Source organism: Ambystoma mexicanum, chromosome 11 (assembly GCF_040938575.1).
Source record: "Ambystoma mexicanum isolate Mex_15411 chromosome 11, UKY_AmexF1_1, whole genome shotgun sequence".
Lineage (NCBI taxonomy): Eukaryota > Metazoa > Chordata > Amphibia > Caudata > Ambystomatidae > Ambystoma > Ambystoma mexicanum.
This window is the reverse complement of record NC_090934.1, coordinates 354,352,534-355,396,418: the sequence shown is the minus strand read 5'-3', so window position 1 is coordinate 355,396,418 and position 1,043,885 is coordinate 354,352,534. Positions and strand designations below refer to the sequence as shown.

Here is a 1,043,885-nt window from a genome sequence, read left to right as displayed (position 1 = left end):
ACTGCAGATGGCCCCAGAGGGTGCGAATGTGAGGCGGGTGCGCAGCTCCCCCCATTGCCATCCTCCAGCAGGTACAGCTACCTGGTTGATCCTGCCTGTAGCATATGCTTGTTTCAAAGATTAAGCCATGCACGTGTAAGCACACAGTACAGTGAAACTGCGAATGGCTCATTAAATCAGTTATGGTTCCTTTGATCGCTCCATCTGTTACTTGGATAACTGTGGTAATTTTAGAGCTAATACATGTCGAGGAGCGCGGACCTCTCGGGATGCGTGCATTTATCAGACCAAGACCAATCTGGGCTCGCCGGGCTGCTTTGGTGACTCTAGATAACCTCAGGCCAATCGCACGTTCCCGTGACGGCGACAATGCATTCGGATCTCTGCCCTATCAACTTTCGATGGTACTTTCTGTGCCTACCATGGTGACCACAGGTAATGGGGAATCGAGGTTCGATTCCGGAGAGGGACCCTGACAAACGGCTACCACATCCAAGGAAGTCATCAAGAGCGCAAATTACCAACTCCGGTAGGTAATGACACCTCCAATACAGGACTCTTTCTAGGCACTGTAATTAGAATGAGTACACTTTAAATCCTTTCACGAGTACCCATTGGCGGGCAAGTCTGGTGCCAGAAGCCTCGGTAATTCCAGCTACAATACTGTATATTAAAGTTGCTGCAGTTAAAAAGCTTGTAGTTTGATCTTGGGATCGAGCTGGTGGTCCACTGCGAGGCGAGCTACCGCCTGTCCAAGTCCCTGCCTTTCGGCACCCCCTTGATGCTCTTGGCTGAGTGTCCTGGGGGTCTGCGTTTACTCTGAAAAAATGAGTGTTCAAAGCAGGCCTGAATACTTCAACTAGGAATAATGGAATAGGACTCTGGTTCTATTTATTTGGTTTTCGGAACTGGGGCCATGATTAAGGGGGACGGCCGGGGGCCTTCGTATTGTGCCGCTAGAGGTGAAATTGTTGGACCGGCGCAAGACGAACCAAAGTGAAAGCATTAGCCAAGAATATTTTCATTAATCAAGAACGAAAGTCTGAGGTTCGAAGATGATCTAATACTGTCGTAGTTCTGACCATACACGATGCCGACTAGCGATCTGGCAGTGTTATTCCCATGACCCGCCGAGCAGCTTCCTGGAAACCACAGTCTTTGGGTTCTGGGTGGGAGTATGGTTGGAAAGCTGAAACTTAAAGGAATTGACGGAAGGCCACCACCAGGAATGGAGCCTACAACTTAATTTGACTGAACACAGGAATCCTCTCCCGGACGCAGAAAGGATTGACAGATTGATAGCTCTTTCTCGATTCTGTGGGTGGTGGTGCATTACCGTTCTTAGTTGGTGGGGCGATTTGTCTGGTTAATTCCAATAACGAGCGAGACTCCTCCACAGGGGAGTTGCTAGGTCTGGAAAAGACCCGGGGCTAAGCTGATGTCAGAACTGTTGGGACTGGGGGCTAGCTAGTCTTTTGGCTGTAGCTCCTGAGATTCTATCCGGGGCTACAACCAAAAGATATGGGGCTATAGCCCCCTTAGCCCCCCCCTAGCAACGCCCCTGCTCCTCCATGCTAACTAGTTACGCGACCCACCAGCGGTCGGCATTCAACTTCTTAGAGGGACAAGTGGCGTTCAGCCACACGAGATCGAACAATAACAGGTCTGTGATGTCTTTAGATGTCCAGGGCTGCATGTGCGCTACACTGAACGGATCAGGGTCTGTCAACCCTTTCGCCGACGGGTACGGGTAACCCGCGGAACCTCGTTTGTGATAGGGATTGGGGATTGTAATTATTTCCCATGAACGAGGAGGTCCCAGTAAGTGTGGGTTATATGCTTGCATTGATTAAGTCCCTGCCCTTTGTACACACCGCCCGTTGCAACTACCGATTGGATGGTTTGGTGAGGTCCTCGGATCAGCCCCTACAGAGCGGCGAGAAGACAATCACACTTGACTAGGGGAAGTAAGTTGTATGGGTTGGGTTAACCTGCCGGAGATGTCCCCCCAGCGGAGAGAGGGAGCCCCGAGCGGCCCCCATCCTCTCCTCACAGAGCTGGACCCTGAGCCTCCGCGCCAGGCGGGAGCGCGCTCCTCCACCCTGACCCCCCAGCATGCGGGCGTTGGTGAGCGCACCTCAGTCGGTAGGAAGTCCTGAGTGGGATCAGCCGGGAGCCGAGGGAAGCCCAACAGTTCTCGAGGGAACCCTTGCCCAGGCAGACAGGGGTCTGGCACGCCGGGCGAGTCCTGAGCCATGGTGCAGGCGGGCGTTAAGGACCCAGCCGTCCCACGTCCGTGTACGAGCGGTGGCCAGGCCCGCTGGCGCAGCGGGTGACCTTCCCTCTTGCCAACATACCTGGAGTTCAGCCCGTGCGGCCGGGCTGGGGTTTGAAGACTCTAGCGATCCCACCCGAGACCCCCCCAAATCCTCCTGCCTGTGCTGTTACTGGCCCGCCTCTCCGTCCAGCCCCCAAAAGGGGAGCTGTGGAGGGGGGCGGCGAAGGATGAGTGGGATCGGGCCGGGTGGGCTGGCGGTGGAGCGGCCTGCCTCCATTGCCGTGGGCAGCCCTGCCGCCGTGCTGCTACAGGTGGCAGGCAGGCTTCCCGGCATGAGCACCTGGATTTTTTTTGTTTTGTTTTAAAACCCTGATGGTCTCCGCTGACTCCCAAGTGGGGAAGCTAGATGGGGCGCTGGGCTATCTCAACGCAGCGGGCGGGATAGGCGGTGCTGCCTCCCCGCTGGCCTCTCCTGCACCAGCAGGTTCAGGCTGAGGTCTTTAGACTCTCTTGCCCTACATAAATTTCGTCCCATTTTGCGTCTTCAATTTCTTATGAAGCTTTTTCTTTTTTTAACGTTGTTTTTACTGCCATTTTAAAATTTTGAACATTAACAATCCCCTCCCCTGACAAACCCCCCCATCTCCCCTGGATCACTGTGCTGCATATCCTCTGAGGCAAATGTACAGCGTATTACGGGTCGTTGTCTATAGTAGATTCAATAGTCTTAGTCTCTGAGGACATCATTATTCACGGTAGTCTTTGTGCAGGAAGTTCAGGATGGCGTCCCACTCGTTCTTGAATTTAGTGTAATCCCCCAGGATAGTTTATGTTACACATACCAATAAAGTGTAATGCCACATTTTTGCTATCCATTCATGTTCGCTGGAGATCGTGGTTTGTTTCCACTTTTGCGCAATTAGGGAGATGGCTGCCGCACTTAGGACCATATATGCTTTCCTCTGTGGTTTAGTCAGGAGGGTGTCCAGCACGTCATTCAGGCACAGCATCACTTCTCCATATTCTCTCCATATTTGGGGACCAAAGATGCCTTTCATTTCTTTTTTGACCACTTCCCAGAACGGTTTATGAATGGGGCAGGACCACCAGACATGGAGCCATGTGCCTAGTTCTTTGCAGCCCCGCCAACACATCTGTGATACAGAGGGGTTTATTTTATGTAGCCCTCCGGTGTTAGGTGCCACTGCACCAGTATCCTGGTCCACATTTCCCCGATCTGCATTCCTTTCATCAATTTGGGGATTCACTGTCACACTTCCCACCACTGTTCTTCGGAGGTCGGGGGGGCAGTGTGTCTGCCCGTTGTTTCATATAGGGCCACTGGACCTGTGCCTCTGGCATGGTGAATAATTTGTACATTTTACTAATCATTTGTCTATCACCGGAATTTGTTAGCAAGTACCTTTCTAGTGGAGTGAATTCTCTGGTGGTGGATTGTTTCATATCTCGAGAAGAGAGCCAGTGCCGCAGATGAGCATAGCGGTACCTATCCTCCTCCCGCAAACCCATGGTTTGTTTGCAGAGCTGGAATGACTTAAGTCCTGTCCCTCCATCATGTCCCTTGCGCGAATCCTGCCCGCCTCTTCCCACCTGACATATGCTCCTTTCTCCAGCCCGGGGTAAACGGTGGGTTGCAGAATAGGGGAGTGAATGGAGATGGGTAGGGCGTGATCTTTGCTTTTTTAACCATAGCATCCTATGTATCCCCCATCAGGGCTGTAATTCAGCTTCTGTACGTGTTGGGGGGCCTATCCACTCTTGGGCACCAGAGGACCTCATTCAGGGGCCTTCCCACCACTGCCCTATCCATCCTTTGCCAGATGTTGTCGGGATTCCCATTGAACCAGTCTCAGATGACCCTCAATTGAGCTGCTCGGTAGTACATTTGAAAGTTCGGAACTCCCATTTTGTCATGATGCCTACCCCCGGGCATCTGGACCAAGTCCATCAGCCCCGGGAGCAGGCATCCAAGTGCTTACTAAAAGCCCAGCAGCCCCGGCTAGGGGCCGTCTGGGTACAGTCCTGGCGCCACTGGCGGCAGGCTCATAGAGGAAATCAGTCCTGGCGCCATAGGCGCCAGGCTCATGTACATTACTTACCTCATGCAGACCATGCTGCAATGATGTCAAGCCAACGTAAGGCCTGAATGGGACTACTTTGCTTCAGGGACTATTTTTACTCGGGCGTGGTTCTGAGGGAACGTCTTACCTGGGACTACTTTGAAGGCTATTTAACCCACGCCCGAACAGCAGCACATTCTTCGCGTTATTCTGCATCCAGCAGCGTAACGCTCACCGTGCCTGCAGTCAGCATCCAGCCTTCAGCCACGCCAGTCTCGAATCCAGAGCTCCTAGCAAAAAAGGAAAGGTTAGAACACAGACATTATTTCAATCCTTACCTGATTCCGGATCCATCACGTCTTCAAACTTGAAAAGGACATTATTTCTGCACGCGTCGCATCGCCAGCTGCAGCGCTGCGCCATACTCACCAGTCCTCACAGCATTTTTTGATCCAGCGCTGCCTCCATCATTTTATTCGCCGAACTCCTGCATCCAGGGGACAAAAGAAGCATAAGGTGAGCCGAGAGAGCCAACAAATACAGTCTCTTATTACCACCATAAATGATTGTGAGAGCCCCCCTCCATTGTAGCTGGACGAAGAGGAATCTACCTTTCTTGTCAGCTTTTGTGCTTATTATTGGGATGTCAGATAGGTGTCTAAACGCTATGAGGATCTCTCAAGCCTATCTCTTGTTGTTGGCCTCCAGAACCTGGGGCTACCCTCTCAACTTCATTCTGTGTTTGTCTTGCTTATGGATATAGGTCTCCTGGAGCGTCACAATGTCGGGCTTGGTATCTTGGAGGAGGTTCTCCAGTGTCCGTCTCTTAGCCAGTAGTCTTCTAACATTGAGTGTTAGTATTTGGATCCCTTTTCTGCTACCCATACCCCGTTACACCCTGAGAGTAACCATGTCGCAGCAATTTCCCTGTCCCCCTCAAATTTATTTATTTACTTTTCCCTTCGCTATCGCCCCCTCCGGCTGGACTCGGCTCAACTTCCCCAGGCTGTAACGTCATCCTAGGTTGCTGGGTCTCGTTCCCATCCTGGAAAATAACTGCGGGGAGAGCCATTCCTCTACTCTTCCCCCCGTTTCCAAGATCCGTCACCATCCACCCCTGCATCTCCCCGAGCCGACCCGACCCTTAGGCCGACATTCCCCTTGTAACCCCACCGGGTCTTAACCCTTGTCTTGTGCTCCCCGCCACTGCTGTTAAGTGCATGGCCTATGGGGGGCGCTGTTGCGCACACAGTGAGATGGCTGCTCCTGTGTGAGCTCCTGCAACGTTCTGGGCTGAGACATCCATAATCCCTCTGAACCAAACCTGTTCTGCTTGAAAACTGGTGGACACACGTGTATAAGGCTGCAGATCATGCTGAGAAAGTTTGAACTTAAACCGCAGTATCAAACTGAAGTTATGCCGTGCTTAATATAGGTGCATGGGAAGCGAGCAACGGCCGCCCAATCACGCTGGTGTGCAGGAGGAGGAGCCCAGCCACAGAAGGACCCGACAACGAGGCGTGTGGAACACAGAGGGCCTGGGCCCCACCATCCGGGACAGTCGCGGGCGCTCCGGTCCCCGTTGAGCTCCTGCAGACTCAACCCGATCATCAGCTGTGAGGAGACACAATCCGTGCCTGTCTGGAGAGCGGCGCGATCAAGGCGGCGGTAAGGAGAGTGGGCGGGTGACAGATAATATTAAGCCTGGGCACTGGGTGCTCCCGTGCATCGCGGTGGACCACTGCCCGCCCACCCCCGCACCCTCTGCCTTCCAAGTGTGGACAGCGGGCATACATGTATTTAGCCCGAGGCATTAAAGGAGCCCCTATGAATGGTGAATAGTGGGGACACACCGCAATAATAAGCTATGTGCTTCGAGAGACACGGACCAGGCACTATAATTCTACCAATGTGTTCGGACTGGCAACACAGCTGTTAAGTGCTTGGGTTAAGCAAATAATGCTGCATCCCAAAAAACAACTTATCACAGACGTGACCCGTGTGCCGTACACTCTCACTGCTCCTCGGAACAACGGTTAAGGATTAACTCTGATCCACGTGATCCAGAAACAGCAGCTTCTTGGCAGTATTACTACGAAATCCTAACCTGCACCAGTAACTGCCATCCCCCAGTGAACCACAAGACCGCAGGAGGGTGCATATGGCCACAAAAGACAGCGATTCCCTGACCGGCTGCAACCCAGGACCTGACCTGCGCATTGAAATACATAAATCTGCTCTACCCAGTTTCAATACAGTAACTACAAGCGCTTGACAAGTAATCCTACTTTAGTAGGGCAAGGAAACAGGGGTACCTCCCCCCCTTTTTTTTCTCCCTCCTCTTCTCGACAACTTTTAGTTACACCTTTAGGGGAGATCACAGGCGGGAGAGCACCGGATACCACCAATGCGCAATTAATCACAAGCTCATGCTATTATATCCCGACATACCCACGCTATAACCAAGGCTAACAGCGGACAACCCTTACCATTGGGAGAGGGGGAATCTATGTGCGATAATCGTAGCATCTAAAGTTGTGGTCATAGCGCACACTCTTTTGCACAAGTCGCCAACGCAACAGAGGGTGGACGCAGCTGATAAGACAGAGAGCACAATCTAAGTGCAATTTGAGGAACAATAACGAAACAAGCACCCTGCAAGGAAGAGGCAAAGATGATTCTTTGATTCCAATACTTCATCCCACCTAATTAAACTCAGGGTACGAGGCAGCCAACAAGATCCCGGCACTGCACATCAAACCACAGCGTGGAGTAATAGGCACAATAACTGGCCCAGTGCTACCAGAGGACGATGCCCAAAACAACTACCATGGACCCGCAGGCAGTCTTTGCGGCCATGCAACAAGGTTTCTCATCTCTCGACGAGAAATTGGATGGGATAACGGCGAATGTGGCCTCCATCAAGACTCAGCTGGACAAGACCACAAGTCGCATCACTGAAGCATAGACGTGAATCAGTACTAAGGAGGATACACTGGAAGCGCTACAGAACACTGTGAAAACAATGGCGAAAGAACTGGGAACGGTTAAAATTAAGATTTGGAAGCCAGATCCCGAAGCAATAACGTACGCATAATTGGTGTACCAGAGGAAGCCTTGAAGGGTTCCATGGAACTAGCTGTGGAAAAAATACTATGAGACCTCCTGGGAGATCCCGGTTTGGTTGCCTATGTTCATCTTTGAACGAACACACTGATCGCTTGCGCCACGACTGTTAGGCAGAATCCTGTGCAGTTTCCTTAGGGAGCACTACACAAGATTAGGACTACAGGTGAGGGCAATAAATTCCCTTTGGTATCAGTCTGTACCACAAAGATTTAGTTGGTAGCTGTGGCTGAACAGTCAGACTTATCTCAAGAGGGAGATGAGCAGTATTGAGGGTTTACACAATAGGCCTACAAGACCATGGCACAAGGAAACACTGACCAAAGCTTTGTATTAAAAAGTAGTTATATATTTATTTTATGCACCTCTAATAAAACACATGTATCACAGTCATCAAGCAAGTTAAATTAAGTCAAAGGAAAAATATACACACTCCCAAGTTAAATTGTAGACCTCGTGAACCAGAGTGAAAACTGAGCAAAACGGCACAGTGACAACTACACACAAGGGATCCTCTAACAATTCCTCACAAGGGAGGGAAAGCACAAGTTATATAGAAATAGTCTCTTACACACCCTAGCAATACTTCCCCTAAGTTTGTGAACCAGTTTAAGCAAGACAGTGCATCAGTATAAACAATACTTAAATGAAACTGAGCAAAATGGCATTTCTCAAGGTTTAGAAAAGGGAAGGAAAGGGTAGTTGTAAGAAATGGGTGCACCACACAGTTCTAGATGAGAATCAATCTAAAGAAGGCAAGTCTAACAAATGTAGCCAGAGTCAGTAGGCCTGTGCCAGAGTTAGTGGTACAGGCCAAGGGCCCAGGAGCAAAATGTTCTTGTAGCTGCAGTCAAGTCTTTGGTTAACGATGTTAAAAAGGTGGATGCAGAAAGCGAATAGACAATGTTAAGAGAGAGGGGCGGCCAACCCAACAGGTAGGTAAAGGATTTAAAACACCTTTAGTGCTACAGCGAAGAAAGGGCAGCCTGGCGGAACAATGTACCTTTAAAATGAAGAAGTGGCTCCTGTGGTGGCGGTTGTTCCTGGTAGTACCTGCAGTTCGGGGGATCCAGCAGAGGAAGAGAGGCTCTCATCGTGGAGTAAGGTTCGAGTTACTGCACTACCCAGGGATGAAACCAGCCGCGGTGCTATCCGACGAATTAAAAGTATGCTCCTTTAAATCGAGGTCTGTGTGTTCTGGTGCCTGGTTATCCGGCCTCCGAGTACAAGGTATGGGAGATTCGACCAAGGCAGATCCGGGAAGGCGATTGGCAAACTGGTTGGCCCCACCAGCTCAAGGGAAGAAGGCTCTTGCAGATGAAGATCTTCTCTCGTCATGTAGAGAAAAGTGATGAGACGCTGCAGCAGGGCTTCACCAGTGGTTCAGTCATTGCAGATGTGTTTGGCTTCTCTCTTCTTCGGCTTCTTAGTTCCAGTGGTGACGTCTTGCTCTTCCAGTCCTCGGGACCCTGCTTGTTTCCAAAAAAGATCCCCATTCATACAGCCTAGCTGTCACTCACACAGTGGAGTGGTCATCTTGGCGGGAGACCCTCCAGCCTATCGGGATACAGTGCGACATGGGTTGCTGAGGCAACCCTGTCCAGGTGTCCTACTCCCCCTCCCACACAATGGACCCACCCCAGACTCAGCGGCGCCGAAAGGAGGGCTTCTTGGAAGAAGCCTGCCAAAAGGACAAACAAAGTATCCCCGACCTGGGTTAGGAGTTTAGAGTAAGACACGAGAAAGAAGTTATATTAAAGTTCTGGCAAATAAAACCTACCGGAGCAAAGTTAATATTAAAATGCATCAGCGGTATGTTGCCTAAGAGTGGGAAAAAGAGTCTCACTCTTAGCAGGAAAAAAGAAACAAACCCTTCAAAATCCAGCAAAGCCTCTGGGGGACTCTATAGGTAAGGGACATTAGCCATAGAATGAGAATTCTCCCTAAAAACGACCCAGGCCAGGAGCCTACCCGAGACCCATTATAGCGCGTATGATGAACTATAGAGACAGAGACTTGGTATTGAAAGCGGCAAGAGAGAAACAAGAATTGAGATGGGAGGCTAGCACTATCTGTATATTCCCTGACTATACGCTGGCAGTGCAGCAAGAATGACACTCATTCACGGGGTCAAGAAAATGTTGCATGATCGCCATATCCCCTATGCAGTGTTATACCCTGCCAGGTTGAGATTACAATACCAAAACAAGACCCATTTCTTCACATTTCCTGAGGAGGCGACAAACTTCATCGAGGCCAGAATCCCACTACCATCACAACCGCCAGCGAATGAAGACGATACCTGAAATGTTACGCGCTCACCAGTATCACTCGGGATGTGAGAACATTGGGAAGGGGCAGAGGAACCCCTACATGGGCGTTCATATAGTTGTTATAACTGAGAGTTGATTTAACAGTAAAAGTTATGTGTGTACTCCCAAACATTCAATATGGGTTTGAGCAACATATAAGCAGAACTGGCCAGAAGGAAAATAAAAAACCAAGCACTCAGACCTGGAATGTCGCAGCAGACCCCCCTGCTACGGGTGCACATCAAAGGACATGGGAGGGAAAGGGGATGGGCAGGGGGACATAGTTGAAATTTGGGGAACTATGATATGATATGATATGATAGTTTATTTATATAGCGCCTATACACAGTGTGTTTCAAAGCGCTTCAAGGAGGGAGGGGACATAGGGAAATACAGTTATATTCAGCAAAAGTCCTTGAGACAATACAGAATGTGAAAAAAAACTATCATAATAGGCCTGTAAACATTTCTGATAGTGCAAGTGCATAGAACAAGTAAGGCAAGAGGTAATGGATAGGAAGGAGAACAAAGCAAGCAGTAACATTACTATGTCTGACGACAATTTACGCAGTGCAGGTGGTAACAAGAGGTGGGGTGGGAGGGGGCCAATGGGACGGGGGGGCAAGGGGACGGAGGGGGAAGGAGAACAAGGCACGCTACTGAGCAAAAATGTCAGTGACAAATTTGAAGAGGAGGGGGGAGGGAGAGAACAAGGGGAGCGGAGGGGAGACAGACAAGCTGCTATCAAGAGTCACGGAACAGATGATAGGAGTAAGTGCTAGGAGGGGGAAGTCTGAGAGGAGGGAGAATATAGAAGGGGGGAGTAGGAAGGTAGTGGAAGAGGATGGAAGTGAGGAGGGGGGAAGGGAAGGAGGCAGGAAGGGGGGTGAAACGCAGAGCAAAAGGGGGGGAGCAAGCAGGGTGAGGGCGCAGAGACAATCACGGAGGGGCATGGGGCACCAGGACACTCACGGAGCGGAATGGGGGCACACGGACACTCACGGAGGGGCATGGGGGCACACAGACACTCACGGAGGGGCAAGGGGGCACACAGACACTCACGGAGGGGCATGGGGGCACACAGGCACTCACGGGGAGGCAGGGGGGCACACAGACACTCACAGAGGGGCGGGGGGCACACAGACACTCACGGGGAGGCAGGGGGGCACACAGACACTCACGGAGGGGCAGGTGGGCACACAGGCACTCATCGGGAGGCAGGGGGGCACACAGACACTCACGGAGGGGCAGGGGGGCACACAGACACTCACGGGGAGATAGGGGGGCACACAGACACTCATGGGGAGGCAGGGGGGCAAACAGACACTCACAGGGAGGCAGGGGGGCACACAGACACTCACGGAGGGGCAGGAGGGCACAAAGACACTCACAGGGAGGCAGGGGGGGCACACAGACACTCATCGGGAGGCAGGGGGGCACACAGACACTCACGGGGAGGCAGGGGGGCACACAGACACTCACGGAGGGGCAGGGGGGCACACAGACACTCACGGGGAGGCAAGGGGGCACACCGACACTCACGGGGAGGCAGGGGGGCACACACACTCACGGAGGGGCAGGGGGACACAAAGACACTCACGGGGAGGCAGGAGGGCACACAGACACTCACGGAGGGGCCGGCGATCTGGTGTACCGCGGTAGACAGGGCCTTTGTTGGGGCCTTAGGTGGATGGCCGGCTCCCGCTTCCCGGTTGCTCTCATTGGCTTAACAAGCCAAAGTGCAGCCAATGGGAGGGGAGCTGGGCCAGACCACAAGGCTACAGTGCAGGCCACAAGAAAGAGTGCAGCCATGTTGGAAAGGCAAAGGCACAATGAGGCAGGGATGCAGGATGAGACACAAGGGTTCAACAAATACATTAAACATTGATGCGCTCCTCCCAAAAGTCAATCCACGACGTGCGCATATTAAAAGTCAAATTTAGATGCATTTTTGTTCAGAAATGTGCCGCGCCACGTGCGCTCTGCCAAAATCCTAGGCTTACCCCAGCTGTTCAAGGGGTGCTGTAGAAAGCCCACCAGAGGCAGATGGAAGCCTCGACATCATGGAGATCATCAGGAGCAGTGAACTATGAGGGAGGTGGAGGGAGTAGGCAAGGGTCTGTTGGGGAACCATTGGAGTAGATGTAGTTACAGTTAAAAACACACAGGTACTGAGAATAGCTACAGATTCATTCATAGCAAGACATAAACATGCTACACATCACAAAAGAAACTACGGGATCAAGGCTAAGATGAATAAAGAGAATATCACAATGTTAAATTGGAATGTCCAAGGGCTGGGATCCCAGATAAAAAGAAGAAAAATGATGGCATACATTAATAGGCTATGCCTTAAGATAGTTTTCCTTCAGGAAACTCTTTTATTGCACCACCAGGTGGAAAAGCTTGCCCCCAACTGGGGACCACATCATTATTACACATCGTATTCAAGCCACGCCAGGGGAGTAGTAACACTAATACATAAATCTACTCCATTTGCATGCCTCAATAGAGAGTGCGACCCAGAGGTCCAGTAGGTTTTGATGCATGGCACCCTCCAAGACAGAGGTGCTATTGCTAAATATATACAGGCCTAATATAAACAATCCTGTTTTTTATTCCACATTGTTCGGGAAATTAGCCAAATATCCCACGGCTCTGTTGTGTGGCGGCAATATTAATACTATTCTGGACACACAACTAGACCGCACTTCAGATCAACCAAGGGCGCTGACCAAAGCAGCCCAAATGATATTGACACACATGGCGGATCTGGGCCTCCGGGATGTATGGCGCTCTCTAAATGGCACAGAACGGGCATATACGTTCTACTCCTCGGTGCACGATATGCATTCATGAAGCACTAGGTTGGATCACCAACACTCATATATACCCTAGGACATACTCAGACCACTCACCCATCCAGATTTCTCTGCTAATCCCAGAGACTAAAATAAATAGACCACCCTGCAGGTTTAAATCTGCGGCATTACAAGACCAGGTTTATTAGACATCGCTAGCCCAACATATTCAGTAATACTTGAAATTAATGAAGGCTCAGTGACTAGTCAGGCTGTGTTATGGCAGGCATAAGTGTGCATAAGAGGCACTGCGATGTCGACCGAATTTGGTGTGTTGAAAGATATCCACAGGGATCTAGCGCAACCGGAAAAAGACATTGCCAGTAAACAGAACCAGTATGCACAAGCACCGTCTGCACAGAAGCTGTTATCACTCTGCTACTTAAGCCAGGGAAACCCCCCGAAGACTGTGGCTCGTATAGGCCACTATCATTAATAAACACTGATGCTAAGATTTTTGCAAAGATCCTGGCCACACGACTAACGCCGCTAATGCCTTAAATGGTCCACGAGGACCAAGCGGGATTCATAACAGGTAGATCCACGGCAACAAATATTAGGCACTGCCACAAGATGCTAACGGCGGTACCCGATGAACTACAAGGGGTGGCAGTCTCATTGGATATGCAAAAGGCCTTTGACACGGTCTACTGGCCGTTTCTGTTTAGGGTCCTACAGAACTACGAGTTTGGCCCTAACTTTATTAAGTTCATCAAGGTGTTATATACACGCCCCTATGCTAGGATAAGTATTAACGGTACATTATCAGAGGTACTGGAGCTACTTGTCAGGGTTGTCCATTGTCCCCTCTCTTATTCGCATTAGTGATAGAACCGCTGGCGGATCTACGTAGTGCTCGATACAGCAAATTTGGAGTGCTTTCGGAGGGTAAGCTAGAGATTATCACGCTTTATGCCAACGATATTTTGCTATATTTGAAGAACACTGGGCACACACTGGGTAATGTCCTATCAGTGGTCAAAACGTTTGGCGATTACTCAGGCCTGAAGCTGCCAAATCAGACGTTTTCCCACTCACGGAGGCAACTGTCAGACCACCCGAACTCCACGGACTTCTTTGGAGTCCAGTACATATCAAATATTTGGGGATCAATGTGGCCAGAACAGCGCAGCTATCTCGTGCACTGAATTACGATGCCCTGGCTGACGCCCTCTATGTCAAGATGGCACGATGGAGCGCCCTTCCAATATCGATGTTGGGATGATAATTCTCCCTAAACCTTTCTATTTATTTAGCAGTGGCTGCTGCTTATTCAGGGCGTGGGGGCGCCGCCCTCTCTCCCACAGCTCCCAGGGCAGTACAGAGAAAAGAAAATAGTGTTCCCTTTAATCTCTCTCTGTAATCCCTTTTGTTAAACTGGGCAGTGCTGTGTTTCAGTAACTAAATGCATAAATCAATCGGCATGTCAAGCTGGGCCTTGTCAGTGTAATCACCCAGACACCCAGGGGCGAGTCCCATTTTACACACTTTTTCTCTATCATTATTGTGCAGAGCTCGTAGGCTCTGCGCAGTTTACGTAAGTCATTTCCATGTGAGGCACTTAGGAGGCTGGTGGGGCGCTCAAGCTGTGGCCCTGCCAGTATAATTTCTGCGCAAACATCGCAGAACTCCGATAGAAACATAATTTATAGACTTGTCATTGGCTGTTTGCCAGCCAATTACAATCCCGTAGGTGTGGGTTGATGATGTGTGCCCCATCCCCCTTTCTCACTTGCAATATGCAGAGCTCCCAGCGAGCGCGTGTCTGTTTCTGGGACGCACGTAACAGAGCAGGGCCTCCCTCACTCTACCGTGTGCTGTGGCCCTGCTGTAACTCATGGAGCAACCTTGGTGTCCGAATTCAACTGAATGGTGGTAAGGAATAAGTGTACGTTATATGATCCTACCAGTGGGATAACGTTTTACAACCACATGTGCCACGTTTGCCCCCGTGGGTGTTGTTTAATTTGTGAATAACAGGGAGATGTCTATCTTTCGAATTCCTTTTGATGTGTAGCGGACTGGGCGGCGTTAGACCAGTTTGTGTAACGTTTTCTGCAGTGGCCATTAAAGAAATGAGCAAGACATGTTTTAGATAAACATGTGGGTGGGAGACAAAATGAGGCTGAAAAAAATCCAGTAGTATCACTGAAGTCAGCGAGTGCTTATGGGTTAAAGATATTTCAGATGGCAAACCCCCCAGAAAAAAAAGACACCAGTGATCTGTTGCCATGCTTTTCTGTCTATTTTACATTTTTTAAAAAAGAGTTATCTCCCATAAAATATTACATCTTCTTAACTTCGCCAGCCTGTCAGAAGCGTTTGTACAATGCCCACTGAGGACACTGCTTAGAACTGAAAAGGCCATGGAACCAGCAATGACTAATTGAGCCAAAAGTAACTCACCCTTCAATCAGAGTAAAAAAGAAACCGTTAATGTAGCAAAATGAAGTCTGATGTTCTGTGGGGATAAGACAGTTGAGGTAGCGACTACAAACGATTGCTGAAGCTCACTTTTCCTGTTAATTGTATAACAAAACATTAGAGGTAAAAAGACAAAATAAGTTGTGCTTCCGCCCATAAAGTAAAAATGAAGCGCTGTCCCAGTGACTTCCGAAAACGACCTTACTAGCAAAGCTGGACACACGTTGAGAAATGCGACCTGATGTACATTTTCGTGGTTCATGAAGGCCAGAATAATTTAATCGTGTTGTTATGTATGATACATTGATTGCATTCTTCCGAGTCGGAAGATGAAGGCGATTCAGCATCACAATTTTGCAATAACCATTGGGTAGATTGGGCTTTAGCCCCCCCCCCTCTGAAGTTTTGGATTAGGTTTACTTGACCTGACTCATTTACAGAGCCGTGGCAGGACAGGGCACAGACAATACGCAGGGTCCTGTGGCTTCACAGGTAGCCCAGGGGCCCAGCAATTCCTAATATAAAACAATTAATTGTTAGCACCTGCATTGTATGCATACATTATTTGACAATTGAAATCTTGATGGGGGTGTTAACACTTGCATTTCAGGGGAATGATTGGGAGGTTAAGGGGGACAACAGACAGCTCATTCTCACAGCAATTCTTAAGTGTGTGGTTTCAGACGTGAAGCAGACGTGCTTGTAACATTGAAGCTGAACTTGAATAGTCTCATTAGAATGTGCAAAGAAATTAGATACCCCCACACAAGTACATTTTCCCCTCCCCTACAGTCCCTGCAGTTAGGCCCTCTGCCAACATTCCAATTGCTAATCTCCCCCCCCACCCAAAATGTTGGTCTCGGTACACCTCAAAATGATTATTTTTCCAGCATTACTGGATATTTACATAATGAATTTCATTATGCATGCAACATAGTACCAACTATTCTCAATACAAGCTGCTGTAAAATGCATCATCATACTTGCACTCATAAGAATAATGTACCATCATTAGTACCCAAAACCTAATGCTTTTTAGGCCATGTTTGCGTGGATTTGGGCAATAAACTGCACATTTTGGAAGCTCTTTTTCCAAGGTTTTCGTGCCTCCCTTGAAGTGAGTCGGGCTCGCTCACAAATTCGCACTGCTAAACCTGCGTCCCACCACCTTTCAAAGTCACCAGCCGCCACTGTTATTTAGCACTTTGCCGGTTTGGCCAGGCAGGGCATTGTTTGCAATAATAGGGGGGGCATGCACTGCAGTGATATGGGGCGGATACTCTAGATTGAAATGAAGGGTTCTTACCGATCAATACACACAGGGAGGCCTGACGGCTCCAGACTTTGAAATCTATTACTTGGCATCTCAAGCACATTATGCAGCACAATGGGCGGCAGATTTCCTCGATCCCAAAGGAGCTATGAACGAAACCCCAATACCGAAATCGGCACACTTCTTCATAGCCTGGTGACGTTACATCCCAAACGCTACAATACTATTAACCTTACACTGGTCACAACCACAGCCTGGGCTAAAATAGCTGACACATGTGGAACAGACACATTGTATCACCCAAGCATGCCAATCTGGGGAGCTCATTATATACCTCATACTTTGGACCCCGAGGTAGCGACACACTGGGGCGTAAAAGCTATTATGCAACTGGGGCAATTGTTTCAAGATGAGCGATTTGTGCCATGGGAAAAGCTCAAAGACACAGTAGGAGACATGCCAAAACATAAATTGCATTACATGCGGATGAGATCTGCCATTGCAAAGGTATGGAGTGAATTTCCATCAGAACCAACGATAAACATAGGTCTGGGATATATGTTCACAGCTGGGAAAGGGAAAATATCTGCATCCACACTGTATAAAACCATCATCCAAACCCGCCCACCGGTGACACATTGTGCCAGAGAGAAGTGGAATCAGGACCTAGGACACTCGATCAGTGACAGCCTATGGGTACAAATATGCGGCCTAACAAAACACATATCATGCAATACTAGATATAAATTGATTCACTATAAGATTGTACACAGGATACACTATACTCCAGCTAAACTGAAACGCATATACCCCACAGCAGAAGGCATATGTGCCAGATGAGGATGTGAGGAGACCGACACTTTCCACATGTTCTGGTTATGCATACACCTGAAAGACTATCAGGCAGAGGTTTGTAAGGTACTGGATGACATGGCAGAACAACCTACTGAATGGTCGCTGATGATATGCTTATTGGAGGCTACAGGGAAGTTTAATCCAACGTGGCGAAAACTATTGAATGTAGGTTTATTACTGGCCAAGAGGGCAGTATTATTGAAATGGAAAAGCAAATGCCCTCCCACTAAAAGTGACTGGGACAGAGATATGATCTGGACAAACGACAATGGGGAAATGTATATTGATTCATTGCAAGTTGCCACGAGACCTAGGAACATTTGGGCTAGATATAAAAAATACTTCACTGATAAGGCTGAAGAGGAGGACATACAATGATGTGATACCAGCATTAGATGTACTAGGCTTTTTTTTTAAATTGATGTACAAGTTGTGTAGTCATAATGTATTGGATGTTTGGGGTACTTGTCTGAAATAAAATAAAGTTAAAAAAAAAGAAAAGTGGACGGCCTATTCAGCCTGGGGACTTCGGTTGCTGCCCCCTGGTACCCGCAATTGTTTGCATCTTGTCTTTGACCCCTCTACTCTTCTCCACTCCCATGGCTTCTCTCCTATTATGTCCTTCCCCTGCATCCCCTTCTTCAATATTCAGGATGAGTCCCTCATTAAACGTGGTGATGCAGTGTTGGCGCCCTTCCCACTTGAAGACTGTTCCAAAGGTGAATGTCCACCTGTATCTTATCTGGGCTTTGGTAAGGGCTTTGGTCACAGGGCCCATTTGCCTCTTGTTTGATAGTGTAGATTTCGCCAGGTCTTGGAAAAGTTCTATGTTGGTGCCGTTCACTTTTATCAGGCTTGCTTTTCTCGCCGCTTGGAGGATGGATTATTTTTGGTCGTATTGCTGGAAAGCCATCACCACTTCTCTTGGCCTGGTCCCGGGTTCTTCTCACTGCGGTCCCACACAGTGAATTCTATCAATGAGAATTTCTCCCCCAGCCTCTATGTCCAGAAAATCTTTGAACACATGCTGCATTGTTTCCCTGAGGTCAGCATCGCTCACACTTTCTGGAAGCCCCTTCACCCTGCTGTTGGAACTTCTCGAGCGGTTCTCCAAGTCCTCTGCTTGGAGCTCTAGGTTGTGTGTTGCTAGCGCCAGCTGCTCCGCTAATACATCTATCTTCTGGGTGTCTTCAGTGAGTTCTTGAATTGCTTTTTCATTTGTATCAACTCTGTCACCCATCACTATGTCGCCTTTGAATTCCTGCAGGGATTGTGCAAGTTCTGTGCGTATTAGGCTTAATTGTGTCTGAAGGGTAGCTGTCATTTGGTCACTGAATGCCTTTAAGCGCTGTTGCAGCTCCTTGCTCATGACCTCTTGCCCCTGTGGCAGCGTTGGGGGTTCCTCCAACCTCTGCCTCTCTGTCACCGCTGGGTCCTCTTCCTCCAGGGCTTCTCCTTCCTTTCTCCATGGCTGTTGGTGGGGCCCTTCCTGTTTTTTTAGATCTTGGCCTCTGGGGGCCTTCTTTGGCCTCCTTGGGCTTGTTGCACGACATTACCGGGTGATGGCGAGTGCCTGCCGGCACCTGACTGTGGGGAGCTTCTCTCCAGGCCTCCGAGGTTCCTCTTGACCCCGGGGTATTGCCCAGTTGTTCTGTATGAAGGGGATGCTCCTCTCTCCCTCCTGTGCACCACGGGGGTCTAGCTTCCCTTTAGAGCCTGGGTTGGTTGCCCCCTCTGGGCCGTGGGGCTAGTACTCTCAAAGGTGACCTTGAAGTGGTCAAGGTCGCAGTGCCACACTGGCCCGAAGCTTCTTGAATTTCTTCCCAGGGTGCCACCCGTGCTCCCACCGCTCCTGGGCCTCCAAGTATGCTCTTGTCCCCATACAGGCACCGCTGCTGGCGGGCTCAGGTCCGCTCACTCTGCCTCTCTCTGCCTTCAAACGCTCTGGTTTGTGTTTTCTTGGGGACTACTCAGTTTTCGGCTCGTTCCCATGGCTTTTGCTGCCATAGGGTCTTGTTCTTAGCGCTGCTTATTGCTCCTTTTTCAGGTCGCCGGGGAGGAGGGCGCTCCTCAAGGTGGAGTGGTCAAGCCGGCAGTCTTGGAATCTTCTTATGAAGCTGTTTGAATCCTTTGTCTGCCCTTTCTTCCTTCTTCCACACTTCCCAATCTGGATTTCGTCCAGGACATGGCACAGAGAGGGTTGTGGTCCCAAACGTTGACGATGTGGTTTGGCTGCATAACACGGTGCTTTATTGTTACTTGACTTATCTGCCGCCTTTGATACCATTGAGCATGTCATCTTGCTCAGCCGGCCCGGCTTTCTGGTGCCGTTCTTTCCTGGTTTTCTTCCTTTCTCTCTGACCAAACAGTCAATTTCCCTCCCCCCTTTTCACTCTGTGCCCACTGCCTTGACATGTGGAGTCCCTCAGGTTTCCTCCATCTTCCAGGTTTTGTTTAACATGTGCATGCAACCCCTTACCAAGCTTATCTGCTCTCACGGCTTCCAAGGTCATTCTTAACAGATGACACAGATCCTGGTCCGTTTATATCTCTCTCTTGTCGAGACAGTGCCCAGTTTTAGGGCTGCTTCGAAGCTGTGGGTGCATGGATGTGTAATAGCTGGCTCAAGTTGAACGGGGAAAAAATGGAGGTGTTGGTGGTGGTCCCTCCTTCCTCTACTACCTTTTGGACCCCCTCTTTTTGGCCATCTTTAGGGGTAAATATATTAGCTTTGCTTTCTGCGGAATCTCAGATAAGTCCAGTATGTCAAAGGTGCTATCTTCAACTGAAAATCCTTAGTACGGTTCTTTGTTTACTCCTTTCTCAGTTACGTGCCCCTGTGCTGTCCTCACTTGTTATGTCTTACATGGACCACTGCAACACCCTATTTCTGGCACATCTTGTCTACCTCTTATGGCACCTTCAGGTCCTGCAGAACTTTGCAACCAGAGTAGCCACTTAGTTGTGCTTACATTACTCCAGTTGTGCACCATCTTCATTGTCTACCCATGGCCAAGCCCATTCAGGTCAAGGCCTAATGTCTAGTTCATCATGCCTTTTATGGAACTGGGGCAGAATATCTACAGGCCACATTCTGTCTGTACATTCCTGCTCGGCCACTCCGCTTAGCAAATGCCTGATGTTAAATACTGACAAACCTGCCTTGTACAGACAAATCCATTATACATCCATAAAAAAGTGCTGAGTGAAAAAGGTGTCAAAGTCAACGCAGAACCATATTACTTCACCAAGGCAAGGCAAATCAGAAAAGTGTCAAGTGTTTCTGAGTTCCTTCCACTCTAATCACATTTTTAATTTTAGGCAGTGTGAGTTGCTTTTCATGTTATTTTAACTCACTGTCCTATAAATCCATATTTCGAGTGACATTTCTAACTTGGAAATGTTCTTTCTGAGATCTTTAGTTGTCTATAGTTTACCCGTACTTGTTCACACTACAGCACCATTATGCAAAGCAAATAATGTATAGATCGATAATTGCGTCACAAACCTCTGGCACTGTGTATCAGCGTGCCCCTGCTGAAGGTGTGAAGTCGTGATAACTGTTGAACCCTTACAGGACATATTGTGACGAAAGATTGTGAACATTTGCAATAATAAAGTTTACTTTTTCTGTTATCAAATTCTTGCAGCTTTTCATGTGCAGTTATGGGAACTGTTTTTCCACAAATTTTTCACTATTCGGCTTCTTTTTTTTCCAATCCCCCAGGTAAAGCAGGCTCACTCCATATGGCTGCACCAATTCGATCTTTGGTTTCAAAAGGCAATTGCCAAATATACTGTGTAATGTATAGTATGTATCCAGGCTACACATTTATATGTACCATTTGTTGCTTTACAGTGTAAGCACTTGTCATAACACTTCCATTACCCAATTGTCTATTTCTTTAAGCTAATGTGTTAATAGTTTTTAACCCCTTAACTGCCTGTTGTCCGCTCCCCCTGTCCTCTCCACCTCCTGCCCACACCCCTGTGCCAAGCCCTTTTATGGTGTTTTCGGTATGTTGCCATTCAATCCCTTGTAACTTTTTTGTTACATGTGATATCTCGGCCAAATTTGGCCCCTTTCTTCCCACATGTAGGCGGGCATAACGCCTCCAAGGAATCCTAGTTTGCTGTATGGGGGTTAGAGAAAATAACCAAAAAGGGAGCACATTTTGTGTTTTTTCAGAAAATGACAATAAAATGATGTACAAAGCCTGCAGTTTTTTTCCTTGTAAGAGCTAGGAACAAATGGTTTGCTGTGTTGAATTTGCAATTTTCCAGGCTTTCAAGAACAGGTTGAGTGGAAACCAAAAACAAACATTTTTATAAGGTTACCATCCATTTTGTGAGAGGTAGGTGATTTTACCCTTTTTTCCCCCCAATAGTCCATGTGTGGACGGAATGGAAGAGGAGGGTAGGAAAGCTGAATGGGAAGACAGAGAGGCATACATTTTCTGAAACATAGACAAAATTCCAAGTTTAGGAAAGGGTGATTTGCGCAGGTCAGGCAACATCTATGATGGGAAAATGCCCATAGTTTGGGAAAAAATTGGAAAAATTACAGATAAAAAAGGTATGTCCTGGACATCGTTGGACCTGTAACGTAATGGCTTCTGTGAATATTGAGAAAAGCAATGCCCTTCTACCAGTTAGGAAATCACAAATGTTTTTGTATTGTTTCACAAAACAAGCAATACTACAAGCCAAAAACAGAGCCAGGGTACACCAGATTTTTAGATGACGGCCTAAACAGATTTACTGAGCATGTGTAACTAAGGAAAATAAATGTGAGTAATGGCAAGCATACAAAGTTTGAAAGAGCATAGGCAGACCTTTAGAATGGTAGGTGACCTGTGCAGGTTACAAAAGCGTACAGTGCCTAAATCAGCAACTAAATGCAGGTTACATTTGGGAAATAAAAGGGTTGTGTAACAAAGTGCAGTAGCAAATGTATGAAAATGTTATGAAAACCAACAGAAAACAAATGTCCTACCTTCGGGGTGCACCAACCTGGGCGCAAAGGTAAAAAGCTAAACCACTGGTAACCCCAAGTGTTTCGGCAGAGAAGATTTTGTGGGAATTTCCTCTTGTGGACAACCTACAGATTTGGGCCTGAGGTGTCGCAGCCACTAAGGAAAACGTGGTACCCAATGCATTTTCTGAAAAAGGCACCCGTGGGAATCCACAGAGGTCTGACGTGTGCAAATCGCCCCAAAAGGTATTACCCACAAGGCCTGGCAAAGTCCAACATTTCCCACCTCCAATCCACCAAAACAAACTGCCAACAACAAATGTACCTTCCCGGGTTCCCGTCGAAAACTGTACCTTACATGTCGGTGCACCTGCCTGGGCGCAAAGGGAAAAGGCTAAACCACTGGTAACCCAGGTGTTTCGAGAGAGCAGACTCGCGTCAGAACACAGAGAGGTCTGACTTGCACAAATCGCCCTAGAATTTATTACCCAAAACCTCTGCAGGTGTCCGTATGAAAACAGTACCTCATGTGTGGTTGCACCTACCTGGGTGAAAAAGACATTGTCGACCATCCCCAAGTCCAAAGGCAGTCCCAAGGAGCCCCGGCAGGGTCCCCATCCATTCCCCGAGGGAAATTCTGCAATGCTGCCTAGCCAGAGCTCCAGGATGGTCGGGGGTGATGTCCACAGCCTTGAATGACTCTACCATGTGTGTCCACCACCCCAAGTGCAGCGGCTGTCCAGTGAGCCCCGGCAGTGTCCCCTTCCCTGAGCGGGTGGGACCCTGCCAGGGCTTCCTAGAACCGCTGTGGGCTGCGGGTCGGTCAGCCCACATGGGAGACAGCCACCCAAGGCCAGGGATATAACCCCCGACCATCCTGGTGCTCTGGCTGGGCTGCGTTACAGCTTTTCCCTCCGAGTAAGAATGGGGACCCTGCCGGGCTCACCGGAACTGCAGCTGGACTTGGGGACAGTCAAGTCACATGGGAGACAGGTGCCCAATGCCAAGGACATCACCCTCGACCATCCTGGAGTGTCGGCTGGCGGTGTTACAGAATTTCTCTCGGAGAAGGGATGGGACCCTCCCGGGTCAAGGCTGTGCTTGGGGTTGGTCGACCCACATGGGAGACAGCCGCCCAAGGCCAGGGTCATCACCTCTGACCATCTTGGAGCTCTGGCTGGCCTCTGTTACAGCTTTTCCCCACCAGAGAGCCCTGGCAGCGGCAGTGTGCCAATACCTCCACAGAGGGAAAAGCTGTAACGCAGCCCAGCCAAAACTCCAGGACAGCTGGAGGTGATGTCCCCGGCCTTTGGCATCTGTCTACCATTTGAGTCCACCATCCCCAAGTAGAGCGGCAGCCGCAGGGGGCCTGGTAGGTTCTCCTTCACAGAGCAAAATTGTATAATGCTGGCTAGCCCAGAGCTCCAGGATGGTCACGGGTGTTGTCCCTGGCCTTGGGTAGCTGTCCCTCATGTGGTTTGACCATCCACAAATCCAGAAGTGGTTCCAGGGAGCCTGGACAGGGTCCGCGTCCTTCCCAGAGGGGGACGCTGTAACGCAACCCAGTCAGAGCTCCAGCACGGTTGAGGGTGCTGTCCCTGGCCTTGGGTGGCTGTCTCCCATGTTGGTTGACCATCCCCAAGTCCAGCAGCAGTTCCGGGGAGCCCCGGCAGGGTCTACATTCCTCACCGGAGGCGAAATCTGTAACGCACCACAGCCAGAGGTGCAGTCTGGTCTTGCGGACAGTCAGCCCATATGGGAGACAGCCGCTCTCAGGGAAACACCAATGTTTTGCTGCCATGGGGGGCAATTTGTGGCCTAACCTTTCATTTGTGTCCCAGCCCACCAAAATACCTCCCTAGGCTGCCCAATCCCTTAGAATAAAAACAGGACAATCTAAAACCCAGGCGCATATTAGTGGGAAATTTTACTGGCCTGGCATCCACTCTGATATAAAGACCTTCATCCAGACATGCCAAAAATGTCAAAAGACCAGCAAGCACATCCCATTGCCTGCACCTCTGAACCCATTGCTGATCATAGAAGTCCCCTTTTCAAGAATTGGCATGGACATAATTGGACCTCTAGAAACATCAAGACTAGGCAATAAATATGTCCTTGTAATTGTAGATCATGTGATCCGATTTCCCGACCACACAGCAAATCCTTAAACATCTTTTACCGTATTTCTCCAGGGTCGATTTTCCCAAGGAAATACTAACAGACCAAGGTTAGAATTTTATGAGTACGTTTATGGTCGCAGTCAAAGAGCTACTCCACATTACCTCCTTGCATACTTCTGTGTACCATCCCCAAAACAATGGCTTGGTAGAAAGATTTAATAAAACCCTGAAGCTAATTTTACAAGAATTGGTAGATAAAGACGGGAAAAGACTGGGTCCAAATGATCCCGTGGGCACTATTTGCCGTAAGGAAAACCCCTCATGCTTCCACAGGTTTCTCACCTTTTCAACTACTCTATGGTAGAGAGCCCAGAGATGTCCTGTACATGCTCTGGGAAAAATGGGAAGAACAAGAGGAGGCCCCATTTCCATCTCGCAGACCGCCACCAGAATGCGAGAACATATAAAATTGGTTTGAGACTTAGTTTGTACTCATATGGAAAAGGCCCAGATCCAACAAAATCCACTTATGACAGGAAAGTAACCTTAAGATCATTCGCCATAGGACAAAAAGTACTGGTCCTCTTACCCACCTCAGAAAACAGACTTGTCTCCAAGTGGCATGGACCTTATGAGATAGTAGAACCAACGGGAACCTGTACTTATAAAGTACCCCAACGGGACAGGAAACAGAAGGTCGATTCTTATCACGTAAATCTCTTGAAAGAGTGGAAGGAGATCCCGTTAGCCGCCATGCCAAAGTACTAGCCTGTCTGGTATCGGAAGAGATAGATAACTTTTACTTAATTCCTCCCAAGCTATCTATCCAACAACAAGAAGATCTAAAAGATGTAGTTTACTCATTTCCCGTTGTATTCTCAGAAAGAACAGGAAGAATAAAAGGCACGTACCACTATATTAGAACACCTAAAGGTAAAGTGGTTCATTTAAAACTCAATAGACTTCCAGAAGCCCGTAAACAGATAGTGTTTGAGGAAGTCAACAAAATGTTGAAAGCCAATATTATTGAGCCTTCTTCAAGTCCATCGTCCTCTCCTATCGTGTTGGTCACTAAACCTGACCGTTCCTGGAGATTCTGCATAGACTTCCGTCAAGTTCATGCCATTTCAGACTTCAATGCCTATCCCATGCCACGCATTGATGACCTAATTGATAAACCCAGAGCAGTCACCTTTCTATCTAGCCTAGATTTAACCAAAGGGTATTGGCAGGTTCCCGTGTATGTGCCAGATTAGAAAAAGACTGCATTTTCAATGCCTTTATGACTGTTCCAATTCAAAGTCCTTCCTTCTGGCTTAAACGGCATGCCAGCCACTTTCCAATGCCTCATGGATCAAAACCTACAACCCTATTTCGATTTCTGTGGAGCTTATATTGACAATATTGTCATTTATAGTAAGAATTGGGAGGATCATCTCTTCTAACTTTATACCATCATGAAAGTTCTCAGAAACCCTGGCCTAACTGCTAATCCAGCTAAGTGCAGATTGGCCCAGTCAGCTGTAAAATACAAAGGCTTCTTTGTAGTGAATGGGACCTTACAGCCCCAACATGAGAAGGTAAAAGCTGTCTTAGATAGTCAACCCCCAAGACCAAAAGAGATCTTAGTGCTTTTCTCAGGTTAATAGACTATTCCCGTCGATTTATGTTCAACTTTTCAGACAAAACCTCCGGCTAACAGATCACCTTAAAAACGCGGAACCCCAGAAACTTCATTGGAATGACAACGATGAGATATGTTATAACACCTTGAGACAGATTCTGTGCCAGAACCCACTCCGGAAGGTAGTCGACTTCTCTAAAGAGTTTGTATTATAGGCGGATGTCTCCCTTACAGGGTTAGGAGCTGCCCTGTCCCAGGTTTGCGATGGGTTAGAACACCCCATATTATTCACTAGTCGCAAGCTGTTCCCACATGAAAAAAATGACTCTGTGTTGGAACTAGAAGCTCTGGCCATCCAGTTGGCCATCATCCATCTTAGATACTACCTATTAGGATGAAAGTTTACACTCATTACAGATCACTCACCCCAAGTTTGGATTAGCCAGTGCAAAGTCTCCAACCCTCGGGTCATGCAATGGTTTCTAGACCTACAAATCTATTGTTTCAGCGTGGAACAACGAAAAGGAAAAGACCAGGGAAATGTAGATTTGCTTTCCCGGTTCCCCTGTGAAACAAATGTGGCTACATCGCATGGAGAAAGGGTGTGTGAGAAACATGAAAGTGTCTCCCTGACTAGTCCCAGATATTTGTCATGCAGGTGGCCGGACACAGTCATCGCAATTGGATCCATTTCCTGGGGGTGGACCAGTGAGGGATGATCACCTGGATGGGGGGTCCTCAACAGTGGAAGTGGGACACAGATGGGTGAGACGCTGTATCCCCTTTCTTATAACACCTTTTCCCCAGCCTACCACGTAGGATAGTCACTCACTCTACCCCCTCTTTTCCGACACAAATACTTTCTTACACCAGGAAAGACAACGGATTAGCACTAGAGCCGTTTACCTGACATGTCCCAACACAAGGGTCCGGCAATTGACCAGAACCACTCATACCTGATGGCCCTTTCCCCTTCCCCAAAAGGATAAAAGGTGGAGCACAAGAGCACATGACAAGCAAGGCAGACCACACAATGAGAGAGCTATCCCAGGGCGGCAGTTCAAGAGGAGGAGAAAGGCGGCGGGACCCGAAGGGGTAACAAGGAGAGAAGTGTCCTTGCCCTTTCCAACCCAGACCTGCAAACCCTCTGCGGAAGGAATCATAAGACCGTGAACAATAGCCAATGTATGTTGCAGCAGATGTCAACGGTACACGGAGCACGCCAACGCTGATAAGTGGGACAGAAAGAGGCACATGCTACCATGGTACAGTCCTTGTCTCCAGATACCAAGAAAGCCAAGCGGTTCATCACAGCCGGTGAGTCGAGGGGAGAACCGATGAGAAACTGAAATGTGTTGAGCAAAAGTTGCAAAATCCAATTTAAGGAAAGGTCAAAGAACTGTTAACGTCTTAGGTGAAAACCAGGTGCAGAAAGGTCCAGCACCATGTGGGTGTTCATTTGAGAGACTCTGGCTGACTCCCTGTTTTGTTGAAACCACCGTTACCAGAAGGCCCTATGAAAGCCGCAAGAAAGGAGGTCAAAGTGGTCATACAGGGGTCTAGCAACATAATGTGTAAAGTCAAAAGTCTTTGCCTGGCACATAATTGGAAAGCTAAGGGAAATAAATTCTGCATAGTAAGAAAAGAGAAAGAACATTGTGTTGACAAAGAGCGTGTTAGGGAGAATTCTCCAGAATGACTAATTTCCCATACCTACTGAGTCCCTCAGCAGCTTTGCTGGATTTCTAGGATTGCTTTCTTTCACCTGGTAAGAGTGTGAGCCTTTTCTCCCACTCTTACATGTGTTTTGCTGTGTGTTCTACATTTTTTGTGTTCATAGACTATGGAGTCACACCTACTCCATTGACATCATCGTTTTACTGTGTGTCACACAGCACCTTTAGTGCAGTGACACAGGGTTGTCTTTTTCAGATTCCCACTCTAAACTCCATTTTCTGGGGCTGACTACTGTCTCCCAAAACATGTACAAGTTGCCATTGACTTTACTGGTCTTTTTAAATGTACAGACCAGGTACAAACTATCTTCCATAGAGTACTGGAAGGGTTAATAGTTGTCCCTTTTTGTCTGTTTCTCATGGACCATTATTTCGTTCCCCTTTCTCTAAGATTTGGCTGGTGGCAGTGGTATCTACCATTTATTCCCTACCACGGTTTATGAAAATAGCCTTGGTACTGTTTTAGGCTAAGTTAGTAGCCTCGAACTTTAATCTGCTGGACCCCTTTTATTTTATTTCGGTTCCGGCTGGGTTTATTCACCATTTCTTTTTGTAAAGATCTTTCTCGTGTTTTACTCTGCACGCCAAACCAGGTTTGGTTCCTTTGTTCGCCGTCCTTTGGCGGGCTACTGCACAGAAGCCCTCCTTATGCGCATGAATGTCTGAGGGGGACAGGATGTGAGGGCGGGGTTTGAGACTCCCTGCATAGGGTCTCCTTGGAGACCCATATCGCACACTGTATGATTGGCTGTGGTGACTGTCCCGCCAGGACAGCCAACCTGCTGTGTGATTGACAGCCAGGCTGTGTGAATGGGGGAAAACTGCATTAAAAACAAATCTCTGGGACTTGGAAGGCAGAGTCGCCACTGGATTGAGAGAACCAAAGAGAAACTGAAAGAAGAGGACCACTACCACGACTGAACCTCCCGGTGAAGCCCTGCTGCGGGTCCGAATCTCCAAACTTCAACGACAGGGAAGATCTGCGAGGAATCTTCTTCCCTTCAGCTGGTTGGACCAAACAGTTCGCCAAACTCCAAGCCAGGCCTCCCTCCTCTGGTCGAATTTGCACAGCTACAGTGAACCCGATAGCCAGGAGGACCGGACCCTGCTTGGGTTTTAAGGAGCGCACCTTTTATTTGTCGTTTTGCTCCGCTGCTGGTTTCTTCCCTGGGCAGTGCAAGACCCTCCAGTCTTCCTCCTTCATTTCAGTCCGACAGTCGCTTCAGGAACCGTGAGCCTGCAGAATCTGCCAGGAACATCTGCCTCAGCTACAGCATTCTTCTGCTCTGAAGGTACTGTGCAAACCCGGTTGTTCGTTCCGTCCGACCGCTGTTAAAGTGTTTGAAATCTTTCGCCAATCCGAGGGCTTGTCCTTCTCTACTCTTTAAAGTAACTTTTCTTCTGACCAACTTCGCTTCGAACTCTTGACAAAGACTTAACCGCAAACTACTCTGAACTGTGTGATCCTCTGCAAAGACTCTGAACCATAGACATTGGGCCAGGCCTATTGAACTGAATCCTCATTGTAGCAAGCCTTTTCTAGATTGCCCTGCCTACTGACTTGTTGGTGCTGCCTAATTGTGAATAACCTTGTCTTTCCCTCCCTTTTAACAACCATTGGTTGTTGTGTAGTATATTAAGAGTGTGATTTTCTGCTGCTTTACTTCAGTGCTCTGTTTTACAAATGATGTGTAAATAAATGTATATTCTTTTACTCAGAAACCTTGAGTCAGTGTTTTCTTGAACCATAATAATAATTGCTGTCCTTTGTGTAACTTCTGATATTGCTCACTTTACTCTTGATATAAGTCTGGCTGCTCAGCCATCGCTACCACTTTACTGTGTAGTACAGGCTTGTAGCAAAGGTGAATTTGTACTGTCACTTGTAGTCTTAATTGGGTGTGGTGTTCCCAAAGGGTACTGCATATGATTCTGCCTAACAGAGTGAACCCGACTGAGGGATGTCCTTAGTGAACGGTTTATAAAGACATTAAGGCTTGTGAATGCCACAGGTGAAATAATTTGGAGAAAAAGCTGTATTGAACCCGACGGAGCGAGGTTGATATTCGAGAGGGGTCTGAGCCCGGAAAAGGGTGGCCCAGAGGTGAAAAGTAATCACCTAACATACATTTGTGTGTGGAACTTATTGTTTGTTATTTTGAACAGATCAGGTCCTCCGGGGCAAGAGCCTTTTTGTAGAAAAGAGACTTAGCCACCGATGGTCCTGATAGCTGAAAACGGAACTGGTATCACTTGCTGGGAAAGCTCAATAGTGTACTGTGCTCAGGAGTCCCACCTTGTCCCGTGCTGAAAACATGGGGAAGGAAGACTTCCTGACTTTTAATTTGTGAACAATTTTCTTTCTTGTGACCCTTATCCCACACTCTTTTTGTATTTAGTTGTAAGGTTTGCAAATCGTTTTTTTTTTAGTATAAGCCCTTTTATTTGACAAGGCAGAACTAGGACTGCCTTATTATTATTTGATGGTCGTAGCTTGCTCTCATTTTAGATTTAGGTTTAGATTAGGTGTTTTTCCAGCCTGCACATACAGTTTAATAAACACCATTGAACTGTGATCACTTGTGTCTGTCTTTAATGTTGCCAACATGAGTTCCTTACAACTTGCTCTATGAACTTAGACATATTAAAGGTTTACCCAAAATATTAGCATGGAATATGTATAGATGTGTCTGTCTCTTTGTTTCATGTTCTGAATATTTGTAAAGAGAAAGGCAACTCAAAACCTAAATGGTGAAAATAATCAAAAAGGCCAAATAAACACTGCACCTCTTTGCAAGGGAAAACACGGTTTATTACATGCATAAAGGTATCAGACGGTCTGGTAGAACCAAAGTGACATGAAGCTCGTCACCTCCCAAGAAGTTACAGGTTTTATAGCGGTAAACCGGAAAATCTGAATGCATAGGTTACAATGTTATCCCACCACCCTAATTGGCTATAACCCATAGACCATGCTAATACCCCCCCTATAGTCCTAGGACTGATTAGCCACATCTTGTCTAAACCCATTCCCCTAGACACGTGGTGCACTATATCACCTCTATTGAATCCAAGTACAGGATTGATTATTCAAATATATTGATACTTTAATCAATCGTGACTGTCACGTGATGTCCACCATTCTGGGGTACTGCGCGATCACTGAATTGACTCCAAACTTGGGCAAGTATCTTTCCCATGTGTCAATATACCTGATTAATGCTTCTATTACAATACAATTCGATATTAAAATTCACAAGATTATAATAACCCTAAAAATGTACGCACGTAATGTTATCGCTAACATAAAATACTCTTATCATCGTGCTTCCAGAGGGTAGAGCTACTGGATACAATCACAAAAAAATGGGACGGTAATAGGTAAGGGGGGAGTAGGGGAATACAGGGAAAGGGGGGAGAATCAATGGGACTAGCCACACACAGAGCCAATCATCAAAACGGACCAATGGTCAACAGAAGTGTCAGCGAGGAGTCATAACTCTCAATTCTCAAAGCTTTCTTCTCTGGCGTGATGATATCCATTCGCTACCACAGTCATAGCATAAGTTTCGACATGCCACTTACAAAAGAATAATCTGGGTTCCCTCTGGATCTCTGAAAGCGAGATATAAGGAGAGAATAGTCCTTCTCAATCAACCAGCAGAGTTAACGCATGACAACATACATGGTGTAAAGTGATTTGTATGGAGGTAGTATTTGTGTTTAAGCAGTAACCCCAGATGGAATCAGAGAGGATCGCCTCATAACTGTGGACAAAACTCCCCGGGATGCACATATATAACACAGAGTGTGAGCACGTGTCTGGCAGTTCAGACTTATCTACAACACCACAAATGCGGCAGTATCTATTTTCAGCCAAAAAGCTTAGACGTGGTCCTGTTATCGATCGTACCGGAAGTTGGTTGATACGAAGTTTCAAGATGAAAGTCCTTATGGCCGGATCCGGCATAGAAGTAAATAGGGCTGTGTTTTCCTGTACCCATGGACCACATGAGATACTGCTTCGTAATCCTTTAATTTAGCCAAATGATTATAATTTTTACACTAATTCCACTTGTTATACTTTTTTTTCGAAAGCTTTCTTTAAGTGGATGAAGGGAGTGCCTCTGTTGAGATCAGGAGTCCAATTAATCTCTTTGAACATCTGCTCATTAAAGTTGGAGACTTCATGTACTTTCTCTGCTTCATGGTTACTGCCTACTACTGCCAATAGCTCGCAAACCGAGTTGGATTGTGTCGTTAGATAGAAACAACCTCTTGCCCGGCACGTCATACCGGCCAGGGATGTAAGGCCTAGCTCGAGACGCATATACTCCATCGAGCAAGAAGGGCCCAATCCCAGTAAGGCATGACAAAAGAGTCCCTCCAATATGTTCAGCTAGGAGAAATCCTGCATGGCAAGTGCCTCAAGTCCATACAGCAACGATGGTACGAAGCATTGCTTGTAGAGCAGAATAACTCCTGCTAAGGAGAAGCCTGCATAACCTCCAGCCAACCTCCTCGCCTGTGGCATTAGCTGCTTCGCTCTTCTGGTTTTATTGGCGATTATCAACTCATAATCAGCACGTGCACTGATCTCCAAGCCCAGGTACGGATTGCACACCACATAGTCTATGGTGCCAATCGAAGTGTTCATCCTGCACCTGTTCACTGTGTTCCTAGTGACCAGCATAACACTGGTCTTTTTGAGGTTGATAGTTAGGCCTAGTTCCCGAGTATAGTTCAAGAGCTCATTGAACAATATCTTCATGCCCTTGAAGGTACGGTCAAACAGGACCAGGTCGTCTGCGTATAGCATTCCTACAACAGGGAGATCTCTAATCCTAGGTGGACAGGATGCAACCCCCAACAAAACGAGGGAGGAGATGAGCTATATATAGATTATATAATATTTACTGCGCCAATACCCCACACCAGTATAGGCAAAAGCACTGCCCCTCTCTCATCACCACTCCAACCTGCCTCGGCACTATCACACACTAAGTCTCTCAGTACCGCACACCACAACAAGTACACATCATCTCACCCTAGTATAAATAAAAAACTCAAAAGCACACAATACTCACCTCTCAAATGTGCACTACTGAACGTACGTTCCCTACCTGCACATGCCTTAGAGATAAATGATCTACTATCCACCCGTAATCCTGATCTACTAAGCATCACCGAAACTTGGCTCAATGATGCTTCCTGCCCAGCTATCGCACTAGCCCTACCCCGAGGCTATGCCATCTTGAGGCAAGATAGACCTGATAGGCTTGGAGGGGGAGTCACCCTTATCCACACATATTCACTGTCCATTAGGCTAGCAGACCCTAGTACATGGGGTGGAAATGCGGATATCCTCTCAGCCAAGTTTACGCTCTCTCCCAACAATTTAATCAATATCCACATCCTGTATAGACCTTCCGGACTCCCAGCAGACTTCCAAGAGCACCTCTCCCACTGTCTCAGTAACATTAAAAAATCCTCCAAAATCCTTCTACTAGGAGACCTAAATTTAGGATATAATGACACTAAAGATAAATCCGCCACAACCTTAGCAAAAGAACTAGCAGACTTAGGATTCTCCCAAGCAGTACTCACTCCCACTCACTCTAAAGGCTGCACCCTTGACTGTGTCATGGATCACAACTGTGCGTCCAACATTATCTCAAACACCGCCTATCCATGGACAGACCACACGTGCACTGAATTCCTTATCCCCACCAACCCTATACCCAAAGCTCTCACCCACGCGCAACCTGCAATAACAAGAAGTTCAAAAAACTTAACACGAACAACCTGCGACCCTACCTCAAAAACCCCTGCCTAGCACCACCTTTCTCTCAGGATCTAAATATACTATCAGCCATCTTTAATGATACTCTTACCAATGCATTAACTCAATAGTTCCACTTGAAAGTAAGAAAGAAAAAAAATCATTTAATTGTAACTCATGGCTCTCGGACAAACTCCAAACGCTCCGAGCACAAAAGCATCAGTCACAAAAAAATTGGCAAGCGGATCCTAGTGACCTAAATAAGAGCCTCTTCAAACAGATAGCCCTCTAATATAAAAAAAGCTATCATAGCAGCAAATTCAAACTCTTTCAATGAGAGGATTTCAAAGGCCAACTCACAAGCTAAAGAGATATTCACAATCTTTAACAAACTAGTCACACCCCCGGCTACCTCAGATGAGATAATTAAAGACAAGGCCTGGTGCGCCAGCATCCAGTCCGCCATGCTCAACAAAATAAAGCTCCTCCAAAATCAAATTCACAACCATTGCAAAGCCCTCCCAAACCAAAAAGATAACCATCCAACACAAGCGAAGAGTAGTAACCTCAAACACGCCCAATTTGTCTTCAGAGACATTACCGAATCCGAGGACCTTGAACTCATCAAAAAACTCAAACCATCTCTCTCAAAGCAGGCATTTGCCCCCCCCCCCCCAAAAAAAATTATCAAGGAATATGCTAACGACTTAGCACCCCTGATTACTGCTTTCATTAACGCTTCATTCAAAACAGGGTCTGTAGCAAACAGTCTCAAAGAAGCTTGGGTGCGTCCCCTTCTAAAAAAGGTCACACTTGACCCAGTGCAACCCAACAACTACAGACCGATAACGACAGTTCCATTCCTTCTGAAAATCCTGGATAAGGCAGCTCATAACCAGATCCACTCATACATAGCAGCTAATTCCATATTGGGCAAAAGGCAATCTGGTTTCCGTGCTTGGCATGGAACAGAATCTGCCCTACTAGACCTAAAAAATCAAATCTCACAGATCATGGACAAAGGTAAACCTGCCCTGCTCCTCCTTCTCAACCTATCAGCAGCCTTTGATCTGGTAGATCACAAAACACTTACTACCCATCTTATTCAGGCAGCCCATTTCTCTAAACAAGCAGCATCTTGGATCACATCCTTCCTCGAAGGAAGAGCCATGAAGGTCTTCTCCAACATAGCTAACGCCGATCCTACCACCATTAATTGCTGTGTCCCCCAAGGATCATGTACAGCTCCCACCCTCTATAACCTCTTCACAAAACCCCTCTCGACCTACTTCACTCCATGGGTGTTGCTTATACAAATTATGCAGACGACACTCAAGTACTTATACCACTATCTGGACTCTATCACCAAGACGCCACGGCCCTATACAACATCTATGCAACAATCCAAGCATGGATGGCAATCATTGGCCTTTGTCTTAATGGGGAAAAGACTGAAATGTTTATCCTTGGTCAGAAAAACACAATAACAAAGCTAAACCCCCAATATGCCAACTTTAGCATAGACAACTCTACCATCAATGTATCGTCTTCCGTCAAGACTCTAGGTGTCCACATTGATGCAAATCTATCGATGAACAAACAAGTTAGCGCCATAGCCTCTGCATCAGCCTTCAGCACCAAACTTATCAAGGCCATTAAACACTACCTATCCGCTCCCAACTGTCTGGCTATAGCCAGAGCAACTATAGGCGCTAAACTCGATTATTGCTGTCATAAAACACTTCACTCTCGTCCAAATCTGAGCCCCCCTCCTTCTCCTCACCTGATGTACTGGAATCCGTACTGTATCCGAAGATCTCACGATACTGTTGTGGAGACTGGAACCTGCCTCGATATGAAGCCACAGTTGCCACCGGTGAGCTGTAGCCACCTGTGGCCCCACTACCGTAGAAGGTAAAATTCTGGGGGAAAAGCCTTTGGCGACAAAAACCCCAATGTAGATTGGGGCAGGTCTTGAAAGCTCTGGTGACCGGTTGCAGAATGATGTCAGCAAACTGATGGAGTAGCCTCTCCTGTGAAGACAGAGGCGGGAGGCCGGTGCCAAATGAAGGTCAGAGGAAAGAGAAGGGAGAACTCCTGGGCCACTCTTCAGAATAGGAAGTGGAAGAATGGCAGTTAGCAGCCTACGGCTGAAGGGGAGAGAGTGACCGGATGGCGGCAGGCAGCAAGCTCTGAGAAAGGGAGCCCCCGGCAGGTAGGGAAGAGAGACTGCCCTGGAGAAAACCAGCGGAACGACAAAAAAAGGGGACGGCACTAAGGCTGCCGTCCAGTGCCATGAGAGAAAAATTTAAAGAAGAAAAATAGCGAGACAGCTCAAAAACGAGCGGGGCGATGAAACCAAGCAAAGCACTCGAGTAGAGAAACTCCGACGTTGCAACGCCGGAAGTGGGAACAGTAAATGCTGTCTGGCCTTCCGCACGTTGAACGGAGCGGAAAAAAGACTAGACCGTTACCCCGAGAAACAAGAAAAAACATGACAGGAAGCTAATGGCTGCTCAACCTATACCTATGCCATAGTTTCCACGGGCCGGCACCCATGACAATTGCAACACTCTCCTAGCTGGCACCTCCTCCAAAAACATTCACAGACTACAAACCACACAAAACAATGCCCCAAGAGCCGCTATGAGCGTCCCTAGAAGGGACCATATATCCCATGCCAGACATGCAGCACGGTGGCTACAGGTCAACGATAGCATTACTCTTAAAATCCTCACTATCACACACAGCTGCATCAACAACACTGCTCCCACATATCTATCTGAAGCTATATCAAGAACCGCCTCCACACGCCCTACCAGAACTCCGTACACTAACCAGCTACACATAGCACGCATTCAGAGAGCTACAGCTGGAGGTCTAGGCTTTTCTTATATTGCGCCGAAACTATGGAATTCACTCCCTGCAACCCTCAGAGCTGAAACTTCCATCTCTGTCTTCCGCAATAACCTCAAGACCACTCTCCTCAAGTGACATTGCGACCACGTCCTCTGTTCCTAACCTGTGTATTGTAATATAAACACAAATGTAATATAATTAGATTGTAATATTTCTATATATATTGTATCCCTGCTCTACTCGCACTACAAATGTAAAACCACTGTACTCAAACTGCTCACTATGTAACAAATGTCTGCTTCATTCTTCTGTAACTAAGCCTTGTCCTGTAACAAGTGCCACAATGCCCACGGGCTGTTGTGCGCTACATAAATACAAATAAAACAAACAAACAATAATAAGGGGGCCACCACGCTGTCAAGGGTTTGAACCCATGTTGAATTATTAGACTGGGTAGATGTGGGGATGAGCTGTCGCCGCCCATCTTTCTATCCCAGAACAAAACTAAATCAATAGACTGGGTAGATGTGGGGATGAGCTGTCACCGCCCATCATTCTATCTCAGAACCAGGAGAACCGCGCAGTTTTGCGCACACCAAAATGGTCGCCTGACCTGCCACCCACCAGTGCGAGCGTGATAGGCCAGGAGTGCCATGAGTGAAATGTATGCCAAAGGAAAAACAGCAGTACCGGTGGCTAAAAAAAAAAAAGCGCTTTGAAATCACCTTTGTTTCTCTGAAATGCAAGCTAAAAATGCCTATTTTAAACATTGCAAGATATTCAAAAATCTCAATGAACACCAGCAGACATTTGGCAGAAGGTAGACTTGTGTGCATACAAAATCTGGAAAGAGAAAGAGCCCAAAACAATGTTTATAACAAAACTGGCTGAGCTGTGGATGTCAGCAGCTGAAGTGAAATTGGACTGAAAGACACTAAAATCTAAATGTTTAAAATAAATGAGTGACCTACTGTTGAGTGGCACATAGTTTGCAACTGTTAAATGCCATAGTTTTGAACTTAGAATCAGCGTTCTAGCTACATGTGTAAAAATTGCAAGTTTGGTTTGAATGTAGAAAACTGGGAACTAAAGCGACATTTAGCTGAAGCCTGGCTTGAAGAGAGTGATGAATTCTGCCCGGCAACTACCCCCGACAGGAGTGAAACTTACTCAGCCACTCTTCCCAGGCCTGGCTGCATTCTGCTGCCCCCACCAAAAGGAGATGACACCTCCCTGATTGAATCAGGGGAGGAGCACCTGGGGACTGCAGGAAACTAAACAAAGCACTGTCCTTGGCCCAGGCAAATGTTAAATTAGGGGGGTCGTAAATGGCTTCCTCTTGGAAGGAAACGGGGAGGGGCACTGCATGTGAGCAAGCTGAGCTTGGGGGAAGTGGATAAACCAGAAATTCCACCATGTGCTTTGGAAAACCACACCCCTTTGGGGCCAGAGCATAATTTTAAAAAGATGGATAATTCATAGTGCGGACTTGTAAAAATTATATAAATAACATCATCATTCTTGTGATTTTTCTGTGCACATTTTAAGAAGTGTTAGGACTCTGGGGTATGTTCTTGGGGATAGTAGCGGAAAAAAGGTTGTTACTCCAAATTTATGCATGTTAAAAATCTGACACTTTATCATCTGTAACCCATATCCCTGGTGCACATTTGTGTAAAATCTGGAAAGGTTTAGAGGTCGTTATCTGGGAGAATTCTGTCATAAGTGGACACGACATCTTACAAAGACAGGGATCGGATGGTTTGGTGCTACAGAAAATATGTTAACTGGACATATACTATTAGAAAAATGGTACATAGATAAATATGTATTTGGATCAGAAATAGATTTGTGTGCATTTTGACAAGGGGAGGATCCTCTGACCTAAACCTACCTCATCACTCTGACTCACAACCCAGTTCCCCAATCAAGGGAGAGAGGAGGAACTGGCCAATGATAAGTTGAGAGGGTTGGGCATAGAAGATGAGCCGACCCTCCCACTTTCTAAACACATAAAAGGAGACTGTGCAGGACAGGTAGGGACATTCACTTCCCACTTCAAGCTGATTTCTTGCGGAGCATTTTGCCAGAAGACACCAGAAGGCACTTAGACTTCAAATCCAGACAGAGACCAGAACTTTGAATTCATACTTCAGAATTTGTCAGCAGGCCTCAAAATATTTTGCAGAATTCCAAGGGGCACATCAGAGTAAAACAGCCCGGCAGAGCTGTTTGATTCTGGCCTAGAACCCTGTGCCAGAAACACCCAGAAAGCAGAGCTGCACCCGAATCAGAGACCAGACCTTTGTGAAGCGCCGAGTGCCAGACCAGCAGAGCAGACCCAGACCGCTGCAACCAGAGAACCGGTACTAAAGACCATCCGTGGCGAGAGAACCACAGTCAACCTGACCAGATCTGTGACGAGGCCCATTCCTTCCAAAATATAGTGTGAGTACCCAGCCAGAACTGTACAAAACCAATCTCTTAGTTTAAAATAATCTAATTCAAACTATTTTAACCTATTGAGAACTGCATCATAGAAATCGTGTCCAGTCTTTTGATTCAAAGCTGCAAAACTGTCATCTGTCATTCTGAAACTTTAAAATTTCATTTCTGAAAATCTACCTCCACAAAATCGTCCGTATCTCTTGAACCGTTTGTGATAAACGCGAGATTCAACTTCTATTCTGAAGCCGCGATTCTAAGCTTTCCAACAAGCTCTAAACCGGCTTGCTACTCTTTATACTTCCTCCGTAATCATGCTCGACGCACGCGACTAAATTGCCGCAATTTGACATTTTGCTTCATTTCAGCCATGTGTAAAAATATTTGTCCTTGCTTTCCTTTGCTGAAATTCGTTTGCAACCTGACAATCATTCATAGAGCATTGCTAAAGTGAAGTGTTCCTGAACTAATTTAAAGTAGCTATCACTCACCCTGAACCTCTAGAGGGAATTAAAATAATTTTTAGCATTTTTTCCCTTCTTTGAATACCACCTTTAAAGTTCTTTGCCTGTGTTAAAAATCATCCCTGTTTCTCTAAGATTGCTAGGGGGGAACTGAATTCGTATTGTACTGTGATTGTATTCCTGAAGACTGTCTGTGTTACTTCCATCTCCTTACATTGCATAGACGGGGGTGAATTGCCAAAAGGGGAAAAGTGATTAAATTATGTTTTGCTGAAATCATATCAAGTTTATTCCTATGTTGTTTTTTTTCCACCTTGCATTTCCTTGTACCATATAAAGCATTCTCAGCTACCTTATCCTCTATACTACTCCTAAGTAATTAAACCAGCGTGCTAGTATCACATCATCCATTGTTGATCACTCACTGTCATATGTCTAAGCGTGATATCAATTTTTAATTTATTATAAAAGTGCGATATATATATATATTGTTTAAGTTTCAAATAAACCTTTTAAATTTGCAAAACAAAATTACTTCTTGGCTCAGTGGGGTCAGGGGGATTCTAAGAGAGGGGTGTTATATAAGGGTGGTCATCCAGAGTACATGAACTGGACATAAAAAATATATAAATAAGGGCTTCCCTTGAGCAATCCCAGACAAGGCACTGACTTAGTGGGACTGCTTAATTGGAGTCTTTAACAAAGTGGGGGCGCGTAGCCGGTGATTCTGGATTAGATCTATCACTTGTGCAGATTAATACAGTGTGCCATTCCTGAAGACTGTGTGTGTTACTTCCATCTCCTTACATTGCATAGAGGGGGGGTGAATTGCCAAAAGGGGAAAAGTGATTAAATTATGTTTTGCTGAAATCATATCAAGTTTATTCCTGTGTTGTTTTTTTTTCCACCTTGCAATTCCTTGTACCATATAAAGCATTATCAGCTACCTTATCCTCTATACTACTCCTAAGTAATTAAACCAGCGTGCTAGTATCACATCATCCATTGTTGATCACTCACTGTCATATGTCTAAGCGTGATATCAATTATTAATTTATTATAAAAGTGCGATATATATATATATATATTGTTTAAGTTTCAAATAAACCTTTTAAATTTGCAAAACAAAATGACTTCTTGGCTCAGTGGGGTCAGGGGGATTCTAAGAGAGGGGTGTTATATAAGGGTGGTCATCCAGAGTACATGAACTGGACATAAAAAATATATAAATAAGGGCTTCTCTTGAGCAATCCCAGACAAGGCACTGACTTAGTGGGACTGCTTAATTGGAGTCTTTAACAAAGTGGGGGCTTGTAGCCGGTGATTCTGGATTAGATCTATCACTTGTGCAGATTAATACAGTGTGCCAGCTGACAGGATACATATCCAGTTAGATCACCACGCTGTGTTACGCTGTAAAGCACTCCTCAAAGGAACGCTCTAAGGAAACGGTCTGTTTTGCAAAATAAAATACAAACATCTGTAAGTCAGGAAGGAAATCAAGTTCCAGAATGACGACATTGGTAGATATCAAAATAGCCAGAGAACACCTCTTACATAAGCTATTTGTGAGAGGTGAATGGGCTCCACAGGACCAGGTGGTCTGGTTGCAGGCAATCGCACCCCAGATCACTAAAACAGGGTCAGATATATGGAGAGATCAGGGTCCCTTACATGTGGCCCTGAGTGAACTATATATGGCCCCTAAGGCCAAGGATGAGCACAACAAGATTGCCAGGGTAGCGGCATATTTATATTTACATATGGGAGCCATACAGGACAAATGTGCTGAAGGCCAAGATCTGGCAAATAGGCAACTGATGTCATTAGAGAAGGCCCAATCTGATCTGGACTCTTCTGAGCAGAGGCTGCACAGGAGCCAGGAGTCAGAAAATGAGAGTAGACAGTATCTCATTAAAATCAAAGAGGACATGTGTATCCTGCAACAGGAAAAGTCTGACCAGGATACCAGATTTCTGGCCTTGCAGAAGGAGTACCAAGAAGGTTTGGACTCCCTACTGCAGAGCCCTACTGGACTTCAATAGGGCATGCGCAGAGCAGGTAGTGACCCTGCAAAGCCACCTAGATAGGGAGAAAGAGGAAAGCAATAAATTGATTTTGAAAGACCTGGATACCCACCAGAAAGCTGGTGCCTTTCAAAGGCAGAGGGACGACCTGGCGGCACAGATGCAGGCTCTTAGTCAGGAAAGGCACACCTTAGGCCAGGAAGTCTGCCAATTAAAAGAAAAAATTGAAGGAAATCACCTGGCCCTCCAGGGACTGGGTGACCTCCAAAAAGAGCATCACGACTTGCTAGAGCACACCAGGAGGGTGGAAGATGCTCTGGCAAGAAAGGAGCAGGTCAGTAGGGATGGGACTCAGGAGGTAGCCCTCCTGCAGCAAAGACTGGCCCAGTATTCCAGGACCAATCAGGAGGCACAGATAGAGAATGAGGCTCTCTGTCAGCACAATGATAGGCTCCAGTAACAGGTAGCCATGCAGGAGAGACTGATAGAGTCTAGTAAGGCCTTGGTTGAGGAACTGAAAGCGCAGGCTCTTGCTTTGCAACAAGGAGCAGGGGCTGATAGAGATGAAGTTCGCTGGGAAAGGGAAACACCTGAGCATAACCTCAGGAGCCCTAGTACCAGAGGCCTCCACCTCTCCCAGTCCCTGGACTCTGCCACCCCCATGTCCCCTGGCGCACATGAGCACAGGGCCACAGGGATGGCAGATTACTATCCAGCCAAAAGGATGGGGCTCATAGGCCAGTACCACCCAGGAATGGATGGGTGGGCATCCAGGTATGGGCAGCCAAGCACAGTGCAATTTAGTGGGGAACCCCAGGAGAGTAGGCCCACTAAGGGCATCCTGAAACCCTCTGCCCAGTTAGGTCAGTGGGGGGGGGGGGGTACCCAGCAAATCCTGGTAGCAAGAAGGGATGTGAAGACTCCTCTGAGCATCACAGGACACAGGAGACCAGGTCCCCACATTCTGCCAGCCATTCCCAGGCTCGCAGAATCCGGGAAAACCTGGAAGATCAGAAGGGCACCTCGGGGAGCAGTGTTTCTGAATCAGAGGATGAATGGACCAGGGTTACCCGAACCAAAAAGGCCAATAAGGCAAAAAGGGCCTTGCTTAAGGACCCCTTAAAACAGATTAAGGCAATCAGGAGTTTCATCACGCCTTATCACAAGAACTCCAAGTATTCTGTGTGGGAACACTTGGAGCTCTTTGAGCAAATGATGGAGACCTTCCATTTGAAGGACAGCAGTAGCTGCATCCAGTACGTCAAATGGACATTCTCCCCAGAATACTCCAGTTTCTTTGCGGGGCTGGAGGACCAAAACCATTCAAGATGGTCCACATACAGGGCGGCCATCTTGAAACATTTTTCTGTTCATAGAAATCCCCAAGAGGCTTGCAAGGCAGCCTACAATTTGCAATGTGGGGAGGATCAGGCCCCACAAGAATTCATGCAAGAATTGAAGCGTGCCTTTGCGCAGACCACCAGAAGGGTGCGCACGGACAGCGGAGAATTCATCAACAAATTTTTCCATGCACTCCCCAAATACATAATGACCCAGCTCGTGAGAGATTTTCACGAGAAAAGATCTTTAGACTGGGTCATTGAGCAAGCCACCCGCATCTATGAGGTGCAGAAACCGGTGGAAAACAAGAATCAGCCCAAAACCCCCCAAAACTAACAGCACCCCTGCTGCTGCAAAGGTGGCAGAGGTAAAGGTTGCCCCCATTTTAGATTTGGAGATGGGGGGACCTAAAAACCTGCCTGCACCAAATAATTCACAGCGCAGAAGGTCCTCGGGCCAGTCACAGACAGGGAGTCAAGGAGGTAGTCCCACAAATGGGATCCCCCGCTCCCCTGACTATGTAAGTCCCCGCTATAAGGGAAACAGACCAATCCTGGGTTATGTGTGGACTCCTCCGGCCCAAGGGGGGGATCCAACCAAGCACCTGACCCAGGGAACTTCCCTCCTAACTTCCCACAGGAGGGCATAAATTCCCCAAACACTGGGCAGAACTTTTTTCCCAGGTATCCACCCAATTTCCAACCCCAAAACCATCCATCCTTCTTTCCCCAAATCCCTGAGCCCAGACAACCTAATCCGGGAGAGGGGAGGCCAAGGGTGCAGGGGTACCCAAATCTTCCCAACCCAGGGTATTACCAGAGAAGGGATAGCTACCCTTCCCGGGATCAGCCCAGGGGAGAAAACCGGACCCCGTATAAGTCTGAGCGGGTTTCCCAGTTAGAGCACCAGGTTCAGAACATGGCACAGGATTTGGGCCACATGCTGAGGGCCCAACAGAACCCTCAGATGGGCATTCCGGCACAGAATGCCCAAAACTCTGGACCTAGTGCTCCAGAACAATGACGGGGGCAGCACCCCGATAACCCACCAGTTCCCAGGGAGGAGGCACAAGGGGAAGGGGGGTGTAAAGCCTTGGAGGAAGCTTCCTTCCCAACTTGTAAACAGCCCCGGGAAAACCAGGAACCGGAAACAAAATCTCCTACCCCTGAAATTCTGCCACCCAAGGAACAGAGGGGAGGTAGGAGAAACAAAGTACCTGTAACGCTCACCTGATTCCCACGGAGGCGCGGCTCTGAAGATGGACTGGAAGGGCCCCTCTATTCTGGCTTCTCTGGCTCGCAAGAATACCGTCCTGTACGTGGAAAGGGAGTATTACCAACTGGCGGAAATAATGTTCAAGCCTCCCACTCCCATCCAACCCTCCACGAAACCTCTTCCACGGTTCCCCGTGAAGCCTCACCTTAGGGTTTGGAATGGTGAGCTCTCCGTCCTGCTTCAGATGCAGGGGCGCGTTGAAACCCAGTTACTTCACTGGATTGAGGGTTGATGGAGTTCAGGTAAGCTTGACTGTTCAGGTAAGGCGCTGTGATAGTTCTGTTCAAAAGTTCAAGCTCTTTAATTATGTCCGTTGTCTTATTGCAGCAAGCGCTAATGCTCATGTCCTTTTCCCCTTAGGGGCCGGGGTTCGGATGCCGGAGAAATGGCGCCAACCCGAAGTGAAGCGTGCCGCTTCAGTAAATGGCAGGTAAGTTCCGGATGAGCGCTCAGGTAATGTCTTTACAAACGCTCAACAATGACTGTCTTTTTTCCCCATAGGGGCCGGGGTCCGGAGATGCCAGGAAGCGGCAGGACCCGAAATGCAGAGGGAAATATCCAACAGGTAAGTCTTAAAAGGAAATTGAGATTTCCTTATTCCTTTTCTCCCTCTCTCCTTTGTTCTTGTCTTTTTTCCTCTAGGCACCGGAACGTAGCTGAATCCGAAAGATCGCTGCTGAAGATGGAAGCGCCTTGGCAAAGTGAGTGAAATGCAGCGCTGCAGCGATCGAAACGAAATGCTTTAAAAAAGATGTCTTCCTTTTCAGGATCGTCGGTGAAGTGACTCCGGAATGCAGATTTAGCAGGTAAGGGCTTTTCTTCACCTAATCTCTCCGTTCTCCCCTTTCTCCCCTTGCAGGTGTTCCAGGGTGCTGGCAGGCGTGGCTGAAGTCAGGATGCAGGAGCAGACACGGTGAGCGTCCAGCTGCTAGGTGCAGAACAACGCGAAGCACGTGTGGCTGATCGGGTGTGGTTTAAATAGCCTTGGAAGAAGTTCCTGGTATATATCCTTCCACCAATCAGGTATGTATCCTTCCCCGACCACACCCAGGTGGTGAAGTAGTCCCACAGGTAAAGTAGTCCCATTCAGGCCTCAAGAGGGCCTGGATGAACCAGCATGGTCTGCATCAGGTAAGTGTGCACCCAAGCACTTAAACACATATCCTCTCTTATGAGCCTGGCGCCTAAAGCGCCAGGACTGGGGGCCCCTATGAGCCTGGCGCCTAAGGCGCCAGGACTGAGTCCAAAAGGCCCCGACTTGGGCCCGCTGGGACTTCCCAGGGGAAAATGATGTCTGCCTCTGGGGTTGCTGGGCCCGGCCTGGCTCCTTAGAGGCAGGCATCATGACAGTACCCCCCTCAAGGCCCCTCCCAAGGTCTTTTCCTCCGGGGGTTTTGGTTTGTGCGGGAATCTCCGATGGAATCTTTGTACCAGTCGTGGTGCATGAATAAAGTCAATGGGTTCCCAAGATCTTTCCTGGGGTCCATATCCTTTCCAGTCAACAAGATAGAAAAGTTTCGACTTAACTATCTTGGAATCTAAAATGTCTTTCACTTCGAATTCGAATTCTCCATCAATTTGGACAGGATCCGGAGGCTTAGACAGTCTGGTTCCAGGTTGCACTGGTTTCAGAAGAGATGCGTGAAAAACGGGATGAATCCGCATGTTAGATGGTAAATCGAGTTTAAAGGCCACTGGGTTGACTATAGCCCTGATGGGGTAAGGTCCAATGAATCTGGGATTAAAAGTTTGCGGGCCCCTGAGGGGTAAATGTTTAGTTGCTAGCCATACCTGATCTCCTACTTGGTAAGGAGGAGTCTTACTTCGGTGCACATCAGCGTTTTCTTTATACCTTTTCTTGGCTTGTTGTAAGTGCGTAGTAGCATCTTTGAAGGCTCGGGTGATAGTGGAATGTAGGTGATTTACCGCGGGCATTTCCAGGGTCAGAGGTGGATCAAGGTCAGAAGTCCGATGATGGTGACCATACAAAGTATAAAAAGGAGTCTGTCCGGTTCCAGAATGCACTGAATTATTGTATGCATATTCTGCAATCCAAAGGATGTCTTTCCAATTTAACTCGGATTGGTGTAACATACACCGAAGATATTGTTCGAGAGTCTGATTGGTTCTCTCGGTTTGTCCGTCGGTCTGGGGGTGGTGGCTGGTGGATAACCGCACATCTATTTGTGCCAGTTGGCAACATTTCTTCCAAAAATGGGAGATGAATTGACTTCCACGATCTGAGACTAGGATAGAGGGGAAACCATGTATGCGCACTATACTCTCCAAAAATTCCTTGGCCAAGGTGGAAGCTGACGGCAATCCTTTTAGAGGGATGAAATGGGCCATCTTGGAGAACAGATCCACTATGACGAGAATAGTGTTGTAACCTCCACAAGGAGGCAGGTCAGTTATAAAGTCCATTGACAAGGTGTGCCAAGGTGCTGGTGGAATGTCCAAAGGTTGAAGTAAACCGGCAGGCCTTTTCTTTTGACTCTTATTTTGGGCGCAAATTCCGCAAGACAACACAAAAGACTTTATGTCTTTTCTCCAAGAAGGCCACCAGAAGTGGCGTTTGATCTTTTCTTCTGTTTTCGCGATACCAGGGTGTCATTCCATTAATGATTCGTGATGACGCGGGATGACAAGTTCCTGTAATTCTTTACTTGGCAGAAACATCCGCTCCTGGAAATAGGGTAAATCATCCTTAACGGTGTAGTGAGGACCCTTTTGACTCCATTCCTGTAAGGCTGAAGAGTCTAAAAGTTGTTTTACTTGAGTTTGGATGTCCTCAATAGTTTGCAATGAAGTTAAGCCCAAAATTCTTTGTTCAGGTATGATTGGCACAGGTTCTATACTCGAATTGGGTTCCTCCATGCCAATCTGGGATAAGGCGTCTGCTTTACCATTCTTGCAGCCAGGGCGATAGGTAATTACAAAATCAAATTCCGCAAAGAATAAAGCCCATCAGAGTTGTCGTGAAGATTGAGCTTTGGCCGTCTTTAGATACTGCAAATTTCTGTGGTCCGTAATTACAGTGATAGTATGTCTAGCCCCAAGAAGATAGTGACGCCAAGCCTTGAAAGCCGATTTAATAGCCAGTAGTTCTTTGTCGGTAATTGCGTAATTGATTTCAGGTGGAGAGAATTTTCTCGACCAAAAGGCTACAGGGTGTAATTGGTTAGTTTCTGGGTCTCTTTGCGACAGGACAGCTCCCATGGCCGAACTGGATGCATCGGTTTCCACAATGTAAGGGAGATCTGGGTGCGGGTGCTTCAATACAGGTGCAGAGGTGAATTTGGTTTTCAGGTCCTGAAAGGCTTTTTCGGCCTCATGAGTCCATTCGAAGCGTTTATTTTTCTTTAAGAGAGTTGTGATGGGTTGAACTGTTCGAGAAAATTCCGGGATGAACCTTCGATAGAAATTGGCAAAGCCAAGCATGCTTTGCACTCCCTTCACTGAGCTAGGAGATGGCCATTTGAGAATAGCGTCCACCTTCCGCGAGTCCATTCGGATTCCTTGAGGCGTCAGGATGAATCCGAGAAACTCCACTTCTGTGGTATGAAAAACGCATTTTTCAAGCTTGGCAAATAACTTGTGCTGGCGCAATTTCTCAAGAACTGCCCTAACATGTTTTCTGTGATCAGATTCTGAGGAAGAGTACACCAGGATGTCGTCAATATAAACGATGACACAAACATCAATAAGTTCCCGAAGAACATCATTCATGAAGTACTGAAAGGCGGCAGGTGCGTTGCACAAACCGAAGGGAATTACTTGATACTCGAAGAGCCCAAATTTGGTTCGGAATGCAGTCTTCCACTCGTCGCCCTCTTTTACACGCACCAGGTGGTAAGCTCCTCGGAGATCTAGCTTGGTGTACACACGAGCATCTTTTACTTGGTCGATGAGTTCAGGTATCAGGGGCAAAGGGTACCGATTCTTAATCGTTATCTGATTCAGGGCGCGGTAGTCAATACAGGTCCTGAGGTCTCCTTCCTTCTTAGGTACGAAGAGCAAAGCGGAAGAGACTGGAGACTTTGACGGGCGAATGAAGCCATTGGCCAGGTATTGATCCAAGTACTGACGCAAATGCAGGTTCTCAGGTTCAGTAAGAGCATAAATCCTGCTGCAAGGTAGTGGCGCATCGGGTACCAAGTCGATTTGGCAATCGTAAGATCGATGGGGAGGCAAAGTGTTAGCCTGCTCTTTCTGAAAAACGTCTTGGAATTCTTGGTATTCGGATGGTAGCTGTACAGGGGTGGCAGTTGCAGAGGCTAGACCCATAACTGGATTCCTTGGATAACAGGTTGGTTCACAATCAGGAAAAGTTATCTTCTTTGCTCGCCAGTCTATTCTTGGATTATGTGTTTCTAACCAAGGGATTCCAAGAAGTACTTGAAATTGTGGGGCCTTGATCACATCAAACACGATTGCTTCCCGGTGTCCATCTTGACCCACCAGTGTGATTTCAACAATGGAATTCGTTACAGGCCCTGAGGCTATTTCGGTTCCATCAACTGTGGTAATTACATCTTGGGTTACCTTTGGACGGAGAGGAAGCTTAATCCTGGAAGCCAATTCATGGTCTATGTAATTTCCAATAGCTCCACTGTCTATGTATGCTTTTATGGCATGCAACTGCTGAGGCTGTTTTGGATTCACTAGCACCATTGGCATGACAAAATGCGAGGTCAAAGAGTTTGTTTTCAAGCTCGGCAAGCGGACCCCTACGCTTGTCGGGCTAGGTCATTTCCCGAACCAGGTGTCAGTAACTCGTTATCAGTGGCTCCAACCACCTTCTTGGGTGGTTTTACTGGACAACTTTGGAGAAAGTGACCGGAAGTCCCACAATACAGACAAAGTTGCATTTGTCGCCTTCTCTCTCGTTCTTTCTGCGTTAATGGTCCTCTAACACTGCCTATTTGCATCAGTTCGGAAATGTCAGTACTCTTGGAGTTAACGTGGGTCTTGATGGGTACTCTGGTTTCGTACTTGAGCCGATCTGCTTTTCTATTTTGAAGTCTGTGATCAAGTTGAACCACTAAGTCTATGTAGTCTGTGCAGGCCTGGGGTGGATCTACTATCTGAGCTATAACATCTTTAAGCTCTCCGCGCAGGCCTCGATGAAACAAGGTGATCCTTTTATTTTCAGGCCATCCGGTTTCCACAATCAGTCTATTAAAGGTGGCGATATAGGACAAAAGATCCTGATTACCTTGCCGTAAGGATAACAGTTCGTTGTCAAGGGCCTGTCCCTGCGAGTGTCGAGCGAACAATCTTTCCATGCTGGCCTGGAAGCCCTGGAAATCCCGGAGAATGGGATCATCCTGATTTACCAATGGAATAGACCAATCGGCAGCACAGCCACTGAGGTAAGATAGTACAAAGGCTACTTTGGTCTGGTCGTTGGGGAAGGCCCCGGGCCTGCATAAAAAGTGTAAACGGCATTGGTTCATAAAAACGGCATATTTCTTGGGATCCCCCGCAAAACGTTCAGGCGGGGCCAAAGGCATGTGTCCAGGTAGATTGATTTGTGCCGGGTTAGTCGAACCCATTGATGTAGAAGTACCCCCGGAATCGGGTAAAGGAGTGTGCCCTGCCTGGCCCTGCAACAACCTTTTGGCCAGATCATCAGTTCTTTCCTTGGATAGGATTAATTCTCTTCTAAGAGCGTTAGTCTCCTGGCGGGCTGAGTGCACTTCTGCCCGTACTTCCCCTAAAAGCTGGGCCAGCGGATCTGTCTCGGAAGTCTCCATAGCGCCCGGGTGGGAAATTGTGGTAAGGCTTTGCGTTCTGTAACGCTCACCTGATTCCCACGGAGGCGTGGCTCTGAAGATGGACTGGAAGGGCCCCTCTATTCTGGCTTCTCTGGCTCGCAAGAATACCGTCCTGTACGTGGAAAGGGAGTATTACCAACTGGCGGAAATAATGTTCAAGCCTCCCACTCCCATCCAACCCTCTCACGAAACCTCTTCCACGGTTCCCCGTGAAGCCTCACCTTAGGGTTTGGAATGGTGAGCTCTCCGTCCTGCTTCAGATGCAGGGGCGCGTTGAAACCCAGTTACTTCACTGGATTCAGGGTTGATGGAGTTCAGGTAAGCTTGACTGTTCAGGTAAGGCGCTGTAATAGTTCTGTTCAAAAGTTCAAGCTCTTTAATTATGTCCGTTGTCTTATTGCAGCAAGCGCTAATGCTCATGTCCTTTTCCCCTTAGGGGCCGGGGTTCGGATGCCGGAGAAATGGCGCCGACCCGAAGTGAAGCGTGCCGCTTCAGTAAATGGCAGGTAAGTTCCGGATGAGCGCTCAGGTAATGTCTTTACAAACGCTCAACAATGACTGTCTTTTTTCCCCATAGGGGCAGGGTCCGGAGATGCCAGGAAGCGGCAGGACCCGAAATGCAGAGGGAAATATCCAACAGGTAAGTCTTAAAAGGAAACTGAGCTTTCCTTATTCCTTTTCTTCCTCTCACCTTTGTTCTTGTCTTTTTTCCTCTAGGCACCGGAACGTAGCTGAATCCGGAAGATCGCTGCTGAAGATGGAAGCGCCTTGCCAAGGTGAGTGAAATGCAGCGCTGCAGCGATCGAAACAAAATGCTTTAAAAAAGATGTCTTCCTTTTCAGGATCGTCGGTGAAGTGACTCCGGAATGCAGATTTAGCAGGTAAGGGCTTTTCTTCACCTAATCTCTCCTTTCTCCCCTTTCTCCCCTTGCAGGTGTTCCAGGGTGCTGGCAGGCGTGGCTGAAGTCAGGATGCAGGAGCAGACACGGTGAGCGTCCAGCTGCTAGGTGCAGAACAACGCGAAGCACGTGTGGCTGATCGGGTGTGGTTTAAATAGCCTTGGAAGAAGTTCCTGGTATGTATCCTTCCACCAATCAGGTATGTATCCTTCCCCGACCACACCCAGGTGGTGAAGTAGTCCCACAGGTAAAGTAGTCCCATTCAGGCCTCAAGAGGGCCTGGATGAAGCAGCATGGTCTGCATCAGGTAAGTGTGCACCCAAGCACTTAAACACATATCCTCTCTTATGAGCCTGGCGCCTAAGGCGCCAGGACTGGGGGCCCCTATGAGCCTGGCGCCTAAGGCGCCAGGACTGAGTCCAAAGGGCCCCGACTTGGGCCCGCTGGGACTTCCCAGGGGAAAATGATGTCTGCCTCTGGGGTTGCTGGGCCCGGCCTGGCTCCTTAGAGGCAGGCATCATCACAGTACCCAAACAGACCCATTTTGTGGAGGAGGTACAGGTCTTTCAATTTGAGGGAGAGGGATCCTCAGAGGATCCTGGGGAAAGTATTTTCTCCTTCAGAGATGGGGGAACTCCTCCCAAGGAAAAATGGGTCCCAAGGGATTCCAACCCAGACTGGGTAGATGTGGGGATTGAGCTGTCGCCGCCCATCATTCTATCCCAGAACCAACAAGACAGAAAACCCCTGGTTCAAACCCATCCAGGTGACTGCCTCCAAAAAGGGGGGGGGGGCAGAAATGGAACCAGGGGAACCAAAAACCGCATCAATATCCAGTTGCAAACTTTTTCTTTCAGATTCCCATGACTCTCCACAGAATTCTGCCCAAATCTCTTCTCTCGCCATGTCCAAAACCAGAAAGTTAGCCCACCAGTTGTCCAAAAATGTGCATTATCTGTGCCCCCTTGAGGAGACGGATGGAAGATACTATGCCCCGGTACAAGTACAGGGGCAGGGTACAATTTTGGCGCTTGTGGACACTGGATCTCAAGCTATCCTTCTGTCCAGAAGGGCCTTTGATGAACTGAATTCAGGTAGGGGGGAGAAGTACCAAATTCCCCTCACCTCTCTTCCTGGACAACTGCAGAACTTTGACGGGAAGGAAATTCCTGTCGAGGGGACTGCAGATTTGGACATCAAAATTGGGCGACACAAGGTGAAACACCCGGTCATAGTAGTGATTCCAGAGGGCACCCCTTGTTTACTGGGGAATGACCTCCTGAGAAGGTTGTCACCCCTAATAGATTGCGTAAACAAGGTCCTCTGGACCCAGACTAGCCGACCAATAAAATTAAAGCAGAGTGTCAACCATGTTAGTTTAAACAGCTCAGAGCCTGGCTGATATTCAGCAAATTGGAGAGCAGTTGTTCATCCCTGTTCAGTTAAATGATGGGAAGGACTCTGTTCTCGCTCGAGTGTGTGTGAACAACGGTAAGAGCTTCATTAGCGAAGCCATGTTCCGCCAACTCCCAAAAGATCCAGCCATTCACACATTCAAACTGATAGACAAATGGGAAATGGACCTGGAAGCACCCAGTTCCAAACATCTCCTGCCAAGTAGGTGTATGCTCAAAATCTCCATTGGCACCAAAAGCATAGTCCATAATTGTTGGGTCGTGCGAGACGTCACTGCCGCCTTTTACTTAGGCAGTGACATTCTCAATCGCTTTGCCATTAGTTTGGACCTAATAAACTTCAAAGCTTGGTCCTGATTAGCGGATAATCCCATGGGCTTTGATGATCCAGAAAAAGCATTTAGGTCAGCTCAATTGCTACCTTATGCAGTTGAAATTCAGATTCAAGAGGAAGTCACCATCCCAGAAAGGACCCGACAATTCTCCCTGGAAGTGAAAGAGGACAAAAATTGAAAAACCCTGATGCTTATATTCATCTAAATGCTTTCCTTCAACAGCAAGAGTTAGGGGTAAACCCAACACCATTAATCAACATAGAACATGACACCATTCCAATAGAGGTGGATAACAACGACTTAAAGAGTATTACTCTAGCCGCAGGCACCATTATTGGAATGGCGGTTGATGACCGACATTTCTCCATTGATTTAGGAAATGAACTGTTAGGACCAATCCCGAAGGACTGTTTTGACAGTGACAGTGATGACAATGCAACACCAGACAGGATCTTTACCTGGCATGGGGGGGAACTTCCTAGTGTATACTTCTTGCCCTTATGGTAAGGAAGACGTGACTTGTGACTTCAGAAGGGTTGAGGTGATTTTCCAGGTCGATGAGGGCTGCCTTTCCCACATGAAGCCTCCAGTCGAAATCAGCACTCTGACCAGGGACTTCTCCACCCAGCTGGAGGAGGCCGCTGAGATAGCAAAACCAGAAGTCTTTCCAGGCTTCAGGCAGATGGTGGAAGAGAGAGTCAACCTAGCTGATGCCTGCGTGACTCTGGAACAGAATCAAAAGTTGAAACAAGTTTTCTTGGATTTCCAAGATCTCTTTGCGGTAGACTCATATGACTGTGGTCGCACCGACATCCACACAACAACAATTCCCACGGACCCTGGAATGACTCCAGTGTTTGTGAAGCAATATCGTTTGCCTCTCGCATCCATGGAGTCCCTTACTGAAATAATTAAGAACCTTGAGCCCCGGGGAATAATCCGTCCAGTACACAGCACCTTCAATAATCCGGTGCTGGGAATATTGAAGCCAAACGGCCAGTGGAGACTCTGTGCCGACCTTAGGGAGCTCAACAAACGGGTCCATACTTCCCGATGGCCTCTGCCCTACATTGACCAAGGGCTGGCCCAGATTAAGGGGTCACAGGTATTCACTGCAATAGACCTGACCAATGGATACTGGACCATGCCTTTCAGTGGGGAGGACCAATACAAACTGGCTTTCACCTTTGGGGGCCAGCAGTACACATGGACCCGAACTCCCTTCGGATACCTCAACTCCGGCATTTAATTCAACATTTTCCTACATAAGGCCATGCCCGACCTGGGTGCGAGGGGTAACCTGGCTTATTCAGATGATGTCCTCATCAAAAGTTCATCTGTGGAAGAACACATAGCGGAGATCCGTTATGTTCTGACACAGTTGTGGGCCACCGGAGCAAAACCTTCCTTTCAGAAAGCACAGTGGTGTAGAACCTGTGTTAATTTCTTGGGGCATGAGATTACTCCTCAGGGTCTCTGTCCCCAAGAAAAGAAAGTGGAAGCACTTCAGAAACGGAAGGATCCCACAACTCTGCGGGAACTAAGGAGCCTCCTTGGACTGACTAATTACAGCAGAAAGTTCATTGAGGGCTACGCAGAGATCACCAGACTCCTGATTCATCTTTTGAAGGGGGGGGTCAAGTGGGAATGGGGTCCAGAACAATCCGAGGCAGTAAGACAACTCAAAAGAAGCCTCTCACAAGCGCCTTGCCTAGCTTACCCTGTCAGAAACAAGGAGTTCTTCCTGGAGACAGGGTTCTCTAATACGTGCTTGACGGCAGTATTATACCAAAAGCATGACAAGGTCAATAAAGTAATCTCCTATGCGAGCAAAACTTTATCCGCTGTGGAGGCAAAATTCAGCGATTGTGAGAAGGCACTCCTGGCAACGGTGTGGGCATTGAAGAATTATCTCGCGTTCATCCAGGGGGAACACATCATAGTGGAGACTCCACACCAGCCTCTGCAATATCTCCAAAGTGACAGAATCCAGGCCGGAAATGTGAGTAATTCCCGAATTACTTCCTGGATTCTGTCAATGCAAGGCTTTCCTGTGGAGGTCATATATGGCCAAAACAAGAAGAGTTCCCTCGCGCAAGGTCTGGCTGACTTGCATGATTGTGCCAGAGAAAACTGTCTTGAGGACGAAAGTCTAAAAATCAAGGACAACATGGAGGCATACCTTAATTCCCCCCACAAAGTCTTTGAAGAAGACAAGTGTGAGGGAATGCCCACTGTCTATGTGGATGGATGCTCTTACCATGTTGACAACAACGGGGAAAAAGAACTGGTGGCCGGTGTAGGGAATGTATGGGTGAATGAGTCCCCAGAACCCTCCGTTTGGTACAAAATTGGTCCCCGAAGTAGTCAGGTAGCAGAGTTGATGGCTGTGCATCAAGCCATCCTCACTGCTGTCCAACATCAACTCCACAAACTGGTCATAATCACAGATTCGGATTATGTACGGAACGGGTTCGTGGAGCACCTGGTTAATTGGAAAACCAGAGGCATGTTATGTGCTAATAACAAACCCTTGAAACATGGGAAGTTAATCCAAAACATTGATGACCTGGTCACCTCGAATGGGATGACCATCTACTGGAAAAAGATCAAGGGTCATTCCAAAGTAGAGGGACCAGAAAAAACTGGAAATTACTTAGCTGATCAGCTGGCCAAAACCGGGGCCATCCAAGGGGATCTAATAGAAATAGAGTCCCTGTTGGGGGAAATCCAGGTCACTGCTATCACTACGTCCCAGAAAAATGCTCACAATGATCTTTCAACTGCACAATGGAGTAAGGAGACCCCTGATGCTGATTTAATTACGGCTCAAAAAAGGGATCCAATAATTGGTAAGTTTTACCAACACATTGAGGACCCCGAGAACTTTCCCCTGACGGATACCGATTACATTGGGAAGGAGGACCTTAGAGTGTTGATGAAATGTCCAAAGATGTTCCGAATCCAAGACGGTTTGTTGGTAAGGAAATCCCGAGCTGGCCATGATCAGTAGGTGGTCCCTACCTCATTCCGAAGCCTGATGTTAAGTCACGCCCATGATGCGGCCACCGCCGGTCATAGGGGGTTTCACACAACACTGGAAATCTTAAGAGAGGTTGCATACTGGCCACACATGGGGTAGGACCTCGACCAATACTTGAAGGGGTGTCTTGTGTGTGCACAATTTCAGCCAACATCCCTCACACACCGGGCGCCTCTCCAAAAGAGGGGGATGCCACTGCCATGGTCAGATTTGCAAATCAACTTTGTAGGCCCTGTGATTCGCTTGTCTAGAGGAAAGTACATGTTGACGGTTACATGCTTGTTTACCAAGTGGGTGGAATGTCTCCCGGCCCCAAACTGCAAGGCAGAAACAGCAGCTGCCCTGATGATGAACCACATCTTTTCCCGTTTTGGTCTACCTCAAAGGATTGAGTCAGACAGAGGTAGCCATTTCACCAGCGAGGTAATGACAAAGATGTGGGAGATACTGGGGGTCAAAAGGAAGTTACATATTGCTTACCGGCCAGCTTCTTCTGGGGCAGTAGAACGCTACAACCGGACCATTGTGAGCACCTTAAAAAAGTTTATGGCAGATTCTGGGCCAAGTTGGCATATCCGATTACCTCTGGTCCTAATGGCCATCAGATCTACCTCGTCATCTGCAAGTAAAATGTCACCATTTGAGCTGGTGACTGGACGCAAGATGGTGCTTCCCCAGCATTTGCTCTACAGGACCCAAGAGCAGACGTTGATAAATGCCTCCACAACTCATGAGTATGTGGAGAATTTAAGGAAACACCTCCAACATGCTTTTGCCTATGCTCAGCGGAGTCTAGAAAGATCAGCTGATAGCATGAAGACCCACTACGACCTGAAGACCACCAGGAAGGAATATAATGTGGGAGACCGGGTTTATCAATACACGGAAACCAGGCCAAACAGCGAAATATTTTGCCTACATGGAAGGGACTGCTTGAAATTATAGACAAGGTCTCCCCAGTAGCGTATAAGTTCCGCATCCCCAAAGGTAGTCTGGCGGAAGGGGAAGACAAGTGGGTCCATATTAATCAACTAAAGTGTTGCCATCCCAGGCACACTCTGCAGCAACTGGAGGAGTCCTCTGCAATCCCAGAGGTGACCGCTCCGGATTAATTCAGTTCCACCCTAAAATATTCCACATATAGCCTATAAAATTCTATGATTCTTGAATATGTTGTTGCCTCCAGATTTAAAAAAATGTATATGTTTATGTTTTTGACTATAAAATGTATATGGCGCCCCACTATATCAATAGTGGGGGAGAAATGTCTAGGAATGTGTATTGCCGCTTTTGCTTTATCATCCTAGGAGAGATGAAACCATGGAAACTGACCAAGGAGAACAACCCAGGGACCGGGAGCAAAGATCTGAGGGGCTCAGGGTACCACCCAATATTCCCATCAGGACCGGCAAGGAGAACCGATCGATCCAACTGGAGGGAGGAAAAGATGCTGCACTGTGCCATCCATGGAATTGGGAGAAGATGATGCGGACATACCAGCACGTGGATCAAAACATCCTTTGCACCCGACTCCCCCTCGACTCGAAATCAAAGCGCAGTCGGGCAGGGGGAGCTTGTCAAGTGTTTTGACCCATGTTGAATTATTAGACTGGGTAGATGTGGGGATGAGCTGTCGCCGCCCATCATTCTATCCCAGAACAAAACTAAATCAATAGACTGGGTAGATGTGGGGATGAGCTGTCACCGCCCATCATTCTATCCCAGAACCAGGAGAACCGTGCAGTTTTGCGCACACCAAAATGGTCGCCTGACCTGCCACCCACCAGTGCGAGCGTGATAGGCCAGGAGTGCCATGAGTGAAATGTGTGCCAAAGGAAAAACAGCAGTACCGGTGGCTAAAAAAAAAAAAGCGCTTTGAAATCACCTTTGTTTCTCTGAAATGCAAGCTAAAATGCCTATTTTAAACAATGCAAGTTTTTCAAAAATCTCAATGAACACCAGCAGACATTTGGCAGAAGGTAGACTTGTGTGCATACAAAATCTGGAAAGAGAAAGAGCCTAAAACAATGTTTATAACAAAACTGGCTGAGCTGTGGATGTCAGCAGCTGAAGTGAAATTGGACTGAAAGACACTAAAATCTAAATGTTTAAAATAAATGAGTGACCTACTGTTGAGTGGCACATAGTTTGCAACTGTTAAATGCCATAGTTTTGAACTTAGAAACAGCGTTCTAGCTGCATGTGTACAAATTGCAAGTTTGGGTTGTAGAAAACTGGGAACTAAAGTGACATTTAGCTGGAGCCTGACTTGAAGAGAGTGAATTCTGCCCGGCAACTACCCCCAACAGGAGTGAAACTTGCTCAGCCACTCTTCCCAGGCCTGGCTGCATTCTGCTGCCCCCACCAAAAGGAGATGACACCTCCCTGATTGAATCAGGGGAGGAGCTCCTGGGGACTGCAGGAAACTAAACAAAGCACTGTCCTTGGCCCAGGCAAATGCTAAATTAGGGGGGTCGTAAATGGCTTCCTCTTGGAAGGAAACAGGGAGGGGCACTGCATGTGAGCAAGCTGAGCTTGGGGGAAGTGGATAAACCAGAAATTCCACCATGTGCTTTGGAAAACCACACCCTTTTGGGGCCAGAGCATAATTTTAAAAAGATGGATAATTCATAGTGTGGACTTGTAAAAATTATATAAATAACATCATCATTCTTGTGATTTTTCTGTGCACATTTAAGAGGTGTTAGGACTCTGGGGTATGTTCTTGGGGATAGTAGCGGAAAAAAGGTTGTTACTCCAAATGTATGCATGTTAAACATCTGACACTTTATCATCTGAAACCCATATCCCTGGTGCACATTTGTGGAAAATCTGGAAAGGTTTAGAGGTCGTTATCTGGATGAAAAGGGGAGAATTCTGTCATAAGTGGATACAACATCTTACAAAGACAGGGATCGGATGGTTTGGTGCTACAGAAAATATGTTAACTGGACATATAATATTAGAAAAATGGTACATAGATAAATATGTATTTGGATCAGAAATAGATTTGTGTGCAATTTGACAAGGGGAGGATCCTCTGACCATAAACCTACCTCATCACTCTGACTCACAACCCAGTTCCCCCAATCAAGGGAGAGAGGAGGAACTGGCCAATGATAAGTTGAGAGGGTTGGGCATAGAAGATGAGCCGACCCTCTCACTTTCTAAACACATAAAAGGAGACTGTGCAGGACAGGTAGGGACATTCACTTCCCACTTCAAGCTGATTTCTTGCGGAGCGTTTTGCCAGAAGACACCAGATCCAGCACTTAGACTTCAAATCCAGACAGAGACCAGAACTTTGAATTCAGACTCCAGAATTTGTCAGCAGACCTCAAAATCTTTTGCAAACTGATTTACCCCAGACTTCCAAGGGGCACATGAGAGTAAAACAGCCGGGCTGAGCTGTTTGATTCTGGCCTAGAACCCTGTGCCAGAAACACCCAGAAAGCAGAGCTGTACCCAGAACCAGAGACCAGACCTTTGTGAAGCGCCGAGTGCCAGACCAGACCAGCAGAGCAGAGCTGACCCAGACCGCTGTAACCAGAGAACTGGTACTAAAGACTGTCCGTGGCGAGAGAACCGCAGTCAACCTGACCAGATCTGTGACGAGGCCCATTCCTTCCAAAATATAGTGTGAGTACCCAGCCAGAACTGTAAAAAACCAATCTCTTAGTTTAAAATAATCTAATTCAAACTATTTTAACCTATTGAGAACTGCATCATAGAAATCGTGTCCGTCTTTTGATTCTAAGCTGCAAAACTGTCATCTGTCATTCTGAAACTTTAAAATTTCATTTCTGAAAATCTACCTCCACAAAATCGTCCGTATCTCTTGAACCGTTTGTGATAAAAGCGAGATTTAACTTTTATTTTGAAGCTGAAATTCTAAGCTTTCTACTCCTTCTACTTCCTCCATAATTGCGCTCGACGCACACGACTAAATTGCCGCGATTTGACATTTTGCTTCATTTCAGCCACGTGTAAAAATATTTGTCCTTGCTTTCCTTTGCTGAAATTCGTTTGCAACCTGACAATCATTCATAGAGCATGGCTAAAGTGATCCTGAACTAATTTAAAGTAGCTATCACTCACCCATAACCTCTAGAGGGAATTAAAATCATTTTTAGCATATTTTTCCCTTCTTTGCATACCACCTTTAAAGTACTTTGCCTGTGTTTAAAATCATCCCTGTTTCTCTAAGCTTGCTAGGGGGGACCTGAATTCGTATTGTACTGTGATTGTATTCCTGAAGACTGTGTGTGTTACTTCCATCTCCTTACATTGTATAGAGGGGGGGGGAATTGCCAAAAGGGGAAAAGTGATTATATTATGTTTTGCTGAAATCATATCAAGTTTATTCCTGTGTTGTTTTTTTTTCCACCTTGCATTTCCTTGTACCATATAAAGCATTCTCAGCTGCCTTATCCTCTATACTACTCCTAAGTAATTAAACCAGCGGGCTAGTATCACATCATCCATTGTTGATCACTCACTGTCATATGTCTAAGTGTGATATCAATTATTAATTTATTATAAAAGTGCAATATATATATATATATTGTTTAAGTCTCAAATAAACCTTTTAAATTTGCAAAACAAACTTACTTCTTGGCTCAGTGGGGTCAGGGGGATTTCTAAGAGAGGGGTGTTATATAAGGGTGGTCATCCAGAGTACACAAACTGGACATAAAAATATATAAATAAGGGCTTCCCTTGAGCAAACCCAGCAATCCCAGACAAGGCACTGACTTAGTGGGACTGCTTGATTGGAGTCTTTAACAACGCACCCCTGTTTTACTCTGATGTTTATAGGAATGGAGTCTGTGACCCCCCCATGGTCCAACCATACTCGAGCAGTGTTGTTGCTGTGCAGAAGGACCATGACGTGTATGATCCAACCAGGGCATTTTAAGGCCCGAAGCTTAGCCCACAAGATGTCTCGATTGACCTCGTCGAACGCACTTCTAAAGTCCACATACGTGACGTATAAAGTTACGTCTCTACGCTCCGAGTTGTCTGGGTAAGATAATCCAGGACTTTAATGTCTGAAGTGCCCGATCCTGGCCGGAAGCCAGTCTGTGCTAAGTTAAGGACTTTCTTATTTATAGCCCATGCTTGTAGCTCCTTCAGCACCAGGGAAGCAAAAATCTTCCCTGTCACATCCAACATGGACAGCAGCCGGTAGTTGGTAATTTTAGTCCGGTCCCCATTTTTATAGACTGGAATTAATACTGACTGCAGCCATGAGGATGGTATGGCTCGAGCTCTACAGACACGAGAAAACAAAATCAAAAGAATCTGGGCCCAGTTTTCAGGGTCTCGTTTCACTACTATACCTGCAAGGCCATTCGGACCGGGGGCTCTGGAGGACTTGAGTTTAGCAATTGTGTCTGTAAGGGTCCGGTGACTCAGGGATAAAGGCCAGGGACCGGATGAATCAGCTGTTGTGGCAGCAGTCTTAGTAGTGGAACATATTCCAGTGATATATGTCACCCATGCGGCACCGGCTATAGGGTTTATGGTCTTATCCAATTTATCACCCTTTACTGTGGCCAGAAGCTTCCAAATATCTTGGCAATCCCTAGTGGCTATGGCCTGCACAAAGCGCTGCCAAGCAGTCCTCCTTTCAGACAGACTATATTGTGTGAGCCATGCTCGGAAATTCACCCTGGCTGCCTTGATGGTGGGCTGTGCCTGGGACACAGAGCCCTGGCACCGGCCTTGATCAATGTAAGCTCTAATGTCACGACGCATCCTACGTTTAGCGTTACGTATGTTTATGTCAAAGGACTTATGTGGCTTAACATTGCTGGAGTTATCACAGGTAGGCCTATGGAATGGGCCAAGTCATGGATCCAAAACTCAATGGCCATCGGATCCTTGCCTCTCAGAGTGTTGCGATTTGCCTTACCAGAAGGGAAGGCAGCTGCACACATCTTGGTGATCTTTTTTTGGCTCCAGCTGATCTGGTTTACTGCGTGGTTAACCTGAGCCCCCTGCACATTAGAGCCTTTTTGGGATCCGCCAGCGATTTAATACTGAGCCGGAGGATCGTGTGATCACTATGCTCATTTGGTGTCACTTTTAACAAGGTCACTCGATCCATTAGTCCAGTATTCCCAGCCATGTAATCCAGAGTGGCCTCTCTAGCTCCCATACACCAGGTCGCCCTTCCAGGCTGGTCTCCCGCAGTACGTTGTTATACTTGATCTAAAATGGCGCTGGTGCGCAATGCATTCTGGGAGCGCTCGGAGCCATGATGGATATTTACTTCATGCCGCAGTGAAAAGCTGCACACATTTTGCTGAGTGTTAGATTCACAGTGCTGAGAAAAACATGCTTTCCAAACCTGGTATGCGGTCAAGGACATTTCTGCTGGGAAACCTAACTTTGTTATGGCTTGCTACTGTTCTCCGTGGAGCGTGTTTTTAGAGAAGGGAGGCACTGCGCTTCTTGGGGGGAGCTCTCGATTGACCCAGCTGGCAACCGACGGCTGTTCCTCAACTGCGCAAGTGCAATTTCCAGAAGGTTCGAGAATTAACTCCCCTTTGTGGAGTGTGTATATATGCGGAAGCCCAGAGGTGGTCAGGTGAGACTTCAGCCGGAGAAGGACGCTTACGTCTGGCCCTCCTGTGAGCTGTGGTGCTCTCGGCCTGGCTGTTCTGGGGTCTTCCAGCCACTTCTGGACGAGATGAGGAATCCCGTTACGCTCACGGTGATGAATTCCTTTTGACTTCTTTATTTCTTCTGTGATCTATGTCCATATTATTTTTGTGAGTTATTTCTATGTACTTCTAAGATTTGAATAAATAGCCGTATAAGAGCTGATTATCTTCTAAGAGTGCGTGGCTGAGAGTTATTGTGTCTGTCTATGTTCAAAGTATTTGTCTATAATTGCATTGATGATTTATGGTTGTTCCGTGCACTTTTGGGGAGAGCAATACATTTTTGGCGTCACAAACAGGATACTTGTGATGAGTCGTTCCGAGTATTCAAGAATCTGTTGAAATGTAGCTAGTATTTGGTTGTCTTGTAAGTGAAGTTTTTGAATAGTGAAGTTTTTTTTTTCCTCTTTTGTAAGTGTGTGAGTGCCTGTGGGAGTGATTGCAGTGTGGAGAAGAAAATATATAGATTTTTATTTGCGATAATGAGTAGTTTGTTCAGGAAGAAGAACGTAACCGCTGGCGGTGACTGTTCTGATGTTGTTATTCCAGGCTGGACTAAGGGTCCATATGATAAGTTGGCTCAGGCGTGGGCATGTGGTGCCGGTTTAAGTGAAACATGGGATCAAGGATTGGGAGATGCCGATCCGGCTGATGTAATGGCATGCTTGAAGCAAGTTCCAGTAGAACGTGGCAAAGAATGTGGGGCATTAGGTAGGCGCGGTTGGGTTCTTTCGCATGCTTATAGGAAGATACATCAAATGAAGGTGGAAATGAAAAATTAGGTCTTGCGATTAGAAAGAGAGCTAGCTGCAGAACGGCAGACTGCGTTAATGCAGCAGATTCAAATGAAACTGTTTAAAGATAAGGCCCACACATATCAGGCAGTGGCCGAAAGGGCAGCAGTCAGAGTAGCCCAGTATAAGTATAGGAAAAGACGGGAGGGGTCAACAAAAGAAAGGTGGCAACTGTAATCGCTACCGCTGGCGTAGACTGGGATCTGGATAAGTGGGATGGTGATATTTTTAATTAGACCAGTCTAGAAAGTAGTTCCGCAGATGAGTCTGACCCCAAAACAGAGGTGAAACAGAAAACGGTGGTGGCTAAGCCCGTTAGAAGACAGCGAGCCGGACCCCACCTGCAGAATCCTGCTGGCGGAATGGTGGATTTAACCACGCTGGAGGATTACACACAACAGGAGGTTGGGGGAAATTATTACCCGTTTGAGGCAAAAATCAGGGGAAGCTTTATTGTTAAGCTGCGCGTCTCTGGAGCGCTGCGTACCTGAAGTTTCAGTTGCTGGTCTCGCCGGTGACGCCAGACTGGTAGACCTTCAAATAGAATGCAGAAATTGTAACGCTAGGAAGCGATCCCGACCCAACCCTAATGGAACAGGGATGGATTGGAATCACCTCCCGACGACACTGGCTCACCTCCCTGCGGATTAAAGTGACGCCGGGACAGTGCAAGCACTGACAGGGAGGTGATGAGGTGTTGAGCTGGTATGGTCCGGTAGAGGTTCACAAGCTGGAGGATTGAGAAGGTCTTCAAAGATGTCCAGGCACGATCCTCCAAGGCAGTTGATAATCAGGAGGGCTGGCACCCAGAGCCAAACAGGCAAGGAAGATCCAGGCAAACAAGGAGATCAGGAAGAGAGTGGAACCCAGGGAACAGAAAGGCCCAAGGAGAGGGGAGAAAGCCAGGAGGGGGGACCCACAACCTCCTAAGGGCCACAGAGCCAAGGGAAACTAATCCCAACAGAAATGAACCCAGGAGGAGAGGGGAAAACTGGAAGGCAGGAACCACAAGGAAGGGACCCAACAGGAGCTAAGGCAGCCCGAGAGGCCAGAGAACTGGACAAGGAAGCAGGAGCCAAGGAGCGGGAACCTGATACAAGGGCACTAAGCGACGGTAAGTGGGGAACAAACCACGTTAAGACGCGATCTGTAGGGGGCCGGACGTTATTTACAGCGTCCGGCACGAAAGCGAGGCTCAGAACGCTAGCGGGGCTGCGCATGCGTAGCGGCCGAGCGGGCACCAGAACGAGGCTTGGAACACAAGCTTGTCTGCCCGTTCCTGGTTACCCGCGAGGTTCGCGCATGCAAGCGAAGGTGTCGAGCGCCGGCCCGCTACCTGCAGCCACGCTTCCCAAACCGGTAATATGGGTACAACTGCCACGTCCGGGGACGGACGCGACGAGAAGGCCAGGTAAGTGTCCTAACACCATACCCCCCTTCGGAAAGACCGGAAGAACCCGGCTTCCAAGGAAAACGGGCATAAAATTCCCTAACCAAACGGGGGGCATGAACGTTCTCAACAGGTTCCCAAGTGCGATCACAGGCAGGATAGCCCTTCCAGTCAATCAAATACTGCAATTTACCCCTAAAGAGACGGGAATCACATATTTCCTGCACCTCAAATTCAGGGAAACCTTCAACGTCAATGGCAGCGGGTCGGGGGCAGGCACGATGGAAGGGATCTGAATGATAAGCCTTTAAAAGAGATACATGAAAAACAGGGTGGACCCTCCAGGATTCTGGCAACCTAAGTTCAAAAGCTACTGAAGATACCCTCTTGACAATCGGAAAGGGGCCTAAAAACTTGGGAGCTAATTTCAAGGGTACGTTCCGTGCAGGCAAATATCTGGAAGATAACCACACAAGATCTCCCACCCGGAATGGTGGCTCAGGGCTCTGATGTTTATCGGCCTGTCTCTTCATGGTCTCACGTGCCTTGGCCAGGGTACCAGCCGCTCAACGCTGCAGATTCTGGATATCGGTGACAAGGCGATCCGCCGAAGGAACATTACTTGATTGTACTGGCGTAAAAGGCAGCAATCTGGGATGAAGGCCAAAGGTACAGAAAAAGGGACTTAGTCCGGTTGCAGAATGAACTGAATTGTTATACGCAACTTCGGCCAAATCAAGATCCGACATCCAATTTGTTTGGGAGGCATTGGCAAAACAACGGAGGTACTGTTCTAACGTTTGGTTTGTCCTTTCTGTCTGTCCGTTGGTTTGTGGATGATAGCCAGAACTGAGTGCCCTCTGGATGCCTAAATGCTAGCACAATTGACCCCAAAAGGAAGAGATGAACTGAGAACCACGGTCAGATATTATCTTGACAGGTAATCCATGCAGACGAAATACATTGTGCAAAAAGGCACGTGCTACTAGAGCAGCCGTGGGAATTCCTGGGAAGGGAATGAAGTGGGCCATCTTGGTGAAACAGTCGACGATAACCATGATACAGGTATGACCTTCGGAGGGCGGAAGGTCGACAATGAAATCAGTGGCGATTGTATGCCAAGGAAAAGGCAGTGTTTCCATGGGATGTAAAAGACCTACAGACTTCATGCGTGGAACCTTGACCTGGGCACAGATGGGACAGCATTCCACATAACGTCTGACTTGCAAAGTCCATTTAGGCCACCAAAAATGTCGAGAAATGAGTTCTTGCGTAGACCGAATACCACAGTGACCCCCTATCTTGGAGTCGTGAAAGCTTTGTAGGATTGTCTTGCGAAGCTCATCCGTGGGTAGGTATAACCTATTCTGGAAAAAAAGCAATCCGTCCTTCTCCCTCAACTGGTGACGTCTCATCAACGTATCCCGAGAAGAATCAGACAAGGTAGCTTGTACCACCCTATGCAAGAACGATGGCAAAGCCAGTAGAAAATGCTTGGGAGCAATCACAGGCTGGTCTCGTCCTTCATGTTGCACATCATCAGCTAAAGAACGGGAAAGAGCATCCGCCTTCACATTACTGCTACTGGGTACATAGGTGATATGGAAATCATACTGTGAAAAAAGAAGGCCCATTGAGCTTGGAGGGAGGTCCGACACTGCAGAGAGCGTAGAAAGTGCAAGTTTCGATGGTCACTGCGTACCTCAACTGGAAAGCGTCCTCCGAGAAGATGATGGCGCCATTCTTCAAAGGCGGTCTTGATGGCCAGTAGTTCCTTTTCGATAATGGGATAGTTCCGTTCACTAGCCGTAAGTTTTCTGGAGTAGTAGGCTACAGGGAACTCCATTCCAATGCTCGGATCCATCTGAAGTAGAACGGCTCCCACAGCAAAATCCGAAGAGTCGGCTTCCACGATAAACGGCTGGTCGTCTTGGGGATGATGTAAAATAGGCGCGGAAGTAATGGCCTTCTTTAATTGCTCAAAAGAGGCGGCAGCATCATGCCCCCAAACAAAGATTCTCTTACTGCTGGTCAAACAGGTTAAGGGTGCAGATAATAGCGAAAAAGATGGAATGAATCTCCGGTAGAATTTAATGAATCCAAGAAAACGTTGAAGAGAATTTCTGTCGCTGGGAACTTTCCATTCTAGGATTGCACGAACCTTGGCTGGATCCATGTGTATACCCGATGCACTGATTACATACCCAAGAAATTCAATGTGGTCTTGGTGAAAAAGACATTTTTCAAGCTTAGCGTAAAGGTTATTCACATGTAGCCGCCGAAGTACCTCTTTTACATGTACTATGTGCTCTTCGAGATTTCTTGAAAACACCAATATGTCATCCAAATAAACCCAGACTGAGGTCCCGATTAAATCAGAAAATATATGATCCATTAGACGCTGAAAGACAGCTGGGGCATTACATAGCCCAAAAGGCATAACTCTGTATTCATAGTGCCCGCTTGGAGTCTTGAAGGCCGTATTCCATTCATCTCCGGCCTTTATCCGTACCAAATGGTAGGCCCCACGGAGATCAAACTTGGAAAATATTCTTGACTCACGTAAAGATTCCAAAATGGATCGAATCAAGGGAAGTGGGTATCTATCCTTTCTAGTGATGTCGTTTAGTTGGCGATAATCAACACACGGGCGCAGGGTACCCTCCTTCTTCTTTACAAAAAACAGTGGGAATCCTGCCGGTGAATTAGAAGGAGCAACATACCCTTTCTGAAGACATTCTTCAAGATACTCCTGCAAAACCTCCTTTTCTTGAGCGGTCAGGGAGTACACCTTGCCATGTGGAATCACAGCGTTGGGCAACAGGTCGATGGCACAATCAAAAGATCTGTGAGGAGGTAAGGGAATGTCCTTAGGTTCAGAGAAAACCTCATGAAATTCAGCATATTCAGAGGGAACTGAAGAAACAGAGAGTAAGCGTGGCACACTGTTAAGTCAGGAGAATTTCCTAGACCAAGTAACCAGAATCCTGACTTCAAGATTTTGAACTCGTCGTGTAGAAGACGAATTCTTTTTGTCAATGTACCAAACAGAGAGGAATAAAAAACTCTCTGACCAGTCAATTAACCAAAAGATGGTTTTGAGATGAGAGGACGTCACAGGAACCAGTCAACCTGCAAAGGAACAATGCATTAGTGACACAAGACAAATACAATAGCTATGCTCAACCAACCAACCAGACTGCAAGTACCTGAGAATAGATTTAGTTGACTGACTGGCAATTCACAATGGGAATATGACGTCAGAATTCTGAGGAGAACAAAGAAATAATCCGTAACTAACCAGGAACTTCACAAGGAGCAAAAGCAGGATAGAAGAATTAAAGGAACAGTCTTACCGGATGATAGTTTCCAAGGAAGTCCAGAATGGAAGAGTTCAATGAAGAGTAGGAAGTCCGCAAGCAATGAGTGATCCACCTACCCACCGACGGCACGCGGACGCCTAGTTACTTTTCCAGTTCCCAGTGAAAACAAGGAGGTCCGTAGAAAAGTTCCAGTAGCAGTAGAACGAAGGACGTAGATGAGAAGAAAAATCCAAGAGCAGTTCCAATAGTCAAAAACCAAGCGGGTCAAATCCGAGCAGACGTCCGTAATCCGTAACAGTTCCAATAAGCAGTTCCGAGGGTCGAGGCACTGACAAGAGGGACAAAACAACAGGAATCCAGTAGGCAGTCCGGGTCACAATACACTAAACTCAGCAGAAGCAAGGTTAGAAACTTAGCGGCAAGAGAAATGACAATTTCAGAAGCAGCGAGTATCGGGGAAGGTGGGACATAAGACGAAAACCAAAAGTCACGTGATATTCTAACCATGCGTGAAGACACGTGACTTCAAGTACGCAGAGTGAGAGCGTTTCCATGGCAAAGACCAATGCTTCCTAAAGCACACGGAACGAAGTGGCTGAGCAAACTTCCGTGTTCTGAAATAACGTCTTTGTGACAAAAGTGAAGGAACCACACGTGAAGAAACCAAGCGAGTCGGGAAAGAAAGATCGTGCATTTGCCTCCTTGACTTACGGATTCTGACACACACCAACCCCTTCAGTCTGGGTGGCAATCGATGATTGCGTTGAAGAAGAACCGATATGGCAACAGTCCTGCACACAACGATCAGAGCTGAAAACCAAGGTCCGAGTCTGCCAGTTGATGTTGGGGTTATGGTGTAACAACCAAGGCAATCCCAAAATGATCGGATAAGAGGGAGTCTTGATGACATCCAGAGAGATCTGTTCGTGATGTTCTTCAATCCACAAACTCAGTGTCTCGGAATGTTGATGGACCGGACCCGAAGACAACGGGGTACCGTCAATAAATTCCACCACTGAAGCACAATTCTTTTCAATCAAGGCAATACCATTCCTGATGGCAAAATCAGCGTCCATATAATTTCCAGAGGCTCCACAATCCAATAATCCCAGTACCTTAATGGGTTCTTTTCCTGACCAAGAGACCTTGAGTGTTAAGACCATAAGCACGACTGGTTGCATGGGTTGTCGGAACTGTGCTGAATCGGGAAGGACTGTAGAAGAAGAGAGGCCCATCGTCGCCTTTCCCCTAAACGATAGGCCATTCAGTTTTCCGACTTCCGAAGTGGTCTTAATGGACAAGTACTGAGATAATGGCCGAAGGCCCCGCAATACAGGCACAACCGTAGGTCACGTCTATGTTTCTTCTCGGCATGAGATAGGGGACCTCTGACTGCTCCCAGATGCATAGGTTCAGGAGTTGGTTCAGACGAGGTAGATGCTTTGGCTGGCACTGGAATGAATCTTGGAATTGACCTTTCCAAACGGCGCCTCTCACCCCTTCTCTCAGACAACCTGTGATCGATCCACATCACTTGTTCTTGCAATGCTTGCAGGGTTTCAGGTTCTGGAATATGGAGAAGTTCATCCTTATATTCCTCTCACAACCCCCTACGAAAAAGGGTTTTCTGAGTAATCTCAGGCCATTGTGAATCGGTGGCCAGCTGACGAAAACGGCTGATGTAGGTGATTATATCACTGGATCCTTGCTTCAGGTCCATGAGCTGATTTTGCGCAGCAGCGGCGAGGTTGGGAGACTGGAACACCTCCAGAAAAGCCTTCTCAAAGGCCACAAAATCCTCCAGAACTGGACTCTTGGCAGCTACAAAAGGAGTGGCCCAGGCCAATGCGTTTCCGGTTAGATTTCCCAAAATGTACCCAATCTTGGCCTTATCCTGGTTGAAATGCGTAGGGCGGCACAAAAAATGTATTCTACAATGATTGCAAAATTCTGCCACCCGTCTAGGATCTCCGTCAAATTTTATTGGGCTGGTCTGAGCCATGACAGACTCTGCAGAGGTACTGGGGGTAGCCCCTTGAGCTACCAGCTGACGTAAGGCCAAATTCTCCTGATGCAATACTGCCATCTCGGCGCGTAGGGCCCTGATCTCATTCCTCAATTCCTCAGAATCCTCCATTTCAGAATCGGACTGGTTGTTAGGCGTCTTAATCTGTTAAGCTGCGCGTCTCTGGAGCGCTGCGTACCTGAAGTTTCAGTTGCTGGTCTCGCCGGTGACGCCAGACTGGTAGACCTTCAAATAGAATGCAGAAATTGTAACGCTAGGAAGCGACCCCGACCCAACCCTAATGGAACAGGGATGGATTGGAATCACCTCCCGACGCCACTGGCTCACCTCCCTGCGGATTAAAGTGACGCCGGGACAGTGCAAGCAGTGACAGGGAGGTGATGAGGTGTTGAGCTGGTATGGTCCGGTAGAGGTTCACAAGCTGGAGGATTGAGAAGGTCTTCAAAGATGTCCAGGCACGATCCTCCAAGGCAGTTGATAATCAGGAGGGCTGGCACCCAGAGCCAAACAGGCAAGGAAGATCCAGGCAAACAAGGAGATCAGGAAGAGAGTGGAACCCAGGGAACAGGAAGGCCCAAGGAGAGGGGAGAAAGCCAGGAGGGGGGACCCACAACCTCCTAAGGGCCACAGAGCCAAGGGAAACTAATCCCAACAGAAATGAACCCAGGAGGAGAGGGGAAAACTGGAAGGCAGGAACCACAAGGAAGGGACCCAACAGGAGCTAAGGCAGCCCGAGAGGCCAGAGAACCGGACAAGGAAGCAGGAGCCAAGGAGCAGGAACCTGATGCAAGGGCACCAAGCGACGGTAAGTGGGGAACAAACCGCGTTAAGACGCGATCTGTAGAGGGCCGTAGCTATTTACAGCGTCCGGCACGAAAGCGAGGCTCGGAACGCTAGCGGGGCTGCGCATGCGTAGCGGCCAAGCGGGCACCAGAACGAGGCTTGGAACACAAGCTTGTCTGCCCGTTCCTGGTTACCCGCGAGGTTCGCGCATGCAAGCGAAGGTGTCGAGCGCCGGCCCACTGCCTACAGCCACGCTTCCCAAGCCGGTAATATGGGTACAACTGCCACGTCTGGGGACGGACGCGACGAGAAGGCCAGGTAAGTGTCCTAACATTTATTGACATGGATGTTGAGATTACTAGACGGGGGTGCTGCAGGATTGTTGGTAGATTCTACTGATTCACTGGGTTTTTTACCCCTGTCAATTGACACCAATGTACAGGAGGTCTTAAGAGCAGGACCGCCCCCTGATGCAAATGGTCAAGATACACAGGTGTCTTTGTTGCACCTGGTAGCCCAAGCATGTAACCGTAAATACCCTATTACCACAGATTGGCCTATTGAAGAAACAAAATGGTATACGTTGAGAGAAGCAATTCAAAAAGTCAGAGAGCATGCAATGAAAGAGGCGATTCACATAGATGCTCCTGATCACATGGGAGCCGTGCCGCTCTCAGTTTGAACTCGAAACATGGTGATTAGAGCTGTGCCACCCACATACAAAAGTGTCATTATGACTTTGCTCATAGGTATGACGGGCAAGGCTACTGATGAGGTAGCAGATGCCATTCGGCAACTTGCAGACTTGGGAGAGTGGAATAAGAGAGATAACAAGCCACGGGAGCGAGAGGGGCGTAGTGAGAGAAGAACCGAAGGCAGGCGGCAAGATAGCAGAGACTCCCGAGTGTCCCGAAAAGACATGTTTTTGGCTTTGTTAAAAGACGGCATGCCACACAAGGAAATTGATGCTATTGAAACCAGAGTAATGTATGAATTATACAAAAAATGAGGACTTGCAGCCAAAGAGTGCTATAAACAGGTTAAGAAACAAGTAGTCACCACGCCACAGGGGGACACCTCACCCTCTCCTCTCCCTGCGGAAGAACAAGACGAAGGGTCTATGGGGACACCTTCCCCGTACCAGCCAACATATGCTGATTTGAGAAAGGTGGTGAGTGCGATGCTAGAGGCGGAGTCGAGTCACACTCATTCGAAGTTTGACTAGGGCTTCGGCCAAGCTCCGGCAGCATCTGCCCGCATAAAAGTGGATAGGCGGCCTCATGTTGATGTCAAGATTTTTTGGGGGCCAGGAAATACACAAGGGGTGCGAGCATTGATAGACACTGGGGCGGAGGCCTCTTTGATTCATGGTAATCCAACACGATTTAAAGGCAACCAGTTTACTATTACAGGTTTAGGGGGAAAGGAGACTCCCGCAGTACAAACGAAAGTGGAGATGAAAATAGGCAATTTGAAGAGGGAGAAATATCAGTGTTGATTGTCCCGATACCTGAATATATAATTGGCTTTGACATTTTGGAAGGGTTAACCTTGGGACTTGGCGGTAAAACCTACCAGTTTGGGGTGAGTGCATTAATCTGTACACCCATTACCGTAGGCAAATTGAAGATGCCCCCAGTGCAAGTGCCAGTGGCAACCAAGCGGGTAGCAATGAAACAATACCGCATTCCTGGGGGGCACAAGGAAATTTCAGACACCATTAAAGAGTACGTGGAGGCGGGTGTATTACGCCCTATTACCACCTCATGGAATAATCCTCTCTGGCCTATTAAAAAGGGAGATGGGTCGTGGAGGATGACGGTGGATTACAGGGAGTTGAATAAACATACTCCTCCCTTAGTGCCCGCAGTTCCAAACGCTATTACCTTGATTGAAAATGTCCAAAAGTTGGAGGGGACTTGGTATGCAGTGATCGATTTAGCTAATGCATTTTTCTCCGTGCCAATTGCTGACGAGTGTCAAGAACAGTTTGCATTTTTGTGGAGTGGACGGCAGTACACTTCCACGAGGCTATCTATGGGGTACATGCACAGCCCAACTATCTGTCACCGGCTGGTGGCAGAGCACTTAGACAAGATACCGTGTAAACCTGACATACAAATCGCTCATTACATTGATGATATTTTGATCTAGGGCAAGGGCGAGCACAGTGTGCAAAGTCAGTTAGATGCCCTTATGGAAGGATTGAAAAAGGAAGGGTGGGAGATTAATCCGAGTAAAATTCAAGGTCCAGCTGAAACAGTGATATTCCTAGGGATTCAGTGGCATCATGGGCATCGAGAAATGGTGCCAAACGCTCGACAGAAAATACTTGAATTCACCACTCCAATGAACAAAAAGCAAGCTCAGCAGTTTATAGGACTGTTTGGGTTTTGGAGACAGCACATTCCTCATTTAGGGCAGATATTGGCCCCCTCTACAAGGTGACACAAAAGAAATATGAGTTTCAGTGGGGGGAAGAGCAGCAGAAAGCCTTTGAGATGGCGAAAGACACTGTGCAGCAGGTGCTTGATTTATGGCCCTTGAAGGAAGGCGAAGTGGAATTAAATGTGTCTGTACAAGACAATTATGCTAACTAGAGTGTGTGGCAGAAACAAGACAGAAAACGTGTACCATTAGGGTTTTGGAGTCGTAAGTTGCCCGACGCTGGTAACTCATACACTCCGTTTGAGAAGCAATTGCTGGCATGTTATTGGGCTCTTGTCGATACCGAGCAGATGACGGTGGGCCATGATGTATTCATGAGACCAGAAATACCAATCATGCAGTGGGTACTGAGCTCTCCTAAAATGCATCGAATAGGACATGCTCAAGAAGCCAGCATAATTAAGTGGAAATGGTATATTCAAGACTGAGCCATATCAGGAAAGGGTGGAGTGGCAAAATTACATGAGCAAGTAGCCAACATACCGCCCTCAGATTACATACCACCGGAAGTGCCTGAAAAACGTGAGTCTCCCGTGAAATGGGGAGTACCTTACAGCGATTTGACCGTGGAGCAAACAGAGCATGCTTGGTTCACGGATGGTTCGGCTCGATATGTGGGAACTGAGCGGTACTGGAAAGCAGTGTTGTACAATCCCAAAACAAAAAAGATGTTGACGACGACAGGGAAAGGGAAGAGCAGTCAGTTTGCAGAACTTTACGCAGTTTACCAAGCATTGAAACAAGAGACCCCTGGTCAGTGTTATGTGTACACAGATTCGTGGTCAGTGGCGAATGGATTGGCAGTCTGGTTGCCAACTGGGCAAAAGAATGGATGGAAGATTCATTCAAAAGAGTTGTGGGGAAAGGAACTGTGGCAAGATATTGCAGAAATGTTGTTACAAAGTGAAGTCACTGTATATCATGTGGACGCGCATTGTGCCACAGACTCATTATAACGTTGGTTTAATTCTGTTGCAGACGAACACACCAAGATTTCATCAGTGGATGCAGAGGCTCAGGAAGACAATTTGGAGGGTTTGGCCAAATGGGCACATCAGAAATGTGGGCACCTTGGAGAAAAGGCTACTATCAGGTGGGCACAAGCTCGAGGAATCAGTCTTCCTTTAGAAGTAGTGAAAACAATCATTTTGCAATGTCCCGTGTGCCAACACCAATTACATAGAGCCATACCTCAAATTGTTCGAGGCACATTGAGAAGGGGAAAATTACCAGGTCAAATTTGGCAGATTGATTATATCGGTCCCATGCCAATCAGCAGAGGTTGTCAGTATGCATGCACTATTGTGGATACATACTCGGGATATTTGATGGTTTTGCCGTGCAAACATGCAACCCAATTGAACACCATCAGGTTGTTAGATCAGATCATATTACATTATAGAGTGCCTTTGCAGAATCAAAGTGACAATGGGTCACATTTCAAAGGCAAACTGATCCAACAGTTTTGTCAGGAAAAGAGCATTGAGTGGCTGTATCACGTTCCCTACCATTCAGCTGCTGCAGGGTTAATTGAACGAGTGAATGGGTTATTAAAAGAACAGTTGCGCAAATCTGGAGACGGCAGTTTGGCAGGCTGGCATGATCGTGTGTTTGATGCGGTGCAAGTATTAAACAATAGGCCTGTGTATGAACATGAAACTCCTTTGATGCGATTAATGACTCCTACTTTACATGTTCAACCCAATTCAGTCAGAGAAACACTATTGTACTGGGAAATTACTCCAGGTTCTTTAGCTCCCTATCGAGCAACTCCAGAGTCAGCAGGGGTAGACTTGCATTCCCATGAAGAAATCAGATTAGATCCAAGAGGAATAGTTGTAATTGAAACAGGGATTGGAGTACAGATTCCCCTAGAGCATATGGGATGGATTGCCCCTAGATCTGGCCTAGCAATGAAGGGAGTTCAAGTGTTGGGAGGGGTAATTGATGCTGATTACCAAGGCGAGATTAAAGTCATCCTAATGAATAGTGGGGATCACTTGTTGTCAATCCACAAGGGTGATCGAGTAGCCCAATTGATAGTCATTCCCATTAAGTTGTCCATGATTAAGAAGGGGGAGCCTCCTACAGTGTTAACTACCCGTGGGGATCGCGGTTTTGGCTCTTCAGACAGTATGGTACCGGGTGCAAAGGTGTGGGTGGAAAAGCCAAGTGGCCCACCAGTGCCCGCAGATGTCATTGCATCAGGCAAAGATCAAGTAGTTTTAGTTATGGAGCCTGGTAGAAAGAAATGGCAATATGTACCCGCAGACAAATATTACCTGAGAGAGTGATGTGCAACACTGATATCTCTTTTCTGGGTTTGCTTTGTAGATCCTGTGTCTGGTTGGTGTAACTGTGGCACTAAATGGACTCCATTTGGGAGAGTTAAACAGTCTGCTACTACCAACAAAAAATGTCACATCTGTGCCAGTGATCAAGGGGATACTGATAGTGATGAATAATGTTGTCCCCAAGCAGCCTTAAGCCAGTGCCGAAAAGCCAGCCAGACCGAAGACATGGATTACTGAAATGTGACAAACACATCAGGAGCCAGTGAAAACAACCTTGATGTCAGTGGTGCAAGATACGTTCGTAGGAAGGCGGAAACACTCTCCTATGATTACGCAAGAGGAAAATATGTGGATATATGTGGCACAGCAAGTACTGAACATATCACACTTTTGTCTTACTGATGTGCCCAATGCTGAGGCTTTATTGACTACGTGTTTAGTAGCGGTACCGATGCCTGTTCCGGTTTTAAAGCATATCTTCGGCGTCACACACATTGATTCTTTAGTTCAAGACTCAGACATTAGACAATCTTTTTCAGTTTATGAATGCTGCCGGTTCTGCCAAGAGACTGACCGTAAATGGAGAAATTTAACACGTGTTATTACCTACAATATAACCCAATGTGATGTATGTTACGTTATGACCTGCAATGCACAAGAAATTGGCAAATGCCGACAAATAGAGTTGACCAATCAGCGCAATCATACGATGTTCGAGAGGCGACTGTGCTCGCGAGTATCACGCAAATGCACCAGTGTAAATAACACTATGTTTTGCAATCATACAGTGATAACTGCTAGTCATTTGAATCATGTGCAACTTCCAACGGGATGGCTCTTTTCATGTGATAACATTAAATATACTTATATTCCAGCTAACATTTCTGGAGGTCCATGTGCTTTAACTCGATTAGGACTCATGATGTTTCCTTTACACCCAGCGATAACTCGAGGTGAAAGGTCAACTTTTGAATCTGTAGGTCTATCTCCTGACTGTGATTCACATGTACATTTGTTATCAGAAGCTGAAGTTCTAGCATTAACCCTTTCACTAGTGGGAGTTTGGGGTTTAGCTGCCGGAGGTTACAAATCCTTGATAGTCAAGTTATTAGAAAAGCAACTTTGCAGAACAGAGCTGCTGTTGATTATCTATTGCTAAAACATAATTTAGGGTGTAATGCATTTGAAGGTATGTGTTGTTTCAATTTAAGTGACCATTCACAATCTATTGAAAGTCATATTCGAGGTTTGAGGGATCTAATTTCTCAAGTGTCTCAAAATCGTAATAGAAATTGGTGGGATTGGTTATTTTCATGGATACCTGATATTGGGGGTACACTACGTTACGTTTTTGCTTGCATTTTTATTATATTGTCTATTATAATTGCTTGTTGTTGTTGCATTCAATGTATTCCCAATTTAGTCTTAACATTTCGTAGGTTTCAGAGACCGGTTCCTGTGCCACCGGGCTATGGAAGGTAAATATCCAAGGGTGGAATTGTTATGCTTGATCTAAAATGGCGCTGGTTCGCAATGCATTCTGGGAGCGCTCGGAGCCATTATGGATATTTACTTCATGCCGCAGTGAAAAGCTGCACACATTTTGCTGAGTGTTAGATTCACAGTGCTGAGAAAAACATGCTTTCCAAACCTGGTATGCGGTCAAGGACATTTCTGCTGGGAAAGCTAACTTTGTTATGGCTTGCTACTGTTCTCCGTGGAGCGTGTTTTTAGAGAAGGGAGGCACTGCACTTCTTGGGGGGAGCTCTCGATTGACCCAGCTGGCAACCGACGGCTGTTCCTCAACTGCGCAAGTGCATTTTCCAGAAGGTTCGAGAATTGACTCCCCTTTGTGGAGTGTGTACATATGCGGAAGCCCGCAGGTGGTCAGGTGAGACTTCAGCCGGAGAAGGACGCTTATGTTCGGCCCTCCTGTGAGCTGTGGGGCTCTCGGCTTGGCTGTTCCCGGCGTCTTCCAGCCGCTTCTGGACGAGATGAGGAATCCTGTTACGCTCACGGGGATGTATTTCCTTTTGACTTCTTTATTTCTTCTGTGATCAATGTCCATATTATTTTTGTGAGTTATTTCTATGTACTTCTAAGATTTGAATAAATAGCCGTATAAGAGCTGATTATCTTCTAAGAGTGCGTGGCTGTGAGTTATTATGTCTGTCTACGTTAAAAGTATTTGCTCTATAATTGCATTGATGATTTATGGTTGTTCCGTGCACTTTTGGGGAGAGCAATACATACGTCCATTTAGCAACGCGAGATCCCAATCATCCAGGAAGGCTAGCCACTGCCTGCCCTAGGTATTGAATCTTCTGTGTTTCATAATGGAATGTTCAAACACGTTTTCAAATATGCCACCCCCCTCTCGATCAACACATCTGGTGTTCCAATCGCTGCACATTAATATGACGTTTTCAGCAAAATTAGTACACCAGGCCGACATAACAGAATCTAGTTCCTCAAACAAACCCTCAGCTACATCCAGACCTAGGACGTCATAGATATTTATGACCAACAGGGAATGCCATTGTATTCCTTCAGTAGGTACCCTTATTTCTACCGGTAATATTCTGCCATCGGGGTTCCTAGAACTATTGGTCTAGGATTAAGACCATTTTTGGCTTCAATCAAGAGCCCACCAGATGGGCGTCCACGATCACCCTTTAGAGTGGGTGTTTGGAATATTACATAGCCATCAAGTGCTACATCAAACGTAACCCAGGTCTCCTGTAGCGCAAAGATGTCACACGTTGTCAGATATTCCCGGGTTCTACCAGATTGGTGCCAATGACTAAAACCCTTAGCGTTCCAACTGAGTACAACAACGTTTCACTGGGGGGGGGGGCATTTTTGGGCTATCATATGCTACAGCCATTTCCAGCCTTGGGCATCCTCAAGGTTCCCAGTCGCTATACTACTTTTATGTTTATTAGATGGTTTAGGGTCCCCACAAGTACATTCAGTGCACTCCCGAGGGGCAAACTCATCCTGCAGAGTTACATCCAATATATAGCCCAATTGCATTGATGATGACTGATGGTATTGTATAAGCAAGGCTGTCTCCGGTAAACAGAAATATACCTTAGTTACCTTCGGTTGCTGATGCCGTAGTGGTTCCACAAAATCGAAGTCTCCCGAGTTCAGAATTCTTAGTGATGGTATTTTATTAAACAGCACCATTAGAGTCGACCGGCTAAGTGGCTGTGTGTTCTTGGTGTTGCTTCCATAAGTAATTGTGAACTTCTTTGGGTCAATATCAGCCAGGGGCACCTCACCAGGGGTCTGCTGCTGCTCAGGAAGTTGTACGGGTGTCCCTCGGGGGCAGGGGGGCTCCCTTCTTAATGGTACCAGTCTCAGTTGGTATATTACTGGTGCTGGAGGTGTTGGGGAGAGGTGGGTCCTGGGGAATTTCAGGAACATCCACCACAAGCCAACTTGTTAACATGCCAACAGACTGAGCTGACCTCTGTTTTGTTCTGCCCACTCTTTTTCGCTGTTTCTTGGATAGCATGTTTTTTTCCAAGCGCAATGTAGAATTGAGTGTCTGCGCGTCCAGGGGTATATTCTGGCCCACTGACGCAACAGCCTTCTGTTTTGATTTGTTACTTCGAGCTTGCAATCTTTTGGCCAACCATAGCTTTTTCCTTGCCACCCCCCCACCCCCGTCAACACACAAAGGACCACTTTCTCCAATCACAGCTTCATCAGAGATTAAGATTGGGGACCGAGGAGGCAGAGGATTACTAACCGGGAACCCATTTCCACTTACTAGTGGCTCCATGGTGGCTCCATGGTTTCTAAGGGCTGCTGCTCCCCCGGGTCTAGACGGTCAACAAGCAGATTGTGCAGCGCCACTATAGACAAGCCGTTTTTCACGTCTTCGTGCATTGCCCCACAAAGTTTTAAGAGGATTTTGACAGCAAAGTGTAGAATATCAGTGCTTTGTGGGGAACCAAACGACGTATCATGCGTACTGTAGTTGGCTGGGTCAGCGTCCAAGTTGTCCTTGGACTCATAAAGCAAATTAGGAATAGCCGATAGTCTCTGCGTACATTCAGGACCCAAAGGCAACTATGAGATGGGGGGATATGGGGCAGTGGTTATGGGAGGAAAGGAGGTGGTGGCCAAAGGAGAATGCGAGGGGAATGCTGATGAGCACCGTCCTCCCATCCCTAGATCTGTATCTCCCACATCTACGGCAGGGACTATGTTTGCCTCCAGCAGACTCCCAGCCAAGACCTCTGAGGCGCAGTTGTCTCCATGTTCACCATTTGCCGCCCTTTGCAAAACACTATTTTGTATTGCATAGCATAATTGCAACAGGTAGTCATTGTCTATAGGTCCAACGGCGTGGAGCTCATGTCCTGTGCCAGCAAAACCTTGTTTTCGGGCAGAGATTGTACATTGAAGGCAGTAGATATTTTTGCCGGGAAATGTGCATCAAGAGGGCTCTTCCGAGTCCCCTGCGCCTCAGCGTCCAGAATCGGCGTCCCTATAACTTCAACAGATGATGTGTTCACCCCCATGTTTTTGCGAGATCGTAGGCCACACCCCCATGTTTTTGCGAGATCGTAGTCCATAGGGTTTCTTACTACGGCATGCCATCGCCTTGGACTGGTTTTGAGCTTTACCCGGCATCAGTGAATAATCTCCACAGACGGAGGCCACAGACACCGAGAAGAAAATTCCAGCGATAGCCCACAAGACGTATGCCCCAGTTGCTTGCCCCCACATAGACTGGCCTTTTTTCTTTTTTTTCTCAAGCCCCCAGTTACGCTAGGCTATAGGGCCCTCAGTGGAAGTGCTGCATAGAACCAGAAAATCAACAGTCTTTGTGCAGAATAGGAGTATAAATTAGGGAATTAAGAGAACGCTAGCGTGAAACTGACTGCACAATCTCATACAGCGCAACTGATTCACAATCACCACCTCACCTCATTCAATTGTCACAGTGGGGTGTGGTCTGCGCCGGGTGAGCCGATTTATGAATTTCCGGGGGGGGGGGCAAATACAGGAAGTGACATCACTGGCAGTTATAGGACCACAAATTTGCATGTAGCCGCCAACTTGGTGCAACGGCGTGCGGGGGGCGGAGGCGTGCGCAGCGCAGAACAGTTGAAACATTGGCTATATATTGTACTGCATATACTAAAGTCAAGTAAGAAGGAGATTTAAGCCTTCGAGTTGCATTCCAGTAGGCCATCACTGCCCCTACTCCACCCCTCTATAATCATCCAGGTTGTAGTAGCCCTCAAAAGGCAGAGCAACACAACTAGGATGGGAGAACGAAATGCCGTCCCATCCTGTGAGTGTGTCAAACGTCAGAGCAAAGACTGTGCAGGTGCCTTCTACCTTGGAGCACAATCTCACTAATTTGGTGCAAATCTTGCAAGTGGGAGCATGGGAATCCCCTGCATGTGTGTGGGCTGCAGATCCCGGATCACATGCTCACTTCTTTAGTGTGAAACTCTGGCCAAGGCTCTTTGGGTAAGCATTCAGGATAGGTCTCACACCTATAAACAGTGTGATATACTGAGTGGGCACCTCACTCCTTGGAGCATAGTATCAACCGTTGCTGGTAATCTCACAACTGAATGTACAGTTTCACTCTTGGTCATCTCAGTGACCCCATGTATATTAATGGAGTCAGTCTCCCATCTGGGAAGACAATTATATTTCTGTTAAAACACTCTGATTTGTCACTCCAGTTTTCTCGATCTATAGATCCATACCATATTCATTCAATGTGTGTGCAGGGGTGATAACTTGTGTCTGAGAGAGCTCATTCTTTCATTCAGGAGAGATAAAGTGGTAACAACCCCCTGTATGTGGGATCAGGCTCATTTTGCCCCATGGCCCCTCCAGAAGGAGTGAGCAGGTTTTAAGACCCTGCTGAATCTGCTATCCGACAGGCTCGAGCCTTCTATCCCTTGCCCCATCACGGCTCCCAACATCCTGAGCGGCATTATATGGACAGCAGGCAGCTCCGGACATGCCTGTTGCCAATTGAATGTAGAAAGATCTACTATTTAGACCATGAATCCACATTGGTGGTGAAGAAGCACTCAATATACAGAACACAATGGTATAGTGTTGCAGTCCTGCTGAGAAATGACAATTCTGAGCATGTGAGCAGTAGGCTGGATCAGTGCTGCCCATAAAAGGTGTAGAAGCCTCTGTGAGAAGTGGCAGTACTGTCCCAATGGTGAGAAGTGCAGTATTTTCACATTAACTATGCTTAAGAACTTTGGGTTATTGAATAGTGATGCTACATTCTGAGTAATTCCATCCCTTTAAATATATGAGCTCTTGTATAACCACGACAGTGTTGAGTTATTCTGATGATGACAGACTTGCTCAATAGCTCTGGTTCTGTATCATTAAATGTACTTCAGATCTCTAGAGTATCGGAATGATAGCTCAGGGGCAACATGCTCGCCTTGGAAGCAAGACGACACAGAGCAACACAGGTTCGATCCCTCGGTCCGCGCAACACATGTTCACTCCCTCGGGCCGCGCAACACAGGTTCGCTCCCTCAGTCCGCGCTTAGAAACCTCTGGGTAGTACACGCATTATAAATAACCAATTAAAATAAAAAGAAATACATCTGTTGAGAAGTACTGGGGCCTTGTCAATAAGAGTGTAGCAGCTCAACTGAGAGGTGCTGATGTTGTCCCATCAAAAGTATAGCAGCCCCACTAAGATGAACTAGCATTACCTCAACAAAAGCATAGTATTATCGCTGAGAAGATTCAACAATTATAGAAGCCCTGTTACAACCCTACTATTCCATCAAGAGCATAGCGAGCTAACTGAGGAGTACCAGCATTGCCCCATTTCAAATATGGCAGCTCTACTAGAAAGTGCTGGCTCATATGCCTCCGCTCCCTGCCCATAGCATTCACCCTCACCACGTGCACGCTCAGAGACTTGCAAACAGTCTCATTTGCCCTCTCCCTGCCCCTGCTCCCCTCCCTCCCTCGCTTTGCATCTGTACCTCCATTTCTAAAAATCGTTTTGGGTTGGATGTACCTCTACATCTGTGCACCCCTCTTGCCAACAGGGTTGCTCAGATGTACAAATACACCCAACCCAAAACGATTTTTAGAAATTGAGGGACAGACTTGCTTTGCATCTGTGCGTCCAAATACACCCAACTCAAAATGATTTTTAGAAATTGAGGGACAGAATTGTTTTGCATCTGTGCCTCCATTTCTAAAAATCGTTTTGGGTTGGGTGTACCTCTACATCTGTGTTGAAGTATACCCAACTCAGCCCCGACTTCATTCTGTGGGGGTCTGGGGGTACTCGGCGCACCTGGTCTGCGCAATCTTCATGCGCCACGGCCGTATGAGTAAACGGCGGGACAGGGAACAGGAACAGTGCAAACGAGAGGGGACAAGGGGGACGAAGGCGAAAGGAGAGAAAGAAGAGTGGGAACAAACACGAGTGTGTAATATCACTCTTAAGTCGTTAAACACTTACAGTTTATGTAACAATGCTAAGGCAAAGTGACGTATAGAGCAGCGATGCACAGCACAAGTCTCAGCTGTTCACAGTTCGCTGGGTTGAATGTGCCGCATACTCTCAACTATTCCCAATTAGCAGGTTACAATGTGCTGCATACTCACCATCAAGGCATAAGCAGTAGTTAGACGCCAATACAATACCTCTATTAGCGCAGCCGACAAATTATATTTGAATGGCAAGTAGACACAGATGGTAAAGCACACAAAAGAGGTTATGCCCTATTTCTCAAGCACAGGGATCAGAAGGAAACAGTGTTCCAAGTGTAAGAAAAGAAGTAGTGGAACTATGTTCCCTGCTAGCCTGCCCACTCCTCACAAACACCATTGCCCTGCCCCCTCCCACCAGAGACGTTTTTATGGGAGGGCAAAAGGGGCACTTGCCCAGGGCCCCCACCTTCGAGGGGGGCCCCAAAAGGCTGCCGATCTAAAGATGTAATATTCCATTGTTCACCAGACTTAAATAGCAGGTGTCAAGATATTTTATGGCATGCTGCTGAGGTTCTAAGACCATTGCCTTTCTGTTTTGACAAGTACATTCTGCCATGATCAATTCATCATGTAATGCCTTCTGTGTTCACTATGGTATACATAGTTTGTGTGTTCCAAACAGCCCAACTCTGTGGCATTCTTTCCTTCCTGTGGGAATTAGTTTATCATGTGCAATAGCTAAAGTTGAAATGCAATAGCTCAGTGTGTCAAGCACTCATTGCAGAGATATGTCTACATGTGCAAGATTAGAATAGCACATTCCAGCAAAGCTGGTTCAGCCTTTCCTATGTCTGAAGTTTATAAACCTGCCTGCATATGTACCTGGTTTTATAGCACAACAGGTGCTTTTATCAGCAATGTACCTGCACCAGATAGGGGTTGCTAAAAAACTAACATATCATCTGTATGGTGAAGGTCTAGAAATTGGTTTGTTCAGATGGGGTGTTGTAGAACCTATGCAATCACCTCCAATGATGAGCATAAACTTTTAGTCCAAGAGGTGAATAAGTATCCAAATTCAAGACTGTGGAACAAAAGTGTTCATGCTTGTGTACTGGCTTTGTCAACAGACGAAACAGTGATCCTCGTCAAATCATCTAATATCTTTTACATTACTGTGCTGTCTTATGTGAGGTTTGCCTGCTTGCTTGCAGTGGCATTGTTTAGTCCATTACTTGATCTTTCTTCTTATGTAGGACATTTGACTGGAAGGGGTGATACACAGAAGAGAGCAGACCAGATGTTGCAGGCCTCGGGCAAGCATATTTTAAGGTCTGTGGTTTGATTTTTTGTAAATGTCAAAGGTCTCTATGCACCTTTACAAATGACAATGTCACAAGTCATTGTTTTGGAAGTATTTAAAGTTTTAAAATGCATAAGAAAACCCCATATTAAACGTGCTAAATCACATCGATTGGTATGCTGGTACTTATATCACTCCCTTGATGATGGAGAGAATGAAGCTAGAATCATTCCCATTTTGTGCAACACCCTTCTATAATATGTTTTTTTTTAAATAAATGGTCATGTTTGTTTATGTGATATGGGTACTTTCCAAGTCATTTTTATAAAATGAGATTGTTTTAGTTCAAGATAATAACTGGAAAAGAAAGTGTTCAAATGCAGAAATGTCAGAGTTGGAGAGTTGGCACAAATCCCAGCTTCACCCCTTAAGCAATGTGGGATCCTGGCCATCTCATTTAATCTTGTATTGCCTTACCTCTCACAATTGCCAGTCCCTAAACCTTTCAAAATTGTCAGCCCTTCAGAGTGATTTCCTTCTCAGGGTATGATCTTCATAAAAGCCTCACTCATAGGTTCACTGGCTATAGTGTTGCTTCCACTATAGTAGTGAGCATTAATATATTGCACACCACAGCGCTTGTTCCTTTGATCTCTAATGGCAACACTTTTTTAAAACCATATCCCACTTCTTATCTCAATCTGTCTGGATACAGACACCTTCCTGGTAGCTTCTAATCTGCATCCACTATCCATTCTATGGTATGTGTAGATTTCTCCTTCCTTCCAATTAGTCTCCTCTATCCATGCTTGAGCACTTTTGCATTCTCTGCGGCAGCTAATGTGAGTTCTCTGCCTATTCAGGCTTACATGTACCTTTTACATACGGCCCTGCATCAATACTATAAGCTGCATACCTTCCTGGATGATATTGATAAAAAGTCTCCCGTATCTATACTAAAACAGAAGTAACCTCTTCATAGACTGCTAATGTTGGCCATCTAATGCTACTTGTTTATCATTCTGGTTAGAGCAAGAATGAAGAGGGTAAGGGGACTTAAAGGGAGTAAACATGCTTACTTTTGCATGCTGTGAGGCAGCATATCAACCTATAGGTTGTGATGAGGATAAGGGGGTGGGGGTGCGACCAGATAATCTTCATCACCTAATTCCTTTGGTTTGGTGGAGAGGCGGCCCAAAGATGTCCGTGCCCAGGTCCCCAAAAGTGGTTAAGATGACACTGCCTCCCACACACAATAAAAACACCCAAACACATGTGCCTGCTGTTTAAGGGAATATTCAGTGCAGTGCACTGAAAGTGCAAGTTTCAACTTCTTTCTACACTGTTATTTTAAAACAAAACCGTTCTGGAACGGTTTCTTTTTAAAATAAAAGTATAGGAACTGTAAAACTTAATTAAAAAAAGTAGAGGAGCACCACTCCTAACCACTCCCGCTCACTCCGACCACTGGAAGGAAAGTAATAGTACAAGCATGTAGGAGCACGCTATGGGTCCAAACACAATAAGGCTTTTCCTACCCCGCTATGTTGGGTCTGCTGGTCTTGTAGCAGACAGGGGGACCCACAGCCCACACCCCGAACAGCGAACAGACACTTCTAGGCACTTCCACAGAGCGCGCGCAGACCTAGTTAAGTAGGATGTTGTTAATTAGGGAGCAGGCCTGATTCACTAAAAAAGAAATGTAAAAAATAAAGCAAATTAGGTGTTTTTAAACACAAACAGAAGACAATATGTTATTCAGGGGCTAGTAATGTTGTCTAGAGTCCATATAAAGCAAACCACAGCAACAGTAATGCAGAATTTTTGAACAGCAGTCCAACGCTTGAAAATTCACATAGGTGTTCAGGCAATGTCTCCCACAGCTCACAGACACTTCTAGGCACTTCCGCAGTGCGCACGCGCACGACTAGTTAAGTAGGATGATGTTAATTCGGGGGCGGACCTGATTCACACGGCAACTGTAATGCAGTAGTTTCGAACAGCAGTCCAACGTTCGAAAATTCACTGAGGTGTTTAGGCAAGGTCTTCCACAGCTCACAGACACTTCTAGGCACTTCAGCAGTGCACCCAATTTTTGCAGGGACCCCCGTTACTCAGTGGTCCCAACGCTCGGTCTCTCTGTCCTCAAAAGGCGATGGATCATCCTCAAAAGGGTCCCACATCCCGGTCACCAATTTGTAAGACCTACAATGAAAGTTGGGGATTGCCGCACTCCTTTTTGATCACTCATCAGTTCCAGATATTCCTCTGTCAGGGCAACATAATGTTTCTGTAGGTGTTCGCTGGCACACCTGTATTAAGTCCAGTCCCTCAACCGGTACCTGTTTCTCTGGTACCATTTACAGATGCATTTTCCTTTCCTATTGACAACTAACTGTGGTGAAAATTTGTTAGGATTGAATTTATTGATAAGATTATATGCTGTTATTTACTGCTCACCCAAAAGTGTATATTTAACTTTTTTACCCCAACAACTTTCTACATCTCAATTGTTGGCACTCCCACTACCCAGTGAATTGCAAAACATAGCCACTCATTTATGGGCCCTTAGCGGTAATGACATAGGGATGCTCAATGTTGAACCAGTACACATCCAGTTAAAGCGAAATGTCACATTACCTTGAATACCCCAATGCAAGGTTTGAGTGAATGGAGAAGCCGCACTGAGTGTAATCATTTCAGATCTTGTACATCTGGGTGCCATTGAACAGATTTCAGGTAGCACTCGTGACAGTCCCATACTTCCTGTATACAAGAAGGGTGACAATGGGGGGCGCTGTGGTACGCCGTGGAAGATGCCCGCCTGACCTGAGAGCTCCGTAGCAGTTACATCCTGATTGCCTATATCCTGCGTAATGGTGTAGCTGACGAAGTAAATAGAGTGGGCAACGGGCTACGGAAACTCTCAGGAAGCTATACATCTGGTCCCTGTGCACAAACGGTGCCTCATTGCCAGCGTTTGGAATCCGTTCTGCCGAGGCCTCTGCTAACTGTGGGCCGCTTCGCTCCCTGAGTGGCCGGGAGGTGGGGCCGCTGCAGTGGGCGGCCGGGAATGTTCTGAGCCGCCTCGCACCCGGCGGGGGCTGGACGGCGGGAGCCGCAGGGGCCTCAATCCTGATAGAGGCGGTGGGGGGTTGCGGCTGTGGGACCCATCCCCCCTCCCCCGCAGTGGGCGCACAGTGACTGTTTGGGATCCGGGCTGCCCTGGAGGATCGAGCGGGCCGGCGCTGCGGCTCCGAAGGGCAGTTGGCTGTTCTGGGTGGAAGCAGAGGCTTGTGGAGCGCGGCGGACGCGCTTGGGCTGCCTCGCTCCCCGGCAACGGAGTGCGGCAGTGATGCAGGCGGCTGCGGTTTGGACCGGCTCGCCCAATATAATTGAGGTATGTGGGGGGGGCACTCGGAGCCCTTGTGGGGGCTGTGACCGCGCCATCCCTCCTGCTATCCCTGCATCTCACCTGCTCCTGCACGGCCCCGCTGCAAATCATCCACGGGGCTCCTTCGAAAGGCAGGCATGCACTGACTTCCCCACAGGAGGCCACGGTCTGTGTCACCGGGGCATACGGACCAGAGCACACCATTGGCTCCTCATCTAGACATTGTGAACATGCGATGGGGTGGGCTGAGCCCGCATTATTAAACTTTCTCTCACTGTCATCTTATTTGGGCACAAGGCTCACAAACATGCAGGTGCTATGGTTGTAAACAGCCCTAAGGGAGAACTCCCATTGTCTCTTCGTGAGGCTGTAATCATCCCACTCCTGAAACCAGGCAAGCCGGCCGCGGAGCGCGGGTCCTACAGACCGTTGTCCATGCTCAACCAGGACAGCAAAATACTCACGGCGGTGCTGGCTAATAGACTGAAGAGGGTGATTAAGAAACTGATACACCCAGATCAGACAGGATATGTTCCGGGTAGGAACATCACCGATAACCACCAGAGGCTACACCATGTCATAGACCAAACTGAGGAGGACATGGCGAGCTGGCTATAGTGTCGCTAGACGCGGTCAAGGCCTTCGACTCGGTACGATGGCCCTGGCTGAAAGCAGTCCTGAAGGGGTACGGAGTGGGACTCGGATACCTCAGATGGGTACAGATAGGTACAGTTGTTTTACAGCACCCTGAGAGAAGATTCTTGGCAGCTGGGCAGGGGGACCAGACAGGGATGTCCCTGGTCACCTATGCTATATATACTGGCATTGGAGCCGCTGGCAATATGCCTGCGTCAACAATATGGGGAGGTGGGCATAAACACGGCCAGTGGAGAGCATCTGATATCATTATATGCGGATGATATGCTCCTTTATTTGCGCTACCCAGAAGAAAACCTACGGTACGCCATCCTCTCCGGTATATCGGTGAACCCTGGAAAGTCCAGCCTGTTCCCTTTGGGTAGATATAGGAATGTCCCGGTGCAGAGACTGCCTGTTTTGCCAATACCATGGCAGCCCGTAACGTTTAGGTATTTGGGAATAAACGTTTATCACTAGATCGAGACAGAACACAAGCACAACACGGAAAAAGCGATAGAGGGGATTATTAACAGTATGGTATTCTGGTCCAGATTGCCCATGACCATGATGGGGAGGGCGGCCTTGCTCAAGATGGTGGTCCTGCCTAGACTCTTGCACTTCTTTATAAACGTCCCGTCTCTGATACCCAGGAGCCTATTCGCGAAACTTCACAGCGTATGTAGGGGTTTTGTGTGGGGCAGCTCTAGGAATAGGGTGGCTCTGTGGAAGCTCCAGAACCCGTGTGACAGGGGGGATAGGTCTGCCCAACTTCGAACTCTATTATCTGGTGGGGCAGCTGCAGTACGTGGCCAGGTGGCTCTCGAGTGTAGATTCGGCGGAAGCCAGGCTCCTGCGCGAAGATACAGCCCCATACTTTCTCATGGAAGTGGTGTGGTTGAGCAGAGATAAACTGGTGGGCAAGGGGCGGCTACTGAGGTTGGGCTGGGAGATCTGGCACAGGACATGGAAGATTGGGGGGGACTCGGAACCATACTCCCAGCAGGCCCCTTTGGCGGCTCTGTGTGGGAGCGACTCTCAACTACTTGAATCGGTCCGCAGATACTGGGAACAGGTATGGCAGGAAGGGGAGGCGGTGGACTTTCAGCGGCTGCAGGAAGAGACGGGAGTACATGGAGGCCAATATATAACCTACACTAGGCTGGTGAAAAAGACTAGAGAAAGATGGCCGGAGACAGTGCTCGCGGGGGATCCACATGCCTCCCTGGAAACCATGTATGATGTATCGGAGGACGGGCACAAAATATCGAGGATATATGAGATCCTGCGAGCAAGGGCAGGGAAGGAGTTGCTCCAATTGAGACAAGATTGGGAGGAGGAGGTGGGGGGACCCATGACGAATGGGCAGTGGGAACGGGCCCAGAGGTACCATAAAAAGTTGTCCCGTAACGCAAGATTCCAACAGCTTCAATTGTATGTTACCCACAGGGCTTATTTAACCCCCTGGAAGATTGCAAAGTTTGGGGGATCAGCAATGCCCCAGGTGTGGGGAGGTGAACGCAGGACTGCTACACATGTTTTGGGCTTGCCCGGAGGTGCATAGATTTTGGAACGAGGTCAAGACGAGACTGGCTGGCGGGGGGGTTGTGCTGGATGTGGAATCGGCTTGGTCATGCATGCTCGTACTATTCTCTAGACCCCGGCATTTGAAACACATAAGCAAGATGAAGGACCTCGCCTATGTCTTGGCCAAACGTAGGATCGCCATGGGCTGGAAGGCGGCCCACAGACCTAGGGTGGAGTTATGGTGGACAGACCTCTTGAGGTGGGTGGAAGCTGAATCTGTAGTCTGGTTTGAAGCGGTCACCAGGGGGGGCGAAGAAGAAGCAGGGCCCTTGCTGGCCTGGCGGCAATTGGTGGCCTCGTTAGCAAACCCTCGCCAGGGTGACAACGAAACAGAGGACCCGATTGATGGCTGTCTAGGTAGTGTGCCGCCCAATGATGTTCCCGCAAACAATATGTGAGAACCGGCTCTAGTTTAAAGAGGGTGGGGGGAGTTGGGGAGTTTGAAAATGTGTTGGAATATGATGCTCTCTATGTTTTGAAACAGTTGTAGTGTGTTTGTTTGACCTTAAAAATAAAAAAATAAATTAAAAAAAAAAATGGTTGTAAACAGCCCTTCAGTGAATCGTCCCAGCACTGGTTTGGGGTGCTATTATGGGCAATGCTGCAGTGCCTCACAAAGCGAGACAGGGTAACTGCTGTTACCATCAGCAGGCCTGGAGAGGGGCAGCACGTCCTCTCCCCCTCTCTGCTCCTCTCCTCCCCCTCCTAGTCATAGAGACACACAGTCTGTCCTGCACAAAGCTGAGGAAGGGTGAGGTGTGAGCAATCACCTCACCCTTCCTTCATGCAACTAGGTGATAAGCACTGAAGGACACCAACAGGCAGGCAGGGATCAGGTTCAAAGACCTGCCCCCCTGGGAGGCCAGATAGTCGGCAACCCGCCTGGGGGCTGACACTTAACAGCCCCCACTAGTATACACATCAAAGACCCAGGGCTCCCCTGGGTCTTATAAATATAGAGCGGCATGCTCTGAGAAAACACAATCAGTTTGTGGACCCTGAATGGGGACCCAAACACACAGGAGATGCACTGTTCACTCAGTGCCTTCCAAACCTTTGCTTCTTTAAGCTTCTTCTGAAGTTCATGGCACTCGCCGCGTCTTTTTTCCTTTAATTGAACATTGCCCTGTTCAAACCCGACGGAGAGCGTGCAGCGAAATTGACAAAGAAAACAGTCTCCCGGGAAGAATCGCGGAAAGCAGCAAGATCAATTACCTGAGGTGAATTCCTGCAGTACGGCCCGGCGAGGCGGCGATATCTACAAGCATACGTCTTCACAGGTTAAGCGTGCGCGCCCGGCTCCGTCAGAGCAGATTGATACTTTGTTTTTCCTACGCGAGAGAAGCCAAAAGCAAACATCGGCGCCAGCCGCTCCCCCGACAAGTTGCGGGACACAAGCTGGATGGAGATTCTTACGTGAAATAAACACATGAGCGTAAGAGGGAGAGCCTGGCCCGGGAAATCAAAATTTTTTAATGGATAGCTTTCCCAATGACACTTTTGAAGGAATGTCAAGAGTTTCATAAGTGAAAGTGGGGGGGCATTTTTTTCGCCAAACCTCCAGCGCCAGTATCGTGAAGGGGTGGCCAAGAATTGACTGCCTTATAAATTACTAGACCCTTTCCCAACACGGGAGACAACAAAATTGGGACAGTGCAACAGGAAAAGGGTGGCAATTTGCACAGCAAGAGCACATTTTTCCTGGTCCTTTTCAGAAACCGCCCAAAGCATTTGTAAATCTCGCCAGGTCAATAAAATAGACACCACCACCAGACTGCTTAAATAATAAGCAGCGCTCACAATACCTGAAATTTCACAGCGCTACATAAAGGCCAAACTAGTTTAAAGATAGTTACCAGACAGCCAAGAACAGAAAACTCAATATTTGGGCAACAGCGCACAGTTTTGCAGTCACAGCAAAACTCATTTTTCTTATCTTTCCAAACTAAACAGGTAAAAAGGAAGACATGGGTCCCAAAAGAAAAACCCGGGATGCCAGCACCCCAACACAATAACCCAAATCCCCACACCTGCGGGCAGCCATAGAAGCAGCAGAACATTACGGTTGGCCTTGGGTGAGGGAAAATATTTACGGCCTGTCAAGGGATGGGATAACCATGCCACTCAACCAAGATTACGTCACTACACCGTCAAAAAGACAGAAATTGACGGATGCCCACAAGAAAGGTAACAAAAAACTAGCAAAACCATGTGAGAATAGTTCTGAAATGCAGCAGTTGTTACGGGAAATGAGGGAGAAACAATTACCCCAAACTGAAGAGCATGGAGCACCAAACACCAACATAGCTTTAGTACCTAGCATAGTGGCTACCCCTCCCCCCCCCCCGCAACAGCAACAAGCCAAGCTATCCCAACTCCAGCCATAGCACAGCCACAAGTGCCAGCTGCAACAACAACTACATTGGCAGTAGGCCAAACGGGAGAGGGCAACGGCAATCCAACAGACATAGCAACGATATGCAATGCCCAATTAGATTTAAAAATGAAATCCTTTCAGAATGAAATACTGAACAAATTTAAAAGATGCCTGGCATGGAATATCGATACCACAATCAAAGAAGCCATACGGGCCAAAGAATTCATAGAAATCTTTTCATTAATAGAAGCCCAACACAAAGGAAAATATGCTTTTAGAGACCCCAAAAAGATAGAAGAGAAAGCCATAGCCAGAAACTCGCAGGTAGAACAGAACTGGGACAACTGCCTCCAAGCATTTGCCATTTTGGCAACAATCTACGAAGAAAAATGTCCCCTTGACGGGAGAAAAATATGGGCCCACATGGACAAAATAAGAGAGGTGAAAGTTGCACAAAAAGGGAAGACCTGGTTAGCATACGACATCAGATTTAGAAGGAGCATGTCAGAGAGGCCAGCCATAGAATGGGACGAGGTCCAAAACGATCTGTACATGTTAAATGGTGAACCCCCAGCGGAGGAGGAGGCCTCCGCGAACCCCTCCAAAAATACCAAAAACACAGGTCCCAGAAATAACGATCATGAAAAACACAAAAAGGGAGAACAGCCTTTTCGAAAAAACCAGCCATGGGTGGCTAAATCCAATACCCAAAGGCAAAACAAGAATCATAGTTCAAATCCAACACTCCATGCAGGAACTTCTGAAAAAAAACAATGCTCTTGGGGCAAGACTGCTGGTACAAACACACTTGCACAAACTGCAACGGAGACCACGCAGCCAGCAACTGCACCAGCCTACCAACAAAAAACCCAAAAGACTAGTGCCAACCTCCCTGGGTCAACCACTTTTTTGACCCCAGGCAAGACACTAATCAACCCAAACAATTTTAGAGATGCAATACTGAACTACCCAGACAGGGAAATCAGCAAAAACTTTTGGCGGGGTTTCTCTGAAGGATTTTTCATACCATTTCAGGGCTCAGGGTCGCAGAACATCCCACTTAACCTAAAATCAGCCAGGGACAAACCCTTACATAGTGGAAAGCAAAATCAAGAACGAACTACTTTTGGGCAGGATCGCTGGACATTGGGACCACATGCCTCTCAAAGAGTACATAATATCACCGCTAGGACTGGTCCCAAAAAAGAGCCAGGGAAAATGAGACTAATCCACCACCTATCCCACCCCAAAGGCCTATCCCTAAACGACGGCATTCCACACACTGAATCCGCAGTTTCCTACACACACTTCCTAGAGGCAGTAAGACTCATCCAGGAATGTGGCAGAAACGCTCTGATGGCCAAATTAGACATTGAATCAGCTTTCAGATTATTGCCTGTCCACCCAGACTCCCAACAATAGTTGGGTTTCACCTTCAACAACAAATTCTATGTAGACAGATGCCTGCCGATGGGGTGTGCAGTATCCTGTGCCCTATTCGAGCAATTCAGCTCCTTTTTTCAATGGGCTTTTCAAAAACAAAGACCAGGGACCAAAGTAGTCCACTATTTAGACGACTTTATGGTCATGGGCCCAGCGAATTCAACAGAATGCAACAGGACCCTCGCACAATTAGAGGAAATGGCTGCCCTCTGGGGCATACCCCTAGCAAAAGAGAAAACGACCAAACCAGCCACCAACATAATCTTCCTAGGCATTGAAATAGACTCTGCACAAGGGCTATGCAGAATCCCCACAACAAAAATCGCAGAACTCTTGGAGAAGACACAAGCCTTGATAACTAAAGACAAGGGCACAGTCAAAGAAATAGAATCCTTAACAGGCAGTCTCAATTTCGCTGCCAGAATCATCCCGCAAGGGAGGATATTTTCCAGAAGCCTGGAACTGAAAATCAAATCATTTACCAAACCCCACCTACACATCCGACTAGGCGCAGAGGGGAAACAAGACCTGGAAATTTGGAGGAATTTCTTAATAAAGTTCAACGGGACCGCACTTTGGCGAACACCTTTGAACACATGGACAAAAAGAGTCCTTTTTACCAATGCAGCCGGGAGCAAGGGGTTTGGAGCCATACTAGACACAGAGTGGGTGGCAGGACACTGGCCCGACTCATGGCAGCAGGCAGGGTGGATTAAAAACATCACCCTCCTAGAAATTGTTCCCATTTGGCTACCATTACACATTTGGGGCAGGCAGCTGGCTAACACGGAACTCTTGGTGTGGTGTGACAACATGGCAGTCGTAGGCTCCATAAACAGAAGGTCTACCAAATTCCTTTTAGTACTAAAAGTCCTACGAACCATCACAGCAGTCACATTGCAAGAAAACATTGTGATCAAAGCTAAGCACATTGCTGGGGCAGACATTGCAGATGCCTTATCTCGCTTTCAGTGGCCAAGATTCCGGGAGCTAGCGCCTCACGCCCAGGAACAGATGACGCCAATACCGGCGGCATGCTGGGAAATAATGGGAAATCAAAAATAACAGCATCAACGCCAGCGCCAGAGAGCTCAGGCCGGGATGCACAACTGGAATCAGGCACCTCAAATACGGGCGCCAATAATATAATGGCATCAACGCCAGTGCCAGACAGCCATGGCCGGGATGTCCAGCAAGAACCAGGCACCTCATACAAGGGTGCCAATAATATAACGGCATCAACGCCAGGGTCAGAGAGCCTTAGCCGGGATGTCCAACAAGAACCAGGCACCTCAAAATCAGGTGCCAACACCTCTCCAGGTTTCCTCATGGAAATGGCAGGGAAAGCACTGGCAAGCACCACCGCAGCGCAGTACAGTAAGTGCTTACAGACAGTTTTTAAAGCCACAGGCATAAAACACGCAGAGTTAATAACGATTAAAGACATAGAAACATTTTTAAAGTGGGCACATGAACAAGGCTTTAAGAGAGACTGGGCTAAAAGACATTTAGTCGCAATCTCTTACTTTTCTAAATTACGGGGTGATTCAGACCCCACACAAAGTCCCCTCAATACTTATGCATTAAAAGGGTGGGGGCAGAATAGAGGGCCCACAGGTAGACACCCGCCGCCCACTTGATTTCTGCAAACTGGTTCAAATTGCAAACCAGCTGGAGGCCATATGTTGGGATCCATATGAGATCTTACTGTTCAGAACAGTCTTTTTCTTGGCATACTTTGGGGCTTTTTGAGTGGGTAAACTCATTGCTTCTAGCACCAAGGCAAGCAACGGCCTGGGCGTCAGGGAAGTCAGGGTCAGACAGGAGAGCATCAGCATAGAAGTACAACAATCTAAAACTGGGGCAAAAAGATCCATCAATATTTGTTGTATCGATGAAGCAGTAAACTGCCCGGTATGTATCACCAATCTTTACTATGCGCAAAGACCCAAGGTTGGGGGGAGGATTTTGATCCACAAGGATGCCTCGGCACTAAGCTGCTACCAATTTAAAGGGGTGCTGATGAAAGCAATCAACAATGCCGGATGGGACCCCAAGGGTTTCGGCACCCATTCCTCCCCCCAACAGCTGAAAAACATAGGGGGTTGGAAATCAGATTGCTACAAAAGATTCATCAGACCGCAATTAATATAGGCAGCCACCCTCACCCTTTCATTCTCCCTCCCTTCATACAGAAACACCAGGCAAAGGGAGGACCGGGTTTCAATCAGCATGGGTAGTCGGCCACTCTTTTATCTTCAGGACGGGCCGATGGGCAGAGGAGACCAAAGAAAGGCCACCATTCACGAACACCATTTCACCATGGTGGGGCTACAAAGGCCTGCGAGGGGCAGAAATCCATGAAACATTAGCAGAACTGGTCGCATACAGGGACCCGCCAGAATGTCTGATCATCCACTTAGGTTGCAATGACCTTCTATCAGTGGGAAGGAGACAGTTACTCGAGGACATGTGCGACTCCCTTGCAGGCATTGCACACAATTGGAAAGGAACGGAAATATATTTCTCAGCCATCCTGCCTAGAAAGAAATGGCAAGGGGCCAATTGCTACAAATCTGTAGACATTTCCAGATGAAAAATCAACAGGGGGCTAGAAAAATTCTGCACAGCAAGAGGACTGGGCTTTATAAAGCACCCAGCCATTACACTGGGTGATCCGGACCTTTTTCACAAAGACGGCACTCACTTATCTATCAAAGGCATGGAACATTTCTTTCGAGAAATTACAGCAACTCTAGCCTCCAGGGGTTGTAAATAAGAGATACTTTTGGGTTGAACGCGGTCATCAACCTGCCCACGTGTGTCGGCACGGGCCAGAGGGGGTAACCCCAAGACCCAGTGCCCAAAAGTATTGTTTATTTTTTTTTTAATTTGTTTTTTATTGACAATATACAAGCCAGGGTGGGCCAAGTGGCACATCACCTCAACAATAAATGCACAAGAAATCACATTGTCAGGAACATTTTCTGAATAACTCCCTACCCCTATTCCCCCCTCCCGGTCCCTCCCCCCGAACAATTGTCACGCCAGCTTTGGGGAAGATACAACTACATTAAGCATAGGGAAGAACATTCGTATAGCACTCAACAAATAAAAGTGATCCTTGAGACAGTGGGGTAAGACCATGAAGCGATTGGGCCAGGGCAAGACCAACCCTCTGAGGAGTGTGGGGACGCGCGCCTTGCAGCCAACAGTTTACACACTTGTTCAATCGCCCCTCTACAATCGCATAGTAATACAGTCATCGTGCAGAAGCACTGCTGTCCATTCTTGGACAAAGTCAGACATGGTATCGTTTGCTATTGCCGAGAGTTTTTCATAGCTGAAAATCACCCTGAGCTTGCAGAGCCATTCCTCTTTGGAGGGGGCCAGGACACTCTTCCATTTTTGCGCAAGCGCCAATCTCCCTGCCCGCAGCATGGCGCCGATGACCTTGGGGAAGGCATTCACCTCTGACTCAGGCATGGGGGAGCCCAGTAGGATTTCAAGCGGGTGCAGCGATGGACCATAGCCCTCAATGTCCTTGATCCAGCTAAGAAGCTCCGTCCAGTATACCTGTATGGACGGGCAGCTCCACCACATATGAAACCAGGTTCCCCGTTGGTGACATCCTCTGGGGCAGAGGGGGGAAACATCTCAGTACATTCTAGACAATAGAGCCGGGGGGCGGTGCCATGAATGAAGGATCTTAAAGCTATGTTCCATAGCTGCTGTGTATAGGGAGCCCGTGAAGATGCACTTGAAAACCGCCCTCCAGGTGTGATCATCTATTGACATTCCCATCCTCTCTTCCCATATGCGCTTAAAGGGTTGTCTGCCTTCTAGGTCCGCTGTAATCAGCACACTATAGAGCTTAGATAGCGAACCTTTGCAGGATCTACTTTTGGCCAGAATAAGTTCGAATGGGGTGAGGGGACGACTAAGCTGCTTGGACCACCTTGGTTGGGTGAGTATCCCTTTCAACCGCAGGAATTCGAAAATCGTGGGGGGCCTATCCACCAGAGCCTCTGTCAAACTGTCGTATTCAATAAAGCCCTCCTCTTGTGTAAGCTGGGAGACTCTTTCCAGTCCCATGTCAGACCATGCCTGCGTGTCCCGGAAACCTCTCATGTCCAGATCGATGGGCGGGCCCCAGAGAGATGACAGGGGAGAAGGCCATGTAGATAACAAATTGTTGGCTTTGCTGGGTTTCCATAGGGTCCAGAGGACTGCTAGGGTAGGATGTGTCTTGAGTTGTGGGGGGATTGACCTGGGGGAGGCCCAGAGATAGTCCCTAACCTCCCTCGGATGTGCATGGGTGTCTTCGACATACGTCCAAAATGTACGCATATCGTCCCGCATGTGCTCCAACATCACCCTGAGCTGAGCTGCTTTATAATAAAGCCGGAAATCGGGGAGTCCAAAGCCACCATGGGATTTTGGGAGGGTCAGAGTGGAAGTTTTAACCCTGGGCCTTTTGCCATTCCAAATGAAGTGGAGGACACGGGACTGGAGCGCCTCGAAGAAGGCCTCAGGTATCACAACGGGGAGAGCTGAAAAGAGATAGAGAAGGCGTGGTAGAACGTTCATCTTAACCGAAACCATGCGTCCAAGCCAGGAAAGCGTGAGGGGGCCCATCTTTTGAGATCGCTACTGACCCGGGCAAGGATTCCAGGGAAATTCCATTGATATAGTTGTGACAGGTCTCTGGGGATGATGGTGCCCAGATATCTTGTGGATTCTCGCTCGATTCTAACCCCCTGAATGTCGGTTTTATTCTCAATATCTTGTTCCCCTGGGCCCATTGGCATGATGCTTGATTTGGATGTGTTTACTCTCAACCCCGAAAAGGAACCAAATAAGTGTATGAGATCAAACAGCCTCGGTAGGGATTTTGGAATGCTGGTCAGGTATCCTAGTATATCATCTGCGAATAGGGAGAGCTTAAACTCGCACTCACCACATTGTATACCCATAATTTCCGGGTCGTTCCTAACCGCTATAGCCAGGGGCTCCATGGCCAGGGCATATAGGAGAGGTGACAGGGGACAGCCTTGCCGGGTACCTCGGGAAAGGGAAAAAGACTCAGATGTACCCCCATTAACTAATACTCTCGCCGAGGGCGAGTTGTATAGTGCTGCGACCCACCTGCAGAAGTTAACTCCCGGTCCCATTTTCCTAAGAACCTTGATCATGTAAGGCCATTCGACCCGGTCGAAGGCTTTCTCTGAGTCGAGTGAAAGGAGGTACCCCTCCACTCCCTGCTTGGTTGCCTCATGCATCAGGTCGAGGGTTTTTCTGATGTTATCTGACCCCTGGCGCCCCGGGATAAAGCCCACTTGATCTCCATGAACCAGGGTAGGGAGGAAATTTGCCAATCTGTTCGCCAGAAGTTTAGCTAGAATTTTGACGTCGGTGTTTAGAAGCGATATGGGGCGGTATGACTAGCATAAGGTTGGGTCCTTGCCCACCTTAGGTAGGACCACTATTAGGGCTGACATCATTGTGGGTGGGAGGGACCCTTGGCTAAGCGCACTGTTGAACAGCTTGGCCAGAAAGGGGGCGAGTGTGGATCTATAGGTCTTATAGAATTTGACTGAGAAGCCGTCGTCCCCCGGGGCCGTACCACTTTTTAAGGAGGAGATAGTGTCGATTACTTCTTCCGGGGAAATGGGGATTTCCAGAGTGTCGGCTTTGTCCGGTAGTAGGCCCGGGATAGGGAGGGAATCCAGGAATCTATCAACGTCTATCCCATCCCCCTTGTATTCTGAGCATTATAATTTTTCATAATATAGCCTGAATTGTTCCGCTATCTTGGAGTCCCTTGCAGTCGAGTTACCGTCCGCAGAGCGGATAGAATTCACTCTTCCTAAGTTCGCGAAGTCTCCAGGCCAGTATCTTGTCGGCCTTTTCCCCTTTTTCCATATATTTTTGTTTCAGAAAAGAGAGCTTCCTTTCCATTTGCCCTACTTGAAGGTGAGCCAGTCTAGTACGTAGCTTCTGCAATTCCTCCCACTGCCCGGGGAACATCTGTGTTTTCAGCTTACCACCCGGTTGTATGGCCCCTATCTTGGATTTCAGGTCTTTCTCTTCCCGGTCCCTCTCCCTTTTTTTCCCTGCCCCTATGCCAATCAAGGTACCTCTAATGGTTGCCTTAAACGCCTCCCATACTCCCATAGTGCCTACCTCCCCATTGTCGTTCAGGGCGAAATAATCTTCTATGGCTGTCAGAAGAGTTTGGCGCGTCTCCTTGTCATGCAGAAGGAGGTCGTTACAACTCCAGCGGGAGCTGGTTGCAGGGGTAGGGGGGAGGCCAATCCTAATCTTAACCATGTCATGGTCCGTCCAGGGGACGGTTTCCACCCCCGCGCTGGAGACCTCTCCTTGCATAGTTGAGTCTATCAGAATGTAGTCTATGCGCGAGAAGACATCATGAGGCTTAGAGTAAAAAGTGTAGTCGGGGTTTACGCCTTTCCTGGGTGTACTCGTGTCACACAATCCCAATTCCCCATTCACTTCCTGGAAGGTTGAAGCCATTTTTTTGTGGAGGCGGATGTTGGGGCAAGGGTTCACAGCTTTTCTATCCCTCTCGGGACACAGCACCATATTAAAGTCCCCTCCCACCAGGAGGGTACCCTCCGTGAATGCCATTATCGTCCCCTTCATGCCTTCCCAGAAGACGTCCTGCGATTCATTTGGGGCGTAAATGCAGAGCAAGGTGAACAAACGACCCCGCACATCCCCTTTTACCATGAGATAACGACCCTCTGGGTCAGTCCGGGCCACCTTGAACCCAAAATGAGCCCCGGGGGACACCAGCAGAGCTACTCCCCTCTTCTTGGACTGGGTAGAGGCTGAGAATACCTGATCTATGTTCTTAGCCTTGAGCTTGGGCTCCTTCCCCCGAACCCAGTGGGTCTCTTGCACAAAGAGGAACTGTAGTTTCATCCTCGTGAATTCCCGCATGAGCAGCGACCTCTTGGTGGGTGAGTTGAGCCCCCGAACATTTAGAGACCCCACTGACAAGGATTGGAGTGTGTCATCCATTAGGACGCGTTTTAAAGCACATAACTCCAATTTCAAGGATGCAAGTGCCGTTTCTCCCTAGTTGTTTCAATACTTCGCAGGGGGCTAGTAACGACCCCCAGGGTGTGATCAAATCCCCAAACTTAGGCGTGACATAACAAATCCCCCAACATCCCAACTTCCCCTCTTCTCTCCCCCCACCCCCCTCCCCCCAGATCGCCTGGTTGTGTTGAGGCATCGTCCCGAGGACACACAACCGGCCAACCATGTCTCCCCCTCCGGGCTCGTTACCTCATTATACAAACCCAATCGAGCCCCCCCCCCTCTGCGGAATGAATGCAAGGAAGTAAAATCTAGCAACATCCCCCCTTTGCATAGTCAAGTGGATAACATTTTCATCGGTTTCCAGTAGTTTGATTCAGCCGTTCTGAGGGTCCGGCGACGCTGGTGCCACTCTCCTGAATTTCCTTTGGCCTCGTACTCTGCGCCTCTCCTTTGGAGCGTTGCTCTTTTTTGGGCCCTTCGGGGCGCGCTCCGGGTCTCGGTCTCCCGGTTCCAGACCCGAACTATCCAGGAGTTCGCCCGTCACTCTTTGGATGTCATCTTCGGTGATCAGGGTATACTTATATCCTTCGAGTTCGAATGAAAGAGAAAAAGGATACCCCCACCTGTATCGGACTCCCTTGGCTTGGAGCATTTTCGTCAGAGGGGAACACAGGCGGCGTCTTGCCAGAGTGAAGGCCGACAGATCCTGGTACACCGAGATCTGGGTCCCCTCCCATTCCACCGGGCCCTTCCTGCGAGCCAGTTCGAGGATCCTGCTTTTCTCTGAGAAGTAATGGAAGCGGACTAGGACGGATCTGGGGCCTCTGGAGGCTGCCCCTGCTCTATGGGCCCTGTCAATAGTGGGTTCGTTAGTGTTAGCCCCGTCGAAAAGGACTCTCACCACCGCGTTGACTGCCTTGACAATGTCTGCCTGAGTTTCACCATCTTGTTCCGGGAAGCCTAGGAAACGTAGGTTGCAACGCCTTTCCCTGTTTTCCAAATCGTCCATTTTTAATGAGCATTTCTCTTCTCTTCTCTCAAGCTCCGACAGGCGCATGTCAAATTGTGTCTCGAAGATGTCACTCGAGGTTGTAGTGTTCTCCAATGCCTGCACCCTGTCTTCTATATTGTCCACTTTTTTGTCTAGGGTGTCCAGCCTAAGGGTGATATCTGCACGGAATCCTCTAATTTCGTCCAGCAGGGCCGCCATACCCCTGGAGACTGAATTGGCATCTGTCGCTTCTTGTTGCGTTTGGGCGGCCATTTCAGGGGCTGTAGGGGGCTCAAAGGAAAGTATTGTTTATTATCTTTTTTTTTTTACCAACTTTATTTTCTTCTCATGGAGTCTTACTTACAAGCATTCAGGCAAGGAACAGTATACTTAAACCTTAATATTGCACTTGTCCCTCTTTTCCCCCAGTCCGTTTTCAAATCTGTAGTACGTCCATGAGTTTTAACATTTATAACTCCCCCTCCCTTCTTCTTTCAAACTTCAGTATGTTTCCCCTTTCAGCACCCCCCCAGAAGAAAAACAAAAACAAACAAAGCTGGGATGGTTCCGCGTCCGTCCACCGTTAGGCAGTTTTGTTACAGTCTGGGCCTTGACTGCCTGTGTTGACTGGAGGCATGGGCCCCTTTATGTTTCCTCCTTGTCAAGGGCCTTAGTTCAAAATCGATCTCAGCAGGTTAGGTCTATGAAAGTAAGCTTCCCTGTCTGTGACATAGTCTATGAATGAGTCCCACACCGCCCTGAATTTCAGGTATTTGTTGTCCTTTAGGGCCCCTACTTTCTCCATCACCAGAATGTGCCATATCTTGACCCACCAACACGCGACTATTGGGCCTTCGGGGTTCTTCCATCCCTGGGCCAGAGTTATTCTTGCCACGTTTAGTAGTTGAGTAATCAGGGTAGCGTTGTTGCCTGTCTCTGCATAGACGCCTTCCACTGCGGTCCCCAGGAATATTACCTTTGGGTCGTGTGGGAGTTGTTTCCCTGTGATTTCCCTTATGTGTCCCAGTATCTCTTTCCAATATATTTCAGCCTTGGGGCAGGTCCACCACATGTGGTATAGATCCCCTCGGTTGCCGCATTGTCTCCAACAGCTAGGAGGGTAGGCTGGATTAATTTTGTTTAACCTATGTGGGTTAGGTACCATCTTGTGAATAGTTTATATGATGTCTCTTTGATCGTGGTGCATTTGGATGATTTCTGGGCCCTTTTCCAAATCTGGCCCCATTCCTCCTCCGTAATAGGGGTCCCCAGGTCCCTCTCCCAGTTGTCCCTGTAAGACATTCGGTCCTCCATTCGCGCCTTGTCTAGGAGCTTATATATCCTTGTTATTGCTTTATAGGTCTGGCCTTCCTGCAGAGTGAGCTCGAGACCTATGGGAGTCCTAGTGGCCGCCTTCTTCACCCCTCCCTGGGAGATCCAATGTCTGATTTGTATATACTTAAATCTCTCTCTTTCTCCTATGCCGAATTTCTGTTTGCATTCTTCAAATTGTAATGTGGACCCTTCGTGGTAGAGATCTTTGAGGAAGGTCGGGTGTGTCTGCCCCCAGCTTGCCCAGAAACTGTCTCGTTTACCCGGGGTGAAGTCTTGGTTGTGTGCCACCGGTGTGAAGGGCCCCAACCCAGGGGCTATGTGATGTTTTCTGAGTGCTGTGTCCCATGCTTTTAGTGAGGTAGATTCCAGTAGGTGGCCCTCTGCTCCTCTGGTCCCTGACCGTAGGGCGTGTAGGGTCCCAATCGGGATATTAGTTTCTCCCTGTTCTATTCCCACCCATCCCTTGTGAGGGGTGCTTCCCATCTATTTCAGCATGGGGGCTATCCGGGATGCCAGTGCATATCTTTCGATGTTGGGGAGTCCCAGCCCTCCCAGTAGGGGTGGTCTAGTCAGGATTTTTTTCTGTATTCTTGGCTTCTTCCTGTTCCATACGAAGGTCACCATGTCCTTTTGTAAATTTCTACACGTTTTGAGGGGGATCTCTATCGGGAGAGAGCTAATTACATATAAGAGGCGAGGCAGGAGGGTCATCTTGAGTGCGGTTATACGCGCGAACCATGAGAGTTCTTGGGCGTCCCATCTCAAAAGGTCCTCCTTTAGTTGTTTCCACAGGGGGACTATATTCTCCCCATATAAGTGTTTATATTCACGTGTTAGTTGGACTCCTAAATAGTCTATTGCCTTGGACTCCCAGGTCAGTGGGTGCTGGGCTGACATTCTTTGGGGTATTGTTTTTTCTTCAGTTATGTTGAGGGCTTTGGATTTAGTAAAGTTAATAGTGAACCCTGACGCTTTAGCAAATTCCTGGAGTCTTCCCAGGGCCTTGGGTAGTGACTTGGCGGTGTCACATAGGAACAGTAGGATATCATCCACGTCAGGGCTACTTTATGTTCTACCCCTCCTGCTAGTACCCCTTTTATTTCCCGGTCCTGTCTTATAGTTTGTGGCACTGGCTCCATAGCCATTGCGTATATGAGGGGGGCTAGGGGCCATCCTTGCCGTTTACCTCTACGGATTTGTATGTTTGTGGTGGATCTGCCATTGATTATAAATGTGGTGGAGTGGAGTTTATAATTTGCAAGGACCATCTTTGCAAAGGTGGGGTCACAGCCATATTTCCTTAAGGTTAGCTCCAGGTATGCCCAGTCTATGCTGTCGAATGCCCTGCGTGCGTCCAAGGCCGCTATGGAGAATTTCTGTTTTGTTTTGTTCCCTACTTCTATAATGTCCATTGCCCGTCTAATGTTGTCCTGTGTGTGTCTCCCTATGATGAATCCCGCTTGGTCTTCGTGGATTATATGGGGTAGAACCTTCGCTAGCATGTTTGCTAGGATCTTTGCGTATAGCTTGGCATCGCTATTGAGTAGTGATATTGGCCTGTAACCTGTGCAATCTGTGGGGTCTTTTCCCGGCTTCAAGATGAAGACTGTAGTTGATTTACCCATGTCTGGCGAGATTATCCCGGTTTCCCTGATGTAGTTGAAAAGGTTCGTTAGCGGCCCCAGTAATTGGTTCCTGAAGGTTTTGTAATACCCATTCCCGAATCCGTCCGGCCCAGGTGTTTTATTATGTGGGAGGTGTGTTATGGCATCGCTTATTTCTTCGGGTGTTATGGGGGCCTGGAGATTTAAATTGTCTTCTACCATTATCTGGGGGAGGGTTATTTTGGCCATGTAGTCTAGTTGGAACTGCGGGGCAGGTCCTCTTTTCCGAGGAGTTCTCAGTGGAACTCTTCCATGATATTTAGCTTTGCCTCTTCCGATGTACTTATCCCCCCTTTAGGATTCTTGAGGCTGACTATATAGTTTCGTGTTTTTTGTTTATTGAGTTTAGCTGCTAGGAATTTATTGGCCTTGCCGCTGTGTGTGTAATAGGATTGTTTAGTGCGTAAAATGGATTGTGCGGTTTGGTCTGCCATGTGGGTTTCTAGTTGGGCTCTCACTTTCCGAAGTTTCCTCACTGTTTTGGGTGTTTGTTTGGCCTTGTTTTGTGTTCCCGCCTCCTTCAGTTCTAGTTCCAGTTTCTGTTTGAGTAGCTTCCTTTCCCGTGAGTATGCTGTGGTTTGTGATATGAATTCCCCCCTCATGACTGCTTTACCTGCGTCCCATATTACCCCCCAGTTTGTTTCCCCGTTAGCGTTGTCTCGAAAATAGTTATCCAGCGCTGTTTCCATATGGGCTCTAAGGGCTATGTCTCTGAGTATGATTTCGTTCAATTTCCAGGTTCTATGGGGGCGGGGTGTCTCTTTCATTGGGGCCATCTTTAGGATAACTGGGGCATGGTCTGTGAGGTACTGTAACCCTATTTGCACCTCTTCTACTTGTGGGATGAGGGTGGGCGAGATCAGGATCATGTCAATCCTCGAATAGCCCCTGTGTACTGGTGAGTAGTGGGTGTATTCCCTTTCTGTGCTATGAAAAAATCTCCACGTCTCTATTACCTCTAGGTCTCTGAACAGTTTACCTAGTGCTTGTATGTTCCTGCCATCTGCCGTCGTGGGGGGGAGTCTTGTCAAGGGTGGGGTCCATTATGCAGTTAAAATCTCCCCCCACAATGATTTGTCCCTCGCATCGGCTACTCAGGTTTTGCAGAATTTCACCCACGCAGGTGTCTGGTCTGTCATTTGGGCCATATAATGCTATCAGGGTGTATGTCTGTTCGTGCAGGATCCCATTGAGTAGGAGAAATCTGCCCTCTGTATCCCTATATACAGACTTTTTCTTGAATGGTAAATTGGCGTTAAGTAGAATTGCAACTCCTCTGGTTTCACTCCCCCTCCTCCCTGGAGGCAAAGTATTGTTTGGGAAAGGTTTTGTGGGCCATCCGTTTCTCGTCTGGGCAGAGAAGGTGTGTTTCTTGGAGGAAAACGATTGCAGCCTGACGTCCCGATAAGCGTGATAGTATGCTTCGTCGTTTCACTTGCGAGTTTAGGCCCTGTACATTCAGGGATATGATCGTTAATTCCACCATGGATCAAGCGTGCGGTCTATTTCGTCATCTGTGTGCCCTCTTTTGGCGTTGTGGATTGTACTGTGTATGGTCGCGGCCCAAACTTGAAGCCCATCCCAGCTCAACGTTTCCCAACAAAAAGAAAACATTGTGAACTCGTAAACTTGTGAACTTGTTTCTGTCCTCATGATGGCGGGACCAAGGAGTCTTCGCGCCTTCTCTGGGTTCCCCCAGGAGCGTTGGGTCCCTTGATACCCCCGGCATCCCAATTGCCAGGGTATTCCTGGGCTTGTTAAGAATTCCAAGATTCCCCCTCCCCCTTCTCTCTCCGCCCAGACATGTTCAGTCTTTTCTCTTATTTTACATTTCGTTGTGATCCTTCTGCTGTCATCAGCCTCTCTTTCGTTGCGGGCTCGGGTTCTCTAGAACTTCATGTTTTTCATTCGTTAGTATGCTGGGCCCGTTCCCTTGGGGTTTTCGGTAGTGTGGGGCCCTCTAGTGTAGATTCCTTTGCTTGACGTCGCCTAGCGTTGGGGGACCGTTCCCATCTTCTGGGTCCCCCCTCTTTCCTTGGGTATTGTGTTTCCATGTTTCCCTGGGGTTAGTTTTCTTCTATTTGTAGCAGCGCCATCCCTTCTTCGCATGTGGAGATTCGCTGTGGTCTACCTTCCCATGTGAATTGCAGTCCAAAGGGGTATGCCCACCTCTATATGATGTTTTGGGCTTTCAGGGCTCTCGTGACTGGTTGCATCAGTCTCCTTTTGTGCAGGGTAGACAAAGCTAGGTCCTGGAAGAGTTGATGGTGATAGTCTGCTTCTTTCGGGCTGCTCGTAGAATGTCCTCCTTAATTAAGTATGAAGTCATTGCCATGATCACATCTCTTGGCCTGGCTCCCGGGTCACTTGGTTTGGGTCCCACTCTGTGTATTCTGTCGATGGCTATGCTTTCTGGTGGGATGTCATTGAGCATACTGCTGAAGCATAGTTGAAACGTGTCTTTGAGGTCTTTGTCTCCAATCGTTTCGGCCAGGCCCTTGACCCGTATGTTGGACCTTCGCGAGCGGTTCTCAAGGTCCTCCGCCTGTAGCTCTAAATTATGTGTGGTGCTGGCGATCTGTTCTAGGAGGATGCTATTCTGTTTCATTTCTTCTATTGTGTCTGAGAGGCCTCTTTCCGCTGTGTCAACTCTGTCTCCCAGTTCCACCATGTCCTTCTTTACCTCCTGGAGGGAGGATTTCAGTTCGTCCCGGATCGTGCCTAGCTGGGTCTGGAGGGATTCCATCATTCTGTTTTTCATGTTTCTCAAATCGTCTTGCAGGTCCTCCTTGCTTAGTGCCATCGTGCTGTTGGCTGCTGTGGCTGTTCCCAGTTCAGTACTTGAGTCCTCCATGTCCTCATGTTGGTTTTCGTCCTGGAGGTGCCCCCAGTATTGTTCCAGCTGTTTACCTCGTGTTTTCGCCGTGGCTCTGACTCCTGCAGGGGTATTCCTTTGTCTAGCGCCTGGCATCTGTTTCTTGGGGAGGCGGGGCTGACCCGGCACGAGCCTGGAGGAGATGAAGAGAGCTCCGGGGCCAGTTCTTGTTTTGCGTTCAGGTCCTGCGAGGTCGGGTCCGTGTGGGTCCTCGGATGTTTTCCTCCCTTCCCGCAGTGGGCTTCACTGTATAATGGCCAGCAGCGTATATTGCAGCTCAAGTTTAGGGCGGGGGGGGAATTCCTGACCTGGCCCGGGGGCTTCGTTGGCTGGTATGGCACCTGCTCGTGGTGTCCTACGGGGTCTGGGTCTGCTGTCTGGGCTTTTTCCCCTTAGGGCCAGCGTTGGTCTGTGGTATGTACCCCATGCTGATGTCAGAAGTTCCCCAGGATTAGGTCCATTAAGTTATGACTCTCGGGGGGGGGATCGCGAAAGTTCAGGGGTCTGCCGGACTTCTATTGATGATTTTTGCAGACTGGCAGTATCCGTGTGCCCGTGAGCAGGCTGGGGTGGGTTGCAGGTAGTGGGCGGCCTGGAACGCATCACCAAGCGGCTCCTCCAATGCCGCGCCGCGTGGGTGGGGAGGGAGCTTTCTCCCCCGGGCCGTGCAGCGCCTAGGGGTGGTCGGACCGGGCACGCCTTACCGCTCTGCTGGATCCGGACCACCTCTGCCAGGCCCCGTTGTTACGTCCGTGCTCCAGGAACCCCCAGGGTGGCTGTGGAGGGGTATCCGATTCTTCTAAATGTCCCGCGACGGTGCTGTAGCTGTCTCCGGGATCCTTCGCCGGGCCGCCGCGGTGCAGCGCAGTGACACCGCACGGATCCGGGCTGGGGGTGACGCCCACAGGCCCCAGTGCCACGCCGCTCCCTGCCCCGGCTCGCGGGGGCCGCCGGTCTATTCCGTAGGGGGGGCACCACTGTGATTCCCAGAGCCTCCCCCAGGATGTCTCTGATGCGGTTGTGCTGCACTTGCGCCCCTAGGTCCGGAAGCGGGGAAGATGGCCTCGGTCCTCCGGCTCTCCGGCACTCTATTGCTCCCAGGCTCGGCCTTCGGGTCGTTGTGGTGATTTCGGAGCAGGCTGATCCCGCGAGGATGTCAGCACCTCCCCGCTAGTCCGTTGGGGCCCGTTTCTTCGGGAGTGTCTTGCTTCCCAGTTCCAATCTCCTTTGCAGGAACCGTTGGGTCCTTTGGTGGGCTTAAAACTGCTTTTTTGTCACCTTTAGTTTGCTGCCCGGGCGGAAAGCGGGGATCGTGCGACTTCAGGGGACGGCGGCCATCTTGGAATCCAACCTTGTTTATTATTTTATGATATGTGATTATTGTTATTGGCATAACCATATCTGTACAATAAAAACCTACTGCCTTTTATTGCCAACACTTGACAAACAATGCGTGAGCCAAATTATTTCTGGGTAAGGGTATGGTTTCGTCAAGGTATAATGATTCATGCATATGGGTTCAGCAGTTATGGGCAATGCTGCAGTGCCTCACAAAGCGAGGCAGGGTAACTGCTGTTACCATCAGCAGGCCTGGAGAGGGGCAGCACGTCCTCTCCCCCTCTCTGCTCCTCTCCTCCCCCTCCTAGTCATAGAGACACGCAGTCTGTCCTGCACAAAGCTGAGGAAGGTTGAGGTGTGAGCAATCACCTCACCCTTCCTTCATGCAACTAGGTGCTAAGCACCGAAGGACACCAACAGGCAGGCAGGGATCAGGTTCAAAGACCTGCCCCCCCCTGGGGGCCAGATAGTTGGCTATCCGGCCGGGGGCTGACACTTAACAGCCCCCACTACTATACACATCAAAGACCCAGGGCTCCCCTGGCTCTTATAAATACAGAGCGGCATGCTCTGAGAAAACACAATCAGTTTGTGGACCCTGAACGGGGACCCAAACATACAGGAGGTGCACTGTTCACTCAGTGCCTTCCAAACCTTTGCTTCTTTTACCACAAAACCCTCCCACCCTACAAATAGGGAAGAAGAACAGAGGAAAAGAAGTACAGGACATTGTATGGTGCCCACAACAAGTCGTGGGACATAAGAAGGCGAGCACGGGCCAGAGGGGGTAACCCCAAGACCCGGTGCCCAAAAGTATTGTTAATTCTCTTATGATATGTGATTATTGTTATTGGCATAACCATATCTGTACAATAAAAACCTACAGTCTTTTATTGCCAACACTTGACAAACAATGAGTGAGCCAAATTATTTCTGGGTAAGGGTATGGTTTCGGCAAAGTATAATGATGCATGCATATGGGTTCAGCAGTTATGGTGTGGGGCGGCAAAAATAAAGACAAGAGAAAAGGCCCTATGGACGTTTTCGCTAATACCACTGCACATGATCATGACACTGATCCACAAGTCCCATCCAGGTCTCCCACCCCAGACCAAAGTATGACCCCGTATATGGCCGCAATGGAGAGAGGATTTGCAGCCATAAATACTAAGCTGGACGATATAGGGGACAACATAGCCTTTATCCGTGCGGACATCAGGAAGGTTAATTCTAGGGTCTCAGAGGCTGAGAACAAGGTATCTGCTCTGGAGGACACAATTACCTCGCAGAATACAGCCATAGTAAAACTTCAAAAAGATGTTAAGCTTCTTCAAAATAAATGTGAGGACTTTGAATCCCGCTCAAGACGGAACAATATAAGGTGGTCGGGGTGGAGGAACGTAAAACTGATACCCCCATGGAGCAATTCCTTGAGGCACTACTCTGATCACTGTTTCTGGATGCGCAGTTCTCTAAGCAGTTTCAGGTCGGGAAGGTACACAGGGCGACAGCCCCCGCGCCTAAGCCTGGCGCACCGCCACGCACAATTATAGCACGAATGCTCAACTATAGGGACCGTGACCACATCCTGCGTTTGGCGCGTGAACAATTCCCCTGCTCTACAATTCCAACCGCATCCATATATACCCCGATTTCACAACGGGGGTCCAAGCTGCGCGCCGTTCATTTGAGCATGTAAAAAAGAAACTGCAGGAAAGAAAGATAGTGTATGCAATGCTGTTCCCCTCCAGGTTGCGGATTCAACATGAGGGCAAAACACAATTTTTTGTAACCCCTGAGGAAACTTTGACGTATATTGAACAGTATATCCCGGCTGTATCTAGTGAGACATGACCTTGCCAGCTTAGGCAGCGAATCCTAGAGAAAGTTCAATTATCTACAAACAGCTCCCAAATGCAATACAGCACACCATTTGTAATCTACTGTTGAAGCTACGACTCTGGAGAGGGTGATGGGCCGTCCTGCCCCATTATTGCGAAGTTGCAGCAAGTTTATTGGGATACACTGCCCGATTGGGGGGATGGTGGGGATGGTGAGGGTGGGGGGTGGGAAGGGTTACTGATAACCTGCCTTCATGGAATTTAGTCTATTTTGGTCAGAGTGTTCATATGTCTCTATCCGGTCCATGAGGTAAGGTGGGAGAGTTGTTTTTTTCTCAAAGTTCAATGTTATGTTCAATTTTTTAAAAGTCTGGCATTGTCGCATTGGGTATGGAAACTAAAATATCATCAGGGGGTAGACCTTTACTAATGTTCACTTTACATGGCATCATCAATAGTGACTAGGAGCACCAGATTTCTTTTGTGGAACGTGAGGGGTTTGGTCAATCCTATTAAAGCTCGAAAAGTGTTGGCCTATGCTAATAGACATAAAATTGATATCCTACTGCTACAGCAAACGCACACCACAAAGCGGGTAACAAACTTGTTTGCTCGCACTTGGGGATCACAACTCTTGGCCGCAGACTATTCCTCGCAATCAAGGGGAGTGATGACAATTATTCATCATAGACTTGGATTAACTGTCTCTAAGTCCAAAGTGGACCCGGTGGGTCGATACGTAATAATATTGGGAAAGTTGCAAGGGCAAGACGTAATTATTGTTAATACACATGGCCCCAATATAGACTCTCCGCAATTCTATCTGCAAATATTTACATTCATAATGCCAGCAGATGAAGCATGGGTGACATGGGGAGGCGATCTTAATACCATCCTTGATCCAGCACACGACAGGACCTCCACAGGACAGCGTTCAGACTCCAAATCTGCTCTAACTATCAAACAGGCTATATCCATGCTGCCGCTCTCAGATGTATGGAGAGAACTGCATCCCCGTGAAAGAGACTACACATTCCACTCTCAAGTACACGGTTCATGCTCCCTTATCGATTACTGGCTCTGCTCCACGGTCTGCATCCTGGAAACGAAGGAATGCACAATCCTTCCCCGGACATTGTCTGACCACTCCCCGATTGTTCTGGAGATTCAGGTTGGAGCGCCCGCAATGTCTCAGCGTACCTGGAAAATGCCTCCAGATATCCTGCGAGATGACAATTTACTGGAGCAACTGTGGATTGATGTGACAGACTTCTTTGAGCGCAATCAAGATTCAGTCAGCTCACGTTCCACAGTCTGGGATGCCTTCAAAGTATGGTTAAGGGGGTACTTGATCTCCACCGCTCACGGCACACTGAAGGAAATTCGTCTACAGCTATCCAGCACCGAGGAACACATTAAGACAACAGAGAGAGCATACAAGGACTCACCAGGCCCAAGTACTCTTGCCCCACTACATGACGCCTTAGCGGAATTTGCGGCCCTCGCGGAACATGAGGTCTGGTATATGATACAACCCACCAAGGCCAGGTTTCACTTGGGGGGGGCATTTTTGGGCTATCATATGCTGTAGCCATTTCCAGCCTTGGGCATCCTCAAGGTTCCCAGTCGCTATACTACTTTTATGTTTATTAGATGGTTTAGGGTCCCCACGAGTACATTCAGTGCACTCCCGAGGGGCAAACTCTTCCTGCAGAGTTACATTCAATATATAGCCCAATTGCATTGATGATGACTGATGGTATTGTATAAGCAAGCCTGTCTCTGGTAAACAGCAATATATCTTAGTTACCTTCGGTTGCTGATGCCGTAGTGGTTCCACAAAATCGAAGTCTCCCGAGTACAGAATTCTTAGTGATGGTATTTTATTAAACAGCACCATTAGAGTCGACCGGCTAAGTGGCTGTGTGTTCTTGGTGTTGCTTCCATGAGTAATTGTGAACTTTGGGTCAATATCAGCCAGGGGCACCTAACCAGGGGTCTGCTGCTGCTCAGGAAGTTGTATGGGTGTACCTCGGGGGGGGGGGGGGGGGGGCTCCCTTCTCAATGTTACCAGTCTCAGTTGGTATATTACTGGTGCTGGAGGTGTTGGGGAGAGGTGGGTCCTGGGGAATTTCAGGAATATTCCACCACAAGCCAACTTGTTAACATGCCAACAGACTGAGCTGACCTCCGTTTTCTTCTGCCCACTCTTTTGCGCTGTTTCTTGGATAGCATGTTTTTTTCCAAGCGCAATGTAGAATTGAGTGGCTGCGCGTCCAGGGGTATATTCTGGCCCACTGACGCAACAGCCTTCTGTTTTTTTTTGTTACTTCGAGCTTGCAATCTTTTGGCCAAGCGTAGCTTTTTCCTTGACGGGAAAAGGATTGCAGGGCTTGCCACCTCCCCCCGTCAACACACAAAGGACCACTTTCTCCAATCACGGCTTCATCAGAGATTAAGATTGGGGACCGAGGAGGCAGAGGATTACTAACCGGGAACCCATTTCCACTTACTAGTGGCTCCATGGTTTCTAAGGGCTGCTGCTCCCCCGGGTCTAGACAGTCACCAAGCAGATTGTGCAGCGCCACTATTGACAAGCCGTTTTTCACGTCTTCGTGCATTGCCCCACAAAGTTTTAAGAGGATTTTGACAGCAAAGTGTAGAATATCAGTGCTTTGTGGGGAACCAAACGTATCATGCGTACTGTAGTTGGCTGGGTCAGCGTCCAAGTTGTCCTTGGACTCATAAAGCAAATTAGGGCTAGCCGATAGTCTGTGTACATGCGGACCCAAAGGCAACAATGAGATGGGGGGATATGGGGCAGTGGTTATGGGAGGAAAGGAGGTGGAGGTCAAAGGAGAATGCGAGGGGAATGCTGATAAGCTCCGTCCTCCCATCCCTAGATCTGTAGCTCCCACATCTACGGCAGGGACTATGTTTGCCTCCAGCAGACTCCCAGCCAAGACCTCTGAGGCGCAGTTTTCTCCATCTTCACCATTTGTCGCCCTTTGCAAAACTTTTTTTTAATTTTTTTTATTGTTTATTGAATATAGCTGAAAAATCAACTTTTTCAATATTTAACAAATTCATAAACATTTTCCAAATTACAAACATGACACATAATAAACAAACAGTAAGATTACTTTAACATAAAATATCTTATTGTAACAATAAAAGGAAAGAAGCTCTGAGAAAACACTATTTTGTATTGCATGGCATAATTGCAACAGGTAGTCATTGTCTAGGTCCAACGGCGTGGAGCTCATGTCCTGTGCCGGAAAAACCTTGTTTTCGGGCAGAGATTGTACACTGAAGGCAGTAGATATTTTTGCGTGGAAATGTGCATCAAGAGGGCTCTTCCGAGTCCCCTGCGCCTCAGCGTCCAGAATTGGCGTCCCTATAACTTCAACAGACGATGTGTTCACCCCCATGTTTTTGCGAGATCGTAGGCCATAGGGTTTCTTACTACGGCATGCCAACACCTTGGACTGGTTTTGAGCTTTACCCGGCATCAGTGAAAAATCTCCACAGACGGAGGCCACAGACACTGAGTAGAAAATTCCAGGGATAGCCCACAAGACGTATGCCCCAGTTGCTTGCCCCCACTTAGACTGGCCTTTTTTCTTTTTTTTCTCAAGCCCCCAGTTACGCTAGGATATAGGGCCCTCAGTGGGAGTGCTGCAGAGAACCAGAAAATCAACAGACTTCGTGCAGAATACGAGTATAAATTAGGGAATTAAGAGACCGCCAGCGTGAAACTGACTGCACAATCTCATACACAGCAACTGATTCACAATCACCACCTCACCTCATTCAATTGTCACAGTGGGGTGTGGTCTGCGCCAGGGGAGCCGACTTATGAATTTCGGGGGTGGGGCCAAATCCAGGAAGTGACATCACTGGCAGTTATAGGACCACAAATTTGCATGTAGTCGCCAACTTGGTGCAACGGCGTGCGGGGGGCAGGGGGGAAGCGCACGCAGCGCTGAACAGTGGAAACATTGGCTATATATTGTACTGCATATACTAAAGTCAAGTAAGACGGAGATTTAAGCCTTCAAGTTGCATTCCAGTAGGCCATCACTGCCGCTACTCCACCCCTCTATAATCATCCAGGTTGTAGTAGCCCTCAAAAGGCAGAGCAACACAACTACGATGGGAGAATGAAATGCCGTCCCATCCTGTGAGTGTGTCAAACGTCAGAGCAAAGACTGTGCAGGTGCCTTCTTCCTTGGAGCACAATCTCACTAATTTGGTGCAAATCTCGCAAGTGGGAGCATGGGAATCCCCTGCGTGTGTGTGGGCTGCAGACCCCGGATCATATGTTCTCTTCTTCAGTGTGAAACTCTGGCCAAGGCTCTTTGGGCAAGCATTCAGGATGGGTCTCACACCTATAAACAGTGTGATATATTGAGTGGGCACCTCACTCCTTGGAGTATAGTATCAACCGCTGATGGTAATCTCATAACTGAATGCACAGTTTCACTCTTGGTCATCTCAGGGATCTCATGTATATTAATGGAGTCAGTCTCCCATGTGGGAAGACAATTATATTTCTGTTAAAACACTCTGAATTGTCACTCCAGTTTTCTCGATCTATAGATCCATACCATATTTATTCAATGTGTGTGCAGGGGTGATAACTTGTGTCTGAGAGAGCTAATTCTTTCATTCAGGAGAGATAAAGTGGTAACAACCCCCTGTATGTGGGATCAGGCTCATTTTGCCCCCTGGCCCCTCCAGAAGTAGTGAGGAGGTTTTAAGACCCTGCTGATTCTGCTATCCGACAGGCTCGAGCCTTCTATCCCTTGCCCCATCACGGCTCCCAACATCCTGAGCGGCAGTTTATGGACAGCAGGCAGCTCTGGACATGCCTGTTGCCAATTGAATGTAGACAGATCTACTATTTAGACCATGAATCCACATTGGTGGTGAAGAAGCACTCAATATACAGAACACAATGGTATAGTGTTGCAGTCCTGATGAGAAATGACAATTCTGAGCATGTGAGCAGTAGGCGGGATCAGTGCCGCCCCATAAAAGGTGTAGAAGCCTCTGTGAGAAGTGGCAGTACTGTCCCAACGTTGAGAATTGTAGTATTTTCACATTAACTATGCTTAAGAACTTTGGGTTATTGAATAGTGCTGCTACATTCCGAGTAATTCCATCCCTTTAAATATATGAGCTCTTGTATAACCACAACAGTGTTGAGTTATTCTGCTGATGACAGACTTGCTCAATAGTTCTGGTTCTGTATCCTTAAATGAACTTCAGATCTTTAGAGTATCGGAAGGATAGCCTTGGAAGCAAGACGACACAGAGCAACACAGGTTCGATCCCTCGGTCCGCGCAACACAGGTTCATTCCCTCGGGCCGCGCAACACAGTTTCGCTCCCTCAGTCCGCGCTTAGAAACCTCTGGGTAGTACACGCATTATAAATAACCAATTAAAATAAAAAGAAATACATCTGTTGAGAAGTGCTGGGGCCTTGTCAATAAGAGTGTAGCAGCTCAACTGAGAGGTGCTGATGTTGTCCCATCAAAAGTATAGCAGCCCCACTACTAAGATGAACTAGCATTACCTCAACAAAAGCATTGTATTATCGCTGAGAAGATTCAACAATTATAGAAGCCCTGTTACAGCAGTACTATCCCATCAAGAGTATAGGTAGCTAACTGAGGAGTACCAGCATTGCCCCATTTCAAATATGGCAGCTCTACTAGAAAGTGCTGGCTCATACGCCTCCGCTCCCCGCCCATAGCATTCACCCTCACCACGTGCACGCTCAGAGACATGCAAACAGTCTCATTTTCCCTCTCCCTTCCCCTGCTCCCCTCCCTCCCTCGCTTTGCATCTGTATCTCCATTTCTAAAAATCGTTTTGGGTTGGATGTACCGCTACATCTGTGCACCCCTCTTGCCAACAGGGGTGCACAGATGTACAAATACACCCAACCCAAAACGATTTTTAGAAATTGAGGGACAGACTTGCTTTGCATCTGTGCGTTCATTTCTAAAAATCCTTCTGGGTTGGGTGTACCTCTACATCTTTTCACCCCTCTTGCCAAGAGGGGTGCACAGATGTACAAATACACCCAACCCAAAACGATTTTTAGAAATTGAGGGACATAATTGTTTTGCATCTGTGCCTCCATTTCTAAAAATCGTTTTGGGTTGGGTGTACCTCTACATCTGTGCACCCCAATGCACAGATGTTGAAGTATACCCAACCCAAAACGATTTTTAGAAATTGAGGGACAGATGCAAAGCAATAGCCTCTTGCTTTGCATCTGTCTCCCAATTTCTAAACATCGTTTTTACCCGGGCCGCCAGAGAGAGACACAGTATGGATGGAACAAAGGGCCATCCATACTGCGTCTCTACTCTCCGGCCGGGAGGGCTCAGCCCCGACCTCTTTCTGGGGGGTGGGGGGCGAGCCCCGCAGCCCCCCCCCCCCCCTACTCGACGCCCCTGGTCTGCGCAATCTTCATGCGCCACGGCCGTATGAGTAAACGGTGGGGCAAGGAACAGGAACAGTGCAAACGAGAGGGGGTAAGGGGGGCGAAGGCGAAAGGAGAGAAAGAAGAGTGGGAACAAACACGAGTGTATAATATCACTCTTAGGTCGTTAAACACTTACAGTTTATGTAACAATGCTAAGGCAAAGTGACGTATAGAGCAGCGATGCCCAGCACAAGTCTCAGATGTTCACAGTTCTCAGGGTTCAATGTGCCGCATACTCTCAACTATTCCCAATTAGCGGGTTACAATGTGCTCCGTACTCGCCATCAAGGCAAAAGCAGTAGTTAGACGCCAATACAATACCTCTATTAGCGCAGCCGGCAAATTATATTTGAATGGCAAGTAGACACAGATGCTAAAGCACACAAAAGAGGTTATGCCCTATTTCTCAAGCACAGGGATCAGAAGGAAACAGTGGTCGAAGTGTAAGAAAAGAAGTAGTGGAACTATGTTCACTGCTAGCCTGCCTCGCTCCTCACAAACACCATTGCCCTGCCCCTCCCACCAGGGACGTTTTTATGGGAGGGCAAAAGGGGCACTTGCCCAGCGCCCCCACCTTCGAGGGGGCCCCACAAGGCTGCCAATCTAAAGATGTAATATTCCATTGTTCACCAGACTTAAATAGCACGTGTCAAGATATTTGATGACATGCTGCTGAGGTTCTAAGCCCATTGCCTTTCTGTTTTGACAAGTACATTCTGCCATGATCAATTCATCATGTAATGCCTTCTGTGTTCACTATGGTATACATAGTTTGTGTGTTCCAAACGACACAACTCTGTGGCATTCTTTCCTTCCAGTGGGAATTATGCTTATCATGTACAATAGCTAAAGTTGAAATGCAATAGCTCAGTGTGTCAAGCACTCATTGCAGAGATATGTCTACATATGCAAGATTAGAATAGCACATTCCAGCAAAGCTGGCTGAGCCTTTCCTATGTCTGAAGTTTATAAACCTGCCTGCATAAGTACCTGGTTTTATAGCACAACAGGTGCTTTTATCAGCAATGTACCTGCACCAGATAGGGGTTGCTAAAAAACTAACATATCATTTGTATGGTGAAGGTCTAGAAATTGGTTTGTTCAGATGGCGTGTTGGAGAACCTATGCAATCACCTCCAATGATGAGCATAAACTTTTAGTCCAAGAGGTGAATAAGTATCCAAATTCAAGACTGTGGAACAAAAGTGTTCATGCTTGTATACTGGCTTTGTCAACAGACGAAACAGTGATCCTCGTCAAATCATCTAATATCTTTTACATTACTGTGCTGTCTTATGTGAGGTTTGCCTGCTTGCATGCAGTGGCATTGTTTAGTCCATTACTTGATCTTTCTTCTTATGTAGGACATTTGACTGGAAGGGGTGGTACACAGAAGAGAGCAGACCAGATGTTGCAGGCCTCGGGCAAGCATATTTTAAGGTCTGCGGTTTGATTTTTTGTAAATGTCAAATGTTTTTATGCACCTTTACAAATGACAATGTCACAAGTCATTGTTTTGGAAGTGTTTAAAGCTTTAAAATACATAAGAAAACCCCACATTAAACGTGTTAAATCACATCGATTGGTATGCTGGTACTTATATTCTTCCCTTGATGATGGAGGGAATGAAGCTCGAATAATTCCCATTTTGTGTAACACCCTTCTATAATATGTTGTTTTTAAAAATAAATGGTCATGTTTGTTTATGTGATTTGTGTACTTTCCAAGTCATTTTTATAAAATGAGATTGTTTTAGTTCAAGAGAAGAACTTGAAAAGTGTTCAAATGCAGACATTTCAGAGTTGGAGAGTTGGCACACATCCCAGCTTCACCCCTTAAGCAATGTGGGATCCTGGCCATCTAATTTAATATTGTATTGCCTAACCTCTCAAAATTGCCAGTCCCTAAACCTTTCAAAATTGTCAGGCCTTCAGAGTGATTTCCTTCTCAGGGTATGATCTTCATAAAAGCCTCACTCATAGGTTCACTGGCTATAGTGTTGCTTCCACTATAGTAGTGAGCATTAATATATTGCACACCACAGTGCTTGTTCCTTTGATCTCTAATGGAAACACTTTTTAAAAACCATATCCCTCTTCTTATCTCAATCTGTCTGGATACAGACACCTTCCTGGTAGATTCTAATCTGCATCCACTATCCATTCTATGGTATGTGTAGATTTCTCCTTCCTTGCAATTAGTCTCCTCTATCCATGCTTGAGCACTTTTGCATTCTCCGCGGCAGCTAATGTGAGTTCTCGTTGTGATCAGTATAAAGGGATGGGGATGCGACCAGATATTCTTCATCACCTAATTCCTTTGGTTTGGTGGAGGGGGGGCCCAAAGATGTCCGTGCCCAGGTCCCCAAAAGTGGTTAAGAAAACACTGCCCATGTATGGTCGTATCTCCCTGCTCAAGATGATGGTTGTGCCGGAGCTCTTATACCTGTTCAGTGGAATACCAATATGGCCAGGAGCGAAATTCTTTTGATAATCTACTAAGCAAGGTGTCTAGCTTCGTCTGGGGCGGGGGTCACCCCCAATGAGTTGGTCAAAGCAATGCGAGAGTCATGACACTGGAGGGCTGGCAGCTCCGGATTTTCTACTATACTATTACTCCGCACAGGCCTACTTTGCCAAATTCTGGTACAAAAACACAGAACAGTTTGCGCACATCCTGGCTGAAGAGTTTGCTGCTTCCCCCTTTAATCTGAAGAGCATGATATTCGCCAGGATTGCAGAGGAGAAAGTGCTGGCAGACCCATTATCCTCAACGGTGCGTGCATGGAAATGGATACTTAAGAGAGTGGGATGTGATACCTGCCGTTGTGGAACTACCGCGCACTTGAACCCACCATGGACAGTACCATTGAAAGAAGATGGGACCCGATTATGGAGGCAAAAATAGGTGACCTTTTTCCTGAAGGGAGATTCCTTGCGGCTGCAGAAATCCAAACCAGAACGGGCCCCGGCCTATTCACAATTCTACAATATCAACAAATGAAAGCGGCTTGCAGGTAAAAATGGCCATTCTTCCCGAACTCACTGCCAATACATACATTCTTATCAGACATACTAACCCAGGAAGGCTTCACCAGTAATGTCTCCACTTTGTATAGAGCAATACAACGCAATGCCCCATCCAAAAATGTCATGAGATACAAATGGGAAAGGGACCTAAACATGTCAATCACCGAACAACAATGGGTGAACTACTGCAGGTACACTAAATCCATATCGATGTGTGCTAACTGTAGGTTGATACAGTTCAAAATCTTAAACCACCTGCATATTACTCCATACAAGGCAGCCAAATTCAACACAAATAAACAAGCTACATGCCCCAAGTGCGGCGCAGCAACTGCCAATACGATACACATGTTCTGGGAGTGCCCTCCAATAAAGTGATTCTGGGTGGAGATAGCAGCCACCATGAGTGAAACATTGAACATACATATTCCAGCAATGCCATTAAAATATCTCTTGGGGGACATAGGCAAGGTCTCCACTAAGACTCGTAGACTATTTGCAATAGGAGGAGCAGTGGCAAAGCGAAATATCCTGAAGAAATGGAAATCCAATACCTCTCCTACGCAGAGACAATGGCTCAGAGACCTCATAAATGTTCAAGTCAGCGAAGAAGCATACATCCGGGGTATAAATACTATCTCTAGACTGAAGGACATCTGGGCCTCTCTCACGGAATACCTACAAAATGTAGAAGATGTACGTGATGGTTAAACTGTTTAGAACTGTAGCCGAGGAATTATATTCCATCACCTTTTTATCTTTCCCCCTCCTCTTGTGATATGGTCTTGGTTGTTTTTTTTTGATGATGTACAGGCAAGTTTGATTGGAAATATTCATGTTACAAATATCCAATGCTGAATGTAAGATGCTTTTTTATCCATGTCCCACTTGTATAATGCCAGTTTAAAAACTCTCGTTGTCTTCCCACAAATCACGCTTGATGTCCCCTCCTTAGTCTCACCTGATGGTTTGGAAGGATGAGCTCTCCATCCTGCGTCGACCGCAGGGGCACGTTGATGACCAGTTACTTCACTGGCGTAGAGGAATTGGTGAGTTCCAGTATTGACTCTAAAGTCCAATTGTTCATAAGAGTTCAAATGTCTGCTTTTCACTCTGTCCGATTCCTTGCAAGTTGCCGATTAATCCACTCGAAGATTTCCAAATGGCACTCGGTAAAATTCAGGTAAGTCTATTGTGTTTTTCCCCTTGGGGGCCGGGGTACGGCGATGAAGCAGAGTAGACTGTGCCGACCCGAGATGAGGTGAGACCCCCGTGGTAAATCAGGTAAGTTTTGTGGGGGGTAACTGGTATCGTCCTTGCTTTCTCCCCTTAGGGGCCGGGGTACGGCGATGAAGCAGAGTTGACTGCGCCGACCCGAAATGAGGTGAGTACCTCCCGTGGTAAATCAGGTAAGTCCTTGGGGGTAGCTTGTATGGCCTTAGAGAGTCCCCTTGCTCACCTTGCTGTCTTTGTCTCCTTAGGTGTCGGAGGGCGGCCGCGAGATGGAGAGAGCGTGATGGAATGCTGAAGTACCGCCAAGCAGGTGAGTTCAGCGCGGCGCCGTAGGAATGCGAAGCGATGCTTCAAAGACTTCTGTCTTTCAGTTCTGTGGCGAAATGGGTCAGGATCCAGGTAAGGATTAAAGTTAAAACTCCTAACCTTTATCCTTTTTGTCTTCTTGTTTCCGGAGTCCCAGGACTGAAGTGGGCGTGGCTGAAGACTGGAGCTGCTGGAAACACAGTGAGCGTTACGCTGCAGCAAGCAGAATAACGCAAAGCACATGTGGCTGTCCGGGCGTGGTTTAAATAGCCTTGGAAGAAGATCCAGGTAAGTATTCTTCCACAGCCCCACCCAAGTAACAAAATAGTCCCTTCAGTAAAATAGTCCCTCCTAAGCCTCATTTGGCTTGAGTCTTCATACAGCATGGTCTGCCTCAGGTAAGTTATCCATAATGAGCCTGGCGCCCATGGCGCCAGGACTGACTTTATCTTTATAAGCCTGGCGCCATAGGCGCCAGGACTGTACCCAAACAGCCCCTAACTGGGGCTTTTGGGCATGCTCCAAGTGGCATGATGCCTGCTTCCGGGGCTGCTGGGCCTGGTCTGGTCTTCCGGGGGCAGGCATCATGACAAAGGGTGCCTTGCCTTACCATTTTGTAATTGATTTACGGGATATCAATAACATTGTTTGCCCCCAATTTCCCATTGTGCCAGACATGATGACTATTTTAACTATGATTCCAGCCCATGCCACTCATTTTTCTGTTGTTGTTTTAAAGAAAACGTCCTTCAGCAAACCAATACTTGATGACAGTAGGTACTTGTTCACCTTTACTCTTGGGGGATTGTCATTTACCTTCACTGGAATACCACTATCATACACTATAAGCCCTAGCATTTATAGTAGGGCCCTCAAGGAAAAACTGGATAATCTAGAATTACCTTAACCTTGCACATTGATACGATACATTGACAACCTACATATTACTGCGGATTCTGATGAATCTTGCAATGAGGGCACTGTTTTGTTAATGCATTCAGCAAACAATGGTCACATGGCTTCATTAAAGAAATTCCAATATTGTCAACAGGATGCCCAAGGAGGGTAAGCATTTCACACCAGAAGGAATACAGGCTATCTCTGACATGGCGGTCCCAAACACACAAACTGAACTCCAAACTTTTATCGGTATGACAGCCTATTGCAGGCAATGGATTCCAAATGTTTCCCTTTTTATTACGACTTTGTTAGCACTAACGAAAAAAGATGCAGTATTACCCCTACCTTGGCATGTAGCTTATCAAGATGCTTTTGATATGCTCAAAACTGCTTTGTGTTCTGCTCCAGTATTGGGCACACCAAATTATACTAAGGAATTTGTGCTATTTGTGCATAAAAAGATGGTTGTGCTTTGGAAGTATTAACACTGGAACATGGGGGAAAAATAGACCGTGCAGCTATTTTTGCTCCATGTTGGACCCTGTTGCATGCGCTTTGACGAAATGTCTTAAAGCAGTGGCTGCTGCCGCTGCCTCAGTAAAACATAGCAAAGGCATGGTTTTGACTCATTCCTCAACCGTCACGGTCACTCACTCAGTAGATGTACTATTTAACAGAACGCAAACCCAGCATCTCACATCTGCTTGCCTCACTAGATATAAGATGATTTTGTTTGCACCCCACATCAAAATTAAGCAATGTATTACCTTAAACCCAGCTGAACTATTACCGCCACTAGAGGAGAGTAGCCTTCCTGATACCAATCATCATTGCATCTTTATCACTGAATAAGAAACAAAAGGAAGAATTTATCTAATTGACACACCTCTGCCATCCCCAGATGGAGAAATATATTGTGACGGTTCTTGCTTTAAACTCCCAGACAGCACTTATACTGCTGCCTTTGCAATCATCACACTAGATATGGTGGTTGAAACGAGAAGAATTCCTTATATCTCCACCCATGCAGCAGAAATAATTGCCCTAACCCGAGCTTGTGAGATGTCCCAAGGGCTGACAGTAAATATTTATACGGACAGTCAGTACACCTTTGTTCTAGCTCACAACTTTGGGAAACTATGGGCCGAAAGAGGTTTTTTAACATTCCAATGGCACCAAGATTCAACATGGCTGCTTGATAGTACAGCTGTTATTGGCACTTACCTTGCCTAAACAGCTGGCGATAATGAAATTGTCATGACCCATAGAACTTGGCCCTTCTGGACTTCCTGGTCCTTATCGCGACGGGGCTTGTATTCCGTGTTCCTCCCAACATGGCTGTGCCAAGTGACTTGCCTCGCACCAGCCTTCACGTCGCACACAGCACATTCTATAAATTGGCCACGGCCCCGCGCGTCTCAACGCTATCATTAGGTAGTGACTTGACGTGTGTGTGCTGTTTGGCGAAACCACTATTCCTAGTTTCCTGGTTCCTTCTTCCTTCCCTTCACCCCTTCCCTCTAATTCTGCTCCCGGAATCCTCATCCCTAGACACTGCTACTTTTTTCCTGGACATCCTGGAACTGCGACCTTTCCAGAACTCTGAACGCGCTCTGCAGCGGACGAGACTCGAGCGAGCCTATACAAGACCTGATCCATCCACAAGAGGAATCCTCCCGTGGAACAGAGCAAGAAGCGATCCCAGGTGAGACGGGGGGAGATTTACGACAGTTTGAGACGCCAAACGACCGACACTGATACTGCTATGGAGAAAGCAGTCCAGGACCTTATGCGTGGCATGCAAGAACTCACAACTGAAGTACAGAACTTAAAAGCTGAGAATGCTGCGTTAAAACAGCTTGTTTTGTCTCGCGACCCCGCTAACAAGGACAGTGTGTTACTGGTGGAGTGGTAGACAAATATGATGGCTCGGCAAAATCCTTACGTGGATTCCTGGATTCCTGCTTGGTGCATTTTACTTTTAAGCCCTATTATTTTTCAACTTCCAGGGCGAAAGTGGGCTTCATAATCTCGCACTTCACAGGGAACGCGTTGACCTGGGCCACTCCCTTAGTCAACTCAGGAGATGCCCTCCATGATGATTATGATGGTTTTATTCAGGCACCCAAGACTATGTTCGACCGCCCAGAACAGGTTTTTAGTGCTCAGGAACGGTTATTTGATTTCCGACAGGGATCTCAGGATATGCTAACGTACGTTGCTAGATTCAAACAACTTGCCAAGGAAGCGGATTGGTCCTCAGAAGCAAGTTTCACTCTATTTTGCAGGGGTCTAAACGAGGATATAAAGGACAAATTAGCCAGGGTGGCTCGTCTTAGCTCATTCCAGGCTCTTATGGATCTAGCCATGCAAATAGACTTCTGAATCCAGGAAAGAAAGGCTGAAAGAAGAAAGACCAAGATACCCTTTCAAAAGAATTCCCTTGAGACTTCTGTAAAAACCGATCCTGCCCCAACCCCTGACATAGATCCGGAACCCATGCAAATAGGAGCCTTCCGTGGGCCTATTTCCCCACAAGAAAGGATGAGAAGGATCCACACAGGCTTGTGCATGTATTGTGCCTCGGATGAACACCTTGTTAGAGAATGCCCTCTAGCCCCTCCACGGTGTTCGGGAAACGCCAGCTCCCGATCCTAGATGGAGCGAGGTGTCGGGAGAGAGATGTTTGCTCCACATCAATTCCATCCTTGAACTCTCCTGGACAAAACAATTTGGTGATACTACAGGCCTTCCTGTCGCCCTCCAAGAACAAGACCTATCCCATTCTGGCCTTGGTGGACTGCGGAGCTATGGGAATTTTCATTGATCAAGACTGGGTTGTTAGTCATCATATTCCGTACGAGACACGAAACACCATGCAGCCGGTGGAAGCAATTGACGGAAGATCCCTCTCTTCAGGACCGATAAGCCTGCAGACTAAAGAGATCCAACTTTCCATAAACCATCATCACGAGCGGATTATATTCGACATCATTAAGTCAGCCCATAACCCCATGGTTTTGGGTATGCCCTGGTTACAAAAGCACAATCCGTATATCAATTGGACAGCAGGATCATTATTCCTGGGCTCAGAGTTCTGTATGTCCCATTGTCTATCCCTGGATCCCTCCTCGACACCTCCTAAAGAACCACCAAGAGACCAAGAAACACCACTCATGGTTTCCAATATCATACAAGTTCCAGAGGCCTATCAGGGATATGCTGATGTATTTTCTACTGCCATAGCCCAAGCCTCACAGGCCCGAAGACTGTGCCATAGATACAGATCCCTCAGCAGTAATTCCCTTCGGCAGAATGTTCATTCTTTCCGAACCTGAGAAAAAGGAATACCTAGACACCAATCAAGAAAACAGCACCATAAGACCCTCGAAATCTCCAGATTGGTGCTTCGTTGTTCTTCATTCCCAAGAACGATACCAAGGAACTCAGACCTTGCCTCGACTATCGAGGCTTAAATCAATGCACCCTCAAAGATCGGTACCCACTGCCCCTGATCTCGGATATCCTGGAAGCTGTGAGAGGCGCTGTAATATTCACAAAGTTGGATCTCCGGGGTGCCTACCACTTAATCCGTGTCCGGGAAGGAGACGAATGGAAAACAGCCTTTAGAACACCCTTTGGTCACTATGAATATCTAGTCATGCCCTTTGGTAAAGGGCATGACTACAACGACTTCGTGAACACAAACTTTTAGCCAAACCCGAAAAATGCTTGTTTCACGTTACTTCTGTTCACTACCTAGGTTTCATCCTTAGCCCAGAAGGAATTGGTATGGACCCTTCAAAGGTAAAGGCCATACTGGCTTGGCCCGCTCCCACATCTGTGAAACAAGTACAATCCTTCCTGGGGCTCGCCAACTTTTACCGGAAGTTTATTTCTACCTTTTCCGAGATCGTACAGCCGATCGTTGCTCTCTTGAAGAAAGATACCCCCTTTATCTGGTCTACACCGCAAGATAAAGCATTCCAACGATTGAAGACAGAGTTCACGCAAGCCCCCATCCTGCCCCAACCCGACATAAATCGCCCATTCCTAGTGGAAACGGATGCCTCTAACTACGACATAGGAGCAGTCTTGAAACAGGAACTTGAGGATAAACTGGAACACCCCATTGCATACCTTTCACGAACCCTGACTCCCAGCGAGACACACTATTCCGTCCTGGAGAAGGAACTTGTCATGATCTCTGCTTCCAAAAGATCAGGACTTGCCCGACTCCCTTGGAAGCAGACCCATAACCCTGGTTCCGAGTGCCAGCCAGTCCCAATTGGGACCTTTTGGACCCTGTCCTGGCGCCAGTGGCACCAGGCTCATAAAGATGCCCAGTCCCAGCGCTGGAAGTGCCGGGCTCATAATGCTTGGGTGGACTTACCTGCAGCAGACCATGCTGCTTACTTACCTGCCAGTTGAACCCCTGATCCTCTTCTGTTTGGGACTACTTTTCCTGTTGGGTGGGGCAGGAGCCACTCCCTAGGTTCTGAACACTGGAACTCTTTTGGAAAGCAGGAACTCTTTTCTTATCTAGGCGTGGCTGTGGAAGGAGACACCTAAGCACTACAGGAGGCTATTTAAACCACACCCGATGGATGAATCTTGCTTTGCGTTATTCTGCATTCTCTGCAGCAGAACGCTCATCGTGTCTTCTGCTTCTGATCCTGGGCCACAGGGAACAAAGGCTTACCATCCTGGAATCCAGTCTTCAGCAGCACCTGTAAAGACAAAGAAAGAACAGGTTAGCACTACGGTCTTCAGTGGCAGCGCATCTCTTACCTGGTCCATCGGCTGTCACCAACGCCTCGCGCTGCATTCCGGCATCTGAAAGACAAAGGCTTACCTACTCTTCGCATGCTCCGGAGGTCTTCGCACTGCATTCCGGCATCTGAAAGACAAAAGCTTACCAGCTCTTTGCACGCTCCGGAGGCCTTCGGCGCTGCATCCCGCATCTGAAAGACAAAAGAAGGTGCGTTTAAAGACATTGGGCAACTTTATTACTCACGTGCCATTACTCCTTCCCACGCCGAATCCAGTGGGTATTCCAGCACCCTTCAGCTTCTCTGAAGCTCCGAAGTTGTACCTGCAAGATAAAAGGGACAGTTAGTGCGCATTGTGAAGCAGGCTACAAGCGCTTACTTACGTGCTTCCAGGCGCTTCTATTCCTCACGCGGGTTCGATCCTCAACTCTCATCAGCCCGCCATCCGCCTTCGCCGGAACCCTGCAAAACAAGAGATATCATTACAAAAGACTTTTAAGACATTTGAAGTGCCCAGAACTTACCGTTCGTGCAGTTAACGACGGACAGCAGTCCTCTGAGGTCAAGAGGCCTGCACCCTTATCCAGTGAAGAAACTGGTTACGGCACCCTGCCCCGAGGCAGATGGAGAGCTCGGCGTTCACTTACCTAAGGTGAGGGTGTTAACCTTTGGGGTTCTACAGGACAAGAGAAAGGGAAGAGGAGAGAGGCACCCAATAACCCCAGTTCATTAATCCCATATTTTCTATCTGCAGACATCTTACTCTTCGAGTCAGACATACAGTGCACAGAGGTCCAGCCCAAAGAGCCAACCGTGTGTTACACATCACCTTTGAAGATACGGCATTCACCCAGTCAAGACCGGCGCCTCTGCGGGAATCAGTTACAGAACTGTTGGCCATCCGCCAAGCCTTCGCTCAATGGCGACACCTACTTCTGGGTGCTAGATATCCAGTTCAGGTCCGCACAGGCCATCGGAATCTCCAAATTCTACAGTCGTTGGAGTGCAGGAACAGTCGTCAGGCGCATTGGGCCTACTTTTTTGCCCAGTACCAATACCAAATCACTCATGTTCCCGGATCACAAAACATGATTGCTGACGCCTTGTCTCGACGTCCAGACTACGTAGCCACTGAAGACAAGGCCTATCCTAAGATGTTTCCCCACACTATCTTTGTAGCTCAAGCAGTCAACTTCCTGGAAGAAATCCGAGTGCAAACCCAGTCCTCTGACCTCTGGAAGGATATTTCAAGGAAGAATCCATGGAATCTAAGAGTTAAGGAAGGATATTTATTCAAGGACAATGCACTGGTCATTCCTACGCAGAAATTACAACAAAGGATAATAAACCTCTGCCATGATACCCTTCACTCCGGTCATCGTGCTATAGCTAACACCCTCTGTCTTATACAGAGACAGTTTTGGGGAAGAAGAATGAAGACCGACGTACATCAGTACATCAAGGCTTGTGCTATCTGTGGTCAAAACAAACATGATAACAAGAGACCGGCGGGTCTTCTACTGCAACCATCGCTGCCAACAAGACCATGGGAATTTATTGCTACAGACTTCATTGCGGAATTACCACCTTCCGAGGATACACGACCATCATGGTGACCATAGACTTGTTCACTCATATGGCTCATTTTACACCTTTGTATAAACTACCATCCTCCTCAGAACTTGCTGGAATCTTCCTGGAACACATTTTCCGTCTTCATGGACTTCCTTCCAAGATCATATCGGACCGAGGACCTCAATACATCTCACAATTCTGGAAACATCTGTGTCGTATTCTAGGGATCCAACGTGCTCTCTCACCAGGTTATCACCCACAAACCAACGGAGCCACTGAACGTGTAAATCAAACCCTGGAGCAATATCTTCGTTGTTTTGCCACCAAGGTTCAGGATGACTGGTCTCTCCTCAATACCCCTGGCTGAGTTTGCCTACAACAATTCCGATCACTCAGCACTCAAGGTCAGCCCTTTCTATTGCAGTCAAGGTTTTCACCCGTCCGTTTTACCTTCTGTTCTTCCACATCCCCCTCCAGTACCTACTCTCGACTCATGGATTCAGACTCTCATCAACATACACAAGGAAGCCAAGGAACAATTGAAAGAGGCCCAGACACGCACTAAGCGTTATGCAGACTACAAAAGAAGACCAGCGCCTTTTTATTCTGTTGGTGATCAAGTCTGGTTGTCCTTGAAACTATTACCACGACATCTACGGCCAAACAAATTAGCCCCTCGGTACTATGGACCATTTTCCATAAAGGAAATCATAAATCCTGTCTCACTCCGACTCAAGCTACCTGACTCCTGGAAGAAAATACATCCAGTCTTTCACACTTCCCTATTGAAACCCTACATCCAATCCACCCAAAAATCCTGCAGACCCAGTCCTGTTGTGGTGGACGATCAGCTGGAATATGAAGTGTCCAGAATATGTGATTCCAGGTATAAACGGGGTCGACTTCAATACCTGGTTGAATGGAAGGGATATCCTCCTAGCGAGAGAACCTGGGAACCAGTTTCTAACTTAAATACCCCTCGATTGCTTAGAAGATTCCATCTCATACACCCGGGCAAACCTGGTGGAACAGGCCTTCGGAGGAGGCATGCTGTCATGACCCACAGAACTTGCCCCTTCTGGACTTCCTGGTCCTTATCGCGACGGGGCGTGTATTCCTTGTTACTCCCAACATGGCCGTGCCAAGTGACTTGCCTCGCACCAGCCATCACGTCATACACGGCACGTTCTATAAATTGGCCACGCCCACGTGGCCCCGCACGTCTCAACGCTATCATTAGGTAGTGACTTGACGTGTGTGTGCTGTTCGGCGAAACCACTATTCCTAGTTTCCTGGTTCCTTCTTCCTTCCCTTCACCCTTTCCCTCTAATTCTGCTCCCGGAATCCTCATCCCTAGTGACCGCTACTTTTTTCCTGGACATCCTGGAACTGCGACCTTTCCGGAACTCTGAACGCGCTCTGCAGCTGGATGAGACTCGAGCGAGCCTATACAAGACCCGATCCGTCCACAAGAGGAATTCACCCGCGGAACATAGCAAGAAGCGATCCCAGGTGAGACGGGGGGAGATTTACGACAGAAATGTGCAGCCCACCAGAGAAACACTGACAATATTGGGAAAGGCAATGCATTTGCAGACCGAATTAACAAACGAACAGTCACAGACTTACAGTCAGGAATCTACCTATTGGGTCCTGCTAGATGGGTCGCTGAGACTTGGATGATGGACGAGGGCATTAGCAGTATGAAAGAGATTCAAGCTGAGGCCACAGCTGAAGAGATCAAAGACTGGGGATTAGGACCAACCGGACTAGATGAGGAAGGATGTTGGGCTGACCATGACAAACAGAGATGGATGTTACCTAATGCATATGTACAAGCTGTAGTAACCATGGCCCAGCCCACATAAGCGCCAAAGGCATCTGTAAACACCTAGACCCTGTATGGAGGTACTCTATCATACCCAAAATAGCTGAACGTCTGGTTCAAAACTGCATAGTTTGTTTACAACATACCATTGGGAAAGGGACCTCAGTACCTAGGGGCAGCGTGCGTCCACCTTTTATGCCCTTGAAGGTAATACACTTTGATTCCATTGAGATGGACAGATGTCAGAATATTAAATATGTCCTGGTGGTAGTTTGTGCATTTAGCAAATGGGTTGAAGCTTTCTCTTTTTAAGACAACACTGCAATGTCCACTGCAAAAGTGATGCTGAAAGAGTACTTTCCCCGTTTTGGCTTACCAATGGTGATCTGGTCAGACAATGGTCCCCATTTCATACCGTCGGTCATTCAACACTTATGTGAAGGGTTACAAATAAAAAAGAAATGTCACTTTGCGAATCACCCTCAATTCGCCAGATTAATTGAGAGACACAACTGTACTTTAAAAAACAAGTTGGAAAAAATATGGGCACACAGCAAGCTAAATTGGCCCGAGGCCCTACCATTGGCCTTAATGTCTATGAGAATAACAGCCCAAGTGAAAACAGGTCTGTCCCTGTATGAGATTGAGATGGGGAGACCTGCCAATGTGTGAAATGTACCCTGGTCAAAGAAATTGTCAGAGATTGAGTACCCATTATTGGTTGATTATTGTAAACAGTTGACTCAAAACCTGTGTTTAATTCACCAACAGGTGCGAGAAGCATTGACTGATCGATACATGGGTCGTGGCCACACTATTCACCCTGGAGACTTCGTACTTGTTAAATAATTCCAACGGAAATCCAGCCTTGAACCTTGAAGGAAAGAACCCCTCCAAGTTTTTCTGGCCCCCCAAACTGCTGTGCATGTGGAAAGAAGCATTGGATACACGCAGCACATTTGAAACGAGTACTCTTGCCTTTGTCCTATGACAAATTCTGAACACGAATACGTCCCTAAGTATGTACCCTTGAGTGACGGCAAATGCACTGATCCTGATTTTGAGGAGCCAGACCTCTCACCTCCTCCAGATACCGATACACTGTTCGAGGATCACTCCATGCCCGGGGTATCTATATACAATCTTCTACCACGGAAATAGGTTGGGAAGGACTTCTTGAAGGTAGGAAAGTATGGTACTTAGTGCTGCACCAACAAGAAACCAACAATATTTCATCCATACCCCCCAAGGACATCTGGAGGTAGAGCAGGGCAGGAAAAAGAAGACTCTAATCAAGGTAGTCTGCGTGGTCAAGTGCTACCCATGGATGAACTTATAGAGCCTGTATTAGTGAGGCTGTTTAACAGACACTGAGAGACTCTGCCCATGTTGGAGTACATAGAATTGAAGAAATGGAAGGGTTTACTCCTGGAATGGCTGGGTCCAGACGACTGGTCGACTCGAGAAAAATATGTATTAATTGGCCTTAGTCATGATCATATTGATGATTGTTTTATGGTTTCTCAAGAGCTCACACCCACACAGATTACTGTTACCCACGGCCGGCTAAACTACCATGTCTCCTTTCTATGTACACGCACGCACCTTTCGTCCCCTTGATCTTGATCACCTAGAGGGGTATCTCAATAACACATTCTTAAGAATAATGAATGATATTCATGTGATACTGAACAAAAGCAATTGGTGGGTGTGTTCCTACTTCCCACAACACTGGCAGAAGGGGTTAGGATGGTTTATAAATCCCCTGCCCTTATGTATTGCTTGGTATGCATCTTTTAGGGCCATGTGTTTTGGTAAATGGAATGACAGTGCCACAGCCACCTTTGATGGGACAAATAGTACTGATTTTGATCAACAGGTGCTACTATCTTTGGGATGCACAGTGTTAGCTAACAAAAGCACTGCAAACACTGCCTCTCCAAAATGTACAGAAAGGAATTCTAGGCCATACCAATCAATGATATCTTTCTGCATGGCCCCAGTGGGTAATAGGGAGTCGATTCCTCCAGCATACACAAAAAAACAATAATCCTGCCAAGGCACCCTTTTGTCTGAGTAAGGGAGGATCTAGGTACATGGGTACATATGACAAATGCATGATTACCACAGCTTTAGTGAATGAAACAAGGCCCTTGCATATCAGGGCCCATTTATTTTGTCTGTGGGAAGCAAGCATACCCATGTGTACCCAAAGATTGGAAGGGAACATGTTACTTAGGAATACTGTTACCAGGGCTTTATTTAGCAACCACCTCAGAAATCTTAAAATGCCGCCCTAGGAGGGATTTGGAGGATGATACCGCTTGCCAAATGTTAGGGGATGTGTCAAAAGCAATATCTTTTTTGGGGCCCAGCAATTAACTCTGAGACATTAGGAGGTTGGCGCAAGTGTTGGAGAGAACTATTAATGAGATGACCGATATACTATCCAATATGACATTAGAACAGAGAGCAATTCGGTTAGTTGCACTTCAGAATAGGCTGGCACTAGACAAAAAGCAAGCTGAAAGAGGAGGAGTTTGCAAATGGTGGGGTCATCTTGCTGCGTTTACTTTCCTGACTCCACCCCACAGTGTTTCAAGCCATTAAAAGATTGGACACCTTGGGGGCTGAAATTCATACTGATGAATGAGGCTGGGACATTGGGACTTGAGCTTGGAATTTGCTTACCACTTGGGGTTGGAAAATACTCTGTTCTTGCCATGATTGCTGGTGACATTCTCTGCTGCTGCATACAGTGCTTACCTACTTTAGGATTGATGCTATGCAGTGATGTTCCATGGCTCTGGAACACCAACAACCTGAACGCTTGCCCCCTGTGAATTTGACTAATGCCCTCATTATGCAGGATATGGAGATACAGACATTTATGATAATTGATGTACAAAACTATGATGCCATATGAACGAAAATGTATTAGCTGAGGCTAAAAGGAGGGTTTGTGAAATTGTATCTATTCAAGTTAGCCCTAAGCTACTCCATTTTGTCCAGAAACAGACTCAATTTTTTATCTTTTATTCATAGCTCCAGGAAATGTGTTTATGGCATAAAAATGCTGAGCTTTACCGAAAGACATGTTGTAGCAAAGAATGGTTAGCTCAGTGTTTGTTCAGCCTTGGGCCTTGAACAGCCGAGACCAAATAAGATAAGATGTAATGGATGCTTTCCCATTTGTAGATGCTAATTGTTTGGGTCTCAGAATGTATGAGCTAATGACTGATGACACAGTAGACGTTCTGTACATACCAGGAAAGGATTATCCTAAATAGACTGCAAATGCATAGTAACCTTCGGTCGTGCAAACAAAGAGAAGGGTAGTGGAATGTCTCCTCGCTTTGGGAACAGTATGGTATTTTGCAAGGTTAGAGTGTGTAAGCATGGAACCAGGGACAAATATATGTTTTCTCAGAACATCTGTACGTAGCAGGAAGCCATAAACTGTCTGGGAAATGACAAACTCTGCAAGCCAATATGTATAAAAGACATGGGGTCTCATTCTGAGCCTGCCAGTCCGGAAACAACGGTGCCGGTAAGCTTACTGGCACTGTTGTTTCCAGAACGGCATATTACAGTTCTGATATGATCATTTTGATATGATAATTTATTTGTATTGCGCTCGTACACAAGTGTTTCAGAGCGCGACACGGCAAGGGAGGGGAAACCAGGGAGAACAAAACAACGATCTTACTAGGCCCAGTGACATTGAGAACGTGCAAGTGCATGGGAATGGGAAAGGGGGAAAAGTGCATGGAAGGGGGTGTTACGCTCACCTGGTGTCCACGGGGGCGATGATCTGGACCGGCCTGATGTTACTTCTTCCAGTGATACACGGAGCGCCGAGAAGAGGGAGTGGACCGGGCCTCCCAGCTTGGTCTGTGTGACTCGTATGAATACTCTTCTGTAATGCAGAAAGGGGGAATTAACCACCTGTGAGGTTTAAGCTTCAGCCCTCCTTCTCCCCAAGAATTACTTTGGGCCTCCTTTAGATTCTCTCCTGATAATCTGGAAAGATGAACTCTCCATCCTGCTTCAAGTGCAGGGGCGTGTAGATGACCAGTTGCCTCACTGGTGTGGGAAGTTGGCGAGTTGCAGACGGAGCTGACTCCGTAGAGGTAATAGTTATAAAGAGTTCAAAACGTCTGGAATTCACTCTGTCCAATTCCCCCTAGGTTGCCCTTATGGATCTGGAAAGAGTACACTTGGCAACCAGAGATGCGCAGGTAAGTGTTTATAAAAGCTGTTTCGGAATAAAGAAGGAAGCTTGCTCTAACCTGTGGTCTTTTTCTTTTCAGGCATCCATTCGGAGGAAGATCCGTGGATTGAAGCGTTTTCCGCAACCGGGTAAGTCTGTAGCGGAATGTTTCCCCTTAGGGGCCGGGGTGCAGCGGAGATGCGGAAGAGGTCGCGCCGACCCGAGATTAGGTGAGTATCCCCGGAGATCTCAAGTAAGTCTTAATATTTGCCTTTGTTGTCTTAGATAACTCTCTGTTGCTCACCTTATTGTTATTATGTCCATAGGTGATGAAGAGCGGCCGTGAACTGAAGATGCGTGTGATGGAATGCTGAAAATGGCAACAGGTGAGTTCAGCGCGGCGTTGCAGGAGGCGCGGCAAGAGCGTCTAAAGGATTCTTTCTTCCAGGTCCAAGTCGGGAAGATGCAGGATTCAGGTGAGTATGAATAAAACTCTTGCTCTAACCTTTCCTTCTGCTTTCCTTGCAGGGTTCAGGAGCTCCGGAGTGTAGACGGGCGTGGCTGAAGACTGGAAACTGCTGCAGGCATGGTGAGCGTTACGCTACTACTGCAGAATAACGCGAAGCACGTGTGGCTGCCCGGGCGTGGCTTAAATAGCTTTGGAAGAAGTCCCAGGTAAGTATTCTTCCACTGCCCCACCCAGGTAAGAAAATAGTCCCTGCATTAAAATAGTCCCTTCTAAGCCTCATTTGGCTTAGGTCTTCATGCAGCATGGTCTGCATCAGGTGAGTAAGCAGCATGGTCTGCTTTAGGTAAGTTATCATAAATGAGCCTGGCGCCTATGGCGCCAGGACTGACTTTGTCCTTATGAGCCTGGCGCCAAAGGCGCCAGGACTGCACCCAAACAGCCCCTAACTGGGGCTTTTGGGCATGCTCCAAATGGCGTGATGCCTGCTTCAGGGGCTGCTGGGCCCGGTCTGGTTTCCCAGGGGCAGGCATCATGACAGGGGGAGAATGGAAAGTGCAGAGCAGAGGAGAACAGATAAATAATAATAAATAAAAATAAATAATAGAGGCAATAAACAGTGGTAGTGCAGTCAGCAAGTGGCGAGTGCTGTGTTTACGGCAGCAGACTGGGTAAGTCTGATAAGTGTAGAAAAGAAGAAAATGGAGAGGGATAGCGGACTGTATGGGTACAGATACAGTCCCCAGTGCAAGGGGTGGCCAGGAGGCAGTGCAGGGTGGCAGGATGAGCAGGTACTGGGCCCAGGGGACAGAGGGTGGCCAGGTGCACAGTGCCAAGAGAGAGCAGATCAGCAGGGGAGTCTGTTCCAGAGGGAGGCCCCAGCCGAAGACAGAGATCTACCCCAGCTCGTTTCTTCAAAAAACTACTGACCCTGAGGGAGTTAGAGGTAGAGGAACGAAGAACTCCAGAGGGGTGGTATTTGCAGAGGGATAGCTGAAGGTAATTTGGACCCAGGCCCCAGAAAGCATTGTGGACAATGCAGAGGGTTTTGAATATAATCCTTGCATCCACTGGAAGCCAATGGAGAGATTTAAGAGCTGGAGAGATAAAATCCCAGGGCTTGAGGCCAAGGAAAAGTCTTGCAGTCCTGTTCTGGATTAGTTGCAGAGGGCGGAGATTAGAGGCAGGTAGATTTAGAAAGAGGCTGTTACAGTAGTCCAACCTAGAGAGAACTGAATGCCAGAGCTGCTGTGCTGACAGGTAGGATCCTGCAGGGCACAGCGGACATGGTATGCAGACCGTCACGGAAGCACCGGCACTGTTAACAACTGTGCCAGTGCTTCAGTGTTCCCCATTCCCATAGAGTCCTGCAGGACTCTATGGGAATGGGAAATTACAATGTACCGGCGCCTGACTTTCCGGACCCCTCGCTGGGGTTGTAATCCCCTGGTGTTACCGGGAAGTCAGGTGCCATTAAATATTTACGGTCTGGCGGCAACCCGCCGGTAGTATCAGCACAGTTACCGCCAGACCCGTAATGAGGCCCATGGTTTACTTTCTGTAAATTGCTCACTTCGATATGACTATGGTTGTAGTTGAACCTGGTTCCGCTTAAACAATAAACGTGTTTGTATTTTACTCTGTGTCTGATGGTCTTATTTTATTTACAGTTACCAGCTTTGGTCTTAGGAGAGGAGAGAGTGGAACAAAAAGATGTTTTGCCTCACGGGAAGGTGAAGGACGAGCGCCCAAGGAGGGTGGCCAGAGTGAGAAAGGGAAAGCAGGTGCAGAGATCGTTGGAGGCGCACCAACCCTGAATCGCAGCAAGACAGTCAGGAATGTGCGAGACGGGAGAGAAGGCTGAGCGGAGCCTGAAAGAGAGCTGAGTGTCATCCAAATAACACTGGAAGTTAAACGAGAAGGTAGAGATCAGGTGGGCCAAAGGGGCCAAGTAGACATTGAAGAGCTAGGGTGAGAGGACAGAGCCCTGAAGAGCATCACATGTGGAGAGAGACAGGTGGTGGAGAAAAATTACCCAAGTTGAACCTGGGAGGGTCGGTCCAGGAGGAAGGAGGTCAGCCACTCCAGGGCCTGATCAGTGATACCCAGGTTCTCGCAGAGTCGATTGATCAGGATGGCGTGATTGACCATGTCAAAAGCAGAGGAAAGGTCAAGGAGGATGAGGACAGAAGGAAGGCTAGAATCAAGATTACAGAGCAGATCTTAATGGGTGTTCTGGAGAGAAGTTTCCGTGCCTCTGGCTGCTCTGAAGCCAGACTGATGGTCATAGAGATAACTAACAGATTCAGTGTGGAGAGTAAGCTGGGAGATGGCCAACTTTTCCAGGAGTTTGCCCAGGAAAGGAGTGATGGAGATCGGGCAATAGTTTGCCGGACAGTCAGGGTAGGCAGAAGGCTTTTTAAGGACGGGGGTGCACAAGGGAGTGCTTGAGGAGAGAGTGGAAGTAACCAGTGACAAAAGAGTGATTGCAGAAATTGGCCAAGGCAGTAGCGAGGGTGTCAATGTGGTCCTTGATGGTTCTGGAGGAGCAGGGGAGCACCTGTTTGAATGACACTTTCATAGATCGGACGTGTCTAGAGAACCTCATTAGGTGTTGTTAGAGAGAAAGAGGAGAAAGGAGGAGGAGAGAGAGACGCGGCCACAGGGGGCCCGAGAGAAACAGAGGGAGAGGAAGAAGAGAGGGAGGAAAGGAGGTCCTGGGTTTTAGTGGTGAACTGAGAAGCCAGGGCCGCACAGAGGGCTTGAGAGGGAACAGGAGAGGTAGAAACTGCAGAAGCATTGGCCAGCCCCTTGCAGATTTTAAAGAGTTTGGCTGTGTTAGAGGCCGCAGAGATGCGTGCTTGGATGTGGACTCTCTTCTTGGACAGGACAGAGAGACTGTATTGCCTTTGGAGTGGGCGGCAGGCCAGTTTGTCAGAGGATGCGCCCAAAGCCCTCCACTTCCTCTCAGCCATCCTGCACTTGTGTTTCAGGGTGGCGAGGTCAGAGTCATACCAAGAGTTGTGCTTGCAGATAGGCCTCAGACGATTCTCATGACAGGGACAAGGATGTGCAGAGTGTTGGAGATTGTAAGATGCAGGTTCGAGAGGGCTGTGTTAGAAGGTGAGTCTGCTGCAGGAGTAGGAAGAGCAGAGAAAGCCTAGGCAACAGGGGTGGACTGGCCTATAGGGAACTCTGGAGATTTCCCGGTGGGCCTATGCACCCTGGGCCTAATTTCTGTGGTATTTTCAAATTTTCTCATAGGAAAAGCATTGGGCTTGCTGAAAATGTGTCATATGGGGCCACTTTGAACTTTATTTCCAGGGCCTCATTTGGTCCCCAGTACTTATTTCCAGGGCCTTTTTTAGTTCCCAGTCCAGCCTTGCTAGGCAAAGGCATCCACTGACACACGCTTCGTGGGCTGAATGACTGAGAAGGTCGGTGGCAGTGCTAGGGCAGGATATGCCTGAGGGAGAGAGAGTTTCAGGTGAGAGGAAAGCAGTACGTGGTCAGTCCAAGAGAGAGGAGTGGTGAGAGGGTTAGAGACGGGGATGTCTGAGGTGATGAGAACATTCAAGGTGTGTCCAGCAGAGTGTGTCGCACTAGAGGGTAGAATGAAGAGAGAGCGAGCGTGTTGCAGAGGTTGCAGAAGAGCCCAATGGAGGGATTAGAAGCACCTAGGTAGATGTTGGGGTCTCTGAGAAGTTGAGAGGTAGAGGCAAGGAGAGAGTTGAGGTCAGCCCGCTGAGGGATTAAGAGGAAACCTGGGCAGGAGGCCTATAGATGGTGAACACAGTCAGAAAGAGGCCAGGAGAGATAGAGAGCCTAAATACCAGGCATTCAAAGGAGGAGTAAGCTTGTGTAGGAATGACAGGCCCCGCACCTCGACGCTGCTTTTTCGTTCCTGCCCATCTATTTGCCGGATCACTCGATCACACCCCCACCCAGGAATCCGTGTCCCACGCAGCCCTGCACTCACCCTGCACCGCAAGAGCATACTTTGTGCTTGACAACTGCTTGTAGGTACACACGGTACACACGGTACCCCCTTCCAAGATGGCCGCCCTTTGATGCCTTAGCCATCTGTACCTCTCCAGGAAGCCAGCAGCAGCCCCGAGCCATCTGATTGTCTACAGGAGCTACTACTCCCTCCATTGGGCGCCGGCAGGCAAAGCCGGCCCTCGATCGTCAAGGCCCTCGAGGACAAGGCTGGTGCCTGTTCTCTGCCTGTTGACTGCCTAGTCTGCCGTCTGCCAGACCCCCTGGACCTACAATGAATTATACCAAGGTAACTTTCCATGCCCATGCTGTTACTGTTCGATTGAGCCTATTAAGGTTCAGCTAACGTCCAGCGTACATACAGAGCCTCCCTACCACCACCTCCAGGGGCTAACTTGACTCTGAGCACAGCGCCGCTTTGCTACTACTTACCACTACACGGCCTCTGCCATTTGCTCTCATGTATGCCCCTTGAAACTATGTCTATTGCGTGAGCTACATAGTAACTTATTGCATCCTGAAGAACTGCTACCCACGGAACGCGCCTCCATTGACTTTTGCCCATGTAATACACTTGTAATGCTCTCCTATACCTTGCAACTGCATCTAGCACACCTGTGTTTAACATTGATTAGCCCAAATTTGCCTTGCGCACAAAACTTCACTTAATATATCTGTGACTAGTACTGACTACCTCTGCACCTTGCTAGTGACCCATGTCTCTGTGTCCCGACTACTAAAATCATATCTAGATGATCCTCCGCCTGTACACCCTACTAAGTGACCTATGTTTTTGTGCCTTGATTGCTAAAAGTTGAATTTAGGTGACCCATTGCCTATGCACCCTACTAGTGTAACCCACGCTCTTGTGTCCTAACTGTTCAAATTGAATCTTGATGATCCTCTGCCTTGCACCTTACTAAGTGACCTATGCCTTTGTGCCGTGACTGCTAAAAGTGGAATTTAGGTGACCCATTGCCTATGCACCCTACTAGTGTAACCCACGCTCTTGTGTCCTAACTGTTCAAATTGAATCTTGATGATCCTCTGCCTTGCACCTTACTAAGTGACCTATGCCTTTGTGCCTTGATTGCTAAAAATTGAATTCAGGTGCCTATGCACCCTGCTAGTGATTTATGCTTTGTGCCTTGATTGCTAAAATTGAATCTAGAGGACCCTCTGCCTATGAACCCTGCTAGTGTGACCCACACTTTTGTGTCCCGATTGTTAAAATCAAATCTAGATGATCCTCTGCCTTGCACCTTACCAAGTGACCTATGCTTTTGTGCCTTGATTGCTAAAAATTTAACCTAAGTGACCCATTGCCTTTGCACTATGTTAGTGACCTTGCTCTCGTGCCTTGATTGCTCAAATCGACTTTAGGTGCCCCACTAGACTAGACACACGCTATCAGACAATAACTACATTGCACCAGTCTATTTTGCCCAACATCACAATGTATCTCCATGCACTTTATACAGTATTACTGAGATTAATACTGCACATCTTGAACAGCCAATACCTAATCATGCTACCCAACTCACCAGCACTTGAGCCCGCACATAACCCACACATATTAACTGAAATGAACTCCACACCCTGCCCTGTTCTCACGAGAAACCTTAGTTTACGTGCCAGACTCACAAGACTCTATGACCCCCTATCTAAACTAGCCCACAACAAGGTGACCAGGAATCCATCCCTACACCTTCTTCAACTGAACAGTAGACTCCACCGGGAGCCCATCCGTGACCAGAAAAGTACTCACGAATCTGCGCCACCACCCCTAAACCCAGCAGATCTAGGGACCAAGGGTGCACTAATAAATGCCCGCTCTATGGTAGCCCATGCATCAGACATTGCTGACCTGTTACATAATGAAGACCTGGACTTCTTAGCAGTTACCGAATCTTGGCTTCACCCCACAGCAGGCCCTGCAATTATGCTAGCAGTTCCAGATGACTACACGCTATTAAGACTTGATCGCACCACTTCTAGAGGTGGAGGTCTTGCCATCATAGCCAAAACTAAATTTACTATCACAATTGAATCACCCACCAATGTTAGTTCCTGTGAATCTCTAACAGCCAAGTTAACACTATCTAGTACTCAATCCATCTCCATCCACCTTATCTACCGACCACCGTGCCCCCTAGAATCATTCGAAGAAGACCTCACAGACATCCTATCAAATAATCTTAAAAACTCTTCACAACGCATCCTACTAGGAGACTTTAACCTTGGCTTTAGCAACCCTGCAGACGCCAATGCCAGTACAATCAATAACACCCTAGAGGAACTGGGCTTCACCCAGAAGATTACCGAGCCTACCCATATCAAAGGGAGAACTCTGGACTGGCTAGCTGTGCACAACTGCCCAGTCCTGGTCTCTGCCATACTCCCGCAGCCCTGGACAGACCACTATTTGATCTCGTTCACCCTAAAGGCAACCCCAGCATAAGCCAACAGCATAGCTCCAGCTGTCCAATCCCGAAATAAAAAGAACATCACCCCTGAAAACCTGATCCCGCTCATCACACCAACTCTGAATGCCATCCCGGATCACACTGATCCTTTCACGATGGTGGACATCTACAATAAAATTATGCTCTCATCCTTCAACGCTATAGCCCCTTTGAAGCTAAAAAAGAGCAAGCCCCGGAAACACATTAATTACTGGTTTTCGCCTCATCTCAAAGCCCTCAGACAGGAAAAGCGACGTTGTGAAAAAATCTGGCGAGCTTCCCCCTCAGAAAAAAAAAAAAACCTGAGTAGTCTTGCCTCCCAATATAAAAAATAAATCATACTGGCTAAGCAATCATCATTTAGCATGCGAATCTCACAAGCTAAATCTAACAATAGAGAGCTTTTCACAATTCTTAAAGAGGTTGAATCCCCGATCCAAGTACCAGATTCGTGTATCAAAGATAAACACTGGTGCACGGGCATTCAAAATGCCCTAGCGAACAAAATCTCATCCCTTAAGACTAAGATAAGTACTAAAAAAGAATCTCTGCTCTCCTCCACCAAGCAGAGTACCGTCCCCCACAAAAAGGTTCACCTGATTCCATCCTCCCCCCAGCGTACAACCCCTCCTTTAACTTCCACAAAGTATCCACCAAAGAGGATGAAAATACCATTCTCACCCTCAAACCCTCAAACTGCCACGGAGACTTATGCCCCACTCAACTGATTAAGGATGCTGCCCGTGATCTCGCACCATTTATTACCAAACTAATAAATGCGTCTTTCACATCAGGCACCATACCTAACAATTTAAAACAGTCCTGGGTCCTCCCTCTGCTTAAAAAGCCGAACTTAGACCCTTCCACCCCAACTAACTACCACCCTATTACCACAGTACCATTCCTTCTTAAAATCATCGACAAAATAGCATACCAACAGATCCAACACTACCTTGAACACTTCCAGCTCCTAGGCGTCTGACAATCGGGCTTCAGGCCACAACACGGAACAGAAACCGCACTCATAGATCTCAAGACACAGATAGACGAGTTGAGAGACCAGGGGAAGAGAGCATTATTGCTTCTCCTTGATCTCTCTGCGGCCTTTGATCTGGTCGACCATGAGATCTTGTGCAACCACCTACAAATAGCCGCCCACTTCTCTCAAGAAGCAACCAACTGGATCCAATCCTTCCTTAATAACCGCACAATGAGAGTCTTCTCATTATCAGCAGCAGCCGACCCCATCCCTATCACATGCGGCGTGCCGCAAGGATCTTGCGTCTCCCCTACACTTTATAACATTTTCACGAAGCCCCTTTTTGATGATCTAGATGATCTGGTTATCACCTACACTAATTACGCCGATGATACCCAGATCCTCTTACCGTTGTCGGGGGATTATGACAAGGATTTGGCCTTCGTTAATAAAGTGTACCTCATCATCCAGGCATGGATGGCCTCACACGGTCTATGCCTGAATGATGACAAGACGGAACTTCTCATTCTAGGCTCTACACACTACCTCAACAAACTGGGCCACAAATACTCATTCATAATTGACGATAACAAAATCATGGTAGCTAAGGAGGTTAAAACCCTCGGATTCTATCTAGATTCCACCCTTACCTTTAACAAACAAGTGAGCGCAATGGAATCCGCCACTTCCTACACTTGCAAACTCATCAGGGCAGCCAAACCCTTTCTCTCCCCCACCAACTGCACCACCTTGGCCAGGGCGCTGAACCTGTCCAAGTTGGACTATTGCAATGCCTTATATGTAGGCTGCAACAAATATATCTCTAACAAAATCCAAATCCTCCAAAATAATGCCCTCAGAGTGGCCCTCAGTATCCCGAGGAAAGCCCATATTTCAGATTCCAGAAGATCTGTCAATTGGCTATCCACCAAGGACAAGATATTCCTTAAATCGGTGTCTCTGATTCACAAATGCCTCCACCAAGCAGCCCCCCCAATACCTCATCTCCAGATTTACTAGACCTACCCTTTCCCGCCCCTCAAGAACGGCCAATTCCAACCTTCTTCTGGTGCCCAGGTTCAAACGTACTACATCTGGAGGCAATAGCTTTCCAGTAAAAGCAGCACAATTTTGGAACTCCCTCCCTCCTACTTGCAGGGAGGACCTACCCTACCACCAGTTCAGAGCGCAGCACAATTTTGGAACTCCCTCCCTCCTACTTGCAGGGAGGACCTACCCTACCACCAGTTCAGAGCCAGGACCGTCCACTGGCTCAAATCTCTCGATTCATAGTGACTCTTAGAGACCCGGATTCGCCATTACCATGTAAATATGAATGTAAATATGTTTATAGTATTGCCCTTAATATACATGCTCTACCCCTACTCATTGAATGTGAATATGTTTATAGCACTGCCTTTAATGTACATGCTCTACCGTTCCTATTTGGTGTGATACGTCCGGCAATGTAACCCCAGCTGGACCTCACCATACTGTGTGTAACGACGCTTTCAACCCTCTTGCTGCCTTTGCGCCTGGCTACCCTTGGGTTTGGTGCGCATTACAAGTAAATAAATACAAATACAAATGCAGAAGCAGGGATCCACTCCGGAAAGATCAGTGCTATTCCACCTCTGGGTCGGTTGGTTCTGGGTACTGAGAGGATCTTGTAGCCATCAGGGAGGAGAGTGTCAAAACTCATGACAGAGCTGGCTGTGAACCATGTTTCGGTGAGAGCGAGGACATCCAGGTCAAGTTCTTTGAGGAGGTAGCAGATGTCAGACACGTGTTTGACAGCAGAGCGAGAGTTGACAGTAGCGATGTGGAGCAGGTTGCCACATTTGAGAGTCTTCTAGGGTGGGGTACATGCTTGAGGTAAACCCAGCAGAAGTGGTAGAGGGGCCCAAGAGTGGGCAGAGGCTGTAGCAGGAGGTGGGATAGTAGCCAGAGAGGAGGAGGGAGGTGCCAGAGAGGTGGCAGAGGAAAGCAGTGGCAGAGGAGCCAGAGAGGTGGTAGGAGTAGCAGGAGAAGGAAGGAAGTTGCTAAGACATGGGAGGCACATATAGAAAAGGAGGAGATTCGGCTGAGGGCCCTGGACCAAGACAGTGCCATTCAGATAGACATTAATGATAGTCTTGGAGGAGTGGAAGGAAGCCAAGCGGACATCCCACTGAGTGCCACCATTAATGGGAGAGGAGAGATAGGAGAGAAAACCGAGACCATATGAGGTGTCCACAGGTCTGTTGAGGGAACGACAAAGAGGATGTTGGTGAGAGTCTGTCTTAAGGATGCACTGATGTAAGTATCAGTGATAGGGAGGCCTGAGTTGGAGACCAGGTTGTCCCTCTTGAACCTTTTCCTTTCAGTCTTAGTGAGAGGGATAGGATAGGAGATAGAGTAGCAATTAGAGAAGATGGGAGAGACGGCAAGCACCATAGAGGGTGCGAGGAGGAAAGTAAGAGGAGGAGGGAGCGAAAGAGAGAAGGAATGACACAGCCCAGCGCAGCACAGTGCAGGAAGCGCAGATGGGGGCAGAGGCCTCACAGTAGGGGGCAGACAGGAGACACACAGCAGAACACCGGTACCCCCAGTGGGGTGGGGACCTAGAGAGTGAGAGAGAGCCTAATGGGACACAGTTCATAGTACAACAGTAACCACAATGCCCAAACCATCCAGGTTCGATTTTCCTAGAAAGAGGGTAAAGGCTAGTTATAACACCGCAGCAATGCACAAACCACCCAGATTTGACTTTCCTAAAAAGCCCACTTTTCCTCTTCTGCATAGCCAAGTCAAAGCTGGATGTTTGTATTATTATTAATAGTATTATTACAGGTAGCCTCCTTCCTTTCTGAGTGGGTGGATCTCTCCTCCTCCCTTCTCGCCTCTACCACTCAACTTCTCTACGGTGACCTTAACATCCACTTGCATGCTTCTTGTCCTTCTGCAGGACTCTTTCGTAACCTCTGCGACTCCCCCTCTCTCTTTATTTTAACCTCTGGCCCAACTCATTCTGCAGGGCGCACCCTGGATGTTCTAATCTCATCAGACCTCACCCTCTCCAACCCTCTCACCACTGCTCTCTCTTGGAGTGATCATTTTCTCCTTTCTCCTATCTTTCTCTACCCCTCAGGCCAAGCCGTCTCCAGCACTGCCACCTACCTTCTCGGTCATTCAACCCATGAAGCGTGTGTCAGTGGAGGCTTTTGCTGCTACTTTCTCTCCTGCTTCTGCACCTTTGGCTGACTCTCACCCTGATACAGCCCTTTCCAAACTTCACTTTTCTATCTTTGACACTCTTAATGTCCTTGCCCCTGTCATGAGGATCCGCTTGGTGCCCAAATCCAATTGGAACTCCTGGTATGACTCCTATCTTGTCACCCATAAACTGAGTGCAGGGTGGCGGAGAGGAAGTGGAGGACATCAGGTGCACCCTCTGACAAACTGGCCTGCTACCTGCTCCAAAGGCAGTACACACGCTATGTCCTCGCCAAGATGAGAGCTCACATTGAAGCCTGCATCTCTGTGGCATCTAACAACTCAGATGAACTCTTCAAAATCTGCAAGGAGATGGCCAATCCTGCTGCAGTCTCTACCTCTCCTGTTCCCTCTGAGGCCCTCTGTACGGCCTTGGCTTCTCATTTCATCACTAAGACTCAGGACATCCTGTCCACCTTCTCTTCCTCTTCTTCCTCCTATTCCTCCACTCCTGGCCTTCTTGTGGCCGCCTCTCCTCCTCCCTTTTCTTCCTTTCCCCTCTTCTCCCCTGATGACATTTCTAGACAAGTTCAATCTATGAAAGTCTTGTCAAAACAGGTTCTTCCCTGTTCCTCCAGAACCATCAAGGACCACATTGACACCCTTGCTCCAGCCTTGGCCAATTTCTGCAATGACTCCTTTGCCACTGGAACCTTCCCCTCCCCCCTGAAGCATTCCCGTGTGCCCCCCTGTTAGGGGTAATTGTCAGAAATGTGCCAATTCCCTTCTACCTTAGAGACCCCCAGCTCTTGTTGCTGGACTTTAGGACTTTTCATTTCTAACCTGGAGAGGGTGAGACCTTTTTCCCACTCTCTCATGTATTTTTCTGCGATTTGGACTATGTGTTTCTTTTGACTTTGGAGTCTGAAAAACTCAATAGGCATCATCTTTACATTGTGACACAAAGCACCTTCACTGCAGTGGCACAGGGAAGTCTCTTAGATTCCCCAAAGGTTTAAATACCTTCTCTTGGTGGAACTACTATTTCCAAGAGCAGTGAAGTGAAATTGACTTTGCTTACATTTTGTAACTTTCTAGACCCAGCACACACTATGTTACAATAGGGTGCAGGAGGGGTTACTTAGTATCCCCTTTGTCTAGTTTCTCATGTAACATTTTTATGTTACCCTTTCTACAATTAATGGCTGGTGGCAGTGGTTCACCCTTTTCTACCCTGTGTGTTTCTACCATGGGCTGCAATTGCAGCTGCAGTAAAGCATTCATCGGTGCCCATTTTGTCAAAATTGCCCTGGTCTTCTTTTTTCACCATTTCTTGTTGGAAAGGTCCTTCTTGTGGTCTACTCTGCACGCCAAACCAGGTTTGGTCCCTTTGTTCATTTTGTCTTTGGTGGGATTCACTGATGAAGCCTGCCTCTGGCTCCAGCGTGTCTGTCAGGGCAGGAAGCGAGGGAGGTGCCCAAAACACCCTGTGCTTAATCCCTTTGTTACAGGAATGCACCCAAAGGTGATTGTCCGGCTGGTTGTCCTTGGAGGACAAGCCACCCTGCTGTGTGATTGACAGCTAGGCTACGAATGAATGGGAGAAACCTGAATAAAAGGCAAGGCTTTTTGCTTGGAAGGCAGAGTCGACTAATGGACAAAGGAATCCGAAGAAGAACTTGGAAGAGATGCCTGCTGCAAATCCTGGACCATTGGTTTGCCCAGTGAAGCCCTGCTGCGGTGCTGAAGCTCCGAATTCACTTCGACTAGAGAAGCCCTGAAAAGGATGACTTCTTCCCTTGGTTTGGTGGGACCAATCGACCCCAAGACGAGCTCATCTGGAAATCCCCTGGGAGCTTGCTGTACTTCTATTGCTGCTGCAGGAACCGATTGCCAGGGAGAAGAACACCAGAATCGAGTGAGGGTCTTTAAGTCCGACCTGAGCTCCAGGAAGATTCTCCAGACTCCCAGGAAGCAGGACTGACAAAGCCTGAGCCACCTCAACAGATTGCTGGACTGCAGATGCGAGGAAAGTCCATAAAGGTATCCGAGAGCCGCGAGAAGCTGAAACCACTAAGTGCCGCTGATCTGAAGTTTGTCCATTGGTGCCGCAGACCTTCAATTCATAGTGCACAAGTTCCCAGACGTCCTCCCTCTTGTCCCCACGACTGTGCCCAGGAACAACAGGACCTGCAGACCTACACAGGAACAGAAGCCAGCTGGAACCAATTTCTTCAAACGAAAGGTACTGTAAAACTAAGGGGACTTACCTCTAGTTGCGTAGCCTTGCTAGTTCTCAGTTGAGACTTGTCCTGTTTAAGCCTCTCAGCTTGTGACCCTATAGTGATTTCATTTTATACAAAAACTTCTAAAACATTGTGCAAGACTTTTTACCTACCTACAAGAAGTGCTTCAGCTCATCTAGACTTTTGCTCAACTAACATTGGCTGTCCTGGATCCCTGAAAGACCCTTCTTACCTCTGAATCTGTGCTTTGCCTTTCCCCCACGAAAGGGTTAATTTACCTTGCATTGGAAGGTTTAAAAAGTACTTACCTGCTTAAGATCATTTGTTAACTATCGTTTTATTCCCACATCATTTCCTTTTGACACTAACCTCAGTATTGCTCTAAATGTGCCAGTGATATATCAATGGCCACAGTGTCCTAGTTAATTAAGTCACCTCAGGGTGTAGGAACTGTCTGTGTGCCATCCAAATGGGTATCTACTGATTTACAGAAACTGAGAGTGTGTATTTTGAAGAATATTTTTGTGTTACATATATTTGCTCCCTTCTAAAGAAGGCTTTTCAACTGACTGTTAAATTAATAATCATTGTTTAATCAGGAAACCTTGTGTGTAAGAGTTTATTTGGATACTTGTCTCTGTGAATCTCTGCGTAATAACCCTACAGCTCACATTGACCCCTCCTGAGATAAGCCTGGCTAGTCAGTCACTCTACCAACTTGTGTAGTACATGCTTATACCAAAGGTTGGGTTAACTATTGCCAGGAGGACAAGGCTGATGCAGTCTCCCACAGAGTACTGCATACAATCTTGCCTAACAACCCCCTCTTAAAGAAACCCTCTGCCGATCCTTCCTTTCCGGCTAACTATCACCCAATCTCTATTACCCCTTTCCTGGGTTAACTCTTGGAAAAACTGGCCATCTCCCACCTTAACCTTCACACTGAATCTGTTCGTTGTCTCCATCAGTCTGGCTTCGGAAACGGCTCGCCTGAACATCCGTGACGACCTGCTCTTCAACCTTCACTCTAACCATCCTTCTGTCCTCATTCTCCTCTGTCATTCCTCTGCTTTCGACACAGTTAACCAGGCCATCCTGCTCAAGCACATCAGTGATAACCTGGGTATCACTGATCAGGCCCTGGGCTGGTTGGCTTCTTTTCTCACTGACTGACCCTCTCAGGTCCAACTGGGGTCCTTCCTCTCTACTATCGCTCTCTCTAACTGTGGTGTTCCCAAGGGGTCTGACGTTTCTCCCTGGCTGTTCAACCAATACCTGGCACCTCTTGCCCACCACATCGCTGCTCTCTGCTCCAACTTTCAGTGTTATGTGGATGACACCCAGCTCTCTTACACCCTCTGCCGCCTCTACTCCTTCTCTTATTCCTGACTGTCTGTCTGCAATTCAGGAGTGGTGTGGCGCAAATGATCTCTGCCCAAATACCAGTAAGACAGAGATCCTCCTCATCGGAACACCAGCTCCCTCCTTTCCACTCTCTCTCTGGCCGCCCACTCTGGGTCCTCTTCCTGCTCCTACCTGTGAGGTTAAGAACCTTGGGGACATCTTCGACTCCACCCTCTCCTTCTCGCCTCACATCTCTAATATCTCTAAGAAGTCAAACTCAGCTGCACCTCCTCAGAGGTATTGTTCCTTTCCTCACTTTCCCCCAGAAGTTCACAGTCTCCAGAGTTCTGGTCCTCTCTAGGCTGGACTACTGCAACAGCCTCTTACTAAATCTTCCTGCCTCTACTCTCCGTCCTCTACAACCTATCCAGAACAGGACTGCAAGACTTGTCTTTGGCCTCAAGCCTGTATGTCTCGAGCTCTGAAATCTCTTCATTGGCTCCCAGTGGCAGCAAGGGTCAAGTTCAAGACCCTCTGCATTGTCCACAAGGCTTTCTGGGGCCTGGGTCTTTGCTACCTCCAACTCTCTCTTCCCAAGTATCTCTCTTCTCAAGCTTTCAGCCCATCCACCTCCAACTCTCTGAGGGTCAGTCGCATTTCCAAGCAGAGACTTGGGGGCAGATCTCTTTCTTCGGCTTGGACCTTCCTCTGGAACAGCTTCCCTTTCTCTTTCACACTTGAGCAGAACCATCTATGGTTCCGGAAGCAACTCAAGACCTTCCTCTTCACTTTCTCTCTTCTTCTCCCCTGCTGATGACCTGTCTGTTCCATGCACTGGTTCACCTGGCCACCCTATGAACCTGGGCACAGGTCCCTGCCGGTCCAGTTGCACCTCAAACTGCCTACTAGCTCCCCCAGCACTTGTGGTCTGTATCTGTAACCCTACAGTCCACTCCCCCTCCACTTTCCCTGCACTTACTAGCCACCTGTTGTTTGCACTTTCTGATTACCTGCACTTCTCCATTCCCCCACCTCCCTTTGCACTTCTCCCCTTCCCTGTGCTTGCGCGGTCTGAATGACACAAGGGGGGTCATTACGAGGTAGGAGGTAACCATGACGCTTTTAGGGGCATGGCTACACCCTCACTGGGTACCAGGTCCAGGTTCCTTGAATGAGGAATTACCTGGCCATTCCGACCTCATTCAAGGAACCCATTCCCATTTGGGCCCCCATAGGGCTCAATGGGAATGGGGAGGGTGCTTACAACGGGCCTGTTAATAACGGCACGTTGTTAGCACCCTGGTCTGCTTGCGGGACCCGCTAAGGACGCCTGGTTGTTATTTGGGTATTAATTGAGCATGGACCTAGCTTTGGAAAACCACATTACACTTTGCAAAGTAATAGAGCAAACTACAGAAAGGGGGAGAGTTAGTAACAAGTGGCATAGCATAAGAGGCAGGACTGAGCAATGAAGGGGAGAGGTGTCAGTTGGCCTGGGCCAGGTAAAAAGTACAAGCAAATGAGAAGCTAACATAGAAGTGGGTACAGTGGTGGCAGGTGGAAGTGGCAGAGGAGCCCAGCATGGTGCTATACAGGAGTGGGTGAATGTTTGCCATGCCCTCAGGGATTGGCGAGGGCTTGAAATGTGAGGAAGTGGGTACAGAACGTCCCAGTGGACGGTGATTTGTTGCAATTTGCTATGCACATATACAATTTCTCCCTTTCTCATCCACTGAGAACTCTGTATTTCAGTTTATACAATAATCTATCTCTACAGTTTAGCCAAGTACAGTAGAATCTACTTAAGAACCTCAGTGCTAACTTCTTGTGAAACATTCATCATCCACACTTCCTTACTAGGTCTTGTAGCAAATGGCTTCATTTGTGCACATGCTCTACAAACTTAGACATATTAAAGGTTTACCCCAATTATTAGCATGAAATATGTACAGATGTCTCTGTCTCCGTTTCATTTTCTAAATATTTGTAAAAAGAAAGGCAACCCAAAACCTGAATGGTCAAAATAATCCAAAAGGCCAAATCAGCACTGCACCTCTTTGCAAGGGAAGACACAGTTTATTAAATGCAAAATGGTATCAGATGGTTCTGTAGAACCGAACTGACACAAAGCTTGTCACTTCCCAAGAAGTTACAGGTTTTATAGCGGTAAACTGCAAAATCTGAATGCATAGGTTGCAGTGTTATCCCACCACCCTCATTGGCTACAACCCACAGACCATATAAATACCCCCTCCTATAGCCCCTGGACCGATTAGCCGCATCTTGTCTAAAACCATTCCCTTAGACACATCATCTCTATTGAATCCAGGTACAGGATTGGTTGTTTGAATATAGTGATACATTAATAAATTGTGATCATCACGTGATGTGCACCCCTCCTGCGGGGTACCGCGGTATCAGTGAATTGACTCCAAACCTATTATCTTTCCCATGTGTCCTAACAATTATTTTCGTTCCTGTGGACAACAGGCGCTCATGGAGCAGGAGACCGCCAATTCAGTCCCTTTAAGTATGTAGTCTTTTGCTATTGATTCTAAAACCTCTTTCTCTCTCTTTGTCAGTGCACGACAAAGCCCCGTCCCCTGATTACTGAGGGAGCGTACATATTGTAGTATAGGAGTATTAGAAGCAGCAGGGGAGTTCAGTGTCGTTGGTTTAGGTGATTATGTTGTGAAGGGTGCGTCAAGCAAAGAGTCAGTGTTGGGGACAGGTGTCACCAGTTGGGGTGGTGGTGGCAGTAAATAGGGAGGAGTTGCTGTTGGTTGTTCCCGTCTTTCACTCAATAGTGCATCCATTAATTTATCAGATTTATGCAAGGCTTGGGATGGGTATATTTTACATATGTCCAACTGAAAGGTTCTGTCTACTGCCCTTATACATTCTTCCTGTTTCTTTTGGTTATGTACTAAAGCCTTTTCTGATTGGGTCATATGTCTGCAGGCTTGCTTTTCCCTACTTTTAATGCATTGGTTGGCCTCTTTGCACCAATCCCGAACCACATAAAAAGCGGTGGGCCTAGCCATTTTCTGTAATAAAACGGACTTCAAATGCTGTATTCTTGATAGTTCAAATGAACCATTTTCGGGCCACTGTAAATCAGGTACATGTCTGGTCTGGCGGTGCCAAAGGCTATTAAAAACAATTGCTCCTAACCCATATTTAATATACATATAAGCGGTGGAACCATCAGGTGGGGCAGGCTGACCATATTCTAACCCAGTGGTTTGTTTTCTACTGCAACAAAGTACTGCCCAACAAGTGCGCATTTTACTAAAGCCAGGCATTTTTTTTACCCTAAAATGGTATCTCAGTCAGGAAAATATTTTGCCAAATATTCTTGGTACAACCAGCTCGAAACAGACTCACCCGATTCCCACAAAATCAAATATCCTCCATCAAACGAAATCCGTGTCCGGTTGTCTTTAAAAGAGTAAAACACAGTCGCTGCTACGGTTTGGGACCCTCGTCGGGATGATCACTGGGCAAAGAGGCCGACGCGGAATATGAGTAGCAGCTGTGAGAAACTTTGTCTCAATTTGTGCAGGGATCCCCGGTACTTAGTGGTCCCAACGCTCAGTCACTCTGTCCTCAAAATGAGATGGATCATCCTCAAAAGGGCCCCACGTCCCGGGCGCCAATTTGTATGACCTACAGGGCCCTATGTAACAATGAAAGTTGGGGATAGGCAGCACACATTTTTAGTTGATACTGGTGCACAAAAATGCTCCATTGATCACTCATTGGTTCCAGATATTGCACTGTCGGGGCAACAGAATTTTCTGTAGGGTTCGCTGTCACACTTGTGCAGTCACGGGTGAAATATTAACAACAGTTTATTTGCTTCACGCAGACCCAGGTTCATCTACAACCAAGTACAGTCATGGAGAAGCAAGTAATTTGTTACAAGATCGCTTCGGCTTTTATACATTTAGATAGATCTGTCGAGGTTGTCATGTGCCAGACAGTTTATGGTTTCCTGCAACATATAGAATTTTCTGCGAAGACATTTATAAACCTACATTACTCATCAGTATTTGTAATTACATTTTCTAACGTTCTCAGAGTTCAGGCCATTCCCAGCGCTAACACAGGTTCTTACTTATCTAATCTATGTTTGTCCGACCAAAGGTCACTGTGCATCTGTAGTTTATTTAGGATACACTTTCCTGGTATGCACAGAATGTCTCCTGCATCGTTAATCATTGGCACATAAACTTTGGGACCCACACAATTAGCGCAGGCAGACGAAGAAGGCATACATTATCTCCTATCTCACTGGGACCCTATGTTCAAGGTCCAAGGCTGAACAAACACTGAGTCCAGCATTTTGTGTGCATCACAGCATTTGCATGCCACAAACCTATTTAGTTTTAAGGAGACAGAAACTGGGAGACGCAAAAAGGAGTCTATTTGTGAACAAAATGGAGGGCTTAGGCTAAGCAAAATGGATGCAGTTTCACAAACCACACTTTTAGCCTAAGCTAACACATTTTGTTCAAACATTATCGTAATCATGTATTACTGGCCATACATTTTTGGATCTCCATTTCTGTTACGCTCACCTGTTCTCTGCGGGTGTGTTGGGGCACGGTTGGAGCCCTCCCTGGACTTGGCTCCCCTTGATCAGCCTCGTTCCCCAGCTGCTGTAATGTGGGCTGCTTTAGGTGCTGGCACTGCCCCTGAGAGAAGACGAGAGGCAGTGAGAATGCTGCGGATGGATGGTGATTCCCCTCGAACCCTTAGTTCCAGAATGAGGTGAGCATGCGTTTACCCATACAGTCTCACCTGTTTTCTTGTGAGGATGAGCTCTCCGTCCCGCTTCTCTTCAGCAGGGGCGCCATTGATGGACCTAGTTGCTTCACTGGTCCGTGTGTGTGGCGGCCCAGACTGGCTGTGACCGAACCACCTTGAAGGTAAGTGTTCGTAACAATGATTATTGTCTGTATCCTTTTGCAATGTCTTTGCTCAATGATTATTGTCCGTAACCCTTTTGCAATGTCTTTGCTCAATGATTATTGTCCGTAACCCTTTTGCAATGTCTTTTCTTTCCCCAATATGTGTGAAGATGGCCACGCAGAGTCACGCTCCGACTCTGATGACAAGGGAATCAGGTAAGATGCGATGCACTGCTGGCAATGGTATTGCAGAGACAGGTAAGGCGCACGTCTGGCAATGGAGTTGCTGGAGTCAGGTAAGCTGCGCGTCGAGCGATGGTATTGCTGGAGGCATATGCGCAATGAAGATGCAGTGTTGGAATCAGGTAAACTGCGCTTCAAGCGATGGTGTGGCTGGAGTCAGGTAGATGCGCGCTGAAGAAGAAGTTGAGGAACTTGATGAGTTGCGTGCTGAGATGATGAGCTGGAAGCAGTTAATGGATACACAATCTCAGAGAATCTCTGCGGCCTAGGTACATTACACAAATTAGCAGGTGTCCCCATCACAATATCATATGGGGACAGACCTGTTTTTGCTAGGGCTGTTGTTTTCATTGACATTAATGGTAAGGGTAGGGCATCAGGCCTTTTCAGCTGGCTATGTGAGAAAAACCTTGGCCAGTTTGGTTTTCAGAGTGCTGTTATTTCTCTCAATTAACCCCACCAATTGGGGATGGTTCGTGGAATGACATTTCTTAATTATCTGTAGTCCCTCACATACAGGCTTGATTGCTGATGCTATAAAGTGTGGACCATTATCGGACCATATTACCCATGGTAGACCAAAACGGGCAAAGTACTCTTTTAGCATTACTTTTGCTGTTGATATATCAGTGTTATCTTTCAGAGGGAAAGCTTTGACCCGTTTCTGAATGCACAAACTACCACTAGAATGTATTTAAAATTCTGACATCTTTCCATCTCAATGAAATCAAAATATATCACATTGAAGGGCATGGAAGGGGAGCCAAAACTGCCCTTAGGTGCTGGTGTCCCTTTCCCAATGTTGTGTTGTGAACAGATCATGCAGCATTTGACCTGTTGGTCTGCTATTTTGGGTATGTTGGAGTTCCTCCATACCAGGCCAAGGTGTATACAAATGCCTTTCGCGCTTATGTGGGCTGGGCCATGGGCCATGGTCACTATGGCCTGGACATAGGCATTAGGTAGCATCCATCTTTGCTTATCATGGCCAACCTAACAACCTTCCTCATCCACACAGGCTGGTCCCGATCCCCACTCTTTGATTTCTTCAGCTGTCGCCTCAGCCTGAATCTCTCTTAGACTGCTCATGCCCTCCATCATCCCACTCTCAGCGACCCCCCTGGCAGGTCCTAATATGCACATTCCTGATTGCAGATATGTGGCAGTTTGTTTGGCTATTCTTTCTGCAAATGCATTCCCTTCCCAATATCGTTAGTAATTCACTGGTGTGTTGCCATTATGGTCAGTTGTTTAGGAAAAGCCAAAGTTGACAATAGTTGCACAATCAAAGGACCATGTTGAATCTTAGTGCCATGGGATGTTAAAAATCTCCTCTCGGTCCATAGTCTTCCAAAGTTGTGAGCTACCCTAAAGGTGTACTGACTGTCAGTTTAAATATTCATTTTGAGCCCCTGGGATATCTCACAAGCTCGAGTTAAAGCGATTATTTCTGCTGCCTGTGTAGAATAGGAAGGGTTCCCAATTAGGGAACTCCCACCCACTGCACACTGTCAAAAGTCTGAATAGCTTAGGCCAATCTATTGTGTGTGGTATGTCATAGCTAAACAAGGAAAAGACACACCTTATTTATACATTTAAATACTCCAGCAAGAGCTTTCAAATCAAGCACATCATCCGCAAAAATTGGGATTTGATCAGATCAGACCCAAACCTCAACAAATTGTTCCCGGAGCCTCCCATGCTGGCGTACAAAAGAGGGAACAAAGCGGAGAAACCCAAAAAACAGTCCCAAAGGTGCCTCAGTAAACAGAAATTTGGAACCAACGCTTGCTTGAACTGTCAACACTGCTCAAGTGTTATTAATGGTGACCACACACTCCACCCTAATACTGGAAAGAAAATACCACTCAAAAACTAGGCTACTTGTGAAACTAAGAACGTGATATATGCATTACGATGCCCATGCAGTAAATACTAAGTGGGCAAAACATCGAGGAGAGCAAAAGACAGATGGACTGAGCACAAGTAGCATATCAGGATAGGAAACATCAAATTACCTGTGTTCAGACATTTTAGAGACAATCACCATACCATCTCACAAATGAGGGTAGCAATATTAGAGGTGGTACACCCACTCCCGAGGGGAGGAGATCTACCAAAAATTCAATCTCAAAGAGAATTGTTTTGGATCCATAGATTGGATGCCATGACATGACACCCCTGGGCATTAACGAGGAATACTACTTAGGTCCCTTCATATAACTTTCTGATGTCCAAGGCACAAATAAGACCAGCTAATATATAAAATGTGTACAACTTTTTCTAAAAAACATCAAGAAATAAACCCATATAGGGAGAGCTGCATAGGGGAATGCTATGCATTTCCACCCCTTCCAATGAAACATCATGAGGTTTTTGACAAATTGTTTATTACGTGTTAAGATACGGTTTTACCTTCTGTCTGAAAATGTGGAAACCATTTGAAGACAAGTAATATTTTATGGTGGAAATTGTACCAAAAAATAATTCTTATTGTGTCTCAAATGCAGCCAATACCAACAAATACCAATGACCTACGGGTAAAACTATGTAACCTTTTCTGTTCCTAAATAATGACAGTTTGTGATCCCTTAATGGGACAGCTATAATGATTAACATACTTGCTTATGTATATATTACAACATGCTAATGTAAGAGTTTGTAGATTACCACCAATATGTTGTAATTACCAAGCAGATTATTGTTTAGGACTGAGACATCCTTGACTAAAAGTTATTACATATTAACATAAATTCCAATCTAACATAAACTTCCTTGGCTACAGTTGAAGCACTTTCTTACAGAAGAATCGTTCTTCCAAGTATTTATTTATTCACGTGCCTTACAGTTATAGCACCTTCCTACAGTAGGACCGTCCTTTTAACTATGGACTAATTCCCGCATTGTGATTATACCCACTCATAACATTTGTGTCGCAATAAGTACTGCTTTAGAAGATCTACACAGATGTTGTACATTTTCTATTTTCCCATGTGTAAGATTAGACTATTGTCACTTGCGCTAAATATACAACCTGTGACTCCAACAGGAGAAGAGGATATTCTTTAAATATAAAACAAATTGCAACAGGGGTCTGCCTGAACATGCTCTTATTATTAAAGGACCTAGACCCCCCCTTCTTCATTTCCAAAGACTATGTCACAATTATATTGGGATTCTTGGTGCATGCGTCACATGACGTCACTTATTATTGATGCACCCAATCTATTTAGGGGCGCACATTACAGGCTTAGAGATCATGGATCTGCCACTAGTAATGGGGCAATAGGACAATGTGTCTACAACCACTCTTCCTTATTTCCAAGGAATATCCATAAAAATAGTGTCACCTATGGCGCATGCGCTAAATTACATCACGTTATATCGTCATTCTATATTATCAAACTAGCACTTGAATATGTGGACAACCCCGGTTCCTTGACCGGAAGACCTGTCCCCAACAACAGTTGATTATGGACCTTAGTTCCGAACAACCCTTTTCATTTTTTTGACACTAATTAAGCCGAGTGCATGACGTCACGAATGCTTGCACGTAATGACGTCAGCACGGTCATATACATTTAAAGATGGGTGTTGCACCAGTAACTGCAGCAGTCGTCCCGCTGATTTCCCTGATCCACGGAAGACTGTACAGTTATGCGATGCTTCAGTCATTACAAGTAAGTTCCCCACAAACTCTATAGTGTAATTATCTCGTTTCTCTTACATACTAGATAGTATCCTTACGGTACTTTCTTTTTCTTTTCTTTTTTGAACGTACATAAGTTAAGAGAATACTGGAATACTTTCCTGATCAACATTTGAGTTATAAGCCAAAGTCACAGCAATTGTTGTCACATCAAATTCTTATTTACTGCAAGCAATACCAAGAAACTAGTCGGTAAGAAACACCTTAGTCTTGGTTACTTGATTAGGAAACACCAGGTTAAATTAAGAGATTGTTTGCCACTTTCTATGCAAATCTGTACATTTCCTAGATACCGACACAGTCGTATATTATGAGATATTCCTCAGGATGATGAGAATCCTTCTGGGCACAACACTCAACCTCTCCAAACAAACCTGGAAAGCTATCACAAGGTTAGCATTTTCCAATAAATAGACACATTAGATATGTCTTGTTCCTCAAATATGTAATGTCCCCTCGATAATGGTTAAATTCCATCAAAAGGGTAATAAGTTGAATTGATTGTATAATCAAACGAGCAAATGAATTGAGAATATCTATGAATCCAATGGTCATTGGAATAGCAGTTGAGAGATATTGTTTGTGCTTTGTTTAGCTTATGTTTGAAATGTTAACAGCTGAGATACAAATAGTATGCTGACATTTTCTTTTCCTTTCATGTTAAGATGTATATGTAACATATATATCTAGTAATTCGTACACAATGGGGTGAACATTAGTACCAAATATGAGTTTAATTTCTTGAAAATGTCTTTTTTATAGATAAACTACCTTGCCCCTGATGAAGAGTCTAATCTCGAAACGTGTTTGGCCTCTCTCACAGTGAACATCAAGATCTTGTGATAACATGAAGAATTGTCATTGTTGAATTTCTTATGTAATATTTTTGTGTTTATCAAAACAGATTCAAAGTCATTGAAAGTTTATGAAAAAAAGTGGTCACATGCTAGGACAGTTACCCTTGCCATAGGAAAACACCCATAGGCATGACATACCACACACAATAGATTGGTCTAAGCTATTGAGACTTTTGACAGAGTGCAGGGGATGGGAGTTCCCTAACTGTGAACCCTTCCTATTCTTTATAGTACTTTTCAACCTAGATGCCAAGGTTGACTTTTTCTCCCCTGCACCTTAAATTATCTCTAAATCAACCACATTAGCACTAGTTACGATATTTTCCCAGCAAATATTAAGATTTGACGAGGTGTGCTTAGTGTTTATATTTTTTGTTTATTTCTGCTGGCTGGGTAGAATTGTGGGGAATTCTCCTACTCGACAATTGTGTCCAACGTGGTGATTGCATATGCAGCAGTAGAAGTGCCGTCCGGAAGTTTCAAACAAGAGCCGTCACAAAATATTTCCCCATCCAAGGGTGTATCAACCAAATCAATTCTTCCTTTTGTGTCTTGCTTCATGACGTAGTTGCAATCATGATTGGTGGCATTAGTACTGTCCTCGTCTAGAGGAGGTAAAAGGTCGGCTGAATTCAAATAATTGCATTTCTTTATTTTGATGTGGGGGGCAAATAGAATGAGCCCGTATCTAGTGGGCTGGGCATATGTGAGATGCTGAGTTTGCATTTTATTCAGTGGTAAATCTGCCGAGTGAGGCACCATCATGGTTAAGGAGTGACCCAAAAGCATGCTTTCACATTGTTTTACTGAGGTGGCGGCAGCAGCTGCTGCCTTGAGACATTTCGGCAAAGCACATAAAACAGGGTCCAACATGGAGGAAAAATAGCCGCACGGCCTCTTCTTTCCCCCATATTCCTGCGTTAAAACAGCTAAAGCGCAACCATCTCTTACATGCACAAATAACACACACTCCTTAGTGTAATTTGGTGTGCCCAATACCGGCACGGAACCCACAGCAAATTTGAGCATATCAAAAGCATCTTGACAAACTCTATCCCAAGGTAGAGGTAGAGCTACATCTTTCTTCGTTAGTGCTAACAATGGCTTAATGAAAATAGAGAAATTCCGAATCCATTGCCTGCAATAGGAAGCCATCCCAATAAAAGCCCTAACCTCTTTTCAGAGTGTTTGGTACTATCATAACAGATAGTTTGTACCCTTTCAGGTGCAAGGCACCTACTCTGCTTCGACAGGTGGTAACCTAAGTAGGCAACCTCCTGTTGACAATACTGGAACTTTTTCAAAGGTGCCTCATGTCTGTTATCAGCTAAATGTTTTAACAACAATATAGTACCCTCCTGACAAGCGTTCTCTGAATCTGCAGCAATAAGCAAGTCATCTATGTATTGTATTAGCATTCAAGAGGAGGGTCATTCTTGTGCATCTCGTTGTTCCTTGAGAGCCCTACTGTAAATGCTAGGGCTTTCTGTGTACCCCTGCAGTATTCAGGTGAAAGTAAATTAACGTTCCACAAGAGTAAAGGCAAACAAATACCTGCTATCTGAGTGTATGGGTATGCTAAAAAATGCATTTTTCAAATTGATCACCGAAAAATGAGTAGCCTGTGCAGGGATCATTGTTAGAATGGTAGTGATGTCAGGAAAATGGGAAACTGGGGCGAAACAACCTTATTAATAGCTCTCAAGTCAATAACAAAACGGTAAGGTAATGCATTGTCTCCTTTCTTGTAAATAGGCATAATCGGGCTATTACATGTGCTACCAGAAATTTCCTCTATGACACCTTGATGTACAAGGTCAGACACAATAGTGCTTGCTCTCCTTCAACCAAAACCTTATATTGGGCAATACAAGGCATTGTGGGACCAGTCTTTATAATTATGCATACTGGTTCAAAATCTAAAATTCTCACATCATTGTAATTGATTGCCCACAGATGTGTAGGTACTTAGTGTAGCTCACTGGGTAAAGGCAGAGCCATGAATTGAGAGGTGGAATTCCACTGGGGATAAATTGTCAAGTAAACTCCACCTGGAGAGCAGTACATTACTGCATGTAATTTTTTAAATAAGTTCAGCCCCAGCAGATTTTCACTGCAGTTGGTTGTTAACAAAAAGGGACACGTGTCAGTAAAAGGTCCTAGAGAAATGGGGACTGGTTGAGAGGCAGGGCTTACCACTGGAGTGCCAGAAAACCCTACTGATACATTTTGTTGCCCTGACAGGGGGATACCTGGAACTGTTAAGTGATCAATGGAGCATTGCGGGCTGTCCTAGTGAAACAATATATCGTTGTATGAATAATCTTCAGAAAGTAAGTGTGGGAAGTGTTGTTGAAAATGTTCGCGCCCCGATCAGTTTGTTGCCCTTCTTGATTTCCTGTATTATTGTTGTACTGCTGGTTCTGGGAGAACCAACTTCTGTTTGGCCTCTGCATGCCATTGCTACGTGCTCTCCGCCTTCTTCCTGACATTCCATTTGCCTTCTGCTGGAGGATTGGACACTGTGCCCTCCAATGGCCTTCTTGTTTACAATGGACACGCTGGTTCACAGTTCCCATGTGTGGGGTAAACTGTCCTCTGGGTTTGGCATACCCTCCTCCCAATCCCCTTACAGTTTGCTGTAAAAGTTCCCTAGTCTTTAAATCCACTTTTTCTTTTCAATCTTTTCCTTCTCACTATTCACTCATAATACTGGGTCATATGTAGGATTTTGGATTGTGTATTAGTTTGCCAGGCACTTTCAGAGGCACTAATTTGAGACTGAATGTCGGGCAGTAGTCCACATACAAATTAATCAACAAACTTTCTTTTCCTGGTTGAGTACTCAAATCCTGGCTGCTGTAATCCGAAACAACTTGCTCAAATCTATTTAAGTCTTCTGTGGACCCCTCTGTTTTCCCTTGCATGCAGGTGGTTAATTTATCCCAAATAATCCTTTTCTCTGGCACAAATGACTTAAGTTTGTTTACAATATGGTTAGGTAATGCCAGTAGGCATTGTGGAGGTTTCTTCGGCTGCCTGTCTTCCCACGTCGGCCTGCACAAGGTCAACCCATGAGTAGCCAAAGGCAGTTGCATCGTCTACGGTTCTGATCCGTTTCCATAAATCGGACGGTTATATGACAGGATATAACAAGTCTATCTTGCCCAAAATGAAAACGGAGGAATTTAAAACTGACTCAATTTCTTTATGTGGGGGTCTTTCTGATGTCAGCGATGGACTGTTTAAGGGTGTTAACTTCTTGCATTGAGAAGGGGACATGTACAAATTGTGAGATATGATGCACAGCAATAGTCCTCGCAGGTCTCTCACCATCGGCCGGTTCCTTTTTCTGTGGTACAAGAGTAGTGGGCACCTTCTCTCATTGGTAATTGTGCAGTGGGATTCTCGAAGCAAAGCTAGGTCAAGAGATAGTGAAATTGGCGAGTTGTCATTAACAAATGTGCTTTTATATATCTTCATTATATTGGCTGCACAACACAATTTCTTCTTAAGACATCTGCACTACACTACGAGTCACAGCTCTTCCGGTTACTGAAGGAGTGGAGGTATTTAAGTAGAGGAGTGTTGGACATGGCAGGGGACGTTGGTTGTGGGGGTTTAGGTGATTCAGGTAGGGGAAAGGGTGCGGGCCAAGATTCAGAGATTATGTCCGGAGCTGGTAGCTGTGGCTGGACTGCCGGAAGCTGTGGCAGAACATAGGGAGGGAGTGGTGATGCTAAAGGAGGTGCTTGTCCCCCACTTAGCAGTTTGTCCATCAATTCATCAGACCTGCGCAAGTCTTTTGACGGGTATATGTTTTGTACATCTAACTGGAAGTTCCTGTCCATGGCCCTAATAGCCTCATCCTGCTTCTGCTGGTCATGTGCTAAAGCTTTTTCTGCTTGGGTAGTATGTCTGTGAATGTACTTCTCTCTACTTTTGAGTCACTGGGTGGCTTCTTTGCACCAATCCCGAACAACATGAAAAGTAGCAGGCCTAGCTTTTTTAAATTTAATTACACTGACTCCAAATGCTGTATTCTTGTGAGTTCCAACTAACCATTTTCTGGCAACTGCAAATCTGGTACATGTCTGGTCAGGCGGCGCCAAAAACTGTTGAAAATGATTGCTCCTAACCCAAATTTAATGTACATCTCATAGACTGGGGAACCCTCAGGTGGGGCAGGCTACCAATATTCTAACCCATTTGGCTGTTTTGTATTGCAGCAAAGTGCTGCCCAACATGTGCGCACTGGGCATTTCTTAACTCAAAATCGTTTCAAACCTGGCAAATATTTTGCAAAATGTTTTCATACAAAGCCAGTTTGAAACAAACTCACCTAATTCCAATTAAGGGCAAATCCACATTAAATGAACTCTGTGGCTGGTGTTCTTCAAAAGGGCGAAAACACAGTCGCAGCTATGGTTCGGGACCCTCACCGCGATTACCTCTTGCTGAAAAGACGGACGCGGATCACAAATAGCAGCTGTGAGAAGCTAAGTCTCAGATTAGGAGGGATCCCTGGTAATCACTGGTCCCAGCGTCCATTCACTCCGTCCTCAAAGTGATGGGTCATCCTCGGAAGCACCCCACGTCCCGGGCGCCAGTTTGTAAACCAAAATCTGGTAACTGCAAACAAGATAAGAGAATACCAACAGTCACGGGTGAAATATTAACAACAGTTTATTCGCTTCAAGCGGACCCAGGTTTATCTACAAACAAGTACAATCATAGAGAAGTGAGCAATTTGTTACAAGATCCCTTCGACTTTTATACATTTAGATCTGTCATTGTTATCATTTCCCAGACAGTTTATGGTGTCCTGCAACATATAGAATTTTCTGCTAAGACATGTATAAACATACATTACTTATCAGTATTTGTAATTACATTTTCTCACCTTCTCAGAGTTCAGGCCGTTCCCAGCACCAAGACACGTTCTTACTTATCTAATCTATGTTTGTCCGACCAAAGGTTACTGTCCATCTGTCGGTTTTTTAGGATACCGTTTCCTGGTATGCACAGAACGTCTGAGACTAATTGCTTTGCAATAAACCCTAGAATTTGGGAATTGAACCTTGTGTCTTGCGTGTCAGTTCGTGTGTGGTAATTGTGTCTTGTTTCCATGCAGAAGGGTCCCCCAAGGGCCCGTAAAAAATGGTGCCCAAATAGGGACCCTCCCCCATTTGCCCCATCTTGTACATTGACATTTAAAGAAGGTGGAAAAAATTAATCGAGGACGAGGCCATCGAGCCGGGATCGAGAGGTGTTCGGGGTGCCCCTGTGAAAGTGATGAGAGACTCCTTTGCAGATCTGTACACAACCGGTCCCTAATCGACGCGTCCGGCCAGAGAGCAAGAAGGCGAAGGTCCCGAAATGAGGCAGATTGAGCCAGATATGCAGACACGACGATCCTTGGTTTGCGTCTGTATACGGACAAATTGCGTCTTGAGAGACAAACTGATTGAACAGGTGAGTCGTGCTCCGATTCTTAATAGCCCTGATATTGGTTGAGAGTTGCTCTTGCAAGATCAAATGCCCAGTGTTAGGTACGAATAAGATCAAACATGCCTGGGAAATTGTCTTCCTGTCTAGTGGTATTTTTCCACTGCGGTAGACAATCTTTGTAAACTGGCCAGGCTGCGCCACCCGTAGGGTCACCAGTGTTCGATGTGAAGTATGGAATAGGGGCAATAATGTTTTCTGAAATTTGGCATAGGCAGACCGGACATGTAGAAGATTTGCAATGGCTGAATAATTGGAGTTTTGAGATGGCGCGAATAGAGCATTTGGAATCAGTATTGCTGCACAAGAAAGCACGCCCTGCGACATTTGACGTCACTAGAGACTGGAGGAAGGAAGCTAACCTCCGCTTAAGAAGCAGAGAGAAACATGCGTGTAGGCACAAATCTAATGCAGATAGAGCGCTAGAACCGGAAGAAAAAGAGTTGGATGAGGAAATTAGAAAGGCAGACAGGAGCCTTCAATTAGGCATAGACAAAATATAACCTCAACAAGAGTTGCATGCATCAGATGAGCTAATCAATACGATTTTATACGAGAAAAGGCAAGAACGCCCTAATAGTAAGATTGACATAATTGCACCAGTGCCCATTGCTCAGCTCCAGCCCCAGTCCACCCCCGCTTCTCAGCCTCAGTTACAGCCTCAGTTACCACTCCCCCTTCCAGTTGTTCCATCTGCACCGGCCCCTCCTGCACACGTGATCCCACTCCCCCCTCCACCTACCGAGCTTGAATCCGCGGCTATCAGTGAAGGCAGCATTGGAGAAGTGGGGCCTGCACAAAGCGTGTATGCTAGAATGACCCGTAGTGCGATCAGCAAGAAGAGAAGGAGGGAGTTGAAAGAACAGGCAGAAATATATATCGAAGGAAATGATGAGGCATCGACGCTGGGGTTGATGTATGATTATAGGAAGCTCAGTGAAAAACAGGTATTGTTGGTATGCATGGGGGAAATTTTATGGAAAGATGGAAGCAATTAACTGGTATGTTGCCGCCGCAGAAGTTGCGGGATTTGAATGCATTTTCACATATGAGGGAAAGTGATTCAGAGATGAAGGAACATGTGGACAGGCTTTTTGAGTTTAACGATGAACTTGATGAATTATATTCAAAGATGTTTTCTGCTCCTGGGTTTCGGCACAAAGAGGTAAATAGAGGGAGAAAGGAGACGGCACCATATGTGCAACTGCGATTTTTTCTGCCATCAACACAGGTTAGTGCAGAAATGAAAATATGTACGTGAGAGGCGCTTAGATGGATTACAGATGCTAGCATTCCTGCAATGGAGGTGCATGATACATTCGATCAGTATACAATAGAGATGCAAAGAAAGGTATTGCAGGTAATGGTTGAATATTTGCAAGATAGATGTGAAGAGAAAAAGCAGTGCTGCCCACCTGAAATAATGGCAGTGTACAAAAGAGCGTTTTCACAGGATACTGGAGAGACTGTGTTATCCCTTGATCTATCTATAGTGCTTCATAAGAGAGGGGAAGAAGGAAGAGCGAGTGTGATATTTCCCATGAGGGAGGTCCCACCCACTTTTGTGCCGAAAGTAGAAATTCCTGCCTCAGATGGGCAACCAGCGCAGGTGACAGAAGCGCATTATATAGCACAATATGTACATGTCCCTTTCTCTAGACAAGAGGTGAATAATATAAAACAAACGATCCCTGATTTGAGAAAAAATCTGGCGGGATTCTATAAAGAATTGAGTCCTATTTAAAATCGTCCATTTTTACAATGAGCGACATTGACCTATTATTCCCTGTAATTCTCCCAGCAGATCTATGGAAGCAAATTAGGAATGTAGATGATCATGATAGTTTGGGTGCTACTTGGGAACACTTAGTGAAAGAAGATGCAGACAGAAAAGCTGTCGAAAAACCATCGTCAAATATGTCAGCATTACCAGCACGGATAGTAAAGAAATTGAAGGTTATAGTACCTGAAAGAAGAATTATATGGGACAAATTAACTGCATGCGTGCAAGGCAAAGATGAGTTGGCTACTGACTATTTCAATAGATTTGAAGAAGTGTTTACAGATTTTAGTGGTCAAGATTGAAGCACTGAACCTGGAAAAAGACTATTTGTTGACAAATATGTGAGAGGGTTGATAAGTCAAATCCAAAATTTGATAATGACATCTGAAAGTGCATGGCAAGCAAAACCACAGAGTGAGGTATTATACATGGCTCAGTATTATGAAAATAGAGTAAATACAGAAAAAGACAAAGAGGTAAAAGATAGAGTGAATCTAAAAACAAGGGTGTTACTACAGCAGGTAGCAAATAATAATAGGGGCCGAGGGAATGCACAAGGAAGAGGAAATTATTCCAACATGCATGGAGGTCCACTTGGACTAAATCAGTGTGCATTCTGTAAGGAAGAGGGCCATTGGCGAGCACAGTGCCCACATTTGCAGAATAGAAATGGGAATGGCCCGAGAAGACAGAACAGAGGTACACTACAAAATCAGAATAATTGTCAAGTCTAATGAGGGATGAAAGGGTCTCAACCCCCCTCTCCCGAAACCACAGAAGCCGAATAGATACACCCTCCCACCGTGGTTCTCACGGGAGTCTAAATGTAAATACACAGATAACCACGTGGCAGCCAATGGGGGGAAGACGGAGTTAGGGAAAGGGTGTGGAATGACAAAGGTAAGGTAGGGAAGAGAAAACATGCATATCTAACACAGAACTTAATACTGAGACTTCACAATCCTGCCCTCCCTGCTTGATACTGCCTATCCTATCCGACTCCTGTGTAAACATAGATAACACCTAGGGTTCTTCATCATACTATACCATACCCATGACCACGTATGTGTGTGTATAACACATAGCAAACATGAAGCAACACAAACTGTATGGCACAAACAAGGGAATATTCCCTACATGAATTCAACATAACACATTGCCCAGTGGGCGGACATTTAACATGAGCAAACATAAGCGAAAACATAGATCATGATTTGTCAGTAGTAGAATGCCTTCAAGACTTGGCCCCTTCCAGTTAGTAAAGATTCCTCTCTTTACGGTGAGTATTGCCTCATACTTTGGGTATAAATAATGTTACCAACAACCTGCGGATCCAACACTCATAACTCATGAAATCCTCTCAGAATTTAGCACTTAAACATATGCTTGAGTTATTAACTTAAATCTTGAATGCATTTATCTTAGGGTCCGGGTGACTCGAGACTACACCCGGACATCAGGACATGCCGCCTTTGAAACGCCGTAGCCCAATGGAGCCACTGCCACACATAGTCTGGAGACACAGCTCAAAGCAGCAGTATGGAATGTTCACCGCTGAGGCCCTCGGTAAGCTGCCGAGTGACCGCGTTGCCTCCCAGAGTCACTGCCGCAGAGCGCCGCCCTGAATGCTGCCATGATTGCCTGCTCACCCAGATCACCATCAGTTCGTCCAGAGCCCCCTACATGCTGTCGTGGCCGCACGTGCTGCACAACATCAATTATCAGCACCTCTGCACGGGCTGTATGTGCCTTATAAATCATTTGTAATCACGTTTCATATGAACCCAGTAGGGAACAAAGATGCAGTGCCCCCCTCGTATACAATAAATTACAGTCCTCGCACTGTTCCATTTTGCTTACGGAAGAAAGGCTCCTATTCAGTAGGGACATTTAATAGATGCATGAATATTGCAGTACTCGAGAGAAAGAGGAAAAACCAGTATATGTAGGTGACCCCGTCTATTTCATATGTGGGGAAAAAGCTTATCCCTGGTTGCCTAGATATTGGGGAGGTACTTGTTACTTAGGGATCCTTTTCCCAGGGGTATTCCTTTCAAAAACGTCAGACATAGCGAAACTATCCAGATCAAGGCCGCGGCGGGATGAAGAAGCAGGATTTATTGCAGGAGACATAGCAAAATCATCTATACCATTTTGGGGCCAAGCAATAAACTCTTAAAATATAAGGCAATTGTCCATAATTTTGGAGAAAACGATACATGGAACAACGGATATATTGTATAATATGACCCTGGAAGAGAAGGCAATTAGATTAATGACATTGCAGAATAGGATGGCTCTTGATATAGTTTTGGCTGATCGCGGAGGAGTTTGCAAAATCGTGGGGTCAGCGTGCTGCGTATTTGTAAGTGACTCCTCCCCTACGATTTTTTGAAGCAATAAAAAAATTACATGTTCTGAGTTCTGACCTTCATCTCCCAACAGGTGGTTGGGAGCTGAATATAAGTTCCTGGTTTTGGGGATTAATACACTCATGGGGATGGAAGCTAATTGCACTATTTGTAATGATACTTGGGATCATTATGACATGTTGTTGTTGCATACGATGCTTGCCAGACATTTGCTGTGAAATAACTGAGGAATGTGTACACATGATAACAAAGAAGCAAACTCCCAATGTGAATAAGAATATGGATCACGAAATGCAAACTATGAAAGAGTTCATGTCCATTAATATTGATGATGACGATGATGATTACAGTAGCATGCATATCTCAGAATCAGATACATGGTCAGAGGAAGATGCGATGTATGGTTGATGCGTTTGGCTTATGGCCAAGAGGAGGGTTTGTTAGTCTAGAAAGTACCCTACCATAGCATAGACGGTATATTATGTTGGCCGAAAACCAACCGCATCATATGCCCATGCATTGCCAGTACAGAATCATCAGCATGACCATAGAGCATCCATTTTGTGCTAACAAGAATTCTCCATTTTGTCATTTTCTGCTTTCTCTTGCTTTTCTGTTCAAACGCTTTGCTAAAATGAATTCTATTTCGTTCCGCTCTTGCAAAGAGCGAGGACACAAGTTGCATGTTCAGAGACTAGCCCAGACAAAAATACACTGTTTTCCTCTTTCACAAGTCCTTGAAAGTAAGCAGAAAGGCATTTAATCACCAAGCAGGTGCCAACTGGTCTCGCTGAAATGGCAGAAACTGTAGAAATAGACAGCTAAAGGCGTGAATTATACTCTCATTCACGGCCCCCGTTTAGATCGAGCAGACCTCTAACTCACAAATAGAAACTAGGAGATAGCAGGCCTTGGAATGTGTCTCTCCTATGAACACAGCTTGCTCACATAACCAGAGCATTATGTTCTCTGTAACAAAGAATAGTGTCTGCGCCTTCTCAGCTTGAAACTGTTGCTGAATAAATGTCTTAGAAGGTGTCATATTTGTCATAATTGTCAATCACCGAACCCTTGTTAAAGAAGATACATTAGGGGCGGTTTTTGATGCGTCACTAACTGATAATATGATGGTCTTTTTGTATATGTGTTACTGTTGAAGAATGTTCTCTCTCTTGCGTCGCACGAGGTCTGGGTAACCCACGTGAGATCCGGTCGGCCGACTGAGACTAATTGCTTTGCAATAAACCCTAGATTTTGGGAATTGAACCTCGTTTCTGGCGTATCAGTTCGTGTGTGGTGATTGTGCCTTGTTTCCATGCACAAGGGTCCCCCAGGGGTCTGCCAAAAAATGGACATACATACACTCTTGTGGGATTGTCATTTACCTTCACTAGAATACCACAAGGACACACTGAAAGCCATAGCATTTATAGTAGTGGCCTCAAGGAACAACTGGATACTCTATAATTACCTTCAACTTGCACATTGATGCAGTACATTGACAACCTACTTATTACTGCGGATTCTGAAGAGTCTTGCAAGGAGGGCACTGTGTTGTTGTTAACGCATTTAGCAAACAATGGTCACAAGGCTTTGTTAAAAAAATGTCCAATATTGTCAACAGGAGGTTGCCTACTTAGGATACCTACTGTCGAAGGCGCCTCGCACCCGCAAGAATACAGGCTATTTTACATGGCGGTCCCAAACACACAAACTGAAGTCAGAACATGTATCGGTATGATATCCCATTGCAGGCAATGTATTCCAAATGTTTCCCTTTGTATTAAGCCTTTGTTAGGACTAACAAAAGAAGATGTAGTTTCACCTCTACCTTGGAATGCAGTTTGTCAAGATGCTTTTGATATGGTCACAAATGCTTTGTTTTCCACTCCAGTGTTGGGCACAGCAAATTATACTAAGGTATTTGTGCATGAAAAAGATGATTATGCTTTGGCAGTATTAACACAGGAAGATGGAAGAAAGAATAGACAGTGCAGCTATTTTTCCTCCACGTTGGACCCCGTTGCATGCGCTTTGCTGAAATGTCTTAAAGCAGTGGCTACTGCCGCAGCCTCAGTAAATCAGAGCAAAGGCATGGTTTTGGGTCATTCCTTAACCGTCATGGTGCCTCACTAAGTAGATGTACCATTGAACAGAACGCAAACCCAACATTTCACATCTGCTCGCCTCACTAAATAAGAGCTCATTTTGTTTGCACCCCACATCAACATTAAGCAATGTAACACCTTAAATCGAGCTGAACTATTACCTCCTATAGAGGAGAGTAGCCTTCCTGATACCAATCTTTGTCACCGAACAAGAAACAAAAGGAAGAAACGTTTTAATTAACACAACTCTGCCCTTCCCAGATGGAGAAATATATTGTGATGGTTCTTGCTTTAAACTCCCAGACAGCACTTGTACTGCTGCCTATGCAATCACCACACTAGATACAGTTGTTGAAACTAGAAGAATTCCTTACAACTCCACCCAAGCAGCAGAAATAATTCCCTTAACCCGAGCTTGTGAGATTTCCTAGGGGCTGAAAGTAAATATTTATACAGACAGTGAGTATGCCTTTGGTGTAGCTCACAACTTTGTGAAACTATGTACCGAAAGGGGATTTTTAACATCCCATTGCACCACGATTCAGAATGGGCCCTTGATAGTACAGCTGTTATCGGCACTGGCCTTGTCTAAACAGCTGGCGATAATGAAATGTGCGGCCCACCAGAGAATCTCTGACAATATTGGGAAAGGCAATGCATTTGCAGACGGAATTGCCAAACAAACAGCCACAGATTTACAGTCTGGAATGTTCCTATTGGGTCCTGCTAGATGGGTCGCTGAGACTGGGATAATGCAAGAGGGCATTACTAGTGTAAGAGAGATTCAAGCCGAGGCCAGAGCTCAAGAGATCAAAAACTGGGGATCGGAACCAGCCCGACTAGATGAGGAAGGATGTTGGTTTGACCATGACAAACAGAGATGGATGTTACCTAATGCATATGTACAAGCTGTAGTAACCATGGCCCAGTCCACACAAGCGCCAAAGACATCTGTAAATACCTAGACCATGTATGGAGGAACTCCAACATACCGTAAATAACTGAACGTCTGGTTTAAAACTGCATGGTTTGTTTACAACATAACATTTGGAAAGCAACCCCAGTGCGTAGGGGCAGCTTCTGTCCACCTTCCTTGCCCTTTGAGGTAATACACTTTGATTTCATTGAGATGGAAAGATGTCAGAAAGTTAAATATATCCTAGTGGTAGTTTGTGCATTTAGCAAATGGGTTGAAGCTTTCCCTCTGAAAGATAACACTGCAATATCCACTTCAAAAATGATGCTGAAAGAGTTCTTTCCCCGTTTTGGCTTACCAATGGTGATCTGGTCAGACAATGGTCCCCATTTCACAGCGTGTGTGTGAAGGGTTTCAAATAAAAAAGAAATGTCACTCTGTAAATCACCCTCCATCGGCCACATTAGTTGAGACAACTGTACTTTAAAAAACAAGTTGGCAAAAATATGTGCACACAGTAAGCTAAATTGTCTACCATTGGCCTTAATGTCTATGAGAATAACAGCTCAAGTGAAAACAGGTCTGTCCCGGTATGAGATTGTGATGGGGGAGACCTGCCAATGTGTGAAATGTACCTTGACTAAAGAAATAGTCAGAGATAGAGTACCCATTATTGGTCGATTATTGTAAACAGTTGACTCATAACCTGCGTTAATTCATCAACAGGTGCGAGAAGCATTGCCTGATCGATACATGGGTCCTGGCCACAATATTCGACTTGGAGACTTCGTATTTGTTAAAGACTTCCAGCGAAAATCCAGCATTGAACCTCGATGTAAAGGACCCCTCAAATTTTTACTGGACACCCAAATTCCTGTGTGTGTGGAAGGAAAGAAGCTTTTGATACACGCAACAAATCAGAACCAAGTACCCTTGCCTATGCACTATGACAAATGGGCAGAGGAGGGGATAGGTGATTCTGAACACGAATACGTCCCCAAGTACGTACCCTTCAGTGACGGCAAAAACACTGATTCTGATTTTGAGCAGCCAGACCTTTCACCTCCTCCAGATACCGACACACTGTTCAAGGATCACTGCGTGCCTGGGGTATCCAGATACAATCTTCGACCACGGAAATAGGTAGCAAATGACTTCTTGAAGGTAAAAAGTATGGTATTTAGTACTGAACCCACAAGAAACCAACAATATTCCATCTATTCCCCACAAAAACGCCTGGTGGTAGAGGGGGGCAGGGAAAAGAAGACTCTAATGACGGTAGGCCATGTGGTTTGGTGCCAGCCGCAGATGACTTTATAGAGCCTCTATCATTGAGGCTTTTTAATGGACACTGAGGGACTATACCCCTGTTTGGGGTACTCGGAAGTGCGGAAATTAAAGGGTTTACTACTGGAATGGCTGGGCCTAGACGATGGTGGTTGACTCAAAAAAGAATATGTATTAATTGGTGTTCTGACATGTGTTGTGATCATATTGATAACTGTTTTATGGTTTCTCGAGAGGTCACACCCACTCAGATCACTGTTGCCCATGGCCAGCTCAAATACTCTGTCTCCTTTTCATGTACAAACGCCCTTCATCCCCTTGATCTTGAACACCGAGAGGGGTATCTCAGTAACACGTTCATAAGAATAATTAATTATACTATGCGTGACTGAACAAAAGCAATTGTTGGGTGTGTTCCCGCCTTCCACAACTCAGTGAGAAGGGGTTAGGATGATATATATATATATATATATATATATCCCCTCCCCTTGTCTACTACTTGGTATGCATCCTTTAGGGCCATGTTCTTGGTAAATGGAATGACAGTGCCACAGGTAACTTTGATGGGACAAATATTACCTATTTTGATGAACATTTGCTACTACATTTGGGATGCTCAGTGTTTGCTAACAAAAGCACTACAAACACTGCCTCTACAAAACGTACAGAAAGGAATTCTAGGCCATACCAATCAATTATATTTTTTCGAATGGCCCCAATAGGTAATAGGCAGGCATTTCCTCCAGCATACACAATTAACAATAATCCTGCCACAGCACCCTTTTGTCTGAGTAAGGAAGGATCTAGGTATATGAGTACATATGACAAATGCATAAATACCATGGTTTTAGTGAATGAAACAAGGCCCTTGCATATCGGGGAGCCCATTTATTTTGTCTGTCGGAAGCAAGCATTCCCATGGTTAACCAAAGATTGGAGGGGAACATTTTACTGAGGAATACTGTTACCAGGGGTTTATTTGGCAACTACCTCAGAAATCTTAAAACACCACCCTAGGCGGGATTTGGAGGGAGACATTGCTGATCAAGTGTTGGGGGATGTGACAAAGGCGAGCATACCCTTTTGGGGCCCAGAAATATACTCCAAAGGAATTAGGAGGTTGGTTTGAGTGTTGGAGGGAATTATTTATGAGACGACCAATATACTATCCAATATGACATTAAAACAGAGAGCAATTCAATTAGTTGCACTTCAAAATAGGATGGTACTAGACACAAAGTGAGCTGAAAAAGGAGGAGTTTGCAAAATGGTGGGTTCATCTTGCTGCGTTTACTCACCTGGCTCCTCCCCCACAGAGTTTCAAGACATTAAAATATTGCACACCTTAGGTGCTGAAATTCAAACTGATAAAGGTAGCTGGGACATTGGGACTTGGACTTAGAATTTGCTTACCACTTGGGGTTGGAAAATACTCTCTGTTCTTGCCACGATTCCTGAAGTCATTCTCTGCTGCTGTTGCTGCATACAGTGCTTACCTACTTTAGGATCGATGCTATGCAGTGTTGTTCCAGGGCTCTGCAACGCCTACAACCTGAATGCTTGCCCACCTAGGAATTTGACTAATGCCCTGATTATGCAGGATATGGAGTTACAGACATTTATGGAAATTAATGTACAAAATTATGATGACATATGAACGAAAATGTATTAGCTTAGGCTAAAAGGAGGGTTTGTGCTATTGTATCTATTCAAGTTAGTCTTAAGCTACTCCATTTTTTCCGGAAACAGACTCCGTTTTGTGATCTCCTATTTAGAGCTCTAAGAAATGTGTTTGCGCCATAAAAATGGTGAGTTTTACAGAAAGACATGTTGTTGCAAAGAACGGTTAGCTCAATGTTTGTTCAGCCTTGGGCCTTGAACAGCAGGGCACCAAATAATATAAGATGTAATGGATGCTTTCCTGTCTGTAGATGCTAATTACGATGGTCTCAGAATGTATGTGCTAATGATTGATGACACACAGGAGACGTTCTGTACATTCCAGGAAAGGGTTATCCTAAATAAACTGCAGATGCAGAGTAACTTTCAGTCGTGCAAACAAAGATAAGGGGAGTGGGAACATCTCCTCGCTTTGGGAACAGTCCGTTATCTTGCAAGGTTAGAGCGTTTAAGCACGGAACCACTGACAAAGGTATTGAATGACTGAAGGCTTCGAGTGACTGCATTTTCTTCCGGCAGTGCTGAGGGAATCCTTCGGGCTTAGACGACCCACCAGTCCTCTTTCTTTGCCCTGGGCTCTGCCTCCGCCTCCCGCCTCGTTTTCATCCCGCTCCAGGCACTTATGTGCTGGATCGGACGCCCGCGCAGCGGGCGGGCGCAGCGGGCGCGCCGCCAGCGCGCCGAAGGCGCGCTTAAGGCAAGCCCGTCTGTGCCCGTCCGTGCGGGGACGTGCCGGAAGGGCTACTTAGATAGAAATTTTCTAATTTCTCTGGCCCACCCCAACACCAGGTGGCCTATTGGCTGGAACCACAACACAGTCCCACCCACCCCCTCCCCTACCAGAAGTACTCATAGCAGTGAGCCCACGCTGGATACCCCTACTCTGTGCCTGCTTAACACAAGGTCCCTCCCTGCTCACTCGGGTGAAATCTGGGACCTGTTAACAAATAGGCAACCAGCTTTTTTATGCCTAACTGAAACTTGGCTGACACCGAGCTCGGCACCCACGGTAGTGCAAGCCCTCCCCCCCAACTACCGCATCACTCACTATAATCGCCCGCCCCCCAAGCGCGGTGGAGGCATTGCAGTTATTTTCAGAGACAAGTACATGGTTAGCCAGATACCTTGTCCGCATACACTTAATATGGAAGCCCTCCTTTGTCGATGTGAGTTATCGACATCATGTGCCACCCACCTCCTGCTTATTTACCGCCCCCCAGGCTCTATGGGAACTTTTGGGAAGGACTTAGCTGACCTTATTGCCGCCCTAAACCTGCAGTATACCAATCTTGTGGTATTAGGTGATTTTAATTTGCATTTTAATCCTCCGAGATCAGATGAATTAAACTTGTTTTTGGATAGCCTCTCTGATCTTCATTTCTGTCCACTGATCCAAGCACCCACCCATCTGCATGGAAATACTCTAGATATGGTATTTGCCAATGATGCTTTACTTGGCCCTGGCCTTATTGAGCCAGTGACTTGGTCTGATCATCATTTGATTTCATGCCCGTTTATTCTAGCCACCCCTGTCTGTAAAGCTCTCCCTCCCAAGACGTTACTCCGCTCTTGGCGATCAGCTGACCCTAAGGCACTTGGTGCCTGTATCGTTGCTGAGTGCGCCTCCTTGGGACCGGTATCTTTATCCACGCTCTCAACATCGCTGCTATTCGCCGCAAATGTTTTCGCCCCATCTAAACTTACCCAGAGTCGGAGATTACTCTCCCAGCCCTGGTTTACTGATCAGCTAAAAAGCGCCCGCCTGCTACTCAGACAAGCCGAACGCAAATGGCGGGCTAGATATGACCCTCTGCTTAAAGACTTGTACAAGCTCAGTCTTTCCACCTACCTAGCCAATGTCAAGCTGGCTAAAGCCACTTATTTCGCTCAACAAATTGAAAGTGCTCTATGTAAACCCAAAACACTATTTTCTATTGTTCAATCACTCTCCTCTTCTGAACCCCTCACCTCGATGGTTAAACCATCGCAAAAGCTATGCAATGACCTGGCATCGTTTTTTATTACGAAAATCGATGTGATACGATCTAACATTGCCAAATCTCTCGCTATGCAACCTTCCGGCACTACTAGCTTTGTGCCACTCACCCTCACTGACCCCCCTGCCAGCTGGTCCACCTTTCCTCTATTCACTGAGGCAGAGGTTCTAGCAGCGATTCTTAAAATTAAGTCCTCTTCTCCAGAGGATGCCATTCCAGCAAGTATGATGAAGTCTATTGCCCCAGACATTCTGTTTGACGTCACAGTGGCTATAAATCACTCATGCCAGTCTGGCCTGGTTCCGCCGGAACTCAAATCTGCTAGGGTCATTCCCCTGCTTAAGAAGCCGTCCCTTGACCCTACTATCCCCTCTAATTTTCGCCCCATATGCCTGCTCCCGTTCTTGTCTAAACTCTTGGAATCTCTGGTCACGCCCCTTCTCTCCTCCTTTCTGGAATCCTCTAAGATCTTTAATCCTGCCCAGGCAGGTTTCAGGCCAGGAAGGGGAACGGAGAGTGTGCTTGTCTCAGTGCAAGATGACATGTCTAGACTTGCGGACGCAGGTGGAGTTGGAGCCTTGATTCTGTTGGATCTGTCCGCTGCATTTGATACAGTGGACCATCCTATTCTTCTCTCACGTCTAGCACAAATCGGGATCTCTGGATCAGTCCTGGCCTGGTTCACCTCTTTTCTTGCAGACCGCACTCAGACCCTTGCTATGCCCCCTTTCCTTTCTGCCCCTTGTGCCCTCACCTGCGGTGTTCCCCAGGGATCCTCTCTTTCCCCTATTCTATTTAATATTTACATATGGGCGCTGGTCTGCCTTATCCGCTCGTATGGACTTAACTGTTATTCCTACGCGGATGATACTCAAATCCTGATCCGTTTGGATCAGGATCATATCAAGGTCTCAGCTTCTCTTCATGACTGTTTGACATCAGTTGGTGTCTGGATGGACCAAAACTGGCTCAAGCTTAATGGCGATAAAACTGAAGTGATGTTGGTGGGTTGTCCTCCCTGCCCGTCACTATGGACCCCTGCTTTTTGGCCTACTTCACTGGGCCCTCTGCCTTGTCCAGTGGGCAAAGTAAAGAATTTAGGAGTCATTCTTTCTACCTCCCTGTCCATGACTAATCAGGTCTCTACGGTCTGTCAATCCGCCCATCACCAGATTAGGGTACTTAAGAAGGTCCTCCCTATGATCCCAGAGGCTATGCGTCCTCCTGTGGTAGCTGCATTAGTCCTCTCACGGTTGGACTATTGCAATTCCTTATACCTCGCTCAGCCGACGGGCCTTCTCCAACGCCTCCAACGTATACAGAACCTGGCAGCTAGACTGGCCACAGGTTCCCCCTATGGAGCTCATATCTCGCCAGTGCTTCGCCAACTCCACTGGCTCCCAGTGGCCCAGCGAGTTAAGTTCAAGTCACTGTGTATTGTCCATCGAGCTATCCAGGGCCTTGGTGCTGAGTTTCTTCAAACCAAATTTGTTCGGTATATCCCAGAACGCAACCTTCGTTCCCTGAACACCAATCTTTTGGTGGTTCCTAAGTATAACCGGGAAAGACTCGGTGGCAGAGCCTTTTCCATTGCTGCGGCAAGGCTGTGGAACACCCTCCCACTGCCACTCAAGTCTATCTCCAACCATTTGGCTTTCAGGAAAGCCCTCAAAACTACTCTATTCTAACTCTCTGACTATTACTGTTCCTCTTGTCTGATAGCTTCCTCACCAGCGCCATGATGCCCCCGGGCGACCGTGCGCTCTACAAGTTCAGGTAATAATAATAATAATAATAATAACAAATGTATGTTTTCTGAGAAAATCTATATGTAGCAGGAAGCCATGAACTGTCTGGGAAATGACAACCTCAGCAAACCAATATGTTTAAAGACAAGGTTTCCTGTCTGTAAGTTGCTCACTTCATTATGACTATGGTTGTGGTTGAACCTGGTTCCGCTTAAGCGAATAAACCTGTTGTTTGCATTTTACTCTGTGTCTGATGGTCTTATTTTATTTGCAGTTACCAGTTTAGGTTTTAGGAGAGGAGAGAGTGAAATTGAAGATGACAAAAAGGATTTTTGCCTCATAGGAAGGTGAAGGAAGAAGGCCCAAGGAGGGCAGCCGGAGTAAGAGAGGGAAAGCAGGAGCGTGGGTTTAGAAAGAGGCTGTTACAGTAGTCCAACCTAGAGTGAACTGCATGCCGGAGCCGCTGTGCCCGACAGTTAGGACCCTGCAGGGCACAGCGGACATGGTATGCAGACCGTCATGGAAGCACCGGCACTGTTAACAACAGTGCCGATGCTTCTGTGTTCCCCATTCCCATAGAGTCCTATCGGACTCTATGGGAAGGGAGAATTACTATTGACCGGCACCTGACTTTCCGGACCGCTCGCTGGGGTTGTAATCCCCCGGTGTTACCGGGAAGTCAGGCGCTGTTAAATATTTATGGTCCGGCGGCAACCCGCCTGTAGTACCGGCACAGTTACCACCACACCCGTAATGAGGCCCATGATTTCCTTTCTGTAAATTGCTCACTTCATTATGATTGTGGTTGAACCTGGTTCCGCTTAAGCGAATAAACCTGTTGTTTGCATTTTACTCCGTGTCTAATGGTCTTATTTTATTTGCAGTTACCAGTTTTGGTCTTAGGAGAGGAGAGAGTGGAATCGAAGATGACAAAGAGGATTTTTGCCTCACAGGCAAGGCGAAGAAAGAAGGCCCAAGGAGGGCGGCCAGAGTGAGAGAGGGAAAGCAGGAGCGGGGTCCCAATGAGAAGGATCTACGTCTTACTGGCATTAAGACAGAGATTGCTGGAGGTGCACCAATCCTGAATCACAGCTAGATAGTCAGGAATGAGCGAGAGAGGAGAGAAGGCTGAGGGGAGCCTGAAAGAAAGCCGAGTTTCATGCATATAACACTGAAAGTTAGAGGAGAAGGCAGAGATAAGGTGGGGCAAAGGGGCCAAGTAGACACTGAAGAGCCAGGGTGTGAGGATAGAGTCCTGGGGAACACCACATGTGGAGAGAGAGAGGTGGTGGAGAGAAAGGACCTAAGTTGGACATGGGAGGGTCGGTCCAGGAGGATGGAGGTCAGCCACTTTAGGGCCTGATCAGTGATACCCAGGTTCTCGCTTAGTGGATTGATCAGGATGGCGTGATTGATCGTGTCAAAATCAGAGGAAAGGTGAAGGAGGATAAGGATAGAAGGAAGGCTAGAATCAAGATTAGACAGAAGATCTTCACGTGTGTTCAGGAGAGCAGTTTCCGGGCCTCTGGCTGCTCTGAAGCTAGACTGATGGTCATCGAGACAACCAACAGATTCAGTGTGGAGAGTAAGCTGGGAGATGCCCAGCTTTTCCAGGAGTTTGCCCAGGAAAGGAGTGATAGAGATCAGTCAATAGTTGGCCGGACAGGAATGGTCGGCAGAAGGCCTTTTAAGGAGGGGAGTGCACAAGGGAGTGCTTATGAGAGAGGGGAAGGAATCAGTGGCGAAAGAGTGATTGCATATATTGGCCAAAGCTGGAGTAAGGCTGTCAATGTGGTCATTGAGGGTTCTGGAGGAGCAGGGGAGCACCCGTTTGGATGACACTTTCATAGATCAGACTTGTCTAGAAACATCAGCAGGTGTTGTTAAAGAGAAAGAGAAGAAAAGAGGAGGGGAGGGAGACCCGGCGAGAGGAGGGATGAGAGAGGTAGAGGGAGGGGAAGAGAAGAGCGAGGATGGGATGTCCTGGTTTTTAGTGGTGAAATGAGAAACTAGGGAGCACAGAGGGCTTGTGAGGGAACAGGAGAGGTAGAGACTGCAGAAGGATTGGCCAGCTCATTCCAGATTTTAAAGAGTTCAGCCATGTTGTTAGAGATGCGTGCTTGGATGTGGACTCTCTTCTTGGACAGGACAGAGAGTCTGTATTGCCTTTGGCATAGGCGGCAGGCCAACTTTTCAGAGGATGCACACGAGGCCCTCCCCTTCCTCTTAGCCATCCTGCACTTGCATTTCAGGGCGGCAAGGTCTTGAGTCATACCAAGAGTTGCACTTGGAGGTAGGCTTCTGACAATTCTCATTACAGGGAAAAGGATGTGCAGAGCATTGGAGATAGAAAGATGCAGGTTAGAGAGGGATGTGTCAGAAGGTGAGTCAGCTGCAGGAGTAGGAGGAGCAGAGAAAGCAGAGGCAAAGACATCCACTGCTACACCCTTCGTGGGCAGAATGATCGAGAAGGTTGGTGGCCGTGCTAGGGCACCTTATGCCTGGGGGAGAGAGAGTTTCAGGTGAGAGGAAAGCAGTAAGTGGTCAGTCCAAGAGAGAGGAGTGGTGAGAGGGTTAGAGAAGGGGATGTCTGAGGAGATGAGAACATCCATGGATGTTGAGGTCTCTGAGGAGAAGTTGAGAGGTAGAGGCAATGAGAGAGGAGGAGAGGTCAGCCCACTCAAAGAGGAAGAGGGCAACCTGGACAGGAGGCCTGTAGATGGTGGCCACAGTCAGAGAGAGGCCAGGAGATATAGAGAGCCTACTGACCAGGCATTCAAAGGAGGAGTAAGCCTGTGTAGGAATGACAGAACCATGGGTCCACTCCGGAAAGATCAGTGCTATTCCACCTCCAGGTCGGTTGGTTTTGGGCTCAGAAAGGATCTTGTAGCCATCATGGAGGAGAGTGTCAAAATTTGTGACGGAGCTGGCCACGAACCATATCACAGTGGGAGCAAGGACATTGAGGTCAAGTTCTTCGAGGAGGTGGCAGATGTCATAGGAGTGTTTGACAGCAGAGCGAGAGTTAAGAGTAGCGATGTGGAGCAGGTTGCCACATTTGAGAGTCTTCCTTGGTGGGGTACAGGCTTGAGGTACACCCAGTAGAAGTGTTACAGGGGCCAGAGAATGGGCAGAGACTAGCAGGGGGTGGTATAGTAACCAGAGAGGTAGCAGAGGCAAGCGGTGGTAGAGGAACCAGAGAGGTGCTAGTAGGAGTAGCAGCAGAACGATGGAAGTTGATTTTTATTACACATCTTTTTTGTCAGCATTGTACACCAATTATACTACTTAAACATAAAAAAAACAATGAAACAACATTAATTAACTGCAGTGGTCTCCGGTGCGAGGTGTGCGATCCATCTAGGAGAATGCTGTGGGTGTTTGGTGGGTGCCAGTGAGATGTCAAGGGGGAGGGGGGAATGAAGGAAGTTGATAAGATGTGGGAGATACCTATCAAAAAGAAAAATATTGGGCTGAGGACCCTGGACAAAGAAGGTGGCCAAGAGGACATCCCACTGAGTGCCACCATTAATGGGAGAAGAAGACATAGGAGAGAGAACCAAGACCATATAAGGGTTCCATAGGTCTGTTGAGGGAACAAGAGGATGTCGGTGAGAGTCTGTCTGGAGGAAGCACTGATGTATGTATCAGCGATCGGGAGGCCTGGGTTGGAGACCAGGATGTCCCTCTTGAACTTTTTCCTTCCAGTCTTGGTGAGAGGGATAGTATAGGAGATAGAGTAGCGGTTAGAGAAGATGGGAGAGACGGAAAGCACCATAGAGGGTGCGAGGAGGAGAGGAGGAGGGAGCGAAAAAGAGAAGGAGAGACACAGCCCAGCGCCACACAACGCAGGAGGCGCGGAGGGGGCAGGGATCACACAGTAGGAGACACACAGAAGGGGCAGACCAGAGACACACAGCAGTACACCGGTACCCTGAGCGGGGTGGGATCCTAGACAGTGGGAGAGAGCCTAATGGGACACAGTTCACAGTACTACAGTAACCACAATGCACAAACGACCCAGTTTCGATTTTCCTAGAAAGAGGGAAAAGGTTAGTTATAACACTGCAGCAATGCACAAACCACCCAGATTTGACTTTCCTAAAAAGTCCACGTTTCCTCTTCTGCAGAGCCAAGTCAAAGCTGGCTATTTGTATTACTATTATTAGTATTACTTTTATTGTTATTTGGGTATTAATTGAGCATGAACCTAGCTTTGGATAGCCACAGAACACTTACAAAGTAATAGAGCAAATACAGAAAGGGGGGCGTTAGTAACAAGTGGCATAGCATAGGAGGTAGGACCGAGCAATAAAGGGGAGAGGTAACAGTTCATGAGACATTTTCCAGGAAACAGTGGGCCTGTGTCAGGTAAAGGTACATGCAAATGGGAAGCTAACATAGAAGTCGGTACATTGGTGGCAGGTGGAAGAAGCAGGGGAGCCCAGCATGGTGCTATACAGAAGTGGGTGAACATTTGCCATGGCCTCAGGGATTGGCGAGGGCTTGAAAAGTGAGGAAGTGGGTACAGAGTGACCTAGTGGTCTGGTATGTAAGGCGAGCAGGGATGAAGTTCTAGAAGCTGAGGCGGATGTTACACACCAATTACTGGCAGACAAGACTTTCATATCATTCGTTGCAATCTGCTATGTACATATACAATTTCTCCCTTTATCTTCCACTGAGAACTCTGTATTTCAGTTTATATAATAATGTGTCTCCTCAGTTTAGCCAAGTACAGAAGCATCTACTTAAGATCCTTGGTGCTAACTTCTTGTGAAACATTCACCATCCACACTTCCTCACTAGGGCTTGTAGCTTATGGCTTCATGTGTGCACTAGCTCTATGAACTTAGACAAATTAAAGGTTTACCCCAAATATTAGCATGGAATATGTATAGATGTCTCTGTCTCTTTGTTTCATTATCTAAATATTTGTTTAGAGAAAGGCAACCCAAAACCGGAATGGTCAAAATAATCAAAACGGACAAATAAACACTGCACCTCTTTGCAATGGAAAACACAGTTTATTACATGCAAAAATGTGTCAGACGGTCCCGTAGAACCGAACTGACACAGAGCTCGTCACTTCCCCAGAAGTTACAGGTTTTATAGCGGTCAACTGCAAAATCTGAATGCATAGGTTACAATGTTATCCCGCCACCCTCACTGGCTACAACCCATAGGCCATGTTAATACCCCCCCACTATAGCCCCTGAATCGATTATCTACATCTTGTCTAAACCCATTCCCCTACACACATGGCCCACTATATCATCTCTATTGAATACAGGTATGGGATTGGTTATTCGAATATATTGATACATTAATAAATTGTGTGATGTGCACCCATCCGTTCCAGACATGATGAAACTAAACTGGCAGGTCCAACTCTGCTTACATAAGACAGTGGGGATCATTACGGGTGTGCTGGTACGGTAAAAATGCAGGAAAAAATGATGGTAATACCAGCTCCAGCATTTTTACCAGACCAGCACACTCTGAGTTTGCCGGTCGAGGCAGTGAACTACCAGCAGTCCTGATATGCTGGGAGCTCAGGCCCCTACCGGCAAATTGTTTGCTTAGTAATACCAGAGGGAATGGGAGTCACACTAGGAGCCCACCGTTCCAGCTCCCAGGGCCCAACGAACCCTCCCCCAGTGCACAGATGGAGGACTCAGCCAAGGACAAGTTAGAACGGTTGTTTATTATACAAACAGACAGGGATCATACAAGGCATTGAAAATCTCCTGGACTCATGACTCCCAAGCCTGTGTCGGGCCATTTTGTTCACTAACTGCGTCACAACACGGGGCTTTTCCCCAACAACCTATGAGGAGACATGATTTGATAGTTGGGGTGGTAGTACCTATACACAGCACCTATAGATGTCACTCAATTGGCTCTCACACACCTGCCCCTGCCCTCTGCCATCCACCCGTGGATTTCTGTTCTCTCATTGACTGGAGTTGATCTCCCCAGGCCTGGGACCCAGCTCTGTTCTCAGCACTCAGTGCACCTTTTCAAAATGATGAGAAAAACTATGTGTTCCCAATGGTACCATCAGTGATACCACTTTTGCCTATGAGAGTGCCCTCAGTCTTACAACATTGTTAAAGAATCCATGTTTCACTTTAAGGCTGTGAACTGCTTGTCTTCCCACTGCGGGTGAATGACCATTGGCTGGCTCGGCCACAATGTGTGCTTGAGGACTGCAAAAACAAGCTTTCTCGTCTCCAATTTGTGAGGATTTATGCTAGTGTTCTGCAGATTGCTCATCGCTGACCTTGGCTGCGAGCCCTGGTCGGCTGCAAGCCCTGATCTCCTGCTCTGTGCAGCCTAATTCTGCTTTTTCTTCACCTCTCGTCCTGGGGCTCGTGGCCTCATGTAACCTCACTACAGTTATACTGTGATTTCTATATATCTTTATCATGCTATGTTTCCTATAGGTTAGTAGTATTTGGTTCTTTCAGGCTCCTTATATGATCCTGTACTTCCATAGTGTTAATTGCAATAAGTGTCTGCAAGTTTGCTCTGCATATCTTCTTTTGCCTTGAGTTCAGCGTTTCTGCAATTGGCTAATGAGAAAAATAATAAAAGCTTTCGACAGTATGTATATGTATCTGTCCTCTCTCTATGAAACTGTGTAAGCATGTTCTTCATGTGTGCACGTGTGTGTCCGTGTAACTTCATGCATGGGTGCAAGTTTGCTTCATGACTGGTGTTGCTATATCATGGCGTGGTGTCACTAATGACTTCAGCACAACGGATTTCCTTTATCAGTCAATCTGATCCATTCAGGCTTTCGGATCCATGATCAGAATAGTGGCACCTATATCCATAAAGAAATTTGGGCCTCATTACAAGGTTGGAGCTATCCTTGCTGGTAAGAGTGACAAGACTACCTCGATACCGGCACCAGCGAATGTGCAATTACCGGGGTATTCCGACCCCGCCGGACCAGGTAATTGCCCTTTCACCGGTGCTGGTAGATTCCCATTCAGCCCTTCATAACGGTGCCGGTGCTACAGGCATGCTGTGCTCGCGGGTTCCTTTCATTCCACCAGAGCAGACCTGGCGGAAATAAAAGGAACCCGCGGCACAACTCAGAGTTTGACGTTCCGGTAGCAACGGTACCAGCAAGCATACCGGTACCGTTGTTACCGGACCGGCAACCTTGTAATAAGGCCCATTGACTGGATAAGGTTTGAAATGGTTGTCTGAAAGAATATTCACAGAGTTGGATGTCACTGGCCCTCCGGCGGGCTGTAGAAACAGTGCGTTGTATCTTGTGTTCTTGCCTCTTCGGGCTGTCATGTTCATGGGGGTGAGGAGGGGCATTTCAGGGACCCTCTGTTCAAAATATTTGCTGCAATCACTGGCACCGGTACTAACAGTGCTGGTGATTGCAGCAAACCGATTCCATGTGGTCCTATCAAACTTCATTGAATGGAAACTTACTGCCGTTACCGGCACCCGTAATATCCCAGTAACACAAGAATATCGGGTGCCGGTAATGGCAAGGCGGTTTGCTGGTAACCCGCGGATAGTATAGGGGGTTACCGGCAAACCCAAAATGATCCCCACAATGCCTTCTCATTATACAAGATGCTGTGGCACACACAAGCTGCACCCCTGATCTTGTGCTACATTTATTGGCATCACCTCTGTTCCTCCTATCCCAAATCACGGAACATTCTAGACGCGGCACCCCCTTATCTCCTGCAAACCCCAGATGCTCAGTAATAATGTGCCCAGGACACCGCTCTTAAGTCAGAATTTCAGGGATGTGTTTGCTTTAGTTGTATGTCTACTTGTAACTCATATGGGATGTCTGTTCTTGGGTGAGGAAAGTACTGCTCTAAATCTTCTCCCTACTGATTAGTATCCAAAACCTTATGCCCAATACTTACGAATTTGTCCTTTAAGGGTCACATCCCTACCATCTCTTCCTGCAGCTAACATTCAGTTTCTACCACGTTCAGGCCCTGCAGCTGGAACCAATTAGCGGGTATCGGTGCACCGCGGGTGCCTCTGACCACAGCTTTACTTCTGGGGAATGGAAAAGGGGATTTATTTTTGGGACTGAACTAAAGAGAGCTGCAGCTCAACATCAGGGCCTGCGTTCTCTTCTGTTCATCGTGTACTAGGCCTGAACATCCAATATGGCGACACTTCTGTCATGTTAACCTGCTGACCTCACTTCTATCACAGTACCTTTCTGGCTCCATCTTCCACCTGTTTCAACTCTTTCTGCACACCTCACTAAAAAACATAACTTTTGATACAACAACTAAGCACAGGGCCTATAAGACTCCCCTATCTATAACCTCTGCAACCACAATATGTATATGTTTGTTGCATCTTCTGTGCTGCTATATGTGGGTATCTAATATGTGTCAAAACTATCTACAAATGATGCATGCGCCTTCTGTCTTGCAAACTCGCTCAGCTCCCACGAGAGTGCCAGCTAATAGGGTTTCCTTAGCCTGAAACATTTTGCCTGGCTGGGATGCTGTACATGCATCCCAACATTCCCCCCTTCAGTTAACACTCCATTAACTAACCCTGCTGCCTCCTTACTTCTATAATATGAACATTGCTCTCTGGAACGCCAGATCCATCTGCAACAAGACCGCATCAGTTCTAGACATGTTCTTTCGTATCAACCTTCATTTCCTATGTTTAACTGAAACCTGGATACCCCCCACAATACCTCTGTACCCGCTTTTCTAACCACCTCCTCATCCTCCTTCTCTCACATCTCTTGCGCTACTGGCCGTGGTGGAGGTATTGGCCTCCTCTACCACCCTAAATACCTTTCCTCTACCTCCTCACTACCTCTTCCTTCTTTCCCTTCCTTCAAATTTCTCTACAAATCTTTCTCCTCTCCTCCCCCCATCTCCTTTCTAATCATCTATCGACCCCCTGGCCCTCTTTCTTCCTTCTATGAAGACCTCGACCAACTCCTTTTGCTTATCCCTCCCTCCCCCTCTCCTCTAACTGTACTCGGTGACTTTAACCTTCACTTATCTTCTCCCCCTCATTCCTCATCCCTCTTCTCCATCCTTGACTCTTACCTCCTTTCTCCTCTTCCTTCTTCTCCTACTCACTCCTCTGGTTCCACTCTAGACCTCATCTTCAATTCTTCCTACCCTTCTTCCCCTGTCTCTACTCTTCCTATCTACCTCTCCGATCATGCCTTACTCTCCTTCTCCCTTACTCCCCTTCCACATCCATTCACCAATAGGCCCTCTACTCCCATCTTCTCATGCTCTATCCACTCTCTCCTCTTCTATTTCTTCTTCCCTTGATCAACTTTACCCCCTTTCTTTCTTCTGTCCAACACGGAAACCCTCTCAACCATGCCTCACTCCTCAACTTCTCTCTATGCAGCGTCCCCTCAGACGTCTTGAGAGACTCTGGCTCAAATCTCCCTCGCTTTCCAACCAAACCTCATATTTCTCTTACCACTCTCTTTTTGAATCTTGTCTTGCCGCGGCTAAACGGTCCTACTACTCTAACCTTCTCCACTCCCAAGCCCCCCACCCTCGCCGCATCTTCCAAACTCTCTCACAACTTCTCTCCCCTCCTACCCCTGATCCCTCTACCTCCTCTACCCTTTCTCCTTCTGACTTTGCTAACTTCTTCACCTCTAAGAGTCTTGCCCTTCGGCATAAAATCAGCTGCTCCTCGTTTCCCCCTCTTGTCCTCCCCTTCTACCTGTATGTCCGTCTTCTCACCTGTCTCCCCCTCTGACATCTCCACACTCCTTTCTAAAGCCCACCCCTCATCCGCCCCTACTGACCCTCTCCCATCCCTTCTTAACCCCAAGATCTACCCTCTTCTCATTCCCTACCTTACTTCCTTCTTCAACACCTGCCTTTCATCGGCCACCTTCCCCACTGCTTTCAAGCACACCACCGTCATCCCTATTTTGAAGAAACCTTTGGCAGATCCCCTTCTCACCTCTAACTTCCGCCCTATTTCTCCTCTTCCATTCCTCTCTAAGCTGCTTGAGCGCCTCGCCTACTCCCAGCTCTCAACCTTTGTCACCAATCTCTCCCTCCTACCCCCCTCCCAATCTGGCTTCCATCCTAAACACTCTCCTGAAACTGCTCTTACCTACATCCTTAACTTTCTCCTCTCTGCTCGACACTCTAAGCAATCCTCAGTCCACATTCTTCTTGACCTCTCTGCTGCTTTCGACACTGTTGATCACCCCCTTCTTCTTAACACTCTTTCTTCCTTTGGATTCACAGGCTCTGTTCTTAACTGGCTATCCTCGTACCTCTCCTCCCGCTCTTTCACTGTTTTCTGGGGTGGCCGGTCCTCTCCACCCCAACCTCTTGAGTACGGTGTACCTCAAGGATCAGTGCGTGGACCTTTCCTTTTCGCACTCTACACCTCCCTCCTTGCCCCTGTTATCTCCTTGTTTGGCATTTCCCACCATTTCTATGCCGACGACACTCAACTCTTCCTTTCCTTCTCTTCCTTCTCATCTGTCCTCCACCTGAAACTCTCTTCCTGCCTTACTGCTATAAAGAACTGGATGTCTTCCCGCTTTCTCTCCCTTAACATTGACAAGGCTGAAGTCTTCTTTTTGCCCTCCAACTCTCTCCCCCTCCCTTCCCTCCTCCTTTCATTCACTTCCCTCCCACTAATCTCCCTATCTCTCTCCACGCTTGTAACTTAGGCATTCACTTTGCCTCCTCTCTCTCTTTCTCCCACCATATCTCTCTCACTTCTCGTGCCGGTCGTTACCACCTCTTCAATATTCGCAAAATCCGCCCCTCTCTCACCTTTCATGCTACTAAACTTCTAATCTCCTCTCTTATCTTCTCTCACCTCTTCTACTGCTCCTCCTTACTCTTTGGTCTACCTACTTCTCATCTCGCCCCCCCTCAAGTCTGTCTACCACTCTGCTATCCATAACCTCTGTCTCCTTACCTCCTGCAACTCCATCTCGGCTTCCCTCTCCTCCCTTGGCTGGCTTCCATTTCACTCTCAACTTAAATTTAACTTTCTCTGCCTTGTCTTCAAATCTCTCCATGGACTTGCCCCCCCTACCTCTCCTCCCTCCTCTCTTTCTACACTCCCTACCGCTCCCTTCGTTCAGCTGACCACTTCCTTCTCACTGTACCTTCGTCCCCTTGTACGCCCTCCTGTTTCCGCTCCTTCCAGCTCCTAGCTCCCCTGCACTGGAACTCCCTACCTCTCCCAATCCGTTCTATTCCTACTTTCTCCTCATTTTGCACCTCCCTTAAATCTCTCCTTATCCACCCCCGCCTTGCAACTCCCTCCCCTTCTTGCTCCCACTCCTTTCTTTCTGCTTCCCTTGATTTCCTCCCCCCACTCCCTAACCACCCACTCTCACCCTTTCCCCTCTCTCCTCCTTCTCCTCCCCACCTCCCCTTCTCCCTCACATTCCCACTGCTCTACTCTCCCTATTCCCCTCAGTTTAATTGCTCCTCTTACTGGTTTGTTGATTGATTCATAACTGTAATTTGCTTCTACCGTTATATTGTTTTATGTACCAAGTTGTTCAATTGTGCAGCGCTTTGGTCTAAAGCGCTATATAAACTAATAAATACAAATAATCATCATTGTTTGGTACCCATGCCCTACACACATGACCTGTGCTCCCCATGCTCTCTCAGGAATATTCTTTCAGGGTACCCAACATAAAACAACACCCTCCATCTCCTGCTAAATCAACCCAGTGCTCTATGTAGCTCTCCGGGTCTGGTGGGACGGTGGTCAAGGTACCCGGGGGTCCAAAGGCCTGCTCTATTTACACCATCCTTGGTCTTACTACCCTCTCCCATCCATCCGTCTGGGTTTACTTGTGTTTTGTGGGAAGAGGAGCTCTACCCACTATTATTGACACCATCATCATTGCACTCTTCGGCAGGGTCTTCGAACAACATTTCAAGATCATCTGACATGAACAAAAAAGTATGAGCAGAAAAACCACGATGGGGACCAACATTTTTACTGATATTTCTAACCACAAAGGGGCCCACAATAACATTGAATCAAACCAGCCATCAGCAGTTATTCCTATCTTCTTTTTCCAATCCATGGCATTCACCAAATTATGACAGGCCCCTATCGCATGGGTCAACGACCGATTATCTGCTTCATTTGGGAGGTTGTATGAGATTCTGACGATTGATTTGATGTCTTTTAGAGCGTATTGACACAGGAACAAGAGTTCGAACACGGAGGAAACGGTTCGTCTTGACTTCCCGCTTGTAGAATATACATGAAGTGAGTCTAACAAGACCTGATCGATTTGCATTAGGTGAGAGCTTTTTGTAGCTTCTGCACATTTAGAGTCCTGATTCAGATGGAAAGGACTGATAGATTGATACATGGATTTTGTCCGTTTTTTCTCCATCATAGAGGCAGATTGCTTACTTTTGACGAAACGGAGCCAGTTCGGTCACACCGTTTGACTTTAAGCGATTTATAACGCATATTTTCCTTGGAGCCTTAATTTAATCTAGCATCTATGGCACAATTGAGAGGCGTTTATAGCTAAAATCCAATGTCGGCTCGATCGGATCGCTTCACTTTAAGGTATTCGGTGGTGGCTATTACAATTTCTGTGTTAGATTAGGTTTATAACATAGACTAGGACTGAATTGTTTGTGTTTTTGTTCTTGATTTCCAGGGATTGCCTATTTGTAGTATCCCTGAGGCACATTTGAGACTACTGAAGTCACTATTTAACCCAGCATTTCAGGCACAGATTAGAGACTTCTAAAACTAAAAACCACACGACTAATTGTAGTGTGGTTTTCAGGTATGATTTTATTTCAAATTTAAAAATTCAATTGGAGACATGTAGGAGACAGGGTGTGGGATTAGGAAAATGTATTGGCACGAATTGATAGTGTTTAAACATTGGGAAATGATGTTTCTTTCCTTTTCTCATTTTCTAACCCCATTTTGAGCTACATCGTATATGTGGCTCATGGGATCTATGCCGCATTTAGGCAGTTTTGTAAAAAATTAATTGGAATAAGTCCCCTTCATTCAGTCAAACCTTCTTTGGGTATAGAGATAGACCACACAGGCCTCTCCCCGGGTTTGGACTTTTGTTTTTTGGATGAGAGTAACTGAGTGAATAAAGACAGTATGGTATACTTTTAACAATATTTTAATTGAAATTATTTTTTTGCTGTTTGATTTTAGAATTGTTGTAAGGTTCATCCAAATGCTGATGAAGACATATATAACCAACCAAGTCGAAACTATTTATCAAGAAGCCTGTTTAATAAAGAAGATTCATATGTATGGGCACTAATAGTCGATTTTTTGTCTGGAATGAACAACTATTATCAAAATAATGGAATTGAATTTACATTTTCTTAAATTTTGTAAAATATTTTGAACTAAATGTTTTAGGACCTTTATTAGCTGCATGAATGTTTGATATTTAGGATGTGTTTTTTATTGTAAAAAACGAATTAAACGTGTTCATGAATAATAATTTTTATTCAAATTTAAATAAAATAAAATTATGAATGGACTCATTACCTTGCTTTGCCTCAAGGTGTCAGAGATTTTGTGAGGTTCCCACCATTTTGTTGATTTCTTTGTATGTGCAACAAGACAGTCCAATTGTTTTGCACATGCACCCTTTAATAGCAGTGAGAAAATACAGAACATATCTGTTCTGGCGGGTCATGCACCTGATTGCCCGTAACTCATTATCTATGGAATTAAGACCCTGCTCCGTTTGGTTTGTCAACTGAAGCATCTCTGGCCTGGTGATCTGCAGCCACTTATCAGTCTGGATACCTGGCACCAGGACGGAGGTGAAAAAGAATTTGGTTTTAGTGAACAATTTATACAGGTCTGAGATTGCCTTCATTTTAATCAGATGAGTCTTTAGACAAATAGTTGGATATTGTCTGACGACAAAGCCGTAGGGAGCAACGGACACACTAATCGGGTGGAGGCCTAGTTGTTTCTGGGGATGGCACATTGATAACAGTTAGATGGATGTCAGGAACTACCAGAACCGTTGAGTACAAAATGGTTAGTGAACATACGCCCCTCCATGATGGCGGGAGGTGTAGGTAGGCGTATTGTCCACCTACTCAGTCGACATCCATTAACGCTGCCATGCCCTCTGTCAAATTTGGGATAAAAAGGGGGTCTTGTTAATATTCGTTCCTACAGGTATAGTGCCAGTTCCCCGAAAGCAAAAGGAATATTCCACTGGCCCCTGTACTTTTGCTGGCTTCTTGCTTAGCTCCATCCACATCAATTTTAACACATCATTTCCCCATGCCCAGCCACAGTTCTGGTTCTCACATGCCACTACATCCTCTGAGTACCCCAGTAAACCCTGCACTGCATAGCTCACTACTCATATCACCATCTATTGTAGGCAAACAACGCTCCTTCCATCTTCAGCAACTGTCTTATTTTACAACAATCTGGTTCTTTCTTCTTGGCACAGTCTTCATCATCTCTGTCCATTATTAATGCTTGGACCATGTGCCCTGCAAAAGACTTCTGAGAGGCAGCATTTCTTGAGATATAAACAGCTTGGCAGCACCCGTCGAATGAGGTATCAAAGAGCATACATAGCAGCTCTCGTTTGACCTCCCCGTCCCCACCTCGCGTATGTGATTATACCACATGTTATTCAACACGAGGTGGTGCACATCTGCCACAGTATCTAGTATCGCACCCTTATACTGATTATAGTCCATCTCTGCCTCAGTTTTCCTCCTAGTTCGTGTTATCCCCAAGGACACAACTTTTTCATTCCCATACCACCATTTATATGCCCCAACCATATAAAATAACTACACAGAAACAATATGGATATTCCAAAAAGAAATCAACATATACAACATAACATATATATTACACAACGCTTGTAGTGTGAACCTGCAGAGGGACAAAAGAGACAGAAACACATGGAAAAAAAAATCAAAACTTTTTGTACTAGTATAGCAATTGACCAATTGTAGCATCATACAGTGCTGCAAAGTATACTTTAATATTACTCAGTAACGTATTCGTTCTCGCGAGACAGTGAAATGGTGCCGGGTGCTTTCTGAACATCGGTTAAGTGGCCCCAATACTGCAATTCCTTCACCTGAACTGAAAATGAGGTAGCAAAACTTTGGTTGTTCCAGCGCTGGTCGAAATTCATGACATACACCTGATCCCTGGGGTATAGTTGTGGCACTGATAAGTTCAATTCACCGGTCGACAACGCTTTAGCTGTTTCTTCTCTTTTCGAAGTGATTTGTGAAGTCAAAATTTGTATACTGTTCGTTAACTACTCAAGTACCCCTGAAACCCCTCCCCCAAACCTCCTGCTGCTCTGTGAGCATCTGATGCAGTGCATGTAGGAGTGAGAGGTGTGTGCATTCTTCTCCCAATCACTATCTGGTGCAGTGACAAGTGGTGGTCTTTATTGGGCTGCGTTGATGATAGATTGAGTACTGTTTATGCCGTATCCCCAACAGGGATGCAATTTCTTTAAACAATTTGTTAAAAAAGTGAATTCCATTATCAAATTTTAGGACCTCACACACCCCGCAGTAAGGAAATACCTTGTGCACCAGGAATTTGGCAGCTGATTTGGTATCTGGTTATGCACAAGGGCCACCCTGAATCCAACGGGAACATTGACATAATACAACAATAAGGTAACAGTAATTACTACCCCTGTTAAGCATGTCCACATAATCAATGTGCAGTTCCTTGAAGGGTCCAGTCAGACCGGGCAATGTTTAGTTTATTATTTATAGAGCGCGCCAGACCCTGGGGCATCAGGGCGCACTCGACAAGAATATGCTCAGCTTAGTTACAGGTACATGGTAAGTAGGACAGTACATGGTCATTAGGCAGATATATACAAGGCAGGATCTATGTCCACATTATATTAGCAATTTACATTAGGCAGATATATACAAGGCAGGATCTAGGTCCAGAACAACGTTTTGCATGTGCAGGTATTCTTGAGAGGAATATAAAATAATATATACAGTAATAATATACAGGCACCCTGAACATTCCAGTGCATGAAGAAAGTCGGATACAAATATCCTGGTGAGGGGGTGCAACTTGAACTTCAGGTAAGATTGTCAGCGGATACAAGCAAGTCAGGGTAGTTAGGTGTCGTTAGCTCTCAACCAATTGGTCAAGTTCTGTCTGAATTTCACAAAAGACTGGGGTTCTCTAATGCCATGGGGTAGGGAGTTCCACAGCTGCGCAGCCTTGACTGGGAAGCTGTGCCCTCCTATGGTAGCGAGATTAAATCACGGGACTTGTAGGCAGTTTGCGTTTGCTGTTCTTGTGGGTCGGTTTGAGGTTCTCATATGTAGCCTATCCTTGAGGTAGGGTGGTGCTTTGTTGTTGAGGCACTTGTGGGTAAGGAAGGCAATTTTGAGTTGAATTTTATCAGAAGTGGATAGCCATTTGTATTCTCTTCTTACCGAGGATATATGCTAATTTCTGTTAATCTTGAGAGCTGCTCTCAAGGCATTATTCTGGAGGACCTGGATTTTATGTATGGTCTGTTTGTTAGCCCCAATGTATAGTCCATTACAATAATCCAATTTGGAAAGTACAAGGGCTCTGGCGAGCGTGATGCAGCTGTCTGTAGAGAGGAATTGTTTGCTGGCTCTGATAAGTTTGCATGTGTATGCAGTAGTTGAGGCTAGAGAGTTAACTTGTTTAGCAAAGTTCAAGGTGGCATCTAGGTAAAAGCCTAGGGTCTTCAATTCGTTTGCTACTTTTATGTTATTCCTATCGATAATGAAATTGGCATAATCCGGGCTGAGTTTGGATATGTATGTTGGGGTGCCTAGGATAATCTCAATTTTGTCATCGTTCAGGCATAAGCCGTGTGTGGCCATACATGCCTGAACGATGCTGTAGATTTTATTCACTAGGGCTAGATCCTCGACGTAGTCTCCTGAAAGCAGAAGGAGGATCTGGGTATCGTCTGCGTAGCTGGTGTAGGCGATACCCAGATGATCCATTTCGTCGAAGAGTGGCTTTGTGAATACATTGTAAAGGGTAGGTGACACACAAGATCCTTGAGGTACACCACAGGTTATGGGAATCGGGTCTGCCGAGGCTGATGGAGAGCAGACTCTCATAGTTCGGTTACTCAAGAAGGATTTGATCCATATTATGGCCTCTTTAGAGAAGTGGGCGGCAGAGTCTAGGTGGCTGCATAGGACTGTATGGTCAACTAAATCAAATGCAGCTGAGAGGTCTAGCAGGAGGAGTAGGGCTGCTTGGCCGTTGTCTCTGCATTGGTCTATTTGGGCCTTAAGATCGATTAGGGCTGTCTCAGTCCCGTGTTGTGGACGGAATCCGGATTGGCGGGTTCCAAGTAGGTGGTTGGTTTCAAGGAAGTTTTGTATTTGCATGTATGCAACTTTGTCGAGAATTTTTAAGAGAAAGGGCACGGTTGTGATGGGCCTGAAGTTAGTGGGAATGGCCGGGTCAAGGGTTTGCTTCTTTAAATGTGGCAGTACCCAGGACTCTTTTATGTTATTCGGTACAGTGCCTGTGGTAAAGGATGAATTGATGAGTTTCGTTATGAATGGCGATAATTCTCTCGCAGCATCCTTAATCAGTTGGGCAGGGCATTGGTCCCCTTTACAGTTGGACGGTTTAAGTCCCAGAATAACCTTTTCTACCTCAATGGTCGATACCTTGGAGAAGCAGAAACGCGGTTCTTGTTTGGGATTTGGTGGAGGTGCTATAATCTGTGGGATATGAGGCGTTAGGGATGCTTTTTTGATGGCAATTTTGGTTTGTAGGTTGGCTACTTTGTTGGTTAGGGCACACTGTATGCTAGAGCACTATATTTTATCTTTGGTGCAGTTTTCTTGGGGAGCAACAGGTGTTTCCAATTCTTTCAGGATGCTGAATAGTTCTCTGACACTAGATTTAGATTGAGATATTCTAATATTATACGTTTCCTGTTTGGCTAGTAGAATGTCTTTCTTGTATTGGGATGATGCCTTGGCGAGGTTAAGTTTGTTTTCGGCTGAGGGAGAGAGTCTCCAAATAGTTTCAAGTTTTCTTTTAATTAGCCTTAGATTTTTTAGATGAGGAGTGAACCATGAGTTAAGATGTTTTCTAGGTTTACTATTCCGTAGTTTAAGTGGTGCTATGTGGTCAAGGGCTGTATTCATAGTTTCATTAAATTGTTCAACTAGCCCATTGGGATCCATATTGGCTGGGAGCGAGTTAAGTTGTGGCAGTATAATGGGCAACAGTTTATCCGCTGTCATAAGTTTTTTGTTCCTCGTGGGCATAGGAGGGGCAAGTGGGGACTGGGCCGTGGCACAGTTTGTTGCTACTGTAAATAGTAGTAGATGGGGTGCAGTGTCTGTGATGGTTACTTCATAATTATATTCTGCTATCCAGTCAAGGATTCGACCTTTGTTATGCGTAGGAAGGTTGACTTTCTGGGAGAATCCCAGTTCTTTTAGGATCGAGGCAGTAGCTGTAGACTGGATATCCTTGGTGTCATTGTAGCCTAGGTTAAAGTCGCCTAGCACTATTGTTTGGGAGGTGTTTTTTAAGTTATTGGACAGGGTTGTAGAGAGATCCTCAGCAAACGTTCCAATAGGGCCTGGAGGTCTATAGATAAGGAAGAGGTTTAATGTTTGGGAGCTAGCAGTGGCAATTTGACCGTGAGGCATTCACAGGATTTCATAGTAGGGGTTGTGGTAGTTCTCATGTCTAGACTGATTTTAGCTATGATTGCTAGACCCCCACCTCGCGAGGTGTGTCTGTCTGCTCGTAGGATGACATAATTGTCGGGGACTGCTAATGATAGGGCAGGGCCTGCTGCGTCATGAAGCCAGGATTCTGAGATAGCCAGGAAATCGAGGTTATCTGCGAGAATGATGTCTGAGATCTCTGTTGCATGTGCGACTAGAGATCTAACGTTTATAAGCGCGCCTTTGAGATGATGTTTATGGCTGTCTAGGTTGGGGTGCGCCTGTGTGTCTCTGGCCAGTCTCCTGATCAATCATCGATGATCCATCAATGAAGAGAACCTCTCCTTGCTTGAGTGCATCCTCTCTTGCTCATATTAAATCATCTTCGGGACCTTCATATGTGACACAATCATGCACTTCCTCACCTTCTTTGTAAGGTATTGCAATAAACGTGGCAGGGTTGTCTACATACTGAATTATTGTGCTCTTTATTTATTTATTTGCATTTTTGAAGCGCACAGCTGCCCAAGAGCATTGTGGCGCTGTTACAAGAAGGTTTACTCAACAACGGTGAGTATCATGAAAGGCAGTGGACATGGTTACAGACATGGTTGAAGGTACGACGTTACATGGGACAGTGAATTTTAGCACAGCGGTATACAGAGATTATTTGCATTGCAGTATAGTTATGAGAGGGATTCATTTAAACAAGGTGGTTTTCAGTGCTTTCCTGAAGACACAGGCTCTGTACGTGTTTGTTACCCAAATCCATTTGGAATACTGTGTTGAAAATATTGGGGGACTCACAGTACCGCTGAGGAAGTCTTGTGTGTTGAAACCTTTACACCAACAGGTAAATGCGGTGAGGTAATGAGAAATAGGGTGTATTAAAATGAGGAAGAACGCATTTTTTAAAATCGATGACAGTGAAATTGATAGCCTCAGTAGGTATATTGCAAATAATTATGGTGGAATTAGATACTTCTGGGAACTCAGCTTCTACAATATTATTCGATGGGCATAAGTCCTGTATCATCCTCCAACTTATTTATTTATTTATTTGCATTTATAAAGCGCACAGAGCTGCCCTGAGGCATTGTGGCGCTGTTACCGTAGGTTTGAGCTTAACATAGGTAGGATGTAACAGTCGGTAGCAGTAGTACAATGACAGGTGGTAAGTGACCGAGAGGGTCCAAACGGTTATGCTTTGCTATGGTTACAGTGCAAGCATAACTGTACATCTTAGTTAAAAAAACATTAGCGGAATAGAAAGGTTTTTAGGTTTTTGCGAAAGGTGGTGTATGATTTTTCATTCCTTAGTGAGGTTGGCAGGGCATTCCAGTTTTTGGGTGCGAGGTGTTGGAAGCTAGACCCTCCAGCTCTAGTTCTTTTGAACGTGGCAACATAGATCTGGTTGGCGCAGTGTGCTCTGGTGGGTCTATTGGAGGTGTTAAGGGTGATTCTTTCCGAGATATAGGGTGGGGCATCTGATGTAAGGCATATATGTGTGATGGCCATGGCTTTAAAAAGAGTATGCATTCCTTTACCGGTAGCCAGTGGGTGTCTTTCCTAGCTTGAGAGAGGTGTTCCCTTTTGGGAATGATCAGCGCTGCCCGGAGCGCGTTATTTTGCGTGATTTGGAGTTTTTTTAGGTTGTTGACAGAGGTGCCCAGAAAAAGGGCATTACAGTAGTCCAATTTGGTACCTATTGTGGCTCTGGCGATGGATAGGCAGTTTTTGGTAGAGAGAAAGGGCTGTACTGCGTTGATCACCTTAGTGGTGAGCGTTGAGGAGGAGGCTATGGCGTTGACTTGGCGGGACATGGATAGTGAGGCATCTAGGTGAACACCTAGGGTTTTGACAGTCTTGGAGACTGTGATGATGGAGTTATCGATGTTAAAGGATTTGTATTGTGGGGGGAGTTTGTTGAGAGTTTCGCTGGTCCCTACTATGAGGATCTCAGTTTTATTCCCGTTTAAGTAGAGACGTTGGCAGCCATCCAGGTTTGGGTGGCTGTGTAGATTTTGGTTAGGGCTGTCACATCTTCATAGGTCCCGGTTAGTGGGAGTAGTACCTGCGTGTCATCCGCGTAGTTGGTGTATGCTATGTTGCGACTGTGGAGATCATTGAAGAGTGGAAGGGTAAATACGTTGTAGAGTGTAGGGGCGGTGCAGGAGCCCTGAGGGACGCTGCAGTGGATGATGGTAGGGGTTGCCGAGGCAGTGTCTGAAAAGACCTTCATGAGTCTACCATTTAAAAATGAGACCACCCAGGCGATCACTTCTGGGGAGAAGTGCGCTTCATTTTTTAGGTGCATGCCTAGGATATCGTGGTTGACAAGGTCAAAAGCAGCGGACAGATCCAGTAGGAGAATGCGTTGACCCCTTTGCTTTTTTGACAGGATATATCAATGTGCTACATGGGGACTCTGATGTTACAATGATGCCTTGCTGCCATAGTGCCACAATTGCGTCATGAATTCCCTTATTTACTTCTCTCCGCAATGGACACTGTCTCACTCTAGGCAACACTGCTCCCTGCTTCAACTTGATACATACTTGGGTCCTTCCTCTCCTCTATCTCTACCTGTGGTGTTCCCCAGGGGTCTAACCTCTCTCCCTGGATGTTCAACCAATACCTGGCACTCTCTGCCCCAACTTTCAGTGCAATGCGGATGACACAACTAATTTTCAGGCTCCCTTCCACCACTTCTTCACCATCTCTCATCTCTGACTGCCTGTTTGCTATTCAGGAGTGGTGTTCTGCCAATGATCTCTGCCTTAATGCCAGTAAGACTGAGATTCTCCTCATCGGCACACCTGCTCCCTCCTTTCCTGTCACTCTCTGGCCGGCCTCTCTTGGCCCTCTGTTCCTGCTGCCACCTGTGAGGCTAAAAACCTTGGGGTCATCTTTGACTCCACACTCTCCTTCTCTCCTCACATCTCTGAGAAGTCACACGTCCAGCTGCACCCCCTGAAAGGTATCCTTCCTTTCCTCTCCTTCCCCCAGAAGCCCACTGTCTCCAGAGCTCTGGTTCTCTCTAGGCTGAACTACTGCAACAGCCTCTTCCTAAATCTGCCTGCTTCTACTCTCCGCCCTCTGCAACTCATCCAGAACAGGACTGCGAGACTAGTCCTTGGCCTCAGGCCCAGGGATTGTATCTCTCCAGGACTGAAATCTCTGCACTGGCTTCCGGTGGCTGCAAGGATTAAGTGCAAAACCCTCGGCATTGTCCACAAGGCCTTCTGGGGCCTGGGGCCTCAATACCTTGAACTCTCTCTCCCTAAATATGTTCCTTCATGAGCTCTTCGTTCATCCGCTTCCAACTCCCTCAGGGCCAGTCGCTTCACCAAGCAACTTGGTCACCACCAAGGAACTGCCTCCCTGAAACTTGAGGAGAACCATCTCCAGTTACGCAAGCACCTCATAACCTTCCTCTTTGATTTTGCTTTCTCCCCTGCTGAACTCTTGGCTGAAACTGCAATGGTCACCTGGCCACCCTCTGATCTCGGGCCCAGGTTCCCTCCCCCGCCAGTTGCACACCAGCACTGCCTCCCTGGCAATCCCCACATTTGGGGACTGTTTTCTGTATCCCTACAGTCCCCTACCAGCACTTGACACCTGATGTCTGTACTTACCTGTGTACTTGCCACCAGCTGGCCGCACTTACTTATTGCTTTTATTTATCATATTTATTTTTTACTGTCAATCCCATGTACTGCACTGCCCTCTTCCCCCGACCTTTCACCTTCCCTTGCACTTGCGCAATCTCAATGTCACCTGGCCTATTAAGATCGTTCTCTCTGTCTTCCCTCTCTTGCCTCGTCACGTCTTGAAACACTTGTGTATAGGCACATTATAAATGCCATATCATACTGCTTCTATGCTCTTTAAGAGCCCTACATCTTGGGGGTTGTCTGTCCATGAAGTGCTGGGGACCCTTATCAAATCCTTCTGTAAATACGCGGGCATGGACTTGGCAATGAGTATGTTACAAGGTATATTCCTATGCTGAATCATTATTTGAAATGGGATACAAACCTCCAGTATCATTTCACCATCATTATCAGCATCTTCAAACAGCTGCCAATCTGACACCCTATTCAGTGTTTGAGCCAGGTCAATACACAAAACTGTATGCCACTCATCTCCCTCTTCGTCAGTCCCTATCAACAGTATCTTGTATTGAGCAATCAGCACCCCCTCCAGATCCAGCGTGATAATGGTAGCCGGAGCATGATCTTGGGGGCAGTGCTGGCCTAAACAAAAATCCTGAGGGCGCTATCCATGGTTTGTTTCTGATGGCACACAACTCAACAACACGGTTGCTCCATACATAAACAAATCTGGGTGAAAAGGTATTCCTCTAGTGGCACTTGACACAAAAGGACCAAGGAAAAGGGTCTCAAGCCTGAGTGTACCCTTATACATTCACACAATAGAGAACTCAGGTTGATTAATTCTGTGGGGATATTTTCACAAAATATTTTAATTTTTGTTTTTAGTTCGCCCTCTAGAAAGGTACTTGGGATTACTTCAAAAAAGGCTGCTTCATAGTTGAAAAAAATAGTAATTTTATTTGATTTCTCTATCCACAGGGTATAAAAAGGAGGTGCAGATCAACATATTTCTATTGAATCTCCCATATTCCTCTTCTGTTCTGATCTTTCTCATGATTAGTTTTCAGAATGCAGGTTAGAGGTTATTAAATGATTCCCATCTTTTTGATGGGGAGTCCTGAATCAGGAGGCCCAGGTGGGTTTTGAATTCATTGTTTTACTCCTCTGGGACTCTTCCTGATATTTGCAGCCTACCGGTTTCAGTGGCACAAGGGCCACATTCATCAGGGCTGGACAGACACTTAAGGGTTAATGTGTCGATGTCTAGGTAACTGGTTGTATCGTGCCAGGGTATCCCACCAAGTTATAGGGGTCCCCACGAATATGTGTTTGTCTATGCGTAGCCACGAACATATCCGCGCACGGACTGGCATCTTCCGCGGTGAGCCGTCCCTCCCCGACTTGATATTTTCAAAGCCGCGAAGATTCCTGAGCATGACAATAGCTTCTTGCTTTTCGTGGGAAGTATAAATTCTCTCCTTCCAACCACACGGATATTCGTTGGGACCCCTATAACTAGGTCTCAATTCCCCAGCTGTATCCCTAACCTCAAATAAGGACTTCTGTTGATGGTAGTGTCTCACCAGCCAAGCCACGGTACTGCTGGGCCTATCGGACTCCATAATTGGCGGCAGCTATTGGGTTACCCAGGAATCTTTCCTCCGTGCAAGCCACCAAAGCATATTCCTCCCGCTTCTCCTGCAACAGCCGCCTGTCAGCTTTGGCTGATGGTAAGACTTGTACTTCCCAAATACCCTCCTCCTCACCTGTTTGGGTATCCTCTGGACTCTCTGGACTCAACGACCTTATGGCTCTGTGGTCCTTCTCTTTCCGGATTCGTGATTTGCTCCTCTCTTGAATGGAAGCCAGAGTCAAGGCTATAGCAGAGAGCCCTCACAATGCCACCCTCCCGAGAAGGGAAAAGTTGGGGAAAACGCCAAACTTGGCTGCAAAAAAACCCAAAACAGGACCAGCGGTTTCCTCCTGGAATGTGGGCTCCGTGATGACAAACAATGTGGGCCAGAAAGCAGGATCCTGGTGGAGGACAACGTGTCCGGAGGATAACTAGGAACAGGTCAATCAGAAATCCAAAAAGAAAAAGAAAACGAGGCAAAACAGAAGAAAGGGAGGAAAACTGGAGAGCAGAGGATAGAAATGAAAACAGGAACGAAGATAATTGAAAACGAAAGTAAGGCAGTCCGGGCGGCGAACATGCAAACAAAGAGAGAGAGAGAGAGGGGGGGGGGGAGCAGAGCAGAGCAAGACCGTACAGGAGGCAGTGCAAAAGAAGTAAAGAAATAACAATAATCACAGCAGAAAGGGAGCATCTGGCAACAGAGAGAACAGCTAAGCGTCAGGGCAAGCTGATGAAGTGGTTGCAATGTGACGCGAGTCGGGAAGGGGCGTGGCTATAAGGAGCTTGTTCCATTGTGTGCAAAAAGACTAGACCGTTAAGAAGGAAGACGTGAGAGGCTAACGTCTACCCAGGCGGAAGCGCGGCCAGACGCGCCATAAACCGTGTTGCATGACAGTATGGCCCCTCCCAGATGCGCACCCCTGGGCTTACCCGGGTGGGCGCGGTGAAAACGTCGAAGGAGGACAGGAGCTCAAATATGCGACAATGGTTCCCAAGAATCCTCTGAACTAGGATATCCCTTCCAATGCACAAGGTATTCCAATCTACCCTGTCGGTAACAGGAGTCTCGCAATAGGGAGACTTTGTATTCCTCCTCTACAGGAGCGGGGATAGGAACTGTTGTTGGTCTCGTGGAACGTGACAATGTGGCATCCTTCAACATTGAGGAGTGGAAAACAGGGTGAACCCGACTTAAACTGGGAGGCAGCCCAAGACAGAAAGCCACCAGATTAATCTTGGCAGTAATGGGAAAAGGCCCTATGAACCGTGGGGATAGCTTGGATGGATGCACCCATCGGGGCAAGAATTTTGTTGACAGCCATACCTTGGAGCCCACATTCCAGTCCGGAACCCCCCGGCAAGGTTTGTCTGCATGAACTTTAGTGAAGCGTAGGCTGTCAGCGAGACTGAGTTTGGCCGCTTTATGTGCTTCTTGGATCCTAGTCAGACCGTCCTCCACTGCTGGTAAAGATGTCTCAATAGAGGAAATGGGTAGTATCGAACGGGGTTGAAAGCCGTAAGTACAAAAGAACAGAGACATACCAGTAGCAGAATGGATGGCGTTATTATACGCAAACTCAGCTGTAGGCAATAAGGACACCTAATTGTCCTGTTACTTGTTGATATAACAGCGGAGGTATTGCTCAAGGGTACTATTCAGTATCTCCATTTGTCCATTCGTCTGTGGATGGTAACCTGATGATAAAGCACGTTCGATACCCAAGTTCTGACATAGGGATCTCCGTAATCTGGAAATATATTAACTCCCTCTATCCGAAGTTATCTTGTCCTGAAGTCCATTGAGTCTGAAGATATCTTTGGCAAAGGTTTCTGCCATCTCCCTTGCAGTAGGCAAACCCGGAAGAGGTGAAAAATGAGCCATCTTGGAAAAAGTATAAATGGTTACCATTATACAAGTACACCCTTCCGAAGGAGGTAAGTCCACTATAAAATCTGTGGAGATCTGCCTCCAGGGAGAGTCTGGAATTACCTCCTGTTGCAATAATCCTTTTGGTTTGGCAGTGCTGAATTTGCTTTGAGGACAGGTGTTGCAGGTTCTCACATAGTCTCGAACGTCTGCTGATATACCAGGCCAATAGAAGATTCGTTGTACCAGGTCTAGTGTCGCCTTTTGACCTCTATGACCAGCGGTCTTGTGATCATGACACCAGAATAAAGCTTTGTTGCGGAGTGCCTTAGAAGGAAGAAACAAACGTCCTTTATGAAACAATAGTCCGTCCTTTTTGACATAGTCTGCATAATTGGTGTGGACCTTGAGAGAGACTATCTCCTCCTTTACCTGCTGCAAAAAAGAGTTGACATTGTTGACTATTACGTTTCTGTGAAACATTCTTTCTTGCGGGATAGACCTGGGTTTCATCTCACTGGTCTTCCTCGAAAGATCATCAGCAATGGTGTTTTGGCTTCCAGGAATATACACTATATGAAAATCAAACTGGGCAAAATAATGTGCCCAACGTGCTTGACGTGAGTTTATACACTCCATCTGCTGTAACACCTGTAGATTCTTATGATCTGTCCGAATGGTAAAAGGATGCACGCCTCCTTGTAATAAATGCCTCCATTCGGTACATGCCATCTTCATGGCAAGGAGTTCAGGTTCAATCACAGAGTAATTCCGTTGGCTATCATTAAGAGTCTTAGATAGGTAAGCAACAGGATGTTCTCTTCCGTTGTGCACTTGTAGGAGAACAGCCCCGATAGCTGCAGCAGAAGCATCTGTCACCATGATAAAAGGTTTTGTTTGATCAGGATGCTGCAGGACTGGAGCACTGCAGAAGAGATGCTTTAAACCTTTAAAACTTACTTCTGCTTCTTGAGTCCACTGAAATGGTCCAGAGGATTTCTTCAACAATCGGGTAATGGGTAGGACAGTTTCAGAAAAAACGACAACAAACCGCCGATAAAAATTTGCTAAACCCAAAAACCTTTGTACCTCCTTCACAGAGGTTGGAGCTGGCCATTGGACAATTGCCTCGATTTTCCTTTCATCCATCTGTACCCCTTGTGGAGACAAGATGAAGCCCAAATAAGGGACAGATGAGGCACAAAAGACATTTCTCTTTCTTAGCCAGGAGTCTGTTATTCTTAAAACGTTCCAAAACTTGAGAGAGATGTTCCAGATGTTCTTGCTTGGTACGCGAAAATACCAATATATCATCAAGATATATCACTACAGATACAAACAGGAGGTCGGAGAAAATGCAATCCATAAACCGTTGGAATATGGCTGGTGCATTGACCAGTCTGAACGGCATTACATGGTATTCATACAGACCAAAAGGGGTCCTGAATGCCGTCTTCCACTCGTCCCCTGATCATACTCTGAGTAAATGGTACGCACTGCGTAGATCTAGTTTAGTAAACACAGTGGCACCTTGCACAGCCTCCTGAATATCTGGAATGAGGGGCATGGGTTAACGATCCCGAATGGTGACCTTGTTGAGGCAACGGAAGTCAATGCAAGGTCGAAGATCCGTGGAATCTTTCTTTTTGACAAAAAACAAAGGAGCCCCTGCTGGAGATTAGGAGGGTCTAATTAATCCGTTCTGGAGATTATCTTCAAGATACTTCTTAAGTACCTAATTTTCCTTATGAGATAAGGGAAACATTCTTCCGAATGGTACCAGGGCATCGGGCACCAAATCAATGTTGCAGTCTTCCGGTCTATGAGGAGGTAATGCCAACGGGAGTGGATTCCTCAAATACCTCCTTGTATGTCTCCAATAGTCCTGAGATGGAAAGGATGCTCTTAGAGGTATTACTAGGTAACATAGTAGCTTCCTGATACTGAACAGTCTGCAGGCAATGTTCTTGACAGTAGGATGATTAGAACCCTAATTTGTTAGTAGCCCAGTCAATGATAGGGTTGTGTTGGCTCAACCATGTAATACCCAGTATCACCGGAACGTGGGCTGCGCAAATGATGTCAAATCGAATCTGTTCGGTGTGTTGTTTGATGGTGATTTGAAGCAACTCAGTGGTCTGAGTTATGGGGCCTGAACTTAAAGGTTTCCCATCAACCCCTTCCACCTTCCGATCTGCTACTCGATCGACTCGACGTAAGCCCATCTTGTCAACTCACAGAGTATCGATGAAGTTCTCTGCGGCACCGCAGTCCAATAAGGCTAGAGTTTCCACTGGCCGGTCCTCAATCGTGATAGTAACTGCTAATACCATCAGTTGGGAATCTTCTACGATATTAGTGGAGCCAATAGCCATGGAAATATAGGGACTAGTATCGACCCCTCGGTTTCCCGCCCCTTCTAGGACCGAGGGTTGTTGTTTTCCGAGGGTCTGGAAGGTAGTTCCGGACAGTTTTGAAGACGGTGCTGATCCGATCCGCAATAGGCACAGAGGCCTTGTTCTCTTCTTCTCCTTCTTTCTTCTGAAGTAAGGGATCTACAAGCCGTACCAATCTGCATTGGTTCATCAGTACGTTTAGGTACAGGCATGGGAGGAGGAGGTGGTAGAGTTCCAGAGTATATAGGACGATTCCTACATTTCTCTTGTCTTCGCTCCTGCATCCGGAATTCAATTTGGATGGAAGTCGACATTGTCTCTGCCAGTGTGGTGGGACGAGGGGCTCGCCCTAATTCGTCTTTCAGCTCTTCTCGCAATCCACGTCTGAACAAAACAAATTGGGTCTGTTCTGACCACCCAGTCTCAGTGGCCAGTCTTTTGAATGAAGAAATATAAGACAGCACGTCCGCTTGACCCTGAAGTACGTCCAGCAGATCTTCACATGCCGCTTGAGTAATCTCAGGCGTTTCAGTAAGTCAATAAGCGCCCCAAAATCCTGAAGAACTGGATATTCTCCTATCACTAGGGAGGTAACCCAGGCTAGTGCATTTCCCGCCATATTGGAGATTAGGAAAACCACCTTCGAGTGGTCTGTGGAATAAGTGCGCTTCCAAAAAGTGAAATACACTCTGCATGCATCTAGAAACTCTTTCAGCTTCTTAGGGGATCCCTCAAACTTCCGCGAGGATAGTGCCATGGGGGGTAGATCCGTGTTTGGAGGTTCTCTGGTGGCTACCATCTGCCAGAGGAGGTTGTTTTCAGCCTTTACTTTCTGCATCTCAACTGAAAGATTCTGTACCGCTGCCACAAGTTCCTGCAGTTGTTCAGCGGTCGCTATATTCGCTGGTGAAACTCTGTCGTTGCAAACTGTCAGCTTTGGCTGATGATAAGACTTGTACTTCCCAAATACCCTCCTCCTCCTCACCTGTTTGGGTATCCTCTGGACTCAACGACCTTCTGGCTCTGTAGTCCTCTTTCCGGATTCGTGGTTTGCTCCTCTCTCGAATGGAAGCCAGAGTGAGGGCTATAGCAGAGAGCCCTCACAATGCCCCCCTCCCGAGAAGGGAAAAGTTGGGGAAAAAGCCAAACTTGGCTGCAAAAAAACCCAAAACAGGACCAGCGGTTTCCTCCTGGAATGTGGGCTCCGTGATGACAAACAACGCGGGCCAGAAAGCAGGAACCTGGCGGAGGACAACGGGTCCAGAGGATAACTAGGAACAGGTCAATCAGAAATCCAAAAAGAAAAAGAAAACTAGGCAGAACAGAAGAAAGGGAGGAAAACTGAAATGAAAACAGGAGCGGGATCGTACAGGAGGCAGTGAAAAAGAAGAAAAAATAAGAATAATTACAGCAGAAAGGGAGCGTCTGGCAACAGAGAGAACAGCTAAGCGTCATGGCAAGCAGACTAAGCGGTTGCGACGTGAGTTGACAAGGGGCATGGCTATAAGGCCCTTGTTCCGTCATGTGCAAAAAGACTAGACCGCTAAGAAGGAAGACGTGAGGGGCTAATGTCTTCCCAGGCGGAAGCGTGGCCAGACGCGCCTGAAACCAACACGTCGCATGACACCGCCCAATATCAGGATCATCAGCCCCCACCTATCACTGTTCCAGGTCCTTCATTTCACCTTCCAACACCGTCATGGTTCTACACAGCGATTTCGGGACCCCATCCTCTTTAGAGATACAACAGCCCCTGATGTTGACTTTAAAAACCTCCCAAACTGTTCTCGTGCCGGGTACTGTAAGGAAGGCATGGTATCAACAGTAAGACAGATACAAGCGACCACAGTTCGAGGGTGTTTATTGAACTTCATAATAACGACTTTCTAATCCTAAATCTACAGATGCAAGTAAGCTACAACCATCAAATAATAATAATGCAGTCCTAGTGGTGTCTTGTCAAAAATAAACAGTTCAATTACATCAGGGCCTTTTGTGCCCAAGTCTCTTTACTTATCAAAGTCTCTTGATTCAGAGGGCCTGAAGTGTAAAAAAATGCAAAGTTATTTTTGTCTAACAAGGACTCAATTCGGATGATTCACTCTTCACCATGGATACCCCTCAGCGGGCTCAGATCCCTTTTATACAATGATCATTACTTTGGATCCCCCTCTTCTGGGCTTAGATCCCTCTTTTCAATGTTCAGAGAATATTCCTTCTTGGGTGACTCCCGGTTCACTCCGGGTCCCCTTCAGCCAGGCTCAAATCCTTCCCCTTACACAATTTTTCTCCCTCAGCCGGGCTCGGACAAATTTCAGTTTGTATGAACTATCGAAGACTTTCGAATGCGCACAGGGTTTTGCTTGACCTGTTGCAGGACCACTTCGATCTCAGAATTAATTTTTCACTTTTGCCAACCAGTTGAATACCAGAGACCTTCGAATGAACATGCACGTGGCGCCGGACAACTCTGTTTAAGGTATCTTTCTAGGCTTCAAAAGTTCAGTCACTCCTCTGTTATTCAATTATATTTGTGTTGCTCGTCACATACAATTCACACACTGTTCTCTTTCGATTTCTCCTTACAATGTTGCCGCTTGTAACCTTGGTTCTAACACAGGCCGGTCTTTTATCAGTCTCTCCGACTCACTGGCTGTGCTGACTTTACTGGTGCTGCTTTGTTGTAGGAGTTAAGGACAATACCACAGCAGCAAACGTTCCTCCTGCCTTGGTTATCAATGCGGGAGAGCCCCAGGTACCTCCAACACACAATGCAGGTTTCTTCAGCTTTAATTACAGGTCTTAGGTTTCTTATTTTCAAAGGTTCCCGAAGGTAACGGTCTGAAAAGGTCAAGGGCACTACCCTCCTTGCAACCCTCTCTGGTCTTGCCGTCTTTCTCCTCATAATTAAACTGCCATCTTGGAACTGCTGCTTCCTCGTGTGCTTTGCCTTGCTCAGAGGATGCTTTCATGCTCTGACTTTTATCCGTATGGGGAAGTGTGATGGAAGTCAGGTGTGTGTAATGATCAGTAATTGTCTGACCTTGCCTGACCATTGTATTGGGACACGTCAGTTATACGTCTCTGGTGTTAATCTGTTTCCACTCACTTTGAGTTGTCCGTGAGAATGTGTAGGTGTCATGAAGGGGGGGGGGGTTGAGTTCCTAAGTCTCCTACTTGGTAGGATGGGAAAAGGTGCTACAAGGAAGGGGATACTGCATCTCGCCATCTAGTGTCTCACTTCCACTCCCCGAACCCCCCTCATCCAGGTGATCCTCCTGCAATGGTCCACCCCCAGGAACTGGATCTAAAAGCGATGGCAGTATCCTGGCCACCTGGATGACAGATCACCAGGGACTAGCGGGTGAGACACCTTCAGGTGTCTCACAGTACAGAGCCCACGTTCGCCTGAAAAAAGTTGGCAATATCTGGCTCAATCTCACCCCTGAAGACATCGTCCTCAAGGGCGCGCCTCCTAAAGCACCACCAGAGCCCTGAGGGGACTGGCGCTGGCCTAGTAAAGGAAATCGCCACCGGCGAATAGTCAGATAGTGTCTGGGGCAGGATTTCAGCTGAAGTCAAAGCTCTTGCGATGTCCGCAGGTACCATAACATAATCTATCCTAGAAGCACTGTTATGTGCACCAGAATAGAACGTGCATTCCCTAGCCTCAGGGAGACAGAGCCGCCAGGCATCCGATAAGAAATGGTATTCTGTCAAGTTCGCCAACGTCCTGGCTGCCCTTGGGGTCAATTGCTGTGTTGTGGAGGACTGATCCATTGCTAGCGTTAGAACAAGATTGAAATCTCCCCCCAAACAATCTGATAAGAGGGAAACCTATGTATATGATTTGCACACTTTAAAAAAAATGCAGAGGCATTCAACCGGCAAAAAAAGAAACCGCTGAAATATCTTCTCACACCACTTTTGTAGTAGGATTAATAACCAACCGGTTACATCATAAACCGCTTCATAACTGATGCTTTCCTGTGCATCATTTCTACAACCAATATATTCTAACATTCTATTATCCTGGCTTCCCAGTAAATTCTACATTCCATACCTATAACCCATCTGTACATATGAATAACAATGTAAAACAGAACACCATTGAATTACTAATGGCTTACACAATAAAATACTACACACCTCCCTTCTTTACAGAGACTCACACCAATAAATTTAACATATGTACAGCAAAATATACACTTGATGGTGAAGTATTCAGATTACTTACCAAATTGAAAGTAACTTGGATATACAATGCAGTACCTGACGGAGATGTACAGAATAACATGAGATACAATTTCAACATACATAATCTTTCAGATACAATGGTCTTGTACATATATGTCTATTGAAATCATTCTTACAAACTTGAATGTCTCTGTTTTGTTCCACTTCCTTTCTAACCTTAACTTGACTTTTCCCATCATTCTCTTGTTTTGTGCATTTACATACTCTATTGAGATTTCACCCTCTCCCATCTGATACCTTTATGGAATCATGAAATCTTTTAACTGTTTGAATGGAATCAGACCATTTGATCAAACCTCTGGCATTGACCCCTGGGAGTTTTATTCTCACCCAATCACCAACTTTAATTTGGGACTCCCTAACTGCATTTCTCACATCATACCGTTCTTTATTATTTTCCTGCCTCTGCAACACCTTTCTGCTCACTTCTTCACAATCAACATTCTTAACACATGCTCTGCCCAACCATGCTGGACACAACCTGATATTGGGTTTCCTACCCCTTAATATCTCAAATGGTGAAATCCCTGTAGTGGAATGTGGTGTACATCTATGAGCAACTATGGTATCTTCTACTGCCTTTTTCCAATCGGTATTGTCACTTAATGCACACCTAATACTGTTCTTAATAACCTTATTGAATCTTTCTACGATTCCATTAGTCTGGGGATGATAGATAGAGCTTGTCCTGTGTTCCATTCTCCTTAAGAAACAAACTCATCTCTTCTGACACCAATTGTACACCGTTGTCAGTGATATTCATGGTTGGATATCCCTCATGTTTGAACATTTTATCCAAAAATGCTATCACATCTTTCGAGCAAATGTTTTGCACCCACTCCATTTCTCCCCAGCAGGATAACATGTCTATGAGTACCATGAGATTTGCCCTGATTTCTTACAGGACCTATAATATCTAACCCAACACGATCCCACGGCATAGTGGAAATTGAGGTTATAGTCATCGGGATTTGCCTGGTTACATAGCCCTTAGCTGAGTCTTCACAGGTAAAACAATCACAAATGAGTCTTTCCACTTCCAAATCAACAGCAGGCCACCAAAAATCCCGTCTAATTCTCTGCTTAGTTTTGGTCATCCCTTGATGTCCCTCATGAGCTATTTGTAATATCTTCTTCCTCACTCCTTCAGGAGGAAATCATTTTCCATTCCTTAACACCAAATCATCATGTAAATGTAAATAATCAAATACATGTCTCACTGCATCCGGCAATACACCTTTCCTGATCTCACTACCCTTCATACCACTTTTTAGTAATTCCCTCACTTTTTAGTAATTCCCTCACTTTAGTGAGAGTTGCATCTAGATTCATTGCTGTCAGCCATTCCTCCTCAGATACAATATCTTGGCATATACTCAAAATGTGTTCCTTATCATTACTCTGCTGCTCATCATCCACACTTTCAACCACATTGGTTAATCTCGACAGACAATCAGCTGATTTGCTTTTTACTCCTTGCACGAATTCAACATTAAAATTGCATTCTTGTAGACTTGCTATCCATTTCCTAATTCTGGATGACAACTTGTCAAGTCCCTTAGTAGTGAGAATGTCCTTAAGGGGTTTGTGGTCAGACCTAACCACAAACTTAGATGCCCATATAAATGATCTACAATTTTCAACAGCCCATCTTACAGCTAACAACTCCTTTTCAATTGTGGAATAATTTGTCTCAGCTTGTTTTAGCATTCTTGACACAAACTGAAGGGGAAGCTCACTTCTACCATCTATTTTCGACAAAACAGCACCAAGACCGTGATTACTGGCATCAGTTGTAATAATATTAGTATTGTTTGAATTGAAAGCTTTAAGAATGGGTGCAGCATTCAAATCTAACTTGATATTGTTGAACTCATTTTCACATAACTCATTCCAATCAAATCTCACTTTTTTTTTACTAACTTTGAAATGTCTTACTAGCTAGTTCAGGAATAAACTTTGCGGCGTAATACTCATTCATCCCTAAAAATGAAATAAGTTTCTCTTTGTTTTCTGGACTAGGAAAATTCAGGATGTTATTAACTAAATCCTCTTTAGGTCTAATTCCTTTTTCTGATATTTCATGACCCAAATAAGATACGGTAGATCTTTTGAACTTATTTTTATCTTTACTCAAGGCAAGACCAGCATCTTTAAATATATCTAATACCTTGTATAATCTATCATCATGTTCCATTTGATCTTTACCATAAATCAGGACATCATCCTGAAAACACAAAATTCATTGCATTTGATTAAAAAAGACAACACATCACACGTTAGAACACAATGCCGCAGATACAAGACCTAAAGGCCTCCTTTTGCACTGAAACAAACCTTCACTGGTAATGAATGCCGTAATATCTCTTGACATAGGATGTAACATTATTTGGTGGTGAGCTGACCTTAGATCTAACGTACTCACAATCTAAGCATTTCCAATGGTACTGTCAAAGTCTTATACACACTAATGGGGTTGAGAAGTGTCGACACTCTCTTCCGAACCACAGAAGCCGAATGAAGTCGACCCTCCACCCGTGGTTGGCACATGTACCTGATATATACAAACAGGATACTGGATAGACGGTTAGGGAAATACCTAATGTGGATAGGATCGGGAAAGTAACAGGAAAAAACCCTACACGGTCTAAAATCTTGACACAGTAACATATATCATAGTCCTACTTCCAGCACAACCAGAATCCACTTAGTACAGACATGGAAGCACTGGAATAATTCTAGTACCCCTTGATACAGGCACTCATGAACAGACCATGGACTGAACTACATAGAAGCAAGCGAGATGAAACATACATAAGGGATATGCTCCCTAACATGAGAAAAATTGCACATGGCTCAATGGGCAAGCGTTTGCACACATGTCATAGAAACAAGTTTAAAGTTATAGCACAGGCACGGAACATGTAACATGAACTAAGTTTAACCCTAGCCCCTTTGGACTGTCATTAATTGCCTCACTCTGCCATCCACAGTTACTTCACTGTGTTTTGCGTAGGACAATGCGCCCCACCAGAGCGCCTCCTGCAGACGCCCCTACACTCCAGGCGTTTTGTTCGTAACAGTACTTTTCCGCTAACTAAGCAACATGCGCCTCATGAAATACAGCGTGCGCCAGAACTGCCATATCCTCTGGTGACATCAGCGTAACCACAAAATAGCACTAGCATTGCAGTCGAGGAGTTCAAACAGCATAGAAGGAAAAACACTTAACTTGTGTCTGGGAAGCTCACAAGCCTTCCCGGATGTAATCTTTCATCGCACGTAGCTGCAGCTCGTGTATTCCCTTGTCAGCTGCACCAAGACTCTTACAGGACCCAGCCCCGACCTCTGTATGTTTTGTCCGTCGCTGCAGTCCTCCAAGCCGACGCTCTCCTAACGCTCCGGCATGGCTTCGCCCCGTAAACAAAATAAGCCACACCTGCCGTGCGCCGTTGGCCCCTGATAAGCTGTCCTAATTACTAACAGCTGGCCACACGTGCGCACGCCCAGAACTACAAAAAGTTCCCAGGGCTGCTGGGTAAGGTAGTTCTATTGTCTCATAGGCCGTTTCCTGAGCCCTTGCACTTTCTTCCACCTCCTCCAACCCTGATTCCTAACAGGTACCTAACATTTCAGCTATATTCGGTAACGGGTGCCTATCAGGAATCAAACATTTATTGACACATCTAAGGTCTATGCACAATCTCAATTTTCCATTTGGTTTGCACACTATCACCAGAGGTGACACCCATTCTGAAGATTCTATTCTCTCAATCACACCATCACTAAGCAATCTTTCAAGTTACAGCTGGCTTTACATTCAATGGAACTGGTCTCAATTTCTGTACTACAGGTATTGCATCATGCTTCAATCTAATTTTGTGAGAAAAATCTTTTAACACACCCAGTTGTTCTCTAAATACTATATGATCATCAAAAGTCTATAAATGTGCTGCTACTAGTGCCTGATCCACTGCATAAACAGATTCCTCCGCACCCAACTTAATCTTCAATCTAGCCTGGTGAGAGCAGCTTAGTAGTGGTTGCATTCCTTTCACTGTAACATATACTTTTCCTTTTGCTGACCTGTCCTTAAATATAATTTATGCCCAAAACCACCCAATAAGATCAATTCGCTTTCCTCCATACGCCACTGGGTTAATGTCAATCACATTTAGGTTTACACTGTTTCCAAATATTTTCTCAAACATATAGTTGGGCAATAGGCTATATTTTGCACCAGAATCAATTACCATTTCCAGTTTCTTAATATCCAATTCTTTTTTTTTTTTAAACTTCTTTTTATTATTCAGCGTGGCAGCAAAACACAGGCGAACAGCGTCAGGCAAATACAATATGAATACAATGTACACAGTGTAGGTGCGCAGAGGTTGCTTCACATAATAACACAATCAATAGGCACAATAACAGCATGGGGATGGTAACAAAAAACTATGATAGGGGTGAGGACCCGAGCTGGTGGGGGGAAGTAGGTGGGGGAGAGGCATCCGGTGTCGTGTTGAGGTCGGACATGTAAGAACGGAACCTGAGCCAGATGTTCCTAGGCCTGGAGTGGGTGGGTTGCATATGAGACCAGGCTTCCTCAGAGTCCGAGGCCCACGTGACCGCTCTTAGCCATTGGGCGTGTGTGGGAGGTGAGGGGCGAAGCCAGCAGAGCAGGATGGATCACACCACGAGAAGCAGGCAGAGGCCAGCTAGTTTTTTGGAGTTCCGGGAGAGGCCTGGGAGGTCATGAAAGAGGCATAACACCGGGGAAGGAAGAATGGGGTGGTCGAGCACAGCAGATACCGTCGAGCAAACTGCCTCCCAAAACTGTGAGAGGCGGGGGCAGGACCAAATCATGTGAATGTAGTCGGCATCATCCTGACCGCATCTAGGGCAGCTAGAAGGGTGATCACTGGACATGCGATGTAATCTGATCGGGGTGTAATGGAACCTATCTAATACTTTGAACTGAATAAGTTTAAACCGGGAGTTGAAGGACACTCTATGTGTGCACTCGCATAGGTGTGCCCAGCGCTCATCTGACATTTCGACACCAAGGTCTACTTCCCACGCACGCTTCAGTTTAGCAAACTCTGGGACAGATCTGGATTACAACATAGTGTATAACCTGGAAACTTTGCCCCTCGTGGGCCAGGGGGAGGTGAGCTCCTCGATGGCAGGGTTGTCCGGTGGTAATGCGGGGAACATTTGGTAATTACGCTTGAGGGTCCTGCAGAGGGATGAATATTGGAGCCATACACTCTGGCCGCTCCTCAAGGGCAAAGGGAGATCGGGCCATTCAACAAATATACCCTGGTCAAACACATCATGCAGCAACTCGTAGCCCGCGTCAGCCCAGCGACGAACCGTGCCTGGTGGAACCCGTGGGACCCCCGGGAGGAAATTCCAAAGAGGGAGGTTGCCATGGAAGGCGTAAGCAGTTCCGGTCAGCCTCCATGTTTTCGCCAATGCGAGGGATGTGCAGGCGACCGGATTCTGTGAGTCCAGTGCCAGGGGAGCGGGTTGCATCACTAAGGAGCGGATGTCGCGGTCACAGACCGCAAGTTTCTCAAGTCGGACATACAGGGGAGGGTCCGTTGTATTAAACCAGTAGGAAGTATATTGGATTTGGGATACCAGCCAGTATTTAAGAAAGTCAGGGGCACCGAAGCCCCCGTTAGTCATGGGGGTAGACAAGGTATCGATTTTAAGGCGGACCGCACCCGAGTGCCAAAGAAAGGAATTAACTGTACGGGTCAAATCACGGAAGAAGCACCCCCCTGGCCACAAGGGTACATTAGTGAACCTGTAAAGCAACTGGGGAACACCACCATCTTCAACAGCCCTATTCTGCCTGCAAGGGAAATCAGGAGTTTGTCCCAGACCCGGACTTTAGCCGTCAGGTGTGTAAGTTATTTCTGATAGTTCTCCTTGAAGGTCAGCACCTGCTGGCGTGTTACCTCTATCCCCAAGTAGGTAAATGTGGATTGAGCCCATGTGAAACACAGTGTAACGCTCACCTGGCTCCCACGGAGGCGCTGGTCTGGGTTGCTGTGGCCTCTTCAAGCGTGATGCGCAGAATTCGGACCACCGATTGAACAGGACCCCCAAATCTTGCTTGTCTGGCCCGTAGGAATATCCTTCTGCAGATGAGAAAGGGGATTAACTGTCTGCTGAATAGTGTGCTTGCTCCTCCCTTGCCCCCTTCGTTCTTCTGACTTCCTCCAAAACCCCCGGTTTAAGCTCACCTTATGGTTTGGAGTTTGTGTTTAATAAACAGCAAAGTCACCTTGCTTCTTGTGTGTGTCTCATACTCTATCTCTTTTGGGATATACGGGAGGAGTTGGGGCCTCCCTGCCCGGAGGTCTGCGGACGGCCCGGCCGACCCCGGCAGAATTTCCCCCCGACAAGTTGGAGGCACTGCTGAGATCTGTTTAAGATCGGCATTTTTTATTTTTTTTTACTTCTTCCAAGCACTCCAGTTGCGAGGAGGCCCGGTGGCGCGGCCCCCTCTGCCGTCGCCCCCTTCTGCGGACTACAGGACCGTCGCGGAACTGCGAGAAGACCGGACAGCGCAATCCGGATATTGGCCCTCGGGAGCCGGTTGAGAAGTATCCCGCCCGCGGTTGGCGAGTGTCCAGACGTGGTCCAGACGAGGGGAGGTGGCGAGCCGCTTGGAGGGGTGCACGCAGTCGAGCGGCCCCGCATCAAGAGAACTTGGTGAGCATGCCACGCACAACAAACAATGTCAAATTGTGAGGGAGGGGGGAGGAATTAAATATGGGAGGCGGGAGGTGTTGCACAGGTGAACGGCGAAGGTTTGACAGTTTAGTGTTAGAAATAGAATGAATGATAGTCGAACAAGCGCGAGAGCAGTTGGCTACGTAACACGAGAGAAGGGGGAGGAGCGCGAAAACATCACGTGCAGCCGCTCGTAGACACTGATTGGCCTAGGCCGCGACTACGTGTAAGGGTGTGTGTGTGTGTGTGGTTTCCTACGATTTGGCATTTATTGATCAATGAGTAGATGAGGATCCCTATTGTTCAGGCAAGACAATCGATAGGTAGATGACATTTCCCTGTAGGCGGTAGCTAATTAGTTGCCCAATACGGAAGATAATTGGCTGGTTAAGCCCTCCTGTCGAGGGGCGTATCACACGCGAGGCAATGCAGCGTGCGCAGTCCGATTATATTGTTGATTTGATTACCTTGTTCCAGGAGTGACAGGTGTGGGGTTAACGGGGGTAGATTGCAGGTGTATTTCGGATTTAAAGAGTATATGAAGAACTTACCAGTAGCTCTACGTGATCGGTGACATCACCAATAGGGTTTTCATAGGATATCGCAAACACGAGGCATCCTCGTTTTGAGAGTGTTGAGGAAGAGAACTGCGGTAAGGGAGTGGAAACGGAGATAAACGGTAAACGAGTTGATCGAGGAAAGGCGAAACGGGGAACGTGGCTGCGCACGGAGAACGGCGGCCACTGCAAGTGTAGAAGGGGGAGGAGCACGTGAAAACAGGACGACTGTATAAGAATGTAATAAGGGGTACGCAGCCGCAGGGGGCTACGTACGCCTCGGCCGCAGGGGGCCGTAAGGGTGTTGTATAAAGGAAGAAAGGCAGAGGAAAATCTACAAATGTAACATACTATATTTTTATAATTTTCCTTAAGCAGACTATCGTAAATCCCCAAACTTACGCGGCCAGGTAACGATATAAGGCTGTATATTGTAACCTACTAGTGGGATAAACTGATACCAGATTAGGGAAGGGTAGCGAGTGGAGCGCTACTATGTCATACGGAACAGGATCGGGAGGGTGGGGGAACACCCTCACCACGCCACTACAATACATATGCACAACACTGCCACCCCATAGGGAGAAACTGATTAAGTATAGCATAGAATGGACCCAGGGGACGGATAACAAAATGCTAACACCGTGAACGCCTAACGGTAGCTTCGATCCATATGCCCAACATTCACTATTAAATCATCTGCACAATACATATAAAGGGAAGAAGTTGGCAAACCACGTGGAGGTGTTTAACTTATGGAGGATGTTCCAGGGGTCCCGACCAGGACCAAATGGAATATTCACTATGGGGGAAATACCAGAAGAAACAGAGATTAAGGAGGAAGGAGAGGATGGGAAACAGGGGTATGAGGACCCAAAGACCACGGGAAACAGAGGTGAGGGAGGAGAAAAGAATAATAAAGCAGATGAAATAAAAAAGGAACCGAGCAATGATATACCCCTAGTAACGGGAGTAAAAACAGAGGGAGGGGGGTTGTACCCTTTAAGAGAATTGGGAGAAATAGAAAGAGGACAGTTAAGGGCAGCTGAGGGATACTCGAACCCGGCATACAGCCCTCCACCATATGTGGCTCATAGGAAAATGCCAGCAGGGGAGGGGAGGACTGGAGAAGACCAGACTGTGGAAATAGGAAATGATGAATGGGTAGCTGCACAGATATTATTAAAATTACGAGGTTCATTAACAGGAGAAGAGAAGGAGCTAGTAAAGAAAACAGACGAGGATAATGCCAGGGAGAGTGAATTGAGGGGGGAAGAGCTGTTAAGACAAAAAGAAGAGATTTTGGAGGAACGATTAGCAAAATTAAGGGATGAACAGAATGAATTGATCAAGCAGCTTGAGAAGGAGGAGAGAGAGAGAGCGAGGAAAAGGAAAGAAGGTAAGAACGAATTGGAAAAAATAAGGGAACGAACTGAGGAGCAAAGGAGAGAAGCTGACAGGGTAAAAGCAGCAGCAGAAAGGGTATCAAGAGTAATACTGCGGGAAAAGAAATGGGAAGAAGAAGAAAAAGAAAAAGAAATGGCAATATGGAGGAGGAGGTTACTATCAGAATCAACTAAGAAATACGAAGAAGGGAGGGTGATGGAGAGAATAGTAGAAAAAGAAAGGGCGAAATGGGAAAGGAAGAAAGAGGATGAAAGAATATTAGAACAGATGAGAAGTGAAGTGATGGAGGAATTGAAAAGGAAAAGGGAGGAAAATAGTAAGGAGATGGAGGAAAGGTTTGAAGGAGAAAGAGGGGATAGGGGAAGGGAGAGTGGAATATGGGGGGATGTATATGATGACACAGAAGTAGCAACAACATCAGCACAAAGGGGAGCGGTTGATAAAGGAGAAAGAGGAGAACTGGACCTAATAGATTTACAAACAGTAACGATCAAGGGGAAAAAGACCGAGTGGGGGGTGCCGTTTATGAATAGCTTTTGTAGTGAGGAAGAGGGAGTGGAAAATGAAGGGAGAAACAGTGAAAGGGAAAGCTTAGATAAACTATGCATCACCCGGACCAACATAGACTCACCATGGATCAGTAGGAGAAAGGATGAGATGGAGAGAAGTGAGGAGGGAAAGAAAGGAATAGAGAAAAGACAGGCATATGAGGACGCAACATCCCCATCCCCATCATCCCCATCACGCCCTCCCCTATCGCACCCTACATGCTCAACCACCTCACGTTCGTTACACAAAATAAAACTAGCGCCCTTCACCGACGAACAGACACCCTATACATGGCAGCTTAGAGACCACCCTAGTCGCAGGCAGGAAAGAGGTATACACATGCCCACATTAAATACAGAGAAAGATGGAAGAAGGGGAAAAGATGGAGAAGAAAGAGGTATGAGCAGGGGAAATACAAACGAAAGTGAAAATGTGGAACAAAGGGAAGAGGAGGAAGGGTGTGAGGACTCAATATTATGGAACACAAAGGGTGAAACAAGACATAATTTAATGCCACTTTTGGAGAGAGGTGGGGTTAGACCACAGTATGTTCCTTGGAAACATACCGATAAGGAAAATATAAAATGTAGGCTCCCATCATTAAGTGGAGGTGCGGGTAAATGGATATATGAAATGGAAAAACACACCGAAGGACAGAAGCTAGCAGTAGGAGATGTAAAGGGCCTTTTAATATCAATATTAGGGGATAGAGCGGATGACATATGGAAAAGAGCGGGATTTCATGGGGTAACAATAACAAATACATCGCACGATGGGGCACCGTTCGCAAACTGCAGACATGCACTATGGCAGGCATTGAGGGTACAGTACCCAGACACATCAGATATAGGAGCAATTACATCCCGCAAGATGCATGAGAACGAAGATCCTGTTGATTATATCCAGGAAATCCAAGAGAAGTGGCGCATGGAAACTAGAGAACAATGGGATAAAACACCAGCAATATTTTACCATATACTGGTACAAGGGCTCCCAGAAGGAGTTCAGAAACAACTAAAGAAAGTAGTGGGAATGGAAGCAAAACCATGGCCCGAAATACAACTGACTATAGTGCATCATTGTAGGACATGGCAAGGAAAAATGAAACAAAAGGAAGAGGACAAGAAAACGGAAGAGGCTAAATTAGTACAGAAAAAGCTTACTAAATACACAATGGAAGGGGCACTAATAACTACACCTACAACAATGACCCAAAGCCCCACACAAGTAGTGGCTGCACAAGATTCCTCCCAACTACCACCTTCACAGACTACAACACAACAGGTGCCGCCACTCCAACCATACACGCCCAACATGGGAGGAGGATACCCAATGCAAGGAGCTGGATATTACAATTATAACAGGGGGAGAGGAGGAATTATGAGATGGAGAGGGTACTTGTATGGTACCCAACCGCAGGTGGGAGGATTTAGAAATTCCTACCCCACAGGGCAACCAGTATACCAGGACAACACAGGGAGCTTTCCATGGCAGAATAGGGAACCACCGGTGTGTTGGAGCTGTGGACTATTGGGGCACATGTCACGCACGTGTAGAGTTAGACCAGGAACACCATCATGGAGTGATCAGGGACAACCACGGCCCGCACAGGTACAGCAGGGCATACCACAACAGCAAATGTTGCCACAAGGAAATGAACAACAACAACAATTAACACAACAACAGCCCCAAACACTGCCACAACAACAGGTAGCGATGACACAACAACCCCAAATACCACAAACACAACTGGGTAGGGTGACGGTTTTGGGACACAACCCTTATACCGGAAATGGCCAGTCGTTGTACCCCCAATAGGACAGCCCACAGACGGCCTTGGTGTGTCCCATCCTGTCAGTACCACCTAATAGTGCGGAGGAACCACGCATAGAGGTAACGATAGGTGACAAAAAATTATCATTCCTGTTTGACACCGGGGCGACCCGGTCTTGCATAAGGGAAGGTAAATTTAAGATGTCAGGCGAGACCATGAACACCCAAGGATTCTCTGGGGCTAGAGGGTTGGTTCCCTTTACTGCTAACATTCCCTTATCTATTGGAGATTACGATCTGTCAGTTCCACTTTTATATTATAGTGCCTCACCAGTAAATATACTGGGGAGAGATATAATGAACAGGTTGAATATGACGATCTCCTTTACTGAGGACGGCATAATTTGCTCTACTCCGGGGATTAACATGCTCACAGCACGACAAATTATGCAGACATACTGTGGACAGACAGCGATTAGGGCGGAGCCAGTAGATGGTGAACTCTTCCAGTATGGAACGGACATGGCAATTGCATGGATGCCAGGGATAGAAGGGAAAATATGGAGAAGGCCAGCAGCCTATCTGTTCAGACCAGAAACACCTGTTAATGAACCAGAAGGGAAGGTGGTTTCAATGGATATTGAGAGCATTATTGCAACAGCTGGTTATATTGCTGTACATGCCCAAGACAGAGAAGGAAGAGCATGGAGGGCAGTGATAGCATTAGCAGAGGGATGTAGGCTCACCCAGGTGTCAGATGAGGAGCTGTTTTCAGATAAAAAGGAGGAAGGTGAAATGGTGTTTATGATGAGTGTGGAAATATGGCTAAGAGTGGCCTACAAACAAGTAGCACAGAAAATTGCAATGGCACTTGAGGCACCCGCATGCACCCTGGTCCCTTTCTTTAAGGACGATATGTCAAAGGTACCCAAATCATTGTGGACTACTGGCCCCTATGACGTGGGCTGCATAAAAAGTATAGGGGGAGTAAAAATAAAATTGAAAAAAGGTGCAATACTCCCCAGAGTAAAACAGTACCCACTATCAAAAGAGGCAGATGAGGGCATATATGAAACCATAACGGCCCTTATAAATAATGGTATATGGGTCCCCACAGAATCACCATGTAATACGGCTGTGTACCCAGTGCGCAAGGCTAAAGGGGGGTCTTGGCGCTTTATACAGGATCTCAGGCCCTTGAACAACATAGTAGAAGCAGAATATCCCGTAGCTGCAAACCCGGCCACAATATTGTGTGGCATTCCAGCAGAAGCATCACGATTTACAGTGATCGACCTTAAAAATGCTTTTTTCTCAATACCATTACACCCAGACTCACAAGATCTGACGAGCTTCACTTACAGAAACGCTAAGTGGAAGCACACCAGATTAACACAAGGGTATTGTGAATCACCTTCAATTTTCAACAGAGTGATACAGATGGATTTGGGTAACATTGAAGTAGAAAGCACAGTGTTGCATTATGTGGATGACATAAAAATGTGCAGTAAAAACGAAAAAACATGCAGAGAGGACTCCTTAAAAATGTTGACAATATTGGCTGACAAAGGTTACAAGGTAGACATGGAAAAGATACAGTACTGTCAAGAACAGGTACTTTACATTGGTCAGTTTATATCCCAACATGGAAGAAAGATCGCACCACAAAGAGCACAAGCTATTTTGACCACTCCAATGCCACAAACTGTAAGGGAACTGCAGCAGTTCCTGGGGCTCTGCAACTACTGTAGAGCTTGGGTATTTGATTACAGTTCATACATAGGACCCCCGCTTGAGGCGTTACGGGAAGCTAATAAAGGGGAGAAAAAACTGGGGTGGACGATGGAAATGAAAGAAGCTTTTGATGAATTAAAAGATGCGATATCAACTGCTCCGGTACTGGCATCCCCAGACTATGAGCGGCAATTTTTTATATTTTCACATTGCGACTCAGCAGTAATGAAAGCAGTGTTGGCTCAAAAAACAAGCATGGGCTACAAACCCGTAGCATTTTATAGTGGCCACTTAGATCCTGTAATGTTAGGCCACTTCCCTCGCGAACAAGGTCTCGCCGCAGCTGCTTTTGCAGTGGAAAAAGCATCAGCAATCACCATGGGGTGCCCGACTACACTATTTGTGGAACATGCACTTTTTGCGATATTAAATAAACCTAAATCCACCCTAACTACGCAAAGAGCATCAGGTTATGAGATCATTCTATCCAGAGCCGAACTATCAATTGTTAGATGTAGCACGGTCAACCCTGCAAGGTTCCTAGCAGAAGTAATTGAGGAGGGAGATTATGCCCATGACTGTACACAAATAACTGAAATGTACTCGTGTACTAGAAAAGTTGAGGAAAACGCACTAGAGGGGGTGAGCTCTTATTTATTGATGGGTCATCAACTATCGATCAGAGGGATGGTGTGAGGAGAACTGGGGCTGCAGTGGTGAAAATGTTGGAGGTACCGGTGTGTGTGGCAGTGCAATTACCACAGCATTACTCCGCTCAAGCAGCTGAACTGGTTGCACTGATCTTGGCGTTGAAGGAAAGCTTTGACAAATGGGTGACCATATATTCCGACAGCGCATATGTTACATCCACTGTCCACTCAGGGTTGTCGAAATGGAGAAGAAGAGGGTTTAGGAGAGCTGATGGCACTCCAGTGCAACATGCCCTCTTATTGGCTGAACTAATTGAAGTAATTAATGACCCCCAAGAATTAGCTTTAGTGAAATGCACCGCACACACCAATGGTGAGGGCCACGTCTCGAAGGGAAACGCAGCAGCAGACGCACATGCGAAGTATGCTGCATACTTTGGTGAGATATGGAACCCCCCAGAGTCACAGAGAGGGAGAGGGAGGGGAATAGCGAGGGAAATGTTAATAAGAGAAGGGTACACCCATCTCCCAGCCACACAGATTATGGAGTTACAAGCGGCTGCACCAATGGCCGAAAAAGAAATCTGGTTAAAAAGAGGGTGTACAATGTCACCAACCGACGCACTATGGCGCCAGGGTGGCACTGGAAAGGTTGTAATACCATTGGCACTTTTGAACACCGCCCTGAACCAACTACATTATCCAGCCCACACAGGCAAGGAAGTAATTGCAGCACGAATTAGGGAAGACTGGTTCTGCCCCGAGTTAAATTCGCATGTGTCGAATTTTATCAGTAATTGTCTCACATGTCAACAGTTTACGGCCGGCCACACTCTAAAGGTGATAAGAGGTACTATACCCCGGCCAGAGGGACCTTTCCGGCATCTCCATATTGACTATGTTGATATGATCAATATATGTCAAGGAAATAGGTATATGATTGTAGTAGTATGCCCATTCTCTAGGTGGATTGAGGCAGGGCCCTGTTCACACCCAGATGCATTTAGAGCAGCCAAGTTCCTAGTGAGGGAGGTCTTCCCCAGGTGGGGAGTGTGCGAGGTGTTAAGGTCAGACAATGGCCCACATTTCGCAAACGAAATGTTTCAGCACATTACATCACTGCTGAACATTCAACATAAATTTGCATGTGCATACCACCCACAGGCCAACGGTGTATGTGAACGCCTGAATGGCCTATTAAAGGAGGCAATTGCAAAGATACAGCAAACAACAAAGAGGAGTTGGTTATATTGTCTTCCATTAGCCTTATTTGAGCTAAGGAATAGGCCAGGGTCCGACCACCACCTCACTCCCCATGAGGTGGTTACCGGATGTCAAATGCGCCTTCCCCTAACGCCAACGTCAAGAGCATTTACCGACCACGAAAGCACTGCAAGTGTTCTGGGTGATGAAATGTACCAATATGTGTCTTCTTTGATTACTAGTGTAGTGTTTGTGTCTCAACAGCTCGAGCGCACACGGGGCGGGTCTAATAGAAGCCAACAAGAAGACGCGGATAAAGAACTGGAAAAGGAAGGACTGTGTAAGGTTGCTAAAGGTGACCACGTACTACTTCGCAACTTCAATAGGAAATGGAATAACCCATGCTTTACTGGTCCCCATCTGGTAGAGGAGGTATCAACAAGAGCAGTAAAGTTACAGGACAAGCGTGCCTGGAATCACCTACACGACGTAAAGATCTACAGACAAAAGACCCGCCCCAGCGCCATCGACAGGTCCATTGAGAGAACAGCAACAACATCGACAACGGAAGAAGAAAGTTCTACCACAGCCAGCGGCCCAAGTATTCCCATACCTTGTCACTCCCCAGACTCCCCAGAGACAATAACTGAAGAAGAAAGGGGTGATCCCCATACAGCCCACCCCATGATCACACGCTCAAGAGTAAAAGCCACGCCCACCAGTTGAACCCAAAAACCCCCTGCCCACCATCCACTGACCCCTGTCCCCATTACAGTAGTAACTGAACTGAAGGACATTGTCTTGCACAAATACACATGTAAACACGTGAATGCTCTCTTTTCTTTTCTCTCGCACATGCAGGAACCGCGTATTATTGTATTGCTAAGAAAGTAGATAACTAACAAATTCACTGCCCAGGAGTAGATGGTACCCTCAGACGATAATTACCCAGAAGAATTGTCACACCAATTTGTATATGAAATAAAAAGGCCAACGTACCTGAAAAGGAAAAGGGTACGTGTCTACTACACAGCGTTCCTTTTGGCCATAGAATATTCGATGCCCCACCTCCACCCATACTTGCCTGCCCTAAGAGATAGATCGCTTAGAGTAGCGTGGGAACAACTCTTCGCCTGGGCACTGAATGACTATTTGATAGGGAGAGCTTAAAAAACAACAACTAACATTTAATAACCAGCATATTGAGAATTTTCAGGCGGGCAACTATAACGTCGCAAGAATACGCTGCCGGACTGCAGCAAGGTAAGAGCAAAATGCTGGTGAAATTAGCATATGTAATAAAAGTAATAGGGGTTTTGGTAATCACCGGGTTCGTAGCTGCCTCTGTATGGCAGTACAGCTGTGCTATCAATATTGTTGCTGTACCCAAACCTAACACACCCCCATCCCCAGCTGCAACAGGTGTTACGTCAGGTGATATTAGTAAAATTGCGCACAAGCAAAATAGAGTCCAACGCAGCACATACTCAGATAATAAAGGTATTGACAATTATATACAAGATTCAGCACACGTCTCAAACAACATATGGTATCAACACATGACCCGCATTGGTAAGCAGACAACAGAAGACAGCTGCTACGTTTGCTCATTAATACCATACGCCATGAGCGCTTCTCGAACATTTGTTGCCACAGAAATAGAAGAAAAAACAGCACGATGCATAATATACTTGGTACTGTTCCAAACGAAAGGAAGATTTCAAGGGACAGTGGTGCATATGACGTGGAAAACACGAGACTCATACCCATACGAAAACAACTTCCTCAAGACTTATTTGAGTTACCACAAGAGCAGTTTACATGCTGAAGCATTCAGATACATAACAAGTGGTCCTGCAAAAGGAGAAACGAAGAAAGTAACACTGCAGTATTTATCATGTGATTGGTACGCCACTGAAGTTCCTGGTAAACTAGGATGCTGGGAGAGGCAACTGGTGACGATAACGGGGAAAGTATACCTCGACAACAAATGGGAGATAGGAGTGGTTGGCAGCAACATGGTAACAAAAGAAACTATTTCAACTATCGATGCACACAATCACAGATGTTGGACGACTTGGATCAAATACGTGCCTATGCTCACATGGATAGAAACGGATGAAGACCCGATAACAATACTGCTGCTGACTGCGCCTAAAGTATGCTACCAACATAAAGGAGAGGTGGACGTAGGATACAACACCAATTGTGGAAGCGTGATGGAGTTACCCGAGGGGGAAGCAGGAACAGCAGTGATAATGGACCATTACTGGGCCTGTGGAGAAAAGGCATATCACACACTGCCCCCTCTGTGGAATGGTGTATGTACGATGGTGCATGTCAATGTACCATCACTAGTGGTACCCCAGAAGCATGTGAATGTGGCGAACTTTCCCAAGATGGATGAAGGGGACAAGAGAAATAAGAGATCTGCACCACCTCAGGAGGAGCCAGGGAACAGGACCAGCGGCAATGATACTGTCCTAAATAGACGGAAAAGACAAGGAGAACCTCTGACAGGAAATTACCTATGGGGAAGGTCGGAAACGGCACTGACTTCAATCCCGCCAGAACACAGACTATTCAGCAGAGCAGCAATGTTCTTCTCCTCAATAATCCATCCGGGACTACAGGCTTACGCAAACGCAAAATGGCTAAAGATAACTAGATGGGAACTTATGATGACCATCAATTCTACAGTAAATGGATTCAACGCGATAAAAGAGGAGCTGCGAGCAATAAGGATGGTAGCACTGCAGAACAGATATGTATTGGACCTCCTCACTGCCATGGAAGGAGGAGTTTGCGCAAAGATAGGACAATCATGCTGCACATTCATTCCTGCCAACGATGCTGACAACGGTACACTGACAGAAGCCGTTTCACAATTGGCCCAGTTGCACTCCAAAATGGTGGATGAAAGTAAAGGTGTGAAAAAGGATGAGAGCTGGTTTTCACTATTATGGTCATGGATGCCATCTTGGCTGTCAGACGGACTGAAAATTATAGTTGGTTGTATTATTTTGGCTGGAGCTACACTGATCATAATAAGATTTTGGAAAGCCCGGAAGGCACGCACCACTGACGAGTTGCTTGAAATGGTCGGTATGCACCCACTGATGCCAGCAGACGACGGCCAACACACAGGCATAATAATAAAAGAGAGAGAAATTGCGCAACCAGATCATCACCAACCACCTGGACCCACCATCGGTGAAGGTCGAGAACCCAAGAAACCCCAGGAGTTACATAGGGAAATGGGTATACTGTACTCCTGGAGGAACCTGTGAATATATGTATTGGTCATTTGAAGATCATGTTAACCATTATGGACATTTAGGAGGAATAACTAAAAGTGTGGAGAGTAAGAGGAGATAACGAAAAGGATATGTTTGTGGTCGACAAGTCGACCAGAGGGGGGACTGAAGTGGGAAAATGGAAAAACAGGCTCCCATCTTCCCCCTCTCGCGCCTGGCCTAAAGGTTCACGGCCCAAGCACCCGCCACGAGAAGAGTTTGCCCATCTACCAGACGACCAGATACCCTGGTACAGGAACATAAGGATGTGTCCATCTGCCTGCCCAGCAGCCCGCCCTGCCCATGCCGATGCCTGCGACATGGATCAACTGGACTAAAACTATACGTCGTTAGAGATGCCATGACGACCTAGCCAACGGATAGCACACCTGTGCCAACATACACACTGGACACTCCCGCACCAATCTACACGAAGAATATACTCAGTGCTATGACGTAGGCGACAGACACACTCACGGACGTGCATCTTTATTATTTTCCACATAGGCTCTCAAAATGCAGAAATGCAAGACGCATCATGAACTCATCTAAAGAGCTTGCTTACGCTTCCTCTAAACCTAGGTGCCATAATGAGAATTATAACGAAGACACGATACTGGTCATAAGACAGTATGAGACTATAACCTAAAGCGCCTGTGCACCAAACGGTTCCACCTATACACCAGGCCTAAGTAGGCCGCAAGCAAGAGCTCCCGTGGACGTTAACAGAACAACAGTCAGGTTGCTGATCCTGCAGAATGAGCCTGGCGAAAGTAGACAGCCAAGGTCGTAATGTTGCAAACCCACATTCCAAAAGCAGACCATCAAGGGCACGATGTTGCAACCTCGCACGCCGTGCACCAACATCAAAGTTGCACCTGCAATTAAATCAGGCACACAGTGGAAAAACAATATTAATTGTGCAGAATTCTGCCTCAAACACGGTCCCACCTCACGTGACCAAGCCGAACCTGACGAGATGCCAAGCCCAGGAGGAAAGAGGTGTCTGGATCCCTCGTTACGAGACACAGGCAGATACACTTGAAAGGGTCAATGGACATCTGCGACGGTGGGAGTATTCGGCCATCCAGCTCATGAATAAGTCTTCACATTGTTTGCATGTACCCATAGTGAAACATTGTTGCAAATTGCAGGTACACCGAGAGCTGGGAACAGCGATGGTCCCAGGCTGGGAAGCTCTCGGGCGCACCAATCAGAACATGGGGCTCTTATCACTGACGACAGTAACATTAACCAATCATTAGGAGTCTTCATGTAACAATTCTCATGTATCTAATTGTAGGGACAACCCAGATATATCACCTGACTAACCCTCGTCCACTCATATTATTCTCTATACGTATGCTATACTAACCCTACCACTCGAGCAACCAATTAAGAGTGGCGATAGGGTTTTTGTTAACTTTCTAAAGTGACGCAAGTAGCGCGTCATACTACAGTAAAAAGGGCCTGCGAGCCCTACGATTGTGTGTGTGTCAGGTCAGACGCGTATGATCCTTGACCCATCCCTGCCGTTTGTGTTTAATAAACAGCAGAGTCACCTTGCTTCTTGTGTGTGTCTCATACTCTCTCTCTTTTGGGATATACGGGAGGAGTTGGGGCCTCCCTGCCCGGAGGTCTGCGGACGGCCCGGCCGACCCCGGCAGAATTTCCCCCCGACAGGGAGCTAACCGGAGCGCCAGAGCCTTGGAGTATATTTTGTCATCACAGTTTATAAGTGAGAGCAAGCAATATGAACCACATTGCGAGGGGGATTTACCAGATTTAAGTAATACTGTTATTGTGGCCTCACGGAGTGAAGGGGGAAATACACCAGCCTCCACAGACTCCTCCCAAAGAGCCAGCAAGTGAGGGAGCAGCTGTGACTTATAATGCTTGTAAAATTCGACTGAGATACCGTCGGAGCCAGGGGCTCTCCCCGAGGATAAGGAGTCAATAGCGTCTGACAGCTCCTCCAGTGTGAGTGGGGAGTCAAGGGAGCCGACAGTCTCTGGAGATAGCGTCGACAAAGGAAGGGCATCGAGAAAGGAGTCGATCTCCGCCACTGACACCTCATCTGAGTTCGAATATAGGGTTTCATAGAATGTGAAAAATTCCGTGTTGATGTCCTGCGAGGAGACAGCCATGGAGCCATCAGGCCTCTCAATTCCAAGTATGTGTGGGGACCCCATCTCGTGACGGATCATTCTCGCCAGAAATCGACCAGGGCATTCACCCTCCCCGTATCGCCTCGCCATGCCAGGACTATCCAAAAACCTTTGTTCACGCTCCGCAAGGGATCGGAACGTATCCAACTCCATCCCGATGTCCGCCAGGTTACACGGGGTAGAGTGAAGTGAGCATGTAGCTTCCAGGGTCGAAAGTCTGGATTCGCTCACGGCAAGATCTCTCCGGATCGTCTTAAGGACCCCATTCTCATTGAACAACGCAATCCCTCTAATATAAACCTTAAAGGACTCCCATAGAGTGGCCTGAGATGTTACCAAGACCGTATTTGTCTCAAAGAACTCCTCAATCGACACCTCGAGCTCGGAACAGAACTCTGGGTCCAGTAGGGAGAGGGGTTTCAACCTCCAGCTATGAGTCCGGCCGGGATCTGGACCCCAACCGATGGTAACAGTAACTGGAGAATGGTCAGACAGGGTTCTGGGAAGGATCATTAACTGTACAACGTTCTTAACCAATTCGTTGGAGATCACCCATCTGTCAATGCGGGAATAGGAATCGTGGACTGAGGAGTAGAAAGAGTAAATGCGGGAATCCGGGTAAAAGAACCTCCATGCATCTACCATGGCAAGACGGGGTAGGGATGATAGTGCAGTGTGAGCTGCCCTGGAGAGATGACGGGGCTTGGAGCCAGATCTATCGAGGGCTACATCAAAGATTGTGTTGAACTCACCCCCCCAGAGGATGGGGACAAGGGGAAAGCCATCAAGGAGGGACGTGACCTGCACATAAAAATCCGGGTCATCTAGGTTAGGGCCGTAAATGTTCAGCAGAACCACTTCCTTGTGTTGGAGCGTGGCATGAAGCAGTACATACCTGCCTTGGGGGTCAATTTGTAAGGAAATGAGGGTGAACTTGAGACTCTTATGAATGAGGGTCATGACCCCACGGCTTTGGGTAGAGAAATCGGTGAAAAATCTATGGGGGCCCCAGGTTTTGGCGAAGCGCATTCCCTGTTCCGTGCAAGCATGTGTCTTGTAAAAAAAGAATCGTGGACCCGTGGCGCTCGGCCTGCAACTGGAGCTGCCTCATCTTTTTATAATTACCAAACCCCCGTACGTTCCAGCTCATAAAGGTCAAGTCACTCTCGATCACAGATGCAGTGGCGTTTGAAACAGAGAAAATGTCAATAACCAGTGGGTCAGATTCGCAGCCCTGCGGCAACAGTTCCTGACTGCCACACCACAGTCCGCCTTCACTGCCAGCACCAACTTTTTAATAACATAACCCCAAACATGTCCCACCCCCACCCACATCCCCCCCCAGAGGGATGACAATCCCAACCCCCTCAACCAAAACCAAACCAAAGGCATCAGCGCCTGGGGGCCTGTAGGCCAGACTGTCCGCGTCACTCCGGGCTACGGCAGATCCAGTAGAACAAAAGGTGCCCACAGTAGGAATTGGGCAAAGTACTTGTACATGGTGATATGGCCCGTATTTGTAAGATGAGCAGAACAAGCAGATTACGGGATAGAGAATCAGTGTGGCCCCGAAGTAGGAATGCGGCTGGGCCTGGCCTCTCCCCGTCGGGCACCAAGGGTAGCTGTAGAACCGTGGTCAGAGGAGGGGGATTAGCCAGGGAAATGTTTGTCCATAAACTTGGAGGCCTCCTCTGGGATCGTAAAGAAGAACACCTGGTTAGCGTGTTCTATGCGAAGTTTGGCGGGATAGAGCATAGCGTATTTGATTGAGTGGTCTTGCAGCCTTCGTTTCACCGCTTGGAAAGTCTTGTGTTCCCGTTGGACGGCTGTTGAAAAATCCGGTGAATCCTTGCGCCGCCCAGTAGTAGCTCACCCTTGAGCCTTGCGGCCCGGAGGAGGGCGTCACGGTCACAGTAGTTCAGCATGCGAGCTATGATGGGCCGAGGTGGAGCACCGGGCTTAGGTTTAGCCGTCAGGGCGCGATGTGCCCGCTAAATAGCGAAGTGCGGAGAAAGCTCGGGTGAGACAAGGAGCGACAGCAATGTGTGCTCAACAAAATCTTCCATTGCCTCGTGGACTTCATTCTCGGGAACCCCGATAATGCGGAGGTTGTTGCGCCTTGAGCGGGATTCCAAGTCCTCGTTCTTCTTTTCCACCTCGAGGACTCGGCTGGAGAGAGCGACAACCTTTGAGTGCAGGGCGCCCAGCGCATCCTCAGCGGAGCCGACCCGTGTCTCGACCTCCGACACTCGGCTATCAGTCCTCTCGATGTGGGCCTTAATGGAGGATATAGTGCCGTTCATGTCATCTAATTTTGAGTGAAGTGCGGTGAAGCCCTCCCGGATAAAGTCCATCATATTTTGGGATTCCGGAGCTGCGTCAGATGAGGCAGCAGGGGCCTGCTCAGAAGCCTCCTCCGGCGATCACGCCGCCGCCTTCGCAAACATGTTGGTGGAGCTCTGTTTCCTTGCGCCCCCCTTGGTCATTCTGGCGATATTGGAGGTCAAGGAGAAGGCGGGGGGAGCTCGGACCCTGTACCTCGTAACACAGTGTGCAAAGTATGGTATGGAAGAGGAGGTAGTACGAAGAAACCAGAGGCTGTGGATCAATGTGTTACACGAATCTTCACAAGATCGTGAGTTACCTCTGCTTCCTGTAGACCGTGGAGTTGAGGTTGCCAGTATGTCTATGTATGATGGCCGATGAATGGGTAACGCGAGAAATTAGCCCAATCCCCTCCTGGCGATATAACACAGGACGGCACTGAACCAACTCCCAACGCCACGGGTGGCACTTCTCAGAATTTGCGTGACGTCGAGACAGTGTTTCCACTGGCTGAGAAGGCTTGATGAAATCATCGATGATAACAGGACTGAACTCAGGAACTTCCAAAAGGCAGTAAGGCACAGGTACTGGCAGGGCCCCGAGCCGCCCCGCACCGCAGGCCCTCTCCAGAGCAGCCAGAAGACCCTGGAGCGCAGGAAGGCAGGCGCGTCTCCCCCAGCCAGGCCAGGTATTGGCGCGAAGCCGCGCTGATGATGGGGGAAGGGCGAAGGGGCCCCCGGATCTCGGGATCCCCAGCTCCGATTCAAACAGGAGTAAGACCAAGTGGTGCCAGGTCACCTCAGAGAATAAGTAGTGCCCTCCAGGGCAGGGTACCCGATCGGGAAGGTGCCCAAAAAAGGATCGTGGGATCTGCAAACCACGGAGAGATACGCTCAGGCGGCCATCTTGTTCGGCGCTCAAAAGCGCTCCCTTACTATTCAATTCTATCATAGCCATGGGCCTTTCCTTATCAGCATCATCATCATTCTTGTTCTCACAATGAACAACCTCTTCCACGGAAAAAGTACATTCTTCAGAACTTTCACATAGTTCTTCCAAACAATTTATGTTTTCCTTTTTAGTTTTACCAAACTTAGTGAGATGCCCTCTCCTATTACATCTCTTGTATAACTCCTTTATGGCTGGGCATTTATCACTTGAAGCTAAATGAAACAGGCTATTAAACCTGTAACATTGATGTGTGTCATGTTCTTCTCCTTTGTCTTTAGTCTTTATATATTTCTTCTTCACGTTCATTATTTCTTTCTTGATAAAACCTTTTTTTTTGTATAGTCATTTTTGTATAGTCATTTCCCTCTATAGGCAATACTGCTGGAATCTGTGCCATTTTCTCTTTCTTATTATCATCACCATTTCTCCTTTCAAGTTCTTTCACACACTTATTGGTATGCTCCGCCTCTTTTGCAAATCTAATTACTTCTTCTAAAGGAGGACTTCCTTTTGCCCAAAGAGCTTCTCTTATTTTGCTAACTTTGCATTCTAACATGAACAGATCACGAAGTCTTTCATTAAATGTAATCCCAAAATCACAGGATGTGGTCAAACCTCGCAAAGCAGCGATATATTGCTCAACAGTGTCATTCTCTTTTTGCTTTCTCTTGCCAAAATGATATCTTTCTAGAATGATGCTGACTGTTTTGTCATAATGGCGATCTAATATTTTGATACATTTTTCATATTCAGTAAGTCCAACGGCATCTTCTTCAGAAAGTGCTGGTAAATTCTCAAATTGTTCTTGCCCATAATTACCCAAACAATGTATCAACAGAATTTTTTTCTTTCATTAGAAAAGTTCAATCCATGGGCAGCAAGAACCTAATGATCAAATCTTTTTTTCCATCACTTCCATGGAATGTTTGGTTCACCCTTCGTATTCATGAAATAATTGGGAGGTGGTATACCTTGCATAGTGACTAGTTATGTTTCTTTACTTGGAAGAATTATTTTTCAGTACATATATATTGATGTTTGTTATTTATGGCTTAGTTCATATAGGTTTTATGTATATTATGTCCAATTGTTTCAGCAGTTCTGATTGTAAATTGTTCACTTTATTATTGTGATTGTTGTTTCCTTATCACCTTTATTTCTTGTAGAAGGTGTTAATCTGCATATGCTCCTTTTATTCTTGCATTGTATTTATATGGGATACAGCCAATTTCAAAAAACATTTTTCATTTGCAGCATGCTTTTCAATCTATACACTTTTTGCGAGTTCTATTGGTTGCTAATGAATTGTATAGCTGTTCGATGTATCACTTATTTAGGAAGCTCTTTGAATAATGCACATTGTGTGTTTCAAATAATGCAACTTCAGCTACATAGCCTGCGATGGTGCCGTATGTGGTTTTTGTTCACAATTAAAACATTTTTAATATTGGCACATATGCAGTATTACAAGTTTTCCTCCACTGGCACACATGTATTTTCTTCTGAAAACTTAAAAGGGTTGTGTGGTACTTTCGTATTTACTCCAGTTAAGTAACAGTAAACTCACATAAGAGATCCCTTAAGATTGAAAACGTGCAACTCCAGTAGAGATATTAAATACAGTCACGGCTCAGTGTCATGCCTAGTCTATGTTTAAAACACACACACTCTGGATATCTTAATCCAATGGGGATACTTGTTCACTGCAAAGTGCCTGACTTACTTGTTCTCAGTGAAGCTTCTCTTGCTCCAGATTGCCAAGTTCAAATTCCTCCATAAACAAATGAAGCAGTGTAGTTACAGAAAAGTCTTTCCACGTTTCCAAGACACTTCTTTCTTCCTTAAAATGCTTAATGTTCCTGATAATGTTTCATAAGCAACGGCTACTTGGTGGGTTGCCGTTATTGAAGTATCCCATCCTCGTCGCCACTGAAATATCTTCTCACACCACTTTTTTAGTTGTATATGTTTATTTAAGTATATGATTAATAACCCACCGGTCACTTCATAAACAGCTTCATAACTGATGCTTTCCTGTGCATCATTCCTACAACCAATACATTCTAACATTCTAGTATCCTGGCTTCCTAGTACATTCTACATTACATACCTATATCCCATCTGTACATATAAATAACAATGTAAAACAGAACACCATTGAATTACTAATGACTTACACAATAAAATACTACAACCTCCCTTCCCCATCCGAGATTTAATCATGAAAGCGGAAGCCCTGTGATTTACGTATATACGGCAGAGTGGTATCCCTGCCCAGATGGGTCTCTTGTAAGCAGAGAACATTCACCTGATTCACTATCGGATGAAATTTTGTACTATTGGTTAACCCGGATGTTCCAGGTCATCAGCATGAGGCGCTCACCCATCCCTGCGTCTCCCATCCCACCAGGATTTATGTTGGTGCTGCCTTCCTTCTGCATGACCCCAAGAAGCTCCCCATAGGACGTTCCACGCCACAAAACTATCCATGGCATTTAGAGAGATTGTGCCCAGATTACGGTATTGAGGCAATACAGGCCTGGGCTGTGCTGAAGTGCTGTCATACCACCTACCCACCAACAGCCGCACCAACCCCAGAAACACAAACATACCAGCAAGCCCCTAAACCTCACCCCCCCAATTTAACCACAACAAACACTCCCACTTGCAGTTACTGTAAACAGGGGAACCATTGGCAGCTGAGTAGCTCCAAGCGACTGGCAACCACATGAGTAAATCAAATTTCTCATAGTGGTCAAGCAGTGTAGGAGTGGCCTGGTATCCTACTGGCATTTTTTTAATTAAGGATCAGGGAGACCTGGGTCCAGGATACACCTGCTCAATATCAGAGCACCAGTCAACAGGGCTTGCTTCGCGGGAAGACCCCTGGGTCTGGCAACCCAACCGCAAGCCAATCAGCCGCCTCCGGGTATGTAAAGTAAAGAAAAGAGTCTTGTCATTGTGGATCACACGCAGCTTTGCCTCAAAAAGCATTGCATATCGCTCCTCTTTCTTCTGCAGGATGTTTTTTACCGCCTGGAATGTCTTGTGCTACTCCTGGACTTGAGCACTAAAATAAGGGCAAATCCTAATTGTCTTAAGGATCACATCCCAGTGTCTATAATTACAGATCCTGGTAATAATAGCCCGCTCTGTTAGGACTACCACAAACACCTGGTCCGTATGGCACAAGTGGAGGAAAAGGCATCCTTATGGCATCTTAGGATATTCAAGATGGCGCCGTGTTGGTCCTCTGTGTGTTTCCACAAATAACTCTCTAGTTAATTCCAAGAGGGCGCCCGCAAGGCAGAAGACTCCCTTGCATTCTATATTACTGAGATGAACAGTCAGGTAAGCGCGTTGCTTCTTGCTTCGTAGAGCTAACGCCGATTTCGATTAATTCCTTGTTGCTGTGTCTACTCTTGCTTCTTGTTGTTCTATTGTGCCCCTGCACACGTCTCCTCAATGCACTTGCACTCTCCCCTTCTCTCCCTTTTCATTCAATCTTAATTCCTGCTGCCTCTGTGCTCCAGGGCGTTACTCCTCCTCCCCCTAGCACTTACCACTATTCTGTGCTCCCGGTTTTGGAATTGTGTTATTACCTGCGGCTGCCCTCTGCGGCTGCCTCTCCTGGTTACCAGCATTGTTTGGACTCTTTGCTCCCATGGCTGCTCTCTGCCACCTGCGGCGGACGCACGTTAACATCAGCATAAAAGGATTTCATATTCCGCGGCTGCCTTCTGCCACCCGCGGCTATCTTACCTTCGATCTTGCATTGTTTGTCTTCATTGCTAAACGGCTGTACATGATCACTCGCAGACACTGTGTGTTCCTCGTATTGTACACTAAGGATCTTCACTCCAACTGTGGCCATGATAAGAACAAGCATCAGAGATTACAGATTGTATCGGACCTTGCTGGAAACAACTTTCTTAGAGAAGATCTACTATCAAATAGGGGAAAACCCCAGTAAAGGGGAAAAACCCCTATCTGGGGCTTGGCCCTTTTTGTTCACTTTGTCGCCCTTGTTTCTACAGGGCTCATAGGAGTCAGAGAGGGACAGACCTTCTCACAGTATCTCTGCTACCAATGGACCTGACTACACAAGTCTACAGGTCAGTCTTCTTTACTATACCTGACAAGAGTATAGTTGTAATACGCTCAGGAGCACCTGGCGGAGATCTGAAAGCCAGGGCGCAGTGTGCTAACTCCACCAGGAACATGTTGGTAATCGGGGGACTATCCAAAACATTCAGGAGCAATTGTTTGACAAACTTCTCCATGTTATCAATAGCAGTTGACTATCGGACCCCCAGATTGTGCAGAGTATTCATTTGTGACCGGCCCTCAAGGTTATCGTTCTTGGCCACAACTCTTTCCACTGTCTGCTGTTAGGAGGGCCACTTCATTCTGCAACCCTGCGATCTTGTCTTCCCCATCTCCAATTCTCTGTTCTGCGACAGCCACGCGGCCACATAACTTCTCTATCTGAACTGCCGTTTCATCAACCGTAGTAAGAGCATCAATGGTAACACGAGTGGACTGAAACAAGCGGTCATTGAGCTTTCCGCAACTGCGAGGCATTTTGAGAACTGTATCTGGCATCGTCCTACTCTAAATGTGGAGTTCTTATTGCTGCAACCTAAGCCTCTGATGAAAAGCTGTACACAGCTTGAAACACGTGTCAGGCTTCTCTTCGCACAAACAATAAAGGCTTTTCTTTGCACAAACAACTAATTATAATTTCTTGGTGCAGTGAGACTGGGAACATCTTTTTCTTCAACTATTCCTGTGGATGTGAATTGGCAGTACACCCACACCGCCCAGATACCCGCAGCCTTGATGTTTATTTTCTTAATCACTGTATAAGCGCTGTGGACTCGTGACTTTTTCTGCCATAACTTTGTTCTTGTCATCTATTTTAGTACCCAATTTGTTGGTGCTATCTTTCAAGGGCAGCAAAGTCAGATCTATGTGGGAGGGTCTCGGGACCACAGCAGCCATCAGGCCGGACTGATTCGCTGTCGCAAATTGATACATTTTAGATTGTTTCTTTGGGTGGACCATAATGGATTCAGGTGCAAGACAGTGGTCTGAGCCAGAGCACCCCAGAGCACCCTCCAGACCCCCACTCACTGAACAGTACAGAGCCCCAAGAGTAGGGCACAGACCACCAGCCCACTGGCAGCCCCACACCAGGCAGCCCACACTACCACTTGGGTCGTCCGGTCTCAGCAAGTCTCTCCCATTCCACACCTTCCTCCATGCCACCCCCCCTACAGAGGCAAGACTGTCGGTCTCCCTCCCCTAGGGGGAGATCCACTGTGCACCACTCACAATGTCACTCCAAGGCAGTAATAGTAAGGGGGTTCAGTTCCTCCACCGCCCGGACAAGGGGAGTCAAGTATGTGCAGAAGTCTATGTAGAAGAAAGGGGCCACCCACCGCCCCACTGGACCATATATGTGATGGGGGTGCAGGTAAAGCAGTAGCTGGGGTAGCAGGGCCAAGCCACACCAGCAGCCGAGGTCAGCACTCCATGTATGCACCCTTCTCCAGCACCCACATCCCAGCATCCAGACCAGTCAGGGTATGCAGGATAACAACAGTGAACCAGAGAGCCCCCTCACAGAGCCTGCAGCATGAGGGTTGTCCAGGTAGAACATTGGGAGGTCCCAAGTGGGAGCCACAGTTAAACAGATGTCACCAGCTGGCTCCCCACCCACCTCCAAGTGGGTCGCAGCAGCAAGGAGGCAAAAAGCCAGCACCCTGCTATTGCAGGCCAGGGGTCCACAACTCTGCAGGCATACCGAAGAGCAGGTACAACGCCGAGGAACGAGCCACTCACGGCTCGGAGGACACCCCGGGCACTGCCAGGCACCACAGGAGATCCACCGGCTGCTGCAGATGCTGGTGTACAAGCGCCACATAGAGCCATTGCAGGCACCCCATCCAATCTTTGCTCTTGTCTTCCTGTGTCGGCCCAGCATTAGGACAAGCCCGCCACCTACATCAGGCCACACACTATATATCTCAGCTCAGCTGGAGTCCTGGAGGAAGTGACCGCTCGCAACAGGTGCTGCTTCAGTCCTGATTCAAGGAGTAGTACTCCTGCATGGCCACAGACCTAAGGAAGCAGGATGATACTGAAGGATATAAATATCACCCGGCAGAGACCTTTCAAGCAGCGACCATCTTCCAGCCGTGCAACAGTGCTCTTATAAGTCCTTTCTTTAGCATATGATAGAATTTTGCTATAGTCTTATCCTACGGTTCCCCTATCTCAGCCCTCCACATGTCCTGTATGTATTGTACAAGGTCTTCTTTCATACTACATGCCATAATTGAATGTATATCCGGTGTATTGGAATATGCTGCTCTTAGGGCAGCCCACACTTTAGCCCGACAATCGTTAAAATGCACACCATCATGATTGTCACTACCCATTCGGAACTATGGGTTACCCGCTTTTTTCCAAATATTATCTGCTTGATCTCCTAATCATGCAGCAAATGAAGATTTCACGCCTCCTACCACTATTGTAATGTGAAATTTCAAGTGCATATATCCATATGCCTGCTTCTGCTGTGAGCAGTGACAGTGCCTTCATCATGTTGTGTCTATCCATGTGTGGCCAGGGCACATACTGTGCCCTCCTGGGACCTTTCTGTAACAATGGAAACAGTGTTTCTACCTGCTTAGCCGGTAACTTTTTCCATACTTGCTTCCCCTTCTTCACTGCCATCCGGCCTGGTCGTGCTCTCAATCTTGAACTCTCTACTTTTGGTGTCACCCTGGGTGGCATCTCATCTCCCTGTTCATCATCTGTTCCCCATTCCTACTACTCCTGCAACGCAGTCTGATCTGATTGTCTCATATTCTAAACTGTCCGCCTGTGGTAGTGCTTCCTTATACCTCCCATCATTGCGGCCATCATCCTCTGTTTCAACATATATGTCCCTGAACTACGAGAGCTCATAGGGCCTCCTTACGAGTCTGGGGGTAACCCTGCCTGTGCTACCAGTGAGTTGCCACCAGACTCGTGACATTTTACCAACACCTAGCTTGCTGGTGCCACTGGGACATAACAAGTCCAGTCGGACCAGCAAGCTAGGTGCTGGAAAATGTTGCTCTCCATTCCTGTGGAGTCCCATAGGACTCCAAGGGAATGGGTTCACGGAAACACCGGCACTCTGCCTACCATGGCTGCTTCGCCCGGCAGGGTCAGACCGGTCAGATGCAGTTGCTCCAGCAGACAAACTCGGAATGTGGCGATCGGGAAACAAGGATGCCGGCATGCTTACCGGCACCCTTGTTTCCGGACCACCACTATTGTAATGAGGCCCATAGTTATGCCTAATCCTGCACCCATAATAATCTTTTGTTTCCTAAACACTGATCCAGTGGTGCTGATCTACTCCGCCCTCACAACACAGCCCGCACTGTTCTCTTCTGCCCACACACCACACACTGATTACACCACATGTCAAACACCACCACTCGACACTATAATAACTCCAAAAACACCTTAAATCACAAATCAGTAATAACACAATGGTTTAGACCCTTCCTCAGTCTCCTCTGCCAGGTGAAGGGATCCCAGGTACACCTTATAATGGATCTTCACAACAAAAACCCAATTATATACTGTGAGAAACCTGAAGGTGTCTCCCTGACTGGTGCCTGTGGATCTGTCATCCAGGTGGCCAGGACATAGTCATCGCTATTGGATCCAGTTCCTGTGGGTAGACCAGTGCGGGAGGATCACCTGGATGTGGGGGAGTAGAGGTGCAATACTGACGGGTGAGATGCGGTATCCCTCTTCTTCTGACACATTTTCCCCATCCTACCACGTAGGATACTTAGACACTCTACCCCCCGACCACTTTTCCAACACAAAAACGTTCTTACACCATGAAAGACAATGGACTACAACTAGAACTGTTAACCTTATATGTCCCAACACAAGAGGCAGGCAATTGACCAGAACCACACACACCCAATGGCCCTTTCCATTCCCCACCGGGATAAAAGGGAGAGCAGACTACAAGTAAGGCAAACCGCACAACGAGACAGTTATACCAGGATGGCAGTTCAAGAGGAGAAAAGCGTCGAGACCCGAAGGGTGCGACACGGAGAGAAGTGACCTTGCCCTTTTTGACCCATACCCACAAAGCCTCCATAAAAGGAATCATAAAACATCGAACAATAGCCAGCGTGTGTTGCAGCAGATGTCAACGATACACAGAGCCCTTCTACACTGATAATCGGGTCTGGGAGATACTTGCTACCGTGGTACCGTCCTTGATTCCAGAGACAAGCTAAGCCAAGTGGTTCATCACAGCCAGTGAGTCGAAGGGAGGACTGATAAGAAACTGAACTGTGTTGAACGAAATTTGTGAATGGCAAATTACACGTGGGTGCTCACTCGATAAGACTCTGGGTGATTCCCCTAATGCTGAAACTATCGATACCAGAAGGCCCTAGGAGAGCTGCAAGGAAAAGGTCAAAGTGGTCATACAGGGGTCTAGCAAAATCCACCCCAGTACGGTTGAAAGTCTTTGACCGGCACGTAATTGGAAAGCTAAGGGAGACGAATCCTGCATATTGACAAAGGGGAAGGAACTGTGTGTTTGGCAAGAGTGAACCCGATGAAGGGATGCCCCAACGAACATTGTGTTGACAAGAGAGAACCCAACAGAGGGATGTCCACAGTGGATTGTTTAAAAAGACATTAAGATTTGGGAATGTCAAAAGGAGAAATCTTGTGAATAAAAGCCGTACTGTTTTATTTGACAAGACGCCACTAGGACTGCCTTATTATTATTTGATGGTTGTAGCTTGCCCCCATCTTGGATTTAGGTTTAGATTAGATGTTTTTCCAACCTACCCATACAGTTTAATAAACAACCTTGAACTGTGATCACTTGTGTCTGTCCTTACTGTTGCCACCATGAGTTTCTTACAATACAAATTGGTTTAGACACTTCCTCAGTCTCTTCTTCGAGGCAAGGGAATGTACCTCCTTATGACCCTTTTGCTGAGTGGAGGGATCCCAAATCCTCCAAATACTGGACCTCCCCGCTATTTTACTTGCAGTGCTGCCTTTCCTCTACAATTGAGAAGATACAGTTTCCTCTATCTTCTCCTTTTCTCACAATATATACTGTGGTGTCACCTTTCCTTTAGGCAGAAGAGATCCCTCTGGCCACTGCTATATATTAAATAAATCACTATATATATTGCCACATGGGTCTTTTACCCTCCACATTCTCAAAATCAACTCACCACACACACACACTTTGTTGTTCTCTCCCGCAAAGGTGCACTTACATCTATGCATTTACCCAAGTGCCTCTGATACGGAGTCCCATCAACGGCCTGCACAATCTGGGAGCAGCACCCCACTCCAAGGAGCAGGCAGGCCTTCTGGCAACAACATCTGAGAACCTCTTCAGATCGTGCATGGGGGACTGGTCACTGCAGATGGGCGCCGCACCCCATGATGCGCAGCTGGGCACCCACGACTTCACAGAGAGTCTGGGATCACGTTAGGCTTACCAATTTGTATTGAGGAAGGCAACCCAAAACCCGAACAGAAAAAATAATTCAATCAGGGCAGATAAACATTGCACCTCTTTTCAAGGGAAAATAAGGTTTGTTACATGCAAAAAGGTCTCAAACGGTCCTGTAGAACCGAACTGACAAGGAGCTCATCACTTCATGAGAAGTTACAGGTTATAGTGGTAAACCGCAAAATCTGAATACATAGGTTACAATGTTATCCCACCACCCTCATTGGCTACCATCTATAGAACATGCTAATACATGTGTGGCCTATAGTCCCTGGACCAATTGGCCACAACTTATCCATTACCATTACCCTAGACACATGACCCACTACATCATCATTATTGAATCCAGGCACTGGATTTGTTGTTCGAACATATTATCACATTAATAAGTCATGACCGTTACATAATGTGCACCCCTCCGATCCAGACTCGATCAAAATATACTGGTGATGCCAACTCTGCTTTGATAAGACAATAGGGCTTCTCATTATACCCAATGCCACAGCACACAAAATCTGCACCCCGACCGTGTACAAAATGTATTGGCATCACCTCTGCTCCTCCTATCCCAAATCATGGAACTTTCCAGACATGGCTCCCTGCTCATCTCCTTCAAACCACAGGTGCCCAGTAATGTCATGACTGGGATACCACTCTGGGGTCTGAATTTCAGGGATTGATTTGCTTTAGTTGTGTGTCTACTTGTAATTCATATGGGATGACCGCTCTTGGGTAAGAAAAGTAGTGCTCTAAATCTTCACCCTGCCAATTGGCCTCACAAAACCTTATGCCCTATTCTCAGAAATGTGTCCTGCAATGGGCGCATCCCTACCAGCTCTTCCAGCAGCTAACAATTTGTCCCCACTACGTTCAGGCCCTGCAGATGTTTACAATTAGCAGTTATCTATGAACCATTGTCATGGCCACTGGACAAGGGTCCAGTCCTTCCTCACCCCCAGGGTCCAAATGGACCCAGTCATGGTGCCTCTGGCGCCAGGCTCATGAAAAAGTGTGCCTTGCACACTCTGTGCCTAAGGCACATGCATCAGGGCCGGGCGTGGCCATAGAACATAATTGGAAGGCACGTGCAGGAGTTCTTGGGAGGGGCAAGGTGGAGCCACTAGGTGGGGCTAAAGAGAGGGGCCAGGGCCAGCCTATATAAGGCCGACCCATCCACATGCCTCTGCTTCACGTTATTTTGTTCTCTGCAGCGTAACACTTACAGCTGTCCTTACCTGAGCATCCACTGGATTCCAGCTGCTCCATCCCTGAAGACATTTTACCTGATTCTAGCTACTTCATCGTTGAAGACGCCTCTTACCTGAATCCAGCTACTCCACTGCTGAAGGTGCCTCTTACCTGAATCCAGCTACTCCACCGCCGAAGGCGCACCTTACCTACTTCCAGCCGCTCCATCGCTGTGTGCGTCTCTTACGTGCATCCCATCACTATCGGAGTCGGAGCCGCCTTCTTACCTGATCCGAGCGTCGAGCTACTCAGAGCTCCACTTTTTTTCTTCTCCATCGCGGTACCTTCCTCCTGCAACCGTGTAGCTGCGCCAAGCATCCAGACTTCGCTCTACGCCGCCGGCCTTCTCCTACAAGGGAAATAGAACACAACAGGTTATAAATCATATAGATCACGAACGTTTGGCCGAGCCATACCTGAGACTAGAGTTCCATTATAAAGGCCAACTTACCAGCTAAATTGGGAGCTCCGTCATCCTCAGGGGAATCCACGGATTCGCTACACGACTCCGATCTGCATATTCACACCTATTGGGAAGAGATAAGACATTGCAAGAATTACTATTAATGATCAAGACCAAAGACATAACAAACCAACTACATTCATAACCAAAATACTTACCTTCTAAGTGGATTGGTCCCAGCCGGTCTGGATCAACACTTCCACGAACCAGTGAAGCAACTAGGTCCACTCTACGCGCCCCTGCATAAGAAGCAGGATGGATAGCTCAACATTACAACACAACAGGTGAGCTTGCATGGGAAAACGCTTGCACACTTCATTTTGGCATGAGAGGGTCGAGGGAAGTCACGACACCACCACGCCATTCTCATTGCCTACCATCTTCTCTCAGGGGCAACACCAGCATCCAGAACAGCAGGCCCTGCAGCAACTGGGAGAGGGAGACGATCCAGGGCAGTCCAGTCGAGGGAGGGCTCCAACCATGCCCCAACGCCCCCAGAGAGACCAGGAGAACGTCACAACCATGGGTGCCATCAACCTCGGCTTTTCTCCTGTTTTGGGGACTGAACTAAACAGAGCCGCAACTCCACATCAAGACCTGTGTTCTCTTCTATTCATCATGCACTAGGAATTAACATCCAATATGGTGACACTTCTGCCATGTCAACACGCTCACTTCACATCTATCACAGTACCTTTTTGACTCCATCTTCCACCTGTTTCACTCTTTCAACTCTTTCGCACAGCACACACAAAAAATCACTTCAGATACGCAGGGCCTATAATACTGCCCTATCTATAAGCTCTGCAATCACAACATGTATATGTTTGTTGCTCCTTCTGTGTTGCTATAGGAGGGTATCTAATATGTGTCAAAACTATTGTGGGATTCTGGGGACAGAGAAGATGGACACAGGATGAATGCTTCACCATTTCTTTATTTTTACACAATGAGGGTTTGGAAAAATGCCTAACTTACCCTGTCTCTAAATGGAAGTAGTCTCAACCATTAACCAAAATAATAATTCACTCTCTGTCAGAATGTCAAAACAATATAGTGTTCATAGTCCTATGTCAAAACATCTACTCTGACCCTCACACTTAATACACCACAAAACGAGTATTTGGGAAAAGAAATAATAATTTGCTGTCTTCCCATAGCCGTTTGACTCTTGTGTTTTTAGTTCTTGAAGTAGATATTATTTGCCAGGGGACCCTCCCCTTCCCTGGTCTTTTCTAACTTAACATTAACATATGCCATATAAGTGGCTAATGGGATGGGAGAAGTCGAATTCTTCTAACCTTGTCCGGTTTTTGTTAGGAAAGTAGCGTTGTCTTGGGGAAACAGAGACGTAACCCCTGGGTTCATCACACTCTCTACAAATGATACATGACCCTTCTGTCATGCAAACTAACCCTGCTCCTACACCTACATGCTAATAGGTTTTCCACAGTCTGAACCATTTTGGCTGGCTGGGACGCTGTACGGGCATCCCAACATATGTAGTAGGTATATTTATTTACAACAATGCAGAGCTAATTTTGTGGAAAAACAAGAACTACTTGTCAAGAGACCATCAAAGCTACATAAAAGATAACCTTGAGACAGCTCTTGCTTTTCAGCCAATAACTATTTCCAGAGCTTTTAGTTTGGTTGTCCTCATTAGAAGTAATTTGCGTCTACAATGGGTTAAAGCATCCAACACAGATATGTGTGCACCTAAACATAATAACTTTGATTGTATCTGGTGCATGCAAGAGGAGAATACAGTGACATGTATTTACTTAGATGATAGTGCTAGTGAAATTACTCCCGGGTTAATATAATCAACATTTGTTTGTGTAGGGTGGCTCAAATGGGTCTGTGCACCGGGCCCCAGAGGTTGCATAAATTGTCTGGGAGGGGGGTTGGGTGTGTGGGGGGCGGGGAGGCAGTAGTTTGGTGTTTGTGTGTGTGCGTGTGTGTTCCTGTGTCTCTCTATGGAACCCATTTGCTCATTATCTGTCATTTGATACATGCCTGTCTCTCAATTTGACGTGGAAATACTATCATCTGGGTGATATTTTTTGCATTAGGCTTGTACCTTTGCCATTCATTATTTCACTGTGTTTCCTCTCATTGTTCTTCATCATCACCACTCTGTCACTGTGAGTTTGTTGCCATTTAATCTGTGTAGCTCATGTACTCCTAACGTGTGTGTAGTGCATAATGGTACTTGAAGAACAACTGTTTTTTTTATGTTAATTCAAGAGATTGGCTGGATGAAATATAATGGTTGTGATGTAGTTCAACCTCCCTGCAAGGGAATGTCTCATTCAGTAGCTCTCCCTTTCCGTTTAAGTCTCCAGCTGGCTTCTTCGGTTTCTTGTATCCTTAATAGACGGTATACAGATTTCACAAGCCATACATGTGTCTTACGCACTGAGCAACCAGGACTTACCATATGCTCCAGCTTCCAGTCACTCCTGTACACTTGCAGTTTAAATATGTACGAGTCCTTGGCATATGTATGCTTGCATTTGTGAATATGCAATCACTGTTACAAATGTATCATGCATTTACAGCCTGTACCACTTGGTGAAGAAATCCAGGAACAGATGGGTGTGAAACCCTGGTGCACTGGCGAGAAGTGGACCTGTGTTTACAAACCAGGGAAAGCCATATAGAGCTAGAAACCTATGAGAAATCATGCCAATTGAATGTGATCTTAGAAAACACATAAAGAGATGCATATCCATAGGTGAGCTTAAGTCTATTGGTTTGGCACGTTTTGCTTGCAAACACAGGTAACTAACAGGCTCAAATCATTATGAAACCTTTTCAATTGCATTATGCGCTTGACACCTGGCAGTGCTGACTCAGCCAGTTTACCTCTTTTACGTTTAAACTAAAAGCATTTCTATGTAGAACACCTGTGGATCTAAAAGAGGCTTCATTTATATTCACGCATTCATTCATATATATTCTTACCTTTCTCATTACCCTTCACATTGTGAAAACATTGCTCTGTGTTTAATGCTAAAATGAGTGCATGCTGAACAGCCAATATCTGCTTTTATCATTTTATCGTAAAAACTAAACATTCATGAATTCAAAAACATACCAACGCAATTTTGTTAAATACATCAAATCATTGGACAATGGGCCTCATCATGGGTTGGTCAGAGCGGTACAAATGTGGCAGTAGCACTATTACTGCTGCATTACCGCTCTGCCCAATCCCGAGTTTGGATGAAACTCGGGGCATTAACCTCCAGCTTAGAGCTGGAGGTTGATGCACAGAGTTTCCCTGCATTTTCAGCGCAATTACTACCGCAGTAATTGCACCAAAATGGCCCATTGAGTCCCATGGACTAAATAAAAATGGGGACATAGCCTGCTACCACAGCTTGGGATCCTGCGCTAATAGCGCTGGACCAAGTTGCAGTAATGCTAATAACACTGGGCGGTATACCAGCGGACACCACCCAACTTGTAATGACCCCCAATTTGACTTAAGAATACAATTTTTACATTCTCAGGCAGAATACAACCTTGAGAATAGACATTTAGTTGAACAATTTCCATTTTATTAGATCAAAGTTACCCTTTATCTTGAGAATCTGCCATTATGATAATCCTACAGCAGGGAAGAAAAACGTGCTCATTCAAAAGTGTCAGTTTTACGAAGCAGATAGAGAATGGTGGTGATTGCATTGAGTGGGCTTTATGAGCTGTGTGGAATCTGATGGTGTCATCACTTCTATCCTAGCAGTGACCTCTCCCCAAGTGGCCCGCGGACGGCAGACTCTACCTGATTCTGATCCTGGGGCAGCTATATGAGGGAGGATCACATGGGGGGGGTAAGACAACCTCCGGGAGAATATCATGGCACCATTAGATAAGGCATGGTATCCCCTTCTTCTTTTGAGGATACTCCATCCCTGCCTAATGCCTTAATTCCATACTGTAACATCTCCCCCTCATCCATCTAGGAAAGATGTCTAAGACCTTTTAATGAGAACTGTAAGTAAGTCATCGCAATCATACTTACCCTCTATAATTAATGAAAACCCCTTCTCAGCCCCTACCTACAAGTCATCTATAACAGACTTATCTTTAAAGAACAATTACCCAGACTTTACCTATAGAAATTCAAGAATGGACTTCCATTCCCATAACTACCAGAGAACTGCAACGAGGAAGATGAACGGAGGAATGCAGCTCAAGGAAGGCCATCCTAGTCATTGCGAGCGCATACCTGTGCCCGTGAGATTTAAACCAGTGGAGTAGCTGACTGGAGAGAGCTGCTGGGAAGAGAGCTGTTTGTTTCGCAACAAGCCGAGAGACCCTGAGGCTGGAGAGAGGGCCATGGAGCTGACCGGCTCTAGAACTGAAAAGCTGACCGAGAGAAGAAATACACTGCAGGAATGCCAGAAGACAACAGAGGGCTTTGCAACATTCGCAACTGTTTGGAGGCAGTCTTCGCCATACCGGAGCCTGAAAACACGAAGCAGAAGAGCCCATCAGGGACCATGGGATGTAGAGAAGCCAAGAAGCGGATACAGCAACCGAAGGGGAAACGCGAGACAACCGCTGCCAGCTTACTGCGGAAAAAGGAGAATACGCCAGTCAAAGCCAGCGAGTACACCAAGGGGTATCGGGGACACCAGGACATATTGGTAGCCAGGCCAAAACCTAGTAAAATGTACTGAAGCATATGAGAGAGAAAGAGCAAAAGAGTTTCTCTGAAAGAGGAAGCGGAAGGAAAACGCAGCACCTTCACGTTTGCGAGTGTATGCGATACACATGTAAAGGAAGCCCTGGCAGGATAAAATACCAGGCAGATAGTCTCTCCTGTCTGCCTTTTCTGGTGTTCTTTCAATTGTGGAGAGGTGCTCAGAGCCCACGTGAGAAAAGCCCTGGCAGGGAAGTATACTAGGCAAATTGAAAGTGTAAAAGGATATATAAGAAATCCCTAGCAGGTTATTAAAACAGGAAGTTGCAAGTGAGTGCATCTAAGAAAGCCCTGGTAGGAGAGTATACCAGGCAGTCACAAGTCTGTGCATATAAGACAGTCCACGCAAGAGAGTATACCAGGCAGTTTCAAGTGTGTGTACAAAAGGAAACCCTGGTAAGGAAGTACACCAGGCAAGGACAGGTTGAGCATTGTTTAGGGAATAAATGCATTAAAGAAATCCAGAGAAAAGCAAATCTGGATTAGCAAAAAGGCTGTGCCGATCACAAGATGAGTGGAAACCTGGCAGGAGAGTACACCAGGTATTCTAACAAGACGAAGACAGAGAGCCAAGTTTATTTGCACACTGTGTCATTACTCAAGAGAAAACCCAAGGAACTGATATTGTTCAATAAGCAACCAAGGGAGGAGAAGTCCAGGGGAAGGGATTCACCCTCTGGAATAAGGAACTCTATCCTGTTGAAACATTTATGTTGGAGTTATGCATTTTCCTTTTTGAACATTTGTGAACTACTTAAGGCCAAAGACATAAACCTTTTCACTTTAGGATTTAGTTTGGTAGACTGTGAAGGTCAGAATAGTACTTTGGACACGGGACACTTTTGCTTTGGACATTCCGACACTGACAGACCCTTAGTTTTGGTTTTAGGTAGCAAAACACCTCTTAGAGCAGGGACAGAGAGGCATTTGCCCTCCCCCTTTAATTTTAATAAAAGTCTTTGACCAAAACCATGACTTTCTTGTGTCCGAGACTCATTTCTGGCTCCTCACAGAGCCCTTAGCTGTAATGTACACATTTTTGCAAAATCAATAATATTCAATGGGACAGACCTTCACACTAAGCACAGCTTTTTGTGGGGAGTTGATAAGAGAAGGCACAGTTCATCGGAGGCTTTATCAAGATGTATGACGTTTGAAATGTAAACTATATCGAAGAGACCCATATTATCCTTTGAGAGACAGACCTGAAGGGCAGTTGATCAAAACTGTCGATTAAATGAATAACGCCCTCTAGTCAGCATAGATTGGCAAGGATAAGAGAACATTAGCCAGAGGTCAGAATGACTAAGAAATAAAGATGGTCCAGATAGGCCTGATGGGTGCGCCTATACACTACAAAGTTAGCAGCACAGCAGAGACATAAGGACCACAGAGGCAGATAGTGGCTATGTTCCTGAAGAAGCCAGAGCAGACCAGGAGGGTTTAGCTGATTCACAATGGTTTACTGGTGTCTGGGTAAGAGAAAGCACGCAGCTAATTTAATGATAATGGTGTGTTATTTATATAGCGCCATAATCCAAAGTGCTTTACAGAGCACATATTTACATACAACATCATCCAACCGAAATTGGTACTCATTCATCGACCTCGGAAGGATGAAAGGCTGAGTTGGCCTTGCCAGGGCTCGAACGTGCGACCTGCAGATCATGCTCAGATCGCAGCAGCGAGCGCCGAACCCGCTGAGCTATCTTACCGGCTTTAATGAATGGGCCACGACAATAGATCCGTTTATGGGCCTAGTAGTGGCAGTTTGCAAATGTTTCTAAAAGTACATGTTTTGACTGTTTCAATATTTTGGGGCGGAATAAGCCACTTTTGCCCACTTTCGTGCAATATATCTTTCTTTTTCATGATTACACCATTATGAGACACCAAGATGTATTTTTGTCAGGAATGTTTTTTACCTATCCCTGTGTTGGTGATAAACTGAATTTGTCAGGATGCTAAGTTTCAGCACAGCACATTATACCAGCCTGTGCCGCTCCTTGTATTTCTTTGGCCAGGATAAGTGGATTCATCAAGGCACAGATGACAAAAGAAAGGAATCCTTGCAGGAGGATTTAAACTGCTTTACCTGTATTTTTTATGAATGACTTTAAAATGGTTTTAGTTTTTTAGGTAACTGTACCTAGAAGCCATGGACGTTTCACGGAGTGTTTTTAAACCCTTTCCATTTAATCAGTTTTACAGGGGGCAGTATGTAGGTGAATATAACATCAACTCTCCCTGGCTCGCCAATCATGACAGTACTACTGTGATTAGAGTTTTAAATTCTACTATTCCATAATGGCTACAGACACATTGCTGATTTGTTGTAGGTTTCATTTTTACATTTTAGAAGTGAATATAAGAAGAGTGGACTGCTAGGGCTCAACTACTGTATTGCTAATATTGAGAACAGCAGTGCCTGTAGTTTGAATACTCATATGTTATCTCTACAAGAGTACATAAACTAAATGCCAAAGATAAGAGTAAGAACATTCCTAATGTGTTTCTATTTGTGACTATAAAGACACTATGTTTCAAGTGTGAATACTTTTTGGTTTAGGGATAAAACTGTGTAGGGAATAGATTGATATTATCCAATGTTTATCTTACACACAAGTGTTTTACGAATTGTTTCTTAGATTCTCTAGACGTTAGGCCCACAACGATATTGCTGTCCAATTGGTACACATGCCAGATGCTCAGGGGTAGTGGCTGCTCTTGCAATAATAGCACACAGCGCACTCTCGCCAGGGCTTTGAATTGGGCACATCACTATTCTCTGCGGAAAAACCTGTCGCAGCCTAGGTGGGCATTTGGACCACCTTTGTGGTGTAAGCTAGGCTCTGGTATGATGAACGTTTTTTTTGTGAGCTTTATTATGCAGGGTGTTGCCGGCTTTCCCCTTTTGATGTCAACTGCTATGTCACAAAACATAGCTAGGTTTATCCCTTGGAGTACATGACACAGATCTGCTCTCTGCCCACCCCAAATACAATGAAACTCACACTGGGTTTTCTGATCCGACAGACTCCCCTTGCGTCCCATATCCTGGGTCTGCAAATAAGGAAGCGTTTATCTGACCTCCTCTGGCAGCATGGACTCGCACTCAAATTCCCTCTGTAACTGGCAGCAGGTGTTAGTGTTGTCACAGGTTTGTCTGAATTTTGATGGTAATTACCACACGTTTCTGGGGTTAATTTTCCTATAATTGCAATCAACTTCGATATTCCATTTTCAGCCAGCAGTTTGCACTTTACCGCTGACTGGGTGGCCAGCAGAAGAGCATTTTGAGGTGGTTGTTCCTCCTTTTAGCAATGATATTGTTAATCTACGGTAATTGACATGCCTATGGTAGACTTACACTTCGTCTGCGGTAACGTAATTTCATATTATGTATGCTATGATAGGTTATTTATAACGTGCTTAATACCCAGAGCTTTTTAAGTGCTGACCCAGGGATCGAACCTGTGTTGCTCCGTGTCGTCTTGCTTCCAAGGCGAGCACGTTGCCCCCGAGCTATCCTGGCAAGGCCATGAAACGTAAAGTAGTCACATTGTAACAAAGGTTGGATGGGTGGTGGTTAGTGGGATAGAGGTAAAGGGAGATATAAAATGTGTGATGTTGATGGAAACAGATCAGAAGTACCCAATTCCGAATGCCACTCTGGTTCTATGTTTTTGGCTGTGACACTATGGAATATGTTTATCCAGAGAAGGGAGTCCAATATCTGTTAAATTACAGCGGTCTCTATTTCGGCTAGCCACTTTAAAAACATGTTTTTATTAATAAATGTATTTTATTTAAATAAGCAACAACAACAAAAGACTGGTACAATTGTGACATTGCAAAGACAGGTTCAGTTGTATTATTACCGTTCTGTAGGCATATGTCAAACACAGAATTAGGAAGCATGGTTTTACTTCATGACCCGGTTTCCCTCCTCCCTTCCAGTTTGGCTGCTCTTTAATTCCCTCAGCCCTCACACGTGTGACCAAATGTCTCCTGCCCAAGGGTGTTGCCCCACTAAACTTATCTCGCTGTGTTCCTCCCCGTTAGGTAAGCCCTCATCCGGGACAGACATGCCTTGTATCAATACGTTCCAAGCCTCCACCCCTGCATTGCTCTCATGCTTTCCTCTCCCGAGGGCTCTGCGCCATACTGCAGTTTTCGCAAGTGACCATCTTTGCAGGCCCACCCACCAGGCCTCACCCCTTAAACCCTGTGCTGTTTTCCAGGCCGTTGCTATCCTGCGTATCGCAAGTATGCAGATAAAGTCTTTCATTTTGGCGGTATGCGTCTTGTGCCCCCTGCCTCTTGGAAACAATCCCAGCAAGCAGTATTCAGGGGGCCACAAGTGCATATGGATGCCACCCTTCTCTCTCTCCATCACTGCCCTCCAACATTTCTGGATCTGCGGGCACGTCCAGAACATGTGCATCATGTCCACCCCCTCTCGTGTGCATCTCAGGCAGACCTTGGCTCCTTCCCCCGTTATGTATGATAGCCTATGTGGGGCCATATACACCTGGTGTGTTACATACAATTGGGTCATTTTAAATCTGGAGTTCCTAGAGACTTGTTTGGTGTATGTGAGGACCCTTTCCCATTCTGTGAACAACTTTCCCGTATCTGTTCCCCATTTACCTCACACTTTCAGCCCAGTCGTGCCGAAACTTCCCAGGAGCACTTCATACAGTCTAGAGACCATGTGCCCTCCCTCCGATGCATCGTACATGGTGTCTAATGTTTCATTTGTCATACTCTTTGCTTGCAGGTTCTCCCATTTCCTTCTGATACCTTGAGTAATTTCCAAGTTCATCAGGAACTTGCCTTCGTGGATGCTGTGTTGGCTAACCAGGGTGTGTAAGTCATAATTCCGTCATCTCACATTAAGTCACCCACTGTTGGCACCCCTTTGCTTTCCCACTTTTTCCTGTACTGTCCCACCGCTCACTGCCCCCCTCAGATGACTCCTTTCAGGGGGGCATGCACTGAGCAGGGGTCCAATGGTCCTAGAAATGTCCATGTCCATGGTCAGATGTGTCCTCTACCCATAGGATTTCTTTCAGGAAATGTTGCTTCAGCATTGCTTCAGCATTAGTTGCAGCAATGCAGTGTCCTGTGAGGCCTCGTCTCCCAGCCAGGTTACCACAGGTTGCAGCCGACCTGCCAGGTGATAGCCTTCAAAGTGGGGCACACTTATCCTGCCCTCCTTGTGGTCCCTCTGCAGGGTGCTCAAGGCAATCCTGTCCTCCTTCCCGCCTCCCCCCACACAGGAATGTTCTGGTTATCGTGTCCACTTGGAAGAATGCTTTGGGTTTATTGTAAGGAAAATTGGTAAAGTGATATAAGAGGCAGGGCAGTACCACCATCTTCAGAAGTGCGGCCCTGCCCGGCATCCCCAGTGGTAGGCTTTCCCAGAACCTCATGGAGTTCTGCAACCACTCCAGGGCCCTCATTGTATTTTACTTGTGTGTGTCTTCGGGGGCAATGCCACACATTGATGCCCAGATATCTAAAGGTGTTGATCTCCCACTGTAGGCCTAGTCATGGTAATTGGGCCCCACAGAGTCCCTGGAGGTCCGCTAGAGGGGAGCAAGCAAGACTTCCTGCAATGTATCTTTATCCCAGAGAGTGTAGCAAAGTGGTCCATAATGTCTAAAAGGTGCAGCAGGTTCTCCTCAGGTCGTCTTACATATAGTAGCATGTCGTCTGGGTACAGTCAAATCAGGTGCACTGCCCCCTCTATCACTATCCCAGCCTCTTTGTACTCTTCCCAGAGAAACACAGCCAATGGCTACAGCGCTAAAATGAACAGCATCAGCGACAGTGAGCAGCCCTACTTGGTGCCCTTATAAACCTCCCAGTTCTCCGAGACCTGTCTGCCTGTTTTAATGCTCGTCATGGGTTGCGAGTAAATCAGTTTTACCCATCTCAGGTAGGCACCCCCGACCCACAAGCATTCCATGGTCGTCAGTAGCCAGTCACAGTGAACAGAATCGAAGGCCTTCACCGCGTCCAGCGAGGCAATCGCATAGTCTCCCTTCCTCTGGTTTGTTCTGTCTATGACATGTCACGAGGTAATGCCCCCAAGGACATACCCAGTCTGGTCCACATGGATCAGACCTCCTATAACTTTCTTGAGCCTATTTGCCAGCACTGCCATTAGGATTTTGAAATCCTGATTCACCATTGACAGTGGTCTGTATGATCTGCAACTCAGAGGTTTTTTTTCTGGCTTTAGGATTGGTACTATAATTGATTCTTTCAGACTATGGGGCAGCACCCCCCAGTCATCTGCTTCCGTGTAGACTTCCAGCAATCTGGGGCTAGTGTTTCGATGTACGCTTTGTCAAATTTCCCTGGGAGTCCGTCTAGTCCAGGGGTCTTAGCCATCGGGAGTTCCCTAATTACTTCCTGGATTTCTTCTGCCATCATTGGGGCGTCCAATTCAGCAGCCTGTGCCATTGTTAGTTTTGGCAGATGCAGTTGGGCTAGTGCGTTAACCACGTTTCAGTCTGCTTCGGTCATGTCCACTGAGTATAGGGATTTGTAACCTCATTGATCCCATCTTGTGTCCTGACTATGTCCCCGCTTTCGTCCGTTATGGTGCTTATCATGTCCCTTGGTTCTTCCTGTTTACATAACCATGCCAGCAGTCTCCCTGGTTTGTCCCCCTCTGCCTGTAGTCTCCCTGTGCATTTCAGAAAGTCCAGTCTGCCCAGTCTTTCCCATTCACCAATGCACGTTTGCCTCAGTCTTATCAGCTCCGCTGACTCTTCTCCTGCGACTTCTCTGCTACTTTCCCTCAGAGCTAGGTCATGCTCAGTAGCTTCCAAGCTGTTTAATATTTCTTTCCTAAGGCCAGCCGTCTTCCCTATCGTCGCCCCCATATGACTAACTTAAATGTGTCTCATAAGGTGCTTGCCTTTGCCACACTGCCCGTGTCAGAGGCGAAGTACTCTGCAACCTGTTCGCCCAAGTAATCAATGAAGGTGTCATACAGTAGTGCCCCTGCCCACAGCCGCCAGGTGGGTATTTTAGGTCTCTGCTGTGTGCTGCCATGTCACTATTAGGGGTGCATGATCAGAGAGCACCCTGGCCATATACTCAGTTTGTGCGAACTCTCCAAAGTGCTCTCTCCCTGTGAAGATGTAATCAATTAGTGTGTGTACCCTGTGTGGAGCCGAAAAGAGAGTATCCCCGTGTTTCCCCATGTGTTTCTCCCCAGACATCTATGAGTCGGATGACTCGCAGGAGGGCGTTAAGGGGTTTAGCTGATGGTGCTGGCTTCTTGTGTTTCCTATTGGACCCATCCTGGGTAGGGTTGAAAGTACAGTTGAAATCTCCACCCCAGACCCACGTGGATTCCTTGTACACAGGAAGCTTGGTATATAGGGACTTAAAGAATGCCACTGCATTGTGGTTCGGGTGTAGGTGTTAAAAAAGATGAGGGGAGACTGGTTTTAGTACATGGGCTACTGGAAAACAGGCATGTCTGCTTCATTGTGTTCTAGTGGCTGAAAGGGAACGGTAGGTGCCACTCAAACAAGGACTCCCCTAGCGTACGCAGAGTAGGGCGAGCGTACATTTTGCCTCCCCATTTCTTAGCCAATACAGCTTGTCTGTCTGTGGTGAGGTGTGTTTCCTGCAGCATTGCCAATTGGTCAGGTACGTGTGCACCCTCAGTCTCTTGACACAGTTGTTAAGGCCCCTTCAGGACTGTGCATTTGTAATGGATGGGATCACACCAGAATAATTCTCAGTCCAAATAATGGAACCAACTCAGGAAGTTGGCAAAGTACTGTTTTACTAGCAATTTTCTAAAACAGGGAGGTTACAACGAACATCAACTGATGTACGCTCAGTCTCGCAATAATCTCCTCAAAAAACATACCTCATATAGCAATAATGCATCAGAGTGACATCATACTACGTAGAAATAGTAAAAAACCTATCAAGGGTCGGGATTGGTTAAGGGAGACATCCAAGTCTACTTTTCTATAGGAGCTAGGATTGTTATTGTTTGTTCATTATCAGGCAAACAACTTAGGCCTACCTCTAAAAACATGTCATTTCGGAAACATTAGATACAAAGTTTCTCATTGGTCTTCAAACTATAAGGTCCTGCGGTATATGGACTAATAAAATTAGTTGGCATGCATGTGCCATGTCTGGAACATTCAGTTCCTTTAGCAGCATGTAAGCCCAGACCCAGGTGCAAGGAGATAGGACATTATACTACCTCACCACCCAATTAGCCCCACATCGCTCATCGCCCATGCCTTCTGCCGTGAAATTGTCTTTGTACTTGGCCTTGCAGTGTATCCTCATCTTTGGGAATGCACAGGAGTGAGGGTACTCGCTATCCTGTCTGGGACGTCAAGTTAAAACTATTTCTATCCTTGGCTCACGTGACAGGAGACCACGATTTGGTCCATATTGCAGCTTTTAAATGAACTAAAGTTTGGCATCCTATGTGTTCTTTTTTGTACCTTAACAAGAGACGGTTCATCTCCTACATACTTGTTCTTCTCTAGAATAGATAGCTGACCTTGGTTGTTTCAATCTTCACTTTAGTTCGGGCAGCCTTGCCATGCAGCTCCACAAACCTTCCATTCTTGCTGCGACACAGCGTTCCATTCCTGCTTCATGGTTTCTGGCTTACTAAATTTATGATACCAATGTCCAGTTTCTGTACAATGGTGGCTTCACCTGCATTCTATTCACTACTCATAGCTAGGTTCTATGGTATTGTCTTGCGGTGGCACTTTGTGCACATGTAATTGTCATTTATTACATTGGAAAGCTCACTCGATTCTTCACTTTGTCATTATGTTCTTCAGGATCTATACATCCTCTCCAGCCGGTATCTCGGGATGTCGTGCCCACTTCTTTATGACGTCATTAATGCGTTGGTTGGTTTCCTTTCATACTCCTTCAGGATTTTCCTCCTGTAGGTTATCATCACGTTGAGGGTATATTCGCTAAGGTTGTCTCAATGGGTATCTTCTTTCAAACACTTGCTACAGTATTGGTACTATGGCTGGTTTTAGGCACAGTACGATCTCATGTCCCCAATACACGGGAGGTAAGGGGGCAGGATCTCCTGCAGATGCACACAGCTGCTCCTCTACATTCCCCCCTCTGGTCGAGTCCTCGACCACCTCCCCAATTTTCTCGATATCCTTGTATTGTCTCTTGAAGAAGTGTTTCTTGGGTGTCCATATTTTCATCACCCTCCTCAAGGTGCCTGCTGATGTGTTTATCTACACTCCAGGTCTTGGAATTACATTGTCCATTCAGAGCACAATAGACCCAGGTTCCTACATACGTTTTATGATCCTTTGGGTACCAGAACTTTGTTCCTTCAGGTGCTACAATGCTAGCCTTTATGTATTCTCTGACAGTGTCATCAGTCAGCTTCTTGGCTTCTGGTTTGTCCTTGCCATCAATCATGATCTTCATTCCTAATGCTTTCTTTGCTGTTTTCGGATATTGTGCAATTATTGTCCGGATGGCACAGAATCCAAACATGATCAGCACCAGTATTGCTACAAGAATCTTGAATACATTTGCCAACCAATGAGGAATCCATGACAATAAGAATGCGAAACAACTGTCATCTTCAATGCATTCTGTCTCTTCCTCCATCTTAGTATGAAGGTCTGACAACATTGATATGGCCTCCGTCAAGGTCCCATTCCCACTGTCGTGAGAAGGTATAAATGTGCAACATGATGGACGATCTTGGCGCAAACTCCTCCTTCCATTGCTGTAATCATGTCAAGGACATACCTATTCTGGAGGGTATTCAGTCATATGGCCCTCAGCTCTTCTTTTATTGCATTGAATCATTTTATAGTAGCATTGATTTTCTGCAGAAGCTCCCACCTGGTGATTTGCAACTATTTTGCATCCACCGCTGTTTGAAGTCCAGACATAAATATAGATGTCATTATCATAGCAGTTTTACTGAACAATTTGTGTTAATCAGGAATGGCTTCATAAGCTTTTATTGATTTGGATGAGAACTAACTCTCTCTTTTCATCCGTCGGAGTTCAAGTAATCTTTTTCTCAAATGGTCATCTACCATTGGGAATTCATCAATGTTTAAATCGATCAGAGGGATCACCAATGCTGTAACATGGACGAACACCAAGGAACACACTCCTCCCCAATTACCGGGCAATTTTACATATGGTCTAGATCCGCAGGCCCAATATCTATCCATTAGGACAGCTGTCCTTTTTCTCTTTCCGGGAACGTAATTGTAGTTTTACACCCTTTATTCTGTCCAACGTAATTGTTTCCAGGACCGCAGAAACACATTGTTGCATCGACTAATGGAACTACGGCCACTGGGCCCGATTCATCTTCCACCCATGTCAGTAGTTTGGAGTATTTTGCCCATGATTTTAGACAGTCCTTATTCACCTTCAGTATTCCTTGTGCTTCTTCCTTCCTCAGCAGATAAGCTGAACGGCACAACATTCCATCTTACCATCCTTTACTCGTGCTCATTTGTCTATAGATTAGCAGCTGAGATTGTTTCCAGCATCCAGGCATTCAAGCTTTTTCGGTCATATCAGAGCAGTTAATTCTCTTCCTTTCTTCAACGATCACTTTGTCTTGTCCTACGGCAGGATACACAAGCATCTTGTCCGTCCATCCAGGCTCCGTTTCCATTTGAGTAGTTTTGATATAATCATCCTGGTATGGGAAATACCATTTCTCCATCGCAAGGTTGCCCAATTCCCTTGGAACGGTCATCGAGTAGTACATGCTGCAAGATGGCTGAGGCACTTTGTATCGTGTGCTGATACTTCTTTTGAGACACAGCAATTCTCATCAGATGTTCTTTCCCCCATCTTTTTCATGTGCTGATACCACATATTATTCCCAAGGTTAGCTGAATTATCTAGCTAGGTAGGTATTTATCCCCTGGTTATTTTCCTCTGCATCCCTTTTGTGTCGCCTAACATAACCATAGAGGTAAAAGAAATGATCATCGTTTGTACTCATAGTAGGGAAAATCATAGGAGCTCTTTCTTTAACAGGACCATTAGGATAATAGAGGCTGTGAAATTAAAAGGTACAGAAAATTAAAGAGAATAATCATGCAAATGCATATTACGCATAGAAGTCTGGAGAACCATTTGTTGTGCCATCCTAACACTTGCTGAGTTAATGCTCTCTCTGTAAGCACATTACCCTCGTCATGAATAATTTGGAATACAAATAGCCAATTCCTACACATTTGTAACTGTACAATCTGTTAAATTATAGCACAAAGGAATCTTCTGTAAAAAAGTATGGATATTAACGTCCCTTCTGACAAGAACAGGGTAAAACCGAAGTATAAACACAAAAATAGCAACCACAATCTGGTACGTGTCTGTAAAGACTGGAGGGGGGGTATCTGTACTCCTGCGCTCTATATGGCAAAGTCGAAGCACAGAGCACCCCAGCCAAGATTCTCTAATTAATAAAATGTGGCGAGCAATCAAGGCTTCGCTCTCAGGAGGTGATGCAGGCTGGTACTTAAGTACAGTGTAGTCCCCAAGTACCCACAAAGGAATGTCCACACACTATGTTAGTGAAAACACAGTCTTTATATAAATAAGGTTCAAAGTTATATACACAATCACAATAACACTTTGTACTATAATGGCAAATATATACAGGTCCACGTGTTACCACTCAACTATCGATTCCTTTGAAATGCGCCCATGGCTAACAGCCACAGATAGCATATGAACCAGATTATAAGATGAATCAACGATGACCACAGAAAGAAAACAAGTTAAATCAAGCAATGGCAGAACAGTCTATCCCACTACTATGAGACAGTTCTGTGCGAGGATCTCCCCACCTGGGCAACCTGTAAATAAAGCGTATTTGACAAGCCCAGCCCAATTATGCTCAATATAGTCTCGTTTCCTTCTAAAGGTTCCAGGACCCCAAAGTACCTGGTTTTGAAGATTTCTTCGAGGAGTCGTTGACGGGCCCTTCTTGAGAGCACGCCCTTTAAAGCAGGAGCCACAGGTCGTCAAGATTTGGTGAAGAAACAGGTGAACACTGTCGTTGAGGCAGCAGCTTCGGTTCTTGCGGTGCTCGTTGACGATCGGTCAAAACCATCCTGCAAGCGAGGCGTGCGGTGCAGCTCAACGATGATAGTTCGTTGGCGCAGAGAGTTAATGAAGAACTTTGGCCCAGCAAGGGCGTCGGGTCGTTGACGTCTGTGGTCTTCGGGTGGCGGGAAAACCCCCCGGCGTATTCTCCTTGGTCATCGGCAGCCTTGACTTTCTCTGGCAGGACGAAATCAGTCGACAGTGACGAGTAAGAGTCCTTGTTTCTAATGTTCTTAGGCAATGGAGCATTGTGGCTCTGGTCGACGAGGATCGTCGTTGATTGTGATGGACTTCAATGTCCGGGTGCTTCGCTTCATGATTCCGAGGAAGTCCTATTCTACGGTCGGTAGCCTTTCGAGGGTCTGATGTCCAAGGAGCTTTGGCAAAGGTTAGCTGGTGCACGATGATCCCGCCTAGCTCGGGAAGAGGTCTCCTAGCCAGGTCCTCTCTTGGATCAGTTCCTTGACAGTCATGCAGCTTTCAGATTAGCGAAGCAATTTTTCTTCCAGCGGGCTTCAAGGTTAAGCATCAAGTATCAACTTCAGCTCCTGAACGAATTCTAGCAGTTAGAGGCTCCCAGATATACTGTTCTGTCTCTCATTCATTCTGCTGGGTCACACTCAGGCAACCAATCACTCAGAAGCACATTCATGCAGGAAGGAAGCCAATCAGGCTCACAGTGCATTCAGGTCATTCTCCTCCCGCCAGACACTCACAATAAGAAATGTGCATTGGGACAAGTACCCACCCATTCAGCACGCCACACTGCATTCATACCAGTTTCGGGCAGGGCTGTCTCCGTCTTGTTGTGTCACATACCAGAAACCAGACACCCATTACAAGAAGTGCATATTGGTCACACACTCCATTCACCCAGGTCCCACCCCAAGAGTGTACCCACAACATACATTCACTGGGAAGGCTGCAGCCAGTCTGGCCTGGACTGCCCCACAATACCATATATGGAACTTCCACCCAACAGTCAGTCAGGGGGAAGGGACAGAGTCAGGGCTTCCCAGGACTTTGGATAAAACAAGGTAACAAGCAATAGAAAGCAAGAGGCCACAGGGGCCATCTTGTCCCCTATCAGAAATCAACTTATTCCAATGGCAGGGTCTGGGTATCCCAAAATGGTGGATACTCGGATCACCTGTCAAATTCAGCATGAAGCTGCCACCAGCCCATGCCCTGCTCTGTGGGCCACCCACAGGTGCCCAAAAGCATACACCAGGGGTACAGTGTTGTACCCCACCTATGGGTGCCATAAGGGTATCCCAAGGGTCTGTACACCAAACCAGACAGAGGAAGAGCTGCACTGCCAGGAGTCCCACATGGACTCCTGGGCAGAAAGCAATACAGAACATACATGAAAACGGGCTGTCCCTCCAATGCATTTCCAGCATCACAGTGTCACTGTCGACAGGTATCATGTATTTGATCAATTTAGAACAAATATGGTCCACAAATGAATTTGGATACCGATTCCTTTTCCAATTTCTAATCAAGAACTGACATTTAGGCATAATACTGATGTATCATTTGTTTCTTCAATACTTTTCTAAAAGTTTGTTTCAGCCTCTAGAATTCATCTGCAAGTCTCCATTGAATTCCAGTCCAATAAAGATATGTGCAAATCACTTGCTGCTTTATCGTCTTTCTTCTTGGTCATCGATCAACTCTGCACCTGCGGAAATTCTTTTTCTTATCTTGCCTCTGGCTTGGCAACTGTTGGACGGGGTCTTGGCTTTATAAACCTTCACGTCGCTCAAATGTAGCCAAGCTCGTCTTCCTGTTACCTTCACTGCAGAAGAGGAGACTTCCTCAATGCAGAATGGTCCATTAAATCTAGGTTCGTGCCACATTCTTGTAAAGTTTTTTTTAATCAATATTAGGTCACCAACATATAACTTTGGTGGTGGCAATAGTTCACTTGGATTGGTTGCTGGATCATCCTCCTCCGTGTTCTTAGACCTCTCCCCTCGATGCTTGACTTTATCTGAGATGAAAGAAATACTGGTTGTCACACATGCCAAATAATTATGCATTTCATCACCTAGAACCTTCACTACACTATGGGCATCACTCCTGACCCTAGATGGAGGCGTTCTCATACGACGCCCTGTCCGTGAAGGGTGAGTTAGTAGCCAGAACCTGGCTGATTCCAAAGGACATATAAAGCTAGGGCAAGGCAATATAGCCATCCCTTTTTTAAAGTCAATTTAATCTTGCCAATCCTTTCATTGAGGAAGTCGCTGAGTCTCTCACATATTCTATTTGCTTGCGGGGGTAAGCAGAAGAAAACATGTGTTTTATGCTTAATAGAAGCCCTATCTGTTCAAATAACTCATTGACAAAATGTAGCCCATTATCAGATCTTAGAACTTTGCACACACCCCACCTCGGGAAAACATTGTGCACTAAAAGCTTTGCTGCAGAAGTAGCATCAGGGTGTACACATGGACCAGCTTCGATCCACCCATAGAAAGGACATATCACCACTAATAGATATCTGTAAGCATTACATTTCTGCAGCATATCAACATAGTCAATATGTAGATGCTGAAATAGACCTTTCAGTCGAGGTATTACTCAATTGTTCTTAGTGTATGCCCAGCAGTAACCTTTTGACACACAATGCAATTCACCATGAACTGTGCAATGTGCTCCTACATATTGGGTACAAACCAGTCTTCTGCAATAGTGGCAGCAAGACTTTCTGTAGTTATATGCGTGGGGTAATGCAACTGTTCAAGTGAGACTTTCAATAATTCTGTCGGCTGCTTCCACAACTCTTGCTCCTCCTTTGGCACTCTTCCCTGAATCTCTATTAATTGGGTAGTTGACAGCATATTAAACCTGTCTTGTACTAACATGGTTCTAGTTAAACCTTCCTTAATATCTTCAGTATCAAAACTTGAAATACCTTGGGAATATGCAGCTCTTTTGGCTTCTATGTCCGTGGCTTCATTTCTGCGAGAATTAAAGTCTGTTTGTTTAGTATGGGGTGCACATTTTACGACTGCTATGGCCACTGGGAGTTGTAGTGCCTTGATGAGTCTGTCCAATAAGAACGCATGTTGTACTGGAGAGCCGTCTGCCTGGACATAGCCCCTCCTTTTCCAACGTGACAGCCCTGCATGTACAGTTGATGTCACATAGACGGAGTCACTGTACACCGTCACTTCCAGTCCTTCATGTTTCTCGAGTACGACAATAAGTGCTAATTTTGCTGCTTGCATTGAAAAGACGGTAGTCTTGCACTTGCCACTACCCCAAATTCACCATTTAATCTGTGTTTTACCACTGCGGAACCTGAATGACTTTCCCCACTAGTCTGATCAATTTTTGAAGAACCGTCAATAAAATGAATCTCTCCTCCCGCCAAAGCATTCTCTTTCACACAGGTTATATCCTCACAGAATTCAATATAATTTGCACAGTCATGCACATGATCACCTTCTTTTACTGTCTCAGCTACAAACGTGGCTGGGTTCACTATTCTTACAATTTTAATCATTGGATTGGAAATCCTTACCTCATAAACTGAAGCCCTTGGGTTTCTCTAGAATGGCAAATAAAGCATGCTCCACGTAAAGGGTCATAGAACAGCTCATGATAATACTTGTGGATTGCTCTATTGCAAATGCAGCAGCCGCCAAAGATTGTTTGCAAGGGAAGTGTCCTCTCATAATATGCCAAAGGTTTGTACACCAATGTGGTCCTTTGTGTAAGCACTGCTATCATGACTGCCCCATTTGTGTGTGAAAATAAATAAAATTCCTTGCCATAGTTGGGAATTGTCATGATGCCCGCTCCCGGGGAGCCGGTTCAAGCCCTGCGTCCCTGAAAGCGGACATACAGTCCCCAAGGAAGGACCCAACAACCCCATATAGGGGCCCTTTGGACAGTGTCCTGGCGCCTATGGCGCCAGGCTCATAAGAGACATCAGTCCTGGCGCCATAGGCGTCAGGCTCATTATGGGAGTGCTTGGGTGCACTTACCTGATGCAGACCATGCTGCAGGATCCCGGCCTCCTTGAGGCCTGAAAGGAACTACTTTACCTGTGGGACTCATTTACCATCTGGGCGTGGTCAGGGAAGGATACATAACTGATTGGAGGAAGGATACATACCTGGAACTTCTTCCAAGGCTATTTAAACCCCACCCGAACAGCCGCATGTGCTTCGCGTTGTTCTGCATCTAGCAGCTGGACGCTCACCGTGTCTGCTCCTGCATCCTGACTTCTGCCACGCCTGCCAGCATGCTGGATCACCTGCAAAGGAAGAGAAGAAGAGAACAGAAGAAGGAAAGGTCCTTACCCGCTAAATCCACATCCCGGAGACATCTCGCCGACAATCCTGAAAAGGAAGACTTATTTAAAAGCTCATCGCGTCGATCGCTGCAGCGCCGCATTCCACTCACCTTTTCAGGGCGCCTCCATGTTCAGCAGCGATCATCCGGATTCGCAGTCACGCCCCAGCACCTAGGGAGAAAAAGACCAGAACAAAAGGTGAGAGAGAGAAGGGAAAAAGGAAAGCTAAATCTCCATGTTAAGACTTACCAGTTGATTAATTCCCTCTTCATTTCGGGTCCGCGCCGCATCCTGGCATTTCCGGACCCCGGCCCCTAAGGGGAAAAAAAGACATCAGCGTTAATGAGCGAATAAAAGGACATTACCAAAAAACGCTCATTACAGACTTACCTGATTTCTACAAGGATTTCACCTCTCATCTCAGGTCGGTGCCTGTTCCCCGGCATTCCGTACCCCGGCCCCCATGGGGAAAAAAAGACACTAGCATTAGTACATTAATGCATGGACACAAGGGGAACCTCTTATCAAAAAAACTTACCTGGAAGCCAAGCAAGTTTGGTTCTCACCAATCCGAAAATCCAGTGAAGTAACTGGATACCAACGCGCCCCTGCATCAGAAGCAGGATGGAGAGCTCGTCCTTCCAGACCCTAAGGTGAGACGCCACGAGGAATCACAGAAGGGTTTCGAGGAGGGTGAGAGGGGAAAGTGGGAGGCCGATTGCATTACCCCGCAGACAGTTAATCCCCTATTTTCGTCTACAGAAGGATACTTCTGCGAGCCAGACAAGCCAGATTTGGGGGCCCGGTCCAGTCCGTCTTCCGAACCCTGCGCATCACCTTAGAAGAGTCACAGCAGCGCGAACCAGGCCAGCGCCTCCGGGGGAGTCAGGTGAGCGTTACAGAACGCGAAGCCTTCCTACAAATTCCCACCCAGGCGCTATGGAAAGTTCTGAGACTGATCAGTTGGCCCAATTACTGGGGGAATTACGGGCCGAGGTACATGCCGCTTGTCAAGAGACTAATGCCCTCAGGAGGGAATTAATAATATCAAAGGAAAGAACTGATGACCTGGCCAGACAGCTTTTGCAAGGTCAAGCTGGGCAAACTCCTCTACTCGGTTCCGAAGGGAACCCCGCTCCTGTGGTTTCCAGTAACCCTGTGCAGATTAATCTACCTGGAAACATGCCGCTGGCCCCACCCGAACGCTTTGCAGGGGACCCCAAACGATTCGCCGTATTCATGAATCAGTGTCGTTTGCACTTCCTATGCAGACCTGGGGCCTTCCCTAATGATCAGACCAAGGTAGCCTTTTTGTATGGTCATATCTCAGGGGCTGCGCTGCTGATTGGTCAGTTCCACTGGTTACTCAAGATGACCCGATTCTCCGTGATTTTCAAAGGTTTCAAGCAAGCATGGAAAGATTATTTGCTTGACACTCTCAGGGGCAGGCTCTGGATGACGAACTTCTATCCCTGCGACAGGACAATCAGGACCTCCTATCCTATATTGCAACCTTTAATAGACTAATTGTGGAAACGGGATGGCCAGAGGATAAAAGAGTCACGTTGTTTTATCGAGGCCTACGCAGAGAACTTAAAGATGTCTTGGCCCAAGTTGTAAATCCGCCCCAAGAATGCACAGAGTATATAGACTTAGTGGTCCAATTGGATCACAGACTTCAAAACAGAAAAGCAGATCGGTCCAGGTTTGAGACCCGGGTGTTGGTCAAGACCCATGCTAATCCCAAGGGAGTTGATGTCTCTGAGCCTATGCAAATTGGAGGGGTTAAAGGACCCTAACTCAAAAGGAACGTGAAAGGAGACGGCAGTTAAAATTATGTCTTTATTGTGGGAATTCTGGACACTTTCTATGAGATTGCCCGGCAAAACCGCCCCGAAAGGCGGTAGGAGCCGCTGATAAAAACCATGAAGACTCTGTTTCGGGAAACGACTCCGCCCGACAAGTGTAGGTGTCAGCTTGCCGAGCTTGAAAACTAACTCTCAGACCTCGCATTTCATTGTGCCAATGGTTCTCGTAGATCCAGAACAGCCTAAGCGGTTGCATGCAATAAAGGCATACATCGATAGTGGGGCTATTGGAAACTATGTGGATCGTGAATTGGTCTCTAGGATTAACCTCCCTCTCCGTCCTAAAACCAGCAAAGATGTCATCAACGCAGTCAATGGAACTGAAATTGCCTCTGGACCGGTAACACATTCCACTACTGAGGCGACTCTTATTGGTCCCAACGGCCATCGGGAGGGTGTTGTGTTTGATGTAATCAAGGCTCCAGTTTCAGGTTATTCTTGGAATCCCTTGGTTAGAGACACATAATCCTCGAATTGATTGGCGAGCTAAGAGAATAACCTTCCCGGATTGTACACAAACCTGCTACCCAGAAAACCTGAAGATTAATCTAGCATCTGTAACCTCTGCCTCCATGCAACTACCTCTGGAATACCAAGACTTTCAAGACGTCTTCCAAAAGGAACAGGCCAACACGTTACCTCCTCACAGATCGTACGATTGCCAAACCGATCTGGTGCCCGGAGCACAACGCCCTTGTAGCAAGATTTATGCCCTTACCGAACCTGAGAATCTGCATTTGAGACAATATTTGGATCAATACCTAGCTAATGGTTTTATTCGCCCGTCAAAGTCCCCGGCATCCTCGGCTTTGTTCTTCGTGCCCAAAAAAGAAGGCGACCTTAGAACTTGTATCGATTACCGCGCATTGAACCAGATAACGGTTAAAAACCGTTACCCTCTGCCTCTGATCCCTGAACTCCTTGACCAGGTGAAGGACGCTTGCATATACACCAAGTTAGATCTCCGGGGGGCTTATCATCTGGTACGAGTTACAGAAGGCGACGAATGGAAAACTGCCTTCCGTACTAAATACGGATTATTCGAGTACCAGGTGATGCCTTTCGGATTGTGTAACACGCCGGCTGCCTTCCAATACTTCCTGAATGATGTCCTTCGGGAACTCATCGATGTTTGTGTTGTCGTATATATCGATGACATTCTGGTGTACTCCTCTTCGGAATCTGATCACAGAAAACACGTCAGGGCAGTACTTGAAAAACTGCGCCAACACAAACTATTTGCTAAATTGGAGAAATGTGTTTTCCATACCACAGAAGTCGAGTTTCTAGGTTTCATCCTGACACCCAAACGAGTCCGAATGGACTCAAGAAAAGTGGATGCCATCCTCAAATAGCCATCACCTAGCTCTGTAAAAGTGGTTCAAAGCATGCTCGGCTTTGCCAATTTCTATCGCAGGTTTATCCCGGAATTTTCACGCGTGGTACAACCCATTACTGCACTCTTGAGGAAAAATAAACGTTTTGAATGGTCTGAAGAAGCCGAGCAGGCCTTTCAGGATTTAAAAGCTAAGTTTACCTCCGCACCTATATTGAAACACCCGCGTCCAGATCTCCCTTATGTCGTCGAGACTGACGCATCCAGCCTAGTCATGGGAGCTGTCCTGTCCCAAAGAGATCCCGAAACCAACCAACTGCATCCCGTAGCATTTTGGTCCAGAAAATTCTCGACACCCGAGGTTAATTATGCAATCACGGACAAAGAACTGTTAGCCATTAAGTCCGCTTTTAAAGCCTGGCGGCATTATCTGCTTGGAGCTCGACATACCATCACAGTGATCACTGATCACCGGAATTTACAGTATTTGAAAACCGCCAAGGCTCAGTCATCACGGCAGCTCCGATGGGCTTTGTTTTCTGCTGAATTTGATTTCGTGATTACCTATCGACCTGGCTGCAAGAATGGCAAAGCAGACGCCTTATCCCGAATTGGAATGGGAGAATCTGATACAAACTCAGAACCAGTACCGATAATTCCCGAACAGAGGATTCTAGGTATGACTTTGTTACAGACGCTTGAAGACATTGAAGCCAGAGTGAAACAACTCCTGGGCCCTACAACCTTACAGGATTGGATACAAAAGGGATCAGACTTTACCATAGATAATGGTTTACCTTATTTCCAAGGACGCTTATTCCTGCCACATAAGGAATTACACGAACTGGTTATTTCCAATTATCATGATACATTAATAGAGGGACACCCCGGTATTGCCAAGATAGAGGAAAAGGTGAAACGACAATTTTGGTGGCCCTCTTGGCGAAAAGATGTTAAATCTTTTGTGATGTCCTGTGGTGTTTGGCCCAAAATAAAAGTCAAAAGAAAAGACCAGCCGGTCTCCTTCAACCTCTAGACATACCGCCAGCACCCTGGCACACCCTATCAATGGATTTTATTACGGACCTGCCTCCTTGTTCGGGGTACAATACTATTCTGGTAATTGTGGATTTGTTTTCCAAAATGGCCCACTTTATTCCTTTGAAAGGTTTACCTTCAGCTTCTGTCCTAGCCAGAGAATTCCTCGAAAATATTGTTCGGCTACATGGATTCCCATCTATACTAATCTCTGACCGAGGAAGCCAATTCATTTCCCACTTCTGGCGCAAATGTTGTCAAATGGCGCATATCGACCAGTCACCACCCTCAGACCGATGGTCAGACCGAGAGGACAAATCAGATCCTTAAGCAGTACTTACGGTGTATGTTACAGCAATCTGAAAGCAACTGGAAAGACATTCTTTGGATAGCCGAATACGCATATAATAATTCGGTACACTCTGGAACTGGCCACAGTCCTTTTTATACTTTGTTTGGGCATCACCCTCGAACCTCAAACCTTGACTCACCTCAGAACCTCGGAATGCCTGCAGTAGAACATCTGCATTCTACAATTACCCAAGCCTTCAAAGAGGCAACTACGCATTTACAACAAGCCAAGAGAAAATACAAGGAGAATGCTGATCTACATCGGAGTGAAGCAACTCCGTATCAGATTGGGGGATCAAGTGTGGTTAGCTACCAGACATTTACCACTCAAAGGGCCTCGAACTTTTAACCCAAAATATCTGGGACCTTATTCTATTACGGCAATAATTAACCCAGTGGCTGGTAAACTTGATTTACCAGCTAGTATGCAAATTCACCCTGTTTTTCATGTGTCACTTCTGAAACCAGTGGTACCCGGAACCAGACTACTCAAACCTCCAGAACCTATTCTAATAGATGAGGAGCCCGAATTCGAAGTGAAGAACATTTTAGACTCAATAATGTTTAGGTCAAAACTGTTCTGCCTAATTGATTGGAAGGGGTATGGACCTCAGGAGAGGTCGTGGGAACCCAGCGACCATGTGCATGCACCTCGATTAGTCAGAAGATTCCACCGACTCTTCCCAGACAAACCAAAACCCCCGGAGGGAACAACCTTGGGAGGGGCCTTGGTGGGGGGAGTGCTGTCATGATGCCCGCTCCCGGGGAGCCGGTTCAAGCCCTGCGTCCCCGAAAGCGGACATCCAGTCCCCAAGGAAGGACCCTATATAGGGGCCCTTTGGACAGTGTCCTGGCGCCAAAAGACATCAGTCCTGGCGCCATAGGCGCCAGGCTCATTATGGGAGTGCTTGGGTGCACTTACCTGATGCAGACCATGCTGCAGGATCCCGGCCTCCTTGAGGCCTGAAAGGAACTACTTTACCTGTGGGACTGATTTCCCACCCGAGCGTGGTCGGGGAAGGATACATACCTGATTGGAGGAAGGATACATACCTGGAACTTCTCCCAAGGCTATTTAAACCCCACCCGAACAGCCACACGTGCTTCGCGTTGTTCTGCATCTAGCAGCTGGACGCTCACCATGTCTGCTCCTGCATCCTGACTTCTGCCACGCCTGCCAGCATCCTGGATCACCTGCAAAGGAAGAGAAGAAGAGAACAGAAGAAGGAAAAGTCCTTACCCGCTAAATCCACATCCCGGAGACATCTCGCCGACAATCCTGAAAAGGAAGACTTATTTAAAAGCTCATTGCGTCGATCGCTGCAGCGCCGCATTCCACTCACCTTTTCAGGGCGCCTCCATGTTCAGCAGCGATCATCCGGATTCGCAGTCACGCCCCAGCGCCTAGGGAGAAAAAGGCCAGAACAAAAGGTGAGAGAGAGAAGGGAATAAGGAAAGCTAAATCTCCATGTTAAGACTTACCAGTTGATTCATTCCCTCTTCATTTCGGGTCCGCGCCGCATCCTGGCATTTCCAGACCCCGGCCCCTTAGGGGAAATAAAAACATCAGCGTTAATGAGCGAATGAAAAGACATTACCAAAAAACGCTCATTAAAGACTTACCTGATTTCTACAAGGATTTCACCTCTCATCTCGGGTCGGTGCCTGTTCCCCGGCATTCCGTACCCTGACCCCTATGGGGAAAAAGATACTAGCATTAGTACATTAATGCATGGACACAAGGGGAACCTCTTATCAAAAAAACTTACCTGGAAGCCTGGCAAGTTTGGTTCTCACCAATCCGAAAATCCAGTGAAGTAACTGGATACCAACGCGCCCCTGCATCAGAAGCAGGATGGAGAGCTCGTTCTTCCAGACCCTAAGGTGAGACGCTACGAGGAATCACAGAAGGGTTTCGAGGAGGGTGAGAGGGGAAAGTGGGAGGCTGATTGCATTACCCCGCAGACAGTTAATCCCCTATTTTCGCCTACAGAAGGATACTTCTGCGAGCCAGACAAGCCAGATTTGGGGGCCCGGTCCAGTCCGTCTTCCGAACCCTGCGCATCACCTTAGAAGAGGTCACAGCAGCGCGAACCAGGCCAGCGCCTCTGTGGGAGTCAGGTGAGCGTTACAGGAATCCCTAAAACTGGCGCTGTACACGTTTTTTTTCAATTCCTCAAATCCTTCCTCAATTTCTTCAGTCCATTCCATCTTTTCTTTGCAAACTTGTGCTTTCTTTAGTGCTTGCACAAGTGGCTTGGTAGATGTGCCGTAATCAAACACCCAGGCACTGCAAGAATTGCACAAGCCCAAGAACTGTTGCATTTGTCCCACTGTGTTCAGTTTTGGTGTTTTCATAATTGCCTCAACGCTTTTGGGTGGCACTTTCTTTCCCTCATGTGAGATCAACTGACCCATGTACAGTACCTATTTCTGGCAATACTGTAATTTATCCTTGTCCACCTTATATCCTTTGCCTGCTAAAATAGTCATTAGTTGGACAGAGTCCTGCCTACACTCATCCTCTGTGGTGCTGAAAATCAATATGTCATCTACGTACTGTATCACTGCACTCCTAAGATCGATATTGACTAGATCCTTCTGTAGGACCCTGTTAAATATCGATGGGGACCCACAGTACCGTTGAGGCAAACAAACATATTTTAGTCTTTTTTGTCTAAACGTAAAGGAAGTCGGGTCTTGTGAGTCCTTGTGCAGCGGGATCGAGAAACACTGATTTTTCAAATCAATCACCATGAAATATTGAGCCTCAACTGGGATGCTACACAATATTGTCACAGGATTAGGAACTAAAGGAAATTCTGCCTCTATAATCTCATTAAGAGGTTGCAAATCCTGGATAAATCTACAGGACTTCCTTTAGATTTTGTAATCGGATACACCGCAGCGTGACACCACAGTATTACACAATGATTCTGATGGCACCAGGATCCCCTCATTCATCAGGGCTGAAATAGTCTGAAATATACCTCATCAGCTTCTTAGGACATGGGGTACTGTTTCGCTTGTGGTAAAATTGCTCCTGGCTTAAGCTTTAATTTGACCTCCCCTATTTCCTTTAACAAACCTGCGTTGTAGGGGCCTGTGGTCCACAGGACACTTGCCACCTTTTCAAGGCCTCCTTGAAAAATGCTGGTCATTGCCGCAGTATCGCCAATCACTGTGGGACTTCTCCCTTCTTGATCCTTATCCAGTATGTAATGCTTATGAAGAACACTACTTCGCATCGATACGTTCTTCTCTGGCCATATCATCACCTGTTATGTCAGTCAATCTGTACCCCAGCCTCAAGAGCCATCACTGTTCTCCATGATGTACCTTGGTCATCTATCCATTCAAGCATAGCTATCTCTCCCCGGACTATAGCTGCTTCCAACTCTATAGGAATAATCTGTCCATCTTCCTTAACCATAGGTATTCGTGGTCTAAATAAACACTCATCAGGTATCCTCACAATCTTCCCTACCAGACCAGGTGGCCATATTAACAAAATGCTTACTCCAGAATGCCTTGCAGAGCCACTTGCCCTGTGAATGCCGGTATGAACTCTCCCACGTTTAAATAGTGTATTCCTGGAGTGGAGCACACTATTCCTTGATCAGTAAATGAAATTTTCATGTTAAGGTTGGTTATTAAATCTCTTCCTAAAATGTTAACTGGTGTCTGCCGTGAATGTAACAATGAAACAGCCATGTCACATTCCCCTAAGGAGACCGCTAATTTATCAGTAAAGGGAACTAAATTCATAGCTCCAGAGAACCCTTGAGCATTCATGGCAATACCTGACATTGGGTATTTTCCCTCCCATATACACGAACGAGTTGCCCCAGTGTCTACAAGAAAAGAAAAGGATTTGCCCCCTATCGTCACTTGGTTCCTCTTGGGGGTCTGGTGCCACAAATAGTACTGAACACATCAAGTCACCCTGTGAGCTGTCCTATTGAGGGTACAAGTTCATCTCCTGTCCTTGTGAAAGGGTTTCCTCCTACCACAGTGACACCTCCTATTCTAGGCGTCAGTACTTGTCCTGACATATTGCTGTGTCTGCATAGGTGCTTGTTGCGATTGCCCATGCAGCGAGTGCATTTGTACTCGTCCCTGCTGTTGCGCTTGCTGTATTTGTGGCACCTGTGCCTGATAGGATGTGTGATCCTGGGCAAAGCCCTCTCTTGTTTTTGTGCTATATGGCGATGGATAAACTGTCCCCCACAACCCCCATGGAAAACTGACCATTTTGTACATTCCCATGGCTCCTACATATGTGCGCAATATGTCCTGTCATTCTGCAAGTCCAACACACTGGGGGTTGTCCTCTGGCAAACCCTCCTTGATTGTATCCTCCATGAGCACCCTGGTTCTCACTGTGTGCTTTGGAATCCACCTTGGTTGTTCTGAAATCTGCCTCCTCTTCCCCTAAAACCCATACCACTGACTTGTGGCGCAAACCCATACCCACCTTGAGCCATTGGGCATGAATTATTCACCTGTGATGTACCCATTGCTTCCTGCATTCCTATTCCTTCTCCGCTTGTCAATACTACCCCTTCTATGTCAAATATTGACAATTTCTTCTGTACTAATTTGGCTTCCTCAATTTTTCTATTTTCATCCTTCTTTTTATTCTTCTCTTTTAATACCCAACAATGATGTACTATAGTCAACTGTATCACGGCACATGGAACCCATATCTGATGTGCCAGGATACTGTACCCTCAGAGCCCTCCAAACATCTGCCCTACAATTATTAAATGGCGCTCCCATCAGGCGCTGTATTTTGTGCAGTCACATTTGAATACCCCACTCTTCTCCATTTGTTATCAGTCCTCTCCCCAAGAATAGCTGCCAAGAGACCTTTTAGGTCTCCTATGGCCAGCGTGTTTCCTCCTGTCATTTTCTCTAATTCGTACATCCACTTCCCAGCCCCCGAAGTCAAACTAGGGAGCTTGCATTTTAAATTATACTTATGCATCTGTGGCCATGGAATATATTGCGGTCTTGCATCCCCCTTCTCTAGCAAGGGGAACCGTGTGAATCCCATCCCATAGTCGGATCCCACTGTTAGTGTATCTATAGCAGGGGTAATTGTTCCTATCCGTCTCCTTGCTGATAAGGACCTTAGCCTGCTTACATATGGTGGAGACTCTCCCTTCTCACTATATGATCGCCCTCTGGGAAGCTCAGAATATGATATGGGGTCTGGCGTTCTGTCTTTAGGTTGTTCCAGATCTGACCATCTCACTTCTTTATCCCTTTGCTGATGTCCCAAGGGGGCGAACGCACCCTCTCCTTCTGCGTCCCAACCTGCCTCCCCAATTAGTATGACTATCACCCCAATCACCTTTATCTAGGTTTAATCTGCTTAAAGACAGTGCTCAGTGTTCATCACAAAACATGTTTTTCTCCCCAATTTGTGGTTGAGGTACCAGGGATCAATTATCGTTCCCTCGAGTTCCATACTTACTATCTCGTCTTAATTGCTGGTAGACCTTATTGATCCTTTTTCAGATGCCTTCCACATCATATCTTTCTTTTTCTAGTGCTACTCTAGGTGCTTCTGGCATTCTCTCATCAGGGGAATCTCTCTCACATCGTATTTCTGCACTCAGCCTAGTTTGTTCCTCGCGGATGAGACTGGAATCCAGACCTTGCTGCCTCCTATGCTGTTCTATTTCTTCATCTACTTCCCTTCTCTTTCTCACATCTCTTCTAGCCTTTTCTTGCACCTGCTTTCATTCTTCCCTTGTTACGCTCACCTGGTATCCATGGGCACGCCACCCAGCCCTGGTTGGATTATTTGCACCCTCGAACCCTCGCCCAGTCCCTTGGTAAGGCCTCTGGTTAAAGATGGGTCTGCAATATATGAGAGCTGGATTCAATACCAGATTGTCTTTATGTTTTCCCACCTTCCTTGGCCTCAACTCCTTCCTCCCCCTTGGGCCTTCTCCTCACCTTAATATTGTAAGAGGGGGATTCTACACCCTGCTCCTCGTTGCAGGGGAGCGTAGATGTGGGGGGCAAGCAGCAACCAAGTTATTTCACTGGTGCAAGCCCCTTGTGGGAATCCAGGCCTGCTGCGACTCCGTAGGTTTGCTGCTTTACAGTCTTTATATGCAGTTCTTATGTTCCTTTTAGTTCAAATAATAATGTCTTGCTTCTTTCCTTTTAGGTATGGAAAGGTATTTTGGTGTTGTCATGCAGTTTAAAGATGAGCATGGGCTGGTAGGCGAAAGCGCGGCGTGCGCGATGCTGTCCGGTGAGTAATGTGCGATGCGCAGCGCAGTTTCACCTTTTATATTGCCAACCTGTGTTTTTTCCTCTCCTTGCAGGTTGCGATGTTCCTCGCCGAGCGCCGTAATGTTCCAGCAATGATACTGACCAGGAGATGACTACCCAGGTAATAATTGTGTGGCTTTCTTCATTCGGGAGGAAACGTGAGTAAACGCTTACTAATGCTGTCTTTCTTTCTCCTCTTTCCAGCTTATGGTATTCCAGGATGCATGTGGTGCCGGATGATGGAGTTCATACCTTCAGGCAAGAGGAACTGAAGTCATCCGTGGATTGAAGACAGGATACTGTTCCAGGTAAGTTTCGTAGTGTTCTTTCTCTCTCTGCAGGTCCTTGGTTTCAGGTAAGCTGGCATCAAAGAACTGGACACGGTGAGCGTTACGCTGCCCACAGCAGAATAATGCAAAACATGTTCTGCTGTTTGAGCGTGGTTTAAATAGTCTCAGGTAAAGTAGTCCAGGTAAAATAGCCCCAGGCCTGCCACACCCAAAGTAGTCCAGGTAAAGTAGTCCCAGCCCTGCCACACCCAAAAGACTAGACCGCATAGCTCAGTTCCTTGTAACTGAGCACTTTGTGCGCCTCCATGTTGGCCGAACCCACCTCCCACAAGTTAAATAGTCCCAAGTAAATAGTCCCATTCTAATGTTGGTCTTCATGATGGTTATGAGTGAGCCTGGCGCCAAAGGTGCCAGGACTGACTCCAAGAGAGTCTTGGATGAGGTTTTAAGGCCTTTGACCTGGCTCTAACTGGAAGGCTGACTTGCCAGTGAGGGCCAGGGGCAAGGGTCATGACATCCCTCCTTACTCCTCTTCTTTCCTCTTCTTCTCTCCTTCGTTCCTTAGTCTCTCCACCTCTGTAACCTTTTGTCCTTTAATCTTTGTGCTTCTTCCTCCCTTTCTTTCATTCGTTCCTGTCCCCTTCTTCTACTGCCCGTTGTCTGTTATACTTCCTTTGATCCTCTGCCAGTTTTTCATCCTGCTCTTGTTCTTCCCTATATATCTGATCCTGTCGATCCCTACTCTTCCTTCCTTGTTCCTTCTCCCTCAGTCTCTTCTCTCGTTCCCTGTTCTTTTCTTGCTTGTCCCTCTCTTCTTTTTGCCCAACTTACTCAATGCTATTCCCATCTAACTTAAGTATTATCTGTCCTCCCATTCTGTACGAGCATTACGTCAGCAATGTCCTTTTCTCCCTTCCATTGCTTAATTTCTCGATCTATGTCGATAAATTTGTTTTATTGGGTAACAGTCACTGTTGCCTTTTTTCCCTTGGGCGATTCATTATTTGGTTTGTAAAACTGTTTCCACTGTGTTCTGCACTATTGGCTCTTTTATTGTGACTGTAGCAATAAGTGAACGTAGTGTTTGTACTGGTTTGGTACCTCTTGTGCACTCACAGTTCTTTATTCGCGTATTGTTCAGAACGAACCACTTATAGGCCGGATTGTTAATTTCAAAGCAAATTTATTTCAAGTGTCTAAAGATTATTTGTATTGTTTATAATACATAATCTTTTCTTTCAAAGAAACTTTTTGTGCCCCACATTGGTTATGAGCATATTACAATTTCATCCCTAGACACGTATTTCCCCATAGACAGGACTATGGTTCATTAGGAGAGAAAACGGTAAGTAAAAGAAATATTGACAAACATTTTGAAAAAGAAAATAGGAAAGAGACGATTCAAAGAGTGGAAGAGGACAACAAACGGTTGTGAATCAAAAAAAAAAGGGAAAAGAAGTTAGCTAGTGTACACTACCTTGTTTTGGTATAGGAGTGTCCTCCCTTATGTACTATTGGTCTTATTATGTTATGGAGGATTTTCTTCATTAAACTTGAGTCATAAAGTCCTGTTGATGGTCCTGTATCCAGGTATTTGCCTGTGTGGGTGAATATAATTCTTAGGTACAAGTGTGGCGTCAAGCCTATACTCATTGACCTTGGTCTGGGTTGCTATCTGGATATTGATTAACAGTTATGTTTTTAAAGAATATGGCCTCTTGGTATGGCTGATTTAGAGGCAGACTCAATATTCAGAGTTTAAGCTGGAGTTATACAGGATACATATTGATTAGTATAAAATACTAATGACTATCCAAGTTTAGTATCCTAAATCTTACCAGATTTGTCTTTCTCTTATCCTTAAGGTGAAGAGAGAAGGTCCGATTGCCTCCAGTACAACGCCAGGATCAGCGTTGTGTAATTTCACTGATTTACTTCCGGTTTTATAGCCGGAAGTATGACATGATTGTAATCACGTGATGGGCGATGACGTTTTTGCGTCTAAGTGCGTGCTGCAGCCATTTTGAATATCGCATTTGCCGCAAATTTGATTTTGGTTCAATTTTTTCATGTTTGTTAAAAAGTAGCGCTCTGTTTATGGGAGATAATGCAGGATCTCTATTGTAAAGAAATCCGGCGGCCATCCTAAACTGGGATTTGTCTTATGTTGAGCAATTTAAATAGTGTGGCTTTTGCCTAGATTCCTTATTAGGTCACAATGGTTTGATGGTGATTTGGATAAGATAACTTTGTGAATATATTTTAATTTAAAAAAATTGGGAGATTGTGTGAATGTTGTGTGATAAGGTTAGAGGGTACAATCTTTATAAATGTTCTTGACAGTACCTCAATTACCTATGGAGATATGCAAATCCACTTTTTTGGTACTAGCATGACAATATAATGGGTACATATATTTAACAGGTTCTCATTAATACATAACATATTTAGAGAAAGATTTAGCTAAACATCTAACATATGATTAAAAAAGAAATATTCTGGTGGTTGCCTCATGTTAGTTGCAAGGCATTGCATTTAGTGTCAAAGCCAGTGGGACATCTCATGTTAGGAGTTCAGTCCCGAAAAGGCATGTATCCATAATACAAATCCATTTAGCTTCACTCCTTCAGAGAAGCAATTCTCTATTTCCTCCTCATTCTGGTGGTTGGATTTTCTCTAGGCCCAAGAATTTGAGGTCTTTGATTTGGTTTAGTTGGTATTCTGTACAGAAGTGTGTGGCCAGAGGATATCTTAAGTCACCATTTTTGATCGCTCTTAAGTGTTTCATGAGTCTTTTCTTAAGAGCCCTGATGGTACTCCCTATGTACATTTTACTGCACACACACAGGTGATGCCATAAATGACGAATTTGCTATTACAATTTATGTTTGATGATTCGAGTTTTCCCATTGGGTAGAATCTGTTCCTTCACTCCATTTTGGATTTGTAGGCAGATTTTGCAATGTCCACATTTGTGGGTTCCCGTTGGTGCTGGCACATTCATGAACATACTTAGTTTATTTGCAGGTTCTTCTTTAAGGTGACTTGGGCTTACTCATCGTTTTAGAGTAGGTGCTTTCCGGAATATTGAGGGATTTGCCTCTATATGTTTATTTATTGTCTCGTCAGTTTTCAGGATATTCCAATGTTTTCCCCAAGATTCTTTTTAGGATAAATGCATCACTGCTGTAGGTCATGATAAAGTTAGTTTTAGTCTGTTTGTTTTTGTCTGTCTGCTTGTTGATAAGTAGGGTGTTCCTAGGGATTTGTTCTGCTCTTTGTATTGCTCAGTCCAAAACTTCCTGTTGGTATCCTTGTTGTCTGAATTTTACTGTGAGTTCTTGAACATGTGATTGGTATTTCTCTTCAGTGCTACAATTTCTTTTGACTCTTAAAAGTTCCCCAAAGGGGATGTGTTTGATTATATGTTGAGCATGATTGCTTTGTGCGTGTAGTACACTGTTGACCGCTGTTGGTTTTTTGTACAGATCTGCTAGGATCTTATGTCCATCAGTATTTAGTTTCATATCTAAACATTCTATTTCTTCTGGACTGTTTTTTTCCCATCAGTTTGATGTTGTAGTTGTTGATGTTCATGTACTTTATGTATTCCATTATGTCTTTGTCACCATTCCAGATCACGAGCACATCGTCTATGTACCGCCCCAATAAATGATGTTATTCTTGATGTTGAAGGCGTCATGTTGCCAGGCGTGATTAAGCTTGTAGTGGCCCATAAATAAATGTGCATAAGTTGGTGCAAATTCTGCACCTTTGCGGTGCCTTGTTGTTTATAGATAATGTTATTGAATAAAGATATTGTTGCCGAGCACAAAATTCAACATTTCAAGAAGCATGTTGTTTTGATTTAGGAATGAAATGGATCTGGTTTTGAGGAAATATTCTGTGGTTTCCAATCCTTTTATATGTTTAATTCTGGTGCACAAGACCACCACGTCCAATTTAACAAATAAGTACTCTTTTTCCCACAGTATTTGTTCCAACTGCTGGACAACGTGTTTTGTGTCCCTCAGGTAAGAGGCCAGTCCTGTGATGAGCGGTTGCAAATGCAGATCTATATATTGCGAGATCCTCTCTGTAAGTGAGCCTATCCCATTAATGATGGGACGGCATGATGGAAAACCGTCACTTTTTTTCAATTTTAGGTAGAAAATAAATTATGGACATCACTGGTTGCGAATTGTCCATATAAGAATATTCTTCATCCGTTATAAATCCCATTTCATACCAGTTCTTGCTCATTTGGTGATATTGGTTTTGTAATTGTACTAGTGGGTTGTTCTGAAGAAACCGGTAGCAGCTTTAATCATAAAGTTGTTTTTGTCCTTCTGTGATGTAGTATAATCTTCTCATGAGCACTATATTGCCCTTTTGTCTGCCATCTTTGTGACACTTTGCTGATTATTAGGTAACTCTTCAATGGCTCATGTTTCTTTGAGGGAAAGATTGTGGTGTATTTTGATTTTTTTGTTCTCAAGATAATTCTGCCTTAAATCCTTGCTGATAGCTTTTTGAAAGATATCTATAACATTATTCTCTGTTAGAATTGGAGTAAATTTGGATTGTGGTTTTAGATTTGTTTCTTCAGTTGGGAAAGGGTTGATGTTTTGTTCCTCCATACATTTTTCTGTTGTGTAAGTTTCTCCTTCTTCTGATATGTTCAACAAATTGACAGTACTTCCACTAGTTCTACTGTAGGAGACAAGATTTCTGTTGTGTTAGTGTCAACTGGTTTGGGGGGGGTTTCATCAAAGAACTTTCTCAGTTTGAGTCTCCTGCAGACTACTGTAAGCGGGTGGATTCATATCTCTAGTTACTATACATCGCAGCCGCTTTCAACTCCTTTAAAGGATAGACTCCTATGTCTTCTATATTCACACTTAAGTTCAGGCAAGGTAAGAGGAGCTGAGGGCTCAATTCCCTCTCCCTTATGCCGATTAAGCATCCACTCCTCCGGTGGCAGGTCCTCCTTTTCCTCTTGGCACATCTTCCAAAGTTCTAAAATTGCTAGTCTTTTCTCTAATATCTTTCCTGTGTACACAGCATATACGTATCTGGTCATGTGTTGCAATACTGCTTTTGACAATGATCCCCCTTGTGGCCATGTCATGAACATTTTATCCACTGTGCCCTTTACCCATTCTGCACTATACGGTTTGAGCTTAGGCACATGTTTTGGCAGTGTCTCACAAAGGTGCATGAGAGGAGCGTCCTCCATAATGACAAGTCTCAATCGAATGTCGATACCAGATTGTTAAATAAACATTTTCTTTCAACTCAAATTGCCACCTTTAGTGTTTTAAAACAACAAATATGAGTATGCACCATCAATCGCTGCTCAATCCTCCTTTGTTTCACTAACCTATCTATCTTTTGATTGGTGACAATCACTGACCGCACCTGAACTCCAAACACTGTTACTTCCAACTTTTCACGGCTCTGTCATTTTCTTAATACTTCACACAACAAACAAGACTTAAAATACTCATACATACACATTAATAACCCCTGTGATCACCTTCCCTCATTATTAATCATTTATAATAAGGGGTATGCTTCTTCCGCCTCTACTTACTTTACCCTGTACAGGGTTTAAGACATCACCCACGGTCTTCACAGCGCATATCCTCTATTTGATCCCTGCTCCCGCTGCAGTTTGAAATGTCTTCTTCCCATTCCCTTGAAATAGGATTTCCCGGCGCTATATTTGTCTACTCAACATTTCCCATTACTCAAAATATCACAATCCTGCCCCTTTATATTTCCATTTCCCTTAGTCTACTTATATTCATTAATCGACTTGAGGCCTTTGGTATCGTCGACTCCTTCCATCCGACCACTTTCCCTTCCATCCACAGAGCGCCTGTGGAAACCGAGCAGGAATTTCTTCAAAGGGGGACCTGCCCACCATCGCGATTTCTCTTGCAAGTTTATTTCTAATCAGCCGCTTTGCACAGGAAACTCTGCGATCTTCCAGCTAATGGCAGGGGATGCCCGATCGTCCAAAATTATGGGTCAAAACTAGTTTGGATCTTTAAACCACCCACACCGCTACCACATGAGCTTAGGGCCCTTTAGGAATATGCATTTGTAGTGGATGGGATCACACCAGAATAATTCTGAGTCCAAATAACGGAATCAACCCAGGAAGAGGGCAAAGCTCAGTTTTATTATCAATTATCTAAAACAGGGAGGTTACAACAAACATCAATGGACGTACGCTCAGTCTCTCAATGTTCTCCACAAAAAACATACCTCTTATAGCAATTATGCATCAGAGTGGCGTCATACTACGTGGTAATAGTCAAAAACCTATCAAGGGTCGTGATTGGTTAAGGGAGACCTCCAAGTATACTTTTCTATAGGAGCTAGGATTGTTATTGGTTGTTCATTATCAGGCGAACAACTTATGCCTACCTCTAAAAGCATGTAATTTCAGAAACATTGATACATAATTTCTCACTGGTCTTCAAACTATAAAGTCCTTCGTTATATGGACTAACACAATTGGTTGGCACGCTTGTGCCATGTCTGGAACATTCGGTTCATTTAGCAGCACGTAAGCCCAGACTGAGGGAGATAGGACATGATACTACCTCACAACCCAATTAGCCCTGCATCTCTCATCGCCCATGCCTTCTGCCATGAAATTGTCCTTGTACTTGGCCCTGCAGAGTATCCTCATCTTTGGGAATGCACGGGAGTGAGGGCACTCGCTATTGTGTCTGGGACTTCAAGTTCGAACTCCAATTCTTTCCTAGGCTCACGTGCCATGAGACCATGATTTGGTCCATTTTGCAGCTTCTAAATGCTTTAAACGAACTCACGTTTTGCATCCTTTGTGTTCTTTCTTGCACCTTAATGTGAGAAGGTTCATCCCCGGCATACTCATTCTTTTCCAGAATAGATAGCCAACCTTGGTTGTTTCAGTCTTGACTTTAGGCCAGGCAGCCTTACCATGCAGCTCCATGAACCTAATATTCTTGCTGCAACAGAGTTTTCCATTACCACTTCATGGGTTCTAGCTTACTAAATTATGATACCAATGTCCAGTTTCTGTACAATGGCAGCTTTGCCTGCATTCTATTCACTAGTCATATTCACTTCTAGCTTCTATGTGACTTAATCTACCTTGCGTTTCAGCGTCTGTGCATGTGTTAAATGGTTGTCTTGCTGTTGCACTTTGTGCATGTGTAATTGTCATGTTTTACATCGGAAAGCTCACTCAATTCTTCACTTCGTCATTAGTTTCTTCTCTCCAGCTGGTATCTCGGGACGTCATGCACACTTCTTTATGACATCATTTAATTGTTGGTTGGCTTCCTTTCATACTCCTTCAGGATTTTCCTCCTGTAGGTTATCATCATGTCGAGGGTACATTCGGTAAGGTTGTCTCAATGGGTATCTTCTTGCAAACACACGCTGCAGTATTGGTACTATGGCTGGTGTTAGGCACGGTACTATCTCATGTCTCCAATACACAGGAGGAAGGGGGGCGGGATCCCCTACAGATGCACACAGCTGCTCCTCTACTATACCAGATCTCAAGACCAGGGCCACCCGTTTCCCACCGCCCTACCGCCACACTATGAGGGGAGTCAGACCCTCTAACCTTGCCCACAACTGCGTATTGTCTGTCCCGTCCGTGATCATCGCATTGCAACCTGCCACCTAACTTTGTTCCTTTGTGCCCTTCCCTCTGCGTCCTCTGCTCAGTGTTCCAGGATTTTCACTCGTGCGAGCACATTTGCCATTTGGGTGGAAGTGATGTTGGCAGTGTTGTACTGCACTCTTATTTCTGCTGTGCCCAGACGATCTGCCAGTGTACGCATATCCTGGCACAGCAGGCCGACACCAATCTTGACCCAATCAATGTGTTCCAGTGTCATCTGCAGAGCTGCTATTGCTGCCAAGATAGGCCCCTTTTCCTGCCACGCCACTAGGGGCGTAGCGGCCATATCCCTGGGCGTGCAGGCTGTCTACCGTCGTCTCCTTCCTTGCTCGCATAGACTTCCATCACAGTTTGCCTGGCCTTCCCTTTACGGCCCTTGTCAGGCCTCTGGGGTCTATGTTGTGCCTGGTTGACATTGTTACCATTGTTGGCCAGTGCGGTTTTGCCCCTGATCTCAGGTGTTGAATAGGGTGCCCCCGTTTTTGCCTGGCAGTGTAGGTGTCTTCTGCATTAGGTGGGGTGTCTTTCCAGGGCTCACTGAGGTGGTGCGTGCAGGCCTCACTTCTCAGTGCACCACCTGCGGTTTTGCCATCACTACCCTCCCCATCGGTTCGCGGCACCCCTTTCAGGGTGTGACCTCAGCTCAGGTGGTGCCAGATGTATGCTGCCCATCGGGCTCTCATGCAGCTGCTCCCCCAGGGATGTCAGTGCACCTAGGATTTCCCTGTGGCTTCCAGGCAGGGCACGCTCATGCGATTCAGTAGCCCACAACCCCAGCTCCTCACCTTCATGCGCTGCTCCTTTTTGGGGTGTTCAGCAGGGTCATTCAGGTTTCCTCCACCGGTAGCTCCTTGTGCTGCTCCCTCCAAAGTGGTGCAGGACCGCAGGACACTGGCGCCTAGTATTCCTTTATCCCCCCCCTCTGCAGGGTCAGAGTACCAGCCTGCATGGGTTGATGATAGCCATACAGCCCAGTCACAAGTGCTCCCTGCCAGCGCCCTTTGGTCCCACAGGGGTTTGGGTGTGCTCGAGCAATTGCTCCCAGCAGGGCCTCCTGCACCGCCGCAACTGGCAGTCCAGCCCAATGCAGGGTGGTGTTATGCCCACTCTTCTGGCATCCTCATCTTGCTTTAGTTGGCACTCCAGGCAGCGCTGTTCTATTCCGCACTTTGGGTTCAGCACGCTCTGGCTCTGATCGGATGTCACGGGATCATCCGTCAGTGTGCCGGCTCTTCTCCCTGCTCTCGCTGAGCCTTAGTCTCATGTGCCGCTCAAAAGCTCACCGGGTCTCCGCAGCCACCATGTTGGCTCTCGCTGTTAGCTTCTTTTGAGGCACCGTTCTCCCTCAGCTCCTAGGATCGCAATGTGGCATGTGCACAGTTTAGGTCTGTGCAGTTTCCGATGCCGGATTCTAATTGTTTGGCAGTAGAACAGGACATTTATACCTACGTCCCCTTACTTCCCCGGCTGTTTTTGCCGTTATTGATCAGGGTTCCACTCTCATATCCACGGGGAGCGGTGTCCAGTACTCAGTGTCTAAGTGGCCCTCCTCAGGATCAGTCTGCCAATGTCCTTGTCAGAATCCGGCATTTCCCATGGTAAGCCAATCTCCACCTTGTCATTGATCCCACGGGTTATACTGCCAGCCATGTCTAATGCGGTATTTCCCTAGCTTGTCTCCTCCTGTCAGACTAATCTTAAGCAGGGGCTCTCTTACCGCATTATGCTTGGAAGTCTCACCGGCTGCTTCAGAGTGCTGCAGGTCCTTGTGCTGTTTCCAGGTCTCAGAGCCGTATTGGGCTCTCTACCGGCCGTGAGCAAGTCTGCGGCATGGATCACTCCTCGGCCATCGGCTCCTCCACTCCCAATCCTTGCATCCCTCTGCCATGTATCCTGCCGTCTCCCAGGCTCTCCTGTAATCTCGCACCTCAAAGTCGGGGATTGCCGGCTACAGCGGCTGTGCTCTCTCCGTTCCCACGTCATCCAGACTAGTCCTGCCGGCTGCAAATCGATGCCCTTTCTGCTCAGGCCACTAAGGAGTCGTCCTCGCCCGTGTCTGCCGGTAGGGGAGAGGTGCTAGGAGTTCACCAGGGGCCCGGCCGCCATCTTGGGAGCCGCAGCTGCACTTTTCAGACCGCTCGTTCTTGGCTCGCTTCGGCAGCTGCTGTATTTCTTCCTCGTATATTGTTTTCGGGTTGTTTTGCTGTAGTATCCTTCGATTTCAGTCAAATTTGGGCTTTTTGTAAAGGATCCACCTCAGGATCATGTGGGAGCTCCGTGGAAGTGCTGCCTATCTACATGGCTGCTAGCCACGCCCCCCATGTGTGACACAGTTAAGCTTAATTTGTGTGTGGTAATTAATAGTTCTGAGATAGCTGTGTGGGGGAATAATGTGTTTAATGGAAGATAGTAGATTATAGAGGGTGTTAGGGCAGGAAGGGACAAAAAGGGGTAGAAAAACGAGAGGTACATGTAGTGGGAGGAAAAGTATTGGGCACACCCTGGAGAAATGCAGTTGATAAAGCCAGTCTGTTAACTGTGCAATACGATTTGTTCAATTCATTTTTGGTTGTGTAATGTCTGACCCGAATGAGTCTATTTTGCAAATAACCTTTGTTTGACAGTTGCGTTAATGGGCACCTTCTGGTCAAATTTGATGAGTGTAATTGCAGAGTTGGTTGAGGCTGTCCTGCTAGTCTTGTGATTGTGTTAGTTGTACAGCTTGGATTTTCTCTTTTCTGAAGATAGGGCCTTCATCTGTGTGAAACCTTGAGAGGAACAAGAAGGAAGATCCTGCTTCCCGTTTCTGTCTGAAGCAGGCACTGTTACTAAAGCATTGTTGCTGAATGATAGTTCTTGGTAGTTGGTAGTGGGTTAATTTTCTTGCGATGGGTTCAAGGTCCCCTGCCGTGGAAGGCACGGTTGGTGATGCATAACGTTTTGAAGTGAATCCTCTGTTTGATCTGGGGCCAATGGAGTGCACAAAGGGCCGAAATGATGTGTTTGTATTTTCCAGTCTGAAGACAAGTATGGATATGGTATTTTGTTTTTCTTTGCAGTCTGTTGACTGTGTAGTCTGGAAGTCTAAGGTTTGGACTCTTGGCCTAATCTAGTCTTGAGAGGACAAGTGTGATGATTGCCATGTACATGTGTCCAAAGGTTAGGTAGGGCATGATGCTTTGGATAGTATGAAGCTGGAAGAAAATGCTTCTTATGATGTATTTGACGTATGGTTCCTGTATGGGATCACTTCCGGTCATGATTTCTGATTGTTGGTGTGGGCAGAGGACCGGCCAGATACCAATTGCATCTAGCCGGGGGATTGTAGTCATGTTTGGTGGTGTTGTGCCACAGATCAGAAGCATTGTTTTGACTGGTGTTGGGGCAGAATTCCATGTTTGGTATTCTCATAGACCCACTTTGTTGGGCCCCTAAACCTTTTGCTGGATTATCCGACTTCTTGACTTTGTTTGTGCACCGAGGGTCTTCTATTGTAGTCCACCTGTCACTGCAGAAATTCTTTTTAAGCACCCTATTTTGTTGCAATGCTTATTCTAGCATTCATTTGTAAGCTATTAAATAATTAGCATGTCATTGGCGCAGTTGAAGCATGGTAGGCCCGATGTGTTACTATGTTCCAGTAGAAGGTTCATGTAGAGACTGCCTTTTTAATGGGGCATTAGATTTGAAACTCATTTGGCCAAGAATATATTTGGCATTAGAGCTGAATGAGGTATATATTCTGTTTATAAAAGAATCTTTCTGAAATAAAGAAGTTGAAATCTGCTTATTGTGACACAGTTAGGGTACTAATCCTGTCAAGCAGGCATGGGGACCTTCTCAACCTGTGGCCGGGAGACCTACCAGGGTATTTACCAGAGCCAGCTCTAACCCACAGGCAGGGTGTGGGAGTTGGCAGGGCCCCAGTCTCTGTCCCTTCTTCTTGTGCCTGGCTGATGGAACCTTTTTTTGCCCCATCTTGTCCCATAGGACTACATTACCCAGAAGGCAGGAGGTGGAGGAAAGAGCAAGCAACCCAACTGGGAAAGAGTTGGCAAGGAACTGTAGCAACATGGTACAATACAGACATCAAAATGGCAGTCCACATGCTCTGGGTGACACAGACATGAACCAGTAAGTTGGGTGTGCCTTTGTCATAACCGTGGAGCAGTCTCCATGCCAATCCGGCAATCCGGACACTATGTAGTCCTGATACACACCCTGGAATTGTCTACACCTTTAACAAGCTAACATCCACAAACATTGATGGACATACCAACTTTGAATTTGACTGTACTTTGAGTCAATCTCCATTACTAAACTCTGGCGGACTAATGTACAAAAAGGGTAAAAGGCTTAAATCCAGTTGTGTCTTTTGGCAATTGTAACCCAACCCTTGGGGTAAAGGAAGCCATCGGTTGGGACAGGGAACCAGCTGACAGAAGGAGGACAAAGGCATGGGCAGGGGATCAGAGTAGTGTGGTTTTCTTGGGCGAGGCCAATGGAGAAGGAGGAGGACCAAGTGACCAGCATAGGGCAAAGTGACCCTAGGTAGTTGTAAGGCACTAAATTAAGTGTTAAAGAGCATTTTGATTTGAGAGAAGGGACCACTGGATAGGATTCACCTAGGAATTCCGAGAGGGTGTTCGCTAGAGAAAGTATTTGACTTCAGGCCATCACATCCAGCTGGGCAGAAATGTAGATAGTAGGGTTACCAATCTCTAGTGACAATCTTGGGGTTTGGGGATGCCCGGGCAGAGGATAGAGGGAGGGATTTACCATAGTGGGCCCCTTCTCAACCATTTCGATAAAAACCCTTGAACTGGCTTTGAGAATTGGTGTGTTCTTGAGGCTGTGACATTAAAAATAACATTATGCTTGAAAAGGTAAAAAGAATTTTAAAAACAGATAAACTTATATCAGTTCAGTTAAAACAGACCAGGTCTTCAGCTGGAGAACTAGTGAGGAAGATGTTCACTTTATACACCCCTGAAAATCCATCACAGCAAACAAATGGTGGCAGATTTAGCGGAAGCTCCGGCTGACCTTATGGCAGTGGATTCTATTATCAGTTACATCTAGCAATTGTTTACGGCGCATCAGAAGGAGATTAGTATGTGGCAGAAACATCCGGGTCGCAGCCTAGAATACACATAAATAGGGGTGTCCTTTGACTAGTTTTAGTCTATGCCCTGTAAAAGCTATTGTCCACGGTGCTTCGGAAGACTTTCTTCTTTTTTTCTGGCCCAAAGCCTAGGTCATCTAACAGAACCTAGCAGTGGAAGTGCTGCAGGGGTCTCCTGCAATTGGTGTCTCCCCATGGAACAATGCAGTCTGGCGTGTAATGAGGTTGCAGGTGTTTTTCTTCCTGCACAGTGGCACACCAAGCAATCCATTTCACATAGCTGGATGCTCCTCTGCTTATTGATACTGAGTCCACTGTACATGTAAACAGAAACCAAAAGTCATAGCATTAATGGGACCCTTTAAATTCTTGAATACTCTCTAGGTGAGGCTGCAGACTAGCATTCATTGGGGAAACAGCTGTCCCCACCCACGGTGGCACAGCAGGATGAGCCTCTCCAACGTTCCTATTCTCTAGCTTTCGTACAGCGAATTGATTGACTCCTTCCCAGGGGTGTTGCTAGGTCTGGAAAAGGTCAGGGGCTAAGCTAATGTTGGGACTGGCAGGATTCGGGGCTAGCTATAGCCTTTTGGTTCTAGTCCCCGAGCCTCTATTAGGGTGTACAACCAAAAGATCCGGGGCTATAGCCCTCTCAGCCTACACCTAGCAACGCCTCTGCTCCTTCCACATATTCTCTGTTGGGGAGTTCGTACTTAAGATAATTTAACTTCTAGTTTCATTGGATGCAGTTACCAATATTCTTATTAGGTATTTGTTATATGTGCCTAACTTTGGCTTTACAAATGAACCAAATGGAAAGGGGCAATTTTAGCTATTCCTTTTTAAAATGTTGTCTATTGCCTCTCAATCATTATTGAAAAGTATCTTCCAATATTCTTTGGAGACTCTGCAAATCACTTCCCTCTTTCCCTCTCCTCTTGAACCATGTTTGTTACATTAAGCTTGGTATCCTCCTGACTGATTTGTAATGGTTAGACACTAATGTTTTGGTTGTTACATGCATTGGTGCATTGCCCGCTAGCATTATCTAAAGGTTATGCAGAAATTCGACAGAATGATCCAGGAAGATAGCTCAGGAGTAATGACTTGTCTTGGAAACAGGACAATGCAACCAGCAAGGGTGTGATATGCAGTCACACACTTAGAGGGTGTACTCTGACATGAAGTGCAATATAAAAAGGCACACGTTTTCTTTTTTTAAATTACACTTTTGTTTTCGATGGACATCAAGTAGTGGTTGCTTGTAGATTAAATTCTATATGCATGTATGTCCTGTGACAAAGTCACTGTGGGGGCATGAAGAGGGAATGGGGGATTGTGGTAAGCAGGGAAAACTACCCACTGTGTGATGCAAATATACCCTTGTTATATCTGGGATAACCCTTTCTTTCTAGGATGCAAAGAGGTAATTAGACGGGTGTTAACTGTAATATTCGGCTTTGCAAACTCAGAACACTTGAGTACTGTCGCACTGCTAGAAAGCCCATCCTTTGCTTACTGTGTGCCTTTTTTATGATCCATCTTCAACTTTGATTTCAAACCCAAATAAAGTGGTTTTACCTCCCCTTATTCCTGTGTTGAATATTCAGTTCCTCCTCCAACATGACATTCCTTAAGTTGTGAGAAGGGTATGAGACCCTTACATTTGGTAAATCGCACTCTAGAAACTTGCCACAAAGTCCAGGCTGCCCTTTGTGTGAGAGATGCATTTTGTCTTGCCCTCTGTGCACATCTTATTATAGTTCCCGGCATCCCTGAAGGTTCCTGTCCGTTAGGTCCTGTTACCTAGTTGATGCTCCCCAGTCATATCCAGAGGGATAAAACATTCTAAGGTACTACATAATAATATAGTTTATCATTTTGCCCCAGGCGTTGACTGTATCCTTTTGGAGCAATAAACACAACGCCTTGTAGCGGATTCTTAGATTTGGGAGCCTACCATCATATTTAATTATGCCCAGTGTTTTTGCTTTTGATCTTGGATATGCTATATGTATTGTTACAGATAACTTTAATCATTGGTTTTTCCAGATTTTGAAGTCCCGATCCTTCTAGGGCATTGCAAGACATGGGAACAAGTCACGATCTCTTAGTAGGCCGATCATATCAACTTTCAAAATCCCTCCTTTCCGTGTGAACCAGAGGACTGACTCTCCGGAATCTCAGACTTACCCACTTATCCTGGGTTTCCAAGGTCATGATGCTCCACAGAGGCACCATTTGGGTTACTTCTGCTTGAGTCCACAGCACGAGCCAGTACACCGCCACCAATTATCTAGACTAGTATCCTGATTCGTGACAGCTATAAAAAACAGACTAACTACATAACCTCTCTCTCATATATGCCCTTGGCCTTGCAACATCATTTTTTCTGCATTTCATGACCTCGGCTACTCCTCATTCTTGGACTTTCTGTGTCCTGTTCTCTGAGACTTTGCTTTCCAAATGCTGATCTCCAAAACTCTGTACTGCCATGACTTCCTGGTCCTCTATCACCCATCTGCATCCAGTGGCATCACCTTCCAGATCATCAAACTTCGGAAGATATGGCACTGGAGGGGCTCACAGTATCAGCGTGGTGAGAGGGCTCTGATTAACTCCAGGTCATAATCTGTCCTCTTGCCTCCTCAGTTGGCCTGGAGGAGCGATCCCACATAAATCTCAAAAAACCCTTATTTCTAGTGATTTCGTCAGGTTGAACCTCAGACAAACCTTTTGAAAAGTTAACCTGAATTCTGAACACATAGCTTAAAAGGGGGACACATGGATGTAGCTGCTTTTCAGTCTCAGGCAGCTTTCAGAGTAGCTATAGGCAGGGTTAGAAGATTTAGGGAGGCTTAGTAAACTGGAGTGCATTTAGTGTAGTTGAGTAGGAAGAAGGGTAGGGAAACTTAGTATGCAACCAAGGATCCTGTTAGAGAATTACATTAAGGGCCAGTTTTGGATACAATGTGCTATGTTGCATTCAATGATTTGAAGTGGGAAAACAACAAAAGTGGCATCACCACAGATTCTATGAGGCGGGTGAACCAACAGTCAGAGCCCATCTCTTGAAGCGATTAGACGAGACATGTGCTAATGGGTGACAACTTGGAGGAGGAGATGGAGGAGACAGAAATCTGAGAGCAGCTTGTGGTAGAGGCATGCGTGCCTGATGTTGCTGGGATGGAGAATCTGACGATTTGGTGCAGGGGTGACACACTAGACAGTGTCAGCTCTTGAAGCAAATAGATGAGACACGGGATCAGGTGAATCTTTGTAAAAGAGTGGGAAGAGCTGGGAATCCATGAGGGAAGCTTATGGGAGGGACATGCTCACCAGATTTTGCTTGGGGGAGCACCCGAGATTGGGATTGCCTGGGACACACCAGTAAGTGTCCATCTCTGAAAGTGAGCAGACTAGACTCATGCCATTAGATGATACATGGAGGAGGAGGAAATGGGCAAAAACACGGGGCACACCTATAATTTAACAAAAGAGTATCAGGGTATTTTAGAATAACCTTTATAGAATTAGAGATAGCTTGAGGTGCGGGGGAGAAAAGACTCAACCTTGGCAACTAGGTTGGAAAAATGGAGGACAAAAAGTGGTTGTTCCTAAACGATTTAGGAACTCCCGTCCCCTGCACACTGTCTGATATCTGCAAAGCAGATCAACAATTTTCGTGTTTTTTTGTTTTACTGAATTTCATAACACACAGTTCAATAGACAATTAAATAGGTGGAGCAGTCACAATGAATAACAAGCTCACAAAATGTATATAGACAACAAACATAATATTTATTGTACAATATCTTTGGGCCCGATGCGTTTCGAGTATAGACTCTTCTACAGGGGCAAAAACATATTTCACAATTCATAATTCAATTTCTAAAAAAAAGTAGAGAAGGCTACAAATTAGTATTTTGCATATAATTCATACAAACTTTCAAAACATTAAATCATAGATGTAATTTGAAACATTGTCAAGAGATCTCTGGGATAGTACCTAATAACTCAGTTTAGTATAAGTTCAGTCAGATAAGTAGTATCTCTAACCAACACGAGAAGGTTAAATGATTAGTGGGCAACTGAAAAACTACTCTATTTTCAAAAAATCTAAAAAATATATATTATTATCTACAATTATGGCATAATCCATGCATATCGGTAGTGTGCCACTTACCAACTATGGAGTAGGCATAGTTGCAAAAACATCTACGTGTCCATGGATGGCGGGTGCTTTAGGGAGGTAGTTTGTGTATCCACAATTAGTTTCCCACAAGGATTCCGGCTAGCAGTACGTGGACTGAGTCAGAAAGGGGTAAGCAGTTCGCGCTAGTACATAGATCTGTATATAAGAGAGAAAGAAAAAAGAAAAAGAATAGTAGGAGATAAATAATAGTAAATAAGTTCCAGGTCTCAAGAGTGTCAATGGACCCATAGGTCACTTACTAGATACAATGTGAATCCTTCAGCGAGCGAATCGTGGCGAACATCATTCCGAACAAGGAGGATGTTGTTCGTTCATGATTCTGCTCATTATGTACTGAAAGTACTGCTGACGTATGAGTGAGCATGCGTGGTAGCAGAGCGATCGCTACGCATGCGTTAGCAAGAAGTTGCAGGTAATTGGTGCGCGTCATGTGTCTGACGACACGGAGAAACCGGCGTCAGAACAACTTGAAAACAAAGAAAAGCGCGCATGCGCATGACTAGTGCGTGGCAAAAACCGCCTGAAAGTTACTGTTTATTTTGTAGTAGGCAAGTAAGTAGCCAATGATCCATGAAAAGTAATGACAATTTAGAATGAAGAACGCGGTACAGACAAAGTGGTTTTTTGAAGGACAAGATGGTTAAGTCAGACCGTCCTCTGCTAGTCAGTACCTCATTCAGTACATTGATATAATTCAACACAAATGATATTATCGGCATTGATATAATGTACATATAGATCCATATTTTGCAGAATTTACCATCAGAATGATGACATACATTGGGTAAAAATATGGCATAGTTTTTCAAAAGGTGACTTTACAATCTTTTGAGTACCCCCAAAAACTTAAAAAAGGAGGATGTTGTGGTGTCAAACCAATCCTTAATAGTATATATATTTCTTTTGAAAAATTACATTTCAACCATATGTGCACATGTAAACACAATGAAACCACCTTGATGAAAAATTCATAGGTCACAAAGTGAAAATGTGGTTTATAACCAAGAAATGGTCAGTGTGGTCTTCATAAATAGGGGCCGAGGTAGTAGTCTTCGTTCATGCCAAGAGGGGAAAGTGAATCAAGACAGTGTATCCAATAGAGTTCTAAAGTTCTCTCTGGGATAGTTTTTGTAAGTCCCCACCTCTGGAAAGTGGATGTATTACTTCGAGTATTACCATTCTCATTTGTGCCACTGTGTGTTGATGATCTCTGAAATGTCTATACACTGGGGATTTGTTATTTTTGGTGCGGATATTTGACTTATGTTCAGTCCAACGTTCCTTGGCTTTCCTGATAGATTTCCCTACGTAGTATTTTCCACAGGGACAACGCAGAGCATAAATCAGGTTTTTAGAATCACAAGTAGCAAATTGTTCTAGTGAAATTTTCTTCCCTGTGTTTCCATGTCGAATGTGGTCTCCTTTTATCACATTTGAACAGTGTTGGCAATTTAAGCACGGTTAAGTTCCTTTTTCAGGTTTGGACAAAAAGGTTTGGTTGTCTGTTTTTCGTTTTTCTGCTCTGATCAGACTGTCACGAAAGTTTTTGCCCCTCTTGTACGCAAGCATCGGGGGTTCCGGAAAAAGTCGGTTCAGTTGTGGCTCTGTTTTGATTATATCCCAATTCTTGTGGATGATTCGTTTTGACCTGAAAACTTTGGCTAGAGTATTTTAATGAATGAATAAGATTCCGGTTTTCATTTTTGATCTTAGGATCCAGTAGGTCTTCACAACTTTGTGCTTCTGTTCTGAGTATTGCTTTGTTGATCAAATGTTCTGGAAAGTTTCTGTCTTTGAACCTTGACTTCATAGTGGAATATTTATCCTGTAGTCTGTCAACCTCTAAAGTTATTCGCTTGATCCTGAGGAGTTGGCTGTATGGTAAATTTTCTTTCAGGTGTTTAGGATGAAAGCTTTGAAAGTGTAAGGTACTGTTACATCAGTGGGTTTCCTGTATAACTGTGTTCTGAGTCCTGTCTTAGTTATTTCAATAGTGACATCCAAGAAATTTACATTGGGTTTACCAATGTCCATTGTGAACTGGATTCTCTCATTGCATTTGTTAAGGTATTCCCAAAAGGTGTCATCTATCCTTGTGGGAAACTAATTGTGGATACACAAACTACCTCCCTAAAGCACCCGCCATCCATGGACACAGTAGATGTTTTTGCAACTATGCCTACTCCATAGTTGGTAAGTGGCACACTACCGATATTCATGGATTATGCCATAATTGTAGATAATATATATTTTTTAGATTTTTTTAATCTTTAAAAATTGATTTTTAAAATAAAATAGAGTAGTTTTTCAGTTGTCCACTAATCAATTAACCTACTCGTGTTGGTTAGAGATACTACTCATCTGACTGGATTTATACTAAACTGAGTTATTAGGTACTATCCTAGAGATCTCTTGACAATGTTTCAAATCACATTTATGATTTAATGTTTTAAAAGTGTGTATGAATTATATGCAAAATACTAAGTTGTTCCCTTCTCTAATTTTTTCTTGAAATTGAATTATGAAATATGTTTTTGGCCCTGAAGAAGAGTCTATACTCGAAACGCGTCGGGCCCAAAGATATTGTACAATAAATATTATGTTTGTTGTCTATATAAATTTTGTGAGCTTGTTATTCATTCCGACTGCTCCACCTATTTAATTTTCTATTGAACTGTGTGTTATGAAATTCAGTAAAACAAAAAAAGCACGAAAATTATTGATCTGCTTTGCAGATATCAGACAGTGTGCAAGGGATGGGAGTTCCAAAATAGTTTAGGAACCACCACATGGAGGAGGAGGAGCCAGGATGTCTAAGGACAGCTAGTGGGAGAGTCACACTCAACTCATTTCTCAGAGAGTAGCAGAAGAGATTCATGGAGGATGGTGAGTCACAAATCAGTGAGTGCAAAATATATACTCAAACAAGCCAAAGGCACTGTGAAACATGTTGCTTGTGGTCTTTCACTCCTGCAACAGCACTTGTGACCACAGCAAAACAAAAGAGGTAATGGCTGGAAGGTTTAGAATTAATCTTAACCTCTGGCATTGCTCTGGGCAACCCTCAAGACCATTGTACTTCGCCTGCCAAGCCGTTACAAAAGTGGAAAGACCACATGCACATCAGGCTTGGTCCCACGCCAAAGGAGGAGGTCCAGCCGAATCTGCTTGGTCCCATCCCTTCTGCATGAGACCACAAGCATCCACAAACATGTTTCTGCCTCATTGGGCCTCATCAGTGAGGAGTAACCTAGGTCTCTAGACCCAGCAGGCACAGGACCCATGTCTGAGCATACCCGTTCCACTTTGGGTGACTGCAGCAAAACAAAGGCGGGGATGGCTGGAAGGTTTAGAATGAATCTTAAGCTCTGGCATTGCTTTGGGAAACCCTCCAAACCATTGTTCTTCATCTGCCAAGCCATTACAAAAGGAGAAAGATCACATGGAAATCAGGCTTTGTCCCACCGCAAAAGGGGAGGTCCAGCTCACACTGCCTGGTCACAACCTTCTGCATGAGACAAGCATCCCCAAACATGTTTAGGCTCATTGGGCCTCATCAGTGAGAAGTAGCTTAGATCTCTAGGTCCAGCAGACATGGGAACCACACCTGGGTATACCCGTCCCACTGGGTATACAGCAAACAAAAGAGGTAATGGCTGGAAGCCTGATTTGCATATGGTCTTTACCCCTTTTCCCCAAACCCTCCTGGAAATCCAGTCAATACTTAGTGCCCAAGTTGTTTCTTATTTGGTCCAATTCCATCCAGCGGTTTTTTCCCCTGTGCAGAAATGTGGACTTTTTCTCTATGGGAAAATGGGGAGTAGGCCAAAAACAGCATTTATTTTCCCTTTCTTAACAGCGTTTTCATTTTTGAACGAATCTTTCCCAAAATCTCCAAACCTTTTGTTTTCAAAATATCATCCAAACCTGTGCTGCAAGTCAAAAGTTAGTAGCAATTCAGTTTTCGTGTTTCATATGGAACTAGCTACACACTAACTGTAGTGCGGCAACCACCACACTATAATATATATATATTTGTGAAAGTGCGTTTGTATGTTCGGGGTTGGCTCCAGCCCCATAACAGTTTGTGGGCTGACATATTTTGAGCCAAGTTTGGCATACCAGTCTATGGTGTACTGGTGATAGTGACATTTGACCACCCCCACCCATTCGCCCTGCACAGGGCGGGGTCTGGCCCTTTGCTATCAGTATAGGTGATTGTCAATTTTGTGAGTGTTGGCTCCATGCGCACAACAGTGGGTGGGCTGAAATTGTGGCCCGGGGTCGGCATACCAATCTGGGGTATACTGGCGATGGTGATATCTGACTAACCCCACCCATTCGCTCTGCACAGGGCGGGGTCCAGTCCTGTGCTATCAATATAGGCCATTTCGGGAGATTGCCGATTGTGATTTTTTTTATTATAGAAGTTATGACACAATAAAACATACAGAAGGCTATAGCAGACCCACACGTGCACGTCAGCTAAAGACCCGTTGTTAAGCGGACCACAATCATTTGGAGTCTTTTTGTGGTAATTTACATCCTCAGTGAAGCAATAAAAAGCAGATATACGATTTGCCAGCGATGTTAGATGACTCAGCAAAGTAAGCATTAAAAAAAGAGCATTGTTTTGTCCCACGTCTGCTGCCCATCAACAAGAAAGAAAATGAGCTAATGTTCGATAAGAGGCAATAAACCCCTGCCAAGCAGTTGCTTTCTCATCTACTGATAAAATCAACAATTAATTGAAGGTATACGAAATGAAAATACTTTGTGCCGACTTCTGCTTGACACAAACAATATAAGGAATGTGGGCATGATGAATACAATGCCATCTTCTACCTTCCACTCCCCATACCATTAGCTTTGGCACACTATCTAGCACTGAAGTGCTAAAAGCTTGACCTACAATTCTACAAATATATGCATCTACACAAAGATCAGTAGTTTATATACATGCTTGATATTTATTTTTAAAAGCACATTTATAAAAGGATAACAGAAATGTGTACCTCTGTTTATCCCTCATTGTAAGACGCATACTATGATTCATTTTCATTTGAACTGTAGTCAACACAGTTAAGATGATCTGGTTATGGTGACTCTCCCTTTTTTAACAGATTTTGCCAATGCTTCACATTGTTATGATAGATTGGCCTATTACCATGCCATACGGCACTTTCTCCTGCAAGCGTAATACAAGAAGGTAACGGATTAAAAGGGAAAATTGCAATACCAGAGGATACTATCTACCCATTTGACATCTTGGTTCACTTCTGGGGTTTCTAAAGTATCAGGTCTGGGCAAGATTAGATTTGACGAGCTGTTGCACAGATGTACATGGATAATTCACAAATTAAAGTACCGAACCTCAGACCAAAGTAGATTTCATTAACTTTCCATCAGTTGGAATGGTAGAATTCCTTAATTGTTTAAGTGTATGATATAGCAACCCATCATCAATATGTTCTGCTTCCCCTCTTTCTTTCATCATTCAATCCTCATAAATGTGTACTTCCCACGGATGACCACAGTTAATAAAAGGCACTGCCCAGTCCACTAAGCAGGCTTTAACAAGACATGAGTCTACCCTCTCTCCTATTTAAACAAAAGTGTGTTTTCCTGTTTAACATTTGATTCGTGAGTTCCAGAGATCAGATCTCCATACTTGTTCAAAATGGCAATGTCTTGTGTTCTGTTGCTATGTGTCGCCACACCACCTTCAGGCCCCAACGTGCATTCGTCCTTTAAAATCTTGATTTGTTTCAACATCAGTGCTTGGAATTTCTGCAAATGTCTAGCGCTATGAGCAAACAAGTGCGCTAAGAAAATTGCTAAATCACCCAAATACCATTGCTATGTGACCAAAGATAAGGAGGAGAGAATATTTCTACAGTTCTTCCAAATTAATTTACATTGTTAATCATTTGTATCAACATTTTATAAGTATATAACACGTGTTGTGAAGGAAAGCTTTTTCTAGGTAACTTGTTATAATGGAGTTACATTTCATAATCTTAAACCCTGTACATCCAGTAGAAATATTGATCTCAATTCAATACTAAATTGCTTAACTTCCTAAGACAGTTCCCAATAATGGTTTTGTGTGAAAATCACATTTGTTTTCCAAGAAAATCTAATCTGGACTTGCCGTTTTGGTTCCTAAAGTTTCCCAATAGCTTAGGTCTTCCCAATTCGTGTTTGCTTAGACTTTTTAGATTTGTATGTCCGAAGTAGAAAACAGGGTCTGTCAACTCAGTTATAACAAGTCATCCAGAAAACGCTTTCCTTCACAACACACAAATGTTCTATTCTTATAAAATGTCGATGCAAACGATTAGCATTGTAAATTCGTCTGGAAGAACTGTAGCAATAGCATTTGGTGGCTTCAACCTTGACAAAACCCCTTTAGGAGGGGAAACTCACACACGTGCACCAATTGGTTGGTGTTGGCTTATGGGAACTAGGTTATAATAAATTGCAACTACAAACGTTTCTTATTTGAGCTTATACCCATTTTGTGATATAGACCCAGCGCACCACACCTAATTGATTATTCTCATATAATTTTGTGTTGCGTTCTATTAGGTGAATGACAACTTCCCGTAGGCAGCTGCAGCAGGGTCAGATTGTTCTTTAAATAACGAAAACATTATTTATGATAGAGCATCGAATATTACGGGTAGGCACATGGCTGTTTGATTCACCTACCTTCCCAAGTATTAATAATTGAGTAGAACACTGCCTACTAAACAATAAAAATGCATATGAACTATGGAGGCTTGCATCTGCACAATCCTGAATGAGACATTTCAAAATACATAGAAGCAGAAGAACATACACATTTACAACAAACTGGGCACCCTACCATGTTCCAATGGAGAATGCTAAGCCAGACCTTCAAGCTGTGCAATCCGCCTGCACGGGCATGATTTCACAACAGCACAATTTGCACATCACTAGCCTTTTGTGCCGCTAACTGCTCTGTAGAACAGTGGAATGCAATACAAAGTGTACTCCGTACCTGGTTTTTACCCTAAGTGTAATTTTCTTTCAGATTCTGTATTTATTGTGCTGTAGGACCAGCCTTCCCCATGAATGATGGCTGTTTCATTTCTACTAGAGGGACAAATGTGGTAAACCTAAAAGATGGGTTAGCTTAAAACCCAGATCTTGTCTAGAGGATCACATTTGATGTATTTTACTTTTTAAGAAAATCAACTGCACTACTCATCTATTTTAACATATTGGCTTGGAAATGCAATCATTTCTCAATGGAAGTGCTGGGTACATTCCCTTTCACTGTGCCTGCAATGTGCCTATCCATGTATATTTCCAGTGTACAGCATCAGTCCCAGGCTGCAATTCAATACAAGAAGGCATAGAAACACAGAGCTTTACCAATTGGCTTTACTTTTCTTTGGAATTCACTGCACACGGTTGGAGTGGCACCATTCCTTCCAAGCAGGTTTCGGTGGTTTGCTTAGAACACTTTCGACTACCTGTCATACTCCGGATATGTTCTGACAGATGACGTCTGAAGTTTTTAGTTAGGAAGCAATATATGACAGGGTCGAGGACACAGTTTGTGCCCATGAGACACAGTGTGACCTGGTGGGCATCATTGAGCACCTGACGGAAGGCGCAATCCTCCACCCTCCACAACTGCAAGGTGGTCAATGTCCAGGGTCCATGGACAATGTGATGTGGAAGAAAGCATACAACAAAGACAGCCAGAACCGCACACACCATCTTGAGGGCTCTCTGCTTCACATTGTTGCTCTGTCTCATTTGGGAAGGCTGTGATAAAAGTGTCTTAATGATAATTATATTGCACACCATTACAATCAGGAACACAAAACAGAAGAACGCGACCAGTATAAAGTGGATTATTACCACAGGCTTGCTGTTTTTGGAATCATACCCTTCAAAACATCGAGTGACGTTATGTCCCTCAAAACTTTCAACATTAGTACCTGTGACAAAGAAAAAGTATAAGGCACTAATCACAATCAGGCTCCAGACCACTACCGATATAACGATGCCCCTCTTCCAGGCAGTGGACTGAGCAGTTTCCACAGGCCGAGTAACCGCTCTGAATCGGTTGTAGCTTATAACCCCCAGGAATGCCACGGAGCAGTAAGTGTTAATGAAGAAGAAGCAGCCAGCAATGTTGCACAAGAAGCCCGGCATGATCCAGTCGCCATTGTGGTGGTAATACATGATCCAGAGTGGTAGGGTCACCAGGAAGAGGAGGTCTGCCACGGTGAGGTTCATCATAAAGATTTTGATCTCACTCAGTCTCCTCACAGGGTAAATGCGGGTAAAAATCAACAGAACATAGATATTAGCAATGGAGCCAATGATGAAGATGATGCTGTATGAAACAGTAAAGAGCATATATCGGAAATCTGAATCCACTCGGCAAGAGTCATTGGGGGCTAGTGCTTGGGTAGAAATAGTGTCATTCATGGTCATTCCTTCGTAGTTTCGGTTATTTTAAGATTAGCGAATGCACTTTTACCACCTACAAGGAAAATAACACATAAAATAAAGTTAAACATCTTATATAGTGAGATTATCAATTAAACCAAAGACGGTGTAGATTCACTTATGCATATAAAGATATGACTTAAGACCCCACCAGACCACTGAGTACGGCGAATTGCTGTAACTGTCACAGTACCTGAACAAACTGTATAGCTTTGATTTTTCCCTAACTCATAAACGTAGTGGTCTCTGGTGAGCCTGGTGCACAGGATAGGCATACTAAGATGTAATCATACTAGTTTTCCCAAAGAGTGCATTCCTATAGGGTGGATGGATCTTGTGGCTTGCCTAAACACCCTACTGTGCAGTCTCTGTTTAGATATGTGATATGTCACAGAGCTGATCGCTTGGGATGTGGGTGAATTTGTTAGCAGCTGTAGATTTGTAAACTCCAGGTTATCTCAGATGGATTGACATACAGATGTGCAGGATGTTACTGAAAACCCAGGTTTGTGTTGTTAAGTCCGATTTATGGAACAGTAGTGTTCCATTTGTTCAAGTCTGTTTTATGGATTGTCAGTGTGCCACGTATTTAAGGGTGTATGGTGGTTTCTCGCCGAGTTCTAATGTTTTTTGATAGCAAATGCTTGTTTGACGTTGAGGATTGTATGGTCTGTATGAGGGGCAACTAAAAATAAACTATTTGTAGGCTTTGTATTCCTGGTGAAAATATAGAACATCCACGCCACCTAGGAACACCCAATCATCTGGGAACACCCATCCACCTGGGAACACCCATCTACCTGGGACCGCACTCCCCTTCGTTTGAACTCTTTGCAATGCTTTTCTTTGTCTGAGATATTGAAGAGGCAGTGTTGAGCGTCATGGTGAAGTGTAGAGAAACAAGGAGAAAGGAGCCCTTAGACTCGATTAACATTAATAGAGAGAAGATTCCCTTTGCCAACTGCCTTGACATGTCTGCCTCAGCTGCACTTATCAAGAGTTCCCAAGCCAGTCCTACTTTGGTATTTGCTTTCACTGGGATCACAGTACATTTTAGCTCCATACACATGGTGCATATATAACAACCTGCGCACTCACCTTGCTGCCACCCTTATCGCTTTCATTCTTGCATCCTCAGTAGAGTGACTTGGTGGGGTGGATGGAGTATGAGGTGGAACTTTTCTTTTCGGCAGTCTGGCCCATCCTGCTCTACTTACCCTGTTTTTCTAAGTCCACGTTTTCCCCTCACACAGTCTATTCTCGACTTAGCCACTCTTCACCACTAGGCTTGGCGGCCTCAGAATGGCTATTCTGGAGTTTGTTTTTTGGGAGAAACTACTGCTGGGCAATTATATTGTCTCGGTTCAAGGACCTGCCTTGCACTACTTTCAGCAATCATTATTTACCTCTCTGAAATTGCCCTCATGTATTTATTCCCTTCGTCGTCCGATATCTCAGAATGTATCCTAATTTCTGGCTACCTGAACTATGGCCAACTTTGTCTGGATCCACATGCATCGACGTTATCGCAAAACGCTATCCTTCCTTCACCATCACCCCTTATTGCCCCACCACCTGTTTATTTTATCTGTACTCTCTTTCCCGCACCACTTAACACTTTCCCATTTCTTTTCTCTGCAGTTAATATTCTGGACACCCTGGATGGGGCCACAAGACCACACCTTCCAAACAATTGATGGCACCTTGAAACCACTATTATTTTGATTTGGTGCAATATAAGATTTCCAACATAACATACCAAGAGCAGCCATTGTTATTCCAGTAGTGGAACGCAGCATTTACAACTTCTTCAAATGCAATCCATTGTATTTCTTCCCTTATTTGTAAAGCAACATCTTTTCGTCAGTTAAATTAGAAGATAGATGCACACCGACTTAACGTATTGAGAGGGGGGGTGGGATTTCCTTTGCTTGGAGCTCTTACACCTCAGGTCACAACTTCACCAAATAACCCATTAACCACAAAAAGTGCATAAAACATTTAGTGTTATACCTTTGCCTTCCGCTGTACCTTCAACGTGTAATATGAAGAGTTTATTCTTGGAGAGAACAGGGAACACATCACCCCATCTGTAAACAGAGCAGCATGCAACGACACGGGGGGCTAGTTGACTGCAGAGCTCCAGATACACACAGTTCGACAAGACCGTTGCACAACCTCCTCTACTCCAAAATATGAGAGAAGTTAGCAAACTGATATCTATGCTTTTTAGAGCTCGTGATTTCGAACAAAATGGGGTCAGAAGTGGTAACAGTGAACATTACTTAACAATCACGATCGTGTGTCTTCAGTATTTTCTTGAACTGCTTGAATGCTTCAAACCATTCAAAACTAAGAGGCTTGGAAGTTCAACATGTTGACTCCTTAGTTCCTGACCCCCTGACAAACTATGTTCCCTTCATAAAGGTTTTGAGCTCTATTTCCTTATCTACAGTCATCGTTGCATGAAATCACTACACGTGACTCCTGCACATTCACATCTATCATACTTTCCAGAGCGGCACCGCAGTCATTGATCTTATCTGTTTGAGGACTCTGCTTGGTTTGTAGGGTAATCCATGGGCACTGCTGCATGTTTGGAGCTTCACACTTAGAAAATAAACATGCCTTTAAGAGTTTCAGCAAACTTTTTTCTATTCTTTGCAATGTTTTCACCACCAGGGGGCGCATGAGTATGGCTGCCTGAGTCCGCGTCTCCTTAAATCATGCTGAATCATTCGTAAATTAAGGCAGTTTAAACTGCAATTTCTGCCAATATCCTCTTCGGTTCCTGTTGCTTACCTGCTTAGGCTCCACTGTCTGCTTTTTCAGTGAAAATCGGACCCGCCTGCAGTGGCTTCAGGATCGAGCCTCGGAGCGGCTTTCCTCCCTCTCTGTCTTCGGACCGACCTGCGGGGTCCTTCCCGCCTTCAGACATCCAGGGCGGCGGTTTCCAGGGTCGGACTCATCTGGAGCGTCTCCGGGATCGAACCTAGGAGCGGCATTCCTCCTTCGACATCCAGGGCGGTGGTTGCCAAGATCGGACCCGCATGGAGTGGCTCTGGGATCGAGCCTCGGAGCAGCCTTCCTCCCGCTTCGTCACCGGGTCAGCCTGCGGGGTCCCCCCACCTTCCAGTCATCGAGGGCGGCAGTTGCCTCCTCCTTCCTTACCGCTACCTGCTGAGCCAGCCGGCCTGCGGGGTCCTCTCGCCTTCCAGTCGTCCAGGGAGGCGGTGGCTTCTTCCTTCCTTGCCGCTGCCTGCTGAGCCAGCCGGCCTGCGGGGTCCTCCCGCTTTCCAGTCACCCAGGGCGGCGGTTGCCTCCTCCTTCCTTGCTGCTGTCGACGCCAGCGGATCATGCACAGGTAAGGTGCCGGAGCCCCTTGTCGGTTGCCGGAGCCCATTATCCTTGATTGGGGCACAACAACAGGTACGGCTACCGCTGTCTGCTGAGCCAGCTCTGGCCCTTTTTTGGAATCATCTGACCTCTGAACTGCTTTGCTGCGGCCTCCTCCACATGGCTGCCTCTGCACTGCTCTCCGAGCCCTCTCGTCATTCCACACAGCTTGGAGCCTCTTCCTCCTGTGTGCATTCTTGGAGGACTCACTTCGCTGAATCCTGCGGCTCCCTCCACACAGCTGCCTCCAATCAGCTCTCCGAGCCCCTTCTTCCCACAGGGCTTGAGTCCCCTCCTCCTGCGCATGATCCCTATGGATTTGCTTCACTGCTTCATGGGGCCTCTGTACTTCACTCAACCCCGGAACACCGTCTGCGCTACGCTGGTTCCCGGTTGATCCATATAACTGCATTCTGGGGCCTCTGCGCTACACTTGTCCCACTTGTATACTTGTTGCTCCACTGACTTTGCTCCAACTCTACTCCCACAGTTCCTGGCTTACCTGGCTCGGACTTTGATTTGTAAGCTTCTTCTCCCCCCTCTTCATTGATTGTTCCTACGCCTTCTCAGCTCTACCCTGTCACCACCTTCGGCGGTGCGGAGATAACTTTGGATACCTACTGTGTCAAACATCAAGCACCACTTGACCCCTCCATCTACACTATCGAGTTCCTGCACCATCTGACTTTTGTGGATCCTTCTGGCTCCCTCTGTGGTGATAACTTGGTGTAACTACATTGTCCTGTCTCGAGCACCTCTGAACTCCTCCATCCACAGTCTCGAGTTCCTGAACACTCTGACTCTTGACTCCCTCTGGCTCCCTCCCACCTCCAACTTGAATTCCACCATCAACCCCATCCTCACCTTGTCTCCTCCTATTGTTTTTCCTCCCAATTTTCCTCACTCCTGATTCCACATTGCCCTCTACTCTCCCCCCTTTATTTAAAGAACACGCTGGTCTCTACATTCCCGTTCCTACTATTCTGCTCCTACCCACCTGTCTGTACCCAAGTCCTTGGTATGCGATCCTCCTTATCACCTCACTCCCCCCTCTGCTCCCCCTACCATCTCCTCCTCTCCCTCCTATTCTACTCGCTCCTCCTGATGCCTAATCCTCTCCACTATTTCCCCCCCACTCTCCTACCCATCCCCCTTCCTTTTCTCATCACTCTAACCTTCTCTACCCCCCCTACTGCCAACCAGTCTTCCCTCAAACACTGCTCTCTGGAAAGCCAGATCCATCTGTAACAAAACCACAGCTACCCTTGATCTTTTCTTTCCCCTCAATCTTCATTTCCTCTGCCTAACTGAGACATGGATTCCACCTCACAACACCTCTGTCACTGCTCCCTTAAAGACCTTGTCTTCCTCTTTCATCCATACCCCTCATACCTCTGGTCGAGGTGGCGGCGTTGGTCTTCTATTCCACCCTAAATTCATTTCCTCCTCTTCGTCTCCAACTCTCCCCCCTTTCTCTACTTTTGAATTCCTCTACAAGTCCTTCTCTTCTCCCTACCCTATTTCCTTCCTGGTCGTCTATCGACCCCCTGGTCCTCTCTCCTCCTTCCTTGATGATCTGGATCACCTCCTCTAACTTATTTCTCCACCTGCCTCTCCTTTAGTGGTACTTGGCGACTTTAATATCCATCTGCCTTCTCCCCCACAATCTTCTCCTCTCCTCTCCATCCTTGATTCCCATCTCCTCTCCCTCCTTTCTTCACCCTCTACTCACTCCTCTGGTTCCACTCTTGACCTCATCTTTTACTCCTCCCACCCCTCCTCCCCTGTCTCTTCTCTCCCTGTTTATCTCTCTGACAATGCCCTACTATCTTTCTCCATTTCCCCTCTCTCTACACCTACTATTACTAATCCCTCTCCCCAATCTACTCACGTTGTGAACTCCGGGACTTTGACGCTACCCTCTTCTTCAACACCTGCTCTTCTTCTCTCCCATCTCACCATGACTTTGCATTACTCTCTGCTGATGATGCTCTCTCTTCCCTTGCATCCTCTATCTCCACTGCCCTTGACCAACTTTACCCCCTTTCTCTCTTTCGCCCTACTCGAAAACCTTCTCAACCTTGGCTTAGCTCCCATCTTCGCTCTACGCGACACCTTCTCAGGCGATTAGAGAGACTCTGGCTCAAAACTCCCTCGCTTTCTAATCAAACCTCTTACTTCTCTTACCACGCTCTTTACAACTCTCGTCTTGCAACCACCAAGTCCTCTTACTACTCTAACCTTTTCCAGTCTCAAGCATCTCATCCTCGTCGAATTTTTCAAACTCTTAACCGTCTTCTCTCTTGTCCTACTCCCGATCCCTCATCCAACTCCACGCTTTCTCCCTCTGACTTTCCTAACATCTTTTCCTCCAAAATCATCTCACTCCGCCAAAAACTTAACTCCCCCTCTAGCTCCCTCTCTTCTCCTCCCCCCTCTCCTCCCTCTTCCACTATGTCTGTCTTCTCATCTGTTTCTGCTTCGGATGTCTCCTCCCTTCTTACCAAAGCCCACCCCACATCCGCTCCCTCTAACCCTCTCCCCTCCGTTCTCAACCCCAAAATCTACCCTCTTCTTATCCCATACCTTACCACTTTCTCTAACTCCTGCCTCTCCTCTTCTACCTTTCACTCAGCCTTCAAACATGCAACAATTATTCCTATACTTAAGAAACCCTCTGCTGATCCACTCCTCACATCTAACTACAGCCCTATCTCCCTTCTACCTTTCCTTTCTAAACTCCTTGAGCGTCTCGCTTATTCTCAACTCTCTTCTTTCGTCTCTTCCTCCTCTCTCCTTCCTCCTTTCCAATCTGGCTTCCGACCCAAACACTCCACTGAAATCGCTCTCACTTCTATCCTCAATTCTCTCCTCTCTGATCGGCATGCCAAGCAATCTTCCATCCTTATGCTCCTTGATCTCTCTGCAGCTTTTAACACTGTTGATGACCGACTCCTCCTACACACACTCCTCCTTCTGATTCAAAGGCCCTGTTCTGAAATGGCTATCTTCCTACCTCTCTTCTCGTTCCTTTACTGTCTCATGGGGGGGGGGGGGGGCAGACCTCTTCTTCCTTCCCTCTCACATACGGTGTTCCGCAAGGCTCTGTACTTGGTCCTTTCCTCTTCTCTCTTTACACCTCACTCATCGCCCCCGTTATCTCCTCCTATGATATCTCCCATCACTTCTACGCTGATGATACTCAACTCTTTCTCTCTTTCTCCTCCTTCACACCTGACCTCCATCTCAAACTCTCCTCCTGTCTCACAGCCATCAAGAACTGGATGTCCTCCGGCTTCCTCTCTCATAATACTGATAAAACCGAAGTCCTTTTCTTCCCTTCTAACTCACTTCCGCCTCCCTCTCCTCCCCCTTTCATCCACTTTCCTCCCTCCAACCTCCCTATCTCCTCCCATGCTCGTAAGCTAGGCATTATATTTGACTCCTCTCACCTTTTCACAACACATTTCACTTACCTCTCACTCCTGCCGTTACCACCTATACAACATTCTCAAAATCCGTCCCTCCCTCACATTCCATGCGACCAAACTCATCATCTCTTCTCTCATCTTTTCCCGACTATTCTACTGCTCCCCCTTATTCTTTGGACTTCCTTCATCCCAGCTTGCCCCCCTTAAATCCATTTACCACTCCGCTGTTCGTACTCTTTGTCTCCATACCTCCGTGATTCCATCTCCTCCTCGTTCTCTCACCTTCGCTGGCTACCTTTCCACTTACAGTTAAAATTCTGCTTTCTCTGCCTTGTTTTCAAATCCCTAGATGGTCTTGCTCCTCCCCATCTCTCCTCCATTCTCACCTTTTACTCCCCCTCTCGCTCACTTCATTCTGCTGACCATTTCCTCCTCACTGTACCTCCTTCCCCCTGTGCTTCCTCCCGGTTCCGCTCCTTCCAACTCCTTGCTCCTCTTGACTAGAACTCACTCCCCCTCTCAATTCGTTCTTCCACGACCCTTCCCCCATTTCGCACTTCCCTTAAATCTCTTCTCCTCCACTCTCCTCCTTGAAGGCCTCCCCTGTTCCCTCTTCCTCCCCCTCTTTCCCTCTTCTAACTCCTCTCGCCCCGATCCCATTTCATTCTCCCTGCCTTCTATTCTTCACTCGTTCTATCCTTCTCTGTTCCCCCTCACCAATCTTACTCCCTCTCCACTTCCCCTCCCCCTCAGTTAATTGCTTTTTGCACTGTTTTCTTGTTGGATTCATTATGTAATTTTGCTCCCAATGTTTATTGTTTTTCACTGTATGAGTTGTTCCATTGTACAGTGCCTTGGTGTAAGGCGCTCTATAAATAAACAAATCAATCATTTCGCAGCATATATACAATACAAAGGTGAATAGGCCATTCATAGTGGTCAACATCTATCCCTGCAGACAAAACGTGTGATCCATGAGACCTTTTGAGTATTATACACCTTGCACTTGATCAACGAACGAGACAAAGGCCATGTAAGGTTCTTGCATGCATACAATTCTAGAGAACGATTTAATATTTCCATTAAAGATAGGTTTACGGTGGACCAGTCTGTAGGCTACTCTCTCCCAGGTGGACATCTTTATCATCAAGGATTCTATTTGAAGGGCATTTAAAGGCAATTTGAAAGATGTAATTGACCAATCTTATCAATAAATGGGACAGCTAAACCCTGTGATAAAGTCATATTTTGGATTATTGGCATGGCTGGAAGACAATGATATGTTATCCGACTTCCATCTCGGTTTTAGGAAGGATATAGGAAGTGACTTGTCCAGAATCTCCATTTGATATATGCCAAGAATGTATGGTGTTCAGGAATGCCAGTAAATCTATCATACGTGGCCTGCCATCAGTCTTTGATAACATAGACAGATATTTTTGAGAAATGCTGTATGACATCAGGATCCTGAAGGATCTGTTAGCAACTGTCATTGCTTTCCCTGTTGGAACTCCTGCAAGGATAAGATATGTTATGGGTGCTGAGCTTCCTGAGAGTATGAAGGTGTCAAAGGGTATGTGTACTGGCACCACTCCTTTTTAATATGTGTACACAAACTCCCTTAGTAGGAAACTAATAGCCTTCACTGCTGATGTGCCCCGAATTGCGAACAGGTGACTACCAGTATTCAATGTTTGCAGATGACACCATGTTCACCGCACAGACCCCAACATCTTTACTTAAATTGATAACCAACTATCCAGATAACATAAGCAGTCGGGATTTGGAGTCAAACATTATGGTTGTCACTTGGAATTGACTTAATGCAAAGGGATGTTTTAAATGGAATACAACTGGAAGCCTGCAAGCAGTATGATTATTTGGATCTGATCTCCCAATGTGTTTTTAATCATCTCTGCTGGCACTCCTTCTGTTTATCATATTCTGTACTGCCCTCCTCCTTACCCACTCTGTCCATCTGATGCACACTTCTCCCCTCCCCAGTTTCTATTCAACCTCTTCTTCCTCTCTCTGGGTCCCTTTTTTTTTAACCTGAGCATGGAATCTGTGCATGCATGTCTCTTTGTGTGGTACATTTGCAATTGTGTATTGTGAAGGTGTGAGGACCCACACTAGCACCATGACTGTCAGAGCCTGCACAGACATCTCTACCCATGAATGTGTTTTACAGACAAGCACTTGCATACATTGTGGTCAGCATCATGGAAGAGTTTATAGTGGTAATGTTGACATATGTTAAACATACAAAAATCATGAAACCGATTTACAGTGACAATGCAGGCCTTGCTTGTGGGCACTGGCATTATTAACATGTGTGTTACAGTAGCAGTGCTGGCATATATTACAAGCACCTGCAAAAACGTTTTACAGTGGCAGTACTGGCATATGATTGGACAGTGGCAGCATGCAAGTATTTTACAGAGTTAACGTGGAAAGAGCCACAAACATCATGAAAATGCACTTGCAGTATTGACATGTATTCCGGGCAACATCATGAAAGACTTTTACACTGGCAGTACAAGTGTAGATTTGCACACAGGTATCATGGAAGCAAAGAAAGAAACGTATGTTGCCGGGTGGACAATGCTGCATTCTCATTGGAAAACAAAACGGGGTGTCAATACGATGTATGATCCCAGTCACCGGCCTGAGGCGGCAGAATGTGTTAACGGTTCATTAATCAGCCCTCATGTGAGCGGCACGAGGCTGGCGCTGTAATGTGGCGCCAATAAGCACAACGTTTGCTGGGATGGGCAATATGGGTATAAAAAGAAAAGGACAGATGTGTCTCAGCAGGGACCAGGCCTTGCTTGCGCTTCCCCACCGCAGCACCTCAGGACATGTCTTTCCTTCCCAGAGCCTCAATCACAAGCATGGACTGCGCGCATGCACGTAGGATGCTGAGGACCTGCCTTGCTGGTGTTGTGAAGGGACATGGTACCCTATGCGCGTCCTCTGCCTGCGGGTGTTGTAGCCCATGGGTGTTGTAGCCCATGCTGGCTTCCCTTTGCTGTTTGGCTGTTTCAAGTGCTGCATTCTGTTCAGGGCTCCTGCAGTGGGGACCAATGTGGCACCGGGTATGGTGACAAGCTTTCCACAAGCCAAGGGCCACCCCCAACCTGCTGTCCTCTGCCAACCCTGCTCTGTCCTTCACCATCGCCAGCCCTGCCAGCTCTTCCCATCCCCTCCCTCGCTCGCTTCAGCCAGGCTCTTCTCCTGAGCTAATATTTTCCTCACTTCCTTCAGCTGAGCAGGTATCCTCTTGTCCCTTCTATGCCTCTGATCACTTTTTATTTTCCTTTTCTCTTTCCGCTTAACATTACTACTACTCATCCTTCACGTACTTTTACTCGTCATAATCTTCCTTTGACTATGTAACTTTCCTCTCTACACTCTTTCTTTCCATCTATTCCTACTTTCTCCTCTTTGTCTCCTGATGTAGCTGCTAGTAACCTCCATTCTACTTTGCTGTCTGTACTTGATTGTCTCTCCTCGTTGCTCTTTTACTCCCACTTGTAAAACTCCTCAGCCTTGGCTTACTTCTGATCTCATTCCCATCCGCTGTCATCTGTATAAAGCTAAGTGTAACTGGAAAGAATCTAGATCACCGTCTTATCTTGCTGCACTTTCTTGTTTACACTGTTTTTTTTTACTCTGCCTTACTTGCAGCAAACAAATTGTACTTTTTGGATCTTACCGTTTCCCTTTCTTTCCTCCCTCGGCGTCTTTTCCAACTTCTTCACAACATCCTGTCTCCTAAATCTCTTGACCCGCCCCTCCTTTCATCTTTCTTCCTCTGACTTTGCAGTTACTTCACATCTAAAGTTGCTCATCTTTGTTCTGCTTTTGCTTCTTCTCCCTCTCCTGCTCCTTCCTCTTTTTACAGTTTACCTTCAACTCTTTGTCCTCATTCTCTCCTTTTACTGATACTTCTGCCCTGCTTACATGTGCTCATCCAATGGCATCTCCTTCTGATCCTCTTCCCTCATTACACGTCTATCCCCATCTTCTTCCTCATCTTACTTCACTCATTCATTCTTCTCTTTATAACTCATGTTTCCCTGCTACCTTTAAGTATGTCCTTATTCGCCAGATTCTAAAGAAATTACTCTTGCTCCTTCCACTCCTGAAAATTTTTGCCCGATTTCACTTCTTCCCTTTCTCTCTAAAATTCGCTAGCAGGCTGCATGTGCCGAGGTTGCTATTTTCCTCAATCTTAATTCTCTTCTACCACCTCTCCAATCTGAATCCATTCTTTCTCATTCTACTGAGACTGCTCTTTAGCACGTCTAACTCCACTCTCTGCTTGTCATTCTAAGCTCTCCTCTATGCTTATTCTTCTTGATCTAGTTGTGGCATTCAATACTGTTGATCACACACTTCTTATTTACTCCCTTTCTTCCTTGGGTATTACTGGGTTTGTGCTTCATTGGTTCCGCTCCCATCTTTCTCAGCGGTCCTATTCTGTTACTTGGGCTAGACACACCTCTTCCTCACTTCCTCTTTTCTACGGTGTCCCCCAAGGTTCTGCACTTGGTCCTCTCCCTTTCTCTCTCTACACTGCCCCATTCTTTGCTCTTATTTCTTCATTTCCTTTCATCAGTAGGCATATAATACACAAATCTTTCTCTTTTTCCTCCTTTGGCCATTCTGCACTCCACTGTATCAACTTGCCTTTCTGCTGTCCAAAACTGGAGGTCTTCATCATTTTCTACACTTTAATCCTTCAAAGACAGTTTTTGTTTTTTTGCGGATTCAACTATTCCATCTACTCTTCTTCCTCGGTCTCTCTTTTTTACTGTTCTGCATGCAATTTGGAGGTTATCTTTGATCCCTCACTTTCCTTAAAAATGCACATCTCTTCTATTGCTCGCTCCTGTCACAAAGCTCTTTTTAACATCCGGCTTGCTCAACCCCCATCTCTCTTTTCATGCTACTAAGCTTCTGTTCTGCCTGGTCTTTTCTCGTATCAACTACTGCTCTTCTCTTCTTCTTGGCCTTCCCGCCTCACATCTTCCTCTCTGAACCAATTATAATTCTTCGGTTCACCCTCTCTTCACCTTTTTGCTACTCTATCACATATTCTTTACTGTCTATTTCACTGCTTCCCTTTGAATCACGTCTACTCTACCATTTTCTTTCTATTGTTTTTATATTTACTCGCGGCTTGACTCCTCCTCTTTCTTCACTAGTCTCATTCTATTCTCCCTCTCGAACTCTCCACTCACAGAATCTGCTTCTTCTCACTGTCTCTAAACCCCTCTTTGCATCTTCCCATTTTCGATCTTTTGCCTTATTAGCATCAAACTACTGGAATTCTCTCCCTCTCAATATCCACTCTTCTTCATCTCTTCATATTTATCAATCTAAACTGAAAGCTCATCCCCTCTCCCTTCTTTCTATTTAGTGGCTTTCTGTTTCGCTCCCCTTCTTCTGTTCTTAGTTGTTTTTTGTATGATCATGTATATTGTACCGTTTTCTAATATTTTGAAATGGCGCTTTTGGTGACGGGCGCTTTATTCATTCAAAAATAATGAAATGATTAAAAATGAGTATTTAGAAGTCTAATATATATATTTTTTTTTAGAGTATTCTATACATAGAATGAATATTGAAGAGAATGCTAGCACAGCTAGCAGTAGTGAGATTCAAGTAGGCAGGGAACAATTGTATATCGGGTGACTCTTTGCCCAGAATCCATTTGCTTTATCAGTATCATGCTGCTAATTATTGAAGGCATATTTTGCTAAAATGAGGATACCGCATATTTTGACCATGGGTTGCTTTTGTTTTTTGCCCACGTAAATCTATACCCACCAAAATGGCTCATACCTTAATGCAATTCTTAAAAATACCTCAAGGATGGAACGTAAGTGTATTTTTCGGCCAAAAAGCCATGTACGGTCACTTTTGCAGCATGACCTTTTGTGCCTCCAAACACGAGGCAGCTCATTTTGGAAGTCCCTGAGTCGTATATGGAGTCGCTAAAGACGGACAAAACACAGGCCTGTCTTAACACCAACATTCACGCTACAGGGCATATTCATTGTTTTTGAAGGCAGTGGATGAGGGCGCAAGGAATTACGTTTTCGCCTGCCGTTTGCCCTCTGCCTTCAAAAACAACTTGGTTTCACGCCAGCATGAGGTTTTCATGCTGGCATGAAACCATTGATTTCCTATGGAAACAGACCGCTTTTTGCACTGGCAAAAAACAGCCTCTTTCCATAGGAAATCATTGTAAACGCTGCCTGTCATGCTCACATGGCAGTCAGCATTTTCAATTACAAATAAACATTGTCCGACATGCTGGCATGCCATGATATCAAGCAGCGTTCAATTGGAATTGTGAGGGCCACTTGCCATGTGAGCATGGCAAACCACGCTCACAATTAAAAGTAAATGCTGCCTGGCACGCCAGATAGCATTTAATTCATTTGTACACAGTGCTAATGTAAAGGGCAAAAGGCTGCATACACGCTTGTATATCGCCTTTTGCCCTTTACATTTGCACCCTGGAGTACAAATGATGAACATTTGGCGGCAGGGACCTGGCTACGCCTGAGTGCAAACGTACAAGGTCCCCACCGTCAAATTCCTTCTAGGAGCAATGCTTACTTTCAGAAGTATCTTTCTCTGTGATGCAGGATGGGTTTTGATTGACACATTGCATTAAGTTCCACTACCTCCCATTCATTCTTCTGAGGTCCTCTCATGTCCTGACAGATGCATAGCCTGCCCCGTCTTCCCAGATAAGTGCTCCTCTCTAGTGTTCCATTCCCACTTAGTACTCCCTTCTGCTCAACCACTCCATCCCAGTGTGCATGTGCTCCCTTTCCCTGTGCGTGCCTCGACTTCTCCCTGATTTTTGGCTGCTCTTTTAAAATGAAAATGCTGTTATATATTATGTGTTGGGCTCACACCAACCAAAAATTTAAAGTACATAACAGCCCGTCGGAAGCCGCCTCTGTTTCGTAGTCTGGGGTGCAGCTTGACGTAGGCCCGACCGCAGGTCCTTTCCTCAGAATGCAGAGCCAAGACACCCTGAGCCTTGTGTGCCGTAGAACTGTGGAGCAGATCTGAGCAGAGCTGGGCCGGGCCGAGGTGAATTAAGGAGCCAAGCCAAGGGGAGGTCAGCACCTCATGGGTATTGCAAGTACTGGGATCCCGCGATCAGCCCGTGATCCTCCGTCACCTGTGGAGCTTGATTGGGGCTAACTGCATAGCTCAGTGAAGCGCCACAGTGAATTGCCAGCGCGTAGCTGCCACTGGGTGACACAAGGGGCAGCCTGATCTCAATTTTGTCAGTACCTGAAGTGAGTGGGATTATTTATTGAGGTTTGTTTTTGCCTCACAAGGGCCCTTAATTAAAAAACCAAGAACCAACAAACGCAGTGGGTTTGTTGCTCTGTTGAAAACCGCCCCACTATCAGTTGGGGCTTGATTTATAATCAAACTACTATGTGCCTGGGGACTGCGGGGCACTACCGCCTGGCTTCTCCCTTTGACCCAGGACCTAATTCAGGCCCTAGCCTCAGTGTGGTCTTTCCTGTTGCCTTGTACAACTTCCCTTAAAGCCATCTACCTCACCTTGCCTGACTAACCGAGTTGGTCACACCAGTCGATATGCGATCTGGGCTGCACAGTGGGGGCGGTCTGGACTCTTCACCATCAGAACTGGGGCTGGACCATGTGCCAATCAGGGATATTGATACCCATGCTGAAGTATTAGGGGAACCTGACTTGAGTACTTGTGTAAATGGAGATTTATCAAAAGTACTGATTTCTTCAAGTAATTCTCTACTGCCCACTGAATCCATTGATTTTGCAGTGCCACGGCTACAGGGTGAGAGGGGAAGAGCCATCTCAGTGGTGACATCTGGCAGACTTACAATTGGCAACAGCTAAAGACGATAATTCTAAGCTTGCCGTCCGCCCCGCAAAATTTGTCTATCCAAGCTGATGATCACCATACTGATATATATGCGGGCCAGTGTGTCTTTACATATCCCAGCTGTCTTGCACAAGACCCCAAAATCCACCCCAGAGTCCAGACTCATTTCTGGGCAACGCATTATAAACCAGCTACCACCAGTACGGAACTCAAAACCTTTCCTGCCATGAAAGGCAAAGGAATGCTAGACCATTCGGTCATGACCTCACTACCCAACTGTCATGGCCTTAGGATATTAGCATTATTGAAATCGCAGACCAAGCGGAAGAACTGGAGGCAATTCAGCATAAATTTGCTGAAAGCGTCACTCAGCAATCTTGCAATCCATCCATCATGGACTCACCTACTCCTCTTGTCGAATAAGAGCTCCCCCGGACATAATCAGGCGTGTCATCTGCAATCCCCACTTTTAGGTGGGTCTCAGGGTCAGGGGGACTCATCTGCAATGCACCATACGCTGTGGGATATTGATGAGCGTATCCGATTGACTCACCCTACAGTGTCTGCACTCAATATTGTTTTGAGCTCTTTTGTATCACTATGATAACATCTAGGCGGAATTCAAATCTACAAATGTCACTTTGGCAGACGTTACGATGAAATTAGAGGAGATTGGAGCAGATGACCTCCATCTCCCTAGGTCACCATGATGATCAAACAGGATGTCTTGGGGAGACAGCCTGTACCCCCTTCAGTAGTGGGGGACACTGTGAACATAATTGAAATCTCAGACAATTTACTTGGATCTGAAGCTTGCCCAGAACCACTTTCAGACATGAGACCCAATGTGAGCAATATTCCAATCTGTCACCCCTTGGGTTGCACTGGGGGCCCTGTTCCCCCAGTAATTGATCTCACTAATGTGGCACCTGAGGGAGGGGGCGGGTATGTGGAATCTGGACTTAGCAAATGTTCCAGGGGCTGCTGCACCTGCCCCCAAAGTGGCTAATGCCACAAAAGGGGAAGTGATGAGACGCAAACCAGGGGCCAGAAGGAATCGCATTCTCCCTATGAGAGTGGCTCACAGAGCTCTTTCGCTGCGGACTATCTCCAGTGATTGAACATGATACCCTGCACACTGAACTTATGCCAATAAATCAGGGTGGTGGATTCTATGGTCCAAACTGACCCCAATCCACTAGGTCGGGTTGGGGGAGTGGAACTTGAGAAAGTTCAGGTAGACCCTGTTTATGTTCCCACAGTTACTTGTAACTGGGGTAATAAGGAGGTACCTGTGGAGGGCACTGTTCGTAAGGTTGGGGGACTGGCACCGGACATGAGAGAAGTGCCTGTAGCCCGTGCGGAAGTGCCCGTGTTGCCTCTGCTTTTGAGACCTAGAGGTGGGGGACCTGAGGAGGGAATATCCATCTTGAGTAATTCTAAATCGAATTGAGTCCATCTGAGGCCCATGTGATGAGGGAGTCTACTTCAGCACCAGTATTACAAAAGCATGGGGCAGGCAAGTGTCTACCCTATGGGGATAAAGAGGGGCAGAACCATTCTCCCTGATCTCTATTAGGGAAAAACCAGTAGATCTGCTAAGCAAACATGTCCTACCCAAGGAACTGGGGACATCCATGAGAAACCTCTGCCTATTTTAAATTCCAGTGCAGGCCTGACTAATGTCGGGGCTGGATGTGGAAATGGTAAATCAAGGTATTTGTAGGATATGGTGTATACACCTCCTGTCCACAATTACCCCCGAGTCTCTTTAGGGAGCAAGTATTTGCTGCCGCGATTACAATACTCCACTAGATATGTTCCGAGGGATGGGCCTAAGGTACTACCATCCAACAGTGCTGGGTCTCTAAAATCCCCAGTTAATAGCTATGGAACTGGTCAAAATGTTTGTACTATTGAAAGATCATTGGACGAGCGGCGGTTGGCTAGAGGTGACAACTGGGCTCAACAAATTAAATTCAGCAGTATTCTGGACCCAGATTGTCAGATCTACCTTAACCAACCTAATATCTCATCCATCTTCTCAGCGATTCCCTCCCTGGCCTTGGTAACCTCAGCAGATATTGGGAGAGTCTCTTTCCCGGAGAGGGATTCTGTGGGCACGAGTGTCATTCATCTGGCCTCGCCTTTGGTAAAGGAGCTTATTCTTACACAAAGGGAAGTCCTCCTTAATTTGGGCTTTGAAGCTCAATTGTTGTAAGGGCAAAAGGGGGTCATTACACCTAATCGTGAGTAGCAAAACTTTGTGCCAAAACGGTCTGATACTACAAAAATGGTTCAGAGTAATGCCAAAGGTGATGTGAAGGACATGGACTGGGCCACCATAATCTCTGCTCTATGACAAAAACGGCTCCCGTGAAAAGGGTATTGGTGTGGGGACCATAAGGAAGGGGGTGTTGCTTAGTCTAAAATTCTGGAACACTCGTGGAAATTTCCATCTTTTCTCTAATCAGACCTGCATGAATAACCTGATATTTGCAAACTGTGTATGCCTACAAGACACCTGGCTAACCTCCACACTTATTTTGGATGGTTATTGTGTCTTCTACCAGTTAGCCAAAGAGAGCGGTGGGCGTAGGCCCTCAGGGGTTATGATTGCTATTGAAAATTCCCTTGGTTTAAGTGGGTCGAAAATCGAATATCTGCCATTTGGTGCCCTGGGGGTGGATCCTTGCTCAGCTGATGGAATGACTAGCTTCCTGATTATTAACATCTACTGGCACAAGGGCATCGCCCAAGTGTATGCCTTTGTGGAAAAGATGCGCTATGCCATTGAGGAGTGGTCCTGGAGATTCCTGAATGGGAGAATTTTTGTGGTGGGAGATCTGAACGCAGAATGTGATGTACAATGTTCCCCATGGAATCTTGATGGCCAATTTACTGGCCATTCAGGGAAGCGTCAGTTTGGTAAGAAATGTCATACCGGCCCAGGTGGACGGGGGCTCCAACCATTAGTTCGTAGGAAGGTTAATGGCCACTCTGATGACTGGTATACGTGGCACAGAGGTGGTAGTTACTACCTGCTTGATTACTTTTATGTCGACCTGTTTTTAATGAATCTTTGCCTGTCATTTGATGTCTTGAGAACTGACTGGAGCGATCATTCCATCTTAACCGCTTCTTTTGATTGGCTTCTGTGCTCCAGACAATTTTTGCTACTGCCTCAAGTCACTACCAACATGGCGGGCAACGCAGTGAGATGGACGGATATCAATATTGGGCATTTGAACTCGAAAGTAAAAGAAGCACTCAACTCATAGACCCTTGAATTGAAGCTCAATAACTTTAATTCAAATGAATTTCAGTCATTCGTCGGCCTACTGGTCTCCAGCTGCGATACAGGGACTAGTAACAGGGAGGTGATACACACAAGACATACTCACTGCGATAATGCGGAGTTGGCAGAAGCAAAAAAATCTTTGAGGTGAGAGGTGAGACTTATTCAATGCACTAACTCAGACCAAGTCATCTGCATGGAGTTGATTTGAAAGGCTAAGCAGTCCTATAAGAACTTCGGTAAACTTCGGAACCATAATCTGCTACAACGGGATGCAAAAACTATGTTGGGGATTTTGATCAATGCGAAGGTCAGTGCTTTCTGGTACTTAGTGAATGGTCAAGATCCTAACTAGGTTATCTCCAAGCTTAATTTAATTCCGGAGCAGGATGGGTCCAGTTCTACGAAGATAGGTTTGGGTTGCCGCAGACTGTCAGCCCGATGGCCTCTGATCTGATCCGCGCTGGAGCCTGGGATCTCCAACTAGATATCCAAACCATCCATTGCTGATCAGCAAATGTAAGCGATCTCAAGCTCCCGGGTCTAATGGCTTTACGAACAACACCTTTAAAGATGAACAAAATATATGGGCAAATCTTTTGCATCTAGAATTCAAGCATATCATATCTACAGGTATTACACCCATCTACTGGAATACGGCCCACGTGGTCCTCATCTTCAAATGTGCAAGCAGGACGGACCCAACTAACTATAGTCCTATTTCACTCATTGACGCAGATTGTAAGATGTTTTCTGCGTTCCTGCTCTCACATTTGGAGGATTGGGCTAGTACCACTCACCCGCTGGACCAATTTCAGACTGGATTCAGGAGCGGCCATTCTACTAACATCAATGGCCACGCTGTAAAATGTATACAAGAGGAGGCCTGGCTGTCAACTAGGGGATGTACCTAAATGGCCTTGATAGACCTAACCGCCGCATTTGACTGTCGACCGGGACAGATTATGGACTAAACTGGCAAAGTGGAGGTTGCCAGGGGGGCTTTTGAGATTGATTAGTGGGGTCTATGAAGACTGTGGGATCCAAGTTCACCCCAGCCAAAAAGGCGATATCTCAAGGAGAATTCAAACCCATAGGGGGGGGTCAAACAAGGTTGTTTTCTGGCCCCCTGGCTCTTTAATCAATATTTGTCAGATGTTGCGATTGCATTTGGGCAAGAAGGGATGGTTGCCCCTAAGGTAGGAAAGGAAAAAAAATCTGGCTTGCCTATGCTGACGACCTTTTGATATTTGATCTTACTAAGGTCAGTCTGCAAAGGTCTATAAACAACTTTGAGAGCTATGCCAAAGAGAATGGGCTGGTCATAAACCCTAAAAAAAATAAGATCCTCTCCTTTAGAAAAGCTAAAGTAAAGACTACCGGGCCTGTCTTCCTAGAAGGTATGCCCCTGAAGCTTTCAGAGTACATTAGATATCTGGGTTTCAACTTCTCTGCATATAAAGGGTTAAAAATAGTTAAAGAGTCCTTGTTACATAAGGCGAAACGCCTAGAAGCACAGATCGTTAAGATAGATCGGAAGTTCGAAAGGCTTTCCCTTAAACCGGCAATTATGTTTTTTTAAGGCAAAATAGTTACGAAATTGATCTATGGCCTGGAACTATATGGTGATAAGCTGAGTAACACCCTCAATGGAATAGAGGGCAGCATTTGGAGGAGGGTCCTAGGAATCCCCACCGAACTACCTCTCCCAGCTATACGCTTTGAACTGGGGATAGTCTCCCTTTGGGTGCGGGTACAATGGGCTTTCCTGTCTATATTCGAAAATCAGAGCTCCTATTCCTAATACCTTGTACCATCTAATGGGAAGAAACTGGATTCACTCTCGGGTATTAACCTCTCTTGAGGCAAGACCGGAGCAAGTCCTTAAGGAGATTGGGGTGACCTTTGAGACCCTGACTTTGAATCAGTTAAAGGCTAAGCATGCCCTATTTGTTCCGATTGGACGCAGACCACTAACGCTTTCCACTCCTATCCTTCATTGAGTCATTAACACATGAGCCAAGATGCAGAGGATCTTTAATGAAGAACCTGCTCCTATTCCCAAATAGTTTCCATAGAGGTATCTTATTAAGAGTACGGTGGAATTTGTTACCCACCAGGGAAATTCAATTAATGAGATCTTTGATCTTGGTGGAGGCAGCCTGTTTTAGGTTCTGTACGAAATTGGAGACCCTAAATCACTTGGTCCTCGAGTGTGTACTTCTTCAGGGCCTAAGGGCAAAGTACTTGATGCCCCTGGATGTGAATTCAATCATCTATGATGAAGATTTGGTATGGAAACGTTGCCCATCTATGCATAAAATTCATGAGGGGTTGGCCCTCTTGGGCTTTATTAAAAACCTGTACTTGTAAATGTATACAATATGAGATGTTTGGTCATTGAGTAAGAAATATGTGATGTGAATACAATTTTATTTTCCTTCTTTTAAGAGGCAGAATTTAGTTTTTAAATGTATGAAATGATTTTATCAGCTGTTGATTCTTTTTTCCTGCAATGTTTTGATTGCATTTGTTCTAGTGAAGTAGGTTTCTTGTTTCCTATGAATTTGTAAAGGTTTAATTTAAACCAAATGCAATAAAAGAACATTTTAAAAAGTATATAATTTCATAAAGAACTTTGTTCTTTGGTGGTTTTCCAAAACATCCTTTTTGCATTCTAATGTGAATACTGCATGTATATACTGGCCACAGCGTTTGCTTAAAGTCAAGAAGATGAAACGAGAAAGTGGATATTGAAATCAATTGACTAAAAAATAAAATGCTTGGATGAACTGGCTGCAAAATAACTTTACAGTTTAAATTGGTACCAACATTGCAAAAGAAAGGAAATGTAAAACTATCAAAATGTTGATGATGCTAGTGTGCCTTTTCAGTTACACCACACATTATCAAAGAGAGGAAAGTATACCATTCCAAGATGGCAACTGCCAGTCATTTATCATTGAGTAGATAGAAACATTGTTGTTGATTTTCTATTTGCCTTTGAAAATAGTGAGCAAAGTCCTACTGAACAACTTGCATTCCTGAGGAGTTTTGGGCTGCACTTAAGCAAAGTAAACACATTAGCACAACGGAATTTGATTTTTCTTCTGTATGGTTAAAGCCTTTATCACTTGAATTGAATGGAAGGTGCAGAGAAATAATGCCACTTTTCATTAAATAAGCAGCAGGAACCAGTGAGATTACAGAGCTTTCAATTATACATGTGTCAAACATGTATAATCAAATATTTTTCTTTGCATTCTGGAACTTTTGGAACCGATTTGACACCACCTCATGTATCTTATGAAATTGGCAAATCAATTGGTAAAAGAAGAGCTGAAAAATAACATAATCTGATACTGATACTGCACTGGTTACCTGGCAACCCATCTGATCTCGGGCCCAAGTCCTGGCAGTTGCACGCCTGCACTACCTCCCCGGCAATCCCTGCACCTGGGAACTGTTTTCTGTATCCCTACAGTCCCCCCACCAACACGTATGTCTGCACTCAACCTGCACTTGCCACCAACTGGCCGCTCTTATTTATCCTGTTATGTTATTGTCCCATGTACTGCATTTTCCCCTACCCCTCCCCCGCACGTTCTTTTTCCCCCCTTCCCTTGCACAATCTGTATGACACCTGGCCTAGTAAGATCGTTGTCTGTCTTCCCTCTGTTCCCCCCTCCCTTGCCTCGTCGCGCCTTGAAACACTTGTGTATCGGCGCGTTATAAATGCCATATCATATAATGGGGAACCGGCAATATAAGAAGACATCAATATGAAGATATTACTTTGCTGGACAGGAAGTAGGAGGATGCAAGAATACTATCAGTGATAGAAAAGATGATCCGGTATGAAACATTAAGAAATCGCTACCCGATCTGCAAAGTTCTGAAGGCGCTGTAATTGATGGATCAGCCCCTTGGGCTGTGCAAGATACAAAGAATTACAGCAATCCAAATGATTGGCAACCAGTGGCGACACAACCGGTGGCCACAAGGCAGGTGGTATAAAATGTAAGATTTGTCGAAGGATTTTTAAATTGAAGAACCCCAGTCTGGCAGACTGATGATATCTGGGCTTCCATCGAGAGAGTAGCTGTCATAATAACTCCCAAATTCTTTACCTTTGCTGCCGGCATAGGAAGAGAGCCCAATGAAGAGGGCCAGAAAATTGAGATTCGAAGAGAAGGGTCCGGGTGGTGGGGGTGGGGCGATAGGTGTGGGACCACCACCAAAACCTCCGTTTTGTCCCCATTCAACTTTAGCCAGTTAAGGCCCATCCATCCCCCCACGGCCGTCAGGCACCTATGAAGGCACGACGACACCTCAGTCCGATCAAGATCTAACCGGATCAGGATCTGCATGTCGTCGGCATAAGAATAGCACCTGACGCCGAGGGAGTGGATGAGGCACACTAAGGCCCAGGTGTGTACATTAAAGAGAATGGGTGACAGAGCAGAACCCAGAGGGACACCACAGGTGAGACTTGAGGATTTAGAAAGATAGGGAGACAGATCTATCCTTAAGAAAGGAAGAAAACCAGTCAAGTACTTGATCTGATATACCGACTTGGGCCAGGTGGGATATTAGGGTAGGATGGTTGACTGTGTCGAAGGCCGCTGAAAGATCTAATAATATCAGGGCTCACACCTTCCGAATCTACCAACCTGGCCATGTCATCCTGTACAGAGACCAGGACGCTCTCGGTACCTCTGCCTGGCCAAAAACCAGACTGAGCTGGGTCAAGGCAGTTAGATGATTCAAGGGAAGAGAACAGAAGATGAGACATCAGTGCTTCCAGGAGTTTCATAAAAGCTGGTAGAAGGGATATGGGCTGGAAATTAGCCGGTAAAGCGGGATCCAGCGAGGACTTTAAGAGTGGAAGGACTGTTGCGACCTTTAACTCCGGAGGGATGAACCCTGTTTGACTGGAGATGTTAACCGCTTCTGTAATCACCCAAATAAGGTCAGGTGTGATCTCCTTCAGAACTCTTAGCGGCACCACATCCGAAGGCGCACTCGATTTACTCCCATCTCCATTTAATTACGGATTATAAGATTGGTAGTTATAGTGCATGGCCCCATAGAGACTGGTATACACCAACCAGTCGATGAGAACGTAGGTCAGTAGTGTAGGTTCTGTGAGCCTTTGCGCCTGGTTTGTTGTTTTTATTATCTATTAAAATCAGTATATGTATTTCAGACAGATTATCCTCAATTTATTCACAATTCTAAAAATGTTTTCATATAAACATTTCAGTAGTTATATATGTTAATGCAGTGGTGGCAACAAACTCCGCTAGGAGGCACGTGCATACATTTTGCCTTTGCTCAGGCTTTTTAAAAAGGCACAAATGTTTCAGTTCATTCAACAATGAAAAAAAGGTATCCTAAAGGTTTCTAAAGTTTGCCCGTTATGTCTAAACAGAATTCATTTTATATATACATTCTTTCCATGTTTGAACAGTTTATGATGCTGAGTGGACTGGTTCGTTGTGGTTCTGTAAGGGGTAAGAGGAGATTGAAAATAAGGGAAATTGAGTTTATTAAATATGGTCACATAGGTAGGTCTATTAGTTAAATATATTTGTCTATTATGACGATGCTAACCTTTCGGTGCAAGGTAAGATCCTATTCGTAGGATGTCATTGTTCTGGCATTATCCTTATGCCTTTTGTGTACCTTGATATGTGGAACCCTCCGTGATTAGGCTTGGCAAACACCCACAACCCAAGACAGCCATGGGTGTACTCAAGAACAATGGCAATGACCATCTCGAAGGCCTCCCGTCGTCCTCCCTTGTGCCCCTGAGAAGTATCCTACGTGCAGCTGCATGCCTCATGAATCGTTTAGGCAGATACAACCACATCACCCCTGCCCTCATCAACCTTCACTAGCCAGTCATTTGGGTTGCCAGTCATTTGATTGAAAACAATTGGTCGACTGGACAACTGGTCGAATCAATTTGGTCGAAAACCAAATGGTCAAATTTATTTTTTTTTTATTTTTACCCCCTTTTTTTTTGGGGGGTCCCCCCCCCCCCCCCAACCCCCTTTTTTTCTACACGAAAACCCACAAAACACATATATAAATAAAAAAAAAATAATTCGACCATTTGGTTTTCGACCAAATGACGTCGACCAAATTGCAGTCGACCAGTTTGTAGTCGACCAAATGACTGGACACCCTCCCACTGTATGCACAAATCACCTTCAAGTCTTGCTGCATCATTTATAAGGCAGTCACCCTCACGTCACCCAGCTACCTTACAGCGGAAACTCAGCATCTCCAGCAGACAGTGCACCACCAGAAGCCAGGCCACGTGCAGACTTGAAATCCGATGCTGCAAAAAGGAAAGGACCAGAAAACAAGCCTTCTCTACCTACTCCACAAGACTATGGAACATCCTCCCCTTCAGCATCAGACTCGCCCCCACAATTCACAAAATAACTCAAGACCCACCTCTTCAAGTAGTCTCTCTGCCTCGACACCTAGGCCATCACATCGCCCCCACGCCTCCTGACTCACTAGATGCTGACTGCCCCTCTCCTCCCTGTACAGCTGTACCCCTCCTGTGTGCCCCTCGGTATCCTACCCCCCGCTGTATATCTGTTCTGTTAACTCTGAAAAGCAGCCATTTATGCATCTGTACCTTTGTATACCTTTGTAAAGCGCTCCATTGTGTAAAGTGTTCTGTTGCTTCTCGAAGCTAGGTCCTTGCTCAAGAAATAGAATAATAATAGGAGGGGCAGGAGTTAAGGGTAAGAAGGCGGTTATACCATAACAAGTAGCTGTTAGTAAGGAGGTGGCCACATCAAAAGGAAGTGGTAGCATGGAGGAGGATGAGTTAATTCCAGAAGGAGAGAGGAAAGAGGACCAGAATAGGTGGTTATCTGGAGAGGAGGTCGTCATCCCACCAGGAAAGTCAAGAATGGTAGGGGGGGAGGGTAACATCAGGGCAGAGTGACAGAATGAATGAAGAGGAGAAAGGAAGAACTGGGGCAGAGTCGGGCAGAGATGAGGAAGTGACCAGGTGGCCACAGGCAGTGAGAGAAAAACAGGCTAGTTAGGAGAAGGAAAAGTGGCCGTGGGAATATAAAGGACAAGGCACTCAGGGAGAAGGACAGGCGCCAGAGAGTAAACCTAGGAACAAAGCAGTCAACAGCAGCCCCACAGCTAGCCAACATAGGAAGACTCTGGTGGGCCAGGTCAAGCCCAGGCAGAACAAGACAGGGGAAGGAGGTACGAGAAAGATCCAAGGAAAGTGCTCACTGTTCAGAGTGGAGCAAGGGAAGAAGCCAAATGGGCCCACATTAGAGTGGGCCTGCTGCAATCCTGCCCTACCTTTCCCTGAGGGCCCAAGGTCAACTACTCACACTGACCTGGTTGCTGACCACAACACATACCATTACTAGGCCTGGAGTCTGAGCCCCAAGAAATCCTCCAATTAGTGAGAGATCAGACAAAGGGCACAAATTGAGAAAAGGGAGGAGTGTTTCCCCTTTTGGACTTTGACGAACGACATTGTAAGGTTGGACAGAAGTCGGAAAGGTTGAAAGAACCCCAGATGGACTGGGTAGGGCATTGTGGGACCTCTCAGTGGTAGGGAAGCCCAATAGAGATTTGACGAGACCCATCCTGATCCATTTTATTTTTTAGAAGGTCCACTTGTGGATTTCAGTTGACCCAATCTGCATATATATCCTTAATTAAAGTTTTAAAACCTACATTTCGGTTACTTTTTTAAACTATCAGAAAATAATTCTATTGTAAGAATAAGGTCCTCAGAGTTTGCCGGCATTCGGGAACATTATGGTAAAATAGTGGTAACTGGATTACAGCCAATTTCCTGCACTGTTCAACTCAAGGTTTGGAGGTGAAGGAGGATATACTTCCAACTTAATGCCTCCACTTCACCTCAAACAATGTGTGAATTTACTACAGTGGAATTATCCCAGACACTAAATCTACAAAATACCCATGGAGTCCTATGGGGATTAACACTGCCTTCCCACCATTTGTAATCTGTCAGCAAATTCACCAGACTGAGGGACAGTTACGGTAAATGAGTTTATCCGTAATTCTGTAAATATCACATAATTACCGCAAAACATGTGACGGGGCCCAATGATTCCAAAAACTCTATTTGTTTCCCCTCACACACATTCTTTATATAGGTTTTCTTTAAAATTATTATTTTAACGGTTGCTCTTCTTTCTATATAAATACGAGCAAGAGCATACCTGTCAACACGCCATCATTTGCAGGGTGCTACCCACATTGGACTCATTTCACCTTCTTTACAATCTGGATGCTGCCAGCTGACTTGCTTTTACTTTTCTTCCATTGAGTTTATAGGTTCGCCATTCGAAAACCTTTGGTCTATCCCTACTTGGCAACTCAGCAGCTTCCGAGTGATGTATAAAGTGACACAACAGCAGAAAAATTGACACACAAACACACACGGCAACGACATTCATTCAATCCCCATCAACACATCTCAGCACTGCTACACTCACACACAAACACGCAAACGAACCAATTGAAAAGCCAGACCTCTTAAACTAGTTTTGATTTTCTACCAGGAACCTCTGATCTAACTTAGTAGAATTTAATTGTTTTTATCAGAATAGATTTTTTAAACCCCATTTTTTAAACAGCATAACACATTTCCATCACATCTCTGCACCTATAGATTTCACCTTGGAAGCCCCCCAATTCATGAAGGGGATTTACGAGGTGCAGGAGAGACTAGCCGTGGATGTATCAGATTGCCACCAGGCCATCAATGCGCATTGAAGTGTTGGGCATGTTAATAAAAGTTCAATATGCATTGGCTCACTTGCCGTAAATGGATGGTTGACTAGGGTCAGTGATTGCACCTGCAGGGGTGGCCTTAATGGGTGCATCTTTGCAAATGAGGTTCTCAAGCTCGGGCATTTCTATTTTGGGTAGATCAGCGCTGCCCAGGCACTATGCGTTTCCCCCCTGTCTGGCCTGCAAAAGGGGAGACCAGGTGCAAGGAAAAGTGCACATCAACAGCAGATCGAAGCACACCCTTTTGCGAATCAGGATGAACTCTGATCTGGTCGATATCTCACATGGTAAGTGCTCACCTCTGACCTGGGTCTAGTCTGGAGGTCGGAAGTACGAATCCTAGCATGGATGACATGGCCTTGATCCTTACGAGGTCCATCATTTGAGAACGATAATATTTGATAATGATAGTGCTTAGAAGTGGAAGGAATCCAGCTTGAAGCACTACAGATAAAAGCTGATGTTCATATTATCGGCCTGAATTCCGTGCTAGGTCCGATTCACAAAAGTTTATCTGCCTTGCAAAAAGCATTTTTGGCAGACAGATTCTCTTTTGTGAATCAGGCCAAGTGCAGAATATGAGAGTTGTCGACACTTGTATGCGCCCTGCCCATGAATTAAGATCCAGTTCTTATTTTGGGCATCTTTGATTTTCCCTTCATATTGGCCCAGTCGTGTGCATTCTTGGCATCATTTTAGTTCTTGAAGTAAAACATTTGTACGGCTTTCCACAGTACTGTTATCAATCGCTGCAAATCCAAAAAAGGGGGTTTGATTGCATACGGCAGTTGTGCTTGTGCTCACAAATATAATGGTGAAGGAAAGTTATTTTTTTATGATTGATAACATGAGTGCCGTTAAGAATTACAGAAACGTTCTTAGATAGATTTTCACATTTTAGAATATCTATTTTGACAACATATGTCACCAAGTGCATCAGCTAATTTTGGATGGTTTTCACTTTTGAAAGTACTCATCGCAGATGTTCTTCGGTTAAACATCAAACCTTGGAAATCATTGTGCAATCCTTCAAAGGTTCCCACTCCCCTTATGTACAAAAGATCACATGATCCTCTGAAGGCCACATTATTCTCAGAAAGGAAATGCACTATAACAAGGAGACAGTCCAAAACATTGGCCAGTGCTTTGCCTTTTGAAAGATGGCGCAGCGATTCTCTTCCTCTATGGTTTTGTTTGTCTTTAGTTTCGCTTCTACTTAGTAGCTCACTTCTTGTCTGAAACTAAAAGTGTGGGAGAATACTGTTAGCAAAGACTCTGCTTTAACTCCGCATATCCTTCCACTTTTAGTTTTCTCTGTACATATGTGTGACTAAGCAACGCGCAATACAATAAACAGTCTCGCCTCTGCTGTCCGAGTGGCCCTGAAAGGTGTACGCGTGCCTTGCTCTCTTTTTGCAATGAACAATTGCAAAATGGTGATCTAAAACGTCTTTTGGAAAATGCAACTAGCTATGTTTGGCTGGGCCTGTGGCAACAATGTGCCCTCGAATACAAGACTGCAGGCAATTGTGCTGGGACTAAAATGCAACTTTGACTACTTAATGTAATTTGTTTCAGCTGAGAAGGGTCTTTGCCATTTTCTAGTGCATCACTGATGCACAGGAGAAGAGCTTAATTTAGCAGCAAACCAGGTAATTACATTGGCATTGCATGTTTTTCGGAAACATTTTCTCATTCTATCCTTTAATCTATGAACCTTATGACCATGCACTGCTTTGCCTTTCAGACTTTGACTACCAGCTATATAACTTAGATTTTGAAGCCATTTTCCTGTTGACTAATTGGAAAACTCCTCTTTCAGCCATTTCTTTTTCTCCCACTTTAATATTGTCATTGTACAAACCGTGAGTTGGGTTTACAGACAAGGCAAGGTAAAACAATGATGTGACACAGGTAACAATCGGGTTAGATAAGTGGGGAGAAAAACAGGTCCACGAAAGCACAGCATATCCATTGGATTACCTCAAGCAATGCGGCTGTGTGGGCCTCAGGACGCGGCTGAAGCGTCGTCCCATCCCACCCCCTAAGCTTTCGAGCCCTTTCTACCTCTCTTTTTTAACTTGTCTTGCGTGGGGGGTTACTCCCGAATTCCTCTCTTGCACATGCAGTACCCGTCTGCTGTTTTTCTTGAGTGGCTTTCAACTACTATTCCTAAACAGTTAAAGGAAAAGGTAGATTCAGTTTTCATGTAATCTGAAATAGGACCTCCAGACTTGCTACAATTGTAAATTGGCGCAGCTTTACAAAATAACTATGGGAAAAGGAGCGACACGTTTCTGCTCATCGTTGGCAGTGCTGATTCTTTGCTCATGCAGAATGCAAGTGGCTGCCATCATCTGCTACACCCTTGCAGACATTGAGGTCATCGCATGTATTTGGGCACTTGTTTTGAGACACTCGCATCTACATTCCCCATTTGTCAAATGTATGGTAACATTTTGTCTTGGGTCTTTTGTGTAGTCAATCTCTTTCATGGTCGTTAACACTTACGACAGCATGCCCCTTAAACGACCCCCAAAGTATGGGCAGCCATTTAGCAGTGCTCCATAACCTACATTCAGGAATCTCAAATAAACACCACGTTTTCACTTCAAGAACAGCATGATGGGAGCGAGTTACTTTCCTGCAGAAATATTTCTGTGGTAGAGGATTTTGTATCCAGATTAAAACAAAAGCGGTCCTGCAAGGGTTTCCCCGTGCAATGAGGGTTTAGGGGTGACACGCGATCACTCCTGAACAGTAAAGTGGGAGGGGAGAATGGGAGCAGAAAAAAGGAGTCGTGGAATTATGACCCGCGAAATAGTGACCCAATTCCAGCAAAACAGCTTGGAAATGCATCCATAACTTCATCGGCCATTCACTGTGTGCTTTAAGTGGTCTGTTTCATTCAATAGGTTTCCCCACAAAGCCCATCGAATGTAAATTACTTGTTACCAGATGCCTAATTCAAGAGCCAAATCACTGCATTTGCCAGGATGTGTAGTGCAGCCACAATATGTGAAAATGCATGTATGCAAGTTCCCGAATTCACAAGGGGGGGCTTGCATATTTTCTGGAGAACAGCTCCCAGGCACAACATTCCACATCCTCTTTGGGCTATCCTTAAGATCAGTGCGTAGTTTTAACCAAAGGGGTGAATCACAAACCACAAAATGTGCACGAGTACCTTTTATCTATTTTGCTTGTAAGTTTGTTAATAGACCTTCAAATCACATTAGCATGGAGTTAGTGTGTGTATATACTCCAGGGTTCCTCTGGCAGCCACCCCTTGGGCCCCTTCTAAAACCAAACCCCAGACACTCATTTTTGTCTGGTCCTCTGTGTGAGATGGTAAGATTTTCCATGCCTTTCTCTGCACTTAATGTGATTTTGAGTTTGTATGGAAGAATGAATGGACTGTGGCGATAGGCATACGCAACAGAGATCAACATATTAATATGCTGTAAAAAATTGGCTAATTTATTTGAATGTTTAAAGTATGGAATTGCATGTGGTGTTATATATATTAGATAGCCACGGCAGTGGCTGTGTAGTTATGGTTAAATTGCTAATCCCATAGTAAGAGCACTTTTTGGGCGTTTTATAACTTCGCTCCCCCTGGACGAATCCTCACCAAACTTTGCAAAAAAAGTATATGGCCCAATCAGTTTTTTTTTTTGCAAAGTTTGGTGAGGTTTGGTCTGGGGGGGGGGGGGGGCAAAGTTATAGGGTGGGGTCCAAAAATGTCTGTTTTTCCCATAGACATAATGGGAAAAAAAACTTTGCTCATGCCTACAGCCCAAATCGCTGGACGGATTTTCACCAAATGTGCAGCAGGAACAGCGGCTTGGTCCCGAAAGCGTGCTTTTGTTAATTTGGTGTAAATCCGTCCAGTAGTTTTTTTTTAAATGACCAAAACGTAAGGCAAAAAAATTAGTGATATCTATGTCCGCTCCGTGGACACACTTCCCTGTACGCTCTGCGGACAGGACACGGCTTGGCCAAGCGGCTTGCGTCATGTTCCCGGACATGTGACGTCATCTCTGATTGGCTGGGGTGAAGTGTAAAGTGAGTCAGATTTTTGGAGACACCCGCCATCTTGAATTCGCGTCCGGTGTCCGCGGCCATCGCGGCAAAACATAAAAAAAACACAACATTGCACTTGTCAAACTTATCAAATAAGCTTTGGTGAGGGGTGATGAGGATGGGATGGAATATGGATGCAAGAAGCAAAAAAACGGGTCAAATAAAAAACATCCAAACACGAAGAAAGCACGTAGCGGTGTAGACCACGCTCACGCATAGAAGAGTTCACGTGGTAAAGTGCACGCACACAGCTACTTCACCCGCTCTTGACATACCGCGCCAGTCAAAACACGCAGACACTCTTTTTCAAACTCGCATGCCTCTTCCGAACACGCATTGAAGAAAACATGCAGAAATGACCGCGCACAGGAGTTAACTGAAAACACGTAGCAGTGAAAACTGCGCACATGCGCTGTGGAAAATACGTAGCTGCAAAGACAGCGCTCAGAAATCAGGTATCTGTGAAGACCGCGCGCACACGCTGTGGAAAACACCTAGCTGTGAAGACCGCGCACACGTGCTGTAGATAACACGCAGTTGCTAAGACCACGGACACGCGTTGAAGGGAGCACGTAGCAGTGCATCTTTTTCAAACCTGCACCCGTGCTCTTAACAGATGAATCCAAGTTCACACGCGCCTTATCCGAACACGCACAAGCGTTGAAGAAAAACACAGAAATTAGATGAATCCGAGCTCACACGCGCCTCATCCGAACACGCGCTGTAGAAAACCCATAGCTGCGAAGACCACTCACATGCACTGTAGTTAACACGTAGCTGCAAAGAGCATGCACACGTGTTGTGGAAAACGCATAGCTGCGAAGACCACACACACATGCTGTTGATAACACGTAGCTGAGAAGACCGCGCACACGCGTTTTGGTCGAAGCACATATCTGTGCATCTTTTTCAAACTCTTACGCATGCTCTTAACAGAAAAATCCGAGCTCACATGCGCCTCATCCGAACACGCGTTGAAGAAAAACACACAGAAATGATGACCGCGCAGAGGAGTTAACGGAAAACACGTAGCAGTGAAAACTGCGCACATGCGCTGTGGAATATACGTGGCTGCAAAGACGGCGCACATGCGCTGTAGAAATCAGGTATCTGAAGACCGCGCGCACACGCTGTGGAAAACACCTAGCTGTGAAGACCGCACACACGTGCTGTAGATAACACGCAGTTGCGAAGACCACGCACACGCGTTGTGGAAAACACGCAGCTGCAAAGACCGCGCACACGTGTTGAAGGAAGCACGTAGCGGTGTAGACCACGCTCACGCATAGAAGAGTTCACGTTGCAAAAAGCACGCGCATAGGAGATTTCACGCAGCAGAGAAGTCTGTGCACATGCATTGGAAGAAACACGCATCAGTGAAGACCGCAGCAGAGTTAGTGACACGAGCAAACGAAAACCACGCACGCTTGCAACTACTTCACCCGCTCTTGGCAAAGTTTGGTGGGATGCTGTCAGGAGGGGCAAAACTAGAGGGGGGTCCCAAAATTATGTAAAAGCTTATTAATGTGCTGCCATTTGACAAATCTACACAAAGGTTTGCAAAAAGATTATAGATCTAGATATAAATGTTTTCGTAAAGTCTGAATGGATTTTGTCAAGTGGGGGCTAGGTTATATGACGATTGTTTGTGCATAAATGACACTTTTGAAAAAATAAGACATGGGTGGATTTCCAGCAAACTTGTGTAAGGAGCATTGAGAAGGACCTGAAAGCATGGTTTTGCAAATGTGCCATGTTTTATTTTTTGACCAGTGTCATAATGTAGGTACAAAACATAGTGATATACCTTTGATGACTGAGGTATAACCTGTGGCCATGGGCAGTGGCAACATTGTCCGGGTCATATAATAAAGGTAATGATCTGGACAATTTGGCTACTGGCCATGACCATGAGGGACAAAACATGGGGTTAAAGTGGCCATGTTCTCCTGGGACTGGCTTTGTGGTAAAGTTATTCGAATTTGGTATAGATTTCAAAAGGAAGAAAAATGTGCTTGTGGTAATATGGTCATAGAGTTCTCTTTTTGCCTTCTGTAGGCTGCCATGGAAAGTAAAGAGGGGCCCTTTATGGAACCCCGCCTTCCCTTTCCATGGTGGCCATCTTGGTAAAAGACTTTCCTTCCTACACCGGGAAGAAAAATCTTTTTGTAGCACCCCGGGTTCCCGCTGTTACATCCCTCTCTGTTAATACTTCAGTCTCTTCAGATCCCGCTAATCAGTGCTCGCGGAACACCACCAAAATGGAGGGAACCCGATCTGCCATCAGCAGTCTAGTGTTTCTGTCCACACAGATCGAGCAGGAAGCCACGCCCCTGGCTTCCCAGATTGCATTTCCAGATACGCGGACCTCGTCTTGTCGCGTTGCGTTGCTACTCTATTCAGGTTTCCTCTATGCTCTGTAAGTAGGCTACCTAGTTTGTACTTTCAAAACCTCTTTAGACTTTGTTCCTTGTATTACGCTGCAAGTTACCTCTCAGAGAATTACCTTCTTAATCACTTTCTGTCTTCTATCCCCGCTTTGTTAGAAACGCCATCCTTCACCCTTGGTCAGCGTTACGCGTTGGAACATCTTTCGCCTGATAGCCTGTCAACAAGACTCACTTGGTGGGTAAAATAACGCGGCTGCGTAACCTTCTATTCGGTGCGCCTGTTAATCCTTATTATACTACTCCTCATTAGGCATTGCCCGCAAGCTTGCCTTAGGATCTTTTCTCCACCCGAACTTCTCCTCTCAAGGGCTGCAGAATCACGGATTGTTCGGTAGGGTTACACTTACCTTATTGATCTTTGGGTTATTTCCTTATCGTATTATTGCAAACCTTCCTTCATATTAACCACCTTTCTGTTAGTTTATCCAGACCCAAACTCTACACTATTGCGTGGGTATTCGAACCTGGCAGGCTGAAACTGGGAGTACCTTCTTATGCCTAGGGTAAGCCTTATCCGTCAACTATTTAAATTGCAACACTGTCTCTATTCTACTTTCAACTTACATTCATTCTGTCATTATTCGCACTCGTCTTCAGAAGACAAGCGCATGGTCTAAGACCCTGCCCTACATAAAGAAACCCCATCGGCTGCCAACAGGAGCCCACGCACCCTAGCAGCACACCAAAGGGTTTTTTCCCCCTTCAGGGGTTTTTCCCTGGAGACTCCACCACATTCTAGCTTATTAGGCTGGATTGTGGAAGCGTTTCTAGGTGAGCCTCATTATCCTCTGACTAAAACTCACTGGGTCCCAACTGAAGACCTGTATGAAAGGTGAGTGCTATTTACGAAATGCCTAATAATCGTTTGTATAAATCATACTACATTACAATTATAACACCCGCTTTGGGAACCTAGGGTGCTAATGGCCTTTATCCATTTAAAAGGGACGTTATGGTTAAGTTGAGCTACTAAAAACCTATGAAATTCAGTAAAAACACTTTGTTAAAAGGGACGTTATGGTTCCAAGTAAAACCGAAAAACACCTGAAAATTGCCAGTTATGGTAAGCTAAGCAACCATATCTCATGCCACCACTGTGCACTGCTAAGACTAGCACCCTAGGCATCAAAGATGACATCACAAATGTCATTGATAACATAACTGTTGTAACTAAAACGTCCCTTTAACAACAAATATATATATATATATATATATATATATATATATTATACGGCCTGCGGTAGTGGCCGTGTAGTTCTGGTTAAGTTGCTCAACTCATAGGAAGAACACTTTTTGGGAGGCTTATAACTTTGCTCTCCCTGAACGAATCCTTAACAAACTTTGCAAAAAAAAGTATATGGGCTGCTCTGAAATTTCTTTGGCAAGTTTGGTAAGGTTTCGTCAAGAGGGGGGTTCCAATTAGTTTTTTCCAATAGACGCAATGGGAAACAACTTTGCTCATGCCTACAGCCCAAACCGCGGGACGGATTTTCACCAAATTTGCAGCAGGAGCGGTGGCTTCGTCCCAAAAGCGTGCTTTTGTAAATTTGGTGTTAATCCGTCAAGTCGTCTTTTTTTTAAACATCCCAAAAGTAGGTAAACTAAATTAGTGATATCTGGGTTCGGTCGGCGGACAGACATCCGATTGGCTTAGAGGGACATTGGACTCTCCCACTGAATCGATGGTGAAAAGCGTGAAGTGCGTCAGCTTTCTGGAAACGCCCGCCATGTTGGATTCGCGGACAGCGGCCGGTGTCCGCGAACATCACAGTAAAAACATTAAAAAAAACACAACATTGCACTTGTCAAACTTATCAAACAAACTCTGGGGAGTTGAGAGGTGATGAGGATAGGATGGCATTTGGTCATAAGAAGCCACAAAACGGGTGTTTTTCATCGCGAACAGTTTGGATGTTCAGGGACGGTCCAGTGATGTTCGCAAACACTTCAGATATTCAGGGAAATCTGTGCCTATTTCTGCATTACAGGGTTGGTGAAAAGCAGCTCGAGGATGGCTTATAACTTTGGTGCCACTTAATGAAACTGCATGAAATCTTAGAATTTTATTCTAGACTTGATTCCAAATGGTTTTGGAAAGTGTGGAGCTGTTTTGTCAAGAGGGAACACATTTAGAGGGGGGGGTCCCAAAATATTGTAAAGGTTTATAAACGTGGTGCCATTTGACGAATCTACACACACGTTTGCAAAACGATTTAAAATCTAGATATACATGTCTTTGTAAAGTTTGCTGGGATTTACTCAAGAGGGGGCTAAATTAGAGGGCAGGGGTTCTCAACATTTTTATATGGCTTAGAACTTTGTTGCTGTTTGACAAATGTTTTCAGAAAGATTATAGACCAAACCTTGAATGTTTGTGTAAAGTCTGAATGGATTTTGTGAAGTGGGGGCTGAGTTATATGACTGTTGTATGTACATACATTTTGACACTTTTGAAAAAATAAATACATGGGTGGATTTCAAGCAAACATGTGTAAGGAGCATTGGCAATGACCTTAAAGCATGGTTTTGCAAATGTGCCTGTGTTTTATTTTTTGACAAGTGTCGTAATGTAGGTACAAATAAATAGTGATATACCTTTGGTGACTGAGGTATAGCTTATAGGCATGGGTAGTGGTCAGATTGTCCGGGTCATGGTATAAGGTCATGACCCGGACAATCTGGCTACTGGCCATGACTGCGAGGGACAACAAATGGGGTTAAAGTGGCCATGTGGCATAGGTTTGGTAGGGAAAAAAACGTGCTCTGGTCATAGGGTTCTGTTTTAGCCTTCTGCAGGCTGCCATGGAAAGGGAAGAGGGGCTCTGTACAGAGCCTTGCCTTCCCTTTCCATGGTGGCGTCCTGCTGTAGGAAGTAAAATCCATTGTTTAGCACCCCGGGTTCCCGCTTCGGGAACCAGGGATGCTAATGGCCTTTATCTCAAATAGCAGGGCCTGGAATGAAGGATAGCGGTCCGGAGCCCTCGTTATTTATTTATTTATAACGCACCGAAGCCCGCATGCATCAGGGCCCACACAGACACGCTTGGGCCGATAACTTGGGCTGCTGGGCCATTATCCCCCGTTCCAGTGCCTGGATGAACACCACATTATTGCCATGAGCGTAGCACAAAATGCTAATGGAAATGTTGGAAAAACGTATTACGTCTATGTACTTTACTGAGAAATGTAAAGTAGGTGGGCGTCTAAGATATTTTTTTAGATCTATTTTTTTTACTGTGAAAGGTGGTTCCTAAAAGAACCTTTCTTTTGTTGTTTAAAAAAAAAATGCAGGAGAGGTTAGAACGTAAGGTGGGGAGGGAAATGAGGGAAGAGGCACCAAACACTAATATGGAGGGGCAGGTAGTTAATGTTCATGTTAAAGGACATTTGTACTGCACACTATCACCACCGTAGTGGTCCCTTGGCACTCTGGCGGCTCTGAAAAAGGGGAGAAGGGGTGGGTTAGTGGGAATAAGCTGGAAAAGTGCAAGAGAGCAGTGATGTGCTGTTGGCAGCCTCAGCCCGGTGGATCCGTTGGCTGGGCTTGGGGTGTTTTACGGTCCATAGTCGTCGTGTGCTGTTGTGCAAGTCTATGTGTGGTATGTTTTGTTGTTGCATTGTTGTGAAGTGTGTGCGGATTGCTACGTTTTAGGCTTGTGGTTGTGTTTGGTTAGAGTTTGAGAGGTGTATGCAGAGGGATGGAATTGTTAGTTGGTTGGTTAGTTGGCATTGCTGTCCATTGCAATTATGGGATTCCATTTAGGTGCGGTACATGCTGACATATACATTTCTATCGAAATGAAACGCAAGCTAAAGTTTTAAAATTCTAAGTGTGGTGAATGTTAAGGATAACATTTCTATCTAGATGCGACGCGGGCTAAAGTTAAGAATCCTGAGTGTGGCACATGCTAACAGTCACAATTCTATCTAGATGCGACGCAAGCTAAAGTTTTGTTCCCTACATATGTGGCACTAGCATATGCATCACAAGGCAACATTTACAATCCATTTACAGTGGTCACAAGTCTTCCTAGATATGTATTATTAAAGTCTATGGCGGTCTATGCTATGGAAGGCAAGGTAGAGTGACAGGGGCTGTCGATGTCGATAGGGGAAGATGTTGCATGCATGTTATTTCTAAGGTAGTGGGCAGTGTTTCTCATGCTCCTTGATTACAGCTTCAAAAGCACTTCGAAATTGCTTCCCCCTGCAGAGTGGTGTGTTGTAGTATATACAGAGTACCGTTGTCTTCAAAAAGATATGGATCAACAGCCTCTTTTATTGCTTGCAAGGTAGCTGGTGGGATTTTGTGTCCCACATAAGTAGGCTGTGTGGTTACAGTATTGGTTCAGGAAGATGATGTGGAGAAATACAGCCTACTACTTGCTAAGAAAGGAACAATCTTTCTGAGAGCATTGCAGTGGTTGGATTTGGTGTGGCGGCACATGGAAGTGGTCCTGTAAACGTAATGTCTCGGTAGTCCGCTACTCAGTGCGTTTCACTTTTGTAGCTTTAGCCTTTGGTACATTCCCAACAGTGGTAAAGAACTTCCATACCCACAATTCTTTCTTGGTGCTAGAGGTCGGCACTTCCTCTACCTCATCTTCTAGGTTCTCTTCATGGTCTTTGGAAATACCGCACTTTTCTTGTTGTGTGGGTCCTCAAGCTGGTGGAAGGTGGCTCTTGGGGAGGAGGGATGGCAATAGCTGATGCCATTTTTAAGATAAATAGCAGTTCTGCTACTAGATTGTTAATGGATAATGAGTAAGACTAGGTGTAGGAGCTGTAAAGGGTAACATTTTGAAAGTTCCTACATCAGCAGGAAACGCAGTTGCGAACTGTTCGCGAAGCTAGGACCTGTTCGCGAAGTGTGGACGCGTTCACGGACACGTCATCATGCCATGAAGTGAACGCATGGTCACGTGACACTGTCCGGAAAATCTGCGATGACAGAGGTTCACGGTTCACGACGAACACAAAACTGGAAAAAGTTGCAAAAAGTGTATAGAAGTGTTAAAAATTATGCTAGAAGGTGGGGAAATTTTGCTATATTGGTGTAAGTATGATATTAGTAAATTGTAGGAAATTAAGGGTGCACTGGTAAAAACCTATTAAATGCACAGAAAAAACTGTTAAAGGGAGGTAATGGTTACAAGTAAAACCGAAAAACCTCAGAAACACCCAGGACAAAGATGACATCACAAATGCCATTGATGACATCACATATTACATTAATTTTAATAAACAGTCCCTACAAGGGGTTGAGTTTATAATGTGGGAAACAAGATGTTAGGGATGATTGGGAGAACTATCATGAACTACTTAATGTATTAAAGAATGTACTCATGTAAACAAATCATTATATTCTAGTGTTGTTAGTAGAGGAATCTAAACATACATACATACAGGCAATGGTTGCAGCATGCACCAGAGAAGTACAATATTTTTAATACAGAAATTTCCGATTGTAAAATAATAAATACTACCTTATGAGAGTTTTGAGTAATGTTAAACATGGAATAAATAGGTAACAATTGAACACTTACCACACACTTGCGTTAGTTGAAAGAAATCATGTAAAAATGCACAATGCATACACTTTAGAGGTACATACTTTTTCTGAAGAGGCCATTTAATGGATATCATCCTTCTTTAAGGATAGGCAAATCAGAGTTGCCAGTGAATTGGCAGAAGCAGACCCTATGATTTTATTGTATGGAGTCCCTCAGGGAGCATGCGTGGCTCCGTGTTTTTATAACATCTTCATGATTTCCTTCTTCCAGATGCCGGAAGAGGAAGGGATTGTGTTTGTCAATTACGCGGATGACACGCAATGCATCCTACCTATCACAGGAATATATCAAAAAGATGAATCTTTCATTAATGTAATTAACGAAGATTCAAAACTGGATGGTGTCCAATGGTTTGGGCCGGAACAGTGCTAAAACTGAGCTCCTCCTCCTCGTAGGCTCTCCAAGCAAATTGGATCAATTAGGAGCGGATTATTAGAATGTCAACCTGGACAACTGTGTTAATATTTTGTCAAAGGTTAAGACCTTGGGCGTATGTCTGGATAGACATTTACATATGTAGGTGCAGGTGAATAGCCTCGTCTCATCAGCCTCCTATTTTCTTAAAGTTTTCCGCCATCTTTGCACGTTTATTTCTGAAATAAATTCAGAAACTCTGGCTAGAGCCATTATTGGCTCAAAACTAGATTATGGATGTAGCCTCTTGGTGGGCATCCCCCAGATGGAGATCCATCACCTTCAGATAATCCAAAATGGGACAGTAAGAGTAGTGAAGGGCCTGAGAAAAAGAGATCATGTCTCTAAGGCCAGAAGGAGCCTTCACTGGTTACCGGTTGGAGAAAGAATTTGGTTTAGGGTCCTTCTGATCACTCAAAAATGTATTGTAGGTAAAATGCCATCATACCTGAAGGAAGCCATAATCGTGAAAGATAAGGGAAGGTCACTGAGATCGGATAATTCAAACATACTCATTATACCTCGGCATAAGACCGACAAACAAGGCAAGGGTCTTTTGAAGTAGCGGCCCCTACTGCCTGGAATGCCCTTCCAGCTTCAATAAGAACGTTGGTCTCAACAGAACCTTTTTTAAAAAAGCTGAAAACATTACTTTTTGTTTAGAGCCGTTCCAGGTGTAACCACGGACAGCCTATAGTTCTGCTACATGTCTAGTTTTTGTTTCGTGTTTGTTAGTCTGCGCCCATCAGCCTTCGGGTATTAGGTGCGCATTACAAATCCTTTAACATAACATAATATAACATGCAGGGAAACTAAAGTAAGGAAGAAAAACGACAGCACCAAAAAATGGCAATAACATTATAGTTAATCATCATGTACACAAATTAATTGCGTGTTTGAGGCGTCCTTATTGCCCCATGTATGTGCACTATGAACTTAGAATAAACTCTAAGGAAAGTACTTTTAGAACATATAAAAAAGGTTAATGTGTAGATGTATAGCACCTTTTAAATTTTGGAAATTCTCATCGTCAGTAAAAACAAAAAACTAGCCTAATCATGTCAGTAAACAAAAACAAGGGGTCCAGATATGTGATGTCATAACATTTGTGATGTCATCTTTCATTTCCTGGGTTTTAGTCTTAGCAGTACATGGTGGGGACGCAAGATCTGGTTGTTTTGATTACCGTAACTTGCGTATTTGAGGTTTTTCGGTTTTGCTTATAACCATAACATCCCTTTAACAATGTTATTTCAGTTAATTTCGCAGGTTTTTATTAGTGCAAATTAACGATAACGTCACTTTAAGCACGTTTTTTCAGTGAATAAATATATATATATTCAGTGAAAAAACTGTTATACGGAGGTTATGGTTAAGTTGCGCTAATAAAAACCTATCAAATTCAGTGAAAAAAAGGTATGTTAAAAGGATATTATGGTTATACGTAAAATCAAACCCCCCCAGAAATTTGCCAGTTATGGTAAGCCAAGACTAACATGCATGGCATCAAAGATAGACAGAACAAATGACATTGATGACATCACTGGTGACATCACATGTCTGGCACCTTGTTTTTTGTTCAATGACATCTAGGCCGGGTGGTTTTGTTCACCGACAGTCAAACTGAAAATTCAAAAGGTACTATATTTGTAGCCGTTACCCTTCTCATATATTCTTACAGTTCTTTCCTTAGGGTTCAGTCGCATCTTGTGATGCATATACATAGGGGAAGAAGCAAGCCTGAAACACAGCAATAATTTCTGTACAAGATAAGCATTTAGGTTATGAAGAGTTTCTGCTTACTTTACTTTCCCTGTATATGCCTCAGATGTGTATGCATTGAGGTCTCTTTTTGTTTTGTTTGTAGTACAAGTATGTGGTAAGTGATGCATTATTAGCCAGTTATTATATGTTTCACAGTACGCAAAAGTGTGATACGGAAGCATTCATTATTTTACTATCCAACATTGCAAGATTATAAATACTGCACCTCTATGGGGCATGCTGCAGCAAAGGCCTATGTTTCTGTATGAGTAGGTTCCTGTACTAGAAAGAACACTGCAATGGAATGTTGTTTAGAGCAGTGCATTGTTTAATGAAGTACGTAGTTCACGATCAGTCTCCCAATGACCCAAGACAGTTTTTTGACAACATTATAATCACGACCCCTTGTAGGGATTTTTCATGAAAAGTAAATGCACATGTGATATCAGTGATGTCATCAATGACATTTGTGAGGTCATCTTTGATGTCATGGGTGTTAGTCTTAGCAGTGCACAGTGGTGGCGTGAGCTATGGTTGCTTAGCTTACCATAACTGGTGAATTTCTGGGGGGTTTCGATTTTACTTGTAACCATAATATCCTTTTAACATACTTTTTTCACTGGTTTTGCTATGGTTACATTGCACTAATAAAAACCTAATGTCCCTCTTAAAGGTTTATCACTGAATTTCATAGGTTTTTACCAGGATAACCTTAATTTGTGTAGATGTACCATACAACATACTGAACCCCCTGGCCCAATGCTGATAACCACAGGGTCCGCTGACTATGCGACGGTCCGCGGACGTCGGGTAGCATCCACACTGCCCAAAAGCTCAGGGGCTATTTTACATTATGGTATAAAACAGCTAAGAAATTGAAGATGTTTAAAGAGCAACACAAGTGTATTATAAGGAAAAATGAAGTAGGTCTACAAACTCTGTACTTCTAAAAGCTGCAGTGCAATTGCATAGGGTGTGCAACATAATGGAAGGCACCAAGCAGAAACATAACCTGCGCTTCTAACAGTATTACCTCAGTGCTGCTTCACATACAAACTGAGAAGCAACTGTCTGTGGGAGAAGCGCAAAGTAGTGACAGCAGAACCGTACTAGAAAGTGGTAAGTACACCATATTTTTTCCTATAACTGTGCGGTTTGTTCTATGTTAATGACTAGTAAAAAGTATTTCTTTTTTTTTTCTTTTATATACAGAAATGGCAAGCACCCTGGAGTGGCTCGAGGAGAATTTCCCTCTCAATGAAGAGAATAACTCCAATGGTACACAGTGCAATTTCAAAAGTAGGAAAATCAATACACATTGCTTCACATGTAACTGAAACATGCTTGTAACAGTACATAATGGAAATGAAGGGAATGGCCCAGATGCACCAGCTACTACACAAGTTCATGAGCACATACAAACCCAAACTGACAATGTGGGCAATGAACCAATGAGCCTGGGTCAAAAATGGACCAATTGAGTAACAGTTTTGCAGAGTTAAAATTACTTGTTCAAGGCATAATAGAAAATATAAAGTACCACTGCCCCACTTCCACCTATACTCCTTACCCCTGTCCCAGCCAACCATTCCCACAAATTGGCTGTAACTAAAGCTCTTATGATGAGACCTTAATCCCTTCCTCCCCTGATGACCTCTGCAAAACCCCAATTCCCCTGTATAAGTTTCTATTTCCGCGACCCCCTCCCTTTACTAATTGTGTGTATTTTTGTGTGTAAATAAAGTTATATGTGTATACTATTGCTGTGCGTTTTCTTTTTTAAAAGCCCTGTTAAGAGTCTGCGAAGCACGCAACTCTCCGGCATGTCTGCAATCAAAATGGTGGTGTCCTACAGACAATGCGCCTGTCTGGGCTATCCGCAATCAAAATGGAGGTGTCCGTAGGACACAGTGCCTGGCTGGACATTTCCGCAAAGTTGTGACGTACCTCTAATTGTTTCGGGTAGCCTAACCCTGTCCTGTGGACACCTGGGCGCACGAGCCTCACATTCCCTGTGTCCTACGGACAACACGCCTGTCCGGCATGTCCGCAAAGCAGTGACTTACTTTAATTAGTTCGGGAGCCCACCCATGTTCGGCGGACGCCTGGGCACATGTGCATCACACCTCCTCGGTCCTACGAACACCGTGCAGTTCAGAACGGTCCGCCGCACATGTGTCGCTCTTTTAATTAGTTTGGGGAGCCCAACCCTGTACGTAGGACACCTAGGCGCATGCGCACAACGAATCCTGCGCAATAGGTGTTCGGACAGCCATCCCATTCGCTAACGTTTGGGATGTCACCATGTGACCGCACCCACGCTGATCGTCGGTCCTTGTTCGCAAACATGGTCTGGGCCCCCGAACAGCAAAAAAGTGCTTTTTTGAGCAATCCAAGGTGTTTCTGTGAAACTTCACCCTCGAGGTCCCAGACCATGCCCCTGGCGAACTGGAGACTTTGAGCCCAGCTTAGGGATCAAAGTATTTGCGGAGCGCACGACTGTTTGTGGAGCGCTTCCAAGCACCACCGAGAACAGAGCACTGTGCCAGATTGCTGCTTCCTGGTTTCCTGTTTGGTGAACTCTAATTTTCTGAGAAGCAAAATAGTCTCCTCATCATCATCCCAGGAACCACCACCATCTTCTGGGGGGCTTGGGGAGGGGGAACAGGCGTGATGATGTAGAGGGGGGGAAGAGGAAGTGCATGGGGTAGTAGAAGTCCCCACTACCAGCTGCCGACGTGAGTCTTGGGTGTGGAGGCTTTTTACCACCGTTTGGGGGGTAACCAAGGCTTGTGCATCCAAGATTCGCTGCAATGAGTGCCACTCAGTCGCAGCACACCTGGGCTGTACACTTATGGCACCACCTCCATATGGCGACATCCGAGGGTGAGCCACAAGGCAGCAGTTCTGAGGGTCGTCCCCTCTGTGGGGCAGCGGATCCCTGAGCCAGCTTCGCAGACCATATGCAGCGCAGTAGACCCTTACCTTTCAATGGTCACTGTATTGTGCCTGTATTACGACGTGGTACTCTGCAAGGGTGAGCACTTGGAATGCCTTCGTGGCTGCAGTCCGGGAGCACAACGGAAAGTTCCCCCTACCTCAAGGAGACTCACCCAGCATCTTCATCTCTCCATCTGCCTCTTCATCCTTGTGGTTGGTGCCCCTTCCCTTCCTTGTGTGTCTTGTTAAAAAATACCCAAAAAAATATAAAACAAGCAAACACAAAAAACAGCTCTTTTCAGAGCCACCTTTCAGGGTTTAAAAATAGAAGTGCCAATGAAATGGGCAATGTGCAAAAAAATTACTTGAGAGTTTGGAAACATGTCCATGACTTTCCCAAGTGCCTCCTTCATTGCAAACTGCAGAGAGATTCCAGTAACATGGCCTAAACGGTTCCCTCCACAATGAACAATAATGGCTGGATGATCCTGCGTCACCAATAGGCACAAAGGGGTCACGCACTTCATACCAGTGCACATCCACATGAGGGAATACAAGATGTGCAGCCACTCCACAGTGCCCCGCATAGACCTGCAACCAATGTAACCAAGAGTCCCCCAAAATCCAGACACTGCCTCCTAAAACACACAGCCATAGCCATCTGCACTCCACTCAGCAAACAGACTCTGTCACACTCAGGAAACCTTATTGGTTAATCCCCTGGCCTCCACATTTCCGTCAGAACAAAAATTATTAGAACCCAGGCTACCTCTCCTCTAGGCGTATGGGAGGGGGACCTATTCATAAACTAGTGATTGCTTTAGACTAGTTATAGAGAATCACACTTTGGGTTTATCTGTATAAAACAGTTTAATTACGCCGTCTGGGGTAAAATAGTGCACACTAAGGAGTCAATGTTGTCAGAGAAAAAAAAGACACCTCAGCATGTCACAAAACTATACCCATACCTCTATTAACGAGGTGCCTTCCAACATTTTGCTGGGGATTAAAGACATTGGGGTTGTTCCATTGTACTCTAGGTCGTATTTCAGAAGAAAAAAAACCTTTGCAGTAGGGAAAAGCAGCATCAGTTCTTCCACCAACACCTTTAGTACAGGAACTAGACTTTGAGCACCGATGTAGCCCAAATGCTCTCCTCCATGGTGCACCACCAAAACATCAGGACTACCAAAAGTAGCATGTTTCTACAAAGAGTAAGCAGTGTCTGCAAATTGCGACCAGGCACACTGTACCACAAAGCCTGCAGGCCTGGAAACCCAAGATCATGAGAAACACCTCCTGACTGGGCATACCTCTCCAGATCATACACAAATGAATCTCCTACTATCCATACAATAGGTCTCTGCCTCTCTCCAATACCAGCCATCTTCACTACACACCAACAAAGAAATGTAAAAAAGTATTACTCTCCCTTCCTGTAAAGCACAACCTAAACACCCGATTGGCTGATCCTCACAGTCCCATTTGCATGCCAGGCATGCTCAGAAGCCCCGGATGTGGCAGGCCATATCCGTGAACAACTGCAGTATCCGCGGACCCAGTAACACAGGGGCAGCCCTTCTTCCCTTTCCACTTCACTCTTTGCAGCACTCCCTCATTGCCTACTATTAAAGCAGTCACACAACCATCCACCAATCACAGGCAAAAACTATACATCAAACTCTGTCATCACAGTTCAACACTTTAGATGTAATGTTTAACACTCAGGGTACAGATCTCCTGTAATTGAAAAGCACCTCCATCAAAAACGACTGCAAAACTCTCCAAGAGTTCTGCTACCAGATTGATCTACCTCTGTATCTAGCAACACAAAGTACATGTATGCATATATTTTGTAAAAAATGTCCAACTCTTTTACAAATGCATTTAAACAGGGTTGCTGCCACTTACCTTGCATAACCTACTCAATAATTGTACTCTCATTTGTCCCATCTTCTGACATAGTGGCAGTTATTTACAATGCTATGTGCTTCAAATCTTTTCTTTTAATGCCCAATTGCAGAACAACTGCAAACCACATATTTCAATTTTATGAGCACTTTTTGTGTTGTAAAACAAAATAAGAAAGACACAAACATTTTCACCGCAAATTCAAGTGGCAGAGCCTATATTAAATGCCCAGAATGCACACAGAAACGGGAAACTGCATGTATGTTAGCAACGCATGGCAAGTACGTACATTGCAAAATTACAATGCAACATTGCAAGGAAACCAAAGAAATGCATGTGCACATTTTTAACAGTGCCATTTGTAAATTTGAATAAATAATTCAAGAACAGGAAATGATTTCTGCACTCATGTAGCAAGCATCTATGTGTGGGAAACTTAATATTCCACACACTAACATTCTCCGTTCCAATCTGTACATCTTTCTGCCCTTTTGCTCACCCCACTAGGACTTGCACTGATCCATTTCCAAAGCAAATAGTGCAACAAAATCTCACACACTTCCAAAAGTACAGCCCCTTAGGGCACAGTTATCACTGCAGCACTGGCCCCCACACAACAATGCGGATGCTCCCGAGTTCCCACTCCTATGCAGTGCTGTACAATTGGACATGCACACTAACTCTTCCTGCCAACAAATCCTCCTGCAATCTAAATTGATGTGTTCTCCTAGTGCTATTACTGTGCCATTAACACACATGCCCACTAACTTCATTCTTTTGCAATTGCAGTGAATAACCACCTCCTAAAAGCCTGCGACGTCTCTGCTGGAAGATAAAACCCAGAAGAAACCTACTATTCACATCCAACAAATTAAGTGCAGTAATGTAGTAGTGTTCTGCCTGTTGCTCAGACAGTGCAGTGTTGTGTTATTTTGTGGAATTGTAGCCTAGACAATTCTATCCAACACAGCACTTGCTTCACTTTTATTCATTGCACCTTAGCAGGTGCACTCTTTGTATTGTCATCAGAACACCAGTATGGTAATACCCACTAGTTTTTTGAACACATCGTAATGTCCTTTCTTCAAGCACAGTACACTGTCATATACACTGAAGCAAACCTTTCACCCAGGAACACACACATACCAGTACAACCTTCCCAACCAAAAGTAATGGCCCTTTCCACAATCACACACCCCTCTATGTATGCCTACCCTCATATTCAGACACTTGTGCACAGTGCACACAAATATATTGCACAACTTCCAAACCCACCCTTTCCTTTTTTCTCCAACAGACACAAGAGAATGCCTACCAAAAAGCAACTCTGTAGACATTAACACGGAAATAGAGCAGATAAAACTCAAAGAATGCAAAATAGCCATCCACCTCTAGCAGACTTTGTACGAAAAGTTCAAATGAAACAGCTAATACAGACACCGAGCGAAATGGAACCAGGTAGCAGGAAAAAAAGTGTGACTTCTCTTCCAAAATGTAAAACTAAAAGTAAATGTATTAAGAGGAATACAACTACCAGTGTTGCTAACACTGCATCTACCAATGTTAACGTAGCCACAGGTAAGCATTCCAAAAAATTCATTTTACAACAAATGTTCCACCATAGAGTCCAAACAGAATGAAACCACTAACAAAATTAATTGGTAAACTACAAAAAAGCACTTAGAAACATACGCAATATCAACATAAATATCTTTGCAAACTTCTGTGCAGGTGAGTGGATTCACACAACCACCACTGAGCCATATTTCAATGAAGAGGCATACAAACAAGAGCAAACAAACCCAATTGCCATACATAGCAGTGGCGAGGGTATGAAAAGGTAAACAGTACCGTTATGGCAGAAGAAACGCTGATTGAAAGAATATCCCCAACAAACTTACAATGAACTCTCCATTCCACCAAACCAATCCGTCCTGCCTACAAATGGTTGTGCATCTCAATGTGTAACGTACGAAAACAATCCTTCAAATCTTTACGCCAATTCCTCAATCAGTATGTGAAAGACAAAGACTAATTAAAAATTAAAATATTACAAACCCTGGTCTCCTGTCCAGTGCGCAAATACACAGGACTGCGAGGACATTCATTAGCCTGCATTTCCGTGCCTGCTTGCAAAAGCACCTTCCACCACATCAAAATGTTAGCAACGCACCATTCTACTATACAAAATCTCGTTCAGAGACTGTACTATGCAAAAAGTCCTGCTTAAGCACTCGAACATTGAAATCACATTCTCCTACATGGCACAGCCAAAGAACTCTTGGAAGAAATAGACCACATCCAAAGCAAATATTTTGGAAGTGAAGAGCCCTTACAAAATCTAGTAACTTTAGAACAGAGTAACGACAACCTTGCAGATGCCAATCTTCTATTACACACGCACAAAAAAGAAATTGCGAAGTTTAGAAGCACATCTGCTGAAGCTTGATAATAACCAAATGCCTTCACAAGCTATCACTAATAACTTGGACATGTTCCGACTTCCAAAACCACTGCAACAGACTAATTTGTATGAGAGCATACAGTACACCCATTTCAAGCTATAAAACACCTTCCACCGAAAACAGCCAAGTTGCCTCCTTCTCAATTACTGAAAGGCATTTGTGGCAAAGTAGTTTATTTGCGATTAGATCTTAAAGAAAATGTGCAACGGCCAATAGATCAATCTTTGATTATCCTAGTGAATGGTGTACCTACAAAAGACAAAAAAACATTTGGCAGCAACTAGTAGACTTAAAGTTAAAGTTAGAGAAGCCCTGCAATATCTGAATGCTACGAAGAAATAAACATTGAAGCAAACCTGAGAGAAACCACTGAAATAATTCAGGATTCCTCATCAACTGGCGAATTTGAACTTTTAGATTCAAGTACAGCATCCAATATTTTAACCAGTAAACAATTCACCATCTGCACTCCAAAAACAGCAGAGACGATGCACTAGAAACATATCAAATGCGGCAAGCCAAAGGATCTCCAATCAGCCTATGGGAAAAAAGTGTAGAAGCATGAGCCTTTGCCTACTTGACATGAGCCTTTTTCCTACTGGAAAAGGTGGATAGTATGGAGAGTCACACAAGTAACAGCATCGGAATACAGCTCTTTACGAATGTATTCTGAAGACCCCAGATTCAGACAAAATGTTGAATACAAATTCCACCTCCTGTTTGAAAGTGAACTAGCAACTCTATGTTCCGGAGTTGCACACACATTGAAAACAGGTTCCAATGTTTTAAACATACTTCAAAAGGTGCAAGAGAAAGATGAAGTTTTAGAGTCAAGTATTACAAATCTCTTGGCAAACATGCGTGGTAGGAAAGAATACTGGTTCTGACATCACGCAGATGTACGGTGTATGCTACGCAACCGTGGCCCACCCACATGGTTTGTCACTTTAAGCTGTGCAGAGTATGCATGGGAAGACTTGCACAATTTCCTACATGTAGCAAACGAAAACAAAGCAGGGATAGACATAAAAACACCAGTGAGAACTCTGCTCTCTTGACCCTGTACTTGCATCACCGCTTTATTGCCATGCTGCACTTCATCTGTAATACAATTCCTCCCCTCGGAGAAGTGCAACACTTCTTTTGGAGAAAAGAATAACAATCCAGAGGAGCACCACACATCCACATGCTTATGTGGATTAAAGATGCTCCTAAATTTGGTCAGGACAGGGATGCCAAATAGGTCACTTGCAAAATCCCTTCAGAAAGCGCACATAATGAGTTACATGCACACATTTTGCGGTTTCAAAGACAAATGTGGCAAATATTGCTGACAAAGAAATAAAAACAAAGCTAAATACTACACAAAATGCTGCTTTTGTTTCCCTAGACCAGTTTCAGCAAAAGAACAAGGAAACATCTTCATGTCTTCCGTTAGCCACAGTGTGAAAAGCAAAACGCCTAAGAACACATACTGCATTAAAAGAAGCAAAGTACATCAATGATTACAATGCAATCATTGCCCTCCTGTGGAATGCAAACATACATGTGTAGTACATTGCAGATAACTCCACTGCAGTTGCCCAATATGTCGCAGCCTACTTAACCAAAGATGAGAAAACAAGGCGGAAAAACCTCTGGGATGACATATCTGACGAAACACTGTCACAAAAAGTATACACCTTTGGCATAAAAATGATCTCCCATGGAGAATGTGCTTGCTACAAAGCTGCAGACAGTTCAACCAGCACAGCCTTATATGGGAAACCTGAAAATAGTCTGGCTAAGCCTTGGTCTTGCTGCATCCATTCTCAAATGTTACCTGGACATAGAAACAATAGCCAAAAATTATCCCAACAGCCAGGACATTTAGAAAAACAATTTATTGGACACATACTACCCAAACAGGAGCAATGCTTTGGAAACTATGTCTATACCACATAGTTCAAAACCTCTCGTACAACAATAATATTAAACCAGATGAGCAGAAAAGGTAAATACATAGTCAAATGGTGTGAGGGCGGCCTGGTTAAACTTACCAAACGCAGGGTGATTAATCATATGAAGCCACCATTTAAAACTCCTCAACAGAGAACTTTACTACCTATCCCTACTGCAACTTTTTAAACCATGGAGAAAAGAAGATTTATTGGACACCCATGCCACCTATTAAGATGCTTTCAATGCGAGCGAAAGCACTACAACAGATATAAACTTCAAACAGTACAAAAACATGTTGGACAGTGAGCGCCAACAAGAGGAAGAACTTCAATCACAAGTAAATGTTGACATTCCTGAGAGCAGTCAACCTTCTCTTACAGGAAGCCAAGAACCACTTGAAGAGCCACTCATAGTAAATGAGGCAGAATTAGCCATGACTGAAGTAGAAAACACCATGTGTCAGTATGAGGAATCTGAAGAAAGTTTTGCTCTACTGAAATCACAACTGAATAATGAACAGCGTAACATTTCTCTGGAAGTAACTAAAGAAATTGAACATGGTGTGCAGCATGAAACTAAAATGTGTACCTGTCAAAACTATAAACCTATATTCCTGTATGTAAGTGGTGAAGGGGGTTCAGGCAAAACATTCTTAATAAAAATCATCAGCAAGTTCCTCCAACAATTGACAAACGAGCTTTCAGCTGTTGTAACTGCCCCCACAGATGTAGCTGCCTACAACATAGGTTGTGTTACTTTACACAGATTGCTACTCCTTCCAGTAGACCACCAAAAAAAATTAGACTACTACAGAGTTTCAGCAAAAGCTGCTATGGAGCTACGCAGAATTTTGAAACAAATGAAAATGCTCCCAATAGATGTGAGCTTGGTCTCCAACCTAATGGTGGCTTGGATTCACCCCAGATTGTAAAAGGTCCTTAAAACAAACTACAAAGAACTCTATGGAGGAAAACAAGTTATTGTTTTCAGAGATCTTTAATTAACACCAGTGAAAGGTGAACCTATTTTTAAAACCTCAGGACACAAACTGTGCCGTAACACACTTGGCAGCATAGGAAATGTAAATCTCCGGCAACATTTCCAAAACAGAGAACTAACGGAAAACATGCGTCAATCTGCAGACCTCACCTATGCTAACATTTTGAAAAGCATTCGGATTGGTGTTATTTCTAAGGAAGCAGTCTATCGAAAAAAGCAGACTCACCCATGAGCTATACGGGCATAACACATCTGCCACTGATGTCATGGAACAATTAGCACACAACAATGTAACATGTATGTCTTAATGCCAACCCTAGCAAGCTGTGCACAATTCAATGAAACAATGTTGAAAAAAGAAATGCATCCAATAGTGCAAATTTACTCCACAGACAAACTGGACGTGCACAGTATGTCAACAAGCCACAGCCCAACTAAATAGCTTACAAAACTATCTCCAACACAGCTGGTTTGGAGAAAATGTTAATATTGTGTTTAAACGGTAGAGTAATGCTAAAGCGTAACCTTGACGTGTAGCAAAGTTTAGTTAATGGAGCACTAGGTACAGTTGTTGGCTTCCAGACATGCCCATGTGACAACAACATTCAGTTTGTCAACATCCACTTTGAAAAACTTTCAGAAGTTAAAAGGATAGAATGCTCAACAGGTCGATTCCTTCTTTTCAAAGAAACGTATGTATGCAGAGAACCGTTTTCTCCGTTTCTTGCATATGCAGTCACTATTTATAAATAGCAAGGTCTAACCCTGAATCAAGCATTGACTGACATTGGAAGCACAGTCTTTAAAGAAGGCATGGGATACGCAGCACTATCACGCCTACATATACTTGAAGGACTATTTCTAGTCAATTTTGATGCAAGCAAAGTCAAGGCTGACATTCCTTGCATCGCATAGTACAACAGACTACGTGTACTCCCGATGTGAAAATGTACCCTGTTCCTCAAAAAGGAAAACTTTGTAAAATTAAACTAGTGCAAATACAACTTATAAGTGACCTGTCAACAGTACCACCAAAGAAATTGAAAGCAGCTGCTACTCCATCAATTAACACAACCACAGAAGGATGTAGTGAAAAGGCAAATGCATATCCAACTGCACAATCAGAGAGAAGTACCTCTTCAAAAAAAAAACAAGCAGACTTCTATCAAATGACTCAGACAGTCCTGTCTGGTCCATTCAAATTTTCCAACACAAGTGGTGTAACTTGCTATGCAAATGTAGTAATCAATGTTCTATTCCAATTGCCAAAAAACACAATAGGGTGCCTCTAGTTATGCATTGTTCATCCTGGCAACAGTATTAACACAATAAAGGACAATACCCCAAGTTACATTGATAATTGCAACAATAATTGCGTTATTCCAGAGTGGCCCTCGTGAGAGAAACAGTACTGAATACAACAGGGGGTGCCCCAACTTTCAGATCGCATACAAAGAGGACAGAAGGATAGGATGAGGTTCCAACTACGTAAAATCCCTCTAATGCTAGGTTGCGCTGCTTATCTAACAGACAGGAAATGGAATGGAGCTTTACCACAATTCTAGTACGCAACTGATGGCAAGTATTTTCAAGCTGGGGCAATCTCCTGTTGGGAAGAGGCGTCAACCACACTGCGTAGGGAGCGCAATGTGGGATGTGACAAGCAGTGTTAAAAACACACACACACACACACACACACACACACACACACACACACACACACACACACAATGGTAACAATACAATTGTAATGGCCTGCAGACCCAATCTAATGTGTATTAATGTTCTAAAAGTTAATCTAAGTTATTGATTTAATCAGAAAGGTTTGTGATAACCAAGGGTGTTTTTATGAACATTCAAATTTTTCACACTGACGTTTGTCATGAAACTGTTGAAGCCAAAAAAATGGCTAACTCACACTTCAGGGGACGCCTCAGAGAAGAGGTGCCCACTCAGTGTAGAAGCAAGAACACGCGATTCTTATCAGTTCTTAGTCTACCGGTTTCAGTGATATTTAAATAAATGTACCCACAATTTATTTCAGGACAGTCTTCATATCAATACATATGCGTAAAGGATATTAAGGATGATCTTGTGATACTTCAACCCTCCTTCTCCTTGTCATTACTGCCGTAAGACATGTGAACAGGTAGGTGACCCTGTAATGAATAAAACAATGCCAGGGTCACTTATGTCGCAAGACTAAATTTATTATAATTTAAAACTATGCTAGTAATAGCATGTTTTACAATACATTATATTTTATGTATATCGCGCTCGTACACAAGTGTTTCGACACACCATCTCAATAGCACATCATACTTTCACACTGGCTCAAACAATGTTGTACCAGTTTTATGATCAATGTCTGTCAACTTGTTCATTCTTTAGGGTCAAACTCGAATGTAAGATCCCATAGAAATCAATGTGCTAATCATCTATAACTCATTATGGGACTGCCTCCATCCATGACATTGTAATGCACCATTCATGTTGAGCAGACGACATGCGTATGCACTCTTCAATCATTCACCTAGAGATGTTTTCAGGTGAATTATGCTGGTTACATGTGAAAAAAGGATAAGGCTAAATTGTGATAATTACATTAAATGAAGAACGGATCCATACGTGATTCACAAATCCATGCGGGTTAATTTGCCTATCCGTTTGTGTTGGATACGCGTATGTTCCAAAATGAATGCGGCAGCATGGATTCTTGTCGACTCACTGCCTTATTTATCAGCCATTCATCTAGGCGAATCCTGTTCTCTGCTCGCAAGCGTGGGGAAAGCAACACTAAATGGGGGAGATGTGGCGCCCGTTAGAGTGGGGGGAATCCATGACTTGCCAATAGTACAAGAGAAAGTAGGTGAAAATAGCTGTACTAGATGCGCCGAGCAAATGCTCATTGACCGCGGACGCACAAAACTGATCGAGGTTCTACAGCGTGGGCGGCTTTGACTGGAAGTTAAAGACGTGATCCTCATTGGCAAACCACGTGACCTCACGCGCCTGCTTTTCGTGATGTCCAATACATACGTATGGTCAGGCAAGCCAGGCAACACTACTTTTCCAATTTTGCAGCAATGCCTGCTGGATTGTCGGATTATTGCATCTTTTGTTGCTTAGATGGACAACTATAGTATTCATCTAAGAGTCAGAACAAGTTAATACTCGGAACATACGACAATCACAGACACTTTGTCAACACAGCCCCTCGACATGAACCACGGCTCGTTGTTAACATTCAGATGTATTGATTAGGTAGAACATATGATCCAAGGCTGGGACGCACATATTCAAGGAAGAATGATTAAGACTCGATCTGTTTTTTGTCATGTCATAAATAACCATTAAGAGTGATAGTGATGACTGACACTATAATCACTCAGCCTTAAGAGTAGACCTGCCCTGGGGTATTTATAGGCAGCGTCACGTAGGCAGGTACATGCACACACAAATAAGGCGGTGATTGCACCTCACCATAAGTAATGTTGGAAGTTCCGTGAGTATTCCATATTACCTCCTATGGTACTCCCGTGGACAGACTGGACTACGATGCATAGTCCTAATTATGCTAGCATGGCCAAGTTGTGCCAAACTATTGATTCTTTCAGGCCCTGCTTATCGGTTTTTAGGTGGAAAATCCAATTTTGTTCTCGTTTGAGTAGTAGTGCTTGCATGTCCCCCGCCCTCTCTGTGGGCACATGACCTTCTCAATTATGGACCATTTTAGGTCTGTAGGGGAATGATTGAATTCACAGAAATGTGCCACCATCTGTTGTCTAATGCACGACATGTGTTCTTGGATACGTTTTTTTATCGGTCTGGTAGTCATGCCGATATATTTTAGTCTGCATGGGCCCACAATCAGATATACTACATTGAAAAGATAGGACATTTATGACGCGCCTATACACAGGTGTTTGAAGGCACGACGAGGCAAGGGAGGGGGAACAGAGGGAAGACAGACAATGATCTTACTAGGCCAGGTGTCATTCAGATTGCAAGGGAAGGGAGAAAGAAAAGTGAGGGGGGGAGAGGGCAAAGTGCAGTACATGGAATACTACAATAATAACAAAATAAAGAACAGCCAGCCGGTGATAAGTGCAGGGTGAGAACAGACATAGGTGCTAGAATGGGGACTGTAGGGCTACAGAAAACAGCCCCCAGGTGCAGGGGTTGCCAGGAAGGCAGCGCAAGCGTGCAACTGGCAGGGCATGGGCCCGAGATCAGATGAGTGGACAAGTAACCCGTGCAGTCTCAGCATCAGCCAGGACTTCGGCAGGGGAGAGAAAGCAGAAGCTGGGAGGTGTTGTACTTCGGTTTCCATGGTGTTTGTAGACCCAGATGCAATTCTTTTGTCCGAGTTGTCAGATTGCAGACATTGCATTGGCCACATGGAGCATGGCCTACCGGAGGTGCAGAGTCCCAAATTAACCCTTGATGCTGGGGCACCCCCTGTTGTATTCCGTACTGGTTCTCTCACGAGGGCCACTCTGGAATAGCGTGATTATTGTTGCAATTATCAATGTAACTTGGGGTATTGTTCCTATTCCAATTGTCGAAAACATTTACTTGAACGGCGCAGACCAGTTGTGTTTGAAAATGCTACTCTTTTATAGAAATGCAACAAACAATCCTGACAACACTTAGTGTCTCAGGAATAAGGCAGGAATTGGACTACTGTGCGGGAATGGTAACATTCACTATAAGCACACAAGAAGATCCACAAGAATTTCTAATGTACTTACTGCAAGTGCTGGAAATCAAAAACATACCTATAAATGAAATCTTCCAGATTTCATACATCACGAAACATACATGCACTCTCTGCAGCCATGTGGCGCAGGAACACGTCCCTAATGAGCGCTTTGTGTATGTATCTATACCTTACTGAACCCATTCCATTTCAGCAGCTGGTATAAAATGCAAATCATGGCATATTATGTACTACTTGCAATTCAGACAATCATTCCACCTTGCAGATAAACTTGCATAGCCAATACGTAATAGTAATGCTTTTACGATACAATGCAGATGGTACAAAAAACAAATGCAAGTTTACTAGCTTCACACACGGTAAAGTATCACTTGGCAAGAAAACCTTCACAGCAGTTGGCATAATCTACCACACGAGTGCCACAACCACTGCAGGTCACTATACTGCATACATTAAAAAGAAAAGTGGGTGGTTGGTATGCAATGATACTTCCATTACTCTGAAGCAGAGATTACCAGCAAATCTTGCAAAGGACTACTTGATATTCCTGAAACCAAAATGTACTCACTGATCTACAAAAGTAGCATACCCTACTGCCCAATATCCACAAACAGATATGTAACTGCAAATGAAAAATAACCTTCTGCCCTGTGAAACTCGAACAACTTAGCATACACCAACTGGCCCACGAGTACCTCAGTCGCGCTGCTATAAAGTTCCCCCTACCCCCCAATGATTATACAACTGTGGAAAACACACACACTAATATTTTTTCACCCATTGTTCTTAAAACGAAAAGTACTGAGTATGAGGGTCTACAAACTGTCCTCTATGACCTTTAAAATGACCAACTGTTAGAATAAGGCAACTGCTGTCAAACTATGCCCATATCACTGCAATAAATACGCAACTGCATGTAACTGCACCAATAATACTGCAATGGCACTTGGCAATAGTGGAACATGGAAATCCACCAAAAACAATGGAGGTGCTTGAAGACATACCCTGCAGAAATGTGAAACTGTAAACAGTTAGAATACACCAAATGGTATCTTACTGCAACCATAATACTGAAATATTACTTCCCATTACTACACAATTAAAAATCCACCAGCAAAAATGAAAGTTCTTCTGAGGAAGCCCTTCAAGACTTAAATATCAACAACCAGAATACACCAACTAGTATCTTAGTACACCCACAGTACTACAATGTTACTTCCAGCGGTCAAACTGCTAAAATCGACATTCCGCAATCAAACTGTCACAATGCCTGCCCCCAGACATCTGGAACAGATCCATCCATCCAGGGAACAGGCATCCATGAAGACCCAGGAATTCCCAAAACCCCGTCTAGGGGCTATATGGGTTCAGTCCTGGCACCATAGGCGCCAAGCTCATATTGCCATCTTTAAATTGTGCAGGTCATCCTGCAAAGAACTGACATACAGGCCATCATGAGGCCATGAAGGGACTACTTTTCTTTAGGAACTATTTTACTACTTGGGTGTGGTACTGGAACTCTTTACCTGGGAACTACTTTTTTGATGCTATTTAAACCACACCCGAAGAGCAGCACACGCTTTGCGTTATTCTTCATCTCAGCAGCGTAACACTCACCGCGTCTGCAGTCCAGTATTCAGTCTACAGCTACACCCGTTTGTGTCCGGAGCCGATCCTAGAGAAAAGGAAAGAAGAAGAGAAGGTTAGAACAGGAAGATCCCATTTGGTCATCTTCTCCTGGAGCAGCCACACCTGTGACAGAGGGAAAAAACATTTAAAACAACCGCGTCGCATTGCCAGCTGCAGCACCGCGCCATACTGAACTATCAGAGCATCTTCATGACCCAGTGCGGTGCCCGCTGAATCGCTGCTCGCAACATCAGCATCTGAAAAAACAAGAACAAACAAAAGGTGAGAGGGGTTCCGCCAAAGGCATTCACTTACTTACCGCAAGATACTTACTTGGCATATTACCGCTCGAGGCAGCGCTGGTCACAATTCTATGCTCGACATTTTCGCAAAGGCGCCGCACCTGCAACGACGATAGAGAACTATTGGTTAATCGCACTTGGAACAATATTACTTGCTAAACAGTGCTTGGTGCAAACTGACTTATCAAGGCGCTACCTTCATCCATCGAGGCGAACTCGCTCCTCGGACCACGCTGCATGGGGGAAAGGTATGAAAGGAGCATGAGTGAATAAACAGACATTTGAACTCTAAAAGATCTATACATTTGGTTTACACGCAACTTACCTCAGAGTCATTATTTGTCTGGAACTCTGCCAAATACATTTGGATCAGTGAAGTAACTGAAGTTCTACGCGCCCCTGCACTTCAAACGCAGGATGGAGAGTTCATCCTTCTTAACTATAAGGTGAGACTTTACGAAGGGGAATACTAAAAGTTTTCGGGAAGATAGTGTTAGTGTTAACCCCTCTACCATGGGTGGCTAATTCCCTTTACTGCTTCTAGGAAAATCCTCTTGCGGGCCAGGCATACGAAACTGAGTGGGCAAGTGCAGTCGATCATCACTTCGCTATGAGTCACACTGGTGGAGACCGCAGCAGTCCAGCTTCGTTCGGCACCCCCGTGGAATCCAGGTGAGCGTGACAAAATGCTTCAAAACATACCCTCAACAACTTTCAAACTACCAACAGTTAGAACACGCCAACTGGTATCTAACTGCAAGCATAGCACAACCACTTCCAAAAAGCAAAACACATACACCATTTCAATTCCTCCTACTGCAACAGTGCTTATAACAGCAAGCCCACATAGATGTGCACCTTAAACATGCCTGTAAGTACTTCACACGTCAATGAAACAGTGTGCCACATAACATCAAATGAATGTAGACTATTTTAAATCCTGCATGGATTTCTTTCCCCACAGACCCAATGATTATGCAAACGAACACAGGAACTGAGCACATTGCACAGTACTTATTTGAAGCATAGTACTTGTGATGTACTAATTATGAGGTCCACAAAGTACATAAATGTCTGAAATTGTGTACAATACAATATTATGAAGTATCTACCCTAACATGTTATGTTTATTTTTATCACAGACAAAAAAACAGATTTCTCCTGTATTTCCACATGCAACAAAAGGAAACATGTGCCCACAGTGCAGCAATATTCAAATGTGATATTGCCACTTCAATGGTATTCTGTCACTGAGTTCCAAAAAGGTATACAGTGCGTCAACAATATGTACAGTGAGTATACGCATATTGGTGTCATGCTTCTTTGTAATGAGCAAATACAATTACTCTTCTTGCAACCCGTGGGCATCACAGCATAATACAGCCATGCAGCCAAGACTCTAGTGGCAGGCCACAACCATCGCAACATAATGCACCCAAAAATCTCGGCACTGCTCACAACCCACACACACACAATACAGGCGCCCAAGACCCTGTCCACGTCTGTCCACATACTATTACAGTACTTGCACCCAATGTGCAGACTCCACAGCACCCAACAGTCTAGGGGCAGGCCACAACCACCACAGCATAATACAGCCATAAACCCAAGAATCTGGCCAGTGGCCACAAATCACTGACATAAGGCAAGCAGCCAAGAGCCTGTCCACTTCTGTACACATACCGTTACAATTCTTGCACCCAGTGGGCAGACTCTCATACACCCAAGAATCTCTTGTCAGTCCAATAAGGCAGTTGCCGTATGCGCTGGCCACTTCTGTACACATAGTATTGCAGTACTTGCAACCAGTAGGCAGACTCTTGGCTGCACCCAAGACTAGTAGCTGGCCACAACCACCACAGCATAATACAGCCATGCACCCAACAATCTGCCAAGTGGCCACAACCCACACACATAAGCCAGCCACCTGAGGCCCTGTCCACTTCAGTTCACTTACTATTACTCTACTTGCACCCAGTGCACAGACTCTCATACACCCAAGAATCTCAGGCAGTCCAATAAGGCAGCTGCCACACGCCCTGTACACATACTATTCCAGAACTTGCAACCAGTGGGCAGACTCTTGGGTGCATTGCCTTCAGCCATGCACCCAAGAGTCTAGGGGCTTGCCACAAGCACCAAAGAATAATGCAGCCTATACAAACATCCTCATATCATCTACATTCCACTCCCCTACCCTAATGAAGCCTCCCTACAGTCACCAGATTAGCTGCTCGTCTGCAGACCTAATGCATTGCAGATGATGTAAAGACAGTGAGAATGGGTGACATTGCTACATGGAAGGATATTTTACCATCACAGTTTTGCAATATGGACCTTCCACCTAGACAAATGCATCATATGAACCATCTTTCACTCCACCCATTCCAGCCCCTCTTCCCAACACCAGATGCCCAAAAACATGTTTTCCAGCCCTGTTCGCCGCGGCTCTTCGCAAATATCCATGGATACAACATGGTGGGCATTTCGGGAAAATGTGACGCACATCACGCTTCCGTCCAACCAATTAGCGGGCGCGTTGGATGTCCGCAGACATCACGCGGACTGCCAAATCAATCAGAGTCCTGTTCGCAGACCCAGATATACCTAATTTTTTGGCACCTAAATTTTGCCAGTTTTAAAAAATACTGGACGGATTTACACACAGAAGCACGCTTTCGGGACCAAGCCGCCGCTCCTGCTGCACATTTTGTGAGAATCCGTCCAGCGGTTTGGGCTGTAGGCATGAGCAAAATTTTTTTCCATTGCATCTATGGAAAAAATAATTTTTTGGGACCCTCCCCTTTGATGAAACCTCACCAAACTTACCAAAACAATTCAGAGTGGGCCATATAAGGATTCCTCGAGAGGGAACAAAGTTATAAGCTGCCCAAAAAGTGCTCTTCCTATGAGTTGACCAACTCAAGTTTGGTGAGGTTTCGTGCTGGGTGGGAAATGTATAGGGAGGTCCCAACATTTTTTTCCCCTTAGACTGAATGGGCAAACACTTTGCACATTGCTACAGCCTGAACGGCTGGACGGATTTTCACCAAATTTGCGGCAGGAGCGGCGGCTCGGTTCCCAAAGCATGCATTTGTGTGTTTGGTGGAAATCCAACCAGTACTTTTGTTGTAAAGAACTGAAATGTATGTCTCAGAAAATGTGTGATATCTGGCTCAGCTGCGCGCATCCATTTCCCTGTTCGCTCCGCGCACTAACATCTCATTGGCTTGGAGTACGCTGTGATGTCGGCGAACATTGGACGCGGCCGGTGGTTGGCTGGAGGGAAACGTGCTGTGCGTCAATGTTTTTTGGAAAACGCTGCCATGGTGTATCGGAGGACAGTGCAGCGCCAAAAAGGACTGACAAACAATGTATGGCATGTGGTGGTGGAAAGAAGGGATGGAAATGGTGGGGGGGGGGAAGAGAAGCAGAAAATATGATATATTTGTTCAGGTCAAAGAAGACTGGTGTGCGAGTGGTGTATGCGAGCACTGCAGCAATTTTGCAGTGCCGGAAGGGGTTGCAAAACATGGTTTGCAGGATCGGGTGGGTGAAGGAGGGGACGAAAAGGTTGGGGAAGGGAAAAGTGGAAGATATGATACATTTGTTCAGGTCGAAGAAGACTGGAGTGCGAGAGGTGTACACAAGCAATGCAGCAATTTGCGGGTAGGTACTCGGGCGTCAACCTTCTGTGGCGACTGCATGGACGCTCCATTGGGAATGCGGACTGCATTGCATATGAAGCGAAGAAATTGACAATGTGTTGTGATGTTGCCTAGGGGTGCCGGTGCTTATGTTGACTTTGTGAGTTTTAATTGTGTTATGGCAGTGGGCTGGGCTGTCGGTGGCAGTGGTACGTTCGTGAAGTATGGTACGTGGCCAAATTTTCCCATGCATGCCTGCATTGCCCTGTAGTGGTTGTGGGCAAGGACTAGGCTTTTGGGTGCATGGGCGGAGGCCTAGGGCTTGGGCACCACCCCCACAATGCAATGCCTCCATGCATGGGAAAGCAGTGAGGCAATTTGCGGTTAGCCCAACAGGCGACAACCTTCTATGCCGACTGCGTGGATACTCCCTTGGGAATGGGGACTGCATTGCAGATGATGTAAAGACAGTGAGAATGGGTGACATTGCCACATGGAAGGATGTTTTACCATCACAGTTTTGCAATATGGACCATTCATGCAGCTACTCACATATCCTTCATTGGCAGGTAGCTGCACAGGCGACTATCATTCTTTGGTGGGTGCAGTCAAACTCCATTGAGGATGGGGAGTGCATTGGAGACAATATAAGTACTATGTTGTGTTGTGCCTGCAAAGACCCTACTGCCTGGTGTGCATGGCAAGGGCCCTTGGAGCAAACGGTCTGGCCACTGGTTGGAAGTAGGTTTGAGAATGTTGCCTTGTTTGGGTCCGTTACTATACCCATAATACGTACCTGTAGTCAGGAAAGCTACGTGGCCACATGTTCCCATGCATGGCTCTAGTGCCTTCTAGTGAGTGTGTGCAAGGACTAGCCTCTTGGTTGCATGGGCGGAGGTCGTGGGGTGTTGTGGGTTCCTATTGTGTTGTGGCGGTGGGTAGGGTTGTCGGTGGCAGTGGTACGTTTGTCAAGTATTCTATGTGGCACCATGTTCCCATGCATGCCTCCATTGCTTTGTAGTGGTTGTGGACAAGGCCTAGGCTTTTGGGTGTATGGGCAGAGGCCACAGGCTAGGGCCTCTCCACAGCCTTGCTTCAGGGAGGGAGGCAGTGCATCTTTCATCATATCTTCCACATTTTCCTTATTTTTGGGTATGGTGAGCTATCCGTCCTGCGTTCTTGTGCAGGGGCGCTTAGCAGTTGCTGGCGCTCCGACTAAGTTGCTTCACTGATGCAGTGCGCCTTCCTTCAGGTCCAGGCCTGCTGTAGACAGGTAGGTTTGATGTTTTATCAGTCTTTGTCTGCTCTTATATGGTGGTTTGCAGAAGTTTCATTAATGTTTTTATTTCCTTCTTTACAGGTGTGAAAGTCTTTTGGTGCTGGCGTGCCGGGTGGTGATGCACGCTCCAGGTAAGAGAAAGCGCAAAGCACAGCGTTCTTTTATTGTCTATTTAAAGCTAACCTGTGTTCTCTTCTCCTCACAGGCCACTGTGGTGCTACGAGTGGACAAGAGAATGATGAAACCTGGGCCCAGGAATCTGTTATGGTAAGTAATGCAGAGAGTGCAGCACGTTTGTTAAATGTTGAAAGCGAACCTGATCATTTCTCCCTTTCCCTTGCAGGATGCTGCTGTGGTGTTCTGGATGGAAGCGCAGCGTAGCGCGACGGAATCCAGGTAAGAATAATGAAGTTCGATGTTCTGAAACCGCACGCATTTTAATATTATTCCCTTTCTTGTGATTTCAGGTCGCGATGTTCGAGCTGAGGCTGCAACAGCAGATTGCAGGAATTCCTCAAGCTCGTACTCGCAGGTGAGTGATGTTGATGCTTTTCTTCTCTCTTTATTTCCACAGGTTGTGGTCTTCCAGCGAGGGATGGTTGAGATGCTGAATGCTTGATTGTGTACTCACAGGTAAGGCAGAGTAATCCTGTTCTTGCAGGACTGCTGGGAGCTGCTGAAGACCAGGAGCTGAACACAGTGAGCATCACGCTGCTAGATGCAGAATAACGCGAAGCGTGTTCTGCTGTTTGGGTGTGGTTCAAATAGCCCAGGTAAAGTAGTTCCAGGCAAAGTAGTTCCAGGCCCAGAAACACCCAAAGCACTAGACCGCATGGCTTGGTTCTTAAGAACTGAGCTATGCGGTGGCCTCCATGTTGGATTTAAAGTTCCCATATTTATAACTGAAAGCAAACCTGCTATGTGTCTTCCTTACAGCATATGAAACAGGACTGGCTCCAGGAGCCCTTTTTGTGGAAGTTTTAAGGCCCTTAGGGCTATTGTGGGTGCTTGCTTGTGGCATAACTTGTGGCCTTTAATAGTGGTCATGACATTGGATGTAGACTTTGAAACTGGCCAGTTGTTGAGGAGTCTTGAATTATTTCGGTCGTTTCTCTCAGGTGTTCTTCAACATTTATTTCTTTGTAGTATTCAGTGTGGTTTTTAAAAGGTATTGCAAGGCTTCCCTAACTTTGTTTAAGTCCACTGGTTGCTGGCAAATATTTTTATCTTTTGTAGATACATCATTTACTAGGATAATCAAAGATTCTTCTATTGATCTTTGTACTCGTAGAGGGTCTACATTTTCTTTCAGATCTAATGGCAAATAAACTACTTTCCCACTAATGCCTTTCAGTAAATCGATGGGAGGCAATTTTGCTGTTTTCGGTTGACGTCGTATTATTGTTTCAAATGGGTGCACTGTGGATTATAATGCTCTCATACAAATGAAGCTGCTCCAGTGCATTTGGCAGTGGAAATACTTCCAAATTATTACTGATTGGCCGTGAAGGCGTTTGGTTACTGTCAAGTTTTGCAGTGCAGTATGTGCACAGCATGGAGGTGTTCATAGTTTCATATTTGTTTTCAGCTATAAGGTACAGAGCTAATGGAAACCATTGGGATTCCTAATTGTCTTCTATTTTCTGCATTATATCTATAGTTTTGGTGCTCTTTCTATAGAAAGTTTTACAACAACATACAGACATAGTTGGTTTGGCATTTCAGCAGATGTGCTTTTGAACTTTTGTATTTTTTTTCTGTATGTGTGATATAAAAAGTTGATAGCTGCAATGTTGTCAGTACTGTTGTCTGAAAATGTTGGAGTTTGTAAGTGCTCTTCAGTTCCACAATATTTCCTTTGGATGTGCTCTATTTCTTTGAGCACTTGTTTGGCTGTACCGTGTATGAGATTATCAGTTAAATGTTGCAGTGCTAAAGCTGGGCTTTTTGCATAATACAGTTTATAAACTAGATTTCTGACTGTTGAATGGTGGGTTGCTAACATTTTGATACGGTGGAAGGTGCTTTTGCAAGCAGTTCCAGAAATAAAGGCTAAGAAATGTCCTCATAGTCCTGTGTAGTTGCGCACTCTACACGAGTCCATAGTTTTAGTTTTCTTTTCTCGTTGGCTTTAGGACATAGTGATTGATGAACTGCTGCAAAGATTTGATTAAGCACTGGCGAACGTTACACATTGATGTGCAAAACCATTTGTAGGTGAGGTGTGTTGGTTTGGTGGAATAGAGAGTGACATCTAAGTTTGAAGGGGGTATTTCTGAAAGCAGTGTTTCTTTTTCCATTATAGTATGGTGCATCTTTTCTTACCCTCGTCCACTCAGCTGTACGGCAATTTGGTTGGTTTGTTCTTGTTTGTATGATTCTTCATTGAAGTATGGCTCCGTGTTGGTGGTGTGACTCCACTCAGCTGTACAGATGTGGCCAGATGCCGACATTCCATTTGTTTCGAAGTAGTGCTTGCAATTTATCAATTAATCTTGTTAGTGTATTCATTCTGTTCAAAATTACTATAAACAATTTCCGTTTCATGCTCATTGCACTGTCTACAAGAGCTTCCAGGATGACTTTTCTGCAGTAGGTTTAAGGGTTGAACGTGAATTCTGCACTCTATTTATATAAGGTTCTGAAGGACTCTGTGGAGGAACATTTTTTGTTACCATTTGTACGTGCTCTGTTAGCAGTAGAGTGCCTTGCACTGTTTTTAGTGCTTTTGTTTTCATTCTCACATTTTGCCAGATGAACTACACTGCCTTTACTGGTAGATGCATCAGATTTCCTTAATGACTAGATTAGCTCTTCTCTTTCAACTTTCTGTAGAAATTCTGCTTGCAGGGTGCGCTGCAAGATGGCTGCCTAGCTTTGGAGCTCCGTGACCCACGGTCTACAATCCACAGACAACGGCGGAATCCTGCTATATACGCCCCAACTAAAGCCATCCTAGGCATCCCGGCACTGCTGCGCACACACAGAGACAAAAACCGCCGAGATCCGACCAGCCGGGGCGAAGATACGTTTGACTACGCCGCGGGGCCTGCCTCCCTGGCTGACGGTGGGCGGCGTGACCTGGGCCGTGCTGGCCTGCTGAGGGAAGGCGTGCGTTGCTGACGAGCCCCCTGGAGGTCCGGGGTGCCGCGGAGCAGCCGTGGACATACCGGGGGCTGGGCTGCTGACTGGTGCCCCTTGGTGCGGAGGCTGCCCTTCCGCCGCGGACCCTGGCCGACGGCGGGCGGTGACGGTAGGTGCCCCTGGTGGGGGCGGCTGTTTTTTTTGGTGCCGCCGCTTGTTCGGCGAGACGCCCGCGGCCTGGCTCCCTCCCCTATCCGTGTTCCTCACTGCCCGCTCACAGTGAAGATCTCGCTCCTGGAAGGGAAGGGCACGTCCCCAGAGCTTCACCAGCCCGGCCCTGGGGCGGTGGACCGGACGCCCGCGCCTTGCAGCGGGGGACCCATCCTTCCAACACCCCGAACACCCAGGCCTGGGGCAGCGCATGGTTAAACTGCTGGGACCCTCCATTACAACAAGTGCGCCAGGACCAGGGGGACACCGCCCTGCTTTGCCAGTTTATCACCCAGCGCACCTACGCAGAAGTCAAAGGAGTGTCACTTTTCGCATAAAGGCCCACTTGACGCCTACTTGGGGTGCCTGCGGCCGCCCCGGGGCGTTTGTTGGGTACTGCCGCATCACCGCCACCCTGCCGCGTGCCCTCTGTCTCCCCTCCATCCGGAGCTAATACCTGCACGTCCAAGCTTAAGTCACCTGTATACTGACACCAGTGGCACGCTGCTCATCCCGTTGCGGCACTCCTGTCCCACGACGACCAGCAAAACCACCAAGTGCAGTGCTGCCGCCCACCACCGCAATGTCCAACAGATCGAGGGGGGCAAACAAGGTTGGGGCCATGGACAAATTTGCTAAGGCAGCGCCCAGGGTCGATCAAGCGTCCTCTATGGGACAGGAGGATGTGGACATACTGCCGGACCCCCACAACCCGATCTAACCACGCTGATGGAGTCCATGGCCAAAAACTTTGCAGCCTTCCACGAAAAACATCAACGCTAATGTCGCCTCTCTAAGAACGAAACTAGACCAACACGGGGCCAGGACACTGAAGCAGAGCAAAGAATTAGCACTAATGAGGACAATGTGCATGCCCTACAGAACACAGTCACAGAACAGGTGCGCGACATGAAGCAGGTCAAAGCTAAGTGCGACGACCTAGAATCTAGGTCGCGAAGGAATAACATTCGCATAGTGGGGGTTCCCGAGTCGGTGCTAAAGCGTCGAATGGAGCTTGCGGTTGAGCAATTACTCAAAGACCTCCTTGGTAATCCTGAGTTGTCACCATTTTTCACCGTTGTGCGAGCCCACCGCTCACTAGCGCCCCGGCCCAAACCAGGAGACTTTCCCAGGCCAATAATTGCAAAACTGTAGAGCTACAAGGATAGAGACCACATTCTTCGCCTGGCCAGCGAAAAGGGGGAACTAAGGCTAGAATCACAAACCATCAGGATCTTCCCTGACCTTTCAGTGAGCGTACAGATGGAACGACGGCAATTTGGAGGCGTAAAGAAAATGCTACGCGATAGAAAAATTGAGTATGCGATACTTTTCCCCGCTCGCCTAAAATTCACTCATCGCAATAAACCATTTCTTCACGGTCCCGGACGAGGCAGTCAAGTTCATCGAGGCACAAATCCCTCTAACAGAACACCCAGATGAACTAATGGTCAACGATTAAGCCAAATGGGTGCTACTGCTGTGGCCATTCTGTAATTGATCCCCCGGGAGTTCTCCGGCGGACAAACCAGTGTCGATGACTGTGGTAAAGGCTCTCATGGTACTTCGGGAGCCCCACCAGGTGTCCCACACCTTAACTCTGCCCCCCCCCCCCCCAGGGTGTATCTGCCCCCCCTCCTCTACTTCTGCTCAGGCCTGACACAGCCCTCACGTTTAGATACTTGTGCGTCCTCCTTGGTGGGGGTACACCCTTTGGCATCCCAACCAGAATGGCACGCACTGGGCCCATGCCTTGATACTCGAGCTATACAGCCTGTCACTGGACTGGGCCGATGTTTGTTCAGTTTTATTACCCAAGAACATACTTGCTATCTTGTAATTACCTCATTTGTTAGCCTTTTCAGGATTAATGATGTATTTCATGATATGTGTCCCCAATGTGGGTCAACGGCAGCGGTAGCCCCCACTGCAGCTGCAATGTCGTTAAAGGCGGAGTGTTTATGGTTAAGCCCCTGTTGGGCTATTGGTCAAGCGTCGCCCAGTTGGGGATGGCACGCAGTTGGGCACTCCAAGGGTGGGTACTTATGCACTGCTATTTTGGTTCGGGCGGTGAGGGTGGGGGGCTTTAATTTGGGGACTGTTATTAGAAAATCGGCAGGAAAGGAAGGACTGGTTCTGTTGAGAGGCGCACTTACGCCACTGCAATACATACCGAGTCAGACAGACAAATCCTTTGGTTGGGATGTCCCGTAACTGTCAATATGGCTATTAAAATAATGACATGGAATGTCCGGGGATTGACAAATTTCACAAAGTCACGCAGAATTGCGGCATATGCGCAGAGGCACGGGATCAAGGTGCTTATGCTGCAGGAGACCCACGCTTTGAAACACGTATCATCCAACCTTGCACAATCCTGGGGCTCGAACAGATTCTACACCCAGTTCTCTACTCAGTCCAGAGGGGTCTTGACCCTCATCCACAAATCGGTAAAATGTGCACTTCACACACCCCACATTGATACAGAGGGCATATATGTTATTCTCCACTGCACTTTGGATAATGAAGAATGTTTGCTTGGAACTCCTACGGCCCCAATACTGACTCACCTGAATTCATTTATGCCCTGTCCACCATCCTTATGAGGTATGTGGAGGTTCCCATTATATGGGGGGGGAGACATGAATCTCATATTCGACAATGTCCTGGATAGGACGTCAGCGACCCGCAGGGTCACGACTCAAGCAGCCAAAAGACTCCTCGCATACATGGACTCCCTCCATCTACATGACGTGTGGAGGACGCTCCACCCCCAGGTTAGAGACTACACCTTTTACTCTACAGTACATGACAGCTCCTCGAGAATAGATGTGTTCCTTCTCTCTGGGTGCCTGGTGGGCAGGGTGAAGTAAGTTGAGATTCTCCAACGCATGCTCTCTGATCACTCTCCCGTGCTACTACAGATTCAACTTGGGAACACTCTGCCCCCCCGGCCCGCCTGGCGGTTTAAATCTGAGGCCTTATCCGACATTGTCTTTAAAGCGGACATCCTCTCGGATATACACACTTTCTTCGAGAACAACAAAGCGCAGGACACACCTGAGGGGATCCGGTGGGAGGCATTCAAGGTATACATCAGGGGGATGTGCATCTCAAGGGAGGCCGGGGTTCTCAAGTCCATAAGGCAGGCCCTAACTAATTCCGAAAAGAAACTTAAAACCCTAGAACAAGAAAACGCTGCAGCGCCTGCTCCAGCAACCCTAGCGAAAATTAGGACAGAAGTGGAACTCTTCGAATCCCATGCCCTGAGCGAGGTACGGTACTTTGCCCGCCCCGTGGCATCCCGAAGATATGGGGAGGGGGAAAGACCCGGTAGAACCCTGGCCAAAATAGTGCGCGCGGAAGGGGGTAGATCCCGGATAGACAGCATTCTGGATGAGCAGGGCCAGCGACACTGGTCAGACCAAGCCATTACTGACACCTTTGCTAGTTTTTATACCAGCCTATACGGCCCCCAGCTGGAACACAACGCCCACGACCTGGATGACTTGTTAGAACGCATTCCTATGACTCTCATCTCCCAATGCACTATGGAGCAATTGGATACCCTGTTCGCCATCGGGGAGATAGTCCAGGTAATTTCGGACCTCTCGAAGAATAAAGCCCCGGGCCCTGATGGCCTCACGTCCGAGTTCTATAGGGAACATGTTGCTATCCTTGCTCCCATACTGCACGGGGTCTGGACCGAATCGCTCCGGCTAGCCACCCCCCCCTCCCTGCGGGAAGCCCTAATCACAGTCCTTCCCAAACCGGGGAAACCTTTAGACGAATGTGGTTCCTATCAGCCCCTGTCTCTCATCAACACAGACACGAAAATATTCGTTAAAATAATTGTGAACAGGTTCCTTCCACTCATGCCCCGCCTGGTCCACGAGGACCAGAGTGGCTTTGTTCTTGGCCGTTCTACAGCACTTAATATTCGCCGATTGTTCAATGTAATGTCCAGAATCGACCCTAGAGCGGATGCAGTAGCGGTCACGCTAGATGCCCAAAAGGCATTTGATATGGTCTTGTGGCAGTATTTATGGGCTGTGTTGGGGAAAATGGGAGTGGGACCAAACATGATGATCTATATAAAACTGCTGTACAAGGCCCAATGGCCAGGGTGCTCGCCAACTCTATAGTCTCCTCTCCCTGTCAGTTGCACAGGGGTACCAGCCAGGGTTGTCCGTTTTCCCCATTCTTTTTGCGCTCGCCATTGAGCCCATGGCTGACCACGTCAGGGATCGTCACACTCACAAGGGTATCCGCTTACAAGACACCGGAAATCATCTCACTGTACGCCGACAATGTACTCCTTTATGTAAGAAACCCCTACACGCACCTGGACCCGATCATCCGAGCCATAACTAAAATAGGCACATACTCCGGCTTTACGATCAACTACTCCAAATCTGAAATATTCCCCCTGACCGCGTCAAGCGAATGCCCCCTACGCTGGTCCCCAGGGGGCATCAAATACTTGGGGGTGCAGGTATCGCTTTCAAGAGCCTCTCTACTGGCCGAGAACTACAAATCGACAGCGCGGCTCATTGAAGCCAAGATGCTTAATTGGCGCAACCTCCCACTGTCCCTGGCGGGCATACTGTCCCTAGTTAAGATGATTGCGGTCCCCAAGCTGCTCTACATTTTTGCCAACGTGCCGGTGTGGCCGGGGAAGCAATATTTCAAAAAGCTCCACCTAGCGTGTGCTCAGTTCCTCTGGCATTCCGGGGCCGTTCACAAGAAGTGGCAACATATGACCCCTCTCTACGAAAAAGGAGGCTTCGCGCCCCCTGATTTGACCCTCTACTGGATAGCGGCGCAGGCCCAACATGCTACGCACTGGTACGCACATATGAACCCGCCTCCACATGTCAAACTGGAGAAAATGGCAGGGGATGGGACCAATATCATGACCCTGGTGTTACATCATACATATGAGTCAGATGCCCAGGCAGACCCTGTGGCCACCACAATCATGGCATGGAACAAGATCTTGAACACCACACAGGACCATCATCCATATTATAAATGGCTTCCCATATGGCAGTTGCCTGGACTCTCCCCCACGCACGACCAGCACTTTGTACGACACTGGGAGGCTCTGGGATATCGAGCGCTAACTGACCTGTTCCCAAACAGTAAATTTATCACTCCCCAAACATGGCGGCCCGAACACTCCAGCTCTGCCCTTGAGCTACTGCAATACTTCAGGCTGAGAGCGGTGGTCCGTTCAATGTGGCCCTCCTACCCAGACGAGCCCCCAGACGCACCCGAACTCCAATTTATAGCAAACTCTACAGGTGGCAGGGGCATAATATCCTCCTTATACAAAACGCAACTGGAAAAACGAGGGAATACTCCCTCAAACCACATGAAGCCTGGGCCAGGGAACTAGAAATAGAAATTACTGAAGAAATGTGGGACAAAATGCGTGCATACACGCAAAAAGTCTCCCTTAACGCTAGATTACGGTGCATACAATATACTTTTCTTAACAGGCTTTACTACACGCCACATAGAGTGACGAAGTTCACACGCAACCCTTACCACACCTGCCCGAGATGTAACTTTGGCGAGGCTGATCACGTGCATATGTTCTGGTCCTGTACTGCACTGGGTATGTTCTGGCTGAAGGTGACAGGGGCTCTCTCGGAGATAATTGGGTCTCCAGTAGACCCAGACCCGCTGGCTTTGCTGTTTCGAATATGGTCCGGGGAAAATGCAAAAAAAATCGTCATTTTTTAATATAAGTGCAATTGTTGCCAAAAGATGCATATTGCAGAATTGGAAGCGCCGCTCTCCCCCTACCTTCGAGATGTGCTGAAAGCCCTTACCTGGGTACAAATGTGCGAGGAGGATTATATTGTACTCTTGCCTGCATCATCTCGCCCAAAAAATGTGTGGACAGAGTTCTGCAGCTATTTGAACAACAAAGACGAGGTGGACGGAAGCCTCACCCCACTGTTGGAGCCGGCCCACCCGGCACCAGATGACCTGGGCACCTAGCCCCTCTGGACTGTTAAGCCCCCCCCATGTTTCAAACTGTTGTGAGATCTGTGCATGATGTAATGCCCGAACGTGACTATGTGATTTCTGTTCCTCTCTGTGTATGATGTACTGTACCTGTCTTCACTTTCTGCCAATAAACAAAAGTTTTTTTAAAAAAAAGAAATTCTGCTTGCAGTGGATGGCTACTTTATGTTTTTAGGTCGGTGGCTCTATTTCTGCGTTGCTTTCTACAGAATTGCACTTTGGTAGGCATTGTGTAGTAACTTTTGCCGAAGAAAGGGAAGTGAGGGTGTGCAGATTTTCAAAAGTATATATGTGCAATGTGCATGAGTGGGTCAATACGAGGGTAGGCATATAAATGGAAGTGTGTCCCTGTGTAATGGCCTCTAACTTGCAGTTGGCCACAGTACCTTACTATGTGGGGATTAGTTTAATGGTGGCGACAAACACTGAGCACCTGTAGAGGTGCCATGAGAACAATGAAGTACATACTGCTGGATTGCTGCAAATCTATATGCTACCATACAATAGTGCACTCTTCCAGTACGACGTAGAACACTATGATGATATTGTACTTACTTCGTTGCATGGTGATAGTAGCTTTATTGCAGGTTGTACTTTCAAGTGCACACGCCAGTGGCTTTCCGGAGAGAGGTGGGTACTGCACCTGTATAAGAAGATGGTAAGAAAATATATTTGTACAATACATTCTTTAAAAACTATAGGGGGATGTCTTGGGAGGAAGAGAAAGTGTGTATAAATGGCTGGATTACATTATTAATGGGGACTTGGGAGCATAAGCATGTGTGTTAAGGGGGTAGGTGGGCTATTTTGGAGTGTATTGTATGACGTCTTATTGAACATGTGTGTGCATTAGTGTAGGACTAGTTACTTTCAAAATGGAGTACTTCGCATTGTGGAAGGATGACAAAAAGGTGTGGATAGATGTACAACGTGCAAAGCACAATGTTTGTGTGTGTGCATTTGCATGCACTTCTCTGAATATATATGCTTGCTACATGAGTGGCACCATTGTTTCCAGACTTTAATTTCCTTATGCACATTTATGAAGGTTACTGTCGTCAATGCACACATACATTTTTTTTTAAGTAAAGTTGTAATCTATGAAGTATGAAAGGTAAGTAGCAGGAAACTGTTGTAATGCATGCAATGTATGAACTTGGCTTAGTTTGGTGGGATACGCTGACTGATCCTTTTGAGTGCGATTTTTACAAATTTGATAGGAAGTACGTTAATGGGGGAAAGCAATTGACGGAACAAAAGAACAGAGTAACCGTTTGCATATAACAATGGCTGCTATGGGCAAATGGGAACTTTGCCAGCACCTACCACTGTAGGAGCCATAACAGTATGAATTTTGAGTACTTTATGGAGATTCAGTGGCAGGTACCCTGGTGCAACAAACTTATAACACAGTTGCAAATGTACTGTACAAAAAGTAGTGATACCTACGAGGCATGGTGATCGGTAGTAATGCAGATGTATGTGGTTGCAGAATACATAGATTGTTTAAAAGTACTTTCTAGTGCAGGTGCTTTTCATTTACAGGACACTTGACCTCCGCATGTTTAACGGTTGGAATGGACTGTTCAACAGAGGTGATAGCGTTGTATGGAGAATTCTAGGATGTAATTGGTGGATGCGTATGTGACCGTTTAACAGTAGCCAATGAGGTAGTGCTGGGAAATGACTACTGGAAGGGGAAGGACTGGCCCTGCTTTACTGGGGGGCGGCGCTCGCGATAGTTGGGGAAAGCGCACATGCTACATGCTGTCTTTCTTAATATGCTTAGCATGGAAATGGGACTACGGATTATCGATTCAGATCTGCTTTTCTGCTCCATGCTAGGATGTTCTTCTGTGCTCATGAGAACCTTAGTGCTTCTAGTGTGACGTTTGTCAGTGGAGCCGATATTTCTTTTCCACTATTGAAATTAGTCTTCTGTTCCACAATGTAAAATGTAGTTTGCAGAAACTCATGTAATAATGTAAGGAGGAAAAGCAGAGAGCAATCCCCAACAACTACCACACAAAAAGGTGTTTCTTTACACGTCGCTTTATAAAAATAAAAAAATAAAAATCACTTTTCAGAACTACCGACAAAGCGGCCATTCTCGATCATGCTACAAATGTGTTTGCGCAGCCCCCCACAAAGGACAATATGTTCGCGAAGGCAGCAGCATTTGGAGGTGCGCACATGCTACATCCAGGTCTTTTCAAGGTGGCTGCAGAGGAAATGGGACTGTGCAAGAGTTGGGATTGGTCAATACGATTTCCTGGGTGTGGTGTTCAGCTACAGATTATGCGTTTGTAAATAGGAGTGGAGATGGCTACGTCGATGTGCACTGGTGCAGAATACGTGGGATGAAGTGGCTCCATGTGGGTCCTCTTGGCCAGTTTGGCGACACTCGCTCATCCAGACATTATTGCTCATTATGGACGGAACAATTTAGGACATGTTAGCGGCATGTCACTGCAGTTTGCGATGGAGACCTTTCGGCAACTCATGGAAATGTTTCCAAAGTCGCACATCAGTTTCTCTCGCATTGCCCAGAGACCGATGTGGCTGCTTTCTTCCTCGTGTGGGCCACAAATGGAGAAAGCGCGGTGCAATGTTAACAAGGCTGTTGCGCCTTTTTGCGAGACATTGGCATGTTCTCCTTCCACAATGAAAACATTACGTTTTGTAGTGGCAACATTGTTCATTCAGATGGAGTTCATCTGACTGATGCTGGCAATGAGCTGTTTCTGCGTAATACCCAAAATGCAATGGAGCGCTTCCTGCAAGTTTAGCACGCATTTTCCCTGTGGGTGTTCACCACTTCGAATGTTGCAAACACAAACAGCACAAAAGGCTCTTTTTTAGAGCCACCACTTCATTTTGTGAATGCGTACAATGCTTTTGACGGAGTCCCGCCACCCATTGACGACAACCGTGTACGCGGCACACATCGGCTGCGTCACCGCCTGCATGCTTTCATTCCAATTCTATTTTTTAACAGTGCAAGGTGGCTCTGAAAAGAGCCTTTTTGTCCACCTCCGCCACCCCCAAACACCCCCTTCTGCCTGTGTTGCATTTTTTCTGTTATAAAACATGCCACAGAAGGACAGGAATGGAAGGGAGTTTTGGCAAAGGGTACTAATAACAGGGATAAGAAATGCACGTGGAGAGCTCAAGATGTTGCGTGCACTTTACTTGGGTAGGGGGTACTCTCTCATGCTCCTGGACCGAAGCCTCAAAAGCACTTTAAAATTGTTCCCCCCTGCACAGAACTGCGTCATAGTACATGCACTAGACAGTGACCTTTGAAAGGTACTGGTCTGCTGTGATGCGTATGGCCTGCAAGGCTGGTTGCGGGATGTGCTGGCCCACTGGAGTGTCTGTACTGGTGGCAGGAGCAGATGAGGAGGATGCTGTAGAGGAAAGCAGCTGCCTTGAGGTTCGATTTCAGGTGCCACTGCATGGAGGTGGTGCTGTAGCTGTACAAGCCAGGTTTTCCGTGATTGAGTCCAATTTTTTTTTTACTTGGTTTGCATGAGATTTGGGCACATCTCCAATGGTCGTAAACAGTTTCCACACCCACGACTCACGCTGGCTGCAGGCAATGGAGATTGCCTGTACTTCATCCTCATTTTATTTTTGATGTCCATCCACATTATCACACCTGTTCCCTTGCTCAGACCCTTCAGAAGAAGGTGGTGGTGGGTGAGGGTGTGGGTGATCCCGAGTCTGAGGTAGTAGCAGACGCCCTGGTGGCCATTACTTTGAGAGGTACTTTCCAGGCACATAATTGGTCAGAAAGCAATTTCTGCACGAAGCAATGTGCACCGCTGCTTTTCTCTAGAAAGACAAACACGGATTGCAGAGCAGTTGTGGAGTGTGCCCTTTTATAGGACTGTTGTGAAGCACGTGCAACTGGAAAGTGGCCCTAAAACTTTCCCTACAATAACTACATGCAGAAGGGTGCGTTTAGGACCTCTGTAAGTGGGTGCTCTCACTGTAACACCATACATCACAGAATAGTCCTTTTTCGAATGTGCATGGGTTCGGATTGTGTCCGCCAAATAAGGGCCCACGAGCAGCGTGGTTCCATTTCCATGGTGATGTCACCATTGTTCTCCATTTGGACGGCTGTCCACGGGATGCATATTGGTTGGAATACTTTGTGGCCATGTGCATAGGTCTCCTACGGATACCCCTGGCATCCCCGGACTACTTAAATGTACGGCACACGTGCACTGAACATTTTCAAATAAGCTTGGTATGTGCACGGTACACTAGTGGAATGGTCATGTGCAAAGGTACTTGCAGGACGTGGGCGAGCGCTTCCATCTTCTAAAACTACATCACACGTTTCTACGCATATCTTGGCCAGGGGCGGTGTTACCAGGGGTCACAGGAAGAGATACGCATGTGCAAATTTGTGCGAATGACAAACGTTCGGTCCTACGTACAGGCAGTTCTGTGCATGCAAACATGCTGCCCGTAGTTGCGTCCTACGGATGCTCCATTGTGATTGCGCATAGGGCAGTCAGGTGCAGCGGTTGTACGTCTGCTCCAATTCCCTCACATGCGATTATCCCCACCAGTGTTGTGCCCTTCACAGTTACAATGGGCTTCTTAAAACTAAGGAAAAGGAGCATATACATTCAGTAACAATTTACAAATCAACCTTTATTAGCACACATTCATAGCCACTATTCGGAAAGGGGAGGAGGACCAGAAACTGAAACATATACCAGGGGTTTCAGCAAGTTGGTGGTGAGGGGGAAGAAGGGATTGAGGTCTCATAGAAGCATCTCTCATGAGAAACAATCTGCGGGGATGGGGGGCTGGGAAATGGGCAGGTGGGGCAGTGGTATCTTATTACCTCCATAATATGTTCTTGTACAACATTTTTCAAGGTGGCAAAATTGTTCATCAATTCATCCATTTTCGCGTCCAGGTGGTCTAGTTTTATATTTACAGCATTTCCTTCAGTTTCTGTGGCTGTATGCTGCTGTGGAAAAGGTGCTGCTTCTGGTGTACTCCTTTGTATTCCCGTATGTTCTGTTAAAGACAAACAAATGTGTTTAGTATACATAAAGCAATATATTGTAATTGTGTTACTTTTCACACTGCGTTCCCTATCTATGGGGTTACTATGGTCACTCAATTTGTCATGCAGGAAATTCTTTTCCAGCCATTCTAGGGTGCTTGCCCTTACAGTAACTCTTTTCCTTTTCACACTGCACCGGGTAGCAATGGGGTTATCGTCCTCACTCATTTCTTCATGCAGAAAATTCTCTTACAGCCATTCTAGGGTTCTTGGCATTGCTGCGCACAAACAGACGACATCATGCGTTCCTACTATGGTGCGCTACAGGACCTGTGCAATTATAACAAACTTTATTGTACTTACCACGTTGTAGTAACGTTCTGCTCTCAGTAGTTGGCGTCCCAAACTCTGCTTCTTTATCCTTTGTTGGAATGTGAAGCAGGTGTGCAGTAAGAGTGTTGAAGGCAAACGTTGCTTCTCTTGTTGGTGCATTCCATTATGCTGCATACTCTATGTCTTTGCGCTGTTTGTACAGACTTTGTGCAGCTACTGCATTTTCCCTTCCCATTCACACACTTGCTGCTGTTTGTCTTGTCTTTGCTGCATGGTACCACTTTGTACGACCACACCTCCCTTTCTCGGCAGGCTGGACTCCACCCGATGGCCGCAAACAGACGCACTGCTCGCAACCACTGTGGCAATTAGTAGAGAGCCACCGGCTCATTATGCTGTACAGTACATTTAAACAAACTAAGAGTATCCTGTTAAAAACATATGGAATTAGTGGAATAAAAACATTAAAGAGACGTTATGGTTAAGTTGCGCTACTAAAACCCTATCACCTTTACTGAAAAAACTATGCTAAAGGAACATTATGGTTAAAGTGCCCTACTAAAAACCTATGAAATTCACTGAAACAAAACATTGTTAAAGGGAAGTTATGGTTAAGTTGCCATAAGAAAAGCCTCTCAAACTCAGTACAACAACTATTTTAAAGGGACATTATAGTTACTTTGCACCAATAACAACCTATCCATATTATGGTTACAAGCACAACATAAAACCCCCAGAAATTTGCCAGTTATGGTAAGCTAAGTAACCATAACTTGCGCCACCACTGTGCACTGCTAAGACAAACACCCATGCCATCAAAATGACAATGAAATGAGTGAAGAGAGTGATAATGGTAGATACAGGATTTCTCTATATAAGCCAATTAATAACCATTACTTTGTGTACTCAACACTTTTTTTAACAGACCAGACAACCAATAAATATAATATACCAAAAGATATATTAGAAGGTCCTCTGAAACGAATGGAACTAAAAATGGATTTGTTAATGCAACACTTCAATCAACTAAAAGAGTGTGTTGTGAACAACATTAAAGAAAACATTAAAATACCACTGTCCAATATGTACCTGTTCCCCCTCTCCATGTCCCAGCCAACTATCCCCAAATCCTCCCCACCAAGAAAAACGTTACGATGAGACTTCCATCCCTTCCTCCCCTCCCATACATCATGTCCAAACCCCTAATTCCTCTGTATTTGTTTCAGTTTCTGCTTCAGCCTCTTTCCTAATTTTTATACTGTTAAACAATAATACAATTCTAAGTGTGTTCTTAGTATATGCTTGTGTCTTATTATTATTTTTTTTTTTTAAAAGGCAGTTAGGGTGTCCGTGGACTGCACAGCTGTCCTCAGTTAACCAAAATGGGGGTGTCTTAAGGACACCCTACCTGCCCGTACTGTCCGTAATTAAAATGGCAATGTCCTCAGAACACACAAGATGTCCGCCTGTCCGTAATTAACCCAAATGGGGGTGTCCTAAGTACAATATACCTGTTCATAATTAAAATGGAGGTTTCCTTAGAACACCCCTGCTGTTTGTAATGTCCGCACCCAGAATGAATATATCCATAGAACACATATCCTGTCTGCAAAGTTTTTGACACACATTTATTTTATTCAGGGACTTGGGTCCTACGAACATTGCGCCTCTCCGCAACTGTCCGCTGCACGTGTGTCGCACTTTTAATTAGTTCGGGGACCTGAAGACTGTCTGTAGAATATCGGCGCGCATGCGCACATCCGTCCCTGCACATGTGGTGTCCTGCGGACAGCCTTCTCATTTGCGAACGTGCCTGCGACGTGACCGCACCCATGCTGAGCATGTGTCCTTATTTGCCGACACTGTCCAGGCCCCCGAACATTTAAAAAGTGCTTTTGTGAGCAATCCAAGTTATTTTACAGTAAAAGCTCACCATTGCACATGTCCCAGACAATGTCCCTGCCGATCTACATACTTTATGGAACTTTGTGAGCCCTTTCTTGGTGTTCGAAGTGTTCGTATAGCTTTGCTACTACATCAGTGAAGCGACACCTAAATTAATTCCACGGTGGGACTATTCGTAAGGTTGTATCGTGCAATAAACATAGTAGGTTGAGTTCCTCTGCAGCATCCTCCGTTTCCGCTTCTGTCACCACAAAAGACACTCATGTGGGACAGTGCATCCCTCCAGCTGCCTCACAGGCCATTCATGATGCTGTTGACCCTTTCACAGTTTAAAAATAGAAGTGACAAATAGTGCAGGGCCCTGTGCATTTTTAGAGGTCCACGGACATTTATTTTGGGGGGGCGCTTCCCTATCAGAACCATTGCACTTTTCTATAGGAGGAAGTGGCGGCTCTGAGAAAGAGCCTTTTTGTGGTGTTTTTTGTGTTTCAAAAACTTGAAATGATCAACACCTACTGCAAAATGGATTGCTGTAATTCAAAAAAGGTCGCAATGCATTTTGTATATTTCGCAGAAAAATCTGATTGCCAGCATAAGTAAGATGTACTCAATCTCTGCAAAAAAATGTGCATTACAGAACGATGTTTTCATTCTGAAAAGAGGACATACCAACATCTCTCAAAAAGGCACAAACAGCCTTGTTAACATTGCGCCTTGCTTTCTCCATTTGTGGACACAATGAAAAAGAACGCAACCACATTTGTCTCTGCGCAATAAGGGAATAAATTATTCTGGAGTTTGGATACATGTCCATGACTTTTCCAAGTCCTTCTTTCATTGCAAATTGCAAAGAGATTCCAGACATGTCGTAAACTGTTCCCTCCACAATGAACAATAATAATGTCTGGATGACGCTGTGTCACCAAAGAAGCACAGAGGTACCAAATCCACCCACTACATTCCACGCACTCCATGCCAGTGCACTTCCACATGAGAGAATCCAAGATGTGCAGCCACTCCACAGCAATCTGCATGCACCTCCAACCAATTTATCCATGAATCTCCCAAAATCCAAACAAACTGCTTTCTGAAACACACAGCCATAGCTATCTGCTCTTCTCTCAGGAAAAAGACCTACTGACAAACTCTCTCCTTACACAACACACCCGGTAAACCTTATTGACCAATCCCTTGCTCTGCTCAGTCTCATTTGCATGCCTCTCAACCCCAAAATCCCTGCATGTAATACACGCTGTCCGCGGACAAATCGAAAAATCTGAGTGCGGGTAATGAACATTTAAACAGTGTCCCCCATTTCTCCTTTGAAGTTGGCACTTAAAAGAACCTTTTTTTTGCAGAGGCTTCATAAACACCTTTTATTTTGTGTTTTATTTGGTTTTTTTTCTTATTTTCCTCCAAAAATCTTCACATTAGCTTCTCCAAAGCAACCCTTATGTTCCAAAACAGCATGGCATTTCCCATAAAAGATAAAGAAATGCCACCTTCTTTAAAATAAACAACATTACCAGAATCAATGTCCTCATTATTACAAAAGAACATACCAGCTCTAAGCATGAAAGCAAACATGCCTTGGAAGCAAGATGACTCGAAGCAACAGGTTCGATCCCCGTGTCCGCACTTAGAAACCTCTGGGTGTTTAAGCGCGTTATAAATATGCAACCAAGACAAAATAATTACGCAACTAAAAAAACAAACAATTCCTGTAATAGCGCCTCGATGCCCACAGGCTCTGTAAATCCTTTAAAAATGTAAAATAAAATAAATAAAAATATGAACAGAGTAACTGCCACTTACCCTGCATAAACTGTAAAATTAACTTACTGTCATTTCTCTTATCTGCTACGATGTAGTGTCAATTGCAAACCTTTCAGCTCTCCAAATTTTTGTTACACACACACACACACACACACACACACCCATCTAAAAAAATATTGTTTCATATTATAAGAGGGGAGAAATAACAGTATAATTATGAAAAAGACTGTCCAGTGTGTTGTAAAATTACACGCAGCCAGGATGAATACATGCATCTTCATTCAAGCACACACAGACAATATCATTAGAGAGGCTCCCAGATCAAACCACACCACTGCCTCTATATGAAATTCTTCTGCTTTATTTCTCACACATTCACAAAGGCATACATTGCATGCTTTTCTGTACAATCTCTGCCATTTACCCTGTAAAAATAGCAAAAAAATGCATATGATTACTTCTTCTATCTCTTAACATCCATTAACATAACATTAAAAAAACAAGTGTGCTCTATATGTTTACTATTATACTCATTTGTAAATCATATTCAACTAACAGATTCTAAATACAATATACAAGATGCACATAGGCAAAGGAAAGTGCATGTGCATACTATGCTCAGTTGTAAGAAAACACTACTACAAAAAAACAATGTCTACATTAACAAAAGTGCTATAAAACACATTCACCAACTTCTTTCTTTTACAATTGCAGTGAAGACCACTCTTCTGAAAAGCAGCAGCGTCTGAAGTACGAACAAGGACTTAGAAGAAACCTACTCTTTCGATACAAAAAAGTAAGTACAAAACTAACATAATGTTCTGTTACTCAAACACACTAGCATTTTAGTATTGTAGAAGAAACAAGTATATTAACCCTTTACCATTAGATGTAGGATTAGTTCTTCACCTTACCAGTTGCATACTTTATATTGTCATCTGAAGCCCACTATAGTAACACACAAATACAAGAATAGCCTTCCCAACTTGATGTAGCTGCCCATTGACCAATCACACACCTCCACAATCATACTTATCATACTCAGACACTCATGCACAAATCACCCATTCACTGCACAACAGCCCAACGCACACTTTCTTTTTTTCACCAACAGACCCCAAAGAATGCCTACCAAAAAGCAACTCTGTACAAAGCAATGCAGAAGTAGAGCAAATCAAAATAAGTGTCCAAAATAAGAATCCATCTCTAGCAGATAGTACAAAAAGTTCAAACAAAATAGCTAATACAGTCATTAAGCAAAACAAGCTTCCAGTACAGAAATGTTCCCTCCTCTATCAAAATGTAAAACGAAACAGAAAGTGATTAACAAGACTTCAGCTACAACTTCTGCTAACACTGCACCTATAAATCGTGATGTAGTGGCAAGTAAGCATACCCAAATAATATTTTACTAAAAATATTCTGCCACAGAGTCCTTCAGAACCTTTTAAAAACAAGAGAGAAATCATGCACAAACCTTAAAACCTACAGTGGAAAATTAATCCTAGAAGCTTTAATAGACAGCACAATCCTTCTCAAAAGGAAGTTATTTTTTTAGTTTTAAACACGATGAAACCACTAACAAAACTAACTACTAAAGTACAAAAGAGACTTCTCAATATATGGAATATCAGCAAAAATAGCTTCTTAATCATCTGTGGAGATGAATGGAATCACAACACGACCACAGAACCATATTTTAATGAAGAAGCATATAAACAAAAGTAAACAAACCCGATTGCTATACATAGCAGTGGACGAGGGTATGAAAAACGTAATAACACCATTATGGAACAAGAAACTCTGCTCACAAAAATATCCCCAGAAAACTCAGTATCACCTCCCCATTCTACTGAACCAAAGCGTCCAGTCTACACATGGCCGTGCACATCAATGTGTAACATTGCCAAAAAATCTTTCAAATCTTTACGCCAGTTCCTCAATCAGTATGTAAAAAGCAAAGACAAAATCAAAATGAAACCACTACAAAATATGGATGCCTGTCCAGTGCACAAATACACAGGACTACAAGGACATTCATTAGCCTGCATTTCAGGACCTGCATCATATCAAAATGATATCAACACATCATTCAACAATAAGAAATCTGGTCCAAAAACTCTACTACGCTAAATGTCCTGCTTCAGCACTCGCCAATTTAAATAACTATATTCTAGATGGTACAGCCAAACAACTACTCGAAGAAATAGAGCATATCCAGAGAAAATATTTTGGAATTGAAAGCAACTTACAAAATGCAATAGATGTACAACAAACTAGCAACTACTGTACAAATAGCAACCTTCTATTAAACACATACAAAAAAGAATAAAGTTTAAAAGTACCTCTGCTGAAGTACCAAACCATGTGTGTGTGTGTTGCCGCAGGACTTCTTATAAAAGTACCACAAAAACTGTAGACATAACGTACAAAATAGTAGACCATGAAGATTCCAAAGGGTTCCAATTAGCTCTCTACCTTATAGCAGAAAACAAATACGACATTACTGACCCCTTAATACTTTGCAATTACTGCACTGCAAACCTCGACAACCAAACACCTTCACGTGCCATCACAAATAATTTGGAATTATTCTCACAACCAAAACCCCTGCAACAACTAAATTTATATGAGAGCATCATAATTCAAACAGTGCACCCATTTCTCCAACCAAAAACAGCAAAATTACCTCCCTCTGAATTAGTGAAAGGCATTTGTGGCAAAGTAGTTTATTTACCATTAGATCTCAAAGAAAATGCACACACTCTAGGAGTGCAAAGGCCAATACATTAATCTGTAATGGTCTTAGTAAATGGCGTACCTACAAAAGACAAAAAAATGTGGCAACAACCCATGGACTTACAGAACGTTAGACAAGCTCTGCAATATCTAAAAAACAATGAATACTACAAAGAAATTAATATTGAAGAAAACCTGAGAGAAACCGTTGAAATAATTCAAGAGTCACCAGAAACGAGTCAATTTCAACTTCTAAATCCTGCTACAGAATCCAATATTTTAGACCATTATACAATTCATCCTTTACACTCTAAAGACACTATAGGCGATGCACTACTAACGTACCAAATGCGACGAGCCAAAGGATCTCCAATCAGCATATGGGAAAAAAGTATAGAAGCACAGGCCTTTCCTCTACTCTTTCCTACTGGAAAAGGAGGAAGGTACAATGAAAGACCCACACAGATAACAGCATCAGAATATCGATCTCTACGAATGTATTCGGACGACCCCAGATTCAGACAAAACGTGGAATACATATTCCACCTTCTCTTTGAAAGTGAACTAGCAACTCTATGCTACGGAGTTGTACACACATTAAAATCAGGTACCCATTTTCAAAATATGTCAGCTACGCAATTATTACAGAAAGTGCAAGAAAAAGATGAGGTTTTACAGTCAAGCATTACAAATCTTTAGCAAACATGCGTGGTACAAAAGAATACTGGTTGCGATGTCACAGATGTATGCTGTATGATAAGAAACCTTGGGCCACCCACATGGTTTGTTACATTAAGTTGTGCAGAATACGCATGGGAAGAGTTACACTATTTCCTACGCATAGCAAACAAATAGAAAACAAACAAATATAAAAACACCAGGAGAACTCTGCTCTCTAGATCCTGTAAATGTATCAAGATATTTCCATCATCGTTTCATTGCTATGCTATACTTTATTTGTAATAAGGCTGTTCCTCCCCTCGGAGAAGTTCGAAACTTCTTTTGGAGAAAAGAATACCAAGCCAGAGGAGCACCACACATCCACATGCTATTATGGATTAAAGATGCTCCTAAATTTGGTCAGGACAGTGATGCCACTGTTTTGCAGTTCATCCAGAAATATGTCACTTGTGAAATCCCTTCACAAACAACGCATACTGACCTTCATGCACAAAGTTTACAATTTCAAAGACACAAATGTGGGAAATATTGTCCTCGCAAATATTTTTAAAAAAGGGAAATACTACACCAAATGCCGCTTTGGTTTCCATAGACCAGTTCAGCAACAGGTCAAGTAAACAACTTCATGTCTTGAGTCAGACAGTGTCAAAGGTAAATCACCCAACAACACATATTACATAAAAAGAACAGAAGAATCAAAATACATCAATGATTACAATGCAATCATTGCCCTCCTATGGAATGCAAACATAGATGTGCAGTACATTGCAGACAGATCCACTGCAGTTGTACAATATGTCACAGCCTACTTAACCAAAGCAGAGAAAACAGCACCTCTGGGATGACATATCATCTGACAAAACATTATCACAGAAATTGTGCAGTTTAGGCATAAAAATGCTCTCAGAGGATGTGGCTGCTATGAAGCTGCAGACCGTTTAACCGGTACTGCCTTGTATGGAAAATCTGACAATATAGTATGCTAAGTCTTGGTCCTGCTAAATCTAGAAATAGAGTTCTCAAATCATATGATACCATAGAAACAATAGCCAAAAATGATCCCAACAGCCAAGACATTTTGAAAAACGATTTAGTAGACACATACTACCCAAACAGGAGTAACAATTTGGAAACCATGGCCCTCATTCCGAGTAGGGCGCAAAGGGATACCGGGCACCGTTAAGGATATCGGTGCCGGTAATCCCTTTGCGCCCTATTCCGAGGTCCCTTGGCGGGTCCTTCCTTTAACGCCTGGTTTTACCAGGCATTGTGGATGGGACCCGTTAAGGGACTTCGGAGCTAATAACTATACCGCAATTTGCGGTACCGTTATTAACTACTTCCCCATTCCCATTGAGCCCTATGGGGGCTCAAATGGGAATGGCTTTTTCAATGGGGACTTACCGGTCCCGCAAAGGTCGGACTAGACTGGTAAGTCCCCATTGAACCAGGGCGGACTCGGAACCGGTATGGAAGGTAGTCATAGCGCAAATAGCGCCATGATTACCTCCATACTCGGAATGAGGCCCCATGTGTCTCTACCACGTAGCCCAAAACTACACATACAAAAATAATGTTAAACCAGATGAAAAGAAACCTTACAGAGTTGTAAATTGTGAAGGCAGCTTAGTGAAACTTACCAAACACAGCTTAATTAATCATATCAAATTGTCATTAAAAACTCCTCAACATAAAGAACTGTATTACATGTCCCTGCTACAACTTTTTAAACCATGGAGAAAAGAAGAAGAGTTACTGGATACATATGACTCCTATGGAGATGCTTTCAAAGAAGAAGAACTCCAGGCCCAACTACAAGTGGACACTCCCGACAGTAGTCAACCTTCTGTAATAGAAGTCAAGAAGTCAAGAACCACTTGGACAGCCACTAATAGAAAATGAGGCAAAATTAGCCATGATAGAAGTAAAAAACACCATGTGTCACTATGAACAAGCTACAGAAGACTTCGCTGTACTGAAATCACAAGTGAACAATGAGCAGCGTAGAATTTTCCAAGAAATAACAAAACATATTGAACATGGTGTGGAACATGAAAATAAAAACTGTACCTGCTAAGACTACAAACCTATACTGCTATACGCGAGTGGTAAAGCTGGTTCAGGCAAAACATTTTTAATCAAAATAATCAGCAAGTTCCTTCAACAATTGACAAACTGTCAGCTGTTGTAACTGCCCCCACAGGTTTAGCTGCCTAGAACATAGGCGGTGTCACTTTACACTGATTACTACTCCTTCGAATAGAACACCAAAACAAATTAGACTATTACAAACTTTCCACAGAAGCTGCAATGGAACTACGCAGAGTTTTCAAACAAATGAAAATGCTGCTAATAGATGAGGTAAGCATGGTGGTCTCCAACCTAATGTTGTCTTTGATTCACCTCAGATTTCAAGAGGTCCTCAAAACAGACTACGAACATCTCTTTGGAGGAAAACACATTGTTATCGGAGATCTTTAATTGACACCAGTGAAAGCTGAACCTATTTTTAAAACCTAAGGGCACAAACTGTGCCGTAAAACTCTTGGCAGCATAGGGAATGTCAACCTTTCCAATACAGAGAATTAACAGAAAGCATGCGCCAATCTGCAGACCTCACATATGCCAACATATTAAAAAGTATTAGAGTTGGTGTATTATCTCAAGAAGCACAAGCAATATTAAAAACCAGGCACATCTATGCACTCTATGGCCATAACTCATGTGCTACTGATGTCTTGGCACAATTAGCAAATCAAAATGTCAATTGTATGTCCTTGATGCCAACTCTTGCAAGCTGTTCAAAATTCAATCAAACAATGTTGAAAAAAGAAATGCAACCAATAATTGAAATTTGCTCCACAGATACACTGGACATACATGGTATGACACTAGCCATGTGTCACCAAGCCACAACAAGACTAAATACCCTAGAAAACTATCTCCAACACAGCTGGTTTGGAGAAAATATTATAATTATCTTTAAACTGGAGAGTAATGCTTAAACGTAACCTTGTTGTGGAGCAAGGACTAGTTAATGGAGCACTTGGTACAGTTGTTGGCTTTCAAACATACCTACGTGACGACAAACTTCAATTTGTCAATATTCTCTTTGACAAACTATCAGAAGTTAAGGATAGGATGCTCAACAGCCCGCTTCCTTCTTTTCAAAGACATGTATGCACACAAAGAACAATTTTCACTAATCTAGTATACGCAGTTACCATTCACAAATCACAAGCTCTTACCCTAGATAAAGCATTAACAGATATTGGTAGCATAGTCTTTAAAGAAGGCATGAGCTATGTAGACCTATCATACTTACATACACTTGACGGGCTAGTTCTAATCAACTTTGATGCAAGTAAAGTAAATGCAGATATTCCTTGCATTCTAGAATACAAAAGGCTGCGTTCACTTCACACCCCCATCTAAAAACCTATCCTGTTCCACAAAAAGCTAACCGTTGTAAAAGAAAACTACTTCAAACTGAAACGATACAGGATATCACTGCAATTCCTCCAAACAAAAAAAAATAAACTAATACTTCATCAAGTACCACAACCAAGGAAGAATCTACTGGTCAAAGTAACTTCTTCAAAGAAGCAACACACACTCCCAACAAATGACTTGGACACAGAACTGTCAGGTCCATTAAAATTTTATATAACTTCTGTAAATTGCTACGCAAATGTAGAAATAAATATTCTATTCAAATTGCCACCAATTATTGAGAACATTTACTTACACAGTACAGACTAATTGTGTTTGCAAATGTTAGTCCTTCACAGAAATGTAACCAACAATCCTGACACCACTTGGTGATCATGGAATAAGACAAGAATTGGACTACTGTGCTGGAATGGTCAAATTCACTATAAACTCACAAGAAGATCCACAAGAATTTGTAATGTACTTACTACAAGTACTGGAAAACAAAAACATACCTATAAATGAAATCTTCCAGATTTCATACATGTGGAAACATACATGCACACTCTGCAACCATGTGGCACAGGAACACTCTGTGAATCCATTCCATTTCAGCAACTTGTACAAAATGCAAACCATGGCAGATTATATACTATCTGCAATTCAGATAATCGCTCCACCTTACAAATACAGACACATAGTAAATACGTAATAGTAATGCTTTTATGTTACAATGCAGATGGTACCAAAAACAACTGTAAGCTGACTGGATTCACACATGGTCAAGTATCACTTGGTAAGAAAACCTTCACAACAATAGGTATAATCTACCACGCAGGAACCACAACCAATGCAGGTCACTGCACTGCATATATAAAAAAGTATTGTGGATGGTTCGAATGTAATGATAGTACCATTACTCTAAAGCAGAGATTGCCAGCAAACGCTTACTTAATATTCTTAAAACTAAAATTTTATAATTATCTGTGTATGAACATAAGCAAAACTTCAAAACTGTGCACAGTTAGAGTACACCAACAGGTATCTAACTGCCCCAAAAAATATGTAACAACCCAACAGATAGATGAATAGCATAAAAGTAGAAATAAACTATTACAATACGGCAACAGGTATCTAATTGCCCCAGAAATCTGAAACAAGCCAACAGATAGATTAGCAAGAAACAAGAAATAAACACTAAAACAATGAAAAATATATTGTACCACAACATAGAAAGGTTTTTTTTTTAATCCAGCATGGATTTTTCTTTCCACAGAACCAATGATTTAGAAAACAAACACAGAAACTGAACAAATTGCGCAGTACACTGGTTTGAACTATAGTACTTGTAAAGTACTAAATATGAGGGTCAGAAAATACAGAAATGTCTATTATGTAATGCAATAACTCATTATGAACTACCTACTCGAACATGTGATCTTTTCTTTTATCGCAGGGATCGAAAAAGTATGTCTGGTCCAGTTACCCATGTCATGAAAAAACTGCATACAACCACAACAAACTCAACCATTAAGTATAAAATAAATAGACTCACAAACACTGCAGTCCTTGTTACAAACCCTACAATCTTAACTGCATAGCCTAGCCAAAATGTCACATACAAACTCTACAAATGAAACAGTACACAATCTTTTGTGTTGTGGATATTTGATGGGTGTTTGATTCTATGGGTGTGTTATGCTGGGGTGGTTGTGGCCAGGGCCTAGAGTCTTGTCACCTAAACAAATACAGTATTTGACCCATCCCTTACTGCCCAACCCTCCCCAAGCACTTCTGTACACAACACTCCCCAAAATTGCATTTTGCCTCTGTTCGCCGCCTTGCTGTCGGCGGATCCAAGATGGCGAGCGCATCGAAACAAGGTGACGCACCTCACGCCAGCAAATCGAGGGACACGTCGCGTGTCTGTGGACATGACGCAATCCGATTAGCCAATTGGTGTCCTGTCCGCGGAGCGAACAGGGAAGTGTGTCCGCGGAGCGGACATGGATATCACTAATTTGTTTGTCTTATGTTTTGGCAATTTAAAAAAGAACTACTGGACGGATCTACACCAAATTAACAAAAGCACGCTTTCGGGACTAAGCCGCCGCTCCTGCCGCAAATTTGGTGAAAATCCGACCAGCGGTTTGAGCTGTAGGCATGCGCAAACTTTTTTCCCCATTATGTCTATGGGAAAAAAAAGCAATTTTGGGCCCCCCCCCCCTAAAACTTTGTACCCTCCTCCCCCAGACCAAACCTCGCCAAAATTTGCAAAAGAAATTCTGAGTGGCCCATATACTTTTTTTGCAAAGTTTGGTGAGGATTCGTCCAGGGGGAGCGAAGTTATCAACTGCCCAAAAAGTGCTCTTCCTATGGGATTACCAACTTAACCATAACTACACAGCCACTACCGTGGGCTGTTTTATGTGATATATATATGAGAAAACATCATTTTTTTGAGAAAATGTGTGATAGTTTTTTGAAGAAAGTGTGAATGTGAACGAGTGAAAATGTTTTATTGAAACTGTGTTTAATAATCATTTTAGATTTGTTCTTGAATAAAATAAAAATCTTGGCAAAATAAACCAAGTTACAAAACTCTTTGTGTGTCCCACCATCCCTTTCTTTGTCTACTAGTCCAGCCCCGTTTCTTGATTCAATGACCTGTAGTACTAGGGACGTCAATACAGGTAGCCCTCTTTTTTTGCACCTTGCTACTAACATATGCTAATTTTGTTCGAAAATCTCCCCCAATCTACAGTTCATATTCTGAGATACAGCTTTTTAACTGTGCTCTCTGGCCAGACTCCTGACACATACCCTCTACAATCTTCCCAGGTTCTTCTCCCACCTCCAAACACCACCTCCATGCTGGCTTCTACAGATTTGATGTGTACCCTCCGATCTTGCCAACACTACATTCTGCTAATCTCCTTCACAAAGTGCCTCAGTTTACTCTGTAACCCCGGCTTCCACTGAACACCATGCTCCTCCACTCGCATCCGATCCTTCCCTCTTCTTGCCGCCCTTCAATGGAACTCCCTTTCATTCCAAGTTAGATATATAGAAACACTTCTATCGACTTGTTAAAATACTCATTAAAGCACAGCCTCCTCAATCAACCTACTCCACATTGTCACATGCCCAAACCATCCTAAACTTTATGCCACAGTACAGGGTGGCCTCTATAAAGCCTGTCCCTTCTGACTAATATCTGCAATGTCAGTACTGTCCCTAGTTTATATCACACATATTCCTCATGGTATGAAGTGAAAATAATGAATAGAAAATAACAAGAACTTTTTAAAAGAAAATAAAATAAAGAAATGTTTTTTTTAAATAAAATTATATATAGGGGTGGGGTAAGGGATTAAAATGGGTGGGGAGGAGGTTGGGGTAATAAACCAAGGGAAATAGGTGGTTTGGGGGGGCAAATTGAAAAACAGACATGTTTCGTTATTTTTAATTTGTTAAGAAAATATTAGTTATTTGTTTATTTGTTAAAAACACATGGAGCCATTCCTCATCATCCCCCGGTCAGTTGCTCATGAACCCCCTGCTGTTGTATGGTACCTGACTAAAGATTGCCCTTCTGACTGCGATTGCTTTCTAAGTGTTTATAACTACAAATGTCAGGAATCTGTGCATCAGTAATTTGGGTATTCATTTGGGAACATTTAAAAGTGGTTTAAGGCCCAAAAAGGGTGGTAACAAAAGGCTCCAAGGATCCAATTTCATGAGCAAGCTCATGGGTGAAGTCAAGGAGCTGCTCCATATCACCACCATAAGAACTTCAGTTTACCATCCTCAAACAGATGGATTGGTAGAAAGATTCAATAAAACACTCAAAATGATCCTAAGAAAGTTGGCAAGTAAAGACGGGAAGTATTGGGACACCGTATGATCCCCATGGCACTATTTGCAGTAAGAAAAACCCCTCTGGCATCCATTGGATTCCCTCCTTTTGAACTACTTTATGGTAGAGAACATATAGATGTCCTGGACATGCTCCAGGATACCTGGGAATAAAGAAGAGGCACCCATTCCTATTTCGCAAACCGCTACCAGATTGCGAGAGCATATAAAACTTGTTCGAAATGTAGTCTATACTCGTATGGAAAAAACCCAAGCACAACAGAAATCCACTTATGACAAAAAGGTAAACCTAAAATCGTTTTCTGTAGGACAAAAATTATTGGTCCTCTTGCCTACCTCGCAAAACAAACTTGTCTCTAAGTGGCATGGGTGATAAGAAATATTGGAACAAACAGGAACCTGCACTTATAAAGTAGCACAACCCGACAGGAAGTAAAAGACCCATCTATACCACGTAAACCTCTTAAGAGTGGAAGGAAAATCCTTCTGCTGCCAATGCCACAATACTAACCTGTTTGGTACCAGAAGAAATAAATAACTTTGGATTAATTCCTCAAATCAACAACAAGAAGATTTAAAGGATTTAGTTATAACATTTCCCAATGTATTCTTGGAGAAACCAGGAAGCGTGAAAGGCACTTATAACTATATTAGAACATCCAAAGGGAAAGTGATCTATCTGAAACCATATAGACTCCTGGAAACCTGTAAACAGATAGTGGTTGAAGAAGTAAATAAAATGCTGAGAGCACATGTTATCAAACCCTTTTCAAGCCCATGGTGGTCCCCTATAGTATTGGTCACAAAACCTGACCATTCCTGCAGGTTTTGCAAAGACTTCCGCCAAGTTAATGCCATATCCGACTTCGATGCCTATCCCATATCACGCATCGACGAATTGAGAAACTCGGAAATGCTAAATTTCTATCAACCCGAGACTTAACCAAGGGGTACTGGCAGGTCCCAGTGCATGGACCCAATAAGGAAAAGACTGTTTTCTCAATGCCCCTGGGACAATTCTAGTTCAAAGTCCACCGTTTTGGGTTACACAGGGCCCCTGTCGCTTTCCAACGACTCATGGACAGAATATTACAGCCCTACTCTGATTTCTGTGGAGCTTATAATGACAATATAGTCATTTATAATAAAACCTGATAAGAATATCTTTTTCATCTCTTTACTATTATGACAGCCCTCAAAGAAGCCGGCCTAGCTGCTAATCCATCAAAATGCAAGCTGGTCCAATCAGCCGTGAAATACCTCAGCTTCTTTGTAGGGAATGTTAGTGTCCAACTTCAATGCGAGAAAGTGAAGGCCATCCTAGATAACCCTACACCTAAAACTAAAAGAGATCTCACAGCATTCTTAGGCTTAATCGGTTATTATCATAGGTTTATCCCTAACTTTTCAGACAGGACATCTAGGCTGACAGACAAATTAAAGAACGCTGAACCCCAGAAAATTAATTGGACTGACGAGGACGATGTATGTTACAACCACCTAAAACAAACCCTCTGTCAGAACCTGATCCTAAAGGTAGTACATTTCTTGAAGGAGTGTGTGTTACAGACGCCTCCCTTACAGGGCTAGGAGCAGTCTTGTCACAAATTTGCAATGGATTGGAACATCCTATTTTATTTACGAGTCGCAAACTCTTCCCACATGAATAAAATTACTCTGTGCTGGAATTAGAGGCCCTTGCCATAAAGTGTGCCATTACCCACCTTAGATACTACCTCCAAGGAAGAAGTTCACTTTCGTAAAGGATCATTCTCCACTAGTTTGGATTAGCCAGTGGAAAGATTCTAACCCTCGAGTCATGCAATGGTTCTTAGACCCACAACCCTACTGTTTCACTGTGGATCACCGAAAAGGTAACAACCAAGGAAACATAGATCTCCTTTCTTGGTTTCCTTGTGAAACAGATGCGGCTACATCGCATAGGGCAAGGGGACGTGAGAAACCTGAAGGTGTCTCACCCGCTAGTCCCCGGGGATCTGTCATCCAGGTGGCCAGGACACAGCCATCGCTTTTGGATCCAGTCCCTGGGGATGGAGCACTGCGGGAGGATAACCTGGGTGAGGGATCTAAGGGGAGTGGAAGTGGGACAGAAGATGGTGAGATGCAGTATCCCCTTCTCTAACACCTTTACCTCATCCTTCCAGGTGGGATACTTAGGAATTCAACCCCACCCCCTTTCCCAACACAAACCTCCTCATGGACCGCTCACTACGAGAAAAAAAAACGGACTAACACCCGAATCGTATACATGACATGTCCCAATACCATGATCAGGCAGGGTCAGGCAATTACTGACCATTACACACATCTGTCTTTATACTTCCCCGCAGGGATAAAAGGCAGACCACGAGAGCACACTCTGAGCAAGGGAAAGCACACGAGGAAGCAGCAATTCCAAGATGGCAGTTTAATACAAGGAGAAAGTCTGCAAAACCGAAGAGCATTGCAAGGAGGGAGTGCCTTGACCTTTTCGATGAGACTTACTTTCATGAACCTTTGAGAATAGGAAACGCAAGACCAGGAATCAAGGCTGAAGAATCCTGCATTGTGTGTACTGTCCGTGGCTCCTACAACAAAGCTGAGCTGCCCTTCTATGCTTTTGCTTTCTATATATGTGGTCAGCCTCTAGGGTCTTATTCTGCTTTTTCTCCTCAATTGTCTTTCTTGTGATTCTCCTGTGAGCACCCTGAGGACTTTGGGTTAGTGGCACAATAGAAAAGATTAGATAGATAGATAGATAGATAGATAGATAGATAGATAGATAGATAGATAGATAGATAGATAGATAGATAGATAGATAGACAGACAGACAGACAGACAGACAGACAGACAGACAGATAGGTAGGGCCAGTGAAGTCAGCACAGCTGGTGAGTTGGGGAGACTGATACCAGAACGGTCTGTGTTGAAGCCAAGTTTGCAAGCGGCAACATTGTATAGTGAAAGCTGAAGAGAACAGTGTGTGAAGTGTATGTGGCAACCAACGCAAACAAAATTAAACAAATGACTTTGAAGCCAAGATACGATACCTTAGACAGAGTGGTCCTGCACCACGTGGGTGCTCATTCAAAAGTCTGTTAGGTATCCAGTTGAAAGGTGGCAATTGTAAAGAGTGATAAAGAATAGTGAAATAGAAGTGGTTCTGAAAGGGGTCAAGCATAACCCATTGCACATTCATTTGATAGGAATAACAAAGAAAGTTGATGACAAAGTAGATGAAGTTGGTCAGAGCCAGGCGGAGGGAGATCAACTAAAAGCATTTGGTTTAAGTAAGATTGTTTTAAAAGTTAAATTGGAATTAGTCTGAGCCCGGCAGAGAGAGACTAATTGAACATTGTGTTAAAAGGATCCAAGCTCGGCTGACGGGGATCCAGGATCTAAGCCCGGATTAGGGGTATCCTGGGTGAACCGTGAGTCACCGGAGAAAGAATATCCTATGAGAAATTGGATGCATAAATAATCTACGAACATTGTGTAGAGAGGATCTGATCCCGGTGAGGGGGATCCAAGGAGAATAGTGAATCGCCTGAGAAATTGAGTACTTGTGAAAATCTGAAAGAGGAAAATAACTTCTTGTTTGTCGCATCAGTCCCTTTGAATGAAGAGACTTTGAAAGGCAAAGAGACTTGGGCACAGAAGGCCCTGATGCTAATGATTGTACTGTATCCTCGTGCTAGAGAAGCCAGAGACTGTGCTAAATTTGAGTGCACCACCTTGTCCCGTGCTGAAAATGTGGGTAAGGGAGGCCATCGGCCTGAACATCCCGACATATCATTATGTTAACACTTCATTCTTTTCCATAAAACTGTTTCCCATGCCATTTGTATTTTGAAGTAAGGATTGGCAATAGCTTTATTAGTATAGGCCCTTTTATTTTGACAAGGCACCACTAGGACTGCATTATTATTTGATGGTCGTAGCTTGCTCGCATCTGTAGATTTAGGATTAGATAGGCGTTTTTTAAACCCTTTTTGAAGTTCAATAAACACCCTTGAACTGTGGTCACTTGTGTGCCTTAATGTTGAAACCATGCCCTCCTTACACAGCACAGCAACCGGTTCATGGTGTGTGAAAAGGGTGGGGTGTAGAGGGTGGTTCTAGGGGGAAGCTAAGTTGGGTGGGTTTGGTGTGATGTATAGGGTGTATTTTTAGGGTTGTGATGAAGGTGCTCCTTGAAGACACATGGATGCAAGTCTGATGATGATGGGTACTGTAAAATCTCTACATTTAAAATGCTTAGGAATGTTTCTGTACTCAGCTGATGCAATGCATCAGTGTTAGGTTGCCCTCTGTTGTCCAAATGGCAAAGTGCACCTCTGTGTGCCCTTCCAATTCAACAACAGCTATCATTTTAACAAACAGACTGAGCACTGTTCTTACCGGTCACCTTCCACTATCGCAAACATTCTGAATAATTTCAAGTTACTTCTTTTCACCCCCAACTTTTCTTCACACAGGGCACGATGTTTCCAGTGTCAATGAACAGTGAATTACCAGCTCAACGTTTCAGTCTCTAAAGAGCAAAACGCAGTAGGACGTTAAGACGTATTGCTTAGATTTTTTACTACACCTTCACAAAGCCCGGTCACGGGAGAAACATTAGCATGTGCTGCCATTTGGATGATGTCGTCTTAGGAAGGTTTATGTACCCAAGGACAGACGTTTTTTAGTAATAAATCTTTACTGTCTGTATAAGCTTGAATTGAGTATAATTAACACTGGCGCGGAATCCTACCCAAATACTCTGCATTCATAAAATGAGAAAAAAACTTGCTCATCTTCAATTGACTCATTCACTACTTCAACGGAGATATTAGCAAATTCAAACATGTTTTGTAGGTGGAAGTGCATGAGAGATTAACAGTTGGTTTCCTTTAGGCAATGGAGGATGTTCAGCAACACAACAAACATGTTGTAATTTCCACCAAATCTGTCTGAGTCTGAGGGAATGGAAAGGGAAGAGCGGTTAGTGATGTCATAGTGAGAAGGAAAGGAATTCTCTTTTGGTATCTGAAGCGCCTGAGCATGGTAGGGTGTTATTCAATGTTAAAATTTTATGTAATATGCAGTAATTAAAACAGGTACGCAGAACCCTATCTGCAGCCCTAAAGATGAGGGGAATATCAGCCAATTCCACTCCCTGTAAATGTACAAACACTCTCAAAAAATAAAAACAGGGAGTAAAAATACTCCCAACAAAAAATGGGAAAAACATGTAGAATCTTGCGCCCCTGCCTTCACCCTCACAGTTCCATGGTTATGTTTGGACCAGTAGGTACATGTAGTACCACAGGAAGAAACTACTATTTTAACTGCATGATTTTAATAAGTAAACATGTAGCTTTTAATGTGCATGAATAACTAGGTTCCAAAAATTAAAAATTACTAAAACATTTGTTTTTCTGTTAAAACATTTTTATTTGCATAAAAAATACTCTCATTGGGAATTGGATTTACATTTTTACTCCCTAAAAAACTATTTTACTGCCAACTTTAAAAAATAGGGAGTAAAATACTCCCACTTCCAAATCATATCTGGAGCACTGCCCATCTCCATTTAAGCTGCATTGGACAAACACTTTCCATAAAACATCTTTTGGATTACTAACAGTGCTGTACTTTAAAGAAAATACATCGGTGACAATTATTTCACAATGCACAAATTAGTAATTCAAAACAACCCATGATGAATATCCATTTTGATGAATTGCTTGGGCTAAATATAAGCAGCAGTGAACCACATGAATTTCAACTAGAAGGAGAGCAAGCATTCAAGGGATTAAGAATGCAAGGGTTCGACCGTAAGGCCTTGCAGAACTCTCACCATAAAATACCTATTATATATAACCTGCTCAGTCGATCAAAGGGGCGTCACAAGGCAGGTTTTGGATCATAGTCATCAAGTGATTCATATATATTGAAAATAAGAAGGGGCAAGTACACATCCTTGCCTCAGTCCTCTGTTGGTCGGAAATGGGCTCAGTGGTCTTGCAGTTTTGCCCAAATCTAATAATGGCGTTTGTTTTGTGATAAAGTGACTAAAATGCTGTTACTCGTGGAGTTGGCAAACTTAAAACCATCGCAATTTCCCATAATTCTGTTCTGTTGACAGTATTACAAGCGGTTTTAAAATCAACAAATGGTTAAAAAGTGGTTCCTTTCTTACATATTTAAATTAGAAAATTAAGGTTATTAGTAAAATATTTTCCTCAACTGTACCCTTCCCCTTCCTAAAACCCTCTTGAAGATCGGAAATACCTAATTCAACCGCCCATTATTCCAGATGTGCCGATAGTATTTTCCCATACATTTTTGCACTTGAGTCGAGTAAAGACATGGGGCGATAGTAAGGGAGGGAGGAGGAATCACATTTCTTAAAAAAGGGTATTATTGTTGCACTTTTTCTCGAACTGGGCACTGTGCAATTTAGATAAATAACAAAAAAATTAAGTGAAAAAGGGGTCCCATATTCCCGGTTCAGTTCTATACATTTCGACTTGGGCCTTACCCTGCTTCAAGGATAGTGTTGCTTTCTCAACCCTAGGTAGATTACCGATGTATCATTACCAGAGATGTTATTCATTGGTACTTTTCTTGTTGATTCCATACTATCTTCGACAGTGTTCTCGAAGTAAAGGTTGGACAAATATTCAGTCCATGTCTCACCAGTGATAGTTGGTGAGATGTGTGGAGTTTTTACAGCATTGTTTAGTTGGGACACTTTTCTACGGAATTGTTTTGGGTCTTTATCATGCACTGCTTTAGTTTGATCTTCCCAACCTTTCTTGGATAGGGCACCTTTCTTTTGGTAAATTAGGGACTTCAGTTCTGAGGACTTTTCTTGAGTCATTACTAATAGAATTTGGTTTTCTTAATTCTGTATGTAATATCCAATTGGTTACAATGAGCATACACATAGTCATGTATCTATATTCCACAACACCAAGACAGTAGTATTCCAAGAGTATGTTCCTCCATTTCTGCTGTATGCATGCTTTATAATAGTGTATTTTAATAATTAAAACTTTTTTGTGTAAATACCCGACACCTGCTAGATTACTACATACAGTTTAATACAATATTTTATTATATACTTTTGTCATGTGTCAAGTCACATATCTTGTATACTACACTTATATTTTCATCATTCTGCACGCTATATAGAGGATGTTCTTCCATTTATTTTATTTGTACATTTTGTAAAGCGCCAATTTATGGTATACCACTACAACATGCAGAAAGAGGGAATATAGTACAAACAAAAGAACAAGTTAACCACGTTGGTTTGAATTAGATTACAGATCCGAGAAATGATTTGGCAAATACAAGGTGACAGATTGTACATTGATCCCTGCCGACTGTAACAAACAGTGGATTATTGGCAGATAGTTGTGGTTAGTTACCAATCCTGAGCAGATCTTTGCACTTCAAAGGTTACACTGTGGAGGAGTTTGTGTGATGGATAGTCTATGATAGCACTAAGAAAGCAAGGTAAGGAAAAGGAAGATTTTAAGAGCAAAGGTACATAACTGGCCATTGGGGCAGGTACAACAACAATTAACAAGCAAGGGAGAAACCCTTTTGCAAAGCCACAGTGGCAGATTCAAAATTAACAGAAGGAAGTAAGAGCTATGAAATGGATAGAAGTGCTGAGCCGCAGACGAAGACTTATGTTTTTGAAAGAAAGTGTGCTAGGGTAAAACAGTGAAAGGCAACTTGACTGTGGGCCATTGCAGGCATCCAAAGTCAGGAAAATAAGAGGATGCCGTCAGTTGGGCACAGGAGGGTTACCAGAAATGAAGTCCTCTGTTCAGGGAGTCAGATTTCAAGGAATCTTTTAAAGCCCTTGTCCCCCAAGCGAATGTCAACCCAAAGAATGAGGAACAAAAGATGTAACTCGCTGTTTGGCCAATCACCAGGCACGCCAGTAAATCCCACATATGCAAAGAGATGTTCTCTCAAACAACCTTTTAAACCGTATCCGATTGACTGCTTCAAGGAGACTGGTGCCTCATCGAGGGATCAAATTGACAGATGACAAATCTCAGCCGTAATGACTACACTAGTGACAACACGACACAGCATCGTTAGTCACGAAGCAACTTTGTATCCCTGCACGAAGATACGCAGACACACACACACACACGAACATGCTTGCACCTTCTATTGATAGGACAGATACATGCAAATACTATCAAGATATCTTTTCTTTAGCCAAATGCAGAAACGCAAGAAAGCCAAACATACGTGGACCGAGCGTGCAACTGCTTTATCGCAACTAATCATAAAGAGCTACGGGGACACATAAGGAACCGATAGGTCTCGATCATGACTAACCTCTAAGAAGATAATAGAAAGACTGTAGTGAGTATACGTGAAATCACAGGTCTCAATTTCATGGAGGGAAATGTGCAGTCGCAGCTAAGGACAAGGATGGATGGAGAATTCCCGATTCCCAAGTTGGTGAGCCACCTGCGAAATACAGAATAGAATTCTCATAATTGTAAACATAGAGGCTCAAGCAGATCCGAACAATGGCTATTTACTCGTGGTGAGAAGAGGAGTTGTTCCCAACGAAGCAGACAAGATTGATACACCCAATGTCCACTAAAAATCTGCAACTTGCAGGCACTCTCAGGCTAGGTGATCATACCAGTGGCAACAATGGGCATGCAGTCTTTCCCATTACCTTGAAAAGGTACACCCCAAGCTCTGTGAATGAAACTAGGTCCCAAGCCTCGGGGACCCATTCCAGCCAATCTAGACACTCAGATCAGGGGGTGGTGTAGAATGTTACATGGGCCAATGGTCTTCGTGCGACTCTGCAACACAGTAATAGATAGTTTTGGGGGAAGTCTCAGGCGAAGTCACCTGACAAGGGAAGACCAGTGATAATCCAGATGTATTTGGGTTCCATAGATAGTAAGCCAAAGATACCCAATAGGGGGGGTCCTGTAGGTCTTTGGGGATGGTCTTGGTGTTTGCAACATCACCACGATACAAAACTGGGTTTACATTTTGTGAATCAAGGTTCAGAAGGCTTGCAAGTCACCCACTTAGAAAATGGGTGAAAGGGTCTTTTAAATCAGCCAAAGTTCTTACATATACATTGAATAATTATGATAAAATGATGGCCCTCTTTGGGCACCCCACATAAAATGAGAGGAATGGGTGATTAGAAACCCCAATCTTTAAACGTGACAAATAGCCTTTCAGGTATTTACAGAGCCATTCATGTGCAATTCCAACAACACCCATTTGAGTTTTAAGTCTTTTCAGAAGAGTTGGGTGGTTAACAGTGTTATAGAAGGGGAGTTGAGGATAATAAAGAGGTTTCAGAATTTCCTCTTTCGTGAAGAAAATACTGGTATCAGTGCTCCTTTTAGGTCAGAACGGGCTGGCATGCTGAGAAGAGCTATAGAACATGGTGAAAGAGTTGGAAAGTTTGACTATATGTTCCTTGTTGAGGGGAGCTAGGAAAGGGTCACATTGTTCGGCGGGCACTTTTAATTCCCAGGTTAAGTTGATCAGTTCTTCTGTTGGAATTTCATAAAATTGTAAAGGGGCTGGCCTTTGGGGTGATCTTGCACTCGAGTTATCCTAGATTTTCCCTGGAGTTACTCGATTTTTCCTGAAGTTTAAAATTACGTTGGGTTTTGGTGATTTCAGCCTGGACTGCCCCTGCTAAGGAAATAACTTGTTTCCTAGCGGGGTTAGGACAAGAACAAGGTTGGTAAGGGTCTATGAGCTCATTGCAGATTTTGAGTACCTCTTGTTTTGCAGCATAAAAGAACAATGTATGTTTTTGATGTTCAATGGTCAGGTGATAGCATTTGCTGTAAATTGTGCAAGTTATTCGTCACTTCCTCAATTTGTGTTCAAGTTTTGAAAGAATCAAGTTTGTCACGGAAACTTTTTTTTTGTAGTTTCTTTTTGGTGTAAATTATTTTCTTTAATGTGATTGCGTAGGAGGATCGCTAAGCAGGGGGAGGTCATTCCCCTGCAGGGTCGGAAGTTCCTCACACTTGTGTAGGTTAATTTTACTTATGTGCCTGTGCAGGATGAGCTGGGTTTGAGTGGAGTAGAGATTGATTTGTTTATTTGGTGAGGGTTCAGGTAGTTCTTATAAAACAAGCACTATTATTATTACTACCACTATTTTTGCTTCTTGTGCGTACCACTGGTTTATGTTATGTAGTGTCCCCTTTTCCATTTGTCCATGTAATCCCATACAGATCCTATTTGTACCATGTGTATATCCTATTTTGTAAAGCTCTGTAAACCTTAAGCTTAAAGTATACTTGTAGCCCTTTGCGCCCAGATACCTTTGGGTTCGGTGCACCATACAAATGGCACAAACAACAAGCAGAAACATAAGAGACCTACTTGTCTGTACAGATCATGATAAATGTAAAAAATTGGAACAAACAAGAAGAGGGACATACCCGCGTTTACATTGCAGTAATTGTAATAATGGCACTAAGGGCTATGTAGTTTTCCACCCAACCACGGGTGGGAAAATGCACTTAATGTGATCTATTGTATTGGCTGCCTTTGTGGTGTCTATTACGTAGGCCAATCTTCTAAAAAGGTTCAAATGAAATGGAACGCATACAGATATAATATCAGAACAAACAACTCTAAATGTTCTGTGGCTAGACATTTCCAGGAAAATCAAACTGATTATAAAATTATGTTTCTAGGTTCTAGAAATAATCTATGCCAAAGCATTTACTGTAAACATCCATAAGAGGTTAGACCAAAGAGAAGCTTACTGGATAGACAAATGGTATAAAGTCATCCTGGGGGCGGGTGAATGAGGAATTATATCTATTTTGTTACCTTTAAACATGAGGATAGGGGTTATATGACAACGTGTGCAGACAAACTACAAGCTCATCTATTCCTTAATGTTATTTTGTATAACTCATCAGATATTATTCTACAATTTGAGTACTTAAATATTTGGCTGCACAGTAGGTTACATCACAGACAATGAAGTCAAACTCTGTTCCTTATTATTGTAACTGGAATTTGTCATTCAATAAAATATAGACTATCCCTTGGCATGTTCCATCCTCGTGTATTTTTAAATATATTCTTGGGCATTTTTGATTGTTTATAAATAAGAATATTCCTTTTGGCAATTCATACATATTTGTGGATTCTAGATGCAACACATTTACTATGATGGAAATGAAAGTCAGGTTCTGTAAAATGTAATGCTTGCAAAGGAAAGTGTGCATAGTGCAATCTTTGTTCATAGCGGTTTGGATTCGTTATACTAATATCTCCAAAATTGTTTGAGGGACAAATTAGAGGCATGAGAAGTAAAATACATTTTCAAAATAATATTTTATTAGAAATTGCCACAAAACGAATCCATAAATATTACATCATCCAAGCCTAATTAATATTACACTGTTGAGATAGCTATTGACAATACCAAGCCAAAGTAAAATATATATGGCATAAGCACGTGAATTACAAAAGCCTAACCTTCACAACTTTTAAATCTCCTATTAAGAAGAAATCATTCAATCAATGGAGAGGAGAAGGAATATCAATAAATATATTTGCAGCAATCTTACACAGAGCCCAGTCATATAAACTCCCAAAGAAGAGATCAAGCATACAAGTTGATGGGCCTCATTACGAGTACCGGGATGCTGTGAAAAGCAGTGGTAACGTGGCAGTAATTCCTTTACTTCTGCATTATCAGATCGCTGTACTACAGGCATGGCGGTGAGGTGGAGAGAAAATCTACCCCTTCCTGCCAAAAATCTGAAATCGTCAGAATTGTCATCGGTGGAATTACAGCCACTGGTAATTCTGCCAAAATCCCCATGGTGTCCTGTGGACTCTGAAAATGGGAGCTTACACTGCCTACCCCTACTTTTAATCCCACTGTAAATCTATGGGGCCAAGTAGCGGTAACAGTCATTCCATTTGGCAGTATACCAGCGGATTTACCACCAAACTCGTAATGAGGCCCAATGTAGTCCTTCCATAGCTCAAAAAGTCTCCCTTTCTTATCCCACATTCTGTATCTCACCCTTTCCAGATGGGACTTCTCGGTCCTCAACCCTCAATGTATTACTACTTTGAGAATTATTCTTTGCAGTCAGACTGTTTAAAGTCACCACTGTCTTTAGCGTGAACACTACCATGTTATAGCAACCCAAGTCATATGGAGATGAACCATTAATGGATCTGTAGGAGTCGGTCTTTCGTCACCGTAACCCAAAGCAGGCACACCCTTAAAGAATTGCATGCTTGTCTGTAAAGCAAGTTTATTGTACATAGGCAGGGAGCGGATAGATGACATCAAAGAGTCAAACTAACCTGTCTCTCAACCACACAATTTGCAACAGTTAAAACACTGAGGTTTTGTTACAAAATCAACCCCCCCACACACGATTGGTTAAACCTATACAATCTAACCATATACCCTTCAGTTGCCACACTTCTTATTGGATACATTCATCTAAGCACCATCATCTTTAACCTGTAATTACATGTTTCATATTTACACTACACCCCTCTCCAGGGCCCTTTCATATTTGGTCATATCCCCATCTCCTAGTTACACAGTTTACACAACTTACAAACAAATTAAATTATCAAAGGTTCCATCTGGTCAGAAGCCTCTACCCCTACTTGTGACGCACACAGCTTATTCTATGGAAATTCCATTGTTATGAAGAGGAGGGGAACAAACACTTTTCTTTTTGATCTATTGTTGGCTGGTTTTATCCCCACACGTGGTGTTCACATTTCATTCTAAACTATGCGACTTACCATTCCAGCCCACATTGTCCCAACCCACAACTTGAAAACTCAATTGAAAATCCATGATCTATAGGTTCACCATTTCCCAGCAAGCAACCCTTGTGTCAGGCTTAATTGTCCGTCCCTAAAATCCAGCCCCATCAGGTGGCCGAAATCCTTCTCTCATTCAATAACAGACTGCCATATACTTATATAGATTGCATTTCCCCTTCACAATGCATCAGGCCATAAAGAGGCCTGCCCGAAACTGACCATCTGATATGGATAGCAACTGCTTCCGTCTTTCCCCTACCTTGTAAAACTCGTTTCTCATTCACACAGTTCAATTACCCAACCCACATTTTCAGCCAGCACAATTCCTAACCAGAGAACTGTGGCAAAACAGACTTGTATATTCATACTGCCCAAAACCTATTTCCCTAGAGACCCTCATATATGTGTGTCTATACACGTATGTTCAGGACAACCGCATTCTCGCACACTGATTTTCCCATTGCAAATCTCCTACCTTGCATGCACATGTGGAGCTCCTCGCTGCCCGATTGTTAGGCGTTCTGTGGCAAGACACACCAATATTGCATTTATATTGTATCAGCAGTTTTGACATTTATCTTGCTGCGGATATGCAATTCGAAAATGTTTCAACTAAAACACAAACCACTCATTCCCATCGATTCATGCTAAATTGCAACATCATGTGAACATAGCCGTCACCCCAGCCACCAATATGGCACACGCAATTCAAACTTCTCTTTACCCGTGGGACCCTTATCAACTACCCCAACAGTTCTCACGAAAGTGGAAGATGAGTTTATGGCCAACTTTATATGATGGAAAGTGTGGCACTATGATAGAATGGAGGCATAGTAAGCATTCAAATTGATTTTAAACACTGACATTATGCCACATGGTATTCTAAAGATAATATTAACAAAAGAAAGTGAATCCAGTCGTACAAAAAGTGTGTTGGTGTCAAATAAAATCGAGCTATAATTGTCCAAAGATGGTGTAGTGAGTCTATCAAGTCCAGTGAATAGTTGTCCCAATTGAGGGTACACAAAGATCAGGCAGAAGGATTTCCGCGTGTATCAGTTTAAGAGATTGGAGTGGTGCAATATGGACTTATAGGCATCCTCTACCAAATACCACAGACATTCTTACCACATGAAAGGTGAAGTGGTTTACCACATTGGGTTTGTCAACAGCATATCAACAAATAGAGCTACATCTGCATTCCTGTCTACTGAATTAATTTGTGACCCTAATGGGGGACTACAGATTTAAATGCATTACGTTTGGTCTGACATCAGCCTCTACGGTGTTGCATCATGCCTACCAAATTCAATTTGGTGATATTGCTGGCTTATTGTTACACTCACCTGGACCCCACAGTGGTGTCGATCGGACCCGGACAGCTGTGGTCTCCTTCAACGTGATGCGTAGTGCAGAGATGACTGTCTGGACTGGCCCGCCTAGTCTTGTCTGCTGGACCCAAAGTAGTATTTTCCTGCAAGTGGAGACGGGGATTAACCACCTGTGGGTTTTAGTGATGGCCTCCCAATGGTTATCGCTCTCCCCCACTAAACTCCTCCGATATCCTCACCTTATGTTCGTAAAAGATGAGCTCTTCATCCTGCGTGTCTTGCAGGGGCGCGTAGATACCAGTTACTTCACTGGTTTGAAGGCGTTGGGAGAGTTCCGGTAAGTATTGACTCTGAAGTCCCTGGTGGGATTGGTAAGTATCAAGTTCAAAGAGTTCAATGTGCCCGATGTTCACTCTTGTCCCCTTCGTTCCTTAAGTTGCAACTGAGTTTGTGAGAAGAAGGTCTCGTAGCTGCTGCTGGCGTTCTGGTAAGAGTCTGTTACCCAACGCTGTCCGGTAACTATTGCATGCGTTAACGTGTTTTTCTCCCTCTTTACAGATGCAGCATATGAAAATGTGGAGAGTTATGGAATAATACCGCCGGTGGTAAATCTATGGTAGTAAGAGGTTGTATTTGTTGATTCCCTTGGCTCACCTTGTTTTTTCTTGTGTCCCCTAGGTGCCGGATTACGGCGAAGAAATGATGGAGACAGTGCCGGATCGAAAGATGCTGCGAGAACTGGTGAGTATGGCGCTGTGCTGGAGCTGACGAAGCATACAGGACTGATGTACTTTCCAGGTCTGGAGATGAAATCGTTCCGGATTTAGGTGAGGAATTTGAAATAAGTTTGTTTTCTAACCTTGTTCTTTTCTTTATTCTAGGAGCTCCGGATTCGAGGCGGGCGTGGCAGAAGACTGGATGCTGGCTGCAGACAGTGAGCGTCACGCTGCTGGATGCAGAATAACGCGAAGCATGTGCTGCTGTTCGGGTGTGGTTTAAATAGCCTCCAAAGTAGTTCCAGGTAAGAAGTTCCCTAGAGCCACTCCCGAGTAAAAAAATAGTCCCTGTAACAAAATAGTCCCATCCAGGCCTCATGTAGGCTTGGACTCTTTTGCAGCATGGTCTGCATCAGGTAAGTAAAGTCTATGAGCCTGGCGCCTATGCCGCCAGGACTGAAACCAGACAGCCCCTAGCCGGGGCTTCTGAGGTTTAAAAAAATGTCTGGATGCCTGCTCCCGGAGCGGAGGGCCTTGGTCCTGATGCCAGGGGGTAGGCAACATGACACTTATTATCCATTTAAGATGAAGTCTTGGTGTGTGCTGTAGAGGTAAAAGTAGTCAAGGAAGACAATGCACATATCAGAACCTAGCACAAATTGAAAATAATTACAGGGTGCAGTTCTGATAGCACAGTGGGCAAAATGTCATAAAAGAAAAGTGTATTTTTGATGTGAGCAGGCCAAGGCCAACCATCTGAACCAACTGAAATTGCTTTTAGGGAGCACAATGACGCTCTATATTTTGGAATGTTCAAAAAAGGTTGCCGTTTTTGTGGCCTGACAAGTGTCAAGAATTATTTGGCCAACTGAAAAGTGGTGTCAAAAGCACCTACCATGTGCTGCAGTCTAAATGTAAAGGCAGGAAAGTGGATTACAGTTGATGGTAGCAATGCAAATGACGGGCACAAGAACTTCCATGAATCACACACTGGCCCATTCCTGGCAGTGTCCTTCTGCTATGGACTGTGTACAGTACCCGTCAGTGTGGCAGTAGTGTTGGGTACAGTGGTGTGTTCTCTAGCACGGTGACCCCCCCCATCCCAATAGTTTTGTTGGGGAGGTTGTGTGGTCTGTAGTTAGTGGGTAGAAAAGCTGGAACTCTTGGGACCACCAGGGGGGTGTGCAAAAGATATCACATGGCACAATAAAAGTGGTGGCCTTTGCTGACCTACAATGTCCGTGCATAGGTGCTTATTAGGGACCTCTGAACCCTGATGTATGAATAGCTTGCTCTCATTTTGAGCCTACATTATTTGCCAGTGCGTTTTCCGTGCCACCAGTGGTCCAGAGTCCCTTGTTGGAGAGGGTCGCCTTCTGGATTTTCACTGCAAAGGATCCAGGGATACACATTTCAAAATCCAAAGGACACAGAATATGTTTCATTTGTTCAAATAAAAAGAAATCTTTTCACTTCCTTTAGTGTGTGCAGCTCCTTCCTCTGGATATTGACAATGGTGCAAGAATGTCAACATGAAGCCTTGTTCTTCACATGCTGCTTGCACTCAATGGGCCAAAGCTTATTTTGGCTCTTTCAACTCATCTGTTTTCATCATGTTCTGCAGTGATGCCAAAGACTTCTATCTCCTGGACTGTAATATATTGTGGCACCATTGCTCACATGTTGACTCTATTCTAAGAGCAAACTGTACATGAAATAAGCAGAGTTTAACATGTTTTGCATAAGAAAGATGTTGTACAGTGGGCCACCCTCGAGGGGTGGTTGCCCAACAAATTCCCCTAGATGCTTGACTTATTATTGCTAGAAGGAGGATGTGGATGTAGCTATGGATAAAGGTACCACCATAGCCCTTCTCGTACATCCCTAGATTAATGGCCAAGTGAAGAAGTCCTTGCTGGGATAAACCTGAATATTCCCTGACAAAATGGAGGATGCATTCCTTGATGCTATGCAGGATGCAATGCCAATTCCTATTGACAAAGGAAATTATTTGTAAACGTTATTGAATGAAAAGATCTGTGCCCAAGTAATTGAAAGATACAAAGTTGTGGCTTTCGCTGGTCCGCCACCAGGAAATGTCCTGAAGATTTAGTCTTCAGAGCCACCAGGAGCTCAACTAAACTCCCAAATGACTGCTATGGTTGCAGGTGCCTCATCTGCGAGACCCTTCTCATTTGTGTGCAAACATGATTCCTTGCCACGCATGCCCGACAGTTACACCATTAGGCCACCTAGGCCAAACTCATTCACCAAGTCACCTACATTGGACTGTCTAGCAAACCGGAACAAGACCCAAGCCTTATCAAAACAAATGAATCTGTATTGGTCTCACAGGCACATAACCACTATAAGTCTCATGTCAGGTGAAAGGCTTTTCTATCTCAGCACCCATGGATGAACCAATACAGGAGGTTCAAAATGAAAACATAAGTGACACAGACTTGAAGACATCCTCTGTATCCAAAAGCCATACATCATATTCCAGAGAACTACAGGAGATTGAGCTCAGGAGATCACAAAGAGACAAGACCAGCCAGACTGATGAATTCCCTAGGAGTACAAAAAAGGTGCAAACTGAAATGGTCAACAAACCACTTGTCACCAGCATGGAGTGATGCAAGGCAGTTCTCTAGCCTTCAAAGGTGCCAAACAAAAGCCTGGAATTTGCTTAACCCAAGCATCCACCATTTAAAGCTATTTCAAAACAGAGAAAAGTGAAACAAGATCCTTGCTTCAAAAACCCTATCAAGTGGCATATGAAGAAGCAGAGACCTCCCCAATTACACAAGAGAAGAGGTAATGATATCCATTGTTTCCCCAAGAAGAGTGCACAAGGCTGGCAGAAAACATCACGGAGGATGTGGCGGCGGCTATGGCAATTAGGTCAGTGAAAAGGCCCTAATGGGCTTACTGTGCTTTCTACATAAATATACATGAATATAAGAAGGAAGTGCCTGCCTTTTTGTAATATTATACCTCTTATCGGCATTCGATACTGTGGACCATTCTGTTTTACTTAAAATTTGTCACATGGGGATAAGAGGAACGATTTTAAATTTGTTCCATTCATTCTTCTCAAAAAGACAGCAAATTATCAAAATCGTGAACAAGGATTTCTCCTCTCTCCCTATGCCATGTAGAGTTCCTCAAGGATCAATTCTTCCTCCCATTATCTTCAATCTGTATATGGGACCGCTGGGAAATGTAGTGTTTAGACACAGCATCTCCCCACCCATCAGATGCAGATGACACCCAATTACGTCTTCTAGTCTCATTTGAAAAATATATTTTCAGACTGATTCAATGTTTGTTAGATATTAAAGCATGAATAAAATCAGTACGCTATGTTTATTTTTTTATTAAAATGCTTTTGTTTATATCTTAAACCTTACATTTATGAACATATCAAGGTCAACTTCTCGGCAAAGTGTACATATATACAAGACTTGAATACATTTTTCTTCTTCAAGGTGTCAGGCTGAATCCATCAGCAGAGATGGTAATCCAAAAATGGACGATGGCAGTTACCATTCTTCTGTTGTTACCCGTTAGTATTTGGGACCAACGTTCGGACGCTTCAAGTTCATTCGGGACGCTAGAATATTTTCGGCTGAAAGTCAGGCGTTGATGATTGAGGGCTTGACATTCCGTAATAATATGATATATGGTTTCGATTGACGCTTCATTTTTACAAAATCTGCATGGACTGATTTCCTTGTTTTGACTCCTTTTCGCTAAGATCTCTTGAGTGGGTAGTAGATTCAGTCTCAGTTTTAGGTATTTATCATGGATTTGACGGGCCGGGAACAGATTAAGATAATGCAGTAGTTGGTTCAAGGCTCTTGCTTCGTCTTCGCACTTTAGATTTAGCTTGTATTGGTTTTTGCGGGCTTGGGTCTCTATCCAATCGAGCCTTGCAAGGTGATTTTTTGAATTCTGGGGTCTATTTATTAGCATCTCCATGGAGATATCTTTGTCACAAGATATCTTAATGGCGGATTCTTTCCATTTTAACAGCACAGCGTCGTTGGCCTTTAGATCTGTAGTTCTCAATATGTCTAATGTCGGTATATGGTCTTAATTATTCAGTTTTCGAAAGAGATCAAGGGTTTTTCACATGACAACTGAATGCAGTGATTGCAGACCAAGTTCGTATCTTCTCCGAGGCATCGGAGTGGATTGTGGAAGGGCAAGGACTTTCCTCCAATAGATAGCCTCTGTTTGTTCCCAGATTGCCTGATCTATGTTTATCATGGTTTCTCCACCATAGGCTAGTAAAGCAGTTACTTTCTGCCTATAAAAGGCTATGGGCGGTTTGGTAGAGAATTTGCCATAGTTTTTATCTATGATCAAACCCTGGCTCGCTAAGGACTTCGCTTTAGATTTCAAATTTAGTGTCCAATTTTGTTCGATTACAGATTGATTAATGCATATGCCCAAATACTTGTATGTTCGAACTTGTTCAAGTTTTTGCTTTTGTAGATAGAAAGCATGCCGTTTCTGCTTTCTTTTTAATTGCTGAGTTAATGTCATGATTTTTGTCTTTGTGACATTAATTGCCAGTTCGTTCCTGTCCATGTATTCTTGCATTTTCTTTAACGCAATCTGCAAGCCACGTCGAGTTGTCGCCAGAAGGATGATGTTGTCGGCGTACATTAGAAAGGGAATGGCAGTCGCATTGAGTTTTGGGGGGTTAATATGAGGAGTATAGATGTTTACTTCGAGGTCAGAAGTAAAAAGATTATATAGGGCTGCAGCCAGGGGGCACCCTTGCTTTAATCTGTGCCATGTTTGTATCAATTTTGTGACAAGCCCATCAGAGGTCATTCTGACTTGGATTTTTGTATTTGAGTAGAGTAACTTTATGGGCTCCAGAATGTCACTTGGGCAGCCCCATTGCTCGAGTTTCATCCACAGTATATCCCGATTAATCGTGTCAAATGCGAGATGTAAATCCACATAGGCAGCGTATCTTTGCATTTTGTCCTTCACTGCTTCGTGTTTGAGTATGTTCATAATCAATACATTGACACTGGATCCTACATGTTGAACAAAACCGGTTTGCCTGACCGCCTGGCGCTGCGCTTGTTTAGACCAGATGTTAAGTTTTGTCAGCAATAAGTTAGTGAAGATTTTTCCTAAGCGGTCTAATAGGGCCAGAGGGCGGTAATTCGTTGGTTCTTTGGTCGAGCCATGTTTGTAAATCGGTATTATGGTAGCCAATTGCATGACTCAGGAATGGCATTGGTTTTATTAATTAATGTGAAGATCTCTGTGCAAAAGGCAGCCCATATTTCCGGATTCTTTTTAATTACAGCATTCGAGAGACCATCAGGTCCAGGAGCTCTCGAGACATTAAGTTTCTGGATTATGTTTAGGATTTCCTTTGGCACTATGTTTAATAATGCAAAAACTGAATTAATTTGGTTAAGTGCAGAAAGAAACATTTTTAAAAGCAGTTTCCTCTTACTTCCAACTTTTATTCCCAGGTAACAATCAATTGGAGTCTAATTCAGCTGTGAAATCCCTAGGAATTATTTTGCATCCAAATCTTTCTTTAAAGGTTCACATAAACAAGAAGGTCCAATTAATCGATTATTGTCATTGCTTCATAAAATCAAGCAGTTCTCCTCTCTTAGTTGTTTTTGTTCCCCTCTTCAGTCTTTAATCTTGTCACACATTGATAGAGGGAGCACGTTACTGATTGGGGTTCGCCATTGCTAAATTGATTGTAGGTGCTAAGAAATTTGATCCAGTGACATCTTTAAGTCCTTTCACTGACTTCTTTTGCATTCTCGGATTCTTCTGAGATTCTTTTCAATTGGGTTGCCTAGCATTTAAGGCACTTGATTTAGTCCACCCTTCTTATTTATCACAGCAACTTTTCACTTTAGGTAGAAACAAAAATTCCAGAAATAGAGGCAAACTGGTGCCACATATCCCAAAAGTAGAGAAAGCCCAAACCAAAAAACAGGCACTTTCCATTGCCGCTCCGACCTTTTGGAATTCTTTGCTATAATATGATATGTCAGTTATAAGGCGACTGTAGACAAGTGTTTCTAGGCGTGACAAGACAGGGAAGAAGAGAAAAAGGGAGGAGAGGAGCAGCAATCTTAGTAGGCCTTGTGTCATTCAGATTGTGCAAGTACAGGCGGAAGGCAGGGAAGAAGTGCCAAAGGAAGGGAGCTCAAGTAAGTGCAGCTGGGGTCCCCATCTCAAAGTAAGCGCAAGGCACAACAGACCGTAGGGTTTCAGATACAGTCCCGAAGTGCGCGGTAGACCCTGAGGCAGAGCATGGGGCTGCTGGCCGTCAAGGAGCCTGGTGCCCATTAAGGTTCAGAGGGTGGCCAGGTAACCAGTTAGCGCAGCAGATAAGTAAATCAGCAGAGGAGAGAGAGGGAAAGCAGAAACAAAAAAGGAGGGTCTGAAGTTGCTTATGGAACCTTAGATGGTCCTGCTCAAGTTTGAGAGAGGCAGATAGGCTGTTCCAGAGGGAGGACCCAGCCGAGAAGAGGGAGATCTACCCCTACTCTCTGCCTGGAGAAGCATCTGACCCTCGGAGTTGGAGGCAGATGAGCAGAGTGCTTGCTTGATGAGGAAAGTGCTTAGGAAGAGAGAGTTGGATGTAGTGTGGTTCCCGCCCCCAGAAAGCCTTGTAGACAATGCAGAGGGTCTTGAACTTGATCCTTGCACCCACCAGGAGCCAGTAGCAAGATATCACGGCTGGAGAGATACGATCCCTGGGATTGAGGCCAAGGACATGTTTTGGATTAGGTGAAAAGGGCAAAGAGTAGAGGCAGGCAGATTTAGAAAGAGGCTGTTGCAGTAGTCCAGCCTAGAGAGAACCAGGACTCTGGAGACAGTGAGCTTCTGGGGAAGTGAGAAAGGGCAGAATACCTCTGAGGAGGTGCAGCTGGTAGTGGGACCTTAGAGATGTCTGTGATGTGAGGATAGAAGGAGACGGCGAAGTCGAAGAGGACACCAAGGTTTTTTGCCTCGCAGGAAGGCATGGGTAGAGGGCCCAAGGAGGGCGGCCAGAGTGAAAGAGGGAAAGCGGGAGCAGGTGTCTCAATGAGAAGGATCTCAGTCTTACTGGCATTAAGGCAGAGATCGTTGGAAGAACACCATTCCTGAATCGCGGATAGACGGTCAGGAATGGGCGAAAGAGGAGAGGAGGCTGAGGGGAGCCTGAAGGAGAGCTGAGTGTCATCCGCATACCACTGAAAGTTAGGAGAGAAGGTAGAAATGAGGTGGGCTAGAGGTGCCATGTAATGGATGAAGAGCCAGGGGGAGAGGTTCAAGCCCTGAGAACAGCACATGTGGAGAGAGGTGGTGGAAAGAGAAGACCCAGTTGGACCTGGGAGGGTTGATCGGAGAGGAAGGAGGTCAACCAGGCTAGGGCCTGATCAGTGATGCCCAGGTTGTCACGGAGATGATAGATCAGCATGGCGTGGTGGACCGTGTCGGAAGCAGAGGAAAGATCACAGAGGATGGCTTCTGGCCGCTCTAAAGCTGGACTGATGGTCATGGAGACAACAGCTTCGGTATGGAGAGTCGGCTGGGAGATGGCAAGCTTTTCCATTAGTTTGCCCAGGAAAGGAGTGATAGTGATCGGGCGCTAATTTGCTGGAGAGGAAGGATCGGCAGAAGGCTTCTTCAGGAGGGGCTGCAGAAGGGAGTGCTTAAGGGAGCTGGGGAAGGTTCCAGTGGCAAAAGAGTGATTGCAGAAATCAGCCAAGGCTGGAGTGAGGGTGTCAATGTGGTCCTTGATGGAAGTAGCACAGCAGCATCTCTACTATCGGAAACTATTAATTGAATTTGTTGGTATGTATCTTAATCATGTGTGATCTTATTCTCATTTGAAAGTTTCTATGTTAGGTTTCCTTTAAACATTGTACATCGCTCCATATGTCATTTTTTATAATAAGGTTTGCACTATATAAACAAAATGAATAACAAAATATATTGACTTTCCAGGTATACTGGTGATAGTTCGGACATACTGATTCAATTTATCAGTGTGACATACAACAATTCATCACTTTAATATAACCATTCCACATATATTAAAAATCTTTATAATAGAAAGGCATTGTGCATATTATTACATAGATCTTGCCTGCATTCATAGCAGTCAAAGTGTTGATCCATCACCACTCCCCAAGTGAAATCCAATGAAATAATTACAATTTTTGCATACAAATACACTGTACTGCTTATGACATTAACACTGGTACCAAATCAGAGATAACACAGCCAGAGAGGGCCCAGGAAAGTTGTAAAGTTTCGGTTGCAAATGCCACTAAGACAATAAAAAATTATTTTATATGCATTACAAAAGAGTATTTTTCCAATTGTGGGCCACTTGTTAGCAGTGTCTACGAATTTTTAAAGGTGTCTTTTCCATTGAACTTTAGGAGTTGGTATTACAGGGTTCTTAGCTTATGATATGTCTGTATACTGTGAAAGGAACAAGTTACTTACCTGTAACTGTTGTTCTCCAGCATGGGTCTGGCATGGATTCACATGCTTATGAATATTCCCCGTCAGGCTGGGAATCCTCGGTAAAGGAAAAATCAGTTTCAGTTTCGTTTCTGAACTGTCTTTCTCCTAATAACCCATCACTGGTCTCTGGGTCATACTGTCCCTAGCCAATGACTGCCTCTAACTAAGCCCCTCCTCTGGCAGCCATCTTCAGATTTGGTAGCACGTAAAGTGGCAGTATGACCAAGAGAAGAGCCGCAGCGGGGTAGAAGGGAGGGTTCGCATGTGAATCCATGCCAGACCCATGCTGGAGAACAGTTACAGCTAAGTAACTTGTTCCTTCTCCAGCATGAGGTTCTTGCAAAACGCACAGTCCTTCTCCACGTGCGTTTTGTCTTTGTGAAGGCAGTAGAGGCATCGAGAATGCTCATCCTCCTTGAAAACATTCTGTAATCCGCATCCAGGGCAGCTCCTGAACAGCATGGATCCGGGCATCGTGTTTCCTTTGTCCTGGGCCATGTCCATGCGGGGTAGGCCTCAAAGATCTTCCGGAATCCTCCAAGAAGCGCAACTCGATGAAAACATCGCCCTTGAGGGGCGTAGAAAATTCCGAAATTGGTCCCCGTTGATCGGAAGTAGAAACGGTGGAGCTTGAGGCTCGATTGACCGAACAAATGAGGTTAAACTCTTTGAAAAATCGCATAACGCAGTAAAAGCTCAGGAGCTACAGCACGAGGACTCCGAACACTTGAACGTGTGGTAAAAGTCTGAAGATGGCTGCCAGAGGAGGGGCTTTTGTAGAGGGCAGTCATTGGCTGGGGGCAGTATGACTCAGAGACCAGTGATCGGTTATTAGGAGAAAGACAGTTCAGAAACGAAACAAACTGATTTTTTCTTTACCGAGGATTCCCAGCCTGACGATGGGGAATATTCATTAGCATGAGAATCGATGCCAGACCCCATGCTGGAGAAATTAAGGAATTAAGAGATTTTAAATTAAAAAGGGAAGTATAAAATCCATGGGTTACAAGAACTTATGTTATATTAGCAACCAGGGATGGTGCTGCAGCCAATCAGCTTATTCAGATCGCTGGTTGAATCCCACGGCCGAAGCTCATATTTTGAGCATGCAGAAGGCTACTCACACCCACCCCTACATCTTCCCCCCACCTCCCCTTCCCATCGATAGCTGGCACCACCTCCCCACTTTCTCTTCTTCACTGCAACTTACTTGTTCCTCGTTGTGACAGGTACTACCGCCGATATCTGCTCCTCCATGGAAATGGAAGAGTGGCTCTGCCTTCCATTACCATGGTGGCCATCTTCTGTGAGTATTTGGTTCAAACAGATGTGTTGCTACCAGCACCCCGGGACATTAGCTCTGGGTGCTACTGGCAATAATAGCTGGGTGCCTGGGCTGTACAGGATGGTAATGTCCAGGGCACCCTCGTTAAAGGCCCTGATTCAGCCCGGGGAATCCGCTATTAATGCTTAAACAGCTTTGGACAGGGGCTGTACTGTCTGATAACAGTCAGGGATGGCTAAGCTATTCTTAAGACCATATCTTGGTACTGTCTCTGCCATTACACTTATAGCATATGTGTGTGTACGTGTACACACACACACACACACACACACACACACACACACACACACACTTTTGATGTTGGATTTAATCACCAGGTCCACTAGCACTGTCCCTAGATAGAAGCACACCCTGTCCCTGTCAAGAGAGGTAACTGTCCCTATGAACACAACCCAATCTATTTTGTGGGGTATACAATTTAAAACCATGTACAGCTGTCATGACCCTGACCCTCACTGGCAAGTCAGCCTTCCAGTTAGAGCCAGGTCAAAGGCCTTAAAACCTCATCCAAGACTCTCCTTTGGCGCCAGGCTCATAACCATCATGAAGACCATCATTAGAATGGGACTATTTAACGGGGGGGTTTGGGGGAGGTTCAGCAAACATGGAGGCACACACATAGCTTAGTTACAAGAAACTGAGCCATGTGGTCTAGTGTTTTGGGTGTGGCAGGCCTGGGACTATTTTACCTGGACTACTTTACCGGAGTATTTAAACCGCACCCAAACAGCAGAACATGCTTTGCGTTATTCTGCTGTGGGCAGCGTAACGCTCACCGTGTCCAGTTCTTTGATGCCAGCTTACCTGAAACCAAGGACCTGCAGAGACAGAAAGAACACTAGGAAACTTACCTGAAACAGTATCCTGTCTTCAATCCATCGCGGACTTCAGTTCCACTCACCTGAAGCTACGTACTCCATCATCCGGCACGGCATGCATCCTGGAATACCATAACCTGGAAAGAGCTGAAAGAAAGACAGCATTATTAAGCGTTTACTCACGTTTCCTGCTGAGTGAAGAAAGCCACACAATTCTTACCTGGGTAGTCATCTCCTGGTCAGTATCATTGCTGGAACATTACAGCGCTCGGCGAGGAACATCGCAACCTGCAAGGAGAGAAAAGACACAGGTTAGCAATATAAAAGGCGAAACAGTGCCGCGCATCACGCATTACTCACCGGACAGCATCGCGCACACCGCGCTTTCATCTACCGGCCCATGCTCATCTTCAAACTGCATGACAACACCAAAATACCTTTCCATACCTAATAGGAAAGAAGCAAGACATTATTATTCGAACTAAGAGGAACATAAGAACTGCATATAAAGACTGTAAAGCAGCAAACCTACAGAGTCGCAGCAGGCCTGGATTCCCACAGGGGGGCTTGCACCAGTGAAGTAACTTGGTCGCTGCTCGCCCCCCACATCTACGCGCCCCTGCCACAAGGAGCAGGACGGAGAATCCACCTTTTACAATATTAAGGTAAGGAGAAGGCCCAAGGGGGAGGACGGAGTTGAGGCCAAGGGAGATGGGAAAACAAAGACAATCTGGTATTGAATCCAGCTCTCCTATATTGCAGACCCCTCTTTAACCAGAGGCCTTACCAAGGGACAGGGAGAGGGTCTGAGAGTGCAAATCATCCAACCAGGGCTGGGTGGCATCCCCGTGGATACCAGGTGAGCGTAACAATAGCCCACATCAAGAGGACATTGAATTTGATTATCTCATCTCGTCACACTCTGGACATTCCACAGGGGAATTTTAGTTCAGCGCAACGTCCTTTTTTTTCTAACCCAAGCTGCAATATGTACAGTATAAATGTGTGATGGGAGCTATCTGTTAACTAAAAGACTGTTAGCAGTCGCAACTGAGAAGCGGTGTGTGAAAGGTTCAATATACCAGCCCCTCGGCCAGTATCAATTTACTAATAAAACATTGTATCCCAACTGCTTGAGTCATCGAAACCAGTCGATCCTCTCCCGTTTAGATATCAGAAAATAGATATGGCTACGTTTTTATATTAGCAAATCGATATTGGCTGATGGGCCGGTATAGCGAAAATCTAAATAGATTAGGTTGTGTTCATAGGGACAGTTGCCTCCCTCTTTCCTTTTAGATAGGCGGCACATCACAGTCACCCTAGGGACAGCAACCCCTGACGGGGACAGGGTGTGCTTCTATCTAGGGACAGTGCTAGTGGCTGTGTGTTAAAAGACCACAGTCCCAAGATAATGGCCTGAGTGAAGCGCGCAACACCAACACACGCTTATGGTTATAATAAGTGTGCAAGAGCCCTTAGGTTGGCCTCAACTTTGTTGCTCATTCATTTACGTTTTCGCTTTAGTTTTATTGGCAGATTTTGTACTTCACTAATAGGCGTTTACTTTGTGAACAACTTATTTGTGTGGTATTGGTTTGTGGGGAAGGCACCAGGAAGAGGCAACTAAATTGCAGATTGCGCAACAGTTTTGTGTAATCAAGTTCATCTTTAATCACTTTACCTTTTTTCTGCTTTGATGTATGTCTTTTTCCATGTGAATCATGTTTGTTGTTCATTTTATCATTTCTTCATTGTGATCTATTTTTCTATGACATATGACACTTATTTGTGTTTGTTTTCAACATGTGAACTGATATCTTATGTAGAATGGACACAGTTCATGTCAACAGCCCTGATGGAAACATTCAGTCGTTGAAACACGTGTTGGCTGTCCTGTTGTGTACAACATGACTTTCCTGTGAATACACAGTTCTTGGAGAAAAATTCTGTTTGATCAGTTTGTGTTTCTTGATCACTTCATAGATTTTAGTAAAGTGAAATATAACTAATCCCTTTGTGTTGTTTCATGGGAGCGCCCTGAGGTCCAGATACATTTTTGCGCATAACCAGTATGCATCAATGTATATGCTTAAAGTCTTAAACTTAGATGTAAGACAGTTCCTCTGCTGTTATCTCTGCTGGTGTTTAATAATGTAAATTACTTTGCATTTGGAGTAGTACCTGTCTTTTCTCTCGATTCTAAATCTACATACGTAGAGTGGTTTTGTTGTTAAAAACCATCTAATGAAAAGACTAAAATGGCCGAAAAATGTTTTTAAAAAGCAAACCGTTTGCATGCTGCTGGGGTAGCGAAGTGCTGGTGTTATGCACGCAAGGAAGATGTGAGATAGCATGCCCATGTTTTGAGCCATCAGATTGCCGTACCTTTGGTGCTAATGCATATTACACACCTAGGAAATCGCGATGTAGACCCCCAGGAAGCCAGTTGTTTCATCTGTGCTAGATATGTGTCCTTTTTAGTGCTAACAACTTCAAAATTCACAATTGTTTTCAACCATGAAATCGGATGTCTCAAAGTAACTGAGGGAAGTGCAATTACTACTGCTGACATTGTGCCACTGTAGCCACTACAACATAATGAATGAGTGTGACATCATACTGTACTCAAGCCTCAACAAGGGAATCGCAATAGTACTAAACCTTCCTTACATACGATGTTGACAGGAAATGTAAAGACAAAATGGCGACCTTTTGCGAAACTGACTTACTTCCTCCTAGTTCGGAATTGAAATTCGAGCACATTTTGACACAAATAATAGCCACCATAACTCAGGGATGGAACGCTGCCCGTGGCCATGTAGTCGTCTGGGGTCTTTAGAATCTGCTGGAAAGCTAAATGCAAACAGCCACCAAAAATTACAAATTGTTTCTTTGATCAAAGGAAGTTGCAGCTTTTTTGTTCAAAGGAAGTTGCATCACACGTGGTTTGCTGCTGTGGAAAAAAAGACAAGTCTCAGCCAAAAGAAGAGAAAGAAAAAAAAAGACCCTCGGGAAGAAATCTGCATTTAACAAGAGCTAGACAAAGCTGCTAAAAAGGAGATAAAAAAGCCAAGACAATCTAATATTTTTTGACAGAAAATGAAGAAATCAAAATTGGGGCCAGCCTATTCTGCCTCACAAGACACGAACAAGCATTGGCAATGCCAACCGTTTGGGCTTTTGTGTAGGCATGAGAAAGGCACTTGCCAGGCACAGCCGTAGTGGTATAAACTGGCCATTGATGGTAGTGGGTGCAAAATGGTGCGAGTACCTGGGCATCTAATCGCAGTGCCTGGCAAATGCCTAATACTTATACACAAGCCAAAATGGTTGGCTTTTCCACTGCTTATTCTTAACAGGACTTCAATGAAGCAGACACACAGTGTGTATAAATAGAATGACTGAATGCAGACATAGTAAGAGAATTCTATTACACCAGTAGTGGGTGTAAGCCTCCAATTATGTCATGGGGCCATTACAAGTATGCCAGTGCGGAATTCATGTGCAGGTAATTACGTTTACATGCACGTTTCTGCACCGGAATTCTACGAGTTTAGTAGTGGGGTGGCTGGATTTAGCTGCAGCTCTGAGCTGCTGGTAATTCCAGCACCCCACCACCAAAAAATGCTAGCATTAAAGGCACTGGTACCGGTAATACCGGATATTCCCTCCATGGAATCCTATGGTACTCCATGGAATGGGGAATACCCACCCTTTCCCACCATTTGTAATCTGCTGGCAATTTCGGCAGACCAAGTGGCGGGAACAGTATTACCATTTGGTGGATACCACCAAACCTGTAATGAGGCCCATTAACCCTCAGAAGACCGCTTTGAAAATACACTGGCACGCACTTCGAGTGCACAGTTTGATGGTAAGGCTTGAATAAAGCGAGCTTAAAGAGTTCCCATGAGGAGGTGTTTTGGGTGGGGTAATTGCTGGGTGGGAATGACCACAGGGATTTGCATGCCATGGGCAGTCAATGGGTGGGCGCATAGCCAAGCAACACCTACAGGCTGTGTGTCCCTCCTCTTATGCCATTGCTTCCTATCTGTACTCGAATGCAATAGTTTCGGTTTATGGGTGTTGCAACACCTAATAGCCCAAACTAAAAGGAAGCACGGTACCGGGGTTAATCAAAAGCTTGGCTGAATCGAAACAGAAGTTCAGGATCTACAATCTGGAAAAGCATGCTGCCAATTAAGGGAAACCAAAACAAAGTACCGACAAGTTTCTGACAATGGGGATCATTTCCAACTTGTAAATTTCGCTGTAGGGGACGATGTCTGTTTGTACTTAAAAGGAGCTCTTTGTCCAGTTTTGATTATTTCCAAGATATAGATGAAATGCAAACATTAAAACACAGGCGAAATCACCTTTACTCCTCCCCCCTTTTCCAAACAGTTTGGGAAAAAGTGTAAATCAGGCGGCGTTTACAATTTGCTTTTACTATGTGGCACAGTCTGCGTTATACATAGGAAACCACTGGTTTTCTGCCAGCATGAAAAATACATGTTGGAGGAAAAGCACGGTGCTATTTGAAGGCGGTGAAGTGATGCACAACGTAAATGAATTTCACATATGCCCCCACTGCGCCTCCAAACAGTTAAAATTCCTCGGAGCATAAAAGCAAGGCATAAAGATTGTACGCCTTTATTTTAAACATTACTTTTATGCTCTGGTGGTTTAGAAAAATAACCCCCACTGTGTTCGGTGGACGGGAGCTCAGCCACATCACGCAGACTGGCAAATACATTGAAGATTGCTAATTTACGAGGCATGCCACAAAGCACCAAGCAGCAGAGCCTCACCAATACAGGACCAACACTGGGCACCTCCGGCTCAGCCCCCTCCTTTTAATTGACAAAAAAAACCAATCCTTTTCGTGGACTAATGTATTCCAATAGAGATGAAACCTGTAATTTAATGGTTTCGCGTTTCCAAATTCAATGACTACTAATATATAGGTTTTAACCTAGATTTCATGATCTTTGGAAGATTGCCAGACAATGAAGACTGAAGTGATGAGGCCCGTCTCTCCCTACAGACTCCTCCTACACTACCACCGCCGGAATCAGAGCAGCACTTAACAGTCTGGCACGCTGTTTTACTGCCTCCATCATCAACAGGAAGCCACAGAAGTGATCAGATGCAAATAGACTATTACGCGACAGGAAAAGGAATGCTTTAACTTATCGCCAAGGAACTGTTCGGAAATTGTGCAAATGGATGCAAAATGTAATGTGCAAACATACTCTGCATGAATGCTGCTGCATGCACATGGATGGATGAGCACGTGTGTTGCTGTGAGTACCTGAATTAGTGTTATGTTTTTCAGTCGGTGTGAGTGCTGTATGATTATGGATGGTCTAGTGGGGTTTAACCAAATCCATTGTATGTACATGTCACCGGAATTGGCTCTAAACTGATAAACGTGTGTTAGATGAGACTAAAGAGTCCAGCATGTTTATTCAAGTCTGCAGCTGCCATTACTACATAATGCAACTAGTAACAGAAGTGGAACTCAGTTCCGCTTTGTTCCCACTCACTTGGTCCTTTGGCTTCCATTAACCTCATCTGCCTCCCCCTACCATCTCGGCATAATATTTTCAGTTAGTTAATAAAAGGTATACAAACTTGGATATTGTTTGACTCCCTTCCCCACACACTCGATAGAAACACACTCTAAGCACATAAATCCACTGACAGAAAGGCAATAACAACCTTTTGCTAGGCGAAAGGCAAGTAAAATTACCAGTACAAAGACTCCAAAAGCCACATTACAAATCACAAATTTTCCCAGTTGAAGCTCAACTGTGAACACCACATATACTATAGTGGAAAGTCTGAAACGACTATCAAACTCATTAGATCTCAAAGTACACAGATGTTCTTTTTATTAAGTGCTCCTAATGGTTAATTGCTAAGTTATTTGCATACAGTAGAGCGTGAGCACATGAGAACCCGAAATTAGTATGTGTAACTTGATTTCATGTTCCAGCAAGCAACAAGAGGCATACTATGGCGTTTAGGCAGATAGACCGGATTTTAGGGTACAGCAGACCTCTCGGTAATCATACTAGAATCAAATGTGTTTATGTATCATGTTCCAAAGAGTAGGCCCCAAAGCTGGAAATGACTTAACTCTTACTCCCTCCCCTGTAGGAGCCTGATTGAAATAGGGAATTGTGAGAAGGCTCCCTTTCTAGAATAGCAGAATGTATATTGAGGCCAATAAGGTTTCATCTTATCAGACAAAAAGGCTGGACAGGCGCCACGCAGTAAGCATAGATCCTTCAAGGACACTCCACGCTCCACTGGGAAGATCTGCAGGCCAGACTGACATGCTCAATTTCCAGTTTTATCAGGATTTGCATGACTAAATCATGCATTCTCTGTAAACTCTTTAATTCTGCCTTGAGTAAACCAATGTGAAAGGATATATGATAGGTTACTTATAACATGCTTAATACCCAGAGGTTTCTAAGCGCGCACCCGGAGAGTGAACCTGTGTGGCTCTGTGCCGTCTTGCTTCCAAGGCGAGCACGTTACCCCTGAGCTATCCCCCCGAGAAGCAGATGTTTTTAAGTCACCCTTGATGAAAACCACAAAATGTTAGTGCCTGTACAATGAGGTTTAAAAGAAAGATTTGGATCTAGAAAGACACCTAGATTCCAGTTTGAGAGTGAGGGCAGGAAAAATTCCTGCATGTCTGGGCAGAAAATAGTGTTTAAACTTCCTTAGAAAATCTGATGCCAGTCATTAGGCTAATTCTGCAATCCCAAACAGTTACAAATTGAAAAATATACACAAATAGGAAAATCAAAAAGTCAAACACTTGTACTAAATCAGAACAGAGAGGCTTAGCCCCCACCAGAGAGATCTTCCAATCGTAGGTGCGCCATTGGGGACCCTGCTTGAGACAATGAGTGTGAGGTTAAAATTGATGTTTCTACACTTAGATAAGATCTCGGGAACCTTTCCAATAGGGTAGGACAATCATAGGGAAAAATAACAGATCGACCACATGATTAAGAATTTGACATAGATGGTGACTCCACTGAAAAGCCACACAGAACATCTGGAAAATAGGGGCAGATGTCGAACCTACCACAAGGACATCCGTGTGTTTGGCCTACCTGAAAACCCAAAAAGGTACAGATCCAACAAACTATAATGAAACTATGTTATTGTAGTAAAGTGGTCCCAAAAAGCTCTCTCACAGGCTTTTCAGTGGAAAGGGTGCATAGGAATCTTGTTAGGAAACCTCCATGGGTGTCTCTCAGAGAGCAATCACAGCTAAAATACTTCTCTATAAAGAAATATTCCTACATTTCTCGAGACATGCGGGAGAATGAGGAGATGAAAAGCCACTCTAGCCATATTCTCCATTACACATCTCAAGTCCAATAACAAAGAAGGACCTACAGATCAACACAAATAGATTGCGTCCATTGCAAATTAAATACATGTTGATGTTTCCCTCCAAAATCACTATATTTTATGATGGAACACCACACCCCCGAAGAGATGGAAAGTAGGATAGATATGCAACCATTGGCTTGATCAGTAGAAACTAATAATCAAAACACAATTTACAGAAACACCAGCAAAAGTAATTATAATGAGATCCAAGAGATTAACAAGTCTGAACAAAGCCAACCCGCACCTTCAGACTTGTAGGAAGAAGAACAAACATCTGAATGACAACTAGTGGATTAAGAATGCTTGAACATGTAAGGCAGATGGTCAGGATATGTACATTAGTATTGTTTCAAACGTATAACAGCGATCAAAATAGTATACATCTAATTCCATTATATTTATATAAAATGATCTTTTTTTGATATGGATAGCTGACTAAATGGAGAACAGTCAGAGGAAAGTATGGGATACATGCTTTTTTATTGCAACAGGATTATTATGAACCCAGGAATAGATGCTATTCAATGCACAGGTTCACTTCCCCCCCGCCCCCCAGTAGGGGAATGCATTACAAATTGTGTCCAATATGGTATCACCTGCGAGTAGAGTAGTTAAACTTATGGGGGCCCTTGCCCGAATTTGTAAGCCCATAACTTCACAGGACGCAAAGCGTGGATTGTTTTATGCTATTGAACAAGTTGTATAAATGTTTTTTGTAAGTCGGAATGACAATATGGAGACCTAAATTACATACCAAGGAGACCTGAAATGTTTTACTTCTATACACTGTACAGCTGCTCTAAAAATAACTTAGCCAATTATACCCTGCAAGGTTACTAGATTCTTAAATTTGAACATGCGACCAGCCATTCATATATTTACTTGGAACATAAAAGGTCTGGGGGATATTCTTAAGAGATGGAGGATAGGAACTCTGCTTATAAGGAAGACGATTGGGACTGCAGTGCTCCAAAAAACACCTCACTCAAGACAGCCAGAGCAAACTGATTAAATGATGGTGAGGAAGTGGGTATGGGTCGGTGTATCCCCTATTACTTTAGGGGGTTGTTAATATGGCCCTCAAAAGACTACATAAAGGATAAAAAGCACCATGATAATGAAGAACAGATACTAATAGTGGTGCGAAGACTAGATGTGCACACCCTGTGCTTGATCAACACATGCGCCACAAATGTACACAGCCCATCTTATTCCCAAAATAGAATTAACCTGTGCCCTATAGCATCATCATCTGGAAATGGGGAATAGACTTCACTTGTACACTGTACTCAGTATAGGACAGATCTCTACCTACACACGCACAACAATCACAGGATGTGGCAAATTAAATTCTGCCCTACGGGAGTACAAAGAGGAGTAGAGCCTAACCCATCTACTCAGCTCTCACACTTCTACAAACCAAGAGTGAACCCAATCATAAAGGTAAAACGGGGTGGAGGGGTGGCCAGCAGCCATCTAATAAAGACATGCTGGAGCCGAGCTCCCAAACGATCCTGGCTCATCGTGTGGCAAATGGAGTAAATATTAGATTATTTTATTCCTAATCACTGCTAACATAATGTGTAGGGAGATGCTCTCTGACTGGTGGAGTTTGGCAGAGCCCAGAGTAACAGAGGCAGCGAAAATGGGGAGGAGAAGCACAGCCAACGAACCAAGATGGTGGGCGGAGTGTCGGTGTCTGGAAGATTGGGACGCAGGTGAGGCTGCGGCTGCTGGCACAAGCACACATGGAGAACACTTACGACCAGCTGTGTGTAGAGGAGCAATACAGCAGAGGCACTGGGATGCCTGAGGCGGGGCCTATGCACGGAGCGAGCAGCCTTGGAATACCAGCAGAGCACAGGGAGGAGGAGGTCGGGCGACCGCAAGATCAGTGCCAGGGAGATAGAGAGAGAGGCAGAGAAAGAAGATGCCTGCGCAGAATAGGCTGCGACAGACAAAGCAGGGAACTGAAAGATGGCAAGTGGGTAGGGGCAGCCTCCTCTCTGATAGAGCCATGATGGTAGACAGCGTGCTTGTTGAGTAAGGACCATGGAAGGCTGGTGACAAAGGCAGGAGACTCTGAGCTTGCGGGGACGGTCTGCACTTGGGAAGCCACTGGGAGAGCAGAAGCAATCTTATCTGCACATGGTGTGTGAGGCTGGACATCATGGGGCTCAAAAAGGGATACTGCACTGACAAGTGGATAAGCCAGGGAAACCGTCGGTGCAAAGAGGACTATGTGGCAGACTGATTGTAGAAACTTAGACCATATGCGACCTGCCCCTCTGGGTTGGACGCAAGCCCCCGCTCACTCTGCAGTGCTGGAACATCACTGCAGAGCACAATCCTATCCTGTGGTAGCGTGCCTGAGACAATGGCCCTCATAAATTTCCCAGTATCACGCTGGCAATTCTGGCAGGATACAAAGAAACTGGCCTACTGTTACCGCCACCTGATTCCCGGTATTGCCAGGATATTCCAGGTGCCAGCAACTGCAATAACTCCCCATTCCATTGAGTTTCATAGGGCACCGGTAATACTGCTGCCAGAAATACCAGCTGTTTTTTGCCAGTGGGGGCCTGATTTACCTCCAGCTCTTGGCTGGAGGTTAATCGGGTACCTCCAATGGCAAACTTGTAGTTTTGCAGTGCGGGAAAAGTGGCGTCACTGATTTACCACCATTTTTACCAACACTTTTCCTGCAACGCAAAACTTGTGAGGGCCAATAACTCGGGGTAACAGGCGATGGTATTGGGCCAGAGAACCTTCCAGGAAGTGGCATGATAGGCCCCTGAAGGCTTGGCAAACCAGAGACACAGGCCTACACCGAGGTATGGAGAGTGGCCTAGCGAGTGACACAGACAGGAGTCTGTCCCAACCAGAGACACATGCCGGGGGAAAAAAAAAGAAAAAAAAAACATTTGTTGACCCATGGGGAGCCCTATAATCTGGGAAGACCCAAGGGGCATATAAGACTAAGGAACCAAGGGGAATGGTCTTCCCAGGTACAATGTTAACACACTTATGGTTTCAGTGTGAATTGTTTTCAATGAAGAGTGGCTGTACCCAAATTAGCCTGGAGAATGAATGAGCCCGGTCTCAGCCTTGAAAATTCAAATCAATTGACAGGGTGGTGCCACATTAAGTTTCACTCACTTATGACACATAAGGACCATTCCAAATATGTTAGGACAGATCAACGGTTGACTTAGTGGCCGCTATTTATTTATTGTATTTTCAGATATTCTCTGACAAACAAAATCTTCAACAGACATTGATGAAGCATATAATCGGAGAAATACACAAATTGCGTTATTGAGTGCACTCTCGGAAAATCAACAAACAAATATACATATAGTATAGAGCAACTTCTGTGTTACATATACATGGTATACAAGAGAATGCAAAACCAGACAGTATCTTACACAAACTTGTAACAAAATGAGCAACCCACAGAATTAGAGCCTAATGCGGTCAGACCAAGGATGTGTGTATTTCTGACTATCATGAGTTGTATTATTGACCCTCAACCAGTCAAAGGAAATTGTTCTGGATACAGGAATGCCCACCGCATAGTCACAGTGGGTGAGTAAAGACCAATCCGAAGGGATGCCGAAACAGACCACGCTGGATGCCTTCGCCAAGAGAAAAGAGGCGGGTAGTGGCACCTTGGCAGTAGGAGAGGAGTCCAGTGAGGAGGAGTGGCATGGGCAAGTGAAAGAAGTTAAGTGATAGAAGGTATAGACAATAAGATACTTTAAGCCATAGCGGCACTGAGGACCTCTGTGGAGACAAGAATTGATGAGGTAAAGAGCGATGTCTGGCTGTTATGGCAAGATGTACAGAATCTGGCATCCAGGGTCAGTGCAACAGGGACCAAAGTGGAAGAGGTGACGAACACCAAGAACCAACATACGTCCACAGTGCAAACACTACTGTTAAAAGTGCGCACGCTTGAGGAGAGAGCAAGGACACGGAAGGAAGAGCGTGGAGAAGTAACATCCGAATCCTGGTTTGGCTGAGGGGGAAGAAGGTAGAGACCTAAACACCTATGTTGAAAACCTATTACTGCAAGAAGTGGGCCCAGGCACGCTTACACAAGCATTCATGGTGGAAAGAGCTTGCACATGTTCGTCTAAGAAGACACCCCTGGTAGCGCCACCGAGACCGGTTATCGCCAAAATCCTGAACTTTACGGATAAAAGAATCTTGGCCTTCTCTAGGAAAGGGGGAAATTAAAAGGGCATCTGCAACTCTTGATATTTATCCAGATTACACCATGCAGGTGCAGAGGTGTAGGAGTCAGTTTGTTCCAACAAAAGAAAGACTATGCCATCAGGGTCTAAAAACTACGTCAGCATTATCTAAAGCGTACAACGTCCTTTCATCGCCGGATTTTTCAAAGCCTTCCACTTCAACGTGCACTAATATATAAAAATGTTTAGGGGAGGGAGTCTGGGAAAGGGCAGATAAGGGTTTGGGTGGTTAGTGGATAGGTAAAATAGGTGGCGAGTGGGGGGGGCGAGTCATATCCCCAGTCCCCCACAAATCATTTTTTTTGTTAAAGTCGATGAACATTTCCACGTTGAAATGCCAGGCTTTGACAGTTCCGGCGATTAAATTGACATGGAACCATCTAAAGTACATGTACAAGTACATATGCTTCTATATCCGGCCAAGCTAAAAGGTCCTATGTAATGGAAAAGCTCTTTCCTTTGACAATCCATAAGAAGTTAATCAGTGGATGGGCGCCCATGAACGAAAAAGGATGCTTTGAGAATACTTAAGACATTGATCATTCATAAAGAACTGAGATGAGCAATTAGTAGGGAGCTCGTACAGATTGCAAACGCTCAGAAGAACTAGGTCTTCAGTTTGATGGAACGCTGGCTATCAGGGCTGTCCAGGTCATGTTAGTATAGGGATCCTGGTTTATTTAGGTAGCCAATTGTCAAGTGATGTCCGGTGGGAGCGGGATGAATGACAGATAGGCCAAAACGGCATGGTACTGTGAGGCTGAGCAGTAACCGTTTGCTTGTTTTGTTGTTTGATGTTTGAGTTACAAAGCGCCTTGCTAACATGTCGGGAACTTGAGTGGAAGGCATGCAGAGAGTTTAACGTTCCAGGGAAAGTGGACGGGTGGATAGCATATGGTCTGCCCTGACAAGTGGAACAAGTAGGGGGGGAAGACCGAAACTGAGTCGGCTAGGTTACCATTATCCTGAAGATTCAACTGGAGAAAAAGGCGTGCGAGGGGGAGGCAGGAGGTTCTAGGACGATTGGATGGCTGAAATGCTTAGGGTAGCTACCTGGAATGTTAGAGCGCTGAATAGCTATATAAAGCGTACTAGAGTGCTAACTTTTCCTGCATTTTTAAATGGTGGGGCGGAATAGGTTATGGGTCAACCTACTCCACTTATGCCAGAAGGGTATTAATATGGGTCGCACCCACGGTAATGAAATTAAATGAAATTTTATTCATATCGCGCTCGTACACAAGTGTTTCAGAGCGCGACCAGGCAAAAAGGGAGGGGAACAAGGGAGAGAAAAAACAGAAAAAAATCCGATTTTACTAGGCCCAGTGACATTTAAGAAAGCGCAAGTGCATGGGAAAGGAACATTTGGGAAAAGTGCGTGGAAAGTGCAAAGCAGAGGAGAGAAAACAAATAAATATTAAATAGAATAAATAATAAATAAGGGCTTTAAACCATGGTAGTGCAGCCAGCAAGTGGCAGGTGAAAATTGTCAGAAAGGTATATCTGATAAGTGCATATGAAACGTGGGAGGGGGGACTGTGTGGGTACAGATACAGAACCCTAGTGCAGATGGTGGCCTGGAGGCAGTGCAGGAGGGTGGCAGGGTGAGCAGATACCTGGGCCCGAAAGAACAGAGGAGCCCAGGTATCCTTTATGGTAAAGAAAGTGCTGTGGGATAATGAGGGACAGTTGCTTTTGATACATTGGTACGTGGAAAATAGAGACCTACACGTAATTAACACATACGCCCCCAATCGGATGTTTTAAGCTTTTTTCTGTATGCCAGGCTGTCCCCTTCAGGGGTGCCATGTGGACTTGGGGGAGGAGATTTTAATTGCACTCTAGACCCCTGAACAGACTGATCAGACGGAAAACACACTAAGCCAGCGCCACCGGCTAAGGTGCTTGGAGGGTTGTTGAAGCACCTGGAATCGGTAGAGGTTTGGAGGTGGCTCAATGGGGATGCCAAGGAGCACTCATATTATTCAGGACCGGACAGGATCTACACACGCATAGATTACATCTTCACGGGACAGAACAGGTTAGGAGAATTTGCAAGTGCCATTTATGAGGGCAGAACACTGTCAGACCACGTGCCCCTATTTGTGAGTTGGATAGTGGGTGTGAACCTTCCACTGGTCCCAACATGGAGGCTGAGGGCAGAAGCACTGCAGGATGAACCCTTCCGTGATCACATGGGTGACACGATAGATGAGTATTTTAGGAATAATAATGATAGTGTGGGCTACTGCAGCACCCTGTGTGAAGCGTTTAAGGTGGTGGTTAGGATCGAGGCTTAGGCAGGAGGCGCTAAGCGGGAGCTGTTGGGGAGTCTGTCCAATTCGGAAGCAATAATTGAACACTTGGAGAGTATGAGAATGAAAAGCAGAAAAGACGAAGCAGAACTTCACGTACTTCGGGAGAAATGCATAGAGGATTGGGAAAAACTGGTCAGAAATAACTATGCGAAGTACACTGAGGGACTGCATGATGGTGGAGATAAACCTGGTAGATTACTGGCCTGGCTGTGCCTTTAGGATGCAAAGCACACGAGGATTATCAAAATGATAGGGGAAGTGTGGTGAACTGTGGCGATCTAAATATAAGATCAACAGCATATTCCAGAGGTATGCATTATATATTCAGGAGAAGCAGAAGACTTATGGGACACAGAAGACACTCCATCACAGATTACGTTGCTCAGACTGCGGGATGAACAGAGGGAAGCATTGGGGGTGCCAACAACAGAGGAAGAATTACGTGCAGTGATTAGAGCTTTACCAGCGGGGAAGACGCCGGGAGGACGGTCTGCCTGCATATTTTTCAAATAATTCATTGGCATAGCGATGCCTAGGTTGCTGGAGACCTTCGAAAAAGCATTTGAATGTGGGAAACTATCAAATAGTATGTGTGAATCCATAATTGTCCCCATACCAAAGCCAGGTAAACCTACACAGAAGAGTGAATCATATAGACCACTGTCAATGGTGAACCAGGTGTGCAAAATCCTTACAGCCCTCCTAGTGGAGAACCTAAAAAAAATGGTAATTGGATAGTTAATACACACAGACCAGACAGGATAGGTCCCGGGGAGAACCCCCTATGCGAACTTGCGAAGACTGCATATGGTAAGTGACAGAACAAGACTATGGAATGACAGATGTGTAGTGATTTTGCTACATGCCATCAAGGCATTTGATTTGGTTAGATGGAGTTGGCTCTGTACTGCTCTGGAACATTTCTGGGTGGGCAAGGGGTTTCTTAGAAGGGTCAAGTAAATGTATGCAGAGCCAACGGCTAGAGTCAGGATGGGTAAACATGTGTCGGAGCAATGGGATTTGGAGCACTGGGGCACTATGCAGGGATGCCCTTTGTCCCCTATGCTATTTATATTGGCACTTGAGCCCCTTTTCTTTTCTGTGTTCCTTAGAACAGAATTCAGAGGCAAGATTGAAGGTAGATGGGGTAGATCATGTGGTGTCGCTGCATGCGGACGACATGCTATTGTCCAAAATCCAGAAGCCAACCTATCGTATGTCTTTGAGGTGTTGGAAAATGTTGCAGTGCTGTCAGGGATCACAGAGATAAGTCCTGCATATTCCTGTTGGCGGGTCGGACAAGCATGGGGATGCACAATTGCTGGATCTAGGGCTGCAATGAGTGACCAAAACATTCCGATATCTGGGAGTGAACACATGCCATCAGGCTGAATTGTTGCATGAGCTCAACACGGTTAAGGTATGCATGGCAGTATAGCAATCTGTCGTCCTTTTGGGGGAAACTTCCTTTGTCAGTAATAGGGAGGATAGCACTCATTAAGATGGTGATCCATCCACGACTTCTGCATCACTTTAAAAAAGGACCTTGGTATGTAATATGGGACATTTATGAAGAGTTAAGCGCAGTATTGGGCCTGTTCATCTGGGGTTCAGGGAGGCACAGAATAGACCTCTGGGTGTTACATAGCGACTACCTGGATCCCGGTGTGAGGCTTCCACACCTACAATTATACCATTTAGTGGGACAATTACAAAATGTTGCATTGTGGCTCGGAGATGAGGAGACGCAGGAAACAAGGCTCTTACAGGCTACCATAAAACCGTATTTGCTGAAAAAGGTGCTTGGGTTAAATGAGAAAATAATTCCTGACCCCCTGTGCAAGCTGCAGCTTGGTAGGAAAATCTGGCGAAGAACCGTCAAATTGCTGAATTAGGGTAACCTTTATTCCCAGAACATACCCTAGGCTGCAACCTGTGGAATGGACAGAGCAGACCTTCTACACATGTGGTCCCAATGGGAGAACTAAGGGGTAGCAGTTTGGGGGAACCCATTTCATGATAAGGAATTGCTTCAGTTTGAGAGCATAGCGTCAGGACCCAATCTTGGCACTCCATGGCTCGCTTGACAGGAGCGTGGGAGTTGCCATGGAGATGGTGGCAAAGGAAACCAAGCATCAGTACGCGTTGTTCCAATAGGCTCCCTGAACAATGCGGAAGTCATGTGTAAACCGTGATGTCATTTGGTCTTTCCCTCGTTTTGGCGTTCAGGACTTGCGCTATCGATTACCTTGATTTTGGTGCTTTGGAACTTCTCTCTGCCTTGGATCTCCCTTGTGTGCTGGTGTTTTGGAGTGTCTCTACAGTAGTAGATTAGTGACTGGGCTTTTCCCTGGCCCTGGATTAGATTTCCCTTAGCAGCGTCTTCGTGCCAATCGGGTAGCTCCCTCCCTGCGTGTCTGTCTGTTTCGTCAGACTGTTTCTTTCTGGATTCTGGAATGCAGGCAGTTCTGCCCTCGTTCCGCCTGGGGTAGTTTGATTTTTAATTTGAATTTATTGAACATTTGTATGGCGCCTATATAGCAGAAAGTGTTTCTGGGCACCACAAGACTAACGGGGAAGGGGAACAGAGGAAGATAAACAACAATAAACGGTCCTATTAGGCACTGCTTTAACATTCAGATCATGTAAGTGCCGCACACAGGAAGTGCAGGGGGGGCAGGTCAGGGTGCAGGTAATGGGAGTGTGATACAGCAAGGAAGGGGGCCCAGGGGCTGAGTAAGTGCTAGGGGGAGCCTGGAGTGCAAGTGCGTGGGGGGCAGAATAAGGGTAAATCGTGTGAGGAGGGGGAGTGACTGGACTCTAATCTAGTCAGGGAAGGGTGCCCGAGGGCAAGTGTGGGTGGGGGGCACACTGGCCGAGGGAGGACCTGGCCCCTGTATGACTCAGAAGGGACAAGGCATCCAGTCGCAGAGCAGGGGGTATTAGCAAGGAAGGGGGAGAGGGAAGGAGGAGGAGACCGGTCTTGAGAAGCTTCCGTAACTTAAGGAGGTCCAGCACAAGTCAGAGGGGTAGGGAGGCCGTTCCAGAGGGAGACTCCTGCCGTAGTTAGTTCCTCCTTCTTTGTGTTGCGGTGGTCGGTTTTCCTGGTTAATGGACTTCCTACCTTAGGTCTAGTGGGAGTGGGAATTGGGGGAGTCCTTGCTCTGGGGGTGTCCAGTCATTTGCTGGTTGTTTTTTCTTCCTTACAGCAACCCCAGGGGCTCCCTGGTTCACCTATCCTTTTTGCTTGAATCCTCAACAACCAAGTATTTTGACTTTTAGTTGTGGTGGTTTTGAGGGGGAAAGTTCCCTGCAGATGGGTCTTCACGACTGACTACGTACAGCCCACCAGGAAACCCTAACATATAGTGGATACGACGCGGAGGGGGGCAAGGGGCAGTTTTTAATATATAATAGGCTAATACATGAAGCAAGGCGTAGATGGCAGGGATTCCCAGAAAATCTCGGGGACGATGGCACTCTCAGGCTATTATATGACTTATCGGAGAGTGGTCATGCGACTCAAGGATGTACCAGGGTTTTGTGTTGGGACTATACAAGGATGTATTGGGGGTGAAATCTAAATGTGAAATGGATCAATGTGGAGAACTAATGGAGAAGGAAAGGGCAGATGCATTACTCTATATGAATAAGGTCTCAAAAAATGCTAGGTTCAAACGTACTCAGTTCTGTGTATTGCATAGGGCCTATCTGACACCAAACATCATATCGAAATTCCAAGGCTCATCAGATACTGGATGTCGTAGATGCATGATGGGGGGAGCGGACATGATGCACATGTTTTGGGAGTGCAAGGTTATTAAGAGTTTTTGGGGTGCAGTGGAGGTTAAGATACAGATGGGGGAATTACAACATTCAGCCGGACACCAAGGGTGTGCTTGCTGGGACTGTTCCCCAAGCCAAAGAATGCTAGACCAGACACTAGAATAATCGATCTGGCATGTGCATTGGTGAAAAAGAGGATCGCAATGACATGGAAATGCTGTCAGGGCTCACAGGAGCTACGATTCCTACCACAGGTCAACACTTGGAACACTGATCCATTGCGAAGTCGGGGCATGGTACAGGGCTATGCAGAAGGGAATGAAAGGATGTGATAATGTGGCAGCCTCAAGCGCGTTGGTCCAAAGGATATTTCTCTCGCCAGATGACAGACCACCGTGAGATACACTATCGAATTCATAGAAGGGAGAGGGAAGTAGCATGGAGGAAGGTAAGGAGGCGGAAGGGATGGTGGGCTTCGTTCAGATGGGACACAGCCACAGATATTGAGGGAAGAGGGCATCAGTGCCCAACTCCAGGGAGGGAGTTTTTTGGGGTTTGTTGTGAGTATGTTACTGAGGTCATGGATATAATGGAAATGCAAATGTAGACAGGTTTCTCTGAAAATATAAGTAAATAAAGGAAAACAGGCACAGTTAAGAGACATACCTCTTAACTTGTGTGATAACGTGGGCAGGGGAAAGACTTTATTCTCAAGGGGGGTGTGCATGTGAAACAGTAGCAACCCAAAAAGGAAAATAAGGGAATGTTCATTAAAAGGTTCAATAAAAAAATATGTATACTTTAATTCAACACACCATATGCAATAATAACTAAATAGAAAACACTGGAAAACCCTTCCCTGTAGAAAGAACACGGAGCGTGCAAGATAAGATGCAGCACTCTGGCTAATGAGACGAGATATGTTATTGAGAGAGGAGTATGGTTCTAGTTTCGGAACTCTCCTGTGCTAAGCTTCGTTTATTCATTTTTGTGGTCCTGATTTTTTATGCAAGGTCACAGGTTGATATGGGTGAACCCACACCTCTGGACAGGTTTAAGAGAAACTGTCCTGGTTACCTCGCAGTTTCAGTTTTGAGAAACCTATGAATACATTGATTTCAGCTGACCCCCATAAGACCATGTGTCTACATTACAAATAAAATGTCCCTATGAAACACAGCCACTAGCGTGGAAATCAAATGTATTCATAGGTTTCTCAAAACTGGAACTGTGAGGTAACCAGGACTGTTTCTCTTAAGGATATGTTATTGAGTTGCAAAAAGGGATTGATGTGACCCAAGCAGACGCTAGCGCCCAAAATGGAACAAGGGGGCAGTTACCACTCAATTCATTTGCAGTTCTTGGAGGTTCGACAACAGCAAACTAGGCTTCTTGGTGCTGTTCGGTGGTTCGAATTTGGGTTTCAATACGGAAGTTGTGGTGGTCCAGCGGGGAATGCAAGCAGATGTCGAGTCGGGGTAGAACAGAAAGCTGCTGTGTTTGAAAGAGTTACTTGAGTGATGCAGATTGTGGAGATCACCATGTTCGGTTTGACGGTCGATGGTGGACAAGCTGATGTCAGGATGCTCAAGCCGAGCAGGTTCGATGCAGGGTTTCCAACACCGACACCAATGCCGCAGGTGCATTGTTCGAGCTGAGGCAATGACAAGCATTCGGATGGCGTGATGCAGTGCCAAACTGGTTCAAATGAGCAAAGCAGCGGTTTGAATATCATGGATTACCAAAGGCAGCTCCTAGAGGGTCCTGATGGTTTGAACTGCATTGAACGCACTCGATCACAGCGCTTCAACAGCAAAATGGCAGTAATCATAGCTGTCTTGCCTCTAAGATGCTGTGAGTCCCACTCCATGGTCTCAGGGACAAAAGTTGTCTTTTTCTCAGGCTCCTAAACACAGTAAGGCTGGCACACACCTGCAGGGGTCCTTCAGCACTGTAAGTTCATGGGTATCAGTGTGGCTGGCAGGAAGGCAGGTCCTGCTCCAGCAGCAGGCCACCCCCTATGTGCACCGGTGATGGTTCGGGGACAGAGCTTGCCTCTGTCTTGTACTGCCTGTCTTAACCTAACAACTGGAGGACTTTGGAAAGGACAGCTCTCCCAATAGGGTCCAAATTAAATGTTCTTGAAGGTTTGAAGTCCAGAAATGATTTAAAGGAGTGGAAGACCCCTTCTTTTAAAGGCAAATGCCCACAGGCGTTTGGAATAAAGCTAACTTGCTTTAGGGGTCTAATCCATGTTCTGGGAATGCACGGAGAAAGTTTGGTATTTCGGTGTTAAAACCGCTGAAATGCTGCCAAATGGAATTACTATTAACGCCACTTTGTCCTGCATATTTATCATGGGATTACACATGGTGGTACGTAGTGTAAGTCCCCATTTTCTGGAGTCAATAGGACTCCCTGGGGATTTCAGTGGAATTACCACCAGCGGTAATTCTGCCAATTTTACCACCGTTTTGTGCCACATCACCGTACTTGTAATGAGGCCAAGTGACTTTTCCTTCTGATATCACACCCAAAGTGCTTTGTGTTAAAGGAAGTGGAGGGACCGGGAGGGAGTGTGATGAATCTAATTATGTCATTACTCCTTTCCCAGAGGTAGACTCTCCTCATGTGACCAGGGGGCGGCAGGCGCTACCTGATCCTGACCCGGGGGGGGGGGGTGACTATGCGAGGGAGGATCACATGAGGAGAGGCAACCCTAAAGGGGTGGGGGGGAGTGAGACATTGGACCTCATTACGAAGTTGGCAGTAACGCGCCGGTGCTACCGGCGGGTTGCCGCCAACCCATAACACTGATTCCGCCGCCTGATATCCCTCTGCCACCGGGATATCACAAGTGACAGCTGCAAGGTAAATCCCCATTCCCATGGACTCCCATAGCACTCCATGGGAATGGGGACACTGAAGTACCGGCACTGGACATCTTGATGCACATCAAGCCCTTCGTTTCTACTTGAGGTAGGGAAATACATCCTAGATTAGGTACAGTGAGGCATTTTCAAACCCATTTATTATTTAATAAAGGTTTATGCCAACTGCTATCAGTTGTAAGGCAGGCATGGTATCAACAATAAGCCAGACACAAGTGACCATAGTTCAAGGGTGTTTATTGAACGATGGGAGCAAGCTACGACCATCAAAATAATAATAATACAATCTTAGTGGAGTTTTGTCACAATAAAAGGGCCTATACTGAAAAAAACGGTTGCCAATCCTTACCACTAATTTACAAATATTGTGGGGCAATGTTCATGAAAAAGAAAGAAGTGTTCACAAAATAATATGCCAGCATGCTCGGGCCGTTGGCCTCCCTTTCCCACGCTCTCAGCTCAGTGCAAGGTGGGTCATTCGAGCAAAGCACACACTCTGGCTTCTGTGGCACGAGGATACAGTTGCATTTTCCCAGTTCAGGACCTTCTGTATCTTGACTTCTTGCAAGTCTCTTGATGCAGAGGGCCCGCTGTACCAAAAACAACATACAAACATTCTTTTCCTTTTCCCAGTATTCAATTTGGGTGTTCACCCCGCATTCCCCCTCTGCCAGGTTCAGATCCCTTTCTTTTGATCAAATAATTTCCCTCAGCCGGGCTCGGACCAATTGTGACAAACTATCAAAGACTTTCGAATGTGCACAGTGTTTAGCTTGACCCATTGCATGACCACTTTGATCTCAATATTTCTTTCTCTCACAGTCAGCATAAGTTGGATACCTAACAGACGTTCGAATGAACACCCACGTGGTGCCGGACTACTGTGTATGGTATCTTTTCTGGTCCTCCCAAAGTTCAATTATAAAGTCCAACTGCTTCCTTTAGCTTCCAATTGTATTTGCGTTGCTCATCCCAAACACCTCACACACTGTTCTCTTTACACAATGTTGTTGCTTGCAACCTTGATTCAAAACACTAGCTGGTTTGGTATCAGTCTCTCCGACTCACAGGCTGTGCTGTCTTTTCTGCTGCTGCTTTTTTTTGTAGGAGCCAAGGACAGTAACATGGCGGGAATCGCTCCTCCCCAACTTGGTTATCGACGCAGGTACCTCCAACACACTGTGCAGGTTTGATCAGCCTAGCTCCTGGGCTTCGGTTTCTTACTTTTCAAGGCTCACAAAAGTAGCGGTCTTTATAGGTCAAATATATTTCCCTCCTTGCAAACCTCTCCGGTCTCACTGTCTTTCTCCGCATATTAAACTGCCATCTTGGAACTGGTGTTTCCTCGTGCGTTTTGCCTCACTCAGTGTGCTTTCGTGCTCCGCCTTTTATCTGTGTGGAGAAGTGTGAAAGAAGTCAGGTGTGTGTAATGATCTGTAATTGCCGGACCATAGTGTTGGGACATGTCAGGTATATGGTTTTGGTGTTAGTCGCTCACAGTGAGCTGTCTGTGAGAAAGTGTTTGTGTTGGGAAAGGGAGGGGGGGGGTTGACTTCCTAGGTACTCCCCGAAAACCCCTCATCCAGGTGATCCTCCCATACTAGTCCACCCCCAGGAACTGGATCCAAAAGCGATGGCCGTGTCCTGGCCACCTGGACGACAGCCCCCCCCAGGGACTAGTGGTTGAGACACCTCCAGGTTTCTCACACAGTTCTCTGTATCCGTGTCCCATTCCTCACAAGAGATACAGAAAACAAGATGTTGCAACCTTCCTCCATCTGGTCAGAGCTCCCTCAGTCAACACTAACCCGCACCCCTAAGCTTGTCAATAGCAGCGAAGGGCATTTTGGCATGCAAAACCCTGGTGTGAGGTTAGTCCTTTTGTGAAGGGTGTGTCCTTAGATTCCGGTTTACAGGACAGCTTCCTGTGGAGTGACTGTCTCAAAGGAGAGGAAGCTGCCCGCGCCCACAAAGGATCAAAGAGCATCAACCTCCAGTGCTACAGACATGCGAGGAGGAGCAGAGACAGCCTGGCTGGGGGAATACACAACCCTTTCACAGCTGGGCTAGGCTCACAGGTGTAACACGGGTGACATAAAATTCATGAGGCTTGGGTAATTATGAGAAATGCTGGCCACCACACCTCATTCTGATAGCTATGTTGTTTTTAGAAGTGGGGTGCATATCTTAAACGCACCCCTGCAATGAAGTGACTTGGCTGCCAAGAGGGCACCTTGACCCCTAAACCTGTTCTGTGCCACTGGGAAACAGGCACTGCAGATCAGGGTACTGATCTAGCAGGGCTAGGCGTACACTATGCTTTTGGCATGAAGCTTATGAAAGGGGGGGTCTGATCAGCAGATTGACCTTTCTGAGATGGAATTACCTGCATCATTTTATTAATTAATACATCAATACATACAGCCAGGACTGTAACACCTTTGCCTGATGGCAATTCCTCACCATAATGGCTTATCAGATCCAACTACCTGAAACAATACAATATTACTTTGAAATAAATCAACAGAAAAGACTACCATGTCCTCTGGGAAACCAGTGTGGTGCGTGTATGTGGCCTCCACACATGTACATGCCACATTTAAGCAGCAACTGGTTGAACTAGAACAGAATTTAGCGGAGATTGAGGGGCTAGAATGTGATATTTTGGGTAGAAAACCTGCATTAACGATTTGGAGAACAGTATGAACAGAAACATGGTATAGATGGGGCAAACATGAATAAGCTACCTACATTGGTAGGCTCCATAAAGACGGGGATAAAGTAGGTAAAACACTAGCGTGGCTGCTAAAACGTGAACAGCCTCATACAAAACACTGCAGAATTGAGAAAGGAAACAGGCAATACTGTCTACAATCAGAAATTAATGAAACATTTAACCAATATAATAAAACACTTTATAATTAGTGCCCTACACAATCTGCCCGAGACACAAAAGTTACAATAGCATGGATAATCCAACCACAATTTACTGTGTAACAATCTTTGTAGTTAGAGGAACTCATTAGAATGCAGGAGATAATAGCTGTAATATTGAAACTGCCACATTTTAAACCCCAGGCAGAAGGCCTTCATGCAGATTTGTATACTGTATGTAAAGATATGCTAGTGGACAACTGACTGAAAGTGTATACAGATTTATTTGAAAAGGGTTAGCTACAGTTAAGTATTTTTGTTGTACATAGCTTCGGAATAGAAACCATAAAAGCAACATATTCACAGAACATAAAACAATCAACCACAATAGCTATTAATAAAAATTCATACCAATAGTACACATTAAAATACAATTAAAATCCCTAAGCATCCCATACAATTAGATCAAAGACATTTAGCCCTATACAACCATGCCCTGTGTATATACTTTGCAATAAAATAAATCGGGTTCACATCTATAGTAGAGTATGATAACTCCAGGACTCAGCGCCATTACGTAAGTATAAGGTTGATTTAATGTTCAATCAAATACAAAGAAAATGCCCTCTTGGTGCAGCCGACACGTGTGACTGAGCAGAAAGGTTATTGAATCTGGGGATTTGTCCCAGCTATTACTCACCTGACAGTCATATGGATTTTTTCATGTTATTTGCAGCCCTGATTTGATAAAGGCTCAGGCAAGCCGAAACACCAAGAAGAGGGCATTTTCTTTGTATTTGATTGAACATTAAATCAACCTTATACTTACGTAATGGCGCTGAGTCCTGGAGTTCTCATTCTCTACTAGTTCATTGAGGACGGTCAGGGCTTTTTTACCGTCCAAATCCAGTGACCTGCGACACCTTGGAAGCTTATGTAATCAAACTACAATTCTTTGGCCAACATTATTAAACTTTGTATAATAAATCAGCAGGGATTGTAAGGAGTCGCCTGGCAAGCAACTTGCAATTAAAGCCCAATTTGAATACAGTCAAATCTATAGTACTTTTACAAATAGCAACGGCCAATTCTGTCGTCCTGATCTCCTTTAAATCGAAATATTGGCAATATGTCCTCAGCCTATCGTACCCTGGGCAAAACGGAAGAAAATGCTTTAACGTTTCCTCTGGTTTGCCACAAACCCTACAGTGCTTTTCCCGTGCTGCAGCCCAGCTTGATGTAAACTCTTCTACCTGCAAAATGTTGGTGCGCAGCTGGACAAACAGCATTCGGGCATATGCTGGCGTTACACAATCCAGATATGGTTCAAATCCTGCAACTGGTTTTAGCACTATATAGGGTTCAGTTTTCAACACAGTACAGGCCCTTTTCATTTTACCCAGAATTACCTCCTGACAGATGGATTTGATGCTGGCTTTAGCTCTCGGCATTATACCTTCTGCGGTTACCCACTGGTCCAACAGGCCCAATTCTTTAAAACCCTTTTTAACAAATTTGGGCAAGACTAACGACCTAGCCCCAGAGATCAATAACAGTGACTCCCTATACTTTGCCAATTCAGAACACTCCTGAGCCTAATCCAATACAGCAGGGGAGTAGTGGCAATTACTTCGTTTATCGGCTTGAGGTCGCCCTACCTTATTCTAGATACAATTTGATAGCTGGGGAGATGACACCCCTTCCCAGTCTATTAAAAAAGCATTGAATTCCCCCGCTGTATTTCTCTAGAGTTGTTGTAGCTTAACAAGATGGGATGCCCATGAGAGATCCTCAGAGAATCTTATACCCAAGTAGTCATAATAGGCCACTTGTTCTAACTCGTAATTGTCAACCATAACCTTCAACTTGATCTTTCTGCCAAATACCATCACCTTTGTCTTTTCAAAATGTAATGACATTGCGAGATCGTGACATTTTTCTTTAAACGTTTTCACACTATGTTTTAGTCCCATCCCTGTGGTAGATGGCAATACAGCGTCATCGGCATATAGGAGTGTTGGGAACCTGTCCGGCCCCAACTTTGAAGCAGGAGTACTGGCAGCCATTAACTCCTATATAATTGCATTTATATACAAGCAAAACAAAAGGGGGGCTAGCACGCACCCCTGCTACATCCCACTTTCTACTGCAAAGTACTCTGTGGTCTCCCCATCAAACCTCCACATCACAGAAGCACTATTGTTAGAGTGTAAGGATTGAATATTAAACAGAAGTAATTCTGGAATGCCGTTGTCTCTCAATATTGCCCAGAGTTTATCACAGGAAACACTGTCAAAGGATGTACGAAGATCCACAAAGACCACATAAATCCTAGAGTGCTGGATTGTGATGCATTTAGGCAACATTGTATTTAATCTGAGGCATTGGTCCACAGTGCTAATACCTGGGCCGAACCCTGCCTGGAGATGGTTCAGAACATACTTCTGAATAGCCCATTCTTGTAAACATGCGTTTAACATTGTTGCAAAAAAAATAAAAAGAATAATAATCCGGGAGCATCCAACAAGAGGGCTCTATAGTTACACGGCTTTCTAAAGTCCCCCGTTAAACTGGCGCAGTCACACTACGCCAAGAGATTGGAACACCCCATTCCGTTTTTGCCATATAATCAATCACACATTTTAACAGAGGGGCCCAGACAGTTATTATCTTGGAATAAATCAATTGGTAGGCCATCTGGGCCCGGCGCCTTCCCCATGTCCAGTCCGGAAATTGCATCAGTCACCTTGTTGAATGAGAAAATGTCAGGCATGCTTCTATCTACTGTCATTTCATCACTTTCCCTCAGCGCTTCATGGACACCATATACCATATACTTTACCATACAGTGTACTAAAACAGCTGAACCACTCACATGGGGGGATATGGCTCGTCAACTGAATACCCATTTTCCCTTCATCCTCAGTCGATGACTTTCAAAAGTTCACCTGATCTCCCTTCTTGCAATAATTCAGCAGATCTTCCGATTTTTTCTCATTAAATTCTGCCTTTTTTCTGGCAACCAATTTCTTATAGGATTCCCTTAACTTCTTCAAATATAGTTTGTTTAACAGTAGTTTTCTTAAGGTATGTTAATAAAAGTTGCTTTGCCTCTTCACAATTACTAGCAAACCATCCCTTATTAGCTAATGCCTGTTTCCTACTTTTCCCTGTTTGGTAAAGAAGTGGGACAATATAATTGTCAGATCATTATATAAATCTCCAACATTTGTGGCCGTCCCATCACTTAGTTAAAACAAGTATCTATGTGAGTATTGTAGGACTATGTGTCTAAGTGCAGGTCTAGTGTGGACCATAACCGCTTTTTTAGAATGCCCTGCTCCCACATTGGAGTTGCCATCCCTCTGGCCCCCTAGGTTAATAAGTCTCTGATGCCAAAGGGTCATTGAGCAACTTGGGGGATAGTGATCACTGTCACTATGTTTGCCCACTTCCATACTGCTAATCCTATCTCAGTCAGCCATACTTACTGTTACATAATCGATCCGAGATCTTCCCTGATGGCCTACATAGGTATAACTTGCGGGCTTATCAGAAGAGACTCTCCCATTGCATGTAACCAATCCCAACTCGCGCATCAACCTTACTACTTCCACTGCAGCAGGGTGTGTTCGAAATGGTTTCACTGACTCTAGCGGGGATATCCCAAATGCAGCATCTTGGGCATTCCAAAGGCCGTCAAGAAGAGCCAGTGGTTCATATTGAATGTTAACGTCCACCATTGCCATAATTATTGGGGTAAAATTGGCATGTGCCTGGTGCTTTTTAATTAGCTGACTCATACACTTCAACCTAACCAAACTGTTCAATCAGCCCCCTCTATTATAGATATTAAATAGCAGCAAATCATTTCCATCCCCGTTAATCAACTCGGGGCACAGGAGGTCTGCTGTCCCAGTTGGGATCAGTTTGGCTACCATATCTAGGGCCGGATTGGTAAGTGTTACCAGCCCACCACTAGGCCTACCTCTTGGGTTTTTAGTTGCATTTGCACTAAACAAACTAAACCCTATAAGCTCCGGGGAGTCAGATGCCCATGTCTCTTGGAGGCAAATTACATCATAAGAATGGATAAAGTGTACCCACTCAGAATCTGACAGTCTATGAATCCCTGCCACATTCCATGAAATAGCTTTTACGTTTAGCTTCTCATCGGACCCTCCCTTTGATTGCTGATCTGTTTGGGCCGATACAGGTGGAACCCCCCCAGCTGTATTTAGCAGTCAATTCACCCTTCCCAACCCATCTTCCCCTTATCTATCTGGAACAGCTGGTGGGTAGCTCTTTCTGCATAATCAGTAGGTAGGGTAGCTCTGGGGCAAATGATTACTGAAGTATTTACAGGGGGATAGGAGCGAAGTGCGATTGCTAAGACCCAGTCTGCCAGATATTGATTTTTTTTTTTAGAGTGATTTGAATAAAATCTTCAACTCCCCTGGCATGCTTCCTTACACACAGTAAAGAATATATTCCCTAATTAAGTATTTCCAGCCTCTCGTTTTCCAAATCCAGTGAATGCATTTATTTACCAGGGCTGGTTGTGCTTCATAGCTTGCCCGCTCCAGACCTGGTACATCATATAAATATACATCCCCACCATTACTCCCAGGGCGCTCCTGCGTTTAATTTCGATTGATTACCATAGCTCAGTTTTTCACCAGAGCCATGGTAAGGACCACTCACTTCCTTGTTTCTATATCAAATCTGGTGGGCTAGCGCGCACAGGTTCCATGGCTCCACCAGGTCTACTATTTACTGGTCTGTCCAATCCACCAATCCCTATGTTGGCCACAGCTCTAGCCTCGCAGGCATTCTTTTTAGTGTGAGGATTTATATTTTCTACCCCAGGCTTCGATACAGACACTAGGGTTACAGATCCAGAGTTTACAGATTTCACACCAGGGCCAATCTTCCCGGCCTCCACATTAGAGTCTAGTCTTGCTACTAGGTTTTTCAAATCATTAATTTCTTTAGTAATGCTACCAAGCACCACCCGAATTCCATCATAACACTTGCAGTTAGATTTTGCAGTCTTGCCAGGCAATACTGTATTTGTTAAACTTGGTCCAGTCACGACTTCCCCCTCCCCTTATTGGAACTGTGCAGTTGGGTCACCATAGGTTGGGAGTTTTCCCCCTGCCCTTATTCCCCCCCTCCCTTTTTAGTCCCACCATTGACCCAACCCTGGTTGTCTTTTTCCTGTTTAGCCTCCTCACACAGGCTAATAAACAGATTTGAGAGAGGGATATTACTGTCTTGTGGTGCGTCCTCCGGGGCAGGATCTGCAGCACCAAATTCTCCTTGCTTGGGGCCTTGGCTAGGGCACCAATTCCACCCAACGGGAGAATTGGTGACTGTAGCATACAAACAAGATCTTCTGATAAGGTTTCAATATTAGCCAAAGCCGCCCCACATTGGCAAATTCCACCCCCTCTCCCTCTGTCGCCACACTAAGCGCTTCCTCTCTCCTATTTTAGAGCTTACAGGTGAGGAGGGAATCGGGTGACATTCTACAGGGTACCTTCCAGGCCGCAACTCCCCACACAGAATTTGAATTTCATAGTTGTGACATTCTAATTGAGAGGGCGGATTGATCATCTTAAACGCATCTAGGGGATTTACTTTTCTATTCCCCCGCTTAAAAGCCCGCTTATCTATAGTGCTTTTATGTGCCACTAAGGGTGGGACACCTCTGCAACCAGTCACCAGTGGGTCAGGCTGTATTGTTAATTCTGACATTACAATTGGTCGCCACAAAGGGTTTTTCAGGTCTTCCCCTACTAGTTACACTCTTGCTTAAGGTTGCAACACCAGCACCAGCTGCCCCATTATCATCCGATAGGGCCTTAATCGCTGTTGTCATAACATTTGCATCTTTTATCGGGTGGAAATGTTTGGGTAGTTTATTCTGGCCGTATGTTGGTGAGCTGGAGTGAATTGCCTTCCTTTTCCCCATTTCCTAGGCAAGAGATGTTGTACGGGGGAGAGGGGTGCTCAGACAGAGCTCTTTGGTAACACTCAATATAAGTAGCTCTGCCTCTATAATTACAAATACCAATGCAAATATGCCACAGCCTCTTAGTCCATATGATACAGTAGGCCCTTCAATTTGACCCCTTTACCCCCCCTCTGGTCACACCACTTACATGCACTAGATCACTATAGTCTGTTATGAATAGACGCCTGCGCCAACAAGCAGGTGCAAAGAAGCAGAGTTTGTGCAAAGAATATATAGGTATATAAAATAATATATTAAAAAAATATAAAAGTCAATTTATCATTTAGATCTATTAGGTGCATATGCCTTAAAATTTCAGGATCCAGCTGCACATCAAATAAATCTGTGGGTTATTCATCAATTGGTGTAAGTCAGAGAACATTTTCCAGATGACCACCTGCAGATGTTTAGGAAACCAAGAGTGCAATTTAGAGCACAATCCAGAAAGAGCTTTTTTATAAAACCCAGTGAAATTCTTTTTTTTGTTGAAAAGAGTCCTTTTAGAAGTCCTACTAAGAGTTAATTTAGGAGTTCAGGAGTTAAAAGAGAAACTAAAAACTTAATTAACAATAAAAAGCAATGTATCAACTAGTAAATGTCCCACTAGATCACACATCTGAAGTCCACACTGCTCCATTAGCTCCGCCGACCGCTTTCACCATCTGAACCGCTTCATCAGCATGCCAGCATAAGGGTTAAGAGGCTTCGCCACATGTGTAACCCCAAATGAATTTGCCCTTTCAGTGTACACAGCTGGCAGGCAAGCGAGCAGGTAACCAAGAAAGCTATTAGGCTGCTGATTCCAGTATCACATTCGGTCTGGCAGCCCGGATAGCACAGACAGTAGCGCCCCTGAAACCAGCAGCTTTGTCAAACTATGCCAGGAGACGTCTCATGCCGGCAAGCCGGGGGGGGGGGGGGGGGACGACTAGGGACCCTGGAAGAGCAGATCATCAGTAAATTAATCAGAGGGGGAAAGGTATAAAGGAAATATTCCCCCACCTGACAGACCTTCACAACCAGGGAACAGTTTGCTGGACAGCAGCAGAACAGCAACAATGCCTCTCACCACATACTACAGTACAGAGATCAATTTCACCGACCCCAAGGGAGGATAACGAAGGCGCACAGTTCAAAGGGGCTCACCAGAAATACGCCTGCAGTCACTGTGCACAGCCTCCAGGGATGGGGCCCAGTACAAGACATGGGCAGTTGAGTATTAGAGAAGTGCTGATTATCGAGATTCCAAAACCTGGGAAAGACTAGTCAGATTGTGGATAGCATACGCAGCTTTCAAGGGTATTAACAAAGTTGTCAACATTCTCAGTACTATAAGTGCCAATAGACTAGATACAGCAGTGACGACAACTAGTTCACTCAGATCAAGCAGGCTCTATCCCAGGGAGAAATATCTCACAGTACCCTCATAGGTTACATCAGGTGTTTGCTGAAATGAATGACACTGAGTGGCGATTCGTCCTTGGGCACAATTCATGTATTTGATTCGATTAGTTGGGATTGGTTCTTTGTTACCCTAGCTAAATATAATATCGGGAAGGGGCTATTCAAATAGATGTGTTTGCTATATACATCCCTGATAATGAGGTAAAAACAGGAGGAGTAATATCAGAGTCATGGGAAATTGCACTTAGAGAAATATTGTTTGCTCTGGCGAGTGAACCACTAGCATGCCTCTTTATAGAAGACTTGTATGATGCACTTATACGAGTAGAGGGAAACCCACTTAATAGTATTACAAGAACCCTGAAATAAATTGTAGTCATATTCTTGAAGTCTTTGAGAGTTTACTAAGCTTATGTGGATTGCATATTACTTGGGATGAATCTACTGAATTCTTACTAGCTGCGAGGGACAAATTAGATGTGAAAAGCCTACTCAAAGCTCCCAATAAAATAGTCTAGCGTACTGTTTATATATCTGGGCATTCAAGCACAGTATGATTGTAGTTTGTTGCACCAAATTAATACAATCTTCACCTTGAACATTTTTGAAAAAAACAGCGCTTTAGGTCATCTTTCCTCTAGTCTTAACGGGCAGAGTGGCATGGTCCAAAATGGTGGTATTACCTAGATTTGTATTTTATTGGAATTTATATAGCGCTTTCACCAAAGCTCAGCGCATCTGAAGAGAACATTAAGAATAATATGGTAGAATCATTTAGAAGAATGGAAAGTGTCAGTTAGACATAGTGGAAAAATGGTAAATTCCCAATTTGTTCACAACCATTGCACCGACAGGCCTGTTTCACCGAATGGTAACCTTTTGGAAAAACTCATGTGCTTACAGTGCAACAACGGAAGTAGGGCAGAATTGTTAAACAAAACTGAGAAAGAAAGTCATGTTGTATGCTGTTAGACCTGAATATACTCACAGCTTCACTATAAGGAGAACTGAAATGGGAGGAATTCATATTGGTTGCTGGCAGCTGTGGTTCTAAATGCCAGCGTAAGCATAAAGAGAACTGAAACAGAAGAAAGCAATTCATGTTGCATGCTGGTAGATGTGGTTCAAATAACCATTACAAAGCTAAAAAGAAGTGAAGATGGTAATGTATGTGGTATGCTTGTAGATATGGTTCGTAGTGCTAGCTCGAGATAAATTAGAGGAGAGAAAGTAATGTTTCTGCACGCTGTTAAACGAGGTTCAATTTGCCTGACTTTCACAAGTACAAAGAGAACTGAAGAAAGACTTAACTTGTTGCATGCTGGTAGACTTGGATGAAATTGTCAGCGAATGTCCAAATGGAACTGAAGAAAGTCACTGATATTGCATGCTTGTATTTCTGGTTGAGCATTCAGTTTTAGTATTAAGTCCAAAGAGATTTGAAAGTGAAGAAAGACATTAAATGATTGCTTGTGTGTATACCAGTTCAAATCCAAAGAGAAGAAAGTAATGTATGGTCCATACTACCAGCTTTGGCTCGAATTGCCAGTTAAGAACTAAAATGAGAATTGCCAATATTAAAAAGTCCATTTTGGATTGTGTAAATAAAACATTCATTTTTTAATGACAACCATTGAGTATGAATTTGCATTGGGGGGGCGTGGCTACGAGGCCATGTGAGAGGACGCGTCTGCTGAGGGGCTCCCGTCGATCCGAAATGATCCTTGCTTAAACAGTTCACAAATGGAGTGTTGAGACCCAGAAACGACAGGCCTAAGGCATGAAATGCGGGCGCACGCACAGGAACGATCTGAGGGCTGGAGATGCTGGGGAAACTATGTTGCGAGCGAACGTATTCGAAGTATCCAGGCCGAGTAGAAAGCCAAAATGGCCGGCGGCACAGAACAAAGGGACTGGTGCAACTGACGAGGACGAGAGCTCTTGAAGCGCGGCTGGGAGGGCGCGGGCACCTGATCGACATGGAGAGGTTTGCATGAGGCGGCGCTGTGTGGCAGAGCTCCGAAGTGGTGCCGCGGTGGACACGTTGTATCCAGGTAGTGCGGCAATCGCGAACAAGACGGGCGGTGGACCGAGGCTGGTAAGTGTGCCTGTGCCCCCAGGAGGGGGAGGGAGAAGAGCACACGGAGCTGGCAGACGCGCAGTGGACCGGCGGAGCCCTTGCTGGGAAGCTGCATATCTTGTGGCATGAGCGTCGGTGTGTGAGTCTGACCCTGCGACGCTGTACAGAGGAGCGGGGAGAAGCAGAGGGACACCGGTTCCACGGACATGGGACCCGTGGCCCTCGAGCCTGAGACTGAGTTCGGGAGCAGGACACCGCTAGGAGAGATCGCGCTGGGTCCCACAGCATGCCCATACGGAGCGAGGCGAAGCCTGCAACGGGATACGAACGCCGCCAAGGTTGAAAGAGGGATGTGTATGGAACGGGACGGTGGGTCCCACAAATAGCGCCGGCACACAAGACTGCCTAGCTGTTCAGTTAATGAGAACCTTGTGGCCTGTAACACGCAATTGGGAGAGCTTGTGGATGGGCACCTTGGTGGACATACACTAGGAAGAGTCGGGCAGATACAAGACAAGCGCCAGTACCCTCCTGTGTGGACATAGAACAGGAAGCAACCCAGGGCCCTTTATCCACGTGTTGAGGGAAGTTGGGGACAACCATTGCAGCGTCGCACCTTCAGGTGCAATCACAAGCACGCCCAGTGATACGGATGTGCTGGCCGTTGTGCGTGCCTAGGGGTGCCCAAGCAGCAGAGGAATAGGGATGTAACGGTATTACAGTATACCGTTAAAGATACCGTGAACCACTTAATTGAACAATAATAACCGTCACATTGTTTATACCGGTATACCGTTCATACCGTTAAGTGTGCTTTTCAATCTGATTTGGAAAGGCTGCAGTAAGCAAGTTCTGCGCAGTCTTGGTCTTGCACTGTTGGATGTGCCGTCTGCCAAGTAGTTTCAGTTTGAGCAGTTTTTAATGCCATTCCATAAACCACCTGTGCCTGACATAAAATCAACATGTTAGCAATAGGAAGAATAAATACAGTGCCAAGAAGGAAAGGGGTTTACTTATTTTTATTTACATTTTTTTTTTAAAGCGCTCACACAGCCCCAGGGCATCGAGGCGCTGTTAAAGAAATTGGTTTTGTTTATTTTGTTGCGTAATTGTTTTTGTCTTAGTTGCGTATTTATAACATGCTTAAACACCCAGAGGTTTCTAATCGTGGACCCAGGGATCGAACCTGTGTTGCTTTGTGTCGTCTTGCTTCCAAGGCACGCACGTTGACGCTGAGCTATCCTCCCGGGACTTTGGGTTGGCGGCTTTGGGGTTTATATATTTATAATGGATAATGTTTTCTAAACATATGACAATGGCGGATTTCCCTGGTTCTATCATTGAATTTACATATAATAAGTCACACTGCGAAATGTAATCATCTCTGTGGGTATTCCCTGCTGCCATACCAAAGGGTAACATGTCCGTGATTACTGAACACCTTTTGGCCCAGAAGTAAACTAAAGGCTGTAACGTAAAGAGAGTGCGTGTGTGTATGCGCACAAGCGTATACTACCATCAGACTCCATTGATCTGTGGCATGCAGATTATCAATTTGGCAACATGTTCATCTTCACCAGTAGCCAGTGGGGGAGCTAAAAGCCTAAATGACCACTTAAAAAAAGCTATTCAGTTTGCTTTGCCAGTCGCAGCAGGGCCTCACCTCCCCCTTCCTCTCCACACGTGCGTTTGTGTTTGGTGCAAGCAAGGGGTGGCATTTCAGTGGAAAGTATGTTGAAAAGCCCAATTCTGGCCCAGGGTGCAGGGTTTTGTTTGTGATGATAAATCTGACAATTTATGACCTTTTAGAAAATATTTGTTAGGATTAGTTAACTCCACCTGCTATACCGCGATAACCATGATATACCGTCATTTGGCAAGAAGGTTATTGTACCGTCATAAAACTAATACCGTGACACCCCTACAGTGGAATGACAATAATGGCCAGTCTGACATGGCCTGAGGAAACCCTCCTGGGGGTGCACAACTGCACGCACTGAATGACGGCGAACTGGTCGCTCCGCGCTGAACCTTGATGATATTCTGCCCAGCATATGTGCCCCGGCACAGCCTAGACGATAGGACAGGAGGGAGTGAATGGACTTGCTGGTCACTGCTGACCGGCTGAGCCTGCCACGGAAGAGGCTGGCAAGCTTTCAGGGTCCAGAGGCCCCCACGCTTGGGTGAGGCCTTGGACGTTGGAACGGGGTGTGTGCCTCCCTCCCCCTACTTGTGGAGTATTAAGGGTGGGTGGACCCACTACATAAGGTTTCTACAGTATGGCTAGCAAACCTCCAAGACAAAAAGTGAAACAACCTACGCTAGACGAATTTGCCAGAACACCGCCGGGCCCGGACAGTGCCAGGAGCAAAGACAAGCCCCCTGCAGGTGGCATGGCCGCCGCGGGCTCAAATCATGAGGTTCTGGCCGCAATTGCGGAGTTGAAGGCAGACTTGAAAGCGGCCTGGGAGGTCAAGCTCGAAATTGTTGTGGCTGAATTGAAAACAGTGTTGGACCTTAAGGTCGGCGAAGTGCAGGAGGAGGTGAACCTACTCCGACAGGATGTAAGGTCCTTGTCGGAGCGCACTGATAGACTGGAAAAAGATGGGAGTTTGAACACAGCGGACTGCGCCTCACACAAGTCAGAACTGCATGCCCTGGTACAGAGAGTGGGCAACCTGGAGAGTAGAGCGGAGGAAGCGGAAGGACGCGCCCGAAGGAATAACATACGGATTGTGGGCATACCGGAGGGAACAGAGGGTCACAACCCCACGGAGTTTGTAGAGAACATGCTGCTGCAGGAGATAACCGGAGGGGTTCTGTCGCAAGGATTTGCAGTGGAACGAGCACACAGGGCCCTGACGAGGAGGCCGCCGCCAGGCAATCCGCCTAGGCCAGTTATCGCCAAGATCCTGAACTATCGGGATCGGGAGAGAATTCTGGAACACTTTTGCAAAAGGTGGAACAATCAGGCGTGGGGAGGCAAACATAACGGGCTACCCGGACTATACCCGGACGGTGCAGCAGAGCCGAATGAACTTCGGGGCTGTTAAAAGGAGACTGAGGGAGGCGGGCCAGAAATACATGCTACTGTATCCGGCGAAGCTTCAGGTTTTCCATAGAAATAGAACTTTATTTTTTGATACGCCGTAGGACGCCATGGGTTGGCTCGATACGCAGGGTTGCCCCCAGGAGCCTAACATCCAGACGGAAGACGATGGCGGACGAGATAAGTAAGGAGTGATGTGGGCACAAGAAGATGATGCGGCCTAAGACAATGGGACTTGATTATAGTCATTGAGGCGGCCTGTGCTTAGGCAGGACCAGAGAAGGATTGATAAGGTATCATGTTGCATTGTGACTGTTGCTTTATTAAGGAGCCTGGCATGGCTAATCCTCACACCCCTATTTAGGTTGATAGTTAAGTGGCCATTAGGGCAACTTCACCCTACTGAGCCCTGTGCGTACCACCCAGGGCTAGATGTGGGGGTGTCCGAGATCCAGGGATGGAGCTGGGCAACAGTTGGGAGGGGGATTGTTGGGGAAGGGTTGGAGGGGAGGGAGGTGGGGAGTCTTGTGTATATAGTTTTGGGAACGGGGGTGGAAGGCGGGATGAGGGGAAGGTAGGGGTGTTTGGGCTGTGTGCAGTTAAGGGAAGTTTGAACTGGGATACGAGCCTACACAGACGAGAACGGGTACGAATAGCCGGTTGCGCGGTTGGGGGGGGGTATAAAATGTGACAAGCCATGGGGGACCTTAAAATAATCACGTGGAACGTTAGGGGACTAAACAGCTATTTGAAGAGAAACAAGGTTATGTTATACTTGCGAAGACATAAAATAGACATTGTGCTATTACAAGAGACCCATCTGACAAAAGAGAGACTGGGAATGATCAAGAAGAAATGGAGAGGAGTGGTGGTGGGCTCAACGTACTCGGCTTATGCTAGAGGGGTCCTTATTTGGGTGGCCCCGCATGTCCCCTTTCATGGGTTACAGGAAACTGCCTAAACAGACGGGAGGATAGTTATACTCAGGGGCCTGGTAGAGAACAGAGAAATAAGTATAATCAATACATATGCCCCAAATCAGAATACTGCGATGTATTTTAGAACCCTGAGTTCTCACCTTGGCATGTGCATGGGAAGTGCGGTAATTTGGGGTGGGGATTTCAACTGTGTGCTAGATCCAAGGGTGGATAGATCGGACCAGAAGTTGGTAACACCAGCCCCGGCGGCACAGGTTTTGCGAGCGCTACTCAATGATTTTGATCTGACTGATGTATGGGGAGAGAAGCACCCCCATGAGAGACAGTACTCATTACTCTGCCCCACAACAGCTGTCCACCAGACTAGACTATGTCTTTGCTACGTCAGGCATAATAATGGAAATGGGGCGGGCGGAATATAGAGCGAGAGTTCTGTCGGACCACTCGCCCTTGATCGTTAGCTGGCAGCACTGTCCTCCAAGAGCAAGGATCCCGACATGGTGTCTCCGAGCAGAGGCGCTTAAGGATCCCGTGTTCAAAGAAGAGGTGAGGGAGGAGATCATAAATTACTTTGAGGAGAATACGGGTAGCGTAGATTCAGCGTGCACGTTGTGGGAGGCCTTCAAAGTAGTGTTGAGAGGCATGGCCATAGCGAAATCCAAAAGTCTGCAGGGCGGTATCCTGGCTGATCTGCAAGGGGCTGAGGAGGATTTGGAGCAGGCACAAAGAGAGGATGGTGATACTGGGTCGAATGCGGAGCGGATACTTCACCTGCAACAGAAGTGTGGAGAGCATTGGGATAGGTTGTGTAAGTTGAATTATAAGAAATACATAGAGAGGCAGCACGCGGGTGGTGACAAGACAGGACGGCTTCTGGCGTGGTTATACAAAAGCGAAACCCCCAGACCCACCATCAGAGCGATAACAAGGGATGATGGTAGTGTAGCGGACACCCAGGAGGAAGTTAATCAGGAATTTGCCACGTATTATAGAGAACTGTATGGGGACGTTGAGGAGGATAACCTAGGGAGGATAAAAGAAACACTCGAAAGATATTGGTCTGCCCAAGATAAGTGCTGAAGAGAGGGAAGAGCTGGATGCACCAATCACTTTAGAAGAGTTGGAAGCGGTGGTGAGACAATTGCCTACTAGTAAAACCCCGGGGGCGGATGGGTTTCCGAGCAAGTTTTATAAAGCATACATGGCAGAGGTGCTCCCTCCGATGCTGAATATGCTGAATGAAGCCTTTGAGACGGGACAGCTGCCGGAGTCGCTAAGGGAAGCAATTATAATTCCGCTCCCTAAACCGAATAAGCCTGGGCACAGTTGTGGCTCCTACAGGCCACTATCGATGCTGAATCAGGACAGCAAGATCTTAACAGCTGTTTTGGCGAGCAGACTGCGAAGAGTCATAGATAAACTCATACACCCGGATCAGACGGGTTATGTTCCAAACAGGAACATAACTCATAATCACAGGCGACTCCACCGAGTCATTGAATGGGCGGGGGGAATGAGGGTGACATGGCAATAGTGTCCTTGGATGCGGTAAAGGCTTTTGATTCTGTTCGGTGGCCATGGTTGCTGTCGACTCTGGCGGAATATGGATGGGGCCCGGATATATACGATGGGCAAAGATGTTATACAGTGCACCGCTCGCTAGAGTTAGGATGGGAGCTGTTATTTCAGAGAGATGGCGGTTAGGCAGAGGTACTAGACAAGGATGCCCGTGATCCCCCTATGTTCTACATATTGGCATTGGAGCCTTTGGCTATATACCTCAGACAGCAGTATGACACAATAGGCATCGAAGTGGGTGGGGAGCGACACTTGATCTCTTTATATGCAGACGACATGTTACTGTATCTCCAGTATATCTTGGAGGTTATGGATATGTATGCGGGGCTGTCTGGAATAGCTGTGAATCCCCAGAAGTCTGTGATTTTCCCGTTGAGTAACTATAGGGGACTCCCCGTAGAACAGCTGCCGGTATTGCAAGTCCCTTGGGCGATTGATACCTTTCGGTACCTTGGGGTAGACGTTTATCCTACGGTTGAGCAAGAACATAAACATAACACGGAGGTAACCTTGGGGAAGATAGAGAAAAGTATGCAATTTTGGGGGAAGCTGCCGCTAGCTATGATGGGGCGTAGTGCAATGCTTAAGATGGTAGTTCTGCCCAGACTCTTGCATTATTTCGGGAACATTCCATACCTCATACCTGGGAAGTTTTTTGCCAAGCTTAATAGTATATGCAGGGACTTTTTTGTGGCAGGGAACGAGATGCAGGATGGCATTGTGGAAACTGCAAAACTCTTACGACAAACGGGGGATACGGCTCCCCAACTATGAGGCCTACTATGTAGCGGGCCAACTGCAATACGTCGCTAAATGGCTCTCGGATGAAAGTACCCCCGAATCCAGATTGTTTAGTGCAGACTGTGCCCCAATTTACCTAAAAGAAATGATCTGGTTATTCGAAACAGAAATACAGGGGCGCCCTAAATTGATGCTGCTTGGGTGGAGGATCTGGCGCCGCGCGTGTAGGTTAATGGAAATCCCGGCTCTGTGCTCTCCGCAAATACCACTGGTGGCACTGGCTAAAGGAGATGTGCAACTGCTGAGAAGGATTAGAAACCACTGGGAAACGGTGGGGTTGGCAACGGTGGGAGATGTGTGGCGGGAGGGAGCCATCATAAGTTCTGAAGAGTTGGGAGAGGAAACAGGTCTACACGTAGGTCAATATATTACATATAGATTGGCGTGAGAAATTAAGAAGGCTTGGCCCGAAACTATTCTCGAGGCAGAGCCGGATGGTATTGTAGACACTATATATGACATTACAGAGGGTGGACATGAAATATCGAGATTGTAGGACATGCTGATGCTTAGGATTGGTAAAGAACCAACGCAACTTCAATTAGATTGGGAAGCGGAGGTGGGAGCCCCAACGGAAGATGGGATGTGGGAGCGGGCCTTGAGGTATCATCAGAAGGTGTCGAGAAACGCTAGGTTGAAACAAATACAATTATATATTACGCACAGGCCGTACATGACACCCCCGAGGATATCAAGGTTTAAAAACGCAGGCAGACAAGCCTGTCCCAAGTGCGATGAGGAACAGGCTGACATGACACATGTTTTGGTCCTGCCCTGTGGTTGGGCGCTTCTGGAGCGAGATAGCAGCGAAACAGGTGGATAAAGGAGTCACAATGGTTGTAGAGTCAGCCTGGGCCTGCCTATTGGGGGGGTTCCCTAGATCGCAGAAGCTGAAGCATGTTAACAAATTGAGGGATTTGGCATATGTGCTGGCTAAGAGGAGGAATGCCATGGCGTGGAAAGCTTGTCATAAACCGCAGTTGGAGGTATGGTGGAAGGAATTGCAGAAGTGGGCGGAAGCAGAGACTATGATGTGGCAGGAGTCCAGTATGATGGGAGGGAAGGAAGAGGTGGGAACCCTGTTGGCTTGGAAATTATTGATAGCGGAATTGTTCGGAACGATGCCGGATTTGGCGGATTCCGATGGAGAACAGACCCCACCGCGTGGTGTGAACACAGAGTGAATATACTGGATGGGCTCGTAGGGGGGGGTGGGGTTTTTGGGAGCAGAGATCAAATTGTATGATGTATACATTCGAAACTGTATTATGGTATCTTGTACTGTATATTTGGTCTGTATTGTTTTTGTTAGTTGGAAATTAAAACAAATTAAAAAAAAAATAAAATAAAAAAAAACATTTGCATTGGTTAATTGTGCCAAACACTGGATCTTATGGACACGTCTAGGGATTGAACCCAAGGTCTTTCTAAAGTATGTATGAAACGGGCCAGTGACAAGGATCATAGATTAGCCTCGGGTGTGATGCAGGGTAGGGATGAAGCCAAGCCTTTTCAGATTGTACGTAAATTAAACTAATGGTTTCCTTTTCAAACTGCTACTGTAAGATCCTCAAATTGGAGACTACCCTCTAAATGACATTCTGGAAATTCAGGAAAGTTTTGCCTGATCCTTTCACAACAGAGGATGTCAATAGTGCAACAAAATCTAGACTATGAATATAGACGAGGTTCCAAACTCTCTCAGACATAGAAGAGAGATGGAAGATTGCCACATAACATTGTTAAGAAAAGAGTCGATTGGAACCAGCAACTTAATAAAAAATAAACACATCAAAAGTACTGAACAAATGAAAAAGGAACCGTGTTTCTGTAGGCAATATTCGCGGATATGAGTATGCTCTCCCAAGAACAATTCCTTGTATACCTGCTCTATTTAAAACTACAGTGAGTGCTGTGAGGGGTCACAAATCTGCGACGGACACAAAAGTATAGTTTTCTCACAAGTTAACTGTTTATTCAATAAAAAGGGGTGAGACAAACGCCTATCTTTCCCAAACATAACAACGGCTGTCCTTACCTAATAAATTAAGGCTAAAGAAACATGACCTAGTGTCCAAAAAGTTTCTGACCCTCACACTAATGCACACAACAAAATTATACATGGTTTGTTTGGCGGTCTTAAATTCCACAAAATACCATATCAATTCAAACTCAAAAGCTTTAAGCAATAATCCTTGTGTCGAGGGTTGGATTCCTTTCCCATCGATCAATTCATGAATACATTAAGCAAAGTTCAGTTTTTCAAGAATGTCATGTGCAATACAAAGTTCCATTAAGTGTAGCATACAAAGTCTTTTCAATTTATCCTTCCACTTGGCAAAGTGCATATCACTCTTCCAAATTCTTGTTCATATATCAAAGTGAATGTTAATGATTCCACAATCTCCTGCTTGGCAAAACAAAAGTATTTTCCTCCAAAACACAAATTCATAAATCGATGCAAATGTTCTTTTCTCAAAGGCTAAGCACTTGTTAGCACATCATACTACTTCAACAGAAACACTTTAGTCAGGATGGTTTAATATTCCCTCTCTGAAATGCATTAGTTCATCAAGACAAGGTGATGTAATTAACACATCTTTCCCACCACACCTTATTTCCACAACCACAGCACTTTAAATCATCTTCCTGGTATACTTGCCTGCCAGGACTAACTACAATTGGTCCCTTTCCTGGTTTACTCACCTGCCAGAATAAAAAAACACCTATTACTACAATTGGACCCCGTTCCATGAACCAACAACTGCTTCTCTTTATGGTCTCTTAATAGAGTGGGTTACAATGTTTCCCAAATTGGTATTCCATAAAAGAATATTTGTAATCTCGCTTGCCTTTTGGCTGTAGGCAATGCAGGTTACAGTTCTCTACCCCCTTGGTCTCTTATACAAGGAGGGCTTTGCTCCTGCTGCCTTTGTTTTCTGGCTATGCAACCCCTTGGCTACTGCCAATGCGGGTTACAATTATCTTCCAATTGGCATCCGTTTTTAGGAGAATTGTTACATGTTCTGCTGATTTGGCAAGGCGGGTTACAATTGTCCCACAAATGGTATCCCTGGTTAGGAGAGTTGTGCCCAGTTTGCCTTATTATCAATAGTTTCTGGCTTTGGCAATGCGGGTAACAATGGTCCCCTAATTGGAATCCCTTAATAGGAGAGTTGTGCCCAGTTTGCATCAGTTCATTTGGTTGATATTCCAAAACAATTATTTTCATCTAGCGTTCTCCTTCGGAGTGCCCCGGTGTCACCTGCGTCAGGCCAACTCACTGGTATGCCTCAGCATCTCCTGACTCGCTGGTGTTGCTGCAGATCTCTTTCGGGGCCTCTGCTGATTTTGCCAGCTCCTGTTTGACTGCCACTGCACTGGCAGTCCCTCAGTGGAGCTCTGTCAGTTCTGTGTGATCTCCGGTGCAACTTCAGTACTGGAGCAGTTCATGGCACGTCGGGAGCTCCTCTCCCCCATGGCGTCGCTTGCTTTAAAACTGCTTTTTTCTGCACAAATTCTGCATTGCTACATGCCCCAGCCTCTACTGCAAAGCGTCCTGCTGCCACCACAACTACGCCATCAGCTTCCTCACAGGGCTCTGCTGCCACCACAACTACACCATCAGCTTCCTCACAGCATCCAGCTGATGCTACACCAACACCATCAGTTTAGGTCCTACTCAGCTGCTTTCTATTCCAAAAACTAGACCGCCCATACTACAACTCTGAGTCGCTCTTCCTTGTCCCAGTACTATAAGCATTATGGGAACTTAATCTGATTTGTTAACTGAGAGTGTTCAAACTTATGGGAACTTATGGTTTACCCTTGGGGTTTGGATCTTGATATAAGGTAGAATCATAACTTGAAGTTGTGATATTAACTTCCTGAACCCCTAATGTTTTATGCTGGTTAAAAGAGTTAACATGTTCTGTACTTTGGGTAATTCTGGAAAGGGAACCGTAAATTGACAGCATACCATTAGATATTTAGGTATTATGAGAATCTCATCCTCAGAAGATGGTGAATACCGAGTCTCTCCTAACAGTCACCACTTCCCCCTGACAGCCATCTCCTCTCATGTGATCCTCCCTCAGGTCATCACCCCCATAGGATCATGTAGCGGCTGCCTTCCCCCATGCCACATGAGAGGAGACTTGAGGCTGGAGTTTAGTGATGACACTGCAGGATTCATCACAGTGCCCCCTGCATTGTAAAGGCCAAGAAAGGGAATGCGCAAGGGGATAAAATATGTTTAATTTGTAACATACCGGTACACAAGGGGATTTACGTTTCCTCACAGCGCCAAAACTAGGACCAGGGAACCAGGCTTCGGTGAAAATGGTTTGCAGGGAATCATCATAGAACCGGAAAAGAATATGGCTTTTGAGACAATGAGGAAAGACGGCAAGGGATGGAGAGGACCTAATGGAAAGGGGTAGTAGGTTCCAATGTTTGAGGGCAAGGTGAAACAATGTACCGAAGCACGATTGAGCACATGGGGGTTTGGGAACTGAAAAACATGTTGGGATAGAGAGCAAAGCAGGCACAACGGTTGATACAAAGATGCCAGAGAGGAGATATATAGTGGTGAGACCATAAATGCTTTTATAGACTTTGCAAAGAAAGTTGAAATGGAGACAAGAATTTAATGTTAGCAAAAAGATTAAAAAAAGAGAGATGGCAATGATAGACATATGGGGAAAAGGGAAAAAGAAGTCAGATAGAGTTGAAGACCGAATGAAGAAGAACAAGGGTGAGGCCAACAGTTTAAGTCGAAGAGTGGAACACGAGTTGAGACAAGAGAAGAGATGAGGACCTTCATGGCACAGAAGGATAGAAATGACCAAGTCTTGTGAATATTATAGAGATGGTATTGACAAATGTGGATAGTATTAGAGTTGTGAAAGTAAAAGGGAAAGAGAAGGCAAAAAGGGGAGAAGCGGAGGGATGGATGTAGAGGGAAAAAAATAGTACTTCAGTTTTGGCCAGATTGAGGTGAAGAAAATGGGAACTCTTTCAAGGCTGGGCTGCAAGCAGACAGAGCATGGCATGAAGGATGTTTGAGAAAGAGATAAGGCAGAGGAAGATCCGAGAGTCATTGGTGTAGACATGACAGGAAAAATTGTAAATAGCAATAATGGCAGAAATGGTGTAAAGAGAGAAAAGAAGAGTTGCAAAGAAAAGAGCCCTTTGGGATGCGGAATTGTAGAAGAAAGGAGGAGGAGAACTTGCCAGCTCATGAGAGAGAGTAGCTCCAGGCCTTTAAGTAGGAGCAGGACTACAGAATTCCAGAACTAGGGAGCCCAAGTAAGAGGAGTGTGAAGAGTAGGGCAGGATAATCAACAGTATGAAAAGCAGCAGAAAGATCTAAAAGTACAGGAATAGAGGACTGGAATAGAAGTACAGGAATTGTGAACTGAGCTGAGAGGACATAGTTAGTGACATGAAGACCTGTTGCGGTAGAGTCGTGAGGATGAAAACCAGATTTGTAAAAAGGAAGAAGAGGTTTGGTCCAAATATTAGAGCATATACCATGAGCTGAAAAGATTTAGAGAGGAAGAGAAATAGGACGGGGAATGAGCAGCAAGAGCAAGGTCAAGAGAGGGCATTTTTAGGATAGGGTGAATAACAGTGGGTTTGAAGAAAAAGGGCAAGATAGCAGTGGAAAGGGAGAGATTGAAAAGGGCTGTTGAGAAAGGAAGAGGGAGGGAATATACAGGAACATTATTTTTTTTGGAGGTACGAGATAGATTATTATATTTCACTAATATTCTGTACACTATTCCCAAAAGATTTTTTAAGAGACTTAGTAACAAAAAAAATATTGTGGTCCAGACAACGTCAGAACATTTCTTTCTCCAATAATTGACATTAGCAGAGCGAGCGCGATACACACAATACGACAATGATATGAAGGATGTAGACACTATCACTGAATGTGAGAACTCAATAGGCATTATGTTAAATATAGCTCGATGGAATACTTAAAATTGATTATCATGGAATGAGAAGGTGGCTGTGTCTATGTAAATAAAGGCAGTTTTGCTAGAGACCAGAAGTGAGAAGTATTCGTATTCATAGGCTGAGAGGATAGCGCAGGGGCAACGCGTTTGTCTTGGAAGCAAGACAACGCATTGCAACACAGGTTCGAAACCCGGTCTTGCGCTTAGAAAACATTATAAAAGAACAATTATAATAATTAAAATGATACAGAGGTGAAGGGGGTTTCATGGGAAATGGAGGGTTACTTATAAGAAATATGTATATTGTATACATGTTTTGTTATTAGTTTGCAATATCGCAAACTTAATTGTTGCTGTTCTGTCAAATCTGAAAATCGATAAAGAAATGGAACAAATAAATAAAATGGATGCCAACAGTGTTGTCCACAATAAGCTTGTGAGCATCTAAATATTTATTCACAGATGAGGTAACATTGCATATACTCTGGTATAGCTCATCATGTTAAGCACCTGACTCAGACATCTATGTTCAGCTTGCAGGACATAGGTTTTATCCTCAGCAGGGCCAGCTCAGCCCTTAATTCCTCATAGGTTTATAAATGTATTGTGCTTTGAAAAATTGGATACAAATAACACCTACAACGCTTAGAACTGGTAGGAATCCCGCAATAACATTAGGCATACCTTCACTTTCACAAACCCTTGTGTATCAGATGCTATTGAGAGGCGGCCATTCTTTATTATGGTTAGTACGCAGTTGGATCATGTCAAATATATATTTGTTAGCTTTTACCTTGGCCACCTTATCAGGTAGATATAAGTGAGTAGAGTGGGAATCCCTTTGAATGGCTGCACACAATTTAGCCGAGGTTGTAGACTATGTATGCCGGAAGACAACAGAAACAGTTCTTCACCTCCAATGTATTTTTCGTTAGGGCTCCAGTAAGAACCACAAGTGAGGAAGGGGAATCCCAGACAATGGTGCTGGAGGCTTGGTCGGACGGATGAAGGAGATGGCGGAGGACTGGCGCGGTGGGCTCACCAGCCGCGCTGCAAGGAGGACACGTGGCAGACTGCCGGCTTGTAGTGGCGGAGGATTGGCACGGTGGGATCACCGGCCGCACAGGAATGCAGACGCACGGCAGACTGCCGGCAAGGACGACTCCGGTGTGCGAGGAGAGGTCCTTGTCAGTGTTGACCTGTGCTACGCCAGGTATGTATGAAAAAGGACGCACAACCGGAGGGGTTGGATGTAACCTTCATTCTCTACAAACTTGTAACTGGCGCCAACCGCGGCTATTCTGAACGTCGTCCCCACCACCCCCAACTCCTGTCACTCGCACCGCCCCTTTGTGGGCAGGCCTAACATTTAAAGACATGGCGGGCGGGAACACACTTACTAAAATAATTCAGAGTGCAACGTGTATACCTAGGCATGGGTATCGATTTAACTGTGCCTAGAGACACAAGATCGATCTCACTGAATATGCCTAGTGAAGCATGCTTGGGATTGCTTGCAATCTTGTGTAGAGGGGACGTGATCTAGCAGCTTCGGCTGCAGTGCCACTTTTGGGGAGGGGCCAAACCCAATTTGCATATGGTTTTCCCCTTCTGTAATTGCATGGCATAATGGACACTAGCCTTTAAGTGGGGGTGAAGTAGGCACTGAAAGACCTTAAAGAAGGTAGAAAGTTACGTTTTTCTAATTAAAAAATGGTTATAGTAAAGGAATGTAACCAGATGTGCCAAATTAGTTTTAAGTGATAAGGTTTCGAAACAAAAATCCATTGCTATCAAAGAGGATGGCATATTCCCTGGGAACAACGGTTTATAATAATGGAAAACCAGCAAGATAGAATAGAGTCTGGAATGCCTTTCAAGAGAGTGATCCAACTAACAATATCGCAATGAACAGTCCATTTCATAGAAACTGAAATTGAGAACATTGTTAATGGAATGGTGTTATAAATCAGACCGGGAAGGAGGAACTTGCAAGTTATTGTAAACTATGGAAAGTTACTATTGACAGCCGGTCAAGTGGCACAGCGAGTAGAGCGCTCGCTTTGACATCCGTGCAGAGCCTGCTAACGCAGGTTCGAATCCCGGCGGGGCCAATCTCAGCCTTTCATCCTTCCGAGGTCGATAAATGAGCACCACACACCGTGGGTAATAATAAGCAGCGCTCAGATACCTGAGGGTTTGTAGCGCTATATAAAAGCCTAATTATTATTATTATTATTATTATTATTATGCTTCTTAATGTTTGGGGAAAATAAAAAATTGAATTATGAGGCTTTAAGGGAAAACAGTTCAAAACAAAAACTCATTGCCATCAAAGATGATGGGTAAAACCTTTTTTTTTATTGTGTTACAGCTGATTTAAGCTAACTTTTCAACATTTACATATAAAAAAACAGTTTTTCCAACTTTTTCTTGATTATTCTAATGTAATACAATTTGTAATCTACTGAATTACATAAAAATTAAAACATTTGAAGTTTGAGCTATATACTCCACTTCAACAATCGAAATACTAATAATGAAGCCGCAATTTTAAATAAAATTAAAAAACAGACATGTGACATCAACATTTATACAGGGGCTAAAGAATACATTGGTCCTTCATTTACATATTCCCAACAGTGGCAAGTTGATTTAAAGTTGGAGGAAGGTGGTACGTATATCCCATTAATAGATTAACTGAAAGAGCTCATAAAGGAATTGGAATTTGACAGAATTCTAATTGTAGTACCTTCGGAAATACAATCTCACCTATCCTATAGGAGGTAACTTGCCCCCTGAAGATAAGTTGCCAAAGTAGCTCTGATGACATAACCCCAAATTCGTTAAAAGCAGGTTTTAGCCGTCGTGATCTTAACATTGTTAATTTATCACATGCCACTAGTAGATGTTTTAGGGATTCAGTCTCATTCTCGCATCCACAGAATCTGCATTTGCTATCTTCCTTGGTTATAATTTTCCATTTCACCATCACTTCTCTACTATAGCAAAGATTAAATCTAACTCTCAAAATTCAATCTATGTTCTCGAGAGGGAGATTTAATTAAATATAATTCAGGCTCGCTATAACTTTTATAGCCAAATGGTTGTATTGCAAAATCGTTATATTGCCTACATTTCTCACCTGAATCGATCCAGTCACGCTGGAACAGCTTAGTTTTAGCTTTTGTTGGATTCTGGATTAGCAAATCAGTAGACATGTCAGCATGTTGTATAGCTTCAAGAACTTGCCGCTTCTATTTTCTCCTAAAAGCATCATCAAGCTGCTGCATATGTCTTGCCACCCTTCCTATTATGGCACTATCTGATATGGCTAATGTACATTTTCGATTATAAGGCTAGCATGTTCCATATATACCATGTATCTCTAGTGTTCAATGAGATCAGCCCCAGTTCCCCCCCTTATCCAGACTGCTGGCACACATTGAGGCAAGTGCAGCAGCCGTCTCCAAAATTTCGCCTCTAATCTATTCCAGACTAGAGCAGGTATAACATTTTTGCTTTCTGCACCATAGATTAATATTGGAGTTATCTTTTGCAGATAGAATTTTAGAACAGGACTAATGGAAAACTTGCCATATTTGTTTTGGATCAAATATGGATCAGGATAGCCTGAGACATTAAGGTGTCTAGTTTGGATTCCAAAAATTGGACATATGCTTTTTCATCATCTCTATCTGCAATAGGCACCCACAAATATGTGTAGCTAGCTATCTGTTCTAGTGCCTGACCTTGCAAATGCCACTTAAACCTTTTAGAGCCGGCTACTCTTTTAGCATAGCAAACCATTATTTTGGTCTTCTCCAGATTGATGGACAAAAGGTTAGATTGGACATATGAATCCAGGGCTTGTAATAGTCGCTGCATCCCCATTGGTGTTTTTGCCATCAGTACTAGATCGTCCGCATAGAATAGAGCCGGCACTGCTTTGGTGTCTAACTTAGGCGCATCCAATGTTTCCATTGCGAAAGCTGCTTGCATATATGCAATAAAAAAAGTTGAACATCCTTGTCTTAGACCTCCGAGTTTGAATTGTAGGAGTTAAATTTCCCTCCAAATCAAGTCTCATTTGCATCATCGTATTCGTATGGAGGGCTCAAATGAGATTAAGTAGATACCCAGGGTACTTGGCTTTCAATAATTTGTTATACAAAAGATCTCTCCAGATGGAGTCAAAGGCCGCCTTAAGTTCAACGAAGGTTATGTAAATTGTCAGTTTCTTTGCCAAATTTCGTGATTATGGCTTTGTTAGTAGATTTATTGCTGTGCCGTGGCCCAGGACAAACCCAGTTTGACAGGGGTCTCTCTGTGCATGCTCTATAGCCCATGCATTGAGATCCCTAAGAATAAATCATGCAAAGATTTTTCCCGGGGCATCAAGAAGGGGGATCAGTCTATAATTAGATGGACTGGATCGATCGCCCTTCTTGAAAATCGGAATTACTACAGCATTTCGCCATGATTTCGGAATGATGTTTGATCTTAAGATCTGATTAAAGATTTTATGGAGTATCCTGGCTGCTAGTTCTGGATGTTCTTTGAGTGTATAATTACTCAGCCCATCAGGGCCCGGGGCACGCAATTTACTCGCTCTCATTATGTAATATAAGAGGTAATCTTCTCAGACCGCAATTTTATCGAAATCAGAGTATTTACCCACAACATTCGCATCGCTTTTCTTGGGAGCTTTAAATAATTGCACAAAATGTGAAATCCAAACATGCTGCGGCACCCCATTGATTTGCATTGGTACTTGTCTTGCATGAGCCATAATATTCATCAGGGCCCATATATCCACACTGTTTTTCTTCTGTATTTCTTTCAGCATGAGTTCATCTGTTTGGTACAGTGTGGCTCTGTATGAGCGGATCCAATTATTATATCTTCATTTACATTTTTTGATTGTAGTAAGTTCTGTGATTGGCAACAATCTTGCTATTGACTTATCTTTACGAATTTGTGTTTTGCGTGCCTGAATTTGTGCATCGGACACATGTTTGTCCTTTTGGTAGTTGTATTGGGTTGTACCTGAGGTAATCTGATATAACTTTAGAAATGATGTATACTCTTCTCCAATCCATGGTAGAAGTGAATCTTCAGTGCTCAATCTGTTGTTCAGGGATTCTAATGTCATTGGGTTCCAGCGATATCGTATTTTCGCACTATTGATGGAACCCAGAAACAAATGTTTTCTTCCCATCGTTGGTCCTAGGGTATAATTATATGACCATTGAGTTGTTAAAAGGTCATGATCGCTGTGGGCTTGTTGTCTAACCTCAAAGTTAGAGGTGGTGGCAAAAGTTGATCTAACAACATAAATATAGTCTACAATAGACTCGCTTCGGCCGCGAAGCCATGTACTCTTTGGTGGAAGATCAGTTGGAAAAGCTCCATTTAACATACAGAACTGTCGAGCATTTACAAACTGCAACCACCTCTTGCAAGCGGGATCTTTCCGAGTATGTATAGGCAGAAAACATTTCAAATTTAAGTCTCCTGCTATTATGTTCGTAATTTCAGATTCCTGCAACACAAGATCTAGAAGATAACTCAGATTGTTAAAAAATGTATCATTAGCTATTGCTAGGGGGATGCGATACATGTTTATGATTGCCATGTGTCCTTCTTTGTACTTTACCTTGACTAGGTGTGAGTAATTATTAGGGGGAAGCCCACAGGAATATTTTGAATCCTTCTTTTGATTCAACAGCTACCAACAAACCAGACGTCGGACGGCACTTGGCACCTGCCTTTGCCAGAATGAGCACAATTTCGTGCCCATTTCATACTGGCCGAGTAGTCAGCCAAGTTTCGTGTGATGCTATTATATTAAATTGTGCAATGGTCGTAGCACTGGCTCAAAAATATGTGCCAGGCCGCCTGTGTTCCAACGGTTCCATGTGTTAATATCTGCGCAAAAATATTGCCATATTTTTGCGCCAATATTAGGGCATGGAACCTGCGGCGGACACCCCCGCATTATTTTTAAAGGAGCGGGGGACACCCCGCAACCCCGCTCCCAAAAACCCAAAATTATCCCCCCCAGAAATATCGCCTATGGCCGTTCCAACCACGACGACCATATATATACGGCGATATTTTTGGTGGGTATAATATTACCTGATACCGTTCCAACTAGCAAAAGGTAACTACACCTTTATTTAGAGCAGAAACTAGTTATGCTCTCACATTATTTTGGTTACTTCCCTGATGGACATTCCCACTAATGAGGGTTGGTTTATAGATTGTCAGTACTGGCACAGTATTTTGCACCTTATTGCTATTAACTGACTGTGTGGATCTAGATGTGACTGCAGGATCCTCGGCCAAGATGAAGCCTAAAGCAAATAAATCCATCTTGGCTTTCCAAAGCAGATTCCTCACAATATTCGAGGGTATCCACAACCTGATAGTTGATAGCACATCGTCATTTAGAAATTCTACTTGTTTTATATCATAAGTGGTGATGTCTTGTAGGCTAGCTACATCTTTAAATATTGCTAGTATCGATGTTCGGTTCAGTTCGTGCACAGGGAATTGAGCCTCTCTCCACTTTAGTATAAAACACAGATTTTAGTCCCGCACTTCAAATTCAGGCTTGTTAACACTTTCTGTAGCAGATTGTCTGTGTTTTGTGGCTCAATTCTGATTTTTGGACTAAGTGGTGATTGAGCCAATTCCTATTTGGTAATGTGTTAGTTTGTGATATCATCCCCAGTGTGTTTATGGATCGTTGCAATTTTTTTTTGTTGTTGTACAAAATTCTCCAATGAGGCTTTTATCGTTGTCTGGATATGGGGTAAGAGATCTTTTATTGATCCTAACTCGGAAGCAGTTGTTCACTCGACATTGGAGGCTCTCAATTCTGGTATAGATCAGGTCTGCTCATTTTTTTTCATTTAGGGCTATACATTTCTGCTGTTTTAAAATCTCGTCCAATGAAGTCTTAATCATTGTGTGAATTTGGGGCCCCATTGCCTCCCTGGGCCCCATTGCCTCCATGGGCCGCATATCAGGTAGATTTGGAGGCTCGTTTGCCAAAACTACTGGTTTAGGCACCTCAGATACACCTAACTTTTGAGTCTCAGTAATGGGTGTTCTTACAGCACGATTTATGGATGAAGTGGGCGGTATATGTCCCTCCGAGGGAATTTGTGATTAAACACTTGTGGCGAGGATTGAAGAGCTGCTCTTGGCTCCTAAAGCTGTTATAGCAGCAACCAGATTGTCTAGCGGCGCATTTCATGCTGTTTTAGCATTCTTTTAAAATCTTTAATGTTTTTCGCTGACTAATAGTCAATTTGCCTTTATTTGCTGTTTGTTTATTTCTTTAAAAAATATGACTGATGGCTGGGGTCGCGAGTGGTGGATTAGTTTATCAGTTAAGATTCTAATCTTGTTATTGGATATGGACTGTCGCGAATCACCCAAGGGTCGAATGTTAGATTTGGCTGAGAAATCAAAAGTAACTGTAGATTTACTTACACACCTACTTGTGATCTCTAAAGTACTGGGAGCCCCTTTGTTGGTCATACTCATTGCTGGCAATGTTTTATTTACAGTGTCATCCACGACTATTATTGGAGTTGTGGAAGGGCTCTGAAATATATTGAAGATCTCCTCATCTTTAAGAGAAGTCAAACCATCTTTCTCGTTTCCTGTCTGAGTTTGCACAGCTTGGATAGAGTTAGCAGGGCCTTCACGCACACTCACAATCACACAATCAGTCTAAGTGGAAGACGTTAAATGACTGCTATTTGACTCTTTTTGTACACATTCTACAATTGGAGGCAATACTGGGTTGGATTTACTCCCCTGGATCCTCTCTTTCCGACCAATGCTTCTACAATCCAGTGTATTCATCCACACGATTATCTTTTCTATTTGCTGAGCTTGAATATTGATTTTAGTATCTAAGGAGTCAAAGAGTTTGGTTAATGAGAGCATGGTAGTATTGATGGCATTGAGGGTAATCTCTAATAGGGGTAGATGTTCTTGATTTAGTGACCTTGGGGGTATCTCACTTCGCTCCCACTGAGGTATAGCCTGAGGTCTTCGCGGAGTAGGATGATTAAATGAAAGTGATTGGTTACTGACCACATCTATATCTTGGTTGAACATGCTATGAGAATCATTGCAAGAGATCCGGGGGCTAGGCAATACATTAGCAATGGGTGAGAAGCAGGCTGGCATCCCAACTCTACCATTTTCTTCTTGAGTGGTGTAAACCCTACTAGCCTCAGATACCTCCTGATTGGATAAAAAACTAGATGGGTCTGCATTGATCGATACCCCATCAGCTTCTACACAGTCGCTGATTTCTAAAATGACTTTAAGAAATGCAGGCAAAACAAACCCCACACATACAGCGCTCTCTCTCACCGGAGTTGCTTCTAGAGTGATTTTTGGGCATTTTGGACATGCGTCATTCATTACACTTGATAATATCTGAGTGTCCGTTACAGACTAATTCCTAGCATCTCTGTCATTGCACATTACTCCATTCTTGAGAGACGTGCTCTCCGAGATTGAGTTAGTAGCAGCCAGAATATCCGCGGGTTTTCCTCTCGTTATCGAGCAATACCCGTGGATATCTTCCATAATGCTCCTACGATTGGGTATGAATGATGTTAAACCCGTACGTTTTTTCCTTTTTGCAATGTTTGGCGATGGTTTACTGGGGGTTGATTTTAACGTAACAGACGCGCAAGAAATTACTACATGTTCGGGAATGTCAGTTTTAAGCGTGTATACGCAGCTCTTCATACATAATATATCAAGGGTTTACACAAGGGAGAACAATCACTGAATGTACAAAATTATGCAGATAATACAGAGCGGGCACTCACCCAACTCAGCCCAAACAGCCACAACAGCCCTTAACCAAGGCCCTTTCACAGATACGCACGTGCCGGTGTCATTTGGGCTGCTGGGAGTTCCTGGGTGGAACAAGGGGCGGGCACAAAGTCAGTGAAATTTCACGTAAACAAATGACGAGCTAAATGATGTGCAAAGTCCACATAATGTTCACTGAGCCTGCAGAGAGAAGAAGTAAAATAGGTTCAATGTGTATTCTTGCAGATAATATCAGTTCCAATGGCAATTTTTCACAAGTTCCATACCAGCTCGTAAAACGCTGCGTTTTCTCCAGAGAGATCCAGCCATAACAGCCCTTTCCCAAATGCGCACACACAAATGCGCAGGCGCCGGTGTAATATGGGCTGCTGGGAGTTCCTGGGAGGAACAATGGGCGGGCACAAAGTCAGTGAAATTTCACCTAGTTGAACAAATAACGAGCTAAATGATGTGCAAAGTCCACATACAGTTCACTGAGCCAGCTCGTAAAACGCTTGTAAAACGCAGTGTTTTGTCCAGGGAGATCGAGCCACAACAGCCCTTAACCAAGGCCCTTTCCCAGATGATGGGTATATTCCCTGAGTAAAATGGAAGAACAGCAAGATAATAGTGTCTGGAATGTCGTTTATGAGAGCTGATCCAACTAATATCACAATGAACTCTATGTTTCATTGAAACACCCGTTATCAAGATTGATCTGTAACCAGACCAGGAATGAGCATACAAATCATTGGAATTATGGAAAGAAATTTAAAAGAAATTTGAGATTTATTTTTTTTTAAATGATTTTATTGGCATTTTGCAAACAATAAACAGCAAGACAAGTAAAACTAGGACAACACCTACAAAAGAGATTAAGCATCACGGGTAAGCACAATCTTTGTAGTTGTCCAATTGTGTTAATTTGAGACCAACTGGGCCCTGTGCTAGTGTCTGTCCTGTTTCTCTTGCTGGGCGAACCACTCTTGACATGTAGCTAATTTGCCTCCTTTTTGAAGTTGCATGAGTGTGTTTGGCTATTAAGTTGGGCTACAGACATAAATGGTGATTGTCTACACACAGTGAAGACTAGTTTCATGCTCATTGTGTGGAGTTACCCCTCCCTATGACTCTTGATTGTCTTCCTTTCCTTGACTCAGTAGGTAGATTATGTATGGTTCCCATATGTCAGATGAGCTTAACTTGACTCCATATCATTGCACTTCACCACATCGGAGTGCCAGCCTTCCATTTTGGGGTATGCTGGACCCTTCCAGTGCATTGCCACCCTTCTTTTTGCTAACAATAGGAGTAGCCCTGCGAGTCACCTTCTGCCCTTGGGGATAGTTCTAGTGTATCCCAGGAATGTTGTCATGGGATTTAGATCTAGTTCTACGCCAATAATATCTCCCACGACGATGCATGCTGCTTCCCAAAAGGTATGTACAGTGGGGCATTCCCATGGCATATGTATAAAATCCCCCCTTTGTTCATTGCATCTAACACAACCGGTGGGTGCCTCTGGGAAGTAGTTGTGGATCTGGATGGGGGTGTAATAAAATGGATGCAAGTATTTCCAGTGGATTAGTTTGTATCTGCCGTTTATTGCTGCTTTCCACATTCCCTCACAGCAATATCTCCACTCATCCCCGGATATCGCATGTCCCAGAGATAGTTCCCATTTTTCCCCTTGGGGAAGCTGCGGCCTACCGCCCAGACTCATAGCATACATGACCAAAACCACCCTTCTGTGTTGCCCCCCCTGAAATTATTCAGTCGCTGGGGAGTAGAGTACCTGTGTCCTTGACCTCTGCTCTATGCGTGTCCATGCTGTACACGTAAGTTCAACCATGTTCCTCGCTCTGTTCCCTCTTTCAGGGGCGGTGACAATACTGGACCGCAGTAAGAATGGAGCCGCTAGTACCCCCTCTACATCCACGTGCCTCCTCTCTTTTTGGTCTCCAAACCAATAAAGGGCAAACCCAGCCTGCGCCATATTGTAGTAAGTCTCCAGGTCCGGTACCGCCATCCCCCCCGCCCCCCGTATTGGTGCTATTAATTTATCCCACAATACTCTTGGCTGTTTACCGACCCAGATAAACTGAGTGATCATTGATTTCACTTCCCTAAAATAATCTGCGGGGACTGCTACAGGTACATACGTTGAGGAACACAGAGGAATCGGGGAAGCAACACCATTTTGATCAGGGAGACCTTACCGTAGAGGTTTAGTGGCAAGCATTTCCACCCGATGACTGCCTCTCTTGCATGGTCTAGTGCTTTTTGGAAGTTATTTTCTAATATTATGTCAGCGTCTGGGGCTATGGTCACCCCCCCAGATATCGAGTTTGTGCAATGTGCCATTGGAACCCCCATTTATCAGCATATTGTGTCACACTTTGTCAACAGGAAAAGGACTGATTTTGTCACATTGATCACGTGACCCGAGAAAAGCCCAAACTCGCCCACATCCCCTCAGGGTCCTTAATTAACACCAGATCATCCGCATGTAATGAGATGACTACCTTATGCTTGAAGAGTTGTATACCCCTGTGTATGTGGGCCTCCCTGCCCTTTTCAGCCAGTGGCTCAAACACCAGGGCAAATGGAAGCAGCGAGAGGGGGGGTATCCTTGTCTCATACCCCTGCTCAGGTTTATCCCGGGGTGAGTTGGCCATTCACCTGCACCCTTGCGATAGGGGACTCATTAAGTAGCTCCACCAGGCCAATGTATTGTTCTTGTAGACCCATTCTACGCAGAACTGTGAATAAAAAGGGCCATTCCACTGAGTCAAACGCCTTGGTGGCATCTAGCAGTGCTGCAACTACGTGGTCAGTCTGACTGGCTGCTAAGATCAATCCGAACATTCTCCTTATCCCAAAAGATGTGGAGTGTCCCGGGATATATCCAACCTGATCGGATCTCACCTTGTGCATCAGAGGTGCCAAATCTGGAGGCTAGTATTTTAGCTAGGATTTTATCCAGATTAATGAGGGAAATCGGTCTGTATGGTGCACAATCGTTTGGTGATTTGCCAGGTTTGGGCAAGACTGACCAGGGCCTCCCTCAGGGATTCTTGGAGTCTCCCTTCCAAGGCACTCTGGGGATACATCTGTAAAAGATAGGGACCTATCTTGGCCGCATAGTATTTGTAGAACTCTGCCCGAACCCATTGGGTCCGGGGGCTATCCCAGAAGGCAACGGCCTAATAGCTGTCAGTACCTCTTCTAAAGGTATTCGGCAATTCAACCCCACTCTGTCTTCCTCATTGCACCAATACAATGCCATCTGGTCTAAGTACCCCTATAATTCTGCCTGAGAGGCTTTGGTATGGGACGAGTATAGATCTGTGTAAAAACGGCAAAACTCCTGCGTTATCCCAGCATCATCGAACCTCTCCACTCCTTGTTCATCCATTATAGATGTGACCCTTCTCTTATGAGTGTCAAACTTTGTGGCCGTTTCCAGCAGTCTACCTGGTTTCTGCCCTTCTCCGTATTGCCTCACGGCTGCTCCCCACCCCAGTATTTTCGCCTCTCTCTGTGCTAATTCCTTAAACTGCTCCATGAGTTTAGTTTCCGCCTGTTGTCTGGGGGTCCCCAGGCCTCCCACCGCCTGTAGCATGCTTAAGCATGACTCTATAGTACCCAGTTCCCATATAATCGGTTTGAGCATCCCCACCTCCTTGGCAATACACTCCCCTCGTATCACACACTTCAAAACTCTCACCGATTCTACCGAGCCCTCAGTCTCCAAAAAGATTATAGACTTCGAAACACCTTTACGGAACTGTGTATCCGCCAGAGCCTCACCTTTAGATTTCCATGGTCTCCTCTCTCTCCTCCTGCCCGATAGTTCCATGTGTAATAGTACCGGTGCATGGTCTTAAAGTGTGTGGGCTAAGATGGTGACCTCCCTTGTGACCCCCATTAATGGCTGAGAGATCAGGAAGTAGTCCAGGCGCGATGCTGTGCCATGGACCGAAGAATTAGAGGTGTACTGCCGTTCATCCCGATTCTTAAGTCTCCACACATTTTCTAATTCCAATGTCTGAGCCATTCCTCTTAGTTCACTGTGATCCTTAGACGGGGGTCGGGTTGGGCCCAGTGCTGGACCGCACAACGGATCCATTATCACATTAAAATTGCCCGCCCAGATTATGTCCCCCTGGTGAAGCCTCCCACAAGTGTTGTTTATGCCATTCCAGAGTTGTGACCGTGTCCCGATTGGGCCCATAATAATTAACTAGACTATACAGGCAGCCCTGTATTGTGCCTCCCACTATCAGCCCCCTCCCCTCAGTGTCCTCGATTATGGATATTAAGTTGAACCCCTCCGTACAGCGAATGAGTGCACACCCCTCTCACATAGGATGAGTAAGAGGAACAATATTGGTGGCATCTCCAGGCTCTTCTGAAGATCGATCCAACTGCTGGTGTAAGATGTGTCTCCTGCAGAAACGCTACACCCACCTGGTGTCGCTGTAAGTAGAGCAGGACCTTTCGATATTTCAACGGGCAGTTCAGCCCTCGTACATTCCATGTGAGGCATCTAATCGACCCAGCCATAACTCAGGTTATCGCACTCCTGTTTCCAAGCCCATTTGTCGGATCCGGGAGTACCCCAGGCCGTGGTCCTGGGATCTCCTGGTCATGCAACCCATGGTTTCCAGTGTGTTGTAATGCTTCCTCTCTGCATGTGCCTCCCCAGTTACCCTACCCCACCGACAACCCCAACCCGCCAGTTCTACACACTGGCCCCCTCCTCCCCCCCTTCTAGACTGGTTTCCCCAACCTACCAGCTTGCATTACTGTTAACTTGCTTCCACGTTGGCGGCAGCCAGTGATCCGACCATGCCTCTACACGTTCTGCAATCAGGTCCCCTGGCCCCTAGTATCTTCCTTTGAAATCCGACGGCTCCTGGCTCATGAAATTTGTATTCACTCCGGTGCAGTCTCCGTCATTTTTCCCCTGGGTCTTGGATTCCGGGGTAGGCGGTCAAGGAATTAGTTGGCCACTGTTGGGGTGGTGAAGAACAGTGTACGCTCTTTGTGCTCCACCCACAGTTTGGCCGGGCACATCATGGTATAATGGATACCCCTCTCCCACATCCTCTTTTTCACATCTATGTAAGTTCTTTGTGACGCCTGGACTTTATCGGAGAAGTCTGGAAAGATCTTTATCGTGTCACCTTTGTTTGCGAGGGTCCCTTTCTCTCTCGCCTTCCACAGTGCCGAGTCACAATCCCGATAGTTTAGCATTTGTGCGATTATTGGTCGCGGCTGGGCTCCTGGAATTGTTTCCTGCCACGAGGTATTCTGCGAGCTCTTTCTACAACGAAGATTTTTGAAAAGCCGCCCAGGCCCAGTGCTTCCCGCAGGATCTCTTCAACCAAGGGTTCCATGCTTTGTTGGTTTGCTGCTTCCGAAACACCATTTATTCGCAGATTATTCCTCCTGGATCTCGACTCTAGGTCATCTTTTTTTTCAGTGAGCTCTTTCAGTATTCTTTTAATTTGTTGCAGGTCCCTAGACATCGAGGCCACCTCATCCCTAACCATCTATATCCTTCCCTCCGCTTCATCCAGTCTCTCTCTGTGCTTGTCCAGGGGGACTTGCATGTGGTACACCTTACATGTCAACATGTCCATCTTTCCATCGAGGGATTGGATAAATCCCTCGATGGAAAGATGGCTGAACATCTCTTATGTCGTGGAATGAAAATGCGGTCAAGGTGTCGTGGGCAAAGTGCGGGCTGCATCCCTCGGATGGATCAACAGTCTCAGACTGCTTAGGTTGTGTAGCCGCCTCAAACTGGAGTTTGGTTTTCTGTTTCCCACTTATTTGCCTTGGCCATCTTCCGGGCTGTAGCTGTCCACCAGTGTCTCTCTTTCCCCGATCAGTTCACTGTGGGTTGCGCCCCTTTGTCTGATGGATGTGGGCACTGTCCTCAGGGTATTGTGGTCCAAGGCTGTCAAGTGCTCCAGAAGGTCCAGTTTCTGTGGTGGTGCCCCCTAGACCACCTCACGCTGGTCCTGTTGTGGTCCGTGTGTCGTCCTGTCTTTGTTTGTGGTCATCCACTGTAGTACTGGAGGGTGGTGTGGTGACGTGTCCCGTCCTCACTTGGCAGAAGCGGTTTGACCTGGTCACTCCCAATCTGCGTGCTCCCAGAGTGCCTTTTGTTGTTGCCCTTAATGGAGTCCAGTAGCTAGAACCCGGGATGTGCGGCCTGCTCGGGCGGCTTTCTGCTCTATTGTTCAAATGCAGGTTGCGCAGGATGGGTAACGGTCCTCCGTTGTCTTATCCCCGCAAAGGTGATGGCACGTTACTGATGGTCGTGAAGGCCTTAGCGGTTTGGGCTTGAAGGCCTGTCGTCCGTCCTGGTGATGTCTTCAGTTCTAGGCCCCCCTTGTCCAACAGAGGGATGGTTTTATTGGCCAGGCATGCCGCGCAATCCCAGCCTCGTGCCCAGTAGCGCCAGAGGGGTTCGCCCTGCAATGTCCAAGGTATCTGTCTTTCGCACCTCACCCCTACCTCACCATGATTTCTCTCGACTGCACACTGATTGGTTTTAAGAGCTGGCTAGTCGCCGGGGAAAGGATTGGCTCGTTTTCTCCCTTTGTAGTTCCTTCCTGCCATGTACTATCGTAATTTAATCCTTAATCACCATGCAATTTTTCCCGTCAGGTGAAGTCTGACGTTATTGAGCCCTTCTTAATGTGCATTTCATTGTCGGGTTAATATGCGTAACATTCCTGCCATATGCTGCTCAGAAGGGGAACCGTCGATAGTTAACAAAAAGGCCTTCATTTTTGCTGATGCCTCCGCTTCCGAAGTTATCAGATAGTGGTGTGCACGAGTAATGGTAGTCATGCAGGTGTGTGGGCTTTGTGGGTGCCAAAGTCTTCGCTGCCATGTGCCTTCTCCGCAGTGGGGCGGTTATGAGCGCGCTTTGCTTTACTGCATTGTACTGCGTCCAGCAATCAAGTGTTTAATTGTGTCCTCCTCGTGATTATCAGCCCGTGCCTGGACTCCGGGCTGCGGCCACGGTAGCGGTGGCGCTGGGAGAGGTCAGCTGCCCTTCCCGGGGAGGCGCGCTCAGTTGTGTGCTAAAGCGCCAGACAGCGGGAGACCAAAGCCTCCTCGGCCCGCTCCTTATTGGGGTACTCTGATCCCTTCTGCCTGGATGGGATAGATTCTGGCACGCCTCAGTGCCGGTCCGACTATCTCGCCATTTCTGAAAAGGACTGGAGGGTAGAGGTTTTCGTCCGGGCTGCTCACTGTCTGATTTGCCCTTGACGTCTTCTCTGCCTTGTTGGTATCTACGCCGCGCAGTTGCCCAGCGCAGGCAGCTCACTCTCTCCAGCACTCCTCGCTGTCTCTCCCATCCAGTCACTGGTCTTATTAGAGCCTGGCGGGGTGTTCTCACAGAGCCCTATGCTTCTCTTCTGCGCTCCGGCCTGTCGGCTCACGTGCTGGCTGGAGGCTGGGATGTACTCCCGAAGTGATTTCGAGCGCGAGGCCTGCAGCGCCACCTTTTCCACTGCGTTTCTCGTCCCACTGATGCCTCGCAGTTCAACTTCTTTCACTTGTTTCTCTGCAGTGCAGGGCCCTGGAGGCACCAGAGTTCTGCAGGGTATGCCAGGAGCCTTTACTTAACACCTCTCATGCATATTTTCTGAATCAGGGTCAGTTAAACAGGAGGATTTTGACCGGAAATTTTCCTCAGTGCAGAGGGCTCACAGCCTTCTTGGTCGGGCTCTCTAGCACCCCTCTTCATAATGTTTCTTAATCTTCTGAGAATAGATTAATCAAAGAAGCTTCTACCCACCCGAAAATCTTTTAGCAATGTCAATGTTACTGATATAGGTTTGTGGATTGCAAAATCCAAGAATCAGATGGTTATGGCTCAGGTTAGGGTAAGTGAAATACAATGATACAAATTTGTTGTGACTCAGTGAAACACTTATCAAAGGATACAGATAGGTAGCCAAAAGGATACAATCGTAGCTGTTCCTGAAGTGACGGATAACCTGAAGTAGAACGAAGTCCTGTCAAGAATGACCTTCCAACTAATGTCACTCTCCGACTGTTAATAAATCCACAGTCAAAGAGCGCAATCATGGGAAAGGGCGTGAGTGGAACAAGAAACACCAGGCTGTTGGTAGAAAAGAACTAAATGAGAACAGGGCCACAAGAGATATAACAACAGGGGTCTATCTTGATTACACTGACCTGTTACTCAGCACAGCCACAGGGAGGTCCAAGAGAGTCAGATGTAATTCGAAGGAAACAACGGCAGGGAAGGGAGTTAGCAGAGGAATCTAACCCGGGCGTAACGATGGCCGCACTAGAGTCAGGTAGGTGCACGCAGGATAGCGTCCTAGTCCAGTGCACTAGAGAGCAAGGAGAAAGAATGGAGAGTCTTGTTCCAGGTATGTATGCCCTTTGTAGTATTTGGTCCAAGATTGGAATCCCTAAGAACTGAAGGAATTAATTTTACCTCACACTGCAACCAAAGGACTCCTTATGTAGAGAGGTGTTAATAACAGGAGTTGAGTACTGCTAACATACGAGCAGGTGACTGTAGGTGTAGGTAAGTAAAATAGCCAAAATGAGGAAATTGTTCCAAACAGAATTGGAACTGAGGAGGTAGGAGTATTGGGATAAGTGAGTGAATAGTCTGAGAGCAGCAGGGTAGAATATCAGGAAGGAATGCCCACCGTAGTATATAGCAGGCGGCTCCGAGTAAAACAGAGCAGAGGTTGCAGGAATGCCGTGAAGGAGCGCGGAGGACAACCGCTCTGAGCTGGACTGGAGCAAAAGCGTAGTAGCAGGAAAGTTGGCAAAGTAATAGTAGTCGCGGAGTCTGCTAGGAGAAAGCTAGGACTCCGAGCTCCGGAACGCCGTGAAACAAACGAACAACGATCAGAAGCACTGCTGGCTTGCACTTGCTGGTTTAAATATGTGTGGCATGACATACACGTTACTCATGTTACCAATGAATGGAGGAGAACGGAACACGTCCAGTTCTCAGTATGATCACGTGAATCAGGATCATGAATGAACACACCGTTGCAGACAAGGCGAAAGCATCGGTAGAATGAACGAGACACGGTCAGCAAGCGTAATGTACTTGTTGTGTGCTTTTAATAGCGGCGCTTACCAGACAGCCTCCAACGCGTGTAAAATGGTCGGGGAGACCTGAAAGCTGAATGTACAGGTAACACGGAGCGTTTAGAAGTCAGAGGCGAGCTGGATGTGCATGTGGCTGCGGGCATGACACAGATGGACTAGGCTTATTCTAAGGTTTATGAGGTTAAGCCAAATAGAGGATCTGAGGACATTTCAGGTTCTGGGGTTGTATCTAGATAAAACTTGGTGCTCGATGTGAAAATCTTGCTAGCTGAAATGATTGAAATGGAAGCATGCCATTCGCAAAATCTGCTGCTTTAATCAAGTAATTTCATGAAAACATTGGGCTTCCTGTATTATGGTTTACACCAACAGCTTCCATGAAACGTACACTATGGACCAAAAACAGAATTGTTTTAGAGGCAAACATCTGAGTCAGCACTACTGCCACAGTATTTCAGTGGCTATGAAACTTGAAATTGAAAAATGTAGGGAACAAAATAAAGTCCTATACTGCTTACAGGATCTGAGATCCTTTCTAATAAACATCACCAAGGGGTGGTCCCCATGACTGCCTTGCCAGGGCAGGATTCTCCAAAGTCTATTGAGCTCTAATTGTGGTACTAATTCAATGTAGACAACTGCTTACATCCTGTTCTTTAGGTCCTGTCGGTAATGAACTTTGTTCAAATACACTAAAGTGTTAAAGATCTTTATTAGCCTGTGGACCTTAATATTAAGCATTATAGAACAATATTGGGCTCGCAATTCATCTGGAAGAAATTAAACATTTTCAGATACTTAGTCAAGAATTAAATTGTGTTTGTTGATAATGTTTGGATTAGTTCTTATAACTGCATACAGAGGTATCTGTGTGCTTTTATCTATTTGTGTGACTTTGCAAATTATCATTTGGTGTTGGTTTTAAACTGTTTGCATATCTGATCATTAACTGCATATTTCATGGGTTTTAATTTCAAAGCATTACATTATTAATGGGTATTGTTGCAATGTCTGTGTTATGCGATAAAGCTACATTGATGAAAAATGTGCTGTAACTAGAAAGGGAATTTGTAGCGCTACTACTGTCAGCGTTTGATAATGTTATGTGGCAAGGCACCACCATTGGAACACATACAAAAGAAAAAGGAGAATTTCTTTTTTTAGTATCAATCGTATCTGACCGACCCATAAAGCTGCTGGAGTTCAAAAGGAGAGAGATTTCCATAGAGAGTGGAAACGGGGCAACCTGGAAATTCTGATACCTCTTGAATTGAAGCAGACTGAAGGTGCACTGTGTGTGCCCAAACAGATATTGAAGCATACTGGAGAGATGAAGCAGAAGAGGAAGAGTAACGCTGTGTAGGCCTGGAGAAGTGTACATAGCGTGTTGAATTGCAGACAAAATAAGGTCTGCCATGCAAGCCTGGCTGGAGCCACCTGCAAGTTGCTGAATCTCTTTGGAACATCAGACCGAGACCTATGCCAGTGTGGAGGGTGTGGATGCAGATGATGCCGACTTTGAGACATAACTAAAAGGTCTAGAATTGATGAGGAGGAACGTGGAAATGTCAGACCACTGACTGATGTTTTAACAGTGGTACAAGGGAAACACCAAGGAGGTTGAATGTCCAAATACCAGCAAAGTACTCTGCAGGGAACTTCAGATACAGTGTCGAGAAGGGTGGATGAGGAAAACAGCAAACAGAGGAGAAGACATACAGATCAAGCAGAACAACAGGTAAGGAGAGGAAGGGGAACCCGGAGGCTAAAGGGGGTTGAAGCGGTGAGTCACAAGAGGTTTAAACCAAGACGGTGACTAAACATAAGTTCAAGGAGGAAGGGAGTGAGGAGGTATTTGGAATACATGCTGGTAATGTGGATCCAATTGCAGCTGAGATGTTAATCAAAAATGAGAAAAAAAGTAATGTTGCATGCTGCTAGACTAGATTCTAATCACAGCTTCACTTTAAGGAAAACAAATGAAAGGAAGTCATTCATGTTGGACGTTGGCAGCTGCTGTGGTTCTAAATGCCACCTTAAGCATAAGAGAACCGAATATGAAGAAAGCAATTCATGTTGCATGCTGGCAGTTGCGGTTCAAAATATATGTGGTATGGTTGTAGATAGGGTGGTGAGTGCAAGCTCAAGATAAAAGGAGAAGAAAGAAAGTCGTGTTTTTGCATGCGGGTAGAGGTGGTTCAATTTGCCAAACTTTCCAAAGTCTAAAGAGAAATTAATAAAGGCATTTCTATTAATGTGTTGGATGCTGGTAGACTTGGATGAAATTGTCAACTAAAGTCCAAAGAGCACTTAAGAAAGTCATTAATGTTGCATATTGGTATTTCTGGTAAATAGTACAATCCAAAGAGATGTGAAAGTGAAGAACGACATTAGATTGCTGGTGCGTGTTCACCAGTTAACATCCAAACAGAACTGAAAGAGAAGTAATGTACGGTCCATACTAGCAGCTATGGCTCGAATTGCCAGTCAAGAACGAAAATGAAAATTGCCATTATTAAAAAGTCCATTTTGTATCGGGAAAACATTTGTACGGAATTTTCCTATGACGACTATTTCATGGAGTATGAATTTGCCATGGTTAAATGTGCCAAACACTGGGCGTTATGGACTGGTCTGTGAATTGATCCCAACGCTAAAAGTATGGATGAAACAGGCCAGTGACAAGGATTTTAAATTAGCCTCGGGTGTGATGCAGTGTACTGATGTAGCCCACGCCTTTTCAGCTTGGACGTAAATGAAACGAATGATCTCTTAATCAAACTGCTACTGTAAGTTCCTCAAATTGAAGGAGACTTCCCTTTAAATATGACTTTCTGAAAAGCTCGGGAAAGTTTTGCCCGATTCTTTCACAACAGAGGTTTTCAGTAGTGCAACACAATCTATAATGTGATCACAGGCGAGGTTCCAAACTATCTCAGAGACATAGAAAGAGGAGTGGAACACTGGCATATGACAATATTGTCAAGAAAAGAGTGGACTGGAAACTACTCAATAAAAAGCAAACACAATAAAAGTACTGAAAAAATGAAACACTAACCCTGTCTCCATAGGCAACGCTCGCGGATATGACTATGCTCTGCCAAGACCAATTCCTTACATACCTGATGCTGTCCATTCCCACCAAAAGCCTACTTACTTTACCTAAGCCGAGGCTGTGGCTGTTTTCCATGCCAAGGTCAGTACTTTTGCACACAAAATATCTACCCAATATTTCTGAGTGAAAAAGCCACTTGCAAGGCCACTTTGGTGGATAGGCGCAAAGGGAGGTGATATAAGGCTTTATGGAGAACTCAACAAACTCAGTGTGGTACAATTAATTCTGCTCTAAATAAACACTACACTGAGAGTATGTGCTCAGTTCTGGTTGCAAGAGCTCCAGAACAGTACACCCAAGCTTGAGGAGATATAAGGAGCCCAGGGGATCTGTACGATCTTTCTTGCATTATGGCATATATACTGCTAAGCCACTGGCTTGGGGTGCTCATCTCACTCAGAGTAAAGTATCAGGTACCTGAAAAGGGTATATATTACAAGTTGGGGGCGGCTGGGGATACTATACACTGGTTTTAACCTCACTTGATGTTTTAAATGTTTCTACCATTTGTTGTGATGTATATGTTTACATTGCAGTGATCTAGGGAAGCAGAGACAAACGTCAGTCTTGTGGAGACTAGGGAAGCAAACCGCACACCATCATTGTGTAGGGTCATATGATTTCCAGAATTGTATGTTTATTTGATCATTTCTGTTTGCGTTTTGATACCTTTTAAGACATGGAATCGATAACCCGTTAAATGCACGTCCCAAAAGACCATGCCATCCCAACCAACCGCACATACCGGCCTTCAAAAGGGCCAAATCTGGGGGGGGGGCTAGGAGGGGAGGAGTGGTTTAGCTTCAGTCACATGGCACCCTACCTCTGGAATGCCCTTCCCAACCTCTCTCCCAGCGTTCTACCAAGTGCTAAAAATCCCACTATTCAACTAACCCAGCCACCCTCTCCCCTCCACCTCCCCCCTCTCACCCTCTCTCATCACCCACTCTTCTTGTAACTAAGTATGTACTATCCATTCTTCTTGTAATTAAGTTGTATATTGCAATTAAGAACGTTGTCTGTAACAGCGCCACAATGCCCTCAGCACGTTGCGCGCTTTAATAGGTTAGTAAATAAAGGGGCAAGGTGTGCCTCAATTAGAACATAAAAGTGAAGAAAATAAAAACAAACAAATACATCCCAAAAAGCAATAAACCGAGTACGCGCAGTTACATTTTAAGCAGAAAACTGCTGCTAGAGCTCGAGCTGAAGTGAGCGGCGAGAGATGCAAGAGCAACCTTAACAACAAACAGCTATGGAAAGTGTAGACAAAAACAGTGCACAAGTTCTAAATGCTCAGGGGAGACAAAACTAGCAAGTTGGAGACCCACCTAGTTGTATGAATAATATACAATAATTAGGCAGCTGCTTCAAGCTCATGGTTAATTCGACAACGATGAGTGCACCACAGGATCCTCAAGGGCTGTGCGCATCACTATGACCCTGGAAGCTCTAACAGAATGTGCCAGTGGATGTCCAGGCCTGACTTTGGATGTGGCCCATGGCTCCTACTATGCTGCCTGTAGTAGCACCACCACAGAGTGTGAGGGTGAAGAGTTACCAAAGTGCCCTAGGTAACTTTTACAGGTCTGCTGGCTATGGGGGTGCTAAAATATCTGACCCAAGACTGCGCCTTTTGGGGTGGGACCAAGCCTGATTTGCAGGTGGGCTTTCTCCTTCTGTAACATTATAGCAGGCTGAAATACGATGGTCTGGAGGGATTCCCAGGGCAATTGTAAGTGGTTAAATGAATGTATAACTTTCCAGCTATACTTTTGACAACCTGGGTGGAGTGGTATGCTCAGAGGTGGATCCAGGGCCTCCTGTGCACATAGACCCAAGCTACACCTCACTGATTATGTTCAATGAGGCCAAAGCTTGTCTGCGATTGTTGGTGGTCTCATGCAGCAGGGATGTGATCTAGCAATTCAAGCTGGATGCTCCTTCTGGCGTCGGACCAAGCCTGATTTGCATATGGTCTTTCCTCTTCTGTAATGTCTTGGCAGACTAAAAAATAATGGCCTGGAGCATTGCCCAGAGCAACTGCCAGTGGTAAAGATCATTTCATATCCTTCCAGCCATCAGCCTTCAGTTTTGCATTTGTCACCCTGAGTGGGACAGGTATTCTTATACGTGGGCCAATTTCCTGCTGTGCCTAGGCACCCAAGCAACAATTCACCAATGAGGCAACATGTCTGGGGGAGTGTAGGGTTTCGTGCAGATTGGATGTGTCCTAGCCGTATGGGTTGGATTATGCCTTTTTGTGGTAGCACCAAGCCTGATCCCCTTCTGCAATAACATGGCAGTCTGAAACCCAATGGTCTGGAGGGTTGCGCAAGACAATTGCCAGTAGTTGAGATTAATGCATAAAGTTCTAGCCATCTTTCTTCAGTTTTGAATTGGTGAGACCTGAGCCATGCCAAATGCCTTGCACAAGACAGTGGCCATTACCCATGGCCAGTTTCTTTTGACCTGCAGTGGGGTATTGTGACCACTGGGCCTGGCTACAGGCCAGGACCAGTACCCACTTTGTATGGGTTGATGTAGCAAGGGGCATGGTGTGGCCACATTAGACTGGATTGTGTTTTTATTTATTAAACATTATGTTGGAATATTGTTCTGTCGAATGTACTGTGTCTAATCCATAACACATGCCCATGGATCTTTAACAAGTGTCTGCTTTGGTGGGGGGTGTAGGTCTTTCCCCCATCATGCTAGCCATGCAAAGTGGCCATTGGCCATGACTGCAGGCCACGAACCTGCAATGGGGTAAACTGGACACTGAGCTTGGCCGCAGCCCAAGACCAGTGGTCACGTTGGTTAGCTCAGTGGGGGCTGGAGCATGGACAAAAACCATGACCCACGGAAAGTGGTCCCTGAGGGAATAGCATGGCCAGTGGCCCATTTTACTGCACTTGGTGTGAAATGTACAATGGGCCTGGCCCAATGGCCACTTTGGGTGGCTTTGTGGAGCTTCGGACATGGCCAAACACTAGGACCCAGGTGAAGTAGTAACTGGTCACAAGCTCACTGGTTCACAGATCCCTATTGGATGTAAATTGGACACTGCGGCCACTGGGACCCAGTGGCCACTAGAAGTGGCTTTGTGGGGACTTTGGCCATGCCCTGTATTGTATTTGGGATTTAATAAGTGCAAAAACTACTGCCAGAAGGCATCTAGACACTGGGGAATAACAGCAGAGAGTCGATACGGCTTTTTCGGAGGAAGCCAATGAAGTTGTTGTAGCAAGGAAGAGGAACGGGCGTGTTGGTGCACCCAGGGCTAGGTGCGCAGCAGAATTCTGTAAGATATGCAGACACAGTATAAAAAACTCGGGCTGGCCTGTATAGATACCATTGCAGTAGTTAAGAGAGCCCATAATTGAGGACGTAGTTTGAAGCTCAACTGGAATGAAAAGGGAGAATCTTTTTTTTTTAAAGTTTCAGTTTAAGGAGGTCAGTAGAACACACTGATGACATCTGGGCTTCCATAGAGCCTGAGGGTAATGGTTTGATCCCAAGGCTCTTAACCGATGCACAGGGAGCAGGGCAAGGGCCCCATGAGTCATGCCAGTACTGCACATTCCAAGACTCATTCGGATTAGGTGAACCAAAAAGCAAAATCTCTGTCTTGTCCCCATTTAGCTTCAAGAAGTTTCTTGACATCGCCTCCAATAGACTGAAAACAAGATCTCACTTTAGAAGGGGGATCTGACTTGGGTGCACCAAGGCGGAATATCAGCTGAGAATCAATGGCGTGTATGTGTAAAAGAAATGCACCTCTTGTTTCTCAATTACATCAGCAAGGGGGCAAAGACATATTGAAAAGAAGGGGAGAAAGAGCAGACCCTCGAACACTACAAGTCAGTCGTGGGTGAAGAGCAAAAAGGAAAAAGACATCGATAGAGTATGATCTTTAAGAAAAGAAGAGGACCAGGCTAAGGACAAGCCAGACAGGCCAGACCCTTCTAGACGATGGAGTAGTATGTCATGGTCAATGGTATCAAAGGCCGCGGAGAGGTCCAAGAGGATTAATATTCTTGCCTCACTACGGTCTTGAAACAGAGCTATGTTGTCCAAAATGGAGATCGTAACTGATTCTGTACCCATAGAGGTCCTGAAACCAGATTGAAAAGAGTAATGACTGGTTACATTCTTAGTAACATGAAAGTTGAGGGACAACTTCCATAAGTTTCATCAAGATCGGCAGAAGGGAAATGGGGCGGTAGTTGACGGCAGACCGATCCAAATGAGGTTCTGTTAGAAGCGGGGTAACCAGAGCATGCTTCAAAGACATTGGGATCGTACCATTGAGATAAGCGTGCTGGAGGACTTGAAATCGTTTCAGATGATAGTGATTTGATAATATTCAGAGGATTTGGATTAGTTAGGGATGATGATGATTTAAGACTGCAAAGAGCCACTGAGACAGTCTCATTAGTGACATGTTAAAAAATTAAAGGCTTCCAAGGAACGACTTGGAAAGAGGATAGTTCAGTGACAGTAATGGCTGAGGAGAGATAACTGACAGAAGAAATATATTGACGAATCTTGCAGATTTTCTCCACAAAATGATGGAATCACAATGAGTCAGAGCCCGAAATGCCAACCTTAGGCCGAGAGGGAGCTGAGAGTTCCTTGACTGTTCAAAACAATTCACGAGAAGAGCATGACGTGGATATAATCCGATTTGCATAGAATTGAGATTTTGATGCTTTAATTATACTATGGTAACAAGACACAGCCTGTTTAGCTGTAGAATACAGCATAATATGCCATTTGCCCTCAACTCGCTTGCCCGGTCTGTTTAAGTATTCTTAAATCAGCAGTAAAGCAGGGTGCTGAAGGTTTAGCGTTAGTACTACTAGTTGTAATGGAGCTAATGTTTATGCCACATCGGTCATAGCACAAAGTGAGGCAGAACAGTGATTCACATTCTTCTCGACAAAACAAGAGGTGCGCGGCCATAGGCAATGCAGTAAAAGAGGAGGTACCTACTCTGCCCCAATAACGATGCAAGTGTGAAACTTTAGGAAGTGGGGGCTGGGCAAGACGGAAGCGAAATAAGAACAGGAAAGAAATGGTTAGACCAGAGAACCAGCAGAAGGTTTAAGGTAACCGTAAGGGCTTCCTCTAAAAAAATGTCATCAAGATCATTACCACTACAATGCGTAAATCGCTGGCAGCGCAGATGAGGATGTGTATCAGCCAGTGAATTAACTGAATTCCTGGCATGAACATGATTGTTAGGCCAAACATTAAAATCACCAATCAAAATGGGTTAGGAATAGAATAGCACTAAATCAGATACGATTTGAATAAAATGACAAGAAAAAAGAAAAAAATCGCAAGTGGGTTGGGAGGGTCCGATTAACAAGCAATAAATGCATTGAATCATTCAGCATAATTTGGAGCCGTACTAAAAGAAGTTCACACAGCAGGTTATCACAGTACAATTGAACGTGTCTAGGTAAACAAAAGCCAGACCCCACCAGTAAGTGGGGGGCTTCTATCCAGGTATACAAATCTATAGTTTGCCGGTAGCATCTGCATAATATTAGGATCAGATGCAGGGGCGAATCAGCTTTCAGTTAGACATACAAAAATCAGGAGAAAAGATCTGCTAAAAGTGAGCAAATATCCTCTCAATGGGCTACTGCTGATCTGGCATTGATCAGGAGAACGGTAAAGAAAGAGAATGATGAAACCTTACTCAAGCGACTTTTATCCAGGCAATTTTTCCTGCTCGTTTCAGTATTTATTCAAGTAACTTGGGGCTCGGGGGGGGGGGGAAGCACAAGACAGACCAAATGAAAAACCTGGTATTGGGTGGGGCAAGTACTAATAGATCATTATGGGAATACAAAAGCCCAGCAATTGCGTTGATCTTACGCTGTTGTTGCAACCCCCTAGTGATCCAAAGACCCTCTGCGGAGTCTTGACAAGCTGTTAGCGCCCATAGCCCGTGCAGAGGGGCACGGACAGGCTTTCCTTAACACACATATGGCGCGCTGCCAGCGCACCCAATGCGTGCAGCGCCAGCCCCGGCACATAAGTGATCGCTACCACGTGAGGCAGCATCGCAAAGCAACAAGTGAAATGGAAGAAATAGCCTTGAGAAATGAGACCACTGGCCATAGGTGCAGGCCTAGGTAAGTGACCCAAAGACATACAATGAGTATAAATTGGACATGGCCAGGTACAGTGCCCATGTTTCCGGCACGTAGGCACTTTGGGTGGTTTTGTGGGCCTGAGGCATGGCTGAGTGCATAACAGCCACTTGCCATGGTCAAAGGATGCAACTATTGCTCCACAGACCCACAATGGAGACAAAGTGGCCAAGGCCTGAGGCATTATCCAAGGGCATGCCACAAGGCAATAGGGGCTGTTCGAGGCGGGCACAGAGGCCACTCTGGAAGACTCTATTGTGTTCCGGCATGATCACATCAAGGGATACAGTGGCCACTCTCGATGGCCCAGACCAAAGCTAGTGGCCTTTACCGAAGAGTTTTTGGGTCAGGATAAGGCTTACTGGCCGGGACAGTGGTCAACCAGTGGCCTCAAGACTCATGGTTGTAACGTAAACTACCATTGGTGTCAATCTGGTCATTTGTTAGGGGCAGAGGTCATGGGCAGTGGCCACTCTACAAAGTCTGAGGCCCCCAGGGTTGGGGTCAAAGTAGCCAATGGCCATGGTGTCATGTCATAGCCAGTTGACCTAAGAGTGGTTTGTGGTTTGTGGGTGGCCAAGGAAGGGCTGAAAGGCTCTGCATCATTCAGAAAAGCAGCTTGGTTTGCCCACAGGCCTCGCCCAGTGGCCCACTCAGCAGTTCAGAGGTTCCTGGGGCAGAAGCAAAGGCCATGCCACAGTCAAAATAGCCACTGGTTATTGCTGCAAGCCACAGATCAGGCTGCCAACCAAGCATTGCTGCAGACCATGCCAATGAGTACTATGACCACATGTATTACCTTTAAAAAACGTTTACATTTTGGTGGACGCCTGGAGAGCATTACACCCCCATCGAAGACAGTATTCCTTCTACTCCTCGGTACATGACACCGAATCCCGTATAGATTACTGGCTGGTCTCCTCGTCCCTTGCGAACCATATTAATAACAGTGAAATACTCCCTCGCACCTTGTCAGATCACTCTCCCATCCTGTTAGATATGACACTAGGGAACCTGAAACCCCCCGTCAGGAGATGGAGAATGCCCCCTGGCATCCTCAAAGACCCAGCAGTGGCAGAAGAATTACACACAGAGGTAGAACTCTTCTTTGAAATAAATAGAGACTCCGTCGACAGCACTGCAACATTGTGGGAGACATGTAAGGCATGGGTAAGGGGGATACTGATTTCCAAATCCACGGGACTGCTGAAGGCGGTCAGGGGGGAATTGGCTGAAGTAGAGAAACGGTTGGGGGTGCTGGAACAGCGATATACAGCCATGCACAAGGATAGCACTCTTGCGGATATAAATGGTAACCTACAAGAATTCAATAAACTGGCCACCAGGGAACTTCTGTACATGGCTACTCCAGTTAGAGCACGCCGGTATGGTGAAGGAAACAGGGCGGGTCGCACCCTAGCCAACCTATTAAAGGCCGAAAGGCACCACACTATGATTTCCAGTATAGTAGCAGGGGATGGCACGGTAACCACTAGCGAGGAGGGCATAAATAGAGAATTGACCCAATTCTACACAGAATTATATGCTAATCACGATCTGAAAACTCCCAATGACATTCAGGAATACCTAAATAGCATTATGCTCCCGACACGGTCATCAGAAAATAGACTGCTATTAGACCAGCCCCTAACGGTTGATAAAATGAAGGAAGCGATTAAATCACTAGCTAATGGGAAGGCTCACGGCTCAGATGGACTGGGAGCAGAGCTGTATAAGGTGCTCCTTGAAGAACTGGTCCCGATACGATTGTCGGTGTGGGAAGAGGCCATGGAGGCGGGGACACTCCCAAAGTCCATGAGAGAGGCCATAATAACAGTACGCCTTAAACCCAGGTGCCCACCGAGCGAGATGTCCTCATATTGACCCCTTTCCCTTGTAAATTGCGACACCAAGATATTTGCAAAGATCCTGGTCACTAGACTCCTGCCCACCATGCCCATGCTGGTGCACCCGGACCAGTGCGGATTTATCCCCACCAGATCAATGGCACTGAATCTGCGTAGATTTGGTGTCATGGCCCAGATCAAACCAGAAGCCCAGGCAGTTGTGGTGTCCCTGGACGCTGAAAAAGCGTTTGATTCGGTGTCATGGACATACCTGTTCATGGCGCTTGAGAAATTTGGAATAAGCCCATACTTCATAAAATGTGTCAAGATACTATACACTAACCCAGGAGCCAGGGTATTGACGAATTGTACCATGTCAGAATGGTTTGGGCTGGGCAAGGGTACGAGGCAGGGCTGTCCGTTTTCTCCCATACTGTGAGCCCTTACTATGGAACCGGTTGCAGCAGCAATCAGGGAACACCAGAAACAGGGGTATATGGATGGCGGGCCTGACCCAGTCAATATCACTATATGCAGATGACACCCTGTTGTACATCCGGGAACCGGACATACACCTGGGGCCGGCAATGGAGACGTTGCACAAATTCGCAGAATATTCAGGTTACAAAACCAACCGCTACAAGTCTGAAATTTTTCCTCTGACTCCTGCCACTAACTGTCCAAGCAACACACATGGCCTACAATGGTCCCCCGATAAGATAAGGTATCTGGGTGCAATTGTGTCGGGAGACAAAGCATCCCAATTTTATAACAACCATGATGCCTTGTTGACCACGATTTCTGCTAAACTCTGCTTCTGGGCCAGGCTCCCCATTTCACTCATAGGCCGGGTGGCTATATTGAAGATGGTCATTCTCCCCAAGCTGCTATATATTTTCACTAATATCCCAATATGGCCTGGTAGGCGATTCTTTGATACTCTCAGGTCCCTGGTGGATGAGTTTGTTAGGTGTGGTGGGACGCCCAGAATGAAGTGGGAGAAGATGGTGGAACCCTACAATAAAGGGGGGTATAGCAGCCCCTGATTTTGAATTCTACTATTTGGCAACACAGGCTCAATTCGTTAAACATTGGTATGATGAGCAGGATACTTCACCCCACATCTGCTGAGAAACACAAGCCGCACGCCCAACCGACTTAAGGTCAATCATTTTTAAGGGGAAACGGAGATGAATGCCCATTTGACCCAGTCAGTACAACTGTGTACGCAAGGTCCAGAATTTACTATAGACTCGATCAGGAAACACCCTACTGTGCGGAGGCCCCATTCTGGAACTTCACCAGTATACCACCCACATATGATCCAGATGTGCAGAAGACATGGGATCCAGACGGAGAGTTTAAAATCAAAGACATATTTCCTAATGGCAGATTTATAACGCTAGAGGAGTTCAAAACGGGGATGGGAAGGGGCCAATTAATGATCCTAAAATACCATAGAATGAAAATGGCTTTTAAGGCTAGATGGCCAATGTTCCCTGACAAACCCCCACCGCACCCATGTCTGGTAGCTTTGCCAACCCGGGCGGGGACCAGCATCTCGGGGCTATACAGGCAAACACTCCATCGGCAAACATGATGAAAACGTCCTGGGAAACGGGCCTGGGTGCTGTCATAACCGAAAAATCTTGGGAAAGGTATTGCGAATTGACCAAGATGGTGTCCATGAACGCGGGCCTCCGGTTGATTAAATTTAAAGTGTTAAACAAGTTGCATTATACACCCCTGAAGATTGTGAAATTCACAAATAGTGCATGTAGTTGTCCAAAGTGTGGGGCAGGTCGGGCAGACTCAATGCATATGTACTGGAGCTGCCCACACATTTGTGTATTCTGGAGGGAGGTGGCAAAAATCCTAGAGGAAGTGACTCCGATACCGGCAGACCTCACGCCACAAAAATACTTATTCAGGGATATAGGCAAACAGTCAGAGAAAACGAGAAGGCTCTTCAATGTTACATGTGCAGTGGCTAAAAAATGGATTCTGAAAAAATCGAAGAGCGCGCAGGCTCCACTTGTGAGCCACTTTGTTAAAGAACTGACGTACGTAAATGAATGTGAGGAACACTATATAATGTCACTCCCGAATTCATGTAAGCCTAAAGATATCTGGGCCCTGTTAAGAGTATATCTATGCGACGCAGGCCCGGACAGCAGTAGCCCGATAGGGCCTAGTAATATGGCTACCCCGTAGTACTGTACCTTATGCTGTATGCCTAAACTAAATGTTTCTGATTAAGCATGTATATGAAATGTCATGTTGTTGCAATGTCATATACCACAATCAATAAAGTTTTAAAAAAAACTTTACATTTAGTAAATAATCGTTGGTTAAAAAGGTATGTTATGGTTAAGTTGGCCTAATATAAACGGTCTAGCCCACTTTTGCCGAGCCATAGTTTCGCCAAATAAGTGTGTCGATTTTTGTTCCACTTTTTTGCCCGCAAACATACAGATGGTAAGTGGGGGTAAGGTGTATATATGGGGGTGCCGTGGGCATAGTAAGGGTTGGGGGGGATGGCTACCTCTTGAATTTTTGAAGTAAAAAAGCAAAAAGTCAGCAAAATAATTAGGCGAAAGTGTGGGCCGACAAAACCATAAAAGCATAGGAAATTCACTGAATAAACTTTAGAGGGATGGTACATTGTGGTTAAGTTGGTGTTGCAAAAAATCATGGAAGTCAGTGAAAACAGGTTGTTAAATGGGACGTTATGGTTAACTTGGCCTAATAACCTGGGACGTTCAGCGAATAAACTCTGTTAAAGGGATGGCATGGCGTTATGGTAGCAGCACTACACAACACAAACGTGCCTTTTATGGATTATAAAGTAACCATAACTCGACCATCGCACCACACTGCACATAATGACACCTGTGACATCACATAAGAGCTCATCCATTTATTTATCGTTCATGTGTATGGCGCCTATCCAGCAGCAGTGTTCCAGGCGCCACAGGACTTGGGGGGGAAGGGTAACAGAGGATCCATGACATCACTGATATCACATATGCCAATGGTACAATCATAACGTGCCATTAAAAGTGTTTACAGAATACGCATAGTATAGAGGTTGGGATTAATTTTCGAGTGAACATATTTAAGCAACTATTTTAGATTCGGTTTTCAATTCTAGAACGTTCGCCAAGAAAATTCCAACCGGATAACAGTTGTTACAGTGTATTCAGAATTGCCGACTGCCTCTTCTCAAGGAAAGACAGCTCCCATTCGAGGTGTGAGACTCTTGCCTAACAATCACAGGAAATTCGTGTAAAATGTTCTTCAGGAAAAATAAGCGTCTAGGGCGTAACCCATGCAGAGCATGTGCCATAAACCTCTTCCTAACAGCGCACCCAGCTCCTAAACTAATCACAGTTTAATCAGTCTTTTTATCCTTACTTTGATCTATTTTAAACCAAGACTCTTAAGTTAAACCTGAAAATAACCGTCGTTACCAATTGTCAAATTATGCTCTTCATGTTAAATTAAGAAAAAAAAAAGAAAAAGAGAAAACTCCCATTGGAATGAAACACTTACAAAGCGAGTGACCATCCAATACGAACATGCATGTATTGAAAATTCCTGCGAAAGCTTTTAAACTGACAGCATGACTAAGACTATCTGGCGAAGCAAGCTACACGCTGCGGGTTCCCAGCGTGTGCACCTTGCTCTGTGTACATTCTTGTGCATAGTGCTTCAAATCCTATATGTCTACCTAAAATAGCCAAATAAATGGGCGTTCTTACCGAGGTTGTGTAAATTCGCTTCAAACGGGCTCCGGTGAAAGCCGATATTTGGGCACGCAATCCTGAAAGCCGAAGTCCCACGGTACAGGTATCACGCTAATTCCGCGGCGCCCCCTGCAGCTGGTGGGTGTTGGCAGACTGCTTGCTCAATGGAGAACAGGAACTGTGTGCATCCGAGCAAGAGGGACCAAAAGAGAAGTGGGTGTCACAACCAAACACTGATGAAACTACACTCTCGCATCATTCGCAAGTCATGTCAATAAGTGGTTTGCTTCACTGCCAATTAGAACTGCTGTATTGCCGGACGGTTCCCTGGAGTGCCCTGTGGGATGCAGTGAATGCTGAGCGATGTTTGCCTGCTGCCACTGGAACAGTCCTGTGGTCCTACGCAGGCAATGGTGAGCCATGGAGGCCTGCCCCACCCAAGACCACTCCTGAGGTCCTGCGCAGGCAATGCTGCACCATGGGTGCCTGCCCCACCCAAGACAACTCCTGTGGTCCTGCATAGGCAATGCTGAGCCATGTGTGCCTGCCCCACCCAAAACCACTCCTGAGGTCCTACGCAGGCAATACTGAGACATACCACTCCTGTGGTCCTATGCACCACAACTCCCAGAAATAGTTTGCAGTTCTGGCGTCAAGAAGTTTAAAACCGGGCATTAAAACGACATGCGGTTCAACTGTATTATATACATTAGGCCTGCCGTATAATCTGGGTATTATATATGAAATTAAGTACCCCAACCATACGTTATAAGGATATTGCAAGTCACTGAGGAGTTTTGGGACCAGGCTGAAGGCAAAAGTTCCTTTATAAAGGTGACTTGCAATATCCTTTTCTATGTATGGTGGGGGGTATTTTATTCTTTATAATACATTGCCACACACTCATTTCCATCAATACCGCATCTTGCACAATAAAATGTAAGAGATACTCCATTTGCCGATCGATATAATCAATATAGAATCTATTTGCTTTAAAAAAAAAAAAAAAAAAAAAAAATGCAGCTCCAATCACTCCACGGGCCTGAATCAGAGGGCCTGCACCCGCGACGAAGACACAGCGGACCCCACCGTAGATACGGCAACCACACCAGGGAGCAGGCAGCCCCCCCTCCCACCTGGAATTGCAGCAGACACCGGCCCAGCACACCCCACCAGGCGAGCTCCCAGGCAGCGGCCCAGGACACACCAAGTAGGTGGTTGCCCGCGCGGGGAGGGTAGATTTCACAACAGAGCGCCATAGCAACGCCCGCACCCCGGCCGGATAAGAGCCACGAAAGCAAGAGAGAACAGCCCTGCTCCTAACCCCCCCCAACGTTCCAAGGCACCCACAAACGTTCTGCGCCTCATACCCATGAACCCCTCTGCGCGCACACCCCCCCCACCAAGATAGGGCCCCTTGCCAGAGCACTTTGCAAGGACCTGCAAGCCCACCCAGGAGGAGACAGGACACTTGGCCAGCACTTGCTCCCCACCGCCCGGTGGACCCCCTTCAGCGACAGCCTACGGCCTACACCTACCTGAACAGACGGCCCGACGCCAGAATGGCCAAACACAACGGTCCAAAATCTGCGGACATAGCAAACATATTGCAACTGAGGGAGAAATCCAAGCAGCAGGACCCCCCCTCAACCCAACCATCCTCACCTTCTAGACCCCAGGGACAATGGGCCACGAAAGACGACATCCAATCCCTGCTAGCTGACATCAAGCTCGAGTTCCGCTATTGTATGGCAGAGGTCACAACTAAGATGGAGGGCCTGGAGAACCGCATGGAGGAAGTAGAACACAGGGTCGGTGACACAGAAGACCAAGTCCTGGAACACTTGGTGCAGATTGCGGAGCTGCAACGGAAACTCCAGTCTCTGGAGGATAACTCCGGCAGCATGCAGCACAAGCAGGAAGATCTGGAAAACAGGGCCTGCAGGAACACCACCTGCATCAGAGGGGTCCCCGCCTCGATCCGGGACCAAGCCCTTCCTACCTCTTCCAGACCCTTCTCCCAGACTGTGATAAAGCATTGCTCTTACTGGACCGCACCCATAGACTACGAGGTCGCAGGAATACTCTGACATCCGCCTCCCTGGAGGTTATCACCAGAGCCCACTTTTACACCACAAAACAAGAAATCATGGTGGCAAGCCGCTCTCAAGGTGACCTTACATACCAGGGAGCCACAATTCAGCTTTTTCAAGACCTGGCTGCCCCCACAGTCCAACGGCAGAGAGCCCTCCGGCCGCTAACAACTTTCTTGCAGGATCGGAAAATCAAATATCGATGGCTCTACCCAGCCTCGCTCCAGTTCGCATTCGAGGGTCAGACAAGGGTGATCCACGCTCTTGAAGCCGCCAGCGGCATCATGGGGGGTGAACCCTCTACCCCTGAGGAGGATTCCTCCACCTCCCCGTCCAACCATATACAGAGCTCAACACTGAAGCCTCAGCACAGCGCTGGATGAAAGTCCCGAAAGGGGGGGGGGGGGGGAACCCCCGCGCCACACGAAATGTAACTGACCATTGTCTCTCCATGCCAGAACCTGCACTCTCGGCATCCGGGTGCCCCACGTAATGCCTCAGCCCAGTGGATGGACAACCACCCTGACCAGAGGCCCCTCAGGCCTCAACTGGTTAACTTTTGGTTCTGTTCTTTTTGCCGGGCTGGGACCCTCCCCCCCTTTCCCGCCTCGTTGTGGGCCCACCTGTTCCGGCCCACTAAGTTGCCAGGCCACGTTGGGCCTTGGTTGGTTTACTATTAAAACTTGGTTACAGCGGACCTGAAATTACAACCCTCCTCTGGAAGTCTTCTACCAGCGACCGAGTAGCCCTCCACTACTGCCAGTCTGACCGCTGAAGGCGACCAGCACTCTCCTCCCCCCCTCCCCCCACACACCAAGCTTCACTATGTCTCCATGAATGTCTGGGGCCTGAACTCCCCAGTAAAACCCAAGTCCATCCTTCGCCGCCTACAGGACTTCCAAGCCTCGGTAGCGTTCCTCCAGGAAACGCACCTCCTAGCAGAGGACTTCCCGAGGCTATGATGCCGGGAATTCCCAACTCAATACCTGGCCTCGGGACCCAGCAAAAAAGGAGGCACAGCGATTCTCCTAGCAAGGGGTACCCCCTTTAAAGAGAAAGGAACTTTGCGGAGTACAGACGGCAGATTTGTGGCGATTAAGGGGATCTCTATGGCCAGCTCCACACACTGATCACGGTCTACACGCCAAACGATAGTCAGGAAACCTTCTTTGCAGAGCTGAGTCATCTCTTCTCCCCTTCCTTGAGGGCCATGTGGTCCTAGGCGGTGGACTTCAATGGGATCCCCAACCCCCAGCTGGACAGAATAGGCACGCCATCACCCAGAGACTTCAAGATTGCTGTGAGCCTTTGCCACCTGTTCAGAACCTTGGGCCTGGTGGACACCTGGAGGGTCCTTCATCTGGACACAACAGAATACTCCTTTTTCTCCCATGTCCACCACTCCTCATCCCAAATTGACTTGATCCTAGCAAGCCCACAGCTCCTACAATTCACAGATGAAGTGGTAATTGGCACGGAAGTGGTAATTGGCACAAAGGCTCTGTCTGACCACTCCCCGATCCTCCTCACCGCAAGGGTCTTTGACCCGGACTCTCCTGAAAGGCGCTGATGGACCCTATACGAGCCAATGTTACACGACATGGCGGTCCGTGATGCTATATCCAAAGCGATCAAATGCTACCCCCCTGACCTCATCTCTACGGCTACGAGATAGGAGGCCATGAAGGCCGTAATCCGAGGAGAATTAATAGCTCAGGCAGCCGCATACAGGAAGAGGCGGGCCGCGAGGAGGGACCAGCTTGAAAAGGAGATGGCAGAGGCAGGCTCGATCCTGAAGGGAAAATGGTCACCCAAAGCAGTCAAACTGGTGAGGCTGGCCCACACAAAACTGGAGGCTCATTATGCCGAGGACACGGCGTGGTCCCTGATTAGGACGAAACAGTGCTATTACGTAAACGGCAATAAAGCCAACAGGTACCTAGTGAGCAAACTAGCCAGAACCCGCTGACGAAACCATATCATCACCCTGAAGGACCTTAAGGGCAGAATCCGATATGGAGAAGAAGCTAAACTCCAAATAGCAGCGGCCCATCTAGCCAGCACTCAGTCCTCCGCCCACCGGCTCTCCAGGAACAATTTATAGCAGACGCCAATCTGCCGCGGCTCTTCGAAACAGTCAGAACTGCCCTTGAGGCCCCAATCACGGCCGAAGAAGTAGAAGAAACCCTCAAATCCCTGAGTCCCAGGGCCCCAGGGCCAGACGGATTCCCGGCTAAATTCTGTAAACTCTTCGCCCCTTGCTTCTAAATCCACTGACTGAGCTTTTCAACTCCTTCCGAGACACAGGTTCCATAGCCCCATCCATGCAAGAATCCACCACAATCATGCTCCTGAAGCCAGGCAAATAGCCAATGGAATACTCATCGTACAGGCCGATATCACTTCTCAATGTGGACACAAACGCATATTCAAAGGTCCTGGCGAACAGGCTGCCCCAAGTCCTACCATCTATCATAGACCAAGCGGGATTCATCAGAGGCAGGAGCACTGCGGACAACATTTGCCAAGCACGTAACCTCATAGATGTGGCGACCCAAGACCAACAGGGACTGGCAGTCCTGACCCTGGACGCCACCAAAGCCTGTGACAGGGTGTATTGGAACTTTATGCGGCTCACATGGAGGCATTCCGATTTGGCCCCTTATCCCAAAGGATGCTGCTAGCAAACTACAAAGCCCCGAAAACATCATTATGGCTCAACCAAAAAACCTCCACCCTGATCCCTCTCTTCTGTGGAACAAGACCGGGCTGCCCGCTTTCCCCACTGATCTTTGTCCTGGTCATGGAAACTTTCGCCCAAAGAACACGAGCCAATGACAAAATCTCTGGGCTGGACATAAACAGGGAGCAGTTCAAAATATCACTGTATGCCGACGACGTGATGCTGTCCATCACCAACTGCCAGACCTCGCTGCCCGCCGTTCTTACCGAACTAGAGGCGTTGAAACAAGTAGCAGGATTTCAGGTGAACTACTCCAAGTCGGAAGCACTGAGCATCAACCTGGATGGCCCACTCATAACCACCCTTCAGACGCTTTGCCCATTGAGATGGAACTCCGACTCTTCGGACTATCTGGGGATACGCCTCACAGCAGTTCCCAAAAAACTCTATGCAGCCAATTATCCGCCCCTATTCAAGGAGTTGGAGAATGATCTGCAACGCTGGGCCAGCCAGGAAATTCCTTGCTGGGGCAGGTCACAGCATGCAAAATGAACTTACTCCCCAGATTGCTGTACCTGTGCTCTGCGCTCCCGGTTCACTCTCCGAAACAGCCCCTGGAGCAACTACAGAAGAAGCTCGCAAAATTCATCTGGAAAGGACGTAGAGCCAGAATACCAATGAAAGTCATGACAGGGGCAGCTAAATGGGGCGGCATAGGTCTACCCAACCTCACAAATTATTTTTTGGCAGCTCAACTGGCCAGCACCTTCGCGGAACAGGAGTCCCCCTCGAGGTGGGCTTGGATTGGACAAGCTAAGTCCCAGCCGCAGCTACACTCCCTACTGCACATCCCGGCGGCCCTCTGGAACCGTGGACCACGAATGCTCCTAACCACCAAGGCGATCCTAGAGGCATGGGCTTGGGCCAGGCGAAGGAAAAAGCTACCTAAAGGTTTGGGCCCGCTCTCCCCGATCATCTGGAACACAGACTTCTACCCAGGTATGGAGACAACGAACTTCAGCCGATGGACCGCAGGAGGCCTTTGATCCCTCTCGCAACTCTACGAGGACAGCTCTACGCTCAACTTCACAGAATGCAAAAGTCGCCTACAGATATCGGAGCAGGAAAGGTTCACATATGCCCAAATACGCCTCTGGATCTCGCAACCAGCGGTCCGCCAAGGGGCGACCCGAGACCTGCACCCCCTTGAACACACACTGGAGGAAAGCCCACAACACGGGCGGATCACTAAGCTGTACCGTCTCCTTCAAAAAGACATATTACAGGTCAGACCCCCATACATGGCCGGATGGGAGACAGACCTGGGACACCCCATCGAGGACCAGACATGGGTGGAGATATGGACCAGAATCAACTCAGCCTCCAGATGTGTCACGAACAAAGAATTCCCCCTTAAGCTCCTCCACCGCTGGCTTTTCTTCCCCAGCCCGCTTACACCATTGCAACCCATCCATAGGCCAGAGCTGCTGGAGACGCTGTGGGGAACGGGGATCCTTCTTCCATATGTGGTGGAGTTGCCCGACGGTGTAGGCCTTCTGGAAGGAGATTATAAAATCCATTGAAGACACCACCCAACGTAAGCTGCCAATGGATCCAGAGGTGATCCTACTGGGGGTAGCGAATCCGGACTCCTACCTTAAGACAGGACAGGCCGCTAAACTGCTGACGCAGCTACTGTTGGCAGCCAAGATTACAGTAGCACGTAAATGGAAAACACAAGAGGGCCCCATACGCCCCTCTGGTGGATAAAAGTCGGGGAAAGATAAGGTCACAGCAGCAAAAGAGGGGGCCCTCCATCGATTCACTGACTGTTGGGCTCCAGTGTTGGAGTATCATAGCAGATGCCCAGCATTGACTTTCCAGCCACGCCTGGTGACAAACCTTTTGGGACCCCAGAACCCTGATAGATCTCCAGACCGTCAGAGCACTGTAGACATGGGGGGGGGGGGGGGGAGGAGCATGATGGGAGCCACAGGGGTGGGGGGGTTGTTTGAACTTATTTCATGCACATCACCAATAACGGGAGTTATCATGATTGTTATGCTGTAACCAACATAAATAAAAGTGGTTAAAAAAATGCAGCTCCAAATGTGTTGCAGAAAAAAATAGTTCAAGCTGTTTAATAAAATGTATCGAAAAACGTTTTCATTGTGTGCTTTAAAATAAGAAATTGCGTGTGGTTTTCTTGCTCACATGTGTCAAACTTCAGCAGTGCATAAGGAACAAGTTACTTACCTGTAACTGTTGTTCTCCAGCATGGGTCTGGCATGGATTCACATGCTCATGAATATTCCCCGTCGTCAGGCTGGGAATCCTCGGTAAAGAAAAAACCAGTATCAGTTTCGTTTCCGATCTGTCTTTCGTAGTAATAACCAATCACTGGTCTCTGCGTCATACTGACCACAGCCAATGACTGCCCTCTACCTAAGCACCGCCTCTGGCAGCCATCTTCAGATTTGGAAGCACGTGAAGTGGCAGTATGACCAAGTGAAGAGCCGCAGAGGGGTAGGCGGGAGGGTTCGCATGTGAATCCATGCCAGACCCATGCTGGAGAACAACAGTTACAGGTAAGTAACTTGTTCCTTCTCCAGCATGGGGTCTGGCATGGATTCACATGCTCATGAATAAAGAATACATAGCAGTACACACATGCACAACCACGGGAGGTGGCAAAGGCTCAACATTAAGCATTACATCAAACTCAACATTAAGCATCTTACCTCCTCACCAGGCTCACCTCAGGCGAACAGGTTGCGCAGCACTGCTTGGCCGACCCTGGACTCCTCCCTGGAATCCCGATCGACGCAGTAGAATTTCGTGAAGGTGTGCGTCGACCTCCACGTAGCAGCCCTGCATATGTCCAGCAGGGGCACACCAGAAAGGAACGCCGTGGTAGCTGCGATCGCTCTGGTGGAATGGGCTCTCGGACGGCCAGGCAGCGGTCGGTTTGCCAACCGATGACAGTACATGATACAGCCGGAGAGCCATCTGGAAATGGAAGCCTTCGAGAGAGCCTTCCCCTGATTGACAGGTCCAAAGTTCACAAAGAGTTGCGACGTCTTCCGAAAACACTTTGTGCGGTCCACGTAGAACTTCAGCGCTCTAGCCACATCCAGCGAGTGCAAAGTCCTCTCAGCCGGCGACGGGAAGAACACAGGTAACACCAAGGGTTCGTTGAGATGGAAGTCCGACGGTACCTTGGGCATGAAGGAGGGGTGCGTCCTGAGCACTACCCTTGTGTCGTGAAAAGTCAAGTACGGGGCCTTGCAGGAAAGGGCCTGGATCTCTCCCACCCGTCGTGCGGAGGTTATGGCCACAAGAAACGCTGTTTTCCACGACAGAAACTTCAACGGGGCCGAGTGCAGAGGCTCGAACGGAGGTCCCATGAGCTTGGTCAGCACCACGTTGAGCTCCCACGCCGGGGCCGGAGCCTTCACCGGCGGGAACAATCTGAACAGCCCCTTCATGAACTCTTTCACCAGACGATGAGACCACAAGGACGTCCGGCCCGTGGTTCTGGTGTATCGGGAGATCGCAGCAAGATGAATCTTGATGGACGCGTGTGCCAGTCCAGCTATGGCCAGCGTCAGCAGGTACGGCAGTACCTGGGGAGCCGTAATCCGTAGAGGGTTAATCTTCTGTGCGTGGCACCAGACAGAGAACCTCTTCCATTTGTGTCCGTAGCATTTAAGAGTCGAGGACGCCCTGGCCTTTGCAAGAACCTCTCTGCAGTCGGCCGGTATGTCGTATCCTCCAAACTCTAGCGCTGCAGGAGCCAGGCCTGCAAGTTCAGCGATTTCGGGTCGTGGTGGAGGATGGCGCCTCCTTCCCTGAAGAGTAGATCCGCGTCCACCGGCAGCTTGATTGGCGGGGACGCTGACGAGTCCAGAAGGTCCGGGAACCATATCTGCCTCGGCCACGCAGGTGCGACGAGGATCATCCTGCACCGTGACCTCTTGAGCTGGTTGACGAGCCGGATTAGCAGTGGCAAAGGAGGGAACGCGTAGAGGAACAGGCCCTCCCAGGGGAACGAGAAAGCATCGCCCATGCTCCTCGCCTGGGGAAACCTGCTGGCGAACCTCCGGCACTTGGAGTTCGTCGCCGTCGCGAACAGGTCGATCTGGGGAGTGCCCCACCGTCGGAAGAGGCGATCCACTAGATCCTGCCATAGTTCCCACTCGTGGCACGAGCGCAGCTCCCTGCTGAGTGAGTCGGCGATGGTGTTTTTTATCCCTGCCAGATGAAACGGCACCAGAAACATCCTTTGGGCGACGGCCCAATGCCACAGGTCCTGCGCCTCCTTGGACAGTGCTGGGGACCTGGTTCCGCCCTGTTTCCTGATGTAAAACATGGTGGTGGTGTTGTCGGTGAAGATCCTCACCACCTTGCCCTTGAAGGACGGAAGGAAGGACCTGAGGGCCCAGAACACTGCACGGAGCTCCAGGACGTTGATATGGAGGGACTTCTCCGTCGGGAGCCAAAGGCCTCTCGCGTGCAGATTTTCGGTGTGCGCTCCCCACCCTTCCAGGGAGGCATCCGTGGTCACTGTCTCCTGGTGGTCTGGGGTCTGGAAGTCCATGCCCGCCGTCAGATGCGCGCGGATGCCCCACCACCGGACCGCTCGGCAGAAACTCTCGTCGAGTGTGATCCTCTCCTCGAAGCCGCCCGTCGTTTGGATCCAGCGCGCGTCCAGGAACTCCTGCAACGGGCGCATCCGGAGCCTGCACATGGGAATGAGGTAGATGCAAGAAGACATCATTCCGAGGAGGGACTTGATGGACCTCACCTTGGCCGCGTCGGAAACCAACATCCGCTGTACCTTGCCCAGGATGGACCTGGTCCTTTCCTCCGACGGGGAGGCCAGAAGGGACACTGTGTCGAGCTTCGCTCCCAGAAACAGTGCGTTTTGCGCGGGTACCAGGTGGGACTTGGCCTAGTTCACGGAGAATCCCAGGCCCGTGAGAAGTTGGACGGTCCTTGCCGTGTGATCCACGGCGAGCTCCCTCGTCTTGGCTCGGATGAGCCAGTCGTCCAGGTAGGGGTAGACGTGGATCCCCTCGCGGCGCAGCTGCGCCGCCACCGGTGCAAGGCACTTGGTGAATACCCTGGGTGCCGACCGTAGTCCGAAGGGGAGGGCTTTGAACTGGTAGTGATGCCCTTGGACCACAAACCTGAGGAATTTTTGGTGCCCCTTTAGGTTGGGAATATGGAAGTAGGCATCCTCCAAATCCAACGACGACAGGAAGTCTCCTTCCTCCAGCTGACCCAGGACGTGCTGGAGGGTGACCATCCGGAACTTTTGCGCCTTGATGAACTTGTTCAGACGTCGCAGGTCCAGGATGGGGCGCCATCCCACCGTCTTCTTCTTCACGAGGAAGTATCTCGAGTAAACTCCGGAGCCCCGAAGCCTCTTTGGGACGAGTTCGATTGCGCCCTTCCTGAGCATCGCCTTTACCTCCAGGAGAAGTTGAGGGACGTGAAGTTCTTTCCTGGCCACGGGGGGGGGGGGGGGACGCGCGGACACCTTCTTTGAAACTCGAGCGCGTGGCCCCGGGCCAAGGCGTCCAGCACCCAACGGTCGGTGGAGATGGACTCCCACACGCTGACGAAGCTCGCAAGCCGGCCTCCCACCGGGGTGCTTCGGTGGGGGCCCGGCCCCACGGCCGGTTCAATCCTGCTTCGACGAGGCTTTGCCGCCTTGTCCTTGGCGACGACGGCGGGGTCCGCCAGACTTGCCTCGTCCTCTGTAGGCCTCCTGAGCCGACGAGCGGGCCGCTTGACGGTAGGTGGAGAAACCGCCGCCGGAACTTTTGGAGGCGCCCTTGCCTCCGCTGCTCCGAAAGGGCGTCCGTCGTTGTTGCAGAACTCCAAGGGCCTGGGCCGTCTCGGTGTCCGCTTTAATGGCCTGAAGGGAATCGTCCACTGTTTTCCCAAACAGGTTGTTCCCATCGAAGGGCATGTCCAGGACTCCGGTCTGAACGTCTTGACGGAAGTCCGTAGCCTTGAGCCATCCACGCCGCCTAAGGCAAACGCCGTTGCCCAACTGGCGGAACCCAGTGTCGGCGATGTCCGTCGCAACGGCAATGGCGTGGTCCGAAGCCACCTCACCTTCCTGCAGGATCTCTAGGGCCTCTGCCCTCTTGTCGTCCGGCAAGAAGTCCAGCAGGGGAGCCAGTTTGTACCAGAGCTCCCTGTCGTAGCGGGCCACGATAGCCAAGGCGTTGGCCGCTTTAATCGTCGTCGCCGCAGACAAGATGACTCTGCGTCCCATAGCGTCCAATTTCTTTCCCTCGCCGTCCGGTGGGGAAGTCGATGTGGAGGCCGCACAGGGGGGCCGTGTCCGGGACCCGGTACTTCTTCTCGTACCGGTCTCTTCTAGCTGGCGTCGTGGAAGGGTTCTTGAGGAGGGTGAGGCCCTCATCCCAAATGTCGTCCAATAGAGGCACTGAGAGGACCGTCTTCCTCTTGGCCTCGCGCCGCTGATAAAGGAAACCTTCCTTCTTCTTCTCCTCAGGGCAGAGTCGGAAAAGCTCGGATGCCCTGGTGATCATGGAGTGGAACGATCCAATCTCGTCGGGCGGAGAAGCCCTGGTGGGAGGCGACGACGGTACATCCTCGTCGTATACCTCGTCGTCCGTACCCGTCGCTGCCGTGTCAGTCCCCGTATCATCCCCTCGGGTGGACGGGGAGGAGGGCTGGAAGGGGCGCGACGGCTGAAAAGGAGGCGGAGGGTGGATCCTTCTTTTCTTGGTAGGGGGAACACCAGAAGGTCCCGGTTCTGGGTCCCCCGACGGGAGAGGTTCCGTCGGCAACGGTAGTCTCGTCCTTATCTCTGAGCATAAGGACTGTATAGCCAACAAAATGGCCGCCGAGTTGTCTCGCGGCGCTGGCAGAGGGGAATCCGACGGGCGATCAGGGGCCACCGACGGGCCGGTCTTCTTCCACGCCGAGGCCGTGGCTTAAGACTTCGACCAGCTCCTCCTCCGAGGTTGAGGCCGAATCTACGACGACGCCCTGCCCCCCCTTTTTCTTCCCCACGGGGGATTTCACGGGGGTCCTATCGATGGGCACAAAAGAGGACTCCCTCCGAGGTGGCAGGGAGACTCTGAGCCCCGAGGTCGCCACCACTGGTGTAGCCTCCACAGGCTGAGCCAGGGCCGCCGCGACAGTTTCGATAGAGGGCTTGGCCGGATGGATTAAGGCCTTCACCACCTTAGGTGCGCTCACCGCCTTATCCTTGAGGGGGGGACACTGCCTCGCTCCCCCTCCGCCTTCGAGCTCGACCGGGGCCTCTCCAGGAGCTTCGCCGGGTGATCGGCCTTCCTCTTACCCGACCCAGAGCGTTGGCTCGTGGTTGATGGTGCCGGGGAGGGTGCGCCCTGCCTGGCGCCCGTAGAGCCCGACCGTTCGGCGCTCCCGGTGCCAGCGGACTCGCGGTGCTTGGCCTTATGTTGGACCCCCGTCGCCGGGGCGTCCTCAAAGGTCTTAGAAGACCGCTCGGCTTTCTTCCTCTTCTTCTCGCCGGACGGGCTCTTCCCTTCCAGCCAGTTGGCGAGACGTTGATGGCGGTCCTTCATGGTCCGCTCCGACATGTTGCCGCAAAACGCACAGTCCTTCTCCACGTACGTCTTGTCCTCATGTAGGCAGTAAAGACAAAAAGAGTGTTCGTCCTCCTTGAAGACGTTCTGCAGCTGGCATCCAGGGCAGACCCTGAACAGCTTTCCGGGCGTCGAGCTCCCCTTCTCCTGGGCCATGACCAGGCCTGAGAAACTTCTGGAGTCCTCCAAAAGCGTAGCTCGATGAAATCTTCACCCTTGAGGGGCGCAGACGAATCCGACACGGGTCCCCGTTGATCGGATGGAGAATCGGTGGAGCTTGAGGCTCTTTTGACCGAAAAAACGAAGTTTTTGAGAAAAACGTGAAAAAAATAGCACTAACGCTCGAGAGCAATAGCACGAGGATCCCAACACATGAACGTGCGGTAAAAATCTGAAGATGGCTGCCAGAGGCGGTGCTTAGGTAGAGGGCAGTCATTGGCTGTGGTCAGTATGACGCAGAGACCAGTGATTGGTTATTACTACGAAAGACAGATCAGAAACGAAACTGATACTGGTTTTTTCTTTACCGAGGATTCCCAGCCTGACGACGGGGAATATTCATGAGCATGTGAATCCATGCCAGACCCCATGCTGGAGAAATTAAACTTTCTACCATAAACGGTTCCTTGTCAATTAACGGCTGTAAAGTGCCACAGAAAACTATTCTGCAAGCAAAGAATTTTAAAAGCTTTTCAGGGCTTTAACTTAGTTCTGTAGTGTCTGCATGCAATTCTCTATGCTGGCTTAAGCAGGCATTGTGATGTCACAACTGAAGTGTAATAACTGATTACATAGGGCCAGTGATGTTATTTTCTTATTACTGGTCAGCTATGATGTCACAACAAGCCTGTAATGAGAATATTATTTCCAGCCTTGTATTCAGATACTGCAGGCTGGAAGGTATTATAAGGACATTTTTAACAACCTTTTACATGGATGCTAGTTGCATCTGTAAGCGATTTAGATCTCACTCTTTCGCTGCTATCTCTTGCTGTCTCTCCCTCTCGGTCTGTCTCTCGCTTTCTCACTCTGTCTTCTTATTATGAGAGTAAGATTCAGGTTGGCAGGTTTGTTTGCTAAAGTCACTCCAGCCATTGACTGCTGTGTGACCAGAGGTAAGGGAAGCAGTTGCGTTTTGTTTGTTGTTGCAAAAACAGCTACTGAAAAAAAGATTATTTAATTGTATAGACTTTGTAAAGTTGCTCTTTTTCAAATTTTACAATGGTCATTTCTAATGATCGCTTTCAGTGTATTTTGTAGTCATAATAAGAATGTTACACTTCTTACTGAGCAAAGCACATTTTCTAAAACTAGAGCACAAAATATTTTCTGATGTATGGTTATTACAATATGTACAGTCTGCAACACATCCCCTTTTTCTTGCGGGCATTTTGAAATTATTATTCCAGATCAAATATAATTTTGGGAACGTAATAGCCACAGATTTGTATATTTGACAACTAAGTGATAAAAGGAGTGTATGCTTGAATCAATCAATATGTCATTATTTTGGGAATAGATTCACATAAAACCACACCAGATAAATATATAACAACCACTGTTTTAAAAAAAACAATATATATGTAATGCATAAGAAGTACAACCAGCTTAAAGAAAAACTACTGAAAAGTCAATTTGTAGAGCCCCACCTAAATTCAGTGCATTATGATGAATTTCATACATTTATATAACATCAAATAAAAATCACATAAACCCGATACGAAGCCAATTCCTTTCAATCTTAGATACAATGCACATTTCAAATATTTAAAAAAGATCCATGTTGAGCTAGGACAACTCGCTTGCAATAAATATGAAAAAGCTAAGTGCCATTGCCGAAACGCAGTAATTGTTAATAGGTTAAATCGCCCTTTTTCTCAAAACACCATAATAAGTACAACATAGAATGAAGTGCATTAGAATCTCTATTCGTTCAGGACTGAACAGGCAAAAGGAACTTCAATCAGAATTCATCTTTCACATGCATGTTTTTCAATTCAGGTTAAAACAAGCTCTCGTTGCCATATTCCTCAATTTCATGTACTGGGGCCAGTCTAAGTAGGGTTGGATACTATTATCAGTAGTATTTATGCATGAATCATTAAGTACATAATAGACACTGGGCTTAGTGTTTATTTCATTTTTCGCAACACTCACCCTAACATTAAAGGGTTTGTCACTATGAACCAAATTAACTGATACAGGCAGCCTCATGATTTGGTTGTGAGTAGAGAATGTCTGCAACATCAGTCTCCCAATTGGGGTCCAAGGGATATTTAAAATAATTATATCTATTATAGTGCGGCAGTCGCTGCACTTTAGTTAAGGTGTGTAGATAGGAATCACAAACATTGAATTGCTAGTAACTTTTGACTTGTATGACGGATTTGGCTGATATTTTGCAAACAATATGTTTGTCATGCCCCTGCCCCAACCCCCCTCTCCCACTGCCCCCCACAGGCTGGACATAATTTTGGGAAAAATGTATTACAAAATGGAAAAGTTAAGAAAGCAAAAAAGGCTCTTTTTGGCCTACTGCTATACATTTTCCCCATATAGAAAAAAATCAGAATGTCTGCGCAGCGCACCGAAAAAAAATCACTGGACGGAATTGGACCAGGTATTAAACAACTTGTGCAAGAAGCGTTGACTCAGTTTACGGGAGGGGTCTGGGATTATTCTGTCCAGTAGTTGTGAAAATATTTGATGGGGAAGGGAGGTGCACCCTTCTCCCCAATTTATAGCTTTGTGTCCCAGACTGCATCAGTGAGGCGGACAGGCTTTTCAGAAATGAAAAACCAACCATTTTCACCCAGAATTCTATTGCTTATAACTTTTGACTTGCTTGATGGATCTTGATGACATTTTCAAAACAAGAGATTTGTCAGGGCCCTCCCAACTCTGGGAACAATACGTTGTAAAATGAAAACCTTAAGAAAACAAAACCCCACTGTGTCAGTTTTCAGCCCATTCATTTTCCCACAGAGAAAAAGTGCAGCATTTGATCAGCCGTTGCGTGAAAACCGCTGGGCAAATTTGGACCAAATAAACAATTTGTGCACAAAGCCTTGACTTAATTACCTTGACTGGTTTGGGATACATTTATCCAGTAATTTTTAAAATATTTGACAGCCATGGGGGTGCCCCCTGCTCCTTAAAAAATAAATAAATTATATATATATACACACACATATATATATATATATACACATATATACATATATATATATATATACGAAAACCCGCCTTTTTTTGCTTGATGCAAATGATTCCCGCAATATTACCAGGAGAAGCCGCAAATGAAAGTACTCAAAACGCAGTTTGGAGGAGGGAAAATGATGCCATCAAACTGTGGAATGAACTCTGTCACAACCTTACAGAGTCCAATAACGTTCGACTTCAGAAAGAGGCTCAAACACTTCTTTTATGTAGTCACTCCAAAGGCAACACTGATTGTTTTGAACCACAGTGCTTAGATGGCCTGGCCGGAGGCGCTATATAAATAGCAATAGCAATCACATCAGGTTAGAGGTCAGGAGTGGGAAAGAAGACACCATGTGAAGTTGGGGATTTTGTGGTGGTTTGGGGAGCCAGTTACTAGTAGAACATTTTCAGTTTATCGGGAGAAGACTGTGGGAATTCCATACGCTGCAAGACATGTGCAGAAAGAAATATGCCTCACACAATGCAGTGAGTGATAGGGGGTAATGGGAGAGAGTTAGGGAGGGAAAAAGCAACTGAGTGGATTGAGGGCACCTGGAAAAAGAAGTGCCTGTCAGAGTGTGGAAGACTTTAATTCTGAGCAATGTTTCCTGTTATCGCAAGAATTGCAAACTGCTAGTCTACCACAGGAACTTCTGTTATTGGAAATTATTACTGTGAAATTATCACAGGAATAAGGAGTTAGAAAAAGTTTAACATCTGCAGTGCCTACATCTACTGGGCAGAGGGCAATGGGCGTTTGGTAACAAATTAATGGTTTGACATGACCAATGCATCACACAAACCAAACAGATGGGTAATGGCCGGAAAAGGGTTAGGGAGGATAAAAGTAATTGTGGGGAGTGGAAGGGTACCATGGAAAGTGGAGGGGGACACTTGGTGAGTGCCAGTGAGGACAGGGAAGAGATGTTTTTTCAAGCATTATTGGGAGACTACCGGGGGTATCCTGCGGGCATGGCTAGTTCAATGCTGCTGTAAGTGTAGTTCGTTGCCGTTATCAGGGGAATCCCACGGGAATGGATAGAGTTTGAAACAAAGTAATTTTACACCTTCAGGGATCACATCTCTGAGGCAGGGGGTATTGATCTCTGTGCCCAAGAACATGGCTAGTGGGCCCCAAATAGACCTATTGGTGCAACATGTACAGTGGCCATGGCCTTTGGCCATGGCTAGTGGGGCCGAAGAAACTACAGTTCAACAAAACCCTTGAAATTTTGTGAAAAACTTTAGTTAGGAGAGTTAAGGGGGCCCGATTTAATGTGAAAAATATATAGCAACAAAACATTTGAAATTCTGTGAAAAGAACATTGGATAAGAGAGTTAAGGTGACAAGATTTAACGCAACAAAATCCTTGAAATTCAGCAATCACATTTAGAGCAAGTCCACGTTAACTATGCACACCCTGTTGCACAGCGTATGAGTCCAATGATGACATCACTGATTACATCACTAGGTACAGCATGCCAGGAGAATAGCTCGGGGGCTAAACGTTTGTCTTGGAAGCAAGACAACGCATAGCAACACATGTTCGAACCTTGGTCTCGCGCTTCGAGACTGGTCTCCAGTATTTAGCACGTTATAAAAAAAAAAAAAAAAAAAGAATTATAATTATATAATAATTATGCAACACATCACTGAAGTCACTGGTTTGAGTAATTACATTTTGAAATATGACAACCCGGTCTTTTAATGTAACATATGTATATATTTCATACTTACACAGTACAATGTATTCTGCCATTGTTTCTTTTAATATAACGCATGGTATACATACAAAGCTTCATTACAAGTTTGGCAGTAGCCTTGCCGGTAAAACCGTCAGGCTGCCGCCAAACTTGCACATTTTTCCAGCCCCTGGCAATGGGGAAATGCAGTGCCATTACAATCCTGGTGGATCCTGTGTTTCCCCATTGCCAGGGGCTGGAAACTTTTACTCCCCACTCCCATTTGAGCCCCATGGGGCTCAATGTGAATGGGGAGGTTGGATGCACCGGCACCATTCCGAATGGTGCCGGTGCATCCGACATGCTCTGCTCGCAGGTGCTGTTCCGCCTGCCAGGTCCGACCTGCCGGGTGAAAAGGCACCCGCGAGCAGAACTCTTAGTTTGCCGGTCCGGTAACTACGGTACAGGCAAGCTTACCGGTACCGTAGTTACCGGACCGGCAAACTTGTAATGAGGCCTACATACATTATTACAAAGAAGAATGCAATGTAAGAATTGATATACTTTGGAAGGTAATCTGTTATATTGCAATGAAAATTCATAATTTATTTTCAAAAGAAATAACTAAGAATGTTAGTAATACCATTGCTATGTAATTAAGTATTTACTTTCTAATCTTCATTTCTTTTCTATAAATGCAATAATGTTTTTACAAAACTTGTCATTTAGAACAGAATGCGTATGTAATGTTATTTCAGTAAGGGGAATTGTACATTTCAACATGAACATTGACTATTTTCACGACAATTACTATTAAACATGTTTCTACTTCTATCTATTCTTATTTTTTTCCTACTATATATACTTATATTATGTTTGAAATAACTGAAATAGATTTACCAGAATCGGGCGCTTTCCCTGCAATTAATTATTTTAATTGCTTACTAATACATGAAATCCAAACCATTTGTATAATGTTACATATTTCTATACTTTATAAGTTGATAAGTACTACAAATGAATGCTCCACATGTAAATCATATCATAGTTCTGTATCAGTGTATTGTTCCATGTCATGATATTATTAAGTGCAATAAAAATGTAATAAAATAAACTACGTATGAAAAGAGGTCAGCAAAAATATTTAATCAGTAATGTCACATTTGTTGCAATTATTGATCCCATCAGTGATGTCATGTATGATGTAATTACTGATGTTACCAGTGAGGTCATCATTGTTTTCATATGCTGCGCAACAGGCGGCGGATAGTTAGACTTACTAGAAATGCAATTGCTGAATTTCAGGGGTTTGTTGCAACAAATCTGATCACCTTAACTCTCTTAACCAAGGCTTTTTTTCACTGACTATATTACAGGGCCTGCGGTAGCGTCCCTGTAGTTATGGTTAAGTTGCTCAACTCATAGGAAGAGTGGTTTTTGGGCAACATATAACTTCGCCCCGTCCCCCCGGATGAATACTCAAAAAATTTGGAAAAGAAGTAGATGGTCCCCTCTGAATGATTCTGTGAAGTCTAGTGCGGATTTGTGAAGGGGGACAAAGTTATAGAGGGGGCAAAGTTATAAGCCGCCCAGTTATACATTTGGGGGACTTCTCATAGATGTAAAAAAAAAAAATAAACCGCTGGTCGGATTTTCACCAAAGTTTCACCAGGAGCGGCAGCTTGATCCCAAAAGCCTGCTTTTGTAAATCTGGTGTAAATCTGTCCAGTAGTTTATTTTAAAAATGGCCAAAAAGTAGGTAAACAAAAATTTGTGATATCTGGGTTCGGTCTGCGGACACACCCCTTGGCCAATCAGGGCCCGGTGTGAAGTCTGCGGACAACCGACGCACCCGCTGATTGCATGGTGGAAAATATGAGCGTAAGATATTTTGAAACGGCCACCATATTGGATCTGCGGACAGCCGCCGGTGTCTGCGGACATCACAGTAAAAATGTATTAATAAATACAACATTGCACTTGGCAAACTAATGAAACAATCTATGGGCAGATGAAGGGTGATGAGGATGGATCGGGATAGGCCATACAAAGCCAAAAAATAGGTGTTTTTATCACCTGCGATGTCCGCGAACACCTGAGATGTTCGGGATATCCATTCCTATTTCTGAATTACAGGGTTGGTGAAAAGCAGTTTTTGCATGGCTTATAACTTTGGTGCCACTCAAAGAAACTGCATTACCTTTTGCAATATCATTCTAGACCTGACCCTGAATGGTTCCAAAATTAGAGGGTGGGGGGGCCAAAAGTATTTGAAAAGCTTATGAATTTGGTGCCATTTCACAAATCGGCACAAAATCTTTCTAAAGTATTTTAGACCCAGCCTTATGTTTTTGCCAAGTTCGGTGGGATTTTGTCAAGAGGGGGCAAATTAGAGGGGTGTCTCAACATTTCTAGATGGCTTCTAACTCTGTTGCCATTTGATGAATCTGCACAAAGGTGTTCAGTAAGATTATATACCCCACCTTTAATGTTTATGCAAAGTCTGAATGTATTTTCTCAAGTTGATGCTAAGTGGATACTTTTCAAAAAATAAAATATGGACGGATTTGCCGGAAACTGGTGCAAGGAGCATTGGCAAAGACCTGAAAGCATGGTTTTCCAAATGTGACCGTATTTTATTTTTGAAAAGTGTAATAATGTAGGTATAAAAAAATAGTGATATACTTTTGGTGACTGAGGTATAGTCTGTGGCCATGGGCAGTGGCCAGATTGTCCGGGTCAAAAGGCCATGACCCGGATAATAGTACAAAAAAATAGTGATATAACTTTGGTGCCTGGGCAGTGGGCCTGGCCCTCGGCAAGGACGAGTGTCTACTCTGATTTTCCTATTGGAGAATGCAGAATGGCCGAAGCCCATACCCCATGGATTCTGGAAACTGGCCAAGGCTGCAAGGAATGAGCACTGGCCACATTATGAGGGTATAGTGGACACTGAACGTTAAGGAGAATTTTCATTTCTGTTGCCTTTAACCTTAGAGACCCCTAGCTTTTTTGCTGGACTCAGGGCTTTTTTAATTTTAACTCTCGAGTGAGTAGGATTTTTTTTCACTCTCTCATGTGCGCTTGACTAGTATTTACCGTGTTTCTTACTGTTTTATGGAGTCTGGTAAACACCACAGGCATTTGCTTTTTGCATTGTAACACACAGTACCTTTTGTGCAGGGCCACTAAGTCGTCCCTTGGACTTCTCTTAATGTTTAACTACATTTCTTGGGTCAACTACTGTTCTCAAGAATAGTAAAATGACCGCTGTCTTAAATACCTTTTTCTTTGTTGGTCCAGCACACACCACCCTATGTGGAGCGCTGGGGGTGCGGGGGGGGGAGTTACATAGTAAGTAATTTAACCCATTCTGCATGCAACATTACACTAACTCACTTGATTGTCTAGTGGCAGTGGTTTCTTTTTTACTACCTGGTGACATGAATCTGCAGGCTGATACCTCAACTGCAGTACAGCACCCAAGGGTGACCATTTCCCCAAAATGACCCCCGTCTTTTTTTTCTCACCATTTTTTGTCAGTTAGTTTCTTCTGAGCTTTTACTCTTGTTTGAAAACAGGTTTGAGTCCTTTGAGCGTTTTGCATTTGGCGGGCTTCAGCCCTGAAGCCCGTCCAGGTTCCAGTGTGTCTGGAGAGGCAGGAAGTGAGGGATGGTTCTGAAACTTCCCTGTCTTTTGTCTCGAGGTGTGCCTGAGTGAAACCAGTTCCAATTGGCCAATTGACCCGGCTGGGTTATTGACAGCCTAGAGCTGTGAATGAATGGGAACTTGAATAAAAAGCAAAGTTTTTGGGATTAGAGGCAGAGTCAACCACTGGAGGACAACATCCGAAAAGACGCAACGCCAGCCACACCCTCCTGGACCAGGAAGTGCCCGGTGATACCCTGCAGCTGTGCTGACCCCGTTTTTTGAATCGACAGGGAAGACATGTATGGGATGACTTCCTTCCTTAGGCTGGTGGGACCAACTAGCCTCGAGAGAAACTATTTTGGTGCAACCGCCAACTTGTTGCAACTTTCCAAGGCTGCAGAATCCCAATACCCAGGGTCCCTTGACCATCTGTGAGTGCATTGTCTTCCGAAGTGCGAATCCGGCCAAAACCTCTAACCAGAGCTGTTCGTTCTTCTTTGGCACTGAGAAAAAGGTGCCAAAACCAAAAAAAGCAGCTGAAACCCAAGGAATCCATTGCCGCAGAGTCCCTCTCTCTCTCTCAAGTGCTTCCGCAGGAGCCCACCAGACGACCTCCCTTTCGTCACCACGACCAAGGACCAGGAACAAGAGTCTGCTGCACTGCAAACAGAGGGCATCCTGCTGGAACAAATTCTTCATTTCACGGGTACTGTGGGGGTTCGGGTACATCATTCTTTTGTCGATTGGGAGGCTTCCTACCTTTGGGAGTGCGATTTTACCCTATCTCGAGTTGACCACAACTCACTTGCACTGGCCTTTCAGCTTGTGCTTCAAGGTGACTCCTCTTGAGTTGCTGTGATTTTCTATTTGAACTACTGACTAAGATTTTCTAAGACTAGTGCATCAGAACTTTGACTTTGCTCATTGACTTTGGCTGTCCTGGATCCCTAAAGGCCCCCTTCTGAACCTATTGGCTTTGGCAGTGCGTGTTCCCTTACAGGTTTTAATTGTTGAACACTATTATCGCTGGGATAAAAGACTGCCTGCATCCCTCTAGGCAAATCTAACTGCTTACCAGGGTTTTCTGATCTAACCTAACCTTTCCCTCCTTTTTAACTCAATACTGAAAAGGTGGCAAAATAAATGTTATACTGACCTCAAATCACCCTTGGTGCTGTAAAATCTGTAACACATGAATGAATTACTCACCTGCCTTATTGTTCACTTTTTTAATTGAATCCTAATGTGGGATTAATGTTACTAATAGGTACTGCTTTTTAAAGAATGATTTGAATATCTTTGTGTATAAATAAATATTTATTATGTAACTTGAAGTGTGTGTTTACTTGGATACCTGTATTTACTGATTTCAGTTCTACAGCTCACAATACCCCTCTTAAAATAAGCCTGGCTGCTCAGTCACACTGATGCTGGAAATGCATTGGAGGGGCAAGGGCCTCCATGTCCTTATCCTGTACCCCCTTATGTGTGTTCTGTGTAGTCTTCTGCATAAGTGTCCAGTTGGGACTCCTGACAGTGCAGCTCTTCCCCTTCTTGGTTGTGGTGAACATAGACTCTTGGGATACCCTTATGGCACCCATGGGTGGGGTTACAACCCTGTGCCCATATTGTATGTTTTGGGCACCTGGGTGTGGCCCACAGAGCAGGGTATGGGCTGGTGGCAGTTCCATGCTGAATTTTACAGGTGCTCCGAGTATCCTCCATTTTGGGATACCCAGACCCTGCCATAGGAATCAGTGTATTCATGGGAGACAAGATGGCCCCTGTGGCCTCTTGGTTTCTATTGCCTGTTACCTTGTTTTCCCAAAGTCCTGGGAAGTCCCGAATGTCCCTCCCCCTGACTGGCTGTTTGGTGGAAGATCCTTATATGGTATTGTGGGGAAGTCCAGGCCAGACTGGCTGGAGCCTTCCCAGTGACTATATATTTGGGGTACACCCTTGGTGTGGAACCTATGTGAATAGTGTGAGTGACCAATATGCATTCTATTTAATGGGTGTCTGGTTTCTGTGTGTGACCGAGTGAATCAGACAGCCCTGCCTGAAACTGACATGAATGCAGTGTGGTGTACAGGGATAAAATGTGGAGCATGAAAGCACCAACGAGCAAGGCAGACTGCACGACGAGACAGCTGTCCAGGCACGGCAGTTCAAGAGGAGGAAGAAGGCAGTGAATATCAAGAGGCTGACAAGGAGAGACGCGACCTTGCCCCTTCCGGCCCAGACCTTTGAAACCTCTGCAGAAGAGACTAAGACCGTAGACAATAACTCAAGTGTGTAGCAGTAGATGTCAATGCTACACAGAGCGTGACTATGCTGATAAGCATGACCAAGGAAGGCGCCTGCTACCGTGGTACCAGCCTTCACTCCAGATACTCTGAAAAGCCACGTAATTCATCACAGCCAGTGAGTCAAGGGGAGAACTGATTAAAAAAAAAAACCTGTGTTGAATGAAAGCCGCAAAGTAGCAACTTCAGGGAAGTTCAAATAACTGTTAGAATAGAGGTGAGACCAGCTGCAGAGGGATCCGGCACCACATGGATGCTTACTCGAGAGACTCTGGTCAATCCTGTGTTTGTTGCTAATACCAGAAGGCCGCAAAGGAACGGTGAAAGTGGTCATACAGGGGTCTTGAAAAATCCTCTGTACAGTCGAATGTCTTTGACCGACAGGTGATTGAGAAAGGCACGATTGATACAGTTGGCAACAGTGAACCCGGAAGAGGGGTGCTGACAAAAAGGAGCGAAGCTTGAAGTCTCTATGAACAATGTATTGACAGAAGTAAACCCGACCGAGGGATGTCCACAGTGAATTGTTTTGCAAAAGTCAAGAGTGAACCCGGCAGAAGGAGGCCCGACAGAAAGGGGTGAAGCCTGAAGAATTGTTTAAAAAGACATTAAGATTTGTGATCCAAGGAAAAGCCATAGTGAACTCAAAAGCAGGAGGCTGAAGATTGAGAATGGTCTGCACTCGGAAGAGGGTTTGGCAATAGGTATTTCTTAGTATAGGCCCTTTTATTTGACACAACGCACTAGGACTGCCTTATTTTCATTTGAAGGTCGAAGCTTGCTCCCATCTTAGATTTAGATTAGGTGTTTATCTCACTCACCTTTGCTGTTTAATAAACACCTTTGAACAGTGATCACTTGTGCCTGTCTTTACTGTTGCCACCACAAGTTCCTTGCATATGGTGTCAGGACTGGGATGCGACTCAAAACAAATTGGGGAACCCTACAATTTCAAAAACATAGTAAGAGAGACTCTAACCCTTCCATCGCCACCAACAAATCAATAGCATTTGATATCTGTAGCATTACGAAAACTATTATTCCGCCTGGGAAAAGAGGAATGATTTCTACTGACTTTGTTTTGATACCCCCTCCAGGGTGTTTAATCAGATTAGCCACAAAATCTAGTTTAGCATGGAAGTTTGGGATAGATTTCTTAGCAGGCGTCATTGATCCAGACTTCCAGGGGGATGTGAAGGTTCTCTTACAGAAACATTGTGAAACCCCTTTTGAGGTACGTTGGGGGATCAGATTGTTCAGGGAATTTTTCAAAGACCTTTTCCCTCAATTTAAAATAATTGAACCAGAAAGAGGTAACTTAGGCTTTGGGAAAGCTGATAAATCTCTTAACATCGAAGAAAGGAAGGGGGAAGAACACACCATCCATCCCGACCTAGCCTTTGCTCAGGGAAATGATCCATCCCTTGCTGAAGGTTTTTCCAAGCAATTCTTGAAGAAGGCAGAGAAAAGAGAAGTCCCTTTTTCTTTTTAAAACAGGGGCTACTCTACAGAAGAGAAACCTCCACCGAAGGTCTGGTAAAAACCCAATTGGTAATACCCACGAGTCACTGAAAGGTCGTGTGAGAGATTGCGCATTCCCATCTTACAAGGGGGCATTTAGGACAATTTAAAACACAGGTGAACATTAGTGGCAAATTTTATTGGCCGGGTATCCACGCCGATATAAACATTTTCATCCAGACATGCCATCAGGAATTGGGGCAGGAAAAAGCATGCCATCTATGTGAAGTGACTAAAAACGTGTAAAAACTACATTACCCAGCAGCCTGGGGAATAGCATGTAGTTCTGGCCTTTGTGCTTCACACCAGCCGATTATGATTTAAGGGCTTACTTAATGCGCGGCTGTTTAAAGCATTTTGCGGACGTGAGGGATGCACAGGAATGCTGCGTTCTTTGAAGCCCGGGCCACAGCGGTGATCAGGAGCGGCTCGGCGGGTGTTCAGCCTTCATGCTTCGGGCCCAGGTTGCCCCACAGGGCGCCTGGACACACAGATAAGTGTTGTGCCACTGTTTTGCTATGGCAGGGGGGGGGGGGGAGGCTGGAACTAATGAATGTACGCTGCTCACACTACTACTAGTCAGGAAGCACAGTGGCTTGCACTCGCTCCATTTCACTTTACAGAACTGTGTTCTTGAACCTTAATGTGCAAGTAAAGCTATTACCATTTTGAAAGAGTGCACATTGCGAGGGACACGCTGAATGCACTACCGCAAAGATAGTGTCAGGAAATGACATGCATTACATGCAGAGAAAGGGGTCTTGCTCCATGGGCTGCATTATGGGGAACTCCTGAATGTAATGCCACGTCCTGCTTGCTTTGCTCGCCATGTGTCTTGTTTTTTCATGCAAGGGGAATACCCCTTGTTTGTGCCATGCTGCTTGCTGCCAAGTCCATGTCTATATACCATGCTGCCAAAAGGTCTATGTTCCATGTGTTTATGCTGCATTAACTTCCATGTAATATGCTTCCATGTTATGTCCTTTATGCTGTAATAAGGTCCATATTGTATGTGCTCCACAAGCACTGTAGCAGAATACATGTTTAGGTAAGAGTGTTCAAGTTTGGGGTCCTAGGATTGATGCATGCAGAGATTTGTGAGATTACGACAGGAGTGTTAATTCATGCATGGATGTTTTTCCCCAAAATTCCCCTAACCCTATAAAACTACGCTACCCTAGTTCCTCTTTCTGGTTTTCCTCAACTCCCCCTACCTATCCACAACCTCTCCCCAATCCCTCTTCCCCCCCCCATTGGCTGCCACGTGGTTCCCTGTTTTGTAATCAGGCGCCCGTGCCAACCACGGTGGGAGGGTCGATCTATTCGGCTTCTGTGGTTCGGGGGAAGAGTGTCAATATTCTCTCCTCCCTTGGTTCTTGACGCATGTAAAATATGTGAAAAGACCAGCACGCACATCCCATTACCTACCCCTCGAAATCCGTTACCGATCATAGAAGTCCCCTTTTCAAGAATTGGCATGGACATAATAGGACCTCTAGAGACATCTAAATTGGGCCATACGTCTGTCCTGGGGATCGTAGATTATGCAACTCGATATCCCCGAGGCTTTCCCAATGCGAAATAACACCACCCAGCAAATCCTTAAGCATCTTGTACCATATTTCTCCAGGGTTGGCTTTCCAAAAGAAATACTAACAGACCAGGGTTTGAATTTTAGGAGTAAGCTTATGGCTAGAGTCAAAGAGCTACTCCATATTACCACCTTGCGAACTTCTGTGTACCACCCCAAAACTGATGGCCTGGTAGAAAGATTCAATAAGACCCTAAAACGAATTATTTGCCGTGAGGAAAACCCCCACAGCTTCCATAGGTTTATCTCCCTTTGAATTGCTCTACGGAAGAGAAGGCAGAGAGGTCTTGCTCATGCTCAGAGAAACTTGGGAAGAACGAGAGTAGGCCCCCATTCCAATCTCGTGAACTGCCACTCGAATGGTCCGAGACCTAGTTTGTACTCATATGGCGAATGCCCAGAGCCAACAAAAAGCTGCTTATGATTTAAAAAAAGCAGATTTAAGATCATTCTCCATAGGACAAAGTGCTGGTCCTTTTACCCACCTCAGAAAACAAACTTGTCTCTAAGTGGCACGAACCTTATGCGATAATAGAACGAACGGGAACCTGCATGTATAAAATAGCCCAACCAGACGAAAACAGAAAGTCCACCTATACCACAAATCTTTTGAAAGAGTGGAAGAGTGGAAGAAGAATCCATCAGCCACAGATGCCAAAGTAGTAGCCTGTCTGGTTCCCGAAGATATAGATAAATGAATTAATTCCTTCCGAGTTATCTACCGAACAATGTGAAGATCTAAAAGATGTAGTGGTCTCATATCCCAATGTATTCTCAGAAAAACCAGGAAAAGTTAAAAAGGTACATACCACTATATCAGAACACCTAAAGGTAAAGTGGTTCATCTAAAGCCATATCGACTACCGGAAACCTGTAAACAGATAGTGACCGAGGAAGTAAACAAGATGTTAAAATCCAATATTAAGCCCTCAAGTCCATGGTCCTCTCCTATCGTGTTGGTCACTAAACCAGACCATTTCTTGAGATTCTGCATAAACTTGTGTCAAATTACTACCATCTCGGACTTCGATTCCTATCCCATGCCACGCATCAATGACCTAATTGATAAACTCGGAACAGTCATCTGTCTATCATCCCTAGTTTTAACAAAAGGGTAGTGGCAAGTTCTCATATGTGGGCCAGATAAAAAGAAAAAACGTGCAGATTGGCCCGATCAGCCGTAAAATATCTTGGTTTCTTCGTAGGGAATGGGAACGTGCAGCCCCAACATGAGAAGGTAAAACCTGTCTTAGATACACCAACTCCTAAGACCAAAAGAGGCCTTAGAGCTTTCCTCAGGTTAATAAGATATTACCTTAGGTTTATCCCCAACTTTTTGGACAAAACAGCCCGGCTAACAGATAAACTTAAAAATGCTGAACCCCAGAAATTTCACTGGAATGACGAAGACGAGATATTCTAGAACAACATGAAACAGACTGTGCCAGAACCCAATCCTGAAGGTAGTCGACTTCGCAAAGGAGTTTGTGTTACAGACGAATGCCTCCCTTACAGGGTTAGGAGCCATTCTGTCCTAAAGTTGAGACAGACTAGAACATCCTATACTATATGCCAGTCGTAGGCCCTAGCCATCAAATGGGCCTTTATCCATCTCAGGTACTACCTATTAGGATATAAGTTCCCACTGGTCACTGACCACCACTCGCCCCTAGTTTGGATTAGTCAACGTAACGACTCCAACCCTTGTGTCATGCAGTGGTTTCTAGACCTACAACCCTATTGTTTCATGGTGGAACACCAAAAAGGAAAAGACCAGGGAAATGTAGATTTTGGAGGTAGGGTATGTGAGAAACCTGAGGTGTCTCCCTAGCTAGTCCCGGGGGGGGGGGATGGGGGTGGTTGGGGGGGGTCTGTCATCCAGGTGGCAAGGACACGGCCATCGCTATTGGATCCAGTGCCTGGGGGCGGACCAGTGAGGGAGGATCACCTGGATGGAGGAGTCCTTGTGGAGTGGAAGTGGGACACCGACGGGTGAGACGTGGTATCCCCCTTCTTTTAACACATTTTCCCCCCTCCAACCACGTAGGATATTCCAAAACACTGCCACACCCCTTTTTCCGACACAGACACTTTCGCACAACACAGACAACGGACTAACACCCGAGCCGTTTATCCAACATGTCCCACTAAAAGTGTCAGGCATGGTCAGGCAATTGACCAGAATCACACACACACCCGATGGCCCTTGCCTTCCCCCACAGAGAAAAGGTGAAGCAGGAAAGCACACTACGAGCAAGGCAGACAGCACAACGGGACAGCTATGCACGCATGGGAGTTCAAGAGGAGGAAAAAGGCAGTGATCAATAGGCTCACAAAGAGACGCAACCTTGCCCTATCCGACCAAGACCCGCGAAACCTCAGCTGAAGGAACTGTAAGACTGTGGACATTAGCTCAAGTGTGTTGCAGCAGATGCCAACGGTACACTGAGCGGGACTACGCTGATGAGCAGGACCGGAGGGAGGCGCCTGCTACTGTCGTACCGGCCTTGACTCCAGATACGCTGAGAAGTCAAGCATTTCATCACAGCCGGTGACTCAAGGGGAGAACCGATTAAAAAAAAAATTAAAAAAAACTGTTGAACGAAAGCCGCAATGTAACTGTTAGAATGATGGGAAGACCAGCTGCAGAGGAATTCGGCACCACCTGGGTGCTTCCTCGAGACACTCTGGTCAATCCCGTGTTTCTTGAAACTGCTAATACCAGAAGGCCTCAGGATGGCTGCAAAGGAACGGTCAAGGTGGTCACACAGGCGTCTTGCAAAATCCTCTGTAAAGTCGAAAGTCTTTGACCGACAGGTGATTGAGAAAGGCATGATTGATAAAGTTGGCAACAGTGAACCCGGCAGAGGGATGCTGACAAAAAGTGGCGAAGCATGAAGTCCCTATAAATAATGTGTTGATGAAAGTGAACCCGACCAAGGGATGTCCCCAAAGAACTGTTTAGCAAAAGTTGGCAAGAGGGAACCCAGCAGAGGGAGGCCGACAGAAAGGGGTGAAGCCTGAAGAACGGTTTAAAAGACATTAAGATTTGTGAACCAAGGAAATGCCATATTGAACCTGAAAGCGGGATGCTGAAGATTAAGGGTCTGCGCCCAGAAGAGGGGGCCCAAGGGGCGAGCCATTATCAACCTAACTACCGTATAAAAGGAACTTTTGGTTTGTCATTTTCTGACCCTCAAAGGCAAGAGACTTTTTGCAGGAAAAGAGACTTGGCCATTGAGGTTTTAGAAAGTAGAGAGCAGAACTGTTATCTCATGCTTGGTAAGCCCGCGAAGTGTGCTGTGCTCAGAGGTTCCACCTTATCCCGTGCTCAAAACGTGGGGAAGGGAGACCCCCCCCTATTGCATCCAGACATAATATGTGTGAAAACTTCTTTCTTTCTTTCTTATGAATCCTATCCCACACTTTTTTTTGTATTTAGCGTAAGGGTAGGAAATAGGTTTTTCTGAGTACAGGCCCTTGTATTTGACAACGCCACTAGGACTGCCTTATTTTCATTTGATTGTAAAAGCCTGCTCCCACCTTAGATTTAGGTTTAGATTAGGTGTTTATCTCACCCACTTTTGCAGTTTAATAAACACCCTTGAACTGTGATCACTTGTGTCTGTCTTTACTATTGCCACAATGAGTTCCTTACAATCACACACACACACACACACACACACACCCCCCCCCGAAGAAGCCGTTTGGCGAAACGCATCAGTTGTTTGGGTTTTCATTCAGCGACATCATTTGGTGGGGGTCGCAGTTGCAACCCCAGGGGACTCCCTGGCGACCAACTTTTTTCAACAAAAAGAAAAGAAAACAGAATCTTCTGGTGTAGTTGGGGCCCCTATGATGTGGGGGTCCCTGCCACACCAGGTCAGGTGGGTCCCCAGCACAGTACTCACCCATCAGGGTGAAGGCTGGGCAACGGAGGCGCTCAGTAGCACGTCACATGCCACATTCAGCTCCAACCCCTTCTCCCTTGGCTTCCTCGCAGCTCACATACAGGAACCAGGAAGCTCTCCCAGCATCTTGGTTCCTGTTTGTGAGCAGCATGCAGGAGCTGAGGGTGGTCTGGAAGGACAGACCGAAGCTGCAAGAAAAAGGTAAGGCTATTTTTTTTTAAAGATGTGTATTTTGCATGTTTGACGTGCATCTCAGATGTATGTATATGAATGGTGGGTGAATGAGAAGTGATGTGATGTGTGTTTTTGAATGTCCTGGGTGGGCGGGTGTGTGCCTGTGTAGAGAATGCAACAAGTGGTTGTAATAGAAGGTGTGAGTGACTGGTGGGTGAATAAGAAGTTATGTGATGTGTGTTTATTTTTTGTTATATTGTAATTTTGGTTACCAAAGCAACCTTACACAAAAAAAGAATATCCCAAAATACATAGAAAATAAAAATACCAGTTCACAATATAAAACCCATACAACTCTCACTATACAAGGACAGATACATATTAAACATTGATATAAAGATAAAATTAGCGATACATTTTGGACCCACATTAACAGAGACCAGATAAAATCAATAGATGTTTTTTGAATATTCTGAGTGCATGGTTGTGTGCTTGTGTAGAGAATGCAAAGAATGGATGTAAGAGAAGGTGTGAGTGACTGGTGGGTGAATGAGAAGTGATGTGAGTTTTTGAATGTTCATTTATAGCCAGGGAATTTTGTTGACATAAACCCTGGTCAATGATTTAATTTTCAGGCCTTGCTTGTGCAGCATTTTTTCTCCTGGGTAAACAGAAGTGCACGCTTCCCCAGGTCAGTGCTTTTTTTGGCTTGTTTAACACAGCAATGCCACAGATAACACCCATCGCTTAACGGATTCTCCATTGAGATATCGACAACGACTAAAGGTCTCCTTGGTCGTCCGTCCTCAGGTTTGCTACTGGCAGCCCGTTCTGGTTCAGGGATCAGCGTCATAAAAAAAGTAGCGGAGTCCTACAGAATACTGGCAGTCTTAACAACATGGCATCATCTCAAGCCATCTGCAAAGTCATGGACTACTAGGCAGTTAGAGAGCATTAATCTTTATTGGAACCCGCAACAAACTATGATTCCAGACTTTTGTGCATCCGTAGCAGACGCCGTTGATAAGTTACATCGAGCACGAGACTACCCACATTATCATCTGCAGAGACCTAAATGCCAAATGTAATGCCACCACTCCAAACTAATTTAACCAACCGTTCAGCTCCTTAGCCGTGGAACCAATAAAGCCAATGAACTCCTGGAACTTCCATAATGTGGCATGGTGGTAGGGCAACCAGCCTCTTCCATCAACATGGGAACGCGACAATTCAGCGGGAACCCTTGATTACTTATTTGTCTCCCATGCATTGCTTCCATATATCGCTGCCTTTGAGGTAATCAGAACAAAAGAAAGCGACCACAATATGTTGACCATGTCTTGCCCCCAGAAAAAAACCTACAAATTGAACTTCGAGACAAAAACTCAGCAAACCCGTCTTCGCCTAACAGCGTCAGACATAACGGACCTAACTGAGAAATACAACACCTTAACAGCTGGAAAGTCTACCCGACAAGCAACATCCAGACCCAATTATCTAGCTTTGTTATCAATCTACAAAGTGGGACTGACTGGAGCAGGAAAAGCAAACGCGAACAAGGAGGTAATAAAAAGGAGACAACTGAAAAGAAAGTCCAGATCTCATAACACTGAGGAATCCAGGAGTGCTCTCTACGCAGAGACAAAGAAATACAAATCATGGCTGAAAAACCATACGATTACTCTCGACCAGAATGACGCAGAGGAAATGCTAAGGACCTTAAACGGCAAGAAGTCCCGAGATTTCTGGGCACTTATCAAAAGAACAGACCTACAAACCGACGATCAATTTACCAACTCAGTGCCTGAAGCTAACTGGATTAACTACTTTCCAAACTTGTTCGATTTTCCCTCAATTCGCCCTCCAACACCAGAGCTAAACTCAGTGGCCACATGGGCTGATCTAACAGATGAAGACGATATCAAAAAAGCCATACTCGAACTTAAATCTTCGAGAGCTCCTGGCCCTGATGGCCTGACCAACATAGACTTGAAACAACAACCCGAGGAGTGGACAGTCTTTATTAGTAAGATTTTCTTGCAATGTATGAAAACAAAGTCAATCCCAGACTTCTGAACACAAGCGGTGGCCGTCCAGATTTTCAAAAAGGGCAACAGAGAAGATCCTGTTAAGTATCGCCCAATCGCTCTCTTGGACATCATCGGGAAAATGTTTGCAACCTTATTGCTCACAAGATTTCAGAAATGGGCTAGAGCTTCACTAAGTGCTTCAAACGGGCTTCCAGAAAAACACCAGTACTTTGGTGGACATTTTGCTCCTAAACAAAATAAAAAGCAACATCAGGACAGGTGCCCCAAGAGTTTTTCTAGCGTTCGTCGACCTGTTGCAGGCTTTCAACAAGGTAGACAGGCAGAAACTCTGGACGAAACTCAAAACCTGGAACTGCCCTCCCTCAATTTTGGAACCAGTGATTGCCCTGCATACGAACAATAAACTGCGGGTCCGCTTAAGTCAGCAAAACCTTTTGTAGGAAGAAATTGCTTCCGAACGTGGAGTCAAACAAGGCTGTCCTTTGGAGCCAGCCCTCTTTATTGCCTTTCTCAGAGACTACAAAGACACCGAAGCAAAGTTAAGATAATTTCCCCAAAAAATAAGCAAATGCGTGGTTTCGCGTATTCTGTATGCCGACGACCTGATCTTATTAGATCAAACTCAGATCAGCTTACAGCGGCAGTCAACCTTGCACAATATATAGGAGGAGGACAACCTCGAAATCAATAAGTCAAAGACCAAAATCCTGATTTTGGAAAAACATCAACAAAAAAAAAGAAAAAAGAAAAAAAAAAAAGAAGTTACACGGGGCACTCAACACCAAAATAGAAATGGTCACACATTTCAAAAACTTGGGAGTTCTGGTCGGTAGCTCTGGAAAAGAGGTGAAAATGCAACAAGCCCAGTGGGACAAAATGAGAAACCCAACAGCCCAAATCCGAGCTATTGATAAAAAATATGGAAGATTCTCACTGCTCCCGGCCATTCAATTTTATGAAACCAAAGTGGTTACTACATTGGTCTACAGAATGGACACCACTCTGAATATGCCAGCTGCAATTTGGCCTAAACTTGAAGGCTACCTATGGAAATCAGACCTGGGCATCCCCAAATCCTCCTTGACTGCTGCAATTAGGTGTGAACTTGGTCTTCTTTCTTTGGTAGCAACAGTAGAGCAAAGCAGTATGCAGCTGTTTAGGAAAACCCCAACACCCGACAGTCTGCCAATACACCAGCTAATTGCTGAGGAAATTAAAAGTGGTCACTGTAACTTGCTGAACTTGTGGGTGAAAGCTCAAAAAAGCAAACTGGGCGAAATAGCTTGCACTGAGGAAGATTTGATCTTCAACCGCAAAGAGTCAAAATAAAAATGGAAAATCAGGATTGGATCACTACGAACGAAAAAGCAGTATTGAACACATTTCTAAATCATCTGCCAGTGACTTCCAACAAATTGAAAATGCTGTTGGCAAACTGTGCTACATTCCCAGAAAAATCGTTGCGGAAACTCTATGAGAGTGCGCTTAAACTTGTTACCAATGCAGGAAATTCTGGCCATCAGGGCGACCCCCGGCTCCAACAAATGCAGACTATACGAAGATCCGACTCAACCAGAAACCTTAAGACGCCTCCTGATGACCTGTCCACAAATGAGACAGGAACGAGTGGCCTACCTGACGCAACTCTTTGCGTACTCGAGTCTCATCAAAGAGGAAGTATGGTGGAACTGCCCGATTGCAGGTGAAAAAACGTGATGTACCATAGCTACGGCAAAAATCTCAGAATCAGTTTAGAAAAAGATAAAAGCTTGTTTAAACCCGGCGGAAGACTCTTGCTTTGAACTTTCTCTTGTTTCCATTGCTGGAACCACCCGTTTTTTCTTCCAACTGTGTGTCTTTGCAAACTAGGCTATATCACAAAAATTTAGGCTGTAAGGCTGTTGTGTTCTTCTGACAGCATCGCTTCTTTCTTTCGCAGCTCTTGTAAAATCTTATTAAACACAAGTAATTAAAAAAAATAGACATTTCTGTACTTTTTCAACCCTCATAGTTGGTACTTTACAAGCACTGTACTTCAAACCAGTGTACTACGCTATTTGCCAAGTTCCTGTGTTTGTTCGTAAAATCATTGGGTCTGTGGGAAAACAAACCCATGCAGGATTTAAAAAAGAAATGTGTTATGGTACAATCATTTTCGGTGGTTGATTTCAGTAGGTGGTATTGAATAGGTGCATGGTTTTTGGTTCGGAACTGGTGGTACTATTGTTGCAATTAGATACCAGTTGGCGTATTCTAATTGTTTATTTCTTGTTGCATTTTAGCAGTATTCATTTATCTGTTTGGTTGTTGCAGAATTTTGGGGCAGTTGGATACCTGTTGGCGTATTCTAACTGTTGATAGTTTTGAAGTGGTTGAGGGTATTTTTATACGTAATAAGTGTTGCAGGGTTTCCTTAGAAAATTGTATATTGCAGTTTTCTGGTTGTAGTTAGATACCAGTTGGTGTATTCTAACTGCTTATAGTTTTTCACTGTTAGATAGCTGTTGTTTTATTCTATTAGTTTATGGATTTAAAGGTTATTGGGGACATTTTGTAGATGTTTATTCTCAGATTAGTGAACACATTTTGGTTTTAAGAATATTAAGTAAGAGTTTACAAGATTTGCTGGTAATCTCTGTTTTAGAGTAATGGAAGTATCATTACATTCAAAACCATCCACATTTCTTGTTTATGTATGCAGTGTAGTGACCTGCATTGGTTGTGGCTCCTGCGTGGTAGATTATGCCTACTGTTGTGAAGGTTTTCTTACCAAGTGATACTTGTCCATATGTGAATCTAGTCAGCTGGCAGTTGTTTTTGGTACCATCTGCACTGTAACGCAAAAGCATTACTATTACGTATTCACTATGTGACTGTATTTGTAAGGTGGAACGATTATCGGAATTGCAAGTAGTACATAATCTGTCATGGTTTGCATTTTGTACAAGTTGCTTAAATGGAATGGATTCACAGTTAGATATGGATACATACACGAAGCGTTCATTAGGGACTTGTTCCTGTGACACATGGTGGCAGAGAGTGCATGTAGGTTTCCACATGTATGAAATCTGGAAGATTTCATTTATAGGTATGTTGTTTTCCAGTACTTGTAGTAAGTACATTAGAAATTCTTGTGGATCTTATTGTGCGTTTACCATTCCAGCACAGTAATCCAATTCCTGCCTTATTCCAGAAACACTAAGTATTGTCAGGATTGTTGGTTGCATTTCTGTGAAGGACTATCATTTGCAAACATAATTGGTCTGTCCCGTTTAAGTAAATGTTTTCAACAATCTGTGGCAACTGCAATAGAATATTGATTGCTACATTTGCATAGCAATTTACACCAGTTGTCTTGGAAAATGTGAATGGACCAGACCGTTCTGTGTCCAAGTTATTTGTTGGAAGTGTGCATTGTTTCTTTGAAGAGGTTGGTTTCGTTTGTGCAGTAGAGCCTTCTTTGGTTGTGGCCATTGATGAAGTATTAGCTTCTTTTAATTTCTTTGGAGGTATTGTTGTGAGATCCTGTATTATTTGAGTCTGAACTAGTTTTCTTTTACAAACGTTTGCTTTGAGAAACCAGATAGGTTTCGAGATGGGGTGCGTAGAGTGCACATAGTCTATTGTATTCTACAATGCAAGGAATCAGCGTTTACTTTACTTGCATCAAAGTTGACTAGAAATAGTCCTTCAAGTTTACGTAGGCGTGATAGTGCTACATAGCTCATGCTTTCTTTAAACAATGTGCTGCCAATATCCATCAATGCTTGATCTACGGTAAGAACCTTGCGATTTATGAATGGTAACTGTGTAGGCTAGAGATAGAGAAAATTGTTCTCTGTGTACATACATGTCTTTGAAAAGAAGGAATTGGGCTGTTGAGCGTCCTATCCTTTTAACTTCTGACAGTTTGTCAAAGTGAATATTGACAAACAATGTATGTCACGTGGGTATGTTTGAAAGCCAACAACTGTACCAAGTTCTCCATTAACTAGTACTTGCTCCACGTCAAGGTTACGTTTGAGCATTACTCTACAGTTTAAAGATCATTTTAATATTTTCTCTAAACCAGATGTGTTTTCTAAGGTATTTAGTAGTGCTGTGGCTTGTTCACACATGCATAGTGTCATACCGTGCATGTCCAGTTTGTGGAGTAAATTTGAACTATTGGTTGCATTTCTTTTTTCAACATTATTTCATTGAATTGTGCACAGCTTGCAAGAGCTGGCATCAAGGACATACACTTTAAATTTTTGTATGCTAATCGTTTCATGACATCAGTACCACATGCGTTATGCTCGTAGAGTGCATGGATGTGCCTGGTATTTAATATAGATTGTGCTTCTTTAGATAGCACACCAACTCTAATACTTTTTAAAATGTTGGCATAGGTGAGGTCTTCAGACTGACACATGTTTTCAGTTAATTCTTTGTATTGGAAATGTTGCCAAAGATTGACATTTCCTATGCTGCCAAGAGTTTTACGGCATAGTGTTGCCCTAAGGTTTTAAAAATAGGTTCACCTTTAACTGGTGTTAAATGAAGATCCCTGAAAACAATGTTTTTCCTCCAAAGAGTTCTTCCTAGTCTGTTTTGAGGACCTCTTGTAATCTGCGGTGAATCAAAGCCAACATTAGGTTGGAGACCATGCTCACCTCATCTATTAGCAGCATTTTCATTTGTTTCAAAACCCTGAAAGCATCTTCATAGGAGACAAGTATCTAATAAATATTCTTTTCTGCATGGTGTAAAAAGTTGTAGTAGGGACATGGAACACAGTATTTTATATATTGAGGAGTTTTAATGACAATTTCATATGATTAATTAGGCTGCGTTTGGTAAGTTTCACTAGGCTGCCTTCACAATTTTCAACTCCAACTACCTTTCTTCTAATCTGGTTTAATATTTTTGTATGTGAAGTTTTGGGCTACATGGTATAGACACATGGTTTCCAAATGCTGTACTCCTGTTTGGGTAGTATGTGTCTAGTAAGTTGTTTTTCAAAATGTCTTGGCTGTTGGGATCATTTTTGGCTATTGTTTCTATGTCTTCATATGATTTGAAAACTTTTTCTGGATTTAGCAGGACCAAGGCTTAGCCATACTAGGTTTTCAGATTTTCCATAAAAGGCAGTACCGGTTAAACGGTAAGCGGCTTCGAATCAGCCACATTCTCTATGGCAGAGAATTTTTATGCCCAAGCTGTACAACTTCTGCAACAGTGTTTTGTCAGATGATATGCCGTCCCAGAGGACTTTGAGCTCTGTTTTTCGGCTTTAGTTAAGTAGGCTGCGACATATCGTGCAACTGCAGTGGAATTGTCTGCAATGTATTGCACATCTATATTTGCATTCCATAGGAGGGCAATGATTGCATTGTAATCATTGATGTACTTTGATCCGTCTGTTTATGCAGCATGTGTTCTTAGGTGATATACCTTTGACACCATGTCAAACTGAAGACATGACGTTGTTCACCTGTCCTGTTGTTGAAACTGGTCTAGGGAAACCAAAGAGACATTTGGTGTAGTATTTCCCTTTGTTTTTATATTTGCACTGACAATACTTCCCACACTTGGGTCTTTGAAATTGTAAAATGTTGAAGGTAAGTTGAATATAGGTAAGGCTTCCATGGGCGCAACTATACACTACTTATCTAAAGGACTCTTGATACCACGTTTATATGACTTGCACCAGAATTGAAATATCTAATAACCCTTTTTGTTTTCTTTGCATTTTTCCCTATTTTTGTTTTCTCGTGTCAACTTACCTTCAACCTCCTCAACTTACACATCCCCAATTTTCTGTGACTACACAACACTATGGTCATTTTTTATTATTTTTTATGGCTTGTTCATATTTGTGTGACCATGCATTATGATTTATATTATACATTTGCTTTGTGATTTTCATTGTATGAACATTTCTAATTATATAACATAGCTTTTATATTAGCCCTGATTTGATAAAGACACTGGTGTGTCGAAACACGTGTTATCCATATAGGGCAATACAGTAAATAAATATAAACCTTCTCACAAGTACTCAGTGTGGCGCAGTTTCTGGAGTGTGGAGCAATATTTTCAACTGTTTTTTCAAGGGGTCGGGGTTAAAAGCCACCTTACTTGCCCCACATAAACTGCGACATAAGGTCAAATTGTAATAATGGCCAGGCGCATGGAGATGTTTTGAGTTGGTACAAAACAAAACCCCGGAATAGTGGTATATTCTGTTCCTTTAGGATGAACTTACATTACATGTACCTGTAAGATTGTTCTCTTTGTTTTACGACGCATATTAAAGGTAAACAAGCAGCCTGACAGTATTTTTTCTATTTTCTATATTCACAGTCCAATTAGGCTCAAGATGAAGAGAGAAAGTCAGACGTAGATATTGGACATTCTTGATTGAACATAACTGTTTTCATTAAATATTTCTCCTTTTTATGAAATTAGACTCAAAGATTTGTTGCACATGAATATTTATAATATAACTGTTCGCAGATTTCTAAAAATGCACAGGGCCCTGTAGCATTTAATGGTACTTCTATTTTTAAACTGTGAAAGGTGGCTCTGAAAAGAGGCTTCTTTTTTGTTTTGTATTTTATTTGGTGTTTTTTAACAAGACATAAAAGCAAAGGAAGGGAAGGGGGAAGGGAGGGCAAAGGAAGGGAAGGGAGAAGGGAGAGTAAAGAAGGGGCACCAACCACAGGGATAAGAAAGGGCAGGTGGAGAGAGGAAGATGTTGGGTGGGCCTTAATCAGGTAGGCAGCAGATGTTCTCATGCTCCCAGACCGTAGCCTCAAAAGCACTTCAAAGTGTCTCCCCCCCTGCAGAGTACTGCGTCACAGTACATACATAATACAGTGACCCTGGAAAGGTAAGGGTCTACTGCGTTGCGTATGGCCTGCGAGGCTGGTTCAGGGATGCGCTGCCCCACAGGAGTGTCTCTTGTGGTGGCAGGAGCAGAAACGGAGGAGTTTGTGGAGGAACTCAACCTACTACTTTGATCGAAGGGGACAATCCTCTGAATTGCCGCCCTGTGGAATGACCTTAGGTGTCGCCGCATGGAAGTGGTCCCGTAACTGTACAAACCAGGTTTGCCACAACTGAGTACAGTGTTGCACTCAGTGCAGCGCACCTTGTGTACACATGCCTTGGTTACCCCACCAACGGTTGCAAAGAGCCTCCACACCCAAGACTTACAGTGGCCGGCAGTAATCGGGACTTCCACTACCTCATTCTCATCATCCTCGTCATCACTCTATATCTCCACGCCGGTTCCCCTCTCCAGATCCTTGGGTAGGTGGTGGTGGTGGTGGGGGGGGGTGATGCTGAGGTAGAGGCAGTAGCAGCAGAAGCAGCCTGGGATACCATCAGGAAGGTTATCAAGAACCAGGAACAGCAGGAACACAACAGCAACCTACATCAATTGTCCTGATGAGCTATCAGCAATAGCTGTGAAGTAATGCAGCAGAAATGACAGCAATGACAGCCAATGCCAGCAAATGCCAGCAAATGCCCAAAGAGAAGCAGTGCTGTGTCTTGGAAATCCAAAAGCAGAATGAGGAGCAGCTCTGCGGTGTAGCCTTTTATAGGGGTGCTGGGGAGTGCTCAGCAAACAGCTGCGCTGTCCCAGCAACAATTCGAACACCAAAAAGGGCTCAAAAAGTTCCAAAAAAGTATCCAGATCGGTAGGGGCATAGTCTGTGACCTCTACAAGGGTGAATTGTCATTGAAAAACATCTTGTATTGCTCAAAAAGGTGCTTTTTGGTGTCCGGGGGTGCAGACTGTCCGCGGTCGAGGACCTACACTTAGCGTGGGTGCGGTCACATAATGACATCTCGGACACGTTCGCGAATGGGACAGCTGCCCATAGGACACCTATTGCACAGAATCGGTTGTACGCATGAGCACGGGTGTTCTACGGACATGGTTTGGGTCCCCAAACTAATTAAAAGTGCGACACACGTGCGGCGGACAGTTACGGACAGGCGCAATGTTCGTTGGACCCCGAGGGTGGGATGCGCATGCGCACAAGTGTCCGCCAGGGTTGTCAATGATATTTGTGATGTCATCTTTGATATCCTGGGAGTTAGTCTCAGCAGTGCACGGTGGTGGCGTGAGTTATGGTTGCTTAGCATACCATAACTGGTGAATTTCAGGGGTTTTTCAGTTTTACTTGGAACCATAACGTCCCTTTAACAAAGTTTTTTCACTGAATTTCATAGGTTTTTAGTATCTCAACTTAACCATAACGTCCCTTTAACAAAGTTTCTTTTACTGAATTTCATAGGTTTTTAGTAGCTCAACTTAACCATAACGTCCCTTTAACAAAGTTTTTTTTTACTGAATATAGATATACATAGTGTGAATTTGATAGGGGTTTACTAGGATTCCCTTAGTTTACATACATGTAACATAGAACATACTGAACCCCCAGCTAGTGATTTTGATGTCCGCGGACTGTGCGTATGTTCGCAGACAGAGTCAACATCAACACTATCCAAAAACTCAGGGGGTATCTTACATTGTTGTATCATGCAATAGAAACACTGAACAAGTTCAAAAAGCAGCACATAAACACATTATATGTAATAATAAATAAGTAGTGGAACCTATATATGTAATACATCAACCGTCCATTTAAATGGCATATGCACCAGAATGGAATATACCAAAACAAAAATATATATATATGCCTCCAACATAATTACCTCACAGAAACTGCACAGCAAAAAGCAACAGCAGACCTACACAAAAGTAACAACACAATTTACCAAAAACTAGCAAGTAAACTTCATTTTTCTTATATATTGCTAAACTTTCTTTATTAGGTACACTAAAACAAATATATTTTTTTTTGTGTCCAGTACTTTGGAATGGCTGGAAGAAAATTTCCCACGTGATGAAATGAGTGAAGACAGTGATACTAACGGTAGATACAACACTTCTCTATATAAGCCAATTAATAACCATTACTTTATGTGTACTTAACATTTGTTTTTAACAGACCATACAAACAGTGAAAATAATATACCAAGAGAGACATTAGAAAATGCTCTGCAGCGAATGGAACAAAAAATGGATATGCTAATGAAAAATGTCAATCTTTTAAAAATGTTTGTGGAGGACCACATAAAAGAAAACATTAAATATCACGGTCCCCCATGTACCTGTTCCCCCTCTCCATGTCCCAGTCAACTATCCCCAAACCCTCCCCACTGAGAAAAACGTTATGATGAGACTTCCATCCCTTCATCCACTCTCATCCATAATCTCCAAACCCCTAATTCCCCTGTATTTGTTTCAGTTTCTGCTTCCCCCTCTTTCATACATTTTATATACTTGTATACAATAAAAATATTGTGTGTTACTTTATTCCTGTGTCTTATTTAAAAAAAAAAGAAAAAAAAAGTTAAGGTGTCCGCGGACAGCGCAGGTGTCTGCAATGTCTGTAATTAACCAAAATGGGGGTGTCCTAAGGACACTATACCTGTCCATACTGTCCGCAATCAAAATGGAAGTGCTCTTAGAACACACTCGTCGTCCGCAATTAACCAAAATGGAGGAGGCCTAAAGACACTATACCTGTCCGTACTGTCCGCAATCAAAATGGAACTGTTCTTAGAACACACTCGATGTCCGGAATGTCCGCAATTAACCAAAACGGAGGTGTCCTAAGGACACCACACCTGTCCGTACTGTTCGTAATTAAAATGGGAGTGTCCACAGGTCACGACATCCGTTCGCATGTCTGTAATTATTTAGATTAAAGTGTCCTAAGAACATCCCCCTGTTCGCAATGTCCACAACCAGAATGGATATGTACGTATAACACTTTTCCCGTCCGCAATGTTATGATGCACATTTATTTTATTCGGGGTCTTCGACACTGTCTGTAGACATACACGTCCATGTGCACCAGACCCATGGGTCCTACGAACATCGCCGGTCCGTAATTGTCCGTTGCACATGTGTTGCACTTTTAATTAGTTCGGGGACTAGAACATTGTCTGTAGAACACCCGCACGCATGTGCACAACTGATCATGCACATTTGGTGTCCTACGGACAGCCGTCCCATTCGCAAACGTTTTTGCGACGTCATCATGTGACCGCACCCACGCTGAGTGTGTGTTCTTATTTGCGGACACTGTCCAGGCCACCAAACATTTTACAAGTGCTTTTGTGGACAATGCAAGGTATTTTACAGTAAAAGTTCACCATTGCACATGTCCCAGACAATGTCCCTGCCGATCTACATACTTTGAGCCTTTTTTTGGTGTTCGGGCTGTCCGCGAAGCGCGCACCAACACCCCTATTAAAGGCCACACCCTAGAATTGCTCCTCATTGTGCTTCTAGCTACCTGACAGAGCATTGCTTCTGACCTGCATTCACTGCATTGCTGCTGACTTCTGCCTATCCTCCAGATGGCAACCATGGCTGCTTCGGCTTCATCACCACCCCCATATGCTCCCCCACCACCACCTCCCAAAGGACCTGCAGAGGGGAACAGGCGTGAGGATGTAGAGGAGACGGATGAAGAGGGTGAGGTAGTGGAAGTCCCTACTACCAGCACTCACTGTGAGTCTTGGGTGTGGCAGGTAATTACCACTCTTGATGGAGTGCCAAAAGCTTGTGCGAATAAGGTGATATGCAATCAGTGCCGCATGGTGCTGAGTCGTGGAAGGCCTGGTTCATATAGCTTTGGTACGACATCAATGAAGCGACACCTGAAGTCGTTCCACGGTGGGGCTATTCGTAAGGCTGTACCTTGCGATAAACGTAGTAGGTTGAGCTCCTCTACAGCATCCTCCGTTTCCGCTCCTGTCACCACAAGAGAGACTCCTGTGGGACAGCGCATCCCTCCAGCTGCCTTGCAGGCCATGCATGATGCTGTTCACCCTTACCTTTTGAGGGTCACAATATTGTGTATGTACTGCGACGCAGTACTCTGCAAGGGGGAGAACCTTCGGAGTGCTTTCGAGACTGCAGTCAAGGAGCATGAGAAGGTCTGCGACCTACCTCAATAAGGCCCACTCTTCCTCTCTCCACCTGCCCTTTCTTATCTCTGTGGTTGGTGTCCCTTCCTTACACTCCTTTCCCCTCCTTTGCTTGTGTGTCGTGTTTAAAACCTCCCCAAAAAAAGGCTGGTTTTAGAGCCGCCTTTCACAGTTTTAAATTAAAAATAGAAGTGGCAAATAAATGGTGCAGGGACCTGTGCATTTTTTAGAAGTCTGCGGACAGTCCGCGGCCATCTAAAATTTTGGGGTGCTACCCCATCAGAACCATTGCACTTTTCTCTGGGAGAAAGTGGTGGCTCTGAAAAGAGCCTTTTTGTGGTGTTTTAAGTATTTCAAAAAACTTCAAATGGTCAACACCTACTGCAAAATGGATTGCTCCAATTCCAAAAAAGGTCGCAATGAATTTTGTATATTTCGCAGAAAAATCTGATTGCCGGCAAAGGTAAGATGTACTCCATCTCTGCGACAAATGTATGTGCTACGAAACATAATATTTTCATTGTGAAAAGAGGACATGCCAACATCTATTAAAAAAGGCACAAACAGTCTTATTGACATTGTGCCTCACTTTCTCCATTTGTGGACCAAATGAAGAAGAATGCAGCCACATTGGTCTCTGCACAATACGGGAAAGAATTACTTGGGAATTTGGAACATGTCCATGACCTTCTCAAGTCCTTCTTTCATTGCAAATTGCAAAGAAATTGCAGACACATGTCCTAAACTGTTCCCTCCACAATGAATAATAATAATGTCTGGATGACACTGTCACCAAAGTAGCACAAAGAGGTACCAAATCCAGCCACTTCATTCCACGCACTCCATGCCAGTGCACTTCCACATGAGGGAACCCAAGATATGCAGCCACTCCACAGCGTTCTGCATGCACCTCCAACCAATTTATCCATGAGTCTCCCAAAATCCAGATAATCTGTTTTCTGACACATACAGCCATAGCTATGTGTTCTTCTCTCAGGAAAAAAGACTTTCCGACAAACTCTCTCCTTACACAACACACCCAGTAAATCTTATTGACCAATCCCTTGCTCTGCTCAGTCTCATTTGCATGCCTCTCAACCCCAAAATCCCCATATGTAATATGTTGGGTCCGCAGACAACCGCAGTATCCACAGATAGATCGAAAAATCTGAGCGTGGTGAATGTAAATTTAAATAGTGTGCCCCATTTCCCCTTTGAGGTTGGCTCTGAAAAAGCCTTTTTTTGGTTTTTTTGCAGATGCTTGATAGAAACCTTTTATTTTGTATTTTTTTTACTTTACACCAAAAATCTTCACATTAGCTTCTCCAAAGCAACTCTTATGTTCCAAAACAGCATGGCATTTCCCATAAAAGATAAAGAAATGCCATCTTCTTTAAAATACACATTACCAGAATCAATGTTTTCATTATTACAAAAGAACATACCAGCTCTAAGCATGGAAGCAAACATGCCTCGGTTGATTGCACACCTAGCAATGTTTTGCTGAGAACAAAAAAACAGAACTATTGTCCCATATTGCCCTAGGTACTAAACCAGAAAAAATAACTTTGGCATTAGGAAGGACTTTCATTATTGCTTGAAACAAGGGTTCCAAGTCTGCCAACAAAGTAGGGGCACTGACATAGCCCAAATGCAAAGCACCACAGTGCAAAACTACCACATGGGTACGGTTCACCTGCCCATATGTTCACAAACCTGTACAATTCCCTGCACATTGAAATTGGGCACAGTGCTCCACACCACCTCCACTCCTTTAACATCAAAATTGTTTGCCACATTCCTGCATTTAGCATACTGCTCCAATCCATGCACAAACATATCTCCAACCACCAACACCCTGACTTTCTCCACCTCTGTCATCTTCACTACACACACCACAACCTCAACACCTGATTGGCTAATCCCTACAGTCCTATTTCCATGCCAGATATGTTGAGAAGTCCCGTGTGTGGCACGCCGTGTCCTCGGACAGCCACAGTGTCCGCGGAGCATGTAACTCTTGGGCAGCCCTTCTACCCTTTCCACTTCACTCTCTGCACCATTCCCTCATATTGGATACAGCTAAGCAGTCACACAACCATCCACCAATCACATCCAAAAACTCTACATCTACCTCCATCATCATAGTTCAGTACTTCAGATATAATGTTGATCACGGAGTACAAGTCTCATGTCATCGGAAAGCACCTACTACAAAAACTACTGAACAACTCTCCAAGATTTCTAGTTGCAGCTTCATGCATATGCATATCCATATGCATGAACACACAATACAGGCATGTATATTTTCTGCACAGTACATGTACAGCTCTTGTATAAATGCATATACACAGGATAACTGCCACTTAACCTGTATAACCTACTAAATGAACTTACTGTCATTTCTCCCATCTGATATAATCAACCGTCACTTGCAAACCTGTCTGCTCTCCAAATTTCTTTTTTTTTTTTAACACACAGCTATCTAAAAAAGTGTAATTCCATATTAAAAGATGGGAGAAATAACAGTATAATTGTAGAAAAATACTTTGTAGTGCATTATAAAATTACACACAGCCAGGATGAGTTCATGCATCTTTATACACTCACACAGATAGACAATTCCATTAGAAAGGCTCCCAGCAGAAACATCACTGCCGCTACATCAAATCCTTCTGCTTTATTACCCACACCTTCACACATGCATACATTCCATGCTTTTCTATACAGTTTGTGCCATTTACCCTATAAAAATAGCAAAATAAGTATATGATTATTTCTTCTATCTCCTAACATCCAATAGCACAGCCTTAAGAAGCCAAGTGAGCTTCATACGCTTAGTATTATACACATCTGTAAAGCATGTTCAACTAACAGATTCTAAGTAAAATATACAGGCTGCACATAGGCATAGGAAACTGCATGTACATACTGTGTTCAGTTATAAAAAACACTACTACTACAAAAACAAAAAAATCAATGTCTAAATTGACAGTGCTATAAAAACACACAAATTTACGACCTGCTTTCTTTTACAATTGCAGTGAAGACCACACTCCTGAAAAGCAGGAGCATCTGAAGTACAAACAACAACTCAGAAGAAACCTACTCTTTCCATACAAAAAGAAAGTACAATACTACCATAATGTTCTAACTTTCACTCAAACACACTAGAATGTTGGTATTGCAGAACAAACAACTGTTTTAATTCTATATCATTAGATTTAGTACTAGTGCTTCCCCTCACCACTAGCTTAGTGTGTATTGTCATCTGAAACCCAGTATAGTAACACACAAATACAAGAATAGCCTTCCCAACGTGTTGTAGCTGGCCATTGCACAATCACACACCTCCACATATATCCTTACCATCATACTCAGACACTCATGCACACAGCACACATACGTACATTGCCCAACCCACACTTTCTTTTTTTCTCAAACAGACCCCAAAGAATGCCTACCAAAAAGCAACTCTGTAGAAAGCAAGGCAAAAGTAGAGCAAATCAAAATAAGTGTCCAAAATAAGCATCCATCTCTAGCAGAATTTGTACAAAAAGTTCAAACAAAACAGCTAATACAGTCATTAAGCAAAACAAGCTTCCAGTACATAAACTGTGCCTCCTCTTTCAAAATGTAAAATGAAACAAAGTGATTAACAAGAATTCAGCTACCACTACTGCTAACACTGCACCTATAAATCTTGATGTAGTGGCAAGTAACCATACCAAAAAAAGTGTTTTACAAAAAATGTTCCACCATAGAGTCCTTCAGAACCTTATAAAAATAGGAGAGAAATCATGCACAACCCTTAAAACCTACTGTAGAAAATTAATCTTAGAAGCTCTCAGACAGTGCAATCCTTCTCAAAAAGGAAATTATTTATTTTAGTTTTAAACAGACTGAAAGCACTAACAAAACTAACTACTAAACTACAAAAAAGACTCAATAAACGGAATGTCAAAATAAATAACTTAAATATCTGTGGAGGTGAATAGAGTCACGCCACGAGCACAGAACCATATTTTAATGAAGAAGCATACAAACAACAGCAAACAAACAATTGCCATACATAGCAGTGGACGAGGGTATGAAAAACTTAATACCATAATGGAGCAAGAAATGCTGCTTACAAAAATATCCCAGAAAACTCAGTATCACCTCTCCATTCCACTGAACCAAAACGTCCAGTGTACAAATGGCTGTGCACGTCAATGTGCAACATTGCCAAAAAATCTTTCAAATCTTTACGCCAGTTCCTCAATCAGTATATGAAAGGCAAAGACGAATTCAAAATGAAACTACTACAAAATATGGATACCTGTCCAGTGCGCAAATACACAGGACTACAAGGACATTCATTAGCCTGCATTTCAGGACCCATTTTCAAAAGCACCTTCCATCATATCAAAATGATATCAACACATCATTCAACTATAAGAAATCTGGTCCATAAACTATACTATGCTAAAAGTCCTGCTTTAGCACCAGCCAATTTAAATAATAATCTTCTACATGGTACAGCCAAAGAATTACTCGAAGAAATAGAGTATATCCAGAGAAAATATTTTGGAACTGAAAGCCACTTACAAAATGCAATAGCTTTACAACAGACTAGCAACAATTGTACAGATGGCAACCTACTACACATACAAAAAAGAAATACTAAAATGTAAAAGTACATCCGCTGAAGTACCAAACCATGTGTGCGTGTGTGTGTTGCCACAGAACTTTTTTTATAAAAGTAGCACAAAAACTGTAGACATAACGTACAAAATAGAAGACAATGAACATTCCAAATGGTTTGAATAAGCTCTCTACCTTATAGCAGAAAACAAATACGAAATTACTGACCCCTTAATACTTTGCAGTTACTGCACTGCAAAACCGTCAACAACCAAACTCGTTCACATGCTATCACAAATAACTTAGAATTATGCCCAGTACCAAAACCCCTGCAACAACTCAATTTATATGAAAGTATAATAATTCAAACAGTGTACCCATTTCAAGCAATAATACGCCTTTAACCAAAAACTGCAAAATTACCTCCCTCTGAATTAGTAAAAGGCATTTATGGCAAAGTAGTTTATTTACCATTAGATCTGAAAGAAAATGTACACACTCTGGGAGTGCAACATCCAATAGATCAATCTTTAATTGTCTTAGTAAATGGTGTACCACAAAAGACAAGAATTTTGCAACAACTTGTGGACTTACATTAAGCTAGACAAGCCTTGCAATATCTAAAAGACAATGAATACTACAAAGAAATGCATATAGAAGAAAACCTGAGAGAAACCATTGAAATAATTCAAGAGTCACCAGAAACTGGTAAATTTCACCTTCTAAATCCTGCTACAGAATCCAATATTTTAGACCATTATACAATTCATCCTTTACACTCTAAAGACACTATAGATGATGCACTGGAAACGTACCAAATGCGACAAGCCAAAGGATCTCCAATCAGCATATGGGAAAAAAGTATAGAAGCACGTGCCGTTCTTCTACTCTTTCCTACTGGAAAAGGAGGAAAGTACGATGATAGACCCACACAAATAACAGCATCAGAATACCGCTGTTTACGAATGTATTCTAAAGATCCACATTTTGTCTAAATCTGGGAATACATATTCCACCTTCTCTTTGAAAGTGAAATAGCAACTCTATGCTATGGAGTTGCACACACATTGAAATCAGGTACCCATGTTCAAAATATGTCAGCTATGCAAATACTACAAAAAGTGCAAGAAAAAGATGAGGTTCTACAATCAAGCATTACAAATCTTTTAGCAAACATGCGTGGTACAAAAGAATACTGGTTCCAAGATGTATGTTGTATGATAAGAAACCTTGGCCCACCCACTTGGTTTATTACATTAAGTTGTGCAGAATATGCATGGGAAGATTTACATGATTTCCTACGCATTGCAAACAAAAACAAACAGATATACTAACAGCTGGAGAACTCTGCTCTCTAGATCCTGTTAATGTTTCAAGATATTTCCATCATCGCTTCATTGCTATGCTACACTTTATTTGTAGTAAAACTGTTCCTCCCCTCGGAGAAGTGCAATACTTCTTTTGGAGAAATGAATACCAAGCCAGAGGAGCACCAAATATCCACATGCTTTTATGGATTAAAGATGCTCCTAAATTTGGTCACGACAGTGATGCCACTGTTTTACAGTTTATTGAAAAATATGTCACTTGTGAAATTCCTTCACAAACAACAAATAATGACCTTCATGCACACATTTTACAATTTCAAAGACACAAATGTGGGAAATATTGTCGTCGCAAATATAAAAACAAAAGGAAATACTACATCAAATGCCGCTTTGGTTTCCCTAGACCAGTGACAAAAGGTCAAGTAAACAACTTCATGTCTTCAATTAGACATAGTGTCAAAGGTAAATCTAAGAACACATTACATAAAAAAGGACAGAAGAAGCAAAATATATCAATGATAACAATGCATTCATTGCCCTCTTATGGAATGCAAACATAGATGTGCAGTACATTGCAGACAATTACACTGCAGTTGCACGATATGTCACAGCCTACTTAACCAAAGCAGAAAAACAGAGCTTCAAGACCTGTGGGATGACTTATCTGACAAAGCACTGTCACAGAAATTGTACAGTTTAGGTATAAAAATGCTCTCTCATAGAAAATGTGGCTGCTATGAAGCTGTAGACCGTTTAACCGGTACTGCTTTGTATGGAAAATCTGAAAATATAGTATGGCTAAGTCTTGGTCCTGCTAAATGTAGAAAAAGAGTTCTCAAATCATATGAGGACATAGAAACAATAGCCAAAAATGATCCGAACAGCCAAGACATTTTGAAAAACAATTTACTAGACACATAACACCCAAACAGGAGTAGCACTTTGGAAACCATGGGTCTATACCACATAGCCCAAAACTTCACATACAAAAATAATATAAAACCAGATGAAAAGAAAGGTAGATGCATAGTGACAAAGTGTGAAGGCAGCTTAGTGAAACTTACCAAAGAAAGCGTAATCATACCAAATTGTCATTGAAAACTCCTCAACATAAAGAACTATATGACATGTCCCTGCTACAACTTTTTAAACCATGGATAAAAGAAGAAGAGTTACTAGATATCTATGACTCTTATGAAGACGCTTTCAAAGCAAATGAAAGTACTATAACAGATGTAAACTTTACACAGTACAAAACAATGTTGTACAATGAACAGCAACACGAAAAAGAACTCCAGGCCCAACTAGATGAGGACACTCCCGACAGTATTCAACCTTCTGTAACAGGAAGCCAAGAACCACTGGGACAGCCACTAATAGCAAATGAGGCAGAATTAGCTATGACAGAAGTAGAAAACACCATGTGTCACTATGAACAAGCTACATAAGACTTCACTGTGCTGAAATCAAAACTGAACATTGAGCAGCGTAGCATTTTCCAAGAAGTAACAAAACAAATTGAACATGGTGTACAACATGAAAATAAAAACTGTACCTGCCAAAACTACAAACCTATACTGCTATACGTCAGTGGTCAAGCTGGTTCAGGCAAAACATTCTTAATCAAAATCATCAGCAAGTTCCTTCAACAATTGACAAACAACAAACTGTCAGCTGTTTTAACTGCCCCCACCGGTTTAGCTGCCTACAACATAGGCGTCGTCACTTTACACCAATTACTACTCCTTCCAGTAGAACACCAAAACAAATTAGATTATTACAAACTTTCGACAGAAGCTGCAATGGAACTACGCAGAGTTTTGAAACAAATGAAAATGCTACTAATAGGTGAAGTGAGCATGGTCTCCAACCTAATGTTGGCTTTGATTCCCCTCAGATTACAAGAGGTACTCAAAACAGATTATGAAGAGCTCTGTGGAGGAAAACACATTGTTTTCGGAGATCTTCAATTGACACCAGTGAAAGGTGAACCTATTTTTAAAACCTTGGGGCACAAACTCTGCCATAAAACTCTTGGCAGCATAGGAAATGTCAACCTTTGGCAACGCGTGGCTTGGAGTTGCGCATTTTCAGTGGTGCTACAGTGTCGATAGCTTGGCATAGCGTTTGGTTGTATAATTCTACTAGTGATGAGGGAGTCTGTGCTAATAGTAGGATGGGTTGTAGTAGAGGCAATAGTTTCTCTACTGGAGGCAGTAGTTTCTCTACTGTAACATTACGGTTGCTTCTAGTGCGAGCCGACGGTGCCGGGGCATTGCACAAGTTGGGTCGATTGCAGTTCTGTATGGTGAATGAGATGATGTGGTGGTCCGACCAAGCGCAAGGTACGTTGGAGAGGATGTCTATGTCTGCAATCCAATCAAGAATTCTTCCTTTGTTGTGTATGGGCTTAGTAATGCGATGTGAGAAGCCTAGTTCTGTAATCGAATTGGCTAAGGTTGTGGCATTGTCGTTATTTATGTCTTGGAGGGTTAAATTAAAGTCACCAAGCAATGGTTTGGTATTGTCAGAGAGGAGTTGTGTAATACCTTCCTCGTCGGTGGATACAGGGCCTGTGGGTCTGTACAGAAGGAGGATTTTTGTGGTTTGTGATGCTGAAAGCGGTAGCTTAATGGATAAGAGTACACCTGAAGGGAATGGAAGAATAGGTGGGGCTCTTAAGCCAAGTTGGGTTTTGGATATAAAGGTGACTGTCAGCTCTAGAAGATTCTCTATCTAGCCTAATGATAGTGTAGTTGTCCGGTATGGCTAGTGAGTGTGCCGGTCCTGCAGCAGCGTGGAGCCACATCTCGGTTATAGCTAGGAAGTCAAGCTCATTCTAGACAAGGAGGTCAGAAATGTCTAAGGAACGTGCTGTCAAGGATCTTGCATTAATGAGTGCTCCCTTGGTAGGTACAGCAATGTTAGGGCTACTTGATGGGATTGAGGAGTTGGCTAAGACGGTAGAGTTGTTTTTGACAGTGTTGTTAGGAATGAGCGCCTTTCTCCTCATAGGAGAAATGTTAGTGTTGATTGCGCTTCTACAGTTGGATGAAGGTAGGTGGGCCTGTCTGAATTTAGATCCTAGTCTGAGGTTCCAAATTATAGCAGGACATGGTTGGTTAGGTACAGGTCGGGAGGCGTAATGCTGGATCCATTGGGTAGGCACGAGTGTGTGGGTATTTGCTGCTGTTTTAGCAAGGGGGTTTTGTTTAGTAGGCTGTGGAAGCCAGGGTGAAAAACATTTTGTAGGTGGTATGGTGTCATAGTGAGGTAGAGTGGAGGACATCGTAAGGGAGGTGCTAAATTTGCTTGGCCTGGAATGGCAGGCGTTAGTAGGCTGCGGGGTGTCATACTTCTCATCTTTGGCATCTAGACTGGTGGCTAAGGCGTCTGGTAGCATTGTGCTCAGTAAGGTTACCCTAAGTGCAAGCAGAATGGACGTGGGTGTGCAGTTATTCATTGGCATGACTTATCAGGCTTGGCTGGTTCCAACTTTACAGTGGAGTATAGTTTGTCACTTAAAGTTTTGTCTAGGTTGTGTGTCAGGATTGGGTCACTCTAATATTGCTATAGTTATTATTAGGAGGAGCAGTTATGCAAATGGGGAGGATGTACTGAGCAAGTCTAGCCACGTCTATTCTGGCAGGATGAGATTAGTCGTGGCAGCATTGCAATAGGGTACACAGCATAAGACAGGTTTTGATTGCAAAATTGTATCTGTCAGTGAAGGCAACATGTGGCAGATTTGAGTTGCTAAGAAATGGCATCCAGCATTCAGTTATTAGTAGGCAGTTTCTCAATAAGCGATTGAACACTTGGTACATTTAAAGTAGTTTAGCAATTCAGCAATTTAGAACGTGCAATTTTTGCATTACAAATAGGTAGCCAGTGCAGTTTCATGAAATAGTGCATCTAAAATCATATGATTATGGCAGACAACAGTATGTCGGGATCATAACAGGCACAGCAAGTGATCAGTACATATTGCGGCAGCAGCCGTGGTGGTCATTCTTTAGGGTGTGGGGCAAGTGACCGTAAAGTGCGCTACAACAGATCATGAGATGTGTTGATAACGTTACAGGTCACAAATATATGCAGTAACAAAATACACAGTGACTGTGGCACGTACCGAATGGCGCAGCGCAGGTATGTCCCAAGATTAGAGGGATTGGAATTAGTATTCAGGCGATATCCTGCTGAGGGGAGGGGGACTGGTGTAGTTAGCGCAGTGAGATAAGGGGACTGATTCAGTATGCTACACTACGTGGTGTGGGGCAGAGGCAAAGGTGCAATCGCACACGGTGGAAAGAGCCTAGGGCAAGTATTATATAGTCACTTACCACATGTAAATACAGTGCAAGGTAATCTGGTGTAGACGAAGGCATTCAGGACATGCGCTTACCAGGTTCCAGTGAGTGACACACTTTCAGGTAGGTCGGCGTGCTTGGCAGGTCAGGTTCACGAAGGTGAATTGGACCCGGCTCCGACAGGCTCTGCAGAGGGCCTTCAATGTTTATAACCTAGGTGGAGTATCTTTACAATTGGTCCCAATCCATGCAGTAATTTATATTGGTATGATTTCCAAGATGCAGAAAGCCATTTCTTGATGTGTTTAGTAAATTTGCCCATGCATGTGAGCCTTCTTTTGTCTATTTCAGGCGTTTCAACAATTCCTCCTGGCAGATGTGGTCTGGTGTTTTCAACCTCATCGGGTACGCCACTATTTTTTAGTTGGCGGCTCCCATTCTGATGTTTTTTCCCTCCTCTTCACTGGACTGCTCCTACCAGCTGTCCTTCACGACCGAGCTGGGTGGGGATATTTTTCTGCCACCTGCTTTCTTTCATCCTTTGACCACAGTGCTTTTCTCTTGCCAACTTTCGTGGTGTACCCAGAGGTGTGAGGCCATCATGCGCCCCACAGGCTTTCTTCCTTCACCCATTTTTCTCTTCCAGGCTCGCCTGTACTTTGGATCTCGTCCATGCCTCGGGAGAACTTTAACAGATTCTACATGAGGGATAGATGTATGTCTCAAACTAGCACCCAACACCTTCTGGATGGCCTAACCATACTGGGCTGTAGCTTTTTTCTTGCTTTTACGTGGTCTTACCTCTTCACTGGAGCTGTGAGCGGAGGTTGTGCAGACTCAACCTCCACCCATTAAAGGTGCTGCCAGCACCAGCCAGTCTTGAAAAATCTGCAGCTCTTTAGCACTCAATTCGAAGAGTCATCAGAAATACTAAAGAAGTTCAAAGAGGAGGCTTTTGATGAAGTGTCTATAGATGTGCTGCTCCTATCTCCAGCAGTACCGCTTGCATGAGCGAGAGGCCTTCCCTGGATCATATATTTCTGATGCCAATGCATCTGCCAGAAGCCTCCATCCACTTCATCCCAATTTTGTGTACCAAAGTTTGTTTTGAATTAGATCACAGAATTCATTTTGCTGATTTTTGTGAAAATGTTTAAGCATCATTTCCCTCAATTCGTATACCTGAGAAAGCACTCAACCTCTTGAGAGCCAACAAACTTCTATGTGCAGTAGAAACTAGTTAACCTTACCCACATTTATTCACAAATCTGAGCAAGTAATGGTGATTGAAGAAGTCAGCTTTTAATTTAATTAACCATTTGAACCACTTTGTCCAAACAGGGTGCACTGCAGTGCATAACCACAAATATTCACTGCAGCCACTTGGTGTCGTCGGGTCTCTTCGACACCTACTCCTTTCTTGTCCCTCAAAAATTAGATCACTCCACCTGAAGCACTTATTTTCAGACTTTGTGCTAGAAGACGAAGATCTTTGTTGGTCAAGATTGATGACGGGAGAAAAAACTGCTTGGACATTGGCAACTTACAACATTCTACGAGATATCATAAAATCCTTCCTGCTATCAACAGACTGAGTGATTGAGCATTTGATTCTATTGGCATGTTGACAGCACTTTGTTTAAACTTCATCTCGTTTTGAAATTTCAGTCTTTTTATGGAATTAAGTGACTTCTTCTGATTGTGAAAATCTTAATGATTAATATACAATTGTAATAAAAAATAATAATCACTGCAGCCACAAGAAAATATTGATCATTGCTACTTATGCTTGTTACTGAAAGGTTTACCAAGTACCTGCAATAACGTTTTGTGCTTCAACCCTTTAATTGTTTCTCCTTTTTACCCACTCTTACTCTAATCTTTTTTCCCCTTGTCTTGTCGTTTTCTCGATTTTTTTTTGTTTTACTTTTTATTTCTTTTTTTTAAAAACATTCATTTTTTGTGACATTGGGCCTCATTACAAGAATGCCGTAAAGAAATCAGAGTTTCCTGCAAGCCGGTGCCACTGTGTCCGGCAACTTGTGGTCCTGGAATCTTCGGATGATTATGTGTTGTCGGGCATGCTGGAAACACCATCAAAACCCCCCCAAAAATGCCAACACCGTCATCCTCGTGCCGGTGACTTTGAATCCGGCAACACAATCCCAGAGCCACCAGCACCGGTATCAGCAGTCTCGCAAATACTGTGACCAGAAACAAAGTGATCGCCGGAACAAGAAATCGGCCGGCGGCCATTAAAAAAAAATAGTCCATTGCAATCCTGAAAGCACAGGCGACATCCACCACTCCAGACCACAGAAACTTCACTTTGACCATCACATCAAGAGTATGCGAGTCCCGAAAGCGCAAGCCACGCTTGAGTGAGGCAGAGTTGAACATGCTAGCGGACACGATTGTCCAGTATGCTGCAGAGCTCTTCTCATACGACCAGCGCATGCAGGCCCAGCTGCGCAAGAAGAGCATCTGGGAGGAGGTGGCCCAGAAGGTCTCTGCAGTTGGCACAACCCCCTGCACAGTACGAGTGCCACAAGAGGTAGGACAAACTGCGATTGAGGGTCCGCAACCTCCTCTCTGCACAGCACAGGCAGAGCATGGCGACAGGAGGTGGTAGCGCCTCCCCAATAAACCTTCTGCCATGGGAGGAGACGCAACGTAGTAGTGTGCTGCACCTAAAGGCCATCAAAGGGGTCAGTGCTGCGCAGACCGAAGCCGGGACACCTGAAGAGTCTGGTGAGTACACGTAACCCCGATGTAATTTCAACCTCCCTGTCCAGCCTGCACCCACTACTGTACCAACATATGACATGAATGTCAAGTGCATCGTGCTCAACACCAAAAAGCCCCTGCATGACCCCCGCCCAAGAGAACAGCAACTTGGGTGCATATACCGACATACACCCTGGCCCCCACAACAAGCCACATACCACTCATACACCTAGAACACAGCACAGGCACCCTTTACTGCCAACAGAACATGCTTCTGCTTACACAGACACACATCACCCTGCCACAGCTTAATGCATGTGTGCCTGCCGTGCTTCCCCTGGCAAAAAGTCACATCAGTGCTGAGTCCCCAACTCCACCCACAAATGACCAGTGTCACACACAAAGGCAACATGTGACTTCCTCGTGCCAGCCAGCCCGAGCCATGAGCATAAATGCCCACATATCCCTGCAAGTGCTACAAGCAGCAGGCACATGCTGACCCCATCCATACCAGACCCAACCCAACATCCCACAGTATGAAGGCCACACCCCTAACACCGTACCCAGCAATTATCAGTACACTACGACAGTATCTCCGGCACACCACTCTACCATGTACGAACAGCACACATCCACCCGCACAGTACATATGACACAAGCATGTGTGTACCATGCCATGTACCCGACACTGCACAGGCACAACCAAAATAATGCATGCATCTCTGCCTCATCAATCCACACTGTTCACTGACAACTTGCCTTGGACAACCTGCCTTTGACTCCCTCAGGCACATCATCTGACAATGAAGAGGGCCAGGCAAGCACCTCAAGGGGCACCAGCCGTCGATGCCAGAGGACCAAACGGACCACCACCACCTCCACCCAGGACACCACAGCCTCAACAGGCACAACTGCCACCCCAGCTGCACCCGTTGAGGCAGCACCAGTCACCCCAGCTGCACCCATTTAGGCAGCACCAGTCGCCCCAGCTGCACCCATCCATACAGCCCCTGCTGCTGCAGTACCACCACCGCCACTGCAGTCACATGCACCTGTGTCCAGTGCAGAGGACATAGCAGAAGACGGTGGAGTGGACCAAGGGGAGACCACCGACCACAGCGCCGATTGGCCATTGCTATTCAGCCCCATGGCCCCAATGAGCCCACAATGCCCACCCTTCCCCAGTGAGGGAAATGGATGGCAGACGCATGGAGGAACGCCAGGATGCCTCGACTGTCCTAGTGCAGCAACACCTCTATGAGGCGCAGTTTATGCGGGTGTGTGTGCAGGCTAGAGGGCGTCGGAATGCTTGTGCACTTGGCTGTTATAAAAATGGCATAGTACAGATGTCCAGAAGGGTACGGGAGGGCAACAGTGCGAGGTCATCAATTGCTGAGACAATGGCCCATGGAACTGGCCCACGCACCATCCACCAGTTCAACGCCTGCTATTTCCGTGCCGAGCAGCCCAAGGCGGCATTCAATGCAGCTGTCCAGCTTGGCACACAGCCGCACGTCTGACACAAAAAGGGGACGTAAATGGGCCCAGGACACACATGTGCCCTATCTGTGACTTGTGCAAGTACTCCTTGCAGAACATGACCGGAGTTGTGTAGCGACATTTAGGAAGGAGGAGTGGGGAGGGATACATGGGGAAGGAGGAGTGGGGAGGGATACATGGGGAAGGGGAGGGGGAGAGATAGCTGGGAAGTGGGGAGGGATAGATGGGGAGGGATGGATAGTTTTGGCAGTTATTGGTTTTCCACATTTGTAAATCATTTCATTCTACATATTACAGTTGGCGTTGCATTGAAATCATGACTGGACATTGCTTTTTTTAGTGTAAGTGAGGGATTATATTTACTGTGCAGTGCCCAGTGCATTAGATGGCCTGTGCCACGTGCGTGTGTGAAGTGCTCAAAAATATTGGTGAATCAGTTCATTGCGTGCAACACGGCCATCCATGGCATCCTTGCGATGTGCCAATGGCAGTTCATCACTGTCATCCTCCTCCACCTCTGGAGAGTGCATGTCGGGGGGCAGTGGCATGTTGCACCTGATACACATGTTGTGCAACATGGCACAAGCCAGGACTATCTTTCCCACCTTCACAGGCATGTACATAATTGCTCCCCCGATCTGCTCAGGCAGCGGAACCTTGCCTTTCACAGGCCACATGTCTGCTCTATCATACAACAAGTACGGGTGTGAGCACGGTTGTATCCCTGGTAGTGCTGGTTCTGTGGTTGCCTCACAGGGTTCATCAGCCATGGCATCAGCGGATAGCAAGCATCAACCGCACAGGAGCGACAGAAAGGATAGAGGGTCATTGTTGTGCCCGTATCATGTTGGTACAATCTGTAAAGTGTTCACTAAGCAATGCAAAATTACACATGCTAATTGGTGGTGACGTGGCATATGTCATTGTTGGGCATGTTAACATGCGCATTGTCAGTGTGAATGGATGTCCATGCATTGTATGCACCATTTTACGTAGGATCAGGGTGATATTGGGGATGTCTGCAGTCATCAATGTCAATGTAATGACACGTTCTCAATGAGATTGTGGCTAGTCCGGGTGTAAGTGTGCCGTTGCCATCACCACGTGGCAATGTTTCTCGGCCTGCAAAATAGTTGGCCTGACACAGCCGGTGCCCAACACAGCAGACCCTGTCAGGCAGGGCTGACGCAGGTAAGGACGTGAATCTGCGTTAAAATGAGATTTCATATATTTTTGGGATTCAGTTGCCTGAAGACATACAAGCCAAAAGACCTTGTCAATATGCGTGGTGGGTGTGTGGTTTGTCGCTGTCGCTTTATCATAGTCCATTCACACCCACCTTGACCTCTGACCCTTTCACTACAACACACCCAAATGAGACTAATGTGTGTTCTTATCGTCTATTGTCCTATGATGAGCATATCGCACATGCCTAGATATGTCTGGCTACATCTTTGCACTTCAGGTCACATGCATATGTGAATGTGCACTTGAAACTGGCAGGGGACCTGGCTACCTGGTGTGCAGAATGCTAGTGGTATGGATGTGGGGTGTTGTGATGCATAATAATGATTAGTCTGTGCAGCTGGTGGTGTGGGTTGTGCCAAGTGTGTTTGTGCCGAGTTTTGGGACATTGGTGAGATGCATTCCGGTATATGTCACACTTTTGATGTTTCAGTTCAGATTTGATGTTATGCATGCGCATGATCTGTTTGGACAATTGACACATGCCAGTCAAGGCCTTGAACTCGGGCATGATATTTGTGCGTTGGACATTGCATTGCATGCATGCACTGTTGATCGGTGTTGTACATCCCCCATTCAACAGTGCACATGCTTTGGTAGATAAACTCACCCAACAGCCAGGTATGCTCTTCACTGTGACGTGCCATGTACCCTGGCAGCGTGGAGTACCGCAGTACCATGAAGTCGTGGGTTGAACCAGGGAATCTGGCACAGCTGTGGGTGATGAGGTGGTAGGCATCACACATCTACACATTGAGTGAGTGGAGTTTTTGGTTCTTGTACACTGCCTCAACGCCATGCCTGGCCACCAGCTCCACATGTGTGCAGTCTGATGCACCCATCACATTGGGCATGCCAGCAAGGGCACGGAATGTTATTTTCGTGGCATTGATCTGGTCAGCTGTTCTGGGTAGGCCTATGTGATCTACCACTTGCTGCAGGAGTGCATCAATGACCTGAAACAGGACACGCAAGAAACAGGGTTGAGATAGCCCATGCAGTTGGAATTGTACGATCGGACTGAAAAAAAGGTCCGACATACAAAAAGTCTGAAAAATGCTACCACCAAAGGTTCGAACACCTAAAGTTCGAACCTTTGGTGGTAGCATTGTAGGTAAGTATATTTAAAAAAAAAAAAAAACAAAAAAAAAAAGACTACGGGTGTGTCCCCCGCAACACCCTGCTCACTATACTGTGCGGTATAGTGCGCAGGGGTTGCGGGGGACGCACTGCAGGGACTCAGCTTGAAGAAAAGGTTAAGTAGGATTTGATTATGTTGGGGGTGTGGGTGGGGGATAGTTGTGGGTATGTTATGGGTGTGGGTATGTAGGGGTTTTGAATGCGTGTTCGCATGGGAAATGTGCGAACCTTTTGTGGTTCGCACATTTCTCATGCAAACTTTTCCATCGCTGACTTTTCCGTGACAGAAAAATCACGCAGATCCCATGCAGTTCACCAACAGCGTGTTGGTAGGTGCCCGTGGCTAGGGAGTGTAGCACAGATGTCCACAACAGATGTGATGGTGTCCCAGTCTAGCCGGTGCAGGAGTGTGGATCTGGGTTTGGCTCAGGTCGAAGGCTGTGGCCCTTATGCGTGGTATAGGTGGTTGCAACCTGCAACCTGCTGGACATTGTTGTTTAGCAGGGCCATGATGGCCCTCCTTCTCCAGCACCTCAGCCACATCCTCTGCATCCCTGTCTCTTCAAGTACTAGGCATGCATTCAGGGCCTCCAGCTCAAGTACTGCTACTTCGACTGCTAGCATGGTAGTGTTGGAAGGGGTGTGGTGTGTGGGAGTGGTCCTTCTGTGCTTTTGCAGTGCTCCTTCGGGTCACCTGGGATGATTTTGGCCACCTGTGGGCTGTTTCTTCACATCTGACTCGAGTTACCACCTGGTCCGTGATGCTGGTATTTCCGACACAGAATTCATGGTCCTTCCAGCATATCCATGCCAGTGTTTCCATGTACATGGTTTTCAGAAGAACAAGCTACTTTCTTACCTGATAACGTTCTTTCGATGGGATGGTCCGACGACGTATTCCATATCTATGATAGGTAATGTCCACAGCTGTGCTGCTTCGTAAAATCTTTGGCATCTGCGTCCTGCGTCAATGACGTCGATGCGCCGTCCCTGAGGACCTCCTCCGACGGCCGACGTCACCCGATGTGATAAGTAGGAAGCACGACGCCCATAGCCTCAGTTATAGTTTTTTCCCAGAACATGTGCCACCAGTTTTCTGCCAGTCAGACACACAAGGCCTTGTGGAACGCAAGCTGCAATCGCAAAAGAAATTCTGCAGCGGGGAAGGCAGGGAGGGAGCGATATGGAATACGTCGTCGGACCATCCCATCAAAAGAACGTTACCAGGTAAGAAAGTAACTTGTTCTTCGAGGGGATTGGGTCCTCCGACGTATTCCATATCTATGACAGACTCCCAAAGCAAAACCAAGCAAGGAGGTGGGAAAGAATTTAGAATACAAATTTAGCATGTCCAATCAAATTGCGGAATAGAGAACTGCCTTGCCAAAGGCCAGATTTTGCCCTCTGATGGAATCGAGGGAGTAGTGACGTACAAAAGTATGTACTGAAGCCCAGATGGCTGCATCACAGATGTGACGAATAGGAGCTCCCCTCTGCAGGGCAGTAGACGCAGCCACACCCCTGGTAGAATGGGCCCGCAAGCCAGCCGGAGGATCCTTACCCGCCAAGCGGTAACACTCGGAGATGGCTAAAATAATCCAACGAGACAAAGTCTGTTTCGTGACAGCTTGTCCCAAACGCTTTCCAGCGTAACCAATGAAAAGTTGATCGTCCACTCTGACCCGGGACATGCGCAAAATATAAAAGCTCAACGCTCTCCTAGGATCAAGCCTATGGAGCCTCTCCTCTTCCTTACCAGGATGTGGAGGAGGATAGAACGCCAGAAGAACAACCTTCTGGCTCAAATGAAATTCCGAAACCACCTTCGGAAGAAAAGAAGGACGAACTCTAAGGACAACCCTGTCCTTATGAAACACAGTGAAGGGTGGCTTAACTGAAAGTGCCTGTAACTCACTCACTCTGCGAGCGGAAGTAACCACAACCAAAAACACAGTTTTCAGAGTCAACAGCCTCAAAGGGCAAGAATGTAAAGGCTCAAACGGAGCACCCATAAGAAACTTAAGAACAAGGTTCAAATCCCAACCTGGCACTAAAAAAGGTGACGGAGGGAACACATTAGTGAGCCCTTTCAAAAACTGCAAAATTAAAGGAATCTTAAAATAGGAACACTCTTCAGACGAGCGCTTAAATATGGACAGCGCCGCCAGGTAACCTTTAATGGTCCCCACCTGCAAGCTCCTGTGGGCCAAAGAAAGCAAAAAAGACAAAACCATGGGAATGTCACATTCAAAAGGATCCACATTCTGAACTATGTAGGGGTTTTGAATGCGTGTTCGCATGGGAAATGTGCGAACCTTTTGTGGTTCGCACATTTCTCATGCAAACTTTTCCATCGCTGACTTTTCCGTGACAGAAAAATCACGCAGATCCCATGCAGTTCACCAACAGCGTGTTGGTAGGTGCCCGTGGCTAGGGAGTGTAGCACAGATGTCCACAACAGATGTGATGGTGTCCCAGTCTAGCCGGTGCAGGAGTGTGGATCTGGGTTTGGCTCAGGTCGAAGGCTGTGGCCCTTATGCGTGGTATAGGTGGTTGCAACCTGCAACCTGCTGGACATTGTTGTTTAGCAGGGCCATGATGGCCCTCCTTCTCCAGCACCTCAGCCACATCCTCTGCATCCCTGTCTCTTCAAGTACTAGGCATGCATTCAGGGCCTCCAGCTCAAGTACTGCTACTTCGACTGCTAGCATGGTAGTGTTGGAAGGGGTGTGGTGTGTGGGAGTGGTCCTTCTGTGCTTTTGCAGTGCTCCTTCGGGTCACCTGGGATGATTTTGGCCACCTGTGGGCTGTTTCTTCACATCTGACTCGAGTTACCACCTGGTCCGTGATGCTGGTATTTCCGACACAGAATTCATGGTCCTTCCAGCATATCCATGCCAGTGTTTCCATGTACATGGTTTTCAGAAGAACAAGCTACTTTCTTACCTGATAACGTTCTTTCGATGGGATGGTCCGACGACGTATTCCATATCTATGATAGGTAATGTCCACAGCTGTGCTGCTTCGTAAAATCTTTGGCATCTGCGTCCTGCGTCAATGACGTCGATGCGCCGTCCCTGAGGACCTCCTCCGACGGCCGACGTCACCCGATGTGATAAGTAGGAAGCACGACGCCCATAGCCTCAGTTATAGTTTTTTCCCAGAACATGTGCCACCAGTTTTCTGCCAGTCAGACACACAAGGCCTTGTGGAACGCAAGCTGCAATCGCAAAAGAAATTCTGCAGCGGGGAAGGCAGGGAGGGAGCGATATGGAATACGTCGTCGGACCATCCCATCAAAAGAACGTTACCAGGTAAGAAAGTAACTTGTTCTTCGAGGGGATTGGGTCCTCCGACGTATTCCATATCTATGACAGACTCCCAAAGCAAAACCAAGCAAGGAGGTGGGAAAGAATTTAGAATACAAATTTAGCATGTCCAATCAAATTGCGGAATAGAGAACTGCCTTGCCAAAGGCCAGATTTTGCCCTCTGATGGAATCGAGGGAGTAGTGACGTACAAAAGTATGTACTGAAGCCCAGATGGCTGCATCACAGATGTGACGAATAGGAGCTCCCCTCTGCAGGGCAGTAGACGCAGCCACACCCCTGGTAGAATGGGCCCGCAAGCCAGCCGGAGGATCCTTACCCGCCAAGCGGTAACACTCGGAGATGGCTAAAATAATCCAACGAGACAAAGTCTGTTTCGTGACAGCTTGTCCCAAACGCTTTCCAGCGTAACCAATGAAAAGTTGATCGTCCACTCTGACCCGGGACATGCGCAAAATATAAAAGCTCAACGCTCTCCTAGGATCAAGCCTATGGAGCCTCTCCTCTTCCTTACCAGGATGTGGAGGAGGATAGAACGCCAGAAGAACAACCTTCTGGCTCAAATGAAATTCCGAAACCACCTTCGGAAGAAAAGAAGGACGAACTCTAAGGACAACCCTGTCCTTATGAAACACAGTGAAGGGTGGCTTAACTGAAAGTGCCTGTAACTCACTCACTCTGCGAGCGGAAGTAACCACAACCAAAAACACAGTTTTCAGAGTCAACAGCCTCAAAGGGCAAGAATGTAAAGGCTCAAACGGAGCACCCATAAGAAACTTAAGAACAAGGTTCAAATCCCAACCTGGCACTAAAAAAGGTGACGGAGGGAACACATTAGTGAGCCCTTTCAAAAACTGCAAAATTAAAGGAATCTTAAAATAGGAACACTCTTCAGACGAGCGCTTAAATATGGACAGCGCCGCCAGGTAACCTTTAATGGTCCCCACCTGCAAGCTCCTGTGGGCCAAAGAAAGCAAAAAAGACAAAACCATGGGAATGTCACATTCAAAAGGATCCACATTCTGAACTCTGCACCAGTCGCAGAACTTTCTCCAACGGCAACGGTACAGAGACTGTTGCCGGCTGCCTGGCCGAGAGCAACACCTCCATCACGTCTTCAGGGAGGTCCCAATCCTTATACCTCAACCTTTCAGAAGCCAAGCGTGAAGATTGAGGGATCTGACCTCTGGATGGAGAACCTGACCCCCCTCCCGTGAGAGCAGATCGTCTCGGTAGGGAAGACGACGTGGAGTCTAGAAGGTCCGGGTACTACGTCCTCCGGGCCCAAGCCGGAGCAATGAGGATCATCCGGGAACCGAACCTCCGTAACCTCCGCAGCACTTGCGGGATGACGGGGACTGGAGGAAACGCGTTCAGCAGTGGGAACGACCACTCCACCACGAACGTGTCTCCTAAGGCTCCTTTTGGAGGAAATTCCCGCAAGCAAAACCTTTCGCACTTCCGGTTGACACTGGAGGCGAAGAGATCCACTTGAGGGGTCCCCCAAAGGGCGAAGATCTCCAGGAGAATCTCCTGAGCCAGCTCTCACTCGTGAGAGATCGTGCTCTGCCTGCTCAGAGCGTCCGCCGTCTCGTTGTCGTCTCAGGCCAGATGAACCGCCGAGATCGAAACTTCCTGCTGGATGGCCCAGAACTCAAGCTGCATCGCCTCCCTGCACAGCGAAAACCCGAAAAATAAATATATAAATTAAAAAAAAATTCGACCGTTTGGTTTTCGACCAAATTGCGTCGACCAAATGTCTTTCGACCAGTTTTCAGTCGACCAAATGTCTGGACACCGGAAGTGACCCTGCCCCCCCTTTTTGTTGAGGTAGTGCATGGCCACCGTGTTGTCCGTTAGAATCAGGACACTCTTTCCGCGCACAGTCGGCAGAAAAGCCTTCAGGGCTAGCCTAATGGCCCTCAGCTCCAAAAGATTGATATAGAGTCTGGACTCCAACGGAGACCAACGACCGATGACTGTCAACTCGTTGGCATGAGCTCCCCATCCCGTGAGGGATGCGTCCGTCACGATCGTCACCTCTGGCCAGGGCAGCCAAAATGGGCCCCCCTTCATCAGATTGCCCTAGACGGCCCACCACAGAAGGTCCCGGGCTACCGAGGACGGCACCTGAACAGGGTCAGACAGCCTGCCGGAGGACTGAGACCACTGGAGCCTGAGTGCCCACTGCAAAGATCTCATCCACAGACGAGCCTCTGGCACCAGAAGAATGCAGGATGCCATGAGGCCGAGCAGTCTCAAGAACTCGGACGCTGGGAGATCCTGGGCAAATCGAAACTTGTTCACCACCTGCTGAATGTGAAGAGCCCTCACCTGAGGAGGAAAACACTGTCCCAGGGACGTGTCGAGCACTGCTCCGATGTACTGGAGCCGCTGCGTTGGTGTCAAATGGGACTTCTTTAAATTGAGGGAGCAGCCCAGCCTGTGAAGGGAGTGGCAGGTGACGGACAGATGATCCAGGACTTGCTCGGGAGAGCTCCCCCTGATCAACCAATCGTCCAGGTAGGGGTAGACGTGAATCCCCCCTTTCCTGAGATGCGCTGCCACCACCACCATGAGCTTGGTGAAAACCCTCGGGCGGAGGTCAATCCGAACGGCAGGACCCGAAACTGAAAGTGCGAGTCGCCAACCGCGAACCTCAGGTACCTCTTGTGCTTGGGATGGATCGGCACATGGAAGTAAGCATCCTTGAGGTCGAGAGACACCAACCAGTCCTGAAGTTAAAGGCCCTGTAGGATTTGACAAAGTCACCATCTTGAACTAGTCCTTCCTGAGGAGTTTGTTCAAACCGCGCAAGTCCATAATGGGTCTCAATCCCCCGCCTTTCTTCGAAATCAAAAAATAAGGGGAATACCATCCCTTGTTCCTCTCCGCTCCAGGCACCAATTCTATGGCGCCTTTCTCCAGCAGGGCTTGAATTTCCTGCACAAGGAGCGGATCCGGACACTTCAAAGAGAGGTTCCCTGGTGGATTGTCGTGAGGCCTCTGCCGAAAAGGAAGACAGTAGCCGTGGGTTATGATCTCCAGAACCCACACATCCGAAGTAATGGCTTGCCACTCTACAAGATGCTGCGCCAGCCTTCCCCCAACCGGCGAACCATGGGACCTGGCCTCATGACTGAGTGGTAGCGGCTGCGGCGTTGCCTGAGGGCAACGAGGCAACTGCCCGAGTGGCCTTGGCACCTCGAGTACCTTTGTTTCCACCTCTGGCACACTTACGATGGCCTCTTTGACTGCTAGCTCCCCTCGCTTTACTGAAGGACAAGTAATGGCGAAAGGAACCTCCCCTCCATTGCTGTCCCCTAGGACGAAAAGGCAGAGGTTGGCGAACTGCAGCGCCCAACTACTTCGCTGCAGCTTTGGAGGCCTGCAACCACTCAAGGCTCTTGTCAGCCTTGCTGCCAAAAAGGTGTTCACCGTCAAAGGGCATGTTGAGGAGCCGGGACTGCACATCAGGAGCGAACCCAGACTTCCGCAACCACGCAAACCATAGCAAGGAAATCATCCCGTTCGTCCCCTTCGGGAATATGTTCAGCTGCTAATGCAACACAGTTCCAAAGAGTGTGTGTGAAATATATGGAGTTGGCCGCCTGAAGCGCCATACCCCCCGAGGAAAACACTTTCTTCGCCCAGCCGTCAAAACGTTTGTCGTCCCTATCCGGAGGGATGGTAGGATACGACGCCTGCTTTGCCGGGGCGGTAGCCGCCTGCACCACCAAACTCTCTGGAGTGGGGTGCCTAGACAAGTAGCAGGGTTCGCTACTGGCTGGACGGTATTTTCGCAACAAAGACTTGCCCACTGCCGGGAGACTCTCCGGAGCAGTCCAAGCCGCTGCCACCCTTCTCTGCAGAGCCATATGAAAAGGCAAAACCGGGTCAGTGGGTGGACTGAGATCAAGGATGTCCGTGAGATCATCCTGAACGAACTCCCCTGGGGGAGCTGACCAACCCAAGTACTCGGTAACCCGAGACATAAGGCGCCGATATGAAGAATCGGCATGAGTGCCATGCTCTGGCCTACAAAACTCCACCTCCGGAGAGGTGTCCAGTCCACTGGCATCATGGAGCGACTGCCGCAGGTCATCAAACTGGCTATAGCCCGAGATAAGTTCATCGGGAACCGGAACCGGAACCAAGCCGCCATCAGAGCCTTCATCACCCTCAGAAATGTACTCCAGGCGGGGAGAGGAAGACCTCTGGGGACCAAAGCAGTGCCTGACCTTAGCCAGAGCCTTTCTAGGGGCAAACCGCGTTCCACGGGGCTCCTCCGACACCACCGCCTCGAAAGGCGTCGAGGGCGCTGAACGAGTCGGCAGAAAAGGCGTCGACGTCGAGCGAATAGGCGTCGACGTCGAGCTGCAGCGCCGCCAGCATTGGCGGCATCGACACAGGCCTCGAAGCCAGAGCTCCGAGCGGGTCTCGACGACCTAGGTGCCTATGGCGTCGACGACCCCCTCGGAGGCGGAGCCTCGAGAGAAATCGTCGCCGACCTCTGTGCCACAGGCGTCGACGTCTTCTTCGAAGACGGCACAGGATCACGCGGTCTCGAGCACGTCGAGGACTGGGACCTGGAACGGGCATGGCGAGAACGGCTACCCTTGTCCGAGCGGGACCTCTCCCGCTAGCCGTGCTGACCACCTGAGCCCGAAGGCGTACGAGCGGCGTCTCTCGACCGGTGCCGACCGACCCCACTCGGAGGCACGGACGGACCAGTGCCCTGCGATTCAAGAATCTCTAGCATCTGCTTCCCGGAGGAAGCCCATTCCTCCGGTGTCGCTTGCATGGAGGGATAAGCGACCCGCCGACAGGCGGAGTCCTCGGAAGAGGATGGGGGAGGCGACCTATGCCGGCGCTTCTGGGAATGCCTCGAAGAGGCAGAGGAGTGGCGAGACCGACTCCTGGAAGGAGACCCACCGGACTTCCGATGATGACGCAGAGAGTCGCCCCTCGAGTCATCCGTCGAAAGCCCCGCAGACCTTGACTTCCGGGGCTTAGACACCCGACCTACCGACAGCTTCTTCTTGGGTTCCCGCAAGGCCTTTGCCGTGAGCAACTGGCAGTCGACACAGTCGTCCGTATCGTGGGCATCCCCGAGGCACCAGAGGCAGGCATCGTGCGAGTCCGTGACCGACATCTTGGACCCACAGTCCCCGCATTTCTTGAAGCCCGGACGCGGGGTTGAAGACGAAGAAGACATCGCCACAAACAGGTCTTCACAAAAAACCGAACAGGTTCAACAAACCGAGAATTGAAAACCGCAAACTCCGAGTCGAGGTGTACCGAGATTCACGAAGCGAACACGTTCACGGAAAAAACGGAATTGAGGCTATGGGCGTCGTGCTTCCTACTTATCACATCGGATGACGTCGGCCGTCGGAGGAGGTCCTCGGGGACGACGCATCGACGCAGGACGCACACGCCAAAGATTTTCCGAAGCAGCACAGCTGTGGACATTACCGGTCATAGATATGGAATACGTCGGAGGACCCAATCCCCTCGAATGTTCACGTACTAACGACATGCCGGTGTCTCAGGCTCGGCCAACGTGTTTTTTGCTGCAGATACCGGTCACAGTGTTGTCGGATACGGTAGGTCACTTGCAGTGACAGGTTAGCAGGAGTGCAAGTCAGTATGCCAGACCAGAAAAAGGTGCCGGTACGGAGCAACCGGCACCGCTTTTTCCAGACCGGCATACTTGTAATGAGGCCCATTGTCTTTTTAGTGTTGTCATTTTTGTCATTTCACATCCCCCCCTCTCCCCCCAAGTTGGACATTTCAACATGTCTAACCATGAGAACAGCAGCCGGAGACGAAGTCATCTGGGACCTAAACCAGGAAAAAAAAGCCACAGAAATAAAACCCCCTGTAGACAGTTGGAGATATTTCAAGGTCAAAGAACAGTGCTCTAAAAAGAAAGCAGGAGGTTCAGTGCACAAATGTGCTGTTGCAAAGCCTTGGAATATCGGATGATTAATCATCTGGTGAGAGTGCATTTGTATGGTATGAACGACAAATATCGTAAATTGCACAAACACCACAAAACTAAAATGCATGGGGCTCATGCATTATGTGCATGGAAATCAGCACCACGTCCAGCACATGATTCCACCAGTGTGATGCCAACGACACTGAATGAACCCTTAACTTCGGCAGCAGTGTCAACTCCACATAACCCTTTCTCCCTTTCCATGGCAGCCACTCGCAGAACAAACACGACCAGCGGCGATGAGGTGGAGTGGGTGGCTTTGGCTTTACCTCCACGGAAGAAGCGGCGATGAGGTGGAGTGGGTGGCTTTGGCTTTACCTCCACGGAAGAAGCACAACAAACAATTGTTGACAGTTGGCAATATTTCCGGATAAAGGACCAACACAGCAAGAAAGAGATCAAGCAAGTGATGTGCAACTTCTGTGGTACGGTTTTGCGGAGGGGACCTTCAAACGAGTAGTCGCAAAATTTGGGAAACTCAACGTTAATTCAACACCTTGTCCGCGTACATTGAGGTGAGTGGACGACTCATATAGGATGGCTCATGTGAAACATAAGTTGAAAGCGCATTGAGCACGATAAGCACAGCAATATTTATCATCTGTACCACAGAGTTCCAGTACGATTACTAGTTATTTTCTACCAACTACCACCCAACCTCAGTCCATCCTGCCTGCACCCGATCTTTCAAACTTTGTGGTGATGTGCAAAACCTGTCACAGCTTGATCTATGTTAGAGGGGACACCCTAGACGCTTTGGGCAATGCTCTTTCAGAACATACGTCCAATTGCCAATGCTAGGAATATTTTTAAGTGTCAATTTTTGCTACCCCATTTGTTAGAAAGAAAAACGCAAACATTTACAAAATATAAAATGCAGATTTTTTTCTTCTGTTTTTAATGTATGAATCCTGGTGTGTTTCCCTTCCAATTCCTACCTCTTATTCCTTATCTGTGCGTATATTCATGGGTGCCAGCTTTTCATTTTTGCAATGGGGGTACCTGGGCATATGTTATTCTTGCAGTCGGTCATTTTTTTACCTTTTCAGTTCTGCTTAAATGTGGTTAGTTGGGGTTGTACAATCTATCACACCAGTCACCAAGTGACAGCCATAAAACAAGGGGCTTGTTGCACTATGTTTAACCAAAGTGAAAGATCCTCAGGAAATAATTTAATCTCACTGTGCATTGCCTAAAAACATTGTGCGTTCTCAAAGTCTGCAATATTTTATACATAACAATATGACTGTCAAAACATGTCACAATGGGTTTGTGATTGAACATCTTTGAGTGGTGGGTTCCAAGGGTTTTAAAATATTGAGTGGCCATGCCCACCGGACATGGCTAAAGGCCATAACTAGTGGTCTGGTAGTGTTCTAAAATATACCCTGGGCCATGGCCATTGGCCATGTGGAGAAAAAAATCAATTTAATTTTTAAAAAAATTGAAAGTCAAGGAGAAAACTTTTGTTGCATGGACGTTAAGGTGAGAAAAACACAACAAAACCCCTGAAATTCAGCTAAAGCGACCTTACCTTCGCACCCCTGTTGCACAGCCTATGACCACAATGATGACATCACAGATGGTATGTGTATCTTTCAAGATATCTTTATAAAGCAGAGTATTGTTGAAAGCAAGACATGGGGGTGAGGAGGAGAAATTATGAGGGGGCAAGCAAGTCATGCATTTTTGTTCAGGATGTGGCAAGAGAGTTTGCAATCCTGGACACTGGTGCATTTATTTTACCCTGATTGTGGCTGCTTTTCAGGGCACAAGTAAAACACACATGTGGGTGGATTGTTTAACTTTTTGACAGAGGGCGGATGCAACCTCTTGTTTTTTTTTAGGTTGGCAAGCTTGCTCAAGTATTATTTAGCTAGGATTTTACTCAGGTTGTCATGTTCCCAGTGCAGACGCTTACCCACAAGATTATAATCGCTTGTCTCATATGGGCATTTTGTTGTCTAACTCATTATATATATTTTTACAGTGTGAAAACTGCAATTTATGATTACATGTTGTGGTCATGGCTAGTGTCTCTATATCTGTACATTTATTGCATCCCAACTTCTTTACATGATGATTAAATGAGAATAGCCACGGCTATTGGAGAAGCAACGCGATTCAGAGAAATGCACACACGGATAATAGCAGCATGACTGCATAGCGTACCACTGGCTATAAAAGCGCCAATTACTGCACGGCACACAGTCATGGATATACGTGCACCCCCCCCTGTGTAATCACAGCTATACTCAAGCCAATGGTACGTTGCGTTTTCCCCTGTACTCCATGGCTGCGGACACCCGACATTTCGATCGAAACTGCATCACAGAAGCAACAGTTATTGGGGAATGGGAGAGGGCAGGGGAGGAGTGCATTAGGGAAATGGAGAGAGGTGGCAGAGATGATGGGGCACTAGGTGAGGGCTTGGTAGTGCAGCTCAACGTTTTGCTAGATAGCCGCAGCTATGAAACAAACAAGTTCATTTGGCTGTCTTAAACCCGTGGGTATTCAGCATGCTGCCAGGCGTACATAGGCGTGTTAACATATCATGTTAGTTGATTGGTTGTTGTACACTCGGCTATGTGAATAGTCGCAGGTATTAAGCCATACATTTCTTTGCAATCATCATATTATTCTGTGCAAGTTAGAACACACATTTTTACTTTTACTCTTAATACTCTTGTCTTATTTAAACTTTTAAAGGTTGGTAAGGTCGGTTTTTGAGTACGCAAAATATTTACATGTATTTGCAGCTACAAGAGGGTTCTTTTAGCTGCGGGTTGTATAGTCACGGCTATAAAAGAATGATGGGAGAAAAAAAGGTGTTGTATGCGTTTCATTGTTTGCAATTGGTTGGTGTTACTGTTGTAATTGTGTACTTGCCTGTGATAGGTTGCAGTGATGTGTCGGCCATTTAAGTATTTTGCCTCCCCATATAGTCCTCTTTTTGTGCTATTGATTTTGAAAAGTATAAAAGCCCCCATTGTGCATACTTTTTGCATTCTGATTGCAGAACTCACACTGTGCACATGTTACTGTGTGGCTGATGTGAAAATAAGTCAGTAAATATTTACATGTTTAATGGTTTATTTGTAGTGTTGCGTGTCTCAGCTATATTAAGAACCACTATCAGATGGCATCTATTGCCACTATTTTGCACCTGCTCATATCAAGTCGCAGTTAATTGTAGCTCAAAAGTGTTCAGAAAGTGTGTTCTTAACTTTGCAGAATTAGAAAAATGTTACTGCTGCTCATACACTTATGCATTGTTATGGTTTTACTGAGTTGCTAGTAATTATAACCATCCCTGTTCATACACCTATGCATTCGTTTTGTTATATTCTGATTCTCTTATAAATAGGTATCCCTTAAATGTACCATGTTTTTCGAGATATAAACACTAACAAATTACATGTAGTGCCAACAGAGTACACATGCTCTCACCACGTTCTACTTATCAGTATTGTTGAAATGTTTGCCATTGATTTGTCCTTACTTGTACAAAATGTACAAATGGTGAGGCTCCTAATTTTTTTAAGTTTCACTAACATGCTGCTTAAAAAAATCAATTTTTAAATGAACAGCATGCATATTCAAATATTTCCCTTTTGCTACGCAGGTTACGGACGGTAAAGGTGAATTTGCTAGCACTTGTCCTAAACGTTCACTGCACCTCCATCATGAAGTACCTCCAGCTGTCTGCAGTTTTGTGCTAAGATTTCGATGAAAAATGGCATCTCTCACCATGACCCAATTCTGACATCGTCTGTGCAAAACCTTGCAGTTATTCAGGTCCGGTGTGGGCAGCAGTGGGAAAGGTTGGGTCCCGGTGGACGTTGAAGATACATCGGTGGAGGTGGATGGTGAGGGAAATTCTGTGGTGGTTGCTGGTGTAGAGGTTAAAGCCATGGCAGCTGTTCGATGCCGTACAGAGATCGGTCCATAATCCTGTTTTTTTTTGTGTTTCTGATGGTTTTCGGTAGTCCTTGTCAACATTGTCCAAGTCGACGTTGACTAAGTGTTCTATGAGGACAGTTGTCCCCAAGCTTTGTGATCGTACTTTAGATGGTCAGTTTTGCTTATGGGCCTTGTCAAATTTGTGTTCATCAGCTATCCTACCCCATCCTCTCTTCCACTACCTGTGTTATTTGCATACCTGTGCTATTTGCAATCGGTTTACCCTCACCTACTGTCCCGGTGTACTCCTATCCTTTCTACCTACTCTTACTTACCCCTACCACACGCTTTGTTCAGCCACCCACTTCCCCCCCCTCTATTCTTGTTCATGGATTGTACCCCCCCACCCTCTGTACCCCTTCTAACCTCAACCACTGTACTCTAGTCACCGACTGTACGTCCAGCCTCTGTACTCTCACCTAGCCTATTGCACCCCGAGCTCTGTTTACCCGTAACCATTCACTGTATCCCCACCCACTCGACTCTCACCCAGTCACCTTACCAATGTGTTAGACAGTATATGTTTTGAATTTATTTCCCCAATTAACTAATGATTATTATATGTGAAGACAACAGTGTAGTACGCACAAATGTTGTATGGAATATAGTGCTTATGATGCACTACATATGAGGGTCAAACAAATGAAGCATGTGTACAACTGTAAGTAATTGTATGTTGACTAATTATCTCTTTTTACAGAAAAGCGCAAATGTTACCCTTTTAACCATATTAGTATGCTCATACCTAATATGATGGTCATTGCTAATTAGAAGCCAAATAACATTCCATTTACAATGTTCATATTCATTATACAATCAGTGTGCACATATTACTGTAGTGTCTCCAATTCTGCTGACATATTGTGTCCCACTTTCGCAATATTTACTCAGCCTGCTCCCACTGTCTTCAACCGTAACCACCCACCCTACTGCTATTGAAATTATTCATGCTTCTACACCTTTCTCCTATCTATTGCAGTCTATACATCTCAAAATGTTACTTACAAGGACTACTGAATACACACTAATATACATATGTAAATAATGGGTTTTTGAAAAACAAATTCATAACCGCAGCATCCAACGAGATGAGTTTTGATGTGTGAAGAAATCATAGCAACGAGGGAGTGGGAGCCGTGGTTATCATTAAATGTTAATGGCTCTATACGCACGGCTATAAATACAACATGTTGAAGAATACATTTCAGCAACACACTGCATAAATTAGATCACTTAAGATTTGTGATCTTTTAGTGCAGTTTGTGTTTTATTTTGTCTATTTTTATAAAACATAGAAGGGTGGCATGAAAAGGGCAACAATTTTGGAGGTGAGGGGAGGAGGAGGCTGGTACTGGGAAGGGAAGAACCTTAGGATTCACACACGTAATAAAGGGTAAACCTTTATTTTTTTCTTTTTCTTTTTTTTCTTTTTTTTTTTTCACACAAAAATGGGGGTGAGTTGGGGGAAATTGCCACTTACGGAAATAAAAAGTCCTAGTGAGAGTGGTGTTCTGAAATGGCACGTGATGGTGGCTGGTGTAACGCCATGGCAGCTTTCCGACGCTGTACAGCGTTTGTTCCGTGAGCCTGTATTTTTAGGTCTCTCATGGGCCTTTCTGTAGCCCTCATCTACGTCGTCCAAGTGGACTCTGACTAAGCATTGAATGAGGATGGATGTCCCCAAACTCCGGCACATTTGATGGTCCCTGGTGTAGTTTTTGCTTGCAGATCCTGCACTGCACGTTTTCAGTTTCTTTAAGGGCATGGTTCTGCTCCACCTGCCTACTGTTTTTTTCATCCTGCATAATTTTTTGCAGGGGGGATGAGTTCGACAAACAAATTACATCATCGCTGCCGCTACATGTTGAATGTCTGAACTGGGAGGAATATTTTATAAAATTAAAAAATACAACAATAAGGACTATGCAATTTAAAAAAAAAAGTAAAAAGTAAAAAAAAAAAAAGAAAACTAATTAAAATAATGAAGAGACAAGAACACATTGCAGGAGAAAGGAAAGAGGAAAATATGAAGTGTTTGCTAATAATCTTCCTATACCTCACAAAGAACCTGCTCAGAAAAAGAAATGAGTGAAAGTTATAGAGTTGTGCTTGGGTGTGGTGAATAGCCACGGCTACACCCACCAGCCAATCAGGCGGACTGGATTGTATTCGAGTCTGTACAAAAGCATGTCACGTGTAACTGCGTTTATGGTTTCAACGAATAGGCATCGGATGTGTAGACGCAGCTATGAGTCATGGGAACGTGTGTTACTGCAGCACGCAATTTGATTGGTCAATCTTGCACACGCGGGTACATCCCTGTGCTGGGCGTAGCAGCGTATACATACTGTATCCCCCAATTGGCTGAAACTGTACACATAGCTATAAGTCATGTGCAGGCGCATAAGCGCCGAGCGCAATACGATTGGTGGTGCGAAATGGCACAAATGTACGTTGCAGCGTCAATGAACATAGTTGCCCGATTGGTCATTGCCGCCGCATGGATTTTGTCATACTGCTTGGGCCCAGCTGCGTTAAGGAACCGCGTCACCTGACTGGGCCTTCTCATTGACGCCTGCTCTACATTGCACGTAATCTGATGGAGCAGTGTGGAAGGCCAGATTGTGCTCATCTGCGTTAAGGAACTACGCCGTCTGATTGGGCCTTCTCGTTGATGCAGCTTTACAGTGCATGCAATCAGATTTGTCGGCAGGAATGCATGTAGCCGCGTTAAGGAACCGCATTGCGTGACTTGGCCTTCTCATTGATGCAGCTACAGGTCATGTGTAGGCGCGTAAGCGCAGCGCACAATCTGATTGGTTGATGGATTAGTCGCAACTACGTCATTGCGCCTGTGCCTACCAGCATGTATAAAAGTCATGCTCCGATTGGTTGTTTTTGTAGTCACGGCTCTTCATCACACCCAAAGGCACCTTTCTTTTTTTCTCATTGCTTTTTGTCTCTTGGTGGGTGAAAATGCGTGTGAGTCTCCAGGAACCATTTAAAGAACAGTATGCAATGTTTCCATTCCGTATTTACCTCTCTTGTTCCTATACCTTTGTCCGGTCATTTGTAGTTTTTATTTTTGTTTTAACATGTTATATTTTTTTTTCCATTTAAAGGCGCAGAGTCCTTTTGTGTTGTGTTTTTTTACAGTTTTGTTTTTTCCTTCGAGGTCCCAAGTTTTAAGTATGTATGGTACCAGGGGTGATGAAGGGGTGGTGTGAGTGTGTACCGCCTTACCTCCACAGAAAAAGCAATGTGCCGAGAAAACTGTCGCTGATAGCTGACAGTTTTTTTGTGTGAAGAAGCAACACAATAAGAAGCCGGTTAAGGGGAGGTTCAGTGTGTTTTCTGTGGGAAGGTGTTGCAGAGATGACCTTCAAATAAACCATCAGAGTTTAGTTGAGCACATTGTCCTTGTTGATAGGATGATGTGGAGGCTCATTTCCATCACAAGGCGAGAGCCCATGGTCCACAATCTGCATGCTGGTATCTGCCGGATAAAAGCACCTTAAAGCCTCTGCCTTGCACTTCTGTTGCTCTTTTTTGTTTATCCACCACCACCCAACCTCATCCCCTCCTGCCTGCACCCGATCTACAGGACTGCCCAGTAATGTGTTGGAGATGTCACAACTGGATCGTGGTCAGAGATGCTACCCTAGATGGTTGGAAAAGGGACTTTTAGAACACCAATTGCCGTCACTAGGAATATATATATATATTTTTTAAGTGGCAATTTTTTAACCCCTTTGTATATAAAAAGAAACGCAAAATAATTTACAAAACCAAAATACGCATAGGAAAATACATGCTCCTTTTTTTTACTCATTCTTACATGTGTGCATCCTAATGTTTTCCCCTTCCTAGTTACATCCTCCTTTGCAGTTAAAAAAGTAGGCAGTAGACAAAAAACAGACTGAATAAAAGGATCAATAATGCTGGATTGGTCCTTTTAATACAGTGTTAAAAAAAAAACATCTGTTTAAGTTTTAGTCATAGCTGTGGGTACGACCTCAAGTCGCTGCTGCGTTTAACTGCACCTGCAAGTTGACCAATCACATCCTGCATGGTAGCCATGGGAACAATGACAGTAATGACAGTAGCCGTGGCTACAATGATTGACTTACGGCCCTGGCAGCCTATTCCATAGCGTCTCTCGTAACCGCGGCTATGAAAAAAAATAAAAAATCAATTACATGTTGGTTTCATTTGTTGGTAGCCCCAGAACCCAGAAGTATCACAGCGCTAGGTTACAGTATGTTACAATAGAAGTAGTACCGTAGTCATGGTAAGATAACAGCTACAAACAAGATAATCTGTTACGGAAGAGTGCAGGTACTGGTCATTCATAATGAATGGTTGGGCAATAGTTAGCCGTATATATTGAATAAAACAGTTTTGAGCTTTTTGTGGAAGATCAGGTAGGAAGACTCTTCTTGGATGCATGTAGGGAGAACTTTCCAGAGGGTGGGAGCTATGACAGTGAAGCTAGCTCCTCCTGCTCTTTGTATGGTGAATCTCTGTGTCACAAGGGAGGTGGACATAGAAGATTGCAGGCAGTGAAGATAGTGTTTTTTGGATATGCTGCGAGAAACCTAAGGGTATTCTTATTCTTACTCCCACTGGATCCTCTTCTCAGGTGGACAGGGAAAGGCCATCACTTTTGGATCCTGACCATGGGGGCGGAGAAGCGAGGGTGGATCAACTGGGTGGAAGATCCTTGGGGATTGGGAGTAGGATGCCCTTGGGCGAGACTTGGTATTCCCCCTTTCCCTATTGATGAATAACCAAGCTCCACCCCCAGCCTTTGTAGACTACTGTAGAACAGCTCGCCTTATTTCCCCACATTTGACATTTGCAAGTACTGCGACGAAGAAGACAAAACAGAGTATTGAACACTACACCTTTTCACCACTTTGGCACTGCTATGAGGAAGATGCCTGCAAAGAACTATGAGGGCCAGGCAAGTCCCTTTAACTATGGTCAGGCAAGTTTGATGGCGCATCCACACCTGCAATCTGTTGAACGGTTACAGGTGTATAAAGATAGGCCATTGAAACAACATGAGGTTAGAGAGGGAGGCCTGTTTGGAAGCTGCCAGCAGAGGACCCATGTCGTGAGGAGACAGTTGTGGTGGGGCCTGCGAGGAATCCAGGACTCTGGCCGACGACCAGGTGGGCAGTTGGATTGCCACAGAAGTAGGTACCTCCGTGCTGGGCAACATGTAGCAGCATCTGCGTGCCAACAGAAAGGGGACGCCATCCGCGTCCGTGTGGAGGAGGCAAAGAGGTCGGCCAGTGTGGCAGAGCACCAGAGGTGCAAGCAGGGGTTGCTTCGTCAACCAGCGAAGCAAGAAGGAAGCAGCAGGAGAGGAAGCCGAAGACCAGTGAGTATGGGGAGGGGGGTGGGGGGGTGTCACTCAGAGCCGGGGTGTCTCTAGAGCACGGTGTGTGAGTAACGCAGTGCAGGTTAAGATAGATTGAATACCGAATTGAGTGCAGAACTCTAAACAATGCTGAAACATATATTGAATACCGAACTGAATGAAAATTGGAATTTAAGCCAAAGCAGGCATATTGGATACAGAACTTTATGTTTCATGGCCAAAGCTAATGCCGAACAGAAGCCTAGAGGAATGTTCCCATTTGAAAAGCATTATGCAGAAAACAGTGCAAGTGTGAAGTGCAACAAAAGGTGGAGTATGAACCAGACCACCAGGAAGTGAACTTTGTAACTACAAACAGTGAGACTTGCCAAATGAATGTGAATCTGTATATAGGAAGAAGTGCAGATTAACTTGTGTAAACTGTAGAGGTTGGGGTTTCCTGGTTGGCGACCAGTGATTGGTGGACCATGTGGTCTGAAAACTGCACCCAGACCAGTAAGCACTAAATGAGGAAAACAAAAAGACATTGTGAAAGAAACCAAGGAAAACAATTAGGAGCAGACTGGTGAGGCTAACCAGAGGATTCTACGTTGAAGTCTTGGGGAAGGGAACCCTGAGAACTGATCTCCTTGCTTTTGAACTTTGGTTCAGGTAGGGAAATCCCACTTTAGCATAGGTCAAGTTGGGCCTTCTACCATCCTGACATTTCATTTAATAAGTTATCTTATTTAGAACTTTAAGTCTGATGTCTATGTCTTACTTCATGATGCTTTCACAAGCGCTGGGTGAGGTAAGTGGCTGCAGTGTTGTGAATGCATCGGTGAGCGATTAGAGGATTTAGAACTCCATGTGTGCCTTGATAGGCAACCAATGAGCTTCCTGTCTCACAAGTGAGACTTGGTCAGATAGTTTCAGGCCCCAGACTGCCCAAAGGGAATTATTTGGGATCAGTTGTCATTTTTTTTGATAGAGGTTCCTGCGAGAATATTACTGATAATGGCCCTGGCCAGAGTGAGGCAGCTATCAGGGGATAGGAACCTTCTGGAGAGGTTGATGAGTTTAGTAGAGTAGGCTATGGAGGAGGCAATCGCTTTGACATGTTTGTGCATGGTGAGTTTGGAGGCAATGTGGACTTTCAGGGTTTTAACAGAACTAGACACAAGGGTGATATTTCCATCAATGGAGAAGGAGGCCAAGGCCGGGCCAAGGAGTTTGAGATGATGCGGGGAGCCTACGATGAGGAGCTCTGTCTTATCATTCAGACATAGGTGGTGGGTGGCCATCCACGCTTGAATGATGCTGTAGATCTGGTTGATATTGGCGGTCTAGACAGGGATTTTTTTGTGAGTTTTAGGAGTATTTGTGTGTCATAGGTGAAGTTAGTATAGGGAATTTTGAGGTTTTCCAGATGATCAAAAAGAGGTTTGGTATACACATTATACATTGTGGGTGAGAGGCATGACCCCTGGGGCACCCCATAAGAGACAGGCATGGGGCTGGTTGCTTCCAAACCTGCGAAGATCATAGAGGATTGCTCACTCAAGAAGGAGTTGATCCATTTGGCAGCTTCGTTAGGCAGGTAAAAGTGAGGTGGTGACACAGAATATCGTGATCCACGAGATCAAAAGCCGGAGTTAGGTCAAGTAAAAAACAGATGGCGAGTTCACCTGCATCGTGGATGATATCCAACTGAATCTTGAGGTCAAGGAGGGCCGACTCAATGCTGTGTCTCGGTCTAAATCCAGATTGGCATATACTAAGGAGGTTGTGGGCTTCCAGGTAGGTTTGGAGCTGTGCGTGGTACGGTCCAGAGTTTTCAGTAAATCGGGTACTGTTGTGATGGGCTGATAGTTGGTAGGGAGGTTGGGCTTTTATTAATGGATTTGGTACCTTGGCAGAGTTCCAAGAGTAGTAGGTGTGAGGGGATTTGCACACATTTTGATTAGAAGGGAAAATGTCTCATTTGCAGGTGGACTTTTTAGATAACTGATGGTCATTAATACTTAAGGAAGGTGTATGTGTTCTTCTCTGGGGACTGGTAGTGAGTACATGTTTAGGGATGCATGTGTGGGATTGGAGGCGCTGTAATCTGGTTTCCCCTATGCAGGCTTGGGGGCTAATTCTCAGCAGGGTGATGGCAGAGTTAGAGTTCATATGTGTCGTAGCTTTGGTAGTAGGTAACAGGCACTCTGGGGAGTGATAGTGTGGTTGAGGATGGCAGTGTCTCACTTCTGGGTGGAGTTTGGTGACAGTGAGTTGGGCAGTAAGATTTGTCAGTTGGAGGGGGGTATAGGGATGGGTAGGCTGGCGTATGGAATGCCAAAGCAGATAGCGAGTCTGCCAATTATGGAGACTTTGGTGGACCGAGGTGTGCCAAAATGTAGAGCAATGGGTAGGGACTTGTGCCATGGGATCATGTCAGTCATGTGGCATAAGTGGTGCGTTAAGGCATTGGCTGCAACCAATATAGCAGGGGTAGTGCTGCTATTTTTGCTGGCGTAAAAAGAAAATCAGGCAGGTGTGCACAGTGAAATCCAGCCAACATGGCATTAGGCATAGGCAGCATGGTATTGGGCACAGGTAGCATAGCATTGGGCATAGACAATAACGTGGGCGTGGTCCCCATATCACTAATGGCAACAAAAGTCTGGCAAATAGGCACAGGGAGCCTATCAGGCAACATGGCATTAGGCATAGGCAGCATGGTATTATGCATAGGTAACATAACGTTTGCCATAGGCAATAGCGTAGGGGTGGTCGCCATATCACTAATGACATCAAAAGGCTTGCAAATAGGTACAAGGAGCAATACAGAAAACATAGCATTAGGCATGGGCAATATCACATTGGACATAGACATGTTAGCAACGGCAGCAGATACATCACAACAGTGAGCAGAGCATAAGCGGGGCCGAGTGCTAGGCGCAATCGATGCAACAGGAGAAGCGCACACGAGCGTAGAAGTTAGCCATTGTAGGTAGGATTCGGTAGTTTATAGAATTGTGGGGCAGCAGGAGGAGCAACATTGGTAATGGTAGGACTGTGATAATGTCAGTAGTGAGAACAGGCATGTTTGAAGGAGTAGGTTTGAAAATGAGGTTGGCAACAGAAATGCCAGCACTGAGTGCATCTTTGAATGAGTTCACAATGTGCACATCATGGGAGGCAGAGTTAGAATGCGTGCCGGAGTGGGCATAGTTAGTATTGTATGTAGAGTCTGATGTCTGCCCATCGGTCGTCGAGGCAGATTGAGTGAGTGTGCAGCTCGCAGGCTTTAGCAGTAAGGGGCAGCTCGCAGGCGTTAGCAGTAAGGGGCTGCAAAGTAATTGCTGGGCACCCGTAGACAGAGGGAAAGTGGTAGGACCATGGATTAAACAAAGGAAGCAATTGAGTTGGAGGGTTTTATCGGAATGCACATACTTTTGGGGGACTTACCTTTGTCACTGCATAGTAGTTATGGGCACGCAATCAGCCATACAGTAAGGATGAGTTGATCAGGGGGTCGGGGCCATGCATCCAGGCCAAGGTAGGCACCGACAGGAAGTAACCTTACTTCCTGTGTCGGGCCTGCCGGCTCTGGTAATCAGCTGGTAATAGGCTGTCTGCTAGCCAATTGGGAAGCGGTAGAGTAGGGAGCTTCTGTGTAACACTGGCAGGCATCTAGGCCTGAGAAAAGGCTGTCGCTGCATCCTTTCCCAATATTGTTGCAGTGCTGATGCTGGAGGATCTCTACGAGGGTAGATTGTGAGATGTTGGGGTGCTGTGGAACCGACAGGAAGCAGCCTTACCTGTGGGTCTTCCTTTGTCGAGCCTGCTGGCTCTGGTAGACAGCTGGTAATAGGCTGCCTGCTAGCCAATTGGGAGGCGGTGGAGGAGGGAGATTCTGTGGGGCACTGCCAGGCATCTCAGCCTGAGAAATGGTGGCAGCCATTTTAGCATTAGTTAAGGCTGTAGTACTGCTTTTCTGGAACTTTGTTTTGGGATTTTGGCAAAACGCAGTGGAAGTCTGTGGGTTTCCTCATATTTGAGTCCTCGTGTAGGATTTTCTCTGAATTTAAGCGGAGTGACTCACTTCGGTCGACATGGTCGATGCATCCATTCCCAATATTGTTGCAGTGCTGATGCTGGATGGGAGGCAGGATGTTCTCCATAAGGGGAGATTCTGGGAGATGTTGGGGTGCTGTGGCACTGACAGGAAGCAGCCATATTTAGATATATGTGTAGCAGGTAGTCCTGAAAAGTTTTATTTTAAGATACATTGAGTGTAGTCTTTGCTCAAAGTTACTGTTACTTTAATGACTTTCTCTTCATCAACAACATATAACTAAAAAAATGTTAAAAGTTAAATAAGTATGCAAACAAAGTAGTTTTTTGTAAACATTTATCTGGGGAAGTGGTTGTGGGATTTCTTTTTCTTTTAGTATTTGCACACGATAGTTCTTCATCAGCAAAGTTGTCTGCATTTTACTATCTATTTTTCGTTTGAAGTCATTTATGGCCTTTTTCACTGATCCCATACCATTTTGAAGATTAATATTTGTTTAATTTCTTTTAAAGTATCCATGATTGTATTTGTAGGAAATTTCGGAAGGGGCTGCTGCATAATCCTTCTAGATACTTGAATCACTACATTTGTTTGAAAATATTTAAAATAATTGAAGTCATAATTTACTTTAAAGTACTTTTGCTGATGGAACAGATTTTTAAAAACAGTAAGCTAAGTTATACCTGTATGCTGAATTATATTTGTTACTTATAAATATTATTGTTAGTCACATTCGTAGTCACATTTTACATAAAGAATAGATTTATACAATCCACAATGTTCTGTACTTTCTTGTGGCTGCTTCTCTTCAGCATCTTCCTTCAGTATTTCCTCTTCTGTAGGATACTTTTCTTCTGGCCATTCCATGTAGTCGTCCATTGTAGAGTGACAGTACAAAACACTGTCAAGTACCTCAGCTGCTGTTCAACCTATAAGGCAATGTCCTTTTTTGATTAATGTTTATATTTACCAATTAAACTGGAGATTCCATTGCCTCATAACCTTAAATATTTTTTGGATATGGTAAGGTGGTATTTTCTGACAGAGAGGAGTGTTTTAGGAGATAGTGGATTTAAAGAGGGCATATACACTGTTTTTTCAGGACATTTCAGAAATTGAGGCAATTTCAGAAGGAGATTGTGTCAATACATTATGTGGAGTGTCAGATGATGAATCTCATTGCTCAGAAGATTGAGGAGGAATTGATAATTTTGAGAATGGGACTAAGTGATGTTGAGGACATAGGTGGTGTGTTTTGAAAGCATTGGCCAGGTACATTTTTCTGGTTCTATAATATTACTTAGATGGAGTATTTGAAGTGAAAGTTTTGGTGAAAATTGTTGAGAAATATTTTTGACTCGGATCACAGGAAAATGTTTCATCTAAAGCATGAACACAGACTTTGCACATTTTTTGAATTGTAATAGAGTAGAGGAGTATTTGTCTGAATGAACATATTTGTGGGTTATATATTAGCACAAAAACATTAAGAGCCACTCATAAAAGTTTTGAAATATTGTTGATAATAAAATTGTTCTTTGATGCCTACTTTTCCTATAGCCGCAGCTAAAGCAGCTTGGGTCAGACCTCTCCTAAAAAAAAAAAAAGTCTCTCAACCCATCTATCCCAGGGAACTACCGACCTATCACAACGGTCCCCTTTCTGTTAAAGATTCTGGACAAAGCAGCCTACCTGCAGGTTTAGAAATGTATTAAAGACATCCACCTCATTGGCCTACGCCAATCCGGTTTCCGCCCCCGTCATGGCACTGAGACAGCATTACTCGACCTAAAAAATCAAATAAACGACCTAAGGGGCGCAGGCAAACCAGCTCTCCTCCTGCTTCTAGACCTCTCGGCGGCCTTCGATTTGGTAGAGCATAAAACTCTATGCCACCATCTCACTGCATCAGCCCACTTCTCAACCAAAGCATGTGACTGGATTTCCTCATTTTTGCAGGAGAGAGTAAGGAAAGTCTTCTCAGACTCCGCTAACGCTACACCCAGCCCTATCAAATGTGGAGTCCCACAGGGCTCCTGCATAGCCCCCAAACTAAACAACCTCTTCACAAGACCCCTGCTCAGGATACTTGACTCTCTGGCCATCTCATATACCAATTATGCAGATGATACACAGGTTCTCATCCCCCTGTCGGGTGATTACACTACGGACCTGAAAACACTGAATAGTATCTACTCCACCATTCAATCCTGGATGGCTGAGAATTGGCTCTGCTTAAATAGTGATAAGACCGAACTCCTGCTGGTCGGCTCCCCATCCACATTGGGCAAACTTGATAAAAAGTACCAATCATTCACCGTGGATAATATTCCTATCACAGTCTCTCACACTATTAAAACATTGTGTGTGTACTTCAAACCCAGCCTCACCATGGATAGACAGGTCAATGCCATCGCCTCCTCCGCAGCATACCACTCCAAACTCATCAATGCCATCAGCCCCTTCCTATCACAGCAAAATTGCATCTCCATAGCCCGAGCCATCATCGGTTCCAGACTGGACTATTGCAATGCCCTGTACATTGGAACCTCTCAAAAAAACCTTGCCAAACTCCAGATTGCCCAAAATAATGCCTTAAGGGCTGCTACAGGCACCTCGCGCAAGGAGCACATCTCGGGGGTCAGGAGGCAGGTACACTGGCGCCCCATCAAGGAAAGGGTGGTTTTCAAAACACTGGCCCTAACACACAAATGTCTTCATGACCAGGCCCCTCCCTATATGGCACACAGGATCACCAAACAAACAGCCACCAGACCATCGAGGGCGGCCTATGCCAACCGCATCTTGGTTCCACACACGCGCAAAGTACGTGCAGGAGGCACCAGCTTTCCCAATATGGCTGCAACCCTATGGAACAACCTCCCAGCTCAGATTGGATCAATCAACTCACACACAGCCTTCCGCAAGGCTTTAAAAACCCAGCTCTTTCTCTAATGAGCACTTACCCATTGGATTTGCTCTACTGTATCACCATGTAAATGTAATGTACCTGTTTTGCAATCTGATACCTACACAAGAATGAGTAAACAACTAACATCCAATTGTGGAACATCTGTAACCAAACAAATTAAACTAAGTGAATGTATCTAAGCATACTTTCTTGGGCCACTTATTGTAACCCGCAAGCATGCCTCCTTCAAATTACCTTTAAAGCACCTCGCTGCTGTGGGCTGTAGTGCGCTCTACAAATACAAAAAATAAATAAAGACCAGCCAATGAAACATTGCACCCTCTCAGGGACTTCTATAGCCACAGGTGTCTGCAAACCAATTGGACATCATGCGTTTTGCCGGACCTGTGGAGCCGCGGTTATAACTGTCACCAGATGCGGCTATAGTAATTCAAATATCTGTGCAGTAATATTCCCCTAAACTGTACTGTGTCCTTTGAAACCTTGTTAATATGTTTTTTCAGTATGTAAAAAATGTACGTGTACCCGTGGCTACAAGCGGGCATTCATAGCCGTAGCCATCATCAAGCCAATGAAACGTTGTGCATTTTGGTGGTCTTGTGTAACCGTGGGTATGAATGCCCGCTTGTAGCCGTGGGTATTAGTACACGAATTGCTGTACAGTAATCATGCTATTTTGTGAATGTTATAACACAATTTGACATGTCTTTCTGATTCCATGTCCTCACCTCAACCCTTGTGCAATTTAACTTTGAAACCTTTGCAATCTGTGTTTTTGAATGCATGAAAAAATGTGCATGTACCCACGACTATAAGGGATTGTTCATAGCCGGGGATAGCATAGCCGCTGCTATAAAACATGATTTAATAAAAATAAGTTTTAGATCTTATTATATGTCTGCATATGTATGTGATAGGTAGTCCTTAAAGGGACTGTTTTGTGGTACACCGAGTGTAGTATTTTAGTACATTTGTAGTACAGCTTTTATGTTATCAAGGAATTCCACATCTCCATCAGTTAAGTGTACTCCAATATGTCTATACAAATATTTCATGTAGAACTGTATGTTTGATATCCATAATTGTTTTTGGTCTCTGATGTAATCTAAAACTATTAACATTTCTCTGTGACTTTTCAATTTTAGAATGAAATCTGGTGGTCTGCTACTATTTTTGCCTCAGAGTCAGATTAAAGATGGTGTGAGGAAAAAGTTGCATTCGTTTTTGCATGTCCTGTTTCATCATTAAAACAAGGGACATAGCTCGTACATTAGCCAAATCATTGCATCCACAATTAATCAGTTCAACACCTGGCTGCCCTGTACTACCCAGACTTAACTTAGAAAAATCTGGGACCACTGCATTCCCTGCATTCCAAACCATTTAATTCTAAAATCAGTCAAACCCAGGTCCATGTTAATAGTTACAATGCTGTAAGGAGCGCTATCCAGAAAATGGGTGCGCTTATGTAAAAAAATGAGTAAACAAGATTAGGTGGGATGGCTGCAGCTTCTGGTATACATAGGCTCTGCCCTTGCCCATTAATATAGAACATTAAAAAAAAATCGTAAACCAGAAAAATTGCACTTCTCCATATATTATAAGAACGTTTTTAATGTGCAATTAAATCACATTAGAATTCTATGGCAATACTTATATGCTTAGCACAAAATGAAAAAAGTATATAAAATGACAATCCTATATTGAGATCCACAGTATACATTGTACAGAAAAGTGCCCCAGCCGACACCTGTTTTGACCATTCAGGTCCTTATCAAGGCTTAACATGGGCAATTGGTCAGTTAACAATAGTCTAAATCCACATGTTTCACAATCAAATACAAATATATATAAGTAGGAGGGAGGGCAGGTTTTTGACAAACCGAAGATGAAAAATAAAAAAAATGTTTGGGAGAAAATATTAAACAACCATGATTAGTACAGATCACATGGTTTGCTGAATGTTTTATTTGATAATATGCTGGTAATTGGGCTTTGAAAAGTTATTTTTTGTATCCAACTATTTGTAGAAAAATAGTGGTACTGCTTTATATCTAAAAAATGTGTGGCAAGAATTGATGGAAGTTTTTTAGGACAAGAAAAATGTATTTCAGTTTGAAGAAATAGGCTGTATCTCGAGTTGCATGTTATAGTATCACTGGGTATACTTGCTCCAGTGAAAATAAAAAAATGATCATGGAGCAGTAGAAATGTGTTTTTTAGTGGTTTTATAACTACTTTAGGTGTTTACAAAAGAGTTGTGTAGTAATCTGAAAATGTGTGCGTTTTTAAAAGAGTCTTTATACTGCAGTGTAGGTTATTGTATGGCTATCTATAAGAGAAACTAGATTGTATTCATTTGTTCTTTGTTGTTGTTTTGGTAAATCCAGTACCTAATTTGTAAAAAAAATATATATGTACCGGTGTCAGCATTTATCTTTGCCAGCCAGTAGTGCTTTAAGACATTCCCTCAAGTAGAGAAGAGCCCTTTGGGTTGCACTGGTGTAAGAAAAGCTTCCCTTAACATAGACTCTGTAAGCACGAGCCACAGAAGTGGAAGCATTCATCTGGGCTAAAAGCATTAACAGTGCTTTTAGCCCATTTGTGTTAGTCAGCCATATCTTGTATTTAGCCTAATTATGCAAGGTAGCCATACCTTGTTTTTAGCCCCTTTAAGGTAGTGATATCATGCATTTAGCCTAATTGTGTAAGGAAGCCTTATCTTGTTTTTAGCCTATGTGTGTTAGGCAGCCATATCTCGCATTTGGCCTAGTTGATATAGTATTATGCATTCATCTAGCACTTAGATCACCTGTGAAACTTAGCACTGTTCCACCTACATAGATAGAACCCAGTAAGTAGATATTGTACAGCTAACCCTTTTCTCCTCCTGCACACCGCACCTTTGCAACTTAAACTTAGTGGAAGGCACAGGCTCACTTCCACACACCCTGCACTTGCATATAACACTATTGATCATCACCTCTACCATAAGAATAAAGCTACTTCAGCTTCCCACATAACTAGCTCCTTAAACACAACCCCCCCCCTTTAGTTCAAAGTATACCTCTGCCCATACACACTCAATTTAGACATGGGTGATTAGCAGGGTCCTGGCCACCCTCACATAACTTTAATGGCTAAAATGCGCACACACACATAATAGCACCTCCAAAATTCTCCCTAATTTTTGGACCCTGGTCCGTCCAAGGGGGCTCAACTAAAAGCACGCTGGGACCATAGATATGGTGAAAGTTGCTATAACTGTACCCAGTTATTTAATTGCTGAAAAAAAACATTGAGGGGCATTCAATATTTTTTTTGTCCAAACCTTTCCCCACATATTCCTGGACTGGAGTCAGTTTATATAACTGCACCAGTACTAAAATATTTTGGGGAGTGTGTTTAGTGGGTTACAAGAATACTGAGCCCCCTCAATGTTTTTTTCCAGTGATGAAATCACATAACTGCTATAACAAATGACAAAATGAATGAATAAATATAGAGTTGCCTGAATCAGCAGTGTAAGCTTTCATCAATTGGAATGGTTGCAGCATATGCCTCAGCAGTGCACACTTCCCTCACATATAATGTACATAACATTAGCTCCAGCAGTTAAACCAGCACTCATAGAATATAGGAATGGTCAAAGCAGTGCCATCTCAGCCCACATAACAGTTGCAGTATGGGCTTGGTTCTGCCTGCTAGCCTCTTGCATAATAGGCACAGTGCTTTAAGATATTCCATAAAATACCAAAGAGCTCTGTGGAGTACATTGGTGTAAGGTAGCAGTATTCAAACTGTGCGGTGCATCTTCCTCGGGGGCTGCGGCCTCATGTGCAGGGGGTCGCTTACCCACAGTCTGAATAAAAAAATTTTTTGTATTTTTTAATGTCATTTTATTTTTTCGTCTAGAAGCTAGACTGGATTGTAGATTCAAAAGAAAATCTGGTCTTCAGCAATCTGTGGGATATTTTGACCCACTCAGCTGTGCTTACTCCATCACTTTGCTGCACTGGTGCAAGAAACAACACAAAATGGCAGAGCCGACGCCTGTGCGCACCAAGATCTCTAAACTGGGTTTTTGTAATAACCAGAAAATGGCTGCACCCCCTGCCACACACATTTCAGGTGGGGTGGAACCGAGTACTCACTGCAGGAGTATGCCAGTGTGCTCTGCAACATTAAAAATGGAGTGAATTGAAAGAGGCAGCATTCTTTTGCTGAAAGCCCAAAATGCCTCTTTAAAATGACACTTTCCCAACCTTAAAAGTGCTGCTTGGCGCTAAGTTAATCAATTTCTAATGGACCACTGTGATTAAAAAGGCCCTGCAATGCCCAGGATCATCATTGTGTCTCAGAGGAACTGGGCCTCATTTGAGTGACAGCTCCTGCAAATGCATCCTTGAAAAATGAACCTGGCGCTTTGTTTTCATTTTACACGGGAAATGCAGCTATTTTCTTTGCAACAGTATCAAGAATCAGCTGTCCAGAGAAAGACTCTAAATAGATACCTGTAACTGTACCCATGCTACAAAACAACTCCAGCCCTCAAGAAAAGAAATATAGCTGCACAAAGTGTATATTTGCTGGAGATGAAAACCGAATTTAAAGAAATAGTAAAATGTGCTTTTTCCTGACTGAAGGGGGAACATCGCCTATTTAGAAGTACATTGTTGTGTAAAGGCCCGATTACTTAGAAATGTAAAAGGGTTTGTTACTGTTAAAAATACACAAACTGTTTTAATTCTATAGGTTTAAAGTTAAGATTTAAAAGGAGAAAAATGAAAGCTAAAACCCAGACTGAGTTGGCAAACTATATAAAAAAATGTAAAAAACTTGCTCTCCCAGTTGCTAGCCCTGAGAAAGGGTGACACCTCAAACTTCTGGAACAGGAAAGGCTAAATGCTATGTTGAAGGCTTTGAATGAGCCAGGACAAAGGGACTTCCCGTTCGCATCAGACATTCGTCTTTGCTCCAGGCTGAGACAATAGCAGGCTAAGACTCTCACCTGTCAAGTGTGAGTGGCAGTAAACTTCAATCAAAAGAGAGGACCTTCATCCTGCTTCAAAGGAATTGACATTTGCTGGCAGTTGGGCAAAAGAAAAAAACTAAGTGACAATAGACTTCCTTTTGGTTTTAAAAAACCTATTTTGCAACTGAACTTTAAAGACATTTAACTTTGCAGCAAGAATGAATGAAAAATATGAAAAGTTTGTAGTTTTAAATCTAATTTTATGCTCTTTCTTTGAAAATGTGGTAGAGCGCATTACTGCATAAGGAACAGAAATTGTAAAGAATGACAGATTGTGGGGAAAGTATTGATATTGCGCACATAACATTTAGTACACACAGGGGGTAAATGCGCATCTGTGTAAAAATTTGGGAAATTTTAGGCCAAATCTTTCATGGTTAAAATTGCTAAAATGTAGCAGAAGGGCAAAACCAGATCCCACAGATGTGGGGTTTGGATTGAAATATGACCCACAAAATATGTAACCTGTGTATCTGATTCTCAGAGGTTATAACTGTATAAATATGTATTTGGGAAAAACTTAGATTTTGGTTCCAGTGGCTAGGGGAGGTTTCTAGTCATTGTAAAAATAATCCCATAAACATGACATCCTTTTCTGTGATCCAATCAGTGAAGAGCAAGGAGGAAACTATGCTCTTGCCCAATCCTAGCATTATGGGTGTGGGTAGTAAGCCTGCCCCTGCCATATACTGTAGTGATGTCATTTGGCATGATAAATAAGGGAACCTGACAACACACGGACACTGATTCTAGACTTTCTTCTGGATTTCTTTCTTCCCGATTTCCTGCGTGGCGTCCCGTTCCCGATTTCTTCATCCTGCTTGATCCCGATTCCAGATTTCATTGCAAATCCAAGGCCTAGGCATTTCTGAACCCCTTTTCAGCTAGGCCTCAAATTCTAAAAATCCCCAAAACCCAAGGTAAGCATCCTGATCCAGTCTGGCTTGCTACTACTAGATGCATGCCTGCTGCAAACTCGCCATCCCACGGATTTCCAGTCTCCAGTAACCAGAAAGGCCAGTGCAGTCCGGTGACCAGAACAACCTAGATCATCCTGTCCCGCCCGGTTTGCCCAGCTGTCCTTGCTTAGACCCGATCCGTGTGATGACCAGAACTCTTGACGGTCCAAAATCCTAAATTAAAGTGGATTTTAAGTATTAATAGGAATCATAGAAAACCACAGCATACCTTGCCTTGTCTCATCCCAATCTCTAAACCATCCTATCCTTACCTTAATAACTAGCAACATTTTCACAATCCTTATTGCAATCCTGTCTTGATTTATCTTGCTAAGCGCCATTTCTTTAGTCATTTTTATCTTGTGTATATCTTAAACCATCGATCCTACTTCAAGTGATCTGACTGGTTCCGGTGGAGAGGACACTGGGGATCTGGTGTTGAAGTCATGAATCAACTTTAGAGCTTACTGTGTCCCTCCTTGGTATTCTGGCCGCAACGCTCTAGCATAGTGTAAAATTATAGTAAATATTTTCTTGTCCAAACTGAGTTTTTCTGTTTTCACTACCCGATTTTTCTAAAAACACCTCTCATTCAACCTTGCATGTCTTCCGCAGTTTAATAGTTAGAGACTTCATTTCAACTCTGGATTATACCTAAGACCTATAGCTACACCCCAAACCGCATGTATTACACCTGTTTTTCTTAAAAACTGTTTGGTTAATTTTAGGCGGGAATCCACAATTTTGCAAAGTTTAACATGTGTGATTTTTATTCTAAATTATTTTCAACCTTCCATTCAGATTCAAAGTGTTTACTTTCACTCAAACTATAGCTCATGATTGTTAGTATCTTTCCAATGTTGCTCCCATAGAAATTTGTATTGATTTAAGGATTTTTGCACACATTGTTTTACACAGCCATTTCCGAACGTCATTTTAAAGTGTGAGATTTCAAATCCCTTTTTCTCTCTTGTTTGGGGAGGAAAGGTTAGATTTGTATTCTGTTTCCTGTTCCTTATTCCTGATTAGCTGCTTCCTTATCTCAATTTACAATTGTTTATTTGTGGGTTGAGGAATATTGCAGGGGGAAATCCTAACTTAAGTGCTATCTTTCCAAACAAGCCAAAAGTGTTCTTTTCTCTGGTGTTTTAATTCTGTGTTGCTAAAGAGTGAATTTAAGTGCCTTGCATAACTTTTGTATCTGTTATTGTCACCACATTGGTGATTGCTGCTCCCTATTAAAATTATATGTTTGATTTGAATTTTAAATAAATAAATATTACCTTTACCAACCAGCCCGATTCCTGGTCCATCGTGACCTGGGGTATTTGAGAAGGGGTGTGATATGAGTGGTATATCACTCAGAATATTGAACCTATAGATATAATAAAATAAGCATTTCAGCTGTGCGCTGCATACTAGGCTGAGACCAGGGTGTATCACCTGATTGAAATACTTAACAATGCATTGAATGTCATGTGTAAGGGTACACTAAATTTCTAGACAGAACGAAATGTAATGATAGCCGTATGCCGGTAAATGGTGCCATTACACACGATATTCATTGCATGCTGAAGACAAGATTTAGGATATAGCATAATGGTATGGTATTGTTTATTTATAAAGCGCCTATACACAGGCAAGTGTTTCAGAGCGCTCAAGGAGGGTGGAACAGTTGCTCCGAGCCCTTGAAATTCAGAGACAGGCAGAGTAAGTGCGTAAAATACATTTAACAGTTTGAGATACAGCAAATATGCCCAATGGCCATTCTGCAGTTTTACCAGTGTAATTAAGGGGTGAATGGCAACAACATACAGTATTGTAGCCCTCTACACTATTGGGAATTGGATCATGCATGTTCTGTTAAACCATGGCATTAGTTAAGTGTGGTATTTAAAATGCAGGCAATTTGAGGAGCAGCATAAAAATAAAAAGAGGGTGATTGATGAGCAAACTAAGGGATTTGCATCCGGGATAGGTCTTCCTACAGGATAACCACCTTCATATACTTGATCAAACATATGTAGGGCTTCCCGTTTTCTGTATTTTTTTATTTTCAGGCTGACTTTTATTCAAAGCTTTAAATAAATGTGAAATCTGCTTTGATAATGCTTTCATCAACAAAAAATGGCAAACAAAACAAGCTTTGACAAAGCCATTGTTGGCTCTTTTATAGCTATTAATTTGTCAACCATTGGCACGCATATTCTCAGGTACTCACACGATTCACCAGCTGTCACCATCTTGTGGACAGATATCACTGTTAAGGTAGTGCCTGCAAAGGCCCATTTCCTTTTCACACAAAAACCAGAACTGTGGGCTTTATCACTACGTGTTTAATCATGTCAGCATAAGCTCGTAGAGACTGCATGTTAGTGCATTGTAAAGGAAAGACATTTATTATTCATTCAGTTTAAATATTCGTCAGTTGTATGATATTTTATTTATATTAATAATAATAATAATAATAATAATAATAATATTGTTTAGTGTACCTTGATTTCGGCAGCACCCCCTTCAGAAATATTATATATATATAGCCACATGGTGGCAAGCGTTCATTTCATACCACTGCACACTTGCTTTCTAGGTGTCATAAGTGTGCAATATGTTTAGTGAGGCTTGTTCCATTGGAAATCAGGGAGCACTGTTGATCACAATTAGGTGCAACTTTAATTTCTCCAACAGAGATTTTAAAGGGGAAACCTGCTCAGAGGCACTACTATTCATCAGGTGGCTTTTGCTGAAGAAAAATTATTTCAACTCACACCAGAGAAGACCTCTCCACTGGAGGGGGATTGAGACAAGTGTGCCTTGTACCAGACAGGACACCATCATTGCAATGCTCGATGGGGACGCCAACTACAAGACTACAATCAATTCGGTATACAGTGATGTTAGTAAATCCACAATAACGAATGACTTTAATAAACCCTAAATAACTGGAAAAAAAGATCAAATTATTTGATAAAAGTAAATATATATAAATTGAAAAACAAAAACAATATTTTCATTATTTTTAATTTGTTAAAAAAAAGTGTTCGTTGTTTTTGGATTCATTAACATCACATGGAACAAATCAATTCACCTCACACAGGACACCAGCATTGCAAAATTGAAAGGCGTCAATGGATGCAAGACTAAAACAAGTGCACCTCAATACAGGAGAGGGCATAAGTGAAAGCACCCTCACATATACCTCAGCCAGAACATGACATGAACAATAAAATACTGAATAGCGGCCTACACTGAAGGATTGAAGCAAGCCTAAAGCACACAGGAATAGACACCAGCACTGCAACACTAAAAGGTGACTCACACAGAGATTAAAACAAACAGGACAAACGACCTGTATTAAAATATTGACATGCGTCCTTCAGTGCAAGAATGTTGCAAGCACACCTCACACAGCACAACCTCAGTGCAATACTGAAAGGTAATCCTCTGTAGGACTGACCCAAGCGCAATTTAAGTATAACAACTACTGCAAGGTGACCAGTGCAATATTACTAAAACAAGTACCATCAAATGAGAGAGGAATGCCACTGCTGCAATAAATAGTGAAGATGGCTGTGGGTATGGTGTGAAAGAAAGCATCTCCCTCAGGACAAGGAACCATCACTAAAATAATGAACTATGTCTGTCGTTGCAAGAGTGAGACAAGTGTGCCTGACACAGGAAACATTTGTTTTAGCCCTAAAGTAAAGGTACCCTTCTGTATTGAAATGGTCGTGATTTGTCTAATGCTAGGTGCTTAACAGTCCAACAGTGAGTGTGCAGTTATTGAAAGAGTACCGTCATTGCAGGTCCAAAAACAGTGAGCCTAAATAAGAATCGTCCACCCTGAGACCTACAAAGAGATGTGTACACATGTTGCTTCTTCTTCTGCCTCGCATGATAACACTTGTTCTAGAAAGACTTGTTAATAAGCTTTAGCGAGGGGCGGTAAGAGTGGTAAACAGGGTTAATTTTTTTAAGTACGCTCTAAAATGCAGCATTTTAACCCATTTTAAAAAAAGAATTCCCTGGGCTGAAACCACCCTGGATTGTTTCAGGCTTCCTCACTGCACTCGTTCGTTATGGCATTATCTGGGGGCAATATTTATGCCCCTTCACAAATTCAACAGCCACCACTGCCTTAGGACTGTGCGGGGAGAGGGGAGGCCCAGGGACTGTAGTGGGAGCAGGATGGGGGGAGCCATGGGATAGTGGTGGGAGTAGGATGGGGGAGCCCAGGGACTTTGGTGGGAGCTGGGGTGTGGGGCAGGGTCTGTGATGGGGTGGGCAGAGCCCAGGGGGGCTGGCCTAGGAATTGGATGAGAGAGTCCAGAGACTTTGATGGGAGCAGCTGGGGGAGCCCAGGGACTATACTGGGAGCAGGGTGCGGTGACGGCACGCAATACTTCATAGCCATTTGGACTTACTATCCATTTGGCATTTTTGGGGGATCCCGACCGGCCCATATTTTGCCATGGGGGGCCCAGGACATAACATTTTGAAGACCACTGTTGTAAGGTAACCTCCTCTCAACATACCATTTTTTAAAAAAAAATCTATGGGAAGGCACGCATTCATCACATAATAGATTTAATCACCAGTGTAAGATTATGTCAAATTGAATAGTTGCAGCAAGGCCCTCAGCTGCGTTACAATTGCCGATCTGTTAAGAGGTGAAAGACTCTTGAGTTGGTGGGGTAGTATAGGACGATTCTTTATCATATACAGAACAGGGACATTGGGAGTAGCAATACCACAACTTTCATGAACACAGCAACCAGACAAAAAATGTAGGACAGTAACATAAGCTTTATATATGCTTAACAATCTTAGTTTTTCACACACACCAACACATAAGAGGTTAAGAGGAGCTTCCTTAATAACATAGGTCACAATAGGCCTCATAAGAACATTATTTCCCCAAAAATATTAGGTATAGAATTGGACAGAGTAGAACAAGTTTGTACAAATAGTGCACAGAAACATGGGCAATACAAGTGAATGTTTCCCTCACCAACATGTCATTATGGAGTACAGTATTGTAAGGTCCCTTCGCACAGAACAAGTCACTGTTACCCTCAGTATAAAGACATTCTCTTGAGTAGAAAATAGCCTGTGAGTTGCAGTGGTGTAAGATAACCTTCCCTGAACAGACTCTGTGAACATGAGCCACGGAAAAGGAAGCACTCATCCTATGTAATAGATTGAATCAGCAGTGTAAGCTTTCATCAAATAGAATGGGGTTAGCATGCACTTCTGCAGTGTACACTTCCCTCACATATAATGTTTATGACATTGTCCCTAGCAGTTAAACCTGTATTCATGAAGAACATAGGAATGGTCTCAGTAGATCAAGCTCCCATAATGTAAAAGATGTAGAATGGTTTTGTAGGTGGAAATTGCCCCAGGAAAAAGGAGGCACACTATAAGCTTCAGCAGTGCAATCTCATCCCACATATAACAGTTGCAGTATGGGCTTTGCTGTTGCTGCTCTTCTGGTGTAGAATAGGCAAAGTGCTTTAAGACTTTCCCTCAAATACATAAGAGGCTTGTGGGATACACTGGTGTAAGCTAACCTTCCCTCAACACAGACTTTGTAAGCACGTGTTATTTAAATTCAAGTATTCATATAGAATAGATCTAATCCCTAGTCTAAGAATCTGTGAAATAGAATGGTTGCAGTATGGCCTTTAGCAGTGTGAAAAGTGCATTTCCCTTAAGGGGCGAGGAATGGGTTGAATAGTTTTTAGGTTAGAATCTTGTGCGTTTGGTGGGCTAGCAGAGCAAGATTCTTTATCATATACAGAATAGGGACATTGTGAGTAGCAGTATTACAGTTATCTTCATTCTTGCTACTGTTATTTATTGATTTTTAGCTGATCTTCGTTTCATGGATTTTTTCTATTTTAGAAGAGTAGTAATTAGATTGGTTTCTTTACAGCATAAGCTGAATTATGCCTGCCAAGACGCGTGAAGAACCTGCCAGGAGGAAGGATCGTTTGCAGGGAAGTAATGTTTTTAAATGTAGAACTGTTGATTGTCATGTTTCAAGTTCTGAAGAAACCTATTTAAATGACAGTACACCCATGCCTGTTAGTGATAGTATTTTTTAAATGATGTCCAAATTAACATAGGAGATCTGCCACGTAATCAGATTAATGGAACCAAGCATATTTTAAGTAAAAGTGATCAAACCAAAAAAATAAATCAATACCATTAGTAGTTAGAAAGAAAAGGGTTTTTATGAGAAAACAAAGAACGCTCCTTTAGGTTCTAGGCAGTGGAATAAAGATATATATAGAAACATTTCCTACTCTTGAGTCTTTACACATCTTTGGAGAAGTGTGAAATCAAAATCTACATATGAAGCGTTTTTTGGAAAAGAAAAAAGAAGGATTAATGAAAAAAGCTTTTTACATGATAAGACAATTGCCAATTTTTGTGTTAAAATGTTAGATGTTAGAAGTTAAAGTCACCATGCCCTTCTACAGAAATAACAGTTCATAAATGTGTACTACCTACTACTGACCGGTTACTTATAAATTATCCTTCTTGCGCTAACTTCTATTACCTATTTGAATTTAGTTTTCACTATGGATAATACACGATTTCATTAGTATGGTTCTAAAGTCTACATAGGTTTGGTAAAGTCCTCAACTGTCTGGACTCTCACACAGACAAACCCAAAACCCTATTGCGCCTTATTTGTATCCAAATTAACATCAGACACGCACAAAATAGTGTCTTTCATAACAGTGTATTTTCAGTGATACGTGGTCAATATTAACTCATAAGATAGTCCTCACTCACTTAATGATTTGTACATAACAGAATAGTTGTTCATAATGGCAAAATGTAAAAAAATGATTTCCAATTTCCAACACTTGTTTCACTTACCATCCAACTTCAATTCAGTGGAGGCTATAGAGCTTCTTCATGGCCAACTCATAATCGTCATCTGTTGATTTATCTGTGTAATATGATACAACATGTCATTAATCACCCAAATGATAGCTTGCAAACATACAAGGCATTATGTGTTTCATGTCATGGTCATTTAAGCTTAGTCCCCCAGACTTCCATTATAGTTTTACAGTACCACCAACAAATATCCATCATCCTAGTTGGTTATATATTGCTGAATATATATCATTACTTATTTGCATTTTGCACAATTTCTTTACTCAAAGGATTTATATATTGCACACTGAGCATGTTGAAGGCACATCTTAATTGCTTCATGAAAACCGCCACTGTCCTTTTTTAGCTTCAACACTCACCCATAACTTTAAGTTGTTGATAGCGCAGCTTGCTATAATCTATTCCCTAATCTGCAATGTTGAAGACTGTTATGTCACTGATATTTTACTTATTTTTGTTACCATTCTCACCCTTAACATACCTTTCATTTATGAGTCTGTAGCTCCTAAACAAATAGATGCTTCACCCTCTAGGATTAACTGCTTGAAAATAAATTATTTCTCTGGACACTTTCTGCAAATAAATATAATATATATCTAATCTGTGTTGCCCTCTAATCATTTCCATGGAAAGTATCCCTATTAAAAACACACACACACCTGTATTACATCCATGTGCATCATCAGCAGCATGACCTTTTGGTATAAATCAGCGTTTTCATGATAGTCATGTATACTGGTATCCCTAGAGCACACATTGATGCAGTCATGCACCATCCTGGAATGGCTCCTACAGTTATAATTACTGCTCAAATTTCTCTAAATAGTGTATTATCATTGTGCTCTCCGACCAAAACGCATTGCATAGTTTATTCATTCATCATAATTTCACAATCCAATCAATTGGGATTTCTTTGTTCCAAAAGGCTGCATTATTATGTTCTTTCAATTACATCAGAATGATTTGCTGTTCCAATTTAACGGTATAGCACCGATTCACAGTTATCTGCAATCTTAGAATGGTTATTTCAGTTATAGTTAATGCTCAAGTTTCGCTGAATGGTTTCTTTTAATAATCCTCTGGATACAGCACATTTTACGATTCATTGCTTGACTGCACGATCAATTATAGTGGTTATACATTTTATGTTAAGCCATTCTGAGGTGTTCACCTATTTATTATTTATATTGCTCCATCTAGCTACTGCGCGTAACATGGTTAGTTCATTTGCAGCACCATCAATTCTCCTTCGTTATTCTTTACATATTAGTCTTTATCATCACAGTCATTCTTTCAAAACCTATCCTTCAATGAACTCCGATAACCGCACGGTTGGATTCCGGAGCCATTTGAAAATCCATTGATATATCTTTTGGCAAAACAAGGAATTACGATGCTTGAGACCAAGACCAGTGAACCCATCATCTCTATTGACGGTTCCCCACTCCTATCGGGAACAATTACGCAAAGCACAAGCACCTTACTCATGGTGTGTATCAGCACCCATCAAGAGCATATAATATGTGATGCTATATCTGCAACCAATTACCAAATCGTACTGGGAATACCATGGCCAACTCATCACAATCCTTTGATTGGCTGGAAGAAAAGAACCCTAATGTTAGGATCCTTTGTATGTCGGAATTCATGCAATCCAGTACAAGGGTTCTACTACCAAACGATAATATAGATATTATTCCATCATCCAAAGTTCCATTTATTGGATCTATCTCCACGACTGATATCCCCAAAGACTATCAAGACTCACCACAGTGTTTGACTCTGTTAAAGCCAATAGACTTCCACCCGACAGAACCTGTGAATGTCACATAGATCCAATACCAGGAGCCAGTATACCGTGTGGCAGAATCTATGCTCTAAACGAAAAAAAGAAAACATTCTTAAGGACAACATTGATGAGAATTTAAAAAAAGGGTTCATCCGACACTCCTCTTCCCCAGCAGGGGTTCCTATATTTTTTATACCCAAGAAGAACGAGACAGTTACGGCCCTGTGTGGATTACAGGCAATTAAATGCTATTGCCGTCAAGAATCGTTACCTTTGATTCAGGTACTCTTGGACCAAGCCAAAGACAGCAGCATATACACCAAACTCGATTTAAAAGGAGCGTATAACCTTGTGGGAATCTACCCCGGCGACGATTGGAAGACATCCTTCAGGGCGCATTAGGTCATTATGAATACTTAGTAATGCCCTTTGGCCTTTGTAACGCCCTTGCAGCATTTCAACACTTTCTCAGTTAGGTTTTTCGCAACATATTTAGATGACATACTGATATACTCGGATAGCTACAAGGCACATGTAAAGCATGTGAGGAAAGTACTCCACTGTCTTCAAATTCATTCTTTGTATGCCAAGCTTTCCAAGTGTGTGTTACACAAATCATGCATATCGTAATTCGGGTATATCCTCTTACCACAGGGAATAGAGATGGATCCTGCAAAGATGGAAGCTATTCTTACTTGGCCACCTCCCTCCAATGTCAAGGAACTACACAGGATTCTGGGTTTCTCCAACTTCTATCAATGTTTTATCCCAGCCTCTTCCAAGATTCTACTCCCTCTGGCAAGACTATTGAAGACAACCTTCAAGTGGAATCAAGAAGCCTTTGAGACTCGCCAGGCAAACTTTACCACTGCTCCTATTCTTAAACTCCCAGATACTGGTCTCCCTTTCACAGTAGAGGCAGACGCCTCAGATTATGCTCTAGGAGCATTATTGTTGTAAAAGAACAAAGACAGGTCTCATGCATCCAGTGGCCTACCACTCCCATACTCTTAACGCAGCGTAACATAACTAGTATATTTGAAAAAGAATTGCTCGACATCCGAGACGCTTTCCTAACATGGTGACATCTACTGGAAGGAGCAAAATATCCCATCTTGGTCTTAACAGATCATAGGAACTTTGAATTACAGAAGACCGCCAAAGCCCTTAATGAACGACAGAACCGTTGGATGGGAACAAGAGTTAAGAGGACGATATACACCCAAGATGACAAGACCTTTTGTCCCTACACCTATCCCATTGTATCGTGCAAGGATTATGTTTAGTAATCAATATTTAAGGCTTCCCCTTCAAAAACACCAATGTTTGGCCTTACAGTGGGGACAGGACATTCCCAGTGCTGGACACTTTGGTATCTTCAAAGCACAAACTGGAAAGGATGGTGTGGTGGAAATCCATGAAGAAAGATGTAACTGATTACATCCAAGTATGTGTCAGAGTGATGACCCCCAAAGACCTCCCCTGAGGCTACTACTTCCTATACCCATCCCACCTATACCTTGGCAACACGTACCATGGATTTCATCAGATTTACCAAAAAACAACTGTACGGCGATCTGGACAGTGGTGGATTCCTTGACCAAATTAAATCACTTCATTGAGTTACCAAGTCCCAACCGCTATCCAGTTATTGATTACACACATTTTCCAGCTCCATGGACTACCACAAATCCTGATTTCGGACAGGGGATCGCAATTTGTGTCTATGTTTTGGAAGGCAATCACACCAAAGCGTTATGAGTAAAGATAAACCAGACCATAGGTCAATATCTACGTTGCTATTCCACAGATTATCCCGACAAATAGGTTTCTCTATTGCCTATAGCATTATTCGCCTATAACAATGCACATTACATTTACCTATGAAGCACACCTTTTTTTGTCATGTATGGATACCACCCTGTGTCCTTAACCTGTAACAGTTCAGACTCATCCCAAGTACCTGCGGTCCAAGAAAGGTGTGAGAAACCGGAAGGTGTCTCACCCGCTAGTCCCCGGGGTTAGGACACGGCCATCGCTATTGGATCCAGTTCCTGTGGGTGGACCAGCGCGGGAGGATCACCTGGATGGGGGGGTGGGGGGTCTTCCGGGATTGAAAGTGGGACACCGAAGGTTGAGACGCAGTATCACCTTCCTTATGGCACCTTTTCCCCATCCTACCAGGTAGAATATCTAGAAACTCAAACCCCTCCTTTTCCGACACAAACACCTTCTCACAAACAGCCTGTTGTCGCTCGCGATGAACTAACAGTGCTGTATACCTGACATGCCCCAACACAAGGGTCAGACAGAGTCAGGCAATTACTGATAACTACACACACGACCTCCCGAAGCCGCATCCTTCCATCAATCTCTCCCTGAAGAGTGCCGTAACGCTGCACCTTCCACTGGCAGCGAGACACTCCAGCCTACCCCTCCCCTCCAGCCCTCATCTCTGCTCCCTGTTCATCCCACTCCTGCAGAAACTGCCTCCTCCAGCGCTCAGCCGCCACAGCCCTCAACACCTGGCACCCGCGTTACCCTGCAGAGGCCATATCTACCACTGATCTGCAGCACCTAACTTCTCCCCCACTGTCACTCTCACCAGGCACCCTGTCTTTACAAGGCCTCCAACCACCACCACCACCACCACCATCCGGAACTTCACTCTGCAGAGGCCGTGCCTGCTGCTGACACTGGACATCTCTACTGTCATCCTCACCGGGCGCCAAGTCTTGACAAGGCCTCCACCCATTACCACCTTCCGGCGCATCATACTTGGCGCGGCCCTCAGGCTGAGGCAGCTCGATACTCCACAGCCGTGGTTGCGCCTACCGGAGCATCATCCTAACTACGGGCTACCCCCATTGGACCCAGTGATTCACCTGCCCCTACCAGTGCCTCCTACCAGCGCCTACTCGCCACCAGTGACTACTCCAGCGCCCAGTAGTCACAGCCCCCAGCCCCTGACATCTGTGGGTCCCCTGCTGAGGCCGTGCCTACTACTGACACTGCAGCCCCGGCATCTCCCCCCCCTACCACCCCCTCCCCTGTGCCGTGCCTCCCTCCTACAACAGATTGCCCTGGCCCACTTTCCCTGGCACCTCTTCAGCCTCTGACTGTCCCTACTCATCCTGCTGTACCCCCCTCACCTGTAGCCGTACTGCCCACACACACCTCTAACTGCATCTGCTCTACCAGCGCTTCACCCCACCTCCTCACTAGGACCGCCTACACTGTCGCAAACCATCTAGCGACTCAACCTACCTGCTCTACTGGTTACGAGTGACGGTACCTTGCCACGCTCCCCACCCTCTCTACTGCCTCATCCTCCCCGCCCCCTACACTTCCTCCAATCGTCGCTAATCTACCGAGTGACCACCAGCTATCACCCTCATCCTACTCTTGTCATGCACACTTTCTTCCCTTCATCGACCACCCTCTCCTTTTCCTCCCACCCATCCTCATGCCCACCCCCTCTTACCTCCCTACATGCCCACCTCTCCCCCTTCCCATCTCGCTCCAACCTCCTCCCTCTCCCCACTATCCATCCCTCCAGCATCATGAACATTGCCCTATGGAATGCCCCTTCCATCTGCAATAAAGCCACCGCGGCTCTTGACCTTTTCTTCCGACTCAACCTCCACTTCCTCTGCATCACTGAGACCTGGATCCCCCCTTCAACTCCACTGTTCCTGCATCTCTCTCCACCCCTTCCTCCTTCTCTGGCATCCCTCGCCCCTCCGGTCGCGGAGGCGGTGTCTGCCTCCTCTTTCACCCTAAATGCCTCATCTCCCACCATTCCTCTTCCCACCTTCTCCCCCTTCGAATTTCTCTATAAATCCTTTAGTCACCCCCACTCTATCTCCTTCTTAATCATCTACAGACCGCCTGGCCCCCTCTCTTCCTTCTATGATGACCTTGACCATCTTCTCTCCCTCATTTCTCCCTCCCCTACTCCTCTCTCTATCCTTGGCGACTTCAACCTCCCTCTCTCTACCTCATCTCATCTCTCCCCTCTCCTCGCCTCACTCAACTCCTACCTCCTCTCTCCACTTCCACACCCCCCCAACTCACTCCTCTGGCTCCACTCTCGATCTCATCTTTTTCTCATCTCACTCTTCCTTCCCTGTTTCGTCCCTCCAAAACTATCTCTCTGATCACGCCCTCTCCTTCCTCCTCTGTCCTCTCCCACTCCCTCATCCCCCTCCTTCTCACGTCGCGATCTTCGCAATTTCAACCCTTCTCTCTTCCTCGACTCTTGCACCTCCTCTCTCTCCCCTCCCTCCCTCTCTTCTCTTGCCTCTCCGCCAACGACGCCCTTTCCTCCCTGTCCTCCTCTATATCCTCCAGTCTTGACCAACTCTAACCTCTTCCTTCTCACCCTCTCGCAAACCTTCCCAACCCTGGCTCTCCTCTCACCTTCAGTCAATGCGCCGCCTCCTCCGTCGCCTTGAAAGACGCTGGCTCAAATCTCCGTCTCTGGCTAATCAATCCTCAGTTCTCTTATCACTCCCTCTACGACTCCTGCCTTAGATCCGCCAAGCGCTCCTTCTACTCTAACCTCCTCCACTCACAAGCTTCTCACCCCGCCGTATCTTCCAGACCCTCTCGTCTTCTCTCCCCTCCTACTTCTGACCCTTCAACAAACTCCCCCCTCTCTCCCTCTGACTTTGCCAACTTCTTCTCTTCCAAAATTCTCTCTTCGCCAGACCATCCTCACCTCTCCTTTTCCCCCTCCCCTCCTCCCATCCCTTCCCATCTCTGCTATTATGTCCACTTTCTCTCCGATCACCCCAGCCTGTCTCTCCCATCTCCTGTCCAAAACTCACCCCACTGCTGCCCCTCTGATCCTATCCCCACCTCCCTCATCCCCAAAGTCTACCCCCTCCTTATCCCCTACCTAACCGCCTTCTTTAACATCTGTCTCTCCTCTGCCTCCTTTCCTTCAGCTTTCAAACACGCCACCATCATCCCTATCCTGAAAAAGCCCTCTGCTAACCCCCTTCTCACCTCCAACTTCCGACCAATCTCCCTTCTCCCCTTCATCACTAAGCTGCTTGAGCGCTTGGCATACTCTCAACTCTCATCTTTCGCCTCCTCCCACTCCCTCGTTCCCCCCCCCCTCTCAGTCTGGATTCTGCCCTAAACACTCCACTGAGACTGCCCTCACTCACGTACTTAATTCCCTCCTCTCTGCTCGCTACGCCAAACAATCCTCACTTCTAATCCTCCTTGACCTCTCTGCTGCTTTCGACACTGTCGACCACCCCTTACTTCTCAGCACTCTGTCCTCCTTTGGCTTCAAAGGCACGGTCCTCTCCTGGCTCTCCTCTTACCTCTCCAACCGATCTTTCACGGTCTCCTGGGGTGGCCATACCTCCGACAGCCTCCCCCTGAGCTACGGAGTCCCTCATGGTCCCCTTCTCTTCTCTCTCTGTACCTCTATACCTCCCTTCTCGCCCCTGTCATCTCTTCCTTCGGCATCTCTCACCACTTCTACGCCGATGACACCCAACTCTTCCTCTCCTTCTCTTCCTTCACTGCTGACCTCCACCACACTCTTTCTTCCTGCCTCACGGCCATAAAAAACGATGTCTTCCCACTGTCTTTCCCTCAACACTGACAAGACGGAAGTACTTTTCTTCCCTCCTAACACTACCTCCCCACCCCCACCCCCTTCATCTACTTTCCCCCTTCCAATCTCCCCATTTCGTCCCACGCCCGCAATCTTGGCCTCCACCTGGACTCCTCGCTTTCCTTTTCTAACCATATCTCCCTAACCTCTCGCGCCTGTCGGCACCACCTGTTGAACATCCGCAAGATCCGCTCTTCCCTCACCTTCCACGCTTCTAAACTCCTAATTTCCTCCCTTATTTTCTCGCGCCTCTTCTACTGCTCCTCTTCTTTTTGGTCTCCCCACCTCTCACCTGACTCCCCTAAAATCCATCTACCACTCCTCCAGCCGTACTCTATGTCTTCTCGGTCCTCGTGACTATCTCTGCCTCTCTCTCTCAACTCGGCTGGCTTCCCTTCCTCTCAACTGAAATTTCAATTCCTCTGTCTTGTCTACAAATCTCTCCATGACCTCGCCCCCCCCCCCATCGCTCTCCCTCCTCTCATTTTACCATCCCTCCCCTTCTCTCCAGTCCGCTGATCTCTACCTTCTCACAGTACCCCCGCCACTTACGCCGCCTCGCGCTTCTGCTCTTTCCAACTCCTGGCCCCCCTCCACTGGAATTCTCTACCTCTCTCCATCCGCTCCTCCTCCACCTACTCTTCCTTCCGCTCCTCCCTGAAATCCCTTCTCCACTCCCCTCCCTGACCCTCCCCTTACCCCCCCTCTCCAAACCCCTACCCCCCTCCCCCTCCTCCCACTGACCTCACTGGACACTGCTACCTAGAGGGCAAGAGGCCACCTGGAACTCCTCCCCCCCTGCTCCCCCTGTCTCCCACCCTGCTAGCATCGATCCCGATTCTCATACCCTCTACCTTCCCCCTCCCCCCTCTCCCCTCTCCCTCCTCCTCCCGTCCCCTTGAGTAAATTGTTCCATATACTGTACTTCTGGTTTGTTTCACGTTTGCAATAAGCTTCTCAAAATGTATCTTGTTAATCTGTAAAGCGCTACATAAATTCAATAAACATAACCTAAACAAACATTTTCTTATTTTTGGCTGTACACAGATAGGTCTACAGCGTTTCATTGACAGGTTCATGAGTTTTGTCAACACACATTCCCTCAAGATCAATTCGGGAAAAGCTAAAAATGATGCAGTGTACACGATGAGAAAAAAATAAAAAAAATTTTTTAAAAAAAGGTACAACCGTTGGGGGGTGGGCCGTGTCCTGCTAGGGAAGCTAGAAAGTCTAATTTGGGGTTTGTCACCTCGAAACCCTGGAAAAGGAAAGTCAGGAAGTGGATGAAAGATTGCGCCTTATCCCTGTCAAATCAACCAGGTAGAGTAGACACTACATATGGTAAATTCTCTGTGACATCCTGTATTAAGTACTTTGAGTGGGAAATGATCCCCAAATTGCAAGCACTATCTATATTGGAATATCTGCACTAGTCTGGAGAAGAGCCCTCAGGATTCCTAGTTCAGTGCCATTACATGCTGTGAAAATCCTGAGGCGTTTCTCTCAGGCTATTCCCAGGGATCCCTGAATCAGGTGGCCAGGACACAGCCATCACTGTTGGATCCAGTTCCTGGGGTGACCACCTGGCTAGGGGAACCCGGGGTTAAGCTTGGGGGAATACCAACAGAAGATAGTCCCGCTCATCATCCCTTCCACCCATTGGTAAAGCCAAGAACACATTCACATCTTGTAAATTTATTAAAAGCCAAAACTACCAGAATCCCTGCTATGCTGTCTTCTACTCGGCTATTCCCAAACATTCTACTTCACGTCCCTCTGATTATCACTTTCATTATCACTTTCCGAACTCCTAATCAAATGTGACCAACCACTACAGTTCCCCCAGACCCTCTTACTCATTCCACAAATCCTACTCGAATACTCCGTTATTCTCTTTGCCGTCCTTCCAAATGTTATTTCCTGCATGCTCATCCGGCTCCGATAAAACATTACTGTTCCCACAAACCCCCTTGTTTAGTTTATGATAAAAATCCTGGTCATTCCCATTTGTCTCACAAACCCCGATACAAAAGGTTGTAATTCCCTATAGAGCCTTTCCCCTTTCTGACATGAACCCTTCTTTATAACATGACAGTCAACAGGGTGATGCAAAGCCTGTTTACCTGACATGTCCTAAACCAAGGGTCACGCAATTGACCAAAATCACACACTTTCCCCACAGGGATAAAAGGTGGAGCAAGAGCATATGCCTCAAAGAGCCTTTTTTTCACAATTCAAGGGACAATGTTTTCTGACAACAAAAGGCATGACTAGCAAATAACGTGCAGAGCAGAGGAGTTGCAAGGACTGTCAGATGAAAAACTACGATGGATCCGAAACACATGCGCTCCAATACGGTCCAAGCTCATAGCAAAACTCACATGGGTTACAGCTCTGGAGAAACCGATCGAGCTGCAGAGGGAGATATTGTACGAGTTGCGTTTGCATGGAGAAGGAAAAGTGCCCCAGGGCACAAATAAGAACGGTAGCAAAATTGTCATCATTCCAGACATGAAAAAAGGAACAGCCGCATTAATGGACACTTACTGGTTGTGCGGCAAACAGGTTTACCTCTACCTCCCGCAGTCCTGGAGGGGCTCCTGCACCCTGGCAATGCTGCACTCTGCCCTGATGGTGATATCGGAGAGCCACATTCAAGGGGAGAGGGCGCCAGCAAAAACGTCCCAGGCACCACTGTCAACAACCGAAGAACCCCCGTATACGACATCCTATCAGCAGAGCAATTGCAAAGCACAGTGTCCCGAAAGCGAAGATCTTCAAACTAGATTTCCGCTGCATCCTATGAACTTTTAGCAGAATTACCTGACAAGTTCTTAACCTCAGCCGAAACTTTACGCGGTTCGCTCGTCCCAAGGATACAAGCCCGTGCAAATGCAAAATAGCTGCAAATAACCCGATGGGAGCTCATCCAGCTGGCTAACGACACAGAAGGAGGATTCAATGTCATCAAGGTGGAGCCGAGTGTCCTGTGATTAATAACCATGCAAAACTGCAACGTTCTGGACTTACTAACTGCAATGGACGACGGTGTTTGACGAAAAATCTGCAGCACATGTTGCACTTTCGTACCCTTTGCTGACGCGGACAACGGGACACTTTTACATATGATACATGTAGTAGCAGCGGTGCACAACCTCAGTGAAAGAATGAAGCAGGAAGGAGGAGTGCAGCCAAGCTCGTGGTTCGACAACCTGTTCAAATGGGTTCCGTCATGGCTTGGAATGACTGTGAAGCTAATGATCCCAGTCATCGTCTTTCTTACTGATTTTTTGTGTGTGCCAATTGGGCCTCCGGTGCTGTGCAAAAGACATTCCCAACAGTGCAAAGATGATGGTGACAATGGGTAATGCAGCAGGAGTAGTATAGATGACACAAAGTCCAGGTCCAGACCGGAGAGGAGCAAGAACCCAAATATAGAATGACAGCAATATATAACACAGGGTACATCGTAGATCCATTATGGCACACTACAATTAAAGAGCCCCAGCATTTAGAATGGTACGATGAAGTGTGGGTAGACCTGGAGGGGGATGGAGGATGTATCTATATGACGTGCACCCCTGATGAATATGCAGGGGCAGGAGAAAGCCCAAGGGTTGTCTGCCGGTCATGGATGCCCACGAAGGGAACCCCAGCCTGGGACGAGTGTGTAGCGGAAGCAGCCGAGCGGAGACGTCTGAGAGAATTATAGTATTTGTTACTTAATTAACGAAAGGGGGGAAATTTGAGGGCAGAAGGGTCTCCAAGGTCCCCCTTCATTCCCAGACCTCGCACACGATACACTCATTCCGTGGGTGGCAGCACCCTCTGGCCAAGGTGTGCGGCCACCATTGAATAACCCGTAACTGTGCATGGCCGACGAGCCACGAGACTCCATTCTATTTAATCACCAACTCCATTTTCTACTAGGCTGCATAAAAACGCTGAATGCAGGCCGGCACCTCTCCCCTTGAGTGTCCGCGCACAGTCAGCAAGCCAACACCCCACCTCCTGCCCTCTGCCGTCTTCACGGCTGTCCTGTTCTCACGGAAGCTTGGGCACAAGAAGTAACAAGTTAGAAACTGCATCTCTCGCCTTCCATTTCACATCACTGTCCTGTGAATGACCGGGCCGGAGCCTGGCTCTGGAAAAAAGCATTTGTCTCCACAAACCTGCCTGGCACCCACGGACACCATTCAAAGAAATATGAATTGATAGCCCTCTCACCCCAAAGCCTTTTTGATGTGCCAGTTGCATGCCCCTTGTCTGTGTGCCACCCTAGTTCACCTCCAGCATGAATCCTATGTGTGGCCATATATCCTTCCTGTACTGACAAACCATATACCATCCTCCCTTGGTATCTAAGGAAAGACTTGATGGATGAGTTAATGAAATATTGTACATAGATTAGGCACCTGGACCCATGTATTGTCGCTTTCATTGCCCAGGTCAAATTTGCAGCGATTTAATTCTAATATGTCAAAAACATCCAAACCATGTGCAAGATGTGTGTGACCATAAGGGCAAATGTTAGTCAGCCTAAATCATTACATCGCCTGACCCTGCACCCCTCCCAGAGGAGCCCATCTGACCCGTGTGATCTAAGAAGCAGCCAGCCCAGCACTGACCAATCCGACAGCATAAACCCTACAGTGACATACTGTCCAGTCCCTGTTGACCAATGAACACTACTTATTGTATCCCCCTATAGTACACGTCAGAGGACGAGTTTTGTAATAAAATGTGTATTTTCTCATGTTGTGGGCAGAGCGCTCTCAGAGTAAGCAGAGTCCTATGCGTGCCCCATTTTACTTTATATATAGACAACTTTTAACTTCACCCGCACTTGGTCCTGGTCTCATTCCCTACTGGGGTGTGTCCATTAGAATTTGTGCGTTTGGTCATTTCATTATATTTGTGGGGAGTGTCAGCTTTCACTCCCATCTTAGATTTCCACCCTGCAAATCATTGTTCAATAAACACCCTTGAAATGTGATCACTTGTGTCTGTCTTTACTGTTGCCACCATGAGTTCCCTACAGTGCCATCAGGTATGAGATTGGCATTACCTCAATCCACTCTAGAGCGCAGTGGACGTTTCTGTTGCTCTATAGGAAGATCTTGAGCCCTGTAGAAGGCTTGTTGTTAGTCAACCTAAAGGCAATACTTGCAGAGCGTGGCTATCCCCCGGGTTCAGGAGCATTCTGCATTTTGTTGTGGCCTGCTCTGCAAAATTGGCTCCTCTGCAAGTGTGCCATTTGAAAATACAGGTGGAGTCAAAGTTGACTGGATTAACACCATACAGGGAATGCATACGTAGGCATCACTTGTGTAGCGAACTTAGAAAATTGGGTGCGCTAGATCCTTATCTTGCAATCTATCCAGAGAGGAGTACCAGACACCCAATTCCTCCAGTTTAGATGAAATCTGGTCCTTACTAAGGAGATCCTGGTTAAATATGGTATGTTGCAACCGGAATTGGCATATTATAGATTTTGTAATGCAAATGATCATTGTCAATCTTTGAAACATCTGACGGTTTACTGCCCTGCAGTACAGGGGAATCATTGGAATTCACTGAAATAATGTGCAGGACTGTTTCCTCTGGGTGATTAAGAATTGGTTTGGCAGTGCTGCCCATCTGGAAGGACAACACCTACGGTATTGGCAGTTGTGTTTGTTTTTAGGTCATTACAACTGGAACTACAGCATGATACACCATCTACTTTAAGCTTGTTGAGCACTCACCTTGCACCCTATCAGTTCTGTATGAGCTTACAAAGGATGGAAAAGTGGAAATGAATGACATGTTTCTTTTGAGAGACGTATTTATGAAATTGATCTCTTTAACTGAGATTTTAGTATATATATATATGTTTCTTTTTTATCATATGTAATTGTGAATTATGAATTTTGTTATTTATAGAGGTTTACTTTCTTTTTGTTTTTTCTTATGGAATGAATTTAGGTATGTTAAAGGTTAAATGTAACCATATAACAAGCAAAAAATAAAAATAATAACCTCCCCCAAATTGCCAGTAAATCTGTTAAATACTATCAGATAGTTGTCAATGGCATTGGCCCATATTGATTCGCCATTCCTGAGCTGAGGAGTTTTTGGAGAGTACCCCCAAACTCCTTCTGTACACACTGTTGAGCACCCGTCGCTCCTCCCAACCCTCTGTCATAGGTATTAAGGACATACCACATAATTGGATTGCTTCCAACCAATACTTTCCCATTTTCAGGAATACAAAATCCATTGACTCCACCTGGAAATACGTATGAACAGGAATGAAGGCTGCACCCTTCGACGGCGATATGTCTTTCATTGATATTGTCGAGACCTGCTGTCAGACCTTTTGGGATGCGGCACATTTTGTGTTGACGGGGCATATCATTCAATTGGGATCTGGTAAGGTGAAATAGGAGGGGGGAGAGAATTCACACACTAGAGTCGGATATTATGACTCTTGAACAGGCTTAACCAGGAAAACTAACATGATCCCTTGATAGGGCATCTTTACAGAATATAAATGGCTGAGGCCCACTTATTACATAAGAAAGCCAAAGCACAGGAATAAATCTGGGGTGCTCATGGCCATCTTCATAGATAAAGCTAGAGCACAGAAATAAATGTGGGACCCTCCTTGCCGACCAGATTCACAAAAATCCATTGGTAAGACATATCTGCCATTAGCCGTCTGGACACAACTATGGTAATGAACCCGAAGGACATTGAAGACTCTTTTTGGATATTCTACTCCACCTTATACTCCCCTGACTATTCTAGGACCAACACTCTTCATGAACAATTTCTTGGATGTTCTACTCCACCCTATACTCCTGTGTAAATCCTTGGACCAATTTGGAGACTCTGCCGCTCTTTGAAAACTGCAAGATACATTGGACTAGGAAATTATGCGCCGACCTCTGAGGACGAAGTGGCAATGGGCATCTCTGCCTTTTAAAAATAGGAAACCTCCTGGACCTGATGGCTTTGCCTCAGAATGCTATAAGACATCTGTTATACTTTTAGTACTGATATGCTTCAAGCTCCAGAGCACTTTCCTTGGCCAAGAGTTACTGTCAGACTCTGCAAAATGGCACTGCAGTCATTATCCCTAAACAAGGAAAAACATCCACAGGATGGTGGTAGTTACTGACCTATATAATTTATCAAATATTGTATTAAAAATCCACAAACATTGCAGCAGATCAAACAGTCTCACATTTGTTCTTTAATCTATCTGCAGCAGGTGGGCTTTATAGTTCCTAGAACCTCTCCAGAATACGTGAGACACCTTGCACACATAGATGCAGAAGACATATCTACACTGTCCGGCTTTCATTTCAATACACTCTGAAAAAGCTTTTGGGTTGAGTGGCCCCATCTCCAATGCTCCCGATCACAATTCGAATTCAGCAATAACTACTTACGGTGGATTGAAGCTTTCTACGACACCCCAACTATGACTGCGCCAGTTGTAACCATTACATCCTCTTCCTTCACTCATAGAAGAGCGCAAGGCAAGGATGTTCACTCTCGTCCCTGCTCTTCATTTCACCCTTGAACCATGGGCCTGCAAGATCCACTGCTATTAACGAGATTCCCCTGGGTGAGAAAGAAAGCAGACTCCTGTTATTTTTGAATTTGTATTTATTGCAGAATAGGCTGCGAGTGCGAAAAGAAATGACTAACAGAGTTGAAATACAGAGAGTCACAGACATCCTAACATAAAGTGACTTAACATAAGATCATCGTTTGTTTGATTTACAGATACCGGGTGGCAAAGGGGTAAGAGCGGGTACATATACCAGGACCGGAGCCTGAGAACATAGCAATATTTTTAACATTGGGAGCCTGAGTCCAGTATATAGGGCAGCCCTCAGGACCAGGTGCAAGAGGTGGGTTAGACTATTTCTCTGAATAGAGTGAGAAACGGGTTGAGGAGCTTCTTCCGCTAATCACTACCAAGTGGAGTTTGAGCTGTATTTTGAAGAGTTCCACTCAAGTGTTGGTTTTGATGGTAGGGGAAATTAGGTAAAAAGAGCAACGAGTGGGAGAAGGCACAGGAATGGGGAACTGATAGGTTGTGAAGAGAGCAGGTGGCAAGACCATAGTTGGATGTATAGATAAGTACTAAATAGAGAGCGATTTTGCTTGGAGACCCAACCAATACGATGATGGTAGGTAGAAGTGGAGGAGAATCTGTAGAAGTCGAAAAGAGAGCATATTGCAAAGAAGAGGTCTTTGTTTCGGGGAGCAAAAGAGTATAGGGGGTGACCAAGAAGTAGGCAGAAGCAGTAGTCCATGTTGCTTATACACAATAGTATCGATAGATGAGTTTTAATTGAGTGGTGCATGAGGTGCGGGAAGATGTTCTAATGTGTAGGAGGTCGTGCCTGGCTGCAGTAGCAGTGGGCATGATTAAAAGGATAACTTTCAGGTCGCTGTTAAAGAGAACCGCAAGGTTGTAAACCATGTGCAAAAGGGTCGGGAGGTCGGGGGGGGGCGAGATGCGACAGATGGGTTGGCAATAGAGGCTGAAAGAAAGACAGGTGACCTCTCTGAGGTGTTTAGCATGAGGCAGCGTAGAGGCATCCAGTCATGGATGGTGGTTATGAAGTTGGTGGTGCTTTGAGATTGTAGGGCTAGAGGAGGGGGAAGAAGAAAGCATCAGAGTATTATAAAAAAAAAAGAGGGGATGGCTAAAGCCAAAGGTTTGCGGAGGCCAGATTAAAGGCTAAAGAACAAGTGGGCCTGGACTGATGCTTCAGAAATACCCACTGGGATGACTCAGGGAGGAGGTGCTGGAGTCCCATTAGATGTATGAGCAGTCAGGAAGATAGGAGGACACCCAGTAGAGTACAGTGTCCTTGAATGCAAGGAGGGAGCGGGTTTGAAGGAGGGATGATCAAATGCAGATGAAATGTCTAGAAGGATGAGAATGGTGGCGATGTGAGAGTGGAGGGTAGTTTTAAGATAGTTGGTGATGTTGGCAAGAGCAGTCCACGTTGAATGTCTGCACCAGAATCCAGATTGTAGGGCGTCATCAAGTGAGATTATCTTGAGATGGATGAATATGCAGTTGAAGACAGCCCTCTTGAGGATTTTGGAGTGGTATGGAAGGAAACAAACAGGTCTGTAGAATTAGGGGTTGTTGGGGTCAGCACATGGTGTCTTTCAAAGAAGTCTGACTGTGACCGTTTTGAAACAGGCTAGGAAGGTTCCACTTGAGAAAGAGAGGTTGAATAAGGCAGAGGGATAAGCAGAGGTGACATTCTGTGTTGCAAATGGGTCAAATGGAGAGAAGGAAAGGTTGCTAAAGTGAAGGATGGGTATATGTTCAGTGGGAGAGGTGAGGGAGAAAAGGAATAAAGAGGAAAGTGTGGGGAATGTGGACAAAGGGGAGAAAGTGGCAGGGGTGGGAGGCATAGAAGGGCGCATAGAGTGTCCCGCATTTTGGTGATTTTAGTGGAGAGGTAGGAGGCAAAGTCATCAGTGGAGAGAGAAGGTAACAGAGTGGTTCTTAGTAGGGTAGGTATGTCCTGGAGAGGCACATATAGTTTGCAAGGGTGTGAACAGAGAGAGGAAACAACATTGGAATAATAGGAGGATTGGCTATGTCAAGAGCTGTGGTCAAGGTCTGTAGGGTGTCCTCGTAGACAGTGAGTAGGGTAGGGTTTGATCATTGTGCCAGTGTTGAAAGCAGCAACACAGGATTGTCCTCAGTGGCTGCGTGGCTAGGAATATCCACAGTTGAGCATGTGGGCGATTAGGGTAAAGGAGCGGACAGGTTAGTGATCACTGAAGGGGATGGACAGTGCAGAGTTGAAATCAGTAAAGGGGAGATCCATAGTGATCAGAGAGCTTGGAACAAAATGTTGTTTTGGCCAAAGTAGAGGACCAGGGAGTCCTGCTTGAATTTGTTTGGTGATAGATCAGGGAGGGAAAGTGGGGTGTGAATAGAGATGAAGTGAATTAAAGTGTTTTCAGAGCGGATAGTTCAATTGTCAGAGAAGGCCAGGATGGAAGGAAGATTAGATCGAGAGAACTGCCTTGGGTGTGGGCTGAAAGGTTATTCAGGTTTAGTGAGTTAACGAGAATGTAACGAAGTTGGAGCTGTTGGGCCTCACATATTGGAGAGTTTGAGGTTAACCACCATGATGGCAGGGACTTCAGCTGTGAGTGTTTTGAGCAAGAGGTCAAGACCAGAGAAGAGGTTGACCATGCCCAGTGTGCGGTAAGTGAAGATGATAGTAAGAGGGATGGGAGCGAGCACTTGGACTGAGATATTCTCAAAAGAGGAGAGCATGAAATCCAAGAAGGAAAAGGGTTCAGATGGTATGCCCTTGCTAATCATGAGACAAACGCCACTACCTTTTTGGGCCGATGACAGGAGTGGGCGAAAGAGGCAAAGTCGGTGTGACCGACTGGCAGGGTGGTGTTGGGGGGGAATCCAGGTTATGGTGATAGCCATTACTGAGAGTTTGGGGTGATCATCAGAATCAGAATGATTAGTGAGAAAAGAGGTTTTCTTTCAGAGGGAGTTGGCATTCCAGAGAACCAGCATGAGGTTAGTATGATGTGCAGAGGTAGAGGAGGTAGTTTATGGAGGAGATGAACTTGGTGGGGTGTGATAGAGAGGAGGAAGCTGGTTGATGTTTGGAAGGGGAGTAAAGGATGTCAATAGGGGAACAGGGAGAGGGTAATAGGAAGAGTGGGGATGAATTGAAACCATAAGTGAGAGAGGGGGAAATCAGTAACAGTAAGACAGAGGAGCAGGTTTGGCAGGAGTTTGGCTGAGGAAAATGGGGGAACTTGTATTATTAGGTGACAAAACACTGCAAGTTAAAACACACAGGGTCCCAATCAATGAAAAAATGCAATTGTAAAACCATAGCCAAAGCAGATCAAACACTTTGCTTTAAAATATGCAAGTGATATATGCTTTTGTGGAAGTTCATAAAAGTGATCACATAGGTGTAGGAAGGTTGACATAAGTGGCCATTCCGCATGGATGTGAAACTGGATATATGGAGAGTAGGGCAGAATAGGAATCCCTAGCAACTTCAAGGTCTGAACGGGGATAAACAGAACTTGCTCTTTGCTATGAAGCCGTTCGCTGAGATGCAAGACTGTGTGACACCTAAGCTTTGTCTAATGTGGGCCACGTTAGGGGGTAATGTCCAATCAGTGATTAGGATGATTCAGGTAAGGAGGGAGGGCAGGATCTCTGATCAGCTGAGGGCCAATTTTACCCTGTTCCAAAATGGCCATCTTCAATGGTATTGAATTGGCAAGAGCCCAACCCATGATGGTGGCTGGGATTCTCTTGCTGCAGCCCAAGTAATGATGTACAGTTTATTGAAGACCAGCGGTACCACCAGGCATTGCATGGGTCTGTAGCTGACATGGACGTGGGGGTCTGCTATAGCCTTTTATATGTTTTAGTGTCATAACATCCTATTTTTGAAAAATCACAAAATCGGCTCACAAAATCGGCAATCTCCCAAAATCACCTATACTGATAGCACAGGGCCGGACCCCGCTCCACCCTGTGCAGAGCGAACGGGTGGGGTTGGTAAAAGTTCACTATTGCCAGTACACCAGAGACTGGTATGCCGTCCTTGTGTCCTAACTTCCTATTTTTTTAAAAGTTGCAAAATCGGCAATCTCCCGAAATTATCTATACTGATAGCAAAGGGCCAGACCCCATCCTGTGCAGGGCGAATGGGTGGGGTTGGTCAGATTTCACCATCGCCAGTCCACCACAGACTAGTATGCCGACCATGGGCCAAGACTTCAGCCCACCAACTGTTATGGGGCTGGAGCCAACCCAAAACATACAATTTCACAGAAAGATAAAGCTTGAGCATTTTTCGGGTTATAAACTGGGGGAATACATACATTCTTTTGCATAGTTAGATCGCAGATGCAATGACCCATCTAGGTGTAAAGCTCCACAAGTCTCTTTCAAAGATGGTTGTCATCAACATTGGGAGCGGGGGGGTCCACCATAGAGAGAGAGAGAGGAAGTCTTTATTGCCATCTTTAATGGGAATAATATCTCAATTTAATTTCAACTTGCTCCGTCACATCCTCTATATACTTGGAATGCTCCCCTTCCAATCCCGGCTTCTTCACATCTCTGGCAAAGAAGTAACCCCAAGGTAAAGCTGGAAATCCTTTATAAGGAACACATTAAAGGGGTCCTTTGTCTGCTGATACCTAAATCTTTATTTCTAGTCTACACAACTAGCACAACCAGCCAGAGCATATATCCAAGGTGATGAGACCCATGTGGGTTTGATACAAACAATACATTTTTCATACCTTTTCAACTACAGAAAAGGGATACAGGGATTTTCTTGAGCAAGCACACTTCTTAATGGAGTTTAAACACAGTGCTATGGCATTCACATAAGGTGTGGCATGATTTACACAAAATGAAAGATACTTAATGGGATATACCCATAAATTGTCCTTATAGTTTCAATGAACGCTGCAGGGTAATATTTCCACTGGTCATCTTGGCAACACTGAAATGTGACTATACTCGGTTAATGTTTTTCTGGTGGCATTTGGAAATCCTCCTCCTTCATCTCCAATGAGTGAGTAATATATATTTATTTATTCAGTAAAACAACTTTGCTAAAGGGACGTTATGGTTCCAAGTCAAACCGAAAACCCCCTGAAATTTGCCAGTTATGGTAAGCTAAGCAACCATAACTCGCGCCACCAAGGTGCAGTGCTAAGACTAACACCCAGGACATCAAAGATGACATCACAAATGTCATTGATGACATCACTGATGACATCACATGTCTGGCTCACTCTTTTTTCCTTTGATATATCTAGTCCAGTAACACTTAGGAACTAAAAATTCAAAAAGTACTATATTTGTACACTTAGACTTCAAATATGTTCTTACAGTAATTCAATCAGGGTCCACTCAAAGCATATGAAAAACACAGACTTGGAAGAAAGCAATGCTTTCTATGTATGAAGATGATTAGTAAGGTTATCAACACTGTCTTATAGTTGTTTTTTTATTACTGTACTTTCCCTGGATATGGTTATATTTGTACACATTGCACGTACACTACTTTCCTTAGAGCCTAGTCACAATATGTGATAGTTATACATAGTGAAGTAAGTTTGAAGCAGAGCAATCATTTCTGTGCATAAAGATAATCAATTAAGTTACTTCACTTTCCCTGTATATGCTCATATTTGTATGTGTAGTTGTCTGTGTTTTGTGTGCAGTAATAAAATAATGTAGTTAGTGAGTTTTATTCGGTACTTATTAAATGTTTCACAGTATGCAAATCTCTAATCAGAAGGCATTTATAATTTTAGTATTTAACATCGCAAGATTAATATTGCATCTCCATCATGTCTCCTGCAAACTATGCCTATGTTACGACATGTGTACCTTAGTATATTGTAAACAAAATCATAATACAATGCTATTTGGATTAATTCATTGCTTAATGCACTACGTACCTCATGATATTTATTCCAATGATCCTTGACACTACTTTTAACATTGCAATAAGAATCCCATGTATAGACTTTTCATGAAATGTAAATGCACATGTGATGTCATCCGTGATGCCATCAATGACATTTGTGATGTTATCTTTGATATCCTGGGTGTTAGTCTTCGCAGTGCACCGTGGTGGCGCGAGTTATGGTTAATTAGCTTACCATAACTGGCGAATCTCAGGGGTTTTTCGGTTTTACTTGGAACCATAACGTCCCTTTAACAAAGTTTTTTTACTGAATTTCATAGGTTTTTAGTAGCACAACTTAATAATATCTGACTTTATGTACATGTAACATGGAACATACTGAACCCCCTCTACTGAATTTGATGTCCACAAACTCTTCTAATGTCCGCGGACATATGCGGACAACAGCAACACTACCCAAAAAGTCTGGGGGGTATGTTTAATTGTTATATCATAACATATGAACATTGTACAAATTCACAAACCAGCACACATACACGTTATATGTACTAATAAATAAGAAGTGTAACCCATATACATATATAACACATTAACCATTCATTTAAATACAATATGTTCTAAAATGGAATATACCAAAAGAAGATAAGCTTCCAACATGATTACCTCACAGAAACTCCACAACTAAGAGCAACAGCAGATCTACAGACCAGTAAGAACACACCTTACCAGAAGCTAGTAAGTGTACTGCATTTTACTCATATTTCTAAACTTTCTGTATTAGATACAAAAAAAGTGTTTTTTTTCTCACAGAAATGTCTAGTACTCTGGAGTGGCTAGAGGAGCATTTCCCACGTGAGGAAATGTCTGAATATAGTGAACCTAATGGTAGACACTTTACTATATAAACCAATTAATAAATATTATTTTATATACATTTAACATATACATTTTTTTGTACAGACCATACAAACATTGAAAATATTAAACAAAAAGAAATATTGAATAAGACTCGAGCACATGGAAGATAAAATGGACCTACTAATGGCAAATTTCAACAATTTACAAAACTTTGTGGAGGATCACTTGAAACAAAAAACTAGATACCATTGTCCCACATGTACCTGTCCCCCCTCACCATATCCCATTCAATTATCCCCAAACCCTCTCCATGAACCAAAACGTTTTGATGAGACTTCCATCCCTTCTTCACCTCATATGAATACTACTGAAACCCCCAATTCTCCTGTGTTTGTCTCAGTTTCTGCTTCACCTTCTCCGTCATAAATTTAACATCCATATATAATAAAGTAAAATTATTATATTGTGTCCTAATTCATTTTTTTAATTTTTTTTTTTTTTAAAGCAGTTCAGATGTCCAGACAGCACGGATGTCCGGAATGTCCGTGAAGAAACGAAACTGGAGGTGTCCTAAGAACACTATACCTGTCAGAACAGTTTCAACTTGCTAGCGAACAGTACGAACAACACACGAGATGTCCGGGATATCCGCAATTAAACAAAATGGAGATGTTTTAAGAACATTATGCCTGTCTGTAATGTTCGCAAACGAGTCCAATCTGTTCTTAGAACACATTCGGTGTACGAGATGTCCGTAATCAAAGTAACACACGCAGTGTCCTGAAAAGTTCATAAATAAACAAAATGGGGGTGTCCTGAGGACGCTAGACCTGTCCGTAGGCAGATTGAAACTGTTCTAAGAACACATCGTGTTCCGGAATGTTCGTAAATAAACAAAATGGGGGTGTCCTGAAGACGCTGTCCGTATTGTTCGCAGGCGAGTTGAAACTGTTCTAAGAACGAACGCCTGTTCGTAACTGTTCGTTTCACATGTGTTGCACTTTTAATTAGTTTCAGGACCCGAACACTGTCCGTAGAACACCAACGCACATGTGCAAAACAATTCCCGTGCATTTGGTGTCCTGCGGACACCGGTTCTCTTCGCGGACATGTTCGCGAAGCTATCATGTGACGACCGCGCCCACGCTGAGCGTGTGTTCTGACTGCGGACACTGTTCGTGTCCCCGAACAATTTAAAACTACCTTTTCAGGCAATCCACAATATTTTTCAATAATAAATCACCATAGCACAAGTCCCAGACAGCGAGTTTCTACATATTTTTTTGGGACTTTTTGAACCTTTTTTTGGTGTTCGATCTGTCCGTGGACAGCACGTGTGTCCGCGAACCGCACACACGCACCCCGATAAAAGGCCACACCCTAGAGCTCATTCTCATTGTGTTTCTGGCCATTTTACAGAACACAGTGCATTTTGCTGCCAACTTTCCAGATTTTCATCTGAAACCTGATGGCATCCATGGCTGCAGTACTGCCACCTGGTGCTAAATCTACCTCAGCACCACCCCCACACCCTCCACCACCACCACCTCCCCAAAGGCCTGAAGAGGGGAACAGGAGTGAGGATGCAGAGGAGGATGAAGAGGGTGACGAGAATGAGGTAGTGGAAGTCCCTACTACCAGCACTTGCCGTGAGTCTTGGGTGTGGCGGTTATTTACCATTCATGGTAACATACCTAAGGCGCGTGCGAACCAAGTCACTTGCAACCAGTGCAAAATTGTACTGAGTCGCGGGAGGCCTGGTTCGTACAGCTTTGGTACGACTACTATGAAGAGACACCTAAAGTCGTTCCACGCGGGGGCCGTTCGCAGGTTGTACCTTGCGAGGAGCGTAGTAGATTGACTTCCTCTACTACATCCTCTGTTTCCGATCCTGTCACCACAAGGGACACTCCTGTGGGACAGCGTATTCCTCCAGCTGCCTCACAGGCCATTCACAATGCTGATGACCCTTACCTTTCGAGGGTCACAGTTGTGTGTATGTACTCTGACGCAGTACTCTGCAGGGGGGAGAGACTTCGAAGTGCTTTTGAGACTCTGGTCTCAGAGCACAAGAAGACCTGCTCACTACCTAAGTAAGGCCCACTCTACATCTTCCTCTCTCCACCCGCCCTTTCTTATAGCCGTGGTTGGTGTCCCCCCTTACCCTCCTTTTCCCTCCTCTCCTATTGTGTCAGAAACCCAAAAAAATAAAATAAAAATAAAAAAAGCTCTTTTCAGAGCCACCTTTCACAGTTTAAAAATAGGATCCTAAACTCCTGCTCTTGGGCACTGCAGACGACCTAGAACTGTCACGATTCGAAAAGCTACTTGTTTCAACTGCCACAGGAATTGCGAAAAGGAACATCGCGCAATTATGGGGTTCAGAAAACACCCCGAAATATGATCACTGGTTATCGGATGTGGATGCAGTCATCTTAATGGAACGCAGAGTCTATCAAGCCAGAGGTTGCCCGGGCAAAGCGGACAAGATTTGGGGAAGATGGGAACAGACAATATAAATCTACTGCAATAGTGACAATGTGCATTGGCGTGCAGTCCCGCAAAATCCATATCTGCTAACATCATGCTTTGGGGCGTTTTACGTAATATGACTATCCAGGAACTGATTTCCGCCTCAACTGCTGCTATACTTTACATCATATGTGTTGCTGTGCTTGCTTATGTCCTTCAGTAAATTTGTCCGTGCTACTCTGCCGGCTGTATGCAAAGTCTTGTAGTTTTGTTGATTTCTTGTTGTTTTTTGCACAAAATGTAATAAAATGTGTTATAAAAAAAAAAAAAAATAGAAGTGAAAATAAATGAAGCAGGGCCTTGTGTATTTTTTAGAAGTCCGCGAACATCTAAAATTTTGGGGTTCTGCCCTATCATAAACATTGCAGTTTTGTCTGGGAGAAAGTGGTGGCTCTGAAAAGAGCCTTTAGGTGATGTTTGTTTGTGTTTGAAAAATTTGAAATGCTCAACAACTACCACAAAATGGATGCTGTAATTCCAAAAAAGGTTGAAATGCATTTTGTACATTTCTCAGAAAAATCTGATTGCCAGCATAAGTAAGATGGACTCCATCTCTGCGAAAAATGTATGTGCTACAAAACATTATATTTTCATTGTGAGAAGAGGACATGCCAATATCTCTTAGAAAAGCACAAACAAGCTTATTGACATTGCGCCTTGCTTTCTACATTTGTGGACCAAATGAAGAAGAACGCAGCCACATTTGTCTCTGCGCAATCCGTGCAAAAATTACTTGAGAATTTGGTAACATGTCCATGCCCTTCCCAAGTCCTTCATTCATTGCAAATTGCAAAGAAATTCCAGACACATGTCCTAAACTGTTCCCTCCACAATGAATTACAATCATGTCTGGATGATGCTCTGTCTCCAAAGTAGCACAGAGGTGTAGCAAGTCCAACCACTTCATTCCACGTACTCCATGCCAGTGCACTTCCACGTGTGGGAATCCAAGATCTACAGCTACTCCACAGCTTCCTGCATGCACCTTCAACCAATGTATCCACGAGTCTCCCAAAATCCAAACAATCTGTTTTCTGAAACACAGCCATAGCTATCTGTTCTTCTCTCAGGAAAAAGGGTGTGTGACAAACTCTCTCCTGGCACAACACACCCACTAAACTTTACTGACCAATCCCTTGCTCTGATCATTTGCATGCCTCCCCACCCCAAAATCCCCGGATGTAACACGTGATGTCCGCGGACATATCATAACATGGACAGTCCTTCTACCTTTTCCATTTCACTTTCTGTGCCATTCCCTCATTGGATATAGCTAAGCAGTCACACGACCATCCACCAATCACATCCAAGACCTCTACATCCAACTGCATCATCATACATCAGCACTTCAAATGTACTGTTAATCTCTCTGAGTACAAGTGTCATATCATTGGAAAGCACCTTCTACAGGAAATACTGTACAAGTCTCCAAGATTTCTACTTGCAGCTGCATGCATATGCATATACATTAACACAAACTACAGGTATGCATATTTTCTGTATAGTACATCTACAATTCTTATACATTCATATAAACAGATTGACTTTTAGCTTTATAACCTATAAAATGAACTTACTGTCATTTTTCCCATCTCCTATAATCAACCGTCACTTCCAAACCTAACTGCCATTTAATTTCTTTTTACACACACATTTGCAAAGCATGTTGAACTAACATTTTTAAAGTAAATAATAAAGACTTCACATAGTCAAACAAAATCGCATGCACACACTATGTTCAAACAACAATACTTGTACAAAAACATACAAATCAATGTCTAAATTAACGTCAGTGCTATATACAAACAAAATTACTAATTTGTTTCCTTTACAATTGCAGTGAAGACCACTCTCCTGAAAAGCAGCAGCAGAATTTGAACTACAAACTACTAAGAAGAAACCTGCTCAATCCACAAAAAAGTAAGTTAAATACCACCATAATATTTGTACTATTTTTCAAACCTACTGTAAGGTTAATTCATGCTATTTCTGCACCTAAAAATAGAGACTGTGCACCATTCTGTCCACAAATCCCCATTTGTTAAACAGAGATTTACAAGCAGAATTGCGCACAAATTCCCATTTTGCGGCGCACAAATCAGCCCCTAGAATGTTGATATTATAGAACAAACAACTGTTTTAATTGTATACCATTAGATTTACTATGTGTACTTCTGCAGACCACTAGCTTACTTTCTACTGTCATCTGAACCCCAGTTTAATAGCACATAAATTCAAGAATACCCATCCCAACTAGTTGTAGTTGCCCAATTCACAATCACACACCATCACATACATCTTTATTATCTTACTCACACACTCATGCAAAAAGCACACATACATTAAGAACACCCCAACCCATACCTTCTTTATTTTTTTCAACAGACCCTAAAGAATGCCTACCAAAAATCAAGTCCGTAGAAAGCAACGCAGAAGTAGAGCAAATGAAAATAGAAGTGTCCAAAATAAGCATCCATTTCTAGCAGAATTTGTAAAAAAAAGTTCAAACAAAAAAGCTAATGCAGTCATTTAGCGAAACAAAACAAGCTTCAAGTACAGAAACGTTGCCTCCTCTATCAAAAAGTAAAATGAAACAGAAAACATTTAACAAGAATTCAGCTACCACTAATGATAAAACTGCTCCTATAAATCTTGATATAGTGCCAATTAAGCATACCAAAAAAAGTATTTTAGCAAAAATGTTTCACCACAGAGTCCTTCAAAATCTTATAAAAACAGGAGAGAAATCAGGCACAACCCTTAAAACCTATCGTAGGAAATTAATCTTAGAAGCTTTGATAGACAGTGCAATCCTTCTCAAAAGAAAGTTCTTTATTTTAGTGTTAAACAAAATGAAATCACTAACAAAACTAATGACTATATTACAAAAAAGACTTCTCAATAAACGAAATGTCACCAGAACTAACTTCTTAAATATCTGTGGAGGTGGGTGGAGTCACACTACAAGCACAGAACCATATTTTAATGGAGAAGCATACAAACAAAAGCAAACAAATACAATTGCCATACATAGCAGTGGACGAGGTTATGAAAAAGTTAATACCATAATGGAACAAGAAATACTGCTTCCAAAAATATCCCCAGAAAACTTAGAATTACCTCGCCATTCAACTGAATCAGAACGTCTAGTATACAAATGACCATGCACGACAATGTGTAACATTCCCAAAAAATCTTTCAAGTCTTTACACCAATTCCTCAATCAGTATGTGAAAGGCAAAGACAAAATCAAAATTAAACTACTGCAAAATATGGATACCTGTCCAGTGCACAAGTACACAGGACTACAAGGACATTCATTGGCCTGCATTTCAGGACCTACTTGCAAAACCACATTCCATCATATCAAAATGATATCAACACATCATTCAACTATAAGAAATCTAGTCTATAAACTGTACTATGCTAAAAGTCCTGCTTTAGCACTAGCCAATTTAAATAACATTCTTCTACATGGTACAGCAAAAGACCTACTTGAAGAAATCGACTATCCAGAGAAAATATTTTGGAAGTGAAAGCCACTTACAGAATGAAATAGCTTTAAAACAAATTAGCAACAATTCTATGCATGGCAGCCTTCTACTACACATTCAAAAAAGAAATACTGAAATTTAAAAGTACATCTGCTGAAGTACCAAACCATGTGTGTGTATGTTTCCACAGAACTTTTTATAAAAGTAACACAAAAACTGTAGACCTAACATACAAAATAGAATACAATGAAGATTCCAAATGGTTTGAATTAGCTCACTACCTTATAGCAGAAAACAAATACGAAATAACTGACCCCTTAATACTTTGCAGTTACTGCACTACAAAGCTTGACAACAACCAAACTCCTTCACGTGCTATCACAAATAATTTGGAATTATTTCCACTACCAAAACCCCTACAACAACTCAATTTATATGAGAGCATCATAATTCAAACAGTGCACCCCTTTCAAGCAATAATACGCCTTGAACCAAAAAACAGCAAAATGACCTCCCTCTGAATTAGTGAAAGGTATTTGTGGAAAAGTAGTGTATTTACCATTAGATCTAAAACAAAATGTGCACACTCTAGGAGTGCAACATCCAATGGAGCAATCTTTAATTATCTTAGTAAATGGTGTACCTACAAAAGACAAAATAATTTGGCAACAACTGGTAGATTTACATAAAGTTAGACAAGCCTTGCAATATCTAAAAGACAATGAATACTACAAAGAAATTAATATTGAAGAAAACTTGAAAGAAACCACTGATATAATTCAAGAGTCACCAGAAGCTGGTCAATTTGACCTTCTAGATCCTGCTACAGTATCCAATACTTTAGACCATTATACAATTCATCCATTACACTCTAATGACACCGTAGAAGATGCATTAGAAACGTACCAAATGCGACAAACAAAAGGATCACCAATCAGCATATGGGAAAAAAGTATAGAAGCACGTGCTTTTCCGCTACTCTTTCCTACTGGCAAAGGAGGAAGGTATGATGATAGACCTATTCAAATAGCATCATCAGAACACAGCTCGTTACGGATGTATTTTGAAGATCCACATTTTGTCTAAATCTGGGAATACATATTCCACCTACTCTTTGAAAGTGAACTAGCAACTCTATGTTGCTGAGTTGCACACACATTAAAATCAGGAGCCCACTTTCAAAATATGTCAGCTACACAATTATTACAAAAAGTGCAACGAAAAGATGAGGTTTTACTATCAAGTATTACAAATCTATTAGCAAACATGCGTGGTACTAAAGAGTACTGGTTCCGACGTCATGGAGATGTACGTTGTATGATAAGAAACCTTGGCCCACCCACTTGGTTTGTTACATAAAAGTTGTGCAGAATATGCATGGGAAGATTTGCATGATTTACTACGCATATCAAACAAAAACAAAACAAACATAGATATACTAACACCTGGAGAACTTTGTTCTCTAGATCCTGTTAATGTTTCAAGATATTTTCACCATCGCTTCATTGCTATGTTACACTTTATTTGTAATAAAACTGTTCCTCCCCTCGGAGAAGTGCAACACTTCTTTTGGAGAAAAGAATACCAAGCCAGAGGAGCACCACATATCCACATGCTTTTATGGATTAAAGATGCTCCTAAATTTGGTCAAGACAATGATGCCACTGTGTTACAGTTTATCGAAAAATATGTCACTTGTGAAATTCCATCGGAAGCAACAAATGGTGATCTTCATGCACAAATTTTACAATTTCATAGACACAAATGTGGCAAATATTGTCGTCACAAATACAAAAACAAATGGAAATACTACACCAAATGCTGCTTTGGTTTCCCTAGAACAGTTACAAAAACAGGTCAACAACTTCAGGTCTTCAGTTAGACATAGTGTTAAAGGTAAATCACCTAAAAATATATATTACATAAAAAGAACAGAAGAAGAAAAATATATCAATTACAATGCAATCATTGCCCACTTATGGAATGCAAACATAGATGTGCAGTACATTGCAGACAATTCCACTGCAGTTGCACGATATGTTACAGCATACTTAACCAAAGCAGAAAAAACAGAGCTCCAAGACCTCTGGAATGACCTGTCATCAGACAAAACACTGTCTCAGAAATTATACAGCTTGGGCATAAAAATGCTCTCCCATAGAGAATGTGGCTCCTATGAAGCAGCAGATTGTTTAACCGGTACTGATTTGTATGGGAAATCTAAAAATATAGTATGGCTAAGTCTTGGTCCTGCTAAATCTAGAAAAAAAGAGTTCTGAAACCATACGACGATATAGAAACAATAGCCAAACATGATCCCGACAGCCAAGACATTTTAAAAAACAATTTGCTAGACACATACTACCCAAACAGAAGTACCATTTTGGAAAGGATGTGTCTATACCACATAGCCCAAAACTTCACATATAAAAATAATATAACACCTGATGAAAATAAAGGTAGATACAGAGTGTCAAATTGTGAAGGCAGCTTAGTAAAACTCACCAAACCAAATTTAATTAATCATATCAAATTGTCATCAAAGACTCCTCAACATAAAGGACTATATTACATGTCCCTGCTACAAATCTTTAAACCATGGAGAAAAGAAGAACTACTAGATAACTATGACTCCTATGAAGACGCTTTCAAAGCAAATGAAAGCACTATAACCGATGTAAACTTTACACAGTACAAAACAATGTTGCACAATGAACAGCAACACGAAGAAGAACTCCAGGCCCAACTAGATAAGGACACTCCTGACAGTAGTCAACCTTCTATAACAGGAAGCCAAGAACCACTGGGAGAGCCACTAATAACAAATGAGGCAGAATTAGCTATGACGTAAGTAGAAAACACCATCAGGGTAATTCATAGAATTTCACACAAAAGTGGCGCACGCGGCTGGCGTACAGTGTGCGCGTGCGAATGTCTGCGCCAGCCGCGTGCGCTAAAATCGATTTCCGCGCACAGCGTATTCATGGATTTTAGCCTCCAAAACCAGTCGTGGCGCAGCGACCCTGCAGCAGCGCCAGTTACGCCCCCAAGAACGCCCTCGCGCAAGGAAAAGCCATCAAAATTCCCAATTCAGCGCAAAGGGCTTTGCTAACCCTGGACCAGTTTACAGGGCTGCCAAACAGCAAACGCCAAGCGGGGAACGTGTATTACTGGGGTGCGCGTGAAGTTTCACACGTGATTGGTCTGGGTATGTGTATTTCAGGGGTGCGCGGGAAGTTTCACACGCGATTGGCCTGGGTATGTGTATTTCAGGGGTGCGCGGGGAGTCCTACACGTGAATTGGCAGTGTGGGTCCTCCCAGGTGTCCCCTCTACCCCCTCCACAGCCCCTGCAGGCAACCCACACCACAGGGTACTACCCTGCACCCCTGGTCATGTCCCGCAGGCAGCCCATCCACCATGGACATGACCCCCAGCCAAGCCACATGTCACGTTGCAATATCATCACCAACTCATGTCCCCAGCACCCCCACCCCCCCAGCAGTGTGGGGCACCTGCCAGCAGGCCCCCACTCATGTCCCCCAGCACCCCCCAACAGTCTGGGGCACCCGCCAGCAGGCCCCCACTCATGTCCCCCTGCACCCCCACCCCCCAGCAGTGCAGGGCCCCCGCCAGCAGGCCCCCATACATGTCCCCAGCACCCCCACCCGCCAGCAGTGTGGAGCACCTGCCAGCAGGCCCCCACTCATGTCCCCCAGCACCCACACCCCCCAACAGTATGGGGCACCCGCCAGCAGGCCCCCACTCATGTCCCCTTGCACCCCCAGCAGTGTGGGGCACATGACAGCAGGCCCCCACACATGTCCCCCAGCAGTCAGGGGCACCTGCCAGCAGGCCCCCACACATGTCCCCCAGCACCCCCAGCTGTGTGGGGCACATGCCAACAGGCCCCGACACATGTCCCCCAGCACCCCCAGCAGTCAGGGGCACCTGCCAGCAGGCCCCCACACATGTCCCCCAGCAGTGTGGGGCACATGCCAGCAGGCCCCCACACATGTCCCCCAGCAGTCAGGGGCACCTGCCAGCAGGCCCCCACGCATGTCCCACTCATGTCCCCTTGCACCCCCACCCCCCAGCAGTGCAGGGCACCTGCAAGCAGGCCCCCACACATGTCCCACTCATGTCCCCTTGCACCCCCAGCAGTCAGGGGCACCTGCCAGCAGGCCCCCACTCATGTCCCGCTCATGTCCCCTTGGACCCCCACCCCCAGCAGTGCAGGGCACCTGCCAGCAGGCCCCCACTCATGTTCCCCAGCAGTCCGGGACACCTGCCAGCAGGCCCCACACATGTCCCACTTATGTCCCCTTGCACCCCCACCAGTGCAGGGCACCTGCCAGCAGGCCCCACACATGTCCCACTCATGTCCCCTTGCACCCCCAGCAGTCAGGGGCACCTGCCAGCAGGCCCCCACTCATGTCCTGCTCATGTCCCCTTGCACCCCACCCCCCAGCAGTGCAGGGCACCTGCCAGCAGGCCCCCACACATGTTCCCCAGCACCCCCAGCAGTCAGGGGCACCTGCCAGCAGGCCCCCACTCATGTCCCCTTGAACCCCCAGCAGTGCAGGGCACCTGCCAGCAGGCCCCCACACATGTCCCCCAGCACCCCCATCAGTCAGGGGCACCTGCCAGCAGGCCCCCACAATGTCCCCCAGCACCCACACCCCCCAGCAGTCAGGGGCACCTGCCAGCAGGCCCCCACTCATGTCCCACTCATGTCCCCTTGCAGCCCCACCCCCCAGCAGTGCAGGGCTCCTGCCAGCAGGCCCCGCACTCATGTGCCACACATGTCCCCCAGCACCCCTACCCCCCAGCAGTCAGGGGCACCTGCCAGCAGGAACCACACATGTCCCCCAGCACCCCCACCCCCCAGCAGTCAGGGGCACCTGCCAGCAGGCCCCCACTCATGTCCCCTTGCAGCCCCACCACCCATCAGTGCAGGGCACCTGCCAGCAGGCCCCCACTCATGTCCCACTCATGTCCCCCTGCCCCCAGGTCATGACGATCCTCAATCATGGCCCTTATGGCCAGCATCCCCAGCCCAAAGATCCAACCAAGTATTGCATCCACCCACATAGAAAAGGCAATTACATGATACAATCCCAATGGCAAGTATGTAAATGAACACATGTCCATCACACACACACACACACACACACACAATGGTTGCAAGTGAATGTGAAAACCCATATCATGACATGCACGAAAGCAATGAGATAATATCACACATCGAAGTATGAAGAAAAAAATGTATTAAACGCAACATGAATGGAATTAAAATCAAATAAACAATGGGAATTAAAAAAAAAGAAAAGCTGCATGTCCGTAAAATAATGAAAAACAAGAAATCATAATCCAAAGGAAAGGTGTCCAAAGTCACAGTCCAACAAAGCAAATCCAAGGGAAAAACAAAAGTGAAAACCATTGCTCCATGGGGAAATCCCCCAAAAAAAAAAAGATGAATCCAATAGTGAACTATATACAGATTAACAATCCAGGGTCCATGATCCCAACTGAAGAAATGAAACCTATCAAAAATACTACCTAATGAAAAACTATATACAGAAACGTGGTGCATTGTCCAAGCGCAACCAAAATAAAGAAAAAAACCAAAGGAAACCTAACACTAACTATTTACAAGGGCAGCGGGCTAGTCCGACGGCTCACTTTTGGATGTCCCGGGCCAGGGCATCATCGAACTCCTGCTCAATGTCCCGGAGGCGTCATGGCCCCCGAGGGTTCGCAGGGACGACGACATGTTCTCCTCCAAATCCCTGCGAATTGCCTTGAGGCACTCGGCCCGCCTCAGGGCCCTCCGCATGGAGTTCTCCGCCCTGACCATCAGGAGCCGTGCCTCTTCTGCCCGCTGCCGCTCCGCATCTATGGCATGGCCTAACCGCTGCCACACGGAAGACACTTCCCGTCCTGGGTCCTCCTGCCCTCTGGCCGATGCCTGCCCCTCCGATGACGAAGGGCCCGAGCCATCATAGCTCCCACCTTGTTGCTGCTGCTGCTGCTGTGCGTCTGCCCGTGCCCTGGCTCTTGCTGCCTGCACATCCTCCTACAGCTGGGGTGCAGTTGATGAGGTGGCCACCCCTGCTGGACGTCCGACTCATGACTGTGGCAGGGATGTGTCCTCCACCAGCCTGGCGCAGGGTCAGAGGCAGCTCCACAGGGCACCCAGGTGACACATGGGCGGGAAGATGGCACGGAGTACGACTGGTGCTTAGGGGGTTCAGTTAAGGAGGGGGTCGGAACAAAGCCCAGCAAACGGAGGAATCCAGCCCTGGTGACCTGTTCCAGTAGGTCGACGTGGTCAACGAACCATTCGAGACGACATGCAGTCTCCCCATGAAAAGACTGCATTTCACCTTGCATGGCCCGTTGACGCAACGCCACACCACCCAGGACAGGCTCAACCCAGTCCCGGATAGCCACGTCCGCAGGCAGAGGAAGGCCAGTTGTCGTAAGCTCATCCCCTGCCTGAAAACGGGTCTGGACCTAGGTATCCCTGCTGGTGCAGGATGATGCAGGCCTGTGCTGCCTCCTGTCCCTGCCCCTGCACTGCACCACTAGCACCAGTGGAATCCCACCTCCAGACCCCGTCTCTGTCCCTTGCATGGCCTTCTCCTCCACCAAACCTCCCCACCAACCTGGATGACTCCGTGCCATCTTCCTCTGTCGGGCCCTGTGGGGTCTCAGCTGCCCCTTCTGCTGCCGAGGAGTCCAACTCCGACCTCCGCCTCTTGGACCTCCCCTCGGCAGCTGCGACCTGGGATGCGGCACCGGACTCCTCACTCCCCGACGAGATGACAACCTGGGAGGGGAGCCGGGCCTCGTGTCTCCGGCTGGCGGTGCGATCCCTGCCGCTGTGCTCCAGAGCACCCTCTCCGCCCTCTTCATCAGTCGACGCTGCAGACAGGGAGAGATAGGACACAGGCATCAGGGCACTGTACAATGGACTCATACACACATGACAGTTGCACACGAGTGTCATTGTCAAACTTCAGACATGGCATCACAATCCCCAATACACATTTCATTTCAAATCACACACATGAGCTATTCCACAGCCATATCGCAACAGCCAGCACCATCCATACACATACAACAGCATGAGCAGGCAAAGGTGAGCCAGACATCACATGAGACACAGGGAGTGCACTAGACATGCACACACGCCACCACACGTACATGCATGTAAACACCTCCACCAAGTGTCGCAGTGATGAGATTGGCATCCATGTCACATCTGGCAATCAGTCTTCTACATATCAGTCTCACATGCATCCATGTTGCATGACAGTTGCACACTTGTCAGATACACATACATGCACACAGTGCAGATACATGCAGCTGAAACCAACATCCATGTGTGACACCACAACCTTGACAACTGGCATACACAGTCAAACATGTGTGCTCACACATGAGCATTTGGCCTGCATGCTTACCCACAAATACACCATCTATGTGTCTCACACATGAAAGGACTCTCATGTGTCAGCCTCACGGCCCTGTACATACACATCCATACATGGCCCTACAAAACCACATGTGCAACCTGCACACTACTGGCACACCACCACACGCACAGCTTCCAATCAGTATGCATGTACACTTACCGCTCGACTCCAGACGGGTGTGCCTCTCAAGGACCTGGAGCGCTGGGCATACGTGTTCCAGGACCCTCATTTGGTCTTCCGACAGGTGGCCCCGGCGCCCCTTAGCATCTGCTGCCTTCAAGAGGCGCCGGGCCTTGTTGAGGGTCCTGGACCTGAAGTCCTCCCAGCGCTTCTTGACATGATGGAATTCACGGACTGCCACCTCCTCCGCGTTGATGGCAGTCACGATGTCCGTCCAGATCCGAGTCCATCCTTCCTTGTCAGCAGCCGAACTTCCGAAGAGGGCATCATACTGCCCCAGGACTTGCTCCACCAGGACACCAACTTCGGTTGCAGTGAAGCTGGTGGCCCTCTGCCTCTCTGGCTGGGGGTTGCCAGTGCCGCCAGATGGTGTAATGCTGGACATGGCAACCCCAGAGGCAGGAGTGGGTGGGTAACTGGGTCCTGGGGCTGGGCTGTGGAGCGATGGAATCCCAGTCGGGAGTCTTCGGTTCCAGCAGGGGTGGTCACAGCAACAGCACCCCTGGCTGACGTGCAGACAGCAAATGGCAGGGCACGTGGGCAGCAGGCAATCAGGCAGCAGCAGATGGCAGGTGGGAGCGTGCTCGGGGCTCTGGGGGGCAGTAATTCGGCCTTCTGGGCAGGAGCGTGGTCTTCCGTGTGTGAACGCGTGGCTAGCTTGATACGGAGTGATTTGGCACGTGAAAATCTTGCATGTCAGCGTGTAATTCGAGGAAAGGCCCTTAGCGCGTAAGCGCGTCTGACGTGACGCGCGCGGGTGTTTCCCTCATAGCACGTGATGACAGAGCACACGTGGAAAAGCTGCACGTCCCGAGTGTCAGCGCTTGTAATTGGAGGAAAGGGCACGTACACGCGTAAGTGACGTATACGTGTGGGCCGGTTTAAAAAGGTACATGTAGGACGCCATTTCCTTGTACATGCTTTTTGTGGAGAGCGAGTGGGTGGATTCTGTACTTCTTGTCGGTTCACACGCGATTACTTCACAGCGTTTCAAGTTCGTACTCCCTGTTACCTCTGACAACTTTCATTTTTCTACTTTTTTTGGGCCCGTTTCCTCAAACAGTGTTCACTTCTCCTTTTGTCCTGTCTCCTCAGACAGCGTACAATTCTTCTTTTGGCGGGGCGCGTATTGTTCACGTTCTTTTTCCAGGCAGACAGTGAGTTCCGCACATACTTAGCAACTGTGCTTGCCCCGTGTGTCGCGGACCCCTTCAGAGGTCATTGTAGGCTGCGTGTATCACGCGTACACTTATTTTTGTGTTTCTGGGTGCCACAGCGTAGTGCGGGTTCATTTATCCACGCACGTGGTCTATGAGGGGTTGCATGCACATTTATTTTTGAGCTGCCTGTGCGTTGCGTGACCAGTCATCTTCCCCCAGGGGTCACAGACAGCTTTGTTAGAGCACTAGGGTACGAATTCCATCTAGTACCCTACCCCTTTGACCGCCAATTGCCCAGGACAATAGTTTACTGCTCCTCCCATACGCACAACAACATCAGTGCCATGGTTGGGAGGCGACCAAGCGGTAAGGGAGGCAAAGGTGGCCAACCTTCAAAAGGTGGACGTGGTGGGCGCGGTAGGGGACGTGGCCAGGATTTGCAGGGTGCCCCTATACCCCCCCCATGTATGGAGGACCAATCAGGGACACCCATGCCCCCCCCATGGTTGAGGGAAACGTGGCTGAGACCATTGCAGCTCAGCCCATTGTGGCACCTGACCTGGCAAAGGATGACTCTCTGGCTGACTTCCAGGTCAGCATGTCTAAGCCACGTGTGGCGGTGCAAGTTGTCACCAAGCCATGTGGATCTGGGGCAGCTATGTCATCTGCTGCCCCAAGTATGCAGGGTGGTGAGGATGCAGGGGCAGCTGCAGCTCCATCCGCCCCCAGCTCTGACTCTCCCAGCCAGGACAGTGTCAGTCCTGGTCCATCATACTGATGTTGCACCTGCCAACATCACACTTCAGACAATGCCTGCACCAAGTCCTATGGTCAATGTGCATTCGCACACTCCAACAACCCAGTCCACCGGTGATTCTGCCCCTACTGACCAGAGCGGCGTTAGCCACTCTGGCTCCGCTCCGCCTTCTAAAAAGAGGAAGAAGGGTGCTCTGGCACGACAGGCGGAGACCCCAGGCACGGCTACACACTCCGGCACGTCAAGGAAGCCTTGCTTCAATGATTCTGAACTTGATGCACTTGTGAGCTATGTGTTGGCACATAGCCACGAAATGGTGGTGACTGCAGGGTCCAAGACCACACCTGGTCAACGTAAGGCACACTGGCAGACCATCGCCAACCACATAAGTGCCCTTGGATTTATGAGGCGTTCAGCTGATGATTGCTACAAGCGGTGGAACGACCTGAAACGCAGAGCAAAGAACAAGCTGGCCTCAAGTCATGCCGTGGACAACAAACTCACTGAACAGGAGTCTGTTGCTTGGACCTTCGTCACAGAGGAAAAGATCCGAGGTGTGGGAGAACTACCCGATTATGACGCATTGACCGGTGAGTGCCCATGTGTGTGTGTAATGCATGTGTATGTTGTTTGGGTGACGGGTTTTGATTGAGTTGCAGGTAAGGGTGTGTGTGACTGAGTAGTATGGGTCACCCATGTGCTTCATCCAAAACATTATGCTGCCTTGAATTTGGGTGTGACACTATCCCTTCTGCCCACAGTAGTAATTTAGCACAACATTACGGCAATTGCCCTTGAGGTGGCATCATGCAACAACATTGTTTGTATTTTTCAGTATTCTTTCAGGCTGATTGTTTCAATTATCCCACTTTTTCAACACATTCCTCAGCCCTATTGTGACATATGTGACATGCTTCTGTCATTGAAGAACCCCACATTGGCCCACATGTGTCACCTTGGTAGTTGAATGATTTGACCATTCAGGCTGAATGAGTATTGTCCTGATCACATGATGTTTTTGGGCCTGTTTGGATGTGGAACATGCTAGTTGTTTCCTGTCATGTTGAAGTGCACAACCATTGATGTGTACATGGCCCTGCAATCACTATTTTGTACACTGGGTGTGTTGCAGTGTGTGGCACATGGCGTATCTTTTCACACTATGTGGCATTTTTCATCTCTTCATGTCCATTTTACATGGATGGGTGACAGTTCTCATTCACTGACATATGGATGTACTTGTGGAATGTACCATGGCTATGGTACATGCCATCTGTGTGATGGCATGTGTCATTTATGTGTATTGGACATACCACTCACAGGCCAATGTGTGATGGCAGTGCTACCCAGCATGCAGCAAATGTGTTGCTCTTCCATCTTGGTGTCATCAGTGTCTGACTTTTGCCTCCCCTTCCAACTCTGTGACAGTGCATGCATGGGAGGGGTTATAGTCATGTGGGACATGTGTAAATCATGTACTGGTTCTGTAGCTTGTCAGGCCTATGTGTGTGCTATGGTGCTAATGCCCGTTTCCATTTTTTGTCTTTCATGTTTTTGCAGGGGATGACGCACTTGATGCTGTTGAGGTTGAGGAGATGGTGCAGACCCAGGAGGAACCTGAGGCACAACCGGCCACCAGTGGGGGACGTGGTGTGGTGGTGGGTGAGAACCAACTCTTACTGCAGACGATTCTGTCAAGGGGTGTCTCTGGCTGCACCTCCCCAGACCTCTATTCAGGTGCCGATTCAGATGATGAGACCCATGTGGCGACGCAGATAAAGTGTTTCTGGAAGGGGTTCTGTTCTGTCCAACCCACCTGCACCAGGGGTAGAACCCTCTATGGGGATGTCAGTGTTGGTTAGCCAGCCTTTGCCGGTTACGGGTGCAGGGTCACACTCCACAACATCTGATCCTGTTCCTGGGCCAGCAGATCAGAGGGGGGAATGCAGTCCTGCAGCCTCAGGCAGTGCCGGCACAGCAAGGCGCAGATCGCCTTGCCCTAAACAGGTGTGGTGCCCGCCGACGTGGTGGCCGTACGCCACAAGGAAATACTGCATGGGAACAATCCATGTACGGTATGGCAACCCAACAGGCAGCATCAGTTGAGATGATGGCTCAAGCAATGGAGAGGGTGGCCACTTCCATTGTCCCCCCCTGAAAGGCAGATGGAGCAACTACAGCAGGCAACAGACTCCATTTGCAAATCACACAGGGAGGACATGTTGGCGTCAAACAGGGACAGACGGGCGGCACTGGAGACTCTACGCCAATCGATATCAATAGAGTCCCTGGGCCACAGGGAAGCCCTGAGGGTAGAACTCCATCACCTCAGGGAGACTCTTGTTGACCTTGAGACTTCCACTAACTTGAGGACAGAACAGCAGCTGGAGCGGCTCACACGTTCGCTCTCAGCTGAGATGCAGGCAACTCGGGAGGAGATCCGGGCATCACGTCAGGTGCTGCATGGGGATCTCCGCACTATAATCCTCCAGAACGAGACCTTCCACACCCGCATGCTTGCTGCCATGGAGGACCATACCAGGGCTTTGCGTGGGCTGCCTCCCATAGCACCACCCCCTCCTGATGCAGCAGCAGAGGGTCATGAGAGCGACGGATGTTCTCCCACATTGTCATAGCCGTGCAGGCCATGAGCCCATGGAGGTGTTTTTCCCCCCCCTCACCCAACATCCACACAGGTGGCTGTTGGTGCGCACCCTGTCCTCGGACCTCCTGGGTGGCCTCCCCCCATGGCCATTTTTGATTTTTGATTATTTTTTTACAGTGTGTTGCCTTGTGTGGCTTCCGTGGGCATCCACTGTATTCCGGCTGGGCACATGCAGGCTTGTCCTGAGTTTGGGTTCGATGCTTGGGTTCGTGAGACACACACCCCTCCTGCTTCCCATTTCCATGGGCTTGCAAAGGGTGTGATCAAGTGACAGTGATGTACACAGTGATGTTGGGCTCCCATGAGCTGTGTGGGCAGTCTGTAGTCAATACTGTATAGACATTCCTTGTGTACATTGTTGTTGTATTGTACACTGCATGTTGTAATTATGTATGCTTCTGCTTCCATGTCTCCCTCTAAATGTGCAGGTTCATTCCTCAGGTCTTCCCAAGCCCGTCTAGTTTGGAGATGGAGTTCATGTTGTATGCAGTACACAGACATGTTTTGAAGCCTGCAAGACTACAGTTGGAAGGGGGCGATGTGGTGGCATATTCAGGTTGTAAGACTACGACTACTTTAACTTAGTACTGTCATGTTTTAGTTGTGTTTGTGCTTGTGTAGCTGCATTGTTGTTAAGTATTTGGTCATGTGTGTTGTTAGTTCAACATTACTAGGAGCATATTGTATGTGGCCAGTTTGCATTAGGGACACTGTACTTTGTGACACGTGTCAGGTTTTCGGGATTGCTTTGTTTGATCTCACATAGCATGACATGCCATGGTGTGTTGGGTGGCGGTGCTGGGGAGGGGTTGGGTGACATGGCACTGTTCTCATGTTGTATTTTTCAAGGGGGTAATGCATTTAGCAGCATATGTGTCTTTTGATGACACAGCATTGGTGGTGTTTCTGTAGGTAGGGATGCACACATTGTGACACTTCCAGGTGACCAATCTCAGGCTGGTATGGTTGTGACAGTTGACTGTCCCTTATGTCGACATCATTGATTGTCAGCTGGTATGTGGCAGGGCTGTGTGCACTCCACAGGGGTGTGATTCTAAGTGAAGTAATTACCACCAGCTGTGTTCGGGCTGCTTCACCCCGTGCCCTTTCCCCTCCCATGTGCAGCGGGTGTGCATGTGGTTGGGGATGTGGGGCACCACCATGTCCACCGGCAGGCCCCGGCGTGTTGCAACGTTGTGCAGGACACATGCTGCCACTATGATCCTGCACACTACTGGGGGAGCGTATAACAGCTGCCCGCCAGAACGGTCAAGGGAGCGAAAGCGTGACTTGAGCACTCCGAATGTGCGCTCCACTATGCCCCGGGTTGCAATATGGGCTGCGTTGTATCTTACCTCGGGTGGCGTGGTGGGGCTCCGAATTGGCGTCATGTGGGTGCTCAGAGGGTAGGCACTGTCCCCTGGGGAGGTGGTGATGGGCATCATTAGTGGGGTTGTGACATTACTCAGTATCTGGCATGCATGCATGTGCTGTGGCATTTATACTCACCAAGCAGCCATGTATCGCCATGCCGCCCAGCTTCTAGGTCCCAGTTTAGGGTTGACATTCTGTAAATGAAACTGTCGTGGGTGGACCCTGGATAGTTGGCATATACTGAGGTGATGATTCCCTTGGCATCACATACTACCTGCACATTGATGGAATGCCAGTGCTTGCGGTTTCTATAGATGTGCTCCGATGCCCTGGGGGGACGTAGAGCCACATGGGTGCAATCAATGGCACCTAGCACTTTGGGGAATTGTGCCACCCCGTAGAAATCCTGGACGGCAGCCTGCCTTTCTGCAGGTGTTCTGGGCAGGTATATGTGCCTGCGGACTGATGGGCGTGCAGTCATGATGGCCAAGATCTGGTGTAGGCAGCGTGACTGCGTGGCCTGCGACACCCCCCCCACTATGGCACTTGTCCGCTGAAATGATCTGGTAGCCAAAAAGTGCAGTACATTGAAGACCTTCTACAGGGGGCTGAGTGCTTGGGAGCAGAGGGTGGGTGATGTGAGGTCATCCTCCCACTCACTGACCAGGTCAAGTATTATGTGAGGTGGAAACCTGTACCTTCCATACACCTGGTCATCAGGCATGCCAAAAAAGCTGGTTCTGGGTGTGAAAATTCTGGGCCTGACTATCCTCCACCTCCACCTCCTCCTCCTCCTCCTCCTCCTCCTCCTCCTCATGCGGTATCCCATGACCACTGCTGCTAGGAACAGTATGTTCATCCTGGCTTCTGAGCTTGCTTGTTGTTTGCGCGCACTTTTATGCTGCGCGGGTCCACGTACGCCTGCTTCCTGCTGGCGTACATGTTTCCGGATTAGCGCGTCTTTTTTGGTCCGTGCATGTGGGCGTTCCGCGCATTTGCCTCCTGTACTTCCCCGCCCACCCCAGTAATACACGTACCCCGCTCGCACAGGCCCAATCGCGTGTAAAACTTCCAGCGAGCCCCTGAAGTACACGTACCCCGCTCGCCCAGGCACAATCGTGTGTGAAACTTCCTGCGCACCCCCGAAATACACGTTATTTTTGACACAGCGGGTGTCCGTGTTTGTCACGTACCCCTTTGCATGTCATTTGTCCTAGAGGGCCACAGTATGGGACATTCATCAGAGCTGTATATACGTGCTTTTTGTTAGCGCACATTTTTTTAATGCGCAGGGACGCTACTGCCTGCCTTCGTGTGGCGGACATGTGTTGATGTACATAGTTGACTTTTGGTTTGTGTCATGAGATCGCCATTTCACTGCTGGGGGGTGGGGGTGCAAGGGGACATGAGTGGGGGCCTGCTGGCAGGTGCCCCTCAGTGCTGGGGTGTGGGGGTGCAAGGGGACATGAGTGGGGGCCTGCTGGCAGGTACCCCTCAGTGCTGGGGGGTGGGGTGCTGGGGGACATGAGTGGGGGCCTGCTGGCAGGTGCCCCTCAGTGCTGGGGGGTGGGGGTGCTGGGTGACATGTGTGGGGGCCTGCTGGCAGGTGCCCTGCACTGCTGGGGGGTGGGGGTGCAAAGGGACATGAGTGGGACATGAGTTAGGGCCTGCTGGCAGGTGCCCTGCACTGCTGGGGGGTGGGGGTGCAAGGGGACATGAGTGGGACATGAGTGGGGGCCTGCTGGCAGGTGCCCCTCAGTGCTGGGGGGGGTGGGGGTCTGCTGGCAGGTGCCCTGCACTGCTGGGGGATGGGTGTGCAAGGGGACATGAGTGGGGGCCTGCTGGCAAGTGCCGCTCAGTGCTGGGGGTGCTGGGGGACATGAGTGGGGGCCTGCTGGCAGGTGCCCCTCAGTGCTGGGGGGGTGGGGGTGCTGGGGGACATGAGTGGGGGCCTGCTGGCAGGTGCCCCTCAGTGCTGGGGGAGGCGGTATTGGGGGACATGAGTGAGGGCCTGCTGGCAGGTGCCCCTCAGTACTGGGGGGTGGGGGTGCTGAGGGACATGAGTGGGGGCCTGCTGGCAGGTGCCCCTCAGTGCTGGGGGGTGGGGGTGCTGGGGGACATGAGTGGGGGCCTGCTGGCAGGTGCTCCTCAGTGCTGGGGGTGGGGGTTCAAGGGGACATGAGTGGGGGCCTGCTGGCAGGTGCTGTTCCGCTCACCTGGTTTCCACGGGGCGTCGACCGGAACTGGGCCGCTGTTATTTCCACCAGCGTGACGTGTAGCGCCGAGATGACTGACTGGACTGGCCCGCTCAGCCTAGTTTGTCTGGCTCGCAAGAATATTCTTCTGCAAAGGAGAAGAGGAATTAACCAGCCGTGGAATTGAGTGTCAACCCACCTTCCCCACTCCCGTTGTCTTCCCACTGATCACTCTTGATGTCCCCTCCTTACTCTCACCTGATGGTTTGGAAGGATGAGCTCTCCATCCTGCGTCGACCGCATGGGCGCGTTGATGACTAGTTACTTCACTGGCGTAGAGGAATTGGTGAGTTCCAGTATTGACTCTAAAGTCCAATTGTTCATAAGAGTTCAAATGTCTGCTCTTCACTCTGTCCGATTCCTTGCAAGTTGCCGATTAATCCACTCGAAGATTTCCAAATGGCACTCGGTAAGATTCAGGTAAGTCTATTGTGTTTTTCCCCTTAGGGGCCGGGGTACAGCGATGAAGCAGAGTTGACTGCGCCGACCCGAAATGAGGTGAGTACCTCCCATGGTAAATCAGGTAAGTCCTTGGGGGTAGCTTGTATGGCCTTAGAGAGTCCCCTTGCTCACCTTGCTGTCTTTGTCTCCTTAGGTGTCGGAGGGCGGCCGCGAGATGGAGAGAGCGTGACGGGATGCTGAAGTACCGCCAAGCAGGTGAGTTCAGCGCGGCGCCGTAGGAATGCCAAGCGATGCTTCAAAGACTTCTGTCTTTCAGTTCCGTGGCAAAATGGATCAGGATTCAGGTAAGGATTAAAGTTAAAACTCCTGTTCTAACCTTTATCCTTTTTGTCTTCTTGTTTCAGAAGTCCCAGGACTGAAGCGGGCGTGGCTGAAGACTGGAGCTGCTGAAAACACGGTGAGCGTTACGCTGCAGCAAGCAGAATAACGCGAAGCACGTGTGGCTGTCCGGGCGTGGTTTAAATAGCCTTGGAAGAAGATCCAGCTAAGTATTCTTCCACAGCCCCACCCAAGTAACAAAATAGTCCCTTCAGTAAAATAGTCCCTCCTAAGCCTCATTTGGCTTGAGTCTTCATGCAGCATGGTCTGCTTCAGGTAAGTTATCAATAATGAGCCTGGCGCCCATGGCGCCAGGACTGTACCCAAACAGCCCCTAACTGGGGCTTTTGGGCATGCTCCAAGTGGCATGATGCCTGCTTCCGGGGCTGCTGGGCCTGGTCTGGTCTTCCGGGGGCAGGCATCATGACAGGTGTCCCCGACTGCTGGGGGGGTGGGGGTGCAAGCGGACATGAGTGGGACATGAGTGGGGGCCTGCTGGCAGGTGCCCCTCAGTGGTGGGGGGTGGAGGGGGGTCATGCGTTGGTGATCAGTAGTGCAAGCTGACAAGTGGCTTCCCTGGGGGGCATGCCCATGGTGGCTGGGCTGCCTGCGGGACATGACCAGGGGTGCAGGGTAGTCCCCTGTGGTGTGGGCTGCCTGCAGGGGCCGTGGAGGGTGTAGAGGGAACACCTTGGAGGACCCACACTGCCAATTCATGTGTAGGACTCCCCTGCACCCCTGAAATACACGTACCCCACTCGCACAGGGCCGATCGTTTGTGAAACTTCCTGCGAACCCCAGAAATACACGTACCCTGCTGAAATCACATGTGAAACTTCCTGCGCGCCCCAGAAATACATGTACCCCGCTCGGCCAAGGCCAATCGAGTGTGAAACTTCCCGCGCACCCCAGATTTACACGCACCCCGCTCGCCCAAGGCCAATCGCATGTGAAACTTTCCGCGCACCCCCGAAATGCTCGCGCACGCTATGTTTGACACAGCGGGTGTCCGTGTTTGTCGCGTACCCCTTTGCACGTCATTTGTCCTAGAGGGCCACATTATGGGACAATCATCAGAGCTGTATATATGTGCTTTTTGTTAGCGCACATTTTTTTCATGAGCAGGGACGCTACCGCCTGCCTTCGTGTGGCGGATGTGTTTAGGCCTGTGCGCGTCTTCGCCCGTGCGCTGGTTTGCTCTATTCGATTCCATGAATACGTGTTGTAGGCGAGCGTGTGGGCGTTCCGCGCACTTGCCTCCTGTACTTCACCCGTGACGCCCACATTTTCACGCGTTGTTCCCCATTCCGCGTGTCACGCCCCGTGTTACGCCTACTTTTGTTATGTGCGCCGCACTATGTGCGCTTTCGCTGTGGCCGTAGCGCACGCCGTTAGATGACGTGTGCGCCACGCACATTTTCAGCGCACATCCCAGATTTTACTCGCGCACGGACTTCCATGAATCGATGTGCGCGGGTTTAGCTGCGATTCACACTTGCACTGCGATTTTCGCACTTGCACTGCGATTCGCACTGTTTCGCACGCTTGCCAGGAATTTTCAGCGCACATTAATTCCATGAATTGGGCTGCATGTGTCAGTATGAAGATAAAAGACTTAACTATACTACTATCAGAACTAAACAATGAGCAACGTAGCATTTTTCAAGAAGTAACAAAAGAAATTGCACATGGTGTACAACATGAAAACAAAGAATGCACCTACCAATATTACAAACCTATACTACTGTACGTCAGTGGTGAAGCTGGTTCTGGCAAAACATTCGTAATCAAAATCAGTAAATTCCTTCAACAATTGACAAACAAACTGTCAGCTGTTATTACTGCCCCCACAGGTTTAGCTGCCTACAACATAGGCGGTGTCACTTTACACCGATTACTCCTCCTGCCAGTAGAACACTAAAACAAATTAGACTATTACAAACTTTCCACAGAAGCTGCAATGGAACTACGTAGAGTATTAAAACAAATGAAAATGATAATAGATGAAGTGAGCATGGTCTCCAACCTAATGTTGGCTTCGATTCACCTCAGATTACAAGTAGTACTCAAAACAAACTACGAAGAGGTCTTTGGAGGAAAACACATTATTGTTTTCGGAGATCTTCTTCAATTGACGCCAGTGAAAGGTGAGCCTATTATTAAAACCTTAGGACACAAACTCTGCCGTAAAACTGTTGGCAGCATAGGAAATGTCAACCTTTGGCAACATTTCCTTTACAGAGAATTAACAGAAAATATGCTGCAACCTGCAGATCTCACTTATGCCAACATCTTAAAAAGTATTAGAGTTGGTATACTATCTCAAGAAGCACAAGCAATATTGAAAACCCGGCACATTCATGCACTTTATGGCGATAATGCATGTGCTATGGATGTTATGGAACAATTAGCCCACAAAAATGTCAATTGTATGGCCTTAATTCCAACTCTTGCAAGCTGTTTCAAATTCAATGAAACAATGTTAAAAAAAGAAATACAACCAATAATTGAAATTAGCGCCACAGACAAACTAGACATACATGGTATGTCACTACCCATGTGTGAACAAGCCACAACAAGACTAAGTAGTTTAGAAAATTCAATCTCCAACACAGCTGGATTGGAAAAAATATTCAAATTATCCTTAAATTGCACAGTAATGCTTAAACGTAACTTTGACGTGGATCAAGGACTAGTTAATGGAGCACTGGATACGGTTGTTGGCTTTCAAACATACCCACATGACAACAACATTCAGTTTGTCAATATTCTCTTTGACAAACTTTCAGAAGTGAAAAGGATAGGATGCTCAACAGCTTGATTCCTTCTCTTCAAAGACATGTATGTACGCAGAGAACAATTTTCTCTAACTCTTGCATACGCAGTCACCATTCATAAATCACAAGGTCTTACCCTAGACAAAGCACTGATAGACATTGGTAACACAGTCTTTAAAGAAGGCTTGAGCTACATAGCACTATCACGCTTATGTACACTTGACGGTCCATTTCTAATCAACTTTGATGCAAGTAAAGTCAACGCTGATATTCCTTGCATTTTAGAATACAATAGACTTCGATCACTATACACCCCCATCTAAAAACATATACTGTTCCACAAAAAGTAAAATGTTCTAAAAGAAAACTAAAGCAAAACAGAAATGCAACAGGATGTAACTGCAAATCCTCCAAAGAGAATAAAAAAACCAATACTTCATCAAGTATCACAAACAAAAAAGAAACTATTAGGCAAAGTACACCAGGTACTTCTTCAAATAAGGAAGACAAACTCAAAAAAAAGCACTCAGATACAGAACTACCTGGTCCATTTAAACTTTCAAATGTAATTGGTGTAAGTTGCTACGCAAATGTAGCAATGAATATTCTATTTCAATTATCACCAATTGTTGACAACATTTACTTACACAGTACAGACCAATTGTGTTTGCAAATGTTAGTACTTCATAGAAACGCAAAAAACAATCCTGACAACACGTATAGTGTTTATGGAATAAGACAACAATTGGACTACTGTGCTGGAATGGTGAAATTCACTATAAACTCACAGGAAGATCCACAAGAATTTCTAATGTACTTACTACAAGTACTGGACAACAAAAACATACCTATAAATGAAATCTTCCAGATTTCATACATGTGGAAACATACATGCACTCTCTGCAACAATGTGACTCAAGAACAAATCCCCAATGAGCGCTTTGTGTATGTATCAATACCGAATTGTGAATCCGTTCCATTTCAGCAACTTGTACAAAATGCAAACCATGGTAGATTATGTACTACCTGCAATTCGGATAATCGCTCCACCTTACTAATACAAACACATAGTAAATACGTAATAGTAATGCTTCTACGGTACAATGCAGATGGTACCAAAAACAACTGCAAGCTGACGGGATTCACACATGGTCAAGTATCACTTGGTAAGAAAACCTTCACAACAATAGGTATAATCTACCACACAGAAGACTCAACCAATGCAGGTCACAATACTACATATATATAAAAAAAATGTGGATGGTTCGAATGTAATGATAGTACCATTACTCTAAAGCAGAGATTACCTGCAAATCTTACAAACGCTTATTTAATCTTCTTAAAACCAAAATGTATTAACTAAACTGTACTTAAACAGTAACAAAACTTCTATTAAAAAACTATAAACTGTTAAAATATGCTAACAGCTATCTAACTGCCCCAAGAGTCTACAACAACTAAACAGATAAATGAATACCAGTAAATTATATAAAAAAAATAAACAGTTAGAATACGCCAACTGGTATCTAACTACCCCAAGATTTTACAATATCCAAACGGATACATCAATACCACTTCATTATAACAAAAAATAGACAGTTACAATATGTCAGATATCCAACTGCTCCAAAAATCTGCAACAAGCCAACATATAGAACTTTAGCCAGAAACAACAAGTGAACACTGAAAACAAAACAAACAAATAGACTGTAGCATAACAAAAAAGTTTTTTTTTTTTTTTTTAATCAAACATGGGTTTTTTTTTCCCACAGACCCAATGATTTTAGCAACAAACACAGAAACTGAGCAAATTGCACAGTACACTGGTTTGTAATCTACTAAATATGAGGGTAAAAAAAAAAATGTTGATTATTCCATGTTATTAGTCATTACAAAATACCAATACTAACATGATCTTTTCTTTTATCACAGAAATTAACAAGGAATACATGTACTCCAGTTACTAAACCAAACAGTAAGTATATTATAATAAGTATAACCATCGCAGCAAACCACACCCATAGTGACTTATAACTTCACTGCTTATAAATTTGATCTCGTCCATGCACCCAAGACTGGATAAGCCACTATGGGGTGTGCTATGCTGCAGTGTTTGTGGCCAGGGCGTAGAGTCTTGGGTACATGGCCATACGGCCATGCTCCAAAGACACTATGCCCTGGCCACAACCACCACACCATATCACACCCATAGATTCAAACATTCTAACTATGCCATATGGGCACTTTTAATGTCCGCGAACATGACGAGTGTTCTTAGAACAGTTTCAACTTGCCTGCGAACAGTACGGACAGGCATAGCATCCTCGGGACACACCTATTTCGTTTATTTATGAACATCCCAGGACACTTGATGTGTTCTTAGAACAGTTCCAACTTGCCTACGAACAGTACAGACAGGTATAGCGTCCTCAGGACACCCCCATTTTGTTTATTTACGAACATTTCAGGACACCGCAACCACTGCAGCATACCACACCCATAATAGCTTATAACTTCGGTGCTTATACATTTTATCTTGTCCATGCACCCAAGACTGGATAAGCCAATATGGGTGTGCTATGCTGCAGTGTTTGTGGCCATGGCATAGAGTCTTGGGTGCATGCCCATACGGCCATGCTCCAAAGACTCTATGCCCTGGCCACAACCACCACAGCATATCACACACCATAGAGTCAAACATTTCAACTATGCCATGTGGGCACTTTTAATGTCCGCGAACATGACGAGTGTTCTTAGAACAGTTTCAGCTTGCTTGCGAACTATTTGGACAGTTATAGCATCCTCAGAACACCCCCCATCTTGTTTATTTACGAACATCCCAAGACACATGTTCTTAGAACAATTTCAACTTGCCTACGGACAATACGGAGAGCATGCTCAGGACACACCCATTTCATTTATTTACGAACATTACAGGACACCGCGTGCGTTCTTAGAACAGTTTCAGCTTGCTTGCAAACAATTCAGACAGTTCTAGCGTCCTCAGAAGACGCCCATTTTGTTTATTTACAAACATCCCAGTACACTTGATGTGTTCTTAGAACAGTTTCAACTTGCCTACGAACCATACGGACAGGCTTAGTGTCCTCAGGACACCCCATTTCCTTTATTTACGAACATTTCAGGACACCCGTATTGTCTGCGGTCAGAACGAACACAACAGGGGTGCCTGCCACCTAAATAAACACAACATTTAACCCATCTCTTACTCCCCCACCCTCCCCAAACAGTCTTACACACCAAAACACTTTACTAAATAGTATTTTTCCACCAAGTTTCACCGCGCTGTCCGCGGACGTCCGCGAATCCAAGATGGTGGGCGTTTCCAAAAATCTGACGCACTTCACGCTCTTCACTGTTCAATCAGCAAACACGTTGCATGTCTGCGGACATGACGCAAGCCGATTGGCCAATCAGGACCCTGTCCGCAGAGCGAATAGGGAAGTGTGTCCGCAGAGCGAACATAGATATCACTAATTTTTTGTGACCTACTTTTTGGTCATTTTTTTAATAAACTACTGGACGGATTTTCACCAATGTGCAAAAGCACGCTTTCAGGACCAAGGCGCTGCTCCTGGTCCAAATCTGGTGAAAAGTCGTCCAGCGGTTTGGGCTGTAGACATGGTTTGTTTTTCGAAACTCTAAAAGTGGCATCGAACTAGGGCGTGCCAGTAATACTATCCCTAGTGTGATGTCCACTGTACCCATGATCCCTCACGTGTGGAGGACCCTCAGATTGTATTTTTTCTGACATGAGGTAGCATGAGGAGTAGCGTGAGTACAGAGTATCCAAGCAGACAGATAGATAAGACTACAAGCATCCATGCGCCTTCTCTCAGAGGAGAGGAAGGGCGGGCGCATGTTAATCTAAGCAGATACAATCATCGGAAATACGATTACGGTGAGTAATGTATCCCTTCTGAGGCTTGTGGAATTTGCTTAGATCACATGCTGTGCATAGATTAGCGAGCAGTGTTAGAAGAAGAAGGTAGGATGTGAGAACGGTCATGAGCAAATAAATGTCTTAGAACCGCTTGTCCTACTTGAGTATGTGTCTTGGAATGAGTGTCAATGCAGTAGTGCTGAGTAAAAGTGTGAATAGAGCTCCATGTAGCTGCTTTGCAAATGGTGTTAAGGGGTACATTTGCAATGAAAGCCAGAGTGGCCCCAGTGCCTCTTGTAGAGTGGGCCCTTGGCGTAAAAGGCAGTGTCTTATCTGAAAGGGAGTAACACAGCTGCATACATTTGACTATCCATTTTGAGATGGCACCTTTAGAGACGCAATCTCCTTCTCTGCCTGTAGCTACGGAGACGAACAGTTGATCTGTCTTTATTAGTGGTCTGGTCTTGTCTACATAGTAGAGGACCGCTCTTCTCACATCTAGTGTGTGTGTAGTTTCACCTCAGCAGAGCTCTTGGGTTCTTGGAAGAAGGCCGGTAGCTCAATGGACTGGTTAACATGTAATTCAGAAATGAACTTAGGTGCGAACCTAGGGTGAGTTTGTAGAACCAGTTTATCCTTATGTACAGTAAAGAAAGGATCCTGCACTGACAGAACCTGAATTTTGCTGACCCTTCTTATGGATGTAATGGCTACTAAGAAGGCAGTCTTATAAGTCAGGTATTTGAGACTAGCTTTATGCATGGGTTGAAAGGGGGGGGGAAGGGTCCCATGACTTTAGCAAGCACCACATTAAGGTCCCATCCTGGTGGTGGGTTAGAAATTGGAGGGTGGAGTCTCTTCACCCCTTCCATAAACGCTTTAACAACTGGCACTTTCCACCATGACATTTTGTTATGGGAGGTGGTGTAGGCCGACAGCGCCGCCAGGTGTACCTTGAGTGAATTAAATACCAACCCTGCGTCCAGCAGGTGGAGCATGTAGGTGACAATATTGGAAGGAGTGCAATCAATCGGGTTGATTTGCTTATTCTGGCACCAAATAACAAATCTTTTCCATTTATCAAAATAACAGTGCCTCGTGTTAGGTTTCCTAGATTCTTTTAAGATATCAATACATCTGTGTGGTAAATTGAGATGTCCAAACTCTATGACTTCAGGAGCCATGCTGGCAAGTTCGAGTTGGGTCGAGGATGCACTGTTTGTCCTTTGTGCTGGGAGAGTAGGTTGTACCAGCACGGGAGTCTGATGGGGTCGCACACCGCCAGTTTGCGCAGGTTTGGGAACCACGGTTGTCTCCCCCACATAGGAGCAACTAGGATGAGCATCATAGATTTCCTGTGTATCTTGTTGACCACCTTCCTCATCAGAGGGGTTGGTGTAAAAGCATAGGCAAACATCCCTGACCAGTTCATCTATAGAGCGTTCCCCTTGGAGCCTGGCTGGGGGAACTTGAATGCGAATTCTGGGCAATGTCCGTTTTCGCTTGTGGCGAATAGGTCTATACCCCACTGAGAGAAGAGGTCTTCTACGACTTCTTCATGAAGACGCCATTCGTGTTCTTCTGGAAGGGATCTCTGCTCAAAGCGTCCGCTAGTGAATTGAGATACCCTGGAACATGTTGAGACGACAGGTAAATGTTCCGTCCGAGTGCCCATATACAAATTTTGCCTGGACAGATTTGGCTAACGAGTGCCCCTCTGTTTATGTAAAACATTGCCGTTGTGCTGTCTGTTAGAATCTGCTCTGATAGGTTCGATAGGTGGGGTTCGAACGCTCGAAGCGCTCTGAAGACTGCCAGGAGTTCTAGCAGGTTGATGTGATTCTGGGCCACTGTGTGGGACCAGAGGCCCCGAGTTCTGTGGTGAAGGAGGTGTGCTCCCCACCCTGACAGGGACGCATCTGTTTTGACTACGGCCTGTATTTCCGGATCGTAAAAGGGTTCCCCCTTTGAAAGATTCTCTCTTGTCCGCCAGCGAAGACTCTGTACTAGTGTTGGCGAAACGACCACTAGATCGTCCCACTGGCCACTTGCCTGAGACCATTGTTTCGCCAACCATTCCTGCATGGGACACATGCGCAGGCGCGCGTGGGGAACCAGGTAAATGCGTGATGCCATCATGCCTAGTAAACACATCGCTTTGCGCACCCTCATCTGGCAACCGGACTGCTATTGAGGAATTTGCAGTAACAGATTCCGAATTCTTTCCTCTGATGGAAAGGCCAACCCCTCCTTGGTGTCTAGGACAGCTCCTAGGAACTGTTTGGAGGTGCTTGGCACCAGGCTTGATTTTTTCTCGTTAATTGAGAATCCCAATTGGAAGAGGAGGTTGATCGTTCTTTGAATGTTGGAACTGCAAATTACGGGGTTTTCCCCTGTGATGAGCCAGTCGTCCAGGTAAGGGTACACTGGGATTGCCTCCCTGCGTAGGTGCGCCGCCAGTACCTTGATGAATATCGTTGGCGCCGAGGCTATACCAAAGGGCAGCACCTTGAACTGGTAGTGCGGACTGTCCACCTTGAAGCGCAAAAATCTTCTGTGCGCTGGGAACATGGAAATATGAAAATAGGCATTTTTCATGTCCAATGTTGCCATGTAATCTCTTTTTTAGTATGGGGATTACTTCCTGGAGTGTAGTCATGCGAAATCTTTGAGGCTTGACATACTTGTTTGCAGGGCGTAAGTCTAATACTGGGCGCATTGTTAGATTTTTTTTTGGCACAAGGAAGTAAGTTGAATAAATACCCTTCTTGTTTACCTGGTCTCCCGGGACGAGTTCTATTGTGTCCTTTGCAAGAAGAACGACGATCTCCTCGAGGAGGATTCTTTGTTGCTCCAAGGAGTGTATCTTTTGTCTTGGAGGATGGTTGCGGGGGCGTTCCAATAGTTCGATACAGTATCCCGCGGACACTGTGGACAGCTCCCATCTGTCCGAAGTGAGCCCTTCCCATGCGTGGGTGAAGTTAGAAATGCGCCCCCCTACTGGGGATGCATGGGAAGGGATCCGGAGCGGAGCATCACTGTTTGCTGGGAGGCGTAGCGCCACTACCTGGGCTGCCTCTCCCTCTACCACGGCCCCTCTTTTGACCTCTGGCGAAGCCCTGGGTAGCCGGTTGGATGCCACCCCACAATGTCTCCTGGTTCTGAAAGTAATGGGACCCTCTTTGGGAATTTTGGCTGCGAGAGCGATGAAAATTGTTATTTCCCCGCTGGTTTGTGGGTTTATTAGTTACTTGGCCAAGGGACTTTAAGGTGTCATATTTGTCCTTGGCCGTTTTTAGCGCTTTCTCCAATGCTTTCCCAAACAGGAGGTCTGGTTCCACTGGCATGTCAATGAGGGTGGCTTGTGTCTCTGGTTTAAACCCTGACTGCCTCAGCCAAGCGTGTCTTTTAATTACTGCGCTATCAGCCTCCCTGCATTGTCCGATGCATCGAAGTTAGCCTTTAGAATGCATCCGGACACTGATCTTCCTTCCGACGCAATCTGGGCCAACTGGATCTTAAGAGGTTCCGGTGCGGAGGCAATGAGGACAGCTACCTGTTCCCATTGGTGGCAGTTGTAGCTTGCCAGCAGAGTGGTTGTGTTTGTAATGTGTGCTTGGTATGCAGAGGTGGACGCCACCTTTCTTCCTAGCCCATATATTCTCTTGCTCTCCTTGTCCGGGGGAGCTTCTGAGGATGCTAGTGGTGTTCCCCACCCTCTTCCTGGTGGTTGTAACCACTAATGAGTCAGGTTTTAGCTGACCCATTATGTAAAGTGGGTCAGAGGGAGCGGCCCTGAATAACTTTTCTATACGTGGGTTAACTGCCCGGGTAAGATTAGGGGTGAGTAGAGAAGGGTTGAATAGACTTTAGAATCGGGATGGCCTGGGCAATGGATCTTTTATCCCCTAGAATTTGCTCTGCAAAATCCCTCTCTTCTTGCCCCTTCCACCCCCCCCCCCCCCGAGTGTCAATTTGTAAATGGGCTGCAGCTTTAGCTAAAACATTGTTGAGCAAGGGCTGGTGGTCTACAAGTGTCATTCACTGGGGGGTCTTTAAGAATAGAGCAGTCGAGACTATAGGCCTCTGCCTCGTCTTCCTCCTCCTCTTCCTGGTCCTCATCGTCTCCATAATAATCGACCCCGGTCTGGTCATCTAGTATTTGAACTTCTGTATCCTCACCATACTGCTGGTAAGGTTCAACATAGAGAGGGTCTGAAATCAGCCCCTGAACTGGAGTCTCAGAGCGGAGTCTCTTAGTAGGAGGTTGAGGGTCTTTGGATCCCAAAGGGGCAGAGGTTGCAGAAGTATTTTGGTAACTAAGGAAGTAATTTGGGTCTTTCGCGTAGAAATCTGCAAGAAAAAACATCCTCCTCATTACTCTGTCAATGTCCTCAGAGTTCCATTCTTTGGAATTGGGAATAACCCTTGCCTGCTGTGGTTCCTCCTCTAATCCCACATCCTGGAGAGTGGGAGGGACAATCTTTGGCCTAGTGACAGGGTCCAGGGCCTTGGACTTTTCTGGGTATTTGTCCTTCTGAACCTGTGGTTCAGAGGCTCTTTTTTGTTGTTTCTCCCCCTTTCCATGTGAAGAGGAATGCTTTCCTGACCCCTTGGATTTTTCTGAATCTTTCGACACCTGGTGTCGAGATTCAGAGGAAGGATCACGAGATTCGGAAGTTTTAGAAGAGGGACGTCGAATCTCGGATGCAGACGTCAAACAAAGAGCCTTCTAACGTGCTGCCTGGGGGTAGAGGTCGGATTTGTCATCTGACGACCCCACCTCTGTGACTTTAGGTAATGTGGCACTCTTAGCAATTGTAATCAGTTGCTGTGTGTCATGAGGTGACCGTGACCTGGAACGCCCAGAGGACACCGATTCTGCGGACCACTTTCTTTGTGCCGTCTTCTGCCGATCACTCGACACGCGTGTCAAATCGCGGGTGGGGTTAGTGTGTTTAGATGAAGATGTGTTGGTAGCGCTCTTGCTGCCGCGTGTTGTCCCCATAACTGCCCCTGTGCCCTCGCTGTCCAATACGGCGGCGTTGCCGCCATCACTGAAGGAACCCACTGCGTCCATGGCCTCGAGTTGCCTGGCGTAGTGGGCCCAAAGTTTGGTCGAGCGGTCCTTAAGTGTCTTGGCTTTGAAGAGCCTACAAGGTCGACAATTCACTTTGGGGTGGTCCCTTGGAAGACACAGGTTACAGGTGTTATGTTTATCTACCCAATTTACGGTTGCACTTGGGGCAGAATTTAAATGGAGTACTCTCCATATGTTGAAACCTGGCAGCGGGTGGGTATATGTGGGAAAAAGTGTGTGGGAGTATGTCCACCCCCCACTATCCCTACTTGCAGGGGCCGAGGCCAGAAGCCTTCCGAGGCCCAAAGTCCGTCGTGCAGTCTCGACGGCTTTTCGTCCTTGTTCTCAGGTACCGGCGTCGGTCTTTGTCGAACTTCGATGTGGGGTTTGAGAACGTGGAATTTTTGATAAAGTTATGATAAATGGCTGAAAGCCAGGGAACTCCGCAACTATGCTTCTGACAAGTATGGCGGAAAAAAACAATCTGAGGGTGCTACACGCGTGAGGGATCATGGGTACAGTGGATGTCGCACTAGGGATAGTATTACTGGCACGCCCTAGTTCGCCGACCCTTTGAGTTTCGAAAAACAAACTAATACTCTGCAGCTTCCACTAGATGTCGGCCTATGCACAGCATGTGATCTAAGCAGATTCCACAAGCCTCAGAGATATATAGATATATATGGCATAGCATCCTTGAGGGACCTCTGGTTGTTAAAAGCCACCCACCATCATCTTGCACATATGGACCTCTTGTGGGCATGTGTAGTGCGTTGAAAACATTGACAAGCTTTCCATCGGGCCAGGCAGGTGAGTGTTGCTTCGTGAAGACCCTCTGGGCCTTTTCCGAGTGTTTGTCCTTTTGCGTGCCCCCCACGGCCTGTGTGCAGCGTTCGCCTTCCTGAGCCCAGACTTCTTTATTCCCGCCTCCCCAGCCCTCCCACCTCCCCTGATTGGTCTCCTGCCCCGTCTTAACTAAACCTCCCAGGGCAGCCCTCTGCCCATGCAGCCCATTGACTATGGGCCCAAGACAAAGGGCGACTCCTACAGAGGCGGCTCCAGATTCTATCTGCAGGGGTCCGTAGGAGAAGCCAGTATCCTACCGACAATCAGCACCAACCAAATGTAAGTGTGGCAAGTGTGGGGACTGAAGCAATTACTTCATGCCAGAAAGCCCTACCACTCTTACTTAAAAAATCTAACAAGATGTACTGTGTTACATCGTACAGTAACATATTAAAGTCAAACGATCACTCGTACCCTAATAGCATCACTGTACTGAACCTTGCAGCTAGACTGTTCTCCCAACAAAATTTAGTGCCTAAAGGCATCACTGTGTTGAATCTTCCATTCAGACTGTGCTACAATTTGAATTTAGAAAGCGCGGCCAACATCATTGAGTGTGCCTAATAGCGTAAAAAAACGTAACTTAGAAAGTCTGCCTAATAGCGACGCTGTGTTATATTCTGAATTTAGAAAGTGTGCCTAATAGTGGCTGCGTTATAGCTTGAATTTAGAAAGTGTGCCCAACAACAACTATGCCCAATAGTGTCACTGTGTCAAAATGTGAACCTTGTTAGTCTGCCCAATAGCGATGCTGTATTATAGCTTGAATTTAGAAAGTGTTCCCAACAACAAGTGTGCCCAATAGCATCACTGTGCTGGTGTTGAATCTAGAAAGTCTGCCCAATATCATCACTGTGGTATAGTTGAATCTAGAAAGTGTACCTAATATCACTGCACTAATGTTTAATCTAGAAAGTGTGCCTAATAGAGTCAGTGTGCCAAAGTTTGAACTTAGAAAAGTATGCCTAATTAGCGTAACTGTGGCATAGTTGAATTTAGAAACTACCCAATTAGCGTCACTGTGCTAAAGTTGAATCTAGAAAGTGTGCCTAATTAGCGTCACTGTGTTATAGTTGATACTACAACCAAGCCCTAAGTCCACCTCACCACACCATGAGTCCATCCCGTCCAGCTAGGTCCAGATAAAGAGCCTCACTCTGGTGAGTCTCCCTCTTCCCTCCCCCGATTCCCTTCCCCTCTCATCCCAAACCATCCCACCCTCCACCACACTCTCGGCCCACCCCCTATCCAACTCTCAATCCCGAAAAACCCTCCCATCACAAACCACCCCACCCTCAACCACGCTCTCACCCCACCCCCTATCCAACCATCAAGCCAGAGGAGCTCAATGGTGTGCCGACCATCGTAAGACCCCTGTTCCTCCCATCCCTTCTGCCCACCCACCCCAGAGCATGCTCGAACCCCCCTGCCCCACCAATGAACCGCCCACCCTCCCAGACCCACCTTGTCCCGCCACCACCCCCTCCCCCTTGTCAACTCCCTCTAACTTCCTCCACCGACCTCATCCCTTCCCCACCCTAAAAACTGCACTTCTCGCCCTGGCAAGAACAGTGGCCGCATTCCCATCGCCCTCCGACCCCCCTACCCTCTCACACACACCAACCGCATTAAAAACCTTGGAAAAAAAGAACACGGACCTGGTCTCCTTCAATATCCCACTACTCCTCGCCCCTCCTGTCTCGACCCACCACCTGAATCTCTACCATCACCACCCTCCTCGCCTTCCTCACCCTGCTTCGAACCCCTCTTCCTTGAATTTTCACCAACCACACCTAGAACCCCTAACCCCTTACGCTTCACCCTCGAATCCCCAGCCGCAAATCTATCTTCCCAACCGACCACTCACACACCCGTCCAACCCCATCCTCCCCACACCCGACCAACCCACCTCTCACCTCCCAGATTCCGCTCACTCCCCACCACCTCCACCCCTCACAGCCACTGTCAAAGTAAGATGCATCCTTTTTAATACACGATCTGTAGCAAAAAACAGACAGCATCTTTGACCTCCTCACCTCAGACAAACCAGACATAGTCCATCACGGAAACCTGGTTCTCCGACGACTTTGCCCCCATCGGCCATGAAGCCTTCCCCCTCCGGACTACTCCCTCATTCCACTCAACCTACCCTCTAGAGGAGGAGGACTAGCAATCGTTTTCAAGTCACACTTCTCCGCCTCAATCATCGACTGCCAGACAATCATACCTCCCTGTAAATTGCTTCTCGTCAAACTATCTCTCTCCCCTGCACCCCCCAACGTTCTCCCACAGCTTCCTAATCATCTACAGACCCCCTGGCTATGACCGACAATTCTCAAGCAACCTCTGATTCGATAGCCACCATCCAAATAAACCATCCCACCTGACACTTCTAGGGGACTTCAATATCTGGCTGATCATTCCCATCTACCCATGACCCACTCACTGGACTGCCTAGATGCGCTTAACCTCTGCCTTCACATGAACGGCCCAACTCACTCTAAAGGACACACCCTTGATGCCATCTTTAGCTCCCACGACCAGATACATCTAAGCCCCCCTACACCCATCATCTGGTCTGATCACTTCATTGCGCCTTACCATTCGTTTGCCCGCCCCCCCTCCCCATACTTGAACCAGAACCCCCAAATCAATTCAAATGCTGGAAGAAACAAAAAATCCTCCCTGGCCTAGCCTATGCGCTACTTTAAACTCTTCCCTCAACCACCCCTCGTAATGAACCTTTAACCACCGACTCCTTTGACTCATGGCTCAATAGCTCATTAATCCCGCTCATCCCCACTTGCCAATCCTCCGCTCGCCGTGGCCCTTATCCCAGATGGTTTACACCAGAACTGAAGACTGCTAAACAACTCTATAAATCCCTCAAACGCAAATGGCAGAAAGATAAAACCACCCCGAGTAGATCCACCCTGGCCCGGCACCATCGCCACTACAAAGCCGAAATCCTAAAAGCAAAAAAAAAGCAAAAAAAGCCTCTTGAATTCTCTACTGTGAAAACCCCAGCAAGGAACTCCACAAAATCATTTCTGAATTCACCAAACCAACCTGTACCACCACCCAATCGACCCCAACTCAGTCACTCTGCGACTCACTCTCTCTCCACTTCTACACCACTGCTCTCGACAGAACAAATTCTCTCAACAAAGTGGCCCTCATGTCCCCGCCATGTAATCCGCCCGCCCTACCAGTCACCCCCCAGCCTGCCACAGCAACTACAACCCAACCCACCTTCGACTCGTTCTCACCAATATCAAGAGACCAATTTCTCAAACTTATCTCTGCCCGGAAACCATGTGGCTCCCTCCTAGATCCCTGCCCTGCCTCAATCCTCAAAGAAATATTTCATCCACCTGCGCAGGAGAGTACGCAATAACCATCATAAATGACTCCCTCAGCTCGTGAATCTTCCCCGACGCCTTCAAAAATGCTCATGTCAAGCCGCTTCTAAAAAAAAACTTCCTACGACCCCTTCAACCCCAAAAACTTCCGCCCCATCTCAAACACCAGGTTCCTTGCTAAACTCGAACCGCACACTCCCAACTAAATGCCTTTGTCGAATCCAACAATCTCCTAGAGCATGCACAATCAGGCTTCAGACCTCGACACAGAACCGAAACTACTCTGACCTCAATTTGGGACAACCTTAAGATCACTGCAGACTCTGCGGGATGCGCCACACTAATCCTTCTAGACCTCTCCGCCGCCTTTGAAACAATCAACCACTCAATCCTCCTCGACCGCCTCCACTCCCTAGGAATCCATGGAAGCGCTTTCAAGTGGATAGCATCCTTCAACAATAGGAAACAAATAACCCTCCTCTCCACCTTTGCTTCCGCCGCCTGACCAGTCAATACCGGAGTGCCACAAGGAGCATGCCCATCAGCCCTCCTGTTCAACCTCTATTTGTCCACCCTCCCAGGAATAATCCACCTGCACAATATCCTGTACTATAACTATGCCGATGACACCCAATTTATCCTAAAACTCCTCAACTCAAACCCCACCTGTCAGCCAGACCTCTCAGCCTGCCTCCTTGACAATGATTGTTGGATGGCCACAAACTGCCTCCTCTCAAACCCCACTAAAACCGAAATCGTGGTGTGCGGCAACACCAAGCTTCTCCCCCATCCTCTACCTTGGCCACCATCCATGGGCAATCCACCCACCACCACATTAAAAAAACCTTGGATCCACTCTTGACTCTGACCTAACCCTCTGTCGCCAAATCAACGTCGTCTCCAAGTCCTGCCATGACCACCTCAAAATTCTTAGACGCATTTTTCCCAACAGACTCGCCGCTGTCCAATCTATTGTAATGTCAAAACTGGACTATGCCAACTCCCTCTACCTCGGGTTCCAAGCATACCACCTCATTAAACTACAAAGAGCACAAAACGCTGCAGCCAAATTGCTTCTAGCACTTGGCCCAAGAGACCACACCTCTCCAGCTCTCACAACTTTCCACTGGCTCCCGGTTGGACGAAGGGTGACATTCAAACCCTTATGCATCTCTCACAGAGCAGTGAATAAAACTGGCCCTCTATACCTACAGGACAAGCTAAAACCCTACCACCCACCGCACACTCTAAGATCAAGCTCCACCCTCCTTTTAGTGATACCAAACACCAACTCAGTCAGGTTAGGAGGATCATCATTCTCAGCCTTGGCCCCCACTCTGTGGAACTCGCTTCCACCCCACATTCGACAAAGACTATCTGTCATTCCGCAAATTACTGAAAACATGGCTCTTCCCTTAAATAATCGACGCTTAGAGCAAATGGAGTGAATAGCCACAACAAACAGAAATCCAAGGTTGTTTGAACAAAGAAAATAAAAGAGCAAAGGGAGTCGATGGAACGGATAGAAAGACTAAAAACGCATAGTGCAATTAAAACAGGATAGACTGAGTGAAACGGATAGGGTAAGTGAAATGGATGGAATAGATGTAACAAAGTGGATGAAACGGGCAGAGTGGATGAAACAGACGGAACGGATGGAGTGGATAGAACGGATGGAGTGGATAGAACGGATGGAGTGGATAGAACGGATGGAGTGGATAGAACGGATGGAGTGGATAGAACGGACGGAAAAGGTGGATGGAAAGGACAGAGTGGATATATCTCCTATTATGCTATGTACCTGTATCCCCATGTTCTCTGTATCACATGTTTACCCTACCCATCCTGTTGCTTTATATACGTATGCCACTATGTACGCCCCCTATCCTACTCCCATGCTTGGTCGCAGGCGCTTTACTGATAACCACCATATCACACTACTACGCTTACTCTCTACTATACACCATCATTCAACTAGAACACAGCTATACTATGACACATTCGGCCTAGCTGTTCTCATACTAACATGACCCCACAAACACCTCATCATCCTAATAAAACACAGCTAGCTGAGCCATACCGGCTAGCTTAGGCATCTCCTCAGGCCTAACGCAGCCAGAACTTAGTCTGGGTGTCCACCCTCCAGACTGAACACATCCAACTGATTTCCTCAGCACAACACCTACTGCTAAGAAGCAGCTATCATGCAACAACCACACCAGCTGCACACATATCCGGTGCGCCCACGCACCATATGACACTCTCTCTCTACTGACTTGAACTGCGGTTCCCGAGGGCGTTCAACCTACCAGCGCTTTGAGGTCATACCAATGATACATTAGGCGCTATATAAATGGCAAGTAACATAACATAACAAGCCTTTACGTCATTGAGAGGATATTGGGAAGGAGACCTGGGTATGGTACTGTGTTATACTTTATGCCAGGAAGCCCTGGGATCTTGATACTTAATCACTAAACGCTAATGCTCTATTCATCTCCTATAAAAGTATGCAGAGAACACACTGGTATCCCCAATGGTTACATATGATTTGGGATACTACTTCATCTCATCGAAATGTTGGAGATACTGTGAAGGCGTTATACACATGATTTGTGCAACCAGTGAATACATTTTCATCCAGAGTGGTGGCCCTTATTGATCGTGCTTTTGGTCATATCTTGGATACAGCTCCTATGTTGGTTCTACTGGGGTCGCTGAGACAGAAGATGCATCACTATCCAACCAAAAGGGAAAATGGAGGGCCTTGGCCTTAGCAAATGTGAGGTGCATCCTATTCAGAAACTGGAAAAACATTCCCATCTGGGTTGTATCTGGAATGGACTGACTCAGTGACTAAGGTTGGAGGCTATGAGTGGTTTCTATTGAGAGGATCTAATGTAAGGTCCATACCAGACATTATCTGGGATGGATATCTTTATAGGTCATAGTAACACTGGTCATAGGGAAACCCATGTTTATATGGCCAAAAAGCCAGATAATAAAAGTATCTCATCTGGGCCAGTCTCTCCTTCGTGGCTGGCCTTTCCCCTTTACTTCTTTTTGCTTGTTATGGTATCAACATCCAGAAATGCTTTATATATTAACATTTATGTTTGTTTATTTTGTGTTACTTGTTGGAAATATTTAAACTTCAATGCAATTAAAATCTATATTTGAAAGGTTCAGGAATGCAACTCCTCCTCTCCCACCATGTTCACAAATAACTGATTCTCCTGGATCATTTGTGAATTGCCTAGGTTTAGACTTCAGGGACAGTCCTATAAACCTCTAAAATTACCAGTTATGGGACACTGCATCTATATTTTTATCAGTATGGTAGTGGTTCATCATTTCAGGGTGTTGATTAGGAAAACATGATCCTATTATCTTGCTGTGGAAATTCTCGAAGACAACTTTTTAGATTCTCTGTCATCCAAGTGCATCAATTGTTGAGATTAAATGTAGTCACTTGGCATCAGTCACAAAACTCAATCAGTATACATATTAAACTTTGGCTATTAGCTATGTAAATGGGCTTCTCTTTCATATATCTTCTGCCCAGCAGCTTTCTTTTCTCTCTACTCCATATAGCCTTATTTACGTATTGTAAGGAACTCATGGTGGCAACAGTAAAGACAGACAAGTGATCACAGTTCAGGGGTTCTTATTAAACTGTATAGATAGGACGTCTAATCTAAACCTAAAGCTAAAATGGGAGAAATCTTCGACCATCAAACAATAATAAGGCAGTCTGAGTGGAGTCTTGTCAAAATATAAGGGCCTATACTAAAAAACCTATTGCCAATCCTTACGCTAAATACAAAAATAAGTGTGGGGTGATGGGGCGTGGCTTGATCAGCCATGGAGTAGGATGTGCTTTCCGTGGAGCTCCGGAGGATCCGACAGATGATCCGTACAAACTACCTTTAAAAGTGCGCCACTGGTTCCAGAATTGATCACACACGCATGGGAATGGATGCTTCGCTCATTGTATAAAGATCGAGAAAAATCGTAAGCGGGAGTCTGGAGGAATTGCTCGACGAAGGCGAACCGGTCCATTGTCACACAAGATGGCCGACAACAAAAGAAACGAAACCAGGGTACCCGAAGAGGACGAATAGAGGCGGCAGCCACGGGGAAAGAACGACAATGGCGAGATGAAGGCGGAATACAAAACCCCCCGGGGGCTGTAGGTCTTGAGTGGTGAAAGCTTGGGCGCTGGCCCGGACGGCAGGGGCCCGAGGGCAGCAGAGGTGTGAAAATGCAGGCTGCACCACGACCAGCACGACAAGCGCTCGCTCGGCGTTGAACGGGCAGCGGCGAGAGGGGGTGGAGGTTGCGGCTGCCTGGAGACCACCGCGACAGTCGGTAGGGAGTGGAAATAGCGGCTGGGGAGACACTTGGCCGGTGATTCGTGATAGGGAGACCCAACGGTAACCAGAAAATGGCGGCGCGAGGGGCCGTGGGCAAGAACAAGACCAAACAACCCACGATGGACATTTTTGCAAAAGCACAACTGTCTCCCGCGGCCACCTCAACCAAAGGCCCAATGGCACAGGCTGAGGGCGCGACAGTGGCTGATAATCATCAGATTTTGGAAGCCATTATGGAGCTGAAGGAATCTTGGGGGGGGGGGGTTGCGATGATGGACCTACGTACTTCCCTGGAGGCTAAAATTGAAGCAGTGGGCATCGAAGTCTCCCTGCTGAGACAGGATGTCAGGGGACTGGCGGAACGCAGTGAAATCTAATACGGACACCGGTGCCAACAATACAAAAGAGATCCATGTCCTCAAGCAACAGGTGGCCAACTTGGAGTCTCGAGCAGATGAAGCAGAAGGGAGAGCCTTGGAGAAACAACATTCGTGTGGTGGGTCTGCCTGAAGGCGAGGAGGGCCAGGACCCGACTGATTATATCGAGAACTTACTCCTACAAGGAATCGGGGCCGGTACGCTCTCGCAAGGATTTGTGGTCGAGCGGGCACACAGAGCCCTCATGCGGAAGCCGAGACAGGGGGCCCCTCCATGAGCGATAATTGCCAAGATACTGAACTATAAAGACCGGGAAAAAAATATTGGAGTATTTTCGGAAAGGCGGAACAATCGAGAGGGCCTCGAGCACCATCACGGCATACCCGGATTACACTATGCTGGTTCAGAGGCAGCGGTACAGCTATGTAACCATCAAAAGGAAGCTGTGGGCGGTTGGGATAAAATATATGCTGCTGTACCCTGCGAAATTGAAGGTCATGTATAAGGGCAAAATGCACTTTTTTGACACTCCGGAAGAAGCAACAAAGTGGTTGGATCTGCAGGGCTGCCCGGATGAAGACACGGAGGAGACACAAAATGGACGTGAAAAGTGACTCAGATACGGTATGCATTTTTCTATGGCGGCGAGCAAACATCCTAGGTGAAGGCTGAGAACGATGGGCCTGGCTGTAGGAGGCTGATATCCGATAACATATTGCGGATTGCGAGAGACTTGATGGACTTGAATATAGTGGCGGTTACATATATTTAAACTGTATAGCAATGTGTAGTTCTTTGATGTGCTATTGGAGCGACAGGGCGGTAGCACCCTACCCCCCGAATTGTAGTTGTAGTTATAGTAGGTTGGCCACTAGGGCGGCCTCACCCTGCGGAGCTTCGAGTACAGGCGAAAGCCAGAACGAGCTAGATGCGGGGGAGCCTGAGATCCAGGAATGGAGCTGGGCAACAGTTGGGGGGAGAGGGAGGGAGGGGAGGGGGGGGGGTGTTGGGAGGCCGGGGGGAAAGGGAGTGGGAAGTTCAGTGTGTTTTTGGTGGTTAACAGGGTTTTAGAAGGGGATGCAAGCCTATATAGATTGGAATGGAACTCAAGGTTACACTGCACCTGGGAGGGGAGGGAATGGGATCATACCGGGCCATGGGGGACCTTAAAACACTCACATGGAATGTGCGGGGACTTAATTGCGATTTAAAAAGGAACAAGGTTATGCTGTATCTGCGCAGGCAGAAAATAGATATTGCATTGCTACAGGAAACCCACCTTACACGTGAGACGATGGACACGATTGCGGGAAAGTGGAACGGGGGTGTTGGTGGGCTCTTCGTACTCAGCCTACGCAGGAGGAGTACTTATATGGGTGGCGCCACATGTCCCGTTTCAGCGGTTGCAAGTGGTGGCTGAGACAGACGGGAGGATGGTTATGCTTAGGGGATTGGTAGAGAATAGGGAGATAAGTATTGTTAACACATACGCCCCGAACCAGAACACGGCGGCGTACATTAGGACACTGAGTGCGAACCTGAGCGTGTGTGTGGGAAGCGCGGTGATCTGGCGATGGGACTTCAACTGTGTATTGAACCCGAGGGTGGATAGATCGGACGGGAAATTGGACAGACCGGCCCCTGCAGCCAGGGCGCTACAGACACTGATGACTTTGGGTTGGAAGATGCATGGAGTGTATGGCACCCTGGGGAAAGGAAATATTCGCATTACTCAGCCCCACAGCAGTTATCAACAAGGCTGGACTATGTCTTCGCATCACCAGAAATGATAGCGGAAATTGCGCACATAGAGTACAGGGCCAGGGTCCTCTCAGACCACTCGCCCCCGATTCTTGCGTGGCAATATTGCCCCCCCGAGGGCGAGGATCCCGACGTGGCGCCTACGAGCGGAGGCGTTGAGACCCCTTCTTTAGAGAAGATTTACGAGAGGATATAGTAAATTATTTTGAAACCAATACTGGGAGTGTGGACTCGGCGGGGACACTATGGGAGGCCTTTAAAGTGGTTATGAGGGGGGCGGCCATGGCGAAATCCAAGGGCCTACAGGGTGGGGTTTCAACAGAACTGAGTGAGACGGAAGCAAAATTGGAAGAGGCCTTAAAAGCCGGCGACGATACAGCAGAGAAACTAGATTTGATACTTAAGCTGCAGCAAAAACGTGCGGATTACTGGGAGAGGTTGTGCAACCTTAACTATAAAAGGTACATAGAGAGACAGAATGCGGGAGGTGACAAACCGGGGACACTTTTGGCGTGGTTATATAAGAGCGAGACCCCTAGAGCCACAATCAGAACTATAGAGAGGGAAGATGGTAGCGTAGAGGACACCCAGGAGGGGGTTAATCAAGCGTTTGTGGATTATTATAAAGTGCTATACGGGAAAGACGGGGAAAGTAGCCGGGCAATGATAGAAGAAACGCTTGAGGATATGGGGCTGCCCAAGATAAGTGAGGAGGAAAGATAGGAATTGGACTCCCCGATTACCCTGGAAGAACTGGGGGAGGTGGTGAGGCAGTTGCCTACTAGTAAGACCCCGGGGACAGACAGGCTCCCAAGTGAGTTTTACAAGGTATATATAGAAGAGGTCCTCCCCCCCACTGCTAGAGATGATAAATGAGGCGTTTGAGACGGGTCGCCTGCCGGAGTCATTGAGAGAGGCTGTTATAGTACCTCTACCTAAACCAAATAAACCAGGGCGCAGCTGTGGTTCCTTCAGGCCTGTGTCAATGTTGAACCAAGACGCAAGATATTAACTGCGGTCTTGGCAAATAGACTGAAAAAGGTCATTGGTAAGTTAATACATCCGGATCAAATGGGCTATGTCCCCCATAGAAACATCACCAACAATCATAGGTGACTTCAGAGGATCATTGAGTTTGGCAGCGGAAGTGAGGAGGAAATGGCAATCGTGTCCCTGGATGCGATCAAGGCCTTCGACTCCGTCAAGTGGCCGTGGCTGCTGGCGGCCCTGAAACACTATGGGTTAGGGTCCGGCTATGTAAAATGGGTGGAGATTTTGTATAATGAACCGCTGGCCAGAGTAAAGACGGGATCTGTGATATCAGAGAGGTGGCAGCTTAGTAGGGGTACTAGACAAGGATGCCCGTGGTCCCCTATGCTCTACATTTTGGCCCTGGAGCCTCTCGCGATCTATTTGAGGCATAAATATGATACCATAGGCATCGAGGTGAACGGGGAGCGGCACTTGGTCTCCCTATATGCGGACGACATGTTGCTGCATGTGCGGTATCCGGAGGAGAACCTCCAGTACATTTTGGAAGTGCTTGGGAGATGCGCGGTGCTATCAGGCATAGCTGCGAACCCCCAGAAGTCTAGTCTGTTCCCGTTTGGGGGGGTATACAGGGGTTCCAGCGGAGAGGTTACCGGTCTTACAGGTACTGTGGGCGGTTAGTACTTTTCGGTACCTGGGGATTGATATATATCACACCGTGGGGGAGGAGCATAGGTGTAATACAGAGGTGGCAATCCAAAAAATTGAGAAATGCATGCGGTTTTGGGCGAAGCTGCCTTTGGCGATGATGGGGCGGGGAGCGATGCTAAAGATGGTGGTCCTGCCGAGGCTCCTACATTACTTCGGGAATATTCCGTATCTGATTCCTAAAGGGTTTTTTGCCAAACTGAATAGCATGTGTAGGGACTTTCTGTGGCATGGCACGGGAAACAGAGTGGCGTTATGGAAGCTCCAGAACTTCCATGACAAAGGGGGTATATAAAGCAGCCCAATTACGAGGCGTATTATGTGGCGAGCCAGTTGCAATATGTTGCCAAATGGCTATCTGATGAAGAGACCTCCGAATTTAGGCTGTTTGGGCGGGATTGTGCACCCTTTTATTTGAAAGAAGTTATGTGGGCACCCAGGGCGGAGATGGTGGGGCGCCCTAATATGATGCAGCTGGGGTGGAAGGTGTGGCGCAGGGCATGCCAATTGATGGGGAACCCGTCCCCATGCTCGCCGCAGATGCCATTGGTGGTATTGACAGGGGCAGACGCTCAGCTGCGACTGATATTCCAGACCCACTGGGAGCCGGCTGGGGTGGCAACGATGGGGGATATTTGGCAGGAGGGCTCTTGTGTTACCTTTGAGGGGCTGTGGGAGGCGGCTGGGTTGCACAAAGGCCAGTACATCACGTACCACAGAATGGTACAGAGGATTAAGAGAATGTGGCCCGAAACTGTGTTGGAGGAAGAACTGGACGCCACCATAGACGTTATATATGATATAGCTGAGGGGGGCCATGAGGTCTCCAGACTGTACGAGATGTTGATGTCTAAACTGGGGAAGGAGGTCACGCAGCTGAGATTGGACTGGGAAGCAGAGGTTGGGGCCCAAATGGGAGATGGGATGTGGAAACGGGTGCAAAGGTATCATAAGAAGGTATCCAGAAATGCGACACTGAAACAGATACAGCTTTACATAACACAGGGCTTATATGACGCCCTGGAGGATATCGAGGTTCGAGAATGCAGGTCGGCAAGCATGCCCCAAGTGCGACGAAGAGAACGCAGGCATGGTGCACATGTTTTGGTCTTGCCCGATCATAGAGAGGTTCTGGAGGGGTGTAAAAGAGAAACTAGAAGGAAGATGGGTCAAGATAGTAGTGGACACGGTATGGGCCTGCCTGCTGGGGAGGGGGTTCTGCTGGGGGGGGGGGGGGTTCCCCAGACCACGGAAACTCAGGTATGTAAGCAAACTAAGGGACCTGGCTTATGTGCTTGCAAAGAGAAGGATTGCCATGGGATGGAAGTCATGCCAGGTGCCAAGGATAGAGGGGTGGTGGAAAGACCTGCAAAAATGGGCAGAAGCCGAAACCATAGCATGGCAAGAGGCGTGCAGCAATGGGGGGGGGGGGGAGGAGGAAAATTAGTCCCTGATGGCCTGGAAATCACTGATATCCGGATTGTTTGGGTCATTAGATGACCCGACTAAACCTGTTGAGGAGGAGACCGAACCACAGGGTGTGGAATCCGATGACTCCAGATGATAGACTCGCAAGGGTAGTGGGAGTAGTGGTTAGGGAATTTAAAAAGTGTAATGAAACTGTTGAACATGCACTGTTTGTTTGGTTTTATTGTTTGTCTGTTTAAAATTTAATAAAAACTTTTAAAAAAAAGTGTGGGGTGATGTTCACAAGAAATAAGGAAGTGTTCACAAATGAGTCAGGATGTGGTACTTGGGAGTCTACCTTCCCCACATTTTCAGCAGGGGACAGGGTAGGACTTTGGAGCACAGCACACGCTTGAGCTTTCCCAGCATGAGCTAACAGTTGTGCTTTTAGCAATCAGGGCTTTCAGTAATTAAGTCTCCTTTCTACCAAAATGTCTCTTGCCGCCATGGTCCTGATGTATTCAAATAACAAACAAAGAGTTCCTTTTCACATATATATTGGCTGATGCTTTACACCCCTGGATCCCCCTCTTCTGGGTGCAGATCCCTAGAAAGTTCCTTAATGATACCAGGACCTCTGATAGTTATGTTCTATTGCTCCTGAAGGCTTGTCAGGTTCAAAGTATGAAAACAAAAGTTCAACAAAAAGTTCCTCTTTATTTGGGTGATAGTTTGTCACCACAGGGTTCCCCTCTTCCGGGCTCAGCCCACTCTCGAATATCAGTTTCTCTTTGTCGGGTTCACCCTGGCATGGCATGCATTCAAAGGCCTTCCCTCTGGTATTTTGCTTTGTTGTATTCACAGGTCGATGGGTGTTGGCTTCTCATCCTTGGATCCCCTCTTACGGGCTCAGATCTGACTTGACTGTTCGCTTCCCTTGATCGGGTTCACTATGGCTTTCAATTCAATTTATTTGGTGACTTTTCACAAATCTTAATGTCTTTTTGTACAGTTCACTGTGGACATCCCTCGGCCGGATTCACTCTGGTCAACACACTGTATTTCGGGACTTGGTCCCCTCATTCCTCGTTCGGGTACATTCTTGCCAGTCGCTCCTTTTCCATTCAACTCACATTTTCCATTCAACTCAAAGACTTTCAACTGTACAGAGGATTTTACAAGACCCCTGTATGACCACTTTGACCCCCTTTTTCGCCTTTCCCAAGGCCTTCTGGTTTCAGTAGTTTCAATCAGGTAATCTGAGTGGGCACCCACGTGGTGCTGGACTCCTCTGCTGCTGATTTTCCCCCTTTTCGATATCAACTGTTCTTTGTAACTTTCACAGTTCAAGTAGCCGTTTGCTACTTTTCGTTCAACTCAGTTCAGTTTCTTATCAACCTCTCCCCTCGACTCACCGGCTGTGATAAACCGCTTGGCTTTCGTTTCCTTTCGGAGTCAAAGTTGATACCACGGAGACAAGCATCTCTCCCCGGCTTGGTTAGCAGCGGAGGAAGGTCTTGTGGAACTTCGACATCTGATGCAACACACTCTGGCTATTGGTTGCGGTCTTACGATTCCTTCCGCTGAGGTTTCACCGACCCAGGACGGAAAGGGCAAGGTCATCTCTCACCTTGTCACACTCGGTTTGCGCTTTCTTTCTACTCCTCTTGAACTGCTGTGCTGAGTTAGCTCTCTCTCGTCATACAGTCCGCCTTGCTCGTCTTGTGCTCTCTTGCTTCAACTTTTATAGAGTGGTGAAGGGAAAGGACAGTCAGGTGTGTGCAGTTCTGGTAATTGCCTGAACCTGGTGTTTGGACATGTTAGGTAAATTGAGTGTTAGTCCGTCGTCCTTTATGATGTGCGAAAGTGTTCATGTCGGAAAAGGGGGTGGGGGTAAAGTGTTTGCATATCATATGTGGTAGGTTGGGGAAAAGGTGTCGGAAGAAGGGGGGATACCGCGTCTCACCCAGTCGGTGTCCCACTTTCATTCGTCAAGTAACCCCCATCCAGGTGATCCTCCCTCACTGGTCCGCCCCCAGGAACAGGATCCAATAGCGATGGCCGTGTCCTGGCCACCTGGAAGACAGGCCCCCGGGGACTAGTTAGGGAGACACCTTCAGGTTTCTCACAGTATGAAAACCTAGATATTTACATATGCATCTATGCATGCATGACTTGCAAAGGCCAGGTTACATTTGTGACAGTCACAGTGGCAACATTCGCCAAGAGACACTGTGGAACCTTAGAACTACCCCAATCATGGATTAAGATCACAATACAATTTTTCTCCCACAGATAGCTAGTGCAGAGTGGTAACCAGTGGTAGAAGTGCACCACAAATAGTAGCAAAACTGTGACCGCGGTGGGGGACAGGATAGGCAGGAGGGCAGCAATGTGCAACACATTTTTCAAGGGTTGACAGCTAATGGAGTTGAAACAGATTTCAGTTTAGCCGTAAATGCTATTGGGTGGTAAAGGAGAGAAGTGTGCTTTAACTTCAGATGGAACAGTTCCGTAATGGTGAAAATGGTTGCAAAAAGTAGTGGGACTGTGTGAACAGTAAAAAATAAAAGAGTAGTGGCACTCTGCTCCCAACCGTTCCCACTCACTTCGACCACTGCCTATAACTCGTTAGATAGTACACACACACTCACACACAAGCTGCTGGGGAAAGACCAAAATGCACACTGCATGGCATGCCAGCTGTACGGAGGTCTGGGTGCAGAACGGAAGTCCCAGCATGGTGCACTTGAGGGACAAAGCATGACAGACAGTGGATTGGACCTCTAAGCCAATTACACGGAAGAGGGAGGAATCATGTGCTTGGCATGCAAGAGAACGTTAAATAGAAAAAAGAGCCAGTTCCCTGCAAACTTGCCCTGCAAACTTGTGTCTGATGAAGTTGGCAGGCAGACCACAGCGTCGGGAAACATCCATGCCACTCCTACATGGGTTTAGCAATGGTTGGCCTTGGAAGGACACAAACTAAACCATTAGAAAGCTCCCCTCGGCTGATCAAGGAGTTGGAGATGTACCCACAACGGACGGAGATGAGCATAAAGGGACAGGGATAACGAGGAAGAACAGAGCCATTACACAGAATCACAGTAGTACCTATACTAGGAAAGCAGCCAATTGCTATTTGCTTTCTGAGGAGAGGTCAGTATTCCTCAGAGATGGTTTTAAAGAGAGAAAGAAAATAGATCTAGAAAAAGATTGAAGAAAGGAGAGTGGTGCAAAGGGGAGGTGGAGTTGGGAGAAGGAAATGGGAGAACAGGCACTGGTGAAAAAGCAAGTGTGAGAGTAGGAGAAGGTAGAAGAGTAAGTGCAGAAGGATGAGTAGAATTTAGAGTAGGAGGAGGGAGTTGGAAAGTAAAACCAAGGAGGTTCACCTTAAACAAAGCAAAGGATCAGGTGGATCTCAGTTCCAGGATACCACAGTGGTCCAGTACCCAAGGGGGAAATCCAGATCAGGTAGGATGCTTGCAGAGGGCCCTTGGACAGAAGTGAGCAGTCGTAATGTAGTGACTTATGTAGTATTAAAAGATGTCCCTTTAAGGTTGCTGGGCGAGGTAGGGGCTCTATATTATTCTTAAAGTAACTGAGAAAGTCAGGGGCACTATACCCCCCTTAAAGTTGCTGAGCAAGTTAGAGGTGTTATAGCCACTAAACTAGGTAGTGAGAGCAGGGCCCCATAGACACATGGCTAGCAAGTGAAGCAGACAGATTGGAGACAAAATAGGGCGGCAATGAAAAGGTCACCACTACCTCAAGACAGTGTAGTTGGCACTCAAGTAGAAGGGGAGAAAATTCTACAAAAGGTCAACTTTGGTGAGGGCAATACATTCTACAGTTTGGGAACGAAGTCCGGGTATGGGAAAGTTCTGAAAGGAGGCTTAGGATGCGTGTGTGCATTTGGCCAAGATTAGGACTTGCGAGAGCTGGCTAGGCTCCAGTAAGCAACCCAAAAGGTCAGACACGTGGGTGTGTGCGGAGGGAGGCCATGAAAGAGCGCTAGTGCTGGAGACTCAATATGTACTCAGCTAGACAGAATTTGTCATAGGTTGTTGCTGTATTTTAATGGGCAAGGTATTGAGGCAAGTCTGCTGTTTCAGTGCGAAGCGGTTATGTGACCTGGTAGACCAAATTTGTCATAGTCCTAGCTGCATTCTAGAGTGCTTGGATGCCATTTATACATACCTTAAGCTCAGATGGAGCTCATCTTTGATGTCGCTATGTCATCCGATCTGTGTGAAACTAAGCCTGTGTGGAAACCTGAATTCTGGTCCAAGGGGATACTGTTCCTACCTCTTTGTGGCACATTAAACAGTGACATTTAAAACCGTCCATTTGAAAGCCTGGCATTTCCCAGAGTTTGACTGCGCAAGCTCTTCTACTAGACCAGTTAAAATATGGCTTGTACAGACATGGTTTGCATGTTCTTTTAAGGCTCAGTTTTAACAACCCATAATACATTTCCAGATACTAGTTTTAATGCGTGGAATGAAGCACTCTGGGAGGCTACTGGAGTTTTGTGTTGGCAATGAGAAACCAATCACTCAGTGGTCTGAGATGGAGTGCAGGTGGCTGAGGGTTCTCCTCCTCCTCCTCTGTGCAATTCCCTTACCCATCTAGGCTCCCACTGGGGATGTTGATTGTCCTAACAGGTTTTAAGGGTGGTGCTTTAGAGACACTCAAGTCCCACTCGATTTTCTCCCTCTCTCTCTCTCTCATGTGCTGGCATACCTTTTACTGTCTCCGACTGCTCTTCTACACTCCTCCAGCTCCTCCCCACCATCCATCTCCACGCCTCTGTCTGTCCTAGCACTTCCTCCTACCCCTCAGGGGTCTCTCTTTCTCTCCATCTCTCCATCACCCCTCTATCCACTACCTCCACCAACCAATATTACTCCCTCCCACTCTTATTCTCTCCTGTCTTCCCTCTCCACTCTACTGCTACCTACCCCGCTCCACAATATTTTTGAAATTGTGTCTAGTATATGATATGTACAACAGCCATGCAGGCGTTTTATACAATTTGTTGTTGTATGTCAATTCTACAAGCATAACTTTTTATACAATTATTCTTTCATAATTCCATTCCATGTGTAGGTTTTGCGTTCCTCATTCATATAGGAATAACTGGAATGTTATATTCTTAATTCTGTAGTTTCAGTACAGTAAGGTTTAATGTTTCAGATTTGTATTTTTGTTTATTTGTCCATGAATTCCAGGACATGATCTTAATATGCGTTGCCCGGTTTGCTGCTCCCTTATATAATATAGTTAATGTACTATATTTCCCATTACCACATACTTGTTGTAGTTGATATTGCATGCTATATGTACTTGCCCACTTATTTAACCATATTTAGTATCCTTATTACCATCTGATGTTGTATAGCAGTGAGACCGAATTCCGATCTAATGTAATCTCTAATGGTAAGCTTGGTGCTAACGAAATCAAGTTCTTCATTTAAATATTTGTTTTTAATTGATTTAGTTGAAATAATCCAACCTTTCAATACATAAATTCATACAAAATTAAATACACTTCATCACAAAAACATAATAAATTACACTAAAAATGGGACACAGAAATATATTGTTTCCTAAACATTTCCTATTAAAATAGACTTAATGAGAGGGTACATTTAGCATCACGTCTTCAGCATTGCAACATTTGTTTATGAATCACTTAACGTCAACATCAATAAAAAGTTCACCACCGTCAATTTCAACAGCGTTTGCTGTCCATTATATAACGCGTCCCACATACTTTCTGTAGTTAACCGTCAACAGTCATCAAAATAGTGCAAAAAAATGCAATCTACGTTCCTGTACTAACACAGAACAATCCGTTAACAAGTGTTCCAATGTTTCATGTTGTTCATATTTGAGACAAAACCTACAGAAATGTGCTGTTTTGGATATTAATTTACGCTTTGCCAGTACATCTCTTGTATACTACAAATTTGACCGAAATCTCATTGATTTCTTACATTTGCCCCAGGAAATTTTACAAAATATGCTTCAGGTGTCTGGACTCTTCAGTAATGATCTATGCTCATGTAAATGCTGCCGTTGCATAGATTCCTCTTGTTAAAATCGAATCCGCCTGCCGCCATTCAGTTTTTGCTCCATTTGGTTACATATCAGCAGATCTTCCATTCAGCTAATAGCAGGCATTCTTGAGTTTTTTCTCTCCAGATTTTAACAGTTTGATCCTATGTTAACTCAATATATTCCGATAAAATTCTCATCACAGAATTCGATTGATGTGACGTTAATCATTTTCTGTAAAAGGAACACATTTTCCACATTTACATAATGTAATAGCAGCCAAAGTTCATATCGTACAATACACATGGAAACACTCCCTGGAAGATTTAAAACCTTCTTCCAAAAGTCCCCCTCCATCTGTAACCAACATTTTTTTGCCTCGCTATGATCTTGTTTCTGATCCATAAGTGATGTACTACTTTTTTTTAAAATAAAAAATGTGCAGTGGTGTTAAAAAAAAAAAAAATCGACCATATTTAGCCAGTAATATTCTGACTTGGGAAGTTTTTCTACGGAGGTTCAACCCATATGGTTGATCAGATCTAGGATTATTCATGTTAAGACACAAATATTTATATTCATCAACAATTTCCATTCGGTGTTTTGCCATTAACACCAAGTCATCAGGTAGAATAACCACACAATCTCCCTATGATTTAATTTAGGTGAGACTGAATTGGTGTTTTCAAAGCTATGCTTCATGTCCGCAATGTCAAATTTAAACGGGGTTGATGCAAGCAAACAACCCTGTTTAACCCCCCAAAAGGTAACAATGGGGGCTGACAATCTACCATCAGGTGTGAGACATACCTGAATGCTTGTGTTAGAATGGAACTGGTGTATCCAGTGGCATATATTAGGTGGACAATCTGCCTCTGATAACTTGATTCGCAGTAAAAATCCCTTGACACAGAATCAAACGCAGTTTGAAAATCAACTAACGCTAGAAACAGCGTCTGCCCCCTTTGCCACTTGTGAGATTTGATAGCATGTAATGTCATCAAATTAACTGTAGTTCCTAAACCCTACACAAAACAAGTTCTTAATAGAATAGCTATCCAGTAATCCTAGGTTTTTATTATGTTTACCACCCCAAATATCTGCATCATACAGCATTACTAGGACCAATTTTAGTTTATAAATATCAATAATAAGTTTATTAGTGTACCCACAATGATTTGCCCTAAATATTCAAAATACTGCCAACTGTTTTGCTGCACTTTTAACCAAATCCAGATGGTCCTTCCATGTTAACTTGTGGTCCATTATAATTAGCAACCATATCTAATCTAGCGTTGTTGATCTTCCATTCCATATTATGGAATTTTTTTTGTTCTGCTGAATATTATTACCTTAGTCTTTGTAATACTTGTGGTCAAGGAATGTATTTTGGCATAATCTGTGAAGGTGTCAAGTACTTTTTGTAGACCCAATGGGGTGTAATCCATGAGTATTATGTTGGCAGCATACCAAAGCCATTGGACAAAGTAAGATGCAATTTTCGGCGGGTAAGCTGAAGTTAGAGAGAACAGCTAGGTAAAGGTTAAATAGTGCGGGGTCAAGTATGCACACTTGTTTTAAGCCGGTCAAGGCGTTTAATTGTCCCATCTTGTTTATCCTTACAGCCACAGTCATATCATCATGTAATGGTTATTAACATACTAAGAAGACTCTTAGGCATACCCCAATGTTGACGCTTGCTCCAGAGAAGGCTGAGGTCTACTGTGTCGAAAGCAGCGGTTAGGTCTAGGTATGTCACAAAGACAGGACTGTTATATCATCATCTTTCATGTCATATGGTCGTGCCTAATGTCAATATATTAAATGCAGAAAGTTGGGTAAGTATTCCACTGAGCTTCCTCCCCACAAAAGGGTCAGTATTCTCCTTACTCTGTACACTAAGCTAGATCTTGAATTGAACGGACAGGCCAGCACTGGTCCAGGGTAAGGACACTCTATAATCACAGAATTACAACAGGACACTGAACCACTTAAGTTTTAACATATATTCTTTTTTTCCCCCCCAACAATACTTTTTATTAAGCATTTTACAAATGATAACCACCACCGAATCGTAGACATCAGTAAATACAGTCAGAAAACACATTTCCATATCACCCCCCAAAAAGGGGGACATGGAAGTGCTCCGAGCCCAGAGGACAATCTGCACCGTGTGCTAGGATAACAGAACAGTACCCCTCAGTCCAGCAACCAGCGTGTGATTGGGGGCCTTCGGATGAGAGCTGGATATTTAATAAACGGAGCCCACGTGTTTGTGAAGGGGGGGAACAAGTTCCCAGAGAGCATTGCCGCAATTTTCTCGGCCACCACAACTTCCCAGCATTTAAACCACCATAATGAGCTCACAGGACCCTCTGCACTTTTCCAAACTCGCGCCAGTGCAATTTTTGAGGCTATGAGAAGGTGCGTGCACAAGCGTGCCATTTGGCCAGAGATCTGGAATGTCCCTCCCCCAGTATCACCCAGGAGAATAACCCCCGGATCCCATGGGATAGATAGGCCCGTGATTTCTTTGATGTGACCCACCACTCCTCTCCACTCTAGGACAAGACCAAAGAAGATGTAACAGGGTACCCTTTTCTATACAGCCTCTCCAGCAATTCGGGGAAATGTCCGTATTGACTTTGTTAAATTGAGCCGGCATTACATAATTCCTATAGCAGATCTTGTAACCGCCTTCCTTGTTCGTGACGCATTGGGTGCTTTTATGCAACCTAGACCAGATCTTTCCCCCATCTCACGTCCGAGATCCCTCTCCCATTCCAGCATGTATCTTTCCTTCTTAGAAAGGTCAGTTCTGTCTAAGAGCTTATAGAGTGAGGACACCTTCCCCCTTGATTTCGGTGATGTGAGATTGAGCTCCAAAGCCATTAGGCCTCTCGCCACCCTTTCCTTCACCATCTTATTCGAAGCCCAATGCTGGAGTTGGGTATAATGAAAACTCTCTAACCCTGGGGCCCCAAATTCCTCTTTGCACCTTTCAAAGGATAAGGGACAACCCACCTCCAGGAAATCCGATAAGTTCCGAAGCCCGCCAGTCTGCCATACGGTGAACCCATGTGGGGAGATTCCAGGGGTGAACTCAGGATTGTTCCACAACAGAGTGAGCGGGCCCAGAAAGGATGTGCAACCCCACCTGCGAACTGCTGTCTTCCATTTTTGCACCGCGTTTCTAGTAGCCGCTAGAGGGCCCTGCTTGCCTTTGACTTTAATAGGCGGAAGGTGCTGGAGATCCGCCAATGGAACCGGGCTCCAGGCCTCTTCTATGTGCCTCCATAGAGGAATATCTGAAGCGAGAACCCAAGCAAACGCATGCGAAAGCTGCACCGGTAGTGCGCACTTACATACATCTGGACCGCCCAGCCCGCCCAGCTCTCTCCCCCCGAAGCAGGATTTTCTAAGATATTCTGGGCCATCCCTCCCCAGATAAACTTTTGGACATTTCCCTGCAGGGAAAGAAGCTCCTTGTCTGGAATTTGCACAGGCAGGGCTGTAAAATGGTACAACAGCCTGGGGACCAGATTCATCTTCACCGCGGCTATGCAGCCGAACCAAGAAATTTCTTGTGTTCGCCATTGTTCCAGATCACAATTGAACATGCCGAACAGTCACGGGAAGTTGCACTAGTACGTTAAAGATGGATCTTTGGGGAGATGAACACCCAGGTACCCTATGGAGGAAGTCGCCCATGCAATTGGCAGGGCATCACTTAAGTCTGCCTTGTGTTGCTTGGTGAGATCGATTGCCATCGCTTCAGATTTATCAAGGTTCACCCTAAACCCCGAGACCAGGCCAAATTCTTCAATTGCTCCTCAGAGTGGGGCCAGAGAGGAGGAAAGATTGGTTAACGTGAGTAGGACATCGTCTGCGTATAGCGCAACTTTGTACTCCCGATTTCCCATGGTGAGCCCCCTGATCCCCAAATTTTGCCAGACCCTGTTCGCAAACGGCTCCATGGAGAAAGCGAAAATCAATGGCGATGGGGCAGCCTGCTCTCGTGCCCCTGGAGATGTTTATTGTTTCTGATCTAGTACCATTCATCTGCAGTTGAGTGGTGGGGAACTGGAAATTAGCCATGACTCAAGTTATAAAATTTGCACCAAAGCCCCAGTGCGGCAGAGTATTCTGAATATACCCCCAGTCCACTAAATCAAACACCTTGTGAGCATCTAATGATATCACCAGCATCCCCTCCCCCGTTCTAGTTGCGCATTCAATGAGGTCTATAGTGCGCCTAATGTTATCGTGCGTTCCCCTCCCTGGGATAAATCCCGTTTGGTCTTGAGCTATAATGTGAGGTAGGTGCACATTCAGCCTCGCTGCCAAGCCTTTTGAATAGAGTTTACTATCATTATTCAGTAGAGAAATTGGTCTATATGACGCTGGGTGCTCACCATCCTTTCACGGTTTATGCAAGAAAACCGTTACCGATTCCGCCATTGACATGGTGATGGTCCCTGTGTCCAGAAATGAGTTGAATAGAGCAGTTAGCTGCAGGGCTAACATATGGGAGAAAGTTTTATAAAATTTAGCCGATAACCCATCCGGGCCAGGGGTAGAATTTTTCAATGTTTTAAAGGCCTCAGCCATTTCTTCCTGTGTGATAAGACCCTCTAAAGCACTCAGCCTGGACCTATAGTCCTGGGTTTTGCTAGCTCCGAGATATTCAGGCAGCCCCTCAAGGAGTGAAGGAGGGCCAGACATGATCGCTTTATGGTACTCAACAAGCGATCCATCTTGTCCTGATCATTATAGCGAATTTGACCCTTCCCATCCCTAAGGCCGTCTATGTTGTTCCTAGTGTGGATTCTCTTCAGCTTTTATGCGGTTAGCCTTGTTGGATTTGCTATAGTAAAATGGTTTAGTGTACGCCAGGGATTTTGCCCATCGATGCGCCCAATGCATCTCCAGCGCTATTCTAGCTTTACGCCGCACCCTCTCCCCTTTCCTAGACCAGTGAGCTTGTAGGTCTTTTTCCAGCGAGGCGACTGTCTCCTCCAGTTTGGCCCCTAGGATCTTTGAAACCCTTTGTAACTCAGCTCCAACACTTATGAGTGAACCCCGCACCACCGCCTTCATGGCATCCCAGACTATCCCAATGGGAGTGTCCTTCCCCAGATTTTCGAGAGAAGTAGTTCTTTAGTGTTTCCTCAGTTTCACTTTTTACGTTTGCATCTAACAATAGGGAGTCACATAACTTCCAGTACCTCACCGGTGCTAGAGGGTAACCGTGGATGCATAAATCCCCGATACGGGGTGCGTGGTCCGAGATTGCCCCCGCATGACTCACTACACTAAGCATGGATAGATTGCAGCTGTAACCAGTCACAGGTCAATTATGGAGAACCCTTTATGTGCGTGGGAATAGTGTGTGAAGCCCTTGACCCCCACATTGGCCAGCCTCCACGCATCCACCGTCCTCGTGTCCGTGAATAATCTAGCCAAGGCCAGTGCTAGAGAATGATCTACCTTGGATGGCAGTTTTATCTGCAATGGGGTCCGGGACAGCATTAAAATCACCCCCTATAATTCGGTGTGCCTCTGAGAATGCCAGAAATGTATCCTGGGCAGTGTTTGGGCAGTAAACTGTGATTAAGTTGATTGGTTGCTCCACCAGCCAACCCTTCAAAAATATGAACTTGCCCCCTGGGTCACGCTTCACTGAGATTCTTGTCAGGGGGACTTTTTCACTTAACAGGATTGCTACTCCTCTATTTTTCCGCCCCCCAGGTGGCAAAGAATTTCCCCTTGAACCTTTTAAATCTAACCAGTTTTTCATCAACCTGAAGCAGGTGAGTCTCCTCTAGGAAGACTATGTCCCCCTCCATCTGGTTGAGCTTGTGCTCCACCGATCTGCGTTTCCCCGGAAAATTGAGGCCCTGGACATTCCATGAAAGGAATCAGAGCTCTCTTTCGTCAGCCTGCCCCATAGAATATACTAATATATGTCATGATCTCTGCTTCCAAAAGATCAGGACTTGCCCGACTCCCTTGGAAGCAGACCCATAACCCCCGATTCTGAGTGCCAGCCAGTCCCAATTGGGACCTTTTGGACCCTGTCCTGGCGCCAGTGGCACCAGGCTCAAAGATGCCCAGTCCCAGCGCTGGAAGCGCCGGGCTCATAATGCTTGGGTGGACTTACCTGCAGCAGACCATGCTGCTTACTTACCTGCCAGTTGAACCCCTAATCCTCTTCTGTTTGGGACTACTTTTCCTGTTGGGTGGGGCAGGAGCCACTCCCTAGGTTCAGAACACTGGAACTCTTCTGGAAAGCAGGAACTCTTTTCTTACCTAGGCGTGGCTGTGGAAGGAGACACCTAAGCACTACAGGAGGCTATTTAAACCACACCCGATGGATGAATCTTGCTTTGCGTTATTCTGCATTCTCTGCAGCAGAACGCTCATCGTGTCTTCTGCTTCTGATCCTGGGCCTAAGGGAACAAAGGCTTACCATCCTGGAATCCAGTCTTCAGCAGCACCTGTAAAGACAAAGAAAGAACAGGTTAGCACTACGGTCTTCAGTGGCAGCGCATCTCTTACCTGGTCCATCGGCTGTCACCAACGCCTCGTGCTGCATTCCGGCATCTGAAAGACAAAGGCTTACCTACTCTTCGCATGCTCCGGAGGTCTTCGCACTGCATTCCGGCATCTGAAAGACAAAAGCTTACCAGCTCTTCGCACGCTCCGGAGGCCTTCGGCGCTGCATCCCGCATCTGAAAGACAAAAGAAGGTGCGTTTAAAGACATTGGGCAACTTTATTACTCACGTGCCATTACTCCTTCCCACACCGAATCCAGTGGGTATTCCAGCACCCTTCAGCTTCTCTAAAGCTCCGAACATGTACCTGCAAGATAAAAGGGACAGTTAGTGCGCATCGTGAAGCAGGCTACAAGCGCTTACTTACGTGCTTCCAGGCGCTTCTATTCCTCACGCGGGTTCGATCCTCAACTCTCATCAGCCCGCCATCCGCCATCGCCGGAACCCTGCAAAACAAGAGATATCATTACAAAAGACTTTTAAGACATTTGAAGTGCCCAGAACTTACCGTTCGTGCAGTTAACAACGGACAGCAGTCCTCTGAGGTCAAGAGGCCTGCACCCTTATCCAGTGAAGAAACTGGTTACGGCACCCTGCCCCGAGGCAGATGGAGAGCTCGGCGTTCACTTACCTAAGGTGAGGGCGTTAACCTTTGGGGTTCTACAGGAGAAGAGAAAGGGAAGAGGAGAGAGGCACCCAATAACCCCAGTTCATTAATCCCATATTTTCTATCTGCAGACATCTTACTCTTCGAGTCAGACATACAGTGCACAGAGGTCCAGCCCAAAGAGCCAACCGTGTGTTACACATCACCTTTGAAGATACGGCATTCACCCAGTCAAGACCGGCGCCTCTGCGGGAATCAGGTGAGCGTTACATATATGTCACTTTGCTAATGGCAATAGCTGCTCCCTAGCAGGCTTCCGGTATGTTGTGGATCTGACCAAAATTGAACACAGCGAGTGATAATGTGGATGTCTGATTGCAGTAACATTTCAACACATATGAGAGAGTATTTACTCGCCCCTTTTTACCCCTGAAACTGACTCCCCCAATTTTAACCCCCCCCCAAAACAAAGACGGAAGATACTCATACCCCAACGGGCAACCGGATGGGCTCCAGCCACGAGCCCCAATGGCCAAGCGGGCCCAACCTGACAACATTAAGACCTCCTACAAACAAGACCTCCCAACGTATAGCAAAGTCAATAATCGGCATGAAAATCTAAGCAGGAACCAACAAGCCCCGGAAAGAGGAGGAGGAGGAGGAGGCATTAGTATCACCCCCCGCTCCCCCAGACCATAACCGCTTATGCTCCAGTCCAGTTGTGCTTGCTCATAGTGTAACATTACTGCTCAATCTGGATTGGGCTTCCTCTGCAGGGGGCTCTGAGGTTTGCAACGCCTGTTCACCCTTGTCCATGACTTTCCAGCTGGTTTCTTGGCGTGATCTCCGGTGCTCAATTCCACTTCGGATCCATCGCTTGGTCCCTCAATGCCCATCAATTCAAATATTGAAACTGATACTGCGCCCCCTCCCATAGGAATCTGATAGATGTAGGAAAGCCCCAATGATATGCGATTTTCCTTTCACGCAACCATGCCATCAGTGGTTTAAGGGATTTCCTCTTTTGGAGGGTGGAGGTTGCCAGGTCTTGGAATAGGAGTATGTTGAAGTCCCGGAATGAGATTTGTTGCATCGATTTGGCTTCTCTCATAATTTCCTCCTTCAGTCTGAAAAACTGGCCTGGGCCAGAACGTCTTGAGGCATAGCTGTAGTGCGAAGTGGGGACGTTCTATGGACTCAGTCCAGTTCCAACGGAGAATCCCCCGGGAGGGTTATGATGAATCTGAACAACTCGGCCACATACGCCTCAAGCTCCGAGTCCAGGACTGATGGTGGGATCCCACGGATGCAGATTTTTCATCTGGACCGGTTTTCCGGTTCTTCCAACTTCATCTTGATCACTGCACATCGCATTTCCAACGCTGTTAGTCTGTCTTGGCCTTTCTCCAGTTCAAATGCATGATCACACAGGGAATCTTCAACCTTCGCCATGCAGTTTTCCACTGCCTCCACCTTTTTGTCAATCGATTCTTTTTGTCACTTCCTCCGTGCCCTTTTGGATTTCTTTTGTTAGGACGGCGAGGAGGTCCTTCAAATCCACCTTGGAGGCAGCCTGTTCCGGTTCCTCGGACTCCTGGAAGGCCCCCTGGTCCCTCATTTGCTCCATGGACAACCCCCCCTTTCTTAACTTGTCTGGATTAATGTGGCCCATCATGGCAGCAATGTCTATTTGCTTGGTCGCCTTGCCACTTTTAGCCATTGTTCCTGGCCCTCTAGTGATGGATCAGACTGCAGAGGAAACTTCTTCCTATTTTGTACAGAGAGCTCCTGAGAGACAAGCACGACTGAATATCAGGGACTCCACTCCTTCACTTCACCCTGCCGGAGCTGTGGCCAGCTCAGGCCTGCTGGAACCAACCCCTCGGGCCCACGGGTACTCCAAATCCAGCTGGGCAGACCTCCCCCACTACACCACCCATATTTTTGATTGGCCGCGATTCCTAACTGAGGTCTGGATCAAAAGCCTCCCAGGCCGGTCAGGCATGTTGAAACCCCCCCCTCCAATCATCCTGAGTCCAGATTGCCCCAGGATCGGACCTTGAAGATGGTAAGTATAGTGCCTCCCACCGAGCGGGCAAACCACCAGCATCATTCCGATGACAGGCGGGGGAAGAGTACAGTCAAGGAGGCTGGCTACCCCAGCGCGCTAAACCACCCCCCCGCAGGTGCAGCAGGTGCAGCAGCTGCAGCAGGTGCAGCAGGTGCAGCAGGTGCAGCAGGTGCAGCAGGTGCAGCAGGTGCAGCAGGTGCAGCAGGTGCCATCCGCCTGTGTTGGTGAGGTCCCCACCACACGCGCGGAAGCAGCCCGAAGCCACGGACCCCAGAGCGCTGTGGTGATATGCAAGGGGGGGGGGGGGGGTGGGGGAGGCGGGGGCACAACGCTATGTAGAAGCTCCTCCAGGTCCTCACCGTTGATCAAGGGCCGATGCCGAGCATTCCGGTGCTAGGTGGAAGGTGCAGGATTGGTCGGCACTCCAGTGCACGACTCACTGAAGGTGGCGGGGCTCCATGTGAAGTATCGGTGAGATGATTGGGGCACCCCGCGGTGGAGTCGTTGTGGACCAGGTATGCTGGATGATGGTCGAGGCAAGCCACCAAAACACCACCTGTCCCAGGAAAAGCCCTTGCCTCGGACCACGTAGGCGGTAAGAGAGATGCCTCCCACCGGGCGCGGACTCCACCAGTTCCGCTCCGATGCTTGGCGAGGGGAGAGGGCAGACAGGGAGTCAGGATGCCCCAACACACCCCTCCAGCAGGCGCCCTCTGCCTGTGTTGATGAGGTCCCACCTCACTGGGGGAAGCAGCCCAGATCCACGGACCGCAGAGGGGTGTGATGCACTGCAGGCGGGGGAAGGGAGGCGCGCACCACCAGCTAGAAGCCACCTTCCAAGACATCAAGCATTCTGGAGCTGGACGGCGGGCGCAGGACTGGTCGGAACTCCAGTGCGCGACCCGCTGAAGGTGGTGAGCCTCAACGCCGAGTGTCAGCTATGTGATCGGGGCACCCCACAGAGGAGTCGCTGCAGATCAGATCTGATGTATGTTGGACGAGACAAGCCAACAGAACACCACCCGTCCCAGGATGGGAGTGTTCTTGGCTCCTGCTAAAGGTCGCCGGACGACAGCTATGCTGCTGCGTCGGTATGCCAGGTCGGAAGCAGTTGTGCTCTTTACTGTGGGGGCTCCCCTCTCCACCCATGGTGCTCCGACCTGCTGGGAACCGCTGCCTCCATTTTCATTTGGCACCTCATAGCCCGGACCGCAACTTGTGAGGGCCGTCGCTCTGCAACCCCAGTGATTTAGGGCGCTACCACTACAGCGATGCGTTCAGCAGGGTATCCTTGCCTCAAAGCTGTGCACCGTGTTGAAAACTGGAGAGGGGAGCCGCTGCGATTACTCTTGTAACATGGAGTCAGTCAGGAGCTATTAAGTAGCCATGCCATCCGCGGCAGCTCCAATCCACGCCCCAACATCTATTCTTTTAATGATCTTGCCAACACGTTTCAACCTCCTCACAGAGTTCTTCCTCAGGGCTACATTACTATCCAAACACATTCATGTTGTAGCACGAAAATACATATATATTTTCACATAACCACCATATTGTACAGTTATTCACATATATTATGCAACCCTTTAGATTATAATGAATAATCACAAAGCAAAAACAAAAACAAAACACGGACGACCCCCAGTTGCCATATCAAACCAGGAATTGCAAATTATTCAACACATATCGCAACATACAAGGCAATACGATCCAGATGCCGTTCCACAAATGGTTTGAAGTCAGAGGCGAACAAAAGAAAAAACACACATGTAATAATTACTGCCGATTCAAGTAATACATACAAAAATCCTTCTGAACGTATATTACCAATGGTCAGCAGTTACCTCTTGTGTTCATTTTAAACCTTCACCATTTAAAAATGTATTGCCACCAACAAACCACCAAACACCTAGCTATATGTGCTATGTGCCCAGTGCTTACCAAATCCCAATATCCACAAATAGTCATTCATCTCACCTTGAAGCAAACATGCCAATCTCAGCAACTAACCAACACTCATTATATTAGATCAGTTCTAATATTTACTGTACCACTGAGTACTGTATCAGGTAATTTCTTCACTCAATCTAGGGTGTAACTTCACCAATCTTTTCCACTCATTGGCAAACTGACAGCAGGGTTGCCATCCTACAATTAAATGTATGCATTACTAATCCAGTTACAATTCCAAATTATTTAAAACCATCTATAATGAATCCATAATTCCTGATGTTTCCATACAGTACCTTACTGGATTGCTCAACAGATATCTCCCAGGTATATTCCTACGCAGTATTTCAAACACTTTCAATCTTGAACTTCCAATCCCAATATGGATAAGCCTAAAATCAAAATACAAATCCAAAAGAGAACTGTAGTCAATTACTAATATCCATTGAAACAAAAAGTCCCTTCACCAAAGTGCCATCCGGGATGGTGAACGCACACTTCAACCTTAAGATCTGCTATAGTTAACTCCCAATTCAGCCCGCTCTGTATTTGCAGTACATAGTAGTCAAGTCTTTTCCCAATATCAAAAACATAATCCCTCTATTAGTTCGCATATTCAAGTCGACAAGGTCTGTCCATTAAAATATAACTAATCAACCTCAAATAGGTCAAAGTACACAAACGTCCCCTTTTTTAAATTTTTTTTATTTGATATGGCTAATAAGATCATCCTTTCAAATATAGACAAAGTAGATTATCTGGCAATTTTTTCATTACAAGTTAGCATCATTTGCATAAAAAAAACAGAACATTTCATTTCACATAAAAGCTAAACACCAGGAAGAACAGCTACAACAAGGAGCGAAATACAAATATAAATCTAATTAAGTTGTGGCTTCTCCAAGAAGCACAGCCCTTGTACTAGGAAAGATCGCCTCAAGAAAGCTGATTGAGAATCGTGTGGTTAAATCCGGGAAATTACATATATTAGACCAAATTTCACTTGTAGACATAAATGCAAACTTAGACAGATTACGTTTCTTGAAGTGAGCTGACCTTTGACCTACTAACATAGGACAGAATAAAATGCAATGTTCCAGGGTTTCATGCTGAGATTTGTCCATACAAAAATGACAGAAATCTGCACCTTTAGGAAGAAGTTTGCGTCTGGCTAAGATTTGTGTTGTCAGCCAGAGATTAAAGCGAAACCTTAAGAATTGATGGCGTATGTGTGAATTTGGGCACTTTAGTAAATAGGGTTCGGGCACATTCAGAGCTTTTATACCAAAGACACGAGTATCAAAATCTTTATACTGAAGACATGATGTACGATTTTGGATCCATTGAAATTCAAACAACTTTTGTTTCGCTCGCACTGGGTTTGTTAGTAATAATTCAAGAGTGATGTTTGCGTCAGCTAATGAGTTCAAAACCGTATTACACCACATTTTAGAAAAAGCATGTTCCTGGGCTAATAGATGTTGAGCCAGAACGGGCAATAGACTATCAGAAGTCACTCCCAGGATCACCTTTCTAAATAATGCGCACATCCTCCAGTTGATTTGAGATTCGAGCGATGTAATGCCTAGCTCGTGTCTAATTAATGGAAGAGGAGCGCTTTTAGGTAACTGCAATAATTGTCTCCAGAAAGTTGCTTCTATAGTTCCCCAACATTGGGGTTTTTTTGGTTGCATAGTATGAAGCCCATAGGAAAGAGAAGGGATTACCTTCTGTTGATAAAATAGCAAAATATGCTTCAGAGTAAATTTACCAAATTTGCCCTTCAAAATCTTTGCTTGCGATATGAGCATACGTAGTTTTGAAAATATCTCTATTTGTAATTTGTGAGCTGAATGCGAATCCTGTATGAACACACCTAAGTACTTATATTGATTTACCTGGGACAACAGGTCACTATGAAAGTACCAGGTAGTTGGTTTTATTCTGTTGTGGTGAGGTTTGCAAATCATAACTTGAGTTTGAGTATTGATTGTTAAGTTGTTTATGACTACATATGTGGCTAAGGTATCCAGGAGTTTTTGAAGGCCTATGGGAGTTTGAGATATGAGGATTAAATCGGCATAAGCTAAATAACTAATAGTGTGGACTCCCAATTTCGGTGAGTCACTTGCAATGTTTTGGAGGGAAATTCCAAGATCGAAAATAAAAAAGTTGAAAATCGAGGAAGCTAAAATACATCCTTGTTTTAAACCTCTGGCCGTTTCAATAGAGGATGATAGGAGGCCCGCCATGGATAAACAAACCTCTATAGTGGTGTTGGTGTGACGGAGCTTGATTAAAGTGAAGAGAGTCAGGACATTTGTGATACTACAATTTGTAAAAGAGAATGGCTCGATGGATCTCAACATATTCAGGACCATAAGATTTGGAGATGTTCCCAGACCTGCAACAAAACCTGTTTGGAAAGGGTCTCTTAAGTTCTTTTCCTTGGTCCAGATGTTAAAGTCCCGTAGGATGAGCCTCGTGAACATTTTTGCTGGCGCATCCAGTAGCGCGATCGGCCTATAACTAGATGGTAAAGATCGATCCCCCTTTTTGTAGATGGGGACTATTATGGGATGGGTCCAGCTAGGAGGTAGACATTGGGTCTCATTGATTGTAACAAAGATCTTATGCAGTATTTCTGCCCAAAGTAGTGGATGTTTAAACATTCGATTGGACAGGCCATCTGGACCACAAGCACCAGAGTTGCTAACTTTAGTGATATAAAAACTAATGTCATGTAAACGTCCCCTTTACTTACTCGTGTTCCGCACATGTAAAGGCCTGCCATTTCGTTTTTGAAGGCATTTGTATACCGCTACACCATCCAGGTCCGACGTCTGACGTCATGTCTAATTAGCATAGATCAACACAAAATGCGCACCCTTGCACGTTTGTTGTGAAAGCCTCAACTCATAAACCAATCACTCCAGATCCCAATGGGCTCTACTTCCATATACTTTTTCTTACTTATGTGTAACAAATCTATTTAAAAAAAAAACACACATAATTTACGAAAAATCATTTTAAAAACAAATTAAACTGCTTTTCTAAAATACCGCCACCTAAAGCATGATGTGCAAACTTGATGTGACTTTCCTTACCATTAAGTGGTGACAAACTGACTTGGTGTGGCTTTCTTTGTAACTACAACATCCATCGGTACCTACTATGCTTATTAATACCATGGCAAGTGTGTACTGGCCAGTTGCCTCTCTTCCTGTTCAGTCAGTCACAACATATTCACCATAACCAAAGAGCATGTGCCCTAATTTGTGCCACCAAAATGTAATGTCTGTCTGGAGCTCCTTCAGGGTAAACTACAGGATTCCCAAGATGCCCATTCACTGTCTAGACCTAAATTATTCCAGCAGTCTCCAGAGGGCTCACACATAGAGAAAGGACAGCAAAAAAGAGATTAAACGAACTATCCCACATAAGGGAAAATGCATTGAGAAGCAGTGAACAGTTTTTAAAATGTCCTAAATACAGGTCCGCTAAGACAAATATGGCATAGAGGAGGAAGCAGAAGTGATCAAACCGATGGGGAGAAGAGGACATTTAAGTGAAAGTGAATGTACGTCGGGAAAGAGGAAGCAAGATAAAAGACAATGTATAATGTGAGAGAAAGAAAAACATGGGAACAGTTGTTGATGGGACAGAAGTCAAAGAGAAATAAGAGAAAAGTAGGACACACATGCACAGTCAATCTAAGAATAGCAACCTTTAATCTGCTCTCTTCACCCCAAAACATAACCCCAACGTTTTATTTTCAGGGCCCAAAGCACAAAGAGGTTATGCAAATGGCAAAGAAATACTGTAATAATTTAACAAAGAATATGCATGAAAGAAAAGGTTTGGTGGGAGAGAGGGAAGGCCTGAACTTTAAGTAAAGATACAAAGAGAGCAAGAAGTGGAAATGCACCACGAAGAGTGAAAACCTTTGTTGTGAAAGAAAATGTTTGATGGGAATGAGGATGGTCTAGAAGTTGTAGAAAATGTACATCTGGTTGAAGCAAGCAAGATGAGTACAACGTGTGAGAGGAGCGAAAGTGGAAGAAAAGTATGAGAAGTATTAATGGTACTCACATCGTCAGGGTTTACAGGCATACTTTAAAGGAGAGCAGGGGTGAACAGTCCTTACAACATCACATTTAGTACTGCCAAACCATTAATAGTAGCAAGGAGGAGGGCCACCAGGGGGCGCACAGGCGATGGCAGCCTGAATCTCGCGCTCCGCCAATGGCCAGGTCGAACTGGGGATTGAGCCTTCCCCTTCCCCCTGAGACCCCCCCCGCTGAGAACGAAGGAGCCGACACAGGCAGTTAACCCCCGGGGCCCCCACCGAGAAAAACAGCGGCGTCGGTAGCCCCCCCCGGGAGGCTGAGATCCAGAGCTGCGGCCTCTGCGGCAAAACCACCTCCGGAGAGTTGGGCGGGGGTGGAGCCGGTAGGCCGCCTAATCCAGAGGCCTACCTCCGCGCTGTGACTGGAGCCCCACGCGAGATGCCAGAAGAACAGCGAAGCTGTCTCCCGCCGCTGACCGAGCTCAACACCTGCAGGCGCGGCGACGACCCTCTTGCGGCCCCCTATCGGGCGGGGTAAACCACCGAGGACCCGCGGAGGAGGGGTCCCTCCCGCCTTTCCCTGGGCCCGACGACCACTATCACTGCAGGCGGATAAGAGCATCGGCCCACCCCGGAGGGAACGAGGCGCCCCCCCTGAAGTGCGCAGAGGACCCCCGAAGACCCCTGCTCTGGGTGTGAGGCCCCCGCCTGAGGCTGGCGGGGCGTGTGCCCGCCCGACAGCATTTACTCGAGCACCCGGGAAGTCCGGAGAGGGGAGAGCGGGTCATCAGTGGACCCGCCAGGTGACTCTGTTGCCCCCGCAGGAGCGAGGCACACTTAACGGTAAGCCGGGCAAACGGATGGGTTGGCAGAGGAAGCTACAAAAATACTGTTACCAAGAATCCAGGCCCCGCGCTCTCAGCCCGCCCCACTACAGTGCAATGGCCCAGTCTGAAGCCTCGGCGCCCTCGGCGGAGGCAAAGGAAAGGGGCTTTGCCTCCATTTTACAGGAGATAAGAGACATGCGCTCGGACTTTGCCCAGAAGTTCGATAAAATGGCCCAAAGAACAGACAAAGTGGAGGATAGGCTCCTTCAGGTGGAATCTGGCCAGTCATCCTCAGCGACTCTGGAGGTGGAGATGGGCATGAGGTTATCCGCCCTTGAAAGACGGGAGGAGGAGAGGTCGAGACAAATGGACGACTGAAAACAGGGAACGGAGAAACAACCTTACATTCTTTGGGGTTCCTGAGGCAGAGGGGGAGACGGAGCGAGAGGTCACCCGTGTGGTGCGAGACATTATAGCCCTCCTCTTCGAAGAGGAGATGACCACCAAACTCATATTTGACCGGGTGCACAGGGCGGGAGGACCTCAATCGATTCTGGTCCGGTTCCACTACTACGCCGACAAGACTCGAATGGTGGAGGCCGCCAGAAAAGCTCAGGAAGTCGCATATAATAATTCCCAGGTCTCCATCTTCCAGGACCTCTCCGCATATACGTTAGCCAAACGCAGGATGTGCCGCCCCCTCACACACCTGTTAAAAGAGAAGGGGGTATGATACAGATGGGGCTACCCCTTCTCTCTAACCTTTGAATACCTGGGCCAGCGGACGACGTTGACCACCGAAGGATATCAAGGGTGCCATCCAGGACTACGTGACGGACCCGGCCCCTCGGAGGGGGCCAACGGGACCCGACCTGGGTAGAGCGAAAGGCCAGGTCCCGTCAAGTGAAAGCAGTAAGAAATCCGGCCCAAGGTAATTTAGGAAGATGAACACTCCCTCCCCGGCAAAGGACGGAGAACGGAATGACTCTGAGGGATGAGCGCAGGGTATCCCGGCCGAGTTCGGGACGGGAGCTCGGACCATGGGGACATGAAATGGGGCATGACCACCTGGTGGTCTGGAAACGAGAAACTGCAGTCTAAGCAGCGCCCTGAATCCCCGGGCAATGCAAGTAAGGCGGGGCCGACCGGGGGGGGACGAAGGGAGGGGGGGGCTCAAGAAAATAGGTGCTTGTGAAAAGATTGCCTGGCCGTAGAAGGCGGGCTGGTGGTGTGGCCAAAATGCCAGAAATGCCGGACCTATCTGGCTGGACGCTGGGGTGGGGGGAGGGGGCGAAGGGGAGGGGGCGTACGAATCAGTTGGTGTTTGTTTGTTGGGGAAAGGGTCTAGGGGGCAGTTGGGGGAGGCCCCGAAAGTGTCCAAAAGATGAAACAAGGGGAGCAAGAAGGGAGCAATGATGCAATGACAGTGGCTAATAGAGAGGAAAACACAGATCATGGTTGATGTCTGGCCGGCCCTGGGTGTGGGCACCCTCAATGTGCGGGGGCTGAACACCCCCACGAAGAGATCTATGGTCCATAGGGAGTTCAGGAGGGCGAACCTTGACCTGCTCTTTCTGCAGGAGACACACTGGGCAAAAGGAAAAGAGCCCAGAATGCGAGGGGGCAGAATTGGAGAATCTTTCATGCTCCCACAAGACCAAAAAAAGAGGGGTGGCCATATTGGTGGCAAGGGACACAGTCTTTGAAAAGGAGGCCATCCAGAGAGACCCCGAGGGCCGGTACTTGGATGGTGCGGGGTTCCTTGCAGGGGTCCCCCTTGACTTTAGCAGTAGTGTATTGTCCTAACGAAGGCCAGGCCCAATTCTGGGAGGAGGTAGGGGACAAATTGAGACTGTTCGTTCAGGGCCCACTGGTGGTGGGGGGAGACTACAACATGGTCCTAGACCAGACTATGGATAGAAGACGGCTTAGCCCCCAGCACCTCAGACACAGAGCTCATGGCGCAACACTTCCAAAGGGTCAACAGAGACCTGGGACTGTCGGATACGATCCCATCTCCCAGGGTGGGGACCCCCTCCTTCTCCTACCACTCAACTACCCATAACTCGTTCTCGAGACTTGACCACATCTTGGTAGACGAGGTCCTCACCCCATATGTAGCGGGCTACCGGATAGACCCAGTCCACTGTTCGGACCACGACATAGTCCGAATCACCTTAGCGTTGGGTTGGGGTGAATAACGTAGGGGGCGCTGGAGATGCAATGATGCCCTGTTAAGAGACGCGGTACTGGCCCAGGAAATCCTCGGCTCTATAACAGAGTTTTTTGAGTTTAACGACAACGGGGAGGTGGCCATGCACACACTTTGGGACGCCTTCAAGGCAACCCTACGGGGAGTCCTCATAAAAATAGGCTCCATGAAGGAGGAGAGGGAAGCTCAGGAGAAAGCCCTGCGGGGTAAAATAGCCTGTCTCCAGCCCGGGGGTTCCCCGGACCAAGCGGTAGAGCAGGACCGGGTGGCTGCACTGGAGGACTACAGGCTTCAACTGAAAGATCTGCTCCTACACAAAACCGAGAGGAGCCTCTTAATGGTGAAACAAAAATACTACGAGAAAGGGGACAAAGCCGATAAAATCCTAGCCTGGAAACTGAGGGAAGTCCAGAGAAGTAGAAGGGTGAAAGAGGTGAGGGATACCCAGGGACATCTCGGCCGCGACTCCTCCCACATAGGAGAGGCCTTTCGCCAATACTACAGAACCCTCTACTCCTCGGAGTACGAGGGGGACTACTCCCAGATAGAGGATTTCCTAAACTCAATACAAATCCCATCCCTCTCGCGGGAGATGGCAGAGGGGTTAGAGGGCCCGGTGACAGAGGATGAGATTGAGAAGGTGATAGGCAGGATGAAGGTGGGAACCTCCCCTGGGGATGACGGCTTCACTGTCTATTTCTATAAAAGATTTTCGCTCCACCCTGGCCCCGTTCTTGGCGAGAGTCTTCAATGCTGTCCTGGTAGACGGCATCCTCGCCGAGTCCATGATGGGGGTCATAATAGCAGTCCTGCCTAAGGAGGGGAGGGACCCCGCGGAATGCTCCTCGTACCGGCCCATATCTCTGTTAAATATTGACGTTAAGATTCTGGCCAAGGTGGTGGGGAGGCGGATGGAGGGAATTATGCCAAAGCTAATCCATGGTGACCAAGTGGGCTTTATTACGGGAAGGCAAGGGTCGGATAATATTCGCAAGACAATAGACCTCCTCCACTTTGCCCGGAGGTCGGGGCTAAACGCGAGTGTCGTCTCCCTGGACTCGGAGAAGGCCTTTGACAGGGTCGAGTGGCGATACATGGGGCTCCTCCTCCAGAGGATGGGCTTCGGTCCCCATATTATGAGCTGGGTATCCGCCCTCTACAGGGCCCCCAAGGCAAGGGTACAGGTGAACGGGAGCCTTTCCGAACCATTTCCCCTCTCCCGAGGGACAAGGCAGGGCTGCCTTCTCTCCCCCCTGATATACGTCCTCACGATAGAGGCTTTGGCAATAGCAATTAGAGCTCATCCAGACATCAAGGGGATCATAAGGGGAGACGTTGAGTTCAAACTGTCCCTGTTTGAAGATGACATCCTGGCATACCTGGTGGACCCTGGTGCATCACTTCCCCCCTTCCTGGCGTTGGTAGCCGCGTTTGGTCGATTCTCAGGCTTGAAGATAAATGCCGCTAAATCTGTCCTGCTCCCTATGAGGACAATAGACCCGGGGCTCGACCCTCTAGACTGGTTTCATGGGATCAAAGTAGAGAAGGCCGCTGTACGGTACCTGGGTGTTCTCCTCACCAGAGACATATCGAAATTGAGCACCGCAAACTATGACCCCATGATGGCGGAGATCAAGTCAGATCTGAGGAGATGGGACAAGATGACCCTATCGTGGTATGGCCGAATGACCTCAGTAAAAATGAATATTTTACCACAGCTTCTCTACCTTTTCACGGCTCTCCCGGGTCGATCCCTCAACACTTAAGGTCCCACCTGACCCTGGGAGTCCTCTGGGACATCTGGAGAGAAGGCCCCTGGACCGCTCACCTCACCACTTGGCCGTCTCCGATGACCTCTCTCTGGGGCCACCCCCTTAGATTGGGAAGCAGGGGGTTCCGGCACTCTCAGGAATGGTCGGACAAGGTAATGGAATGGGCGGGGCAGCTGTCCAGAGAGGGGGAATTCCTAACATATGAGGACCTCAGGGAGGCTCTCGGAAGAGACTCGCTGTCCATCTTCGAATGCCTCTGCCTGAAGGGCATCCTCTGCAACCCGTCATGGGGCCCGAACTTGAGGAGACAGCTGACCCCCTTCGAAAAACTCCTTGATCTGGCGACCTCAAGGAAAGGGGCGGTGTCTAACATGTACAAGATCCTAAACACCTTTGACCTTCAAGGCAGAAGAAACTTTCGTACATTTTGGAACAACCTAGCAGGTGAGGAGCTCTCCGAGGATGCCTGAGCCAGAATCTTCAAAATAGCATTTCATGGAAATTTGTTCACCTCGGACATGGAGCACAATTTTAAGGTGCTACAGGGGTAGCACAGGGACCCCGCGAAGTTGTCGAGGATGTTCACGGGGGTCTCGTCTAGGTGTCCGAAAGGTTGTGGACAGCCGGGCACTAGAGGACACATGGGGCTCAGTGCGAGATTGGATGGCAGAGGTAATAGAAGAGCGTTTGCCACTGAATCCCTTAACAATGTTGTTGGGTCTCCCCCCAGAGGAAACAGAGCTATATCGATACCCTAGGATGTGGGAAACCATGCTGTGGGCGGGCAGAGTGGCCCTTGCCCAGAAGTGGAAAAGCCCCGAACCCCCCTCCAAAGAGGACTGGCAGCTAAAGGTGAAAAATACGTTCTTGATGGACAAACTAACTGCGATGGTGAACAAAGAAAGCAGCACGTTCCTCACAAACTGGTATGGTGTTCAGCAGTCTTGGGGCTGGAACGTTCATCGACATTGACGCCAGGCCTCCGGCCTGAACGAGCCAAGACGGAGCCCGAAAGGTGAGACTTCGTGCCAGGGAGCCCACGACTCAGGGAAAAGCGGCATCTGACCGTCAAATGAAAGGCCACAACTCGCATCATCTCCACGGTATAGACGATGGACTGACCATTGACATTCTCCCAAGGTAAATATAGGTTTTTGGACACAGGGTAAGGGGGAGGGCAGGGGGTTGGGGTGTGGGGGGGGGTTTTCCCCTTGGGTTCTTGAATGGGTTTGTTATTTCTAAAAATGCGAATAAAAACTAAAGTTTAAAAAAAAAATAGTAGCAAGGAATAGTCAATATTTACAGTTAGTGGGGAACATCTAATAATGCACAAAGGGAGTATGGGAGTAGAACGGGGGTTAGGCAATAAAGGGCGGTACATAGTAGGGCTCCTGGGCTTGGTGGCTTTGGGTGCTGTATCACATGGGTGAGAAGTAGCTGTAGAGGACACGGTCGCGAGTCCTAGATTGATAAGTATGTGGTTCTACAGCCTTGGCATAGATTAAGAAAACTGGTTTCTTGGTGTTTTTGTGCATTTTTTTTGTTTACTAAATGTATTTAGTTATTTAGACTCACTCATACAACAGGTTGTGCACAACATTGTAGTTATAATATGCAACTGAAAGTACTTCGTAAACGGTCACAGACATAACAGGTCATCTAGTTAAACCCTACTACTATCAATATGCAAAAGATGGCTATGAAAAAAACAGAGCTTAAAGAAAATCTGCATATTTGACATAAAACAGAGGAGGTAAGGAGATAAATAAATCAAAAATAATACATATAAATAAGCAGCTAAAGGCATAAAGTAATGAGATGCCTTAATACATGCAGTGCAGGGGGCCACATACTATAACACAACAAAATGTGGGAGGGACGGAAACAAAAAGGTAAGGGCTATAGATATCACGGTTATTAAATCTGAGCATTTGAGAGTTTGTAAAATTCATGAAACAGTATATACAATAAATCATGGTCCTCATGTAGATGAAATATTGGCTGACAAGAAATTAATTAAGTGCCATTTCATGTCATGTTTGGCTAATAGATCCGGTGTACAAGCTAAACATCTCTCCAATCTTTGCATGTTACAAATATTATTTCACCAACCTTTTATAGATCTTTAATCCTTTTCCAGTTCAATGTAATCATTCTAATACCAATGACAAACAGAACATTAATATAAGAATAGTTAAAGAAAAGACTCTCCAATAAAATGTTGGTGAAGGTTTGTGACATCAACGTTAAAAATATTTTTAAGATGCCTACAAACTTGTACCCAGAAAGAACATAAAAACATAAATAGGCTATAAAAGTAAATAAGTAAGGATTATGAACAAATTAATAAGGTTGAATAACTACAGTGAAATATTAATGCGAAAGTGATCAGAAATGAAATGTAAATATGATTAGTGAGTACTTATTCTCTTTTTTATCTTAATTTCTTATTCAAATTCTAATTTACTTTCGTTTACTGCTTTGTTGTTTTACTGTTTATTGTTCTATTGTCGTGTTGCTTCATTATTATTCTGTTTTACTCCATCTTATTACTGTTTTAGGTATTATCGAAAGTTAAATTCAGTGAATTTTAGTCGACTGTATTTTGTTTATGTGTAAAGTTTATTTACAAAACTAGATCACATTAAAACAAAATAAAAAACATTAAAAACATGTTTTTATGAGCCACAAATATATTTATAAGATCGGCAATTTTCATCATTCAATCAATTGGAGTTAAATAATTTAATTGGTGTAATAAATACTCGATTTGTGAAAAAATACACATGTTGAGATATATTTGCTGAGCTTGAAACCATCTTAACCTTTCTCCAAATCAAAGACATGTATGTGCATCAAATACCTCTCCACAATCATGCTCCCATTGCATTTCAGAGGACAATTAAGTAGCTAAATCTCCATTAGCTAATGTTATCCTATAAAGCTGTGCTGCCTGAATTGATGAAAGGGAAACCAACATTTGCTGTCTAGATGGAGCTGAATCGAGTTTACTGCTGGGAAAGGAGTTCTGAATATCTATAATTGCTTTTAATAATCTATATAGATATATTCAATGAAAAAACTTTGTTAAAAAGGGAAATTATGGTTAAGTTGCACTAACAAAAACCTATGAAATTAAGTGGAAAAAAAACGGTCTTAAAAAAGGGACGTTATGGTTACAAGTAAAACAGAAAACCCCCAGAAATTCGCCAGTTATGGTAAGATAAGCAACCATAACTCGCACCACGACCCTGCACTGCTAAAACTAACACCCAGGACATCAAAGATGACATCACAAATGTAATTGATGACATCACTTACATCACATATCTGGGCCACTTGTTTTTGTTCACCGACATATGTAAGCCAGGCGGTTTGTTCACTGACAGTCAAAATATGAAAATTGAAAAGGTGCCATATAGCTAGACGTTAACATTCTTGTATGTTCTTAAAGTACTTTCCTTAGGTCTCAGCTCATGGTGCATATGTATGGGGCAATAAGCAGGCCTCAAACACACAATGCATTTGTATTCATGATGATGAACTTAGTTATGGACATTTTCTGCTGATGTTGTTTCTTTCTTCCATACTTAAGTTTCCCTGCATGTGCCTCTAATTTGTATGCATTGTGGGTCGTCATATGTATTGTTTGTACTAACACAAGTATGTAGTAAGTCTTCAATTATTAGGTATTTATTCCATGTTTAACATTACTCAAAACTCTGATATGGTAGCATTTATTATTTTAATAGCCATAATTACCAAATAAAAAATATTTCACTTCTATGATGCATGCTACAGCCAATGCTTATGTGTATTGTAAGGAACCTATGGTGGTAACAGTAAAGACGGACACAAGTGATCACAGTTCAAGGGTGGAAAGACGCCTAATCTAAACGTAAATCTAAGATGGTAGCAAGCTTCGACCATCAAACGTAAAATAAGGCAGTCCTTGTGGTGTTGTGTCAATATAAAAGGGCCTATACTAAAGAAAAAAACCTATTGCCAATGCCTTACAACTAATTACAAAAAATAAATGGAGTGTGGGATAGGGCTTCAAGAAAGAAACAAGTATTCCAAATAAGTCAGGATGTGATTGCCAGGGGTCTCCCTTCCCCACATTTTCAGCACGGGACAAGGTGGGACCTTAGAGCACAGCACCCGCTCGAGCTTTCTCAGCACGAGCCGACCGTTCAGTTCCAGCTATTGGGTTCTTTGATGGTTATGTCCCTTTTCAATAAATGTCTCTAGCATTCGAGGGCCTGATGTAATCAGCAAACAAAAAGCTATTTTCCGCATACACTTTGGGTGATGGCTTCACCCCTGGGTCCCCCTCTTTAGTGCACCGACCCCTCAAGGATTGCATTCAGCAAATCAATTGACCTGTTCCTTTCTCAATGGACTTTGGGCTCTGACCCACTTGACAAGGGGGACAATTCACTTTCCCTGGTCTTCCAATACTTCTTACTTTCACAAGTCTTAATGTCTTTTTGAACAGTTACTCAGGCTTCGCCACCGATTATCTGCCTCCCTCTGCCAGGTTCACTTTCGCCAACTTTTGCAGACAGTTCACTATATTTCGGGACTTTAGACTTTGTCCCTTTTTGTTAGCATCCCTCTGCCAGGTTCACTCTTGCCAACTTTTAACAAACACACCGTTCATATACGGATTTCACCATGCAGGATTCATTTTCCTCAGCTTCACAATCATCGATCGGTCAATGAATTTTGATGGTACAGAGGATTTTACAAGACCCATGTATGACCACTTTGACCTTTCTCAGCTTCTTTGAGGCCTTCTGGTTATGGTAGTCTCTACCGTTGGGTAACCGCCCAGAGTTTCTTGCGTTAACACCCACGTGGTGCCGGACACCTCGGTTGCCGGTTTCCCCCCCCCATTTTCTCAATAGTTCCTTTAAACCCTTCAAACTTCAAATTAGCTCTTGCTACTTTTTATTCAACACAGTTTGGTTTCTTAACGACTCTCTCCTTGACTCACCGACTGTGATGAACTGCTTGGCTTTCCTTTGGAGTCAGGGTTGGTACCACTGAGGCAAGCGTCTCATCCCGGCTTGGTAATCAGCAGAGGAGGGTCTTGTGTACCATTGACCTCTGCTGTAACACAAGTTGACCTTTGTTTGTGGTCTTAGGGTTCCGTTTGCAGAGGTTTCGCAGGCCTTGATAGGAAAGGGCAAGGTCACTTCTTTCCTCGTCACCCTCGCAGAATCCGCCGTCTTTCGCCTCCTCTTGAACTGCCGTGCTGAGTTAGCGTTGTGCAGTCTGCCTTCCTCATCGGAATATGCGTGTTCGTGCGTGTGTTCGTGCGTGCGTGCGTGTGTTCGTGCATGTGTGTGTGTGTGTGTTCAATTGCCTGACCCTTGTATTGGGACACAGGTCAGGTAAACGGCTCTGCGTTAGTCTGTTGTCTTTTGTGTTGTGCGAAGGTGTTCATGTCAGAAAAGGGGGGCAGTGTTTTAGAATATCATATGTGGTAGGATGGGGAAAAGGTGTTGAAAGAAGGGGGATACAGCATCTCACCTGGCAGTGTCCCCACCCATGGACACCCCACCCCCCTCCTCCCCTCCCCTCAATCCAGGTGATCTTCACTCACTGGTCCACCTCCAGGAACTGGATCCAATAGCGATGGCCATGTCCTGGCCACCTGGTTGACAGATCCCCAGGGACTAGCTAGGGAGACACCTCATGTTTCTCACAGTATTTATAATTAGGTTCCTGTATTAGCAACAACACTCCTATATAATATTTTGTTTAGAGGAGTACCTTCTTTAATACATTAAGTACTTAATGACAGCTCTTCTGATCACTCCTGACATGTTGTTACCAACATTGTAAACACAATCACTTGTAAGAAATGTTCATGAAAATTAATTTCATATGTGATTAGTGATATCAATGACATTTGTTCTGTCATCTTCGATGTCCTGTGTATTAGTCATAGCAGAGCATGGTGGTGGTGTATGGTTGCTAAGCTTACCATAACTGGCACATTTCTTATGGTTTTCTGTTTTTACTTGCAACTATACTGTCCCTTTAACAAAGTGCTTTCACTGAATTTTATAGGTTTTTGTTAGTGCAACTTAACCATAACATTCCCTTTAACAATGTTTATACTGAATTTCATGGGTTTTTACCAGTGGACCCTAATTTGCTACAACTTCCCAATATCATACCTACCCCAAAATAGCAGCATTTTCAGCCAATGTAGAAAGTTTGACCTGAACACTGTGCCATTCCCCACCTCCTACCAACATTTTTTAACACTTCTAAAATCTTTTAGCAACTTTTCCCACTCTTTTTGTGTTCGTGAATGTCTGACATCATCGCAGACTTTCCAGACAGTGTCACTTGACCACATGCTCGCGTGCAGTATGATGTGTTCGCGAACGACTCAGCACTTCACAAACGGGTCCGTGCTTCTTGAACAGTTCGAAACTGCATTTATAGCTCATCTAGGAAGGTTCAAGCTGAAAATGTACCCTTGCACAGCTCCTACAACTATTTTTACTCATTATCCATTTAAAATCTAGGACAGAGCACATGCTTGGAAGAATATTATCAGAACTGCTATTTATCTTAAAATATGGCATCAGCAATTGCCATCCCTTCTCCCCAGGAGCCACCACCACCACCACGGCCTACACAACGGAAAAAGCCCAATCATGCAGAAAACAATCAAGAGGACAATGAAGATAAAGTAGAGGAAATGGCTACCTCTAGCACCCAGAGAAAATCATGGGTGTGGCAGTTCTTTACCACCGTTGGGGGTGTACCAATGGCTAAGGCTTCCAAGGTGAAATGCACAGAGTACTTAGTCGTGGACAACCTGGACAGTACTCCTATGGGAACACCTCCATGCGCTGCCACACTAAATGCTCTCAGAAAGGCTGTTCCTTTCTCAGGAAGTAGTACACTGTCTTCCTCTCCCTCATCTTCCTCAACTAACACTTCCACCACACAGGCTACTCCTGTGGGGCAGAATATCCCACCAGCTGCTTTGCAAGCCATAAAGGAATCTATTCGTCCATATCTAGCCAAAACAACAGTACTGTGTATATACTGCAACAAACCACTCTGCAGGTGGGAGCAGTTTCAAAGTGCTTTTGTGGCTGTAATCAAAGAGCATGAGAAACACTGCCTCAACCATAAAATGAGCACACGCCCAACAAACATATTCCCCTGTCCATCTGCCCCGCTATATCTGTGGTTGGTCTCCCTTCCCTTATTTCTCCACCAGACCTTACTTCCCAACATCTCCTGCAAAACATTTTTTTTTTTTAATTTAAAAAATTAAAAACACAGAAAAAGGTTCCTTTAGGAACCACCTCTCAGTTTAATAATAGAAGTTAAAAAAGAAGCTTATAGAGTCATCAACTTTTTTCAGTAAAGTAGTTAGACTCAATAAGATATAATCAACATTTCCATTAGCATGTTATACTATGCTAATGAAAATAATGGGCAATTGTATACTAGAGAAAAAGAAAAAAGCCAGAAACAATTTTCTGTCTCAATTACTTTTCTCTAGCACACAATAAAGACCATAATCCATGGCCGTTTATCACCATCTGCGGTCTCCGCAGTCTCCTCTCTAGGCCATGCACTGTTAAAAAACCTTGATTGCACGTGCACACCATCGCACAAAACAGCTCTTCTACCCTTTTTACTATTATTATGTTTCCCCTCATTGTCTGCTTGGAATAGTTACACATATATCCACCAATAAGTTTTAAAAAATCTACATATAACTCTATCAACATATTAAGCTTGCACACAACAACTGCCACTTGGAAGTATTCTACAAATATTTTGTATATGCATTTACATTGCTTATCCAAACAAAAAGGTACACACTGCTGCTATAAATAGACATACATTGTGCAGTAAAAGAAGTGCATGAATGTAAAGAGGAGTAGGGATTGCCAAGTGATCATACGAGCCCAGAAGTAAAGTGCCAAGGGATTCCAAAGTTGGAGGCTACTAGCTAGTTGGGGCATAAGAATCCAAAGGGCATGATACAGAATCGCCAGGCGGTAGACCCACAAGGGCAGTGCTGAAGGGGCAGGGGCAATGTACTGATGTCAACTAAATATAGGGCCTGGAACCTGTAAGGTTCATGAGGGCCCAGCCCACCAGTCTCAGTGGCAGGAGTTAGTAGGGAAGGGATTAAGTAAAACAGTAGCACAAAGCAGAGTTTTCATAAGTTTCCGGAACTTAAGGAAGTCTAGCTCAAGTATAAGGAGGAGCAGGAAAGCTGCTCAGAAGAGAGGCACCAGCCGAAGACAGACACATGCCTCCTGCTCTTTCTTTTAAAAAGAGTTTGACAATCACAGTATGGGAGTTACAGCAGCTGAGGGCTCTAGCAGGGCAGTAGTTAGGAAAACAAAGTTAGACATATTGTAGTCTTGCAATTAGCAGGAGCCAATGTACACATTGTAGGGCTGCAGCAATATGATTCCTGGGCTTCAGGCCAAGGTTAAGACTTTCAGCACTATTCTAGTTTAGCCGAAGGGGGCATAAGCAACAAAGGGGGAGTTTAAGGAAGAGGATGTTGCAGTTCTCCATCATACACAGGACCAGGGCTCTACATAAATTAGCATTTGGGGGGCGGGGGGGGTGAAAAACAGTGTAATGCCTGTAAGGAGAGTACGCTGAACTCATGGGCTTTTTTTACAAGCTCCAAAAAGTAAGTAGTAAAGGAGAGAAAGGACTTAAAGATGACTCCAAGGTTTTTGGCCTCACAGGATGTGAGAGTGGAGGGCCCAAAGGCAGCCGGCCAGAGGATAGGAGAAAAACCGGAACAGATATCACAATAAGAAAGATCTGTCTTACTGGTATTGAGACAGATGCACACAATGCCTTGATGGTGATCAAACAAACAGGGATAAAAAAAATGAGGATACCAAATGAGTTCAGGGAAGTTTAAGGAAAGCTGTGCATTATTAGCATAACACTGGAAATGAGAAAAAACAAACATCAGGCAAACCAGAGGGACAAAATAAATCTATAGGAGCCACAATTATAGGATAAAACCCTGGAGTACTCTTTAGGTACACAGTGAGGTGGCGCAATACAAACAGCCCAGTTGCAGCTGGGAAGGGTGGCTAGTGAGGATAACAAATCAGCCAGTCCAGTGCCCGGTCCATGATGCTAAAGGTATCATAGAACCGTTTCATGAGGATACAATGGTTCACTTTGTGAAAGGCGGAGCAGATATCAAGGAGCACTATCCTTAATTGTTCTACAATCATAAATGCAACATACTCTTCATATCATTCCACCATATTACAGATACTGAATACTCTCCCACAGTACTTAAAATTACTATACACATTACTATAGTTTGTGTGGCCAGAGGCCAGATTCTTGGGAGTGTGGCCTATGGCCACACCCAAGAATCTGGCCACTACCACCACAATATAATGAAACCATATAACGAGTATGTACAATAAACCTTGAAACAACAAGATTCACCCAGAACCCCCTGCAATCCAAATGATGTCCGCGGACACAATCATTGACAGCGGACTCTGCGGCATCTGCAAACCCTTTTTTTTAACCTAAATAAGCAGCCCCATATTATCTTTATTCCACCCCCCACCCTTTCCTACCCCTCCTTCGACCACCAAATAACCCCACATGTGTATTCCAGACTTTTTCCCCACCGCGATATCCGCAGACACCGGTGGCTCTCCACGGATCCAAGATGACATTTTAAAAAAATATGACGCAGCTCACGCTTTTCACTGTCGAATCAGCAGACGTGTACGATGTCCTCTGACATCGTGCCGGACCCCGATTGGTCCGGGGGGAGGGGGGTGTCGGTGTCCAGGGACCAAATCGGGAGGTGAGCCCATGGACCGGACACAGATATCACATTTTTTTGGGACCTACTTTTTGCCAGTTTTAAAGAAAACTACTGGATGGATGTACACCAAATTTACCAAAGCACGCTTTCTGCACCAAGCTGCCACTCCTGCTGCAAATTTGGTGAGAATCATGTTTTCCAATGCATCTATGAGGATTTCCACACATTTTAGGATCCCCCCCACCCTTGACGAAACCGCATCGAACTTCGAAGAATCATTCCAGGGCGGCCATATACTTTATTTTGCAATGTTTGGTGAGGATTCATCTGGGGGAGGGGTCAGGGGGGTGCAAAGTTTGGTGAGGATTTGTCCAGGGGGTGGGGGGTGAAGTTATAAGCCACCCAAAAAGTGTTCCGAGTTGAGCAACTTAACCATAACTACAGGGCCTAGTAATTTGTGAAAATGTGTTAGTATGTTCGGGGTTGGATCCAGCCACAAAAATAGTTGGTGGGCTGAAAATTTCGCCCAAGGTCGGCATACCAGTCTGGAGTGTACTGGCGATAGTGAAATTTGACCAATCCCACCCATTTGCCCATATAGGAGGTTGAGAGATTGACGATTTTGCGATTGTCGGCTCCTGCCCCACAACAATTGGTGGGCTGAAATTTTGGCCCGGGATCGACATATCAGTCTAGGGTGTACTGGCGAATGTGAAATCTGACCAACCCCACCCATTCACCCAGCACATGGCGCGGTCCGGCCCTGTGCCATCAGTATAGGTGATTTCGGGAGGTTGCAAATTTTCCAATAATGGGAAGTTAGGACACAAGGTCGGCATATCAATCTGGGGTGTACTGGCAATAGTGAAATTTGACCAACCCCAACCATTTGCCCTGCACACGGGTGGAGTGGGTTTCCGACCATGTGCCATCAGTATAGGCGGGGAGATTGTCGATGTTGCGAGTTATGACACAATAAAACATACACAAGGTTATAGCAGACCCCTTCGTGCATGTCAGCTACATGCCTGTGCAACACCGGATGGTACAGCTAGTTTGTTATAATTATTCAAATCTGAATTTGTAAGAATTTAATCTTGAATTTATCAAAGGACAGGATATATGCATCAGAAAGGAATTGGATGGCAAATGTAACGCATATACATAGTCCACTCCATCATGTGGTGATGTAACAGATCCAGAACTAGGATCCTAGGACAACTGTTATTGCAGTTTCCAACCAGCAAATGTTGCGTTGCAACTGTGCCAGTTGTTGCAAAACACAGTGTTCGTCCTTCGGTACGCTGCGGTTATTCACTGTGATGTGCCCTATTCCTTATCTCCCTTCTGGTCTGCCTCCTCGCCCCGTATTTCCTCCCGTCACCTATTTTTCGTTCCCTTTCCTGCAGTCCTCCTTTTGTCAAGTCTTCCTGCAATACCTGTGCCTTGCTCCATTACATGTCCTGGAGTACCTCTGGACAAACCTTCCTGCGAATCACGTTCCTGCTCTTCGCACCATCCTTCCTCTACTTGAGTCCTTCACCTGCCACCCACTTCTTAAGGATTCTTCTTGACTGCAGACTGCGCAGGTTTTTTCGCATTCTGGGGTTTTTCTCCCGTTGGTTTGGCTCACATTCCCTGGGCAGAGCCAAACATCTAGTAACATCTTCTGGGTCACGGTGGTTGCATAGGGGATAGGTTTCCGCAAAACACATTCCAATCTGCCTGCTGATCATAAGGTAAGGCATGACCTTGACGCAGACCACTAATTTAATTTCAAGTTTCCCACAATGAATTCCAGGAACACCCATTTCTTTTCTAACAAGCTACAAAAGAGGTTTGAGCGAGGGAAGGAATAGAATGGGTGATTGTGAGCAACCCTGACTTGTGCCACGCATCAACAAAAAACAAGGAGAGAGCTCTCCACTAAAAGATATATGTTCTGGGGTTAGAATATAAAAAATAACTGGCGAGATATATCCTTCACCACCACCATGCCAATGCAGAGCTTCAAAGAGATAGCACAACTACACCCAGTCAATAGCTTTTTCTGCATTAAGAGAGCTAGCAACATAGATGTCACCACAATTGACAATATACATCAGATTACATAGCAATCTGGCATTAGAGGAAATGATTCTAATTTTTACAAAACAAACTAAATCGATTTTAACAATTTGGGGAGGTAACAGTGAATTCTATTAGTCAATAAATTTGTGAACATTTTGCAGTCAGCTTTCATTAAGGAGATGGGCCTATAATTTTTGGGATCCTCAGAATCCTTGCCCGCTTTAGTAAAAAGAATTATGGGCCTCAGCAGAAGATTCAGAAGCTTTAGCCATCCAAGAAAAATAAGAAAACTAACATTCTAGCCTAGGGGCAAGTTTAGAAGCAAACAGACTAAAAGAAAATTAATAGACAAGCCATCAGGACGGTTGGCTTTACGAAATCTTGTATTGCTTGGTGAATTTCATTAGGGTGAACATTAATAGCCAAGGGGCTCAGATCATTTGGAGAATAGGAATTTCTATCTACTTTGTCAAAGAAAGATTGAAAATGGATTTGGGTGCTATCCTGCAAGGATGAATAAAAAGGTATTCATGAACGTTCTTGAAGACATCCAATATAGCTTTATCAGAAGAGACTCCAACACCATGAATATTTCTGATAGAGGAGATAGAAGACCATTATTTTCTTCCTTTAAGATAGGATGCCAGTACTTTTCTTGCTTTATTAGAAGAGTGATTCATTTTAGGTATATTTTAAATTTGCCCTGCAAGCTCGTTCTGCTAATGCATTGATGTTGTAGCATGTAGATAAGATATCATAAAATAGTGTATCTGTTGGATGTTGATTGGATGATTTTCTTCTGATTTTTAAGATTCGTAAATCATGAATCACTATTGTTTTGTAGAAATCAAGTTAGCCAGTACCATCACATAAAAGAACCCGGTTTTTGTTCCCTTATTGATGTAGTGCTCACTTAATGCAACAGTTAATCACTTTGAATGAATCACTGATAAAACGGCCAAAATGGTAATCAAATGCCCAAATTTAGTGGCATTTAGTTAACTTTAATGTATGGTTTTACAATCCTAACAGTAGGACCACCAGAAACCTTATAGGAAGTCTATCATGTCTGGATTTCAGGCCACTAATTACTGACACCACACATAAACATGGCCACTGTCTAGGCCAGATATTTACTGAAACCCATGTTAAAGTTTCTAAACCTTATACAGTGGAGTGATCACATTACTATGTGGTGAAATTCTCGCTACTGATCTATACAGACAACCTAAATGACCCTAGACATAGTGGAAAACGTTTGTTACATATCTGTAAAACAGCAATTCTGTCAGTAATAGTGAAACATTTACTTAAGCGTCATCACTGATAATAGTAGCCCGGGAGACATGAATAGATAAAAAGTCGGTCCAAATATCTTGAGAAAATTGCCCCAGGAAACAACAACAAAAATAAGTGAAAGAAAAATTAGATCGCACAAAACTTTTACCAGAGCTTAAGCGTAAAAAGACCTGCATCGATACCAGTAATAAATATGTTGTCACCACTATTTGGAGCATGAACAAAGGAAAGCCATACCACTACTTAGAACACACAAAAATGTTATCTGACAAATAAAATAGAATTTTACGCAAATAGAGTCGAACAAGCGATAAAGGCAATTGAATGTTGTATGAAAGTACTCAATGAATTACATAACCCCAGGGTAGCGGAGAGCATGATTTCAGGTTCACTCAAATTACGGAATTCATTTGCTGCTTATTTGTCACAGAAAATGTCTGTACTGAGGGCAGGGTGGGCCATCAGTACTATTCTTATTTCGAACATTACTTTTATTCTCAATATATCACAAGTACAGGCCATAGTACTGGATGGACTTCAGAAAGCAGTTGTTTGGCCTTCACTAAAATAAATCTTTAGATCCAAGTCTGTCAAACTCCCTCCTGATCCAACATCACTTGTTTATAAGGGAAGGCACTTGGCACACATTTGCATGTCAAATGCACAGTTCGATGGTAGCAAATCATCTTCCATGTGACCAGCAAGCAGGCTTCCAGCCACAAATGCGGGCTGGGGGAGTACTAATTGGGAACCTGCATGACCTACAGAGATGGCCCAGCAATGATGATACAGTGGCCATGGTGCTGCTGTACTTATTAGCTGCATTGGACCACTCGCTGCGGCTTAAAATACTTCATGAACTAGGTTTCAGGGCCTGGTGTTGGACTGGGACTGATCCCATCTTGCTGGACATTCACAAGGAGTGACATTTACCTGCTTTGAGTCACAGGAGCAGCCACCGACCTGAGAGGTATCACAGGGATTAAGGCTACTCATGAGCGCACAAGTGCATTGGCGAGTGCAGTATCGTTTCGGGAGAAGAATCTTCTAATGGCTGCTACTACAGCGCTTTCGGCAATACACCATTTACGGTGTGGATTCACCATTTACTTTAAATTTTGAACATTGACTTCCGATACAACTCACGTAAAAGTGATCACCATGCCCCTTCCTGCCCATTGCCTACAAAGGAAGCTGGTCGCACACCTTTGCATGCGCATTCACACAAATTCATCAGCGAGTGTAGTTTCATTTTGTGAGAAGGATCTTCCAACGGCTGGTACGTCCATGAATGACACGGTGGAATTTTGAGGATTACTTTCAAAATAGACTAATTGCTAAACTAGTACCATCTTTACTGTTACAGCTACTACAGTGCTTTCGGCAAAACACCATTTACGATGTGGATTCACCATTATTGACTTCCAATACAACTCACGTACAAGTGATCACCCCGCCCACCGCCTACAAAGGAAGCTGGTCGCGTGAATTTTCGTTTATTCGCACAAGTGCAGTTTTGCAGTTTAGCAGGTGGCGGGCGAATCTACATGAGCTCCAATATGCTGTTTATATTATATTATATTGCACCTTTGTATCTACTTTAAGCTTCTCTCCTAGTTTGAGGAAAAGAATTGCTAGCAATCTCAATCACCACATGAGCATTAGCTACAACTATACATTAAAGGCAGCTATGCCAACGACCGAGTCAGTAAATTCAAAGAAGCATTTTAACTTATTCAAACTAAACAGGGCCGCTACCAAACTGGGACGGGGTCTTCCTAAAACTCAATCCCGAAAGCAGTCTCAGACAGTTATGTCGGATAGACAAGATTTTTGTATAGCTTCATCGAGCATAACCCTTACAATACCCATTTTTACTAAAACCAAAATGGTGTGCACAGAAGACTAAACTAGCTGAAACACTGATTTATATCACTGATGAGGTAACGGTAGAAACAGGCTTTCTTAAATCACCACTATCAAAGATCATCTTGATCCCCACTGTGCTAGAATTCCCTGAACCAGCATCACCTAATCAGGGGCACTTTACCTCTTGCCCATTAACTACGCAAATCATTCAATCACCCACCTACGCAACACCACTGATACAGCTCCCCCTTTGCGCACTAGCGCCTCGGAGCAGTCACAGCTGCACAATTGCCCAAATATTGACCTATGACGACACTCAATTATGCGAGCAACCAACACATCTGTTAGGTGATGCTGGTGAATGCAAAGAGCCCGATGAACCAATGACAATTGAAAGCACACTTCAGGAGCAATTAAACAAATCCATCTACATTAATGTGAATTCCCCTGACTTACCTTTGCCCCTTTCGGTTCTTTCTCAATCTCACATTATGTTTTCTGCATCATCTACTTTGTCCTCGCCCTTTTCCATATACTTTGTAAATCCGACACCACGCAGAACTTTTTTTTCTGAAAATTGCATCATCTCCTCCCTTACTAGAAACAACCTTGGGAGTTCTGAGTACAGCTGACAAAGCTCTACGAAATACTAGATGGAAAGGTGGAAAGGTAGTAATGTAGTAGGGAACAGCGAAATGCTGCTCACTTTATTGAATCTTTGCCCGACACAAGACTGATGTGAAGCCTTCAGCAATTGGCGATAAGAAGGAGTAGTTTCTTGGAACTCCATTTCTCCAGCGTTGGTATCTTTCATGGAATCACATGCTGTGAATATTTCCCGTCAGGCCGGGAAAACCTTGGTTACTTTCACATAGCGTTTTCCTATGGAAAACTTCAACACTGAGTGTCCCATCGACATCTTTTTGGGTGCTTTAGGCTGCACCAACAGGACGTCTAGTATAAATAGCCCCGCCACCACGGCTTCCCTTCAGATTTTAACCTCCGAAAGTAGAGGAAACCCGAACCAAGGTTTTTCCTGCAGGGGTGGTCGGCAGGTGCATGTGAATCCATGAAAGATAACAACGCTGGAGCAATGGAGTTACAGGTAAGAAACTGCTCCCTTCTTTCTCCAGCATTGGATATTTCATGGATTCACATGCTGTGAATAGATTACATAGCAGTATGACAACTTGGTGGTGCATGACAGGCAAACAAAACCCCATGCCCCCAGGTCACAGTAACCAACATAATGAAAACAATCTAACCATAGGCATGAGAAACAAACACCATTAGAACAAACCACACACCGGAAGCTGCAGGGATTACCTTATTGGAACAGGTGTTGGGAGGACTGCACGTCCCACCTGCACATCCTCCACATTTTGTTGCCGTAGACAGTGTCTGGTGAAGGTATGCAGCACCGCCCAAGATGCTGCTTGGCAAATTTCACTGAGCGTTATACCCGACCACAGCGCCACCGACGATGCTGTGGATCTTGTAGAATGGGCCTTAGGAGTGGCCCGCAAAGGCTTGCCAGCCTTCCCGCGGCAAAAGGAAATCATAGAGGAGAGCCAACGGGAAAGTCCTTGCTTAGAAATAGATTGCCCCCTGTTGGAGGGGCCAAAAGCCACAAACAGATGCCTTGACTTCATGAAGACTTGAGTATCGTCGGGATAAAACTTCACCACCCTCTTAACGTCCAAGGAATGAAGCACTTTCTCCGCAGGAGTCATAGCCTTAGTGAAAAAAGTGGGCAAGGCAATTGTAGCGTTCTTGTGAAACTGACGGCACTTTAGGTATAAAGTGCGGATTAGTAGATGGGATTACCTTATCCCTCATGAACCTCAGATATTGCAGGTCGATGACCAGAGCCGGAAATTCAGAGACCCTCCTGGCCGATGTAATAGCCACCAGAAAAGCGACTTTCCATGTGAGGAACTTCATCGTCGCTGTCAATAGGTTCAAACTGCAGCTTAATGAGAGCCGAGAGTACCACATTGAGACTCCATACCGGAGAAAACCTCTTCTCCGGGGGGAAATGTCCTGAAAAGGCCCTTGAGGAAGTGTTTGACCAACCTGTCACTGAACAGAGGTGTAGAGTTGCGCCGACTCGCAAACCTGGAGATGGCAGCCAGATGGACCGTGATCCAAGATGTCAGAGCCCCCCCCCCCACCCTTCGCCAGCAGCAGAAGATACGGTAGAAGTTGAGCTGGCAACACCTCCAATGGCTGCAAATCTGGTTGCTCTGCGCACCTGGAATAAAACACTCGACTGTGCGACACGTTGAGATGGCGCGGAGGCCAAGATCTGACGGCAATCCTTCAGGATACCTAGATGTTCAAATTCGGAGTGGTCAGGAGCCATGTCATAAGACTGAGGGATGCCGGGTGATGATGCCACACCTTACCGTTGTCCTGCGATAGCAGATCTGGCTCCGACCCCAGATGAAGCGGGTTGTCCACCGCGAGATGAAGCAGATCCGAGAACAAAGTCTGCTGGGGCCAGAACGGGGCCACCAAGATCACCCTGCGCACTATCTGGATCGTTCTCGGGATCAGAGGAAATGGGTACCCGAACAGGCCCGTCCACGGGAATGAGAACGCACCCCCCAACCCCCTCCAGTCTGGATGAGCCATCCTGCTGGCAAAGAGCGGGCACTGCTTGTTTTTCGGGCTGGCAAACAAGTCCAAAGGGGGAGACACACCCCGCCCCCCCCCCCCATTTCCTGAAAATTCGTGCCACCTGGGTGTCCTTCAGTTTCCATTCGTGCAACTGACCTGCATCCCTGCTGAGAGAATCCACCTGAACATTCTGAAAACCTGGCAAATGGAAAGCGGTGATGTGAATCCTGTGAGCAATGGCCCAATGCCAGCTCGCATGAGCCTCCCGGGACAGTAGCCGCGAGTGTGTGCCGCTCTACTTGTGCAGGTAAAACATTGTAGTGGTGTTGTCCGTCGAAATACGGACCACTGTACCCTGAATGACACTTGCGAGCCCAGTGTACTGTCTTCAATTCCAGAACGTTGATGTGTAACAACACCTGCTTGAGAGACTATAAGCCGTAACCCTGAAACTGGTCGAGGTGCGCACCCCTACCCAACTGTGACGCAGCCGTTGCAATCTTATACTGAAAATCCAGCTCTACTAAGGGCATGCCCCTCACAATGTTGTGGGAGTGAGTCCACCACTGCAGGGCCTCCACCAAAGCCCGGGAGATGACCACCTTGTCGGACCAGGAATCAAGGCTTTGCGACAACCTGTAGGTGAGAAACTTCTGCATTGCCCTCAGACAATTCGGGATAAGAGCTCTATGGATCCGAGAAGAGACATGTACCCTCGGACCGTGACCGATGTTCCTGGCTACCACGAGGCCACCCTGAAGATCAGCTTCTGAACTCTGTCGAACGACGGCTTCACCAGATTGAGCTGCACGTGAAACTGGGCCCCTAGGAAAACCAAGTCCCTGGATGGCATCAGACAAGATTTTGTCAAGTTGACTGCAAAGCCCAGCCACTGTAACAGGAGCACTGATGCCCGGAGAGACTGACGCACTTTGAGGAGACGGCTCCCTGATCAACCAGTCGTACAGGTACGGATAAACATGATGCCCCGACCTGCGGAGTAAGGCAGCCACCGGAGCCAGGCACTTGGTGAACGTCCTGGGAGCCGACTCGAGGCCAAACGGGAGAATCCGAAACTGGTAATGATAGTTGCCGACCACGAACCGTAGGAACTTGCGATGTTTGGGAAGCATTGTGATGTGGAAGTAAGCGTCCTCAAGGTCCAACGATTGCAAGAATTCTCTTGGCTGGACCGAATGTATGACGTCTTGCAATGTCAGTATCTTGAATTTCAGGCGCTGGAGATTCTTGTTCAATGGCCAAAGGTCCAGAATAGGGCGCCACTTTCCATTTGGCTTTTTGATCACCAAATATCGGGAGTACACCCCCTGTCCTTGGTCCAACACCGGTTCTATCACCCCTTTTTCCAGCATCAGACGCACTTCCTGCCGCAAGATTAGTAGATGCAGCTGCAACACCTTCACTGGTGGAATGGGGAGTTGTGGGCGCCGAAACTCCGAGTGCCCATCTGTCCATGGTAATTAAACGTCACTCGTCGACATGGTGCGCCAACCTGCCCCCTAGCTGGCTGCCTATATGGCAGTCATTGCTGAGGCTTGGACTGCCCTTGTTCCTCTGCGTGGACTGGAAAGAACCCTTGGGAGGAATACAGGGGCAATGGTAGCCCCTGTTACACCCCTCTGGGCGAAGCCAACGTTGAAAGATTGTCACGTGGAACACTATCAGGATCAGAATCCACCAGCTCCCCCTTCCTCTGGACTGCCCCGCGGAGCCTACCGGAGACTGCACCGGCGGCTGAACCGTAGGTGAATTCTGCGGAAGGCCTCGGCGAGAGGCACCCACACCCTCATTTGGTTGCGGCACAACCCGCACCTCCTGCTCCACAGGGCTAAGAGGGACTGGGAGCTGTGCACCCAACTGCCCCAAAAGATACTGCAGCGTGTTCAGCACTTGCATTAACAGCAAAGAGTGTGGATTCACCAATAGGTACTGAGGTGGGACAGCACCCAGGCCTGCCGACGTGGACGGCCCTGCCAGCTGCAGATCCAACGCTAACGGATGACTCTTTTTCTGGACTAGTCCAAATTGAAGGTCGTGGGGCCTTGCTGAAGTATCTCCAATAGGAGCAAAGGCCCAAAGCCGGACCCAGACTGCCACAGCACCGCCGATGTCAACAGCGCACCTGCCACTGTGTCTCTTGATGAGTAATCCAGCCCAGTCGACGACAGAGCGGTTGTCCCCACGGCCGACAAGGGAATAGAAGGCGGCACCACCACAGTCGAAGGAGGGACTTTTGTAGATGAACCCCTTGGCCGTGGAGCTGGATCGCTGTTTGGAAGGCTAACGGCCTGAAGAGGAACAGTGCTGGTCCTTCGGCGACGATCGATTCATCGACGAGGAGGAAGGTCAAGACTTGGACTCATCAGTCGCAGAGGACTTGTGCGACAGCGTCGCTGACTTCTCCGGCCTGGCACCCACTTCCTTCGACTTTTCAACCCTGGGCACCTTGTCCTGAGAGGGGTCGCCCAACCCTCTACTCTGATGCACCGACCTGGTTCCAGACAACTCACCGCCTTTCCCCACCTCCGACGCCAGCCCTGCCGTGCCGTGCGCTGCTTCTTAGAGGGGGATTCCGCCGACAGTGCCCTCAGGTGCGAAGACAAGACCTTCCCCACCCTAGTAGAAGACCTGCCCCCGCGTGCCGAACCAACCTCCAAACCCGGGTAAGTACCCTCATTCAGCCAGCAAATCAACAGCCAATTGTGGTCCTTCAGCGTCTTCTGGGAGAAGCCTTGACATACCTCACAGTTGTCAGTGAAATGATTAGGATACAGGCAATAAAGACAGTCCACATGCGCATCCCCTTCGTAGACGTTCTTGAGGCCGCAGGTCTCAAGCGGCCGAAACAACGATTTCTTCGTGCCCACTGATGACATGATAGGCCGGAAAAGACACAAAACAGCGAAAGCACGTGTAGAACACAAAGAGCAATTTTCTTGAGAGAGAACACGAGGTGATCGCAACAGTTTGGAGATGGTTCAAATCTGAAGGGAAGCCGCAAGGGGTGGGGGGGGGGGCTATTTATACTAGACATTCTATTGGTGCAGCCTAAAGCACCCAAAAAAACATCAATAAGTTTTCCATAGAAAAATGATATGTTAAAGTTACCAAGGGTTTCCCAGCCAGACGATGGGAAATATTCACAGCATGTGAATCCATGAAAGATCCAATGCTGGATAAGTCGAAGATGCTAGAAGTGAAATATGTCTCACTGCAGCAGTTATAACATCCAACACGCAACTTGGTGAGACCTCTAAAAACATACCCATCTACATCAGACAAAACAGTAATGTTATCAAGGGCAAACACATTTGCACATTCTTCTGATGATATGCAATGGTGGGTCCTTGACATTGTCCAACATACAGCGAGCACTGAACAACAAAGAATCAAGATGGATCCATCGCTTGAGAACTTTGGACAACCGAAGGGGCCTCAATGAAGAAACTCCATCTTACCAACTGCCTCCCTAAAGTTATCAACATATAGATGTTGCTCTCCATTTGGAACTCTAGCGCCACCTCTCTATCCCTAACTAAGGGTTTCTTGTGCACCTTTCCCCGATGGGCACTTAGACCTTATCCCTAGATCTGGCTATTCCAACAGGACGCCGGCTTTCGAATCTTAGAGATTTGAGTTTCATCCTTCACATACACCAGCTTGAGCACTAGACCACTAACCCTTTTCCAGACAGTGAACACCTGCTACTCTATCTTTAACCCTTTAAGTGCCATGGGTTTTCCCCACTCCAGTTCCAATGCCTTTTTTGGTGATTTCGGTATGCTGCCATTCAATGCCTTGTAACTTTTTTGTTACACGAGATATCTCGGCCAAATTTGGCCCCTATTTTCCCCACATGTAGGCGGTCGTAACGCCACCCAGGAATCCTAGGTTACAGTAGGCGGGTGAGAGAAAATAACCAAAAAGGGCGAAAATTGTGTTTTTTCAAAAAATGCCAATAAATCGATGTACAAAGAAGCTGTGATTTTTTTCCATTTAAGAGCTAAGAACAAATGGTTTGCTGTGCTGAATTCCCCAATTTCCTGGCTTTCAAGAACAGGTTGAGTGGAAACGAAAAAAAAGAAGAGTGATGTGGTTATCAACCGTTTTGTTAGAGGTAGGCAATTTTGGCCATTTTGGCCAATTGGACATGCATGGACGTAATGGAAGAAAAGGGTAAGAAAGCTGAATTGGAGGACAGAAAGGCATACATTTCTGAAAAGTAGACAAACTTCCAAGTTTAGGAAGGGGTGATTTGCACATGTCGGGCAACAACTAGGTAGGGGAAAATGCCATAGTTTGGGGAAAATTACCAAAAAATAAAAATAAAAACATTTTTAAAAAAAAAGGTACGTGGTGGACATGGTTGGCTCAGTACAGCAATGGCTTCTATGAATTTTTAGAAAAACAATGCTCCGCTACATTCGCCCGACTCTTGCAGTCAGGAAAGCACACATTTTTTGTAGTGTTTCACAAAACAAGCATTACCACAAGCCAAACACTGAGCCATGGTACACAGGAGTTTTATGCTTAGGGCCTGAACAGATGTACTTAGCATGTGTAAATCAGGAAAACCAATGTGGTGAGGAACGGCAATCATACATTTTTTTAAAGAGCACAGGCAGACCTTTTCAAGGGGAGGTGACTTGTGCAGGTTCCAAAAGTGTATGGTGCCTAAAGCAGCGAGTAAATTTAGGGCACATTTGGGAAATGAAAGGGTTGTGTGACAAAGGGCACCAGCTAATGGGTCGAAACGTTATGAAAAACCACACAAGCAACAAATGTCATACCGTCCCGCATTCCCACCCTTGTCCCGATGAAAATGGTACCTCACGTGTGTGGGTGCACCTACCTGGGTGCCAAGGGGAAAGCCTAAAAGACCCCTAACCCCAAGTCTTTTCCGACAGCTGAATTTCACGATTTCTGCAGATGGGCACACCATACAGATATGGGCCTCGGGTGTCCAAGCCACTAAGGAAAACAGGGAACCCCATGCATTTCCGAAAAGGGGACACCCGTGGGAATCCAGGTCTGACATGTGCAAAGCGGCCCAGAATTTATTACCCAGTAACCCCGGCAAAGTCCGAAATGTGGCGAAAAAAACCCATTTTCTGCACATTTCACTCCGCTCACCTACCGAAACATGCCGCCAACAACACATGGCCTACCGTCCCGCGTTCCCACAGGTGTCCCGATGAAAATGGTACCTCACATGTGTGGGTGCACCTACCTGGGCGCCAAGGGGAAAGCCTAAAACACAGGTAAACCAAGCGCCAAGGCAAATTTGGTAAACAAAGAAAACAAATTTGAAATGGCAGGCTGCACTTTAGGGGGGGCTGAGGGGCACCCTAGACCACTGGGGAATTTTGTAACGTGAAGGGGGTGTGCTTCTCCACCCCCACCCCAATTGGACGGGCGGCACATCTCATGTAGCCCTCCCTGGGGGCAGATAAGGGGGGGGGGATGTCCTGCACTCCTCCCTGGGCTCAGGTGTCCCTTCCTAGGAGCAGATATCTGGCCCCCGGGAGGGCTGCTCCATCGTGGGGGGGGGGTGACCACCGCTTCCCATTAGAAAATTCCCCGTTGGTTTGGGGTGCCCCACAGCCCCCCACCCCTAAAATGTGGTCCACCATTTTCACTTTTATCCTTTGGTAACCCAACTCCCCTTGGCACAGAGGGGCACATTGGTGTGCCAATCTGGCCCCAGGGTGCCCAAAACTTACTGCCCCACCCACTGGGGGGCCTGTCCCACAATTTTTGGTGGCCCTCTCCCCCCCCCTTACCTCAAATGGGTGGCAGGGGCACTGTTAGGGAGAGTTCAAATTTCATGGCTAATTTCCCTTACCTAGTGAGTCCCTCAGCAGCTTTGCTGATCTCTGGAGTGGTTTCTTTCCACTTGGTAAGAGTGTGAGCTTTTCACCCACTCGTACTGGTATTTTGCTATGTGTTGTGACCTGTTTTTGTGATGGTGGGCTCTGGAGTACACCATTTCAATAGCCCCCCTCTTTGTGTGTGTCACACAGCATCTGCTATGCAGTGGCACAGGGTTGTCGTTTAGACTCCCCCGACTCCATTTCTGAGGTGACTACCGTCCCCCAGAAAAGGGTAAAATTACCATTAACTTTACTTATTCAAATTTAACCACAGATCCAGTACACACCATCTTACATGGAGTGCTGGAAGGGTTAACTAACTCTTTATCTGTACCTCACAGAGCATTGTTTTGCTCTTTTAACATTTTAGACATGGCTGGTGGCAGTGGTATCTACCCTAAATTTCTACCGCGGTTATCTTATATAACCGTGGTAATATTGTAGGCTATTGTGTTTTTTGCTTCGCCCCGGTGCGGTTTATTTGCCATGTCTTTTTGTTAAAGTCCTTCTTGTGTTTTACTTTGCGCAGCAAACCAGGTTTGCCTCCGTTGTTCACCGTCTTTTGTCGGGCTTCTAAAGGTGTGAATCTCCCCTTTCCAACGACACCTCCCTCGATCTCTGGCTTGAAATACAGCCAGAGGTCGAGGGGAAGAAAGGTGCAGACTCACTTTTCTTTTCACCGCAACAGCCCGAAATGGCTGCTGCAGTGAAAATTACTTTCACTTTCACGCCGGCGTGCATTAAGCACGCCAACGTGAAATTCAAGGTAATCCAGCACCCTGGCAGTGAGGGGGGAGGGGGGGTAGTGCCAAGCTATCTCGTCCTTGGCACTACAGAGGTAATGTCAAGGACGAGATATCTCGTCCTTGGCACTCAAGGGGTTAAAGACTATGCCAACATTTTTGGTGTGCGCACCTTATACATAACGGCATTTTAGACCTACAGTCAGTTCATTTGCCACTGCCACATCATGTTTAGGATTTCACATGGACTACAGCTACATGCTGTACATGGGGATGTGGGAGGGTCGTTGGCCTTTCCCCATTGGATGTATGTTACAAGTGGGGCTTGCATGGTCTCCAGTCTGCAGTTCATCATTTGGCCACTGCGGGAATAGGGCGCTGACTCACATTCATCAGCCGACAGCTCACACTGTTTCCATAGAGATTTGGATCAACAGGAAGGAGACATTCTGCTAGCCCTGCGCTTGAGTGCACCACAGTAAATGACGAGTGTCATCTGAAGCGTTCGGATCTATGCAGCTACGCCAAAGTAGATCTGTTTGACCGATTTTTCTAATTTTGGTCCCTTCGCCTTTACAGCGATTCTGTGCCTGGTGCTTTTGTGCTATTTCAAACACGAGTGTGGGATCCAGCACCCACGAGAATAAGACGGCCCGAAGCAACCCAATACCCACAACATAAGGTACAGCTTGCTATATTTCCCCTGCATGCTATTACTTATGTACTGGGCCCGTGGACATGTTGTCCTTGAATTTAAAGTATCTTGCTTTTCCGCATTTCAGCTGCTTATGGGGTGTGGGGTCCACCGCAACATGTTTTGCGGTGGGGTGTTGCAGTGTGATTTAAACATTCCGGCTGTCCTCTACCACACTCGCCGGTCTTCATGAGAATTCCAGCGACCCCCACTTCACTTTGCGACGGTGAAGGTAATCCTTTCATTTTTGCTTTTCCAGACACAGCCCACCATTATATCATATTTAGAACACGCATGAAATGGTGCGGTTTGGATTTCTTTCTAGGACCTCTGCTGCTCCCCCTTTTTTCATATGCATTACTGGTGCCATTATTTGATTTAGAAACCTTTTGAGCTATCGAAAGTGGGCCTAGTGGTGCTTGTCGCCCGCAGGCCGGGTCCTTTGAGTATGAAGATTAGGAGGAGTTCTTTTCAACTCTACATCCATAGCCTTGATCAATATAGCGCGAGTTCCTCCATCTACAGATTTGTAATTGTTTCTTACTATTATGGTCCTTCGATTTACAAGGAGGTCCCTTTGCTTTCTACCTCTGCTTCAGCATAGGGACTTCATGGGCCTTAACAGGATTTGAGCTGGTAATGCATATGTGCCCTTAATTGGTCATTGCTCACTTTTCCATTTTGTTAGATGTGATTACATTCTCTGCCTATATTCATTAATATCCTCTCAACATTTGATAAGAGATTTTTCTCTCTCCATACAGTTTTTATTACCAACATTAGGGATGTGTGTTTTTCTTCTTTCTCCTGTAATTTCAATCTATTTTTTCCCTCTTCGCTCTTTGATTGCACAGTGGTTGACGGTTGATGTCTGGAGAGCTAGATACACTCATTGCAACATTTTTATTGTGACATTCTTGTTTTTATTTTATTTTTCTCAGGGGTCTTGCTCTTACATATCTGACTTTTTGGTCCTGAGGAAGGCAGCCATTTTGACCTACACGCCGAAACGTATTCCACCACACCATTTTGAATTTCCAACTAGGTGTGAATGGAATGCCTGTATATATCTAGACAGGCAGGATACGTAGACCCTTAGTAGAGTTGCAAGAATAGTGAGACATTGTTCGCACATGAAATGAATAGTTCTACAAAAGCAATTGGACATTAATGCTGCTGAGGGACTATCATAACTTTAATCGAAGTAGCGTCAAAAGAACCAGTGAGACATTGCTCTCAAATGAATGAATTATCATTTTGATTGGAAATAAATAGACTTACAGGAGTGATTAGGTAGCAACCTTTATGCAGGTATATCTTGACTCGTAGGGAGTCCCCATGTCGATTGCTGCCTTTCTTCTTCTTTCTTTGTTTGTTGATACCAATTATCAGTGTTGGATTTTGTATAATTTTGATAAGTTTTCTTATGAAACATGTGTAAATTTGAGCTTGTGAAATGATACTTATTGCAATAAACTGAAATTGTTTTTCTATTATTAGGTTCTATGTCTAACGAATTTGATAAAATGGTAAGAATGGTTAACTTAAATGTATGTCTGTAGTTAACTTGTATGTGATTTTACGTTGAGCAAATAGCTTAGGATAGGACACTATCTGAGACAGTGACCAGCGCATCCAGCCAGTAACGATCCCTTCTCTTTAATATTTTTCTCTTTGGAGTAAGTGAGGTTTCAGCAAATTATTACACTGTATAACCTATAGACCACTTTCCTGTGGGGACAGTTTTTGTTGCTTTTAGATCAAGGGCAAACAACAGAAAACTTGAATCTGCAGACACTGGCTAAGCATTCCATCGTTAGACCCATCACAATGGCTACCATGACTCCGATACTGTAGAATTAGTCTCTCACAATAACAAGGTCTCCTCCAAGTCCTTTAACATTTTTAATAAAGCTAAATCACCACCCCTACACAAAAGACACTAACAAAGAAAACCAAAAACAAGAGGATGCCATCAAAATATATCCCAAAAAGGCTCTCAGAAATGTATCAATCCCTTTCTGCAGTAGGCAAACAATCCCTTCAAACCAAAAAATGTAATTACCAAAAAATACGTAAAACAGGATAAAATAAAACTAGCGTATAATAAGGGAGAATTGTCCACCGTGCATGAAAGACTGTCAGGACCTCCCATTGAACATGAACCTCTCACCTCCCATTGAACATGAACCTCTTAGCGACTTGATTAGAGAAGTCGAACATTTGAACACACTGAAAACCTCACAGTTGATAAAACATCCATAAATAGAAGTCATCTAACAAAGCTTAGCTCCAAGATGAAGACTAATAAGGCACCGCTTAGGCCAGACCCAAATTTCTGACAATGGAACAGTGAAGGAAAGAATCAGCTAAAATTATTAGCTCATCAACTGCGCAAACAAACCGAAGAGAAACGGCCCCTGTTATGGATGAGTGCCCAGACTAAACAATCTGTCACAAAGAGAACAAGAATGTAGTCACTAAATATAACATTTCTGACATCACAAAAACCTCTTTTGATGAAGCATGACCAATCTAGAGCTACACCAAAAACCCAACATTCCCCATTACTACATTGTAGAGGTGGTCGATACCAAACTTACACACTGAACAGAACTTGCAAACTGAACATCTTTGGAGATCAGTCCTAGAAGACTTGACCGTGTGGGTATCTCCCAAGTAGAGTTTCTTTATGAACAGGACTTTATGCAAATCGGAATGTGGATTAAATCTGTAATAGCTGTATAAACAATCTGGCAAGCAAAAACTAGTTTAACATGGGCTTTATATTAAAGCAAGATCATCTTCAAGGAGGAGGGGTAGGGAAGCCTACACAATAAGCTTATGCCCCGCCCTTGAACGTGTCCTCAACTCAATTGATAATCAATTGTAACTACACTGCCCATGATTCCCATCCACATGTCAAATTTGCACAAACCAGTGATATAGATTCCCTATGGCAAGTTAGACATTCACAGGACGTTATAAGTGAATGTGACACATAACAACCCACATTGCCACATAACACTTTGAGCCAGTGTAAACTCGGCTGTTGGAATACAAGAGAGGTTCAAGCACTTACTGAACCTCGAACACAACCCCCTTAATGACTGATATCTTGTTGCAAGAAATGTGGCCGAGTACACCGCCAATTTGGCATGGATACACTCTAACCTTGTTACCAGCTACAACTGCTACTCGGGGTAGACAAAGTGTGGGTCTGATGGTGGCTGTCAAAATAGACAGTGGCTTAATAGTAGAACCTTGGGCTGCTCCCAGTTTTTATATGCAATTGGTGAAAGTCAAAATATCAATGACCACTGTAGCAATTCTAATCTTATACTGGAATCATGATGGCATACCAGAATCTACCTTCCTCCGACACCTAGAGCAAATGTTACAGCCAATTGCTGAAGTTTGCAGCGTCACCTTCGTAATCATAGAGGGTGATTTGAACCTATACTGCCTTGAAGATGCAAGAGTAAAAATCAATCACCACAATAAACTGAGGTTACAGCTCTTAGAATAGCAACAATTTATCATGTTCAATTGTGCGCTTAAAGGAGATATTCCTCCTAAGCCCACTGGAGGAGGGGAGATCAGGTGGCCATCATTGACTATATCTTTGTGCAACATGCAATGCTTAATCTCATACAAGATTTTCTGGTCATATCGCAAAAACAGTGATCACAAGCTTTTGATGATGACCTGGGAATGGCCCAGTCAAGCACTGAACACTACACCCCTAAACTTGAACTGACACGCAGTCAATCTGTCTTGATGGACGACTGCTCAGATAGCGAGTCTAGAAAGAGCTCGAGTGCCGTTCCAAGAATCTTGAGTCATGACATCTTGAAATCTAATGGCCACTACCTAGCGTCCATGCAACCCTTTACTGTGTGCTCCTCTCTCAACCGCAAACAGTAATTCAAGCACACATACACATTTGATCAAGAAGTTAGCGAGAAAAAAGCGGAATTGAGAAGAAACATCAGAATGATAAATAGTAAAATCCTGAGTGAGAAGCTTCACATTACCCATAATCTTCAAATGAAATATAAATAAATTGGTTGAAATTTCATCAAGTGACAATTTATCAAAAAGAATCACAATTAATACTTGTGACTATGGCCAATAAAAATTGTGCACAGATGTGGAGATTTCTAAATGCAACAAATCAAATAAACACATCAAGTAAATTCTGTGCCCACCACCAAGACTTTACCATGGATGCCGTATGCGGATTTGATTTTGCTATCCGAGACTCCCAAAGGCCTACAGAATCTACTGTCAGTATTGGAGTCATATGTTACCACAAACCAACTGACAATCAACCTAAAAAGACCAAGATTCTGGTCTGTGGCACGAAGCACCACATTAAAAAAATGCAACTACAAGTGGCAGTTGAATGCGTGGCCGAATATTGCTACCTTGGGATCAATGCGAACAATCATCCAGCGGACCATCCTTAGAGCTAGAGGGAAAAAAAAAAAAAAACACGTGCCCGCTGCTCACGCGTTAATACATAGGAAGTATGGAAAATTCACATTAGAACCGCTTTTAAAATTTTACAGACAAAAAGTGGTACCAATTTTGACTTGCTTAAGAAACTAGAGCACATCAAGATGCTAAATTCCGGGCACAATTGGAGAGCACATTTTGGAAAAGAGTTCTGTCCCTTCCAAAATGTCAACCAATGAGCATTGTTAGACACAAATTGGGCTTACTTTTGCTGAACGCAGTATGCACATGGAAAATGCTCAATGTATATAAAAAATGCACATCAGACAAAGAAGAAGGATCAATGTTATCAACATTACCGATCTATTTTGTTAAGGAGGATTCTCAAAATATGCTAATTTCCCTTACCTTTTGAGACCGCCAGCAAATTTGCTGGATTTCTAGGGATTTATTTTTTTACCTGGGAAGAGTGGGAGCCTTTTTTCCCCACTCTTCCATGTATTTTGATGTGTGTTTTACTTTTGTTTTCTTTGGTTATGGGGTTTTAAAACAAACTGCATAGTCATCATCTTTTTCTTATGTGTCATAAAAGCACCTTTAGTGCAATGGCATAGGGGTTTCTTTTAAAACTCCCCAGGGTTTAAATACCTTCTCTGGGACTGACTACCGTCTCCCAGAGCCTGTAAAGTTAAATTGACTTTACTAGTCTTTTTAAATTTACAGACCCAGCACACACCATCTTACTACAGACTGCTGGAGGGGTTGCCTAGCATCCCTAGAGTCTGAGCACTCATGTAACAGTCAGATGTTACCCTTTCCTACTTTAAATGGCTGGTGGCAGTGGTTTTAAACAAACTACCATGATTTTTCCCGAACGCAAACACCAGTAGCTAAAAATCGGGTCAGCCATGTTTTCCAATATGGCGGCCAAGACCCATCAGTAAAAACAGACTCTGGTCATCTTTTTTTGCCGTTTCTTTTAGGAAAGGTCCTTCTAGTGTCCAACTCTGCGTGCCAAACCAGGTTTGGTCCCTTTGTTCATTGGCCTTTGGCGGGCTTCAGTGCTGCAGCCCTTCTCTGGCGCCCGAGTGTCTGGGGTGGACAGGATGTGAGGGAGATGCCCGAAACTCCCAGTGCTTAGTCTCCCAGGAGACATGAATGCACTCTGGCGTGATTGGCCGGCTGGCCGTCCGGCAAGGACAGCCACCCTGCTGTGTGAGTGACAGCCAGGCTGCAATGAATGGGGGAAAACTGTTTAAAAAAACAGGCTTCTTGGACTTGGAAAACAGAGTTGACCACTGGAACGAAAGAACCAAAGACAAGCTGAAGGAAGACAACTGCTGCAACTCCTGGTCCCCCGGTGAAGCCCTGCTGCAGGTCCGAATTGCCTGAAACTCCATCGACTGAGAAGCCCTTCAAGGTTAATTTCTTCCCTTAAGTTTGATGGGAATAACCAACTCGTAAGCCACCTGGACACCGACCCCATACTTGTCGAATTTTCTGCAGAGTGCTGTGGAAAACCGGATAGTCAGTGGGAAGGATACCAGTTCGTGGTTTTTAAGGCACTGAAACCCTAAACCGACCTTTTGCCAAGCTTGTGGCCTCTTACCTGGGCAGTGCAGGAACCTCCCGACGTCCTCCTTGTCCCCACGACTGAAGCTCAGGAACAGCAAGATCTGCAGGAACTGGCAGGAACAACTGCCTCAGCTACAGCTCTTCTTCACTTTAAAAAGGTACTGGGCAAATGCGGTCAGGAAATCTTTTCGCCGCAGTGAAAGTTTGTGAAACTTTCCTGACTTTGAAGGTTTGTCCTTCCCTAAACCAACACCGAACTTTTCGTCTGACCAAATTCTTCTAAGATCCGTGGCAAAGACTTAACCGTTTACTATCAGAACTTTGCTATCGTATACAAGTCTCTGAACCATTGACTTTGGCCCAGCCCTATTGAATTGAATTGCTAGTTGTAGTGAACTGAAACCCTGTGCCTTGATTTCTTTTAACCATGTCTTTTTACCCCTTTTAAAAAGTAATTGAGGTGCCATTTTGCTCCCACTTCAGGGGAGCTGAACTTGTTCAATAACTTATTGGTTGTGTATTTGTAGTATATTAGTATATGATATTGAGCTGCTCTTGCTAGTGTAAGGTTTTCCAAACGACGGTGTAAATAAATGTATATTCTTTTACCAAGAAACCTTGAGTAACTGCTTATTTGAATCACTGTAATTGATGGTCCCTCGTGTAACCCTTTGTACTGCTCACTTTACTCTTGAGATAAGTCTGGCTGCTCAGCCACTGCTACCACAATACTGTGTAGTACAGGCTTGTACCAAAGGTGAAAATGTACTGACACTTTGTCTTAATTGCATGTAGGGGTCCCAAAGGGTACTGGTACTGCATGTGATTCTGCCTAACATATTTCCAGACAACCGTTCTCAAAGATATGATCCCATGGCAGAAATGTTAACATAAAAATTCATTTTTATAAAAAAGGTTTGCCTCAGCAAAGACTAGAATTCTGTTCACATTATAGATTCAACTCACTCTGAAGACTGACGGCACAGCCAGCTTTTGATCGCACGCGAAAGCCCTGCAGCTGCCTCGAACAAACATTAGCCATAGATTAAGGAATGTCCGCCCCCTGCTCGCATTTCCTGTTATATACACACAACAGCCTCAGGCAGGCCTCTTGCGCATTCCTTCCCACAATGTGCTGTCTTTAAGTGCTCTCCTACAGATGTGCGAAAATAAGCTATGACCTCCCTGCCCCTTTTCCCAGTGTATGTCTGAGAAGTAATTATCCGACATCTGCATGCTTTCCGAAAGGTATGCATTTGATGTTTTGTTTGACATTTGCCATCTTATAATACATGGGTAAGGCAATCTCTCAGTATTTTTGCGTCATCCTGTAAAATATATACAGTCATTTGTTCGCCATCTGAATGTGCTTCCTTTGGAATGCATGTGAAGCGGCTCACGTTTGCATTTGTGCGTCATTCTTGGAATTGATGTAAGGTTCGCCATTGTATTCTCTGCGGAGAAAGTATTTTGGCAGGAAAATGTAATTAAGTAGGAGCATCCTGTTTTGACATATCATAAAGCCTAATGTTAAGAATTTGTTATAAAAGGACCTGAATTTGTAACATCAGGAGCTCACTCGGACATCGCACTAGTGGCGGTGTGATGCAGTTAGCCGCTTCCGCAGAAGAATTTGTTTTCCTTTAAACAAAATGATTGATGAACTCACTTACTGGTGCGTTTATTTGACGGAGACCTCCGCCTTGTAATTGTAGCCATTTACAATTTGCGTCCCTGTGCTGACTTCCCAGTTGTAGCCCTTCACTTTGAAGGGTGCCCACCACTGAACCCTGTCTTACGACGCCGACACCGGGGCCCCACATCTATCGCACCTTTGATGCACAAACAGTGCTGTACTCATTGATAGGCAGGGCTCAGGAAGGGGGATAGAAGGCTACTCTGCTGGAGGATAATGAACCTGACAGAGGACGGAGATCTCCAATGGTGCGGCGAGTTGATTGCATCTGCAGAAATTGTGTTGGTGGATGGTAAGTCACATTGGTATCAGTTTTATGGTACGTATTATTTGATCTTGGTAAAGAGATATCATTGAGAATGGGTAATTTGTGTGATAGAATTAGTAATGAGAAACCTATGCATGCGCCTGCTGAAGGCACTCCGTGTTATGAAATGTTAACCAGTCATGGGCTGGGAGCAATACAGTTTTGTAAATATTGGGAAGAATATACAAGGAAATCTGTTCAATGCCGGTGGCCACCAGCAGGAACTTTCTGTTTAAAAACTATTGAGCATTTAGAATTTGTATTAAGGAAAAAGGTCCGCCCTGCTCAGCACGATGCTGTTCGCCAAAGGCGAATAGAAGCCATCAAACATAAAATGACAGATGAAAAGAAGGATAGGAATTAACAAAAGCGCGCTACAGAACAAAAAGGCATGTGAATTAGACAACCATGAATTCGAAAAAAAGATAGACATGGAAGACAGAAAAGCTCTCATAAAATACAGTAAAGGGATGTACCCCTGCTGCCAAGTCAGGCAAAAGAAAACCATGGGGTTTGTAACAGCAATGATCAAGAGAACGAGAAAACAAATGAGAGCCTTCACCGACTAGTAACCCCGGCCACAGCCCTGACATCCTAAAAAGGGAACAGTAACAAAAGGAACAATGGATGTGGGCAGTCCAGACGAGAGGGAAATACGAATAAGTAGGAACGAGACCTTCCGCCCCACAAAAAAAAAAAAAAAAAAATGCAGGAATTACAACAAATAGCACAACATATTTGACAAAAAAGGTGATGACCCCGAGTTATTGGCAGAAATCAAGGAATGCACAAAAGGGGAATTTAGGCGGGTGATGGGACTGCATGGAGGAATATTTAAGGAATAGTTGAAAGACCCCATATAACCAGCCCCGTCCATTAATAGATCTTTATGAGGGCCTCAGTACCGAGACTAATCAACTACATTTATAGGATCAATATACACAGATCCACATAGGGGTAGAGAAATTGAGAAAGCAATATGAAGAAGAACAAGAGGGGGAACGAATGGACCAGCAGAGAAGGGAGGAACTGTTGGAAAGGGCCATGGAAAAAGGGGAACAGTTTGCCAAACATGCGATGGACAAGGAAAGTAAAAAGACAGCTGGAGATTGAGAGGACGGTACAGGTCAGGTGGCTGATGAGTTTAATACATCTGGTGGAACTAGAATGTGATGAGACAAGTGATGAGGAGATCTGTAGGACAGCGCGAGAATGTGAAAAGGAGATGAAGAGGATAGGTCAAGATTGGGAAAGAAAGAAAAAGAGAAAATGTAGATTATTCCAGAACTTGGTGGAGTCTATGATTCCAAAAACTAATGCCATGCCCCTTCGGGAATGTGTCCCAGTAATGGTAAATAAGGCTAATGGTGATCCAATACCCACCAAAACCTATGTATATGTCCCCCTGACCCGATCTGAATTAATGAGTATTGCCAAAAGCACCCTTGACCCCAGAACAAATGCAGCAGGGTTTTACAAAGAATTAAAAACGCTTTTTAAAGCACGGACATTAACGTTTGAAGATGTGAACATTGTTATGGGAATGGTAACCCCCTAATGAAATTTGGGACCCTTTTATGGCCAGAAATCATCACGATCATACTCTAGATTAGAATGCATTACAGCTAGCCAGCGAGGCCCGCCTTCCAACCCAGCCTCTCCCCACAGATATAAAAAACCTATGCATGCGCATTTTGGCGGCCCTAACCACAGTCTTACCTGAGAGAGGTCAATGTTGAAAAATTAGACACTGTTATACAAGGGCCCGGTGAAGGAGTAGGGTAATATCTTAAGATTTGAAGGAGCCTTTCAAGCACACAGTGGGCAAACAACCAGTAACACTACAGGCCAGAGATATTCCGCTATGGGGCTTGTAAACGGTTAAGGAAAGGAATTAGAGGCCCCTTGAAGTTGGGAGCGAGTACATGGCAGGCTTGTACTCCCCACCAAATTCTGGGAATGGCGAAATACTATGAACGACAGGAAGCAGAAGAAGTGGAGGGAAAGAAAAACTGAAAAGGCCCTTAAATACAAGGTACTGATGCAACCGTTAATACAGACACCACATACTAAACCCAAGGACCAGAGGCCCCAGGTGAGGAACGCTAAAGGGGGCACCCAGCAATGGACACCACCCAGGCTGGACCAATGCTCATTTTGTAGACAGACAGGACATTGGAAGAATAACTGCCCTGTGCTAATGGCGCGGAATGGTCAGCAGTCAGGAGGCAGAGGTAGGGGATGCAGGGGAGCCATTGCAGGGCCACCTCAAGGGAGCAGAGATTCAACAACCCGGCGGGTAATGTGTTTTCAGCAAGCGCCTCACAGCAACAAATGGTTGGAGTGAATGGGAATGGTTTGTGGAGGACGAATCAAGAGGTGGAATGATGTTCTTTGATGATACTGCAACATTCAGTTGAAACACCCTTAGTGAACCTGGGGAAACAGTGTCTGTTCCTATAGACCAAAAGGGACCTTATGTTAAATTACAAATAGGACAGCACCCCACCGTTAACTGATCCTGTGTCAACCAAGCATTTAACAGCTCGTTGATGTCAAGGCCGACCCCTCAGTTCCACTATCGGGTGAAAATAAGGTTTCTGTAGGGTTTGGTGGGGAACCCATTTGTACTCGGTGCTTCAGAAAATTAAGACATCTATATGTGGAATGAAACCGACAAATAAATGGTTACGAGAATCTCCTTGGATTGGACCTTTTGAAAGCCTTGAATGCAACCATTTATTGTTCACCAGCAGGTGTTCGCATGACTATATGTAAATCCAAGAGGGGAGGTTGTTATCTGGCTGAACCATTCAAAGAGAAGCAGCAGATTGTGAAATTAAAGCATGGAGAAAGGACAGAAACAACAAACATACATCCAGATGTGTGTGGTTGGATAGAATCCAAATGAGGTGGCTGCTCCCTGACAGTTATTTACCGATGGTAATAGACATGGCACATGGGAATGCTCATGTTAATGCAAGTGCAATGGAGGACATTTCTGAGCAAGGCATGGAAGAACCAGAAAATTGGGTTATACTGCAGAAGGTGGGCAGCATGGTGGGCAGCATAGTGCGCCATCTGCCTCCAGCATAATGCTGGTAAATCAGTAAAAGTACCAACAGGTCATAGCAGGCTCCCTACGCAACAATTTGGAGGTGGTATATATGGATTTTATACAGATTGAGCCGGTTGCCATGAAATGTTGTCTTGTGATGAGGTGTGGGTTTTTCGGGCTGGACAGATGCCTACACCCTGAGAGATAACACTGCTATTTCCACAGCAAAATGCATTTTGATGTATTGGGTACCTCAGTATACAGTACCTTTTCTGTATTCTGACAACGGAGTACATTTTGCCGGACAAGTTGTAAAATCTGTCTGCACCGCCTTAAGGATTGATCAACGATGTCACTCGGTCTATCACCCTAAGGCAGCGGGGGTCATTCAACGTGCGAACTCCGTGGTTAAAAACAAGTTGGCCAAAATTTGTGCATCCACAACCCTAAAATGGCCGGATGCACTACCTTTGGCATTGCTCAGCATGCGTCCTACTCCAAAGGGGACACACAAATTGTCACCCTTTGAAATCGTGATGGGCCGTCCTCCAAGTGCTCGGTCTATCCCAAAACCCAAGGCTATTGGTGATATCGAGCAGCCATTGTTGAGAGAGTACTGTGCTGAACTCGCACATAAACTGCCCATTATCCATCAACAGGTAAAGGAAGCAGCTCCATCAGTCCTAGAGGGAGAGGGCCACTATCAATCCAGGCGAGTATGTGCTTATCAAGAATTTTGACCGAACCAACTGCTTGCAGGCCCGGTGGGCCTCATCTGGTCTTGTTGGCAACACAGACGGCGGTGAAGGTCACTGGCCATAAAACCTGGATACATGCAAACCACATCAAGCGAGCGCCACCTCAGATATTCCACTCCCCAACCAAAGACACAGACAATTTTTCATCTGAACCAACAAAAGACCTTCCAAGGTACAACCTGCGCCCTAGGAAATAGCATTGATTATCTATGTTTGGACTGACACCTGGCTGAGAAACGGACTTGGTAAACGGTTGGAACCAGAAAGTGTAATTGAAAATACAGATGAAGTGGCCTCAACAGCCCCTCAAGGTTAAGTAAGTAGCCTCACCGAGACGCGTCACGGAAGGTGCTGGAAGAGGTGACAGCAGAATGGGTTATACTGTGCAACCCTTGTGACAGCGCATAAACGGACAGCACCATTAGGGTAATTGCTAGGGTTATTGGACATTGTGTGAATAATTGTATATTATATAATTGACGGCCAAGTTCCGAAATTCAGCAAGTCGAGATTAGCTCCGTGCAAGGGAATAAAGTAGGTTGTTAAATATGGATAATGAATTAGTGCATATGAATGATCATAGGGGACAGATGCCGGCCGGTTGCTAGGCATGCCTGTACTCCAAAGGAGAAAATAATCCTGTTTACTGTATTTATGCTGATAGCAATAGGATCATCAGTAGCTTCTGGTATCTTGAGCATAATGATATTTATGCCGCCCATAACCTACAGCCTAGCACAGTACAGCCCCCAACTCCAGAACCAGTAACTATATCCCATGTGGACCAAGAATATCGGAGAAAGCACCCAAAGAATAGTATCCTGAGATGAATGATACAAATAAGGTATTAAATAGGACCAATTGTTACATATGTGCGCATGTTACTCACAGTCATGATAGCGGACCAGAGTGGTATGCAGTTCCCGCAGACAATGATACATGTCTGCCAGTGCAAGATATCTTATTGCATGACATTCCCATGACACCCAACGCTACCCTATATGTGAATGAATCTGCCCCCTGCAAAGGAAACCCAACCCCTCCTCTATACTCTATAAGGGGGGAAAAGAAGCCTTTAGAGCGTTTGTTTCCTGACGAGCTGCATGTACTTCTGCTCTTAGTTCCCCAAGCAACTGGGCCAATTGATCAGTATCTGAGGTTTCCATTGCGCCTGGGTAGGAGTTTTGCGGTGGGCTTCGCGTTCTGTAACGCTCACCTGATTCCCACGGAGGCGCCGGTCTTGGCAGGATGGTGTCTGTGACTCGAAAAGTGAAGTGCAGGACTCGATTGGCTTCCGGGGCTGAGCCTCTTTGCACTGTGTGTCTAACTCAAAGAGTGAGATATCTGCAGGTGAAAGAATATGGGGTTAATGATCTAGGGTTGTCGGGTATCTCTCTCCCTTTCCCTTCCTCGCTTTTCCGTGGAGCCCCAAGGTCAACGTGCTCACCTTAGATAGGTGAATGCTGGACTCTCCATCTGCGTCTGGTGCAGGGTGCCGTTGCCAGTTCCTTCACTGGGTGAAACGTAGGCCTCTTGACATCAGAGGATTGCTACCGTCATTAACTGCACGAACGGTGAGTTTCTGGACACCTTTTAAGTCCTTACAGTCTTTAGGTGTGTGGGCACATTAATGTGGAACAGGGCTCTGTATAATGCTTTTTCTATTTGTCTTGCAGGGCTCTTGAGGTAGAAGATGGTGTGAAGAAAGCCGAAGTTCGAGTCAGAGTCTTAGAATGACGCGCTTGGAAATGCGTAAGTAAATGCCGGTTGCCTGCTTTTCAAAAGCTCTCCAACTGTCTCTTTTCCCTTGCAGTTGTGAGTTCGGGTGTTGAAGAGACGCTGGAAACACCGGAGTATTTGCAGGCGCCCTATTGTGGCGGGCGCAATGGCGCGTAAGTAAAATACCTGTCTAATGTCTCTTCTTTTGTCTTTCAGGTGCAGGATTGCAGCGTTGAAGAAAACCGGAATTCCCGGAGTGCCGGTAAGTAATTCCACACAGGAATAACTATGCTTTTGTCTTCACAGGCGGAGGAGCAGCGTGAAGAGATGGTAGCTGCCGATGGATCAGGTGAGGAAACGCTGCGCGTGAAGGTTGCCGTGCTAACCTGTTGTTTCTTGTCTTTGCAGGTGCTACTGAAGGCTGGATACAGGAATGGTAAGCGTTTGTTCTTGCAGGTTCAGGATCGGAAAGAAGAAAACTGGAACGGACACGGTGAGCGTTCTGCTGCAGATGCAGAATAACGCGAAGCACGTTTCATCAATCGGGTGTGGTTTAAATAGCCTTGGAGTGATGAGGCGTCTTCCTCCACGGCCTCGCCTAGGTAAGAAAAGAGTTCCTGTTCCTGCCCCACCCAGGTAAGAAAGTAGTCCCGGCTCACAGAGGATTCCTATGTGGCTGGTAAGTAAGCAGCATGGTCTGCTGCAGGTAAATCCACCCAAGCATCTTCATACAAATTATGAGCCCGGCGCTTCCAGTGCCGGGACCAGTGACTTTGATGAGCCTGGTGCCACCGGCGCCAGGACAAGGTCCAAAAGGTCCCAGTGGGGACCGGCTGGTGCCTAGGATGAAGGTTAGGGGCCTGCTTCCAAGGACGTTGGGCTGGTCCTAGCTCCTTGGAAGCAGTGATCATGACATGTAGCCAACGTAGAACGGAAGGCAGTCTATTGTTTTGAAGGGAACCTAAGCACGATAAAGCCATTTTTCTGGGCAAGCACAACATTCAGATGACAGTAGACCTGAATAATTTAACAATGCCTCTCCTGGCTCTGCCGGGAGCAGTGTATGTCTGTAGAAATTAAGCTTTTTATTGGTTGCCCCGCTATTGGATGGGCAGGTGTACCATCAGTTATTTATTATTGGGTTTACATTATAAGCCTTTGGAGGGAGCGAACACAAACCATAAAAAGAGAAGGTCTTAGCGAACATTGGAAAGAATAAGCGAAGGAAGCAAGGTGTTTTTAATGATGAAGATACTACCTGGCAGGAATTTGTCGACTTCATAAAGGGTATATCGTTACCAGAGGGATCAATGATTAACTCCCGAGACATTAGGCATCTGGCCAGATTAGTAGAAAAGGAACTTAATGTTACTAGTGATATCCTCTCAAGTATCACTGCTGAGATGCGATCTATTCGGATTGTCACATTACAAAACTGCCTGGTATTAGATACAATATTAGCAGAAGCAGGAGGAACTTGTAAAATTATTGGGACATCATGTTGCACTACGCCATTGGGGATGGGACTGAGTCATGCTTTTGGGGCTTGATCAGGTCTTGGGGTTGGAAACTCCTTGTCCCTATTTTGGTTATTGGGGGCGTAATAGCAGCTTGCTGCTGTTGCATACAGTGCTTCCCTTTGTGTATTTCCATTTTAGGCGATTGTTGCAAAAATGCGATGAATGCCCTGAGGTACAGCCCTACCAACGTAATGCTGACCAATGAAATGATATGCATGGAAAGGGCGATGGCGGAGTTGCATAAAATGTATGTTTGACAATGAGTATGAACTGGATGACAACTCTCGAGATCAAGCAGGTCTGGCCCTGTTGACATACCGTCTTGCTTATGCAAAAGGGTTGTTAATATAAAAATTCATTTTTTTTTTAAATAAAGGTTTGCCTCAGCAAAGACTAGAATGCTGTTCACAGTATGGATTCAGCTTGCTCTGAAAACCGACGGCACAGTCAGCTTGTGTTCGCACGCGAAAGCCCTGCAGCTGCCTCGAACAAACATTAGCCATAGATTAAGGAATGTCTGGCCCCTGCTCGCCTTTCCTGTTATGTACACATAATGGCCTCAGGTGGGCCTCTTGCGCATTCCTTCCCACAATGGGCTGGCTTTAAGTGCTCTCCTACAACATGTGCGAAAATAAGTCTTATGCCCCCCCCTTCTCCCGATGTATGTATGAGAAGTAATTATCCAACATTGCGCACTTTCCGAAATGTATGCATTTGCTGTTTTATTTGACATTTGCCCTCTTGGAATACATGGGAAAGGAAATCTGTCAGTATTTGTGCATCATCTTGTAAAATATATACTGTCCTTTGTTCGCCATCTGAATGTGCTTCCTTTGGATGTGAAGCGGCTCACATTTACATTCATGCATCATTCTTGGAATTTATGTAAGGTTCGCCATTGTATTCTGTGCTGAGAAAGTATTTTGTCAGGAAAATGTAATTAAGTACGAGCATTCTGTTTTGACATATCATAAAGCCCAATTGTAGCCATTTACAGAAACATATCGCTGACTATGCTTCAGGCAGGAAGCACAATACATTTATTACAAACCCAAATCGTGCAACAACAAAAAAACTATGGTTGCACGACTTGATCTTGACACGTCAGTAATGTCTACGATACATGGGGCTGACTATATCATAAAGCCGTACAATAAACCTGAAACGTATTTAACCACATTTCCATTCCCCAAGTACAAAATGATGTATCTAAGGTTTAGATTTAACTTGTGGCCCACAAGAGAAATAATAGGTAGAAGAGCAAAAACGGTTTATCGATCAAGAGCATGAAGATTCTGCAAAAATACTTTTGAGGAAGTAACTCTTAAGCACCTTCTCGTCTATTGCCTTGACCTGCTCCCTAAGAGGAAACCCTATCTACAAAACTTCTATCAAGACATTCAAGTCGTGTCATGTGATACGCTTTGGTCGAGTATACTAAGTGGAAAACGAAATTCTGTCTTCTTTGTCAGAGAGCATTTTTTTAATTCTCTAAATCTTGACGAGAATGCCTAACATTTGATCGCTAATGGGGCCAAGGATATAGATGCATGGATAAGAGTGCTTAAATGTGATTTATCCTAACACACATGCCTCCTTTGTATTCTCATTTATTTGAGCAACAATGATGCATTTTATTTTCAAGACAACTGTTGCTTAAGTTTTCGCTTTTTTTTATTTAATATGAAATACCATACTTTTAACTTTTGTACAGTAGTATTGTTAACTCCTGAAGAACTATCTAATAACTACTTAGTTCAACGTTTCCTTGCTTTTACGTAACATGTAAAACCATATTTTAATTTCTATACATCATTAATTGCTGAAGAAATATGTTAAGAAAAACATTCTTTAATAACAATATTGAAAGGTTGGAAATCAACTATACCAATAAAGAAAAATAGGATTACTCTTGTATGTCTCAACACATACATAACTGGGGTAATCCTATGGTTTTCAAAATGTGGATGATACTCAAATCATGCGGCGTATTGCTGGTACTACCCACCGGAATGCCTGCACCACTTCAAAAGCTTGTTGAAGCCGAAATACTTCCATATGTGGTGGGAATGCCCGCGGGCACAATCCTTTTGTGAGCAGGTACTCCAGACAAAGAACCCAGCACCCCAGTGCCAGACTTCCATCCAAGATCTGGACCTACTGCAACAATGATTACCCAGCTGTTACTAGTGGCCAGGATCTCACTCGTCCGCAGATGGAAATCCAAGGAAGGCCCCCTACTTCCCCTGTGGTGGACCTAGGTCTGGGACATTCTGGTGGCAGAAAAGGTCACAGCGGCCAAAGAGTGGACATTACCTCGCTTCACAGATTTCTGGGACCCAGTCTTGGAATATGGCAGAGCCTTCCCAGCCCTAACCTTCCAGTCACGACAAGCGAGACTCGCCCTACGGCCCAAGGAGCAGTGAGAAGGGAAGGTCTCAAAAGGGAAAAGGACTAAGTCACCAGAACAATGGCACAATGGGGGGGTGGTCGGGAGAGGGGAAACTATGGGGTTAAAAGCAATACCATTGTGGCTGCACAATCGTGAAAAATGTAAACTGCTGCATCTAGATTTAAATAAGGTTATAAAAAAAAAAAACATCATGCAGCTAGAAGAGAAAACCACAGATGTAGCAGCTCATTTTAAGGTGATTGTCAAGAAAATCGATAGTTGAAAGTGTCTCCACTGCTTGAAGATGAATGGTAAAAAGATAGTTCCTTTTGGCCCCTGAAAAACAGTTTATGGTCCTATGATTTTTGACCGGTCTAAATCAAACCCTGCCCTACACCTGTATTGGCAGTCAAGAAAGTGGGTGTTAAAATAGACGCAATGCTATTACAAACATTGCATATATCAACAAATGCCCTTGCTGGGTTCTTCAGTCTAAAGCTTGTACAGAGAATGTAGGCTTCTGTGTAAGCTAGGACCACTGGACCATACATCCCTATGCTTCAAATAGTTTAACTGGATGCCAGCGAAGAAAAGGGCTAAATACTCAGCAATGTTTTAAGTCCATGGAACCCAAGAATCTTTTTCATATAAATGTTTAAGTTAGTTTATTCCCTCATGAGGATAAAGTCATTCTACACAGGAGTTCCTTAAAACCCCATTCTTCCTATGCTACGGTATTGGCGGCAGGCTGTTTTTTAACAAGGCTGTCCAATTTTGAACCCCTTACCAGGTGACAACCAGATAACGGCTTTGCTATTGAGTTTCAGAAAAGTGTTAAACCATGGCTCTTGCCCGGCTAGGATATGCGGTTGAATACATTCTAAATGGTTTGAGACATTTATATCCTTTCACTGTACTCATTTAGATGCAAGGTGCCGTAAGGTGACATATTGTGGTCTATAAAATAAAAACAAGCACATAATATGTGGGAAACCTGAATGCATTCTTACAACTACTCCCCAGGGATCTTCAGTTCAGGTGGTCAGGGAAGGGCCATCCTTTTGGATCCCGACCCTGGGTGTGGACTAGCGACAGAGGATCACATGAGCGGAGGGTCCTTGGGGATTGGGTAGTAGGGATGTGACGGTATTACGGTATACCGTTAAAGATACCGTGAACTACTTAATTGAACAATAATAACCGTCACATTGTTTATACCGGTATACCGTTAAGTGTGCTTTTCAATCTGATTTGGAAAGGCTGCAGTAAGCAAGTGCTGCACAGTCTTGGTCTTGCACCGTTGGATGTGCCGTCTGCCAAGTAGTTTCAGTTGGAGCAGTTTTTAATGCCATTCCATAAACCACACGTGCCTGACACAAAATCAATATGTTAGCAATAGGAAGAATAAATACTGTGCCAAGAAGGAAAAGGGTTTACTTTGGGTTGGCGGCTTTGGGGTTTATATATTTATAATGGATAATGTTTTCTAAACATATGACAATGGGGGATTTCCCTGATTCTATCATTGAATTTACATATAATAAGTCACACTGCAAAATTTACTCATCTCTGAGGGTATTCCCTGCTGCCATACCAAAAGGTAACATGTCCATGATTACTGAACACCTTTTGGCCCGCAAGTAAACTAAAGGCTGTAACGTAAAGAGAGAGTGCGAGTGTTTGTGTGTGTATGCGCACAAGCGTATACTACCATCAGGCTCCAATGATCTGTGGCATGCAGGTTATCAAGATGGCAACATGTTCATCTTCACCAGTAGCCAGTGGGGGAGCTAAAAGCCTAAAGGACCACTTAAGAAAAGCTATTCAGTTTGGTTTGCCAGTCGCAGCAGGGCTGCCCCCCCCCCCTCCTCCTCTCCACATGTGTTTGTGCTTGGTGGAAGCAAGGGGTGGCGTTTCAGTGGAAAGTATGTTGAAAAGCCCAATTCTGACCCTGGGTGCCTGGTTTTGTTTGTGATGATAAATCTGACAATTACCTTTTAGAAAAAATTTGTTAAGATTAGTTAACTCCACCTGCTAGATCGCGATAACCATGATATACCGTCATTTGGCAATAAGGTTATTGTACCATCATAAAACTAATACCGTGACACCCCTATTGGTTAGAAGGTGCCAGAGGGTGAGACATGGTATCCCCCCTTTCCGGACAATGACTTACCCTACCCTCCCTCAGCCTTTGTAGGAGATTGCTGTCCATATCCTAATTTTCCCCCTGAAATTACCTGAGAAGAGGAAGATGCCTCAAAGAGTAATGCGGATTACCTATAGGAAACACCACTGTAGAACAGGGACAAAGAGGGATCCTGAAAACTACAGAGCTGAAGGTCAGGCACGTCCCAGTAAATGGCCTAATTGGATTCAGGCAAACCAGGCAAGTGAATCACATCTAACACCCCTTGATGGTTTGCAGGTGTATAAAAAGGTGGAGCACCAGTGAACTGAGGGAGAGAGCAGCAGGAAGGCCAACCCAACCCGCGAGAAGCCAGAGGAGAACAGGGCACCGAGACGCTGAAGGACTGCAGAGCCAAGCAGAATGTCATTGGATGTTGAGGGAGCCGTGTCTCCAAAGAGCCGGAGAAAGGAACCGTTGAAATTGGCGGTCCCTTTGTTAAGGCCAAAAAATGCTCATTTCCTTGAATGGAAGTATCAATTCAGGGGCGTCCGAGGGGCAGGCAATGAGACCCTGACCTCAAATCCTAGATATCATCTTAAAGAGGAAACAGAGGAAAATAACGCTGTGACCAGCGAGTTGCAAAGGAATGCGAGAAACCTGGTGCACGTATGAAAGACTGAATCACATTGTATCAGAGTGATCGCGTGCAATCAGCATGTTCTCGAAAGCCTCAGATAGAAGGAGAGGAACAAACCGAAACAAATGAAATGTTAGAAAGGGATTCTTGTAGAAACACTATATCAGAGTGGTCACGTTTGAGCGGTGCATGTTCAAAAGTCTCTGATTAACTAAGAAAATTGGGAAAGTAACATGAAGTGGAATATTGTGAACAAGTGGAAGGAAAGCTGTGGATGAGCGGCCCAGGGGAGCCAGTGAAGTGTGAGCAAAATGCAAGGGCAAAAGTAAAGCTGAACAAAAGTGAAAGCTCTAAATGAAAGTCAACAAAGTACATTTTGTAAAAGAGAGCTAAAGAAGTATTAAGAAGGCAAAATCATCAGTCTATGAACTTGTGAGTCTGTGTGACCACGCCAAGTTGGCAGAAAGCTGGAAAAGGGCAACTGGTTGCGTAACCTGTAATGGGTGGGCCATGCAGCTTGTGAACTGCGCCTAGACCCGGAAGCCCCAACAAATCCAGGAGAAGTGTGAAAGCAACCCTGAAACAAGATAAAGCCAAACAGTGTGAACTTGTTTTGTGAACGAGGGCCTGAAGCTTGGGAAACGGCCCCCTGAGCTCTTTTGTAATATTGTTTTGTGAACCAGTACTTTAAGCTTGGGGGGGGGAGGGATCCCTAGGTTGTGAAGGAACAGTTGAACCCTATAATTGTTGGAACTGTATTCTGAACTTGTGAAGGGAGCTAGAGGCTGCTCCAGACTTTATTATGAACACTATTTGCGTTAGAATAACCCTACACTACAATTCTGTATTAGACATGAGGGCAAGCATAGATTTTGACACAGACTCTTTACTTGACTTATTGACGTAAACCTTTATTTTTTATTTTCTTTAGTTAGGACAATCCCCACCATAGCTATTGGGCAAGCTAGGCATTACACCCATCCTGATATTTAATAAATATCCTATTGCTGAATTCACACTCTGTTGTCTGTGTCATCTATTGATACCAAGCCGGTCTCGCAAATATAACAGTTAAGGCTTTCATCAGCAAGAACAGTGGTGGAGATCCAAGGAACGCTCTACCCACTAGCAAAGCACCACAACCTGCCTCTGTCACTAAGTAATAGGTCACATCATTTGCATTGGAGTACCTCCAAATCTCAACATAACAAGCGAGTGCTGGAATCGGATGTATACTAATTGACCTTTTCACAATTTATCGTGAAATGACGGTCAATTAGGTCATATATGCAGGGGGAAACCCTCTAAACCCCCCCCCACTCAATCCAAAACCCCCTACCCAATCCAATTATATTATTTATCACCCCAAACCCACCCCACACACATATATAAAAGTAAAATAAAAAGGTAGTCAATTGTTTAGATGGTCCATTAGGGCCACTATTAGGTCAATTAGGACAAAAGGTTAATTGTAAAAAGGTCCATTTGGGTAATACCCTGGAATCCACCGATAGTTGGGCACAGGTTTTGTCCAACCTCATTTTAGAGGGGGTGGACGTGGTAGAAAAGCATAGAAGAAGGGTTTCTGCTCCTTCTCCTTCACCCTTCCTGTTCTAGGGAGGGTGAAGATTCAGCTACAGACAGCAACTAGGCAAGCATTTCTGAGCCAGCTTTGTTGTAAAGGAAACTGGGCTACTCTATGGTTTGGTGTACCCCAGGTCCATATACCCAATAGGCCATGCAGTTCTGCAGGGCATTTGTTTTCCCCAGCATTGCATGACCCATTGGGCATGCTTGCAGGCTGGTGTTCTGCAGGCCCAACAGAGTGTAGGGGCACTCCTGCATATTCCTGCACTTCAGGGCTCACTTGGGGGATTGTGGTGCTGTCGCTCTGCACATGCCTGGCACCAAGACTCAGGCAGAGGTGTTTCACTGGCACCTCCCCCGGCTTCCTGTCTGCAGATTGCAGGGGGCTAATCATCCGGATTAGTTGGAATTTGGAGAGCAGGGTGAGCTGATGCATTGACAAGGTGAGTGGGGGAATAAAGTGTGTATGTATTGTCAAATATGGCCTAAGGAACATACAAACTCTTGAAGACAGTTCATGAGTTTGTATTCGCTTTGTGAGCCTCAGACAGACTGTGTATTCTAGTCAGACTGAGGTCTCTGCTCAAGAGAAAGACAGACCAGAGGCTGAGCCACTCTTTGATCCTTTGTGAGCTCCGATAACACATCTCTACAGCAGAGTAGGACCTGTCACCGGAAACAAGCTTCAAAGGGCACACCATAAACAAATGGGCCAGCCTCATTCCAGGGTGCTTCATACCAAAAGGCCTTTGAAGTGTTTGGCTAGAGAAGATAGTGGGCTTAGACAGATAGGCAAAGCATAACCAAAGGAAGGCAGGATTCCCCCATCTTAGTTTATCGTGGGCCTTTATATACTTCCTGTCTCCCACACTTCCTACACTGCAAAGCACTTTGGGTATGATGCAATAAGGCCCATGCCACTTGTTATCTTAACTCAGACTGGACCCCCTTAAAGCAGGCTTGCTTTTAACCAACCTCAGTATCTTGGTGCCATTATATGGAAGGGGCTGCCACCTCTTTCTTTTATTCATTCCTGGACTGCATGAAGAAACCATTTGAGCTGTTTTTGGGAGGGTTGATTTTCCCAAAGCACTCAGCCTTTGAAGTGGTCCAAGGCAGGGGTAGGTGCTGCTCCATACCCACTCCCAGGCCACATTGGGGGTGAACTACTTCTGGAGCAAGAGATGCCGCTCTGCGAGCTACACTGGTACGTAGGACCTCACTGGAGGCGAAAACCTCCTCTAGGTGCTAGCCAGCCTTCCCTAGGTTGGAAGAACGAGACAAAGTAGTCATTGGGCCTCATTCCTAGTCTGACGGTAAAAGTCCAGTGTTACTGTGATGGCGGTCCTACCATTTCCGCTACTGCGGTGCACCGGAAACCTGGTAGAATTACACCTTGTTGGCCGTGCGCATCCTTATCTGCAGAACCGGTGCCACTGGCATCATGGTAACACCGGTGGAGACGGATGTACCGCCACCAATGTTGGCGGTGCATGCCGGACGTAGTGGCACCGCAGACAGAGAGCCGGAACTGGAAAGAGTTTGGCGGCCATTACAAAAAAAATCACTAAAATCACTATCCACTGCAATCTCCCTGTGCCTTAAGCCATCCAGCCTGACTGCCAGAACACATCCAGAGACAGGTCCTCCTGGATTCCCCAAACTCGCCAGTGAAAGCCACGATTCGGTGAGGCCGAACGGACCATGCTGGTCGACCACATAGTCGACAATGCTGGGGAGCTATTCTCAGCAGACCAGTGCCTCAGCACACAGTTCTGGCAGAAGGCAATCTGGGTGAAGTAGCCCGAAATGTGACTGCTGTGGGGGTGACAGCACGCAGTGTGAAAGACTGCCACAGGCGGTGGGATGACCTCCGGCTGAGGGAGTGCAACCTTCTGGCTGCACACCGCCGCCACTGCACAGCTAGAGGCGGCAGACCACACTCACCCATCAAGCTGCTGCCCTGGGAGGAGAAGTGCAGCAGTGTGCTGCATTTGAAGGATATAGAGGGAGTCGGTGCCGCAAAGGTGGGAGCTGTGACACCTGTCGAGGCTGGTGAATAGACAAACTGCACAAACAAAGGTCATACATGCACATCCGCTCCCCCGTACCATCAATGCACATAAAATGTCCACAGCACTGGCCACATCACCCTGACCTGACACTCCCATGCCTGCCCCAAGTGAATTTAGCACTAAGCAAGTCATATGCCTTGCCCCCATGCATGCCCCATACACAATCACATGAGAAGACACCATACAGGACTGTGTGCGAACCGAGCTGGGTGGGAAATAAGGGTGCCTGTAAGTAGACCAGCGCACATGTGACAGGACCGGCAAACACATGATGATGCCCCATTACAGTGGCTGCCAGGGCTGCAGCGGCCAACAGGTCTGTCCGTGGTGGGTGCTGTGGTCCTGGCATGCTGAGTTGCCATGAAGCACCACCACCGTCAACAACGTTGTCACTGCTCCTGCCTAGCCACCATGGGTCCGTATGGGACTCGATAGGAATGTGTATCAAGAACATCCTGCCGCCTGACTTCCTGACCCCTGAACTTGGAATAGGCTAGTGGCACTGTGAAGTCAGCATATGTACATTGTTGATGGCTCCGGTAGCACTGGCATGGTTAACACCGGATCCATAATGAGGCACAGCGTCAACTGCGCACTGCAACACAAACACCCATGCAGGAACACCCATACACAGCTGCATGTACAGCATGGCTACGGCGTAGGCCACGCACCCAGCCTCCCCCTAAACCGCACATGAGAACACTGATGAACAACTCATAGCCAGACTCAACTGACAATAGAAGAAAACCTAATCCACGATGCCGACACTGTGTATCCTGTACACAAGTACTGCATGTGTATCTGCCGTGCTGCCACTGCCAGCACAGCACAACACTGGTACGCCCTCACCTGCATGTACACATGGACACCACCAATTGGTGAGTGCATGTCCCTTACATGACCCTGCCAGCCCTACCATGAAAACTCCACACACATCCTGGCCATGCAACCAGGTCACACATCGACTCTAGGCACACATCTTCCACCCCCCTGCCCCCAACAATCCCACAAAACATCCCAAATACCTGCACACTGGCGGACCCGCATGGCACTACCCAGAGCCCAACGTGGGTGTACATGTCAGCATATCCAGCACAGCGGTGTCACATATGCAGTCTGCACAGTGCCTGCGGCTGTGTCTATGCAACACATGCACGAGTTAGACATACCATGCAGCAGTGCATGCTCCCACACTGATATTGGATGATGACCATGTAAATGTACAATTGTCATCCAGGCAGTCCCCTAACATCATGCCTTTCATTCACCCATAGGAATATCTGAAAAGGATGGTGGCCAACCCCAGACATCAAGGGCCAGCGGACGTGCAAGGGGCACATCACAACGTCCATCAACCTCATGTGCAAGCACATCTGGCATCGTGGGAGTGACAACTGCCATGGTACACCAGGCAAAGCCTGCAGATACCCCAGCTGCCCCGGTCACGCAGGCAGCCCCTCTGCTTGCTCCACCAGCTGCCCCCGACACCCAGGCAGCCCCAAGTGGAATTCCACAGGGACGTGCACCACCCCCACCCCAGCAGCCCGAAACCAATGCACAGACCGCAGTGATGGAGATGGAGCTGTCGAGGCACACCTCAACACCAGTTAGGACAGACCACACCCTGGATGTTTTGGGCACATTCAGCCCCATGAGCCCGAGAAGTCCCCAGCGCACACCCTATCCCTCACTATGAGAGATGAATGTGCTTCTCCAACAATGGAGGAGCGACGGGACACACTAACCGCCATGGTGCAGTAGCACTTAGAAGAGTCCCGTACGATGAGGGAGAGCAATCGGGCAATCAGACAGCGGGCTGCCCGTGCCATTGGGCAGTCAGCTTGTGCCGCCGTCCTTTTGTCTAGGAGGGTCCATGAGGGCAATAGTGTACAGTCAAATATTGCAGCGACAAGGGCACTGGCCGCCGCAGAAGGACACACATGCCGCCAAGTGTGGCTGAAAGTAGTGCGGAAACATGGACACCTGCTCCACATGACTAGTTGGGGAGTGGGAGGGTACGTTTGGGAGTAGGAGGGGTTCCATAGTTGGGATAGATAGTTGGAGCGTGGGAGGGTATGGTTGGGCTGGTATTGCTGTTGCACCAGTTTGATTCTCAATAATAATATACTGGGTTGTGCATATAAATCAAAACTAGACATCTCTTTCTGCAAGAGTATAAATTATTTAATTAAAGTGCTTGAAATTAGGTGCCAAAAATTGTGCACCACGTGCTTGCGAGGATTGTTCAAATAAAATTGTGTACCAGTGCATCCCGTGCAGGTTGACCATCCATGGCATCCCACCAGGGTCACACTATTTTTATTTATTTGGATTTGTAGAGCGCACATCTGCCCGGGGCATCGTGGCGCTAAGAAGTCTTACTTGTTACAGGCATACATGGTGAATATACAGATATACAGATTAGCATAGACGTGTTTTTTCATACATTTGCTGTTACTGTCACTACCATACAGTCATCGTCGTCATCCCCATCCTCCTCCTCTGCAAGGTCCATGTTTGGGGACAGTGCAATGTTGCGTCGAATACACAAATTGTGCAACATAGCACATGCTAGGACAATCTTGCCAACCTTGCTGGGGCTATTGTATTAGTGCCCCGCCGGATCTGCTGAGCCACCGAATCCTTGCCTTGAGCAGTCCAAATGTCCATTCTATGGTGCACCGTGTACGGCCATGTGCCCGGTTGTAGGCCTCCTCAAGCATGTTCCGTGGGCATCTAAAGGGGGTCATCAGCCATGGCTTGAGGGGGTATCCTTCATTACCTGCATGGGAGTGACAGAATGGTGATTTGATATTTGTGGTGTTAATCTCATGTCAGTGATGTGAGCATGTACACATTTCCAAGATTTATTTAGCACACGATGTAGCAAATGTCACAGATGACACTAATGATTTTTTCAATGTTCCATGTAATTCCATTAGCATATTCAAATGTTAAGTCACTCATTCGATCCGAGACTGTTTGGCCTGCTCACTGTCTGCAGTCATGAATATGCCCTTTGATGCTACTACATGTCTTTTTTCTTTGTATGGCAACAAGGGTGCGTGTCTGCCTAATAGGAGCCTCCTGTCTTGAATGGTGCTAACCATTTGTCTTCGGCACCCGCAGTGCCCAAAAACCCAGACACTGCTATGCGCAGTGGACCCAGTAGACAAATGTGCTCAGGGGAGCACCGGCTACTTTCTCACCGGTGACCATACTGCCATGTACATATCACCATTGCGTACTGTGGCACTCCATGGTTAGGGGGACTTTCAATTTACCGGAACCTGGATTCCTGTGACAGAGTAACCTCTAATGGGCCTCAGGCATAGGTAAGCCAGGTGCATGTAAGGTGTGTGGTGTCCGGCACAACCCCAGCAGGGGATAGCTTGTGCTTCATGCAGGCCTACGGATGTGGGCCACGTGCAAGCTGGCTTTGATGTCGCTCACATATTGAGGCACTATCCCACTTCATTGTTCTTTCATGTTGTCTGTTTTGCCTCCTTCAACATGCTACTCAACATCTTCGGAGTGCTCATAGATCATAACGAGGTGGGTGTATACCCTGTAATGAGTACTTGGTGGTTGCTGACCACTTGTGTAGGCATGTGTACTGGATACCTGTAGTGGGATTCAATGATGATGGTATGTAGGTTTGCATGATTTTGACTTGTCTGTGAAGCAGGCAGTGGGGTGTGTGCACAGTCTTAGCAGGCACATGTGTGGATTGTCTGATGCATTCAGGTACATGTGGTAGTTTAGCGTTGCCTCATTTGGCTCATCATTGATAGGTATTGGGTGTGATCCATATGCCCGTTTGGTACTTGCATTCCATGAATTTTAAATAAGGGATGCAATGTATACGTGTTAGGTTGCATTTGCCACATACTCTGACGACTGTGCTTCTACCCCCCCTGACGACTGTGCTTCTACCCCCCCACACAGAGGTCATGCATTGGTCATATTCTACTCACCCAACAGCAAGGTGCACTCTGGTGACTGCATATTTACGCCCCCACCACCACTTCACAAGGGGTAATGCATTGGTCATTCTACACACCCAACAGTCAGGTGTGCTCTCAGATGTGCTGTGCGATGGCAACGTGGAGTTCCACAAGACCATCGAGTTGTGTGTGGATCCCTGAAACCGTGCACAGCAATGGGTGATGAGGTGTTCAGCATTACAGACCATCTGCACGTTGAGTGAGTGGAATTGTTTGCGGTTTCCATAAACTGCCTCATTGGCATGTCTGGCCACCAACTCCACATGGGTGCAATCTAACGCACCAATGCAATTGGGCATGCCTGCAAGGGCATGGAAGGCTACTTTGGTGGCATTAACCTGGGCAGGGGTTCAGGGTATGGTGATGTGGTCTGCCACATGGTGCAGCAGTGTATCCAGTACCTGGAACAAGACCCTGGAAAAACAGGGTTGTGACAGCCCATGCAGCTCACCCACGGTGTGCTGGTTGCAAGGAAGTGCAGTACCGACACTATCTTCAGCAAGGGGGGGGGGTTGCACTCCGTATGTTTAGCATGCTGCCGATGTCGTCATTGATTAGGGTGACCATTGATGATATGATCTCCCTGTCAAGCCGGTAAAGGGTGTGAATTTGACTTGGGGTCAGGTTCCAGGGCGAGGCCGTGATACAGAGTATTGGCGGCTGCCTGCGGGGTGCTACCTGCTGGACACTGATATTAGGCATGGCCAACCGGTTCCACATTCGCCTCCTGCGCCTATGCCACCTCCTCTACCTCCCAGCTGCTTGGTCATCAATAGCTCCTTGCAGGTTCCCCAGCCCAATTCCTGCTACAGTGACTGCCAGTATGGTTGTGTTGGGTGTGGTCCTTTTCTGCATTAAGAGTGGTCAATGGTGTGCAGCTGTGCTGGTTTGGTACACCTGGGGCCTGTTGCTGCTCACCTGGCACTGTTTAACACCTGGTCTGCGGTGCCGGTTTTAAAGGCGCGGTGGCCACGGTGCCAGCGCCATTTTTATGGCAGTGTTTCCGTGTAGGCGGAATTCTAAATGTGCCCGTACTACCGCTATGCTACTACTTCAGGGGTGTCCGGTGACACTTTCCGCCGTTTACGGTCAAGGTGCTACCGGGTGCAGGGCGTCACTTTGCGGCGACGGTGATTCTGCACTTGTGACTCAATGTGCCGGTCCAGAAAACGATGCTGATACAGTGCTTCCGGCACTGCTATTTCCGGACCGGCAAACTTGTAATGAGGTCAGTATCCGTGGGCCTCTGGATTGAGGGGGCGGGGGTGGAGCTTGCTGCTACAGAAGCCTTCGAGCTGCCATGTCTCGAGCCGTGCCTCAAACCACCAGCATCTTCATCACTGACCCCTGAATGAATGCTGAACTGACTCTAGCGGCCTCATTGACCCACATTCTTCTAATAACTCATAGAACTGCAGCGAACTTTATATCAAACCCGAATCAATGCCTATGTCCCGTCTGGATCACCACAGCTCTCCACATCGGGACCTGGTCCGACCTGCTCACACACCATTAAGACAGTACTGTTGGAAGGCCTCAGCCCACCTGGTCCATTTACTGGTATCCTAGAGGATAGTTAGGCCCCCTTTTGCACCTTTCAACAAAGACATCTACTGCCTTTCCCCCAGCTAAGTATCTAGAGTGATTACATTATTATTTTCTGCATTCTGTTGGCCTATACAGGGGTAGGATTTTCTTAGTGTTTTAGTACAGTTTTTATTGCATGCATTCTGTTTATTTGAAGTATGTATACTTTTATAGAACCTTGATTGGACGTTCCTTATTTTGGACTGTTGTACTATTTCTGGTTGGTTTGCTACTGTCACATTCACACCCATGTTAAGAGCATAGCCTGCCTTGAGCCCATGTAAGTACAAGAGGAGGAGGTATATCTCTTAGCTGTGCCGGTTTCACCTTCTGAGGGCTGAGCTGGCGGTCTAGCGAGTACTCCTCCTTGTACTGCTGGGGATCGGAATTTACCATTCTGCCTCCCCTCCCACTTCACAAATATTCCAGCATGTATGCAAGCATGTGTTTCTGCTTTGAATCCGCCAGCATTTTACACCAGCAAAAAGCAGTCAGGTTCCATTGTAAACGCTGCCTGCCATTGATAATGGCGGGCAGCATTTACTCCATTTGCAAGACTGAGTGCAAAAGGGTGGCGTACAGGTGAGTATGCCACTATTTTACACTCCCCATCTGCACTCCGACGTGCAAATGGAGTAAACGCAGCCGTTGAAAATTACAGAGACCTGCATACGCCAAAATGTAAATAGAGGAGCCCTCCGCATAACATACATGTAACTCAATAATGAGCTCTTACGTTTTAACCCACAACAAATAAACAAGTAATTCCGAGTGTCATTTAAACCGCCGGAGGCTACTACGCTCAAGAACGAATTGCTTTCCTCTGAAGTTGTGAAATTCCGAGTTGCAGCCTAGCAGGAGTTTGACTCATTCGAACACATGGCGAGATGCATTTGTCCACTACCATGTGATTTAGTTTTTTTGTGTTTAGAAGAGTCACAGGCTGGTGCAAGTCAGCTTCAGTGCACACCTGTTTCAATTAGCTTTATGAATAAAATCCATTTCTTGTTGACAATGAAAGGTGTTATTTAATACACACAATTTGAATTAGCTCTATGAATAAGATCAGTTTCTTGCTGAATATTAAAGTTGTTATCGAAAGGCTCTTAACGACTCAAAAAACAAGGAAGAACACACTTCCCTAGCGATAATTGCTCAATGCGCTTCAGCATAATGGGACGGTGACCACAGGATGTGTGGCCCCTGTATGCGACGGCTGCGCACTTGGAGTCCTCGTGCATTAGTTTCCTTTTTCCTCGTGCATTAGTTTCCTTTTTAAGTCTACACTCTACACAGAGCAGCTCGTAAACGACGCTTACAAACCTCCCATCTCCCAGAATTGAAAAGGTGGAGTAATATGTATTGACTCTTCTTACTACGGTAAAGAGCAACACAAGAGAACGGCCCTTATCTCCATTACATGCCCTGTTACAACATTGTTTCTAAATATGCCCACACTAATCTAGCAGAAAGCTCCGATTGCTGCACTGCTCGAATGTAGGCACCAAAATGGGAAACAAAAAGCCCTTTGCGCCATTTCTGTCCCAGTTTAAAAAAACATGTAATGGGAACTGCAGCTAAACCTATTTTCAATATTCATTATTTAACAAATAGCAAAAAATGTGCTAACTGAATTGGCCCATATTTTGTCGGAGTACTGACTGCGTTTTAGCCATAGTTCTCCTGACTAGTACCATTTGAATATATGTCGTAAGCCTGACGTCACGTGCAGTGTTAACGACAGGGATGCAGAGTTCTTAAGACATTCCAGGTCAGAGGTGTTTAGCACATCTGTTGCTAGTTTAATTTGCCTTTTGAGAATGGTAGTGCTGCCATTGGAGGTGGACGAGGTTGTGCCCCACCAACTTCAACGGAACAGCTCAGCTGCTTTCAGGCCCGGCAGGTTGCCTGGCCCTGCCTCATCATGAATGTGGTGGTGCATATTGAAACTGTATAGATGCGGTGTGCCCTTCCGAGCCGTCCACATCATACTTGCACAGGGCATTTGAGCTGCAGGGAGGGAGAATAGGTGCACAATGACCCAGCCCCTAGTGGCTGGCTGAGATGCTAAAAATGCAGCTCCCAAAGATAATCTTTGACCTCCTTCCCCACCCCCCAGCCTAGCACAGTTGGGGGTGAGGGTTAGCGGCTTGCTGACCCCACCAAGAGTGGGAGTAGAGTGAAGAACAACCTGGTGCGCCCGACCGTTAGGGAGAATTCTCATAAATGGCTGATTTCCCTTACCTAATGAGTCCCTCAGAAGCTTTGCTGGATTTCTAGGATTTATTTTTTTCACCTGGTAAGAGTGGGAGCCTTTTTCCCACTAGTGTTTTGCTGTGTGCTATTTCACTTTTTGTGTGATCTTCAGCACTGGAGCCACACTTACTACATGGCCTTATATTTTTTGTGTGTGTTACACAGCACCTTCAGTGCAGTGACACAGGGTCGTCTTTGAGACTTCCCACTGACTCCATTTTCTGGGGCTGACTACTGTCCCCCAGAAAAGGTAAGGTTGACATTAACTAGTCACTTTAAAACACAGACCCAGTACACCCCATTTTACATGGAGTATTGGAAAGGGTTAATTCTTAACCCTTTTTGTCTGCGTCTCTTGGAGCCTTGTTTCGCTCCTTGGCTGGTGGCAGTGGTAACTACCCTAACTTTTCTACCTCGGTTATTTTATATAACCATGGTATTGTTTCAGGCTATTATATTAGCCTCAAACATAAACCCGCTTGACCAAATAGATTTTATTTTGGCTCTGGCTAGGTTTATTCGCCATTTCTTTTTGTTAAAGTCCTTCTCATGTTTTTCTCTGCGCGCCAAACCGGGCATGATTCCTTTGTTCACTGTCTTTTCGCAGGCTTCTGCACAGAAGCCCTCCTTAAGGCGCCCGAAAGTCTAGGTAGGCAGGATGTGAGGGAGGGATCTTCGGACCCCTGCCATGGGTTCCCTTGGTAGCCCAAGTCACACTCCCGTTTGATTGGCTGAGGGGACTGTCCTTGCCAGGACAGCCACCCTGCTGTGTGATTGACAGCCAGGCTGTATGAATGGGGGAAAACTGCACAAAAAGCAGGTCTCTGGGACTGGAAAGGCAGAATCGCCAATGAAACGAAAGAGCCAACGAGGAGCTGATGGAAGAGGATCCCTGCAACGACTGAACCGCCCGGTGAAGCCCTGCTGCAGGTCCGAATCTTCAGAATCCGACAGAGCAGATCCTCCAGGAAACTTCTTCCCTTGAGCTGGTGGGACCAACCAGTTCACCCAAACTGCAAGCCAGGACCCCTCCTCTGGTCAAATTCGCTGTACAGAGCTACAGTGGGCCGGATAGCCAGGAAGGTCAGACCTTGCTTGGGTTTTAAGGAGTGCAGCTTTTATTTGTTGCTTTGCTCTGATGCTGGTTTCTTCCCTGGGTAGCGCAGGACCATCCAGTCTTCCTACTTCTTATCAGTACGACAGTCGCTTCAGGAACCGTGAGCCTGCAGGAACTACCAGGAACGTCCGCCTCAGCGACTGCTTCCTCTCCGTTTTAAGGTACAGTGCAAATCCGGTTGCTGGTCTCGTTCAACCGCGGTGAAAGTGTTTGAAATCTTTCTCCAATTCGAGGGCGTGTCCTTCTCTTCTCTTTGAACTAACTTTTCTATCAACCAACTTCGTCCGGAATCCGTGCCACAAACTTTACCGCAAACTACCCTGAACTGTATTATCTTGAGCAAAAGACTTGACCCGTTGACTTTGGCCTTAAGCCTTTTCTATCTGATTTTATCATTGTAGCTCCTCGTGTTCAATTGCCCTGAGTACTTACCTGTTGGTTTGATTTAATTTCTATTAACTTTGTCTTTTCCCTCCCTTTTAAATTGCTGGAGTGCCATTTTGCTCCCACTTCATTTTGTGAGCTTAACTTGTCTGGAATTTAAGGGAAGTGGTGTGGTGTATTAAGAGTGTGATTTTTAGACTGCTTATAATAGTGTAATGGTATACAGCTGAAGAGTGAAATAAATGTATATTCTTTTACTTGAAAAATTTGAGTCAGCGTTTGCCTGAATCATAGTAATTGCTGTCCTTTTTGTAACTATCTTGTACTGCTCACTTACTCTTGAGATAGGTCTGGCTGCTCAGCCATCGCTACCACTTTAACTGTGTAGTACAGGCTTGTACCAAAGGTGAATTTGTACTGTCACTTGTAGTTTTAATTGTGTGTGGTGTTCCCAATGGGTACTGCATATAATTCTGCCTAACACCGACTTCAAGGGGTCCGAGCATAGCCACAGAGTACTGTCCCTTGACTCCCCAATGAGCGCGAGAGCTGCTGGAGCCCGAGGGAGAGTTTCCCACTGGTGGCAATTAAACTGCTGTGTGGTACACATGCTCGTCCTCCAAAACGAATGACAGGGTGCTTTCTGGATGTGCAAAACACGGAGGTCTGCCTCCTTCAAATCTTAACAAAAGGGGTCGTTTTCTTGCATAATGCAGGTGGGCACTAATGAGGGCTTTGAAGTAACAAAGCCACGCTATGGTAAAAGCCATAGCTTGGCTTCAAAGGCCCCCAGGTCACGCATTCACCAAGTCGGTTTCTTTGACTCTTATCTTTAATTATTGGGCTGGGGGAGAATTGGAGAGTGCTAATCACCCTTTTTCCTGACAGGTCATAGCTCACTGGGAAGAGACCATAAGCATTCCAAACCCTCATTCGACCTATTCGCCACAGTAAACGGCTGCACTACAGAAACCTGAAACAGTGTAATGGGTGCACATTGTATTCATAAGGTGCTTGTGTAAATCATTTTTGTGATGTAAGTAGGGCAATACACAGATGTCTGATTGTTTTGTGCAGGTAAGACATTATCAAGCATAATGGTGTAAATAATTGTGGACTCCTTGATTTCGAGAATAAGGGGTGTTTAATAATGTTGAAAACAAGGAAAGGGGGCGTTTTAAAAAAATGGAGACGAGCATGGGTGCAACTTTAAAGTGAGAGTGCCACCATCAGGGAGCGTTTAGGGGGATTGATCAAACAAGCCGGTAATCGACATTAAGCATCCAGGCTCTGCTTTGCACCATTCTGTAATGTGAGAAGAACTGAGGCCCAGGGTATTTAAGAACATTTATCAAAAAAGGTAGCAGGCGCTCCTCTCCAGAAAGAACATGGCATGATAACCTGCTCTGAGATGAGAGTTTGCAGCACACGCTTTTTGCTCACTGTACTTTTCACAGATGGGAAATATCCATTTGCATATCAGTCTTTGTCCCGCCCACATGGGCAGTCCAGCACCGAAATGCTATGGCAATTCCTCTCTGAACAAGAGAACCAAAAGCAACCCCATACACGTGTTTCAGCAATGGCTGCGAACTCTCAATGTGGTTAATAACCACTGAACAGGTTATCATGCCTTGTTCTTTCGCGAGAGGGGCGCGTGCTACCCTTTTTGTATTTTTGAAAGGAACTTGGGGTTGGTCACCCTAGGTTACCTGGGGGCAACCAGACGTGGACTCCCTGCTCACTGTGCTTAGAGAGGCTCCGCTTCACCTCACTGATGATGCCCAACAAGGCTGAAACACGTATATGGGGTTGCTGATGGTACTCTTGTTCAGAGAGGAATTGCCATAGTATTTCGGTGCTGGAATGCCCTTGTGGGTGGGACAAAGACTGATATGCAAATGGATATTTCCCATCTGTGAAGGTCCAGTGAGCAAAAAGCAATGGCTGCGAACTCTCAATGTGGTTAATAACCACTGAACAGGTTATCATGCCTTGTTCTTTCGAGAGAGGGGCGCCTGCTACCTTTTTTGTATTTAAGAACTTTTTCCTACTAAACAACGCCTTCCGTACTAGGAAAAAGCATTCCTTTCTGCTCGATTACTATTGGTGATCGAGTTACCTCTCCCACTCAAAATTAAATGTTATTGAAAAGTATATTAAACTAAAATTTCATTCCGGAAATGGGGAGATTCCTTAGGCTCTTGAGATTCAACCAACTGAAGAGAGGTCCTAGGAATGCCCCTCCGCACGCCCATGAATGGGACGAATAGTCAAGTACACTCCAAGTCACTCATTTTTCGGACAATCCTCCAGTGCACCACTGCCTGACTTGTATGCAGGGAGGTATCCCCTCAGACAGCCATTCCAACCATATCCAGTGAACCCGACGGAGATCGTGGATCCGAACACTATAATGGACTACAACGATTAAATGCCGAGAAGCATCCGTGCTGACGTCATTAGTGGCACCACGACGTAGCGGCATCAGTCATCAAGAATACTCACAGCCCTGCACAGCATTACACGAACACACTTGCATAAACGAAGAACATGTTTACACAGGTGTGTAGATAGTGGACGGATACAAACACATACTGTCAAAGTTTTATTTTTAATTTTGATCATTAACCAAATGCAGTAACGCAGAAATGCAAGGCAACAAGAGATCCGGACCAAACTTGTAGACGCCTATGGCAATTAACCCCATGGAACTTGTAAGGAACACATGATGACAACAGTAAAGACAGACACAAGTGATCACAGTTCAAGGGTGTTTATTGAACTATAAATGCAGGATGAAAAAAAAACACCTAACCTAAATCTAAGATGGGGGTAAACATCGACCAACAAATGAAAAATAAGGCAGTCCTAGTGGCGTTGTCTCAAAATAAAAAGCCTATACTAAGAAAAACCTATCGCCAATTCCTTACAACTAATTACAGAACTAGTGTTGGATAGGGTATCAAAGTAAAGGAAAAAGTGTTCAAATTATAAGTCAGGATGTGATTGCCTCGAGGTCTCTGTTCACCACTTTTTTAGCACGGGACAAGGTGGGACTTGAAGCATAGCACATGCTCGAGCTTCTCCAGAATGAGCTGACAATTCCGTTCCAGCTATCAAGTTATTTGACACTAAAAGTTTCTTTCCTTCGAGGCCGGATGTATTCAAACAAAACACAAAGTTCTGCTTCACCTAGACTTTGGGTGACAGTCACCCCTGGCTCCCCCTCTTCCGGGCACAGACCCTTCACGATATCGCTTTCAATGATTTCACAAAACAGTTCCTTTCTTAGTGAACTTTGGGTGCCAGCATTTCACTCCTGGATCTCCTCGACCAGGCTCGGATTCCAAATGACAAGGGGGACACTTTCCTTTCCCTTGTCTTGCCATACCTCGCTTTCACAAATCTCACTGTCTTTTTAAACAGGTTCACTCTGCCTGACTTTTCCGATATACAGTACATGTACTGACTTCACCATACGGGATTCGCTTGCCGTACTATGACCACTTTGACCTATCTTGGCGGCTCTCCTACGGCCTTCTGGTATCTGTAGTCTTATTTGACAAGGGATCAACCGGGGGTTCTGGAGTCAGCACCCACGTGGTGCCAGTTGTCTCTGCTGGTCTTCTCCGCAACACCTATACAGTTCTTTGAACTTTTCTTCATATGCCAATTTGTGACTTTCATTCAACACAGCCCGGTTCTTACCCCGTTCGACTCACCGGCTGTGATGAACCGCTTGGCTTTCCTTGGATCTGGCGTTAAGGTTGGTACCACGGTAGCAGGAGTTTCCCTCGCTCCGGTTTATCAGCATAGGCTCAGTCCGTGTACCGTTGACATCTGCTGCAAGACACTTGTGCTGTTGTCCACAGCCTTAAGATTCACTCTACAAAGGTTTCGCGGGTCCTAGTCAAAAAGGGCAAGGCCGCGTTTCTCCTCGTCAGCCTCTCAATATTTGCCTCCTTTTGAACTGCTGGTCTGGATAGCTGTTTGGTCATGCTGTCTGCCTCACTCGTCTTGTGCTCCACCTTTTATCCCTGTGGGGAAAAGAGGTGTGTGTCTGAAGTCAATTGCCTGACCCTTAGGCCTGGGCATGTCAGGTAAACAACTTTAGGGTTAGTTCATCGTTTTCTACATCAGGAGAGAGTGTTGGTGTCAGAACATCCTACATAGTGGGGGCGTGGGGGGAATAGAGAGGTATTATAGGGAATTGTAACCCTCGTACTGGGAGAGTTGGTAGTGTTCTCTGAAGGGGGGTTTTGTAGGGTTTGTGGAGTGAATAGGAATAGCCGGGATCGTGAAATGAACAAGAGAAATTGTGGGAACGGTAGTTTGTCATAATAGATTGGGTGTTCGGAAAAGAATAACCAGAGGGGCATGGAGAGGAAGGATGGGGAGTATTCAGGTGAAAACAAGGATTCTGGGAGTTGTGGTTTTTGAGGGTAATAGGGTTCCTAGTTGGGTTATCAAAGTTGCAGGGGCGGTAGAATTTCATTAAGGGAGCTTCTTTGGAAGGGAGGTCGATGTAGAACAACCAAGGAAAACCTTAGGGACTTCATCCCCTTCACATTCCTCCTCTGTATAATACAGCGTCTCCCTTTGGGCATTCCCACGCCCCCGCACCTCCCTCCATCCCCCCCACCCCCCCCGAGCATAACCTCAGGCTCTCCTACCCAGTTGATCCTCGCTCGCTCGTCCACCACCAGGGATGGGATCTCAGAGTGCCCGCCTGTCCCTGGCCACCTGAATAAGGGATTCTCGAGGTCTATCTGGGAGAATACCTTCAGGTTTCTCACAGACCCCAGGAGTATATATGGATCCTGGAAGGACCACGTATGACTAATCTGCCGGAAACATAGCATAGTACGAGCATGTAGAAACCACATTATAAGGCTAAGGAAAATTACAGAAGGCTTCAAGCCACAGAACACCAGACGAAAGGAGCAGGCTCAGGCCGCACAAAGCGCAGACCGAGCTCACAGCCAAAGTCAGACTTAAACAGTCACATTCCAAGTACCAGGAGACAAGGGACCAGCTGCAGGAAAATTGAATAAATCCTCATAAATGCAGACCCATCAGATCAATTTTTTGTGGTCCACAACCACGTGATGCAGCCAAACCAGACAATGGGCATTCAACTGTGGTGGGAAGACGAGCCATTCTCAGCAACCCAGACAAGAAGTGAAACAAGTGTTGCAACAGGGAGCGCAGTCTCATAGGCAAAGGTGGTCTACTACCAGATTCAATTCAGACACACAGTCATTTCACATAACCCTGAATAGGTGCACAAAAGGCCGAGAACCGAACTGGGTCCCAGGCCTGGGGAGACCAGATCCAGCCAATCACGAGACACAAATCCAGGGGTGGATGGCAAGGGCCAATGGTAAATCTACTACTCTGCAACAATGTAATAGATAGTTTCTTGTGGACGGGGCAGGTCAGCCACCTGACATGCAAGGGCCAGTAGAATAACCTATATGGGGGACAGCTATATGTGTTACTACTCTCAGAACCCAGTCAGCAGGGGGGATAGGCTTTTGGGTAAGGGCCCAGGTGATGACATATGGCATCAAAACTGGGAAACACCTTGGAAAATTGAGATGTACTGGAGAATCTTGATTGTCTTGTATGATACATGTTGGTTTTTGTAATATACGACAGTTCTAAATTGCTGTTGGCAGAGTCCTCCGTTTATTCTGGGGAAAGGGTTGTTGGGCCCTTGGGAGTCAGACGAATCCCCAGACCTCTGGCATACCTGGTATTTACACCATCAAGTTGGTAGCAGAGGGGATGGTTCAGCTACGCTAGCCCGGCACAAAGCCAACTCTCGCGCCACAGAACCTGGACGGCTGCGGGACGCCTCACGGGTTTCAAGATGACAGTGAAAGTGTACCCCGTGCAAAGGCTGTCAGCAGCCAGCCTGGGAAATACACTGCGCGAGGAGTCCAGCAGACCAGAAGAGTGGCGCAGCAGCAGATCACAGAGTGTAAGTATTGACCCAGCCACACAGCAACTAAGGGGAGAGGGAAAGTAACAGAAAGTTAAGCGCCCGATGCCTGCAGGCTTTCAGCGCTTTATAAGCACATAAAATAAAAATAACATGGGGTTTGAGGGTAGTATCGAGCATTGTTGAGTATTATAGAGTATTGTCTAGTATTGTCAAGTTTAGTAGGGACAGGAGTGGAGGTAGGTGTCATTTTTGTGGTTAGGGCACATTCGGTTTGAGGTAAAAGGTTCTGGTGAACAACCTACACTATTGATTGACTCAAGGGCACGGATGACAGAAGTTATGTAAATAGTGGATATCCTGTGGGTTGGGTGTTTTAGTTGGATGATGGTATCCCTGTAAGGTTTAGCAAAGGGAGCTGACCTAGATTGCGGAAGATGATTCATCTGGTTAAGTCTTGCGGAGGCAGTTATCTACAAGGCGACGCTGTAGGTACAGATTGAACACAAGAAAATATTGGTATATCTCTGCTAGGAGGCAGGAAGAAAGCTTTGGGTTTATGTTAGGGTTGTGTGTATTTTTGGATAACAGGATTTTAGCATTTTGCACGCTGTTAGTGATTTTTAGCACTACCCTGCTTAGTGAATTTGTGACATCATCCGTAGGTCTGAGCACAGGACTTGGAGAGCACAAGGTGTTGTGGAAACGGTGTTGAGAAAAATGAAATTGACAGAGGAAGTTGTCAAGTGGAGATGCACGGAAGGCGCAAGCACAAGATTTGTGGGTGTGCCTTTGAAGGCAAAGAGTTGTGCAAGGGCGGTGCACGGAACAAGCTTGACAGGTTGTTGCGCCGCCAGAAATGCTGGAAGTAAATTGAAAGAATTGCCATTGCACTGTGTTTTTCCCCTAACAGCGGATTGTCGAAAACCTCAACTTGAGGTCAAGTAAGAATAAATGCAATGTATCAATGGAAGTGCAGGGGTGACACACCCCTACAGCACCTATGTAAGACTGTTCCACCCTTAAGGACAAGATCTGTAAATATAGTGCGGAATGGACAAAAAGAACAGAGGGTAAATTGACTAAAACCATGGCCTCAATTTGGAAGTTTCTCCAAGGATTTGCAGCAATCAATACTGACACACTTACGGGGTACTTTTACGGGGAAGAAAATAGCAAACCGCATGGCAATATTCAAGCTGTGGAGGATGTTTCAGGAGGGCGATGAGGGGGTGGGGGAAGCAGTGAGGCGTCAATGGATGCTGAACCAGCAGGAGGCATTGGGACCCTCTCCTGCAAGCCAAAACTCTGAGGACACAGACAACGAGCAAGGGTTTTACCCACTACAGGAGTTAAAAGCAGGGCTGGGGTACTCAAACACTATATTTAAACCACAACCATCTACCAAGGGGTGGGGGCAGAAAGGAATGGGGCAAACGATCAGCGAAAATGGAGCGAGCAGTGGGATGCCAAAGGGTACGAAAGAGGCGATAGAGGGCAGAGCCACAAACAAAGCTAAATGGGATGACAATGGGAGAGTCAGTGGGAGCAACCAAGGAAATGGAAGGCCTTAAGGGAAGCAGCGAAGCAAAGGACTGGGCAGAAATAAATGGAGGAAGTAGACGAGAGGGAAGCAGAAGAGAGACGTGAGAGAGCACGCAGAGAAAGGCAAAAGGAAGACGAGAAAGAGCAGAAGCAGCGAGAGAGGAGGACTAAGGAGCAGGAAGAGACTGAGAAACGAAGGGAAGAATATGAGAAGGCAATGCAATTGTTAGTGGACAGGGAACGAAGGAAGTGGCAGAGCGCAATCGGAAGGAGGAGCACGCGATCAGAGACATAAGGGCACAATGGGCGATGGGCACAGGGGACAACAAAGGGGAGGAGGTAGGTGAGCGGAGCCAGTCAGCACAACCATGCTGAGCAGGACCACTACAGTATCAGAGAGAATGGGTATGGGGATAGGGGTAGAATAGACTTGATCGACTCCAGAGGAAAGACTATTTTTGCAGCGATATGGAAACAGTTTTGAAAGAGGACGCAGGGGGAAGTGGAGACAAGGAAAAAGCGTGACCAAAGCACAGGTCTCCGGGGGACAGCGTGGAGAGGAGCGTGACATGGGAAGGGGGAAGGAATACAGGGACAACTAAAGATGATAGGGACAATCGGATGCCAAGGACCAGAGCTGCATCGCACAACGATTGCTCCCATACATTGAGATACTTGGGGAACTCCAGGGATGAAGGAAGGTGCGACGGCCATAGTATGTACCGACACTAGGGACACAGGGGGGGGGGTCAGGTAAATGATTGCTGACACAAGGACTGAACGGGGAGGTAGGGTTCTCACAGCTGCCGTTATTGGAAAAAGGACGGGGGCGACCTCAATATATACCATGGAAACACATTCACAAGGAAACCTTGGGGTGTAGGCTTATCCTCATTAACAGCGGGTGCAGAGAAGTGGATATACAAAATGGAAAGAATGACAGCAAGACAGAAGCTAGCATGGGGGGACATAAAAGGACTACTAGTGGCTAGGCTGCGGATGACGTATGGAGAAGGGCAGTGTACCCAGGAATGATCACCCAGGACACGGCACACAATGGTTCGCTGTTTGCACACTGCAGAGCAGCCGTATGGCAAGCTATAAGGACAAAATACCCAGACACGTCAGACATTAGTGTGATTATTGCACGCAAGATGGGAGAAGACGAAGACCCCTTGCACTATATCCAGATGATTCAAGAGCTTTACCGACTTGAAACGCAGGAACTGTGGGACAAAACAGTAGTGGTATTTTACCACTTTTTTTTTATTGCATTTGGTTTAAAAACCTTTTTTTTTTAAAGCAGCTATTTCAACAGAAGAGTACCACTTACAGAATTACACAATCATTAAAAAAGGAAAAAAACAAACATCAGTAACAAAATTCTTCAAAAGGAAAATTTCCATATACCAATTTTAAAATGTGATCAAACTCAATGATGACCACATTTTGTGCCAAGGGCTACCAGAGTCGGTACAGAAACAGCTTAAGAAATTAGTGGGCAGGGAGGCAAAACCTTGACCATAAATACAGCTCACTATAGTACACCAATGTAGGCTATTGCAAGAAAATGTGAGGAAACAGCGTGAGGAAAGAAAGCAAGAGGAAGCAAAGTAAGTGCAGAGGAAGTAATCAAAATATGCCCTGGAGGAAGGGGCGGTACTGACAAGCGAAGGAGGACAGGGGACACCAGTCTCGGGAGGATAGCTCAGTGACAACATGCTAGCCTTGGAAGCAAGACGACATGGAGCAACATAGGTTCGATCCCCGGGTCCACACTTAGAAACCTCTGGGTATTATATATATCACAACACCAGTACGCACTTCTGCCGCCACTACACCCAGACTCGCAAGACTTAACTTCCTTTTTGTATAGAAATAAAAAGAATTCCTCAAGGGTTCTGGAAGTCACCCTACATATTCAATAGGGTCCTCCAGATGGACCTAGTCACAGGTGGAATGCACAGTCATACAGTAGATAGATGACATTTTTATCTATAGCAAGACAGAAGAACAGTGCAGAAATGAATCAGTACACATGCTGACAGTGTTAGCTGACAAGGGATACAAGTTGGACAAGGCCAAACTACAACACTGTCAAAACTAAGTACTATACATTGGACAGATCTCCCAAAATGGCTGACAGGTCACTCCAGAAAGGGCAGAGGCAATAAACAGGACAGCCAACCCCCCCCCCCACCCAACAGTAAGAGCTGCAGCAATTCTTGGGTTTATGCAATTACTGCGGGGCATGGGTCTTTGACTACTGCATGTACACCACACCTCTACTGGGTGCACTGAAAGGGGCACGGTAATGGGATGGACAAGAGAAATGACTGAGGCATTCAATGAGCTGAAGGAAGCGACACGCACAGCTCCAGTGTTAGGGATCCCAGACTATAAAAAGGAATTATTTTTGCTCTCGCACTCCGATGGGGTAGTGATGACCGCAGTACTGACCCAGAAGACAAGCTTGGGGCACAAGCCACTAGCATACTACAGCAGAATGCTAGACCCAGTAATGAGAGGACATTATCCATGCAAACAAGCTTTGGCTGCAGCCGCATTTTCAGTGTAAATGTCAGCAAGTATTACCATGGGGTGCAGCACCACTCTAAGTGGAGCATGCCCTCTTTGCAATACTGGAAAGACCAAAGAGCACACTGACAACACAAAGAGCATCAGGGTACGAGGTGTTACTGTCAAGCCAGCCCTTAAGGTAGTGAGGTGCAGACTTGTCAATCCGGCAAACTTTCTTGCCGATGTTTTACAAGGAAGTGACTACGCAAATGAATGCACAGCAAATTTACAGGAATTCAGCGACACCCGCAAGGTACAGGAGCACGCACTTGAGGGGTGACACATGCTGTACATTGACGGGTTGTCAGCAAATGACCAGACAGATGGGGTCAGACATACTGGGACAGCAGTGGCGAGACTCGGGGAGGATGGAACCAGTGAGATAGTGGTCAGTGCACGATTGCCATCACATTATTCAGTGTAGGTAGCAGAACTAGTAGCCCCAATATTGGCATTGGAGCACAGTAGAAAAAGGGAGGTAAAGATTTATTCAGATTCAGAATACGTGACATCCACAGCACTCTCAGGACTGTCACAATGGATGAGGAGGGTTTCAGGCAGGCTGACCTTTCACCAGTACAGCATGGACTCCCATTGGGCAGGTTAGTGGATGTACTACATTATCCCCAACAACTAGCAATAGTGAAATGTCAAGCATGAACAGGAGGGGAGGACCCCTTCTCAAGGGGAAATGAAGCAGCAGATGCGGAAGCAAAGTGCGGTGCCTATTTTGGGGAGCTCCAGGAAACGGAGACCTTGTCACATGCCCGTGATTATGCAAGGACAATGATACTCGAGGAGAGGTGCAATGTATTGGCAGCAACACAAATACGGAGCTGCACCCAGGGAGGAGAAGGACCTATGGACTAGGAGGGGGATGTACTGTACATCCAACAGACACCCTATGGTGGCTGAATAACTCTGGCAAGGTAGTTATGCCACTCGCATTGTTGCACACAGCACTGACACAGTTACATTACACAACACACACAGGGAAGGAGTGCCTGCCGCTCATATTAGAGAAACTTGGGTCTGTCCTAATTTGGCAGAACAGATGCTGAATTTATGAGTAATTGCTGGACCTGCAAGCAGTTTACTGCAGGACGTACATTGAGAGTTGTGAGAGCAGCCATAACTTGTCCAGTTGGTCCCTTTCAACACCTCCACGTCGACTATGTCAACATGATCCAAGTCTGCCAAGGATACCACTACATGATATGATAGGTTATGTATAACGCACTTAATACCCAGAGGATTCTAAGCGCTGACCCATCGATCGAACCTGTGTTGCTCCGTGTTGTCCTGCTTATAAGGTAAGCACGTTGCCCCAGAGCTATCCTTCCGATACATGATCGTGATTGTATGCCCATCCTCTCGGTGGATTGAGGCAGGTCCCTGTTCTCATCCTGACGCCCTCAGAGTGGGGACATTTCTGGTGCAGGAAGTGTTCCCAGGATGGGGCATGTGCAAGGTCCTACGGTCTGACAAAGGCCCTCACTTCACCCATGAGATGTTCAACCATATCACAACGTTGCTGGGCATCCAACACAAATTCTCTTGTGCTTATAACCCACTAGCAAACAGGTGCGCGAACGCCTCATCAACCTCCTTAAGGTATCAATCACCAAAACAAAAAACAAAACAAAACAAAACCAAAAAAACAGTACTAATAAGAACTGGCTACATTGCCTGCCTCTAGCGCTGTTTGCATTGCACAACAAGCCTGGGTCTGACCATTTAACCCCATAGGAGGTGGTGACAGGAGGGCACATGCAACTTCCCCTGGCTCCTCCCACTAGGACGCTCAAAGATGCACAGAGAAGTACGAATGTTTTGGGTCAAGAAATGTAATGTTACTGCCTTGATTGCTAGTTCCTCTTATCTCTCGCCAGATACAATGACACCAGGAAGGCCCTGAAGCCAATGGAGAAAGCAACAGTGCCAACACCACAGAGGACTTAAGCAGCTGCCTGTATTTCCTGGTGACAGTGTCCTCCTTCAGAACTTTAGCCGGTGCTGGGATTCCCCCAGATTCACGGGCCCCCATATAGTCAAAGCAGTAACTGAATGAGCGGTGAAGCCTGTGGTAAAGACGGTCTGGAATTTGATGTACGACATCAAGCCCTACAAAGCTGTGGCTTCACCCGACAATGAAATCGACAGGGTCCACTATCATCAGCACGGAGAGTAAGGAGATCATTTTGAACCAGCACTGCTGAGTGGAGGACACCCAATAGTTACTCGCTCACGGGCAGCAGAGTTAGGGCAAGGACATCCTACACTTCCCGAGTGAGGATAAACTGTTATTTTCCTCTGTACATACATTTGTCAGGAAAGTGCAACTGTCTTATTGTATAATTGTTCATGTTGCCCAATGATTCACAACCTAATACTTTTTCAGGCCAGTTTGTCCACTTCATTAGAAGGTTCAACAGATTCCGAGCACATCCCCCTAGTATATATTACCACATTTTTATAGCATATTTGGCAAAAGCGTTCCCACAACTGGAATGAGGAAACCCATCTGTCCTTGCAGTAGTGGGAGACCCAAGAATTAGAACTGTGTGGGAACAGCCATTCGTGTTGCCATGTCGGACTATGTGATCCAGAGGGCTTAAAATGAATACAAAACAAATTCATTAACGCACAGTGTTTGCGCTTTTCTGGCGGGCAACTGATATCTTCAAGCGGCACAAGCATCCAACACCACAGGTAAATGGGAGAAATAATTAAAAGATATGCTTATTTTGTCATGTCTTTTATTCCCAAGTGAGGTCCATAAATACGTGTGGGTCCAAGGCATAGGAGAATCTGCCACCCAACTGGGCAGGAGTTTTTTACAATGGTGCACATCAATATGCCATCACTGGTAGTGCCCGAGAAGGACAAAGATTGTGGGCTTCCCGAAGATGGACACCAACACAAGGAAGAAAAGGCCAGTGGGAGTAGAAGAAAAGGGAAGAAAAACGGTTTGTGGAAATGAGTAGAGTGAGGAGAGACAACTATTTCTCATCAGAGTCAGAAGCATCCCTAGATGATGGCCCACCGGAACATAGGTTATTCAGCAGAATGAACAGAAATGTTTTTCATATCAGTGGTTCCAGCAGTTAAGACATATCCAAACACAAACTGGCTCCAAATAACTAGATGGGAGCCAATGCTGACAAACTCTACAGTGAATGGCTTCAACGCAATAAAAGGAGAGCCCTGAGCAGTAAGGTTGATGATGCTCTAAAACAGATATGTCCTAGACCTTCTCATAGCCATGGAAGGAGAAGTTTGTGCAAAAATTGGGAGTTCCTGTTGCACATTCGTACCTGCAAATGATGGAGAGAATGGCACACTGACCGAAGCAGTGTCGCGACTCTCTAAAATGTATGCCAAAATGGAGGAAGAAGCAAAAGGGACCGGAAAAGATCAAAGCTGGATTGCATACCTCTGGTCATGGATGCCGTCATGGCTGGCAGACGGACTGAAAGTATTACTAGGGGTACTAATACTAGTGGGATTATGTGTGATAAAGATCTGCATCACCCAATGCCGCAAGACCGATATTGATAGGGGTGAAGGTGATGATGGATGTGAATATGGGAGGAGAAAAGAACAAGATAGTGGAAGAAGTAGATAAGAATAAGGAAATGTTCACTGTTCGCAACTAAGACGGTAATGTTCGATAATCCATTTGACAAGATGTATGGAGGGAAGTGGATAATGCAGTTATATGACCTGGAGTTTTGACTTTTGACGATCATGCAAACTACTATAGACACCTCAGTGCGCTGACCAAAATATGGCTACCATGAACGTAGGTGATGAGGCACGGAGGAGTGGGCAACAGGTCAATCAGAGGTGGTGGGGGGACTGTAGCGAGGGTCCCAGGAATACCCCTCACCCCCATGTACCTAACGGGACAAAGAGTCAAGTGCACTCGAAGTCAGTCATTTTACGAATGATTCCCCCAGTACACCACTGCCCGACTCATATGCAGGGAGATATTCCCTCAGACAGCCATGCCAACCATATCCAGTGCATAGTCTCCTAGATCCAGAGAACCCGACGGAGATCGTGCATCCAAACGCTATAATGGACTGTATCGATTAAGTGGTGGGACGCCACATTGCTGATGTAATTAGTGACACTACGTAGCAGCGTTTGTCACGAAGAATACATGCAGCCCTGCACAGCATTAAACACACTCACATACACAAATAAAATGTTTACACAGTTCAGTAGATAGAGGATGGATACATAAACATACTGTCAAAGCTTTTATTATTTTTATCATTAGCCAAATACACCAATGCAGAAACACAAGATAACAAGAGATCCTGAGCAAGCTTGCAGACGATTATGGCAATTAACCCTATGGGACTACAGGAGTATATATGGAGTCTGGTAGGACCACGTATGACTAATCTATAGGAAACATAGCATAGTACGAGCATGTAGAAATCACATTATAAATCTAAGGAAAATTACAGAAGGCCTCAAGCCACAGAACACCAGACGAAAGGAACAGGCTCAGGATGCAAGAAGCGCAGACTGAGCTCACAGCCAAGGTCAAAGATAAACAGACACATTCCAAGATCCCGACGATAAGGGACCAGCTTCAGGAAAATTGAATAAATCCTTATAAATGCAGACCCAAGAGCCCAATTTTGTGGTCCACAACCATGTGATGCAGCCGAACTAGACAATGGGCATTCACCAGTGGTGGGAAGACAAGCCATTCTCAGCAACCCATATCAAAAGTGAAACAAGTGTTGCAACAGGGAGCACAGTCATAGGCAAAGGTTGTCTACTACCAGATACAATTCAGACAGTTATTTCACATCACCTTGAAGAGGTGCACAGAGGGCTGAGAACCAAATTGGGTCCTAGGCCCAGGGAGACCAGATCCAGCCAAACACGAGACAGAAATCCAGGGGTGTATTGCAAGGGGCATTGGCTAATGGTAAGTATACTATTCTACAAGAATGTAATCGTTTTTTGGGGATGGGGCAGATCAGCAGCCTGACTTGCAAGGGCCAGTAGACTAACCTCTATAGGGGAGAGCTATATGTGTTACTACTCTCAGCACCCAATCAGTAGTGGGGATATATTTTTTGGGGAGTGACAACATATGGCATCAAAACTGGGAAACGCACCTTGGAAAATTGAGATGTACAGGAGAATCTTGATTGTTTTGTATGATCCTTGTTGGTTTTGTAATAAACAATAGTTCTAACTTGGCATTGCAGAGTCCTCTGTTTATTCCGGGGAAAGGGTCGTTGGGCCCTTGGGAGTCAAATGACTCCCCAGACGACCTCTGGCATACCTGGTATTTACACCAACACAACTGCCCGTAATGGAGACTTTGGGCACTCGCCTGGGAAAGGGAAAAGACGATGAGGCAGGCTTTGTAACCAAAGACATACTTTGGAGTCTTTCCGTCATGTGATGACAGGTTGCTTGGGAGTGGGACACCTGTATGAGAAATACTTGGGGGTCCATGTGCATGGTTTGATAGACATTAGGCATTTTGGAGAAAATGTCTTCCAGCATCAGACATTAAATGAAACATATCCCTATACCAGCTGTGGCAGCGTATCCAGATACGGCTGGACGCAGTTTAAATTAAGAACTAAACCAAAGTGTGTATTCTGCTTAGTTATTTTTAACAGATCAGTATGAACTCACAAACTATAGAACAAAGAACCACCCAAGACAACCAGAAAAAAGATGGGAGCACCCAAGAAGAGTGAGGGAAGACTCCGACCCGATCACCCCATACATCACAAGAACAGAAGTACACCATCAACACCCACGGCACACCAGACAAAACGACAAAGCACTAATAACCAAAAATCCAACCATCAACGTAACTGACCGATTCAATGAAGAAGCCTTCGCTGATCTTCACCCAATCGGCATGAATAGGGAAGCACTGCTATTGAACAGCCAAGCTTTCAATCTAGCAGACCGCTTCAATGAAGATGCAGCCTTCGCTGATCCTCATCCTCTTCCAATCGACGCCAACCAAATAACTGCAAACCAAAACAAGGAACAACTAATAAGCAAAACCACACCAAAATGATCCACTGCAATCTAATCAATGCAAGATCAACGTCCAAACATGCCACCGAAATATACAATTTGCTTTGCGACGGAGGGATCGACATCCTATTTGTAACAAAAACATGGCTAGATGACAACTACAAGATCACCCTCAACAACTGCCTGCCTGAAAACTTCAAATGCATCCAAGCTAACAGCCAAGGAGGGGGGGAGGGGGGGGCACTGGCAATCATCCACAAGGAACACCTAGCTATCAAACTGGAAGACCTGGAACATCGATACATGCAAATCCTTAATCCTACATCCATCAGTAAGCCCCAAAACAAACCTGAAATGCATACTGCTATACAGACTACCAACCTACGACGCAACCTTTGTAGACTCCTTCACGGACGCAATCACCATCCTAGCCATCAAACACAATCACCTGATCGTCCTCAAAGATTTCAACATCTGGATCGAAGAAGAAACCATGATCACACAAAAATCTCTAACCAGACAATTAGCAGCAATGAATCTACGACGACTAGTCAAAGGAGCAACCCACTTGGCAAGGCATACACTTGATGCAATTTTCATGAACAAACTACTCCTTAACACGGCACCCCCAATTAAAATACTATGGATTGACCAGCTCATCATCCCCTTCATAATCAAAATAACCACTACAGTAAATAGGCAACTAGACAAACCACCAAACACAATAAAAAGAAACTGGAGAACCATCAAAAACTCTGATCTAATTTAACTCCAGTAACTCAGCAACATTTCCAAAGAAAACCTTTTCACTCCTTCTCATAAAAGAGCAATGGCAAAATGGTTCACCCCACTACTCAACTACTCAGCACCATGAAAAGAAAAAAAAACAAAGACAGAATTAGATTGGAGGGAAAAAAAATAAGCTGAAAATGCTGCAAGATAACCACGCATACAAAAAGGAAATGCAAAAAGCAAAGAGGAAACACTACGACAACCAAATCTTTGAAGCACCAAACACCCAAAAAGAAATCTTCAAAATCATAAATGAAATTAAAATTCCACCGGGCTGCAACACACCAACTCCCTCTACGAAACTATGCAATGACCTTGCAGACCATTTAAAAAACCAAATCACCAGCATCCAACGAACCATACAAAGCAGGCCACCCGATCATACTATGATCCCCACCTGCACTCAGGAGGAACATACTTACAAACTACAAAGCTTTCCCGAAATATAAATGGAGACTTTAGTTAAACTGGTGAATAAAAGCAATAACTCATGGTCTCCCGAGGGCCCTTGCCCCCCGGACATATACATATATATATATATATAAAATCGATTCTTAAACAAGGAACTCCCATGGAATATCACAGGAACATCCTCAACCTTTCAATTGCAACTGGGATAGTGCCACAAGCCTTCAAATCAGCGTACATCAGGCCAAAACTCAAAGATACAGCATGAACCATAGAGGACCTCTCCAACTACAGACCCATCTCCAACATCCCATACACAGCCAAGTTGCTCGAAAAGTACATATAAAAAACAACCCAAGAATTCATAGAAGAGCACTGCCTACTAGACCAGGCACAAATTGGTTTCAGACCAATGGGAGAAACGGAATCAGCTCTCCTCTCAAAATGGGAAGACTTAAAAATAAGCGCAGACTTGGACAACAGCACTGCCTTGATACTTCTAGACCTATCCGCAGCATTCGACAGTTAATCACGACAGCCTCATAACAAGATTAAAAGGACTCGTAATAGCAGACACTGCCCTACGGTGGATCAAATCCTTCCAAACAGAACAGAAACCGTATGGATGAATCCTTTCAAATCCAACCCGAGAGATTCAATTTGTGGAGTACCACAAGGCTCATCCTTCTCCCCACTATTATTCAACATTTACCTATATCTACTAACTAAAATCATCAAAAGTCACGGCCTCACCTGCTACAACTACACAGACGATACACAAATAATCTTCAAAATACAAGACAACCTAGAAATAAACTCAACGCTAGAAAATTGCCTCCGCGAAGTATTCAACTGGATGAACTCTAACTGCCTCAAAATCAACCCAGGCAAAACAGAAATAATGATCATCACATAAAAAACAACAACAAAAAAAAAACAATAAAAAAGAAAGGAGGAGAAAACCACTTCATCCCTTGGTTAAAAGGAACTCGGGACAACCCCAGCACCTTTGCCAATTGTAAAAAACCTTGGGGTCCTGATGCACAATAATCTCACCCTAGAACCACAAGTAAACGGTCTACTCAAGAAATGCATCTTTCTCCTGCGAGTGGAAAAAAGTATCCTACCGTTCCTATCATTCGCCAACAAAACCACCACAATCATCTGCTCTCGTCATGTCCAGAGTAGACTACGCCAACAGCCTATAATAAGGTATGCATGAATGACTTCTAAAAAAACGACAATGCATACAAAATGCGGCAGCCAGACTGCTTCTGAAACTACCCTGAAGAGAACACACCACACCTGCACTAAAAACACTACATTGGATATCAATAAAACAACAAATAAAATTCAAAGCAATGTGCATCGCACACAGCAGTACACAATCAAGGCGCTCAGTTCCTGAGAGACAAACTGCGCCTACATCAACCAACAAGAACGTTCCAATCAAGCAACAGCATCTGCCTGGAACCGAAATGCAACAATAAAGGAAAACTCAGAGGATCTCTCTCTCACCAGGCGCCGAAAACCTGGAATGACCTTCCAAAGTACATACGTAACACAAGAAACCACCTACTATTCAGGAAACTACTCAAAACCTGGGTCTTCACGTCATAAATAGAAGACTGACCACAGGGACACACACGCGCGCACGCACACACACACAAACTAAAACATCGAACGACGAGACAGAACCTGATCCACACCAAATCAATGAACTGGAAATGATTCTAATGGAAATACTCCATGTCATACCGAACCACTAACCAAGGGAAAGCCATAATAGGACCCAAAAGACCGAATACATTGCAAGACGGAAGCACCAGGATGACTCATTAATAGCACCCTGGCCCTATACCGTAGCCATGCCAAACAGACCCAGTCATGACAGATAGCAAGGGAATAGGGAACTCCCATCCTTCGGCTCCAAACCAGAGGGTGAGATAACCAATCACATTATACAATGCTCATTAAGATACAGCGGGGAGCACGCTGCACCATCACACACAAGCAACAGCCAAATAATAGCTCTTAAGGAACACACTCCACAAAAAAAACGAACGACAGAGATAGTCATGATAGGGGGAAACTAACGACTGAATACAAAGGCTGACCAAGACGGAAGTACTAGAAAGTCTCATTAACAGCACCCTGACACCGAACCATTCCAAGCTCCAACGGACCAATGTCACAATAGATAAGAGCATAGGTAGCACCTACCTCAGTTCTCACACCCGAAGGAAAGATTCAGACATACTCATCACACCTTACAATGCCCACTAGGATACAGCTGGCTTCACGCCGGGTTCACGCCGCACCATCATACACTACAGTGAAAAGGCATGTAAGGAATCAGCAACAACCCCACCCACAGGAATACAGCTCAAACGGAACAAGAAGTATCAGAACCAGGATATAGACCCCACTAACCCAACTTTCAGATCTCTGCATACTCAACCCACCTAACACTCACACAACCATCTCTCTTCACAGCAATCCGCACGCACTTTACCATACTGCATAAACAACACAAACAGCACCGATAACACACAATGTCTCGCCCAATCCGATACTTGCACCAAAGCTCAGCACACAGTGTATACTGAGCTGAAGCCGCCAACAGCACACCACTTCTCCCACTCTCCTACTCCCCCTCCACCCGACTAACCCTACCCACCCTGCTTTCTGTTTACAGATCCGCCAGAGTGCCTGGGGACCAATTCCGTTGGTGACGGTGCGCTATATAAGTACCTTTAACATAACAAAAACTAGATTGATAGATTTTGGAATATTGACATGGTATGTTAACTGATACTGTCAACACAACATTTTATACACCTCATATGTTTATGTAAGCTTTAATGCCTCAAGTGCCAAGGGCGAGGTATCTTGTCCTTGACATTACCTCTGTGTTGCCAAGGACAAGATACCTCATCCTTTTGGCACATTGTTTTTTTGTGATCCCTGTAGGATCATACAAAACTGTAAACCAACCCCCGGGTTATGTGAGGGGGAGGTCCCTCTTCACTGCCCGGGGGCTGGATTACCTTCAGTTTAACATCGGTGTGTGTAATGCACACCAACATGAAAGTGAAAGTATTTTCCCTGCGGCAGCCATTTTCGGCTGCCGCAGTGAACACAAAGCGAGTCTCCACCTTGCTCTGCCTCGATCTCCAGCTGTATTTCAAGCCGGAGATCGAGGCAGTTGACGCTGGAAAGGGGAGATTCTCCCCTTTCCAACGACACCGTGTTTGACTGCATTGCTGGTCATGGAGCGGCGCAGAGAGCTCGATTCTTGGCCAGCAATTCCACTAGACCACCAGGGATGTCTTTTCAATGTGGGGGGTGGGTGGGGGCTGCTTAATAGCTAAGTGCCCCCCTCCCCCAAGGCCCCAAAGCATGGGCCACAGATATGGAGACCCCTGGGGGCAGATGGGTGATCATCTGCCCCCAGGGAAGGGGACAAATGAAAAAAAATAAAAAGCGAACCAAACGGGATGGCCCACTAGCCACCAGGTCTTTTTTCCTATGTAAAGGTGGTGGCACTCTCCTTCCCACCCAAGTGGAAAGGTGGGGCACCCCTTGTAGCCCTCCCTGGTGGCAGCTTTCTGCCCCCATGCAGGAGTACATAAGGTGGCCCCGTGTCCAATTGAAGGGGGGGCACCAGAAAAGTGTGGGCAGGCCCCCCAAAAAGGTTGTGGCTGACAGTTTAGCCCCCCCCCTGAGGCAGATGGGTGCCCATCTGCCCCTAGGGAATGGGCCTTCGAAAGAACAGAAATTATGGACAAACATGGATGGTGTTGCCCCCCCCACTAGACCACCAGGAAATTGTTTTTATGGAAAGGGGGTGTCCCTTCTCCCCCCACCCAAAATGGACTGGGGGGGTTATGTTATGCAGCTCTCCCTGGCGGCAGTTATCTGCTCCTAGGAAGGGGCATCTGACCCCAGGGAGGGCTGCATGAGATGCCCCCCCCCCCCATCTTATCCACCCGCAGGGAGGGTTGATCGAGATTCCCCCCCTTGCATTTGGTGTGGGGGGAGGAGGGGGGGGGAAAGAGGGCCACCTCCCTTAAAATTAGAAAATTCCCTGGAGGTGTAGGGTGCCCCTCAGCCCCCCACCTAAAGTGTAGTGTACCATTTTCAGTTGGCGCAGATGGGCACATTGGGGTCCAAACCCTACTGCCCCACCCACTGGGGGGGCCTGTCCGACATTTATTGGTGGCCCTCTCCCCACCACCCCAAATGGAGGGGTTGTATCTCACACAGTCGTTCGTAGGAGGCCCAGGGAGGCCTGCATGAGGTGCCCACCCACCCATTTGAGGTGAGGGGGAGAGAGCCACCACAAAATGTCGGACAGGCCCCCCAATGGGTGGGACAGTAGGTTTGGGGCACCCTGGGGGCAGAATGGCAAACTATTGTGCCCATCTGCGACAAGGGGAATTGGATAAACAAAGTGAAAATGGTAGTGAAAATGGTAGATAGCATTTTAGGGGGGCTGTGGGGCACCACAAAGCGCCAGGGAATTTTGTAATGGGAAGGGGCAGTGGCCCTCTGCCCCCCACCCAAAATGGAGTGGGGGCCATGTCGTGCTGCCATCCCTGGGGGCAGATATCTGCTCCTAGGAAGGGACACCTGACCCCAGGGAGGAGTGCAAGACAGCCCCCCCCTTATCTGCCCCCAGGGAGGGCTACATGAGATGCCCCCCTCCATAATGTGCTCATCTGCCCCAAGGGAAGGTGGGTAAATAAAGAAATTCAAAATGTTGGGGCACAGTTGAGGGGGGCTGAGGGGCCCCCTAAACCACCAGGGAAAATGGTAAAGGAAAGGGGGAGTGGCCCTTTCCCCGGCCTACCCAAAAAGGGGGGGGCACCACATGTAGCCCTCCCTGGGGTCAGATTTCTGCCCCTAGGAAGGGGCAAATGTGTTTTTACTGGGGGGTGAGGGTCAGTAGACCACCAGGGATGGCTTGAATGGAGGGCGGTGATCGTAGAGTAGTACTGAGGATTTGTTTTTGCTGGGGTTACCGTAAGTAACAAATGTTTTTTGTTTCGTTTACACAGGTTTTTCTACGCGAGCAGCTGCAACGTTATTGGAGTACGGTTAGGGCCCATTGTCGGTGGGGTGGATAAGACTGGGGCTCGATTGTTGGTGGTGTGGGCGGGAGTGGGCTGTCCGGGGGGATATTTTGGTGAGCTGGGACACAATTGCAGGGGCAGGCCACAAATTGCCCCCCCATGCCAGCAGAACAGCGGCTGTCTCCCATGTGGTTTACCATCCGCAAGCCCAGGCTGCACCTCGGGCTGTGCTACGTTACAGATGTCACCTCTGGGGAAGAATGGTGATCCTGCCGGGGCTCCCTGTGACTGCCGCTGCACTTGGGGATGGTCAACCCACATGGGAGATGGGTGCCCAAGGCCAGGTATGTGATCCCCAACCATCCTGGTTGGCCTGCGTTACAGGTTCTCCCTACGGGGAATGTCCCGGGCCTCCCGGGAACCACTGCTGGTCTTGGGGACATTCACCCAACACTAGAAGTCAGCCGCTCAATTCCAGAGACATCAGCTCCGACCATCCTGGAGCACGGGCTGGGCTGCCATACATAATTTACCTTGGGGCAGGGAAGGGGACCCTGCCGGGGCACCCTGGAGCTGCTGCTGTGCTTGGCAATGGCTCACCCACATGGTAAATGGATGTCCAAGGCTGGGGACATCACCTCCAACCGTCCTGGGGTTCTGGCTGGGCTGCATTACAGCTTTTCTCTTCGGGGAGGTATTGGCATGCTGCGGGGACTCCTTGGTGGGTGTAACACAGGCCAGCAAAAACTCCAGGACGGTTGGAGGTTATGTCCCCAGCCTTGGACATCTGTTTGCCATGTGGGTGTACCGTCCCCAAGCACAGCGGCAGCCCCAGGGAGCCCCGGCAGGGGCCACTTACCTCCCCCAAGGGAAATTCTGTATCGCAGCCCAGCCTGCGCCCCAGGATGGTCGGGGTTGATGTCCCTGGCCTTGGGCGCTTGACTACCATTTGGGTTGACCATCTCCATGCCCAGCATTGGTACCAGGGAGGGCCAGGACATTCCCCGCCCTTTCCCAGAGGGAGAAGCTGTAACACAGGCCAGCCAGAGCTCCAGCAAAGTCAGCGGTAATGTCCCTGGCCTTGGGCACCAGTCTCCCATGTGGGTCTTTGGCGGAGCTTGTAGGTAATGCATTCTGGGGAGATTTGCGCAAGTCAGACCTCTGTGGATTCCCAATGGTATCCTCTTTTCAGAAATGCATGGGGTTCCCAGTTTTCCTTGGTGGCTTCGACACCCTAGGCACAAATCTGTAGGTTGCCCACATGACCAAAATGTGCTATGCCGAAAGGCTTGGGGTTACCAGTGGGTTAGCCTTTTCCCTTTGCGCCCAGGTAGGGGCACCCACACATGTGAGGTACCGTTTTCATCGGGACACCTGTGGGAACGCGGGACGGTAGGACATCTGTTGGCGACGTGTTTCGGTGGGTGGGCAGAGGGAAAAGTCTCTGAAATTTGTTGGAAATAAACAAAATGTCCGTACATTTCATTCTGGTCACCCACCGAAAGATGCCGCCAACACCACATGGCCTACCGTCCCATGTCCCCACAGGTATCCCGACGAAAACGGTACCTCACATGTGTGGGTGCACCTACCTGGGTGCAAAGGGGGGGGGGGAGCCTAAAACATGGATAACCCCCAAGTCTTTTCACATAGCATAATTTCAGGAATTCTGCGCATGAGCACACCCTACAGATTTGGGTCTAGGGTGTCCAAGCCACCAAGGAAAACAGGGAACCACATGCATTTCTGAAAATAGGACACCCGGGGGAATCCGCAGAGGTCTGCCTTGCGCAAATTGCCCCAGTTTTTATTACCCACAATCCCCGACAAAGTGTGATATTTAGTGGGGGAAAAAAAAAAAAAAAAAAACACAATTTTCACTTTGCCGGGGTTTCTGGGTAATACATTCTGGGCCGATTTGCGCAAGTCAGACCTCTGCGGATTCCCACAGGTGTCCTCTTTTCGGAAATGCATGGGGTTCCCCGTTTTCCTTGGTGGCTTGGACACCCTAGGCCCATATCTGTGTGGGGTGCGCTTATGAAAAATCCTGAAATTCAGCTCTCGGAAAAGACTTGGAGTTAGCTGCGTTTTCGGCTTCCCCTTGGCGCCCAGGTAGGTACACCCACACGTGAGGTCCTGTTTTTGTCGGGACACCTGTGGGAACGTGGGAAGGTATGACATTTGTTGTGTTTGCGTGGTTTTCATAACGTTTCGACCCATTTGCTGGTGCCCTTTGTCACACAACCCTTTCATTTCCCAAATGTGCCCTAAATTTAGTCGCTGCTTTTGGTACCATACACTTTTATAAACTGCACAGGTCACCTACCCTTGAAAAGGTCTGCCTGTGCTCTTTGAAAAACGGTATGCTTGCCGTTCCTCACCACATTGGTTTTCCAGATTTACAAATGCTAAGTAGGTCTGTTCAGGCCGTAAGCATAAAACTCCTGTGTACCATGGTCTGTTTTTGGCTTGTGGTATTGCTTGTTTTGAGAAACACTACAAAAGAATGTGTGATTTCCTAACTGCAAGAGTCGGGGAATGTAGCAGAGCACTATTTTTCTCAAAATGCATAGAAGCCATTGACGTAACAAGCCAACCATGTCCACGACATACCTTTTTTTCAGTCATTTTCCTACTTTTTCCCCAAACTATGGAATTTTCCCTTACCTAGTTGTTGCCTGACCTGCGCAAATCATCCCTTCCTAAACTTGGAATTTTGTCTACTTTTCAGAAATGTATGCCTTTCTGTCCTCCAATTCGGCTTTCCTACCCTTTTCTTCCATTCCGTCCACACATGTCCAATTGGTAAAGATGGCCAAAATTGCCTACCTCTCACAAAACGGTTGATAACCACATCAAAATAAATGTTTTCCGTATCCACTCACCCTGTTCTTGAAAGCCGGGAAGTTGGGGAATTCAGCACAGCAAACCATTTGTTCCTAGCACTTACAAGGAAAAAACCACAGGCTTCTTTGTACATCATTTTATTGGAATGTTTTTAAAAAACCCAAAGTTCCGCACTTTTTGGTTATTTCCTCTAACCCCCCATACAGCAACCTAGGATTACTGGGTGGCGTTACGACTGCCTACATGTGGGGAAAAAAAAGGGGCCAAATCTGGCCGAGATATCTCGTGTAACAAAAAAGTTACAAGGCATTGAATGGCGACATAACGAAATGACAAAAAAAAAAGGTCTCGGCACTTGGGGGTGGGGGGAGCCCATGGCACTTAAAGGGTTAAAGGATGAATATCTTGTACTGGGTTAGCTTGTTTTGTATTCTTTTTTTATGTTTGTGACGTGAACAAACATTGTGAAAGGGTTTCTATAAACTAAAATACAATAATAAAATACATTACAATTTACACTGGTTCTCCTGCCTCATTTCTTCCTACTTTCCCCTTTTATCCCCAGCCTCATACCTTCCTCCCTATGTTTCTAGGCCTTTGTTCCTTATTCAATGTACTCATCCAACTCCCTGTGCTTCCACCTGTGTGTCGTCCATACCTTCGCCATGCTTCCCCTCATCACGTCTTGCGCATAGACTCATGGCCAACTAGTCCACTCTTCTTCCCATTATGTCTTTCTTAGCTGCCCCAGTTCTGAGGCTGCAGTTATACCGGTTCTAGAGGTGTGTTGAGTACTGTTCACCCACACAGTGTTCCTTTATGGATAGTGCGAACTGCCAGCAGAGGCAAGGTTTGTCAATTAGGCATCACCAGCAATCCCCTTGGTACCACTGGGACTTAAGCGTCATAAAACTAAAACAAAACGTAGAATGCCAAACTGCATTTCCTGACTGTGGAAATGGGCAGAACCACTATGTTGGTCCACAGAGTACCAATTCTACCCTAGTTTTTTGTATATACATGTGTGGCAGTGTAGATTTGTTTTTGTTCCGTGAAAGTGGGTTTGTGAGTGCCAATTGTACAAATGTATGAAACATAAGACCAGTGCGTGGTGGTGGTGGATGATCGGTTCTATACGAAAAAAATGTTTGTAAAGGTCTCAAGAGAAAAACAGATTTACTTTGCCCGTTTTTTTTTTGGATCCTTAAACAGTCATTGCGGTTTTCGCTTTTTTTGCAAAAAAATATTTGGTGAGTGTCACCCCCGAAATGCCCATTGTTCAACCCATCCCCCTAAACCAAAACACATACATAAAACACACACACACACACATACATAGAACACACACACAAACTTACCGGTTCTCCTCAACCTCCGCTTCCTGGTCCCCAGAACCTGTTAGCCCCTGCACGCACTCATGTGTGGCAGTGGCGTGACAGTTCACTTTAGAAAGACTGCTCCTTGCGGTCACGGAGCAGTCTTTCTAAAGCGACCTTTTAGTGAAAAGATCTTTATAGAAAGATCTTTTCACTGGGAACAGGATTGTGATGGGCCGCCCCGTACTTGTACACGCACTCACAGACACAATGAGCCACGCGTCCGTACGTTCCGGTGGCAACTGCCGCACGGACCGTCGTTTATTTCCAACGCGCATGCGCGGCCAGAAAGAGGGTCGCACAGGTGTACAATTACATAAAGACGTAACATACATTGTTTTGTTTTAAGAAAAAAAGGGAACAAACAACCTGAACGTGCCCACCAGGTTGATGCTGTTCTTGCCAGTCTCATGTTCAGTCTCCTGAGTCCAGGACGTAGTCCTTTAGCCAAACAGGTGGGTTGCGACAGTCGCGTCGGATACCGCCTCACGCTCCTCAGGGTAAGTGGCGGGGTCACCACCACTGGCGGCGGGTCCACCCCGGTGTATCCTTCCGGTTTCTCGATGTCGTCCTCCTGCGATGCCGGTTTCGTTGATCCCATTTCTTGGGGTCTGATGTCGACCTTTTTGAAGAATTACCTATTTCGGGTGACAGTCCCAGGCTCGCTAGCCGCAGTGACCATCGACCCCTTCACATGGGTGACGTCCAGGGTTGTGGTTCGTATGGCAGTGACAGCTTCCCTTTGGGCCTGCGGTTTCGGACTAGCACGGAGTCTCCCACGACTACTTCCTTGTCTCGCAATCCTCTCCTGCCACTTTCCTTCACATTGCGGGCCTCTGGCTCTTGCCTCACTCGGTCATTGTCTATGACCCCCGGCTCGCGGCCTTCCACTTCCGGGAGGAGTCCCCTCAGGCAGCACCCAAACAACACTTCGGCTGGTGCAACCCCGGTCGACTGGTGTGGTGTTGTTCTATACTCCCTGAGAAATTCAAAAAGGTTTCTCTTCAGTTCATCTCCACCATTGGCCGCTATGCGAAAAACCTTGTTGATCGACCTCATGAGTCTCTCCGCTTCGTCATTCGCTCGGGGCCAGAGCGGTGAAACTTTGCGGTGCTGCATCCCTTTTTCCCTCATGAATTGCACAAACCGGCTTCCTGTGAAGGGCGGTCCATTATCTGAACACAGGATTTCGGGAAAACCGTGTGTGGCAAACATTTTTTCCAGGGCCAGGATGGTGTGCTCACCTGCAAATGAGTCGACTAGCTCCACCTCTGGATGCCTTGAGTATTGGTCCACCACTGCCAAAAAGTACATGCCCCTCCCAGTTGACCTGAAGTCTGCATGGACCGTGCCACAAAGCCTTTCACTCCTCTCCATGGAGTTGATCGGTGATGCTCTTTCAAGGGGACTCGCTGCTTGACACGGGAGGCACCCTTTCACGTGTGACTCCACCCGGCCTTCTAGGTCCAGGAACCATACTTTTGGTTGTAGTCTTGCCTTTGTTTTCGCAACCCCTTGGTGTCCTCTATGGGCCAACTCCAGGACCCTAGCCCTTAGTGCTTGAGGTATCACTATCTGCCGTCCCCGCAGCAGCAGTCCGTCATCTGAAATTGACAGTTCGTCACAGACTTTCCATAGCGACTGCAGGTCCTTCTGGGCCCTGTCTTCCCACCTGGTGGTGTTCTGCAGGACATCTCTCCACTCCCCGCTGCGAATGGCGGCCTGGATGATCTTGAACACCTCATCCTTGGATGACTCACGTGCTACAACCTCCCTGGCCAACGCTACCGGCATCGCCCCTTTGACGATGCTGTGGATGAATTCTTGGCACTCCACCACCTCCCCATGGCCTGTCGTGCGGTCCTTGTTGGGGTGGTGGGACAGGTAATCCTCCGGGTTGTTCGTCCCAGGCCTGTACACTAATTTGACGCCATATTCGATGAGAGCAAGCATCCACCGCTCTATCCGGGAGGACACGCCCACTAGCATAGGCAGGAGAGGCTTGTGATCTGTTACAACAGTAACTGGCTTTCCGAGGATGTACAACCGAAAATGCCTGCAGCCCCACAGGATCGCAAGCGCCTCCCTCTCAATCTGCGAGTAGCGTCTCTGTCTCTGTAAGGGCCTTGCTCGCATATGCGATGGGTAGCATTTCACCCCTGGCATCCGCCTGCATGAGAATTGCCCCTAGACCCACGGTACTAGCATTCAGGACGATCTCGGACTCTGCAGTGGGGTCAAAGTACACCATCGTGTCCTGGTCAGACAGTGCTCTCTTGATCGCCAAGAACGCCTCTTTCACACTTGTCCCAGACCCACACAGCGGCATTCTTGGTCAGGGCCCGCAGGGGCTCGGAGAGCGAGGCCAGTCCTTTGATGAATCTACCACAATAATTCACCATCCCCAGAAAGCTGCGCACCTCCGTGGGCGACTGGGGTGCTGCTGCCTCTCGGATGTCCATGATCTTTTCCAGGTCTGGAGACACCTCGCTTGCATGGAAGACAAATCCAAAGAACCCAATACGGTCCCTCAAGAACTCGCATTTCTCCTGATGCAGGGTGAGGCCTAGGTCACTCAGCCTTTGCAGGGTCGCCTCCAGCCGCTTCATGTGCTCAGCGTGGGATGTAGCAAAGACGAGGACGTCATCACTCATATTAACACCCTGGAGTCCTGCCAGGGCACTGCGGCCGAGGATATGCCAAAACTGAGGCGCTTGAACCGGTACAGACCCTTTGTGTGTGGTAATGGTGGTAATGTTCCTCGAGTCTGGGTGCAGTTCAAGCTGATGGTAACCAGCTCTCAGATCCAGCTTAGAAAATATCTTGGCTCCCTGCAGTTCACCGACAATGTCGTCAAGCGTGGGAGTCAAATGGCGTTCACGCTTAATAGCCGCATTTGGAAGCCGCATGTCTACGCAGATGTGTACCGCGCCGGGTTGTTTGGGCTTGGGTGCCACAACGATGTGCGAGACTCATGGAGTCGGGGCCCCCCCACCCTTTTAATGATGTCCATACTGATTAGTGTTAGTGAGTCCATCCTCCACTTGGGACCGCAGGTGGAATGGAATTCTACGGTGCTTCAGCGCTGTCGGCCGTATGGTTTCATCAATGTGCAGCCGCACTGGTTCTGCCCTCAGCTTGCCGATCCCCTGAAAGGTGCTAGAAAACTTTTCCAGAAGCGTGTCAATGTCCCCTTGATAGACCTCCAGTGCAAAGTGCACAAGATCCAACGCTTCCGAGGCAGCACAACTTAACAGGGAACGTGGGCGGACGTCGGTGACGAAAAACCTTGCTTTTATCACTGTGCATCCACGGGACACTGGGGCCACAAATACCCCCTTGATGGGCAGGGGAGTGTCACCTCCAAATGTGAAAATGCTGGCTCTTGACTTGTCAAGGGGAGGCGGGCCTGGCCTGGGATAGCTTCATAATGTTCTGTAGCCAGCACGCATACTGAAGCCCCTGTGTCTATTAATACATGAGAGGGGGTCCCTTGAATGTCTACAACGCACATCGGTTGTCTGTGTTTCTTCCTCTTCCTCCTCGGCTATGTTGAGCCTCTGCGCCTCTTGCTCCAGCGCGGCGACACTACGCTGCCTCCTGAAACCACCACCTGACCTGGCTGGCCCGGTCTGCGTGGCAACCGGGGCAGCGGCCTGATACATCCTGGCATAGTGTCCCGGCGTGTTGCATCTCCCGCAGACTCTCGATTTCACCGGACAGTCTTCTGAGTGTGGCAAGTCATACCCACAGTACTGGCAAATGGCCGAGCCACCCTGTGGTGATGCTGCTTCCTGTCTCATCTGGCTCCAATGGGGTTTCAATTGAGTTTGTTTCCCCACAACAAAGGCCTCCTCGTGTTTGCCTGGGCGTACCGCTGCATCCATTTTCACCCCTCTACTTTCGGCGAGCGCGTACACCCTTCCATTGTCCAAAATTTGAGCTAGAGTCATGCCCGGCTCACTCGGAATCTGTCTCTGTAATTTGCCGGAGCTGCATCCCTGTATCAGTTGATGGCGAACCATCACATCTGCATCTGCCCATCTGCAAGTGCTTGCCAGCTGTCTTAGGCGTGCACAAAACTGATCTAACGATTCGTCATCACACTGCTTCTCCCCGCACATGACAAACCTGTCAAAGTCAACATTAGATAGAGGGATAAAGTGATCATGGAGAGCAGTTTTGACAGCAGTATAGGTTGCAACTGGCAGGGTGAAGGATTCGTAGATGTGTAGTACTTCTGTACCTGCCGAATATAGTAGGGTTGCTACTTTCGCATCATCGTCGGTTTCTCCTGTAGCAGCGAAGAACATATCAAGTTTTCTGATCCATATCAGCCATCTTGGGCCCAATTTTGAAGGTGGGCCTGATGTGTCGAATTCTTGAATGGGTTGTAAGGAACCATGCTGCCTTCTCACCACTCTATAGCCGCCACAGGAGCTTCTCTGTCGCTGTCCGTCATCTTCACAGGTCGCACAGGCCCCTCAATCCGTAGTAGAGGCCGCAAACCTGGCTAAAACGGCGTTGACTTACCTGGATCCTTGGGCTGTGACACAGTGGTGCAGTCTTCTAGCAGCTGATCACCCAGAACCACGATGTCCAGGTTGGCAATGCAGTCGTCTGGGCTAGAGGGCTGCAGAGTTCCAAAAATTGAGGTTTTTTTGTTGTCCTCAGCACATGGCCAGCGCACGAGCGCTCTCACAAGCCGCTACTGCCTCACATGCCAAAACAAAATGGCCACCATCACTCGTGTCAAGTTTGTGACACACGCGAAGGAAAAGAAATTGCTTGTAAATGACACGTTTATACGTGCCGAGCGCTTTTCCTTCCGTATCCCGCCTCGGCGCCAATGTCATGGGCTGACCCGTGCCTCGGGCCGCCCTGTACTTGCACACACACTCACAGACACAATGAGCCACGCGTCCGTACGTTACGGGTTCCCAGCGGCAACTGCCGCATGGAGCGTCATTATTTCCAACGCGCATGCACGGCCAGAACGAGGCTCACGCATGCATACAATTACATAAAGACGTAACAGGGATCATCTGCGAGTTGCGAGGTCTTATACTGCTCTATTTATCCAGTATCACAAAGCTACTAAAAGCTCACGGCAGAGCAATATTCCATAGATATGATATGTTAACAACAGTTTATTACACGCATCTTATGCTGGACAGGCACCATGGCACGAAAAACATGGAGTAAAAAGAGGACCTTATGGCAAATACAGATTATTTGGGGCTACTTGCTCTTATGATGCATTGCACGTCTTAGTTTAGTAGCACACTGGCCTCCTCCCAAGAACACAAAGCCCTTCAGCTGCACTCTGAATGTATAGATCTGTATGGCAATTTTAGTGGCGGACGTTATTCTAATGATCTTAATGACAAGAAAACTGAACACCATGACGTCACGTATTTTCAAGATCCGCTTTCCTTTTTTTTTTAACAAATGTAATCGGTTGTAACATGGAAAAGGCAAGAAATGCATAGCATAGAGGCCACTGAATAAGAATTAAGGCTTTCAACATCGATCATCCTATTTGCTCCTAACTGGATAGACACTACATAAAAGGAAACAATCCCACCTCAAAATCCTGTATAGCTCACTTACTCCGGGGAGTCAAATGTTACTTAGTTTCACCAAGGAGCAAATAGAGTTTCACTAGGTGGGGTTTGAATGGCAACGCTGGGTATTTAAGATCATAGTTCAGTAGGGGAGCCCATATGGTCAGAAATGTAATCCAAAAGAGAAAGGTCTACGGATTTCCAGCGACGGGCTATTGTAATGCACGCAGCCAACATCTCCTCACTGGCGGCCCCCAAGAGAAGAGTTTCGGGACACATTGGATGTTTGCTGCCAGTGAGATTCTATGATTGCCACAATGCTTTCCCAGAAGGAATGAATCAGTGGACAGTCCCAACACAGGGGGGGGTAGTATGAGTGTAGTGCACCACAGTTACGCCAACAGTAGGGAGTCACTGAAGCCTGGAAGTAGTGTATACATGCTGGGGGATAATACCAGCGAAATAAGAGTTTTAAAGGCACACTCATTGTTAGTCACGCATCTGGAGGAAGAGCGACTCCTGGCCCAAATGTCTAACCATGACTGATCCTCCAGCCGGGGCCCAAATCTGCCTCCCAACAGCTCATGTAGGCAAGACGAGAAGCCAGCAAGTCCTTGCTCAGGAGTTTATAGCTTGGAGACCTTGCTCATCCTTGGATCCTGCAGGGCCGTTAATTCAATCAGACTCAATGTGTGTAGCCTTTTGCCTTGTGAGATCCAGTGGCGTATCTGGGCATATAAAAACCTGTATGCTTCTGAGAGGTGGAACATCGTTTTGCATTCCTCAAAGGAGCGCAGTTGGCCTCCTTCGAATAGCTGGGCTAATGTTTGAAGACCGCCCCACCTCCAGCTCCCAAAAGCTTCCGAGTGCATGCCTGGGGAGGACGCAGGGTTGTCAAAGATTTTAGACAATGGGCCCATGCCTCTAGGAATTTTTCTTTTTCAAAGCCTCGTCCCATGACTTCAGAGTGACCTTTGTTGATGAGAGCAGATTCTGCCGTTGTTTTCGTGTAGGATGGGGGAAGAAGGGCAGAAAACGAAGGGGGTGAGAGAGTTTGGACTGTTCGATCTCAGCCCGTTTCAGTGGGGGAGAGAGGGACATCCAAGTTAACAGGTGCGATATTTGTGCCGCCTCTGAATATTTATGTAAAACAGGCATTCCCAATCAGGAACCTCCCATCATATCCCTTTTAGGGATCCTAGACTTCTTGCCGTGCCAGATAAATCCCAGAAATGTACGTTGAAGGCGGTCCAATACGTTTTTCGGAATTTCCACCAGGAAGGATGAACAAAGATAGAGGAGGCAAGAAAGTAAGTTCAATTTGACTGCTGTGATAATGCCCATCAACGAAATCTATTGGCGTGTCCATTTCTCTAGGTCGTTTTCTAGTGTTTTGATGAGGGGGGGGGGGGGGACTTAGACACAAAGAGGTCTTTCGGGGAAGCTGTGAGCCAAACCCCTAGGTATTCAGTGGATTTGGTATACCAGCGGATTGGACAGAGGGATTGAAAAGAGGATACATCCCGTTGGGACAGCCCCACCCACAATGCAACGGATTTTCCATAATGTGTTTTGAAAACTGCTACTTGACGAAAAGATCAGAGTTCTTGAAGGGCTGCTTGGAAGGAAGGCCCGAATATTAGTGATAGAGAGTAATACATCGTCGGCATATAGGAATACCTTGTGGGGAGATGCCCGAACCATAACCCCTGGGATTGTTATGTTACTACGTATACGTTGTGCCAATGGCTCCATGCTTAAAGCAAACAAGAGGGGAGAGAGGGGGCAGTCCTGTCGTGTTCCGCATGTAAGGGGGGGATCATGGATGATTGTTCCCGGTTAACCTGGAGTAAATTATTCGGAGAGGTATAGTTGGCAGAGATAATTGTCCTAAACCAGGGCCCAAAACGAAAAGCCTCTAGAGTTAAGTGCATAAAAGACCAGTCCACCTTGTCAAACCCCTTAGTGGCAACTAGAGCTCATTTTCAGGGGGGCGCTGTTGCGCTGCATGTAGCACTAAGGGAACGCTCCGGCCACGAGCTAGGATTCGGGCTGAAAAACTGCTCTATAAATGCCCGGTTTTTGATGAAAAACGAACGTGAAGGTGTATGAAGATGCAGCCCACTACCATCCGCAGTATTGCATGAAACCGTGACCTGGAGATGGAGATATCGGGACTTTTCTTGACGGCCCTGTGCAGTCTCGTCTGGGAGACACGCGACTGAGCGGGAGCTGGCGGTGCCTTCAGTTACTGTGGAGTCAACGAGCACCCTGCCGGCGGCCCAACAGGCACCGGAGAGACCCAAACAGTGCCACCGTGGCCTGGGTCGCCTGTGCACTTACCGCAGTCGGTGATGGTGGGATTGTGGGAGCCGGAAGGAGGAACCACGCGATACGCACAGCTATTGTGACCCGGCCCACATCCACACTGGCACCAGAACCATGGAATAGACCCAAACATGCGAGTAACACAAGGGACTAACCGGGGCCGTCCCATGACATTCTACTGGGGTTGCCGGGAAGACTGCAGAACAGACCCGAGAGCTTGGCACCAGGCCTACGTGGCTGCCACAGCGAGGACTGTGCCCGGGAAGTGTGCAGGAAGCATCGGCCAGATATATGGTGTCTGTCCCATGCGGTCTCTGCCGCTGGGGGGGGGACGCGAGTCACAGTGAGTACCACGGAGCAGCCGACTCCCACTGCATGCGAAAGTCGTAGGAAGAGCTAGACACTCGCCAACCCATTACATTGCAGCATGGGAGTTGTTGCGCAACGTGCAGCATAAGGTCAAGGGGAGCGAGGCAGGGCCTCTGCGAAATAGAGCTATGCGCAAGCTGGCCCTCTAGCACCAGATGAGTGACTTTGTGACACTGGAGCTGACTGAAATACAGCAGACGGTGCAGCTAGTGTGTGGCTTGCCTACCCAACATAATCCCACAGCACGTTCACCCGACAGGCTTCTGATAGAATTTTGATAGTGGCAGAGTGGAAAACTGGAATAGCAGTGTGACCGCAGCAAACCGTGTGAGAGGTCACTCTTGCGGCATAACTTCCCTACATAAAACACACAAACAAGCGTGCCACACACAAGCAGAGCAGGTGCATTGGGCTCACAGGCCACATGCTCGTGGTACAGACAGGAACCAACGGGTACTGCATCAGGAGACATGCATTACACAACGCAGACCTGATTTCAGCAAGCGCAAAAGCCAAGACTGCCTCCCCTGCCTAAGGAACTGTACTAATAGGGCTATCTGCTTGGTGACTTGGAGGAAAGAGGGGGACGAAAACTAGAGCCATCATCACTGCTAAGCGGACATTATCCTTGGCCACACTAGACTAGCATGGTGCCAGGCACCCCCAGGCGACGCATCCCCACCATAAAGAGAAAAAGGAAGGGAAGAAGAAGCCACCCACAAACAATGGAAGACACTCGCAGCAGAATTTTAGTTACACTATTGGGCGCAGGTCGCAGCGCGCCATACAACAACGTCCGTTAACACTTACCACAAAGGCTAGCAGACCTCTGCAACGAGGACTCCAACCACACGTGGAAACATCCACCCTGGACAACACTTCACTCCTGACCCCTTGCTCACACCCCTTAGGCCTCCCTCGAGACACACAGAGAGGCTGACACCAACACTGATCCGTTAAAGGGGACCAACACCAGCAGAACCCTCGATACGGAGTGAAGGCAGGAACAGTGACACAGGACGATTCCCAAGGGGGTTTCCACAAAGAAGACCGGATCCATTGAAAGGTTCACAAAACCCGCCACCAAGGGGAACGATACGAGCAATAACATCACCATCCAAATGACCTCACCCACGCCAGTGCCACCGGCACTGGACCAGGACCTGCTGGAGGTATATAACTCAATGCAACAGGGATTCGCAGCACTAACTGATAAGCTAGATGGTATAAATACCAATGTGACGCCAATCCGTAACCAAATGGAAAAAGCTACAGACCGCATCACAGAAGCCGAGACAAGGATCAGCAAGACAGGATGAACTCGCAACCCTGCAGAATACAGTCACTGCCATGGCCAAGGACTTGGAAGCACGGTCACGCCGCAATAATATTCTTATCATTGGGGGTCCCCCAAGATGCCCTCAAGGGCCCGATGGAACTAGCGGTGGAGGGATTACTTAAAGACATGCTTGGCGATCCAGGCTGGTCGGCAATGTTCGTGGTGGAGCAGGCACACAGATCCCTTGCCCCAAGCCAGGGGCATACCCGAGGCCGATCATAGCCAAGATGATGAATTATAGGGACAGGGACTTGGTGCTACGTGCAGCCAGGGAAAACATGAACTGAAGCTGGGCTCCAATATAATCAGCATATTCCCCGATTACACTATGTCTGTGCAACAAGAACGACGTACATTCTTGGGGGTAAAAAAGATGCTCCGAGAACGGAAAATTCCATATGCAATGCTGTACCCTGCCAGACTCTGCTTACAACATAACAATAAAACATATTTTTTCACGTTCCCTGAGGAGGCTGCCTCCTTTGTTGAGACAAATATCAATGTCCCCGACAAGAGTCCCCAGCATGAGGAAGACCCCGTCGAATCATAAAACCCGGGAACGTCATCTAGAAGGAATTGTCCCATTGCAACGTATAACAGTGGCAAACATGGAATGTATATAAACCTTCTCCAGACTAAGGGTATGGCATCGAAATGCAATACAATGTGAGACATATTATGAATTATGTGAGATAGTAACGTAGGCAAGATGTAACCGTGGCAAAACAGTCATGCACACCAGGCCAGGCCCTGACCGTCGCTGAAGTGACACCCCACATGTTAGTGCAACGGTTAGACAAGGGTGATAATGGAGGGAGAGAGGAGCGAGGGGGGGGGAAATTGCATAGTTGAAGTTCGGGAACTATGAGGGTGGGGGAGAGCATAGAGGGGATAAGTTGGGGTGTTAAAGTAAAAAGAATGCATATACAGAATATGATTGTTAAGATCAACAGAACATATACATGTCTCACCATCAGAATAAACATGGCTAAAAGTAACATGAATGGCTAGTATGAATCCAGTAGATACAACATTGCTGAGCTGGAATGTCAGAGACCTCGGTATGCCGATTAAAGCACGCAAGGTGATGGCATATGTTAGCAGGCTAGGTGACAGTATATTATTTCTACAGAAGACGCAGCTATTGGGAGACCAAGCCAGTAAATTCGCACCAGGGTGGGCGGCCCACCGCTTTTCCACATCCTATTCATCTAGAGCCCGGGGTGTCTTTGGTGCACAGGACTCTACCATTCACTCATCTGACCACGGAAGCCGACCCGAACGGCAGGTACATAATGCTGCACAGCACACTAGGCCCAGCCTAAATACTGCTTGTAAATATATATGGCCCCAATATGGACGGTCATGAATTTTACACTGAGGTATTTCAGAAATGTGCTAAATACCCAACAGCTCAAATATTCTGCAGTGAGAGCGGGGGGGACTTCAACACCACGTTAGACTTGGACAGGACATCACACACTGCGAGACCACTTTCTGGTGCTGCCCGTGAAAAGACATACACATTGCTGATTTAGGTTTAACAGAAGCCTGGCGCATGGCTCATAACGAGCCTACACCCATTACTCCACGGTGCACAACATGTACTCCAGGATCAACCTCTGGCTGGTTTCTCAAGTGTTGTTGAGCTTGACGTTACAAACTTCATTGCTGCCTAGAACCCCATCAGATCATTTCCCAATACTATTAAAGCTGTCCATCCCAGAGGCAGCCCCAAAGATAACGCAATCGCGATTCAAACCAGCAGCACTGACAGACCAGGTATACAAAACCAACCTGACAACACATTTATGAATACTTTGAGCATAACAACGGGTCAGTTAACAATAACGCTGTGCTTTGGCAAGCATTTAATGTCTACATAAAAGGCATTGCCATGACCATAGAGATGGGGGTCCTTAAAGACATACGCAGCGAAGGGAATTGGAAAGGAGGGAGGGGGGAATAGACGAACTCCAGGGACAGTATGCAGACTCCCCGTCAGCAGGCATAGCATCCAAAATTAAAGCACAATCATATGGCTACCGAGCTGCTGCGGACCAAGAAATATGCTATTTTAACAAACCGGCTGCAGCACAGAGATATGGTGAGCAGGAGAGACCAGGCAGGTTACTGGCACGGCTGGTCAGGGGAGAGAGGGGAACGACGAACATCCCTTGTATCATTGGGACAGACAGGAGGGTAGTTACAGGTCAAGAGGCAATAAGCAAGGTCTTCTTTGATTTTTACAGTAAATTGTAAACACCACAGAGCACAGCCACGAATGAGGAAATAGACACCTACCTCACTAAGATACCTACCACTCTCCTATCCAAAGAGGCCAGGGAAACGCTAGACACTCCCATAACATTTGTCGAAATCATGGATGCCATAAAAGCCCTCCTGGGTGGGAAGGCACCTGGCAGTGATGGCCTGGGGACAGAGTTCTACAAAGAATTTATACACATATTAGCTCCCAGTCTACTCACTCTGTGGAACGAGGTCCTAGAACAGGGGAATACTACCAGTTACCACACTTGAGGCAGTCATAACATTACTCCTTAAACCCGGAAAACAACCCCAGGACTGCAGCTTTTATAGGCATCTCTCCCTCTAATAAACACAGACACAAAAAATATATACAAAATTACTGGCAACTAGACTCAATCCCCTCATGCCGCACATGGTCCATGCAGACCAGGCTGGGTTTTTACAAGCTATGTCCACAGCGACTAATATCCGCTGATGCTACAACAGCCTGGCGAAAGTCCCAAGGGATATGGAAGGAGTGGCTATAGCTTTGGATATGCAGAAAGCTTTCGACATGGTCTATTAACCTTTTCTATTGAAGGTTCTTGAGAACTATGGCTTCGGCTCGAATTTTATTAGGTGGGTCAAGGTACTCTTATACACAACCCCACGTGAGAGTGAGCGTTAATGGGGTATTATCGTAAATACTCGAGTTGGCCGGAGGCACAAGGCAAGGCTGCCCGTAGTCCCTGCTGCGGTTCGCTTTGGTGATCGAACCACTGGCTGATTTGCTCAGTGCACGGTTTGGTTGAGCCAGGCTACCACTGGCAGGCAATATAGAATTAGTTACTCTTTACGCGGATGATATCATGCTATACATTAGAAACTCGGAGAAACATATGGCGAAGGTACTGAAAGCAGTGAGAATTCAGGGAGTATTCTGGCCTGAAGTTGAACGCAGCAAAATCCGAAATATTCCCATTAACAGATGCGACTACACGCCCTGTGGACTTACGTGGGCACCCAACCCCGTGAAATATCTGGGAGAAGACGTAGCACGCACTACTCAACTGACTCGAACAATTAACTATGGTAAGCTGGAGGACGCCCTCTGCACCAAACTTGCCCGTTAGAGGCATCTTCCAACCTCATTAATTGGCCGCCTAGCATTAGTTAAAATGGTCATACTCCCAAAGCGGTTTTATTTATTTAGCACCATACCAGTATGGCCGGGTACATCTTTGTTTACCAAAATGCAGGGAGCGTGTTCAACCTTTATTTGAAACATGCAGCCTAGACCGAGTTGGAAGTGCCTCACAGAACCATATGAGAAGGGAGGCCTGGGCGCCCCAGATTTTGAACGCTATTTTCTCACGGCGCAAGCATATTACACAGGAGTACCCTCATGCAGTTCTGCTGCATAAGCTAGCAGAGAGGAAATGAGTACCTGACAAGACCATGAACCCAACACTCGTGACATGTGGAGCGTTGAATAGACTGGCAGGTGACCCGCAACTCACAGTACTCTACCACCCCAGTATGCCTCTCTGGGATGCAGCATACCTCCCCCCAACACGGGACACCAATGTCCTCGCTTTGGAGGGAGAGCAGAGTTCAGCTGATGGGGACGTATTTGTTGATGGTCACTATCAGCTGGGAAGGAAATAAAACCCACAGTGGCGGACCGTCCACTCCACGGTTGCAATACCTTAGACTCCGCTCGGCAATGGCCAAAACATGGGAGAATTTTCCTGAAGAGCCCCTAATACACTCAGACCTGGGATATGTGCTTACACCAAGCTCCACAAAGAAATCCGCTTCTGCATTGTATAAGCTTTCATTATCACACAGGCAACTCAAACCCCTCGTGCAAAAAGCGACTGGGAGCAAGACCGGGGGGGGGGGGGGGGGGGGTGGAGAAAATCACCCTCAGGGATGTACATTGGTCACGACTATGTGGTTTGACAAAGAGCATTTCTTGTAACTCCAGATACCAGTTAATTCATTACAAAATACTTAGCAGGGTCCACTACACTCCCGCACGTCTAAAAAGTATATATGATACAGCAACGGGGAAATGTCCCAGATGTGGGAGTGATGAAGCGGGTGTTTTTCATAGGATAGGGTCGTGTGTAAAGATCGCAGGTTACTGGTCTGATGTCTGCAATGAGCTCAATGCTATGTCTGATCGTCCAATGGAGTGGAGCCCGGGGTCATGAATACTGGGCATTGTGTCTAAAAGCAACCCTAACCAAAGCAAATTTCTCAATTTAAATTTACTGCTAGCCAAACGGGTTATATTAATGCGATGGAAGAATAAAGAGCCGCCAGTTCAGGGAGACTGGCTGAGAGACATGACTTGGGCGAATGATACAGAGCAAACATACACTGCTCTCTTGTCACGGACTAACCGTCCAAAAGATATTTGGGGCGAGTGCAGGCAAGGTCTGGCAGACAAGAGACTGAAGAGCAGACAAACATGAATCGCACACATGTAATATTAAGGCGATATACTGGTTTGATATGTATGTTTTTTGCTCAATGTATCAGTAAGTACTGTATTGCTCCTGTCTATGCCAGATAAATAAAGTTATAGAAGGGCTAATTTTCCTTGGTTCATGATGGTCGTCTATCATGTTCAGGACTCGCCTATTATCCACCCCATCTTTCTTCCCAGGACAAAACCAGTTTGATCTGCATTGATCAGCGTTGGACGCAGTGGGGCCAAGAAGTATCCCCATACTTTAGAATAGATATTCGTGTCGATATTCAACAAAGAGATTAGTCTATAAGAGGGTGTCAGATCCTGCCCGAGTTTTAATATTAATATTGTGGTGGAGGTTTGCATAGAGGCAGTCACACTACTCACCTCTCTGAAAGAGTTAAAGAGGGCCATAAAAGGAGGGCGCAGTTGGCTACTAAAGAGTTTATAAAATGTTGGTGAGAATCCGTCAGGGCCTGGAGCTTGTGACTTCAAAGCTCGAATTACCACCTCCACCTCTTCCTGCTGAATTGGGGCCTCTAATGCCTCTGCATCCTCCCGGGACAGGCGTGCTAGAGCAGCTCCCTCAATGTACCTTTTTTGGGCCGAGGTTGATCCAACTGATGCCGACATTGTGTCTAGCAGGTGGGCTTTCGCCAACTGTAGTTTAATCTGTTCCCCATATTGAGTTACCCTTTGTTGATCTTTAAGGCCTATGATAGTGTTTCGTTTTCTGGATTGGGACAATTTTCTCGCTAAGAGTTGGTTGGCTGCGTTACCTTTAGCATAGTATCCCTGTTTGATAGTCAGAGACTGGGGTGTCTCTTTGGCATATAGAGCCTCTAGTTTATTACGGGCAATGTGAAGGGCTAAGTGGAGTTTAGGGGACCAACCCTTCTTGCATTTACTCTCGATCTCCAAAATCTTTTGTTCAAATAGGGCTTGGGTCTGTCTTTTACATTTGTAATAGGCTGCTGTACGAGCTATTAAGACTCCCCTGACGACTGCTTTCATAATGTCCCATGTCGTAGCTGGGGACATCAGTTCAGTGGAGTTCTCCTGGAAAGATTCTTGTATTGCTTTCGCTACCCCATCCCTCAGAGTCATATCATTTAAGATTGGGTCATATAAGCACCATTGAGTTCTGGGAGGTGGGACTGGATCCCAAGCTCTAATATGTAAGGGGACTGGGGCATGGTCTGAGAGAACACTGGGGCAATAGACACCTTATCAGTAAGTGGCATAAGCTGGAGTGACACCAGGATCAGATCTATATGGGAGGAGCGATGGACCTGTAAGAAAATGGTGATGTCCCGCTCGCCTGGATGTAATACTTTGGAGGAGGGAGCATGCGTTTTATCCTTGTTGGGGAGACCATTAAAGTCTTCCCCCAATAACAACCTGCCCCTCTAGAAAGGGAAGGAGAGATCACTCAGTTCCCTAAAGAAATGTTCTTGCCCTTCATTAGGGTCGTAGATCAAGATTAACGAGTATAGTTCACCTAAGAGCATAACTTTCACTCCAATATATCGGCCTCCAGGGTCTGGAGTAGAGTCCAACTCTTCAAACTGGGTACCCCTTGCCATCAGGATCGCCGTCCCACCAGAGGGCAGGAACTGCTTGTGGAAGTCTCTACTCCGAAGGCGAACGTAGTGCACCAAAAGAAGAGTTCAAACCTTTCACATTTAACGAAACAAAGCTTAAGTTCTGGTGAGGTACTGCTGGACCTTCCTCCTCCATAGTATGGGGGGACGGAGGGAGGTGTATGTCAGATGCCATCTAGGATAAGAAGATTTCTGACATCCTGCTCAAACAACAACAAAAAAAAAATAGAGTCCCAACAACGAACTACAAAACTTAAGATTGCTAAAAACATAAGACAAATCACCCCAAGGGCCTTCGAGTGACATCCCACTTGAGGTCAGACGTAGGCCGCATGAAGGCCATCTTAAGCGCTGCATTGATTGGCGCTTCTTTGGTGCCAGCTGCCGGAACTTTTAATACTGATAGGAGAGTATGAGACCCCTTTAGTGACAGCATTTCTCTGGATCAGGTGTGTGGAAGAGATTTCCCTGAGTTGCAACCTTTCTGGACTCTTGACCAGGCAGAGCATTGTGACTTTGGTTGGAGGCCCTTGTCCGGCAAAGTGGCGTTCAGGATCCCCTCTGCATCCTCCAGGCATGATATCGTCCGGAACACCCACTTAAATGGGCGCTCTACGGAAGTGGGAAATAGCCAGCGGTACCTGATCTTCTGGTCATGCAGAAAATAAATAAAAGAGTTAGTGGGATGAGAGTTCTGTGTTTTTCAATCGTGGCAGTCTCTAGAGCCTGGAAAATCTGTAGAGGGGGGGCTCTGGAAGGTCAGTTCGTCCTGGGTACGCCCCACCGCCAGGATCTCTTGCTTCGTTGTGTAGAAGTGGACTTGGGAAAATCACATCTGGAGGGTACTCAGAAGCAAGCCCCCTGCGGGTACGCAATCTGAAGGCGGTCCAGTAAAAGCAGCGGTTTGTCGATATGTGACAGTAGAGATTGAAATAAATCCCCTACATACTCCTCTAATCCGCAGATTATTTCTTAGAGCCCTGTTCTCCATGTCCTCTTGTTTATATTCCAGGATCTCATTTCTGTCGTCCAAGACTCCGATTTTCTATTGAACCTCCAGCAGGGGGGTTGGGTGGTCCCGGGCTTGTTCCTCCACATCCCCCAGTATTTGTTCCATTTCCACCACACTCTGATCGGTGCACTCTAATTTGGTGGAAATTTCAGCCATGCAACGGCGGAATTCGGCTTTGACATCAGGCATGACAGATTGAATGTCTTCCTTGGTGGCTAGTTGCCAGAGGGGCCTACCAGAACCCGAGGCAGAGACTTTGCCAACTCCAATTTCTTTCCGTTCTCCTCCGGCAGTGGAAATGTCTGCATTCTTTAGGGCCTTGGGATGTTTAGATATGATGGCATCTGACGACGGGGGAATCCCACCCTGGTGAAGTTGTCCTTGCGCCCGATCTGCCGAGGTTATCCAAATGAATTGGCCACTATTGGTTGCCTCGGGGGAGTGGGAGGCTGTCCCGTCACTGCACGGTCGAGTGGGCGATTGGCTGCAGAACACTACACTAGGCATTCCCAGCTTGAGGCAGCAATTACAAGAAAAATCCCTCAAAAGGCTCCCATGAAGCATTCCACTGCAGAGGAACCCAGCTTGCAATTGTATCAGGGGGAGAAGGGCAGAATTTCATGCAACTGTGGATCGGGAGCCAATGAGTTCCAGTTATCTCAGGCTCACATCAGGAAACAAAGTAGTGCCGCGGGATAGTGGGCCCCGGTGTTACCGTTCAAAGCCTCAGAATTCCGGGAAAGCTCCGCCGCCTCGAGCGCTGCTGGTCCCTCCCAGGGAGAGCGCGCCGCGCAGAGGTCAAGGTATGTTTCGCCCGGTATGCTGCAAGATCACAGTTATCTGGTCCGGTGGCGAAGAGGATGAACGGGTAGTCCCGCGATAGTTGCTTTGGATGAGTCTCCCACTCCGTGTCTCACCCTCCGATTGCAAACCAGCCCGTTTCATGACTGGCTATGCGTGGGCGTCCCCGCAGGGCTCAGTAAAAGGTGCTGTGGCGCCATTTTGAAGGTTTGTTGATACAGCCGCAGGCCTCGATGAATGCTCCAGCCTCAGAACAGCTCTGTTCCCCAAAAGCTGCAGAATCACACCACTAGTTCCGATCAACATTGCCGGGCGTCTGTAACAACCTGCAGGATGTGGCATATTTTTCTCACTAAAGACGGCTTCACAAGGAGGCATTTGCATCGACAGTGCTGCTGGCCATACCCCCACAATCCGCTTTTCAATCCAATGAAAAGCCTCTTGCAACAGCAAACCAGCAATAAAAGGCCAAAAACTCACACTGAGATGTAACCCGGCATTGCCTCTAAGACTAGAAAAAGTGGAATTCCACATTTTATATACAATTCAAGTATGTCGCTCTTTCTGCTGCAGACCCAGTTCACAATCTCCGACTTCCCCCTGATAAATTGTGGTTCTAGATTAAGTAAATCAGAGCACAGTTCCCCCAAAACAAGGCTGCTCTGCAAGGACATAAAAATAAAGTTGTCTTTCCTTCCATGTTACTTCTACTCTGCAACTTGTATCCCTAACCATGAGGAGCCCCATCTCAGTCTGCAAATATCCTTGGACTGGCCTCAACATGTGCACTTGTTTGGTAAGTAGGAAGTGGTGAGCTGGGTGTATGTGGCTCATCGAAGGGGTAAGTGACTTCTCCCTTTCCCCCAGCACTTGGAGCCCACTTCCTGCGTGATCACCACCACACAGGCAAGACACCTCCCAGTTCCTTCAAAATCTCCCATCCTCCTCCTTCGACGATCAAAAGCAACATTATCCATAACATATCAAATCCAATATGTTACTAAACATAGCAACAGAATTCATGAACTCCTTGAAGCCTTGGGCATAGACCATGACTGAGGCACCACCTAAGTCAACATTCTTTGCAATGATTTTATATCCAACTGGGAGGTGAACACCTGCGCTGGAGGCAGCGCAGCACTGGTTATTGAGATTTCCACTAAACAGACTTTCTTATTCACCAATACACTCCGCAAATGTTCCATGATTCACAACCCGCTTTCCATCGGTCATCTAAAGATCTTCTGCTGCCGGTACATTTCTCAAAGAGTAGGCAGAGCTAATTACCAAGAACTCTCCCTGATAAAATGTTGTTCTGGGGGACATGAGCCTTTGATTAGACACCCTTCCTACAGCCCCATTCCCCTCTTCCCTGGAATGTTGTGAGGGCCTGTAAATCATGCTACAGCAGACACCAGCAACCACCTTGGATGAAATCCTCTCCTACATCTCACACAGCCCCCCTCCCAACCCTGATACACTGCTCAACTGGACAGATCACTCCCTGATTCTGATCAAACTGTCCAGAGGAATAAAAAAAAAATAAAAAAAAAAAATAGAGTATCGCACTAAACCCAGCTGTGACTTCTATGCCTGTCGGATCAATAAAAGATCACGCCGCCAAACTTAAAGACCACACCTCTTCGCTTTGCAATAAAAGTCTTCCTACCAACAACCCACAGAACTTTGAGAGCAGGGACCAAGCTGTCCAAACCCCTGGTAATGCCTTGTTCAAAGTGCCAACATCTCATTATCAAATAGCGGTGGGACAAACGGCTTGCTCTCCTCACCAACCCAAAACAAATGCTAGTGTTGAAAAATACAAAAAAGGATTTTGATGCCATCATTAGGAAAATAAATCTTGCTCCAAAAGCAACTTTTGCAAGCAATCAAAGGGATAGTTCACTCAAAAAAAAAAAATGTATTGGCTCAAAAGATGGGTCATAATCAAAAACATATATAAAACAAGTTCCTATGTAAAATATTGAGCAAATGAGGCTCAAACTCAAAAACTTCAAGCACTAGGAGGCATCCATTTTGTGAAATGGATGAGCCTCCTGTGCTTGTGTTAAGCTCTGCCCTCGCAGCAATAATAAACAAAAGCTACCAGTAGGTGGCTTTTGCTTCATTACAGCCGGCTTTTGCTTCATTATTGCCGGCGAGCAGAGAATGCAGTCAGGATCCTTCACTGTCTGCTGCTGATAAGTGCTTCTTTTTTTTAGTAAAAAAAAAACCACTGCAATCATAAATACAACCACATTGTATTTAGGATTGCAGTGGCTTTCGTGATTTCAGTGGTTTTCTTTTTAAAGTTTCCTGGGCTCCCCCTAATGCAGCACCTTTTGTTTTAGACAAGTCCAGGCAATTATGAATACTTGGCCGGCATCCAGCAGAGTATTCATAACTGCTGCAACTTATTTTTCAATTTCCTGTGCTCGGGAAACTAGAAAAGAAAGTCACAGGAATTATGAAAACTCCACCAGCAGCCGCCGAAGTATTTATAATTGCTCTGGCTATTATTTTATGTTTTCTGTGCTTCCCTGGGCTTGGGGAGCACTGAAATCATAAGATGAAAGTGAAGGCAATTGTAAACACTAGCAACCTCCTCTCCATGTTAAGCTCTGCTCTCTGGCTGCACTAAGCAAAAGCTTCTAGTAGCAGGCTTTTCCTGCTCGATTATTGCCACCAGAGCAGAGCTTAACATGAACAGAGGAGGATGCTTGATATCACAAAATGGATGCCCCATGTAAAAACTTTGAGCCTAACTTGCTCCAAATTTTACATAGGAACTTTCTTTAAAAATATGATATATATTATATATATTTTTGATTATCGGCCATCTTTTGGGACAATATAACTAGAGCGCACTTCCCCTTTAAGTTGAAATGCTGGTGTGTGACTCCTATCCCTAGCAATTGGCTAACAACCTGGTCAGTGTCTTTCAGGACAAAGCATGTGAAATCACTAACATTGCTGCCAAGACTCAACGAAAACCCTGAATTAAGACACCCTGCTCTGAGAAGAATGGTTGAAAGGTGCAGAAGACTACGTGTCATGCAAATGAATGCCTTTCAGACTCCATATTTCCATGTGCCATCAGCCAATGGCTAGAGATAATTGTCTCTTGGAGAGTAGGAAATGTGCTGCTGTGTGTATGTGGAGACTCGTTGGGGCGAAGGGGGGCTTTTTATGTTTGGCTAGGAACTTGCAATCTTTACCTCTGATTCTTTGCAGCATACCCATCCATCACTGCCAATACTATCAAAGAGAACTGAAGAGGTACTGTTCGACCCATCTGCAGTTTTTGAGCTGGCATCTCAAAATCGTGCTGAAGAGAGTTTTATAGGGAGTTTGGAAATCAGGAAACTGCTTAACCTGCTTGAACGAGTGTTTCTCTGTCTGGTCACAGCATTTATCAGAGATAAGGTCCTGTGTTATCCCCTTGAACGTGCCACAGTTATACAGCAGCTGCCCCAGTTATTAACAACTCCATTTCAGAAATTCACAGGCGGCACTCAAATAGAATTTAAAACAAACAACCCAGCTCAACATTACCTACAGGAATGGAGGGATGAAACTCTTTGCAGAAACACTTCCAAAACTGTAGCCTTCTTCGGGTCACCCCTGAACTTTGGGAGGCTCACTAATATGGATCATCTACACTAGTAAATAAGGCTAAGAATTTGGGTTTCTACAAAACAAAATCTCTGCCAAATTGCGGATCAGAGATATCAAAAACTCACTTCTGTACTTCTGAACATGCAGTACTAGCTGGTACTGGAAAGACTGCAGTATTATAAAGGATGTAATTGGGTCTCCCTAAACAACTAGTACTCCCTCTTCAAATTCACCCAGAACAAGGCTGCACAAAACAGTCTTAAAACCCCTTGACCATGACACTCCAGCTCTGCAGCCCCTGCACTGGCTTCCCCTGAAAGAATGGACTTCAAATTGCAAAGCATTATCCATAGAGAGCTCGCAAGAGGTGGTCCTTTCCAACTCAAACCCTAGTGAAAGAAATACAAACCTTTTTTTAAAACATGCATGAGCTGCAACCGTTAAACCAGAAGGATTTTGCTGGTCAACCTCCAAGAACATTAAATGGGTCTATTTTCCTCACTAACATCAAGCAGGCAAAATCCACCAGAAAACAAAGATATTAAAAACCCTTATATAAGCATTGACTCCTGAATGCTGCGCCCTATAAACTCCTTTCAGGGTCGTTGTTCCTCGCCGACTACCTCTGCCCTTACCCATCAGTTCTGTACCTCTACACCACCAAGGTAGGAAGGTCAGTGTCCCACCTTCCAACTTTCTAAGTATTGCATTGTTTCCACAAACTAAATCACTGCAGGAATTTACTTTGTGGCAATTACTTCGAATGTAGTTGTGGGATAAGGGGCTAAAGGGGAAGAGGGTATCTGGGACCCTCCCCCATTAAAAAACAAATTGGAAATACACATTCAAAGTATTCAGCACAAAGCAGATTTGCACATAGTAATTGTTTTCGTTGAATTAACAAGAACGCCTTATACACACCAACGACAGTACTTCATCTGGACTATGCTCGCTCAGAATGGGCAGCATTACCTTGGACTATGTGGGAGCTACTCAGGGCCTCGACATGCATTTATCTAATGACGCCATCCAGTATGATAATCCTGTTGTGTATGGTTAGGTATGTTCATTGCTAGTTAAAAGTGCATGTGCAGCTGCACACGTAAGGAGGGCAGAGTACTGTTGCGGGTGGACTATCTGTGAAACAGTGGGCGAGTGATGCGCTGCCAATAAACGCCATGAAATAAGTGCAATAAAAGGCTTTGTTAGTCAGCTACAGAGAGCAGCAGCCACCTCAGCCCCAAACTCTCTTCAACTGCCTCAGGCTCCAGAAGTACTGGTGGTTCTGGAACCCAACAGAACATAACACATCTTTCCCCCTTAATGATAAAAGAAAACAGAACACGAAATTTTTTTAAAAAAAAACACTAACAGCGAGCCCCCCCCTTAACAATGCATTAAATTAATATATGAATAAGTGAAATGACCACTAAAATTAGAGCACCATTAAACACACAGAAAATCCTTAAACTTGACAGGAAATTTCCTGATTCTTCCACCAGCACGTCTCCCCCATCCATCACCACACTACGCCCAACATTACTCTCAATGCTTACTCTTCCCCCATCCATCACTATCACCTTCATCACTCTCACTCTCTCCTGCACTCTGACCTTTGCTCAACACCAACCTACCCTTCGACCACATTTCCCTACCAGCCACAATCACCACACTATCCCTCACTGCCGCAATCCTTTTGGGTACCCGAAATTTACATTCCAAACATTTGAGGCCATAGCTTGGATTCTTTATTGGACACACAAAGTCTCCAATTACCCATTCCTGATCCTTTAACTTAGAAGTTTCATCAAGTGCTCTCTTGCATTGACATTGAGCCTCTTCCACCAATTTCATCACCGCCTTACGATTAACATTCACACAGCAGGCCAACCCCACCCAACCTGGACATAATTTGGTACCAGGTTGCCGTCCCTTTAACGAGACAAAGGGTGACACTCATGACCAAGTGAGGTCTAACACAATAGCTCCGCACCATTTCTCTCAAAACTTTACTCCATGGCAGCCCAGGTCATAGCCAAGTGATGCGCTGCCAACAAACGCCACGAAGTGCAATAAACAGCTTTTTTTAAAGTTAGTTACAGAGAGCAGCAGCCACCTCAGCCCCAGGCTTTCTTCAACTGCTGCAGGTGGAACACAACATAACAGCAAGCAGCAGGGAGGCCCTGTTAAAGAGACTACATTTTGCAGTCCCTGTGAACGTGTCCTGGAATCCCGAAACTGAAGCTTGACATATATTGCATAAGAAATACAATCTTAAAGCGCCTAGAGATTAAACTTTACTAGACCACAGGCTCTATATCTTAACTAAAAATATGAACTCGTATAATATTGAAACGGACTAGAAATATTCTATGCAGTACGATTGAGTAGATTTACATTTGTCTTTGAATGCTTTAGAGTTCACGAGCCTACACACCATGGTATAACTCTGAAAACCGTATCACACTATCTAGCTATGCATTGTTATAGAAACTTAAGTGCCTAGATACAGTGTTTCCAAAGCGCCGTCATAGTAATATTGAAAGCCACAATGTGCAGTTATAGAAACCCGAGTGCTGGCCCAGCTTCTTCGGAGACCTTCTTATGAGTTCAGCAACGTCATGCTGAGACAGACTCACAAGAAAATACCAAAAACAGCCAACTCGGGATCTGTTTTAGTAGTTTGAGGTTTTGTCATGGAAGTTATTTTATGTTGGAGCTTTTATAGTGTGCTAAATCACCATGGTAGTGGTCTCAGAGTAGCTAGGCTCTTTGCAGTTTGGCGTATTTTAGCCCTGCCCAGGGTATCCACATCATAGTTTGCATGGGAAATATGAGCAGGTGGAAGATATGAGGATGAAACAGAGTATGATAACTAAGACAAAGGGAAGGCGGGACTGAAGAAAAGAAGGTATATCGCAACACATTTGGAATGTTTGGCTGCATGATGGGCTTAAGAGCACCCTTGCCTAGGATTGCCTTTCAATATACACCATGGGGAAAACTCCAAAGGCTGACTCTGAGACTGCCAATCCTAGGGGCAGAGTGTGTCCTAGTCAAGCATAGTCTGTGTGAAAGGTGAATTTAGGATGCAAACCTAAGAAGGTGGGGGCAGGTACGAACCAAAGCAAATTCCAGCATATTAGGTGCTTGCTGTGAACAAAGCTTCTTGCAGAAATTGTGAGTAGGCTCCATTAGTAATATGTGCCCATGTGGGTGGAGGAGGGAGAGGCCGTCGACATGCGTCATGCCATGGGGTAGCTAGGTAGGTGCAGAGTGGAACACCGAGGTGCAAGTTGCATAAGAGATTTTGCTGGACAGAAGGCGGTAAAACCATCTGGTTTTATGAAGTTGGGAGGCGTGAGCGGTGAAGCTAGTAGTGGAGGTGGAAATAGCCGTGTGGCAGTCCATATCCAGATGGCTGCATTTGTTCAGATCCTAGGAACCAGCTGCGTCCGTTCATGTGGCAGGTGGCGCTGTCGATTTAGCGGACGATACTTGGTGGCCAAGATTGAGAAGATCAGGTATTTTCGGTTATCTCGGGTTCCAATAAACTGTCTTTTGGGATATGGACTGCATGGATTGTTGGAGCAAATCATTGGCCTGTTCTCCTTCCCACCACCTCTTGCCATATTGCTGATTTAGCCTGCTTAGTCCTCTAGCCAGCTTGGTGGATGGCCTTAGTGGTTTAGAAGTGGGCACCTGGATAGCTTGTATTGCATCCTGCATGCCCTTTACATCACGGGTGGCCATGGAGAATATTCTCAGTACGTAGCGGAGCGATTCTGGGATGCTTCAGTCATTTCCCAGTTGTGTGCTTTTACCAATGCGATGCGATCATTCTGTTCATGAGTCCCGTCAACACTACATGGGAAGTGCAAACTGTTAGGCCTGAATCCGGATGTACGTGAACATTTCTAGAAAACAAATAACTAAAGTCTGAGTTTTTTTGGTCGAATTCAGAAAATGTCTTTTGCCTTTTTTAATATTGCAGGGGGGACTCCACACAGTCCCCCCTCACTTTCACCCTGCCTGTATTTATACCCTTACCACCCCACCCCCATCCATTAAAAATTTTAAATAAAAGTACAAAAATCCCGGCGAAATTCAACCCCAAAAATTCTGTCTTTTGGGGCTCGTTATTTCCACAGTCGTTTTTTGGGGTAATACTCTGACTCTCAGGACTATGGCACGCTGCTTTGTTTTCTCAACTGCGTTTAAAAAAAATGTACTTACATTGTCTTCATAGTTTTTCAATTGCCTTTGTGTTGTCTGACTTTTTGTTTGCAATATGCTCCTTCTCTGTGTCTTCTGTCAAGCAGCATGATGGTGGAGGAAGCCAAATCTATTGTGTGCTGATAGGCTATCCTTTTTTAATATAATGTGTTAGTCATCCTCAAAGTTGTGGAACAGAGCCGAGGCTTGCCAGGAAAGTGAGCTATGTTGCCCTTGCTAGGGGGATCCAAACCTTAGTCTGCAGAGGAATGGAAAAAGGGCATCAGAAGAGATTATGCGTAAAGGGGGATTTCTGAGAAGTAGTAAGTTGTTGCATGATGGGGTGTTACCACACCAGACTATACAATCTGGGATTTGCCCTGCCAAATGCCACAAGTGAGAGCCCAGACAGCACCGTTTACAAGGTCAGTGCAGCAGACACAAAAGGGTAAGAAAAAAGGGAGTGTGGCCCATCCCTCAGAGTGCCACTTCTGCATGTCAACGGGATTAGGCCTGGAGGGATAGGGATGGTGAAATACACTAAAATAAAGGTTTAGATCAAGTGGCCAAAGCTAATAGGGTTGCCCGAACTTCCACGTCAACCTCAAGCACAAACCCATAGAATAAAATGCTTAACGAGGGTGCAATAGCAAGCAAGCATGAAGAGAATTCATTTCACTGCAAGAGAATTAAGTAAGCAGCATAGGGTACAACATATTATTTTGCATGGCAGGCGAGCTGAATGAAAAGTAATGTTCCGTTATGGCCAAAAATATGGCATGGCAACAGTTCAGCATGTTCTTACCATCGAACAGGTTCCCTGGCAGCAGAGTTCAATGGTTGTTAGAGAAAAAAGGGTACAGGCCTCACTGCAAAGGGATATCCTTGAGAGAAGAATCTAATCAAATGCGCCCATCTGTAGTAGAAAAAATAGACCAGAAATCCCCATTCAGGCAGAGTCCAGCGGGACACGAGAAACTTCAGCATCACCCAGAGGGGCACAATCATCCAGGCTAATCTAGGTGGCGAAGTTCATACAATGCTCTTAAAATCCCAATAACCCTCCGCCCCCCTTCCACTATGCATAAACTTGTTGCGAACACGATGGACGTCAAAACATACGTATGTGAATGTAGCTCAAAATATGAAAGGTTAAGAGATAGAAAACACCAGTGGGTCAACGCCTGGAAACACCATTTGCTCTATACTGCACCTTATAAATTATAAATAAATTAATAAACAAATGACATGAAATTTGATCGGTCTCCTAAAACTAAGCAAGCCCCCACAAAAACGATGGCTCTCTGCCGACGAACAACAAACAGCAAGACACACAAAACAGTGCAACAGTAAATAAAACAGGCCCATGGTTCTGATAAGCAAGAGTGACCTGTTATATCCGCGCTTGCGGGTGTAATATAACAATAAGCATAATACTGACGCAACAATGAAGCACTGGAGACGACAGTGTAATGTAGTTGTGAAGGTGACCACTTTTATCTTCAGCCTGATACTGGCCCGCAAGGCGGTAACCCCGCCCTACAAATTTACAGGGTGGGACGTAACCCACCACAACAATAGAAAGGGGACATGTGAGCTCTTGGCCTCCTAGACCTGCAGCGGTGTGCATAGAGAGAGGACATACATGACCCATTAGAACTTAGTCCGCACATGGCAAATCCACGGTTCTCGCCTGAGAAACAATAGCCATCAAAAGTGAGTACAGCAGTAAACACAGTGAGATAGGGTGAATTGAATGACGTTTGCGGATATGTGAAAGAGTTACGCCAAAAATAAAATACATACCCGGAGAAACAATAGCCATCAAAAGTGAGTACAGCAGTAAACACAGTGAGATAGGGTGAATTGAATGACGTTTTCGGATATGTGAAAGAGTTACGCCAAAAATAAAATACATACCCGGCCTGTTGCAAATAAGGTACCAGCTGTCTTTCGCGATTAGTGAAGGGACTAGGCCTTCGTTTCGTGGCGGGCTGCCTTCACACGGAAAGCTCGATGAAACGCTGCTCGCTTTCTCTGGAGGATAGCTCAGGGGCAACGTGCTCGCTTTGGAAACAAGACGACACGGAGTACGCAGGTTCGATCCCCGGGTCCCGCTTAGAAATCTCTGGGTATTAAGCGTGTTATAAATAACCTATCATATCATATCTCTGGTTTAATATTCGGTCGCCATTTTCCATGCTGCACTCTCGGTCCTGCGCTAGACACATTCCCTTTAATCTCTCTGATCCTTCTACTCTCGATTGCGGATCTTGTTGTGACTTATCTTTAAAAAAAAAAAACAGCACTCCTCAGAGCTTTCTTATGCGCAACAAATGGACAAGGTGTTCCGAGAAGCAGGGTAGCGACATGCCCACCCCACCAATCCATACAATTGCTGCCGTTTAAGGGCATGGCACAGGTTTCATGGTGCTAAGAAAAAAGGCACTATGTTTAAACAATAAATTGCAGAGCAGCCAGGCTGAGAGGCCTTAGAGCAGAATTCACCACCTGACCCCCTCGAACCTTTTTATGTGCAAAAATTGTGTAAAGCCCAGCTAAGAGGACCCAGCACAATGTGTGAAAGCACTGGCTGCTGATTCGACAACAGATTGCAGAGCAGAAGGAAGCATGGTCATTAATGAGGGCTGCACCAAAAGGCATAGCTCTCAACCATTTGTGTCACATAGGCGGGTGAAAACACCCGATTTTATTTTTGGCGGGTGAGAGGCCCATTGAAATGAATGGGCATGCAGGAGGCTTGGCGTGTGAGTCAGCTGTTTAGAAGGCGGGTGACACCCGCCAAAAGCGTGTGAGTTGAGAGCTATGCCAAAAGGAGAGTACGAGTCGAATGGGGGAGTACTTGAGTGGTGAAATGAACTCCAAGAAAGGGTGGGCAAATATCCCAAACCCATAGGCGCTCAAAAGGGAACCACAGCCGGGACACTGGACAATTCAACACAAAGCTAAGTCCCAATTGCAGACCTCGAAACAGATGAGCAAATCGCATGGGCAAAACAGGGCAGAACTTTATGGCAGAGGGGTATGACGAAAGAGCCCTGAAGATAAAGTGTGGCCTTCCTGGGCGGTGGCAATACTCATGCAGTTTCGAGTTGCCTGATGTTAGCGCAGGACAGTGTGAGGGGGACCTCAACACTCATCACTGAATGTTCCAAAAAACGTGTCACGATGACAGAATCTTGTTTGGTTTGTAGTCCAAAAAAGTGTTCCTTCGAGTCCTAGGAACAGCATATAAACTGGTCGCAATAACTAACGATAATAAAATTATCAATTTTTTTCAATCAATCCCAAAGACAATGCCTACTGCGGCTTTTCTGCCAGCCCAATGCGTAGCATTATAACGCCTGGTCCCTTTAGAACTTTTGCCTATCAGTAACCAAACACAGACCGTATGATCCTGAATTAAGTAGAGGTGCTGCTGGAATAATCTTGGCAGGGCCCATAGAATCTTTCATGGTTTATGAGGTGTCACTGATCTTGGTGGGGTCCTTGGACATCACTCAAGGAACCTTGGTGTCAGTGGAGCCAGAGTTGTAGGCAGTGGTGCATCTAGGGCATGGATTAGTATCTACTCCCGACCGAGGGACCAGAGGATTTGGGAGGCTTATCCTGGGATCCAATGCTGAAAACACAGACCTCAACAATGAGACTGATCATAACGGCAAGCAAGTTGCCCTCTAGGATCTCAACATAAGTGGTGCCAACGGTGACTGCAGTAATGCCCCTCCCTAGCATCGCAAGGACTCCAGTGGGTGTCAGTCCTGGCTACAGAGTCTTCAAAGACATGGAGTCACCCATTCTCGGTCTTTTTGCAGAAAAGATAGCAGTTGATGGTAGGCAACTCTGGTTGCAAATAGTTTCCTTCAGATTATCAGTTCTATTTCTTCATGTGAAGCAGTTTAGGTTTGCACAAGTCGCAAAAGTCTTTAGCGAGTTTGTGAAAAGTTTTTTTGAGTGATCTTGTTTAAAGGCAAGTTAATTCAGTTATCAATGTTGTGTTGTTCATAAGGGGTTTCGTTGATGGTCCAGATTAGATCATTGATTTGTTTAATTCTAGTATTTCTATTGTGTTGCTTTATACTTCTTACCGGACTGGATCAGTGGATCCAAGTACGGTTCTAGACACAAAGATGCTTCAATAAAGATTGTGAATGCAATGGATACGTGGTCTTCCCAGAGGAGGTCAACTGGGGAGCAAACTTTGACAATTTCCTAATTACAGAAAATGCTATCAAGCATGTGTCCTGCTATGTGGTGAGCACTTTGCCAGTAGTTTGAGCTAAAGTGCAGTAAGAATAACTGTGATGGATTTTATGACGGGATTATTTTTCTTTAGTCAGTGTTGAAATCACAGAGTATTGTCAGATGCTGACGGACTACAGATAGGTAGGCAGTTATGTCCACAAGTTTGTCTGCAAAAGTTGCACTGTAAGAAGGTGGTCTGTATAGGAGGAAGCAGCTTAGTGAAGAAGTATGAGTTACTGGGCAGATAAATCCGACAGACTCACGATGCGGGATGTTGCTGACCGAGGGCATCATATCTTTAATAGTGTCTCTGTAGACTAATGGTATCCCTTGTTGCAGATGGCCTTCATTCACAGAAACTGGGGAATAGTTCAAGGGATTTTAATTTCCTAAACCACTTGAGGTATGCAAATTGCTTAGTCTTAATACAAATTGTTCAAACTATTGATTGCAAAATATAATAATCGCACAAGGCTCGAAAAATGGGGATTACTCTAATGGTCATCCCTCTCTGGTATCACATGGGCTTTCACTCCGCTAGCCCAGGCGTCCCTAAATCCCAAGTTTCCCCACTAGTAATCAGTAACACTTACTATCTAATATTAGCTAAGATGAGGGCCTAAAGGCAAATGCCTTATGTGACCTGACCTTTTGGGATTCTTGTAAGTGTACCCATCACAAGTGTGTTAAACAGAGGTGATGGTTTCTTTGTGCCAATGTCAGACACCCTGGCCCTTTCCCACACTCACTCATCTCTCTCTCCTTTCCCTTGAGCTTACTACTCCTCTTCCTTCCCTCTCATGCACTGCTCCATCGCCTCTCCTTCTCATCTTACGTCCTTCCCGTGTTCCACACTCCCTCCCTCCTTACCTTTCATTGCACCACTCTCCTTAACTCTCACTGTGCTCTTCTGCTTACCTTACACTACACTCATCTTCTCACTTCTCAGTCAGGGATATGGTGCCCTGCTCACTCTCCCAATACACATACACATTATGCTCACCTTCTCTCACTTTTCTCCAGAACCCTTCTCCAGAACCCTTCTCTAATATCCTTACTCTCTCCCAACACCCATTTCCCTCTCGCTCTTCTACCCTCACTCCACTACCCCCATCTCCCACTCTTCCCGCAGTAGCACTCACCTAACTCTAATGGCCAAGCTGAGCCTGTCTTTATCCCTTGGGATGGTTTACACAGCTGCAAAACGTTTAAAAGCCCTCTAATCGCCTAACTTGTTTTCAGCACAATTTTGTTGGCAGTCCCTGATGGTGTCCCTGTTTTTCCTCTGGCATGCTGTGGGTCTAAAAGCTCATTCTTTCCGTTGGTGTGGTGAGTTCTGTGCTTTTCTGAGGTGCTGAACACGGATGGGTTGTGATGGCTAATAGTTTGCATTAGTTGCATTGGTTCCCTTTTGTTTAGTTCCGGTCCAGGTTACCTTGGTTGCTCCCAAGGGGCACCTTGAAGGAAAGCATTCTGCGACCGCGGTTGACACAATTAACAACATGCATGGCAAATGAAGGGGCCCGAGAGACTGCTCCACCATCTCTACCCCCTTTCCCCCCTCCGATAGGGTCATGGCCCTGTCACACCCTCCACCTCATTTGTTATGGCAATGAGCACATCTCACCTTGTATTCTGATGGAATACTTTCATGAATTTCTGGCGATTGAGCACTAGAGCAACATTTCCGTGATGAAAATGAGATCACTGAAAGGTTGGAAATATTAGAAGTGTATTTGACAATGGATTGTTCATTGATCAGAAAGCATCTGGTGACCAACATGTTGTGGCAGGTGTTGTAGGATCATTGTTTTCATTTGCTTCCCAAGACTCTTTGGTGAGGGCTTTAGAGTCTAAAAGGCTATGTAGGCCCTTCCGGGGGTCAGTGTCCTCATCCAGGAGTTCCTTTGTGGTGGTGATGTCTATTACAGATTGTCTTGTGACGAAGTGTGTGTTGAGTAAGAATTTGTGTTGGATGGTTTTATAGATAGATTGTACATTAATCAATTGGGTGATAGAGGGGTTGCTGGGTTACAATTTGTCTTTTGCTCAATTAGTAATTACTGTCTGTTGGATGGTGGGTTCCCTTTGTACACTGCATTCAGGTGAGTGCTTGAGGAGGCATCTATATATGAAGGTCATATGGAATGTGAAATCTTACAGTGCTATCTGTTCAAACCTATGGCACAATAAAATTAAATTTTGTGCTAAGATATTTTAAATGCTAGGATGAAGTAGTAGCACTCATAATGCCAAGTAAACAACTGGTAACACAGTACAGATTATGTAGTTTTGAAATAGATCCCACTGGTATAACTACTCAATAGATATTTTAGCATTTTGGGTTTTGCCTGGAATCCCAGTACACTTGATCTCAAAACTATGGATTCAACTGGTAGCCCAGTCGAAATTAAAATATCTAGCTGTTCCCGGTGTAACATATGCCATTCTAGCCTATCTTAAAGGCCAATATTGGTCTGTAATTCATAGGGTCACTTCTCTCCCCCTTCTTAAATATCGGAATTACCACTCATGGCTTCCAGGAAGGGGGCATAGGTCCCCGTGCCTTACTAATGGTCGTTGAAAAGGCTCAATGTATAGGTAACTGTCTTCTTTTGAATTTGAAAGGCATATTTGTATCAGATGGAATGAGAGGTATGTGTTGTATAAGAACCGTATGGGGGGGGGCACTGTTGTGCACGATAGAAATGGCCACCTGATTGTAGAGCTCCCGCTCCACTAAGAAATCCTGCGCCTAATTCTCCTTTTCAGAGCTACCTGCTGAACCAAAAATAACTATGCGGATAGCCCAAGTATCCGTGCTTGTTCCTGGAAACTCCTGGAGGTCAGTGGGCAAACACCAGCCGACCCACGCGGCTGACACGATCCGGCACTGGGTACCGTGGGGAGCCACTCGGAGGCCGTGGATGCAGCTGGACGGAAGGCCCTGGATGGGAGGAGCCTGAGTCTGTGGCCTGCTCCCAGCATCCGAATCCTTGCTGCGCGGCTGGTGCACGGAGGCGGACAGGGTGAGTGTAGGAAAGATGGACTGGTAGACCTCCTGAGGCGGCCTGGGCTTGCAGCATTCTCCTGCTGCTGAGCTCCAAGGCAGCCCCCCAGATCCTGCTGTTCATCGCGACACGAGACGGGCGGCAGCGCCGTGGCAGAACAGTATGCAGAGGCCTGGAGAAACTTCATCAACGCCTCACGGCGGCAAGTAAGAGGGACGGTGCTACGGCGGAGGGGGAGCAGAGGCATATTTGATCGGAGTGTGGCAGCAGGCTCTCGCCGTTGGGTGGTTCCCTCCGGACCGGCGAGCCTGCTATTGTTGGCGTGGTGCACGGCGAGGCAAGCCAAGCGGGACACGCGCTGCTCCCAAGTGACTCGGCCCCGTCCCTGGGCTGGAGGGCGGCCCTCTTGAGACTGCAAAATCCGATTGTGTAGGCCCGGAGGGGCTCTCCCCTGGGGCCGGCCTGTGTAGGCCGCGGTGATCATCCACATGCAAAGGCGCTGCACCATTTGTGAACGCTGACTACCACACACGCTAAAACACGACAGCGTGTGTGATTGTATAAGTGCACATTGGTGGCGCTCCCCCCGAAGTGCTAAAACATTTAAGTGCACCTCGCCCCGAGGGACTGGTCGGCGGGAGAGCGTTGGACCTACATCAGCAACCTGGCAAGCAAGGGAAGCTGTAGACTCCTGAAATAACACTGCACTACAAATCACCACGAACGTAATAATCCAATAATACAATACGTGGGAAGACACAGTCCACTCGTGGAAACCAAGTGCTGGCAAGCTATACCCGGAGGATTGCGCATATATAATGCCTTTGACCTCAGAGCCCGGTCCTAGCTCTTTGTGGAGGCATCATACAAGGGGTAGAATTGAAAATACACAGCAGTGTGGCAAGCCCAACATTCGAGTACTGCAGGAAATACAACAGTGAACATCACAATATCATTATGGGCGAACCACACAAAGCAGGTAAAGGCGCCAAGACTCCTGGGAGCAAGAAGAAAGGCCCAATGGATGCCTACACCGGCAGCCAGAATCAAACCACTACTGCGGATGTCCACACTTGCACTAATGAGGCCTTGGATCCAGAAGCTGGCTGTGGGATGTTTCAACCCACTGGTCCAGGCCATGCAACATTACTGTGCATTGCTGGCAGCAGAAACCTCAGAAATGGCCACTGGAAAGCATGCTGCTTGTCAAAATCACCCAAAATTGTGCAGTAAAATTCTGAAACCTAGGCCACCATCCACTTTTGCCTATCTCAGTGAACACAGGAGACCACTGCCAAAACCCACTATTGGGCTACCCACAAAGTAGCCTGAAACCACTTGGAAAAAGCAATGCTGATTGCCAAAAGAAAACACAGAGCTGTTTGGAAATCCGTTTTCTTGGTTGTCAAATTTACAAAAATCATGGCTCACAAACCACCCAAAATATCCAACCTCCTTGTTGGGTGTTCCACATTATTTTACTGCTAGAATCCATACAATTACAATGCCAGCAAGAATCATATGTTATCAGAACAAAATCCACTTTTAAAGATACTTGATGGAAAGAAATCTGTCAAAAATGGGTGCAGTACCGTTACTCGCCTCCGACAGACGTTGGCGATCTCTAAATCTGACAAGAGAAACTTATGTTTTCAAAGTTAAATGTGTCAAAGAAGGGATTTCATTAATTGCCATATAGAGTGCCACACTTTTGATTTTCATGTTGAAAAAGACTGGAATTAAAGATATGTTTGCTTATTTTAAATTTATAAATGTAATGTTTTCACAAGGAACTATGTCACAATTGACCAGAAGGCAACCTAATTCAGCTAAAACTTCCAAGAGGCTTTCTTCCCCTGAGAACCTCCCACCTTGTTCATTCCCACCAAAAGGAGAGGATTTCGCATTGGCATGTTAATCAGAAGGGGAGGAGATTTCCTCTGCTGCCCTGAGCAAGAAACAATGGGTTCCTTGAACTGAATAGAAAATGCTAATTCGGGTGTGACTGACAACAACAGCTCTGGCAGGTATGCAAGCCATGTGACCCTCTGACTCAGCCCAGCTTTGGAGGCGGGCCAGACTGGAAATGTGGATTGAAGTGAAGTAAATGTATGTTTTAGAAAAATGCTTATAGCAAATTGTACTGAACTGACAAAAATATGAAACCTATAGGTTGTTAAAATGAAAAATTTGCTCACAGTTTAAAACTAATCTGGAATATGTGCGATGTTCTGAGACTGAACCCCGGAAATTATTCATATTACAGCCATTGTGTTTATGTTGGAACATGACAAATTACAGGAATGTGCCCCGATGGTATGTATATGCATGTATAAAAATTGGTGCAGCACTAACATTGAGAAACCCACCAAAAGTGCAAAAAAGTTGTCATTTATGAACTAAAGCTCGCAGGAAGAGGAAAGTTGGACAGCAATGTACCTTAAGCAATCTGTCATGTAATTATGTATTATTAACAAGTTGTGCATCTTGGAAATATGTTTTTGGGGAAAATAGATTTCCTAAGTAAAAGCAGAGGGGAGGGATTTCCTTTGGACCATAAACACAGTGTCACTCTGACACATATGACACACTGCTCCTGTCTCAAATCAGGAGAGGGGACATTCTCTGACCTATCAGATCCTTTGAGGGTTGGGCATAGATAATCAGCCTCCCCACCCACTTTGGAAATGGATAAATAGAGACTGCTGAGGATAGGCAAGACACACTTTTTCCATTCATCAACTGATTTCTTGGCGAAGCGCCCTGCAGGAAGATCCAGGCTCCAGACATAGATCCAGAATCCAGACTCTAGAACTTTGAAGCAGAAAGGCCCAACCCAAAAGCTGAACTCTTCTCAGCTGGCCTTCAGAATCTTTTGCAACCTGATTCTAACCCCTAAACTTCCAAGGGGCACCACAAAATCCAACAGCCTGGCTGAGCTGTTTGGCTATTCTAGCTAAGAACCCTGTGAGAGAACCAAGATCCAGACCCGCAGAGCAGAGCTGTAACACAGAACCCGTCAGATCCAGCCCAAGAGGCCGCGCAGACCAGAGTGCCCTGCTGAGAGCAGAGTCCAGGTGCCCTGAATCCTGTCCGGTGGCGAGTGAAGTCCAAACCTTTGACCAGATCTTTGATGGGCCCATTCCATTCCAAAGCCATAGGAGTGAGTATTTAGTATAGAACTGTCCATAGTCATCTCTTAGTTTAAAGTAATCCTATTGAATCCATTCCAACCTATCCATAACTGCATTATTGAATCTCTTTTGTCTATCCTAAATTCTTCTCTCCTCCACATAATCCTTGAAATTGTAGTGATAATCATCTTGGCACTAACATATATATTTTCTGGAGAAAGGCTATTGTCTCATGCAGACAGAAACCATCCGCAGGCGCCTCTGGATAGGTGGCTGGGCTGTTGTGTAGTTTGCAGCTCCATAGACTATTTAGTGTTAAGAAATCTTGGTTCCAAATCTTCAACAGCGCATCTTTCATTTTGAAATCTTGACTTTTTGAGAAAAATCTACCTCTACTAAAACCTCTGTAACGTTTGAACCAATGGCATTTTGAAGCTAACTTCCTCAGCTTTCAAACACAGAGCTGTTTGGAAATCCGTTTTCTTGGTTGTCAAATTTACAAAAATCATGGCTCACAAACCACCCAAAATATCCAACCTCCTTGTTGGGTGTTCCACATTATTCTACTGCTAGAATCCATACAATTACAATGCCACCAAGAATCATATGTTATCAGAACAAAATCCACTTTTAAAGATACTTGATGGAAAGAAATCTGTCAAAAATGGGTGCAGTACCGTTACTCGCCTCCGACAGACGTTGGCGATCTCTAAATCTGACAAGAGAAACTTGTGTTTTCAAAGTTAAATGTGTCAAAGAAGGGATTTCATTAATTGCCATATAGAGTGCCACACATTTGATTTTCATGTTGAAAAAGACTGGAATTAAAGATATGTTTGCTTATTTTAAATTTATAAATGTAATGTTTTCACAAGGAACTATGTCACAATTGACCAGAAGGCAACCTAATTCAGCTAAAATTTCCAAGAGGCTTTCTTTCCCTGAGAACCTCCCACCTTGTTCATTCCCACCAAAAGGAGAGGATTTCGCATTGGCATGTTAATCAGTAGGGGAGGAGATTTCCTCTGCTGCCCTGAGCAAGAAACAATGGGTTCCTTGAACTGAATAGAAAATGCTAATTCGGGTGTGACTGACAACAACAGCTCTGGCAGGTATGCAAGCCATGTGACCCTCTGACTCAGCCCAGCTTTGGAGGCGGGCCAGACTGGAAATGTGGATTGAAGTGAAGTAAATGTATGTTTTAGAAAAATGCTTATAGCAAATTGTACTGAACTGACAAAAATATGAAACCTATAGGTTGTTAAAATGAAAAATTTGCTCACAGTTTAAAACTAATCTGGAATATGTGCGATGTTCTGAGACTGAACCCCGGAAATTATTCATATTACAGCCATTGTGTTTATGTTGGAACATGACAAATTACAGGAATGTGCCCCGATGGTATGTATATGCATGTATAAAAATTGGTGCAGCACTAACATTGAGAAACCCACCAAAAGTGCAAAAAAGTTGTCATTTATGAACTAAAGCTCGCAGGAAGAGGAAAGTTGGACAGCAATGTACCTTAAGCAATCTGTCATGTAATTATGTATTATTAACAAGTTGTGCATCTTGGAAATATGTTTTTGGGGAAAATAGATTTCCTAAGTAAAAGCAAAGGGGAGGGATTTCCTTTGGACCATAAACACAGTGTCACTCTAACACATATAACACACTGCTCCTGTCTCAAATCAGGAGAGGGGAAATTCTCTGACCTATCAGATCCTTAGAGGGTTGGGCATAGATAATCAGCCTCCCCACTTACTTTGGAAATGGATAAATAGAGACTGCTGAGGATAGGCAAGACACACTTTTTCCATTCATCAACTGATTTCTTGGCGAAGCGCCCTAAAGGAAGATCCAGGCTCCAGACATAGATCCAGAATCCAGACTCTAGAACTTTGAAGCAGAAAGCCCAACCCAAAAGCTGAACTCTTCTCAGCTGGCCTTCAGAATCTTTTGCAACCTGATTCTAACCCCTAAACTTCCAAGGGGCACCACAAAATCCAACAGCCTGGCTGAGCTGTTTGGCTATTCTAGCTAAGAACCCTGTGAGAGAACCAAGATCCAGACCCGCAGAGCAGAGCTGTAACACAGAACCCGTCAGATCCAGTCCAAGAGGCCGCGCAGACCAGAGTGCCCTGCTGAGAGCAGAGTCCAGGTGCCCTGAATCCTGTCCGGTGGCGAGTGAAGTCCAAACCTTTGACCAGATCTTTGATGGGCCCATTCCATTCCAAAGCCATAGGAGTGAGTATTTAGTATAGAACTGTCCATAGTCATCTCTTAGTTTAAAGTAATCCTATTGAATCCATTCCAACCTATCCATAACTGCATTATTAAATCTCTTTTGTCTATCCTAAATTCTTCTCTCCTCTACATAATCCTTGAAATTGTAGTGATAATCATCTTGGCACTAACATATATATTTTCTGGAGAAAGGCTATTGTCTTGTGCAGACAGAAACCATCCGCAGGCGCCTCTGGATAGGTGGCTGGGCTGCTGTGTAGTTTGCGGCTCCGTAGACTATTTAGTGTTAAGAAATCTTGGTTCCAAATCTTCAACAGCGCATCTTTCATTTTGAAATCTTGACTTTTTGAGAAAAATCTACCTCTACTAAAACCTCTGTAACGTTTGAACCAATGGCATTTTGAAGCTAACTTCCTCAGCTTTCAAACGAACCCAAAACGACATTCCAATTCCTTATAGTTTTTCTGTAATCGCGTTTCCCGCAAGCGAAAAAATTGCTGCGATTTCGCATTTGGCTCAATTTCACCACATGTAAAAACAGCTATTTCTTGCTTTCAACTTCTGAACTTTGTTTTCCATCTGCTAATCATTCTATATCATTCTATAATCTGCTAATCATTCTATAATAATTGCTAGTGTTGACCTGAACCAATCCAAAGCAACTCTCACTGGTCCTGAATCCATTTAGTGAATTAAAATCAATTTTAGCATTTCCCCATTTATTGCAAATCACATTCAAAAGCATTTCGACCTGTTTTTAAAGCATTCCTGTTCCCCCTAAGCTTGCTGGGGGGAAGTGGGATTGAAACTGCAATTGTTGATTGTTATCCTTGATACCTGTGTGCCCTCATTCCCTCTCTTCATATTGCATAGTGGGGGGAGTGAGTAACAACAGGGGGAAAGAGTGATTACATTGTCTTTGGTTAAATTCACATCAAGTCTATTTCTGTGTTGCATTATTTTATATCACTGCATTTCCTTGAACCACACCAAGTATTCTCTGCTACATTATTCTTCCTATTCCTACTCCTAATTGATTAAAGAGATTGTTGATATTGTAATATTACCCATTGCTGATCATTGTTCATATTCATAAGTGTGATATTCAAATATTATTCATATTCATACAAGTGTAATATATATATTGTTCAATTGTTCAAATAAATCTTTTAATTTGCAAAACAAACCTATTTTTTGGTTCATTGAGACTGGGGGAATTCAAAGAGAGGGGCGTTATATAAGGGTACATCATCCAGAATTAAACAAACGTTGACATAAAAATATATAAATAAGGGTTTCCATTGGGCATATCCCATACTAGGCATTGACTTAGTTGGAGTGCAGGATTGAAATCACTTACAGATTGGGGGCTCGTGGCCGGGATTTCTGGATTAGATCTACCACTTGTGCAGCTTAATACAGTGTGCTAACTGACAGGATACATAAATCCTGTTGGGCTACTACGCTGTGTTACGCTGTAAAAACACCCCTCAAAAGGGAACACTCTAAGGAAACGGTCTGTTTTGCAAAATAAAATAAAAAACTTCTGTAAGTCAGGGAGGAAATCAATATTTCCAAAATGGCGACATTGGTAGACATCAAGATAGCTAGAGAACACCTTTCACATAAGTTATTTGTGAGAGGTGAGTGGACTGAGCAGGACCAGAATGTGCGGTTGCAGGCAATCACACAACAGATCACTGCAACTGGGTTAGATATCTGGAGAGATCAGGGTCCCTTACATGTGGCCCTGAGTGAACTATATGTGGCCCCTAAGGCCAAGGATGAGCAAAGTAAGATTGCCAAGATAGCGGCATACCTATATTTATCTATGCGAGCCATACAGGACAAATATGCTGAAGGCCAAGACCTGGCAAGTAGGCAACTGATGGCATTAGAAAAGGCCCAATCTGATCTGGACTCTTCCGAGCAGAGGCTGCAGAGGAGCCAGGAGTCAGAAAATGAAAGCAGGCAATATATAGTTAAAATAAAAGAGGATATGGGTATCCTACAACAGGAAAAGGCAGACCAGGATACCAGAATTCTGGTCTTGTAGAAGGAGTACCAAGAAGGTTTGGACTCCCTACTGCAGAGCCAGAAAAAGCTGGAGCAACAACTGGATTTCAACAGGGCATGCACAGAGCAGGTAGTCACCATGCAAAGCCACCTAGATAGAGAGAAGGCAGAGAGCAATACATTGATTTTGAAAGACCTGGATACCCAGGCAGAGTTTGATGAAGAGCGCCAGAAAGCTGGTGCCCTTCAAAGGCAGAGGTGCGACCTGGAGGCACAGAGGCAGGCTCTTACTCAGGAAAGGGACACAGAAGGCCAGGAAGTCTGTCACTTAAAAGGGAAACTGGAAGAAAATCACCTGGCCCTCCAGGGACTGGGTGACCTCCAAAAAGAGCATCACAACTTGTTAGAGCACACCAGGAGGGTGGAAGATGCTCTGGCATCGAGTCTAGTAAGGCCTTGATTGAGGAACAGAAAGCTCAGGTTCTTGCATGGCAACAGGGAGCAGGGGCTGATAGAGATGAGGTTTGCTGGGAAAGGGAAACACCTGAGCATAACCTCAGGAACCCTAGTACCAGAGGCCTTCATCTCTCCCAGTCCCTGGTCTCTGCCACCCCCATGTCCACTGGCGCACATGAGCCCAGGGCCACAGGGATGGCAGATTACTATCCAGTCAGAAGTATGGGGCTCAAAGGCCAGTACCTCCCAGGAATGAATGGGCGGGCACCTGGGTATGGGTACCCAAGTACTATGAAGTTTAGTGGGGAACTCCAGGAGGGTAGGCCCACTAAGGGCATCCTAAAAACCTCTGCCCAGCTAGGACAGTGGGGGGGGGTTACCCATCAAATCCTGGGAGCAAGGAGGAATCAGAAGACTCCTCTGAGCACACCAGGACACAGGAGACTAGGTCCCCACATTCTGCCAGCCATTCCCAGGCTCGCAGAATCCGGGAGAACCTTAAAGATCAGACGGGCACCTCTTGGAGCAGTACCTCTGAGTCAGAGGATGAATGGACCAGGGTTACCCGAATTAAGCAGGCCAAAAAGGCAAAAAGGGCCTTGCTTAAGGACCCCTTAAAACAAATCAAGGCCATAAGGAGCATCATCACGCCGTATCATAAGAACGCTAAGTATTCTGTTTGGGAACACTTAGAGCTCTTTGAGCAAATGATGGAGACTTTCCATTTGAAAGAGAGCAGTAGCTGCATTCAGTATGTGAAATGGACATTCTCCCCAGAATACTCCAGTTTCTTTGCAGGGCTGGAGGACCAAAATCATTCAAGATGGTCCACATATAGGGCGGCCATCCTAAAGCATTTTTCTGTTCACAGAAATCCACAAGAGGCTCGCAAGGCAGCCTGCAATTTGCAATGTGGGGAGGATCAGGCCCCACAAGAATTTGTGCAGGAACTTAAGCGTGCCTTTGCGCAGACTACCAGAAGGGTGCGCACAGACAGCAGAGAATTTGTTCATACTTTTTTCCACGCTCTACCAAAGTACATCCTGATCCAGCTAGTGAGAGATTTTCATGAGAAAAGATCACTAGACTGGGTCATTGAACAAGCCACCCGGATCTATGAGCTGCAAAAGCCCATAGACAACAAGAATACCCAAAAAAGCTCCAACCCAACCAACACGCCTGCTGCTGCTAAGGTGGCAGAGGTAAGGGTTGCCCCCATTTTAGATTTGGAGATGGGGGGCCTAAAAACGTGCCTGCACAACAGAATAATCCCAAGCCCAGAAGGCCCTCGGGCCAGTCACAGACAGGGAACCAAGGAGGTAGTCCCACAAATGGGATCCCTCATTCCCCTGACCATGTAAGTCCCTGCTACAGGGGGAACAGACCCATCCTGGGTTATGTGGGGACTCCTCCAGCCCAGGGGGGGATCCAACCAGGCACCTAACCCAGGGAACTACTCCCCTAACTTCCCCCAGGAGGGCAGAAACTCCCCAAATCCTGGACAGAACTTCTTCCCCAGGTATCCACAAAACGTTCAACCCCAAAATCATCCATCCTTCTTTCCCCAATTTCCTGAGCCCAGACAACCTAATCCAGGAGCGGGGAGGCCAAGGGTGGAGGGGTACCCAAATCTTCCCAACCCGGGGTATTACCAGAGAAGGGATAGCTACCCTTCCTGGGATCAGCCCAGGGGAGAAAACAGAACCCTGTATCAGCCCGAGCGGGTTTCACAGCTAGAGCGCCAGGTCCAAAATATGGCACAGGATATGGGTTGCATGCTGAGGGCTCAGCAGAACCCTCAGATGAACATGCCAGCGCAGAATGCCCCAAACTCTGGACCTGGTGCTCCAGAACAATGACGGGGGCAGCACCCCGACAACCTACCTGTTCCCAGGGAGGAGGCACGAGGGGAAGGGGGGTGTAAAGCCTTGGAGGAAGCTTCCTTCCCCACTTGTAAAAAGCCCCTGCAAACACAGGAACCGGAACAAAAATCTCCTGCCCCTGAAAGCCCGCCACCCAAGGAGCAGAGGGGGGGGGTAGGAGAAACAAAGGACCCAAACAGACCCATTTTGTGGAGGAGGTACAGATCTTCCAATTTGAAGGAGAGGGATCCTCAGAGGATCCTGGAAAAAGGATCTTCTTCTTCAGAGATGGGGGAACTCCTCCCAAGGAAAAATGGGGCCCAAAGGATTCAAATCCAGACTAGGGAGATGTGGGGACTGAGCTAGCGCCGCCCATTATCCAACCCCAGAACCAACAGCATGAAAATCCCCTGGTTCAAACCCATCCTGGTGACTGCCTCCAAAAAGGGGGGGGGCGGCCCAGAACCAGGGGAACTCAAAACTTCTCCCATCTCTATTTGCCACCCTTTTCTTTCAGATTCCCTAGGCTCCCCACATAATTCTGTCCAATTATCTTCTCTTTCAGTGGCCAAAACTAAAAAACTAACCCACCAGTTGTCCAAAAATGTACATTATCTGTGCCCCCTTGCGGAGAAGGAGGGAAGATTCTATGCCCCGGTACAAATACAGGGGCAGGGTACAATTTTGGCACTGGTGGACACTGGATCCCAAGCTACCCTTCTGTCCAAAAAGGCTTTGATGAACTGAATTCAGGAAGGGGGAAAAATACCAAATTCCTCTCACCTCTCTTCCTGGTCAACTTCAGAACTTTGACGGGAAGGAAATTCCCGTCGAGGGGACTGCAGATTTGGACATTAAAATTGGGCGACACAAGGTGAAGCACCTGGTCATAGTTGTGACTCCAGAGGGCACCCCTTGTTTACTAGGGAATGATCTCCTGAGAAGGTTGTCACCGCTAATAGATTGCGTAAACAAGGTCCTCTGGACCCAGACTAGCCGACCAATCAAACTAAAACAGAGTGTCAACCATGTTAGTTTAAACGGCACATGCCACATGGTGGAACAAAAATCTGACCAAGTAGAATTTCACTTCCAGAACAACCAAATTCCAGACGTGACAGTAATAGCAGTAGGACAACAGACTGGTGATGGGGGGAGGTCCTCTCTATTTCTGAAAATCAACCTTCCTTCCAGTCTAAGGTGGCATTCCACACTGGAAGGAAACACTCTGAAATTCTTTACCAATCCACAATCAGACATTCCCACTCTTATAGTTCAGAAAGATGTGAAATCAGCTCAGAGCCTGGCTGATATTCAGCAAACTGGAGAACAGTTGTTCATCCCTGTTCAGTTAAATGAAGGGAAGGACTCTGTTCTCGCCCGAATGTGTGTGAACAACGGTAAGAGCTTCATCCACGAAGCCATGTTCCGCCAACTCCCAAAAGATCCAGCCATTCCCACATTCAAACTGATAGATAAATGGGAAATGAATCTGGAAACACCCAATTCCAAACATCTCCTGCCAAGCAGGTGTATGCTCAAAATCTCCATAGGCAACAAGAGCATAGTTCCTAATTGTTGGGTCGTGCGGGACGTCACTGCTGCTTTTTACTTAGGCAGTGATATTCTCAATCGCTTTTCCATTAGTTTGGACCTAATAAACTTCAAAGCTTGGTCCCGATTAGCGGATAATCCCATGGGCTTTGATGATCCAGAGAAAGTATTTAGGTCAGCTCAACTGCTACCTTATGTAGTTGAAATTCAGATTGGAGAGGAAGTCACCATCCCAGAAAGGACCTGACAATTCTCCCTGGAAGTGAAAGTTAAAAGAGGACAGAAATTGAAAAACCCTGATGCTTATATTCATCTCAATGCTTCTCTCCAAAAGCAATGGTTGGGGGTAAACCCAACACCATTGGTCAACATAGAACATGACACCATTCCAATAGAGGTGGATAAAAGCGACTTAAAGAGTATCACTCTAGCTGCAGGCACCATTATTGGAATGGCGGTTGATGACCGACATTTTTCCATTGATTTAGGCAATTAACTGTTAGGACCAATCCCCAAGGACTGTTTTGATAGTGACAGTGACGACAACACAACACCAGATAGGATCTTTACCCGGCATGAGGGGAACTTCCTGGTCTACACTTCCTGCCCTTATGGTAAGGAAGATGTGACTTATGACTTCAGGAGGGATGAGTTGATTTTCCAGGTCCATGAGGGCTGCCTTTCCCACCTGAAGCCACCAGTCCAAATCAGCACTCTGACCAGGGACCTCTCCACCCAGTTGGAGGAGGCCGCTGAGATAGCGAAACCAGAAGCCTTTCCAGGCTTCAGGCAGATGGTGGAAGAGAGAGTCAACTTAGCCGATGCCTGTGAGACTCTGGAGCAGAAGCAAAAGTTAAAACAAGTCTTCTTGGATTTTCAAGATCTCTTTGCGGTGGACTCATATGACTGTGGTCGCACCGACATCCAACAATTCCCACGGACCCTGGCATGACTCTAGTGTTTGTGAAGCAATATCGCATCAATGGAGTGCCTTACTGAAATAATTAAGAACCTTGAGTCCCGTGGGATAATCCGTCCAGTCCACAGCACCTTCAGTAATCCGGTGCTGCGGATATTGAAGCCAAACGGCAGGTGGAGACTCTGCGCCAACCTTAGGGAGCTCAACAAACGGGTCCATACTTCCCGATGTCCTCTTCCCTACATTGACCAGGGGCTGGCCCAGATCCAGGGGTCACAGGTATTCACTGCAATAGACCTGACCAATGGATTCTGGACGGTACCTGTCAGTAGGGAGGACCAATACAAGCTGGCCTTTACCTTTGGGGGGCAGCAGTACACATGGACCCGGACTCCCTTCGTATACATCAACTCCGGCAATGAATTCAACATTTTCCTACATAAGGCCATGCCCGACCTGGGTGAGAGGGGTAACCTGGCCTATGTAGATGATGTTCTCATCAAAAGCTCAACTGTGGAGGAACACATAGCGGAGATCCGTTATGTTCTGACACAGTTGAGGGCCGCCAGAGCAAAACTTTCCTTTCAAAAGGCACAATGGTGTAGAACCCGTGTCAATTTCTTGGGGCATGAGATTACTCCTCATGGTCTCTGTCCCCAGGAAAAGAAAGTGGAAGCACTCCAGAAATTGAAAGACCCCACAACTCTGCGGGAACTAAGGAGCCTCCTTGGACTGACTAATTATAGTAGGAAGTTCATTGAGGGCTACGCAGAGATCACAAGACCGCTGATTCATTGTCATGGTGCAGGCACCCAAAACCCTGAAACATTCCCACTAAATGCACCTCCATCCTCTATAACGCTATCACATCTTTTGCTACTCCTGAACTGACCAGTTTAAAAGCCAAATGGGAAAGAGATGTAGGGGAAATTGACCCTGAGGACTGGATCCAGGTGCTAATGCACCCACGTGAGGTGGCCATTTCCTCTAGGCTCAGGCTGGTGCAACTCAAAATCTTACACAGAGTGTATTACCCTAGGACTGCACTGCATGGGTGGAAGAGGGCAACAAACCCGAGCTGTCTCCGGTGTGGGGAGGAGGAGGGAACCTTCTTTCATATACTGTGGTCATCCCCCCGCAGCCGTGACTTCTGGAGTGCCTGCTGCCGGAAGCTACCCGGGGTACCTTCTGTCACGATAGAACTGGACCCTAGGGTCCTAATCCTGGGAATACCGGGTGAGAACAACCTCAATAAGTGGGGAACACTGTTACTGCATACAGCAGCAGCCCTGATGAAGCGCAACATTGCACAAAAATGGGGAGTACCAGACTCTCCGACGTTGGAACAATGGGCACTGGACATGGACACATGTGCAATGGTTGAACGTCGGATTTACAATGCAAGGGGTTGCCCCACCAAGGCTTCTAAAATATGGGGGGCGTGGGAGGAGGGAGGGCCCTGAGGTGCACGGCCACTGGAGAGGTATCTCTGAACATGGACAAGATGGGTCACAGTTGTGATCTAGGTAACTGGTGATATAAGCAATAATGTTAATGTAAGATCAGGATTCCCGGCCTTGATTGCCTCCTTTTTCTTTGGTTTTTGGTTGTTATGTTTATGCTATAAATAATCAATAAAAAAATGTTATTTTAAAAATCAAGGACAACATGGAGGCATACCTCAATTCCCCACACAAAGTCTTTGAACAAGACAAGTGTGAGGGAATGCCCACTGTCTATGTGGATGGATGCTCTTACCATGTTGACAACAACGGGGAAAAAGAACTTGTGGCCAGCATAGGGAATGTATGGGTGAATGAGATCCCAGAAAACTCTGCTGGGTACAAGGTTGGTCCCCGAAGTAGTGAAGTGGCAGAGTTGATGGCTGTGCATCAAGCCATCCTCACCGCTGTCCAACATCAACTCCACGAACTGGTCATAATCACAGATTCGGATTATGTACGGAACGGGTTCGTGGAGCACCTGGTTAATTGGAAAACCAGAGGCATGCTATGTTCTAATAATAAACCCTTGAAACATGGGAAATGAATTCAAAATATTGATGATCTGGTCACCTCAAATGGGATGACCATCTACTGGAAAAATATCAAGGGTCATTCCAAAGTAGAGGGACCAGACAAAACTGGAAATGACTTAGCTGATCAGCTGGACAAAACCGGGGCAATCCAAGGGGATCTAATAGAGATTGAGTCCCTGTTGGGGGGTTAATCCAGGTCACTGCTATCACTAGGTCCCAGACAAATGCTCACAATGATCTCTCAACTGCACAATGGAGTAAGGAGACCCCAGATGCTGATTTGATTATGGCTCAAAAAGGGGATCCAATATTTGGTAAGTTTTATCAACACATTGAGGACCCTGAGAACTTTCCCCTGACGGATACCGATTACATTGGGAAAGAGGACCTCAGAGTGTTGATGAAATGTCCAAAAATGTTCTGAATCCAAGACGGTTTGTTGGTAAGGAAATCCCTAGCTGGCCATGATCAGTGGGTGGTTCCTACCTCATTCCGAAGCCTGATGTTAAGTCACGCCCATGATGCGGCCACAGCCGGTCATAGGGGGTTTCATACAACACTGGAAATCTTAAGAGAGGTTGCATACTGGCCACACATGGGGCAGGACCTCGATCAATACTTGAAGGGGTGTCTTGTGTGTGCACATTTTCAGCCAACATCCCTCACACACTGTGCGCCTCTCCAAAAGAGGGGGATAACACTGCCATGGTCAGATTTGCAAGTAGATTTCATTGGTCCCGTGATTCGCTCCTCTAGGGGGAACAAGTACATGTTGACCGTGACATGCTTGTTTACTAAATGGGTGGAATGTCTCCCAGCCCAAACTGCAAGGCAGAAACAGCATCTGCCCTGATGATCAATCACATCTTTTTGCGTTTTGGACTACCCCAAAGGATCGAGTCAGACAGAGGTAGCCATTTCACCAGCGAAGTAATGACAAAGATGTGGGAGATATAGCAGGCACCCGGAAACGTGTGCACTTCGACACGATAAATTCCTGCCTTCTAAGATGGCCGTCGCCATCATTGTTTACCGTGTTGCCTAGCAACACCTTACATCTTGCCCAGAAGGCCACCGGCAGGTGGAAGCCGGCCCACTCGAGGAAGGCCCAAGAGAGCAAGGCCCCTTCCTGTTTGCCCCTGTTCGCCACTTTGCGCCACTAGCCTTAGCAGGACGAAAACACATGCAAGGCCAGAGGAGCATAAGCTCCCTACCGGTCTAACATCGCTGCAGAAACCAATCCCTCTCACTGCAGGAGCAGTAGTAGCTGCCCCTTGATGCCGGAGCGGTACTAGCAAAGCCTTAGGCTTATTGGTGTGCCCCCCTATCGTCTTCTGTTATACCCCACAATTGCATCAGCTAGCGGGCCCGACGCGACAGCCAGAGGAGACGTTACTAAAACGCCCTTCATTAGCCGTTCCCTATTAAGTGCAACTCTTCGCCATTGCACACCGCAAGGTCAGCCCCATGCCAAGGTGGCCGCCAACATCTCACCAAGTTGCCTTTGAAGTGCAGCTTCTCAGCCCGCTGTCTGCGGACAACACCCGTGAGTACATCATTGCTGCTAAGTTCTATTCGCTCAGCAAACATGTTCCATGGACCGCATCTTCATCCAGCACTCCACCCTGACTTATAACTAACCTGGCATGTGTCCAGTCCTGTATTACCACCTTGCCTGCTACGCTATGCTCTCCACGCTACTTGCATAACTGCCACCTAATCCCATTGCCTGCAGCTGCCTCACCTGAATATGTTACTCTTGGCCCACCCATACTTTGTTTGCACTGCATCCTAGATATTGTATCCTAGATTGCTGCCAGCTGTCTGCTCCAATGCCTTAATTACTGATTGCCCAACATACAATTGCAGTACCACTAGCAGTGTCCTAAATTGCCTTATCTAGGATTAGCCAGATTCACATCTGATTTGTTTTGCGCCTATGGTCACTAACAGACCACATCTGATCTGTGCTGTGCGCTATGGTCGCTATCAGTCCATACTGATCTGTGTTTTGCCTTATGGTCACTATAGACCACATCTGATGTGTATTGTGCCTTATGGTCGCTAAACAGACTATATGTGATTTGTGTTTTGCCTTATGGTCACTATAGACCATATCCATTTTACCATACCCCGACACCCTAAGCCCATGCCTTCGCTGCCTTACTACGCTTATGTGTCCACTGTGCCCAGAAGCCTGCTCCATTGAGCCTATACTCTCGCCCTATTAGTCCACCCTGCACCACTGCCTATGAATCCCTCCTAGGGGGCCGCCTATTCTGTGTACTCTTAGCCATAGTTGAATCTACCTATTTCTTTTGCACCCAGACATCAGCTCCACATAAGCTACCTATAGTTGCCTATAGCTACCTATAGATGCCTCTAGTACCATAGCACAATTGGGAGCCACACCGTGCTATCCTCTCACTTAGCCAATGTCTTGGGCAACCTGCAAGCTTATTGTGTCGTGTCTCATGGTCGCTAACGGACCACTTTGATTGTGTTGCGCCTTATGGTCACTAATGGACCACTTTGATTGTGTTGCGCCTTATGGTCACTAACGGACCACTTTTGATTGTGTTGTGCCTTATGGTCGCTAACGAACCACTTTGATTGTGTTATGCCTTACGGTCGCCAATGGACCACCTTGATTGTGTTGTGCCTTACGGTCGCTAACGGACCACTTTGATTGTGTTGTGCCTTATGGTCGCTAACGGACCACTTTGATTGTGTTGTGCTTTATGGTCGCTAACGGACCACTTTGATTGTGTTGTGCCTTATGGTCGCTAACGGACCACTTTGATTGTGTTGTGCCTTATGGTCGATAACGGACCACTTTGATTGTGTTGTGCCTTATGGTCGCTAACGAACCACTTCGATTGTGTTGTGCCTTATGGTCGCTAACAGACCACTTTGATTGTGCTGTGCCTTATGGTCGCTAACGGACCATACTGATCGTGCTGTGCCCTAATGTCATTAACAGACCATGAATTTTAGTTCATATTGTGATTCTTGAATATCATGCTCCATTTCAATAGGTGAACCCCTGGTTACAACTAGCCATCCGTATTGTACATTGCGTCACCCTAGCCAGAGATACTAGCGAAGTAAGGGAAGTAAATTGTACCAGTTAACTACACTAACTACCATGTGCAGAAATCTGACCCCCCGACCCTCCTAACTATAATCATGGCCTTTGCTACCCACAGCACAAGCCCCCCCACAGACAGAAACTTGACACTTAGGGCAAGACTACCTTGTATATACGAACCCAAAAGAAACAGCACAAACAATACTGTTAGATCCACATCTATACAGACACACTTTGATAAGCAAACCCAAGCTACGACACCCTTAACACCGACCCTAACGCCTACTCACCTTCACAAAATCGCCAGAGTCAAAACAAGCACACAGATAAATCTGCAAGCCACCCTATTCCTAAGAATACTTTATCACTTACTGGATCCCTTATCGATGCCAGATCCATGGTAGCCCATGCAACTGAAATTGCTGACATACTAAACAACAGCAGTATTGACCTCCTTGCCATAACAGAAACCTAGCTTCACGAGGCAGCAGGACCCTCCTTGATGTTAGCCATACCGGACAATTACCAGATCCATAGAGTGGACAGACCCAATGCTAAAGGCGGTGGCCTAGCCATCATCGCTAAAACCACTTTTCCTATCAGACTCACCACCTCACCTCCCTGTGCCTCCTGCGAAGTACTCTCAGCAAAACTGCAACTTTCCAACAACCGCACACTAACTATTCACTTGATCTATAGGCCCCCAGGTCCCTTGGGAACCTTTGAAGATGACCTTACCACCCTCATAGCGAACAACACCCAAAATCACTCGCAAACGCTGTTGCTGGGCGACTTTAACATCAGCTTTAATGATCCAGACAACAAAAATGCCCACTCTATCACAGCTATCCTAAATGACCAAGGCCTTACCCAAAAAGTCCTCTCCCCCACACATGCTAAAGGCAGAACCCTTGACTAGGTATCTGAACTTAACTGCAACTTAGTCATTACTGACATCACCCCCCAACCATGGACCGACCACTACCTAATTAACTTCACTGCCGCACTTGATATACTCAGCGCCAAAATTAACAAAATGATACCACCACTCCCCACCAGAAGTAAAAAAGACATTACTACAGAAAAACTCATCCCCCCTCCTTCTGCCTACTATCAATGGCCTGAATGACAATACCGACCCAGATACCCTAGTAGACACCTTTAATAAAGCTATGTCTCATGCACTAGATACTATTGCACCTACAAAACTACGCAAAGCTAAGCAAGAAGCCCACCTTAATGCCTGGTTCACCCCCCAGCTTAAGGACCTTAGAAAGCAGAAACGAAAACTCCAAACTATCTGGCGTAATTCGCCTATCTACGACAACAAAGCTAATTTAACCCAATTCACCAAATCTTACAAGTCAGAAATCATCAATACAAAGAAAAACGTATTCAATGACAGAATTACCAATGCCAAATCTAATACCAAGGAACTTTTTTGCCATCCTCCGTGAAATGGAATCGCCTATCCAACCAACTGACACGGTCCCCAAGGACAAGATATGGTGCACTAATATACAGAATGCCCTATCGAATAAAATCTCCATCCTCCAACTTAAAATAACTAATAAAAAGGACACCCTCTCTCCTACTGATCAACAAGCGCCTCCAGGGACTGAACCTAATACTATCCCCCCTTTTAGCTTTAAACCTATCTCCATCATCGACACTGAAAAGGTTATCCTCTCATTGAAGCCTTCCAACTGTAAGGGTGACAGCTGCCCAGCTCAAATAATAAAGGACGCTGCCAGAGATTTAGCCCCATTCATCTCGAAGCTCATTAACTCCTCCTTCAAATCCAACACAGTGCCAGCCAACCTAAAAGAATCCTGGGTCCTCCCCCTTCTTAAAAAACAAACCCTCGACCCATCCATCCCGATCAACTATAGGCCTATCACCACGGTACCCTTCCTTCTAAAAATTATCGATAGAGTAGCTTATCTCCAAATTCAAGATTACTTAGAAGCTAATCACCTACTAGGCTTGCGCCAATCGGGCTCCCACCCTCTCCATGGCACTGAAACAGCCTTGATAGACCTTAAAACTAAAATGGAGTAACTCAAGGATAGTGGGAAAATAACGTTGCTACTTTTACTGGACTTGTCAGCAGCTTTTGATCTGGTGGATCATGCAGTCTTATGCAACCACCTCAAGCTCGCTGCCAATTTCAAAGGAGAAGCTATAGCATGGGTCCAATCCTTTCTAGCCAACCGGACCATGAGAGTGTTTCCCGCCTCCACTTGTGCCGATCCCATCCAAATTACATGCGGAGTCCCACAATGCTCCTGTATCTCACCCCCCATGTACAACATTTTCACCAAGCCATTGTTCGACAAGTTGGATAGACTGGGCGTCACCTACACTAACTACGCAGATGACACCCAGATCCTCATACCCCTTTCGGGCAACTATGGAGTGGACCTGGCTCTGGTGAATAAAATCTACATCCTCATTCAGGCATGGATGGCCACCCATGGCCTCTGCCTGAACGACAATAAAACTGAAATCCTGCTCCTCGGATCAGACCATCACCTATCTAAACTCACACCGGACTATGCCTCATTTAACATCGATAATAACATTATCAAGGTTATGCGAGACGTTAAAACCCTAGGTTTTTACCTCGACTCAGCTCTCACCCTCAAAAAGCAAGTGAACTCCCTCGCCTCAACTACCACTTACATGTGTAAACTCATCCGTGCTGCCAGACCCTTCCTGTCCAGTGCCAGCTGCCTCACCTTGGCCAATGCCCTTGTCATGTCCAGACTGGACTATTGCAACGCCTTATACTCAGGTGCAAATAAGTCGGTTATTGACAAACTCCAGAGATTACAAAATAACGCTCTTAGAGCAGCTTTGAACATCCCACGCAGAGAGCATATCTCCAAACACCGGACCGAGGCCCACTGGCTAACGATAAAGGACAGAATCCTCCTTAAAACCATTTCGCTCACATCCAAATGCCTCAACAATCAAGCACCCCCCTACCTAGCGGAAAGAATCAACTGGAGACCCTCTAACCGACTGATGAGATCTGCCAACACGTTCTTACTTGAAGTCCCTAGATTCAAACTTACCACGGCGGGTGGATCTAGCTTCCCAGTTAGAGCTGCACAATCATGGAACATACTCCCATCTGACCTTAGACGCCCTCTATCCTACACTAGATTTAGATCTAACGCCCTCAAATGGCTGCACAACAACGATATGTAACGATACTCACCCTCACCTAGCGGAAAACGCTATACATTTGTTAAGACGATATTCTTCTGCGCTTACCCATCTTGTTCCCATATGTACTGTATCACTGTATCGCTTACCCCTCTTGATCCTATATGTACTGTATCACTGTATCATTTGTTGTAAATGACCACTGTTTTGTAATAGCCTGTGTCAGGCACTGTAACTAAGTTTCGAGTCTACTTGTATTGTTGCGCCCAGCTGCCTACGGGCTTCTAGCCTCTAGTAGTGCAGTGGAGCGATACAACAAAACAATTGTGAGCATATTAAAAAAGTTTGTGGCAGATTCTGGGCCAAGTTGGGATATTCGATTGCCTCTTGTCCTAATGGCCATCAGATCTACCCCTTCATCTGCAACTAAAATGTCACCGTTTGAGCTGATGACTGGACGCAGGATGGTGCTTTCCCAGCATCTGCTCTACAGGACCCAAGAGCAGACATTGATCAATGCCTCCACAACTCATGAGTATGTTGAAAATCTAAGAAAACACCTTCAACATGCTTTTGCCTATGCTCAGCGAAATCTAGAAAGATCAGCCGACAGCATGAAGACCCACTATGAGTTAAAGACTACCAGAAAGGAATACAATGTAGAAGACCGGGTCTACTTATACAATTTCCAAAGGAACCAGGCCAAACAGCGAAAATTTCTGCCTACCTGGAGGGGTCCTTTTGAAATTTGTAGACAAGATCTCACCATCACCTACAAGATCCGCATCCCCAAAGGCAGTTTGGCAGTGGGGGAAGATAAGTGGGTCCATATTAATCAGCTAAAGTGTTGCCATCCTAGGTACACTCTGCAGCAGCTGGAGGAGTCTTCTGGAACCCCAGAGGGGGCCACTCCAGATCCATAAAATTCCAACTCTAAAATATTCCACATATAGCCTATAAAATACAATAATACAAATGTCTCCTGATTTATAAAAATGTATATGTCCGCCCCACTACATTAATAATGGTGGGGAAATGTCTACAAATATGTTTTTGCTTTGTCATCCTAGGAGAGATAAACCATGGAGACAGAAACCAAGGAGGAATACCCGGGGACCGGGAGCAAAGATCTGAGGGGCCCGGAATATCGCTCAATACTCACATCAGGATTGGCGAGGAGAACCGATCGATCCACCCCGATGGAGGAAAAGATGCTGAACTTTGCCATTTGTGGAATCAGAAGAGATGAGGCTGACATCCCAGTCTTGCGAGTTTCCATTGATGGACGATCAACGCCAATCGCAAGAGGGGGGCTTGTGGGATGTTACAACCCACTGGTCCAGGCCCTGCAACATTACTGTGCATTGCTGGCAGCAGAAACCTCAGAAATGGCCAGTGGAAAGCATGCTGCTCGTCAAAATCACCCAAAATTGTGCAGTAAAAATCTGAAAAATAGGCCGCCATCCACTTTTGCCTGTCTCAGTTTACACAGGAGACCACTGCCAAAACCCACTATTGGGCTACCCACAAAGTAGCCTGAAACCACTTGAAAAAGCAATGCTGATTGCCAAAAGAAAACACAGAGCTGTTTGGAAATCCGTTTTCTTGGTTGTCAAATTTACAAAAATCATGGCTCACAAACCACCCAAAATATCCAATCTCCTTGTTGGGTGTTCCACATTATTCTACTGCAAGAATCCATACAATTACAATATCAGCAAGAATCATATGTTATCAGAAGAAAATCCACTTTTAAAGATACTTGATGGAAAGAAATCTGTCAAAAATGGGTGCAGTACCGTTACTCGCCTCCAACAGATGCTGGCGATCTCTAAATCTGACAGGAGAAACTTTTGTTTTCAAAATTAAATGTGTCAAAGAAGGGATTTCATCAAATGCAATATAGAGTGCCACACATTTGATTTTCATGTTGAGAAAGACTGGAATTAAAGATATGTCTGCTTATTTTAAATTTATAATTTTAATGTTTTCACAAGGAACTAAGTCACAATTGACCAGAAGGCAACCTAATTCAGCTAAAACTTCCAAGAGGCTTTCTTCCCCTGAGAATCTCACACCTTGTTCATTCCCACCTGTTACGCTCACCTGGTTCCCACGGGGGCGTCGACCGGAACTGGGCTGCTGTTATTTCCACCAGCGTGACGTGTAGTGCCGAGATGACTGACTGGACTGGCCCGCTCAGCCTAGTTTGTCTGGCTCGCAAGAATATTCTTCTGCAAAGGAGAAGAGGAATTAACCACCCGTGAAATTGAGTGTCAACCCACCTTCCCCACTCCCGTTGTCTTCCCACAGATCACTCTTGATGTCCCCTCCTTAGTCTCACCTGATGGTTTGGAAGGATGAGCTCTCCATCCTGCGTCGACCGCAGGGGCGCGTTGATGACCAGTTACTTCACTGGCGTAGAGGAATTGGTGAGTTCCAGTATTGACTCTAAAGTCCAATTGTTCATAAGAGTTCAAATGTCTGTTCTTCACTCTGTCCGATTCCTTGCAGGTTGCCGATTAATCCACTCGAAGATTTCCAAATGGCACTCGGTAAGATTCAGGTAAGTCTATTGTGGTTTTCCCCTTAGGGGCCGGGGTACGGCGATGAAGCAGAGTTGACTGCGCCGACCCGAGATGAGGTGAGTACCTCCCGTGGTAAATCAGGTAAGTCCTTGGGGGTAGCTTGTATAGCCTTAGAGAGTCCCCTTGCTCACCTTGCTGTCTTTGTCTCCTTAGGTGTCGGAGGGCGGCCGCGAGATGGAGAGAGCGTGATGGAATGCTGAAGTACCGCCAAGCAGGTGAGTTCAGCGCGGCGCTGTAGGACTGCGAAGCGATGCTTCAAAGACTTCTGTCTTTCAGTTCCGTGGTGAAATGGATCAGGATTCAGGTAAGGATTAAGTTAAAACTCCTGTTCTAACCTTTATCCTTCTTGTCTTCTTGTTTCAGGAGTCCCAGGACTGAAGCGGGCGTGGCTGAAGACTGGAGCTGCTGAAAACACGGTGAGCGTTACGCTGCAGCAAGCAGAATAACGCGAAGCACGTGTGGCTGTCCGGGCGTGGTTTAAATAGCCTTGGAAGAAGATCCAGGTAAGTATTCTTCCACAGCCCCACCCAAGTAACAAAATAGTCCCTTCAGTAAAATAGTCCCTCCTAAGCCTCATTTGGCTTGAGTCTTCATGCAGCATGGTCTGCCTCAGGTGAGTATGCAGCATGGTCTGCTTCATGTAAGTTATCAATAATGAGCCTGGCTCCCATGGCGCCAGGACTGACTTTAACTTTATGAGCCTGGCGCCATAGGCGCTAGGACTGTACCCAAACAGCCCCTAACTAGGGCTTTTGGGCATGCTCCAAGTGGCATGATGCCTACTTCCGGGGCTGCTGGGCCTGGTCTGGTCTTCCAGGGGCAGGCATCATGACACCACCAAAAGGAGAGGATTTCGCATTGGCATGTTAATCAGAAGGAGAGGAGATTTCCTCCGCTGCCCTGAGCAAGAAACAATGGGTTCCTTGAACTGAATAGAAAATGCTAATTCGGGTGCGACTGACAACAACAGCTCTGCCAGGAAGGCAAGCCACGTGACCCTCTGACTCAGCCCAGCTTTGGAGGCGGGCCAGACTGGAAATGTGGATTGAAGTGAAGTAAATGTATGTTTTAGAAAAATGCTTATAGCAAATTGTACTGAACTGACAAAATATGAAACTTATAGGTTGTTAAAATGAAAAATTCGCTCACAGTTTAAAACTAATCTGGAATCTGTGCGATATTCTGAGACTGAACCCTGGAAATTATTCATATTGCAGCCATTGTGTTTATGTTAGGAACATGAACAATTACAGGAATGTGCCCAGATGGTATGTGTATGCATATATACAAATTGGTGCAGAACTAACATTGAGAAACACACTAAAAGTGCGAAAAAGTTGTCATTTATGAACTAAAGCTCGCAGGAAGATGAGAGTTGGACAGCAATGTACCTTAAGCAATCTGTAATGTAATTATGTATTATTAACAAGTTGTGCATCTTGGAAATATGTTTTTTGGGGAAAATAGATTTCCTAAGTAAAAGCAAAGGGGAGGGATTTCCTTTGGACCATAAACACAGTGTCACTCTGACACATATGACACACTGCTCCTGTCTCAAATCAGGAGAGGGGAAATTCTCTGACCTATCATATCCTTAGAGGGTTGGGCATAGATAATCAGCCTCCCCACCCACTTTGGAAATGGATAAATAGGGACTGCTGAGGACAGACAAGACACACTTTTTCCATTCATCAACTGATTTCTTGGCGAAGCACCCTGCAGGAAGATCCAGGCTCCAGACATAGATCCAGAATCCAGACTCTAGAACCTTGAAGCAGAAAGGCCCAACCCAAAAGCTGAACTCTTCTCACCTGGCCTTCAAGGGGCACCACAAAATCCAACAGCCTGGTTGAGCTGTTTGGCTATTCTAGCTAAGAACCCTTGCTAGAACCAAGATCCAGACCCGCAGAGCAGAGCTGTAACACAGAACCCGTCAGATCCAGTCCAAGAGGCCACGCAGACCAGAGTGCCCTGCTGAGAGCAGAGTCCAGATGCCCTGAATCCTGTCCGGTGGTGAGTAAAGTCCAAACCTTTGACCAGATCTTTGAAGGGCCCATTCCATTCCAAAGCCACAGGAGTGAGTATTTAGTATAGAACTGTCCATAGTCATCTCTTAGTTTAAAGTAATCCTATTCAATCCATTCCAACCTATCCATAACTGCATTATTGAATCTCTTTCGTCTATCCTAAATTCTTCTCTCCTCCACATAATCCTTGAAATTGTAGTGATAATCATCTTGGCGCTAATATATATATTTTCTGGAGAAAGGCTATCGTCTCGTGCAGACAGAAACCACCCGGAGGCGCCTCTGGATAGGTGGCTTGGCTGTCGTGTAGTTTGCGGCTCCATAGACTCTTTAGTGTTAAGAAATCTTTGTTCCAAATCTTCAACAGCGCATCTTTCATTTTGAAATCTTGACTTTTTGAGAAAATTCTACCTCTACTAAAACCTCTGTAACTTTTGAACCAGATTTAAATGTCATTTTGAAGCTAACATCCTCAGCGTTCAAACGAACCCAAAACGACATTCTAATTCCTTATAGTTTTTCCGTAATCGTGTTTCCCGCACGCAGAAGAATTGCCATAATTTCACATTTGGCTCAATTTCACCACATGTAAAAACAGCGATTTCTTGCTTTCAACTTCTGAATTTCGTTTTCCATCTGCTAATCATTCTATAATCATTGCTAGTGTTGACCTGAACCAATCCAAAGCAACTCTCACTAATTCTGAATCCATTTAGTGAATTAAAATAAATTTTAGCATTTTTCCATTCATTGCAAATCACATTCAAAAGCATTTTGACCAGTTTTAAAAACATTCCTGTTCCCTCTAAGCTTGCTGGGGGGAAGTGGGATTGAAACTGCAATTGTTGATTGTTATCCCCGATACCTGTGTGCCCTCATTCCCTCTCTTCATATTGCATAGTGGGGGGAGTGAGTAACAACAGGGGGAAAGAGTGATTACATTGTCTGTGGTTAAATTCATATCAAGTTTATTTCTGTGTTGCATTCTTTTATATCACTGCATTTCCTTGAACCACACCAAGTATTCTCTGCTACATTATTCTTCCTATTCCTACTCCTAATTGATTAAAGAGATTGTTGATATTGTAATATTACCCATTGCTGACCATTGTTCATATTCATAAGTGTGATATTCAAATATTACTCATATTCATAAAAGTGTAATATATATTTTGTTCAATTCTTGAAATAAATCTTTTAATTTGCAGAACAAACCTATTTCTTGGTTCAGTGAGACCGGGGGATTTCAAAGAGAGGGGCGTTATATAAGGGTAAATCATCCAGAATTAAACAAACTTTGACATAAAAATATATAAATAAGGGTTTCCATTGGGCATCCCATACTAGGCATTGACTTAGTTGGAGTGCCGGATTGAAATCACTTACATGGGCATCAAGAATACAGGTTGACAACAATAGTGCAGAATGGATTTCATGCAGTTAACATGAAACTGGATGATATAGTGTCCACTATCGGCTCCCTCAATGCCAGAGTGGACAAAGAAAGTGCAAGAGTTAAGGAAACTGAAACAGAATAAGCACTAATGAAGACACCATTGCACACCACGGCCGTGACATCACCCAGATTAAAGAGACTATGTCTAAATTACAGAATAAATGTGAGGACCTGGAATCGAGATCAAGGAGAAATAACATTCGAGTAGTGGGCGTGTCGGAATCATTTGGGAAAGGTCAAATGGAAAAGCAACTTGAAATACTACTTAAATCCTTGTTTGGGCCGGGGGCATTCTCCGAACACTTCTTGGTCAAGAGAGCGCATCGTACACTGGCGCCAGCACCTAAACCATGCGCACCGCCACGCACGATAATTGCACGACTCCTTAATTATGGGTACAGAGACACAATCCTGCGGATGGCGAGAGAGGCTGGAACTCTCCAATATGAAGAAAGCCGTATACACATATACCCGGGGTTCAGGCGAGCAGAAGATCCTACGAGCCCGTCAAAAGGCTGCTGAGAGAATGCCAAATCCCATATGCTTTGATGTTCCCGGCCAAGATGAGGATCCAATATGCAGGAAGGGCGCACTTGAGTCCCCGGCTGATGCCGTGCAATATATTGAAACTTCCATACCCCTGCCTCCCAGAGGGGGCAGACCGGCACAAAATAACAGGCCCAGACCGGCGGACTAAGAGACATTTAATGGACAAACATGTGCAAACGCTACCGTATCCTTGAGGCTATAGTCAGGACAATTCAATGGCCAAGGCGGCCATAGGCAATGTGGTTAAGTGGAGTTTAGGGACCTAGTCGGCGGCCATGTGAAGCAACATGGCTACCCCTGGAATATTCCATGAGTTCAGATGGGAACATCGTCAAGTTGGGGTGATGATGAGGGTGAATGGGAGGGACGAGGGTGTGGGATTTGCTGTTTCTGTTTTGAAACTGACTCATTATGGAACAATGTTGGGGTTTGTGGTCACTGGAGGCCGTTACGTCCAGGTGGAAGGTTGACAGAGGTTAACTGTTTGTTGAAAAGTAAAATTGTGGTTGCATTGAGACTGGTGCCGACCAGATCGCACGAATGCTATAACTCTGATAGACGAGACAAAGCTGGTGATGGGTTGAAGATAAAACTGTTGACATGGAATATACAGGGATTAAATAATCAGATGAAAGTCAAGAAAATCGGTAATTACATTGCCAGACATGGTCCCCAAATCCTAATGCTACAAGAAACGCATACAGTGGGAGTTAACAACATGCATATACTGCCCAAATGGGGTACTTTAAGGTTCCATACAGACTACTCTTCCCAATCTATAGGGGTTGTTACCCTTATTCACCAAACTTGGGGTTCAGGTTGGGGTGCCACAAGGTTGATCAGCTGGGCGGATACGTTATAGTATGGGGGGAGGTCACAGGCCAACAACTGCTACTGATTAACACATACGGGCCCAATATAGATGACCCTGCTTTCTACATGAATGTATATCAGGTGATTGTTTCACTTGATGTGTCCAATGTGATTTGGGGTGGGGACTTCAATGTGGCCCTGGACCCTGCTCTTGACAGATCCACGAAAACTATTAGAGCTCAGAGCAAAACAGTCCTGACCCTGGGCCATATTTTATCATAGCTTTTACTAGTAGATGCCTGGCGGGAAATACACCCTGGTAGTAGGAGATAAACATTCTATTCTTCGGTGCACGACTCTGAGTCTAGAATTGACTATTGGTTTGTCTCCTCAGCTATGACGGCTGCATTGAAAATGTGTGAGATTTTGCCCCATACGCTATCAGATCATTCCCCAGTGCTGTTGGAACTAATGCTCTGGAATGCCCCTTGTCCTGCTAGAATGCTGAGCGGAATGCTGGGGGACCCCGGGGTGGTGGAAACATTACATGTTGAAATTACAGAGTGTTTTACTAATAATGTGGGATCAGTTGGCAAATGGTCAACAGTGTGGGAATCCTTCAAGGTCTGGATCAGGGGAGTCCTGATATCCAGGTCCGTTGGAATGATGAGGGGTGTAAGAATCGAGCTATCGGACATTGAAAGTAAACTAGATACATTGGAGGAAGCCTACACTCGCACACAGGACAGAGAGATATTAGCTGATATACACATGCACCTTCAGGAATTTGATAAATTGGCCATCAGAGAAGTGCACTATGTGGCAGCCCCCATATGGGCACGCAGATACGGGGAAGGTAACAAGGCTGGTAGAACGTTGTCCAACTTACTAAAGCACGATAAGCAACGTAATCATATCACAAGTATAAGAACCGTATCGAAATTCCATCAATTACACAGGCCTCTATGATGGGTCTTTGTAGGCACGTAATTGTCAACCTTGTTCCATTGTAGAGTCCCCGTGATGGCATACGATTGTGTAGTAGCATAATTACAGCACATACTTTTAGTTTTAGCTTATGAAGAGGAATTCGTCCTACAGCGTTTCGCTCTTCAGAGACTGAAATGTAGAGCCAGTAATTAACTGTTCATTGACACTGGAACCACTGTGCTGTGTGTGAAGAGAAGTGGGTGTGGAAAGACGTAACTTGAAATTATTCTGAATGTTTGCGATAGGGAAAGGTGAAGGTGACCGGGTAGAACTGCGCTTATTGCATTTGTTAAAATTATAGCTGTTGTTGAATTGGAAGGGCACACAGAAGTGGACTTTACCATTTGGACAGCAGAGGGCAACCTAACACTGATAAATTGCATCAGCTGAGTACAGAAACATATCTAGCCATATATAGATAGTGTTGTGGATTCAACCAGTAGCACAATGGAATTTTCAGACACTTGGATCTTTTTGGGCTGATTGTTCCATCTCTTACTATTTCGGCGTTCAATAGTGTTGAGTACACCAATTTGTGCTGCAGACACTATGGCATGCTTATCTTTCAGCCACGAAGATACTAATATATTTGTATCATTCATGTCTTTGTGCCCCAAAGGCTTCCTTTTTACTTTTATGTTTACTTACTTGAACCGGTCCTTTCCTTAGTGGTTCTTGCTTTTGTCTTCTGCTCAGATCTGCCAGTGTGTGAAAAGATTGTACTTTGAGGAGCCTTCACTCTGGGATTCTCTCTGGATTTTTGTATTTATATTTTAAAAAAAAGAACATTGAGTACTAAGAATGAGTCTGAAGGGACTAAATGTCACAGTGGACTTTCCAGTCTTCATCCGGTGTTTCATTTTTAATCCATAGCCATATAGTAGAGAAACATTTGTATGTTCATTGTCTTTTAAGTGAGGAAAAGGTGGGACTAGTCTTATATCATCAGAAAGTACCAATAGATAATGTCCATGGTGTTACTATGGTGTTCGGTGTTGTAAGATTGCTGATGCCTCAAGATGGTGACCAACAAAGTTCATAAAATATTCATAAATCATTTACAGAGGAATTTAAATTTCCAAGTTCTCAAATGTTCTCATTTGAAAGATATTTAAGGCCAACAAAGACTCCTAACAAAATTTACTCTGAAGTCATTGGTGTCTCAAAAATGTCCATAATCATATTATGACATTCCATTTGTCTTTTTAATAGGATATTACACAGGAAATAAATATCAATATGAAATATAAGCAATAGCTATTTCACTTTTACTTACTCCTGCAGCCTATTCCCCTTCATGCATACTCTTGAGACCGCCACAAAAACCTATTCTGATTTTAGTCAAACAGTTTCCGAAGCACAGCATGGCCAAATCAGGCATTGGCCCACACACTGCATGGGAGATGACAAAGTAAATTAGCTTAGAGGGGAGGCCCACCTAATCTGAGGCAAACAAGCTCTAGAGTACTGCCTGGCAAAATATGGAGCTTACCCTAGAGCAGACATCCATACAGTAGTAATTACAGAACACAATGACAAGGCCTAAATAGTTATCTAGTGATGTCATTGACGTGGTTATGCCTCTGGAAGGCCACAGAATCCGCGTTTGCATGCCCGTGCAAGCCCTAATGGGTGGGGGGTCCGATGCAGAAAGGGGTTCATGATTCTGGCGTTTCAAACGCTCCACAGTGCAGGAGAGTTATAGTCACCTTGGATGGCAATTACACATGTAACGAACCACCACAGAGCACAAATACACACTCCGAAGAGCAAAAGTCCTTAGTCCTATACAGATAGAACGTAAAAGCTTGCTACCATTTCAAAACAGTGAAGACCTCTTTACATCTCTTAAGAATGACTTGGAAAAAGGATGTCAGAGAGGCTTCATGATGTATAGGCAATTCAGAAAGCATTTTGTTTGTACAAACGCTGACTGTGTGAGTCCTGAGGAGTCCTGAGTAGCACCACAATCCCTGAAAAAGACTGTATAGAGCAGGTCTCTAGCGGAAAGAGCATGGGGGTCATTACGACCTTGGAGGTAACCATGCCACAACTTGTGTCATGGTTACCCCCTTACTGGGTACCGGGTCCGGGTTCCTTAAATGAGGAATTACCAGGCCATTCCAACCTTGGAGGACCCGGTAATTCCTCATTCGAGGAACCCGGACCCGGTACATCCCCATCCCCATTCAAGCCCCCATAGGGCTCAATGGGAATGGGTAGGGAACTAACAACGGGCCCGTTAATAACAGGCCCGTTGTTAGCTCCCTGGTCTGCTAGCGGGACCCGCTAAGGGCACCTAGTTTTACCAGGCGCCCTTTGCGGGTACCGCGAGCAGACTCGTAAGGGGGCGGTAAGGGGTTGACTGTTCCAGCACCATTACCAGCGCCGTTAACCCCTTACCGCCAAGGTCGTAATGACCCCCCATTCCATACATGTAGTATGGCTAGCCATTGAGCCGATGTGACCACTATACTAAAACAAAGCAGTCTTCCATGAAACCAAACTGACATCAGCTGATAACAAAGGTTCAAAGAAATTACTTACCTCTTGGTAATGTTTTTTGATGGACTCTTCTCCCACAGATTCCTCACCTATGATATTCTATCTCCAACACAATTGATCTTCTGGAACTTTTCTGCCACCAGGGGAGTGCATCATGGCTCCACCTGCCGCCTCTTCATGCCACGAGCCGGACACGATGTTGGGGCAGTAAATATCGAGGCACTGTACCCCATTACCACAGTTCCTATTTTCCACACAATGTTCACCCCAGGAACATCGGTTACCTGTGTTTTACAGAAAACGTCTACTTCCACGAAGGCCTGTGACTTCAAACCATGTGCAGACTCCAGTCAACACATTTCGGTTTCTAACCCTCACAGAATCAGTCCATCCCGTACTAGTGATCTTCAAACTGTGGATCTGGACCCCATAGGGAGGTCCAAAGGACATCCGGGTGGGGCGCAAGGTTCTTCAAAAAGGTGGTACAGTGACTGCTGTTAATAGAAACTATAAGTAGTTAAGGCAACTGGTGGGCCCCGTGAATTGTTTACTGAAGGGGGTGGCTCAGCATAAAACGTTTGAACACAACTGGTTTATGCTGTTTGAGGAGAGGAGCATGAACCCAAAGACTGTGAGTTGTGTCAATTGATGCAGCCGAAGGCTCTCTGGGATAAGGCAGCAAAGTGCTCATCTTTTTCCATAAGGAAAAGGGTAAGAGATCTCATTCGAGGTCGCGGGTGTGGAGAGGAGGTCAGACAAAAGGTGAGGCCTGAGAGGAGAAGCACAGTAAGAGTTCACATTCTATGCACAGTTCCTCTCTGTACCACTCTTTCCACCATTGCAGGGACTCACAGGAAGCGTCTCCGCAGTTATAGTTTCCCACCCAATGCCCCACCCTGGAGGAATTGGAGGTTTTCAGGTGGAACATACATGACATATTCACCAAGGTCTTGGCAGAACCATTAGGGCCCACTGCACTTAGGCAAGACGGCAGGGATCCTGTGAAGGACTGCAACCGCACACTTAAGGGCTTGGCCCAAGGGCCTATAGGCAAAGACTCATTCTCAGGAGGTGAGCAATGACGCTGTCCCCGTCTACGTGAGCACGAAAGCTCCTTTGGAGTATGCCCTGCTCCCCATGAAGGTGTTTATGTCAAAGATGGGAGAAATCTTCAATGATGAGGGTGACCCTATACCTTTTGGTAAATGCAGCCTGTGACCAGCCTATATTTTCTTCTGGCCTCTGGTTGGCAGTATCTGGGGCTGAAGAGCACCTACCTGATGGGGAGTTGAGAGAATGCATTGATTCCCGGATTCAAGATGGCAGAAAAGCATCTCGTCAGATAGAATACACTGCGCTAGAGATAGAATCTTTGAGATGAGGAATCAGTGGGAGGAAGGAATCCATTAGAAAGGCTTGAGCACTGTTAAGGTGGATTTCCAACATCAACTCTGGGGTGGTTTTTGGGAAGCCAACCTATTATGGTGAATAACAAGGACACTGAAGTGTAGCCAAAACCAATCACGGTAGGTAGCAGAGCAGCAAGGCTTAGACACAGGAGGGGTGTAAGTGGACTAGGGCTAAATGAGAGAGACAGACAACACCAATAATTGCAGTTACACAGAAGTACAACAATATACAATGATGTTTTAGGCTTTTAAGATACACACTAAGCAATGAAAACCTCAGACAATTATTATGGTATGATGTATTTGTAGAGCGCACAATCGCCTTAAAAGGCATCTAGGCGCTAACACATAACTACTATAAAATACATATATACATCAACAATTGGGGGTTATAAATAGACTGCTACACTGTACCTTAAAGCCATTCAAACAACAGTTGACATAAGCAAGACTTTCAATAACTGTGTGTGGTAAAGTAAGTGAAGATGTAGCAAAACAGTTGATGATGATTCAAAACCAGTAGACACAGGTAGGTAATCAAATTAGAAAATAAATAGGTAAAACACTTTTAGGTTCCTAACTGTCAGTAAGTCCAGCGCTGTGATAGAATGGGGCCTAATGGCCAAGAGTTAACAGTTCCTCCAGATAAACTGTTCAGGTAGGTTTACTATTGGGTTGTGCAATGCCAGTGGTTTCAAAAGTTAAGAAATATTCAGGTAAGTATCTCTCCCAGTACGACCACAGTAGAAAAGGCCCAGGGGGATCCTAGATTAGACCGCCACCGATTTGAGTCAGGCAAAAGAGAGATAGGGCCAGGACGTTACACCCATGTGACCCTATGGAGTAGAGGTAGGACGAAACAGGCACCCCACCTTACTTTGACTTAATGTTAATGCTTATTTCATTACCTTTTTTTGTATGACTGTTAATTTAATTACTTTTTGATATAAAAACTGTTTTTTTTGGATCACAGTAATTTTATTGCCTTAAAAAACATGATATGACGGCGGTACCCATACGGGCATGTGCGTGTGAAAGGTTGGTGGACTATTCCTAATGGTCTGAACAGCTGCTACATGGGCAGGCATGCTCCTAATGGTCTGAACAGCTATCGTGTTGCTGGGCATGTCCAGGCCTGTCTGGAAACCATGAAGCTTATGAGCCTGGGGGCCCTTTGTGTGTACGTGAAAGGGGGTGGAAGATGGTCCAGGGATTCGGAACTCTATGTAAAGTGAATCCCAAAGATTTGGTTACAAAGATGATCAATAAATGTGATAAGATTACTTTTTAAATTAATATACACATATGTATTGAAAACACACAGCATTTAATATGCATTGCATAACAGGTAATTAAAAGATAGGCCATCTTTAAACCTGGAATGGCCATCAGTATTCATCTGTCTTTATTATACACTGCGGGATACTTTCACACAAAACACAACGTTACATTTTTAATGTCTGAGAGTTAATAGGTTATAATCATTTTGTTTATTTCAACATGGCAACCTTCATTACAGAAATACTAATTTTTAAGGTACGTAAATGATTCAAAATATCAAAAATGTTGAAAACACTTTATTTTTGCAGTCTCACATCTTTTAAACCTTAATCAACAATCTGTGAAGACCCTTCTTTATTACACACAAGTTCAGTCATTTCCATTAGAAGGTATCCAACTGTAGAGATTAACAGTCCTTTTTCTCTTGAGGGGGGCTAGGGTGTCTGGATCATCCTGCAAGGGTGACATCTGTGGAAAGAACAGCGAGGTGTAGTCTCGGGTGGTCTGACGGAGTTGTCGGTGTCTGAGGATTGAACAAGTCCAGTTTTAGTTCATCCAAATGTTCACAACTGGCGGCATTACACACCAATGTGGAGGGTACATTCAGTTCAGTGGTTACTCTCATGAACAAATCCCAACACTGTGGTGTCTTTTGTCTTGGAAAGGCGTGACTTTATATCATGCAAGTATATAAGTCAATCAAGTTGGAACCATGCACAATCTATCCATGGTACACAAACTCCCCTTTATCTGTCCAGGAAATAACATTTTTCTCTCACCCCCAACTTGGACCTCAGCAACTCAGCATTTCTCTTGTAGCGAGGGTTAATGTTCAATAGCACCTCTTGAACGTGTGCACCAGTGCTTGTATTTGGTCGCGGTGGTAGTATAGGGGCAGTTTCAGGGTTGACAAGAATCAAGGTACTTAGCTCCTGCTCGCCTTGGAGTACCTAGACCAGATATTTCTGTAGAATGGTGTTCTAAAGTACCAGCTGGCCGCATTCTGACATGTCTGGGTGATTCAAAACTAGGGTCACCTCGGAATCCAGACTGTTAGTCATCGTTTTATGTATGTCACACTTATCATTAGGGGTTGTCTTGGGACCAGGTAATGCTTTTACACATGCTTCTTCACTGCCTAATTAAAAGGCCTGTGATTGGTGAAATAGCTATGCCCAAAAGGCTACCTATAACCTCCCTCGCCCGAAATGCTTTACACATTTATTAGAAGATTGAAGAGTGGTTCTTTTGTTACTGAACTGCTTGATGACAGCTCTTTGCCTTTTCAAAATCTGCCAGTGTTTGGGGGAAAACGGCACATTGCCTTTAAGGACATTACTTGCTTTTGTGTCCCGCACCAGAGGTGAGGTAGCTCCTATTAAGGCTTTGGACTAATCAGCTCCCGGTCTTAGTGATCATTGGGGCCCGTGTGAAGATACCGATTGAGGCTAGACATTGTCGGATATGTCAGGCTATAGGAGTACTGGAAACTACTAGACATGTCTTAACTCTCTGCCCAAAATTGGGACCAACATATATGTGCACATTTGGGAAATGGGTCCATAACTATGAGACCATAACTGAGGAAGCCTTTTGGGATAGCTGCCTTAACTCTGAGTCTTTGGGTCTCCAACTTGCTCTTTTTAGGGTTTTGTCTCATGTTAAAACCTTATATCCGGATGGATGAATTACGATCATGATACAGTGATATATTCTCTATGCACTTCAGTGCCCACATACCGTATTTCATTTTACTATACATTTATCTTATTTTTATTTTATACTTATTTATTCTGTTTGTTGTATTGTTTAGTTCTTTAATTGTATCGCATTGCACTACGATGTATTACTCAATTTCTGGTGCCTGATTTTTTGAATATATTATTTGATTCTATGATTGTTATTTATGTTTTATATCTTGTATGTTTTGTATGGACTATGAGATATATATGTTGTGTAAAATCCTAAATCTAGGATTAAATCACAATAATTATTATTATTTAAGGACATTGAGGGAGGTCTCCGCAATAGCATTCACCAAATCATCGGAGGCTGCGCAGAGCAGAGCTTTTCTCTGCTGCAGAGAAGTGGTGGCCAGAAGGCGTAAAACACCTATGTTTCATCCTAGACATGACGACAGATTAGGGAAGGGCAGGCGTTTCTCAGGAATTAAGGATTTGTGTGCGGATGCATGGATTTTTATAACCAGGCCCCAGTTTCCTAAAGATGTAGATAGCAGTGATGTCAGGAGGGTAAAGCCCCATATGCAGTCTATCATCCTCTGGAGTGCTGGCTTTTAAATTAACTAAAAGATAACCATAGGGCATTTTGGTGGAATCCTCAAAGGATTCTAAAATGAATTGGAGTTTAAAGGGGTACATCTGTCTACCCAATACATTAATTTGCAATTTATCAGGGGGGTTTTTAAGATAATATTATGTAGGAGGCATTAAGGTTCATAGAGTTAGAGCAACAGCACTTCTGAAATATTTTTTGTGACACGTAGAACGTGGACATGTTTCTATAATGTACATATTTTGTTAACACCATCTCAATCTCTGGGTTAATCACCGGCCACACCTATAATGCCATCCACTATCACTAGATTCACAAGGTCAGGGGGGAAAGACTGTCATCATTAAAAGTGGGTGGCATCTCCTTCACAAATGTTATTAGTGGTACTTTCCTCTGTAGCACATCAGCTGTTGTGACAGTGTGCTTGCAGCATTTTCTGAAATATTTTTGCAAATTAACTTTTACCGCAATTAGATGGTCCTGCCAGGATGCATGAGACAAAGTACTGTAAACGATAGTCCATAGTAAGAGGGTGAAGAACAGTCGGACACTGACAACGTCCCTACCTGTGACGGAGCAATTTAATGTAGGATATAAGAACTCTTATCAAGTACACAAAACTCTGTGTTTAAGAGTTGTGTTGTAATCTGTCACTGTTACTTAACTCTCACGATGTTAGTATTCTTAATAGTTATGGAGTTTGCAAGTCCCGTGGTCTTGGCTCCTGCGTATTCGCCGACCATCTGTTTTAAGCTGTCAAAGTTTATCTTAACCCTGTTACAGATGTGTAAAGTATCCCCTTTAACCTTCATGCATGTTTTACCTGTAGAAGTGTGATAGGCATAGGTCTTTGGACCCGCCAAGACTAATTCAACAATGTGCTCACCGGCGGACAAAACACTCATCACCTCACCAAGATAGTCTCCTAGGTCCTACAGTCACCTTCAACAGCCACATAAATCACAGTGTTGGTATTGTGATATAGACACCTGACCTGCAGTTGATCCAGCTGTACAGCTCAAGGGGTGTGTAGGTGGTTGTGAAGCACATGGTGAATATGTTGACGTTCAGAGAAGTTGTGGGTATTTTTTTAGAATATTTCCAACACACGAACACTGCCTCATCTATGATATCACAACTGCACACATCATAGATCATATCATACTGCCATTTGTACAGCACATTGGGATCCGTAATAATGGGTGTGTTTTGTAAGTTAGTTCTTTTTGCAAATATTCCCCATCGAGAATTAAGACCCAGTTTAGCAAGCATATTGCCTGGCGGGGTTCCATGTTTTCTTCGGGCCTTAAAGGTACACCCCCTTTTTCATAGTATCCTTGAATGTACAGGTTTTTGTTTGTGGTGTCATCAACACCAATGTGGATACTGGAGGCCTCCCGTTTGTCATGAAGGTGCAGCTTGATAAACTGGCAAAACAGTTCCAAAGAGATTTCCTCAAAATGACAGATTTCATCAATCTTATCTATGTAGTACCCTTTTTTCAGGGCTAGCTTCAATTCGATATTACACCATGTACCGCTGGGTCCCCTTTCATCATCTGTACAACTACAATGCCCTTTTTCCTGACTCTTGCTACAGGTACGACACAGTGGAAAAAATAATTTCACAGACACCGACAGATGCCCTTTTATTATCGTTTAGGGTCCATTGCTGACATTTCAGCTTTTGAAACTTATTTTGATGCCACTATCAAGGTGATGTATTTTGATAACAAGTGGAGAACATTTGAGAGTGGGAGCCCCAAGAGGGCCAAAATGGTTCACATGCTACACCACAAGAAACATTTCTATGGCATGCTCTAAAAGGTTTTCTAGGCACTAGATATGTCTGTGACTTTGTAATAAGGTTTTTAATACTAAGAACACGCATCAGTGTCTAAATTGTTGCACCCATTGCCAATCGAGTAGTTGCAGGGAAAACCCTGCAGAAAGAGTTAAGTGTATGCATTGTTGTATTTTCTGCAGATCCACAGCGTGCTTTGAAAGTCACATTCAGAAGGCAGCCATCAGGGAGCTTATTTCCGAACCCTGCATAGACTGTGCTGTATGTGGAAAATATGTTGTGCCTGAACATCATTATACAGGCCAGAAATGTAACATTTTCGGTTTGGCAGTCATTGATGTAGCAACACACGTGTTATATGACCCATATAATATGTCCTCCAAAAAAGAAATCATTTATCGATTTTGACATTGAATGCTATTAGGCAACCAGTGAACACGTGCCCAACTACATTTATGCCCATCTGTCAAATTACTCTTGGGAGTTGAAGAGAGAAATTTGCATGAACAATTTCAACAGAAGCTTCACATATACCCCTTTTCGGGGTGACACTTTCATAGTGCACAATTCTAAAGGCTATTATGGGTAATTTGACATGAACCAGCTGATTAAAGAAGAAGAAAAAATAAAATCGCGATATCCCCTTTGAAGCAGGGCTTTGAGATAATGATGTTGCCAGTAGTCCCTTTAAAAATCAGGTTTATTGATTCTGTAAACGTTCTGCCTTTGAGTTTGAGCAAGCTACTGACGGCTCTAGACTTTGAAGAAGCTAAGGGATACTTCCCCCATTTTTTTAGCAGCATGCTGAACAAGCACTACGTAGAAGCCATGCCCGCTACCCATTTTTATGGCATGGACACGATGCCAGATGTAAAATCAGATTTCCTCAAATGGTATGCCACCAATAGTAGTAATATATTTCACTGAAGAGGCTACGTGCCTATTGTCAACAGGACATTCACATCCTGAAGCAGGCCTTTACCCCTCTTTAAGAACAGTATCAAAGAGATGACTTTACACAAATGTTTTGTAACTAACCCCGAAATCCTAGAGGAGATGCCTTATCCATATTACCTAGACCCCTTTCAACATGTCACATTAGATTCTTTGTGCATGGTTATGTACCGGTTCATGTTTTTAAAACCAGAGACCATGGCCTTAGTGCCTAAGACATCTACCACCGTACTCAGAAAATGTTATTCCACGCTGTGCACACAATGCCTAATGTATGGAAAGTGAGGGTATCTTCCTACAAAAAGCATTACAGGGAGGCAGCGTGCATAAGGTAGGCCCATATTATTTGGATGGCTATGCTGTAATTGACAGGTTATCCATCGCCTTTCAGTTCAATGGCTGCTTTTATCACGGTTGCTCCCAATGCTACCCATAAAATGATTTAAACCCACTAACAGTAACAGCTCCTGGGCACCTGTACTTAGAACTATGATAAAGTGTATCATTGGAAGGCCTGGGGATGAGAGTACGCACATTGTGGGAACATGAGGCTGTGTCCAAGCTAGAATCAGATGCCAGGCTGTGTGAGTATATCGAGCAACATCCTTAATACAGTGACATTTTTACGACTTCACAAGCCTATATCCATTGTGAACAAAATAAAGAGATACCCGGTAGGCCACCCTCAGTCTACAAGGATTTGAGCAGTAGTTTGGCCCGGTGAAATTCCAGGTGTTTTCACTGAGACAGCTTTACTATTTGGTTCTACCGATGCAAGCGGATGGAAAGAACAAATTACTTACCCCTTGTAATTTTCTTTCCGTTGGATGTTCATCTCACAGATGCCTCATCTTTGATATATTGGTATCTTCCTGTGCATCTCTGAAAATATTTTGACAGCAGGGGTTCGCTGTGCGTCATCAGCATCCCATGACAATTAACATTCCCACATCCGGAAGTGGCAGTGATGATACTACAACAGCATGCATTGCACAAGTTGTCTCAGTTCCTAGTTTTTCCCTCTTTCTGCTCAGCCGTCTTGAAGAATCAAATAACCTACCTGGTGTTGAAAGAGAGAAGTGATAACAATTTCACCCACAGTCAGAGGGGCAGGCTGGGAGGGTGATGAGGGACCTGTGGGAGGAACATCCATCAGAAACAACATTACATGGGGCAAGTAATTTGTTATTCTAATTGATTGTGTCCTCCAACAGATTCCTCATCTTTGATGGACTCTGATAGCAGTTTTGGAGATGGAGGTGGGAGAAGTGGATTCTTTTGTGAAAGTCTAATTAACACATAATATTGTGCAGAACCGTTCTTCCAAAGTAAGCGTCCTTGCCCGATAGGGTGTCAAATCAGCAATGTTTTGAGTAATTATGGCGTGAGGACCAAGTTGTGGCATTGCAAATGTCCTTCATTGGTACACCTCTTTGGAGAGTCGCAGTGGTTGCCACTCCCGTGGTGGAGTGGGATTTTCAGGGACACTTTTTACAGCAATGGAGTAGCACTCCAAAATGCATAGAATGATCCAACATGATAGAGTTTTTTGGTCATGATTTGGTCATCCTGTCTGACATTTGCCATTCTTGAAATGTAAAAGCTAAGAGCCCTTTTCGGGTCAAGCCTGTATAACCTCTCTTCCTCCATAGAAGGGTAAGGAGGGGGATAAAAAGCTGGCAGTGTGATCTTCTCTGTGTCAGATGACAATCAAACACCACCTTGGGAAGGAAGGAGGGACGAACCTGCAAAACTACCATCTCCTTAGAGAATACAGTACAATATGGTTTGCATGATAGAGCTTGTAGCTCACTTACCCTACAAGCAGATGTGATGGCTAATAAAAAGATTGTTTTCCAGGTTACTAACCTGAGAGGACAGTTATAAAGCGGCTGAAAAGGTGCTCCCATTAGAAATGTAAGAACCAAATTCAGATCCCAGGACGGAACATGAAAAGGGACCGGTGGGAATGTATTTGTCAGTCCTTTTTAATAAGTGGTTTACAATAGGTATCTTAAAGTCCGATCCTTGTTCTGGTATGCATTTGAAAAATGGATAACGCTGCCAAGTATTCCTTAACGATAGCCACCTGCAGCCCCTGATCGGCTAGGTACAGTTAAAAAAGAAAGCATTACAGGTGTATTCAGATCCCAGGACGGAACATGAAAAGGGACCGGTGGGAATGTATTTGTCAGTCCTTTTTAATAAGTGGTTTACAATAGGTATCTTAAAGTACGATCCTTGTTCTGGTATGCATTTAAAAATGGATAATGCTGCCAAATATTTCTTAACGATAGCCACCTGCAGCCCCTGATCGGCTAGGTACAGTTAAAAAATAAAGCATTACAGGTGTATTACAAGAGAACTGATCTATATCTTTGGCTCTACACCAGCTGCGTAACCTGTTACAATGGCAGCGTTATAGTGTTTAGTTGCTGGTCTTCTGGCTGAAAGCAACTCCTCCATAAAGTCTTCCGGGAGGTTCCAATCTTCATATCTTAGTCTCTCAGAAACTAGGTGTGAAGGTTCAGCGTTCTGATTCCTGGGTGAGAGAGTAGATCCACTTTCTAATGAAGATGGAATGCAGGGCAGATGGAAATGTTAAGAATGGCTGGGTACCACGTCCTCCTGGGCCATTCCAGAGCAATCAGAATCATGGATTTCCCAAACTTCCTCAACCTCCTGATGATGTGAGTAATGACGAGGACTGGTGGGAACACGTACTGGAGTGGAAATTCCCAGTCCACCATGAACGCATCCCCCAGAGCTCGTCTCTGAGGAAATTCCCTGGAGCAGAACAGCTTGTACTTCGTGTTGATACTTGATGTGAACAGATCCACTTGAGGGGTTCCCCAAAGGGCGAAGATCTCCAGAAGGACTTTCTGAGCCAACTCCCACTCATGGGGGATTGTGCTTTGCCTGCTCAGAGCGTCTGCTGTCATATTCTCTTCTCCAACTAGATGAACAGCCGGCAGAGGGTTCCCATTTTGGAGAGCCCCAAACCAGAGCTGCAGTGCCTCCCTGCACAGTGGTAGTGACCCTACACCTCCACTCTTGTTGGGCCACTGTATTGTTGTCATTTTCAGGACATACTTTCCCTGGATGGAAAGAAAAAAGGCCATCAGCGCCAGTCTGATCCCCCTCGGATCTAAAAGATTTATGTGAAATCATAATTCTCCAGGTGACCAAAGTCTGCTCATTGTCAGATCGCTCATGTAAACTCACCGTATATTGAGGTAAGCCTCTGTGACTACAGTTATCTGTGGCCATTGCTGCCAAAAAGCTTCCCCTATCATCACGTTCTACTTGCAGGCCCACCACCGGAGATCCTGTGTGACCTTGCTCAGATCCTGAAGAAGGTCTGTCATCCTACCTCAGAACCATAACCATTGTGATCTGAGGGCCCACTGGAGGGACCACATCCTTAGGCAGGGGGCTTCTGGCACCAGGAAAATGCAGGATGCCATAAGGCACAGCAACCCTGTACATTCAAATGCTGGTAGATATTGGCCTTTCTGAAATCTCGTTACCATCTGCAACATATATTAAGCCCTCAACCTGGGAGGGGAAGCCTTCCCTGGGGAAGAGTCCAGGACCACTCCAATAAATTGAAGTTTCCGAGAAGGTGCCATCTGGGACTACTTGGAATTGAGGGAGCAGCCCAGTTTGTGGAGAGAGTGGCAAGTGCTGTAGAGATGTTCTAGAGTCTGTTCGGGGGAATGCGCTCAGATCAGCCAATCATCTACGTAGGGAAAGATGTGAATCCCTCAACTCCTTACATTTGCTGCCACCACCACCATCAACTTGGTAAAGACCCTTGCAGTGGAGGTGAGCAGAACTCAAAATTGATAGCGAGAACTGCCAATGGCGAGCCTTACGTTTTTCCTGTGTCTGGGATGTAAGGCAAATGCAAATAAGCATCCTGAAGATCCAGTTATGCCTCCAATCCTGAAGTTGAAGGGCCTAGAGAATCTGCAAGAGTGACCATCTTGAATTTGTCTTTCCTGAAGAGCTTATTCACACGCTGCATGTCCCAGATGGGTCACAGTCCTCTGTCTTGCTCACTTGGGGGACAATCTGGGGTCTTTGTAGAAATGGGAGACAGTACCCATGGGCCACTGTCTGTAGTGCCCATGTATCTGAAGTAATAAGATGCCATTCTGGCAGATGCCGAGTCAACCTTGCTCCCACTAGTGTTCTGTGATCAAAGTGCTCAGAGAGGTTTTGGGCTCTGGCAGAGGGCAATGAGGTTGTTGCCTGAGCAGATAGATGTTCCTCCATGGTGCTTAGGGGCACATGTAAACCTTCTTTGTCCTTGCTTCTTGGTAGTCTGATCTCTTCCCTTTGGCCAAATGTATATATGTATTTTGCTAGTGCACAAGATGCATTAAATATCTTTTAAAGCCATGCTTCAAGCAGAAAATACTCTTTTTGCAAGAGCATCATATTGCTTATCTCCCCTATCCAGAGATATTGTCAGATACGCTGTGGCCTTTGAAGTTGAAGTTGCCACTTGTACAACCACGCTATGTGGTGTTGGATGCCTAGAAATAAGCATCAACAGAAGGCCTATACTTCTTCACCAGATCTTTGGTGACAGCAGGAGTGGTGTCTGGATTTTGCCATGTTTCCAAAATATTTTATGTTAGTGCTTTTTGGAAGGGCAGCATAAGCTCCTTAGGAGGGCCTCTATCTAAGATGTCTGTTAGATCATTTTGAGTAATGTCCTTTGTAGGTTGCCCCCATCCGAAATATTCAATCACCCTGTTCATAACCATTCTATATGCTCTATTTGGGTGAGAGTAGACATCTGGTATGGCAAATTCAGCCCAGGGGAGGTAAACATGAAGCCACGTCTTCTACATGAGATTGATCAAAAATCAATTCTTCTGAAACATTAGGGGTTCTAAAATGTTCATATCCAAAGGGTATGACGTCATCTTCCTCATCTACCTCGGAGATGGACCCAAAGGGTTTGAAGAAATCTGTCTCAGACTGGGGTTTGAAACTCAGTGCAAACTCCAAGGTCAACATCCAAGGTCCTTTCCACTTCGACAACTTCAAGAAGGAAGTCGCAGAAGCTTTTGGCTTTGATGTTATCTCAGCAGTCAACGCTGTCAATGCCACTTGAGATGACATATCTGAGGTCTTCAGACTCTGGCTTCTGGGCACACAGGTTGAAGCCTTACTTGATTCCCTGCCAGATTAGAAAGATGCTGTGGGATCACTAGCCTTTTTTAGCGCTTTGACAAAACCAGCAGGGGCTGGGGGACCTTTGAGAACACTTCCATCATTTTCTCACTGAAATATTCCCATTCGGCCAACGACTGATGGTGTAGTTTCCCAGTCTTCTTCCGTAATAATTAAGAAAAAGAGTGATGGGAATTACTCCTGGATCCTGATCGCTTCAAATGTTTTGATTTTTTTAGGCCTTCCTGGATACTTGTCTCTGTTGGAACTCCTACCTGTTAGGAAAGATTTCATATGTGTATGTAATTTTCCCTCCATGTGTCAACCCCCAAACTTTTTGCTGCTGTTTAGACACCACTGACTGACTTTGCCAGAGAAGCACAGCCTTCAGCTGTACTCCTCTGGGCTTTCGCTCACTTTTTATGGGGAAACTGACATGCCCTTAAGACAATCAGTACTGGGAGACTTTGTTTCCCTTAGTCCTTTCCTCATGTTGCAACTTTTGGGCAACATGTAACAAGTGTGCAATGTATCTTACCATATAGCACACTTGGGTCTAAAGTCATTTCTAAAGGCTCTAGATAATCTCGCTGGACTTTTTACAAACTGTGCAAATGTGTCATGGACAGGACTGGTGGCAGCTATCGTTTCACATAATTTTTTAACCCTTTCCTGCCATGTTAACCGTGTTAACCGCGTTTGGCACGAATAGGTGGCCTGGCTTCAATCTGTCATTTGTTCTCAATACATTCGATATTCTCCCTTAAAAACAGATTTGACCCCCCCGTCAACAAAAAATTAGGGAGTACCCAATTGATTATTCCTGGCTCCAAAATGGCCATGCCACGCGGTTCTTTGTCCTGTCCTTTGGCCATCTTGCCCCTTCACCTTCCCCAGGTCGAGTCGACCTGAGCCAGTCCTTATTTGGTCATGCATTTTCCTGTGAATCCCAATGCGTTCGCTGGCTTCTGCATGCCTTGTGTGTGCGCCTCCAGGATGTGGGCTAGGATGTCTGGTCCCAATAAACATCCTGGGTGCCAGAGAGTCTGGAGTGTCCTGAATGCATGAGACCACCGTGGTCTGAGATTGGTCCACGTATGGAGTGAGTGTTTGTGAGCAGATCTCTCATTGGGTCCGCTCCGTTTTGGCGCGAAGGGAACTTTGGATAAGAGGAGGCTAGAAACACCACTACCAGGTCGATCTCCTGAGTTCTCACTGAACAAAGGATAGGATCCAAGTATCCTGCAACTACGAAGCTGAGTCGAGGAACCGCTGATAACCCGCTGGAAGGTTTGGCACCCTGAGCCCGCTGTCGTCCCGTGGGACCCCTCTGCATCTGGTCGTCCTAGAAGGTCTGCGAAGACGCTTCGACCCATTGGAATAGTGGGACCAACTATTCTCGGCACCTTCACCAAAACCTGCAAGTAAGCTTTCTCGGAAGTGCCCCTGGGGCAGCCAGTGGGTTGACCAGCTTACACAGGACCTTTGCTCTGTGTCTGCCATCGTTTCGAGGAGGCCCTCGAAACTTGGCATACTGCTAGCTCTATGTCCACGGCACCCTCACACCGAATTTCGTATACTTGGCATTCCCAGGTCTGAAGTGAGATGCGTGCACCTGAACCGGAGTAAACGCGATTACCGTGTTGCCCTGCTGCGGCAACGTCCTTTGCAAGTCCTCTGCATTTGTGACCCTCTTGCCCCTGAAGCCTGCTGAAGTGAAACTGGGGCGACTCATCCACCCGGAGCGGAGAAATCACCACTGTCCCGTTTGGGAATCCTTGCTGGAACTCAGGAACTAAACGGTGCCGAGACGTCCTTTTTGCTGCCGTCGAACCTGCAACTGAATTGGACTAACCTGCTGAAGTTTGGGTCTCCTAGCCTCAGGGACCAGTGAGTAATCTTTACTCCAACCGGTGGCCCCTGGTGCCAGAGCCCAACTTTACACATGAATGGCCCCTGCGGCCCCTCTCCTGTCCACTGCTATTGCAAAATAGCAACTCCACCCCGAACTCTCGAACTGCCTCTGCCTTCAAGTGGAGGTCCTTCTTGAATAGTGGGAACTTATTCTTCATCGCCTTATCCACCTTCCCGAGTTCTTAGTGACCCCTGAAGAGATCCTGTTTTGCCCATTGGAACAACTGCGTTCTTTTTTCATACATGTACTATTGAGCACAAGGCTCCCCTCTTCTTAGGGCTTGGACTGCCTCTTAGTTAGGTGAATAACAGATGTTGAATTGAGCCTAAAGATTAACTGCACTGCCTGTTTCCTTCCCCTGTAGGTTGTTAACATATTTCGTGCAGTCATCCCTTTAGACCCCCCTGGTCTTGTATATATATTGTATTGAGTGTGATGTATTGGTTTACTTAGTTTTACTGTGATTCTTTGCTATAGTCTGTGTTACAAAGGCCTTGTAATAAATGTGTCTATATTTTTAATATAACACCTGTCTGGAGTAATTTGTAAGTGTCCTTGCCCTGTGTGCTCATTGAGGTCCTTCAGTCACCCTCACCCCTCCTGAGACTTAGTCTTGACCGCCTGCCATAACTACCCTGATTGGTCTGGCTTGTCCAGAGGTTACCCTGTTCCAAGAAACTAGATTGGCCTTCTGAACCTCTGCCCCTCCTGGTCAGAGTTCAGAAATCCTTCTTAACACTACCTTCGGAAGATTTTCTTTTCAAAGGTGTGAAATCAGAGATTTAAAAAATCTGAGCAACCTAGGGTGAGCTCTGATCTTCTCTTCTTCAAGGCATTACTGGTCATCGATTGGCAGGAGCCTCATTCAATGACTTCTGTCATATATGCTGGGGAACAGGCAGGAGCAATATGAGTTAGAGCCTGGCAGACTAAACATGCCTTGCAGGCATCCAACATCCATTTGCCACACTCCTGCACTCAGGTGCATTCCACAGTTAGCCCCAGCCCCCTTTAGGGACTCTGATTGGCTCAGGCACACATCCTGTACACTCAAGATGGCCCCAGGGAGACTTCCTGTGAATCCTCTGAAGACAAGGACACTTTCCAGCCTCTGGGCGTGGTTGGCTATATAAGCCACGCCCAAATGCAGACCAGTGCTTCGTGTTGCAACTGTGGCTTCGAGCAACACGCTTAACGCAATCCTCGACTTGTTCCTTCCTCGGCTTCCTACGCGTGCACGTCCTGGGTCTCCGCATCTAGAAGAGAAAGACAGCGTAAGAAAAGCAGTACCTGTAAGCGCCTTCGCTGCAATCCAGCTTCTTCAGAAAGCGTGCGCGCAGTCAGCAGCATCACTTACCCAAATCTTCTTGGAAACCTTTAGGTAGCGTTCAGAGTTCTTGCACGCATCTCCTTCGTCAGATCCCTCTGAGAACCACCGTGCATCACCTGTGAAGAAAGAAAAAACAGGATTAGAACTAGTAAGCACCTTGTCTACCACGCACAGAACTCGCCGCATAGCAAGGTCTCTTAGTGACGCACTGAATAACCAGAACCACCCGCAAACAGGAACAGACCTTACCTGCAAATATAAACCCGAACCAGTGAAGCAACTGGAACTAGAACTTCTCTGCAATCTGGAACTAGAACCCACCTGCAAGTAACCCGTACCAGTGAAGCAACTGGAACTAGAGCTTACCTACAATTTGGAACAGAACTCACCTGCAAGTACCCCGAACCAGTGAAGCAACTGGAACTATAACTCATCACTGGTGAACACAGTGAGTGACATAACAGAGACTTACCCCGAATCTAACGAAGTTCCAAGGGTCTCAAAAATACAGCGCCCCTGCCTAGTTCAGGATGGAGAGCTCGCCAAATCTATCCTAAAGGTGAGCCATACTCCTACACTTCCATCCCAGTACACACACGGGACGAGGGAAAGGGGGATTTGGGCCATATCCAGGCAAACTAGGCAGCTCACTTCTCTTTCGACAGATACCAGTAGTACCACTCAACTACTCTGGGGAAAACGTCTGGAAGACTCATCGCTCCCGCAGAGACCCAGGTGAGTTTGACAACTTCATGTTCTTCACCGAAGCACCAGAGACAAATCCTATGCAGATCTGTGATCATCACGTCAAGTCACAGTCTGCACATCTCTGGAAACCTGTTTTCAGGGTAAACATTGCGATACATCAGAGGTATTACGACATTAGATGAAGAGAATCGTGCTGTGCGTCCAAAAAAAAGGAACTGAGGCAATGGGTGCCATACGTGCTATTTATACTATCATCGATGTCCCATCCGAATGCAGGAATGGTAGCCATCGAGGGACACCAACGCCACAGAGTGGCCCCTGCTGTCAAATTCTTTACAAGACTGCAAAACAGAATACACATATATCAAAGATGAGGCATCCATGGGTGGACACAATCTATTAGAAATTACTTTGTCCATTGTGCTGTACCTGTAGCGAGAGTAAGGAAACAGGTCATTGTAGTCATACAGATGATGATGGCTCTCAGCGGTACATGGTGTACTATCGAATTGCAGGTAGCCCTGAAAAAAGGGCACGGCATAGATACGATTGATGAAATCTGTCATTTGGAGGAAAGCTCTTGAGAACTGTTTTGCCAGTATATTAAGCTGCACCGTCATGACAAACAGGAGGCCTCGTGTATCCACATTGGTGTGTTGATGACACCACAAAAACTCTGTATATTTAAAGACGCTACGAAAAAGAGGGTGCACTTTAAAGACCAAAATAAAGAGAATGGAACCCCGCCAGGTGTAAGCTCACTAAACTAGGTCTTAATTCTCTAAGGGGAAAATGTGTACAAAGAACTAACTTACAAAAAACATCCAATATTACTGATCCCAGTGTGTTGGAAATATTCTAAAGAAATACCCACAACTTCTCCTAACATCATCATATTCATCACATTCTTCACAACCGGCCTTCAGACACTTCGAGCTGTACAATGTTAGGGATCAACTGCAGGACATGTGTCTATGGGCCTCATTACACGGACGGCGGTAAGGGTTAACGGTCACCGTTAATGGCAACGGTGACCGTTAACCCTTACCGCCGTACTACGAGGTCCCTTAGCGGGTTGGTGCTTTAACGCCTGCTTTTTGCAGGCGTTAAAAACCAACCCGCTAAGGGACCTCGGAGCTAATTACGGCACCGCAAAATTGCGGTGCCGTAATTAGCGCCTTCCCCATTCCCATAGAGCCCTATGGGGCAGAAATGGGAATGGGGAAGGGCAATGGCGGAAGGGGGATTTACCGCCCCACCAACCTTGGAATCGGGCGGTAAATCCCCTTTCCGCCAAGGCGGTGCCGGTATTTTACCGGCATGAGCCATGGCGCTAATAGCGCCATGGCTCACCGCCTTCCGTGTAATGAGGCCCTATATATCACAATACCTACACTGTGATTTTTGTGGCCGCTGAGGGTGACTATATGCCCCATTTTGGAGACTATCTTGGTGAGTTGACGAGTAAGTTGCCCCCCAGTGAGCACATGCATGAAGGTTAAAGAGGTTACTTTAAACGTGTTAACAGCATTAAGATAAACTTTGACAGCTTTTGAATAGATGGTTGGTGAATAGGCGGGCGGTGCGACCCCGGTACTTGCATACTTCATAACTATTGAAAATCCTAACATCGTCAGTGACAGACAACAACACAACTCTTATGCAAGACTCTACATGTTGTATTTGATAAAAGATTGTTCCACTTGGCTACAAAACCCCTACTTACGGGTATTGACGGTGCCAGTATCAGACCGTTTTTCTTCACCCTCTTAACATGGACTGCAATTTGCTGAACCCTTTCTCATGTATCCTGGTGGGGCAGTCTAATTGCGGTAGAAGTTATTTTATAAAAAATATTTTAGACAATGGGCCTCATTACACGGTAGGCGGTAAGGGTTTACCGGTACCGGTAAGGGCACCGGTACCAGTTAACCCTTACCGCCTTACTACGAGTTCCCTTAGCGGGACCCGACCTTAACGGCTGGTAAGTAGGGTGCTGCAAAGGGACCTTGGTGCTAATTACGGTACCGCAATTTGCGGTACCGTAATTAGCGCCTTCCCCATTCCCATTATGCCCTATGGGGGCAAAAATGGGAATGGGGAAGTGCCTTGGTGAATGGGGAATTACCGCCCCCGCTCACCTTGGAGTAGGGCGGTAATTCCACCATCCACCAAGGCGGACACGGTAAAATACCAGCAGCAACCGTGGCGCTAATAGCGCCATGGTTACCGCTTACCGTGTAATGAGGCCCAATGAGTCAAGCATGCTGTCACATCAGTTGACCAACAATGATGGATATACTGGGCCTCATTACACGGTAGGCGGTAAGGGTTTACCGGTACCAGTAAGGGCACCGGTACCGGTAAACCCTTACCGCCTTACTACGAGTTCCCTTTGCGGGACCTGACCTTAACGGCTGGTTTTACCAGCCGTTAAAGTAGGGTGCTGCAAAGGGACTTGGTGCTAATTACGGTACCGCAATTTGCGGTACCGTAATTAGCGCCTTCCCCATTCCCATTATGCCCTATGGGGGCAAAAATGGGAATGGGGAAGTGCCTTGGTGAATGGGGAATTACCGCCCCCGCTCACCTTAGAGAAGGGTGGTAATTCCGCCATCCACCAAGGCGGACACGGTAAAATACTGGCGGCAACCATGGCGCTAATAGCGCCATGATTGCCGCCTACCATGTAATGAGGCCCACTGTGTTTGCAAAAAATGTATAGAGCACTATCGAGGAACATGCCACTTACAAAATCGGTGGAGGGGATGCCACCCACCTTTAATGACCACAGTCTTTCCCCTGACCTTGTGAACCTATTACTAGTAGATGATGGGTGAGGGCAGCGATAACGTAGAGATTGAGGCGGAAGTCACACAATATGTACACCACAGAAACATGTCCCTGTTCTATTTCAGAAGGGCCGTTACTCTAGATCTATGAACCTTAACACCTCATACAGGGTATTTAAACAAAATCCCTGTGATAAATTACAGATTAATGTATTGGGTAGACAGATGCACCCCCTAAACCCCAATTCTTTTTAGAACCCTTTGAGGATGTCACCAAAATTCCCTGTGTTTATACTTTAGGATTTAAAAGTCAACACTTCATAGGATTATAAGCTGCATATGGGGCTTTGCCTCCCGACAACCCTATGAAATGCATCTTTAAGAAGCCGGGGGCTGATAATAAAAATCCACGCATCCACATACAAACCCTTCTTTCCCGGGGGACCACCTATGGGTAGACTGGTATCTAGGGAACTCTGGAGATTTCCCGGTAGGCCTCTGCACACTGGTCCTCTTTTGTGTGGTATTTCCAAAGTTTCCCACACGAAAAGGGTTGGGCTTGCTGAAAATGTGTAATATCGGGCCAATTAGAACATTATTTACAGGGCCTCTTTTTGTTCCCAGTCCACCCCTGTGAACGTCTGCCCTTCCCTAACATGTCGGTACATCTACGACAAAACACAGGCATTTTACTCCTTCGGGCCCTCACTGCTTCACAGCAGAGAAAAGCTCTCTTCTGCTCGGCCTCTGATGATTTGGTGAATGCCATTGTAAGATCTCCCTTAATGTCCTTAAAGTCAATGAACCTCATTACAACCCTGCCGGTCCGGAAACAACAGTGCTGGTAGGCTTACCGGCACCCCTGTTACCGGACTGGCAGAGTACAAGTTTGCAGGTCGGGTGCCTTTCCGCCTGCCAGGTGTGACCTGGCAGGCGGAAAGGCACTCGCTCGCAGACTTTGACTGTAGCACCAGCACCATTATGGGGCTCGAATGGGAATAGGGAGTTCCTTTTTCTGGCTCTAATGCCCCGGCTCTAATGCCCCGGTGATTCCCCATTACAAGGCAGCGGAAAAAAACACGACTTCAGCGGCAGCCGTGCCATTTTTACCTGCACGGGTACCACCGGGGTCGTAATGAGGCCCAATGTGCTGTTCACCCCCAAACACTTGCAGACTCTGAAAAGGCAAAGAAGCATACATAAGAAGCTCAGTAACAAAAGAACCACTCTTAAATCTAAAAGGAAATGTGTAAAACAGTTGAAGGGATTTATGGGTAGCCTGTTGGGCATAGCTATTCCACTAATCGCAGGGCTTTAAACGAGACAGTGATGGAGCATGTGGAAAAGCACAACCTGGTCCCAAGACACCAGCTGGAAAATATATGTCGTTCAACCCCTGAAGATGGGCATGACATACTTCCATCTACATTCCGAGAAGACTCTGGTCCTGAACCGCACAGACGTGTAACAAAGCGACAAGCTGGGCCTTTATAACACCATTCTACAAAAACATCTGCACTATGTATGCCAAGGCAAGCAGGAGCAAAGTACCATGGTTCTTGTCAAACCTGAGCCTAAAGCTTCCCCTATATTACCACCGCTGCCCATTACAAACGTTGATACACATGTTCAAGAGGTGTTGGCAAACATTAACCCTCGCGCAACAAGAAGAATGCTGAGCTGCTGAGCTCCAAGTTGGGGGAGGAAAAGATATAATTTCCTAGACATATAAGGGGGAGCTTGTGTACCGTGGACAGACTCTGCGGGATAAAAGACACCATGAGGTTGGGATTTGTTCAGGAGAGTGGTCTTTGAACTGAATGTACCCTCCACGGTGGTGGGCAATAACACCAATCATGAACAATTGAATGAACTAAAACTGGACTTGTTAAATCCTCTTACACCAGCAACTCCATCAGACTGTCCCCTGAAACTCTACACCTCGTGGTTCTTTCCACAGATATCACACTTGCAGGTTGATCCTGGCCGCCTGGCACCTCTGAAGAGAAAAAGGCCTTTTAGCCTGTCTGGTTGGCTCCTGTTATAATGGAAATGACTGTACCTTTGTGTAGAAAGAAGGGTCTTCGCCGATTGTCCATTAAGGTTCAAAAGATGTGATACTGCAAATAAAAAATATAAATGTTTTTAGCATGCATTCAGATTCGTCTATGCACCTTTAAAAATAAGTATTTTTGCAATGACGGTTACCGTGAGGGAATAAACAAAATAATCACCACCTATAAATTCTCACATATTAAAATTGTAACACGTTTTGTGTGAAAGTATCCCGTGGTGTGTAATAAAGATGGATGAACACTGATGGCCAGTTCAGGTTTAAAGATGACCTATCTTTTGATTACATGTGGTGCGCTGTATATTAAAGGCTGTGTATGTTTAATAAATATTGATTTAAAAAATAATATACGACATGTATCGATCCTTGTAACAATCTTTACATAGAGCTGAGAATCCCAGCACCACTCCCCCCATGTACCACACAAGAGTACCGCTGGCTCATTAGCCGCTTGGTTTCCAGATAGGCCAGGACATTCCCAGCAGCGTCACAGCTGTTCAGACCATCAGGAACATGCCCAGGCATGCCTGCTGGCATAGCAGGTGTTCAGACCTTTAGGAACAGCCCACCAACCATTCACCCGCACACCCTGCATAGATATGGCCACCGTCATATATGTCTTAGGGTAATAACATGACCTTGATTTTTTTTAAAAAAACATGTTTATATAAAAAATAAATTAAATGAACATTATTAAAAAGAAATACAAAAAATTCATTTTTTTTATATAAAACATATTTTTGATTACAAAGAGATGGGGTATCATGACCTTGGGTTCATCCTCATAGGGACCACCTATCACATTTGACACAATGTATCCCTATGTATTACTTGCAGGAGCAGGCATCTTGTAGTGCAAATTGAAGATCCTCCAAGGGCGCAATACGAACTGAGGTGAGTGCAGCAAGCCAGCCCAGGAGAGAGCTGGTCAGTTCACCGAGTGGTCCAGGGACACTTCTGAAGTCAAGTTGTCCGTGAGGACATGGACAACCAGGCTCGAACTGTGTGGGAGGAGAGCCCCTAGAGCATTGAAGATGGCCTGCAACCCCAATACACTGATGTGCATATGTCGAAGCAGGCAACCAGAGATTCAGAACATCCCCAAAACCATTAAAGGAGTTGAGGAATCAGTGGTAATGGTTACTGACGAAACTAGGGTTAAAAAAGGGGACCTCGACCTAACGATTCTCTTGAGTTGCTCTATTACCAAAGGTCCACCGAAGACCAATGGGACTAAACACCACTAGCTCCTGCGGTTAGGAGGCTGGATTCCAGACCATAGCCAGATAGAGTTTATTTTGTCTTATTTGGGAACTGGTGTGGAGGACCAAGAAGCCCTGAAGCACAGCAGCTTCTGGAACCACCAAACAGTTACATTGTTGCGATCCAGAAAACAGTTGCAAGTGAACAAAAAGGGTCTGGACTCTTTCCTCCATGAGGAAGACTCTGGCCATTTCTGTATGCAGTGTAAACCTACGAAGGTCTGGCTCGTCTAAGCCCTCAAAGAACATTTCAAGGGGTTCAGAATAAGGCCTTATTGACTACAAATCTCCTGAAGTAATGTCAGAGTGGGACACCTCCTCCAGACTCTTGGACCAGACCAGCCAGTAGTCCAGATTGTAGTGTATGTGCGCCTATGGCACCTGAGATCGGCTGCCACCCCTGCCATCAGCTCAAATGGAAGGACTGGAATTGCCCATGTCCTAGCAAGAATTGCATGAAACTGCATTCTGGCTCCACAATTAGGACATTGAAGTAGGCATCATATAGATCCACTGCACAGAGCCAGTGGCCCTGCTTGAGGGCAGACTGGTTCTGCGCTGGCGCTATTACCTTAAACCTCACAGAGGTAAGTGCCAGAGATGTTAAATTAGGTAAGGTCCAGGATTATGTGCATGCCTGTCTGGTTTGGTTTCGGTACTGTGAATAACATAAAGAAAAAAATAAAGAAACCTGTTCTGCTCTGAATAACCACTTTGAAATCCAACAACTTCATATCTCCTGCACTAAGGCCAGGGACCTGAACTGCTGGGGGACAGGTGGGTGCAGATGACTAGGGGTGGAGGAAAGTGGTAGACAGAAATCCCATCTCTACCCCACAAAACTGGCATGAGAGTGAACCAGCCTGTCACTATTTTGTCTTAGGCTTGGTGCTTTGAGGAAGGTCGTATTGCAAGGGTAGACTGAGTGAGCATTTTTCTAATAACGACCAGCATGATGGCCTATAACTTTGCTGCCAAGACGTGATCTTCTGAATGAAGCTACTGAGGATGGGGAGGATGTAGATCCCACAAGAAGTGGTTCATGCCAGTGTTTAATAAGACCTGGTACCCCTGACAGCCAAGGGGTCCAAATATACCAATGGCAAGGGTGTCTGATGTAAATCCAATGTCAGAGACAGGGACATAAGTCGGCACTGACTATTGCACAGGGGGGCTTGTAAAACAGTTGTAGATGCTTCTGGGACCCTCCCCTAAGTGGTACTCAACAGACATGGAAGCACCTGCGCCACCAATGGAGGCAAGGACATGGGGGATGCACTTTTCTGCTTTCTGTTTGAGGACCATTTTGTGGGACTAATCTGTGTTGGTCACCCTGCACCTGGCCTGCCCCAAGGAGGCGAATGGCTACCATAAAGGTGGCAACACAGATTAGCATGTGGGTCGATCCCTTTTATGAAGACCTTTGTACGCTTTGTGGACCAACTTAGCCCCTTTGTGGGTGACCCCTGTCCATTCTTATCCCTTTTATGAGCATATTGGAGTTTGGACCCAGATTTAGCTCCTAATAGGTGAACATTGGACTTTTGTCCAGCTTTAGTACTTTTTCAGGGATCCTTACGCAATGGCCGGATAGCTTTAAATTCGCCCCTTGAAGGTGATCCTCGAGCTCTTCAACAGATTGAGTCCTAAGATTCCCATAAGGGTTTAGCCCACGTGTGGGAACCTCGCAATTGCCTCCAGCAAGCTGATGACCACTGGAGTCCCCCTCCCTCCCTGGCAGGGCAAACCCCGGGGAAAAGCACCCAGGGCTGACTATCCTAAAGCAGGAAAGGTCGATTGCCTGCAATCTTTTCCGATCCATGAAATCCTGAGGATTAGCAAAGATCTCTTCACACCCATCAAGCAGCTTGGCGAGCGATTGGACAAAGCACGTCACAGGTCCAGCAGAGGTCTCAATGGTGGTCAGACACTTCAAACAAATGGAGCATATTTTCCAAGATGGCGGCCTCGGCGTAGAGACGTGCTTGCGTGTCTTTCCCGCCGGGCCGCGACAAAAAGGTGTGCAAAGAAGGCTGTGAGCTGCAGGAAATCGTACCCTTCCCCCTCCGGGACATGATACCGGGCAGGGACGGCTGCGTGGAAGCTGGTGGCGGAATGCGCTGTTCGGTGGTGGCACGGATCAGTGCGGGCGCATCTCCCCCACTGTCGCAGCAGCGGGAGACGAGACTGCGGGTACAGCGAGGGCAGCGCCGCTGGAGGGGCTGAGAAGCCCAGGCAGTCGAAGAGGGGGGCCGCCCTTCCAACCGCAGCACTCTGGCCCCCATGGTGAGGAATGGGGCTATGGAGCGCCAGGAACGACGGAGGCGAGGACGCAGCCCACAGCGCGGACAGGCGCTAGCACCAGGGAGGAGTGAGGACGCAACCCGCGGGGGATGCTCCGCCGGATGGGGAGTGCTTCCCTCCAGGCAAGCAACCGTTGGGCCACTGCTGGAGCTAAGGGCGGGCAGGAGTGAGGACTGTGCCCCACTGGCAGTTCCGCACTGGAAGCAAAGGAAGGTGAGGAGTGGTGGGGGGGAACCCAGGAACTCTCGCCGACCCTGAGCAGGGGCCAGGGGGGGGACTCACAGCTGTCCAGAGCGACACAATCAAAACCTCAGAATCCTGGGCAGGGGCAGCCGGGGGGGACCCCCTAGGAGGATTACAGCGAGGCGCATACCCAAGGATAGGGGATTGGCTCAGACCCCCCCACCCCACATCGACAGCAGGAAACTGCGATGAGTTGGAGTTGCAGGGCAACCCAAGGAAGATTGGTGGGGGGAAGGACCCACTGGAGCTGGGGGCAGCTACCTCCCAGCCCGCACGATGGCAGGGGGGTGAAACGGCCCCCAACACATAAGTCCCCAACATTGGATCAGTGGCAGTGGATTGGGGAAAGCAGTGGAGCGTAGCCCCTGCACAGAACTAACAGGGTCGGACGGTTGCCGACTACTGGACCGAAGAGGAAGCAACAAGAGCCCAGCAGGGAGCTGGGGGGGAGAAACGGACTAGCCAGCCTTGAAAGGTGCACTAGGCCATTGTAGGGAGATCCGCAGAAAGGGGCATCAGTGCAAAGATTGCTGCGAGTGGAAGGTGGTAGGAATCGTCAGGCGCTAAGCTTGCCTCCAACTCACACAGCATGTCTAAGGCTCAGGGGAAAGGAGGGGCACCCCAACTGCAATCCACCTCCACCAGGCAGGACTCGAATTTAGTACAAATGTGGGCCTCAGAGTCCATGACAAATCCAAAAGGGAAAGGACAGGGGGACTCACAGGCAGAGCAGTCTCTCCCACCTCAAGCACAAGCCTCGAAGGAGGATCTGCACACTTGGTTCAGGGAACTACAGGAGAAGTTCATGACCACGGTGCAGGACCAATTTGGCACGCTGAGACAGGACATGAAGCAAGCATTACAGGAGCTCAGGGTAGATGTGTCAAATCTGGTAGAGCGGACGGACGCGCTGGAGAGGATAGTCCAAAATCTAGAAGAGGAAGCACAACAAAATGGGGAACTGCAAGAGCAACTGGTGAGCCTAACCCACAATCTGGAATTGCAGTATGAGGATTTGGAGAACCGCTCTCGAAGGTCGAACATCCGGATCAAGAATATGGTCAAGTCGGTGCAGGATAAAGACCTCAAAATAGCCATCCAAGAGGTCTTCAGAGACATCCTGGCCGCCAAAGGGGAGGAATATGTGGGAATTGACAGGGTTCACAGGATGGGCCCGAGGAGGTCAGGTGAGCCAGGAGAGCGCCCCAGAGATGTGCTGGTTGCCCTATCCTCGTATCTCCAAAAAGAAAGGATCCTGAGGTTGGCGCGTGGCATGGATCACATCCGGATGAATGGGGTGGAAATCCAACTATATCAGGATCTTGTCCTGGTAACTCTGCAGAAGAGAAGAAGAATGGCACCGATGATCAAGGAGCTGGTGCCAGGGAAATAAGATATAAGTGGACTTTTCCATTTGGCCTCCTATTTACGTGGGATGGGAGACAGAGAAGGGTCCAAACGTGTGAGGAAGGTCTGCAGGTTATGGGTCTCCAAGAGGAGAGCAACGAAGAGAACTCTCAGCGGTCGAGGGAAGAGCGCCGCAGGAATCTGTCAGGATGGAAATTGGTGCAGAATAAGAAATCCCTACAAAAAGGTGGGAGGCGGGGCCCTGGCCCGCTGCTGACTCTTGAAAGAAATCGGGGCGGATGCGAGTCGGGGAGCAGGGCCCACGTTGGGAAAAGGAAAGGACTAGGACAGGTCGCTGAATGAGAGGCGCCGGCCCGGTGGAGAGCCACGGAGTTGGAATCCAAGGACATCTGAGATAAATGCACGGTTTAGGATCCCCTGTACAGTTACACCTGACTAAGCAGAGGGCCAGGAGTGAAGGGCGGCACGCCCTAGCAACCATAGTCCCCTGGACCCTCCTCGGGTCAGTTGGCGGTTATTTGGGGAAGTTGCGGGGAGGGAGGAAGGGAAAGGGAGGAGGGGATGTCATAAAATGCTGAGGGAGGATACGGAGGTGGGGCGGGGAAGAAAGGGAGGGGGGCCGAAGGGCTGTTCGGAGATGGCAGGGAGCGGGAGACAATGTTCCACTGGAAAGCGGGGCTCATGGGTAAGCAGCGACTCCTAACCTTTAATGTAAAAAGGAAGAAAGTGGAGGGATTGTTGAGAAGGGAGGGAGGAGACGTCATAATGCTGCAAGAGACCCACGTAAAGCAGTGCGATAAGGATAAACTGCGCATAACGGGATACTGTCTGATAGGGCAGTCCAATGCTCAAGACAAAAAGGCAGGAGTCCTGATAGCAGTCCACGAAAGTAGGAATGTCTTCCTTCATGGGACATTAACGGACAAGATGAGTAGGTTTATATCTGCATATGTCACGATAGAGGGGTTCCGCCTCACGCTAGCGACTATTTATGCACCGAATACGGGGCAGGATGGCTACCTGAGGGAGACACTGGGGAAACTGGAGGGATTCGCGGGGGGAAATAATTCTGGGGGGAGACCTGAACATGGCATGGCATCCAGCAATAGATAGGAGTTTGGGAGGAGGTCAGGGACAGGGGGCACCCTCAAAACGGCTCTGCCAATTGATGAACCACTTGGCACTGGGAGATCTGTGGCGAGTGCGTAGCGATCAGCAGAGAGGATACACCCACTACTCGCATGTATACAACTCGATGTCACAAATAGATTACTTTTGGGTTACGGCAGGACTCATGGGGAAAGTCCAGGGCATGGAAATTGGGCCGATCTCGCTATCAGATCATGCCCCACTGTGGCTAGATGTGAAGACTTCAAGCAGGAATAAGGGTCTCTGGGGATGGAAGCTCCCACATGAGGTTCTCCAAGATCCAGTTATGGGGGAAGACATCAGGGGGAAGATACAAGAATTTTTAGCCATTAATGATACGGGAGAGGTAAAGCTGGGAATGGTATGGGAGGCCCTAAAGGCGGTCATAAGGGGGCAGAGGTATGCACGGGAGAGAGAACTGGAAAAAAAACTGGCAGATATTCAAGGGGAATGCATAAAGAAATCAACACTATCTCTAAAGAGGGCTCTGAGGCATGTGCAGGGACAGTTAGACATGCTATGCACAAAAAAGCTGAGACGAGCCTCCTTCGTCTTAGACACTGGTACTACTCGAAAGCTAACAAGGCTGACGAGCTACTAGCGAGGCAACTGCGTGCAAAGCAGCAGAAGGTAACGATTAGGGAAATACCCAACAAACAAGGAGAGAAGCTTACCAGTACCACTGAGATGGCAGAGGAATTTAGAACCTACTATCGAGACTTGTATGCCATAGGGAATCCGTGCAGGGATGATCAAGATAGCTATTTAAGTTTGCTCACATTGCCACAAATAACCGAAAAGGACAGGGAAGACTTGGACAGAGACTTCAGGGAGGAAGAAGTAAGGTTAGCAATTAAGGGGCTACAATCGCGAAAACTGCTGGGGCCGGACAGCTTCACTGTGGCTTTTTATAAAAAATACGCAGAGGATTTGGTCCCATTTCTAACAAAACTGTACAACTCCTGTAGAGAGGAGGGAAATGTGACACCAACTATGAACGAGGCCTAGGTCTTGGTCTTCCACAAAGCGGGAAAAGACCCGGCACACCCAGGGTCTTACCGCCCAATTGCCCTGATAAATCAGGACGCGAAAATGTACATAATAATTCTTGCCTCTAGATTATCCCCGCTGCTCCCCAACCTGATAAATAAACATCAGTCAGGATTTATACCAGGCAGGCAAACGCACGACAACCCGAGGCGCATAGCGCATCTGGTGGAGAAGGTAGGTATTATGCACAATGCCGCAATTCTGCTGGCGGTCGATGCCGACAAGGCGTTTGACCGGGTGGAATGGTCAATCCTCTTTAGAACATTGGAACGGATGGAGTTTGGGGACAATTTTCGGAAGATGATTAGGGCAAATTATAACTCCCCCTCGATTAGGATAGGCCTTAATGGCGAGGTCACGGGTAGAGTGGAACTCTCCTGGGGAACTAAGCAGGGGTGCCCCCTCTGACCCCTATTATACGCTATCTTTCTGGAGCCTCTGCTATGCAGACTCATGGAATCGGGGATGATAGAGGGGATGGAAATGGCAGGTAAGCAACATAAGGTGGTCGCGTACGTGGACGATCTGTTTATGATCATAGCAGACCCAACCTGCACTCTCCCAGAGGTGATAAGGGAGTTGGAATCCTTTGGGGAGATAGCGGGGCTAAAGATAAATAGGAACAAATCAGAAATCCTCCCACTGGCAGGGGACTTGGGGGGAGCTGAGGAGGGTGGCCGCATCACTTGGTCTAAGGTATACAAACAAAGGGATCAAATACTTAGGTGTAACTCTTACGAGCAGGGTGGACCAATTGTATGGGGGGAACTTCCCAGACTTGTTGGGGACAATCAAGAGGGACCTAGAGAGGTGGAACTCGCTGGCGATTTCATGGTGGGGGCGAGTCTCCTCGATAAAGATGACCATTCTCCCGAAACTGCTATATTACTTTCAAGCTATACCGATAAAGATACCCTGGTCCTTTTTTAGGGCTCTAACTAAGGCAATGACCTCATTTACATGGAGAAAAAAGGCACCAAGGGTATCAAGGGCGGTGTTAACGGCCCCAGTAATGGAGGGGGGCTGGCTCTCCTGCACTTTTACAGGTATTGTCAGGCGGGGTACTGAAGGAGTGGATGGGGGAAGAGCAACAGAAGGTCTGGGCCGAACAGGACAGAGCGGTAGCCAGAACACCACTGAGGGAACTATTGTGGAAGGGTAAACAGTATAGACACACAAACCTGCGAGTGAACGCGGTTATGAAAGCTCCGCTGGATGTGTGGGACGAACTGGTACGGAGTGGTGCAGTGTCAACAGTGCCGGGCCCCTTCACCCCCATGTTTGGGAACCCAGATTTCCCACCAGGTATGGAAAAGGGTGCTTATAGAAGCTGGGAATTAGCGGGGTATACAAATATTAGGGAAATGATGAAGGGCCAAGAGGTGCTTCCGTTTGAAACATGCATAGAGAGCCTGAAACTCAGGGAGCCAGATAGATTTAAATATGAACAACTCAAACACTGGTTAAACACCCCATCGATCAAACAGGCGGCGACACGGGACCTCGCTCAGTTTGAGAAGTTCGCTATAACCAACCCGGGGACCAGGAAGCTGGTTTCAATCCTCTATAAGTTCATCAATGTGCAGGGGGAAAGGGTCAGCTGGACGTACAAGGTGAAATGGGAGCACACCTTGGGGGAGCCCATCAGTAGGGAGCATTGGGAAGAACTTTGGGGGGGCATACCAAGGTTGACCCGATCGGTCCAGATGAGGGAAATGTGGGTTAAGGTGATGATGCAGTAGCACCTGACTCCAGTGAGGCTGAAAGGGATGTTTCCACAGGTGTCCAATCGGTACTGGAGAGAGTGTGGAGGCGAAGGCACTTGGAGGCACATTTGGTGGGAATGTAACAAGATACAGGGCTTCTTGGTCGAAATAAAGGCACAGCTGCAGGGAACTTCCCGAGTGTGGCACGAATGGGGGAGCGGGTGTGGATGTGTGGCCTCAAGAACCCCGCAGCAAAAGAGTTGTCTAAATCGCAATGGAGGTGCTTTATGGGACTGCGAATAGCGGCTTGGGCAGCAATAGCCCAGAGTTGGAAGCGCCCAGATCCCGCGTTGGTTTTCAGCTGGTTGCAAAAGGTCTGGACACTAATCACAATGGAAAAACTATCCCACACCCTGAAGGACGCTAGTGGCTCCTTAGCAAAAGAATAGGGAAAGGTGCTGGAATATCTCCACTTGGACTACATGGAACAGTGGTGCCCACACAAAATAAGGATATTGGACTTGTTCAGAGCATGAGTGATTCCCAGAGGACTCCGAGAACACTCTCCGGTGGGAGGAGGGAGGAGATGGGGGGGGGGGAGGTTGTCTGTTTGTTTTACTTATGAAAATAATAAATAAAATAAAAAAGTGAAAAAAACAAATGGAGCATAGGACCACTGTGAGAACCCGATTGTCAAAACTGATGCATGCACTAAATGTAGTTATACCTGGCATAAGCAGAAGGAACAAGATTGCTGAAACGCCAGGGACCAGAGGGAGAAAAGCAAAAGAATTAAGCAAGTAAAAGAAATTCAAAAACGTTGGGGTGGAGCAAAAGCTGTGCCGCAAACTGGAGCCTCTGGGCTGACCACTATGGAGAAAAGGCCTGGTAGGGTGTGGGTGTAGCTCTCACCAGGAGTGCCCACTCACATATACGTTCTGTACAAATGAGCATTAAAAATATTTTTCACCTCTCCTCCAAAAAAGCGAGGGTTCCCAAGAATGTGGCAGAAGGCAGACAGGATATCGGAGTAAGATTATATACTAGGACTGAAGTGTTCACATTATTAACCTTGACATAATTGTATAGCATACTTTAGTAGTTCTTTGATTATTGAGATGATCTTTTCTGAAATCTTCACTATCAAAATCTGCGAAATTCTGAACAGAGTGAGATCATCGTCAAGTTTGTTTCCTCCATGCTCACATGTCTGTCCAAGGTGTTTGCTAAGCGTTTACATAGTAGAATGCTATCACGCCTGGACAAAGCTGGGGAACTCTCCCGTGACCCCTCCTCACCTCTTTCTTCTGATGAGCCGGTCGGAGTCTCTGTCGTTCCTCTTCTTCGGTTTCCACCTCCTTGGCGCCTCTGAGTCTTACTCTTCTTCTCGCGCAAGTAAGGACGAGCTCTGCCCCGGAGGCCACCTTGGCAGAATGTAAACACCTGACCAAAGGGAACCCCAGGAGCCAGCCTCCGGATCAGGGAAAAAGCACTTGTCACCAAAAAGCTCTGCAGTTAAGAGTCTGGCTGATTCACGTATGATGTCCCTGGGCACAGCAAAATATACAGGAAACTGTGGCCGGAAAACTCAAATAGAATCCAACTGGAACTTAACATTCACAGAGGCGGGATGCAGATTGAGGGATAGACTGAGAGAATAGTACAGACTGGACCAGGAGTAATTCAGGGAAAGAGCAGAACGAGGATATATGAAAAAGAAATGCCAGAGTGACTGAAGTTAGAGCAGGAGCTCAGGGAAAGGTAAGAACAGCCACGGATGTGTAAGGAACACCTTCCATGAGAAATACAGCAAGATAGGCAAGCAGAAGAGCCGATGAAAGGATAGCGAGAAGGCGTACCTTGAGAGCGGTTAACAGACTAGACGAAGCTCGATGTAACAGAAGCCACAGAAGAAAGCGGGAAGGAGAAGACTGAAAAGGCACAGAATGAAATGAGGTAAGGTGGGTACAGTAGGAGATCCGCTGAGTATAAACTACTACTCAGGAGCAGGAGAAAACAGCATGGAGAGCTGCAGCGGGTTCCACGAAGTAAGCTACAACGCCCGAGCCGTGACTACGGCGCGTTGTTATAGCAACCTTACCATGCAGTGGCAATGTTGGGAGAGGACTAGACCGCATGTGGTCCTTCTCGGATAGCTGTTCCCAGGACTCGAATCAGGACGTGTGATACAGTGCATCCTCCATGAATGCCATAAGCGCCAGGGCTGCCGCATGACAATATGCCTCCTTCCACTCTGGGTACCTCCCGGTTTGCCTGGATGTCTCTTATGAAACCTCTGCAAAAGTAAGGGCGCATGGATGCGGTTCTTAGGCTCCCAAGTACGTTCGGACACAGAATAACCCTTCCAATGCACCAAATACTGCAATGTACCTCGTCTGTACCTTGAGTCACAATGTGAGAGACTTCGTACTCATCGGGCTCGGAGTCATTGAGATCTTAGGTTGTTGTTTCTTCCTTACAAAGGGATCTGAGACAAAAGGTTTCAAAAGAGAAGAGTGGAATACTGGATGTACTCGCTTTAGTCTTTTCGGTAGGCAGAGTTGATAGGCCACAGGATTTATGCGTTTCAGAATGGGGTAAGGCCCTATGCATTTAGGGGCAAACTTCCCCAGGTGTACCCATTTGGGAAGGTACTTGGTAGCCATCCAGACCTTAGATCCTATCCCCCAATCAGGATTGGCCCGTCTCTTGCGGTTGGCTACATCCTTATAGACTTGTCTGCTCGTTTCCAAAGAACTCTTAGCATCCCTATGCGTTCTCTTCAGAGTGTCCAGGAGACTGTCTACTGTGGGTGAATCAAAAGCGGAATAGCCTATCCAAGGCAAATGTCTAGGGTGATATCCATAGCTACAATGGAAGGGGCTCATATTGATTGCAGTGTGGTGAGAGTTATTATAAGAGAATTCAGCTAAAGGCAGCAATGACGACCAGTTGTCCTGTTCCCGATTACAGAAACATCTGTGGTATTGCTCAAGTGTGGCATTCAAGCGCTCCGTCTGCCCGTTACTCTGGAGGATGGAATCCTGATGATAGCGCTCTCTGGGTGCCTAGCTGAACACAAAGCGTGGACCAGAATTTTGAAGTGAACTGTGATCCACGATCTGAAAGCAAGGTTCTTGGGAGTCCATGAAGTCGAACAATGTCCTTAAAGAAAACTGAAGCCATTTCAGGCGCAGTGGGAAGACCTGGGAGAGCTGAAAAGTGAGCCAGTTTACTATAGGAGTCGATCAGATCCATAAGGCCACAACAACCGTCAGACAATGGGAGGTCCACAATAAAGTCTGTTGGGACGTGTTCCCACGGTTGTGTTGGGACTGAGGTTGTTGTAATAATACTAATGGTCTGCCAGACAATGTCTTGCTTGTGGCACATACCGGGCAGGCAGATACATAGGACTGCACATCTTTGTATAGAGTGGCCAACCAAAATAGCCTCCTTACTAACTCTAAGGTGTTCTTCACTCCCTTATGTCCTGCCAGAGGAATATAATGACACCAGGCCAATGCCTGAGCCCTTAGATCGGGTGTAGGTATGTATAATGCTGTGTCATGATACAACAGTCCATCCTTTGTTAGAAGGGCTGTATCGTTTCGGTCTTCTGATCGAATACCTTCTTGGATCACCTGGAGAATCCTGTTACCGAAGAAACAAACCTCTTATCCGATAAGATAAGTTCCCTTCCTTGGAGGGGGCTTACATCAACCTCCCAACTTCTGGAGAGTGCGTCGGCCAAAGTGTTCTGGGAGCCCGATAAATAAGTGAGGAGGAAATCAAATTGAGAAAAGTAATATGCCCATCTGGCATGGCGAGAATTGGAGCACTCCATTTGTTGAAGAAACCTAAGGTTGCGATGATCAGTCCTCACTATAAAGGGTTGTAACGAACCCTGTAGTAGATGCCTCCACTCTTCACAGGCCTGTTTGATGGCCAACAGCTCTTTCTCTAGTACAGAGTAGTTCCTTTCACTGTTAGTGAGTGTCCTAGAAAAATAGGCAACCGGGTGTTCATGGTCATCGACTGACATTTGGAGGAGAACAACAGCCCCTATAGCTCCTTCCGATGCGTCAGTCTCTAGTATGAACTGACAGGTCTGATCAGGTTGTATAAGGACTGGGGCTGTGGTAAATAATTCCTTTAATTGTTGGAAAGCCTGCATAGCCTTGGGATCCATGTGGAACTTGATGCCCTTCTTCAACAATGCAGTGATGGGAAGAACCATGTTTGAGAAATGGGGGAATAAAGCAACGATAAAAATTAGCCAGGCCCAAATATCTCTGGATGTCTTACAAGTTCTTGGGTTCTGGCCATCTTAATATCGCTTCCACCTTGTTTGGTTCCATCCTGATGCCGTCCTTGGACAGTACATATCCCAAGTATGAAACAGACTCCACACCGAATTGACATTTCTCTGGTTTGACGAAGAGCCGATTCTTGGCCGAGAACCTCCTTCACATGTAAGAGATGCTCTGAGGAGCTAGCTAAAAACACCAAGATGTCGTCAAGGTATATGACCACAGACAAAAACAAGAGGTCTGAAAAAAGCTTGTCAATAAACCTCTGAAAAACTGCTGGAGCATTCACCAGGTCGAAAGGCATCACCCTATATTCGATTAGTCCAAATGGAGTACGGAATGCGGTCTTCCATTCGTCTCCCTTCCGAACTCTGAGGAGGTGATACGCTCCCCTAAGATCCAACTTAGTGTAAATAACGGAACCTTGCACAGCTTCCAGAATGTCCCGGATCAAAGGCATGGGATAACGATCCCATAAAGTGATCCGATTTAGTCCTCAATAGTCAATACAGGGGCGTAGTTCTGAAGTCCCTTTTTTAGGGATGAAAAACAAAGATGCCCCAGCTGAGGATTTGGACTCTTGGATTAATCCATTTTGTAAGTTGGCATCAAGGTACCAGGAAGTAAGATACAAAGCCCGAGCCGTGACTACGGCGCGTTGTTATAGCAACCTTACCATGCGGCGGCCATGTTGGGAGAGGACTAGACTGCATGTGGTCCTTCTTGGATAGCTGTTCCCAGGATCCGATTCAGGACGTGTGATACAGTGCATCCTCCATGAATGCCATAAGCGCCGGGGCTGCTGCATGACAAATGCACCCGTTATTCACACATAAACATCTTAGCAACTTCACATTGAGGCTGAAGCACATGTAATGTTACAGAGATTGGAAGCTATTTCTACATTACATAGCCATGTCCAAAGGGGGATGGAACCATTGGCTGTGATTAGTCATTTGGTTCCAGATCATGCCCTGGTAGTTGACGTCATTGCAGGTATGAAAGCACTTCTTTTAAGTGTTAACTCTTTTCCCCATCTAGTCTGTTTCTTTGGCGCTTTTAAACACATTTACTTGCTGTATAAGAGAAATAAATAAATTAGAAAGCATAGCCCAGTGCAACTCTGAAAGTTTAGTTACACTGGTTCTGGGCTGAAAGACTTGACAAATTAATGGTTTCAGTTTATCCATTACCCGTTTGGGAATTCTTTGTATTCCTACTGAATTAAGTGGCAAAAGGGTGTCTTCTGTCGTTGCAGTGAATTTGTTCCCGTATGACATTTTACCTTTCTCTAATAAAGTGCTGCATAATCACACCCAGAAAATGCATGACAAATAATATAGATAATTTAAAAGGGTTCAAGGAGCTCAGTTACAGGAATATCATTACAAATGAAATAATGAGGTTCATGTTACATAAGGTGCAAATTGCTTGCAGGGAACCCCTGCATGCAATTTTCAACTTTTACAAAACAGAGTTTAAAAGCGGAGTAAAAAATAGGAAAAATTGGCTTAACATTTTGGTTTTATGCTCAATTTTGTAAAAAGTGTAAGCACTGCCTACAAACTACACTTTGAAGACAGCATTTACAATAGATTCCTATGAAAACGGCCTGTGGTGAGCAGGTGCTAAATTGATGCAGATTTCCTATGAATCCATTTGTTTTGTAGCGCCATGAAACACTAATGCAGGCATAAAACTTGTGGTATTGCGGTAGGTTTCGCCCTAAAGCCTCCTTTTGTTTACTTTTACACAAACTCTAAATAAAGTCTATGCCAGTCTTGCGCTTAGTCAACGGCCGATCCATCTGCATTGCATCTTCCGTGGCGTCAAAATGTTGTACCTGAAACACATAACAAATCATTATTGAAAAAACATGAAGGACTGGAAAAAATAAGTTCTGTTAATTGCATATCCGTGCTACAAATCTCGACACCTGAGACACATTTGGCTTCAAAGTAAATGTTAGCATCATTTTTTTCAAGACCGAAAATATATTTCAAATGAGACCTTAGGGACATTAAAATGTGTTCATAAATAATGAAGATTTTATGTACTTCCTTGGTGGTCATTTTAATGACATGAATATTACATGGCACTCACCACCGAGTGACATACTGGAAATTATTCATCTATAGCTCGTTTCTGTCGACAAAACCAGTTCCACCTTTTCCTCACTAAATTGCTACGAGCATCTTTTTTCTACATATGCTCCTGTGCTGGCAGCATGCTAGTGCTTAAATGCGGGGCATGAAATTATAGTGGTTGCTGTGAGGACATGCCAGTCCACATCCTGGACCATACAGCAGTCAATCCTAAAACGCGGACAGGCATGCCCCGAGCAGTAGGTAATAACATGGCTTTCGGCTTGAACCTTCTGAAAAGAAGAACTTTTGGTGCCATCAAGATCCATGGGTTGGCACTGACTTGAGGTAGAGGGCTGGGAAGGAAAGTATGAGGGAATTGGCCTGGTCGGGATTTACAATGACCTTGTTACACAGAAGTACAAAGGTGAGCGAAGTGGGAATGGAGTGACAGGGGGTAGAGGGATAAAGGGTCAAGAGAGAGAAGATGGTGAGGTGATCAGTCCAGACTAAAGAACAGGGGGTTGGTGGAGATTGAGTTGGTAGAGCTGAATAGAGCATCAAGTATGTGTACTGCCATGTGGGTGGGGAAGGATATCAGTTGTGTAAGGCTGAGATCTTCCATGTTGTCAATAAGTGGACATGTCATAGGGTTCGAGGGAAAATCAAATCAGATGTTGGAATCTCCTATTATGGTGAGAGAATGGTGAGCAGTCTGCATGGCTGATAGGGAATTGCTAAGAAAGTCTGCTAAGTTTCTGTTGTAGCCAGGGGGTCCGTAGAGGAGAATGAAACTGTGGCTGACAGAGGGGGAAACTTGGAATTTCAATAGTAGAGATTCACATTCGGTGTTGCATGGGTGTTTTAAGGAGGGTAGTACTGTGAGGTGTTTGTGGAGGATGGCTAGCCCTCCTGCTCTACTGGACCTGTTGTGCATGATCAGGGAGTAGCTGGAGGGGAAAGACTTGTGTTCAACGGGTTTGAAGTCATCAGAGAACCATGTTTCAGTGATGAAGAGAATGTCTGGGTTTTCATCAAAGATATAGTCAAAGATGGCGCGCTTGTTTTTGGAGACAGATCTGGGGTGGATGAGAATGCAGGAGAGCAGGATACCTCCTGTGGAGAGGGAAGGAAAGGTGAGTCTAGGAGTGTGGGTAGGGGAGGGAGTGCTGGGGTAGGCAAAGGGTGTAGACAATGCACCTTTGGAGTCCCTGAGGGGGAGATGGGGCGGGTAGATTTGAGCAGTGTGAGGGAGGGAAGGGGAGCAATGATAGGCAGGAGGATTCAGGAGGAGGTCTGGAGCTGATGGGGGTGGGAGTTCGAGCAGTAAAAGATCTTGAGGGGGAGGGAGGATGGGGTGGAAGGAAGTGACGTGATTTTTATCACCCCTACCTGCAGAGCCTTCCCTCCACCCCCAGCAGAGTGTCCAAGACCTCCCCCCCAGCAGGGGCTGTGGTAGGAGTAGAGACAGGGAAAAGCATATACCCATCACAGCACATCAATAATGAGAGCAGGCAATCAACCCCCTGCAGTGGGTGGATGCTAACTCATTCATCAGCACAGGAGGGGTTTACCAATGTTAGATATATTTGTATTGAAAAGGTAACCCTTCATATATGTGTTAAAATACATGTACCATGAATAACCTATCAATACACAATGCATTTAGATAAGATGTCCTATTCTTCCGGTTCATCTTCAAGTACTTCTCACTCAATAGTGAACACTCCATTAAGGCTTCTTATACTCTTATGTAAAAAGTTAACCTTTTAATTATGAGAAATATGTAATAAAGAAACATTGCTATTACTATTGTCACTATACACAACACACTTAAAATGCAAAATGTCATTTATGAAAAAGCTGAAATCATTGTCATTGGCACCACCTCAAATCAAGACTAAGACTGATCAAACGTTTCCAAGAAATCATAGTCCCCTAAAAAGCCAACTACCTGCCTCACCAGGTCATGCTAGGATACCTCACAAATCATGCTAGGCAATCTAACACCTGCCTCACCAATTCATGATAGACAACCTCATAGAGGCTTCTGCCTCAATATCTCAATACCTTTCTCAATGTGATATCAATAAAGGGTAAAAGGTCTCTTATACTAACTGTAGAAGGAAGGGAGTTGCGAGGACCGCAGAAGACTGGATGCCTGGGATCATCCACAATTCAAGAAAAATTTTAATTGAAAAAATCCCATGGGCCTCATTATGAGTCAGGCGTTAAGGGGTTAACGGCGCCGTAAACGGCGCCGACCCTTAACGCCTGATTACAAGGGCCCTTAGCGCCATGGTGATTTTAACGCCTGCTTTTTGCAGGCGTTAAAATCCATGGCGCTAAGGGACTATGGTGCTAATTACGCCACCGTAATTTACGGTGGCGTAATTAGCGCCTTCCCCACTCCCATTATGCCCTATGGGGCAAAAATGGGAATGGGGAAGGGTAAAATGGGAAATGGGGATTTACCGCCCCACTCACCTTGGAATGGGGCGGTAAATCCGCCATCCACCATGGTGTAAACGTAGTTTACACCATGGTGGTAAGGGTACGACCCAGGCGGTAACTTACCGCCTGGGTCGTAATGAGGCCCCATGTCTTTTTAAAAAACACCAATTGATGCACCATGATCTTTTCATCAAAAAGGCATAAGAATATGATGAAATGCTTCAAAAAGAATTAAATGTCCTTTGGGATTAATGGTGCCAGCATGTAGCCAATCCAAAATAAGGTATCTGCTCTTGGGTGGTAAGCAGATTTGCCTTGGGGGTAAAGTACAAAATTGTTCACCAGACAGCTCAAACAGAATCCAAGTTATGCTCAAACTGGACTCAAAATGCTTCAAAATAGCCAGAATCCAGCTTGCTGGCTTTACAATCCAGTAAAAGAAAAAAAAGAGGGAGTTGGCCCCTCCCAACTGGAAAGCCTCTGTCTTCAGCCTTTAGTCTTCTTGTGCCCCCTCATCTAGCTCTGGCACCGAACAGCTGTGTGCAGGGCCTGAAGCTTGTGTTATTTATACTATTTGGGTACTCACTCCCCATGCCCACAACCGCTAAAGTTGTCCAGCGAGATGGGAGGGGGTAGCCTGCTCCCACACGCTTACATCCACTTAAACTGTCTGTCCAGATGGTAGGGGGGTAGCCTACTCCCACACGCCTACAACTGCTAAAGTTGTTCCAAACAAAGACATCAGCGTACTGAAACTACATCTGGGACAGAGATTTGTAGTCCCTCTACAATGCCTTGTTATCGCTTGTTTATTATTTATTAGAACACTTGGCGCTCATCCCAGGAAGATCCGAACAGCAATGAACAGTAATATTTATACAAAAGAATCGTAGTGTATCAGGCTCAAGGTCACTGGCGCTGGTCCAAGACTATTGAAAACAAATCTCTAATCTTCTGTCCTTCAATATAAGTATTGAATGCTCAGGGCTCTTTTTTACTGAATATGAAAGTGTTTGCATCGCACTTTGCATTAGCATGAAGGATGGGCCTACGTTTCACACAATATGCCGCTTTTAATGATGGCTGACATGGGTAGGCACAAAGTTGCACATCACCCCCCGATGAGCCATATAACAAGCCGTTGAAGCATCATAGGTATCATGGCAATAAGAGTGAGGAGACAAAAGAGCATGTAGAACATGACGGAATACTTATGTGCTAAATAATGGTCACTCAGAATCTTCTCCAGTTACTAAATACTGAAAATAATTTTCTCTAGAAGAGCCAGCTGCAGCAGGTACTGGTCAGCAGACAATCTTCAGTCGCTGACTATCGCTGATGAATCTGAGATGGGTCTCATGAAAAGTTCTAAAGAGTTTTCACTGTCAGGCAGGAAACAATTTGCTTTGGTGCATTGAACAAGTTATGTGTTACTTGGCACGACTAAATAAAAAGATGATCAGGATTAATTCAGCGGTGATGATGTAGAATACATGTGTGATACCTGAGTCTATATTGCCAAAAAAGTCCAAAATACCCGTAAATGGATTGAAATAGAAGAATGTCTGTCAGCCAGTCTGTAATGGATCTCAGAAATGAGCTCAAATTTGTTGGAGCAGAGCTGTCCAACAGGGCTTGAATCTCCTATCTGGGGTTCTTTCCAGGAGGTCTTGGGCTAATTGAAGTGTTCCATTTGATGCTTCTACAAAGGTCCTTGTGGTGCTAGTGATGCGTATGTTCATATCCAGGAGATATACCATCCTCAGTGATAGTTGCGGGAACTTCAGTGGTGATAGCTTCACTCGAGTCCAAGCATTAGCTCAGTAGGCACTGATGGATATGATATGATAAGGCATTTATAACGCACCTATACACAAGTGTTTCAAGGCGCGACGAGGCAAGGGAGGGGGAACAGAGGGAAGGACAGACAACGATCCTACTAGGCCAGGTGTCATTCAGATCGCGCAATGAGGAATGTTGTTGAAACAGTTTAGCACTCTTGAAACAATAATTAAACTGGCAATCCCCATAGTCACACCACATCAGGTAGCATTAAAATGCACAATGTAGGATCCATTAAGTAGTAGTAGAGCTTTGTTACTGAAGGTTTCCATTCGAACACTCAGCATGCATTTGGTTGTGTTCGAATTTCTTCTCACATGGGCTGATCTTGAAAATGTACCGGCATCTTGTATGGAGTGTGCTGACAGTTCTTCAGGGAATATAGTTGTACTGTAGAGACCTCACATTTCACACAGGCATGTGTATAGGGCACATCATATATGGTTTGTATCCATTGCTTCTCTACTTGATTAATGGTGCCCCAGGACTGCAGTTCTTCACACAACAAGGGTGTGCCTGTTTGTATGGGAATGTTGAGGACCTCAGGCAGTGTCCATGAAATTAAGTTTTTTTCCCCACACCGATATTCCTTAGAATGTTTTCTTAAGTACACTCAGCAAAGTGTAGGTGAACTCTGAAATGGCCTGTCTTTGAACTTGTCTTGATAGATTCCGTTCTGTCAGCTACTCTGACCATGTGATGGTAGACCACTCTGGAACATCTGTAGAGAGTGTGTCCATGACGTCTGTGATCTTCAGGAGTTCAAGCATTGCTTGCTGTTCATCCTGTAATGTTTCCAAGTCTTCTTGGATGATATTCACCATATCCACTACCACATCTCCCAGCTTGTATATTCCCTGCTGCAATGCAATCAAGTTGTCATCGGGAGCAAAAAGGCTCATCTCAATAAGCAGTATGGATAGTCCTTGGATATCAACGACAGCTTTCTTCCAGGTAAGTTCAACTTCTTTCACCCCCTTTTGGTGACCGATCCTGTCTAGGATTGATGACCAATTAACTGACCTTCCCCATGTATCTATTACACGAACAACCTTATGTAAAGGTGCTTGCTTTGCCATTAGTCAGCATGCTTTACCAATGAAAATAACATAGGTTTGTGAAATGTTTTGTGAAGCCCAGGATATGCAAGTCCCTTCACCTAACCCTGTGTGTCTTTTATGGCATTGATTGCCTCCAAGACATTCATTGCCTAAAATATTCCAGTCTGCTGGAAGGCTCAATACATTTGTAATATGCTCATATTTATTTTCCTTCAATGCTTTGTTAAGCTCTTTAGTTGTCCACCAAAAGTCACCCTTCTTGGCCTCCCAATCTAGATATGTGGGTAAATTGTAGGAACACATCATTACCGCAAAATGAGCATGATTGAGGTAAAACATAAAATGTGGATTTCTACATGCTCCATCTAGCGTGTCAGTCCCATGTACTTGCAAAGATCGTCCCTCCTCCCGCCATGATGTGTAAAGAGTGACTGTGTCTTGCTAGGTATACTCTAGTCATTGTGTCATAGAGTGTTTTATCATACACCACAGAAAGTGTAGACCACATAAACTGGCCATCTGTAGGAGGTGGGGGGAATATCTATCCATTTTGTGCTATACCCTCTCCCTGTGAGGAAATGGGAAGCTGGGTTGTGGTATGGGGAGTGTTGCAGCCGGAGTCACAACAACGGGCTAATAAGCCCTGGAGGTGTGCTGTGTTGGGATCCCGGACCTCTTTGAACTAGAACTCCCATGGTGTTTTTGTGTGCGTGGAGTGCATGTGTAACACGCGCAACGTGGGGGCCTTGATCAGCTCCTCTACAGCCCATGCCGCTTGCTAGTGATTTTGGTAGATGCGGGCATGAGCCAGAGGAGCCTGGAGTAACATTCATGAGGACGCTGGAGGCAAAGGACCTGGGGGCGCGGCAGCAACAAGGCGGGAGTCACGGAGAGCCGGCTCCCGTTTACCCGCCCGCCTGCTGGTGGTCATGAGCGGGGTACAGGCTGCACTGACGATAACGCCCACTGTACCGCAGTTAAGTGAACCACTAGTATTTTGGAGGCATAGGTAGGAACGGATAAGAGAGCAAATGCATAACTTCAGGAAATTAAATGTTAACGCACACATGGAACGAAAAAACATGTTAATGGAAATAATGCTGAATGCTTAATTGTGCACAAGGGAACAATGAACGCTTAATTGCGCACATGTTTTTGTGGCTGTGCTTACGCTTTCTATTGCATCATGTACGTTGGAGTCCATTGGCATGAATTACGCTTATAGTGCACGTAGCGCAGCTTCAGTCATGTCATCCTGCGTGTTATGCCAGGTTCTCAGAGAACTTTTGTGGCATCAATGTCAAGGTTGTCAAATGCTATGTTATGTTTCTGTAGCTGCTTAATGTGCTACTGTTCTTGCTTATACTGGGTAAGGAATAGGATGGAAAACTACTGCAGGGTTTCATGCTCTTAATTAAGAAGGAGTGTGTTCACAGGAGTTATTGCCCCTAAATAAGAAGGAACACATTAGGAAAAAAGGTTCAGTATGTCAAGTGGGTAAATGTGCAAAGGGCCTCAACGAGATACGGTCCAGCAAGGTGTTTCTGTTGTACGTCTCTTCCCTCAAAACCCCAATACCTATCCAAAGGCAAGTTCCCCTAACCCTGAATCCGGTTTTCTTAATCACCCCTTCCCTATCCACAACTTCTACCTAAACCTCTTCCCCCCATTGGCTTCCTCGAGGTTACCAGTTATCTCAGAATCAGGAACTTATGCCAACCAAGGTGGGAGGCTCGACAACCATTAGGCTTCCATGGTCAGGAAGGAGTTGAGATACTCCTAGGGTGTGACAATCCCTCCACCTCGGGCTTTGGTACATAAGGGAATTGTGCCTTAAACTCTGGAGGCAAGTTCAGTAAAGGAACAGGACAATGCTCCCAGAGGGTTTTGTCTAACCACTTTACTGGTTTCCACTAACAGAAAAGAAAGGTATCAAAATATTTCACAAAACATACATGGTCTGCCATGTGATCTTGCTTTTCTAGATCATCATCTTCACGATCTAATAGTGCTCCTTGAGTGAAAGCTTCTATTTTGGATCTCAACAGGTCCCTATTGGCATCTGTGATGTGCATTCCAGGGGTTACTAGCCTAGATTCATCCATCACTGATAGTGTATGTATCTGGAGTTGCATACTAGGCCCACTGTAGGTTTTATACTAGCGTGTCCAGAATTGCCCCAACTCTAGTGGGTATATGCTTATTGTGTAGAGACTCCTCCCACAACAGCCACCCGCAAATCTCTCTTGTGTATCGGGTTTGGAGTGTGTGCAGTATCTAGGGTTGAAATGTTCAACTGTCGGCTGATCACTGGGATCTCCCGTGTGATAAAAAAAGTCCTGAAGTCAATAAAACAAAAAAGGTGAGAAGACCTATCCACAGCAAAGTGTAAAACAGGATCACTGCTCCAACAAAAAGTTTTCACGTTTTCATGCACTTTGGACGGTCAAAAGTCCTGCGGCTGGACCTCATGTTTGGCTTTGTTTCTGGCTCTTCAGTTCCCAGAGTAATAGACATATTTTCATAGTATTTGGAGGTTTCTGGAGCTATTGTTAACTTCACATTCACATCTATTCTTGCATACTTGTCAGTACCATCTAGAGCTTGCTTAAGGTGATCGACAGACACTTGCTGAGTACCTTCCCTAGGGCGCACGGCTGGTAGGACTGTTGTTCATGAGTCAATAAGTTGCAGTACCTTCACAGGAGGTTGGTAGCACGGTCCAAGTGCTACTTTATCATGAATCTTCTCTAGGATGTAGTCCCCAGATTTCAAGGCAGTCTGTGACTGGTCTTTGTCTTGATGGTGTGGTGCTTCTTCACCATTGATGGAGTCTCTTGGGATATTAATGAGGAGCAGCTGGTCTGGCCTGGTGAGAGAGCTACAAGAATTGTGTAAGTCAGGCATATACATAGGAGAAAGGCGAGTTTGATTATTAATGCAATGCTGTACTATAAGTACTTGATTCACCCAATTACCACCAGAAGAAAGGATACATTTAGTCAAGGTTTGCTATATATCCCATTGGTCCTCTCTACGATACCATTAGCTTGTGGGTAAAACGGGTTAGAAAAATGCAGAGTACAGCCCCAGCTTGACATGGCCTCCCTTAAGGGTTTGCCTGAAAAGACTGGCCCGTTGTCAGCTTGGAGCAATTTCCGTGCTGCCATGGCTACTAAGGACAGCAAACCCTTTATGACCTCCTTACAATCAGCTTTCTTCTGAAGAATTAGCCAGGTGAACCTTGTGCAAGAGTCCACCACGACTAACACATATGTGTACTTGTTGACAAGTGTCAGTGGACCCATGTGGTCCATATACATGCATTCAAAAGGCACTGCTGCCCTTGCTAAGTGTGCTTACTGGTGGTTTGAGGTTGGTAGTCTGTAAATATATTGGGCAAGTTGCTATGTACTGTCGTACCTTTTTACTAAGCCCTGGCCACCAGTACCTATCCTGCATGAGTCGTGTAGTAACTGAAATCCAAAAGTGGGTTGAGACTACACTTGCATGTCCTGCAGAGATTAATTTTAATCTATCCTGCTTGTTCTGTAGTACCCTGTAGTACCCTGTCAACAGGGCAACCTTTTCACCTAGGTATAGTGACTACCACTGTATTCTCTTTTATAGCATAGTTATAAGTAGTGGGGAAGCCTTGAGGGTAGGACTTGTTGCATTTAGACATGCTTTTATGTCCTTATCTATGTATGTGGCTCAGCGTGTTAATGCTGCTTCCACCTTTTGTACAGTCCGCTGTCTTGTAGACTTATCAGCAAGCATATTGCCTGCACTGTGCACAGAATCTTTTCTGTGTGCATAAAGCTAAATGAGAGGTCTAGCCTTTTTGATATCCCATATTTTTTTCCAAATTTGCTTTGATAATATTGGCTTGCCTTTATAATCTCTAAATTAGTTGGTTTGCCACCACTGAAGGTCAAGATTACAACCTTGTACTACATAGTCTGAAGCAGACACTATTAGAGTGGGCTTATGCAGGTCAGTTTGGTTTAGTGCAAGGGGGAGGTCTTGAGACTCACCAAACTAAGCTGATGTATCCTCTAAATGCTTTGTTTGTTTATCTTGGTGTTCAACCGAACCCACCTGGTGCGTAGTGCCTTTGCATTTATAATACTAGAGCATGTAGCTGATTCTAACTGCACTAATCTAATGTTGTGTTTATGTGCATGATTTTGTTTGCCGCTAATGTGCATTCCTTCTGCACTGTAAAGCAGCCAAAATCTTTTATTCTGGAGCAATTATAGCTCAGGAGTTGTATGGACATCTGAATGGTATGCTATGGGTTTGCCTCTCCATGGTTACATACTACATATGTAAAAGCTTTTGGACCAGGACATAGTGTCACTTTTAAGTCCTTGTCTGTGTTTCTGTCCTAAAGAGGACTACTTTGAGTCATCTGTTAATAGATATAGTGCAGGATGCGTGTGTGCTCTCCCTTCCAGTCTGTTGTACAGATATTGGGCTTCAGCAAATCCTATAGTGGTTTCACTAATGCTATATAGTCTGCCACATGTGATTGCCCAAAGTAATGCCTGCACCTGCTAAAGTGTCAGTGGGCTTTGCAGATGTGCACATTTCTCTAGGAATTGTCGAGCAAGTCCCCTTCCCTCATCAGATGAGAACCCCAGAAATAATATCTCTCTATGGGCTATGTTGACTTCTTAAAATTGAAAATGTAGCCTTTAGCTGCAAGTGTGCTAATGATTAAGTCAAGTTTCTCCAAGTGTTCATTCAAGTCATCATCATTGCAGTATAGGTCATCAACATATGTCCAGCATGTCTGTATGCCTTCTAAGAGGTATTGTATTCTATTGGAAAAAAAGCCCAGGACTATTTGTGTACCCCTGTGGGAGCCTAGTGAAGCAGAATTGTTTTCCCCTAAAGGTTATATCTGTATAGCTCTCTGAATCCAAAGGTTGTGCAAATAATCCATTCGCCAGGTCCATTCCAGTCTTATAATTGCTTCTCCGTACATTACTCAGAAGGCCTGAACTATGCATGTTCTGTTCAGCCTCTGTGCGTGTATTGTCATTTAAGATTCTAAAGTCTATTACCAATCAATATGAACCATCTGGTTTAGACACTGGGAGTAATGCAGTATTGTAGGGGCTTGCCATTTGTATCAGAACCCCTTGGTCTAATAAGTGATCCACAATTATTTTCAAATGTGGTATAGCCTGTGCTTTGATTGGATATTGTCTCTGAGGCTTTGGTGTTGCAAACACAGGCATTGTACAAAGAGGGCAATCTATGTCATGTCCTACATGATGCTTGTATAACTCTGCTGCACTTAAAACAGCCCCTGAGGCTGCATAGGAGCTCACTGCATGCTCCTCGACTTCATCTGAAAATTATGGTTTAATCACTACCTCCCCCTAGGGCTTTCCCCAACATATAGCCTGGGCCAATCATGTTCTGCTAAAAGGCCATCTTATGTTTGATGCAATTTACACCAGAATAGTGCCTCTGTTCCTTTGGATGTTCCCCTTCAAGGTGAATTGTAACTATATACACATTGTCCTCAACCACTTCTCCTTTGGGAGTGATAACCTCTACCATTCTCACAAGTAGGAACGTGATATAAACATTTGTGTCTTTTCAATATGGAAACTTGCGTACCAACTGTACCACTATCCAATCCACTGGATCTTTAGTCACTGGTATTATCCTGTGTGTCTGGTTTAGAACGTGTGCCATTGTTGCCTTTGTCCACTCTCAAAGCTGCAGTTTGCTTCCCTTCCTCTCCTCCCTCCTGGTGGGGGTCTGCTCTCCATTGGGCGCCAAGCCTTGTTTCTTCTCTTTTTATGAAGGAGAAAGATAGTCTTCATCTGTGTATCTTTGTGGCTGCTTAAGCGATGCCCTATCCCTTAAGTGATGGGTGCTTTTCTCACCACTTTTGGCCTTAACGGGTCTTCCATCCCAACCAGCTTCATAGCTGGGACTTGCACTATCTCTTTCTTTAGATAGTGTTCTGCTACAAAAGGTCTCCCTTTCTTCTGCGGCAGGAAGCATGCTGGAAGCCATTGTCCTTATCTTACTGCCTTTAGCTGAGAAGGTATGGCTGCCTGGTTCCCGTCTGTTACCAATATTACTATTAGGTGATGTTCTTTTAGAGTGCTTATTCTCACCCGATTCCTTCCTTTTCCCTTCCCCGTGGGGTCTAACTAGGGGATCTCTGCTAGGGACCGGTAAGTTGCTGTTACAATGGGAGCAAACTGGACTCCCCGGGCACTGGACAATACTGCTAGGCATCTGAAGACTTCTAGTCTTACTGAATCACCTTTTGTTAGGGGCATGAGTAGCCCTTCTATAACGGAATAATTACACCCAGCTATTGCCAGCCCTAATCTCATTGCTGCTTCTGCTCCCTGGGAGTCCAATATCTCTCTCAGAATGTTATGTTACGTTAAATGTTTTTTTAAAGCGCACGTTCACCGACGGCATCTTGGCGCTAAGAGATAATGCAGGACCAGCTCAGGCCTAGAATAGGTAGGTTTTCAGAGAGTGACTGTAACGCTCACCTGATTACCGCAGAGGCGCCGGTCTTGACTGGGTGAATGCCGTATCTTCAAAGGTGATGTGTAACACACGGTTGGCTCTTTGGGCTGGACCTCTGTGCACTGTATGTCTGACTCGAGAGTAAGATGTCTGCAGATAGAAAATATGGGATTAATGAACTGGGGTTATTGGGTGCCTCTCTCCTCTTCCCTTTCTCTTCTCCTGTAGAACCCCAAAGGTTAACGCCCTCACCTTAGGTAAGTGAACGCCGAGCTCTCCATCTGCCTCGGGGCAGGGTGCCGTAACCAGTTCCTTCACTGGATAAGGGTGCAGGCCTCTTGACCTCAGAGGACTGCTGTCCGTCGTTAACTGCACGAACGGTAAGTTCAGGGCGCTTCAAATGTCTTAAAAGTCTTTTTTAATGATATCTCTTGTTTTGCAGAGTTCCGGCGATGGCGGATGGCGGGCTGATGAGAGTTGAGGATCGAACCCGCGTGAGGAATAGAAGCGCCTGGAAGCACGTAGGTAAGCGCTTGTAGCCTGCTTCACGATGCGCACTAACTGTCCCTTTTATCTTGCAGGTACAAGTTCGGAGCTTTAGAGAAGCTGAAGGGTGCTGGAATACCCACTGGATTCGGCGTGGGAAGGAGTAATGGCACGTGAGTAATAAAGTTGCCCAATGTCTTTAAACGCACCTTCTTTTGTCTTTCAGATGCGGGATGCAGCGCCGAAGGCTTCCGGAGAGTGCGAAGAGCTGGTAAGCTTTTGTCTTTCAGATGCCGGAATGCAGTGCGAAGACCTCCGGAACATGCGAAGAGTAGGTAAGCCTTTGTCTTTCAGATGCCGGAATGCAGCGCGAGGCGTTGGTGACAGCCGATGGACCAGGTAAAAGATGCGCTGCCACTGAAGACCGTAGTGCTAACCTGTTCTTTCTTTGTCTTTACAGGTGCTGCTGAAGACTGGATTCCAGGATGGAAAGCCTTTGTTTCCTTAGGCCCAGGATCAGAAGCAGAAGACACGATGAGCGTTCTGCTGCAGAGAATGCAGAATAACGCAAAGCAAGTTTCATCCATCGGGTGTGGTTTAAATAGCCTCCTGTAGTGCTTAGGTGTCTCCTTCCACAGCCATGCCTAGGTAAGAAAAGAGTTCCTGCTTTCCAGAAGAGTTCCAGTGTTCTGAACCTAGGGAGTGGCTCCTGCCCCACCCAACAGGAAAAGTAGTCCCAAACAGAAGAGGATCAGGGGTTCAACTGGCAGGTAAGTAAGCAGCATGGTCTGCTGCAGGTAAGTCCACCCAAGCATTATGAGCCCGGCGCTTCCAGCGCTGGGACTGGGCATCTTTATGAGCCTGGTGCCACTGGCGCCAGGACAGGGTCCAAAAGGTCCCAATTGGGACTGGCTGGCACTCGGAACCGGGGTTATGGGTCTGCTTCCAAGGGAGTCGGGCAAGTCCTGATCTTTTGGAAGCAGAGATCATGACAGCGACAACACTCAAGGTGATCCTCCGCAGCTCAAAGGGAAGACCATTCCACTGCTTGGCCACAGAGATGGAGAAGGAGCGGCCGCCCATCCAAGTAAGCAGAAACCACAGAACAAGGAGCAGACTAGCGTCTTACGAGCGTAAAGAGCGTACCGGTTGGTATGATTGAAACTTCTCCTGTAAGTGCTCTGGGCCTTCACCATAACATGCCCGGTGCACAATGCAGAGAGATTTAAACATAACACATTTCTGAACAGTCATCCAATGTAGAGAGCGGAGTACCGGGGAAATGTGCGAACCATAGGGAGTGACTATAGCATTGCGCGCTGCCAATCGACAAAAGAGATATAGAGGCTGAGCAAGAAATAAGGAGTTGCACTAATCAATGCGGCTCAGGCTGAGAGAAGCAACTACAGGGGCACAGAGGTGGAAAGAAAGAAAGGACAAAACCTTCCCAAGGACACTTTGATGAAGTAGCCAGTTTTGAAGATTGAATTGACCTGTGCTTTAGTAGATAGAGACGCATAGAACTTGAACCCAAGGTTTTTTACAGCTAAAACAGGTGATGGGTAGGGAACAAGCTCAGAAGGCCAGCACGAAGACCACCAGAAGGAGGGAGGAGGAAGAGCAGAGTGAGGGCCAGGGAGGGGCCAGCCACCAGTATCTCTGTCTTGTCTCCGTTAAGCTTGAGCCAATGTTATGCTCACCTGTTCTCTGCGGTGCGTTGGGGCACGGTTGCATCCCTCCCAGGAGTTAGATCACCCCGTCAGGTATTTCCCTCTGCGGATAAGCTGTGAGTGGCGGCAATTGGTGACACTGCTCCTGCATGGAAATGAGAAAACGTGAGTGTGCTGATCTGTAACTATTGTACCTCTCAAACCCTTCTACCCAAGGGGTGATTTCTGTGGGCCTTTACCGGCCCATAAGGCTCACCTGTTAATTATTGATGATAAGCTCTGCGTCCTGCTACTTCTGGCAGGGACGCTTGTCGATAGGACCTAGTTCCTTCACTGATCCCCGGTAAGTAATAGTCCAGTCCAGCTGCAACTATGCTTCTCCTGGTTGGTGTTAAGTGTCTCTCAATGTCCCTTGTCTCTTTCCCTTTCTGTTTTCTCTTTGCCCCTTCTCGTTTTCTGTCTTGGTATTATTGCTCTCAATATTGTTGTTAATTCCTGAATAACGTTTTCTCTTCTGTTTTCTTACCAATAGATGGAAATGCGGCCCAAAAGCAGCTGTGGGGATGCTGAACGCGGCCGGGAGGAAGATTGATGAAACCGCAATCTCCGACAACAGGTGAGTGATGGTTGAGTGATGGTTTAAGGAAAAGTGCGAGGTTTGGTGGTAGCGCGACCTTAAACTGAATGTCTTTTAAGTGTCTAACCTTGCCTTTCGTTTTATTTGCAGGTGCTGCTGTTGCGGTTGGAGCGTGTTGTGCTGCGTTGCCAAGATGAAGATTTCAGTGTCCCGGAAGATTTGAAGATGAGCTGCAGTGCCAAGATGAAGATGTCACAGTTCTGGAAGACTTAAAGATGAACTGCTTTGCCAAGAAGAAGATGTCAGCGTTCTGGAAGATTTGCAGAAGAATGTCAGGATCAACGAAGATGCGCACAGGTGGGAGTAGATTCCCTAGGTGGTAAGTATGAAGGCAGGAAGCATGATTTCCAAAGGTAAATCTAATCCCAGGCGGCGGTGAGCATTATGCTGCATGGAAGTGCAGAATAATGCAAAGCGTCTGCCTCGGGGATCGAAGCAGCTTATATAGCTGCGATCGTGGGCACGCCCACTAGGCCTGGCTTGCCTGCCACACCCTGCCACTCCTAGAAAGTCCTCCCTCCCCTTCTTCTAGGCAAGACAGTTGAATCAAAGCAACCCTTTCCAGTGTGGCACACACCATTTGAATGCCTTCATTTAGCACGAGTCCAACTGGTTCTAGTGCTACTCTTGCACAGCCGGCAGACTTCTGACACCTTGATTTTCACCAACCTGAGGGCCCTCCGATTTGTTGTTCAACAAGTACCCATCCAATAAGGTACGAGCCTTTTTATTTCATTTTGGGGATTACAGTGTGCATGTGTTATATTGCGCACACCTTCATGATAATAGCCTGGGACCTGACGGCTATAAATTTTACTCTTCCAGTACCGGCTCCATTACTGAGAGGCTGATCCCTGGCTGCCCGGGGACACGTGCTGCGCTCTCCTTGCCAGTGGAGGGCTCCAGCCCCTACCTACATGGGCTTGTTTCAGTCCCTACCTACGATTTGGGTAAGGATTTTTTTCCCATGAGGTTTTCTTTAGTTGCTCTGCAAAACCAAAAGATATGTGACTCATGCAAAACGCCAAATTACTGAAAACACTCCTTAAACATTTTATCTGTCTGCCTTCACACAGGGTCAAGTTTAATCTCTCTCCCTGTTCCCACCCTGAGGAAGGCTGCATTTTAATCAACCTGCCAGGCAGGGGGCTAATCCGAAACGTGACATGGATGTTTGTTTCCACAATAAACAGGAAGAGCCTTTTTTTTTAAACTATTTTTGAGCTAATTCTTATTTGAGCTCTACTAGTTTTTAGGCTATCTTCCCAACACACACACGTCGGCAGACCTGCATTTATGGAACTGCGGAACCTGGAATATTAATTAAGGTCGCAGTTTTCCTCTTTTTTTCCTTTCATTTCTTACTAATCTTTTTTGTGTATTCATTTATTTCAAAAGATCTGGTGCTTTATTCAAAAAGGTTGTTCTATGTTTTTTGTGTTTGCAAATCTATTTTGAATGAATATATTCCTGATGATTTTTTTGACTTCATTGAATTTTGCTTTACTTTTTGCTTTCAAGCTCTCTATTGCACTTGTGTTTAAATTTGTCACACTTTCTTTCATGTGATTTTTAGAATTTAAGCAATTCTTGTAAGTAAAAATATTTTGGAATCTGTTTCACCAATTGTTGTGCCATTGACGGCTGCTAAGACATAAAAAATAAAAAATAAAAGATCCTATTTAAAAAATTATTAAAAAATCCTTTTTTCAAAAAAACAAGGAATGTTTTCAGTATTGAGAGTGGCGTAAAATAAATGTGATATCCGCTGTTAGGATACACCATAACAAAAAATTTGATTTAAATTACACTCAATTTTTTTCTATAAAAGCATAGTGGATACCACTGGTATAACGATTTTCATATGTCCCAATCCATAGTATGCTTTAAGGGACTATCCCTACCTCTTTTTATGTATGAATCTCCTAGAAAGTCAGCACGTGCAAGGCAACCCAATTGCAGCAGCCACAGCCAAGAGTACATGTGGAGCTGCTTTAGTGATAGAAGTTCCCATGTTAAATACACTTTGCACCCGAAATGTCCCAAGTAAAAGTTCTTGCTTACTGTTATTCATGAGCCTGGCACCAAAGGCGCCAGGACTGTGTCCATCTGGGCCCCCTGTGTATGTGGCCCTTTAATGTTTGCGTTCTTGGCCCGATGTCCATGACAGCCAATTGCTGTTCATCCAACTACCCATCGCCAACAGGTACCCCTAAGCTGAGAGACTGTACCTGGCTGAACATAGTCGACCCGGACGATGATTTGCGTGCCATCAGCGTAAGAGTAGCAGCAGAAGCCATGGGAGTGGATGAGCAAAGCAAGAGGCTGAATATAGATGTTAAATAAAACAGGAGACAGAGCCCTAGGGGTACTACACAGCATATAGCGTTAGGCTGGGAATAGAATCAAGATAGGGTCAGAGTATGGCTCTTGTTAGATGAGAAGGAAGTAAACCAAGATAGAACATGTCCTTTGAGACCGGCCAGGCAGAGGCGGTGCAGCAGCACAGAGTGGTCTACCGTATCAAAGGCTGCCAATGGGTCTAAAAGAATCAGCGCCCGACCCCTTCCTGGTCCACCAGCTTAGTAAGATTGTCCATCACAGACACAAGCACATTCTCTGTATCTCAGCCACGTGGAAAGCCTGACTGAAAAGGATCCAGAAATGTGGAGCCATCCAAAAAGAAGCTAAGGAGATGTGAGATAAGAGACTGAAGCGTTTCATAATGAAGGGGAGAAGAGAGATGGGCCGAAAATGAGTCTGAGTAGCAGGGTCCAGAGAAGGCTTCTATAAGAGAGGAATAGCGAGAGATTGCTTCAGTTCCAATGGGCTAATGCCAGATGAACAAGACAGGTTCACTGCTCAGACTATCCAAGGAGCAATCTCTGGCATAATCTCCTGAAGAATGCCAATGGGATAGGATCTGACGGGGAGGCCGATTTAAGGTGCTCAGTGGCTCTTAGAATGTCATCCAGGGAGAAAGACGGCAAGGCAGACCATGTTTCAGCATAGGCTACTGATGGAATCTCAACATTGGGGATATCAGTTTTCTGTTCAGGTAACATAATTCCATCTCGTATACACCTAACCTTTTGAATGAAAAAAGTGGACAAGGAGTCACACAATGATTGGGAAGGGATGACACCGGCCAGGGCATCACTCTTTAAAGAAAGCGATCGTACCATGGAAAAGAGTTCCCTGGGTTAAGAGCATTTCTACCCTGTGCGTATAAAAGGCACATTTTGCTTGGGGAATCACCAGATGATATAATTTAGAACTTTGCACAAATTCAACCTTGTCTTCCGGAGAGTAAGAGGACTACCATTTACGTTCAGCTTGATGTTTTTTTAAGACGCAAGGACTTTAATGAATCATTGAACCAGGGTTGGGAGGGCCAGCAATAAGGGCATGGCTGCCTCCAAAATCGTGTCCGGGTTCCCTGAATGGGGAAATATCGGGGAAATACCGGACCATTCCGAGTATGGAGGGCCCGGTATTTCCTCCTTCAGGGAACCCGGGTCCGGTCCGTCCCCATTCCCATTGGAGCCCTCATATGGCTCCAATGGGAATGGGGAGGGAGCTAACAACGGGCTCATTACGAACAGGCCCGTTGTTAGCTCCCTGGTCCCCTCGCAGGACCCGCTATGGACTTCTGGAAAAACCATACGTCCAGAGCGGGTCCCGCGAGGGGACCTCGTAATATTGCAGAGTGGGTTTAACAGCGCTGGAACCATTACCGGCGCCGTTAAACCCATTGCGCACATGTTGTAATGAGGCCCCATGTGTTATAAAAGACAAGTCCATTAAATGGGCAACGTTACATTTGACTTATACATTAATTATAACATCCTACTAAGCTACCTTATGCCAGCTACGTTTCAGGACCTCTTTAGGACCGAAGGTCAGACGAGGGGTCAGTTTATGGACCAGAAAAGGAACTACAAGATGGTCTGACCATGTGATTGGAAAAGGAGCGAAAACTGTAGCAAGCGAGCTGGTAGCAAAGACTAAATCAAGCGTGCTGCACATCCAGTGGGTTGGCCCGCCCACCAGTTGCTCAAAACCCAGTCACACATGGTATCAAAAAATTGGGATGCAGCTTTTGTGATCAGAAGATTATATTTTGAATTAAAGTCAACAATCAATAAGTTGAAGGATGGGCTACTAGCTCCAATAATTGGTTGCAAAAAAAGGGAGCCAGTGCCAGGCTGGTGGTAGACTGTTAGTGCTGAGGATGCAGAGATTGTAAAATGAATCAATGAAGCTTCTAGTTCAATATCATGAATTAGAGGCGCCATGGAAATTATCAAAGGAGTGGGCTGCCACACGGTGCAGGTGAGAAATATCATACAAATCTGGGAGAGCTTGGATGAGCGTAGGTCCCGAGGATTCGTTTAACCATGTCCCAGTCACCCAGACCAAGTCTGTATTTAGCTCAGCAATAAGATCATGACAGGAGGCTGTGTGGGAGACCAGGGAGCGTGCATTAACCAGCAGGCCTTTATAGGATCAGTCAGTTGTGGCATTAACAATGGGTAGGTTATTACTGAGGGATGGTAGATCTGTTCCAGGAGGAGCAAAGGACAGAATGTCCTCACGGGACGATGTCTTAAATTTATTATATGTCCCAGAGGGTATGGCCCACGGCCCGTCCAGAGCACGGACGAGCACAGACAGACTTAACTTGGGCGTGAAAAGTGCATTCCCGCTGCGCTTCCTGGTGAGGATCTGCTTATGTAGGCACATGATATTGACGAGAGCGATCCCGTGATATTGCCGGTAGACAGCAAGAAAAGACTTCAGCAGTCCGTACACGCAGATGACAAGGCAGGTAACTGCACTGCCAAGTGAAGCTCTGGCGTGCTTTTTAAAAGGAGGCCAGGCACCCTCAGCCCAAATGGCTTATAAGAAACACAAAGGAATAGCTAAAGTAAATAATTTAAAAAAATTAAAGTGCAGAATGGAGGCAAATGCTGTAATTGAAGGAGTCCCAACTAAATGAAAGTACAACAAACTATACACTGAAACCCAACTATCACAATGTTCCATTGGTGGCTTACAACCTGTAGGCATTATGATCGCGAACACCCTCTGTTGAGGAGTGACCCGAGGGTATGCTGCCTGTAGCTGGCTCAGCTTAGTGGAATACCATCTAGGGATGTCCTGTTGCCTTGTGGGGCAAGTGCCCAATAAGGCTTTGATGGTCTGAAAGGAAAGTGTTCCTTCTTCTCCAGCTATTATTGGTGTGGGTGGTGCTGGAGCAGCTCCCAAGGCTCTATATTCTACAGCTTGAGCACAGATAGTGTCAAAATGTCTCACCAGAATGTCAGTGATCCCTGGTATATGGGTCATTTTCCTCCCTATTTGGGTGGAACCTAAGGATGTATTCTAAGGGTAACCCTTTTATAGCAAAATAACCATATCTAGACCTTGTGGTGGGGTATGTCAAGCCCCCTTGAAGCCAGTTCTGGTGGTCTACCTGCTGTAAGGCTACTTCAGGATACCCAGAGGGTGTGTACTGTATTTGATCAAGATCCCTCCTAATGTGTAGGGTCTCAATCACGCCTTCTGGTTTGGTACTAGGTGTTTTCATATATGTGAACAGGGTTTCCTGTTGCAATCCTCCAGATAATGCTATTACCATTGTAAGGTTGGTTTCGACATTCTTAACACCACCTCCCTGTAACCACCAGTTACTGCATGGCGGCAGTTCAGAGGTATAGGGACATCAACATGTGTGTCAGCTATTTCTGTTAGCTAGATAGCTTACTTGAAAGGTCACTCTGCTCTTGACTAGAGTGTGTTTTTAGCTATTTGTTAGACACCCTGCTCTTCACTAATGTTTGTTAATGCCTCCTAGCTAGATAGCTATTGAAAAGCCACCCTGCTCTTCACTAGAGTGCTTTAAGCTTTGTTTTACACCTGACTCTTCACTAGAGTGTACATTATTATTTGTAACGCCAGGCTATAAGCAACCCCCCTGGCCCCACTTCAGTAGCCAGGTGGGGAGAATATTATTTGTGTGTAGGAAAGATGAGCAATGTCCCATCTGGGCTGCGAGAATATTATTTGTGTGTAGGAAAGATGAATAATGTCCCATCTGGGGTGCCAATGTGACATGACTTCTATCACCCCGCCACATTACTTTGTTGACCAGGTTGCCTACCAACCTTGATCCTCACCGATTGGAGGATCATCCTTACTTCCTTCCAACACCTCTGCCAGAAAGCGTAAGCCAGCACCGATCCAAAGGCACCCGTTCATAGGGCACTAGCCTGTCTTGTGCCCTCAGTCCAGCATCCAGCGCATCAGAGGGGCAGGAGCCCTTCCTCTACACCAGACCAAAGAAGTTCAACAGAGGTGAGCGGCCGCCGACGCAGGAGAGCGTCTAATCTGCTGATCAACTACGCTACTTCAGCTCTGCAGTTACCACGCTGTGGGTAAGATCTCCACTGTGCCCTGATGCTCCTTTCACCCCATATCTATGAAGAGAGAGCACCTGCATTCATCCCCGACACGATCTACCAGCATTTTTTGTTGCCAATACCGAGTGGAGGAATGCAAAATGGCTGCCACATTACTTTGTTGACCAGGTTGCCTGGCAACCCTGATCCTCACCAATTGGAGGATCATCCTTACTTTCTTTCAACACCTTTGCCGGAAAGGCACCCTCTCATAAGGCACAAGCCTGTCTTGTGCCTGTCTAGGTCGGTCGGGCAGCGGCCCGCGCCCGAATACCTTTCACCGCCAACTGCTAACTGTGAGTAGTTCACTGTGTAACTGTACCAAAGTGGTCTCTCCTCTTTACACTCTATGGCCAATTAGCCCACGTATAACGATGCTTTCGACCAGCTCCACCCTTGTATATATATGCTTTCATCAGCAGCTAATGCCTTCATTAAACTGATTATTCGCATTGAGCCCACCGTGCTCAATCTACTGCACCATACTGCTGGTGGATTCCGACCACAGACTACCGAACCATGCCATATCCGTGAACTAACTATTGCGCTACTTATCCCATCAGCCCTATACCAGTACCAGCCTACCGGATACTTTGCTCTACCCCCTCTCACCACCCTTCAGCACACATTACCCCATACGTGATTGCTGCATCACGTCCATTTAGCCATCTGTGCACTAGTGCGACCGTGACAGTCTGTGGCCTACTGTACATGCCCATCTGTCTTTCAAACCTACCTGTGAGATTTGAACTTGCCAATTGTACCCACCTATTGCCTGTTGAATTAGTCTACTATGCACCTGTGACCGCCTATAGGACATGGCCACTGCCCCTTGAACCTGCCCACTGCCTATTGTAACTGCCTATTGCCTTTTAAACTTGCCTTGTCATTTGAACATGTTTATTGTGCACTAGCGACTAACTATAGAACATGTCCATTGCATTTTTGAACCTGCCCACTGCCTATTGTAACTACCTATTGCCTTTTAAACTTGCCTTTGTCTTTTGAACATGCTTACTGTGCACTAGTGACTAAGTACAGAATATTCCCTTTGTCTTTTGAACCTGCTCACTGCCTATTGAAACTGCCTACTGCCTATTGAACTTGTCCATTGTTCCCAGCCTATTGCTCCTAGTTCCTATTGCCTATTGAACCAGCCCATTGTTCCTAGCCATTGAGCATCAGTGACTGCCCATAGAACATGCCCACCACCTATTGAAGCTGCTAATTGATCATAGCCTATTGTATTCAAGTGACGGCCTTTCACACCCACTATGTCCCCTAGCCCTCTAACAGCAGCCTGACCTCGCCTACTTCTCAATCACTGTGTATTATTAGCCCACCTCCCATACCCACAACCTGAACTATCCATCTGATATCAACCCGAATAAGCCACTGAGGCTCAACATTAACTTATCGGCCCAATCTACACCACATCGATAGCATAGCCTTACAGCTGACTACCCCCTACCTCACAGTTGCACCATGTATGTGACAGCTATTTACACAGTCCTACTTAAGGCCATCTTTGACCTCATCTCCCTGACCTTGACGGCCAATACATTCTACCTACCCACATCATACCCAACCTTGACAAGTCAAACGTCAACACTCATGGCTATCCCACTACTACCTGGAAACCTGAGCCACACACAGTCATCTTCCCCCGCCAGATACCTCCGAAATCTACCCATAACCAATATGCCTTGCAACACCGTTGAGAGAAACTTTAGACTCTGTTCGAGGCTTCCCAAATTATTCAAACCTCCAGCCAGAATCACCTCCTCTCCCAACGCTAAAGAAACTTGCCCACTAACTAAGACCACCTCCCGCAATCACCCCTTACCTAAAAAGCAACAGCAACCCAAACCTCGCAAGGTGCGCCCAGAGAACGTATCTATCCACCAATCCCCATCAAATATCCATCCAGGATTCAATGCGCCTCACCTCAAAAGGGCCTAATAAATGCCTGATCCTTAATAGCGCATGCCATAGAGATAGCAGACATTCTACACTCAGAAAATCTTGACTTCTTAGCTATCACTGAAAACTGGCTCCATCCAGCAGCCGGACCCGCCCTCATGTTAGCTGTCCCTGAGGACTACATAATTCTCAGAGTGAACAGAACAGAGACCCGCCGAGGAGGCATAGCTATAATAGCTAAAATTAGCGTAGACATGACACTGGCCCCTTTACCGGATGTAAAATCCTGTGAATCCCTAATAGCCAAACTACCCATCTCCAGCTCCAAAACTCTCACCATCACCTTACTATACAGGCCCCCAGGTCCCATTGGTTCATTCGAGGAGGTGTTATGAACCACCGCCGCGTTCCCCGTCTCCAAGCATCTCCGATCTGGCAACGCTGGAGATTACCATGGAGACGTGGCTTTTCCGCTGCCCGTGTTCCGGGTTGTCACGTGACACAACGTCTACGCGCAATACGCGCACAGTGACCCCTCCTTTCCTCTTCAAATACGAGTGCCAGAGAAGTAAATGCTGCTTCTAATTAGCGTTACTACTGCAATTCCTTTGATCCAGAATCACTTCTTAAACTCTGAACTCGGAACGTTCCATTGAACTCTCTACTGGATTACCCTTTTGATTTGACGTACCATCCCGGCTTGCTGCATCCTTGCAGCAGCTTTTTCGGCGGCTGCTTGCCGTCACTCCTCGCTGCCTTTGTTCCTTCAGGCAAGCCATTCTGCCGGTGCGCCGCTCCTTGTAGCGGTTTCCTCAACGGCTGTTCCGCCTACCTGCTGAGAACTCACGCTGCCTTCATTTCATAAGGTAAGCCTTCTTGCTGGCCCTCTTCCCTTTACCCGACCACCACTCAGCCTACAACATTCCACGTTTGAGCAGTTGCTGTTTAGGGGGAATACATGAACACATGAACAGTCCTTCTTGACCATCTCCTATAATACTGGACCCATTGTGGGGACATCTGCGTTTGGAACTTTTCCAGCAACTGTGCACTTTCTGAACGCTCTCCTGCAGTGCACCATCCCGAATCTAGTTTGCGACCCTCGTGCCGTTCGGGGTAGTATTCCTTTACTAACCTTCCTGTTTGTTATTTTTTCCTCCCGTTGGTTAGTACTTTCGCTACCCGAAAAACACCTATTGGGTAAGCCTTTAGTCATTTAGTTTGTTTTCTTGATAATCATTAGACTAACATTCTTACCTGTCTCTCCTTATTTTCAGTCTTCTTGTTTCCCGACTACCCATCCTATATTGCCTTAGAGTCCTATCAAACCTTTACCAGGTATTGTTTGTTGGTCTGCTCTTGAATTCACACAGTTGTCTCCAAGCCAGTGACATAATATTGTGCTTTGTTTCTTACAGCCTGGGTTTGGCGGTGTGGTTCTCCCCGCTCTTTTGGTTAATTGATTCCTCTGACTGTTTTGTTATTCAGCAGAGGGGTACATTGCCTTAAAGAGGTCCTCGCGTTGAGGAGGTCTGGTTCTGGATCGTACCTTTGTACACTCCAGCTTAGACTGAAAACTTTCCGGAGCTGCTCCCTCTTCGGTTATCCCAAGGTCGAGCAATGCCCCGACCAGTTCAGCAACTGGTGAGTAACAGGAGGACCTTACCACTATCTTATCCGACAATTTGAAAACCACATCTCAAACCTTGCTGCTAGGTGATTTTAAGTCAGGCTACAAAGACCATAAAGACCAACAAGCAGCCCTAATCGCAGACACTCTTGCTGAACTAGGTTTCAGCCAAAAAGCAACATGCCCCACCCATAACAAAGGGAGAACCCTTGATTGGATGGCTGACTACAACTGCAGTGCCTCCATCACCTCTATCACCCCACAGTCCTGGATGGACCACCACCTCATAACCTTTACTCCTGAAGCCATAACACCCACTACCAAAAATAACCTATCAGCCCCTTCTATGCCCACCAGGAACAAAAAAAACATTACAGCTGAAAAACGTGTTCCACTACTACCTACATTAAATGCCATCTCAGAATCCTCTGACCCTTCCTCTCTTGTTGACACATATAACAATATAATGACCAAGGCCCTAGACTCTATTGGCCCATTAAAATTGAGAAAGAGTAAATCTAAAATGCACCTGAACACTTGGTTCTCACCACATCTTAAATCACTGCGCCTGGAAAAAAGAAAATGCGAAACTACTTGGAGACACCATCCCTCCGTTGACAACAAGGCCAACCTTAATGCCATTTCGGCCCATTACAAAAAAGAAATACTCCATGCGAAACAAGATTCCTACAATACAAGAATTTTACAAGCTAATTCAAATATAAAAGAGCTATTTACAATCCTTAAAGACATCGAAACTCCTATCCCTATACCAGACAACTGTGTGTAGGACAAAGACTGGTGCACTGGTATACAAAGAGCCTTAACCAATAAAGTAGCATCCCTCCAGGTTAAGATTGCCAACAAAAAAGCTAACCTTCATAACTTCACCCCACTGCTCAGTACGGCCACACCCTCCCCAAAGCCCCACGCCGCTTCAGCTTCTCCAAAGTCACCATCCTTGAAGTGGAGAAAGTCATCCTCACCCTCAAGCCTTCGAACTGCCAAGGTGCTCCATTCCCCGCCCACATTGTTAAAGACGCTGCAAGAGATTTATCCCCATTTATCTCCAAACGTATTAATGCATCCTTTTCCACCGGCATCATCCCCAGTAATCTTAAGGAGTTCTGGGTACCCCCCCTCTTTAAAAAACAAACGCTAGACCCCGCCATACCCACAAACTACAGACCCATCACCACTGTTCTCTTCCTGCTCAAAATTCTAGACAGGATTGCATACCTCCAAATTCAGCAGTATTTAGAACAGAACCTTCTTTTAGGAGCTCGTCAGTCAGCATTCAGACCCCAACACGGGACTGAAACTGCACTGATAGACCTTAAGCCCCAAATTGAGGGATAATGGAAAAACCGCCCTGCTACTACTACTTGACCTCTCAGCGACGTTCGATCTGATGGACCATAAAGTCCTTTGCAGCCACCTAGACTCAGCAGCGCACTTCTCAAATGAAGCTAGGGGCTGGATACAATCCTTCCTAAGCAATAGGACAATGCGTGTCTTCTCGCCTACAGCATCAGCCGATCCCATTACCATCACCTGTGGAGTGCTTCAGGGCTCGTGTGTCTCCCTGACCTTGTACAACATTTTCACCAAGCCCTTTTTGATGATCTCGTCGGTCTTGGTATCACCTACACTAATTATGCAGATGATACTCAGATCCTCTTACCACTGATGGGAGACTACGACAAGGATTCGGCCTTGGTGAATAGAGTGTACCTCATCATCCAGGCATGGATGGCCACCCATGGCCTATGCCTGAATGACAAAAATGAGCTCATCATTCTCAGCACTTCCCCTAATCTGAGCAAATTCGACCTCAACTATTCCAGTTTCACCATCGACTGCAACACCATTAATGTCTCTAAAACAGTCAAAACACTAGGTTTTCACCTAGACGCCACTCTCTCCTTCACTAAACATGTCAGTTCCATAGCCTCCGACATGGCCTATACCTGCAAGCTAATCAGAGCTGCTAAGCTCTTCCTCTCCATTCCCAGTTGCATCACCTTAGCTAGAGCTCTAATTCTTTCAACATTAGACTACTGTAACACCCTCTATTTAGGAGCCAACAAATACATCATCAATAAAATTCAGATCTTGCAAAATAACGCCCTTACAGCGGCACTAGGCTTAGCCAAAAAAGAGCACATCTCAGAGCTAAGAAGAGCAAACAAATGGTTGACCACCAATGACAAAAGCCTGCTTAAAACAGCCTCACTCACCCACAAATGTCTAAATAATGCCGCCCCTCTCTACCTCACAGAAAGATTCAAGAGACAATCATCCAACCGTCCTACAAGACTAGCCAATACCAACTCCCTGACTTCTGACTTGCAAAAACTCCCAGATTCAGACTTGCAAAAACAGGGGGACACAGCTTCCCAGTAAAGGCCGCACAGCTGTGGAATTCCCTACCCCCTACCCTTAGAGCTGACCAAACATACTCTCATTTCCAACAAAATATCATCAACTGGTTCAAGGACAATGACCATTAAACCTTGTCACCTCCCACCTCCCTTCCATCCTACCTTGTATATATTGTATATATCCTAACTGTTGCCTCCCTACAGTTGACAGCCTTTGCCACTCTTTTATTGCGTGTATATATTTCTTCTCCCAAAATGTTAATGCCTGTTACCTTTCTTCTGTATATACTGTACAGCACTGTAACCTAAGCTGAGAATTTCCTTGCCACTCTTCTGCCCCCTGATACCCCCGGGTCTGGCACGCATTATAAATAATAAAACAAACAAACAAACCCCTACCTCCAGAGCCTTCCCCTTCTCCCCCAGGGGAGTATCCAAGACCCACCCAGAAGGGGCTGTGGTCGGGGCAGGGAAAAGCACACACCTGTCACTGTGCACCAATAATGAGAGCAGGAGATCACCCTGTGCAGTGGGTGGCTGCTAATCATTCACCAGCACAAGAGGGGTTTACCAATGTCACATATATTTGTATTGATAGTCCACTGCTCGTACCATCCAGTAACCCTTCATATATCTGTTAAAAGACATTTACCATGTGTAACATAGCAATATACAATGCATTTAGATAGATGCCCCATTCGTCAGGTTCATGTGCAAGTACTGGTCTTTCAATGAACACACAATGAATGCTTCTTACACTCATGTAAAAAGTTAATCTTTTAATTATGAGAAATATGTAATGAAGAAACACTGCTATTACTATTGTCACTATACACAACACACTTAAAATGCAAAATGCCATTAATTAAAAAGCTGAACTCATTGTCATTGCCCCTACCTCAAATCAAGACTAAGACTGATAAACCTTTTCCAAGAAATCATAGTCACCTAAAAAAACAACTACCTGCCTCGCCAGGTCATGCAAGGCAATCTAACACCTGCCACTCCAATTCAAGATAGGCAACTCATAGAAGCTTCTGCCTCAATACCTTTCTCAATGTGATATCAATTAATCCATGAAGGGTAAAATGCTTCTCATACTCTAACTGTAGAAGGTATGGAGCTGGGAGGGCTGCAGAAAACTGGATGCCTGGTATTATTCACAATTAAAGAAAAATGGAAAAATAAAAATGGGAAAATCCGCTAAATATTCAAAAACACCTATTAATCCACCATTAAAAAGGCATACAAATATGATGAAATGCTTCAAAAAGAATGAAATGTCCTTTGGGATTAATGGTGCCAGCATATCGCCAATCCAAAATAAGGTGTCTGCTCTTAGGTGGTGAACTGATTTGACTTGGGGGTAAAGAACAAAATTGTTCCCCAAGCAGCTCAAACAGTTCTCACTCCCCCCATACTCTCCCAATGCCTACAACCGTTAAAGTTATCTGCCTAGATGTGAGGGAGTAGCCAGCTTCCACACGCCTACAACTGCTAAACGTTTTCCAAACAAAATTGTCAGCTGACTGAAACTACAGCTAGGACAGAGATTTGTAGTTCCACCGCAATGCCTTGTTATCTCTTGTTTATTATTTATTAGAACACTTGCCACTCGTCCCGGGAAGATTCGAACAGCAATGAACAGTAATATTTATACAAAAGAATCGTAGTGTACCAGGCTCAAGGTCACTGGTGCTGGTCCAAGACTATTGAAAACAAATCTCTAATCTTCTGTCCTTCAATATAAGTATTGAATGCTCAGGGCTCACTTTTACTGAATATGAAAGTGTTTGCATTGCACTTTGCATTAACATCAATGGTGGGCCTGCAGTTCACACAATATGCCACTTTTAACCATGGCTGACATGGGTAGTCACGAAGTTGCATGTCATAAATCTGTGGGGAGTAGGGGGAAAGTTGAGTTGAGGAGCTACACAAGGGGTGCATGGTGGTGGCAGGAGAAAGGGGGAGCTGAGGCTCGAAGGAGGTGGCATGGGTATGTTGCAGGCAGGTATCAGAGATATTGGAGGGGATGAAAAGAGGGATTTGACAGGGTTTGGAGTTTGGGGGGAGGACCACATGGTGTACGTAGGGGGTTGGCATAGACCCCCTTTCCTCCATACGGTATGGGCATCCCTCGCTAGAGACGGGAGACGGAACCTTTTTCACCCGAAAAATCATCTTTCCTTTAAATTTAGATGCACGCAGGGCCCCTCATCAGTCCACCTTGATGCGTCGACAATATTAACATTGCCTAATGACACCAGTTTTATTAGGGGAGTATGGTGGGATGTATGGAGGAAAGGGGACTATGGACTAGGAGTATATTAGTCACTACGGTGAGTAACTTATAATTACTCCTACGTCCCGTCCCCTTTCCTCCATACTGTATGGGCGATTACAACTGACTGTAGCCCAGGGTGGAGAGTTGCCCCTCTTAGGAAAACAAGTTACTTAACACTGCCTGACCAAATGCTGTGACTGACTTGCCGCTGGCATCCAAACGGTAGTGCTTGCAGAAGGCCAAGGGAGTGGCCGACGTAGCAACTTTTTACTGATAACCTGCCACAGAACGTGTTTTTCGAAAGCTACCACTGTGGCCTTAGCTCTGATGGCGTGGGCATGCATGTTTGCTGGCAATGGCCTGTGCTGTCCCTCATACGCCTCCTGGATGAGCATAACCATCCACCTTGCTATGCAAGCCTCGGAGGCCTGACAGCCTGGTTTTGATCCCCCAAAGGTGACGAAAAGGATATCTAATTTGCGAAAGCTCTTGGTTCTGTACAGGTAGAATCTTAGTGCACGTCTGACGTCTAGACAGTGCAGTATCCTCTGAGTGTCATCCATAGGGTCCGCAAAGAAAGTTGGTAACGCTATCTCCTCATTTAGGTGAAAAGAGGAGACGACCTCAGGTAAGAATGCAGGGTGTGTTCTGAGCACCACCTTGTCCTTATGAAATGTAGTATATGGCTCTGAAGCCACTAGCGCCTGGATCTCACTGATTCTGTGTGCCAGGGTAAGGCCCACTAGGAGGGCCATCTTAATGGTTACTAGCCTGGTGTCCACGGACGCCATCGGCTGGAATGGTTTACGCGCCAGGTTGCCCAGGGACACATAGAGGTCCCGCACCGGCGCGGTTTCTTGATTTATTTATTTTTTTATTTTTTTATTCATTTTATTCAAACCAAACAACAATACAAACAAACCCAACACGCAGTGTAGTTTACAACAATTCCATTAAACACCATTTGTATTTCCATTTTGCCACTGCTCCCATAGTCCCACCCTCCATTATGAGCCTAATTGTACTTCGCATTCAGTATCTGCTGCATGTGGCCGGGTCTCACTATCCTTGGATTCCGTTGGGTCCGATATAGATCCGAACAGTTCCGCTATTAATAATTTCCATGCCATCAGGGTACCCACTTCTTCCTCCCCACTCATGTTTCTCGCCTCCTGCCATACTATCGTTTCGGCCTCTGCCCATTTCTGTAACTCCTTCCACCATACCTCCACCCGTGGCTTGTGGCACTTCTTCCATCCCATGGCAATCCTCCGTTTTGCTAGCACGTATGCCAAGTCTCTCAGTTTCTCAACATGTTTAAGTTTCCATGGTCTGGGGAACCCTCCCAGCAAGCAAGCCCAGACTGTATTTATGACGAGCGTGACCCCCCTTTGTCGCTAATTTTTGTGCCACTTCACCCCAGAAACATTCGAATACTGGGCATGACCAAAACATGTGTGTCATGTCTGCGTTTTCCATGTCGCACTTAGAGCACGCCTGTCGCCCAGCGCTTCGGAACTTGGATATCCTCAGAGGGGTCATGTATGCTCTATGCGTTATATACAGCTGTATTTGTTTAAGTATGGCGTTTCTTGACACTTTCTTGTGATATCCCAGGGCGCGTTCCCACATCCCATCTCCTCTTCCCAATCCAGTCTCAAATGTGTCAATTCCTTCCCAACCTTGGTCATCACCATCTCATACAATCTAGAAATCTCATGTCCCCCTTCCGATATGTCATATATTGCCCCCACAGTAGAATCTGCTTCCTCTGCCAATACTGTTTCAGGCCACGTTTTCCGAATTTTCTGAACCATACTATGGTATGTAACATATTGGCCAGTATGTAATCCCACCTCCTCCCCAAGTTCTTCAAAATCTCTAATGGCCCCCTCTTGCCAGATGTCCTCTGACGTTACCAGTCCCACCGATTCCCAGTAGGTTCTGATAATCACCCTCAGCTGCTTATCCCCTCCTGCTAAAGCAACCAGCGGTACTTGCGGGGAGCACGGGAATGGGTCCTCCATCATCCGACACGCTCGACACCACATTTTCCACCCCAGCATCATCATCCTAGGGCGCTCCTTCATATCTGACTCAGGCAACCATATCATTTCCCTTAAGTAAAATGGGGTACAATCCTGCCCAAACAATCTAAGTTCAGGGGTCACTTCGTCGGAGAGCCAATTGGTCACATATTGTAGTTGGCTCGCTACATAGTAGACCTCAAAATTGGGCAGTTTCATACCCCCCCTTTCATAGAAGTTCTGCAGCTTCCATAGCGCTACTCTATTACAGGTACCATGCCATAGGAAGTCCCTGCACACACTATTCAGTTTAGCAAAGAACTTCTTGGGTATCATATATGGGATATTACTAAAATAATGTAAAAGCCTAGGTAGGACCACCATCTTAAGCATTGCCCCCGTCCCATCATTGCTAGGGGCAACTTTTCCCAAAACTTCATGCATTTCCGGATTTTCTCAATAGCTACCGCGGTGTTGTGCTTATGTTCCTCTTCTGCCGTGTGATACACATCTATACCAAGGTAACGGAAAGAACTAATCCCCCATGGTATCTGTAACACCGGCAACCTTTCCTCCGGGGTCCTTTTATAGCTACCTAGCGGGAATATACTAGATTTGTGAGGATTCACCGCTATGCCGGACAACCCAGCATACTTCTCCATCACTTCCAGGATATATTGAAGATTTTCTTCTGGGTATTTCAAGTACAGTAACAAATCATCCGCATATAAGGATATTAGATGCCGCTCCCCCCCAACTTCAATACCTATCATATCATATTGTTGCCTGAGGTATATCGCTAGGGGCTCCAGGGCTAGAATGTAAAGCTTCGGGGACCAGGGGCACCCCTGCCTGGTGCCTCTACTAAGCTGCCATCTCTCGGATATGACTGATCCCGTTCGAACTCTGGCTAGCGGCTCGCTGTATAGCATTTTCGCCCACCTGAGATAACCCGGCCCTACTCCGTAACCTTCCAGGGCCGCCAGCAGCCATGGCCACTTAACGGAGTCAAAAGCTTTCACTGCGTCTAGGGATACAATCGCCATTTCACCTTCATTCCCATCCGCCCATTCGATCACCCGGTGGAGTCGCCTATGGTTGTGGATTATATTCTTATTTGGGGCATAGCCCGTTTGGTCTGGGTGGATTAATTTGCTAATTACTCTTTGCAATCTGTTTGCTAGGACAGCTGTCAATATCTTGCTGTCCTGGTTCAGCATCGACAAAGGCCTGTAGGAGCTACAGCTATACCCCGGTTTATTGGGTTTAGGGAGTGGTATTATGATCGCTTCTCTGAGTGACTCCGGCAACCTTCCCTTCTCAAATGCTTCGTTAAGCATTTCTAGCATTGGCGGGATCACTTCTTCTCTATATACTTTATAAAATTCACTAGGGAACCCGTCTGCTCCTGGGGTCTTACTGGTGGGCAACGGCCTCACAACCTCCTCCAACTCCTCCAGGGTAATTGGTGCATCAAGCTCTTCTCTTTCCTCATCACTTATCTTGGGCAGTCCTATATCTTCTAGTGTTTCAGTTATCTCTTCCTTGTCTCCGTATAGCACCCTATAATAATCCGCAAATTCCTTGTTCTTTCTAGTTCATCTTCTACTCTTTGTAGGTCAGCCAGAACCCCACCTTGCAGGCCCTTTGACTTAGCTATGGCTACACCCCGCATCACCACCTTAAAAGCTTCCCATAGTGTACCCGCCGAGTCAACACTACCAGTATTCGTTTCAAAGTAGTTAATAATCTCATCTCTTATGTCCTCTCGAAAGACCGGATCTTTGAGTGCCTCTGCTCGGAGGCGCCATGTCGGGATCTGAGCCCTCGGGGGGCAGTTTTGCCACCCAAGGACCAGGGGCGAGTGATCTGAGAGGACCCTCGCCTTATATTCTATTTGAGTGCTCTCTGCCATTACATCCGGCGTAGCAAAGACATAATCCAATCTCGTATGTAGCTGTTGCGGGGCTGAGTAGTGCGAATATTGCCTACCATTAGGATGTTTTGTTCTCCATACATCTACCAAGCCAAAATCATCTAGTAACACCTGCAATGCTTTGGCCGCTGGGGTGGGCCTGTCAATCCTGTATCAGATCTGTCCACCTTGGGGTTCATTACACAATTGAAATCCCCACCCCAAATAACCGCGTTTCCCACACACATACTAAGGTTGGTACACAGAGTTCTGAAGTATGCCGCCGAGTTTTGGTTGGGGGCGTACGTATTTACGATGCATACCTCTTTATTCTCCACCAGCCCTCTCAATATAACCGTCCTCCTGTCAGTTTCCGCCACTCTCTGTAGTAGCTTAAACGGGACGTGCGGTGCCAAACAGACAAGCACTCCCCTAGCATAAGCAGAGTACGACGAACCCACCACAATCCCTTTCCATTTTTTTCCTAACTAGCTCCAGCTTCTCCCGCGTCAGATGCGTATCCTGTAACAGTGCAATATCTATCTTTTGCCTTTTCAAATACAGCATGACCTTATTTCTCTTCATATAACTGTTAAGTCCCCTGACATTCCACGTTAATATCCTGAGATCTCCCATAGCGCATTGATATCTTCCTCCTCCATTTCCAACCGAACCCTCCCGGTCATGCTATGCAGATACAACCCTCCAGCTCTTCTATGTAGGCTCATGTTTGAACTTAAACTCCCCATAACTATGTACACCCCAAACTTCCCACCTCCCTTCCCTCCCCCCATCCCTTCCCCAACAACACCCCCCCCAACTGTTGCCCAGCTCCATCCCTAGATCCCAGGCACCCCCACATCTAGCCCTGTCCAGCACAAGCTTCTGCTCAGGGTTCAGTAGGGTGAAGTCGCCCTAATGGCCACTTAACTATTAATATTTCGGGGGTGGGTTGCCTCCATCCTATTGCTCCTATTTCCAAATATATTACGCATTGTGTTAACCCTATGCAGCTTCCAATTACATTTTGCCCACTATATTCCAGTCCATGCCGAGCACAAGGCCCGAATGCTACCCAGTGTTCAGCCGGTTTCGCTTCCCGGTATAATCCGGTACCCCCTCCCACTTACCCCCTCAACGTCCATGGCACAAGTTCTTCAGTCGTCCTGTTCCTGCCGGTCACGGTCCACTTTTTGTTCTGGGCAGCCTTGCAGATCCAACCACGTTACCACCTCCTCAGGAGTGTAAAAAAAAGTGCTCTGCTCTTATGTAGCACCTTCAGCTTTGCCGGGTACAGAAGCATGTACTTGATGCCTGCTGCTCGCAGCCTCCTCTTGACGGCCACGTAGCTGTATCTCTGTCTCTGCACCAGCATCGTGTAGTCCGGGTATGCTGTAATGTTGGCGGATGCTTTTTGTATTGTTCCGCCTTTACGAAAATATTCCAGGATCTTCTCCCTGTCTCTATAGTTCAAGATCCTTGCGATGATGGGTCTCGGCGGAGCCCCAGGTCATGGTTTCCTCATTAAGGCGCGGTGCGCCCACTCCACCGTGAATCCCTGCGAAAGCTTGTCTGCTCCTATTTCCTGTAGGATCATGTTTTCCATGTAGTTTGTAGGGTATTGGCCCTCCTCACCCTCCGGCAGGCCGACCACCCGTATGTTATTTCTCCTCGCTCTTCCTTCCGCTTCTTCCCCCCGATTTTCAAGGATGGCAACCTGCTGTTTGAGCACATGAACTTCCTTTGCATTATTTGTGCTGACATCAGTATTGGTCTTTACGGCACTTTCCAGCCCACTTGTTCTCTCCGCCAGCCCCCTGACATCTTGCCGTAACAGGGTAAATTCAGTTCCTACCGCATCAATTTTGCTCTCCAGGGCTGTCCGTAAATCCGCCATTGCCGCGCCCCACTTAGTGCTCAGCTCCGCTATAGCCTCCAGGATCTGGTGCTTATCTCCTTCTGGGGCTTCTTCCGCAGTAGTCGCAGCCGTGCTCCGCTCCAATGTTGTAGGGGTCCTCTGCGTTTTCGCAAAGACCTCCATTGAGGGTTGTTTGGTCTTGGCTCTCAGACTTTTCACCGACATGATGCAACCTTGCCCACGTGTCTGGCTCCGGCTCAGTGATGTTTAGTTGTTGTTCGAGTCGTTGGGGTCTCTGTATGCCAACATACACCTATTGTGGCACATGAAATTGTTATTCGGGTGGATTATAACTTCCATGTCACAATTTCCTCTCAGTGTCCATGCCTATTATCAGCAGGGTGCTGGCTTCTGCATCCCTGATGCTTCTTTCTGGTCTCTGTGCCTATCAGAGGTTGGTGGTACATACAGGGTGCATATATTCAATTGCTGCGTCTGCAGGCCGCAATGGTTGATCTAAGCAGCATATGTGTCCCAATCCTTGCAAGGCCGCTTCATGGTCCGTCAGTGTAATCCTTTGTTCAGGATCGGTCGCTATTTTGTTTCGGACAGCACAGGTCTCGGTGTCACTTGTTTTGTCCGTAGTTGCTCTTCCACTCCTCGGTGCGACTTCGGGATTTAATCCCTGCGTGCCCGTCGCTTCCAACCTATCATGGGTACGTTGTCATTCCTTTTGTCCGTTCCGTGTGTACATTGTCCCGGTTCAGTGGGAGCGCCGAGGACGTGCCGCCTATCTCATGGCCAGGTGGCCCGACACTGCATACGTTCTCTCGTCAGCCCGGGCTATTCGTGAGCTTCTTTGAGGTAGTCGGCCGCTCACTGTTCCATCAGCTGCTGCACGCCTGCAGCCCATTCACTGCCCGCCTGGCACCCGATTTCAAGTGCCGCCGAAGGTCTCTTTGTGTTGGCGCACCGCCATCTTAGTATCAATTACGCTGCTCCCGGATCAGGACACAAAGTAGCCTAACTCCCGCTGCTGCGTCCACCTTCTCCCGCCGATACGCTCATCTGCTGCCTGAGGTATTCACTCAGTTACAGTATCTTTTTTCTGCTGCAATCAGCCGTCAACACACGCGCTTTGCTTCGGATCAATAAGTCGGATCACGGAGCTCCAAGGAATTGCAGCCTACTCCATGGCTGCTTGGCCACACCCCATCCCGGTGCGGTTTCTTGATATGTGGATATAGTCTAGTCAGGCCTGCTAAGGGCCTCTTAAGTGCCTCTTAACCACCGGATTTGAGGATGAGAATAACTTAACTCCTCCTGAGAGTTCTTGTAAGCTCCACTGGCTGCCAGATAAGTGCGGCATGTGTCTACCTGCACGCCTGAGTGTGCAAGGTGTGCAGAGAAGGATAGCACGTCGTTCAACATGCAAGTCAAAGGATCAATTTCCCTTGATTCTGCCTAGTGACCTGGTCCACTTGCTTTTGTACTGGCACCTAGTGGAGTCACTCCTAGCCCCCTGTATAATGGCCAGGTTAGCCTGTGACAGGTGCAGATGCTTCAGGGAGACCTGCTCAAGAACCACGCTGCGAGGGCTAACCTCTGCAGGGAGGGGTGGATGACTGTGCTCCCCTGCTAAGAAAGTAGGTGTGCTGGGCCCAGTTGGAGGTGTACAGGGGACTGGTCCGACAGGCAGAGCAGTTCTGAGAACCAGGGTCTTGCTGGCCACCATGGGGCTATCAGGATGATCCAAAGGCCCTGCGACTCCCTGATCCTGCAGATGACCCTGTGCACCAGGGGAGTGGGGGAAAAACATACACGGTCATGTTGTTCCACGGGACCTGCATTGCATCGCCCACCGAATCCCTGCCTAGCCCCAGCCAGGAGGCGAACTGGGGGCACCTTCTGTTTGTACTGGTAGCGAAGAGATCCACCTGCGGATGACCCCACCTGTTGAAGATCCCGTGAAGGACCTGCTCGTTCAACTGCCATTCGTAGTTGTCCGCACCCAGCCTGCTGAGCCTGTCTGCCTCTAGGTTGGACTCCCCTGTGAGGTGGACTGCGCACAGGTGCATGTTGTTTACCAGAGGCCACTCCCAAATGTCGACTGCCAGTCTGCAGAGCGGAGGGGACTGGGTGTCGCCCTGCTTGTTGATGTAATAAATGCAGGTGTTGGAATTAGAATCGCCTTGCCAGTGATAAAAGGTAGAAAGGCTTTCAGAGCAAGCCAGATAGCCATCATCATGAGCCAGTTGAAGTGCGCCAACTGCTCCTGACGGGACCATACTCCATGGACACTGTGGCTGTCCAGGGTAGCTCCCCATCCCTCTAGGAATAAGTCTGTGGTAATGGTGACCTGAGGTGTTGGTTGCCGGAAGGGCCTGCCTATCCACAGGTTGTTGTCCGTACCCCACCAGATTATATCCTAGTGGAGATGTGGTATGCTGACCTGCTCTGCCTGCGAACCCTTCTCTTGTTTCCAGGCGGCTGTGAAATGTAGCTGCAGCCACCTCATTTTGAGCCTTATATGTGGCACTGCAAGAAGACATGCAGCCATAACTCCCAGCAGGTGTTGGTACCACCATGCCAAGGTCACTGCTCTGCTGAGAAAATGCCCAGTGGCCCTCTTGATGGCCGTGACCTTGTCCTCCGAGGGGGAAGATCCTCTCGGAGCTTGTGTGCCGGATAAGGCCCAGGAAGGTCAGGCTCTGGGTGGGCACCAACTGTGACTTTTTGAGATTGATAGAAAATCCCAGGTCGTTTAGTGTATCCATGAGGGTGGATGCCGTATGTTGTACCGCCTCCGGAGAACTCGCCCTGACTAGCCAGTCATCTAGATATGGGTAAATATGATGGCCTTGCACCCTGAGTAGGACTGCTACTGCGTTCATTAGCCGAAATGAGTCCAAAGGGTAGCACCTTGTATTGAAAGTGAAAACCCATGATCCTGAGCCTCAGGAAGGACTGATGGGGTTTCCAGATCGGGGCATGTAGGTAGGCATCCATTAGATCCAGGGAGCACATGCAGTCTGTCGCACACAATGTGGTTCTGTTTGTGTATGGAGAAAATGTGTGAATAGAAGCCCATGCCCCGCTGTGAGGCTGGGACTTCCTCCACTGCCTGGCTCGCTGCTAGTGAGCGTATTTCCGCCACAGAGTTGCTGTACAAATCTGGGGGGGCGGAGGGGAGGAAGGAGGAGGAGGAGGAATGGGGAGACGGAAGCCCATGGATACTACTGAGAGGATCCATGGGTCCGTGAACCTTGTCCGCCAGCGGTGTGTGTGAAGGGCAAGCCTGCCCCCCACCGGAGACTCGTGGATCCGGATGGGCCTGTCACAATTTCTTCCCTCCTGAGGCTGGGGTTGAGGCGGGGGATGGAAAAAACCCCTGTTAGCTGCCTTGTGCTGTTTGTGCCTGTTCTGGTTAGGGGATCTGTCCAGCTGCTTGGACGGTCTCTCCTGAAAGCCTCTGAAGGACCGACCCTTGTCCAAGCACTGGTGCGTTTGGCTGTAGGTCTTAGGAGTGGACTCGATCGATGAGGATCGATAAAGATTTCGCTGTCTGTGAGCTATTCTTTTTCTTATCGAGTTCCTCATCCTTTGTCGTATTGAACAGGTCCCCTCCCTCGAAAGGCAGATCTAGTATGCGTTCCTTCACATCTGGTTTGAATTATGTCGCCCCTAGCCTAGCCATCCTTCTCATGTCCATGGCAATACAAATGGCACGACCTGAAGTGTCAATGTGGGCGACCGTGGACTAAATTATTACTTGTGCCACGATTTTTGCCTCAGCCAGCCCAGCCTTGAATCGAGCCTGGCTGTGGGTAGGGAGCTCAGGGAGGAAATCGGCAATCTCCCACCATAGCTTCTGGTTGACAGCTGCCAACTTGGCATCCGCATTGGTCTGTCGCAGGTGTAGAGAGGTGTTGGAATAAATGTTCTTCCCAACCGCCTCCAAGATCTTTTCCTCCTTGCCCAGGAGTGCCAAGGCCAAAGTCGCAGAAGAAGATTGTGGCTTGGAGTGTACTGATGCTGCTGCTATCACTGATGAATGTGGTTGGGGATGCCCCGACAATAAGAGGGGGTCCCCTTCCGTTTGCCTGTACTTAGCGTCGAAACGCCTATTGGAAGTCTGGGTAGAGTGCAGCTTGACCCACCCTTTTTTGGCAAGCGCATGTACGTCTTTCTGAAGTAGGATTCCCGTTCTAGCAGTAGGGTGTAGTGTGAGAACTTCAGCCAGTACCCCCGCCTCTGGTTGTTCCACCTGTGACTGCGGGGTTACTAGGCACTCAGCCAGGCCCACCAGCCGCTCGTGAAAAGCTTCGGCTGACGATGGAGTGTCCGGGTCCTCCTCCTCATCTGTGTCCACTGTTGTGTCCTGCGGCTCCAGGATGATCCGGAGGAGTACTGGGCGCAAGCAGCTGTGGTGTGCTGATTATCAGTGCCGGAGGCTGCTGAGGTGGCATAGACGGGGCTGCTGTGACTGCTACAGGCATGGGAGCCAGAGACTGAGCTGGACCCAGGGGCAGTGTAGCCGAGTGTATCCCTACATATTATCCCCACCAAAAATATTGCCGTACATATGGTCGTTTGCCTCGCCATAGGTGATATTTTTGGGGGGGATGATTTGTGGGAGCGGGGGTTGCGGGGGTGTCCCCCACACATTTAAAAATAATGCAAGGGTTGCGGGGGTGTCCCCCGCAGGGTCCATGGCTCAATATTGCTGCAAAAATATGGCAATATTTTTGTATCGCGATATTTTTGTGCAGATATTAACACATGGAACTGTAGCCGAGGGTGCTTGCACAAAGTTAGAGAGTTTGTTGAAGAAAAATCACTGTAGGGTCACAAGCTGTTATACTTGTGAAAGTTAGAGCTGAGATCAACTCTAGAAAACACGACTACTGCAAGTCTCAACTGAGAAGAGCAAGCTACAGACAATGAGGTAAGTACTCAAAGTCAGAACAGTACCTTTGGTTAGAAGAAGAGGGTCCAGCTGGCTTCTGTCTGGTTGCAGCGATGCAGATCCTATGTTCCTGTGTGGGTTCCAGCGCTCGGTAAATAGCACCCCCGCAGATCTTGGACACTGGTTGGGCTTCCTTCACTCCTTGAGTCCAGCACTCTGGTGAGGTGACTCGAACTTGGGTCATCCTGCTTCGGGAAGGTCCTCGGGAGACTCATGGAGCTTTTGGCCAGCTTACAGACTTTGCACTCGACTACGGCTTTCTCGAACCCTGGTACTCAGTTCCAGCAGCAGCAAAGAAGTACAGCCAGTTGGGGAAGGTCTTCCAGCAATGTTCGTCTCGGGGTTAAGTAGGTACCACTAACCCAAGGGAAGAAGTCGTGCTTTCCGGAGCTTCTCTTGTCGATTAGAAAAATGAGTTTCAGCACAGCAGCAGGGCTTCACCGGGCAGTTCAACGGTCCAGGAGGATGCAGCAAGCTTTGTTTACGGTTTCTTCGTCGGGAAGCATCGCCTTTTAAGCAGGTTTCTCCCATTCATGCACAGCCTAGCTGTCACTCACACAGCAGGGTGGCTGTCCTACAAGGACAGCCCAGCCAGCCAATCAGGACTGGGTGCATTCAGGTAACTTTGGAGACAAAGGACAGGGGAGTTTCGGGCCCCTCCCTCACTTCCTGCCCTTGCAGACACAGTGGACACAGAGTCAGATTTCAGTACTGAATCCAGCCAAAGACAAAATGAACAAAGGGGTCAAACCTGGTTTTGTGCGCAGAGTAAAACCTATGAAAGACTTCACAAACAGAAAATGTCGAAAAAAAAATACTGGGGTCATTTTGACAAAATGGTCACCCATGGGTGCTATACTGCAGCTGAAGATTCAACCTGCGGTAGAAAAGCACAATGGTAGGAAAATGAAACCACTGCCACCAGCCATTTAAAGTAGTGAGGGCAACATAAAAAATGTTACAGGAGTAAGCAGGAAAAGGGGCTACTAAGTAACACCCCAGCACTCGACATAAGATGGGGAGTGCTGGACCTACAAAGAGAAAAGGTAAGTAAAGTCAATTTCACTTCACTATTCTTGGGAACTGTAGTTCACCCAAGAAAAGGTATTTAAACCTTATGAGAAATCTAAAGGATTTCCCAGTGACACAGCACTGAGGGTGCTGTGTGTCACCATACAAAAAGTAGATGCCTATGGAGTTTGTCAGACTCCAAAAACAAAGGAAATATAAAATCCAAATCAGATCAAAACACATGAGTGAGAAAATGGGCTCACTCACTCCAGGGTTAAGATTAAAAGTCCTAAAGTCCAGCAAAAGAGCTGGGGGTCTCTAAGGGTGAACGGAATTAACACATAAATGAGAATTCTCCCTAAAACTCGTTCCCCCAGACTAAGGCATAGGAGGATTTAATCCACTCCTGGATGAATCTCCTAATCTAGTCGGTTATTGTTAGGCAGAATTATATGCAGTACCCTTTGGTACAAGTCTGTACTACACAGTTAAAGTGGTAGTGATGGCTGAGCAGCCAGACTTATCTCAAGCGTAAGTGAGTAGTATCAGATAGTTACACAAAGGACAGCAATTACTATGATTCAGGCAAACACTGACTCAAGGTTTTCAAGTAAAAGAATATACATTTATTTTACTCTTCAGTTGTATAACATTACACTATTATAAGCTTTTTTTTAAATAACACTCTTAATACACCACACCACTTCCCATAAATTCCAGACAAGTTAAGCTTACAAAATGGAGTGGGAGCAAAATGGCACTCCAGCAATTTAAAAGGGAGGGAAAGACAAAGTTAATAGAAATTGAACCATACCAACAGGTAAGTACTCAGGGCAATTGAGCAAGAGGAACTACAGTGATAGAATTAGCTAGAAAAAGCTTAGGGCCAAAGTCAATGGGTCAAAAGTCATTTGCTCAAGATCACATGGTTCAGGGTAGTTTGTGGTAAAGTTCGTGCCACGGATTCCAGACAAAGTTGGTTGGTAGAAAAGTTAGTTCAGTCCACCACATGGCCTCCCATCAACCATGACCTTACACCGAAGGCAGCCCACACCACATGGGCCCCCATCACCTGTGAACATACCCCGCAGGCAGCCCACACCACATGGCCCCCCCATCAACTGTGACCATACCCCGCAGGCAGCCCACACCACATGGGACTCCCCCATCACCTGTGAAAATACCTTGCAGGCAGCCCACACCACATGCCCCCCCATCACCTGTGAACATACCCCGCAGGCAGCCTACACCACATGGCCCCCCATCAACCGTGACCATACCCCTCAGGCAGCCCACACCACATGGCCCCCCCATCAACCGTGACCATACACCGCAGGCAGCCCACACCACATGCCCCCCCATCACCTGTGAACATACCCCGCAGGCAGCCCACACCACATGGCCCCCCATTCAAACGCAACCATACCCTGCCAGCAGCCCACACCACATGCCCCCCCCATCACCTGTGAGCATACCCCGCAGGCAGCCCACACCACATGCCCCCCCATCAACCATGACCATACCCTGCAGGCAGCCCACACCACATGGCGCCCCCATCACCTTTGAACATACCCCGCAGGCAGCACACACCACATGGGACCCCCACCATCACCTGTGAACATACCCCTCAGGCAGCCCACACCACATTGCCCCCCATCAACCGTGACCATTCCCTGCAGGCAGCCCACACCACATGGGACCCCCAACATCACCTGTGAACATAGCCCACACCACATGGCTCCCCCATCAACCGTGACCATACCCCGCAGGCAGCCCACACCAAATGGCACCCCCATCACCTGTGAACATACCCCACAGGCAGTCCCCGCCACATGCCCCCACGCCCCACTCTGATGGTAACCTGCAGGCAGGCCACGCAACATGTCCTCATCCCCCAACCTGTGACGGCAACCTGCAGGCAGGCCCCGCCACATGTCCCCACCCCCCACCTGTGATGGCAACCTGCAGGCAGGCCCCGCCACATGCCCCCACTCCCCACTCTGATGGTAACCTGCAGGCAGGCCGCGCAACATGTCCTCACCCTCCAACCTGTGACAGCAACCTGCAGGCAGGCCCCACCACATGTCCCCATCCCCCACCTGTGACGGCAACCTGCAGGCAGGTCCCACCACATGTCCCCACCCCCCACTTGTGATGGCAACCTGCAGGCAGGCCCCACCACATGTCCCCATCCCCCACCTGTGATGGCAACCTGCAGGCAGACCCCGTCACATGTCCCCACCCCCACCTGTGACAGCAACCTGCAGGCAGGCCCTGACTCATGTCCCCACCCCTCCCCCCAAAACACATTGGACCAACATACAATCATGCTGCACATGCCAACTAAAATGCCACCACACGCTGCACCCACCTGGTACACCTCAACACCCATTCATTGGTCATGCTCCCCAGTACATGCCCCATGGAATGTGAATCCTAATATCACGTATGCATGCATGTGTGCACACACATGAACAACATTGGTGGACAGCAGGGAAAGGCAAATGAGTAATGGAGGAGTGAAACATGCACTAAACCATTCAGACCAGACACCACTTAGATTTCAATGGGAAAAATATTTTTAAAAAGCATGTATCTAAGTCACACACAGTAAAAACATCAAATTAAACCTGCATGAACCAAATCAAAACGCAATAGAAAGTGAAAACTAAAATCAATGTGATGTAAAAAATGAAACTCAAAAATGTGGTCTATGTCCATTAACGTATGTACAAATGAAAACACATATCATGAGAAAACCATTCCTTCATGGTGAAAAAAATTGTTCAAATTAAAATTTAAATATTTACAAAGATCAAGGGTCCATGGTCCCAAAACATGTAGGAACATCCTAAAAATCCAATCCAAACATAACCATATACAAAATGCAGAGCAAAGTCCAGGAACTCCAAAAGAAAAAGAAAATGAAATCTACTCCTAAAGAACTACATACAAAGGCAGCTGGCTAGTCCATCTCCTCATCATGCTCTCTCATAGTCTCCGCCAGGGCATCATCGAACACTGCGTCAACCTCCAGTAGGAGGGCCTCCGCTTCCCCCTCGAGGGCTTGCAGGGACTCCTCCATGCTCCTCTAGAATTCCCTGCAAGTCTCCTCGAGGACCTCCGCCCGCCGTTCTACCCGACACAGTGAATTCTCCGCCCTGGCCATGGTGAGTCCCGTGCCTCCTGTGCCCGCTGCCACTCTACCCCGATTTCCTGGCCCAAACGCACTAATGAGGAAGACATCCTTGACGTAAGGACCATGTTTGCCTCCTGCCCGATAGCCGATACCTGCCCTTCTGATGATGAACACCCCGAATCCTGTTGGCTCCTACCCTGAGCCTGCTGCTACCAAAATGCCCAGTGTCTGCGCCACAAGGACAGCCTCCGCGATGATGACACCACCCGGAGGCGTCGTGCACGGGCCCTGCTGCTTGGTGCCTGCACTTCCTACTTTGCCATTGCTCCTGTTGCAGCGGTGACCACATCTGCTGATCCTCCGACTCCCGACTGTGGCAGGGATGCGATCTCCACCAGACTGGCTGCCTGGGTTGGGACAGGTACACAGGGGGCACTGGTTGTATTTGGGCTGGAAGACGGCAGGGAGGATGACTGGCACACAGAGGAGGATGAGAAGGAGTGGGTCGCAGCAGTGGCCAGCACACGTACCAAATTCATGACCAGGAACAGAGGTAGCCAGGTCATGAGGCGACAGACCTCAGTGTGATGATGTGCAAGCCTCCTATTGGAAGCCTGCACATCATCACGCATGGTGCCTGTACGCCTCGCGATACCGGCTAGCAACGGTGCCACCCTATCACGAATTGCTTCATCTGCAGGTAGCGGTAGATCCGTTTGCGTGGATACATCGGCCACCTGAGGATGGGTCCGGCATGCCCGCAGGTGTGCATACTGACAAGATCAGTCAGAGACCCCTCCACAGTGACCTGCACTGCCTCTGACCCCTGACCCTGAACTGCACCAGTCACACCTCCCTCATCACCCCCACCGGGCCCCATGTGCTGGGCTGATGTGGCCTCCTCCTCCTCCACCACCACCACCAACCTGTATGATTCCCCACTGTCTTCCACATCGGATTGCCCCTGTGTGGGCTCACCTGTCCCTCCCACTGCCGAGGAACCCACAACCAACTTCACCCTCTTGGGTCTCCCCTCAGCAGCTGCGGCCATTGTCGCGGATGCGGCACCAGTCTCCTCGCTCCCGGAAGATGACGGTAGCAGGGAGGATCACTGGGCTCTGCGTCTGTACCTGGTGGAGGCATCCCTGCTGCGGTGCTCCACAGCGCCTTCTCTGCCCTCTTCTTCCATCGTTGCTGTGGATAGGGAAACATAGAACACAAACATCAGGCTACTGAACATATGTGTGTTTGTCACAATGCAAATGTACATCAGTGGCACTGTCAAAGGTCACAACCATCATCACCCTCCACTACACACAGGGAAGTGCCATTCACACACATTCACAAACATTTCTGTCATTCACATCCTTGGACAAGGCACTGACACAAAATCATAATTGTGTATACAGCTCACACACATCATGGGACATACACATCTCATTCACACACATCACCTGACAGTCATTAGGTAGGCCATGGAGCTATCACGTCACAGTGCACTCGAGGGAAAATTGGCAAGATGAGGCAATCACAAATCAAGAACTCAAGTAACATACATCACAGAGTGTTGGGCAGTCACACACTCACTACTTAGACACACACACACACACACACATGTACACCATGGGCCTCATTATGAGGTTGGAGGTAGCCATGGCGCTATTAGCGCCATGGCTGCCTCCAAAGTCGTTCTGACTCCGCCCTGGTGAATGGAGCAATTACCGGTCCATTCCAAGGTTGGCGGGACCGGTAATTCCCCATTCACCAGGGCCATTCCCATTTGAGCCCCTATAGGGCTCAATGGGAATGGGGAAGGCGCTAATAACAGTACTGCAAATTGCGGTACCAGTATTAGCTCCAGAGTCCCTTTGCGGGTCCCGTCCTTAATGCTTGGAAAAACCAGGCGTTAAGGGAGGACCCGCAAAGGGAACTCGTAGTAGGGCAGTAAGGGATTACCGGCACCGGTGCCCTTACTGGTGCCGGTAATCCCTTACCGCCCGCCTCGTAATGAGGCCCAATGTGTTAGGCAGAATCCTGTGCAGTGCCCTTAGGGACCACTACACACAATTACGACTGCAAGTGGTAATACAAGTTCACCTTTGGTACAAGCCTGTACTACAGTGTTAAAGTGGTAGCAGCCAGACTTATCTCAAGAGCAAAGTAGCAGTAGTAGAGATTACACAAAGGACTACAATTACTGTGACTCAACCAAACACTGACTCAAGGTTTTTGGTTTAAAAAGTAAAAGTACATTTATTTTAAACCATCTGTTCACTAAAAACACTTCGCTTCTATTAAATTAAATTCACACTTCAAATACACTACACACAACCAATTCTCCTTGTGCAGAACAACTCAAGATAAGTACCTTAGGATTTGACAGACCAGTGTTATGAAATAAAAGGCGTTACCGGGAATACATATGCGATCACTTTTTGACAGTAATGACAGTTCGGTCTTACTAAAGATACGGGAACCCGCGGGAAGAAATATTACCGGAGTTAAAACACACTTAGCACCTGAGTTAACACAAGAGAGTTGTGGACCAAAATCATAGGCAATACTTTTGTCAAGGCAGACAGAATCAGAGAACACTTTCTGACAAGAAGATAAAATTCAATAGGCCTGCGCCAGTGTCAAGTGGAACCGGGTTCCTGTTGTCGAGGATCACACAGTCAGATAGTTCACCATTCAAGGTTGCCAGGAGTACTTGGATATTGTCAACAGAGGAAGCAAAAATTATAAGAGGGAAGGAAGACACGGGCAAGCCTTGGATGAGGAGAAAAGGGTTCACCCTAGTTCCTCGAAGCTGGACACAGTACCTTATTCTTTGAAGAAGCTGGTACCACGGCAGTTTTTCCTGGTAGTTTCCTGCAGACTCACAGTTCCTGGAACTTCAGTCGTGGGGACAAGAAGGAGGACGTCGGGAGTGATCTGCACTACCCAGGGATGAGGCCAGCAGCAGCGACGGCGAATAAAAGGTACGCTCCTTTAAAACTCCTTTCTACAGGTGGCTATCCGGACTACTATAGCAGTGTGCAGCGATTTCGACCACGAAGATCCTCTGGCTATGGAAGGTGAGCTGGTTGATCCCACCAGGCTCAAGGGAAGAAGACTCCGGACTGGATCTTCTCTTGTCGTTGAAGGGTAGATTGCTCAGGACTGCAGCAGGTTTCCACCAGGACTCGGTAGTTGCAGCAGCCGTCTTCTTCTCCGCTTCTCTTCGGTTCCTTGCAGTTCCAGTGGCGACTCTGACTTCCAGCTCAATAGTCCTGCCTTTTATGCTAAAATCCCCCATTCACACAGCCTGACTGTCAATCACCCAGCAGGGGGGTTTTCTGGGCCGGACAACCACCCCAGCCAATCACGACAAAGTGCGACTTGGGTTTCCAAGGATACCTTGTGCAGGGGGTGACAACACCCCTCCCACACATACAGCCCACCTAGACACCCAGGCGCCAAGAGGAGGGCTTCTTGGACGAAGCCCGCCAAAAGACAGTGAACAAAGAAGGCAAACCTGGTTTGCAGTGCAAAGTAAAACACAAGAAGCACTTTAATAAAAAAGAAATGGCGAATAAACCTGACCGCAGCCAAAAGAAAGCGTATTTGGTCAAGCGGGTTTATGTTCGAGGCTAATATGATAGCCTGGAACAGTACCACATTTATATAGTATAATCGCGGTAGAAAGGTTATGGTAGATACCACTGCCACCAGCCAAGTCTAATTGTTAAAAGAGCAAAACAAAGCTCAGAGAGGCACAGACAAAAAGGGATAGGAATTAACCCTTTCCAGTACTCCATGTAAGATGGGGTGTTCTGGGTCTGTAGTTTTAAATGACTACATAAAGCAAATGGCAACTTTACCTGTTTCTGGGGGACAGTAGTCAGCCCCAGAAAATGGAGTCAGTGGGAAGTCTAAAAGACAACCCTGTGTCACTACACTGAAGGTGCTGTGTAACACACACTAAAAAGTGGGTCTCATGGAGTGGTGTGCTCCAGAGCCTAAGATCACACAAACAGTAGAAATACACATGGCAAAACACATTTAAGAGTGGGAAAAAGGCTCTCACTCTTACCAAGTGGAAAAAATAAACTCAGGAAATTCAGCAAAGCTGCTGGGGGACTCACTAGGTGAGGGAAATTAGCCATAGAATGAGAATTCTCCCTAACACCATGCATGTCCATGATGGTGACATAAGCACCCATGTGTCACACCTCAAGCATGCCCGAGTCCAGACACAGGTATGCAAACATGTGCACGTCGTTACATGCCGGTGTGCATCACTCATTGCAACACAGACACCATTGATGTGGGACACGCTTGAATGGACTCACATGCAGCACTGTCAGGGACATGCACACAGACATCTGTACAGGAGGCATGCCAGACATAAGGCCAAGGTGCACACTCCAGCCACACGTCAACATGCACATGCATTATGGTGGACAAGAACACATGAACACTTACCAGTCGACTCCAGACGGAGCACCAACTCCAAGACCTGAGGGTACAGCGCTGAGTAGAAGCGCTCCAGGACCCTCATCTCGTCGTCGGTCAACCGGCCCCGGTGCCTCGCTCGATCATCATCAGCCTTGAGGAGGCGCTGGTCCTTGTTGTGGGTCCTGGACTTGAAGTCTTCCCAGCGCTTGTGGACATGATGGTAGTCACGGGGCGCTACCCCCTCCACGTTGATGGCACCCACAATGTCCGCCCAGATCTTCTTCTGTCCTTCATTGCCGACTTGCGATGGGCCATGGAAGAGGGCATCATGATTCCCCACGACTTGCTCCACCAGGATGCCAACTTCCCTGTGTGAGAAGCTGACAGCCCTCTGCCTCTCTGCCGGGGGGTTGCCACTTACCTCAGATGGTGTTTTGTCAGACATGGCAACCCCTGAGGCAGGTGTGGTTGGGCAAGTGGTCCTGGGGCTGGGCTGTGGAGCGGTGGTATGGCAGTCGGTGGTCTTCAGGATAAGGAGAGGTGGTCACAACGACAGGATCACTGGCAATGGCTTCAGAGCAGGCACCAAAATGCAGGGCACATGGGCAGCATGCGCACATAGTGGGCTGGCAGCAGCAGATGGCTTGTTAAGATAGTGCCATCACCATCTTTTTCTCTAGGGCCCAGCATCTCTAGGTGTAGAAAGGAACTCTGGACGCACACCATGAAGCAGAAGGTGGCTTTTTCAAAAGACACGTTTTATTCTCCAGCAGCAGACTGACACACAGCTACATCTTGGACAGCACAGGAACTCGGTCCTCTTTATATACAGTTCTAGAGAGGTCGTCTGTCACGCTCACCTGAGTCTCTGCAGAAGCGATGAAGTCCTCCTGTCCCTGTTCATGTTTTCACTCCACCCCCGGGGTATTGGGAAGGTTGCCTATAAAGGAATGACAGGGTTGTAATGCCAGAAGAATTAACCCCAAGAGTCCTCCCCCCTTTGTTCCTCTCCCAAATGCTAGTATTCTGTGGTGGGGCTAGGACTGTGCGGCTCATCTTTTGGTTTAATGTGGTGAGCTCTCCATCCTGCATCTGCAGGGGTGCTATGGTCCCAATGTCCACTCTGTGCGGGATTTGCTTGTTGCTGCTGCTCTGCATCGTAACAGGTTGTAGTTGTGATACAGTGAATTAACCGCTGCACCATCACTCTTTCATTAAGTGTCTGGAAAGCCAGTTCCTGCACTGGTTCCTTTGGCTGTGGAGAGGCGGAGAACTCAGTTGGCTTCACTAAGTTCTCATTCAGGTAAACACGGGTTTGCAATGACCCTCCCCCAGTTGCCTCACTAGGTGTGAGAGTGCGGGTAGATCAGGTAAGTTCATAAGTTTTGACTGGTTTGGAGCAAACATGTAAGTTCTAATTCTAACCTGCTTGCTCTTCTTTTTCCCTTTGTTGCAGGTCTCTTGGCATTGTAGTGGAGCCGGATGGCCACCGGCGACTGAAGAAGGTGGAGCGGGAACGATCCGAAGAGTCCGCACTGCAGATGAAAACAGCCAGGGTCCTGCAGACCAGTTTTACCTTGCGCGAACGCTGGAAAGATAAGTATGCAGATGGGAAGCTTCAGCGACATGCTAACTTCTTTCTTCTTTTTCTTTTCAGATGCTTGGAGTCCGTAAACCAGAGAGCGCCCGGGCGGGGCGCGTGGTCAAGGAAACGCTGGATCGGGAACAGGTAAGCATGTGCCTCAGGCTACAGATTACACACGAGCACAATTCGTTCTCTGGGCGTGGCTTATATAGGCAACCACGCCCAGAGACTAGAGCATGCAGTACAGATCTGAACTGGCACTAAAGAAACCATGTTGGAGGAAACAGGAAGTGTCCTTTTACCTTATGGGCGCTGGATGTCTATGGGGTGCATAGTGCATGAATGATGATTTGTTCTTGCCTTGCCAGACTCTCACCCATAATGCTCCTGCCTGCCCTTCCTTTTACCAAAAGTGAAATGACTCAGGCCTGTACCCATGACAGTCCTCCCCCTCAAGATCCCTCCCAAAGGTATGTTCCCCGGACCTGGTTTAGTGGGATTATCTCGATGGAATTTACGTAACAATCGGGGGGCATGGATGTTTTCACTCGGCTCCCAAGACCAATCCTAGGGCCCATATCCCTTCCAATCCACTAGGTAGTACAGAATCTTTCTTACTATTTTGGAATCTAAGATGTGTTTAACTTCGTACTCTGGTTCGCCATCCTAAGCTATTATAGGGGCCGGAGGTGTTAGTACTCTGGTTCCTGGGTGTACAGGTTTCAACAGAGAAACATGAAATACCGGGTGTATGCGCATTTGAGGAGGTAAGGTCAATTTCATGGCCACCGGGGTGATCATAGCTTCTATTGTAAAAGGTCCTAAGAACCTGTGTTGGAATTTCCTGGTTCCCTTTAGTTTAACGTACTTAGATGCTAACCACACCGAGTCTCCTACTTGGTAGTCCAGGGCCTTTTCTGTGTTGCCTTAGCCGTTTTTAGATGTGCCACTGCATCATTGGTTGCCCGAGAATTTTCGTTCATGTAGAGTCTTGATGGCTGGCATTTCGATGCTTTCTTGTGGATCATATGCAGATGTCCATCGGTTACTCCCATGTACAATGTAAAAAGGAGACATGCGTATGGAGGCATGTGTCGCATATTCGGCCATCCACAGGATCTCCACCCAGGAGTGTTCGGTTTGGTGCAAAAGACAATGCAGGTATTGCTCCAGAGTTTGATTTGTGTGCTCTGTCTGTCCATCGGTCTGTGGATGGTGACTTGTGGACAAACAAATCTCTACTCCAGCCAAGGCGCAGCATTTTTTCCAGAACCGTGACACAAACGGACTCCCCCTGTCGGAAATTATCACCGATGGAAACCCATGCAATTTCACAATATTATCGAGAAAGATTTGAGCTAAGGCCTGGGCGGACGGAATACCCTTTAAGGCTATGAAATGGGCCATTTTGGGGAACAGGTTGACTACTACTAAGATGGTGTTAAACCCAGAGGTGGAAGGCAGGTCTGTAATCAAATCCATCAAAACGGTATGCCAAGGAGTAGGTGGTATCGCCAGTGGTTGTAGCAGGCCGGTTGGCCTTTGTCTTGTGGCCTTGTTCTGAGCACAGGTTCCACATGAGTTGACGAATTTGGTGGTGTCTTGTTGCCAAGTTGGCCACCAGTAGGATCTTTCAATCTTTTCTGCAGTCTTCGCAATTCCAGGGTGCCCTTCGATAGGTGAGTCGTGATAGTTGGCAAGTATTTCCTCTTGCAGAGCACGTGTGAGGAGATAAAGGCGATTTTGATAATATGGTAAACCGTCTTTAATGGAAAAGTCGGTTCCTTTCTTGTTCCATGACTGTAGTTCTTCTGAGGGCAGGTTATCTTTAATCTTTTGCTTGAACGACTCCCACAAAGACGGATATCCTCTGCAGAGACCTAGGATTTTATCGCCTGGAGTGATGTCTACCGGGTAAGAGCTGTTGTAGGCTTGTTCTCCCTTACCAATACATGATAATGCGTCTGCTTTGCCATTTTTGACTCCGGGTTGGTAAGTGATCACAAATTCGTATTCTGGTAGGAATATGCTCAGCAGAGTTGCCGGGACAACTGCGCCTTTGCCGAGCGTAAATACTGGAGATTCCAATGATCAGTTATAATCGTGACTGTATGCCTGGCTCTGCGCAAGTAATGCCTCCACTTCTTGAGAGCTTCTTTGATCGCCAGTAGCTCCTTATTTGTGATAGCATAATTCAGTTCAGCAGTAGAAAACTTCTTTGACCAGAATGCCACAGGGTTTAGGTGACCAGAGTCAGGATTCCGTTGGGACAGGACCGCCCCCATGGCAACGCTTGAGGCATCGGTCTCAACGATGCATGGTAGATCTGTTTGTGGATGTTGTAATACAGGGGCAGAAGTGAATTTGTTCTTAAGCTGCATAAAAGGCCTCTTCTGCTGCGGGAGTCCATTCAAATTTACGTTTTTTGCGTAAGAGGGAAGTAATGGGGTGTACCAAATGTGAAAAACCAGGTATGAACCAATGATAAAAGTTTGCAAAGCCGAGGAAACTCTGCACTCCTTTTAAGGACGTGGGTGACGGTCAGGTAAAAATAGCCTCCTGCTTCCTATTGTCCATCTTAATGCCTTGTGGTGACAACACGAATCCTAGAAATTCCACTTCGGTGACATGGAAGGAGAATTTTTCAAGCTTGGCATACAAGTGATTTTCACGTAATTTGCAGAGGACTGCCCGTACGTGCGAAACATGTTCTTGTAAGAAGGTTGAATAAATAAGGATGTCGTCAATGTATACGATGGTGCACACGTCTAGTAGTTCTCGCAGGACGTCGTTCATGAAATGTTGGAACGCCGCCGGAGCATTACATAGCCCGAACGGCATTACCTGGTATTCGTAGAGGCCATACTATGTGCGGAACGCAGTCTTCCATTTGTCACCTTTTTGGATGCGCACCAGGTGATACGCGCCTCGGAGGTCTAATTTTGTGAAAACTTGTGCCTGTCTCACTTGATCGAGCAATACCAGGATTAGAGGCAACGGGCAGCTATTCTGTACCGTGACCTGGTTTAACGCCCGGTAGGCAATGCATGTTCTGAGTTTCCCTTCGTTCTTGGGGACAAAGAAGAGAGGGGAGGCCGCCGGAGACTTGGAGGGACGGATGTAACCGTTGGCGAGATATTGGTCTAAGTAATTCTTCAGATAGCGTTCTCCCCCTCCGTCAGGGCGTAAATTCGACTGCAAGGAACCTTTGCTCCTGGTACCAGGTCGATTTGGCAGTCGTAAGGACGATGTGGCGGCAGTGTATTAGCTTGTTCCTTGGCAAATACATCTTAAAACTCCTGATATTCGGTAGGCAGAACTCCTAGTAACCACAATACCAATGTTATTTTAGGGGATGCGAATAATGGGTCTTGTGAAGTGCCCTAACCCATAACAGTGACTGCACTCCTTGGGGAAGGTCAGTGTTCTATTTCGCCAATTTATTAGCGGGTTATGCTTTTCAAGCTAGGGTATTCCTAGAATCATCTAGAACTTCGGGGCTGAGATGAGGTCAAATGAGACATCTTCCTTATGTCCGCCTTGACGTGCGATGGGTTACGGAGCCAGAACGCAATGGAGTTCTGTCTACTGCGGTCACATTGTCTACGGTGTCCTTGGAGCAAACGGGTAATCGAATCCTGTCAGCCGTTTTCAAGTCCATGTAATTTCCGATGGCCCCGCTATCAACAAAGGCTTCCAGGGCGTGTAGCTTGGAAGGATATCTTTGGTCTATGATGATTACTGGAATGGTGAAGTGTGAGGGCAGGTTGTTCCTTACTGCGCTCGACAGAGCAACCTCTATGTCTGTCGGGCATTGGAGTTTTCCGTCTCAGCAGCTGCCTTGCCTCCATCCATGGCCCCAACTGTTTTTCGAGGAGGCTTAGCCAGACAGTTAGGAAGGAAATGGCCAGACCGGCCACAATACAGGCATAGCTGTTCTTATCATCTTCGGTCCCGCTCTGCCTTCGTGAGCGGGCCTCGTACTCCGCCCAGTTGCATAGCTTTGGGATATGTCTCTACGGGCTGACGAACTGGCACCTCCTTGGGCCGCAGGTAGAATGTTTCGCCCTCTGAACGTGCGCGATCAGCTCTCCAGGTCTGCAGGCGATGATCGAGTTGAATGGCTTAGGCGATGTACTCAGCGCAGCCGTCCGGGGGGTTAGCAACCTCTGCCAGAACGTCCTTAAGCTCTCCTTTTAGGCCTCTGTAGAACAAGGTGGTTCGCTTCTCCTCTGGCCAGTTTGCTTCCGCTACCAGGCGGTCAGATGTTGCCACATAAGCCAAGAGGTCCTGGCTACCCTGCCAGAGTGACAACAACTCGTCATCCAAGGATTGTCCTTGCGTGTGACGGGCAAAGAGTTTCTCCAGCTCTCATTGGAACCCAGCATAATCCCAGAGCAAGGGATCGTCCCTATTTACAAACGGCACCGACCAATCCGCAGCATGGCCCCCAAAATACGACAATACAAAGGCCAATTTTGATTGATCTGATGGGAACAAACCCGGTTTGCATAGGAAATGTAAGCTACACTGGTTAATAAAAGTGCCAAATCTCTTTGGATCCCCCAAGAACCTTTCCGGTGGTGCCAATGGTACATTACCTGTACTGGTGCTAAGGGTTGAGGTGGTGCTGTTGGCGCTGACATAGTAACGGAGCCAGTCCTCCCTGGGTCTGTATTAATTGCCGGGCAATCTCGTCTGTCTTGTCCCTATTCACTATCACCTCACGCCTCAGTGCGTTTGTCTCTGCACGGGCTGCATGTACCTCCGCCCGTAAATCCCACAATAATTGGGGTAACTGATCTACTTCCAAGGTCTCCATTGCTCAGACGGAGGAATTTAAGGTGGCTTCATGTTACGCTCACCTGAGTCTCCGCAGAAGCGAAAAAGCCCTCCTGTCCCTGTTCGTGTTTTCACTCCATCCCCGGGTATTGTGAAGTGTGCCTGTAAAGGAATGACAGGGTTGTAATACAAGAAGAATAACCCTAAGAGCCCTCACACCCCCCTTTGGTCCTCTCCCAAATACTAGTATTCTGTGGTGGGGCTAGGACTGTGCGGCTCACCTTTTAGTTTAATGTGGCAAGCTCTCCATCCTGCATCTGCAGGGGCGCTATGGTCCCAATGTCCACTCTGTGTGGGATTTGCTTGTTGCTGCTGCTCTGCCATGTAACAGGTTGTAGTTGGGATAAAGCAAATTAACTGCTGCACAGTCACTCTTTCATTAAGTGTGCGGGAAGCCAGTTCCTGCACTGGTTCCTTTGGCTGTGGAGAGGCGGAGAACTCAGTTGGCTTCACTAAGTTCTCATTCAGGTAAACACGAGTTTGCTGAGACCCTCCCTCAGTTGCCTCACTGGCTGGGAGAGTGCGGGTAGATCAGGTAAATTCGTAAGTTTTGACTGGGTTGGAGCAAACATATAAGGTCAGATTCTAACCTGCTTGCTCTTCTTTTTCCCTTTGTTGCAGGTCTCTTGGCGTTGTAGTGGCGCCAGATGGCAACCGGCGACTGAAGAAGGCGGAGCGGGAACGATCCGAAGAGTCCGCACTGCAGATGAAAACAACCGGAGTCCTGCAGAGCAGTTTTACCGTGCGCGAACACTGGAAAGGTAAGTATGCAGATGGGAAGCTTCAGCGACGTGCTAACTTCTTTCGTCTTTCTCTTTTCAGATGCTTGGAGTCCGTAAACCGGAGAGCGCCCGGGCGAGGCGCGTGGTCAAGTAAATGCGGGATCGGGAACAGGTACGTGTGCCTCAGGCTATAGATTACACACGAAGCACGATCCGTTCTCTGGGCGTGGCTTGTATAGGCAACCACGCCCAGAGACTAGCGCGTGATGTACAGATCTGAACTAGCACTAAAGAAACCATTTTGGAGGAAACAGGAAGTGTCCTTTTACCTTATGGGTGCTGGATGTCTATTGGGTGCATAGTGCATGAATGATGATTTGTTCTTGGCTTGCCAGGCTCTCACCCGTAATGCTCCTGCCTGCCCTTCCCTTTTACCAAAAGTGGAATGACTCAGGCCTGTACCCATGACAGGTGAGCTAATGGTTTAGTAATAAAGACAACCCCTTCCTATCGCCGATTTGTTAATTCATCTGGCCTGATCAATGAGCTGTTCCTATTTCTGCTTGTGATAGGCCGACCTCTAAGCCACTCAACTGTCTCCTTTGGCACTCAGGCTTGGTCTAAACTGGTTCAAGCCACTCTGAGCCCCCTCCCTTGCCCTTTACTTCAACTCTTAACAACCCAGACTCTCCATTTACGTCAATCCCACGTCTATCAGTTCATTATTCTGTACCTAACCTTCAACTGGAGGTGTATTTTGGCACCAACCACTGGATTTCCTGTCCCAGAGGTCATAATATGGGCCTCAGCTGTGATCTCTCTGCTAACTAAACCAGACAACTGCATCATTCATTGTCTGCTCTTGAACCTTATCTTATTCCACAGAGTACACTGTCAAGATTAGAGATATGAGGTCTGGGAAAGTCCTGTGCTCTAGCTACTGACTCATTTCAAAACTGTTCTATAGAATTGCACTTCATTAAATACACAGCATTTCTCTTAAAGGTAATTTTGACTTAAAGGGAATGGCCTGTCACAAAATGGTGGATTAGCCTATTTCTAGTCATATCTTAACACCTGGTTAGTTTCTAACCTATTTTTTATAGCACATAAACTTTATCATGCACTACACACTACGTCATTCATTATTTAAAGCATTCAGACTTTATAAACATAACTCAGTTTGAAGCACTATGATTTCAGTTTTCTGCATATTTGAAGGCAGTAATCACCTCATCAAGTTTTTCTACGCTTGCTTTAAGTGAGGGGGGTCTGTCTCCACTGCATTCAGATAAAGGGACCTCCTATTCATTTCCCCATCTTGCAAAGTATTTCAGTTGTTACTCAATACTTTCAACCACACCCATGTCCACCCTCCTTAATACATTTCTTAATGTACCTATACATGTCTGACCTATTCATCCTTTTCTATAGGTAATTTCCTTTGATCTAAGAGGTGTCTTAACACAATTCTGCAATCGTCAGTGCTAACACATTTATACTCCTTAAATCTAAAACACATGTGTCCCTAAACTTCCTTTAATTACTTCATTTTGCGCCCTACCTACATTCCCCATGTTTACTTTAAACTAACTATATGCCTCAGAAAATGTACAGCCATTATGCCTTTTTTGAGAGATAGTCATTTCTTGAGGTAACCCAACAGCCCATCATACATTTTAGCCGTATCGTGGCTTTGTGTCCACATCTTTTCTGCTACTCCCCTCTCACGACATTTCTTGCTTCCATCATGCTTATCCATGCATTTTTTCAAGTACAATAGTTCATTGTTCTGCTTTTCACTGTTAAATCTTCCACCCGACTCATCTCGGTTTGGCATCTGCGGACCGTTTGTGTCCTGTCAACTTAGTTCTTCCTTTTCAGCTGCCTTGCAGCAAGTCTTCCAGGCCTTTTGATGGTTAGGCCAGGAGTTCATTGTCTCTTTTGTCACCAAAAGTTTAAACTTAACACAAGGAACGATTTAAGCAAGGGGCACTCAGATTTGAACCAGAGACACAAGGATGGCGGAGTTTCTGTAAACCTTAGCAATCGTGGACTCATGTCATTGGAACTCGGGCATATATTTGGGTGCCTCTGTGACCTCTCCCTGCTTGCACAGTCAATTTTCTGATCGATATAGGCTCCTCAGTGTATATCTGTAATATAAAAGCTGAATGAGTTTCCTTGTAAAATAAACATTTCAAGGGGATTGGGTCCTGCGACGTATTCCAAATCTATGACAGTAATCACCACAGCTGTGCTGCTTCGGAAAATCTTTTGGTGTCCCTTCTTCTTTGAAGAAGATGTCGATGCCGGTGGCGCCTCGAGAGAGTCCGTCGACGACCTCGGCGCCACCGGCATCGGCATCTTCGTCAAAGACTTCACAGGTGCACACGGGCTCGAGCGCGTGGAGGACCGGGACCTGGAACGGGCATGACGGAATGATTCCCCTTGTCCGAGCGGGACCTCCCCCGCGAATCGTGCCGACCACCCGAGCCCGAAGGCGTGCGAGCGGTGTCTCCAGTACTGTCACGACCGACCCCTCCTGGAGGCGCGGACGGACCGGAGCCCTGCGATTCAAGAATCGCCAACATTGTCTTCCCGAAGGAAGCCTACTCCTCTGGAGAGAATCGCTTGGTGGGATAAGAAACCCACTGACGGGCACAGTCCTCGGAAGAGGGGCGGGGAAGGCGACCGATGACGACGCTTCCGGGAGTGCCTTGAAGAGGCAGAGGAGTGGCAGGACCTTCTCCGGGACCGAGACCCCCTAGACTTACGACTACGATGCGGAGAGTCGCCCCTCAAATCGTCCGTCGAAAGCCCAGTGGACCTCGCCTTCCGGGGCTTGGACACCTTACCGACCGACAGCTTCTTCTTACATTCCCGCAAGGCCTTGGACGTAAGCGACTGGCAGTCGACACAATCATCCGTGTCGTGGGCCTCCCCGAGGCACCAGAGGCAGGCGTTGTGCGAGTCCGTCACCGACATCTTGGACCCGCAGTCCTCACACTTCTTGAAGCCCGGACGTGGGGTGGAAGAAGAGGTAGACATTTTCACGAAGAATATACTTCACAATACGAACAGGTTCGAAGAACCGAGAAAGAACAGAAACTCCAAAGAGTCGAGGTGCGCCGAGATCTCCGAACCGAACACGTTCGCGGAAAAAACGGAAATGAGGCTACGGGCGTCGTGCGTCCTACTTATAACATCCGGTGACGTTGGCTGTCGGAGGAGGTCCTCAAGGGCGGCGTATCGATGTCATTGACGCAGGACACAGACGCCGAAAGATTTTCCGAAGCAGCACAGCTGTGGTGATTACTGTCACAGATATGGAATACGTCGTCGGACCATCCCATAGAAAGAACATTACTAGGTAAGAGAGTAACTTGTTCATCTCATTTATTAGCACATTTCCTACCAACCCATCCCCTTAAATACCCTTGGTTGCATATTCTTGCAACCTTATCCTGCCTTCTAAACAAACTACACGTGCATATTTTATGAATGTCCCTGCCTCCTAGAAAAACATATGTTTAACATTTTCAGATCATTCCTGCCTCTTAGAAAACCTATATCCAACATTTTTAGATTTTTGTGTGTCAAGAAAGCTACTAATTTTCTCCATTTTTAAAATATATTCTACTGTATGGTCAGGCTGCTGAACCTAGTATATCTTCAATAACATGCATTACGCTATTTGTCCTTCACGGGACACATTTTCTCCTAAGGTTGTCACATCCAAACCAGGGAGATAAAAAAAGAAAACAAAGAATGACGTCTTCTTCCTTTCCCGTATTCTAGGCACATCCATAGCAAACGAGGTTGAGTCTTGGGGGCTCCTTGTTGTCTGTAGAAAATCAAAAATGGAGACAACGATAATTCGGGGACTGGCAAGGGGGTCGTGGTTCTTCTTACCCAAAACCCCTTCCTCCTTACTTCTAACAAAAAATGCTTTCTGGATCAACTCCAATCTTTTTTTCACCCCATTTTACTCAAAGGCCTTCCCTAACTTATTTGTGCACCACAACAATACTAATTCAATGTCAGGGCCAATTCTTATGCTCGTCTCTGGTTTGCTGCATGTGCTTCGTCAGATTAGCAGAACGTGCTTGCTGGTCAGCTGTAAATACTTCCTCCTTAGCAGTAATTCTTCATGCCTTTACTTCTCCATTCTTTTCCCGATTTCGTCGGACCATGGTCTCTTCTTCTTGTGCTTTACTTTCATCCTGTTGAGACAAACAGAGACGTTTTGCTGCACAACATCTCTTCCTAATTCAACTATACTTAATCTAGCCTACCCTTGTTTTTCTAGACTATGGCACCAATTCTTACTATTTGCCTTCATTTTTATCGTAAGCTACAGTGTTTGCCTATTCTAAATATTTGTATACCTTTGCCAAATCAAACTCCTTCGGTATTATGAACACAAAATAATTACCCACCTTTAATTTAACTTCTGTTTTTCTGTGTTTGTCTGATGTGGCCATACTTTCATCTATTTTCTACTTTCTCCACACCTGATTGCACCTATCTTGGGAAAAATGGCTACACACTTTAACACATTGTGTCTCTTTCTACCTCTTTTTCTGTTACTCACCTGGATCCTCTTACTTTTAGTACTGATCAACTGAGTGTCCATACCCTTGTAGTGTGAACCAGTACTTACCTATTTTCCTTTTTCTCCCTGTTTAAGGCCATCCAGACATTTCTTGGTTCTTCACGCATGATCCACAACTTTTATCTGTAACATAAACCAACATCGTTATATGCACTCAAAAAAGAAATTGTATTTTACTTCCCTCAGTATATCTTCTTAAATGGGCTTTGACCACCATATTCTTTGTCTGGTTAACCCACTTTTGGTCATCCATACCCCTTTTCTCATTTTCCATGGTCACTGATGTTTTTTATTGCTCTACTCCATTTTTAACTTTCAGACAGGATTTTTCATTCGTGCTATTTGTTCTCATTTTTTTTTTACCCGTTTTATGCTCCTGTGTTTATTCCCTATCTCTTTATTTACTTGTCCAATCATTCCCTCCTTCAATTTTCTCTTTTATTCATTTTTTATTTAAGATAAATCAATCATTTTCATTTTTACCCATTTTTTTTTCTGGAACTATGCCAAAAAGGCCTAAAGTCTACCTAACGTTTTTGATCCTTTTTCTAATCGTCTTTCAATTATACTGAGTCATTTCATTTTTATCATGTATACTAAAACATGCTTCCTTTCTTTTTACTGTGTGATGCTTTAAGGAAAGTACCACCTCATACTCCATTAAACCCTGTCTAGATATACCGTCATATGTGACGCTACTTAACCTAAATCTTTTTATCTGGACCACTGCTGTCCTTCATGATTCTTATTTTTTCACTCCTCAATCATTTACCATATTTCCTTACTTTATGGCTGTCTCTAATTACATGGAGGTCATCTGTCCCCTCCTTTTTATTCATAAATATCTGTGGTCGGAGACTGAATGTTTCATATATTCTCATCACTTCACCACTAAGTCACCCAGCTATCTATTTTACCACGCTTTTCCCACAACAATAAAATCCTTTAGTCTCTACCAAAACAATCTCATCGGCGTTCTGCCTTTTTCATGCCTTTAGAAATGTTAGAAGACATTATTGCTGGATTGATAGGCCATAATGATAGCAATTAAGCTAATACTCAGGATTTGGAAAACAAGAAAGAAGCCTAATGTTGAGGAATGGTTGACGGAGTTGCACTATATGATAAGGTTCCATTACACAATAAGGATAGGGAAGAGGACTACATGAAGCTTTGGGGTCCATTTGTGGCTCTTTATGATTGATGCGAGGGTTGGATTGTTTGCTAGAAATGGTATTCATGGTAATGGTTGAAGTAAGGTGGGTGGGGTTCCTTTTATTTTTCTTTTGTAGTATGCAGATGGTTAAGGAAAGAATTGGATGACAAAGCTTAAAGAATAATGATGTTGTTTAGATAATCAAGAAAAGCATGTTTTGTTCATTTTGAGAAATGCACCATTTAAATATGGGCATATTTCTAGTTTATAACATTTTATTAATTTTGCAAAAAACATAGATAACATCAGTAAAAGCAACAATGTCTCACATTAATCAGATAGAACCAAATTTCCAGAATATCAGAAGCATCATAAATAGGTCATACCACCAAAATCCTGCTTAATGGATGGAATGTTCAAGGTTAATGCATCTGAAGTGCTATGTCCATAATAAAAGCTTTTTGGTGTTAAATGGATGTTCTTGTTTACTTTTGTTCATGAGCCTGGTACCAAAGGTGCCAGGACAGTGTCCACCCAGGTCTCTTGTGCATGCGACCCCTACATGCCTGTGCCCCTGACTTCATGACCATGACACTTTGGTCTTTTCCCTACAGCTGCAGAAGTGTCCTTTTTCGCGCACACACGTTTCCTAAACCAAATGCTTTCTAAATTCTCAAACAATATATTTCCCTTAAAACCAAAAATAACACGAACATCACATCTTCAAAACATGGCATACATTTTTTCCAGCCCAGTATTCCATCACTACAAGCTCTTTATTTTAAAAGACAATCTCGTCAACACCTCAATTCATGTCTAAAAAGCACACTTCGTCTTGAAACAAAAATAAGAAACTGCCATTCCTTTCCTGCCACAGTGCCACACGTATCTTGTTCCAACTGCGTAGGCCATTAAATCATTCTCTCCTTAACAGTCGAATGTCTTTAGAGCTACATACTTCACACTCTTCAGCTAATTCTTTATTCATAAATCATTATAAATCCAATGCGATTTTCTGTCGTACAATGCCTATCATCTGTCTGAAAGGTCCGACCTTCTTAATACAAGGAATTTAATCATCTGTCTATTTGTAACTCTACACTTGTTTTTTCAAACGTGCTGCTGCATGTCATTTTTTTGACAACACCACTTCTGAATCTTATCTCCCAACTACTGGATCTTTATCATTTAAACGCGGATTTTTGTCGTTCGTGTTGCGTGCCGTAAATTACTTTGTCTAGTGTTTGGAAATCAAGAATTTAACTCCAAAGTTGCTGGCTTCAATTATTTATAATGGATTAAAGGGAAGCAATTCCTTGCACATCATTTTCTATTTATCTCACAAAGGCTTGTCTATTTTAACATGGGAACAACACAGATATGTTTACTTTGATCTATAGTATCTAGTTATCTCAGAATTTTGTTATGTTTGACCACTTTTAAATCTTGGCTAAAAGCCACATTTTTAATTCAAACTTGAAAATGCATTTTTAGTTATAAACAATAATGTACAGTGCACACATTGGGACATCCGAAGGCATCTACTGTGTGTTCCAGCTGGGCCCATACAGGCTTGTCTCGTGTTGGTACCCTCCTTGTTTGTGCCTTAGGGTCCAGACCCATCTGCCACTCCTGCTTCCCCTTTCCATGGGCTTGCAAGAAGGGGTGCATGTGAAAGGAACTTACACAGTGGCATTGGGCTTCCATTATTTCTGTGGCCAGTCTCAAGTCCAACCTGTGTATACACCCCTAGTGGGGAATCATGATTGTTTGTCCAATACATGGTTTGCATACCTTTTTGTTTGCACATTGATAAATGTCCTTTTTTCATGTTACATCTTCATGTATTACCTTGCCCGTCTCCATTATTGTTGGCCTTCCTGCTGTATGCGTTTCCCTGCCCCCTTTAGTTAGCAGAGACACACTCAAGATAGAAGGGGTCCATGTGGTAGTTAAGTCACATTGAGGCACTTGTGCTATTGTGATTGCTCACTGTCTGACATGTCACTGTTGGGTCCTGTGTTTATGATATGTTATGCTGGACAATGGATGTTCCTGTGTACAATTCTATTTTGATGAGTGAGTTATTTCTGACCTAGTACCATTTATCGGAGTGCACTTTGTGACAGTAGTGTTATGTGTTTGCCATTTATTTGTCACTTTTGACATTGCATGGCATAGTGTGGCAACCGGGTGACATGGAGTTTGGAAGGGTTTGAGTGACATACCAGCATTTAGATGTGTACTTTTGCATGAGGTTAGTGGCATACTGCTTGTTCAATGTGTGCCTTTTGTTCACACGAGATTGGGTAGTTTAAGTAGTTAGGGATGCACACAATGTAGCACTTCCAAGGACACATTCTCAGGGTGGTAAGGTTGGGACAGTTGATTGTCACTTTGTGGTCATCGAATGTCACCTGAAATGTGCCAGGCCTCTGTGCACTCCGCACGTGTTGGATTTTAGGAGAAACATTGTGCCACAAGCTGGGTACGGGCTGCCTCACCACATGCCCTTTCCCCTCCCATGCGCAGCGTGCGTGCATGTGGTTGGTGATTTGGGGGCACCACCATGTCCACCTGTACGCCACGCTGTGTTGCAACATTGTGCAGGACACATGCTGCCACAATGATCCTGCACACTACTGTTGGTGCATACAGTAGCTGTCCACCAGAGTGGTCAAGGGAGCGTGACTTTAGCACTCCGAATGTGTGACCCACCATGCCGTAGTTGCAATATGGGCTGTGTTGTGTCTTACCTGGGGTGGTATGGTGGGCTTCCCTATTGGCATCATCATTTAGGTGCTCAGAGGGTAGGCACTGTCCCCTGGGGAGGTGAGAATGGTTGTCATTAGTTGGCTTTGTCTGTGTCTAACATGCATGCATGTGCATGGCCATTTGTACTCACCAATGAGCCATGTGTTGCCATGCCTCCCAGCTTCCAGGTCCCGGTGTAGGGGAGACATTTTGAATATGAAACTATCATGGGTGGACCCTGGATAGTTGGCATATACAAAGGTAATGATTCCCTTGACATCACATACAACCTGCTTGTTGATGGAATGCCAGTGATTGCGATAGATGTGCTCTGTGGCCATAGGTGGACTTAGGGCCACATGGGTGCAATCGATGGCACCAAGCACTTTGGGGAAGTGCGCCACCCCATAAAATTCGTGGAGCACGTCCTGCCTTTCTGCAGGTGTTCTGGGCATGTATATGTGCCTGAAGACAGGGGGGCATGCAGTCATGATTGCCAACACCTGGTGTAGGCAGCGTGACTGCGTGGGCTGTGAAATGCCCCCAACTATGGTAATTGTCTGCTGGAATGACCCAGTGGACAAAAAAGGCAGTACATTGAGCCCCTTTTCCAAGGGGCTCAGTGCTTGGGAGCACAGGATGGGTGATGTAAGGTCATCATCCCACTCAGTGACCAGGTCTAAGATGATATGAGGTAGAAACCCATACCTGCCATAGACCTGGTAATCAGGCATCCCCAAAAAGGCTGGACCTGGGTAAAAAAAAATGCGGGCCCTGGGTATCCTCTCCCTCCTCCTGCGGTGTCCCACAATCAATGCTGCGAGAAATGGTACATTCATTGTAGCTGTATACGCGCGTTTATTTTCCGTGCGCACTTTTATGCATTGTTTTTGGTGCGTGGTGACGCTTACACCAGCTTTCGCTTTGCGGACGTGTTTCCAGGTTTGCGCGTCTTTTGCTGCGTGCCGGTGACCCTGTTCGATTCCATGAATACGTGTTGTTTTTTGTATTTTACTTTGGTACCTCCCACGTAACACCCACATTTATGCTTTTTGTTCCCCATTCCACATGTGCCGCCCCCCTTTTTAGGTGACTGCGCTAGGCGATATGAGCCTTCGCTGGGCATCTCACGCAAGGCGTTCGCGGTATCGATGTGACGTGTTAAGCCCGCACCGATTCCGTGCACATCTCAGGTAAGCCACGCGCAATGTGTTCCATGAATCGGTAAACGTGCACTTGCGCCTGTTTCTGCACGCAAGTTCACCTTTTTGCACGCAGATTATTCCATGAGTCGGGCCCTAAATCCCTTCAAAAACTCACGCCAATCACTGTCAATTAGATGCTTTTTGATTCCAGCAATGTTCCATGACAATTTATAGATGTGATCTATTGTAGGCGGGTGGACAACAGGTTCCGTGGTTAGTCATTCAACGCCCTCCAATCTCTCCATTACAGCGTTGCTTCGATATTCATCACACTTTGAAGGACAACCTTGTTTAGCCATGTATTGTTGTATATTTTCATTAGGTCTCTCTCTCTCCCACTTGCTGCGTCGTGTACAAATTGGGATTCAATTTGGGGGGACATTGGATCTTAAGGTAATCTTAGAGCCAGGGTAGGGGTAACGTCCTAGCCTCAATTGACAATAACCCTTGTGTATGCTGCTCATTCTTGAAAAATCCTTGACTACAATCATCTGTGCTATTGGGCATATACTGTTGGTTACAGATAATTATATCATCACGAATCACCGAAACAACCCATTATATATGTGAATCCAATGTATCGTCTTGCCGATGAGTGCATCCTGGCCCCCTCTGGAGATTCTAGGTGCATTATACATTACTACAAAGTGCTCTTTGTTCCTCCCCCAGTAAGGCCCCCCTCTGGCGAATAAACCCATCAGTATACCGCACCTGGCTTGCCATGTTCTGATTGCCAGCCAAACAATGAGCCGAGTGACCTACAGCACGGGTAACACAGGCATTAGCTAACAGAGGTAGAGTTCACCCTACCGCAGGCATTTGTTTCTACATGTTTCCTTAAGATATTAGTAATTGGTCTAGCCCATCTCATAGCATCCTGCCTTTGAATCTGGAACTTTGCGAAGACTCACTTTAACATTGTCATCACTAGGAGTTTTATCCTTTCCTTCTAGTGCATTCTCCAACTAGGGCACCTCATCGCAATCTAAGCTCTCACTATTACCAGGAGTCCTTGGAACTGACAATTCCTTATTACATATCTCTTCCAACTTCACCCACAAATACAGATTATTTTTTTGTAGCAAACAGATTCTTTCACATTTTTCAATTCTGTTATTTGGGTTAAGTCGATTCCTTCAGAGCACTTGCAACTTAATCAGGCTTTTGGACCCTATACCTTTTTACACATTGATCTATTTTGGGATTTGCCCATTACTGGAGCTAGCTTCAGAGTACTTGGGATCCAAGTCAGTGGTCCCCTCTTTATGGTTTTATTCCCCTTCCCTTCCCCCTCATATCCCCGGCAGGGTTCTGTGAGAAACCCGAAGGTGTCTCACCCACTGGTCCTCAGAGATCTGTCGTCCAGGTGGCCAGGAAACAGCCATCGCTATTGGATCCAGTTCCTGGGGGTGGGCCAGTGGGGGAGGATCACCCGGACGGGGGTCTTCGGGGAGTGCAGGTGGGACACCAAGGGTTGAGGTGCGGTATCCCCTTCCCTGTAACAACTTTTCCCCATCCTACCCTTTTGGATATTTAGAATCTCTACCCACCGCCCCTTTTCCCACACAAACACTTTCTTACACTGTAACAGACAGCAGACTAACACCAGAGCCGTTTACCTGACATGTCCCAACACACGGGTCAGGCAGAGTCAGGCAATTGACAATCACGTACACCTGACAGCCCTTTGCCTTACCCACAGGGATAAAAGGGGGAGCACAAAAGCAAATTTCGAGCAAGGCCGACTGCACGAGGAGACAGCAACAACAAACCGGCAGTTGAAACAGAGAAGAAAGGCAGTGAGACCTGGAAGGACGATGAAGGGGGATTTGCCCTTGCCCTTTTCAACTCACACCAGCAAAGCCTCCAAAAGGGAAATCATAAGACCGGGAGTTACAGCTGGCGTGCAAAGCAGCAGACGCCAATGGTACACAGGGGCCTCCTGCATTGATAACGCAGGCAGAGAGGTGAGCTAGCTATCGTGGTACTATCCTTGACTCCTCAGAACAAAGAAGCCAATGGGTTCTGCACAGCCGGTGAGTGTTTGGAAGCCGATATCAAACCGAACTGTGTTAAGCCCATGGTTGCGAGTAACAACATTTTGAATGCAAGAAGAAAGGACTTGTGTGTATTTTTGCATTTTAAAGAAAGCCCAGTTGAGGTCCAGGTGCAGAGGGGTCTGGCACGACGTGGGCGCTCATTCGAAAGTCAGTCACCAGGACCTGTTTTGAAACTACAAGAACCAGAAGGCCCTAGGAAAGTGTGGCGTAAGGCGTTACAGTGATCCTACAAGGGTTACATCAAATCCCCCGTACAATCGAAAGTCTCTGACCCGTTGCTAGTGGGAAAGCTTGGGGAACGGAACTCCACTTTACAATAAGATTGTGAAATACGGCAAGTGTGAACCCGACAGGGGTGCCGCGAGAAAGCTAGGAGATGGAAAACCCTGCTTTCTAACGAAACTGAGCAATACATGAAATGTGTTAAAGAAAGGGCGTAGTGAACCAGACAGAGGGAGGCCCATTTTTGTAAGGAGGATCCAAACCCACTGGAGGAAGATCCTAGTGGCAAAGAGCAATCGCCCATGGTGCCAGATCAAACGCTGTAGTGAACCCGACGGAGGGAGGCCCATTTTTATAAGGAGGATCCGAGACCGGCAGAGGGAGATCCCACGGGCAAAGAGCAATCGCCCAAATAACTTTTATTTGTTTTCCATTCTACAGAAAAGGGGTGAAGAATAATACACCCGAGAACAGTGTATCAATGAGAGTATCCCCTTGTTGTTTGTCTGATCAGACATTAAGGCTCCTAAAGATTATGAGCAATATCCGAGAGTCCGTAGTGAACCTGACAGTGGGAGGCCCGTTTTTTGCCAGGAGGATCCGAGCCTGGCGGAGGGAGATCCCAGGTGCAAAATCACCAGAGAACTTTTGTTTGTTTGTTACTTTGAATCAGCAAACCTTCTAAGGCAAGAGACTTTTGTAGGAAAGAGATGGCCTCTGAAGGGTTTTTGATATAGTGGAACTGAACTGTGAACCTCGTGTTGTCGAGGCCCAGGAGTGTGCTGTGCTCGAGTCCCACCTTGTCCCGTGCCTCACACGTGGGGAAGGGAGGTCCAGGCATACCATCCTGACTTACCATTTTGTAAACACTTCTTTCTTTTCTGGTGAACATTATCCCACACTCTTTTTAGTAGTAAGGATTGGCAATTGGTGTTTTTAGTATAGGCCCTTTTTATTTGACAATGACGCCACTAGGACTGCCTTATTATTAGATTATCAAAGCATGCTCTATTTTAGATTTAGGTTTAGATTAGGCGCTCATCTCATCCATTATAAGGTTCAATAAATATCCTTGAACTGTGATCACTTGTGTCTATCTTTACTGTTGCCACCATACAGTTAACAGAGAATCTATTTGAGACGGGTATAATTGGCTACATTACTACATTAACATCCACTGTAGGCTCGGGTCATTACATCTGGATACGATTGAATGCGCTGGTCCGTGGAGTTCTCATCTTACAAAATTGGCAGCGTGCTTAATAATACATGGCAATTCAGAGCCATTAGAATTCACTTTACCAACAGACATCAAATAGTTCCTACCCCCCTCTTGCCCCTGCCTTTATCGCTATTTCAAAGGCATCTAGGGACTCCTGAAGTCTAGCAACCTTGCTCAGTAGAAACCAACTTGTCGATAGCGGCTTCCCTGGCGCGGGCCCCATCTCCCTATCCCTAACAAATCTTTGTCAAACTACAAAGTTGGATTTATGGGGCCTGTTCATGTGAACCTTACTACCACCTTCAAAGTCGCACAAGAGATCTTTAATTTCAGTTATAAGTACATTCACCTCTTTGATAGGCTGGAATATTTTATAAACCTTCTTGGATCCTTTCCTAGGCAAAGCATCTGTAACTGCCTTCCTTTTTGACATTATTCAGGGGTGGGCAACAACCACATTCTACATTGATTGCTGCCCTAGAAACTAGACAAGCATGCAATAACTAATACCAATAAAACTGTAAATCATTACAAATCTTTGAGAATCTTATATATGAATCAAAAAAACATGCTAATACATTACAACTATTGCTGGGGGAAAGCAATACATTGATTTATGTTTGATGAAAATATTTAAAATCTTCAACCTAGCTGCTAGATCAGGCCGTATATTTACGGCCCATCAAATCTGCATCAGTGGTGCCAAGAAATACCAGTAGAAAGCACCATTCACCAAATACGCGCTACAATTGGAAAACTAACACTTGTGCAGTGCTCAAAACGATCGGACAGGTCATAAAAAGTCAACTTGAATGAGTCAAAGAACATAGAGCAGCTCGCACAAGTGCAATATAGCCTAAGTACCCAATGTAAAACGTGAAGGCCAGCTATAATTTTGATAACTCTTCGTAGAGGTGCCTGGAGGGTTTGCACATGTGCAAGGTCATTAAAAGAATAATATCATAATTAGTTTTAAACCTATAAAAAGTCACTAAAAAAGCACTGAAACGAAACAATATGAAAATAATACAGGACTTGGACCTTTAGATATTTAAAATCAAACGTAAGGTGGGTGGCAGTGAGTACATGCTGGCAAAACCGTCAATAGCTCAGTTCAAATAGACCAGTATAATGTACGCCGGAGAAGAAATGTCAAAGCCCATACCCTGCTGCCATGGACGACTAAAAAACATAAGCAGTGCATCCTCCATATTCAAAGGGGAACAATAGAAATCAGCAACCAGATACGTCTCACAAAGAGTTGCAAATTCTTCAGTATCCTGCAATGCACCCCAGAGCTTCACTTGTTAATGCCTTGTAAAGAACATGTGCTCGTTAATGACAAGTGCTCAAAGTGGCTTCAAACAGCCGGCCTTTGCCGCTGCCGGTTCCACATGCTGGGGCTCTTCACAGTGGTAACTTGTTCTTCGAATGGATTGTGGCCTCCCATGTATTCCACATATTTGATAGACTCCCAAAGCTGTTTGACTTAGGAGGTGGGTGCTAAGAATTTGCAAATTTGTCTATATTATGGAGGACAGCCATGCCAAATGTGGCTTCCTCTCCTGAAAAGGAATCTACACAGTAAAATGTACTAAAAGTGTGAAGGGACGACCAGGTTGCAGCTCTACAAATGTCTTGCACCCGCACACTTCTCTACAGAGCTCAAGAAGCAGCTACCCCTCTAGTGGAACGCACCCTCAGACCTATGGGCAACTCTTTGCCTGTTAACGGGTAACACTCTGTTATGCACATTACAATCCATCTAGAGAGTGTTTGTTTTGTGACTGCCATGACAAGTCTTTGGCCAGCATAACCAATGAAAAGTGGATCATCTTGGCGAATACTTTCAGTCCTTGTAATGTAGTAGTTTAGTGTCCTTTTCGGGTCTAGAGGATGTACTCTCTCCTCCTCTTTAGATGGATGTGGGGGAGGGTAAAACGAAGGCAATACAATACGTTGTGCTAAATGAAACTCTGACAACCTTTGGAAGGAAAGATGATCTAACTCATAAAACTACCCTTGGAAAAGGATGCAAAAGGGTGTTTGGAAGATAGGGCTTGTTGTAGCTCACCCTACGGGCAGACATGATTACTACTAGAAAGGCTGTTTTCATAGTGCACATCGTCAAAGGACACAAATATAAGGGTTCAAATGGAGCTCCCATAAGACATCTTACTACAAGATTTAAATCCCATGATGGCAAGATGAAGGGGCGGAAACAAATTGGTTAAGCCCTTCAGAAATTGTCCCACAATCGGCACTTTGAAGTATGAGCCCCCCCTCATCTGGAGATCACTGTGGTCACTTGCAACCCAGAATGGATCAGATGGAGCAAGAAAGAGAACATGGGGAGGTTTACACATGAAATGATCCAGTCTCTTCTCCCTGCACCAGCTGCAAAACGCATTCCAGCGGCAGCAGTACAGGGATGTAGTTGCTGGCCTCCTTGCTGACAGCATCACCTCCATTACGTCTTCCGGGAGGTCCCAATCTTTGTATCTCACCCTTTCGGACACCAGGCGCGAAGATTGAGGGTCCCAATCTCTGGGTGAAGAATGCAACCTCCCTTTTGTGAGAGTAGGTACTCTCTTTGGGGGAAGACGAATTGGAGGGCAGATGGCCATTTCCAGAAGGTCCGGGTACCACTTTCTCCTAGCTGAATCCAGAGCAATCAAGATAATGGTTTTCCCGAACTTCCTCAACCTCCTGATGACATAAGGAAAGACGGGGGCTGGCGGAAACGCGTATAGCAGTGGAAACTCCCAGTCCACCACAAACGCGTCCCGAGAGCTCCTCTTTGGGGAAATTCCCTGGAGCATAACAGCTTGCACTTCCAGTTGACACTGGTCGCAAACAGATCCATTTGAAGGGTTCCCTAAAGGGCAAAGATCTCCAGAAGGACTTCCTGAGCTAGTTCCCACTTGTAGAAGATGGAGTGTCTGCCACTGTGTTCTTTTCTTCGGCTAGATGAACTGCCATAGCAGTGATTCCTTCTCTAAGTGGCCAGAAGCAGAGCTGCATTGCCTATGTGCACTGAGGCTGTGACCCTACTCCCCCTCTCTGGTTGAGGTAGTGCATGGCCACTGTGTTGTCCGTCATTATCAGGACACTCTTTCCCCGTATTGCGAGCAGGACCAGCTCCAACCAGCTCTAACAGGTTGCTATGGAGTCTGGATTCTGAGACCAGTGTCCGCTTATTGAAAGATCTCTCATGTGTGCTCCCCATCCTGTGAGGGAGGCGCCTGTCACAACTGTCGTCTCCGGCCATGGTTGCCAAAAAAGTTCTCCTCTCATCACATTCTCTTGGCTGGCCCACCACAGGAGATCCTGTGTGAACTTTGTTGGAAACTGGAGAAGGTCTGTCATTCTTCCGGAGAATTAAGACCACTGAGATCCAAGAGCCCACTGAAGGGATCTCAGTCTCAGACAGGTTTCTGGTACCAGAGAAATGCAGGATGCCATGAGGCCGTGCAACCTTAGGAAGTTGTAGGCCAGAAGACGTTGGGCACTCTGGAAATTTTGGACCATCTTCAAGAGATGTTGAGCCCTTAACTCAGGTGGCAAAGCTTTTCCTGAAGCTGAATCCAGGACTGCTCCAATGAATTGAAGCTTCTGTGAAGGTGTCAAGCAAGACTTCTTGAGGTTCAGGGAGAAGCCCAACTTGTGGAGGAAGTGGCAGGTGCGACTGAGCTGATTCAGAAACTGATCCGGAGAAGCAGCCCTGATCTACCAGTCGTCTAGGTAGGGGTAGATGTCTATCCCTTCCCTCCTTAGACTTGCTGCCACCACTGTGATAAATTTGCTGAAGACCCTCGGGGCTGAATTGCAGAACCCGAAACTGATAATGAGAACCGCAAACTTCGAACCTCAGGTACTTTCTGTGCTTCTGATTTATTGGGACATGAAAGTAAGCATCCTGAAGGTCCAATGACAGCAACCAATCCTGGAGTCCAAGGGCCTGAAGGATCTGCGAAAGAGTTACCATCTTGAACTTGTCCTTCCTGGGGAACTTGTTCAAGCATCTCAAGTCCAAGATGGGTCGCACTTCTCAGTCCTTTTTGGGTATCAGAAGGTAGGGAGAGTACCAACCCTGGTTTCTTTCCACTGCAGGTACCAATTCTATGCCACCTTTCTCCAGCAGGATGAGAATCTCCTGTTGGAGGAGCAGATCTGGAATCAAGGTTGATCTGGATTTTGGGGGGCAATCGGGAGGTCTTTTTAGAAATGGAAAATAGTAACCATCTGCTACGGTTTGTAGCACCCAACTCCGGAGATGATGTGACAGTCTGCCTCCTACCACAGACTTGTGGGTGAGGGAGTCATTTTGCTGTACCACCTGCAACTGAGGGCGACTCTGCTGGTGTTGCACAGGGATTTCTTCCTCCACGAGCGGCTCTTCGGCCCCTTTTTGAGAATTGTCCTCTTCCTCTAGAGACGGAGGAATAAAAACAAAATGGACGTTCTCTCCATCCTTGATTTGAAGGCTGAGGTTGTCTGATTGCCACCCCTAATGAACTAGCTGCAGCTTGAGATGCTTGCAGCTTTCCCAGGCTACTATCAGCCTTCTCACCAAACAGGGAAGTCCCATGAAATGGCACATCAGGCACATCAAGCAAATGTGCCTGGACGTCTGCAGAAAATCCTGATTTTCTCAGCCAAGACATATGCCTTAGCACTGTACTGGCAGCCATGGACCTGCTTACTGAATACACTGTATCCAAGCTAGACTGCAACGACTGCCTCATGGTATCTTTTCCATCCTGTATTAGGCTTAAGAAACCTTCTCTTAGCAGACTTCACGTTAGGTGAAAGGGAAAGGTATCGATACTTTCAACTCAGGCACTGGCTCTACCATCCCCCCATAATGCAAGCCGCAAATCGCCAACCAACCCCCTTTGAAAGGTATTTTATCAGGGACCCGGGGGACAAGCACTTGATTACGGCACTATATAAGCACATGAAAAAGGGAGAAGATCCCCTTAATGCAGCCCTACATGAAGAAATGGGAGGTAGCCGGGGCGTGGCTACGAGGGCCATGTAAGAGGACGTGATCTGGAGGAGCTCCCGAGATCCTGTAATGATCCGGGCGAAAAAGTGCGTAACGATGGGCCGACGACCGCTGAAAATACACATGTCGGTGTGTGAATGATTGGGCCACGCTTGGTCAACTTCTGGAAGGTGTAGGAAGAACGGCGGCAGAGATCTGTGCGGAAAGGATAAGGAGCGCCGGAGACGAAAGACGACACAAAATAGCTGACCAATGTCCGGAACAAAGGAAGGAGCAGGCCGCACGGTGACCGAGCGAAAGGGGCGTACTGGGTGCGCATTTGTCATTTGTGCAAAATACAGGTCCTCTGGGTCATGTCGAATAGAACGGTGAGGCCGAAGGCGAAACATCCCACCTTAGACGACTTCGCTAAGACGTCCCCGGGTCAAGACAATACCAAGAGCAGGGATAAGCCGCCTGCAAGCGGCATGACGACATCGGAAGGCAAGAAGACACTCATGAGCCATGGGGACCTTAGGATCGTAACATGGAAGGTCAGGGGACTTAACAGTTACTTAAAGAGAAACAAAGTCATGATGTACTTGAAAAGGCAGAAGATTGATATTGCGTTGTTGCAGGAAACACATTTGACCAGGCAAAAATTGGAACTGGTGGGGAAGAAGTGGAGAGGTACTGTAGTAGGCTCTCCGTATTCTGCCTACGCTAGGGGAGTGCTGGTCTGGGTGGCACCGCATGTTCCGCTCCAACTTACACTAGAAGTGGTGGATACAGAGGGGAGGTTGGTCATATTGAAGGCTTTGGTAGAGAATAGAGAGGTGTGCATTATAAATACGTATGCCCCCAACCAAAACACTGCGACATATTTTAGAACCCTGTGTACTCATCTGGGCGCGTGTATGGGAGGAGCGGTTATCTGGGGAGGGGATTTCAACTGCCTGCTCAACCCAAAGGCAGACAGATCTGATGGGAAGATTGATAGGCCCACCCCAGCGGCCAGGGTATTGCAGACATTACTAGACGACTTTGGGCTGGCAGATGTTTGGAGGCTGAAACACCCTAATGAAACACATTACTCGCATTACTCAGCTCCGCAGCAACTGCACACGAGACTGGATTACTTTTTTGCCACGCCAGATGTGGTGATAGAGACCACCCAAATAGACTATAGAGTGAGGGTCCTGTCGGACCACTCGCCTCTGGTGCTGAGTTGGCAGTACTGCCGCCCCAGGGCGCGGATACCAACATGGCGCCTCCGGGCAGAGGCGCTCCGGGACCCGGTCTTCAGGGAAGATATCAGGGATGCGATCACACAGTACTTTGAGGTAAACACAGGCAGCGTAGACTCAGCGGGCATGCTCTGGGAGGCCTTTAAGGTAGTATTGCGGGGTGCTGCTATTGCTAAATCAAAAGGCCTACAGGGTGGGGTCCTAACGGAACTAGAGGAAGAGAAACTGGAGCGAGAAAGCAACAGGGCGGGAGGGGATGCAGAACTTGTACTCGAGTTACAGCAGAGGTGCGCAGAGCTTTGGGAAAGGCTTTGCAACCTTAGCTATAAGAAGTATGTCGAGAGGCAACATGCAGGTGGGGATAAAACTGGCCGCTTGTTGCCGTGGTTATATAAGAGCGAAACCCCCAGGCCCCCGATTAGGACAATAACTAGAGAAGACGGGGAGGTGGTTGACACCAGGTGTCATGATCTCTGCTTCCAAAAGGTCAGGGTTTTCCCAACTCCCTTGGAAGCAGATCCATAACCCAGGTTCCGAGTGCCAACCAGTCCCAATTGGGACCTTTTGGACCCAGTCCTGGCGCCAGTGGCACCAGGCTCATAAATATGCCCAGTCCCAGCGCTGGAAGCGCCGGGCTCATAATGCTTGGGTGGACTTACCTGCAGCAGACCATGCTGCTTACTTGCCTGCCAGTTGAGCCTCTGATCCTCTTCTGTTTGGAACTACTTTTCCTGTTGGGTGGGGCTGGAGCCACTCCCTAGATTTAGAACACTGGAACTCTTCTGGAAGGCAGGAACTCTTTTCTTACCAGGAACTCTTTTCTTACTTAGGCGTGGCTGTGGAAGGAGACACCTAAGCACTACAGGAGGCTATTTAAACCACACCCGGTGGATGAATCTTGCTTTGCGTTATTCTGCACCCTCTGCAGCAGGACGCTCATCGTGTCTTCTGCATCCAGTCCTGGGCCTAAGGAAAAAGGCTTACCATCCTGAATCCAGTCTTCAGCAACACCTATAAAGACAAGAAAGAACAGGTTAGCATTCCGGCATCTGAAAGGCAAAGGCTTACCATCCTGAATCCAGTCTTCAGCAACACCTATAAAGACAAGAAAGAACAGGTTAGCATTCCGGCATCGGAAAGGCAAAGGCTTACCTACTCTTCGTGCGCTCCGGAGGTCTTCATACTGCATTCCGGCATCTGAAAGACAAAAGCTTACCAACTCTTCGCACGCTCCGGAGGCCTTCGGCGCTGCATCCGCATCTGAAAGACAAAACAAGGTGCGTTTAAAGACATTGGGGAACTTTAATACTCACGTGCCATTACTCCTTTCCACATCTAATCCAGTGGGTATTCCGGCACCCTGCAGCCGCTCCGAACTCGTACCTGCAAAATAAAAAGACAGTTAGAGCGCATCGTGAACAAGAGACATCATTACTAAAGACTTTAAAAAGACATTTGAATGACTCGAAACTTACCGTTCGTGCAGTAAACGACGGACAGCAGTCCTCTGAAGTCAAGAGGCCTGCGCTACCTATCCAGTGAAGAAACTGGCTACAGCACCCTGCCCCGAGGCAGATGGAGAGCTCGGCATTCACTTACCTCAGGTGAGAGCGTTAACCTTTGGGGTCTACAGGAGAGGAGAAGAGGAAAGAGATAGGGACACCCCAATAACCCCAGTTCATTAACCCCATATTTTCTATCTGCAGACATCTTACTCTACACGTCAGGCATACAGTGCACAGAGGTCCAGCCCAAAGAGCCAACCGGGTGCTACACATCACCTTTGAAGATACGGTAGTCGCCCAGTCAAGACCGGCGCCTCTGCGAGAATCAGGTGAGCGTTACACCAGGAGGGAGTCAACGAGGCATTCTTCGACTATTATAGGACATTATATGAGGACAGAGGAGGGGACAATCGAGAGGAGATTAGAGAAACTCTAAAAGACATGGAATTACCTAAGATTAGTGATGAAGAAAGGGAGGAGCTGGACGCACCGATTACCTTAGAGGAATTGGAGGAGGTGGTGAAGCAGCTGCCCACCTGTAAGACCCCGGGCGCGGAAGGCTTCCCTGGCGAGTTTTATAAAACATATAGAGAGGAAGTACTCCCCCCTATGCTAGAGATGCTCAATGAGTCTTTTGAGATGGGTCGGCTGCCGGAATCGCTTAGAGAAGCGTTAATTGTGCCGCTCCCTAAGCCCAACAAGCCAGGGCATAGCTGCGGCTCCTATAGGCCGTTGTCAATGTTGAACCAGGATAGCAAGATATTGACGGCGGTCCTGGCCAATAGGCTGCGTAGAGTTATTAGCAAACTGATACACCCGGACCAGACAGGTTATGTCCCCAACAGAAATATAACCCACAACCACAGGTGACTCCACCAGGTGATTGAAGAGGGAAACAGGAGCGAGGGGGAAATGGCGTTGGTGTCCCTAGATGCAGTCAAAGCTTTTGATTCAGTGAGGTGGCCATGGTTGCTGGAGGCCCTGGAAGAATACGGGATGGGGCCGGGTTATGTTAGGTGGGCAAAATTACTATACAGTGAACCACTGGCCAGGGTACGCACAGGATCGGTGATATCTGAGAGATGGCAACTCAGTAGAGGCACCAGACAAGGGTGCCCCTGGTCCCCGATGTTATACATTCTAGCCCTGGAGCCCCTGGCAGTGTACCTCAGACAACAATATGACATGGTTGGTATTGAGGTAGGGGGAGAGAAACACCTAATATCCTTGTATGCTGACGATTTACTACTATACTTGAAATATCCGGAGGAAAATCTTCAGTATATTCTAGAGGTTATGGAAAGGTACGCAGAACTGTCCGGCATAGCGGTGAACCCCCAAAAATCGAGCATGTTCCCATTGGGGAGCTACATAGGAGCCCCTCTGGAACGGTTGCCAGTGTTGTCCGTACCTTGGGCGGCTGATTCCTTCCGCTACCTCGGAATAGATGTGTATCATCTGGTGGAGGGGGAACACTTGCATAATACCGAGGTGGCTGTGAAAAAAATCCGAACAAGTATGAAGTTTTGGGAGAAGTTGCCACTGGCGATGATGGGACGGGGGGCGATGCTCAAAATGGTGGTCCTGCCCAGGCTGTTACATTTCATCAGTAATATACCATACTTGATACCCAAAAAGTGTTTTGTCAAACTGAATAGCATGTGCAGGGACTTCCTATGGCATGGCACTCGCAATAGAGTGGCGCTATGGAAGCTTCAGAACTTCCATGATAGAGGGGGCATTAAGCTGCCAAATTTTGCTAGTCAATTGCAATATGTAACCAAATGGCTTTCTGATGAGGTAACTCCTGAATTTAGGCTGTTTGGGCAGGACTGCACCCCGTTTTACCAAAAGGGGATTATCTGGGTGCCTAGACTTGAAATGAAAGAACGCCCGGGTATGATGTTGCTTGGATGGAAGATGTGGCGCAGAGTATGCCGACTGATGGAGAACCCGTACCCGTGTTCCCCACAGGTGCCGCTAGTCGCCTTAGCTGGGGGAGACAACCAACTCAGAATGATAATTAGGACCTATTGGGAATCGGTCGGGCTGGTCACATTGGGAGATGTATGGCAAGAAGGGATTATTAAAGATTTTGAAGAACTGGTAGAAGAGGCAGGTTTGCACAGAGGCCAATATGTCACGTATTTTAGGCTAGTGCAGATTATTCGTAAAACCTGGCCAGAGACTGTACTCATTTGAGGCTGGACTGGGAAGCGGAGGTGGGGACACAGATGACTGATGGGATGTGGGAACGTGCTATGGGATACCACAAGAAGGTGTCCAGAAATGCCAGATTGCAGCAGATACAGTTATACATAACGCATAGAGCCTATATGACCCCGAAGAGAATATCTAAGTTTGTAAACGCAGGAAGACAAGCGTGCCCAAAATGCGATGAAGAAGATGCTGATATGACACACATGTTCTGGTCTTGCCCAGTGATTGAAGCTTTTTGGGGGGAAGTGGCACGAAAACTAGCTGATAAAGGGGTCACGCTCAACATAGATACGCCTGGGCCTGCCTGTTGGGAGGGTTTCTCAGACCACGGAATACTAAACATGTTGGTAAACTGAGGGACCTAGCATATGTGCTTGCTAAAAGAAGGATTGCCATGGGCTGGAAGCAGTGCCACAAGCCACGGGTTGAGATATGGTAGCGGGATTTGCAAAAATGGGCTGAGGCTGAAACGGTAGTGTGGCGGAGGCATGTAGCAAGTGCGGGGAAGAAGAAGTGGGTAACCTGATGGCTTGGAGAGTGTTAATAACAGGGCTGTTTGGCACAATAATGGATTCGGCAGCTTCGGAAGGAAGCGATACCCGGCCACACGCAGCAGATATAGAACGAGAAACGCAAATAAGCTCTTGAGGGGGGAGGGATTTGGGGAGCTGTAATGTGCGTTAATTGATGTTCACGAGTCTGTTGTAAATAATGCTGCAAGTTTGGTTTGTATTGTTTATTTGTTTTCAAAATAATAAAACATTTTTTTAAAAAAAAAGAAATGGGAGGTAGCCACTGGGAGTGTAATCGAGGAGAAAGATTGGGCCTGGATATGGACACAGATTCCCAGGTTAACAAGATCCCTCCAAATAAGGGAGACCTGGTTGAAACTGGTAACCCAGTGGCACATGACCCCCTCTAAACTTCACAGAATATACCCAGGGGCATCCCATCTCTGCTGGAGGGAATGTGGAGCAGTGGTCACATGGGAGCACTATGGTGGGAATGTCCTAAAATTGAAAAATATTGGGCGGGGATCCTGGACTCAGTCAACCAAGTCCTATGCCTCAACTACATGGGGGAACAAGGGCCTTGTGCTGATATGTTTGGGGGGAACACTGGACTCACTCAAGACCAAGGCGGGTCACAAGTAATATGCAATAATGATGATGGCGGCGGCACTGGTCCTGACCCGCAAATGGAAAGAAAGGGACCCTCCACAGGACCACGAATGGGTGGTAAAGATGTGGAATCTTCTAGCACTCAAGTGGTTCACGTACTCCATTCAAGGGGATCATGTAAGATTCATGTCAGACTGTTCATCTCTACTGAAATATCTGAAGGACGGTGCAAGGGTGGTATGGTGCCCTCGGGCCATGAGGCTCCTGGGCATAGTAGTGTCCCTTGGAGAAGGCGACCTATGAGGCGGCAAACATGGCCGAATGTCACGCCTACCCGGAGCCTAAACTTTCGTTTATCACAGAATTCGATCAGCCAGAGAGCTGCTACACCTTCGGACTACTCTCGAACCATGTGGATGGAAGGTGGGAGGACGAGAGGGGGTGGGTTCTGTTTGATGTTCTATGTTTCAATGTTTACGGAAATGCCAATTAAAAGTTATAATTAAAAATAAAGAAACCTTCTATTTCTTCTCCCTCTGCAATGTCTTCTGCTGAAGAGCAGCTACACCCCAAAGGGTGTGAGCGTACTTCGCTAAGGTACTGGTAGAAGTTGCTGATTTTAAAACCATGCTGTCTGCACTAAATACTCTTTTTGCTAAAGAGTCAATCCTTCTATCTTCCTTATCTGCTGGAGTAGAAGGGTAAGGCTGCAGCTTTTGATGAAGCTATTGCTGCTTGAACCACCAGGTTCTCAGGTGTAAGGTGGTAAAAAAAAGGAGGGTCCACAGAAACAGTTCTATATTTTTTTTTTTAAACATGTTTTTATTCATTTTCACAGTTATGAAGAATAACATCAACATCAGTGACTTCCCCAACTTTCTCCCACCCTCCCACCTCCCCCCCCCCACGGAAGAAGTTCCGATCTCTTGTGTCTTTCTTCCGGGAACTTTACATGCTATATATGTCCGAGGTTCTGATGTTATGTGGGCACCATTGTGCCATATAGTCAGAGTTCAGGTATTCCAGAACCGGTCCCCACTCCCTCGTAAAGGTGTTGTTCTGGTCCTGTAGGTGGTTTGTAATCTTTTCCATAGTCATATGGGACCAGACTTTTTGCAGCCAGGTGAATGCCAGTGGTGGGTCTCTTTTCTTCCAATTTTGCGCTATCGTTGCCCAGGCCGCGATTACCAGTCCCATAAAGCTTCTCCTTTGGGATATGGTTAGTTTCTTGGCCTGTGAGTCTTTGAATCCGCATAGCCACACCATCTCCCCCATCTGGGCAGCCACTGGGATTACATTAACAATTTCCTTTTGCACTTCACTCCAGAAGTCTTTTACTCCCTGGCATTCCCACCATATATGCTTCCAGGTGCCCACATCCGAGCACCCCCTCCAACAGCTATCTGAGATGTCCGCGTACATTGACTTTAGTCTCGCTGGGGTATAGTGCCATTGGGTGACTATTTTCCACCACATTTCCCTGGTTTGGACGGCCCTGGTGAGTTTAGGGATGCCTGCCCACAGTTCTTCCCATTGCTGTCTGGTCACTTCTTCCCCCAGTGTGGCCTCCCACCTCCTCATGTATGTCCATTTTACTTCTTCCTCTGGTGTGTTAATATATTTATATAGTGTGGATACTAGTTTTTTGTCCCCTGGATTGGTTACTATATACGTCTCGAATGGTGTGAGGTCCCTCGTGGCCGCCTGGAAGACCTCTGGTGTGCTCAGCCAGTGTTTTAATTGTTCATATTTGAATCTGTCTGCTTCCTTTAGTTTCCACATAGATTTGCACTCTGTGAAGGATCTAATGTCTTTGTCTATGAACATTTCTCCGATCTTTCTTCATCCTGCTGCCTCCCAACTCTCAAATCTGCTTGGTTCCTGTCCTGGGGGAATTGTGGATTCCTGCAAATTGGAGTGAAAGGACCCAGTGTGGTGGTCATGGTTCCTCTCCTGGTTTGGTCGTCCCAGGCTTTCAAGGTGGTCTTCAAAATTTCACTGATTCAAAGGTTCTCGTGTCTGTGTTATGTTTGCTTCCATAGCAGATCCTCCATGGGGGTTCTGGCGACCGCCCTATCCTGTGTCGCCCAGATTGTCTGTTGGTTCTCCTCCAGCCATGCCTTCAAAACCCATAATTGGGCTGCCTGAAAGTATTTCTTGAAGTGGGGTAGGGACATTCCGCCAGCCTTTATTGGTGCCGTGAGGATGGTTCTTGCTAACCTCGGAGGTCTCCTGTTCCACACAAACTGTGAGACGGCCCTTGACAGTGATCTGAAGAAAGAGTCGGGGACCGACACCGGCAGGGCCTGGAAATAGTAGAGCACCCTTGGTAGTATATTCATTTTTATAGATTGTATTCTCCCCCACCATGAGATCCTCAGGGGACTCCACCTCTCCAGGTCCTTCCTGATTCTACTCAAAAGGTGAGAGTAATTACTCTGAAAGATCATGTCTACCCTTTGCGTAAGTGTCACCCCTAGGTACTTTATGCCTCCCTCTACCAATTTCAAGTTTAGCTTACCCGCCGCTGTTTTTAGTGCTTCTTTGCTCCCTGCTAGAAGCATGATTTCTGATTTCCCCCTGTTGATCTTTAGGCCAGAGATCCCCCCAAATTCCTCAAGTATTTCTATGGCGCTCTGCATGGAATGCTCTGGGACCTCCAAGGCTAGCAGCATGTCGTCCGCATATGCCATGACTTTGTGCTGCCTGCCCGCCATCTCTATCCCCCTCACCCCTTGTGATTCCCTTATCTTAATTAGAAGGGGCTCCAGAAATATAGCGTATAATAGTGGTGAGAGGGGGCAGCCCTGCTTCGTGCCCCTTCTAATCTCCACCCTGTCCGTGACTTCTCCATTTACTGCTATTCTTATCACAGGGGAATTGTAGTTAGCTTTTACCATCCTTATGAACTGCTCCCCGAATCCCATGTGGCCCAGTGTCTTAAAGAGGATGGACCATTCCACTCGGTCAAATGCCTTTTCAGCGTCTAAGGAGAGGAGTGCTGCTGGTTTGTGGGTAATACCATTTTTTTCTATCAGGTCGGTTACTCTTCTTAGATTGTCCTGAGTTTGCCTACCCGGGATGAAGCCTGATTGGTCTGTGTCGATTAAGGTCGGAAGGAGGGGTGACAGTCTGGCCGCTAGCACTTTCGTATATATTTTAGCGTCCAGATTTATTAAGGCTTTCGGGCGATATGAGCCCGGAAGGGACGGGTCCTTGCCTGCCTTGTGGAACACGAGGACCTTCGCCTCATTCATGGATGGAGTCACATTTCCACTGTCCTTGAAAGTATTTAGTAGCCTGGTAAGGTTCGGGATTAATATATCTGCATATTTCTTATAGAACGAGGCCGTATAGCCATCCGGTCCTGGGGCCTTTGAGCTAGGAAGACTTTTGATTGCCCTCCTAACCTCCTGTTCAGAGATCTTTTTTTCCAAAGCCTGCCTTTCCCCGTCTGTTATGGTCGGTATAGGGATGGATCGCAGGAAGCTATTATGTTTCGCTTCATCTGGGTGCTCTGTTTCATACAGTTCTTGATAGAAGGTTTTAAAGGTGTCCCCAATATCCTTAGTGTTTGTGTGTGGGTCCCCTTGTGCATCCTTGATGTTCAGTATTGTCGTTGCTTTCTGTTTATCTCTGAGTATTCTCGCCAGATATCTATCAGCCTTATTGGCCTTGACGTAGTATCGCTGTTTCAGGTAGAGGAGGGATTTCTCTGCTTTTTTGTTGCGGAGCATTTCTATTTGACCCTGCACGTGCTTCATTGCTTTCTTGAGGCTTTTTGTGGGATGGATTATAAGTTCCCCTTGGATTTCAGCCAATTTCTTCTCGAGTGTTCTTTCCCATTCCTGGTGCTGTTTGTCTTTGGCTACCTTTAGTGCTATTATATGGCCCCTTGTGACCGCCTTAAAGGCTTCCCATACTGTTCCCAGTGGGACCTCTCCATTGTCATTGTGTTCAAAGTATTCTTTTATTTTGTCTCTTAGTTCCTCCCCCTGAACCAGATCTGTTAATATGTCAGGGGGCAGTTTCCATCTCCAAAGGCCTCTCCCATTGCCGGGGGTTTGAAGATCGATCCACAGTGGGGCGTGATCTGACATTGCTATTGAACCCTTTTCAACCCCCTGGATCCTCCCAACTAATCCTACTGATACCCAGAAATAGTCTATCCTCGACATCGTGTTATGCACGTGCGAGTAGTATGTAAATCCACATTCTTGTCCCTTCATCTCTCTCCAGACATCCCTCAATGCTAACTGTTCCATTCTTTGTCGAAGTTGTTTTGAGGGAGCCCCATGTACCTGTGATCCCCCTGTGCTCCTGTCTTGGCTGGGGCACCAGGCCAGGTTCAAATCTCCCCCCATTATTATCTCACCTTTTGCAAAGTCTTCCAGTTTCCCCAGAGTGTCTCTAAGGAAACCATCCTGCCCTGTGTTTGGCGAGTAAATTGTAGCTAGGGTGAATCTGTGATCCTCATATGATATATTGGCAAATGCGAATCTCCCTTCTCTGTCAACTCGGGTATCCACAACATTTGCTATCAGACCCTCTCTTGCCGCTATCATCACTCCTGCTCTTTTCCCTCCTGCATTTGCATGCGCCCAGTTCTTGTAGCCTCTGAGGCGTACTTTTTTTTTATCTAGGGTCTTTATGTGTGTCTCCTGGAGCAGCAGGATGTCCGCTTTCTCCCTTCTCACCATAGTCTCCACTTTTTTCCTTTTTACCGGAGAATTCAGGCCCCTGATGTTTTGAGAGAAAATTCTTAGCTTCCCCATCTTTTCTGATCTACCATTTCTTGCCTCGTTCCCCCATACCAATGCCTCTTCCTTCTTCCGTAGTTCCCCCACCCGGTTCCCCCCGCCCTCCAACTCCCCAACTCCCACTTAACTTTAAACCCAAATACAACTTTGATCCCGAGGAGGGCCCGGGCCCCTAAGGTTGCATGGGCGTTCCGCCCATCGCTCCCTGCCCTCACATAGCTCAGGATCAACTGTGCGGGGATTCCTAAACCCCAATCCATCCTTCAACCTCCGCCGATTCCCTCCCTATCCCTGGTCCCCGCCGGGCCTAGTAGATTATTGTTCCGAGGTTTACTGCAGCTTCTCTCCTGTCCTCCCCCACAGTGCGAAGTGCCTACCTGCCTTCACTTTTCTCTTTGGTTATCACCTAATGACAATGATCCCTCCCTCCCCCCTCCACCCTTCCTCCTCCTTTGGCTAACCTCCCCCCATCCTCTTGGTCTTTTTTGCGGATCCCATTTTGATCTGGCTGCTCTCACTTCCGTTTCATCTGTTTGTATGTCCATTATGTGGAGGCCTTCCTTATACGAGGTCACTCTTCTTTGTTTGCCTTCCCACTCAAAAAGTAGGCCGAAAGGGAATGTCCATTTATATCTGATCTCTTTCTTCACTAGTTCCATCACCAGTGGGCCCATTTCCCTTCTTTTCAAGAGTGTCACGGAGGCCAGGTCTTGGTACAGTTGTATATCCACCCCATTCATTCTTATGTGGTCCAGCAGCCTTGCCTTCCTCAAGATCTGTTCCTTTTGCTGGTATGATGTGAGTGCCGCCAAAACGTCTCTTGGTCTTTCCCCTGGGGCGCCGGTTCTTTTTGGGCCCACCCTATGGATTGTGTCTATCCCTATGTCTTTAGAGTCTTGAACTTCAGCTATATCGCTGAACACTTTTTGTATTGCACTCTTGAGGTCTTTATCCGTGACGGTTGCTGGCACAAACTTAATGCGAATATTGGATCTGCGGGAGCGATTCTCCAGATCTTCAAATTGTATTTCTAAGTTATGTGTGAGTCTCACCAGATGTTCTTGAGTTTCGCTATTCTGTTTCGCCTCCTCATCCAAATTTTGTACGATCTTCTCCACCGTATCCGTCCTTTCCTCCAACTTTGCCACGTCCACTTTCATCTCCTGTACCGCCTGCTTCATCTCATTCCTCAATGAGGTAAATTGGTCCTGGACTGTGGACATAAATTTGTCTTGGAGTTCCGCGAACCAGGCCGGCATATCGTCCTTTGACGGCGGAAGGAGGGAGCTCTGATCTGTAGTGCTTATGCCCATTGTGGGGGCGTCCCCTAACCTGTCTTTTGGGGGCGCCGGTGTATCCGAAGACCACATTTGGAGGAGACTTGTATCCTGTTTGTGGGTCTGGGGTGTAGATTGCGAGATTCCCCCCTTCCCCTTAGCCTGTGACATCTTTGCAGGTTACCGAAGGTATGCACTTCCTTTGGGTGCCTCTCCTGTGTCGGCCGCCGCGGGAAATACTGGACCCCCCCTCTCCCCTTTGCCTTTAGGGTCCCTGTTGACTGCTGCTTCAGGCTGGGGTTGCGAGTCTTTGCCTTAGACCTGTAGGTGGTCTCGACTCATCCCGGGGTGTGTGTCTGCCGCAGGGGCATTAAAGATGATGCTGGGTCTCCCCCGCCATTCCACTGCCCCCCCCCGCTGTAGCTCCTCTGACTGTGGCTTATGCATACATTGGGTGGGGGGGGGGGATACACCTCGGATATTTGGTATCACGCCCTGCAGACCCGGATTCCTCTGCCTGATGGGCAACGGGGCCCCACACAGTCACCCTCACCTTCGAGGTCCGCCTCGGTCCGCCTCTCGCTGCTTGCTCGGCGGAGGGGCTGGGAGGACCGCGGCTCCTCCTCTTTGTCTCCCCTGTCGCTCCTGGGTTCCCCTCACCTCATCCGGTGCCGCGGAGCTTCCGATGCTCGTCCGCGGGCGATTGGGGCAGCGGTCCACGCTCCAGAGCCTTCTCCGCCGCTCCTCCCTCTGCCGATCCGCTCTCCCCTGCGCGCCGCAAGGGGGTGCCCACTCGTCCTGCTGCGGCGGGCGGGGGCGGAGCTCCCTGCAAGCTCCCGGCTCCTCCGACGAATCCGTCCAGCCAGGCCTTCCTTAGATGGGGGGAGGGGTGGGTCTCACCCCCTGCGACGGGCTCCCCGGAGGGGTCTGTGCGGCCGAATTTTACTCAGTGCCACGCTCTACATGCGGGGGAGGATTCCGCCGAGCATCTTGTTCCTTATGGCTCGGAATTCTCTCCTTGTGGTGCTTCTTTGTATGCGGCCCGGCGGGAGAGCGATCTATTCGCAGCCTCCCCTGCCGGCGGCCATCTTGGAGTGTAGTTCTATATTTTTTTAACAGTTTGTTAACTGGTGGGACAGAATCTGGTTTTAGCCATTTTTCAAAAACCCTTACTCTTAAGGCTGCATGGAATGTTAACAGCTTCCCTAACCGGGACACTGTCCAAAATACCAGTGAGGTAATCAGTCTCCATAGTAGCTGCTGGTTTAGACAACCCCAGATATTCAGCCACTTTACAGATTACAGCCCTCTATGAAGGGTCAGCCTGACCAGTCATCTGTGGGTTACCAAACTGTTTCTGGTGAAGTTTCCCAGCTACTGGTCTCTTTTAGTGTATCCACCAGCTTTTGCATTTTGGATTCTTCAGAGATCAATTCCTCTGGGACATTTGGTGTACCATATTCGTACCCAAAGGATAAATTACCTTACCGTAATGTTCTTTCTATGGATTCTTCTACCGCAGATTCCTTATGATAGATATCCATCTCCAGATACACTGTTCAGAAAACATTTCGCCAGGGGCATAGTGGACCTCAATTCCGCCGTCGATCTGTCTTGTCTGGCTCTCGATCGTCAGTTCCGGATGTGACGTCTGCAGAAGAAAAACCACAGGAGGCTAACCAGCCATTAAAACATTAACAAGGGTACACCCTAACAGGGTGATCCCACAACAATGTGTGAAGAAAAAACGTAATAAACAGAAAACGGTAATCCCAGAGCCATCACCAGATGCCTTCTGGTTTGGACAGAAGCGACAACTCCACAGAACTTTCTGAGCAAGGAAGATGGGAGGGTCGATGAGGAGTCTGCAGGAAAAGAATCCATAGAAGGAACATTACGGTAAGGTAATTTCTCCTTCAATGGATTGCTTTTCTCCCGCAGATTCCTCATCATGATAAACTCCCCAAGCAGTAAGGATAACGAAGGAGGGCAGAAAGATTTAAACCAGTAGATTCTGCAGAACCGCCCTACGGAACCTAGTATCAGCTCCCCGTTCAACATCCAAGGCATAGTGCTCGGTAAAGGTATGCAAGGTAGACCAAGTGGCTGCCTGGCAAATATCCCCAGCAGGCAACCCTTTATGGAGCGCCATAGAGGCCGAGACCCATCTGGTCGAGTGAGCCTTGATGACTGCTGCAAGCTCCTTGTCTGCCAATTGGTAACCCTCAGATATGCACAGAATGATCCACCGTGACAGGGTTTGTTTAGTGACGGCAAAGCTTTTTCTAGACAAGGAATGGGCTACAAACAACTGGTCTGATTTCCTAAACTCAGATGTACGAGTGACAAAGAAGCTTAACACTCTCTTGGGATCAAGGCAGTGAAAATGCTCCTCCTTCGAAAGATGCAGAGGAGGGTAAAAGACAGGCAAGTCAATACACTGGGACCGATTACATTCTGAAACCACCTTAGAAAGGAATCCGGGCCTTTTTCACGAAAGAACTTCAGGAATGGAGGAATGGAGGTTTGCAGCACAGGGCTTGCAGTTCGCTAACCCTCCTGGCAGACGTGATGGCGGCCAAAAAGGCAGTTTTAAGGGACAATAGCCGCAAAGAACATTAATGCATAGGCTCAAATGGAGCAGCCATCAAAAAGGTCAAAACCAGATTAAGAGCCCAATCTGGGAGCACAAAGGAGGTTGGCAGAAACTTGTTGAGAAGGCCCTTCAGGAACTGGGCCATGACTGGAATGGTGAAAAATAAACCCTGGTCTGGGGATCTCTTGAACAAAGACGGGGCCGCCAAATACCATTTCACTGTGGCAACCTGAAGGCCTGAAGAGGCCAGTGACAGAAGGAACTCTATCACTGTGGTGGTGGGCTAAGAGGTAGGGCCGGTCTTGCGTTGCCCTGCACCACCCCTCAAATCTCCTGCACCTGCACGCACACAGAGATCTAGAAGGTCTGCGTGCAGACAGCAATACCTCAAGTACATTCCTCTGAGAGGCCCCAGTCATCATACCTCATGCTCTCAAGAGTCACACATGTAGGTTGAGGGAATCTGGGATTGGGTGAATCACCCGACCCTCCAACTGGATGAGGAGATCCTGACACCGAAGCAACGGTGAGACGGACAGATGGTCAGATCCAGGAACTCCAGATCTGGGGCGATCACAATCATGGACACTCAAAATCTCTTCAACCTCCTGAGAACCCAAGGAATGACGGGAATATGAGGGAAGGCATAATGGAGACGGAAGAGCACCGCTTGCTGGGAATTCCCTTGAGCAAAACTGTTCACTCTTCCGGTTGAACTCTGCTCTTCAGGTTGGACTCCACGGCAAACAGATCCACTGCAGGGGTACTCCAGAGAGTGAAGACCTCCTCTAGGACTTCCGGGCACACTTCCCACTAGCAATTCCTCTCAGTGGGAGCCCCAACCCTTCAGGGATGCATCCCGGACCACTTGGCCTGGGGCCAAGGTGGCCAGAAGGGTTCCCCCACCAACAGATTGCTGCACGTTTTCCATCAGCCGAGTCCGCGGACTACATGGATGGGTACTGAAAGGCGATCTGTGGGTGTTCCCAGGTACTGTGACCACTGGTCCCTCAGGAGCCATTGGAGGGATTGCATATGCAGCCTGGCCAGTGCTACTAGAACAATGAGACCCAATAGGTAGAGAAAGAAAGCCGTTGGAAGAGTGGCGTGGTTCTGAAACAACTGCACCATCTGGGTGATGTTGCTCACTCTTTCCTTGGGAGGAAATGCCTTCCCTACCGGGGTGTCTAGGACCACTCCGATGAACTGGAGCCGCTTGACTGGCATCAGATGGGACTTCTTCAAGTTGAGGGAGAAGTCAGTCTGTGCACTAGGAGGCAGGCATCTTCCAGATGAGACAAGACTTGCCCTGCTAACTTCCCTCGGATCAGCCAGTCATCCAGGTATGGTAATACATGGACCCCAGATCTCCTGAGGTGAGCCGCAACTGCTGCCATGAGCTTGAAGACCCTTGGTGTGGAGGTCAACCAGAAGGGAAGCACTTTGAACTGATAGTGCTTGTCGCCAATGAGGAGGAACCTTAGGAACTTTCTGTTCTTCTGGTGTACCGGCACATGAAAATACACGTCCTATAGGTCTATCGACACCAGCCAGTCCTGGAGTTCGAGAGCATGGAGAATCTCTCTCAATGTCACCATCCTGAATGTGTCCTTCCTCAGGAACTTGTTCAAGGCCCTGAGGTCCAGGATGGGATGGAGACCGCCTCCCTTCTTGGGCACCAGGAAGTAACAGGAATACCAACCTGACCCTCTCTTATCGGGCGGTACCTCTTCCACGGCACCCTTCGACAACAGGGCTCTGAGTTTTTCCTGGAGCTCCTGTCCTGGTTGTATTGGGGGAGGTGGCGGTCTGTCTGGAGGCCTCTTCAAGAAAGGCAGACAATAACCCCACGAATCAAGTGCAGGGCCCAGGCATCAGAAGTTATTTCCTGCCAACCGTCCACCAACCGGTGCATTGTGGGAGGAGAAAATCAAAGCAGCATAGAGGGGTCTGCTGCTGCTTGTTGGCCCCTAGAGGCCCCTCTGCCCCTTCTGGGAAATGAGAAGTGCCTCTGCCCTTGCTTGGCTTGCGGAAGCTGCGCCTTCCTGCCATAAGGCATGCAGCGTCTATAGCCTCTGCTCCTGGAGGCAAAGCTGATGGCAGGTTTGGCCGTCTGCGCCGCTAGGCCAAAAGATTTAGCAGCCAGTTTTGACTCCTTTAATTTCTCCAAGGATTTGTCCGCGTTCTGCTCGAAAAGCATGTCACCTTCAAAAGGCATGTCCAGTAACCTGTTTTGGACATTTGGGGAGAAGCCAGAAGTCTTAAGATAAGCTTGGCACCTCATCACAACTGCTGAACCCATTGCTCTGCCAACACAGTCCGCTATGTCCAGGCACGTCTGCAACGACTGTTTGGCTACCTCCTTCCAATCCTCTACCAGCTGTAAAATGGCGTTCTGAATGGCACCCTCAGGGACGTACTCCGCAGCCTATTCAACTGTCAAACGAATATTTGCCGAAACCACACACCACGTTAGTGGCGTTGAGCGCCATGCTTCCAGAAGTAAATACCTTTCTGGCTAAAGTGTCAAATATTTCCCCCCAGATTAAGGTGGATGCTATGGGTCTGGTGGAAATAGTTGCAGCCTGAATCTCCTCTTGCCAGCCCATACTTCCCTGTGAAATTGGCATTCACAGGGAGAATGGTACAAGGGTGCTGCCATAAGGAGGCTAAAGGGTCTGCAGTGGCTGGGCTAAAAAAGGCATACTGTTCTCGACTGTGGGACTCTCGTCCAAAATGTTGGTACGATCATACCATGAAGAGGGGCAGTGGACGCCTTCAAACCTAGGGTGTCAACTACCCTGTGAATCAGAACCCTGAACTTCACACTACTCTGGGTATAGGGCTGTTTTTTCTGTAACTCCGAGAAGTATCCAGACCACCTGCATCACGTAAACCCTGAGCCAAAGCCAAAAAATCTGCCTGGTCATCGAAATAGTTGACGCCGCCGGAGCCCGTGTAAACGGGGTCAACCTTGTCCTCAGGGTTATCGTGTTCCTCAATTTTGCCTCTATTTTTGAATTCCAAAAGAAATCATGTAAAACCACCTGATGGTCGGCCTATGCAAAGTATGCCATTCTAAGCAGATCCACAAGCCTCAAACTTGTATACCATGTTTGGGGTCACACTGAAAATGGTCATTGGATCCTGGATTGATACCACCCCTTCTGCATTCATCACGTCTCCCACAGTCAACACTCCTTTCTCAATGCAGCCCAGACATCCCTGAAATGTCTTGAGCTTCAGAATCTGTTTGTTGCCCTATAGTGGTTAGTTTAAGGTGAATCTATTCCCATCTTTCATTTGTTTCCTTAGTATATGCCATATTTTGACCACCAACCTCCCCATCTGAGGGAATCCTTTCGGGGACATCCATCCATATAGAATTTGGCTAGGGGTCCACGACTCCATTTGAGTTTTCATCAACTGATTTTGGGATCCCAATCTGCTAACAAGAACCAAATCGCAAAATAGGCAGGTTCAGGTCACCCTCCCAAACAGAATTTGGCAGCGTACCAAGGCTTATTAAAGGAGTGGATGATGCCCAGAGCATTTTCCTTACTCTATCCAGTTTGTCGAAATCTGCAGTGGATATCACAGAAGGTGAGGCTCACATTATGTAAAGTAACTTCGGAAGATGTTTCATTTAAAAATGCTTCCTTGCCCAGGAGAGAGAGATCCACCTACCTCTCAACGTCTGAGGAAATTGCTCACCAGTGGGTCCCAGTCCAGGTGGAAAACCTAGAGACCCTGTAATCCAAATCACCAAATATTTAAATGGATTAGTTCATGGCATTCTTGTTCCCCCACAAGGATGTAATAAATTGATTCTCCAACTGACCAATAGGCCACAGAGTGTGCCATATTGCTGAAGTATTTCCCCCGCCCTAGGTACCAATGATTCTTGGTCGTTTACATAAAGGAGATGTTAGGGGGTTTTACACAAGTAGTTGTCTGTGACAGAACTTGGAAAAAGCCCACCTTAGGTGACAGGGTTGTACCCCTTAGGTTAAGCCTGATCTACCCAAATGTTTGGTAGCAATGGCTGAGCAGCCAGGCTTTGTCGAGGAGTGATGAGAGCTGTAGTGAGGCACACAGTACTCAGACCATACAATCAGTTCAAGGAAATGCTGACACACTAGCAGTGATATAAAAAATAGAAATGTATTGTATATACACGTAAGGCTTTAGAAAGTCATGCAAGTACTATTCACACATTAATATCACAGTAGAATAAAAGGCGCCACACTTTAAATCAAAGGTAAAGTAATACAAATGAGAAACAAGTGAAACAAATGAGCAAACTTTAAATCAATTCTTGTAACTTCAATTAACCCCTGCTTAACCAATCTTAAAAAGTCCATGTTAATGTTAAAGTATATTTGTACCACGTACTATCACCACCGGAATGGTCCCCTGGTGCTCTGGCGGCTCGGAAAGGGGAAGGTGGGTGAATTAGTGGGAGTAAGTGGGAAAAGTGCAAGAGAGCAGTGATGTGCTGTTGGCAGCCACAACACGGTTAACACCGTTCGCTGGGCTTGGGGTGTTTTCCGGTCGGTAGAAGTTGTGTGCTGTTGTGCGAGTCTATGTGAGGTTTGTTTTGTTGTTGCGGTGTAGTGAAGCTTGTGCGGCTTGTTGTGGTATAGGGTTGTGTCTGGTTAGAGTTTCAGAGGTGTAAGCGGAGGGGTGAAATTGTTAGTGGATAGGTTATAGGCACTGTTGTCTATAAGCGATATGCTGAATTTCCACATTTTCTAGGTACGGCGCTCGAACATCACTGCATGTCAATCTAGCTCCAGCATCAGCCGATATTCTCTCTTCCATAAATGACGCTCGCCAATATTCACAACTGTGCCGAAATTCTGCCTATATGTGGCACTAGCTGGTCTTCGCGATTCCATCCTAATCTGGCCTCGGTGGCATTCCCGATGCAGTGCAGACATGGCTTCGCTCAACAACCGTTACTCTATCCAGATGTGGCAATAGTCGGCAATCACAATCCTACCCAGCTGCTCACGCAGGCCACCGCTCCCAACCCTGTCATCCAAGAGAAGTATATGCCAACATTCGTAGTTACGCCTAGGCGTGGCATCTGCCATCATTCACAACTCAGTCCGGGCTCTGCGTGTGCTAACGTCCATAGCTCCGTCCAAAAGTGGCAGCTGCTAACATTCATAATTGGCACTTTGTGGCATTCATGGAGTGGGTGAGGTTGTAGGATGGAATTGGGCAGGGGTGTTAATTCTGTCCTCATGAAGTTGTTGCTTGTGTCCCATTCAAAATAGCGTTGTCTCTCTTGATCTTGTTGGACATTCTCTTAGCCGTTTCTGGGTGTTGTCTGTGTCATTCTAATTTCTGTCGACTTGTTCTCTGTGTTTTCTGTTTGGTTGATTAGTTGTTTCAGTTTGTTTCTGCAGTGTTGAAGAGCCAGGTTTTTAGGACTTTTCTGAATTGTAGTTGGTCTTTGGTGTTTCTTATTTCTTTTGGGATGTTCCAGGTTTTTTGCGGCCAGGTGGGAGAAGGAGGAGCCTCCTAGTATTTACTTGACATAAGGTTTTGGCTCCAAGTGAATTTCATTGCTTCATCTAAGCAGCCTTGTTGGCTTGTACATTGTTATTTTCTTTTGTAGGAATTCAGCTCCCTGTCCACTGACTGCCCTGTGTGCTATGCACATTGTTTTGAAGGTGATGCGATGTTTGACTGGTAGCCAGTGTAGTATTTTTAGCGCTGAAGTGATTTGGTCTCTTCTGGATAGTTTGAGGAGGAGTAGGTTGCTGAATTTTGGATGTGTTTTAGTTTCTTCAGGAGGTATTCTGGCATCCCAAGGTAGAGGCTATTTGCATAATCGATTCTTGACATCATTAGGGTGACAATGTTTTGTGGGTGAACGAGAGGAAGGGTAGAATTCTTCTTGTTGTGTGAAGGAGTAAGAAACATTTCTTGATTATTGGGTTTATTTGTGGTTCTAAGGTTAGGGTGTTGTCCATCAGGACTCCCAGATTTTTGACTAGATGGTGTTGGCGCGATTCCCATTTCTGTTGGCCAGGGAATGTAGGTATTGTTCTCTTGGTTTTTGGATATAATCATGATTTCTGTCTTTCCTGGGTTGATATTCAAGTTGTTGGCGTTCATCCAGTTAAAGACTTCTTTTAGACACTCAGTTAGGGTTAAGTGATCGGTTTGAGTGTCTTCGATTTTGTACATGATTTGAATGTCGTCTGTGTAGTTGTAGCATGTGATTTTGTGTTTTTTGAAGATTCCGATTACTGGAGTCTGGTAGATGTTGAAGTATAGTGGCGATAGTGAGGATCCCTGTGGCACTCCACAGTCGTTAACTCGTGGAGTAGATTTGAAGGGTTTTATCCATACGGTTTCTGTCCTGTCTGCTAGGAATGATTTGATCCAGAGTAGTGCCATGTCTGTTTACCTATGTCTTCCAGTCTTTTGGTAAGGGTGTCATGGCTGACTGGGCCGAGTAAAATCAGAGCTGAGGTTGTGTTGGAGTCTGCATTTATTTTTGGGTCGTCCAAGATGGATAGTAGTGCCGATTCTGTTACTCTTGCGGGTTTGAAACCGACTTGTGCTTGGTTTAGCAGTTGGTTTTTTTCCACATGTTCTTGGGTTAATTTGTATACGTAACTTTCTAGGAGTTTAGCCGGGTAGGGAATGTTGGAAATCGGTCTGTAGTTGGAGAGGACTTCCACGTCGCCACTTGTGTTTTTTTAAAAGGGGTTTGATATATTATAATAATAATGCAAATAATAATATGCTGATTTGAAGTATTTTGGTACAGTTCCTGATGTGAGTGAGAGATTTAGGAGGTTTCTGTAGTATTCCGATGGGGTTCCTTGTGCAAGGATTGATTTGTAGATGTTCTGGGGGGTAGGAATCCATGGGTGATCTTGCTTTCTTGCTGTGTTTTATTAGTTTGGCGAATTCCTCTCCTGATATTTCAGGAACGTTTTGGAGTTTGTGCTGTGGCTTTTTCCTAGGTCCAGTTGGTTGAGTGTTATGGTTGGTTGGTCTGGTTTGTATGATTTGTCGGATGTCGTTGATTTTGTTCTTGAAATGGTCTGCCAGGTTGTTGCAAAGTTTCTCTGAGGGGGTTGGAGTGTTGTCATAACCAGGTAGGTTTCTCATTTCTTTAATGATGTTTAACATTTCTTTTTGTGTGTTGGTGGCATTGGTGATTCTGTCATCATAATGCTTTCTCTTTGCCTTTTGTATATATTTTTTTATTTTTTATTGTTGCATATGGTTATCTTTAACCTTTTACAACTGTTTCACCATATTTCCAAAACTTTCCTAACATAAAACTGATATACATCATTTAAAATGAAATAAAATATACATACATTCCAATTCAAGATAAAAGATACTTTCCCACCCAAAACAGGAGAGAGCAATGCCATAACAATGCACAGTCTCATTATAGTGGGGGTCAGGCAAACACGTGCAGTGTTCTTGAGCTGAGTCCTAAATCATTTTCCAATAGTAAGTCCGACTATCCAGCATAATAATAATTAATTTGAAAGCATGTCTCTGATTCGCAGGGTAGTACTCAATTTTACAGCTCTCCAACATTTGTATCACTGCGATTGTCTTTTCATGTGATTGCCCACCAATCAATCTTTCCGACCAGGATTCTTTTGTATTTCCTTCTTGTATGCATGGATTTGTTTTTGAAACAGTAATTTCTTGTCTTGGTTGTATTCTTTCCTCCATTCCAGTTCCATCATCTTTTTGCCGTTTTTGATGTTCCTAAGTAGCGGTGTGAACCATTTTGCCATTGCTCTTTTTTTTGGAGGGGGGAAATGGTTTTTACAGTGCAATGTTTTCAATTGTATCAGCAATCCATTTGTGGAGTAGCTATGCTTAACATCTAGGTCAGCCAGTTCTAGTTCTGTAGTTGAGGGTTTGGTCATCTGCAGGTGTTCCATTAGGTTGCTTGCTTTGATGGTCTTCCAGTTTCTTTTTGTGACGGTTGTGAGCTTGGAGGGCTCGATGTGGACTTGAGTTGGAAGTGTGATCCTGAACGGGATGATGAGGTGGTCGCTCCACAGTATTTGTATCGGTGGTGATGAGTTTTTTCTTGGCAAAGATTGTGTCAAGGGTGTGTCCTGCCGAATGTGTTGCCCCCTTGACCAGCAACTGTAGTTTCATGGTTGTTAGCTGCACAATTAGTGAGTTTTGGGAGTTGGCATGTTTTTCTTCGAACCAGATGTTGAAGTCTCCCAGGATTATTAGTTGTTCGTGCTTGATGGCTATGTTGGTGATAGCTTCTATGAAGTTGTCTACGAAGGTTGCATCGTATGTCGGTGGTCTGTAAACCAAAATGAATGTGATGTTAGCTTTTGGATTCGCTGATCGGTGTATGGCCATGGTTTCGCAGTTGATGTTGAGCGGTTCGTCTGTTTTTATTTTCAGGTGTTCTTTGAATGCTATTGCGAGGCCGCCTCCTCTTTTATTTTTCCTGTTTACCTGAAGGCATTTGAAGTTGGTCGGGAGGCAGCTTTGGAGTGTGATTTTAAAGTTGTCGTCCAGCCATGTTTCTGTGATGAATAGGATGTCAAGGCCGTTGTCGCAGAGAAGGTCAAAGATCTCTGTTGAGTGTTTTGACATGGATCTTGCATTTATTAGGTTGCAGTGGATTTTAAAGGTGTGCTTTGGTTTGTGTTTTATTGTCGGCCTGGTTTCCAGAGCGGTATTGTTGCGATTTCCTTCTAGGTCGGTCTCTTGTTGAGGTGTTGGTACAGTTGTGTCTGTGTCATCGAATAGTTCTTCTAGGTTCAATCTTGGGTTTTTGTCTTCATCAGGTTCTTCTTCGAAATTTTGTGACTGTGGAGTGGAGGTTCTTCTTGTTTTGTTGATGTAAGGTGTTAGTGCGTCGATTCTGTTCTTGTTATTTCTAGCATTGTCCGTTCTTCTGTGTGATTGTGTTCAGATGTCTGCTGTTGTTGATTCATATGTTGGGTTGGTTCATTCTGGTGGCTTGTTATTTGCGAGGTATGGAGTTAAGTAGTGTGATTTCTCTCTTCTCCCGGTGTTGGTTCTGTTGTCGCTGCCGTCTGTGGGAGTGTGTTCTGCAGTTGTGAGTCTTGGATGGTGTTCCGTTGAGTTTGTTCTTTTTTCTCTTTGTCTTTCCTTTGGTCCAGGTCTTTAACACTGCATTTTGAGTTTGATCGTTTTTGTTGATCTTTTATTTCTGTTTGACACGGAGTAGGTTTTGATTTGGTCCGGCTGTCTTGTGTTGTTGTATTGGGTTTAGGGGATTGTCCGGTACAAGTTTGGTCTTGTCAGTTGATGTTGTAGGCTTGTTCAGTCACTGTCTCGAGCAAGGTAGGGGAGGTTTGCTATGGTTATATTGTTGGGTTTTTATAGTGGCTATCCCTAATGTGGGGCTCACTGGAAAGGTTTACTGCAGTAAACAAATTAAGTGGTGTGAAGAAGGGTGTAGATGGCGACTATAGAATTGTCCTAATGAGCGTAGCTGACAATCACTGTATCATCTCACGGGCCAATACTTACAGTATCACTCCATAGCAATCAGCCAATAAACACTTTATCCCGGGAGAGAGGCCTATAGCTAACAATGCAATTTGAAATAGGGCACAGCTAGGTTTGAGAGTCCCGCACAGGGAGGGAGTGTCCTACAGCCAACAATACAATTTGACTGCCTGACAATGCAGTTTGAACTAAGGCTCAGCTAGACTTGTGGTAGTTGTGTGGTGGGGGAGAGGCTCACGCCTGACTGATCAAATGGGTACAGTACTGAACATAGCTAGATTTGAGAGTCCTGCACAGTGGCAGAGAGGCCTAGGCCCAACAGATGAAATGGTTACAATACCAAACACAGCTAAACCTGAGAGCCCTGCACTGCGGGAGAGAGGCCTAAGCCCAAAAGATCAAATGGTTACAACACTAAACACAGCTAGACCAGAGGGCCCTTCACACTGGGAGAGAGGCCTACACCCAATAGATCAAAAGGGTGCAGTGCTAAACGCAGCCAGATTTGAGACACAGGTGAACAAGTGAATGCAATACCAAACACAGCCAGACTCCGAGAGTCCTGCACAGTGGTAAAGAGGACTAGGCCTAACAGATCAAATTGTTACAATACTAAACACAGGTAGATTAGAGATTAGATTAGAGAGTCCTGTATATTGGGAGAGAGGCCTACGCCTAACAGATCAAAAGGGTGTAGTGCTAAACACAGCTAGATTTGAGACACAGGTGAACAAGTGAATACAATACTAAACACAGCTATATTTGAGAAGGAAGGTCGTAGCTCTTCGAGGGATGGCACAAATTACAGATGGTCCCGAGTCTGATTAGGCCCACCAGTCCACGGGAGGAGGTAGCCTTGAAGAGATCTTCCCCGCCACTTGGAATTCAGGGTCAGGTCTTCAGCAGTCATTTAACGGCTCTGGCAGTCCCTTGGAAGTTGCTTTGCTGTCCTATGAATTCCTCTTCAGATCAGTGGTCGACTAAAGGTTTAGCTCCAGGACCCTCACGCTTTATGCAAGAACACTGGCTGAACACACCAATCGCCATTCAAGCCTTTCATGCAAAGGGAGACAGACAGCCTCCAAGTCGAAAATGGTTCCAGGCAGGCACACTGCAGGACAAAGACCAGACCAGCAGAGTTTTGGTTACCACCCCACTTCCTGTCCTCCCAGGCACTCATGGCAGGCTTTCCAAGGGAAGCCCGCCAAAGAACAAAATACCAATCAAGACCTCCCCCACCCAGGCAGGGAGAAGACGGCTCATGTAAGGACAAGTCATCATGAACAGAGTTTAAAAAATAGTACAGCCACCATTATAGAGGAAATGGTGACCCGTGTCCCCTAATACAGCTGCGAAGACAGCCTGCGGAAGAAGACCACAAAAAGTAATTTTCAAAGGTACACTGCCATCAGCCTGTCAGATGAACTTGTAACAGTAACTAAAAGTTACTGAACAGTGAGAAAATTGAGACAATGTTTGACGAAAGGGTGTGCCCCACCTGCCCTAGTAATAGTCGTTAACCCAGGTAAATAAAGGAAAGCTTAAGGAGCCTCCAGCAACACTGCACAGAAAGTGTTGTGTGATGCAATAGTAAAATGTAGATGCCAGAAAACATGGAGGAAAGAAAAGAAGATTAAGCCAATAACCTTCAACAACCCGGCAAGTTCTATCTTCACATTGATTACAACCGAGGTCATATTTGCTTAAAAAACACATGCAATGCCAGTAGAACTGGGCTCCACCACATCAACTCAAGTTGCAGTCACATCTTCACCATAAATGGTAACTCAAACAATTAAAACAATGTCTTCAAACTGCAGCAATCTTGGATATGGACAGCAGCAGATTAATTCAATTAATCTGCTTTCTCTTTCAGTGTTCACCAGTGACTTCGAACTGGGGGGCCCAAAGATGTCCAGAGGGGAGCAAACTCTTTAAAAAGGGATTAAGATGACTGTTTCTAATATAAAAAAAAAGGATTAAGGCGACTCCTTTCAACAGAAAAAAAGCAGTAAATAATCTGTTTATATTTTTAAGAGCCCCCCTCAACTGCCTTTGGGTCCCTTGGTGGGGAGGGGCAAGCGCTAGATGCGGGGGGAGCCCAGATACAATTTTTTTACTCAAGGGGAGGCTCGGTATGAAAACGTTTGAAAACCACTGGTGTACTCAGTCATGCACACCATTTGTTCCAAAGAACACTGCCATATAGCACACAATGAACTTGTGCATCAAGCCAAATCAAACTGAGGATTCTACGATCATGATTAATGCCAAATATCTGACATGTAACCTGAATTACAGGGACATCACTGACTTTCTTCACACTCTTTGTGCCATCTTTTACACTTCCATTGGTTTGTAATGCACGCATGGCAGCATAGATAGGGAAGAGACCGTATCATTTTTTTTATTTTGGATTTTACAAATAATTTCAGTCCATGCGTGTAAGTAAAGCTCCCCGTGTTGTGTTTTCACACCAATAGAAGGAAATCAATCTGCTTTGTCTGTATTTAGGTATAAAAACAGAAAACTGGTCTTTCTTCTTGGCTCTGAAAGTTGTCAAAAACTACGGGTGAATGGCATTGCAGACTGGTAGCATGGACAGTAAAAGCTGGGTGAAAAATAACTGGCGCTCTCGTGTCAGGAGCACTCACAGGAGCAGCCATTTGCTGTTCTGATAATAATGGAGCAAACATTAAAGTGGAATAATTAGTGTCTTGTATGTCCCCGTGTGTACTTTAATGAATGTATTTGTTTTGTTTGAATAAACCTAGAAAAATACTTGTTGCAGACTTTATATGACAACAAATAAATATGGATACATAGAGATAAAATGGGAAAAAAATAAATATGGATGAATGCAGACGGAAATAATGGAAAAATAAATACCATCAAGTCGGGGGCCTTATGTAAAAATCAGTTAAATAGGGATCCTTAATGGTAGTGTAAATCGCATAACGCCTGACACAGCACTATAGGAAGCACTAGGTACATGTATACCTGTGTCAAGGGGAGAAATTAAGAACTCATTTTATTGAAAAATAATAATGTGTTGACACACAACAAACTCACTCGCATAGGTTTAATAGCACTATTTCCCAAGAAGAGGGATAAGGTAGTAATTAGGAAATATGGCAAGTCACTTAGGCTAAATGCATAAAGATGAAATGAAGCCGACGAGACCATCATGAACTGCATGCTAATACTGGATGAAAACTCAATTAGAGATCTACTGCATTTCTACTGAAAATACCACAACTTATTTTTTTAAACGCAGTTTAATAAGGCTGTTCAACAAACTATACAAGAAGTTGAAAATAAACAGAATATCCAGGGAAGTACAAAACATTAAATTACAGAGATGTCCAAAACAAAAATAGCGAACATGTCTATTTGAACAATTGTTAATTATTTTTCACTTTAGAACTCTGGCCTTCTTACAAATGTACAAAAGAGATCTAATATTTAATGTGGTGGATGAACATCTCATTAAAAATCAGGCATTACATGTTCTGAGTAGGGACGGTAAAAGCAATACATATTTTTTATTTTTTTATTTATTGCATTAAAATTGTGCAACAGTTTTCTTGCAATATTTTTCTAAGTCATCATCAAAATTAAAACAGTAAACAAAGAAATCAAAACCTAAAAGTGATAATAGCATAATAATGGAATTGACACTTTAAAAGAATGGGATTAAGAGATTCTGGATCGAAAGCCGTTAGCGAGTTCTAGAGTGTGAATCCAATCGAGGGTCTTTCGTTTTGTTTTTACTCTTGTTGGATTTGTGGCAAGTTGGTCCAAACAGCTTCCGATATCTTTCAGACGTTCCAGCATTTCCGAACGCCAGCCTTGCAAAGATGGATTGGTATCCTGCATCATTTCATTGTAGATCAGTTCCAAGGTGCGTGGTCTAGAGGTAGAGCAGCATTTTCCAAAAAGGGCTAGTCTGTTCCAGGTGACAATACATCCCAGAGATGACAAACCCAGTTCTCTTTGAAGGATTGCAATTGGGGTAGATTGAGGAACACCCAGCTCCTTCTTCCAAAAAAACCCTCAAGGCAGGTCTAGAGGGGCTCCGAGATGGTAAACATGGCATTGGCTCCATAAGTTACGACTGGTATAACTTTAGCTTTGTAGAATTGGACAACCGGAAGGATGGAAAAACGCCTGTTTTTCCCGTTTATTGCACATGCCTGGCTAGTTAATGCTCTCATCTTTTCAAAAAGGTGGGACAACATGGGAGCTACTGATCTAACATTACTTAGCCAGACACCTAAATATTGGAAGGATTCTACATGTTCGATCTTCTCACCACCGATCTGCCATGTAAAACGATTCTTAGCTCTCATAAATGTCCCGAGGCTCATGGTCTTGGTTTTTGCTTTATTAATTTCAAGCCTGCTATTTATGATGTAGGTTTGGAGAGCGTATAGTTGCCTCTGTAGGCCAACCAGGGTCTGGTCAATGAGAACCACGTCATCACCATATAACAAACGTGATAGCTGGGAGCCACCCACCTTGGAAAGAGAGGATCTTATATTTTCAAATGGATCAGAAATATCCACCAGAAAGAAGTTAAAGAGGGTCGGGGTCATTGGGCACCCCTGTTTTACACCTCTCAAGTTTACAATTACCTTCGTCAAAATCCCAGCTCAGCTCAATCGACTCTTTATGTTGTTTCAGAGTGCATGGCTTTAATGGAAACAAAAGTGCAGGGGGCAGTTCCTTTTTTCAATTTTTGATCAAAGCAGGCCCCCATCTACCATGGACTAGATCCACATACACTAGATATCCCTGGGCTATTTCCTTCAATATTTGTAACAGAAGGATGTTGATGGCCGTGCCCAGTCCCTTCACACAACCTGTTTAAAAAGGGTCAGAGCTCTTGATAGACTGACACCAACCGTGAAAGTGGCCCAGAAGGATAGTGTTGTATAGTTTGCTGATAACATTGAGGAGAGCGATAGGGCAATAGTTCACTGGATCAGTGCGGTCATCTTTTTTATGGATCGGAACCACTATCGCTCTCCTCCACGAACTAGGCACTTGGTGGCATGATGCAATTTGTTTAAACAGAGCCGCTATAAATACTTCCCACTCATCCGGATACTCCCTCAGCATTGAGTTTGTTAGCCCGTGCTGGGGAAACCTTCAACCTCTTAGTTTGGTCAACAATCTCAGTGGTGTCAGTATGCATAGCCCATAAGCCGGTACATCTGGAGTACCTCAGCTGCTCCTAAAGACATGGACGTAGTGTAGAGCCTACATAAATGGGCACTCCAGATCTCCTCGCTTATGGGATTAGCTTGATCCATCTTCAAAGAGGACTCGTCCATCTTTATCAGAGACCAGAATTCACGTGGGTCTTTACCAGCCAAGGCTTTTAGCATGGCCTCAGTGTTATTCTGGTACCTTTGATATTTTTTTTTGTACGAAGCCAATTTCTGTAACCGAGTTGTGCCAGTGTAGTTAGTCAAGTCCTTAGGCAATTTTGAATGTTTAGCAATTCGGATCAACTTTTGGAGTGGTCTTCTCTTGGCCACCAGGACTGGGTCAAAGACATGTTTAGTATTCTTATGCAACGATCTTTTAATTTTTGGATAGTAACTAAACTCCTCCAACAAGCTTCACACATAGTGGGTTTAGTCACCAATCACATTCCTGTGGTTTATCGGGATTACAGCATGCTATTTGATCAGGGCTCCTCCGAAGTACTCCCTCCTCACCGCCCATATGATTGCCCGATTGACTTGGTTCCCGGGACTGTAGTACCCTCGGGCCGCATCTATTCTTTATCTATGTCGGAGGATCTGACGCTTAAAGAGTACATCGATAAAGCGCTGCACCTGGGTCACATACGACCGTCTAGATCTTCTGCAGCTAGCCCCATATTTTTCGTGCCCAAAAAAGAGGGCGACCTTCGCCCCTGTGTGGATTACCGTCGGCTCAATGCCATCACTATTAAGAACCGGTACCCGATTCCACTCATCTCTCCTCTTCTAGACCGTTTAACCCATGCCTCCATGTATACCAAGTTGGATTTGCGGGGGGCCTATAATCTCGTCCGCATCCGAAAGGGAGACGAGTGGAAGACCGCCTTCTGTACGCGGTATGGCCTTTACGAGTATACAGTCATGCCCTTCGGCCTATGCAACGCCCCGGCCACCTTTCAGCATTTCATGAATGACATCTTCTCGGACATCCTGGACATTTTTGTGGTGGTGTATCTTGATGACATACTCATTTTTTCTCACACATTGAAGGAACATGTCCAACATGTACGAGAAGTGTTGTCCCGGCTGCTACACCACTCGTTGTTTGTGAAACCCGAAAAATGCTTGTTCCATGTAACTAACGTGGAGTTTTTGGGGTTCAATATTACACCTGGTGGTCTAGCCATGAATCATGCCAAAGTACGGGCGGTCCTCGAATGGCCAACACCAAAAACCCTGAAATCCTTGCAATCCTTCCTGGGTTTCGCCAATTTCTATCGGCGTTTTATTTCTGGGTTTTCTTCTCTTGTGTCTCCTCTCACTTCCCTTACCAGTCCTCTTGTCCCGTTCGAATGGGAGGTGATGCACCAGCAGGCCTTTGACGCGTTGAAGAACGCCTTCACCACTGCCCCTGTGCTCCAGCACCCCGACCCTGACCAGCCGTACGTAGTTGAGGCTGACGCCTCTTCCTTCGCATTGGGGGCTATCCTGTCACAAGCCTGTCCCAATACGGGGCGGCTACATCCTGTAGCCTTTCATTCACGTAAGTTTAACCCTGCAGAAACCCATTATACCGTAACAGAAAAAGAGCTGCTGGCGGTGATGGACGCCTTTCGTACCTGGCGTCATCACTTGTTGGGGGCCAAACATAAGGTCACGGTATACACCGACCACAGAAACTTGCAAGACCTGGCAGCCCTGAAATGCGTTAACAGCAGACAGGTCAGATGGCACCTGTTCTTCGCCGCTTTCGACTTTCAGATTCAACATCGCTCTGGTTCTGAGCATAGTAAGGCAGACGCTTTGTCCCGCTCCCCTGGGGGGGTTTCGTTACCTGTATTTCCTGACACGCTCTTGCCCCGGGGGCATGTTATTTGTACTTGTACTCCTCCTCTACCTCTACTCGAGGAGATCCGCTCTTGGGTAAAAAAACACCCCGATCATTTGTCAGAATGGGATCCCTCCTTTCATAACGGTCTACCGTATGTACAGGACCGTCTAGTCCTCCCTACCACTGACACCAGAAACCTAGCCCTGGAGTGGTCACATGACGCCCCGGTCAATGGTCACCCAGGCCAGGCCCGCACCTTGGATCTCTTAAAACGCTGGTGTTGGTGGCCCTCCATGAGACGGGACGTGGGCTGTTACGTCGCCTCGTGCTCGGTCTGTGCTCAGGGCAAACATCGTAGGGGTCGTCCGTTGGGACTATTACGCCCATTACCCGTGCCGCCAAAGCCCTGGCACACCCTGAGCATGGACTTCGTGACTGATTTACCCAGGATTCAGGGGTATGACACCGTGTGGGTAGTGGTCGATGTCTTCACCAAAATGGCTCGTTTCGTTCCTTGTCATGGTATCCCTTCTGCCCCTGTCTTGGCCAAACTGTTCTTTGATTCCATTTTCTGCCTGTACGGCCTTCCTTCTGTCCTGGTGTCCGATCGTGGTTCTCAGTTTACTTCCCGTTTCTGGCGTGCCCTGACCGCTCTGCTAGGTATCGATGCACGGTTCTCCTCCGCTTACCACCCGGAAACCGATGGTCAGACGGAAAGAACAAACCAGTCCATGGAGCAGTATCTGCGTTGTTTGATGCTGCAGCAACAGACAACCTGGTTACAGAACATCCGTTATGCTGAGTTTGCCTACAACAATGCTACACACTCTTCCACGGGCTTCTCTCCGTTCTATGCCATGTATGGTCAGCATCCCCGTTTCCTTCCTGTCCCTGACATTTCACCCTCCGAGAACCCTGCCGCCGCAGCCTGCATTCGAGATATGACGTCCCTCCATGCCCAGGTCCTCGTTCATCTGCAGGAGGCGCAGGCTTCCATGAAGGCCTCCTCGGACGCTAGGCGTACCATGGCACCCTTGTATCCCGTTGGTTCTCGGGTTTGGTTGTCCTCCCGTCATCTCCACTTAAAGGGTTGTCGCAAGCTGTTGCCCCGTTTCGTGGGTCCTTATGTCGTTTCCCGGGTCATCAACCCGGTGGCCTATCGCCTGGTTCTCCCTTCCTCTTGGCGGGTTCATCCTGTGTTCCATACCTCCCTCCTCAAGCCCTGTCCCTCCTCAACCCGTCTTCGCCCCTCTCCTGCCCCTGTTTCCCTGGGGGTGCCTGATGTTTTCGAGGTCTCAAACATTCTAGGGTCCTGTTTTCTTAGAGGTCGCCTGCAATACCTGGTCGATTGGTTGGGTTATGGTCCGGAGGAACGTTCCTGGGTCTCTGCCTCGGATGTCCAGGCCCCCCGGCTGGTTGCTCGGTTTCACCGGGAGCATCCTTCGTGCCCACGGGGTCGTGGGCCTTTGGGGGGGGGCTCTGTCATGTCTTCGGTACGTACCTCCGGCCATGTCCCGTCATCCAGCACTCACTCTCCTCCGCCTGTCCCCCAGGGCTCAAACAGGCAACCTGGTGTGGCTCGCGCGCTGGCGAAACAATCGCCGCACGCTATTCAGTCGCGCCTGCGGCCGTTTTTCCATTGGCAGTTGCCATGGAGATTAGGCAGCCGCTCGAGCCCTCGTACCGTGTTGACCCGGTCACGTGACTCGTCCATACGGTCATGTGCCCCGGGTTCACGGTCACGTGACTCCAATCATCGTCACGTGACCAGGAGGTGAACGTATTTAAACCGGGCAATACCTGTACTCCACGCTTCACAGCTGATTTCCTTGGAGACCCTGACTGGCGGCGAACTTACTCGTATTACTTACCCGGCTTCCTGAAACCTTGCTCTTGTTATTTGGACTTCCTGCGGATCACGTTTGGCTACGGCGACACCGGCTCCTCTGTTCAACACGGCTCTTGACCTCGGACTGAATCACGGACTTCCTCTGGATCTTGCTCTTGGTTATTCCACGGACGGCTCTTCCTGGCTTCAGACCCATCTTTCTGCTCAACGGACTTCTCTTGGATCTTCCAGATCCCCTCGCTGCACGGTGGGTCACGCCTCCCAAGTGGTGGTTGTAATCAGACTGTTGGGACCCTTTATTCCGGTACAAAATCCTTCAGGTGGAGACTGACGAATTACATCTGGTCCTATCCGGTCCCTTGCCTGAGTGAGTCCTGGAACCATCCTCCCTTTCAGGTTCAACGTCCTTCCTATCAAGTCCCCGGTAAGACCCTGATTGTTCTCTGTTTGATTACTCGTTGTGCCCTGCTTGCTTGGATTGTAATCATTGCCTTCCCTTACAGCTACCTGGGGGTTCCTGGTACTTCAGTTCCGGCTTCGGATCTTCTCCACCTGTGGCCTCAAGGGTTGCACAGGGAGTGATAAGTGATTCTCCCTGTGTGGCACTTGGGGACGGAGGTCTCCTATATCTTCACGACTCTCAACGCACAACAGAAACACAGAGTCCAAACGTTTGTCGTCATAGAATTCAATTAGTTGTAGGTCTGATGAACGCAACTGTCGCAGGTTTGTGAAAGAGTGAAATAGTTCTAGTACCACTCTTCGATTTAAGTTTATGGCTTTTATCCAAGACACTTTCCAGTTTCAGAGAGCGACTCTGGGTTTATCTGCTTTGGTCTCACTTGTGCATAGTCAGAATAGTTCCCTCTACTATCTTCTAGTTTCTTGAATTCCCCCCTGCTTTGGCATTCATTATGATCATCCAGGCGTTTGGAGTTCAAAGGTTGCTGGTTTCTACTTACATTTTCTTGCGCAGAACCTTGATCACTAGGTCTTAATCGTTTTCTCTTTTCCTCCATAGACAAGAATGGTGGTGAGGCCGGCTGTTCCGAACAAACTGCAGGAGGGGCCGTACTAACTCCAATGGTAATAGGTTGAGATTCTAATGGCCCTTCGTTTACCTGGCCAGCGGTTGTCTCCTCAAGCGAGTAGGTAGAAAGATCCAACAGTAGTTGATTTGTTGTTGGGCTCAACGTAGATTTCAAGGGGGATGCAGTTGCTACAAAGCCCAGTATATCCCCCGTCCCAGTCAAGGCACCCACTGTTTTACCTCTTTGAGAAAGGGCCTTTCTAGGGGCAGGATTTAGAGCTCCCCTCCCCTCATTAAGCAGTGGATTTGGAACCTTTTTCTGGGACGGCAAACATTTCTTAGTGGAACTGTCCATCATTTTTAGTGCCCCTTGTTTTTGTTGCGAACATATGGGGAAGGCCTAATTCTTGGCAACCCCTTATTCATCAGTTATAATGTTTAAGAGCACCGGGTCGAAGAAATGCATGGACAGTTTACTGAATTGTGTTGGACCGTTGGGCCATCTTGCCTATTTTTTGCTGGATTTAGGCAAGCTTGATTGTCCTTTGTCAAATCAAGCAAGGAGGATAAGAATGTAGTCTGGACGGCCTTGTTGTAAGTATCACAGGTAGTCTGGCAGGCCATACTCTAACTTTGATCCTCCTTGCCCGTGACAAAGCCTTCCAGGAAGATCAACCTGGAATGAGTCATGGCTAGAAGTGTTGAGTGGTCCTTTAACGTGTAGTTTAGTTGTTCGTACAGTTTAGTAAACGGGGCTAAGGCTATTGTAAGTTTCGACATGATGGAGAAGAGGTTAAGTTTGTCTTTTCGAATAATCGAGTTTGTTGAGCGTTGCTCTGAAGACTGATTACATGGAGTTCGACAAGGGTTGGACTTTTCCAGTACGGCGGGGGACGGATCGAGCACGGCAACCACCGGGCTAACCGGGAGATACTCCTCTTCAGTGGGCCCCTGAACGTCCTGGTTTAACATACCGCCATACAACACAGGCACTGACTCCTTGATTTTCAGTGGATAGGCACCCTTTATTGGAGCCGCCAAGGGAGCTCCACCCGGAGCCAACACGTCGGGCCCAACTTCTCTAGAGGTGCAATGACTCGTCCGACACCCTCGGCAAGCACTCCGGAGCTACCTCCACCATAGATGTAGGCTCCAGATCCAATTGATCAATTCCTGCACCATGCATTGGGGCAGGGTCAGATAGTTTTTGACCTTCAATTTCAATAGCCAGTACTTGCTTGGTGTTGGGCTCACTCTGAAAATATAGATGGAGTTAACTTGGGCTTGGCACCAAGGATTGTGGCTCCAAAGTGAAAGGGAGTGGTCTTATTTGACCCCGAAGACTTCTCCGCTTCAGAGATTTAAAAAATCTTAATTCCAGCCCTAAAATTCCACGCCTTCCATAAGGTCAGCGTTGGATACGTCGCCCACGTTGAGGCCGAGCTCAGGAGAAGCAGGTTTTTTTGTAAACATTGCTGGTAATGTTAGTCTCGACATTGTGCCACGCTTATGGAGTCAGTGAAAAATGTGTGTCCTGTTTGCCAGTTAGGGTGGCTTAGATAAAGTCTTTGAGTGACCAAGAGCTGCATCTTTCAGTCCCTTTGTTATAGGTGAGTAAGTCATGGCATTCTTACTTGGGGCAAGGGTATCCCCAGGTTCACATATCCCCGGTGATCGTAGAGTTGCCCTAAGGGGCGATGAGACCTCTACAAGAGGGCCTGTTATAGACAGAGAGATGTAACATCAGGGATTAACAAAGGCAGCACCGGGTCCGGCCTGGACACCACACTGCCCGCACTCACCGTCGCTAGATGAGAACACAGGATTTTGACTAGTAACATCCAAAGGATTATGATTCTGTACCTTGATAATGAGCAGGCCACCCAGCGCCGTTAAGGGCGCAGTGCTTCCCACCCCTTCCATTGCTAATTCTGCCCTCTGCAGCACTCTAAGCTCCGTAGTAGTCTCCTCTTGTCCACAAATGTGGGGACGGGGAACAGCTTCCTTCCAGTTAAGAGTCAAGTTATTGGAAGGATAGGGCACAAGCATCTCATGCAAGGTGGCAATAGAAATGGGAGCAGCAACCATTGCCGGCTTGACAACTGTTTGTTCAACATTTGAGATGGCCAGTTCAAGGGAAAACGGCAGTGATTTGGTAGGCATTCCCGTGTCCCAGAGAGCGTCTCGTGACGTCTCTATGGGGAGTGTGTTCAAAGTTCTTATACTGGGTACATAGTAGTTACTCACAGCCAATTCCTTTGCGTCACCTTCCTGAAAGTCTGGAGAAGGCCCAGGCGCAGGCCGCAACATTTGTTGACAACTCCTGGCCTCACTCTGGATCCTGTGTTAGAGCTCCTTAAGAGCATGGCCTCATCCATCGGCCACCAGACACTCTGCAACGCTTCGCTATGCCAGTGTTTTTGAAGGCAACGAGCGTGAGCGGAGGCGGGGTTCCGAATGGCAAACAGTGAAAGCATACTCGGAGTCTTAAGTGCAGCAAAGCAAAGTCTGTGAATATTAGAAGAAGAAAGCAGACTCAGAGGGTCTAGGCAGCGTAATAGCTTTTGATCCACAGCACAAACCAAGCAGCAGGGTCTGTAGAGACACCGGGCACTCTGCAACACTCTGCAATCCATAATGCTGCAAGTAGAATGGATCCACCAGTGCTCTGATCTCCATCAGTGTTCCTATACAGGCCCTCAAAAAGCCTACTCCAGATGTCAGGTGTTAACATGCCTGTACATATCACCCTTTAAATTCCTATCTGCAACAGCTTTCCAAAAACTAGTGGGGGGCGAGGGGTCACCCGTTCTAACAGCCTCCAATATTTTGGGTCCACTCAAGCCAGAAATTCTCTCTCCCCAGACTAAACCCATTTTAAGATTGAAGACACTAACATCAAAGTACTTGAGAAAGTGAAAACCTTAGGTATGATGATGGAAGCATCCCTAAAAGCAGACGCTCAGACACAATACATTAATAAAACTTGTAATTACTATCTAAGGCTTCTCAAATCCATCAGACCATACCTCTCAGAGAACGACTGTGCTACCGTGGCAAGGGCAACTATTCTATCACGCCTAGACTACAGTAATGCATTAATGGTAGGAGCTAACAAAAAAAGCTTAAAAGTGTATCAGATCATTCAAAACAATGCAGTCAGGATCATCAAATGCAAAACAAAATACGACCACATCAGTAATTCTAGGAAGGAGTTACACTGGCTCAAAGTGGAAAGCAGAACCCACTTTAAGGCCCTCACTATAGCCCATAGATGTATTCACGGGAAAGCCCCTGGTTACCTAAAATCCAAAATGTACACCTATGTTCCCAGCCGCAGCCTTAGATCAATGGACCAAAACAAGATTGCAGTAACCATACACAAACGTAAGCAAGGGCTGGGTAAATCCTTCCCTGTCATCACAGCAGGTATCTGGAATAACCTGCTGTCGAACATAAGGAAAGAACCGAACTACCTACGTTTTCATAAACTAGTGAAAACTCATCTTTTTGACTAAACCAATGCACCTAGATTTAGCTGACATTTAGATCTCCTCATAGAGCAGTCCCGTCATATTTCATGTTCGTCTCTTGTGTCCATGTATCTGCACCCCGAGACTTGTGAGTTACCGGCGCAATAGAAATTAATAAATAAATAAAATATGCTGTCCATTTGTTAGTCAAACTCCTTTTTATTTTTGTGAATAATAGTTTTCTAATTACTCCTCAGATTTTGAATATTGGGTGCTATCCACTATGGAGTTGATCTTTAAAATCAAACGCGCATTCTTGGCTTCCATGCCTTCAATATCAAACCAATCCTCCTCCTTCCTAACACCCCCTTTGATTGTTGATTTGGAGGTGGTAACGCTTTCAATCAATTTTTCAAATTCCAGGATCACTTCCTGTTCCAAGCCCTCAGTACTGCACATAAATTCAATGTGTCCAATAATTGCTCTATAAATGCTAGGGATCAGATTGTTGTGATCCAAGATTTACCATTTGATTGCATGGTGGGCGTGGCCACTCACTGTTATACCGGCAGCTTTGGCACAGCTCTGGTGCTCAGTGATGGGTTTGGCCTTCATAATAGGCATTAAAGGCTTGTGGTCACTATCATATCGATAAATGACCTGAAAGCCATTAATCAGCTGCGAATCAGGGAAAGAATCCAATACAAAATATCGATCCTTGAGGCACCACTAGACCCCTGGTATGTATCCTTAGCTGTTTGGTCTGCCAAGAAACATCCATTGCAAGCTATTAATTCAAGATTCTACAAGGTTCGGACAATGTCACCAGCACTACCAGGAGTCCTAGTTTGGCAGCTTGCTTGCAATTAGGGGATATCCACGGCCTCATCTTGACCTTTTCATAGACCCTCAAAATCTTTCAAAGGCTCCAGCTGCACATTAAAATCCTCCATCACAATAAGCTGAAATCTCCCATGATTGGCATACTCCTATTTGTACACTCTCTCTTGCAAAAGAGACTGCAATAGGTGAATTGTTATTAGGTCTATTGTATATGTTTAATAATATAGTGGACAACAGTGGTTCTTGCAACTAATTGCTGTAGATCAGGTGGGGCGTTCAATTCGATATTAATTCAGGTCAGGAGACCCACACTCTGTGTCCCTCTTAAACCTTTATGAGCGGTTATACTAAAGGACTGGTAACCTTGAACTTCAACCAGATCCATGGCACACGTCTCGTGCATACAGATGACAATTTATAGATGTGATCTATTGTAGGTGGGGGGGGGACAACAGGTTCTGTGGTTAGTCATTCAACCCCCTCCAATCCCTCCATTACAGAGTTGCTTTTATATTCATCACTCTTTGAAGGACGACCTTGTTTAACCATGGATTGTTGTATATTTGAATTAGGTCTCTCTCTCTCCCACTTGCTGTGTCGTGTATAGATTTGGATTTTATTTGGGGGGTTGGGGGACGATTGGATCTTAAGGTAATCTTAGAGCCGGGGTAGGGGTAACGTCCTATACTCAATTGACAATAAACATTGTGTATGCTGCTCATTCTTGAAAAATCCTTGAATACAATCATCTGTGCTATTGGGCATACACGGTCAGTTACAGACAATATAATCACGAATCACAGAAACGGCGCATTATATATGTGAATCCAATGTATCGTCTTGCTAATGAGTGCCTCCTGGCCCCCTCTTGAGATTTTAGGTGAATTATACATTACTACAAAGTGATCGTTGTTCCTTCCCCAGTAAGGTCCCCTCTGGCGAATAAACCTATCAGTATACCTCTGATTGCCGGCCAGGCCACGAGCCGAGTGACCTACGGCACAGGTAACCCAGGCATTAGCTAACAGAGGTAGAGTTCACCCTACTCGGGGCATTTGTTTCTACATGTTTCCTAATGACATTAGTAATTGGTCTAGCACATCTCACAGCATCCTGCCTTTGAATCTGGAACTTTGCGAAGACTCACTTTAACATTGTCGTCACTAGGAGTTTTATCCTTTCCTTCTAGTGCATTCTCCGACTAGGGCACCTCATAGCAATCTAAGCTCTCATGATTACCAGGAAGCGTTGGAACTGACAATTCCTTATTACATATCGTTTCCAACTTCACCCGCAAATACAGATTATTTTTTGTAGCAAACAGATTCTTTCACATTTTTCAATTCTGCTATTTGGGTTGAGTCGATTCCTTCAGAGCACTTGCAACTTAATCAGTCTTTTGGACCCTTTACCTTTTTGGCATTGATCTTTTTTGGGATTTGCGTGTTACTGGGATCAAGTGTTACTGGGATGAAGTCCATGGGCCCATCTTTGTGGTTTTATTCCACTTCCCTTCCGCCTCCTATTCCCGGCAGGGTTATGTGAGAAACTTGAAGGTGTCTCACTTGCTGGTCCCTGGAGATCTGTCATTCAGGTGGCTAGGACACGGCCATCACTATTGGATTCAGTTCCTGGGGTTGGGCCAATGTGGGAGGATCACCTGGGGAGGGGAGGGATGGTCTTCTGCGAGTGGTGGTGCGAAACCAAGGGTTGAGAAGCAGTATTCCTTTCCCTGCAACAACTTTTCCCCATCCTACGCTGTAGGATATTTAGAATCTCTACCTCCCACCCCTTTTCCCACACATTTTCTTACACTGCAAATGACAAAGGACAACACCAGAGCCGTTTACCTGACATGTTCCAACACACGGGTCAGGCAGAGACAGGCAATTGACAATCACGCACACCTGACAGCCCTTTGCCTTCTCCACAGGGATAAAAGGGGGGGGGGCACATTTTGAGCAATGACGAACTTAAGAGGAGACAGCTACAACAAACCGGCAGTTCAAACAGAGAAGAAAGGCAGTGAGACCTGGAAGGACGACAAAGGGGGAGTTGCCCTTGCCCTTTTCAACTCAGACCCGCAAAGCCTCCGAAAGGGAAATCATAAGACCGGGAGTTACAGCTGGCCTGCGAAGCAGCAGACACCAATGGTAAACGGGGCCTCCTGCATTGATAACGCAGGCGGAGAGGCGAGCTGGCTATCATGGTACTATCCTCGACTCCAGAGAACAAAGAAGTCACCAGGTTCAGCACAGCCGGTGAATCGGTGGAAGCAGATATCAAACCAAACTGATAGAGAGGAGATCACGAGATCGGAAGCGGCTGCGTTAGGCAGTGCGGCTTGATTTTGCATACTGTAGGGTCCCTTACTCTAATCTTTCCGGTGCCGGAACAGTGTGTGTTTCGGCCAGTTCAACGCGTCGAGCGTGCCGACCTGCAAGGATTGCAGGGTTGTTTGGGCGGCAGTGGCCGCGGTGCCAGTCACGTGGAGGGTTTGGTGTTTCACTTTTTTCCCAGTCCCTGGTGACCCAGAGCTTCTGTCCACGGCTCCTTTTTTTCTGTTTTCTTATCCGTTGCCGCTCAAACTGTGCAGCTGCTCATCACAGAAGCCAGTTCTATGAGTAAGACTCTCCTTTTTCCCATAAGAGTCCCTGGGGTGTCTTCCAGGTGATTACACTGTTATTGCTTCTGGGACCGCTTTAAGTCGTATACTATGCTGGTTACCAGACAGCAATCCATGACAAGTAAAAATATGGACGCAGTCCGCTCTTTAGAGGCGGAACTGGGTTCCTCACCGCAGTCATTTCGTAATCAAACCAAAGCAGAGGAGGGGGCAACTCATTTGGCATATCTCTCTCGTTCCTCCCCAACTGACCCTCCAAGGAGAGGCAATCGCCTCTCGGAGGTGCTAGCACAAAGCGCCAAGAGACAACAGATGCTCCAAAGGAACAGAGTCTTCTCTCAGAGCTGCTTTGTAACAATAAACAGCTCAAAAGTAATACTAAGGATAGTTCCAGAGCGATTTCTCCTCAATCTTGTGCTTGCCCAGAACTGCCCCAATCCTTGAAACCGCCCCATACATCACCTTTTTCAACCAAACAGTCAAGTAATAAAACCTTAGAAAGCACCAGTTGCGGGATTGTTACCTCTATGGCTCACTCTAACTGGACTGCGTACAGGGACCAGTGGTTGCATGATCTCGGGGCATGCCATAATCTTGAGGATCTTCTTTCCTGGGTGACGGCTGTTGGGAGGAATTTATCTGAATCACTGTGGCCCAACCTGCAGAAACTTTCAACTGAGGAAGCCATTAAGTCAAGAAAACTTCCTGGCCATATGGAATCTCATCAAGGAACTCAGACAGATCCCTTAGTTGATACTCACCCAGCGCCACCCGCATTGATGAAGGAAGTAGTCTCTAGCATCTGTCCCAGGCCTGAAGCCCCATTAAAGAGTATACCATCGCCTACTGGGCCAGTGGCACCATCACACACAACCTATAGGGATCCACGCCTTAAAAGATCAACAATGGAAAAAATCATTGACCCCACTTTATGCAGTTTCGCATTGGATTCAAGAAACTTGGTAATAACCAACGTAGAGAAATCATTGCATCCTGAAACAAGGGAGGCCCCAAAGAATAAAATCCTAGCCTGGCTGAATATAAAAGTGCCCTCTAACTGTGTTAGACCCTCAGATTTCAGAGTCCTATGAAGAATGCATATTGATGGCTGGTGTAGTTCTGTCAATATGGACGGCATTGTGGTGGGATGTGGATCGAGCAGTCTACCCATGTTCCTACATAGACTGGCTAACTTTAACCACCTATCACCAAGTTCAAAGATGAACATTGGATTGAACTGATCTCTTAGACCTAGCTAGATGAACATTGTACTGAACTGATTTCCCAGATCTAGCCATTCGTCATTGACTTTTTTGCCAGCACTTTCTGGATAGGAATAGCGTCTTTGTTATTTGTTGTCTGGCTTTTTTTGTATTGTATGTCTTTTTGCGCCATCATGCCTATGGGTCTATTGTGCGCGGTACAAATTATATAAACAAATAAATAAAATGTGTTAAGCCCAAGGTTGCGAGTAGCGAAATTTTGAACGCAAGAAGAAGGGATTTGTGTGTATGTTTGAACTTTAAAGAAAGCCCAGTTGAGGTCCAGGTGCAGAGGGGTACGGCGCCACATGGGCACCCATTCGAAAGACGCTCACCAGGACCTGTTTTGAAACTACAAGAACCAGAAGGCCCTAGGAAAGGGTGGCGTAATGCGTCGAGTGATCCCACAAGGGTTACATCAAATCCCTCGTACAATTGAAAGTCTGACCCGTTGCCAGTGGGAAAGCGAACCCCAATTTACAAAAAGATTGTGAATTGTGAAATACAGCAAGTGTGAACCCGCCAGAGGGATGCCGCAAGAAAGCTGGGCGAAGGAAAACCCTGATTTCTAACGAAACTGAGCAATATATGAATTGTGTTAAAGAAAGGGCATAGTGAACCCGACGGAGGCAGGCCCATTTTTGTAAGGAGGAACCGAGCCCGGCAGAGGGCGATCCCAGGGGCGAAGAGCAATCGCCCAAAGAACTTTTATTTGTTTTCCCTTCTACGGAAAAGGGGTGAAGAATAATACCCCTGAGAACAGTGCATAAACTAGAGTGTCCCCTTGTTGTTCGTCTAACCGGACATTAAGGCTTCTAAAGATTATGAGCAATATCTGAGAGGCCGTAGTGAACCTGACAGAGGGAGACCTGTTTTTGCAAGGAGAATCTGAGCCCGGCAGACGGAGATCCTCGGGGCAAAGAGCAGTCGCCCAAGGGGCAAAATCACCAAAGAACATTTGTTTGTTACTTTGAATCAGCAAGGCTTCTAAGGAAAGAGACTTGGCCTCTGAAGGGGGGTTTTTGATTATGTGGAACTAACTGTGAACCTCATGTTGTCGATGCCCAGGAGTGTGCTGTGCTCAAAAGTCCCACCTTATCCCGTGCCTCATACGTGGGGAAGGGAGGCTCAGCCATACCTTCCTGATTTACCATTTTTTGAACACTTTCTGGTGAACATTATCCCACACTCTTTTTTGTAACTAGTAGTAAGGATTGGCAAAAGGTATTTTAGTATAAGCCCTTTTTATTTGACAATACGCCACTAGGACTGCCTTATTTTTATTTGATGGTCATAGCATGCTCCCATTTTACATTTAGATTAGGCGTTCATCTCATCCATTATAAGGTTCAATAAACAACCTTGAACTGTGATCACTTGTGTCTGTCTTTACTGTTGCCACCAGGAGTTCCTTGCAGTTAACACAGAATCTATTTGAGACGGGTATAGATGGCGAGATAACTACATTAACATCCTCTGTAGGCTCGGGTCATTACACCCGGGCACGATTGAATGCACTGGCTCGGGGCGTTCTCGTCTTAAAAAATTGGAGTGTGCCCAATAATACATGGCAACTCAGAGCCATTGGAATTCACTTTACCAACAGGCAGCAAATAGTTCCTACCCCCCTCTTGCCCCTGCCTTTATCGCTAGTTCAAAAGGCATCTAGGGACCCCTGAAGTCCACTAAACCTGCTCTGTAGAAACCAACTTGTCGATAGCGGCTTTCCTGGAGCAGGCAACAGCTCCCTTAGCCCTAATAAACCTTTGTCAATCTCAAACTACAAAGTTGGATTTATGGAGCCTGTTCATGTGAGCCTTACTATCACCAAAGAGGTCTTTCATTTCAGTAATAAGTACATTCACCTCGTTGATAGGAATATTTTATAAGCCTGTTTGGATCCTTTCCTAGGGGAAGCATCTATAACGGCCTTCCTTTTTGACGGTATTCTGGGGTGGGCAACAACCACATTCTACATTGATAGCTCCCCTAGAAGCTAGACAAGCATGCAGTAACTAATACCAATAAACCTGTAAATCATTAAAAATCTTTGAGAATCTTAGCTATGAATCAAAAAAACATGCTTATACATTAATCTATTGCTGGGGGAAATCAGTACATTGATTTATTTTTGATGGAAATATTTAAAATCTTCAACCTAGCTCGGGCAATATAATTATGGCCTATTAATCACATCTGCAGCCGTGGTGCCAAGAAATACCAGTAGAAGGCACCATTCACCAAATATGACCCACAATTGGAAAACAAACACGATCGGAAAGTTCATAAAAAGTCCAACTTGAATGAGCCCAACAACTTAGAGCAGCTCGCACAAGTGCAATAAAGCGTAAGCACCCAATGTAAACCGTGAAGGCCAGCTATAATTTTGATGACTCGTCGTAGAGGTGCCTGGAGGGTTTGCACATGCGCATGGTCATTAAAAGGAATGTCATAATTACTTTTAAACCTAAAAAAGTCACTAAAAAAAGTACTGAAACAATATAAAAAGAAATACATTACTTTCAAATCAAACGTAAGGTGGGTAGCAGTGAATACATGCTGGCAAAACCGGCAATAGCTCAATGCAGATAGGCCAGTATAATGTAGGCTGGAGAGGAAATGTCAAAGCCCATGCAAAAGGAACTAATGACTCTTCGTTGGCTGTTACTCTGCTGCCACGGATGATTAAATAGCATAAGCGGGGCAGCAAATTCAAAGGGGAACAATAGAAAACAGCAACAAGATGCTTCTTACCAAGAGTTGCAAATTCTTCATTTCCTGCAATGCACCCCAACCTTCAAACAGTCGCCCTTTGGCGCTACGGGTGCCCCACGCTGGGGCTCTCCACAGTAGTAACATTTTGTTCGAATGGATTGCGTCCTAACACATATTCCTCATGTTTGATAGACTCCCAAAGCAATTTGACTTAGGAGGTGGGTGCCAAGAATTTGCCTGCTTGTTTATATTATGGAAGACAGCCATGCAATATGTGGCTTCCTCTCCAGAAAAGGAATCTACACAGTCAAATGTACTGAAAGTGTGAAGGGACGACTAGGTTTCTGCTCTACAAATGTCTCGCACCGGCACACCTCTCTCCAGAGCTGAAGCAGTTACCCCTCTAGCGGAATGCGCCCTCAGACCTACAGGCAAATCTTTGCCTGTTAATGAGTAACTCTGTTATGCACATTACAATCCATCTAGATTGTTTGTTTTGTGACTGCCATGCCCAGTCTTTGGCCAGCATAACTGATGAAAAGTTGATCATCTTGGCAAATACTTGCAGTCCTTGAAATGTAGTAGCTTAGTGCCCTTTTCGGGTCTAGACTATGTACCCTCACCTCCTCTTTAGATGGATGTGGTGGGGAGGATAAAACCAAGGCAATACAATACGTTGTTGTCAGAGATTCATTTAGCACTTTTGGAAGGAAAGATGATCTAACTGTTAAAACGACTTTATCCTTGAAAAGGATGCAAAAGGTTATTTGGAAGATAAAGCTTGTAGCTCACTTACCCTACGGGCAGACATGATAGCTACTAGAAAGTCAGTTTTCATAGACACGAATGTAAGGGCTCAAATGGAGCTCCCATAAGACATCTTACTACAAGATTTAAATCCCATGATGGCAAGATGAAGGGAGTGGGCGGAAACATATTTTTTAAGCCCTTCAGAAAATGTACCACAATCGGCACTTTGAAGTATGACCCCCCCTCATCTGGAGATCTACTAAAGATAGTGCCGCTAAGTAGCCTTTCACCGTGGTCACTTGCAACCCAGAATGGATCAGGTGGAGCAAGAAAGATAGACCATGGGGAAGTTTACATGTGAAAGGATCTAGTCCCTTCTCCCTGCACCAGCGGCAAAACCTATTCCAACTGCAGCGGTACAGGGGTTTAGTTGCTGGCCTCCTTGCTGAAAGCAACACCTCCATTACATCTTCCGCGAGGTCCCAATCTTTGTCTCACCCTTTCAGACACCAGGCGTGAAGATTGATGGTCTTGATCTCTGGGTGAAGAATGCAACCTCCCTTTTGCGAGAGTAGGTACTCTCTTTGGGGGAAGACAAATTGGAGGGCAGATGGCCATTTCCATAAGGTCCGGGTACCACTTTCTCCTGGCCCAATCCGGAGCAATCCAGATCATGGTTTTCCCGAACTTCCTCAACCTCCTGATGACAAGAGGAATGACATGAGGAATGATGGGGACTGGCGGAAATGCGTACAGCAGTGGAAACTCCCAGTCCACTACGAACGCATCCAGTAGAACTCCTCTTTGGGGAAATTCCCTGGAGCATAACAGCTTACACTTCCGGTTGACACTGGTCACAAAGAGATCCACTTGAGGGTTTCCTCAAAGGGAGAAAATCTCCAGAAGGACTTACTGAGCTACTTCCCACTGGAAGATCGAGTGTCTGCCACTGTGTTCTTTTCTTTGGCTAGATGAACTGCCAGAACAGCGATTCCTTCTCAGTGCCCAGAAGCAGAGCTGCATTGCCTCTATGCACAGGGGCAGTGACCCTACTCCCCCTCTCGTTGAGGTAGGGGATGGCCACTGTGTTGTCAGTCATCATCAGGACATTCTTTCCCCGTATTGAGGGCAGGAAGGGCATCAGCGGTAGTCTGATTGCCCTCAGCTCTAACAGGTTGATATTGAGGCTGGACTCCGACTGAGACCAGTGTCTGCGTATTGAAAGATCTCATGTGCGCTCCCCATCCTGTGAATGAAGCGTCTGTCACAACTGTCGTCTCCGGCCATGGTTGCCAAAAAAAGTTCTCATCACATTCTCTCGTCTGGCCCACCACAGGAGATCCTGTGTGACCTTTGTCAGAACCTGGAGAAGGCCCGTCATTCTGCCAGAGAATTGAGACCACTGGGATCCGAGAGCCCATTGAAGGGATCTCATTCTCAGACGGGTTTCTGGCCAAAGAGAAATGCAGGATGTTATGAGGCAGAGATGTTGAGCCTTTAACTCGGGTGGCAAAGCTTTTCCCCAAGCTGAATCCAGGACTGCTCTAATGAATTTAAGCTTATGTGAAGATGTCAAGTGGGACTATTTGAAGTTCAGGGAGAAGCACAGCTCTTGGAGGAAGTGGCAGGTGCGACAGTTGATTCAGAGACTGATCCGGAGAAGCAGCCCTGATCAACCAGTCGTCTAGGTAGGGGTAGATGTGTATCTCTTCCCTCCTTAGACTTGCTGCCACCACTGCGATAAGTTTGGTGAAGACCCTCGGGCTGAGGTGAGTCCGAATGGCAGAACCCAAAACTGATAATGAGAACCGCAAACTGCGAACCTCAGGTACTTTCTGCGCTACTGATGTATTTGCACATTAAAGTAAGCATCTTGAAGGTCCAATGACGGCAACCAATCCTGGATCGAATGGCCTGAAGGATGAAAGTTACCATCTTGAACTTGTCCTTCCTGAGGAACTTGTTCAAGCATCTCAAGTCTTAGATGAGTCACACTCCTCCGTCCTTCTTGGGTATCAGAAGGTAGGGAGAGTACCAACCCTGGTTCCTTTCCGCTGCAGGTACCAATTCTATGGCATCTTTCTCCAACAGGATGAGAATCTCCTGTTGAAGGAGCGGATCTGTAATCAAGGTTGATCTGGATTTTGGGGGGCAATCGGGAGGTCTTTTTAGAAATGGAAGACAGAAACCGTCTGCTACAGTTTGTAGCACCCATGCGTCCGAAGTTATGGTTTGCCAACTCCGGAGATGACGCAACAGTCTGCCTCCTACCACAGACTTGTGGGTGTGGGAGTCATTTTGCTGTACCACCTGCAGCTGGGGGTGACTCTGCTGGTGTTGAACAGGGATTTCTTCCTCCTCTCTACCTCCAGGAGGGGGTCTTTGGCCCTTTTGTGAGAATTGTCCTCTTCCTCTAGAGACGGAGGAATAAAAACTAAAAGGACGTCCTCTCGATGATCGATTTGACGGCTGAGGTTGTCTAATTGCCACCCCTAATGATTTAGCTGCAGCTCGAGATGCTTGCATCTTTTCCAGGCTACTATCAGCCTTTTCCACAAACAGGGATGTCCCGTCAAATGGCATGTCTAGCAAATGTGCCTGGAAGTCTGCAGAAAATCCTGATTTTCTCAGCCAAGACATGCGCCTGAGCACTGTACTGGCAGCCATGGACCTGCTTACTGAATCCACTGAATACAGACTGGGCTGCAACACTGCCTCATGGCATCTTTTCCATACTGTATTAGGCATAAGAAACCTTCTCTTTCTTCTCCCTCCGGAATGTGTTCTGCTGCCCAAAGGGTGCGAGTGTACTTCGCTAAGGCACTGGTAGAAGTTGCCGATTTTAAAGCCATGCTGCCTGTGCTAAATATTCTTTTTGCTAATGAGTCAATCCTTCTATCTTCCTTATCTGCTGGAGCAGATGGGTAAACTGCAGCTTTTGATGAAGTTATTGCTGCTTCAACCACCAGGCTCTCATGTGTAGGGTGCCTGTTCAGAAAAGGCGGGTCCTCAGAAGCAGTTCTATTTTTATTTTGTTAACAGTGTGTAACTGGTGGGACGGAATATGGATTTAGCCAGTTTAATAAAAAAAAAAACCTTGCTCTTAAGTCTGCCTGAAATGGTAACAGCCTCCCTAACCGGACCACTGTCCGAAATATCAGTGAGGTCATCAGTCTCCATAGTAGCTGCTGGTTTTGACCACCCCAGATACTCACAGATTACAGCCCTGTATGGAGGGCCTGACCAGTCATCTATGGGTTACCAAACTGTTTCTGTTGAAGTTTCCCAGCTACTGGTCTCCAGAGCAAAGGGATTGTAACAGTTGATAAATGTATACAATGAATGAAATGGATTGATACACTGAAAATTGTTTTTTGTTACACAAATCATTAATTGATTTTGACGTTTTCCTATGAAGCTTGCTTTTAGATATATTGTTGGTCTCATTAAGCCTTAGTGCCAACATATGTTTAACTATTTAATTCTGTTTTAACCCTTGTTTATACATTATACAAATTCTATTGATTTTGTATGTTAGTGTGTCACGATTGATCACTTTGCTCAGTGCTCTCTGTTACCCTAAACTCTATATTCTCTATAATATATTCTGAAACAACTGCACCATCTGGGCGATGTTGCTCACTCTCTATCAGGAGGAAAAGCTTTCCCTACTGGGTGTCTAGGACCACTCTGATGAACTGGAGCTGCTGGACTGGCGTCAGACTTCAAGTGACAGGAGAAGCCCAATGTGTGCAGTCGGAGACAGTTGTCTTCCAGATGAGTCAAGACTTGCCCTGCTGACTTCCTTTGGATCAGCCGTTCATCCAGGTACGGAAATACATGGACCTCACATCTCCCGAGTTGAGCCGCAACTAATGCCATGAGCTAGAAGACCCTTGGTTGCAAGGTCAACCCAAAGGGAAGCACTTGGAACTGATGGTGCTGGTCGCCAATGAGGAGGCACCTTAGGAACTTCCTGTGCTTCTGGTGTGTCGGCAAATGGTAATACACATCCTATAGGTCTATCGACACCTGCCAGTCCTGGAGTTCGAGAGCATGGAGAATCTCTCTCAACTTCACCATCCTGAATTTGTCCTTCCTCAGGAACTTGTTCAAGGCCCCGAGGTCCAGCATGGGACAGAGACCACCTCCCTTCTTGGGCACCAGGAAGTAACAGGAATACCAACCCGACCCTCTCTGATTGGGAGGTACCTCTTCCACAGCACCCTTCGACAACAGGGTGCTCAGTTCTTCCTGGAGCTCCTGTCCCAGTTGGATTGGGGGAGGCGGAGGCCTCTTCAAGAATGGCAGACCACCCCACTGAATCAACTGCAGGGCCCAGGCATCAAAATGCCCCATCAACCGTCCACCAACCGGTGCATTGTGGGAGGGGAAAATCAAAGCCGCTTAGAGGGCAAGGGCGACCCTGCTGCTGCTTGTTGGCCTCTAGAGGCCCCTCTGCCCCTTCCGGGACGTGAGAAGTACCTCTGCCCTTGCCTGGCTTGCGGTAGCTGCACCTTCCTGCCATAAGGTACGTAGCATCTATAGCCTCTGCCCCTGGAGGCAAAGTTGAAAGCAGGTATGTCCGGCTGCGCCGCTACACCCAATGATTTAGCAGCCAATTTTGTCTCCTTGAATTTCTCCAAGGATTTGTCCGCTTTCTGCCCGAAAAGCATGTCACCTTCAAAAGGCATGTCCAGCAACCTGTTTTAGACATTTGGGGAGAAGCCAGAAGTCTTATTATAAGCTTGGCGACCTCATCAGAACTGCTGAGTCCATTGCTCTGCCAACACAGTCCGCTATGTCCAGGCACGTCTGCAACGACTGTTTGGTTACCTCCTTCCAATCCTCTACCAGCTGTAAAACACCGTTCTGAATGGCACCCTCAGGGACGTACTCCGCAGCCTATTCAACTGCCAAATGAATATTTGGCAAAACACACCATGTTACTGGCTTTTAACACCATGCTACCAGAAGTAAATACCTTTCTGGCCAAAGCATCACATTTTTCCCCCTCTCTGTCTGTAGGCATATTAGAGGTGGATGCTGTGGGTCTGGTGGAAATAGTGGCAGCCTGAATCACCAACCCTTCTGGGGAAGAATGTGTGGCGAGGAAAGAAAAATGTCCTCTTGCCGGGCTATACTTCCATGTGAAATTGGCATGCACAGGGGGAATGGTACAAGGGTGTTGCCATAAGGAGGCTAAAGGGTCTACAATGGCTGGGTTGAAAGGCATATTGTTCTCGACTGCAGGACTCGACGTCCAAAATGTCAGTAAGATCATACCCTGAAGAGGGGCAGTGGACGCCTTCAACCCCAGGGTGTCAACTACCCTGTGAATCGGCTCCCTGAACTTCACACTAATGTTGGTTTAGGGCTGATTTTGCTGTAACTAAAGTTTGGAGAAGTATCCAGACCACTGGCATCACGTAAACCCTGAGCCAAAACCAATAAATTGGCCTGGTCGTCGAACTAGTTGACGCCACCAGAGCCTGTGTAAACAGGGTCGACCGTATCCTCTCGGTCATTGTGTTCCTCGACTCTGAAAATGGAATACATGGAATCGAAGAAACCCGATCTCGACAGCGGCACACAGGAACCATCGCCGACTGTCGGTGCATAAGGTTTGAGGATAGACTTCGAAGCTATGGATGCGGAGGGTAATTTCGGCACTGAGGGACGCTCGGGCAACCGAGACACGCCGGGATCCTTGGCCCTATGGCCTTCCGGCAACGTATTCCTGGCAGGAGTAACACCCGAAGACGATGACAGGGTGGCTGGCTTGGGGTCGGGAGCACAGAGTGCCGCTTTTGCTGCCAAAGCTTGCTGTTCGGGGACTGGAGCTGCACCTACAGCAGCTTGAGTCTTGAACATTTGCAACATGGAAGTCTTAAAACTCTCCCACTCCTCAAGTGGTCGGCACTGCCCACGGCTTACCTCATTCAGATGACGAGCTGGCGCTGGTGGTGCCGCTGCTGTTTCTTCCACAAGAAAGATGAGGAATGGCTCCGGAATGGGACTGTTTCTTGGTCTTCTTATGATGTCTGTCTTTCCGTCTCGGCTTCCGAGGACTGGACGAGTGACCGCGCCGGAGACTTGGTGACGCGTCGACCCAAAACCAGTTTCCCGGCCCTTTCACGCAGGGATTTCAGCTACATATTTGCAGACGACGCACAGGCCTCCCTGTCGTGACTAGCACCCAGACACCATAGACAGGCATCATGGGGGTTGGTCATAGACATTTTGGCCTCGCAACCGCGGCATCGCTTGAAGCCCGAAACCCTGTGGGACAACATTGCATCGATGTTTTAGAAGAAAAAAAGCATACAAAGTACAATAAACAAGTTGTATTCCCGATGCAGCGTGCAGAAAAAAGGAACTGATAAGAGGGGCATAGTGACATGGTATATATACACACACAACTCCGGACGTCACGTCCGGAACCGACAGAGCCAGACAAGACGGATCGACGGGCGAGTCTAGGTCCAGTACACGTCCTGGCCAAATCTTTTCCTAACAGCGATGCTGGTGATGGATATCTATCATGATGAATCTGCGGGAGAAAAGCAATCCATTGAAAGGGGGCTGATAATCTTCATCATAAATAGATCCCATTTGACAGAAGAAATCAGGTAGAGGAATGGGTTTAAAGCACTTGTTATAGTCGCCATAGGCTTTGCAGTCTCCGAGAGCACGGACGACTCTGACCAAGTTGAAGGTGTCAACTGTTTCGAGGACTTCCTCTAAGCAGTCAGTGAATGGGCCGAAAATTTAGAATGCTTCTAGGCATGTTATCTATCTACAGCCATCGTAGTTTCAGGTGATAAACAGAACGGCTTCGGTACCTTCGATGAAGGCTTTGATACTGAAGATGAATGCTTTGAGGGGCCAGACACAGACTCTTTCTTGTGTGTTGAGGAAGACTGCTTTGACTTGAGTCAAAGAGTCTCTCTTCCCGGGCCTTGAGGCAGGCGAGAAGGACATGCACGAGACTCCATACTGGCCTTAATAGATGCTGAGGGGTGGCTTTTTCTCTCTCAGACTCCTTCAGAGGAGAAGTTTGGAAAGCTTTGGGCATTTTCAAACCGAAATTTTCGAATTCAGCCAGAGTCTAGTTCTGTTTTGGAAAATAAACCTTTTTGGGAGAAAAAAACGAGAATTTATGGCATCCTTTTTTACTCTTCTTATGAGAAAAGGATTAGTGTCGTGAACTAGACCTCGAACGTCTTCTGTGTTTTGGACGCTTTCTAACGGGAGAAACATCGCTCGATTCAGAGGAGGATTTTCTTTTAGACGGGGTAAGGGCCGGAGATTTGGGAGAGGGCTTACCTGCATAGAGTTTCCCCTTCCTTTCCCGCAAGGCCTTGACAGTCATGGATTGACATGAGCCACAGTCATCGACTTTGTGGCTGACTCCAAACACCATAGACCGATGCAGTGAGGGTCTGTGATAGACATTTTTGCTCCAAAGTCTGAACGCCGCTTGAAGCCTATCTTCGGTGTCAAGGACATTATACGAAGGTTTGTAGATAAACAATCGAAATTTCGCTGAGGCGAGATGCCCCGAAGCACGCAGCGATGCAGAAAAAAATTGAACTGAAGTAAGTGAGCACGCATGCTTCATATACCAGCGTCTATATCACGAGGGACGCTATGGAGGCCATCGATGACCAAGACTGGACGCTGCTCGACCATATGAAAAGAAAATTCCGAAGCAAGCTGCAAGCAGACATGAATATCAAAGATGAGGAATACGTCTTAGTTTCTTACCTTTAACTGTATTTCTCCAGCATTGGTTATCTTTCATAGATTCACACGCTTGAATATTCCCCGTCAGACCAGGAATCCTGTGATTTAATTATTAAAAAATGTAATATATATACACAATATACACATTATTTCCATAGAAAATTAATGTAAATTGCCCATTATGGCCTATGAGCCTTTCAATTGTGTAGTCCCTCCACCTCACTTTGGTCCTTTATGGCCCTAACCAATGAGGTGGCAGGGTTTAAGCACTACCACAAGCAGCCATCTTCAGATTTTGAGCCATAGTAGACTACATGTATGATGACTGTTGGGCGTGGAAGCAGCCTCTCAGGGGAGGCGGGTGGGCGCATGTGAATCTATTAAAGATACCAATGCTGGAGAAATACAGTTACAGGTAAGTAACTAAGACTTCTCCAGCAATGGATCTTTCATAGATTCAGATGCTTGAATAGAATACCAAGCACTTAAAACATGCCCATAATATTATGTATATTCTGCAGATCCTTCTTTTCGCCTTACTATACAGCAACTAAATAGGTTATATTACTAGGGAAGGCGGGAATAGAAGGCTGCTCCTACATTACCCAAAGAGATGGCGGAGAACCGCTTGCCCCACTGCCGACTCTTTGCTGGTATCTTCTGCCAGGCAGTAATGCTTGGCGAAAGTATGCAGAGTGCTCCCCATGGCGGCTCTGCAGATGTCCTTTAATGGTATTCCTGCGTGAAATGCAAATGAAGCTGCTCTCCCTCTGGTGGAGTGAGTTGAAGGAGGTCTGGCGAGTAGATCGCCCTTAGCCTGGTGACAGTGACTGATACATTGGGATACCCAACGTGCCATGCTATGCTTTGAAATATACTGCCCTTTTGTGTGGCCAGCATATGCGATGAAGTCTAGTCAAGGAGCAGAACTCCGTAGTTCTTTGTATACAAAATGTTAGAACTCTTGCTACATCTAGCGAATGCAAAGATCACTCTGCATTAGATGTGCGATTTGTGAAGAAAGTTGGAAGCACTATGTGCTCAGTGAACGTCATTTCTGGCAGTACCTTGGGGAGGAATTTAGGCTGCGTTCTTAGGATGACGCGGTCCTTAAGGAACAAGGTGAATGGAGATTCAGACGAGAGGGTTTGCAACTCACTAATCCTCCTGGCTGACGTGATGGCTACTAAGAAAGCCGCTTTCCAGGATAAAAATGTTTTGTCACACCTATGAATCGGTTCATACAGTGGTTCCATGAGTGCTGCCAGGACTGTGTTCAAGCTCCAAGAAGGAACTGGTGTTGGTGGGTAGGTACGCATCAATCCTTTCAGGAATATCTTGATAGCTGGTTTGGTGAGCAAAGATTGTTGACCTGGATTTGTCGTGTATGCCGAGGCAGATAGATGTACCTTGATGGATGATAGGGAGAGCCCTGCTTTGGCCAGATGCAACAGGTAAGGTAGTACTTGTTCGATCAATGCAGAGAGTGGATTCACTGATGAGGTTGCGCACCACTTGGTGAAACGGGTCAATTTTCGAATGTAAGTGATCCGTGTGGAGCCCCCCCACCTCCCCACCCCCCCCCCCCCCCCAAGAGGCCTTGATTATATCCCAGCACTCTGCAGGAAGATTCAAGTTAATTTTAACTGCTCAGGAACCACGCCCTGAGTGACAGGATTGCTGGGTCATGGTGGAGAACTTGGTGATTCTGTTGCGTTAATAGGCTCTGATGAACTTTGAGGTGAATCGGGGGCCATTGGGACAGTTGTGGCAGGGTTGGGTACCAAACGTGGCAAGCCCAATCCGGTGCTATTCGGATCATTGAGCAGGTCTGTTCTTTCAGTGTGCGAAGTACACTGCCTATGAGAGGGATCGGAGGGAAGGCATCAAGGAATTTCCCTGTCCAGTCCTCTGAGAAGGCGTCCCCTATCAAGAGGTGTTCTGGATATCTGTAGGCGAGCCTGTGGCATTTCCTGTTGGCCTTGGTGGCAAAAAGGTCGATCTGTGGATGTCCCCATTTGTGAAATATCCGCTGGACTTCTGCTTCGTCTAGCTCCCATTCATGGGATGCTGTGTAGTCTCTGCTTAACTTGTCTGCTAAGACATTGTCCACTCCCGGCAGGTGTTCCGCCTTGATCTGAACCTTGTGAAGTAAAGCCCAGGGCCACAGCTTTTGAGCTTCTTGGGACAACATCTCTGACCTTCTGCCCCCTTGTTTGCTCGTGTAATGCATGGAGGTCATGTTGTCTGTCTGGATGGTTACCACCTGCGCTGCTAGCACGAGTAGGAAGGCCTTCAGCGCCCACTGTATGGCCCTGAGCTCCAGAACATTGATATGTAGTTGGGACTCTTGGGCGGACCATGCGCCCTTTCTTTGTAGCTCTGCCATTGTACCCCCCAGCCCGATAGTGATGCATCCGTCCTGAGGAGAAGGGTTGATGTCAGAGCTTGGAAAGGCATTCCCTGCAACAGGTTTTGAGATGTGCCCCACCATCAAAGGGCCTTGTGAAAGGTTGCTGGTAATTGTATGGTATCCTCCCATGACCCAAATGCTTGTTTCCATTGGCGGTCCATGGTCTCTTGAACTGGTATCATGTGAAGTCTGCAATTTGGTATGAGGAATATACATGAGGACCTCATGCCCAAAAGGGATTTGAAAGAGCGTACCATGGCCGTCACGTCGTCTTGGAACCATGAGGTCAGAAGGATTAACGCTGATATTCTGTCTGCTAATGGTCTTACTCTGGGTATGGTGGTGTTGAGTTCTGCTCTCAGAAAGAGCACTGTCTTGCTGGGTATGGGGCAGGATTTTGCCTCGTTTATTGAGAAGCCTAACACCTTCAAGAGGTTTATTGCTCTTGCAACTGCCATGCTCACGAGTTTGCAAGAGCTCGCCCTTATTAGCCAGTCGTCCAAATATTGGAAAAACCTCTGCTCCTGTTCTTCTGAGCTTAGCCGCCACCGATGCAAGGCACTTGCTAAACACTCTTCGTGCTTACTTTATTCCGAATGGGAGGAAACGGAATTGAAAATGTGACTCCCCTACTGTGATCCTGAGGAACTGTCTGTGGGCAGGATGAATGGGGATGTGGAAGTAGGTGTTTTCTAAGTCTAGAGTGGCCAGGAAGTTGTGTTGGTTAAGCAATGGGAGGACGCTCTGAAGGGATGTCATCTTGATGTGTTTGATAAATTTGTTGAGAGCTCTCAAATCTAGAACCGGTCTCCACTGACCATTTTTCTTTTTCACCAGGAGAAACCACAGTAGAAGCCTCTTCCCATTTGATGGTCTGGAACCGGCTCTATAGCTGCTTTTAGCAGCTGTTTGCGAACTTCCAACATGACATGTTTCAAAGAATGCACCTTGCGTGGAACGGGAGCAAGGAAAGGTGGTTGATCCAGAAATTTGATGTTGTGACCCTCGCAAATCACTTGCAACACCCACTTGTCCAATGTTATCTTTTGCCAGCATTGGCTTACTCTTCCTCCCACCGGGGTATGTCATGGGAGTGGAGGATAGGAATTGTCAATTCTGCTTGCTTTGGGTTTTGGCTTGGTTACTTTGGGTGTATCTGCTTGTTGACTGATGGGATCTGTCTTGAAAGGTGTTGTCTTGTGCTTTTTGGCTGTAGGAAGGGCAACTGAAACCCTGTATTTGGAACATGCACCTCGAAAGGATTGAAAGGATCTACGATCTTTGTCCTGGTCTTTAAGGGAACTGATGGCTCGTGCTGGATCTATGTCCGCCTTTATTCCCTTGAGATGGTCGTCAATCTTTTTCCCAAAGATGTCCTGCCCATCAAAGGGCATATCTAATATCCGAGCCTGAACCTCTGGTCTAGACTTTGTAGCCTTTATCCAGGGTTGTCTCCTCAAGACTGTACCATGGGCCATTTGCCTGAAGCCTGATTCTGCTATGTCCACTGCCGCATCGAACATGTGATCTGAAGTAGCCTTACCGTCCGATATGATCGTTCTGGCTTCTTCTTGAAGTTCTGTTGGTAAGTGCTTGGTCAATTTAGACATGCGGAGCCATAGCTCACGGTCCAGCCGTGCTGTCATGCCAAGAGCGGTTCCAGCCCTGATGATCAGGGAAGCTGACGAAGACAGCTTCCTGCCCATGGCCTCCCATTTATGCCCTTCTTTGTCAGGTGGGGCTAACGGTGATGATGGATTTGCCACTCTTTTCCTGGCTGCAATTGTAATAACTGAATCTGGTTTAGTGTGCCCTCTTAGGCATAGTGGTGTCGTGTCCGGTGCTTTATACATCTTCCCTGGTCTTGAGACGAGTGCAAGTGTGGACAATGGTGTAACCAAAATCTTAGCTCCAGTGTCCCATATAGTATCCAAGAGAGGAATTGTAGTGATTGTCCTCCTGCGTTTATCTCTATGTTCATATAGAACCGATTTTTTTCTCCTCTGATGTGACTTGCAAAGGTCTGCCGCTTTGCCGATAATAGTATGAAAAGACCCTTGGCGGCGAAGCACTGAGCATCCTGCTACTGGATCTTCGGGGAGGCTCCGGTGAATGTGCTCTCTTAGGAGGTCTGCTCCTGGAAGGAGAGCTTCTTGGTGTGTTAGGAAGAGGTGATGAAATATCCCTCCGAGGGGATCTTTCCATCGGGGTAGAAGATCAATGTTTTTGCCTCCGACGCCTATGAATTAGTCAATAATCCTTTGCATTGACACGATGAGTACTGGATCATATGGATCCGTGTTCTCTTCCGTAGTGGGATGCCAGCGAGGACTATTCTCCTTGGGAGTGAGAATCAGCTGTTCGGAAATTAATTTGGTGTCCAAAAATTCTTCCTGTAGGATGATGTCTGGAAGCTCTGTCAGCTCTTTTAAGAGCGACAGTTGGACTTCTATTGGTTGATTGTGGTTGGCTGGGGTGTTTGACGAGGACTTACTCATCCACAGCAAGGTTTGGAGCATCATTGACGTTTTAGGTTTCGTTGATGGCTTGGTTGTCGACGGGCCTTTATCGCTGGTGCCACTCGTAGACGTTTTCGTGGTCGATTGTCTCCCCCCCCACCCAGAATTTTTGAAAACACCTCCTTACCTTTGGAGGTAGTTTTTCCTTCAGGATGCCTCTTCTTCTGGTCTCCAGAGTCAAGAGAGGGTGTGAGAGTGAGAGATGCCAATTCCACCTTTTTCTTGCTCTTATGTGAAGGAGAAATGCTCCTTTCCATTGAGGAGGCTCTTCTTTTTGAAGTTTGCCTCTCAGAAGGTTTCATAGACAGCACAGGAGCTGTCTTAACCGATTCTTCATCAGGGGAGTGTCCTCTTGATTCTAAATGTAGAAGGAGTCTTCTGTGTCTGTCCTGAAGAGTTTTGTTGGAGAAAGTCTTACACATATTGCATTTGTGAATGTCATGAGGGTAAAGGCAGTAAATGCACTGCTCATGAGGATCTTTCATGTAGACAAGCTTCTTTTTGCATCTAATGCAGTCCCTGAATAAGGAAGGCTTCTTGGCAGTTGGTTCTTCTGACATGGTGTGAAGAGAAGTTTCACTCGACGAAATTCGAATGAAAAGTGTTTTGAGCCCAGAAACACTGAGTGGGAAGAGTTTGATTGGGAGATCAAGGTAGCAATATATTTTGAGAAGAAAAGTTAAAGCCAACAGTGAGAAAAAACAAAGAGCTCAGAGCTGGAGGATTCCCTCCAGTCTGTTAGACTGCAGTGAAAAATCTGAAGATGGCTGCTTGGGCGAAGCTTAAACCCTGCCACCTCATTGGTTAGGGCCATAAAGGACCAAAGTGAGGTCGAGGGACTACACACTTGAATGGCTCATATGCCATAATGGGCAATCTACATTCATTTTCTATGGAAATAATGTAGATTTAATTTTTTAATTCTTTGAATCATTGAAGATTCCCGGGCGACGACAGGGAATATTCAAGCATCGGAATCTATGAAAGATCCAATGCTGGAGAAGAGGGAGGACACGCTCCATTTGAAAGGGATGGTGTTAATCTCCTCTTGACATATTGTAGATAGGGAATACTCTGTCCTGTTTTTACTCGTTGAGGACATCAACAAAGTCTTCCTCAGATTCCAGAGTTTCAATCTTGAAAAAAGTCTGCAGCCTTCTTAAGAAGGTAGTTATACAAAGTGTGGTCATCTATAGGTGATGATGAAATTGGGGTCATGCATCAAAAGAGAACCACTCAGCACCTCCGATTGGCTTGGTGGAGAGGTTACTTGTTCTGCTGTAGATTTTGACCCTTTCAACAAATGCATCAAAGCAACTCTAGTGCGAGTAGAGTTTTTTTGTGAAGCAATATGCTTTGCTCGGCATACCTGTACTGTGCGCCGAAACCAATCCAATGAGGATGTTTTATATGTTTGGCCTTCTTGCCAGAGGAACCCTCCACAACAGAGCGTGACGGCTGCCGTTTGGAGATGGGAACTGGATCCTTCCGTTTCTGTATCGAAAGTCTCCTCATTATCGCTAACAAACAATCTGAGGACCTTAACGTGTGAAGGCTGCTGGGTACTGTACGTGTCACAGTAGCGATAGTATTACAGGGATGCCCAGTCGAGGTCCTATTTTTGAATTCCAAAAGATATGTAAAACCACTTGATGGTCGGCCTATGCAAAGTATGCGATTCTAAGCAGATCCACAAGCCTCAAACTTATATACCATGTTTGGGGCCACAACGAAGATGGTCCTCGGATCCTGATTGAAACCACCCCTTCTGCATTCATCACGTCTCCCACAGTCAACACTCCTTTCTCAATCCAGCTCAGACATCCCTGAAATGACTTGATCTTCAGAATCAGTGTGTTGCCCCATAGGGGTTAGTCTAAGATAAATCTATTCCCATCTTTCATTTGTTTCCTTAGTATATGCCATATTTTGACCACCAACCTCCCCATCTGAGGGAACTCTTTCGTGCATGTCCATCCATATAGAATTTAGCTAGGGGTCCGCAACCCCATTTGGTTTTTCCTAAACTCGTTTCGGGATCCCCTCCTCCAAAAAGAACCAAATCGCAAAATAGGCAGGTTCAGTCGGCTCTCCCAAACAGAATTTGTCAGCGTGCCCAGGGCTATTAAATGAGTGGATGATGCCCAGAACATTTTCCTTATTAGTCTGTACAGTATGTCAAAATCTGCAGTGGATATCACATAAGGTGAAGCTCTCATTAGGGAGACAGAGGGAGAGAGGGAAGATCCGCCTACCTCTCGACGTCAGAGGAAATTGCCCACCAGTAAGTCCAAATCCAGGCGGAAAAACTAATTGAGACCCTGTTATCCATATACCAAATATTTAAATGGTTCCCATTTAGGTTCAAGGTCCCTTCTACTCCACAGCTCATGGCATTCTTGTTCCCCCGCAAGGATGTAATAAATTGATTCACCAACTGACCAGTAAGCCGCAGAGTGTGCCATATTCCTGAATTACTTCTCCCACCCTAGGTACCAATGATTCTTGGTCGTTCACATAAAGGAGATGTTGGGGAGTTTTACACAAGTTGCTGTTACGCTCACCTGATATCCACTGAAGGCCCCCCTCCTCACCTTGTTATGATGTCTGGCGTGCTCTCCGTCCTGCTTTCTGCGCAGGGGCGCGTAGTTTCTGCGAGTTGAAGCGACAGTTAACTTCATTGATGCCAACCCATTCAAGAGTCTTTAAAGAAGTATGTTCGATGATAGTAGTCCTTGAGAGCCTTTGCTTTCTTTCAGGCTATTAATGTCTTTCCTGATTGTTTCCCCCTTAGATATGCAGAGGTCCGCTGGGTGCGCTGCTTGGGTTCGGCTCCTGCCGGGATTTATGGACACAGAGCGTATGAAGAAAGGTAGGTTCAGTGCGAAGTGCGGCGCGATAATGTCTTTTTGGGCTAACCTGTATTCTTTATTCCTTTTCAGGTTACGATGGTCTTTCTGGGCATGCAGTGATTTCCGGAGCGGAACCGGCCAAGATATGCCCAGCCAGGTGCAAGTACTATTCACACATTAATATCAGAGTAGAATAAAAGGTGGCTGTTAGGCAGAATGATATGCAGTACCCTTTGGGAACACCACACACAATTAAGACTACAAGTGACAGTACAATTTCACCTTTGGTACAAGCCTGTACTACACAGTCAAAGTGGTAGCATTAGCAGAGCAGCCAGACTTATCTCAAGAGTAAGTGAGCAGTATCAAATAGTTACACAAAGGACAGCAATTACTATGATTCAGGCAAACACTGATTCAAGGTTTACAAGTAAAAGAATATACATTTAAATCACTCTTAATACACCACACCACTTCCCTTAAATTCTAGACAAGTTAAGCTCACAAAATGAAGGGGGAGCAAAATGGCACTCCAGCAATTTAAAAGGGAGGGAAAGACAAACGTGAACAGAAATGAATCCACACCAACAGGTAAGTACTCAGGGCAAGCAAACAAGAGAGATACAATGGTAAAATCAGATAGAAAAGGCTTATGGCCAAAGTCAATGGTTCAAAAGTCTATTGCTCAAGATAATACAGTTCAGGGTAGTTCACGCTAACATTCGTGGCACGGTTTCCGGACGAGGTTGGTTGGTAGAAGTGTTAGTTAAAAGAAGAGAAGGACAAGCCCTCGGATTGGAGAAAGATTTCAAACACTTTCACTGCGGCTGAACAAAACGGTAGTTCCTGCAGGCTCACGGTTCCTGAAGCGACTGTCGGACTGATCAGAAGTAGGAAGACTTGAGGGTCCTACACTACCCAGGGAGGAAACCAGCAGTAGAGCAAAGCAACAAATAAAAGGTGCGCTCCTTATAACCCAAGCAGGGTTCGACCTTCCTGGCTATCCGGCCAACTGTAGCTCTGTAAAGCAAATTCGACCAGAGGAGGGGTTCTGGCTTGCAGTTTGGGTGAAATGGTTGGTCCCACTAGCTCAAGGGAAGAAGTTTCCTGGAGGATCTTCTCTGTCATTGGATTCTAGAGATTCGGACCTGCAGCAGGGCTTCACCGGGCGGTTCAGTCATTGTAGGGGACCTCTTCTTCCAGTTCCTCGTTGGTTCTTTCATTCCAGTGGCGACTTAGCTGTAAGTGACTCCAATCTAGCAATCCCACTAAGTCAATGCCTAGTCTGGAATGCCCAATGGAAGCCCTTATTTATATATTTTTATGTCAAGTTCTTAAATCTGGATGATTAACCCTTATATAACGCCCCTCTCTTTGAATCCCCCTGACCTCACTGAGCCAAGAAGTAGGTTGTTTTGGAAATTAAAAGCTTTATTGGAAAAATTAAACAATATATATCACACTTTTATGAATAAATTAATATTTGATAGCACACTTATGAATATAACAGTGATCAACAATGGATAATCTACCGTAGCACAATTCTTTGATTACTTAGGAGTTGGTATAGAAAGGGTAAGGTAGCAGAGAATACTTTGTATGGTTTCAAGGAAAAGCAATGATGGAAAGAATGCAGCACAGAAATAAACTGGATATGGTTTCAACAAGAGATAATCTGATCACTTTTTCCTCACTCCCCCCCCCTTAGCAATATGAAGAGATGGAAATGAGGGCACACATGTTTTCAGGAATACAATCAAAAGCAGTTCAGTTCCCGTTCCCCCCCAGCAAGCTTAGAGAAACAGGGATGATTTTAAACACAGGCCAAACACTTTTAAATGTGGTTGCAATTAAGTGAAAAATATGGCACAAATGATTTTAATTCCCTATAGGAGATTCAGGGTAGGTGACAGCTACTTTGAATTAGTTCAGGTCAACACCAACAATGATTCAGGAATGATTATCAGAGTGAAAACAAATTTCAGCAGTGGAAAGCAAGAAGCAACTATTTTTACAAGTGGTGAAATTGAGTCAAATTGCAATTCGCAGCACTTTTTCCGAGTGCGTCGAGATCGTGATTACGGAAGAACTATAAGGAGTTGGAATGTTGTATTGGGTTTGTTGGAAGGCTTAGGTTCTTAGCTTTAAAATGACAGTCAAATCCTGCTTCTAGGACATACGGTTGAAAAGATACGGACGTTTTTGTGGAGGTAGATTTTCAGAAATGAAGTCAAGATTTCAGAATGACAGATGACACTTTTGCAGCTTTAAAATCACAGAATGGACACACGATTTCTATGCAGTTCTGGACAGGTTGAAGTGGATGGGATAGGATCACTTTAGACTAAGAGATTGGTTCTGTACAGTTCTGACTGGATACTCACTCCTAATTTTGGACTGGAATGGGCCTGGGACGGCACTCCCGCCACCGGACGGTCTCTGGCACTGGTTCTGCTCACAGCGTGGCCTCTGGACTGCTATCGGCACGGCAGAGCGGTCTGGTCTGGGTCTGACGGGTTCTGGATACAGCTCTGCTTTCTGGGTCTGGATATGGTTCTAGCCAGAATCAAACAGCTTGCCCGGCTGTTGAATAGTTTAGTTAGGTTGCTGGATTCTGAGGCCTGCTGAGAAGGATTCAGCTTTTGGTTCAGGCCTCTCTGCTTCAAGTTCTGGAGTCTATCTGGAGTCTAATTTCTGGATCCTGTGGTCCTTCTGGATATTGTCTGGTCCGGCAAAGTGCTGCACAAGAAAGTGGAAAGAGCAGTCCCGATCTTGGTTTCAGTTGTTATTTTTATGTCTTTTGAAAGTGGGTGGGAAGGCTGACTTTCTATGCCCAACCCTCCGAGGATCCAGATAGGTTAGAGGATTTTCTGTGCCCTGACTGGAGAATGGAGTTGTGAGTCATCCTGTGTCATCAGGTATCATTTTTATGGCTTTAAAGGAAAGAACACTCCCCTTTGGTTTCTTATAGGAAATCAATTTTACCCAAAACACATATTTCCCAGATACACAAGTTGTTGAAATTACATGTACACATCATAGATTGCTTAAGGTACTGTTCGGTTCAAGGCACATGTTTCTACGAGCTTGGGTTCAGAAACAACAACATTATGCGCTTTTAGTGGGTTTCGCCATATTGGTTTTTCAACAAATCTCCCACGGAGGTACCCACCCTCTCTGGGCACATCACAGTAAGTTTTCAATTATCTAGTGTAACCCCAGTGTCTGCAATATTAATAATTATGGGGTTTGGTCTCGGAACATCGTACAGAGTTGAGTTTAGTCTCAAATTGTGGGTGCATTTTTCATATTAAGAATCCCCAAATTGTACATTTCTGTCAGCTTGATGCAATATTTTATAAGCAATTTAATAAAACATACATTTGCCTCCCCTTCAGTACACCCATTTGTTTGTCCCCGCCTCCAGGAACTTGGTTCTGACTCAGAGAGATCAGATGTCTTGCCTTCCCCCAGAGCACCTGTTCAGGCACACACAAATTAGCATATTCTGTTTAACTGAAAGAGTCTATTGTCTTGACTGAGGTCAGCAGACCAGGGTGCCACTCTCCATTTGATTAACAGAAACTTGTGATTTCCTGCCTTCTTGTGTGGAGTTCTGAGGTGTGAAGACTTCCCAGGGACAAGCAAGGCTTTGAAGTCCCAGCTAACTCAGGTTCCTTTTCAGCTCCTGAAATACAGGTCTCCTGTCAGAGTTAAGATCACCAGCACCGGTCAGTGGCAAACACTGGTATTGCACCCATTTTTGGCAGCTGTCTTGAATTAATGCATTTCAAAAAGGGGATTTTACTTGATGGCATATGATCCTTGCTAACATTGTATTGATGTGGATTCTGCAGTAGAGTAATATAGAACACCCAACCAGAAGTTGGATTTTTCGTTTGGTAGTTTCGTGCCCATGATTTTAGCAATTTTTGACATCAATTAAAACGGATTTTGAACAGCACCATATTCCTTTGCACTGGTTTTGCTCTGTGTGCAGCCAAAGGATAGGGTGTGGCAATGGTCTCCTGTATTAACATTGACAGAGGCAAAAATGGATGGCAACCTATTTTTCATGTTTTCCCTGTGCATTTTTGGATGATTTCTGGCAAGCAGCATGTTTTCCGGCGGCCATTATGATGTTTCCACTGCTAGTAATGCACACTTATGTTGTAGGGCTTGGATGCGTGGGTGAAACATCCCACAAGCCCCCCCCCCTCTTGTGATGGCCATTCTGTTCTTTCATCGATGGAACTCGCAAGATCTGGGATGTTCGCCTCATCTTCTTCTGATTCCGCCGATAGCAAAGTTCAGCATCTTTTCCTCCATCGGGGTGGATCGATCAGTTCTCCTCGCCGGTCCTGATGGGAGTATTGGGCGGTACCCCGGGCCCCTCAAATCTTTGCTCCCGGTCCCTGGGTCGTCCTCCTTGGTCAGTCTCCATGGTTTATCTCTCCTAGGATGACAAAGCAAAAGCGTCAGAAACATATTCGTAGACATTTCCCCACCACTATTAATGCGGTGGGGCGAACATATACATTTTTTTAAATCAGGAGACATTTGCATTCTTATCATAATATTTTAGAGACTATATGTGGAATATTTTAGGGTTGGAAATGTATTAATCTGGAGCGGCCCCCTCTGAGATTGCAGAGGACTCCTCCAGTTGCTGCAAAGTGTGCCAGGGATGGCAACACTTTAGCTGATTAATATGGACCCACTTGTCTTCCCCTTCCACCAAACTGCCTTTGGGGATGCAGATCTTGTAGGCAACTGTTGAGATCTTGTCTACAATCTCAAAAGGTCCCTTCCATGTAGGCAGAAATTTCCACTGTTTGGCCTGGTTCCTTTGGAAATTGTATAGATAGACCCGGTCTCCTACATTGTATTCTTTCCTAGTAGTCTTCAAATCATAGTGAGTCTTCATGTTATCGAATGATCTTTCTAGGTTTCGCTGAGCATAGGCAAAAACTTGTTGGAGGGGTTTCCTTAAATTTTCAACATACTCATGAGTTGTGGAGGCATTGATCAATGTCTGCTCTTGGGTCCTGTAGAGCAAATGCTGGGGAAGCACCATCCTGCATCCAGTCATCAGCTCAAATGGTGACATTTTAGTTGCAGATGAAGGGGTAGATCTGATGGCCATTAGGACAAGAGGTAATCGAATATACCAACTTGGCCCAGAATCTGCCACCAATTTTTTTAAGATGCTCACAATGGTTCGGTTGCAACGTTCTACTGCACCCGAAGAGGCTGGCCGGTAAGCAATGTGTAGCTTCCTTTTAACCCCCAGTATCTCCCACATCTTTGTCATTACTTCGCTGGTGAAATGGCTACCTCCGTCGGACTCAATCCTTTGGGGTAGTCCAAAACACGAAAAGATGCGATTGATCATCAGGGCAGCTACTGTTTCTGCCTTGCAGTTTGGGGCCGGGAGACATTCCTGTTACGCTCACCTGGTTCCCACGGGGGCGTCGACCGGAACTGGGCCGCTGTTATTTCCACCAGCGTGACGTGTAGCGCCGGGATGACTGACTGGACTGGCCCGCTCAGCCTAGTTTGTCTGGCTCGCAAGAATATTCTTCTGCAAAGGAGAAGAGGAATTAACCACCCGTGGAATTGAGTGTCAACCCACCTTCCCCACTCCCGTTGTCTTCCCACAGATCACTCTTTATGTCCCCTCCTTAGTCTCACCTGATGGTTTGAAAGGATGAGCTCTCCATCCTGCGTCGACCGCAGGGGCGCGTTGATGACCAGTTACTTCACTGGCGTAGAGGAATTGGTGAGTTCCAGTATTGACTCTAAAGTCCAATTGTTCATAAGAGTTCAAATGTCTGCTCTTCACTCTGTCCGATTCCTTGCAGGTTGCCGATTAATCCACTCGAAGATTTCCTAATGGCACTCAGTAAGATTCAGGTAAGTCTATTGTGGTTTTCCCCTTAGGGGCCGGGGTATGGCGATGAAGCAGAGTTGACTGCGCCGACCCGAGATGAGGTGAGTACCTCCCGTGGTAAATCAGGTAAGTCCTTGGGGGTAGCTTGTATAGCCTTAGAGAGTCCCCTTGCTCACCTTGCTGTCTTTGTCTCTTCAGGTGTCGGAGGGCGGCCGCGAGATGGAGAGAGCGTGATGGAATGCTGAAGTACCGCCAAGCAGGTGAGTTCAGCGCGGCGCCGTAGGAATGCGAAGCGATGCTTCAAAGACTTCTGTCTTTCAGTTCCGTGGCGAAATGGATCAGGATTCAGGTAAGGATTAAAGTTAAAACTCCTGTTCTAACCTTTATCCTTCTTTTCTTCTTGTTTCAGGAGTCCCAGGACTGAAGCGGGCGTGGCTGAAGACTGGAGCTGCTGAAAACACGGTGAGCGTTACGCTGCAGCAAGCAGAATAACGCGAAGCACGTGTGGCTGTCCGGGCATGGTTTAAATAGCCTTGGAAGAAGATCCAGGTAAGTATTCTTCCACAGCCCCACCCAAGTAACAAAATAGTCCCTTCAGTAAAATAGTCCCTCCTAAGCCTCATTTGGCTTGAGTCGTCATGCAGCATGGTCTGCCTCAGGTGAGTATGCAGCATGGTCTGCTTCAGGTAAATTATCAATAATGAGCCTGGCGCCCATGGCGCCAGGACTGTACCCAAAGAGCCCCTAACTGGGGCTTTTGGGCATGCTCCAAGTGGCATGATGCCTGCTTCCGGGGCTGCTGGGCCTGGTCTGGTCTTCCGGGGGCAGGCATCATGACAATTCCACCCATTTGGTAAATAAGCATGTCACAGTCAACATGTACTTATTTCCCCTAGAGGAGCAAATCACGGGCCCTAGGTAGTCGACTTGCAAATCTGACCATGGCAGTGTCATCCCCCTCTTTTGGAGAGACGCACGGTGTGCGAGGGATGTTGGCTGAAATTATGCACACACAAGACACCCCTTCAAGTATTGGTCGAGGTCCTGCCCCATGTGTGGCCAGTATGCAACCTCTCTTAAGATCTCAACTATGGTATTAAACCCCCTATGGCCGGCTGTGGCCGAATCATGGCCGCGACTTAACATCAGGCTTTGGAATGAGGTAGGAACTACCCACTGATCATGGCAAGCTTGGGATTTCCTTACCAATAAACCGTCTTGGATTTGGAACATTTTAGGACATTTCATCAACACTCTAAGGTCCTCTTTCCCAATGTAATCGGTAACCATCAGGGGAAAGTTCTCAGGGTCCTCAATGTGTTGGTAAAACTTAATTATTGGATCCCCCTTCTGAGCCGTAATCAAATCAGCATCTGGGGTCTCCTTACTCCATTGTGCAGTTGAAAGATCATTGTGAGCATTTGTCTGGGACCTAGTGATAGCAGTGACCTGGATTTCCCCCCACAGGGACTCAATCTCTATTAGATTCCCTTGGATGGCCCCGGTTTTGGCCAGCTGATCAGCTAAGTCATTTCCAGTTTTGCCTGGCCCCTCTACTTTGGAACGACCCTTGATCTTTTTCCAGTAGATGGTCATCAATGTTTTGGATTAACTTCCCACGTTTCAAGGGTTTGTTAGCAGCACATAACATGCCTCTGGTTTTCCAATTAACCAGGTGCTCCACAAACCAGTTCCGTACATAATCCGAATCTGTGATTATGACCAGTTCGTGGAGTTGATGTTGGACAGCAATGAGGATGGCTTGATGCACAGCCATCAACTCTGCCACCTGACTACTTTGGGGACCAATCTTGTACCAAGCTGAGGGTTCTGGGGACTCATTCACCCATGCATTCCCTACGCCGGCCACAAGTTCTTTTTCCCCGTTGTTGTCAACATGGTAAGAGCATCCATCCACATAGACAGTGGGCATTCCCTCACACTTTTCTTCAAAGACTTTGTGTGGGGAATTAAGGTATGCCTCCATGTTGTCCTTGATTTTTAGACTTTCGTCCTCGAGACAGTTTTCTCTGGCACAATCATGCAAGTCAGCCAGACCTTGCGCGAGGGGACTCTTCTTGTTTTGGCCATATCTGACCTCCACAGGAAAGCCTTGCATTGACAGAATCCAGGAAGTAATTCGGGAATTACTCACATTTCCGGCCCGGATTCTGTCACTTTGGAGATATTGCAGAGGCTGGTGTGGGGTCTCCACTATGATGTGTTCTCCCTGGATAAACGGGCAGTAATTCTTCAATGCCCACACTGTTGCCAGGAGTGCCTTCTCACAATCGTTGAATTTTTCCTCTACAGAGGATAAAGTTTTACTCGCATAGGAGATTACTTTATTGACCTTGACATGCTTTTCATGTAGTACTGCAGTCAGGCATGTATTAGAGAACCCTGTCTCCAATAAAAACTCCTTGTTTCTGACAGGGTCAGATAGGCAGGGCGCTTCTGAGAGGCTTCTTTTGAGCTGTCTTACTGCCTCGGATTGTTCTGGACCCCATTCCCACTTGACCCCTCCCCCCTTCAAGAGATGAATCAGGGGTCTGGTGATCTCTGCGTAGCCCTCAATGAACTTTCTGCTTTAATTAGTCAGTCCAAGGAGGCTCCTTAGTTCCCGCAGAGTTGTGGGGTCCTTTAGTTTCTGAAGTGCTTCCACTTTCTTTTCCTGGGGACAGAGACCCTGAGGAGTAATCTCATGCCCCAAGAAATTAACACGGGTTCTACACCACTGTGCTTTCTGAAAGGAAAGTTTTGCTCCGGCAGCCCTCAACTGGGTCAGAACATAACGGATCTCCGCTATGTGTTCCTCCACAGTTGAGCTTTTGATGAGGACATCATCTACATAAGCCAGGTTACCCCTCGCACCCAGGTCGGGCATGGCCTTGTGTAGGAAAATGTTGAATTCATTGCCGGAGTTGAGGTATCGGAAGGGAGTCTGGGTCCATGTGTACTGCTGCTAATCCGAATCTGTGATTATGACCAGTTCGTGGAGTTGATGTTGGACAGCAGTTAGGATGGCTTGATGCACAGCCATCAACTCTGCTACCTGACTACTTCGGGGACCAATTTTGTGCCCAGCGGAGGGTTCTGGAAACTCCTTCACCCATGCATTCCCTACGCCGGCCACCAGTTCTTTCTCCCCGTTGTTGTCAACATGGTAAGAGCATCCATCCAGATAGACAGTGGGCATTCCCTCACACTTGTCTTCTTCAAAGACTTTGTGGGGGGAATTAAGGTATGCCTCCATGTTGTCCTTAATTTTTAGACTTTCGTCCTCGAGACAGTTTTCTCTGGCACAATCATGCAAGTCAGCCAGACCTTGCGCGAGGGGACTCTTCTTGTTTTGGCCATATCTGACCTCCACAGGAAAGCCTTGCATTGACAGAATCCAGGAAGTAATTCGGGAATTACTCACATTTCCGGCCCGGATTCTGTTAGCCCTCGCACCCAGGTCAGGCATGGCCTTATGTAGGAAAATGTTGAATTAATTGCCGGAGTTGAGGTATCCGAAGGGAGTCCGGGTCCATGTGTACTGCTGGCCCCCAAAGGTAAAAGCCAGTTTGTATTGGTCCTCCCAACTGACAGGCACGGTCCAGTATCCATTGGTCAGGTCTATTGCAGTGAATACCTGTGACCCCTGGATCTGGGCCAGCCCTTGGTCAATGTAGGGCAGAGGCCATCGGGAAGTATGGACCCGTTTGTTGAGCTCCCCAAGGTTGGCGCAGAGTCTCCACTGGCCGTTTGGCTTCAATATTCCCAGCACCGGATTATTGAAAGCGTTGTGGACTGGACGGATTATTCCCCAGGGTCTTAATTATTTCAGTAAGGGACTCCATGGATGCGAGAGGCAAGCGATATTGCTTCACAAACACTGGAGCCATGCCAGGGTCCGTGGGAATTGTTGTGTGGATGTCGGTGCGACCACAGTCATATGAGTCTACCGCAAAGGGATCTTGGAAATCCAAGAAAACTTGTTTCAACTTTTGCTTCTGTTCCAGAGTCACACAAGCATCAGCCAGGTTGACTCTCTCTTCCACCATCTGCCTGAAGCCTGGAAAGACTTCTGGTTTTGCTATCTCAGCGGCCTCCTCCAGGTGGGTGGAGAAGTCTCTGGTCAGAGTGCTGATTTGGACTGGAGGCTTCAGGTGGGAAAGGCAGCCCTCATGGACCTGGAAAATCACCTCATCCCTTCTGAAGTCACAAGTCACGTCTTCCTTACCATAAGGGCAAGAAGTGTACACCAGGAAGTTCCCCCCCATGCCGGGTAAAGATCCTGTCTGGTGTTGTATTGTCATCACTGTCACTGTCAAAACAGTCCTTGGGGATTGGTCCTAACAGTTCATTTCCTAAATCAATGGAGAAATGTCGGTCATCAACCCCCATTCCAATAATGGTGCCTGCGGCTAGAGTAATACTCTTTAAGTCGCTGTTATCCACCTCTATTGGAATGGTGTCATGTTCTATGTTGACTAATGGTGTTGGGTTTACCCCTAACCCTTGCTGTTGGAGAGAAGCATTTAGATGAATATAAGCATCAGGGTTTTTCAATTTTTGTCCTCTTTTAACTTTCACTTCCAGGGAGAATTGTCGGGTCCTTTCTGGGATGGTGACTTCCTCTTTAATCTGAATTTCAACTACATAAGGTAGCAATTGAGCTGACCTAAATGCTTTTTCTGGATCATCAAAGCCCATGGGATTATCTGCTAATCGGGACCAAGCTTTGAAGTTTATTAGGTCCAAACTAATGGCGAAGCGATTGAGAATGTCACTGCCTAAGTAAAAGGCAGCAGTGACGTCTCGCACGACCCAACAATTATGGACTATGCTCTTGTTGCCAATGGAGATTTTGAGCATACACCTGCTTGGCAGGAGATGTTTGGAATTGGGTGCTTCCAGGTCCATTTCCCATTTGTCCATTAGTTTGATTGTGGGAATGGCTGGATCTTTTGGGAGTTGGCAGTACATGGCTTCGCTGATGAAGCTTTTACCGTTGTTCACACACACACTCGGGCGAGAACCGAGTCCTTCCCTTCATTTAACTGAACAGGGATGAACAACTGCTCTCCAATTCGGTGAATATCAGCCAGGCTCTGAGCTGATTTCACTTCTTTCTGGACTATTGGAGTGGGAATGTCTGATTGTGGATTGGTAAAGAATTTCAGGTTGATTTTCAGAAATAGAGAGGACCCTCCCCCCCCCCCATCACCAGTCTGTTGTCCTACTGCTATTACTGTCATGTCCGGAATTTGGTTGTTCTGGAAGTGAAATTCTACTTGGTCAGATTTTTGTTCAACCATGTGGCACTTGCCGTTTAAACTAACATGGTTGACACTCTGTTTTAATTTTATTGGTCGGCTAATCTGGGTTACGCAATCTATTAGGGGTGACAACCTTCTCAGGAGGTCATTCCCTAGTAAACAAGGGGTGCCCTCTGGGGTCACTACTATGACCGGGTGTTTCACCTTGTGTCGCTCAATTTTAAGGTCCAAATCCACAGTCCCCTCAACGGGAATTTCCTTCCCGTCAAAGTTCTGAAGTTGTCCAGGAAGAGAGGTGAGAGTAATTTGGTAATTCTCCCCCCTCCCTGCATTTAGTTCGTCAAAGGCTCTTTTAGACAGAAGGGTAGCTTGGGATCCAGGGTTCACCAGTGCCAAAATTGTACCCTGCCCCTGTACTTTTACCGGGGCATAGTATCTTCCCTCCTTCTCTGCAAGGGGGCACAGATAATGCACATTTTTGGACAACTGGTGGGCTAATTTCCTGGTTTTGGACATTGAAAGAGAAGAATTTTGGGCAGAATTCTGTGGAGAGTCTTGGGAATCTGAAAGAAAAAGTTGGCAACTGGAAATAGGGGACCTTTTGGGTTCCCCTGGTTCTGGGCTGCCCCCCCCCCCCTCCTTTTTGGAGGCAATCACCAGAATGGGTTTGAACCTGGGGATTTTGATGCTGTTGGTTCTGGGATGAGATGATGGGAGGCGCTAGCTCAGTCCCCACATCTACCCAGTCTGTCTGTGAATACCTTGGGACCCATTTTTCCTTGGGAGGAGTTACCCGTCTCTGAAGGAGAAGATCCTTTTCCCAGGATCCTCTGAGGATCCCTCTGCCTCAAATTGGGAGATCTGTACCTCCTCCTCAAAGTGAGCCTGTTTGGGTCCTTTGTTTCTCCTACCTCCTCTGCTCCTTGGGTGGCAGACTTTCAGGGGTAGGAGATGTTGTTTCCGGTTCCTGGGTTTCCAGGGGCTGTTTACAAGTGGGGAAGGATGCTTCCTCCAAGGCTTTACACCCCCCTTCCTCTTGTGCCTCCTCCCTGGGAACCGGTGGGTTATCGGGGTGCTGCCCCCGTCATTGTTCTGGAGCACCTGGCCCAGAGTTTGGGACATTCTGCGCCGGCATGTTCATCTGGGGGATCCGCTGAGCCCTCAGCATGCGACCCAGATCCTGTGCCATATTTTGGACCTGGCGCTCTAACTGTGAAACCCGCTCAGGCTGATACAGGGTTCTGTTTTCTCCCCTGGGCTGATCCCGGGAAGGGTAGCTATCTCTTCTCTGGTAGTACCCCGGGTTGGGAAGATTTGGGTACCCCTCTCCCGGATTAGGTTGTCTGAGCTCAGGTAATTGGGGCAAGAAGGATGGATGATTTTGGGGCTGGAAGTTGGGTGGATACCTGGGGAAAATGTTCTGCCCAGGATTTGGGGAATTTCTGCCCTCCTGTGGGAAGCTAGGAGGGAAGTTCCCTGGGTTAGGTGCTTGGCTGGATCCCCCCCCCCCTTGGGCTGGAGGGGTCCACACATAACCCAGGATGGGTCGGTTTCCCTTGTAGCGGGGACTTACATAGTCAGGGGGAGTGAGGTACCCCATTTGTGGGACTACCTCGTTGACTCCCTGTTTGTGACTGGCCCGAGGGCCTTCTGGGCTTGGCATTCGGTGCAGGCAGGTTTTTAGGCTCCCCCAAATCTAAAATGGGGGCAACCTTTACCTCTGCCACCTTAGCAGCAACTGGAGTGCTGGTTGGTTTGGGGCTCTTGTGAGCATTTTTGTTTATTTTCTATGGGTTTCCGTACCTCAGATTCGGGTGGCCTGCTCAATGACCCAGTCTAGTGACCTTCTCTCATGAAAATCTCTCACTAGCTGGGTCATGATGTATTTGGGCAAGGCATGGAAAAAAGTGTTAAATTCTTTGCTGTCCGTGCGCACCCTTTTGATAGTATGTACAAAGGCACGCTTCAATTCCTGCACAAATTCTTGTGGGGCCTGATCCTCCCCACATTGCAAATTGTAGGCTGCCGTGCAAGCCTCTTGGGGATTTCTGTGAACAGAAAAGTGCTTTAAGATGGCCGCCCTGTAGGTGGACCATCTTGCATGATTTTGGTCCTCCAGCCTGCAAAGAAACTGGAGTATTCTGGGGAGAATGTCCATTTGAAGTACTGCATGCAGCTACTGCTGTCTTTCAAATGGAAAGTCTCCATCATTTGCTCAAAGAGCTCCAAGTGTTCCCACACAGAATACTTGGCGTTTTTGTGATCAGGCGTGATGGCACTCATTGCTTTGATCTGTTTTAAGGGGTCCTTAAGCAAGGCTCTTTTAGCCTTATTGGCCTTCTTGGTTCGGGTAAACCTGGTCCATTCATCCTCTGACTCAGAAGCACTGCTCCCCAGAGGTGCCCGTCTGATCTTCCAGGTTTTCCCGGATTCTGCGAGCTTGGCAGAATGTGGGGACCTGGTCTCCTGTGACGCTCAGAGGAGTCTTCAGATCCCTCCTTGCTGCCAGGATTTGATGGGCACCCCCCCCCCCCACTGACCTAACTGGGCAGAGGTTTTTAGGATGCCCTTAGTGGGCCTGCTCTCTTGGGGTTGCCCACTAAATTGCACTGTACTTGGGTGCCCATACCCGGATGCCCGCGCATCCATTCCTGGGTGGTACTGGCCTATGAGCCCCATACTTTTGGCTGGATAGTAATCTGCCATCCCTGTGGCCCTGGGCTCATGTGCGCCATCGGACACGGGGGTGGCAGCGTCCAAGGACTGGGAGAGATGAAGGCCTCTGGTACTAGGGCTCCTGAGGTTATGCTCAGGCGTTTCCCTTTCCCAGCGAACTTCATCTCTGTCAGCCCCTGCTCCCTGTTGCCCTGCCAGAGCCTGCGCTTTCGGTTCCTCAATCAAGGCCTTACTAGACTATCCGTCTCTCCTGCATGGCTACCTGTTGCTGGAGCCTATCATTGTGCTGGCAGAGGGCTTCAGTCTCTCTCTGTGCTTTCTGGTTAGTCTTGGAGTACTGGGCCAGTCTTTGCTGCAGGAGGGTTACCTCCTGGGTACCGTCTCTACTGGCCTGCTTCCTTGCTTGCCAGAGCATCTTCCACCCTCCTGGTGTGCTCCAACAAGTTTTGTTGCTCTTTTTGGAGTTCACCCAGTCCCTGGAGGGCCATGTGATTTTCCTCCAACTTCCCTTTTAATTGGCAGACTTTCTGGCCTAAGGTATCCCTTTCCTGGGTAAGAGCCTGCCTCTGTATCGCCAGGTCATCCCTCTGCCTTTGAAGGGCACCAGCTTTCTGGCGCTCCTCATCAAACTCTGCCTAGGTATCCAGGTCTTTCAAAATCAATATATTGCTCTCTGCCTTTTCCCTATTTAGGTGGCTTTGCAGGGTGACTACCTGCTCTATGCATGCCCTGTTGAAGTCCAGTTGTTGCTCCAGCTTTTCTGGCTCTGCAGTAGGGAGTCCAAACCTTCTTGGTACTCCTTCTGCAAGGCCAGAAATCTGGTATTCTGGTCTGCCTTTTCCTGTTGCAGTTTACCCATATCCTCTTATTTTAATGAGATACTGTCTACTATCATTTTCGGACTCCTGGCTCCTGTGCAGCCTCTGCTCAGAAGAGTCCAGGTCAGATTGGGCCTTCTCTAATGCCATCACAGTTGCCTATTTGCCAGATCTTGGCCTTCAGCACATTTGTTCTGTATGGCTCCCATATATAAATATGCCGCTATCCTGGCAATCTTGTCGTGCTCATCTTTGGCTTTAGGGGCCATATATAGTTCACTCAGGGCCACATGTAAGGTACCCTGATCTCTCCATATATCTGACCCTGTTGCAGTGATCTGGGGTGCAATTGCCTGCAACCACCCCGTCTGGTCCTGCTGAGTCCACTCACCTCTCACAAATAGCTTATGTAAGAGGTGTTCTCTCGCTATTTTGATGTCTACCAGTGTCGTCATTCTGGAAATTGATTTCCTTCCTGACTTACAGAAGTTAGTATTTTATTTTGCAAAACAGACCGTTTCCTTAGAGCGTTCCTTTGAGGAGTGCTTTTACAGCGTAACACAGCGTGGTGATCCAACAGGATCTTTGTATCCTGTCAGTTAGCACACTGTATTAAGATGCACAAGTGGTAGTTCTAATCCAGAATCCCCGGCTCCGAGCCCCCACTCTGTAAGTGACTTCAATATAGCAATCCCACTAAATCAATGCCTATTCTGGAATGCCCAATGGAAGCCCTTATTTATATATTTTTATGTCAAGTTCTTAAATCTGGATGATGAACCCTTATATAACGCCCCTCTCTTTGAATCCCCCTGACCTCACTGAGCCAAGAAGTAGGTTGTTTTGCAAATTAAGAGGTTTATTGGAAAAGTTAAACTATATATATCACACTTTTATGAATAAATTAATATTTGATAGCACACTTATGAATATAACAGTGATCAACAATGGATAATCTACCGTAGCACAATTCTTTCCTTACTTAGGAGTTGGAAAGGGTAAGGTAGCAGAGAATACTTTGTATGGTTTCAAGGAAAAGCAATGATGGAAAGAATGCAGCAGAGAAATAAACTGGATATGGTTTCAACAAGAGATAATCTGATCACTTTTTCCTCACTCCCCCTAAGCAATATGAAGAGATGGAAATGAGGGCACACAGATTTTCAGGAATATAATCAAAAGCAGTTCAGTTCCCTCCCAGCAAGCTTAGAGAAACAGGAATGATTTTAAACACAGGCCAAATACTTTTAAATGTGGTTGCAATGAAGTAAAGAATATGCTACAAATGATTTTAATTCCCTATAGGAGATTCAGGGTAGGTGACAGCTACTTTGAATTAGTTCAGGTCAACACTAGCAATGATTCAGGAATGATTATCAGAGTGAAAATAAATTTCAGCAGTGGAAAGCAAGAAGCAGCTATTTTTACAAGTGGTGAAATTGAGTCAAATTGCAATTTGCGCTTCTAGGACATATGGTTCAAAAGGTACGTACGTTTTTGTGGAGGTAGATTTTCAGAAATGAAGTCAAGATTTCAGAATGACAGATGACACTTTTGCAGCTTTAAAATCACAGAATGGACACATGATTTCTATGCAGTGCTGGGCAGGTTGAAGTGGATGGGATAGGATCACTTTAGACTAAGAGATAGGTTCTGTACAGTTCTGGCTGGATACTCACTCCTAATTTTGGACTGGAATGGGCCTGGGACTGCACTCCCGCCACCGGACGGTCTCTGGCACTGGTTCTGCTCGCAGCGTGGCCTCTGGTCTGCTATCAGCATGGCACAGCGGTCTGGTCTGGGTCTGACGGGTTCTGGATACAGCTCTGCTTTCTGGGTCTGGATATGATTCTAGCCAGAATTAAACAGCTTGCCCGGCTGTTGAATAGTTTAGTTAGGTTGCTGGATTCTGAGGCCTGCTGAGAAGGATTCAGATTTTGGTTCAGGCCTCTCTGCTTCAAGTTCTGGAGTCTATCTGGAGTCTAATTTCTGGATCCTGTGGTCCTTCTGGATATTGTCTGGTCCGGCAAAGTGCTGCGCAAGAAAGTGGGAAGAGCAGTCCCTATCTGGGTTTCAGTGGTTCTTTTTATGTCTTTTCAAAGTGGGTGGGAAGGCTGTGTTACGCTCACCTGGCTCCCACAGAGGTGTCGATCTGAACTGGACAGCTGCGGTCTCCACCAATGTGACGCATAGGGCCGAGATGACGGACTGAACTGGCCCACCTAGCTTCGTTTGCTTGGCCCGTAGGAATATCCTTCTGCAAATGGAGAAAGGGAATTAACCACCCATGGAGTTGAGCGTAAATCCCCCCACCCCTGCTGTTCTCCCCCCAGATCACCTTTGATGTCCCCTCTTATAGTCTCACCTGATGGTTTGAAAAAATGAGCTCTCCATCCTGCATTGAGCGCAGGGGCGCGTTGATAACCAGTTGCTTCACTGGCTCGAAAGAATTGGCGAGTTCCAGAACAATATGGACTCCGAAAAGTATGTAGTTCGTAAGAGTTCACATGTCTGACTTTCACTCTTGTCCGATTCCTTGCAGTTTGCAGCTTGACCCCAGCGAAAAGTTCCTCGTGGTAGCTGACGAGGTTCAGGTAAGGATTTGGCTTATCCCATACAGTTCAATAAAATAAGGCCAGAATGTAACCTGTTGCTTGCTCCCTTATTCAGGTGTGGAGAGAAAACATGAAGTTCGGGGAATAATGCCTCCGGCGGTAAAATTAGGTAAGTCTATTGTGGTGAGAAGAGTTCCCCTGGTTTGTCCCTTTGTCTCACCTTGTTGTCCTTTTGTTCCCCTTAGGGGCCGGGGTACGGCGAGGATGCAATGGAGACTGCGCCGACCCATGAAGAGGAATAGTACCCCTGGTGGTAATCAGGTAAGTTTATGGGGGTAGTTACTATTGCCTCCGTTTATTCCCTTGGCTCACCTTTGCTGTTCTTCTGTTCCCCTTAGGTGCCAGAGTGCAGCGGGAACGTGCAGAAGGATGCGCTGGATCATGAGGATGCTGCGAAGGCCGGTGAGTTCAGTGCGGCGCTGCAGCAGGCGAGGCGGCGCGCGTAAAATGCTTCTTTCTTCCAGCTCGAAGGCGCGGTGGATCCGGAATTCAGGTAAGGATCGAAGGTTTTGCTCTTATTCTAACCTCTTGTTCTTCTGTTCCTCCCTTTTTCTAGGAGCTGCAGACTCGAGGCGGGCGTGGCAGAAGACTGGATGCAGGCTTGCAGACACAGTGAGCGTTACGCTGCTGGATGCAGAATAACGCGAAGCGTGTGCTGCTCTTCGGGCGTGGTTTAAATAGCCTCCAACGTAGTCCCAGGTAAGTATTCCTCCCGAACCCCACCAGAGTAAAAAAATAGTCCCTAGGTAAAATCGTCCCTTCCAAGCCTCATTTGGCTTGGAGCTCTGCAGCCTGGTCTGCATCAGGTATGTTCTACTCTATGAGCCTGGCGCCTATGGCGCCAGGACAAACTCCATATGAGCCTGGCGCCATAGGCGCCAGGACCACACCCAAACAGCCCCTAGCAGGGGTTTTTGGGCTTGCTCAAAATAACAATGCCTGCTTCCGGGGTTGCTGGACCTGGTCTGGTTCCCCAGGGGTAGGCATCATGGCAGCTGACTTTCTATGCCCAACCCTCTGAGGATCCTGATAGGTTAGAGAATTTTCTGTGCCCTGACTGGAGAATGGAGTTGTGAGTCATCCTGTGTCATCAGGTATCATTTTTATGGCTTTAAGGAAAGAACACTCCCCTTTGGTTTCTTATAGGAAATCAATTTTACCCAAAACACATATTTCCCAGATACACAAGTTGTTGAAATTACATGTACACATCATAGATTGCTTAAGGTACTGTTCGGTTCAAGGCACATGTTTCTACGAGCTTGGGTTCAGAAACTACAACATTTTGCGCTTTTAGTGGGTTTTGCCATATTGGTTTTTCATCAAATCTTCCACGGAGGTACGTCTCTGGGCACATCACAGTAAGTTTTCAATTCTCTAGTGTAATCCCAGTGTCTGCAATATTAATTATGGGGTTTGGTCTCAGAACATCGTACGGAGTTGAGCTTAGTCTCAAATTGTGGGTGCATTTTTCATATTAAGAATCCCCAAATTGTACATTTCTTTCCGCTTGATACAATATTTTATAAGCAATTTAATAAAACATACATTTGCCTCCCCTTCAGTACACCCTTTTGTTTGTCCCCGCCTCCAGGGACTTGGTTCTGACTCGGAGAGATCAGATGTCTTGCCTTCCCCCAGAGCAGTTGTTCAGGCACACCCAAATTAGCATATTCTGTTTAACTGAAAGTGTCTATTGTCTTGACTGAGGTTAGCAGACAAGGGTGCCACTCTCCATTTAACAGAAACCTGTGATTTCCTGCCTTCTTGTGTGGAGTTCTGAGGTGTGAAGACTTCCCGGGGACAAGCAAGGCTTTGAAGTCCCAGCTAACTCAGGTTCCTTTTCAGCTCCTGAAATACAGGTCTCCTGTCAGAGTTTAGATCACCAGCGCCGGTCAGTGGCAAACACTGGTATTGCACCCATTTTTGCAAGCTGTCTTGAATTAATACATTTAAAAAAAAGGGATTTTACTTGATGGCATATGATCCTTGCTAACATTGTATTGATGTGGATTCTGCAGCAGAGTAATGTAGAACACCCAACCAGAAGTTGGATTTTTCATTTGGTGGTTTCGTGCCTAGATTTTAGCAATTTTTGACATCAATTAAAACGGATTTTGAACAGCACCATATTCCTTTGCACTGTGTGCAGCCAAAGGATAGGGTCAGGCAATGGTCTCCTGTATTAACATTGACAGAGGCAAAAATGGATGGCAACTTATTTTTCATGTTTCCCTGTGCATTTTTGGATGATTTCTGGCAAGCAGCATGCTTTCTGGCGTCCATTATGATGTTTCCACTGCCAGTAATGCACTCTTATGTTGTAGGGCTTGGATGCTTGGGTGAAACATCCCACACTGCTCTTCCAGTCCCAGAGACCACCTTTTTATGAGTTTTCCCCCATTCAGGCTCCAGTGCCCAAGATCACACAAAAAGTAGAAATACACATAGCAAAACACATGTAAGAGTGGGGAAAAAGGCTCACACTCTTACCAGGTGAAACAAATAAATCCTAGAAATCCAGCAAAGCTGCTGAGGGACTCAGTAGGTAAGGGAAATCAACCATTTATGAGAATTCTCCCCACAGTGGCACACTTTAAATCAAAGGTAAAGTAATACAAAAGAAAAACAACAAATGAGCAAACTTTAAATCAACTCCTGTATCTTCAATTAACCCGTTTAACCATTTTTAAAAAGTCCATCCCTATACTAGGTGTGTCTCAGAGTCAAAAGGGAGCACTGAGGGTACAGTGACCAAGGCCTAAAGAGGAAAGAGGCAGTTAAGCAACAGATAGAGTAGGGTCTATGAAGGTTTTCATCAGGTTTGTAGATAGCAACCGTTAGTTTGGCAATTTAGAGCCAAATTGATTGTTCACGCCAGTGAGAATCAGGGTGCCCTGGAGTGGGGTGCAAGTAACAGTTTAACTGCAGTCCTCTAATAACACAACAATGCAGCAAGTACCTAGGCTTGAGACAGTACCTTTTCTATGAAGAACTTGGTGAAGCAGGTGGATCCCCAAGGTGAGGCGACAGTTGTCCCCGGTTTGGGTTTCATGGCCTGGATGGCGTAGGAAGGAACTTTGGAGGCAACAGATGGATGCACTCTAGCAGCGGTACACCCAGCAGTGGATCTTCACTGCACTGGTGCGTTTGAGCCCTTCACAGGCTTCGGTTAGTGATGGTTGTTGTCTGCTAGTCTTCTCTTCGGTTCTCATTCCACCAATCGGCTGAGGGGACATGCAGGAGCGAAAAGTAGTCACTGTAGGTCCAGAAGGATGCCCACAAGGTTCCAGCCGAAACCCCCCCCTTCACAAAACGTTGCACTACAAAACGGCACAGGTCCCAGGGTATTGGGAGTTTGCAGCCAGGGAAGGTCACAGCTCTTCGCGGGATGGTACAAAACGCAGATGGTCCCAAGTCTGGTTAGGCCCACCAGTCCATGGTAGTCCTGAAGAGATCTTTCCCGGCACTTCAGGGTCGGGTCTTCAGCATTACATATCATTTATAATGTGCACTATAGACCCGCAGGCATGAAGGCGCGGACGAGTTATACAAAAACAAGGACGACTTCCTGATAGGGGAATTTCTGAGACAGGTATACAAAAACCCTAGCTTAGAACTATACTGGCCACGGCACGATCAAATTGATCCTTCTCAGAAAAATAAAAGCGTTTTCAGATCTTTCTTAAAGGCCTGTAACTGATTATGACTGCGCATATAAGCTGCCAATTGATTCCAGAGGATGGGCGCTTTCTGAAAGAAAGCTCCATTCTCAGCTTTGGATGTTTTAGATCTTGGTTGCACTAGGTCGTTTTGCGTGCCAGATCTCAATGCTGTAGTGTTGACCTGGTCCTTAATGTAGCTCTGCAGGTATGGAGGCATCAGTTGTAGTTTGCATTTGAAAGTGATGACCAGGACCCTAAATTTAATCCTCGATACTATGGGTAACCAGAGGTAACCAGAGGAGGGAGCGCCTGGCCTCCGATACATGATCTTGCCTAGAGAGGCCAAGGACAACTCACTGGCCAATTCTGTGCCACCTGTAGCCTATGCAGGTCAAGCGTACTAACACCCAGCAATAGGCTGCAACAATAATCCATTTTAGCTCCTATTATTGCCCAAGCAATAGTTTCGGCACTTTCCCGGGAAATCAAGGGTCTCAGATGTGATAATAATTTAACATAATAGACTGCTGATGAGACAACCGTAGTGACATGAGCCCTCATATTTAGTGTCTGGTCGAGTGTCACTCCCAACATTTTTGTTTTGGGCAAAGGAGATATAATGTCATCTCCTAATTTAAATGAGCTGTAAGATTGATGAAGATTGCACAAAGCATTTGGGCTGCCCACAATCATAAGCTAGGTCTTACTCCTATTAAAGGCTAGCTAGTTGACCAACATCCACTTCTCAATTAAAGACAAGATTCTATTAACTTCCAACTCATCCTGCTTGTGGATGCCAGTTAGAGGGACTACACACGGAGTATCATCTGCGTAGTTTGAAAATACGACCCCCTCTTCTAACAAAGAAGAAGGGAGCCATAAAGAGGTTATATAGGCACGGCAATGTGCTGGACCCCTGCGGAACACCATAGAGTACAGGGACTGGTGTTGCTTCTGCTATGTCACAATAAACTCTACTGCATCTATGCTCGCGGAACGAGGCGACTCAGGATGCCGCAGTGTCTGAAAAATTGGCCACCTCCCTCAGTCTGGAATTTAGAATGGTGTGCTCGATTGAATCGAACGCAGCCAATTGGTCTAATGAGATAATGAGAGAGCACACTCTTGTTTATCTATCTGAGCTAGGAGTTTAGATTTCAGCTCCAGAATAGATTTTTCTATGCCAAATTGTTTTCTAAATCCCGACTGATGGGAGTGAAGAATGGGATGCAGATTCAGGTGCTCAGCAATTTGACTATAAGTAACCCGGTCCAATATTTTAAGTAGAAACGCAGTGTTCGATATGGGATGGAAGTTGAGAGGGTTATCCCTAGCCAACCCTTGTTTAAGGATAGGAGTAAGCATGGTTTGTTTCAGCTCGCCAGGCACCTTACCCTCCTTCAGGGAGGCCTTTATAAAGATCGACTGCTTTGAGAAGGCAAGGGGGGACAGGTTTTGATTATCATGGATGAACATGCATCTGCCCTGCAATGAGAGGGTTTCATCTGTTCAATGATTTTGGTTAATTCGATTTCAAAGAGGAACAACTGGGTCGTGAGAATGGACTTTAGTTGGTTCCTTAACTGAGGATATTAGGGACATCTTTTTCTCGAGCATTGCTGTCCAGATGTTATGCAGCTTGTTTTGGAGTGTCTTGAATACGTTTTTTTACTAAAGGGCCTAGGGGAGCGGGAGTTGTCTCCTGTTATTTTAGTATCTTAAATATTTCCTTAGTGTCTGACTTGGCATTACTAATGCGATTATTATGGAATTTTCCTTTAGCTTTGAGAATGGCATTTTTATAGTCTCTGACTATGTTCTTATAGGTTGCTAAGAGGTCTGGTTTGGGTTCATGTATCCATGCATAAAATGCTTTAATAGAAGCAGTTTTTAGTTTTCTAAGTGCTTCAGAGAAACCAGCCTTGTTTTTATTATCCTCTTTATTTAGCTTTTTTTGCCTCAGCGGTGCAAGCTTCTCTGAAATGCTAGATAAATTGTTGATTAAGACAGCAGCCATGGCCTGTGACATTTCAGTTTAAAAGTTCAAAAAGAGTTGTCAAGCAGAGGTTCAATGTTATCAAGCATAATGCGTTTTAAGTTCCACGACATATAGCCGGGTTGCTCATTTTGTTTTCACTGGGAATGGCACTGTTAATAAGTGCACACAAAATTATCAGACCAGGGACAAATACTGGTACTTACCTCGCTACAGGTAGTATTAAGTACCGCCAACCAGTTGAGGGTATGACCCAATTCATGGGTAGGAGTCAACATGTGCTGTGCAAAACCAAGATTGCCCAGGGACTGTTGAAGTTCCTTAGCAGATAGGTCAATCTCAGTGCCTAGCCAATAATTGAAGTTACCCATAATTATAAATTGGGATGCATGTTTCAGCTGGGGTAGTATATGACTACTAATAGCCTCAGCTAAGTTTGCCTGTATCGATGGTGGACGATATACTATAAGGACGTTATTGGTGGACTCTGCATTCATGCCTATTTTTATATGAATAGAGTTAATACCATCAAGCCCAAGTCCTGGTGTTTCCCATACTGAAAGAGCTTCCTTCAAAATGAATGCGACACCCTCTCGTCCTTCAGTTCTGTCCCTACAGATCATAGTATATCCAGTTGGTATTGCTAAGTTAAGCGCAGGGGCAGAAGCGCTTGTACCCCAGGTCTCTGTCAAAGTACAGAGGTCAAGATTATTAGCCTCAATATAGTTGCCAATTTCCGTTGCATTTTTGATCAGTTATTTAGGAGCATGCAACGCAGCTCTGAAACGGGATTAATGACCTGCGTATGTGGTAGAGTAAGTGAGGTTGTTTTTCCCCCATCTTGAGAATCTAAGGGAACTAAGGCGGTGAAGGCGTGTTCGGTTTCTATTGGACTGTAATCAGTTGAAATAAGGGCATTCGGCACGGATGCCCCAAGAGTCGAAGCAGTGCTAGTAACAGAAGGTGCATTATTGGTTCCAATAGTCTTGGTTATCGCGCATTACTCTAGAGGGAGCTTGTGCTTTTGTGTTACACTGGGAGGGTGATAATCTGACAAGAAACATGCTGAAGTAGGGCACAGCTCATTATGCAAATGGGGAGCACCTACCTCATGACCAATGCTCATCTGTCGAGCGTAGTATGGATTTATTTCTCTCAGCATTAATTGCCCTAAGAACATCCTCTATACCCATAGCGTGAAGAGTGTGGATAAGGGCCCTAGGTGGCCCGGTCGCACACTGGCCCAACTCGTCCGCGCCGACGCGTTCGCACGGTTTATAGTAAAATACTCTTCCGGACTACAATCCTAATGGGGATTTTAGTTCGAGGCAGCAGATAGCGTGCGGTGCAGACGTCTGTCGGAAGTCTGATTCAAACCGCGCCGCTTGTAATCTAAATATATCAGAAGTATGTCTAAAAGACAACAGCACGAGTTATTCCAAAATAAAGTGTGCAGTGAAAAACACAAATCTAGGCACAATAGCAGTTAAAAACTTTAAAACTATAAAATACAGCGATTAACGATCTAGCTGATAAAAGTTCTGTCTATTTTCAGAATGACAATCTATGAAGGCTAAGGGATTGAAGCAGCCTTAAATACCTGGCGCTGACTGGCCCAACTTGTCCGCGCCGGCGTGTTCACGCCAGATTTATTGTATAATATGATATATGACGTGGTTTATAATGCGCCTTTACACAAGTATTTCAAAGCGTGTTTTTGTATTTTGTTATTTGTATAGCGCTCTTTCCCCACTTGTATGGCCTCAATGCACCTTTTCCTTGGTTCAACGCCCTTGGTGACCGTAATCGATGTGGTTAGAGGTTCTAGAGGATTAGCTTAGATGCGTGTGTGCATGTTTGCCATTTTAAGACTTGGGTGGCTGGCAAGGCTCAAACTGAGCAGCCCAGTAGCGGTCAGACACGTACGTGGGTGCTCTTGAGGTTAGAGAGAGATTGCTGTTGGGAGAGTCAATGTGAGGCCAGCTATACCGGAAGGTGGTCGCTGTATGCTAGTGGCAGAGATGATGTACGTCAGGTGTTTCAGTCTGGATGGCTATGTGTGAACTAGACCGGATGCGCTTAGCCGTAGACGTGTTCTATCGTGCATGGATGTTTGGTCGTGCCTGCGGCTTGTGTCCACGCTTGTGGTGTGAGCAATACATACCTTAGGCTGCGAGAATTGCTGGTTTGTCAGGGTCTAGAATTGAGAGTCCATCGGCTAGACTAAATACAGTGACCTAAAAATGGGAGTTGTGTCCGGGACTAAACAAACAAGATTTGATAATCCTATATAGTGGGAGAGAGGCCCACACCTAAAAATGCAATTCGTGAACAAGACTAAAACACTGCAACCTAACAATGCAAGTTGTGCCCGGGACTAAATATAGCTAGATTTGAGAATCCAGCATAGTAAAATACTCTTCCGGACTACAATCCTTATGGCGATTGTAGTTTGAGGCAGCAGATAGCGTGCGTGCAGACGTCCATCGGCTGTCATTCAACGGCTCTGGCAGTCGCTTGGATGTCATATGCATTCCTCTTCAGATCTTCAGTTCAGCGGTCGACTAAAGGTTTGGCTCCAGGACCCTCACATTTTACACAAAAAAACAGGCTAATCGCCATTCAAGCCTTTAGTGCAAATCTGGGCGGTGGCCGTCCCAGGAAGAGAGACAGCCTCCAAGTTGAAACTGGTTCCAGACAGGCAAACTGCAGGATAAAGACCAGCAGAGTTTTGGTTACCTACCCCACTTTATGTCCTTCCAGGCACTCATGGCAGGCTTTCCAAGGTAAGCCTGCCAAAGGAAAAAAGACCAATCGATACCTCTCCCTCCCCGGCAGAGAGAAGGCGGCTCAAGTAAGGACAAGTCATCATGAGGATAGTCTCGGGAGGATAGCTCAGCGGCAACGTGCTCGCCTTGGAAGCAAGACCACACGGAGCAACACAGGTTCGATCCCCAGGTCTGCGCTTAGAAACCTCTGGTTATTAAGCGCGTTATAAATGACCTATCCTATTATATGAACAGAGCTTAAAAAAGTACATCCACAATTACAGAGGAAATGGTGACCAGTGTCCCCTAGTGCAGCGTCAAAGACAGCCTGCGCAGAAGACCACACAAAGTCATGCAAAAATGTACACTGCCATCAGCCTGTCAGATGAACTTTTAACAGTAATTAAAAGTTACTGAACACTGAGAAAAGGTGAGATGTCTGACGAAAGTGTGCCCCCCCCCCACCCCCGCCCGGATAACAGCCCATGTAAATAAAGGAAAGCTTAAGGAGCTTCCAGCAACACTGCACAGAAAGTGCTTTGTGATGCAATAGTAACATGTAGATGCCAGAAAAAATGGAGGAAAGAAAAAAAGGTTAAGCCAATACCCTTCAACAACCCGGCAAGTTCTATCTTCACTTTCAATACAACTGAGGTCATATTTGCTTAAAAACACATTGCAACACCTGTAGAACTGGGCTCCACCACATAAAATCAAGTTGCATTCACATCTTCACCATAAATGGTAACTCAAACAATTACATTTATTTCTTACAAACTACAGCAATCTTGGCTATGGACGGCAACAGATTAAATTAATCTGCTTTCTCCTTCAGTGTACACCAGTGGTCTTCAAACTGGGGGCCCGAAGAAAACTTTAAAAAGGGATTAAGATGACTGTTTCTAATATAAAAAAGTATTAAGGCGACTCCTTTCAATAGAACAAAAGCAGCAGATAATCTTATATTTTTAAGAGGCCCCCTTGTCTGCCTGTGTGTCCCTGGGGAGAGGGGCAAGCCCTAGGTGGGGTGACAAACAATATTTCACTCAAGGGGAGGCTCAGTATGAAAATGTTTGCAAACCACTGGAGAACAGAGTCATGCACACCATTTGTTACAAAGAACACTGCCATATAGCACACAATGAACTTGTACATCAAGCTAAATCAAACGGAGGATTCTACGATTATGATTAATGCCAAATATCTGAAGCTTAACCTGAATTACAGGGACATCACCGACTTTCTTCACACTCCTTGTGCCATCTTTTACAATTCCATTGGTTTGTAATGCACGCATGGCAGCATAGGGAAGAGACCATCTAATTTCCTTATTTTGGATTTTACAAATAAATACAAATACAAAGATTGATTTCAGTCCATGCGTGTTCAAATTAAAGCTCCCAGTTTTGTGTTTTTACACAAATAGAAGGAAATCAATCTGCTTTATCTGTATTTATGTATAAAAACAGAAAACTGGTCTTTCTTCTTGGCTTTGAAAGTTGTCAAACACTACGGGTGAATGGCATTGCAGACTGGTAGCATGGACAGTAAAAGCTGGGTGAAAAATAACTGGCGTTCTCGTGTCAGGAGCACTCACAGGAGCAGCCATTTGCTTTTCTGATAATGGAGCAAACATTAAAGTGGAATAATTAGTGTCTTGTATGTCCGCGTGTGTACTTTAATGAATGTA

The 1,043,885-nt window shown here is 46.0% G+C and overlaps 1 protein-coding gene across 5 annotated transcripts; it reads right to left on the bottom strand.

Moving 5' to 3' along the window:
* Positions 1-302,496: 302,496 nt before the first annotated feature.
* On the bottom strand, positions 302,497-806,684 carry PTAFR (platelet activating factor receptor). 5 transcript variants are annotated; one of them, XM_069623066.1, is made up of 6 exons: positions 806,563-806,648; positions 805,927-806,037; positions 613,346-613,520; positions 598,456-598,528; positions 499,551-499,713; positions 302,497-303,627 (listed from the first exon to the last, which is right to left on the bottom strand). In XM_069623066.1, the coding sequence occupies exon 6, from the start codon at positions 303,576-303,578 to the stop codon at positions 302,511-302,513; it is 1,068 nt and encodes a 355-aa protein (XP_069479167.1). In that variant the 5' UTR covers positions 303,579-303,627; positions 499,551-499,713; positions 598,456-598,528; positions 613,346-613,520; positions 805,927-806,037; positions 806,563-806,648; the 3' UTR covers positions 302,497-302,510. The 5 variants fall into 5 exon arrangements, with proteins under 5 accessions (XP_069479167.1, XP_069479168.1, XP_069479169.1 ...); XM_069623067.1 differs by lacking the exon at positions 806,563-806,648 and adding an exon at positions 686,060-686,155; XM_069623068.1 differs by lacking the exon at positions 499,551-499,713 and having other exon boundaries at positions 806,563-806,684.
* Between the last annotated feature and the right edge of the window lie 237,201 nt (positions 806,685-1,043,885).

Excerpts from the sequence above, each read along its gene's own strand:
- PTAFR (XM_069623068.1), bottom strand. The coding sequence starts at position 303,578 with ATGACCATGAATGACACTATTTCTACCCAAGCACTAGCCCCCAATGAC.